The following is a 1,153,433-nucleotide window of genomic DNA, read 5'->3' on the forward strand; positions in this document are numbered from 1 at the left end:
TGCAGCCACGTAAACAAATCTTCCTTTCTCTCCCTATCTTCCTCCCAGAACCCCTCCCCTTAAAGACAGCATCCCAGCCAGAGCTGTCCAGCGTGATAGCACAGCCAGCCCTCCCTTACCAGCCTTGTTCTCAGCACTAGAATTCCTTGACTAGAAGCGGACAGAACCGCCGGGTCTGCACGTGGCGGGGTAGTTCTCTCCCGCTGCTATTTCTGCCCAGCGAGTAGATTCTGTACAGAGAGGCGGAGGAAGAGTAGGAGAAGGGGACAGGGGAGAGGAGGAGAGATGAGAGCAGATGATGAGAGGGGGCGCAGGACAGATGAAGAGTACGAAAGGTGGCGAGGGCAGGGTCGGATTGGTAACGTGGGCACTCAGGAAATGCCCAAGGGGCCGGTATCCGATTTCCAGCTGTGGGCTGCTTTTTTGAGCAGTATGGGGAGCCGATTTGAGTGGTTTCGGCGTTGTTCGATGCCACCAGCGGCCCAGTGGGTGCCTGTGTGGCCTTTCTGGAGGCAGATGGGCGTCCATTACCTCCCTTTTATCAATGGGCAGAGGTGTCACTCCCTTTCTCTCGTTGGGCCGGACGATTAATGTATGCATATTGAGTGGGGGCAGGGGGCCTGAGCAGAAGTGACCTCACTTGTTTTCAGGTGTGTTTCACCAATATAAACTAATCGGTGCATTTTTTTTACCCTCCCCTCCTTTTTTAAATAAAATGTTGCCACTGCAGTGTTTTGCGGAAAGGCAATATGCAAATGTGGGCAACTTTTCTTTAGCGTGCCAGTGCCGATTTTTAATCCCAATTCAACCCTGGGAGAAGGTGTAGGAAGGGGAAGAGAAAAGCTAGACGAGTGGGCACGAGGAAAAACAAGCATTTGCAATGCAATAGGACTCGCTTTTATGTGAGACCTATTGCATTGGAAACGGGAGTGCAGGCGGGCGAGAAGGCACGAACAGTAGTGGGGCCCAGAAGTCACGGACTGTGGGAGGGTGCAGGGGGGGAGACAGGGAAGAAAATAGTGTTCGGAGTAAAGGGGCCAGTAGCCATGGAAGGATCCGAATGAGGACATGGCCGTCATAAGGAGGGACTAACAAGCCTAAAACCAATAGGAAGGCAGCATTTAGGACCGACGCCAATGAAAAAGCTAGGCGGAGAGTGGGCGGAGCTTCCACAAAGATTCAACGCTATACTGAATACTGCATGCCTTGCAAAGCAAGCAGCGCATGCACTGCAACGCTAGGCTCCACCTAAAAACAACAGGCTCGCGCAACATGTACAGAGAACTCCGGAAGATCTGAGGCAATTATGTGGCAGATGCTGCCAAAAAACTACTCTTCCTCAACCAAAAATATTATGTAAAGGGAGACACAGCAAACAGGCTGTTGGCATACAAACTAAGGCAACAACAAACCTGAAATCATATTCATACTGTTGAAGATGATTAGGGGGCTTCTGTTACAATTACTTCTGAGATCCTAAACTACAGCTCTAGTGGTCATGGTCCCCCAGTCTATGGTCAAATAGGACTCAATCAACCCCCTAAGGTCCACTCTACAGACCTGCTCCGTAAGAAGATCGGGTGACATTCACCAGAACCTACAAACGTTCGGTCTATCCCTCCAAGCCAATGACAAAAGAGTGGGGCATGGTCTGACAAGAACCTAGTTATGTGTTTCACCGCGGACATTTGAGAGTGATCCAAACCGCACACCAGAATGCAATCTAATCTGCTATATGTATGGGGAATGAAAGGTGTATTCAGATCCCCCTGGATGCCAGGACCGCCTGACATCCAGAAATCCATGGTTTTGTATACTCTGTTGAAGCGAGGCCACCATCAATGGCTTTGTTCCCCACCTAGGAGGAAATCTATTGAGGTCCCCATCCAAGACTCAATTAAAATCACAGGCCCAGAGTATGGGGGCCTCCAGACTACCCTCCAATAGATCCTGATATCCAAGGAAGAATTGCCGGTCGTCAACATTAGGAGCGTAGAAATTAGGCAAAGTGAACTCCCTACCATCCAATGTCCCCTGCACAAGAATATAGTGCCCCTCTACATTTGCCTCATTGTAAGTATGTTTGAAGGGCACCCCAGGAGCTACCCATATGATCACCCCCCTGGCAATGGATGAGAATGAGGTGGAAAACACCTGACCCCCCCCCCACTTCTTCTTCAATTTCTGGATCTCCCCAGCGATGAGGTGGGTCTCTTAGAGACAAGCTTTGTATACCCTATGACGTTTAAGGAACAAATGGACCCTATAGCACTTAGTGCAGCTCTGAAGCACCCTCATGTTCCAAGTAATAATGTAGGTGTGCTCTGCATGGACATGACAAACGGCAGTGCTGAACATAATCCTCACCCGTCACATCATGTCACCCAATGACATACCTTCCACCAAACATTCCCATGCTCCATTGATATAGCACTGAAACATAATATAACAGAGAGCCCAAAACTATGGGATTGAATAACAAAAAAAGAAAAATCTAATTCAAACCCCTCACCCCAGACATGCACCATTTTAACAACACATCACACCACAAATTCATGGCCTCTTCTGCTGCCAGGACACGCAGCCTACACCCAACCCCCTTCCCCCCGAATAGTGCCTACCACCAAAGTGGCGAGACCCCTCAACCAAACCCCAGGTGTAAAACCAGTTACAAATGACTTAGAAGCGCGAAAAGGTAAAAACAGTAGGAAACAAGCGATGGCTCAAGCAACCCCCAAAATGATGCCAATGTCCACCCCAATAATGAACAGTGAACAACAACGTTTCACCCAGATAGCCCACACATAGAATCCACATAGGAGTTAAATGATAGCAGCCTATCAAGAGCCACTCCCTCCAAAGGGAGGCAGTTCCAACTTATGTTTCCCACCCCAACGTGGGCGGCCAACCTGTAATGAAGAGATGGCAGGTAGGTATTGGCACAAACATCCCAGCAACATCCCAAAAATCAATTATCCTAAATAAGTCACATCACCCCCTTACATGTCTCTTTCCGGAGGGCAATTAGTGAAGCAACAGAGAAAAGGTTCACACATAGAATGCCACATCACTTTCCAATCTCAGTAGGCAGCAATGACTCTTCGAGCAATGGTGAAGTCTCAACCGGATCTGGATGCTGCTCCCGCTGGACCAGTGCCATAGTACCATTTGTCTGGATTTCCACCCTTGTTGAAACACCTCTCTCTGGGGATGGCCCCCCCCCTCCACGGGAGCCAAGCTATCCCCAGCTCTTCAGCAGGGGCCCACCGGTGGGCCATCCCTCGGCGCAAGGCTCCAAGAGCCTGAGCATTCCTTATCCCAGACCTCCAACCAGCACCACACATCGTCCGCCCTGTCAAAGAAATGTACTTTACCTCCAGCCAACACCTTAAGCCTCTTCGGATACAACAGCGTGTAGTGCAACTCCATGGAGCGCAGCTTGGCTTTCACTTCCAGGAAGTTCCTGCGAGCCCCCTGTACCTTATTTGTATAATCTGGAAGGACAGATATTCTGTTGTTTTCGAAGCTGGCAGTGTCTGTGTCCCTGACAACCTTAGGATACAATCCCCATCCTTTTAATTTAATATCTGTGCAATGATGGCCCTTGGCAGAGCTCTAGGACGGGGAGGGGGCAGCAAAGTGTGGTTCACCCGCTCAATAATAAACATGAGAGACAGACAACAGGGCTTCAAAGTGTTGAGGATCCACATTTCTACAAAATGTTCTGTCGCTGAACCCTCAGCGCTCTCCGGGAATCCTGATAGGTGAACATTCTTGTGCTGTGAACTTCCCTCTGTGTCCTCTACCGCCTCCTCCAGGATCCAAGCTCGGGATGTGACCTCAGCAACCTGTTTCCTCAGTGTAGCAACCTCCGTCTGTAAACCCTAAATTGAGCCCTCCGCCACCTGGACTTTCTCTGATATCTTACCTAGGTCTGTACTAAGCAAATTCTCCTCCAGGGCGACTGTCTCAATTTTGTTTTGCAATGCCTGTCTCGAGCCCTGAATTGCTGCAAGTAGTTCTACTCTTGAGGGATCCTCAGCGGCTTGATACGAGGCCTGGTCCACCCGACCGGAGGCATGACGCATAGTTCTCTGGACCCCCAACCCCTGGGTTGTACACTGTTCAATGGTATTGCCCTGCAGGGCACCAGACTGCTTATTCCTACCCATGGGGGCAGACGATGAATGATAGCCCACAAATGTCAAGAACAGGCACAGAGTACTCCCAGGAAAGGTTGACTCTAATTAACATACAGACCAATCAGTCACTCCTCTCCAACCAGGGCTGTCCAGTTGACCCCAGGAACAGAGAGAGGGCCCACACGTCCACAAATAAATGTTATCGCCAGTATCCCATGGGTATTACATCCAGTTCCCTGCACCAAAGTTCACCCGGGGTCCTGAGGCTGCCCCTAGCCCACAGAGTAGTGAACCAGGTGTAGAGGTCCAGCACTGCCACATGCCCCTCTCCTCATGAATCACCACAAGACGTAGGAGCCAAGGCATACCCTGCACATCAGCCTCTACCTCCATGAAGGCCCAAAGTCAGTCACTCGCATCCCAAAGCCACACAAGCCCACAAGGAACTTTGTTTTACTCCGAAAAGAATCCAGGATGCAAAGTGAATAAAGTCACGCAAATCCCTGACTTTCAGTGGGTCCCCTGTTAGTGTCCAGCAACCACAGCAGCTCATCGCCCTTCCAGCTAGCTGCCAATATTAGCCCATATTCCCTTTCGTGAGCTCATGTCCTTTTCCAAGCGTTGCACTCCAGGGCCCCTCCACCCGGGACCGGGTAGCAGAGACGAATGGCAGATATCAGTCCCCTGCGTGCGGACTCCAAGTGTGCCAGCCTCGTCACAATGCGTATGCGGAATACGGGGGAGGGAGAGGCCCGCCAGCACTTGAGCACAGCGCAGCTACCTCCACGTAGGCCTCACTCCCCATCCCCAACAACAATCAGTACCCCAGTCCTAACGGGACCGCTGAGGTCCCATGATTCTGGAAGGAGCGTTCCTGCTTGCAGCAGGCCCAGGCAAGCCCCACTTGCAATCTATTCTCCGCAGCCTCACCCTAGGTCCCGGGCCCATCTCACACATGCAGCTGCCATGGTCGGGATTTTGGTGGTGTTGGTCGTTTGCCGCACAGCTCCGGTATCCAAGGGGGGATTACACAAGTTTGCCACTAATTACTATTTTTTTTAAAGGAAAGGTCATTAGGAACCTGCAGGATTAGCTGGGGCTGGCAAGACCAAAAGCCCTCTAGGTCCACGTCCTGCCGGCCACCATGATTGGCCACCCCCCACCCCTCCACCTGAGGAAATATGAATTTTGTGATCAGTTATGTCCCCTATCGTAGACCCCAACGGCTCCATGTACATGCTATAAGTACATGTATGTTCCCTCCTACTCCAGTTTTGAAGACGCAAATATATGTGCGTCCACCGTCAACATGCCCTCTTTCAGATCCACCATGAATGGGTCAGATATTCCATTCCTAAGTATGAAAGGCCACCGACTTTATATGGTTCACTTTCCACATTTTACAGATTCAGGGGAGTAGGCCCTGAATTCTGTCATCAAGCCTTTTCCTGCCTTCTGCCTCTGAAAGCTCCAGTCTGAGCCTGCATCTGTATCCATGAACTTTGTCCTACTCCCTGCGCGGCTAACGGTGCCTGATCCAGCCTATCGCCTGCCAAAAACTGTATTTCACCTTCAAGATTATCTCCTCCGCTCCTCATCCGATGCATTCCTGTCTAGTAGTTTAGGTAAACATTCCTCCAGCTACCGTGCAAGGGGCCAGGCCTCGCTGTCCTCATGCAAGTAATTCATAGCCCCGTTACCATGGAATATTCCTACCCCCTCGCATCTCATGTAGACACTTAGACGCCTTGTACACGCACTAACAGTCAGTATAGAATAGATTCTATCCTAGAGACCTTTCCTTTTGGATAACACAGTTCTTTAAACATAGGATATTAGATATGATTTGGGATTAGGTTGACATAACCCCAGACTTCTGTCTCCACATGCAGAGCTAAATGTCAAGTCCCCTTCACCCTCTAGTTGCACGTCAATCACACGTCATGCGGCTGCGCGCGCATCTCTGCCAAATATTTCTGCTGACATTGCAGGATTCTTCTATGGATCCACCCACTTGTGACATCATGTTTAATGACGTATTTTAGTTACACCCATGTATACGCCTCTATTAGCTACGTATGTACCTTTTATCTATACTATCAGCTGTTACGCCTCTTGCATCTGTTGCACTGTAACGTATTTTCTATAAAACTGCTTATCTGTCAATAATATATGCCCTTCCTTCCTGAACTTTCGTGGTGATGGAATAGAATGCCTACAATTCGAATTGTATTCCTTTGTATAGGAATAAAGCCTTTTAAAACCTCTAATACCACGGATTCTGCCTCTTATATTTACTGAGTTATTCTTAATAGACTTTACCGCATAAAAAATAGTACCGGTAACGAAATATTTACCACATAAATTGGCGCCCGAACAGGGACACTTTCTCATCTCACGCGCCGGCGGTGCGTTGCAGGCCCGGTCTCCTGCCACAGCTGAACGGACAACTACGCGTACCCGCAGGATTTCCTGTATCTCCCTCCGGCCGAGCGGGGGTGACTGAGGCTGCGATCAACACCCAGACGAGGCGGTGAGAAGTGCGAAGTATCCCGACCAGAGCCTAGCTGAGAGAGCAAGATCCGAGGTATACAGAGGCCCACCAGGTTCCGAAGTTCCGAGTCCAGTCGAGTCGAGTCCAGTCCGGTCCAGTTTCAGTTCCGTTCCGAGGCCTTCCGTTCCGAGCTACCCGGTGAGTACCATTACCGGGGAGGCATTTAACGTGCACATAGTCTGTGCCGGTCAAGACGGGTTTGGGTACACAAGTCCGGTCTGCACTGTTTCAGCAGTGTATCTGTACTGTTTAGCAGTATATATAGTATGTCCTGCATATAAATAAATATTATCTAGTGTCAGTATTATGTCAGTAACTAGTTTTCTATTAGTTATCATTGTTCGTTAAAACTGTTAAATGTTAAATGTTTTAATACGTTCTATACATTGTGGTGTGAATGACTGTTCATTATTTACGTTTATTTGTATAAAGTGTGTTTTAAGATTAAGTAACCAGATCTAAAAATGCCGCTCTTTTCGAAACTAAGACAGATCAAAACCAGAAAAGGGGTACTCGAAGAAGCTGTTCCCATTCCACCTAGGGATACTCCAGGATACTTTATGTATCATAAGCATGGCTTAGATGCCGTATTATTTCTTGATTTATGGGTGGACTACACCAAAGAATTACCAGAGAGTCAGAGATGGCCCGCAGCGGGGACCTGGGATGCAGATTGCATCATGAGAGTAGAAGAAGAATTATGGAAAAAGAAAGCCAGACAGTCACAGAAAGATGCCATTGAATTATGGCGTAAAGAATCATACAGACGTACAGAAAAAGCACTCAGACAGGAAGAGAAAGGTAGAGAGAATTCAAATAAAACTCGAGAAAATCTATTACTTGAGGAAGGTACCCGAGTAAAATCAGAACAAATAGATAGACAAAGAAACACTCTTATGAATGGTATGTATCCTCTTCTGGCCGAAGGGTTACCTAAGGCTACCCCGGAAATACCAAAAGATTTAACTCCTCCATTACTCCCGATAAAAGCACATCCCAAAACACATCCCAAAACAGCAAAGGACGTTTTCCTTTCCTCTTATTTAGATGACGTAGCTCCCGAGTATGCTAATGCCATACCGCACATACCGCTTGCCGATGGTGTTCAACACCAAGAGCATCCGTCTGTACCCCCGCAATTACAAACTCCTACACAAGTTCCCACAGGTCCGTCCGTTTCTACAGTTTTTCCTGCATCTACAATCTCTATCCTACGCCCAACGAATCCTTTCGTGCCTGGCACCTCAGACGGTGCTACAGGAGGTACGACAGACATGTTTGCCACCCCGCCGCGAAATAAACAGACCCTTAGAGATTTAGCACTCCAACGTACACCCCAATTAGCGACATCCGACATGTTTAAAGAACAGCTTGTGGATTGTAGATACGACCCAGTACCAGGTAGACAGGATAAATTGCTCATATCATCACTACGTATAAGACGAGCTACATTATATTTAATGACAATACCAGGAATGAGTGAACACCTAGACGAAATATATCGCTTTGTCCAAACAGGGCGAGGTCCAGAAAGTATTAACGAAGCTATGGAATATCAGAAAGTGGATGTCCAAAGACAACTACTACGTTTTTTCATAAATTGTGTAATTAGGAATCAAGACAGGCCCGGGGCAGATCACGATACCATGCAAAAACTTGTCAAATGGGGTCAGAACATATCAGAAGAGAAACATGATAGACAGGCGTGTATAATCGCCATGAGTCGAAAGATCCGCAAGGAAGTAGAACGAATACATAAAGAAAGACGAGAAACAGACAGAGTAGAATCAGAAGAGGAGGAGGAGCAAGAACCAGAACAAGTCGAAACAATAGCTTATGTAGGTAGAGGAAGACCCCATAATAATACTAGAGACTTTAACGACCCGATACGTCCACTACGTCCAGAATATAATAGACATTTTCCAAATCCTATGTTAGATACAAAATCCCCCGAACACCTATTCCAAGCCGTTGATAAATTACTCCGAGATCGAAGAGGGTACCATGTGCTCGATTCCATGGACGAACAAGAATTAGCTAGGTCAGCAGTACAATGGGCTGACAGTCCCAGCGAATACAATGATGATGTACTTGCACACACGTTTCTGAATCTTGACCCATACGAACAGCGTTTAGCTAGTATATACATGATTCAACACCTCCTTATATTATATAAAAGCCAACACTCCGATCCAGGACCCTTACCTGACTAATTGACAGAACTGCTCACGAATATATGGAGAGGGTCAAGTACTGATTTGATTAGGGAAATTCTAGAATTCCGAAACCAATATTTAAATTTCGTATGCCCAGAACACGCTCCAGTTCCCATCATGAGAAGAAAAATGTATCAGACCCGTTACGCGAAGTACACCCAATCAGAGGTGACGGTAATAACTTTACACGCGTGTTTGTGTACACGCCTATAACTAAACTAGAATTATTAGAAATGAAGAAAGTAGTACCCAGCCATGACAAGGACCCAGCAGGTTTCCACCGTGAAATAAAGGACATGTTACTCATGGGAGAGTATACCTACCCCGATATTATGAAAATATTAAAAGTCCTATTACCCTCCGGTGTTTATGAGAAACTCAAAGAAAAGGAATGGGAGGTGGGAGACCAAAAGATAGATTGGACAGCATTAGAAAACGAAGAGAAGGCCCGAGCTGCAGGATCAGGGCTTGGGGAAAAGACTACAGCACTAGCAGGACTATTAGTGCAGGTACTACCACGTTTATTAACTACGAAAAAGGAAGACTGGGGTGCAATATCAGCCTGTAAACAAAAACCAGATGAAGACACTAGTGATTTCTATTCCCGATTTGAAAAATGTTTTGGTATAAATAGTGGTATAAAAGCCAGTAGTGAGTCATATCCACATCTGTTTGTGACAAAATTAGTTTAAAATTCTCTGCTACAAGTTAAGAATAGAGTATTGAAATTCGAAAGTACCTGGCAAGGTAACACCCCATCACAGATGTTACAGATGTTACAATATCATCACAATAGAATAAGAGAAGAGCAAGAACACGAACAAAGACGTATGAAAGATACAAAAATGAAAATGCTTGTTGCACAGTCAGTCCCAGCCGATCGTCATCAAAAGGGTAATTCCGCAGGTCCTACGAAAGGGACATGTAACTATTGTAAACAACCAGGTCATTATATACACGATTGTCCAGTCCTGAAACATAATATTGCTACAGGAAGAACCCAGGAGAGACCACGTCCACCTAGACAGGATCAGAATCAACAACAAATTCCTCAGCATGCACAACCTAGGTTAGCTCCGCAACAACTAGCTCCGCAACAGGGAGCTCCACAACAGACCGGAGCACCACCACAAGCGCAGCCTATTGCTGCAACACAAGCAACAACACAACAGATGTATCAGTATGCACAAGCAGATTATCCCGATTATCAGCGATATACATGACATAGTCTAGAGAGGGAAGTTGGCTTACCCCTTATTGAGGTTCCTGTAGACCAAGAGGGACCTTATGTACATAGTGAACTATTAGGGGAAGACAGAAAGTTTTTACTTGATACAGGGGCAAGCAGAAAAACTATAAGACGCAGTGAAGTTCCAGGGGCACCCCTCTCAGGCTCACAAAATATTTCCCTTGGATTCTCAGGAAAACCTATAATAAATGACGTAACACAACCTCTTCCACTTACGATTGGTCCATTGACACGTACTACAGATTTATTGCTTACTAAATCATGTCCAGAAAACTTGTTAGGTATAAAAACATTGAAAGCTCTAGGAGCTATAATATGTTGTTCTCCGGAAGGAGTACGACTATTTTTACGTGATTTTAAAGGTCACTATGTGTCCAGAGACATGGATCACCGACTGCAGAACTTACCTACACATTTATGGGCACAAGGCCCCACTGATGTTGGTTGCATGAATATTACACCATATCGTGTCACACTAAAAACAGGAGTAATACTACCACGAATACGACAATATAAGTTACCACCCGATGCTGTTGTGGCTTTGCTGCAAATAATTGACGAGCTCATTGCACAAGGAGTGGTTGTCGAAACCGACTCCAATGTATGTAATTCCCCGATAATTCCGATTCTTAAAAGAACGGATCCAAAAGCACCACCAGTATATCGATTAGTTATTGATCTGCGCGAATTAAATAAATGTATTGTACCACAATACCCCGTGGTCCCAGATATCTCTTCATTACTAACAGCTATTGACTCAGAAGCAACGTTCTTCACTGTAATTGATCTCAAGAATGCTTTCTTTAGCGTCCCAATAGATCCGGAAAGTCAATACTTGTTCGGATTCAGTTTAAATGGACGAAGTTTTAAATTCACACGCGCACCTCAAGGATTTACAGAAAGCCCCAGCATCTATAGCCAAGCACTGAAACGAGAACTTGACAGTATCCACATGCCAGTTAACACTGCCTTGCTTCAATATGTCGATGATCTGCTGATCACCGCCCGAAGCGAACCTGAATGTGAAACAGCGTCACTGACGGTTTTAAAATTTCTGGCCGACAAGGGGCACAAGGTGTCCCCTTCTAAGCTGCAATTCTGTGTCCAGCGAGTTGTTTACCTTGGGCACTCGCTGTCCAAGGAGGGAAGGCAGCTTACACCCGACCGCATCCAGTTAATCGCTAACATGCCACCACCCAAGACACAAAAGGAGGTGCGGGCTTTTATAGGCCTCACTTCATACTGTAGGCAGTGGATCCCTCAATATGCATTTCTAGCAAAACCACTCATCCAGTTGACAACACAGGAGGCAGCCACATTGACTGTCCTCCCTTGGACTCAAGAACATACACACGCCTTTGAAAGCTTAAAGAAAGCTTTATGCCAAGCACCTGTTTTAGCAACACCATGTTACAGCAAACAGTTTACACTCTTTGTTACAGAACGCGAAGGTACTGCTTTGTCAGTACTCACTCAGGAAAAAGCAGGATCACACAAACCATGTGCTTATTTCTCTAGTACATTAGATCCAGTAGCTCAGGCTCTTCCTGCGTGCCTGAAATCGGTGGCAGCAACAGCTTTAGCAATCAGACAAAGCGATGCCATAGTGTTAGGACATCAATTGACAGTACAAGTACCACATGCAGTAGAGGTTCTCTTGAACCGCACACAAACACAACACTTGACTATAGCGAGACTCACCGGTTACGAACTGACATTATTTCAGCCACACATAGAAATCAGACGTTGCAATACGTTAAACCCTGCCACACTGTTACCAGTGGGCGGAACAGATCCATTGGCACATGATTGTGTCGAAGTCATTACTATCACGACGAAACCCAGACAAGACTTGACAGATATCCCTTTGTCAGATCCAGACTTGACATTGTATGTAGATGGGTCATGTATGAGAACAAGTACAGGAGAGTTAGTGGCTGCTTACGCAGTCACAACAGACACTGAAGTCATTGAAACAAATCGTATTAACACTTTGTCAGCTCAAGCAGCAGAGCTCATCGCTCTGACACAAGCCTGTATTCAAGCCAAAAATAAGAAAGTCAACATATACACAGATTCACGTTATGCATTCGGAGTCGTCCATGACTTCGGCGTACTGTGGCGAGAGAGAGGTTATTTAACTTCTCACGGTGCCCACATCCAGCACGGACCCCTCATTCAAACCCTATTAGACGCGATTCATCTACCCACTGCAATATCGATTATGAAATGCAAAGCCCATACAAAAGTTACCGATATCATTTCTCAGGGTAATGACCTAGCTGACAGAACAGCTAAACAGACTGCTCAGAATCAGACTCTCACAACTGACATGACAAAGACAATAGTTCCGACACTAACACATTGCATGACAGTTAAGGATCCCGCCCTTGATGTAATTGACATACAGACACATGCTACACCAGAAGAAATAAAGAAATGGACTGAATTAGGAGGGATCCAAACGGATCAAGGATGGATGACGAAGGAAAAATCTATATGGTTTCTTCCCGATTCTATGGTTCAAGTCATCATTAACACAATACATAGTCCGGCGCACCTAGGAGAGAAAGCTATGCTAGACAGCATTCAACACATTTGGTTCAACAAACACTTGCGAGCAGCAGCTAAACAAAAAGTTCGTACCTGTATGATATGTTGTCAGTTTAATCCAGGTAAAAGCATCCCCGTAGAGCAGGGTGGATTTCAACCCCCCGATCATGCTTTTGAAGTCCTCCAGATGGATTATATCCAGATGGAACGATGTCGAGGATTCAAATATGTTCTCGTAGTTGTCTGTGCTCTTTCCCGTTGGACAGAAGCATACCCGGTTTCAGATTACACTGCTCCGACTACTGCCAAACAGTTAGTTCGAGAATTCTTCCCACGGTACGGTTTACCACGTGTTGTCTACTCAGATAACGGCCAGCCGTTCTCATCCGAACTAATGAAACACGTTTCCCTTTTGCTAGGCTACCAATGGAAATTCCACTGTGTCCGACATCCTGAGGCAGCAGGTCTCGTGGAACGCCATAATCAAACTCTGAAAATTAGATTGTCCAAAATATGTAGACAAAAAGGTGTCGACTGGATAGTAGCCTTACCAGTTGCGCTCTTTTACATGAGAATGGTAGCACATTCTCGAACAGGGCTATCCCCGTACGAGGTGATCTTCGGTAGACCACCAAATATGTGGGGGACGCCTATACCTCGCAAAATAACTGATGTTGACTGTAATATGCTGACAGATTACCTGGCTTCCTTGATGTCTGCACTACAATCTTGTCATTCACAGGTAGCCGCAGCTTTTCCTGATAATACTGAGGTGAAGCCCCATGACGTAGTTCCTGGTGACCTGGTTTTGGTCAGGAATTTCGACCGGAAGACCCAACTGGATCCTAGGTGGAAGTCGCCTAAGTTGGTTCTACTGACTACAAGGACTGCCGTGAAGATTGAGGGTCGCAAAGGGTGGTTGCACTCGAGTCATATCAAGAAATTTTATGGACTACCATCCAGCGTGAATACTCAACACTGTATTCCCTCACAGACAGACTCAAAGCTCCCCTTGGTTGAGAAATCAAAACCAGAACTTTATAAACTAAAATTGAGGTCTAGCAAGTCAGACAATTTGATTGTTTAAGTCCTCTCCAAGGTGAATCGGTTGAATTTATCTCTGACATGTATCCTCTAGACCGGAATAGAGAAAGAAATCAGCGAATGCAGCTTAAAAAGCATGCGTATTGTAAATCACTTCGTAGTCACTGCACAGTAACATTATTAATTTTGTTTTTTCTAAGTCTTCTGATCATTATTTTCAGCATACTATTGCATATGTATTACCCTATTCTTAAACATGCTTACAATATAACTGCAGAACATTCTTTTAGCGAATTTCCTTCGCATGAGTTGTCATATAGATTTGCGCTGCGCAACAACACATTCATTAGTATGTTACATCATTCCCATCAGACCAGCAATGCCACAAATTGTTGGATATGTGGCCGACTCCCTCCCTATCAGAACTATAAGGGAGTTTTGCCCCTCTTTCCATATCCGTTCACACATAATGGCTCCTGTGGAGCATGGTTTAGTTTGATTAATTCCCTAGATTCAAATTCCGCAGTTTATCAAGACAACTGGGTATGGGGAAACCTGAACTTAGTTTTGCTTAAAGTCTGCTACCCTAACAAGGAGGGACTCCCCAAAAGAACAGGAACTGATCTAGAAAATGAAGTATATGGATTAGGTAATTTTACACTTAACCTCATGATCTTGAACGTTGAATCTGAAGCTACACCAATCTTGCCCGCCATGTCAGTATTCCCAGTAAAAGGGGAATTATGTATAAGAAAGAATGGTTCCATACACATGGGCCATAGTAAATGCAACACTGTAATAAAATTCAGTGATCAAGGCAAGTCTACATTTAGAGCTTCCCATCATTCCTACTTCATATGTGGCCAGACCGCATATATATGTCTACCTCTAGATTGGGATGGTACTTGTTACATAGCATTCCTTCTGCCACCTGTTTTCCTAGCTCCTCCTGATTATCATAGAAATACCCATTTAGTACACAATAGACAACAGAGAGATCTCCCAATTGTCGATTACACTGAAACAGCATGGGAAAAATACACAGATTTCAATAAAGGATTCTTTCCCTATATAGGTACAGTCACTAATAGTAAGCTGATACGTAGATTAACCAGAACCCTTGAAGCAGTAGTGAACGAGACTATTTCCGCCTTAGGCAATTTAACAGAAGAGCAGTCTGCTATGCGGATTGTTGTGCTTCAAAATCGTCTTGTCCTTGACGTCATCCTGGCCGATAGGGGCGGAGCTTGTAGGGTCATCGGATCAAGTTGCTGCATTTTCATACCAGAAAATTCGCCGTCAGTATATAAAGCCATAACCCGCCTTCATAAGATTATAAGCCAGATACACCAGAGTCCAGGCACCTGGACTTGGTCCGGTTGGTTCTGGGGCGTGTTGTCAGCCTGGGGATGGAGAATCCTATCCTTCCTAGGTATTGGCTTTCTCATACTATTCAGTTGCTGCTTATGTCTACAATGTGGGCCATCGATTTGTGGTCTGTGTGCCACATCGTGTATCCCACATCCACGTTTTCATTCAAGATCCCGGAAGAAGAAAGAAGAACAAATGATGCTATATGAACAGATCGATGGATTGATGAAGATCGATATCTCCTGAGGGTCCGTAGGGGACAAGGAGGGAATGAGGAAATATGAATTTTGTGATCAGTTATGTCCCCTATCGTAGACCCCAACGGCTCCATGTACATGCTATAAGTACATGTATGTTCCCTCCTACTCCAGTTTTGAAGACGCAAATATATGTGCGTCCACCGTCAACATGTCCTCTTTCAGATCCGCCATGAATGGGTCAGATATTCCATTCCTAAGTATGAAAGGCCACCGACTTTATATGGTTCACTTTCCACATTTTACAGATTCAGGCGAGTAGGCCCTGAATTCTGTCATCAAGCCTTTTCCTGCCTTCTGCCTCTGAAAGCTCCAGTCTGAGCCTGCATCTGTATCCATGAACTTTGTCCTACTCCCTGCGCGGCTAACGGTGCCTGATCCAGCCTATCGCCTGCCAAAAACTGTATTTCACCTTCAAGATTATCTCCTCCGCTCCTCATCCGATGCATTCCTGTCTAGTAGTTTAGGTAAACATTCCTCCAGCTACCGTGCAAGGGGCCAGGCCTCGCTGTCCTCATGCAAGTAATTCATAGCCCCGTTACCATGGAATATTCCTACCCCCTCGCATCTCATGTAGACACTTAGACGCCTTGTACACGCACTAACAGTCAGTATAGAATAGATTCTATCCTAGAGACCTTTCCTTTTGGATAACACAGTTCTTTAAACATAGGATATTAGATATGATTTGGGATTAGGTTGACATAACCCCAGACTTCTGTCTTCACATGCAGAGCTAAATGTCAAGTCCCCTTCACCCTCTAGTTGCACGTCAATCACACGTCATGCGGCTGCACGCGCATCTCTGCCAAATATTTCTGCTGACATTGCAGGATTCTTCTATGGATCCACCCACTTGTGACATCATGTTTAATGACGTATTTTAGTTACACCCATGTATACGCCTCTATTAGCTACGTATGTACCTTTTATCTATACTATCAGCTGTTACGCCTCTTGCATCTGTTGCACTGTAACGTATTTTCTATAAAACTGCTTATCTGTCAATAATATATGCCCTTCCTTCCTGAACTTTCGTGGTGATGGAATAGAATGCCTACAATTCGAATTGTATTCCTTTGTATAGGAATAAAGCCTTTTAAAACCTCTAATACCACGGATTCTGCCTCTTATATTTACTGAGTTATTCTTAATAGACTTTACCGCATAAAAAATAGTACCGGTAACGAAATATTTACCACAGTTGAGTAAGTTTAGAATAAGAAAGATCACAGGGCCAGATGTCTGGGACTGCTTTTAAATAAAGCAGTCTTTTTCTTTTAAATGCAGCCCGTTATCCTTAAAGGACAATGGGATGCATTTAAAAAAAGAAAACTGAAGCTTTTCGGTTTCATTTTTTTAAGGGCAGGTAGTGGTCCCTGGGACCACTGCCTGATCTTAAAAATATTTTCTCACATACTTCCAAAGGGGAAGAGGTCCCCTGGGGGCTTCTTCCCTTTTGCAAGTGGTTTACCACCTACTTGAAGTAGGTGGTAAACTGCGAGTGTTTTGCGGCTGCAAATGCGGTCACAAAACAATTGTGACTTGCTATTAGGTAAGGGAGTCGCAAATTCTATTTTGCGAGTCAGTGAAATTGTACATTTGTACATGCCATTACCCTTTTTTGCGGTCGCAAACGAGAGGATCTCCCGTTTGTGGCTGCAAAAAAGGGTTGTACATCTGGTCCGAAGTCTCCTAAACAAAGCAATATATCCAGATAGTGTGTTTGAAGATACCAGGGGCTTTACCTATGAATATATATAAAATAAGAGTAGATCTCTAGACTACCGTCTTCATTGCTTCCCAGATTGTAGAAAGAGAAGCAGAACCCTGAACTTTCTTGAAAACGTCCTTCAGTATATGAGTCTTGTATTTTTTAAATTGATCTATCAAATGTCTACGTTCTAATAGAAGGCTTAACAAATAAGAATTCCTCCAAAATGTAAAGTGCAATTGGATTATGGTCTGATATAATACGTGAATAGAGACGAACTGAAACATATGTAACTGGGGGTTGAGCGACCCAAATCATTTCAATCCTGGAACAATCTTTATATGACGAGGAATACCATGTATAGCCAGGGAAAAAGGGATACAATGGCAACAAATATAAACCCATTTGAAAGATCATATCAGATGAAAGTCAGCAATGTGTGTTCGAAGCATACGCCATCTGCTAAACACATACGGATGGATCTAGAGTTAAGTTAATATCTCCTCAAAAGATTATAGGATGCATCTAGGAGGTCAACTCCAAAATGAGGTGCTGAAACATTGATAGGTCATAATAATTAGCAAAGAACTGTAAAGAAACCCCCATCTCTTCCAATTCTAGCAATTAACCATCAACCCTTTTTGTCACAGAAACATCTTGTACGCAACCGAGATTTTATTTCTGCATAAGGATAGCTATTACTCTAACCAGGTTATTATAGGTAGCCGGCCAATCAATTGATAACCAAAACCCCATAGCTGTTTTGCTTCTCTTCAAAGCAAATGAGTTTCTTTAAAACATAATACCTCGGACCCATGTAGTGCAATTCAGTTTTAGCATTCTGATATTTAGATGTGGCCCTTATTCCATTAGTATACTATCATTATTCCAATTGATAAAGCTAAAACCCATTTAAGAATCTTCCTTTAATGTACATGAATGTTATAGACTAAGGGACTGATTCCGAGTCTGGCGGTCCATAAATCGCCAAACCAGGAGTGGAGCAGTGGTGGCTGACCACAGTAAACTAACTCTGGTGGTCAGCATGCCATGGAACCCCCCGCAACTGCCTGGGATCCGCGATCACTCAGCGGTGACGTGGCAGTCTGAGGATCGCAATATGCTGGCGATCCCACTGCGGCACCGCCAAGCATATTACAACTTTCCATACTGATACCCTTTTCATGATGGTGAGCCTGCCATGAAAACGGTGGCAGTGAGGAAACTAAGCAGGCCCTACAGGGTGCCCTGTTCCCTAAAGTCCTGGGGATTTATGAAGGGGGCACATGGTGGGCCCCACTGTGCTCCCAGTGTGCATGCACCCCAGTTCCAGCACAGCTTGGACTGCACAATCCATGCTGTGCAGGAACTTGGTTTGGCGTACCCTTGGCGCTGCAGTTCTAAGGCTCACATATGAGCCCTTGAACTGCACTGCCGAGGGACAACCAAAGCCCTGCCCGCCAGACCATGCATGAGGAAACTCTTAATCAGGCTGGCAGTGGTCGACTTTGGCGGTGTGGGAGCGGGGCACTGGTGGGAGGACTGCTACCACCCTGGCAAAGTCATAATCAGGCCCTAAGTTGGAACTGCCTGTGCTGCTACGGCTGTGCATTGCTTTTTCTTTTTTGGATGCATACACTCCACAACCCTCCCTTTTTTCCGCTTAAGGCCTTTATCAAACCCCTTCCTAAAACTACCACCCTGAAATCATCCCCATAGCTCTGGTTGGGTTGGAAAACCAGACTGTCCAGACCCCGTACCCAACATTCTAAAATGTATAACAGGGATATGTGTCTCAAAGTAATCACACTACCTGCAACCAGTATTCCCTATACCTAACACATAAAAAAGTAATTCAAGTTCAGTCAATGTCAGATAAGTGGCCCTTTGAACATTGTTTTAAAAGGTTATATGGTCAATATTCTGAGGTACACATTATATTTTGTTTTTTATGAACCACTTTAAGCTTACCAGATTCTTGTAAATATGCTTGGCATGATGCAATCTACTGACGGAGTTGCTAATGGTGTTCAGCTGTTGCATGTGAAAAGCAGAACGCATGAGAAAGAATAGTTCACTGTTCTCTTTCAAATACAGTTCCTTTTCAAATACTGATTCCTTATAGTATGTATTAACGTTTGCAAATAAAATTCAGATTCCAAACATTTATATTTTACAGGAGGGGGCAACCCATTTGCAAACAGGAAGTGTTTTTCACTTTGTGAAAACCCTTTTTTAGGAGTAAGCAGTGGTCTGTGTTGTTAAACTCATCCCATCTTCCTTTAAAGATAATGAACTGATTTTTTTTTAAATGACATTTATTTAAAAGCAATCACAGACAAGGTGGTCTGCAGACCTCAGTATGCCACCATCCGTGTGATGGTAATTGATCGTAGTAAGTCACAATTTGCAACCTACCTCACTAATATTAATGACATAGTGAAATTGTGACCTACTACAATTCAGTATTTTGGAAACCGAACAATTAGTACATAGGTAGCTTCTCAAAATATCATGCATTAGGTAAAAGTTAGTGCTCTCAACCATACCGCCAACACACTCTCACAGCTCAGAGTCCGGTGGGAGGGCTGGGTCCTAAGTTAATCACCGTCTCAGCGCGGCTTCAATTGGTACAACTATACTACTTACACGCTGCCTATCTCACGCCACTGCGCGTCCACTGAGCAGGTCTTCGTTCAGAGGCGTCATGTCCGCGCTATTCACATCCTCAAGCGGATTTCTTCCACATGGTATGGCCATGCTCACCCATCACACATTTTTGGGAATCAATGCTGCGGTAACTCAATGAGGTCCTGGGATGGCGAAGTGCCGTTTAACCCCACCAACATGCTCCTAGGCATTAACGAGTGACTGGACGGCTCTCGTGCAGATAAGCTCTTCCTAAACACGGCCCTAGCGGTGGCAAAGAGAGACATTGCACGATGCTGGCTGAATCCGGCGGACCATGCCCTGTCACGATGGCACAGAAGAGTGGGCTGGTGCCTGCGCAGGAGCGCTCTGTGTATGAGGCCAGGGGTTGTCCTAAGAAATACCATAAGGTGTGGGGTAAATGGGTGGGGGCGTTAGATGACTAACATTCTGTTTGGCCATTGTGGAATGTGGTGGGTGCCAGGCTCAACCCCTTCAATCACTAGATATTGTTGTGCAGTGTTATGGAGTATAAAATTCTCAGGTGCTCCGCTTATTGAACCGACTGTGTATACATCGTTAGTGTTGTATGCTTTCTTTGGAAAATCAATAAAATTAGTTATCAAAAAAAAGTTACTGCCCTAACTGCAACTACTTTTACCAAATGCATTGTATGTACATCTGGCCCTTATCTCCTCATTTGATATTTATAATTATATCTTCATTGCAGCTTTAAAACAGATGTTTTATCATCAAGATTAGATGCATTCTGCCCAAGAGAAACCTTTAGAATTTCATCAAGGTTCTCTTGATATATTATCTTATGTCTATTGATTCAAGCCAGTCACTCAAGAATGTAAATGGCTTTAGAGACCTGGCAAGTCGTAGATGATAATTCCCTTTGAAACCACTAATCATACCAGCTCTACATACAGACATTCACACTACAAGCACTCGTAACCCCAATCCTGAATGAGTTATATATTCCAAAATTACTAAATATAAATATCTCAAAAAAATGTAATAGTAAACATGGTTCATGTGTCATATATCATTTCAAAATTTCACAGATATAACTTCCATTACATAAAAAAAAACTGGGCATATATTGTGGATAAAAATACATATCAAATACATTGAATCAATAATTTATAAAAAAAGAAAAAGCACACAAGACAATTACATCTGTCATTTAATTTGAGCTACTTGGTAGGAATCAATTGAGGAAACACATGATAGCAAACAACTCCTTCTCTAATGTGCTCATCTGTTACTCACACGTAGCGCAATGTGTGTGTCAATGTGTTTCGGTGGATAGTGCAATTTGTGACCACTTTCTTCAAGACAACAAAGATATTTCCCCCATACGAATGTCAGTTACATAACAGTCATGCTTAAAAACATATAAAAATACATAAATACATAAAAACCATACCAAAACATCAATTGTGAATCTGATTTCGACGTTTGATATGCAAGAATCATAAAGATTGCCACCATAGAAATGGAAAAATATTTTTTAGTTTCAACAGACTAACATGTGTTAAATATAAATCATTTGTATTCTCTACACTCAGGACTCAGGGCACCAGGTTACACACTACATTCAAGTGTCATTATTGCAGCCAAATTTGCACTCATCGTCACATTTCATCTATCTGAGTTCCTACATACTTAATCAGCAATATCTGATCATTAAAGTAAACAAAGACGGAAGGAACGTAGAGGCGGTTGAGTCACTGTAAACCTGAACCCTGGATATTACTCACCTCGAGGTACTGTTGGAACCTTGAGTCCATAACGAGCCAAGCTTTCATATGGCTGCTGCCTGCCTCCCTCCCTCTTCCCAGGATGTCACATTACGGAAATGCCCAATCCTTGGTGTCAGCTGAACTTCCTGTGTTGATGGGCAAATAACTTAATCCCCCCACCTATAAACAATGAATGTGAAAGTGTAATGTAACTAACGCTCTTGCAAAGTGCTCCATTACCTTCGGGTCAAGTTCCTGCCATATAAATAAAGTTGGAAATGTCCAAAGAGGTCAATATTAAGCCTTAACATAAGGAAAGACAAATAGATACCCAGTTCTTAGATGATTTGTACGAAGGGAAACCAGAAAACCTGGAAAAACCTCGACTTCCCTGCTTAAATTGTGTGATCTTGGGCAAATATTTTATTTCACCAAAACTCTTTTTTCCTCATTATGAAAGCACCTTCAGCTATGTGAGTTCAGAATAGCAGTTTTACAAAAACCTATTGTGCTTCATTTAATAGACTGTAATCTTGCTCTGTAATAATCTGGTTCACCTACAGTGTTTGCATGACAATTGTCTTGCCTCTTAGTGCACTAATGGTTCGTGTTTAAAACCTATCACCGTTTATGAGTAAGTCTCAAAGCAGTGATGTAATGTGATGTATTAATGTCAAAGCTTCACTGGCTAAGGCAATACGCTCCCTTAAATTTTAAAGCAGCTTCATCACATTTTACGTGATAGTTGTTGTGTGATTTACACAGCAAACATACACGGGCTCTAAGATACGAGCCAGACCCTTGGCTCCGCTCTCCCTGTAATTCTGTTGGCTCGTGCACCTCTAACAGAACGGCCATGATTACAGATGATTTTAAATAAAGTTCAGTGCTTTAAATGGGCTGGTACGCACCGGTACTGAGTCTCAAACCACAGACTGCAGAAGTCTATTTTGGGACTGGAGGCTCCGATTATTGCTTATCTTTCTTTAACTGCAAAAACACAGCAGCCAATGAAAAACATTTTAACATTACATAAACTACATTGCCCATGATAATCCGCGTACAACAATCATGGTCCAGCAATCCATATAAGAGTAGTCATCGCCATTTTAAGAGCCTCTTTGCTGCTTGCAGATGATAAGTGGCTCTTCCTTATTTTATTGATAAATGTTAAACCTTAATGTCTATGATGGTGTTCATGAATTGAGCTCCTTCCCCACGCTCTCGCGCCGCGGGTGGTAAACTGCCCAGTTACGTTCGTCAAGCGAACCACATTGCAATCATTTGCCACGTTGTTGGTTACTGCCCTCGCGTCTTTGGGTGGGTTTGTTGATTGTCCCTTCCTCTCTTCTTGGAGTGGTATGCTTCACAGTCTCTCTCATAATCTCTGATCCGCGCATTTCCCCCATAATGGGCCCGATATCACATTAAACCCGTGCGGACATGTGTAGCCCAATTGAGCTGTATTTGGGTGTTTTGGGCTACGCACCATCCTACTGATTAAGCCCTCCTCACCAGGCGCGCAACACCCATTGGACTCAAAGGGCTTCAGCCCCCCCGTCGTGTGTGGCAGCCCGGGATGAGACAGATTCCCGGCGCACACCGAGCACTTCACAGGTCTTTAAAAGACCATTTGCATGTTAATGAGGCCTCGCTGTTGTTTCACCCCTTCTAAGAGCCCCTGCAGCTCCACTCTGCCTATGGCTTAAAAGATTCAGCCCCCCCCAAAATTTTTTCTTAGCCCCCCCCGAAATTTGGCTTTAGTTGCGCCTCTGCTCCTCACCGTAGTGTTCTTTCAACACTGGGATTCCGGCTGTCGAGCAACTTGCAGCATGGGGTATTTTGACGCCGGCTAAGGCTGCAATAATCGGGCTGCCCAACTGAGCGGGTGTCCCCTCAAGATAATTATTTGGCTGTTGACGTCCGAGCTGTACTGGGGCTGGAATAACAGTGAGCACAGCTAAGCTGAGGAGCTAAGTAAAAAGATGTGTTGCTTCATTTTGGTGCAGACGGGGTTAGCTCCCACTTGAGTGATCCCTTTGGGATAGACTTGGCAATTCTGGCTTTAGCAAGACAGGAAGTCAGCAGTAATAGAAGACTGGGCCCCCTTTGAGGAGGAAGAGTACGAGTCCTGTTATAAGGAACAACAGGGCCTCTTTTGGAAGATAATTTAGTTGATGCTCTGGATGCTTCTGTCCAGCAATCAGTCAACAGGGCAATTGAGACTGCTGTCCCATTACAGTGAATCAGGCTCTGGCTGCTGCCCTTACACCTATCACTGCGCAATTGGACAGTTTTGAGAAACGCCATGGCTTTCAAAACCCCGCAACACCGGAAGCTAAGTCCGGCTCTTCTGAGGTATCCTGTAAAGCTAAAGACTCTAAGTGGCCTCAAGCTGACGCGCTGGCTAATCTCTCACAAGGTCCTATGGGTGACCACGGATACTCAGTCCCCTCAGCCTCCACAAGTGTACCACCCAAGAGCACGGATGGGAATTATACTGATACTGACACTCCAAATACTGACTCCACTCATTCAGATCATGATACTCCCCCTAAGAAGAAAAAGGCAAAGAAGTCTGCCTCAGCCAGGCCACATGTTTCTGATCTGAGTCCTTTGAATCCCTTTACCTTTAATCCTCATGATATTGTCATCCACGTTCGTCTGATTGGGAGCCTGCTCCCAAAGTGACCGAATATCTCCATGAGAATTTAAGATGTAGTTTTGACAAGGAATTCCTTAACCGTCTTTGGGCGGAATGTTCCAGGCACGACATCCCTGATAAGGTTACCAAGATCCCAGATATCGACCCGAACATGATAACTTTCTTGAAACAATTTGCGAAAGATCCTAGGAAGGGTATTGACCATGCTTGGCATGGGTGTCAGGACAAGCTACTGGATTTTGCTGGGCCTCTGGCAAAGATTTTGGAGATGGCCTTCATCAAGGTGATAAGTAGTAATAAGAACTTTATTGTTGGTTAATTAAAACCCTTACAATATAAAAACACTTGCAGCATATTTTATTTTTAAAAAGCACTGTATAAAATTGCAGAAAGATACGAAATTAACATTTTAATTAAAACTCTGCAGAGCTTCTTGGCAGTTAGTGATCGACTCGGGTACCAGGTTGGTGTCAGCAGATTGATGGTGGTTGGAAAACAATTAATTGACCCAGGTATGGAGTGCCGCGCTGCCATAATGAGGAGTGGTTGGGAGTGCCAATGACTTCCAGCAGTTTTTGCGCCTTGGGAACAAGTTTTGTTAACCCGATATTCAGCTTCGTGTTGTCCGGGTTTAAGGCTGCTATTACGGCTTGGCTGCATGATCGAATTCCGAGCATAATCCATTCTTCTCGCGTAAGAAGTCATCTGATGGTGAGCGTTGCGGGGCATAGACAAACTATGTGTTCCATTCCTTCAGTATGGTGGCTGCACAACTGGCATTGGGTGTGATTATCTGGTCTGCGCCATTCTTGATGGTTCTTTAAAAAAGGCCATTCACCCATCCTTAGAGTCAGGAACTTTCTTTTCCAATATAGAGCGAATGTGCTTGATAAATAGAAGGGTACAACTCCTGGTTTAAAATTTGTAATCACTGCCCAGGCGTGTTTCCTTTTTGACAATATTGCCCTATCAGAATGAAAGGACCACAACCTGATGCTCTTCTTGATGACTGCTTTCAATGCCGACTGGGAGGGATTTGTTCCCCAAAGTTCCTTTACACCGAGGCGTTGTAAACTATGATGCAGGTGAAGCCGATATTTGTGACTGGCGTGACTTTTCTGGATTTCTTGCCAGAGTCTGGCCTCCAAGGATGGCGCAGTCCATTGCAAAACTTTATAAATGCGCCGGCCTCGACACCGTGATGGTCAAATATACCTAGTTTGAGGCGAGCTTGTGCTGGCGATGCTGACTTTGGCAGATGAAATGCACGTTTAAAATTTTTGATTATTAGTTTGTTTAAAAGAGTATTTGTGGTACCCTTCGTGATCTCGTGGCCATACGTCAATGTGTTAGTTATCTACGCCTTCATCACTTTCAACAATGGAATTAAACTGGGACCAAGCAGTTTTTTAGACAGTTTCGTGGCGGCGAACTCTAGGGCCAAGGCTTTAGTCCTCAGTGCTTCTTTCTGTGTGACAAATGAGCTTCTGGTATCAAGAAATATTCCCAGGTATTTATAGTGTGGTGTTGAGTCAATTTTTATTTTGTTAAAGTGCCACCCTCCACGCGTCTTCTTTAGCTTCCCAAAGGAAATTGTTTTTGTTTTTGATAAGTTCAACTCTAAGAAGTTGCTTGTAGTATAGGGGAGCAGTTCATCAAGTAGCCTCTGTAGGCCCACTTTCGTATGGCTAAGCAGTACTAGATCATCAGTGTATAAGAGGTTGCTGATACGTACTCTGTCTAATTGAGGTGGGTGGCAGTTAACGCTGTCAAGAATTTGCGAGAGATCCGATATAAACAGGTTAAAAAGGAGTGAAGCCAGCACGCAGCCTTGTTTTACTTCGCTACTCGTCTCGATCTTCCTAGAGACATGGGAGCCTTCTCCCAGCTGGATTCTAATCCATGTGTCAGAATGGAGTTGAGCTATTGCGAGTAGCAGAGGCTGGGGTACACCCCAGGACTTTAATTTTTGCCACAGTAAGCCCCGGGGTACTCGGTCAAAAGCCGCTTTAAAATCTACGAAACAGCAGTGCAGTTGGGTTTGTTGGACTGATGCTTTCTCTATCAAAACAGACAGGGTTGGTAGGTTGGCTTTTGTACCAGAATTGGCCACAAAACTCGTCTGATTGAAGGGGAGGCGCTTTGTTTCATTGGCCTAGGCCAGCAGTTCTTCTAACAAGATACTGGCGTAGTATTTAGACTCGACATCAAAGAGTGCTATCATTCGATAGTTACTGGGGTTGTTTCTCTTCCCGCTTTGTATATGGGATGAATGATAGCACCTCTACAGGACTCCAGAACAACGTTGTTTAGCCTGCAATAAGAAAACAGGGGGTCAGATGGACTGTCCAGAATTCGGCTTCTGATTTAAACAAGGCCTGGGGGTGACGGTTTGGTCCAGGTGCACCATCAGCTCTGGCTTTCTTTATTAAATGTAGAATCTTATGGTTTAGTTCTGCCGGTGTCGCGGATGACTTCGAAAGGGGATCGATGTTGTCTCCACAAGCCACATTTACTAGTTCTTCAAGAGGACTAATGACTGAGAGGCTAGGGCCCGGCCATGTTGGCTTCATAGCCTCCGTGGAGAGTAGCTTTACGTTGGCTATATTAGGGAATTTGGGGCTAACGACTTTGTTGTTGTTGCTCTTAAAATGAGATGAGAAAAAGGAGGACCATTCATCAGCACTGATGTTTGCACTGCCATAGCCGCTTCCACCTCGCTGGCCCCTGTTTACAAGAGACCAGAATTGCTTTGAGTTTGGTTTCTTACTTTCGTAGAGGAGCGTTAGCCAGAATTGATCTGAGGCCACTTGATTTTCACTGCGTACTGCGAGCTTGAAGGCAGCTTGAGCTTGCTTGTAATTGTTTGACTTGATTTTATTACCTGGGCTCTTCCTGGATTCCCAATGGGCACGGTTTCTACGTAACTTTAGTTTTTTTAAGGCTGGTGAAATGTGTGGTCGAGACATGTACTGCTCAGTGCTCCTCTTAAATGGAACTGCTTCTAATAGTTGGTTGGTAAAACTAGCCCAGCTGCTAGTAGGAGAGGAATCGATATCTGATAGTTGGCTTAACAGTGTTCTGCATTTTTCCATCAAGAGGGGTACAGCGTCAACTGACCATTTAATTCATTTTATATTCTCCGTATAGCAACCTACATGGATGTAGGCAAGCTCCTGATGACGCGGTGTGATGGCAAGAATTGTTATAACTTGAGGCCGATGATCACTCTCACCTTGTGGTGCAATATGATAACTCTCAATCAAAGGGAGAATTTCCGTGCTCCCTGGGGAAAAGTCCAGAATGGAGAAGGTTCGGCCATTGGATTGTGTCCAAGCTGGAGGAGTATCTGTTTGGAAACGACCATTCAAGATGGTATAACCTACGTTGCCTAGCTGAATGACTGCATACTCGCCCAATTTTGATGGTCTGTTTCCTACGGGAACTGACTGTGTGCAAGGTGTGATGGAACTGTTGAGGGGCGATCTCTGGTTCCTCAAAGGAGTTGCAGTAAAGGTTGGTAATAAAATCTTCTGTAATTATACTTGCTATACTACCATGCTCATTGAGCAGGTTGCAAGCGGTGTTGGCCAGACAATCCAGTTTAGATTTTTTCTCAGTGGTGCGTGGGGATATGTAAACATTCAGAAGAAGCAACTGGCTATCGGTCTGTTGACTGCCAAGAAGGATTCCAAAGAGCCAGTCTTCCTCAAATTTTAGCTGCTTAGTGGGCTGGGATAGTTTGGTTGACACATAGAACGCCAGGCCGACACTCAGCCTGCCAAACTTGAACTGTCTTGTTGCAAAAGACGCGAATTCAAGGTAACCTTCAATGGGAATACTGTCTACTGCCCAGGTTTCCTGCAGTAGAATAATGTCATGTTCCTTTAAAAAACCAAGGGTGGCTGCTGATTGGATTTTGTGACCAAGGCCATTGATGCTTCAGGAACATATTGATAGACCAGGGTTGGAGATATTTCAATCTTTCCGGCTTCTCACTAGGGCCCCTGGGAGCCATGACCAGTTGGCCTTTTCGGGGTTTTGCTGGTTTGTTATGTGCTCCTGGGTTGATGTAGGCGAGCAACTTCTTGCTGACTTTAATGCAGAGAAAGGAACCGAATTATCACTTAGAGCCTGGGTCTGATTATTTTCCAGTAGTATATGCTTGGCTCACATTCTGCCGCTTTTGCACATGACACTACAGGGCTCTGTTCTCGTGAAATACTTTGCTGGCGCTGCTTCACATGAGAACTCTCTACCTTTCACATATGCAGCTTGGTACCGCGCTCTCTGTCTGCACAGCGTGTTCAAGGTCGAATAACAATGTATGCTGTTGATTCACTTTGGTCAGTCCCACGCACATAGACATAACATGAAGCACAGCAGCCCAACTGAAACTCGGGTGCCTTTAATATGGCATTACATGCATGAGAAGGCACTTGGATAAAACTTTCCAACATAGAAGAGCTGTTTTGATCCTGGAATGTGATTCATAGCATCTGATCTAGAGGGTATGAGGTCTCGCTGACAAAGTCCAGAGGTCTTCTATAATTATTCTAAACTAGCTCATGAGCACGGGGAGGGTGGTAGAAGGAGCTATAGTCCTGTTTCCACTGTCATTATAATATGATTTCCCCTTTTGTGCTTTATGGAATTGTAACAATGCTGAGTATATTGTTCTTATGCATTATGCTGCTCGTATTGGCTAGAGTACTGCACCTTAGAGCACGTAGTTAAAAAAAACATTTTAAACTATACAGTGTCTCTGATTATTCACGTTGTGGTCAAGTATAAGTGTGAACGAAAGAGTGTTCTTGTTTCCCACTATTACTGAGAGTTTACTAAGTCGCATGTTCTAGGTTGTCTAATCATTAGTAGCTGCGCTGTAGTACGGAGAACGAATGAGACACTATTGCTAGTCGGATTGGGGTTCTGGGCACTGAGGTGGCTTTTTTGGTACACAACAATACACCGAGGTCCTGATTTCCTGCGCATAGTTCTGTGCATGAGCAGAATCCCTGCAACAGCGTCTCTCTTACAGGGCTTGGGGTTCCTCATCAGCGGAACCATGTCGATTCTCTGTTGTTAGAAATGGGGGTCTCTAGTTTGCAATGGTTTGCACTTTTGTGAGGACCCTTCTTCCTAGTCAGGGTAAGGGAGTTACACCTCTAAAATAACCCCTGCTCACCCCCTTGATAGCTTGGCACGAGCAGTCAGGCTTAACTCAGAGGCAGCAGTGGCGGTGCGTCCATTGGGGCGGTGGGGCGATGCCCCACTAACCCAGCCAGCCAGCACAATGATGAGCACAGAATCATACAAGTCAACTCAACTCAGTCAAAAGAGAAAGACTCGAGAGTCCGCGCGCTGTGCGCGCGCGCCCGCAGTCAACACAAGCAGTCGGCATTATGCGTTCACAGATTCAATCGCGGCGCTGAAGGGGGTGGGTGGGGGCGGGGCTGAGCCTGAGTGACAGCGGAGGTAGCTGCTGCAATACTAGTGCCGTGCGGGTAAGTGCGCATGCTCGATTTTGGGATATGACCATCCCGAACATGCTCACTACCCAAGTTATGATCGGATTGGCCAATAGGTAGCCACTCAAGCCAGGAAAGCGAGTGGGGGGGAGTCGGAGACGAGGGTTGCTTCATGCAGTAGCCCCCGGTCTCCTAATGGGCGAGCCGTCATCCGTGCTCTAGCCAATCCAATCCTGGCGCTGCTAATGCAGCGTCTGGATTGGCAGAGACACCGCGCAGCCTGAGGGCAGGCATTTGCCGCATTGGGTGCCGCGCGTGGGTGGGGTGGCCCTGCCGCTGTGCCGCACTGTGATTGGCCGGCATAGATTCGTGACGTGACCTCGCTTGCGCAGGCTCCGTCACGGTCACCGCGTCGTTACTAAGTGCCACGAGGAGTCGACACGACTGACTGTGAACACGAGACCTCGTGCTGTGCAGCCACAGGCCTACTACTTTCTGGTGATTCATTCGAAGTGTGAACTTAAGTCTGCAAAATTGTGTGCGGTAAGGGCCTCTAGTTGCCGCCGCGGTGCCAGGCTGCACTCCTATTTAAATAATAGAATAGTAATGGTTTTCGTTTGGGAGCCTCGTGCAGAAGTGTTCCTGATTACTTAATTTTCTCCTGAGTATCTCAGTAATTATCTTTATGGCTCTTATTCCTGTCCTCTGGCATCGTTTCTGTCGATATTAAGTGAGTCTGGCTCTGGGGCAGCAGCAGCCAGGCCTGCACCACTGTGAAATCCTATTACACCGCCTGGGCCTCTTAAAGCCCTGCTGCCAGCCCACAATTGAAAGCAGCTGGTGACTCGTAGCAGGTAGCACCCTCACCCCATGGAAACCAAACCCCTGTGGGTATAACAAATCTGTTCAGGAACGAACACCCTCCACTCGCTCCTCGACCCCACACTGGAAACAGTCCGACTTTCGAAACAACCTGGAGAGCTGTAAATAATGTTTAATGAGGGCTGAGGCTCACAAGATGTCGGCACCCGATCTTTAAGTCAATAGGGTCTGCAGTATTGAAACGAGTTGTCCTGGCTGCTTCCATCTCACTCAATTAGGTAGATGGCTGTGACAGACTGAGCCCTACGCAGACATCTGAGCACACAGTTATCGTCCACCAGTTTATTACAACCTACCGTCAAGTGGCGAAATAACCAGCAAAACAAGCCCTAACTACTCTTGGGAGGGTCGCAGAACCAAGTAAATCGGCGCCAAAGCTTTTAAAGCTCGAAGGTAGAACACAGTAAGACTGCAAAAAGGACAGATGATAGACGGAATTCTGAATTATTCAAACATTCACCCGCAGACACAGATCTCGGTTAAATCCATAGTTTTTTGCTCGCGCTGCCATTCCAGTTTAGACCGAGCAAATCAGTCTTGTCCCTGTTCCTCATGGGAACACTCCAGCCCAACTGCCAGGCCAGATCCTACCTGGACCAGAAACAAGCATCCTGGGACAGGTTTCAGGGTAACACCCCTCATCAGCCAGGCTAGCTTGATCGTAGGGAGCACGCACCCACGTCTGGGCATACCTTCATCACTTAGGGCAACAAATGCAAAAAGAACACATAGAAAACCTTGCTCTTCTAGCAGAAGTTTAAAAGATCCGTTTGCATTAGCAATTGTGTATTTATTTAAGTTGGTAGTATTTTCAGTACAAATATTGTTCCTATGAACACCAGCAATTCGAGTGAATGTTTTCAACTGTAGTGAAACAGGATCGGTGGGAAATGGGAAGGACAAGATGCCGTAACAAATACAAGATCCATTACACTGGTTACTTCCAAAGGGCTTGGAGACAATGATATTATGTATTAAAATGCTATGTAAATTGCATCATTCATTCATTAACATTTTCAATGAAGGCAGGTCCACAAATAGAATGCGTGGGATGACTGGGCCTAATAAGTAGGATGCAAAAGTTTTAACATTTTGGGGTGGATCTGTCAAGAGGTTGTGGACTCGGTGCTTAATTTATAAAAAAGTAAGTGCTCATGCCCAAAGCTTTGCTCAGAAGCTCGTGGTTGGGTGTAGGCACTTAATACCAAGGCTGCGTAGTGTTGAGTTTTTACACACGGCCTGTCCATCTTAATATATTATACTTTAGACCAAAGTTTTTTGTTCATTTTCTTTTTATTTTGCCAAAGTTTCAATGTTTTTCAAATATGGTCTTTACTTATTGGAAAGCAAAGCCATCCTATGAAAAGTACGTTTTTTTCATGTCGGTGGGCATTTTGAGACAGCTAAGAGCAGCCCCTGCTCCTAGGGTTCCTCAGCATCCTTCCACATACAGCAGACACCTGCAGGTTCAAAACCCTTCCCGCTTGGAGTTAGAAAAGGGCATTAAACGCCCGGGCGCCACCAGAGCTAAAACTGGCCCTGTGCAGATTATATAACATCAGTTGAATCTCTCCCTTAATCCTTCAGGAACTGATTAATTTTCCAGCTAGAAGCATGTTTCTCACTGCCAGCATATGGAGGTTGTACATTGGAACGCACATGAAAAAGCTTTTGTTTGCCCCCACAGGAAGTGAGACATTTAGATGATAGTTCTTCAGCTTTTATCATTTGAAAATACACTCACTAAAACATGTGCAGACGTGGTTGGGAATAGATTGGAAGTGCTGCAGTACTTTGCAAATGGCAAAGTAATTGTTTTGCACCTCTCCCCCTCACATGTGCTGCAAAGAATATGTACCTGATGCAGATCACAAAATGCACATGATGTAATAGGTCAGTGAGTCACTGCTTTTGTCAGAGAGATCCTTTTGTCACTTGCAGTTTTTTGTAAATTAAAATCCTAACATAGAACAGTGAGCTATTAACTGTCATCTAAGAGCTGCATGCAAACTGCAAGGTAAAAATTGGAGCGTTGTGTTTTTTCCCCCAGTCTTTGTTTGATTTCCCTAATGTTTCAATAATAAATTGTTATATTTTTATTTTCAGCACCTCGTAAAGGCTGACAACAACCTGAACCATTACCAAATTTTTGGGCAATTTTTCTGCAAAGAACAAGAGGCCCCAGCCGCCCCAACCTCCTTTGCTGCAGCAAACACCAGTGTTAAAGGAAAGGAAACTGATGCTATATTTAGTACATTGAAGTTAGGGATATGTATCCTGGTGGTCACTCTACGTGGTGGTTGGGTGCACATTCTGAACATTGTACCCTCAGTGGATGGAATTTACTAATAGCCTTAGCCCTGTGCTTTGCGCAATAACAGTTGTTAAAGGCACTATCTATCCATTGCCTTGTTAAAGACCCTCAAGCAGAGTGCCTTCAGCAACCTCTATGGCTCACAGAGGCAGCAGCCAGTAAGGATGTATTTTTAGCAGTCATGTTGTGTAAAGGGGAGCTGTTGGAGATTTATTGCGGTACTGCACGAGATATATGTATTTATACTGAAATTTGATATTATTGCACCGCACCTTATACGTTGTACTTTGATTATTTCTTTAATATATATTGGTAAGGCCAGCATCGGCATCATGAATACAGTACAAGAGCTGATTACAAGGTCTTTCCAGGCACCGCCACTTGAACAGAAACTACATTTAAAGCAATTAGGACCTCATCAGCCTGAGATAAAGCTACAGCAAACTTCTCAGGACAGAGGAAAAATGTCCACACGTACATTCTCAAACGCCTGGTACACAAAAGCTGATTGGCTTACAGGGTGCCCTTTAAGAAATTCTCTGTTCTGCTTCCCCTGCTTGCTGTTTGGTGGTGAGTTTTCTTGGACAAATTAAGGAGTAACAGACTTGAAGCATTTGTCTGAAAAAATAAAGAAGCATGCACACACAAGAAAGCATATGGAAAACCTGACGAGACTGGGAATGTTGGGGGAAGATGCACAGATTGAGCAGCAGATAAGTGATGCATACCGCAAAGCAATACAGAAACACAATGAAGCAGTTGATAGGAACAGACAGATTCTATCCAAAATAATTGATTGCATTCGTTTCTGTGGTGCTTTTGAACTGGCATTTAGAGGCCATGATGAATCAGAAGGTTCCCCAAATCCTGGAATATTCAAAGGCCTTGTGGATTTAATAGCAAGCATAGACAAGGATATGGAAGCACATTTAGCAAGTGCTACAGTCTTTAAAGGCACCTCTAAAACAATACAAAATGAACTCCTTGAGTGTATGCTCGAAAATATGAGAAGCCATATTGTGCAAGAATTGCAAAACACAGACTTTGTGGCTATTCAGGCTGATGACACCACTGATGTGGCCACTAAAACACAGTCCGTATTAGTGTTTCGGTACATTGACAATGACAGAGAAGTTGTGGAGAGGTTCTATGGTTTCACACATTTAAGAGACTCTAGTGCAGAAACCATTACTGCAGCTATACTGCGTCCACTGAGCTTAATTTTTCCAGAGCTGCCTCAAAAAAAAAACTTAGCGCGCAAATCTATGATGGTGCGTCCGTAATGAGTGGAAGCCTTAGTGGAGTTCAGAAGAGAATTCGAGATGTGTACCCTAATGCTCATTATGTGCACTGTTACGCTCACCAACTTAATCTTATTATGCAACAGGCAGTATCAAGGATCACCGAGACACAAATTTTCTTTCAGGATATAGGAGGCATGGCAGCATTCTTCTAACGTTCTCCCAAAAGAACAGAAGCACTTCATGAGAGACGTGCTGATTTCATTTACAAAAAGTAAACAATGTTGAATGCTGCTACTTTGCAACCAGTTTAGTTGTTTGTTAAATAAAAAACATCTGTGAGTGAGGTACTCAGAAATGCATTGTATCTCGAAGTCTGTTATGAAGCTCTGTGGTTATACTGAATAAGCAGCTACCTATGTAATATGACATCTCTTTATTAATGTTATAACTGCACTTTCACAATTGCTTTATTAACCTTCCTGCTTTCTCAAATTTGCTTGAAAATGCACCATTTTTCTTCTCTTTTTTCAACATTTTCGCGGGGGGAGATCCCCCCCAAACTCCCCTTATGGTGGTTCGGGCTCGCTCGCTACGCTCGCTCCCAACGGTGCAGTATACCAATCATTTTACGCCTCACCACTTTCAAATGTCACCAGCCGCCCCTGAGAGGCAGTGTGTAAAGCATTTACACATAACCAACAGTAATACAGTGAAAACACTACAAAAGGACACCACACCAGTTTAGAAAAATAGCCAATATTTTTATATATCCAAATGAAGACTAAAACGACAAAAATGCAACATACAGAACTTGAAAAATATGCACTTTGCAAGAATACTTTAAAACCACAGTTCCTTGAAGTTGGTAGCTCCATCTGGTGCTGTAAACAACAGAACCCAACACTCCCGTCTGACCGAGTCAGTCAGGGCCGTCGAAAGACTCATAAATAGTACCTTTTGTGTTGCAGCTGACATGTTGGTGCACGCCAGTCGTGGCAACCGTCGCAGTTGTGATGTGAAGCGTAGCGGTGCAGTGTGCGGCCCGGTGACGGTCGTCCAGCAGCATCAGTGAGACCAGGGCTGTGGTACAGAGTGAAGGCAGTGCTCGATGCGTTGCTGACAGATCTCGGTACAGGCGACAGAGACGGTTGTGGGAGCTGGCGTTGGTCAATCCGGACTGCGGTGTGCGATGGGGCTAACGTCGTGAGACTTACGAGCGGTGCCCCATGCCATTCTCCCAGTAGATCCAGTGTGATCCAGACTGATCACCAGCTGCCTGGTTTGCTGCGTGATGCCGCAAACCTTACAGAGAAGGGCACTCTTTCTACTCCCTGCAGAATTCTTCCCTGGTGGGACCTCCTTCTTGCTGCCAATGGGTCAGCTCAGATAAGTCCCCCAGTTCAGCTACCTGCTCCCCTGTAGGTACTGGGGCATCCCCCTGAAGGTCAGACTCCTCCCAGACCGTGGGAACTTCAGGGATGAGTTTCTGGTGCAACCTGCCCTTTCTCTTGGCAGGAACCTGGGCCACTGTTTCAGGATCCAGGTCCTTCTGACCACCCTTTCCGACCTCCATTGACTAAGTGGTCACGCATGCCCACTCTGGCAACCCAAGCATCTCCAAGTGAGACCTGAGCTCAACATCCTTCCACAAGGACTGATCCAGGTCGTTTCCTAGCAGACAATGTACAGGCATTGTAGGGCTCACAACCACCCTCAAGGGACCTGAGACCCCCCATTCAAAGGCAACCTGCGCCACCATACACTGGTGCTCTGAGTTGTCCACAGAAACTACTTGGTGGAATGCTCCGGGGACTACTTGCTCCTCATTGACCAAGTGACACCGAGCTGAGGTCACAGTGGCTCCAGTATCTCTGAGAGCCTCTACCCTTTTCCCATTGATGGTCACCCAGGCTCTGTGTTTTTTTAGAGTTAGCAGGCACCTGGTTTCCTGGGACCATATCACTGTCCCCTAGTTAGACGAGGGTCATTACTGCGGGATCCCCACCCTCCTGTGGGCACCCAGCAAACTTCCTGGGGTCAGTCATCTTACTACAACCAAGTGCTGGCGCAGTTCTGCAAAACATAGACTAGACAAGTGCTTCCATGCAATTAAATTGTAGCGCCCCTGAAAATCTGTCACATTACTGCCCTTCACCCAGCCATCCAGTGACCTGCAAAACAAATCTACACATTTCAACCAAGTGTTTGCATCAGTTTTCTTACTGGACCTAAACGTATCTCTGTACTTTTCAGGAGTGAGACCATACCTGGTGAGAAGGGCCTCCTTCATATCAGCATAGGTGAAGTTACACCCCTTACCCAAAGCCACTAAAGTGTCCCTCCCCTCTTCTGGGAAAAGAGGCCACAATCCTGCCCCCCAATTCTTCTCAGGGACCCCATTCATGTGGATAAATGCCTGATAACCCTGAAACCACCTTTGTATGTCACCCCCCTTCTTGAATTCCTTGCCTACATTCTTGGGTATGTGCACAATTCTATCTGCCTGCACTGATGAATTGCTACCACCATCTGTGTTGGACCTACTCCTTAGCTCCAGCTCCTTAAGACCACATTCAGGATCTAAGATCATCCATGGCTATTCTTTTGTCTTCCCTTTCATTCTCCATCCGGAATGTTTCCAATTCAAACTTGCTTCCAGCCTGTCCTTCAGCTCCTCTGGGGACAAGCCACTGCTACCTGGCCTGGAGGGTTCCCCCCTCCTAAAAGCACATCCACCCTAGAAAGAGGCTCCTCCGCCTCCCTACTGAGATCTCCAGATTGCTCACTAGCATGTCTGGCTGCTACCTAGGCCCTCAGAGTGGTGTGTAGCTCCTACTTCCTGGTGAGGCCTCTGACTTGGACCTTTAGGTTTTTGCAAATAGCCTTCAACTCTTTCACATTATAGGATTCCAACCTGTCCTCCTCAAAGGCCACTTCCAAGAATGCAACAGATGATGCTCTTGATTCAGGCATGATGAAGTAGCAAGTTCAAGATCTCAACAAAACTAGCAAGATCAAAAATAGGCCAAAAAGAAAAAGAACCAGTATGTGGAACATAATGCTCAGTGATATGGTAGTAGTGTACACCAATCACTGTAGGTCAAGTGCAAACACAGGTCATATCCACACAGCTGACAACCAATGTTAGAAATGAGGGTCTCTAGTTGGCATTGGTTTGCACCTTTGTCCAAGTAGGGACCCTTCTTCCTAGTCAGGCTAAGGGAGTTACACCCCTAAAATAAACCCTTCTCACCCCCTTGGTAGCTTGGCATGAGCAGTCAGGCATATCTCGGAGGCAGTGTGTAAAGCATTTGCACATAACCAACAGTAAAACAGTGAAACCACTACAAAATAACACCACACCAGCTTAGAAAAATACCCAATATTTTTATATATCCAAAACAAGACTAAAACGACAAAAATCCAACATACAGTACCTGAAAAATATGCACTTTGCAAGAATACTTTAAAACCACAGTTTCTTGAAGACTGTAGCTTTGTCCTGTGCTACAGTGGTGCTGAAAACAACAGAAACCAACAGTTCCGTCTGACCGTGTAGGTCAGGGGCGTCGACAGACTCATAAACTGTACCTTTTGTGTTGCGGCCAACACATTTGTGTGAGCCAGTTGTGGCAACCATCACGGTTGCGATGTGAAGCGTATCGGTGCAGTGTGCGGTGTCCTCAAGGCGCGGTGCAGGCAGTGGCTCGGTGACAGTCATCCAGCGGCATCGATGAGACCAGGACTGCGGTGCGCAGTGAAGGCGGTGCTCCATGTGGTGCTGACAGATGACGGTGCAGGCGACAGAGCCAGCTGTGGATAGCTGGCATTGGTCAGTCCGGACTGCGGTGTGGGATGGGGCATACGTCGTGAGACTTACGAGCGGTGCCCTCAAGCCACGATGCAGTCACGGAAGTTGCATTCAGCGTGCAGCGACGGTGTTGGTGAGACCAGGGTGGGGGTGCGGAGTGCAGTGCCCACAGATCACTGTGCAAGCAGCGGTGGTTAGGATCATCATCGTCAGTGAGACCAGGGTTGCGGTGTGGGAAGTGGATGGTGCCCTTTGTGGTGCCTTCAAGACACGGAGCCAGCGATGGACTCGGTGATGGACTCAGTGAAGGAGTCGGCGGCTTTCCCCCCTCTGTAACAACTGAAACCACGTTTCCAGAAGCGGTTCCCAGAGGTCGGTGAAGTCTTTGCAGTCCCTGAGACTTCAGAATAGGAGGCAAGCTCTACTCCAAGCCCTTGGAGGTACTCAGCACAAGGAAAAGAAAGTTCAGTCCAGTCCTTTCACTGCCCAAGGCAGAAGCAGCAACTGCAGGCCAACCCAGCAAATCAACAACACAGCAAAGGGGCAGTACTCCTCCTGGCAGTTCTTCAAGCTCTTCTTCTTGGCAGGTTCCTTGAGTCCAGCTAGTTCTAAAGTTCTGGTGTCTGGGTGTGGTAAATTTAATTACCTGGACTTAATTTATGCGGTAAAATTCAATAAGAATAACTCAGTAAAAATAAGAGGCAGAATCCGTGGTATTTGAGGTTTTAAAATGGGTTTATTCCTTACAAAGGAATTGGTTCGAACCAGGCAATCGGGTTCCGTCACCACTAAGGTTCGGGAAGGGATAGAGCAATACTTTATTGACAGGTTATCATATATATAGTAAATGCATTACAGTGAAGACATATGCAGAAGGCGTGACCGCTGAGAAGAGAGATAAGAATACACATTCGTAATGTAAAAAGGCGTTACAATAGGCGTGCATGAAGGCATGTACTAGAAACGTCATTATGATGATGACACAAGTGGGTGGATCCATAAGAGAATCCTGCAAAATCAGCAGAAATACTTGGCAGAGATGCGCGTACAGTAGCATGACGTGTGATTGACGTGTAACTGGAGGGTGAAGGGGACTTGACATTTAGCCCTACATGAGGAGACAGAAGTCTGGGATGTCAGAACAACCTAATCCCAAATCGTATCTAATATCTTGTGTTTAAGGAACTGTATTATCTGGAAGGAAAGGTCTCTCAGGCAGAGGCTATCCTATACTAACTACTAGTGCGTGTATAAGCGTCTACGTGTCTACATGAGATGCGAGGGGGCATGGGCCTACCATGGCAACAGAAGCCATGAATTACTTGCACGGAGACAGTAAGGCCGGGCCCTTTGCTCTGTAGCTGGAAGGATGTTTACCTAAACTACTAGACAGGAATGCATTTCTCGAGGAGCGGAGCAGATAACTTGAAGGGTGAATACAGTCTTGGCAGGCAACAGGCCGGGCCAGGCACCGTTAGCCGCGCAGGAAGTAAGACAAAGGTCATGGATACAGATACAGGTCCAGGCTGGAGCATTCAGAGGCAGAAGCAGGAAAAGCTCGATGGCAGAATTCAGGGCCTACCTTGCCAGAGCTGGAAAACGTGAAAAGTATACCATATAAAGACGGTGGCAAGGCATACTTAGGAACGGAATATTCGACCCATTCATGGCGGATCTGAAAGAGGACATGTTGACGTTGGACACATATGTATTTGCGTCTTCATAGCTTGAAGTGGAGGGAACATACATGTACTTGTAGCATGTACATGGAGCCGTTGGGGTCTAAGATAGGGGACACAATCGATCATAAAAATTCATATTTCCTCATTCCCTCCTTGTCCCCTACGGACCCTTCATGAGATATCGATCCTCAGGAATCCATCAATCTGTTCATGTAACATCATTTGCTCTTCTTTCTTCTTCCGGGATTTTGAACGAGAACTTGAACGTGGAATACATGATGTGGCACACAGGCCGCAAATCGCTGGTCCGCATTGTAGACACAGGCAGCAACTGAATACTATGAGAAGGCCAATACCTAGGAAGGATAGGACTTTCCATCCCCAGGCTGACAACACGCTCCAGAACCAACCGGACCATGTCCAGGTGCCTGGATTCTGATGTATCTGGCTTGCAATCTTATGAAGACGAGTTATGGCTTTATATACGGATGGCGCGTTTTATGGAATGAAAACACAACAACTTGATCCGATGACTCTACAGGCTCCGCCCCTATCGGCCAGGATGATGTCAAGGACAAGACGATTTTGGAGAACAACAATCCGCATCGCAGACTGCTCCTCTGTTAAGTTGCCTAGGGCAGAGGTAGTTTCATTCACTACTGCTTCAAGGGTTCTGGTTAATCTGCGTATCAGTTTACTATTAGAGACAACACCTATGTAGGGAAAGAGACCTTTATTGAAGTCTGTGTATTGTTCCCATGCTGTTTCAGTGTAGTCGACAATCGGGAGATCTCTCTGGGGTCTATTGTGTACTAGATGGGTATTTCTATGGTAGTCAGGAGGGGCTAGGAAAACAGGTGGCAGAAGGAATGCAATGTAACAGGTACCATCCCAATCTAGAGGTAAACGTATATATGCGGTATGACCACAAACGAAGTAGGAATGACGGGAAGCTCTAAATGTAGACTTGCCTTTGTCACTGGATTCGATCACAGTAGTACATCTACTATGACCCAGGTGTACTGAACCATTCTTTCTTATACATAATTCACCTTTGACTGGTAATACTGACATAGCAGGCAAGACTAGTGCAGTTTCAGATTCAACATTCAGAATCATGAGGTTAAATGTAAAATTACCTAATCCATATACTTCATTTTCTAGATCAGTTCCTGTCCTTTTGGGAAGTCCCTCCTTGTTAGGGTAGCAGGCTTTAAGCAAAACTAAGTTCAGGTTTCCCCATACCCAGTTGCTCTGGTAAACTACAGTATTTGAATCTAAAGAATTAATCAAACTAAACCATGCACCACAGGAACCATTGTGTGTGAATGAATACGGAAAGAGAGGCAGAACTCCCTTGTATTTCTGATAGGGAGGGAGTCGGCCACATATCCAACAATTAGTAGCATTGCTGGCCTGATGGGAGTGATGTAACATACTAATGAATGTGTTGTTGCGCAGCGCAAGTCTATAGGGCAACTCATGTGGAGGTAATTCACTAAAAGAATGTTCGGCAGTATCATTGTAAGCAGAATGAGCACGCTTGAAAATAGGATAGTATATGTGTAACAATATACTTGCAGCAATAATCAGAAGATTTAGAAAAAACATAATCAATAATGTTACTATACAGTGACTATGAAGTAATTTACAATATGCACGTTTCTTGAGCTGTTTCTGTCTATCTCTCTCTCGATTTCGGTCTAGAGGATACATGTCAGAGACTAATTTAACCGATTCACCTAGGAGAGGACTTAAACAATCAAATTGTCTGACTTGCTAGACCTTAGTTTCAGTTTATAGTTTTGGGCAGCAGTGTTCTCGACCAGGGGGAGTTTTGAATCAGTCTGTGGAGGGGGGCAGGGCTGAGAGTTCAAAGCAGAAGGTAGTCCATGAAATTTCTTGATATGGCTCGAGTGTAGCCAACCCTTGCGACCCTCGACCTTCACTGCTGTCCTCGTGGTCAGAAGTACTAATTTCGGCGTTTGCCAGCGAGGCTCCAGCGGGCTCCTCCTGTCGAAATTTCTTATAAAAACAAAATCTCCGGGAACCACTTCATGGGGCTTCACCTCGGTGTTGTCGGGAAAGGCTGCAGCTACCTGTGAACGGCAAGATTGTAGTGCAGACATCAAGGAAGCAAGGTAATCTGTCAGCATATTACAATCAACATCAGTGATTTTACGAGGTATAGACGTCCCCCACATATTTGGTGGCCTACCGAAGACCACCTCGTACGGGGATAGCCCTGTTCAAGAATGTGCTACCATTCTCATGTAAAAGAGTGCAACTGGTAAGGCTACTATCCAGTCGACGCCTTTCTCTCTACAGATTTTAGAAAGTCGAATTTTCAGAGTCTGGTTATGACGTTCCACGAGACCTGCTGCCTCGGGATGCCGGACACAGTGGAATTTCCATTGATAGCCTAACAGGAGTGAAATGTGTTTCATTAGCTCGGATGAGAACGGTTGGCCGTTATCTGAATACACGATACGGGGTAAACCATACCGTGGGAAGAATTCACGAACCAGCTGCTTGGCAGTGGTCGTGGCAGTGTAATCTGAGACTGGATATGCTTCTGTCCAACGGGAAAGAGCGCATACAACTACGAGGACATATTTGAATCCTCGACATCGTTCAATCTGGATATAATCCATCTGGAGGACTTCAAAAGGGTGATCAGGAGGTTGAAATCCACCTTGCTCTACAGGTACGCCTTTACCTGGGTTGAACTGACAACAAATCATGCAAGTACGGACTTTCTGTTTGGCTGCAGCTCGTAAGTGTTTATTAAACCAAATGTTTTGAATACTGTCTAACATAGCTTTTTCTCCTAGATGTGCTGGACTATGTATTGTGTTAATGATAACTTGAACCATTGAGTCGGGGAGAAACCATGTAGATTTTCCCTTCGTCATCCATCCCTGATCTGTTTGGATCCCTCCTAGTTCAGTCCATTTCTTGATTTCCTCTGGCGTAGCATGTGTCTGTATGTCAATTACATCAAGGGCGGGATCCCTAACTGTCATGCAGTGTATCGAGATCGGAACTATTGTCTTTGTCAAGTCAGTTGCATGAGTCCGATTCTGTGCTGTTTGCTTAGCTGTTCGGTCTGCTAGATCGTTACCCTGGGAAATGATATCGGTGACTTTTGTATGAGCCTTGCACTTCATGATAGATATCGAAGTAGGCAGATGTATTGCATCTAACAGAGCTTGAATGAGGGGACCGTGTTGAATGTTGGCACCGTGAGAAGTCAAATAACCTCTCTCTCGCCAAAGGACTCCGAAGTCGTGTACAACTCCGAATGCATAACGTGAATCTGTATATATGTTGACTCTTTTATTTTTGGCTTGAATACAGGCTTGTGTCAGAGCGATGAGCTCTGCTGCTTGAGCTGACAATGTGTCAATACAATTTGTTTCAATAACTTCAGTGTCTGTCGTGACTGCGTAAGCGGCCACTAATTCTCCTGTACTTGTTCTCATGCATGAACCGTCCACATAAAGTGTCAGGTCTGGATCTGGTAATGGAACATCTGTCAAGTCTTGTCTGGGTTTCGTCGTAATAGTAATGACTTCAATGCAATCATGTGCCAGTGGGTCTGTTCCACTTAATGGCAAAAGTGTGGCAGGATTTAATGTACTACAGCGTCTGATTTCTATGTGTGGCTGAAACAATGTTAATTCGTAACCTGTCAGTCGTGCTATAGTCAAGTGCTGAGTCTGAGTTCTGTTTAAAAGAACTTCCACGGAGTGTGGAACTTGCACTGTCAATTGATGTCCTAATACTATGGAATCGCTTTGTCTGATCGCTAAAGCTGTCGCTGCGACTGATTTCAGGCACGTAGGCAGAGCCTGAGCTACTGGATCTAATGTGCTAGAAAAGTAAGCACACGGCTTGTGTGAACCTGCTTGTTCCTGAGTGAGTACTGACAAGGCAGTACCTTCGCGTTCTGTAACGAAAAGTGTAAAAGGCTTACTGTAACATGGTGTCGCTAAAACAGGTGCTTGACATAAGGCTTTCTTTAAGTCTTCAAAAGCTTGTGTATGTGCCTGAGTCCAAGGGAGGACAGTCGAAGTCGCTGCCTCCTGGGTTGTCAACTGAATGAGTGGCTTTACTAGAAATGCATATTGGGGAATCCATTGTCTACAGTACGAAGTGAGACCTATGAAGGCCCGCACCTCCTTTTGTGTCTTGGGTGGTGGCATGTTTACAATTAACTGGATGCGATCAGGTGTGAGCTGTCTTCCCCCCTTGGACAGCAAGTGCCCAAGGTACACAACTTGCTGAACACAGAATTGCAGCTTCGAAGGGGACACCTTGTGCCCCTTGTCGGCCAGAAAATGTAAAACCGTCAGTGATGCTTTTTCACATTCGGGTTCACTTTGGGCGGTGATCAGCAGATCATCGACATACTGAAGCAGTGCAGTGTTAACAGGCATGTGGATACTGTCAAGTTGTCTTTTCAGTGCTTGGCTATAGATGCTGGGGCTTTCTGTAAATCCTTGAGGTGCGCGTGCAAATCTGAAGCTTCGTCCATTTAAACTAAATCCAAACAAATATTGGCTTTCCGGATCGATTGGGACGCTAAAGAAGGCGTTCTTGAGGTCAATTACAGTAAAGAACGTTGCTTCTGAATCAATAGCTGTCAATAATGAAGAGATATCTGGAACCACGGGATATTGTGGTACAATGCATTTATTCAATTCGCGCAGATCAATAATTAATCGATAAACTGGGGGTGCTTTTGGATCAGTTCGTTTAAGAACCGGAATTATAGGAGAATTACACACATTGGAGTCGGTTTCCACAACCACTCCTTGTGCAATGAGCTCGTCAATGATTTGCAGCAAAGCCACTACAGCATCTGGGGGTAACTTGTATTGTCGAATTCGTGGTAATACCACTCCTGCTTTGAGTGTGACTCGATATGGTGTAATGTGCATACAACCTACATCAGTGGGGCCTTGTGCCCATAAATGTGCAGGGACATTCTGTAACCGGTGATCCATGTCTCTAAATACATAGTGACCTTTAAAGTCACGCAAAAATAGTCGTACCCCCTCCGGGGAACAACATATTACAGCTCCTAGAGCTTTCAGTGTCTTTATACCTAACAAGTTTTCTGGGCATGATTTTGTAAGCAATAGATCTGTAGTCCGTGTCAATGGACCAACTGCAAGAGGCAGAGGTTGCGATACTTCATTAACAATAGGCTTTCCTGAAAATCCAAGGGAAACATTTTGTGAGCCTGAGAGGGGTGCCCCTGGAACCTCGTCGTGACTTATAGTTGTTCTGCTTGCCCCTGTATCAATTAAAAACTTTCTGTCTTTCCCTAATACTTGACTATGTACATAAGAACCCTCTTGATCTACGGGAACCTCAATAAGGGGTAAGCCAACTTTCCTCCCTAGGCTATTTCATGTGTATCGCTGATAATCTGGATAGTCATTTTGTGCATACTGGTACATCTGTTGTGTCGTGTTCTGTGTTGCGGCAATAGGCTGTGACTGTGGTACCGCTACGGTCTGTTGTGCAGCTTGCATAGGCTGTACATTCTGAGGTACTTGTTGTTGGATCTGATCCTGTCTAGGCGGACGTGGTCTCTCCTTGGTTTTACCCGTAGAGATATTATGTTTCAGAACCGCGCAATCGTTTATATAATGACCTGGCTGTTTACAATAGTTGCATGTCCCTTTAACAGGAACCGCTGAATTACTGGACTGTGTCGCTCCCTTTTTATGACTGTCAGCTGGAACTGACTGGGCAACGAGCATTTTCATTTTCGTGTCTTTCATACGTCTTTGTTCGTGTTCTTGTTCTTCTCTAATTCTATTCTGGTGGTACTGTAACATTTGTAACATTTGTGACGGGGTATTAGCTTGCCAAGAGCTCTCTACTTTCAATACTCTGTTCTTAACCTGAGGCAAGGAATTTTCAACTAGTTTTGTTACAAAAAGATGTGGATATGAATCGCTACTTGCTTTCAGGCCGCTATTAATACCAAAACATTTTTCAAATCGTGAATAAAAATCACTAGTGTCTTCATCGGGTTTCTGTTTGCAAGCTGAGATTGCTCCCCAGTCCTCCTTTTTCGTAGTTAATAAACGTGGCAATACTTGTACTAATAATCCTGGTAATGCTTTAGTTTTGTCTCCAAGCCCTACGCCTGCAGTTCGGGCATTTTCTTCGTTTTCTAATGCTGTCCAATCAATCTTTTGTTCTCCCACCTCCCACTCTTTTTCTTTGAGTTTCTCGTAAATACCGGCAGGCAATAATACTTTCAATATTTTCATAATGTCAGGATAGGTATAATCACCCATGAGTAACATGTCTTTTATTTCACGGTGGAAACCTGCTGGATCTCTGTCATGGCTGGGCACTAATTTTTTCATTTCCAATAGTTCTATTTTAGTTATAGGCGTGTACACGAACACGCGTCTAAAAGTATTATCATCATTTCTAACTGGGTGTACTTCGCGTAAGGGATTCTGTCTGTCTATGTAATACGTCTTTCTTTCCATGGAGGGAGCTGGATCATGCTCTGGACACAGAAAGGCACTATATCTGTGCCGATATTCTAGAATTACTTTAATTAGATCGGTACCTAGACCTCTCCATTTATTCATGAGTAGTTCTATCAGTATATCAGGTAGGGGACCAGGATCGGAGTGTTGGCCTTTATATAATATAAGGAGATGTTGTATCATGTATATACCAGCTAAACGCTGTTCGTCTGGTGAAAGATTCAAAAACGTATGTACTAGGGCGTCATCACTATATTTATCAGAGCTGTCAGCCCATTGTACTGCTGACCTGGCTAATTCTTGTTCATCCATAGAATCGAGTACATGGTACCCCATTCGTTCTTGAAGTATTTTATCAGTAGCCTGAAACAAATGTTCAGGGGTCCTTGGGTTTAACATAGCTGCTTGAAAAATTCTCTTACTTTCTGGACGTATCGGACGTATTGAATTATTGAAGGATCTTCCCTTTCCTACATAAGCTATAATTTCTCTAGCTGGTAATTGTAATTGTCCTGTTGTCATTTCTAGTTGTTCCTCATCCCCTGAGGACTCGGTTTTATCTGCATCTGTTTCTCTTTCAGGCTGTTCTTTTTCACATATTTGTTCTACTTTTTTCCTGATCCTTCGGTACATACTTTCTATACTATTCTGTTTATCATGTTTTCCGTCTGCTATATTCTGGCCCCATTTGTTAAGGGCTCTCATTTCTTCCGCGTCTACACCTGGCCTATCTCTATGTCTTATCAGGCAGTTTATAAAGAAGCGTAACAACAGTTTTTGCGTGTCCACTTTATGGTAGGCCATGGCTTCGCCAATACTTTCAGGACCTTGCCCTGTTTGGACAAAGTGATATATTTTGTCTAGATGTTCAATCATTCCTGGTAATATCATTAAATAGTTCGCAACTCGTCGTAGACGTACTGATGATAGCATCATTCTGTCGTCTTTACCTGGTACTGGATCATATCTACAATCTGTAAGAGGCTCTTTAAGTATGTCATAATTCGCTGTTTGAGGTGTACGTTGGTGTGCTAGATCCCTATAAGTCAATCGACGCACTGATGGCGGCGTATGAAAACTTCCTGTCGCACCTCCTGAGGTGCTAGGTCCAAAAGGATTCGTTGGGTGTAAGGTAGGAAGAATAGATGCAGGGAGAAGTGAAGGAACGGGCGGAAGGTTTGGAACAGATGCAGGAGTATGTTGCTGCAGAAGCGGGAGTGGATTATCTCGGGGTCGAGCACCATTAGCAGGTGGTGTGCGTGGCGGCGGAGCATTAACATATTCAGGGGCTACATCGTCTAAATAGGAAGAAAGGAAAATGTCCTTTGCGGTCTTGGGGTGTAATTTAGTCGGAAGCAATGGAGGTGGCAGATCTTTTGGTACTTCCAGGGTGGCCTTAGGCAAGCCCTCGGCCAGAAGAGGATACATACCATTCATAAGAGTGTTTCGTTGTCTGTCTACTTGTTCTGCTTTTACTCGGATACCTTCCTCAATTAATACGTTTTCTCTGGCTTTTTCTGAATCCTCCCTACTTTTCTCTTCTTTTCTGAGTGCTTTCTCTGTGCGTCTATGCGATTCTTTACGCCATAATTCAATGGCATCTTTCTGTGACTGTCTGGCTTTCTTTTTCCATAATGCTTCTTCTACTCTCATGAAGCAATCTGCATCCCATGTCCCAGCAACGGGCCATCTCTGATTCTCTGCTAAATCCTTGGTATAGTCTACCCATAAATCGAGATATAATACGGCATCTAGGCCATGTTTATGGTACATAAAGTACCCTGGAGTGTCCCTAGGTGGAATGGGAATGGCTTCTTCGAGTATCCCTTTTCTAGTTTTTATCTGTCTTAATTTCGAGAATAACGGCATCTTAAACCTTGCTACTTGATTCTTACTCGGACTTGAACACACTTAATACAATAAACACAGTAATGAAGATCGAACAATCACTCATACCACGACATTTAAAACATATCAAAACATTTTAGAACGAACAATAATAATTAGAATAAAACTAGTTAACTGCATAATACTAGATGTACTGCTAAACAGCACAGATACACTGCTGAAACAGTGCAGACCAGGTCTGTGTACCCAAACCCGTCTTGACCGGCACAAACCAATGTGCACGTCTAGATGCGTCCCCAGCAACGGTACTCACTGGGAAGCACGGAACGGAACAGAAGGCCTCGGGAAGTCTGGACTGGACTAGACCAGACTGGACTGGACTCGACTCGTGACTTAGATACTTCGGAACTTCGGAATCTGGTGGGCCTCTGTATACCTCGGATCTTGCTCTCTCAGCTAGGCTCTGGTCGGGATCCTCCGCACTCCTCACCGCCTCGTCTGGGTGTTGATCGCAGCCTCAGTCACCCCCGTTGGCCTGAGGGAGATACAGGAAATCCTGCGGGTACGCGTAGTTGTCCGTCCGGCTGTGGCAGGAGACCGGGTCTGCAACGCACCTCCGGCGCGTGGGGCGTGAGAGGTGTCCCTGTTCGGGCGCCAATTATGTGGTAAATTTAATTACCTGGACTTAATTTATGCGGTAAAATTCAATAAGAATAACTCAGTAAAAATAAGAGGCAGAATCCGTGGTATTTGAGGTTTTAAAATGGGTTTATTCCTTACAAAGGAATTGGTTCGAACCAGGCAATCGGGTTCCGTCACCACTAAGGTTCGGGAAGGGATAGAGCAATACTTTATTGACAGGTTATCATATATATAGTAAATGCATTACAGTGAAGACATATGCAGAAGGCGTGACCGCTGAGAAGAGAGATAAGAATACACATTCGTAATGTAAAAAGGCGTTACAATAGGCGTGCATGAAGGCATGTACTAGAAACGTCATTATGATGATGACACAAGTGGGTGGATCCATAAGAGAATCCTGCAAAATCAGCAGAAATACTTGGCAGAGATGCGCGTACAGTAGCATGACGTGTGATTGACGTGTAACTGGAGGGTGAAGGGGACTTGACATTTAGCCCTACATGAGGAGACAGAAGTCTGGGATGTCAGAACAACCTAATCCCAAATCGTATCTAATATCTTGTGTTTAAGGAACTGTATTATCTGGAAGGAAAGGTCTCTCAGGCAGAGGCTATCCTATACTAACTACTAGTGCGTGTATAAGCGTCTACGTGTCTACATGAGATGCGAGGGGGCATGGGCCTACCATGGCAACAGAAGCCATGAATTACTTGCACGGAGACAGTAAGGCCGGGCCCTTTGCTCTGTAGCTGGAAGGATGTTTACCTAAACTACTAGACAGGAATGCATTTCTCGAGGAGCGGAGCAGATAACTTGAAGGCTGAATACAGTCTTGGCAGGCAACAGGCCGGGCCAGGCACCGTTAGCCGCGCAGGAAGTAAGACAAAGGTCATGGATACAGATACAGGTCCAGGCTGGAGCATTCAGAGGCAGAAGCAGGAAAAGCTCGATGGCAGAATTCAGGGCCTACCTTGCCAGAGCTGGAAAACGTGAAAAGTATACCATATAAAGACGGTGGCAAGGCATACTTAGGAACGGAATATTCGACCCATTCATGGCGGATCTGAAAGAGGACATGTTGACGTTGGACACATATGTATTTGCGTCTTCATAGCTTGAAGTGGAGGGAACATACATGTACTTGTAGCATGTACATGGAGCAGTTGGGGTCTAAGATAGGGGACACAATCGATCATAAAAATTCATATTTCCTCATGGACCCCAATATAGCAAAGAGTGTCTGTACTCAGCAAAACACAGTTCTGTCCTCTCTGGTCCAACTTCCCGGCAGGAGGTGGGGACAGCATTGTCCAAGGCAGACCAGGCCCATTCAAGTGCAAGGAAATCTGCGCCCACTACTCTAAATGCAGCCCAGGTCTATTCAGCTTAGCCCTGACTCTTCTAAGAAAGGCAGGACACACCTCGACCCCCCCCAGTGGCTGTTTGAAGAAAATGCACATCCGCAGCCCCTGTCACTCCATGCCAGACAGTCAATCCACAAACCCAGCAAAGGCACACAGAATGGCTAAGCAAGAAACAACCTACTTTCTTAAAGTGGTATTTTAAAACACAGAACATAAAAATCATCTTTACTAAAAGGTGCATTTTTACATTCTGAGACCAGGCATACTAAACTCCATTTTCCTATCTTGTCCCAATGGGAAGTTATGCCTATAAGATGTTATAAGTAAACTCCCATTTTATCATATGAGACAGATAGCCTTTCCATAGTGAAAAACAAAATACACTGTAATTCACTATCAGGACATGTCACACATACCAGTACATGTCCTACCTTCAACTTAAACAGCGCCCTGCCCACAGTGGTACCTTGAGCCTACCTTATGGGTGACTTATATGTAGGGTCGACATGGAAGTTACAACTGCACGCAGACACTGCAGTGGCAAGTCTGAGATACCTTTTCAGGGCTACTCATGTGGGTGGCAAAATTAGTGCTACAGGCCCAATAGTAGCCTTTGATTTACAGGCCCTGGCACACTCAGTGCACTTTACTAGGGGCTTACCAGTAAATCAAATATGCCAATCATGGAAACACCAATCCATAATAAGCATTTACAAGAGGAGCATCTGCACTTTAACACTGAACAGCAGTCAGAAAGTGAGCAAAGACACTAAACCAGCAAAAACAGAGTCAAAACTGGGAGGTCAGAAAGCAAAACGACAGGGGAAACATGCCAAAAGTTGCCAGGTCTAACATCTGTTTATCTCAGAAGTTAGACTTTCTGGGGTTTGTGATCGACTCCCAGTCGGCACAGCTGAAGATTCCTAAAACAAAATTGCGAGACCTGAAGAAGGAACTGAAATTGGTTCTTTCTCAACACGTGGTCTCTTTACGAGTGACTGCCCATTTGGTAGGTCTGTTGGCATCCTCAATCTAAGCCATTTTCCAGGGTCCCATTTCTTTGCAGGCTTTCCAACTGTGAGAAGTTGGCCTGGTATATGATGTTCACTAGTTAAAGTGACCACCTTGTACCATGCCAAGCAACCCTTATGGTGTGGTTGTAAGTCAACCTTTTCGGACTAGCTGCCCTAGTGGTAGCGTAGGCTAAGCAGTCTTTGAGGCTAAACTCGTGAAGCGTGTTAAGCAAGCTGTTTTACCAAATGCAACCCCCTTTTATACCAATGAAAGGACACCACACAGATATATATTCAAAATATATATGTATTTATTTCTCAAAGTAATCCCTAGTCTCTTTATGAGCACAGGAGCACAAATCGTCAAACAAGATTACAGTATAATACACAGAAGTTGCACTTTATATGGATAGGCCCTGGTGGCCACTCAAACCATATACTAAAATAGTGGTATAAGTACCACGAGCAGAAAAGGGAAAAGGCCTAGGGCCTCTATAATCGCTGGGCCTACAAGGAGCTAACTTCAGTTAGTGACCAGGAGGTCCACGGGTTGCGTGTGCAGAGCAAATAGTCACACGCGTGCTCCCATAGGTTTCAATGGGTGCGTAAAAAGTACAAAGTTACTGCAAAGAGGATCTTCCGGATGACCTAGGAACTTAAGATTGGAAACACAGACACTAGAGATGATTCTCTACACTTGGGCACCGGAGTGCCAGCTTTACCTCACCCACAGGAAGCGGGTGCATAGGCGTCGAAGTGCGTCGGGTTTCTTCTATCTGTTCCGTGGAGCCTGTGGACAAAGATGCTGCAGGCGGTCGGTCTGGAAGAGATGCGGTGGATCCAAGAGTGGATCGGAGATGTTGAAGACCTGTAAGCAGAGGGGACAGTGTTCACAGTCACTAGCCAGTGACCAGCGTGGCACCAGGTGGGTACCAGGCGATGTCGGGTGCAAACAGGGAGAAAGGTGTAGCTTGTCTCTGCAGCCACGTGGTCCCTGAAGGTCGACGACGTCCAGGAGTCGGTTCACGAGCTGTCCCACGCAGGCTCTCGCTGACGGCGGTGTCGGCGACTTGATCGAAGCAAACAAGCCTTGGAAAAAGCAATTGTTGTAGGCGATGAAATAAGCTGATGGTTCTGACCAGCAAGGTTAGAGGGACTACTCCTTTGGAGGGGAGCAAGGGCCAGTCTGGAGCAACCAGACCAGCGGTGTATTTTGTGAAGTTCGTCACCAAGATGGCCACTAGCCAGCGGGCCAGCAACCGGTTAGGCGCGTCGAGTGGCAAAATGCAGAAGGGCCCCACGCAGATCGTGGAGATGCTGGAGGGCTCACCTTTGGTGCAGATGCTGCTCGGATGTTGGGCTTCTCAGATCCCAAAGCACAACTTGGAGGGAGCCTCGGTTGTTGCACTTGTCAGCTTGTCGTAGTCGTTCCAAGATGGCTGGCTCCACGTGTCTCGGTGCCTCCACGGGTCTCCTCTTTTCAGGGACTGTGGATCGGGCGGTGAGAGGTCTGGAGGTCCAGGTCTTGTCAGTCTCTGGGCTCGGGCTCCGGCGGGAGGCGGCGGCAAAGCAGACGTTGATTCTCTGGATGGTGCTTGCGTTAGCAAGGTGGTCACTCCCTGACCACAGGGGAGATTGGCTTCAGTCCTCTGTGCGGCAGAGCGTCGAAGTTCCCGTCTTCTTCTTAGTTTCAAGTTGATTCCAGGATGTCTGAAGTCTTAGGACACAGCTCCTATCTTTAAGCGGATTCTAGGGGCCGGACTACCTGCTAGGTCCCTCCCTAAGGGTGGGACCAGGAAGGGGGGTGGTTACACCCCCAATCCTTTGTCCAGCTCGCCCCAGGCCCAGGACTGGTGTGCCCCAGGACCGGTTTGAACTGACATATGCACCGAGGCTCCTTGTGAGCCTCAGGCATGTCTGGTTCTATTCAAGCCCTACCTGACCAATACACAAAATCCTGTCTGGGGTGGTGCACGCACCTCCCCTGGCAGGAAACCCTTTGTCCACACCTCCCAAGCTGGAAGGACTCCCAGCAGCAGGAGGGCAGACTTGTGTCTGTGGTGGCAGCATCCATTTTGTGGAGCTGAGGCTATGTCTGATTTTACTCGGGTTTCAGGTACTGTACATGTCGTGTCCCTCTAGAAGGGTGGAATGCTAACCCCATCGCCAGAATTGGCGAGGGGTTAGTATTCCAATTCGTATGACACCTTACTCGACATGTTTTGATAAAGCCAAACCAAAGTTAGCATTTAACCGCGAGGTTCATAATGCACTTAAGAGTATATGGTATGACGATATCTGGAAACAGTAGTAGGAAGTTGTTCCGACCACTGCAGACAGGCTCAGCTCATGCCAGAGCACCATCTCACATGGAACCAAGCACTCTGCCTTCAGGATTGGTAAGGCCTGCCATAGGAGTGACTCATAGGTTACCAGGTGTCCCATTTAAGGTTAGGTATAGGTATACTACACCTAAGTAAGAGGTGGTTACACCAACTTACCCCAGCTGAGTGATCAGCCAGTTGTGTCAAATTTGTTAGGCCAGGCCAGGGGTGGCATAATACATGCTTCAGCCCCTGGTAGGCCTTAGATGCACCAATGCCCTGGGTACCTAGTGTACACTGGTACAGGGGCTCACAGGGTGATCCAATTCCAATAGGTTATGCACCTAGGGTGCACAGTGTCAATTTAGTAGAGAGAACAGCAGGCTGGGGGTCTGATTGGCAGGCCCACAGCCTCAATATGTCAAAAACCAGTGAAGCAAAAAGCAAAAATTTGGGGTGACCATAGGATAGCAGACCCTACTCTCCTACACAACCCCCCCCAAACGCTGGGACATTAAACTAGCCTTGACCAGTCTCGTCTTCATGTCCTAAGTGGAAGTACCTGGAGAGACCATCTGCATTCCCATGGTCAGTACCTGGCCGGTGCTCCACTGTAAAGTCCATCCCCTGTAGGGAAATGGACCACCTAAGCAGTTTGGGATTCTCACCCTTCATCTGATTTAGCCACAAGAGGGGCTTATGGTCGGTCTGAATCTTGAAGTGAGTGCCAAACAAGTATGGCCTCAGCTTCTTCAGGGCCCACACCACAGCAAAGGCCTCCCTCTCAATAGCTGACCAATTCTTCTCTCTGGGGGTCAACCTTCTGCTAATAAAAGCAATGGGTTGGTCTTGACCATCTACATTAAGTTGTGACAGCACAGCTCCCACACCCAACTCAGAAGCATCTGTTTGGACAATAAACTCTTTGGAGTAGTCAGGACTTTTCAGGATAGGTGCAGAGCACATGGCCTCCTTCAGGTCATCAAATGCCTTTTGACAGCTTACTGTCCACTGAACCTTTTTGGGCATCTTCATTAAGAGGAGTCACAATGGACCCATAGTTCTTAACAAACTTCCTGTAGTACCCAGTCAAGCCCAAGAAAGCTCGAACTTGAGTCTAGGTGGTTGGAGGGGACCAATCCTTGATGGATTGTATCTTACTCTCCAGTGGTTGAACTTGGCCTCCACCTACAAGGTGGCCCAAATATACAACCTTACTCTGCCCTATCTGGCACTTAGTAGCCTTGATAGTGAGGCCTGCCCTTTGCAGAGCCTCAAGAGCCTTCTTCAGGTGGATCAGGTGATCCTACCAGGTGGAACTAAAGACAGCAATGTCATCAAGATATGCTGCGCAAAAGTCATCCAACCCAGTAAGGACTTGGTTCACCAGCCTTTGGAAGGTGGCAGGTGCATTCTTCAGACCAAAGGGCATCACCACAAACTGATAATGCCCACCTGGGGTTGAGAATGCTGTTTTGGCCTTAGACTCCTCAGCTAATCTGATTTGCCAATAGCCAGCTGTTAAGTCAAATGTGCTCAAAAACTTTGCAGAAGCTAGTTTGTCTATGAGCTCATCTGCCCTTGGAATAGGGTGTGCATCTGTCCTGGTGACAGCATTGAGTCCTCTGTAATCCACACAGAACCTCATCTCTCTCTTGCCATCTTTGGTGTGAGGTTTGGGGACCAGAACCACTGGGCTAGCCCAGGGGCTCTATGAGGGTTCAATGACACCTAATTCCAGCATTTTATGTACCTCGGCCTTTATACAATCCCTGACGTGGTCAGGTTGTCTGTAGAGCTTGTTCTTTACAGGCAGACTGTCACCAGTGTCCACCACATGGGTACACCAGTCAGTTTGGCTAGGTATTAGGGAAAACAGATGTTGAAATGATTGTAGGACTTGCCTACATTCAGTCTGCTGATGGGCAGTGAGGTTGCCTCCAAGGGTCACTCCTTCAACTGAGCCATCTTCAGGGTTCTGAGACAACAGGTCTGGGAGAGGGTCACTCTCTTCCTCCTGTCCCTCATCTGTAGCCATGAGCAAGCCCATGTCTGCCCTGTCAACATATGCTTTTAACCTGTTAACATGGAGTACCCTGTGGGGACTCCTGGGAGTTCCTAGGTCCACCAAGTAGGTGACCTCTCCCTTCTTTTCCAGGATTGTATGGGGTCCAGACCATTTGTCTTGGAGTGCTGCTGGGGCCACTGGCTCCAACACCCATACCTTCTGTCCTGGCTGAAACTCAACCAAGACAGCCTTTTGGTCATGCCAAGCTTTCTGTAAGGCCTGGCTTGCCTCAAGGTTTTTGGATGCCTTCTCCATATACTCAGCCATCCTGGAGCGGAGACCAAGTACATAGTCCACTATGTCTTGCTGAGGCTTTTTGAGAGGTAACTCCCATCCTTCCTTCACCAAACACAGTGGGCCTCTCACAGGGTGCCCAAACAACAATTCAAAGGGGCTGTAGCCAACCCCCTTTTGTGGGACCTCTCTGTAAGCAAACAGAAGGCAGGGTAGAAGGATGTCCCATCTTCGCCTGAGCTTTTCAGGTAATCCTTTGATCATACCCTTTAGGGTCTTGTTGAATCTCTCAACAAGCCCATTGCATTGTGGGTGATAAGGGGTGGTGAACTTGTAGTTGACACCACATTCCTTCCACATAGCTGTCAAGTATCCTGACATAAAGTTGGTACCTCTGTCAGATACTACCTCCTTAGGAAACCCCACTCTGGAGAATACTCCCAGCAGGGCCCTGGCCACAACAGGAGCTGTAGTGGTCCTAAGGGGAATTGCCTCTGGATACCTGGTGGCATGATCCACTACCACCAGTATAAATCTGTGCCCAGATGCAGTGGGAGGATCCACGGGACCCACTATATCTATTCCCACTCTTTCAAAGGGGACCCCCACCACAGGTAGTGGTATTAGGGGGGCCTTTGTTGTGCCACCTGATTTGCCACTGGCTTGGCAGGTCACACAGGAGCGACAAAACTCCTTTGTATCTTCATTCATGTGAGGCCAGTGAAAGTGAGGGACAAGTCTGTCCCAGGTCTTGTTCTGGCCTAGGTGTCCTGCTAAAGGAATATCATAAGGTATGCCAAGGTAAGAAGGAAGCCCCTAAATTGTCGAGGTATAACCAACCTCCTGGTGGCACCAGGCTTGGGGTCTCTAGCCTCTGAATAAAGGAGCCCTTCATCCCAATACACTTTATGGGTACCTTGAGCATTCCCAGCAGCCTCAGCAGCAGCCAGCTGTCTGAGGGGTTCAAGAGAGGGACAGGATAACTGAGCCTGCCTCAAGTCAGCCCTTGAAGGTCCCCCTGTCCCCAGAAACTCAACCTGATCAGGTTCAAGCTCTTCAGGGACAGTTCCTTCAGGGTCCTCTAGATCAGCTTCCTGGGAAGGTTGATCATCACTCTGAGGCAGGGGGGAAGGCGCAGCCTTGACCCTCCTGTTCTTCTTCTTGGTAGGTGCTTGGTCCATTGTTCCAGGATCCAAGACCTGAGGTTCAGTGAGGCACTTTTTGGCCTGTGACCTGGTCACAGCAAGGACATGTGATGATATACCTAACATCTCTGCATGTGTCCTGTACTCCACTTCAGACCATAGAGAACTCTCTAGGTCATTGCCCAACAAACATTCTACTGGGAGGTCTGCACTAACCACAACCCTTTTGAGGCCAGTTACCCCTCCCCATGAGAAGTTAACAACTGCCACACTATGTGAAGTAGTGGCATTGCTGGCATTGGTCACCAGGTAGTTCTCACCTGGTATGTACTGTCCAGGATCCACAAAGCCTGGTGTCACCATAGTGACACTGGCACATGTGTCCCTGTAGGCTTGAGCCACTTTGTCATTTATTAAAGGAGTCTGTCTGTACTTGCCCAGATTACTGGGGCTCACAGTCAGGGACAAATCAATGTCCCCATCACAGATCAAGACTGCCTGTGTCAGGGTTCTGTCTAAGTCAGAATCTCCTTCAGTTCCCATAGTGATTCCCACTACACCCTTTGTCTGGGGACCAACACTGCTAACAGTAGTACTGGGAGCAGGTGCCTTAGGGGCAACAGTGTTGGGGGCTCCACCCTTTTTGCAATCACTAGTCCAGTGAGTTGTATTTTTACAATGATTGCACCAGGGTTTCTTTTGACCTTCTTTCTTCTTTTTGGACTGTTGGGACCCACCCTCCTTAGCAGTAGTTTGGGGCCCTGTTGAAGACTTCTGGTCTTTAGGTTTCTGATCTCCACCCTTTTGGTCTGTTTTCTTCTGATCACCCCCTTGGCCCTGGTTCTGGTTCTTTTGCTTAACCCTGGTTCTGACCCATTTGTCTGCCTTCTTTCCCAATTCTTGGGGAGAGGTCAGCTCAGAGTCAACCAAGTGTTGATGCAGTTGCTGGTTTTGACAGTTATTTAAAATCTGTTCTCTCATCATCAAATTGTACAATCCTGTATAAGCAGATACCTTACTTCCCAGCAACCAACCCTCCAAAGCCTTAGTGGCACATTCAACATATTCAGACCAGTCCTGAGTCTGTGTCTTCTGGGTGTCTCTGAACATTAACCTGTACTGTTCAGTGGTTAAGCCTAACCCATCAACTAGGACACTCTTCAGGACTCTGTAATTTCTGACATCCTCTTTTCTAGTAGTGAGGAGTCTGTCTCTGCCTCTTCCTTCAAAGGAGAGCCAGAGGATTGCTGCCCACTGGTCTTCAGGAACCTGCTGCACTTTGCAGGCTCTCTCAAGAGCAGTCATCCATTTGTGGATGTCATCCCCACTTTTGTAGGGGGGCACAACCTTAGACAGGTTCCTATTGTCAAAGACCCTATCTTTGTCCCTAGGGACAATGCTGCCACCAGTGGGTATAGACCCACTCTCTTTAGGATGCCTAGCCTTGTTCAGTTTTTCTTCCATCAGGGCTACTTCTAGCTCCTGCTTCCTGATCCTCAACTGGGCTTCCTGCATTCTGGCCTCATGTTCCCTCCTCTGAGGGGTGGTCAGTCTCCTTCTGGAGTGACCTTGAGAGCCTCTAGAGCCATGGGAAGCATTGGATTCACCTGAGCGATTCCTTTGCCTTCCAAGCCCTGTGTTAAGTCCACTGGGGAGATCCAATGGGGTGAACCCACTGTCAGTCCCCAATAGCCTTAGGTTAGCTGGGCCACGTTTAATACTTGGCACTGGGCTAGTTCTCCCTTCATCCTCACTACTTTCAGTATCCTTCTCACTCTCATCCTCTGTGGTGGGCATCCCATCTAAGGGGTGACTATTGGGAAGGGGTACCTCAGTAGCATCTTCAGAAGGGGGGCCTCCTGTTCCTGTCCCTAAGGGGGCTAACTGGGAAGCTTTCTCGAGCTCTTTCTGATTTTCATCATTCTGTAAGAGTTCTCTGAGCTCAGCAGAGGTAGGGTTCTTGGGCTGTTTAAGGCCTCTAAGAGTTGCCAAATGCCTGAGCTCATTCTGATTTAGGGTAGCAAAGATGGATGGTGCCCTCTGGGGGTCACTCTCAACAGAGATGGGTACCTTGGACCCCTCTGCCCCAGCCATTGCTCTTAAGTGTGGGTGGATGTGTTGCAATCTACCTACACTTGGGTTTACCTACTAAACCTATCTAGTAGTTGTAGTCAGGGTGTGCTACTCCCTTTGCTCTACAATAACTAAGTTCAGTAGAACTTATGTATATCTAATCTTGTTTTATATGTACCTACAGGTACCTATGTGATCTTTCAATTGGTAACCAAGAGATTACAATGGTAAAACACAGCAAGCTCAAATCCAACCGCTGCTCACCAATGTGAGAAGTTGGCCTGGTATATGATGTTCACTAGTTAAAGTGACCACCTTGTACCATGCCAAGCAACCCTTATGGTGTGGTTGTAAGTCAACCTTTTCGGACTAGCTGCCCTAGTGGTAGCGTAGGCTAAGCAGTCTTTGAGGCTAAACTCGTGAAGCGTGTTAAGCAAGCTGTTTTACCAAATGCAACCCCCTTTTATACCAATGAAAGGACACCACACAGATATATATTCAAAATATATATGTATTTATTTCTCAAAGTAACCCCTAGTCTCTTTATGAGCACAGGAGCACAAATCGTCAAACAAAATTACAGTAGAATACACAGAAGTTGCACTTTATATGGATAGGCCCTGGTGGCCACTCAAACCATATACTAAAATAGTGGTATAAGTACCACGAGCAGAAAAGGGAAAAGGCCTAGGGCCTCTAGAATCGCTGGGCCTACAAGGAGCTAACTTCAGTTAGTGACCAGGAGGTCCACGGGTTGCGTGTGCAGAGCAAATAGTCACACGCGTGCTCCCATAGGTTTCAATGGGTGCGTAAAAAGTACAAAGTTACTGCAAAGAGGATCTTCCGGATGACCTAGGAACTTAAGATTGGAAACACAGACACTAGAGATGATTCTCTACACTTCGGCACTGGAGTGCCAGCTTTACCTCACCCACAGGAAGCGGGTGCATAGGCGTCGAAGTGCGTCGGGTTTCTTCTATCTGTTCCGTGGAGCCTGTGGACAAAGATGCTGCAGGCGGTCGGTCTGGAAGAGATGCGGTGGATCCAAGAGTGGATCGGAGATGTTGAAGACCTGTAAGCAGAGGGGACAGTGTTCACAGTCACTAGCCAGTGACCAGCGTGGCACCAGGTGGGTACCAGGCGATGTCGGGTGCAAACAGGGAGAAAGGTGTAGCTTGTCTCTGCAGCCACGTGGTCCCTGAAGGTCGACGACGTCCAGGAGTCGGTTCACGAGCTGTCCCACGCAGGCTCTCGCTGTCGGCGGTGTCGGCGACTTGATCGAAGCAAACAAGCCTTGGCAAAAGCAATTGTTGTAGGAGATGAAATAAGCTGATGGTTCTGACCAGCAAGATCAGAGGGACTACTCCTTTGGAGGGGAGCAAGGGCCAGTCTGGAGCAACCAGACCAGTGGTGTATTTTGTGAAGTTCGTCGCCAAGATGGCCACTAGCCAGCGGGCCAGCAACCGGTTAGGCGCATCGAGTGGCAAAATGCAGAAGGGCCCCACGCAGATCGTGGAGATGCTGGAGGGCTCACCTTTGGTGCAGATGCTGCTCGGATGTTGGGCTTCTCAGATCCCAAAGCACAACTTGGAGGGAGCCTCGTTTGTTGCACTTGTCAGCTTGTCGTAGTCGTTCCAAGATGGCTGGCTCCACGTGTCTCGGTGCCTCCACGGGTCTCCTCTTTTCAGGGACTGTGGATCGGGCGGTGAGAGGTCTGGAGGTCCAGGTCTTGTCAGTCTCTGGGCTCGGGCTCCGGCGGGAGGCGGCGGCAAAGCAGACGTTGATTCGCTGGATGGTGCTTGCGTTAGCAAGGTGGTCACTCCCTGACCACAGGGGAGATTGGCTTCAGTCCTCTGTGCGGCAGAGCGTCGAAGTTCCCGTCTTCTTCTTAGTTTCAAGTTGATTCCAGGATGTCTGAAGTCTTAGGACACAGCTCCTACCTTTAAGTGGATTCTAGGGGCCGGACTACCTGCTAGGTCCCTCCCTAAGGGTGGGACCAGGAAGGGGGGTGGTTACACCCCCAATCCTTTGTCCAGCCAGCCCCAGGCCCGGGACTGGTGTGCCCCAGGGCCGGTTTGAACTGGCATATGCACCGAGGCTCCTTGTGAGCCTCAGGCATGTCTGGTTCTATTCAAGCCCTACCTGACTGTTAGAGTCGGGGATCTCTGGTTGGCGCAAGGTTGCCCTTGTGTCAAGCAGGAACCCTCTCCTCCACGTCAGGGCGTAGGATAACCCCTCGCGAATGACCCTTGCTCACCCTCTAGGTGCGTGGCGTGAGCAGCCAAGGCGATTCCTCAGGCGTTGGTGGTTAAGCACTTACAATCGTACACACAGTAAATACATCAATCCCCCCAGAAACGGACACCAGACTTGGATATATATAAAAATACGATTCTTTATGTAAAAATAAGGTATAGATATCTCAGCAGACTTATCACAAGACCAATAACGTTTTCGCTATGCCACCAGGTTGTAAAGCGGGCAAATGTTCGTTGTTCGCAGTTTCAAATAGATACTTTGCAGTCTCTTGCAAATGTCACTTGTGGTTCCAGTACTTACAGAGATCGACTCCTGCGAACGGGGAAATAAGGCGTTGCGGGCCCCGAGCCCGATACTGGAACTTCTTTCGTGATGTGGAGAGTCGGCCCAGGTCGGTGCGACTCTCAGCTTGGGAAGTGTTCTTGGGTCCTCAATCAGCAGGTGTGGGCACGTAGGCAGGCGCGGCCAGCGACCCTTTAGCACGGCGGTGCAGGAGGGTCTCCACAGCGGGGGCGGCGCGGCCAGAGATGTCCGGGGATAGCGAAGCGGGGTCGCAGGGCACGGTTAGTGCAGCTGGATGACCCGGCGTAGATCACAGTCGTCGGACGGCTTCCGGCGGGAGGGGTGATAGCGCGGTCAGCGCGCTCCAGTAGCAGGCGGTGACAGGGATGCAGGCGGCCTGGCCCGAGGACAGAGAGCGGCTCGGGACGGAGCGGGGCTCTCACGGGTTTGAGGCAGGCAAGCTTCTGAGTGTCACGGCCCTAGGAGGGGCGATGAGGGGCGCAGTCTCTTTCCAGCGGGATGCACACACGGCTCGAATTGGAGGACGAGCAAAAGCACAGAGAACCCACTGGTCCTGGGGTTCAGTTCAGGGGGCAAGCTCAGATCAAGCCCTTGGAGAATGTTCAAGCACAAAGTAGCAAAGTCTTTTCAGTAAGTCTCTTCCTCTCCTTTCTCAGCAAGGCAAGCAGCAGGCCAGCTCCTCCAGCGTCTTCTTCTCCTTCTAGTCGGGCAGAGGTTCTTTGTGGTAAACAGGATTCTGATTTCTTAGGAGCCAGGCTCCTACTTTTATACCATGATTCTTTTGTTCTTTAGCGCCAGGGGGCCTAGGCCTGGCTCAGTCCAGTTCTGGAGCACTTTGTTATGGCGACTCTGCTCTTTCCTTTCAGCAGCAGGGCAGAGACATCAGCCGCTCCACAGGGGGCGGCGCCGGCTTTGTGGTGGCAGAGCACAGGTCTATTCAAGAGTCAAGGTGTACTCCTCCCACCCATCCAGGTGTCACCTCTCTACCCACCACCTGGCAGCCAACCTGTCTCTGGGGATCCCCCCACCCTGCTCCTTACTGTTGCCAGGCAGAACACACACACACAGCAGAGGCGGACTGAGATGGTCAGGTCAGTAAATACTAACTTTCTAAAAGTAGTATTTACAAACCCAGGATATTAAAATAAACTTGACTACAAGAAGTATTTTATCATCCTGAGTTCAGGCATACTAAACTTGACACTCTACCATGCTCTCTGAGTCCACTGGGGTCACAGCGTTGGCGTGATCCCAGCAGCCCATTCTGGCCTATGGAGAGCAGGTAGCCTTCAATAGTGAAGAACGAAAATGGCTGTAATTCACTACTAAGACATGCCACACACATCAGGGCATGTCCTACCTTATGCCTACAATGCACCCTGCCCTTGGGCCTACCAGAGGGGTGGCTAATATGTAGGTAAGGGAAGGTTTAGGGACTGGCAAGTGGGGGCACTTGCGCAGTCAGCGCGACGGTCCCGGACCGCGCACAGGGTCTGCGGTGGCAGACCCTAGACACACTTTACAAGGCCGCTTCCGTGGGTGGCGCAACCAGCGCTGCAAGCCCACCAGCAGCATTGGCATTCACAAGCCCTGGCACCCCTGGTGCACTTTACTGGGGACTGACAGTGAATCCAATAAACCAATCATGGACATCAATTACAGGTACATTTTACTTCGGGGGCACTTGCACTGCGGCACGGATTAGCCGTGGCGCAGTGCCCTGAGCGGACAACACTAGCAAAACAATCGAGGCACACCATCAAAAAGTGGAAGGGAAACTCACGCCAAGGTGCCAGGTCTAACACGTGTCCCCCCCAGCTGAAATGTGGGGAGAACTACCCTTGCCCAGGGGGTTCCTCGTCACTAAGGCGGAAATACCTGGACAGACCGTCAGCGTTGGCGTGATCTGTACCAGGACGGTGTTCCACCGTAAAGTCCATACCCTGTAGGGAGATGGACCACCTCAACAGCTTCGGGTTCTCACCCCTCATTTGCATCAACCATCTGAGGGGCCTGTGGTCCGTCTGAACCCGGAAGTGAGACCCAAACAAGTAGGGTCTTAGCTTCTTCAGCGCCCAGACCACAGGAAATGCTTCTCGCTCAATTGCACTCCACCTACTTTCCCGTGGGAGTAACCTCCTACTGATGAAGGCTACGGGTTGGTCCCAGCCCTCCTCAGTCATCTGTGAGAGAACAGCCCCTACACCATGCTCTGAAGCGTCTGTCTGTACTAGGAACTCCTTGGAGAAGTCAGGGGCCAAGAGCACAGGCGCCGTGCACATGGCAGTCTTCAGGGTGTCGAAAGCTTTCTGACAGGTGTCAGTCCAAATCACGTTCCTGGGCTGCTTCTTGGAAGTCAGCTCTGTCAAGGGGGCAACGATCGTTCCATAGCCCTTGACAAACCTCCTGTAGTACCCAGTGAGCCCCAGGAAGGCCCTCACTGCGGTCTGCGTCTTGGGGGGTTCCCACGCCAGGATGGTCTCAATTTTGGGTTGCAAGGGTGCCACCTTGCCACTCCCCACTTGGTGTCCCAAGTACACCACGGAACCCTGCCCGATCTGGCACTTGCTTGCCTTGATCGTGAGGCCTGCTCGGCGCAGAGCCATCAACACTTCCCAGAGGTGGCGCAGGTGTTCGGGCCAGGTGGCACTGAACACTGCGATGTCATCCAGGTAGGCGGCACTGAACGCATCCAGCCCAACCAGTACCTGGTTGACCAACCTCTGAAAGGTGGCAGGGGCATTCTTCATCCCAAATGGCATGACTCGGAACTGGAAGTGCCCATCTGGTGTAGAGAATGCGGACCTCTCTTTGGCCCCATCGGTCAAGGCGATCTGCCAGTACCCAGACGTTAAATCAAACGTGCTGAGGAACCGGGCAGCCCCCAGCCGATCAATGAGCTCATCAGCTCTGGGGATGGGGTGCGCGTCAGTCTTCGTTACTGAATTGAGTCCTCTGTAGTCCACACAGAACCGGAGTTCGGGTGTGGCTCCCGGCGCAGCAGCTTTGGGGACCAAGACCACGGGGCTGGACCAAGGACTGCTGGAGGACTCAACCACCCCTAGCGCAAGCATTTTGGAGACCTCCTCCTTGATGCAAGCTCTGACCCTTTCAGTTACCCTGTAAGCCTTGTGCTTCACAGGTAAGCTGTCTCCGGTGTCCACATCATGGACGCACCAATCTGTGACACCAGGAACCAGGGAGAATCTGTCGGAAAACTGCCCCAGCAAGTGGCGGCAATCTTCCTGTTGTTCGGGCGTCAGGGTGGGTGAGAGGTTAACTCCATCCACTGACCCATCTTTCTCAGAGGCCACTAAGAGGTCAGGAAGAGGCTCGGTCTCCTCTTCCATTCCATCATCAGTGGCCAGCAGCATGCCCACTTCGGTCCTCTCTAAGTGGGGCTTAAGGCGGTTAACATGTAGGACCCTCAAAGGGTTCCTGGGAGACTGCATGTCCACCAAGTAGGTGATAGGACTTTTGCGCTCCACAACCTCAAATGGACCTGTCCACTTATCCTGAAGTGCACAAGGCTCCACTGGGGCCAAGACCCACACCTTTTGTCCAGGTTGAAGCTCTACCAGAGTGGCATTCCGGTCGTACCACCGCTTCATCTCCTCCTGGCTGGCTTCCAGATTTGCCTCAGCAAGTTGCCTGAAACGCCGAGTCTGGTTTCGGAAGGCCAGCATGTAACTATATACATTCTGGGGAGGTTTCCTGGGAGATTGCTCCCAGCCTTCCTTTACCAAACTCAGAGGTCCTCTTACCGGGTGACCATACAGAAGCTCAAAGGGGCTGAATCCTAGAGACTTCTGTGGCACCTCTCGGTAAGCGAAGAGCAGGCATGGCAAGAGGACGTCCCACTTACGCCTCATTGGACCGTCCAGGCCCATGATCATGCCTTTGAGGGTTCGGTTGAATCTCTCAACCAACCCATTTCCTTGGGGGTGGTAAGGAGTGGTGAACTTGTAAGTTACCCCACACTCCTTCCACAGGGATTTCATATATGTGGATATGAAATTGGTCCCCCTGTCGCTCACCACCTCTAGAGGGAATCCCACTCGGGAGAAAATTCCCATCAGTGCCCGTCCCACCACGGGGGCCGTCACTGTCCTCAGAGGGATGGCTTCAGGGTACCGGGTGGCATGGTCCACCAAGACCAGGATGAACCTGTTGCCCAGGGCTGTCTTGGGGTCCAGAGGCCCCACAATATCAATACCCACTCGTTGGAATGGCGTACCGACCACAGGGAAAGGTTGCAGAGGAGCCTTGTGCTTCCCTCCGCTCTTACCACTTGCCTGGCAAGTCGGACAGGTTCTGCAGTAGGAATCTGAATTCTTGTGCATTTGGGGCCAGTAAAAGTGGGTGACAAGCCTGTCATAGGTCTTGTCCATCCCCAAATGTCCTGCTAACGGCACATCATGAGCCAGCCCCAGTAGGAAGGTTCTGAACTTCTGGGGTACCACCAGCACACGGGCTGACCCAGGCTCAGCAGCCTTAGGCTCGGAATACAGGAGGTCACTCTCCCAGTACACGTAGTGTGTTTTGGCCTGAACACCATTGGCCTGGTCTGCAGCCTGCTGCCGCATACCTACGAGAGAAGGGCATTCTTTCTGCTCCCTGCAGAATTCCTCCCTGGAGGGACCTCCTTCTTGCTGCCAATGGGTCAGCTCAGGCAGATCTCCCAGTTCGGCAATCTGTTCCCCGGTAGGCTCCAGAGCATCCCCCTCAGGGTCTACTTCCTCCTGGGCCGTGGAAACTTCGGGGGCCGGTTTCCCGCGCCTCCTGCGCCTTCTCCCTAAGGCCGGTTCCTGGACCTCTCCCTCAGGCTCCAGGACCCTCTCAACACCCCTACTGGCTGCCATGGACCGGGTGGTCATGCACGCCCAGTCGGGTAGACCCACCATCCTCAGATGCGTGGTCTTCTCCACCTTTTCCCAAGGGGAGCTCTCCAGGTCGTTCCCTAGCAGACAGTCTACAGGCATGTCAGTTCTCACAGCGACTTGTAGAGTACCAGAGACCTCCCCCCACTCAAAGGGAACTTGAGCCATTGGACAACGACTCTCTATGTTGTCAGCATTGACAACCCTACAGTAGGCATTGGGTACAATCTGCTCTTGAGACACCAGGTGTTGCCTCACCGAGGTCACGCTGGCTCCTGTATCTCTAAGAGCCTCAACCTTCTTTCCATTGGTGGTCACTACTTGCCCATATTTCTTAGTGTTAGAGGGCAGGTAGGTTACAGGGACCATCTCACTGTCTCCTAGCGAGACTAGGGTCATCTGCCCGGGACCCCCACCCTCCTGGACTGCTACCTCCTCCCCAAAGTTAACACTAGCTACTTGCCGGGGTGGAGCACCAGTGGGTGCGGTCTTACCAAACAGGCGACACTTAGGATCAGAGGCAATGTGACCCGGGTCACCACACCTATAACAATTGAAGGGCCCCTTTGGAACAGGTCTACCTGTCGGGGCCCCGTTCTGCTGCGGGGGTGGGGGAGGCTGAGAACCCTTCTGCTGGTTCCCTTGGGAATTACTTTGGGGGCCTTTTTGGAACCCCTTCTGTTTACCCCTGTCCCCCCCACTCTTCTGCTGGGGACCCTGCCCACCTTTGGCGGAGTCTCCCACTTGACCCTTGTGGACCCTGGTGCTGAGCCAGCGGTCCGCCTCCTCAGCAAGCTTCCTCGGGTTGGACAGCTTGCTATCTATCAGGTGCTGGCGTAGCTCAGGAAAACATTGACTGGACAAGTGCTCCCATGCAATTAAATCAAGCAGCCCTTGATAATCATTCACTTTGCTACCCTTCACCCAACCATCCAGCGCTCTGCAGAAAAAGGTCACATATTCCACATACGTACTCTCAGGGATCTTCTTGGTCTCCCTGAACCTCTGTCTATATAGCTCAGGAGTTAACCCATACCTGGTCATTAAAGCTTCCTTCATATGGGGGTATGAGGTCTGGACTTCTAAGGGCAAATCTAACAGTGTGTCCCGCCCTTCCGCAAGGAACCTTCCCCACAACCCCGCTCCCCAGTCTTTCTCAGGGACCCGGTGTGAGGACATGGCCACCTCGTAGGCTCTAAACCACTGCCCTATGTCATCCTTTCTAAAATACTCCTTTACTACATCTTTGGGGATGTACACCTTGGACTCTACCTGCGCTGGTGGAGTGCTGCCACCAGAAGGAGCGGTGTCCAAACTTTTCGCCTTCAGCTCCAACTCCTTCAATCTTATATCATGATCCATTTGGCGTTGTTGTGCCTCCAGGGCCAACTTCTGCTTTTCCATTTCCATTTGTCCGGCCAACTTTGCCATCTCCATTGCATGCGCCCTGTCGGCTGCCCTGTCTGCCAGCTCCTCTGGCGACCGGACTCTGCTGGGCTCCTCAAGGTTGTCGGGTGGAACGATGTCCCCCGCATTCCGTGGGTCTCGTGACTCCCTCCAGGCTCTTAGCGCCTTGGCGTACTGGGTTCTCCTCTTGAATCCAGCATGGGGAACTCGGAATTTTACACTGTAGCCTTTCAATTGCTCTATCGTGTAGCCTTCCAGTCTCTCCCAATCCACCTCATCTATTCCAGAAATCACGGAGAGCGCTCTTCCAGCAGAGAGTGAGCCAGGCATGGTTGCAGTAATGGCAGATGTCTCAACAAAGTTCAACAACTAAAAACCTGTGGCTGCGTTATTTGGTCTGCTCTCACTATCTGGTGATTAATAATTCACTGTATGCAAATTACAAGTGCAAATCCGAAATCCCACCCGCTGCCAACAATGTTAGAGTCGGGGATCTCTGGTTGGCGCAAGGTTGCCCTTGTGTCAAGCAGGAACCCTCTCCTCCACGTCAGGGCGCAGGATAACCCCTCGCGAATGACCCTTGCTCACCCTCTAGGTGCGTGGCGTGAGCAGCCAAGGCGATTCCTCAGGCGTTGGTGGTTAAGCATTTACAATCGTACACACAGTAAATACATCAATCCCCCCAGAAACGGACACCAGACTTGGATATATATAAAAATACGATTCTTTATGTAAAAATAAGGTATATATATCTCAGCAGACTTATCACAAGACCAATAACGTTTTCGCTATGCCACCAGGTTGTAAAGCGGGCAAATGTTCGTTGTTCGCAGTTTCAAATAGATACTTTGCAGTCTCTTGCAAATATCACTTGTGGTTCCAGTACTTACAGAGATCGACTCCTGCGAACGGGGAAATAAGGCGTTGCGGGCCCCGAGCCCGATACTGGAACTTCTTTCGTGATGTGGAGAGTCGGCCCAGGTCGGTGCGACTCTCAGCTTGGGAAGTGTTCTTGGGTCCTCAATCAGCAGGTGTGGGCACGTAGGCAGGCGCGGCCAGCGACCCTTTAGCACGGCGGTGCAGGAGGGTCTCCACAGCGGGGGCGGCGCGGCCAGAGATGTCCGGGGATAGCGAAGCGGGGTCGCAGGGCACGGTTAGTGCAGCTGGATGACCCGGCGTAGATCACAGTCGTCGGACGGCTTCCGGCGGGAGGGGTGATAGCGCGGTCAGCGCGCTCCAGTAGCAGGCGGTGACAGGGATGCAGGCGGCCTGGCCCGGGGACAGAGAGCGGCTCGGGACGGAGCGGGGCTCTCACGGGTTTGAGGCAGGCAAGCTTCTGAGTGTCACGGCCCTAGGAGGGGCGATGAGGGGCGCAGTCTCTTTCCAGCGGGATGCACACACGGCTCGAATTGGAGGACGAGCAAAAGCACAGAGAACCCACTGGTCCTGGGGTTCAGTTCAGGGGGCAAGCTCAGATCAAGCCCTTGGAGAATGTTCAAGCACAAAGTAGCAAAGTCTTTTCAGTAAGTCTCTTCCTCTCCTTTCTCAGCAAGGCAAGCAGCAGGCCAGCTCCTCCAGCGTCTTCTTCTCCTTCTAGTCGGGCAGAGGTTCTTTGTGGTAAACAGGATTCTGATTTCTTAGGAGCCAGGCTCCTACTTTTATACCATGATTCTTTTGTTCTTTAGCGCCAGGGGGCCTAGGCCTGGCTCAGTCCAGTTCTGGAGCACTTTGTTATGGCGACTCTGCTCTTTCCTTTCAGCAGCAGGGCAGAGACATCAGCCGCTCCACAGGGGGCGGCGCCGGCTTTGTGGTGGCAGAGCACAGGTCTATTCAAGAGTCAAGGTGTACTCCTCCCACCCATCCAGGTGTCACCTCTCTACCCACCACCTGGCAGCCAACCTGTCTCTGGGGATCCCCCCACCCTGCTCCTTACTGTTGCCAGGCAGAACACACACACACAGCAGAGGCGGACTGAGATGTTCAGGTCAGTAAATACTAACTTTCTAAAAGTAGTATTTACAAACCCAGGATATTAAAATAAACTTGACTACAAGAAGTATTTTATCATCCTGAGTTCAGGCATACTAAACTTGACACTCTACCATGCTCTCTGAGTCCACTGGGGTCACAGCGTTGGCGTGATCCCAGCAGCCCATTCTGGCCTATGGAGAGCAGGTAGCCTTCAATAGTGAAGAACGAAAATGGCTGTAATTCACTACTAAGACATGCCACACACATCAGGGCATGTCCTACCTTATGCCTACAATGCACCCTGCCCTTGGGCCTACCAGAGGGGTGGCTAATATGTAGGTAAGGGAAGGTTTAGGGACTGGCAAGTGGGGGCACTTGCGCAGTCAGCGCGACGGTCCCGGACCGCGCCTAGGGTCTGCGGCGGCAGACCCTAGACACACTTTACAAGGCCGCTTCCGTGGGTGGCGCAACCAGCGCTGCAAGCCCACCAGCAGCATTGGCATTCACAAGCCCTGGCACCCCTGGTGCACTTTACTGGGGACTGACAGTGAATCCAATAAACCAATCATGGACATCAATTACAGGTACATTTTACTTCGGGAGCACTTGCACTGCGGCACGGATTAGCCGTGGCGCAGTGCCCTGAGCGGACAACACCAGCAAAACAATCGAGGCACACCATCAAAAAGTGGAAGGGAAACTCACGCCAAGGTGCCAGGTCTAACACTGACCAATACACAAAATCCTGTCTGGGGTGGTGCACGCACCTCCCCTGGCAGGAAACCCTTTGTCCACACCTCCCAAGCTGGAAGGACTCCCAGCAGCAGGAGGGCAGACTTGTGTCTGTGGTGGCAGCATCCATTTTGTGGAGCTGAAGCTATGTCTGATTTTACCCGGGTTTCAGGTACTGTACATGTCGTGTCCCTCTAGAAGGGTGGAATGCTAACCCCGTCGCCAGAATTGGCGAGGGGTTAGTATTCCAATTCGTATGACACCTTACTCGACATGTTTTGATAAAGCCAAACCAAAGTTAGCATTTAACCGCGAGGTTCATAATGCACTTAAGAGTATATGGTATGACGATATCTGGAAACAGTAGTAGGAAGTTGTTCCGACCACTGCAGACAGGCTCAGCTCATGCCAGAGCACCATCTCACATGGAACCAAGCACTCTGCCTTCAGGATTGTTAAGGCCTGCCATAGGAGTGACTCATAGGTTACCAGGTGTCCCATTTAAGGTTAGGTATAGGTATACTACACCTAAGTAAGAGGTGGTTACACCAACTTACCCCAGCTGAGTGATCAGCCAGTTGTGTCAAATTTGTTAGGCCAGGCCAGGGGTGGCATAATACATGCTTCAGCCCCTGGTAGGCCTTAGATGCACCAATGCCCTGGGTACCTAGTGTACATTGGTACAGGGGCTCACAGGGTGATCCAATTCCAATAGGTTATGCACCTAGGGTGCACAGTGTCAATTTAGTAGAGAGAACAGCAGGCTGGGGGTCTGATTGGCAGGCCCACAGCCTCAATATGTCAAAAACCAGTGAAGCAAAAAGCAAAAATTTGGGGTGACCATAGGATAGCAGACCCTACTCTCCTACACCAACAGTTTAAAATTCAACATCTTCAGTAAGGCTTGTCTTATAAAGATCAGATTCCCCTGAAAGAGGAAGTTCATCTCCCAACCGGAGGTAATAATAGAGTCAGATGCCAGCTGGTGGGGCTGGGTGAGCACGTTGCAGAGATATCTCCTCCGGAGGACGGGGGTCTCTCCAAGAATTGTCCCTTCATATCAACTGTCTAGAGCTGTTGGCAGGGTCTTTTGCGATACAGACCCTCTCCCCCAAAAAGATTTCTTGTTGCATTCTTCCCAGGATGGACAACATATCTTCAGTGAGGTACATCAACAAGTTGGGGGGTACGAGATCATCCCTCTTGGTAGAGATAGCCAAGGACTTTTGGAACTATTGCCTGATCATTAGATATCAGTGATAGCAGAGTACATTCCGGGTCAGTCCAACGCTATGGCGTACTGGAACTCCATGTCTGTTCCAATGGATACAGGCCCTCTAGGGTCCTTGCACAATAGATCTTTTCGCCTCCAGATTGAATCACCAGCTAGAGACTTTCTTCAGCTCATGTCCAAATCCCTTAGCTCAGACAATGCTCCAGGGCCCTCATGGAGAACTGCACCCACTGATGATGTCAGGGCAGTTGTCCCTGTTGGTGTGGAGGCTTTCAGGCAACAGTGGGGATTTCCAGGCCTTTCGGGCATTGCTTCAAACTTCATACAACAGACCTGGGCTCCTTCCACTAGGAAACAATACTCCTCAGCATGGCGATGCTGGGTACATTGGTGCTTAGGATGGCACGTGGATCCCCTGGGGGCAGTTATTCCATGTTGTAAATTTTCTGTCTGATAAGGCTTCAACAGGTTTGTCTTACAGGTCTGTGAACAATTTTCAAACTGCTAATTCTGCGGGTCATACCCAGATTGATGGTAAGCCGGTAGGTATCCACCTGTTTGTTTGTAAACTTCTAAAGGGTATCCAGGTGGCTAATGCTCCCAAGGCTAAGTATTCCTTTTTATGGGATGTGTCATTGGTTCTGGCTCTTCTTGAACGGTAACCAGACAATTCTCATCTGTCTAGGAAACAGTTGTCAGGTAAGCTGGCTATGCTCTTCTGTGTATCCGCCTGTAGATACACTTCGGATGTGAAAGTTCTGGACTTAACAGGTAAAGTATTTACTCTGGAAGGAGTTTCCTTTACCATTTCTGGCAGAACAAAAACTTGTTCTTGCTGTATAGAATATAATACATTTCCTGCTAATGTTAAATCGTGTGTGGCTCACTGTTTGAAAGCTTATGAATTATGTACTCCTACTTTCCGACCTGAAGGTTCTACACAATTGTTGATTGCTCTACAAAAACCTTTATTTAAGGCTGTTTCATCTGCCACAATTTCTAGATGGTTGAAATCAATCATGACGGAAGCTGGCATTGATACGCAGATCTTTGGCTCTCCATCTGTTGGAGGAGCAAAGGCCTCTAAATACTTCATGTTGGGTTCTACCATTCAAGATTTTATGAAATTGGCAGCTTGGTCATCTGAATCTACTTTTAAACAGTTTTACTATAAACCTGTGGGCGATATTACTTCTGTGGGTTTTGATAACTAGCAATAATCAGAGCCTCCAGTCCTGAAATAGAATAAAATAATTGCTAGCATTTGCCCCAAGAATTTTCAATTCTATTAAGGACATGAAGGCGAGGATTATCCTGCCCAATAATGTCCTTATATGATTGTTATGACTTGTTGACCCACCCATATGTATAGTCTGTACTATATGGATTTTATGGGTCTTCTTTTTATTTCCAGGTTTGGATCAGAAAACAGAATGATCCTGTCCAGTACTCATGTCATGGGTAACACTTTGTGTTCCAGTTCCTGGATGAGCTGTTGCTCTCATGTTGAATGGCTGTTGGAGTTGGCCCTGCAGGCGATGTTGGTTGTTATCACAGTTTGATTTGATAGACTGTTCAGAGCAAGAAAGAGACTCTTAAGATGGCAATAGCTACGCTTAGATGGACAGCTGGACCATGATTGGTGATTGCAAACAGATTATCTTGGGAAATGTAGTTTATGCAATATTAAAACGTTTATCATTGGCTGCCGTGTTTTTCCAGTAAAAGAAATAGAAGCAGTAATTCTCCCCTCCGTGTCGTTAATAGAATTGAAAATACTTTGTTCGAATGCTAGCAAATTTTTTATTGTATCTGTTATCACTCATGCCTAAAAAATGTTAACTCCCAGTAAATGTTTCCTAATAGCCCAGCCTCCTGGCCCCACCCCTATAACTGCCTCCTCGCCATGCTCCCTCCGTCATAGCTGGATTTGGTGACAGGGTTGCCAGATTGAGGTAGTTCTCGCAAAATTGAGTGATATTTTGACCCATTGTGCGAGAAAAAAGAATTTTGGGGGTAACCAAAATTTAGGCTTGAATCCGACCAGTGAGCAGCTAATTCAGAGAATTGCGCAGCACAGTCGTTTTGCAGGCCAGGGTTGTCTTGCCACCCCTCATCTCCTTATTTTAGGTGTGTTCCCTGTCCACGGTAACACCTGCTGGGCCATAAATCATTTGATGCACGTGGGAAGATCCTTCCTATGAGGTCCTGCAGTGACCTCTGACATGCCCCTAATAACGTGCTGACCTGCCTTCAAGTTCCTTTGACCCAATCGTGGTCAAATCCATTTGTTAGTGGTGGGCATGTCAAAATTTTACCAGCCCAACCGCATACCCTTTTTCCCTTTAATTTTCGGGGTTCACCCCGACTTCTTCCTTTTTTACCTGCACTGCTGCAACCACGGACCACCACCGGACGCCCTTGCTGCCATGTGCACTCTCGGCCCTCGGACTTGCCGCCTGCCCAGCAGTCAGCTGTTTGTCCCTGGCCCAGCCCTTTTCCATTCAACAACATGTTTTGCCTAAGGGCTCCAGCTCTCGAGTAAGCTCTGCGCCAGCCCTCCAGCCAGTTCAAAGGTGAGTAAGGGAGGATGTTTGTACTCTCATTTCATCTTCTGCACTAGTGGTTGAAGTGGGCGGGATTGGCAGGGCACGGCGTGCCCCTACCTTTCTAATTTAATAGAATCCGTTCCCCTACTTTTTTATTTTAAAAATGATCCCCAGGACGGCAGAAATAGCCTAGGCCTATAGATAAGGCTTGGCCGTTCGGGGACGGGAAGGGTGGGCAGCGAAGGAAGTGGGCTCTGTCTTTTCATTCTTGCCCAGAGAAGACAAGGACAGTTCTCCAATTACAAAACAAGCAGCTAGGGATGATTAAAGTCGCACAGGCCATATAGACACTTGAGTTATGTAGAAAATGATGTTTCACATGAAACGCTATTGCCCACCTCTGAGGTCTGCTGCTTCTGGACCATGAGATTCAGTTACACAAAACATATAGAAAAGAGAGGCAACAGAAACAGGTAGTTAAATGGCCAAAGAAATGTACTTGAGTCTTCAGATGATAAATAATATTCTTCTTTATTGGCTTCAACCCAGTACATGTGCAGCCAACGCCTTTCTCCCTAAACAGGGCTTCATCAGGGCACTGGTAACACCACCAGACGGTTCTTGGGGTGTGGAGAGTCACTTCAGAATGGATGTCCCACTCACAATAATGTGGTCTTTTGGTCAATCATTAAAGGACCAACGCGTTTCTCCCCAAACAGGGCTCATCAGGGCTGCAAATATAACATGTTCACATCAGTGTACTATACAGATAATGAGAGGCAGTTGCCAATGTGAATATACGTTCTTCAAGGATGGACAAGGTGACAAAACACCATTGGTTCTGATGCAGGTTGGATTTAACAAAACACAAGTCGTACCTGCATCAGAACCAGTATGCTCAGTAACGAATCTGGTATCTAAACACCAAGAGAAAAGACTCAAGAAAAAAGACAAGAAGAAAGATCTCGAGGAGAGCTATGAGTGTTTATGAATTTACGGATAAGAAAAGACACAGAAACACGAAAGAGTATACCCGTAAGGTGAAAAAACTTAAATGCAAGGTGTATGGCTGTACTAGATCGTTAACAGAAACAACATCTACATTTATAGCCCGATGTGCATATACCCAAGTGCGTGTACTAAACGTCAGAAGTTGCCTTTCTGACCGCCTTACTCCTGGTAACACCACCAGACATTTCTTGGGGTGTTGGGGGTCATTTCTGAATGGATGTCACACTCGAAATAATTTCTACTGGGAGAGAAATTGACAGTTCAGGAAATTATTCCAAAAATATCAAGATTACCAGAGGACAAGAGATCGTCCCTCCCAAAGGAAAAGTTATGCAAATGCTCTCTATTGTAAATTCATGTATTGATTAGTGACTCCATGATTGGGTTTTTTGATGTATTTGTCAGACCCTAGTACAGTGCACCATGGGTGCCCAGGGCTTGTAAATCAAATGCTGCTAGTGGGCTTGCAGCACTGGTTGTGCCACCCACCAAAGCAGTCTGTAAAGTGTGTCTAAGGCCTGCCATTGCAGAGCCTGTGTGCAGTCTGGTACTACCATGTTGACTGGGCAAGTGCACTCACTTGCCAGTCCCTAAACCTTCCCTTTTCTTCATATCAGACACCCCTAAGGTAGGCCCAAGGACAGGGTGCATTGTAAGTATAAGGTAGGACATGCCCTGGTGTGTGTGGCATGCCCTAATAGTGAATTACAGCCATTTTCGTTTTTCACTATTGCAAGGCTACCTGTACCCCATAGACCAGAATGGGCAGTTTGATTATAACACCTTATAATCCTAATTGACCCAGGGAACTTGGTAGAAATTCGAGTTTAGTATGCCTGAACTCAGAATGATAAAATACATCTTTTAGTGAAGTTGGTTTTAACATTCTGTGTTTGAAAATACCACTTTTAGAAAGTAGGTATTTTCTTGCCTAACTAGCCAAGCCTGCCTCTGCTAGGTTGTGTAGTCCTTGTCTGGAGTTTGAGTGACAGGGGCTGGGGGATTCCAGAAGACAGGGTGAGTCAGCACAAGGCGGAATAGAGAGATCTGCATGTAGAGTGGTGGGAGGAGTTGCACCTGGGACCTGAATAGGGCTATGCCTGCCTTCCACAATGGTGGCTCCACCTCCTGTGGTGCGTCTGATGTCCCTGGCCCACACTGTCAAAGGAAAGAAGGAGTCCTGTAAACAAAGTGCTCAACACTGACCAGAGCTGGTTTGGACTAGTAAAAAGCCTTTCTGCCTTCAGAGAACAAAGAGAATATGAGTATAACTACTGGGGCCCAGACCCAAAGACTTTAGATCACTTCTGGGAAACAAGAAGAGCCTTTGCTGAGGAGAGGAACCAGAGAGAGAGACTGCAGGAGGAGACTATCCCTATGCTGTGTGCTGTTTGAGGATTAGCCTGCAGTGGTTACCTGAATGCTAAAGAAATGAGAAAGGACTTTGTGCTACTTTCATAAACTTGTAAGAAGATCTCCAAGCGCTTGAACTAGAGCGTGCCTCCTGCCTGAAGTCTCAGGGATACAACACTTCACCAACCAACTCCCCTGAGTTCCCCTGCTGGGAATCTGAAGTGCCTGCTGTTGAGGTGGGCCTTCTGAGAGACTGCGTGTTGCTGGGAGCTGGAAGCGCGACTCAAGACGAAGAAGCGTGTCACCGCTGCAGCAATTGTCGTCGCATCACTGAGGAAGCGTGCCGCTGCTGCCGCCATCGCATCGCCAAAGCGCCTCGCATCACCAGAGAAGAGTGTTGCCGTCGCAGCAGATGCTGTTGCATCACCGCAGAAGCGTGTCGCTGCAGCAGCAGCTGTCGTCACATCACTGAGGAAGCGTGCCGCCGCTGTCGCCATCGCATCGCCAAAGCACCCCGCATCATTGGAGAAGAGTGTCACCGTCGCAGCAGACGCCGTCGCATCACCAGTGAAGCGTGTCGCAGGGCCTGTTGTGGCTCAAGAAGATTCACTGAGTCGCTGCACGGCCATCCGGCGTGCACGCATCACCCCTTCGTTGTCGCAACATCAAGAAAACACCATTTTTGTTCATTGCACCGGGTCTTCATCACATCGCGGCGTTGCTAGTCGCATCGCCACAGAAGCGCAGTGAGAAACCGATGCATCACCTCCCCACGCGGTGAAGAACTGACACATCACCTCCTCTCTGGTAAGTAACTGACGCATCACCGTCCCCTACGCAGCAGTAGGGAACCGACGCATCACCTTCCCCGAAGCAAGGAACCGACGCATCACCGTTCTTGCGTGTAAGGAACCGACGCATCACCTCCCCTGCAACTCTTTTGTTTGTATCGCGTTACGCATCCAAAGTTACATTGAACACTAAGTGTCGCATTTACCATCTAAAGAGAACTAAGCTATTTCTACCATTTTTAAGGTACAGTATTGTGGATTTTTGTCGTTTGTGGTCTTGTTTTAAGCCTATATAAAGATACTTATTTTTTAAAATACAACCTGTGTGGTGTCCATCTGTAGTGTTGTCACTGTATTACTGTATGTGTTGAGAGTCACTTCAGAATGGATGTCCCACTCAAAATAATGTGGTCTTTTGGTCAATCATTAAAGGACCAACGCATTTCTCCCCAAACAGGGCTCATCAGGGCTGCAAATATAACATGTTCACATCAGTGTACTATAAAGATACTGAGAGGCAGTTGCCAATGTGAATATACGTTCTTCAAGGATGGACAAGGTGACAAAACACCATTGGTTCTGATGCAGGTTGGATTTAACAAAACACAAGTCGTACCTGCATCAGAACCAGTATGCTCAGTAACGAATCTGGTATCTAAACACCAAAAGAAAAGACTCAAGAAAAAAGACAAGAAGAAAGATCTCGAGGAGAGCTATAAGTGTTTATGAATTTAAGGATAAGAAAAGACACAGAAACACGAAAGAGTATACCCGTAAGGTGAAAAAACTTAAACGCAAGGTGTATGGCTGTACTAGATCGTTAACAGAAGCAACAGCTACATTTATAGCCCGATGTGCATATACCCAAGTGCGTGTACTAAACGTCAGAAGTTGCCTTTCTGACCGCCTTACTCCTGGTAACACCACCAGACGTTTCTTGGGGTGTTGGAGGTCATTTCTGAATGGATGTCACACTCCAAATAATTTCTACTGGGAGAGAAATTGACAGTTCAGGAAATTATTCCAAAAATATCAAGATTACCAGAGGACAAGAGATCGTCCCCCCAAAGGAAAAGGTATGCATATGCTCTCTATTGTAAATTCATGTATTGATTAGTGACTCCATGATTGGGTTTTTTGATGTATTTGTCAGACCCTAGTACAGTGCACCATGGGTGCCCAGGGCTTGTAAATCAAATGCTGCTAGTGGGCTTGCAGCACTGGTTGTGCCACCCACCAAAGCAGTCTGTAAAGTGTGTCTCAGGCCTGCCATTGCAGAGCCTGTGTGCAGTCTGGTACTACCATGTTGACTGGGCAAGTGCACTCACTTGCCAGTCCCTAAACCTTCCCTTTTCTTCATATCAGACACCCCTAAGGTAGGCCCAAGGACAGGGTGCATTGTAAGTATAAGGTAGGACATGCCCTGGTGTGTGTGGCATGTCCTAATAGTGAATTACAGCCATTTTAGTTTTTCACTATTGCAAGGCTACCTGTACCCCATAGACCAGAATGGGCAGTTTGATTATAACACCTTATAATCCTAATTGACCCAGGGAACTTGGTAGAAATTCGAGTTTAGTATGCCTGAACTCAGAATGATAAAATACATCTTTTAGTGAAGTTGGTTTTAACATTCTGTGTTTGAAAATACCACTTTTAGAAAGTAGGTATTTTCTTGCCTAACTAGCCAAGCCTGCCTCTGCTAGGTTGTGTAGTCCTTGTCTGGAGTTTGAGTGACAGGGGCTGGGGGATTCCAGAAGACAGGGTGAGTCAGCACAAGGCGGAATAGAGAGATCTGCATGTAGAGTGGTGGGAGGAGTTGCACCTGGGACCTGAATAGGGCTATGCCTGCCTTCCACAATGGTGGCTCCACCTCCTGTGGTGCGTCTGATGTCCCTGGCCCACACTGTCAAAGAAAAGAAGGAGTCCTGTAAACAAAGTGCTCAACACTGACCAGAGCTGGTTTGGACTAGTAAAAAGCCTTTCTGCCTTCAGAGAACAAAGAGAATATGAGTATAACTACTGGGGCCCAGACCCAAAGACTTTAGATCACTTCTGGGAAACAAGAAGAGCCTTTGCTGAGGAGAGGAACCAGAGAGAGAGACTGCAGGAGGAGACTATCCCTATGCTGTGTGCTGTTTGAGGATTAGCCTGCAGTGGTTACCTGAATGCTAAAGAAATGAGAAAGGACTTTGTGCTACTTTCATAAACTTGTAAGAAGATCTCCAAGCGCTTGAACTAGAGCGTGCCTCCTGCCTGAAGTCTCAGGGATACAACACTTCACCAACCAACTCCCCTGAGTTCCCCTGCTGGGAATCTGAAGTGCCTGCTGTTGAGGTGGGCCTTCTGAGAGACTGCGTGTTGCTGGGAGCTGGAAGCGCGACTCAAGACGAAGAAGCGTGTCACCGCTGCAGCAATTGTCGTCGCATCACTGAGGAAGCGTGCCGCTGCTGCCACCATCGCATCGCCAAAGCGCCTCGCATCACCAGAGAAGAGTGTTGCCGTCGCAGCAGATGCTGTTGCATCACCGCAGAAGCGTGTCGCTGCAGCAGCAGCTGTCGTCACATCACTGAGGAAGCGTGCCGCCGCTGTCGCCATCGCATCGCCAAAGCACCCCGCATCATTGGAGAAGAGTGTCACCGTCGCAGCAGACGCCGTCGCATCACCAGTGAAGCGTTTCGCAGGGCCTGTTGTGGCTCAAGAAGATTCACTGAGTCGCTGCACGGCCATCCGGCGTGCACGCATCACCCCTTCGTTGTCGCAACATCAAGAAAACACCATTTTTGTTCATTGCACCGGGTCTTCATCACATCGCGGCGTTGCTAGTCGCATCGCCACAGAAGCGCAGTGAGAAACCGATGCATCACCTCCCCACGCGGTGAAGAACTGACACATCACCTCCTCTCTGGTAAGTACCTGGCGCATCACCGTCCCCTACGCAGCAGTAGGGAACCGACGCATCACCTTCCCCGAAGCAAGGAACCGACGCATCACCGTTCTTGCGTGTAAGGAACCGACGCATCACCTCCCCTGCAACTCTTTTGTTTGTATCGCGTTACGCATCCAAAGGTACATTGAACACTAAGTGTCGCATTTACCATCTAAAGAGAACTAAGCTATTTCTACCATTTTTAAGGTACAGTATTGTGGATTTTTGTCGTTTGTGGTCTTGTTTTAAGCCTATATAAAGATACTTATTTTTTAAAATACAACCTGTGTGGTGTCCATCTGTAGTGTTGTCACTGTATTCCTGTATGTGTTGAGAGTCACTTCAGAATGGATGTCCCACTCAAAATAATGTGGTCTTTTGGTCAATCATTAAAGGACCAACGCGTTTCTCCCCAAACAGGGCTCATCAGGGCTGCAAATATAACATGTTCACATCAGTGTACTATACAGATAATGAGAGGCAGTTGCCAATGTGAATATACGTTCTTCAAGGATGGACAAGGTGACAAAACACCATTGGTTCTGATGCAGGTTGGATTTAACAAAACACAAGTCGTACCTGCATCAGAACCAGTATGCTCAGTAACGAATCTGGTATCTAAACACCAAAAGAAAAGACTCAAGAAAAAAGACAAGAAGAAAGATCTCGAGGAGAGCTATAAGTGTTTATGAATTTAAGGATAAGAAAAGACACAGAAACACGAAAGAGTATACCCGTAAGGTGAAAAAACTTAAACGCAAGGTGTATGGCTGTACTGGATCGTTAACAGAAGCAACAGCTACATTTATAGCCCGATGTGCATATACCCAAGTGCGTGTACTAAACGTCAGAAGTTGCCTTTCTGACCGCCTTACTCCTGGTAACACCACCAGACGTTTCTTGGGGTGTTGGAGGTCATTTCTGAATGGATGTCACACTCCAAATAATTTCTACTGGGAGAGAAATTGACAGTTCAGGAAATTATTCCAAAAATATCAAGATTACCAGAGGACAAGAGATCGTCCCCCCAAAGGAAAAGGTATGCATATGCTCTCTATTGTAAATTCATGTATTGATTAGTGACTCCATGATTGGGTTTTTTGATGTATTTGTCAGACCCTAGTACAGTGCACCATGGGTGCCCAGGGCTTGTAAATCAAATGCTGCTAGTGGGTTTGCAGCACTGGTTGTGCCACCCACCAAAGCAGTCTGTAAAGTGTGTCTCAGGCCTGCCATTGCAGAGCCTGTGTGCAGTCTGGTACTGCCATGTTGACTGGGCAAGTGCACCCACTTGCCAGTCCCTAAACCTTCCCTTTTCTTCATATCAGACACCCCTAAGGTAGGCCCAAGGACAGGGTGCATTGTAAGTATAAGGTAGGACATGCCCTGGTGTGTGTGGCATGTCCTAATAGTGAATTACAGCCATTTTCGTTTTTCACTATTGCAAGGCTACCTGTACCCCATAGACTAGAATGGGCAGTTTGATTATAACACCTTATAATCCTAATTGACCCAGGGAACATGGTAGAAATTCGAGTTTAGTATGCCTGAACTCAGAATGATAAAATACATCTTTTAGTGAAGTTGGTTTTAACATTCTGTGTTTGAAAATACCACTTTTAGAAAGTAGGTATTTTCTTGCCTAACTATCCAAGCCTGCCTCTGCTAGGTTGTGTAGTCCCTGTCTGGAGTTTGAGTGACAGGGGCTGGGGGATTCCAGAAGACAGGGTGAGTCAGCACAAGGCGGAATAGAGAGATCTGCATGTAGAATGGTGGGAGGAGTTGCACCTGCGACCTGAATAGGGCTGTGCCTGCCTTCCACAATGGTGGCTCCACCTCCTGTGGTGCGTCTAATGTCCCTGGCCCACACTGTCAAAGGAAAGAAGGAGTCCTGTAAACAAAGTGCTCAACACTGACCAGAACTGGTTTGGACTAGTCAAAAGCCTTTCTGCCTTCAGAGAACAAAGAGAATATGAGTAAAACTACTGGGGCCCAGACCCAAAGACTTTAGATCACTTCTGGGAAACAAGAAGAGCCTTTGCTGAGGAGAGGAACCAGAGTGAGAGACTGCAGGAGGAGACTATCCCTATGCTGTGTGCTGTTTGAGGATTAGCCTGCAGTGGTTACCTGAATGCTAAAGAAATGAGAAAGGACTTTGTGCTACTTTCATAAACTTGTAAGAAGATCTCCAAGGGCTTGAACTAGAGCGTGCCTCCTGCCTGAAGTCTCAGGGATACAACACTTCACCAACCAACTCCCCTGAGTTCCCCTGCTGGGAATCTGAAGTGCCTGCTGTTGAGGTGGGCCTTCTGAGGGACTGCGTGTTGCTGGCAGCTGGAAGCGCGACTCAAGACGAAGAAGCGTGTCGCCGCTGCAGCAATTGTCGTCGCATCGCTGAGGAAGCGTGCCGCTGCTGCCGCCATCGCATCGCCAAAGCGCCTCGCATCACCAGAGAAGAGTGTTGCCGTCGCAGCAGATGCCGTTGCATCACCGGAGAAGCGTGTCGTTGCAGCAGCAGCTGTCGTCACATCACTGAGGAAGCGTGCCGCCGCTGTCGCCATCGCATCGCCAAAGCACCCCGCATCATTGGAGAAGAGTGTCGCCGTCGCAGCAGACACCGTCGCATCACCAGTGAAGCGTGTCGCAGGGCCTGTTGTGGCTCAAGAAGATTCACCGAGTCGCTGCACGGCCATCCGGCGTGCACGCATCACCCCTTCGTTGTCGCAACATCAAGAAGACGCCATTTTTGTTCATTGCACCGGGTCATCATCACATCGTGGCGTTGCTAGTCGCATTGCCACAGAAGCGCAGTGAGAAACCGATGCATCACCTCCCCACGCAGTGAAGAACTGACACATCACCTCCTCTCCGGTAAGGAACTGACGCATCACCGTCCCCTACGCAGCAGTAGGGAACCGACGCATCACCTTCCCCGAAGCAAGGAACCAACGCATCACCGTTCTTGCGTGTAAGGAACCGACGCATCACCTCCCCTGCAACTCTTTTGTTTGTATCGCGTTACGCATCCAAAGGTACATTGAACACTAAGTGTCGCATTTACCATCTAAAGAGAACTAAGCTATTTCTACCATTTTTAAGGTACAGTATTGTGGATTTTTGTCGTTTGTGGTCTTGTTTTAAGCCTATATAAAGATACTTATTTTTTATAATACAACCTGTGTGGTGTCCATCTGTAGTGTTGTCACTGTATTACTGTATGTGTTCACAAATGCTTTACACACTGCCTCTGAGATAAGCCTGTCTGCTCGTGCCAAGCTATACAGGGGGTGAGCAGGGGTTATTTTAGGAGTGTACCCCCTTACCCTGACTAGACGCAAGGGCCCCTATTTGGTCAAAGGTACCTACCTCTGCCAAATAGAGACCCCAAATCTAACAAGTATGTTGTTACTTTTTTTTTAAGACAACTTACTACTCTTATCTATTGCCTAATTTGAATTGAATCGCATCCAGGTGTTTATAGCGGGGTACAATTGGGTTGTAGTTGAAGGTAGTGCGCGTTTCTCTCAGTGGGGCAGTATGGTGTTCAATTGAGGAGAGGATGTGGCACTATGGCCAGAGCTGCCGAATTTGGAACTGGGGAACCAGCTTCAGCCTTCAGGACCAGTCCACCATACCACTCTCCTGAGGGAGCATATTCCCATGCTAGACCTTAGAAGCCCTGGTGTCTTAGTACCAGCAGGTGGACCCTCGCGGTGGCAAGTGTGGGTTAACCTTGAAGGCCTGTCCACCACAATTCATACTGAAGTTCACCTCCTGTCTTGCGGGCAGGCCTACGAAACAGCATACCCTAGAGTGGCAATGACTCTGTCACTGAGGTCACAGGACCCTTGAGGCCAGTCCGCCTCATCCATTGATACCTCGATTGGCCTTGTTTCAGCAGTAGTAGTGCCACTCACCAGGGATCGACAATGCAGGATTTGAATGCACACCAAACTAAGTTTGCAAACTTCACAGTATCTCTGCTTCATGCACAAGCACTTTTAACATGTGCTGCCTTCTTTGGGGTCACTGGAATTACGCAACAATGGAGGATAAAATATGTTGCAGTGTTGACTAAATTATGCAGCAAATAAAAGGCTGCAGAGTAATGCGGTACATTTTCTAATACTTAATTATTTTTACACAACTAACAGTCTCTGCAAAGATTTTGCCTCATTAGTACCAGTGTACCATACAAATGCTACAGTGAGATAGGTGACCAGTCAACCTTTGCAAAGGGCCCGCTACTTCACAGTAACACAAGTCACATTTTTCAGTAACTTTTGATCCGTTTGAGTTACAAACAAGTTTTTGTTAAACTCGTCAGCTTATGCTGCAGATGATGTATTATTTGGGAAATACAGCAGAGCCATAATTATGCGGAAAACACTTACAAGCTAGTATATTTTGCCATTCATGTTTGAACTGCTCTTATGGAAAAAGGAAGATGTGCTGATGACAGAAACTGATTGGCTCGGAGACAAATAGCTTGTGATTCCACTTTTAGGAGTTTTTGGGACATTCTGTGATTGGAAATATATACCACCTTGGAAATGTTTTTTAATGTCAATAACTCATATTAAACCTTAAATAAACATGTGTATCTATTGTTTGAATTAAATACCATAATAAGCTGTAACTGTCAGTGAAATGGCAAACAAATATTACAAATAGGGATGGTTTGCTCTTTCTGGCTACACCTCTGACTCCGCCCACTGACCCAATCCTCGGGTTATTCCTGCCCTCTGATTCTTCGCCCACAGTTCCCCTACATTTCTTTCCCCACAATCTCACTTCAGCAGGTGTTGCACGTTAAGGGGACGGGGGACGCTGCATGTTAAGGGGACAGGGGACGCTGTCTGTAAGTGGTGCAAGTACTTTCTATTTAAAGCAATACTGTGTCCTTGTACAATGTGCAAGGACCACTCCAATAACTTCGGTTCAAGTTCCCTGTAGATAAAAAAAAAGTCTCTGAAACCAAAACGCTCCATTTGCCCCTACTAGTTATTGCCCTTTTAATTAAGAGCTCAGTTTGACTAGAGTTTTCGGAAGTGATTCACTCATCACAATCCAGCACTATGTGGCATCTGTACTATTTGTAAATCTGAACACAGAACCACATTTTATATCTCCAAATCGGGATCGTTTGCACAAGCGTGAATTGTTTTTGTACCCGTTTCCCTTTGGCACCTGACCGGTATTCTGGAGCCTCTCTTAGCTTTCAGATATTTGAGGTGGGGATGCCAATGAAAACGGAGGCTTGAAGCCTGGCTTAGCTCGGGGTCCTGTTGGAACCTCGAGTCCATAAGGGGCTTCTGGCTGCCACTCTGCCTCTTCCCTTGGTGTGGAATAAGAGGTGGCCTAAAGAATGCGTTCTTTAAATCTCGCAACATGACTCCAATATTGTATGATGTTGAAAATGACCACCCCGACAGTTTTCTCCATTGCTCTCTTCCTCCAACCATGCCAACCCAGGACCACAATTATACACAAAAAATCTCAGCCCGGTGCAGTAACCAGCTAAGCAGATTATATAATATCATATAATATAAAGTGCCATAATGTCATTAACATTGTCTGGGTATTATTTGCACCTCATTAGTACCAGTTCAACACCTCAAGCTAGCAGTAAGCAACAGAAATCTGAACAGTCAACGCAAAACGTCTGCCACTGGGTGGCAACACCTGGCTCTGCTTATTAGTAACTTTTGCTCCATTTCAGGTGGTGACAATTCATTTTGGTCAAATCTGCAGATTATGCAGCAGATGGATTGTGACGAATGTGTCAAATCTACAACTATGTGCAAACGCCTCTGCCGCACAGTTGTCAGACTCACAGAGTTGTCAGACTCTCACAGACTCGCAGAAGCGAAATGAGACATGAAGAAGATTCCTGACTTCCCCGTAGACCAAAAGAGACCCCCAACACAAAGGTCAAGATTGACCCGCTGGGAAGAGAGGATGATGGAATAAAGTATTGTCACTGGGTCTTGCTCTGGTCTGTGGATTTCCCTCACACCTTTTTCCTCACACCTTTTCTCCACTGTTGAATCTATAAAAAGTAATACGTTTTGTAACTCTAATAACCTTTTTTCTATGAACGCATGATGGAACAGGTAAAACAAAATTTTGTATACCTCCTCTATTTTGCATGAAATTAATTACGTAATCATTCTAAGTATTAACTCGTACTAATTAGTTTGAAGTGAGACGACTAACCAACTCTTACACCTTGATAAACACGAGATACACGTGGGACTAAAATGCAAACTGCATGGCAAAACAATTAAAATAATTAACTGTGGTACGCAAACTAACTTTAGAACGTGGTGAAATAGAGAATTGCATGATTCATGTTGCTTTTGTAATGGTTTGTGCTTCCAGTACTGCAGAATGGTGAGTATTATTGCTTTAAATGTTGCTACAAACTAGGAAAATACTAATATATATTGGGATTAGCGTGAGATTAAACATTAGAATCTTCATTTCTGTATTCTAATTACTGTTATGTCTGTTTCTGCTTCAGTTGGCATTCTGGCCTGCTAGGCCGCAGTACTGAAGATGGAGCTCCGATGAGGCCGCCATCATGTGAGCGCGATAACTATTGCGCAGAATCGGATGGCTCTGGAGATCTCCAAATGACCTCAACCCCGTACCGGCGTGTTCCTTGTCAAGGATAGGAGCATGAAGGGTTGCCTAGTGATGAACGGTGTGAACTACCAAGGGGACAATGGCTTGTTATTTCTTTGGAACTTTCGCCTGTGAACCAAAGGATACAGGACACATTTTGCATTTTGCTATGCCAAGTCTCATGGAAAACCAGTTGGTCATGAGAAGTTTTTGAGAACTTACAAATTGAAATGGACTAGCCAATCAGAACAGTTTCTACCCCTAAAAGTGTTGCATATTGATCTGAAGTAAGCGGGAAAAGGCTATAAAGACTCCTATCCGCCCAAGGGAGGTGGGTTCACTGGGATGATCGTCAATGGCGTTGGATCTACGTTAAGCTGATGAAGATTTCCATGGTTTGCCTTGGGTTTCTTTAATCGGGAAAGTTATTTCATCTAAATGGTTTGATTATTGCTGTGGGTCGGACAGCTCATTCCGGAGATTGTGGCAGTGACTTTGAATATCACATCTATGTGATCGGAGGGTCACCAACTTTGAGATTTTGGTAAATATAATGCAATGCGAAATCTATGCTTATGCTCTAAAGATTTGATGTCTTCTTGAAATAAACTGAATCATGTTTTATTCTGTAGCGCCTAAATGCTAATGCAGAGAAAATCAATATTAGATAAATAAAATTTGGATTAATAAGAAATGAGTTTGTGGTTCCTAAATTAGGTACTGATGATTAATCAAATGTTTCCTAGGCTTTAATTGTGTTTTAGCTGGTTCTAAATCCCCATCAACCAGTCCGACAAATAGGTCCGTCGACCAAGTGGTGGAGTGCCTTGATGTCAAAGTCAGTATTCTTTAGGTGCACATGTATATAATGTATATACTGTAAAGAAATTTACTCCTGACAGGTAATAAGGTACCCTCCATGTCCAGCGCTTTTTCTCCTGTGTACAAATTCGAGTGAGACAAATGTGTGTTGGTGTTATGGGCCCCACCAATGAATGAATGTATGGATGAGTTAGTGTGATGATGAGTCTGTGACATATGGAGAATATGTAAATTTGCCCTTTCCATTGGAGCAGTTTTCTTGGTAGCAGAGTTATGGTTTTATTGTATTGGTTTGGTGATTATTGATTATGTTTAACACTTTATGTTGAGTTGGTGTAGCGTTTTATGTTGTGAAAAGTTTTGAAGACTTCCGGGAAGTAGGAAGTTGGTTGCCCTGTATGTAGACGGGGGAAATGTGTGGCAAGTGAAGTCTCACAGCGCATTGTCTGGTTTCAAGGTGGTAACATCGGCGTGTGTTATCGGTAGGGGCATTTACTGTATGAATGTGTGTGAGTGAAATAGAAATAGGTTTTCTTGTGAAACTCTGGCCTTAATTCTCAGGAGCATTGTAGTCTCCACATGTGTTTTATCCCCAGAGAAACGGGTTCGCCTTTTGCTTGTTAGAAGGGCAAGGTAGAGGGAAGTGCTACTTTATCGGCGAAACAGAATAATTCTGTGGTAGGGTAGAGGTAAGCACTGCCTATTGGAAATACAGAATTCTTGTGTAAATGGACAAAGCTATCTCTTTGGTTTAGCGAAACAGGCAATGGAGATGTTTTATGTTGTTACTAATAGATTTAATTAAAGAAAACATGAGAAAAGTTTGCTGATGAAATTTTGTAAAGGAGGGGTCAGTAGAAGCAGGAGTAGCGAGAAAGGCTGACGTCAGAAAAAAACACGTTGGGATTGGCCAGCTGTAGAGAGATGAAGCTTTCACTGATTGGTGCATTAGTGTGAGTCGCGCAGGGATTGGAGAGCTTCAGGAGTGACGTAATTGCCCAGGATTGGTGCGTTAGTGTGATTCGCGCTGGGATTGGACAGAATACGGGAACGCCGTGAAGGGAGTAATTTACAAAGCCTAGAGATTGAGAACTTTGAAAATTCAAAATGATGTACTACGATCCACCTGAGAAAGAGAAAAAATCATGGTTTGGGAAAATTAAAAACCTATTTAAGAAGGATAAGCCGATTGTGACTAGGGAAGGTCAGATTCTTCCTCCACCAAAATCACCTGCATCTTTTATGGTAGCGAAATATGGGTATCTGGTTGGAGAATTGGGCAAAGTATACTAAAGAAGATGGGGTACTAGCGTTTCCAGAAAGTGGTTCTTTTAGTTTGGCTGTATTACAAAATTTGAGAGAAAGAATGATGAGGTTAGAACCGAAACCCAGACCTACCCAGTTTGAAGCTTTGATGGAGTGGGAAGAAGAGATGTATGAAAGGAAAAGGTATCGGAGTGGAAGAAGGTACAATTACATGTTTAGTAGACATTGTGGTCAAGAAAGTCATGATGACAGAATGAGAAGATGGCGGAATGCAAATATGACTGATGGTATGTTTCCTCTGAGGAATACTGAAGAGACAAGTGGTAGAAAATCTACCGAAAAGAGAAATAACACAGGGTCAGAAGGTTATAGATATGGAGTGAGTGAATCCGAGGATGAAGTGCTGGAGGACATGTTCTATAAAAATCCACCCCCATATCAACCGAATTCTACATTACTGACGCCGAGTGTGCCCGTAAAAGAAACTATGATGAACAAACATTTTGAGAAAACACCACCTAATTTGGGAAAGATGAATCCATTTAAAGATTCTGAAATGCCACAACCCGTTAGTCCTGACAATGAAAATTCAGCCCACTTAGCTAGAACTACACTTTAATTAACTGAGAAAATTAGAGAGTTAACTAAGAATATGGAAGCGGTGACTGTACCTGTTACTATAGGGCCGGTGATGCCAGTCTTTGATAAATAGAAAGATAGTGAGCATTGTTTTACAGTTCCTTACAATTGTGGTAGGATAAAAGAGACAGAAAGAAGTGGTTCTGGAGGGAATGAATGGAAAGATGTGGCAGGAACATCAGGTTTAAGTACTCCCAAAAATGTGACTGTAAATCAAAGTCCAGCAAGTGAGACAATTATGACAACAGAATCAGCAACAGAAAGCCCAGAGAGAATAACAGATAAAATAAGAAGCAACACAACCCCTGTAGGACCCACATCTGAAGAATTAAGTGATTGGTTAAGAAGTTTACAGAGAAAAGATACAGAACCACAACCTTTAGATGTCACAAAATTAAAGGTAACATTAGAAGAATTAATTGTAGGAACCATTCCAACTGAAAAATTAAAAGCATATCAGGATGAGGAGCTAATGTTCCACTGCAAAAGTATAACTTGGAGAGCGAGAACATTGCATGAAAAATTGGAAGAGACAGCGAATGAAATGGGAATTGATTTTGAGAAAATAAGATCATTACAGAAACCATATAGGGTTGATTTTTCCGAAAAGGATATTGAAAATGTGAATACGACAGGGAGTTTAACTCAGATTAAAGAACTGATTGCCTTGCTAAGGAAATGGGGTGATGTGGACCGGTGGAAGAGTAGATGGTTTCGAAAAAGAGAGGAAACTACAGATTAGGCTTTCTCTGCATTCCCGGTGAGAGAAAAGGAGTCAGTGGTAACAGAATGTCCCATGAGGGAAATCCCAGGAGGGGGTTATGTACATGTTCCCTGGACTAGGCAGGATATTTGGTCATTTACAAATGATTTTCCGAGGTTAAGAGAAAAAACAGTTGAATGGTACCGACAGGTAGAAAGATTTGTCAAATTGTCAAAGGTGTTGTGGATAGATCTAAATGGTCTTTTTGATATAATTGTACCTGCAGATTTATGGGCAGAATGTAAGATTACAATAGATTGGCCAATGCAAGAGCATCCTAGGGATCCTAAAACAGGAGCCCCTGATCCAGAAGTAATGAAAAAATATGATCGGGTAATTGCTTTCTTGAAAAATAAAGTACCTCCAAAGGAAACTGACTGGGTAAAAATTGATAGAACTCACCAAGAGGCTAAATAATCTGTTCATGCATACTATGAAAGGTTGTTGTTAGCTTTTAAGCAATACAGTGGAGATGAGAAATTAAGCAAAAAGGATCTGAGTCATTTTGTGTACAGATTTGTATATGGCTAAAAGCCTGAGGTTAGTGAAATGATCAAACAACATACAGTAGATTGGCAGAATAAAAAGATAGATGAGGTGTTACGACATGCAAAATATTTTAGTGATGAAATTGAAGCTAAACAACGTAAACTGAAAGAAAAGGCAATGTGAGCACTGGTTAAGGTAGCGGAGCGACAAGAAGCCCAGCTGATCGAGCGAGCTAATGGCATGGGCCAAGCTGAACAAAAGCCTAATATTGGAAAAGAAAAAGGACAGGTCAGCCTAGAGGAAGCTAAGAAGAAGTGGCCATGTCAAAATTGCGGAAAATTAGGGCATTGGAAATCCGACTGTAAATTGCCACCGAGAGCTAATGGTGATAATTCATCATTGAATCCACAGATGCAGAATGAGGTGAGTTGCCAACCGCCGCGACAGCAGCAGGTTGTTACCCAACAGTGTCAGGTGCCAAAGCCACCTTTTCCACAGCACGTAAATCCTCAGAGATACAGTAATGAGACAGGATTTTACACCGAGGAACAGGTAACAAAGCTACAGAGTGCTAGTGCTGTTTCGCAGTATTGGCGGCAACACGATGAGAGTGAGTCAGAAGAGAGTTATTGACGGTGCCTAGGAGAGGAAGAGGAGTGCGTACTTGGCGCAACTCTAAAGGTAAACCAGACAGGACCCTTTGTGGATGGAAAGGTGACTGAAGAAAACATTACCTTCCTAGTGGATACTGGTGCTACTCGTTCAACTGTTAGATCATCTGACATTAAAAATCTTCCTCTCTCTGGTGAAACAATCAAAGTAGTTGGAGTCTCAAACAGACAGATAAAAACTTATCTTACGGACCCTGTAAAGGTTAAAATAGGGAAATTCACCAACATGCATCGATTTGTCGCGTGTGACACTAGCCCCGTAAATCTGTTGGGGAGAGATTTGTTGTGCAAAATGAATTGCACTATTTTCTGTACCCCTGATGGCATAGCTTTTGAAACCCCTGATGAAGACTTACTGTATAGAATGACAATGGCGAACTTAGAACCTGAAATCACTGACGCATTCGTTGTATTTGATCTGGAGGGATTGCCTCAAGAGTTGAAGAAAACCGTAAACCCGAAGTATGGGATTTCACCGGAGAAGATATTGGATTGATGAAAAGAGTAGATCCTGTGAAAATAATTGTAAAGGAAGGAGTAAATTAACCGAATATTCCTCAGTATAAACTGACACCAGAAATAATTGCAGGAGTAACGCCTGTGATTGACAGAATGATTGAACAGGGAATTCTGAGAGAGATAATGAGTAGTCCATGTAATTCTCCGATCATGGGTTTGAAAAAACCGAATGGGACTTTTAGGATGGTACAGGATTTGAGAAAAGTGAATAAAATCGTTGTTCCATGCTGTCCCATTGTACTGAACCCTTCGGTAATCCTATAACAGATTCCCCATGATGCAGAATGGTATACAGTCATTGACTTGTGTAATGCTTTCTTTTCTATCCCACTGCACACTGACAGCCAAAAATATTTTGGGGTTCCGGTTCAGGGAGCGTATTTTGGCGTGGTGCCGTATCCCTCAGGGGTATACCGAAAGTCCATCAATATTTAATCAGATTCTAAAGAAGTCCCTGTAAGATTTAAAAATGCCCGAAAGTTCAGTGCTCGTGCAATACATCGATGACCTATTGGTGGCATCGAAGACACGAGAGGCATGTGTGATGGACACAGTTGCACTGTTAAATCATTTGGCTGATGGAGGACTCAAAGTATCCCCATCGAAATTACAGTTTTGTCAGAAGGAAGTAAAATACTTAGGTCATAAGATCGAAAGGGTCTGAGAAAGGTGACCATGGACAGGATTAGAATAATAAAAGGAATGAGAGCACCAATGACACAAAGAGAAGTCAGAATGTTTCTTGGGATGGTAGGATATTGTCGCCAGTGGATCAGCAACTTTTCGCTGATTGCAAAACCATTGGTACGCTTAACAAAAAGTAATGTGAAAGATCCCCTTGAGCTGAATAGAGAAGAGATGAAGGATTTTAGACAAATGAAAGACAGCTTGTGTGAGAAGCACCAGCTCGTGGAATGCCTGATTACGAAAAGGAATTAGAGCTCTATTGCAGTGAGAGAGATGGATGTGCGCTTTCTGTGTTGGTACAAAAGCATGGAAGACTGATACGACCGAATGCTTATTTTTCGGCTGTACTAGATCCCGTAGCCGTAGCTTTGCCTGGTTGTTTGAAAGCAGAGGCAGCCACATGTAAGAGTTTGGAACAGAGTGAAGGAATTGTGATGGGATATCCTGTGAGAGTGTTTGTACCCCATGATGTTGCGATCCTTTTGACAAGGAGCAGGACGCAGTTTATGACGCATAGTCATCTAACGGAATGTGAAAAGCTCATTTTGGGTGCCACAAATGTGAGCCTTGTAAGGTGCCTTAATGTGAACCCATCGACATTACTACCTAATGCGGTGAATGCGGAAGTGAAGGATGATGTTAATCATGACTGTTTGGAAGTGCTTGATTTTTGCACCAAACCACGTCCGGACATAAAAGATGTGCCCCTGAAAGAGAGTGACTATGTGATGTTTGTGGACGGATCATGTCTGCGAACTGGAGAAGGGATTTTGAGTGCTGCGTATGCTGTGTGTACTGTAGCGGCTGTGTTGGAAGCATCCTATTTGAAAGGAGTAAGATCCGCTCAAGTTGCTGAGTTGTTTGCACTGATTAGAGAATGCAAGCTGGGAAAGAATCTGCGAGTCACTGTGGTTACTGACAGTCAATATGGGTTTGGAGTGGTGCATGATTTTGGGCAGTTTGGTCCCAAAGAGGTTTCTTGACGTCGAGTGGAACTCCAATCAGAAATGCAGAAATGGTTGGAAAATTACGTGAGGCGATACAGCTGCCTAAACAAATTGCAGTTATAAAATGCGCAGCGCATACGAAGGGAACTGACTACGTGTCAGCTGGCAATGAGTTTGCCAATGACATAGCGCAATCTTGTGCGCGAAATCAAAATTCTTTAAATCGGGAGAGAGAAATGGAGTCATGTCCCTTGCTTTTTACTAACACTGTGAATACATGGGATGAGGTGAGGCAGTTACAGGAACAGGCAGGAGAAGAGGAAAAGAATCAGTGGATAAAATCAGGATGTGCACCACGAGAGGTAGACAGAGTTTGGGTTTATCATGATGGAAGACCAGTAATGCCTGATAGCATGATCTCTACTATGGCACGGATGTACCATGGGCAGGCTCACATAGGTAGGGATGCCATGATTAGACTTTTCAAACAGACCTGGTATAATGCAAAGTTTCAGCTTATAGCTGAGAGCCTTTGTCAGAGATGCCTTATATGCCAGCAATATAATCCAGGAAGAAAAACAGTGATCGGGAGGAAGGTCCTTTCACTAGAATGCAGCTTGATTTCATTGAGATGCCCCCATGTAACCGGCTAAGATATGTACTGGTGATTGTCTGCCTGTTTTCACGATGGGTGGAGGCCTACCCGACCAGAAGGAATGATGGAGTTACTGTAGCGAAACTTCTATTGAGAGAGTTCATTCCTAGGTGTGGTTTCCCAGTAACGATTGAATCAGATAGAGGTACGCATTTCCAAAATGAGATTATAAAATTGATTTGTGAAGCACTGAATGTACAACAGAAAGTGCATTGTGCCCATCGACCAGAGGCTTCTGGAGTGGTGGAACAAATTAATGGCACCATAAAGAACAGATTGGAAAAAATGTGTTTGGCCACAGGTTTAAAATGGCCAGATGTCTTGCCTCTTGTGCTTATGACTATTAGGTCAATTCCTGATAGGAGCACTGGTCTAGGTCCCCATGAAATTATCATGGGTAGAGCAATGAGACATGTTTTCATTCCTGTCATCAAACTACTGCCTACATCTGATGACTTCGTCTTCGATTATTGCCAGGGATTGGCTGACATGGTTCATTCTGTGTTTTATCAGGTTGGACCAGATGCAACCACTCTCGAAAACAAGCCCGCTCATGACTTGACAAGGTACACAGAAGGAGAAATTGTCTGGTTCCACGCTGGGGGAAACCACGTCAAGTGATTCTGACCACAACGACTGCTGTGAAGTGTGCCAAAGTAAAGAACTGGATTCATGCCAGTCACACTCTTTGAGTCCCTGGTCCTGCAAATCAATCTGAAGACGAGCATCTGGAAGAGTCAGATACCAGTTCTGAGTCTGAATCAGAAGAAACAAGAACAAGACAAACCCCAAGAGCAGGAGAAGCGGATTTGAGCCAAGTTGCGGGGCAAGAGAATATACCACTAAGGAGACGACTGGAAATTTCTGATACCAGCTCTGAATCAGAGACAAAACAAGTAGGAATACAAGAAAGGAGAAATGAGAATACTGGAGAGACTGAAAAATAAATATTTGGTAGAGAAGCCCCAAGTACAAGCACAAGATAAATTCCGCCTGATTTCATAGAAATAGAAGGTGAGGAATTAGATACAGAGAGTGAGGGTAAGATCATTGCGGAAGACCCCTGAGGAGGTGAAGGGACAACACACACCCAGGTAGAAAAAGGGACAGCAGGAAGATTGCGTGGAAGCAACACGAGGAGGGTTAGCTGTAGATAGTGAACCTGAGGTCCTGAGAATAAAATCCAAAGAAAGTAAAAGCCAGACCGATACTGAATCTGAAGAGAGTGAAGAAGAAAGCAAAGTGGGAAGAACTTTAAGGATAAGAGCTTGGAAAACGGAGCGAGAAGGGAAAGGAACGAAGTTAAAGAGGCCGTCAAAAGAAGAAATTTGGCCCAATAAACTCAAAAGATTGAGATACCGATTAACGAGAATAAAATCTTCTAATGCTGAACAAGTGAATGAAGTGTCTAGTCAAGAAAAATCAGAAGACACTGATCAGAAACACTTGCAAGGAGCAAAAAGGGTAAAGAAACCGAACCAGAAGTACAAGTCACCGGAATGGACATATGTGGCACTTCCTGATATACAAGAGGAAGCAGATAGCCAAGAAAGTCTAGGAGGGACTGTACAGGAAGTGGTTGAAGAAGAAGATTCAGAAATCCTGAGAGTTATCTTACCTGACATCAGAGAAGAAACGGATGATCAGGAAGTTCTGAACCAAGATTGTAAAAACAGAGACAAAGATGATCCATGCACGGATTGAAATAACAAAGAAAGACTCAAGGAATTAAAGCTCCGGACAAGACACGTGACCAGTAAGAACCGAATAGGCAATCAAAGCCTTAGGTTTAGACAAAGGTAAATTGTTGATGAAAAGAGGCTAAGTCAAAAGACACTGATCATTTCCGAAATGGCAAACACAGAACGTAGAAAACCCACATGTGGGTTTCTCTGAAGATGGTGTAAAATGTGTTTCTGTTGTGCAGGATTACTAATGCGTCTCTGGATTATACTGGCAATAACACTTTCATTTAGTGTAACATTTCGAGATATAGAAAACCACACCGAGAACGAGAATAATAAGGGAAAGATTGATGACAGTCATGTTACTAAACTGGTAGATAGAACAGAATTTCACAAGGATAAGTCCATAAATGATTTTTCTAATAATGTTTTTTCAAAGTTACTGTACGAGTATGTAAAGACTATGGGGGTTAGGGACTGTTACATTTGCATGCAGTTACCTGCATCTGTGTCAGAAGGTGTCACTTATCATCATCTTCCTTTGACATATGGGATAACTTGTAGTGTGTTAGCTAGTTTATTTTATAAAACGGGGATATTAGAATACTATTATACTGATGTAGATAATGTTTTCTCACAGATACCTGTAGTTCCCAAACTAAACAAGGTGAGCATGGTAGAGGAGAGAAGAGTTAAGATGCAAAGGAAAGTGTCTGGGGAAAAGATGGAAACAACATTTTGGGATGCTGGAAAGGAAAACAATTCAAAGGGAGAAACAAATCCTGCAATGGCTTTAGATTGCCTCAGAGAGGGAAATTGTGCATCAGTAGAGATAATACTGTTTATGATAATTACTTTGTAGGTGCAAGTGAATGCCTTGACTTATATATTATCATGGGAGGATGGGGATTTAAAGGAGGAAATGATCCGGTATTCCCTGGAATATATTACATCTGTGGGAACAGGGCTTATTATAGGTTACCGGAACACTGGTATGGCACATGCTACCTAGGCCTGGTCTTCCCAAAAATATTTCATGTGGGAAGGGGAGAGGATGGTTTGCACGAAATGGGTAGACAACTAACACGTAGAAGGAGGGAGAGTTGGTCAGAGATTATAGGGGATAATTTTGGAGCACTGATACCAGCAGCTGGAATATCTCTGAATGCACATAAGATTAGAAAATTGTCCACAGTTGTAGATCGTTTATCAACTAGCGCAGCTGGAGGGTTCTTAATTAATGGTGAATACCAAAATGGTTGCCATGAGAGCTATGATTATGCAAAATCGACTTGCCCTTGATATTATATTGGGCAAAGAGGGAGGAGTCTGCGGAATTCTGAAGGTACAACATTGCTGTACTTACATTCCTGACGAAAGTCAAAATCTAAAGAAATACATTAAGAATATAACTGATTTGCATGAAGAAATTGTTACACTGGAGGTTGAAAGTGTTTGGGAGAAACTTGGTAAACGTTTTTCTACTATTAAGAATTTATTAACAAAATTAGGTAGTTCTTTTGTGGGTAAAATACTGATACCTTTAACCTGTGTGATAATATTAGTATTAATATTAAGACTAGTTTGTATGTGCATACAAAGAAGAAAATTACAAAATAAAATAAAAAGAGAAGTTAAGAAAAGAAAAGAGAAGGAAATAAGAGAAAGAGAAATAGAAGATATAGAATTAGAAGAATTGAAGAAAATGAGAAAGGATAATATGGGAAACACTATGATGTAATCTAACAAATCCAAGAGAACTGAGTGCCCATTTCTGTAGAACATTTTTTAATTTTTTGTGATTAGTGGTGATGTTAAAATCACCAAAGGGGGGATTGATGGAGCAGGTAAAACTAAATTATGTATACCTCCTCTATTTTGCATGAAATTAATTACATAATCATTGTAAGTATTAACTCATACTAATTAGTTTGAAGTGAGACGACTAACTAACTCTTACACCTTGATAAACACGAGATACACGTGGGACTATGGCAAAACAATTAAAATAATTAACTGTGGTACGAAAACTAACTCTAGAACGTGGTGAAATAGAGAATTGCATGATTCATGTTGCTTTTGTAATGGTTTGTGCTTCCAGTACTGCAAAATGGTGAGTATTATTGCTTTAAATGTTGCTACAAGCTAGGAAAATACTAATATATATTGGGATTAGCGTGGGATTAAACATTAGAATCTTCATTTCTGTATTCTAATTACTGTTATGTCTGTTTTTGCTTAAGTTGTCATTCGGGCCTGCTAGGCCGCAGTACTTAAGATAGAGCTCCGATGAGGCCGCCGTCATGTCAACGCGATAACTACTGCGCAGAATCGGATGGCTCTGGAGATTTCCAAATGACCTCAACCCCGTACTTGTCAAGAATAGGAGCATGGAGGGTTGCCAAGTGATGAACGGTGTGAACTACCAAGGGGACAAAGGCTTGTTATTTCTTTGGAACTTTCGCCTGTGATCCGAAGGATACAGGGCACATTTTACATTTTGCTATGCCAAGTCTCATGGAAAACCAGTTGGTCATGAGAATTTTTTGAGAACTTACAAATTAAATTGGACTAGCCAATCAGAACAGTTTCTACCCCTAAAATTGTTGCATATTGATCTGAAGTAAGCGTGAAAAGGGTATAAAGACTTCTATCCGCCAAAGGGGGGTGGGTTCACTGGGATGATCGTCAATGGCGTTGGATCTACGTTAAGTTATTTCATCTAAATGGTTTGATTATTGCTGTGGGTTGGACAGCTCATCCCGGAGATTGTGGCAGTGACTTTGAATATCACATCTATGTGATCGGAGGGTCACCAACTTTGAGATTTTGGTAAATAAAATGCAATGCAAAATCTATGCTTATGCTCTAAAGATTTGATGTCTTCTTGAAATAAAATGAATCATGTTTTATTCTGTAGCGCCTAAATGCTAATGCAGAGAAAATCAATATTAGATAAACAAAATTTGGATTAATACGAAATGAGTTTGTGGTTCTTTAATTAGGTACTGATGATTAATCAATTGTTTCCTAGGCTTTAATTGTGTTTTAGCTGGTTTTAAATTACCATCAACCAGTCCAACTAATTGGTCCATCGACCAAGTGGAGGTGCCTTGATGTCAAAGTCAGGATTCTATAGGTGCACATGTATATAATGTATATAATGTAAAGAATTGTACTCCTGACAGGTAATAAGGTACCCCCCATATCCAGCGCTTTTTCTCCTGTGTACAGATTCGAGTGAGACAAATGTGTGTTGGTGTTATGGGCCCCACCAATCAATGAATGTATGGATGAGTTAGTGTGATGATGAGTCTGTGACATAGGGAGAATATGTAAACTTGCCCTTTTCCGCTGGAGCACGCACAATTATATGTTTTTGGAATAATGGCTCACCTCATTTACTTAACTCCAGTAACTTGCAAATATTCGCAATGACACCAATATAGATATATGCAAGTCCTTGGTATCGAAAAGATTCCCATCATAGAGCATATATAACAAAAGCAACCTAATTCATCATAATCTCAACATTGCGTGTAACGTAAATAGAGTACTTTTCTATAGGCAGCATGTTTTAGCTTGCACATAAATGTTTTAGCTTGAAAATAAATGTTTTAGCTTGGAAATGAATGTCAAAATTATGTAGCCACTCATCAATATATTACTGGATTGTCTATTTGTTTCCAGGCACCGAGTTTCACAGAGAAAAATACATTCTCAGATTAGTATTCTTAGTGATTAGTTTTACGAGCAAAAGTGTATTACCCCACATAAACAATAGCAGTCTTAAACGTTATTCTTCCTTCTTTTGTTCTGCAGGTTGCCGCTGCTATGCTTCTTGTGGAACACGAAGACGCTCTCTGAAGCGAACGCGCCCTGACGCCAATAATGAAAAGACAGGAGCAACCGAAGAATCCAACAAGCCGAAGACGTGACGAAACAGGAAATAAGGCACAAATTCCAAACAGGAAGGTCAAGGATGAGCGGTTACCTATGTGTAGCACATCATTTTAAAAGGTACGCTCTGCATATTTTAAAGGAGCTGCACGCTCCCAATTCTGCGTTTGGGCAATCCCGACAGTACACTCTCTCTATGGTCTCCCTCACAGGTTTGTGTTTTTTAGGTCTCGCCTGGCGTTAGCAGCGTGCATGCGTTGCTCTCACCACGATCAATCACTACGATTCCAGAAGCTCGCTTTCTGCTCCGCCCCTGTTTTGCATTGGTGCGCGTCATTTTGCATCACCAATTATGCAAAACCAGGTGTTACGATTGTCTAGGAGGCTTTTTAGTACCTCCTGGTTACCACCCTGTCCACTTTTGGCCCCGCCCACCGGGACTGGATCTTTTACTTGTGGCGAGAGACAGTGATCTTAATCAGCCGCTAAGCACTTTTTTCTTTTCTTTGTGAGCCACTCTCACTGCAGGCACGGCGTGCTTTTTTTTATTAAAGGGCATTGCGCTTTAATGCGCTTTATATTTTAAATGCAGTACTAGGCTGTACAGAGCCCTCATTGCTGTGTGTGTGCTACATGAACGGATATAATAGGCTCTTGCTCTACAAGGTCTGCTGGCTGTTTGTTTAGCAAATTCATACAGCGCAAACTGAACTCAAGAGTAGTAGAGACCTTTACAAGACACCCAGTTACATTACACCAGAACACATTCACACAGGAAATCATTGCCTTTTAGAAGGCACGGGAGATTAACTAATTTGCCCAGAATCTCACATTGGTAAGCCAACGCCGTGACTCGAACAACACCAGCTTCTGCACGCGATCATCATGCGTGATTAATCAATTAATCGCACGCGATCATCATGCGTGATTAATCAATTAATCTCCCCATGGTCCCCTTGTTTACTAAAAAGGGGTTCTAAGGAACATTAACTTTAGCTCTAAGAAGGGACCTCCCCGTTAAATCTGTTTCGTGTTCTATCTACTCGTCGTTTTTTGTTTCTAATATTCGGCCTCTTTCTGCTGTCCCATGTGCCCCCTTCTAGATCCTCCTCTCCTTCTGCATTCTGCCAGCACCCTCCTACCCAATAGTCGTCCACCACCACTGCCACGTCCACCACCACCATGTCCACCACATCCACCACCACCACATCCACCACCACCCCCACGTCCACCACCACCCCCACGTCCACCACCAACACCACCAACACCACCAACACCACGTCCACCACCAACACCACCACCACGTCCACCACCACATCCACCACCACCATGTCTACCACCACGTCCACCACCACCACGTCCACCACCACCACGTCCACCACCACATCCACCCCCATGTCCACACCACATCCACCACCACGTCCACCACATCCACCACCACCACGTCCACTACCACCATGTCCACCACCACCACGTCCACCACCACCACGTCCACTGCCACGTCCAACACCACCACCACATCCACCACCACCACCCATAACAGGTAAAGTGTCACTGGAGGGCAGGGGTAATAGGAGTGTCAACCCCAGCTGTACATGGGACATTTAAGGATGCATTGGGTGCGAGAAGACAGAAATAGGGGCTAGAAATTCATTAAGTTAAAGCCATTTGTTTTGCTATACAATACCATTAGCAAAGCAAATGGCTTTAACTTAATCAAAGGCGAGACCTTTTTCATTTTCAATGCTTGTTTATTGTATTTGTTTTATTGTATTTTTACAAAGAACAGACATGCAGAGAGTGGACAAAAGAGGGGCGGATAGTACAGTCATGACACATCTTGCCAGAGTATATGGCACTCTCATGTCGTAAACAGAACCACAACAACATAGGAGCATTTTAGATTAATTATACAATAGGAATCACAGTGCATCTTTTAAATCGCAGTAGACTAGACACTATCAATGGATCGGTGAATTTCGTTCCAATGTACCTAACATTCGTATATCAAGTCTCTAAATGTCAGTTGAGACAGTCCCGCCGGGCCACTGTATCTCGATATGCTTTACACAGTTTCCCCAGGTGTCTCATCTATAGGATGGAGCTGCAGATAATCCTTGAGTGTTTGCCAGATGTCGCAAGGGCACGAGGCCATAGGCAGTAGGGTTGCATATACGTCACTCGCTGTATTACAATAAATAAGGTCACGAAGCCAGTCTTTTATTGTTGGTGATTGTGTTCTGCCCCAATGCAAAGGGACATGGCATTTTGCCAGAAGTAGGGCAATCGCAGAGAATATCCTAATGCTCCTCTTAATGGGTGTGACATACCCCAGTAATGTTGTCAGTGGTGTAGACCGCAAAGTGTGCTCAACCATAAGGGAGAAGTGGTGAAATACCCACTCCCAATATGTCTTAATGAGTGTGCAGTTCCAAGCGAGATGCGCAAAATCCGCCTCTAGCGCCGTACATCTGGAACATGCATTTGTTACAGTCGGGCTTATCTTGGATAGTAATTTCAGGGTAACGTATGCTCTATGGAGGTACTTAAAATGTAACAACCTATGCGTGTGGTTGTTCGAGATGTATTGTGTCTGTGCACAGCAGTATAGCCATATATCGGCAGTTAATGTTTCGCCTAGATCCCGCTCCCAGGCCGCCCTTGCCTTAAGGCCCAATTGAAGGGTGTATGGATTGTGATAAGTGATATAGACGGGAGACGAGATGTGTGCTATCTGAGGAGCTGATTACTAGTGTGAGAGGAGGAAACACTTCCGGTTCTGCAGCTGCGTCTGGTAAAGCAGTTAATAAAGCGCCTCGCACTCTGTGAAGGAGAAACCTGTCCATGTATGTGGCAGCCCCATGAGATGCTAGGTCGGTGACAGTGCATGGACGAGAATCTTTGAATAGATCCCCTATTGTAGGAAGTCTGAATTTATCTAGCGTCTTTTTAGTGAGAGTTTCGGTGGCAGGGGGTATCCACGGATTGTCAGCCATTGGTGTATGGGAGTAATATAGAAAGTCCAGCTGCAAATATTGTCGTAGTTTGGTTTACGCCTAGCAGGTTGTAGACAGTGTCTGTATTTCAGTGGGGCAACGTGGGAGACCCTGCGGCAGTATCGTCCAAAGTGAACTCGGATGCACCTGGGATCTCTTGTGTCTAAGGTATTGTATTCGAGGATCAGGGTGGTACCAATAGTATGTGAAGTGAACCTGCGCTACCAGGTAGTATAAGTAAAAATCAGGAACCCCGAAGCCCCCCGTTCATATTGCATTGTCAGTGTGGTCCAGCTTATACGTGGTTCTTTGCCCGCCCATATCAGGCGCATCAGCATGGATCGTAAGGTATCGAAATATGCCGCAGTCAAAGCAATTGGAATGTTTAGAAATAAATATAACAGCCGTGGTAAGACTACCATTTTAATTATGGCAATCCTGCCGGCTATAGATAGAGGGAGCTTCGTCGATCTATCCATCTGTGTTGTAAGCTGATCAATCGCCAGCCCATAGTTCAGGCGGATGACTTCTGCAGCGTTACAATGCAGATAGATGCCGTGATACTTGAGGGGGTCAGTACACCATCGCAAGGGGAATGCTATATCTACTTGGGTAGTTGCAGGGGTCAGTGGAATAATCTCCGACTTGGTCCAATTGATGACCAATTCTGAGTACACTCCAAAGTGAACTACTTCTCTTAAGAGCGGGGAAAGGTTCTCAGCCGGCTTTCGAACAAACAGCATTACATCCTCTGCATAAAAGGAAGCGGCAAGTGAAGATGACGCTCTTGTATGTGGTGGGCAAGAGGATCCATAGTGACAATAAACAATAGGGAGGACAATGGGCACCCCTGTCTGGTGCCTCGTGACAAAGGAAACTGAGTCGTCACTATCCCATTCACCTTTAACCGAGCTACCGGATTAGAGTACAGAAGGCAGACCAAGTTTAAATAACCAATAGGTATACCTAGTTTTTGCATAACTGCATATAAAAAGGGCCATTCTAATGAATCAAATGCCTTCTTGGCATCTAGCAGCACCACTGCCACCGGTAGCGTCGGTTCCATTTGATTCATCACATAGAATACCGCACGGAGATTGAGCATCGTAGACCTGCCAGGGACAAAACCCGCTTGGAATGGGCATAATGTAGTGTCCACTAACAATGAAAGGTGGGTGGCTAAGATCTTAGCGAGAATTTTGTAGGCGTGGTTAAGTAATGACAGCGGTCTATACGACTAACATTGAGTAGGTGGCTTACCCATTTTAAGCAATAGTGTGACTATGGCTTCTCGCATGGTCAGGGAGAGGGATCCACTTTCTAGGGCTTTAGCATAAACTTCTACTAGCCGTGGGGCGAGTATATCTTGGTAGGCTTTCTAAAAATCTCCAGTGAGACCATCGAGCCAGGGGCCCGACTGCTGACCAGATCTTTTATTGCGTGCTTAACCTCGTCGGCATCTATCAGGGATGCCAGGAATATGAGTTGCCCATCCTCAAGCCAAACCATGGCTATTTCCTGTAAATAATCCATCAGAGCTTGCCCCCCGGGGGGATCCCGAGTTTCATACAGAGTAAGGACATTTTCTATTTATAGTCTGTTATTGAAACCTTCACCACTGCATCAGAATATATACACGTGAATCATTCAATAAACAGTTTTCAACAGCTTACATTGAAAATAGAAAAAAAAAAACTCCCCCCACAGCCCCAGGGTCACCTTAGGAAGCACTTCTCCGCATCGTACATCATGGACTGATCAGCATCTCACCCTAGAATAACTGCTATGCCCTCGCTTCAAGACTACCGTCTGGCAGAGCTCCTTTTTCTGGACTCCGTTCCTCTGTCTGCGTTTCCTCCCCAGCTTGGGAGAGGGGTTGTCTACCCATGGGGATCTCTGGTCTTGCTGAGCAGCTTATCCACACCTTTGTTCTCTAACAGCAGTTCTGACACTGAATACCTAGTACCAAATTGGGCTGCAGAGTGTATCACACATCAAAAGGGTCTTTATATAGCAAAACACCAGCTCCAAATGCAAATTCCTCCACAGCACATGACTTCCCACAATGGCTCCAAATGACTCATTGCTGCTGCTGCATTGTCCTCTTGTCTTAACCTACCACTGCCTGACACCGAAGGATGCTGCTATGCTTGTCATTGCCAGGCCCAGAAGAAGTCTTTTGTGCACCTCATCCTTCAAGAACAATTTTGCACACCTTAGCCTGCCACTGCCAGACCCTGAAGGATGCTGCTATGCTTGACAGTGCCAGGTCCAGAAAAAGACTTTTGTGCACCTTAACCTGGAAGAACAATTTTACACACCGTAACCTACCACTGACAGAGTCTGAAGGATGCTGGTACATTTTACACTGCCACAACAATTGTGCACATCTGAACCTGTCACTACCAGCCCTTAAAGGATGCTAGGTTTAAAAAGCCAGGCCATGAAGAACACTTGTGCACTTCAACCTGCCACTGCAAGACTTTGAAGGATACTTCTACTCTTGGCTGTGCCACTACCAGACTGAAAGATGCTGCTATTCCTGGCAGTGCCAGGCCCAGAAGAAGACGTTTGCGCACCTCAACCGGCCAGAACAATTTTGCACACCTCAAGCTCCCACTGCCAGGCTTTGAAGGATGATGCTACATTTTGCACTGCCAGAACAATTGTGCACACCTTAACCTGTCACTGCCAGACTCCGAAAGATGCAGCTACTCTTGTCATTTCCACTGCCAGACTCTGGGATGCTGCCTTACTTCACAATGCCATTGCCAGACTGTAAAGGATGCTGCTACTTTTGGCACTGCCAGAACAATTTTGCAGATCTTAACCTGCCACTGCCAGATCCTGAAAAATGCTGCTATTCTGGGCAGTGCCACTGTCAGACTCTAAAGGATGCCCCTACTCTTAGCAGTACCAGGCTCAGAAGTCTTGTGTGCACCTTAACCTGCCAGAACAATTCTGCACACCTTCTCCTGCAACTGTCAGACCTTGAAGGATGCTGTTGTTCTTGGAAGTGTCACTGCCAGGCTCTGGGATGCTGCTAGTCTTCACAGTGCCACTGCCAGACTCTGAAAGATGCTGCTATTCTTGGTAGTGCTAGAACAATTTTGCACACCTCAATCTGCAACTGCCAGACTCTGGAGAATGCTGCCACTCTGGACAGTGCTAGGCCCAGAAGAACTCTTTGGCACAATTGAACTTTCCCCTGCCTGAACAAGGATCCACCATACTGTTGCCTGGCAAATAATAGGGGATGTATATTCTTCAGTGAACCTGCAGAATGCACTTTCACTTTATTGGGGATTAGCATACAGGAACATCAAGCAGCAAATTGTGCACCCCATGCAATGGACTGCTCTCTTTTGATGAGTACTAAAAAGTATGAAACATACCTAACTTTTGTTTATAAAGATATGTTCAGCATTTACCCTTTCATTGCTCTTGGAGCAGTGAATTAAGTGGGAGCAAACATGAAGTGTTGGCCTATATTCCCGTTACTCTGGCGGCCTGATGTGAGTATGCAAAATAAACTTGATGCTGAAGATCACATTTCCCCTTAAGAACGTTTCCGCAGTTGCAGTCCCCTTGGACCCTAAACATTTTTGGGCAGCTTGCTCCACATCATGAGATATCAAGTGAGTGACAATTTTCCGGATAGACCAACTTTAGTTTTAGTGTACAATATATAGGTAGTCTGATTATGTGGACGTTAAACATATAACCCTTGAAATAGAAGTATATTTTAAGGTCGAGACTAGCGGCAGCACGCATATGCTGCTTGCTCTGCGAGACTGCTGTAGTATAGTATGGGAGCGAAGCTGCGCCCACTCTCCTCCCATATTTTTCATTGGCTTGTGTCAATGCCTTTCGTAAATGCTGCCTTCCGACTCGTTAATATGCTTGTTAGTCCCTACTTAGTATAGCCTTGTCTTCATTTGTACCCTCCCACGACGACTGGCCAATTTACTTTGGTTGTTACACGGGACCTGTTATTTAGCCTGTAAGCACTATTTACTTTATTGAGTTTTTCTTACTGCAGGCCTGACATGCGCTGCTTCAGCTGAAACCACTTGTGTTTTTTTTAAACAGCACAGCCGCCCCGTACCACAGGCACCAGCTTTCACTTTAACCCGGCATTACATTGTGTCTGTTTCAACCCCACCCAAGTAAAATGGCTTTAGAAATGATTAGCTAATTAAGTCATGTGAATTCCAGGTAGCACATAATCGTGTGCTAATGGGCTGAGGCTGACAACAGCACATCTGTGTTACATCTCATCTGTACTAAAGCCACTTGATGGGTTATTTTTCAAAAGCCTGTTTTATTAACAACAACACCACCACCAATACCACCACCACCAATACCACCACCATCAATACCACCACCTCCACCACCAATACCACCACCACCAACACCACCAATACCACTACAACCACCACCAATACCACAACCAATACCCCAGCCACCACCAATACCAACACCACCACCAGTACCTACACCACCACCTTCAATTCCACATCCACCAATACAACCACCACCAATACCACCAACACAACCACCAATACCACTACCACCAATACCACTACCACCACCACCAAAACCACTGTCAATACCACCACCACCAATACCACCACCACCAACACCACCAATACCCATACCGCCACCACCAATACCACCACCAAAACCAGTGCCACCCCCACCAATACCACCACCACCAATACCACCACCAATACCAACACCACCACCAGTACCTACACCACCACCTTCAATTCCACCACCACCAATACAACCACCACCAATACCACCAACACAACCACCAATACCACTACCACCAATACCACTACCACCACCACCACCACCAATACCACTGTCAATACCACCACTAGCAATACCACCACCACCACTACCACCAGCAATACCACCACCAATACCACCACCACCAATACCACCACCACTAACACCACCAATACCACCACCACCAGGACCACACCACCAATACCACCACCACTACCAATACCACCACCAATACTAATGCCACCACAATTACCACCACCACCATCAATACCACCACCTCCACCACCACCAATACCACCACCACTGATCCAATACCACCACCAATCCAATACCACCACCAATACCAATACCACCACCAATACCACCACCAATACCACCCTCACCAATACCAATACCACCACCAATACCACCTCCACCACCAAAATCACCACCTCTAATACAACCATCACCACCAATACCACCAACAATACCACCACCACCACCAATACCACCACCACCACCAATACCAATACCACCGCCACCACCAATACCACCACCTCCAATACCACCATCACCACCAATACCACCACCACCAATACCACCATTAATAACACCACCACCAATACCACCACCCCTACCGATTCCACCACTACCAATAACACCACCACCAGCAATACCACCACCACCAATAGCAATACCACCACTACCACCACAAATACCAATACCACCACCACCACCAGTACCAATACCAATATCACCACCAATACCACCACCAATACCACCACCACCACCAATACCACCACTAATACCAACACCAATACCCCACCACCAATACCACCACAACCCCTACCAATACCAGTACCACCAATAGCAACATCAATACCACCACCAATACCACCACCACCAGTACCACTACCACCAATACCACCACCAATGCCAATACCCCCACCACCAATACCAATACCACCACCACCAATACCCATACCGCCACCACCAATACCACCACCAATACCAATACTACCACCAATACCAATACCACCACCACCAATACTGCCACCACCAATACCGCCACCACTAATACCACCACCACCAATGCCACCACCCCTCATACCACCACCACCAATACCAGCACCACCAATACCAACACCACCAATACCAATAGCTCCACCACCACCAGTACCAATATCTCCACCTCAGAGCCTCTCACTCACTAGTAATAAAAGCAGGAGCACTTTACGAGGCCGGAGCTGCAGCCGAGACCATCCCTCCCTCCCTCCATTGATCCAGCGGGTTACCAGCTAGAGATACTCACAAACCGCATACTCACCTGGCCCATTAAACACACATACATATAAGCTAGTAAGTACCGCTGGGGTCAATTTGTTGTACTAATACCTGTAAGATGAATTTACCTTATCATTTCTTATCAAACCTTTCTGACCGAATGTACTTTCCTCTGGTCAATGGACCTTTTAGTTAACTATTGTAGGCAAAAATTGACATAGGATAAAATCTCTTTAAATAACCACAGACTCAGGAGAGTTTTAAATGTTTATCTAGTTAAATTCATGTGAGCCAAGAACCCAAATACAATTCGTACACCGTTTTCTCCAAGGAAGGAAATAAAATTTAAGTCAGGAAAATCGTTAAACAATGTTATTACGATGACAGTACCTGAATAGGGAGAAAATAGAGAGAGCAATACAATGACATACTACACAGAATTATAGTTACCTAGGATGGTGTGGAAACCAACCCCTTGGCCAAGGAGCTGTATAGGGTCCCCATGGACAGATCAGGTAACAAAGGTTCAGGACAGGATTCAGGGACAGGATAGATGAGCTTCTCTAGATACGATGCCTGCGTCGCACCCCTCTCTGACACTATCTTCCTCCTCTATTCTTCTGCGATCTTCTTCTATTATGTGCCTCCTCGATTCTTCTGCGATCTTCTTATTATTATTGGCTCAAATTCTAAGTCTGGAAATCGATTCTTCTTCAGCATTTATTCAGTTCTCGGACAGCATCCCGGTCTCTCAGCATCCCGGCAGTATGAGCGATAACTAACTAACTAAACTACCTCAATTATACCCTTCTAATGGCATGTTTCACTGTTAAATGTTTCAAATTTATGAAACTCATGATTCTGATTGGACAGGAAACGGGGGATGATCATCACACCATGCTAGGTTTTAACAATTTTCTTTAGTCTATTGTTCAGCTTTCCCGCCCCTTAAATTTATTTCCCCAAGCTTTATTTCCCACATGCATTTCACATTTTTATCAATAAAAGTCTACATTTAATAATTTTCTCATTCATCACTCAGGATGTCAACTGCTTTCCCAGGACATGTTGCGATCGTGGCCTTGGCTGAGGTTCTAGAACATCATCATGGTTCCTGGCGGGTTACCAGTGCCCGTGCGTTGAGTATCACATAGGATATGGACTTAAGTATTGATCTGAAGCCCAAATACGAACTAAATAGAAAGAGTCAAAGACACATGATAGAAATCAAAATAAAATGATTTCACTGTATACCACCTATCTCTACTCTAATCCCATTTACTTATAAAAAATCTTTCGCATTAGCATTTTAATAAAATTGCATGGTTTAGTTTCAGCAAAAGCATGCGCTTTAACATGTGAGTTCCAAGCGGCCATCTTAGAAGTGATTGCGTAGCTGCAAAGATTTTCCTCCAAGCAAAGACTCGTCATTACTACGTCGATGTTGTTGATGCATGCGCAGTACAGAATTCTGCATTAGCAGCCATTTTAAGTACAACACATATGCAAGTTTCCCCTAAACTTAAATGTATGAACTGTAATGCATGTTAGTATTTACAAAACATGATTATTACGGTATTACAAGTTATTTGAGAGGATTGCATTTGAGCAAAAGTCTCTTTTATATGAGTCCTTGCTACATCAATCCCCTCTCCGATGGCATTTTATGCCATCAATAATTTCCCACCACCAAATCAGATGCCAACTTTAACACATCTCAATTCCTTCTTCAACCTTTTCATTTCTTTCTTTCTCGTTATTGTACTGTAAACTCCTCATCTTTTTATATAGATCTCCTTTCATTTCTTCTAATTGTATCTTATCGTACTTTCTTTTCTTCCCCTTTTCGGTCACTTCATATCTCTTTCTTTTCTTACAACATTTGAACCATATCATTATTGATAAGACTAATAGTATTATTCCAAATATTGACAATATTATTTGGCCTATAATGCTCTTACCTATGTTAGAAAACCAGCTCCCTATGGAAGTGATACTATTTGTTATTTTTTTCCATACAATGTCAACTTCCAGTGGTTTTAAATCTTCCTCCAGTTTTGTAATATTTTGAATATATCCTCCAATTTCAACACTTTTGTCTGGAATGTAAGTGCAACAATGTTGCGCTTTTAGCATATTACCAACTCCGCCCTCTTTTGCCAATAATATATAAAGAGCAAGTCAATTTTGCAAAACCATAGATCTAATTGCAACCATTTCTGGGTTGATCATCAAAAATCTTCCAGCAGTGTCAGTTAATAACCGATCAATTACTGTAGACAGCTGACACATTTTTAGTGAATTCAGAATTACTCCCACTGAAGGTATCAATGCACTAAATATATCACCTACTATTTCTGAAAAACCAGCTCTCTTAGTACATGTCAGTTCCTTTGCATCTTCCTTGCTTCTAGTGATTCTTGTCACATGGTACACCTTTGGGAATACTATTCCAAAATAGCAGCTCCCGTAGCAATGAGCAGGCAGCCTAAAATAGGCTTTATTGCCACACACGTAATAAACTCCAGGAAATACTGGATCTGTTCCACCTTTTAGTCCCCATCCCCCCATAACTAAGAAATTATGTTCGCATTCACTGGAACCAATAAATGCATTGTTATATTCAGTCTTTAATCTATGGAGGCAGATCTTCCTTTTCTTTTCAAAGTCCAAGGACATAGCAGCATGAGTCTTGCCCGTTGTATTCATTTCTTCTTTTTCAGCCCATTGAGGTATTTGAGGTTTCGGTTCAGAAGCCCTTCTTTGGAAGTCCTGTCTCCTTTGCGCATCTAAATTCAAAAATATATTTTCTTCTTCGTGTAATTTACATGTTAAATTGTGCTTGTGTGCTTCAGCTATATCTATTGTTTTCATAGTTCGAAAATATTCTCCCATAAACTGTGCATCCTTAGTACTAAGAACTGGGTTCATGCTCTTTCCCATAGGAACCTCAGAAAAAATCACATCTACGTTAGAATAATAATTCTGTAGTTTTCCTGTTCTATAAAATAAACTTGACAAAATACTACATGAAATACCATATGTTAATGGTAAATGGTGGTAAGTTACACCTTCTGCTACTGGTGCAGGTAATTTCATGCACACATAACAATCACTAACTTCCATAGTGTCCACGTATTGCACTAATAACTTTGTAAATACATTTAAAGCAGTGTCATTATTTGTCACAGTGTGGTGTATATCTAATTCATCTGGTGCTCCTAAATCTACTCTGCCTCCTTTAATGTTAGCTACCCTTTCATGTGTGTTTTTGTTATTCCTTTCTTTTGTAACCATCAAATAAGGGATGGCTACTGTTGGTACAGTACCAAAATAATAAGTACAAAAAATATACTACATATCCATATTCTACAACATCTTTCTACACAATTTCGTTTTGGGTTTCCAGCAGCCTTATCATCAGCCATTTGGGGCTAAAAAGGTTTCTCTTCTTTATTTTCAAATTATTTATGAGATATACATTCTTGGGGAATTTTCAGGTTGGTCTCACTTCTTCAACAATCTGTTCTGCATTTATTTCATCATCACTTTCTTCATTTAAATCCAGATTCTCGAGTTCTTCAAGAATTACATATGTCCATTCAGGACCCTTTGAACTTATTGTTCAATACTTTTAATCTTTGACTTCTTCGTTTGGGCTTATCAGTAGATGTCCCAGACTGGCTAGAAATTTCATTTACCTGTTCAGGTTCTTCATTTATTGTTTTGAAATTATACTTTAACCTTTTAACACCACCTGGCCAGTTATCACCCCTTCTGACCCTTTTGGCTTGCACTGCACTGTCACTGTCTTCAAGTGTTCTTTTATTTTCATTAAGTTGTGGCACAATCTGGTTATTTATGTTTTCAGAATCCCTCTGTGTCTGTCCTTGTCCAGGGCTTATTTCTGTAATATCATTTTCCGCCTGGACGCGTTCTTCTTCCCTGACCTGACCCTGTTCAGGTTTTATTTTGATTTTCTCTTCTTCTTCTACCTGAACTTGTTCTTCTTTTCCTAACTGGTCCTGCTCAGGTCTTACTGCACTTTGGTTTTCTGCAGCCTGAACATGTTCTTCTAGACCTATCTGTCAGACTCATGAATGGTTTCATCCACCTCTGTCTAAGTAGATTGTTCTCTCCTTGTCTGATCCTGCTCAGGTTCTCCAACAGTTGTATTTTCACTTTCCTGAGCTTGTTCTTCTATACCTATCTGGTTCTCTCTAGTCTCCTGTCTATCTAACCTGGTTTGGCTTCTTGTTCTCATATTTACTTCAGGTATGTCAACTACTGGTATACATGTCATCCTGACTTATGCTCGGTTGTTCTTGATACTCTTAATCCTTCAGCTGCACAACTTTCTGCAGCCTCAACTGCTTGAGTCAGTTGGGGTACTTCCTCATCAGGTGCTGGTACTCTCTTAGTATGTCTTGCATGAATCCAATTAGGCAAGCCTGCACATTTCACTGCTGTTGTTGTAACCAATATAACCTGATGTGGTTTTTCCCACCTGGGTGCTAAGCACGACTCTCGAGTGTGATTCTTCACCAACACCCAGTCACCTGGATTCAGATCATGTGCTTGATCCGGCTGCCTGGCAACTGCATCCTCTCCAACCTGATGAGAGATAGAACGCACCAGGACAGCCAGTTCTTTGCAATAATCCAATACCAAATCATCAGATATATTCAACAGTTTGTATCCTGGTATACATGCTTGCCTCATTGCTCTTCCCATGAGTATTTCATGGGGACTTTTTCCTGTATTCTTGTCAGGAATGCTTCTGAGTCCCATCAGAACAAGAGGAAAGCATCAGGCCACTCCAGTGGGGTGGATGCACACACCTTTGCCAGTCTTGTTTTTATGGTGCCATTCGTTTGTTCTACCACTCCAGAAGCCTCTGGGTGATATACACAGTGCAGATTTTTTCAATTTTAAATGCTTCTCAGATAAGTCGAATTATTTCATTTTTAAAATGAGACCCTCTATCTGATTCCAAAGTTACTGGAAAACCGAACCATGGAATCAGTTCTCTCAACAATAGTTTGGCAACTGTTATACTGTAATTTCTTCTAGTAGGGTATGCCTCCACCCACCGTGAGAATAAACAAACTATGACATTTACTTCAAACCGCTGCAAGGTGGTAATTGTATGAAATCTAATTGTAGCCTTATAAATGGACCTTCTGCTTTTCCAATTCTTCCCATACTGACCACTGTTTTTCTGCCTGGATTCATTTTTTGAAGAATTAGGCATCTCTGGCATAGACTCTCTGCTACGTTCCTGAACTTTGGATTAAACCAATCCTCCCTAAAGAGTCTGATCATAGCATCCCTCCCTATATGGGTGTTTCCGTGATATATTCTAGCCAATTGTGACAGCATATAGTCTGGCATTACTGGTCTACCATCTAGATAAACCCACACATCATCTTCTGACTTCTTTTGGCACCCTAATTTTTCCCATTTTTCTCTTTCTTTCACTTCTACCTCATCTTGTAGTTGTCTTACTTCTTCCCATGTTTCCAATCCTGAGAGTAGCCTAAGTTGACAGCTAATTCCACTTGTTTCAATTTTATGTTTACTGCCAACTTATTTCTGGCACAGTATTGGGCAACCTGGTCAGCATACCTATTACCGGCTGACACATAGTCATTTCCTGACTGATGTGCGGCACACTTGTCCACTGCCACTTCTTTTGGCAATTGTATTGCTTCAAGCAGTCCCTTTACAAATTTTCCATTTATAATTGGGGATCCTGAAGAAGTCAAGAAATCCCTCTGCATCCAAAGCTGGCCAAAATCATGAACAACCCCATAACCATACTAGCTATCAGTAAAAATGGTTATTTTCCAATTTTTCCTAATTTTGCAAGCTTTAATCAAAGCTATCAATTCGGCTACTTGTGCAGATTTGACTCCTGGTAAATAGGATGCTTCGACTATTCCAACCAATGTACACACAGCGTAAGCAGCACTTAGTCCTCCCTCCTCATGGCACATACACGAGCCATCTACAAATAGCTCATGTTCAGCATTCTTCAAAGGTACTTCCTGTATGTCTGGACGGGGTTTGGTGCAAAGTTCAGTCACATCCAAACAGTAGTGCTCGACTTCATCTCTCTCCTCTTCTCCATATACATCTGGTAATAAGGTGGCAGGATCAAGTACGGTACACCTGACTATTGCCACGTTTTCAGCACCCAATATGATTCTTTCATACTTAGCCATCCGACTAGGAGTAAGATATTGAGTTTGAGTTCTTGTTAAAAGAATCTCAACTGAATGTGGAACATGCACTTTTACAGGATGTTCCATCACAATTGATTTGCTTTGTTCCAGACTCATACAGGTTGCAGCTACTGCTTTTAAACAACCAGGTACAGCTGAGGCTACAGGGTCCAAAGTAGCAGAGAAGTATGCCACTGGACGTCGCATCAAACCATGTCTCTGTGCCAAAACTGAGAGTGCACAACTATTTCTTTCACAACAAAACGGTGCAAATTCTTTTGAGTAATCTGACATACCTAAGGCAGGGGCTTCACACAAACACTTCCGTAACTTCACAAATGCTACCATACTTTCATCATCCCATTCTATAGGATCCTTTACTCGTTTCTTGGTCATTTGTATTAGGGGTTTGGCTAGCAGAAAACCCCACAATCCTCTGCCTACAGTATCCCACGACATCAAGGAACATTCTTATTTCTCTCTGGGTTTGCGGCAATTTCATTTGTCTATTATTTCTATTCTTTCAGGGACCACTTTTCTTACTCCGCGTTCTATTTGGTGTCCTAGATATTTGACTCCGAGTTTGCAAAACTGCAATTTTTCTGGGGTCACTTTATGTCCACCATCAGCCAAATGATTCAACAAGGCAATTGAATCAGTAACACAGTCATCTCTTGTCTTAGAAGTGACTAACAAGTCGTCAATGTACTGTACCAGTACTGATCTCCTGGGTAGTACTAAGGATTCTAAGCACTTTTTCAATATTTGATTAAAAATCGAAGGACTTTCAGTATACCCTTGAGGAACGCGATTCCAGAATAAAATACGGTCCTCAAACTTAAATGAAAAGAGATACTGGCTGTCTGGGTGTAATGGAATGGAGAAAAAGGCATGGCATAGATCAATTACAGTAAACCATCCTGGCTTACATGGTATCTGGTACAGAATTACTGCTGGGTTAGGCACTACATGGCAACAAGGTACAACAATCTTGTTAATCTTTCTTAAATCTTGAACTATTCTATATTTCCAGCTGGGTTTCTTAATGCCAATTATAGGTGAATTACAGGGACTGCTCATTATTTATTTTAGAATGCCTTGTTCAATCATTCGATCAATTTCTGCTGCAACACCAGCTTTAACTTCGGGGCTCATTTTGTATTGTCGAGTGTTTGGATAGACTGCACCTTCCTTCACAGTTACCTTTACTGGTTCTACATTTACCATTAACCCTACTTCCTTTCCTGTAAAATTCCACACATCAGGATTTATTGTTGTTTTGACTTCATCTATTAAATCGTCTTTTGTCATCAAGGAATACATCTCGTCTACCTCTGTGCCTTGCTTAGCTAACATGAATTTGTAGACTCCGTCTTCCTCTGGAGTTTGAATTGCAACACCGTCCGGCGTGCAAAATATTGTGCAGTTTATTTTGCACAGTAGATCTCTTCCTAATACAGGACTGGAGTCACACACCACAAATTTGTGCATTTCCAAGAAATTGCCAATGCGTACCTCCATTGGTTCTGTAATAGGGGTTCTAATCTGTTTATTTGAAACGCCCACTACTTGGATCGCTTCTCCCGAGAGGGGTAGGTTTGGGATGTCTGCTGTTCTCACAGTAGAATGGGTAGCACCAGTGTCCAACAAAAAGGTAATATATTTTCCTTCTACTTTACCATTAATATATGGACCTGACTGATCTACCGGTGAGGATGCGCCAAGTACGCACTCCTTTTCCTCCCCCCTCAGGCACCGTCATTGGTCGCTGTCATCAAAATAATTATCATGTAAAAGAAATTGTGATGTTACAGAATTTTTCCTACCACTTCTTCCTTGAAATCCGGTGTCAGCACTGTACTTGGCCTGGATCACAAAATTTGGCATAGGGGCAGGTGGCAACTGACTCTGTAGATTTACAACCTGCTGCGGATTACTCATTATCACCTCATTCTGCGTCTGTGGATTTAAATTTTGATTTGGGCCATTATTATTCTGAATATTTTTATACTTGTTTTTCCAATGCCCCAATTTTCCACACCCATGACATAGAAAACTTTTTCTTTGCCTCCTCTCTACTCATTCGTCCTTTTTGTTTTCCCCCATTATTTTCACTTTGGCCTTGCCCCTGCCCTTGATTTACTGTCTGTTTACTTGGAGTTCCTGCTGTTCTGCTAATTTTACTTGGGCCCACATCACCTTTTCTTCTAACTTCTTTCGTCTATTGTCAATTTCATCTCCACAGTACTTTGCGTATTTAAGAATGTCATCTATTGGTCTTGCTTGCCAACACAACATGCGTTGACAAATCATGTCTCCAATTGCTGGTTTTAATCCTGTCACAAATCGATTCACAAAATGTCCCATTTCTTTATCTCCAATAATCTCAAATCCACTATACTGTTTAAATACCTGCAGTAGGCGTAGTGGAGAAGTGTGGCTCAATGATTAGAGCGGCAGAACCTGATGCAGAGGTCTAGCCCGGGACCAGGGTTCAATTCCCCGCCTCGGCGGGTCTTGGGCTCAAAAATTCCACGGACCTGATAATTCTTGCCTCGGTGCCATTCCAATCATGGAGTCCCACTCTGCAACTCTGGGCAATAGCTTGCTTAATCTCCACAACGGCCCCCACAACGCTAAGGATGCCTGGCCTCCACCTTGGGGGTGCCCAGGAGTGGACGCCTCACAGGGAAAGCCAGGATGGGTTCCACAGCGGTATTCGTACAAGCGCCTTGAGACCCTTGCGGGTGAGTAGTGCGCTATACAAGTATCAATTTACATTTACATTACATGATAAGTATGTACAGACTCATTTATATCCTGGTTCGTTTTATCTATCTTTACCCAATCTGTTTCTTTTGGAGGAATTTTCCCTTTCAAGAAAGTGATCACCTGGTGATATTTCTTCATTACCTCTTCTGAAGGGGTTCCTGTTTTCTCATCTATCGGGTATTCATCACTAGGCCAATCAACAGTAATTTTACATTCTGTCCATAAATCAGCAGGTACCACTATATCAAAAAAGCCATCCAAATCTTTTAACAATACTTTAGAAACCTTTGTTAAAGATTGAAGGAATCACTGTTAGCATTAGGTGAAAACTAGTTTGTTCCTGGCAGCCATTTTAGTTAGCCATGTGCTTTCTCCCTCTTCCAGAGCCTTGCACATGCTCAGAAAGATCTGTAGCTGCCAGAATGCACCTGTCTTATACTGTAACTGCCAGGCTGTTCTAACTGATGTCAGCAACTCATTACTCCTCCTACGTGTTGACTGTGCATTTTCTGTATGACCATCTATGTGTGTAACTCTTCTCATGTGTACTTGTACCGCCTCCTTTTGAGCCCTTGTGTGGGTATAAAAGGCCCCTGTTCTCTGTACTGCTTAGAATGCCTCCTACAGTGGCCTGAGGGTACTGTGTGACACAATCTCCCTCATGTGAGGTTAAAAAATATGTTTTCTTGATATTACAGCTTCTGTGCCAATCTCTTCTTTGTTGGTTTAAAGGACCAGGTGTATCAGTGAACCCCTTAGAAGGTTTTTATTTCTTCACCTTGCTGATACCATTCAACTGGCTTTTCTCTTAACTTTGGGAAATCATTTGTAAATGACAAAATATCCTGTTTGGTCCAGGGAACATGTACATATCCTCCTCCCGGTACCTCTCTCATTGAACATAATCTTTCTACCTTTCCTGTTTCCCTCAACAAAAATTCAGAAGTTGTTCGATTGGCATGTGCTTCTTCCTTTTTTCTAATCCATCTAGCTTTCCATTTGTCTAGATCACCCCATTTTTGTAAAATGGTCATTAATTCTTTAACCTGTAATTTTCTTCCGGACACATTCATATTTTCCAAGTCCTTATCACTGAATTCTGCTCTGTGTGGTTTCTGTAATACCTTGGATTTCCCTATTTCAACTCCCATTTCAGAGGCTAGGTCTGTCAATTTCTCATGGAATATTTCTAGTGATACTTACTACAAATGAACAATAACTCCTCTTCACTGTAAGTGTTTAGCCTATCTAATCCCACATTTCCAGCTATCATTTCTTCCAATTCCACTTTCAATTTGTAAATATCTAAAATCTTTGGTTGTTTTGGCTTGTCTATTCCCTGTGCCCATCTTTCTATTTCTTATGGTGATACCATTGTGGCATTCTTGACTCCTGTTGAAGTCTCTATTTGTACTTCCTTTGAACAACTAGGTGTAACTCTTCTCTGGGTTTCATTTATCTGTCCTCTTATCCATAAATCCATTAATGATATCACCGAATCACACTCACTGCCTTGATCATCAATTATTATATTCTCTTTTCTGGGTTCAGTTGTAGGTGTGGGCATAACTGGTGGTTTGTGATAGATTGCTTTATAATGGAACCACCGGACCTATAGTCACTGGTATAGTCAGTGCTTCAGGGTAGGTACTCAATTGGGTTATTTTCTGTATTAATTCTTCTCTATTCTTATTTATTGCCACTCTTTCCTTTTCCTGAAGTACCCTTCTATTCATTGGGTCATGTATAACTTGTGGAACCAATGGTGTTCCCAAAACCGGGGCACTAGGAGTAGTTCTATTGAGTCCTTCTTGGTAAGGCAGAGGGTTTTTCATTAAGATGTCCTCCATAAAATCATCTTCTGATTCTCCACTGTTTTATTTTCTCTGTGCACTTGCCTCCTGACTGTTCATCAGCCATTAGTACAGGATATAACCCTTCAGTCACCATTGCTTGTCTCCATTGTTTCATCTGATTATCTTGAGATTCACGCGGTAGTCTAGGATAAAACTCCTTAAAGCTTCTGCTACTTCTGGATCTATCGCACTCAAATACTTCAGTCTCCCATCCTTCTTAAGCCTCATATTGTGTTAATCTTGATCGGGGCTCTAATTCATTCATTCCTAATCTCAGATTATGTAGAATTCTCCCATTAAACGTACCATTTTCCGGGAGAGCTAGCACCCCATCACATTTTGTATATTCTATCCAATTTTCCACCCATACACAAGTATGATAGCCTCTTTCCGTCATCATGTATGATGCGGGCTTTTTCGGGGGAGGGATAAGAATTCCTTCTCTAGTCTTAATGGGCTTATCCTTTTTAAAATATTTTTTTATTTTCTGCATAAATGTCATATTTCTTTTTTCTCCGTACATTTTGGGTATCGATCCTTTTATATATTGTTCTCTGGCAAATCCTAAATACCTTCTGTCTGGGTGATTCCCTATTAATGTTGGATCGTATCTCCACATGCAAAGCCCACTGTCAATTATTATTGTAGCTTCTATTTTACTAACCAATCAAATGTTCGCTTTTACTCTAATAATTGACCAATACCAGCGCAGCTTCTATTCTTTCGACCAATCAAATTCTATTTCACGCTATGCGTTTAGCCAATACTAGTGTGGCTTTTCTGTGACGTTAGCATCACTCCTTACTACTGACCCCTCCTTTACAATTTCGCATCAGTCACACGCCCGCTGTTCCAACCAATCCCAGCGCGGCCCTCTGTGACGTCAGTGCAGCACCCGAAACTGAACCCTCTTTTAGAAGGTAACACAAATAACTTATTTTATTTCAATTTACATACAATAATTCATTAAATGACAACATAGAAACATTCGCTACTCAGTTTGTCTTGCTAAAATCAGAACATCGATTACATTTACTGCAAGTAAAACCTTTCCACTTACTCTTCAAACACTACCAGTAAAACTCTCCCGCTTACTCTTCACTCAAGCACCGACGTACGTGCTACTCCTTCGGTATTACCCTTTCTAGGTGATATAAGACCAAAGTTTCCCAGCGAACTCTTTGCTATCAATCACACTCACGTTTATACAAATTAATCCCTAAATCAGCACTGCCAGCCTTGCATAGCCTTCCAGCGCTATCTTTAACAAAGGAGTAACCTCACTGCAGTGTGGTTTCCCTTCACCACCCGCTATTCAATATTCCCGGGAATTTCCAGACAACATAGAACAAGATAAGAACGGGTTTGTTAATACATAATCAATAATTCAAAATTCAATATTTTCACCTAACTAGTTAATGAAATAACCATAGCTCTGCTACCAGTAAAACTGATCAAGCGGGTTACCAGCTAGAGATACACACAAACCACATACTCACCTGGGCCCATTAAACATGCATACACATGAGCTACTAAGTAACGCTGGGGTCAATTTGTTGTACTAATACCTGTAAAATGAATTTACCTTATCATTTCTTACCAAACCTTTCCGACCGAATATACTTTCCTCTGGTCAATGGACCTTTTAGTTAACTATTGTAGGCAAAAATTGACATAGGATAAAATCTCTTTAAATAACCATAGACTCAGGAGAGTTTAAAATGTTTATCTAGTTAAATTCATGTGAGCCAAGAACCCAAATACAACTTGTGCACCGTTTTCTCCAAGCAAGGAAATAAAATTTAAGTCAGACTAATCGTTAAACAATGTTATTACGATGACAGTACCTGAATAGGGAGAAAATAGAGAGAGCAATACAATGACATACTACACAGAATTATAGTTACCTAGGATGGTGTGGATACTAACCCCTTGGCCAAGGAGCTGGAAAGGGTCCCCTGGGACAGATCAGGTGACAAAGGTTCAGGACAGGATTCAGGGACAGGATAGATGACCTCTTCTAGATACGACGCCTGTGTCGCACCCATCTCTCACACTGTCTTCCTCCTCGATTCTTCCGCGATCTTCTTCTATTATGTGCCTACTCGATTCTTCAGCGATCTTCTTCTAATTATTGGCTCAAATTCTAAGTCTGGAAATCGATTCTTCTTCAGCATTTATTCAGTTCTCGGACAGCATCCCGGTTTCTCAGAATCTCGGCAGTATGAGCGATAACTAACTAACTAAACTACCTCAATTATACCCTTCTAATGGCATGTACCACCCCTAAATGTTTCAAATTTATGAAACTCCCAATTCTGATTGGACAGGAAAGGGGGGATGATCATCACGCCATGCTAAGTTTTAACAATTTTCTTTAGTCGATTGTTCAGCGTTCCCGCCACTTAAATTTATTCTCCCAAGTTTTATTTCCCACCCGAATTTCACATTTTTATCAATAAAAGAATACATTTAACAATTTTCTCATTCATCACTCAGGATGTCAACTGCTTTGCTAGGACATGTTGCGATCGTGGCCTTGGCTGAGGTTCAAGAACATCATCATGGTTCCTGGCAGGTTACGAGTGCACGTGCGTTGAGTATCACATGGGATATGGACTTTAGTATTGCTCTGAGGCCCAAATACAAACTAAATAGAAAGAGTCAAAGAAACATGTTAGAAATCAAAATAAAATGATTTCACTGTATACCACCTATCTCTACTCTAATCCCATTTACTTATAAAATTGCATGGTTTAGTTTCAGCAAAAGCATGTGCTTTAACATGTGAGTTCCAAGCGGCCATCTTAGAAGCGATTGCGCAACTGCAAAGATTTGCCTCCAAGCAAAGACTCGTCATTACTACGTAGATGTAGTTGACACATGCGCAGTACAGAATTCTGCGTTAGCAGCCATTTTAAGTCACACTCGGGTTACTTGTTAGAACGACACATATGGAAGCTTCCCCTAAACTTAAATGAATGAACTGTAATGCATGTTACTATTTACAAAACATGATTATTACGGTATTACAAGTTATTTGAGAGGATTGCATCCGAGCAAGTCTGTTTTATACGAGTCCTTGCTCCATCACCATGCCTGCCATAAAGCAAAAATCGCCTTGCACCAGGAGGTGAAGCCAGGGCCCTACTACAACTGGAGTGATTTTTAATAGGTCAAAGATAGCAATGACATTACGCAATGCCACACTGCACACTCAAATCAAGGAGAGGGCAGGAAATAGCCCCCCCTCCCGCTGTTCCTCCTGAGCCGCAACAGTGTAATCACAGCGCTTTGTTAGTGTTTATAGCTCAGATCTTATGTAAATCTCACTTCACACTTTGTGTCTGTGTAATTTACAACACTTACACATCTTGACTGCACTATTTATCACTACTTTGAAGATGTCGTAGGCCAGTCTCTTCCTCTGATATTTACAATCTAACAAGCGGCCGAGAAGGCCCTTTATTGCAATGCCATAGGGCTCGCATTTGCGAGAGTTTAAGCTATTAGTATTGTAAATGACAATGCCTTTTATTTATACGCTGGGGTCAATTTGTTGTACTAATACCTGTAAAATGAATTTACCTTATCATTTCTTACCAAACCTTTCCGACCGAATATACTTTCCTCTGGTCAATGGACCTTTTAGTTAACTATTGTAGGCAAAAATTGACATAGGATAAAATCTCTTTAAATAACCATAGACTCAGGAGAGTTTAAAATGTTTATCTAGTTAAATTCATGTGAGCCAAGAACCCAAATACAACTTGTGCACCGTTTTCTCCAAGCAAGGAAATAAAATTTAAGTCAGACTAATCGTTAAACAATGTTATTACGATGACAGTACCTGAATAGGGAGAAAATAGAGAGAGCAATACAATGACATACTACACAGAATTATAGTTACCTAGGATGGTGTGGATACTAACCCCTTGGCCAAGGAGCTGGAAAGGGTCCCCTGGGACAGATCAGGTGACAAAGGTTCAGGACAGGATTCAGGGACAGGATAGATGACCTCTTCTAGATACGACGCCTGTGTCGCACCCCTCTCTCACACTATCTTCCTCCTCGATTCTTCCGCGATCTTCTTCTATTATGTGCCTACTCGATTCTTCAGCGATCTTCTTCTAATTATTGGCTCAAATTCTAAGTCTGGAAATCGATTCTTCTTCAGCATTTATTCAGTTCTCGGACAGCATCCCGGTTTCTCAGAATCTCGGCAGTATGAGCGATAACTAACTAACTAAACTACCTCAATTATACCCTTCTAATGGCATGTACCACCCCTAAATGTTTCAAATTTATGAAACTCCCAATTCTGATTGGACAGGAAAGGGGGGATGATCATCACGCCATGCTAAGTTTTAACAATTTTCTTTAGTCGATTGTTCAGCGTTCCCGCCACTTAAATTTATTCTCCCAAGTTTTATTTCCCACCCGAATTTCACATTTTTATCAATAAAAGAAAACATTTAACAATTTTCTCATTCATCACTCAGGATGTCAACTGCTTTGCTAGGACATGTTGCGATCGTGGCCTTGGCTGAGGTTCAAGAACATCATCATGGTTCCTGGCAGGTTACGAGTGCACGTGCGTTGAGTATCACATGGGATATGGACTTTAGTATTGCTCTGAGGCCCAAATACAAACTAAATAGAAAGAGTCAAAGAAACATGTTAGAAATCAAAATAAAATGATTTCACTGTATACCACCTATCTCTACTCTAATCCCATTTACTTATAAAATTGCATGGTTTAGTTTCAGCAAAAGCATGTGCTTTAACATGTGAGTTCCAAGCGGCCATCTTAGAAGCGATTGCGCAACTGCAAAGATTTGCCTCCAAGCAAAGACTCGTCATTACTACGTAGATGTAGTTGACACATGCGCAGTACAGAATTCTGCGTTAGCAGCCATTTTAAGTCACACTCGGGTTACTTGTTAGAACGACACATATGGAAGCTTCCCCTAAACTTAAATGAATGAACTGTAATGCATGTTACTATTTACAAAACATGATTATTACGGTATTACAAGTTATTTGAGAGGATTGCATCCGAGCAAGTCTGTTTTATACGAGTCCTTGCTCCATCACCATGCCTGCCATAAAGCAAAAATCGCCTTGCACCAGGAGGTGAAGCCAGGGCCCTACTACAACTGGAGTGATTTTTAATAGGTCAAAGATAGCAATGACATTACGCAATGCCACACTGCACACTCAAATCAAGGAGAGGGCAGGAAATAGCCCCCCCTCCCGCTGTTCCTCCTGAGCCGCAACAGTGTAATCACAGCGCTTTGTTAGTGTTTATAGCTCAGATCTTATGTAAATCTCACTTCACACTTTGTGTCTGTGTAATTTACAACACTTACACATCTTGACTGCACTATTTATCACTACTTTGAAGATGTCGTAGGCCAGTCTCTTCCTCTGATATTTACAATCTAACAAGCGGCCGAGAAGGCCCTTTATTGCAATGCCATAGGGCTCGCATTTGCGAGAGTTTAAGCTATTAGTATTGTAAATGACAATGCCTTTTATTTATGTTTTAAAACCCAAAACATAAATAAAAATAAAAGGCATTGTCATTTACAATGCCAATAGCTCACACTCGCGTAAGTACGAGACCTATTGCATTCCAAATGCTTGTTTAACGTTGCGGTCAGGCTACAAAGAAGATAATGGAGCGGTGAGACTGGGCTAGTATTTGGTTGCTTTTGGGCTTAAAAGTTGTGAAAAAATCTGGTAACACTGTTCGGTGAATACCTGCACTTTCTTCCCCCATTTAAAGCACCGATTCTATTTATGAAAGGACTTATATTCTTATTGGAACGGTGGCTTATAGCTCTTCTTCGACAGACAAGAAAATGCTCTAACATTTATGGCTATTATTAAACCACTTTCTCTGAAATTCACACATTCGCGGCAGCATTAAAAGACAGCAGTCGAGTTAGACGTTCTCGGGTTTTTCACGGCTTCTGCGTGGACATTACGAGTACCACTTTCTTGCATAGGCGTTAGTTACCGTGGCAACGAGGAAGCGCACTATTCGGCAAAGCGCATGGAGTCGGAGGTGACGTAGTAACCCGGAACTTGATTGTTCAGAGCACCAGGCGGGAAGTAAGTCAGTTAGCAGCACCGTACGGTGGAAGAGAGGGGCGTGTTAGGCGAATCCTGCCCCCTCCTTGATTACCGCCCCACATGATCATCAACAGTCGTAGTCGCTCACGCAGACAGCATAGTTAGCTCACTACTAGGAGAATGGAGGCCTCTAACCCGAGTGGGTGTGAACTCATGAATCTAAAGGTGGAAGCAGAGGAGGGCAAGGAATTGAAGGTGGAAACGAAGGAGCACATGGATTTAAAAGTGGAAGCAGAGGAGCCTCACCCTAAAGAGGACGACATCGAGTTCGTGAGTGTGAGTATTCCTATCCCTTTGCCCCCCCCAGGCTCGGCGACTACCTGTGAGCAGGGCTTAAATGGGCAGTGTTCCACCAGGTCTCATACCCGGTAGCAGTTAAACTGATATTAAAACGTGTCCCTATCGGGCCCAATATTCATGGCCATAACTTCAATGGCAAAAAACAGTGATCGATCTCTGAATAATACATTTGAAAAACATTAATCCAAGCTATTTAACTTTTGTTTACATTTCATGCTTTATTATTCTTGCATTTCCTAAGAGTGTTAGCTGTTTTTTTTTCGTGTAAAAAATGATTACGCTTGTATAATGCGTTCTACGAACTGAGTCACCTTCAGGGTTTTTATTTAACAGGCACGATTGAGAGCTCTGGAGTTTTTCACAGTGCCCGACAGTATGTCAAAAATGTGTTCAGAATACATGATCATCCAATTCTTGATCCCAGCAGCTTGCACAGAGCAATGGTCATGTGTTCCAGTTGTTATTCTGTGCAGGAGGAACACAGTTGTCAAAATATTAATCTTGCGAAAGTAATAGAAAATGCAGTGCTCACAGGTGAATGGGAAATTTAGTTTGCATGTTTAAGCCAAACGCTTAATTGCATTGGCCACACCCTATTTTGTTCATCCCACTTAAAGTCCTCCCTGTGACAACCACTACCTAGACGGCCAAATCACACACCTCGATAGTTGTCCCTGCTGTGCAGTCTAGTGAGCCCCAGAGATACAGGGGTACGCAATGCCTTCTACTCTTGTACAGTCAAGGACAGATTGTGGTTGTATGTCTTGGTGCTGAACTGGATGCATGCATGTGGAGACACACAGGTAGAAATTTGAGTACTCCACATGTTATGTTGATGTTATGCAGATTTGTAGAGTGCACTATCGCCCGGGAGGATATCCTGGTGCTGCTGAACAGGTGTGATTATAGCCAAACCTAGGGCCTAGTGTGGGACTACTTGAAAAGCCAGGTCTTCAGCTTCTTGCAGAATTTAAGGTAAGGAGATGTATACATAACAAGTCCCTCTCCATTAGGCTCTAGATCAAGTTATCTAACATCTGCTGGTTGAGCACTAGCATCTCATCGTCATTCTTTGGTCTCATTGTGCTATACAATGCAGACTCTTTCAGTTCACTTTGAGCCTGCCGTAAGTATGTATGATCGCCTCGCCAATGAATCCCTTATTGCTTCCTCTGTGAACAGCTCTTCCCTTCCTCTTGTTCTGGGGAGTTTGTGTTTAAAAAAAAAAAAAAGGGAAGTGCCGGTTTGTTTCACTCTGGTGCTTGACTCCTTTCTGTGGCGGTGGCTGTGTCAATTCCACACCTATGCCTTGTTGATTCGCTCACCTCCAAAAGCATCGGTGTTTGGCGAAAAAGTACGGTTTGTCACCCTTAATTACTTGATGGTGTACAAGAAGAAACCTCATATATTTCATACCTGCCTCTCTTAAGTGCCTCTTCATATACATAAAGGAGCCCCAGGGCTGTTCCAGTACTTCCATATAGTCAGGTAAGCGCTTAATTTTGCAGTTTTCACCCATGAAATGTCCCACCCTCCTAGCACGTTGCAGCAGAATATTTGTCATAGTAGTTGAGTATGCGTACCTACATCTTTTGTGGGAAGATCCTGGAACTCTGTTTGCTATTTCCGTCACCTATAGCCCAGAGAGACCTGGTGCCACTGTCTTGTTTCAGCTATTCTTTCATATGCTTGACGATATATATTTTTTTTAATGTTCTTTGGTAGGCCAGTAACCCTTATGTTCTTATGTTATGATGGAACAGCCTCCCATGTCTTCTTCCCTGTATCCCAGATATTTTTCCCTTCTCTGTCTGTACAATTACTTGTTTCTGCAGGCAGGGTTTTAAAGTAAATAGATTTTCCTGATTCTTCTTGACCCTATCTGCCATTATGTTGGTTTTCACTAAGCAGTGACATGTCTACCACTGCAGAGTTAATTTTATTCTTGGGTACTTTTGGTTTAGTTTGGGTGTTATCTCCCCTAATATCCTATAGAGTTTGTCCTTGAATGGCTTGCCTCCTAGAGCGTCCATAGCTGGTGCATTAGTTGGTACTGGGGTGTTATTACTCATCTGTACTAAATGTTGTGATTCTTTTCCAGCTCCATGCACTGGTGCTTTAATTGGGCTTGCCCATGGCGCTTAACCATACTCTGATTCTCCAGTCTATATTTCCTTCGCTGTCTGGTATTTCACAACTACTCAATCCAGCCAGGCAGTGTACTTCCACCCTGATAATCGCCTCATTTTTTCAGGGCTTTCTTTACTAGTCCACTGGACCAACTGCTGCTACTTATGACGTGTGGATTGCCAGCCATTACTCAATGTGGAGCTGCATTTCTTGGTACATGGTCCATTCTAAGCAAGCCGACATGGCCTCGTCACATTCACTCACTGTTGTTCATTGCAGCCCCAAAGTCTGCCTCTGCAGTTACCACTGACCCTTAAGAAGGTAAAAAACCAAGGTGCTATAGTTGATGAGAAACTAACCTTTAAAGATCAAGTTGCTCACTACATTCCCTTTGACTTACCGAAGACAGTTGTCACTGTCCTAGTCCTATCTAGACTACATTACTGCAGTGGCCTTTATCAAAACTTGCTAAAGAGATCCTTGAACAAACATTGCAAAATACTGCAGCGCGGATGCTTCTGAACATACTTAGATTGCAATCCGCATCCCAGGCCATAAGTAGGTTACATTGGCTCCCCGTTAAGCAGAATTAACTTAAAGACCCATTGCATTGCATTCAAAGTGCTCCATTGACTAGGCCCTGACTATTTGAAAGAAAGCTTCAAATGGTATTTTCCTAGTAAAACGTTACGGTCTAGTTCATTCAGAAATTTGATTGTTCCATCCTTCAAATGTTCTTGGGGAGGCAGGAGCTTTGTTATCTGCACTGCCTTAAATGAAAGTCTCCCTTTAAATCTGAAATCTGCCACTGCTTTATTAGCCATCAGGAAATCCTTCAAAACCTGGCTATTTAGCAATTAATAAGGGCTCTCTGACGGTAGTTACTTTCAGCGGCAAGACGCCTTGCATTTGTGCGCTCTAAAAGTTCTTTCATCATTAAATAATGTTCCTTTTGGATATTTCACTGACTTACTCAGACCAGAGTGTGATTGTGTTCTCTGCTGTGAACGAACTGTGATTCATTTTATTCCCTTCTCCCCTTGGTGTCATTTGTCACCAGACATCTCTCGCCAATGGCTGTATCTTTTGGTGTTTGATAAAGTGGGGGCAGGAGAGGCCAGAACACGGGAAGCAAAGAAAGGGAGCTCTAGGCTACAATCCACTTAAAAATGTCTACTGGGCTGCTCATTCAGCCTCTTGCTGATCCACTTAATCTCTTGGGGCATTTCCGTACACAAGTACCATCAGCTGATGCTAGTTCATCAATGCCATCTCCCAAATCCCAAGTTACGGACGGAGCCGCACGTGCTGGGTCCACAGAGTTTGCACCCGTCTCGAAGAAATCCCAGGCCAGTTTTTTTCAGTGTCTGCTCTAGTTTCGGGTGGGAGTACGAACGGGTCCGAGGCTCTGTCACCTGTGTCCCACAATCTTTATTTACAAACTGTCTCAAGCGTTGAAAATTAGTCTTTTCCAGCCCATTAGCCACAAACTGAGAGCACTCTAGCGGATGCCCTGCACTCCAGCGGATATCCTGCCACCTCCGCATTCAGGTTTAGCAGTATGTTGTGTCATATCGCTTAGGGGTGACTGGTGGAAAGAGGTCTAGGAAAATGCGTCTTTCTCCATTGGGCTTAAGCCAACCACCCCACAAGTCCTGGCCAATTTATTGATGAAATCCCTGTGCATCAGCATTTTCTGACTTGTAGCTTCCTTGTCGATATTGAGCTGGCACTTGTACTTTACCTGAGCATAGTCTGGGCACAAAGAGGTGGCATAGCAGTGTAACTGGTGCCAGAGATGTAGACTGTAGCCATACATGATGGTGTAAGCATTCGCTTGTCATGGGGGGGAGAGCACTGGGCCGTTACGTTTTCTTGCCATACGTCTCAAACGTAGCATGATTGTCCATGTGGTATGGTGTGATTTATCCTTCAAAGAATCTGCCATCAACACCACAGCCTGAGCAGTACACATCCCAGATTCAAAGACTGAACTGTCGTTGTGAGCCATTATTTGTAGCCTGTTTTCTTTAAGATCGCGCACTCGTAGAAAGGCTTCCACCAAATTTAAGCATCTGCCACGATGTGCCACTGCTGACTCTGGGCACGGGAGCTGCTGTGATAACCACATAAAAACTCTCATTCTTTGCCATGTTGGGGTGTTAATAGACAGCATTTCCCAAAGCTTTTGTCATTACAATGTGGTGTTTCCTGATTGAATTCATTTCTTTTGGTCACTAATATGTGTATGTAGGAGCTGTACTGTACAATATAGGAGCTGTAGTTGGGCAAACTGGACCTGCACTAGCATTTAGGTGAAGTCTGGGTGGAGAGGAGGCAGGGATTCTCAATGTTCTATAATTTTGAGCTCCGAGCATCTGATCTAGGTTTTGTGGAATGCAGGAGTAGTCAAAAGTCTCAGTGTCAAATTAGACAGTTGTCGTTCTTTTCAACCGCAAACTAATTCCGTGGTAGGCTCTTGCTTTGATCTGCTCTGCATTCTGAAGACTTTTCTGCCAGAAAATCTTACGTCCGGGCACTTATCACATCGGGATTAGACTATATGAACGCTTTGTATCTGGGACTGCCTGACTACCTGCTTAAATGAACTCCAGGTGGTCCGGAATACGGACACCCCACATTCGCCTCAACTTACCGCTGAGAACGCATGTGTCCCCTCCAGTTTTAAAATGTTTTTAGTTCATAAAGTTCTTCATCACATAGGAGCAGGTTACTTGGGCTCCAGAATCAGTTTCTACCTCCTCCGCCAGGAACTTGGGCTCTGCAAACAGCCTTTGGGCAAGGGTTCCCAAGATTCGCCAAGCTAGAGCCGGGGGCCGTGCTTTTTAGCTCAAGCATACAGCCCTTGCGCTGTGGCGATCTGTTGTATGTACTTATGAGGTCTGACTCCTCCCACGCTTTTGAATTAGCTTTTGTGTGTGTCTTGTAAACATGGAGCCTGCAAATGGCTAATGGTGGGTGTATGTCCCACCTTTTCTCAAGGAGCGAGCAGCAGCGCGCACAGTGGCAGCAGTGAGGCAGGACGCACGCTTTGCAGGTAACTTGAAGGTCACACTTTGTTACTTGGAATATGAGCTAGCGCAAGGCTATTGGCATGTATTTACATGGCAAGCTTCTGAAGAGACCAGCCCTGTTGCAACACGACCAATGACAGTCAAAGGCATTTTATAATGTTCCTTTGAGATCGGTTTTGACATCATTGCCACTTTCACACCCTGGTGTATGGCGTTAAAACTGATTAAGTGGGCTGTTCCCAGAGCTCTCAGCTATGGCCCAGCGAGGCGCAGTGAGGTAGTCCGGAGTAAGCAGTGCTGCAGCAGTGACTAGAACTGTCACTGGACCGAAGAGTCCTGGCCGAGAGGACTCCCTCAGGAGGTGGGCAGCAAGCGGTTACTGCGTGGTGGTTCTTTGCGGCCTGGCCCTGTCTGTCTGCAAATGAAGCTGAGAGGTCCGAGGGGTATAGTGCAGCCACAGAGTGTGTGTGTCTAATTATTACATTAATTCCTGCAGTCAGTGCGCCATCGCAGCTACCTGCCGTCAGGTTGCCAGTTGGAATGTAGTAATGGCCTGACAGTGATTCGCCGTGTCCAAGAGCAAGCCTGCTAGATTCAGCCATGAAGGGGAGCATCAAGGAAATGTGGGTAGAAAACAACGCCATTGTTAGGTCTCGCCTGACCCAGCGCATGCGCTGGTTTGGCGAGACTTATTGAGAGGGCTCCAACAAGCATTGGCATAGCCAATAGGTCTCGCCTTTGGGACCTTATAAGTGTTTAGCCATGCAACAGTTGCATAACTAAATACTTATAAGGCCCCAAAAGCGCGACCTATTGGCTATGCCAAGCGGCCGCGTAAGTGATCGCGATCAAACATCAAAGCAGCTGTACGGCCGCGAAAGTGAAAGTAATCGCGGCCAAGCGCGGCGCGCGCGCCCGCCCACATGCACTGTAGCTCTAGGCTGGCCTGGTAGCACTTTTTGGAGGCCTCTCAATAAGTCTCACCAGACCAGCGCACGCGCTGGGTCAGGCGAGACCTAAAAAGTGCTACCAGGCCAGCCTAGAGCTACAGTGCATGTGCGCGGGCGCACTTTACCGCGATTATTTTCACTTTCACTGCCGCTTTGATGTTTGATCGCGATCACTTTCGCGGCCGCAGGGCCGCTTTGTATAGCCAATAAGTCTCGCTTTTGGGACCTTATAAGTATTTAGTTATGCAACTGTCGCGTAGCTAAACACTTATAAGGTCCCAAAGGCGAGACCTATTGGCTATGCAAATGCTTGTTTTTAGGTCTCGCCTGACTCAGCGCATGCGCTGGTCTGGCGAGACATATTGAGAGGGCTCCAAAAAGTGCTACCAGGCCAGCCTAAAGCTACAGTGCATGTGCGCAGGCGCGCGCGCGCCGCGATAACTTACCCTTTCGCGGCCGCACAGCTGCTTTGATGTTTGATCGCGATCACTTTCACCTTCGCGGCCGCTTGTTTAGGACTTGTACCCTGTGTAAGGTTACAGCAGATTGTTGTTTGGGTGACGAAATGCAATGACAAAGCAGCGAGCGCTCCTCTTGCTGTGATAGCAGAGGTTTGATGCAGGTCTGGATTGAGGTGAAAAGCCAGCCTTGCTGCTAGCGATACTTTTTTTTCAGTGACAGACACGGGCAAGAAGAATAATGTTTTTTGACCTAGCTGTGTACATAAACGGACGATTTTGTGCCAATCCCACGATTACATTTCTGATAAAGTATATTGATAAAAAAGTCTGATGTGAAGTCTATCTCACAAAACAGGTAATGTACAAATAGGCTGTTTGCTGGAGTAAGTGGAATGTCGCACATAGGCTGTGATGCAGTGGTTTCCGTGGCAACATTTGAGTTTATTGCGATCCATCAGCAGCATTTTCCTCACATTAACACAGCCGCATCGAGAGCGCGGATCCTTCAAGAATACCACCTGATCGCGATAGCTCGTACAATGGTTTGATAGTGGGAGGCGCTTGCTGCTTAGCAAAAGGACCGCATGGAACATTTTAACATCTCCTTTAAGAAAATCCTGTTCGTTAAACCATGAATCACAAACCCCTCATGGACAGTTCATTCTGCCACCACAGTGGGAGGGCAGCACATGTGGGCTGCAGTGGGAAGAACAACATTAAATAGCACTCTATTCTCCTATCTTCCTCTGCAGTTGTGCAAGTTAAGCCATACTGTTTGTAATAGTAACGGCATCTGGTTTTGGGCAGTATTTCACACAACAGAATCAACACATCCCACATATCGAATGAAACTACTGTTGACTGCAGTGTCTAACCGAAGGACACTTAGGGCCTTATGTAGGTAAATTACATTTACCGATTCTTAAATACCGAATTTTACCGATTCGGTATTTATGAATCGGTAAATGTAATGTAGGTAAAAAAATACCGATTCGGTAAGTGTCGGTATTTTAGAATCGGTATTTACCGATTCGGTAATGGTAACCTGTATCTCATTGATTCCTATGGGCCAGGAGGCCCATAGGAATCAATGGGAAGCCAGTTACCATTACCGGATCGGTAAATACCGAATCGGTAATGGGGGGAGCTCAATCAAGGGTGGCAGGGTGTCACATTGACACCCTGTTGCACCCCTGATTCCTGCATGTGTGCACATGTGGCACACATACATGCCCTGAGGGCATGTGTGTCTGCCACATTGCACACATCTAAGGGCCAAATAATGCATTAACAGAGACATTCGTCATTTACCACCAACTTTCAGTTGGGGGTAAATAACGAATCCCCACACCCACCCCACACTCCCCCTACATCTCATTTCTGTATTCGGTATTTACCGAATCGGTAAAATTACCGATTCGGTAATTTTACCGATTCGGTAAATTACCGAATACAGAAATGATCCCCCTACATCTCAAAAGCCTAAATACCGGTCGGTAACGGTATATTTACCAAAAATCGGCCGTTACCGACCGGTATTGGGCTACCTACATATGGCCCTTAGTGTGTAACCGAAGGACACTTTTTTTTATTCCCAGCCACTGGGAAAACCCTTTGAACCACATTCCAGTTCCCAGTTTTTGCCACCTTGTTACAAACAGCATTGCCTAGAACATTACATGGAGTGGGCTTTGGGTCAGCCCCTTGGTGATGACTAGAAGGCTTTTTGGACTACCCCTCAGTTCTTTGCTCTTGACTGGATGGCTCGCCTGCCTCTTTACTCTAATTTTTGATACAAGACTCCAATGAAGTTCATAGTTTGCTTTTAATTGTTGATCTCTGGTGTGTACTTCCGAGTGCGCGTTTGTGGTCTTTCACTGGCTCCGCTACCTAGTTTCTCTTGTCACCCTCCCACACCAATCTCTGCTACAGCTCGGTGTTACCTCGGCTTCTGCGTCCCCAGTTCTCTCTTTCTCCACCATCACTCTCCCACCACCATTGGCTTTGCCAATGAGGATTCTTTTAAAATTACGCTAGCACAGCACATGAAAAGCAATGTATTTTTGAAAATCTATAAAATTGCGCTAGTATTTGCAAAGCCATCGATAGCCGAAACCAGTCATGCTTATATTGTTTCTATATGCTTTCAAATTAACCACAATGCTGTGTCATGCAAGGTGCAGACACCTTGAAAGAATAGAACTAAAACTTCAAAATGCCTGTCGCCGATACTGGCTTTGCAAATGCAGACAATATTAAAAGCTACTGCCAACCGAAAAGCATTAACAAAGCAAGAGCAGGTTTTGCCAATGCTTGTTTGCTCCCTGTGCCACTACAAAAACCAGCCACATGCAAATCGCTTTTGGCCCCGCCCCTTAACTGCTAGGCAGCTCCCCTCTGTAAGAGAGAACACGCAACCCCAAAAGCGTTGACCATGTAGGGCTTCAGCTGTTAGGTGCAGCTCAATTTCACGACTTCTCAACAGGCTAAAGAAAGTGGGAAGAGAAACCTTTTAGGAAATTCACTGCAGCTGATCTTCCCAAACCATTTAAAAACCGAACAAAGACTGATCACAATACATGCTGCATGGCACGGGAACCTCCTTTTTAAAATGGTCAATGCTTGAATAACCGCATCAGCGTCAACATCCATCGTGAAGCAGTCTCTTAATTGTAGGATCTTAATTCCTAATCACGCTGCGAGCTGGCAGACATAGCTCAGCAGATTGAAGAGAGCATTAATTACATTTCATCATGACGCAGAGTTCTTTGGAACCATGAGGGTGTGGGATGCTTAAATAAATAAGTCTTCACCACGGTCGAAATGCATCTTCCATTAGTTAAAACTTGTAAAATTTGGAACAATGGTGATAAACCTGGAAAATTGAGTCATCCGGATACGGTACACTGCCGGTTACCTTCACTACCTGTGGTAGGCGAGCATTAATTAAAGCTAAATAGATTGAAAGCACAAGTCTCATGTAATACATACCAAAATAAATTTTCAAAAACAAAGTAAAAAGAAGCATACAATCATAAACCTCTTACGAAAATGAAGGAATTACAAGTGGAAGATACGATTCTTAAAACATTATGAACTACACACTGCAATTACAAACCACCTACATTCAATAGACAATTTATGGGAACAGACCAGCAGTTCTAATGTTTAGTTAACATGTAGCGAAAAGAGCAATGTCAAGTGCTCCATGTTTTCTTTAAGTTATGGTTAATAAGCATTTGCAATGCAATAGGTCTCGCATTTTTGAGAGTTTGAGCTATTGGCATTTAAAATGACAATGCCTTTTATGTATGTGTTTTAAAAACTTGCAAGCGGTCGTAAACACGCACTTTTCTACATAGTCATTGCACCAATGGCTGGCAGTAACTGCGCCTCGTTTACTGCCAGACTTGCTTGTCGTAAGCAAAGACTACAAGTACAAAGTGCATATTTACGCACCGCTTTCAGGTTTTCAAAGCACATAAATAAAAGGTATTGTCATTTACAATGCCAATAGCTCAAACTCTCACAAATGCGAGACCTATTGCATTGCAAATGCTTGTTCTTAATTTGCTAAAGTGCGGGAAAGTCTACATTCAATTTATGAATCTTATCTTGCTTTATTTTAGTTATTTTCTGCTTTGTTCCCGGATTGAATCATTTTTGTCCAGTGGCCCTTTGCCCTGTACTATAAGCTTAAATTGTACATTATGACTATTTTGCACCATTAGTTTCCCCTTTTCACAATTATTTTTAAAAACTCTGCAAGTTTTTGTCTTCTCACGTGTTTATGTGGCCTTTAACAGGTCAGTTATTTGGACTACAGCAGGACTGGATTCTGTAGGTTAGCCTGTCCACTCCCGACCTCCCTTCCCTTCACGGATTGAAGTGTCTGCTACACCCACAGACTGACAGCAGGACATGCAGCCACCTAAATGGATTGAGAATGGGTTAAAAAGTAGGGAATCTGCATCTTGTTTGTTACACTCCGTTCTGACAGGCATCCACCGGGTGCTTCGAAGTGCCCCCTTCACCCCTCCATACATCGTTTCAAAAACATACTAAGACAACGACATGTACATACCACGCCATGTTGTAGGAGGCATGCAAGCACGAGGAAGGGCTTTGCTGCATAAGGTGTTAGCCTCAAAGAGTTCTGTAAACTGGGAGACAGTTCTGTATAATAACACTCTTGTAATGCCTCTACAACCTGACGTATAGCCCTGCTGTACTGGTGCCAGTTAGCAGGATCTTTGCAATCGGTTGTCTCAGGCGCGAATCTAGAAGGTTTTTGCAGCCCGAGACAGCTCTCCTCTGTTGGTGTGAAAAGAGTAGTGAAACCTGGTGCATCGGTTTCTTGCAGTCCTGCAAAGTACCACACATCAGGCAATTTGGGTGGCAAACTGTAATTCTTGCAGTTATGCCAAAAAAAAAAGTTAGATTAACCGATGCCTAGCACTTGGCAGGGCTGATAAGCTGAAACTTAGAAAAAGATAGCGAATACACTGGGATTTCAGAGCTCCCAGGTACAATAACATGTCCAGTGAACCACACACAGTGTACACTCGGGATGAAACTGGCAGCCTTCCCGATTGCATCTCATTCTGCTAAGAGTTGTCTCGAACTGGGGAAGAGCACAAGGCAGCGAAGAGCTGCTGGCAACTTGACATCACACCTGACAACAGGGGCAGTCTGAGAAAGACCCGAGAACCTGTGGTGAAAAACATACCACCAGTGGATTATCTTGTACAATTAGCACTCTTTCCCACCCCCTCCCACCAAATGAATGGGATGTCTTAATGAAGAGCCTCTAATCTACATCATGTTCAAGACTGGACAGTATGGTATGCACTGTCACTGTCCCTGTGACTTTAGTTCTAAAAGAATGAGAATAGCGAACAGGCTGCTGGCTGCGGCCTGGGCTGTGACCAGGTGTGTGTTTCTGTCCCCTTCTTTATGTTTGCAGTTTATTTCTCAGAACCCCCGGGGGTAATTTAAAACAGGTTTCTGACAGCCTTAAGCTGTCGGCTCTGCTGTATGGGAGATTACTGTGTTGGCCTCAGCCCGTGAGGATAATGCAAAATGGTGCTCGACAGAATGTGTGCGTGCGAGTCAGCTGAGACTGTGTGACACTTAGGCAGCTGAGATGCCTCCGTGTGTAACTTGTTTATGTTGGGCCCTCACAAATCCTTCCTGTTGGACTGGGTCTCACGTGGACAGAGAGACCATTTCTGGTGCTTTTTAACAGTTTTAAGATCTTCTTGGAGTTTCTAGTTGCTCAAATGAGTGTAATTTCTGATATTTATGTTTCCATCGTCTTCATTGCTTGATTTTGCTTGTGAGAGTGTCGTTCATAGTCGTCGAAATGTCACTCATAATCGCACTGTAATTATGAAAATGTCACACATAGCAATCTGAAAGTTTGGCAGCTATGGAGGAAGAGAGGAAAAGGCGATGCTTTCTTAAGGCACACTGGTGTGGGACCACTTTGGTTAGCTGAGCACAGGGCACTGAGCGGCTGCCCACACTGCCCTTACCAAACGCTGGCTGATTCATGGCCTGAAAAGTTGAGGATCCTCTGTGATAAAGGGGCTGTTGGGCCTGCGTTACGGTCCTATGCCCTTCACATCTAAAAAGTGCTAATTAGAGGCAGCATAGTATGTTAATGTCTTTTTGGAATTTTGATTTGTAACTTTTTACATAAGCTAACCGCATTCACAAAATTTGGTCAACAGATGGCATAGTGTAATTGTTTTGCTGGGATTGGCACACTGTGTCAATTGTATTTGTTGTTTTTGTGTGATTTATTAGGTCTCGCCTAGGCAGCACTTGCGCTGTCTCTTCGAGAGATGCTGTATTCAGGATATGTGGATAAAGTTCTACTTACTTCCCACCCATCTTTTTAAACGGCTCCTGTCCCTGTCCTTTGTAAATGTTGGCTTTTAACTGGTCATTAGGCTTTGTAGTCCATCCTTAGTACTGCCTTGTCTCTTCATGTAACCTCCCATGAGGACACCCCCTGTAACATGTGTTGTTACGCCCTAGGTTTTAATTACAGCCTCAAGGCACTACTTTCACACTGCATGCACTCAGTCCGAAGAGGTCGATGCCGAAGACTTGGCATACATTTTCGGGGCTGGGCCTGAGTGCGGGGCATCCGAAACAGTCTTTCGTATCCGACCATGGCCAGAAGGCAGTGGTGGTCCGGTGACCTCCAAGAACAGGAAGGCTGAATGTTTTAACCTTACTCCAAGCTTATGAATCAGCTTTGGGCTAAAAAATCAACTTTGACAAATCTGAGACACTTAATCGACATTAGAAACATACGGGGGGATTAGACTCTTCAGGCTCTTCCCTTCAGTGGTGGCCGCTATTTACCGGAAGGCTGTTAAAGGGAAAAAGCACAACAACAACAAATATACATGTTTAATATACAAGGTGTACATGTTTATTAACCAGAAACAACAGTTCAGTGGCTCACAATTATCCCAGGAGAGGGTTGACTGAATTTTCTGGTGCAATCAAAATGACCCCATAGTGGAAAAGTAGTCTCACGTACCAGTGAAAAAAGTATAAATAAGCTTGTCAAAGCCAATCTGTTACGTATTTTGAAAGTGAAGCAAACCTACTGCGTTTTTTGACAGTGTAGTGCTTTCCTTATTAGCATTTATTTACATGGCAAGCTTCTGAAGAGATGTACGGGCTATGTTTTTAGAAAGGCTGCTTACACGTCAGAGGTTTAGAATGTCCGTGTGATACAAGCCCACTTTTATTTTAACCTAGTCGCGTTTTTTACGAGAATAAAAGCCGATTCGTGCATAGCCCAGTTACGGTCTTCCTTTACAGTTCTTGCCCTTTGTTTAATGCAATATCGTTTTGAACTGAAGGAGAACAAAAGGAGAAAACAATAGCCTTTTTACTCATGAATCATTTTGAAGCCATATAAAAGTCTCCCAAAGACACTGCTTGCACACCCATCCTATTACCACAGCTAGGAGTAGCCCCAGAGGCCAAACAGGCAGGCCCACCCTCCCAAAGATTGCTGACTTGGTTCTTAAGGAAGACATGCAGCCCCTTCAAACACAGACCAATGTACCGGCAGCAGCAAGGGGGAAGTGTTGATAGAGACAGGACTGGGAGTGTCTGAAGGACAGCCATTCTGGTGAATCATCACTTAGAGGCAGTGACTACACAAACAGTTGGGCACATCTTCCCAGCTGTGCTTATACGTAGCGTAAGGTTGCCTGAGATTGTAGGACAGCAGAAGTGGGGGTCACGTTAATGAAAATTAGGGTAACGATCACATTATGGCAGGTTGTTGATGCTTGTGACATTTTGTAAAAGCAGAGCATCTCTGCACAGTGCTGCCTATAACAGCTGACTGCAGTGCACTGGTTGTATATGTGACACATCAGAGTGCAGTGCACGATGACACCTATAACACCCCTAACTGCAGTACTCCTGTGGTACATGTAAGAAATCACAGTGCAGTGCATTGGGGCTAAGTATGGCACGAAGTTACAAAACATTGTTTTTAAAGTGCTGAGCAAACTCATTGAACTTCCTTTCCAGCGGCGCTACGTGTGTCGCTAAGTAATACGCAACCTGTACAAACTTCTACTAAAAAAAGATACACAACACATTTCTTTGTTTTAATAAGGCAGGGAAGGTGTATCCTTACCAAGTGCTTATTTTGTAATTTTATAAATATTAATAACAGCATACCACATCATTAAACTCTACTACATACCACTCCACAACACAAAATACCATTCCACATAATTGTGCTCCAAAACACAGAATCCTACTCCATAAAATTCCAATATACTCAATACAACATAATTACTATCCACATAATTCCACAGCACACGATGTCACATAATTCCAATACACATATCCACTCTACACCACGCAATTACACTACATACAATTACACTACTAACTAACCCAACCCACATAATTCCACAAAAACACCACATACATACACATCATAACATACAAGTAAAACACATTGCCATTTACAATGCCAATAGCTTGACCTCACCTAATGCGAGACCTAGTGCATTTCCAATGCTTGTTCCTATCTGGGGCTGTCAACATGGCATAATCTCCCACTAGAGCTCCACTCTTTGGAATTATTTACCATGTTAAAAAAAAAAAAGACTGAAGACATGACTGTACAAGAGTAGAGGTCTTGTCAAGTGTTGTGGTTCTACCTATTAGCTGAGCGCTGGGACACTCCTGGGAGTAGATGAGCGCTTTACAAATTTCATTTCATTTCAGCATGGTGACAAAGACTGCAGCCTTCTTTGATGGGAGTTAGGAATGGTTTGGTAATTCTGGATCCAGCTGTTTCAAATGGTCGGAAGCAGTGATACTCAAAGTACGGTCCGTGGGCCGCTTGCGGCCCTCTTGGCCTTTACATGCGCCCCCCTAGTGAACAGCAACACCAGCTGCTGGACACCGATATTCAGAAACAAATGTTAAATAAACGGACAAGCATTTATTAACTCGCAAATAAATCCTTATCCTTTTGTTTAACATGTTTTTAGACCTCTTTACACAATCCCTGGCCCACCCCGTCCCCCTACCGCCACCCTGCTGGCATCAGTGCGTCCCTCGGTCACACCACAGACCATACTTTGTGGCACCTTGGCAAATGTTTGTGACTGCCATGGTCTGAAGTGTCGGATGAGTTTGACTGTCCTGGAGTCCACATTCTCTGACCAGTCAGAACAGATCTTACTGGTTTTGAAATCCTGAGAAGCTAGACAACCAGAATATGATCGACTCTTGAGAGCAGGAACTCAGTGCCAGGAAAACTTGTGCCAACTATTGCCTCTCCAGGTAGTGCATTTGCAGAGCTGGTGACTAGAGCACGGGCGTGTACTCCTTGGTGTGGCTGAAAAGGAGTAAATAGAGTGTCCAGAAAGGCTGGTTCTTCTCCATGGTTTCACTTATTCTTATGCCTCTTGTTTTACTTGGCAAACTAATCATGCTGCCAAACCCTGGGTAAGATCTGCCTTCTGTACTTCTTCCGACCCTGAAACTCTCCTCTTGACTGACCCATAGTGAGCATGGCGCTTTGATCAAGGATCAACCTCTTGGTGCAATGAGCCTACTGCACCTCATCCTGGTGGCTTGGGATCTTAGTCCTCAGATGAGGAGCTGTGGTGAACTTGATGGTGCAACAGTGTTAGCTCCCTTGCAACCTTATTATGGGCTGTAACAACAAAGTATGGTTGGAACAAGTTACCTAGTACAGGCAAAAAAGGGTCTGGCATCCAGGCACGTTCACTTTCCCTGGTATTACTTGCACCACTTGCATATAGACAGTCTGTGTAGTTTGATTGTAGCTGGGGTAGAGTCCTTGTGGGAGGGGCATGGGGGTGGTGACTTGCTGTCTCGCCAGCGGTTTTGGTAATCCCTATCATGGTCACCAGCTGGAACTGTGCTTCCAGACTTTTCTTCCCGGCTGCAAAAGCCAGCATCTTTTTAGGAATCTGGGCAACCTTGACTTGTGTGCAAGCCAGGCGGTGCCAGAGATTCTAGTACCAGTGGTTGCCCTCAGACATGCACAAATAACTTTCTCAAGCACAAGCTGCATAAGCGGTGTAAAAACAGTCTAATGCCTAGAGGTGCATGGCTTGCAGCTCTGAGACATAAAGGAAAAGAACAGAAAAAATATTGAACCAGGTAAGACCCACATAGCTTGGGTTAGACAGTGTGTTGAGTATTCACTGTGCGTGAGAGAAGCAGATTTCTATTCAAATAGTCCGGCCGGAAAGAGGAACTGCAGCATTTTACAATGCTACACAACTATGGAATCGCTCCTGAGCATATTTCTCATACCAGAAGTTACAGGTATCGAAGTGTAATGCAAAGCTTTTCAACAAGGTCACAGCAAGTCATACTTTTTCTTTTGGATAAAAACAAAATCCTCTTGGAGAAACAAATTCCGGTATACATCGTTCGTTCGTGCTCAGGTTCCAATAGAACACCAAAGGAAAAAATAACTATCTTTAGAGAACAAAAACGAGAACAAATAAGGATAAAGAAAACAACATAAACAAACAATTTCCGTGGTGTTTCGTGTGAATGAGCTGGGGAGGGAGGGGGCTGAATAGAGGGGGGAGGGGCCCATTAGTTCTGAAAAAGGTGTAAGACCTGCATTTTGGGACCAAAGGCAAACAGCGGCAACCCCTCCGACAGGTAGGTCACCAGTGGGCTCCAGATGTAATCAAAGCCCCTGTGTGAATCATCCACTATGTCTGTCATCCTCTCATGCAACAGTGCACGCTGTAACAGGGCATGCCATTGGGTGAGGGAAAGGGCCTCCGTCTTCTTCCAGGCAGAGGCTATTGCCATATTTGCTGCTCCCAGACATAACCACATAATGGAGCGGTCTCCTTGGGTCTGATACTGCAAAGTAGGGTCCCATACCCCCATGAGAGCATGTTCCAATGTATGTGGGATGGGATACCCCAGGATCTGTTTGATTTGGTAGAGAATCTCTTTCCAGAAGGGTTGGATAGAGGGGCAGTCCCAGCAAATGTGACGGAAGTCCCCCAGCAACCCACAACCCCGCCAACATTTGTCTGTAGTGTTTGGGAATATTGAGTGTAGTTTCTGGGGATGCAAATACCATTCATACATGATTTTATAGTGGGCTTCTCAAAAACATGGAACAATTATGTTTGACGATAATTTTGTATAAGGAGCCCCACTGTTTCTCCTCTAAGGGGGCGGGCAACAGTGCATCCCAGAATTTCCTATGTCGTGGGACCGGATGAGGGCCTGCCGTTGAAAGTAAAGCATACAGGAAGGATATGCAGTCCTTGGCAGTGGCACCTGAGTGCATACATTTCTCCACGGTGAGCAGGTCTCTGGTTGCGGCCAGCCTCACCTGGGGTTGCTGCACCCAGTATGTTAGTTGGAGGTAGTGGTATTCTTCTGTGGGTGGTAGCTTAAAACAAAGTGCACATTCCGCGAAGGAGAGCAGTTCACCCCAATGGACCAAGTCCGAGAGAATGAGGCATCCACCCTCTCTCCATCTGTCAAAGGGCCCTTCTAACAATGCCGGGGGTAAGGCTGGATTAAAATGAATGGGGGAGTAAAGGGAATGAGTGGTCGTCAGAGGGAGCGTCTTGGTAATAGTGTCCCACACATGGAGGGTGCGGGTGCTAAGATATACATTAAGCGGTCTTTCGTGTTTTGGTTTCCAAGGGAGATCCCATATATTTCTACCTGCTATCTGTCTGTCCATATGGAGCCAGTGTCTGTTGGACGCCCTGAGGGACCACGCCGCATTGACCCTCAGCTGGGCTGCTTGAAAGTACAGGCGAAAATCTGGAAGATCCAACTCACCCTCCAAACGTGGTCGAGACAGGAGTCGCTGGGATAGATGCGCCCTCTGTCCCTGCCAGATGAATTAGGTTATCATTTTTTTTCAACTCCAGGAACAACTTTTTATCTACTGTAACCGGGAGACCATGGAAAAGGTAAAGGAGTCTAGGTAAGACATTCATCTTGTTTGCATTTATCCTGCCTATCCAGGAGATAAATGCCGGACCCCATCTCTGGAAATCAGCCTGGAGCTGCTGCAACAGGGGGGGAAAGTTGGCGTTATAGAAGTCAGTTATTTGGGGGCAATTTTAACACCTAGCTAGGTGATTTATTTATGTACGCAGCAGAAGGGGGACGTCTCTTCGACCCTTGCCATCGCCGCTTGAGGCAGAGTTCTAATAAGTAGAATAGATTTGGATAAATTGGCTTTGAAACCTGCTGCCTTCCCAAAGAGGCCAAGGTCACGTTGGATAGCCGGCAGCGATGTCAATGGGTCTGTAATGGGTAGTAGAATATCATCTGCGAAGAACGAAATTTTGTGTTCGTCTGGGCCAAATTTGACCCCTAGAATAGCAGGCTTAGTTTTTATCCACTTGGCAAATGGCTCTATGCAGAGGGTGAAAAGCATAGGGGAGAGGGTGCAACCCTGCCTCGTCCCCCGTGAGAGCGGGAAGAAGTCTGACGCCTCGCCATTCAGACGAACTCTGGGCCTGGGGGAGTGATAGCCTAAATCATGCCAATAAAAGACTCGCTAAACCCAAACAGCGCAGGGTTGGACACAGGAAGGCCCAGTTAATCCGGTTGAAGGCTTTCTCTGCATCCAATGACAGGAGGGCTGCTGGAACACGCTTTTTCTGCACTTTATCTATTAGATGTATGATCCTGCGCAGGTTATCATGGGTTTGTCGACCCTTGATAAAGCCTGATTGGTCAGGATGAATTAGCGTGGGTAGGACAGTCTCTAGCCGGTTGGCCAAAATGTTTGAGTATAATTTAATGTCTAAGTTTAAAAGGGCTATTGGTCTATAGGACGCACATAGTTGCGGGTCCTTCCCCGTCTTAGGAATTATTGTAATTAGCGCTTCCCCCATCGTCTGGGACACCTGTTGCTTAGCAGCTATTTCATTGAAGAGGTTTGTCAGATGAGGGGCCAGCTCCGCTGCAAACGTTCGGTAGAAGTGTGCATTTAGCCCATTTGGGCCAGGGGCTTTCTGGAGTTTGAGGGTGTCTATTGCTTTCTGTATCTCTTCTAATGCAATAGATGCGCTAAGCTCACTATTGATGGGCGGGAACCTGTGGTAGGTCCACTAAGTCCAGGTAGCGGGACTGAACTCACTTGAATAGGGGTTCTGCTATATAGAGTGATCTATAGAAGTCTCTGAATGCGTTCGCCTTCCCTCCCTCGCCAGAATGTATGATGCCCGCGTCATCGACAATGTGTTTAACATACTCTTTCTCCGGTTTCGCTCTGAGCTGTTGTGCCAACCGAGTGCCTATTTTGTCGCCTCCGTCATAGCTCCAGGCTTGAAGGCGTAGGATTGTCTTTTCTGGCCTGTTGGTGTATATGGCTTGTAGTTTCCCCCCTCGCTGCTGTCACCCTTCTCAGGGTCTGGGCCGACGAACCCTCCTTGGTGTGTTTTTTCTGCCTCCCGGAACTCCCTTTCTAATAGAAACTGCTCTCCTGTCTGCTGTTGTTTAAAAAACGTAGCCATGGCATGAATTTCCCCGTCACGACCGCCTTAAAGGCATCCCAGTTATTTACGTGGGTTGTCTGCTGGGTCATTAGTGATAAAAAAAATCTATTATTTCCTTTAGTAGATCATCATGGAGCAATCTGTCTCTAGTTAAAAAATTGGGGAAGTACCATCTATCAAGTTTAGATTGCAGGGCCTGCCAAACGATCAACACTTCCAGTGGGGCGTGATCCAAGAGGCAAATCGGATGCAAACAAGCCCCCGCCAGCGACTGGCGGAGCGTCAGACTGGTGAATATATTGTCAATCCTGGAGTATGATCTATGGGAGTGGGAGAAGAATGAATAGTCTTGTGTTGAAGGATTGAGAGCCCTCCAAGCATCCTCCAGTCCCAAGCGTTGCAAGGACACCCTGAGGGGTTTACTAAAGACTCTCCCTGTGGATCTATGTGGGTGGGTGGTGTCTAAGGATGGGTCCCAAATAAGATTAAAATCTCCCAATAGGATTCTGTTCCCCAAGGCGAAGCCCTCATGAGCTAATAAAAACTTGAGGAGAAAGTCCGATTGTCTCGTGTTGGGTGCACATACTGTGGCGATAGTGCATGGACTATCTTGACCATAAGAAACCTCCCCGCTTTGTCAGAGTGAGTGGCGTGAGTGGCGTAATGAAGGAATTGGACAGAAGAGTGAAGGAGAAGGGCAACCCCATTCTGTTTAGTGGTGGACGAGGAGCGGAATATCAAGGGATAGGATTTGTGTTTTGGGCGTGTGTCTCCCCCCTTCTTTAAGTGGGTTTCCTGTAGCGCCACTATCAGAGCCTAGTGGTCTCCCAGGTATTTCGGAGAGTTAAGTCCCCTCACATTCCATGATACATAGCTAACAGATCAGAATCTGGAGCGCATGGTGCCCTTCCTCCGGGCACCCTCATCAGCTGGAAGACCCCCCAGCCCCCCAACCCGGCCCCATCGTCCCCACACCACCAAAAGACCTCCGCAAGGACTGTTTTGTAGATCACCACGGAAAAAACATTAATACCCAACAAAAACAATAACTTTAAACTGGGGAGTCCCCCTAGTTAGCTCCAGGGCGAGTCCACAGCCCGAGCCGCGTTGCATGAATAATGAAACAAAGGACATCTGGTAGGCACTTATCTGCAAGTTGGCTGAGATGGCAGTATTCGTAGTCAGTGAGAGAGAGGTATACTGCATGACGACAGAAGAACCGTAGTCCAAGGTCCTCAGACGGGGGGGCATGACCCTCCTAACTTCCCTCAGACTAGACAAAGTCCTTGCCCCCCGACCAACATCTGGGGTTGAGAAGCTTCACTCCAGGACCAGGAGAGGCCGATCTTTCGAAACTGTAACCCCTGCCTTTCATGAATGTCTGCCAGGGGCCAGGTGAGCGTTCCGTCTGTCCCTCCGGGCCCCCGTCTCCCGAGGTCTCATCCGGTCGTGGTGGTTTGCTCTGTAGACCTGGTAGTCCCGCTGCTTCTTCGGATTCCGTGAAGTGCTACGATTTGTTGTTGAGCATGAAGGCTATTCTGAAAGGGTATGTCGACCTGTAACAAACTTGTCGGCCCTTTAGAGTCTCTGTTATCGGGTGGAATTGCTGTTTGCGCACCAGCGTGGACTGAGCTACCTCCTGGAAGAGGGAGCATGTTGCACCTTGAAAAGTGAATTTGTCGTTGCTTCTGGCCTTCCTGAGGATAAGTTCTTTGGTTTTGAAGGAGCTAAACTTGACCAGAATATCCCGCGGACGTTTATAACCTCCTTGTAATCGCGGGCCCACCCTGTGTACGTGTTCCAGCTGGACCTCTGGGCTGCCCTCGCCAAGAACCGTCGAGAAGAGACCCACCATAAATGATTCCAGGTCGGGCCCTTCGCAGCCCCAGACCCTAATGTTGTCTCTGCAAGACCGGTTTTCAAGGTCCTCGCATCTGAGCGTGGCGAAGTTGAGATTTCACATTGACCGATTCCTCTTCCAGGGGCTTCAAATGACCCTCCAGCTCCTGGCATTTCGTCTCAAGGTCGAGGGTGCGTGTGCCCACCGAATCCACGTCCGCCTGAAACGCCACCATCTATGTTCCCACCATGGCTCGGAATGCGTCAAAGGAGGCACCGAGGTCGGCCTTGATATCTTCTCATATCTCCTTCTTGAAGTCTCTCTGCAGCGTCGGCAGCGCGTCTCGGTTGAGAGCCATTGCGTCTTCTGGTTGCGCACCTCCCTCCTTGTCCACCCTAGTGACAGAGGGGGGGAAATAGCTGGAGACTCTGGATTGCGCCTTCTTAGGTGGCATAGGGCTGAGGTGCTCGGTCACTGCAGGGCAGCCTTCCCTCCGAAAGGGTCGCCCCTTAAACAGGCAGGCTCTCCCAAGTACTGCGAGGCTCTAGTGGCAGTCAACTGTTCCTCTGGTTACAAGCAGCGTCAGCATCAAGGACCCAAAAGCTCCCAATTTGTTTCCAGCATTCAGCTATAGGCAGTCTACTTTGTTCCTCTACGTGCCTCCTCTTGGGCCATTCATGTGTAGCAGCATGCAGCCTTTCCACGTGGCTTCTTCGACTGCAGGAGGCCCAGCGGAGCCATGCTAAGTTCAGGCAGGGCATTCTCGATCACTCACTCTCCGCGCTGCTCACCGGGAGGGATACTAAGGCTCCCCCCATCCCCCCCCCCCCCTAGCCACCCCCCGTATTTCAGTGCCTACTCCGTTTGCTCCCACCTGTGAAATAGGCTCCAGGGTTGGCTCCTCACTTGCTGTGGCATGCTGGGAATCCGGTCCCCTCCACACCACGGGACCGGGCTCGGGCTCCACCTCCTTCTTCTGGGTGACCTCGCTGCCTTAGAGTGCCTTATATGTGGGGGGGGGCTCATGTTGTCCCTCATGAGCCCCTGCAGCCTCAGCGGGTCAACTTTGGCTGTTTTCTCGACCTCTGCCACGGTCCGCTGCCATCTTGGTTTCCCGGCCGTGGCACAGGCTTTCTCCGTCTCGGCGGCAAAAAAGGCAGAATGCCACTTCACCACTGCCCGTCTCGAAGTTACCCGGGCTCAGCGCACTTTAGGTCATCTGTGCGCCTATTCTCGTCTGCGTCTTGTGCTTTGAAGCGGTCGGGTTCTCGGGGCATGGAGCGGAGCCGGGAGGATTCGCGTTTGCCCGGCCATGAAGGTTGGCCATGCCCCCTAGTGAATGTATTTTGATGCACAGGTCTTGTGGTGAACCTAACTAAAGGGCGTTGGAAGAAACCCCCATGAAGTAATCTGTGGAACAAGTTACTTAAATTGCAGGTGTGAACAAGATAATTGTTTCCTAAACACAGAATGCAGCAGTTATCCCCGTCAGTCACTGTAAATAGCCGCAAGCACAGAGTGCATTGCTTAAATCTGACCCATTGATGCACAAGTTATGAGATGAAGGAGAAAAATGGAGAGAAAAAAAACTACAGGGAGAGACCTGTGAGTATCTGGATGAGTTTGTCCGTAAGGATTTTATTAAGCATGAGAGAAGCATGTTGTGCATATGCTCAGGGAGGGCTTGCCATGTATGAAACATGCAAGCGTGCGTGATAAAGCCACTAATCGCTATAGAAGCAGTTCATGGTCCAACCACTAGGTGACAAGGAATTCTGGAAGTTGGCAATGGGAAAGCTCAAGGGTAAGTGAAAAATCAGACCCCCAACATCACCCCACAGGATATTGCAGCATGGATTAGCACATTTTGCGGCACAAATATATGCATTTTGTGACCTTTCTGCTGCATTTTATTTTGCTATTCTTATTTTTGTGAGGTATGTTACAAAATGAAAGTTTACACCAAGGCATTGTGTACATAGTATTTATGCTGCCAGGTCTATTCACTGTATGTATCATGGAGTATTTATGTTCACATTACATTCGCCTTGAGCACTGTGCCGTCATCAATTATTAATTTGTATATACTTGGTGGAGAATACACTTGTAATTGTTACCCATGAGAAGGCCTGTGTGTGTTTTGTTCATTTATAATTGAGACAGTTTATTTTTGTTCAAGGTCTATTAATATGACATACACCTGTTAATGAATAATACCCATGGAACTTGTATGCTTATTTCTTTAGGTTTTAATCTTGGCCATGTACTAGACATTCTTCTGAGCAGCCCAAATCTAGCCCGATATTGTGCTGCTGATTATAATTTAAAAACCATAATGCCCGGATGGATTCTTCTGAGAGGGACCAAGGTCTGGCCGACAAAATAATTTTGTAAATGTTGTTGCTCCTTTCAGCATTTGCAAAACTGCTCACACAGTCCTTGTACACAGCTGCCAGCTGTGAAAGGACTAAAATGTGGTCAGCCATTTCAGGCCAAAAGAGGTCAGTGTCAATCACCCCTGAAACCGATGCCTGTGCTGCTTCTGTGCCTACATGTTCAAAGTAGAAGCAGAAGCTCCTGATCATGAACTCTGCTCAAACCAGCGATGGCTGAATAGGCACTCTTGTCTGTGGGTAGGAAACAGGTGTTGTGCAGGACTGAAAAAGCATACTCCTTTCAAGAATCCAATGCCTGGATGGACCTCCCCCACGTACTTGCTCACATTTTCAAGGGAATTTTCAAATACTTCATTAAAGTGGCAATTATATGGTGTGTCTGTGCCAAAGTCAATTTAGATACTGCAATAGTCTCTAGGAATGGTCATGGTGACTCCAGAGTGAGGACCGAATTGTTTGAGGTTCATGTGGAGGTTCTCTAGATAATCATAAACCTTCATAGTCACTGGTGTCCGCTCTGGTATAAGTACATCAGACTAACAATGTTTTGAAATTTTTCTGCCACAATGTCCTATTGAACCTTAATACTGTTTTTATTGTCACTGTTTAGAATCTTCTGTAGATTTATGAGTGAATCTGGGGGAGACTTGCTGAGTTGCATCTCAGACTCCACAAACACAGCATAGGCTTCAAAGTGCTTGCAGTGGTACTGGACAGCAACAAACCAAGGATTCCAGTGGGTACTGCAAGGACCAGGTGCCATCCATGGTTTCATCCCATGGTTCTCAGCAGGGTGTTGCATGCCCTTCGCTTTCGCCTACTAGGCATGTAGAGGATTTGTGAAAAGTACAGCATGAAAGTATTTAACTCCAAAAAGGCTTCAGGAACGACTCCCCAACTACGTTCATGATGTGTGGCAAACAGGTGATATGTATGGAGTTTGTATAAATATTTCTCAACACAGTGTTGTATGCCTTGGACATGTATGCTGCATTGTCTGTATTAAAAGAAATAACTTTCTGAAAGGTTATGTAATCTGTGAGCAGCCTCACAGCTGCTTACGCTACAGTCCTATGGTTGAACTGCAGGAGTAACACTGTGTCTGCTTGGTGGGTGGCCACCCTTTGAAGAAACGTCTGCAAATTAAACATTCAATACACATCGTGCTTTGACATTGGGTGTTTTATCAAACATAACACTGTTCTTCTTATCTTGCAATTGTTTTTTCCTTGGCCCCTACTTATCTCTCTGTGAGATAACATTCTTGAAACTGATGACTTCCAGGTATCGCTCCACCATTCTGTACTCGCTCGTGGCGAAACTTGAGCAACGCGGGGTCAGTTTTGCTTAGTAGAGTGTTCAGTGCGGTACAGACATTGACCCACTCACTTATCTCCTGGTTTGAGGCACTGGCAGCTGTACACGTTGTGAAAAGCAATTTCACAGTCATCTGATGGGGGTGTTCCGGTGAAGTGAGGGTCTGAATCATCTGCGCAGAGCTTCAAGTGTTTATGGGATCGCACATGGATATCCTCTGTGTTTTTGGACATGGTCTACTGCCACATTGCACACTCAGCAACACAGCACTCCACCGTCAGCATGCAGTGTGCTCTCTGGCATGATCTGCTGCTATTTCGATAGCCAGATGTGGTTGATTTTTCACAGCCTTCATATGCTGCTTAAACTTCTACATCCTGCTTTTGGTGCAGCGGCTCGTTGTGCCCTAGGAAGCTGAAAGACCTTACTGAGATGTCACTTGGCAGCCTACTAGGCATGTGTAGGTCGTCTTTTGGGTTTGTTGCGCAGTCACTTGACTCGTGTGCAAATATATTTGGTCATGTAATTCGAAGGGATGAAAGCAATGAAATTGTTGAACAGAAAGTTAAGAAAATTTAGGGAATCTGTAATAAAAAAAAAATGCGCTAAACTCTGTTCTGAAGCACTTGCACATAAAGGGAGAAAAAAGGAAAACTTTGAAACAAAACTACAATGGAGAACGGCAGTCCTCAAATGGAATGGAACAAACAGTGTTAAAACAGCATGGTCATTGCAAAGCAAGAAAAACTTGAAATCTTTTAAAGCAAAGTTGCGTACATGGAGTTTAAATACAAACCGGAAGGCAGAAGTCTTTTGCAGTGAGATGGCACACTTGTTTGGTCCCTCTAGGAATGTTTGAGTGGTCTTTGGGGGGGGGAGTGGTGCAGTCACTGGACTGGCCTGAAAATATATTTGGTGTGTTCCAAAGGGGTAAAACAGCAACACAGTTGTCGAATAAAAATATAAAAAGTTGGGGAAACCGCGATTTCCAAATGCACCAAACTCTGGGCCTGATTTAGATCTCAGCGGATGGGTTACTCCATCACAACGGTGACAGATATCCCATCCGCAAAACAAATATAAATCCTATTCTATCATATGGGATTTATATTTTGGTAAATGGGATATCTGTCACTGTTGTGATGGAGTATCCCGTCCACTGAGATCTAAATCAGGCTAAAGCATTTGCAATTAAAGAAAATAAAGGAAAACTCCTTGAAACAAACCGGCATTGGAAAACTCCGATGGAGTTGGGCAAACACAGTGTTAAAACAGCATGGTCAGTAGTTAAGAAAGGAAAACTTGAAACCTTTTGAAGCAAAGTTACTTTCATTGAGTTTAAATACATTCAGGAAGGCAGAAGTCCTTTGCAGTGAGATGGCACAATTGTTTGGTCCCTCTAAGGCAAGTTTAAGTCGTGTGGAGGATGGTGGGTGAAGGAGGTGGATTGGGGGCAACATTAAAAAAAAAAAAAGTGGCAAAAACGTATTTCCAAAAGCAACAAAGTCTGCTCTAAAGTACCTACAACTAAAAAGTAGAATGACACAGGCAACTGAAAGGGAACCACAACGGAAACGTAGCATTTTTTCAAATGAGGTTGCATTGAGAAAAGGACAAAAAAGGTCAGGATGAGCCACCTGCTCAGAAAGGGAAACCTGAAACCTTTCTAAACAAATTTGTACAAGCTGAGTTTAAACATAAGATCAGGCAACAGTGTTGAAGGAAAAGATGCCTTGCTGTACTGTAATCCAACAATATTGGGGAAAAGGCAGAGTAATGGTGTGTACGGAAAATCCAAAAGATGCTCGAAGCCACCCTCAACAAATAACAAAAATAAACACTGAAACCAAGGTGCTGTGCAACGCCCGTGGCTCCAAAGAATGAAACGCTTGGACAAGTTCAGAACAGACCCACCAATGCAGATTTAAAACAGAACAATCCACACAAAAAACACACAAAAAACATGTGAATTTCAGTTATTGGACAAACAGTTTAAACATGAATGCAATGGACGCATCAGAACTCCGTTGTAAGAAGAATGAAACATGAATGTGTGGGCTCAAAAACGCACCCCCCACTCCCCTCCTTCCCCCCCAAAAAATACAAATAAATGAATTGTATAATGACAGCTTTTTTGCTGATGTTGTAAATCATATGTACTCAAAAACCACAGTGTATTAATTTGTAGAAAGAAAAAAAAAGAAAAACCATACCAGAATACACAGAACTCCACCACAAAATCATGAGTTGACGTTGGGTTACTCCTGTGAAAAGAGGCCCATCTCTACACTTGCAAGGATTGTCTAGGATAGACATGATACAAACTGTGGGGGGGACCTGCGTTGCTCCCACCCATTGAAAGTAGGACGTCACAAATATGGCTCTGGCCATCAAGGTTCTGTGCTTTAGCCACATGTATTACCTCCCTAGAAGTGTACAGACCCCACGTTTTGCAACTGCAAGCATATATTTTAATTAACAGACAGCCCACCGGCTCTAGTACCAGCAGATTCTTTCCTCCGGGACTACAAAAGAACAAAACCGAGTTAGAGCAGACTGTCCCTTTTCCATGTCGCCCTTCCCCACAACACTGCCACCTACCCCATCATGCTACCCTCAAAAACCACTGCACCTCCCATACTGCCACATACACTGAAACATTACACTGTCTGCTCCTGCCAAAACACTGCCCTCTTCCCTGCCAACCCTACCCCAGCAAACCGACCGCTACCATACCAACTGCCAGTCTCTACCCCCACCTCTGAATCCTGAAACACACTAGCACTTGGGAGACGGCCCCTAAATTCAAATATTGCCCCTCCCACGGGCCCGCCACATGCCCTGTGGACGGCGGGCCCTAAACTTGAAAAAATAAATGACCCTCAAAGCATGCCGCAGGCCCTAAACTTGATGAAAAATAAATGCCCCAGGCCCACCGCTTGTCCCGTGGACTGCGGTCTCAAAACTTGATAAAATAAAATGTGTCCCAATTCCCCCCCCCCCCCCTCCCCCGCCTTCCACGGGTCCGAAACTTGATAAAACATATATGCCCTTGTGGGTAGTGGGCTCATTTTTAAAACTGTTTCTGTCCCTACCCTATTCCGCCTTTGGTGGATTCCATTCTGGACGCAATTTGGTCCTCCCTTAGTTTTGCGTTTTTGGCTGCCTCTGCTCGCTCTGCATAGCAACATATAACACATGTATTTTTGTGGCAGTATTTTTTGTGGCAGTATTTTTGAGAACGTGCTGTACATGTTTGTTATTCAGGGAATCTTCTTGGGTTTGTGTCTACACATTTTGAACAAGGTTGCTAGGACTACCTAACAACATAGAGTACTGTTTTCTTTGCTCGTTCAGCAACAGCTCCTAACACCTGGATGTAACACCTTCACACAGCTGCTTCTTCTAACACAATTGTTTATCATATAAACTGTGTCCTTTCCTTTTGGGGGCAGAGAGGAGAATTCTGGCAGAGATTACTGTTCTGAAATAACAGCAGAACCTTCCATGCAGTCCTGCGTAAACTAAGGTTACACTCCTGATGCATACCACCTAACTGCTACACCCAGTATGAGCTCCTAGGCCAATCCCAGAGATCGTTAATGTATCCCTGTGCTCACATAGAGTAGACTTGCTAATAGTATGGTATTTTAGTTTTACTTTACTAGAAATATTGAAAACTGTGTCTAAAGGAGCTCTTCCTTCCTTTTAAAAATAAATAAAATACTTTATTATTGGTGACAGTATAGTTGGTGGGAAATATCACATTGTAAATTGGTACTCCTATCACTTGTAAAATTCTTGCATGATTCACGAGAGGTAGACCGGTTAATTCAATAAGAATACAGTATTGCATGGGGCATTTGGTATCCTGCTCTGTGGGGATTTAGGATAAGGTCCCCACACTGTCCCTAAATCTTACTTAGCTTGTTAACTTGAATGTCTTCTGCCCTATAGAGAAGTTCTTTAAACATAGAGCACCTGTTCATTTCTCTCAACCACTGTTGGAGGGAGGACAGAGGCCTAGTACCATTATTTAGCTCTGTCAGTGTTGTTGATTAGAACCTGAAGCCCTAATAAAATGCACACTACTCAAACCTTTGATATAGCCCTCTTCGTCCCTAATACCTAGCATTGACAGTTTAGGCATGAGGTTTACTCACCAAACGTATATCACAGAAATGTTTCTAGCAATCAACAAACAGTAGCTTTAGATATCTCGTAAGCCCATACAGCATTGAAAAAGTCTTCAGTCTGTGTCCAGCATCTAAGGCAATTTGGAGATGCAGCCCTGCTCTTCCTGAAATGGCTTTTAGGCGTGTAGTACGCATGGTGGAGGTACTTGTGCATCAAACACAACCTTGTCAAAATTGCCAACTCCTTAGCCTTATTTTGCTACAATCCTTGTCTAATGAAGCCAGGACCGTCTCCCAGTTAATTTGAAGGTTCTGCGCCGTTTACTGTCAACATATGGTATGCTTGTTATACTCCTTTGGTCTTTAACCAATCAACTGCTAATTTGGCCTTGAGGCGGCTGAACTTTGGAAGAGGGGGCATTTCAAAATTCTAGATATCATGCCCATATTGTAGCTTTAGATACTTATGGATGTGGGATTTGTGTAATCTGAATTCCCCACTTATGACTAAGATGTACTACATAGGTGTGTTTTTCGTCCTAATATTATCGAATTGAGATATACAAATGTAGTCCCACTGAGCAAGAGAGGTTGTCACTCGAGTTGAGGCCCATTCCTCACCAGAGTGGAGTCTCCTAAGTTAGCTTGCGGTCCATCTCTGTCCACTTTAAACTTTATTCAAGTATTTCAATGCTACTGCAATTATAGGAGGAATCTAGGATGGCAATTAAGTTGTACATTAACCCCTTCGGTGCTCATGACGGAACGGTTCCGTCATGAGCCACGGTTGAGCTGTGCTCATGACGGAACCGTTCCGTCATGACCACGCCCGCGCAAGATTCCGTCAGCACAGCGGCGGAATTTGCGCAGCATGGAAGGGGTTAAGCATTATCATTTAGTGCCAATATAACTTTTACTTTCCAAGTGAATAGCAAGGCCATCACACTACCCAAAAAGCTTATCAGTGATCACAATAAATTAGGTTCTCCCTGTACTACAATTAAATGTCTGCCATGGCATCTTCATTAATCGAGCAGTCATTTGAGGGAAGGTTTTTGTTTATATATAAAACTTTGAATACTGGCACAGTGGTGTCTTCCGAGTTGTGCTACTAATTTCTGCTTTGTTTGAATATCTCTTCCTCTTTATTTATTGGACAAATCACCCATCCTGATTTCTTGTAATTGGAACATCTTCAATACATTTAAAAGGATTATAAATTTTAAAATCTGAGAGAAGCAAAGCTGCCACTAACACCTACATTTATAACTGACATGTTCTTTGTCTCCGATTTTTCACCTTTTGTTCATACTTGTATAGCTAGGAATCTTACATTGCTCTTGTTTGTTATGAAATTTGTCTGGCAAAATGTTGCTTTAATTTGAATCGCCGTCTACAATAATATGCATTTGCTCATTTTTATTGGTCTTTGGACATAACCATATTTATCTAGTTTACGCATTTGATATTTGTGCTCCTCCACAACCTTCTGCCAGGAGAGTCTTGTACAATGTTTCTAGGGCTTGGTGCATACATTTTTCTATGATGATAACATGCTTGTTAGTGAGTGAGTACTGAGTTTTGGTTGTTGGTGTTTCGTTTAGGAGGCTGTTTCGCGACCTGTCCTGGATTTCATTGACCTGGTCGATAGTGATGATGAAGAGCCCAGCTGTTCTCAGGTTGTGGTAAGTGCAAATGTAGATTTACTAAGCCAACAACACTACTAAGGTCAAATGACTGTAAAATCCTTCTTTTAAAAAAAAATGTATTTAATTTTTTTTTAATTTGCACTTCAACTATAGAGCATTACATCACTCCTTAAGTGTGGAATTGCCTCCCAGTCCACATCAGAGCCTCAAGAGAGACCTCTGCTCAGCGCCATGATACCCCCGCAGCATTACTAATGCACAAAACTTAGCAGAACTAGCATATAAAAAATGAAAAATCCCTGTAATATTCCACTTATTGTGTAGTGAACTAACTATAATTTGCTCCACCATCATGTCCCGCTTATGACCTTGCATATTACATCATTTATGACTTGTTAAACTATATAATTGATGACATCTCAAATGACATTAATAACACCACTGATGACATCATTCAGTCGTTGTGACAGCATCCTATCAGGGTTGTGTACTTGAGAGAGCGCTGGAGGCACAGAGGAGCTATAATCTCAAAATAGTCTACAGCGCCTTGATTGAGAATGAGCTGCTAGGCATCTTCCGTAGCTTCTATCTGATAAACGGAGAGAGAAGGTAATGTGTGTGCAGCCACCCCGCCTCAGTAAGCTGTTTACTTCACATGGAGTATGTATGGCTTCATTCTAGTGGTATGAGGAACACCTCTGCACACTGCCCACCTCACGCAGTGATTAGCGTCTTCTGATGCATTCACACAAAACCCGGTCAGCCTACTGCCACCCTTCACTTTTCACTGTGATACAGACTCGCAGCACCAGTGGTTTCAGGTCCACTCACTAAAGCGCACTGCCCACCACACTGCGAGGCTGCTTTGTGCTCCCTCTCCCTCAGCACCACAGTTTGTGAGACAACTTAGTGCTCGGCAATATCCCAGTCCCCAAATGCTCGCGCAACACGTGAGAGTGCACACTTTTCAACTCACGCTGCCACCCACTATCAGTGGTTAAAATGGTGTTCTAGAAGAGGTGTGGTGCCGCTGCCGTAGCGACTGACTCCGGAATCTGGGGTTCGATCCCCGGCGCCGGTGGCAGATTAGTCCAGCACCATGTGACTCTGGGCAATAGCTTGCTTAATATTCCCGACGGCCCCCAGCGCCTAGAGACCCTACGGGTGATTGTTCGCGCTTCACAAATGTGGATTATATTATATTATATAGATACACACTGTCCCAGGGTACCTCTGTGCTATTGAGAAGGGCCGGTGCACTCCAATGAAAAGTATTGAACGCCAACTAAAAAGTTTAGGCACTCTCCGTTTTGAGTACTGAAAGAAGAGCAGGCTGAGAGTGACTGAGTATCTGCCTATTTAAAGCACTGTCTGCCATACTTGTACCACCAACATCCGTGGGACACCTAGGCATTCTGCCCTGCCCCTTCTGATCTGAACTCCACTGTAGCTCGTGCATTGATGACCGCGCACCTAACCTGCCCTCGCATACCGCAGTGGCCATATGGTGTTTGTGAAGTAAGTGCTCAGCATCATACCCATCCTAATCTTTACCTGTCCCATATGCCATGTTGACATTTTGTTTTCTCGCTAGGGCGAACTCATCGAAGCATGTACCGTGATCATAATTACTGCTTTCCCAAACTTTCTTAAGATCGTTTTTTTCTTTTAGTAACCCTGCCCCCCACGAGTCCAGGACTGGAGTTAGATTAGTTATTACGGCTACTGGTCCATGCTGTGGAAAGTTGTATTTCCCCCACAAACGTCCTCGCAGTACATCTCCACGAACAGCTCACATTTCTCTGAACTCGCCCCGCACAGTCGAACAGCAGTTTATCTGGCATGTATGCAGCTCATCTTAACTCAGACTTGTCTGCCACACACAGAGCCTGTAACAAGGCAAGGTCGCCCCCACGCACTGCTGCTTCTGCCGTCCAACCCTCGCTGATTTTGCTGCCTTTTGCTCCTCGGACGACCCAGCCACGCTGAGCCGCCCTCCTCCAGTCTCCAGTTCCCGCCGCTGCCTCCCTGTGGCCCCGCCCCCCTCCTGCCCATTCGCCGCCCCGCTCCCGTCACCCAGCTGCTCCTCCCTCCCGGCTCCCTACTTATGACGCCCACGCGCAGCGGACTCGCACAGCGGGCGCGCCGATTGTGCGCCAAAGGCGCGCCAAAGGCAAGCCCGTCCGCATCTGGACCGCGCCCAGCGCCAGACCCCCTGGCCCCCGCAGATGCCAGCCCACCCGCAGGACCTACGACGCCGCCTCCCTTTACGAACTCAACACCGGCCGAGTCCCCAGCTGCCACCGAGCCACCCCCTGGACGCACCCACAGACCCTTCACCTGCCAATCCTGCAAGTTCTCCTGCATCCGGACCTGCACCGCACCCGCCAAGCCGACCCCCAGCAGCAACCACCTCAAGTGCATCCTGCTCAACACCCGCTCCAACCACAGACACGCCGTGGAGCTCTGGAACCTCCTCGACATCTCCAGATGTCGCCTTCCTCACGGAAACATGGATGAACGCCTCCTCAGCGCCCAACATCGCCATCGCCATCCCGGACGGATACAAGATCACCCGGAGGGACCGCGTCAACCAGACGGGAGGAGGCATCGCCATCGTCCACAAGAACACCATCCGCATCACGACCAACTCCGACGATACCCTCACAGCCGCCGAACACCTGCACTTCCAGATCCACACCGACCCCAAGACCACCCTCAGAGGCACCCTCATCTACAGACCCCCGGGACCACGCACCCAATTCAGCGAAGACATCGCAGACTTCATCAGCCCGCACGCCCTCCCCTCCGCTGACTACATTCTCCTCGGGGACCTCAACTTCCACCTGGAGAACAACAATGACAGAAACACCACCACCCTGCTGGACAACCTCGCCAACCTCGGACTCAAGCAACTGGTGACCACCCCCACCCACTACGCCGGCCACACACTTGACCCCGTCTTCTCCTCCAGCAAGGACATCTCCTTCAGCCACGCCACTGGACTCCATTGGACGGACCACAGCTGCGTCCACTTCAGCTTCAGAAAGACCACGCTCCACCACCACCAGCAACAGGTTCCCCGCAGAAGCTGGAACAAGATCACAGCCGACCAGCTCGCCGCATCCCTGAGCCAGAACCCTCCCGCCAGCTCAGCGAACCCCAACCAAGCCGCCAACAACCTCACGAGGTGGATCAGCAACTGCGCAGACGACCTCGCTCCACTGAGGACCCCTCCCAGCAGGCCCGGCAGCATGAAAGCATCCTGGTTCACCGACTAACTCAAGAGCTCCAAGAAGAACTGCCGAGCCCTCGAGAAGGCCTGGCGCAGAGACCAGACACCAGACAACATGACCACCCTCAAGCTCGCCACTCGAAAACGCCACCAAGAAGACCGCCTTCAAGGAACGGCTAGACAACGCCCACAACAGCAAGGAACTCTTCAACATCGTCAAAGAGCTCTCCAACCCCAGCGCCGGAAACGACATCGCCCCATCGCAAGACCTCTGCAACTCGCTCGCCTCGTTCTTCCACAGCAAGATCGCAGACATACACAACCGCTTCAGCACACAGCCGACGCACCCTACGACCGCACCAACGCCCCCCACCACCACCCTCCGCGCCTGGACCCCGATCAACACCGAAGACACCATCCGCACGATGAACTCCATCCACTCCGGTTCACCAACCGACCCCTGCCCTCACCACGTCTTCAACAAGGCCGACTCCATCATCGCACCCCATCTACGGGACATCATCAACGCCTCCTTCGACACCGCAACCTTCCCAGAGAGCTGGAAGCACGCCGAACTCTGCGCCTTACTGAAGAAACCATCAGCAGACCCCACCGACCTCAAAAACTACCGCCCCATCTCGCTCCTCCCGTTTCCTGCCAAAGTCATCGAGAAGACCGTCAATAGACAGCTGGCCGCCTTCCTCGAGACAAATGGATCCCTCGACCACTCGCAGTCCGGCTTCCGTGCCAACCACAGTACCGAGACCGCCCTCATCGCAGCCACTGATGACATCCGCACCCTGCTCGACAACGGGGAAACAACGGCCCTCATCCTCCTGGACCTCTCCGCGGCATTCGACACGGTCTGCCACCGCACCCTAGTACAGCGCCTCAACAACATCGGAATCCAGGAGAAGGCACTGGAATGGATCATCTCCTTCCTCGCCGGAAGGACACAGAGTCCGCCTCCCCCCCCGTTCAGATCAGAAGCCACCGAAGTCATCTGCGGCGTACCACAGGGATCATCACTCAGCCCCACGCTGTTCAACATCTACATGAGCCCCCTCGCGGCATCGCACGCCAACACAACCTCAACATCATCTCCTACGCCGACGACACCCAGCTGATCCTCTCCCTCACCAACGACCCCGCTACCGCCAGAACCAACCTACACGAAGGGATGAAAGACGTAGCCGAGTGGATGATGAACAGCCGCCTGAAACTGAACTCTGATAAGACGGAAGTCCTCATCCTGGGATCGTCGCCCTCCGCCTGGGACGACTCCTGGTGGCCCCCTGCACTGGGCAGCGCACCCAAACCAACAGACCACGCACGCAACCTGGGCTTCATCCTGGACTCCTCCCTCTCCATGACCAGACAAGTCAACGCCATCTCCTCGTCATGCTTCAACATCCTACGCATGCTACGCAAGATCTTCCGGTGGATCCCCACCGAAACCAGGAAGACGGTCACCCAGGCCCTCGTCACCAGCCGACTGGACTACGGCAACTCCCTCTACGCCGGAACCACTGCAAAACTCCATAAAAGGCTCCAGCGCATTCAGAACGCCTCAGCACGACTCATCCTGGACATCCCCCGACACAGCCACATCTCCGCACACCTGAGAAACCTGCACTGGCTCCCCGTCAACAAGAGAATCGCGTTCCGACTCCTCACCCACGCACACAAAGCTCTCCACAACCAAGGCCCAAGATACCTCAACGACCGCCTGAACTTCTACACTCCCACCCGCCAGCTTCGATCGCCCATCCATGCCCTCGCCGCCGTCCCCCGCATCCGAAGAGCCACAACAGGAGGAAGACCCTTCTCCTACCTGGCCGCCATGACGTGGAACTCCCTCCCCACCCACCTCCGCCTGACCCAAGACCACCTCGCCTTCAGGAAGCAACTCAAGACCTGGCTGTTCGAGCAGTAGCGGACCCCCCTCCTCAAGCGCCTTGAGACCCTCCGGGTGAGTAGCGCGCTATACAAATGCCTTGATTGATTGATTGATTGACACACACACACACACTCACTCACTCACTCACTCACTCTCCCCCCCCCCCCCCCACCACAATAGTGTTTGTGGCAGAGCCCCACACCCTGCTCTCCTGTCTCTGAACTGCACCCTGCCTTCGATGTTTTAGGGACATGCAGCTCGCCACACTATTCACCTGTCTTTGCCCCCCACTACACACTCGCATAATAAGTGTTTTCGAGATAGCGGCTAGTGCCCAACACACACTGTGGTGAGCCACCGCTTCACACCACTGACCTCCTCTTTGGCCCCCGCACCACAGTATTGTAGCGCGTTCGGCACTTTGCTAGCCTCACTTTTTAACTATCCCCTATCACAAACTGGCGGCATCAGTGTTGTGGAACTCTCGGTGAAATACCGCTCCCTCTGAACTCTGGTCCTTCCCCTGCACTGGGCCACTGCCCTCTCCGGCACCCAAAGGTTGAGGGTAAATTGGCGCTGAGTTCCTAAAGGAACTACGAGCTGCAGCTGGCACCAAGTAAAGGTACATATACCAGATCAAAGAAAGCCTTCACGACTAAAATGTAAAAAAATGTTTGTCATGAGTCAGTGGATCCAATAAAATGGAGTCTTCCCTTCATTTTATTTTGTGTTCAGGTTGTGCCACTAATAACAAGTGTTAGAAACCCCTCCTGTTCTCAGCGGGACTGCTATACTTTTAATGTGACATTAACAGTCATCAGCAGGCTGCCGGACTTCTTTTCTCACTGTTGCAATAGCCTTTATCGAACATTCATTACGGTGCTGCTGTCTTTGTCGTCGAACAGTTATAAGGACAGAAGGAACACTTTTCCGCGGAGCTGTTCAACTTTGAAAGGGACAGTAGCTAGATTTCTCGACAGGGTTAGCTTATTTTAATTTGGACAGTGTAGGAGCTTCTTAGGAAGACTGTTGTATTTTAAGTTGGACAGTACCGGCGCTTCTTACCAGGGCTGCTATCTCTAGTGGTGCATTTGCAATGCAATAAGTCTCGCATTTACGCGAGTTTGAGCTGTTGTCATTATAAATGACAATGCCTTTTATTTATGTTTTAAAAAACGAAAAAAACAACAAAAAAGGGCATTGTCATTTACAATGTCGATAGTTCAAACTAACGTAAATGCGAGACCTATTGCATTGCAAATGCTGGTTACTGATGCTCATCCACCTAACAGATGTCCCCATAGATTTTAATGGTGTCACCTCCTTTTTAAACATTGAACAACCTCCCCAAAAAAGTTTGTACTGTATTCACCTTCATAGGATTGCAATTTTAAGTCAAAAGGTTGACAAACAGGCATTTGCTACTAGTAAGACACCTTCTGCAAGGCCCTATGGACAACCCTCTGTAGCTTTGTAAAGTGCACACTTTCCTAACATAAGGACCATGGCATACAACCTTTTTCATGCCTACAACCCCAGAATGAATTAAACTACCTCTAAATGTGTCACCTGTACATTCAACATAATTTAACAGTATACAATGCCTCAAAATTAGGGGGTTGAGTTAAATTTTTCATTCCGTCGGTGCAATTGGAGGAATTTAGTTATTCTGAGATTTTCTTGTTACACAGAATTACTAATAAATTATGGCGCTCCGCTGGCGGAATTAATCTGCCCTGTTTGGTTTTTAAACCGGGCTGGAAGAAGGTGCAGCCCCTCTACATTTAAAAAAAACGAAACACTGCAGATTAAACTTTATTCTGCAGTGATTTTTAAACATAAAGGAACAGCTCCCTCTTCTGGCCCAGTCTAAAACCCACAGACTACACTGAAGCGCATAACCCTGAGAGCCCTTACATACTCTGCAGTAATCACTACAGAGTATGTAAGGGGGCCGTGTAGTATGCACAGCAGGACCCAGAGTTTCCTGCCCTGCCTCCAACATCACATCAAGTTGATGCCTTTGGGGATGCTGTGCTGCAGATTTGTAGCTCTTTACTGGCTCCCTCTGGCGCACCTTCTGGCCCCAAGGAACCTCAGGGGCCTCCAGTAGGGCTCCCGCCGGAGGGTTCATCCCCAGCACCATCAGTGCCTCTTGGACCCGTTTTGAGTTCAGCACCGACTCCGGTGTTTGCTTCGGCTCCAGTGCCATCCAGTGCTCTGGTCTCCCTCACATCAACGCCAAATGTGGATATAGAGCATATTGTGCTGTTTGACTTTGAAATGAATCTACCTCGACCAAAGCTGCGCCCACTTTTGGCAAGCCATCTGCATTCTGATACCTTGCCCTTACCTGATGGTAGGGCCCAGATTTTACATAGTCTATTTGCTACAAATCTTGAAAATGATAACTACGGTGACTGGGACAAATGTGTTCCTAAATATGATGACCACTTGTCTAAGGAGCCTTGGCGTCCACCAGCAGGGTTAATCCCAATGCCTTTGTACCACTCCTGATCCCAAATGAATAGAGATGTTTGGCAAGATGCATTTTTCCTAAATGGGCCTGCTTAGAGATCTGTAAATGCCAGCTTTCTCTTTGGCCTTTACTCCCATTCCGTTGGGACATGGTAGCTCAGGTTTTAACGGCTGTTCCGAATGATCTACGGATACCCCTTACTCTAGGCTATTCAGGATGGTCGTGATGAAGCCAAATTCGTGATCTGTTCAGGTCTGGACATGGCTGATTTTCTGGGATGCATCATGGGTACAAGTTTGACCCTCCAACACCTTGCCTGGATGAGGTTTACAGGCTACTCTAGGGATAGCCTGGCATCTTTAATGGGCATTTCTTTTGACAGATTTCGCTTTATTGGGGATAAAGCAGACTCCACATTAAAGCATTTTGAAGAGAGCAGAGCTACAGCACATTCCTTAAGCCTTCCTGCTCCCACAAGGCAATTTCCCCTACAAATTCGTCCTCTCTGTGGCTACGGATAAGGCTTTCCTGCCCAAATGCACCTGACCCACCCCCCAGCACAAAAGGCCTTTTGTGGCTGAGTTTTTAAGTTTCTCAAAGATGAGGACATTTCCAGCTTTGAAAGTAGGAAATGAGTGTTACTCACTCTGCTTCCTTGTGCTGAAGGACAGAGTCCCTTGTCCTATTTTAGATCTTTACCTTCTCAACACCTTTCTGCGGACAGACAAATTCAGGATTCTCAAGATAGCCCGTGTCCTTTCTGCCCTAGACCCTGGAGACTGGATGGTGGTGTTGGGCCTGCAGGACGTTTTCCACATCCCCATCCTTCAGGGTCACAGGTGCTACCTGTGTTTCATGCTGGACCACGAGCATTTTCACCTTGACCACTGGCTGTTGAAGGCAGTCGCCCCAGGAAGTCGTAACCTGGCTCCAGACGATTACAAACCTTCCAACATCAGTGGGGTTAATTATCAGCAAGCCATAGTCACACTTGACACACAGACACTACCTTTCATCTAAGCAATTCTCTAAACGGGACAGTTTTGGGCCTTTCTTTTCCTATGTAATGGTGAGTCCCGGACATTTGGGCTATGATTCCAATGATTCAGCCTCTGTCCTGGATCTCTGAGGTGGCTGGGATAGTTGGCCTCCTGTTTCCTACTGACAACTCCTGCCTAATGGCACATGTGGGCTCTGCAGTAGGGCCTAAAATCCCAATGGGCACAACATAAAAAAAAAATTCAGACTATATCAAGAAATCTCAAGAGACTGCAAAAGATCTGCAGTGGTGGGTACTGGACCGTCATTGGGTCAGTGGCAGACTTCTCTCCTTACTACAGCCAGAGCTGACGATTATCATGGATGCATCACTGCTGGGTTGGGGAGGCCATCTTGGAGAGTTAGAGATCAGAGGCCTCTGGTCAATTGAGGAGATTCAAATCCACATCAATTTTTGGATTGAAATCGTTTATTAATTTGTGACACACTACAAAACACAACGCATACATCTGCAGGCTGGCGGTGATGGAACTTCTAGCAGGCATTGAGTGTCATTTAGTAACCATGAGAAGAGAGAAAGAGTAAAAAAAGAAGTTGGACCTAGGAAGAGAGAAAAAAAGTGGGGGGTGAGGAGGGAGAGGCAGACGCAGACTAGAGTTAACATTCAAGGCGGCCCTTCTTAACTCCTATTCCTTATGGGTCCACGATTGGTGTCGGTCTCGTAAAGCGCATGATTCTTAAATATTGAGGGTAGGACAATTCTCAAAATTCTTCTTACAGATACTGTATGCATGGGGGATACATTTTATCAAAGCGAGGCAGTTGCTGTGTGGCCATTGCTGGCAATTTTTCCATACCCAATATGTCCCAGACCTTATGTAACCAGTCTAGGTGTGTTGGCACAGCGTCCGTTCCCCACCTAACAAGTAAGATTTGTTTTGCAGCTCCCCGCAATAGGGTGATCGCTCTGCCACTGTGTGATCGCAGCGGGTATGTGAGGGGATTGGGAAGGCCTAAAAGTATGTAGCTCTAGAATTTGGGTATATCAGTGTGAAATATGGTGTTGGCTGCTTCCAAGCCTTTGGACCAGAAGGGTTCCAACTTGGGACATTGCCAAAGTATGTGTGTGAGTGTACCCTGTTGCCCACAGTGGTGCCAACATCCATTTCAATTTTTGAGGAGGATTTTCTTGATGTTGGAGGCCTTCCTATCCACCATCGAAGGTAGACTGGGGCAGGTGCTCAAGAACAACATCACAGCCACTGTACGACAACAAGCAGGACGGGGTGGGGTCCTGTGTAGAGAGGCTTTGTGCATCTGTAAGTGGCTAGAGCGCCATGGGATTCCTCTGGTGGCAAGGCTCCTGGTGGGATCTTTAAACGCATGGGTGGACTAACTTAGATGTATGTGCCTAGCAGATCACAAATGTCAGTTTCACCTAGAGGTACATGGGCCGTCTTCCAGCAATGTCAGAACTTTTGGTTGCTGGAGTTTTCAAATCAGATCTTGCTTTGGGGTGGAACTCAGGACTACTGTATGCCTTCCCACCACTGCCTCTCCTGCTCACGTTCAGAAGATCAGGAACGACTGCTCCCAAGTATTCCACTGGCACCAGATTGGGTCTAGAATTTGGTATTGGAAACTCCTAGACTTGTGCATGGGCATCTGCCCCTCAACCAGGCTGGAGGATCTTTTTTTTGTTTTTTTGAATATTTCTTAATTGATATTGTGAACAGCAACATATTTGACAACAAAGAGTCGACTCCTGTGTTTAAGCAATGCTGCTGAAAAGAGAACTGTACATTTGTTGAAGGGGTTTCAGTGCGTTCATTGTACATAGGTCGCATACAATTCAGCAATATGTATGTGCTCAGGTCATAGCGATAACGAGAACAATTGCTTAGTCTAAAGCACATCACTAAACATAAGAACAGTTCAAAATGTGGATAAATAATCATGTGACAGCTGGTAGCAGTGTGTTGAATTGGACAAGGAGGAGGGGAGGAAATCGATTTCTCAGAGTCCGTACTCTTGGAGGATCTTCTGTCGCAGCAAACACTATCTGATTTTCCACACACACACATTATGCACTGTGTTCATATAGGACACGTACACACAAACACTCTTCGTGAATGGCTATTCGGTTATCTTTCATTCAGATGGTACTGTTAAATATGTTAAAAAATTACTATTTGTAAAAACTTTAAACAATGATAATGCCATGCTGAATTCATTGTATATTAGATTGTTAATGTTCAAACTGATTCACTGTAAGAAAGAGTTGCCGCCATTTACATTTAGGGAGATTGAAGATTTCTCTACATACTCGTATACTAGAACATCATGTTGCTTGAAGGTTTCGGTGTTAAGTAAAGACGGTTGACAGTCTTTTGAAAGCAGATATACAGGATGGCATGGCGTTGCACTAAGGGGAGCTGTGGTTGGTAAACTTTGACAGTAATGTGCGGCGAATCGAGGGATAGACACGGTGATGTATGCAAGTCATGCTGTTTGAGTTGGTTTAAAAGAAGTATCCAACACATTGTAAGATGGCCGCCAGTTTGACACTGAGGTTTACGTGACGTGATAGTCCTTCAATTATGTCTATTACTGGCAGATGCCGAGAATATGACTAAAGTTTGAGGCAGACAATGCCATTGAGTACTCGTCACAGTGGAGTTGTTCGACTGAAGTTTGGATTTACCATCTGAGGGTGACCCCTGTAGTGTCTGGCCTCAGGCCCGCATGACGAAAATGACTGACACAGACACCAGGTGGTAGGGTACTGTAACTGGCCACGAGCACATGCACCCGAGCCCTCTTATTGGCAGGGTCACGTCACTCGTGACACCTGTGATGGTTGGGTGGGGGTGCAAGTGTGTCCAGCCCTCAAGGGAGTGGCTGGGAATACCAAAGCCTGCCTAACACTAAAAGAACATGTGCTGTAGGACACTACATTCCTCCCAAACTTAATTGAAGAAACAAAACAAAACATTAGTTCAACCTGTGGAGATAAATAACAGACAACTGAACACCACAGGGTCCAGCAGTCTTGCGAGTCAGGTGGCGGGAAGACAGCAGACATGGGCTGGTGACTGCCTGCAGGAAGATGATCTCGGCAGGCACTCCTAGTTAAACCTGAGTGGTTCAGAACACGACCGCTGGCCTGGAGACATCCGCTGCATCCCGTCAGCATACTGGTTAGAACATGTCTTAATGTCCTGCGTGGCTCCACTCTGCTGATGTCGAGGATGGTCTGTGGTGGGTTCTAACAGTTCATCACATGGAATGTGTCATGAGCATGGATGGAGTCCCTGGTGAGAGTTCGCGGAGGTGTTGCCTGATCGACTGTCTCTGATAAACCGCTTGGCTGTAACCTGTAACCCGTCGGTGGGCCAATTTCAAGTCCAACTCTCCCGCCTGGGGAGGCCCATTGTCAGGGTCGCTACGGGACTGCTGGAGGGCTGCTTGTGTGCCGACTGGGGGCAGCTGCATGACCACCGAGGATCCAGTACAAACTCGCTCGCACAACCCTCAGGGGTGAATGAGTCTTGGTCAAGACGTGCTCTCGCTGCCGCGGTTCAAGTGTAGGCCAGGTACGCAGGAAGCCTCTGGTTTTTGTCGGCTGGTGTGGAAACTGTGTAGGACTACAGTCCGTCGGTACTCTGGAAATGGTGTTGTTTGACGCATGGATGAGGGCTGGCGTGATGGCAGTTGCCAGCCGTATGGTGAGTCAGAATAACAGGTGGTGGTGACTTGCGGGGAGAGTTAGATCTCTGGAGGGACTTAGCAGCCATGTGCCTTCGCTTTGCTGAGGCTGATCTTCGGTGGCGGCTCGCCACGTGGAGTGTGCGACTCTCCTCTTGCCGGTCTTGGGGCCACTGGCAACTCCATCTTGAGGCGGTGTGAGGAAGGAGCCTCTGTGCTGATCTTCACTCGTGGCATCTGCGGTCAGGAGCAGGGATGCCGTTTGACTTGGACTGCCGATGCTCGATGATGGACGGTCGCACTGGGAAGCGTTGGGGAGAGACGCGGTTTGCGTTTGCTGCGGCTTGTGTTTGGTTCTCCCGTGAGGCTGTGTCCAGGGACGTCGTTCCGCCTTGGTGGCTGTCTGGTGTGTCTGGGTGCGCTCTTGGCTTGCAGTGCGAGTCCTCGGTATTCTCCTCTTGTTGGTCTTTTCAGCGCTTCTGTGTCCATCCGGTTCTTCGGGGTGACAGGACTGTCACTCTTCTTCACTCAAGGGCGTTGTGCTTGAACCTTGAGGCGGCGCCGTTGTGGCGCCTGCTTCTCCCTTCGTTCCGGCATGCTTGGCAGGATTGGTCACTTCGTGTGATGTGCTCCTTGCTTGCTGTGCGAAATGTCGTCTGGCCACGTGTCGCCTGTTGTTGGAGCACATGTTGCTGTGGCGGCCGGCCACATGGACTGTGTAACTCCTCTCTTGCCTGTCTTGGGTCACCGACGACTCCGTCTTGAGGCAGTGCGGGGGAGGACACTGTGATCTCTGCCCACTGCGGGGCTTCGCTGGTGCAGTAGAGATGTAGTTGCTCTCTGTGCTGCATTCAGCAGTGCTTCTCTGTGGAGATGTCTCTATCTCCCGGGCGCCTGCCCGTGCTGTCAGGTTCACTGGCGCAGCCTTCTGCGCACCTCGGACTGAGTGCACTCCATGTTTTTCTTGGGTGCTTTCTTCTGGCAATTGGTGTGCCTGTGTTGTAGCTTGCGGTTGTGTCTGTACACCAGTAGGAACGAGTAGTGCGATTTCTTCTCTGGCGGTGGCGTTGGGCAGTCTTTCTTGTGCTGTTGGTGGGGATAGCTACCTTGAGACGTTGCTGTCTGGCTGGTCTTCCACCCTTGCTGGTGGTGGCTGTCTTTGGCGTTACTGCTTGTGTTTGTTCTGCACTAGTCTGTGCTGGAGACGCTTCAGGCTTCTAGGAGCCTTTGGTGACGTGCAACAGTCTTTCTCCTTTGAAAGTCTTGGCAGCCCATTGGGGCATGTGGTGCACTCATCATCCGTCCTGGCTGTGTCAGTTCTGCAACTAGTGCGTGTCGCAGCAGTGTTGTGTCCACAGTAGTGTTACTGCAGCAGTGGGTTTCTTGGACTTCTTGGGGTCTTTGTTTGGGCATGGAAGCATTTGCACTGCTACTAACTACTTCTCCTATGCCGCTAAGGCTCCGCTGGCTGTGCAGGGGATTCCGCTGATCCTCGGTCGGTTTCCTCTTGCTGTGGCTACTGTTCAGGTGCTTGGTCGGCTTGCTGCCACTGCGAAGCCCTGCTGGGGTGATAATGCAGGTGTGGGGCCGTGCGCAGTGTTGGTGGTCCCCAGTCCTCACAGGATGCTCTCTACTGTCTGGTTCTTCCCTTCAGTAATTGTTACTGCCACTTGGACGCAACTTCTCTTCTTCGCCGAGGTTGCAGGGACTTTCTGCTTTGGCCACAGTGTGGGAGATGGGAACACTGTGGTTCGCTTTGTGCTAGGGTGAAGTGTGCTGCACCCTATACTAGTGTGGGGGTCTTAGGCATTCCTCATAACTCAGCCTTGTTTCTAGGCCTGGGGTCCACTGGTTTCAGCGGCTCGGCGGATGCATGGGCCTGGATCTTCCTCCCATGATAAGGTTACCATTCTGCTGATTATGCACTGCAGGCTGTTTCTTCCTCATGTGCTTGGTTGGTGAGGCTGCAGTATCACTTGTGACCACTAGGTGGCAGTGCAGCGCTTCAGTGACCGGAGCCCGGCAGTCTTTTCTGGAAACTGCAGGCGTCTACTCTGACTGGAGACTCAAGACGATGCAGGCGCCCCTCCTCACGTTTTAGATTAGCTTTTTGTTATAGTTATTGTTAACTTTTCCTTTTCAGGGCGACAGATGCTTCATTTCCGGAAGCCTTTCACATGCTGCCGGCCATGCTGTCCCATGGGCATCGTGGAGACAGGTGTCAGGACATTGCATGCAGTGTGAGCTGTAAGAGGGAAGGTAAGGCAGTTTCCCCTTTTGCCCCGGAACTGGGAGCTCTTGCGGGGGAGCACTGACCGGATCAGTGCTACTGGTGTGGCAGGCATCCGGGGTATGGGTGCAGGGAAGACAGACTCTTGCCGTTGCTCTGACTGGACTGGTACGGCTGGGCGCAAATCCCTCACTTCCTCCCAGGTGCAAGGCATCCAGTCACTGCCAGGGGCACCGCAGCTGCTTCATGCATGCAGCAGGGAGGCCGTGAATCCGAGCTCTCCTGCCCCACCAGGCCGCGGCGCCGTGTTAACTTCTACTCCCGCACTAGGGGAGTGCCGAGGTGAGTGCTGGTTGGTGTGCTGGTATCCGTGCAGGGATCAGGCATATCATGCCGTGTCTGGACGGCGTTTCTCGTCTCTCGGTGCTGGAGCAGCAGGTGGAACAGCCCATGGACTCCTCAGGGCGGGGTTACTGCAAGGGTCAGAAGCATGGCTGCCTCCTGCGCGGCGCTTGCTGTGGCACTTCCTCACGCGTCCGTTTTCTGTTCCTCCTCACTGACCTCTCGCAGTCGGGCTGGCTGGTACCGGGCTGTAGCAGCGGCAGTATGTGAGCGTCTGTGGTGCCGGTTTGAGCACTGGGGAGGGTTGCCGCTTGTCAGGCTCATTTGCTCCCCACGAGGGAAGATGAAGCGCCGAGCAGCAGGCATGCACGGTTAGCTACCTGCCTCGTCACCAATGTGGTGTCGGGCCTCAGGCCCACATTACGATAATGACTGACACAGCCCTCAAGGAAGTGGATGGGAATACCAAAGCCTGCCAAACACTAGAACGTGTCCTGCAGGACACTACAACCCCTCAGGTACGAGTCCATCAGGCTTTTAAATTAGGAGTCAGGTTGTTGCCACAAGAGTCGCAAGAAGACCTTGAGCAGCTCACCAAAGATGAAGGCCTGCGGTGCAGAGGATTCAGTAAGGATGCTGGTCTTGGCAGGAAGAGATACTGGAGCTTCTTGTAGCCCGAAGATCTCTGGAGTGCAGAGCCGACAGGCATGGACAACGGCAAGTCGACATGGTGCACAGGGGTTCTGTCCCAGCTGTTCCGATGAGGGACACTGGTCTCAAAATTGCAGAGAGGACAGGTCAGGACTCGAGGGAGTTGCAGAACCACCACCGTTGTTGCTGAGCCTTTTGAGGTCCGTGGGATATGAGGAGCAGCAGACCAGTCAGCTTCACTGTGGTGCCTTTAGATTCAGTGACTCCTTCACTCCAAGGAAGATTACTTTGGGTTTCTTTGATGCCCACAGGTCTGTTGAAGATACTGGATGAAGCACAGACGACGAAGACTTGCAGAACAGCGAGACCAGGAGCAGCAGTCTTCCATGATGCAGTCTCAGTTCCAGGAGAAGTCCAAGTGTCCAGACAGTCCAAGAGTGACGTGGTTTCAGGCTTGAGTCTTGTCCCACGACGTATCTCCGGATCCATCCACAGGTAAACCCTTAAATACCTTAGTAAAGGGGTTAGGACGACTTAGGGGTCCCTCCCAGAGGAGGGGCTGGACAGAGGGGAGGCTTCTCCCATTTATTTCGTCCAATTTCGCACCAGAGCGGGAGCAAAGGTTGTCCATGAACTGGTTCAAACCGGAGTATGCAAGGAGGTCACCAAATATGCCCTTCAAAGTAGTCTGCCAGCCTAATACACGAAATCCTGTCTGGGAGGAGGTCACGCCTCCCTGTGACAGGAAACTTATTGTCCTACCTTTCCCTGCTCAAGCTCACTGCAGCAGCAGGAGGGCAGAATCCTGTCTTGGGATGGCAGCAGCAGCAGTAGCAGCTTGCTGGCAGACCCTGGAAGGCAGTAACCAGGAGTACTGGGGGTTTCCCGGAGGAGCCCCCCAGGACATGGAATCATACCTCCAACACTGGTAATGGTGTTGGGGTATGATTCCAACTTGCTTGATCCCAAACATGCCCAGGTTCGGCTCAGCCACTATATGGTTAGCCATTGCATAATTACGGATGGTCACTATATGTATTAAAATGGCTGACCGCACTGACAAAGCTTGGAGAATCAACTCTGGGGTTTGTAGAGGTGTCCTGCCCATGCAGGGGGGCATCCACACACTTATAACCCAGCACCCTGCCTTCAGGATTGAAAGGCCTGCCTTAGGGGTGACTTAAAGTTTTTAAGTGTAGTGACCACAGATTTTAAAAAATAAAAAAAAACTTCTATCTGTTATAAGTGGTGCTAGCTCCAGCGTACACGGGCTGCAATGGCAGGCCTGTAGTCATAGTTTGAGTGGTCTCTAATGGGTGGCACAGTACATCCGTACATGCTGCAGCCCATGGAATACCCCTGGTGTACCTATGCCCTGGGTACCTCAATACCATATACTAGGGACTTATAGGGGTGCACCAGTAGCCAATTGTGGAGGTACAGAAGTACTTACCATAGTCGGATTTAGGGAGGAAGTACAGTGACTGGGATCCTGATTAGCAGGGTCCCAGTCAGACTAGTCAAAAACACACTGACACCAGGCAAAAAGTGGGGAGTAACCATGCTAGAAGGATCCTACCTTCCTCCATTCTACAACTCTCTCCTACACTCTACTATGCTGTTCGGCAAATCTCTGACACTACTCTACGGCACTACTCTACGGCTCTTCTACACTCTACACTCTATTCTGCTCTAAGACACTACTCTACGATAGTCTGCTCGGCTCTATGGCACTCTAGTACACTTTACTCCATGCCACTTTACTCTATGCCTCTCCACTCTGCAGACACTGTACAACACTACTCCATTACAGGTTCTGACACTGTGCTACTCCACTGTGTTATTAAACTGTATGCCATTTTACACTAAACTTCACTCCACTCTGACACTTTACTCCACTCTACGGCACTTCTCTACTCTGCGCTACTCCACTACATGTCACTTTAGTTCACTCTCTGCTTCTCCTCTCCACTCTACAGCACTCTACACCTCTCCACACCACTGTACTCCATTAGTTTCTGACACTCTACGCTACTTCACTCTGATACTCCACTTTGTGCTACTTTACTGTATGCCATGCTACTACACTCAATGATGCCACTCTCCTATATGCCACTAACTTTTAGCCATGCTAAACAGTAGCCACGTAAATAATCCTCTTCCTTAGTTCACGTACATGCCATAGGCGCTGGAAGTAGGGGAGAGGGGGGTGTAGAAGCATCCCCCAAATAACCATGCTGGAGTTCAGAAGTTAATGAGAAATAAACATGCCTTTACATTTTGGCTTTATCTTGTCACATTTGCTGTGTATTGAAAGACGTGGGTCAAATGTTAGGCTATGTCTACCTGAGGGAACTTGGTGTTTACATTTCTTTATCTGACTGCAAAGTGAGATGATTTATGTGCCAATCTTCCTGGGTGCTGGATGTAAAGGCTGTAGGATGTTATTTTTTTCCTAACTTACAACAAAATGTAAACGCCTGTAAGTGTACTGTTGAGTATTACAGACTATAACAGAGTTAGGAAAGCACAAATGAAGCAATTTTTGGGTAATTCTGAAGTATGGTGGAAACAAACCTTTTAATACTTTGAAAACAAATCAATACAGTGATGCCGATTTTCCACACATTGTGCCTGTGTGCACTGTATAGTTTTATCAGTATAATTGTATGTCTGTGCAAATGTAATGGTCATTTAATTGAAAATGTGTCGTCTGTAATGGCAATGTGCTACCACACCTTGCATACTGCACTCTGCACCGCTTCACTCTACGATAATACTCCACTATACGCCATTCCATTATATGACACTCCACTCTGGGCCACTGTATGCCTCTATAATTTGACACTGTACTTCACTCCACAGCACTTCACTCTATGCCACTACACACTACGCCTTTATACTCCACCCTGCGCCGCTCCACCTTTTGCCACTCCTCTTCACTCTACTCTACTCTACACCACTCCACATTACATTGTTATACTCCAACCTGCGCCACTTGACTCTCACGCCACTTGGCACCACTTTAGTCAACTCTACGCCACTGTACTCTGCTCTACGCTACTCTGCAAAAACAGCAAGCTGATGGATGGAATTTTTGAATTATTCTCAGCCACTGACTCACTCAGGCCCCATCCCAATCCATCCTTTTTTGCTGCAATGCCACCACAGTTTGGACGAAGCCATATGCAAATCAGTTTTGACGCTGCTCCTCATAGGAACAGTTCAGCCCAACCTGCCAGGCCAGGTCCTCCCTAAACCGGAACACAAGCAACCATAAACTGGTTTTGCCCTTGTAATGGTCTTTTCAGCAGGGGATAACTTTGTTCCAGTGGCACAGTGAGGCCAGGACCCACGTCTGGGCATACCCGACGCGCTTAGGGCATCGAATGTGAAAATAACAAGGTGATGAATGGAATGCTTGAATTAATCTTAGCCACTAGCAATTGCTTGCGGCCCCATCCCAATCCATTGCTCTTGGGTTTTTTGTGTTCTGGCTCAGGGAGGATCTGCCCTGCCAGTTTAGGCTCGATGGTTTCCATTAGGAACAGGTCAAGACTGATGTGCATATGGTTGGGTCCAAACTGAGGTGGCATGGAAGGTGAAAAACTATGAATTGGGATGCGGCTGCTCAGCTATGCGATGCCACTCTGCTCTACTGTACTCTATGCCGCTACTCCACTCTGCCGCTACTCCACTCTGCCGCTACTCCACTCTGCCGCTACTCCACTCTGCCGCTACTCCGTGCCTCCACTCCACACTACACCGCCACTCCACACTACACCGCCACTCCACACTACACCGCGCCACGCCACACTACACTGCCACGCCACACTACACTGCCACGCCACACCGCCACGCCACACCGCCACGCCACACCGCCACGCCACACTACACCGCCACGCCACACTACACCGCCCCGCCACACTACACCGCCCCTCCACACTACACCGCCCCTCCACACTACACCGCCCCTCCACACTACACCGCCCCTCCACACTACACCGCCCCTCCACACTACACCGACCCTCCACACTACACCGACCCCTCCACACCGCCATGCCACAACCTCCTATGACAGTCTACTCTACGCCGAGACCCCACTCGACTGCGACAACAACGATGATGCCAATCGGCTCAACGACGACACCACTCCGTTGCTCATCAGCGACGACACTACTTTGCTTTACCGCAATGCCAGTACTCCACACCACTATTCCGCTCTCCTCTCCTCTCTGCCGCTAACTTTTAGACCTGCTGAACAGCAGCCACTCTGGTGTGCAACATGTCTAAAGGACATTGGTAAAGCCAATAGCTGTTGCATATGTGAGCCCTATCGACACTGCAAATGCTTGTTTGTTTATGTAATTGGTTAGGGAGGCGCCATCTCTCAACACATCAAGCTCAAGGCACCACTTATCGGGATCATGACCAGTGGGTAGATTCCTTAGACTCCGTTATTTCAACCTAACTGGGAAACTCGCTATTTCATACCAAACAGTACTGGCATGTCTCTCAGGTGCCAGAAGCATCTTTCCTCACCCTTTTGCTGTCTTATGGCCTGGCTTGCCTTAGGCTTACTGCCACCTGCAACAAATAGAGAGCTGCTGATCGACTTCCTGATCCTTCACCTTTGATGACTAACATTGGGGCTGCTGCCCAACCCTCTACAGAGGATATTCTCTCACAGGCTGGCCTTTCGCCTGCTTTACCAGTCAAGTTGGTGGCCCTGATTTTTTTGTTGTTCTTGCACAGCTCAGTCAGGCTCTTCCGGTTTCCAAGTTGAGCAAAGCCGATCTTGAGTCATGCCTCTCAGATCTGTCAACTTAGCCATTGATGTTAATATAGCTGCTACCAGCAGTGCAGACACCATGCTATATCTGCGCTGATGTTTGCAGGCAAGAAATGGTGGTCTTCCGTTGTCCGCAGGATTTTGCTGTGAAAAATCTGCATAAAAAATTACTAGACTATTCTGTGTTTGGGCATTAATGTAGGTAACATTTATAAGGCGGTAGATGTGTTGTGCAAGATGATTAAAAAGTACATGAGCTAAGCTCTCAAGATCTATTGACCCACTCCCCTTCTTGACCCTAGAGATCACACTGGAGTCATGAAGCAGACATCCCGTCCTATCCCTATAACCTTTTTTTCTTTCCTCTTTCACCTTCCTTCTTCTCTCCTCCTTTTTTTTTTTTCCCTCCTCTTCTCCTTTTTGTTGGCTTTTGTGTAATATAGGCAATACAAATGTTATTCAGTTTCTCGACACTGCATCATGTAACACTTGGTCTCAATGATAGTACGTCTCTTTTTATGTTCTTTAGTATATATATCCTGCTTAGCCACATTACGGACGCGTACCTCTGCTGTATCCATTCCCATCTATCTCACTTTTCTGATTCTTTGCTGTACCAAAAGCCTTATGTACTCCATTGTATTTTCATCCGCATCCTGTACAGCCTAGATCTGCCTTGTATCGCATGTATGTCTGATTTTAAATCTTCTTTCTGTTACAAAACCAATAAAAACAACTTTAACAAAAGAATGAAAACGTACCTAGCATTTGTAATGGAAAGTTTCAATTCTGTTAGGGCACAGAGGCGAGGATTATGCTCAGCTTTCCGTCCATTATGTATCTCCAGCAGACTTCAACATTTAGAGACTAAACCAGCTTTCCCATAGACCCACAGGAAAGGGACTACAAAACTTAAACCAATCAGAGTCTCTATCTGTCCTCATAATGCATCGCTCCTCCTGACACCTCCTCTTTCGTTCTTGTGACACGTGGCAGTCCCAGCGACTTCTTTTTTCCTCCCTACTATTGTCGGATCCAGAATACAAACAACTTACTGATATCCAGAGTGCCATACACAGCACAAAACTACCAAGTCAGTCAGTGACCCAATCCTTCATCACGGCAATGGAAAAACAAGCATTACAAGACGAGAAATTTATAACGTGTACTTGTATCTTACCGAGCAACATTGTGCACAAATCTATAGAAACATATTGTGCCTAATGGCTGAGATGTATCCCCAGAAACTGTGGGTGGAAATAATCTTCGTCTCCGTGTCCTTAACAGAATTGAAACTTTTCATTACGAATGTTATGACATTTTTCATTCTATGTCCGTATCTGAGGTGAGGATTAGGCTCTTTCAGAGCTTGTCAACCATCAATGAGGCCATATTCAAAACTGGTTTAAAATAAACCCGTATGAACATTGAGCCCGAAGACCGATCGGCTGCGTTGTTACGACTGGTGAATTCTCTTGAGCAGTACCCACAAAATGCTCACCTTCCAGCAGCTATGATTCTGTGAGATTAGTTTCACCAGAGGCTCAGAGTGGCCAGATGAGGGGAAGGGTTTAAGCAAAGGTACTGCGGTGAGGGAGATCTGGAACTGAAGATGGCACCACCTTAGATATGTTTCAACCTGGAATTTATATGCTAATATACTATATCACATACTATGCAGTACTTGATGTAGTCTCTTACCTGAAAGAAAAAGTATTAACGGCTCCAGTTTTCACAGGTCTTTGATATGCGTCTCTACACTCTTATTAACAGAGTGGAATCCTAGGTTCTATGAGTCAGACATTTTCTTTGGCTTAATCGAGACACTCTTATGGACAGTGTGGGTTCTTTGTGTCTGTGAATCACAATACGCTCTTGGCTTTAATCTCACACTCTTATGTGCAGAGTGTACTCTTTGGTATTATGATGCAAAACGTCATCCGACATGTGGTAAAATGTTTTCAAATTAAACATCTTTCTGTTACACGCTTTGACTGTGTGTCTCAAAAGTGACAACACTGTTATAACAGGGCATTTAATTGTTATTTCTGTCTGATTCCCGTAAGCACAGTTTCTTCACTTAGCTGTGATGATTCATCAGTTCTATGATAGCAATATCACTCCAATAGGCAAGTTATTATGAAAGGAGATCTTTACCTGGGGCCAGAGGAACCAACTCTCGACCTGGAGTCTGCCACGATGCCGGAGTCTGCAAAGGTGCCAGGAAACTAAATGCTGTTGCCATGACTTACCGTCTAGACGGGCCGCAGCATCCGGAAACAAGACTCCACAGACCGCTAAAAGAAAAAGCCGCTCTTGACTACAGTTTTTCAAGTATGAGCGTTTGGCGTCGGGTGTGGCTGGCATTTAAACACAGGCTACACCCAATATGGCGCCTGCAATGTTCGATTCTTGCAGGACCTCGCAAACAACAAAAGGGTCTGAAAGAAACGTACTGTTACTTTTCTGCAGCCTTACAGGACAGCAGTTTATAAAAAAAAGATATCCAGGGCGCAAGGTGGCCTTAATATAAGACCGTGCAACAGTACACAGCATTTTGGGATAAGCATAGAACAACAAGCTGGACTTGTACATGTTTGAACCAGCTCCATTGTGGCTATAATCATGTCATGCATCTATGTGTATTCCGATGGTCATGGTCATGATAGTCCTGGCATGCGTTCAGAACATCTTCCAGTTGGGCCCCCCATATTAAAGCCTTGGAAGCCATGGCTCCTCTCACAGAGTGAGCACCAAATTGTGCGATATCCATACCGGCCTCATGCATAACCCACTGTATCCACCTTGCAATGGTTGGGGAAGACAGTGCCTTGAACAGATGATTCTTAGGGGATATCAACAGTTGCCTCTCCCTGGGAGGTCTCGACTCTTCCGTCATACTTTCATATGTCTTTAAACATCGCACCACGTGCAATTTTGGAATGCCATCAAACGTCTAGTAGGAGATTACATGAGAATTGGATTTTGTCCTTTTGGAAATGTGAAAAGTCAGCCCATCCGGTGTGAAAACTCTGCCTGTCACGTCAAGGGCTCGGACATCAGAATCCCTGCAGCAGAAAATCATACATAGTAGCATAGCCCATTTTTCACAAATCTGTTTCCTAGACAAAAAATCATTACATGGCCATGAGGAGAAAAGATGTAGCATCTGGCTAACGTTTCATAAGGCCAAATAGCTAGGCTCTGGAGGCAATGAGAAACAAATGCCTGCATCAGATTACAGACCAATGGGTGCTCCCCTACCGGATGACCCTGGATTGGTGCTTGACCTGCTGAAATAGCAGACCTGGAGGTATTGACGGTTTTATTAGTCAAACCTTCTGAAGCCGAAGACACTAGGAAGTTCAGCATTTGGACAACATCTGGCCCCAAGGGATCGTGACTCTTTTGTACACACCAACGTACCCGTCTCGTACATGCGGATTTATACCTTCTGTTGATGCTATCTGCCGAGGCTGCCGTCCACATATTCTCAGACTCTCATAAAAGGTCAGGAACTCTCCATCTTCTCTGTAATCCTCCAAGCCTTGCGTGGAAGCCGCCCTTTAGGTATCAATGTGTTGGGTTTCCCTAGAGGATCCTGAGCGTGGGGTATATGTATTGGAGAATCCCAAGAAATTCCAGAAGAATTGGAAACCAAACTTGCGACCTTCAATATGGCGTTACTAGGTCTACCCGGGCTCCATGCAATCTTACCTGTGTGAACAGTCTCATGATAAGCGCGAGGGGGTGAAAAGCATATCCCCTCTCCCCGACCAATCCTGCAAGAAAGCATCCGTATCCACCGCGAGGGGATCCGGCCACCAACTGAAATACCGGTCCACCTGATGCAAAGAGATCCACCATGAATGGACCCCACCGGCTGTCGAGGAGCTTGAACATCTGCGGATCCAGTTGCCACAGAATCTAACAACTCCCTCGAGCAGCGATCCGCCACTTCGTGGGAGCTCCCCGGAAGATATTCCGCCGTGACAGAGAGATTGAGACAAAAGGTCCAAAATGCCTTGCCAGATGCACCACGAGTTTCAACCAAGGACCCCCCTGATGGTTGATAAACCGCACTGCTGAGATCTTCCATCTTCAGAAGGACAGAACAGTTCACCATTTCATTGGTCGTCCAACATTGAACGGCAAAAGAACCTGCCATTAGTTCCAGGCAGTTGATGTGGAGCTGTTGCTCTTCCGCTTACCATTTTCCACTGGTGGAGTCCCCGCAGCCCCCCCCCCCCCTCCAAATCTGGATTTGCGTACGTCTGATACTATAACTATCGGATGAGATCCAAAACTGACCCTGCTGTCCCAAGCCTCTATGTGCGCCAGCCACCAATGCATCTCTTCCTGGACTTCCACCGTCAGAGGCACCTGTTCGTAATGTTGATGGCCTCTGTAAAGGTGAAAGGTTCTGAGCCATTGGACGGCCCTGTAATGCAAGAGGTCCGGAAAGATTGCCAGAATGGACAAGGAAAGAAGCACTACCACACAAGCCACTTGATGCAGGGACGTCTATGGGCGGGCCAGGATGCCCCTCAAGTCACTCAGAATTTTTGCCACCTTTCGGGTGGGAATACTGAAAGTCTTGGCAGAGGAATTGATGACAAAACCTAGGAACGTCGTGTTAGGATGGAGTCATTGGGGACTTTGCTCGTTTATAACGTGACTCAAATCTTCCTATAAAGAAATAGTAGCCTACAGCTGATCCTGCAGCCTGACTGAGGATTGATTCATGAGGCGAAGGTCAGTTAGGTATATAATTAGACGGAACCTCGGGCACTGAGAAACTCCATTGCCGATTTCAGAATCCTGGTGGAACACGAGGGAGCTGACGGACCGAAATGATGTGTTTGGAGTTCGAATACCTGCCCTCGCAACCGAAATAGCAGGAATCTTGGGGTGGGGTGGGAAAATGGGGATTGTCAAGTACGGATCTGGCTGAAGGGGGTCGTGGAGCAAATTGATTCCTTACATTTTTTTATAGCAATCATTTTTATTGATTTTCAGAACAACAGTATCATTGCACATGTGTAGTCATACAATAACAAGTAACTGCCGGGTGTCCCCTGGCCATAGGTATCTGCAGAATGCCCCATAGGTGGTTCAGATGCTCCATGTGCGGCCCAGGGGAACCCCTCCTCAGACTCCTCCGGGATTCCTTACATTTTTGAAGTGGTGGTAAACCACCCACCTGTTGAACTCCTTTAAGTTGATGACGGGGCGTTGACCCTTTCACACGCTTCTTAGAGGAAGATCTTGCTCAGGAACCCTCCTGGGTGAAGAGTGGCTGTGACGATAGCCCCTTTGCGTTAAGCAAGCCTGCCACTTCCTGATATACTAAGGCAAATTGTGCTATGGAGAAGACTAGTGGGCGTGGATGGTAACGCTGCACTGTGGACCCGTAGAACTCTATATGGAACCCATGTACCATCTGTAACACTCAAAGATCTGACGTTAACTTTTCCCAGTTGTGTAGGACGAATTCCAACCTGCCCCCTACCTGTTCAAGGGGAGGATGGGCATACTCTCACCTGCTTGAGTCTCATGGAATTGACCTCTGGAGAAACCTCTGCCACCACCCTTCTGGCCTCTCCGGAGGGGAAGAATTCCCCGGGTCAGGACTGGTCCTGCTACTGGTTCTGGCTGTAGCCTTGTCCTTGTGGGCCGGGGGCTTGAGTAGTGAAGCGGCCGGTCGAGAGCCCCTTGCCATGATTGACCCCGACAAAAAATTTAGGGTGGAAAATTGTCTTTATTGAGGCCTGAGCCTATCCAAAGATGTAAATTGGCTATGAATTTGCCCATCTCCAAACAGACCTCCGTGGGCTACCGACCCCGCTTTTGTAGAAGCCAGATCGCCGAGCTTAAGATTAACTTTTTTCAACAATGACCTCTGCCTCTCTGTGGATAAAGCGCAGATCGCATTTCCTAGAAAAATGAGAGCACTTTGTGCCCAGCCTGAAACTGATTGCAGTGAGAGCGGGCACCAGAAGCCTTCGCGGCCTCTGCAGACTCCAGGATTTTTGTTAGAGGACCTGGTATATCCAAGCTTGATCTGGCAGGACCTCCAGGACCGATCGATAACTTTATTGGGGCCTCTAATATATTTTGCCAAGAAGGTGGCCATGTGGGGATCTATGTCTGGGGTGAGAGCCACCCTATATGCTATGCATTCGGCCCATAGGCGGGCGCGCGCCTCTTTCTCAAGTGTTTGGCGTACACTCTCCGCCACATATTTGGCGACCTTATCAGATGAAGACCATTCCGCTGACTTGGGGTGCATTAGGGGTCTAGCATGTCCAAATGGTCATCCTGGTCATTATTGGAGGGAGTGGGAGTGCAATTCGGGCGCCCGGGACAGAAAGGGCCTGGGTCCTCTTTGGAATTCCCATGGGAATCGTTGTCCACCCCTTTCGGGAAGGGGGTCTAGAGGGGTCGCCATCCGGCAGTGGGTCTAGCAGCCCCCTTGAATCATCACTAAGCCCAGATGGGATTGGCCTGGCCAAGAATGCACCCTTCAGGGGCTCGAAAGCGCTCAAGTCCATCCTTGAGTCCGCTTTACACTTTTGAGAGTGTTGAACCCTGGGCTTGGGTGGGTCTAGTGTAATGCTTAGTGGGACTGGGCAGGAATATGCGATTTGCAGTAAGCGCCGTTCTAAGGGCGCTATAGCAGAAGCCACTGCGTGCTGGATGGAAACATCCACTGCGTCACAAAATTAATCATCCAAAGGCAGGATGGCGAGGGATTCCTCCTCCACATAGTCCTTCTCCATTATACTGCAATCAGAGCACCGATGGCAGACACTGTGTAGTGGTAAATTGAGTACAACGCGTAATTTCTGTGAATATTTTGTATACACAGCAAGTTTTGTACAATTTCAGTGCGCTAAAAAATGCGTTTTTGATGAGTTCTGGGCCCACAACTCCCTATAGTTCAAAGGGTACAATCACACCTGGGCTGAGCCCTCTAGCGGCAGCACTGAGTGTGTTGTTGTGTATGTACCACTGAGTGTGTTGTCGTGTATGTAAGTGACCGCAAATGGAGAAATGCAGATCCGCACGATGACTTGTGATTCTTTTGAACACAGAAGATGCCATTATTCCGATGCAAGTGGATTTGTAAAGACGCCGCATTGGAGGTTCCCTATTAGTTTTGCTATCTATAGAGATTTACTTGCCACATTTGGAAATACCGTGTTAATAATGCCTACAAGATTCTTCCCTTCTAATCTGGAAGTTTGAGCTTCATTACACGTTGATGTCCGTGTACATCGAAAATGAGCTACACGTGGAAAGACAGACAGACAAGCCCCGAATTACAGGTGTCTGTTTCCTTTTGCTCCAGTCCTGATGAGGCCCAAACATATGGGCTGAAACGCGTCGACAATTTGGAGAAGCCCCACAAATTACGAATGAATTAAAAGAAATTGGTACACATTCTTCTTTAAGAAGAGGGTTATAGTATCCCCTTGAGTGTGTTTTCCCAGGGCTATCTATCTTGTTGTACGGATTGCTACCTGTAGTTGTTGTTTTTGTATGTATTAGCATCCGCAATATAAATTTGGGGAGTAAGTGGGGGGTAGAGGGGGGGGGGGTGTGCGTGTGTGTGTGTTTGTACTTTTTTGTATATATAATTTATGTATCGTCTCATTTAAATATAAAAATACCATTTGACTACATTTTTGCTGTTGGTTGCTTAGTTATAACAAATAAATGGACATAAATTACAGTATGTGAGGGATTTTTTTATTTCTTTTCTCTATAAAAAAAATCTTCATTTATTCATACCTCTGCATTATTGTTCATATTTTCATTGCTTGCTGGACAAAGGCTGCAGACCCCCACGTGGCGTACAAGGCTTCCAGGCACCCTGTGGTAGAATCCCGAAGGCACAAGGAGCATCGGGACCCTGATAACGTCACAAAGATGAATATGCCCTCTAATGGCCCGCCTCGCATTTTGCACTCGTGTGACCATGGAGTTAATGAACTCAAATTCTAACGAGCCGCGACGGGCGTGCTCATGTGCAGTCCTGCGGCATAAAGCAAGCAATAGTAGAAAGAACAATCAAACAATCACAAACAAAATTGCCAGACAATTCTTGGTGAAATAAAGATTGAGAGCACTTATCTGCCTGCTGGAGCAGGCAAGAAAGAGGTTGTGTGAGGAAGAGCGATGCCATATGAGGACAGATAGAGACTGATTGTTCAAGTTTTGTAGTCCCTTTCCTGTGGGTTTATGTGAAAAGTGTCCTTTTTCGCTAAATGTTGAAGTCTTCTTTAGATGAATATAGGACTGACAGTTGAGCATAATCCTTGCCTCTACTCCTGACGTAGAATTCTGTTTAGATCTTCCATGTTGAAGAAATTGTTTTTTAATTGTCCATTTAGTACTTTACTTTTCATGCTGCTTCCTTTTGGAATGTGTGCTTCACACTGCTAATGAGTTTCATCTTTTTAAAACAGTTCCTCAGTATTACCAACTTTTCTTTTTTGATTGCAGAGAAAAGTGAAATCTAAAGACTACATTGACAGGCAGAAGGAATGGGTTGCTTCCACTTTAGACCGTCTTTCACGCCATGTTGAGGTGGAAAAGAAGGAGCAGGAAGCACGGAATAGAAAGTTTTTGGTAAGGTAGCTAATGCATGGCTGATTTAAGTGTACAGTTAAAAAAAATGTTTGTTAGTGAAACTTCTGAAAATCTGAATTTATTTGAGTAAATGATCTTGCACTTTAAATAAGATTGTTTTTTCTACCCCAAATAAGACTCTTTCCTACCACTTATGCTTGTATGAAGGGCACCCTGTATGACCTGGGCATTTTGAAAACGTATACATACATAAACTTCTGAAAGGGTATGGTAGGGGATTTCCATAAATGCACTATGCAGTTGGTTAAACCACTGCAGCCCCAGTGCCCTTCAAAATGAGATACAGACTAGCTAACAGGATCACCACTGGTAGGGTGCCCTATGGTAGATAAACTGGCCGAAATGTTTTCCCTAACCCTCCCTGCCAAACATTGCAATGAAAAAAGGCTTTGTCTTTCAGTACTCTACATCCCTTCTATTGCCTTGCCTCATGATTCTTTATAAACATGGAGCCCCATATGGTTTGCCTTCTACTACAGCCATAAGTCTGAGTGTATATATGCACCCCCAATTTCAAATAGATCTCCCCTCGAACTTACCAGGATTTGAATTTTGGAACATGATAGTAACTTAAAAAACGAATCCCTTTTATCGTGAGTCTGCCCTCCATATTTTTTCTGACATGCAAGGCTGAATTGTAACAAGAATCTTACAAAGACCATAATCTTCAATTTTCAAACTGTGTAGAGTACCACCTATAACCTTTTGATTTGTTGTCGGACCGGTGATGGAGGCCACTGTACATTGCTGGAACTTTGAACACCATGCTTTGAACACCATGTACTTTCCTTTATGCTTTAACCGCTCTCTTTGCTGCGATCTTTAGCCAGGTCTCAAATGCTGTGCTCTTGGTGGTCAGATTATCACACTTTAATTCTATGAGTGACTTTGATTTCTCTTTTTACTTTTTAAGCCAGTTATTTCTCTGCCGTTGGCAGGATCTCTTTTATATAAACTTTTGTGATTGAAATAACTTTTTCAGGGTTAAATATGTATAACTTTGTTTGTCTAATTATAAGTGTCCCTTAATATTAGGAGTGCTCCTTCTAGATTCCTTTCCATTCATGATTTAGTGCTTGTATCATCAGATGCCAGATGGAAAGCTCTGTAGTCCTAGAGTGCTTCCTGTTTTGATTGTGGAAGAAAACAATCGAGACCATAGCTGGAATAACTCTTTGCAGAAATGCGTGATTACCGATAACCAAATCTTCCCTTTGTTCTTTCAGAGAATCCAATCAAATCTTTCTCCTTCTCTAGTGATTGAGGACAATGGAAAGCAGCCACACAATCACAGCCTTTTTATGACTGCATTCTTTTAGATAAGCGAGTTCAGTGGCACTCCACCTCTCCTTCAGTTCACATTCTTGGTCTATGCAGGACCGGTGTTCCTTGGCAAGCATAGAGAGTTTCTTGCCATCTTATACAAAGTTTCAGGTTAGTTGGCTTCCAGTGTGATAGACTTCAAGCCACTGATTCCTTAGCTTAGAATGTTCTCCAGGCGCCATACTGCAACTGTTCGCACCCCACAGTAGCCCAAACGCCCGTACTAGCACCTCCTATATAATAAACTGGCCTGGCGAGATTCCACACCGTCCACCAATTCTGTAAATGGGAGTAAGAGTTTATCCTGATACCAGTCCCCCACCTGCTCTATCCCAGCCTGCCAGCTGCCCCCCCACCCTTAAGGATCGACGTTCACCAGCAGTAATGTCAGGGAGAATCTCGGGACATCTGGCAATTGTGACATGCAGCATTTCCAAAACTGCAGGGCTGTAGTCTGCAGCGTCCAGGTGTATGGGACCTTAGTGGACTGATTCAGGAGTTTTGCCAACAAAAGGCATGGGCGGTGTCCTGTGTCCATCAAGTAAGTCCCCTCCTGGTTCACTTCCTCCAACCATTGGGCCATCCACTGCAGCTGTACAGCCAGCTGGTAGAGTTCAAAGTCTGGCACCCCTATTCCCCCCTCCCTCATAGAGCACTGAAGGCTTCGCAATGACACTCTTCGTCTCCCATCTCCACAGACAAGATCTCGCACCAGGGCATCCAGCGGGCGAAACCAACCCGCTGGCATTAACACTGGCAGATTGGCAAAGAAATACAAGAGGCGGGGCAGCATGACCATTTTGGTCAGGGAGACTCTGGCCATCGGAGGGAGTCTTAGGGAACTCCATAAGGCAACACTAGAGCGGAGTGAGCGGAGAGCCCTATCTAAGTTGCCCTCCTTTAGGTCATCCAGGAAATGGAAAATCTAAATACCTAAATATTTAAAGGTATCGGGGCTCCAATTTTAGGCAACGGGGAGCTCCCGGGTTCTAGGGAGCGCTCCGGCCACCAGGAACAGGTTAGTTTTGCGCCGATTGACTCGGAGACCCGATAGTGCCCCGAAGTCGTCCAATAGTCTGAAGGCAGTTTCTGAAGCCATCACCAATGTCTTTAACAATCCCCCTGCTTTTAAAACGCCACCTCCTCCCGCTCTCTGTTAATTTACCCACTCCTCATCTCCAAACAGAAAAACTGACATGTCCTCTTAACTATAGCATCACTTTAACCTTTGTTTTTGTTAGAGAATTTAAATTTTTTTTAAACATCAAGTAAGATGTCCATCACTGTGCCTGGTGTGGAGTTGGCCACAAGACTAGGCCCTGCACCTTACCGCACGCGGGCAGCTTGCCACCTCCTCCTCAGCCTGCTGCTCACAGCATTTGGCCATGCCCTGTGTGTGGTTGGTCCAGCGTTCTCTTTAAGACATTTTGTTTACTATCAGTGGGCTTACAGCCGCCTATTACTTATTAGTCTACTTCATTGTCCTTCTTACATACCTGCTTGTATGTGGTCAGCACGTAGCAGCTTGATGTGCTGAACCCTCTCATGGAGCACTACTCAAGTACTTGTTTCCTTCCACTAATTTTCTTGTGGAGGCCACTTTTTAGCTTTATCGTACTTCGTACAGATCCTGTTTTTTTTATTTTACATTCGTTAGTATTTGCAAGTGCATCACGGCAACATCTTTCTGTATTTTTTTTTTTTAGCTTTTTATTTACATTGAAACAATCTTTAACCAGACTTTGCAAGATTTTGCAATTTTCTAAATAATTGCAAACTCCGCACTTTTTTTTTTTTTTACAAAAGTGGCAACGAAATCCAGGTTAGCCGGCTAATTTTATTGGATGTTTAACTAACATGGGGAAGAAAAGCTCTGTTCTGGGACTGTGAGAGAAATGGACCACGCTCTGAGCCTCTCAATGAAGTGAGCCAGTTTTATTGATACTGATTCATGCTTTTCTTCTCAGTATTGCACATTTTGCACTCTTTTTACCCACTTTTCTCTCTCACGGGGTACGACGGTAGTTAGGGCCTTCATCTTATTTTTAACTCCTGCTATTCTAGTCGGAAATAAAGAATTCCAAGTACCATAATAATCAGCACTACCATTTTAGTTTTTTTTTCTTAGTTTCGCAAGGACTGGAGTATACTGCACAGCAAAATGGCTTTTATTCTTCAAAAGGGCTCTTTCTTGAAGTGCAAAAACCACCATGAACCTGGTGAATCACATTAGCCAGTATTCCTGGCCATACACAGAACCAAAGACGGGATATATTCTCAAAGCAAACAAGCATTGGCATAGCCAATAGGTCTCGCCTTTGGGACCTTATAAGTGTTTAGTTATCCAGCACAATATCCTTGGTGCAACAACATCAACTGTTGCATGGCTAAACACTTCTAAGGTCCCAAAGGCGAGATCTATTGGCTATGCCAATGCTTGTTTTAAAGTGCAAGATGGGCTACTGATTCACAAAACTTTCATCTTGCAATCTGCACTATTTCGTTTGGAATTGCGACAGGGCCCATACTTTAAAAAAATGTGTATTTAAAAATGCGGATTTACTCCTTTCTTCACATTTTACGGAGCGAGAGAACAGGGTGTGACAGCGCGCCTTTGATCTTATAAAATATTCAAATCAACCTAGAGCTTGACATAATTCGAGAACTGGTGTCGGGACTGGTGCGGCGTTATGCAATATTGTAGTTCCATTAAACAAAAAAGAGCACCTGATAATGCCTGCAGGAACAGGCTCTTGGAGCTAATTGCCCACAACCATCGTTATAAAAAACACACTCTTTAATGGTGGTAAGAGGAAACTATAGAACAAATGCAGCCTTTAATAGCAATATTGCAGAAAGGAAAAGCAAACTTTTTGTTGCCAGAAACTTATGACGTTCCTCTATACAGCCACCAGTGAAATCGTGGCCTCTGATTTCACTGGTGACCTTGGTAGACAAAGCATGCAGAGCTACCCTAGCGGCATGCCTCAATGTTTTCCCATGTTCTCACTGCAGACATTACGATAACCCCCATGAGACCTCGAGCCGCCAGCTCACAGGAGATGACTGTGCGAGGAAGCCAAAGCCTGGCGGAACCCTCCCAAGGGCTGTGACCGCTGCGAGATCGACAGGTCGAGGGGCGCGGGTGCAGGCAGCTTCAACTCCTGCTACAGAAAACGAACGGCTGTTTGTGATTAATTAATGATGCATGTCCATCATTTATGGGTGGAAGCCGACGTCGGTAAGAGGGTGGGATCGGATGAAAGCTTTTTGGGTCCTGTAGCCAATCAACAGTTCGGAATTCTGTGGCGTGCTAGGATTGGTTACAGAAAGAAATAGAAAAATAATCTATTTCTTTACTTTTGTTTATAGCAAAAGTAAAGAAATAGATTTTTTTTTTTTCTATTTCTTTAATTTTGCTATAATCGCGGCGCCCGCGCTTTACTTTTAATGTGCAACGGCCTGCACCTCACTTCGCTGATGTCAGGATAAACAAACAAGCACGCGAAAATAAAAAAGACGCGGGTGGTGTGCGATGTGCGCGCACCATGACGAGAGAGGGAAGCCCTATGGCGCCTCTGCTCGTCATTGTGCGCGTAACCGCAAGCTCAAGGTCAGCCAGCTTTTGGTAGGACTTTTAAAAGCCCGTTTACAAAATGTCTCGCCGAGCAGCGCATACGCTGGCTCAGGCGAGACCTAAAAATGACTTCCAAACAGAATACAAAACCCAGCATATTCTTTCATGTTTGCAGTTTATGGTAGTTAACTGCTACAATATTTGCATAGAGAAGATTTCACTTATCGGTAAACATTCACTCCAAGTGCTTACAATTTCTTTTTATTAGTTTTAAACTGTCTTTGATATAGCACGGTAACTATGTTCTGAGTTTTACTTTTTGTTCAATATTGCCCATTTATTTTTCTATGCCTCTTTTAGCAGGTATAATTTAATTTTTATTTTGACTTCTACTTGCTTTTGTCCTGAATAACTATTTTCTGTGAATCAAAAATCAAGCATATTCTTTCATGATTGTACTGGTTACTGTAGGTGCATGCCACATATTTTTTTTTTTTTATCAGTAAACTTTCAGTCCATGTTACTGAGGCTGTTTTTCTCTTATACGCCAGTGCCTGCTTATCATTATGCTTACCTTAGTTTATAGTCTTTACTTCCTAGTGATGATTTATGTTTTCGAACCACATTTAAGGTCATGTCGTCACGTTTTAAACATGTATTCTAAGTAACAAGAGCAACCCTTATGTCCCTGTGAACCGGGTAAGTACAAAGTACAAAAACAATAATCACAAGGAACTCATTTATAAACAATGATCTATCATTTGCAACTTCAGTCGTCGCTTTGAATCAATCACAGTCATAAATTTCAAAAATGACCTTGTGAGAAATGCAATATCAATCAAATGATAATGTTCATAATAAGCCCACACAAAACCTTTTTCCTTCCGGAATATACTTAACCTCAGCCAAGGTAGTTTTTTTTTAATATACAATGTTTTTATCGCAGACTTCTTATCCAAATACATATACAAAAAGATTCCTTTATTCTTGACATTTATAGTGATTTGTGACCCCAAGTGAAAGAACCATAACCTCTTATTATGTGACAAAGTGAAAAAGACTTAAAAGGTTATTGGAAAATTATATAAGGACAGATTTAATACAATTTACAATGATTCAGTCAAAGCTGTCTCTTTTATGTGTTGTCGACGGCGTTTCGACCCGCTCTAGATACGGGGTCTCTTCAGGACTGTATTTCTGGGGACTAAAAAGGATAAGGAAGTATAACTATACAATAATGAACTTTAATAATGTGGTATTAATGAAGGAATTGGGCTTAAGGGGCAAGGATTGTGGCTTACCAGTATAACGCATACATATGTCCATGTAGGATCCAGTATGTGGTTGATATGCTGGATGAAGGAATCTATCCAGACCTGAAATCAGGGAGTATAATATTTCAGTTCTTATACTAGATTCAATTATTAAAGGTGATCACTCAGGTGAATTAGAGGGTCACACTTACTTTGATTTTTCTTTATCAGAATATATCTGTTTGAGATATGGATCTTCTTATTATGAAAGGAATCTTCCACAATATAGATTCCCTGAGAGTTAAATCACTCAAGCGCCGGAATTCTGTAATATATTAATGGCTTAAATTACTGGCGAATAGCCATATTCACTGTGATTCGTTGTTGTTCGAGGCAAACTTATACCATATTTCATCAAAGCCAGACTTACTTAATCTCACTCGCCTGTCCTCTTGTTAATAGGAAGAGGATCTTCTTACATTAGTTGTCCTTCAGTGGTTAATCACTCTAAGGCGCTGACCCACTGAAATTAATTAAACGTGAGGTTAGCACGGGATCTGCAATATCTAATATTGTCAATTACCAAATCTCCATAGGCATATATGGCGCCAAACTTATTTAATTACAGTCGCCCAATCCACAATCGAATTGCTTCTGTGTTGATTCCGGCTGATAAAATCCCGCTATGTTACCCGGAAATGGACAATCCCTATATATGCGATACTATGTATTCCTCGCAAGTAAAGAGACGGCGAGATTGACGGCCATCTTTTAATGGTAATACGGATCATTTTATCGTATTGGTAGACTGTTTAACTATTTCCTACTTGCGCTGATCTTCTTCTTAATGTCAGTATACTATCGAACTGTGTATTACTCGCAAATAAAAAGACGGCGAGAATGGCGGCCATCTTATAGTAGTAATATAGATCCTTTTACCGCATATAAGCTATCAGATAGTGTGTTATACGATGGGTCATATTGATTAACTGTTTACTATTTATACTGGCGCTGATCTTCTTCTTAATCTCAGCATAATTTTCAGACCCTATTTGGTACATATTGAAAATGATTGGCTAGGTGTATAGCAATAACGATAGCGGACGCCATCTTAAAATGATTGATGGATTCCTTCATTGAACAACACCAGTTTATACATCTTCGTCTGCAACTTAAGATAATATATATTTCGCATAACACACCAATGATGGTCATCTATACAGTGACATATTGAATTACACCATACAACAATAGTGTCATATATCGGCAAGTATAAAGGACAGAAATTTCTCAATCAAAGGACCAGTATGTTGTATTAACTAATCGATCTAGATTAATATTCTATATTTAGTCTACTATAAAACATGCAGTGTGCCAAAGTACTACAGTGAAAATTAAAATGATTTTTTTATTCACTATTCTTACATCGTTATCCTCCAATCCACAGTCATTTAGGAATGTATCTACAATCGTTGTTATTACTGACATTCCTTAGGATTACAAAGCACTCTTGAGAGGCGACACTGTATACAGTATTTTCTCATAGCATTATCATTGTGTATACCGTTCTTCCTAATCTATGACAGAGCCCTGTCTGATAAGTGAGATATAGCCCACAGAGGAATTATCAGTGTAGGCTTATAAATCTCCGCCACTCTTCAAGACTGTTCAAACCATCACGAATGGATCCACACTTGTCGATCCATTTACATTCCAGCGCTTGTAAAATGAGCGAGATATCACCACCTCTAGGTGGCATTTTAGCTTTCTCTACCACCTGCCATCGCACATCATTGGCAGAATGGCCTTTCTCCATATAATGATCCACCAGTGGTGCATTTGTCACTTGACAGCGAATACGGCTCCTATGTTGGCCGATCCGTGCTTTTACCGGTTGAGTAGTCTGCCCTATGTAAATCAATTCACACGGGCACCAGATAAAATAGATAACGTTCGTTGTGGCACAATTGGTCAAATCATACAGTTTCACATTAACATTTTCATGCGTGAAAAATTTGGTTTCCATAGTAAAACTACAGGCTACACAATTACCACATTTATAATGACCTGTGGGAGCTGGTAATGACCATAAATCTTGTATGGTCCTTTTGTTCTGGTATATACTGGTATCTGAATGGACCAGATGATCTCTAATGTTTTTACTTTTTTTTAAAGAAAACATAGGCATTTGCCGACAGGAATCAAGAGTATTTAATGTGGACCAATGTCTTTTAATGGTCTTCTGTATTTGTGTGCTCAACGGACAAAAAGTGGTAACACACACAGTTTTTTTCATACTTTCTATAGTTGTTTTATCTAGCAACACCTCCCGGGGGCTGAACCAGGCTCTTTTCATTGAGGTTTTCACTAATCTTTTCGGATAGCCTCTCTCACGTAACCTGGAGCTCAATATATTGGCTTCCATGAAAAAATCTTCCTTTTCTGTGCAATTTCGCCTTAACCTCAAAAATTGGCCATATGGTAGGCCATCTTTGAGGGACCTTGGATGAAAGGTGGTATACTGCAATAAGGTGTTCCTGTCTGTGGGTTTACGATACAACGTTACATTCAAACGATTTTCCCGACATCTTATTTTCAGGTCCAAAAATGGTACCGTTTCTTTGTTTTTATAGTATGCAAAAGTCAATGCTGTTTGACATGTATGTAAGTACGTGACAAATGAATCTAAATCTTCCTCAATTCCAACCCAGATAAAGAAAATATCATCAATATAACGCTTCCAACACCTTATATTTGTGTGGAAGGGATTGTTGACATTATTGATGTATTTATCTTCTAGGTCCCCGACATAGAGATTTGCTTGATTTGGGGCAAAAATTGCACCCATAGATGTTCCTGAACATTGCTGGTAATAGTCTAAACTAAACTTAAAGTAGTTTTTTGTCAATGCAATTTTCAGCAGGTCAATGATAAATTCAGTAGAAACCTCAACCGGTGCCGGTCGATTATCTAGAATATGTTTTATGACCTCAATACTCTGCTGTTGGGGAATATTCGTGTATAACAAATTGATATCCATAGTGACCAAAGTCTCTTTCATGGGGTTATATTCCATACCCTCAACCAAGTTGATCATATAGGTACTATCCCTGACATAAGTGGATAGAATAGGGACATATTCCTTGATGAAACTATTGATATAGTAACCCAATGGTTCCATAACTGACCCACATCCTGAAAGGATTGGTCTTCCTGGAGGATTTTCAATGTCCTTATGTACTTTCGGTAAAGTGTATAGGACAGGAGTCCTTGGACAACTTTTATTTAGGAAGTCAAATTCCAATTTTGTTAGAAAACCTTCATCTAGTCCTTTTGTAGTGACTAGCTGTATCGACTTCTGAACATCCTTGAGGGGATCACGAGGCAGTTTTTTATAATGGTCTATGTTACTGATTTGTCTCATTATTTCTGCCTCATATTTAGTTCTTTCTTGGATTATGATCCCACCACCTTTATCAGCTGGTTTCAAAATAATCTTTTCATTGTTCTTTAATGAAATCAGGGCATCCCGTTCAAGTTTGGTAATATTAAAGGGAGTGAATTTTTTATGTTCTTTTAATTTCAAGATGTCTTCTAATACTCCTTTTTCAAATGGCAAGATTTCAGGTGGCATCATGCTGTTGGTGGGTATAAAGGTAGATTTGGGGCGCATCTGCGATCTAGAAGAAGGTAGAGTTTCTTCACGATCACTAAAGAAGACTCTAAGTCGTAAGGTCCTAAAAAATTTGTGTAGTTCTGTTTGCAACTTAAAGATATCTGTTGTTTCTGTCAAGACAAACGATAGACCCTTACTTAAAAGTGATAGTTCATGATTATTCATTATGTGAGTAGACAAATTGAAAACTGTTATAGTACCCTCCTCATTCTGATATACTGGATCTGTAGGAACAATTGTATCCATATTAGTTGATTTTCCAATATTATCGATCAATGAATGTTGGACTACCTCCTCAGTGCCACTGTCCATCATACCGTCAGAATTCATATTCTGTTCCTGTCCTCTTTCTTTTTCACAGGTCACTAACTCTCTGGGCCCCATGTGTAATATTGGCGGCGCGTTTGTCTTTATCCGGCAAATTGGTGCCAAACACTTCTCTGATTCCGGTTGGCACCCTTGCCCCTCTGTACCTGTCCTAAAAAAGGCTGCTGTTGTTTCCTTGGTTGTTCACTTGTACCTTCACCTGCGTCATCCGAGGATTCAAACATGGGCATCAAACTTTACCCCAAGAGGTGCATGTCAAAAATTAATTTTGAAATGCGGAAACATGCTTTTTTTTATTTTGGTAATCAATTTGATTGATTTTTGTGAAAAACGAGCACAAAGAAATATAAGAACAGAAACATAAGAGCAGCAGAAAGTGGAAGCAGTAGTGCACTTCAGAGGCATAACGATAATATGACAGCAAGTACGTCCTGGATATTCATGAGCATAGAGGTAAACCGGGTAACGCCCACCATGGCCCGATCACCCCGGAAGACCTCAATCCTCTATCACCCCCACCCATTTGCCCCACATTTTGTGGTACTGCTTTGGGCATCCCCTGGCTGCTGCGTACAAGGGTTTTTCCTGCGCCGCACAACAGTCCAACCCCCCTGCGCCATCTGGCTAGGGTGAGCGCCGTCTGGCTCAGCCAGCTCGCCGCAATGTCTCTCTTGGCCACCATCATGGCTGTGTTTAGAAAGAGTTTTTCGGTCCGAGATCCATCCAGCTCCTCGGTGACCTCCAAGAGTACATTTAGTGGGTTAAGGGGGAACCTCCCAGCACAGGACCTCGATGAGTTCTCCGACCACTGATTTGCAAAAGCGTGTGACTACAGAGCAACGCCATCCCATGTTGTAAAAATTAGCTTGTGGTTCACTACAATGGGGGCATGATGCGTCGGACCTGAGCCCTGTGTGGTGGAGGTGCAGAGGTGTAAGGTAGGCGGCGTGGAGATATTATATTTGGACTAAGCGGAGCCTTGCTGAAGCTGTGATTGTTTTAGGTGACATTAGCGCGTACCTCCAGTCGTCATCCTCCAAGGCCCTGAGCCATCCCTCCCAGCAATCTGAGGCGGTGCAGTGCACTGGGAGTGTGATTTGTGAGGGAGTGGTAAATGCAGGAAATCCCCCCCCCCCCCCCCCTCCCCCCCTTTCCCCAGGTTGCCAGCCATGATTTAGGCTTCGGGTGGACTGTATTCAGGTAGGGAGGTGCCTTCTGAGATGTGGGAGTGGAGGGCGTGGCACAACTACAAGTAGCGATAAAACTGTGAAGGATGCAGGGAATGTCGGGTCTGCAGGTCTTGGAAAGTTCGCAGACGGTCCCCTCCCCATAAGTCTCCCACCTGCGAGATCCCAATGAGATCCTGTTCGAAGAGACAACGCATGGAGGCACCAGGGACCCGACTGCGCTGGCTCTGCCAAAAAGAGCAGAACGTCATCTGCCTAAAGTGCAATTTTGTCCTCCCCACCCATGCACCCCCCCTCCCCCCCCCCCCCCCCCAACCAGGCCATTTCTACCCCATAATCTGTGCGTCCGATCGTATAAGGCCCCTCAGGCCCGCCCCCTTCCTTCACCATTGTACAAATATTCCTCTAAAATCAGCCGAACTACGAATTCCAATTTACTCACCTGTTATCAGGAGAGAACCCAGGGCTGCATCTGTTAGCCCAGCACTGACCCTGAAAAGTAATTCTAAGCGTACTTACCAGTAACTTGTATTTCCTTCCATAGGAATCCATTGTGTGGTTTTCACCAGAAAAGTTTCTAAGTGTCCATTTTTGAAACTTACAAATATTCCTCTAAAATCAGCCGAACTACGAATTCCGATTTATTCGCGTGTTATCAGGAGAGAACCCAGGGCTGCATCTTTTAGCCCCGCACTGACCCTGAAAAGTAATTGTAAGCGTACTTACTAGTAACTTGTATTTCCTTCCATAGGAATCCATTGTGTGGTTTTCGCCAGAAAAGTTTCTTAGGGCCATATGTAGGAAGCCCAATACCGGTCGGTAACGGCCGATTTTCGGTAAATATCCCGTTACCGACCGGTATTCAGGCTTTTGGTATGTAGGGGGCACATTTCAGGATTCGGTAATTTACCGAATCGGTAAATACCGAATCCTGAAATGATATGTAGGGGGAGTGTGTGGTTGTTGTGGGGATTCGTTATTTACCACCAACTAAAAGTTGGTGGTAAATGACGAATAGCTGGAAAAAAGCATTTCTTTACACTTAGAAGTGTGCAATGTGGCAGACATACATGCCCTTAGGGCATGTATGTGTGCCACATGTGCACACATGCAGGAATCAGGGGTGCAACAGGGTGTCACTGTGACACCCTGCCACCCTTGATTGTGCTCCCCCCATTACCGAATCGGTATTTACCGATTCGGTAATGGTAACTGGCTTCCCATTGATTCCTATGGGCCTCCTGGCCCATAGGAATCAATGGGAAGCCAGTTACCATTACCGAATCGGTAAATACCGATTCTAAATTACCGACCCATTGCGAATCTGTAAATATTACCAATGGATTACCTACATATCATTTACCACTTCATAAATACCGAATCGGTAAAATTCGGTATTTATGAAGTGGTAAATGTTAGGCTACCCACATATGGCCTTAAGTGTCTATTTTCACAAACTAAAAATATTCCTAAAATATTGTCTGTATGACTTAAACACATTCTTTCAACTGTTTACAGGAGATTGACCAGTGCTGGATCCAGGATCCACCACTGAGTAAGAAAAAGTAACGATAACACTACTTGCCTGCTAAGTGAATTTTCTGCCATAGGATAACATTGGTGAATCTATGTGAAAAATGTTCCAATTGTCAACTTTTAAAATACAATAATATTCCTTAAAAATCACTACTGTAACCAAAAGGCTTTTACTCAACTGTTTACAGGAGATGTCCAAGGACTGAATCTAGGATGCAGTCCTCTGGTTAGAAAAGTAATCCATAAAGTAACTAATTTGCATAATTGCATTTGACTAGAAATTCATATTGAGCTCAATGTTGCATTGTGTTTGAAATTGTGTTGCCCATTGCAACAACTGTAACTACTGTACTTAAAAGTCTATTGCCTATTTGCAAAGTATTTAAACTAAAGTAATTCATTCTGAGAAATTATATTTTGTATTGTAATGTATAATCTACAAATAAACAGTTTACAAAATGTAGTAAATCAGTATCAAAATAATCAGTATAACAATTAATACATTAAAAATGGTCATTTACAAAACCTTTGAAATTCACTGAAAAAAACATAGGTTTCAGGCCTGATATAGTTAGGAATTAGCATTTAAAAAACCTTTGAAATTCACTGAAAAAAACCATAGGTTTTAGGGGTGTTATAGCTAGCTGGACATTTCACTCGAACAAAACCATTGAAATTCTTCCGATATAGTTAGTTGTACTAACTACATCTCGCGCGCCCGCAATCTACTGCTGATGATGTCACATATTGCATCATTCATGACATGGTCAGTGACATCAATGATGACATCTCAAATGACATCAGTGATGACATCATCCAGAGAATGTGGTTTGGTTCGTTATTTAAATCTGTAATATATATCTAGCAATTTGCACTGAAGAATGAGTGGATATATAAATATAAATATCTGGATGGAGGATTTAGTAGCAGTGTGATTGACTGTTTACTTGACTAATTTATAGTGTCTCACTAAATATATTGGATAGTGACTAAACTGTGTGAATATCTGTATCACTTTGTCAGTTGTTGTGTAAACTGCTGCACTAGTTGGTTACTAGCTACGTGAAAGTCTATTCAGACAAGTGGCGTGCCATTTCTATCGCTAGAGATGTGGGAACACAGAATACTCGAACCTTTGTTATTACCAACTGGATTCTCTACATTTGTGGCTTCCAAATGTAGGCCAGGGTGCAAGAAAGACATTTTGCGAAATGCCCTCTAATTCACATTATGGCCTGGCTCACCACAAATTCAGAGGTGAACAAATTGACACTCTTCATAAACTCTAACTTTTGTGCATTTCAGAAATACATAGATATCCCTCATACCCATTTCTCCTTCTTTAGAATTTGCTTCATGAATTGCTGCATAGTCGATACAGAATGAAAAAATAATTGGAAGGTGTAGCTCAGTTGTTTTGTTGACTCTGGATATTGCGCGTTTTTGGAGAACCTACAAACCTTATCTGTCACTGTGACCAGAAGGGGGTGTGTGATATAATGAAAAATGTCCTAGCTATCGTAACAGAAAGTTTCAGTTCTATTAAGGACTGTGAGGCGAGGATTATGCTGTACTTTCTTCACTTTTATTTTTCAGCAGCCATTTTGTAAACCTTCAGAAACCACATTTCCCAGAACACCAGGGAAATTGGGAAAATAAAGAACAGACAACAAGTCCATAACTGTACTCAGCCAATCAGGAGCCAGCATATTGCCCTTCCTCAGTGTCCAGGTCGCCATCTTCCATCGCGCGACTCACGCCACTTGTCTCTGCTTATGGGTCCTGTTTGCCCGAACCTGCTCCTGGAATTAAAGAAATTGGATCAGTACCGCAGAAACTACAATTATAGACTGCACCATCCAGTCTTTCAACATTTAACTCTGAGAAGAGCATGCTCAGAAGTGCAACTAATAACTGTTTAGAAGAAACCGTGGATCATGCCTCTAATTACCGTTTCCCAACATACAAATGTCATCATTTCAGGAACACCTTACTTACTCTCTACGGACGGGACACCCAGAGCATCTCTGCGGGTGCGATAATCCTCGCCTCCGAGTCCTTAATAGAATTTAATAGAATTGAAACTTTGCGTTACAATAGCTATGACATTTTCAATTCTATGTCAAGACCGGATGCTTCGGATTATGCTAGTTTAAAGCTTACTTACAACTAAAAAAAAGCCATGTCAATAATAGGCTTGATGTAGAATCTCTTGAAGGTTGAGTCCAACGACCAGTCTGCTGCATTCATTATGTCCACCAAACGTGACCCTACTGAGAAGGCCTTGAATGCCAATGCTCCTCTAGCCTATTGAGTGCCAAAACTTCACAGGTCGATGTCTGCCTCCTGTATGACCCACCACACCCAATGAGCAATCGTGGTTGACTAAACCGCCTTATGAGGTTTCCTGAGAGCAATCAACAGTTGCTTTTTTCCCGGAGGTCTTTGCTCTGAAGTTATTTTCTCATAAGCTTTCAAGCATTGCACAACACGCAACGTTGGAAAATCCGGGAAAGCAGGGTACTCTATTACCCATGTATGACTCTTGGTTCTTCGACAGATCGTGAAAGAAACCCCTATTGGGGGAAAAAATCCTGCCGGTAATATCCAGGGCCCTAACATCTGAAACTTGTCTACATGAGATGAAACAGAGAAGCATTGCCAGCTTAGCCGACAATTCCTTATGTGACAAAAAAATTATTTGGTTACTATGATAAAAACAGGTTAAGGACCTTATTAACGTCCTACAGTGCATAATATCACGGATCTGGAGGAAGAGATAATCTGATCCCTCTCAAGAGACGACATCCAAATGGATGTTCCCCACCTGGACTTTTTCCACCAGAACACGCCCTGCTGAAATAGCTGACCGCAAAGTATTGATAGAGCGATAGGCCAGTTCCTGCTGGGCCAAGTCCGCTAGAAAGTTTATGATCTGCACTACATCTGCGCCCACGGGATCACTACACCGTCGCACACACCAACGGTACCATCGTCTCCAGGCTGATCGGTATCGCTTGACCGTGCCATCTGACCATGCCATCTGACAAGAGGACGCCAGCGAACGATGAAAGGCCTGGGATCGACAATCTACCCCTGTAATCCTCCACGCCATCAGGTACAGTGACCCTTCCAGAACCATCTGATGAGGTGTTTGATTTGAGTCGAGAAGCAACTCTTGAAAGTGGGGGAGACAGATTGGAGAATTCCAAGAAAGTTCCAGTAGAACCAGAAACCTGACTTGCGATCTCCTAATCGTAGTGATGAGAACCATTTCCGTGCGCAGCCACCTGATCTGAGCTGAAGCCCTCGTGATCATTATAAATGCCGGGAAAGCCTATGCTCGTTCCTGTGCCCAATCTTGCAGGAAAGCATCTGTGGCTTCTGCCAGAGGATCCGGCCTCCAACTGAAGAACCAGGCGATCTAATGATCCAGTCTGGAGGCAAAGAAATCCACAGAAAAAGGTCCCCAAAGGTCTTGCAGCATTGCAACAACATCTGGATGCAACTTCCAAAGACTGGAGTTTTGAATGGTGAGAGTGCCAGTCTGCCACCTGATTCTCCCATCCCGGGAGGTACCCTGCTGTCACCGAAATCTGGTGGTCGAGGCAGAACTACCAGAAATTTGTTGCCAGGTCCGAAAGAACCTTCGATCGAGTACCGCCTAGGTGATTTATGTACCTGACCGCCGAGATGTTGTCCATCTTGAAAAGGACGCTCGATTGAATACTGTACTGCGAAGGAGCCCGCTAGCAGCTCTAAACAGTTGATATGCAGTGCCTGTTTCTTCGGCGACCAAGAACCTCCTTTGGAGAAATCCCCACACCGGAGGCTCAACCTGCCCTGCTGGTGTCTGACTCTATAACCAGGTTTGGAGTGGAGCCAAATATCTTGCGGCCGTTCCATGCTTCCATGTGCGTAAGCCACTAGTGAATCTCCCCCCTGTGCCTCTTCGGACAGGGCTACTGGTCAGAGTACGGAAGACCTTTCCGCAAATGCATCGCCTTCAGTCCCTGCAAGACCAATAATGTAGCGGTCCCGGCCTGGATGGAGTCCGACAACCGCCCCACTAGCCAGGCAATCTGCCTGAGAGGTACTCTGTTTGCCGAGCATCCTGCGAAGCTCGTGTCGGATCTTGGACAATTTCCTTGAAGGCAGGCTGAGAGAAACCTCGATAGTCTACAATGAATCCCAAAAATGTAGCCTTTGGAGCTGGAACCAGTTGGGATTTCTTGACATTGATGACCAAACCGAGCCCCTTCAACAGGTCGATTGCATGTTGCAACTGCAGCCACAGCTGCTGTGGGTCATGTGCCAACAGAAGCATGTCATCGAGGTAAACCATAAGGTGTATTCCCTGCGCTCTGAGGTGTTCCACACCTGGTCTGAGTACCTTTGTGAAACACCACGGAGCGGAGGAAAGCCTGTAAGGTAGAGTGATGTAGTGGTAGGCTTTCTGTTGCCAAAGAAACTGTGGGAATCTCCAGTGTGCAAGGAAAATTGGTATGGCCAAGTAGGCATCTTTTAGGTCCAAACCATCCAATAGTTTGTTCGCAACACGTCCTGCAAGAGGTGAATCCCCTCCATTTTGAAGTGGCGGTAAATCAACAACTAGTTGAACTCAGTCAGGTTCAGCACCAGGCGCTGTCCCCCATCCGCCTTGTCTACCAAAAACATATTGCTTAAAAAACCTTGCGGACGTAGTGTCGTGGGGCAAATAGCCCTTTTCTCGAGGATGGAGGCCAGCTCTGTGTCGATAAGCTCTACTTCTTGCTCCGAGCACTGCATAGGCCTGGGTCTTGACCACTGGCGCAGGGAGCCACAGAACTCTATGCAAAATACTTGCACAGTTTGCAGCACCCAAGCATTGCTCGTGACCGTCTCCCATACATGCACATAATTGGCCAAGTGGCCGCCCACTTGCAAGAGGGAAGAAGTAGATACACTCACCCGAGTTTGATGCATTGTCGCCTCTTCGAAATCCACGCCCTAGTGGACCTGGAATTACCCGTGCCTGAAGCCTTGCCCTCTGAAGTTTTGGGAGGACTGTCCATTCAACCGGCCCCTACCTCGACCGGCCCCACGGAAAACCCGGGAGGAGTAGACCCGCTTAATTGATGACTGGGCATTGTCTAGGTACTTGAAGATATTCAGAAACTTACCCAGCTCTTTTATAAAAGGCTCGCCAAACAGACCACCCTGGGCCACTGCTCCCACTTCGGATCCACCTTGATTAAGAAAGAGCGCCTTTGCTCAGTAGAGAGCGTGCAGTTGGCGTTACCAGAAAAACCACCTCCCGCTGCGCCCAACCGGACAGGGCCTCTGGGGAAATAAGGGCTCCCGAGGCTTTGGTGGCCATATCCAGGATCATTGTTAGCGGGCCTAGAGCGTCCAAGAGTTTATCCTGGCTTGCTCGCCAGGATCTATTGATCCCTTTCTTGGGATCTTTGATAAACTTAGCTAGGAACGTGGCTGTCCTTGGGTCCAGTTCCAGGGACTGGGCCACTTTACTATCGAGGGAAGGATGAGGGCACTCCGTCCAGAGTCTGCTACGGGCCTCCTTTCCCATGGGGGTGCGAATCCTACTGGCCACATTGTTGGCCACCTTAATGCCATGTGTCCACTCGGATGACCGCGGGTGTAGAATTAGTTCCGGGTCCAGCATGTCCGACGTGTCCTCTGAGCCCCGGAGGCCAGTAGGCACAGGTGGGTTTGTGGGGCGCCAAGGCCAGGAGGGGCTGGCCTCCTCATCAGTGTCCTCCCTGGGCATCATCCCCCCACCCCTTGAGTCGGAGTCGCAGGTCGAGTGGTACTGGGGACGGGGTAGGGATGTGAGGTTCTGGGCCAAGAAAGCATCCCGGTTCATCACATCGGTTTTGGGACGCTTAGGAGGGGTAGGTTGTGAATCCCCCTGCTCTGGCTGTGCATTTTTAGGGTTTGAACCCTGAGAAGTGCCCCACTTAGTGCACTCCTGTGCAATCTTCTGAGCTAGATGATCCTCCATGGCTATCATACCCTCTTCTACTGCCCCATAGATGGGACGCATCCACAGCGTCATAAAAATCGTCATCTCAAGGGAGCTGACTACGGGGTCTTCGTCCCACTGCATGTCTGCCTGCTCTTCCATGTTTGTGCCCCACCAAGGCTATCTAGATCCCTGACAGGGCTTTGCCACAGACTATCTCTCCTGCGCAAGAAGCAGGCCGGGCAGGACCTCTCCACATCCTCTAAGAGCTGCCTACTGGATGCTGGGGACCAGCAAAAGATTTCAGATAGGGCACAGCCCTACAATCAAGGGGTCCGAGCCCCAGGGAACACCACCCTGCCTCCTTTCAAAATGTTTCAATTTTTTGTAGGCGCAGTATTCCCCAGGGAGCGTGTCCCCTGCAGGTGCCCTGGGGCAACCTGCCAACTACCGACCCAGTGGGCGTCTAGAAGTCACACACACAACACCTACCCTAGGGGCCCCCGGGGTGTCCACCACAACTCAAGCGTCTTCGCCTGTACACACCCTCGCAGAGTGCTTCACTCTCCAGGGGCTGGCAGAGGCTCTGGCAGGCGACGTGCAAATTTTGGATCCTGTCAAGGAAACCACATTTCGTGCGTCGCGGCCATAGAGATTTAGCGTACCCGCAGCGCCACCTAGCGGTCGTAGATCACCACCGCACTCTGCCACCAAGCAGGAATAACATTATATCCTTAACCTCATCGCTGCTCATGACGGAACCACTCCGTCATGAGCCACGGGCGCCGTGTGCTCATGACGGAGTGGTTCCGTCATGCTGCGGCCGTTGGCGTAGTTGGAGTCGTGACGGAACCACTCCGTCATGAGCACAGCTCGCCCGTGACTCATGGCGGCGTGGTTCCGTCATGAGCATGGCGGCGCCGCGCTGCCCCCAAACCCCCCCAGCGCCGCGGCGGAATTCGTGCCGCGGCGAAGGGGTTAAAGTTGCGTAGGGAACGCTAAGTGGTCCCGCAAACACAAAACACCTAAACTGTAAAAGGCATGCAATCCCATTCCAGTGCGAGAAACACAGGAAAGCACTTCTCTGTGGCTGCTAGCAGCGACGAAAGAGGGAGACCTGGATACTGAGGAAGGGCTATGTGCTGCATGATCCTGGCTCCTGATTGACTGAGGACGGTTATGGACTTTTCTGTTCTTTGTTTTTCCCAATGTTCCTGGTGTTCTGGGAAATGTGGTATCTGAATGTTTACAAAATGGCTGATGAAAAATAAAAGTGAAGAAAGTACAGCATAATCCGAAGCCTCAGGTACTGACATAGAATTGTTTATTGCTTTTGTAAATCGGCCGTTATGGCAAAAGTTAGATGAAAATGTTGTCATAAATGGCAGTTTTTTCCTACAAATTTTCATTATCTTTATTTCAGTGGACCCCTGCAGAGGAAAATTTTGTGTTTTTAGCCAAAGTATAGGACACTAGGGGGGATTTTCACAATTGACACCCTTCCTGAATTTAAAATTGTCTACTTTTTAGAAATAGATAGCTTTCTGAGACCACACATGAATTTTAGAACTGTTTCCACCGCTAACTGCAAGTCAGCTAAAACCACAAAAATTAGGAAAATTTAACTGCCTCTTAGTAAATACAATAACTATTGTAAAAAAATATTTTTGATACAACTCTGCTTGTTCTTGAAAGATGGTATAGCAGGCCTTTTGCACCGCACTTTTTTTTACCATTTTTCACACACAACCCAAATTAAGCCACATTTTGGCAATGTTCTCCGTCCTCCCCAGGAAACTTCCAAGGTAGTACTTTTAGAATCCAGAGGATGTTGGTGGGGCGGGTGGGAGGGGTGGGAGGGGTGTGGAAAACAGTTATGCTGGTTTAACATTTAACATCCCAAAAAGGGTTTAGCACCCAACAGGGAACAACCTAGTAGTCAAGAGTTTGTGTTTGTTTTTAAAGAAATTGACAGGCACAGAGTTGAATGGAAGAGTTAAGTTTGCAAATTCTTGAAATCTTATGCAGATCTGTTTCACAAATTTTCTTCAGACCATGCTCTAATTGCTTGTTGAAATCCCATTAACGAAAATATATTATCAAATGTATTCTCGAAGTAGAGTACTTCGCTCTGTTGTATTTTTTTTAATTAAAAGATGAGTATCTGTTTGCCGTAATCCTTGAATAATTTGAGTATTTTTCTGGTTCAGGTTGTATTGCTTTAAATTAAGTGTATTATTTAATTTGAATACACTGATCCACTGGTGGTACTGCAGATCTATACAATGAAAGCAGTAGGAAAGTTTACAAATTTGAGCTCCTTCAAATGAAAGGTAAAAAATAAAAAATGTAATACGATATAAGTTTGAGTTTGACTAAGCTTGAACCGTTTATTTTTTTCGAATTCTGCATTAATAAATACTTTTTTTAGTTCAGAAATGTATTTGCTTATAAAATTTCTTGTATATAAGAAAGCTTTTTCAGCTTTTACTCTCTCTTCAATAGAAGCCTGTGGCTTTTGGATACGGAAGATTGCAGGCATGGATTGTTGGTGATTCATGGATCCACTGGTTGCTGAAGTATGCTATTCGTAATGGACTTAACCATGACCTTGGAATCCCTAACCTGAACATTGCTTGGCATGGGTTTTATAAAATGAGGTGGCATCAGGTCTTACCGACAATCAAAAGATTAACTACTTATGTGCCTCCCAGAGTGATAATTGTTCACTGTGGCGCAGAAGACCTTTGTAACTTAACTGGTGTCGGACTCGAAATTCAGATGAAAGAAACATTTTTCAGTCTAATGCAACTTTATCCTAAGTCACTGTTTGTGTTCTCAAACATTGGACAAAGACAACAGTGGAATGGATCTGTAGAGTGTTGTCCAAAAGTAGACAAAGCCCGTCGTAATGTGAATAAAGCAGTTTCAGCATTCCTCCGAGATTATGGAATGCACTCGATCTACAACAATAATATTCGTTTTGATGTGCCAGATTTGTTTCTCAATGATGGTGTGCATTTATCAGATTATGGGAATCAAATATTTTTGGACAATATGAGAACAGCGCTATTCGAATATCTGTGAGTGTACATTGTTTGTCCTTTAATAAACTTTAGGTCCTCTCCCTTCCAGGAGTGAGCAGTAGGTGAAAAAGTTGTAATAGTTTCCCCAAGTCCCCACTTCTGTCCAACTGTTGGGATTCCAGCCAGACTTCGAAGAGGACAGAAAATAAGTTTGTGCAGCATAAAATGGATTTCATTTTAAAGCACAGGCACAAAAGGGCCTCTGACATTCAAATGCCCACTATCATCTTCTAACTTAGTACAATTTTTATGTCTGAGGATCATTCAGAACTTTTTTTCTCCTCTATGATCTTATTGGCTTTTAAGACTAAGAATGTATTATTCTTGTCTGTTGACTTGCATTTATTCCTTTGCTCCTGCTTAAGCCACCAAGCACCAGCTTTAATAAATAAAAGTCCTCCATACATCATTTTTTGTAGATGTCATTTGAAACCAATCTCTGCTGCCTCTGTAGCATTATTGCCCCATGTAATTAAGCTTATTTTGTCATTCTTTATTCACTAGTACTATTAAAAGTTGGTTTGGTAGGTGCCCTCCTATAGGCCTCACAAGCAATTGGGAGATCAGTAGTGACAGACCTATTTAACTATGCTTACCAAGGCTGTTGCTGATTTTCCATGATCAGTTTTCCAGTTAATTCTCCATATTTAGGTAGGCGTCAACCAGGGCAAAGACTGGTGTCTATAATCAGGTGCTCCTGGTGCCTAATCCTGAAGTTTGCCTTAAAATGCCCTTACAGCCTAACCACTAGGCTTAGCCAATGTATTCCCCAGAGATGCTCCATGTACTAATTCTGCTTTTGATACTGATTGCCAGTGACACAGAAGTGTTCTGCACCTGTCCCTCTTACAGAATCCATGTTGCGAACCTGCATCTTTATTAAAGTCACATGCATTTGAGACGCCATTCCTAATCTTAAATACCTGCCTTCAGTTTGTCATAGCAGATCTAATCTTGCTTTGTATGTAGTCTATCTCCTGAGGGCAGATGCTATAAGAGTTCTGTTTTTCCATCCTGGAATTGCTTCTGTAGTGTTCCCTTCACTTTGAAGGGGTAAGTCAGTGAATCCATATGCTAGATCTGTGGTACGTTCTTCCTTGCTTTGGGAGGGAATAGCCATTCCTCAAGTCATTAATACAAAAGAAACACATTCTTGGCTTACCAACTGACACTCCTTTGAAGGGAAGTGGCAAGTATTTTTGCCTGCTTTGAAGGGAAAGGTCTCTTGTGCTTTTATGTGGTCTTTAACAGTCCTTAACTGAGTCTCCTTGGAGGCACTAAACTTTTACCCTGTGAGTTTACCTGAAGGATCTCTAGGGTTTCCTTCTCCAGTTTCCGAGAGTTTTCCTAACCAGTTAGCCTTGCAGTGGATGAAAATAGTTACTTGCCTGTAACTACAGTTCACTAGTATTGATATCTTTCAAAGAATTGCATGCTTGAATCATTCCTAGTCGAAGTGAGAGTCCCAAGGTACCATAGTAAGCAGTGCGACTTGTACCATAGACCATAATTGCAATAGGAGACACTCTTATAGCTTATCTAAGTCCTCTAAAAAAAAAACCCCCCAAAAAAAAAAAAACTTGACACATAGCCAATTGGGCGACAGCACCCTCTACAACATTCCAGGCAGAGCTGAATCCCTTAGATTTTCAAGCACAAGTGAGACTAAAATATCCCAAACTATGAGGGGAACCTCTACGGGGAAGAGGGTGAGTCGCATGTGAATCTATGAAAGATACCAGTACTGGATAACTGTGGTTATAGGTAAATAACTATTTTCTTATCCCGTGTTGTGGTATCTTTAATAGATTCACATGCTCGAATCAGACTAGCAAGCAGTCAATGACTGTATAGATATACATCATTATTCACACAAATTTACCATTGGGGATGGTTGGTATCAATGTAACATGTTATACATCAATTTTTGAAATATGAATAGAACAGTAAATTATTAAATATTTTAAATAGAGCCAAATCACTTTTGAAGGCTGACCTCAGAGGAATAAATGGCATAAAACTGCTTGCCCCACAGCAGCATCACTTTTATAGACCGATTCCAAGCATTAGTGTTGAGTAAATTTATGAGCATTCTTCCGTGTTGCCGCTTTGCAAATTCTATCCAGTTGAATGTCTGGCAAACGGGGCTGCTACAGAAGTAGAAACTGCCCTTGTAGAGTGTGCTCTTGGTTTGGCTGCAAGGGGTTTCCCAGCCTTACAATGACCAAATTAAATTGTAGCAGCTATCCATCTGGCAATTGTAGCTTTGATGACAGCGGACCCTTTGTTTTGGAGACCATAAGTGATGTCAATCAGATTTTCTGAATTCCATAGTTCTTTGCAAATAGGATTTAAAACACCTCTTGATGTCCGAGGAATGAAGAGAATGTTCAGCGGGCGTTTTCTAATGGGGAATAAAGGTGCACAAAATGATAGGTTCATTTAGTTGAAGCTGTGATGGCTCCTTGGGTATAAATATAGGGCTTGTACGTAGTATATCATATACATAAGTGAAATAGAGGGAAAGGCTCCTGGGTTCTAAAGGCCTGATATTCACTAACCCTTCTGGTTGATGTGAGGGCCAGTAAAATAGCTACTTTACAAGACCAGAACTTGAGATCTGCTCTGTGGATCGGCTCAAATGCGATTTGATGAGTTTGGAGCGAACCGCATGGAGGTGCCATTATGGTGGAGAAGCTTTAACAGGAGGGAAGGTTCTAAATAACCCTTGCATGAATTGTTTGAGTATTCTAGATGAACAAAGAGAAATCTAATTAGAGGAATGCCTGAATCTAAATATTGCTGCGAAATAACCCTTAATTGAAGAATGAACCAAACCTGCCTGTGCTAGAGATAGTAAGTAGGGAAGAACCTGTTCTGGTGATGATTCCAAAGGATGAATATTGGAAGCTTCGTACCACTAGTAGAACTTCTTCCACTTCAGCTTGTGTGTCTTGACTCGTGGAGTCTGCTCTGGCTTTGGCCAGAATGTCTCTACAGTCTTGAGAAATATCTAGATTGCAGAATTCATGGTATTCATGAGCCATGCATGCAATAGAAGAGATGCCAGCTTGGGATGGAGAATTTGCCCTTTGTTCTTCGTGAGAAAGTTGTATTTCTTGGGAAGCAGAATGGGTTGGGCTTCGGAGTTTGGATAAGCTCGGTGAATCAGTGTTGTCGGGGGCACCAAGGAGCTATGAGGATGAGGCAAAATCCTTCCTTCCTTCAATTTGGTGATAATCCTCGGAAGGGACAGGGAAGGGGGGAAAACCGTAGACAAAAATCCCTGACCAGTTTGAATCCGCATTTCTGCATGACCCGGAGAGTGGGTATCGACTGGCGTAAAGTCAGCAGTTTGCCTTCTTGTTGGTTGCAAATGGTTGAGTGCTGGTGTGCTCCTACGTGCACAAGTCCCTTCTAGCACTTGTTGATCTAGTTTCCATTTGTGGCAACTGTCCATGGTTCTGCTGAGCGTGTCTGTTAGCGCATTGTTGATCCCTGGAACAGGGTGATTTTCTGTGTGTCCAACTATCTCCAGAGGGCTTGAGCGATCTTGTGCCGCCTTTTTTGTTGATCTAGAACATGCTGTCTCTCCGAACCAACACAAAATCTCCTGCAATACGTGGGAGGAATGCTTGGAGAATGAAAAAAATTGGTTTTATCTCCCGGTTGATGTGGAGTAATATCCAGGATTGGGCCCACCTCCCTTGAATCCTGAGGTCCTGTAAATGGCCTCTCCAGCCCTCTAGAGAGGCATCGGTGGTGATGATGTAATTTGGTGTTGAAGTGAGGAATGTGAGACCTTGTGATAAACGAGGCAGTTGAGACCACCAAGTCAGTGTTTCTTGCATTCCAGAGGTGACCTATATGAAGTCTTTGAATGAGCCCGTCAACTGGACCCATTGTAGCTGAAGTTCCTCCTGCAGAGGTCTCGTCTTTAGTCGGACAAGTGGGTCTAGGTTTGTGGCACAGAACATCATACCAATGATTGATTTGAGCATCCACACTGAAACTGACTTTCTTTGTCAGATTTCTAATGACAGGTTTGACAGTCGCAGTTGTCTATCCAGAGACAGATAAGCATTGTTGATGGTATTGAGGCTGTCTCCTAAGAAAATTCTTTCTTGGCTCGGGGCAAGTAAGGACTTCCAATAGTTGACAGTGAGACCCAACTTCTGAAATAATACCAGACATGCCTCCATAGACTTGGAAGCTTGTTGCTGTGTGTCGAAACCTTTCAGCAGCCAGTTTTCGAGGTAGGGAAATACTTGATGATCTTGCTTGCGAAGAGTAGCTGCCACTGGGGCAAGACATTTTGTAAAGATTCTCAAGGCAGATTTGAGCCCAAAAGGAAAGACTTTGAACTGAAAATGGGCACAGGCTACGGTTAAACGGAGATACTTGCGATGCTTCTGATGTATAGATATATGAAAATAAACATCCTGCAAATTCTGGGAAGTCATGAAATCTCCGCTGTTCAGGAGAGGGAGAATGTCGGAAAAGGGAAATCATATGGAAAGACAATTTGCGCAGGAATTGTTTGATGCTCTTAGGTCTAAGATGGTTCTCCACTCCCCAGACTTCTGTTGAATAAGGAAGAAACAGGAGTAGAAACCTTTGTTCTTCTGTGGAGCAGGGACTCGCGCTATTGCTCCTTTTTCTAACATAATCTGAGCCTCTCTCCATAATAAGTGAAGGCGAGGTGAATGCGCGCCTTTTGGAGGCTTGTCTGGAGGTCTCTGCACACATTCCAGGGTGTGTCCGTATGCTACCAAATCCAACACGCATCTGTCGGATGTTGTCTCTTGCCATTGTGTGAGGTAGTTGGTGATGTTTCCACCCACCTGATTGGAAGGGGGAGCAGCTAGTGCCTGATCGTGGTCACTGCCTGCGACCGGTGTCATCGACCCTGAGGAGCTTGTTTACACCTTGTGGTTAGCTTGTTGTAGGTCGTAGAAGGTGGCTGGCTGTAGGGTTGTTGATAGCCTGTCCTATACTGGAACTGTGGCTGTCATTGGTATCCTCCGATATAGGTAGAGAAACATTTTCCTTTGGCACCACGAAAGGGAAACTTGCAATATTGCAAAGTGCCAAGGGATCTGGCAGTGTCCGTATCCATCTTTCTCACCAGCAGCGCTTCGTCGACATGTTTCCCAAATAGGGACTCCCCATCGTAGGACATATCAAGTATTTTCATTTGAACCTCTGGTGTAAATGTTTTAGCCTTGAGCCAGTCCTGGCGTCTTTGCACAGCCGCTCCTGCTAGCTGCCTAAACCGAGTTGAGACGATGTCTAGAGTGCAATCAATAATCTCTGAAGAAGAGCGCTCTGTTTCATCTTGTGTGCCTCTACTTTCTTTACTTCAATAATGAGGTCAAGAAGGCTATTGACATCTGACCACATCAACCAGTCAGAGCACGCTGATATAGCTAGGGAATTTGCTGCGCGGACTGTAATTGCTAACATAAGTGAGAACCTCTTCCCTATATTATCGAGGCGTCTTCTTTCCTTATCCGGAGGCTTTGAAATAGGAATCGACTGATTTTTTTTGCACGCCTTTGCGCAGCCTCCGAAATAACGGAATCTTTATTGAGATGGTTAACAAGGCAGGCTGGAGAATCATCTGTGGGCTTCTATTTTTTTTTTTCCATGCAAGGTGGTAATCAATTATTGGAATCGCTCTAACGGATTTTATATCCTGCTCCTTAAAATCATGTAAGAAGTGATTGAATTGCTTTATAGACTGTGGAGATGGAATCTTGCTGCTGCTCTCTCCATTAAGTTATGAAAGCCCCCAATGTCCTTTGGGGGAGAATCTGCCCGATGAGGCAAGGGAAGAGATGGCGTAGGAATCAAATAGTCTTCTCATTCATCAGGTGGTGGTTGGTGTTCCTGAATTTCGCCTTCCTCACTTCATCCTCAGAGGAAGTTTGGTACTCTCAGGATTGATCTTCCATCGACAGTGCTTTAACCTCTGTGGCGACGGCAGGAGTTGTTGGCATCGATTTGGACAACGATATTTTAGACGACGATATGAATGTACCTGTTGTCGGCACTGTCAACAATTTTTGCGGTTTTGATGTTGACTGCTCCTATGAAGGAGACCTCCATCTTTCCCTTTTCTTGTCACGAGTAGAGGGATGAGAAGAGGCCGTCCCTTTGGAGACCAGATGAAATTTCTCTTTTCTGAGGGAATCTTTCTGTAAGGCCTTCCTACTACCTTCAGGAGCTCCATGGTCAGAGGATCTTGACCTTTTAAGGGTGGCATGAGAAGAGTCGCTGCTGGGTTTTGACTTCTTCAGCCATATAAGAAGACGTGCTTGTCTGTCTTGTAGCGTCTTTGTAGGAAAAAGTGCGACAAATCCTCCACCTAGTGTTGAGGGTTAAGGCAATACAGGGTGTCTTTATGTGGATTATCCACATGAAGTCTCTTTTTCCCACAGGATGAGCAGGATCTGAAGAGACCTGTGTTTGAAGAGTCAGACATGGTAAAGATATACCAAATACAGAATAATCTGAAACAAAACTGAGCAGAGCTCAGGGAGACTACCTTCACAGGGTGTGCGGTAGAAATTCTGAGGGATTCAGCCTCTGTCTGGAGTGTTCTAGAGAGTGCTGTAACCAGAATGGCGATATGTCAAGTTTAGTTTGTTTAAAAATAGGCTACGAGTGTCTTCTATTGCCATTATGGCTGGCCTATGGTACAAGTCTTACTGCTTACTATGGGTCTGTGGTACTCGCACTTCAACTGGGATTGATTTAAGCATGTGAATTTAACTGGATAATCTATGATGCCCCATCACTATTCGAATCAAGCATTTGGTTATTGCATCCTTACAGTGTCCCTGCTGCTTTTAATTGTCATGAGGTCTTCGTGGTACCTATGGCCAAATGTTGATTCCCTGCTCAGCATATTTCTTTCCATGCTCCACAGCCTTCACTCCTTTTACTATTACCAGCCCTATTTTACCGGAATGTGAGTAGGATCACAAAATGATGACATGGATGAGCATGTTAACCACCTACGTGAAATCTCCCATATGAAAACTCTTGATGGCGATCATGGCACATTCGGCACTCACCCGCCTTCCATGTGAGGATTGTTGTTCTCAACCCCATGCTGGATGGAAACCTAAAATTAGGACTCCGCTGGAAACAGGGCCTTCCAGGCCTTTTGTTTTAGGTTTATTCTCATCCATAAACAATTGTGCTGACCTGTCACCAAACTCGTAAGACAAGCTTGAGCAAGCGCATTGGTTTGCATGCATCTGCTTTGGATGGTACTCGGATCAGACATGGCTTTTGGCATCTCTTCTGTGGGTTGTCTTAGCTAGGGGCTGTTTATTCCAAATGCAGAATGATACCCTCAATGAGAGAGCTACGGTTTGCCAACCACTTAACCCATAACCGCCTCCACAGTAGGTTGAAACCAGATTCAAAATAAATTCCTTGTGTTTGTCACATACCTGCAAAGTTGTGTGTGGTTCTAGGCGCTTTTAGCGAGTGAAAAGGGTTTACGTTTGAGATGCTCTCTTCATTGAGTTAGGGAGCACATGCAGGAAATCTGCCCTGGTCTTGCATAAGTTTGTGTTTAATTGAGCTTCAAGGTGCGCAAAATAGGAGAGGCTATAGTGTTCCATGAGTTTCCTGGTCTTAACATGAGCCACTTAATGCAGCTGTTCCAATGAATAGTAGAAAGGGTATAAAAAGTCTTCCATATGGTTTGCCACCACTTTGAATCTGAAGCACTTATGAGTTTCTGATTTGGAGAGCAAGGAGCATATGACCCTACCGGCACTCAATTAGTGTTAACATAGTCATTTTGTTACCTGCAAGAGTCCATCAAGCTTCCTATTCTAGTACTGCACCTGTATTCCTGTATTCTCCTTTGTGACAACTATAGGGGAAGGGCTTCTGGTTCGTAGTTTCAGGAAGTGCTGTTACTATATGTGGGCTTCTTTGGGGTTGGCTTTTCAACAAGTATCTTCACCAAGGTCGTGACATGAATAGAAGACATTTGAGATTTAGAGTAGTCAGTTCAATTCCTTCTTTGATTATTGCCAGTTGAGATATTTTCCTTGAATGACTGCAACCAAGTAACTTCTTACAAAGTCAATCTATAACTCAGGACGGGGAGATGGATAGGATTCACTCAGATGAGTAGTAGGATAGCCCCCCCCCCCCCCCCCCTCATGCCCAGGAGCACCTACGCCAGGAAAATAGGAGATCACGGTATACCCATGCCCTCCCCCAAATAGACCATAGAAGGAAGAAGAAAAGAGAGAAAAAGAAATAGGGTAGCGAAAGATAAACCAAGCAGACAAAATGCCAACAGGGCCAAAGTGTTCCATCCCAGTCCAGGAGCGGCCCAACGGTGCAAACCAGGGCGGGTCTGAGGAAGTCACTCCCCACAGGGACTAAGGGAATGGCGGGGCGCGCCATCAGGCACAGGAGAGCGGTCGCGGCTCATCCCCCAGAGGGCGACCGGCCACAGTGTCCCCCCCCCCCCCCCCCCCCCCCCCCCCAAGGAGTGAGTCCCAGTTCCCCCAGACCCAGTGCAAGATCTTGGCCACGTAGCGTCGTCAGAGAAAGGATGCTTGAGGTCTCCATGCTGCCAGGACAGTCTGAGCGTGTTCGGGCTCTCACGAAGAAGGCAAATGACCATAGTACCAAAACACCTTCCTCCAGCCACGGGTGGGCCCAACCATGTCAAGGGACCACCACCCCGGTGCCGGAGCCAGAGGGGGAGGGGGGGCGACAGGGAGCCCCACCCCTCTGAAGATTGCGAAGCCTCTATGGATTTTAAATGGTGGATGATGTCCTGTTTAGCTTGGTGCGAGAGTTCACTTGCTTTGGAGGCTCTAGTACGGGGAGGAGGAACCCTCGACCACTCGGGCGGTGGGGAGTCCTGGCCTCGGTGTCGGCTGAGGTAGGGGGGGATGGTTTAGGATCGGTATAAAGATTGAGCAATTGACAAGCCTCCTTGAATGATTTTAGCAATCTACGCTTGCCCTCCCACTGAAAGATCAGGGCAAAAGGATTGCCCCACTGGGACTTAACGTCCAATTCTTTAAGTTTATCCATTACTGGCCTGTAGTCCCTGCGGTGGCGCAGAGTGATCGGGGAGAGGTCTTGAAAGATTTGGATTTTGTGGCCCTCATATGTCAGTTCCTCAGTGTTCCGAGATGCTTGGAGGATCGCCTCCTTTTCCGTGATGAAGTGCACCTGGGTCAGGATGTCGGGAGCCAGATTGGCCTTTCCATGTGGATGTGCAACTCGGTGCGCTCTGTCCAACGTAGGGGGCGAGGCATCTTCATCACCCCGAATCGCTTGAAGGAGATGTGCAACATAGGTCATGATGTCCTGACCCTCCACTCCCCGTGGTACCCCCCTGATGCGGAGATTGTTCTGGCGGCTCCTATTTTCCAAATCCTCCTGCTTAATTTGGAGTTCCACATGTTGCTCCACTCATGCCTCCACTCGACGCCATAGTTCCTCTTGATCCTCCGTCCTCGTATCGAGGGTCCTTTCGAGATCGTCCACACTTGTGCAGATTTCAGTTGCGTCTTGTTTGATGTCTCTTGGCAGGTTTTGACCTCTGCTTTAAGAGAATTAATTTCCGACTTTATTTCCTGAACAAAATTAAACATGAAGGGTTGGGTGACAGGGCTGGTATCAGCGGGTTCCGAAGAGGTTGCCCTTGTAGAGCCCTTGCGAGTAGGTGCCAAGGCAGTCTTGGTCCACAGGGCTGCCACTGATGTGTCTTTGGAGGCTGGTTGTACCGTGGTTTTCCCTGTCTTGGTACGGGGCATGACTTATACAAAGGGCACTCCCAGCCCGTGGAGTATTCTGCTAGTGTCCGGCACCGGGGTCCCCTCCTGGAGCGGCACTATATACAACCTTAAGCCAGGATCGGCCGCACACAGGTGGAGCGGCCGCTACAGAGGAGGCAGCGCAGATGATCTGGGGGGTGGGGGGGAGGTCGCCCATGGCACACGGAGAATAGATGAGAGGGGCAGGTCCAACCCCCAGGCGCAGGCCGATCAACCCGCCGGTTCCCTTGCTTCCGCGCTGAGACTGTGCGCACCCCCACGCCTGACAAGCCCCGGTTTCCCTCCTGGCACGCTACTCAGGAGGAGCTTCTATATGCTCGTACTCCAGCTCTGCTGTTTTCCTGGGGGTAGTCCAAAGAAACCGTTGTTGTAGAGCGCTGCCAACAAGCACACAACGCACCCTGCGCAGCTCTCCCACGGGCGGCAGGGATGCAAGGGCTGGCGATCAGGGGCCGACAATTCTCCGGTCCAGGCCCCGATGTCTGAGCTGACAGGCAGCTCAAGAGCAAGTCCTGCCACGTGGCAGTCGCCGGCCCAGGTGGGTGTGCTATATCCTGCCTGGCCCAGTCGCTGCAAGGCTCCAGGCCAGATACTATCAAGGCATCCCCCCCTCAAACCCTCCGAGTGCAGGAGGGAGCTGAAGAGGCAAAGTGACGGGCCCAGCAAGGGCGCCCGCAAAGAGTACCCAGCTGCAGGAGTGCGCCTCCACCTGGATGGGCACGGTGTCCTCCGCGTTCTACCCCCCGGAGCTGCACCGCCACCAACAGTCTGTACTCCCACTCTGCGGTTCACCGGGGGGGGGAGCCGTGGTGTAGTGGCTAGGGCGCCGAGGGTCGATTTTTCCCAGGCCCTCACGCTGGAAAACAATAAAATAGAAGGCCTGAGCCCTCCCATCCACCGGGCTCAGGCAGGGATGCAGTAAGCCACCAGGGCCCCAGGCGCAGTGGCACCCTGCTACTGAAGGCGCTTTATTCCCCTCGCCTCCCCCCCCCACGAAGCCACCTCAGTCGGGGGGGGGGGAGCAGAAGGAGCGGCAAGGAGGCTCACGTGCTGGCGCCCCCGATAGGCCCGATGGTTCAGGAATGCGTCCGTGTCCCAATGTGCCAAAACGGTGCTCACACCGCTGCCCCGGGGGTCGCGCCGCTGCTTCCGGTCTCTCCACCAGCTCTGCTCTGGTCTGTTGGGCCCACACTGCCTCCTCCGTCCTGCCAACCTCCTCACCCCCAATATTGATTTGTGTCCGATGGCAACCTCCGCGCAGGATCAGCGCCCGGCTCCGGGCCACACATGGGCCTCCGCTATTCCTGCTCGGCGCGGAGATGGGCTCCCTGGGAGGCGGACGCGGGGACGTCTGGGCACAGGCAACACCCCTGCAGACCCCCCGCACCCCAGCATCCAGCCCCGTTGCAGAGCCTAGGATTTCCCTGGAGCGAAGGCTCTCCCCGCGTGCGCAGCCAAGATGGCGGGCGGGAGCGTCTCGCTAGTCCCCCTGCTCCAATAGAGGTCTGTCCAGGCTGTAGAGACCCTGTGCGGCAGCTGAAGTGCATGGGGGAGTGAAACCCCGGGGTGGGCACCGAGCGTACCCCCCCATGTTGCTTAGAGTTCAAAGATGCCAGCGGCCGGCGGGACCTCTCCGGAGCAAAGGTTCCCCTGGCACTCCCAGCCAAGATGGCGGGCGTGAGCGGCTCGCCAGGCCTCCGGTCCCAGTGAAGGGCGATCGGGCTGTTGAGCCGCCGGCACGGCACCGACCGCACCCCCCCCCCCCACGGCGGAAAAAGTGCAAAGATGTCAACGGCTGGCCTCTGGAGGACGGAGCTGACGCAGCACACTTCCTACTCCATCGAAGTCTCGGCCACGCCTGGAACCTGTTTTGTGATTTGCTTTTGTGAAGGCTGACATACAAGTGTATCATTTCAATATACCGTATCTGTTGGCTGTTTAAGCTGTTGCCATGAAAGTTTTTTCTCATCATAGATAACCAAGTGAACTGTAGTTTATTTATTCTACTGATAAACTGTCAAAATTAAAAAAAAGTGCATAGTTTTTTTTTGCCAAATACATTTCAGGTCAATCTGAAATATATCTTCCAAATGGCATTCACGTCACGCGTAGAAGAGGCTCCATGACCTGTATGTCAAGAGGGATGTCTATTTTTAGCTTGATCAGAAAGAACTTGAATACCTTATTTGATCTTTTAGTGGCCCTAACCTGAAACTAGGCCTTCAAAGCCCACATTGTTCACAGTGGTGCTTCCTATTCTGGAACATTACACAGCTTGTTGCCTCTACCTGATGATCGTACACATACATTTATGGGTAAGGAAGTGGTGGCGTCTTTACAGCAGCGCATTTTTGTTGCACTAACTTCGTGCTTTTTATGTACTCTTGATCGGAATCTGTTTAGTCAGGCTGTGCATCCAAATTGAAATTTCACAACTTTCGCCGATGGCTCACTCCTGTCATTTGGGTTTTTCAATGCAAGGAAATATTTCCCTTGATCAGTAACAAGGAAATTATCAATAGTTACTTACCACACATACTAATTTATTCTTTATCCTACTGGCCTCTTTTCTCCAGATAATCCACTACCACTCCCCCACCCCTCTTTACTGACGACTGTTTCTATTTTTTCGGTGGAGAAATAAGGAACTGAAGTCAAAGGTAACAGCGCCCTTATGTTCTTAGGACCAAGGCCGGTGGCATGGGTGAGTTTATTACATAAACTTGTAGTTTAAATACAATTCCAGGTTCTTGCCGTAAAACAATCAAAATAAAAAAAAGAATAAAACAAATACCCAGTATCCTCTCATATCAGTAGTAGCTTAATTTGGAAAAAAAGGATTGTAGTGCGTAGAGGTCTTCACAGGGAGTAACTTGTGCAGACAGTCTTTCTTCATCAAAGAAATCCATGAACTTGAAATGGTTTTTCTTTGCTAAATAGGAACCCCAAACACACAAAATAACTACTGAACCTTGTTTAGTGGACCTGCAGTAAACATTGACAATTGCCTACAGCAAATTGAATTTATATACTGATTACCAAAAGTGATCACAAATTGCGCACTGAATTTTTGTGGCCAGAATATGATTCGGCGAAAGAACATAAGTACTGGTAAATCAACTCACAAAATCACCATTTGCAGGGAGACGCAGAATGACCTACATATAGAATATACATTTTTAAGCTGCCCATATTCCTTAGAGGAACTGTTGGTGCTTTAAAAAATGTTTTCCATTTGGTAAAACGCAAGGGAGAGCAGCACCACTGGCTTCTCCCCCTGAGGTTGCCATCCCAATTCCTAAAGCAAGTTCCTTACCGCCTATGTTTTGGTTTGGCAACTGATTATTATTAAGGGAGGCTTATAAAGCGCTTGGTTACGCTAGGAAGCGTGTCCCCGCGCTACAACTGAAAAACTCAGAGCAGTAGTGAGGAGTGAGCCCGATTATCTTGAAAATAGGTGTGTTTTTAAGTTCTTCCGGAAGCTGGATTCCGATGGGTCTAGGCGGAGATTAAGAGGCAGGGCGTTCCAGCGCTTCGCTGCCAAATGGCGAAAAGAGCGTCCACCCATGCGGGCCCTTCTGACCCTAAGGACCACAAGTAGACCTCCGTGTGAAGAGCGCAGAGCGCGTGATGGTACATACTTGGTAACTAGGTTCTGAAGTGGTGTAGGCGCTTTCCTAGCAAGAATACGGTGACCGGTACAGAGGGCTTTAAATTCCACTCTGCTTCTCACTGGCAACCAGTGGAGAGTCTGAAGGGCAGCTTTAGAATCCGATCTTTTTGGGGTTTTTAGGATGAGGCGGGCTGCCGCATTCTGCAATACCTGGAGGCGGTTTATTGTCTTGCAGGTGGCTCCCAAGTACAATAGGTTGCCATAGTCTAGGCGCGATGTCACGAGGGCATGTACCAGCGTTCTCCGGACGGACATAGGAAGGAGAGCAAGGACCTTCCGTAGGATTTTTAAAGCGCTGAAACAGACACCCGCCACTCGGTCTATTTGGGGTCCAAAAGACAGGTCAGCATCGAGCCATACACCAAGGTTTTTGACTTCCTGACGGGGCATAGGTGCCTCACCTAGGCATGGAGGCCACCATGCCGACGACCAAACAGATGGACTCCCCCCCCACCACGAGCACCTCGGTCTTGTTGCCGTTTAATTTAAGGCAGTTGGTGGACATCCAGGTTGCAAGATCTTGCATGCAAGCCCTGAAACTGTCCATAGCAAGTCCGGGTGCACGTGAGCGGGAGATAATCAACTGCGTGTCATCGGCGTATGACACGATGTTCAATCCATGACTCACGGCAATCGAAGCCACTGGAGAGACATAAAGATTAAACAAAGTTGGGCTCAGGGACGATCCCTGGGGAACGCCCTGTCCCAATCCTATGTCTCTAGACTAGTGATCACCCTGGCGGACGCTTGGAAGCTTCTCCCAGTCAGGAAGGATTGGATCCATTGGAGTGCAGCTTCAGATATTCCTCCGTTATTCATACACTGTAGCAAGTTGGCGTGAGCTACAGTGTCGAATGCTGCACTCAGGTCCAATAGGATGAGGGCCATGGTGTGACCCTCATCCGCCCCCTGACGTAGGGTCTCCACCGCTGTTAGGAGTGCAGACTCTGTAGAATGACGGGGGCGGAAGCCGAATTGAGTATCGTGTAATAAGGCAGCTTTTTCCACGAAGTCCATCAATTGCAGATTGACCGTTTTTTCGGCTACTTTGGCCAGGTATGGTAGGAGTGAGATTGGACGCAGGTTCTCTAGTTTCTCAAAACTGATGGTTGGTTTCTTCCTTAGAGGTAGAACCACCGCCTTTTTCCAGTCTTTAGGTACTGTCATGGTACTAAAAGACACGTCTAATAGATGTCTGATGTAAGGTTCTAATACCACCAGACTATCTGCCAGACGTTTAGGTGTGGTAGGGTCCCGTGGAGAACCCGGCCTCACGGATCTACAAATTTTTAGGAGATCTTCTGGGGGCGGGGTAACAAAGTGGGTCAGTCTGTGTCTATCTCTCCATTCCCTAGGGCTTTCGACAAATTCTGTCCCAGTTATAGGCTGCGTTGGGAACGCCGAGTAGATTTTGGCTATTTTCTCTGGGACAGTGGCAGATTTTCCGCTCGAAAGAGTTTTGTAGAGCGAAAACAGCTCTTTCACTGAATTACCAGCTTCACTGATTCTAGACGTATAGTATGCTGTTTTGGACTTTCTAATTGGGCCATGGTAAAGTCGCCTCTCGGTCAAGTAGGTGACTCTAGATTCTTTGGAGAAAGTCCTGCGCCATTCTCTTTCGGGTCTCTTCAGTGCGGTTTTCAAGGCTCTTAATTCATCGTTGAACCATGGGGCAGTTTTTTGAACACGGCCCCCAGATTTGGTTTTTAGAAGAGGAGCTGTACAATCCAGTGCCTCATTGATGCGTTTGCAAAGATTAGTATTGGCCGTGTCAGCGTCATCCCCTCCAGGACTCCCCCCTTTAGTCAGTGCCTCGCAGAATTTAGGCTGGGAGAAAGTAGCCCATTTCCGCCTGAGGTGATATAATACTGTTGGCTGCGGGGGTCTACTTCCAGGAATACGAATAGTGAAAGGGACTAAATAGTGATCCGACCAGGGGATGGGTATAGGGGTCGTGGCTTCTACTTCCCCCCAGTTGACAAATATGGGATCCAGCAGGTGACCCAACTGATGAGTTGGACCGCTAACAATTTGATTCAGTTGGAGGGCTCCTAATGCCTGACTGAAATTCTTACTAACGCTGTCTAAGGCGTTATTAAGATGTAAATTAAGGTCTCCAAGTACCAAAAATTTGTCTTTGCATAAAGCGGTCTCCATAATGCCTTCAACCAGACTTTCCTCAAACTTGGCTATAGGGCCTGGGGGTCTGTAGATTAGCATGCCCTTTAGCGTGTAGCTGTTATTCACTTTAATAGTGAAGCTCCCTGCCTCACTATCCAGGATAGGAGAGCTGTCAAGTTGGCATCGCAAGCTTTCCCGGATTACAATTGCAATGCCCCCTCCTCTGCCTATGGGTCTGTCCTGTCTGTGTATTGTATATCCTACTGGAAGTGCCTCAAGGGCATCAGATGTAGAATCTATGGTTTACGAGTTGGATTGTGGTAAAAAAACATTAATTCATTGCATACTCAATCACAGTTTGGACGGAATGCCCCTTTTAAATGATCTGGTATTGATAGCAAAACCCATTTTACAACTCAAAAAAACTTTTGTCACTCGTAAAATTGGTTACATTACTAAAATTAGGAACTGTGAAGCATGCTTTCCAAACAAGACTACCAAACTTGATGACTGCTGTCCACCGACTATATGGGTGTGCTAAGCGTGGACGAAAATGACAATAGTTGTTTCAGACATGTTTTTTCTAATACTCATTATCTCTAGAGAACCCTGTAAAATTGTTGTGTTTTTGCACTCTCTCTGTTACGTTTTATCTTTATTGTTTTTTCTTTAAATGGATGTATTTCAACCATTTTGAACTCTTTCCTCATCCCCAGATAATGCGTTATGTTGGGTCGGCATTTTGGAGATAATTGAAATAAAATAAGTAAATGGATAATAAATAGTGTTGGTTTGGTTTGTGAACACTACACATCTAATACCTGGTGGGTGCTTTGCTTCTGCTTACAACCACCTGAGGACAGTGGAACCAACTGAGAAAAGACAGATTTTGAAAGACTTTACTGTTATTAAATAGTGTGACTGAGCTAAACATAGAGGGCCCAATGAATGTGGTATGTAAAGATCTTATTGTAATTGAAGTCAGATGATCAAAATGTGTTTAAATTATGCAGCACACATTTCATATTGCAGATGTTCAGGGACCTTTAATTGTTCGGTTTGGATCAATGTAACTTTACATTTTACCTCCAAAGTTGTACAGTCAGTGGTGATACTAAAACTTGCTGCACACTGACTTGGGATATGTTTACAACTGCTTGAAAGTACTGTAGTGAATACATAAGACAACCAGCATAATGTACGTTTATAAACGCCATGCAAGAACTAAGCATACCACCAACATTAGCAGCATGGGCTTCCAGAGAAAGAAATGTAGAATCCAACGAAGTGGTTTTAGCGACATGAATATACTACTGCTGAAATCCCAAACGCTGGCCAACTGTAAAATAATTTCAGATTTACCCTATGTAGCCAGAAGGTAGCGGCACACATTTCGACACAACTAGGAGGTAATATTCTTCTCAGATTTCTTTAATTGTTTTTTCAGCCACAATATTAGGTTGAGACTATGCTCTTGAAGATCATAGAAGAAGTCGTGGGTACCCAGAATGATGCCAGATATTCATGCATATTCTTTTGCACCTCTGTAGTTTGTGACTCCTGGGGTAATGATATAAGGGCCAAGTTAGGTTAGCAAAAATCGACAATTGTAAAGTGGTTTACCATCTTTTTACAGCCTTGAACTTTTCCTGTTGCAAGCTTGCAACTTAAACAAGAACATCTAAATGATTGCTCCTTTTTGTGGTCTCTCTTTATTAGCTACGCATTGAAATTGTCAAAGCACACTTGAGTTCCTCAACAATAGGTTTTATATGCATGCTGATGGTCAAGGACTTCATCACACAAGAGATATCATAAGACCCAACCAGCTGTATTCCAGTGGTGCAAGGACTAATTTCACAATAATGGCCCATTTATTCCCACATCACTCCCTTTCATCTATCCAAACACTTCGGAACCCTGCAACATCTGTCCAAAATAAAAACATTTAAATGAAAAATGTCTCCCATGCTCGCTCCTCTTGTCTTTGGAGACCCTCTCTGCACTTACAAAGCCGTGCCTGGGCCCTAATCAGTAACTTCAGATTTTTACGGTGCCAGTTAGTGGACTCCAGATCAGTTTTCCTTTTTCCACACCTGGCGTTATGACTCCCAGCGCCTCGGGTAGCCCGGAGCTGAATAGCCCTCGCAGGGGGTTGCCTAGCAGAATGCTGGGGCCACTAGGATGGATTCTATTGTGCTTGTCTGTGCGTGTGGCCTAGAGGTTACTGGCAGGAGCTATAGCAAGCAGAGGTAGAATACCTTCTCCTTTCATGAAATTCAACTCCGCTGTGTGCTAGTTGTGTTTTGAGTCAGGAGCCAAATTTTGAGGCAGGAGCCAAAAGAAATGCCACCATCTCAAACTGCCTGTTAGTCCCTTGCATGATTTAAAGAGGGAGTGTGAACCATCCTTTGCAATTTTAGGTTTGAGCTTATTTTCTTTAACAGTTTACCTGGAAATCTGGCATCTTTCTTTTCTCCACATGAATTTGGGTGATATTGAATGTAGTTGATCAATGAAACCAGTCTTTTTTTAAGACTAAAAGGGTCTCAGTTAAATAAGAGGGAAGTCGAGATCTTCATTTTAATGGCATGATTCTTCTAATCCAGGAGCGATAAATGGGGCTGAACATAAGAATGTTGTTGCTTATTTTGTAAAGAAAGCTTGGGATGTTTAGGGTCATGATTGTTCTTTGTCCAGTTATTGGTTTTGAACAGGACAGTGACTTGAACCTGCTTGACTTAATAAATTGACCTGGACAAGCAGCCAAGGCCTAGCTCAAGAAATATATTTGCAATCGAGATGTGACAGTTCAAGTTGTGATGTGTGATGAAGTCTGTGGTGTTGGGAGGATTACAGAATATGCTTGGACAAGCATGAGTTGAAAGGTTTATTTTGTTGCGGGTGTGTATGAGGTTATTTGTTTTTGTAGGCTTTGAGTGTAAGTGTGGGATGAGTGCAAGGATTGTGAGGCAGATGCTATCAATGGGTAATGTTTTGTGACAACCCTGCACCTAAATACTGTGATATATATGAAAGTTAGGTTGCAAAAGTAGAAAATATGCAGTATGAAAGTATGCAATACTCTGAGAAAAATTATACAACAGCATTGCAGTTAAGCTAGAACTTCTAGGGCTATGCAAATTATAAGGCTTGTAGGTATTTAATGTCTGCAAATGCACCGATCTCAAGCGGCATAGTGCTGGTTCTGAAGCAATGCATCGATTTTACTTCCGCAACCAGGTCGATGCGCCGGTTCTGTTACATGCAGACAGGAGATGTCGAAGTCTGTGTTGCAAGTGTCTGGGCCACTTCCAGTGAACCAGGCAAAGGAGTAGAAACTTTGATATCCCTGAGACTCAAGCAGCAGGAGGCAAGCCAACAAGCCCTTGCAGCAGACTTGGAGGGAAGGAGGAGGCCAGCTCTCCTTCAGCAGTCTGAGCAGCAGAAAAGTAGGCCACCGAGATCAGCAGTCCAGGTGAGTCCTTTATGCAGCACAACAGTTCTTCTGGCAGAACTTCAGTACCTTCGTTCAGTAGTGTCTGATTTAAGAGGGTCAGAGACCCAGTACGTCTACCCAAATGTGTCTTTGAAGTGGGGGTGACTTCAAAGAGTGGTCTTTAAAGTGCACAAATATGCATCCAACCCAGTCCTGCCTGCCAGGCTATCTGTGGGGTGCAATCAGCCCTTTGTTTGGGGCCAACCCACTACCTATTGAAGTATCAGCTCCATCTTCCCTTCCTGCATAGGAAGGGCCATCAGAATGCAGTTGAGGTTTCAGTCACACCCACCCTTCTTGTGTTTGTGTATGTGGCTGTCTAGAGGGAATGCACAAAGTGTAGCTGTCATCCACCCCAGATGTGTATTAAAGACAAGGTTCAAGACACAGAGCAGTAAGAGATGAGAAATGTCCAATTTTGTAAAAGTGGCATTTCTAAAATAGTAATGTTTAAATCCGACTTTACCAGTAAGGAGGATTTATCATTACCAGTTCAAAGATATGAAACATGAGGCTGCTGCTCCTTTCTAATCGGAAATTACAGCTTAAAAGTGTATTAAGAAATTCCCAATGCTAGCCTATGAGGAGTAGGCCGCACAATAGTGAAAAACAGATTTGGCTGTTAGTCACTTCCAAGACATGCAAGACATAAGAGTACACATCCAACCTTTTACTTACATCACACCCTACCTTTAGGGGCGACTTATGTGTAATAAAAGGGGAGTTTAAGGCTTGGCAAGTGGTTTTAAATGCAAGTTGCAGTAAACTGCACAAACAGGCCTTGCAGTGGCAGGCCTGAGACAGGTTTAAAGGGCTACGTGTGTGAGTGGCACAATCCGTGTGGCATGCCCACTAGTTGCATTTAATTTGCAGGACCTGGGTATATAGTATACCACTTTACAAGGGACTTAGAAGTAAATTAATAATGCCAAATAGGTGTACACCAATGTTACCATGTTTAGGGGAGAAGCACATGTTAGCACTGGCCAGCATTGCTAAAGTGCTCAGAGTCCTAAGGCCAACATAAAGAAGGTCAGAAAATAGGAGGAGGAATGCAGAAAGTTTGGGGTGTCCCTTCACAGGGGGCAGTTTTCCCACACGCTATACTTTAATTCAGAGTTTATTGGAGCTTTTGTTATATTTATTAAAAAACACAGAGATTCATGATGAGTTCTGAGTTTGAGGTTGTGGTGAATTTAGGATATGTAAGCCCAAGGGTAAAGAGAGCTCACAACAGATTCCTAGAGTGTATCGAACTCGTTAGCTAGCTAGCTAGAAGGCTGCTGAGCTTGTATATGCCTCAGGATCAGTGAAGAACAAAATCAACAAGGTCTATGCATTTATGTGTGTTCTTGGCAGGCAGATTCACCACCATCAAGCTTGCACTTAACGTAGTCTATTAGCTGGCTGCCTGGTGACAGATTTTTGAGAACGTATCAAGTTCTCAAGGCTGCTACTTGAACAGTATACCTCCACACTTGTGGTGAGGAGCAGAGTGGACCTCAAGGCTCTGGTCTGCTTATAGATTGAATAGCAATTCTTCTGTTGGGTACTCTAACTGCAGATTCATCCCCTTAGAATACTCCTGAAGTGCCATACTGGATCTAGAAGCTTTTCTTTCTCTAGCAGTGCTCTTGTGCGCTGCTAGGTGGCACAGTGCAACTTCATATTGGCTCTGTACTGCCCTGGAAGTCTCAGTGAAGCCTCATATAAGCACCACCGTGCACACTGAAGTCCGTTCCTTTCTTTCCGTGCCTCCTGAGTTACACTCCCAATTTTGTCAGCCATTCAAAAACTTCTAAAAATGAGTTGCAGTGTGCTAAGGAATGAGGTCCCCTCCCAAAACTACAGGTTTCAAAGCATGCTGCGACTCCAGAAAAGAGATGCTGGTCATGGACCCGCACAAAGTGGGTCTTTAGTGTCTGGGCTCAGAACACGACTCCAAGTCGTGCGAGGAATGTGCCCTCATGCATCTGAAGGCATTTGGAACTGAGGCAAAGCTGTACAATGTTGACACAAGACGTTGTTGTGGCCTTCGCATAGGTTCCACTCCAAGTAGCGGGTGCGGTTTGGCCCGCTCCGAGGCTGTTCCTGTGGGTGGCCAACTCTGCACTCCAAGTTCTCCAGTAAGTCAAAATCGAAGTCCAAGCGCATACATTAAAAAGCAAAGCAAGACTGTATCCCATCCCATCAGTCCGAACCTAAAGAGAAGGCGATAGGTCCACATGATGCGAGTCATTTGCCTTCAAGGTCAATGGCCCAATTCCTCAGCTAATCTCTGTACACCCTAAAGTTCCCTGTGTAATCGGAGATGCAACAGCAGTTTGAAACCTTCAAGGAGGCCAGGCTGCAGATTTTTAAAAAGAAAAACATTTTTATTAGCGTTTTGCATTAATTGGTACACATTACATAGATTTAAAAGTGTAGGTACGTACATGGTACATTGATTAATCATATGGTGATTGTTTAAGTTGTTAAGCTTTTCGTCACATTCTCCCCCCATATACATTGCCAACATGACTATGTAGAGTAATGAAAGTGTCACAGTGCCCCGACCAATAACCATTATTCACTGATGTGTGACACTGACTCAACCAGAGGCGGATCACACGTTACCCCTGAAAGTATTCCATTTTCCCCACACCTGTGTCCATTTCTTGGGGCACCCTCTGTCTACATGGACCACTTTTTCTGCTATCATTGCGCCGTCCATATCGCAACACCACTGACGATAGGTGGGAATTATCCTTGCTCCCCAGTGTTGCTGAATGTTTTGTTTAGCTATCATCATACCTAGCGTCTCCCAGTCTTGAGCCGTATGGTTAAGATCCGTCGGTTACCAGATATTGAGAAGACACCTCTTGGGTTCCGGCACAACGCTAGCTCCACTAACCTGTGAGATTGTGCCCCACATTGCCCCAAACAGAGTGGTGTGTCAGTTCGACCCATTCGGTGCATAGTTATTCTTGTGTAGTAGATTCGGAGGATGGTTTTTAGTTGCACTAATTTGGAGGGTATTGCAACTTCTCGCGGGGATGCGAGTGGCTCCTGCCAGTCTGTCTCGTCCAGTTCCCCTATTTCGGTCTGCCACCTTTCCCTGAGAATTTTTGTGGGGTCCGGTTGGTTATTTATAATTTTGCGCTAGGTTTGGGAAATGGCTTTTTTAGTCATGTGGTCCATCAACAGTCTATCCTCTAACGGTGAGACCTCTGGGAGCTCAGTTCCCGGTGGGATAGTCCCCATGAGTGCGTACCTAATCTGCATGTAACGAAACGTTTCTGTTGATGCCATCCCATACGTTTCTTGGAGCTGAGAGAATGTAATTACCTTGCCCTTACTCCACAGATCTCCTAGCTTTGAGATGCTATTAGGTTCCATTGCTTAAAGCCTTTGCTACTGCGTAATCTGCCTAATCGTCGGATTTCCCAGAGTGGTGTAGCTTGTGTTAAAAAACCCCTCCCAGCCAAGTGCGCGGAGTGCAGTGAACCATGCTAGTACAGTGTTTGCTTTTGGTCCCATGAGGGTATTCCCCCGAGATTTATTATAGAGTGCTCCCATTTTTTTTTTTTTTTTTTTTTTTAAACCTTTATTATTTGCAGTTGCTTCATCGTACAATGTACAGTCACCGTCCACGCGGCGAATCAGTTAAACAAAGCGTACGGTTCCTGATGGTGGGACACAGCCATTCAGCCGGCAACCCGGAGGTCCGGCGGCGTTGTGCAGGTTAACATGTGTACAGGAATGAGATGCGTGCATTGCTAAAACAACAGATACATGGGGTTTTTTCCTTTTTCCCGGTGTAGTTTTGTGGTGTTCCTGATGCATGTTGTCAGCAACAGAGGACGGCGCTGTGGTCCAGCCCACTCCGCGGTTATGTCGGAGGCTATCTAGGCCCTGATCTGGAGTCTTACAGGACATCGCTAGTACCCCAAAATGTAAAGGCCTCCGGGCAGCCTAGCGTCGGCGTCTTGTTCATAGTGTAGGCTGAAGCGCAACAAGGATGCTGTGGTATAGCTCACTGCAACATATATGACAACGTGTAGGCCCGGCGAGTCTAGTGTGCAGCTTCGTAGCCCATGGTTATGAGTGTACTATGTGGTGCGCATCCGTCCCACCAGCGCCGCGCCTCCCAAGCCGCCAAGTGCCGGCTTACACCCGGCATGGCACATAGTGCGCCCAGAGCAAGAGTTTGCCGCACTTCCGGGGCGTATCCGCCCCAGCTAGGGAGTGCGTGCCTACAACATTTTGTCATCTGTAAGCGGGGGCGCGCTAGGGAGGGCAGCTCCCCGGGGGTGCCGTGCAATGCATCCATCGTTTGTTATCTGTGGTGAAATGAGGATTCGATCTGAGAACTTAACCTATATATAAACTATTCCCCATGTATGTGTGGCAATAGGGGGGCGTCAAGGTTAGAGTCGTAAATTCAGTTAGGGTCAAGGGGAAGGGGAGAGGAGTGGAGGGAGGAGGAGATCATTCTGCGATAGAGCAGGGGGGCCATCATCCGCCAAGCGGAGCACAGTGGGACCGCGTAGTGTGCACGGGGAGCCGCAGGCCAGGGGGGGGGGGGGAAAGTGGGCCGTCGAGAGGGCAATAGTCCCAGTGCTGCCACCATCCCACTAGTAGGGGAGTGATAAGCTCCAGAGATTCATGTTATCCCTCGGTCATTATAGAGTGCTCCCATAACGCCTTCTACACCAAGGAGATAACTATCCATACGGAGCGCCGGTTCCTCTTGTGGGGCGTGGAGCCATCGGTTTATCACGTGAGCTGTGAAGCCCAATAGTATGCTTTTATATTTGGTAGGGCAATTACGCCAACATACCAGCCCTTCACCAATTTTTGCATAGATATGCGGGCGGGTCTTCCATCTCAGAGGAGATTGCTGACTTGAGATTCAATCGCTTTGAAATAGGTGGGGGAACCGGGAATGGGATATTTTGCAGGGCGTACAGGAATCTAGGGAGTGCCATCATTTCGAAAAGGGCAGCTCTTCCCAGCAGTGTCAATGGTAGGGATTTCCAATGTTTAACATCTAGGTGGAGCCTTTTTAAGGGCTCCAGGAGGTTTTTCTCTGTAAATTGCGTGGGCTGGGGCGTGATAAGAAGTTCCAGGTATTTAAACCCTCCGTCTGCGACTTGTATCTCACAGTTCCTTGGTAGTCACGGAGGGGGGCCACTAAGCACATATAGAAGTGATTTTGCCCAGTTAATAGTATAGCCTGAGAATCTGCTATACACAGCGCAAATATCCAGGAGGCTGTTAATGGAATGTGCTGGGCATGCCATGTAAAGTAGCACATCATCCGCATATAATGAAATGCGATCCTCCCAGCCCACCGTCCATTTTACCGCACAGTTTGATCGGGCCCCGTTTTATTCATGCTGCCAACGGCTCAAGCACCAGTGCGAACAGGAGCAATGATCAGGGACAGACCTGTCTTGTCCCCCGTCCCAAAGGGAAGTGTACCGAAATGCGCCCATTCACTACCACATGTGCTAAGGGTTTTGTGCACAACAACTGGACCTATGTGCTAAATTTGGGGCTGAAACCCAGGTGCCTAAGGACTGCAAAAAGAAAAGGCCATTCGACTAAATCATATGTGCGTCTAAGGAGAGAATGACCGCGTCTTCCTTAATGAATGGTATGCGTGCCATGAGTCTGTGTAGCCGCCTCAGGTTAAGTGCCGTGTTGCGACCCGGCATGAAACTTGACTGGTCCGGGTGTACCAACGTTGTGAGAGATGGGTTGTAGCCTGGCGGCCAGTGGTTTAGCCAGTATTTTGGCTTCTGCATTTAGCAGTGAAATTGGCTGGTAGGATGTGCATTCTTGCGGTGGTTTACCAGGTTTATGAATTGCTCCTGTTGTCGCTAGGCTTTGATCCCTGGGAAGTACTCCTCTTTCTAGGCTGTCTTCATACATTTTAAGCAAGCGTGGCGCGAGTGGACTTGCTGCTTTTTTATAGAGTTCGATAGGTACAAATGCACACCACACCATTTAGAAGTATCTTTATTGAAACCAAAGGACCAAAACAACAAAACTCCAACATACATGTATCAAAATATCACTTTTAAAAAGTAAAAACTGTTTAGTCAATTTTTTTGTACAAGTTACCTGGGATGCGTCAAAATCGCAAGCAAAAAAAGGCGCAGGGGAGGTGAGGAGCCAGAAATCACAGCAATGCATCAGTTCCTTACAAGGAAGGTGATGCGTTGGTTCCTTACTCCTACGTAGGCAAGGTGAGGCGTCTGGTCCTTCCTGAGAGAGGAGGTGATGCGTTAGTTTCTTACTGCGAAGATATGTGATGTGTCAATTGATTTACAGGCCCTGGGCACACACAGTGAACTTTACTAGGGACGTACTAGTAAATCAAGTATGTCAACCAGTGGGAAAGTGTCTAGAATCCTAAAGACAGCAAAAACAGGGTCATTAAAATAGGAGGCAAAAGGCTAAAAGTTTGGGGATAAATCGCAAAAAAAGGCCTGGTCCATCATGCACAATCTACACCTGCATCTCTGAATAATGAGCAATGGCAACTGATTGCGTTTCAATCAATTACGTGTTTGTTAAGCGCTACTACTCACCCGTGGTAGGGTCTCAAGGCGCTGGGGGAGAGGGGGTTCGCAGGTTCCAGTCCATCATGGAGGGGGTCTGTCGAAGAGCCAGGTTTTGAGGTTTCTTGTGAAGATGGGGAGAGATGTTGTCTGTTTGAGGTGGAGAGGGAGGGCGTTCCAGGCTCTGGCCGCGAGGAAGGAGAAGGAGCGGCCGCCTGATCTGGTCTTTCTGGTGCGAGGGACCACTGCTTAAGAGAGCTGGGCTGATCGTAGGGTCCTTTGAGGTGCGTGGAATTTGAGTCGGCTGTTCAGGTATGTTGGTCCGGTGTCGTGGAGGGCCTTGTGAGCGTGGGTGAGCATCTTGAAGGTGACGATGGGGAGCCAGTGGAGTGTGTGCAGGTGCTGGGAGATGTGGCAGTGTCTTGGCAGGTTGAGGACCAGTCTTGCGGTGGCTTTCTGGATGTTCTGTACTTGTGTGTAAAGTTTATTTTTTATTCCGGCGTAGAGTGCGTTGCCGTAGTCGAGTCTGCTGGTGACCAGAGCGTGAGTGACGGTCTTTCTGTGTTCGAGGGGGGATTCATTTGAAGGTCTTGCTTAGGACGCGGTGGGTGTGGAAGCAGGAGGACGAGACTGCGTAGATCTTGCGGTCCGTTTTGAGTTGGCAGTCCAGAATGGTTCCCAGGTTGCATGCGTGGTCCGTGGGGGTGGGTGGGCTTCCGAGGGCAGGGGGCCACCAGGTGTCGTTCCAGGCATTGGGTGTGGGCCCATGATGAGTACTTCTGTTTTGTTGGTGTTTAGTTGAAGGCAGCTGTTTTTCATCCATTTGGCGACGGATTCCATGCTTTCTCGAAAATTGTGTCTGGCGATGTTGGGTTCGTTGGATAGGGAGAGGATGAGTTGGGTGTCATCTGCGTATGACACAATGTTGAGTCCGTAGGTTCTGGCGATGGGGGCGAGCGGAGCCACGTAGATGTTGAAGAGAGTAGAGCGTAGGGCTGAGGGATGACCCCTGGGGGACTCCGCAGGTGGTTGGTGGAGGGTCCGAGATTAAAGGGACCCTCTGCGTTCTGCCGGAGAGGAAGGAGCGGATCCAGTCGAGGGCCTTGTCTTGAATCCCTGCGTCGTGGAGTCTGCGTATTAGGGTGCGGTGAGAGACTGTGTCGAACGCCGCGGAGAGGTCGAGGAGGATGAGGGCTGCTGTTTCTCCTTTGTGCAGTAGGGTGCGGGTGTAGTCTGTTGCGGCGAGGAGGGCAGTTTCCGTGCTGTGGTATTTTCTGAAGGCGGATTGGGAGGAGTCGAGGATGTTGTGCTCTTCGATGAATGTGGCGAGTTGGCTGTTCGATGGCTTTCTCGAAGACTTACGCTGGGAACAGGAGCAGGGAGATGGGTCTGTAGGTTTTTAGGTCAGTGGGGTCTGCCAAGGGTTTTTTGAGGAGGGGGTTGATCTCTGCGTGTTTCCAGTCGACGGGGAACAATGCGGTTGCCAGGGAGCGGTTGATGGTGTGGCGGAGCATGGGTGCGATGGTGGCGGCTCTCTTGAAAATGTAGTGGGGGAAGGGGTCTGTAGGGGCCCCGGAGTGGATTGAGTTCATCGTCTTCAGTGTCTTCGATGGTGAGGGCTGTCCAGTTGTCGATCGTTGGCTTCATGGTGTCGGGGGTGGTTGGTGAGGGTTCAGTGTGTTGGTTGTCTTCGTCGAAGTTGTCGTAGATGCTCTTGATTTTGTGGTGGCAAAAGGTGCTGAGTTTGTCGCAGAGGTCTTGTGAGGGGGGATGTCGGACTTGCTGGTAGGTGGGGCGAGCGAATTTGATGTTGAAGAGTTCTTTGCTGTTGTGTGCGTGGGTGGAGATTCTGTCTTCGATTGTTTTTTTCCTTGTTTTTCTGATGAGTTTGTGGTGGACTTTGGTGGCGGCTCTGAAGTTGTTGTGGGCTTCTGGGGTTCCTCCAGTCCTTTTCGAGGCGGCGCCAAGTTTGTCTGGACTCTCGAAGTTTGGTGGTAAACCATCTAGCTTTCTTGGCGTGGGTGTTGTTGTTTTCCTTAAGGGGGCTAAGGTGTTGGGGCTGTCGGTGATCCATCTGTGCAGGTTTCGGTCTGCGGCGTTGGGGTCGTCGTTTTCCGTGACGGTATGGGTGGAGTTTCTGAGTGATGAGGTTAGCTGGTCGTCTGTGATTCTGGTCTAATTTTTTTGTGGGAGCAGGTGCTGGTGTCTGTGGAAGGTGAGTGTTCTGAAGGTGAAGTGGACTCATCGATGGTCGGTCCATATGAGTTCGGTGATGTGGCTGAAGGTGATGGAGTTTCCTGTTGTGATGAGGGGGTCGAGGTTGTGTCCTGCTGAGTGTGTGGGTTCAGTCCCGATCTGGTGGAGTCCAATGTTGTGGAGGTTGTCCAGGAGGGATGTGGTGCTGGGGTCCAGTTGGTTGTCGAGGTGGAAGTTGAGGTCTCCCAGCAGAGTGTAGTTGGTGAATGCAATGGCATGTGGGGAGATGATGTTCGTGATGGATTCGGCAATGGGTCAGGGGGTCAGTAGATGAGGGTTCCTCGGAGGGTGGTGGTGGGGCTGGCCAGTATCTTGAAGTGAAGGTGTTCCATCAGGTCTTGTGGCTCGTCGGGGAGTGTGCTCAGGCGGAGGGTGGATTTGTTGACAATAGCGATTCCTCCTCCTGGGCGGTTGGGGCGGTCCTTCCGGTAGATCTTGTATCCTTGGGGGATGGCGATGGCGATCCCGAGGAGGTGTTGGTCCAGGTTTCGGTGAAGAATGCTATGTCCGGGGTGGTGCTGTCGAGGAGGTCCAAGATTTTGGTGGCGTGTTTGTGGAGGGATCGGACTTTGAGGAGGATGCATTGCATGGTCTTCGGTTCAGGTGTGTTCTTGTGGGTGGGTTGCGCGGAGTTAGTGGTCTTGGCAGTGCTGCAGGTGTGCCGGCAGCGGTGACAGCTGAAGGGTCCGTGGGTGTCGGCTGGTGACGCTAGCTTGCAGTTTGATCTGCCACCTGAGATGTTGGATCACTTCCAATCAGCACCCAGTCTGTTTAACAACACAGTTTGAAATGGTCAGCATTCAAGCTGGGTCTGTCTTTCCCTCCGCATAGATTAGTGTGCAAAAAGGTAATTTACATACAATGCACTGCAGGGACCTCACCCTATATGCAGGGACTCAAGTACACCTTCAAATAGCTGCTCTGATGGGAAGTTATGTGGATTAACTCCAGGTAAGCCACAAAGAAAAATGCTAACTCTATTCATACACGGTATTAAACGCTTGCAGTCATCAGCTGTACGAAGCATTTACCATATGCATGAACATAAAGTTTGCAAACATACCATTTATTTAAAAGTAAGGCAGGGGTTCCGGTTTGCCTAAACCTTTTGCCTTAATTAACATGGACAAGCCAGTAGGAAAAACCTCTATGTGTGCCACTATATGCCCCCAAAAATAATAGCAAACTGCCAAAATCTGGGGTTTGTGCTCCAGGAACCAAGAATTGACTGTGTTCTTCAGATACAGGCTAGGGAGACCATTTTTAGGCACTACTTTCATGGCTGCAGTGGTTTGCTGTTTGAGCAGTCCATCAATAAAGACACCACAAACTGTTGCCAAAAAAGAAAGAGAGGAAGGCTTCTAATGACAGTAGAAAATAGCGGCGGTCTCAAATGCATAGTTTGTTGGGCAGTTTTGTTATCATGCGCAGTTGATAAACACGACTACTGTGTATGGAAAAACTATTGTAGCACGCCAGAACAGGTGCATCTCTTTTATGCAGTACAGATGGATTGATTTAGAATTTTTGGCTTCTATAAGACTTTTCTTGAAACAGGAAGTTACCTCAGAATTGGTAAATTCTTTAAGCAGGGCTCGAATTGAATTTGTCCAGGAATACGAAGTTAAAAATATAAATTCAACAAAAAATGTTGAGTTTTTGACCATTCTCCACCCCTTCTCCAATCCATTTCATGTATCCAGGTTTCACTCCTTTGAAATTTAGCAAGAGCTAGGCCCAAATAAGCCTTTTCACAGTGGGTAGTATAGTTTACTATTTCTGTTCATTCTCACTTGTTTAGCGGTGTAGTCACTAGGGTAAATCCTTTGGGAGGTGTTTACATAACTGGCTAATAGCTATTTGGTAAATACCAGTCCTAAGCCTGTCCTTTGTATCGCCAGTAACAGGAATGGTCTTCAGCCCTGTTTAAAGGCATCTTCAACTTTCAATTTTTGGGATTGTTTTCTGCTTCACATTTTTTCAGGGAGGTGCACCACTCACCTGATGTATTATTTATGCTGCTTTATATTGAATCCAAGTGGTTTTGATGTACCAGGTTAGGAAGCATTGTACACATTTGTCCTGGAAGCAGGTCAGGAAGTATTGCACACATTTATCCCATTAGCATGTCAATGTTGCCATCTATATTAATGATGACTAGACGCCTGAAAGAGATGTAGTGTTTTAGATCTTACTTGAAGAAAACTGAAAAGTTGGTTTTGCTGTATGATGTGCAAAACCAACTCCTGTCCCCTATCTGTTTTTCCTTTCTCTAAGGAGTTGTACGTGATAGCCAGGTGTGAGTAAGATGGAAAAGGAAAGTGTTGTAGTTTGAAGAAAACCATGAAGCCAAGAAGACGAGGTAAGTAAAGCATTTATTTCCTGTCATCCACTCTCCTGAACTGGAGAGCTCTCCTCAACATTCTACTGTCACCTCTCAGGGGACATACCAACATGGTGGAAACAGAGGGGTGTGCGGAGCATACCATTTAATATAAAACTGAGATTACAACACATCTCCCTATATATGTATTTAAGAGAAAATATAACATCATGACATATGCATTGTTGGCATGGCTAATACACCAACTTACAGTTGAGATGACACAGCGATTCTGTCCTTACTCCACGTCTGACCATTCTCTAGGCGAACCACATTCCTGCAATCTTTATCCACCTTTTGGTGTGTCTGATACTTGCTCAACCCAGGTTGTACATGTGTGGGCTTCTTCACAACCACAGTGGTACCCCTCGTGTACTCTTGTGTTTTGACTCCCTGACTATGATCATACCAACCCTTGTACCTACTTTGATGTTGGGATCTCAGCTGCTTACTGACCCCAAGGTCTGGGTTCACCTTTTTTCCACCCCTCAGCCAGTGCGGGACCAGTTTGGGACACGGTTCCCTTCCCCTTAAGTTAACAAAAGGAGACACTCCCGTGACCAGATTGGGGGTAGTGTGGTATGCCCAAATGCACTCTCTCAGGGAATCTTCCACGTTGAACCCACTAGCAATGGCCAACTGAATGTGCTCTTTTATGAATCTGTTAGTTCTCTCCACCAACCCATTGGCTCTCGGACAATAGAGTGCAGTTCTCTCGTGTTTTATGTTTAACTCTTCGAGAAATGTGGTCATGGCCTCTGAGGTAAACTGCACACCATTGTCAGTAACCAATGTTGCCGGAATGCCTTCATACACGAATACATTCTTCAAGAATGTGATGAGGTTACTCGTGGTAGTCTGCGGTGTGAACTTAACATTTACCCAATGTGACGTGTAGTCCACCAACACAAACATAAACCTCTTCTGGGTGCCTAGAACTTCCATGGGACCAATTATGTTGACTGCGAATTTGGTCCAAGGAACTTCTGGCACCTCTACAGGGGATAAAGGCGTCCTACGTGTAACTTTGCTCTTATCACTACTTGCACAGCTGTTGCATTCCTTTACTTTAATTTCAATCATGGAGTTCATCTTTGGAAACCAGAAATCATTCCTGACTTTGCATTTGGTCAGGCTCCTCCCCAAATGACCCTCATGGGCCAGGTCAATTATTTTGTTTCTCATGCTGCAAGGAGGAACAACTCTTTTCCCCCTATGTATCATATCCGACATAACTGATAATTCATATCTCACTTCCCAAAAATCCTTTACTTCTTCTGGAACTTGAGAACGGTGTTCAGGCCAACCATTGAGAATTAACTCTCTGAGGATGCTCATTTCCTTGTCCCCCGCCATGCTTTTCTCCCACTCTTCCTTCGACAAAGAAGAGAGATGCATGGAAAAAATAGGAGCGTCCAACTGTTCCTCTTTTGCATACTCCAGAAGGGGTGACCTTGACAAATAGTCTGCAATTACGGGCTTCGGACCTGGCAAATACTCTACCTTGAAGCAATAGTTTTGTAACCCCAGGACCCATTTAGCAATGCGTGGGGAATTGTTGTGTATATTTTTTGGTGAAAACATGAAGGTCAAAGGCTTGTGGTCAGTGTGTATAACAAATTGTATCCCCCACAGGAAAAATTTAAAATGGTTCACTGCCCAGAAACACGCCAATGCCTCCCTCTCAATCACGGAATAGTTCTTCTCCGCCGAGTTGAGCGACCGTGATGCAAATGCAATAATAGTGACCTTCCCTTGTTCATGTTGAGATAGCATTGCTCCCAACCCTTTGTTGGAAGTATCTGTGGTCAGGACCGTTTTCTTGCATGGGTCGAATGCGCCCAACGCAGGTGATTCAAGAATGCTCTTCTTTATTGCCTTAACCGCCCTGCTGTGTTTTTCTTCCCACAGAAATTCCTTCTCTTTTTTTAGGATGTCACGCAACTCATCACACATGTCTGCAAAGTTCCTTACATATTTAGACATGTATTCTGCTAGACCCAGGAATGATTTAAGTTCTTCCCTGTTGGTAGGATCATGGGATTCCATAACTGCTTGAACCAAACTATACTTTGGTTTGAAACCATCTTTGGATATAGTATGACCCAAATAGTCAACTGAGTCCACTTTAATTTTACACTTTTCCAGTTTCACGGTTAAACCTGCCCTGGTCAACCTTTGACACACCGTGTTAAAAATGGCATCATGTTCTTCTTCCGTAGCCCCATACATTAAAATGTCATCTTGGAAACACAACGTGTTTTTGACACCATCCAACACTTGTTGCATCACTTTCTGGAAGATAGATGCCGCCGAGGCTAAACCAAACGGCATCCTTACAAACATGTAAGCACCAAACGGCGAAGAAAACGCCGTTAGCGGTCTTGAATCAGGGTGTAACTCGGCTTGGTGGTAGGCCATGGACAAATCGATGACTGAGAAAAAACACCCTTTACCCATTGTGCTCAACATTTCATTTATGTTGGGCAGAGGAAACCTCTCCACCCAGATGTTGTCGTTTAGGCTGCGTAAGTCAACACACACGCGGATACCCTTATCGTTGGCCTTAGACGCTAACACCAGGGGGGCCAACCATTCAGATGCATCAATGGGTTGTATAACCCCCATGTCGCATAGTTTGTCCAGTTCGTTTTTCAGAACTTCTCTCAAGCGCAACGGCACAGGGCGCGCCCTATGAACTACTGGTTTTGCGCCTTTCTTAACTCTGATTTTGTGCTGGAACTCTTTCAATTTTCCTAGTTTTTCTGTAAATAGGTCAGGAAAGGCCTTTTGTAGACGACAGCATTCCTTGTTGTCAAGGGTGTCTACCAAAATGACTTGTTCTTTGTTATTTGGATCAAGGATGATACCTAGTACTTTTTGGTGCTGCCATCCCAAAAGGTTCGCCCCTTTTTCAACCACATACACTTTGCCCATCATAGATCTGCCTTTAAATTCTATGTGGCTATTCAACATCCCCACTAGGGGAATGGGGTCTCTGGTGTACCCCTCAGGAGAAATGTCAGGAGGATGTAGCATGTTTTTGCTGCAACCTAGGATTTCCTCGAAGTCCTTTTCATTTATGAGAGTATACGGGGAACACGAATCAGCAAACACTTCAATGGCTTTGTTGTCTATATGTATTACACATTTGGGATAGTTGGGCTTGGACGTTTCATCACTGTCCTTGACTTGGAAAACGAATCTTGCCTGTGTTTCTCCACTGGGATTGCTGACCCTGGAAGTGTTACTCGTCCCCTCCCTGCATACTCTGGCCAAATGCCCTCTTCTACTGCATTTTTTACACATAACACTGCGTGCTGGGCAAAATGGGCTATTAGCTAAGTGGTTGCTGCTTCCACACCTGTAACATTTCAAATTTTGACCTTCCTTGTGGACGGATAGATTTTTCGCACCTTCCCTATTATGCACCTTTAGCACTTCTCCATCAACCTCTTCACATTGAATGGGGGCGACCACTTCTTCCTTTGCTTTCATTTCTCTAACACACTTGGCCGTGTGCTCAATAGATTGGGCAATGGCAACGGCCTCCTTTAAGGACGGATTTTTTGCAAGTAATTTTTCCTGGACCTTCCCACTGTTTGTACATCTTACTAGTTGGTCTCTTATTAAAGAATCATTAAGCTCCCCAAAGTCGCACAATTGCGTCAAACCTCTAAGAGCCGCTATATAATTATTGATGGATTCGCTCTTTCCTTGCACTCTGCTAAAGAATTTGTGGCGTTCAAGCACCACGTTGACTTTGTCTCCAAAAAGAATTTCTAATTTCATCAGTGTCAGGTCGTACACATCAGCATCATCCTCTTCCTCCAGTTCAGGCTCGGGTAAAGTTTCGTAAACTTTACGACCATGCACCCCCAAATTATGCAATAGTATGTGTTGTTTACGCAACGGAGAAAACCTTTCTCCACCCACCGCAATCAAATAGGATTCGAACAGCTTAGTCCAGTCCTTCCAATGTATTTCTGGATCACCACAGTCATTTAAAAATGAGGGCGGTTGGCTCATCCCAGGCGTACCCATATTGTGTGAGATGGAGGGTACTTGGCTGACGTAACTTGCCTGGCTGGTGTGGGAATACACCCTGCGGACAACCACCCGCTAGCTGAACCCACTCTAACAGAGCCTTGTATAGGGGATACTCAAAGTAACTCTCAAATCCCCTTGTAACGCTAAAATAAGGTGAGATCTAGAGAGGATTTGCTTAAAATAAGACTTCACCTTCCTTTCTGACTGATTGCCAGACTCTGGGGAAACCCTGCTGAGGAGACCTTTAATGGCGTAGCTTACAGTGTGTGTGCGCATCACAGAACAGAAACGCACTGTAGTACAAGAAGCAAGGGTTCTATCTCCTTTTTTTGGGTGCGCATCACAGTAACTCCATAAGGCACGTGGAATGTGTGCCTATCACAGTGGAAGCAAACAAAGTAAACGGAAAGGTCTTACTTTCGAAGACGAATTATCGCCCTGGCTGGCAGATCGCTGCACAGGAACCGATGATCGGTGACCTCCCGATTCACAGAGGCAGGACCCGGCTGATGTTGACTGGAGCACCGGTGATCTGCCAAGAGGCGTCGACTCCCAGCTTCGCCGTGGTATCGGCTCGAATGGCTGAAGCGCCGGGACTGACAGGGGGCGTGTCGACTTCCAGCTTCGCCGTGGTACCGGCTCGAACAGCTGAAGCGCCGGGAACTGACAGGAGGCGTGTCACCCTCACGGCCGCTGAACAGGATGAGGCGAGGGCGTGAACTTTCCAGCAGCGAAGACGGAACCTGCCAGCTGACTGAGGGAAACCCCAAGGTTCGTACACTCCTCTCGTGTCAACGCGCCTGGGAATAGCAGGAGCGTGTTGAGCTCAGCGCCGCTGACTGGATGAAACGAAGGCGAGAGCCTTACTCAGCTGAGGAGACGGAAGTTCCACGGAGGGTTTATACCACAGGATAAGCGGAGAGCACAATGAAAAGGCTGTCAAGGAACCAGTTGCTGCGATTCCTCGCGTAAGATCGTCGTGGAGTCAAAATGCCCCAACAGTTTTCCTGTCGTCCTTTTCAGCAAATCCGGAGAGAATGTAACGAAAGGGGAGATGACAGGCTGCCCCCTGCGCAGAGACGTCGCCAGTGTTGTAGTTTGAAGAAAACCATGAAGCCAAGAAGACGAGGTAAGTAAAGCATTTATTTCCTGTCATCCACTCTCCTGAACTGGAGAGCTCTCCTCAACATTCTACTGTCACCTCTCAGGGGACATACCAACATGGTGGAAACAGAGGGGTGTGCGGAGCATACCATTTAATACAGAACTGAGATTACAACAGAAAGCTCCTGTTAAATCTAACAAATTGATGCCTTGTTGAATTTTAAATACTTTATTGCCTGCAACTCTTCCAGTTCAATGATCAGGGCTTGAGGTTTGATTTTTGCAATTGGGAGATGTTCAAGAGACCAGAATGCAGAATTTCCCTTTATTTACAGCCTTTCATGAACTCCGATGTACACAGTGCCTCATAACATTGAGAATGCTTACAAACAGATGTTGTCTGACACTAGGACCCAGCCCTCTGATGATGCTTTTTCCTCTACATAGTCTTTTTCTCATTTGCCATGCTTTTGAGCAATGGCTCTCCCTGCTCCTAGTAGCTTCGTTTTTTAAACATAGAAAAAATTCAACTTTATTCTTGTCCATAGTTAAAAGTTTGACCTTCACTGAGGTGAGCTTTACCAAAGGACGGAGTGTCCCCTATTCTCTGTATTTCATTTCAAAGACCCTCATTTAAGCTTCCATTTTGTAATTTCTTAGACATTTTGTGAGCCCAGATTCGATAGGATGGCCAGCGACCTCCCCCCACAAATCATCCTTCAGTGTATCGGGATGTTGATTATCACCTGAACCCATCGGCTGTGCAATTTAATGTAAAAATGTTCTGACTATCGTCCTTTTTTCAGCCCCAAAGATTGGGATGCCTAGGAAGCTGTACTCCACTTCCATTTTCAGTTCTTAATGTCTTTGGGGCTGAGGTGTATAGACTTAGACCAATGCTTGGTCTGAAATAGTAATAGCCCTCTGATGCAATAGTCCTGTGCCTCCTTGTTCCTCATGTTACTGAACCCAGCATGTGTTCTTACACAAGACTAGTGCCCGAGCACCCTGGTAGGGGGTCTACATGTTGTTGTACAAGTTGATGAGTTGCAGAGTATTAGACTACAAAAGATGGGTTTCACCCAAGGAGACCACCACCCTTCCGTTCAGTCCATAACGTTATAGTCTATGGTTAATGACAGATCATTGATAGTCTGATTTACACGCCTTTTTTCCTTCAACACCAAATTAGGGCGTTTTCCTATTTGCCCTCCATGTTAGATTTGTGTAGTCTGTGGTGACTGAGGCCCATCCTTTTACCCCAGATTGTGTGTAGCGTAGTGTGGTGTACATAAGGTATTTGGTACCTCAGGCTGGGTGTTGGCCGAGTGTATGTACAGCTCCAGGAAGATCGGTTGATGTGCTTATTGGTATAGGACTTTGGTTAGCTGTCACCCTTGTTCTCCCTACATGTTCATGCTCAACTCATTCCATTATCTCTCACCCTTAACATGTCATTGTACTGTAGCCATATTGCATCTATCTGGATTGGATCAACAAAACCTTCAGTGGAACATATAAGGACTCATCCCGCTGGATCTTACCAGATGGAGCATATTAACCTATTAGTAACGCGATTCCTGTAGGAAAAAATGTAAGATAAAACGTTGTAATTTGAAAAGAAATTGGTGTGTATACACGTATAGGATATGTGATGATATATGTGTGTGTGTGTATATATATATATATATATATATATATATATATATATATATATATATATATATATATATATATATATATATATATATATATATATATATTCTTTTTTTAAATAGGGGCGAAATTTTAGAGGCAGTACAGAGATTGTTCCCTGTAAGAAAAAATCAAAACCAATGAGCGCAAGACAACAAATAGAAGCTATCCACAAAGTTAAAGCCTAAAAAGGAGGTTCTAAAAATTTCAATAGGCTCAGCTAGGTCCTGCTGTTCAAGGACAGTTGGCAATACTTGTTAAAGGATTATTTTCTTTACCTCATTTCAGCATCCTCATGCAAACTCTGCAGCTATACATGCCTGTATAGTTTCTCCCGGTTCTCTAAATTACTTCACTTCTGTAGCATTTGAATATCTTTAAAATATGTTTTTTTAAATTCTGACTTTTGTTTCCTGACTGAGGTTTGAGAACAGCTTCCAAAAAGAGAATCTAAAAGGTGTGTGGGAGGAGAGAGAGTAAAGATTCTCTGATGGGGACCGTAGGATACTGTCTCCCTTGCGAATCACTCTTCCAATAGGTATCCCACCATACTATACTCCAGTTAAAAAGTGATGACCTGGTCCTGTTGTTCCTCTTGGAATATTAATTATTTTTATTATGGACCCTCACACACCGTATTGATGTCACGCACCCTGGTACTTATAAACCATGGTGGGTTTCTACCTTCTTCCAGGGAGCACTTTGGATAATGATCTAAACCCGACGGGGACAGTATATATTATAAATACCTCGTGGTTACCCCGGTATCCCTTTGTGTTGGATACTACAGCTATGGTTAAAAGGAGGAAAGAAAAAGTAAGGTTTATGAAGAGTGTTGACGACTAAAGTAAAACGAACACTTGCAGTCTGGTTTCTGTGATGGCATGCTAGCAAATGATGTGAAAGCCCCTAAGCAAAGGAGTTGTAGTAGTTCGAATGGGAGAGAATAACTGCCTGGACTACAGACCGATTAACTGTAGGAGGAAAGAATGGGGTTATTTAATTAAAAATATTAATGCAGAAGCAGGAAGAAGAATAATTACTTATTTGGGTTGAAAGGGATAAAAATACGAATGCTGGTTCTTTTTTGCCTGTACTGGAGTTGTCGGGTCCCAGGTCAGGACTCCATGTGTCAGCTGTTTAAATCCAGATGCAAAATTAGAAAGATGGACTGTCTGAGTACGGTTGCTTATGTAAAAGGCAATCCAGTTCAGGGCCTTGCACCTAATGGCGACTTTGTACACATGCATGAGTGAAAGATTGTGAGTGACCATATTCGTGGTTGCAGACTTATCCAAGAGGATCAAGGCGGATGTGCCACACTGATCCATTGGGGTTCTAAGATCATTCAAACAGATTCAGTGCTGTCAAGGGTTTGAAAACCAGTTGCACAAGATCTAAAATGGAATTGTATTTAAGGAAGAATAAGAGCTGAGCATGTTTCATTCACTAAGATTTTTAATGGAATAGGAAACCATCAGTTGGGCCATAAGTTGTTCATAGCTGGGAGATCTGCCACAGATGCTTTTTTCCTAATAATGGTACAATTGAGCCCCGTTTTCAACAATGAACAAGCACAGTCATTGATGATAGTCTTGAGATAGTGTTAAGTGTATGGCAATCTATCAACCAGTGAATGCAGAACATGAGCAGGACACAGATCATGGGGAGTACCCATGGGGAATACTTTATTTAATATATACATGCACTAAATATTTATACTTGGGTACACAAACAAATGATGGGTGGAATACTTGCATTGAGCTCAGCCACTAGTAATTACTCTGGACCACATTCCAGTTAATTGTTCTTTTGTCCACCATGCCACCTCAGAGAACACCCAGCCATATGCAAGTCAGTCTTGATCATGCTCTAGTAGGAACAGTCCAGACTATACTGCCAGGCCAGGTTCCCTCCGAACAGGAACACCAGCAACCCAAGACAGGTTACCCAATGGTTATCCCTCAATCAACTAATTCTGAATTTTGAGACTCCCTACATTAGGCTACATTGAAGTAGTGTCAAACCTTTATTTCATTTTTCATTAGTTTTATGGCTAATGTGTTATTATAGCCCGCCGTAGTGGGCTATACCAGCTATTAAAGGCCCGCTGCATCGTTCGGCTCGGGCCTTTAACAAAGCAGCGGGACTTTAATATAGCCTTATAGCCCGCCGTAGCGGGCTATATCGGCTGTTAAAGGTCCGCTGCAGCGTTAAAGGCCCGAGCCGAAGGCGAGGGACTTTAACAAAGCAGAGGGACTTTAAAAGTCTGTATAGCCCTGCTACGAAGGGCTATAAGGCTATTAGAACATTCTGCCACTAGAGGGCAGAATGTTCTAACGAATAAAACGAAGCCTTCAGGGAGCGCGAGGGGATTCAAATCCCCTCGGGCTCCCTGAAGCCTTTGTTCACAGCCAGAGCGGTGAACAAAGAAGCATTGGAATGTTGGAGCTCTGGGCTTATACCAGCCATTATAAGCCCAGAGCATTCCATTGTTTTCAATGGAACTTCCAACATTCCAATGTTCTAATAGCTGGTATAGCCCTGCTACGAAGGGCTATAAGGCTATTAGAACATTCTGCCACTAGAGGGCAGATTGTTCTAACAAATTAAACAAAGACTTCAGGGAGCGCGAGGGGATTGAAATCCCCTCAGGTTCCCTGAAGCCTTTGTTCACAGCTCTGGCTGTGAACAAAGAAGCATTGGAATGTTGGAGCTCCGGGCTTATACCAGCCATTATAAGCCCGGAGCACTCCATTGTTTTCAATGGAGCTTCCAACGTTCCAATGTTCTAATAGCAATTAAGTGTGGGCTCATCTTTATTTCACTCAAGAGTAGTAAATTATTAAACTTGTGCGAAGACAAAACAAAAGGGAACCCATTGGGACGGCCCTCAGAGCATTGTTAACCTTAGTATCAAAAAGCATAGCTTGGGAGATAAAACAATTCCACTCTAAATGCAATTGGTTACAGATATCCAAAATAGATCCTCACCAAAATTCGGCCCAGATGAAATATCTTATTGTGGTGAATGTGTACATGCATTGTGAGGGTGAGGTGGGCAGGGATTAAATAATGAGCAAGAATTGTATTACGTTCTAGAAGAATTGTATGCACACTAACTACAAAGGGTTGATGCTGATAAGTGGTGATTTTAATGAAAAATCTGCCAAGATATTACACTGTATTATGAATTGCGGGACATATAACATATCACAGAAGTGTTTTTTCTGCCTACTAGCTTCCTCAAGATAGGCATGAAATGGTGAGAGGTGATAAATATGCTAGAATTAACTTGTTTGAATGGGCGTTTTCTAGTGATTCACCTGCAGGCCAAGCCTTTGGGAAAGGATCACAAAAATGTCAGATTGATTAAATTTTTGCGCCTATTTCGTATTTCTATACAGTCTCAGTATTTCGAGTACTTCTGAGAGATGGAAGTGATTACTGGCCTTCGCAAGCTTGTTTACAGCTGAAGAACATGAAAGATTGGGATAAGGTAGAAATAGCAGACTTTTATTTCCAAAAAGGTTTTGAACTACCGTTTAGGGAAGCAAGCTGGACTGCTTGTAAGTTTTCAGAAACAGCAGAAAGTTGAAGACCAAAACGTAAAGAATTCAGAGGTAGTGAATTGGTATAAGCATATAATTATAGAAGTGATAAAGTGTATGAAAATAGAACGTAGAAAGATCAGTTAGGCACCTGTAAAGAAACTCTGAGGGCAACTTCTTAAAAGAGGGTGGTATGACGTAGAATGCCAAGAACAAGAGAGTAAGTTAAGGACTCTTAAGAGGCTGCAGAGAAGAGGACAACAGAACATGTGGAAAGGGAAATACGTAGTCTATGGCAGATGTATTAAAAACATTTAAGGAGAAAAAGCAGAAATATTATAACTCTCGCTTGGAGGAAATGCAAATAGCACTGTCTTGTAAAAACATTTTGGCAATTATTGCACTTTGGGATGGGAAACAGTCTGCATATTGTTGAGTATTTAGTATCTAAATTAGCATGGGTATAGCATTTTCTAACACATCTATACAACTGGGTATATAGGGTCCTCACGATGTATCTATAAAGTGGATAAAGAGCTGAAAGCTGAAAGGGTGCCCCCGTCAAACCCATACATAAAAATGGTTGTCCCAAGAATTATAGATTGATTAGTTTGATGGATGTTGGAGTGAAAGTGTATGGAAAATGTTTCCTGAAAGACCAGAAGGAATAGTTTGATGAGAATACCTAGTCCCAAATGTGCAGAGTGGGTTCAAGGAATGACATTTCCCAGTGGAGCACGTTAGGGTGACATTTGACCTAGTAAACGGAGAGAGTCTGTGGAATAACTTTGAAAAGCTGAGAAACTCTAGAGGGTTGCCATGGATTTTGAAGGAACTCCACTCAGGGAATTGGGCAAGAGTGAAACTGAAAGAAGATGGTAGTCTTTCAGAGAAGATTGAAATAAGGAATGGATTACGACAAGGCTGTGTGCTGACCCCAACACTATTTGAACTTCATTTAAGAGATTTACCTGTGGTCTTATCAGGGATAAAGTCGTTTTCACCAAAAATGGGAGGCAGGCATGAAACCTGTTTAAATTATGTGGATAACGAAGTAATTATGGATAGGATCCAGATAGCTGTCCGGAGGAAATTAGATGCATTTGCTGGTATTGTACAGAAAAGAAGTTAGTGGTACATATAGATAAACTAAAACATCGGGATTTGGGTACTAGAAGAATGATTTTAAGTTGTACCTAGGTACGCCAAAGATTAATTAAGTGTATATGCATAGATAGCTTGGTATGCTCTTTTCTTCTAACCTCAGTTTGGAAAAACCACTATGAAATGGTGAAAGCAAATGCCTTTCAGACGATAAAGTGGCTGTGTAGATTCAGGAGAGGGGGGGGGGGGGGGGGGTCAGATATTTGACCAGTACCAATTACATTTAAAGCATTGGTTCAAACTACTTTTTTATACGGATCTGAAATTCTATTTTTAAGTGGCTTGCGGAATTGGGAAAATACTGAAGGCCAGTGTTTGAAACTTATGCTGAGTTTACAAAGATTGTCTATGGTCCAACTGATAAGGTCGGAGACGTGGCTGCCATCGTGGTTTAACGTTTCCGAGAGAGCTAATCTGAAATTTGGTAATAGTCTTTTAGATTCAGGTGAGGACAATGTGGTATCTTATTGTAGAGACGAGATTGGGAAAAGCGAATTAAAATGTGTTGCGAGTCTAAAAAGAGATTTCTTAAAGATTGAAGAACTTTGTTTCTGTGACTCTCGCATCATTTCTGTACCGGTAAACCTCCCAAAAAAGGGACCTTAGGTACTTGGTAACCAAGAAGTCAGGTGCCCACTTGTGGGACGCTTGGTGTAATCACTCTCTATTTCCTTATTTATGCTTCTTCGCTAGTTACGAAATGAGACCGTAAGTCGTTAGATGTAGCATTGGTCCTAACCCTTTACATTCTTGTACAGAAATGTCTACCTTTTTAAATTAGAATTGTGGGGTTTGTAATTGTGACTTGCAGACTTCATATCTTACTGGACTGTTTTTATTTTTGGATGGAAAGACTGAGAATTTTAAAGCCTATTTTAATGAAATACTGGGTGGTTAATCGCTGTGAAACCATGAAATTGTAATTTAACATGCAGTTCTTGTTCTAGCGTGTGCAACCAGAAGCGGTTTTTATTGTCAGTTAAGACTAAAATCTTAGATTGCTGTTAATGAAGGTAATGACATGTTTGAATCACTTAGGTTTTATGTGTGACAAAGAAGGGAATGCTTAGTTAGGATTTTAATGAATTGGATTATAAATGGTTGTTCTGGTTTTATTCTCAACTGTAAATATTTTGGTGTGTTTAATGGAACACGGTCTAAATAAACTTAAATGAACTAATAAACTTTTGTGGTCACAGCTTTGTAACTTTGAACATATTTATAGGGGTTCTTCCACTTCTGATATGACTTTAAATTCAAATTCATTATACATCTTGAAAATTCTCTTAAATGGTCACTCTGGCCACCATTTGTTTTACCTTGTAAATTTTCTGAATACTTTAGAAAGTAAATATTATATTTCATCTTGCGTTTCACAACACCCAAGCTCCGGATTAATCTCCATTGTTTTGACTTCTGGCCAGTAAAATATAAATATAGATTACAGTTCTGGTGGATGAATTTTGCTCTGGCTGCCATTTGATGTTTACTGAATTTCTGTGTAATCATATGTATCCTGACGATTTTGCATTTTAAAAGTCAAACACCTACTTCTGAATGGTGATAAACTAATTATTACCTGTGGTCAACAAAGTTTTAATAACCGAACTAAAATTCTGATTAATTTGTTTGTTTATAGCTCATTCACTTTTTTTCAAGAGATCATTCACTGTTTTTCAACTAAGGCCTCTATCTTAAATTACTAGTTGTTCATCAAGTGCCATGTTCAGAATGTTGTTCTTATTAGTTACAGCAAAAGGAGGTGTATGTTATAGTTTTACCAATTCATGTAGTATGCTTTTGGTCCACCTTATGGTAGTGAATCCCCAATAACGTCTGACTTCATAATTTATGAATAGTTCTTAACAAGGATTTTCCTGAGTTCTGCAAAAATAAATCATCATCTTTGTTTAGCATGGCATCTGAAAATTCTATCAATATTCATAACACACCAGTTCCCTCTGGGGCAAAACCTAAAAGACTACTGCCTCTTCATCTCATTCTGTTTTAAGTAAATCTTTAGATGCAGTCAGAGCTCTTCGACCTTTTATGGCAAACAAATTAAAAACGTACCCCTATAGGTGCTATGCATATGACCTTCCTATCAAAAAAGCAATTTATTGGGTGCTGCACTCAATGCTAGGAATCCATTGAGTGCCTGCATTAGTGAAAGATCTAATAAATCCTTCACCTGAGGCTGCAAGGGAGCGACCTCCCTAGCAGGATGCAGCTTTATTCTGTAGTAGGGGATCTCTGTGTATAGTCATAATCTATGAAAAGTCCCGCCCATGTGCGGGGAGCCCGGAGCAATCAAAATATCTCTTAAGCTGTCCTGCATTTGCAAACCTGCAAAGACACTTAAGAGACAGACAAAATAATACAGCCTAATAACAATATGGCTGCACTGGCCAGCACTTCATCTGAAGTGAACACAAAAGCCAAAATAAAGTTTAAATGTAATTTTTATTCACATCTGACATGTTCCTTTATTGTATCACACTCCCTTCACCAAAATCCCTTTAAACAATAGAGAGGAAGGGGTGGACAGACAAGCCCTATAGGCTGTCATTATGTGTCTGCTAAAAGGATACCGTGCCTTTAAGGAACTCTCCAGAGACCCCCGGTATCCCAGGATGCACAGCCAAAGCAAGTTACTTTCAGTTCTTTTTTCCGGCTCCTGCTAGCAGGACCCGGGAGCATTGAGCTCTACCCTTTTGGGTGGATGTTTTGGACTAAAATTGGTTTTTTGAAGATAAAAGTTTGTTCATTCGACGTCTAGAGCCTTTCTCTGCTGCATCCTATAGTTTGGTGCAGTTTGACCCACTCTATTTTAATTAACATGGCTTTATTTGATAAATGCCCTGAGTGTGGGAGGAAAATGGCCAAGACGAACCCACATAATGTCTGTATTCTCTGCTTATCATCTTCACATGTCCCTGCTACATGTGACATCTGCAAGACCTTCTCCAAGAGGACCCTGAGGGACAGAGAGAAGATTCGCCTTCGGGGACAGTAGAAGCAGAGAACAGGTGGGACCTCTGGGCATGGAGGATCTCCTTCCCCATCCTCTGCCCATGCTTCAGCCACTGGAGGGACCTCCGGGCAGAAAAAGGAGCAGAAACGACGCCTACCGGCCGGAAGATCCCGTTTGACGTCGAGGACGACGACGACGTAGGCGGCGAGAGGTACAGCACCGGTGTGTTCGCCGTCGATCCAGGGCTCTGGATCTCGGCGTCCTCGACGTTCGACGTCGAGAGAGGGGCCGGCGAGACCTAGGACTAGGTCGCCGTCGAAGACTTCACAGTCGACGTCGACACGCCATCGGCGTCGTACTGCGCCCCGCGGACAGCGCCGCTCGCCGTCGAGGCGAGCCCGCTCGTCTCCTTCGCCATCGACTCATGGATCGACGTCGACGACATCGACGCAGAGACACCGGCGAAGGCCGTCGAGACGAAGGAGATCGCCGTCGAGGCGAAGGAGATCGCCGTCGAGGCGAAGGAGATCGCCGTTGAGGCGAAGGAGATCGCCGTTGAGGCGAAGGAGATCGCCGTCGAGGTGGCATCGCTCACCGTCGACGTCGAGAGGCTCGCCGTCGAGACGAAGGCGCTCGACGTCGAGGAAAGACAAGAGACGCCGTTCGGCGTCGAGGGGACGCCGTTTGCGTTCAACGGCGAGGAGAAGCCGTACGAGGTCGACGCACAGTTCGACATCGAGGACGAGATCACCTGGTAACACTTCTTCAGTGATTACGATCTCCAGTCGTGGATCTAGGAGAGGAGGACGCTCTCCCTCGTTCACTTCAGCCTCTTCACGGGGTAGACCCGCAAAGAAGAGAAAGGGGGACGGAAGTCCGGACAGAGCTAGTCCGGGTTCTCCTGCAAGGGGTGATGGACGGAGTGAGCCTCCAAGGGCCCCCTGCCACTGCCCCCTCAGCTGCGGCCTCAGAAGACTCCTACGCCTCCTCCTTCTCCTCCTCCTCCTCCTCCTCCTCCTCCACCGGACCCCTGGCTCCCTGTGGCGCCTCCTAAGCAACCTACGCCACCTCCGCTACCACCGCCTCCGGTGCCACAGCTCCCGCCTTCTCCGCGGCTACCAGTGGCTCCCAAGACCCCACGCAGACTGAGATCACGCTCTAGATCTCGCCGGCGGTCACGGAGCAGACACAGATCGTCCACTCACACTAGGCATGGACGACGGAGGTATAGATCTCGATCCAGAGGCACGAGGTATACGGACTCGTCTGGCACTGGACGGCTTTCCCCCACGTTATCGGAAACACCACCTACTAGAATCTCGCCAGTGGATGATATTGCCACTTTCCAAGATGTACTGATGAGAGGGGCGGCAAAATTGGGAATCTCAGTGACAGTACCAGTTCCCCCTACCTCTGTGATATTTGAGACATTACACAAGGCGCATCTATCACGCCCCCTCCTCCCTCTGGTTCCTGGTCTGGAGGAACCAGCCATGGAGGTCTTCTTGACACCAGCCGTGGTGAAGTCTGCTCCCTCAAGGTTGCAGAAGAAGTACAGGGCCCCTGATTCGGACCCGGCGTTCCTCAGGGTGGACCCTCCCCCGGACTCTGTCATTGTGGTTGCGGCTAGGAAACAACATTCCACGTCGCCCTCTTAAACAGCTCCTCCGGATAAGGAGAGTCGCAAGATGGACTCCTTGGGGAGGAGGATGTGCTCTACGCCGGCCACGGCTATGACGGCTGCTAGCGCCTCCGCTCTGCTGGGTCGCTATGACCGATCGTTATGGGACTCCCTGCAACAGTTTGCTGACTCCCTGCCTAGGGATAAACTGGAAGACTTCCAGGAGGTGTTGAATGAGGGCATGATGGTCTCCAACCAGATCATCAGTGCAGCGGGGGATGTGTCATTGCTGGCGGCCCATGGGTACTGTCATGGAGTACATATGAGGAGACATTCCTGGCTGAGACTTACCTCTCTAAAGCCTGAAGCGCAGCAAAAGATTGCTAACTTACCTTTCTCTGGCACGACGTTGTTCGGGTCTCATGCGGATGACGAAATGGCCCGCATGAAGGCCGAAGCAGAAACCCTGAAGGCCGTGGGGTTGGAAAAACCCAAGGAACAGAAGAGATCATTCCGTTCCTATGGCAGGCGTTATTCTAAACAACGCGGCCAAGGGCGTCAGTCTGGTCAACAACAGCAACACCAGCAACAACAACAGTTCCCGAGGCAGTCCTTCCAAAAGCGCCAGAGGGGCAGGGGACAGCATCAATCCTCGTCGGGGAACAAAGGCCCGGCCGGGTCGAAGCCCTGAAAGGTCACTTCCCCCTCATCCGTTACCCGCTTTGGTGGGGGGGGGAAGTATTCAATACTACCTGGCAGAGTGGAGAACAATAACTCAGGACAAGTGGGTGCTGAATATTGTTTGCAATGGGTACAGTCTTCGTTTCACCAGCCCGCCTCCACAGATCCCACCAGTGCGCTCTCCCTACATGGTGCGAGAGCTCCAGTGGGAGGCGGACATTCTGTTAAAGAAGAAGGCGATAGAGACTGTTCCTTTGAGGCAAAAAGGAAAAGGTCTTTACTCAAGGTTCTTTCTCGTCAGAAAAAAGGACAAGAACGAGTTCAGGCCTATTCTAGATCTGCGTCAAGCAAACAAGTGGATCCGCAGGGAAAAGTTCCGTATGTTGTCCCTGCATCAGATTTACCCTCAGTTGCATCGAGGAGACTGGCTGTGCGCCATAGATCTGCAGGACGCTTACTTTCATGTGCCGATCGCACAAAAGCATCGCAAGTTCCTGAGGTTTCTGGTAGGCAACAACCATTACCAGTATACGGTACTCCCGTTTGGTCTGAAGTCTGCACCAAGGACGTTCTCCAAGTGCATGGCAGTGGTGGCGGCACACTTGCGGAAGAACAAAGTGTTTGTGTATCCATACCTGGACGATTGGCTGATCAAAGCTTCCACGTACTAGGAAGCCCAGTGTCATTTCAACAGGACAGCTGCCTTGCTTCATCACCTGGGACTGCACATCAACATGACGAAGTCAGTGCCGATCCCTGTGCAGTGTCTCCAGTACTTGGGGGCCTCAGTCAATACTTTGAACGCAAGCGTGTGTCCTTCGGAGGAGAGACGCTTATCTATCCGTTGGAAGGCCCTGCACCTCCTCTCAGCCCACTCTCCTGTAGTGAGGACGGTGGCCTCTTTACTGGGGTCGATGGCTTCATGCATCTTTCTCACCCCCAATGCACGTCTGCATATGAGGCCTCTGCAGGAATGTCTGGAGGATCAATGGGACCAGAGGCGGGGGCGTTGGGAGGACAAGATTCATCTGTCCCAACACGCTCTATAGTCTCTGAAATGGTGGTGCTCCTCAGAGAATGTCTGCAAGGGGACTCCCTTTCACAAGGATATTCCGGTCCAGACCATAGTGACCGATGCGTCTCTCCAGGGCTGGGGAGCGCATTCGGGTCCTCTTCAGATTCAGGGGATATGGTCACAGACGGAGATGACTTACCACATCAACTTTTTGGAACTCAGAGCAGTACACTTGGCCCTGAAGGCGTTCCATCCCTCCTTCAAGATGAACTCCCTGCTAGTTCAGACGGACAATACTACTACCATGTATTACCTCAACAAGCAGGGGGGCTCCCGTTCACGCACGCTGTCTCGGGAGGCACAGACGATCTGGAATTGGCTGGTGGCCAGGAACCTAACGATCACGGCAACCCATCTGCCGGGAGTGCAGAATGCCCAAGCCGATGCGCTCAGTAGGCTCGTTCAAGAAAATCACGAGTGGGTGCTAAACGACGATGTGCTAAGAGACTTCTTCGCAGAGTGGGGCACTCCGGATATTGATCTGTTCGCTACGGCAGAAAACAGCAAATGCCGCGACTTCGCGTCCAGGTACTACCAACCAGGGACGCTGGGGAATGCACTATGGATCAGCTGGTCGAACAGCTTTCTCTACGCCTTTCCACCCATTCCCCTGATTCCGGCGGTGCTGATCAAGCTGTCGCAATCCAGAGCCAGGATGATCCTGATTGCTCCGGAGTGGCCGTGGCAATGGTGGTTCACCGACCTTCTTCACCGGTCTGTTCTACCACACCGGCGCCTGCCGTGTCGGCCGGACCTTCTCACGAAGTTCGGAGGACAGATGGTTCACCCCAATCTCTCGTCCTTGAGTTTGGCAGCATGGCTCCTGAGCTAGTACAGTATGGACACTTGAACCTACCTCAGGACTGTATGGAGATCTTGAAAGAGGCGAAGAGACCGTCTACGATGACTTCTTACGCCTATAAGTGGAAGAGATTCTGCTTATGGTGCACGGCAAAGGACATTGACCCTACACCCTGTAAAGAAGATGTTATTCTGCCTTATCTGCTGCAGTTAGCTCAATCTGGGCTTAACTTTCAGTCTATTAAAGTTCATCTCGCAGCTTTGACTGCGTATAGAAAGGGCCCTTCCCAAACCTCATTTTTTCAAATCCCTGTGATTAAAGATTTTTTGGAGGGTTTGCGTATGGTGTTTCCCCCTGTTAGACGACCTTCTCCACCATGGGAATTGAACGTGGTGTTGTCCAGATTAATGAGGGAGCCTTTTGAGCCTATTCATAAGGCTTCTTTGCAGCATTTGTCCTGGAAGGCTGCCTTCCTTGTGGCCATTACATCGGCCAGGAGAGTAAGTGAGATTCAGGCTCTGTGTTGTCAAGAGCCGTATACTGTATTCCATGCTTCTAAAGTGGTAATGCGTACTCATCATAAGTTTTTACCTAAAGTGATATCTGATTTCCATGTAAATCAAATGATAACTTTGCCTACATTTTTTCAGCATCCCTCCTCTCCGGCGGAGAGGTCTCTGCATTCACTAGATGTGCGTAGAGTGTTGAAATTCTGTCTAGATAAGACAAAAGACATCCGCAGGTCGGATCAACTGTTTGTAAATTATGGTTCGGTAAGAACTGGTCTAACTACCTCGAAACAGTCCATCTCCAGATGGATTGTGTCCTGTATTCAGCTCTGTTATCAGAAAGCTAATAGGACGTTAGGGGGTAAGCCTACAGCGCATTCGACTAGGGGCAAAGCAGCGACTACAGCTTTGCTTAGGAATGTTCCAATCGCTGACATTTGTAAGGCTGCCACCTGGAAGTCGGTCCATACGTTTACAAAGCATTACTGCCTGGACTCTGATACTAGGGCAGATGCGCAGGTTGGACAGGCTTCGCTGAGGAATTTGTTTGCACAGTGACTTGTTGGTGTTCGGTTTTTACTCCACCGCTGTTTATAGGTTGGGATGGGCTTGCCATTCTATTCATAGATTATGATTATACACAGAGATCCCCTACTACAGAAGGAGTAGTTTCTTACCTGTAACTCCAGTTCTGTAGTAGGGGTATCTCTGTTATAGTCATAAGCGACCCTCCCTCCTCCCCGGTGGAGTAAACTGACAGTATCAGGCCTGTTGTTATACACCTTCAAAAAGAACTGAAAGTAACTTGCTTTGGCTGTGCATCCTGGGATACCGGGGGTCTCTGGAGAGTTCCTTAAAGGCACGGTATCCTTTTAGCAGACACATGATGACAGCCTATAGGGCTTGTCTGTCCACCCCTTCCTCTCTATTGTTTAAAGGGATTTTGGTGAAGGGAGTGTGATACAATAAAGGAACATGTCAGATGTGAATAAAAATGACATTTAAACTTTATTGTGGCTTTTGTGTTCACTTCAGATGAAGTGCTGGCCAGTGCAGCCATATTGTTATTAGGCTGTATTATTTTGTCTGTCTCTTAAGTGTCTTTGCAGGTTTGCAAATGCAGGACAGCTTAAGAGATATTTTGATTGCTCCGGGGTCCCCGCACATGGGCGGGACTATTCATAGATTATGACTATAACAGAGATACCCCTACTACAGAACTGGAGTTACAGGTAAGAAACTACTCCTTCCATTTTATATGGCTATCCGTGTGCCATGCACACTGATTTAATCAGAAACTACACTGGAGCAGGCAGATCTTAAAAACGCCAGATGTTTTCAGTTTGATTAGTGTTTGAGATGAACCCCATATCTGCCTGCCATCCCATTCAGGCATTGGCTACACCATTACAACCCTGTACCCCAAACAGCCTTTCTGCTCCCCTGTAGTACAGTGTGGGAGGTTTACCCCAATCTGCCCACCTCAGGGGTGCAGAAAGCCAACTAGAACCCAAGTGAAGGAAAAACACTCTGGTGTACCTTGCCAGCTCGTCCTGGCATTAGGCTGCCCCTCAGCTGTGGGCCCCGAAGGGTGGATAACCCCCTCATTCTGCAGTCAGTGGAGGCAGAAAGACTATCTGGTTCCTGGGGGAGACTGGCAATCCATGCATTTCATTTTCTCACTTTTTCCCCAGTGTACTGTTATGTTATGAGGATTTGTATAGGGCGCTTATCACCCAATCGGTATCCAGGTGCTGGAGCAGATGAGTAGGCCGGTTGGCCTCTTAGTTGACTAGCCAGGTTTTCAACTTCTTGTGGAACTCAAGTATAGATAGGGAAGGTCCTGATGTGGTGTGGAAGATCATTCAAGGATTCTGCAGTGATGTAGGGGAAGGAGTGCCCTCCTGATTTGCCCCTGTGGATGTGGGGTGTTTGCTCAAGGTGGAGTGGGGCCAAGCACAGTTGCCTGGTGGGCTGGTGAAAGTTGAGGCAGTGCTTGAGCTAGGCAGGTCTGTTGATGAGTGGAGGACTTTGTATGCATGGGCTGGTGGGCTTTCTGTCTACCACCAACCTTGAGGTGGGCAAATTGGGGGTTAATGCTCCATCTGTCCATTAAGGATGGCAGAAAGCCCACTAGTGTAACAAGAGAGAGGGCCCCACACAACAAGGGGACGGAGCTCCGTTAAGCAACAATAGAATGAAAAAAGGAAAAGTATAAATATAAAAAGAAGTGCAACGCACCTGATTTACCGAATCTGTTGTAATATCTCGATATGATAGAGGGTGATTTTTTTTCAACACATCATGTATCGGGCATAATGTTTTGTGCAGATGGGTTTTAACTGAGTAGACAATTGTAGCTGTCTTGTGTGTCTCCCCTTTTTCTTTTTATATTTATACTTTTCCTTTTACACTGTTTGGTTATTTTGTGCTGAATTGAAGAAGTGTTATCGCATAACAATGTTTTTAACCTACATAATGCTAATTTGATCGCTATTTTATTGTGTACATTGTGATTGAAATTATCTATAATGTTATATGGTGTTTTAACAAACACATTATTAAATATTTGGTGTTTCTCCATATTGTTGTGGTACTAATTTGAAGCTTCCTTTAATATGATTGATCTAGAAAAGGGTGGTGAGCGTGAGGAATGAGTGTGTTTGTGGAACACAACATTTTCCCAAGGGGAGATATGATTATATTGTAGAAAGCCCACTAGATCACCAGTCCTTTCTGGCACTGGGCACCACCCCTTGGGTTCAGACAGTTGTTCTGCCCTTTTGGGCAGCAGAATGAAGTATTTACCATTAGTCCGTCGCACCATCAATCTGAAGCACACCATACCACCTATGGAAAAAGGAACATTCTTGCTATTTTCACGTTGCATTTTGGGCCTTTTCTGACCTGGCTGATAAGCCCATTTACAAGTGTGGTATTATTTTTTTCAGGAGATATTTGAAAATGCTTGGTGGCATTAGATTTGTTTATCCCCCCCCCCGCCCCCGCCCAGATTCTTTCCCTCACTTAAATGTTTGACAAATTTGGGATTTTAGCCAAAGTTGATATTTGCGGAGCATTCTGGGTAAGAAGAGGCCACACAAGCTACACCACCCTGCACTCCCTAGGCATCCAAATTTCAAAATGTTCCAATGTTAGTATGTTACTTTAGGTGTCTTCTAGCGTGCGGCCTAAGTACCACAGCTTCTGTATTCCCAGTTATTGATCAAATTCAAAGAAAATATCTTGATGTTCCAATGGTGTGTTTAAGCCTTTTATATCTGTTGCCATAGACCCATCACTCATTTGAGGTACCATGTTATTGAGAGTGTAAAAGAATAATCATTTGTTATTATTTGGCAAATATAAACATTATAAATTACCCAAGATTCAATATAGTATGAATAACCCAATTCTCTAAAGTCTGATTTTTCAGCGCATTTGAATAATGCATAGCTTACCTTCATACTTATTTTACATTGAATAGAATTTACCTTTACAGTGATACTTGGTTGAAACACTGTCAAAATCAACATAAGATGCAGCGATGTTGATTGCTCTGTGTATCACAGGGTTCTGTCAAACACTGTATGTGATCAGAATAGTCTGATAAATATGCTGATTTATTCCTTTCGCAGATAGGCATTCAGTGAAACAAACGCACAGATGAAAAACATTTTTTTTTTTGGTTTGAAAAAGTTTTATTGAAATATTGAGTTACATCAACAGTAATGCAGTACAGTAAAAGAATTTCGGTGGCATGCATTGACAACAATCTTGAGTCATTCAAGCGCGGCACAGTATGACTTAATATAGTATACGAGTTATCTACCCCTTTGTGTCTCTCGGTTGCCGTGCAGTGTGGCGGGGCCTGTCCAGTTGGTGTTTCGAAGCTAGTCACTGTCGTCTGAGTCTTGATCTGATGGGGGGGTGGGGGGGGTCACAGATATCTCCCCGGTAGTGGTTCCACTTTCCCCATTTTTTGGGGCAGTCTGTGTATGTATATAGATTTTTCTGTCACGATTGCGTGGTCCATGTCTCGACACCATTGCTGATGTCGGGGAGAGTTCCGACCCCCAGCACTGTGCTATGTTGCGGTTTGCTAAGGTCGCCCCCAGCTTCACCCAGTCTTGATCAGTGTGATTCAGATCCGTGGTCTCCCATATGTTGAGCAATCAACGTTGCGGGGTCAACGGGATCACCACTTTAGTGACTTGGGACATTGTGTGTAGGACCGCATTCCAATACGGAGTGATCAGCGGACAGTCCCACAGCGTGTGCCAAAAAGTGCCCTCAGCGCCAAGGCATTGGAATCAGAACGGATTGTCCGTTTTACCTATCTTGTGTAACAATGTTCTTGTGTAATAAATACGGTGCAGGATTTTCAATTGAAGCAACCTAAGGGTGGAAGGGATTGCTACTTCCCTCGGGGACATCAGGGCTATTTGCCAGTCGTCGTCATCTAACTCTCCCAGCTCTGCCTCCCACTTCGTCTTCAGGGCCTCTGTGGGGTCTTGTTGATTGTTGACTATTTTATGATAAGTTAGGGAGATAGCTTTTGTTTGGAGGTGATCCGTGAGTAATCTGTCCTCTAAAGGGGAGAATTCGGTTAACTGTGTGTCTGTCGAGATTACTGCTAGTAAAGCATGTCTAATCTGGGCGTATCTATAAGTTTCTGTATGGGCTAATTTGTATGTGTCTTGGAGTTGGGTAAAGGGTAGAATTCCTCCTTTTTTCCAGAGGTCCCCCAGTTTAGTTATCCCTATGAGGTCCCATTGTCGGAATCCGTTAGTGTTTCATAGTCTCCCAAGTTTTCTGGTGTCCCACAGTGGGGTTGCCTGTGTAAGAGTCCCTTCCCATCCCATCGCCCTCTGTGTCTTATGCCAGATTCGCAATGTATGAGCCGTAGGGCCTGTGTAGTGCGATTTCTTAGGGCTATTGTATAACGCCCCCATTATCCCCTCAGTGTCTAGGAGGTGGCGGTCCATGCGAAAGGCAGGGTCATCTTGCGGCACGTGAAGCCATTGGTTTATTACAGTCAATTGTGACGCCCAGTAGAAGGTCTGAATGTGTGGGAGGGCGATTCCTCCATCGTACCATCCCCTAACCAGTTTTTTCATGGCGATAGGAGCTGTCCCGCCATCCTAAAGGAGTTTGGTCACTTCGGCATTTATCAGTGCAAAATAGGAAGGGGGGACACGAAAGGGGGTATTCTGTAGGGCATATAAAAATCTAGGCAACGCCATCATTTTGAAGAGGGCAGCTCTACCTAGTAGGGTGAGGGGTAAGGAACGCCAGTGTTTTACGTCTCGGCGGAAGCGGGTCAGGGGCTTAATGAGATTCTCTTCAGTAAAGTGAGCAGCTTGGGGGGTAATGTATATTCCGAGGTACATGAACCCCGTTCCGCTATCTGAATTTCACAGTTGCGTGGCAGTTTTGGGGGTCGGGGCGTGGCGGAGATACAGCAATGATTTCGACCAATTAATTGTGTAGCTGGATGCTTTACCATGAGCCGCACAAATATCCAGGAGGCAATTCAGTGATCGGGCTGGGGACGTCAAGTACAATAAGATATCGTACGCATACAGCGATATGCGGTCCTCCCATCCATTGTCCATTTAAGCCCTTTAATGACTAGGTCTTGACGGATCCATGCTGCTAGTGGGTCCAGGACCATCGCAAAGAGTAGGGGGAGAGTGGGCAGCCCTGTCGTGTCCCCTTACCGAGGGGGAAGTCCCGCGAAACATGACCGTTGACCGCGACGTGCGCCATGGGTTTGTTGTATAGGAGGTGCACCCAGCCACAGAATTTGGGCCCAAATCCCATGCGTCGGAGCACTGCAAAGAGGAATGGCCACTTCACCATGTCAAAGGTCTTGCGGGCATCCAGAGAGAGTATGACTGCATCTTCTGCAATAGTTGTACTGCGTGCAATCACTCCCTGGAGCCTGCGGAGATTCAGGGCTGTGTTGCGGTGGGGCATGAAGCCCGATTGATCCGGGTGAATAAGTGTAGCGAGGTATGGTTGAAGGCGCGTTGCCAGGGCCTTGGCCAATATTTTTCTTCGGCATTTATGAGGGAAGTGGGTCTATAGGATGTAGCTTCTTGCGGCGGCTTGCCCGCCTTGTGAATCGCGACTATGGTCGCTAGTCTTTGGTCCCTGGGGAGCTCACCCACCTCGAGACTGGCCTTATACATATCAAGAAGGTGAGGGGTGAGCCGGGTCGCCATTTGTTTATATAGTTCTACCGGTATGCCATTCGGGCCTAGTGCTTTCCCAGGTTGAAGCGCCCCCATAGCCGAAGCAAGTTCGTCTGCGGTGAGTTCGGCGTCCAGCGCCGAGACCGCATCCTGTGATGAGGGCATACGAATATCTGTTAGGAAGGACAGGTTATCTCCTTTTCCCAGCCGGAGTGGAGCTATCCACCTGCTGGCACGGTCTTTCTTGTCGAGCAAGGCAAGAAGCTTGCCGCCTCGTCCCCCGTTTCGTATGTTATATGTTTCGTAGCTGTGAGTTTTGCTTTCGCCTCCTCCCATGCGAATGTTTTGTATTCCTGCTGTGCCAGCCTTAGTGCATGTGTTGTGTCATCAGTTGTGTCACGGGCATGGTGTGCCTCGGCTACCGCCACTCCGCCTTCCAGTTCTTCCATCTGTTGTTGTCGCGATTTTTTTATGCCCGGTTATCAGTGAGATTGCCTGCCTGTGGAGCACTGTTTTGTAGGCTTTCCAGAGTGTTACCGGGGAGGGCACAGAATGAGCGCTTTCAGCAAAATAGTGTTCTGTAGCCGCTCAAAGTCCCTTGCGTATCATGAGGTTTCAGAGGTATCCTGAGTACATTGAGAACACGCTCCGTCGTATGACATTAGGGGAGGAAATTGACATGTACAGAGGCGAGGGATCTGATATTTCCCGGGGTAGGTGTTGGATCTCCGCTACTCGGTCCAATCCAGTCGCTAACATGAATATGTAGTCGATTCTGGAGAGGCTGTTGTGGACTCCCGAGTGATACGTGTATTGTCTATCTTCTGGGTGAGTAGTTCTCCAAACATCAATCAAGCCCACGGCATCTGTAAAATCTGTCAACCTAAGGTTAGCGCTGCCGGGGTCTCTGGGGGGTTGCTTATCAAGAGAGACATCCATCATGGCATTGAAATCCCCGCCCACGATGGTGTATGCCGTTGGCAAGGATAGCAAAAATGAGCCTAGTGCTGGGAGGGCCGTTTGGTGAAACGCTGGTGGGAGGTAAACTGATACAAGGTTATATGAGCGCCCTTCCCAATGACATGTTAGTGATGCAAAGCGCCCCTGGTCATCCATTTTGGAATCCGTGACTATTAACGGGAAGCGTTTATTAAGCAGAATCCCTACCCCCCGGGAGCCTGAGGTGAATTCTGAGTGGACCGCCATCTTGTACCCCCATCTATCCAAGGCTTTGGTGGCTGAGCCCGTTAGGTGCGTCTCTTGTATTAGAGCTATCGCTGGGGATTTACGCTTTATATATTGAAGGATGAGTCCCCTCTTAATTTTGTCCCCTAGCCCGTTTACTTTCCAGGACAGCACTTTGAAGGGAGGGGCGGAGCCCTTGGGGTGTCTGAGTGGGTTGTCTGGGGTATCCGTCAGTGGGTCAGTGATCGCCATGTACGCATATTAATGTACAGAGGTACAAAATTGTATGGAATGCCAGCCAGTGTATGTTGATGAGGATACCATTTGTTGAACAAAACTGAAACAAAAAATAAACTAAGAACTGTCCCTGTTTAACCTACCCTGCCTCCCTGCCCGGCAGAACCCCAACTACCCACCTCCCCAACTGAGCAGAGTGCTTCAAATCCATAACAAGTACTTGCGTGGGGAGTAGGAGTCCATCCGAGAGCGTCGGAGGCCCCCGCTATATAACAGTTCAGCAATGGCTCGAGTTCGTCTTCCAAGGCACAGTTCTCCCACACATAGGCCCTGCAGTTGTCGCTGGTACTCCCCGATGTGGGCCGTGGATAGGCCGGGTGGGCAGTGCGCCCCCTTAAGAGGGCGGGCAGTGAGCGTGGTCAGTGCGACAGAGTCATAAAGTGCATTGTGGGGTGTCTCAGTCCCCCTTATCGCTGGATTCTGCAGGTCGGGATCCATGAGACTCCTGGCGTCTATTCTGTTGCTGGGTCCTGGATTTCACGGGTGTCGTCGCTGGGCGCCATCCGTCCAGCCAGTCACGGGCTTCTTCTGGTGTTTCAAAAAGCCATGCTTTCCCTTCTGCTTCCACTCTCAGTTTTGCCGGGAAGAGCATAGAATATTTCAGTTCCCTGGCTCTTAATCGTTTTTTGACGTCCATGAAGCCACGTCGCTGTTTAGTGACAGCGGCTGTGTAGTCAGGGTACATCATGATGACTTGATTCTCCAGACGTATCGGCGGAGCGATTCTTGCTGGTTGTAAAATGACTTTGCCGTCGCGAAAGTTGAAGATGCGTGCTAGAATCGGTCAGGGGGGGGCACCCGGCTTGGGCCTTCTGCCAGGCACACGATGCGCCCTTTCCACTGAAAAGAAACTGGATAGACCTCGTGGTTGCAGCTGATTTTTGATGAGGTCCTCAACAAAAAGGTCAAGGGCCGGTCCACCAACATTTTCTGGTACGCCAACTATGCGTATGTTGTTGCGTCTTGAGAGACCCTCCTGGTCATCTACCTTGGCGAGGATGGTCTTGTTGTCTGCCTCAAGCTGGCGCACCTGTCGTTGCAACGTTGCTGTGTCAGTGGACAGGACCTTCGTTGTGGATTTAACTTAGTCTCTCTGAGAGCTTAGAGAAGTCAGCTCGGATCAAAGATATGTCCGTGGAGATGGTGCCGATGGAGGATTGGACTTGTTGTAGGGCGGCCATGATATCCACAAGGGTGACTGAGTCTGAGGCATGCTGCGTGGGCGCCTCCATCTGTGCGGAAGCGACCTGCTGCTTTTCGCCCTGGTCTTTGGAATATGCAAATTTCTCCAGCTTACCAGCCGGTAACCCTCACGGGCCCTGGCCCGCCATTGTGGTCCTTTCTTCGGCTGCTCCATTAGCCCCCGGGGGGGGGAGGGGAGGGGGGGAGGACAGTGTTCTCCGCTGCCTGCCGCGTTGTATTGCGCAATGGGCAGCCTTTCGTTTTTTTGCCCTCTGGCCCCAGTGGGGTATCCGTGGAGGCAATGTAAAAGTTTTCTGTACTGTGAGATAGTGTGGCGCCCTTAGTTTGCAGGGGGGTTCCTGCCTTCGGCGCAGGGCGCCAGTCCGCTGTCGCTTAAGCCCGGGTGCGCTGTGTAAAGGAGTTGGCCCTACAGTGGTTGCTTTGTCCGGTGATTCGTGGGCAATATAGGGCACTAGTTTATTTTGTGGGGTCGCTGCGCTTCAGCCATCAGCTTCGAGTAGCAGTCGCGGGATCTCTCCGCATCCCCTCCTTTGTGATGTCGTTGGCAACACGGAGCTGGTCCAGTAAGGGCGGGAGGGGGGGGTGAATGTACATTTGTCGAGATCGCCAGGGTCTCAGTGATGGGTGTCTATTGGACAGGCTTGTCGCATTATGGTGCAGTCCCACCTTAGGGCCCTCGTTCCAGCCCCCTTCACAGGTCAGCCCTAGTCAGCGCGGCCCCCCGGGCACCACACAGCTCACCTCTGTGCTGGAGCCTCGGTTGAAAGCGGGTATGGTCTTTGGTCTGAGGAGGCTGAGGGCTCCCAGGCCGCAGCCGCTGCTGCCGGTGGCGCGCCGGATCGTGAGGCGCTTCTGCACGCGTCAGGCAGGCCAGCGCACGCGGCGAAGGCATGTCTGAGGCCGCAGGTCCCCTCGCGTATATATCCTGGGTCGCTCGTCACAGCGGGCCGCGGAGCACTGCAAAACGTGCCGCTGACCATCAGCACCACTCGCTCCTCGTTTGCGCCGTCTGCCTACAGGATTTGTGTCCGGATTTTTATCGGGGCTCCCCACACTCACGGAGCTCACTTAGGTTGCGGCCATCTTGCTTGGCTGCAAGCCACGCCCCGATGAAAACATTTTTGACCTATTTCAATTTTTTCCTACTTTCTTTCACTCTATAAATTACTTGCATTGTTTATTTGGGAAACCCATGAGCAATCAACACAAATGACCCCTTGCTGAATACAGAATGTTGTTTGGTTTTCAGAAATGTATAGCTGTCTAGATTCACCCAAAAGTGTAACACTTCTTTCTCCACAAACTGCTAGTTAGTAGAGGCCGCCAAAATCGAAAATATGAACCACAACTTAGAAAATTACAAAATATGTGCTGAAAATGTAGTTTCTGAAAGTTTGGAAGAGGGTGATCTTAGCATATACAAAATGCTTGCTGTACTATTTTTAGAGAACAGCACAAACTTTCTTGCACAGCACTTTTTTCATATTTTAAACAAAAAAAAGTTGCCTCATTTTCGCAGTTTTATTGATTGCCTCCTGGGTTGACCAGAGAACCGAGGTATCTTTATAAGCCCCATCTTGTGGGGGGCGGCAAATATGGCCTGAATATCTTTGTAGAAAAAAAGTTATGAAGGCTTAACTGGCCCAAATGTCAAAAGAGGGGCTGAGCGCCATGGGAAACTCCTAGCAGTCCGAGTGATGACAGATGGAAATCAGAATTGCTGAAGTAGAGTAATGAGTAAATAACAGTCAGCATATGACCATAAAGATAAGCTAAAATGGAGAGTAATATTTTATTCCTTCAAAAATACTTTGAAGACCTGAAAAACAAAATAGGCTTAAAAAGCTTAGACTATGTAGTCTTTTTGAGGGTACTAAAGAAGATTTTTTTTTTCTTTTAAATCCATTTCTAACTTGGTGGGATTATCTCCTTCAATTGAACAAAATTTTGAAACAGCGTATCAATTAAAAAATTACCTTACTGTTGCCACAAACTGTTTCTTAAAAACTCCATTCCTAACTTGGTGGATTTTTCTTCTTCATTTGAATTAAATTTTGAATAGCACATAGAGTAGGATGAAAGCCTACTCACCTTAAGCTCCTCACACATGCCTACAAAGCCCTCCACAACGCCAGACCAGCATACCTGAACCACCACTTCTCATTCCCTGTACCCACGAGACACCTCCACTCTGCCCAGCTGGCCCATTGCCACAGTCCCTCGGATACGCAGGTCCAGAGGAAGATCCTTTTCCTACCTCGCCATCAAAACATGGAACACCCTGCCTATCCACCTCTGGCTATCCCTGTCGCTGACCCAGTTCAGGAAAGATCGCAAGGCCTGGCTCTTAGACTGAACCTCAGTGCCCAGTTGGACCCGCAGCCCCCTCCCCCCAGTGCCTTGAGACCCTCACTGGTAAGTCGTCGTGCTTAACAACTATTGATTGTTATGAGCAAAATAAGCCTAGATAAATACAAATGCTATTTTTGGAATACTCTGAATGTTCAGGCCACAACATATTAATTTCTCAGGGCATATCTAAAACACCTTTCTAGCAATGAGGCACTCTCCTGAACTACTAAATATATTTTTTTGGGCTTCTTCAACTTTATATCTCCAAGACTACAAATAATGGCCTCTCCTTGTCCTTTGAAGATCCAGCAACACTGAAGACTACTTGAAGCATTTGTGTGTGGAAAAGATAGAAGCATTGCAAGCACTGAACACTTGATTAGATTTCATGGTGCATAGTTGAAATACCTTTAACATAACTCTACACTAGTGTGTGTGTTACTCTCTCTTTGAATATGTTTCCTGTTACTGGTATCTTTCTAATGATAAATTACTGGCATTTCTCTTTAATGATAAAATATTTTCTTGTATTTCTCAAGTTCTTCCTAATTTGATTGTGGTGGAATTGGGTAATCCTATAAAAAGGCTACATATTCATGCTTATGTCAGTAAATACATTGATGACTCTGAGATACAAATCCCAAGCAATGAGTTTAAATCTTTAAAGCTAAAAAAGTTTATTTTAATGTTTATTTTCCTCCTGGTATTTCTAGGAAAGAGGCATTACTAATCTTCATTATAAAGTATCAAATATTGTGGTTATATCTCAGGAGCATTATAATGAAGACTACTAGATCATTTTAAAGATTAGTTAAACATTGGCCCTTCATTTATTTAATATTTATTGTCCTGTACTACATACACATTATTTTTGGTAAATTATCAAATTAAAACTAGCTGACTACAGTAATGACTATTGCAAAGTAGTAACAGCTGGAGACAGCCATCTGGTTTTTGATCCTTTTCTTTATTGGAACTCTAAATGTATTTTTTTCCCGATAAAATTTATAAAGCTTTCAAATCAGCAATTGAATCTTGGTGATTGACACATGGAGGTTTAACACTGAGTCTAAAATGTTCTCTTTCTGCTCCCATCTCCACACATCTCAGATGATAATTGCCTATATTTTTTCCAGCAAACAGCTTATTTTCAATTTGGCAAAAACTGAAATGGATGACCTTATGTGATTGTGCTTCTAGGATCACTTCATTGCGTGTATTTGCAAACAAAACAATAGATAGAGATTTAACAGTGCTCTAGTACCACTTGATAATTTTTATACAGAATTACATTTTTTACTGGAAAGTTCTTTTTTATTGAATATTACTGGTACTTCTTTAATTTAAAAAAACTGGAATACACCTAAGGCTGTTTGTAAAGTGTTTATTTTTTATGTAGAATAAAGATGTCTGCTAATGCTAAATATACGGATTTAATACACCACATTAAATTGCTAGAACATGCTTATTATAAACTTCTGTTGATATTTTATATGATTTAGCTCAAGCCAAAATAGAGGGTATTAAGATTGCAACGTGTAATGCATACAATATATTATTGAACGACACTGCAAATAATCAATCAATCAATGCTTTATTCGACAATACAAGTCATAAAAGCATATATTAAATACAGAAGTACTCGTACAAATGCAACTTTATATACAGCATAATAAAACAGTATAAAATAGAAAAAAAGCATGCATTTCAAAATATAATCGATAAATAGAGATTTGTTAAGGGGTCGATTTGGCACCCTGATCCTCTATTTATATACAGAGACCAGAAGAAATACGACTCAATAAAAACAAGTTATTTTACAGTTCAAGGGACATATGTGGATTTGGAAGGGTGATCACCATTCATGTGTTCACAATAAGTAAACCTGGACAGATGATTTGATGACTTCTTGAGCAGTACAAAAGATGTCAGTGTAATCGAGCAGCCCTTATTATTGCCTTTGAGCAAAAGATCCACATTTTTTCCCAGAAACTTGGCACCAGCACATACAAATGCCTGATTCGGGTCTGATCTAAGTATCCCGAGGGCAGTTTGACTACAGGGAGTCCCCATCAGCCTGCATAATGATTTAATCCATGATCTGCAAATGCCGTCATATCCAGTGCAGGCAAAGAATACGTGGCCAACAGATTCTGAGGCAGTGTGCACACTGGACAAATGTAATTCTTTTTTTTATCAGCGGCCCATCTTGCAGTAAAGGTTTTTAGGGGCATTTTACCTATCCTAAATTGGAAATATTATTTCCTATCCAGGGGTACTGTTATTAAATCCCAATGTGGTTCCAGATAAAATGTGGATTTAAAATCATGGACGCCTCCAATCAGCGGGTGACCAATGCTTGATCTAACTGCATTTTTGTCTACCCACTGCCAGTAATGGGCTTTCAACAGCCCTGGTGTTAAAGGCGGACTTAAAAGTAGATTGAACCAATAGTACCCAAGACCAATGGCTGCAAGCAACATGCAGACCTGTCTCAGCCATGGTATTTTATAAAACTTGTCTGCAGTCATTACATCACTTAATGCGTCACCATAATGTGCCAGCTCAGGCTGGAACGACAATCTCCTCCAGAATAACAAGAGCCGCAATTTGGCTCTATCTGCCAATGATCATTGACTCATGTCCAACATCAAGTTTAAGAGGAGTGCTTTGCGGTACATTGTCCAATTTACTTAGAAAGCAATTTGCTGATCTAGTCAGCGAGGATAGGTCAGACAGGCCCCATAGGTCTGAGCCATTAAAACAGGCACCAATAGCTTTGGCATAATACATTTGCAAAACGTCAGGCAATGGGTTCTGTTAAGGAACTATTGTACTCTCTGATTATGGCTCCCATTATTTGCGTGTGCTTAAGAGTTAGCCAATCTAGCTGAGGTTTCCATGAAAGATTCGGGGAGAATCACTTCCAAATAGCTAAAAATATTTACACTATCAAGTAGCTCACCTCATAGCTCAAGTTTCTTTTTAAAAGATCTATGCTTATTACTGCAAATAATAATGGCCAGACCAAAGGGGCGAACTGCTAGCCAGCTATCTGAAAATTAAAGATGAATGAAAATTGATCAAAAGTATTAATTTTTATAGAACTGTTATTAGGTTTTTAAGGGAAATACAACATAGGAGCAACTTAGACAAATCATGATAAAGATTATCTGAGGACATGATGGTAAAGAAACATGAAAATAATGCACTTAATTTAGGTATTGCTCATATACGGCTTACCCTTCTGCACAAGACACAGCGTATAAACATGTCTGCTGTTCACATAAGATATGTTTTGGTATGTATACTAGCAAATAAAGTAATTTGAGTTATTACATTTTCATTATAGATGAGTACTGAAGTGGATTTTTCTTAGTAATTGTAAAAGCCTTTGTATTTGGTAAACAGTAACAGACAAATGCAGATTTCATTCTGTGGTCACAGATCTGTCATTGAGGCAGCTTATCGTTTAGAAGACATAAGTGTATATGTATCCACGTTAATATAAGGGCCTTTATTAATTTTAGTGCCACATTAAAAGACATTATACAGACATCTTTGGCAGAGTTACACAAGGTTTCAGCAATGCATCACAACCTTCAGGATCACATAGGACTACAGGCTTCAGCGGCATTACAATTAATGTGATGGGTACAATTGATTGCTAGGGTCAAAGCAGCAAGAAAGCACGTTACTGGTTCACTACGTACTATCCTCGGCTGCCCGGAGCGGGGCCCATCAACGTGTCATCCTCCCCCCCTCAACAATGATTGTCTCTCCTTCCTTAGTTCCACTGTAGGAGATATGCAGATCTCACCCCTATACTTGTTTCAGCGCCCCCACTTATAATCCCATTTTCGTGGGCACCCTCTCCCTTTATACACAGTTTTTTCCGCAATCATGACATAGTCCATGTCTTTTGCCCAGTCACGTAAGTGCGGTGCAATGTCCACCCTCCACTTCTGGGCGATATTTCGTTTTGCTATGCTCCAGCCCTTTGTAGCCCACGACTGCTCCGCCTGGGAGAGGTCAGTTGCTTCCCAGATATTAACGAGACATAGTTTGGGAGATGGTTGTATGGGTTTGTCGCAAGTCCTGAACAGCTGTCGGGTGGCGTCTTTCCAGTATTGTTGTATATGGGGGCAGCCCCAAAGGATATGTATGAATGTGCCAGTCTGATTACAGTGCCGAAGGCATAGTGAGTCAAGCCTCTTACCCAACCTAAATAACAATATGGTGTCGAAATATACCCTGTGGAGAAACTTAACCAGGACCAGGCGAAGTCGCATCGGAATCGCCACCTCTCTGGGAGAGGCCAGTGCCTCTCTCCAGTCTTCGTCTGGTAGCTTCCCCAAGTCCACCTCCCAGCTCGACAGTAGTTTCAGCATTGGGTTAGTTCGGTTGTTGACCAATTTCTTATACGTTGGGAAATAGCCTTACGGTCAATTGGGTCCAGCAGTAGCCTGTCCTCTAGTGGTGAGCAATCCGGGAGATGGGTATCCTTTGGGAGGGCAGAATCAATGGCATGGCTAATCTGGAGAAGTCGAAAAGCCTCAGACGGTGCTAATTGGTACTTAATTTGGAGGTCTGCGAACGTTGCCTTCTTTCCTTTCACCCTCGTCTCCTACCATAGAGTTCCCGATCATGTCCCATTTATCAAACCCCGAGCAGGTGCTGAGGCGGCCTAAGATGTCCGGTTCCCACAAGGGAGTAACCTTCGTTAGGTGTCCCTGCCATCCCAGCCTTTGCCGGACTCCATGCCACACTTCCACCGTACGTGCCGTGGGGCCAGTCAAACATAACTTCCGATGGGTTGTATACAATGCCCTACCCATTAGCCAGTGGTCAGTGCGAAAGCTGGAGTCGTTATGTGATCCTAAAACACATCTGTTAATGGCCGTCAATTGCGAAGCCTGATAGTAGAGGCGCATGTCAAGCTACCCTATACCCCGTCGTACCACCCCATAGTGAGCTTATTCGTGGCAATGCGGGGCGGTCTGTTCTCCCACAGCAATTCCCGTACTGCCGCTTCAATCTGAAGAAAATAAGAATTAGGGACCGGATTGGGAGCATTTTGTAGGGCATAGAGAAAACGTGGCAGGGCGAGCATTTTGAATAGGGACGCACGTCCCAGGAGAGTAAGGGGCAGTGCCCTCTAGTGCGTGACATCTGATCTAAACCGCTGAAGAGGCCCCAAAAGATTTTGTTCAAAGAATAGCGCGGCATCAGATGTAATAAAAATGCCCAAATATCGGAAACCCTGGTTCGCTACTGGAATGTCGTACCCTCGAGGACTTTGTTGGAGGGGTCCCCCCAGAGTGCGTACATCTGGGATTTGGACCAGTTTATTTGGTACCCTGAGTGCGCCCCAAAGATGTGAAAAATGTGTAACACCCGGCATAACTAGTGCACTGGAGAGGCAAGATAGAGTAAAATATCATCCGCATAGAGTGTTACGCGGTCTTCATGGTCACTCGTTCATTTAAGGCCTCTGATGTCCGGGTCTCCCCTAATCCAAACCGCCAGCGGCTCCAGCACCATGGCAAAAAGGAGCAGTGACAGCGGGCATCCTTGCCTAGTGCCACGACAGAGGGGGAAAGAGATGGAACGATGGTTGTTCACCGAGACGTGCGCCGAGGGTTGTGTATATAATAATCTGACCCACCCGATCAGCCTGGGTCCAAACCCCATACGGGTCAGTACAGCAAACAGATACTGCCAGGCAATAGTGTCAAATGCCATTTTGGCATCAAGTGTGAGCAAAATCCCTTCTTCCTCGAGTGTGACTATACGCCCCAGTGCACCATGAACCTGACGCAGATTCCGTACCGTATTCCCACCTGGCATGATTCCCGACTGGTCTGGATGAATCCGATCACTAAGATAAGGGAGCAACCGATTAGCCAACAGCTTGGCCAGAATTTTGGCTTCCACCGAGATCAGAGAAATGGGCCGATATGATGTGCAATCGTCCGCCAGTTTATCGGGCTTGTGAATGACTACAATGGCGGCCTCGCGAATATCAGCTGGGAGAAGCCCAGATTCATAGCTTTCATTATATAAATTAAGCAGATGGGGTGCTAACTTCAGTGCCATGGGTTTGAGAAGTTCGATAGGGAGTCCGTTAGGACCCATCGCTTTACCGGCACGAATATCTTGAATTGCCTTCTGGATCTCAGTTACAGAAATGTTCTCGTCCAATGCCTCTCTACCCTGTTGGGAGATATATGCTACCTCTATAGTGGCGAGGAGATCTGCTGCCATCGAAGCTTGCGGAATTCAGTATACCTTCTCATAATGTGTCGCAAAGTCGCCAGCTATGCCTAGCGGGTCGGTGATCGGATCATTGTTAGGCCCCTTTACTGCTCGTACCCATCTCGCTGACTGTTCCTTCCGTTCAAGCCATGCCAACAGTTTACCAGTACGCTCACCCAGCTCATAAATCCGGTGACGAGTAGCTAGGGAACGCCTAGTAGCGTCCTCTAGAAGCAGTTGCCTATAGTCCTGCCTTTTGATATTGAGACGGTGCTGAGTGTTAGGATCAGGGCCCTGTGAGATGGCCCCCTCCAGGTGCAGAATATCCGTTTCCAGTTCGACCACCCTCCGGTTACGCTCGGCTCTGTGGCCCACCATCAGAGACAATGCCCTCCCCTTGATCACCGCATCGTAAGCTCCAAATAGTGTCACCGCCGACTTTACTGATCCCACATTTTCTTCGAAATAGTAATCTGTGTTGCAGGTTTTCTCTAATGTGTGGGATCTTTAGTGCCCAAGGCTGTATTATGATTGGGTCAGGCTGCCTAGCGCGTTGAGCACCGAGGACCGTCAGGACAGTGGAGTGATCCGAAATTCCTCACGCCAAGCAAGCAGAGTCAGTAAAATCATGTATGTCTTGAGCATGAGTGAACAAATAGTCAATCCGTGATTGACTGCCATGTACCCCTGATTGAAACGTAAAGTGTGTTGTGGGGATGCGACCATCGCCATATATCTACCATCTCTAAAGCATTATTAAAATCACGGAGTTGTGAGCTGTGTTTCGGGTCACGTCTGGGCGGGGACCGGTCAAGTAGGCCGTCCATCGTCAAATAAAAGTCACCTCCCATTATCAATGAGCCTACGGGCAGGGCCAGCAATAACGTCCCCACATCCATTAATGTTAGGCGTTGCAAACCAGGCGGGGCATATACGGAAATAACATTAATGACTCTACTCTCCCTGTAGGAGAGTAGGATCTGCACTTATGTTGCCCCCACTTTTTTTCCGATGTATACACTGGTTTCTGGCTATAGTCTGGCTGGGTCTCTGCTAATCAGGGCCCCAGTCTCTCTGTTCTCTCTAAACGACTTTGTGTACATATTAGATGCACTAGTGATTGGATACTGTGGTACCTTATGAGCCCCTAGTATATGGCACCTTAGGTACCTAGGGCATAGGCACTTCACAGGCCTACCAGGGGGTGAAGCATGTATTATACCGCCCCTGGGAAGCAGACTAAATCTGACACCACATGCCTGCTACTGCAGCCTGGGTGAGGTAGTGTTAGCACTCCTCACAGAGGTATAGGTTCCTATATCTCACCATACACACACACATAAACCTATCAGCCACCCCTATGGCAGGCCCTATCAATCCTGAGGGCAGGGTGCTTGGTTTACAATGTGAGAGGGTGCCTCTGCATGAGCAGGGCCCCTCTGCAGCTGGCAGAGTCTAATCTCTGTGGCTGTTTGTGGATGCGGTTAAACCATATACTCTTAAGTGCATTATAATGCTAACTTTGGAATGACTGCATCAAAACATGTCGTGTTTGGTGTCAAACAACTTGGAATCATACTCCCACATCAGTCCATGATGTGGGAATATGATCCCACCCTTCTAGAGGGGACGACATGTGTTTACTGTGGTAACACGGTAGAAATCTGACAGAGCCCTGGCATCACAAAATGGATGCCACCAGCAAAGACACTGGGCTGCCCTCCTGCTGCTGACTGAAACTCGCAGCGGAGGAGGCCCAACAATAGGCATCCTGTCGCAGGGAGGTGTGACCACCTTCCAGACAGGATTTAGTGTATTGGGGCTGGATGGGTGCACTTCTAGAGTGCTTTGAAGTCCTGCACTGGGGGAGCAGTAGGCTCCTCTGTGCATATGCCCGCTCAAACCGGTCCAGGGGCTATCTGTCCCTGCTCTGGCGCGAAACTGGACAAAGGGAAGTTGGTGTAACCACCCCCTACCCTGACCCTCCCAGAGGAGTGGTCATAAAGCTAGTCCCTCCCCTATCTTCAGTATAAGATGGGAAACCTTGCCATTGCAAAGTAGATAACCCTGGACGACGCTTTACAAGAAGAATCCTGGCCCTTCGACGTTCCACTACCTTTGGAAGACAGAAGAATATCCCTTGGAGTCAAGGAGTGACTCCCCTTCTTGGCAGGCACCAAAACTCTAATCAACTGTCGCAAACTTTCCCGCTCCCGCCAGGGTCCGAAGTCCCTGCAGCCCTGGAAGTGGATATCCTGACTTCTCGACGGCCATTGTGAGTCCCCAGCAGAGCAGAGCTGAGGCGAGTGGACCCCACGAGTGACGAGGAACAGCAATACCCGGGTACCGTGCACTATTGTCGAGTGCAACCCCTTCACAACGTTATACGAACTTGTGCATTGGACCATTTGTGGCCCAAGCCTCCAGCAGGTTTTACAGTGAAAATCAGCGGCCTACCCCGTCCCGAGTGACCATGTGCTCCTGTGAAGCATTTCCTCAAGAGGCGTCTTTGCGATCCCTTGCCTGTTGGCTTGTGGGTCCTCCGAAGACTTTCTTATCGACTCAAGGGCTCCCCTGGTTGCATTCCTCAGAGACTTAGCCTGAAGGCTGCTCTCCACAGCTTCCACTAGGATAGCTTTCTTTAAAAGGTTGTCTAAAACCTATCTACCATAAGAGTCGAATTGGACCGGTGCAAGGTGGCCACTATAACTAGTGACCAGCATATGCCAAGCCAACTTCTCCCACTCCCATATTCCTGTACATGCTGCGTATCTACCCTGTGGATCTGTCCAGGTGTTCTGTATCACAAATGGGCAGCCTTTACGTAGGAGAACCCCCACCCCTCGGGACCTTGTAGTGAAACCCGAATGTGCTACCATGCGGTACCCCTTTCTATTCAGGGCCATGCATGAATTTCCTATCAGGTGAGTTTCTTGGATCAGCACTTGATGATGGATATACTGCAACACAATGCCTCTTTTAATTTTGTCCCCCAACCCGTTGACGTTCCAGGTGACCAGTTTAAGTCCTTGACCCCTCCCCATTAGCTTTGAGCAGTAGTGCAATGATTACCACGAACAAACTGGCACATCCTGCGCCCTCAAAGGCACCCTCCTGAGCGACCCATAAGCAGTTACTTTGCATTACAATGCCTTGTGACAGTCCGTCCGAAACTTGGAATTTGATGCCACCTAAGATGTACACATGCCAATTCTTCCTGCTGCAAACAACCAGGAATCCCAGACCCCCCAACAAATCAAGCCCTCACCTACCAACCCCTTTAAAGTCTTCCCCTCCCTCCCTGCCTCCCTGCACAACAGGACTAGAACCGCCAGCCACCCCCAGCATGCAGAGTGCCTGTCACCCACCCATTCAACAACTTCAGGGAATGTGAGCTACCCCACTTCCAAACTACATGTGCACAAACGATACACGTTGTCCCCCCCCAGAACATCATGGTCTCGGGGGGGCAGCCTCGGGGACGCACCTGGTTTCGGTCGGCCTCCCGGCACACGGTGAGCCCTTTCGATCGAGAAGCATTTGGAGAGCCCTCATGGTTGCAGATGTTTAAGAACCAGTTCCTCAACAAAAAGGTCTGCCGCCTGTCCCTCTGCGCGTTTGGCACGCCCAGGATGCGGACGTTGTTGCGCCCCATTCTTCCTTCATAATCATCCAACTGTAGAGCCATTGCCTTGTGGGAAGAGCGCAACTCAGTTACCTGCCGCTTAAGAAGGGTGGTGTCAGTGACAAGTTCCTTGGTAGTGCACTTTACTGTCCCCATGCGCTCCGCCATTTTCTTCATATCCTCCCGGATCAGTGCCACGTCTGTTGCCGCCGTGTCGATCTTCTCCTCGAGGGAGGTCCTTATCGCCGTGATTGCCTCGAGGAGATCTTTATTCGTAGGCTCCATGGCGATGCTTGGGGCCAACGTCTCCCCTCGGTCTTCACTCTGTTGTTTTTGCCAAGCAAAATTCTCCAGTTTGGTCTGCATCGCCGTCCGGTTGCTGCGTACAGTTGCCATGATATCCGTCTAAGTGGCACTACTCGATGTCGGGGTGCGACCGCTACTCCCTGCCGCCTGCAGTGGAGTCCTCCACTCGGCCTGTCGGTTTTTTGCGAGGGGCACCCAGCTGAAAGGACTACTTGGTTGGACTCAAGACGCATAACTCCTAACAATGGAATTCTCACAAGCCGGGCCTGCCCTGATAGTGAACCGGAGCCGGGTCAAGCGCCACTCTGTCTGGCAATCGAGGTTCCCCAGTCGCCACTCCTCACGTTGCGCCTCCTGTGGAGTAGGACAGTGTGTGGGGGGGGGAAGCAGGGATCCAGGCAACCCGGCAGGGCAACTTCCGCTCCACAAGACACCTTAAAATCTGAGATGATTACGCGCAGCTAACTTCCCAGCAGCGCTCTGCTACCTTCAATGCCAGCTTCAGGCATTATCCAGACCTCGAGGGTCCTGTCGTCAAAAACACTAGGCCCAAGTAGTCCGCTCGGGACGAGTTGCTCAGTAGTGTCCACTCTGGGCATACCGGGCCGCAGCAGGGGCGGCCCGCAGGTCACGATGCGCTCCAACCTTTTTCCAGGCCACCGACCGTCACCACAAGGCCCAGGAAAGCACGGCAGTCTGTTAAGCCGCCCGTGGAGACCACTTCAAACCAAGTCCAGCCCGATCATGTGCGCACCAGCAATTATGAGGCCTGCACGCGTACTCACAGCGGGGTCTGCAGGATCAGCTACTTTAACCCCAGTCTCATTGTGGCCTCGAGGTAATCAAATTTCACCCTAGTCCGCAGTGCAGCAGAATGCTGTTTCATTGCCGGGCACTCACCACCGATAGTTTCGGTCGCCACCGGGTCGGGCCGCAACCGCGGTCTAGTGTAGCTTGCTCCCGCCGCTCGGCTTCACCTCCGCTGGCCGGGGCTGCAGTGTTGATCCGGTGCGTGGAGCTCACAGTAGAATAGGACACCAATCCGCCCCAAACTCGGTACAGAGCTAGCCAGCCACCACCGCACACCAAGGAGCTCCACGGGAAGAGAATCGGGCCAGCAGACCACAAGTTATACGGATATCTTGGGAGTGGCGCTCTGGAGCAGAGCTACCGAGTGGCCATTCCCTTCAGTGGTTAGCCACGCCCCCGATTGTGATTTTTTTTTTCATAAGTTTCGATAGTAAGTAGTTTATCTGCACTGGAAAGAAAGCATAGCCATTCCCACCATGTATGCATTTTAGCTTTGTATGTGGATTTCTATTCTGAAACAATAATTTAAATTCATGCTGTGAGAAAAATTCCAGGAGCATATCATTTCCCGTGTCAAGAGTAGGCCAACTTGATATAGTTCCGGTGCCCAGGTGTACAGCAATAGGGCCGAGTGAAACATCTACATTTAATATGCTTGGTGAGTTCAACCCATACCTCAAGAGGGAATGTTAATTAAAGCATCATATGTAACCTGTTGGATTTGCATCACTTTGGGGGATGCCTTTTACTTATGATTTCTGTCAGGAGCCTAACTTGCTCCATGAATCGTAATAAAACATGTTTGAGCTATGGATGGAGCAATCCTGGAGGTGAATGTAGGAACACAAATTTGAAGCTATTTATCCTGCATATTAACTAGTATCAGAATGCATAGAGTTGTTTTCAATGTATCTGTGGGTTTACATTCAGATTAGTGTATTTTGAAGACCGAGGTTTATGTTCCAACAGCTCCTCAATGCATTTTTTCCTAACAAATTAAATAAATCCTATGGTTATAGACTGTCTTGTTTAGCAATTGCTACTGTTAAGTTTTAGGATGTTGTGAAAAATCAAAGTTAAACAAGGATTGCCATCTTTAAAGGGCAAGAGAGCATAAGCGTTTCCCAGCTCTTGTATCAGTAATACACATTTTCTAACCCAGTTTTCAAAGAGATCGTGGAACCTTGGATTTTACCATTTTCGTTTTCCCAAATTGACATCATATTGGATTTATGCATTCTGATATTTGGTTTACTGTCTAATTTTTTTAGCGCAGGGGCCATGTGAGATAATATTTGGAAAGTATGTGATATGTTGAAATTTGTTAGTGTCAACAGAATATGATAGGGAGCCAGAGATTCTTTTTCTATGCAGAGCATGCTTGTTGGAATGAATCTCTGTTAGGAATAATATTCTTCTGTTGTGAATGAAAATTAATAATTGAAAGCAGAAATTGAAAGTTTTGCAATATTAACAACTCCTGTATGTTTTTATTTAAATTTAGTCTTCGGATCCATATTTTTGTTTTCTTAGTTTTCCTAAGGAAGCTTGTAATGAGGTGGTCAAGAGTTTTAAAGGAATAATTCTGTAGTCTGGAAGCATGTTAATTAAATAGTGGACAATAAGTTATTAATTGTTTCCAATCTTCTGTGCCAAGATACGTATTCTGTTGACCATTCTTCCAGGATGGTAGTCAGTGTATTAAAGTAGCATTTTTCATTACTGGTTCATTAACATAATTTGTAGAAAGTGCCATTTTTGGTGCAATCAGGCTAATTTTTTTCTGGACTGTTACTGCTTGTTTTCGGCACCGGCATTGGGGCACTTCCAAACAGGTCCCAGTGCATGTGCTTTGACCTCTAAAGTTTGACAAAATTGTCAAACTCCTAATTGGCAACCTTAACTTTTCTATAATGCCATATGTGGTGTGGAAATACACTCATGGCATGAAAAATTAAATGTCACCCTTGGACTGCAGCACTTATTGTGCAATCCACTAGTTTGACAAAGGAAAACATAGTTTCAGACCAGCCGTTGTAGCCTAACTGTTGCAGTGTAAAACCTGCAGTGCAAATAACTTTTTGATGGGTAAAAATCCTCCCTCTTAAATATCAGTAGGTCACTTCTTATGTAGGCCTTGTTGCCCACATGGGTAGACTGTACTGTTTTTAAAAGTGGTACATGTAAAACATATCAGCATGTCCCTACAGTGACAAGGCCCTAACAGCTATTTTCACTGTCACTATTAGGTATCCTCTGTAGGAAATCAGAGTCCAGATTGAAATACTACTATTGTATCTCAGAAATTAGATCAGCTAGAAATATAATGAAATTCTGTTTTAATAGTTATTTAAAAAAATCCAATGTTGAAGTTGGATTTTTAATAAATCTTAATTAAAAGCAATGTTTTTAAAAGTATCTTTTCTCTGCCTAAGGTTCTTGGAGGCTAATTTGCATTAGCTCTACAACGAGCTCCCATCCTGTATTTGACCCAAGTAAATCGTGAAATTCCTCCCAGGATCTACACTGTAGGTCACGGTTACTGACAAGTTTAACTGAATGGGCAGGGATTACTCCTTTGAGCTTTGAAGAAGGTTGGGGGGACTTCCATCCTGTTCACACCACAATGTCAAATACTGCCTGCCAGGTCTGTTTGAGCCATGTGCACTTTATAGGGAGCACACAGGATGGCAGGACATTTATCATGTATCCCATGCATTATGCTAAGGGATGCAGATTTGGTCTTACCAGTTCTCTGACTCCTGGTTTTTGTGGGTACAAGTCCTGCTTCAAACTGGATTTTAGTGTTAGTTATGGGTTGTCCACTACCCTACATACCCCCATGCTTAAGAGCCCAAGTTTAGTGTGGCAGAAAACTTCGGCCATCTTTGCATTGGATGCAACATGGCATTTTAGAGCTGTTTTCGGTATAGCAAACAGGAACTACTGAAAAAACGAGTAGGGTTGCCCTCAGGAAATCTTATCCCATTTGTTAGGGAGTGCGCAAGAGTCACTTTCTCCCACTAGTTGGTGCCAGACATAAATGTGGCAACCCGAGGCATCTTCTCAGAACACTTTCTGTACTTAAAGAAGAGGATTAGACCTACTGTCTGTCATCTGGGAGGATCCCTGAAACACTTGACTTGCTTCCCTTTCTACACAGTACAAAGAACTGGACTCCAAAGGTCAGTTGGCAGACATTCTGTGTGGCTACTGGGACATAACAAGCTGCAAGAGGCCTTTTCCTGGAAATTCCCATCCTTGGACTGGACTTTGCTTGTTACCTCTGTTTGACATCCAGAGAGTCTCGAAGAGCCAACCCCAGATGTCCTGGGGGACCCTATAAGTGTACTTAGTGGTTGTTTGGGCACTATAGGAAGTTTAGAAACTTTTGAAAAGTATCAAACCTGCAGTTCCACAGCATTAGATTGAATTTCAGGTTTGTCCCACTTTGCCATTTTTTCAGAGGTGCAGAGATGTCAAAGTCCCTTTCTCCCATGGGACTTCGAAAATTTTCAACTAAAAACCTCAAGAGCTCCAGCTTTTCAGTGGGACGTCACATATCTAACCTTTGATTCCATGGCAGTGGCTACAGTTTCAGCTTTGTCCTGCATGGAGAAGAGTGTTATTCCCGAAAAACTGATGTTCCGTTTTCCGATTGGAATTTGTTTTTGTAACTTCTTTACTGCCTGGCTCCACTGGGACGCTTGCGCTTTCTGGTGCTATTTTCATTCAAATCTTTTAAAACTTATATCTTAAGTTCCCCTTAATTAATTCTTCAGTTTTTGACATAATTTTGCTTATAATTTGTTTCTCTATTATTATAAATTGGAGTGGGATTTTTGTGTTGTGTTTTTGGCTTTCTAAATGTTTTAGAACATCTGAATGCTTTACTCATTTTCATTAAGTTAAGCCTGTCTGCTCTGTCATTGCTACCTGGGGTTGAGCTCTGGTTTAAATTATTGAAACCTTTGACTGAACCCAACAGGATAGTGACATTATTACTTGTGATTGACACCAATGCACCCCACTAATAAAGCACTTTCTCAAATCATTGAACTAGATTTCTAGGAATTTTGTAGAGACTCTGATTGCCAGGTGACATTCAGGAACGAAGTGGAGCATCTAATATTAAGATATTATTTAGAGGTTGTATCTCCATTTTATCAATATTAAATGTATAACCTGGTAGTGCTGCATTGAATTTTGTATCCACAAGTTTCGTGGCGAGGGCTGTTTCTGAGGTACAAATCAGTAGGTCATTGGCATGAGCTGCTGTCTGAGCTTTAAGCAAAGTGAACCCTCTGCTATTTTTGTGTCATTTCTCAATGATGCAACAAGTGGTTCATTGCTAGTAAAAATAACCCGGTTGACAATGGGTTACCTTGTCTAGTACCTGTCCTAGTTTGAAGGAGTTTGTTAAAGTTCCATTTAGCCCCACCTTTGCAGAAAGGATCATCACTATGGTTGGTTTTGCAGCAGTACCTTGAATTTCCTTTAAATGAGCAGAATTTCAAAATCTATCTACCAAAGATTCAGTGATCTCCTCGACATAGTTTTTATAACGAAGCCAGAAAGCCATCAGGCCTGTGGATTTTCCCATTTTTCATTATTGGTTGGCTTTAACATTTTTCTGTTTCTCAAAATGTCTATCAGGGTATACTCACCTGCAGGTAGTTCAGGAACGGCAAATATTCTTTACGTGCCTTCAAATTAACGTTTGATTTAATTTTAAATTTGATTATAAATTTATAAAGCTCATTAGTTACCCAAAGGCGTCAAGACGCTGTAGATCACCATCCAAGAAGAAAGTCCACAAGTTTTCCGAAACCGGAAGATAGCTACAAACAAAATAACCAAGTCTTAAGAGCCTTCCTGAAGGGCAGGAGCTGGGAGATGGCCTTTATCTTTTTTGGAAGAATGTTCCAAAGTTTACTGTCAGAGTGGAAAATGCTCTGTCGCCCCATCTTTCTTATTGTTCTCGGTACATTAAGCTGTAGTTTAGACGCAGAGCGACGAGATCTGCCTGGGGAGTACCAGCCAAACATGGTTTTTAATCTTAGGGAGGATAGAGAGCCTTATGTACCATACAAAGAGATTTGAAGCGGATACGCTTGTTAATTGTGAGCCAGTGAAGGGTTTCTAATCCCTTGGCAGCAGACTGCCCTCTAGGAATGTCCAGAACCAGTCTCGCCGGTGGGTTCTCTACCACCTGGAGTTTATGCTTTGCACTCTTGTTCGAGTCCAGGTACAGTGAGTTGCAAAATTAGAGTCAGGACATTACCAGGGCAAGGGCAAGCTACTTGGGTGCAAGCTGCTGAATGAATGGGAAGATTTTTTTCAGCATCCTTATAATCCAGGTGCAGGTTATAATTGTACGATTAGATTGAAGTTGAGTTTAATGTCCATCAGTACTCCTAGGTTCTTAGCATATTTTCCCGGAGTAGGACAATTTCCTAAAGAATGCGGCCAACAGCTGCTATTCCATCTTGATGTGCCTGGGCCAAAAATCATCACTTCTGTCTTATCCCCATTCAGTTTTAAAAAGTTACATAACATCCATTCTGCCACTTTAGTTATGGAACAGGAAACATTTTCAGCTACTGAGCATGAGTTCTTAGGGATTGACACCATGATCTGGGTGTCGTCTGCATACGACACTACATCCATTCTGAAGGAGTGGATAATAGCTGCTAGGGGTGCCACATAAAGATTGAAAAGCATGGGGCTTAGAGATGAGCCCTGCGGTACTCCACAGGGCAGGGAAAAGGCATTTGAGTAAAAGTGCTGTAACTTGCCCTTTTGTGATCGTTCCCCCAGGAAGGAGGACAGGAGGGCTAAGGCTTGTTACGAGATGCCAAGACCCTGGAGTCTGTCTAGCAGCAGAGCAGGTGAGATGGTGTCCAACGCAAACAGATCCAAACATTCTAGTTAGGCGTCACAAAATGTGTCAGCACTTTATTTGGATTAAACCTACAAGCAGTTTGAAGGATATATTTGCCAGTTGACCAACTAATTAGAAAAACAAAATGACTCAGCATGCAGCTTCTAGCGACTTAGTAGGCTTTGGCTTGGTAGGTGCATCGAATTCAGCCAGCATCCTTGAATAATAACATATTGTTTTGGTTATTCCACACTCTTCACTAGTGATCCAAATGTTGTTGCAGTGCAATCCATTAGCACAGAATCTGGTTCTGCTTTGCATGCAGTTGTTCCCATCAAGCTACGTTCTAACCAGGTTAGCTAATTGGGTCTTCATCAGTGGAATCATACACAGCTATTAGATTGACTATTGTCCTATATCACCAGCTATCATGGTAAGATGATCTGCCTCCTTGAAAGCTTTATTGGAACCCAAGTGTATGACCTATGTATGGCATGACCGTTCAGGGCGAAGTACTTACTTTATATTTTCTTTGGTCACCCGAAGGTTCCAGCTGAAACAACTGGGCTGAACCTATTTCTACTGCTTTCTGCTTGCCGTTAACGGCCTTCTATATGTCATGTGAACTAGTTACCACCAAGTGCCATTTCTTTCCGTGCCATTAATCTCTGGATACTTCTGCGTAAGTTAATGGATCTGGCTGGATCACCTACTAGCCTCTCATAGCATGCACATGATATGGTACGACAGTAATGACGGAGATTATTCCAGTCAAGAGGACATGAGACAATAGTGCTGCAAGATAAAAGATCGTGAACTGTTCCCCAATGGATTGTGCCCTAGTAATAAACCCCTCAGAATGCTCTGCCACAACAGCAGTGTAAGAACCAACGTAATCTAATCTGAAAATGTGGGAGAGAAACACAGGTTGTTTGTGAACGAGGGTGATACCCACATTTCCTACTTACAGTCGAAAATATAATTACGGTAATTGTCACGTGAAAAAGAGACGTAACATTTTAGCATTCTGTCATTTTACCTCCCATCTTTTGTCTTAATTTTTTATTATTTCAATTCACAAAATGACTCAGCATGCAGCTTCTAGCGACTTAGTAGGCTTTGGCTTGGTAGGTGCATCGAATTCAGCCAGCATCCTTGAATAATAACATATTGTTTTGGTTATTCCACACTCTTCACTAGTGATCCAAATGTTGTTGCAGTGCAATCCATTAGCACAGAATCTGGTTCTGCTTTGCATGCAGTTGTTCCCATCAAGCTACGTTCTAACCAGGTTAGCTAATTGGGTCTTCATCAGTGGAATCATGCACAGCTATTAGATTGACTATTGTCCTATATCACCAGCTATCATGGTAAGATGATCTGCCTCCTTGAAAGCTTTATTGGAACCCAAGTGTATGACCTATGTATGGCATGACAGTTCAGGGCGAAGTACTTACTTTATATTTTCTTTGGTCACCCGAAGGTTCCAGCTGAAACAACTGGGCTGAACCTATTTCTACTGCTTTCTGCTTGCCGTTAACGGCCTTCTATATGTCATGTGAACTAGTTACCACCAAGTGCCATTTCTTTCCGTGCCATTAATCTCTGGATACTTCTGCGTAAGTTAATGGATCTGGCTGGATCACCTACTAGCCTCTCATAGCATGCACATGATATGGTACGACAGTAATGACGGAGATTATTCCAGTCAAGAGGACATGAGACAATAGTGCTGCAAGATAAAAGATCGTGAACTGTTCCCCAATGGATTGTGCCCTAGTAATAAACCCCTCAGAATGCTCTGCCACAACAGCAGTGTAAGAACCAACGTAATCTAATCTGAAAATGTGGGAGAGAAACACAGGTTGTTTGTGAACGAGGGTGATACCCACATTTCCTACTTACAGTCGAAAATATAATTACGGTAATTGTCACGTGAAAAAGAGACGTAACATTTTAGCATTCTGTCATTTTACCTCCCATCTTTTGTCTTAATTTTTTATTATTTCAATTCACAGGAAAGAAAGGACTCGCTGCATGCCCATGGATTACAGGAGCTAGAGTTTACAAAGGGACACGAGGGCACTGAAGAGGCACGAAGATGTGTGGACCATTGGGTAAAAATGCCAGGTATTTAAACTAGGACATGCTAGTACATATGCAGCTTTACCCTGATTTAATGTTCAACATATTCCACTTGTTATAGCTGCTAAGCAGGAAGAATATTTTCTGTTTCAGTAGCATTCAATAATCCCTATATATTTCTAAATGTAATTGCAAATTTAGGGACTGTGCAAGGACAGTGGAACATTAAAGAATGGCCTATTGAACCTCCAGTTATATGCCTCTGAAACAGCAAATTTAGTACCATTGCCGGTTGGACGACTGAGGAGGGAAAGGAAGATGGCTTGGGGGAGGGGGGGAGCGTGTGTGTGTGTGTGTGCATGCGTATGTGTATGTGTGTGTATATATATATTCACTGAAAAAAACATAGGTTTCAGGGACGTTATAGTTAGTTGGACATTTGACTCCTATAAAACCAGAGAAATTCGCCTGTTCTGGTTAGTTGAGCTAACTATAACTTGCGCGCCTGCAATGCACTGTGATGACGTCACATATTACATCACTCATGAGCTGGTCGATGACATCACTGATGACATCTCAAATGACATCACTGATGACATCATCCAGTGAATGTGTGTTTCTGTAAAGTTTAAATATTTTTCATATATATCTATGCCAAGGTCTATTCAAGAATAAGTCGATGTAAAAGTGCCTGAATACATTATTTAGTAGATGCATGACTGACTCTATAAGTCACTGATTGAATGTATGTTTCTGAATGCATGGATTAGTGACTAGACTGTGTGGATGTCTCTCTTAGTCTCTCACTTGGTGTGTAAGCAGGTGCATGGCTTGGTGAGTAGCTACATCAGTGTGTATGTGTTTTTCACTGATTGTATGAGTATCTGTATGGGGGACTGACCGTCTATGTGGGTGTGTGGGTGGTGTCCGACTCATACATGTCTGGCCGATTCACTGGTTCTATAGATTCAAAAGTGCATCTCAGAAGGGCTGTATAGATAGCTGACTGTGTGAACAGGTGTGTTGATTAGTGAATTGATGTCTCAGTTGTATATATGTGAGTAACTATATATGTTTTACACACTATGTGATGTTGGGGTGTATAATTGACTATGTGAAAGACAGTGATTGCAAGAGTGTCTACATACAAGAATGTGTACATGTATTAGTGATTGTATAAGAGAGTAAGTATGTGATTGTATCTATATAAATAAAGAAAGTGATGTGTGTATTACTAAGGCAGGTGTTGTGTATATATCTGCATAGGTGAGTACATGGGTGTATGATTGATTTTTGGCATGACTGAATAGGTGTGTGAGTAACTCTATGGATCAGTAGCACTGTGTAAATGTATATATACGTGTATGAGTGGATATTATACTGATGTAATGAGTGACACCATGTATGAGTGACTGTATCAGTGTATATCTGGCTCACAATATATAGATAGGAATCAGTGAATGGATATCTAGTATCTGGTATTGGTATGTCTATGCTTTTCAAAACGGCACTCTGTATTTTAGAGTGCTTCTAGTGTGAAGAGGTGTGTCAGACTATCACGTGGATGATGTCATGAGTGATGTCACTCACCATGTCATGAGTGATGTAATATGTGACGTCATCAACAATGCATTGCAGGCGCGCGAGTTATAGTTAGCTAACTATAACAGGCAAATTTCTCGGGAGTCAAATGTCCAACTAACTAGAACGTCGATGAAACCTATGATTTTTTAGTGAATTTCAAAAGTTTTTTAAAAGCGAATTCCTAACTATAACGTCTGTAAAACCTATGTTTTTTTTAGTGAATTTCGAAGGTTTTTTTAAATGTTAATTTCATATTTTAATATTTATAAAACCTATATTTTTTCAAATTGTTTTTTAATATTTTGCAACTCTATCATCCTTTTTTTTAAACTTTTCAAATTATGTAATCTTTTATATCTTCCCCACAAAATATGTATATATTTTTTTGGGAGAAAACTACAGTCCCGATCAACATGTGAATCCTATCCACCACATTTAAATGATGCGCATTTCATATCCGACGGGTTTGTGGCACCGCGTCCGGCGTAACAACATGTACATATGAGGTCGCACTGGCTGCTACTTTGGTATGCGACGGGTACGCACTACCAACCGCGCGTTACGCCATGTACGTATAGGGTCATGCGTGTTGCGTATGCAACGAGTGCACGCTGCCATGCCCTCTGTTAGGTCATAGACGTATGATGTCGCGCCGCATACGCCATTCCCTCATTTTTTTTTGTCTCAAAACTATATCTAAAAAACTTTAAAGTGTATATGAGAGCAAGCGATAATGAAAAATATTTTAAACAGTTATATATTTCTGACTCTAATAAACTTATATTATAATAAATATATTTTCTCAAAATCTCATCGGGTGCGATCTCATTGTGCATTGGCTGCGCGATTTCCATGTAACCATAAAAAAGCATTTCATAAGTTCATAACATTTCCCATTGTAACAGTTTGAAAACACCACCCATTTTAGTCAATATCTGTACTACATTTCATGAGACACACCTCTTCTGCTTAGAGAGCTTTGTTCAAAACTTTTTGCAGTATACACATATCTTACACTACACACAACATGCTACCATCATTTTCATCAATATTCATGCTCTGTAAAGTAGACTTACACCTATGATACCCATACACCTAAAAGTTACATTACCGAAAGTTTCTCCAATACCACAGGTAACATGGTTGCATACGCTGTCCACAACACAACGTAATATAGTACGGCCCAGAGACCGTATCATGCGTAGATAATGAGCACTCGGACACAGATATATAGTGGAAGTGGATATAGGCACGTACGTTTGAATCCTTTTTATTACCATGGTGACATATCCAGTGACGTCTGTGCAGTATGTGTGTGCAGTAAGTCTAAACCAGCCTTCAAACAATTGTTGCTGCTAGCATCAACTACAACATTAATCATTGGATCACACACACACAGTCCATATTTAAAGAATCAATAATTTATGCTGTAGTAAGGTAGGTACAGTAGATGTGAAATAATACAGAAATAATTCCATCGTAAAAGAACAACAACTTGGGGTATACTGACACACAATCAATAGATCTGAAATAATACACAAAAAGATTGTATCATAAACGCTCCATCAGTTCTAGTGCACTCACATAACCACATCAAAAGCATTCAGCATGTGCACAGCCACCGATAATGCGTGCTGTAAACAGGCCGTTCTAGGAGCAATATCTGTTGCCATCAACACTGCATCATCTGCAATACCGACTCAATCTGAATTATGAACACTTCTATCTGCAGTGTAGGCCATAGAGAGCGGTCACAAAGGGCCCACAGATACGTAAAGTGACTTCACCTACCCAGTTTGTCGTCCGCGAAGCAACAAAAAAGAGTGTGAAAAGCCTACAATGGTGCAGACAGTACACACTGGAGCAATGTCTTTTCCTACAGGACTACCTCATCTACAATAGCGACTCAATCTCAATTGTGAACACTGCTGTCTGCAGTGTAGGCTAGAGTGAGCGGTCACAAGGGCCCACAGCCACATGGAATTCACTTGAGCTCTACAGTTTGCAATACACAAACTAAAAAAAAAACTTGTGCAGAGCCTGCAATGATGCATATGAGTGGTGCAGACAGAGCGCACTGGCGCAATATCTTTTCCTACAGGACTGCATCATCTATAATACCGACTCAATGTCAAATGTGGACACTGAAGTCTGCAGTATAGGCCAGAGAGAGCGTTTAGCAAGGGCCCACAGCCACGTGGCATTGACTTGAGCTCTACAGTTTGCAATACACGAAGCAAAAAGAACGTGTGTAGAGCCCGCAATGATGCGTATGATTAGTACAGACAGAGCACACTACAGCAATCTACGATAGCAACTCGATCTGAATTGTGAACACTACAGTCTGCATTGTTAATTAAAAGCAGTACTCACACACACAACTATCAATACTTTTTCTCACTCCCTCTTTACAAAATAAAACCACATAAATTACAGAACTCTACAATAAATAAATCAAAAAAAATCCGAATTGGGATATCATCTCTCCACAGTCTACCGTATTCACTGTTCCTTTGGACTTCCAAGATAAATTTGGTCATTTCACTAAACCTATAACTGATATAAAAAAACTTCTTGAAGCAAGTATACTAAAACAATATTGTGTATGTTTCAATAGACGTTCTAATTACTTAACTACTGGATTCTGTAATTAAACAATCACCACACAATCTAAATTGTGAACCCTGCGAACTGCAGTCTACACCAAATCCAGTGGTTATTCACAACTCACAGCCACATACCGTTTGATTCGGAAGCACGGAGTTGGTTGCACCTGATCAGAGGGAGTAAACAAAACTCATCACAGACTTTAACTTATGACATCCTCAATCGTAGAATCAAGACCCCATTTCACTGTTTGCACCTGCTGTACCACAGTATACTCCACCGACTACTGTCAACCAAGCCCAATAATCATGTGCAGCAGTTAGCTATGGAATCACAGACTGTGATGCACCTCAACACACGAACTTCTGAAAATAGCAAGCAGCAGGTAATATCGGACATCATCCATTGTGGGAATCAAGACACCATTCCACAGTTGGGACCTAAAGTTGATTGAACCTGATCGAAGAGAGTACCTTCATCTCCACTCTCAAATGCAGTTCTAATATCGTCCATTGTAGAGTCAACACACCGTTCTACTTTTGGAACCTAGAGTTGGTTGCAGCTGGTAGAAGGGAATTAAGACCTTGTTTCACTGTTCGAACACGCTGTACCGCTGTGTACTTCAGCAACTGCAATAAACCATGCCTAATAATCATGTGCAGCAGTTAACTACAGAAGCACAGAGTCTAATCCACCTCAACGGAACGAGTTCTGTAAAAATTAAGCAGAATGTAATATCGGACATCTTCCATTGTGGAATCAAGACAACGTTCTACTGTTGCAACCTAGAGTTGGTTCCACCTGGTCAAAGGGAGTACCTTCATCTCCACTCTCAGATGCAGTTCTAACATCATTCATTATGGCATCAAGACACCGTTCCACTGTTGGGACCCAGAGTTGGTTGCAGCTGGTCAAAGGGAGTACCTTCATATCCACTCTGAGATGCAGTTCTAACATAGTCCATTGTGGGCTCAAGACACCGTTCCACTGTTAGGACCCAGAGTTGGTTCCACCTGGTCAAAGGGAGTACCTTCATTCCCACTTGCAGTTGCAGTTCTAACATAGTCAATTGTGGGATCAAGACACCGTTCGGACCTAGGGTTGGTTGCACCTGATCGGAGGGGGTACCTTCATCTCCACTCTCAGATGCAGTTCTAACATCGTCCATTGTGATATCAAGACACCGTTCCACTGTTCGGACCTGCTGTATCGCGGTGTACTCCGACTCCAGTCAGCCAACCCCAATAATCACGTGCAGCAGTTGGCTACGGAAGCACAGAGTCTGATGCACCTTAACGGAGGGAGTTCCCTGAAAACTCAGTAGCAGGTAATATCGGACATCGTCCATTCTTGGATCAAGACACCGTTCCACTGTTGGGACCCAGAGTTGATTGCACCTGGTCGGAGGGGGTACACAGAAATCATCACAGACTTTAACTTCTGACATCCTCAATCATAGAATCAAGACCCCGTTTCATTGTTCGGACCTGCTGTACCGCGCTTTAGTCCAGCAACTACAGTTAACAAAGCCCAATAATCCTGTACAGCAGTTAGCTATGGAAGCACAGAGTGTGCTGCACATCAACGGAGGGAGTTCTCTGAAAACTCAGCAGCAGGTAATATCGGACATCATCCATTATGGGATCAAGACACCGTTCCACTGTTGGGACCCAGAGTTGATTGCAGCTGGTCGAAGGGAGTACCTTCATCTCCACTCTCAGATACAGTTCTAACATCGTCCACTATGGTATCAAAACTCTGTTCCACTGTCGGTTCCTGTCGGACTACTTCGTGACTATTATACAGAGCACTACAAGCTCCTGGGCCTCAGGCTGGGCTCTGTGTGCCTGTGTCGCGGTAGCCAGTGTTAATCTCAGGAGCCTTCCGAGCTGGCAGACTTCGGACCAGGACCTTCCACTGGCACATGGTCGGCCCTCTTTCACATACAGCGGTGTCGAAAGGTGAGCTGTGGGGCATATATGCGTCACAGCGGCCATGACGGTTTCGGAGTACCAGTAGGCTGAGAGCATCATTCACGCACCCACCTTTGCTCACAGTGTCAGCCTCGTGGCAGTGTAAGCTGCGCAGACCTGGCAGACGTTCGCCAATCCGGAAGAGAACCACACCCAAAGAAACGTGCCTTTTATTCATACCCCTACGCTAGCCTTGCGTACGGCGAGACAGCACACTTCCCTAAACATTTGGGGGTGGGGGGGGTCACTTATGCGCTATCATTCCGTAATCTTCCCTACTGACTGTACTATCATTGTTGCGTCCACTGTCCACTTCACTCAATAGACCATCAGTGTATGATAACATGTACATGTGTGTGCTCTGCATACTCAAGTCTGTCCGGCACATCCTTGACGAGGAGAATCCCCAAGGAGATGGGTGACTCTCCATGCCTTCGGCTGGGGGGGACGCCTGTTGGACCCGGCCTCGTGGCGTGGTCCTTACCCCCGTGGATTGTGCCCGTTCCCCGCCCCGGCCTTCACGGGCCACCCTTCTGAACTGCACCGAGGCCCTTCATCCTGAGCTGCACGAGGTCGCATACCCCTCGTGGCTCCGCCATCTTGTTGGCACCCACGTGACTCTGTGCACCAGCCAGCGGGACCCCGCTCAACCCGGCCTCGACCCCAGCGAAGCCCCGACATCGAGGCACCACGAACTGGCCAGGGGGTGCCGCAGGAACCATTCATCGCCCCCGGCGGAGGACAGTATCGATGGGACCCCCAACTGTCCTCCCCTCTCGAGGTGTGATCGCCCTGCAACTCCCCTGGGCCTGGCGCCTCTCCTGCTGGGCGTCTGGCCACCTCCACCCGGCCTCTCCGCCCCCACCGGGCGCCTGGGTCCGGACATCAAAGGGCTCCAGACCTATATCTGGGGCAACCCCGCCACAGATCGGCAGTTGTATCCCGGAGTCGAGAGCCCTGCTGATTGAATCGCGGCTGACCCTACGGAGAAGAACTCTTGTCGGAACCATCACGAGCCCTGCTGACTGCGTCGCGGCTCCTTCTTGTGAACACTTTGAAGCCACCTGGAACCTCGGAGCCCTGCTGACGCTGTCGCGGCCCAACCTCGCTGAAACCTCCCTCGGAGCCCTGCTGACAACGTCGCGGCTCGAGCTGAGCAGAAACCATCTGGAGAGCCCTGCTGATTGGATCGCGGCTCTCCCCGAACTGTACGCCAGAGCCCTGCTGACGCCGTCGCGGCTCGACCCCTCCGAGATCCGGAGGTCCTCCAGCTGAGGATACAAACTGGGCCCCAGGTACCCTCGTACCGCACTCCTGCCAAAGACTGTCCCGCTACCCCTACCCTTCCAAAGAGACACTGAGACTTTTGGTGGATCCCTCGATCCCTTCGTGTAAATATTGACCTCGTAACCTTTTTATTGCTGATAAAGAATTGCTTGTCTTGAGACAACCGCCTTGAGTCCTGTGTGGTGGTGTTACTGTGCTAGTACGTGATAGGAGAAGGATCTCTCCGGAGACTTCTCGGCAGCGCTCGGCTACTTCGTACAGTGTGAGGGCCCCCCTTGGTGGTCTCGCCGACTCCTCGGGGTCCGCCTTCCAACATTTGGTGGCCAGCGACGGGATCCGAGCCGAACGCAGTACGTACCAGCCAGTACCCACTAGCTACCCATCCAAACGGACAGTAATCATGAGCAGCCAGGAAAACAACGCGACAATGGAGTTCCAGCCCGAACGGCTGGAAAAATATACGCACAAAGAGTTAAAACAGTTCTGCAAAGACAAAGGCATTGCAACCACCGGCCTAAGTACCAAAGAGGACATGCAGAAAGCTCTGAGGACATGGCTGGAGGCCGGGGCAGGCCCCTCCCAGGAGGAAGGTCCCTTGCCCCTGACTGAGACCACATCAACCGCACTGACTCCGGCAACCGGAGGAAGAAAGAGCCTAGAAACCGGCCTCTCCGAAGAAGAAATACGAGAACGGGAGAAGGTCCGGAACCACGAACTAGAGCTCGCACGACTGCGGCTGGACGGCGAACTCCAGCTGGCGGAAAAGAAACTGGCCCTACAGCAGCTACGACTTCAAGAGGAGATAGAGGAGAAGAGGCGACACCGGGAGTTGGAGGAAAAGAAACTGACCCTTGAGCACGAGCGCAGCCTCAAGGAGCTCGAAATCAAGGCCAAGAACGGAGGGACCAACGCCCCCAGTACTAGAGACACTCTACCGCCTGCCGAGACCAAGGTACATATCCCGAAAGAGGTCGTCAAGGAGTACTACAAGAATGACGACATCCAACAATGGTTCAAGGCCTACGAGGTGGCCATGACCTCTCATCGGGTGCACCGAAAAGACTGGGGCGCGGGCCTGTGGGGGCGGTTCCTGAGTGAGGGTCGAGACACACTGCTCCAGCTGCCGGAGGAGGTGATGACCTCCTACGATCACATGAAGGAGGCTCTGCTCACCCGCTACGGGCTAACCGCAGAGATGTACCGCCAGCGGTTCAGAGACTGCAAGAAAATCCCGGGCACCACCTGGGTGGAATATGTGGACTTTTTCAGTCGGGCCCTGGAAGGGTGGATCAGAGGTAGCAAGGTAACCACCTACGGGCAGCTGGTCGACCTCATCGTGTGGGAACATCTCTCCAACAATTGCTTCGTGGAACTGAGACAGCACCTCCTCGACAGCAAAATGACCGACCCGCGAAAACTCGCCGTCGAGGCCGATCGATGGGTCAACTCCCGGGTCCCCCGGAACTCAATGGGGGAGTACCAGAGGAACCCCACCGCACCCCCCCGCCAACGCGGTGGAGGGACGAACAGGAACCGAGACCCTCCCGCCGGGGCCCCCAGGAGCCCCCCTCGAGGGCCACCGCAGCAACAACTCTCCCCGAGCCTAGCCCGAAGGGGGGCGCCCCCGGCCAGACCCGGACCACGGCCACCAGTAACGTGCTACGGCTGCCAACAAACCGGACACTATGCCAGCGATCCGGTCTGCCCCCTGAACCGAAGAAACGGGGCCGGCGGGCCCCCACCCCGACAGCTGGCGGCCGCCGCCCTGGGAGAAGGAGAAGAGGAAGAGGAGACCCTCGACCGAGGGACCACTGAATGGGAGCCGGCAGCCATGTCCCTGGTCTGCCTGGGTAGCCGAGAAATGGTACCCTGCACCCCCATCCCAAGCTACACCCAGAAGTACCGGCAGCAGGTCACGGTCAATGGACAACGGGCCGAAGCCCTTCGTGACACCGGCGCTAGTGTCACTGCTGTCCGCTGCCACCTGGTGACCCCCGAACAGATCCTACCGAATGTGCTGTGTCCCGTCAGGACGGCCGACAACAGCGAAAGCCTGTGCCAGATGGCCCTGGTCCCCTTCGAGTGGGGAGGGGTGACGGGCCTGCTGAAGGTGACGGTACGCGACGACGCCCCCGTCGACAGCCTCCTGGGGAACGACTTGGAGAGTTCCCCCTGGGCTCAAGTATAGCGACGAGAGCACCTCCGAATGCTGGGACTATCTGACTGGGCCTGTGCCATCACCCGGTCCATGACCGCCCGGGCCCCCCGCTCATCCTCGGCCTCCGGGACCGCCCAGCCCGAGGGGCTCGCACCACCTCCCGCCCGCAGCGAGGGGGAGGCGGACACCGACCCTGGACCTAGTGAATCCTCCCCCGAAGAGATGGCTTCCCCGTGCGCCCTACCGGAGCTGACACAATGGCGACATGAAGGGGGCCCCACCCGGGAACAGTTCCAACAAGAGCAGCAGTCCTGCCCCACTCTCGAAGGGGTCCGCCAACAAGCGTCTGCCCAAACCAACGAGGACCAGACCGGCACCCACTGGGTCTACTGGGCAGAGGGCCTGCTATACAGTGAGCAGAAAGTGGCAGAACTCGGGGCCAGCCGAGTGTTGGTGGTCCCCCTCCGCTTCCGGGAGTTCCTGCTCAACCTGGCACATGATGTGCCCCTCGCCGGACACTTGGGGCAAGACAAAACGTACAGCCGTCTGGTGACCCACTTCTACTGGCCCCGGATGCGGAGAGACGTGGACAACCACTGCCGGTCCTGCCAGACCTGCCAAGCCAGCGGGAAGACGGGGGGTCGGGTCAAGGCCCCCCTCCAACCCTTTCCAGCCGTCAGCACCCCGTTCGAACGGGTCGGAATCGATATCGTGGGGCCCCTGGACCCCCAGACCGCCCTGGGCCACCGCTTCATCCTGGTCCTCGTGGACCACGCCACCAGGTACCCGGAGGCGGTCCCGCTAAGAACTATAACGGCCCCCGTGGTAGGCCGGGCCTTAATGGGGATCTTCTCCCGAGTGGGATTTCCCCGCGAAGTGGTGAGCGACAGAGGCACGAACTTTATTTCCAGATACATGCGGTCCCTGTGGCAGCAGTGCGGGGTCACATACAAGTTCACGACCCCCTATCACCCTCAGGGGAACGGACTGGTTGAGCGGTTCAACAGAACATTAAAGGGAATGATCCAGGGCCTAGAAAAGCCCCTCAGGCGGAGATGGGATGTCCTGCTGCCGTGCCTCCTGTTTGCCTATCGGGAGGTCCCGCAGAAGTCCCTGGGGTTCAGCCCGTTTGAACTATTGTACGGACACCCGGTCCGCGGACCGCTCCGCCTGGTCAAAGAGATCTGGGAGACGAAGCCCCAAGGCGCCCCTCCTGACGTCTACCGATACCTCCTGACCCTCCGAAACCAGACCCGCAAGTTCCGAGCCATGGCCGAGGCCAACCTCGAGGCCAGCCAAGAGGACATGAAGTGGTGGTACGATCGAAACTCCTCTACCATAGAATTCGAGCCAGGTCAGAAGGTATGGGTCATGGCCCCGGTTGAACCGGGCGCCCTCCAGGACAAGTGGACCGGGCCCTTCAAGGTAGTGGAGAAGAAAAGTCCCGTCACCTACCTGGTCGACCTGGAGTCCCCCCGGAACCCCCTCCGGGTCCTACATGCTAACAGGCTAAAACCCCACTTTGCCCGGACCGAGCTGAGCCTGCTACTGGCGACCGACGAGGGGGGCGAGGACGACTCCGAGCCCCTGCCCGACCTCTTGCAGTCCAACGTCCATGATGGAACCATCGAGGGTGTCCAACTCGCCTCTTCCCTGACTCCGGAACAGCGCAACGACTGCCAGCAACTGCTGCAGGACTACGCAGCCCTCTTCTCCCTCACCCCGGGGGTGACCCACTGGTGCGTCCACGACGTCGACACCGGGGAGAGCCCCCCCGTGCGACACAGAGCCTACCGGGTACCCGACCGAGTGCGGGCATGCATCCAGGCCGAAGTAACGAAGATGCTGGCCCTGGGGGTCATCGAACCCTCCGACAGCCCGTGGGCCAGTCCTGTCGTCCTGGTGCCAAAGGACGCAGCTCCCGGCCACCCCCCGGAGTTGCGATTCTGCGTGGACTACCGAGCCCTGAATGCTGTGACCAAGACGAACGCCCACCCCATACCCAGGGCCGACGAACTCATCGACCGTTTAGGGGCCGCTCGCTACTTGAGCACGCTGGACCTCACCGCCGGGTACTGGCAGATCCAGCTCACACCCGGCGCCCAAGAAAGATCCGCCTTTTCGACCCCGGATGGGCATTACCACTTTCGGGTGATGCCCTTCGGAATGAAGAACGCCCCGGCCACTTTTCAAAGACTGGTGAACAAGGTTTTGGCCGGGCTTGAGGCCTTCAGCGCGGCCTACCTCGATGACATTGCCGTGTACAGCAACCACTGGGCAGAGCACCTCCTTCACCTTAAAGCCGTCCTGGCCGCCCTCCAGCGGGCCGGGCTCACAATCAAGGCCAGCAAATGCCAGATCGGCCACGGATCCGTGACCTACCTGGGCCATCAAGTGGGGAGCGGGCAGGTGGCCCCTCTCCAACCGAAAATAGATGCCATCCAGGCCTGGGAACCCCCCACTACCCAGACCGCTGTCCGGGCCTTTCTGGGTCTCACTGGATACTACCGGCGGTTTATCCGGGACTATGGGAGCATTGTTGGCCCCCTCACAGAGCTAACGTCCAAAAAGCAGCCCAAGAAGGTGCACTGGACACCCCGCTGCCAAGCAGCCTTCGACACCCTAAAGACCGCAATGTGTACTGCCCCGGTGCTACAGGCCCCTGACTACAATACGGAGTTCGTGGTGCAAACGGACGCCTCCGAGTATGGGATCGGGGCCGTCCTGTCCCAGGCCGATGAAAAGGGGCTCGACCGACCAGTGGCCTTCATCAGCCGACGGCTACTGCCCCGGGAGCAACGATGGAGCACCATCGAGCGTGAGGCCTTCGCTGTGGTGTGGGCCCTTAAGAAACTCCGGCCCTACCTCTTCGGTACCCACTTCCGGGTCCAGACCGACCACCGGCCCCTGCGGTGGTTAATGCAAATGCGGGGCGAGAACCCCAAGCTGCTGCGGTGGTCCATCTCGCTACAAGGGATGGACTTTGACGTTGAACACCGGCCCGGCAATGACCACGCCAACGCCGACGGCCTGTCCCGCTTCTTCCGCCTTGACGAGGAGAATCCCCAAGGAGATGGGTGACTCTCCATGCCTTCGGCTGGGGGGGACGCCTGTTGGACCCGGCCTCGTGGCGTGGTCCTTACCCCCGTGGATTGTGCCCGTTCCCCGCCCCGGCCTTCACGGGCCACCCTTCTGAACTGCACCGAGGCCCTTCATCCTGAGCTGCACAAGGTCGCATACCCCTCGTGGTCCGCCATCTTGTTGGCACCCACGTGACTCTGTGCACCAGCCAGCGCGACCCCGCTCAACCCGGCCTCGACCCCAGCGAAGCCCCGACATCGAGGCACCACGAACTGGCCAGGGGGTGCCGCAGGAACCATTCATCGCCCCCGGCGGAGGACAGTATCGATGGGACCCCCAACTGTCCTCCCCTCTCGAGGTGTGATCGCCCTGCAACTCCCCTGGGCCTGGCGCCTCTCCTGCTGGGCGTCTGGCCACCTCCACCCGGCCTCTCCGCCCCCACCGGGCGCCTGGGTCCGGACATCAAAGGGCTCCAGACCTATATCTGGGGCAACCCCGCCACAGATCGGCAGTTGTATCCCGGAGTCGAGAGCCCTGCTGATTGAATCGCGGCTGACCCTACGGAGAAGAACTCTTGTCGGAACCATCACGAGCCCTGCTGACTGCGTCGCGGCTCCTTCTTGTGAACACTTTGAAGCCACCTGGAACCTCGGAGCCCTGCTGACGCTGTCGCGGCCCAACCTCGCTGAAACCTCCCTCGGAGCCCTGCTGACGACGTCGCGGCTCGAGCTGAGCAGAAACCATCTGGAGAGCCCTGCTGATTGGATCGCGGCTCTCCCCGAACTGTACGCCAGAGCCCTGCTGACGCCGTCGCGGCTCGACCCCTCCGAGATCCGGAGGTCCTCCAGCTGAGGATACGAACTGGGCCCCAGGTACCCTCGTACCGCACTCCTGCCAAAGACTGTCCCGCTACCCCTACCCTTCCAAAGAGACACTGAGACTTTTGGTGGATCCCTCGATCCCTTCGTGTAAATATTAACCTCGTAACCTTTTTATTGCTGATAAAGAATTGCTTGTCTTGAGACAACCGCCTTGAGTCCTGTGTGGTGGTGTTACTGTGCTAGTACGTGATAGGAGAAGGATCTCTCAGGAGACTTCTCGGCAGCGATCGGCTACTTCGTACAGTGTGAGGGCCCCCCTTGGTGGTCTCGCCGACTCCTCGGGGTCCGCCTTCCAACACTTGCCACCTTCGCACATGCTTTGCTCTCATCTCTCCCCGCATTCTGCATAGTGAGGCAGAGGTGCCGTGCCATGCCATGTTCGGTTTGTGTAAATGGCTAGCCACGGTTCCCACAGAACGTAGTGTCATTGAGTCTGCTACCTGCACGTGTTTGTTATGTTGAATGTCATTATATAAGGTAGCGCGTTTATTCACGAGCGGTGGCTTATTCCATTTATATATCGCTGTCTTAAAGAGCATACAAACGTTTTTCTCACAGGTGAATAGTGCGACCACAATGGCAGTCATTCATTACTATCCAAGAATGTTCAACTGCACGACGCTTCTAAGCTTACAGCCATCAATCTTGCGCCCTTTCTTAAAAGGATGCCAACTCCCACAATCACACCAACATTCACACAGCTTTCTAACGACAGTTATCTGCTTCTTAATAACATACACTCCTACGGAATATGAGCTGGCATACCGCATGTCCTTACTGTTTCAAACACAGTAACTTCCTGTGGCAAGATCTATTCCCACCCACACAAACTAACTCCCAAACTTCAACTTGGCCTTCAATTCCTAGTTTGAAAACACATTTCAAGAAACAAACCAAACTAAAAGCACCTTTGTTTAGAACAGAAGTCTTCCTCACTCTGCAAAAGAAATTTATCGACTGCAGATACCACGAACTTCAAATAAAATACACTCCCTTTTAAATACGAATCGCCAATTACACTTTGGGAATTGTTACACAATTTTCAACACATGTCACACTCAAGGTCTGGCACACTTTTTTAACACTGTCTCCTACAGCCTTCTAACACGCTTTCAAACTGTTCTTCTTTTAATACCAGACTACATTTAGATATTCTTTCGATCATCTCTGGAATAACAGGAACAGTGCCCATAATTCTCACCCTCTTTGCGGCCATCCTACTACTAATTCTACTTCTAGAAATGGCTACGCTCTCTATGGTAACAACTATGTCCAACAGAACACGCCTCTACGCCAATCTACATCAATACTGTAATAAAACGGAAAAACTTTTCAGCTGCCTGCCGCTATCTATTATCGGAGCTAGCTACAACATAACATATATCTACACTTCTGCAATATGCATACAACCATCGTTTGATTGCAAAACTTGCCCATTCGACTGACGAATGGATGTATGCCTTGCCAACATCTCAACAATCGCTCCAGATATGCAGGTAATGGAGTATCTTGAAAACCATGAACGTGATTGTTCTGGCAGCGGAGCAATGGTGAATGCAATGCAAAAAGGAATCGCAGCGCAATGGGATTTCTGTGCAGCCGCGAAAGATCTCCTGCAACGTGCGACCTTTCACAACATCGCAGATTGCCTGCCCATTCAAATTACCGCTCCAACATTCGAGGAACATTACTGTCCCTTCGAAGATATGAATTGGATCGCTACGCTTTTCTCACACGATGGCAATAATAGCCTCTTGGAACATTACTCATCTCAAGCAGCTGAAGAACTTCTGGACTGGAATCTCCAAGACTTGTAAGAAACTACCATTATTCTTAAATGGATTTTTTTCCATCTTTTTTTACTTTTTCCTTTACATTTTTTATAATACACTTCACTCCCACTACTTTGATATAATAACTTTCTAAGTATACTCAGACATTTGAACTCTATCCTCATTATTCCCCCTTACGTCTCCAGTCTAACCAGGAATCGGTCATGTATGGCCTATGCAAATACGCTATTTACTTCCAAAATTAACCTAAACCCGACACCCATTTAGAAACCACGTCTGTTCTTTGTGCACACACCTCTCTGCCTGCCTGTTATTCACAAAGCCCTTTCACACAATTTTACTCAGTCAGCCTCTGCTCAGAACCTCACGATAAAAATGTAAAAAGACGACTTTGTTTAGGAACTGATCGGCACAGTGTGTTAATCGTAAATTACCTTTATTTTCATTATACAATGTATTTATTCATGTCTAATAGCTATTCTGTAGGTCACATAGAACTGTAACATATAATGTGCAATTCACTGATGCAGGAGCTTCGATTTGACTACAGCAGAACCAATTGGAGTTGGTCTAAGCTCGATGCCATAGCTCTCTACACAAGAATGCTTTTTTGAAACAGCTGAAGACAATGTACGGTTTGACTACAAAGGTACCGAATGTGCTTCTCAGAAGCGAAATGTTTGTATTCATCCTCAAAGTTCCCATGTGGGTAGAACTAGTACCAATTCTGACACGCACCACATTGAATCTACTATACAACAGATTGCTAACTATTCTACTGTTAATTTTCTGTTAGAAAAAAACACTGCCAAGGTACATGAAAAGTTTGATGACTACATTCTGCAATTTTTTTTTCTTTCTTTCTCTTCTTAAAGGATACATGTGGTAATCGTATCCTACCTTTTATTTTCTTTATAGAATGTAGAGTCATTCTAGTGTAATAGCTATTGTTTATTTCACATGCAACTGTAACATGTAATATACAATTCACCGATGCCGGAGCTTACGTTTGAATACAGCAGAAGTTCAACTTTGCATCAGCTGGATACCCTAGCTCTTGCACCAGTGGGTCCACTTATGGCACTGAACTAAAGACACTTTCTATATAATTTTCAAACTCCATCCCTTTATTACACACATCCACTTTCTTAGACACAACTCATTTTACCATTTTCCTTCTCTGGCATTGCAACATTCTGCATTATATTCTTCACGTTTATTCCTTTATTCCTGCTTCCTAAAACACTACATTCGACTCTTCAGATCAACAGGGATGAGTAGTTCGTTTCACACTCCCTGTATAGAATAAACGCACACTAACACTACTTGCACAGGCATGCTACATCGGCCAGTATCCTACAGCGCCCACAGCACATCACTTCACAGCAATAAACTCACGACTTACACTCACAGTTTCATCCCGAGTCTTCATACTGATGCCACTAAGTACTTTGCTTCCCACTCCCGCTATATTCTAAACGCATACTAACACCACCTGCACAGATATGCTACAGCGCCCACTATGCTACAGCGCCCAGAGCACATCACTTTACAGCACTCAGCTCACAGTTTAGACGCACGGTTTCATCCCAGAGTGTACCGGCACCTCACCTCAGCACCATCTCACAGTGGGCAAAACAGCACTTTCACACCAGTAGGAATAAATAATTCACTTCACACTCCCTCTATAGCACACCCTACCCACCCTACAAACCTCACAGTTCTCCTACCCTCCTCTTTCCCACTTTTTTCTCCCTTTTTCCCCCTTACTCGCTTCAACGGAATCACACAATGGCGGCCAACACTTCCTAGTTGCAACCGCTCGCAGCCAATCACCAGCAAGCTCGTGCTCGTAACGCTTCAGCCAATCAGATGGCAGAATTTCCAAATATCGATATCTGTAAATTTCGATATTTCTCAAAAACTACTGAACGGATTTACACCAAATAAACAAAAGCGTGCTTTCTAGACCAAGACCCTTCTCCCTCTGGAGCAATGCGGATCTGCTTGCTGTATTAATTATTTACGGTTTGAGCGGAGCAGGAGATGCCAGTAAGAGTGCACAGGACATTGTACATGACATTGACATTTCCATCGCCAATGATCTTTGAGGGTGAGGATTGGCGGCACCTATTGGGGTTCATAATTATCACTACCGGTCCCAGAATGCAGTGGTATCATCCATTTGGGCGTTGATTGAAATAAAAGAAGGATCTTGCCGGTGTGGTTTTGTTTGCCGTCATTCTTTCACATCCGGCCATGATGAAGGGCGCTCTCCGCCCGAAACGCTTCGGCAACACTTAAGAGGATGTGTCGTTGGAATTTACCTGTGATAATGGAGCGATCCTGGGTTGTGCCCTCCATTTAGGGGTAACTTGTGTGAAGCATTAAAGTGGCCAGCCCTTGGCCACGGAGTGGCACCGCTGCGTGTGCTTCAGCGTGTCCGTGTACTGCTAAGATTGGGCGGCCACAAGGAGCAGGTGATTTCACTGTGCAATTGGTGCAGAGGAGTCCCGCTGCTGGAGCCATGCGGATCTGCTTGCTGTATTAATGATTTACGGTTTGAGCGGAGCAGGAGATGCCAGTAAGAGTGCACAGGACATTGTACATGACATTGACATATCCATCGCCAATGATCTTTGAGGGTGAGGATTAGCGGCACCTATTGGGGTTCATAATTATCACTACCGGTCCCAGAATGCAGTGGTATCATCCATTTGGGCGTTGATTGAAATAAAAGAAGGATCTTGCCGGTGTGGTTTTGTTTGCCGTCATTCCTCCACATCCTGCCATGATGAAGGGCGCTCTCCGCCCGAAACGCGTCGGCAACACTTAAGAGGATGTGTCGTTGGAATTTACCTGTGATAATGGAGCGATCCTGGGTTGTGCCCTCCATTTAGGGGTAACTTGTGTGAAATATATATATATATATATATATATATATATATATATATATATATATATATATATATATATATATATATATATTCACTGAAAAAACCATAGGTTTCAGGCATGTTATAGTTAGGAATTTGCATTTAAAAAACCTTAGAAATTCACTGAAGAAACCATAGGTTTCAGGGGCGTTCTAGTTAGCTGGACTTTTCACTCGTACAAAACCATTGAAATCTCCCGTTATAGTTAGTTCAGCTAACTATAACTCGCGCGCCCGCAGTGCACTGCTGATGACGTCACATATTACATCACTCATGACATGGTCAGTGACATCACTGATGACATCTCAAATGACATCACTGATGACATCATCCAGTGAATGTGTGTTTTTCTGAAAATTACATATGTTTTATATATGTATATCTCAAGGTCGATGGAAGAATAAATGGGTATATAAGTGTCTAAATGGATGATTTGTTTTTGAAAAATTGATTGTATAACTGACTGATTAAGTGTATCTTAGTGAATACATGGCTTGGTGAGTAATGTTTAAATATGTAAATATCTGTATCAGTCTCTCACTTTGTGTATAAGTGGCTGCATGGATTAGTGAGTAGCTACATGAGTGTCTATATAGGTTATTAGTTCGTTTTTTGAGTATCAGTATGAATGCCTGAGTGTCTGGTTCGGTGGGGGGTATTACGTAGTGCATAGGTGCATGAATGAGTGACTCACTGTTTGTATGTGTTGAAGACAGCATGTGTGCAGGACTGTATGGGTGGATGAGTGTGTGCAGGGTGTGTTAGTGAGTGAATGACTGTCTCAATAGTGTCTTTATGAGTAACTGCATATGTTTTAAACTAGTATATGTGACTATTGGTGTATATACGTGAGTATATGTGAGAGTGAGAGATTGGAAGAGTTCCTGTATGAATAAGTATGTGTTTCTATAAGTGATTGTTTAAAAGACTAAGTATGTGTAAGTTTCTGTAGAAGTAAGTGTGGTGGTGTGTGTATAACTATATGCAAGTAAATGGATGTTTGATTCTTTTAGCATGAGTGACTATGTGTGTGAGTAACTCTATGGATGAGTGGCGTTGTGTAACAGGATGTATAGGTGTACAAGTACATATGATGAGTGAGTACATGTATGAGTGACTGTATAGGACTGTTGGTGAATGAGTGGATGTGTATGTGGATCTTAGAATTACTGAATAGGTTGTTGTAACTGGTATTGGTATGTCCATTGTTTTGAAAATGTTAGTTTCTATTTTTGAATGTGTGTATCAAAGGTTATATTAGGGGGAGAGGAGGTCTGCCACTCTGTCACAGGGATGATGTCATCAGTGATGTCATCAGTGATGTCATTTGAGATGTCATCAGTGATGTCATGAGTGATGTCACTGACCATGTCATGAGTGATGTAATATGTGACGTCATCAGCAGTGCATTGCAGGTGCGCAAGTTATAGTTAGCTGAACTAACTATAACGGGGGAATTTCAATGGTTTTGTACGAGTGAAAAGTCCAGTTAACTATAACGCCCCTGAAACCTATGGTTTCTTCAGTGAATTTCTAAGGCTTTTTAAATTCTAATTCCTAACTATAACATGCCTGAAACCTATGTTTTTTTCAGTGAATTTCAAAGGTTTTTTAAATGCTAATTTCTAACTATGCCTACAGAGATAGGACATGTGAAGAAAGAAGAAAAAAGGCACAGAAAGAAAAAAAAGAAATGCAGAAAGAAGCAACAGAAGCAACAGAAGTCCTCAAAGACGAAGAAAAGTGCAGGAAGAAGGATAACTTGCAGAAAGAACAAACAGAAGAGCAGAAAGAAGCCTTGTTGCAAAATCATCCTGTACCCTCAACTTTTTCAGACGGATACTGGTGGTAACTGAGTCTGACTAATCAGTCCTAGAGCCAGTGCTATGTTAAAAGACACTCAGAATACAGTGAAAACACCTACATACACTAGGGAACACTATGCGTTGGGGTCCCCCTTTGATTAGCATGACCTCCTCTGTAAGCCCCTAGTATATAATAGGGCGGGGGATTAAAACTACCTCTTAAAACACGCCACAGGGCGTGTTTGCACACGTTAACTCAGGCCCCGTCCCCTCCCTTCACCACTGTGTAAACATGCCCTGTGGCCGTTTTAAGTTGGGAGATTAAGTTCATTTGAATCCTGAGGGTCCCTAGGGTCCAACTAGCTCACTAGGTACCTCCAGTAAGCGCCACAGTGCTGCGTTGCAGAGAGGTGTAAAAAGTAGCACGGCCTGGACCACCTCTCTGCAACGCAGAGCAGTGGCGCTTACTCGAAGCACCTAGTGGGCTACTTGGCCCCCAGAGTCCCTCAGGATTGAAAGGGAATTATTTCCCCAACTTAAAACGCGCCACAGGGCGTATTTGCACACGTCACCTCAGGCCTAGGTCCCCTCCTTCACCACTGTGTAAACGTGCCCTGTGGCCGTTCTAAGTTGAGAGATTAAGTCCCCTTGAATCCTAAGGGTCCCTAGGGTCAAACTAGCCCACTAGGTACCTCCAGTAAGCGCCACAGAGCTGCGTTGCATAGAGGTGTAAAAAGGGGCTTAGCCTCAGAATACCTGTCTGCAAAGCAGCTCCCTGGCGCATACTGGAGATACCTGTTGGGCTAGTTGGCCCTCAGGGACCCCCAGTATTGAAGGGGAATTAATTCCCCAACTTACAACTGGCCAGGGGGCGCGTTTGCAGAGTGCTGCAAGGAGGGGGTGTGACCTCCGGCGCGATGCCGGTCTTTTATTTATTTAATTTTTTTAAGAAGTAGTGCTGTGTGGCCCCCCTTCTTTTTCTAATTGATTGGCCCGGCCTGCACCCTAATTTTTTTTGTTGAAAAAAATTAATTATGAAGGGGGCCGCGTGACCCCCCCCTCCCAAGGCCTTAATCGGCCCCGGGGACCCCAACCCCCGGGTCCTATCCTTTTTTTTTTTTTTTAATTCTTTAGGAGGGGGGCTGCGTTGCCCCCCTCCTCAGGCCACTCATGGCCCCGGGGACCCCATCCCCCGGGGCCGGCCTTTGTTTTTTAATATTTACAAAATATATATATATTTATAGAAACACCTAGGACATGCTGGACAAACCGTATGTACCTATCACCATGACGATTTGCGTGATATTCATTAAAAGGCGAGTATGTATACAATGAATCCACGTGGAATGTATTTACACCGCTAGTGAAGCTCTGACGTGTCTGACGGCCTACCGTGCCTAATCCCGGCGCCCCCGCCGATGGGTACTCTCCAAGTAGACACCCTTGTTGTTTATTTATACAAACATGGGTAGCTATTGACAGGCACATTTAATACACACGCACACCAAGCCATTCAAAGGGGATTCGACAAAAATTTGACAAACTATGCAAGAAACCCCCCTCACGGTTAATAAAACACACATCCACATCCGGATGTGTAATACTTTTTGTTTTACTCTCTGGAAAGGAGACAAACCTCACTTGAGAGTCACAGCGCGCTCCTGGCTGAGCCCAATGCGGTGTTACACCCACCAGTGCACGCCGAGTGCCACACACCTCTGTGTTGTATTCCACCAGCTAGTGCATATGCTATGACGCTCTCTAGCCCATGTGCACTGTAACACCACCCCGTGAATGTCATGCCACAGTTGCCTTCGCACGGGTTTTATTGCCCCATCTAACGTGCCTTGCTCGATGCCTATGTTATAACGCACAGCGCTATGCCATACATATTACAATCTGGGATCCATATCTTTGTCACAGTGCATATGCAACGTTACACTCCCCAGCACATATTTTATATTACAACTTTAGAGACTAGTTAGGTTACACAACACTGCCCTGTGCATATTACACTCCAAGGCGCATAGCACGCGCTAGTGCCTGTGCTATCTCGCGCTCTCCAATGAATCTGTCATTGCGCACAATGTATTGCATAATATATTTCACGCCCCGGTTCATCTTGTATCACACTTTTTGGTGCATAGTTTATACCATATACTATATCTAGTTTTCATTTTCAATCGTACTCTCAGGACTATGTTCTATATAACACTGCGTCTACCTACCCTTTTCACGGGCATTACATTTTGCAATGGGGGGTGGAGGGTCAGGGGGTATTTCTGCCAAGTGAGCCCGGAGTCACAGTCACAAACGTCCTCTTCTTCCTGAATAAAAGTGAGATTATGCTGCATACTTGTTCATATTTTAAGTAGTTCGCACAGACACACATTTTAAAAACAATAAAGTTCCTAATACCCACCTTCTCTGAACAGTTAGCTTGCTGCCCCATCCACCTCCTCCCTATCCTCTGTTGTCTGAATCCATGGACTAGCCTCCTCCCTCCTTCCATGCATGGTCTGATGTGCTGCCCTCCATTTAGCATGATGTACCAGTCCACTCCTCCTGCCCTCCATTGCCTAATTCTATGCCCCATCATTGACCTCCTGCTTAGCCTCTGTGCTTAGCTTGCTGCCACTATTCTCCTTCCCCCTGCCCTCCGATGTCTTTGTGCATGCCCCTGCTCCATCCTTTTTGCCCACCATGTTCCATGGACCTGCCACTCCTATCTACTCTGAGTGTTCTGTTGAGCTGCCACTCCCCTCCCACCTGCCTAGCATTGTCAGATGACTGTAACCTGTCCCTGCCACCTCCACCTTGCCTGTCCACATGCCATGCCCCTATCCCCTTCCTTCTGTCCTCCATTGTCCATTTTACTGCCACACCCTTCTGCCCTCCCTGGTCTGTTGTGCTGCAACTGCTCCTCCTGCCTGCCCCGCACGGTCTGTTGTGAGGTCCCTTCCCCTGAACTCTCTTGTCTGTGCCCAGGTCCTGACCCTCTATTCTATCCTCCATAGTCCTTTGTGCATGCCCCTGTACGCTCCTTCTTGCCCATCATAGCCATTGTGCTGCCACTAAACCTCCCGCTTGCCATGCATGGTCTTCTGTGCTGCCACAGCTCCTCCCACCTTCCCTGTGTGGTCAGCTAGCTGCCCCTGACCCCCTCCCACCTTCCCTCCATGGTCTGTGTGTATGCCATCATAGTCTTACTGTTGCTCTCTATGGTGTATCTTGCTTTTAGTGCCCATCCTGCCTGACCTCCATGGTCATCTTGCTGCTCGTGCCCTGTCCCCTTGCCCCCAGCCCTCTGTTTCCATGTGCAGAGCCCTATTCCCTCCCTCCTGGCTTGTCTGTTCCATTGTAATGCCCCTGATCTGTCCCTCCTGCCCTTTATGGTCTGTTATGCTGCAGCTTTCTCTCCTGTCTGTCCATTATGGTCAGCTAGCTACCATTGCCTCTTTCCCCTCTGTTCTCTGTTGTCCATGTGCATGGTCCTGTCCCTATTGCTTTCTATGGATTGTTGTGTTGCACTCCCGTCCCGCATGCCCTGTGTGGTGTATTGTGCTGCTGCAAACCCTGATGCCTGCCCTGCAGGGTCAGTTTGGTGCACCTCTCCATGTCCCTCCTGTCCTCTGTTATCCGAGTCCATGTCCCTACCCCAATTCCTCCTGCCTTCCATGATCCAATGTACCATACTTGCGAACATTTTGAACTTGGTAAGAGGGAGATTTTGAAAAAAAACTGGGGTATTGATTTTCTCTTTTGAGTTACATTGAAAAAGAGGAGATTGTAAACAGGAGACAGATCAAATAAAGCCCATTTGAGCTTAAAAACATTGGACGTTTCCTGGCTGAATCAGGTCTGTTGACATGTATGGTTGTACTAGCACTTCCTCTTCCTTCTGCCCACAATGGTCTATTATATTGCCACAGCCTCTCTTGCCAGTCCTGTATTGTTGGTTTGTTGCCCTTGCCCCCCTTTCCACTGCCCTCCATAGTCTGTTGTGCTGCCACGGCCCTTCCTGCCTGCCCAGTGTGGTCAAATTGTTGCCTCTGCACCCTCCTACCTGCCTTCAATTTTCAGAGTCCGTGCCCCTGGCCTCTGCCTCTCAACAGTATTCTAATGAACAACTAGATTGCTAACATTCAATATTTATTACAAAAGTGTGGAACGCCTGACGTCATCTTGATGTAATCAAAATTGTAATACCTAGAGCATTTCCTTTAGAAATTACATATATGAGAGGGTCTTATTTGCATCAAAATTATGGTTAGTGCTCTAAAAAACTAAAATGAGGACGTATTTTCTGAGTTTTCAAATAGCGACAAAGCACTTTTAAATTATTTGTTATCTTTGTTTTTTTATCCAGTAGACCACTTGATTAAATGTTCCACTTATGGGAGAGGATGTGGTGTTACTTCCAGAGCTGCAGACTTTGCAACTGGGGAACCAGGTTGGAATTTCTGCTTCAGCTCGACATTCTGTGATTCTGGTCGAATCACTTGATCTCCCCATGTCTACAACCAAAATGAATGTGTTCTTGTGTAATGTAACCAATGCTCATGTAAAGCACTCCAATACCTGACAAGTCTGCACTATATAAAACTGCAAAAACACAAAAAATAAGTGCTTTGCACACTTCTGTCATTGGGCTATACTTGGGCTACATCAGGGTGATATTTGGGCTACATTTGGGCTCTTTTGTCTCTGGTGGCCATTTTGGGAGACTTATTTGTTATGAAGTTTCCTAATTTCCTCATTTACTACAGTCTCCTCAGTAGGAAATACTTTCAGTTTTTTACTTTGATTCCATCAAGAAGGTATTCAGATATGTCACACATTTGCCATAAATTCAGAATTTTAACACTCTAGTTGCTCATTAGATCACTGTAGTAAAGCTACTGCTCACCAGGGAAGTCTGCTGCTGGTATTGAAAGTGCATGTTTCAGTCTGCATGTCAGAATTTTTTAATGAAATAGAAGAGGATTTGAGAAGTCACTCAAAATGGGCCCTAATTTTTCTTTCTGCAGCACTAATCATACTTTCTATGGCAAAGTGAACCCCCTCATTTTGTTCCTTTTTAAATTAAATGTTTTAAGAGTTACCACTTTATTCCAATCAAGATGGCTTCAGGTGTGCAACACGTTTGTCATAAGTAGGACTGTTAGCGCTCTAGTTGTTCTTTAGAACACTCTGGGAAGCTGCAGTAGAACACAAAGGAATCAACTGACACTCTCTGCCCTTGTTGGATGTACATGTTTTACTGAGAATGTCAGATTTCATTCTCACATGACTGAGAAAGATAATGTGAATTTACAAGAAATATGCTCTCTGTTTAGCTTATAGATCACCTTCCAAACCTCTGTGGGAAAAGCATGAGAAAATAGTTCCTCTCAAACATGATTCATGATATCACAGCAGAAGGCTTTTTCACATGGTAAAATCACCTTAGAACACCCCACAATTCCTAAAATGAGTATGGTACCATCAACAAATGGTTTATAATGTAACTAAAGTCTTAAAACCTTCTATTAACTGCAATGCTTTTTAATGAGGTGCTATCATGTATATTGGTCCCAAGATGGCTGCCAACACTTCTTGGATGAAGTACTGACAGCCAATCAGATCTCACGATGAGATGTGTGGTTAGGCTCCGCCCAGATATATCTATCTTTTTAACTCTAATTTTCTCAGGAACTATTGAACAGATTTACACCATTTAAGCAAAAGGCATGAGTCTGAACTGAGGACTACCTCTTTGCCAAATTTGGTGTAATTCCGTTCAGCAGTTCGGGCTGTAGCTGCGTCTACAGGTCCTATGGGAAAATGCATGGGGAAAACGTGTTTTGGGACCCCCCTTTTTTCTCGGCCCCCGCTTGACGAATCACCGTGAAATGTTCAGGATAGGAGCGGACCAGAGCTGGCCAAAAGTTTGGTACATTTCGCGAAGATTCGTCAATCGGCGCCAACGTTATTCCAAATAGAATGTTGCTGATTTCTATAACTACCTACTGGCGACTGCCAGTAGGTAATATTACCTACTGGCGGTCGCCAGTAGGTAGTTATAGTTAGGACCCCTTTTCCATAGGAAAACCTCAACATTCTATTTTGAATAACTTTGGCGCCGGTCGATGAATCCTCGCGAATTTCTCAAAATAGGTGGGGCGCTACGCTCCGCTCCTACCCTGAAAGTCTCGGGGGGGGATCCGTCAAGCGGGGGCTGAGATAAAAGGGGGGTCCCAAAACGCGTTTTCCCCATGCATTTTTCCATAGGACCTTTAGAACGAGCTACAGCCCGAACGGCTGAACAGAATTACTCGAAATTTGGCAGAGAGGTAGTCCCTAGGTCAAGGAAGTGCCTTTTGTAGGTTTGGTGTAAATCTGTTCAGTAGATTCTGAGAAAATAGCCTTTAAATCAATATATATATCTGAGCCCGCTTACGGTACGCTTACCGTAAGCGTACGGTGGCGTGCGCGAGCGCGATTCTGATTGGCTCTTAGATCTTAGTAAACATTCGAATCGGCCGAAACCAGGAAGCGGCGGCCGCCATTTTGTGTATTTCACTCAGAAAAAAAAGAGTGAAAACAAGAAAAGGGGGCAATGAGGAGAGTTACAGACCCCCTTACATTTGTGAGGGGGTCAAAGAAGGACTGTAAAGTACAAAGAAAACATTTATTGATTTTAAAAAAAATCACGGGGTACGCGTACGGTAAGCTTATGGTAAGCGTACGGTAGAAAAAACAAAAAAAAAAAAATGAAAATCAGATTTAAGTGTTTAGATATTAGGGGGCTCTAAAAAGAGCCGTTGTGTTTATGAAATGATTTTTTAGTGGTACCTACAAGTAAGTACCGATGCAGAGTCTAAGGTTCAAGAGGAAGACTCTGTTCCCTTCATCATTGAAGTGCACACCATCTCCTCTATAAATGTCTTGCATGTCATAACGCAAGTTGTTGTGGTAAATGGCACCCATACCATAGTCACGGAGGAAAGCAGAAACAGATTTGTTGACGTGCTTTCTTGCTTTGTCATCGCACCGCGTGCCCACCGTGCGTGCACGGCACTAACTGCGTAAAGTGGGCGCGCGGTGCGAGAAGCGCACCGCGTGCTCACTGTGCGCGCATGGTCCGCGAAGCGCACCGTGCGCGCACGGAACGAACTGCGTTAAGTGGGCGCGCACGCCACGAATGGCGTAAAGTAACTTAGCATTTAAAAAACCGTACAAATTCACTGAAAAAACCATAGGTTTCACACACGTTATAGTTAGGAATTAGCATTTAAAAAACCTTGCAAATTCACTGAAAAAACCATAGGTTTCACACATGTTATAGTTAGCGGAAATTTTACTGATAAAAAACCAGTGAAATTCCCCCGTTATAGTTGGTGCAGGCAACTATAACTTACGCGACCGCAATCTTCTGCTGATGACATATGTGTCTTTATGAAAAAAAAATATTTGTAATATATGTATAGCTAAAAATGTATGGAAGAAGACATGGGCAAATAAGTGTCTAAATACAGTATTAGCATCGGCAGAGGATTGCGGTCGCGTAAGTTATAGTTGCCTGCACTAACTATAACGGGGGAATTTCACTGGTTTTTTATCAGTAAAATTTCCGCTAACTATAACATGTGTGTGGGGGGCGTGGCTAGCCGAGCAGCGAGATGGCCGCTCTTTGAGTGAGCTCCGCCGGCTACTCCGATTAATCCTTTAATAATCCTGTTCCTGGCGACTGCGGAGCCCCGCACCTCCCGGGTTCTGCTGCCTACAACCTGGTGATCCTTCGACCCGGATCGGGGGCGCGGGGACGGTTCCCCCCCGCAGCGGAGGCGGACGACTTCTTTGCCGGCTGGCGGGCTGGTCCTGACCTGCGCCGGAAGTGCCTCCCGAAGGGAGCCGCGAGTCACGGGAGACCGAGGCTGCAGAGGCCCCAGCGGACTGAGCGGAACTTGCTGTGGGAGCCTCGCAGCTAAACCCCCATTGCGGCCGACGGTGGGCTCCCCTGGCGGACGGCTGCGGGGAGATAGAGGTGACCGGGGCGTCTTGGCGGAACAGCCGCGCCGTGATGCGGAGATCCTGCAGCCACTGAGGGCGGCGCTGACCGGTGTTGAGCCCGGGGGAGATCGTGAAAGCTGGCCTGCGCCGGCTGCATCACGGCGACGGCCGAGGAGGAGGTGAGAGGGTGCCATGGAGGGACGAGGGGCATAGTCGATCCTGCCGCTTCGCAGCGACACCGGGACCTCCCACTGCTCTTCGGCTAGGCGAGTCACACACCTGAGCACCCAGAGAAGAACCTCGCAGCCCTGAATCCCCTGAGCCCCGGCGCGGCGCTCTCCTAGTGGAGTGGGCAGACAGCTTGTTGCACTCTGAATCCGAAGAAGGCTCTAGCTGACCGCTGAAGCTTGCAGAGCTTCCTGGGCGCCTACAGAGTTCTCCAACGTGGCTTGCCCTACTTGCTGCGTGTTAAGGGTCACGCTTGGCGCGCACTGGTGCCGCCTGGACAGTCACGCACATACGGGGCACTTGCTAGCGGTGGCACAGAGGGGTGCTGCCCCATTGCTTGGCCGGTGGATATCTCTTGCCTGCTGCGATGGGGAAAACGGACGCCAAACAACCGAAGCTGACATTTGACGGTAAAAAGACTCCGAAGAGCGCGACAATGGAACCGGATGCGAGCACATCGACGTCGCGGGGGGCGGCCCCAGATATAGACTTTGGGGCCCTCATCATGGAGGTGAGGACGAGCCTGAAGAGCATAGATGCAAAGCTTGATACCATGACGGCGCAACTCGAATCCGTGAAGACTAAGGTGGACACCCACGAGAAGAGACTGGACTGTCTCGAAAATAGGCAAACTGAGTGTTGCGAATTCCAACAACAGGCTAAGCGACACATCACGACGCTGGAGCGCGAACTCGACAATTTGCGCGCCAAGTCGGACGGTTTGGAGGCGCGCTCCCGAAGATCCAATATCCGCATTACGGGCGTTCCAGAGACTACAAACACGGGAAAGATGGAATCGTTTGTGTCGTCCCTCCTGCATGAACTGTTCGACCCGGACTTGTCCCCGGTGTTCACGGTGGAGAGGGCACACAGATCACTGGGGAAGAAACCCCCGGTGGGGGCCCCACCGCGTCCGATCCTGGCTAAACTACTTAACTACCAAGATAGGGACATCATTCTTCGATTGGCGAGAGAGAAGGGCAAGATCACGCATCAGGGTAATCACATATCCTTCTACCCAGATTTCACCCCGCTGGTGCAGGCGGCCCGGAAGGAATTTTTACCAGCGAAGAAAGTTCTATTACAAGCCGGCGTGCCCTACTCTCTCCTATACCCGGCAAAGCTGAAGGTCCTCCACGAAAACACCTCACACTTCTTCACTGACGCCAAATCAGCCCTCAAATTTGCCAAACACATCTGTGCTGGGGTCAGGAGAAAATCGCCAAGACTCGAGGAAGCTTCAGGACACCTGAGTGACAACGACTGAGGTCCCTGACATGCTCACCCTGCAGGGCTGCAAATTTACTCTTTGAGAAACTGTTGAAAGCCGGACTGAACTCTCACACAGGCTCGCTCCTCCCGAACTGACTACTTGAGGGTGGTTGCTGGGACGCCATTGTACACCGGCTTGGGCTGCCGTCTCCGAGTTCCCACTGAGACACAGGTTGGCTGCGGACCTTGGGGTTTGAGGGGTAGGGGTGCTGCCAGAACCCAGGACCACTAAAGTTTGATAGTAGCCACCCCGCATGTATGGGGGTGTTAGCCGAGCGCACCACGCCTCATGGGGTGCCTCCCTTTGTTGCTGATGTTGGGGAATTTTGACGCACTGCGTACATGTTATTGGGATATGTCACGACCTAATTGGGGGGTTGCTGAGGGAAGGGGGTGGAGGGGGGGTTTTGTTATGTTGCAAGTTTTGGTTCGTATTAGGTGCATTGTACTACTACACATACCTAGATCTCAGGGCGCTGGGTCTACAGATAGGAGGTCTGGGTGCCAGGACGACTTCCGGGGGCGGGGTTGGGTGTCAGGGGTTTGGGACTGTCAACTGCTTTAATGGGAGACATCAAAATCTGGACTTGGAACATTAGAGGCCTTGGGGACTTCCAAAAAGCCCGCTTGCTGCATGGCATGTTGTCAAGGCACAATGTCGATATTTGCTTCCTACAGGAAACACATCTGAATGTCACCCCCTCAGCTAGATTGAAGAATTCAAGATGGGCGCACGTTTACTCTTCCATTTACTCGAATTATGCGAGGGGCGTAGCTATACTCATTCGCAGGGGGCTGGATTGGCGGGAGTACTCTCAAGTGAGGGATGCGGAGGGTAGATATGTCCTGCTCCATGGGGCTCTGCAGGGGCGACCCATTGTCCTAGCTGCAATCTATGGCCCGAATGTGGACGATCCTGACTTCTTTAGAAATGTTTGGGCGAAAATTGTGTTGCTGGATTGTCAGGCGGTGGTGTTGGGGGGAGATTTCAATGTTGTGTTAGATGATGACGCGGATCGCAAAGATGTGAGCAGACCGCAGCACACTAGGGCGCGCCAAGCGATTTCTGATATTATGAGGGAGGGTCTGCTTTCAGATGTGTGGCGAGTTAGAAATCCGGGTGTAAAAGTAGGGACCTGCTACACCTCTCACAAGGCTGCTTGGTCGCGACTAGATTTCTGGTTGGTGTCTCCTGAGGTTGCGACATGGGTGTCGAGTGTGGATATTATGGCTAGATCACTATCAGACCATGCTCCATGTATGTTGGTCTTGCGTCCCCCCGACGCTGCACACAGGGCGTTCCAATGGCGCCTTCCCCCACACGCGCTTACGGACCCTGTGTTTGTAGAGGAGATAAGAGAGGATATCACTAATTATTTTACTGAGAATGAGGGGTCAGCCACTTCTGATGCCATTGTGTGGGATGCATTTAAAGCTGTCATAAGGGGTCAATGCATTGCACGAAAAGCAGGGGTCCTTCGCACCATAAGGGCCACGTTAGCTAAACTTGAAGGGGAACTGAAGGACCTCGATGTTGCTTTTAGCTCCGACCCAGCGTTGGCGCTTGCTGGCGCTCTGAAAACTAAACTGCTGGCATTTAATGAGGAGGCGGAACGGGAGGTGCGGTTTCTGGGGCGGCAGGCAGAGGCGCGCAGGTACGGGGAAGGAGATAGGCCAAGCAGGACTCTTGCCAGACTGATTGCTCCTCGCACACAGTCGAACTACATACACACTATCTATGATAACACTGGCCGTCTAGTGGTAGGCCAGGAGGCGGTGTTGGGCGCCTTCGCAGACTTCTATGCTGCTCTGTACACCTCGAGACAGCCCACGACACCGGCGTCACTACGGGACTTCCTTGACTCCATAGCCCTCGTGTGGTTCAACAACAATCACAGACAATACATGGACCTCACCGTTACAGTGCAAGATATCGCCCAAGTGATTAAAAGCATGCCGGCCAATAAAGCTCCTGGCCCAGATGGCCTGACCACCTCCTTTTATAAAACCTACGTGGCTGAACTAGCGCCGAGACTACACTCTGTGTTTGTCGAGGCTCTCGAGTCGCAATCCCTCCCAGACTCCATGCGTGAGGCTCTCATTGTCACGCTCCTCAAGCCCGACAAGGATGACCAACAGCTGGACTCTTACAGACCCCTGTCCCTTATAAACGTAGATGCTAAAATCTACGCAAAAGTAATTGCTGATAGATTGCAACCGTTGTTGCCGATTATAGCGCTCCCAGATCAATCGGGATTCATCCCTGGCCGTGCAACATCACATAACCTCAGGACTATCTTTTCGGTCCTTCACTATTTGCACCCGTCAGTACAGGCAGCGGTGGTGTTTTTGGACGCCACCAAAGCCTTTGACTCCTTGGAATGGCCCTACCTCTTCGAAGTGTTGAGGCGGATGGGATTCAGTCAAAACTTCCTGACCCTTATTAAGCTCCTCTACACGTCACCCAGGGCCCGAGTGAGCGTTAATGGTCTTGTCTCCAAACCGTTCGATGTCTCGAGGGGTACTAGGCAGGGCTGCCCGCTATCCCCGCTCCTCTTTGCGATTGCTATGGAGCCACTAGCAGCTCGAGTTCGGCAGCACCACACTGCCAGGGGCATCGGATTCAGTGCTAGAAGCCTACTGATCTCGCTATACGCGGACGATGTCACCTTGTACGTTCAGAACCCCAGAGACAACCTGAGCCCACTACTGCGTGAGTTTGTGAGATTTGAGGGTCTGGCAGGGATATCCATTAACTGGTCGAAGTCAGTGGCCTTCCCCCTGATGGAGAGCACTGGTAGACCTGCCCCTGACTACCCCCTCAGATGGGAGACGGAAGCTGTCAAGTATTTGGGCATCTGGATCAGCCGAGATGTACAGGAGTTGTGGTCGCTGAATTTCGGTAGGGCGGTGGACTGGCTGGAAGGAAAGGTCGAAGTCTGGAATAAACTGCCGCTGTCCCTGGTTGCTAGAATTGCACTGGCCAAAATGGTGGTCCTCCCCAAATTCTTGTACTTGTTCGTCAATGTACCACTACCTATGACAACGCACTTCCACACCCAGGTCCGCTCACTACTGCTGAAACTGGTGTGGGCCGGCAGCCAGGCAAGAGTATCCTGGGACCTACTCACGCTTCCGCTCCGACAGGGAGGATTGGGGGCCCCGGACTTGAAGCTCTATTCACTCTGTGCACAAGCTCAATTCCTGCATTTCTGGGCCTACCCAACCCCCTACCAGCCACATGTGGCGGTGGAACTGGCAGTAGTCGCCCCCTCGCCATTACGAGTGGCATTATATGGAGAGGTTACGTGCCCGTCGCGTGAGGTGGACACGGTAGAAATGGTCCGCTGGTCCTGGCGTGAACTTCGGAAACGAGCTGGTCTCTCCCTGCTTTATGCGCCGGCGGTTCCTCTTAGGGGCAACCCGATGCTGCCTTGTTTGACGGCGAGAGGTGACGTCCTCACTATCCGTGGGAGTAGGCTTCTCACCTTCGCGGACCTATATCCAGATGGCTCATTTTTCGAGATGCCTGCGGATGGGGATGACCAACCTTGCACGTTTGCTGACAAATTACTATATCATTCCCTTAGGGAATCTTGCAAGAAGATAGGACAGGGCTTCCCGGAAGAGCCTTGCGCACTAGCCGCCCTGCAAGACTTGCTCTCACGACCATCCCCTAAAAAGCTGGTGTCCAGATTATATAACTGCATGCAGGAACAAGCCCCGGTGACAGTAGCCACGGCCGAGTCCGCTTGGGCTGAGGACCTGGGGGATCAGCTGCCGGATGACGCATGGGAGTATTGCTGCGCTCAACTCACAGCTCTATCACCGAGTTACCGATTGCGGCTTATCCACTTCAAATTCCTACACAGATACTACCGCACTCCGACACTACTACGCCGCATGGGTATCCGTGAGGATGCCGCTTGCTGGAAATGTGGGGGTGACGATGCCACCTTTCTTCATGTGGCTTGGAGCTGCCCCAAGCTGGAGGCATACTGGTCAGGGGTCTTCAATGCCATAAATCAAATCGTACAGAGAAGTGACTCACCGTCTCCACTGCTGGGATTGCTGGGGTATGTTAAGCGCACTGAGCCCTGTGACAGGAAACTACATGCATTACTCCTGTTATACGCCAAACGGCAGATAGCTATACACTGGGGCAGACCGGCCCTCCCCACGCTCGAGAGCTGGATCAGGGATGTGACTTACGGCCAAACTCAACTGACGCACTATTGGGAGACCATGCCCACCGCTTCCAGACCCACTGACATATGGGGCCCGTTTGTACAGTGGACTACAGAACGCGCGGCCCCTGACTCAGCCGACACCTCACGCGCTACTAGTATTTCAGACGACATGGGCTAAGGGTGCGCGCTGCGTAAGTTAACGATAGAGGTCCCGCTGCCCCGCACTTCCGCTGTCGGGAACTGCCCAGACGCAAGTTTTGCGTTTACTGACTCCACTAACCCGGATAGAGTCCACTGCCCCCCCCCCCCTTCCGCCCTACTGGTCCTATTGTGGATAATTTGCTGCCCCTCCCCCCCTCCCCCCCGCCCCGCCCGTCCTTCGCTAAGTCGCACACAGCTAAGATACCTTCCCGCACCCGCTCTGAACATGGCTGGCCCTCTATCGGGAAAACCTGTGGCGAGCCCGCGCGACCCCTTTGTGCACTGGAATGTGGTATACATGCTGTTTCCAAGTACTTGCACCTATGTTTGATGTTTTTGGTTTAGTTTGTTGGGGGGTCCTGTTGGGGGAAACATGGTGCTGACCGACACATCCTTTTTATAGTCTGCTGCAGCGGGTGGTTGACTGCTGCTTATTCGGGGGCGGATTCATTGATTTTCGCTATCTTTCAACTGTCAGCAGCACTGGGTCAAAAGTAAGACCGTTTACTCGCTAAAGATGTACAATACACACTGAAGATTTTATTGTATCTTAAGTTCATCTCTGACTGTTCCATTGGCCGGATGAGGGCCTTAGAGATATTTATATATAATCTTTGTATAATTTACCCTATAGCGGCCTGCCTCCGGGTTGTTGGCGTGACGCAGTGTATAACATCTGTTTCATTTGTTCATAATAAATGTCTTACGACAAAAAAAAAAAAAAAAAAAAAAAAAAACTATAACATGTGTGAAACCTATGGTTTTTTCAGTGAATATATATATATATATATATATATATATATATATATATATATATATTGCCATTTATTGCAGCAAGGTTATTTGTTTTGCTATAGCGAGTGAGCCTGATTGTGTCCGTTGCCCAGTAGGATAAGAGCAGCCCATTGTCTATGGCTGTAGTGTAGTTTGACTGTTATTTGGTATGGGTGACCGAAGAGTCAATGGATATTTGATTTGGAGAGGCAGAGAAGATGACTTTGCAGCTAGCGTGTGAATGGTGCTATGTTTGAGCATGCATTTCTTATGTAAGGGCGTGAGAGATGTTTTCTTAAGAACAGCAGGTGAGTGTACTGGTGCGGATTTTATGCTACTTGCATACATTGCTTTAAATGGAAAAAAATTAGTGCAGGTGCTCAATGAATTGTGCTGTGTAGTTTGGTGTGTAGCACCCGACCATACACTTATGAAGAAATACCCTTTGCATGCGTGCAGCCGCCGCAACACTGATTCCCTTTAATCAGCAACAAGCTTTGCTTAATAGATTCCCACTCATGAGGATGTATGATCCACTAAACAAACTATAGACTTGCATGTGAGACGTCTGACTATAAGCAGTCCTGAGACATTTTTAGTAAGTGGGGCCACACACCCTTATATAGTCCTGAAGAGGCCAAAAACTGTCTGGCCGAAATGAAGTGACTATTCTCAAGAGGAGTCCGCGTCAAGGATTGAAAAGGAAGATTCATGCTAAAATTACCAACTTAATATCATTATATGTTCAGTATGTAAGGGAGAGGTGTGGCGCAGTGGTCAGAGCGGCTGCCCCTGCGCCCTGCGGGATTCGCCGTTTGATCCCCGGTTCTGGTGGCAGCTTCGCTCAGCATCATGCGACTCTGGGCAATAGCTCACTTAATCTCCCCAATGGCCCCCAGTGCCTTATGACCCTTAGGGGTGATTAGTCGCGCTTTACAAATACCGGATTTATTTATTTAGTATGGGACTATTAGGCAACAGGTGCAAGGAACAGAAAGTGGACTACCCCATGACGGACCCAAATAGGAATACTTTTATCGGTGGTCTATGCACTGTTATATATATATATATGAGGACGAGTGGTCTTGGATTTAAGGTTGTGTAATTTGAGTTTACAGGAGCACTTACAAATAAAAAATTGATATATAGTATTAAGGAAGTGTGTGGATGGATTTATAAGTCGATGTATGTGTTGATAAATGATGACGGGAATCAGATAATTCAGGTAATATTGTAGACAATTTTTCATTTTTCCCTCTAGAGTTACGTTAGTTTTGTTTTTGTGTGTAGTTTGGGACAGATGCAAAAGAACAATTGATGGACAGAATACAGAACAATGTCATACATTCACCCCAGTACAGAGATATGGGCCTAAATCCATTGTTTTTTGCTCACCATGCCATTCCAGTTTGGACCTAGCCATTTGCAAATCAGTCTTGACCCTGTGCCTGAACTGCCAAGCCAGGCTCTCCTTGGACTGGAAACGAGCATCCTAGGACCGGTTTCGGGCTTTCAGCCCTCTTCAGCCCGGATAGCTTGACTCCAGTGGCATGTAGAGCACGGGACCGTAAGGACAGGAAAGGGGCAGGGCTAGGGTCCATGCTCTTAATAGTCGGGGATTGCTTGGTCTGCAACTGTTTATGATGGTGCAGAGACATTTATGGCAACTTCTATTTGTATGTGCTACCCAGAGTTGCGGCTGTTTTGCAGATGGTCTGGCATGGAAGACCCTGCACAATGTTTTGTAAGTGTTCAGAGAGGGATTGTATGCCAATTATTTTATTTTATAATCTTTTATACATTTTATAATCTGTTGTTAGTGCAGACATTTTGAAAAATCCTTGACAGCACTTTTACAGCACTCTACAGGTTCTTGAGTGTCATATTGTCTTTAAGAACCCGAGGTACCCAGAGCCTACACCGAGCTGCACCTTACAAAGGTTTTTAATTGTGTATTGACTATACAGCAATTTGTTTGGTAAATTATAAAGAATGGAAAAAGGGTATGAAGGTAAACTCTGTATTTCTGAAATGTACACCAGAGGCTGAGTTTAAGAGCAGTGGTTGTTTGTACATCTCTGAATGTATGGGTACCCTTACAGGCATGTGTTTCAGAGGGCATTTTGTAAAGTGTCTTCTGTCTTGCACTCCTGCTTACATTTGAAAGGCACAAACATAGAGGTATTCAATTGGTAATAACAAATGTTTTACTATTCTGTATTCCCACATGTCTCCTGATGAAAATGGTGCCCCACTTGTGTGACTGGGCCTTGCGCCTTTGGCACAAAATACCTACAAAACATGGCCCAAGTGACATCCTATTTCACCCAGCAGAAAGTATGGTTTTTTTTCTTCAAGGTTTCTAGCTGTAGATTTTGGCCCCAGCTGAGCCGGCACCCAGGGAAACCTACCAAACCAGCAATTTTTTTAAACTAGACACCCGGGGGAGTCCAGGGTGGGGTGACTTGCGTAACTCTTACCAGTTTTTTTTTCTTCCAAGGATCCCTTTCAAAGGTCAAACTTTGCCTAAAAAACACATTTCCTTGCATTTCTGCAAGAAAGTCCAGGAATCTACAGGCAGCCACAAGTTTCCTACCACCCAAGTCCCCCCAGGTCTCCTGATGAAAATGCTGCCCCACGACAAGTGCCCACTACACGAACTGGCAGCAAACGCAACTTAAGCACATTACATTTTTCCACTGAAACTATGGGCCTGATTACGAGTGCTACTACATTTGTGTGAGCCAAGTGCCTGCGAAACGAATGGGCGCCAAACACAACGTAGGCATAACGATGTGCCTTTTCCAATGTGAGTAGCTGTTGGGTTTGTGCCCCAGCTCAGCTGGCACATAGGGAAACCTACCAAACCAGCATATGTTTGAAAGCTAGTCATGGGGGAGTCCAGGGTGAGGTGACTTGTGTGGCTCTCACCAGGTTTTTTTTACCCAGAATCCACTGCAAAGCTCAAACGTTGCCTTAAACACTTTTTCCTTGCCATTTCTGTGAGGAAAAGTCCTGTAATCTACAGGCAGCCATAACTTTCCTACCACCCAAGTTCCCCCAGGTCTCTTGATGAAAATGCTGCCCCACGACAAGTGCCCACTACACGAACAGGCAGCAAGCGCAACCTAAGCACATTGCATTTTTTCCACTGAAAAACAATGGGCCTGATTATGAGTGTGGTGGCCATAAAAGACTGCCGCACTCGTGCTAGCGGTGGTCTGTCTGCCGTATTAAGACTTTAAAAGTAGTTGCTGCGGAGGACCACCGGCTGTGTCAGGGAACAGTTGTTCCCTTGTAGTGGCGGAGCTGCGCCACAATGTAACATGCTTAGTGGCGCAGTCCCACTGAGTATATTATGAGTTCCTGCAGCGCCAGCCATTTCATGGCGGGGGCCCCTCCAGGAAAAGTTTGGTGGTGCAGGAACAAAGGGGGCCCTACAGGGCCTCCATGGTTCCCCTGCCATGGGGATACATTCAGGGGGGGCACATGTGCTCCCCTGTCTGTAATCCCCCAAAGTCCCAGCATGGCATGGATGTCACCGCTGGAACTCTTTTAGCCGTTACCATTGAGGTGCCTGGTTTCCAGGCACTGCCATGGGAAAGGCAAAGGACCGTCCACCTCAGACAAGTTCAGTAGGTTCTTGCCTGGCTTTAGCAGTGCTGTATTGGCGGACAGCCGGCGCATCACCACCAAATTCGTAATCTGCCCCAAAGTATTTTGCAATGTGGGTAGGTGTGGATTTTGGGCCCCAGCTCAGCCGGCACCTAGGGAAACCTACCAAACCAGCAAATCTTTGAAAACTAGACACCCGGGTGAGTCTAGGGTGGGGTTACTTGCGTGGCTCTCACCAGCTTTTTCTTACCCAGAATCCCCAGCAAAGCTTATACTTTGCCTAAAAAAACACATTTTCCCTTCTTTTCTGTGAGAAGATGTCCTGGCATCTGCAGGCAGCCACATATTTCCTACCACCCTGCGTTCCTCCAGGTCTCCTGATAAAAATGCTACCTCACTTGTGTGGGTGGGCCAAGTTCCCGCGACAGTGAAGGGCTAAAAACAAGTTGTGGAGACATCAAAAGTATCTTTCACACAATGACCTGTTTTTGCAAGGGGTGCACCTGCATTTTTGGTCCTGTGCTCGGCGGCCATCTAGGTAAACCTGCAAGGGAGGTGTGGTTTGCACGGATCCCCCAACATGTTCTTACCCAGAATCCCCTGCAAACATCAAATTGTCACTAAAATGCAAATTTTCCTCACATTTCTGTAGGAAAAGTGTGGGATCACCGCACCCGTACACATTAACTCATCTCAGTTGGTGTCCGTGACATGGAAGGGCCCCAATCGTATTGTGGAGACATCAAAATTATCTCTCACAGTACGACCAGTTTTTTTTATGCTTTGGAAACAAAACATTCTAATTTTGTAAATTGTTTAATATTCCATCGCTTTTCTGTTGGTTAACAGGTTACTCTATTTCTTTTTAGCACCATTGAAACTTTGATGTTTGCCACCGTCACTTGTTGGTTTATATGTGTAGGTGTCCATAGACAATTACTATCAATATGGCGTGGTGTTAGTGTACATTCACATCAGCCCTATGTATTTTCTATTGACCTGTATTATCTCTAATTAACAGGCAATAAGTTTCCTATCCTCTTGTGATTCTTGATCTTTACTAGGTGGACTTAAGTGTGGGGGTCTATCAGTTTGTCCCCAGTGGGTTTACTGGGAATGGTGTGAAAAGAGCAATGGAATAATAATTTGAGTTTTGTCGCGATATGCTATTGATTTTTGCATGCTTTTGAGGTATATTATACAATCAACTTCATTGGCAAACATGCCTATGCACCAGTGGGAGAACCAGTGGGTCAGGGGCCTGCCAGAAGGGCTAAGCCTCCTAAGAGTGACCATGGTGACACTACTTCTGTCCTTGGGGATCTTTGCGCACTTTCAGGTGGACAGGGGTTGGGAGAGGTGCGCCAGGCAGACTGTCACACAACACGTGAGTCATGTGTTACCCTTGGGGGGGGGGGGGGGGGGTATACTGTGTGTGTCCCCAGAAGTCCTGGCGTGCCAGGCAAGTGCTCAGCCGCAGGGTTCAGCCCCAAGGTTGGGAGGTGTTAGATTTGGGGGTCTCTAGTTGGCACAGGTAGGTACTTGTGACAAATAGGGACCCTTGCCTCTAGTCAGGGTAAGGGGGTACACTCCTAAAATAACCCCTGCTCACCCCCTTGGTAGCTTGGCACGAGCAGACCGGCTTATCTCAGAGGCAGTGTGTAAAGCATTTGTGACCACATACAGTAATCCAGTGACAACACTACAAATGGACACCACACAGGTTTTATATAAAAAATAAGTATACTTTATATAGATTTACCACAAGACCATAAACGACAAAGATAGACAATACTATTACTTTAAGATGGTAGTTTTTAGCTTAGTTCAGTTCTTAAGATGCGACACTTTGCGACAATGTACCTTACGATGCATTGCGCTTCCACGACAAGCAATGTCACAGCGATGGAAATGCGACAAAGTTCTGGTGCAAAGAAATAAAGACGTGAAGATCTTCCAGATGTGGCACGCTTCTACGGGGATGCGAGAAGTTCTCGGTTCGATGCGTGGACTGCAGCGGCGACACCCTTGTTCAGAAGTGCTACGGCAACAGCCTCAGCTGCGACACTCTTCTCCCAGTTTGCGTGAAGCTTCTGCACAATACGACAACTACAGTGGCGACATCCTTGTTCAGAAATGCGACGGCAGCAGCTCCGACGGCAGTGTGCTTCTCTTGGGATGCGAGGCGCTTTCCTCGATGCGGTGCAATGCGACAGTTCCAGCGCCGACACCCTTGTTCAGAAGTGCGACGGCAGGCACAGCGACGGCGACACGCTTCTTCCTCATTGCGAGACGCTTCTCTCGATGCGGTGCAGTGCGACAACCAAGCGGCGACACCCTTGTTCAGAAGTGCGACGCCAAGCAGCAGCGACGGCGACCCGCTTCGGCTTCGTTGAGTCGCGCTTCCTGTTTCTTGCGACACGCAGTCCTTCAGAAGGCCCAAAACAGCAGCAGACCCTTCCAAAGAACTCTGGAGAGCTAGGGGTTGAAGTCTGTTGTCCCTGAGACTTCAGCAGGAGGCAAGCTCTGTTCCAAGCCCTTGGAGATCCGTACAAGTTGAAATAAGCACACAAAGTCTCTTCTCCTTCCTTTGGCAGTCAGGCAAACCACTGCAGGCCAATCCCCCAAGCAGCACTTCATCTTAGGGATAGTCTCTCCTCAGTTTCTTCAGGTTCCGCTCCTCAGTAAAGGTTTCTTCTTGTCCCAAAAGTTATCTAAATTCTTGGGATCAGAGTCCCACTACTTATACCCCAAAATCCTTTGTTCTCTGAGGGGAGAGGGGCATTTGCCCAGTCTAAACCAGTTCCTGAGCACTCTGTTTACCAGACTTCTCCTTTCCTTTCACAATGTAGGGCAGTAACATCAGACGCCCCACAGGTGGTGGAGCCAGCATTGTGGAAGGCAAGTACAGCCCTGGAGCAGATAGTTAACAGGATTCCTTCTCTTCATTCCCTGTGCAGGGCAGAGACATCAGCCGCTCCCCAGGAGGTGGAGCCAGCATTGTGGAAGGCAGGCACAGCCCTATTCAAGGTTCAGGTGTAACCCCTTCCTCCCATCTAGATGCAGATCTCTCTATTCACCACTGGGCGGACTCATCCTGTCTCTTGGAATCCCCCAGCCCTGTCACTCACAGAACCCAGACAAAGAAATACACAACCTAGCAGAGGCAGGCTTGAAATGTTAGGCAAGAAAATACCTACTTTCTAAAAGTGCTATTTTCAAACACAGAATGTTAAAACCACCTTCACTAAAAGATGTATTTTATCATTCTGAGTTCAGGCATACTAAACTCTAATTTCTACCATATTCTCGGAGTCAGTTGAGATTATAAACATGTAATAATCTAACAGCCCATTCTGGCCTATGGAGAACAGGTAGCCTTGCAATAGTGAAAAACGAAAATGGCTGTAATTCACTATTAGGACATGCCTCACACATCAGGGCATGTCCTACCTTATACTTACAATGCACCCTGCCCTTGGGCCTACCATAGGGGTGTCTGATATGAAGAAAAGGGAAGGTTTAGGGACTGGCAAGTGGGTGCACTTGCCCAGTCAGCATGACAGTACCAGACTGCATGCAGGCTCTGCAATGGCAGACCTGAGACACATTTTACAAGGCTGCTTCTGTGTGTGGCACAACCAGTGCTGCAAGCCCACCAGCAGCATTTGGATTTACAAGCCCTGGGCACTCCTGGTGCACTGTACTAGGGTCTGACAGGTAAACCAAACCAACCAATCATGGAATCACTAATGCATACTATAATTTACAATAGGGAGAGCATATGAACTTTAGCACTGATCAGCAGTGGTAAAGTGCCCAGAATCATAAAACAGCCAACAGGTAAGACAAAATACAGGAGGAAGGCAAAAAGTTCAGGGATGACCCTGCAAAAAGGGCCAAGTTCAGGTTCTGCCTGACCTGGAGGGAAGGATGACTGTAAGCAGTGTCCTGACCGGTTTGTCTTCCAGGGGTACCACTCCAGGTGGGAGGGTGCAGAATTTTGGAAGGGGGTGCAGAGGGAGGGATCCCTCGCCTCTGACCACGGTACAACCTGAGGGTTTAGACCCTAGGTTGGGAGACCAGTTGGTGGAGAAAGGTCCTGAACTGGTGGGAGACTTGTGTTCTGAGGGTGCCTCTCCAAGGAGGAGAGTGTGGAACTCTAGAAGGAGAGGTAGGGGGAGGAGAGCCTCACCCGTGACTTCTGGTCAGCCTGAGGGTGTGGACCCTAGGTTGGAGGATCAGTGGCAGTTTAGAACTGCACTGATGAGAGGAATTGTGGAGAAGGGTTACTATGTGCCAGGGGTTACTGCCCCCACTCTGTGAGATGGCAAGGACCGGAGATATATGTATGGCCTAGGGCCTTGTCCTGGCCGAGGACAACTAGGGAGTACCAGTGGGGTAGCTTAGTTGGTCCTGGGAGCTTTGACAGAGGGAACCACAGGAGTTCAGAATGGCGTAGAACTAGAGTGTGCCCCTGCAGTTGCAGGACCCCCATCTGTGTTCTAACGCCCAAAGCAGGGAAGCCCATCCAGGTGGTGATTGGTCTATCCTGCGTTTTCGCTGGAAGGCGGTTGTGTTGGACTTGTCCCTTTTTGCGAGGTCATCCCTGAACTTTTTGCCATCCTCCTAGTTTTTTTTCTGACATGGTGTTGGTGGTTCTCGGACTCTGGACACTTTAGCACTGCTGTCCAATGTAAAGTGTGTGTGCTCACTGTGGTAAACATGGTAAGATTGGTCTACACCTGTTTGACATATTTCATTTACCTGTCAGTCCCTTGTAAAGTAGTATCTCAGATACCTAGGGCTGGTAAATTAAATGCTTCTGGTGGGCTTGCAGTGCTGATTGCGCCACCCACCAAAGTAGCCTTTCAAACCTGTCTCAGGCCTCTGCCATTGCAGGGCTTGAGCGCGCAGTGCTACTGTCATTGTGACGTGACACCTAAAGTGTGTGCCACGTCTGTGACCCCCCTTTTCACTGCATGTCAGTCACCCCTAAGGTAGGCCCTAGCTAGCCCTATGGGCAAGGTGCATTGTAGGTAAAAGGTATGACATGTACCTTAAGTGTGTGACATGTCCTGGTAGTGACAAACAGCCATTTTGGTTTCTCACTGCTGCGAGGCTGCCCTCCCTTAGGAATGCATTGGGGATTCCCTGATGAGTGTTTCAGCGGTAATTTCCGATATGAGAGGAGCAGTGTGGTCAAGTTTGGTATGGTTGGAATAGTAATAATAAATGTTGCGCAATGGGGTGCGCAGATTTACTATCACTATTTTAGAAAGGCCTCTTTTAGAAGTTGGCATTTCTGTGTGCTATGTGTCTGCCTGCCTGATGTGTATTGCATGTCTGGCTCTGGAGTGACAGGGGCTGGTGAGTTGTGTGTGTTTCCAGGGAGGGCAGGCAGGGTGAGTCAGCACTAAGCTGAATAGGGGATCTGCATTTGGAGTAGTGGGAGGAGTAGTCTCCTGACCCTGAATAGATCTTTGTCTGCCTAGGTGAATGTTGGCTCCGCCCCCCTGTGGAGTGTCAAGCCCCCACCCGACAAAGGGGAAGAGGAGCCTTGTAAACAGAGTCCTCCAATACCCCCCCAGAACCAGTTGAGACTGGTTACCCCAAGCCCTGTGCCAGGGCAGACAAAGAAGAGATGTAGTAGAAGTACTGTGGCTGTGACCCCATGTAGTGTGCTTTTCTTGTGCTTTGGAACTTGCTTCTGGGCCCCAGGAGCAACCGCTGTGAGGGACTGCCTTCCTGCTAGAGGGCCCTCTAAGCTGGCCTGCCTAGGGCCCAGCCTTTGCCCTGTAACTGTGGGGGCCTTAGCGCCTCCTGAGCGCTCTATCTACTTTTCAAGAAGTGCGAGGACTCTGCAGCGCTGATCTGCGACTTATTTAGGGCGATTCCCCTACATTGATTCCTGGAAAGGCGGGAGCCTACCCCACATTGTGAGTGGAGAACGGGAGCCCACCCCGCTGTTGTGTTTAATTTATGGCGGGAGCCCACCCCGCATTGATGCCTTCTGTGCGGGAGCCCACCCTGCGTCTTATTATTGCCGAAATTGGCCGCTGCAGCACAAGCGGCGACCCGGAAGGCAGGCGAGCTGCCTGGTGGTAGGCGGGCCAAGGAAGAGGCAGCGCAGAAAGGAGGGCAGGAGCCTACCCCGCCTCCGTGAGCAGAGGAAGCCAGGCGGAGGTGCAGCCTGGATGTGGGCGGGGCTCCCATGTTTATGAGGAGAGCCCCGCGTGCCTACCTGAACCGGCCGGAGATCGAGTCCAGCAGCCATTGGAGGACCGAAGCCTCAAGGGTTCTCTTTGACCAACGTTGCATCTTTTTTCCAAAGAGCAGGCCGCCTCCCGCTGAGGAGCCTTGCTGCCGGAATTCAAGTGGAGCCTTGCGGGCTCCAGCCTTCACTGTCCCGCCCCCGCCTGGAGGAAGTGGTTTTCTGGCCTCAAGGGGCTAGGGGCGAGTCTCGCGTTGGTGCCTAAGTGGCACCAACTCTTTGTGAGAAGTTGGCCTGGTAAATGCTGCCCACTAATTATAGTGGGCACCTTGCACCAGTCCAAACAACCCCTTATTGATGATAGGTTAAAGACGGCCTTTATTGAAATCTATCCTAGTGGTAGCTATGGAGAGCAGCCTTCAGGCTAAGTCTTGAAGGAATGTAAAGCAGCTTGTTTTACCAGTCTATAATCTCTTGAATGACCAAATGAAAGGGAACCACACCAGGTGTGTATATATATAAAATATATGTATTTATGTCTAAACACACCCTACTAGTCTCTTTATGAGGCTAGAGGTCCAAACACATGTTACACTTCAAATATTACAGTAAAATAGCACAAATACACGTCAGGCCCTCGGGCGAGCCAAACCATATACTAAAATAGTGGTATAAGAACCACAACTTAACTAGACACAAGGCCTAGAGCCTGTAGAATCGCTGGGACCCCAAGGAACCACCCAAGGTAGTGACACAGGGGACCCACGGGGGCAGTGTGCAGTGTGAGAACACAGCCACGAGCTCCCGTTAGCTTCTATGGGGAAAGTCGCGGTTAGATTTTTAAAGATTAGGGACACTTAGAAATGAGCTAGGACCAAACCCTTTGGGACTTAGGAAGTTCTAGGGTCAACACCCACGGGAGCACCGGAGTACTCGAGTTACCTCACCCAGGGAAGCCGGGTGCATAGGTGTCAAATAGTGTCGGGTTGCGTCGTCGTTTTCAATGTGAGCTGGCAAAGAAGTACTGCTCCCGGGAAGATGCGAAGTATCCGAAGAGATCCAAGCCTGGATCGAAGTCGAGAAGAACCTAAAAGCAGAGGGGACAGAGTTTGTATCACTAGCCAGTGACCAGGGGCACGATAGACGAATACCCACCGATGTCGGGTAATTTCAGGTGAAGGAGGTGAAGCTTGACTCTTCAGCCACGAGGAGCAGGAGGTGTCGAGGGCTACTAGGAGCTGGATTCGAGCTGTCCCACGAAGGATGTCGGGTGCTGTAGCGTCGGTGCCCAGATTGGACACAACAAGCCTTGGCAACAGCAACCCACGCAGAAAGGAGAAAGATGCTTCGGTGCAAACCAGCAAGGTCTGAGGGACTCACCACGCTGTGGGGAGTCAGGGCACGTCTGGAACAACCAGGGAAGCCCAAGGAAAATCAGAGTTGCCTTCACAGGGTCCCACCGGTCGACGGACCAGGGATCGCGAAGGAGCCTCGAGCTGAAATGCAAGAAGCGGGCTCAAGGAACACTCGTGGAGTGTAGGCCCACAATCTTCGGTGCAAAAGGTGCTCGGGGCTTGGGCTACAAGTAACCCAAAAGCACGACTTCAAGAGACGTCGAGAAGTCAATGCACTTGCAAATGTGCACTGTGACCAGGAGTTCCGGTTCCACGTTACTCACGAGGGCTGCGGGTCTCAGCTTTGCTGGGGACTCTGGTTGGCCTCTGAGAAGTCTGGAAATCCTCTTCCTGGGCTGCAGGTACTTCGGAGTCCGGCGGGAGCTTCGGAGATGCAGACCGGCAAATGCTTTGTTGGTGCCTGCCAAGCAGGGAAGTCACTCCTTGACCCCAAGGGAGATTTCTTCAGTCCTCTAATCCTGAGTAAAGCGTCAAAGTTCCAGGATTCAGTTGAAGAGTTTCGTACAGGGATATCTAAAGTCCTGTTGCCAGGGGTTCCTTACTTCCACCTAAGGAAGGGGTTGGACTAACTGTGGGGACCCACCTATGGGAGGGTTTGGAAAGAGGGGTGGCTACACCCATTTCCTTTGTCCAGTTTCGCGCCAGAGCAGGGGCTGGAAGCCCCTGAACCGGTTTGAGCTGGACTATGCACAGGGACACCAAATGTGCCCCCAGTGCAGGACTTCAAAGCACTCTGAGAGTGTTCCCACCCAGCCCAATACAAATCAGACAGTCTGGGAGGTGGTTACACCTCCCTATGACAGGAAACCTATTGTCCAGATCTCCCCTGCGTGAGTTTCGGTCAGCAGCAGGAGGCCAGACCTGTGTCTGTGGCTGCAGCATCCATTTTGTGATGCCAGGGCTCTTATAAGTTGGTACCGGGTATACCGGTGCTGTCATGTCCCTCCCTCTAGAAGGGTGGGATCATATTCTCACACCAGTTATTGATGTGGGGGTATGATTCCAAAGTGTTTGACACCAAACACAACATGTTTCCGTGCAGCCAGTCCGAAGTTAGCATTAACCGTTTTAGTTATAATGCACTTAAGAGTATATGGTCAGGCTGCACTACTGACAACCCTGGAGAATCCAATCTGTGGTGTACCAAAAGTACATGGAATCAATTTAGAGAGGAAGCAACTAGTCTGGGGTCCTGAATAGCAGGGCCCCAGCAGCAAAAAGTGGGGGTAACCATAAGAGGCAGATCCTACTCTCCTACACAACCCCCCCCCCCCCAACGCAGGGACATTAAACTAACCTTGACCAGTTGAGTCTTCATATTCTAAGTGGAAATATCTGGAGAGTCCACCTGCATTGGCATGGTTACTCCCAGGTCTATGTTCCACTGTACAGGCCATCCCCTATAGGGAAATGGACCACCTGAGAAGTGTGGGGTTTTCACTCTTCATCTGTTTTAGCCATAAGTGGGGCTTATGGTCTGTCTGAACAATGAAGTGAGTACCAAACAAGTATGGCCTCAACTTCTTCAGAGCCCAAACCACAGCAAAGGCCTCCCTCTCAATGGCTGACCAATGTTTCTCTCTGGGGGTCAGCCTTCTGCTTATGAAAGCTACTGGCTGATCCTGACCTTCATCATTCAACTGTGACAGTAATTACAGACCTATATCTCTGCTACCTTTGCTGGGCAAGCAACTCAAAACCATAATAAATAGGCAATTAAGTTCCTACCTAGAATCTAATAAGATCTTAGATCTCTCATAGTCTGGTTTTCGACCAGGTTTTAGCACGGAGACAGCCATTTTGGCAGTCACTGACTCCGTGAGGCAGGTTATGGATGCGGGAGGATCAGTGGTGCTGATCCTCCTAGATCTCTCCGCGGCATTCGATACCATCTCCCATCGACTGCTAGTGGAGAGACTACACGCATGTGGTATCCGAGGACTAGCCCTAAAATGGCTTATAAACTTTTTGTCAGACAGATGGCAAACCATAATGTTGGGACCATATTTGTCCCAGAAATTTTGGCTAGACAAGGGTGTGCCTCAGGACTCCTGTTTAAGCCCCACACTCTTTAATATTTATATGGCCCCTCTGGCCAAAATTGTCGAACCATTTGGGTTCGAAATAATCTCTTACGCTGACCATACTCAGCTGATGTTCCCAATCGGTTCGAATACCTAAGATGAGAAAACACGATTCTCAGCTGGTATGCTTGCCATCTCTAATTGGATGACGAAAAATTGCCTCCAGCTATACGCTGGAAAAACCGAGCTTATGCTCTTGGGTAAAGCTTCCACCATCTGGACGGCTGATTGGTGGCCTGAGCAGTTGGGAGTGGCCCCCAACCCAACTCATTCAGTAGAAAACCTTGAATTAAAATTGGACCAGACCTTTACGATGAAGGACCACATCACAACCACCATTAGTTCCTGTTACTACAGTTTACGCCTTCTACGCAAGATACTCCCCTACTTGCCATTGAAACATCGAAGATCCGTGGTCCAGGCGATGGTGATGAGTCGTCTTGACTACGGAAATGCACTTTTAGCGGAAGTGGGCGAGACACTGCTAGCCAAGCTGCAAGTGATCCAAAACACTGCGGCAAGCATGATATTAAACCGCCCTCCTGGCTCCCCTTCACTCCCTTTATTGAGAGAGCTTCACTGGTTGCCAGTGAAAAAACAATCCTTTTTCAAGATCTGTTGCCTTACCTTTAATGCGTTGAATGGTAAGGGTCATCTCTACTTACAAAAGAAACTCACAAAACAGATTTCGGGTTCTAATCTCAGATCCAACTCACTAGCTCTACTAAAGGTCCCCCGTATACGTCTCAGCCGTACCGGGGGCAGAGCCTTTTCGTACATTGCCCCTAGGTACTGGAATCAGCTCCCAATGGCCCTACGCAAATGCACTTCCTACCTGGTTTTTAGGAAACAGTTAACCTTTTTGTTCTAACTCCTACCCATTAATCGATACCGACTTCTTTGTCTCTCTTTTCGCTAGGTAAGCGCCGAGATGCCCCCGGGTGAGTCGTGCGCTATAGAAGTGCAGCTAACATAACATAACATAACAGTACAGCCCCTACCCCCAACTCAGACGCATCTGTTTGCACAATGAACTTTTTGGAGTAATCAGTACTTTGCAGAATGGGAGCAGTGCACATGGCCTGCTTCAGGTCATCAACTGCCTTTTGACAGCTAACTGTCCACTGAACCTTTTTGGGCATTTTCTTAGAGGTTAAGTCATTCAGGGTGTCACTATTGATCCATACCCCTTGACAAATCTTCAGTAATACCCAGTCAGGCCTAAGAAGGCTCTCACCTGAGTATGGGTAGTGGGAGCAACCCAGTCCATAATGGTCTGGATTTTGCTCTGCAATGGTTGAGCCTGGCCTCCACCTACAAGGCGGCCCAGGTACACAACCTGACTCTGCCCTATCTGGCACTTAGTAGCCTTAATAGTTAGCCCTGCTTTTAGCAGGGCCTCCAAAACATTCCTCAGGTGGACCAGGTGATCCTCTCAGGTGGAGCTAAAGACAGCAATGATATCTAGATATGCTGCACTATAGTCTTCCAGGCCTGTAAGGACTTGATTCACCAACCTTTCGAAAGTGGCAGGTGCATTCTTCAAACCAAAGGGCATTACCACAAATTGATAGTGCCCTCTAGGGGTAGAAAATGCTGTCTTTGGCTTTGCATCATCAGCTAGTCTGATCTGCCAGTAGCCAGCTGTCAAGTCAAATGTGCTTAGAAACTTTGCTGAGGCCAAAGTATCTATTAGCTCATCTTCCCTTGGGATGGGATGGGCATCAGTCCTAGTGACTGCATTGAGACCTATGTAGTCCACACAAAACCTCATCTCTCTCTTGCCATCTTTGGTGTGAGGTTTAGGCACAAGGACTACTGGACTAGCCCAAGGGCTATCTGAGGGTTCAAAGACTCCCAAAGCCAACTTCTTTTGGACTTCTGTCCTTATACAGTCCCTGACATGGTCAGGTTGCCTGTAGATCTTATTCTTCACAGGCAGACTGTCCCCAGTGTCCACTTCATGAGTGCACCAGGTGGTCTAACTTGGAGTCAGAGAAAACATATGTCTAAACTGGCTGAGAAATGTTCTGCAGTCAGTTTGTTGGTGGACAGTGAGGCTGCCTGCCAAGGCTACACCATCTACTGATCCATCATCAGGGTTCTAAGAGAGCAGGTCAGGGAGTGGGTCACTCTTTTCCTCCGGTCCCTCATCTGTAGTCATGAGCAAGCCCATGTCTGCCCTGTCAACATATGGTGTTAGTCTGTTGACATGAAGTACCCTGTGGGGACTCCTAGGGGTTCCAAGGTCTACCAAGTAGGTGACCTTCCCTTTCAACAATTGTATGGGGGCCACTCCATTTGTCCTGGAGGGCTGCTGGGGCCACAGGCTCCAACAACCACACTTTCTGCCCTGGCTGGTAAACAGTCAGTACAGCCTTTTGGTCATGCCAGGCCTTTTGCAATTCCTGGCTAGCCTCAAGGTTTTTAGTTGCCTTTTTCATGTACTCAGCCATCCTGGAGTGGAGACCAAGTATATAGTCCACTATATCCTGTTTAGGGGGCTTGAGAGGTAACTCCCATCCCTCCTTCACCAGACACAAAGGACCCCTAACAGGATGGCCAAACAAAAGCTCAAAAGGGCTGTAACCAACCGCCTTTTGTGGCACCTCCCTGTAGGCAAACAAAAGGTAGGGCAAAAGGATGTCCCATCTGCGCCTAAGCTTTTCTGGGAGACCTTTGATCATGCCCTTTAAGGTTTTGTTGAACCTTTCAACTAAACCATTGCATTGTGGGTGATGGGGTGTGGTGAATTTATAATTCACTCCACACTCCTTCCACATTGCAGTCAAGTAACTTGACATGAAGTTTGCATCCATGTCATATACTACCTCCTTAGGAAAACCCACTCTTGAGAATACACCCAAGAGGGCTCTTGCCACAACAGGTGCTGTAGTGGTCCTAAGTGGAATGACCTCTGGGTATCTAGTGGCATGGTCCACCACCACCAGGATAAATCTGTGACCAGATGCTGTTTGAGGATCCACTGGACCTTTAATGTCAATCCCAACCCTCTCAAAGGGAACCCCCACCACAGGTAGTGGTATCAGGGGGGGCTTTGTGGTTCCACCTGCCTTGCCACTGGCTTGGCAGGTCACACAGGAGCGACAAAACTCCTTAGTGTCTTCAGACATATGGGCCCAATGAAAGTGAGGAACAATTCTGTCCCAAGTCTTGTTTTGGCCCAAGTGTCCTGCTATGGGAATATCATGGGCTAGTGTCAATAGGAAGCCCCTAAACTTCAGAGGCATTACCAACCTCCTGGAAGCACCAGGCTTGGGGTCTCTACACACTGAATAAAGGAGTCCATCATCCCAATAGATGTTATGGGTGCCACTAGCATTCCCTGCAGCCTCATCAGCAGCTTGCTTTCTGAGGGGTTCAAGAGAGGGGCAGGTTTTCTACTCTTGGCACAGATCTTCCCTGGAAGGGCCCCCTGTCCCCAAGAACTCAACCTGGTCAGGTTCAAGCTCCTCTGGGACAGTTCCTTGTTCAGGTTCAAGATCATCTCCCTCAGGAGGCTGATCTGTTTTCTGAGACAGGGGGGAAGGCACTGCCTTAACCCTACTGCTCCTCCTCTTGGGAGGCACTTGGTCCATTCTTCCAGAATCCAGGGCTTGTCCAGTGTTAGACATTTTGGCCTGTGACCTAGTCACAGCAAAGACATGAGCAGGGATGCCTATCATTTCTGCATGTGTCCTGAGCTCCACTTCAGCCCAAGCTGAAGTTTCCAGATCATTGCCAAGTAAGCCTTCGACTGGTAGGTCTGCACTCACCACAACCTTCTTTAGGTCAGTTACCCCTCCCCAGGAGAAGCTAACAACTGCCAGAGAATGGTCTGTTCTGACATTGGTCACTTGGTACATTTCACCAAGTATAATCTGCCCAGGATCCACAAGATCTTTTGTCACCATTGTGACACTTGCTTCTGTGTCCCTGAATGCTAAAGCCTCTTTTCCATTAATCAAAGGCTGCTGTCTGTATTTGCCCAAGTTACTGGGACTCACAAAGGAGGATATATCCATGCCTCCATCACAGACCAGGACAGCCTGAGTTGGAACTCTAACTAGGCCAGAGTCCATCTCAGAACCCAGGGTTAAGCCTACTACACCCTTATTCTGAACATTACCACCACCAATTGTAGCTGTACTAGGGGGAACAGTTGCCTTAGGGGCAATGGTGGCTGGAGTTGAGTCTTTGGACTTGGTGCAATCACTTGTCCAGTGAATCTTCTGTTTACAGATTTTGCACCATGGTTTCTTTTGGCCTTTTCCCTTGTTAGACTGTGAATCCCCACCGAAAGAAGATTTGTGGGGACCTTGTGAAGACTTCTGGTCTTTACCCTTCTCCCCACCCTTGTCAGAGTTTTAGGATCTTGCTTCTTTGGGTCACCACCTTGGTTCTGTACCTTCTGCCTCACCCTGGTTCTGACCCATTTGTTTGCCTTCTTTCCCAATTATTGGGGAGAGGTCAGATCTGAGTCCACCAGGTACTGGTGCAACAGCTGATTTTGACAATTATTAAGGATCTGCTCCCTCATAATCAAATTGTACAATCCTTGAAAGTCATGCACTTTGCTGCCAAGTAACCAACCTTCCAGAGCCTTAGTAGCACCATCTACAAAGTCCACTCAGTCTTGATTTTGTGCCTTTTGGGTATCCCTGAACTTTAACCTTTATTGTTCAGTGGTTAGGCCAAACCCTTCAATCAATGCACTTTTCAGACTGGTATAATCATCAGCATCCTCCTCTCTAACAGTGAGGAGCTTATCTCTACCTTTGTCTGCAAAGGAGAGCCATAAGATTGCTGCCCCCTGCTCATGGAGGACCCTTTGTACTTTTAAGGCCCTTTCCAGTGCAGTAAACCATTCGTGGATGTCATCCCCACTCTGGTAGGGAGGGACAATCTTATTTAGGTTTCTGTGGTCATGAGACCTTCCCCTATCACTAGGGAAGTTGCAGCCACCATTGGACTCTAGTCCCATATTTTTTCTAGCTCTGTAGAGCTCTAGGGATTCCCTGTCTATTGCCAGCTGCTGCTTTCTGATTTTAAGCTGAGCTTCCTCACACTTCAGCAGTCTCTTTCTCCTCTCCTGGGAGGTTTCCCTCCTATGAGCAGAGCTAGAGGTCCCTAGACTCCACTGAGGGAGATCTAGACCTTCTAGGCCCACCACCAACTCTTCCAGAAGGGACAAAGAGGGGACCATTGTGACCCTCTCCCTCATCTTCCAGGGGAGCTGGGTTTCCCAGGTCAAGATCATTGTCATCTTTCTGGTCAGCATCAGAGGTCAGGTCATGGGGAATTCCACCCCTAGGCCCTTCCTCATCTGCTGCCCCACCCACTCTGCCTACCCCTTCAGACCCCATAGGTCTTCTGAGATCATCCAGCCCGAGTACCTCTAGGAGGTGTTGGGTGGTTGGACTTTTGCCTGTCTTCAGTCTCCTAGTACTGCATAATGCTCTCAATTCCAAGAATGGGAGGGTATCATACTTGGAGGGAAGAAGCCCATTGGCTTCTGGCAGGGACCCACTGGTTCCTGGCCTTGAAGACATTACTAGTGAGGTGTGGTGTATTGCACTACCTACTCTAGTGTGGCCTACTAAACTCTCTTGAGTTGTAGAAAGGGTGTGCTAAGCCCTTGACACACAACTCTAAGTTCAGTAGAACTTACTGTATTCTAAAGCTTGTATTATATGTACCTCAGGTACCTTTAGTGGGTTTCAATTAGTCAATTCAATTGAGATTATCTGATAAAACTATAGCAATTTGGAATCCCACACGCTGCACACCAATGTGAGAAGTTTGCCTGGTATATGCTGTCCACTAATTATAGTGGGCACCTTGCATCAGTCCAAACAACCCCTTATTGATGATAGGTTAAAGATGACCTTTATTGAAAGCTATCCTAGTGGTAGCTATGGAGAGCAGCCTTCAGGCTAAGTCTTGAAGGAATGTAATGCAGCTTGTTTTACCTGTCTATATTCTCTTGAATGACCAAATGAAAGGGAACCACACCAGGTATATATATAAAATATATGTATTTATTTCTAAACACACCCTACTATTCTCTCTATGAGGCTAGAGGTCCAAACACATAAGTTACACTTCAAATATTACAGTAAAATAGCACAAATACACGTCAGGCCCTAGGGGCGAGCCAAACCATATACTAAAATAGTGGTATAAGAACCACAACTTAACTATACACAAGGCCTAGAGCCTGTAGAATCGCTGGGACCCCAAGGAACCACCCAAGGTAGTGAAACATGGGACCCACAGGGGCCGTGTGCAGTGTGAGAACACAGCCGCGAGCTCCGTTAGCTTCTATGGGAAAAGTCGCGGTTAGATTTTTAAAGATTAGGGACACTTAGAGATTAGCTAGGACCAAACCCTTTTGGACTTAGGAAGTTCTAGGCTCAACACCCACGGGAGCACTGGAGTGCTCGAGTTACCTCACCCAGGGGAGCCGGGTGCATAGGTGTCAAAAGGTGTCGGGTCGCGTCGTCGTTTTCAATGGGAGCTGGCAAAGAAGTACTGCTGCCGGGAAGATGCGAAGTGTCTGAAGAGATCCAAGCCTGGATCGAAGTCGAGAAGAACCTGAAAGCAGAGGGGACAAAGTCTGGGGCACTAGCCAGTGACCAGGGGCACGATAGACGAATGCCCACCGATGTCGGGTGATTTCAGGTGAAGAAGGTGAAGCTTGACTCTTCAGCCACGAGGACCAGGAGGCATCGAGGACAACCAGGAGCTGGATTTGAGCTGCCCCACAAAGGATGTCGAGTGCTGCAGCATTGGTGCCCGGATTGGACACAACAAGCCTTGGCAACAGCAACCCACGCTGAAAAGAGGAAGATGCTTCGGTGCAGACCAGCAAGGTTTGAGGGACTCACCATGTGGGGAGTCAGGGCACCTCTGGAGCAACCAGGGAAGCACAAGGAAAATCAGAGTTGCCTTCACAGGGACCCACCAGTCGATGGACCAGGGATCGTGAAGGGGCCTCGAGCTGAAATGCAAGAAGCGGGCTCACGGAACACTCGTGGAGTGTAGGCCCACAATCTTCAATGCAAAAGGTGCTCGGGCTTGGGCTACAAGTAACCCAAAGCACGACTTCAAGAGACGCCGAGAAGTCAATGCACTTGCAAATGTGCACGATGACCAGGGGTTCCGGTTCCACATTACCCACGAGGGCTGTGGGTCTCAGCTTTGTTGTGGACACAGGTCGGCCTCTGGGAAGTATGAAAATCCTCTTCCTGGGCTGCAGATACTTCGGAGTCTGGCGGGAGCTTCGGAGATGCAGACCGGCAAATGCTTTGTTGGTGCCTGCCAAACAGGGGAGTCACTCCTTGACCCCAAGGGAGATTTCTTCAGTCCTCTAATCTTGAGTAGAGTGTCGAAGTTCCAGGGTTCAGTTTCAGAGTTTCGTCCAGGGATATCTAAAGTCCTGTTGCCAGGGGTTCCTTACTTATAACTAAGAAAGGGGTTGGACTAACTCTGGGGACCCACCTATGGGAGGGTTTGGAAAGAGGAGTGGCTACACCCATTTCCTTTGTCCAGTTTCGCGCCAGAGCAGGGGCTGTAAGCTTCTAAACCGGTTTGAGCTGGACTATGCACAGGGACACCAAATGTGCCCCCAGTGCAGGACTTCAAAGCACTCTGAGAGTGCTCCCACCCAGCCCCAATACACATCAGCCTGTCTGGGAGGTGGTTACACCTCCCTGTGACAAGAAACCTACCGTCCAGGCATCCCCTGCTGGAGTTTCGGTCAGCAGCAGGAGGTCAGACCCGTGTCTGCAGAATCCATTTTGTGATGCCAGCGCTCTTTTAAGTTGGTACCGGGTATACTGGTGCTGTCATGTCTCTCCCTCTAGAAGGGTGGGATCATATTCTCACACCAGTTATTGATGTGGGGGTATGGTTCCAAGGTGTTTGACACCAAACACAACATGTTTCCGTGCAGCCAGTCCAAAGTTAGCATTAACCGTTTTAGTTATAATGCACTTAAGAGTATATGGTCAGGCTGCACTACTGACAACCCCATAGGATAGATTCCGAAGGCTGCAGAGGGGCTTAGCTCATGCCTGGGCACCCTCTCACATATAACCAAGCACTCTGCCTTCAGGATTGATAAGACCTGCCATTGGGGTGACTGATAGGTTTCTATGTGCAGTGATAGGTGAGATATGGGGAACCTATATCTCTGTAAGGGGTGCATGCACCACCTTACCCAGGGTGTTATGTTATGTTAATTTATTTCTTCTATAGCGCTCGGCTACTCCAAGGAGCATCCCGGCGCTTTGATGAAGAATATCGGCAGACAAAACGAGACATAACAACTAAAAAAGCAGACAGAAGAGAAGGATCAAGTTTAGTTAATAAAAAAATGTATTTAGTAAAAAGCCACATTTTAAGCTCTTTTCTAAAAGCAATGAGACTGGGAGCCTGTCTAAGAGAAAGTGGTAGTTCATTCCACTCCTTCGGGGCAAGGTAGCGGAACGATCGACCTCCCATCCTTGCACGCCTGATAACCGGGACTGTCATTTTGGATAGAAAAGATGATCTCAAAGACCTGCTAGGTACATATCGGGAGAGACGTTTCCTTAAGTACTTAGGGCCAGATCCTTGTAAAGCTTTGAAGGCAAAAGTCAGGCACTTAAAAAGAATTATTTTAGCGATCGGTAGCCAGTGTAAAGAATTCAGTAAAGCCGTGGCACCTGCTCTTCTCGGGAGCCCGTAAATAGCACGGGCAGCCGAGTTCTGTACCACTTGCAAACGGGTCAAAAGATATTTTGGTAGACCCAAGAGAAGGGCGTTTGCGTAGTCCAGTCGAGATCCGATCAAGGCCTGAACAATAATCTTCCTATGCTGGAAAGATACTAGAGGAAGAAACTTCCTCAGCATCCGTAAAATGCCAAAGCATTTACCTGAGAGGCACAAAACATGTGGCCCAAAGGACAATTCACTGTCCACAATAACTCCCAAATTTTTAGCCTTAAGAGACACATTGTCAGGTGGAAACAGATCTTGTGGCCACCAAGCTTTCCAATCTGGTTCACAGGTGCAACCAAAAAAGAGCAGCTCCGACTTATCGGAATTGCACTTTAGTCCATTACACCTGAACCACTCAAAAACCGCACCAAGGCAATCCCTGATCTGTACGCCGTCGAATAACCCGCCCCTATCACAAGTGAACAGGAGCTGGGTGTCATCGGCGTAAGATACGATCTGGGCGCCAAAAGACTCCGCGACTACCGCCAGGGGGGCCATAAAGATGTTAAATAGCATAGGGCTAAGGATGGAACCCTGCGGTACCCCTACCTCTAGTGGAGCCATATCAGCGGAGAAAGGAGGCGCCCAGATCGTTTGCCGGCGGCCGGCCAGAAAAGATTTAAGCCAATTCCACACCGTTCCCCGAATGCCGCTCTCCCAGAGTCTTACAAGGAGGCGATCATGAGGGACAGTAGCAGACCTGTGGTGTCATTTTGGAGGGCTTCTTAGGGGTGGCATAATACATGCTTCAGCCCCTGGTAGGCCTCTGGGGTACCTATGCCCTGGGTACATAGTATACCATATACTAGCGACTTATAAGGGCACTCCAGAATCCAATCTGTGGTGTACCTAAAGTACATGGAATCAATTTAGAGAGGAATCAGCTAGGCTGGGGTCCTGAATAGCAGGGCCCCAGCCAGACTAAAGTCGAAAAACAGTGTTACAGCAGCAAAAAGTGGGGGTAACCATAAGAGGCAGATCCTACTCTCCTACACTCTTCTCCCCGCATTTTTTTTAGTCACACAGCTGCGCCGCAAGGCTGCGGGCAACTGCACATTGGAGTGGCATTTGTGGGCAATTGTGCGTTCAGAGTCCCGGAGTGGGGCTCCCCAGGCACAGTGGTGCCAGGCCTAATTTCCAGCTGCACCGCGAGAGAGAGCGGGCAGCTGCAACACGGGGGCATTTTTGTGTTCATGAGGAAGGAGTGAGATACGCTCCTCTGCCCCAGCGTATTGCGCACTTTGCTTTGGCTGCATTGGCAGCAAAGGGGCCGGTGGAAGGCCCCAGTTACAAGCCCTGACATTTGGGAGAGAGGGCATTTGAGCCCCAAAGGAAGGCCAGCTGGCCCGGGTTCAGCTTTATGGTGGTTATAGGGCGCAAGGCCCTAATGTGATTTATGCCCATGGTATCTATGCATAATGTGTTTATGCTTCTGATGTTTTTGCATAAGGTGTTTAATGCTAGTGTGAGGCCTAAGGCAATAAGGCAAATGTTATGTGTATGATGTTTTTATGCCTAAGGTGATGCTAAGTACAGTATTTCGCCAGTAGTTACTGGTTGTGTTTTACATGTGCTACTAGTGCTTTCTAAAGGTTCTGACAGTGGCCCTATTGGCCCTGTCATGTGTATATAATCCCCTGTAAATATTGCCTAGTGCCAGTTGGCACAGTGTATATGTTTGATTATAATTCTAATGTGTTCTGGATAATACAAAGCCTATTTTTATATAACCTTGTGTGGAGTTTCTTTTGTAGTGTGCCTAGTGTGTTGCTGCTGTGTGTGTGTGTGTTGCGCAAACGCTCTACACGTTGCCTCTGGGGTAAGCCTGACTGCTCGTGCCAAGCTACCAAGAGGGTGAGTAGGGGCTTATCTTGAGAGTGTAACTCCCTTGCCCTGACTAGAGTGGTGGTTTCTGCCTGGCTTAGGCGCATTCCCTAGCCAACCAGAAATCCCATTTCTAATAGAGGGCCATTTTCTTAATAGTTTTGAGGAGGAGGTGGTGTGCCATGACTGCAGCTTTGAAGGCTTTGTGGGCTTCTAAGGTTTTGTTGTTCCTCCATCTCTTCTCCAGCCACCTGAAGGTTCATCTGGACTCCTGAAGGACGGGAGTGAACCAGCTGGCTTTTTTGGAGTGTTACCTGTTGGGGGCTTACTTTAGGGGTGCCAGAGTATCGGAGCAGTTGGAGATGCATCGGTGGAGGTTACGTGCTGATGTTTTGGTGTCTGTGGATGTCGGCGGTAGGGTTGTGCTAAGGGAGACAGTGAGATGTTCTTCTGTGACCTTGTTCAAGCTTCTGCATGGGAGGCGGTGGTGTACGGTGGCTTTGGTGAAAGCGAAATGGATGCAGTGGTGGTCGGTCCAGAGAGGTTCAGAGGTGTGGCTGAAGACTGGGTCGAGCGCGTGTCCTGCTGCGTTGGTAGGGGAGGTGATTAGCTTCTTGAGTCCTACACAGGTGATGTTCTCCAGGAGGTATGTGGTGTTCAGGTCATTGGGGTTGTCCAGGTGAAAATTGATGTCGCAGAGTAGAATTTATTTGGTGGATGCAAGAGCCTAGGGTGAAATGCGGTTAATGATGGTGTCGCTGAAGGGCGGCCAGACCCCAGGTGGTCTTTAGATAAGGGTGCAGCGGAGGATGTTGTGGGGGTTGGACTGCCCCTGGAAGTTGAGATGTTCCATGCTGGTCGTTGGGTCTTATAAGTGGGTGGTCAGACAGGAGGTGTTTTTGTGGATGATGGCGATGCCTTCTCCTGGTTTGATTGTGCGGTCTTTCCGGATGATCTTGTATCAATCGGGGATGCTGGTGGCGATATCCGGGGCTGAGCTGGTGTTCATCCAGGTTTCTATGAGGAAGGTGATGTCAGGAAAGTGTGAGTCAAGAAGTCCCCAGATTTCTGCTGCGTGTTTGTGGAGGGAGGGAGGGAGTGAGTGTTGAGGAAGATGCAGCTGAGATGGTTGGGTACACTGTGGGTCGATCCGGCGGCGGGAGGAGCTGGAGTGCGGAGGTGGGTGAGGGTGCAGTGGCGGCAAGAGATGGGCCATGGGTGTCGCAAGGTGGCGGGCAGTGTTGCGTCCAGGGTTGAGAGGGTGCTGGCGTTGTAACAGTGGCAGGTCCAAGGACCAGGGTCCGTGGTTCGCGGTGCTGGGTGCGGTCCAGGTACAGACGGGCTCAGATGCGCTTGCCTTTGGCGAGCCTTCGGCGGGTGGAGGACGGCTTCGAACCACTGACCCGAGATATAGATGGTCAGCAGCAGGGAGCTTGGGGTAGCAGCTACGAGGCAGAGCTGTGCAAGGAAGCAAGCAGTCTACTGAGAAGATAAGTAAATTGCACCTTCACCGCGCAGCGGCTGCCATTAAGTAGTGTGCAGGGGGCTAGACAGCTGGGAGGCGGGAAACGCAGGGAGCGGGAAAGTGGCACTGGAGGGAGCATTATCGCAGGGCAGAAGTGTCAAGAAGGTGCAAAAATGAAAAGAAAAGGAAAAATGCACAAAAGGGTGAAAGGAAAGAAAAAGAATCTGAGAAAGCAGAAAAGAGGGACAGAGAGCAGCCCAGCAGCAAAGCAGAGGCGCTCTACCACTAGATCACCAGGGTTGAGGCACAGGCGGGTCAGCAGCAGGGAGCTCGGGGCAGCAGCTACCAGGTGGAGCTGTGCAAGGAAGGGAGCAGTCCACTAAGGAGATGAATTGTGCCAGTTTGATCACCAGGGGACGTTCACCAATTTGCATGAGAGAAGGCCTCATGCAGGTGAATGCTCCTCTTGGCATTACACGAGTGCCATTCAACAGATGTGGGTGTACTGGCAAAGAAGCTTTCGGAGGTGTGAGGATTCCTGTAGGAAAGTAGGATCTACTTTCATGATTACCCCCACTTTTTGCTGGTGTCAGTATGTTTTTTTTTTACTAGTCTAACTGGGATCCTGCTAATCAGGACCCCAGTCACTGTGCTTCCTCCCTAAATTTGACATGGTAAGTACTTTGGTACCTCCACAATTGGCTACTGGTGTACCTTGTAAGTCCCTAGTACATTGTACTACGGTAGCCAGGGCATAGGTACACCATGGGTCTCACATGGGCTGCAGCATGTATTATGCCACCCATGAGACACCACTCGAACTGTGACTACAGGCCTGCCATTGCAGACTATGTAAGCTTGTGGTAGCACCACTTACAACAGTTAAAAGTTTCCTTATATGTGAGGCCACTTCATTTAATACCTATAAGTCACCCCTAAGCCTGGCCTTTCGATCCTGAAGGCAGGGTGCTAGGTTATAAGTTTTAGGGTGCACCTGCATGAGCAGAACATCCCTACCATCCCCGGAGTAGATTATCCAGGCTTTGTAAGTGCGGTCAGCCATTTTGATAGATATATATATTGACCATGCGTCCTTACGCGATGGCTAACTATATAGCGGCTGTATCAAACATGTTGGAATCATATCCCCTACACCGTTACCGGTGTTGAAGGTATGATTCAATGCCCTGGGGGGCTCCTCCGGGAAGCCCACAGTACTCCGGGTAACAGCCTTTCAGAGTTTGCTAGCAAGCTACCGCTGCTGCCGGCCACAGATACGATTCTGCACTCATGCTGCTTGGACTTCGCCTGGAACTGAGACTGCATCAAGGAAGACTCCTGCTGCTCCTGGTCTCTGTCCCCTCTGCTTGCAGGTTCTTCTCTTCAAGAATCCACCAGACTCTTGCACAGTCTTCGCCAGGGGTTATCTTTACTGAAGTCCTCCATTGTGGTCTACAGCAGTTTTTGACATCACTTCAAACCTGTGCACTTTGCTTCCCTGGTGTAGGTATCCTGGTTCCTGGGGTGTCCACGGGTGGGGTGACTCCAACCTTCTGTATTCCACAGGGTTTCCTCTGAGTCCACTGGGAAGGGTCCTTTTTCTTCAAAGCTGCAAATGCTACTTTCCAGTTAACATCTATTGAGTACGCTGCTGTGTTTCTACTCTTCACACATCCTCCGTGGGGTTCCTAGATACTTACCTTGGGTGGTTCCCTGTGTCTCCAGCTCTTCTGAGTCTCCTGGTCCAAATCCTGACTTCGCTCACAGTTCGCATTCTGCTTTCTTAGCATATGGTTTGGTTTCCCCCGGTAGACCACTGTGTATTGTGCTTACTTACCTCTTTCAATTACAGAATTATTTTGTATTTGTGTTGATATCTCTGGGTAGGAGATATACCAATGTGTTAGTGTCTGTGTATAATAAATATACCTATTTTTATAACTACACTGTATGGTTATTTTTCGTTTAACCCACACTACAAGAGTAGATCTGGTAAAACAAGCTGATTAACACTCCTTCTGTCTGCACTAAGCCTGAAGGCTGCTCTCCTCAGCTACCACTTAGAGAGCTTTCTATGCTTGTTTAAGACCATTAAAATCACCATAAGGGTTGTCTGATTAGTGCAAGGTGCTTCACTTAAATAAGTGTGCACCATATACTAAGCCAGCCTCCTACATTTCCTGTCTAATCTTAAAACTGAGGCCGGTCCGCCTCCAAAGAAAGGCGGAGCTTTGGTTTTAAACAGTTTCTCTGTCTTTTGCTAATAGGCTGTGTTCTGCACAGGTGTCAGCTGTCTGGGTTTAAAACGGCACAGAGAAAAGCGCTTTTTAGTGTAATTGGGTGCCCTTTTCTAGGCTGCACCAGCAGCCCCTGGTTAAGGGAGAATTGTGGAACAAACACAGATAATGTGCCTGAGGTATAATTTGTGGGTGGAAGAGTTAAAAATAAACCTTTTATTGGCTGACATTTTTGTTTTCATACCTGTGACATTAGCATGAACTTAGATAGGTATATCCCTTGTTTACACAAGAGCTTTATTTAAGGCTTTCCTAGCAAAAATGATGCTTTTTCTGGAACAGGAATTTTTGACAAATGTTTCTTTTATGTTAATGTTGACGAGATTATGGACCGTCACTCCTCTTATCTGAATCATGCATCCCCAATGAAAGGTCTTTTTTTGGTTTAACATAGTGTAGGCCATCAAAATGACTTCCCGCAAACGAAAGGATTTTGGGAGAGGAATAAGTTCTTGCTTTTCTTGACTGTTGATTTAGGGAAATGGGGGTGAAAACACTTTCTCCAGCTTGCAGTGTCCTTGAGTTTGGTCTTCGCGGCTTCAATTGCCAGCCTCTGTTAAAGGATATTGGCTTTGTGGGCTGGATGGTTGTGCAATTCTCTGAATGTCTTTTTCAATTACGAAAATCTGATAAAATAGTGCCTTATCTTGTAAATACCAATAGGCTGAAAGCAACAGGAATAAAGTGAGGTGCTACACACAGGTTTTCTTCATTGAAGATGCTAAATCTTCCTTCACACAGCCCTAGTGGTTCAAACTTCTCAAGTTTGTTTTTCAGCCACGAATACTGCTTGGGTTTGATGAACAGGAAGTTTAGGTTAGGTCCATATAGTTGTAGCCAGGGGAAGGGTAGGGCTTAAGAATCACACATTTCTTAGAGTAATTATCTTAGTAGACGGTCGTTCAGGATGGGAGTCAACCTCAATTATAAAGCCTGTCATTACGAAGAGTTAGACTCAATGTAAAGAAGATCGCTGATAAGTAGGCAGCAGATTTTCATGCTAATTTTGAACCTGAACTACTTGTGTATGCTAAAGATTACTATTTTAGAAATTGCCCAGTGCAGCGGTGCACATTGTTTTTTTATATTTAGAAACTTTGAAAGATGTCCTAAAGAGATATTTAAGAACAGTAGTTTTATGCTTTTTAACTGTGGTTTTGTTTTTTTAATTAGCAGGCACCAGTGCAAATGCTTCAGCTAAATATATATTTGCCTTTTTTTTTAATAAATATATTTTGCGATTGCTGGAGTTCCACAGTTATAATCGGATTTGTGATGCTGTAGTTATGGCCTGTGTTATTTGGACTGTTAGTATGAAAACGTCAATGATCTTGGTATTGTTAAATTTTGTACCCTAAACGGTGTCTGATTGATCTGTTCTGTTTTTAAATGTAGGTCTTAGACCAGGATCCGTCACTACAGGTCGCAAACGGTTACCTATCACTCAGCAAAGTCCACAGAATTACAAGCCAATCATATGTCCCATCACATACTGCAACAGAAAGTTTGACAACGGGCATCTTTTGTTGGGTCACTTGAAAAGGTGAGTGTGGTTGATAATAGGATTCTTTGAGGGCGGCAAGCCTTGCATGCTTACAATATATTTTCTCCACAGATTGATTGACATAATTTGTATACCACGTGCCGTCACAATGGTCTCTTGGTGTAAATTTTACCTGCTGCCTAACCAAACAGCCAAGTCCTCAGTTTGTCTGACGTTCAGGAGGGAGGAGGATTTTTTAAAGACTAGAGGTACGTTTGGCCTTGCTATGAAGATACTTTCCAGAGCAATAGAGAGAGCTTTTAGGGCAACGATACCCAGATGCTTGATGGTGAAGGCAATTTTACACCAGACACATGGTCATGAACATAATTTGATCAGCGATTGATGGGTAGTGTACCGGTTTTGTGAATACCAAACATTGCCCGCACTGCATCATGAACTAAAGCAAGATGAAGCTGAATATAAAATATAGTTAGTCTAGTCCTGGTGGAGTAATACAAAACTCACAGGAATAGTGTCCAACAGGATAGAGCTGCTACCTTATGACAACCACGTTTCTGTAAGAAATGACATACCTATACTTTGTTGTGTTACAAAGCCTGTAATTTGTACTTGATTTTTAACAACAGAATGGATGTTTAATAAGCGGTATTGAGATGGTGAGTCAACTGTTGTGTCAGCATCTGGATGTTAATAGGTAGACAGGGAGCAGGATCAGCATGTAGAATACAAAGGAAAATCTAGCTTTTTTGAGTCTGGGTTTTGACACTGTAGCTGTGATACAGATCTATTGTCTTTAATATAATTGTAGCGGGCTTTGGGATCATCCCCTACATCCATTGGCCAAATTGGACTATGAAAATGTCCTTTATGTAAACATCCCAAAAACATATCTGCAAAAGCTACAGCAGCTTTAAAATTCATCAGCTATCCTGCTGCTGGATATCCCAAAATATCAGTCGGTGGCCCCCCTTCTTGATCAAATTGCTCTGGCTTTCAGTCGACAAAAGGATCAAATTTAAATCTGTGTTTAGCCTTTAAGGCACTGCACGGCATCAGCCCAGAATATTTAACTGATCCCCCAGAGCCAAGAGTGTGCACTGGGGCAGAAGAAGTTGTATTTCAGAAACAGCCAAACTCTGGAACACGCTCCCTTTAAACATAAAAAACAGCCCCAATGTATGTTCTTTTAGAAAATCTCTGAAAACCTGGCTTTTTATCAACTAAGTAACAACTACTCCTATCATCGGTAGCAATCTGGCATCTGTCTGGAAAGCAGCGCCAAGACGCCCATGATCATTCGAGCGCTTTACAAACCTCAAATCATTACTGACTAGCCCAACCTTTGGCTTAAAACTTTGCCAATCACATCTAAGCCTCCCCCAGATGAGTGTTAGGTAAATCCATCCACCAGTGTGTGAGAGACTTTTTTTTACATCTGAAAAGTATGCTGTGATCACAAGTGTAACTCTGTATCTCATGAAAGCATTATATACAGAAAAGCAACTTGAAGCCACTGCATACAGTGCCGCCTACCTCTTTCCCTGATCTCTCCTCTGCTGCCGATGCTCAGGCGTCTTTCCCTGACACACCCTCCTGTTTTTCCTCCCTTTAAGCCATTCTGTGGATCCTTTCTCTTTCCCCATCGCTCGCCGCTGCCCCTTGCTTCCTCAAAGGAATAGGGGGCGCAGGGGTGCGAGAGAGAAAGTGTGTGTGTGTATGTATATCTATAACGAGGGAGAGGATCCTGTGAGGTGAAGTGTATACGAACAAATAGGCCCTAGTGACTGAGCCTCCAACCATCAGGGCCATTTTTGCACTCTCGCATTTTCTTGGTAGGATTCGGGCTAATCTCAGAGCAGAATAAGTGCGAAAGACTCCATGGCCCAATTTGATTTGCTGTTTCCTGCTGTGCAGGATGGCTTTAACCTTCATGGAAGTGCCGATTTGGTTTCATGTCCAGTTCCACCCACTGACCAGCCCCACGCATTCGAGATATGTGGTACACACCAAGACTCATATGAGCTCTGGCACTTTCCACTTCTCAGTTTTTAAAGAAATCATACAAACAAATTCACAGCCATTATAAAACCTTAAGAGTTCTGGTAGAGGAGAATTTCACATATCTGTAGGTAGAAGATGATTTTCTTTGCACTGCTATCAGAAACACCAACATTTCTTTGCAATGACATTGCTAAGTCCGTAAAGGGGGCAAACAGCAGTTTGGGACCTTTTGGTTGGCATTTTTAAATAGATAAGTAAATGTATATCTCTAAAACTGTTTTACTGATAATACAATTGTGAATCCGCCTCCTTTCCTCGTTAGCACATCATATTCCTGTGTGCACTTTACCATACACTTAACTAACTCGTTGAAGATGTACAAAAACATACTCTAGAAGTGCCAGTGTAAATGGTATCTGTTTTAGGTCTAGCCATCATAAAGCTTTTAAGTTCATACATCATCACGCAGCCACCAGCAATTGAGCCTTTTTTATTTTATTTTAGTGGAGGGGCGGGGTTTACCCGTGCTGCACAGCTTCCTCAAAAAAGCTTTGCCATTTGCAGATACTGTACAGCATTGGCAAAGCCAATCGGTCAAAAGAGCAAGACCAGGTGACTTTGCCAATGGTTGTTTCACAGTGATACAACTTTAAGGAAAAGGGGCTGAGACTCGTATCATACCAACCTAACCCGTTATTTTGGATGGGCAGGTGGCAATTCTGAAATAAATACATTGTAATCAACGGTAAAGCTCTCCAAATCTATCTCTTGGCGATTTTAATGTTGGGACTGGTCATGTTAAGGTAGGAGAATGATGGTTTACCATGAAAAACACATGTCCTTGCGAAGCATGTGGCACAGTGTGACAGAGAAGCTCATTGTGAAGCTAACACCTGAAGTTGTGTCTCATACTCTATCCTTTCTGTGCCTCAAATGGGCCACTGCAGCCTGCCATATGCATGAGGACTAGTGGCAGCGTGTCATCCTGGTTTAGCTATTGGTGTATTAAAGGTGGGTGTGTCACTCATTATGTGACAACCCCATGACTGGGACCAGTGGTGCATGGCAGTGAGGCACACAACTAGCTTATAACGTATGTATTTGTAAAGCGCACGTTCACCCGAAGGCATATCTTGGCGCTGAATAACAGATGTTCATTGTTACCCAACTCAATGGTACTCATTTTATCGACCTCAGATGGATGAAAGGCTAAGTGGACCCGTCGGGATTTGAACCTGTGACCATGAGGTCGAACACAGGCCCCTGCAGTGGACGCATTAGTCCACTGAGCCAGCAGACCCGACCCGCTTATGCTGTCCGGCGCTTATGTGGAGCTCATCTGGCTTTCATCCGAGGGCCCTCTCAGCAGCTCTATGAGGCAGTCTCCAACTTGCATCCACCGCCTCAGCCGATGGGCATTCTGTGCCGTGCCTGTCATACATAAAACTTCCACTAGCTCTACCTTGCGACTCAGACAGTGCTATGTTCTGGAACCCTTAGTCAATTTCTGAGTGAGAGTGCTTGCAACAGTGCCTTGAAACACACATTGGCACAGGCAGTAGGTCTCGGCAATGGCTGAGATTTTGGCGTTTTTAATGTGAATGTTTTTTAGCTGTATGTTTGTGAGGTTGCGGGTGTGTTGTGTGCTTGTTTTCAAATGTGTGTTATTACTCACTTCAAATGTTTGACCCGATAAAATGTCAAGCGTGAGATAAAAACAATCAATGTTACATGTCTAACGGGAGTCTACACATTTCTACAAGTATATTTAGGTGTACTTATGTGTGCTGGTACATGTGGGGATATTTTTTATTTTCCGAGCTAGGGTCTGTATGTCTTTCCGTGTGGATTTCTTTTGTCATTTTGTGTTTAGATGTGAGCGTTCCCGTATGGCTTCCCTGTGTGTCTCTGTGCACACGCCTGTTTACCAACACTTTGCTTTCTTCTGTCATGTGATCCTTTTTCGTATCAAACATATACACGCATCATTTGAGGGTGGAAATAGCAAGATGAGGCGGTGCAGGGAGCTGTGTAGTGCGCAGAATGTTGATTGCAGTATATATACCGTTTCTATTAAGAATTCTACAGACTGAGAAACTGGAATAGAAGAAAGAATTCCAGTCTAGCAGCCACCAGAGGGAGCTTCTGCGCCATATGTTGTCTATACATAACCTATTATGCGGCTTTCAATGCCTGACCTAAAAATACTGATCAAGCTAAGACGTGGGGCCAATGGACAATCAATTCAACCCAAATCACTTACAATCTTAGCCCCTGATTTTAGACTGGAGCTGCAATCAAATCTATTTCAAATATAATTAACTTTCAGTACTTTACTGTTCAGTCAATGATGAGCGGTTTTAGAATCGTTTAAAAAGGTTTCTCTTTAAGAGGTTAGGTTTTTTTAAAATCATTTTTATTCAGATTAATCAAATTAGAGAAATATCAAGAACATTTTGATTAGAGACTTCATGAAAATAGACCAGAAAGATAATAAATCCATAAAGATATAATCTCTGTCTCAGTCTAAAAGGACCTAAACTAATGAGAACCCATAAAGGGTCCCTTTGGAAAAGAGTAAGATATGTTGGAGTATCTAATAAATCCAAAGAAACAAACTCCCCATGAAGAGCAGTCCTGGAAATTCAGCCGAGTTCACCAGCAATTGCTGTAACCACCATGAATAAAGAAAATAATCACAGCATAAGGAGAAAGTCTCCCTGTTGAAAAAACAGAGCAGGGCATCGGAAATCGTCGTTAGCAGTAGCTCACAGCAATTCGGGCAAGGGAAAGCAATGCATGAAGCATCGGGGATAGGAAACCATAAAAGCGATACGGGCATTAATAATAATTCTCTCTAACTAGGAACATGTATATATGAAAACATAATCATGTTGCAATAATCCTGCAAGCTAGGTCATCCTCATCCAATAGGAAATGATCTTTCGATGGTCTGTTGTCTTTCCTCCTGATTCCTACGGTAAGCATTCACGGCGGTGAACAGTTATCTAAACATTTCCAAATGTTATATACTAGATACATGAGGGAAGGCTCTCATGAGAACCCTGCGCAGGCCTACTCTGGTAACTGCTGTCAGTGTCCCATTGTGTGGATACAGTACTAGTCTAAGCAATGAAACATTTCTATTGATCAAGTCCTGTAGCAGTAAGCTTAACGTTACTAATATTTTATTCATATGGAAAAATACTGTGAAACACATTAATTCAGAAGAAATGAAATCATATGGGGTGAGGAAGTAAAGAAAATCATTTCTTTTAGAGCAGCACATTTTGAAACAATGTATGATTTTGCAGTCCGATACTAGCATTGGGTCAGCATTTTCTAAAAGGGATTTTAGTTAAAGGCAAACAAAGTTCGAATAGAAATTTAAGGCCTAGTTGTGAACGCACATAAAGAATGGGAGCTTATTGTATTTTTTAACTGGACATTTTATTTTACAAGTTTTAGAAATACCTTTTCCTACGTTAAAAGCTACGTTTTGCTTTGCACATTCAAAGAAGTGCATTTCCTTTGTTTAGTTTTTCTATGCAATCTTTATACTGTAAGGTTAAAACACATTCTCTAATGTCCAAGAACATTTTAGCATTGTTAATCCAGGCCTATAAAGTTCATAATTTTTAAAAACTTTTACAATACCTCGCTTCTGATGATTCTTAAATCATCACAAAATAGCATTTCACATGTGAATTTGTCTTCAGAAAGCACTTTCGTCATCAGTAGAGTCCTGTTGTTTCCTTTTCAATCCCCTAGATTTTAGAGACTTCATGTAATAGTCATTCATGATGCCATGCATTCCCCCATCCCTTTCATATAATTTCTTCTAGATATGTTTGTCGTCTGTGTAAGAAATATTTGCGGCTTAGTAATAGAGCATCAGTATAATCTTTCCTGCTGTTAAAAAACAATTCCCAATTGTAGTCAGCTCTTTCCCAAAATTGTCATACAGACTTGGTGATTCCAATTCAGGTTCTAAACCCGAAATGTTCTTTGTATAACTCTTTATTTATTTGCTTTTGTCAGATAAGTACGAGCAGCAGTGAGTTAATTTAAGCATCCAGCAGACTATGCTTTGTTTTACAAGTGGTATGTCTAGAGCAAGACGGTCCTACAAAACCAATGACCATATATAGCAACTAACTATTTGTTAATTACAAGCTAAGCTCTAGATGTGCTGGTTGCTCCAAATAGGTCTCCAACTAATCCAGTTCCCGCTTCTGTCCTACGCTTCGGTCTATGTGCTGGTGTTCATGTTAGTGCAACTAAACTTGTAACATGATACATTTTCAGAATTAATATACCCAAGTAGCAGGTTCCCTCCCAATTGGTTGGCAATAGGAAGTACGCGTTCTGTCCACAAATATAGTAAACTCCTGGAATTGCAGTTTGGTCTCCCTGTAATATGTGCAAAGCTCCCCCTGGCAATTCAAATGTGTGTTCACAACTACTAATCTGTACATGTCTTTGGTGATCGTCTTCTACAGATGCAAATCTTTCCCTTATGCCAACTGTCTAGCCTAAATTTAGGGTAAACCATCTTCTTTCTAAGTTCTTTTTCTTCTTTCTTCCATGCATTCTTTAAGTCCTCACCCTTTCTGTCTGTAGTTGTTGTCATGTTAATATATCTTTCCTCTAATGCCATTGTGTATGTCTTCTCTACCGGTCGCATCAGAGAGGTTAGATTTTTTTATAAGCCTTTACACCAGGGTTACTCATAGTACGGCCCGCAGGCCGCCAGCGGCCCAGCAAGCCTTCCTCGGCGGCCCGCGGACCTTGCAGACATCCTATACGTGTTTTAAAAAATAAATTAAATAGTGTTAGCAAACACTGTCGGGTGCAGCAGCCCGGACTCTGAGACTCTGCTCTGTGGGGCCGGGGGATTCCAGTGATTGTCAAAGTGGAGATGCAGGGGCCAAAGAGGTGAAATACAACAAAGCTTTAACATGTAAATGGTCTTTTAAAGACCCGTGAAGTACTCAGGTGGGGCTGTGTGTGAGCGCTGGGAAGCTGTCTCAGTGCGGCTTGGGTGTGTGCGCGCTTGGAAGCTGTCTCAGTGCGGCTTGGGTGTGTGCGCGCTTGGAAGCTGTCTCAGCCCGTGACGGAGGGAGGCAGAGGAAGGGAGACGGAGGGTGACAGAGGAAGGGAGGGAGAGGGATAGAGACAACGGGAGAGGGAGGGAGACAGAGGGAGGGAGAGGAAGGGAGACAGAGAGAGGCAGAGAGGGAGGGAGGGGGAGGGAGACAGAGGGAAGGAGACGGAGGGTGACAGAGGAAGGGAGGGAGAGAGACAGGGAGAGGGAGGGAGACAGAGGGAGAGAGACAGGGAGAGAAAGAGGGAGGGAGACAGAGAGAGACGGAGGGAGGGAGACAGAGAGAGATAGAGGGAGGGAGACAGAGGGAGGGAGACGGAGGGTGGGAGACGGAGGGAGGGAGATGGAGGGAGACGGACGGAGGGAGGGAGAGGGAGATGGAGACAGAGGGAGATAGACAGAGGGAGAGGGAGGGAGAGAGACAGGGAGGGAGGGTGGGAGATAGAGAGAGGGAGACAGAGGGAGGGAGGGAGGGAGGGAGACGGAGGGAGGGAGACGGAGGGAGGGAGACGGACGGACGGAGGGAGACGGACGGATGGAGGGAGGGAGATGGAGGGAGGGAGATGGAGGGTGGGAGACGGAGGGAGACAGAGGGAGGGAGACAGAGGGAGGGAGACAGAGGGAGGGAGACGGAGAGGGAGGGAGACGGAGAGGGAGGGAGAGGGAGAGAGGGGGAGGGAGACAGAGACAGAGAGAGAGGGAGACAGAGGGGGAGACGGAGAGAGACGGATAGAAGGAGAGAGGGAAGGAGACGGAGGAGGGAGGGAGACGGAGGAGGGAGGGTGGGAGATAGAGAGAGGGAGAGAGAGAGATATGTGTATGCCGGGTCCGGTGGCTCATGGTCAGTTTTTTTTTTGCTCAACCCCGCCCCTCCCCCAATGACCCCGCCCCCAAGGTGCGGCCCTCGGCCACAAACCACACTGTAAATTTGGCCCCCAAGAGAAACTTTGTGAGTACCCCTGCTTTACACGGTCTATAGGGGCGTGTGGTAAGAAATAGTACCAAGCCGTGTTCATCTCCTTAGCATAACATAGAGGTATGCGATAGTATGTAACTTCCTCAAACAGAAGTGGATAAATGTACTCAAACATAGCAGTCTTTTACATCCATAGCTTTAGTGTATTCTTGAACTAGTCTAGAATAAACATTAGTAAAATATTCGTCCTTTTTAGGACTCGCGCCCTGCGTTGCACTGCACAGCAGTGCTCGCGCTGGTGAGAGTCCTTTTGTTCGGGGTTTGAAAACGGACCCTGGAATCGCACATGCTCGTGCGTGTGCTTTTCCTTTTAGGTTCCGCTATTGGGCTTTGTGTGCGTGTTTTTTTAAAACCGAGCACTCAATTGGCCAAAGGCGGTTGCATTGCTCCGCCCATGGCCTATTATTGTCTGTTACGTGCACCAAAGCCCCTATGTTTTCAATTATCGTACCCAGACACGGGCGCGATAATTGAAAACACATATGGCTCGCAGTGGCGCGCGCGCACCACTCGCGGGTGTGGCTTTTTTATTTTACATTAGCGATCGCTTTCGCGATTGCTTTTTTTGTTTGGAGACTTTCGGAGGCAGCCATGATAGTCACGGTAGAGAGTGTCGTTCTTCCTCTTTGTTTTTGGAGCTCAAATACATGTTAATTTTCCCTTATACAAATGAGACGTTATGGGCGCCCATGATCAAATTATGGATTTACAAGATTTAATGGCCTCACAATGACTTTTAGGCAGTCCATTTATACATGGACGCGTAGTTTCGTAGCTGTAATTTTATCCCTTGCGGATTCCTTTCAGTCTGTCTTGGGTATGGACCCAACAAAGTACAGCTGGCTTTTTAGACCTGTGCTGGTAGGGAGCATTACAACTTCAAAGCTGCGCGCAAAAACGAATGCCACCTAAAACAAGCACTTGCAGTGTAATAGGTCTCGCGTTTGCTAGAGTTTGATCCATTGGCATTGAAAATCATAATGCCTTTTATTTATGTTTACAAAACCTCCAAGAGGTGCGTAAATGTCGCTTGCAGGTTTTATAAATGCATAACTAAAAGGCAGTATCGTTTATAATGCCAAGAGATCAAACTCTCTCAAATGCAAGACCTATTGCACTGTAAGTGCTTGTTATAACTTGCAAAGGAATAACTAAAAGGATTTCCTCTAATGTCAAAAGGGTGTGTATTAGTAATATTCTTGGCTTTGGGTTCTGACTCGGGTTTCAGATAAAATCCTATTTGTACTATAGGGATAATTATTAGTGTTATTACAAAAATCGAACCCATAATATATTTACGCTTATTTGTAATGCAACAAATTCTCTGAGTGGGACAAGTTTTAGATCAGCAGTTTTAGCGGATGTCTTCTTGAATGCATTTAGGCTTTTTTTTCCCCAAGTTCCGATTTCTGAATAGACAATCCTTAAACCTACTTTGTGTCCTCTAAATGTTATCCCTAATTCTTCTGTAAATCTTTACTATGGTCTAGGTTTATCTAATGTAAAACAAATAATTAATAGAACAAACCTATTTGGCATAGTTAGAAGTCTTACTTTCAGTGCTTTCCAACTTCTTTTATTTCAAATTTTCCGAATTCGTTTTTTTTCTTATGCTCTCAGGCTGGCGCAAATAGTTCAGAATTCACATGCACAGGTCTTCTAGTGTAATGTTCAAAGCAGTGTTCACGTAAAAGGACCATTCAGGATGTGAGTATCTGCTGCAAGGTAATCATGCTCTTTTAGATCTCATTATTTGTTGATTTGGATCTATACCACTTTCCTCGTCTTTTTCGTCGTCTTAAAGTATAATCTCTGGGATTCGAGCTATTGATAAACTTCTCCTTGGGCTTTTATGTTCAACACTTTATGGCCATACTGCTTGTCGATTTGTTTTCTTTGCTCCGGTACTTGTTTCATGGATCGTTTTCGTCTTCTTGCACCACTCCACAGGCACTTCTGATCTGTGATTTGATCTCTGCTTCTTTTTCGTTAGAGATCTCAATGCCACATTGTGTCACTTCAGGCACTTGACTCTCTACTTGCTGATCTTCACTTCACAGCATTTTGGAATTGCGGCATAGTGTTCTGAAATTGAGGCATAGTATTTTTAAATGGATTAGTATTCATTTTTGTCATTAATTTAGATTTAACCTAGGATTTCTGGGACGGGTGCAGGAGCCATCATTGGAGGCTGTCCAGGCATTGATATTTGCATGTATTGCATAGGCATCTTTGGAACCTGAGCACCTTGTGGCGTTTGCATAATTTCCCCAGCATTTTCAGGAATATATCGACATCCTCGCTTCCAATGTAAAATTCTATGACAGACTTGAAAAGCAGTAACCTTTTTCATGGCAGCCACATCTGATCCAAATCCTATACCCACAGGGACACGTCTACCTCTACTGTGTGACGTATTTATCCTCCCCCACCCTGCCTCCTCTTGATTTCCCTGAAATCCAGAGGGTGATGTAGCAACTCCTTGCATGTTTCTCTGATTTCCCACAAAATAAGTGTTCTGAAATTCTTTCTGAGGTAACGTGGTCTGAACTAACAAGAATTTCTCTTTAATCCTTTTTTGTTTCATTACCAATTCATCGCTACAATATTTAGCATAACGCAGAATTTAGTTGAGAGATTTATTTTGCCAACAGATCACATTTTGGGTTATGTGTGCACAGATCTTGGGCTTAGACCCTAAACCAAACTGGAATACCAAAATCCCCATATTCTTTTCCTTAGGATACTCACGACCACTGTGCTGCTGAAACACCTGCAATAATCTCCCATAATCTTCCCTTCAAATGATCAAGAATTCTGGCATTATTTGTCCCATACCTAGGAAATCAAAGTTCTCTCATTCGCAGTAATTCTGCTCCATTGGCGAAGCTAAGTAAATGTATTTAACCCATTTTCGGTAGTCCTAATGTATGCAGGCATACCCTCAGAAGGCACCTCTGTGTACTGGAATAGTAACATCCCCTTTCAAAATGTTTTTTTAAATCCCTAAAACACTTCATGATAACAATTTAGTTTCTACAATTCAAATCAAGACAAATGTTCTGATTCTGTTCCTTACACGCCAATTTCCAGAAAGGCAATCAAATTGCAGCTATTATCTCTTATAGGACATACTACCAAATCCAAATGCAGTATTCACTTTAGAGATCAAATCCCAGAGCAGCACTGCAATATCACCAACCAAAGCTAGTACAAAAGCACACCAACTGACCAATCCTCGCGAAAAACTGACGTAGAGTCTCACTCCTCACAAAAGTTCACCCTCATTCTCTTCGCATTCACACAACAGCAACAGATAACTTCATAAATAACTTATTATTTGCTCTACTATAAGAAACAAAATATTTATTACAACGTCTCAAGAATTTTTCCACAATCGCAAGTAAGTTTTCGACCAGCGGATAATCCCCCATATCAATGCAGTTTCTGCCGTTCGCACAATTAGGTGCCACTAACATTAATCAATATTAGTCAATCAAAACAAACTTCAAATCTCTATATTACCGATGTAGGTGATGGTACCTCACTCACACACTACACATAGAATCCTGCAAACAAGTTTTTATTATCCTAGGATCTTTTAGCCACGACAAGCCTGTTACTTCAATCTCTTCTCTTCAACCTCTTATCGATACTTCCACCACTCACTCACGTATCTCAAAGAAAACCGAATACAACACAATCACAACCACAAAATTTGCCCTATTAATACTCACACCTTCCTAACTGCAACCGCCTTCGAATACCGCGTTGTCGGATTTTCGAGTTTTGTACATTGGAATCAAGAATCAGAACTATTAAGTAACTTTTGGGATTTATTTTATAGCTCCCATCAAGATGTAAACCGTCTCTGTGCCCCCAGATTTTATAGTGCCTAACATTTGGGGCCAATGGACAATCCATTCCATGCAAATCACATACAGCAGCGGCCTCAAATATCTGCTACTCTGTTTCTAGTTCAATGAATCTTTGCCGCACATTTTAGAATGGAGCAGCAATCAAATGCGTTTCAAATATAATCATCAACTTTAAGCACTTTAATGTTCAGTCAATGATGAGAGGTTTTACAATTGTTTTGAAAGCTTTATTCTCTTTAAGATAGTAGTTATTGTGTTTATCGTTTTTATACAGATTAGTCCAATTACTGAAATATCAAGAAATTTGATTAGAGACAGCACGAAAATAGACAGCGTGTTCCATAAGGATATAATCCCTTTCTTAGTCTAAAAGGGCTTAACCTAATGAGAAGAACGCCTGCGTCTCTGGACATGGCTGCTACTTCAGGGCATTTCCCTGATGGTTCAACACCTGGCGGGCTCTCTGAACACCAGAGCAGACTAACTCAGCCGAAGATGCCTAGGGGATCACAAGTGGCATCTCCAACCGGCCCTAGTAATCCTTATGGCTCAAGACTGGGCTCGGAGAGTCTGGTTTCCTGAGCTGTTGCGCATGTCCATCAGTCCTCCGATCAGGTTGCCTCTTCGGTCGGATCTCCTGTCACAGCAGCAGGGGATGGTTCTCCACCGAACCTGTCAACGCTCCGCCTTGTATGGAGATTGAGCGGCGACAGCTTATGACCTTCTGCCCAAAGTCTGTAATGTTGTTTTGCCAGCTCTGCGTCCCTCCACTAAGACGATATACGCTGGCCGATGGAGCAAGTTTGTGGCATGGTGTACAGACAAACAGGTTGACCCTTATTCTGCACCCCTTTTCCAGATCATTTTGTTCATGGCGCTGCATTGGGCACATTGAAGGGTTATTTGTCTGCTGTCTTAGCCTTTCTGTGACTGCCAGATCAGCCCTTCCCTTTCAAGTTCCCTATTGTAAATAGGTTCCTTAAAGGTCTTCAACACATTTCCTCCAGCTACCTTAGTTATACCTCAATGGGACCTTAATTTTTTTCCTACCTTTCTGATGTGTGCTGCCTGTGAGCTTCTTCATAACTGCCCTCTTAGGCTCCTGACCTTTCTGGTGGCAGTTACATCTGCCCAGAGGGTCGGTGAACTTTAGGCACTGTCATCTCTTCCTCCGTACGTCTCTTTTTACCCAGACAACCTGGTCCTTAGGTCTCCAGCATTGTCTTGCTGAAGGTAGTCACCCAGTTTCATATGGTCCAGTCCATCACCATGCCTACCTTTTATTCTCCGCCTCATACCGCTAAGGAAGAGACTCCACCGTTCGGACCTAAAAAGAGCATTGCCGTTCTACTTTGACCGCACACTACAAATATTTGTACGTATGTAGTAGCCAAGAAAGGAAAGGCCATGCAGAAACAAACCATCTCCTGATGAATTGTGCTCTGCATTAAGATCTGATAATCATTGGCCATGAAGCAACCTCTGAAGGGCTTGCATGCTCATTCACCAGAGCAAAGTCTGTGACTACTGCGTTAGCGTGCGGAGTTCCGGTCCTGAACATCTGTCTGTCTGCAAAGTGGGCTTCGCCTCACACGTTCACCGAACACCACTGCCTGAACAGTCTGGTACATCAGGATGGGCACTTTGCCCATTCTTTCCTGAAGGATTTACTAGTCTAAATCAGATTTGCAGACCCTGCTCTAGGGAGTTATTGCTCGGGTATCTATTCTGAGGTAAGGAATCTGCAGCTAGAAGTCTCTATCAGATGAACAAGTTAATTACTTTCAGTAGCAGACTATCTGGTTGAGACTATCTAGCCTCAGATTCCTTACTGATCCACCTATCCTTCCCGCTCTGTGAACAGATGTTTAGGTACAAGGCTGTTTCCTTTTCAGTGCCCTAGTTTCACACACCAGTGGTCCGTATTCTTTTTTAGCTCCGTGACAACAAGAAACTTGCATCAATGAGCTGTGGTGATGCCTATATATATGTTATCCTTCGAATCCGTAGACCTCAGTTCCTATTTAATATGTAGATTGTTTAACATGATTGTATATTGACACTATTTTCATGTAAAGAGATTTTCTAAATAGACAAAAATTACAAAATTAACTCCTGCATATAAGCTCTCCCTTGCCATAGAGGCAAAAGTCCTCAAAATGCTCAGGAAACCTGCAGGGGATATTTTTGGAGCTGGTAGCCATAAAGAGCTTGGATGATGAGTGATTAGCTCTCAAGACAGTTGTCTCTGAATCCAGTAACCAGGTATGGGATTTTAAAAATTCTACTGGTCAAAAGGCCAAATGCAGAAAACATCTACTTGTCCTGTAGGAAAAAAAACATGTCCCGCCTAATCTCTAAATTATATTTACCAGCACAGAAACATTAACATTATATGTATATCTAATTTCCATGAAATTGACAAAGATTGTTTTGCGGCATTGCTAAAATAAAATATTTTTTACCAGGAAAAGTGCCATTAGCGTTATTTACCCCAAACTACTGTGAAACAATGAAAGTTCAAGAATAATTAACTTCAGATTTAGCAGTTAGGCTGCAGCGTTTTGCTTTATTGGATAGCCAATCTGCTTGGGCAGGCACTTCTGTAAAAACCATTATACTGACAATGAGTCAGCCATGATAACGTGACTTTTAAAGCCTTTTGCACTACTATGGTGTGAAAAATAGCCAAAGAAACTTTGCAAGCTGAGCATCAAGCACATCACTAGTTTACAAAGGTGAACGTTCAAGATAATTCCTTTGAAATAACTCAGTTTCGTTAATGAATGTAAGTGATTGTAAAGGTAGATAGAATAAGGAACTTTTTTAGGTGTAGATTAAAAATAATGTTCTAAACAAAAAACATCTGCCCTTTTCTTTAAATGCTGCCTCACCGCCACCTGCTTTTTAGTTCTCGCCTGAGCCAGCGCATGCGCTGCCCTGACTAGATATTTAGTAGCTGAACTTAAAAGTGCAACCTTGCCGGCCACCAGCTTGCTGTTACGCTCACAAGCGCGCACGTCTTGCACAGCTGCCATCTGGCTTTCAGCCCGCTCATGAATTCCCTCCCCTACCCCCTCCCTTCTCCCACTCCCTTTTCATATTGGCTACTGAGACCCTCACATTATACGTGCGCTTGGCAAAGTGTTTAGTTTTTGCACTTCCTACTTCCGCCAGTGGGCGGGGTCTAGAACGCAAGCAGAGATCTGCAGGCTATTGGCGGAGGAGAGCAGGTTTTTCTGCTAGGCGGGTTCTGTCGTCACTGGACTCTGCCCCATAACAGCTTCAATGACTGTTTTCGCCGACAGCCACCCGGCCTGTAGATTTGTAAAGACGCCTCACCGCCTGCGCTACCCGCCTTTGCTCCTCCCTCCTCTACGCTGCGGTTCCCCGTCCCCACCCCCTCCTGGTGCTGTTGTGACGGGGAGCCCTTCATGCGCACTGTCTCTGGCCGACCTCTGCGGCTCCCTTCTTGGGAGCTCCTACTCCTCCAGCTTTATTTCTGTGCCGCGCTGCCTCTCGGAGCAGATACGAGTTTGGTGAGTGTGACGTGCAGCAGTCGCCTGTCAGGGGTGCTGCCCACACAAACATGGGGGGATAGTGGTGTGACTATAGCTGTCTGTTGCCCATGTTATAATGTGACTGTTTATACCGTTCGCATATTGCGGTTGCACTACAAGTCCCAGTATGCCTCCTTTTAGGCGGTTAAACAGGATTGAGTGAGACAAACTCCCCTGCAAGGCAGGCAGATGGCTCCAGACCCGAGCTTTTCTTTTCTGGTATTTCAAGCATGTTACTTCAGTTGGCGTAGTTTAAGTGAGCCAAGAATGCAACTTCAGATTTCTAGAATGCCCTAGGTTGTTAAATAATGACTTCGGTTGTTTGTTAACCGTGTGTCCTTATGACATATTGGTGGACGTAGAGACACTTCACTTACTGTGGTAAGGAGGAAAAGTACCACAGGTTCGGATGTTCCATATGGACCCAGTCGAATTTGTTGGTGAACTTATTTTTGCAACTGAAGAACACATCATGGTAGGGCATTTTATTAGCATTTCTCTAATAACAATGTTCCTCGAACTTTACTCTTCTTTGCTTTCTTTCTGTTGTATGGCTCTTCTTGTTTCAACCTGTTTATCTTGTGTTTGTGCTTCCCATGAAGCATACCCTTTTTACCATCTCGTTGATTGACTGGCTTCTATGCGTCCTCTACTCGCTTTTAAGGAGCTACTTTTTCTTTTTATTAAAGTGTCCCATAGTAGTACATGTCTTTAACAGTTGTCTTCCTTATGTGCTTTTCTCTCCTCACTTTGCTCTCTCTTGTCCAAGTGTTTCTCTCCTCCTACCCACACTCGTGTTATTCTCTCGCTCGTGTGATTCCATCCTTTTGTTTTCCCCATGCCCAACTTTGTTTCCTCTACCTCCACACCTTCCAACTGGGTTACTTCACCCACCCCCTGCTCCCTACTCATTATTATTTTTTAGGCACTTTTGAGCTACATTTTTAAAGAGCACCACACGTGTTCCGGTCCTGCCACGTAGAGCTTGCCATCAGTAGTGTGCCCCAGTTTGAGAAGTGAATCTTGGGTATTAGTGAAAGTTTCAAATGCTAGCAATAGAGGCAGCCAACCCTCAGAGTTTCTGTCCTGTCCCAGGGGTATTCTGCTACGAGGGACTATGGTTATGTTGCATCTCAACTCCAGTTGAATCACTGCATCCCAAACAGGTGTTGCTACATACTAACTACAAACTTTGAATACTCAACGGTAAGTGGGGTCACAACCGCTACTGTTACTATTTTGGTGAACAGATGTTTCTGAGTTTAATTCTGACTCTTGAAAGCCATGATAAAAAGATATCATGCATGCTTCCTGTACCTTTAAAATGGGGGAACATAGCCTTGACACATTATCGGTTGTGCAAGTCTCAACCTGAGGAGGGAGATACACATCAGCTCTGTGTTTAGCAGGGTGGAGACGTAATATATATGCATTGAACGTTATGAAAGTGATAGTAACTTGTTCTCACTAAGTCCCAAAGGCATCATTTCTTGAATAAAATATCAAAGCAGCACCTACAAGGGAAAGTGAGGTTAACATTAAATAGCCTGCTATCAAAATGAATTGATTCTGCAAGACTGTCCTAAAACCCGCCATTATTGGGTCATCAGTGCTTTCTTAAGGCCAATGCATGCGCAGATTACCATATGGTTGAAGATCTCCACCAGCAGAATGTGTCCGAAGAAAGCAGTTCACACACATAACATGCACCTGCCCCGATTTACAGATGGAACGACTGGCTAAAACCAATTATTTTAACAAAAGGGATCCAAACATGTTAAAGAGCTGAGATCAAGTCAAAAGAAGAGACCATGAATAAAAAACATTACACCCCAGTCCTAGAATCTGGAAAGTGCAAGAAAGAAGTGTGTGTATGATGCAAATGTCACTGGTCATGTAAACAACATGAAACAAGCATTGGCATAGCCAATAGGTCTCGCCTTTGGGACCTTATAAGTGTTTAGCCATGCAACAGTTGCATAACTAAATACTTATAAGGTCCCAAAAGTGAGACCTATTGGCTATGCAAAGCAGCCCTGCGGCCGCGAAAGTGAAAGTGATCGCGATCGTGATCACGATGAAACATCAAAGCGGCCGTGCGGCCGCTAAAGTGAAAATAATCGTGGTAAAGCGCGGCGCGCGCGCCCCGCACATGCACTGTAGCTCCAGGCTGGCCTGGTAGCACTTTTTGGAGCCCTCTCAATAAGTCTCGCCAGACCAGCGCATGCGCTGGGTCAGGCAAGACCTAAAAAGATGGAGTACGTTACTGCAACTGCCAGTAGATGCCATTTCTACATGTTCACCTTTGTCTACTGATAAACTGAAGGTTGGTATGGTCAACATTATTGAACAGCATACGAATAAGACTTAGGCATGTCAATGGGTGAGGGCTGATAAATACTTGCTTCTTTCAGAGGCTTCTTTAAGGGGTAAACCGGACTTGAAACGCCAGAATATAGCATTACTTTGGGATTCATGTATTTAGATAGACATCTTTTGGCTTGTTCACAGATATGATGGTACAGGACTTTAAAAAAAGTCTGATTATAAGCTTCTGCATAGGAAAATAGGGAGACGAATAATTTTCAGATCATTTACAATACAGACTGAATTGATTTCCTAGCAATGCTGCTTCGCCTGTACCGGATTTGTGCAAAATGATAGTCACACCTAACCTGCTTTTCCGCAAGGGTAGTTATAGTTTATATTAGGGGTGGGCGGAATTTGCGAAACTATCGCGAAAATGTTAAAAATCTCCGCAAGCACGCGGAAATATCGCGAAGATGCAGAAGTTTCTTTCCCGCCCGTTCGCGGTTTTTTCTGCGTGGTCGCAGCTCGCCAACTTACCCATGCGGTTGCTCACGGGCGCGGCCATCTTGTTTTCACTTGTCTGGCGGTGCATGATCGCGAGAAGAAAGACGTGATCGCGCGACGAATGACGTTACTGCGGGCACGAACTGTCGCGAGACAGCGCAAATGGCTACCAACTACTCAAGAAACCAACAGCGGACCCCACCGACCTCAAGAATTACCGCCCCATCTCGCTTCTCCCGTTTCCAGCCAAAGTCATCGAGAAGACCGTCAACAAGCAGATGGCCGCCTTCCTCGAGACAAACGGATCCCTCGACCCCTCTCAGTCCGGCTTCCGAGCCAATCACAGCACCGAGACCGCCCTCATCGCCGCCACCGATGACATCCGAGCCCTGATGGACAATGGAGAAACAGCGGCCCTCATCCTCCTAGACCTCTCCGCGGCTTTCGACACGGTCTGCCACCGCACCCTAGTACGGCGCCTCAGCAACGTCGGAATCCAGGACAAGGCGCTAGAATGGATCATCTCCTTCCTCGGCGGTAGAACACAGAGAGTCCGCCTACCACCATACAAGTCAGAGGCCTCCGAAGTCATCTGCGGCGTCCCCCAAGGATCTTCTCTGAGCCCCACCCTCTTCAACGTCTACATGAGCCCCCTCGCGGCCATCGTACGCAAACACAACCTCAGCATAATCTCCTACGCCGACGACACCCAGCTGATCCTCTCCCTGACCAACGACCCCGCCGCCGCCAAAGCCAACCTACAAGAAGGGATGAAAGAGGTAGCCGAGTGGATGACGACCAGCCGCCTGAAGCTGAACTCAGACAAGACGGAGGTCCTCATCCTGGGCTCCTCACCCTCCGCCTGGGACGACTCCTGGTGGCCTCCCGCCCTGGGCACCGCACCCAAACCGACAGACCATGCACGCAACCTGGGCTTCATCCTGGACTCCTCCCTCTCCATGACCAGGCAAGTCAACGCCGTCTCCTCGTCATGCTTCAACATCCTACGCATGCTACGGAAGATCTTCTGGTGGATCCCCACAGAGACCAGGAAGACCGTCACCCAGGCCCTCGTCACCAGCCGACTGGACTACGGCAACGCCCTCTACGCCGGCACCACCGCCAAGCTCCAGAAGAGACTCCAGCGGATCCAAAACGCCTCAGCCAGACTCATCCTCGACATCCCACGAACCAGCCACATCTCCGGACATCTGAGAGACCTCCACTGGCTCCCCGTCAGCAAGAGAGTCACCTTCCGCCTCCTCACCCACGCACACAAAGCCCTACACGACCAAGGCCCGAGCTACCTCAACAGCCGAGTCAACTTCTACGCTCCCAAACGCCACCTCCGATCTGCCAGCCACGCCCTCGCCGCCGTCCCCCGCATCCGAAGAGCGACTACAGGAGGAAGGTCCTTCTCCTACCTGGCCGCCAAGACCTGGAACTCCCTCCCGACCGACCTGCGCCTGACCCAAGACCACCTCTCCTTCAGGAAGAAGCTGAAGACCTGGCTGTTCGAGCAGTAGCGGCACCCCCCCCCCCCAGCGCCTTGAGACCCTACGGGTATGTAGCGCGCTCTAGAAATGTCTTGATTGATTGATTGATTGAATCCAACATCTTGTGGAGAACGCGAACGGATCGGGAAAACTTGTCGGTGAACGCGGGGATTCAGGTAAGGCGATCGCGCGCACGCTAGAATGTATTATTTTACAGCGCGAGCAAGCAAAAAATTTCTGGCAAAATGCGGATTGCGGAAATTTTTACATTTTCGCGCTCTCCGCGGAACGCGAAAATGTCAAATTATCGCAATATCCGCGAGTGGAATGGAATTTTAGCCCAGGCCTAGTTCATATGAGATGAGTAAATTAAGGCTGAAATGGAGCCAGGAATCGGATGCACCACTTCAGGATAGAGAGAAAGTGGTGGGCACCTTGCATTGTAAAAATTAGACCTTGTGAGATGGATGGTAGAGTGAAGAATGTTTCATAAATCCTACTGGAATTTAATCCACATTGCCAAGCTATTACTAAATAACACCAATATAAGATGGGCATGCAGCATGTTCCTGGGTCACTGCAACAAAAACAAGCATTGGCATAGCCAATAGGTCTCGCTTTTGGGACCTTATAAGTATTTAGTTATGCAGCAGAATATCCTTGATGCAACAACACCAACTGTTGCATTGCTAAGCACTTATAAGGTCCCAAATGCGAGACCTATTGGCTATGCCAATGGTTGTTTTGGAGGGGGGATTGGGGATTTTATCTTGTTGGATTGTTAACATGTCAGGACTTCCTGACTAGTCTCAGATTAGATTCACCATTCTGCCATGGCCAGCTCGTTTCCTCTCTGATTAGGTTTGTAATTTCTCTTGTGACTTGTTCCCTCCTCAATGTATTTCTCAGAATCTCTCATTAGACAATTTATGGAGAAGGCTCGATTTGACTGTCCAGTCACTTGCTGAAGTTGAATCCATGTGAAATTAAAGAAATTAAGGTTGGGACTCATGGACTTCTGGGGTTCGAATTATGGCCCTGGGGTTCGAATTATGGCCAAAGAAGTTGAGCATCTGTCATAAGCTTGTAAATTCAGTCAAGAACCTGGGCTTTAAAACTGACGTCGATCATAAATTGACAACTTAGATCTGTGTCATCTCCTTAACCCATTTCACCTAGAGCTGTTAGCAATAATTTGTTGGGCCTTAGTTTTGAGGGGAGGCATTTTACAGTTATCAGCTTGCGGATGGTATACAGTAATGGGATACAATGGACTTGATAAGGGTCTCTGTTGGTCCTTTGAGTGCTATAGAACTCAGCAGCTCAAGTTGTGGTGGGTACTCACATGTGTGTTCCGGGAACTCCTATTCTATACAAATTCCAGGGGCTTGGATTCACAGTATGCATTTGTTTTATCGTGTTGTGGATTGCGCATAAGATTCTTGAAAGCGAGATTTAGAACTTTTACCACCAGGCTTACCTTGACCTCCGCTATAACCAGGATTCTCAAACTAATATGCATGCAGAGTATAAATTCAATAAACATTTAACATTTCTAAAGATTGCAGCTTCCCACCCATGTGTGTCTTCAGAGTGCTTGTTCTTTTTTCCTTTAATCGCAAAACTGCACTAGAAATCCTAAGTAAACCTAAAGTTCTTCAAGATTTAAAAGAGCATTAAGAAGGAAAAATTATTAGTCAAAACAAAGCATCCTATCCTTGGTTTCGCCAAAATGCAACTCCAAGAGTAAACCCTGGTTATTTACACTATCTAGCAGAATGAACCTTATTTTCTGGGTGTAGGGATCCCACTGAGGCAATGGGGTAGGAATAATCCTGCACTTTTGGTTCCAAATAGAATATGTTGAATACTTTTAGATCTTGGCAAACAATGGTTGCATTTATAGATTGCAATCCATTTTGGCTACTAGGAGGCAGAAATGCACCAGGGTAAGCATCTTGTCTGTATTTCAGTTGCCATTTACTCATAACTTTCTTTTTTTAAAGATGGGAACACATTACCCTGAGAACTTTGCAGGAACTCAGTCTGCAGGTTCTATAGGTCCTTTACAAATACCTGATACTTATAGACACCCCAACTATGAATGACTCTCATACGCTCATCACAGACACATGCTTACCCTGAACAAGAGGCCCGAGACATATGCACTCAGTAGACACACTGACTGAAGCACACTGCAGGTACATATTGCAGATACACACATAGAATGCACACACAATCACACTACCCTGCAGATATGAACTTTAACACACACAGCAAATACTCATTCTCCGGCGACACGCAAACAAACTCATACAAGCATACATTCTGCAGAGACAGTTAAACACACCTCAGGCACACACACACACTCAAACACACAGCTCCTGCAGACACTTTCATGCAAACAGTTATGCACTCTGCAAGCGCACACTGCTGAGACGCAGCTTGCAGACACACTGACTCTGCAAAAAGGTACGCACTCTACAGGCATACTTTACAAATACCCACAAAGGTTATATGGACACATCACTCTAAAAACATACACATATTCTAGTATGAACACTTTCTACTGCAAACGAATACTTTTAGCAAGTCTCCCCTCCGCAGTAGTACAGGCTACTGCCTTGATTAGGATCACAGGAGGGAGCTGCTTTGACTCAGTCTGACAGTGGGTACACTGGCTTGCCAAGATGTTTATTTATATAGAACTTCATACCCCCCCCCCCCCCCCCCACACACACACACAAATCATTGTATAACACGCTAAATATGCAAATGCAATATAATTAGATCTGGGGGAAAAGGAGTCATGTTTCACAGTCTCTCGGTGCTGTCCTAAACTTCAGTAATAGTTAGAGCATTAACTTAAATTAGCTAAAGCCGGACTCCAGCAGCAGCGCTGAATTCTTTGGCATGGTCTACTCCTTTATTTTAGTTTCAGTGCAGATTTCCACAGGATTGAGCCTACATCCTAGTTTTGTAAATAAAGGTAAACGTGTTTTAAACAAATGCAATGTGAGGCGCTCAAGTGAGGGTGATGAGGTACCCATGGCAGGGTATAAAGCTTAGGCCATAATGTAATGCCAAGTTGTCCACCAGACAAAATAGACATGACTTCTTACCTCACAAAGAAACTAATATTTTCTGGCCATTGTCCCTGCAGGATTCGTCCAGTTTATTATGTGGTGGTGGTGGTAGTAATAATCCTTAAAGGGCAAGATGATTGAAATTAGTGAAAACGTTCTAGATTTAAGCAACAAAAACAGGCCTTTGACACTGTGGACCATGAAATGCTTGTACATCATCTAAATAATCTAAGGAATTAGTTCAACATATGATGAGAAGTATAGAATTTAATCCTGTTAAAAATTGGGTTTCTGGTTGGCCCTGTATGCATCCTGTCCAAGGAGGAACCACAAACCTAGTGAGTGTAAGTCCCAACACACCCTAAATTATACTGTGCTCACCCTCTGGTAGCTTGGCACGAAACAGTCCGGCTTCACTTGAGAGACCATGTGTAAAGTATTTGTGCACTACTTCAAACAGTAACACAGCGAAAACACTACAGAAAGACTCCGCACCAAGTTAGAAAAATAGATTATGATTTTATAAATGAAACAAGACCAAAACGACAAAAATCCAAGTAGACGTTGAGAGATGAATTTTTAAAGAATAAATGTAAAATAGCTCTTAGACGCAATAAGCGCTTAAATGGGATATATGATTAGACTGGGCAAAGCCAAAAGTTCTGGCTGACCGTGATGGAGCGCGGGACGGATACAGGGACCCACTTGTGCCCGCTGAACCAAAGTACCTTGATCCAGAATGCGTCATTGTCGACGAAGATGCGAGATGGGGCAGAAGCGATGCATAGGTGTCGAGCCACACAGTGGACGAGATGAATATATTTTCTCCACACAACTGGGGCGATGTTTCAAATCCAAAGCGCTAGTTCCGGATATGGTGCACAACTGCTGCTCCTGCAGTAGGCGATGCATTGATTCCAAAGGCTATGTGCTAGGTCCGATTCATGCACCTACAAGGATTCGCTGGTTTCGACTCATGCAAAGGCGAAGATGTGCCAGTTCCAATAAGGATGTGTGGGTTCTGGTTACAACCGCACTTCATACCCACTTACAAGGATCCAGGAGTGGATTGGCACCACATGGCAGGGCAAGACTTGTAGCTAGCAAAGTCCAGGTACTCTAGCAGGATGAGTTGAAGTCTTTGATGTCCCTGAGACTTGAAACAGGAGGCAAGCCCTTGGAGTCACTCTGGTTTCAAATGATGCAGGTCCAGTCCTTCTCACTGAGGCAGGAGGACAGGCAGCAGGGCAGCTCAACAAGACAAGAGCACATCAAGGCAAAAGTCCAAGAAATCAGCAGAGTGGCAGTCCTTGCAACAAAACAGCAGTTATTTCTGGTAGAGTGGTTACAGGTCCAGAAGTGTACTGAGTTGGTGGTGTCAGAGGTCGAGTTCTTATACCAAGTTGTGGCTTTGAAGTGGGGGGAACTTAAAAGAGGAGCCTTTGAAGTGCCCAGAGTCCCAGCCCTGGCTCCAGACTCACTACAGGGGGGGGGGGTTGGGGTATGCAGCCCTTTGTGTGTGGTCAGGACACAGCCGATTTAGGTGTAAGTGAGGCCGTGCTCAGCCCAGCCACCCCATCAAGCCAGTTAGTGGCCATTAAGGCCCATCAGGTTACACCTAAGCTCCCATTGTGTGTGGCTGTCTAGAGGATATGCACAAAGCCCAGCTGTCATCCACCGCTGACGTGTATTCAGAGACGGGCAGCAGGCACTAAATGGCTAAAGTACGAAAATGCCAACTTTCCAAGTGTGGCATTTTCAGAAATTACAATTTAGAATGAAAAAGTTCCTACCTATCGTAACGGAAAGTTTCAATTCTATTAAGGATGCAGAGGTGAGGATTATGCTAATCTTTCTTCACTTCTAATGATAGCAGCCATTTTAAGAAAACACCTTAACAAAACTACAATTCCCGGGATGCCTTGGGAATTTCAACAAAAAATAAAACAATAGAGTTCCATATGGCAACAGTCTCTTCCTTTAGCCAATAAGGAGCCTGCAGACCCAATATAGTCCTTCAATGTTGTCCACCCATCCTCTTTCGTCGCACGTAGTCCGCCAAGTCCATTCCTTCAAACATCCTGTTTATTCGTATCCATTCCTTAAACAAAGAAAGCAAATTAGATCCCTGCCAAGGCTAAGGGTTAAAACCTGGAAAGCAGAAGCAAAGGATCATACCAATCGCATGGCAAAAAACACATTTTTAAGAGTGCTACGAAGCAAACAATGACCACTCAAAAACAGGTTACTTACTGAAGTAAGGAGGGTTCCAACCATGTGAGCCGTGGTAACTCCAGAGGGTGGGATAATCCTCGCCTCCGCGTCCTTATTAGAATTGAAACTTTCGGTTACGATAGCTAGGAAATTATTTATTCTATTTCAGGACCGGAGGCAAGGATTATGCTTGTTCAAAGCTTACTTACCACCAGTTGGGCCATATGCAGCACTGGCTTGAAATAAAACCTCTTAAAGGTTGAGTCAGAGGACCAGTCTGCTGCATTCAAAACATCTTCCACCTGGGCCCCTAGCGTGAAAGCTTTGGAAGCCATCGCCACACGAGTGGAGTGGGCTCCGAACAAACGCAGATCAATACCTTCCTCCTGCATCACCCACCTTACCCAGCGGGCAGTCGTAGGGAAGGACACCACCCTTTGAAGTTTCCGCAGGACAGTCAGGAGCTGACGCTCCCAGGAGGGCGAAACTCTTCTGACACCTCCTCACACGCCTTCAGCCATGCAACGGCACACAGTTTTTGACATTCCAGTAAAGCTGGGTACAACATTACCCTTGTGCCACACTTGGTTCGTCTCAGGACTGTAAAAGCTACTCCCTAAGGGGTTAAAATCCGATTGGTGATATCCAAGGCATGGACATCTGAAACCCATCTACAGGACACAAGACAAAGAAGCATAGCTAGTTTTGCTGAAATTTCCTTTCTGGAGAGAAACCTATTAGGTTGCCATGAAAGAAACAGATTCAGACCTGATTCACCTCCCAGAGAGCAGAATTCCTGGGTTCCGGAGGAAGGGAGAGGCTAATTCCCCACAAAAGCCGACATACCAGAGGGTGGTTCTCCACTGGAGAGCCCGCCACCACAGCATGACCCGCGGAAATAGCAGAGCGGAAGGTATTTATCGATCTATACCCCAAACCTTATCCCACCAGGGAGGCCAGGAAATTCCGAACATGTATCGCATCTGCTGCCATGGGATCGAGGTTCCGTCGCAGACACCAACAGGACCAGTGCCGCCAAGTGGATTTGTAGCGCTGGGCCGTGCTGTCCGATCAGGCCTTGGACATGAAGTTTTCAGCCGCGTCCGAAAGGCCTGGGACCGCCCATCGTCCCCGGTAATCCACCATGCCATGAGAGCAAGAGACCGTTGCAGAACAAGGGGATGCTGTTGCTGAGCTGGACTGAGAAGCAGCCCTGGAAGCAGGGGGGAGAGGAATTGGAAAATCCCAAGAAAGTTCCAGAAGAACTGGAAACCAGACTTGAGATCTCCAAATTGGCGTGACTAGTACCATCTTCGATTTCTCTCAGCGTAATCATGGCGAATGGGGGGAAAGGCATAACCTCTCTCTTCTCTCCAGTCCTGGAGAAACGCATCCGTGGCTGCCGCCAGAGGATCCGGCCTCCAACTGAAAAATCTGGGAAGATGATGATCCAGTCGGGAGGCAAAAAGGTCCACTGAGAAGGGGCCCCATTTGGCTTGGAGATCCGAGAATACACCTTTGTGGAGTTTCCACCAGCTCCCATCCCGGAAATTGCAAGACTGAAAGTCCGCTATCTGGTTGTGACCCGGAAGGTACTCCGCTGTGAACAAAATCTGGTGCTCCAGGCAATACTGCCAAAGATTGGAGGCCCCCCAGATGGTTGATTTAGCAGACCGCAGATACATTGTCCATCTTGAGAAGAACGCAAGACTGGACAGAGTACTTGGTCCAACACCGAATTGCAAAAGGTCCCGCCAAAAGCTCCAGACAGTTGATGTGCAAACATTGCTGTTGTGGAGTCTACAGTCCTCCTGTAGCGAAATCGCCACACCTGGCACCCTAACCTGATCTGCTGGCGTCGGACTCTGACCATGTCCGGGGTGGAGCCAAAAATCGTTCGGCCATTCCACGCCGCCATGTTGGCCAGCCACCAATTGATCTCTTCTTTGGCGTCTCTGCAGAGTGTCACCTGCTGGGAGTACGAGAGATCCTTGCACAAGTGTGCCGCCTTCAAGCGCTGGAGGGCACGGTAATGAAGGGGCACCGGGAAGATGTCCTGGATGGAGGACGAGAAGAGGTCTACCAGGCGGGTCACTTGTCTCAATGAGATTCGCTGATTGGACAAAGCCCGTCTCATCTTGTGACCAATCTTTGTCACCTTCCGCAGTGGGAGGCTGAGAGTAGCAGCTACGGAGTCAATTGAGAAACCCAGAAAAATCACCCACTGAGAGGGAACCAGAAGGGACTTGAATTTGTTGATTCTGAAGCTCAGTTGTTGGAGGAGGTCGACCGCACGCTGAAGCTGCACGGTCAGGCAGTTGGGACATTGCGCCATGATGAGGATGTTGTCTAGGTAGACCGTAGGTGCTCCACGACCGGCTTGAGGACCTTCGTGAAACACCAGGAGGCGGATGAGAGGCCAAAGGGAAGGTGGTGAACTCGTAAATCTCACATCTCCAACGGAACTGCAGAAATCTCCTGCGAGGAGGATAAATTGGCACCGATAGGTAAGCGTCCTTGAGATCCAGACGCCCCATCCAGTCCCAGGGGCGGAGGATATCTCGCAACAGGTGGATCCCCTCATATTTGTAGTGACGGTAGACGATCCACTTGTTGAACTCGTGCAAATTGATGACTGGTCGGCGACCCTCATCTGTCTTGTCTACCAAAAAAAGTTTGCTGATAAACCCCCTGGGATGCTGGATGGTAGGGGATATAGCGCCCTTTGATAGAAGGTAGTGCACCTCGTCGTCCACCAGAGCCGCGGCATAGGGAGGAGCACCTGGACTGGGGTGCCAAAGAACTGTATCCGGAACCTCCGGATCGTCTGAAGAACCCAGGCGTCCCCTGTGATGGAAGTCCAAACCTGGAAAAAATTAGCCAGCCGGCCCCCTATTTTTACATGGGAAGGAGGACACTCTCCGGTGTTATTGGAAACACCTGCGCCTCTGGCTCCTCTGCCCTTGCCCCGTCTTCCTCTCGTAGGGTAGAAATTACCGAACCTAGTCTGGTCCTGGAACTGGCCTTGGTGGGAGCCTTGTCCTCTGGAAGAATATTGGTTGGGTCGGCCGGTTGAGCGGCCCCTGCCTTGACCACCCCCCCCCCCCCCCCGGAAAACCAGAGAGTGAAAAACCTTTTTGATGGAGGACTGCGCCATATCCAGGGCGGTGACGGTGTTTCCGAAACTACCCAACTCCTTGATAAACGTCTCTCCAAAAAGACAGCCTTGTGCAATAGGGTCTGCCTCCAAATCTGCCACACTCCCCAGCTTCGGGTCGACCTTAATAAGCAATGAGCGACGGCTCTCCATAGATAACGCACGATTCGCCTTTCCCAGAAAAACAATTGCACGCTGTGCCCAGGTGGAGAGGGTGTCAGGGGAGATGAGGGAACCCGATACCTTGGCCCTTTCCGCCATGTCTAGAATCTTTGTTAGAGGGCCCAGGGTATCCAGGAGCTTGTCCTGGCAAGCTCGCCAGGATCGGTCAATGCCCTTCTTCGGATCTTTGATACATTTTTGCAAGAAAATGGCCATTCGGAGATCAATCTCCGGTGTCATCGCCACCTTGCCGTCTAGGGAGGGCTGGGGACACTCCGCCCGCAAACAGTTCAGAGAATCCTTCTCCAGAATCTTCCTAAAGCAGCCCGCCACGCACTGCGCGACTTTCTCAGACGGGGCCCATTCGGAAGACCTCGGGTGAAGGATCTCGTCTGGATCCAACATGTCCGAGCACAAACCCTGGGTGTCAACTGGGGGGATAGGGTTGGTCAGGGTTAAGAGGAGGGGCCCCAGCGGCGGGACGGGCCTGCATCGTCATTCGTGTCCCTATGCGCGTCATCAGCAGGGGTTGGGGAAACTGCGGTGGGCACAGTAGTGGCCAAGAACGCCTGCTTCAGCCTAGCGGAGGCATCTATATCCACCCCCGCTTCGCGAGGACGCTTAGGTGGAGGGGGCGTCGAATCCTGGGGTGGGGTTGGGCCCACGGGTAAAGGGGGGAGGGGAGGTATGCCCTGCGAGACGGTCACAGGCCCAGGCTATTTGGCGCGTAAGGCGCTCTTCCAGGGGGGCCATGGCCGCAGACACTGCCCTATGACTTGATGCATTTACCGCATCATAAAATTCATTATCCCAGGGAAGCCCTGCCAAGGGGTCCTCCTCCCCCTGGAAGTCATGAAAGGGTTCCATGACCAGGAGATGTAATGGACAAATTACTTCCAATACCGACCCAGTCAGGGCGTCAACAACGAAGCTGCGTAATGGCATTACAGGCCCTCCAGAACGAAGGGCGTCACTCTCTAGACAACTAAAAGGCTCCCAACCGCGGCGTTCTGCTTGGGAAACTGAGGCAAGCGTGTAATCCCGAGAGCCTGTTGCGGCCGGAGGCGCCAGACAGACTCCTTCAAGCGGTGGGAGGAACGCACTGAGGAGCTGCACCTCAGAGATGCCCCGAAGAATGCACCCGCGGCCAACACGTATAATTAAATCCGGCCGCGTCAGCGCCGAAAAAAAAACAAATTAAGCAAAGAGTAAACTTCTGGCAATTAAATTCAACAATTAACAGAGAAATGGGTCCGCGGAAACGACTAGAAATTCATTAGAAATAAATCAGAAAGCTGTACAGCAATAAAGAGTATACCACAGTATGAGTGAAACATCAAAACAGCACAAACACTTTTAAAGAAGGTTGAGCACTTGTCTCTGGCTGCGCAGCAGCGAAGGAAGAGGATGGGTGGACAGAGTTGAAGGACTATATCTGGGTCTGCAGGCTCCTGATTGGCTAAAGGAAGAGACTGTCGCCATATGGAAATCTATTGTTTCCTTGTTTGTTGAAATTTCCAAGGCATCATGGGAATTGTCGTTTTGTTAAGTTGTTTTCTTAAAATGGCTGCGATCATTAAAAGTGAAGAAAGCTGAGCATAAACCTCGCCTCCGGTCCTGATATAGAATCCAGCTTCACCATAAGTAGGGATATAAAATTGTGAATCCTCAGACACTAAACTTAAAATCTATCTTTTCACAATTGGGAATTAGACTTAAAAGATATAATAACATAATCCCAATGTTATCCAATAAAAGAGCTAGGCCTTGCAGCAGTGAAAAACGAATGTGGACGATTTTCACTACCAGGACATGTAAAACTTAAAAATACATTCCATACCTTTTTAATACATTGCACCCTGCCCTTTGGGTTGTCCAGGCCCTATCTTAGGGCTGACTTATATGTATAAAAAGGGAAGGTTTATGCCTGGTGTAGGAAGGTAGGATCCTCCTAGCATGGTTACCCCCACTTTTTGCCTGGTGTTCGTGTGTTTTTGACTAGACTGACTGGGATCCTGCTAATCAGGACGCCAGTCACTGTGCTTCCGCCCTACATTGACCATGGTAAGTACTTCTGTACCTCCACAGTTGGTTACTGGTGTACCCTTGTAAGTCTCTAGTATATGGTACTAAGGTACCCAGGGCATAGGTACACAAGGGGTCACCCATGGGCTGCAACATATATTGTGCCACCTATGAGAGACTACTCAAACTGTGACTACAGGCCTGCAATTGCACCCTGTGTGAGTTGGTGCTAGCACCTTTCACGACAGATTTAAGTTTCCTTATATCTGAGGTTACTACACTTAAAACCTAAATGTCACTTCTCTGTCAGGCCTTTCAGTCCTGAAGGCAGGGTGCTTGGCTATAAGTGTGAGGGTGTCTACACGGTGCTCCTTCTTCTCTTTCCATGCCTGTTATAGCTGCCAAGGCTTGTTGGTGCACCTGCCGGACACTGACTCCCTGGTTCGCAACTTCTCATGTGGAACAGCACATGCATGGCTCCTGGTCTTCCTCAACATTGCCTGCTACTCACGGCTGCAGCGACAAGGTCACCGTCCTCACTCCCGAATCTTCCGACTTTTGTAGGCATTGCTCTTCCGTGCCTCCTGGTCACCTCCGAGTAGCATAGACTTTGTCACCTCTGCTTGCAGGTTCTCCTCTTCAAGAATCCACCCTCTGATTCCACCAGACTCTTGAATAGTCCTCACCAGCGCATTCTTTCCTGAAGTCCTCCTTTGTAGTCTACGGCGGTTTCCGACGTCACTTCTCAACTATGCACCCGGCTCCCCTGGTGTAGGTATTCTGGTTCCTGAGGTATCCACAGGTGAGGTGACTTTCAACCTTCTGTCTTCCACGAGGTTTCCTCATGATCCACTGGGAAGGGTCCTTCTTCTTAAAACTGCAACCACGACTTCCCTGTTGACTTCTATTGGACATACAGCTGTGTTTCCACTCTGCATACAGCCTCCGTGGAGTTCACTTACCTTGGGTTGATTCCTTGTTTCTCCAGCTCCTCTGAGTCTCCTGGTCCAAGTCCCAACTTCAGTCGCAGTTCGCATTCCACTTTCTTAATGTATGGTTTGGTCTCCCCCTGGAGACCACTGTATTTTGTGCTTACTTACCCAAGGCAATTGAAGTATTCTTGTGTATTTGTGTTTATTTCTCTGGGTAGGAGATATACCAATCTGTTAGTGAGTGTTGTGTAATAAATAGAATAATTTTATATATACACTGTGTTTTTTTCTGTTTAACCTACACTACATGATTAAATCTGGTCTAACAAGCTGTTTAACACTCCTTAGAGATAAGCCTGAAGGGCTGCTCTCCACAGCTACCACTTAGCTTTCTGTGGTTGTGTAAGACCACTAAAATAACCATAAGGGTTGTCTGAATTAGTGCAAGGTGCTTCACTTAAATAAGTGTGCATCGTATACTAAGCCAGACTCCTACACCTGACAAGTGGTTTACCTTGCCACGTCTAAATGGCTTTGTAATCTGTGCATACAGGCTAAGCAGTGGCAGGCCTAAGACATGGTTAAAGGGTTACTTAAGTGGATGCCACAAGCAGTGCTGTGGGTCCACTAGTAGTATTAATTTACAGGCCCTGGGCACATGTAGTGTACTTTACTAGGAACCTATAAGTCAATTAAATATGGCAGTTGGGTATGAGCCAATGTTACCATGTTTAGAGGAGAGAGCACTTGCCTTTAGCACTGGTTAGCAGTGGTAAAGTGCTCAAAATTCGATAGCAAAAACGAAGTCAGAAAAAAGTGGAGAAGAAAGGCAGAAAGTATGAGGGTAACCCTCTGGGACATCTTGCAACAGATCTTTTCTAAAAGAGCCAGGAGAGTAGAGAAATGTGTGCAGTATGCCTCAAAATCAAACACATTAGACAGTGGTGTTTGTCGGGATCAGCCCTTTCTCCTGTCTTTTTTAATAACTGTGTGTTGCCTTTCACACACTTGATTAAAGAGAAGAGACTCCAATATGTGAAGATGCACGATCTGAACTTGCTTGAATAGCAACTACTTCAAAATAACCGTAATAATGAATTTTTTTGGGCAGTCAAAACCTGAATTTGAATGTATTGCACTAAGTCTGGAAAGGGGCTACATGAAAAACCAAATACTTTGCTATTTATGTGTTGGCCACCACAATTGTAAACCACCAATTCCTGAGTGACGTTGCAGTTAATGCAAGCTTTTTTTGACTTGCTTTTACTTTTAGTAGTTAAATCTGTGAATTTGCCACCTGTTTAAAATGTGCCCCTCGTTAATAGTTGAAGATATATTACTAATTCAGGCAGTGGATATGTCTAGACTAAACTATTGCATGGTTATCTATCTGAACCGTCCCATAAAGTATCTGCAGATATTATAACTGACACCGAACAGATTAATCATTTGGGGTTGAACAATAAGATAACTTATCCTGTAGTATAGCATGTCACACCTTGTATAGCTCAGCATGGAAGGCACACGTTTGTCTGTTGTCTTGAAAGTGATAAATAGGAAAGCATAGAAATGCCTCTTATGCCTCTTTCACTTCCACCAACCATTCAGATTCCTTCACAGTGACCTTACACTGCCCATCCCTGAATGGATCTTCGGGTTTGGGCCAAGACACTAAAAGTAGCATGGACTAAACTATGACATAATCGCTCCAACCTCTTCAACCCTCATCATCTGCTTAAACTATAGTTCTGGACATATTTACTTTTGTTACCTAGGTGCTGTCGCCATTGGCATGTAGGACCTACTTTACGGTTCTTCAGCAGAGAGATTTCCTAATTTTATGTTTCGTGGATAATTAATTTTTGTTCTGTCAATTGTATATTTATTTGTTGTAGTAGTTGTTTTATGATTGAATGTCCCCTCTAAGATTCTTGTATTTCCTTTACGAATGCAATTTCTTTTTGTATGCCTCATTGTTTGATAGGGCAGGAAGTTGGGCTTCCTGGTATTTATTTTGCGTATTATAAATGATCATCGTAACATATCCTCATTACATCCAGACCATCTCAAGGAGGAGTAGAAATTAATGTTTAACCTTGGCAACGAATCTGCTGACAAAAACTGATGATGTTGTGTGACCATATCATTAATGTTGCCAGGACTGTGACCTGTCAGTCCATGCACCTGCAGTACCCTGCCCAACTCTTGCTGGCCCACACAATTTTTCAAAACCAGCTACATTCTTTATAAAGCCATCAAAACCAATATCTCTCCTTCTCTTGCATACAAGCTTACCATGTCTGGTGGCTCTGGGGACACCTGCAGCCAGGAAATCATCAGTGTACAAAGAAGAAAATGAGACAGCAGTCACTTTGCATGTATTCATCCAGGATCTGGAACAACATCCCCATATCCACTGGGACAGCTGCAGTGCTGGTCCACTTTAGGAAAGAGTTTAAGACTCATCGGTTTAAAGAATATTACTTATTAGAACAGTAACATTATACTTTTGCTTCCATGAATACTGCTACCTCTCTTATCAGGAGTTAACTGTACTCTGACCCTGTACTGTGCTCTGCTGTCCTTTTATCTACATTTGTGCCATATAAATACCTCAAAAATACTGACATCAGTCATGAAAGCCTTTGGTCTCGGCCAGAAGAAGAGGAAAAAGTAATTGACTTGTGTTTGATGGGAAGAACTTGTTCAATTAGTCAACTAATGAGGTCCTGCAGCAGTATAAGATGGGCACACATAAATGAAAAGTTCCATCTAAGCTGTACTATAGAGATGACTTCTCCTCTTCCATTCAGCTGTTGCCTTCCACTGCTAAGGGATCTTTTTCAAGTTCCACTCAGCAACCGAAGAAGAGGGGAAGAGCAATCTTATTCCTTCTCCCTCACCATGCAAATAACTCCCAGTACCAGTAAATGAGGACCACTGACCTCTTCCCCACAACCACAGGCCGCCCTCTCCACTCCAGCCAGTAAAATATGGAAGAATTTCTCTCCATTACTATAACTGGACAGAGATGACCACAAAAGCATGGGTCTTCCTGAGGGTTCAGAATGGCCGTGATATGGCTTCCCCAGCACATCCACACAACCTTTGTTTAACTAAGCTTGCAATAACTTCTGCAGGAGGCCTGAGTAGCTCTGCTTTTAATGAGTAATATATTCCCCAGGAAAGGGTCTTCCTAGTACTGTAATTCCAGGGTGTTCTGATTGCCTACATCTCCGTCATCTGGCAGTAGGGCTGTTGGAGTGGAAGATCAAATATGGTATGTTTCTGCTGGTTTGCCACCTCAAAGGAGTCAATGGTTTCAGACCAAAGGACTTGATAAATGGTATTTTTTCACTCAATAAGTGGGAAAGTAAATAAGACAGCCATATACACTTCCACTCTACAATTTATTCTAGATACAACCATTACACCTGATGGGTAATGCCTGGGTGCCTAGGGAAAGCTTTGTTTGATTTGATGAGGATATTGCTTTCTTTCCTCAGATTACCCTGATACTAGGGGTCCTGTAGAAGATCAAGAAAAGCTTAGGATTCTTTGTCATACTGGTGGTTTGGTCCTTCAAAGTTCAGGATCAAGTTGTTGTCATAGATCCAAGAACAAACGCTGAGAGCTGATGTGTCCAGCTGGAAATGGGGACATATTGGCCTGTCATGGTCTCAAGATGAGCTTTTGTCAATCTTTCTGTATTCCTGTTCATCATATTTAGTGATCAATTAGTGCGTGTCCTGCAGTAGTTTGGTAGTTACGTGGTGACTGTTGCATGCATGTACATTAGTTGATGGAACTCCTTGGACTGCTCCTGGTCTGACTGCATAACTGGTAAGTAGGACAGCACCCATTAGGCGTGATAGGCAGTCCCTTAAGTGCTGGAGATCACTGTATATATAGGCACGCAGTGCATGAACAGAATTAAGCTGGGAGGAAGCCCAGGCTAATTTGGGTGGGCCAGAGGCACACACTTCATCGGCAGAGCCCTGGGACACTCACTCCCTGGCTGAATGAAAAGGACTCCTGCCACCCGAGACCAGTGTCTCACACTGCGCTATTAGCCACTCATGCAACCCGCAGGGTGTCAAGAAAAATGATAAAATACAGACCCCAGAGGGGCGTAAATCAGTGGGGGGTGGGAGGGAGGGGGAGGAAGAATACAGACCCAAAAACAGGTGTCTTTCGGGTGGCTGGTGGCCAGGCTAGGCTCTCTACCAGACAGCACTCCTCAACACTCAGTCAGTGCCTGACTCGCGCTGCCCATAGAGAGGGCACCGCCGTATTAGCTGGGCATACTGTTGTGTAAGATACGCAAATGCGTCCAGCGACTATAGGACTCTCCAAAGAAAACAGATAAGGTGAAACTGCTCCACAACGCAGGTAAAAAATCAAGGCAATACCCCACAACAGGAGCAAAGAAAGAGGAAACAGAGTGAAAGGACAAAGTGGAGGTTGGGGTGTGGACAGAGAAGGAGGACTTCTGTTCTGAACTTTCCTACTGTTCATGGGAATAGTAGTTTGTTATTGTGTTTAAAAATGGCTGCTGTAAAAAATAAAGCGAAGGAAGAAGGCATAATCTGAGCCTCCGGTCCTGACATAGAATGAAGCATGTTTGTGACAGTGTTGAAGTCGAATTTGCCAGTGATCAGTCCTTCATTGGCTTGTTAGGGTCACCACTGTGGCCTTACCCTTACTGTTTCTTCAATTCTTACAAGTTATTAGAAGCAGGTGCTTACTGGTATCAAAGCTGCCAATTCGTCAAAATGTTTGTTTATTACTGTACAGCATGGTTTGAGAAAGCACCCGATAGGAAAGCACTAGCATCACCCAACATCCCAATTGGCAATATATCTAATAGCTCCTTCTTTGTCTAAAGTGATTTTTCTTTCTGGTTTTTACTTTATAGTACATGCTATTTAAGAAAATCCGATTAAGTTCAGTACTACATGTTTTTTTTTCAGTGTTAATATTTTGTTTTTTTGTGTTACAGGTTTGACCACTCTCCATGTGATCCTACAGTTACTCTTCATGGAACTCCCTCAAGCAGCTATGCCTGTGTGGTTTGCTGCAGACGGTTCACGACTCAACAGGAGTATACAGATCACCTGTCAATTAAGGCAAGACTACAGCAAAATTGTTTCCCAACTGCATGAAATGTATTGTGTGTACAGGAGTACAAGATTCTTTTTTTTTTTTATGATCATTAAACTATTGTCTTGGCGGTCTCATGCATTCATAAATCATGTCAACTGACACCATAATGTGGTGCTAAAATTAACGAAGGGCAACCGAGTCACCATAAAAATAACTATTCCTTTGCTTTTCTTATGATGATTTACTGCGAGCGACCATGGAACAGTTCGTGGTGGGTAGCATAGCTACTGCCCGCATAGAAGCAGCCACTACAGCAGAGGTTTAAAGCACTAAAAACTTGTTGGAGGAGAGGGCCGTTTATGTAACATATGCAGTATACTAACTGAGATGGCCACAAAGATGTTATCAGTTTGCACCTGCCTGAAACCCAACTTTATAATTCTGTGGCCACACTTGTGACTGATTATAGTGACTTAAAACAAGAGCACAGTGTGCAAGTACGTGTTCTCTTACCCACCTCCCTCTTGGTGAGGCCGGGGAAGAAACTGTTACTAAGCATGTGAGAGGTTTGTATTGACAGACCCTCATCTCTATCTCAATTCAATCCCTTTTGCACCCACAATAACAGTTTCTGGGACAACTTGCATTGCTTTCTTTTGGAATGTATTGACACCTCGGAGCTGGTGGATAAAATAGGGGCCAGGTAAAAACTACTTTCTCTACATGATGTCATTTGTACCAGCCTAAGTGGTAGGAGAAGCACTTCAGAGAAAATAGCTGTGTCCAACCTTCTGAGCATTATCATCCCGTTCCCAGATATAATCAAACTTTAGTTCCCTTTTGGTACTGCTAAAAAGAGCCCAAACTAGAAAAAGTGATGCCTTTAGACACAGCAGGCATCTTGCTCCCAGTGACTGGTAGACACAGTGTCATATTTATAACTGAAAAATACAGCCATTATTTTAGGTGGGAGAATTTAAAGTGCTGATTTTTTTCTCCATATTATGAACATTTTTGTCGAACATTTTTCTGAACGTAAAATTTTGCCCATTTAAAAAAGAAAATATTTGGGGCGTGGACAAGATGACATTGTAGTAAGACATACTCCTCGATCCTTCACCAGCCAGGCCCTCCACTTCTGCCAATAACTGCTCCTGGCACCCGAAACGTAGGGCCCTGCGGCTGGAGCTACAAGTCGCACAGCCTTGATACATTGCCTTCCACCCGCACCATTAACGGCTGGCAAATGGACAGACTCTGCTCCCCCTCCCCAGGGCTGGTTGGGGGCCACACTGTGAACCTGGGCCCCCCACCTGGCCCCAGTTTATCGCCTGGACAAACCGGAGACCTACAAGATGGCACCTAGCCCTACATTCATCTTGACGCCTGGCGCCCCCCTGACTGAGATTGCTGCACCAACCCCCCCGAGCTACAGGCAGAAGACGGTGGGTGACCCCGGCTGGGGGTGCTGGGGAAGGGGACGCCACTCTGCCCTAGAGAGAACCTAGTCCACCCGGTGGGGCCCGCGTGGATACTAGGGCGTTCCCTGGCACCAGGAGAACAGCCAGTAGAGGGAGCAAGTGGCCCGTGAGGCAATACACTTGGGATTCCATGGTTCCACTGCCATGACTGGTATCAACGCTGAGGTCCTTTCTGCCCCCCTGTGCCCATGCCAGAAGTATAAGTACCCAAATGAGCTACGTCTTAGCAAGGAGCTGCTCCCTATCCCTGTCCCTCCCAAACTCACACGGGGCGGGCCAAGTGGACATCTCCCACCGAGAGGCCTGCTGGCCTTTGTAACTAAAAGATCGGTGTGACGCGGCGGCCAGAGACCCCATCACATGCTCGACCTCACAGGACATGGCCGTAGCTAAAGGCAAGCGTGACCAATCAGTACGGGATATGCTCACTTTCTCCAGACATGCTTTCTCCAAGGACCCGGCCCGGTCTATGTAAGCAGACTTAGAAGAGGCCCCTGACTCAGAACAGGCCCTGGTGACACAGGCCTTTCTGGCCTCCCTGTTTGACTCTCTTACAGGCCCTCAAGATAGACCTCTGTCAGGACCTGCGGGAGGTGAGACAGGACCTGACCTCAATGTGTTAGCGAGTCTCCTCCCTTGAAAACAAATCGGCCAGAAGCAAAGAAGTGGAAATGCTGCGTCAGGAGATAATCTGCCTTCATGAGCATCACAGCGACCTCTTGGCCCAGGCGGAGGACCTTAAACAGGTACCGCCATAATAATGTTTGTCTGAGGGGGATCCCCATGGGCTCCGAGGGTTCTCATATCAAAGCATACATACAGGCCCGATCCTGTGCTAGGCTGGGCTGAGGACACTGAACTAAGTCTCCAACACCAAGTCAACTGACACCCTGCGTGCTTGACTTTCCAGCCATGGAAAGCATACTGAGAAGAGCCAGAACCCAGCAACCGGTCCACTTCAGCAGACATCATTTTGCTTCTCAACCTCCAGCGCCACAGAGACTTCAAGCCTGTTACTGAGTTTCTTCGAGCCAAAGAGGTAACCTATGGATGGGGACACCCCTTTAGACCGGTCTTCTGTTGGGAGGGTTAACTTTTTTAACCAACGACACTCAGGGAGGCTTACCACATTCTTGACCTGCCAGAAGATTCTCCTCCCTGTTCCGTGCCTGGCTTCCCTGTGTGACCACCGCAATACCAAAATCTGGCAAGCACAAGAAGTACCCATGCCCCAGTCCAAAATAGTGCACTCAGGAGCTCCAAGCAGCTCTGGACAGTTGGTATCAGGTACTGGCAAGTCTAACTTGTGGCTTTGGTCCTATCTGCAATCTGTGCCTACCCCAAATGAAACGTACTGAGGTTTTGACGTCCTGGCCTGTGGTGGTGGAGGGATCAACAGACTCCTACTCTCCATGGTGAGTGTACCTAGCCCGTCCGACCGTTTCATGCCCAACTTGTGATCCTCCATTGTTAATGAATTTGTTAATTTTATTGTTTTAATAGAAATATTGTTGGGGACTTGTTTTTACTTGTGTTTACTCCTCTACACCACATGACCTATTAATACCTCTATGCTAGCTCGGGGCTCAAGTCTCTTCCTTTCGACTCGGCTTTGTATTCCCCCAAGCCACAGCAATAACATCCGCACCTCCACCCCCCTCAGTGGACAGACTTCAGCCCTCCAACCTATCCCAATTCCCTGGAGATTAAAATGACAAGCCTCAACGTGTGACACCTTAACAACCCGACTTAATGTGCTTATGTCTTGTCACGCCTGGAATGCTCTGGCAGTGACATGTACCTTCTACAGTAAACCCACCTACTCCCCAAGGATGAACACAGGATGGAATCTTATTGGGTCCCCCATCGGTTCTCGGGCCATGCGAACAAAGAGGGTGGAGAGGTGATCTTCCTCTCTAAGGGGTTCAGAGAAGTCATGATTAAAGTGGCGATCAAAAGGCAAATCCTTGCCTATCGGCTACAGCTGGGCAGCCTTCACTTTACGCTTGCTTCCATCTACACTCCCAATGAACACCAAGAGACATTTATCACAGCGGCCATCTCCTCGGTGTTGCAACCCGCGGATGCTGCCATATTGGTGGGAGGGGACTTGAACTGAGTTATGAGCACCAACATGGACAGTTCCAGTCAACATTTTGGCCAATCCGGTTCCTTTTCAGCACAGGGTTTTCAGGGGCTAAGTGAGTGTGGCTTGAGGGATGTCTGGCTACTTTCCCACCCTAACACACAAGATTATACATACTACTTCGCAGCCCACATCCGTACCCTCGCATGTATCTAGAGTCCCCTGCGACACAAGCCCTTATCCAAAAGGTTTACATTGCCCCCATGTCCCTTCCTGACCATGTCCCCCTTACCCTGGTGTCCCGGGTGGACCTGTGTCAACGTCTGCCCTCTCACTAGAGGCTCAGACATAGTCTCCTCCAGCCGAAATCCACTACAAAGGTGTTGCGTAAAGTGATTGCTGACTTTCTCCAGAACAATGACACCGGGGAGACATCACTGCCCTCTCTATGGGAGTTTCTGACGCTGGTGGTCAGAGGGGAGCTAATTGCTATTTCAGCAGCCGATAACCATTGCCGGAAGTAGAAAAGACAGAATCAGGAACAGAAAGTGCAAGAGCTAGAAGCCATACACAAGCTCACAGGGGCCCAAGACTGTGGATGGAGTTGGAAAAGCCAAGCTAGCTCTTCAAGTGACTAGAGCTTGACGGGGCGGAATATGCAATGGCAAGTCTCAAACATAAATTTGATTTAGGGAGCAACCGCTGCGGTTGGATGCTAGCCAAGGCGTCTGTTGTCAGGGAACGCCAACTCTCCAGAAACAGTGCCAGTCTGCTCCCCAAAGTACGGCAAGAGATCAGACCAGACCTTGCTGAGGGAGCTCCGCCACCCCGGGCTCCGTTGCGCTGTCCTCTGCGCCGGAGCGGCCTCTGGTGGGGTAGAAACTTCTGAAGCGAGAGGAGTTCTGCCACTGTCCTCTGCGGGCGGCTGTCTGCGAAGATTGGCCAGCTGAGCGCCCCCTACCATGGCCGGCCCCGCTGAAAACCAGAGCATTAAAAATACACTTAACCGTGGACTGGGCCTTGTCCAGCGAGTACAAGGTGGAGACAAACTTGCTGAGCTCTTTCACAAAAGGGTCTCCAAAGAGGCTTCCTTGGGCCACCTGACCTGCTTCAGAAGTGGCTAACTCGCCCAGCTTTGGGTCCAGTTTGATAAGAAGCGATCTACGCCCATCGGTGGAGATGGCGCAGTTCGCGTTACCGAGGAAAAATAATGGCTCCCTGAGCCCAACTGGACAAGACCTCTGGGGGAATGAGGGCTCCCGACGTCTTGGAGTCCTCAGCCATGTCAAATATTTTTACCAAAGGGCCTGTGACGTCCAGAAGTTTGTCCTGGCATGCCCGCCAGGACCTGTCAGTGCCCTTTTTGGGATCCTTGATATACTTGGTAAGGAACGTCGCCATCCTGGCGTCTATTTCGGGAGTGTGGGCTACCTTACATTCGAGGGAAGGTCGAGGGCACTCCGCCCTGAGGCGGGAGCGGACCTCCTGGTCCACAGGCTTCCGCAGCCGACTGGCCACATATTTGGCAACTTTTTCACAAGGTGCCTATTCTGACCATCTGGGATGGAGGAGATCCTCCGGGTCCAAGAGATCTGATTGAGGATCCGCGACTGCCTCAGAAGCCTGTTGGGGAACCTGCGCCGGTGAAGGGGATGGTCGCCAAGACCAGCTATGGTCGGATTCTCCGTCCAAACCGCCCTGGGAGTCATCTGAGGGCTGTGGCGAATCCACGGCCACCTGCCCTTCTGGGGGAGGGACCTCCTGAGGGGCTGGGGCCAAAGGCGTGGGCGACGACTTGGTATCCAAGAAAGCCTGCTTTAACCTGGCAAACGCATCCAAATCCACCCCTTCAGGATGTGGGCGCTTGCGCGGATTCTCAGAGGGGGGAGAGGTGGCCTTCTCTGGGCGTCGAGGGCCCTGGAAGCTCCTCCCTCGCATGGAGGGGTTGAAGGCACTTATGCGCCAGATCCAACATCTTCTTCTCCAGAGGGGCCATTGCCTCTGAGACCACCCCGACTATGGAGGCGTCCACAGCAACACAAAAATCAACTGTGATGGGGAAATACTGAGCCTCCTCATACTCCTTGTAATAGTCGTCAAATTCCACCATGACCAACGCGGTCCTGAAGAAATGGAGGACAAGAGGTGAGTATCACGTATGTAAGGTGGCCACCCACTGGGTCACAGGGCTGATAGTAATGGGTGGGAGCACCCAGGTTAAGGGACTCTGAAAAGGGAGAGTTAAATGTTAATAAGGGTGGGAAGGGGGTGGGGCCACCCACTGAGGTACAGCAGTAATAGGCTGAAAGGAGACACTGCTCCACAGAAACGTGTAAACACCCTTATTGTTACACGGGCTTTTAAAAACAGAAGAATGCCTGGGAAGGATTTTACAACAAGCTACTGAACCTGCAGGTCTTACCCTACTCGGGTTGTTCAAAAACACCAGGCAGCCGTGGAGATTAACGGAAGTGGACGGAGGCACTTGGCAAAGCCTAAAACTGACGCGACCTCCGTCCCGCGCCCGTCAAGCAAAGAGCGTCTGAAGACAGACAAAGAGCCACGCGCCCTCTGGTGGCCTGTGGAAGGCCGCACCCTCAAAGCCAGCAAATGAAACTGACGAATGCGGCTGCGTAGCAGAAAGCTTCACAGGCTAACAAAAATAGCACACAGTACCGATAAATGACTTAGAATGAAGAAAGGTGCCAAAAAATCAAGACCACATTCAATCCCCAAACCCCTGAGGAAGTGAGGCACTTAACTGACACCCAGGCTGCAGCAGCAAAGAAAGAGGAAGCGCTGCAGGACTCGCACTCGTCAAATATGTAGCCAGGAGACGCCTGATTGGCTAGAGACTCGTATGTTTTGGAATGCGTTGCTTTTCTGAAGACTCATGGGATATGAAGTCTTCGGTGTTTCTGTTCAATTTTAAAATGGCTGCTGTTGTAATAAACAAGGAAAGAAAAGCCTAATCCTCGCCTCTGTGTCCTGACATAGAATGGATGTATTTTCAAAATATATTTGAAGCTGATTTTCGAGTGATAAATCATGTGGCGTTGGAGATACCTTTTACAAATATTATCTTGGTGCTAAACTATGGCTGTTATATATTACCCATGTAGAGACAGTCTAGATTGACAAATCTTTTTTTTTTATTTTTTATATATATTACTACTGGCAACCATGCTAGATGCACTGAGGTAGGCATTGGTTGTATCTTGCATATGCTGGCCACTAATGTAATTTTGTCTGATTTGGTTACTGTTACAAGACTAATAGTATTAATAGCTCTCGATGAGTTTCATTGAACTTAAGTAGCTCTCATTACAGAAAAGGTTGGGGACCCCTGGCTTACCTTTCTGCTTGAAATGGAAGCTATTTTATGTGCCGCAAACCCCATACTCCACACCTCCTCCGTTGCCCAAGTTTCCTGGGACATGCATACATCAAAAAGATCTACAAAAGCCCCCCAGTCAGGGCAACTCAATTTTCTTTTGAGGCCCGTGACATTCCAGGATAATATCCTCAATTCGGTAGCTAAATTTTGTCTTGCTGGAGTGCCAGCATAGATGTCATTATTGGGTAGTGGTTCTTCCCTGGTGTAATCATTAGGGCGCTTCCCCATCTCTCTGATAGGAGCTCCCTCCAGAGTCACCCTATTAAAATCAGTACTTGGGGTTTCTGATGTTCCTAGTAGTTTGGGTTGGGCATAGGGATCAAGGAAACTGGGAAGTGCGCTTGTGGAATTATCACTAGGGTTCCACCTCGTAGCCCTTGACCCATCCTTTGTAGGTACCTTCTCCCGGTCACTTGGAGTCTTTTCTACTTGCACCTTTCCATATTCCCTCCCTGCCCTGGATGTAATGCCCATATTGGGGTGCGTGCTTCACAGTATATTCCTCTCCAGTTGGTCCCTTTGGTGGGTGGGCGCCTAATCAGACTTGTTTTTTATTGTAAGTCAATCTACCTCATCCAAGACCCCAAATCTATTTGCTACTCGTAGGTTAAATAAAAGTGGTCTCTGTTGTTGGTGCCACTGACCCAATAGGGATTGGTTGAAGTACCGCTCATCCTGCACTAAACCTTTCTCTACCCTGATTTAGGCCTTTTTTTCTTTTTTTTACGGAGTTTTATATAGCGCGAACTTGACCCGGTATCGGGTATCTGAGCGCTTAACATAGCACCAGTTGTGTTACATGAGGACACACATTCATTTTTTTTTTTTTTTTAATTTTTTTAAGGCACGGGGAGATTAAGTGGTTTGACCATAACCACAGGCTGTTCAGCGTCATTGCCGAGACTCAAACCCGGTTCCCCAGATTCGAGGTCGACTGCCCTAGCCATTAGGCCAAGTCATCTCCCCAAGCCATTGGGCTTGATGGATAAAAGTAGGTGAGTGGGAGGGGTCTAATCATCATTTCTGTATCTTGAACATAACAAGTCATACGTAAAAGGTGCTGCACAATCATGGGATTAAAAAAAAAATTACTATACAATCCCCAGGCTTATCTTTAGGTTTTGTGGCCACCCAACTAACCCTACGAGTCATGATGATTTCACCTGCTTTCTCATAGGGAAATTGGCGATGTCTAGCTAGCCAGAACAAACATTTGTTTCTTTAGATCTTGCTGGGTTTCCCTTTGCCCCGCTCTAGTTTCATGTACGCTTGCCAATACAATAACGTACAGGGATGATGCTGGAGGGAGATTTATCATCTGCAGATCATCCCCTGGGACCATACCCCTAAAAATATTCCCATAGCCAACCCCATCCCCTTTAGTCTGGGTCCCATTGTTGTCCTTGCTGTCCTTCATGATGACCTTGGCTAGTGGTGCAGATTACCCCCGTATTACTTCACAGTTCGTTCTGGCTTGAACCAGGACCCCTGGATGTACGTTGGGCCTTTCAGTGGTGATTACACCGAACATATCAGCCTGACAAAAAGAGTCAATTCCTCTAGTTCTGGCCAAGACTGCCCTTTCATCGCCTTTTTTCATCCCTCTTATCACAGATATTGACCATCTTTTCCAGGCGGGCTACCAGAGGAGCAAACTCATTCCTCATGATGGTTCTGATCTGAACCTTGAAATCCTCCATCAGATTAGTCACTTAAGGCGCATATGACAAACCCAATTGTGCGCTACATCCATTGTCCAGGACATGATCGATCAGTGGCTCAGACCTTATTGGCGTCCCATAGTTAGACTTTTTACGTTTTACCCCTACCCTTGTCGTATGCTTGGGCTTGGTGATCTTAGGTGGGCCTATACTCTCGATCCCCTTCTGCGTGTGTGGTCTGGTTATAGCTCTCATTTCGGTGCCAACAGCTTGTAGGGGCAACGTGGGAGTGCTTTCCAGGACGGTACTGACTATGGGTGTGGACGCGGCTCAAGGACATGTCTTTCTGTGAGTTCCATCTCGGTAGCCACCACACCTATAGCTTGCTGTAGCATCCGATTGATTGAAGTTTGTGGTAAGGATGGGGACAGTATCTGGGGCTGCGCTTGCTGTTTATCAGGATTAGGTTGCTTCCCCATTCTTGCTCTTCAACTGCAGAGGGATTAATAGGGCCGTTCTCCTATGGTGACCACCAAAAAAGACAGACCGCAAGGAATAGAATGCAAAGTAACAATTCAATAAGAGATTAAAATAAAACGGCCACTTACTGTTCCGCGTTGTCGACTTTTCACATGGATACTGCCAGGTAAAGATCTTGTTATGGACTTGGGTGAGTTAGTTGACGACTGTGAAGTAAAATGAGTCTGTAGTGTTAGCCTTGTTATAACAAGTATATAACTAGCATATTGAAACATAAAAGGACCTGCAAATAGCAAGACCGGCGTAGGGCCAGCCCAGCCTCTTCCGGAATCCCACTGGCTAAGACGGGTCCGTCTTAGCCCGAGTGCATGCGGTCGCCCCCTCGCCGGTAATATACACCCCTCCTGACGAGGAATGGCAGCTGTGGCGTCCCTGGCCCATAGTGGTGCTGGGGTGTGTGGTCCTGCCCCTCCTCCTTCTGCTAAACCTACGTCCTGTGCAGTGGGAGCTCTGGCCGGTAATATAGGTGCCTCCTGGCTCGGGATGGCAGCTGTGGCGTCACTGGCCCCTGGTGGTGCTGGGGCGTGTGGTCCAGCCCCCCCTCCTGCTCCTAAATGGGCGTCCCGCGCAGTGGGAGCCCCTGGCCGGTAATATAGGCGCCTCCTGGCGTGTAATGGAATGCTGCGGCGTCACTGGCCCCCGTTTGGACCTGGGCGTGTGGTCCTGCCCCCCTCCTGCTGCTAAACAGGCGTCCTTTATAATCATTAGGTTTGAAATCAGTGAAGCTGGTCGTACCGGTGTCTGGTAAGAATGTGCAAGTTGTTTATCCTTCAGAAGCTCACAATGCTTTTCTCTGATCAGAAGTAGTTCTCACTACAGAAAAGGTTGGCAACCCCTGCTCTAAAGAAAGGGGAAGACTCAACATCCGCAGATAACCAGTTTCAGCAAGTGGTTTCAGTAGAACAAGCAAATTTGAAACGTTCACAAAAGGAAGTATATACCATTATGTACAGCAGTCTCACAGTGCCCTTAAGAAATAACAATATTTATGTTGTGAAAAACTCACAAGTAACATGTATTCCCTATTCATACATGTTCTGTATGTGACTGTGTGAAAGGTATCCCAATAGTGTTCAACTGGGCGCCCTTTTACAGAGTAGAGCTAATAGACAGTCTTACCTTGAGGCTACAGTTTAATAGCCCTGTGCCTCTGGACATGAATTACATTGCCGCCACCATCACCACCGCCACCAGCAGTCTTGTCATAGACTTGGGATGGGGGCTGGGCAAGTACCAGTGCTCACACAGGTTGGAGGTCCACTTTTGGCGACTCTCTGTCACCAGAACTGGGCTCTGTTGACAAATGATACAGTAAAACTGTGGCACCCCTCCACTGTACTTTCATATTCTCAAATACACTGGAGGAAAGTATAGGGCAGGTCAGACAAAAGGGACAGGGCAGGAAGGCACAGCTTTTACAACCATGCAGAGGATGTTTGTTTCAGATCACTAGAGTGAGGGCATCCTCTGTGCACTTACCTTTTTACTAATTCCAACTTTTAAAGCTTTAATTATTCTGTCAAGCTCCTTCTTTATTAAGCTGCTATATTTGCAATTGGAAGCTTTCGGCAGACTTCTGATCAACAGTGCTGAGGATAACTGCTTCAGTATTCTGGACTCAATGCGTCGGTCAGTAGTCTGCTCCCTAATTCAAATATGGCTGAAAGAGTAAAAGCTGACCGGTTCAAACACTAACAAATGCAGTTGGCACAATGTGCAAGAAGAATAATTGCACAAACCTGCATTTATCACTTTTACCCTGATCATAATGAGTACAGCTGTACCACATGTTAAAGTATCACCGTCAAACCTTTGAATACCAGAGCCAGGAAACATATTTTCTTTTTAAATGTATGTATAGGTTTCTTCAGGTGAAGAGGTACTCCAGCAGTTAAGGGCTGTCCCATCTGAATTTTTCCCCATGGATTGCCAACCTTTTAACTAATAATAAGAACATTTTCAGGTGAAGTGAAACAACAAAATATGTCTTCCTAACGCACTGCTTACAACTATATCTGTCATAAGCTACTTACCTAGATCCCAGATGATTCCAATAGGGCGGCAACGCTATTTCCCATATCCTCTCGAGACTTGCCCTCGGTTTACAGGAGGAAACACTGCTCCATTGGCAAATCCCAGGGGGAACGGAGTTGGGATGGAGAGAGCGAGTATAGTCAAAGAGGCTGGGGTTTGGCTACTCAACAGCAGCACTACAGCAGGCCTTCACACCAGTCTGATGAATGGTATTGGCAGATATGGTACATATAAACAAACAAATAATAAGGCTTTAGTCTAGTAATCAGTCTATCTCTTAAGGTATCACCTCACGAAAGCTTTTCAAATCTCAACCAACCTTTAGTTCTGTTTCATTTAGATTGTCTGTAGAGGCCCCTTCATCAAAGCTCGCAAAACTGTAGTGAGTATGATTTCAGCATCCAACCCACAAGTAAATTTGGATGGGGTTCGCTTCACCCAAGTCTTGTCTGGCAGAGCCCTGCCAACAGTATGTACCAGTTGAACAAAAACACTGTTTACCTTTGTTTGCAGCAAGATGTTGCGACTGAGCTCAACGCATAGTAAACTGAAGTCTGTTAAGGCGTCACTCCTTTTCTTCTTCTTTTTTTCATCCAAGTGTGAGACTAATGCGGGACGTTCTTTGTGGTGAGGTTGAAGCGGGAGGGTCAAGGGAGCTAGCAAGCCGGGAAACCGGTAAGTGGCAGATAAAGAGGCGAAGGGGAGGAGTGTGGAAGGTCTTTAAATAAGACTGCTTTCGAACGCTCATAAAGGACACATTCTAATTGGTTTTAACAAGGCTCAAGTGCAGATAATTAACTTGATGAAGCTGCCTTCTAGAAGGCTTTTTCGAATGTTCGCAAAGGTTGCGTTCTAATTGCTGATAGCAATGAACAGGTGTAGATGATAAATTTGATGAGGATGTCTTCTAGAAGGTGTTTTAGAATGTTCACAAAGGTCGTGTTCCAAATGTTTATAGCAAGGAACAGGTGCAGAGGATTAGTTTGAGGCTGTCTTATAGAAGGTGTTTTAGAATGTTCACAAAGTTTGAGTTCTAATTGCTTATAGCAAGGAACAGTTGAAGGAGAATAATTTGATGAGGGCTGTCTTCCGGAAGGTTCACACTGAGGTCATCTATGCCAGTTGCTTCATGCTTATTCTGGTGCATTTTCTGGACGTTTCTGTGGTGCCTGAAACCTGACCTTGCATATGCATGGTAAAACATCTGTAAAAGCTATTAAGCTTTTTCAAACAAACCGGGCAACACCAGATGCAGCTAGCTATTACCAACAGCAAGAAACATGGTCTGTCGTCGGGAGCAGCCCTGCCTCAAACGCTAATTTGCAGCAGAAGGAAACCCAAAATGATAACGCAAGTTAGTATCATTGTATGTTTTCTTTACTTCACTGCTGCGAAGCAGTGGGGTGATGCTGCTCTACCTTAGCAAAGGAGTCACCACTGTTCTGATGTTGAATGGGAAGACGGAGCATACCTCAGTGTAGAAAGAACATTGGACTGTAACTGCTTGGTCCCTATAGGCGATGATGAAATCTAACCCACTAAAGAAATTAACTCATCGCGTTTAACCGGGGGGAGAGCCCTGACGAAGCTAAAGAACTGTACATTTTTATGATCTGAGAATATTGTGACTGTATATTTAGTCCCCTGTAGGTAATGCCTCCATTCATTTTTAACACAACTTTGATGAGCAGAAGTTCTCTTTCAGCCAACGTATAGTTGTGTTCTGCTGGTAGAGTTTTTGGGAATAAAAGTCTATGGGATGCAATTGAACAGTTCTTGGGTTCTTTTGAGATAAAATTCCTCTTATGGCTACCTGAGAAACTTCGGCTTCGACGAAATAGGGCTTGTCTGTATTGGGATGCTGAAGAATGGGTGCAGTAGGGAATTTAGTTTTTAACCGTTGCAATGACTGTTTGACTTCTGGGGACCATGCAAATGATTATCATTTTTTTTAGCAGCATGGGCGTCACTATCTCTGAAAAGTACACAATGAAACGACGATAAAAATTGGCGAAGCCAAGTATCTGTTGAATTTCCTTGACATTTGTTGGAGTTGGCAATTTGGTAATGGCTTCTACCCTTTTGGGGCGCATAGTGATGCCTGTCGGAGATCAGAGATACCTCAAACTATTGACTGTACATGGAAGGAACATTTGTCTCATTTAGCAATGTACATTTTCCCTAAGGCGCTGCAAGATGGATCGTACATGCTGTACATGTTCTTGTTCTGAGTTTGAGTAAATTAGAATGTCTATGTAGACGATTGCACAAACATCCAAAAACTCCCTCAAGACCTTAATAATTAAATATTGAAATGCTGCCGGAGCATTATATAGGTCAAAGGGCATATCGGTATACTCAAACAGCCCGAACTTATTCCTGAAGGCAGTTTTCCATTCATCGCCTTCTCGTACACGGATATGAAATGGTAAGCTCCCCGTAAATCTTGTTTCGTGTAAATGGTGGAATTTCTGACCTGATCAAGAAGTACCGGAATTAACGGGAGAGGATTGCGGTTCATAATAGTCAACTTATTGACCGCCCTATAATCCACACTAGCCCTCAACTCTCCATTTTTCTTGGATACAAAGAAGAGTGGGGAAGACCCAGGTGACATGGAGTGGCATATATAACCTATCTCTAGTAGTTCATCTACATATTTGAGTAGATATTGAGTTTCAGGTTCAGTCAACATGTAAACTCTACTGCAGGGCAGCGTTTCTCCTGGGAGGAGATCTATGCGGCAATGAAAGGCTCTGTGTGGGGGCAGTTGGGTGGCTATCACTGGGTCAAAAACATCTATCTTGAAAATCCTGGTCTTCTTTGGGTAGTTTAAGGTGTTCTGTTCTTTGGACCAAGGCACAATGCAGAGGTATTTCTACCTTTGGAGCCTCTTGGCAGCAGGTAGTAGTGCAGAATGGTGAGTCCAAGGTTACAGTGCAGTGTACCCAATCGATTTTTGGATTATGGTGTTCTAGCCAAAGTACTCCCAAAATTACCCTAAAGGTAGGAGTGTTTATTAGATCAAAGACAAGTCATTCAGTATGCCCATTATCACACACTAAGGTTCTGACTGAAAACAAACTAGTCCAGAAGACTGCATGGTGAAACATTTGTAAAATCTATTCGCCTTTTCAAACAAACCGGTGAACACCAGTTGCAGCTAGCTATTACCGTTAGCATGTAATATGGTACAATCATTTGTTCATTCATAAGTGTTGGGAGGAATGATGAGAGTCATGGTATATTGTGATAGACAAGAGAGGTGAGCTGTGGCAGGAATCCTGACAGTGCTTTTTCAGTGCTTCCAATGTAAAAACATTTCGGACTACACTTTTCTAATTTTTTGCAGCTCCTTATATTATTCATACTGCCTAGGCAGCAAGTAGATTTTTTATTGTTTTTGTTATGTACTACAGTGTAGTATTGTAACAGTTTAATTCAGAAGAAAATGAAGTTGACCTTCTCAGGAGGGTATCTGTTTGCAGTGGAAAGGCTAGTCTTTTCAACCTCTTTAATAACTATGGATGTAAAGTGTTCAGAGTCCCTTATTGCATCAGGGAATTATTCCAATGTTTATAACTTGAAGAAAAGATTCATGTGATGCAAACCCAGGGCTACAATTAAGTAACCATTTCTTACTGTTCGGTGCCACACTCACACCTGATTGGCGCGCCATTCAAAACCATTCATAGGTGCAACGTCAAATATTCATTAAACATAAAACTTGACATTTGGTCCAACCTCTATGCAGGCTAGCATTCAAATTGAAATCTTACTTTGGAGGCTTACTTCGCAAGATTCTTTAAAGTCTGGGTGGATCTCAACTTATCTTATATTTATACCTAATTGAGACTTTCCTGTTAACCAGATATTTTTGACTGACGTTTTTACCACAGGCCTTTCAATCTTGCTGTGAAAGCTTTGCCTAGTTAGAGCAGAAGAAGGCACTTTATTACTCTTTAGAAGGAGCCATGGACTTATGTTTCTCAAGAAGAATGTCAAAGTAATAGTGATAGCTTTGCACATAAGCTCTCTACTGCAAGAGATCTGCTGAAGGTGGTCTGATGAGCTTCACTCACTTTACTTAAACTTTACTCTGTGAAGGCTGATATCAGAGGAGTTAGAAGTGAGACAGTCGATGCTGAGCAATTTATTTGCCCCACCTTACTAAGAATATATGTGCGCCAAGTGCAGAAGTTGCAAACCTATAACTCAAGTGATAAAGCAACCTATGCAGGAGGTTTAAGCCTCATCAACTCTTTGGCTAAACTGGAAAGAGGCCAAGTGTTGGAAGTAATCAACTACATTGGATGAATTTTTATGCAAATAGTTTTTTATGATACACTGAATTCTTATTGAGATTAAAACTATTTTAAAATTGTGTGTCTGTATAAGTACCAGAACTGGTGAATAGTGTTCACAGGTAAATAAATGCATATCTTTGTTCCACAGAGCTGTAGTTGTTGACGAGTGTCACTAATAATGTTTCTGAGGGAGTTGCAGATGTGACGTGTCCCTTCTTTTTCAGATACTTGCTTAATCTCCACAATAATATTTACAGAGTAAACAGGAGTTTTTTGGGTGTTGTTGACCCCTTTCTCTTATGATTTTGTTTGAGGACTTATTAAACTGTAAGAAGCTTGAGTTGATCTTGGGAAAACTGAATGATAACAACTGATTACTCAGTCCATGCTTATTAACTTATCATTTCAAACCTGTCAAACAAGAAATCTTACTACAAGCACTTAAAGGTTTCACAAGAGATCTGTTAAGGAATACTTGTTACTACATGATTCCACTCAGTCCTGACAAAATATGCTACAGTGGTTCTTCTGAATACTTCTCTTTACATTGTGATTTAGAATTAGGAATTGGCATTTTTTGATGTATTATTTGATGGAATTTGTACCAATTTATAGGTGAAACCTACCAGACAGCAGTTGTGAAAGTTCTGTTGTGATTTAGCTTTGTCATTCTCATTTGCTTGCTTCTTATTCTATGGCTTGCCTTCCTCTTATGTTTTTCTCTTTCCTGGAGCATTGCCTTCTTATGATCCTTTTGACTGACTGACTTGTATCTCTCACTGCTCATGTTTTAGGAACTACGTTTTTCTTTTTCATTTAGCACACCATGAGAGTTTGTTTGCTAGTTCTCGCCATCCCATGCTGCTTTACCCCTCAAATACCATCCTTCCTCCAACGCTGCCCCTCCCCCTCCTTTCCGTTTGTCTGTAAAAGCTGGGGTATTGCTTAAAAGCAAACTTTTAAGAGTGTTTTTGTTGGTTCTCCTGTATTTCACATATTGCGTTAAAGCACAAGCTTTGGCGCCCAAATGTTTTCCTGGCATTGGGTGAAGGGCTATATCTGCTGCACTCACTAGATGACGTCGGAGGCAGAAAGTGTATTTAACATAACACTATTCCGGGAAGCCTATAAATCTGTTTCCTGGTCTAGGGCAGTGAAGCAAATGATTGAATTCCGTGGAAAGTAAATTAGGATTTGGCAAACATTTCCCTTTACATTCTGCCACTTCCTTATTCTTTTTAGATTCCGTTCACAGTTTCTTCAGTTAAAGTTATTGTAAAAATAAACAAACCGTGCGGTTTATAAAAATTGGAAACACTGAATTTAATTTGCAGTTTTCAACTAGCATAAGATATGGTTGTTTTTCCTCCTGTATTTTAAAATGAATTTTCTTTTACTGTTTCTTAAAACAATGCTTTATATGCATACATTGGCAATGCCAACAGCTCAACATTCACATTATAAAAATGAGATCAATTGGCTTTGTAGATGCTTGCTTTTCTTCTATCGGGTCTGTAATTCTCTAGAACTTACTACGTATTGTAGTTTGCATTTCTTGGCCCATAAAAAAACGTATGTTCCAATTATCTATTATTTTTAAAAGCGTTATAGCTCTTGTCATGTAGTCAATGGGCATTCTGGTTGGAATTGGTTTTACAGGTAAGTATAATTTCTTTTTTCAAATAAATGATTACTGTTTGAGGATTTGCAAACGTCTTCCCCCAAACTGATAGTAACATCCTTAGTAACATTTTCTGATGAAGATTATGGTCACCAGTTTCTCTTTTGCCTTTCAGAAATCTGGTGAGCGGACAGATGGACATTCCAATAACCCTCCTCCCCTGGTCATCCAGTGCTTTGCCTGCCCAAGTTGTTTCCTCCTCTTTAATATCCGGGACGAGTGTCTGAAGCATATGTCTGCTGATAATCACTTTGTACACCGATTTAAATTAAAGGGTACGTTCCAAATTCTGTAATGTCCGCTGCCCTTTCTGTGGTGGCAGGTAGTGAACAAAAATCGCTCCTGAGATCTGGTAAAAAAGTGGGTCCGTTTATGTTTTATGAACATGTGACATATGAATGCTGGCATCGGTGCAATGTTTGTTACAACACATTCTGAGAACAACTTTGACTCGCAGGCATGACGCCACCTCTTTCCACATATGAGACAGCCCACCGTTCATATCTTCCAACCATACATGCCGCTCTTGCATCGAGCAAGGCAGCAATGCTGATCTGTACAAATATCTTTGATAGTGATAATACCATTCTTAATAATTTCAGAGTTGCAGTTTCTGGGGTTTAATTGGACTTAATCATTTCCAGTTACATTTATTTTTTATTTATGCTGTACTCCAGCAAGAGGAAGCTACCAGGTATGTTTTGTTGATTGTGAATGAATTGGTCCATAGTGTATATGCTTGAGATTTGTGTCTTTTTGAGGAATTCATTCTTTTCCCACTTGCATTAACTAAGCCCTTGCTCTAAACAAAAGAGCATTTAGAGTCCACTGCAAGTAGAATGAGCAATAAAAGACCCCACCTTCTCTGCTGCAAGTTTAGCAGGATTTTATTTACCAATATTTAGAGAAGTGACGAATTCTACTTTGAACCAAAAGAGATCATTGTTCTTTTAACATTAATTATAAATTGGATTTTTAATTGGACATTCATAACTGCTGAAGCCATTGTTTTTGAGTTAGCAGCTTTTTGTTTTTGTGTATAAGCAATTCTTTCCTAGTCCATATTCGGGTGAGGCGATGGCCCATCTTAAACATTTCTTAATTTCATTTACAAATGTAGATACTTGTATGAACCTCATGTTTAATTTCTAGATGGTGCAGTTGTGAAAACACCCTTTTCCCTGCTAAATTTCCTCTACCATGTCCTTGCATTTTATCCAAGTCCGATTCCTCCAGGATTATCATGCAGGCTTCATGATGGATATATTTTGCAACCTTTATTTTTATTTTCAAGAAAAAACACTGCCTAAAAGAATTACAGCCAGGCTGTTAAAGAAGCAAGTATGTGGGATCCCCACAGAGCAAGCCGATAAAAATGGAGATCATGCCCAGGGAAATAAATAGAACACCTCGGGATGTCTGTGCGAATTAAGGCACAAAAGGCACAACAGTTCACTGCAGACAGTAAGCCGGACAGAGTCAGGCCTCCTTGACCGGTCCATTGGGAGAAGAGCTGTAGTAGGGGCGTGAAAAACCAGCTGTATCAATCATACAAGAATATCAACACCAAGATCAACGTGAGTTGGGTCAATGACATATATTATAATTCCAAATGTCTTCAATATGTGATAAGCACCGAAGAGTGACACTGCCTGAGTCCATTTGTTTTCTACTCTCTCAGAGTAGGCTAAAGGGGGGGTTCCTTGACTTACATGGTTCACTTAATGTAGAGAGTAACAATGAAGGGCATGTGTGTAAAGGAACTAACATGGAGTCAGATGTGGTAGAGCACTCAAGTTATACATTTTTAAAAGGTGATGTTGTGTAGAGGTATTTTCACTAGGGGGTAAAAATGTAAGGTCGCCGGTCCCAAAAGATCTTCAGCAGAACCATGGTGTGTGTTTGCACACCAGCTCTAATGAGCCTTGGATCTTTCGTAGAAAAAGATCATGCTCTTTGATTTCACAAAATAAAAAACAAGAATTTGCAATGCAATAGGTCTCGCATTTACGCGAGTTTAAGCTATTTCCATTGTAAATGACAAAGCCTTTTATTTTTGTTTTAAAAATGAAAACAAAAATAAAAGGCATTGTTATTTGCAATGTCAATAGCTCAAAGTAGCGTACATTTTCAAAACCAACACATAGATAAAAGGGTTTGTCATTTACTATGCCAATAGTTCAAACTTTTGCAAATGCGATACCTATTGCATTGCAAATGCTTGTTTAATATAACTGTCCCTTAAAAGCAGCAACTTCATAACTCTGCTGTAAACTCACTTGCACTACCACTCAAAAAGAATAAACATGTGTCATCATGAAGCTTCAAATGATTCCATCAATTAAAGCCAATACCGGCTTGCAAGCACCCTTTACATTTGCAGATTAACCAGTTGCGCACATGTACATTTCTTGCAGACAAGCAGGCACCCTGGCAAGTAGGCTTGTTTAGCTCTCTGCCCCTCCCTCAGTTTCACAGCACAGGAGACTCCTTGCCTGACTCTCTGCTGAAGCATGTAAACTACCTGAATTACTGTGGGACAGTTGTCCTTTCACAAAAAGTAGGGGAACTGTTTTTCATAATTTAAAAAAGTATGGACACGTTGTGTCTCTCCGATCCCGTACACTTCGACCTCTTAATCCACGACTTCAACACATCATTCCTAACAATGAACACACTAAACATCCCCCCCTACAAACATCATCTCAACTCTTAAGGTGCAGTTTTGCAAATTAATGCACACGCAAAAATAAAACTTGAAAACTCCACCCTGACTTCCCTCTTGTTCAACAAAAAGATAAATATTGCTGGTAATTACTTGGACTGACCTGCCTGGTCGTCCAAGGGTATCATGTTCCTCAAACATTCCGGCACCACCAAAAATCTATTTGCCAATTTATAGTGATCTCATAATCTTAATAATTAAGTCTCCTACACATTTTTCAAACTTAAAACATGCTTAAGTAAATAATCAACACAAGATTTTTTTTTAAAAACTACATCGTTCAAGTTGCAAGTGTATTAAATTCATGTAGGAACCTAGTTTTAAAGACCTTCGAAACTCTTACAGAAATACAGAATCTTCCAAACTTTTCCAGAATACAGACTCAACATGGGAAACTGATACTGTCAATTTTGATAATCAAATTGATTGGTCAATTATCTGATACTAGAGCATGAGGACACCTCCCTAGACTTCCAGGGATGTATCTGAAATCTTGATTCCAGTGGCATGGAGAGCACGGGACTCACGTCTGAGCATACCCGTCCTACTCGGGGTAACAAATGCAAAAAGAACTATTGATGGACAGAATGCAGAACAATGTCATACATTCACCTCCGTACAGAGTTCTAGGCCTAAATCCATCTTTTTTTTGCTCACAATGCCATTCCAGTTTGAACCCAGCCATATGCAAATCAGTCTTGACCCTGTGCTCAATGGGAAGAGTCCAACCCGAACTGCCAGGCCAGGTCCTCCCTGGACTGGAAACAGGCATCCTAGGACCGGTTTCGGGGTTTTTTCTTAGAAAGACACACACAAAGGCCAATAGCGTGTGAGCCCAAAAAAAAGCACACGCACAAGCGTGTGGTCAGAGTTGAAACTCTTTACTGGAAGCCTTGCAGCGCATAAGCGCTGGCTCAGGCGAGACCTAATAAACAGTAAAAGTAAGCAGAAGGGGTGGAAATTAGAGGTGTCCAGAAGAAACGTTATAGATGGGCAGTGAGTAGTTTGTGCAACCTTCTAATGCAGAACAATAGTTCATATTAACTGTTGTATGTTACTGATTCGCGGTCAACGTCATCAGTAGTACTTCATAAACAGCCAATACGTTCTATGGTATGTTTACCACTACTTTGACCTCTCTATATTGACTTTTTTCTTTTTTTTTATATAGTAAAGAAAATATTTTATTCATTTACATTATTTAAATAACCTATGTATATCCTTAAAATGATTTAGATGCAATCAAAAATTTTAAGGGAAGCCTTAGGGGACCCTGGTCGGAAACCTTAATTAATTTAAATAAAAAATGTATGTTCGAGGCATATGAGATGCAGATTACACACTGTGCATAGATCGCCATCTGGTGTTGGGCCCGTTGTTAGACCCGGCCCTCGTGACATAGCCATACCTGACCCCTGCACCTCACACAGCCCCCGAGCCAGCCGATCCTTCCCACCAGAACACACACACCCGACCCAGACTTTCCCGTCCGTGGCCTTCCTCCTTTCGGCCACCCCGGGCCCGCGTGCCCACTTCATGCACCAAGATGGCCGCCCGGCCCCAGCGCGACCCTGGCCTAGAGGCGCCACTCCGGCTGGAGGACATCGCGCTCCCCTTGGGATGAGAGAGGGAGGAGCAGTTTCTATCACACCTCTGCGCTTCCCTGGGAAGGTGGGTTTCGATCGGCCCACCGGCCTCCCCGAGGGCTGGCTCCACGCCTGCTGGGTGTCTGGGACTCCTCCCAACCCGGCCCTGAAAGGATCAAAAGACAATGGCAGAAAACCCCGACAAGCGACCCCCAGGTGACAAGACCCCTGCCTGCACAGACTCCGGACATCAAAGAGGAGTCGCCCTATAACAAGGGGTGCTCTGGGACTGTCCGGGAGATTCGCCTTTGGAAACACCTGAGCCCTGCTGAGTGACTCGCGGCTCCCTGAAGATCGAAGACCTCCTAACTGGTGCTTGAGCCCTGCTGAGTGACTCGCGACTCCCTGAAGATCGTAAGACCTCCGAACTCGTGCTTGAGCCCTGCTGAGTGACTCGCGGCTCCCTGAAGATCGTAAGACCTCCGAACTTGTACCTGAGCCCTGCTGAGTGACTCGCGGCTCCCACAGACTCTCTTGGTCCCGCCGGACCCCACGACGACCAGCGTATCCCCCAGCTCGAGGATTGTGAGCTGTGCGCCGGGTACGCTCCTGCATTTGATCCATATCCCCCAAAGACTGTCCCGCTACCTCTTACCCCCCTCAAGGACTCTGTGGGCCCGCGCTCCACTTGTATATATTTGCCGTGCTGATCATAAAGATCCTACAACTCCGATTTGATAAAGATTTATTCTTAAGAACTCCCGGTGTGGTGCCTCTTTGTGGTGTGTTGCCGAGTGTACGATCCTAGATACGAGATTCCTCCCCTGAGGAGTCTCCCGCCAGTGCCCGGCTACGATACCTCGAGGGTTGGTCTCAGAATAGTCAGGGCCCCCTCCGGGCTCCTCTGAGGTCGCCTTCTAACACCCGTATGTTGCAGTTGTTTTTCTCTTGGAAAGTCTTTGGAAGTCACGAGGTATGTGACTCCTCCTTTGGATCATATTGCGCATGGGCTTCGGCTCCATCCTCAGATTGTTTTTTTTCCGCCATCGGGCTCGGATGTGTTCTTCGCGATCCAGTTCGGAACCGTTCCAGTTTTCCTGTTCGGCGCGCAATCCTCCCCCCTTCGACGGTATTGTCTCGATCGCGTTCTCCACACTTGACGTGACTCTCAACAATCTAAGTCTTCGATTCCGGTCGTCGACGAAGGCCTTCGGGCCTACCTGGGCTCCAGTCCTGGCTGATGGAAAGGACGCTATTTAAGAAGTGTCCTCGATGTGGGTCGAAGTTTCCCCACACCGATCTGCATGAGGTGTGCAACCTCTGCCTCACTCCAGAACACGAGGCAAGGGACTGTCCAGCTTGTGCCTCCTTCAGATCGAAGAAGACGATCCGGTACCAACGAGCAAGGAGAACAATGGCTCACTCGTCGACTTTGATCCACAACGACATCTTTGAAGAAGGCGTCGATGTTCCGGAACAACAGCACACCGAAGAAGGCCTCGTCAGCGCCTCCGAAGCTGACGACTCCGATGTCGAGGACATGACTCGGGCACAGAGGGGCGTGAGTACAAACGTCGACCCGACCCTAAATCCCCCTCCACGCCATTGAAAAAGGCTTCGGTCATGCCTTCGGGTCTAGGTATGAACCAAAAGACTGCTTCCCATACCTCGTTTCCAGGCCTGGTTAAGAAGCCCATCAAGCCTTCAGGCAGCTCGGGCTTGAGCCAGCCTACCCTCGGTGCCGAAAAATATCATCGGCACCGAAAAAGAAAAAGGCCCTTTCCTCGTCTGCGCCAAGCTTGACACCGAAGCTCTCGGCTCCGAAGACTGGCACCGGCTCCTCGGCACCGATAACATCCTCGGAGCCGAGCAAGAAGCCGAAAGGCCTCGACTCCCAAACCTCGAAACCGAAAGCCTCCTCTGAACCGAGGAAGTCAAAAGACACTTCTAAACCCCACAGTTCGAAACCAAGAATCAGTGCCGAATCGGCGCCTAAAAACCCCACGGCTCCGACACCATTGGCACCGAAGGATCTGCCCCTTACAGACGAACTGTTTCGACCCGATACTTACCAAAAAACCCTTGTAAAGGATCCAAACACTGGGCATTTGTCGCTTGGCACCAAAAAAAGATCACTGGACAAGCCTACACCAGCTCCACCACCCAAAAGGAGAGAATTTGCCACCTCCCCTTTGAGGATTCCTTCACCTCCTCCTCCTCCTCCCCCTCCCCCTCCTCCCCCTCCCCCTCCTCCCCCTCCCCCTCCTTCTCCTCCCCCTCCTTCTCCTCCCCACCCCATCATTCTCCCACACCATCTCCAGATGAGGATGATGATGATATTATCTACGACACATGGCACGGGGTGGACAACCCTCCAACAGGGGACCCTATTCCTACAGGCTCCCCAGACCCATGGGACGACTACAACATCTCAGACGTCCCTAACGTCCTGCAGGACGATCTTTACCCTTCTAGACCCTCCTCCCCAGAGGACACCATGAGCTTTAACCAGCTACTCCATAGGGCTGCCCACTACCACGGGGTTGATCTCCACACACACCCTGTAGAGGAGGACTTCCTCTTAGGTACATTTGACACTGCACAGAGGTCCACCTCAATTCTGCCAATGCTTAAGGGGGTTATTAAGCACGCACCAGAGGTTTTTAAAGACCCAGTTAGGGCCAGGGTTATTAACCCACGCATTGAGAAAAAATATAAAGCCGCCCCAACAGATCCACCCTATATTAAAGGCCCCGCACCACTAGACTCCGTGGTAGTCTCCAATGCGAGAAAACGTGCCAATTCCCAGGCAGATAAGGAGTCTAAACTCCTAGACGCCTCTGGCAAACGGACGGCGTCCCAGGCGGCCAATATCTGGTGTATCGCTAACACCCAAGCGCTCCTAGCCAGATATGACAGGGCACATTATGGTGAGCTAGAGTCAATAATGCAACACCTCCCTGGCAAATATAAACATAGGGCCAACAAATTGATTCTAGAGGATAAAACCATCACAAACACTTCCATCCGTTGTGCCCCCGATGCAGCTGACACCGCCTCCAGGGCAATAAATACCAGCACCCCTCTGCGTAGGCATGCCTGGCTACGCAACACAGGTTTCAAACCTGAGGTTCAAAGTTCCATCCTCAACCACCCCTTTGATGAGAAACATCTGTTTGGCCCTAATGTTGATATAGCCCTCGAAAAAATGAAGGACACAGACACGGCAAAATCCATGGGAGCCTTGCAGTCGCAAGCTCCCCGACGCTCCTTTCGCCGTTCCTCCTTTAGAAGCAACACCAGAGGCTACTCCTCCGACAGCGCCTCCACTTCCTACAAAACCCCTACCCAATCCACCTACACTAGGGTTTATCAAAGATGCAGTTACAGAGGTAACAACAACAAAGGCAGAGGCAAAACTAACATCTCCCACTCTGCCTCCACCCCCACCCAGTGACTTCCCTCCACTTCCCCCAGACTATTCCACTCCAGTCGGGGGCAGACTCCACAATTTCCTTCCTGTCTGGGCTACCATCACCTCAGACAGATGGGTACAACAAATAATACAATCGGGCTACTGTCTAGAGCGAACATCTACCCCCCCAACCATTCCACCCAGACCGCGCCCAATGTCACAGGAACATTTGTCACTTCTAAAGCAGGAGGTAATCTCCCTCCTACAAAAAAATGCAATAGAACCAGTTCCTGCCCACCAACAAAACAAGGGAGTTTACTCCCTATATTTTCTCATACCAAAGGAGGACGGCTCTCTCAGCCCATTCTGGACCTCAGACCCCTAAACCAATACATACACTCTGACCACTTTCACATGGTCACACTCCAGCAGGTGCTTTCTCTGCTCTCCCAAAACGACTTCCTAACCACCATAGACCTCAAGGACGCCTATTTCCACATTCCCGTGCACACCGCTCACAGAAGGTTTCTCCGATTCGTAGTGGATGGTCACCACTACCAATTCAAAGTATTCCCCTTTGGAGTCACCACAGCGCCGCAAGTGTTTACCAAGTGCCTAGCAGTAGTAGCAGCTTACCTGAGAAGATAACACATCCACGTCTTCCCATATCTAGACGAATGGCTCATAAAAGCCAGCTCATACAACGAGTGTGTGCAACACACTCACGCCACTATCCAACTACTTCACGACCTGGGCTTCACAGTAAACTACGCCAAGTCCCATCTGCATCCCTCCCACGTACAACAATACTTCGGTGCCACCATAAACACCTCAAAAGCGCTAGTCTATCCCAGCACTGCAAGGATAGCAAGCATACAAGCTCTTCGCGCCAAATTTCAACCACAACACTCTCTTCCAGCCCGAGTGTTTATGCAACTTATAGGGATGATGGCCTCTTGCATATTCATAGTACCTCATGCAAGACTCCAGATGCGTCCTCTCCAAGAGTGCCTAGCACGCCAATGGAACCATGCTCAAGGTCAGCTAACAGGTCTGGTGTTGGTAGACGGGTGTGCCCATCGCTCTCTGCAGTGCTGGACCACCAAAAACCTTTCCAAAGGGCGACCGTTCCTAGAGCCGGTTCCTCAAATAGTTCTAACTACGGACACATCGCTCTCCAGCTGGGTAACTCATCTACTACATCACACCATGCAGGGCAAGTGGACACCTCAACAGAAGTTACTCCACATCAACCATCTGGAGTTACTCACCATATTTCTAGCTCTAAAAGCCTTTCAAACACACGTCTCAGGCAAGGCTGTCTTAGTCCGCACAGACAACATGACAGCAATGTACTACATCCAAAAACAGGGCGGCACACACTCTCTGCAGCTCTCTCAGCTAGCACAGACCATATGGAGGTGGGCCATACCTCAGAACATTTTTCTCCTAGCAGAACATGTCCCAGGAGTCCAAAAAACCATTGCAGATCTGTTGAGCCGTCAAAATCAGCAATCCACGAGTGGAAACTTCATCCACAAGTTCTTCAACCATTCTTTCAAACGTGGGGGCAACCACAGATGGACCTCTTCGCCACCCATAAAAACACCTAATGCCCAAGCTTCGCCGCCAGATACCCACACCCATTGTCCAACGGCAATGCGATATGGATGAACTGGTCATGCAGATTTGCGTACGCTTTTCCGCCTCTCCCACTCATTCCATTAGTGGTGCGCAAACTACAAAAACATTCCCTAACTCTCATCCTAGTTGCTCCAACTTGGGCCAGACAACCGTGGTACACCACATTGCTGGAACTCTCCGTAGTTCCGCATCAAAAATTACACCTCTCTCCACGCCTCTTAACCCAGAACCATGGAGAGATCAGACACCCGGACCCGCTCAGCTCAACCTTGCGATCTGGCTCCTGAAATCCTAGAATTTGGTTACCTTAATCTTCCCCCTGACTGTATGAACGTCATTAAAGAAGCTAGACGACCTACCACTAGAGCTTGCTACACAGCCAAGTGGAAACGTTTTGTGATTTATTGTCACAACAATAATATCAATCCTTTAGATGTGTCCATCCAACACATCATAGGCTACTTACTACACCTACAAAGATGCAACCTAGCCTACACGTCTATTAGACTACACCTTGCTGCCATAGCAGCATATCTGCAAAATAGACAGCATCTATCACTCTTCAGAGTACCGGCCATAAAAGCCTTCATGGAAGACCTTTAGAGAATAATTCCCCCTAGAGTTCCACCCTCACCGGTGTGGAACCTAAACATCGTTCTCACAAGACTAATAGGGCCTCCATTTGAACCTCTACATAAATGTGAGCTTCAATTTTTAACATGGAAAACAGCTTTCCTTGTAGCCATTACTTCCCTCAGAAGGGTCAGTGAGATACAAGCACTCACCATTCAAGAACCCTTTTTGCAAATGCATCATAATACGGTTGTTCTCCGCACTAATCCAAAATTCCTTCCTAAAGTCATTTCTCCCTTTCACCTCAATCAATCTGTGGAACTGCCCGTATTCTTCTCGCAGCCACAAACCATTGCAGAAAGAGCTCTACACACCCTAGACGTTAAAAGAGCTTCACTCTTCTACATCGAGAGAACACAACCTTTTCGCAAGACCAAACACCAATTCGTGTCGTTCTCACCACCACACAAAGGCAACCCCATCTCCAAATCTGGGGTAGCTAGGTGGATTGTTAAATGCGTACAGATTTGCTACCACAAAGCAAAACGAACACTATCTGTTCCCTCTAATGCCCACTCTACACGTAAGATAGGGGCTTCCATGGCATTTTTAGGGAACATCCCCTTAGATGGTATCTGCAAAGCAGCTACATGGTCTACACCGCACACGTTCACTTAACACTATTGTGTAGATGTGCAAACTAAGCAACAGGCTAGTGTGGGCCATGCTGTCCTCAAAACACTGTTTCAAACAACTGCAACAGATACTGTTGGTCGCCACTAGGAGGGGGTACTGCTACACAATCTATGCACAGTGTGTAATCTGCAGCTCATATGCCTCGAACGGAATATGCTACTAACCAGTATGCATCTGTTCTTGGCATGTAGAGCTGCAGATCTACACACGCCCACCCGCCTCCCCGGATACCGTTATCAGTTTCAGTTTTATCTTATTTAGATACAACACACATGGGCATCTTTCCTGTTTCTTACAAAGCTCCATAATTTTCCCGCTGGCGAAAAACAATCTGAGGATGGAGCCGAAGCCTATGCGCAATATGATCCAAAGGAAGAGTCACATACCTTGTGACTTCCAAAGACTTTCCAAGAGAAAAACAACTGCAACATCTGGGCCCAACACCAGATGGCGATCTATGCACAGTGTGTAAATCTGCAGCTCTACATGCCAAGAACAGATGCATACTGGTAAGTAGCATATTCCTTTAATATCATCCTCAGCCTAGCCCTAATGCTAGCTCTAATCTTTAGTACATTTTATTAAATAACCCTAACCCTTCATTAAATTAACCTTAAATGCACCTTAACTTAACCATGGTATTAACCATTACCCATTCCCTAATTGAATTTTTTTAATTCATTTAATAAACAATCTTAACATGACTCTAGTGCCAACTCTAACCGTTAATTTATATAAAATACTTTTTATTAATTTATATTGAATTAATCACTTTAACTCTTTACTCTTGAATATATCTTAGTTTCTCGCAAATACATCAAATGCTTTTGTTCTTCGCCCGTAACAAAGTAGTCTGTCCTCTGCAGTTCTAATCTATGTATTGGCCACATCGATGTGACCCAAGTGCTGCTGTCCCTTATCAATGCATTGAACCTTAAGATTCTTGGTAAAGGTTTGACGCCAGTTGCAGGATTTCTCCATCACACAGCTAGAGTCAAAATGGCAACCTGTTAGCTCACTCTGATTTAGTCATTTGACACAGATGGTAGAGTGTGTGATGGATGGCATAGGCTCAGTAAAGGAAGTTCAGACTTTATGTATACAGAACTGCTTAATCACAAGGACGCTTGAAAGATATACCTAAGACAGGTATTCAGTAAACCAGTTAGAGTAATAGCTAGTTGTTCTGGCAGCAAAGTTGATATCACTGTAATGTCCGATACAGTTTTCTGCTCCTGGCTTTTAAGCTGCAAGGCTAAAGACCCAGTCACATACTTCCACATTCTCATTTTTAAATCTTGGTCATTCCCTGAGCATGCAACTTTACATATTACATTCATATACTGTGATGGGTCTCATCACAAATGAAAAAGTAGCTGGAACATATGGAATGCCACTACAATTCCTAAAACATGAAGTCTGTATTTAAGCTACCTAAAGGCAATGGTATGAGGACTGGTGTAGATTGGCAATGTACATTACTTTAGCAGGTCACCTGGAATCCTCTGGACTTTCTTGAACATAACAAATGTCCCCAATAAAGCGACATTTGAGTCAAATCAAATCACTGCACTTCTTTTATACTGGCTGGCTGGGGGCAGGCCTGGAACAATTGTCTTTTATTTTGTATTATTTTATTTTTTTAAGTCCTCATACTAGCTCCAGTCACAAATAGCCAGCACCTTAGGTAGCGTACTGTTGCTGCCATATGTCACTCAAATTGGGCATTCTTCGAGCAGATAAATTCTTGGGGTATTGCGTATTCCTTTGCCTCCCGTACCCACTGCTATAAGAAGATATAATCATTCGACAGATCGTACAAAAAAAACAAGAGTTTGACTTATAAAAAGAAAACTTACAGTGAATCTTATCAGCCAATCCCCCTCGTATCTTGTCATCCCACCTGTCCATCCTCTCAAAAAAGGCCACTGAATTCTTCCAAACATGCCATGGGGGAGGGGAGTATTTTGGGTCCACGGTTTAAATATCTCCCTTTTTGCAGTCAATATTAAATAGAGCATCAGGTTTCTCTGTTTTATATTCAAGCTCGAGCTCCACACGTCTTGCTGCCTACTCCCAAACATAATCAGGATAGTGCTTACCTCCACCTCAAAGCCCAGCACCTCCGATATGGTCTTGCCCACAGCTGACCAAAATCCTTCCAACATCGGGCAATCTGCAAACATGTGCACGTCGTCCACATCTTTGCTCCCACACCGTTTACATTTAGAATTACCATCTCCCCTTATTTTCGCCTATCTTTTCGGTGTCCAGTCTACTCGTTTACAGGGTGTAAAAATGGTTCTTCTTTAGTGCAGCAGATTTAACTACAGAGTATAATGTAGAAAGAGATACTTGACAACTCTTTCATTTTGTCGTCCGGCAAGTAATCGTCCCAAACGCTGAAGGGTACTTTCAGCTTCTCGTTGGCCACTGTGAGGAGATGTTGATACCATAGTGGCACCTCCTTTTCCCTAGGTTGTGGGTCCTGGAGGTCTATCTCCATTTGCTTAAATTCAGCTTTTACCCAGACCGGAGTCCTCAACCACGAGTTTACGTGGATTATTTTAAATCTGGAAATTTCCCCTCCAGTCCTATGGTTCCAATACTCCCATGTCAAGCATTGCCCGTCGTCTAGCAACTGCCCCCATCTACTTACACCAGTCTCCTTTAGTGGGAGCGTAAGAGAGTTTAGCATAAATTCTGGAGTGCTGGGTGAGTCCCATATGGGGGACAACACGCTGTGGTATTCAATACCCAACAGTGATCTAACCTCAAACACGTTCTAGCCGCAGCCTGTAGGCATTTTAACCTGACCTTCTTAAAATATTTGGGGGCCCCAAATTTATAAAGAAAACCCTCATTGGAAACTCCCTCCAACATGCCTCCCACTGTGGATTAATCAGGGTTTACTATTAACATTCTGCAATTTTTTAGTTGAAAAGCCTAGCAATATAGTTGGAAGTCGGGAAGACCCAAACCCCCTGCTCCCAATTTCCTCCTCAGTTTCTTCCATGAGAGGCACACACCATTGTTGGCCCAAATAAAAGCTGTAATTTTTTCACCTGCAGTGCTAAAATGCTTTTTTTGTTGAAATGCAAGGGTATATTGTCAAACAAAGTAACTTTTGGCAGGAAAAACATTCTCACCAGATTAACCCGCCCAAAAGTAGTCAATGGCAGATTCTGCTATCTCTTCACCAGTTTCCCCACTTCTGTGCTAGTTTTCTCCAAGTTCAAAGCAGCAAAATTTCCTAAATCCCTAGTTATCTTTATCCCTAGGTATTTCATTTCTGTTGCGCTTTTTATTTCCCCCGCATCTCGATTCCAAATCATTATTTCAGTTTTTTTCCACATTAATTTTATACCCCGACAAAGCCCCAAACGCTCTTGTCTCCGCTACTGGTTGGGGAAGAGCGGAATGAACATCTGAAGTAAAACGCATTAGATTGTCCACATAAAGCGCAATTTTCCTGCTGAATGTTCCTACCTTAAAATCCTTTATTTCCTCGTTCAACCTAATGCTTTGGACGAATGGCTCGATATACAGGTAAAAACAAGCATTTGCAATGCAACAGGTCTCGCTTTTACGCACATTTTAGTTATTTGGCACTGTGAATGACAATGCGTTTTATTTATGTTTTGGTTTCTGAAACATTAAAAAAACGCATTGTCATTTACACTGCCAATAGCTTAAATTTGCGTAAATGCGAGACCTATTGCATTGCAAATGCATGTTACTTAATAACAGCCACGAGCGCTCCTTTGTAATATATGTTGAAATTATTAGCGTCACGTGGAAGGATGAAAGGCTGAGACAGCGCCAGGTTACACACAGTAAAATGCAATAACATTAATGAGGCGTGTGTACGCACATGGTGAAAATCGTCCAATCTGATTCACAGTAAAAGAAAGAAACCCTTGAAATCCTTTTATTAGTGGCGTTCAAGGGAATCAAGGCACAACGCAGGATGCAAGACCCTGAAATATTCACAAAAGGGGGTGTATATTTACTGTTTTGCTTTTAATATCAATTAGTCTAATCTCAATTTTCAAAATGTGACTGGAACAAACTAGAGTCTTCTAAAGAGCACTTTAATAAATTTCTAGAAATAGATAAAGCAACAACTGGATGTAGAAGGCACCACTTGCAACTGGTTAATAGGCGTTTCTGCCACAGATATGAACCAAATATTACAAATGTAGCCAACTGCCTCAAGCTCAATTTGTATGACCGTGCTTTCGTTTTCATACATCTACCGATTCTACCGGGATATACTGCACCTTCACAACGCTATGCCAGTATGAAAACAATGACCATATTAAAGAATGTGTGCACTGGGAGCAAAAATGCGACAAATTCATTTGACCTTTTCGGTTGCTCTATTCTACAAAATGGTGCAAACAGATTTTTTCCTAGTTTAAATTAGAGAACGAAGTTTGCACTGTTACTAAAAGGGAGGAGGCAGATAGTAAACGCATACGCTCCATGTGGATTGTTTATAATTAATTTCCAATGGGCGATACAAAATTTAGCAAAGAAATCCAAGTAACCCTTTTAAAAGAAATGTAGCGAATTATTTCACACTTTTTCTCCTTCTAATAATGTAGCACATTGATTTACCTCAAACGTGGTTTCACATTTAAAAAGCAGAGAAAATGTACCTCCCACACACCAAAACCCAGTCCGCTTTGGGGGATTTTGTGTGGGGTGGGTGGTACACACTTGTTTGCAGAGGAGGGCTACTCTCTCCTATCCACGCGTGGCACAAAAAAATATTGGGCATAAAGCAATAGGGCAGTGACAGAACGTGTCTGTGAGCGGACGTCACAGCACTGAATGCACAATCACTCCTCCCACAGCGGCAGTCTGGTCCTTTCGTGAAGCAGGAGTGGTGGCATGTTAAAATTAGTTTGTTCCATTTCTGCCCTGAGTTTCCCTCCAATCCCTGTCACATAGGCAGCAAAGTAGTACAAAACAAGCATTGAAAGCGTGCGTCATCGCGATCGCTCTGAAAGCGAAAGTGATCGCGATGACGCACGAGTTTTCAAAGTGCTGCTGAAGGCTAGCGCACGGTCGCGTGAACACAAGCGCTAGGCCAGCCAGCAGCACTTTGAAAGCTCACACACAAAATGTCTCTCCGAGCCAGCGCATCCGCTGGTCTCAGCGAGACCTGAAAAATGGGTGATAGAGGGCAACCTTGCCTCGTCGTCCTAATCATGACTGGTGCTGATAAACTCTTGTTCACCAAAACACATGCCATAGGCTTTCTATATATCTTCTCTGTTATATCGATCAGGAGCCAACCCATACCGAAATTGTCTAGGACTGCCATAAGGGAGCTCCAGTTGACCCGGTCAAAGGCCTTGGCCGTATCCACCGTTATTACTGCTAGGGGAACCCCCTTCGATGTAGCTATGTCTATGTTGCCAATCAGGGCAGGGTTCAACTTTCTTAACTGCCTACCGGGGATAAAACCTTTTTGATCTTCATGAATTAAACTCCCAGCAACCTTGTTAATACGAGCAGCCAGGGTACCAGTTAAGATCTTATCACATTTCACACTTCACCTGTCTGCTTGACCATTTCAGCGCCGGGACACCTCTGTGTGAGGTAGCCTTCGCGCTCTACAAAATGCATTATTATTATTATTTTATCTTTATTTTATCTTATAGTCACTGTTAAGTAAGGAGATAGGACGAAACGATTGGCATTGGGAGTGATTTTTGCCGGCCTTTGGCATTAATGTTATCACCGCCTCATTCCATGATTCTGGAATTGGATTACCCTCTAAGATTGAGTTAAAAAGATTAATCCAGATTGGAATAATCTCCTCTGCAATATTGGAATAAAGCTAACTGGGAATCGTATCCGGGTCGGCCGCTTTACCCTGTTTTATTCTCTTTACTGCTGCCAATATCTCTTCCCCCCCCCCCCCCCCCCCCTTTTTATTTCCTCACCAAGGAACTCTTGTTGCTCCTGAGACAATTTAGGGAGAGACTTTTCTATGAGCCACGCTTCAATACTGGCTCTATTCACTACACTTTCTTCCATATACAGTTCTTGAAAAAAATCTTAAAGTGCCTCTCTTATCTTGCTGCTATCGCCCATGGTCAGTCCAGCATTGCTTTCTGTTCTCTCATAGTGGATTTGCGGCGGTCGGGAGTCCAGCTAGAAGCGCAAAAATAACAGCCAAGTGACAGAAATGGACTCAGTAAAGCTGCATATACTGTCATTATAACTAAAGTGACGTTATATAAAAGAAATACGAAAGAAACAAAGGAAAAAATAAGAGAACAGACTAGTTGGAGAGCCAACAAGAAATGGACATCTAATGACCAATAGGATAAGTCTTAAGGATATATGGGTCTTCCCATTGAGCTAAGGAAATCACCCAGATATATATCAGTTGATTCCCCAATTAACCTCCGCTGCATTAGCTATAAGAAAGCATGCGGTCCTGAAGAAGGTGGATTAAGTGATAGGTATCCACTGAAACGTGTGTCGGCCTGTTTCTCTCCCAGCTGGCGGCATTATCATGGATACTAAAGATGATTTCTCACCATGAGTTTTTTCTGTTGCAAGCTGGAGAATAATGAATGTGAAGTGATGTGTGTATGAGAATGTTTGGTATGATATGATTGGATGCGAGGTTTTGTATTTGTGATAATGGTTTGGGGACAAATCTAATATTGTTATTTTGTACGCATATTCTTGGACAAGTTATACCAAATTTGCACACTTAATAGTTTTGTATTTATTTTACACCATGTATTGAGTTGTATTGTATATATGTATATAGAGAAGAATTATGGTGACTTTTATTACCATGTAAAAAACTGCATTTATAATTTTTTTTTTAAATGACAGAAATAACTGAAAGAGAAATTGATTAACAAAATGTGAATTGATGTACTTTCTATGTAAATTGTATTTGATTTTTCTAAGCATAGAGATAGCCCAACAGAGCTTTAAAGAGCCAATAGATAGTTGGTCGAGTGGGAGGTACATGTTCATTTATGTTTCTGTTTTCCCCTTTTCTCCCAGACCACAAAATTAAACATTAAGGGGTACATTATTCTCTGAATGCCTGTCCGGCATTGCTCACTTAGATCTTCTTTATATAATTCTGGCTCCTTTCCAGCCTTGCTTTCCATGCGAGAAGTTTTCCACAACATTCACCCTGCACTATATCTCTGGCCTTACTAACCTCCCATAATTGCTGTACCTTTTCTTCTATCTTAGCTTTAAATTCTGTTTGTAGGTCTTCTAAGGTTGCAGCTGCCCTTTGCTTCTCTTCTATACCCAGGGACGTGCTTTTCAGCCTCATCTCGGCCCTCCCTATCCCTTCCTCTAGTCTGGTAAGTTCCAATTTCTCTTTCCTTGCCCACTTAGTCGTTATACTTTTTAGTGTTCCCCTTAACCAGGCCTTTTAGGCATCCCATACCACATGCAAGGGCATTGATGTCAAATTCCAGGTAAAAAACTCCTTTGAGTCATGCGCTTGTTTTGCAACTCTCCCCTCAGACAGTAAAACCCTTCTATTCACTGTCCATCTCCCGGGCCCCTGTGAGACCCTCAAATCGATTTTTAGAGACAACGCTGCATGATCTGAGAGGTGTATAGGGAGATGTTGCATGTCTACCATTCTCTCCACCTCCTTCCTATCCATGAAGAGATAGTCTAACCTTAAGAAGTAGCTATTGTTTTTTCTGTGAAAAGTGTAGTCCCTACTATTCCCATTTATTTTGCGGAAAACGTCGCACATATTACAGTTTCCCAGCAAATTATTCAGGTATGCTCTCATTTTAGGGGAATTGATATGTGTTCTTGCCGAGGATCTGTCTAGATTGTTGTCTAGAAGAATGTTAAAATCCCCTCCTAAAATGACAGGGGCCTTGAAATCTGTTAAGGCGGAGAACAGATCTACTAGGTGCGAGACATCGTCGATGTTAGGGCCATAGAAACTCACCAATGTGTATAAATCCAGATGAATACTAACTTCAGTTATAATCTAACGCCTCCCCCTCCCCCCCCCCATCATCGGCCTTATATCGAACCAATTCCACACCAGCCCTTACTTTAAATATCAGGGCTACTCCTTTGGTACAGTATGGTTGTTCTGTGACAACTATTTCATCTACCCATTTGTGTTTTAGGAACAGATCTCTGCATTCCTGTCTCCTCAGGTGGGTTTCCTGCAACATAAATATGTGTGTGCTATGCTGCTTTAAGTACTGCCTTCTCTTTTTGACCCTCAGCCCATTCACATTCCAGCATAATACATCTAACGCCCGTAGCCCCTCAGCCCCGTGCCCATTTTGTTATGTTTTTTCTACTTTTTTCACCCTTTTACTTTCCTTTTGTCCAAAACAAGATTTCATCAGTGATGCTTCTTCTGTACCATTTGGAGGACTTAGTTTTTTAGTTTTTCTTACCCGCTGCTCCCCACCCATTTACCCCCCTCCCCCTGGAACCCTCCCTACCCTTCCACTAGGCCTTTTCGTAGCCTATTTGAGCTGCCCCCTCAGGGAAGAAACTAATACCATGCTTCCATGCTCTAATTAGAGGTCGCTGGACCCAATCCTTTCTTCATCACTCCCATAAAATTGTCCACTTTCTCCGTATCTTGCAAGGTTTGCATTTTATTCTGCCACATCACCCTTAAAGTGGCCGGAAATCTGAGCTGCACTGTTGCACCGAGATCTTTCAAACCTCCCATTCTGTTGCCCAACTCCCACTGTCTGTCGGCAGTTTCCTTGGAGACATCAGACCTAATCTTGAAAGTGACACCTAAAGCTTGGAGCGATTTCGCTTTCAGAGCCAGGCTTAGAACCCTCTCTTTAATAGTGTAACACAGGAAGTTAACCAAAATCTTGCGAGGGCTCATTCTTCCTGGGCGAAGTTTGAATGGATCCCTGTGCACCCGCTGCACTTCTACTTCCAGGTTAACAAAGCTCTCTTCCCGTGGGAAAACACTTTTCAGAAGTTTGATCACAAAAGATTTAATGTCTGTTCCTTCTGCACCTTCCTCAACCCCCAAGATTTTTATGTTGTTTCGCCTGGCATTATTCTCTAACCTCTCCAGCTTATCTGACAGTACTCTCTCCTTTTGCTTTAGGCGTATTACTTCTTGGCTCTTCTCTTGGACTACAGATTGTAGTTCTTTGAGTCCGGATTCCATAACCTGTGTCCGTTGGGCTAAATTTTCTAATTTTGAATCCAAGCTGGTACATGTAGCCTAAATCTCCTTTTGATTGGCCTCAGAAATTGAAAAACGCTCTAACTTCTTGGACCCGTTTGCCCAGCAACCCCTGCACAGAGTCTACTTCCCCTGACCCATCTTTTCCAGGCTATGCTTCCGCTGCAGGGGAACAGGGAGTGTCTCCTGCTGCCACCAGGTCACACTCCCTTAAACCCTACGCTGCCAGGCCTTTTCTCCCTCCTGTGCCACGCCCTTTTTTGGCTATTTGGGGTAGTGCGCGCTGAGGCCCCTGTAACTTTTTGACCACATAAGGTATCCACGCCAAATTTGCGTCCTTTTCTTCCAACATCATGGGTATTCTGAGGGTACTCAGGGTTTGTGGATTCCCCTGGAGGGGTCACAGAAATGAGCCAAAATACAGCAAAATTTAGTTTTTTGGGGGGAAAATGGGAAAAACGGGGCTGCAAATGAAAGCATCTGGGTTTTTCCCTGCAAGTGTTATCAAAAAAGGGTTTGTGGGGCTGAAATCACCATTTTCCGAGCTTTTAGGGGATACCAGACTTTTGTCAGAAACCCAAAATTTTTTACACAGTTTTGGCATTTTTCTGGGACATAGCCTATTTTTGCTATTTTTTGTGCTTTCGACCTCCTTCCAGTTAATGGTAGAAATGGGTACAAAAGCAATAATGGATCCTGGAAAGCTATACATTTTGGAGAAGTAGACAAAATTCTGAATTCAGCAAGGGGTCATTTGTGTAGATCCATCAAGGTTTCTTTATAGAAACTAACAGTTAAATATAGGATAAATTGAAAATTTGTTGAAACAAAGCGCCTTTTGTGTCAACGTTTTCTCCTGTAACTTCTTCTAATTTTGACAGCTCTTTGAAAGCAATATACCGTTACATCCGCTGGACATTTCTGGTTGTGGAGATATATAGGACTTGTAGGTTCACCAAGAACCCGACGAACCCAGAGCCAAAATCTGAGCAGCAACTTGCAATGGTTTTTTATTATGTACCGGGTATATAGTAATTATTCTGTAAAAATGTGTACATGGAAAAATCGGTATTAAAGACACCTATGCATTTCTGAAATGGGAACAAAATATAGAGTTTAGAAACAGTAGATATTTGCACATTTCCGAAATTGGGAATACTCATACTAGCATGAGAATTATCTGTCATTTTTTTAGAATGACTTCTTTTTTACACTATCTTTCATTTGGAAGGCAGAAATGCATCGAAAGTCAATAGGTAATAACAGTTCCTTTACAATCTGAATTACCCTAAGTCTCCCGATAAAAATGGTACCTCACTTGTAGGGGTAGGCATAGAGCCCACGACAGGAAATGGCTCAAAACCCAACGTGAACACACCACATTTTCACAATGCAAAATTACCCTTTTTTAGCAAAGTGCCTAGCTGTAGTTTTTGAACCATAGCTCTGCCGGCACCTAGGGAAACCTAGCAAACCTATACATTTTTGAAAACTAGACACCCAGGGGAATCCAGGATGGGGTGACTTGACTGCCAAAAACACAATGTATATAAGGGTCCTAGGGGAATTAGTTTAAGGACTATAACACCTCCAATCCCCAAGAGACACAGAAAAAAAACTAACAGAAGGTGTTAAGTCCGTTCATGGAGAACAGAAAGCCACTGAATGCTGTAAACAAAGTTAAAAACCTCTTCAAATAGTTAGTACATCACCTGGCTGGAGTTAAGAGTCCATCAGCCCACCCTTATTGGCGGAGCTTCGTCATCTGAGCCTCTAAGGGGTCATGGTCTGGGCCCACAATGTCGAGCCAGCAGGCCCTGCCGAGTGCCCGACCTAATGATCCCAAGATAGAAAAACTCCTGCCACGGTGTGTATTCAAACTTATGAAGACTCTAATAATGTGCAGTGCTCAAGTGTAGATGTGCATTAAAAATGACTACGTGGGCAAAAAATATGTTTATTAAGGATTGACCAGGTGTCATATTTAAAAGGACCAATAGTCTTGGAAAGATTGACTATTTCCTGACTTAGTCTCGTGAGGTCGACATGTTTCAGCCGGTGTGGTCAACTGACCCGGCTTTCTTCAGGACCTAAAAAGATGGAAATCAAGGCTACTGCAGGATTAACTTATTTGGTGTATACTACGTGAAAAACAAAAATTCCTTAAAACAGTGAAAATACAATCATCAGGTTAGGTTGTGGCAATAGCCACCCTACCAGACAAGCAATCTTTTGCTCGGATGTAAGAACTGTGTCTTCTTTCCTAAAGGGAATTAGGAGAATCAAACCATCAGAAAGGCACCTCACATACGAATACAGCATCAGTGACTATTATTCTACAGTGCCCTATACGCACTGTACTTACTATGAAAGAACCCAAAACGTAGTTTACAAATGAGTATTATTTTCAAAAAACTAAATTCAACTCACCCAGCTTTCTGTGGGAGGAAAACCTCACCTCACCCGGCTGACTGCTCGGAGAAGGAGGCACCGCTCTGTTTAAATGTAAGGACAAAAGAACAAGTTGCACACTGATACTTGTCCATCTACATTCCTTACAATATGTTTACGCATAAAAACCAACAAGTCAATGACCTTAAGAAACCCGCCCCGCAAGCATGACAATCCAGGTATAGGGGGAGGTTATTCCTTTGAGAATTCAGTCTATTAGGAGAAACCCTAATTTTGACATTAAAGAGGATGCACCCTTCATCAAAAACTAATACAGTCAAGTGAGGGGGAGAATACTGCCACCCCATATATGCTTAAAGAGGATCACCCCTGTTCAGAAACCTATACATTCAGGCAAGGGGGATAGACCAGGCAAGGGGGAGAGCAATGTCACCCTATAAACGATTCAGAGGAAGAGGCGTTACTGTTACACTGTCTCCTCCTAACCAGCTACGTTAAGCAAGGATGAACCAGTCTTCATCATATAAAACATAGGCCCCCCCCCCCCCCCTCTCACCTGTCCGTCGGCACTTCAGGCCAGACTACGAGCCGTCTGGGAGGTGACGGCAGGAAGGAGGGGGCTCCTTAAATATCCACCCTAATTAGCACAATCACTCGTTTGAAAAACAGGTGCTGGTGTTTAGCTATCCGCGCGCCCACGCGTCTGAATGAGCATGCTCGGGCACCAGGACACTAGTCTCCACGCATGCGCGTGGCAGGGACTGATCGAGACGACTCCGGTGATTACAGTGTCTATAGCAAGCGCATGCGCGTACCGAATCACAAGGAGCGCTGATCCTAAAAAAACATTTACAGTGTTTGAGATCAGAGCACACAGTATCCAAACATACTCTACCACAAGAGTGTAATTAAAAATAAGAGTACTAGTGTTTCCTTTATGTTTTTGTGCAAATGGAGCATGCATAAGTGCACAACTCCTAGCATCAGAGCATGCGCGTAAGGACACTTGTCTCCACGCGTGCGCGTGACAAGGACTGTCCGAGATGATTCCAGTGATTGTAATATCTATAACAAGCGCATGCGCGTAAAAGAAAGCAAGCAAGGAGCGCAAAATTTGAAGTACCATTTACAGTGCGTGAGACAAGTTAATAAAGTAACCACACTGCTCTGCTGCAAAAATGCGATTAAAAACACGAATACTGGTGTTTCCTTTATGTTGAGTGCAGATGGAACATACGTAGGTTCACAAATCCTAACACCGGAGCTGTGCCTAGTGAGGACCGGCCACAAAGTGTATAGTGGCTGAGACGTCCTTAATAACATATACGCTGGGGTATCAACAGATTAAAGTTGCGCAAGCTTAAACACACTTACTATGATGTAGTATATTTCAAACAAAGAGACTCAAGACTGGAGTCCTCAAAAAAGGCCATCCCACAGGTGACACCCATACCGCGGATTTTAGCGGAGTGCGGGGAAAGTCCTTGCACCGGTCATGCCTATTAGAATAAGGTTCGCCTAAATAGTTAGGTTTGAGTCTCCAAATGGGGCAAATCAAGATAACGGTCCACTACAGTGTCTGATTTAGTGAGTTTACTACCTACTTAAGGTCCACTCTCATGTCGATGGTACTCATATCGCCATGCCTGTACTTAAAAGGTGTCTGATAGCAACCGATCATAAGCTGTGTGTCAGATCTGAGGTTGTAACAACAGGAGGTGGACCGAGGGCCTTTACCACCAAGACATGTACTCCATACACAGATTGGGAACAAGCCAAACACAGTCAACAGTGGCGGCCAACACTCACAGTCACTCCTCTGGCTCCCATATATCTTGCACATAAATGTTATGTAATTTCTAAAGACAGATGGTATAAAAGGGATAAGGCATCCCTAGTCAGACTCGTATCTCGATTGAGTGAGATCTAAACACTCCTATACACAAAAGTGTGGGTGTTCGATACAATTAATACCCCATCAATTACTAAGGATGAAATATGTTGTAGACTTCTTAATCGAGTGTAGGTGCATCAGATGTTCCTACAAATCAGGGCACTCATAAAGGCAATTTCATGGGTGTTCATTCTCATCATCAATCCTAACTATAGTTAAGGATATTGTTCGTGATGGAATCCCTGATAGGGTATTAATGCGGCAGTGGATCACAAGAATCAAATGATTGAACAGACTTTCAGATAGAGGTCCATGGAATGCTGTCATTCAGGCCATGCATGTCTGTTTTTAGTTTGAAAATCCACCTCTGCTCTTTAGAAAACAGAAACCTTGAAGTGTCTGTTATGTGCTGGGGAATGAGAGGTCGTTCGAGCACAATCCACCTCAGATCATCGGCTTTATGTTGTTTGGCCAAAAAATGGTCTGTTAGGCAAGTAGACTGTTTCATACATCGAATCGTGCTCTTGTGCTCACTAATGCGGAGCTTCACTTTACGTGTGGTGTGTCCAATGTAGTGTAGAGAGCAGGGGCATGTGATCATGTATATCACACACTCAGAATTACAATTCGTGTGACTGTTTAAAATCCAGGGACGGCTAGTCCCTATATCCACTGATGTGGTCTTAGTCGTCTGAGGACAGACGCTACAAGAACCACAGGGATAGTGACCTCGTACGGGGGGTAATGACCACACGGTGTTGGTGGTGCGTGCGGGCTGTGGTAATGGTCGTGCGTGTACCAGGCTGTTTCGTAAGCTAGGACCCTTCTTAAATGGAAACAAAGGAGGCGAGATGTTCTCAGATGCCACATTGAGGATATGCCAGTGCTTGCGTACAGTTTTTTGTAATCTGTTGGAAAGGGTACAAAAGGTGGTTACAAAGGTAAGCCTGTCATTGGGAATCCTCGGAGTGCTGTTGTCCAACAGCGCATCTCGATTGTTGTTGGATGCTCTCTTCCAAGCCTGACGCACCAGTCGCTTGGGATACTGACGCGACCGAAGTTGGAGTGCCAATTCTCTAGCATGTTTGTCAAAGAGATCCTTAGTGGAGCAGTTCCTCCGAACACGTAGGAACTGTCCCACGGGAAGATTCTCTCTGAGGGTCCTCGGGTGATAGCTGTCAAATGGAAGGAGAGAGTTTCTTGACATTGGTTTTTTAAAAAGTTCGCATTGTAGTGTGTCCCCAAGGAGAAAAATAGAGATGTCAAGGAAGGATAGCCGATGTTGATTGTACTCGATGGTGAACTTCAAAAAGGCATTTTGCTGGTTGAGCCAAGTGTGAAAAGCCAGGATCTCTTGCCTTGTGCCCCGCCATACCACTAGTATATCGTCTATGTACCTCTTCCACAGCACCAGATGTTTACGAAAAGGGTTGCTGTGGTTCAGTACATGATTTTGTTCAAACAGATGAACATAGAGGTTGGCGAGGCTAGGCGCAAAAACACTCCCCATAGAGGTGCCAGAGATCTGTAGAAAGATCTGATCTTCGAATCTAAAAAAGTTCTCTGTCATAGTTATTCTGGCACACTCCATGATGAAGTTGACGGGGGTCATGCTGTTCAAATCGCGTGCTTCCAAAAGTCTCCTGATGGAATCCAGAGTTTCTTGTTGTGGAATGCACGTGTAGAGTGACTCCACGTCAAAACTAGCCGAGATATCGGTGCTGGTGTTAAACTCGATATCAGGCAAGATCCGTAAGAGATCAGAAGTGTCTTTAAGATAAGTCGGCATCTCGGTCACCATTGGTCGTAAAAAGACATCCACGAATTTGGATAAGGGCTCAAGTAGTGAGCCGATCCCAGAAATGATGGGTCGTCCTGGGGGTGGTCGTTGGCTTTTATGGATCTTGGGGAGGCAGTAGAAATAGGGCATCACCGGATTAATAGTTACCAAAAATTGAGCCTCATGCGGCGTTATCCACCCTTCTGCCTCCCCTTCCTCAACCAAATGTTTTATCTCCAGGGCAAGCCTGGGTGTGGGATCTGTTACTAAAATCCGATAGGATTTAGTATCCATAAGTTGCCGGAGGCACTCTATCCGATAGGTGACGGTGTCTTGCAAGACAGTAGCACCCCCCTTGTCCGCTGGCTTGATGGTAACGGACGTGTCTTTTGTTAAATTCTGTAGGGCCAGTCTATCCTTTCTGGAGAAGTTACAGAAATTCGTGAACCGTGTATCGCATAACGCCATTACATCAAAGGTCACTGCCTTCTCAAAGGTGGAAACCTGGGGTGGAACCTGGTGTGCCAAAGGTGTAAAATTACTTTTAGGGCGTAGCCTGGTGTTCACGTTGTTTGTGTCATCACTGAGAGATGTGTTATCATCCGACTCTCTATTCTTGAAAAAGAAATGGAGTCGGATTTTCCTGAAAAAATTCTCCAACTCACATCTCAGGGTAAACGGATCACCTGAGTATGTCGGCACAAAACCCAACCCTCTGTTGAGGACACTTAGTTCAATGTCTGTAAGGGTCCTAGAGCTCAGGTTGACTACAAGGCCGTTCAGTCGTTGGTCGAGCTGGGGGTTTGCTGCAGATTGCCCCTCCTGCTCCGAGTGTTCGGGAATGTCAGATCTGGTAGCCAATGGACAGTGGGAGTGCCTCTCCGCTTGCCCCTCGTTCGCCCTTGGCCCTGATCTAAAAAAGACTGGTTCGGATAAAATTGTTGTTGTGGTGGGAATGGTTGCATCTGTGGTGGGAAAGGAGATGGTTGATAGCCCCAGGGAGCCGGTGGCCACCATTGGCCTTGATTTGCATAGAATCCCTGTGTTCCACGCCTCTTATTATATCTACGGAATTGTCCTCTCCCTCGCCCTCGAGGAAACCCATTGGTAGAAGAGTCAGAATCATCAGATCCTGGCTCAGACCCGGATGATGAATAATTGGATCCATAACGCCTACCTTTGTTGTTGAAAAGTGGAGCCACATAGGTATCACTCGTATAGGGGTAGATTTTCTCCCACGAAAAGCGGGCTAGGTCTTTCTTAAACTTATCTATCTTGTTGATCAGAATGTTGTCTCTGTATTCTTTGTTGGTCTTGTTCGTCTCATCCAAATGTTTTTTGTATAGAGCAGATGTGATGGTGGTTTTAATCTGTCCCTCTAGTGTTTGAATTTCAATGAGGATAGCATCTGCCTGGCGTTTTGCCGTGCTGATGATTAAAATTAACCAGTCTCGGGTGCAACGCCAGGTAATGAGGGACCAGTCCCGCATGAATTGTTTGTCAGTGAGGAATAGTCTCGGTGTATTAGTAACAATCAGACCAGTGGGGGCACACTTGCCTCTCAGATATTCAGTCATGATTAGCCCATGGACTGATGTACGTGATTGTGTTTTCTTGAGATTAAGTAAAGTTGCCCAGTCGTCCTTAGGATGTCCCGTCATTTCCGGTAGGGAATCCAGGATACTGGGATTGTCAGACAGTATGGTGCTGAGGGTTTCATCATCAAAGGCTAAACCTGCAAAGTCAGCCATTTTGAAGCAAGTATTCAAAAAAGTCAAAGACTTAAGGGAGCGGAAAAAGACTCCTAGAAAATCTAGAGTCTAAAGGAGAGACCCGCAGCCGTGGCTGCTCAAACAACCAAAAACACAATGTATATAAGGGTCCTAGGGGAATTAGTTTAAGGACTATAACACCTCCAATCCCCAAGAGACACAGAAAAAAACTAACAGAAGGTGTTAAGTCCATTCATGGAGAACAGAAATCCACTGAATGCTGTAAACAAAGTGAAAAACCTTTTTTGAGGACTCCAGTCTTGAGTCTCTTTGTTTGAAATATACTACATCATAGTAAGTGTGTTTAAGGTTGCGCAACTTTAATCTGTTGATACCCCAGCGTATATGTTATTAAGGACGTCTCAGCCACTATACACTTTGTGGCCGGTCCTCACTAGGCACAGCTCCGGTGTTAGGATTTGTGAACCTACGTATGTTCCATCTGCACTCAACATAAAGGAAACACCAGTATTCGTGTTTTTAATCGCATTTTTGCAGCAGAGCAGGGTGGTTACTTTATTAACTTGTCTCACACACTGTAAATGGTACTTCAAATTTTGCGCTCCTTGCTGGTTTTCTTTTACGCGCATGCGCTTGTTATAGATATTACAATCACTGGAATCATCTCGGACAGTCCTTGTCACGCGCACGCGTGGAGACAAGTGTTCTTACCCGCATGCTCTGATGCTAGGAGTTGTGCACTTATGCATGCTCCATTTGCACAAAAACATAAAGGAAACACTAGTACTCTTATTTTTAATTACACTCTTGTGGTAGAGTATGTTTGGATACTGTGTGCTCTGATCTCAAACACTGTAAATGTTTTTTTAGGATCAGCGCTCCTTGTGATTCGGTACGCGCATGCGCTTGCTATAGACACTGTAATCACCGGAGTCGTCTCGATCAGTCCCTGCCACGTGCATGCGTGGAGACTAGTGTCCTGGTGCCCGAGCATGCTCATTCAGACGCGTGAGCGCGCGGATAGCTAAACACCAGCACCTGTTTTTCAAACGAGTGATTGTGCTAATTAGGGTGGATATTTAAGGAGCCCCCTCCTTCCTGCCGTCACCTCCCAGACGGCTCATAGTCTGGCCTGAAGTAACGACGGACAGGTAAGGTGAGGGGGTTCTATATGATGAAGACTGGTTCATCCTTGCTTAACGTAGCTGGTTAGGAGGAGACAGTGTAACAATAACGCCTCTTCCTCTGAATCATTTATAGGGTGACATTGCTCTCCCCCTTGCCTGGTCTATCCCCCTTGCCTGAATGTATAGGTTTCTGAAGAGGGGTGATCCTCTTTAAGCATATATGGGGTGGCAGTATTCTCCCCCTCACTTGACTGTATTAGTTTTTGATGAAGGGTGCATCCTCTTTAATGTCAAAATTAGGGTTTCTCCTAATAGACTGAATTCTCAAAGGAATTACCTCCCCCTATACCTGGATTGTCATGCTTGCGGGGCGGGTTTCTTAAGGTCATTGACTTGTTGGTTTTTATGCGTAAACATATTGTAAGGAATGTAGATGGACAAGTATCAGTGTGCAACTTGTTCTTTTGTCCTTACATTTAAACAGAGCGGTGCCTCCTTCTCCGAGCAGTCAGCCGGGTGAGGTGAGGTTTTCCTCCCACAGAAAGCTGGGTGAGTTGAATTTAGTTTTTTGAAAATAATACTCATTTGTAAACCACGTTTTGGGTTCTTTCATAGTAAGTACAGTGCGTATAGGGCACTGTAGAATAATAGTCACTGATGCTGTATTCGTATGTGAGGTGCCTTTCTGATGGTTTGTTTCTCCTAATTCCCTTTAGGAAAGAAGACACAGTTCTTACATCCGAGCAAAAGATTGCTTGTCCGGTAGGGTGGCTATTGCCACAACCTAACCTGATGATTGTATTTTCACTGTTTTAAGGAATTTTTGTTTTTCACGTAGTATACACCAAATAAGTTAATCCTGCAGTAGCCTTGATTTCCATCTTTTTAGGTCCTGAAGAAAGCCGGGTCAGTTGACCACACCGGCTGAAACATGTCGACCTCACGAGACTAAGTCAGGAAATAGTCAATCTTTCCAAGACTATTGGTCCTTTTAAATATGACACCTGGTCAATCCTTAATAAACATATTTTTTGCCCACGTAGTCATTTTTAATGCACATCTACACTTGAGCACTGCACATTATTAGAGTCTTCATAAGTTTGAATACACACCGTGGCAGGAGTTTTTCTATCTTGGGATCATTAGGTCGGGCACTCGGCAGGGCCTGCTGGCTCGACATTGTGGGCCCAGACCATGACCCCTTAGAGGCTCAGATGACGAAGCTCCGCCAATAAGGGTGGGCTGATGGACTCTTAACTCCAGCCAGGTGATGTACTAACTATTTGAAGAGGTTTTTAACTTTGTTTACAGCATTCAGTGGCTTTCTGTTCTCCATGAACGGACTTAACACCTTCTGTTAGTTTTTTTTCTGTGACTTGACTGCCTCCCACCAGGTTCTGCTACCCAGAATCCCTTGCAAACCTAAGAAATTGCCCAAAAAAACACATTTTCCCCACATTTCTGTGGTGGAAAGTTCTGGAATCTGCGTGGATCCACAAATTTCCACCCACCCCGTGTTCCCCAAAGTCTTCCGATAAAAATGGTATCTCTCTTGTGTGGGTTGGCCTAGTGCCCGCGACAGGAAACGGCGCAAAACGCATCGTGGACACACCTCAATTTCGCAGCGAAAAATGACCCTTTTTTGGCAAAGTGCCAAGCTGTAGTTTTTGAACCATAGCTCTGCCGGAACCTAGGGAAATCTAGCAAACCTATACATTTTTTAAAACTAGACACCCAGGGGAATCCAGGATGGGGTGACTTGACAGCCTCCCACCAGGTTCTGTTACCCAGAATCCCTTGTAAACCTAAACAATTGCCAAAAAAACCACATTTTCCCCACATTTCTGTTGTAGAAAGTTCTGGAATCTGCGTGGATCCACAAATTTCCACCCACCCCGTGTTCCCCAAAGTCTTCCGATAAAAATGGTACCTCACTTGTGTGGGTCGGCCTAGTGCCCGCGACAGGAAACGGCGCAAAACGTAACGTGGACACACCTCAATTTCACAGCGAAAAATGACTTTTTTTTGGCAAAGTGCCTAGCTGTAGTTTTTGAACCATAGCTCTGCTGGCACCTAGCAAAACCTAGCAAACCTATACATTTTTGAAAACTAGACACCCGGGGGAATCCAGGATGGGGTGACTTGACTGCCTTCCACCAGGTTCTGTTACCCAGAATCCCTTGCAAACCTAAAAAATTGCCAAAAAACCACATTTTCCCCACATTTCTGTGGTGGAAAGTTCTGGAATCTGCGTGGATCCACAAATTTCCACCCACCCCGTGTCCCCCAAAGTCTTCCGATAAAAATGGTACCTCACTTGTGTGGGTCGGCCTAGTGCCCGCGACAGGAAACGGCGCAAAACGCATCGTGGACACACCTCAATTTCGCAGTGAAAAATGAACCTTTTTTGGCAAAGTGCCTAGCTGTAGTTTTTGAACCCTAGCTCTGCCGGCACCTAGGGAAACCTACCATACCCACACATTTTTTATTGGGAGACCCGGGGGAACATTGGGTGGTAGGAAATTTGTGTCAGCCCGCTGATGCCACAACTTTCCCACACAAAAATGTGTGAAAAAGGTGATTTTTTTTTCAGCTAAATTTGAGGTTTGCAGGGCATTCTGGGTAAGGAAACGTTGGGGGATCGACGCAAGCCATACCTCCCTGGAATCCCCCGGGTGTCTAGTTTTCAGAAATGTGTGGGTTTGGTAGGTTCCCCTAGGTGGCCTCCGAGCACCGGGCCAAAAACCCAGGTGACCCCCCTAGCAAAACACGGTCGTTTTGAGGTAGGCAATTTTCATGTCGCCTCAATACGTTGTGGGCCCTTGCCTGTCACGGGTACTTGGGCCTCCCACACGAGTGAGGCACCGTTTTTATCGGGAGACCCGGGGGAGCGCTGGGTGGTAGGAAATTTGTGTCAGCCCGGTGATGCCACAACTTGCGTGAAAAAGGTGATTTTTTTCAGCTAAATTTGAGGTTTGCAGGGCATTCTGGGTAAGGAAACGTTGGGGGATCCACGCAAGCCATACCTCCCTGGAATCCCCTCGGTGTCTAGTTTTCAGAAATGTGTGGGTTTGGTAGGTTTCCCTAGGTGGCCGCCAAGCCCGGGGCCAAAAACTCATAGGACCCCCTTTGCAAAACCAGGTTGTTTTGTGATAGGTAATTTTGATGTCTCCTCAATAGGTTTTGGGGCCTTGCCTGACGCGGGCACTAGGCATACCCACGCAAGTGAGGTACCATTTTTCTCTGAAGACTTTGGGGAACGCAGGGTGGGATGGAATTTTGTGGACCCACGCAGATTTCAGAACTTTCCACCACAGAAATGTGAGGAAAATGTGTTATTTTGGACACATTTTTAGGTTTGCATTGGATTCTGGGTAACAGAACCTGGTGAGAGCCAGTGAAGTCACCCCATCCAGGATTCCCATTGGTGTCTAGTTTTAAAGAATGTACAGGTTTGCGAGGTTTGCCTACGTGCCAACTGCGCTAGGGCCCAAAATCCACAGGTATGCACATTGCTAAAAACAATTCGGAGCCCAGTGGGCATTCTGCCGCCCTGGGGGGGGAATCGGAGAAGGGGGGTTTCATCCTGATATGCCCCTAAAGGGGTAGAAAGACTGTGGCTATTTTTTGTGGGGGTGGGGGCATTGGTATGACCATTTTGGGCAGCCCCCACGCATAAAAAAAGCCTGCGTACTCGCTGGCGCCTAGTGGGCTTTCTGCCCCCCCCCCCCCAGGGGCCAGATCAGGGGCCACTGCCACCATCTGCCCTCCCGGGGGGGCAGAAAGACTGGAATTTCTCTGGGGGTGGGGTGGGGTATTGTCATGCCCATTTTGGGGAGCCCCTACCCCTACACTAATAAAACAAAAAAATCCATGGTTTCTAGTGGGCATTCTGCGGCCCCAGGGGGGGCCAGATTGGGGGCTACAGCTCCCATCTGCCTCCTGGGGGGCAGAAAGACTGTAATTTTTGAGGGGGTAGGGTAGGGGCATTGGCGTGCCCGATTCGGGCAGCCCACACCCTAAAAACAATTGCGCTAAAAAAAATCCCTGGTCTTTTTGCCCCCCCGGGGGGGGGCAGATTGGGGGCCAATGCCCCATCTGCCCACGAGGGGGGGCAGAAAGGCTGTAATGGTGGCGGGTGGGTGGGGGCATTGGCGTGCCCGTTTCGGGCAGCCCCCACCCTAAAAAAACTGAAAAGAAATCCCTGGTGTTTACTGGGCTTTCTGCCCCCCCGAAGGGGCAGATTAGGGGCCAATGCCCCATCTGCCCCCCGGGGGGGCAGAAAGACTGTGATTATTGGGGGGTGGGGTGGGGGCATGGGCCGCCCGTTTTGGGCAGCCCCCACCCCTATTGGTATTTTTTTATAAAATTCCCTGGTGTCTAGTGGGCTTTTTGCCCCCCCCGGGGGGGCCAGATTGGGGGCTACTGCCCCCATCTGCCCCCCAGGGGGGGGGGGCAAAAAGACTAAATAATGCCCAAAATATTTGGGGGGAGCAAAGGCCCTTGCCCAAGGGGCTGCTCCCCCCTCCCTGGTGTCTAGTGGGTGTATCCCTGCTTGGGGATCGCCCTTCTGTGGCGATCCCCAAGCAGGGATCCACTGGGGAGGGGTACCATTGGAAAGGGGAGATTCTCCCCTTTCCAACGATACCTCTCCCGTCTTTCTATGTGCTCAGGGGGCTGAGATAGCCCCCTGAGCCGATCGTCATTACAGTGAAAGGGGGGGGGGCTCGGGAGCTGGGGAGGCTATTTTGCATGAAAGGGAATCCCTCTGGTGCCCGCACCAGAGGGATTCCCCAGGGTATGCCTCATGACGAGCTCGACTCGTCATGGGCACAGCGCGACTGTGCTCCATGACGAGTCCAGCTCGTCATGGGCATACAAGGTGTTAACATGCTTGACTCCCCTGTCTCCAGACAGGCATACGTGTTTGCCGTGGGGACCTCCGGGTGTACTATTGTAATATTTCGCCTCCCTGCACCCTCACCCGCTTCCATGACTCTTGTACTTTCAATATCCCTTGTATAACTCTTATAGACCTCACTACTCCTCCCCTTCTTGCACAGGTCTGCCCTGACCTTAAAATAGGATTTTACTGAGGGGGTGATCTTAGGGGGCTTGGACCCTGTCTGGTCCTCTTTCTCCTTATGTTTCAGGGCTGTATCTGCTCTGGCAGAGTACTTTATTAATTGCTTGTTTGCCCTGGATTTTATGCGCCTTACTGTTACCTTTGTAGATGTGTGCGCGCCCTTTTTGTCTAAACTGGCTTTTTCACAGTTGTCCACCCACTCAGAATTCCGTGACCTTAAAGCGTACCTATTCACAGCTTCCCTCAGGTACCGTGCCTGAGCACCACAAACCCCCTTATCTCCCTTTGCAACTACTTTTTCCTGCCAAAAACTGGTGGCTGGCGGGGGCTTAACTTCAACCCTCGATGCGATGTCCATTATGGCATTTTCCCCCCTACAGTCTCCTTCATTTCCTTTATTCCTTGCCCTATCCCTGCCAGAATCCGGGCCCCAGTTACATTGGATGCCCTGGTCTCCACCACCTCTGCGACCAGTGCTTACTCTGCCTATCGTGACCACCATGCCGCGGCAGCCTCCTGGGAGCGATTAAGCAGGGAACAAATGGGAGTTGAAAGATGTTTGGCCAAGGAGGAGGAGATTTTAGCTGGTATAACATCAAGAGGTGATCCTGACTACACAGTGCGTAATAAGGCTTCAACTTCCTCACGAGTCAGGGGGGAGGGAAATACTCTAGCAATTGACCCTTCGAGCAGGGAGAAGAGTTGTAGGCCATGTTGACCGATTGTGAGCTGTCTGCCGTAATAATTTTGTTATAGATAAGATTAATTTTCTGTTTAAAGTGTACTGCTATAGTATCACAGAGGGATTGAGATGGGACTTCCTCCAGGTCACAAGCCTTGGGATGAGTAAAAGATTTCAGGATCTGTAATAGAGCTTTGGGGGCATTCCCGGCCTGGTTTCGCTGTTGGACAATAAAGGATTTCCATGCCATTTTATGATATTGAGAGAGAGATATCCTATATTTCTCTTTATCATCTCTGTGATGGGTACGTGGCCATCGCGCCTCCAGGTTTTTGCAGTGGCCTTTTTATTTTTGAAGCTCATGTGTGAACCAGGCTGCCTGAGCTTGTCTAGGCTTACTGGGTAGACTTTTTAAAGGGGCAAGCTGATCAATGGCAGATCTAACCAAATCATTAAAACGGGCTAGACCCTCCCCGATGTTCTCTGGTTCAATGTCCCATAACGATGGAAAGACATCTGAGAAAGCGTCGGGGGTGACTTTATGCCATTGTCCATAGCGGCGTTTGGGACCTAAGTCAGATGCCATCTGTCTTCTAGGTCCCCGGATTTGGAAATCAATGAGTGCATGGTCTGACCAACTAAGTGGCCGTGGGGCTTCACATGTAATGAGGGACAATTTAGAGAAAATAATGTCCAGTGTATGCCCAGCTTCATGCGTTGTACCATCATTGATTTTAGTTAAGTCTATTGCAGCGAGGTCAGCTAAAAGAGACGCCGTCTCTGGATTGCCGAGGCACTCACTATGTACATAAAAATCTCCCAGTAGTAAACAGTTCTTGGTAGAGATGACATAAGGTGCAATCAGTTCTACAAGCTGAAGCGAAAAATTGGCCAGGGGACCCGGGGGCCAATAAAATAAAGCACCCTTCCAGCTATAATGTGGGAGTCAACCTCCAGTACTTTTCAAGGGCAATCCAAGTCTTGAAGTCAAGAGGGAAAGCAACCCTTTTAAAAGATGTACATTGTCTTGGAAAATGTGAAACGTAATAAAAAAGATTTTTTTTCAAAAGTCTGTGCAACGGACGCAGAGTGGAACAGTCCACCATATCACAAGTAATGCACTGTGAGCAGCTGTTCGCAAAAGACGTGCCAGTTGTTTGAAGACGCCAGTCCACCCCTCACTGTGCAGGCAGCAGCCAAGCCTGCATTTGAAAGGGGGCCAGAGGTTTCCCTGCAGGCGCTCACTGAGTGACAGCTCCTTTGTCTTCACCTGCCTGTGTAATATGGCACGGGCTCAGCAGCAAAGTGTTTCCTCATTCGTGTTGGCCTGCACATGACTTCAGACTGTACCAGCATGATCTGTATTACAGATGGGGCCAAACAAGCACCTGCAGCCACTTCTATAATACCAAAGTGCCTTTGGGGAGTGGGAATGGGGTGCACATGCCTGTTACATACCAAGGAAACTTAGTATACTAGGACTCCTGATGTCAGCATAGGAGAATGCAAACTTAGGACCAGTATAGAGTGACTGACCTGGGTTCGATGAGAACCTGTATAGCTATTTTAATTATAGAGTATGTTTAATGTACAGAGAGTGTTGGCAGCACGGGTGCTATTTTTATTGTCTTGAAGTACCACTGTTAAGGTGTGCTAGAGGAGGCACAAATATTGTATCTTGTTTGAAAGGAAGGTTCACGCTCATAGATGTGCCTGGGCTGAGTCCGGAGCTATTACCATGTATACAGCAAAGTAATTCTTATATACCTGCTCCAGAGTAGTTGCTAAATAAGCACATATGCTGTGTAAGATTACAAAAATTGAATGGATTTCCTCTTTAGGCTGAGTCAGGCTGCAGATTGATTATGCAAGCAGCGTGTACAGCCTTAGCCTCCCTTGTGGTAGAGAGCGGGCGAACAATGCTCTCCCTTTATCCGGACTATGACAAGGCCACCACCTCTAGCATGAAGTAGATCATCAGGGACACCTGCTTGGATGGACTAAAGCTAGCCATGTGTTGATCATTGTTCGGCAGATTCACTGGAGCCATCCAGGTTTTGGCCCTCCATCTTACCATGTGCGAGGCACAGAACGTGGACAGAGTTTGCAGGAACACTGATCTGATGATCTCTGAACAAGCATTCAGCAGGATGTGCTCTGCAATCACCACGTTTGAAGTTACCAACTCTTAGGAAGTACATTTGGTTGGACCATTCCCTTCCTTCTAATATTGACCAGCTGTCACACCAGAAAGACAAATGTTTACCAGTTAGGGATTCAAAGCAAGCCTGCAACCCCCCACTACTATTCATACGTTCCCGTGCCATCTCAGTGCTTGACTGTCTACCACCCCTTAGCACGTTTAGGACTCTTGAGCACAATTATTGCCATTGAGGTGCCCTCTCATCCATGTTGAGAAACACAAAGATTGTAAGAATATCATATATGAATCACAATGTCCAGCACGTGAAGTACTAGTGATTTATGTGTTTCACAAATTTTACAGCCTTCTGGATAGCTATGGCCATGTACATAATTTCAGTAGCTTTTGCCCTTCTGTAAAAAAAAAAGTAATACACTTCATAGTAAATATCTGAATATGGTGCTCAGTCTCTCAGTGAGAATTGTTCCTGGACTGGAGACAGTCTGACAGGGTACCCAAACCCTGATAACTAGTCGGAGTCAACGGTATATGGTGTGTAATTACCTGCACAACTTGGCACACCGCACAATGTAAGGGAACCTTCTCCTGTATAGTTTGGCACCACACTAACACATGCTGTCCTAGGTTTTGTGGGAATCACAAATTTGGGAGATCAGGGCAATTTTAACATGACTTGTATGTCACTCAATTGTTCTAGTCCTTTTTAGGTGCGTTCAGACAAGAACATTAGAGATAATGCTATGCAACAGTTGGTCCTCTGTAAAGTAACATATTGAGGTTTTCTGAGCTTAGAGGTATGAAACTCTTAGGGGTATCACCTGTCTGTAAAATACCATACTCCGAACTGAGGAGATGGATAGTGATGTGTTAGAAAAACCCCACTCCCACACCGGAAGGGTGGTGGTGATGGGATTCTTCCAGACATACACTGTGGTAGCTTGGCTCGAGTGGTCAGGGGTCAGGCACCGTGTTAAGCATACGTCATACCCACACAATAACCATGCGTGCATCCGTTCCAAAAACGACACTACACCTTAAAAATTATACTGAAAATATATCTCTTTATCTTCTTTTCTCTTAGTTGCTGATTAAATAATAATACAATCACAGTACACAAGGATTCTTCTTAAAAAGTGCAGGTCAAATAAATAGGAACACTTTACAGGTGCGATAAATAGGTTCAGGTCAAATAAATACTGTGAGGCAATAAATACTGTGCAGGAATAAGTTAGCTCAGGGCAATAAATACATCACAGGAATAACTTAGATAAATACAATAAATACAGTACCCTCAATAAATAATATCAGCCAACAATGACATTTGTAAAATCAGATCACATTTAAAATACTATGGGCTGATTTGGCCCAGTCACAGCTTATGGTTAGGTGGATGGCCTGAGGGGTATACTCCCTGGCTTGGACAAGGCTGAGGCCTAAACTGAGGTAGATCAAGGGGGAATCTAGAGATCTGGCTCTCCCACACTACACAACCCCTCTGTATTAGTCTCAGCTCACCCCTGGCACAATCAAGCTGGTTCCAGCACCTCTCTAGCCCCTAGGATAGTCTCTCAGGGCTCCACAGGGCCTTAGGCGCCCTCTATTCCACTTACTGCCCTTTTTATGAAGCTCCGACGCCGCTGGAGTCGTATCGACGCCGTGAGGCGGTTCCGGTTCGATGTCGGCGGCCTCGGCTCAATGACAGTTCTTGTCGACGCCGGTATGCGGTTCCGGTTCGATGTCGGCGGCCTCGGTTCGATGTCGGCTCCGGTTCAATGACGTCGGGCAGTCTTGGCTCGATGTCGACTTCGGGCGGCTCCGGTTCGATGACGTCGGGCGGCCTTGGCTCGATGTCGACTTCCGGCGGCTCCGGAGTGCGATCTCCACTCCCGACCTCCGGTGCTCCTTCCTTCAGGTTCCGGCGACTCCGGAGTGCGACCTCCACTCCCGACCTCCGGCACGATTCTCTTCAGGTTCCGGCGACTCCGGAGTGCGTTCTCCACTCCCGACCTCCGGCATGCTTCACCTCGGTCTCCGGCGACTCCGGAGGGCGGACTTCACTCCCCCGTCGATGCCGCTCACTCGACCTCGGGTGACTTCCTCCTCGACCTCTGGTACTCTCCACGACCTCCGTCGGCGCCCTCTCTCGACCTCTGGCGGCTCCGGGTACAACGTCTGCTTTCCAGTCAGCGCCGCTTCTCCACCTCGGGCTCCAGGTCTCCAGGCTTCTCGACGTCGGACTTCAGGTAGTTACCAGCAACCAGGTCAGGGATTTGCTGTTCTTTACTTTTAAGGCCTGTTCCTGCTGTCCAGGTCCTTAAGATGGTTTTTCTTGCTTTCTCCCACACAGGGCTCCAGGCTGGGCTCAGTCAGTAGGGACTAGTATCAAGGGTGGGTTTATGGACCCCACTCCAGGCACAAGTTTCCACCCCTGCTGCCTCACTCCTTCCTCCTTCAGGTTTTTGCTGCTCCCTCTTCACCAGTCAGGTGCCAACTGCCAGCTCCAACTGTCAACTCTGGCTTAGCTTCCCAACATTCCAAACCGCCTCCAACTGTCACAGGGTTCCAGAATGTTGCAGAAGGTTCTAGTAGGTTCCAGTGGGTTCTGATGATGTCACAGGTGGCCACCATTTTGTGCTCCAGGCCCTCAGACAGAAGTTCCAGGGGTAGATAAAATGGCTCCCTGAATCTGCATCAATACTAAAAAGTCTGGTGGTTCCCAAAAAGGAAAAAATACTAACAGGGTTTGAGGCAAAAGTGGGACAAAATAAATAATGATGAGGAGGGACCACCCAAAGGGCTGACAGGTCTAACATGATGTAATTCCAACTGGTCTCTAAATTGAATTGGAAATATTTGAGTGTAGTATTTTTGTAAGTGGTCTGGAATTCTTAGCAATAGCATAATGATTTAATAAACGTTTATGATTGTTTGGAAGACCTGCTTGATATTTAATGGGCTAGAAAAATGTTGGTAGTCTTATAAGTTCATAATGCTGACCATAGAATACATCAAAAACCAAAGGAAATGATGGACGGAGTGTTGAACATTGCAAGCACTCACCCCCAGTCAACTGATCTGGGTTTAATCCATCACCGTTCTTTAGCCCACTCTGCCACCCCAGTTCAGACATGGCCATATGCCATCATTTCTTTTGGTTTTGCTTTGTTCGCCACAAGTTGGCAGGGTATGCTCAGACGTGAGTCCCTTGCTCACTTTGCCACTGGATTCAAGCCAGCCTGGCTGAAGACGGCTGAAATGCCAGAAACCGGTCCTAGGAAGCTTGTTTCCGGTCCAGGGAAGACATGGCAGTTCGGGCTGGACTGTTCCCATGAGGCACAGGGTCAGACTGATTTGCATATGGCCATGTCTGAACTGGGGTGGCAGAGTGGGCTAAAGAACGGTGATGGATTAAACCCAGATCAGTTGACTGGGGGTGAGTGCTTGCAATGTTCAACACTCCGTCCATCATTTCTTTTGGTTTTGACCATAGAATACAGCGCACTGTCCGCTACTATAAAAATGGTAAATAAATTCTTATTATTTTACTTATTTTTTGCAATTAAATAGCTTTCTTACCAAAAGGTAGCTAATCCCATTTAAGTTGCTGCTGTAACCTGGTAATTGTTGATTTTTTTTGTAGAAGTCAAATTTGTAGATCACGTGTTAGCTGAAAATGAGACCTTAATATCAGAAGTTCTTTTTCAGATGAAAAGGGATTAGCAGTTCCTGTACCTTTTCCGTCCTATGCAAAGAAGATTTTATTATCCTTATGCAAAGATGTATCTTTCCAAGTAAGATGTACCGCTTGTCGGAAGGTGCTGCGCTCTGACATGGAAGTAACTGCCCATTTCAGGTAAGAATTGTCCCTTACTTTGTAAAAAGAAAAATAATTGTAACTATCTGATCTAATTTCCTTCTTACAAATTTCAGAAAAAATGTGAGCCCCATGACTATCTATATGCAGCCATATCCAGGCGTAGTCTTTGGTGCTGTTGTGTAGGCAGACCCCTAGAAGGATCTGTGTAGCCACCTCCAGAGTATATGGCTGTCTTATTCCCATAAATAGTGCCACACAGAACTAGGAACAGCGCTTTGGTCTTTAGCAACGTCTGCAAGTAGCTACTTTCAGATTGCATCGCTGGCGTCTGGAGCATAAGTATAACCAGACTCCCATATACTCTTTCTTCGACAGCTGTCAGGTTGCAGGCTCTGCGTTTGGCTCATAAATGTAGCATTTGGCTGAGTATAACTATTTGCCATTAATCTTATCTGTGAAGATGTCATTGCATATGGTCCACATGTGTGATTCACTAAAGCCTCTGCTCACAGCTGCCCCAGTGTGAAAGCTCAACCTTTGGGGGCATGATGTGTGTCTGTCTGAGTGTCTCAAGGGCTCCTTAAACGTTTGTGTGCAGCCACCTGCAGGATTCACTCTTGATGACCCAACAGGCCTCTGTGTGCACACTCACACGGTGGTACAAGTTGTAATTTGTTTAAGAGGTAAAGAGAACAAAATCTCATATCGACAATGTTAGACAAGAAACAGACACATCGCCTCCTCTCCGGTAAGGAACAGACGCTTAGCCTCCCAGGTGCGTCAGTAAGGAACACACATCGCCTCACCCGAAGCAAGAAACTGACGCATCACCTTCCCTGCGACCCTTTTGTTTGTTTTGCATGACGCATCTGAGGTACTTTGTGGGAAAAGTGTTGCATTTACAACTTGCATTGAACTGAACTATTTCTACCATTTAAGAGCCTTATTTTTGATACTGTATTGTGGATTTTTGTCGTTTTATCTTGTGTTGGTTTAGATAACATTGCTTATTTTTCTAAACTGGTGTGGTGTCCATTTTTTGTGTTTTCACTGTTACTGTACGTGCTCACAAGTCCTCTGAGATAAGCCGGTCTGCTCGTGCCAAGCTACCAATGGGGTGAGCAGCGGTCATTTTAGGATTATATCCCCCTTTCCCTGACTAGAAGCAAGGGTCCCAATTTGGACAAAGGTGCAAACCATTGCCAACTAGAGACCCCTGTTTCTAACATTGGTGGCAGCAGTGGGATTTGGACTTGCATTTGTTATTTACATACAGTGATTGGTGTACACTACTAGTGAGTGCAGACCATTACGCGACCACGTACATTTTGGTTGAACTTTTTCTGTGGAACTTCTATTTTTGGAGAACTGCCAATCTTTTTCACCATGAGCAAAGTAGGATCCATTGCATCTGTGGATATTGAGTTTGAAGAAGAGAGGGTGGATACTTACACTGTGCCACACCTCAAAGCTGTTTGCAAGAAATTGAAAATCTCTATAAGAGGCCTCACCAGGAAGGAGGAATACCAAAAGGCGCTGCGGGCCTGGTTGGAATCTAGGAATGCCAGTGAGCATCCTGAAGAGCCTAGGGAGTAGGCAGAGAATTTAGATGGGTAGCTGGAGGGGCCATTGGGCCTGGCTGGGGGGAAAGTGCCTTCCAGGGTGCGAAGCAGTGCTTCTTCAAAAGGCCCGTCCCCAGAAGAGTTGGAGGACAGGGTGAAAAGCAGAGTGCTTGAGATGGAGCTAATCAAGCTCAAAGTGGGGTGTCAGAATGACATAGAAAGTAAGAAATTGGAGTTAGAAAATAAGAGGTTAGCCATGGAAGAGAAGAAGATGCTTTTAGAGCATGCGAGAGTGGTGAGGGGGCTGGAGCTGAAAGCAAAGAGCTTATAGATCACTCTCTCTAGTGGCAGACCACCGTCAGAGCCTGTAGAAGGAAAAGTATACATTCCTAAAGATGTGATGTAGGACTTTATGAAGCATGAGGACATTGGGCAGTGGTTTAAGGCTTATGAGGTAGCCATGACGTCCCATAGAATCCCTGAGAGAGACTGGGGAGCAGGGTTGTGGGGCCGCTTTGTCAGTGAAGGGAGGGACACCTTGTTAGACCTGCCCAAAGAGGATCAGATGTCCTATGCCCCCATGAAGGAAGCCTTAATAGCCAGGTATGGATTGATCCCAGACCTTTATAGGCAGAAATTTAGGAATTGCATGAAGCTGTAGTCTAGTACCTGGGTGGAGTATGTGTTTTTGTTTTGCAAAGCATTGGATGGTTGGGTGAAGGGTAGCAAAGTAAATAATATTAAGGAGCTCTATGATTTGTTTGCATGGGAGCACTTGTCCAGTAATTGTTTTCCAGAGCTACGCCAACACTTGATTTGACAGTAAGCTGACTGAGCCCAGGAAGCTTGCTGTGGAGGCGGACTGCTGGGTCAGTACCAGGGTCCACAAGGGTCATGTGGCAGACTTCGCCAAAGGTGGGCAGGGTCCCCAGCAGAAGGGTGGGGGGAACAAGGGTAAACAGAAGGAGTTCCAGAAAGGGCCCCAAAGTAATTCCCAAGGGAACCAAGGCAAGGGTTCCCAGCCTCCCACTCGGAAGAAACCCGGGGCCCCCTACAGATAAGCCTGTTCAGAGGGGTCCCAATACATGTTTTGGTTGTGGTCAGGTGGGCCACTTCTACTGGGATCCTAAGTGTCCCAAAAAGGTGAATGCTGCGCCCACTGGTGCACCACCCCGGCAGATGGCTAGTGTAGCCCTGGGGGGGAATTGGGTGCACAAGGTGAGTGGGGTCCCGCAGAGATGTCCCTAGTCTCTTTAGGAGACAGTGAGATGGTCCCTAGGACTCAACTGCCTGATAACACTAAGAAGTACAGGCGCTTGCCTGACCATCAATGGCCATAGGGTGGATGCTCTGAGAGACACCGGAGCCAGTGTGACAGCTGTCAGTTGTCAGCTGGTGTCTGAAGAGCAGGTGATCCCCAACGCATTCTACCGGTAGTTGCCGCTGACAATTCCGAGTGCCACTGCAAGGTGGCACAGGTTCCCTTTGAATGGGGTTGGAGGGGGTCTCAGGTACCTTTCAAGTAGCTGTGAGACCAGCCATGCCTGTTGACTGTCTGCTAGGCAATGATTTGGAGAGCTCCCTTTGGGCGAAGGTGAAGCAGAGGTCTCATTTGGAGATGTTGGGTTTGCCTGAGTGGGTGTGTGTCACCACTCGTCAATAGCAGCCGGTAAGGGTATTCAAGACGACCTGGAGCCTGAAAGAGTGGCCCAGGTGCCTTCCTTAAAGAGAAGAGACAGGGTCGTGGGAAACCGGCCCCTGTAGTTCCTACCGTTCAGGAGGAGGCAAACCTTGAGGGGAATGCCCTGGAGCCTACAGGGGAACAAGTGGCTGAATTGGGGACCTGCCTGAGCTGTCCCATGGCAGCAGGAAGGAGGCCACTCCAGGGAGTAGTTATGCGAGGAGCAGAATCAGTGCCCTTCTCTGTTGGGTTTGCGGCAACAGGCTGCAAACCAGGCAGCAGGTGATCCGTCCGGATCACATTGGATTTACTGGGAGAATGGTCTCCTGTATAGTGAGCCTAAGGTTGCTGAGACTGGGTCAGCCTGTGTGCTGGTGGTACCCCAGCGCTTCAGACCCTTCCTACTGGGTCTGGCTCATGATGTGCCTTTAGCAGGACATTTGGGGCAAGACAAAACCTTTGAGAGGCTTGTCACCCACTTGTAATGGGCCCAAATGTGCAAGAGTTCAGATACTCATTGCAGGACTGGTTAGACTTGCCAGGCAAATGGTAAGAGTGGGAGGAAGCACAAGGCTCCTCTCCAACCTTTATTTGTGGTCAGCACCCCCTTTGAGAGGGTGGGTATTTACATTGTGGGGCCTCTGGATCCCAAGACAGCCATGAGCAACAGGTTCATCCTGGTCTTGGTAGACCATGCCACCCAGAAGCCATCCCTCTCCAGACTGTGACGGCCCCCGTGGTGGATCATGCGTTGATGGGGATTTTCTCCCGTGTGGGGTTCCCCAGAGAGGTGGTGTCAGACCGTGGTACCAACTTCATATCTTAAGTATATGATGTCCCTGTGGCAGGAGTGCGGTGTAACCCATAAGTTCACCACTCCTTATGATCCCCCAGGTAATGGGCTGGTTGAGAGATTCAACCGGACCCTGAAGGCATGATTATGGGTCTTGAGGAACCCATGAGGCGTAAGTGGGATGCCCTCTTGCCATGCCTTCTGTTTGCTTACAGAGAGGTGACACAGAAGTCCTTAGGGTTCAGTCCCTTTGAACTGTTGTACGACCGTACTGTTAGAGGACCTCTGAGTCTGGTGAAAGAAGGCTGGGAGAAAGCTCCCAGTAAACCTCCCCAGGATGTATGTAGCTACATGCCGGCGTTCCGAAACCAGACTAGGTGTTTCAGACAACTCGCTCAGGCGAATCTTGAAACCAGCCAGGAGGAGATGAAATGTTGGTATGATCAGAATGCCACTCTAATCGAGTTTCAGCCTGGACAGAAAGTTTGGGTCATGGCCCCAGTGAAGACTTGCATGCTCCAGGATAAGTGGACCGGACCATTTGAGGTGGTGGAGCAAAAGAGTAACGTCACCTACTTGATGAACTTGCAGTCTCCAAGGAACCCTTTGCGGGTCCTGCATGTGAACCGCCTGAAGCCCCACTTGGAGAGGTCCGTAGTGGGCATGCTCCTAGCAACAGATGCTGGGGTGGAAGAGGAGACTGAGCCTCTTCCTGACCTCCTGTCTGCCAAGGAGCAAGATGGGTCAGTGGACGGTGTGAACCCCTCTCCCACCAGCAGCAGAGTGACTGTCGCCAACTGTTGGGGCAGTTTCCTGACCTGTTCTCCCTGACCCCCAGTGTCACTCAGTGGTACGTCCATGATATGGACACTGGTGACAGTCCTCCAGTAAAACATAAGATTTACAGAGTGACTGACAGGGTCAGAGCTTGCATCAAGGAGGAGTTCTCCAAGATGTTAGCGCTAGGGGTGATTGAGCCCTCAGACAGTCCTTCGGCCAGCCCAGTGGTCTTGGTCCTGAAGGCTGCCGCACCCGGTGCCACACCAGAACTCCGGTTCTGTGTGGACTACCGAGGGCTCAATTCAGTCACCAGGACTGACGCGCACCCCATCCCCAGAGCTGATGAGCTCATCGATCGGTTGGGGGCTGCCCGGTACCTCAGTACGTTTGACTTAATGTCTGGGTACTGGCAGATCGCCTTAACTGATGGGGCAAGAGAGAAGTCTGCATTCTCCACACCAGATGGGCACTACCAATTCCGGGTGATGCCCTTTGGGATGAAGAATGCCCCTGCCATCTTTGAGATTGGTCAACCAGGAGTTGGCTGGACTGGATTATTTCAGTACCGCCTACCTGGATGATATTGCAGTGTTCAGTGCCACTTGGGAGGAACATCTTCACCACCTCTGGGAAGTGTTGAAGGCGCTGCGGAGGGCAGGCCTCATGATCAAGGCGAGCAAGTGCCAGATCGGGCAGGGTTCTGTGGTGTACTTAGGGCACCCGATTGGGAGCGGCCAGGTGGTGCCCCTACACCCCCAGATTGATACCATTCTGGGTTGGGAACCCCCCCCCCCCCCCCCAACACCCAGATGGAGGTTAGAGCCTTTTTAGGACTCACAGGGTATTACAGGAGGTTAGTCAAGGGATATGGCAGCATTGTTGCACCCTTGACAGAGCTGACTTCCAGGAAGCATCCCAAGAAAGTGAACTGGACTGATGCCTGCCAGAAAGCTTTTGATGCCGTGGAATCTGCCATGTGCATGGCTCCCATGCTTCAGGCGCCCAACTTCTCAAGAGAATTCATTGTGCAGACAGATGCTTCAGAGTATGGTGTGGGGTCTGTGCTTTCACAGATGAATGAGGAGGGCCTAGACCAACCTGTAGCCTTCATTAGTAGGAGGTTACTTCCACAGGAACAGAGGTGGATTGCGATTGAGCATGAGGCATTTGCTGTGGTCAAGGCACTGAAGAAATTGAGACCATACTTGTTTGGGACTCACTTCCGGGTTCAGACAGACTACAAGCCCCTCAGATGGTTGATCCAGATGAGGGGTGAGAATCCAAATCTGTTGAGGTGGTCCGTTTCCCTACAAGGGATGGACTTCATGGTGGAACACCGCCCTGGTACAGAAAGCGCCAATGCTGATGGTCTGTGTACATATTTCCGCCTTAGTGAAGAGAACTCCCAAGAGGGTGGGTAGTTCTTCCCACATTTCAGCTGGAGGGGACACGTGTTAGACTTGGCACCATTGGCGTGGGTCTCCCTTCCATTTATTTTTTTGCTGTTGCCTCCTATGTTTTTGATTGTCTAGATGCTTTGGGCACTTTGCCACTGCTGTTCAGTGCCAAAGTGCAAGTGCTCCCTTTTGTAAATTGTTATATGGGTTAGTGATTCCATGATTGGTTATTTGATTTACCTGTCAGACCCTAGTACAGTGCACCATGTGTGCCCAGGGCCTGTAAATCAAATGCTGCTGGTGGGCTTGTAGCACTGATTGTGCCACCCACAGAAGTAGCTTGTAAAATGTGGCTCAGGCCTGCCATTGCAGAGCCTGTGTGCAGTCTGCGACTGCCATGTAGACTTGGCAAGTGCACACACTTGCCAGTCCCTAAATCTTCCCTTTTCTGCATGTTAGTCACCCCTAAGGTAGACCCAAGGTACCCCTGTGGGCAGGGTGCATTGTATGTGAAAGGTAGGACATGCCCCGATGTGTGGGGCATGTCCTGATAGTGAAATACTTCCAATTTCGTTTTTCACTATTGCAAGGCTGTCTGTTCCCATAGGCCACAATGGGCAGTTTGCTTATACCATCTTATAAACATATCTGACCCAGGGAACAAGGTAGGAAAATAAAGTTTAATATGCCTGAACTCAGAATGTTAAAGTACATCTTTTAGTGAGGGTGATTTTTACATTCCTTGTTTGAAAATACCCCTTTTAGAAAGTAGGTATTTTCTTGCCTAACCATCCAGTGTGCCTCTGCTAGGTTTGTGTATTGCATATCTGGCTTATGAGTGACAGGGGCTGGAGTAGGCCAGCGGCTCCGGCAGTCTGATGAGTCAGGGCTGGGCTGGATGGACCTGGGTTGAATTTAGAGTAGGGGGGGAGGAGATTCCCTTTCACCTGCCTGGGCCAGGTCTGCTTCCAACAATGCTGTCTCCACCTCCTGCCAGGAAGCTGCACCAGAGAGGACAGAACTGGTTTTGGCTGGGTACAGACACTCTACCTTCAGAGAACAAAGGATTTGTGTGTATAAAAAGGGGGACCCAGAACTTTGGATCACTTCTGGTAAATCAAGAGTAACCTTTGTCAAGGAGAAGAACCAGGGATGCTGAGGAAGATTACTGGCCATGTGCTGTTTGCTGTTTGGGGTTGGCCTGCAGTGGTTACTTGTTGCCAAGGGAAGGAGAAAAAGGACTTTTCTGTTTGCTTTGTCATCTTGAGGAACATCTCCAATGGCTTGAACCTGAGCTTGCCTCCTGTCTGAAGTCATAGGGACACAAAGACTTCACCACCAGCTACCCTAAATTTCCTTGCTGGGAATTCCAACCTGCAAAGAGGTGCCTGCTGCAGTTTAGGACCTCTAGAGATTGTTTGTTGCCTGGAGCTGGAAGATAGACGCAGCGAGAATAAGTGTGTCGCATTCGCACCGATTCCTGACACATCGCCGAGCCACGAGGAAGAAGCGGGCTGCATCCGCACTGAGTTCCGACGCCTTGCTGAGCAACCAGGAAGAAGCACGCCGCATCCACACCGAGTCCCAACGCATTGCTGAGAAGACCGGCGCAGCACCTGCCATGCGGCTGCAAAAGTTAACGCATCGTACCGCATCGTATCGAGCCACCATTTTGTCGCATCCCACTGCATCGTCGCCACGCATCGAGGCACCATCTTGTCGCATCATAACCAGAGCGCAGTAAGAAACCGACGCATCGCTTCATTTCCAGTAAGGAACAGACGCATCGCCTCCCCTGCGCTGCAGTAAGGAACAGATGCATTGCCTACCCCGAAGCAAGGAACTGTCACATCACCTTCCCTGTGACCTTTTTGTTTGTTTTGCGTGACACATCTAAGGTACTTTGCTGGAAAAGTGTTGCATTTACAACTTGCATTGAACTGAACTATTTCTACCATTTAAGAGCCTTATTTTTGATACTGTATTGTGGATTTTTGTCGTTTTGTCTTGTGTTGGTTTAGATAAAGATGACTTATTTTTCTAAACTGGTGTGGTGTCCATTTGTAGTGCTTTCACTGTGTTACTTTGTGTTCACAAGTGCTTTACACGCTGCCTCTGAGATAAGCCTTTCTGCTCGTGCCAAGCTACCAAGGGGGTGAGCAGGGGTTATTTTAGGAGTGTATCTGCCTTTCCCTGACTAGAAGCAAGGGTTCCTATCTAAACAAAGGTGCAAACAATTGCCAACTAGAGACCCCTGTTTCTAACAGACAGCAATTGGTATGAATGCCACTATGTTAAGACATGAGTCTACATTAAACCAATTATGTGTTTATTAGCAAAAGATAATCTCAAACTTGAGAGGCAGAAATGACTTTCTTGACATGTTACATCCAGTTTATTATTCATCACACACCAGAAATATTTGCTAAATGTCCTTGTAAGTCTTAATCTTCCCTGCAAGTATAACATTTATTTTCACAGACTAGAATTGAACATACTCTGTCTCATCATGCTATGGTTTGTCATACTACATCACTTGGTGCCTCTTTTTTCCCTCCAAAAACTGCAATGGGTCTCTTCACTACAAGTAAAACCAAGTAGATGATTTGAAATAATGTCCTGGTAACCTGTGGTCCCTTCAACATCCCTCGTGGTAGTAGGTAATTTAGACCTGGTATAGACCCACTTCTTTACTTATGAATGTTCGTAAAGTAATTGTGGATTATAGGTATATTGCCCAGTGCAAAAGTGCTATCACAATAGGACACTAAATACACTTAAAGTGTCTGAAAATATAACATAATGATAATATTGCAGATACACTTAGACTATTTGGTAGAATTATGTTATTTTTGAGAGTCTACATAAAGCTTATTAAAAATAAAAACAGTGCAATATTTTGAATTCACACTATTTTTATAGATGTTGAGAAAAACCACTACAGGGCTACAATCCTATAGAATAAAATGAATTGTTAGCACAAAGCAATGAAAAGTTAAAGTAAATATATTGAGTGTACACTTGTAGATAGACATCTTGAACAGATATAGTAAGTCAGCCAATTATTGGTCAAATGTTACCATGATTAAAACATATTCCCAAAGTTCTTAGTTACACTAATATTGTGTAATTCTAATGATAATTAGATGACACAATCAAGTGAAGTAAGGGCCATTGTTAAATAATAATGTTTTCAAAGTAAATTTTGGGATTCAGTTTACAAAATAGCAACCACAGACCTGTTACCCAAAGTATGGCTTGATAAGGGGCAGGACAGCCACGTCTACCATATTTGGGATAGGTTAAGATGATACAAATAATTTATGAGCCCAAAGGGAAAAAAAGACATATAATAAGCAATCTGGTCATAGGTACTAAACACTGGCAACATTAGATAAACTAAATTAAAAAAAAACTCCTCTGCTTGCAATTGGGATGAAAGACGTTCCCAAAAGGGTTTAAAATAAGCAGACAAATACATTTCGAAGTGCTGGAGCAGCATATTCGAGTTTTTTTTTTTTAGAAAGAACGCCTCTAGTAAATTGCAAAGTAAACTATATGTGTTTCTGCTAAACTTGATAAGCTCCAATGGAGGCTGAATATATCATTCTTAAAGTGCCTGGTTTAGTGTGTTGCTGTGAAGAATTGAAAACAGCACAAACACAGCCTTTATGTTTGATCATCAAAAGAGAGAAACTGGTTTCAAGTTTGAGTTCACCATGTTAGGTAGAAAATAAACTATACTGTTATAGTTGACAAAGTTTAAGGAAGACAGGCCTGCAATATAAACATTGAGGTGAGATTACAGGGTAAAGGATTAAACCAAATTTTTAATGACAAACAGTAAAGTTCCAGATTGTCATTTGTTTTAAACTTACTTTATTGATTTTCTTAATGCATATTACTACATAAATCCACTGTTATTAGGTGCATAAAATTAGTCCGGAAGGGTGAAGTGTGTAATTGTTCTACATCGCAAGTGTATTTGCACAAGCGATAGAGTCTGTGAGCAAATGTCAAATTGCGCAATCCAGTACATACTGAATGCTTCGTGTTGTATACCTGCATTTCCAAAAATAACATGCCCCCCTTTCCCTCCCTGACTTACCCCTGTCTATGTCTATATGATTACAAAGCTTCTTAGTAATAGCACGTTTTGCGATGAGTAAGGCCAAGCTAGCAAATCGGAATTGTACCTTCGGTTTCTTGGGGCGCCGCAGTTGTCCCAATATACAACATTCTGCTGTGTCCCAGTCAGCAATCCCCATTACAGTTCCCATTACAATTGTGACAGTGACCCAGAAGGTAGATAGGCGTGGGCAGGCCCACATTATTTGTAAGAGGTCGACATTGTGTGCAAGACATTGTGGACAGTGTTCCTGTGCTTCTGAGTACATTTTGTTTAGCCGGTGTGTTGTGAGATAGGCCCTGTGTAACACCATGTACTGTATACATTTGAATTTAGTGTTACGGGACAACTTCTTCGGGTATGCAAGGAGGGAGTCCCATTCCTTATCTGATAGTTTCCTCCCAATATCTCCACACCACTTTTCTCCAAGTGTCGTTAGGGGGGTTGCTGCATGTAAGCAGGTGCCTCTATACAGCCATCGAATCAGGTGGCAACCATTACCCATAAGGTACATTCTATGAACTAGCTTATGTATGGGTGGTTCCTTGTTATCTGGTGCCCAGTGCTTCCTGATGTATTTAGTTGTACTGCCATGCAAAATGAAAAGGGAATGTGGAACACCCTGTTCTCTAGCAAAATTCTCTAGCACAATTCTCGTGATCAAGTAGCATACCCTCTCTGAACAGCATCCCAACCGTCTTCACTCCTTCCCTTTACCATTTGTAGATACTCGGCTTGGCTACTACTCCTGTAGGCGTGGGAATCCCTAACAGTGGAATGTTCCGGTGTATGGGAGCTGCTGGTTGGCATATTGTAATGTTCTTCTACCAGTAGGTGAGGGGCCCCTTTAATAATAGGGGGGCCTTGGCGGAATCCGGCTTTGGGGCAGCAATAGGCTATGGAGAGCGCCACGGGCCAAAATGTGGGGTGTGAGCCCCATTTCATATCAATCAAGTGTTTGTTAAAGAGCGACTACTCACCCGTAAGGGTCTCAATGCGCTGTGGGTGGGGGGGGGGGGGGGGGGGGGGGTGCAGGTTCCTGTCCATCAAGGAGGGGGTCCGTCGAAGAGCCAGGTCTTGAGATCTCTTACGAAGATGGGTACAGGATACAGGTTGCGTCCAGCAAGCCAGTATGCAAACCATTGCAGGTGGCTCGCAAAGCAGTATGAACGAAAATCTGGCACACCCATGCTCTTTGTCTGTTCCCAACTGCAGCTTTGAAAGTCCCACCCTCCTGCAGCCCTTACCCCATATCAGTTCCAGTAACAGTGTGCTTAAGGATTTAAAAATAATGGTCGGGACCACTATTGAAAGGTTACTAGAGTAGTAGAGCAATCTCGGGAGCATGACCATTTTGGCAATGGCTATTCTATCCGCCACTGCGAGTGGTAGCGATGTCAAAAAGGCTACTCGGGTTCGAAGTGCATTGACTGCCCTCAGAAGGTTACCATCTAGTAAGTCTTGTGGGCCCCTATAAATTTGTATGCCTAAATATTTGAAGGTGGTTGCTGCCACCGGGTGAGTTAAGGGACCAAATTGGATAGGCTCTAGGTGCCCCGCAGGGTGGAAGTGGAAGGCGTAGGACTTGGTCTCATTATTGGTAAGGACCGAGATGTGTTCAAACTGTTGACATAAGCGCGGAATGGGCTAAGATTGTCTTGGAGGTTGCGAATGTAAAGGGTAATGTAATCGGCATATAGTGAGTGGGTATGCGTAGTATTACCAATGCAAATGCCTTTTTTTCCGTTGCCTCTTTCCAGAGCTTTTTTGCTAGGGGTTCTAGCGCTTGCACAAATTGGAGTGGGGAAAGCGGGCAGCCTTGACTCATGCCTTGGCTAACTGGGTAGGGCTGAGATACATTGGCGCCTGTGCGGGCTCTCGTTGTGGGTGCCGTATACAGCAATTTGAGCGAGCGCATTAAACGCAGGAGGGACGCCGAATTTTCTGTGTGTTCTCATTATGTAGTTCCAACTATGGGGATCAAAGGCTTGTCTCAAATCTAAGGAGATGCATCCTTCTCCTATTAAATCCTTAGGTGTGGCATCCAGGACATGATAAAGACGCCTGATATTGAGGGAGGTAGTACGGCCTGGTACAAAGCCACATTGATTTATGTGTATGACTTGTGGCAAGAAAGGAAGTAGACGGTGGCCAGTATCTTAATTGAGATTTTATATTCCGTGTTTAAAAGTGATAGTGGCTGGTATCCTGCAATATCAGTCCAGTCCCTCCCTGGCTTGGGAAGAGAGGTAACTAGCGCTTGCATGGTAGTGGGGGGAAGGCGCCATGATTATAGAGCTGATTGGTATAGACACTCTAGATGGGAGACTAGTTTGTCCGAGAATGTGTTATGAAATTCTGCAGGTAGACCATCTAGCCCTGGGGTTTTATTGCGTGGTAATTCCCTAGTAGCTTCCTTGATCTCGGATCTTGAGATTGGGCCTGCTAAATCTTGTTGGTCTGCCTGGGACAGATGGGGACAATTGAGATCTTCCAGAAATGCTCCGATTGGTGCGTCACCCAACCCTTCGGAGGCCTCATACAGTGCCTTGTAATACTCCCAGAAGGCTAGGTTTATGTCTGATTGTGTGTTCACTGTTCTGCCCCTGGTTGTGGTAACTTCGTGTATTGGAGTGGGGGGGGGGGGCGGTGCATCACGTAATATGTGTGCCATGAGAGTGCCCAATTTGTCTGCCGCATCTGTGTGTAGGATTGGTAATCTATTATACGCAGCCACTCTAGCAATTCTGTGTATGTTATGCATGCTTCTTGCAGACCTGCCGCCTTAGTAAGGTCGAAGACTGCTTCCTGCTCTAATTTATTCAGCTTATCTTCTACCTCCCCTAAGTCTTTGTGAACCATTTGTCGAGCCCCTACGGTTGCGTTGATAGCAGCTCCTCTCACGACAGTCTTGAATGCTTCTCACTCCGTTAGACGCAAGGACATCAAAATACTAAGTAATGGTTGTGGCCATAGTGCTACAGAACACTGGGTCCTCAAGCATCTGCGGGCGTAGCTTCCATGTGGGGATTGGTGTAGGGATCTTCCCCCAAGACAGAGTGACCTCCAAGGTGTTGTGATCTGAAAGAGTCTTCCCCAGGTACATGGTATTATTTGACTTGGGCGATGAGGGTGAGAGAGCAGAACACGTGATCAATTCTCATATGGAGCATGTGGGTGGCGGGAATAAAATGAATATTCGCAACAATCAGTGTTTTTAATGCACCAAGCAACCGCCAGCGACCACCCCTCTGCCCGTCCCCGGAGCGAAGCTGCCCGTTTACTGGCAGGCGCTCCCAGCAGTGGGGAATGTGAGCAGTCTAAACTTATGTCTAATACTGCAATGTAATCTCCCCTTAGTATCCAGGGGTAGCTTACCCATTCCGTTAGTACTGCATTCAGATTTCCTAAGAATTTATCTTGATCACAATTCAGGACATATATGTTGCCTATTACTATGTGAGTGCCATCTAGCATACTGTGACTCAGGGCATATCTACCATTTACGTCTATACATTGTTCTAGAGCAACAAAAGGGGTTCCATTCCTAATCCATATAGCGGATCCCCTCACAAAAGTGGAGTATGATGTGTGAAACACTTGTCCTTTCCACTTTCTACGTAATTTAGTACCCTCAGAATTGGTGGTGTCTCTCCTGCAGTAAAATAATGTGCATCTTTCTTCTGTTCAATTTGGCATGTATTTTGTGTCGCTTTTGTCTGGATCCCATGCCCCGAACATTCCATGTAATTATAGTGTACTTTTCTGGCGTCGCCATTAGTGGGTGTGTATTGTTCTATGTCCCATCACCTCCGGTGAGCCTGGACTTCAGAGTGCTATGATGAGGAGTGAGTCAGGTAAACAACTTCCCCTTATGTAATCCAATACTAGGTCTACTCATAAAACAATGGTGGACCAAATTTAGAACAAGTGCTGTAAACAGTTCAACTTTAAACATTGTGCAGTCGCTACGGGGGGTATGGGTGCTGCACCTCGTAGCTCCCCCAAGACCTGGGACAGTGGGGTTGCAATATGATCGACCGGGCCTCAGCCATTTACAAAGTTTGTATTGCATTGCTGTGCGAGGAGCTCGTGAAAGACTGCAGCCCGCATACAACAAGGCATCACCAAGCTGACACAAATTTCCTACTACCCAGCATTCCCCCAGGTCTCCCGATAAAAATGGTGCCTCACTCATTTGAGAGGCCAAAGAACCCACAACAGGCAAGGGCCCAACACTTATTGAGGCAATATTAAAATTGCCTATTACAAAATGTTTTGGGCCCTTGCCTGTCGCGGGTACTTGGGCCTCCCACACGAGTGAGGCACCATTTTTATCGGGAGACCTGGGGGAATGCTGGGTGGTAGGAAATTTGTGTCAGCCCGGTGATGCCACAACTTTCCCACTCAAAAATGTGTGAAAAAAGTGATTTTTTTTTCAGCTAAAGGTGAGGTTTGCAGGGGATACTGGGTAAGGAAACGTTGGGGGATCCACGCAAGCTTACCTCCCTGGAATCCCCGGGTGTCTAGTTTTCAGAAATTTGTGAATTTGGTAGGCTTCCCTAGCTGGCCGCCGAGCACAAGGCCAAAAACCCAGGTGACCCCCCTTGCAAAACCAGGTTGTTTGGTGATATGCAATTTTGATGTCGCCTCAATACGTTTTGGGCCCTTGCCTGTCGCAGGTACTTGGGCCTCCCTCATGAGTGAGGCACCATTTTTATCGGGAGACCCGGGGGAATGCTGGGTGGTAGGAAATTTGTGTCAGCCCGGTAATGCCACAACTTTCCCACACAAAAATGTATGAAACAAGTGATTTTTTTCAGCCAAAGTTTGAGGTTTGCAGGGGATTCTGGGTAAGGAAACGTTGGGGAATCCCCGCAAGCCATACCTCCCTGGAATTCCCTGGGTGTCTAGTTTTCAGAAATGTGTGGGTTTGGTAGGTTTACCTAGCTGGCCGCCGAGCACGGGGACAAAAACCCAGACGACCCCCCTTGCAAAACCAGGGTGCTTTGTGATCTCTCCTCAGAAGGTTTTGGGCCCTTCCCTGTCACGGGTCCTTGACCCATCCACGCGAGTGAAGTACCATTTCTATTGGGATACTTGGAGAAAGGCGAAGGGGCAGGAAATGTGTTGTTTCTTTCTGCAGCTTGAACATTTTGGCACAATTTTGCAAGGAAAATGTGACAGACATTTTGAGGTTTGCAGAACATTGTGGGTAAGATAACGTGTTGCGATCCACAAGAGAGACATCACCATGTACTCCCATGGGTGTTTAGTTTACGACAAAATCTACAGTTGGCAGGTTATTCTTAGATGAAATGTACACGTTGGCAGAGAGAAAAAAGACAAAGATTACTGCACAGCTATCTATTCCTCAAGCACACACACATACTGTTTGGATTTGGCACGAGGGTGAGTGATGGTTCAGTATATATAATTTTATTAACAAGATATTTCACAAAAATCAAATGCACTGTCAATAATTGAAAGGACAAAAAACTGAACCAGTGACTCGCAGATCGTGAGCTGTAAAGCCACGTCAAGGCACCAACAACTTCACAGGCCTTTCACACACCTTTCATACATGATACACACAAGACCATTCACACCACCAGGCAGAAAACCAACACATTACAACATTCACAAAAAGGGACAAGGTATACCCTGCTTGACAAAAACAGAAAAGACAAATTTGTCTGCACAACCACCTATTCCTCAATCACACATACATACTGGTTGGATTTGGCACGAGGGTGAGTGATGGTTCAGTATATACAGTTGTATTAACCAGAGATTTCACAAAAATGAAATGCACTGTTATTAATTGAAAGGACGAGAAACTGAACCATTGAATCACAGCTCGTGAGCTGTAAAGCCACGACAAGGCCCCAACCTCTTTACAGGCCATTCATACACCTTTCATACATGTGACACATACAAAACCATTCACGCCGCCAGCCGCGGGCCCATCACTTTACAACACTCACACCAGCAGACAGCGCCATTGAAGGGCCCATTACTTTCACATGCCCACATTCCTGATACAGCAACCACACCAGCTCACGGATTGCGTGGAGTGGCGTTTGGCTAGCAGTGTGTGTGTAGTGGCCAGCACCTAGTCACTACTCACACACCGCCAGCCAAGCGCCAGTCCACGCACACTGCCAGCCGAGCGCCAGTCCACGCACACTGCCAGCCGAGCGCCAGTCCACACACACCGCCTGCCGAGCGCCATTCCACACACACCGCCAACCAAGCACCAGTCCACGCACACAGCCTGCCAAGCGCCAGTCCACGCACACAGCCAGCCAAGCGCCAGTCCACGCAAACAGCCAGCCAAGCGCCAGTCCACGCAAACAGCCAGCCAAGCGCCAGTCCACGCACACCGCTAGCCAAGCTCCATCCACGCACACCACCAGCCAAGTGCCAGTCCATGCACACAGCCAGCCAAGCGCCAGTCCACACACACCGCTAGCCAAGCTCCATCCACACACACCGCCAGCCAAGCGCCAGTCCACGCACACCGCCAGCCAAGCGCCAGTCCACGCACACTGCCAGCCAAGCGCCAGTCCACGCACACTGCCAGCCAAGCGCCAGTCCACGCACACCGCCAGCCAAGCGCCAGTCCACGCACACCGCCAGCCAAGCGCCAGTCCACGCACACCGCCAGCCAAGCGCCAGTCCACGCACACCGCCAGCCAAGCGCCAGTCCAGGCACACCGCTAGACAAGCGCCACTCCACGCACACCGCCATCACATTTAGGATTTTTTTATATAAATAAGAAAACACAAACAAATTGCAAATAGATTCAAATCTACTAACACAAAATCTGAAACTAAATACACTACACGAATGCCAACCTTGAAACTGAACGAAAAATATTGAACAATAGAAGCCAGGCAGTTCGCTTTACCACTCATGGATGCTCCCAAAAAATTATTTTGCTTCTGGTACATTCTAAAACAAGCAAGCACACACAGCCCAGGTTTAGAAGGACACTCAAGGCAGTACATACGAGTCTCCTTCCGCGTACCTCTTCGCCAACAGACTCTACATCTCCTACTGGGAAAGTCTTTTGAGAGTGTGGTAGGAATGTGATCAGGAAAGTGGCGATCTTTCAATCTAGCAACATCCTCCACAACTCCAACTCTAGGAACACTTGCCTGTTCCAATAAAACAAGGCTGCCTATTACAGACTCCTGAAACTTAGCAAAAGTCATATTTGACTCAGGACAAAAGTCCTGGAATACAACAAAAGCATTAAAGGTTGCCAAGTGGAAAAGATGGATAGCCAACTTCTTATACCAAATGTAAGCCTTACGAAGAGCAGTATAAGGTTCCAACCTCTGATCTACTCTGTCAACACCACCCATGTGCCTATTATAGTCTAAAATGCACACAGGTTTGCACACTTCAGCAACCTGACCCCAAACAGTCACATGTGAAGTGCTTTCATCATGGATGGTAGTCAGCATGTAGACATCTCTCCTGTCTGAAAACTTCACAGCTAGAAGCTCCTCGCAACGCACTGCACTGTCCCCGCACAAGCTTTTGACAAACAAGTTCTTTTGGGAAACCTTTACGGTTAGAGCGTATTGTGCCACAGTGTCCACTTTGGCCAATTCCCTGAACAACCGCACACCAGTGTAGAAGTTATCTACATATAATGGTGGCCTTTGTTAAAATGTCCTCTACCAAGTTCCCACACAATTTTCTCAGTCAGTCCAAAAGTGGACGGACAACCAGGGGGGTTAATCCTCGATTCCTTACCGGTGTACACCCTGAAATTAGGGACATTTCCAGTCCAACTGTCACACAGCATATACAGCTTAAATCCATATCGTGCCCTCTTACTAGGAATGTATTGCCTGAAAACCAAGCGGCCCTCGAACAACACCAAAGACTCATCCACTGCTATTTCTTTCCCTGGAGCATAGATCTCAGAAAATCGATCAATATAGTGATCAATGACAGGCCGAATCTTAAAAAGACGGTCACAATCAGGGTGATCTAGTGCCAACGCTAAACCATTATCGACAAAATGCATCATCCGAAGCCGAAGCAAATACCTATCACGACTCATGACTGCTGGAAATATAGCAGTTGCCATCAAGGGACTAGTAGACCAATATGAAGACATTGATGGCTGCCTTAGCAAGCCCATCAAAAAAGTTAAACCCAAGAATTTCCTCATCTCTTCCAGATTTGTGGGAGTCCACCGGGTAGCTCTAGAGTGGGACTTAAGGCTGACACTGTTGTCCCTCAAAAACTGTTCGGCATACAAATTAGTTTGCTCAACAATCTCTGCCAAAAATTCATCGTCCATAAATAACTGAAAAAAATGTATAGGCAAAATGTTTTTAGTATTCACTCTACACCCTGGAACACCAGTAAAGTCTGGCAATGTCGGCTGCACCATACCTGGGGCAACACAGACGTCAGCACTTTCAATGGGAAGCCTTGCAGCCCCAGGCTGCAGCCCAGATGCCTCTTGCCGCACTATACCAACGGGAAGTCTTGCAGCCCCACGCTGCAGCCCCGATGCCTCTTGCAGCACTATACCAACGGGAAGCCTTGCAGCCCCACGTTGCAGCCCAGATGCCTCTTGCCGCACTACACCAACGGGAAGCCTTGCAGCCTCAGGCTGCAGACCAGATGCCTCTTGCCGCACTACACCAACGGGAAGCCTTGCAGCCCCAGGCTGCAGACCAGATGCCTCTTGCCGCACTATCGGCACATCAATGTCCTCTAACACAGGCACTTCATCCGCACTAAGAGTAGCTTCATCCGCACTGAGAGTAGCTTCATCATCCGATGTTGCCATGTGGAGAGAAAACTCACTGCCTGAATCTTCCCCTCCCACTTCTGCCTCAGAATCAGAGTCAGTCTCTGGACCATGGTCAGAGGAAGACTCAAAAAGCATACCAACAACCTGCTGAGCAGTAATCCTACGGCTAGCCATTATCCTTACTAAGAAAGGAGACTGCACAAACAAGTCGACAACAACTAACACTGTGCAAGATCAGTAAGTAAAAAAATGTGTGCCTTTATCACAAAGATCTATATACTCAAAAACTATACGATTCACTTACAAGAGACAGCTACACTCACCAGCACCTACTCTGCAGAGACGCAGCAAAAACCAACGATATCCCACTAGAAAGAAAAAAACAAAACCAATTACTCACAAGACCACAAAATACACATCGAGCATATAAAAAAATCTGCCCCCTGGAAGCGACCCCTGGCCAAGGGGTTGCTTCCATTTAATTTAAAAGAAGTCCCTGGTGTCTAGTGGTCTTTTCTCCCCCTCCCCCCGGTCCCAGAAACAGCCCAAAAAACGGGCCCCCGAGTGAGGGGGCAGAAAAGTCTTTAAAATAATTTGCCCCCATAGGAAGCGACCCTTTTCACAAGGACATCCCTGGTGTCTAGTGGGGCATTCCTTCTGCACGATCGCGACGCTGTGCGCGATCGTGAAGCAGGAATGCCCTGCATTGAGACATCAGGGGAGAGGAAATACTCTTTCCTCCGATGCCTCAATGCGCCCCCACCCCACCCCATCGGAGGACCCAAACACTCACCCTCTCCTCCGGACGCCTGGAAGCAAATGGCTTCCAGGCGTCCCAGCGCTTCCTGATGACGTCGGGGCGGGCACACAGGATCGCCAAAGGGGGAGTCGGGCGTGGCAGCGGAAGCTCTTTCGCTGCCATCCCCCTTGGTGCCAACATGTTGGGCTACCCATGGGGAGAGCGTCAGCGCTTGCTCCATGGGTGGGTGCCGTGACGGAGTGGCTCCGTCATGAGCACAGCCCAACCGATGCTCATGACGGAACCGCTCCGTCATGAGTATCCACGGGGTTAAATGGAGAATGAGTCTATTGTTATGTGAGAGTGCTTCTTGGGTTACTAATGCAGTTCAGCTCAGAAAGGATCAAAAAGCCCATAAAGCTACATTTTTAAAAGGGACACAAGATTTGCATATTTGGTTGGCATTTACTTCCTACTCCAAAGTGGATTAGAAGGGCAAATATGGATTTTGTAGGAGATATTGAGAGGTAAACATATTATAATTATTAACCATTACGGTCCCAGTGTAGTTGACCTTATGTTTTATTACAATTTATAGGGCCAGTGATAGGGACTGAACCAGAGGTACTGCTTTGGGGCTGAAACTTTAACTGCACTTCGCAGAAGTAGCTTGACAGATACCTCAGTTCAGCCGGGCACAGGTCTGCTGCTTCCTGACCTGAAGGCTATCTCTCATCCATCGGTAGTGAAAGGTACCTATTTCTCAACCATACATAATTTTTGGCTGTCAACGCAGAATGTCAGTTCCGGGGTGCGTGAGGTGAGACATCTAACCAGGATGCTTTCTGATCATGCCCCGGAATTGTTGAGGTTGGAGAGTCCTGGGTTGCTTTCATCTGTTGGGCAGTGGCACCTAGGGGTTGGAACGCTTATTTTTTATAATCAACTTTAGTAAATTATTACTAAAGTTTCCTAGCGAGGCACATAGCAGTACAAGACAACTGAAAGGATCGTATGTGTAAAGCAGTACAAGAGTCCCAGACAACAAAAGTATAAGACATTACAGTTTCATAATGACAATCCATAGCAACTACACCATTTCCCCCATATGCTTACGAGAGCAGCCACGGGCCTCAAAGACCCGCTTCTGGATAGTTGGTGGTGCGTGTTGTTTCCAAGTGCGAGCAACATCTCTCTTAGCCATCGAACAGGCCAGCCCCACAAAAAACATGCTCAGCCCGGCCCCCCATTCCCCATTCCCAACAAAACATTACGGGGAGTTAGATCCCGGACACGGCCCAAGACAAAGGAAAGTTCACTGCCCACCCCCTTCAGAAGGGTCTCAGTACTGGGCAGTCCCTTTGCAATGTGGAAAAAATGCGCTGCTGGGAGCCCACAAGCGGTAGGGCATCAGGGAGCAGGTGATATATGCGCTGCAGTGTGAGGTAGGTCACGTGCAGATAGCTGAATTGCACCATACGCTGCCGCAATGAGAGCGCCAGTTCTCGGTGCGCCATAAAAGCCTCTCTCCACTCGTCTTCCTCCAGTTCTCCCACCCATGCCTTTCATCTCTGCCTAGCCTGCACGAGGCAATGGATGACCAGAGAGCTGTAAATTGTTGAAATAGCCCCTTTGCCCAGACGCCTGAAAAACCTTTGCTTCCAATGGCTGTACTCTGGTTACAGTCCAACAGGGCGATTGTGATCCCGCAAAGCATAGCGGAGTTGGAGGTAACGTAAGAATTGCAAGTTAGACGTAGCGTATCGAGTGTTGAGGTCCTGAAATGTCCAGAGACTACCTCCCTTGCAGACATCCCCTAGGTAGGTGATCTCGATTTAGTCCCAAGAAACAAATCCCTCCAGGTTAGTGAGGTGGCTAAGCCAGGTACCCTGCCACAGGGGAGTCATCTCTGTCAGGCGACAGTCCCAAGCAGCGAGGAGGGCCACCCTCCAGCAGGACAGTGACACCCAAGTACAAGACAGGAGTGCCACGGGCCAGTGCGTCACATACAGGAGGTCAAGCAGCCCCTCCATGCTCATTGACAAGATTTTGAAACAGTATGCTGGGTCGGCCCACTCACCTGTGAACCATTCATTAATTGGTTCCATGTGAGCGGCAAGGTAATATAGGTAAATGTCTGAGAGACCCAGGCCACCATCGAAGGGGGATTTACGCAGTGTCGGAAAGCTTGGTGACACTGGCCTTCAGGTAGTGGAACCATTTATGAGGTATGAAGTGGGGGTAGTTGCCTAGATGGCAGGCACACCATCTTAAAAAGAGCAATGCGCCCCAATGGGGTTTAGTAGAGGCCTGGCCCAGCAGCTCAGATCACGCTTAGGCGCTGGGCCAGGCCTAGAAGTTAAGGGCCAAGGCCAGGTCGGAAGGTGGTGATACATGATTTCCTAGATATTTAAAGATGTTACGTTGGGTGGGGATGTTGGGGCACCAACTCTGCCCTAGTGCATCACCCCTCATCCCCACCGGACACAATTTGCCTAGAACACGGAGACCGGATACCTCACCATTCAGCCGAAGCAAAGTCAAACATTGGGCCCCGGATCGATGGGGGCCTTTCAGAAATAAAAGGATGTCCGCATATAACGCTATTTGATCCTCGAAGCCTTCCCCCCCCCCCCTCCTCCAACGCCAGCCCTAAATCTGGGCATCACAGCATATCAATGGGAAATGGGGGAGAAAGAACCCCATTTACTCGGACCCGGACAGACAGGGTGTTGTAGAGAAGGTGCACCACGTGACGGAACCCCTCCCCCAGCCCGTTGGAAAACTCTATCTAAAAAATATCACCCCACGGTATCAAAGGCCTTCGTGAAATCAATTAACATTAGGGTCAGGGTGCAATCAAAATTGTCCGCCCTACTAGACTGGGTTGCTTGGACCCTCCTGATACATTGACGTGTGCTGCGGCCCGGCATAAATCCACACTGGTCTTGGTGGGCAAGTGTGGCAATGCACGGGCCAAGCGAGTTGTGAGGTCTTTATCATCGATCTTGATGTCAGCATTTATAAGAGAAATGGGACAATAGAATGAGCATTGATTCCCAGGGAGGCCCTCCTTGGGCAAGACCACGATCGTGATGCAATCTGAGTCTGGTGGAAAGGACCTTTGCCGCAGAGCAGCTTCGTAAAAGTTCAGGAGTTATGGGATATCTGTCTGGGCCCACTGTCTTCCCAGCCTGCAGGAATTCACCTCTTCCAATGTGAGGTCCAGGTCTAATTCTTGGGGCAGTGTACTCAGTATAGACGGCAGTGGAATACTGTCCAGAATAGGGTTCTGGGCCTCTGCGGGCAGTGTGGGGTGCCGTGAATACAACCCTCTGTACAAATTGACTAAAGTTTGGGCTATAGCCAGGATCCCCTCTCGAAGGCAGCCCGACTAATCTCGAATCCCCCAAACTACTCTATCGGAGATTCTGCGGGTCGCCGGCCAATACAATAGCTTACCCTATTTGACACCGGATGCGTGCACCCTCTGCGTGGAGGCCATCCAACACTGTTTGGCCTCCTCAAGAGAGACTTGTTGCAAATCCTCGCGGACGACAGCCAAGAGGCGATGGGAGAGCAGCCTCTAAGTACATTATTTGCCCTTCAAGATTGGTTCCCTGCGCCAAACCCTGCATTTCTGACCACCACACGTAGCCCTTAAGATGACCCCTCAAGGAGTGCTTACTGGCCGCCCAGAGTCGCGGCTGACGACACTGAACCCTCGTTAAGCTGAAAGAAGGCCTGCATCTCCTCGATGAAGGAGGCGCAGTCGGCATCTTGTAGGTGCCACACACTGAATCGCCGGGCGGAAGGGAGTGGGTCTGGGACTGGCACAACATCTGATATTCCACGCGGGAAAGACGACCGAGGTCTGCATCTGGTAGCCACACCAGATCTATGCAGGATTCCTCGGCATACGCAGCTGAAAGGCGAGTGTATGTACACTGTGTGGCGTGCCACGAATGTCAAACGTCGCAGAAGCCAACTGAGTCTGCCAAGAAGTTCAAGTGGCTAGAACGGGCACGTCTTCTGGGATATGGGTGGGTGGAGACGTCTAGTCCAGAGTCTGGGACTGCATTGAAGTCCCCTCCAACAACCGTAAAGCCCAGAGGGAGACTCAGCAAGAAGGATCGCAGTTTTCACAAGGATGGTTGCAGCAGAGGGGGGCGGGGATATACATAACAGGACAGTGTAGAACCTAGCTTCCAAACAGCCCTCAATGCCCATGTAGCAACCCTGGGAGTCAGTGTGCTGTGCAGTAAGTGCAAGGGAAACGGATTAATGCAGCAGTATGGCGATCCCTCTGGAGCCATGTACGTAGCCTGAAAGATAGACCCTGTGGTACCCAAAGCGGCCAAAGAAAGGGCAACAAGTGCCCATCAATTGGGTCTCCTTCAAAGGACGACAGTTTGTCTGTGTCTCTTGATAAACCGCAGCACAGCTAAGCGCTTGCTCCGGTCCAATAGGCTGTTCACCTTCCAAGAGAGGATCATCAGTTTAGTGGAGGCCATAATGCACGCGAAAAGTGGGAGATAGCTTCAGCTTGGAGGCAGGGGGCGGAATATCTATCTGGGAACCTACAGTGTTGTGCCACACACATGCCAAGTAAACAATGCTAGTGCTTTCCATGAGCAACCTAAAAGAAAAAATAACATTAGAACAGTAAAAATAACATTGAGCATACTCACCCCCTAAAAGCCCCTACCCCACACTTTGCCTCAATAAGCATTTGTTGCCCAAAAGGTTACCCGCAACTACTAAACAAGGCGGGAACGTCAGTGTCCTTTAGGCGCCCATGCAGAACAGTCTAGAGCTTGACAACACCCATCACCCTAAGCAAGTGGGATTCCGAATAGGTCTGCAACAAGGACAACACCGGGCGGGCCAAAAGGAGCCGCCCGCACTATAGCCCCTACGAGGAGGAGGTGGGCCAGCTGGCACACATGGCCTGCTCCCCCCAAACAGAAGAATAAATAGGAAAAATGTCCAGCACTTGAGTCATGGCGTTGTGGAGGGTTGAGAGGAGGAGCCCAGGTACGGTTCAACAGAGTGGAAAATCAAAGGAGTGTTTGAAAGGTTTTTAAGCCACCATCAGGGACGCTAGAGGTGAGGCATCTTTTACCGGGGCTGAGCCAGGCCCCATCAACATCGGACCGAGCTCAACCCAGAACCTCTGAGAATGGGAGCGGCCTACCCTTCTCTGACGGCATGGCAGCGATTGGGCCCTGTCTGCCGGGTCTGCAGAGAGGTACAGATCAGGGGGACTGTCTCCGCAGCATCCGCTTCTCAGTCTCCTATTCCCAAGCCTGGTCCGGCGTGTCTAAAAAGAGGGTGCGAGGTTGGAAGAAAACTTTGAGGCGGGCGTGTAGCGCTCAGTTTCTGCTTTACTTCAGCGAAAGAGCACCACTGCTGCTGCTGCACCACCCTCTTGTAATCGGGAATAATGAGAACTTTGGAGTTCTCGAACCTCAAGTCCTGGCGGGCGCGGGCCGCCTGCAAAATCACATCTCGGTCTTTGAAGTTAAGTAACCATAGGATCACAGGCTTTTGAGGGGCTCCAGGTGGAAGCCTCTGTGCCAGGGAGCGAAGTGCTCTTTCAATGACGAAGAAGGCAGACAGTTTGTTTTCCGGCACCCATGCCCTGACTCAGCCCTCCAGTATCCAAGCAGGACCCCGCTTCTCCAAGGACTCAGGTAGGCCCACAAGTCAGAGATTATAAAGCCGCAATCTGTTTTCGGCGCCCTCCGCTCTCTCCGTCAGCGATGCCACTGAGGTGGACAGCCTGGACATCTGTCCTTTAAGGGAGGTAATCTCATCTTCAGTGTTAGATACCCGCTTCTCGACCTCCGTTGTTCGGTCCTCCACGTTGTGGAGGTCCTGGCACAGCAGGGAGAGGTCCACGCATTGACTGTCCACCTTGGACTCACTGCATACCTGGAGTCTGCTGTGCCAAGTCGGGTGCCCAGTCCACCAGGCCCCCAGCAGCCCCGGCGGGGTCAGTTAGCGGTGCTATGTATTGGTCCATCCTGGTCTGGACCGGGGTCCGTGGGGCAATTTTAACCCATCCCATCCTCCAGGGTCAGGGCTCGTTCCATCCGCCGATGGGTCTGCCAAAAGCACTCCAACACCAAGGTCCCAGGATGGCCAGGGGGAGGGGGGTAGAGTCTCAGGTATTCCCAGCAGCAGGTCCCTGGTGTGCAGGCAAGCAGACCGTGGGGGTCAGGTGCAGAGCACAGGCAAGCAGAGACGGTCACAATGTCTACCACCACCCACCGGGGCTCCACACCATCCCACTACACGCTGGGAACAGGTCCCCACACCACTGCGAGTCTCCAAGCCCCAGGCTCACCTCCAACAGCCTCCGGACTGCTGCAGGATCGGGGGTCCCTTTCAGCCTCTCTGTGGCCCCAGCCACCAAGGGCCGGGCAGTGGATGGCACTGCTGAGGGCCCCAGTTTCTGCTGCCAGGTCCTCGGTCTGCGTTTACGGAACGATGAGTGAGCACTTAATGCGAGGCAGGAAGATCACCTCCACCCGGCTGGGTAACGAACAATGGGCCAATTCCGCAGCCAGGCCCGGGCGGTCGAGTCTGTTACAGGCCGCCGCTGGCCCCCAGCCAAATCCCAGGCTCAACTTGGTCTTTCAATAGGGTTCAGTCATACTGTATCAGGACAATATATTCATGATGATATATTGAAGTGCAGCTCAACCCCAGAATTGCTCATTTGGGTGGAGAAGATCCTCTTCACCACTGAGAAATACAGTAGCTGAGGATTTCAATACATGCATTCAAGCCATGGTTTGTAAATAAACTATAGTAGTTGGCTATTGGAGAGAGTTGCCCCTTCTAACATGTTTCAAAAATAAATACTGCACTTTAGTCACTAAATTGCATGGTTTGCACGATTTTACACTTTATTAACTTGTATATAGACTACAACTCCTATGTAGTGGGAGGTAAAAGCGGGAATGGAATGAATCACAAATGTGAATAAAAACAGAAAAGGAAGTCTGCAACCTGTGATCGAGGTCCACGTAAATCAAAACACTTTGGGATTGATTTGCAGACTGATTTTGAATAAAATGGAATCATCTTCACTCGTGAGTGTGACTGTTACGTTACATGAAGTAAGATTTTTTGAATGATTCATAATGGTGTGGTCCCCTTGTAAGTTCCGCACCCCCTGCCAAAAAGAGCACTGTCACCGCCTGACAAGCTGTAGACAGTATTATATAACTATAACTATCTACTGGCGGTCGCCAGTAGGTAGTTCTAGTTAGGACCAAATTTCCATAGGAAGAGCATTTTTTGTTTCGCTTATAACTTTGGCGTCATTTGATGAATCTTCATGAAATTTTCCAAACTAATTCTTTGTTCAGATCAGCTCCTATGTTGAAAGTTTGGGGGTGATTCATTAAAGGGGGGCTGAGAAAAAAGGGGGGTCCCAAAACGTGTTTTCTCCATGTAATTTCCATAGGAAACTTTAGACAAGGCTACAGGTCGAACGGGTGAATGGAATTACCCCAAATTTGGTAGGGAGAAGAGTCTTGGTCTAGAAAGCACGCTTTTGTTTATTTGGTGTGAATCCGTTCAGTAGTTTTGGAGAAATATCGAAATTTACAGATATCGATATTTGGGAATTCTGCTATCTGATAGGCTGAGGCGTTACGAGCACAAGCTTGCTGGTTATTGGCTGCGAACGGGTGCAACTAGGAAGTGTTGGCAGCCATTTTGTGATTCTGTTGAAGTGAGTAAGGGGAAAAAAGTAGGAAAGAGGAGGGTAGGAGCGTTGTGAGCTCTGTGGGGTGGTTAGGTTGTGCTATACAGGGAGTGTGAAGCGAAGTATTCACCCTTACCGGTGTGAAAGTGCTGTTTTGCCCAGAGTGAGATGGTGCTGAGGTGAGGTGCCGGTACACTCTGGGATGAAACCGTGAGCTGATTGCTGTAAACTGATGTGCTCTGGGCGCTGTAGCATACTGGCCGCTGTAGCATAGCTGTGCAAGTGGTGTTAGTATGCGTTTAGGCTATAGCGGGAGTGGGAAGCAAACTACTCACCCCTACCGGTCTGAAGACTCGAATGGAGTGTTTTAGCAAGCAGGAATAAAGAAATAATCGTGAAGAATATAATGCAGAATGTTGCAATGCCACAGAAGACAAATACTGAAATCAGGTGTGTTTAAGAAAGTGGCTGTGTGTAATAAAGTGATGGAGTCTGCAAGTTATATAAAAAGTGCCTTTATTTAAGTGCCATAAATGGACCCACTGGTGCAAGAGCTAAGGCATCCAGCTGAGGCAAACTCCAACGGCTTCTGCTGTATTCAAACCTAAGCTCCGGCATCAGTCAATTCCACATTACAAGTTACAGTTCCATGTGACATAAACAATACCTATTAGACATGAATGACTGTAAATTGTATAATGAAAATAAAGGTAGGATGCGATTACCACACTGTGCCAACCAGTTCCTAAACAATGCCGTGTTTTTTTATCTTGATCGCCAGCTCATGAGCAGAGGCTGAGGATGAGCTAATTTGTGTGAAAGGGTTTCGTGGATAACAGGCAGGCAGAGAGACGTGTGCGCAAAGAATAAACATGGTTTGAAAATGGATGTTGGGTTTAGGTTAATTTAGCAGGTAAATAGCGCATTTGCATAGGCCATAGATGTAAGGGGCAATAATGAAAACAGAGTTCAAATGCGTAAGCATACTTAGAAAGTTATTATATGAAAATAGTTCAATTGAGGTGTATTAAAAAATTTTATAGGAAAAAGTCAAAAAAGTTGGAAAAAATAAATCCAAGAATAAAGTGAATTTCTTACAAGTCTTGGAGATTGCAGTCCGGAAGTTCTTCAGAGGCTTGAGATGCGTGATGTTCCAAGAGGCGATTGTTGCCATTGTGTGAGAAAAGCGAAGCGATCCAATTCATATCCTCGAAGGGACAGTAATGTTCCTCGAATGTTGGAGCGGCAATTACAATTGGCAGGCAATCTGCGATGTTGTCAAAGGTCGCACGTTGCAGGAGATCTTTCGCGGCTGCGCAGAAATCCCATTCCGCCAGGATACCTTTTTGCGTTGCATCCACCATTGCTCCACTGCCCGAACACTCCATCACCTGCTGGATATCGGGAGCGATTGTTGGGATGTTGACAAGGCATAGATCCATTCACCAGTCGAATGGGCAAGTTTTGCAATAAAAAGATGGTTGGACGCACATTGGATATGTGTAAATAAATGTCATGTTGTAGCTGGCTCCGATAATAGATAGAGGCAGGCAGCCGAAAAGTAGTTCCATTTTTTCACGGTATTGGTGTAGCTTCGCGTAAAGGCGTATTCTGTCGGACATGCTTTTTACCACAGGGAGCGCAGCCATTTTTCACAAGCAAAAATAGTAGGAGGATGGCCGCAAACAGAGCGAGAATTATGGGCACTGATCCTGTTATTCCAGAGATGATCAAATAAATGAAGTCTGGTATTATACCGAAACCAGTTTGAAAGCCTGTGACACGGCCGGATGAGACAGTATTAAAGTGGGCCAGAGCTTAAATGTCAGATGTGTTGAAAATTGTGTAACAATTCACAAAGTGTAATGGGAGGTTCGTATTTAAAAGGGACTGTGTTTTACTTAAGTTTGTGCTATCTGCAGTCGATAAATTACTTTTGCAGAAGTGAGGGACACTTCTGTTTGAAACAAAAGCGGTTTCAGTTTGCTCAGTTTAATAAAATCTGTTTTCAAAGTAGATATTGAAGGCCAAGTTGAACTGTGGGAGTTACTTTGTGTGGGTGGGAATAGACATTGCCACAGGAAGTTACTCGGTTTGAAACAGTAAGGATCAGGTGCAACCAGCTCCGTGCTTTCGAATCCAATGGCACGTGGCTGAGAGGCGTTAATGACCACTGCCTCTGGCCTACACTGCGGTCAGCAGGGCTCACAATTCAGATCAAGTGGTGATTGTTTAATTACAGAATCCAGTAGGTAACTACAACGTCTATTGAAATATACACAATATCCTTTCAGTATACTTGCTTGAAGATCTTTTTTTAGACGAGTTATAGGTTTAGTACAATGACCAAATTCTTCTTGGTAGTAGAAAAGAACACTGAATTACAGTCTACACTGTGGACAGCAAAGATCGCAATTCGAATTGTTTTGATTTATTTATTGCAGAGTTTTTTGGAATTCATGTTGTATTTTGTGAAGAGGAAGTGAGAAAAAGTATTCATGGATGACTGTGCTGACTACTGCCTTCAATTTACACTGCAGACAGCAGTGTTCACAATTCAGATTGAATCGCTATTGTAGATGACGCAGTCCTTTAGGCAAAAGACATTGCTACTGTGCGCTCTGTCTGCACCACGCATACGCATCATCGCAGGGTCCCCACACGGTTTTTGTTGCTTCGTGTATGACAAACTAGGCAGCTCAAGTCAACGCCACGTGGCTGTGGGCCCTTGCTGACCGCTCTCTGGCCTACACTGCAGACTGCAGTGTTTACAATTCAGATCGAGTCGCTATTGCAGATGATGCAGTCCTGTAGGCAACAGACATTGCTCCTAGTACGGCCCGCCCGCAGCAAGCATCATCGCTGGCTGTGCACATGCTGAATGCTTTTGATGTGGCTATCTGAGTGCACTAGACCTGATAGACCCTTTATGATACAATCTTTTTGTGTATTATTTCAGATCTACTGCCTGTATCTCAGTATACCACAAGTTACGGTTCTCTTACGATGGAATCTTTTGTGTGTTATTTCACATCTTGTGTCCCTACCTTACTGCAGCACAAACTATTGACCCTTTTATTATTGAATCTCTGTGTGTGATCCAATGATTACTGTTGTAGTTGATGCTAGCCGCAACCATTGCCTGAGGGCTGGTTTACACTCACCCCACACGCATCCAGCAGAGACGTCACTTAATATGTGACCCTGGAAATAAAAAGGAGTCGAGCGCACGTGCCCATACCCACTTCCACTATCTATCTGTGTCCGTGTGTTCATTATCTATGCATGATACTGCCCCTGGGCCGTCCCACATTACCTTGTGCTGTGGACAGCGTATGCAACCATGTTACCTCTGGCAGTGGGGAAAACTTCGGGTATGTAACTTTTAGGTGCATAGCTATCACAGGTGGAAGGCTACTTTACAGAGCATGAATATTGATGAAGATGATGGTTGCATGTTGTGTGTAGTGTCTGCTATGTGTACATAGCAAAACGTTTTCAAAAAAGCTCTCCAAGCAGAAGAGGAGTCTCTCATCAAACACTGTAGATACAATGACTAAAATGGGTGGGGTCCTCCAACTGTTACAATGGGAAATGTTATGAAACAATCAAATGCTTTTCTTTAAGGTCACATGGCAATCGCGCACCGAGCACGCAAGGAGGCCGCACCAACGCGATTTTGAATAATTATATTTACCATAATATAAGTTTATTGCAGTTAGAAATATATAAATGTTTAAAATATTTTTGATATCGCTTGTTCTCATATACACTTTAAACTTATTTAGATATAGTTTTGTGACAAAAAAAAATGAGGGAATGGCGTACCCGGCGCGACGCCATACGTCTATGACGTAACAGTGCCTGGCAGCGTGCACTCGTCGTATACACAACGCGCAGCGGGCGCGACCCCATACGCACATGACGTAACGTGCAGCTTGGTACTGCGTACCCATCGCATACCAAAGTAGCAGCTGGCGTGACCACATACGTATATGATGTTACGCGGGACGCGGTGCCACGAACCAGTCGGGTACGAAATGCGCATCATTTACGAGTTTAGCAATATGGCGGATAGGATTCGCGTGCTGATGGAGCTTGGTACACTACCGGTACGAGACTCCAGTTTTCTAAAATAAAAAAGATATACATACTTTTTTTTTGAAGATATGAAACATTACATAATTTTTTTAATTAAATAAAAAAAGGATGAGTTCCAAAATATTACAAAAAAAATATAGGTTTTATAAATATTAAAATATGAAATTAACATTTAAAAAACCTTCGAAATTCACTGAAAAAACCATAGGTTTTACAGACGTTATAATTACGAATTAGCTTTTAAAAATCTTTTGAAATTCACTAAAAAACCATAGGTTTCAGGGATGCTATAGTTAGTTGGACATTTGACTCATATAAAATCTAGAGAAATTTGCACGTTATAGTTAGTTGAGCTAACTATAACTCGGGCGCCCGCAATGCACTGGTGATGATGTCACATGTGATGGATTAAAACCATGATCTCTTGACTTGGTAAGAGTATTCTGCATCATTCAGAAACTCTGTCCATCACCACCCCCTTTTCCAAAATCGATTTTATCCACACTTAGTGTGGGAGGGTATACTCAGACGTGAGTCCCTTGCTCATTGCACCATCAGGGTTCAAGCAAGCCGGGCCGACGAAGGCTGTGATGCCAGAAACCGGTCCCCGGAAGCTTGTTTCCTTCCCAGTATAAGAATTGGCTTGGTAGTTTGGTTTGCCCTGTTCCCATCATGCACTGGGACAGGTACAGACTAATTTGCATGTAGCCAGGTTCTGAGCTGGGATGGTGCAGTGAGCTAAAAAACGGTGATGGATTAAAACCATGATCTCTTGACTTGGTAAGAGTATTCTGCATCATTCAGAAACTCTGTCCATCACCACCCCCTTTTCCAAAATCGATGATGTCACATGTTACATCACCCATGACATGGCCAATGACATCACTGATGGCCTAATATAAACTTTGATACACGCATCTAAAATACAGACTATTTTTGAAACCATACACACAACAATGCCAGATACTACATACCACCCACTATTTCCTAGGTCTACACTCACATCCAGTCACTTATCCATGCAGTTACTCATCAATACATTAATATAATATGCACTCATACACCTATACATACAGTCACACTCCGCCACTCATCCATAGGTACTCACACACCTAGTCATTCATGCAAAGAATCAATCACATACCCATTTACTCCTGTATACAGTTATACACACCAACTGCGTTATTTATACACCACATCACTTATTTATGCAGATACTAACACATACTTACTGTCTTATACAATCACTGATACAAGCAGACACTCATTTATACACCCACTCTTCAAACGACTTACTCTGACCTATAGTAATTTATATACTCCAACGCTCACATATACTGCCTTTAAACATATGTAGTTAGTCACACATATATCACCGAGACATTCATTCACTCACCAACACACCCATACACACACTAACTCACCCATACAGCCCTTCCCAGATGCACTTTTGAATCCATACAACCAGTGAACACACCCACTCGGACATCTGTCACACCCCCCCCTCCCCCCACCCACCCACACAGACACTCAGGCACTCATACAGATACTCAGACAACAAATCAATAACCCACATATTCACTCCTGTAGCTACTCTCTAACCATTGCAGCCGCTTATACACCAACTGAGAGACTAATACAGACTCACACAGTTTAGTCACTAACCCATGCATTCAGTAAGACACGTTCAATAACTCACTTATACAGTCAGTCACGCACCTACTAAATAATCCATTCAGGCACTTGTAAATCCACTCATTCTTCAATACACCTTGGCATAGATATATATGAAAAATATTTCAGCTTTACAGAAACACACATTCGCTGGATGATGTCATCAGTGATGTCATTTGAGATGTCATCAGTGATGTCACTGACCATGTCATGAGTAATGTAATATGTGATGTCATCACCAGTGCATTGCGGGCACGCGAGTTATAGTTAGCTCAACTAACTATAACGAGCGAATTTCTCTGGTTTTATATGAATCAAATGTTCAACTAACTATAACGTCCCTGAAACCTTTGGTTTTTTAGTGAAAATATATATATACTGAAAAATACATAGGTTTCAGGGACATTAGTTAGTTGGACATTTCACCCATACAAAACAAGAGAAATTCGACCAGCATAGTTAGTTGACCTAACTATAACTCACACCCCTGCAATGCATTGTTGATGACGTCATATTACATCACTCATGACATGGTCAGTAACATCACGCATAACCTGGTCAGTGACATCACTGATGACATCATACAGTGACTGTGAGTGTTTCTAAAAAGTTTAAGAATGTGATATATAGATACGTAAAGGTGTATTGAAGAATGAGTGGGTTTGAGTGTCTGAATTGATAATTTACTGGGTGCGTGACTGACTGTAATTGAGTGATTAACGTGTTTTAGTGAATGCTTGGCTGAATGACTAATCTGTGTGAATGTCTATCAGTATGTCAGTTGGTGTGTAAGTGGTTACTTGGGTTGGTGTGTAGCTACATGAGTGACTATATGGGTTAATGATTGGTTGTCTGAGTACCTGTATGGGTGCCTGAGTGTCTGTGTTGGTGAGTGGGGGTGTGTGACTGCATGGATGTGTGAGTGGGGGATTAACTGGGCGTGTGGGCTCATGAGTGCATCTGCGAGGGGCTGTATGGATGAGTGAGTGTGTGTATGGCTGTGTTGGTGAGTGAATGGATGTCTCTGCGGTATATGTGTGAGTAACTACATATGTAAAAGGCAGTATATGTGAGTGTTGGAATATATAAGTGACTATATGTGAGAGTGAGTGATTGTGAGAGTGGCTGTATGGATGAGTGTGTGCTTGTGTCAGTGATTGTATAAGAGAGTAAGAATGTTAGTATCTGTATGAATAAGTGAGGTGGTGTGTCTATAACTGTGTAGGTGAGTAAATGGCAGTGTGATTGAGTCTTTGGGTGACTGAACAGGTGTGCAAGAAATTCTATGGGTGAGTGGTGGTGTGTGTCTGTCTGTATGGGTGTATGAGTGCATATATCAGAGGCTGTATTCATGAGTGACTGCGTGTATGAGTGTTTATGGGTGAATGAGTTGATGTGTGTGTAGGCCTATGAATTAGTGAGTGGGTATGTACTAACTGGTATTGGTGTATCTATGGTTTCGAGAATAGTAGTCTGTATTTTAGAGTGGGTGTATGAAAGGTTATATTAGGGTGTGAGGAGGTGCATCAGTTAATAAGTGGATGATGTCATCAGTGATGTCTTTTGAGATGTCATCAGTGATGTCACTGACCATGTCATGAGTGATGTAGTATGTGACATCATCAGCTGTGCATTGCGGGGGTGCGAGTTATAGTTAGCTCAACGAAGTATAACGGTCGAATTTCTCTGGTTTTGTACAAGTGAAATGTCCAACTTAACTATAACGTTTCTGAAACCTATGGTTTTTTCAGTGAATTTCCAAGGTTTTTTACATGCTAATTACTAAGTATAACCTCCCTGAAACCTGTGGTTTTTCAATGAGTTTCAAAGGTTTTTTAAATGCTAATTTCTAACTATAATATCCCTGAAACCTATGGCTTTTTCAGTGAATTTCAAAGGTTTTTTTAAATGCTAATCCCGAACTATAACATCCCTGAAACCTATGGTTCTTTCAGTGAATTTCAAAGGTTTTTTAAATGCTAAGTACTAACTATAATGTCCCTGAAACCTATGGCTTTATCAGTAAATTTCGAAGGTTTTTTAAATGCTAATTACTAACTATAATGTAGTAGTAGCATTTGCAGAGTGGTGCAGAAAGTGTGCTGGGCCTCTGACCAGAGCTCAGAAATTCTGCTGCGTTGGACTTACAGGAGGTACTAGGAGGGCTTCTTGGCCCCCAAAGTTCCTCAGGATTAAAGTGGACTTCATTCCATAACTCTTAGTGTGCCAAGAGGTGCGTTTGCAGAGTGGTGGGAAAAGGGGGCGTGGCCTCCAAAGACCTCTTAGCAATCCGACTGTGTGGGGGGCAACTACCCCTCCTATTACCTCCAGTAAGTCCCACACAGCAGGATTGCTAAGTTCTCCTAGCCGGCCACGCCCCATTTACCCAAGAATCTGCAAACATACTCCCTGGTGCACTCTTGGATGGGGATTGAAGTCCCCTTTGTTGCTGGGGGTCCTTAGGGGCCAACTAGCCTACCTGACACCTCCAGTAAGCCCCTGATAGTGGGATTGCGGATAGGTGTACACAAACCACGCCCCCTTTCTGCACCACTCTGGAAACGCACCTCCTGGCGTACTCTTGGTTGGGGGATGAAGTTCCTTTGCCTCCTGACGGTCCTTAGCTCTAGTAAATCCCACTCAGCTGGATTGCTGAGTGGTCTGAGGCCACGGTCCCTTTTTACACCACTCTGCAAACGTGCCTCCTGGTGCTCAAGGGATGAAGTCCACTTTAGTCCTGAGGTGCTCAGGACACAAGAGGACCTCATCGCCCCACCAGCAGTGCGCCAAGATGCGCATTTGCAGAGTCGTGTAAAAAGGGGCGTGGCCTCGGACCACCTCTCAGCAATCGCACTGTTTGGGGCTTACTGGAGGTACCTGGTGAGCTAGTTGGCCCCTAAGGACACTTAGTATTCAAGGGGGCTTAATCCCCTAATCCAGAACGTGCCAAGAGGTGCGTTTGTACAGTGGTGCTGGGAGGGGGTGGGGCCTCCGGCTAGATGTCGGCTTCAGTTTTTTTTTTATTGTTAGAAGAGGGGGCTGTGTTGCCCCTCTCTTGTAATATGTTGTGGGCCCTAGGGGCCCCATCCCCCAGGACCTGACCCATTAAAAAAAAACCGGGAAGGGTGGCTGATTTTGGCCCCGGAGACCCCATCCCCTAGTTTATATATTTTTTTAAAATAATTTATATGTGAGGGGGGGGCGCGTGGCCCCCCCTTCCCTGGGTCACTTCTGTCCCCGGGGTACCCCAACCCCCAGGGCCTGGCCAGCCTTTATTTTTAATTTTAGAGGGCCCCCCCCCCCCCCCTCCTGAGGCAAATTATGGCCCCGGGAATCCATCCCCTGTGGCATGCCCTCACGTTGGGGACCGCAGTTGGAGCCCCAATGCCCCCACGGTCCCAGCCGGCTCCCCGCCTCCTGCGGGAGCCAGCATTGCTTTTAGAAAAGGGGAGCTGCTAACATGCAGCTCCCCTTGTCCAAAAGCAATCTGCTTTGCTTCATGGAAGTGAGAGCAGGTTTCCTGCTCTCGCTTCCATGAAGCAAAGCAGAAGTTTGCAATGACAGGGCGGGAGCACACCAGGACATTGCTGGAGCGGACCCTGGGGGGGGTGTGGCAGTCCCCAGGGCCATAGACGGCTCCAGGAGATGGGCGTCACTGCCCCCTCCCTTCGTGTAGAAAGCCCTAGGGAGGAACTTAATGAATGTGTGCCACGTGGAGGTGGTGGTCCCCGGGGCCATGTGGAGGGGTGCTCGAGCCCCCCTACACATTTTTTTAAAATCAGAGCCCTGGTGAGGTGGCGGCCCTTGGGGCTGCATGGGGAGGCTTGAGCTCCCTCCACCAAGCATTTTATTTTGGAAAAAAGCCCCGGGAGGTGGTAGGCTCGGGGGCTGTGGGGGGGCTGAGCGCCCCCGTATGTAATCAGCATGGCCCCGGGGAGGTGGCGGTCCCCAGGGCTGCGGGGGTCCCCTCACTATATTTTTTGATTACCCCAGGACCTGGCCCACCAGGAGGCTGATTAAAACAAAGATCAGGAGACCGCGCTTTATTCATTTTTTTGGCAGGATTCGCGTACCCAGCTTTTTAAGGCTGTGGGGGGCCCTTGTGGGACCTCCTGACCAGGCCTAGGGGGTCTGGGTGTTTCTACCCTGCCCCCTTTTGTTCACATTTTGCTTGTGACTCGGTTTTTCCAGACACAAGATGGCTGCCAACACTTCTTGGTTTGCAGAGTTGGCAGCCAATCAGAATGAAGCTTGTAATCGAGAGGGTTCAAGGATACAGCGCGGTCACCAGATATCAATATTTTTTCATTTTTAAATTTCTCAGGAACTACTAAACAGATTTACACCATTTAAAGCAACTAGTGCATTGTGGACCAAGAGCTACCTCTCTGCCAAATTTGGTGTAATTTAGTTCAGCAGTTCGGGCTGTAACCGCGACAAAAGTTCCTATGGAAATTAACATGGAGAAAACGTTTTTTGGGACCCCCATGTTTTCTTGGTCCCTGCTTGACGAATCACCCTGAATCTTTCAAGACAGGAGTTGACCTTAGCGTGCCATTAGTATTGAAAATTTCGCGAAGGTTCGTCAATTCTTCAATTGAGATGTCATCAGTGATGTCACTGACCATGTCATGAATAATGTAATATGTGACGTCATCAGCAGTGCATTGCGGGGGTGCGAGTTCTAGTTAGCTCAACTAACTATAACAGGGGAATTTCTATGGTTTTCTATGAGTGAAATGTCCAACTAACTTTAACGTCCCTGAAACCTATGGTTTTTTCAGTGAATTTCTATGGTTTTTTAAATGCTAATTCCTAACTATAACGTCTGTAAAACCTATGGTTTTTTTCAGGGAATTTCGAAGGTTTTATAAATGTTAATTTCATATTTTAATATTTATAAAACCTATATTTTTTCTAGTTTTTAAAATAATATTTTGGAACTCTATAAACCTTTTTTTAACTTAAAAAATTATGTAATGTTTTATATCTTCAAAAAAATAATCTATATAATTTTTTTTTTCTTCTGAGAAATGTAGAGTCCCGTACCGGTAGTCTACCAAGCTCCATCAGCATGAAACAAGGCGCATTTCGTATCCGACGAGTTCGTGGCACCACGTCCCTTGTACGAACATATACGTATGAGGTCACACCAGCTGCTACTTTGGTATGCGACGGGTACGCAATACCAAGCCGCGCATTACGTCGTGTACATATGGGGTCGTGCCCGCTGCGCATTGCGTATGCGACGACTGCACGCTGCCAGGCCCTGTGTTACGTCATAGACGTATGGTGCTGCGACGGGTACGCCATTCCCTCATTTTTTTTTTATATGTCTCAAAACTATCTACATAACTTTAAAGTGTATATGAGAGCAAGCGATAATCTACAATATTTTAAACATTTGTATATTTTTAACTGTAATAAATTTATATTATAGTAAATATATTTTCTCAAAATCGCGTAGGGCGGTCTCCTTGCGCGCTGAGTTTGCGATTGCCATCTGACCTTAAAAAAAAGCATTTGATTAGTTAATAACATTTCCCATTCTACCAGTTGGAAAACGCCAACCATTTTAGTCATTCTCTCCACAGCATTTGATGAGACACACCTCTTCTGCTTAGAGAGCTTTTTTGAAAACGTTTTGCTATATACACATATCTTACACTACACACAACATGCAACCATCATCTTCATCAATATTCATGGTCTGTAAAGTAGCCTTTCACCTGTGATAGGCACACACCTAAAACTCACATAACCGAAGTTTTCCCCACTGCCAGAGGTAACATGCTTGCATAAGCTATCCACAGCACAATGTAATGTGGTACGGCACAGGGGCACTATCATGCATAGATAATGAACACACGGACACAGATAGATAGTGGAAGTGGGTACGGGCACGTGCGCTCAACTTCTTTTTTTTTTTTTTTTTTTTTTTTACCAGGGTCACATATCCAGTGATGTCTGTGCTGGATGCATGTGGGGTGAGCGTAAAACAGCCCTCAGAGAATGGTTGCTGCTAGCATCAATTACAACAGTAATCATTGGATCACACACAGAGTTTCAATAATAAAAGAGTCAATAGTTTGTGCTGCAGTAAGGTAGGGACAGTAGATGTAAAATAATACATAAAAAATTCTATCGTAAAAGAACCACAACTTGTGCTATATTCAGACACGAGCAATAAATCTGAAATAATACACAAAAAGATTGTATCATAAAGGGTCCAACAGTTCTAGTGCACTCAGATAGCCACATCAAAAGCATTCAGCATGTGCACAGCCAGCGATGAAGCGTGCTGTGAGCGGGCCGTACTAGCAGCAAAGTCTGTTGCCATCAACACTGCATCATCTGCAATAGCGACTCGATCTCAATTGTGAACTCTGCTGTCTGCAGTGTAGGCCAGAGAGAGCGGTCAGCAAGGACCCACAGCTACGTAAGGTGGCCTTTAGCTACACAGTTTGTCATACACGAAGCAAGAAAAAGCGTGTGCAGAGCCTGCCATGACGCGTATGCATGGTGTGAACAGAGCGCACTGTAGCAATGTCTTTTACTACAGGACTGCGTCATCTACAATACCGACTCGATCTGAATTGTGAACACTACTGTCTGCAGTGCAAATTGAAGGCATTAGTCACACAGACATCCATTAATACTTTTTCTCACTTCCTCTTCCCAAAATACAACAACATAAATTACAAAAAACTCTGCAATAAATAATTCAAAACAATTCGCATTGCGATTTCTACTGTCCACAATCTAGACTATTCTGTGTTCCTTTGAACTTGCAAGATGAATTTCACCATTGTACTAAACATATAACTCACCTAAAAAAAAATCTTCAAGCAAATATACTAAAAGAATATTCTGTATATTTCAAGACGTTGTAGTTAGTTGCCTACTGAATTCTGTAATTACACAATCACCACTCGATCTGAATTGTGAGGCCTGCTGACCGCAGTGTAGGCCAGAGGCAGTAGTCATTAACACCTCACAGCCAAGTGACCTTGGATTCGGATGCACGAAGTTGGTTGCACCTGGTCGGAGGGGGTACACAGAAATCATCACAGACTTTAACTTCTGACATCCTCAATCATATAATCAAGACCCCGTTTCACTGTTCTGACCTTCTGTACCGCGGTGTAGTCCTCCAACTACAGTCAACCAAGCCCAATAATCATGTGCAGCAGTTAACTACGGAAGCACAGACACTGATGCACCTCTACGGAAAAGGTTCTGTGAAAACCAAGCCGCAGGTAATATCGGACACCGTCAATTGTGGGATCAAGACACCATTCCACTGTTGGGACCTAGAGTTGGTAGCAACTGGTCAAAGAGAGTACCTTTATCTCAATTCTCAGTTGCAGTTCTAACATAGTCTATTGTGGGATCAAGACACCGTTCCACTGTTGGGACCTAGAGTTGGTAGCATCTGCTTGAAGGGAGTACCTTTATCTCCACTCTCAGATGCAGTTCTAACATCGTCCATTGTGGGATCAAGACCCCGTTTCACTGTTCGGACCTGCTATAGCGCGGGGTACTCCAGCCACTGCAGTCAGCCAAGCCCAATAATCATGTGCAGCAATTGCCTACGGAAGCACAGACTCTGATGCACGTGAACAGAAGGAGTTCTGTGAAAACCCACCAGCAAGTAATATCGGACATCGTCCATTCTGGAATCAATACACTGTTCCACTATTGTGACCTAGAGTTGGTTGCACCTGCTCCAAGGGAGTACCTTCATCTCCACTCTCAGATGCAGTTCTAACATCGTCCATTTTGGGATCAAGACACCGTTCCACTGTTGGTACCTGTTCGACTACTGTGTTAGTAGTATACAGAGCACTCCACACTGCTGGACCTCAAACTGAACGCTGTGTGCCTGTGTTGCGGTAGCCAGCATTGATCTGAGGAACCTTCCGACCTCTCAGACCTCGCCTCAGGAGCTTCTGCCGGCACGTGGTGGGCCCTCTTTCACATAATGCGGTAGCGAAAGGTGAACTGTGGAGCATATGTGCGTTGCAGCGGCCACGACAGTTTCTGAGTACCATCAGGCTGAGAGCATCATTCACGCAGACACCTTCACTCACGAGGTCAACCTCGTGGCGGTGTAAGCTGCGCAGACCTGGCAGACACGTTCGCCATTCCGGAAGAGAACCACACCCAGAGAAACGTGCCTTTTATTCATACCCCTACGCCGAGCCAGCCCACTACGCTAAAGATTTGGGGGGGAGGGGTGCACGTACGCGCTATGTTTTCAAAAACTTCCCTACTGACTGTACTATTATGGTTCCGTCCATTATCTACTTGACTCAATAGACCATCAGTGTATGTTCACATGTACATGTGTGTGCTCTGCATACTCAAGTCTGTCCGCAACATCCCCTCAACACTTTCCATTGTATACTTTTATAATCGAGAATCACTTGCCACCTTCGCACATACTTTCCTCCCATCTCTCCCCGCATTCTGCATTGTGTAACAGAGGTGCTATGCCATTTTTGCTTTGTGTACATGGCTAGCCACGGTTCCCACAGTTCGTAGTGTTGTTGTGTCTGATAGGTGTACATGTTATTTGTCATGTTGTATGTGATTATATAAGGTAGCGCGTTTATTCATGAGCAGTGGTTTCTTCCATTTACATATCGCTGTCTTAAAGAGCATACAGAAGTTTTTCTCACAGGTGCAAACTGTGACCACAATGGCAGTCATTCATTACTTTGCAAGAATTTCCAACTGCATGACACTTCTAAGCTTACAGCCCCCAATCTTGCCTGCTTTCTTGAAAGCACGCCAACTCCCACAATCACACCAACATTCACACAGCTTTCTAACGGCAGTTATCTGCTTCTCAATAACATGCACTCCTATGGAATGTGAGGTGGCATACCGTATGTCCTTACTGTTTCAAACTTCCTATAGCAATGACTATTCCCACCCACACAAACTAACTCCCAAATTTCATCTTGAGCTTAAATCCCTACTTTGCAAACAAATTTCATTAAACTAACCAAACTAAAGCGCTTTTCATCAGAACAGAAGTGTCCCTCACTTCTGCAAAAGAAATGTATCACCTGCAAATAGCACAAACTTCCAGTAAATAACAGGAACAGTGCCCAGAATTCTCGCTGTATTTGCGGCCATCCTACTACTATTTTTGCTTGTAAAAAATGACTGCGCTCCCTGTGGTAACGAGCATCTCCGACAGAATACGCCTTTACGTGAAGCTACATCAATACCGTGAAAAAATGGAACTACTTTTCGGCTACCTGCCTCTATCTATTATCGGAGCCAGCTACAACATGACATTTATTTACACATATCCAATGTGCGTCCAACCATCTTTCTATTGCAAAACTTGCTCATTCGACTGGCATATGGATGTATGCCTTGCCAACATCCCAACAATCTCTCCCGATATCCAGCAGGTAATGGAGTATCTTGAAAACCATGAACTCGATTGTTCAGGCAGTAGAGCAATGGCGGATGCAACGCAAAAAGGTATCGTGGCGGAATGGGATTTCTGCGCAGCCGCGAAAGATCTCCTGCAACGTACGTCCTGTGTGTCTCTGAGAGTTGGTATCCCGAGCTGTTGATCATGTCCATCCGTCCTTCGATCAGGCTGCCCCTTCGGGGGGGATCTCCTGATGCAGCAGCAGGAAAGGGGATTCTTCACTCGAACCTGTCAACGCTTCGCCTTCATCCATGGAGATTGATTCGGGGAAAGTTGACACTTTCGACCTTCCACCCGAAGTCTGTAATGTTATTTTGTTAGCTCTGCATCCATCCACAAAGTATGTATACACTGGCCGTTGGAGCAAGTTTGTGACATGGTGTACAGCCAAACAGGTTGACCATTTATCTGCACCCCTTTTCCAGGGTCATTTGTTTATCCTAATCCTGGGTCAGCAGGGCTCTGCATTGGGCATGTTGAAGGGTTGCCAATCTGCCTTTCTGCGACTGCAAGATCAGCCATCCCTTTTCAAGTCCCCTATTGTAAATAGATTCCTTAAAGGTCTGCAACACATTTCTTCCACCTCCCATTCTTATGTCGCAATGGGACCTTAACTTGGTTCTTAACTTTCTCATGCGCACACCCTTTGAGCTGCTTCATACCTTCCCTTTTAGGATCCTTTCCATCAAGGCAGCCTTTCTGGTGGGAAAGTCTGTGAACTAAAGGCACTGCCCTCTCAGCCTCTGAACATCTTTTTCTCAGACTACTGGTCCTTCGGACTCGAGCATCCTTCTTGGCAAATGTATTCAGTCTGTTCCACGTAGGCCAGTGCATCATTTTGCCTACCTTTTGCACTGCGCCTCACCCCTCTAAAGAAGAGGAGACACTCCACCGACAGGACCCAAATGGAGCATTGTTGTTCTACCTTAACTGCACAAAACTGTTCTGGATGGACAATCTTTTTTGTGAGGCATGTTGGAGCCAAGAAAGGGAAGGCTGTGCATAAACGAACCATCTACTGGATTGCACTGTGCATTAATATCTGCTATGCCAAGAAGCAACCCCCTGAGAGTTTGCATGCTCATTCCACCAGACCAAAGGTTGCGACCACCACGTTAGCATGCGTTGTACCAGTCCTGGGCATCTGCCAGGCAGCAATGTGGGCCTCGCTGAATGTGTTTCCCAAGCACTACTTCCTGGATTGTTGAGTCCGTTGGGACAGATACATTGCCCGTTCAGTCCTGCAGGACTCTCTGCTCTAAATCTAGTTTGCAGACCTTCCTCTGGGGAGGTATTGCTTGGTATCTCTTCTATGATAAGGAATCTGTGGATAGATTTTTCTATCAGATGAACAAGTTACTTACCTTCGGTAACTTCTAATCTGGTAAAGACACTATTTAGCCGCAGATTCCTTACCTACTCACCCACACTCTACGAAGGGATTTCTAGGTCCTCGGCTATTCTCTTTTTAGGGCCCTAGTTCCACACTCCTGTGTTCAGTGTTCTTCGTGGCTCTGCGCTCCTGGTGTTGGAAGTCGCAAAAAGAAACTGACGTCAGCGCACAGGGGTGGCGCCTGTATAGGCACCGCACACGTCACTAATGACGCAGACGACACTAACGATGCCACGTGGAGCTGAACAAGGCATCTACTGGCATGCAGGGGTACTGCTCACAAAAATTTCTGATCTAGTCTGACTCCTGGGAATAATTCGAATGTAAGGAATCTGCGGCTAGATAGTTGCTTAAGGTAAGTATTTTTTTCAAAAGTTCCCATACTTCTTTTTGCCTCGCCCCCAAATTCCCTGACCCCATTTCATTGCACTCATAATGGCTCCCCTTCATTATTTTATGCACTTCAACCTCGGCATATATCAATCTAATAAGTGCCTTCCAGTGACCATCCAAAACCGTGTTTGCATTTTCCTCGAGTATACCCTGAAGGTGTGAAACTTTTTTAATATTGAAAGTCTCTTCTGCGTGGAACTAACCGTTTTTATCATCCTGGGGCTTCATTCCAATTGTCCTAAATACTTTACCAAATTGTTTTGTGCCCTTAAAGGCATATTTGCTTTTCCCTTTTACAAACTTAATTTGTCATTGCCGAAACAATAAAAACCTATTACGCTCTTATTGTGTTTGAATTGTGTTAGCCTACTAACCGGGTGCTTTTCTATTGGAACGCTGGGATTTAGGAGGGAATATGGTCCTAGAACAGTGGTCACCAGAACCTGGCATTGTGATTTGAACACACAGCACCTGGATAGGCTAAGAAAATATGTTTAGCCTGCATTTTTGGTAAAATATGTAATCACATGTATTAAAAGTACAGTGATCACAGGGAGAAAATACAGCAACTCAAAAACTCTTCGCTGTTCGCAGGCAGAATTAACTCATACTTGCATCTACATAGATAGTGGTAGCCCTGTGACAAAGAATTTTTAGCAGTAAACAGAGTAAAACAAAAGTTATCATCCACCCTCAACCTCTCTCGTATCATCCTTATCACATGCTCGCTTTTGCTTTTTAGCACACTAACTTGCCAAATTACACTCTGCTCCCCCTTCAAAGTTGGGCACCTCCTCTCGCAAGATTTGAGGCCTTATCTACTTATTTTCACCGTACACTGTTCAGCAAAAATTACATTAAAACCAGTACTCTTGAGATTATGATCTTGGCAAAGCATGAAATAAGGCCAAAATAAAAGCGTCTTAAGTTAACGAAAGGAAAAATAATATCTGCTGAGCAGCATGCTCCAAAGACTAGGATTATCAACTATGAAAGAAAATTCAGAGAGGCAATAAAGACTTCGCTGTTACCATAAACATTACAGAGATACCTCTCAGACTACAGGTCACTCTGGTTTGTATATGCATTGCTTAAAACTGTCCCTCACGCTCCATTTGCATACCACTCCACTCGTAAGTCACTGCTTCCTGCTGCCACAACAAGTCAAAAGCACATCTCCAGGCTCATGTATGACTCCAAATGCACCGCTCATAATTGAAAACCTTTACGAACACCCCCTTCAAACAATACACCATAAGCATTGGTAATACCAATACATCTGGCTTTAAAGGAATGTTGTATTGTAATGTGAAGCATTACATTTAAATGGCATGGAAATACACATGTATTTGTGTGGAAGCAAATAACTGTAGTATAATATTAATGTAGGTTAAAAGGCCGGGTGACAGTTGCACTGTCAATCCAGATCTACATATCCATGTTGGTTAATAACTGCCCTCCTTTCATCTGTGCTCTTGCAGAGAAAAAACATATAAATTATCTATTTTTCCATATACTTTAATAGCAATCCAATGCAATGCATGTGCCCCTGAACGTTCAAGCTTAGGCAGCTGGATGAATAAATATAATCACTTCTGCATGGAAGGCAAGCACTTTTTGTAGAAGCACACAACTTCTGCCCAATCAAAACATACTCCTGACTCCCAACATATCTGCAGAGACAAAACCCCTTCCTAGTGAGGATCGCATAATTGTATGGCAACAGCTACTCTGACAAGCCAGACCATGAAAACTGACTAGCTTGTGGTCTACAACTTTTTTTGTAATAAGGGCTACTTATGCTCAATCAAAATTATATCACGAGCTACTGTAAGTGATGTGATAGTCCATTCAAGACTGCCAGCAGTGATGAGTGCACTAGGCAGGGTTGCTAGCAGTAAAGCAAAAAAACAAGGAATTTGGAATGCATTTACATGAGTAGTACATAACATCCATAGCTGCTATTCCCCGGCACCAAGGCAATAATATGAGTAATACATGTCTCCAACTCAAATAATACATTAAGATTTATTTTGGATATTGAACCATTTTTCTCCAAACATCAGCTTATGAGTTCTGAAAATACACACATTTTTATCTCAAATACATGCTTTTTAAGTTTGGCATACATATAATGTAAACAAGCAAAGGCTTTCATGTTAGTAGGCTGAAGTGCGCTACTCACGGGTAGCTGTATAGCTACTGGTAGCTCACAAGCTACTCATTGGAGACGCCCGTACTAGATTAACCGGAGAGTACATTGTGACCTTGCCAAGGAACAGGAAAATGCATTAGAAATACACAAGACAGTAGAAAGTAGAGTTGTTCTTGAGCAGCAGTGTTTTCTAGCTGTAAACTGATTTTGCCTTGCTCCGTTCCTTTATTTTTTTACTCATTTATGACATGGTAATCTTTTGTTTGGGAACTTTGCTGCTGAGCAATAAGTAGAGAAAGATCGGGCATCGTTGGAGGCCTCCATTTTTGTCATAAATTCATAGCCCCTCTAGATATTCTATTTCTGTACACACCTTCATCTTATGTACACTATTTACCTGCTTATGCTGCGTAGATCTCTAAAAGTATTTTGGATATTGTAATGTGAAATATTCTCATTCGGTTTTCCTCATTTAGAACCCGATGCCGTGAAGCAGGCGCCGCTGCAGTGTCGCAGAAGACCATAGCCCAAGTTGCGGAGATATTTGTTGTTAAAGCGCACTGCTTATCTTGCAAAATGTTGTTCAGCAGTGATGAGCAAGTCTGCCAGCATAAAAAAAGCACTAACCACAATCCAAAGCTGATTACCAAATTGCAAGAATCTGTCTTGGTCTTCTGCTATGTCAACGAAGGAGTCCTAGATCCTTCTGATGTGCGCTTATCGGTGGGTCGGTCCAATCAGAACTCTTCTATGCTTAAAAGAGCGTTTGATCACCTCGGATCGAAAAACGAATCCTTGAAAGTAAATAATATGAAAAGAAAATCTCAAGCAACCGGGGGACTACCAACATTAGAAAATATGATAGTCACTAAAACTGTATGGTTCTGTGAGTGCAACCAGAAGTTTGAAACTGACCAAGTGGCAGAGAAACACATTTTATCTGCAAATAGCATCTGCTATAAATGCATGGTTTGTGGGAAAAAGTCCGAAGAGTCCGCTGTCATTCAGCTGCACATGAGCCGTTTCCATGGTGGAGCACATTTGAAAAATTATTATTTTTGGTGCAATACCTGCAACACCGAGCTGTCAACGAAGGAGAACGCTCTGGCACACATCGCTGAATGTCATGGAGGCCACACTTATTATTATGATCAAGAGGCTGAAGAAGAGCCACCCTCATCCTCGTCAGATATGTTGCCACAGCCCTCATCAGAGCCGAAGTTGTCAGCATCTCCTCCCTCACCTGTCAGAGGAAAGTGGGAATGCAGCATTTGTGAAGAGCTCTTCGATAGTGAAGAAAGCGTTCAGCAACACTGTAAATCATTGGGTACTCATCAGTTCCACAAGGTTTGCTGCGACCTTTGCAAACTGAGCTATCACAAGGTGGAACGATTCTACCGGCACTGTCAAGAGCAACACAACGGGGAGATCAAGATGAAATATGTGTGTGGCCTATGTGAGGATCTTTTTTTTGATGCAGAGGAAGAATTTCTCGTGCACTACACAGATGTCCACAGCAGAGAGTATGTGTTTTTGCCTGATCAGGCAGAAGTGTCCATAAAAGACCAAGAACCCGTTCCATCAACACCAGAAGACACTGCACGTTTAACATGCGGCTGTCTGACAGTTTACACAAATAAAAATCACCGAAAAGATGACCTAGTTAAGTGTAAAGAAAATCTTTTGGTCAAAGGTTCTATGTGGTACAGCTGCAGCATGTGTAAAGCAACAGGCCAAAAGGAAGCCGACATAATGGAACATTTTTGTTTTAAGCATAAAAAGAGGTCCGGCCAGGTATCATTCGAAGTAAAGTGTGGAACGTGCACAAAATCCTTCGATGACATGGACAGTGCCCAACAGCACTACCACGCCTGCCACAGTTTTCTGCAGAAGCCAAATCTGAGTCATCCCTTTGGATCCACTGTACCAAAAGATGGGGTGTTCAAGTTTACTGCCAGCAGCACATGTACAGCTAAGCAGCTTGGTAGCAAAGTCTCAAGTCATCCAAGACATGTAGAACATAGTATTCGCCCCTGTAGTTCGATGTCCACCACAGAATCATCATCATCATCATCTTCTGACACCAGTCGGGAATCTGAATCAACAAGCACGGGCACAGGTAACTTTCATCATGTGTTTATCCATGTATGCCATTAAAATGAATGTCTATGGTTAGAAAACGTTTGAGGAATTGAGGACTTTTTCATTGTACTCACATCATACATTATTTTCTTATGGATATTCGAAGCTGCACCACAATTCCTGAACACCTGTTTGTGAAATTAAAATGCTTATGCACAACAAAATTCCATTTAGATGAGCAAAAAAAGTCATTTGTAAAAGTAAACTTCACTTTCTGATTCATAGTGTCACAATTGTGGAATTTTACTCTAACAAATGACATTCCAAATCTGAAAGATGCATTAGCATATTGGGTTTTCTGAATATTTAATAGTATGATGATGCAAACTGCAGTGAATACGGAACGTCAGGGCTTTTCACAATTATGATGTGGAGAGTTTCACACCCTGGAAACCTTTCAGAATTGCTCTTGTGAGAGGCCGGAGTAAGTACTTTCCATTCTGATAAAGACTTTTAGCTGCAGATTCCTCACCTTTTGACTATTCACCCCGCATCAAACTAGATCTGGATTTTTTTTTTTGCTGTACCTCTGCTTGTTGGTAGGTGGCAACATACCGTTACTGCATTGACACGATTCTGCTCCAAAAATAAGAAATAATGTGCTTGGTTTATATAGGCGCCCCTCATGCGCGCCACCCGACATTGTTATTTATGGATCCGGAACACCCTATAGTATCCATAGACGTTTACCTTCTATAGTTTGTCAAAAAATCACACACAGTGTGCAAGGGAATGTTGCTCCCCAAAACGACAGGATGTAAGCCCTGTAAAGACTGTTGTATACAAATGTATGTGACAGATCCCATCAGGTATGCATGTGCTGCTTGGGGTCGAGTTATGAGACTATAGCCTACAGGGACTGCGGTTCAATGAATACAAAGACCATCTGATACCGTGAGGCAAAACTCTATTTTGCAGAGCATAAAAAGACCCTGCAGCAAGAATGGTGGAAGTCACGGTCCAAATCGAAGGTTCAGTCCCGGTCCTGTTCCCGCACCAGAGGCCAACTCCCTCTGGTGGGCCATCAGGCCCCAAGGAGCCGAAAGGCCTTTCATCTAGAGTACTGCTGGTGGGTTCGTCCTTGACGCCACCCTAAAGTTTATGAAGACCATTCACTCTAGGGGCCCCCACAGAGCCCTGCATTCCCCCCCCCCCCACCCCATCTACCACAGAGCCACAGACCTCATCGCCTCCAGGCTTCAACAAATCATCAACCGCTCCTTCGAGACCTCCGCCTTCCACGACGACTGGAAACACGCTGAAATCAACCTTCTCCTGATAAAACCCTTGGCGGACCCCACCGACCTCAAAAACTTCAGACCGATCTCCTTACTCCCGTTCCCGGCAAAAGTATTTGAAAAAGCAGTCAACAGCCACCTTCATAGAAGAAAACAACACCCTCAACTCCTCCAATCAGGCTTCAGGAAGAACCATAGCATCGAAACTGCCCTACTCGCTGCGGCAGACAAAATCCGCTCCCTCCTCGACAGAGGAGAGTCTGTGACCATCATCTTTCTTGACCTCCCCGCTGCCTTCGATAGTCTCTCATCGCACCCTAGCCCACTGACTCCATAATGACGGAATCCGGAACAAGGCCCTCGTCTGGATCCTTTCTTTCCTCTCTGGCAGAACGCAAGGGGTCAGACTCCCTCCTTTCCTCTCGGAACCCACTCAGACCACCTGCGGAGTTCCCCAAAGTTCCTCCATCAGCCCGACCCTGTTCAACGTCTGCATGGCCCCGCTCGCATCAATTGTCAAACCGCACAGACTCAACATCTTATCGTACGCAGACGACACCCAACTTATCCTCTCCCTGTCCAACGAACCCAAACTCTCCAAACATAACTTTCAAGACGGTATGGAAGCAGTCGCCAGCTGGATGAAGAACAGCTGCCTCAACTCAACACGAACAAAACGGAGGTGCTCATCATGGGCCCACACCCCGACGCCTGGAACTACACCTGGTGGCCCCCTGCCCTTGGGAACTCCCCCTCCCCCACAGACCAGGCACGCAACCTCGGAATCATCCTGGACTCCGAACTCAAAATGGACCGCCAGATGAACGCTGTCTCCTCTTCCTGCTACCACACCCTCTTGGCTACTCCAAAAGACCTTCAACTGGATTCCCCTCGAACACAGGAAAACAGTCACCCACCCCCTAATCAGCAGCAGACTAGACTTCGGCAACGCACTCTATGCCGGGATCAACAAGAACCTCACCCGCAAACTACAGAACGTCTGGAACGCCGCCGCCAGACTAGTCCTCAACCTACTGCACCACTGCCACATCAGCCAACACCTATGGACTGTACACTGGCTCCCCGTCGAGTAGAGAATCACCTTAAAGCTTCTCACCCTCGCCCACAAAGCCCTCCACAACACCGGACCTGCTTACATGAACCACCACCTCACGTTCAAAGCACCACAAAGATCCCTCCGCTCAGCCCAGCTCTCCCTTGCGACTGTACCATGCACAAAGAAGACCAGATCAGGAGGACACTCCTCCTTCCCCATTGCTACCAAGGCATGGAACTCCGTCCCTCCCCACCTAGACAGACTCCATCACACCAAGTTCTTGAAGGACCTCAAGACCTGGCTCTTCAACTGAGCTCTGTAATCTCCGTCTTGAGACTGGGTGGCGCAAGTCTTCCTTGGTGTCCCCAAAGTTTTCCTACATGTCCTTGCCCACGCCATCCAGTTGGTCAGGATGTAGCCAAGTTTACAATTTGTGTGGATTGGACACCACCGAGTCCATCAGGCTGGCCACTGGCAACAGTGTCGCCATTCGCCGCCATTCTTGGTTGTGCTCCTGTGGTTTTTCAGGTGACGTCCATTCATCTCTCATGGACATGCCGTACGATGAGAGTGGCCTGTTCGGGGATAAGGCAGACTCAAATAGTGCAGGACCACTGCTCTCTCTAGGCGTATCTGCCGCACTTTGCCGTCTGCACTAGACATACCGATCCTTTTGTGGCTTCGGCAAAGGTGCTCCATACCACCAGCCACAGCAGGGTGCCCAGCAGTTTTGTGGCCATGGTGTCCATGACCTCCACGGCCAAGGTCAACAGGCCCCTACAGCCCCACCAGCCAAACCCCTCTAGCGTGCCGTTCGCGGGGCACAGACGGACAGTTGGATGTAGAATACAAATTATCTTTCAGGCGTGGCAGGCCATAACATCAGACAGGTGGGTCGTGCAAATGTTTGGAAGGCCTGTGGCCTCCCTTTCATTTCAGCACTACTGCACCTTCCTCAACAGCTGATAGAGGACAATCATTCTGTTTTGCAGCAGGAAGTGCAATCTGTTTTGGCCAAGGGGTATATTGAGAGATGGCTGCACCAGAAGTAGGTTCTAGATTCTATTCTAGCTTCTTTCTGGTGCCCACAAAGGATGGAAACCTTTTGTCCTATTTTAGATCTGCGCCTTCTCAACATCTTCTTCTGGAAGGAAAAATTTGAGATGCTCACGCTGGCCCAGGTCTTATCTCACCATTGCCCCACCAGCGTTCATGAAAGTGATTGCAGTTGGGCATGCCTACGGAGGTCAGGGGTACCAGTCTTCCACTACCTCAGCGATTGGCTTTTAAAGGCGGACTCACCCCAGAGAGTAGTCGACCACCTCCAGACTACAGAGAACCTCCTGTCATCTTTGGGATTCACTATCAACGTTCCGAACTCACACCTGACCCCTTCTCACTCCGGACACGTTTCAATGTTGTGCCTTTCCCCTAGGAAAAAATGTCCAGGACATTTATGCTATGATACTGGTCTTTTAGCCTCATTTTTGGATATCAGCGAGGTTGACTGTGAGGTTGACTCTGAGGCTACTGGGATTGATGACCTCCTGCATCCAGCTGGTTGAGCACACCAGGTGGCATATCCGGGCTCTACAATGGGACCTGAAGTCTCAGTGGGCCTAACATCAAGGGGACCTCTCCGACCACGTCCAAATTTTGGAGGACTGCAAAAACAATGCAGTGGTGGTTATGGGACCACGATTGGGTTAACAGTAGGTACCTCTTCAGACCACACCCAGAGCTGACAGTAGTCACTTCTGGGAGTGGGAGGCCACCTGGGAGAGGTGGAGATCAGACGCCTCTTGTCTCTGGTGGAGTCCGGGCTACATATCAACCTTCTGGAGCTGAGGAAAGCCTTCCTTTTTCCATCCAAGGAAGGCTGCTGAAGGTACTCACGGACAACACCACCACCATGTGGTACTGCAGCAAAATGAGTGGGGTGGGGGTCACAAACCCTGTGCCAAGGGGACTTGTGCCTCTAGAAGTGGTTGGACCACCCAGGGAACTTCCTAGTGGGGAACCACTTGGCAGAATCATTGAATGCCAAGGCAGACAAGCTCAGCCATCGACACCTAGTGGATCACAAGTGGCACTTAATATCGGAGGTGGCGCATGGTCTCTTCTGCGAATTGGGAGAACCATGACTCAATCTGTTTGCCACCGCCGAGAACGCACAATATCAGTACTTTTGCGCTTTGGAGTTTCCAAGGTGTCTCTTGCTCGTAGGCGTGTTCCACCTCAGTTGGAACTCAAGACTCCTGTATGCCTTTCTGCCTACACCACTCCTGCCCCAAGTTCTCATGAAGAGTAGCATCGACCAGGTCCAAGTCATTCTAGAGGCTCCGTATTGGGCATGGTGAGTATTGTGTCCAGAACTCCATGGCCTGAGCATCTGTCCTCCGATCAGGCTGCTCCTAAGGGAGGATCTGCTGTTGCAGCAGTAGTGCTTTGTTCTGCACCCGAGCCTTCGCATTCTTCACCTCCATTCTTGGAGATTGAGCAGCAAGAGATGAACACCTTTGACCTTTGTCCAGATGTGGTTGATATCATAATGATAGCCTCGCATTCCTCAACAAAAACTGTATACGCTTGTGGTTGGTACAAGTTTGTGGTTTGGCCTGGCACAAATCAGATTGACCCCAACCAGGCCAAATTATGTGAAATGTTGTTGTTTGTTTTATCTTGCATCCGGCAAGGTCTTGCTCTTGGCACGGTTAACCCTTTCGATGCGCATGACGGAGCGGTTCCGTCATGCGCATCGGTCGCGCTGTGCGGATGACGGAACCGCTCCGTCACGGCCCCGCCCGCGCAACGAACCTTCAGCACGGTGCGGTAATCCACGCCGCGCTGGAGGGGTTCAAGAGTACCTTTCTGCTCTTTCGGGTTTTTTGCTGTTGCCAGTTCAGCCCTCTTTGTTTATGTCACCAATTGTTATGCAATTTTTTTTTAACTGTATCAATTTGTGTTCGCCTTCCACATCCGCATGCCTTGGTGAGACCTCAACTTGGTCCTCACTTCCCTGATGTGCACTTCATTTGAGCCACTTCACAGCTGTTCATTACGACTCCTCACCCTTAAGACTGTGTTCCTCATCAGCATAACATAACGGTGGCTTATGAGAAAGCTTCAAACTTACCCGCGTATACCACTTTCTTCCCAGACAAACTGGTTTTGCGGACTCAGGCATCTTTCTTGCCTACGGTTGTGATGCTCTTCAGTGTCCGCCAAAACATCACCTTACCTGTTTTCTGCTCTCCGCCTCACCCCTCTAAGGAGGAGGAGAGACTCTATCACTTGGACTACAAGAGAGCACTGAACTTTGACACAGATTACCGAGGAGCACTGGGTGGATGATCAACTCTTTCTGGGACTCACTGGACCGCGAAAAAGGCAAGGATGTACAGAAAAGAACTGTCTTTCGCTGGATCCTGCTCTCTGTTAGGATCAGCTTCGTATTGGCTAAAAAGCAACCTTCGGAAGGACTGTATGCTCATTCTACCAGGACAATGCTACTACCACTGCATTAGCACATGGAGTCCCTGTCCTAGACATTTTCCAGGCTTTGGTTCACTGAGAACAGCATTATGCCTGCTCGGTCCTGCAGGACTTTCTGGTTTTAGTCTATTTACAGGCCCACCTCTAAATAGGTACTGCTTTGGTATGTATTCAGAAGTTGAGGAATCTGTGGCTAGAAGTCTCTATCAGAAGAATAAAGTACTTACCTTTTGGTCTGGTAGAAACTCCTTCAGTCAGCTAATTTCTCACCGACCCTTCCATCCTCCCAGTTTTGTTGGCGGCCTCCATTCATCATTAATGAGATCTCAAGTCTAGGAATATGCACACTTGTCACACCAATTTGGTTTTGGGGCTCTGCTTTGGGGTGGATAGTCTGGAAAGCAGCTGATGTCCAATCGCGGTAGTGGGTCCTGTACACGTCATTTCTGGAGTGGAACTGAGTCAATGCAGAGCCGTGCACCGCCAATTACTGGCACACAGAGGTACTGCTGAAAAGATTGCGGATCTAGTCTGAAGCCTAGAGATTATTAAAAAGGTGAGGAATCTGCAGCTAGATAGTCTCTACCAGAAAGAGCGTTACCAAAGGTAAATAACTTGAGTGGGAACACCATTATACAAAGCAGCTGAAGTAATAGTTTTTTCTCTATAGAGAAAAAGGTTTCCTGTCAAAGTCAATCGCGTACATACGTTTCAACTTAAATAACTTCTTTGGAAGACGAGAGCTATTACTCATAGCAGGTTCCTCCTTTGTTTTTAATGTATATTTTGTTTCCATATGTTCATTATATTTGTCCTATTTGTTCTATCTTTGTAGTTACCACCAGCTGTTTGGCACTAAACGTGTTCAGCTTTTTTATAATTAAGGATTTCTTACTCTTTTTTTTTTCTTTTAATACCACATTTAAATTCATTAGTCTTATTAGTTTTTGAGAGTGAACCGTTTATACAGGTATACTAAGTACATTTTGCTTGTTCTTTGGGGACCCCTCATTGATTTGTTTAGATTAGGATGGTTTTACAGTTTTTTTATGTGAATACCTATTTTTTGTAGAGCGGCCTATTGTAGAGTGGATCTCCCTTTGCAACCAGGGCAGTCGTGCTGTCAACACTACTATACAGACTGTTGTGCCTCACCCAGCTGTTCAGGATAATAGTGATATCAATTTTAGGATTAATGTACATCAAGCATGTCAGTAAGAGGAGGACATTCTGGCATATTTGGTTTAGTTTTTTGAGAGTTTTGCTTTCAGGTCCTTATCTGGTTGCTGTCAAAGTCTTTCAGTTACCTTTATTTAATTGTCTCAGTAAAGATACCAGTCACATACATGCCAACGTTTAGGAATACAGAGGAGTCGGATTTAAAAAAAAAAACGTTGGTTGACATTATTTTTCATTTCCATTCTTTCCAAACCTAGATTGTAGATTAGCCTCTCTCGTTTGGTAGATCAGATGCCTGAGGGGCCTTGTTATAACAGTGCAGATCCGTTTATATGATGCTAAATACGGTATTCCAATTTTGTATATTACATGTTTAGGAACACATACAAATCCATAAAATAATGAAGAATTATGGTTTCACCAGATTGTACGTTGCATCTGACAGGACTACAATTCATATCACGTGATTGCTAAATAAGAAACTTAGGGGAAAGAATACTTTTCATAGCAATATATAAGCGGTGACGTCACGGTCTGCACCCCCAGCGGTCTGTTGCACTTAGGGTCACGACGTGTGAATCCATAGTGCCCCCGAAACTAGTACCGAGTGATGGAAGGAAAGCATGTGCCCTTTTCTGTGAGGACAGAGGTATTTCGGAGCTCTGTGCCACCGAAGGCAGCTTACTTAGTGGTGAGGCGTAAGTAAGAGAACAGCGAGTTGCAGAGACTGCAATTAATTTTAAATTTCAAACTGCAATGAATTCAATAGAATGTTGGTTTTAGAAATGACATATTTATTGCACAGTGAGTTTTACTTCTGCTATATATATATATATATATATATATATATATATATATATATATATATATATACATACATACATACTACTGGCGGTCGCCAGTAGAGAGTTATAGTTACAACCTAGTTTCCATAGGAAATCTAAAAATTCTATTTTGAATAACTTTGGCGCCGGTTGACGAATCCACGCGAAATTTTCAAAACAAATGGGGCGCTCCGTTCAGCTCCTACCCTGAAAGTCTCGGGGTGATTCGTCAAGCGGGGGCCGAGAAAAAGGGAGGGTCCCAATACGCGTTTTCCCCATGCATTTTTCCATAGGACCTTTAGTCGCAGCTACAGCCCGAACGGATGAACAGAATTACGTGAAATTTGGCAGAGAGGTAGCCATAAGGTCAAGAAAGTGCCTTTTGCAGGTCTGGTGTAAATCTGTTCAGTATTTCCTGAGAAAATAGCATTTAAAAGCATATCAATATCTATACGCGCGCACCGTGCGCGCACCCTGCCGTGCGCGAGCGCAATTCTGATTGGTTGTTAGATGTCGGTAAACATTCGAATCGGTCGAAACTAGGAAGTGTCGGCCGCCATTTTGTCTCTCGCAGTCTGAGGGGGTAAAAAAAAAAGGTGGAGAACGTGAAAAGGGGGCAGAGTGGACAGTTCCTGACCCCCTAGCCTTGGTCAGGGGGTCACAGAAGGACCCCCAACGGAGAAAAAACGTTGTTTTTTTTTAAATTCGCGAGGTGCGCGCAACGCGCGCGCACGGCACGCACTGCGAAAAACCTGAAAAAAAAAAATTATAAATACATAACTTAGCATTTAAAAAACCGTACAAATTCACTGAAAAAACCATAGGTTTCACACACGTTATAGTTACGAATTAGCATTTAAAAAACCTTGCAAATTCACTTAAACAACCATAGGTTTCACACATGTTATAGTTAGCTGGACATTTCACTCGTAAAAAACCAATGAAATTCCACCGTTATAGTTAGTGCAGGCAACTATAACTCACGCGACCGCAATCCTCTGCTGATGACGTCAGATATTACATCACTGATGACATATGTGTCTTTATGAAAAAAAAATATTTGTAATATATGTATAGCTAAAGATTAATGGAAGAAGACATGGGTAAATAAGTGTCTAAATACAGTGATGTAATATCTGACGTCATCAGCAGAGGATTGCGATTTTCGAGGCATTTAACCTGAATATAAACAACGGAAAAATGTGTACTTTTCATCCCTGAGTAAATGAAAGTTGTCGAATTTTAACACTAACTGCTGCTTTAATCCGACTTGAAAGCATAAGTCCGTCTTCAATGTCTTAAGTTACGTATTTTAAAAGCTGGCGATCCCACCGTTGAAATGCCTGCATATGATTAAAACTCGTTGGAGTTGAAACGCGTCATGCCTACCTTGCCTCGAATAAATGAATGAAACAAGCACAGTTGGTGTGGCCTGTCTCACGTTGCGGAGTGATACGTGTGTCCTGCGGAATACTAGAGATGTCTGACACACCTTTAACAGGCCCCGACCCGAGAGGATGAGGCTCTCCTTGTGTCAGAAGTTTGGAATGGATCGAATTCAGAATGGAGAGCCCGCCGGCTGGAAGTACTGAGCGTCAACGAAGGATGGATGGAAGGGCCCCGTAAAAGGCCCGCCCCGACTTGGGAGATGAACATTATATCAGCCAGGGTTTGCGACAGGATTTTCCCTGCGCACTTTGTGCTAGAAAGTATCATTTTTGAAGGCAATTGACAAATCCGAAAGGAGGAGGGAAAAAAATCGGTGGTTGCGGAATTGACTGGCTGTGAATAATGTGCCCTTCTGATATGGCCAGAACATGGAACTATTCCTTTAAAGGCGCTATGCATACAGGGTTGCACATATAAAGCAAGTCTAAGTTCTGCCAAAATCTGCATTGAATAACCGAGTTGGTGAAAAGCAGCAGAAAAAGTGCATTGTGGACATTGTAGGAGGAGTGACTACATTAAGTAATTTAAAACAAATTTTGCAGAGATGAATAACAGTGATTACGAAAATACTTGATTTTCGAGGCATTTAACCTGAATATAAACAACGGAAAAATGTGTACTTTTCATCCCTGAGTAAATGAAAGTTGTCGAATTTTAACACTAACTGCTGCTTTAATCCGACTTGAAAGCATAAGTCCGTCTTCAATGTCTTAAGTTACGTATTTTAAAAGCTGGCGATCCCACCGTTGAAATGCCTGCATATGATTAAAACTCGTTGGAGTTGAAACGCGTCATGCCTACCTTGCCTCGAATAAATGAATGAAACAAGCACAGTTGGTGTGGCCTGTCTCACGTTGCGGAGTGATACGTGTGTCCTGCGGAATACTAGAGGTGTCTGACACACCTTTAACAGGCCCCGACCCGAGAGGATGAGGCTCTCCTTGTGTCAGAAGTTTGGAATGGATATATATATATATATATATTACCTACTGGCGGTCGCCAGTAGGTAGTTATAGTTAGGACCACGTTTCCATAGGAAAACCTCAACATTCTATTTTGAATAACTTTGGCGCCGGTCGACGAATCCTCGCGAATTTCTCAAAATAGGTGGGGCGCTACGCTCCGCTCCTACCCTGAAAGTCTCGGGGGGATTCGTCAAGCGGGGGCTGAGATAAAAGGGGGGTCCCAAAACGCGTTTTTCCCATGCATTTTTCCATAGGACCTTTAGAACGAGCTACAGCCCGAACGGCTGAACAGAATTACTAGAAATTTGGCAGAGAGGTAGTCCCTAGGTCAAGGAAGTGCCTTTTGTAGGTTTGGTGTAAATCTGTTCAGTAGATTCTGAGAAAATAGCCTTTAAATCAATATATATATCTGAGCCCGCTTACGGTACGCTTACGGTACGCTTACGGTACGCTTACCGTACGCTTACCGTAAGCTTACGGTGGCGTGCGCGAGCGCGATTCTGATTGGCTCTTAGATCTTAGTAAACATTCGAATCAGCCGAAACCAGGAAGCGGCGTCCGCCATTTTGTCTCTCGCACTGAGTGTTGTTTATCAAACATGATGGCCAAAAACATGTTACGGGGCTGTTTTGACAACTCCCTCCCACATAGTCATGTTGAGGGAGTCCCCAAACATCCCCCAAGAGCAAAAACGGTGTTATTTTTTTTTCGGCAATTTCGCGGGGTACGCTTACCGTACGCTTACCGTATGCTTACCGTAAGCTTACCGTACGCTTACGGTAAAAAAATAAAAATAAAAAAAACACTATCCACACTTACCCCACCCCCTGTGCTTTTGGTGGCCGCAGGCCACCAAATGTGCAGGGCTTATTAATAGAGAAAAAAAACGTAATTTTGGCAACATGAAATTATAAAATCGAAATAAAAAAAACACTATCCACATTGACCTCACCCCCTGTGCTTTTGGTGGCCGAAGGCCACCAAATGTACAGGGCTTATTAAAGTTGATAAAAACCGTGCACGGAACGAACTGCGTTAAGTGGGCGCGCACGCCACAAATGGCGTAAAGTAACTTAGCATTTAAAAAACCGTACAAATTCACTGAAAAAACCATAGGTTTCACACACGTTATAGTTAGGAAATAGCATTTAAAAAACCTTGCTAATTCACTGAAAAAACCATAGGTTTCACACATGTTATAGTTAGCTGGACATTTTACTGATAAAAAACCAATGAAATTCCCCCGTTATAGTTACTGTAGGCAACTATAACTCACGCGACCGTAATCCTCTGCTGATGACATATGTGTCTTTATGAAAAAAAAATATTTGTAATATATGTATAGCTAAAATTTAATGGAAGAAGATATGGGCAAATAAGTGTCTAAATACAGTATTAGCATCAGCAGAGGATTGCGGTCGCGTGAGTTATAGTTGCCTACAGTAACTATAACGGGGGAATTTCATTGGTTTTTTATCAGTAAAATGTCCAGCTAACTATAACATGTGTGAAACCTATGGTTTTTTCAGTGAATTAGCAAGGTTTTTTAAATGCTATTTCCTAACTATAACGTGTGTGAAACCTATGGTTTTTTCAGTGAATATATATATATATATATATATATATATATATATATATATATATATATATATATATATATATATATATATATATATATATATATATATATCCTTTTGCTCTGCATGCCCTAGCTCTAAATCCACCTACCACCCTGAAAGGCCTTACCCATCCTTCCATTTTTCACCTTACTCACGATTGTCTCCAACTACCTGGATCTCCCCTATTGCCAAACAGGTTACTTCCACAACCTAGTTGTGGGGCCATGTTTATTCTTTGAAATCTGTTTAAACCGTGTTCATGTTTTACAAAATGCCTGCATGATCATGTTCTCTTCCTCACACAGCTGAATACCTTCCTCAATTCAATATTTAGATACTTCTGGCTGTACCATGCTTCAGGTATTTGTCTCCTGAAAGGTGAACTCGCTCCCTCTGTCCCTGTCTTTCGATACACTGGTCCTTGCTCTGTGCTGCAGCTGAGTTTATATTTTTGTTTTGACTTTGACCTCTATATATTGGTCAGTTAATGCTACAGTTGTCCATTCTGGTAAACTGAATTCTGAATCCAGAGCGGCTAGCAATTTAAGGCATCTAAAGAATTAGCGACTCTGCTGTAACTTGATGTAGTTTTATTTTTGTCAGAACATAGTAATAAGTCTGTTGACTTCAGTGTGCCAATGGAATTATAGTTAGGCTGGCAATTCTTGGCTGAAATTCGAACCAGCCTTGTAAAGCATATGCCATTCAAAATATGCACAGTACTGGATTAATGACACATCTCATGTACAAAAAAAAATAACACAATTGATGTAGGGGAAACAGCCTTTACAATTAGGTTTTTACCTTGTTATGCCTTTACCATACATTTTTTGTAACGCATATTTTTACTGCGAATATGCATTTACAACGCACACCATCCCTGCTCATTTACATCATTCATTTTCTTTCCACACCAGTCAGCTCCGGTCCAGAAGAGTTAACCCCAGTCTTTTTTGACAGCCCTTTTTTCGGCTTTTTTTCGTTATTTTTTATAGACTTCTCCTGGTGTGTAAGTAGGTCCAGTCGCGAGGAAGGTCATGAGATCATTAATGTAGCCACTCCAGGCCCTCGTTGTCGCAGTCAAAGTCGTCGGGAAAATTAGGTAAGTCCCACTGGCACAAGATAACCAAGAAATCGCTGAGATCTTCATCTAATGAGACATGGGTACATCTGCATTCGAGGCCTAGGTCTGTAGTGGAGCCTGGGCCGTTCCATGCCTTCCAGAGTTTCAGGGAGCTGGAGCAACCCCCGTCCAGTTACGAGAATTCTGTAAGCCATGTACCTCATATTGGGCGGCCTGTACCCGCTGGAGCACCTTCAGGCCCTGCGGGCTTGGGACAGTACCCTACTGGTCTTCAGCCAGTGGGTTAGCCCCCCGTTGCCAGTCGGGCCCTTTGGTTCCATTGATAGATCTGGCGCGCCGCTGGTTGAGCCAACTCGACCTTCCTCGGCGCCCGCTTCAGTGCCGACGCCCCATGGTGGCACCATCCCCATTGTCATCCACAACTAAGAGCCAGACAGGCATTGTCTGATGCTGGCTGTGGCGCTGATCGGGGGCAGACTTCCCATATCAGAGCCGGTGCCATATTCATAGGCCTAGATTGGTTGATGATTGGGAGGGGTCTGTGGACCAGCACTTAGAAGATCCCGAGGACAACTGGTATGAGGATCTGGTGGAGATTCGCAGACTGGACACCTTCCCAGACACTGACCTGGGCTCTCCCCCTCCCATAGCTATGGTTGAGGATGCCTTGTTTGCAATGGTGGTGCGAAGGGTGGTTCAGGTCTTAGACCTCACGCTACCCTCAATGGCAGTCAAGACTAACGTGCTTCAACCAGGAATTGCCCCACCGAACCATTACTTCCATTCAGTGAAGCCCTTACTGACATCCTACACCGAGCCTGGTCCAAGCCCTGCACAGGGACTCCTGTACATAGGACAATTGCCCGCCATATTGTCCCGCCCCAGTGATCCCAGTTTCCTCACCCAGCACCGCACCCCAGAGAACTTGGTGGTCCAGGACCCCACCTTCAAAGTTAACCCCAGTGCATTCATTACCACTCCACCGAATAGGTAGTCCAAAAGGCCGGATACCTTTGGGAAGAGGATTTTTCATTCCGCCAGCCTGACAGTCCGTGAGCACCCATACCATCTAGGACTTTGTTGCGCAAGTGCTGCGCATGATCTTAGAGGAGGCCCAAGCCATACTCTCTCAAGCAGTTGCTGATGGAAGGGATGCAGCCATGTTCACAATACAATGTGAGCTGGACACGTCTGACTCGCTGACAGAGCAATTTCTCCCTGACTGAGAACCACTGGCTTCTCGGAGTATTTCCAACCTTCATTCATTGACATGGCTGTCGGTTGTTTGGAGAGAAGGTGAACGAAGTGTCAGATCCCTTTAAAGCTTCAAGGACAGCAGGGCTATGGCAAGGTCCTTGGGCCTTTTCTTAGCTCCTCTTGAACCTTTCCGTCCCTTTCATGGTCACGTAAAGGTCTTCCAACCATGTCTTTACAAGACCAGCCACCCCGGCCAGCAAACAATCTTTTCATGGGCAAGGATGCGGTTCCCAGAGACCACATGGGACAGGCAGGCAGAGGTCGAGTCAGTCAACCCCACCCCCTTCCCAGCAGCCACAGCCTCCAAACCACTTTAGTATGCCCTCTAACAATCATGGGCATCCAGTGGGGGCCAGGATATCCAGCACCTGCGCTACTAAACATCAGATTGTTAGGTTTTGCAGCTCTTCCAAATGAGCTGCTCCCTTCCCTTTATGACCACCCTACCACCCATTTCATCTAATTATGACAAGCTGACTGAGGACCACCTCACTTTGCGCCGTCAGGAGGTGTTAGCTGCCCTGGTCAAGGTGGCTATAGAGAAGGTGCGGGCGTCAAAAGTAGGTTATGGATGCTGTTCCTGCTACTTTCTGGTGCCCAAGAAGGACGGAGGCCTTCGTCCTATTCTAGACTTGGGCCTTCTCATTCTCTTCCTGGAGAAAGAGAAGTTCAAAGTACTCCTGCAAGTCTGGCTTGTCCTCCTGAGTGGCGATTCCAGGATATTCAGGTTATGATAATTATATTTCGGGCATTCCTGAGGTAGTTTTATGACTTAACTTTGATTGTTTGTGTGTAGTTTACTGCATGCATCCCAACGTATTTCTTTGTGTTGTCTTCCCCCTCCCATTGCTCCATCCCAGGCGTGGTCTGCTCATGGATAGCATTGACTGATCTAGTTTATACTATGGCCTAGAGTAAAGACACGTTTTGCAACACAGCTTTGATCACGAAATAATTTACACACTTTTACTATAAGACCAGTTCATGCAGATTTCCTTTCTGATGAGTGTAGCATTGTTTTACATGAACTACTTACCGGAGATTAAGAAGACTCGTTTGTAATGAAATTGCTTTCCTTTGCTGCAATGCCAGATAATATCATTCGTAGTTGATGATTAATATCTGTTTAAGATCAGTTTAATGCATATCATCTTATTTCTTTAGGAGCCTCTGTATTTTCTACAACTTTAGCATTCCTTTGTGTCAGTCTGTCAATTGTAGCTGAAATTCCAGAGAATAATTTGGTGTTTATCAGATGCCAAATAACATGCCTCCCTTAACTCATATTTTTCCTTTTCCGTTTAATCCTACTGCATACCCTAGTCAACCCTGCACATAGTTTGATCCACTATTGCTGCATAATTTCCCTGGTCTAAATAATTTTATGTTAAATGTCAACCTTTAGAAGTGTCACAGTTCTGCTAAATCATTCCGAGGAATAGGACGTTTAGAACCGAAAACCATTTATGAACTTATTTTGAGAGTGCACCTGTGTACAAAACTATATTTTAATATTTCTTTAAAATGTTACAATGCATGTTTGAATTATGCACTTTTTTCTCAATTTGCCTTTGCCAATTATAGAGTATTCGACAGATTCATCAGATGTTATCGAACTTCCGGATTTGGATTATCTCCGGACAATGACTCATATCGTTTTTGTTGATTTGGACAACTGGGCAACATTTTTCAATCGGCTTCCAGGACAGCTCAACCAGGGAACATTTGTGTGGGGGTTTCAAGGTAATGACCGCCACAGTGGTAACCTAATCTTATCAGTTTTATACAAGTTTGTTCCAAAAATATTTTTTAAACAACTGCATATCTGCACTTTTTCTTAGTATGGTACGGCACTGCTTTACCAACTCTAGGTTTATTTTGATGGCTCTGCAGTGCACTCAAACTGGGCTTTGTCCTCCAAAAAATAAATCTGAGTTGGAATTGAATTTTGCACTGCATTCAATGTGGATACTTTTCCTCTGCTGTTGTAAAATTAAATTGAGTTTGTCATCTTGTTTGGTTTCAAAATGCCAGCTTTCTTTGATAAATGGTCCATCTATCTGGTGGTTATGGAATGATAAACCTATATTTTGCCTTTGTGACAGTTATACTGAAGTAGAAAAGTATAATTTGCTAGGAGATGCTTTATGAGTTATTAATAGGAACAGACACGAGTAAACCTGATCTTCCTGCTGGCCACATGGCTGTAGGAAGCAATCATTTGTAGCATTTTATAGCAATATTTTCATTACTTACCTGGCTCAACAATAGAAGAGATTCTCCAAACTCCGGACGACCGTTTGCTCACCTGTCCCCAAAGATGAAGTGCAGACGAAACATAGCCACCATTTTCCTGACCAATGAGACGCCATCTTGTGATCTCAAGTAGATGTACTACAACGTCAAATGGAAGAGAGCTAGTTGGTGGTGACAAGGGGCGGTAGATCCAGGGTTATTACCACCTACCTAATGTACCAAAGTAGTTAGCCATCTCTTGTGGAGAACCTGGGAGTTGCTTGTACTGTGATTACGGTTATATTTTAACAGATTTTATAGTACATTGAAGAGTATACTGTTTTAGGATACAATTTTGTTTAAAGAACTTTAAAATATGCATGCAGTATGAGAAACTGCGTTATATTTAATATGTTCGTATTACCTATCATGTGCAATCATCTAATCACTGTAAAAATACTAAGAAAATCTACCAAGTATGTGCATAAAGAGGTTTGAAAACCTATACATGAGTAGTGAGTAATAAATAATCATCAGACATAGAACTGCATATCTGTGAATTGAAAGGAGGCCACTGCATTTTTAATTGAAAGATTAGCTGAAATGAATATTAGGATTATATGTAGCTCTGAGAAATGGGTTCCTACCCACGTAACCACCCCCTAGAGGTTTGCTTTTTGGACTCCCTAGTTTTTGGACTTCTACCATAAGTGGCTTTCACTGAGTGAAAGACGTGAAGCTTCATTAACCTCTTGAGTGCCCATGACGAGATGGTCTCGTCATGGGCCGCTGTTGCGCTGTGCCCATGACGAGACTATCTCGTCATGAACCCCGCCCGCTAATGAAAGGGCCGGCACAGGGCGGGGAAAGGGCGGGGCACTCAAGGGGTTAAATAGATTTGAAATCCTAACTGCCATTTTCTGTCTTTTAAAATTAGGGTGGCTTCAAGATAAGGTCCACTGCTGTGTAACTGGGTTAAGAGACTCTTCTATGGGTGAATGTGAACACACGTGTACCCGTTTCTGTGTAAATATGTGCAGGGTGAGTTGAGTGAGACTACCGTCTAACACAGCCCGGTATCTGCGCACAGGTAGCCTGTCGCAGAAGGGACCCTTTATGGATTGGTACTGACCTCTGCTTCCCTTTTAAAGTGAGTGGGCATTCATAAGGTGACTATGTACATCTGTTATATTTTGCTGGGAAGTGTGCGTTTCACTGTACTACACACTGTGGGCAAAATATGCCCTAAATTACAGTTTTGCCATAGTTGAACCTAGGCTGATGCACCAATTTTATGGTAAACCAAGATCCCAAATGCACATGACATAGTTTTCCATCTGGCACTTCCAGATTTACAATTTCGCTGACTCAGCCTCTATTTAGTTTCTGGATTTTAAATCACCCTGCTGGGCCAAGTGAATTACTCTGCTGGTTAAAGGGGAGGGTGGGGCCTAACAGCTAGGGCGGTCGACCTCAAATCTAGGGAACTGGGTTCGACTCTCGGCAACAACGCTCAACATCCTGTGTTTCTGGGCAAATCACTTAATCTCCCAGTGTCGAACAAAAAGGAATGTGTCCTTCTGTAACACAACTGTTGCTTGTGTAAAGCGCTCTGATACCCAATACCTTTGGGTCCAGTTTGCGCTATATAAAACTCTGGGGGGAAAAAAGAAGAGGAGGGTCAAAGGCTTTCTCATGCAATAGGGCCATTTGGCATTGTTCAGTCTTGTACCAGGAAGAGGAAAATGTGGGGTAAGGATTGACGTGCTAATTACTTTTCACACTGCACCTTTCTTGGGAAAGCTCAATTCCACAGAAACAAAGAAGCATAGCCAGACCTCTGAAGCCAGTCAAAGGGGCTCCTCTTTGAAGTTTTGAAGGAAAGAAACCAGGCAGTTGTGATACCAAAGGGTGTGGTTGAGGCTCTCAGAAAAGGTCTTTTAACACAGCACTTAAAGTAGCAATGTTGGAAAGTCCCAAAATGCTGTGCATGGAGGTTGGGGCAGGAGTGGAGTAATGTCATCCTAGGATTGAGCTGAGGAGCCCACTTGCTGACACTTTTCACTCCCATTTCAGTATCTATGCACAAGGTAGAGACTTCTGGGAACAGTATGAATCTGGGGGAAAATACACCACAGAACTTCTTAGCTGGAATGGAGAAGACATTTGACCGCTACTATAAAGATGGAATAAAAGATTTTGGACTTCAGTTGGTACCTGTGAACTAGTATTTGTTTCTCCACGGCCAGTAGTACAGGCGTCCTACTCCCTCTGGGGGACACTATGAGGTATGGACTTGCTGAGGAGGACCACAGAGGACTCCCTGGATCTTCTTTGGACTATTCATGTAGGAGTGTGATCCCAAAAAGAAGGGGGTTACTGACTCCTGCTGACACACAGACGCTGTACAGGTGACTGTGGCACCTAGGGGATGCAGTGAGAGTGGGGTGCTCTGCTGGATGACAGGAAACCGGAGCTCTGATAGAGGACGGGGCCTGTGCGATTTTCTAAAGGGCAGCAGGGCATACTCTCAGCTCTCCCTCTATGAAGGGAGAGCAGAGCAGAGTAGAATATCAAACTCCTAAAGGATTGGAAATTACTAAAGGCTAGGTTGCACGAAATAAACCCTCCTAATGGGTGGAGCACTCTACCAGAAAAAAAACGCAGATCACCCCACCAAACATTGGCCAACAAGGTCAGCGGAATCTGAGAGAAGGGTGGTTCCCCTGAGAGGGCCACCTATATGCTTAACCCTCCCTCTGTTGTTCCAAGGGCGCCGAGAGAGAGAGAACTGCTCAGAGGGGAAGGGTCGCACATTCTTCCCCCCACCCCAGTTGATGAAATTGTCCTTAGGGCCCCCTTAATCCCGAAAGACTGGTGCAGCGAAAAGAAAATGGTAATGAAATAAAATTGTCCCCTGGGAGTTCCCATCCCCCTAGGGACAGCAGAGGAGCTTGGGAGAGCCGTCACAATCCGAACCCTACAGGCTCTAGAGGAGAGCCAGTGTCCCAGTAGCAGAGCACCATACTGCCTCCCTCCCCACTGCCTGTGTTTGGGGAAGTGGACTGATGTTATGCAGCATTTTCCTGCACACACTAGCCACAGGTGGGAGAGAAGGGGAGTGCTGGCAGGGACCATAGAAGCTGTGGGATACCCTTGAAAAAAACAAAAGAAAAGTGTCCGTTTTACCCACAGTGGTGGAGTAGCTAGGGCAGAAGAGTGCCCAATAAGCCTATGCAAGGGCTGGAAAAAAATTGCATATTTCCCTGGTGGTGCTCAAAGTTGGCAGTGGCACCATCAGGAGAAATTCTGTTGTGTTTGGGGTGGTTGTAAGGAGTGTAGCACCCCACCCCCCCCTTTTTTCTGACTCCTGCCCTCCATCCACCACCACGAGCCCCCTCTAAAAATTAACAGATGTGCCCTAAGTCTCCCTGGTGAAGTTTTCCCAAGTTTAAGCATACTTGGTGTTAGGGCTTTAAAACTTATGCCTCTGGGGTGCATGGATCATTTTTTTTTTTTTTGCGGACTAAGGCTACTTTATACATTCAATAATGTAGTGCTTTATTGACACTGGCCAAGTTAGAAGTGAAATATTGCATATAGTAATTTGTTATTGTAAGAAGGTACCATCTTGAGAGTTTTTGATGTCTTTTGTATTGGGTTCTCCTAAATTATTTCTAATTTTATCATCGTGGTGACACCCCAGCACAGTGAGTATATCTGATTTTTGATAACTGCGTCCATTACATGGGGTGCAGCATAGGTGGGATTGTTAGTATGGTAGTTTTAGGGTTCAGGGCTTCCTGGCATGTACACAGTTGCAGCGTCCCCCCTAGGTATTTCCACCTGCCAACTTGTATATTTTGTGTCCACAATGTTGAGAATGCCATAACAGATCTACAATCTGGCCTTAGGGACTTAAACAACAAAGTCAAATCTCTCACCGCTAAAGTCCAGGAACTCGAAGGAAGGGCAGAAGACTCCGAGGGGCAGTCCTGCCGCAACAGCCTTCGCATTGTGGGCCTTCCAGAGGGAGCGAAGGGGTCAGACTCATATTGTTCTTTGAGGACATGCTGTTGCAGACAGTGACACCCATTAAACTGTTTCCACACTTTCTGATCGAACAAGCCCACGAGTCCCATCCAGCCCATGTGCCCACCGCCCACCAACTGGTGGTGGAGAAGGTGATGAATTAATGAGACAAGGAAACAATCCTCCAGGCGACCCGATCTGCTGGCCCACTCCTACATGAGATGCACATATATACCTTTTTCCAGACTACCCAGTGGTAGTACAGTCTTGTAGAGCCTCTTTCCTGGGAGTGAAGCGGAAGCTCCAGAGAGTTGGCCTTTGGTACTCTCTGCTATTACCAGCAAAACTAAAAGTTGTGGCCAACAACACCAGCTACTTTTTTACCGAACCCACAGATGCTTGTGACTCGGTGGAACAGTGCCAATATGATTTTTTTGCAAAAGGAACGGGGCCCCTGAATATAGGATGAACATACCCTGACAGGGAAACTACTAATTTGGGAAAAGACCTGGGCAAGGTAGATTTCTATATCACAGACACAGACTTTCTAGACTAAGAATTTATATACATATTCATGTACAAACACATCATAACCAGTTAATAATTATGCTCAATTTATTCATTTTTTTCCCATTTGTACTCTTTTTTTAACATTTTTCAAAAAGTATATAAATATCTTGAAATATTTGTTGATAAACCACATACAATATGAACAATCTTAATATCCTAGTTGCTCTATACATCAAGTAGCTACGTTGTCATATTTTCATTTCTGTATTGACACACGAATATTGCAACATTTAATTCAATTGAAAACAATCAATGTTAAAAATCATTAATCAAAAACAATGTGCAGAGACTGGCGGCTTGTTCACTAACAATGCGTTTCGGCTAGGCCTTCTTCAGGACTCCGTCACAGTGGTTACTGAATAGAAAATAGACAACATTATAGTCTAGAATTTGTGTCTGCTTGATAAGATATGATAACGTGCTACACTAACAGGTACCCTATGGTTAAAGAGTTAAAATCTATAGTGTCTCACATTGAGCCAGTATAAAAAGTTAAAAAGTTGTGCCAAGAAGAATAAAAGGGACAGCTAATAGGATTATCAAGGGACAGACCCAAAGATTACAGTGCAAGTAAATCAGGAACAGGAGACTTCTTTCTTTCTCGTATTAAACTCTTGAAGTGCAGCTAACTTTGTTACGACCTTATCTTTTCATTAACACTTAACCATGCCTTATTCCGATGTCGTTCAAAGTTTAAAGTAGAGCCATATTGTACTTCAGCATACCTTGTAGGTGTATATGATCCACAAACAAACCCGAGTAGCTTCATGGCATGTGGTATTCCTGTCTCAAATGAGGGATGACTGTATACATGGAAGGAGAACAACATTTTACAACCAGATAATTTTTATCCTGTTTTAATAACTAGTTATTGCCCTAATCAGCACCCATTTCTATTTTTTGTAAGTACCTTTCTAACTGGTGCTTTCTCCCTGCGGATAGGCGTTTTTCTGTATATTCTTGTATAAGTCGACCACGGCACTATTCTAGCGGTGAGTATTAGATTCCTAGTTCAAATATTATGAACAACAAAAAAAAATTAATACAGAAGAAGAAAAATATAAAAGTGAATGTATACAAACTTATGTAAGTTGGCCACCTATGGATACAAATGTCGTGTATTAGGACAAAGCATTTACCTCCCAGCGGATAGTCCGAATATTCCTCCCGGGTGACTAAATAAATGTCGATATATTTGTTAAATGAGCACCAGGGCAGACAACTACCTGGAGGTATAGAAGATGTAAATGTATTAACCAAACATGCGGCTATGTCTGCTTATGAATAGAAGATGAAGGAATAGTTTCTGTTATACTGACCAATTGATGTACGGTGTTGTATTACACCATATCCATAAACAGCATGCAATTGAATTTAAATAGTTCAAGGAGTATCCTCTATCTGATTTGGGCTCCTCTACTTTAAACTTTGAACATATCGGAATAAGGCGTGGTTAAGTGTTAATAAAAAGATAATGTCGTAACAAAGTTAGCTGCACTTCGAGAGTTTAATATGAGAAAGAAACAAGTCTCCTATTCCTTATTTACTTGCACTGGAATCTTTGGGACTGTCCCTTGATAATCCTATTAGCTGTCACTTTTATTCTTCTTGGCACAACTTTCTAACTTTTGATACTGGCTCAATGTGAGACACTATAGATTTTAACTCTTTAACCATAGGGTACCTGTTAGTGTAGCACGTTAGCATATCTTATCTAGCACACTCAAATGCTAGACTATAATGTTGTCTATTTTCTATTCAGTAACCACTGTGACGGAGTCCTGAAGAAGGGCTAGCTGAACCGCGTTGTTTGTCAACAAGCCGCCAGTCTCTGCACATTATTGTTTTTGAATAATGATTTTTAACATTGATTGTTTTCAATTGAATTAAATGTTGCAATATTCGTTTGTCAATACAGAAATGAAAATATGACAACATAGCAACTTGATGTATAGAGCAATTAGGATATTAAGGTTGTTCATATTGTATGTGGTTTATCAACAAATATTTCAAGATATTTATATACTTTTGGAAATAAAAAAAAAAAGAGTACAAAGGGGGAAAAGAATGAATAAATTGAGTATAATTATTATCTTTTTATGATGTGTTTGTACATGAATATGTATATATTCTTAGTCTAGAACATCTCTGTCTGCGATATGTGAAATCTACCTTGCCCAGGTCTTTTCCCAAAACAGTGCCAATATGACACAGGCACTCCAACCTCACCGGTAGAGATGGCGCAGGTGGATGGCCTCAGAAGTGGAGTCAGGGATCGGAACTGTACGAATAAGCGGAACTCCCATACCGGCACAGACGAAGGACCTATCCACAGCAAAATACTTGTGGGTTGAGAGGTTCTCCTTGACCTCCGGTCTGGCGGATGACAACCTTTCAGAGACAGACTCCCATGCCTCAGCGGGCATCACTGACTCCGTGGTTTTCCCTAATGTCGCAACTCAGACAGCTGACAGTCTGATTTGATCACATAGACGCTATCCGACGAGTGTCCCTTCTAGCGGTTGACTGACCTCCGTAACTAGGACCTGCAGTTGGTGGAACTGCAGATCCACTCAAAAGGACTGCCCACACCTAGAGGATGCAACTGTGCCACCATCGTAAAACTACTATGCTGCGGCCGAAGCGGCTCACCAGAGATCCTGAGTGTGACTTAACTATTTATCTCTTAATGGTTACAGTTAAGAAATGGGTTTGACATGTCTCCCCTTACCTTTTCTTTCTCTCTTTATTTTGGTTTGCTCTAATAACCCTCAGTGGGGAGGATTCACTTGTACATGGCCTCACCTCACTGCCCCTCCCCCTACCCTTTGCCGCGACGTTGGTGTATGCGAGAGCAACTTGGAGTTCTCCAATCATGGGTCTTTTGGTTAACTGTTTGGGTGGTCCCATGTTTGGGGACTGCCCTATGTTGGGAGTTGAGGGGTTTCCTTCTAGTATGTATTACTCAGATCACATGGTGAGAGAGCACCAGCTATACGTTGGTGCACCCCTCCTCCCAAACGCAGTACGTAGGCTAGGTTAGCGCTGTCCTACATGCTCAGCCATTGTTCTATGCCGACCTCTCTCACCCCCTCCCCATTCTCCCATCAGTACGCTTGAATATGGGTAAAGTTGGTATATTGACATGGAAAGTGTGTGGCATGAGGACAACACGGAAACAACATGCAGTCAAGCAGTACATACGATGAAGAGGAGCATAGATAGCACTGTTCCAGGAAATTCAAATTGCCAAAGGTGAAGAGTGTCACTTACAGAAGCGCTGGTGAAGGCAATGTTTTAGCACTACTTATTTGAGATTTATGAGAGGGGCATTCATATGGATTCCTCTGGGGGTCCCATTTCATCCCACGGCTGAGGAGATGAACTCAGAGGGGCTACTAATAGCAAGCCACTGTTGCTTCGGAGTATCTACAACCCTAACACAGTGCAGTCTGCATTTTTAACATGTTTATCTGTAATTCTTATCCATTGGTCTCATGTACACTGGATGCTGGGAGAAGATTTTAATTGTGTCCTAGATCCACAGATGGACAGTTCACATCCTCCGCTACCAACCTCACCGGTAGTGGCAACTACCACTTGCCTTACGCAATGGCTTAATCATTGGTCCCTACCTTATAGATGGCGAGTCCTACATCCCGGGGTTAGGGACTACTACTATTTAGCCCTTCATGAACTGCATGTGCGGTTGGACTGCATCGTATGTCACTACACTCTCCAAACGTAGGTTCAGGTGCTGAGTGCCTCAGGAAAACACTGTCTAACCATAACACACTACCAATACATCTTGGGGGATGCAAAGACCCCCAATTCCCACATGGCACCTCCAGCTGACTATGTTTGAAGACCAAGTCCTAAGAAAAGAGACGAGAGAGGTCATAACACATTATTTTGAGGACAACTGGGGTTCGGCCACTTCCAGACAAATTGAATGGGATGCGCTGAAAGTGGTAATCGGGGGCCAATGCATTCGGGCAGTGGTGGAGGGCTAGAGCGGACCCGCATAGAGACCTTGTGCAGACTGAAACGTCACTGGGGCCGCTTGAAGTAGCGACCCGCTCAGAACCTACAGAGCAGTACACCCTGACTGAGGCTTTTAAACATCATGCTCGCCCGATAGAAGTGTTGGGCTGCCTGTAATTTAAGGCCTATCAGGCCAAAAGGCTTGCTGAAGGAGACAAGTCGGGCCGATTGTTGGCGTGGCTCCTGCATACTGCGACACCCACTGTCCCCATCACTATGATCAAGAAATCCTCAACTCATGCACTCAGTACCCAAGCAAAAATACACTCAGCTTTCATTACGCACTATAAAACGCTGTAAGACCCGACTCCCACACTGCAAACACCCCCCACCACCGATCGTAAGGTACATATTGGTTAGTTAAGACACAATATAGGGTTGCCCACCCAGGATCCCTTGGATAGGCAGGCCCTAAATCCTCCTCTCACGCTTCAGGAAATTGGAGATGCAGCCATGCAGACGGCCCCAGGCCTTGGCGGATTACTTGTTGAATTTTACAAAGCCTATTAGTTAGTTCAGCCACCAAGCTGTTGGAGCTGTATTAAGGTGCGCTCATTGAGGGCCGCCTTCCGCAGTCATTTTACAAATGTTTACTGGTGTCCTTAACCAAGCCTGACAAGAATACAATGGACGTCACTTCTTATTGCCGGTTGTCCATGTTGGGAACAGATTATAAAATACTCAGTAAGACTGTAGTGATCTGCCCATTGGAACACATGCTGCGCCTGGTACATCCTGATCAAAATGCTTTTATTCCTGGAAGATCTACCACCCTTAATGTCCGATGCTTGTATAAAGTAATCGAGCTGACCCTAGCCGGTGGCCTTATATAGCCTGCCTAGTCCTAGATTTAGAAAAGGCATTCGACACAGTGGACTACGACTACCTCTTCTCTGTCCTAAGCGTGATGGGTATCTCTTGCTGACTCTAGAGACTCATCCAGCTCTTACATAGAACCCACAGCCTGTGTAAAAATTGGCCAGCCTATTATTTCACCCCCTTTTAAAGTGAGTAGGAGGACCCTACTCTGATGTCCCGTCTTGATGATTTTATTTGGTCTCACAATGGAGTTATTAGCCCAGAGGCTTCAACAACGTGGCGAGGAGTGGAGAATCCCTCTGAATGAATATATACATATAGTCTCACTATATGCGGATGATTTATTAATTTATAACCGTGGCATTCAGGATGAGATCACTGGGATTGAAGAGACCCTCAAGGAGTTTTGAAAGGCCTCGGGCTAGAGGTTAGTTGGACCAAGTCATGTGCCTTCCCGTTCCAGGCGGACTGCCCCCCACAACAACTAATAGTAGACACCCACTCATTGAAATGGGAGCCTCGCACGGTTCGTTATCTGGGGATCTGCATGTACCATAGTAGGTAAGATCTCATAGACTGGAATCTTACTAGAGCCACATCCTTCACCCTCAGTTGATATTTTGGAGCACCTCACCCCTCACAGTTCAAGGGGAAATATTGTTATCTAAATGGTGATGCTCTCCTGCAATTATTTCCTTCCGGTGCATATTCCATGGTCTACATTTCGGACCCTGCCTATCACGCTGGGAACCTTCATATTGAACAGGTTTGGGAGACGATGCCAAGTAAATCACAACTGCCCGAGGATAGAGGGGGCGCCTAATTTTGAGCATTATTATCTGGTAACACAGCTGCAGTGGCCTGTGAGAGTGCTGGCAGATGTCTGACAGAAGAAATGCTGCAGTCAGTGATTGGTCTTATGTTGCTCCCACAGGCAAAACTACCCTGAGAGTCCAATAATTTACTGTGCATAGCATTCAGAAAATACCTTTGAGGGTTACAACTCATACAGGTGATCACTCCGTACTCCCCAGCAATCCGATTAAGCAATATTAAATCATTCTGTGCATTAATTGGAAGGGAGGGTGTGGCGACTTTAGCTGAGGCTGGGGTGGGAACGCTGGGTGACTTGTTCTTCGATAGTGCACTTATCCCCTTTGACCAGTTACAATTGCAATGTGAGCTGCTGCTGGGACGCTTCCTTGCGTACGGCAGGTTGATGGCCAAACTTGGACTGTTATGGAACATTACAGACACGAAACTGGAGCAACACTCGTTTATACATATCCTCCACATTGTGGGCAGTGGACATAGGCGCATTACTTGGTTTGCAATGGCACTAGCACACACCACACTAGACCCTTTACAGGCGACTTGCTGATGCTGGAAAATAGATATCGGCTAAGATTTAACACCCAGAGAATGGGAACACGCCCTGCACTACCAGAGGAAAGTATCCCGGAATGCTTAATTCCAGTACATACAGCTTAATATTCTTCACATGGCATACCTCACCCCTGAGAGTTTGCATAAAATGTTTGGGTCTTATCCACTTTGCCCCTGGTACCGAGCACCGAATGCCAGCATGGCGCACATGTTTTGGAGCTGCCCGACTGCCACAGCTCTCTGGCTGGAGGTTTCTGAGGCATTGCTAGAAGTGACGGGCCAGGAATGGTTTCTCACCAATGAAACTGGTGTTACTGGGTACATTTAAACTGATAAAAGCACATACGCCAACTTACCAATTCCTAGACTTGGCTTTACTCCTAGCCCGGCAGTCCATAGCAGTGAATTGGAAGGCACACACTCTCCCGAAACTACAACTCTGGTGCACAGTGACTTTTAAGTGTGGTGGCCGAAGCAGTGGTACTGAGGTGGGAACAGTCTGGGGGTTGCTTAGGGTTCCCATAGCAGCCTCATGGGAGAGTCTACTGCACGAGCTACAGACATTCAAGGATGTGGCTTAGATAGGGAACATCTTACATCTAAAAAGGGTAAAACCAAGTGCCAGCCCATTCGTCACCCCTATTTATCCCCCTCACTGGTCTTCTTCGGATCTACCTCCAATGGGCTCTGGCTCTTTTTCCTCGGAGATACCAATGTATCTAACAATATTTGGTAGGGGAGGCAGGCGAAACAGCACAATGTCCATCATTCTGTGTGTAGGGATAATGTGGAGGCATAAACATTACAGAGACTGTTAACTCGCTGCCCTCAACACATGAGATGTGACTCTCACTGTTGTGATCTGAAGTTTGTTACTGGTCTTCATATATGGTGAACCGTCTACTCCTTACCAAATACTGTTTCTGACATTCTGTCGTAAGTATATGAATGCTTTTAATTGATACAGTATTTTAAAGTATGTACCATAATGAAAACGAAAAATATTGGTTTAAAAAAATGGTGTATATTTTGTGTATATTTGTAAATTATTAGTTTTCAGTAGTGTGTTTGTAATAAAGTACTTTTCCTTTTCATAAATAAGTGTGGGAAGCTGGCCTGGTATATGGTGCCCACTAATGTAAGTGGTTGGGTCTAAACCGGGGTGGTATGGTGAGCAAAAGAATCATAGATTTCAGCCAGATCTCTTGACTGGGGGTGAATTTATGAATTATTCAGCATTCCGCCCATCATTTGTTTGCGTAGCACTTTTCATCTTAAGTGGGATGTGTATGCCCAGACGTGGGTCCCTTGCTCACTGTGCCACTGGATTCAAGCTAGCCCGGCTGATGAAGGGTAATACCCAGAAATTGGTCCCAGGATGCTTGCTCCCGGTTTAGGGAGGACCTGGCTTGACAGTTCAGTCTGGACTGTTCCCATGAGGCACAGGGTCAATACTGATTTGCATATGGCTGGGTCTAAACTGGGGTGGCTTGGTGAGCAAAAGAACGATGGATTTAACCCAGATCTCGTGATTGGGGGTAAATGTATGATTTATTCAGCATTCCGTCCATCATTTGTTTGCGTAGCACTACTAATTTAAGTGGGCACCTTGCACCTGTCCAGGCAACCCTTATGGTGATTTAAGAGGTCTTAGACAAGCTTAGATAGCTCTCTAAGTAGTCGCTGTGGAGAGCAGCCTTCAGGCTTAGTCCAGAAGGAGTGTAAAGCAGTTTTTTTTAGCAGAATGCAATCTTATAGTATAGATTAAGTGAAAAAGAACCACACCAAGTATTTATAAAAATATGCATTTATTATATAATACTCTCCATTACGCTCCAGTATCTCCAGCTTGGAGATAAACACAATGCACACAATACTTTGGCAAAGAAACACAGTAAATAGCACAAAATACACTGTGGCCCCAGGAGGGGACAAAACCATATAATAAGAAAGTGGTATAAGAACCATGACTCGGTCAAGACAGTGTTGAGAGGACGTAGAAGTTCTCTTACTCAAAGGAACCACCCAAGGTGAGTAGATAGGGACACCACAGAGTGTGTGCAGTGTGGAAACAAGCCTCGTGCTCCGTACAACTCTATGTGCAAGTCACAGTTGGATTTTTAAAGATTAAGGACCCTCCCAGTGGACCCTGAAGAAACCCCGTGGAAGACATAAGGTTGGAGAGCCACTCCACATGGGTATACCCTAGTACCCACGTTACCTACACCAGGGAAGCATGGTGTATACGTGTGAAGTGGTGTCGGAAACACCCGTCGAACCCAATGGAGGACTTCAGGAAAGTGCTGCTGCTGGAAGAGGAAAAAGTGTTTGTGGGAATCCAAACGTGGATTCTTGAAGAGGAGTACCTGAAAGCAGATGAGACCAGGCCTATGCCACTCAGGAGTGAACAGGGATGACGATGACCTTGACTCTGCAGCTGTGACGACCAGGCGACGATGAGGAAGACCAGGAGCAGTGCACGAGCTGTCCCGCGAATTATGTTGAGTGCTGAGGAGTCGGTGTCCAACGGTAGCACCAACAAGCCTTGACACAGGCAAGCCACGCAAGAATCCAAGAAGGACACACCATAGGCAGGGGAGTCAGGGCAGGCCCTGAGCAATCAGGGGAGCCCAAAAGAAACAAGTGTGACCCTCAAGTGGACCCACAGGCCGGAGGCACTGGAGTCGCGAGAGGACCTCAAGCAGCTCACCAAAAGATGCAGGCCACGGTGCACACGATGCGGTGTGGCTGACGATTCTGGTCACAGGAGATGCTCGAGTTTGGGGTTACTTGGAGCCCAAAGATCTTTTTGCAAAGAAACCAACAAGCCTTTGCAACTGCAAGTTGGACGCGGTACACAGGGGTCCGGTTATATCCCCCACAAGGGATACTGGCCTCAAACTTGGTAAGAGGGTAGAGAAGGCCCGGGAGCTGTGGAAAACTACCGCCTGTGTTGCAGAGCCCACAGAGTCTGGAGGAGCTCAGGATCTGCAGACTGGTCGACTTTGCGGTGCCTGCAAATGCAGGGGAGTGACTCCTTCACTCCAAGAGCGATTACTTCAGGTGTCTTTAATGCTTCCCTAGAAGGGTCCTGTTTGATGCAAAGGACAGACGATGCAGCAGACTGGAACGGAGACGAAGTCAGGCCCAAACAAAGGCCAGCAAAGTCCAGAGTGCCCAGACGGTAGAAGTGCAGTGGTGTGTGATCTGAATCTTATCCCATGACTAATATAGGGACCTACACCCAGGTAAGCCCTTAAGTTCCCTAGGAAAGGGTTTGGGAAGATTCAGGGGACCTTCCCATGTAAAGGTCTGGACAGGGGTGAGGTTCCTCCCATGTCCTTTGTCCAGTTTCGCGCCACAGCGGGAGCCAACGGCTCCCAGAACTGGTTGCACCTCATGCAGACTTTCTGGCCCTGGCAAACGCACCCACCCGGTCCCAATACGTTAAATCCTGTCTAGGAGATGGTCACACCTCTCTGAGGCTGGATGCCTATTGTTCCACCTTCTTCTGCTCGAGCTTGGCTCAGCAGCAGGAGGGCAGAAATGTGTCTCTGGTCGGCAGCAACCATTTTGTGCTGTCCGGGTCTAGAAGACTGGTACCGGGCACACTGAGAGCCTAACAGAGGGCTCTTCCAGTGCTTGGAATCATACCTCCCACACTGTTTACGGTGAGGGGGTATGATTCCAACATGTTTGATACCATACATGATAGGATTCGTTGCAGCCATTTTCGAGATGGTCATTGCGTTGTTACGCGGTTCCCTTCTATATAGTATATGGCTGCTTCACTGACAATCCGAGAGAATGGACTCCGTGGGCTGCAGGGGTGTCCTGCTCATGCAGGGGCACCATCTCACTTGGAACCAAGCACCCTGCCTTCAGGATTGCAAAGGCCTGCTATAGGGGTGACTTATAGGTTTTAAGTGCAGTGACCCTTCGAAATAGTAAACCTATATCTTCAGTAAGTGGTGCATGTACCAACATACACAGGCTGCAATGGCAGGCCTGTAGTTCCATTTTGCATTGTCTTCCATGAGTGGCATAATGCATACTTCAGCCCATGGGAGACCTCTGGGGTACCTATGCCTTCGGTACCTTGGTACCATATACTAGGGACTGATAATGGTACCCCAGTATCCAATCTGGCGTGTACCCAAGTACTCAACACCAAAGCAGATAGTCTGGGTTCCTGAGTAGCAGGATCCCAGTCAAACTAGTCATAATACAGCTTAGCACCAGGCAAAATGTGGGGGTGACTATAAAAGTAGAACCTAATTTCTTTAAAAAATCACAAGCTGGACAGTGATTTACTGAACGTTGTTTGTTGCATGACTGGAGTACTAGCCCATGCCACCTCCCCTGAGTAGGCTTTGGACTGCTCTGCATCGCTATCGTGAGAGAGTCAAGTGCTACAAAGGGGTACTTAGGTCCCAGTAGGGAGAGATTGCAGACCTATTAATTGTAAAGGATGCACATCCTTTTCAATAAAAAAATCCTATTTCTTTCAATACCATTCTATCATGATGTAAATTGGATCTTTGAAGTATCGTTCCTGTGTGTCATAATTTGCCAGAACACTATTGCTAATAACAAATTAAATATTCTACCTTCACTTGTTAAATTTTCCAATTTAAGACAAGACTACCTGAAAGATATTTTGAGACAATAGAGAGACCTTATTCTTCATAATTTGTTTGTTCAGTTTCCTAATTTGAAACAGAAATGTATAAAGTACCAGGCATTTCTAAAGCATGCGTAGGAAGTCTCCATTTTCCTGTGAGCAGGCCAACATGTTATGTTAATCGATTTGTAGAACACTCTGCTTCCTATATAGGGGTACTGGCTGTAGGAAACTGCCATAGAAGAAACTGCCTAGTAAACCTGATTATAATATATAAAGTCACGTTTTTAGAGCCTTTCTGAAGGCTAACAAATTGTGTGTGGTTAACACTGGAAGGAATTGAATTTAATAAGTGAGGCACCTTTATTAAGAAGCCTGTGCCCCCAGTCACTGTACCTAGGAATGTTAATAAGGTTCACTTCCGAAGAGCACAACAAACAGACAGGGGCATAGTGTGAGAATGTTTGTTGCAAGTAAAGAGATGCAGTCTTATAAAATACTTTTTGCACAACACAGAGAGATTTAAACATGGCCATCTTAGTCACTTGCAACTAGTGTTGGGCATCGCAAGCTGCGGAACCTGATGAGTAACAAGACCATTGTAATAACAATCTGGCTGCAGCGTTTTGAATTTCTTGCATTCAATTTAAACAATGTGTAGTGGCCCTCAAGAATAGAGATTTGCAGTAGTCTAGTGGTCACCTGGATAACTACCTGACACCTGGGGTCAAACAGGAGAGGCAAGGTTTTTGACAAGACATGCAGCAAGGCAAACAGGTAGCTGAAAGCTTATTCGCGTGGTTGATTAAAGAGGGTAAGACTTGGGCCAGGTTCCTGTTCATGCCTCACAGTACTTCTGTCTTGTCTGCATTAAATTTCAATGAAGTAATCATCCCAGCCGAAACATCTCTCATGCATTGATGGAACACCTCAAAAGGGTGAGACACTGAGTAGTCAATTGAAATAATCAATTGAATATTGTCTACATAGTTAATAAAGTTCATTTTATGTGATCTGATGAGCTTAGCCAAGGGAGAAATGTACAGATTAAAAAGAATGGAATTTAAGGCAGAACCTTTGGTATGCCCCGTTCCATTACTTTAAACTGAGGTGAAAGATTTACCACACAATATCTGCCCTCCAAATAAGATCCTACACCATTACAAGGCAGCTCCTTCTATGCCTATCTGGTGTGAGATGGCATGTCGAATGCAGCAGAAAGGTCAAATACCACATGAGCGATATTGACTTTTGTCAGCCAGCTATCTCAAATCATACAGTACAAAAACTTGTGCAGTCACTGTTTAATGGGCAGGGTGAAATTCAGACTGGACTGGATCGAAAAAATAGTGATGTTCAATAAAACCAGAAATCTACTTGTGGACATTTTCCCCCAAGATTTTAAGAGGAAATGGCAGTAATGATACTGAGCAGCAGAACTGGTGGACTCAGGCCAGGCATTTCCAGTAGTGGAACTACTAATACTCTTCTCGGCTCAGCAGACACCACTGCCTTAGTTAGCAATCTGTTCTAGATGTCCACCAGTGGGGTTGCTAGTGAGGAACATATGTCTTTACAAATCCTGGTAGGGATTGAATCTAGCGGTGACCTAGAAGCGATAGAGTTGGCTAGTTCCAGCAATACTTCTTAGCTTAGCAGCTCCACTTTGGACAGATGCCGACAACCATTGCCATCCTCAACTACTGCTACTCTGCTGATGAGTTGATTGCATGTGTAAAGCTGTTTAAAATTGTTTGTTGACAAGATTATTAGGTTTCTCTTTTTTTTTTTTAAAGGTCACAAGCTTTCTATTTTTCAAATAAAATAATGTTTGCTTGGGATGTTGAATGTATTTATAGCCAAATAGTTTTCCACGTTTGATTTCACTAATCAGTGCCCAAGTTCCTTTCTTATGTTTTTTATTTTTCAAAACGAATTTTATTTGGTCATTTTGCAAGACATTGGGCATCAGCCCCACAATGGCACATCGAAGCAGTCGGACAATCTGTGCAGCAATAACCATTTCCATGTAAATATATAATCCCTGCCACATATGCAGGGAAATTAATAATCTTAAACTTAACAAAATGCAGACAGTGGTCGACTTTCGTGATACAGCACGTACTTCAGCAGATGCAAAATATATATCCCAGTGGAACAATGGATCAGTCAAGCGATAAGAACTTGGGGGACCCATGGCAGGAAGCAGGAGATGCTACTCACAAGTCCTCCTCGGGCAGAGGGGGCAAGTCGATACCACGATATGTCGCCCACCGCGACCATATCTTACGATGCTTCCTTGGGCAGCCTCTGGCCTCAAACACTGCAATCTCGGCTCCCATACACCTATCTAATTCGGTTTTCCATTTGCCTATAGTCGGGGGAGATGATGCCTTCCATCCTGTGCTTTGTCTCGTTTGGCAACAGTGAGGGCAAGGAACAATAGGTGTTGTTTGTATCGGTTCCCCCCAATGTCGTCTGTCGAATGCAACAAAAACAGTTGTGGGTCCAGCGGGAGCACCTACCCCAGCTCCTCATTAAGACATGACCGAACTCTGCTCCAAAAGGGCTGTAGGGCCGTACAAGACCAGATCGTATGGAAGAAGGACCCGTCCTCTCTATCACACTGGAGACACACTGGGGATTGGATGACCCCCATTTGCCACAGTCGTACTCACGTGTAATACACCCTATGTAAATATTTGAATTGTATGAGCCTGTATCGTGTGGAGACCGCCACGCCCCGCGGACTGGCAATCGCCTCTACTCAATCATCCTCTGTCAGTTAGGGGATATCTGCCTGCCAGGCCAGTTGGGTCTTGTCCAGAGTGGTGGGAGTGTGTGTCGTCAGGGTCTGGTATATCTGCCTAATTTTGTGTAGTCCAAGGTCTCCCATCAACAAGCGACCCTCCAAGGGCTGGAACTCGGGGAGAACCTCCAAATTTCAGATCTGGGGCGACAGTGCGTGTCGAAGCTGTAAAAACTTATAAAATTGAGATTTATGGAGGTCGAAGTCAGCCTGTAGTTGTTGGAATGATTTTAAGATAGTGCCCCTCAAAACATCTCCTAGGGTTGAAATCCCAACCAAGTCCCATCCCCGGAACCCGCTCAGTGTGTTAACCATTCCAAGGTGTGTACCATGCCACAGGGGAGTCTGTCGGGGGGAGTCGCCCCTTCCAGCCCATTTGTCTGGTCTTTGCCCTCCATAGCTGTATGACTTGCCTGCCTGCCGGTGGTAGATGGTCTAGCCTCCCGTAACTATATAATAAGTGGAGTAGGGGGGTTTGTTCCATCGCGGCGTGTTCAATGGCATAAGCCGGATCAGTGGGAGAGTTATACCATAATTCATTGATTACAAGGATGTGAGACGCAACATAATACGAATAAATGTCAGCAGCCGCGATGTTATGTTATGTTATGTTACTGAGATTTATAACGCGCTCAGCTACTCATAAGAGTGTCCCGGCGCGAGCTAAGAGAACAGTAGACAAAACACAGGTTAGAAGAGATGGGTCTTAAGATGTTTCCTGAACAGGCGATCATCCTGAATAGCACGCAAAGATAAAGGCAATGCATTCCACAGCCTAGAGGCATTGACTGTAAGCGATCTGCCCCCCATGCGTTGAAGGCGGAACGTGGGGATGGAGGCCAGCAGCTGAGACGAAGATCTCAGAATCCTAGATGGTTGGTAGAAGGAGAAACGTTTTTTGAGATAGGAAGGGCCTCCATCATGGAGAGCCTGATGCGCAAGAACCAACGCTTTAAATTCAAGGCGTTTCCTGACAGGGAGCCAGTGCAGTGTGCGAAGTGAGGAAGAAATGGAGGCTCTGCTGGGAGGGTTCACCACCAGCCGGGCTGCGGCATTCTGAATCACCTGCAGTTTCCTTAGCAGGTAGTCGGGCAGACCGACATACAGACCATTGGCATAGTCGAGGCGGGAGAGAATAAGCGCCCGAACCACAGTCTCCTTAGCTGATCTGGGTAACAGAGGTAAAAATCTTTTTAAGGATCTGAGAATACCGAAGCAGCAGCCAGTGAGTTTTTTTATTTGAGTCATAAAAGACAGCTGCTCGTCGAACCAGATCCCCAAATTTTTGACAGGAAGACCCGAGCAGGAGGGTGGGGGGAGAGCTGAGGGCCAAAGAGAGTCCCTAAAGTGAGGTGGAAAAGAGCCAAAGAGTAAAATTTCCGTCTTTTCCTCATTACACTTTAGTTGGGCGGCAGAGAGCCAATGAAAGACGGCAGCAAGACAGCTCTGTACTCTGTGGGTAGAAAAATCAGATCTATCCCACGTGAACAGGAGCTGAGTGTCGTCCGCGTATGCCACCACCCTGGCCCCACCATCCTCTGCCAGTTGAACCAGAGGCGTGATGTAGATATTAAAAAGCAGGGGGATTAACGAAGAGCCTTGGGGAACTCCTGTGGAAACAGGCTGGGGGACAGAAGCAAATGGCGGGAGCCAAACCTGTTGTGACCGGAGGGTAAGAAAAGATTCAAGCCACTTCCAGGCCAAACCAGAAATACCAATAGCAGCTAGCCGAGATAGAAGCAAAGCGTGGGGGACGGTGTCAAATGCCGCCGACAGATCTAAAAGGATAAGGGCAGCGTTCCCCCCAGCATCCAAACAATCGCGGATCGCCTCGGACATCTCGACTAAGGCAGACTCAGTACTATGAGAGGCTCTGAAGCCCGATTGAGCCGGATGGAGAAGACTTTCATTCTCAACAAAAGCAGACAGTTGTTTGTTTGCTACCTTTTCACATATTTTGGCCAGACAAGGCAGAAGAGAGATTGGTCTATAGTTGGCGGGATTGCCGGCATCAAGAGTAGGTTTTTTTAGGAGCGGAATGACTTTCGCTTGTTTCCAATCCTGAGGAACCAAGGCCTCAGTAAAGGACAAATTGACAAGAGTATTCACCTCCGAATTGACTGTCTCGGCCATAGAGGCCAAGAGCCTGGCCGGACAAGGGTCAGACGGAGACCCAGACTTTAAGGACTGAAGTATTTTGAGGGAATCAAACGGAGTCACCGGCGAAAACAACGAGAATGAAGCCAACGGAGCGGCGCAAACCACCGAAGGTCTCTCATTAGAGGTGAAAGTCGCCGGGATAGTCCGAATTTTGGAGATAAAAAAATCCGAGAGCTTGTCGCACCAAGATGCAGAGACAGGAAGTTTCGTTGCCATAGCTTTAGGGGCCTTAAAGCTCTGAACAATGGAAAAGATTTCTTTGGAATTGTTACTGGCGGACTCAATTCGAAAGGAATAGTAAAGGCTTTTTGCTTCCCGAATAGCCTGGTAGTAGATTTTCTGGGCATCTCTCAACAGTCCCTTAGCTATTGGGCAAAAGGCCGAACGCCATATCCGTTCCAGCCTTTTACAATGTTGTTTGAGCCGCTTCAAATCGGGAGTAAACCAAGGATGTGAAGGAGACTCCCTGTGACGACGGCGACAAGACAGGGGAGACAAACTGTCGACTGCTCGTCCAATCCAGCTCAGGAAGCATGCCAGGGCACCTTTCAGATCCGCCGGAAGGGTAACCCTAGAGTTATCTAGGCAGCGCCGAAAAGCAATGGGATCGATTTTAGCTGCGGGCGGGCAGGAAATGCCAAGTAAGTCAGAGGTTGCCGGACCTAAGGACCAGGTAAAACAAGAGAAAAAATGGTCAGACCACGAAACAGGCTGGGGGTCGTCCAAAGAGATAGGGAAGTTGGAGCAAATAGGGTCCAGGATGTGGCCGCCCCCATGGGTAGGAGAATTGACCCATTGGGTAAGCTGCGCCAAATCAACCGCCTCCAGAAAAGCATTGGAGTCGCTAAGATCCTGTTGATCATGGTGAATATTACAGTCACCAAGAAAGAGGTATTGAGAGAAGCGCAATGCGTGAGAGACAAGCAGCTCTCCGAGACCATTGAGAAAAGGGCCGGCATAGCCGGGTGGTCTATAAATAAGAGTGCCAGCTAGTGTGGAGTGCGGTGAAAAGGTGATGGTAAAATCGAGAAGTTCACACTGATCAAGTGAGGTATTATTACTAAATGTCGCCTGCCAGACATCTCTAAAGATAAAAGCGACCCCACCACCCCTGCCAGGCTGACGGTCCACACGGCAGATAGAGTAGCCCGTTGGAACAGCCATTTGAACTATGGGGTTCGAAGAGTCGTTCAACCAGGTCTCAGTGACAAACAGTATATCAAGCTGAAAGTCCAAGATCAGGTCAAAGATATCCTGGTGATGTTTGACTAAAGAGCGACTATTAATCAGACCAGCTTTGATCCTGGGGTGAATATTGGGGCTCCCCGTCCTTCTGACAGGAGAATGAAGGCCTCTATAGTCCTGGCTCAGCTGAAAATGGCAATTAGAACATAAAAGAGGGCGAATGCTACTTACATCCCATGTCAAAGAAGGCTTGCAGACAGCAGGTCTCAGTGCAAGAAGCTCGAGACGGCCGTATATGCGCGGGGTAACCACAGGTCGAGGGGAACGGACAGCATGGCTGGCGCTGGGCGCTCCAGGGACGCGGACGGGCGCAGACGGGCTTGCCTTGTGCGCGCCTTTGGCGCGCCCGCGGCGCGCCCGCTGCGCGTCCGACTGGCGTGCATTAAATGGACGCCCCGTGTGCGCGAGGCTAGAACGCCTGAGCCCCAAGATGGCGGCTCTCTGTGGCACAACGAGGGACCAGGAAGTAAAAAAACACACGAAGCAGCAAACAACTAAACTAAAAAGGCAGCGTGGGGAAGAGCATGTGCTAAAAGAGATTCATAATTTTTAAAATGCGGGTATGAGGGCAATGTGCAAATAGGCAGTACAAATAGGCAAGAAAACAATTTCCTTTTTTAAACTCGATTATAGGCAGCGGACACATAAGAGACACCAGCCCAACTGGAAGCGAAATGTCAGCTGAGCTCAAAGCGCCGCGCGATCATCTGGTGCGCGTTAAATGGACGCCCCGTGTGCGCGAGGCTAGAACGCCTGAGCCCCAAGATGGCGGCTCTCTGTGGCACAACGAGGGACCAGGAAGTAAAAAAACACACGAAGCAGCAAACAACTAAACTAAAAGGGCAGCGTGGGGAAGAGCATGTGCTAAAAGAGATTCATAATTTTTAAAATGCGGGTATGAGGGCAATGTGCAAATAGGCAGTACAAATAGACAAGAAAACAATTTCCTTTTTTAAACTCGATTATAGGCAGCGGACACATAAGAGACACCAGCCCAACTGGAAGCGAAATATCAGCTGAGCTCAAAGCGCCGCGCGATCATCTGGTGCGCGTTAAATGGACGCCCCGTGTGCGCGAGGCTAGAACGCCTGAGCCCCAAGATGGCGGCTCTCTGTGGCACAACGAGGGACCAGGAAGTAAAAAAACACACGAAGCAGCAAACAACTAAACTAAAAAGGCAGCGTGGGGAAGAGCATGTGCTAAAAGAGATTCATAATTTTTAAAATGCGGGTATGAGGGCAATGTGCAAATAGGCAGTACAAATAGGCAAGAAAACAATTTCCTTTTTTAAACTCGATTATAGGCAGCGGACACATAAGAGACACCAGCCCAACTGGAAGCGAAATGTCAGCTGAGCTCAAAGCCCCCCACAATCCGTGGATTGTGCGCAGGTACGGAGCGCCATGCGAATAGCCCCAGAGGAACTTATTTTGTATTGCGTTAATTTGAGCAAACCACGCACGGGGGATAGGATATGGGAAATTTTGGAGACGATAAAAGATCTGAGGCAGGGAAACCATTTTGAAGATGGCGGAGCGCCCATAGAGGGACAAAGGGACAGCAGACCAGATCATTGTTTCGTTTTTGAGGAGAGCTAACAGTGGGGTGATATTGTACGTCCATGAAGTCTTGGGGAACGGGGAAACGAAGATCCCCAGGTATCTGAAGCCATCTGTGGCCCGGGACAGCTGTGCGGCCCACGATTCACGGCCTTGATGCCCGCACACTGGGAAGAGGATGGACTTACCTGGGTTTGCGTGGAGGCCCGTGGTACAACCAAATACTCTAAGAATTTCCAATATACGTGGTCCTGAGTACCACGGGTCTGTCATAAAAAAGTGAACATCGTCAGCATATAATGCTATACGATCCGATCTGGAGCAGGACCAATCTAATCACCTGAGCACCGGATCACTTCAGACCCAGGCCGCCAGAGGCTCAACTGCCAGGGCGAACAACAATGGAGACAGTGGGCAACCCTGGCGGGTACCCCTCTGGATCGGAAAGGGGCAGGAGCGGTGTCCCGCAATACGCACTGATGCCGTCAGCTCCGTGTAGAGCAGGCGTATATATGCCAAAAAACGAGGTCCAAACTTGATCGCCTCGATCAGCTGAAAAAGGTAGACCCAACTAAGTGAGTCAAATGCTTTGTCGATATCGGCTAATAAAAGGGCAGCTGGACGGCCTTAAGCGGGGGCCGCAGCGATAGCATTATGGACTCTCCTGATGTTATGCCTAGTAGCCCTCTGTGGCATGAAGCCCGACTGATCTGGATGGATTAAGTCGGTAATACACCCCCTGATACGGTCGGCCAAGACTTTCCCTAATAATTTCGGTTCAAAATGTATAAGGGAAATGGGGCGATAGGAGGATGGGTCTTCCGGGGGACGGCCGGGTTTAAGAAAGTGCACTATCTCTGCGTGGCGCCAATCGTTTGGCAGCTGTGCCTGGTCAGATGTGTCCGCAATGGTTGCCAATAAATGAGGCCCCAAGAGAGGCATGTGGGATCGGAGAAATTCTATGGGGAACCCGTTGGGGCCCGGGGTGCAACCCAGCCGAATCACGTTGAGGGTGCCCGTCAACTCTTCTAGGGTTATTGGAGTCTCCAGGCGCTCCCAGATGGAGTCAGAGTCTGCGGGGTGGAATGTCTACTAGGAATTCCGCTATAACTTCGCCCGAGATCTGCTCCCGCCGGGCGTAAAGCGACGTACAGTGTTTCGCAAATTCTTCCGCGACCCTCGCTGGCGACGTGTGCAAGGACTCGTCGGGAGTCACGAATAGTGGGTGTGACGGCCGGGGCGCCGTCTGCTTGACACAATCTGTGAAGCATTTTACTGGACTTATCTCCCCACTGGTATATCCGGTGTAGCGATGCCTCCCAAATCTCCTTAGCTTCACCCAGTGGGTATTGACGCAGTTCCTGCTGTGCAAGGACTAGATTGCGGCGAATGATGGGGCAGGGGTTGGCACTGAGCTGGGAAGATGGGGACGCCTGGCGCATTTCAAGGGCATCGAGCTGTTTGCGGCACGCACGTTTCTCTTGTGTGCAATAGCTAATTTCCGTGCCCCGGACGGTCGGCTTGAGGGCTTCCCAGGGAACTGTGTTCAAGAGGGGCAGATGGACCGGTATCGGCTAAATAGGCGGTGATCACTGTGTTAAGCATCTCTTGATAGGCTGGACTGCGCAGATGCCAAGGGGACATTCTCCAGCGGAATGGGGGCCTCGGGAGCATGAGTGGAATTGCATGGCGACTGGGGAATGATCAGATAGTCCACGGGGTCGGTGTTGTATTTTATAGAATCTATGAAGAAAAACCCGGGAAACAAGGAAATAATGTAGTCGGGACTGTGACCGATGGACCGTCGAAAGATAGGTATATTCACGCTCAGTAGGGTGAAATTCCTGCCGTATATCAGCCCAGTCCATTGTCGATTTCAAAGTAAACAATTTGGTCGGACCCTGTGTTTGCGTGGAGTCAGGGATGCGCTGGCGGTCCAAGGGCCCCATGTTATCATTTCAGTTGCCCCCCCATCAGGGTCAAACCAGCTGGAAGGGAGTCCCAGACCCCCAACAAGTTTTCGATAAATGTGGTGCCTAATGGTGGGGGGGCATAAATGCTACCAAGGGTGATCTGTTAACCACAGATCGTACGTGTGACGAACAGGAAGCGGCCCCCAGGATCCGCCTTGTGTGCGACATATTGAAACTGAACCCTGCGATGGATAAGTACCGCCACCCCCCTAGAGCCCCTTGTGAACCCTGCGTGGTAGATGTCATAAAAACCGAAGCGAGCGAGGCATGGGGCCTTTGTTCCCAGTAAATGAGTTTCTTGTAGAAACAGGATATCTGCCCCATACCTCTTAGCCTGTCTCAGTACGGCCTCCCGTTTTTCCTTAAGTAGTCACCGAACGTTCCAAGATACCATTGTTACGTCCCCTAGGGGGTTTTCGTCACCTGATGTCATTGGTGTCATAGTAAAAGCTGAAGAGAGCTAGGAGATCTGCCTGAAAGACAATTTGAAAAATATCCCACCGCCTGCATGAACGAGAGCATGTAACCTTAATAAAACAACATATCCAAAGGGATATCCCCCCACCCAACACTACCAAAAACAAAGAGCATCTGTTGCGGTGCAAAGAGCAGCGGACCCCCAACGGGGGCCCCCAGATATCACACCAAAGGATCCCTCCCCACCCTATAACTCCAACAAAACAGGGAGTGCAAGAAGCCTCAGGCCAAGCAGCTCATGGTCCAGGGACCACGCCCGCCCGGAGACCGACATGTTAATACACATTCACCCACTACGCAGTGTTTTACAGTGCATCGTTTGGCGTGTGGAGCAGTCCGAAACCATCAAGGCGGTCGCTCTGGGCTCGGTGACACCTAGTCCAAACCTGGCCCCCGCCGATTCTGGGACTTGTTACGGCGTGGCCGCTGAGTGCGGGAGTTACGGGAGGAGTCCGAGTCCGCAGCAGACTGAGAGCTCACCCTGAGCTGTGGACGCTCAACCGACCATGCGTAGACCGCCTCTGGGTGTCAAAGAAGTAGGACTTGGAGTTGTATATTACTCGCATCCGGGACGGATATAGCAACATGTATTGAACGTTCAACTCTCTAAGTCTGCGCTTTGCAGCCATGAAGGATTGGCGTTGTTGCTGGACCAGGCGCCACCACGATCGAGCGAGAGTCATGCTTGAAACTGTCTTTGTGTGACCTGGCGAATCTCAGAATAGCGTCCCAGTCTGCGAAGTTCATGATCTTTGCAGTGACTGGCCTTAGGGCTGCGGCTGGGGGGGGGGGGGAGACTGCGTCAGGGCCCTGTGCGTCCTCTCAACGACGAAGGCAGAGGATAGGAGATCATTAGGCAGGATGTCTTTGAGCCACTGTGTGATAAATTTTGTCATGGATGGTCCCTCACATCCTTCGGCAAGGCCTACAAAGCGCAGGTTGTTCCTCCGAGCGCAGCCCTCCACATCCTCCACCCTAGAGGAAAGTTCTTGCGTGACAACGGTTACCTTGTTTACTTTCTTTTGAAGGGAGGTCACAGAGTCTTCCACCGTAGAGACTAGTTTCAGCCTCGGTGATCCATTCCACCGCCCTACAAAGATCCTGGCGGAGGAATGAGACTTTGGATCCCACTGCGCCAATCTTGACGTCTAGCGTGTCTCAGGCACTGTTGATTGCCGCCAGGAGGGCCGCATTATCTGGGGCCGAACTGCCCCCGTCTCCGCCAGCCGCCCCCCCCCCCCCCCCCCCCCCCCCCCCCCCCCAGTTGCCGTAGTGTATTGGTCCATTGTGCCCTGTTTGGGGCCAGCCCCGCTCGGTCCACCCTTGCCCATTAGAAGGATCGGCCCTGGCTGTGGAGTTAGCAAAGGGGGCGATGAATTCACCCACACAGGACCAGTGGTCGTCCCCTCGAGCAGAACTATGGTGGCAGGGGCCAGGAGAGTACAGTCTGAGAGGAGGCACCTGGCACGTACAGAGGGTCTGGCCGGGAACAGTGTCTGTCGGCGGGAGGGCGGTCACGTCGTCTAAGGCACCAGAGCGAGCCCTTTAGGTCCTGGGAGAGCTATCATGGGATGGGCACCGGAAAAGGTTGCGGTTCTCAACAATTCTAGGATCCAACACTGTTCCTGCGGGCCCGGCTTCGCTCCCCCAGGGCAGTGCGTCCGTGTCTACAGGCAACACAGGAGTCTGTGTCTTATAGCAACCTCGGGGGCCCCCCGTGCTCAAATCCAGGTCTCAGTGGGGTGAAGGTCCAGTCCAAAGGCACCAATAGCACCGCCAGCCAGTCCCAGGCCGGGGGGAAAAGGGCTAATGATGGGAGCACTAACAGCCTGGGTCACGACCCGACCCCCTGCCCCTAGCCAGCGTCCGGCACAATCTCGTCAGGGCCTGCACTCATCAGCGGTGGTCAGGAATGCTGGGTCCCCCGGCCCTATGTGCAGCTAGGTCCTCGTGCCGCCCACCGCAGGAAAGCCGGGCGTCGCCTCCGAGCAGTAACAGCGCACCCTAGCACGTCTCCAGGTAGATGGCAGCCTCCGGGCAGAGGGGGGGAGGGCCCAGCGGCGATCCACTCTAAGCAGCACGGCACACCCCAGCTGCGTATCTCCCGGGGGCACAGCGCACCGCTCCCCCAAAGTCTGTGTCTCAGGAGCCGACGAGCCAGCAAGGATCCAAATGGTGTCTAAGGGTAGGCGCCAGCACAATGGCGGCCGCGAGGTTGAGGGGGATGGGCAGCGGCGATCTCCGCAACACCAGTGCTGCACTCCACACCAGCGCAGCCCGCCGGAGGCACTGGGCCCCCTCCCTCCAAGGTCCAAGCACCTTGTAGTGCGCGCACCGCAGCTCTGTCCAACAGTCCGCAGGCCAACCACCACAAAGGGGACGGCCATCGGCGGTCCGACCTGCGGATCCGTGACACACTCGGCTTCCACCCCGTCGATCTTCAAATCGCAGTGGTCTCCACACTCCAGAGCAGGTAGGGTATGTAGCGGAGCTATTTGAGTCTTCTCCAAGTAGAATTTGGCAGGATATTTGGTAGATTATGGCGTGGGTGGACGGAGCTCAGCTAAGCTGCGTCCGCCATGATGGCTGGTCAAGCCACACCCCCTTCTCATGTTTTTTAAGCTTTATTTTCTCTTGGCATTAGTCAACAAATAATTAGTTAAGTTCATAAATGCTTTTGGAGTTTGAGAACATTTTTTAATTAAGCCACGTTTATTATGTTACAGAGAGCTTAGGATATTCAGGTCTAATGAACCAGCATGAGGTGTGCTCAGGTATTTGACATTAAATGCTCCAAAATGTCCTGCAGTTTACTGATGAGAAATATTTATTTTTATTGTTTTCCAAATATCAGTGAAACATATTTGGGTAAGATACAACCAGCATGTGCTTTTGCAGCTTTGAGCAGCTTCTTCAGAGCCTATTAAAAAAATGTTTCAGAGACAAGTTTGATTACTCACTGAGTATAGAAATGCTAACCAAGAAACATCAAGACTTCTGATAATATATTTTGACCTTAAGTGCATTAAGCTCAGCTGTTGCCTCAAGGAAGAGACCTTATTACCATTAATCACTCCTTTAAGTAAAAAGTTTCTGAATTCATTAAAGATACACATCGCAATTAGTAAAGCACCAGGTTCATATATTATAGATACTAAAGGTTTCTTAATTTACTGTGCAGTTTGAAAGATATGAAAAATGTATTGGACAATAACCTCAGACGTCTTCTAAATATTATTTTATGTATATTATTATTAACCATACAAAAGGTGATGAGAGGAATGCTTGCAATAAGTCTAACCACTGGCAATCTCTTTGGGTAGCATTCCAACCTACCTTTCTTTCGCTCACCATGCCTCCTCAGTTTCGATCCAGCCATGTGGAAATCAGTCTTGACCCTGCTCCAATAGGAGCAGTTCAGTCTGGACATGCCAGCCCAGGTCTTTCCTGAACTGGAATTCAAGCTACCTGAGACCAGTTTCATATTGAGTGGGGCTCTTCAGTTGGGTGTAGCTTAGTTCCAGTGGGCACAATGAGTACAGGACACACGCCTGAACATATTGTGTTACATAAGAGACCCAAAAGGTGATGATAGGAATGCTTCCAATAAGTATCATCGCTGGCAATCTCTTGGGGTAGCATTCCAACTCGTCGTCCTTTTGTCATACCACCTCAGTTTGGATCCAGCCACATGCAAATCAGACTTGGCCGTGCTCCAAAACGAACAGTTGATCCTTAACTGCCAGGCCACGTAATCCCTGAAACACCCTTAGAACGGTTTCCCCCTGAGTGGAGCTCTTCAGTTGGGTGTAACTTGGGTCCAGTGGCAGCATTTGCATGGGACCCACATCTGGGCATATCCTTAGCCACTTAGCAGTTTTTGCAGTAGGTGCCATACGTGTGGCAGGTATGCCCAGCTGTGGATCCCTTGCTCACTATCCCATAGGATATGGTCTTCAAGAGTTAAAAAATGTTTTTTAAAAATTGCCAGAACATGCTTTGTACAGTTTCTCATCTTGAGTGCCAGTGCAAAACACGCCTGCATGTCGGAAATGGACACTTGTGGGCAATGTTATCATGAGCAGAAAAACATAGCTGAAGCAAGCTACAATTACACTAAAACAAGCAAACATGTTTTACATTTTCACAATCTTCTTTATCTTCGCACCAATGGTAATTCATTTAAAATACTATCTACTTACTTGTCTTTTGAGCAAGCCACCTTCATATACTCTGCCGGTCTCTGTTGACCAGGTGGTAATGCTGTGTAAAAACAGGGATGTACAACTGTGTTCCTAAACAGATGCTCTTTTGCCCAGAGCCGCAATCTGAAATCCAAAGAGCACATCGTCCTCAATGCCCATTTTTAAAATCAGACAAGAAGCTATTCAAGAAACCGGTACTGTGAAGAAATTAGACCATTGAAACCAGTGAAACAGATGAAACAGTTTGAAGAATTAGAACCATGTTATTAATTGATATTGTACAGTCCAGTCCAACATATGAGGATGGTTTTTTTTCCATATATGATGCGTAATACTGGAAAATGTCTTGATACAAGGGTACTTGAAAACAACAGATTACTTGAGTGCCTGAAATATTTGATAATACCAAAAGACGAATGGAAGCTGGAATGCACTCTAGTTTTGCGTTGGTCTGCCAGGACAAGCAATCAACATAGTCATAGAATTATGATCATAACCTTGCAATGCCCCCAAATCAATTGCTCAACTTCCTTGTTCTTCTTCCCACACCAGTGTCCACCATGATTTTAAATGTCATTGGAAGGGGTGAATTTAAAACCAGAAGAAAGACCTACATATCCTGCTCCTTAAGAAAGACTTGTCAAACTGTCTAACCTCAAATAACAAGAAAACATTTTTTTTTTTATTGAAACAAGTAGACAAACCCACAGTACCGAAACTTTGTCAGATATCAGAGGTATGATTCCTCTCCGGTCATCCACCACCAGTAAATCACAAGCAATGGAGGGCAAACTAGTTGCCATGAAGCATAAATAAGAGCAAATGGAAGAAACATATACAGGATAGAATGTGCCCCAGAGTATAAGATTTGAAATATTAAGTAGATTAACTTCAATGTGCAGAAGAAGATGAAGGAGGTGGGGGGGGGGGGGGGGGGGGGGGGGAACAAATAAAAAGCTTACGGTTTGATGGAATATAGCATGGACATTTTTTAAATATTACTATGTTCCTTACAAGTTTCTTCTCGGAATTACTAGATTTTTTTCCCAATGGAACAATAAATATCCAAAGAGAACACCACCTTGGACTACTACCACCATCAATAAGCATCCCCAAATCTTGGCTTACTATCCTATAGTTCGTGGAGTACACATTAGCATCAATAGACTTAAAAGCTGTAAAAGAAGATTACCTGTGAAGTAAAAAAATGGTAGAGTTTTTCAAAACCTTGCAAAAACAATTGCTGTAAGAAAACAAATCTGTGATACGAGACCGACTCTGAGACGTCACTATATCAGATCTGGAACTCTGTGCCCAGGAAAATTTAAGTTTAATTTTAAACAAAATGTTTTAATTAACCTGAAGACCACCACATATTTTTGGAATGTTTATCCGCACAGTAAGTGGGAACCAATATTCCAAAACACTGAACCATTAAAATCACAACTAAAAACGCCCAAAAAGAAATTAAAATAGGTGTACTTCTTTTGTGTTTGTGGCCTGAATCGCATTCATAGAAATCCAAGATTTGTAACTATGCTCCTTTTTCTAGAACACTTGATTAAATGCTTTGACACGGTATTCAGCACTGTCCTCTGACCCCCTCTCATAATCTGAGTTGTTTTACCATATTCCTGTTAGTGCTATCTGTATCTATTGTTTTTTGTTTTAGAGCTCTGTTGTCTACCTCCACTATCAACCTATTCTAGTACATGCCACCACATAACTAAGGCCACTTCAAATTAAGAGTCTACTCTTCTCCCGCACAGTCTACCACATTTCTCCATTGGTGGGGACAACAAAATATAAATTCTTTATTAAGAAGCTGCGGCCTCCAAAGAATGGAATCACGAAGCAAATAGCACCTGGCACGGATACTGAAGTGAAGCCTAATTAATATTACAAGGAACGAGCCACACAAAGCTGACCCCAGTGTCTCATGGAACATTGTCGGGATCACCAGTCTAGGCAAAAGACAAAAAATTCTCATGTGTCAGCACATGCTGCAGACAAATGTTACATTCATACAACAATCCTACCTGAATTCCCTTGTCTTGATCAATCAATCAGGGAATTGTGAAGCGCGCTACTCACCGAAAAGGGATTCAATGTGCTGTGGGAGGGGGGGTGCAGCTCCGGGTCAGTCGAAGAGCCAAGTCTTGAGGCTTTAACTGAAGGTGTACAGAGTGGGGGCCCGTCTGATGTTGATAGGGAGCTCGTTCCAGGTCTTTGACGCGATGTAGGAGAAGGCTCTTCCACCCGTTCTTGCTCTGCGGATGCGCATGGTTTTGGTGAGGTCGGTGGATCAATGGTACGTGGAAGGAGATTCTTTCATTGAGATATTGGGGTCCGGTGTTGTGGAGGCATTTGTAGGCGTGGGTGAGTATCTTGAAGGTTACGCTCTTCTCGACGGGGAGCCAGTGGAGGTGTGGCAGACGTTTGGTGATGTGTTCATCTTAAGGGATGCCAAGGACGAGTCTGGCTGCTGTGTTCTGTATGGTCTGGAGCTTGCGGAGCAGGGATTTGTTGATTCCCGCATAGAGGGCGTTTCCATATTCCAGTCTGCTGTTTATAAGCGCGTTGGGGGCGGTCTTTTTGGATTCGTGCGGGAGGGATCCATTTGAAGGTCTTGCGGAGGATGTTGAAACAGGTGGAGGCGACAGCGTTGATTTGTGAGTTCATATTGAGGGACGAGTCGAGTATGATGCCTAGTTTCCTGGCGTGGTCTGTGGGGATGGGGGGCTCCCAAGGGCGTTGAGCCACCAGGTGTTGTCCCATGCAGAGGGGGAGGGTACGAGGACTTATGTTTTCTCTGAGTTGGGCTCCAGGCAGCTGTATCCAGCTGCTCATCCAGTATGCAACGTCCTTCATTCCTTCCTGGAAGCTGAGTCTGGTGGTGTGGGAGTCCTTAGTCAGGGAGAGGATGAGCTAGGTGTCGTCGGCGTACAATACCATGCGGAGTCCATGCTGTCTGACGATGGCAGCTAGGGGGGCCATGTAAATGTTGAGCGTGGGGCTGAGCGACGATCCCTTGGGCACTCCGCAGTTGATCTCTCTGGGTTCGGAGACGAAGGGCGTGAGTCTGATTCTTTGGGTTCTGCCTGCATACAGGGAGCCAGTCGACTCCAGCTTCCTGTATGCCAGCGTCGTGGAGTCTGGCGGTGGGAGACGGTGTTGAAGGCTGCAGAGAGGTCAAGCAGGATCAGGGCCGCGGTGTGGCCTTGGTCGAGGAGGGTGCGGATGTCGTCTGTGGCGGCGAGTGGGGTGGTCTCGGTGCTGTGGTTGCTGTGGAATCCAGATTGGGAGGGGTCGAGGATGGAGTTCTCTTCGAAGAAGTTCATTAGTTGGCCGCTGACTATCTTCTCGTGACTTTGGTCATGAAGGGGAGGAGAGAGATGGGTCGGTAGTTCTTGAGGTCCGTTGGATCTGCTGAGGGCTTCTTGAGGAGGGGCTTGACTTCTGCACATTTTCAATCGCCTGGGAATGTGCCTGCTTCGGAGGTGGTGTTGATGGTGAGTCGTAGCTCAGGTGCTATGGCAGCAGCGGCTCTGTGGAAGATGTTCAGAGGTTAGGGATCCATGGGGGCTCCTGAGTGAATGCTTTTTATGGTTGATGCTGTGCCTTCGGTGGTGACTGGGGTCCAGGATGAGATGGTAAGCTGGCTGTCGTTGCTGGGGGGAGGTAGGGGGGAGGTGTATGTATTCTGTTCGTTGAAGTTGTCATAGAGGTATCTTGTCTTCAGGTGGAAGAAGGAGGCTAGTTTGTTGTAGAGGTCCTGGGAGGGTGTGGCTTCGCTGGGGGACTTGGTGAATTCCTGAATGCTGCTGAAGAGTTCCTTGGAGTTGCTGGCGTTGGTATGGATGTTGTTTCGGATGAAGGTCCTTTTGGTGGATGTGATGAATTGGTGGGATTCTGTTATGGCGTTCTTGTAGGTGATACGGTCTTCTGAGGTATTGCTGTTTCTGCAGTTCTTATTGAGACGTCTGCAGGTACGTCTGGATTCTTGGAGGTCGGCGGTGAACCAGGTGGCCTTACTGGGGAAATGTCTGTCGGGGTTTCTGATGGGGTGAGCTTGTCTGCCCAGTTGGTGATTCATCTGTGAAGTTCTTTGGCTGCGGAGTTGGTGTCGGTCAAAGTGGGTGGGGGATCGTGGATGAGGGTGGAGTTGCAGTGCTTCTCAGTGACCTTGCTCCAGTTCCTTCGCAGAGGGCGTGGTGTAGGTTTGGGGGCAGTGGCTTTGTCGAAAGAGAAGTGTACGCAGTGGTGGTCTGTCTAGGGGCGTTGCATGGTGTGGCTGAAGTGGATGTTACCTCCTGCGAAGAAGGGGTCGATGGTGTGTCCTGCCTTGTGGGTGGGGGTGGCGATGAGCTGTTTCAGTCCGAGGTTGGTAAGGTTGTCCAGGAGGGTGGCGGAGTTGGGGTCGCTGAGGTTGTCGAGGTGGAAGTTGAGGTCTCGGAAGAGTATGTAGTCCATGGAGGCGATGGCATGGGGCGCGAATAGGTCGGCGATAGTAGTGGTGAATGAGGTTCGAGGTCTGGGGGTTCGGCAGGCAAGTGTGCCATGTAGGGTCATTCTGGGGCTGGCGTGAATCTGGAAATGGAGGTGTTCAGTGGTGGATGGGGAGTCGCTAGTTCTGGAGGTGGAGCGTCGGAGGGAGCTCTTGTGTGCGATGGCGAGTCCTCCTCCTGGGCGGTTGGGGCAGTCCTTCCTTTGGATCTTGTATCCTTTGGGAATGGTGGTGACGATGTCAGGGGCGGAGGTGAGGTTGGTCCAGGTTTCCATGAAGAAGACGACTTCTGGTGAGAGGGTGTCAAGGAGGTCCCAGATCTCTACAGCATGTCTGTGCAGGGTGCGCACGTTGAGGAGGATGCACCTCAGGGCTTCGGGGGTGCTGCCGTCCGGCGTGAGTGCGGCGGCCGTGGGGGTGCAGAGTATGGTGAAGGATTGCTGGTAGTGTTGGCAGTAGAACTGGCCGTGGTTGGTGTTCGGCGTAGACAGCTGGCAGTTGTTGTTTCTTCTGGGGTTGAGTGCGTGAAGGTCAGCTGAGGCGTAGTGGTGGGTGGTCGGAGAGCCTGGGTCCTTGGTGCTGGTCGCGGAGGGGCGCAGACCGTATTGCCTTTGGCGGGCCTGCTGCGCACGTCCGCTGGGAGGCGGGAACAGGAACCAGCAGGGGCCGCAGGGGCAGCGGCGGGAAAGGAAATAGGCACGGAGGATACAAACCGGCACGAATAAACAGAAAGACAGAAAATAACAAATACAAAGGCACAATAACAAAAAGATGGATGAAAGACCGAAAACAGGCACAAACACAAAGACAGACAACAGCGGACCAGCAAAAGAGTATGGCTCTGCACTGGACCACCAGGGATTAAGCACAGGCAGGATAGAGGAGGACCTCGGATACCTACCTTCTCAGAGAAGTGTAGGGGGCAGCGGCACAACAGCGGAGCTGCTGGGGCAGAGAGCAGAGCACCCACTTCTTCTAAAAAGAAATGGGATAATAATAATCAATCTAGAAATAATAATAAAGGAAACACTTCACGATCAAGGGGCAGGTCTCCCCGACGGGAGTCCTCTGAAAAGAGGTACAACCTTAGGAATCTTGATAACATTAGGAAACCTGACCGGTATCGGGATACTGATACACGTTCCTTTCAGGGTCAGTCAGAACAAAAAATTGAAGATCGACCAAAGGGAAAGAGGGCAACACATTGCACTTCAGATTTCATTATCAAACAGGAAGAGCAACATAAAGCAAAACCTCAATTCAAAAAGAAGAAAGTAGCTGGCTTAAAAATTAAGGTTATTGAGGACTCAACTTCTGAACGGGGGATGGGCTCTGACGATGCTAGACTGCGCGGCATAAGTAACAATAGCTCGCCAGAACCTGATGGAATTTCGGGTGACAGCAGTATTGAATGAACACATCACGGTGGAAACACCTGTGAGTGAGTGTCCCACGCCGTCTCCACAAATTTATCTCCAAATAGAGGGGTACATCTCAAGAAAAATTAAAGGTCTCTTTTGGAAGTTTTTGACATTTGGATACGACATCCTATTAGCAGAAAAAGATTGGGCGCCTGAATTTATAATGGATTGCCCAAAAGGTGACAGCGTCATTATGCCTGATTTTTCCGACCTTGTTCCCGTTTCCTTAAAACACTATACCGCAACCATGTAGGGTGGGACACTGAGTCCAAACACCATAAGATCCCATTTAAAACTACTCAAACTCCACAGAGACAGTACCCAATTAAAAACAAGCATTTACAATGCAATAGGTCTCGCATTTGCAAGAGTTTGAGTTATTGGCATTGTAAATGACAATGCGTTTTATTTATTTATTTGTTTTGTAAACCTGCAAGCGGTGCGTAAACATGCACTTTGTTCTTATAGGGCTTTCTTACGAGCAACAAGGCTGGCAGTAAAAGAGGCACAGTTACTGTCAGCCTTGCTTCTTGTAAGCAACGACTATAAGTATAAAGTGCGTGTTCACGCACCGCTTGCAGGTTTTCAAAACAAATAAATAAGAGGCATTGTCATTTACAATGCCAATAACTCAAACTCTTGCAAATGTGAGAATTTATACACGTGCGCTACATTGTTGCCTACATCCTGTTACACGCCTGAAATGTAAACTGTGAGCAACCTGGCGCATCTGCAGAGATCTCGAGTGTCTAGCGTCAGGCACCATCATGGCTCCTCTCCATGTATTCCCTTATGTGTAACTGGATCTGTTTAGAACTATCCAGACACAACGTTGAGGCAGGATGGCAGGGGCAGCCCACATCTGTCACAGAGAACCTCGAGATTTTTGAAGCAGGGCACAAATCAAAAAGGAGGACACAAATCAAAAAGGGGAACACGAGAACAGTGCTTTCAGTGTTCGATTTCCCTTGCGTTCTGAAAAGAGCATCCTTAATGTACATTGCATAAACGGGATAACTACTCACGCCAGACAGGAGGCAACTGGAAATCTCTGGGCACCTCTGATGTCACCTACATAGCGGGATGCAGTCACCCTCGTACACCCACTGATCTACCTGTCTGGAGGAGGAGCCTAAACCACAACAGGGTAGTCGAGGGGCCCCCATCTGCTCCAAGCTCCGCGCAGAGGATATGAGCACTCGCCTGGCCCCTGTCACGACTGCAGCAAGCCCCTGTCAAAGGGACCGCGCACTCATCTATTCCTAACCTGCCTGCTGCAAGCAACAAGCGTGGGTAAGAGCACTTTATGCGTCCAGCCTGGAGCCATCTCTCCACTCACTCGCTCACTAACACACATCACACGTGGTGAAAGTGCAGGCACACCAAATACCAGCAGCCCAGGTATCGCATGCAATTAGCTCCGTCTCACTCCATTACCCCGGGCGGGCAGCCAGAGTCACGGCAGAAGCTGCGGGTCTCTCCTTGCCAAAAGCCACCACAAACACCAGACCATAATAATGGAATGTTTTTAATGCTGTGAAAGAGCTGCCAACACCATATTTGTTGGGGGTGGGGGATGGGCTGGCATACATGACTGATTACAAGCATGGAGCACGAGGTGTCTGGGTTCTCTCACTGTTTTTCTTCGCATACGAGGACTTTAACTTATCCTGTTTTAAATTCAGCACTACAAATACCAGGTTGCAGTGGAAAACGAGACTGGCTGGACTCTACCTTCACACCTGATAAGGAAGATTTTCATACACTTTCTCTACGAGTACAACTATGCACTTTGCACAAATGTTATAACAGACAAACATGAGGCACATTTAGACCTCTATAGTTCCAGCTATGTGAAGCAGGGGCTAACAGAGTCTGCGATATCCCATCCACCTGGTGGGAAAGAGACCCCCGCCTCACAGCGGCATGCTATGTGCGTGGGCAGCATTCACCGGGACAACACAGAGGGGGAGGGGCGGGGGGAGGAATGGATAACATCCCGTTAACCAAACTCCATTTGTATCGTACAGTGGAACCTACAGTATCGGAATAAGTCTGACACTGGTTCCATTTTATTCTCTGCACTGGAAATTGAAGGCTCTCGCGGAGAGATCACAGCATTCGCCCTTATTCCGTGCACAAAGATCAGAACACGCTGCTCGTCTCCTGACCACCACCAGGAGCAAGCACAGCTCTTCAATGGCAGCAGGGGGTGAAAGGCCACTCTCAGTCCGACTTATAAGACGGGCACAGGCTGTATGGAACTCAATATACAAAGCACGCAGTGTGAATGCCTTTGCTCGGACTGTGCAACTACAGATCCCAGACTGCAAGAGGTAATGAGCAGCTTGTTCGCACAGCCGGGGTTTCTATTCTACCATTAGAGGGAAGCTGCTTTGCTCCCCTAGTGACAATTCTGTCCGCACCACCCAAGTCGGAACACGATATGCCGATATTCTTTATTTTTGTTGACACAAATAACCACACCTCTTACGTGCAGAATAAGAGTTGCCTCTTATCAGGGTTATCGCTCGTATATTCTTTCCGTGGGACATGTTATCAGCCCACAGAGGCCACTCACTTGTGAGACTGTCTAGCTCAGTCGCTGGCCTATGGTCCGGACCTGCGCTGCACAATGAAACCTAGTGAACACACCCAGTTGAACAGGGCTCGCCACTCCCCCCCTCAAGCACTCAGGGTGCGCGTCCGTGGGTATGGCTGTCAACACCGCTCGCACGCTACACAGTAAGAGCCTGAGGTAGGACACGCACTCATATCCCACGGTCAGCAGCCAGCGCACACAGAGTACAGTATCGAGAGCTAGGACAGGCAAGGTGCCGGGGTGATGTTGCCAACCTTGTTCCAAAAGTAATAAAACAAGCGCTGACCTAGAAAACGCCGTAAAGAAAGTGAAAGCCACCAAAGCGCCGTGCCTGCACAGCAAACGCGTGCACATCTCTTGTCCGGGTGCGTGAAGGCACGGCAAAGAGGAGTTTACGTGGCAGCAGTGAAACCGAAAGCTAAATCAGGCGCGCGATGGGAGAGTAAAAATCTAAAATTGCACCAACTACAAAATAATGACAAAAGAGGACAAGCATTGGCCGCACGCGCGCCTCGCGCTTAAAGTTAAACACAAAAAAAAGACATGCCCGGCGGAGCGCGGCGCGCGCGCGCTTGGGGGCGGGGAGCGGACCCTTTGAAGTGCTCCCAAAAGGCGGATTGCATGGCGGCACGATGCGCGTGATTGTGCGCGTGCTAGCCATGCAATCCGCTTTTTGGGAGCACTTTTCAAACCCGCTTTCTATAGTCTCGCTTTGCGATCGCAAGGTCGAGACCTAATGAGGCTAAGAAACATGTCAAAGAAATCCTAGACCAACTTGAATACCAAGGTGTGATTGAAAATTGCACCTCGCCAAAGAACAACCCTTTGCTTCTTGTCATAAAACACAACAACACATATTGTTTGGTTTTAGATTACAGACACTTGAACACATGCACAAAAACATGTGCAGTTCAGAACGCACATAGTGCCGTAATAATGAATATCATTGTGCGGAAGAAATACAAAGCAACACTAGATATCTCAAATGGATTCTTCTGCCAAAATATAGCTCCTGAAAGCAGATATTTGAGAGGATTTTCTGGCCTCAGCACTCCGCGTCAATTTTGTCGCCTGCCCCAAGGCTTATAAGAACAGCCCAGAGTTATTTTCGGCAAGTGTTGGAGCTATTTCAAACTTGTGATGAAGAGGCAGTGCCCTATGTAGACGATATTTATCTGACGGAAGATGAATTACTTGAATACTTGTGCAGGGAGAAAAACATAATTGTTGGTTTCACCACTTTAGGATACAAATTTAACTTTAAAAAATCAAAAATTGTCCATCTAAGCGTCCGATTTTTGGGATATGAGCTATCAAGTGAAGGCAAAAGCCTGGACGAAAATTTTCTAGAAAAATGTCGCTAATGCAGCCTCCAAAGACTATGAAGGGTTTACAATCCATTTTAGGATTTCTACATTTCAGTAGAACACTCATTCAAGACTACGCGGAAAGAGTCAAACCTTTCGATGACCTAATCAGACCAGATTTCAGATCAAACAAGTGGACTCAAAAACATACAGACACTCTAAGTTCAGTTCAAGCTGCCATGATTGCTTCAAAACACTTACGGACACGAGTAAACGTCCGCAACCTGGTAATACGGGTCATCCCCACGACTTTAGAAGCGGTAACAATAGCCAGCGTTCCAAATGTGAAGGCACTGCATCCACGGTGGATACAATGGGCTAATTCTCTCACTGCAACAGATGTAGAATACAGATATGATCCTACACTGAAAACACAAGCATTTTTGCAGTATGAACAAGACTACCCGAATGAAATCTTGTCTCTTGATCAATATGAATACATCATTTACACTGATGGTTCTGCCCAACCAGCTATTGGAAGTAAACAACAATATAGCGCTGCGTGTGCTATAGTGAAAGGCCGGATGCGGGATGGTAAGTTCCATCCCAGCAATTCGACTACACAATCTCTAGGAGATTGTACAGCATAGCTGGCAGAACTGAAAGCCCTGATACTAGTATTACAGTAAATGGATCGGGAATTCCTCACACTGATTGTGTGCGTTTCGTTTTACTGTGTACAATGAATATCTTTACTACTGGGGCCAGAATGGGTTCAGAGACTCCAAGGGTTGCACGATAAAACGTAAATTGTTATGGGAACAAGTAGCAAAGCTGAAAGCATGCCTGCCACGGCCTCAAGTTATTCACACCTTGGGTCATCGGCATGTTGGCATACACGTTTTAAAAAAAAATATTTTTATTGAGTATCACATTCAATTTACAGTTACATATTTCAAGTAGCAATCGTGTTGGAACCATTACCAGACAGTCATTTGGAAGACCTCGTGTTCACATGTTGTAGCTCAACAGTCGGAGAATACCAGCAGTTCACAGAAAATACCACATTTCTTATAGTAGAGATGAACAAACTGCTACCCCAGGCAGCTAGTGACAATTCCGATAAATGTAATCTAGCACGCAATACCCATTTCACCCCCACCCTCAATAACCCTCCCCAACCCTACCCCAACAAAACACTTTTAAAATTGGCTGTCTCATTTATAAATCACTTAATGGTTTCAGTCCGAAATTTGTCAATAACATGATTACAAAATATGCCCCTACCCGTCATCTTCGCTCTGCTCGGAAAAATTTTCTTTCGACTCCCACGTTCAGACTCAAACGCAGCGGCGGAGCCAGGGTTTCTACCCTGCCCCCCCCCCCCCCCTCCCTGTTTTGGAACTCTCTCCCTTCTGAAATCCGTCTCTCCTCCACTCTTCTCATCTTGAGACGCCTTCTAAAGACTTGGCTCTTCCGACAGGCTTTCTAACTCTTCTTTTTGGTCCAGACTTCGGCTATACCAGCGCCATGAAACCTCCCCGGTGTACGTGCGCTTTTTAAATTCTCACTGACATGACATGACTTAACCTAAGTGCCGCTGTATGGCAGAAACACCCTGCTGATGTACCTGCTTCCGGTGAGTGCCAGGCCTAAGAACCCCAAGGGGTACCGGGGGGAAGAGGGAGGGGGGGAACAAGGAGGGGAGTAAGAGGAAGAAAGGACCATAGGGGGTAGGAGAGAGGGAGAGAATATGAAACCCAGCCGGGGAGAGGGGAGTACAAGGAAGGCACCCAGGCAGGGTACCGACTAACATGAGTCCAGCAGCTCCTACTCGTCCGCCCCACTCTCCCGCAGACCATATTGCGATACCACGGGATCTAATTCCTCCATCGCCTTGAATTGTTCTACTAGATGTGCCCAGTCCAGTGAAATCTGTTGTTTCCTCTGACCCCTATACTCCTCTTGGTATAAGGCCTCCCTTTCCGCCACCGCCCATCTGCCCACCTCCTTACGCCAGGCGTCTACTCGCGGCGCTAGGGTAGACTTCCAGCATTTTATCATACGTTTTGCCAATATCGGAGCCAACCCTGCAAATCTGCGTATCAACTTTGCTTTTTTAGGGAGGGGGAATAGCCCTAAAAGACAGGCCTCGATGTTGTCCCATGGAGCGCGCCCCGTCAACACCGCCAGACCTCGAATAATCTCTGACCAAAACCCCTGCAGCCGTGGACAGTACCATATCATATGTAGGAAATCAGCGTCGGGTGTTTGGCATCGCGGACACGCCGCGGATGCCGTGGGGTACATCTTTCGTATTGTTGCTGGGGCCAGATACGCCGTATGGAAGATAAACAACTGAATCCTTTTTAAGCGGCAATTCCGAGAGACTATTTGGGGATGCTCTATTATTTATGCCAATTCCCTATCTTCCAAATTCCGCCCCAAGATCAAGTCCCATTTCTACCTGAGATGCAACAATGGAACATACAAATGCTCTCTCAAGCCACGATAAAGCCAGCGCACCAGGTATCGGCCATGTCCCATAATGTGTAAGGACCTCGGCAATTGGAAAGTTGGGGTCTCTACCCGATCCGTGTACCAGTAAGTTCGGATGAAATGCACTACGGTCGCATGCGTGACGAATAAGGTGCCAGGCACCGAATTGGCACGTGCAAATTCGTCGTGCTGCATCAGCTGGCCCTCGAGAAAGAAATCCACGACTGTCTCCACCCCCTCCCGAGTCCACCCCTGCAGTTGATTCAGTGTTAATACCCCTCTCCTTGTCGGCAGTCCACACAGGGGGACATTCGGGGTGTACGGAGATGGTAACCTAGCCATCTTTTTTGCCTGTGCCCAGTACTGTAATGCGACTTGCAACAAGTAAGGAGGATCCCGCACCTTCTGTGTACCTGGACATAATTGCGATTTGAAGAAGCCCTCGTCGTAACAATTCCGGGGTGTACCCAATTTCGAATAAGTTGTTACCCGCCAACCAGTATGCCAGCCACTGTAATTGTCCCGCTACACAATATGACTTCAAATCCGGCGCCTCCTACAGTGGTAGGCAGTTGTAGTTTAGCCAGCACCAATCGACGCCTGCCTGCCCCCCACACCAATGATAATAATAACGTATCAAGCAATTTAAAAATCCAGGCTGGCAGAACCACTGGTAAGTTCACAAAGTAATAAAGGAGGCGGGGTATCATGACCATTTTCGACACTGCCAAGCGGCCCGCCACCGTCAATGGCAAGGAAGTCCAAAAGGCGATCTGGGAGCGCAATGAGTTAACGGCGCGAACTACATTACCATCTATGGTATCAGCGTCTGATCTATAAATATGAATCCCCAGGTATTTAAAGGTAATAGGCTCAACTCTAAAATGCAAGTCACCAAATTATAGTGTAGGGGCCGCTGCAGTATTATAAAAGGCGAAGGCTACCGATTTTGTAGCATTAAGACCCAGGCCCGATATGTCCCCAAATCTAGAAAAGGTAGCTGCTATTAAGTGTTTATCGACCACGAAGTCACGAAAATATAACAGCATATCATCTGTGTACAAAGATACGGAATGTACCTCCCCACGGAGTGGAATGCCATATGGGACCATAATCTGTCGCAGATGCTGTGCCAATGGCTCGAGGGCCAACACAAATAACATGGGGGGATAAGGGACAGCCCTGACGAGTGCCCCGGGATATTAAATACGAGGAAGAGATGGTCTTACCCGTCTTAGCACGCGCCGTGGAACCAGTATACAACAATTTAATCTATGTACAATAGGACTGGGGCAAGCCAAATTTACATAACCCCGCCAACATATACGACCAGGTAAGGGTATCAAAAGCTTGGCGCACGTCTAATGACAAGCAGCCAGCAAGCGGGAAAGAGGCCGACACCGCATGCATTAAAGCATGTAGCTGGTGAATATTCAAAGAGGTACTGCCGTGGGGTATGAATCCACATTGGTCCGTGTGGATTAAGCGGGGTAGATGGGGAAGGAGCCGCGATGCCAAGACCTTACTGAGTATCTTATATTCTGTATTCAGAATAGAAAGAGATCTGTAAGACAGAAGATCAGTCGACACCCTGTCTGAGTTCAATAAGGACATAACGATCGCCTTCTTGGTAGTAGGAGGCAGAACCCCATTCTCCAGAGAAGTAGTATAGAGTCGTAACAACCTCGGGACCAATTTGTCCGCAAAAGTGGAGTAAAACTCCACTGGAAGGCCATCTGAACCTGGTGTCTTATTGCGGGCCAGTGCTTTTATCGCCATCCGGATTTCCGCTGCTGTAATCGGAGCAGCCATCTCCTCGGCCACCGTATCAGAGACCGTAGGAAGCTGAACCTCAGACAGAAAGGCAAGCGTGGGCGCCAAGACATCTACACAAGGGGCCGCATATAAACGAGCATAATATTCCTGAAATGCCGCATTAATCTCCCCCTGGGATGTAACTAAATCATTGTTAACCGTGTTCAGTGCCAGAACCGGAGTAGGGCTCCACGTCGGCTGGATCAATCATGCTAATAGGGTGCCCGCCCTATCCACCTTAGAGTGCGTACGCTGTGTATAAGCAGCAAAGTCCAACAGGCGTAGGCGCTCTAACAACTCTGCATATTTAATCCTAGCAGACTGTAACGGCTCCGCACCGTCCACGCCTCCCTGGGCCGCCACCTCCAGAGCCCGCAGCTTCCCCTCCAGGTCAGTAAGGTCTCTGATCGTTTCCCTCCGTGACCCCACCAGAGTCCCCATGGCAACCCCACGTACCGTCACCTTGAAGTCCTCCCATTCAATAGCCCTGGACGAGGCTGAACCTTCATTTTCCACAAAAAATGTGTCCACAGCTGTAGACAATGAGTTGTAGAGGCTGCATCCTCCACACTGGAATAGGAGTCGGGGAAGGGCCCCAGGACAACCACACTTCAATAGGATTGTGATCAGATATTGTCTTGCCCAGAAACTAACAATACGTTATAGCAGTGGAGAGCTATGGGGGTAAGAATAAAAAGAATATTCCCTCATATTCGCATGCAGTGCCCTCCAGATGTCTAATAAACCCCAGCCCTGCGCCCAGCGGGTTAAGGTTGCCGCCTGCACTCTCGCTGCAGTGTTGAGTAAAGGAGGGTGGGAACGATCCAAGCCAATGTCAAATACTGCATTTAAGTCACCACCCAGAATCCACAGGACATGGGACCAGCCAGCAAGCGCCCGGGACACCCGCGCAAAGAATACTTCTTGGTCTGTGTTTGGTGCATAGAGGGACCCCAGTACAACCTGTCTCCCATCTAATGCACCCAATAGAAGGACAAATCGGCCCTGTTCATCAACTCTGCATTCAGTAAGAGAGAAGGGAATACCCGCCCTAATCCAGATGGCAGCCCCCCGGGAAAAGGCTAAGTATGCCGTCGCATAGAATTGACCACGCCATCTCCGTTGCAGCTTTGTGGTTTCAGTGGGAAGCAAATGCATCTCTTGAAAGCAAATGATTTGGGCTTTACAGCGATGCAATTGCGCAGCTATTCTATGACGCTTAGCTACAGAACCCATGCCGCGCACATTCCACGAAACCAGGGTATAAGAATTAACAGCAGGCATCATCAGACAAAGTAAAGGTACCCCCCTCCCCCCCCCCCCGATCCCAGCCCAACCCACCCACGCCCCCCGGATCCTCAGACTATGCGGCATAGATAGCAACAAATTCTACAAAATCCTAATACTGGGTCCAACGCCCAAACATCGTTCGACCAAACCATGCAAACAAACATAAGCATACTCCACATACAACCAATGCTACCGCCTTTGGGGGAAGGTCGCTAACACCATTAACAGTCGCTTAAAAGCAGTAAGGCACACATGTGAGAGCTCAGTACTGAGCCCGGGCCAGGGACCTATTCATCTGTTCCCTCCTGTCATAACGGTGTTCTTGGTCTACGAGGCGTTGCCCGACAGGCAAGGTGCATGTAACGCGCTATGACTCTTTTGTCCGGACAGGGAAACAACAATAGGTTAAACATATCTCACGAGTTCGAAGACCTGCAATTAAGAGTCTGCTGAGGCTAGAGGATCATTGCTAAGCCGCAAGGCCGCAGAAGGAAACAATGCAATGCTGCCATCAGAGTCGGTGTCCGTATGCAAACCTTCAGATTGGCTAGTGCTGATGTCAGGACAAGAGGCGCGCAAAGCGGAGGCAGCGGGGATGGCCCCCCGCCTGCCCTCAATAACCTGTCGGCGATCCAAAGTGTCAGAGATCGAACTTTGTGTGAGAAGACCCTTCTCACGCCTGCGAGGGGGGCCTCGTGATTTAGGCAATGAGGAGTCCATGCGCCTCATGGGGTGCACTTCGGGAAACGTCTTGTCTAGCCACTCCCATCGAAAAACAGGGATCGCTGTTCATAAAGGATTTTCAGTTTTGCAGGAAACAATAAAGAAAATGACAGGCCCGTGCCTTCGCTTCCATGAAGGAAAATCTTTTAAGTTGGACTGCCAAAGTGTAATCCGGAAATATTGAAACCTTGGCATTATCAATCTGCAGAGGGCCATGATCCCGTGCTGCCTGCAGTAGATGATCCCAATCCCTATAATTTAAAATCCTGGCCAAAATAGGACGTGAGTTAGCTCCTGGTATTGGGCGACGTGTAGGGACCCGATGCGTCCTTTCAACCGTGAAATGTGCAGATAGTCCGCTGGGGGCCACAGCCGACTTTAACCAGTTCTCAATATATTCTGTAGGCGTAGATCCCTCCGGTATTCCCACTATTCGGAGGTTGTTCCGACGTGCTCGACTTCCGCATCATCAGCCCGTGCCTGAAGGGAGTCAATCTGTTGGCGCATATTTTGGATCTGCTCGTCATGGGCCTCTACCTGGGGTACCATGGTATCTACCTTCTGGTCAGTCGTGCGGGCCCTCTCCGCCAATTTCTTATGATCGTCCTTTAACAGGTTGAGATCCACCGAGATGATGCCTAGTTGTGCCTCCAAAACAGAACGGGAATCACGAATCTCCCGCAGTATCATGTCCAGCTTGTCTCCGGGTGCGTCGGTCTCCGCTGCCCCCTCCGCCTGATGGGACATGGCAGAAGAGTGACCTGATGCCGGTGAGAGAGACCCTGTTCCCCCGGACTGCTGCGGCACCCTAGGCCTTCCCTTCCCCATTGTCTGCAGTGTGCCAGGGCCCAGTGCCAAGTGTCCAGCAACAGTGGTAGAGCAGCGACCACCGCACGGCCTGCGATGTGCTGCACCAACGTATATGCGGCCCCTTCGGGTCAACTGTCCAAGGCAATGGTAAGGAAGCCCCCGGGTCGAGCGCAGGAGCAACTCAAGTGCCCCGACTATGGTAGCCGCACTCCAGCAGGACAGTGAGCTCCCTTTAGCACCCCAGTCCCGAAACAGCATCAAGGGCTCAGGCAACTCCCATAACATCTAGGCTAAGCAGTTCAAACCGGCCCTTGCACTGCCAGATATCCGCTACGTATGCCCCAGTCACCGGTGCATGCCAGTCTCAATGCACCCCCAAGCGCATCTCCTCTCCAGTCTCCACCGGACCAGGCAGGGCACCACCGCTGCAATGAGGACCAGCAGGGCTCCGACAGGCAGATGAACGCCGCCTGTCGAGTTCTTCCAGCCGAAGAGGCACCACCCCACGCAGGGGGGGAGGAATCCCACAAGCAACTGCCACGATTGACTCCGTGCTTACCCACAGCGCCGTCCACGATCCTCTTTCAGTAATGATAGGGGGGGTTCACCCATGTAGAATTCCCCCTCACGCCCCCGGTCCGCAACGGCCAGGAAGCACCTCCGAGATCCAGCAAGGGACCACCGCCGTTCCGCTGTGCAGTCCAGTCGCCCGGGGCCCCTCCAGAGGAACTCCTCCCTGCATCAGCCACTGCAGCGCTAAGTCATACCTGCATCACCCCTCGCAGCAGGTCGCAGTCGGAGCCCTCCTCTCACCAAAACCCCCGGGCAGAGCGCCACTCAGGAGGAGTCTGCGTCTATGGCCGAGTCCAGGCCCAGAGCCGGGGTCACGCGCGGGCGCCTCCTGGATAAATCGGCTCTCGCAGTCCCGCCAGGCCACAGGAAAGTCCGCTGCTCACAGCTCCCAGCAGGCCCCAGGAAGGCCAGAAAACATCACCGGCAAAAGGGACCTCCTCCGGGGGTCGAAACTGCCGGAAAACTCCGACGAGGCTGCCCCAGCCGACTGAGCACGCCAGCCGCTCTCTGTCTACCGCTTGACAAGGTAGGGAGAGTTGGATATACTGTCGGATAGTGTGCCCCGGCCCAGAGCTCGTCGCTAAAGTGACCGCCATCTTGGGCTGAAGACCACACTCCCCATGTTGGCATACTCATTGAAGGGAATTCACTGGCTGATGAAGCTGCCAAGGCAACAGTGCGAACTGCTGCCGTTGCCGCAATCACTCGTTCACACACAAGAATAGACGGAGATATACTAGTAGCTATCAATGCCACAAAGAACGGCTCTGCCGTCCTGCCAAAAGGCTTTCCACTCATGTAATCCTACGAATTAGATGTGCATAACTCACCGTATGCTCAAATTCCAAGAGTGGGGGATAGAGTAATACCAAACAAAGATCACAGATTAGGTTTAATACTAGCTGCACAAGAGGGTCTGGGCACAGCACACACAGGAGTCACTGCAACAATTTTATTATTGAAGCAGCGTTTCTGGTGGTCGGGCTGACAAAACAAACAAAGGACTATGTCCTGCAGTGCGATATTTGCCTGAAGATGAAGGGTTCCACCATTCGCAAGCCATCACAAACACCACTACTGATTTCAGACAGACCACTCGCATGTGTCTATTTGGACCACTGCTGCCCCTTAATTTCAGACGGGGCTTACAAGTACATCTTGGTGGCAGTGGATTCATGCTCTAGATTCCTGTGGTTTTGGCCCCAGCGTTCAAACTGTTATAAAGGATTTGTGAATCTTCATCGGGGCATACGCAATTGACATGTTACATTCTGACCATGGCCCTGCGTGTAGCTCTTGGGCTTACAAGGAAGCCATGGAAGGTATGGGCGTGGCATTTCGGTACTCCTCCCCTACCATCCCGAGGGAAATTCGGTGGTGGTGAGGAAAACCGGAACCTAAAGCAATTCTTAACAGGAAGGGTTAGGCTCAGGTTATACATGGGTCAATCACCTATAGAGGGTCCAGAGTGTACTCAACATGCAGGAAAATCCATGGGAGGTGGTACCCCTTATGAAATCCTGTTTGGGACAAAAATGTGGGTACCTGACCTCGATTGTGTAAGCACAGTGGCGGATGCAAAACCATTTGAACTGAATGACCGTTTGGCTGTTTTACAGGAACTCAATGAATTCCGAGTGTTACAAAGCAACGTGCAAGTCAAACGCGCCGCCACTGGGGAAGTGAAACCAGTTCCAGCAAGACCTGCCTGGGTCATGAAGATTGGGGACCTGGTGAGGAAAAAGATTGTGGATAGAAGAGAGTTTGGACCATCTTACAGAACAGCTATACCTGTCCTAGTTGTAGTGGGAACAAGAACAGTACTTCTTCCACCTCTTGCTGGAAAAAAAGAAAAAAGATTCATCGCCATTGATCTGATCAAACTGCATCATGTGGCCGATTCTCAACAGTAGGCCGCATGGGTTCCTGGGTAGCTGAAGACCTCCTCTTGCTACTATACAAGAAGTTCAGCTGGAAAGACTAATAACCTTTCAAGACTCCACTACACAATGTGAAGGAGTAACGCATAATAGAGCACAAATCATTCCTATTGAAATCGAGAAACAACAATGTAAGTTGCAATTCGGCCCAACAATGATATCTACATTAATGTGCCACCAAACGGCACATCTGCCAGTTCTACAAAACCTTCTGAGCTACCAAATATAGATCGAACTGCGTCTGGCTACTTCATCAACTTCGATGATTTTTCTTCACATTCAAGTGAACCTGATCATACGCCACCCACTTCAAAGAAAGCAAAATTTCGCCAATTCTATCTTTTGCTCAAAAAGACTTACTTAGTGCCACCTTGGTTGCATATTTAGTTTGCAATAGGGATAGTATACCTGTTCATTTGGGTTGGCACAGTGACTGTCACTGTGAACAAAGAGACTTGTCCCTGGTGAACATTACAGCAATTCCAATACCTCATGGTATAGTTTGGGATAACATTTCTTATGATGTATATGGCCCCACTGAACATTTAAAAATTGCACATTTGTTTAAAATTTCTTTAGATGATTTCATTACTCCCAGTACAGTATCTGATGATTGAGACTTTAAATACTATGCTCACAGATTTAGAACAGTCTGCTGCATTTTCTTACATGAAATTGTATGAGGATACAACTGACTACGATACCATGTTTTAATGCCAGCATTATTTTCATCATTTTTTTAATAGAGTAATTGTACCACACACTGCTAACATTTACCATTAATGGTAACATTGCCAAACGCCACCAAAAGGTAGTTCTGCCACATTTGCACAGAAATTCGCATACTTTTCAGGGTACAATACATCAGACCCAGAATAGTTTACTACAAACTTACACAAACTAATGCAACTGCGAAGAAGATTATGCTGTCTAATTCTAAACTGATATATTCAGCACCTTTTATCTCCCAACTGTCTATACAGGGCTTCGACTACTGGAGAGACACCATAGACACCAAATCTATCTGGGGGACAAGAGATTGGAAGGTTCAGGGAACTGAGGCTTTATTCAGAGCTTGCCTCATGCCATAACAGATGATTTTCCTGAACAGAACAGTGTAACAGACTACCTGTTATGGGTTTGCAAAAATCAAAGACCTGAAAACACTGAGCATCCCCTCACCCGCACCTATAAAGGTTTTCACGAATAACACACTAACTAATGAGGGGACACATGGTACAAGTACATACAATCATCATCTCCTGATTGGAAGGGCTGTTTGGTTTGGCCTGTAAACATGAATATGTGTATTGCAAGATTCAAGTGTTCCCCCGAAGGGTTTAGTATCAATAGGCCCAACCCACACTATGTACACAAACGACCCAGGGGTAGTGACTTCCTATAGTGTCGGGAAGTTGTGCCTAGATTGGCTAAAGACCTCGACACTTTCACAGGTGAAACAACACTTGTCCCTTCTGTCAAACAACATGGTTCTTAAGGATTTCTTGTTAGGTCCCAAGAAACCGCGTAGGAAACGTTCTTATGTACCATCTATAATGAGGTTTGGAAAGTCTCCCAACAGGAAGCTGCAGAGAGACTTTGTGAACTAGATAGAATTAACCTGGAAAAGGCTTTAGCTGTGGTAGACAACGGCATGACCACACTCTCGTCTCGTATTTATTCACTGGGCAACATTGTGTCCTCAGCTATCAACATAATGGAACAAGATTTGTCTATTCTAGAACATGGTCAATCTCAGCTACGTGCTATTATTCTTCTAAGCTGGATGCTTCAATCATTGCGTTCTGGCCATGGTCATACATTAAAGAGACATCTGTTTTCGGCTTACAACCTGACTGACAGACAATTGACCATGGCACACCGAGATGCGAAGTACACCATGCTGCTCATTGAAAATCTAGAGAAGTTATCTTTTACTGTTGCAGGGTTACCGTCTACGGAATAGTTAATCCATGGCTATATCACACTGCCCATCACGGCATTCCAATTCCAGTACTGCCTGAAATATTACCCAGTAGGCAGGTATAAAGCATTAGGCGAAGGGTATATACGAGAAACCTGGGAGTTACCATTTAAATATAAGTGCAGGAACAAGGAGAAGGAAGTTTTCTTGAGTCGTTCGAACTGCAAAAAGGCCTTGAGTGGGTCTTAAGTGTGTAAAGAAATATTGCTTCACGGAGCATGTAATGCGTCCATAGCAAACTCGTCTTGATACCTGAAAGGTTCCCCAGCTGCTGTAATTCATCTGGTTTTTGAGTTACTTTCTAATGGGAGTTAATGGGAGTATAATTAGGGATGCACCACTGTGGCTTTTACTGAATGTATCCAACATAGGGTTTGATTCTCTGAGCAGACTGAATGCCATGCTGGTTCAGCATAATGTGACCTTAACTTCAACTCGAGAGACTTTTGATCTCCAAGTGGCAAGGTCTTCGGCAGAGATACAGGCTCTGGTCCGTACGAACTACCCACTCCATTTCGGGGAGAAATGGTCCATCGTATCGTTAACATGTCTGATATGCGAAGGATAGTACACTTATTTAAGAGCATTGGATCAGGGCTGTTAACCACCTTTCAAACCATTTTCGGAGTAATTCCATAATTTATACACTCCGTACTTGGAAGCGTTTTTGGAGGGCTTACTTTGGTCCGGCTTTCAATAGTGGGCATCCTGATTTTAATTCTATTGCTTCGCAATGGATGTCAACATCACTCAGGACATATAGAGAACACTGCTGGAGTGACTTTGTCGTGAGCGATTGGTGTTCTTCGTGGGTATACCTCAGCTACGATAGCTGAGTGAGCATTGGTTCCCGTCTTTCAGACCGGCCTGGCTTGACTGCTTCCTGCCAGTATTCCGCTGCCTCTTTTGCGGATTCGGACGCGTGTTGGACCTCTGTCTGACACTTCCATCGGTTGCGCCACCGGACCTAGACATGCTCATTTGCTGGCCCATGTGCACAGTTGTCCACAGAGCATTCCCGTGTTGATGATGGCGTTCCTAGAGCCTGCACGGGACGCTTCAACTCCTGTTGGAATGGAGTTGGCTCCATCATGGATGTGCAGGCATGAGTCTCAGGCACACAGGCATCTAATTTTTCCCCGACGGCTGCCATGGGAACTAGTGATGACCACCTCTGCTCCCTTGATATCATACTGGAGGTACTAGAAGGACTGCCTCCTACGGATGAAATGTTTAGTGATGTTGAGTCTTCAGCAGAGGATACCTAAACAATCTAGCTGCTCCTGTGCTGGGAACCGTTTGGCAACTTTTTAAACATGTACCAAATTGAAGGTCGAACTGACTTTGTTTTTCTTCTCTGCTCTATCCGAACATAGTGGCTCTCAAGATGCTCAGAAAAACAATGAAAATATATATTGAAACATATAAAGGACCTTTTTATGAACGCTTTTTAGGGAAGAATGCTTTCACTATAGACCTTGCTTTTAAGAACATTTTTAAAGAATTTGTTAGGAGCTTTTTCGTGTATTTTTATGTACACAATTATTATGCCTTTTTCGGCTTCGCTATCTTTTCCAAAGCTGAGCTTGTTGATCTTTTGATGGGGAGTGGGTGTCATGTTCTTTAGGGTAGTCCCATCATGTACATACCGCTTACATAAGTTGTGTCCCATCCCAACAACATGGTCCAAAACACAGGTAACCTTTTACCTAGTAGCTTACTTCTGTCTCTTCGACAACCAGGCTCTTGGTATCCTATCTTAATCCCTGTACCTGACGTACATAAACGTGTCCCCAGGCACGGTAGATTTATTCTGTATAAGGGTCACCACTTTTTTTATCCATGGCCAACAGCGAGCTGTGAATGAGTGTTTTTGTTTAGTAAAGGATTAGCAAAGGATTAGTGAAGATTTTAAAAACATATCGATTCTGGAAAAACCCTAGAGTGACCACTTTAGTATAAAAGACCCTCACTCCCACTTAGACACAGAGGAGAATTCCTTTCAGGCTGGACCGAGACTCTGCAGGCTGATCCTTCGACAGGCAGAGACCTGACATTCCTTGCGGGGTGCCATCCTCGACGCAGAGACAGGGTCCTTCATTCAGAACCATCAGGTGAGGGGTTAGTGCTTCCTCGGGGGATTCTTGGCTTTATTAAGATCTATCCTGACATTTACACAGGCTTCACCCACATGTCTAGGCTAGGTACATTTAGGTAGGAAACGCATTGTAGGAGTACGTCAAACGCTATTGTTTTATATAATGTTTTTATTCATCTTATCAGCACTATGGTAGAAATGTATCTACTTTTTACGATATTGGTACTAGCTATTACATTTGTCTGCTTCTATCTTTTGTCGCAGCTAACATGTTTCATACTAGATTGATGCTTAACCAATAAATAATTATTGAAATCGTTCCAATCGTCATACTATGTGTATTCTGAGAAAAGCAAACACAAGTGACTGAGTGAAAGATACCGTACTGTTTCCACGATACCTGAGGAATCGGGGTTGACATGTTCAGTGGATGCAAGAAACTACATGCCCCACTAGAATACAGGGGTGGTAGTGGCACCGTAGAGCTAGCTGGTCTATCTGAAAGAAACACGTTAGTTAGATTCCTCACCTTAGAATATCCCCAGGCGTCAGACTGGATCCGGAAGATTTTTCGTCAGCAATACCCCTTGCGCGTCGCTAGGCGTCGTCTGCGGCTCCGCGTCCGTCGTCTGCGTCGTGCGCCGGAATGACGTCGTCGGAGTACTTAGACGCCGCCCTCGCGTGCTGACGTCAGTTCTTCTTTTTTCCGCGCCAGTAAGCGCAGATCCGGGAGAGCTACCCCTTAGTCTATTTTTGACTAGTTTTTTGATCCTTTTTGATCCTGTCAATCGACTCCGGTGCCGGTAGGATGCCTGGTTTTAAAGCCTGTGCTGACTGTAACCGCCTGATGTCGGTTACGGACCATCACCGCCGGTGCCTGTACTGCTTGGGCCTCGACCACGACGCGGAGTCGTGTTCCGACTGCAAGGCCCTGACCTCGAAGGCTAGACGGGAGCGGTCCCGTAAGCTTCTCGAGATCCGCCACTCGGCTCCGCGCGTCGCTCGATCCCGGTCCAGGAGGAGGTCCAAGGATCGGTCGCGGAGCCGCAGCCGACGTCACCATCGGTCGTCGGGATCCAAGTCTTCGGGTAAGTCGAAGCATTCCAAGAAGTCCAAGAGGCGACATCGCTCTTCGGACTCCCCTCGCCGGTCGCGCGACTCGGCCGAGGGTCAGGGTGGTTCCACCCCCGCGGCTCCGGCGGAGCCGCAGGCGCCGCGCACGTCCCCATACCCTCCGGTCCCTGGGACTAACGCGACGCCGGCGGAAGTCAGTGCCTTCCTCTCGGCCATGAGGAACCTGGCTCCGCCGTCGGCGCCCGCTGGTGCGCCTTCGGGCCCCGCGGACCCGACTGGGCTGCCTTGCCTGCCGGTGGCTCCGGCCCCGGCGCCGTTGACGGCTCCGGCCTCGACGCCGCAAGCGCCCGAGGGACCCGTTCTCGAGTCCCCGTCGACGCCGGTCGACCTCGTCACTCCTCCTCCGCCGGCGTCGACACCGGTACCACCCCCGACGTCGACTCCGCTCGACGTCGTGCCCCAGTTCAGTCCCGCTCCGGGCCCGGCGCCGGTCCGGCGTCGATGGACGCCGAGATCGACGCCGCTAGAGACACATTTTGTCTACCGCCCGGCTCCGTTACTTTCTCCTCTACACCAGGAGTCGGATGATGGGGACTACTGGGAGGGATCCGAGGATCCTATGGCTGCTCAGGCCCAACTGTCCCAGGACTGGGCAGATGAACTGAGGGAGGCCAGTGGTCTGGATACCTCGCCAGACACTGGATTCATCTCTCCTCCGACTGTGGCATCGGAGGAGGGTGCTGCTTTCTCCGTGGTGCTGCGCAAGGCGGCCGCAGCCCTTGGGCTCGAGCTACCTGCCGTGGCTGTGAGGACGAACGTCCTCACTGAGGTGCTTCAGACTGCAGCAAGCTCCACTGAGCCTCTGCTGCCGTTCAATGAGGCCCTCACTGACGTTCTACAGGGCACCTGGTCCAAGCCCTCCACAGTTCCTCCTGTGGACAGGAACGTCGCCAGGCGCCACCGCCCTGCTCCGGGCGACCCCAGTTTTCTGTCCCAACACCCTACCCCTGAGAGCCTGGTTATCCAGGCCTCCACCTCCCAATCCTCTTTCCCGACCGCCCCGCCGGACCGGGATTCCAAGAGACTAGAGCAGTTTGGCAAGAAGCTGTTCTCTTCCCTTAGTTTGGGCCTGCGGTCTTTGAACACCGCTTGTCTCTTGGACCGTTATTCCCACTCTCTGTGGGATGCGGTGGAGGACGCGCTGCCCCTGTGTCCGGAGGAGGTCCGGACACGACTTACCCAGGCTCTGGCCGATGGGAGGGATGCAGCGCGACATGCTATAAGATGTGGGCATGACACCAAGGACTCGCTGGGTAGGGCCATTTCTACCTCAGTGGCGCTTCGACGTCACGCCTGGCTGCGGTCCACGTCATTTTCGGGTGATGTCCAGAGCTCTCTCATGGACATGCCCTTTGATGGCACTCGCCTTTTTGGCGAGAAAGCGGACAGTGCGCTGAATCGCTTTAAGGACTCCTGGGCTACGGCCAAGTCCTTGGGCCTCTCGGCCCCGCGGTCGCAAACTTCCGCCTTTCGCCCCTTTCGTTGCCAAGGAAGGGGTGCCTCCTCACGTACGCCTAGCCACCAGCCGCAGAACCAACCTGCGCGCGGTCGCGGACGTGGTTTCCGCCGAGGCGGTTCTGGAGGACGACGAGGTCAGTCCACATCCACCCCGGCAGCATCCGCCTCAAAACCTTCCTAGTCCGAGCTTTCAGGCCCATTCCACGCCAGTGGGCGGCAGAGTTCGCCATCACCTGCTCCACTGGCGGTCCATCACATCGGACAGGTGGGTGCTGCAAATCGTCCGAAGGGGCTACTGCCTCCCCTTCGAGACGACCCCTCCAGCCATGCCACCGCAACACCACCGTATCTCGGGGGATCATTTGAATCTTCTCCACGAGGAAGTTTCGGCCCTCTTGGCCAAGGGGGCCGTAGAGCGCGTTCCGAGTCCAGAAGTAGGTCGTGGTTGTTATTCCCACTACTTTCTGGTTCCCAAGAAGGGCAAAGGGGGCCTACGCCCTATCTTGGACCTCCGGAACGTCAATGCCTTCCTCCGGAAGGAGAGGTTCAAGATGTTGACTTTGGCTCAGGTTCTAGCTGCCCTAGACCCCGGAGACTGGATGGTAGCGTTGGACTTGCAGGACGCATATTTCCACATCCCCGTCCTGCCGGCCCACCGGCGTTACCTGCGGTTCACGGTGGACCAAGAGCACTTTCAGTTTACCGTGCTCCCCTTCGGCCTCACCAGTGCCCCTCGGGTGTTCACGAAAGTGATGGCGGTGGTCGCAGCTCATCTGCGCAGATCAGGGGTTCCAGTCTTCCCCTATCTCGACGACTGGTTGTTGAAGGCGGGCTCGCCCCAGGCAGTCGTCTCCCACCTGCAGACTACGGCGGATCTCCTGCATTTGCTGGGGTTTTCCATCAACGTGCCGAAGTCACACCTGAGTCCCTCTCAGAAGCTCCTCTTCATCGGAGCGGTTCTCGATTCGGCGCAGTTCCGGGTCTATCCACCGGAACAGCGGGTCCGGGATATACAGGCCTTGATTCCCATCTTTCGGCCTCTATCCCGGGTTTCGGTCAGGCTAGTGTTGCGGCTTCTGGGGCTGATGGCCTCCTGCATCCTACTAGTGCATCACGCCAGGCGGCGCATGCGGGCTCTGCAGTGGGACCTGAAGTTTCAGTAGGCCCAGCATCACGGCAACCTGTCCGACCATGTCTTGATCTCGGAGGGCACTGCACGTCAGTTGCAGTGGTGGCTCACGGACCGCGATTGGGTCATGGGCAGAAGCCTCTCCCTTCCCCAACCGGAGCATGTCGTAGTGACGGATGCGTCCCTCCTGGGATGGGGTGGCCATATGGGAGAGGCGGAGATCAGAGGCCTCTGGTCTCCGGCGGAGTCTCGTCTCCACATCAACCTGTTGGAGTTGAGAGCGATCCGACTTGCACTGAAAGCCTTCCTTCCCTCTGTCCGGGGAAGTGTTGTGCAGGTGTTCACGGACAACACCACCGCCATGTGGTATTGCAACAAACAGGGCGGGGTGGGGTCGTGGACCCTTTGTCAGGAGGCCCTGCGCCTCTGGACGTGGCTGGAACACCAGGGCGTCACCCTGGTGGTTCAACATCTGGCGGGCTCTCTGAACGCCAGAGCAGACGAACTCAGCCGCCGGTGCATGATGGATCACGAATGGCGTCTGAACTCCGAAGTGGCGCAAGGTCTCTTTCAGCAGTGGGGAGAGCCTTGGTTAGATCTATTCGCCACCGAAGAGAACGCGCAATGTCAGCAGTTCTGCGCGTTGGAATTTCCAAGGCGGCACTCGCTCGGCGACGCTTTTCGTCACGAGTGGAGTTGCGGTCTGTTGTACGCCTTTCCACCTATACCACTTCTGCCCAGAGTGCTGAAGAAGATCAGGCACGACCGGGCCCAAGTCATCTTGGTGGCTCCGGATTGGGCACGAAGGTACTGGTATCCCGAGCTACTCAGTATGTTGACCGATCCTCCGATACGTCTGCCCCTTCGGGAGGATCTTCTGTCGCAGCAGCAGGGGACGGTCCTCCACCCGAACCTGTCCAGCCTCCACCTCCATGCGTGGAGATTGAGCGGCGACAGTTGATGCCATTTGACTTGCCTCCTGAAGTCTGTGATATCATTCTGGCAGCCAGGCGTCCCTCCACAAAGTCGGTATACGCCTGCCGGTGGAACAAATTTGTGGCATGGTGCACAGCAAAGGCTGTGTATCCCCTTTCCGCCCCTCTTTCTGAGGTTCTCCTCTTTCTTCTTTCTTTGGCCCGGCAGGGCTCTGCCCTGGGCACCCTGAAAGGTTATCTTGCTGCCATCTCTGCCTTCTTGCGGCTTCCTGATCAGCCTTCTTTTTTCAAGTCCCCTGTGGTTACACGCTTTCTAAAAGGCATTACTCACACGTTCCCTCCTGTCCCTTTTGTAATGCCTCAGTGGGACTTGAATCTTGTTCTCACATTTCTAATGTGCGCTCCCTTTGAGCCTCTTCATAATTGTCCTCTTCGTCTGCTGACGCTTAAGACTGCTTTTCTGGTAGCCATCACCTCGGCTAGACGGGTGAGTGAGCTCCAGGCTTTATCTTCAAAGCCTCCTTTTCTGTCTGTTCATCCGGACAAGGTTGTCCTTCGGCCTCGTCCCTCCTTTCTTCCGAAAGTGGTGACTCCATTTCATCTTGGGCAGTCTGTCACCTTGCCCACCTTCTTTCCGCCTCCGCATCCTTCCAAAGAGGAAGAGAGGCTCCACCGTCTGGACCCAAAACGTGCGCTCTCCTTTTATTTGGACCGCACAAAGAAGTTCCGGGTGGACGACCAACTTTTTGTTTGATACGTGGGTGCTAAGAAGGGGAAAGCGGTGCACAAACGGACCATCTCTCGGTGGGTCGTTTTGTGCATCAAAATTTGCTACTCCTTGGCAAAAAAGGACCCTCCTGTTGGGCTGCGCGCCCACTCCACTCGGGCCACAGCGGCTACTACTGCTTTGGGACGGGGTGTCCCTTTGCAGGACATCTGTCAGGCGGCGACGTGGGCTTCGCTACACACGTTTGCCAGGCATTATTGCCTTGACAGCCAAGTCCGGAGGGATGGCTTCTTTGGCCATTCTGTCCTCCAGGACTTTCTGGTGTGATCTTGGTTCGCAGACCCACCACCGGGGATGGTATTGCTTGGGTATCTATTCTAAGGTGAGGAATCTAACTAACCTGTTTCTTTCAGATGAACAAGTTACTTACCTTCGGTAACGATGCATCTGTAAGAAACATTAGTTAGTTAGATTCCTCACCGACCCACCCATCCTCCCCGTTCTGCGAACCGACATCTAGGGTTAAGGATATCCTTTTCAGGCCCCTAGATTTTCTTTTTGGCACCAGTGTCGGTCTTTGTATGGCTCTGCGTTCCTGGCGCGGAAAGCTATGTACAAGAACTGACGTCAACGCGCGAGGGCGGCGTCTAAGTACTCCGACGACGTCATTCCGGCGCACGACGTCATTCCGGCGCACAACGCCGACGACGGACGCGGAGCCGCAGACGACGCCTAGCGACGCGCAAGGGGTATTGCTGACGAAAAATCTTCCGGATCCAGTCTGACGCCTGGGGATATTCTAAGGTGAGGAATCTAACTAATGTTTCTTACAGATACATCGTTACCGAAGGTAAGTAACTTGTTCAACGGTTGATTCATCCTGTGGGGGTGTCCAGAGTCTGTCTGCACACAAAGCCCTTAGTTTAGGTCATCCAAAACGCGCAGGTACTGGGAGGTCCTAGAAACTACACAAAACCACCTCAGTCAGCAAATCAAACTTAGTAAATGCTGCTGCTCAGTCACAGCAAATGGAGGTGTAGGTTGGGTTGATTCAAGTAGTGGACCCTGCCCTATTGCTGAGATAGGAGGTGCTCCAGAAGTGGCAGGCTATCGGATAACAGATGCTCATGCTTTCCAGGTACCACATACTTGTGGTTCAGTCATTCTTTATCTTCTATAGAACTCAGGGCAGGAGAGGAAGTTTGTAGGATGGCATACCGGAGTCCTAGTTACATTCCAGCTGGAATGCATCTTCTAAGAAATGTTCATACGACAAGTCTGTGTAAAATTGTTGACTCTGCACATTCTCTGTGGTGGCAAAATGATCTAGCCAGTGATCCCCCCCCAACTAATGGAAAACGGCTGCATCACCTTAGGATGTTGTGACCACTTTTTATCGTCAGGTGACTTCTGCTCAGTTCATCCTCTCTAGTTTTCTCGTACCCCTCTAAGTGAGTGGCGGCCATAAGGATGCACTGAAACTCTAGCCACATCCAGAGGCGCAAAGGTTTCTGGCACAGGACTGAAGATCCAATTTCACCCTGTTTTAGAATAATACATAGTAGTAGTGCTATCTGTACGAACCTGCACCAGCCTCCCCTTGATGGATGGCAGGAAGGCCTTCAGATCCAGACCAATGACAGCCGTTCCAGTAGATTGATGTGGAACTTGCCTCCACTGAAGACCAGAATTCTCTGATATCCACCAACAGCAGGTGATATCCCCCTACCCCCACCTCCCCCAACCCATCAGTGGTCTGTCTGTCCCTAATATTAGCCTTGAGTGGGGAAGCCAGAGCGGCCTGCTGCTGAACACGCTGAGGTCGGTCAGTCATCACTGCATGCTTTGAGCTGTTTCCTCAGAGATCTGAATGGTGTTGGAAAGGTGGCCTTGATGCTGAGCCAAATGGGTCTTCGGGTTGCACTGTAGGGCTTAATGTGCCACTTGGCATGGATGCAGAGGTTAAGAGGCCAAGAAACCTCAGAGCCACCCTCACCTTGATCCAAGAGCACGCTTGAAACATCAGAGTCTGAATGTCCTGGACTCGTCGTTACTGAGGATAAGTCCTAAACTCCACAGTATCTAGGAATGCTCCAATGAATGGAAGCGCCTGAGAGAGAATCAGGTTGTAGTTCAGCTTGTTTATGGTGAAACTCAATTATGTCAAAAGGTCTACCTTTGTTATAAGGTGGTCAGTGACTGACTGCCGCATGCCCACCTTCAGCAGCCATAGATTGAGGTGCAGGAATACAGCAACTCCTGACCTGCGCCATCCCATTTGTGAACATTCATGAAGCACTAGTAAGGCCAAAGAGGAGTACGGGAAACTAAAAATGCTCCTGGTACACCCTGAAACACATGTAACATCTGTGGGATTGCAGAACAGGTGCATGAAGATATGCATTCTTCAAGCCCAAAGCACCATCTAGTCACCTTTGTCCAGAACAGATAGGATCTGGACCAGTGTGATTATTTTGTATCTGTTCTTCTCTGCGGAGATGTTGAGGGCATGAAGGTCCAGTATAGACCAAAGGACCCCATACGTTTTCAGGACAAGGAAATAGTAAAAGTAACAACCCCTGCCTTTCTACGAGTTTGGTAACCTCTCTGTGGCACCTTTGTAGAGCAAGAGGCCTACCTACTGTATTAGCATAGGGAGATGCTCTTCTGAGTTTGGTGTGAGAGGGATGTTGGTATGGGAGGAAAGAAAAGGCCGGCATAACCACTTAGACTGATTTGTAAGACCTATCTGTCAGACGTGATATATCGCCTACCCAAAAAGAAGTGTCTTATCCTACCTTCCACTTGGTGGGCATGCTGTCCCAAGGACAAACTACAGTGGTTTGTTAGCCATTTTTGCAGGGGAGGCGAAGTTAGATGACGGAAGTCCCTGATTGCCTTCCTGTTGTCTACCTGGCCCATGTCTATGGCCCCGAAAGAACTGGGCTGTCTTTTGCATCACTGGTTGGGACGGCTGCCTGCCTGCCTCTTTCTATTTGCCAGACCTCTGGAAAAGCCTCTAAATTTCCCAAACTGCTGCGAAATTGTTAGGCAGGTGCCACTAGCCCCAAGAAACACACTGTAACACTGCTGTCCTTAAAGCAACAAAACTTAGTCCACCTTCTCACCGAAGAGGTGTTACTCTTCAATGGGCATAGCCATCAGTGAAGCCGGCACATTACCGGAGAACCCAGTAAACCTCATCCAGGCATGCTGATGAAGTTCTACACTGGTACCATTAGCACAAACTAGGCAATTCTGTGGTATTGAAACCTGTCTAGATAACCTATTTGGTTTTGTATTAGTCATCATTTATCGTCCGTAAGATTTTATTGAACTGGCAAGATCACGCTGACCTTGTCCTAAAGGGTATGGGTGTGTCAGCCCAATAGACATACTGCAAAAACAGACCACAATGCCAAACTGGCCGAAGAAATTATGGGTTTGCCCAAGTGATCAAACCTTTGTTTCTCTGCCTTTAAGGACAGTGGAAAATTATTAAGGATTCACTTTACTGGTTCAAGCTTCCACAAAAAGGCTCTGTGGACTCCTTGAGGAGAATGTCCTAGTCTCCAGGTGCTAGTTTGTGCTATTTGGCCACCTTCCTGCTCACACGTCAACAAGGACATGGTTTCGACCACACAATCGTCTAAGTATCTGTGAGGGCATTGTTAAACGAAAATAAGGGCTCAGACGTTACTGACCAAGCTGCAGACATTTTGTTAAAACACGTGTTAGTCTCAACATAACCTGTACTGAAATTCAACAGGTACCCTTTAACCCTCACCCTGCTTTTTCAGGGGCCAAGCGAGGCTGGCTGGCAGCTGATTCCACCTCAGGCGCCTAGCGGTAGTGACCGCCATCTTGGATCGGGCTGGTTCGCCCGACCCCACCCACGCCACTCCCCCCACGCTGCTCCTCTATTTAGGAGTGCTTCACAGTCTCCCCAGCGATTGCGAGCAGCCCGGTGGCAGTGGGCTTGCTCGTGGGAGCTGAGGGCTGCGACTGAGCTTCTAGTGCTTTTAGCGCGTTGTCACGCCGATTGAAAGCGGCGACACGCACTCGTTTTTAAATTGCTTGATTCTGTAGAATAACCTGTACTGAAATTCAACAGGTACCCTTTAACCCTCACCCTGCTTTTTCAGGGGCCCAGCGAGGCTGGCTGGCAGCTGATTCCACCTCAGGCGCCTAGCGGTAGTGGCCGCCATCTTGGATCGGGCTGGTTCGCCCGACCCCACCCACGCCACTCCCCCCACGCTGCTCCTCTATTTAGGAGTGCTTCACAGTCTCCCCAGCGATTGCGAGCAGCCCGGTGGCAGTGGGCTTGCTCGTGGGAGCTGAGGGCTGCGACTGAGCTTCTAGTGCTTTTAGCGCGTTGTCACGCCGATTGAAAGCGGCGACACGCACTCGTTTTTAAATTGCTTGATTCTGTAGAATAACCTGTACTGAAATTCAACAGGTACCCTTTAACCCTCACCCTGCTTTTTCAGGGGCCCAGCGAGGCTGGCTGGCAGCTGATTCCACCTCAGGCGCCTAGCGGTAGTGGCCGCCATCTTGGATCGGGCTGGTTCGCCCGACCCCACCCACGCCACTCCCCCCACGCTGCTCCTCTATTTAAACGTCCCCCATGTGTCAGCGCAGCGGACGAGCGCAGCGGGCGCGTCGTAGGCTCGCCGGAGTCAAGCCAGAGTCCTGCCCGTCTGCGCCCGTCCGCGGCAGGCCGGGGCAGGGGGCTCTCCCTTATGCCCTCCCGCTGTCATACACTTCCTCTGAGCTTCTTTCTCACTGGATCCCTGGCACCATTAGTCCTACTGTGTCTAACACATTACAACATTTAAATCTCCTTACGAGCCCCCCCGCTGCACCCCCCGCCGTTATCCAAAGTTGTCTTCCTCGGCCTCGGGCCGCAGCGCCTACTCATCCCATCTTGCCTGTTCCCCACACGCCGTCCTATAATACCACTGCCACGCTCCCTAATACCAGATCTGTCGTTAGCCATCAGCATGAGCTACACGATTTTCTCGACAGCCACAACCCGGACCTCTTGTTCTTAACAGAGACCTGGCTTAAGGCAGACTCCCTCCCCAACGTTCTAGCCGCACTCCCTCCCTCTTACTCCATCATTCGTGCGGATCGCCCGGAGGGCAGGAGAGGCGGTGGAGTAGCCCTGATAACACATACTGACTCCCACTTTCAAATACTCCCCTCTCCTCTTATCCCTGAGGTAGACTGCCTAATAATTCGTGCTAGCTCTTACTCTACCCCCCTTACTGCTGTTCTCATCTATCGACCCCCTCACACAACTTCCAATTTTGTTTCCTGCCTTCAAGACATCCTCGCCACACTGGTTATTAACAACTCCTCAGTGTTGGTGTTGGGCGACTTCAATTTTTGGCCCAACGATCCCGCTGAAACCCCCCTTTCCAAAGAATTCACCAGCCTCATGACCAGTCTTAACTTTTGTCCCCTCGTTCACAGCCCCACCCATGCTCATGGCCACTCGCTCGACCAGGTTTGGACCCTAAATATCCCCACCACTTCTCCTGTCATCTCCCCCTGTTCTTGGTCGGACCATTTTTCAATCTCCTTCTCCCTCGCGCTAGCCCCAGTGCCTAAACCTCTTCTCCCAAAGAACACCTGGGCTAGAAAATGGGGTAAGGCAGACATGCCATCTTTTTGCTCATCCCTGGCCAATTCCTGCCCTGACCTCTCGGGCCTCGCCGCCCCGGACCAGCTGACTACCATCGATGGCTGGCTGACCCGGGCAGGCGACGATTTTGCTCCCCTGAGACGGATCACGGTGAAGCGTGCCCATGCTGCCAATCGCTGGTTTACCCCCGATCTCAAGGAGAGGAAATTAGCCGCACGCAGAGCAGAGCGCGCATGGAGAAGAGAATATAGTCCCGCCAAAAAAACCATCTACCTCTCTGTGCTCAAAGTATACAAACAAAGCATACTTGATGCCAAGACCCTGTTTTACTCAAACAGGATACTAGCAGCTGAATCTCAATCTAAAGAGATTTTTGCCACAGTACATGAGCTTGCCTCATCTAATAGAGCCACGGCCTCGATCCCCCCTTCTCAACCGCTTTGCGACTCCCTCAACGACTTCTTCGTTGATAAGGTCGCAACGATCAAGGCTAATATCTCCCCCCCTTCCCCCACCTTCACTAATCCCTCCCCCCCTGCCATCACTTCCAAATTCACTTCCTTCCCCCCTCTGACCACAGTTACACTTCCTTCCCTGCTCCAAAAGGTAAAGTCAGGTTCCCCCCTAGACTTTGCCCCTGCTCGTATCTTGCGAGAAGTCTTCCTACACTGCCCTACCCCTCCCCTTACACTTTTAAATGACTCACTCAAATCTGGAGTGGTCCCCACTGCCCATAAATTTGCGGCAGTCATTCCCATTCTAAAAAAACCCGGTGCCGACCCTTCATCCCCTTCCAATTACCGTCCCATTTCCCTATTACCCTACCTGGCCAAGGTTTTGGAGACCCATGTAACCAGCACCCTGAGCACCTATGTGGAAGCCAACCACTGCCTCTCCCCTCGGCAGGCGGGCTTTCGCCCCCTCCACTCGACGGAGAAGGTAGTGATCTCAGTGATGGACAGCCTACGCGAGGGCATTGATACCAACGTCCCCCAGGCCCTCATTCTTTTAGACCTATCCGCCGCATTTGACACGGTGGACCACTCCATCCTCCTCACCCGTGTCAAGGCGGCGGGTATAGAGGGCCTGGCCCTCACCTGGCTTAAGTCCTTCCTGAGTGACAGGGCTCAGGCAGTCCATCTTGCTGGTTTCACCGCTGCCTCTCGTAAGGTTGCATGTGGAGTTCCCCAAGGCTCTTCCCTCTCCCCTCTTTTGTTTAATTTATACATTTACCCCCTCATTTTTATGTTACAGCAGCTCGAGGTCACGGTGTTCAATTACGCCGATGACCTCCAGCTAATTTTTGACCTCTCCCACTCCTCTTCCTCTGCTTCAAATGTCCAATCCGTCATGCTGTTCATCCAGGATTGGATGAACTGCAACCACCTCAAACTCAACCCGGACAAGACGGAATTAGTCCTGACCAGAGGTGGTTGCAGTCCCTGGTCCCCCTCTCACTGGCCCTCCTCACTTGGTGTTCCCCCGCTCCCAGTTCCTAAGGTCAAGACCCTTGGCATCCTCTTGGAGCCCTCACTTTCTGTTCACTCTCAGGTTAATTCAGTTGTTTCCTCCTGTTTCTTTTCCCTTCGAATCATCAGGAAGATTTCTCGTTTTTTTTCTTTACCCGCCCTAAAAATTATAGTGATGGCCATGGTGCTTTCGCGCCTCGATTATGGGAACATCATTTACAATGGCGCTCCAGCCTACGCCATTCGCCGTTTGCAGCTAGTGCAGAATCAGGCTGCCCGCCTGATTCACGGCCTGCCTAAATACCATAGAGCTACTCCCCTATTGCAGGCCTTGTACTGGCTGCCGGTGAAAGAGCGTGCTCTGTTCAAGCTTGGCTGCACCACTTTCCAGGCTAAAACAGGCACTGCCCCGGAATTTATCTGTTCTGCCATCACCCCCTACATACCTGGACGAGAGCTTAGGTCTACTCATCAGGCTTTGTTAACCATCCCTCGCTTCAGCAAGAAAAAGACTGGCGGTACGAAATTCGCAGTGCTTGCTCCTGCATTTTGGAACTCCCTCCCCCCGGAACTCCGGATGTCATCTTCCTACATTGAGTTCCGGAAGGGTCTTAAAACTTTTCTTTTTCCCCGAGCCTACAATGCTTAAATTCCCCTCTGCTCCTGCCTGCTTCTCACAATCTAACAGCGCCAAGAAACCGCATGGTAAAAGTGCGCTATAGAAATGTTTTTAAATTCAATTCAAACATAGGTCATCTGTAACTCTGGCACTTCAGCTTCCCTTCGAATCACCACTGTGAATGAGAGACTCCTCTGATGGTGGCCCATGTGGCGAGTCAAGCCCTGTCTGACGAGAGATGTTAAGCCCACTGGCGTTTTGTAAATCAAGACGTAATGCATCATCAGTGTAATGAGGGGTGAGAAACCCATCCCCCTCACCACCATCAACATCTTGGGATGCACCATGCTCTGGCATAGGGTCCGAGTCAAAACCAAAAAGATAATGAAGCCTCTGCTAATAAATGTAGCACATAGAGGAACAGGTTCAGTGTCAATATGTTTGACAATTTGCTGCCCTTTTGTAATTTTATAGTGCAACATTGGTTGAGTTTAGGCCAAAGCCATTTCAGAGATTGACATGGGCATCTACATCAGATCATTCTCCACATCAATGGTGCCAAGGTGGTGGGAACCAGGTGGATTGTGGGGCCAGAGTGGAAATATGTTCCAGGGTTGGTACAGGCCTGGTAACGGGACCCAAGGTGGTGGGGAGGGGCCACACACTGTAACCTGGCTTGAGTCCTGTGCTGTTCTTTGGGGCCTGAAAGTGCAACAGAGGTAGCCGGTAGCACACTGAATCTTTGCAACATGGCCTCTTTGAGGGCCTCGATTTGTTGTGTAGTTGATGACTGCCTGGGAAACTCAACGCTTGTCGGTATAAGCTAAGGAATGTGCTTAGTGGCAAGCAACCTCAACAGATGCTGTTTACATCTTGATGCCCTTGCACATTCTCTTCGAGTCGTACTGGCAAGATGAGGTCAAATCTTGCTTCACGTTTTTAATGCCTGTGATTGGACTTGACAAACTTGAGGACTGTGAGCAGGCCCGGCTCCAGGAATTTTTATTTGGGTGGGCCACTGAGGGCTCGATTTGTCACATATATGTCTAGGCAGGCCTGCTTCAGGGCCCTCCTTTATCTCTTCTTAGTCTTACAAGGTCCAGTAAAACGCACTCTATTCCAAATCTCTTTCTAAATATTATCACTCTCAAAAAGTGTTTTTCCATGTAATGTTCCTTTGATGGGAAGAGGAGGTTTCTGAGGTGGGAGTATCAGGCAAGTGACACTTCTCGGGCTCCCTCTGTGCGAGTCTTCAGGGAGAATCCCTCTTCATTATTACCTCCACCTGACCCCAGACTCTGCAACGCAGTCCCTTACAGGCTTGATTATTCACTACTCCTCTCAAGTGCACCTTATCTCACAGCTGACCTTGGGCCCCAGCCCCATATCGGGCGCCATCGGGCTCCACTTTCATTTTTCCCGGTAAAAACATTAGTAAATTCACCTTCAAACTTAAAACATTGAATATAGCGGTAAATATAATTAGCACGCACTTTAAAGTATGTTCCACAGTAGCCCTTATGACCCGACTGTTAATTAAATAAAGAAAAACAGAAAGGCCATGACAGGGCCGGCTTCAGCGCTGATGCGAAAGTCTTTTTTGGCGCCACACCAATAACCTTTACTACCACCTTCCAACAGTGCCCCTCATCCCTCCATGGCCCCCCCTATTGACCTCATCCTCAGATTCCCTCACTGCCACCCTCCACTAGTGCCCCTCATCTCTCTGTAGCCCATCCCCCTCATGGCCTCCTCCTCAGACTCCCTCACTGCCACCCTCCAGCAATGCCCCTCATCTCTCCCTACCTCCCCCCTCCACCCCATGACCACTTCCTTGGATTCCCTCACTGCCACCCTCCAACAGTGCCCCTCATCGCTCCATAGCCCCTCCTCCTATTGACCTCCTCCTCGAATTCCCTCACTGCCACCCGCCAAGAGTGCCCCTCATCTTTATGTAGCCACTCTCTCATATGCATTTCATTTGTTGTACAGCGCAACTCATATCAGTGTAGTGTGTGTCAGTACTTACACCAGCACACATTATACAGAGGCAATGAATCATACAAGTATGTATATCAGTCTACAGGGAATGTCACATAAGCCAATGAGGATTACAAGGTGTAGGAATCATGTGTCATCCATACTGGTGGGCAGTATATTTTAAGAGGGTTTGGTCTGGGGAAACACAACCTTAGGATTTAAAGAGTATTCCGTGGGGGTCAGCTTTACTGATAAAAATGTATATCTGCCCAAACATACTCATTTTAGCAACATTAGAATAATGAAAGATTGGGGAAGTTCTAACTATATCACAAAAAAAGAAAGCGAAGTTCTAACTATAGCATTCATGTTTGTATGCAGCTCTTTGATGACAGTTCATTGGTCACTGTCCTATGTTAGGATTGTAACTTTTGAACTGCAAGTAGCACAATGATTTCTGTGAACAAGGCAGTAACCCACTGAGCTATCCACATAAAATACAGTTCATCTGCATGTTAAAAACTACTAACTGACAAACGATTGCTCTCCAGCAGGATCATTTATCCACCAGCGTTATCTGGGCATTTTGTATTGTCTTATTGTTGTCCTGCATCGGCCATGATAATGATAAGAACTGTTTCAATGAATCACACACAAAGTATGTGTCCTGCTGGTCCTGTGCAGATTTTAAAAAGAAAACCAAATAGGAACACATTCTCTTACCTACTCCCTATGCTGGCTAAACTCCTGGAAGAATGCGTTAACTCACAGCTGAACAACCACATTGTTCAATTCAACCTACTTAACCAGTTTCAATCAGGCTTCCGAGCAGATCATAGCACTGAATCTGCTATGACACATTTTCTAGACGACGCGCTAAAAATCCTAGACCAAAACGAAGCCTGTTTACTAATTCTACTCGATCTATCCTCAGCTTTTGACACCGTCAAACACGACAACCTGCTCATTCTCCTGAAAAACAGAATGGGAATTTCTGGTTCTGTTCTTAACTGGTTCACCTCTTTCCTGCAAAATAGATCCCAAAGCTTCAAGGTCAACCAAACTCTGTCCAACCCCATGCCAGTCACGTTAGGAGTTCCTCAAGGCTCTTCTCTCTCTCCCACCCTTTTCAACCTCTTTACGGAACCACTCACCGATCTTCTCAGCCACGCCAAAATTCACTTTCACATGTACGCTGACGATACCCAAATATACATCAAGATTCATTCTCTGGAAGACATCAAATCACTCAACTCCACGCTACTAAAAACCCAAATCTGGCTGGCCGAAAACCACTTGAAACTAAACTCCCCCAAAACTGAATTCCTCTTAATCGCTCCCCCCAACAAATCTCCAATTATACTGGAATGGATGAAACACCTAACAGCTCTTAATGGTCATCCGCTAGTCGTGGACTCAGCGAAATCTCTGGGGGTCACGCTTGACAGTAACCTAAAGATGCAGAAACATATCAGCGCCGCCACAAAAGGAGCTAACTTCCATCTGAAGACTCTTCGAAAACTAAAACCCTTTCTACCGGCCCAAGATTTCAAACTAGCGGTCCAAGCACTAGTAATCCCTCGTGTGGAATATGGGGCGGTTATCCTTTGCGGCCTTCCGAGGGCATCGACAGCCCCACTAAGAACCACGATCAACTCTGCTGCGAGACTCATCACTGGCTCAAAGAGAAACTCTCACATTTCTCCAGACTTGAGAACACTCAACTGACTTCTGTTTGAAGCTAGAATTCATCTGAAAATCGCTTGTATGTCTCACAAGGCCCTCCACCACAATGCCCCCCACTACCTAGCTCAGAAATTGGTGCTATCTTCGGGCAACAGAGCCTCCAGGAGTGCCAAGACTCTCCTTCTGAAACCACAAAGATTTGCCAAAAAAAAAACCTATAACCGATCCTTTTCTGGTACGGCTCCTAGGATCTGGAATGCCTTACCCAGTGAAACAAGAATGAACCCTTTTTCTGCCGCATTCAAAAAAGAAGTGAAAGCGATCCTCATGGCTAAATTCACATGAACTCTGTAACGTTTTTTTGTATTATGTGTTTGACGTATGATGTTTTCATATCTTCAGTTGTCCCTCTGTTTAGCTTAATCTTTATGACTTTCAGAACTGCACCTATGACCTGTAAAGCGCTCTGTTACTCGCAAGAGTCTTGTTCGCGCTATATAAAACTTTCAAAATAAAAATAAATTAGTCAAACTTTGTGTCACAGCCTGATGTGATAAGCAGATGCAGGGGTCAGGAAAGGTGATAGGAATAAACAAACTTCTTTTCTCCTGCGCTGCATAATAAAAGAAATATCCACGCAGCAGGACATTGTGGCCTTTGCCAGGTGGAGATGAAGGGGTGAAAAAACAAAGCCTCGTTAACATGTAAATGGTCTTTTAAAGACCTGTGAAGAACTCTGGTGCGGCTGCGATAATCTCTAAAACTGTCTGTGTGTGTGCTCGCCCGGGAAGCTGTCTCGGCCCGGGGTGACACACACGACGTGTGCTTTGCGCGCCTGCCTTCAAGCCCTCACTGCAAGGGCCAAGGCTCCTGTTTGGGTGGGCCAGGCTCATGTTTGGGTGGGCCAGGCCCACCCGCTAGAACCGGGCCTGACTGTGAGCAAGAAGTGGAACGGGCACAGGAACAGCTTCACTTCTCGGGTTTAAATGACCTTTGGGTGCTTGAGTATACACCTATCATATGACTTGAAGTTTAATCCTGAGAGACAATTTGTGCAGGTCTATGACCAACATCCAGCACAGCTTGTATCCTATCGCTTTTGGTGGGGATATCGTCTTAGTTTGTGAGTCGTCGCAAGGTACGATAATCGAAAGCAGAGTACGTAAAAAAAAAAGTACTGACATCAGCACGCAGGGATCAGACCGCAGTTTCTATTTGGCTCATTCCCTTCCTGGGTGAGATGTTGCTGAGGGCTACTATAAAAATTTCTGTACTAAGTCTGGCTTCTAAGAATTACTCCAAGGCGAGAAATATGTGGTTTTAAGTATCCATCAGAAGTTAAGTTAGAACTTTGCCCAGCTACTAAGAGCAGCCTGACCGTGCTATTCCCTACTGAGATCTGACCTTTAAAGTCCTTTGACTAATGTAGTGCTCTGCTTGCACTCATTTCTGTACACTGGACTCTAGCTAACACGCATGGCACAAGAAGATGTTGTGAAGTACTTGTTTGTTTGCAAAATACAATGATTTAAATCAGTTTGTGTTTATTCAATCAATCAATCAATCACTGCATTTGTAAAGCACGCTACATACCAGAGAGGGTCTCAAGGCGCTGGGGAGGGGGGACCGCTACTGATCGAAGAGCCAGGTCTTGAGGAGTCTTCTGAAGGCCAGCAGGTCCTGGGTCTGTCGTAGGATGGTGGGGAGAGTGTTCCAGGTCTTGGAGGCGAGGTAGGAGAAGGATCTGCCGCCGGCGGTGGTTTTCCGGATGCGGGGGACTGTGGCGAGGACGAGGTTGGCTGAGCGGAGGCTTCGGGTGGGGGTGTGGAAGCTGAGTCGGTTGTTGAGGTAAGTGGGTCCGGTGTTGTGTAGTGCTTTGTGTGCGTGGATGAGGAGTTTGAAGGTGATCCTTTTGTTGACGGGGATGCAGTGCAGGCCTCTCAGGTGGGGTGTGATGTGGCTGCGGCAGGGGACGTCGAGGATGAGTCGGGCCGAGGCGTTGGAGTCGTCTCAGGAGCTTGTTTGTTGTTCCTGAGTAGAGGGCGTTCCCGTAGTCGAGTCTGTTGGTGATGAGGGCCTGGGTGACGTTTTTTCTCGTGTCGAGGGGATCCATTTGAAGATCCTGTGGAGCATACGGTGGGTGTTGAAGCAGGACGCGAAGACGGCGTTGACTTGCCTGGTCATGGAGAGAGTGGAGTCGAGGATGACGCCCAGGTTGCGTGCGTGGTCCGTGGGTTCCGTGGCTGTGCCTAGCGATGTGGGCCACCAAGAGTCGTCCCAGGCTGATGGGATGGGTCCGAGAATGAGGACCTCCGTCTTGTCTCAGTTCAGCTTCAGTCTGCTGTCCTTCATCCAGTCGGCTACGGCCTTCATTCCTCTGTGGAGGTTGGCTTTGGCGGTGTTGGGGTCTTCGGTGAGGGATATGATCAGCTGGGTGTCGTCGGCGTAGGAGATGATGTTGAGGTTATGTTGTCGTGCGACGTGGGCGAGAGGTGCCATGTAGATATTGAACAGCGTCGGGCTAAGGGAGGATCCCTGTGGGATGCCACAGATGTTCTCGGTGGTTTTGGAGCGGAAGGGTGGGAGGCGGACGCTCTGGGTTCTGCCGGAGAGGAAGGATGTGGTCCAGGCCAGGGCCTTCTCTTGGATCCCGGCGTCATGGAGGCGTACTGATAGGGTGCGGTGGCAGACCGTGTCAAAGGCTGCTGATATGTCCAGGAGGATGAGGGCGGCTGTTTCTCCTTTGTCCATCAGGGTCCTGATGTCGTCAGTGGCGGCGATGAGGGCGGTCTCAGTGCTGTGGTTGCTGCGAAAACCGGATTGGGAAGGGTCCAGGATGTTGTCTTCGAGGTAGCGGGTCAGCTGCTTGTTGACAATCTTCTCAGTCAGTTTATTGAGACTGTTGTGAATTTTCACAACATCAGTTGTAAACATATGCTGAAACATTTATGTTACTGTAACCATACAGTTTTCTGAGGGTTTTCATTTGATGGCTGTGTCGTGAAAATGTTACATTTACTTTGTCTCTGTTTATGCAGATCATCAGCTTACAACAGTTATGGCCCTATTGTATACTTTCACTGTGAATAATAGTGAAATATATATTCAAACCATATTTTTCTGTTAATAGGGGTATATCTTGACCTATTTTTTTACATTAGGGCTTCTGTGACAAGGGTAGTACAGTCCTAAGAAAATTGCTTTCAGAACAGGATCTTTCTTGGTTTCCTACAGCTATTTCGAGAATTTTTAAGCTTTGTTCTCTGTGCTAATAAACAGTAATATTCAGATAGAGGGAATTAGTTTTGCTGCACACTCATAGTTATGTTTAACATATGCAAATTATTCTAGGATATTAACGGCCTCTTTTTCATACAATAACAAGCAGTGGGAGAGGTTAGTTTTCAAGACTGTATACAAATAGCATCCATATCCTAGTCATTAAATAAAGAAATTAATATATTGAACCAAATTATAACAAAATAATCAACATGTATGAATAACATCATGGTACGAACAAGAAGAGACAGACAGAAAAAGATCAAAAAAACAGCAGAATAAATCCATATTTGTCAGATATCACGTCAAAGTAACTGATATTATTTGACAATGTTATGTATTCACTGCAAAGGTGTCAAAAGGGTGGGAAACGCCACTCTCGAGATTAATGCTGATGAAATTTCAATTAGTATAGTGTAGATGTGCATTAAAGGTAAAGCTGTAGACAAGCAATTTATTGTTAGAACGACCAGCTAGAACAAAGTTTGCTAGTCACTGTGTTTGATAAGAATTTGCTGGCCATGGAGAGTTTTCCAAGTAAGATAGTAAGTGGGGAGGTGAGGACAGAGGGCCATCATAATTAATAGGAGGAAGTGATTCCAGTGCATATTAAGGCCCTAAAGATGTGGGGAGATAGGAATGGCTTGAGATATGAAACAGGTGCTCTGCTTGAGGCAGGTTTAGTAATACGGAGTCTCAAAGGAATTAAGGCTGGGTTGAGTGAATAGAGGTGGGACATCATGCAAAGTATTTCAACTGAAGGAGGTTCCTACCAATTCACCAATTAATAAAGCTGAGTCTCAAACTGTCTCAGGGAGTCGGTCTAGAGAGGGATAAAGAATTACGACAAATGAATAAATAAATTAGTTTGTTAGTGGTGGCTTCAGGAAAGAAAATAGGTCACTATGGCTGCAGAGTCAAATATATTCGGCACAGCGTTTACCTCAGAATATTGTGAGAAAGGCTACAATCATTCACTGCAGACGTATTTGAAAAAAGAACATTTCTTGCTATCGTTTTGCGGTTGTCTAGTTTAAAACTCAGAGAGACCAGAAATGGCTACAGGTGATGTTGCTGTACACTGTCTGATATTGACTGTTTTTTAGAAGGGAAAAGATTCATTTCCGTTACGTCATTCATAGAAGTAAAAATCTGTAAGATTCGCTATTTACACACTTCAATATTTGTACCGTAGATTGTCTCAGAGGGTGGTAACAAGTTAAAAACACATAATGGTCTAGGGTTTTAGTTAGTATCCTCAGACATATCATTTCGCACTTAGTAAATATTTGGCATATTGTATCACTTTATTTAGATGTATGTATAACCTATTCGGGGGACAAGGTTTGAGTTTCTTACTCATTCTAAGGTAATGAATGAGAGTCGTTAAGTTTCTTTAAGCTATTAATGAATATCTGAATTCTTATTCAGTCCAGTTTTAATAGGCCTAACCTGAGTATTAGTTAACTTTACCTTATTATAATGAGTCCTGTTACCACCTCAAGAGCGCGGTTTAATATATTGCAGTCCAAATAATTTTTTTTAGTTAGGATGGCACTGGTTGAAATAGCCAGTTAATGGTTGGCCAATTTTGAGTTTATTGATATTCCGATAATGTAACGGTCTGTTGATACTGCCTACAAAAAATGTATTGCATATACGTTCAATTATGTAAGTGATGTAGCCGCTGTTATAGTTAATCCAATACATAATGCTTATGGTAATTGCAGGTGAAAATGAAAAAAACTTTCATTTTGTTGCGGCCAAATTTGAAAACTCTACTATTGTTTTGAACCCTGAAGATAATTTCTCTAAAACCCTCTTTGTTCTTGGCGCTCCATCAGTTCTTTTGCTTTTGGGTTAGTAGAGCTCATCGTCGATATATTGCATCTAATGTGTTGGAGTTCTCCTTTAGGGAAATTCCTGATTGTGCTTTGCGGATGGCAACATCTTCCCTTATAATGGAATTTGCAGCTGCAAGTTTACTGTTTAAAATGGTATGTATTTTACCATCCTTGATATAGGTAGGTAGTAACATCCAAAAAGTTAATTTCTGTTGTACATACATTTGCTGTTATTTGGATGTTCCATTTATTGATATTAATTTCCTGTAATTATTGTTTAAGTGATGTTTTTGTACTTCACAAGATTCAGAAAATGAAAAAATATTAAAATAGAATTAATAATTTTTTTTTTTACTAATATAAATGGAATAACATGAATATTACTTTGAAACCAAGATACATACATTGGTTTCGACTAACCTATACCCTATTCACTGTTTGAAATTCAGTCTGTTTTAGACTGCAGTCAGACTAAACCTCCTCATTAGTGCCTCTTTCATGTCGTCATAATCCAGTTGGTCACTCTCACTCTGTAGTGGTTTCACTCCCTGAAGCGGAGAGTTGACTCAATAGAGGCAAAGCTTTGGCCTTGGAGCCACCTGCTGGCCCTAACATAAGAATGTGACAGTATCCTCATGCGCTAATATATCACGACGTTTGTACCATGCCCTTACCAGCTTTCGTCGTGGCTGGATATTTTAGTTAGGCGTTTTGGGAGCCACTAGATTTCTTGGAAACTAATTTAGCTGCCTCAAACGCCAACTCATTAACTTTCAGATCATTGTTTACCTTTCTCTTTTCTAGCTCTAGTCTCTTGCTCTCTAGTGCTCAAACGTTTTCTTTCACCACTCTTTCCTTGTATGTATGTATATGGTATTTCTGTAGCACAAACCCAGCCAGAAAACAGCGGAGTGTTGTACATGGTCAAAGACAAATGCAAAAAGAACAATTGATGAAAAGAATGCAGAACAATGTCATACATTCACCCCAGTACAGAGATTTGGGCCAAAATTCATTGTTTTCTTTGCTCCCCGTGCCATTCCAGTTTGAACCCAGCCATATGCAAATCAGTCTTGACCCTGCGCCCAATAGGAACAGTCCAGCCCGAACTGCCAGGCTAGGTTCTCCCCGGACTGGAAAGCAGCATCCTAGGACCAGTTTCGGGGTTTCACCCCTCATCAGCCAGGATAGCTTGACTCCAGTGACATTGATAGCACGGGACCCACGTCTGGGCATACCTGTCCCACTCGAAGGTGACAAATGCATGGTCAAAGACAAGCATAAGTTTAACGAGTAAGAGGATAAAGAAGCTGGGTTTTGGATGGTTAATGCATTGTAATGTAATGTTCTATTAAGAGATGAGTCATCAGCTCTTTCCTAAATTGGGGTAGCCCTTATGGGTACATGGATGTTGTTTCAGATCCTGAGTGCAAAGGAGGAAAAAGGCCTGTTGTCTTGTTTTTTCTTTTTTACATTTCTTAGTCTGCAATCTGATCGTATCCTGGCTGCGGGTGTGCCAGGGTTTACCAGAGATGGCAAGCTTGTCTGCAGGGTTGATCGTTGGGAAGCTTTGTAAATTAGGCAGCTGGCTGTGCAGGCCAGCAAGGGAAGCCTTGGAGTTGCATCAGGATGGGGGTGATGTGATCATATTTCTTCAGGCCCTAGATGAGATGTACTGCAACTTGCAGTATACCCTCAATGGGTGCCAGTGTGAGGTCTGCGAAGCGGTGGAATAGGGCTGTGGTTCCCAAACTGGGGTACGGACCCCTAGGGGTCCGTGACACATTCCCAGGGGGTCCGCAGGCAGCCGTTTTATAAGCACTGCAAAGTTCCTTATATAATCAGCAGTTTTTGGGCAGCAATAAAAGTGTCAAGATAACTCCGGTGATTAATGTACCTGCTGAAAAGAGATGGGGGTTTTGTTCAGTGGCAGCTTTGACTCCTCGAAGGAAGCGCAGATGGTTAATATGCCTGCTGCGAAGAATGTCTACAATGCATTAAAAAAAAATGCAGTATATTGTTTTGTGCATAGCTCAGAGGGTTCCTGCTTTTGCCATAGAGATTCTTTTGTTATTGTGCAGTTCACAAGTTCCAATCGTAATCTAGCACAGGAGCTATGAATTGCAATCAAAGAGCTGCATGCAAACTGCATGATACAAGTTAGTAAGTTATGCTTTTTCCCGGTCTTTCAATATCCCAATGCTGCTAAAAAGGCTTGTTTGGGTAGAAAGAAATCCTTATTATTAAAGTCAACGCTAACCCCTGTGTTATGTTCTGAATCCTGAGTTTGTGCTTCTCCAGACCAAGCACTGTATGGATAACATGTGAATCCTATACCTTGTAGTCCCCTTTGCCTTATGTAACATTTTCTATTCACTGATTTGCACATGTATGATTCATTGTCTCTGTATGTGTGAGATGTAAAATGCTCTGACACCCTACAGTGGTATGAGAGGTGCTATAAAATAAATTAAATACATGGGACAGTGAGGCTATGGAGAGATGAGAGGCACTGTTAGAGGGTGGGAGTGAGGGAATCATTGAAGATTGCCAAAAGATTGTTGTATCCTAGTGCATAGTCAGGTCATTATTTACTATGCTTTAAAAGGTAATACAATTCAATATATAATTACATATGTGTGGTAAAATACAACATTTTCCCCCAAATTGCCTTTGGGGAGAGACCCTCAAAGCCCCCTTTGTAGTGGTCAGGCTCACTCACCACTGCACTTGGTGTGCACTGTACAGGGACTGGTGTGACATTTGCCAGGGCTGCTTTGGGTTTCCAGTCCAGCCATTGGCAGGAGCAGGAGCCTCGTGCAACAAAATAAAACCAAACAATGATAAGTTAGTCACAAGATGCAGCACCGCCCTTCCCATTAAGATTTTTTGATTTTTGCAAATATTTTTAATATAAAAATACTAAAATCATTAGTAATTCAAGTCTAGTCTTTGTTTGATGTGCACACGTATGTTTATTTTTTCGAATTACAGTTTTAATGTTTGACATTTAAATCATACAAATTTCTTGGGGGTCCCCGGCTTCCAGTAGTGACTCAATGGGGTCCTCAGGAGTGAAAGCTTGGGAACCACTGGAATAGGGGATTACTTTCATCCAGATGGAAGGGTATAAGGGCTTCAACAACCGTTCCGAAATCGCTTTCTGGAAGTAATTGTTTGACCTTCTTTACCAGGCTGTCTTTGTTTTGTTCTGTTCCTTGAATGGGAAGTTGGTGTCCACGATGTATCCAAGAAGGCATTTTTCGAAGGTTGGGGTTTCGAAGCCATCAAGGTTAATGGCATTGAGCGAGGTTTGTACTGTATCCTGTATATTGTTTTTGGCAATAAGCAGGACTTCTGTCTTGGTTAGGCTGAACTTCTGGCAGGTGCCAGACATCCAGGCCTGGATGATGTGCATCCATTTTTGGAAGTGTTGTATGTATGAAGCAGTGGTGACTTTCAAGTGGAGTTGACTTAATCAGAGGGGCTATTTAAAATTCACACATACCATTGAGCGAAAAGCTCTTCACTTTCTGGCTATCATCAACATCTATGCGAAAGGGTACCTTATGACTACCACCTACCACAAGGCAACGGACAGAAATAGCCTGTTAAGATTCGAGAGTTTACACCCTTGTCCATTACTGGAGATCTTGCTGTATGGGTAATTATTTAGACTTCGCAGGGACTGTACAAAGACCAGAGATTTAAAACTACAAGCTGATGACCTGTGTAGAAAACATAGGGAACAGAAATATCTAGAACATGGCATCCAGAAGTCACAGAAACATGCTAAAAGCAACAACGGGAAGCCCTCCTAAAGCATGTCAACAACAACAAATGAGACTAAACAACTTGTATGTGTGACCATATATAGCCAGGCCACAAATGAGGTCAAAAAGATTATTAACAGAAACTGGACTATTCCTCAACAATTGGCTAAACCTCAGTTTGCGATCAAATGCAACAGAAATTTACATGATTCTTTAATACACACACGCTAAAAGAATTCCAGTCACTTTATGGAACACGAATACAACTCTGTAGCACCTCCCACTTTTCATGGGATATCACCCATACGGTGGGTGTAATGTTTGCCATAGAAGAGCACAGAATTGAAATTGAGACTAACACGCAAGTGGCTACAGAAGGCACACACTAAGCGCAACACCATGAATGTAGTGTGTCTGATTACATGCCTGTGTAACAAGACATATGTGAACATGACCACGAGAAAAATTGAAGCTGAGAATCGGTGAGCATAGGAGTAATCTCCAATGTAGAAAAGCAACCACCCAGACGGCCACACATTACATTATTAAAACCCCCTCAGCCAATAATTTTCATTGGAATATTATCGAACGCATACAGCGTGCACCAAACCGATACTCACTTCTAGAAAAAGAAAAATTGTGGATTTACAGGCTGGACACGCATATTCACAGTCTAAACAACATTCCATGCACCTAGTTGAACAAACACATATGGGTTTCAGTGTCAGGAGTCACTATATGATCCTCCTCAGGCTCAAATTATCACATTGTGATAGGTAATGATTCACAGTGTATGCACACACCGTGCTAAGGGGACATATCGGACACGTTCTTGATTTCATTTTATTTTTTTCCTGGGGACACGTTAGCATCCCCCCTATTAGCCTATATCTATCTATTTTAGATTACAGCAATGTATACTTAATCTTCTAAATTACTAGTATGATGCTTCAAAAAATTGAATTCAAGATATTTCGCCTGGAAGTTTTAGATGCCCCTCTGAGAATTTCAAGATGGCAGCCACGTTCCCGCGTTTCACGGTTGAATAGTTACAGCAGCGGTCCAGCCCGACACAATCCTATACAGGTTTGTTGAGAAGTTCAAGATGGCTGCCGCATCCCTGCTCCTTAGGGCGGTCTCCTGTGCATTTCGTGGATATCTGCTAATGATTTAGTCTTCGGGTCAAGATTGGAAGGATCAGGCAAAATTTTGTATCTATCAGTAGCAATTAATGCTGCACCTGGACATAGGGATAGAAACATGAGTATATTTAGCAGTGAAACCTGTTGTAAAATGGCCTCAACTATCCACGACTGCTGGAACTCATTTCTCTTGAACAATTCCTGGTGTGTCTCATCATCAGAGCACACATTGCACTACTTAGGACTAGCTCAAGCTCTCCCACCATCACATTTGGTAGAAGTGGTCTACGAAGCTAGGTTGGGAAGTCCCCACTGAGCATTGGTGCAGTAAGTAATCCCCCGGATCCCTGGGTCATTAGTTGGTATATTTATTCTTTTTTTCTAGTAAAGTAGGGCTATCTCGAACATGTTTTTACAGTTTGTGACCTTTGATCACAGCTAGTCCTCGCATTTGCTCCCATGAGACTTGGATAATTCCGGTGCTACGTATGTCCCCCACCGGAAACAATAGGAGTCTGATGGCTTACATTCAATCAATCAATCAGTTATTTGTAGAGCGCACTACCTACCCGTGAGGGTCTCAAGGCGCTGGGGAGAGGGGGATGCCGCTACTGCTCGAAGAGCCAGGTCTTGAGGAGCCTTCTGAAGGTGAGCAGGTCTTGGGTCTGCCGAAGGTGGGTAGGGAGTATGTTGCAGGTCTTGGCGGCGAGGAAAGAGAAGGATCTGCCTCCAAAGGTCATTCGTTGGATGCGGGGCACCGCGGTGAGGGCGAAGCTGGCGGAGTGGAGCTGGCGGGTGGGGGTGTAGAAGCTGAGTCTGTTGTTAAGGTAGGCTGGTGAGGAGCTTGAAGGTGATCCTCTTGTCGATGGGGAGCCAGTGAAGGTCTCTCAGGTGCGGGGTGATGTGGTTGCGGCGAGGGACGTTGAGGATCAGTCGGGCGGAGGCATTTTGGATGCGTTGCAGTCGTCGCAGGTGTTTGGCCGGGATTCCTGCATAGAGTGCGTTGCCGTAGTCCAGCCTGCTCCTGACGAGGGCCTGTGTCACCGTTCTTCTTTTTTCGGTAGGGATCCACTTGTAGATCCTGTGGAGGGTGTTGTAGCAGGTGGAGGAGACGTTGTTGACCTGCTTTGACATGGAGAGGGAGGAGTCGAGGATGATTCCCAGGTTGCGTGCGTGGTCTGTGGGTGTCGGTGCTGTTCCCAGCACGGTCGGCCACCAGGAGTCGTCCCAGGCTGAGGGGGTCCGTCCGAGGATGAGGACCTCCGTCTTGTCCAAGTTCAGTTTTAGTCGGCTGCTCCTCATCCATTCGGCGACGGCCTTCATATCCTCGTGGAGGTTGGTTTTGGCGGTGCGCGGGTCCTTGGTGAGGGAGAGGATGAGCTGGGTGTCGTCGGCGTAGGAGATGATGTTGAGTTCGTGCTGGCGGGCCACTTGTGCGAGGGGGGCATGTAGACGTTGAACAGCGTCGGGCTGAGGGATGAGCCCTGGGGTACGCCGCAGATGATGTCGGTGGCTTCGGATCAGAAGGGTGGGAGGCGGACGCTCTGGGTTCTGCCGGAGAGGAAGGATGTGGTCCAGTCGAGGGCCTTCTCTTGGATTCCGGCTTCTTGGAGGCGTGTTTTTAGTGTGCTGTGACAGACCGTGTCAAAGGCGGCTGACAGGTCCAGGGCCGATGTTCCGCCGTTGTCTAGTTGGCGCCTGATGTCGTCTGTGGCGGCGATGATGGCTGTCTCGGTGCTGTGGTTTCTTCTGAATCCGGACTGGGATGGGTCTAGGATGTCGTTGTCCTCGAGGTGGCGGGTCAGTTGCATGTTGGCGATTTTTTCGATGATCTTCGCCGGGAACGGGAGCAGGGAGATGGGCCGGAAGTTCTTGAGGTCCTTGGGGTCTGCCTTGGGCTTCTTGAGAAGGGCTTTGATCTCGGCGTGCTTCCGGGAAAGTAGCTGTCTCGAAGGAGATGTTGATGACGTTCCGAAGTTGGGGTGCGATGGCTGCGTCTGCTTTGTTGAATACGTGGTGTGGGCAGGTGTCTGACGGTGCTCCTGAGTGGATGGAGTTCATGACCTTGCGTGTCTCTTCGTCGTTGACGTTGGACCAGGTGGTCAGGCCGTTGGTGCGGTGGGGTTCGTTGGGCGGGTGGTGTTCGTCGAGCGGGTGGGAGCTGGCGTTGTCGGGGTGGTCGGGGTGTTGAAGCTGTCGTGGATGTCTGTGATCTTGCGGTGGAAGAAGGTGGCCAGCGAGTCGCACAGTTATTGTGAGGGCGGGATGTCGTTGGCGTTGGCGCTAGGGTTGGAGAGTTCCTTCACGATGCTGAAGAGTTCTTTGCTGTCGTGTGCGTTGTTGTCCAGGCGGGTTTTGAAGGAAGATCTCTTGGCTAATCTGATGAGGTGGTGGTATCTGCGGGTGGCGTCCTTGTGGGCTGCGTGGCTGTCTGGTGTTCGTTCCAGGAGCCATTTCTTCTCTAGTTTCCGGCATGCTCGTTTGGAGGTCTGGAGCTCTTCGGTGAACCAGGTGGCTTTCTTGCTTGTGCGGCTGTTGGAGGGTTTCTTGAGCGGGGCGAGGGTGTTGATGCAGTCGTTGATCCATTGACTGAAGTTGCGGGCGGCGGCGTCTGGGTCGATAGGTGGGTTCTGGGCGAGGGTGATGGTCAGCTGGTCTTCGGTGACTCTGCTCCAGCAGCAGCGGGGCAGCTGTTGGGTGCGGTGGTGCGTGGTGGGTTTCTTGGAGGTGAAATGGACGCAGCGGAGGTCGGTCCAGTGAGGTTCGGTGGTGTGGCTGAAGGCAACGTGGGTGCTTGTGGAGAAGATGGGGTCAAGCGTGTGGCCGGCAGCGTGGGTGGGTGCTTTGACGAGTGTGGAGGCCGAGGTTGGCGAGATTGTCGATCAGGGTGGCGGAGTTGGCGTTGTTGTTGTTCTCGAGGTGGAAGTTCAGGTCCTCGAGGAGGATGTAGTCCGTGGAGGCGAGTGCATGGGTGCTGGCGAGGTCGGCGATGGAGTCGCTGAACTGTGTCCGGAGTCCGGGGGGTCTGTAGACGAATGTTCCTCTGAGGGTGGTGTTGGGGTCGGTGTGGATCCGGAAGTGCAGGCGATGGAGTCGCTGAACTGTGTCCGGAGTCCGGGGGGTCTGTAGACGAATGTTCCTCTGAGGGTGGTGTTGGGGTCGGTGTGGATCCGGAAGTGCAGGTGTTCGGCGGTGCTGAGGGTGTCATCTGAGTGGGTGGAGACCTTGAGGGTGGACTTGTGGACGATGGCTATTCTTCCTCCGATTCTGTTGGAGCGGTCCCTGCGGGTGATCTTGTAACCGTCCAGGACAGCTATGGCGATGTTGGGCATCGAGGAGTTGTTCCACCAGGTCTCAGTCAGGAAGGCAATGTCTGGGGCGGAGGTGTCGAGCAGATCGCAGAGCTCGACGGCATGTTTGCGTGCGGAGCGGGTGTTCAGGAGTATGCAGCGGAGGAGGTTGGGTCCTGCCTTTGGAGGTTTGGTGGATCTGTCGCAGGTGAAGCTGCAGGTGCGGCAGGAGAAGGGTCCGTGGGTGCGTTTCGGGGCGACCTGGAAGCAGCTGTGGTCTCGGCCGGAGTTGAGTGCTGGCGTCGTGGTGGTTGCGGGGTCCAGGGGGTCTGGCGCTGGGCGCGGTCCTAGCGCGGACGGGCGCAGACGGGCTTGCCTCTGGCGCACGGCCGTCATTTGAGGCGGGGAGGGAGGGAGGAGCAGCTGGGAGCGGGGCAGCGAATGGATGGAGAGGGGGGCGCGGCCGCAGGGGAGCAGCGGCGGGGAGGAAAAATGCACGAACGATAGAAACAGTGAATTACAGACTAGCGGGGTACAGGGAAAAATGCAGAAAAGGAAAACCAGTGAATTACAGAGCTGAAGGGGCACAGAGAAGAAATGAAATACAGACTAATGGGGCACAGAGAGAAAAGAAAAAACACAGAGCAGAAAAAGACCGTGAATTACAGGCTGAAGGGGCGTAGAGTCAATCACAGGCAGACTCGAACTCACGGAATTCATGTATTAACTCTCCTTTTTGAGTGTGTATATGTGTGATGCACTGTGTGAATACACTTGGATAATGCAATGCCTGCATGCCAGTTTGAACACTAGCTGTTACAGGTACTTTAAGTCACACCAGGTCACTTATCCTAGCTTATGTATGAGGGAGCATACCAATGTGATAAAAAGGAAACTATTGAGTATATCAGCATCATAAACATTGCAAGAAACCAAACATATTAATACGCAGTACTCTGACTCAAGGCAGTGGACCGTAGAGGTGATGCCTCAGCTAGTAGCGGTTCCGCTGAGCAAGGGTAGGAGGGGGGCCTCGAGGTGGTAAGGGTCTCTGAACTGAGGTGGAAATAGCAGAGGGGGGGGGGGACAGAGGGGGGAGTAGGAAGAGAGGTGGAGTGGGCACCCCCCTTGGCAGATATGGATTGAAGGAGTACTGTAGATCTTGAACATCAATGACAGGTAATAGGGGGTCAGTAGGGTAGGGTGTGGTGTGATGAGGGAGATGGTTCTGGGTGTTGTTGTGGTCTGAAACTGGATACTGCAGAGGGGGCGGAGCGGGGTTACCTCCCTAAGGAGGGTATTGGTGCGCTATGTGTCTGGTTGCGTGGTGGTGACAGTCCGCATAGGATGCCTACGTGGCCTGTGGTGGGATACAGGAAGGGGTGTGGGTGGCAAGGGTTTGGGGGGAGGAAGGGGTAGAGGAGGATGTCATGGTATGGTGGAGGAATGGGGGATCCCTTCACTTTTGGTTTATGTAATCCTCAAGACCTCTTGAGGCAACCAGCATGTACAAACAGGCTACCAGCAGCTTTATAGAGAGTACATGGACAAAGCATACTTATCGCCTTACAGAACAAAGGCGATGACTACTTACTTTGGCCTGATCGTGATGTGCTGCAGCAGATGATGGATGACTTCCTGAACAGTTGTCTGGGGGTGACCTTGTGCCATGGAGCTGGCATAATACCATAACTGTTCAGGTAGGTCCTCTTAATCTGCTGGTATCTGAACTTGGGTGGCAGGTGAGTACTAATTCTGAAAGAAACATTCCACCGTCTTTGCCAATAGAATACTCGCTCATCAAGGGATTGTCCCAGCAACACTTGTCTGAGGATCAGCCTAGTACATAGTCCTTGCAGAGAAGAGGTCGCACCCAGCCAGGTTCTATTCTCGGCTTCTAGTCCTGACCTGTAACATTGTCTCCACCTTTGAAATTTGAGGATCCCATCAGCTCCTGGAATGGCATGGGGCCTGCATGAACGGTGGATGATGGGGTTATGGTACATGATTCTCTCTTGCACTTGTGTGTTTGTCCAGTCCCATCAGACATCTTGTCACATGCTTTGGGATGTTGATTATTGAGAGAGAGACTAGAAACACTTTGGCGGAGGCACTGTGAGTACGGCAAAGGGCAACCTCCCCCACCCACAGGAACAACTGAATTATGGAAGAAGGCAATTGAATGCAAACCTGCAGGTTCGCATGCTTAGCATGGACCCTGGGCACCCATTACGCTAAGCCAGCCACCATTTTGAAGGGCACACATGGAGTCCAAAGGACTCCACCATGCCCACATCCAATCCATATGAAGGCCAGTGACCAGTGTTGTGTGGATTAAACAGAAATTTCCAAGTGGAGAGCAGACAGTCATTCTTCATATAGGGATACAAGTGAAAACCCTGACCGCTGTTAACCCACAGCCTGGTTTCAGAGAACCAAAACTACTCTCACAAAAGAGAATACACATTGGATTCCCATTGAATGACTTTAAAATGTATTGACAAAGGAAACCCCTTCAGTGGGACTGCGTGACTGTCAAAGAAGAACAGGGCTGTCTGTATATGAGTGTCAAGGCTTTACAAAGCCATGCAAATGATCTTCTTGCCAACAGATCCGAATGGGGAATAGTCAGAATAATGCAATCACTCTCTGATTTTGTCTGGCTTTTTATACATAATGACTTTCATCCTTGGTCTGTTACCACTGCACACATCTTTCATATAGCATTGGCTTCAGCATAACTGGGGAGTAAGAGGTGGTAGTTGTTAGAAATGTTGTAGTCACCTGTTACTTGTTGAGTAATGACTATATCTAACTCACAAGTTCATTCTTGTTTCCAGCACATGACCCTCCATTCTTGGCTTAGCTCTTCTGGATATAACATGCTTGCAACACATAGATGTACAACCATGTGGTGTTTGGTTTAAAATGTAGTATGTGAGAATATAAGATTTATGTTTACATTTTATGCAGGAATTTTGTCTTTTTTTGTTTTTTATCTAGCAATAGGCTAATACACTTATTTGCCAGACTTTCCTTATATCCATGCAGGTGGTAAAACCAATTGGAGACCCCCAGAAAAGTGCCCAGTCTTCAATCATCTCGAAAACATTGGAAGTTTCTTCTTACATCCACGCTGCAGTAATCGCAAAGACGCTGCGGATTTTGCAATCTGTATGCATGTAAGTAACGTTGCATTGGAAGTTAAATGTGGTATTGACTTTAAACATTTCGGCATGATACCGATGATCAAGTTCATGCCTGGTTATACATAAATGTTTCTATATGCTTGATTTAAAAAACTTAAAAGCATATGTTACCTTGCATTAATTATAGGCAGTTAAATATGTTTATAACGAGTATCCAGTTTTCCAGACTAGCAGAAGTGCTAATCGGAGTTACAGTTAAATGATGATTAGGAACCGAAAATCAAAAAGATCTAGTTGTTAGATATGTGAAGCCCGGCACCTTCACCTCCATACCAGCACCACTGGTATGTCAATAATCCAAATCCATCAAAGGAGGAACAAAGTCAATTATAATCCTTGTTTTATTCTTTATCTCACAGTAATTCACAGCTGTCTTTATTCCTATTTCTTCAAATACATTAGTTTAAATCCAACTGTATAGCTGGTCAATGAGTGTTTGGAGGGACAATTACTCTTCTGCAGGGTTTATATAATTGATTACATCAGTTTTCATGTAATTTCTAAATATTGCGATTTTATGACTCAAATTCCGATTCCTAAGTTGCCCCATATAGGTATCGGAGACAAGCTCACACTGCCACGGCCTCTTAATGGGTTTCTTACTAGGACAATGCTGCTGAACTAATTATAATCTAGATATACCAAAGCAGTTATGTTTGCTGGTGGCAACAATGTTTAAAAGTGACATATTTACATTCCGATGGATAGGCATATGATGCGAGATGATGTAGGTGAAAATTGGTGATTTAATGAGAAGCTTTGATAGAGTATAAAAGGACTGAAGTATCTGCAAGAATGTGTATGTATTTATTGTACATTTCTGTAGGCGGCTCGACAGCCCGACGGGTGTAAGGGAATACGGGACACACACAGTATAGGGTTTTCAAGGTCTTTCTTTTATTATGGGGACGTCGTTTGTAGGTATTTTGTTTTAACAGTCCCATAGACTGAACAAATCTTCCAAAATCAAAAAGAAAATGGACTTGGTCAAACAAAATAAACACAATGGCTAAAGAATAGCTGGGGATCGTCTTCTCCCTTCTCTGGGTTGTCCTCAAGGCTCTTGCTCAGAAGTTCCGTGGGTCTTGCTTCCTCCCGGGTGCTCCAAATTAAAGGAAAAGGGAGAACAAATACCGTGATTAGCTCACAGCCTCCTGCTCTGGGTTTCCGTGCTACCACCACCAAGCGTTGTGTAGGGGAAAGGGAATGGGAAAATACCGGGGAAAGGTATCGTGACGGGGAATTGCGTGAAGAACCACAGGTGTTCTAGCTCCCCGTGCCACCCCACCACCCCCACCAGAACAACCCCTTCAATGCTACTTGCCTTGGGCCACGACCCGTGATCAGGGCCGTGGCGTTGGGACCCGGGGCTTCCTCTCTCTTCTCTTGGCCGCCGGGCTTGTCCACGGTGTAAGCTGTTCCAGGGGTCTCCAGACTTCCGTCGTCACCTCTGCTGGGCTGCTCTCCCAACTCGTCACGCTCTCCTCTCTTCGGTTTCTCTTCTTCTTCTCCTCTGTTGTTCCTGACGCTCACGCTGCCAACATCTTCAGGGTTTGAGTCTCCGCCCTTATCCTCGTCCGCCTGTGATGACGTTCTGACGTCACATCTCCCCAGCACCACTAGACCGCTGCGTTCTTCAGGTGGTTTTCCAGCGTCCAAGCGCGTATTGCTCCACTTCCGGTCCGGTGAGCCTTCGACATCCTGACAGTTTCTTATGAGTTTGCTGATAATGTTACTTCAGAATGTGTAACATTGACGCAAGGCACTTGGTAGAGCCGGAGGGGGGAGGAACTATTGAGTTTACTAGGTTCATTATAATCAGATGACAAAAGAAAGAGACTGGCTCTTGGGTGTTTGTGGCAATGTCTGTCATCTCCCTGTGATGCGCACAGGATGAATATTCATTGTCATGCTCAATCACATTTGTGGATACGTGAATCATGAGGCAATGTCATATGTTGATCATAGTTGCCCAGTAGGCACCTATCTGTTGACCCACACTGAAAATATGCAGGACCTTTATGGGCTTGTGTTTTTTGCACGATGCAGGAGTACTTGAAAAAGTGCCATGAGCCTTGACTGGAAACAAGTGTAGGCTTTTCAGAGAATACCTGGTATGGATGTGGATTTCTGCTTAAAAAGCATTGTTTTATTTTGTATTTTATTTTTATTTTGGGAGTTTCATATAGTGTGAACTTGACCCGAAGGTATCTGGTATGGGAGCGCTTTAGACGAGCACCAGTTGAGTTACTCAAGGGCTCATTCATTTTTTGTTAGGCACAGGGAGATTACGTGATTTTCCCAGAATCACAGGATGTTGTGACTTCCCGAGACTCGAACCTGGTTCCCTAGATTTGAGGTTGACGGCCCTAGCCATTAGGCCACATCCTCTCCTCCTTTATTTTGTTTGAGTTGGAATCTACTCAGTTGATTGGGTTGCTGCAGCAAAATGATGTGTGTGAGGGTAGAATAAGAATTCCCCCTTTGGTGGTTCTGGGGTAGCTGGAGACGGAATCAAGTGTGTTTTGGTAGCCTTCATTAGTCCTCTCCTTTGTTCTGATTCATATGAATCTCAATGAAATTTCAATGCATGTCTGGAATTCCACTTTGCGGCCCTCACCAGTGGCTGCATAAAAACAGTGAAAGGTAGAGGAAAGTTAGAATCCTGTTGCAAACAACGGTTTAGATCATACATAGCTCAGAGAAAGGTATTCATAGGCTGTTGCTGGATCTTTTGTTGAGAGGGGATCTGAGACAGGAAAAGACGTTACAACTCCATCCACTCACGTAAGTGGCTGTATTACTGGCTACAAACAGCTTTCTTAGGAATATTAAAGCTAGTTAGCTTTTGTTCACTTGATCTAAAGTGCCCCGTGACCTATAGAAAGTCATTCATCCTTGCACCTTGCTGCAAAAATGCCTTTTGCTGACTGGAGGTTCTCTGACCAAACTACTTCAAAAGAAAAATACCTTGAATACTGGTGTCAGTAATCCCTCCAATACTTCAGTGCCTCATAAGGAGTAGAAGCAGTGCAGCAAGACTCTAATCCCTGATCTTCATGGCTCCACTGTTATGCTACCTTTCTAGGGAGAACCCACAGGCCTTGGAGGGAGAATGAACTCTCTCGAGGTAAGTTGTCAAAGATTAACCTCCTCATAGGGATGTGCCCTCGTCATTTCACATGCTGCATGGTAAAGTCAGCTGCTGAATTGTGTAGCCTTTTTTAAATCTTGAGAATCAGGATGCAGTCTCCCTTAGTAGGGTTATTTTTTTCAGACCCTACTACTGTATTCATTCTGTGCCAGTAATGAGGATAAGAAACGGGGTGGGAGAGTGACAAAAGGATATAGCTTTCCAGTGGCAGTGTTGATTCACAGGAATATGAAGGCCTAGTTGATGAGCCATTCTTATTAGAAGAGAACATAAAAATATTCCTGATTGCCTGGGAGTACATGTTTCTGTAATCCCTCTCATGCTGTACATAATTGATTTTTTCTATTCTACTTTTTCCGGTCATAATCAGCTAATTTTGGTGGGTACTTCTGGGTCCAACACCCTTCACCTGTGAAAGGAATGTCCAAGGGGGTTAGCGTTTACTCCAATGTTATTTTATTTCTACATGGAGCCTGTGTGGGATACGTTGGTTGGCTTAAAGATCTATGTATAACAGTACCATATACTGTCATCTGGACATTTTGCTACAAGGAGTGGATTTCTTTTTTGGGCTTGAAGCTCAACCCCGTGAAAAACAATTACTTTTGTTCACCAACTCTTGCTTTTCTTTCCAACTCTAGGATTATCTCACTTCCTTTCTCCGCTTATCCAGTTTCAATAACCCAACACTTGTTTGTTTTATTTATTTATAAAGTTTAAATAGCTCGAACTAGACCCAGTGAGGGTATCGGAGCATTTTTCAACTGTTACAACAAAAAGAGAGGTGTGAACTAGGAACATAGATATGAGTAGCTTACAGGAGAATGTAAATGTTGACAGTAAACGTTGTAGCTCTGGAGGAATTCAGGAGTGCTTTAGTCATTCTCGCTTTGCGTTCATTCATCACAGATCCTGGTAGGTGAGCTGAGTGTAGATGGTACCCAACTCGCTCTAGAACTGGGATCAGTGGAGAGTTTTGTTCATTAGAAGTAGTTTGACTTCTTTTTTGAATGAGGAGATTGAAGGGTTCATTCTAATTGACAGGGGCAGGACGTTCCAGATCCTAGGTGCTAGGCCTGAGAAGGTGCACTTGTAGGTTTTAGTTTTCTGAAATGTATGTGGTTTCAATAGCATGTTGTTGGTGCTTCTCAAAGTTCTGCTACCTCCTGATAATTCCAGTTTATTGGCTAGTTACTTTGGTGTGTTGACATGCAGGGCTTTGTGTGTCATACAGGCAATTTGTAGCCGTGATCTGTTTTGAAGCCGTATTGAGTGAGACTGTTTGTGGTTTGCCAAGATCCAGCCTGGCTCCACTAAGGGTTGTAGTCCCATAGTTTATTCTGGGTTTCACTAGAGCTTGTACAGCTGTTTTTAGATAGTCGTCGTTGAGAAAGGGTTTTAGTGTTGTAAGAATGTTCATATGAAAGTTTGCCCTTCTGGTGGCTGTGCTGATGTGTTCCTGCATGGTGAGATTCTTGTTGAGTGTTATTCCCAGAGATTTTGTGGAATTTATGATGTGTGGGGTGCAGTTGAAGGCTGTGTTTCATCCAGTTTTCTATGTCGCCATGTCTATGTGATGGGGAAATTAAGAGAAAGTCGGTTTTAAGTGCATTGAGTTTGAGGTAGTTTTTTGTCAGCCAGTTGTGGGTTATTTGCAGTGTTTTGCTGAGTAGACCGATCTCATCCGGCGATGATATTTTTAGGTATAGTTGGGTATCATCCACATACATGTGGTAATGAACATTGGAGAGTTGCTGATTTTCGGTTAAGGGTTCCATGAATGGTTTGAAGAGGGTAGGTGATAAGGAGGAACTCACAGGGGGACTGTCGTGGACAGTGATTGGTTAATCTTGATTCTTTGAGTTTGGTTGTCTAGGTAAGAGACGAAACACTTAAGGACAGCTCCTGATAAACCCATTCTGTGTTCAAGTAAGTCCAGGAGACTGTTAAGTTGGACTGTATCGAAGGCTGATGATAGGTCCAGGAGGATAAGGAGGCAGGATTCGTTTTGATTTAGGATACTGAGCGTCATCCACAATGTGTCATGGCAGTTTCCGTGCTATGATTCTGCCTGAAGCTTGATTGGAACTGGTCATTGAGGTGGAAATTAGCTATATGGTTGCATAGTTGAAAATGGACGCATTTCTCAAGTAGATTTGCCAAGGAAGGAATGGTGTATATTGTATAGTAGTTATCTGGGATTGTGTGGTCTGCTGTATGTGTTTTTTAGAATAGGGGTTACCTGTCCTGCTTTTTAGGCCGTTTGGAAGGGTTCCTTGCAGTAGTGATGCATCTTTGTCCAGAGGGGTATAAGAGAAGTTTTGATCTTGCTGAAGATGTTGGCTGGAAGAGGATTGCAGAAGTGATTTGATGGTTTAAGTGTTGTTTCTAACTTGAGTACGTCGTTTTCGTCGAAGCTTTTGAAAGTGTTCCAAGATGCTTTGTTTTTTAGGGTTAGACCGTGTTGGTTAGGGGTTTGTACAGCCGGCTGCTTGCAGGGGCTAGGTGGGATAACAATGTGTGTTGTTCCTTTACTGGTTGGAGCTCTTTTTAGATTTTTCAAGGAGGTAGAAGGCAAATGTGTTGCAGTTAGGTTGCGAGTTGGGACCTGATGAGGAGCCGTTGGTTGCTCCTCCTTGATCTTAGTTGCTTAAGGTGCTCTAGGGACGCTGAAGATCTCCAGGCCCGCTCTGCTAGTCTTAGGGGGCCTCTTTGATCGTTTAGGCTCCTATTGTACCATGGTTTGGAGTCTTTAGAGGACAGCCTTTTCAGTTGATAGGGCACAACAGTGTCAAGGATGCTAATCATCGAGTTGTTCTAGTGGATTGTGAGGTCGTGGACATCTATACTGTCCTCCGGTGGTGGTAGTAAATTGTTTCTGAGGGATGTCAAGTTGTTGTGGTTAATGACGCAAGTGTTCCTTTTCCATTATTTGGGTTTCTTAAGTTGGAGTTTGTGTCTTCGTTGGTTTGGTGATAAGGAAGGAGATGCAGTGGTGGTCTGTACAGTCACATGGGACGATCGATTCAAGTATGATGGAGTTAGACCTATCAATGACAAGATCCAGTGTTGAGCCCAGGATGTGTGTTGGGCTATCGCAGTATTGGACAAGTTTGAGGTCAGTTAGGAAGGTGTTTGGGCTATTAACTGTGGGGTTGTTATTGTCGTCCCAATTAAGTTTGAAATCACAGAGGAAGATTTGGGGGCAGTGTTGCACCACGTTGGGGGAAAGTATTTCCATGATTTGTTTGATGAATGCAAGATTTTTGCCTGGGAGTGGTAGATCAAGTCTAATTTACATAGGGGACTGTTGTTGCTCGCAATGCTGATGCCTAGGTATTCGCACGTGGTAAGGTCCATGGTTTGTGATTGATTCGCTGTAAGATTAATGCGGTGTATGCTGGCTATGCCCCCGCCACCCCCAGGATCTTTTGGTCTGTCTGCTCTTATAATGTCATAGCCTGGAGGGATTAAGATGTCAAGGATTGGTGGAGAGCCGTTCTTTAGCCATGTTTCAGTTAGATGGACTAGGTCTCTGGTAAAATCCCTTGGCTTCACTCTTTACCATCAGCTGTTGTTCAATTCACAAAAGCAATTGAAAAGTATGAAATCTTATTTTTATATCATTGTCCATCGTTGTGAAGAATGAAACTTCTCTGAGTTCCTTGTGATTCCAGAGCCAGCTTTTGTTCTTTTTTGCCTGAATAGTGGTAATGTTCTCATGCATCTTCTCCTCCATTGAAGCTTTCATAGATTCACATGCTTGAAACATCCCGCGTTGTAAGGTGGTGGCTTCCAGTGTCCTACAATAACAGTTTAGTAACAAACATATCAGTCCGACATAGAAATGGGCTATCAATAGCAAACATCCACCTGATTGGAAAACACCCAAACTTCAGCCAGTGAGGTGCAAGTGCTCTGAGCTCCACTCCTGCTACCCACTCCCCAAGAGGCTACCATACTTGAGTTTCTACCTCATTTCATAGGTATTGGGAGTCTACAGTGAGCTGACAACTTCTCACAAACTGGATTTTGTTCTTCATTTAAATGTTTCCTAGTGTGCCTATTTGTCAGATTTTCTTACTAGATTATTTGCCGTTCTTGTTGACCAGGAAGTCTTCTCTTCATCTGTCATGGAACAGTCGCTCAGGAAATCCTTTTTCAAGCCCTGTGAAACCATTAGAAAGAAGCAGTCTCCATACTGAACACTCACATTTGAAATGCGTTTACTGCCTGTACTCGGATCACAAGCCAGAAGAAAGCAGTTTCTGCTTTAAATTATTGGCAGAAACTCTTCGGGACAAGGAAAACAGTGTCCTGTGCAGCCTGACAAAATATGCTACCTCCTTAATGTGTCAAACCAATGAGCGCCCTTCACACAAACAAAAAAGTTAAAAATAGATTTGGAAAAAGGCAAAATGGCACTCAATTCAGTTTTATTTGATTATATAGTTGCTGGAGCCACCTCTGAATGAGCTGAAAAAGGCAGAGAAAAAATTCACTTAACACGTATCAACTCCATCTTAGGTGAGTTACCGCTCTTAAAAAGAAGTCCAGCTAAAATCCTGGTCAGAGCTGAAGAGCACTTTGTTGATGTCCTCCTCCCAAAGTTTCTCATACTGAGCCTTTGTCCTTAACAAGCTGCAGTCCTCAAAAAGAGCCATGAATCAGACTGGGTCATAATCAGCATTGATGTCCGAGTTCTCCATGTGATCAGCATGTCTTCAGAAGCTCCTCATATCACACTAATGTCTACTACAAAAGAAAGGTAATGCGAGGAATGCACTTTAAATAGTCTGTACCACTGACATTCGGTATGGGTAGCATTCTAACCCATCCTTCTTCACCCACTGTGCCTCTATAGCCAAATAATAAGCAAAAACAATGTTTACAAGGAACTCATTAAATAAATTATTGCTGTTTCTGCAAGAATTAGTATATCTTGCGTGAATGAAGCAGAGACCGAGAAACATCTAGGATGGAACCTTAATTCAATTAGGTCTATTAATATTCTAACGATATTTTTAGAGAAGCCCACAAAACAATTATTGCAACTGTACTTACTTCAGCCGAAGTATAATTTATTTTGCATTGTGACATTCAATAGTACAAAAACAGGCATAAACGAAATATTCAGTTGTGTATTTACAATATATACATTTTCACATTTCACAGTGTTTTTGTGACCCCCAGCGGTGTGACCATAACCAAAAGAAGTGTGATATATGTAGTGATAATAAAGAGGAGGAGACGCAGAAATGGTTACTGGTATTATAAGAAGAGGAGCTCTTGGGAGTTTTAGTACAATCAATTTTGTAAGAAATTTTTAGTTTTCTTAGGCTCTCTCTTTCTAGTAGTTGATGACGTTTCGACCCTCTCGAGATACGGGATCTCTTCAGGACAGAGGTTCTAGGGGCGATTAGCACATACCAATGTCCAAAATGTAGAATTCTTCCGAAGTGAATCAGGGTGCTTCAGATGGTGTCCAGGTAGGGTAGATCCCTGTCAATTAATGCCAAGTCGGTTACCGTAGGTCCAAGTCGTAGCTGTGTGTAATCAGTCCTTCACCAATTATTCGGATAGAGAAGTGGTGAGGGAGTAATTTAATTACATCAATGTCAGCCGTTCTAAGAATACTGCCAGCGCGGCGCTCTCAGTCGGGTTCTATAGAAAAAGGCCCATCTTATGCAAATCCGTACTGACCCTGCTCCTCCTGGGAATAGTTCATACTGAACTGCTAGGTGATGCCCCTCCATAAGAGAACACCAGAAACTCGGAGCAAATTAGTCTTGATAGTCCTCATCACTGATGTATATCTTAGATTATGTGGGACAACAAGCAACGCTCCCGCATCTAGCTTCACCCTTGGCCACTTAATGGTTAAATCAAACACATAAAAGGTGATGCGAGTGTCTACATGCCTGCAGATAGTCTAAAAATCTGGCAATCGCTCTGGGTTTCTTACCCACTGTTCTACTCTAGCCAGAGGTCCACATTACGCAAATCGATACTGGCATTGCTTCTCATGTGTCCTGTGCTCACTGTATTTTCCATATACATCGCTCAAAACTTTGGTGTTGTAAGCTGGGCACCACTGTTGGCCCTTCCAATTGTCATAACATTTCAATCTGAAAGAGATTATTAGCTATGGATTCCTTACCTTAGAATTACCCCCAGGCGTCCGAATGGAACTGGAGAATTTTTCTTCAGCAGTACCCCCGCGCTTGAGTAGGTGGTGTCAGACGACTGTGCTCGTCATTGGCATAGTGATCACAGGAATGACGTTGCGGTATCTACTTAGACGCCCTCCGCGCTGACTTCAGTTCTTTCTTTTTCTGCGCCAGCCAACTAGAGCCAGTACCTCTAGTTACTTTTTTACCATCTTTTTTGGACTTTTTGTCGAGTCGTTTGACTCCTAGTGCACTGATATGTTTCATCGGCGAACCTGCTTCAAGCTTGTGGCTCCTGCTACAAGCTGATGTCGGTGATGGACCCCATCTTGTGTGCCTCTGGTGTCTGGAGCGGGACCACGACCCAAAGTTGTGCTCCGACTTCCGGGCCATGGCCACCAACTCTTTGCGGGAGCAGTCCTGAAAGCTTCTGGAGGCCCGGCAGTCGGCTCCGTGCCACTCGCGTTCCCGGTCGAGAGGGAGGTCGCAGAGCCATCACAACCACTCCTCGTCGAAGACTTCGGGTAAGTCGAAGCACAAAAAGAAGGCAAAGAAGCACCATCGCTCTTCGCGTTCTCCCCGTCCGTCGACGGGATGCAGTAGATAGTCGTCCGGCTCCGCCCACGGAGCCTGTTGGGTCAACTTCGACTTCCCCCCCTTCCCAGGAGCCGGAGCAACCACTGCCCAACTTTGTAGTTTTTACGAAGCCCTGTACTCCATCTTTGGGCAGCCGGACTCCATCGGCGCGACTTCGGGTCCCGTGGATTCAGCTGTGGGCTCTAGGCCTTCGATGTCTGCGACATCAGTCCCGGCGCCACAGGACGCCTAGGGATCCAGGCCTGGATCCGGATCGGTCCCGGTCGTCCTTACAACACCTTCTCCGGTGCCAAGTCTATTGGCGACACCTCCGCTCCCTACGACGCTGGTTGTGTCCCCAACCAACGTTGACCCCAGCCTCCTCCTCGCGTGGACACGGAGCCGGACGGACATTGACCTATGTCGAGACCGGCACCGGCTGGTACTTTGTACCCCTGTTTTCCTCTGGTGTTCCCCATCGCCCTGAGTGGCTATCAGAGGAGGACTGTGAGGAATCTGTGGACCCTCTGGCAGACCAGTTAGAAGAACCGGACTGGAGAGAGGAGTTGGGTGAGGCCAGTGGTCTGCACACTTCTCCAGATCTTGGCATGCTTTCTCCCCCTAACATGGCTACGGAGGAGGGAGCCTCATACGTAGTGGTGTTGCGTAGGGCAGCTGAAGCCTTGGGCCTTGACCTTCCTATGGTGGCGGTCAGGACCAAGCTCCTGACAGAGGTGCTTCAACCGGCAGCGGCCTCTGCGGAGCCCCTGCTGCTGTTCAAAGAGGCCCTCACTGACATCCTTCTGGGCACTTGGTCCAAGCCCGGCACAGGGGCACCTATGGATAGGATGATTGCCCAACGCCACCGCCCGGCTCCGGGCACACCTATTTTCCTCTGCCAACACCCTACCCCCGAGAGCTTGGTGGTCCAAGCCTCAACATCCAAAGGCGCATTCCCTACTGCTCCACCTGATACGGAATACAAGAAGTTGGACCATTTTGGCAAGAACAGGTTTACTTCCGCCAGCTTAGGACTGTGGTCGGTGAACACTGCATGTCTCTTGGACCGTTACTCCCATTCTGTGTAGGTCACGGTTGCGCATGTGCTGCCACAGTCCCTGGAGGAGGCCCGGGCCGTACTCTCCCGTGCAGTTGCGGAAGGGAGAGACGCAGCCAAGTTCACCATACGATGTGGACTGGACACCTTTGACTCGCTAGGCAGGACAATTTCAACGTCGGTAGCCCTGCTACACTACCCCTGGCTGAGGTCCACTGGCTTCTCAGGTGATATCCAATCAACGCTTTTGGACATGCCCTTTGATGGCCGTTGCTTGTTTGGCGGCAAAGCGGACAACGCGCTCTAGCGCTTTAAGGGTTCCAGGGCTATGGCCAGTTCCTTGGGCCTCGCTACCACCTCTCGCCCCGCGCAGTCTGCTTTTTGCCCATTTCGTAGCTACGGAAGGGGTGCCCTGCCACGTTCCACCCAAAGCCACAGGCCTGCACAAGCTGTCCAGCCTCTGTGAGGCTGGGGACGTGGGACCCAGCGTCGTGGGTCTGGGCGCCAGCGGGTGGGCCAGTCCACCAGCGCCCCCTCTGCAGCAGCCTCCAAGCCCTCCTAGTCCGACTTTTCAGGGCCACCAGTTGCCAGTGGGCGGCAACATCCGCCATCCCCTCCCCCACTGGCAAACAATCACGTCGGACAGGTGGGTTTTGCAGATAGTCCCAAGGAGCTACTCCCTCCCCTTCGAGACTACCTCTCCATCCATGCCACCGCAATCCATTGCATGTCGGAGGATCACTTGGCCCTTCTCCGTCAGTAAGTTACGGCCCTCTTGGCCAAGGAAGCCATCGAGGGAGTCCCTGTGCCAGAAATAGGTCGTGGTTGTTATTCCTACTACTTCCTGGTACCCAAGAAGGACAAAGGTCTGCGTCCTATCTTGGAACTCAGGGACGTGAATCGCTTCCTCTGAAAGGAGAAGTTCAAAATATTGACACTGGCTCAGGTCATGTCTGACCTCGACCCTGGAGACTGGATAGTAGCGTTGGACTTGCAGGACTCCTATTTTCACATCCACGTCCTGCCTGCCCACCGGCGTTACCTACAGTTCACGGTAGGCCAGGAGCATTTTCAGTTCACCGTGCTCCCCTTTGGCCTTACCAGCACCCCTCGGTGTTCACAAAAGCTCATCTGCGCAAATCAGGGGTTCCAATCTTCCCCTATCTCTACAACTGGCTGTTGAAGGCGAGTTCGCCCCAGGCTGTCATCTCCCACCTCCAGACTAAGGTGACCTCCTGCATTCGCTGGGGTTCACTATAAACAAACCAAAGTCACACCTGATTCCCTCTCAGAAGCTCCTTTTCATCGGAGCGGTTCTGGACACAGTGCAGTTTCGGACCTATCCTCCCGAGCAGCGAGTCTTTCAGCCTCTATCCCGGGTTTCGGTTAGAATGACTCTGAGGCTGCTGGGCCTCATGGCCTCCTGCATCCTGCTGGTGGACTATGCCAGGTGGCATATGTGGGCTCTGCAGTGGGACCTGGACACAGCATCAGGGAAATCTTTCCGATTGCGTCCAGATCTCCGAGGGCACTGCACATCAATTGCAGTGGTGGCTAACGAACCAGGATTGGGTCAACGGCAGATCACTCTCCCGTCCCCAACCAGAGTTCACAGTGCTGACGGATGCATCACTTCTGGGGTGGGGCGGCCACGTAGGGGAGGCAGAGATCAGAGGCCTCTGGTCTCCAGCGGAGTCTGGGCTCAACTTCAACTTTCTGGAGCTTCGGGCAATCCGTCTTGCACTGAAGGCATTCCTTCCTTCTGTCAAAGGAAGAGTAGTGCTGGTGTTCACAGACAACCCCACCGCCATGTTGTACTGCAACAAACAGGGCAGGGTGGGGTCATGGACCCTATGTCAGGAGGCAGTTCGTCTCTGGAAGTGGCTGGAACATCAGGGCATATCCTTGGTGGTTCAGCACCTGGCAGGTTCTCTGAACGCAAGGGCGGACGAACTCAGCCGCCAGTGCATGATGACTCACGAATAGCGTCTTCACTCGGAGGGGATGCAAGGTCTCTTTCATCAGTGGGGAGAGCCTTGGTTAGATCTATTCACCACCGAAGAGAATGCGCAATGTCAGCAGTTCTGCACGTTGGAATTTCCAAGGCGGCACTCGCTAGGCGACGCGTTTCGTCGCGAGTGGAGTTGCGGTCTACTGTGCGCCTTTCTGCCTAAGCCACTTCTGCCCAGACTGCTGAAGAAGATTGAAGAAGATCAAGCACGACCGGGCCCAAGTCATTTTTGTGGCTCCGGACTGGGCACGAAGAGTCTGTTATCCCGAGCTCTTGTGCATGGCCATCAATCCTCCGATCAGACTGCCCCTTCGGGAGGATCTTCTGTCGCAGCAGCTGGGGACAGTCCTCAACCCGAAGCTGTCCAGCCTCCACCTCCTTGCGTGGAGATTGAGCGGCGACAGTCGACAGCTTTCGACCTTCCTCTCGAAGTAGGTAATGTTATCGTGGCAGCCAGGCATCCCTCCACCAAAACGGTATACGCCTGTAGATGAATTAAATTTGTGGCATGGTGCACAGCAAAGGCTGTGGACCCCTTTCTGCCCCTCTTTCAGATGTTCCCCTCTTTTTTATTTCTTTGACCCACAGGGCTCTGCTCTGGGCACTCTTAAAGGCTATCTTTCAGCTATTTCGGCCTTTCTTCGCCTCCGAGATCAACCTTCTCTTTTCAAGTCCCCTATTGTAAATCGTTTCCTTAAGGGCATTACTCACATGTTTCCTCCTATTCCTTTTCGTAATGCCCCAGCGGGACTTGAATCTTGTTATGACCTACCTTATGTGCGCACCTTTCGTGCCACTACATAACTGTCCTCTCAGACTTTTGACACTCAAACTGCCTTTTTGGTTGCCAACACCTCTGTTCGCAGGGTGAGTGAGCTTCAGGTTATTTCTTCGAAACCCCCTTTCCTGGCTGTTCATCCGGACAAGGTTGTCCTTCACACTAGGCCTTCCTTTCTTCCCAAAGTAGTTACCACTTTCCAGATAGGACAGACCATCACTTTGCTCACCTTCTTCCTGCCCTGCGTCCTTCTAAAGAGGAGGAGAGGCTCCACCGCCTGGATCCAAAACGTGCGCTTTCATTCTATCTGGATCCCACACAACAATTCCGGGTGGATAATCAGCTCTTTGTTTGCTTTGTGGGTGCCAAAAAAGGTCGGGCTGTGCAAAAGCGGACCATCTCTCGATGGGTCGTTCTTTGCATTAACATTTTTTATTCCTTGGTGACAAAGGAACCTCCAGTAGGGTTGCGCGCCCACTCCACCAGGGCGATTGCAGCCACTACTGCTTTAGGACGTGGAGTCTCCCTTCATGACATCTGCCGGCAGCCACATGGGCTTCATTGCACACGTTCACCAAACATTACTGCCTGGACAACCAAGTCTGGAGGACGGCTTCTTTGGCTGTTCAGTTCTTCTAGATTTTCTGGTGTGAACTTAGTTCGCAGACCCACCTCCGGGGTTGAGTTTGCTGGGGGTATCTATTCTAAGGTAAGGAATCCATAACTAATAGTCTCTTTCAGATGAACAAGTTACTTACCTTTGGTAACTATATATCTGTAAGAGACATATATTAGTTATGGATTCCTTACCGCCCCACCCATCCCCCCCATTCTGCGAACTGACTTCTAGGGTAAGGGACTTTCTTTCAATGCCCTAGTTTTGTGCACCAGTGGTCACTGTCTTGCATGGCTCTGTGCTTCTGGTGTGGAATGTCGTGTATAGAACTGACATCAGCGCGCAGGGGTGGCATGTAAGTAGATACCGCAACATCATTCCTGCGATCACGACCCCAAAGTCGAACGTCTAGTCGACTGACGCCACCTACCGCCGCACAGGGGTACTGCTGAAGAAAAATTCACTGAAACGAGTCTGATGCATGGGGGTAATTCTAAGGTAAGGAATCCATAACTAATATATGTCTCTTACAGATATATCTATACCGAAGGTAAGTAACTTGTTCTTCATGTCCATAAGAAAAGAATCAGGGTTTGTTCTTGTCTAGTTAATTAATTGCAGTTTTGTTCAATGAAACAAGCTTATTTATTTGTAGTCTCGTTTGTAGTCAGAATATTGAGATAAAAATGACTTCTGATTCATCTTGAGTTCATCAAAACACTTCCCCGGGGGACTATTCAATCTACAGAAAAAGGACGCATATATCAGCCACAAAGTGTGAAGATTCTCAACAATCTCAGTGTTAAAAATGATGTTTATGTAGAGTCTTGTTCTTACAGCTAATCATACACCTCCAGCTACGTTCTGGTATTATGCCCCAGTTTCTTTTACATACAGTAAACATTGATTACAACTACCTTTTCATTTGTAGTGACACCTGACTACAGTCAGTATGGATAGCAATCTCCATGTGTCTTGAATGTTTAATGACACCTGTAAACACATGATATCAGAAATTCACCTGTAAATCAGTGACTTCTCTTTCAATATAGCTTCTGTTTGTTTGCTCAGTGCTACTGTCTAGCAGTATCAGTACTAAACAGGAATAAGCCTGCATATTTGAGTAGGTATGTATTAATCGAATTGTTCTCTCACATTTGAGGGAGTGGAAGCTTACCCAAGATGTAGTGTCATTGAACATGGTATCAGAGAACGTGGTCATCAGTCTGGAGTGTACCGAGGTTACTCGGTGTCAACCGTCTGCAGTTACATATAGGTACCCCTACCCACTCCCCCTTCCACCTCCCTGTCATCACTGTACCTCTAGACTCCAGCCATACGTTGCTGAGGATGTCTAACAAGCCCACATTTGGTGTGGGGTTCAGAGGGGATTGGGTCTAGCAGTTAGAGCTGGACTCTTCTCTTCCTATTGGAGTAGGACCAAGACTGATTTGCATGTGGCTGGTACCTGGCTGAGGTGGCATGGTGGGGAAAGATTTATGGGTGTGGCCCAGGGACCATAAATTGTATGTTGCCGCATACAGCTCGTTTTGATATACAAGTGATAAAAGTGAAGAATCAAAACGATGATCATGTCCGCCCATAACCAGGATCTGACAGTGTGTCCAGAAGAGCACAGTTGTAGACACCCCTACCTTCACAAAGATGACAGCCAATGTTGGCAATAAATACCGGCATCTACATCAAGACAGTTCACCCAGCCCATATTATGAAGGTTGATCCTACCAAGAGCAGCCGATAAGGCAGGTAACCAAATACATGATGGCTGATGACTGTGCTCGATTCAGCTGCTCCCTCCACAACCAACACAATTGCCACCACTTCTGCTTTAAGGCCTGACAAAAGGGAGGACAAAGAGGCATAAGTCCCAGAAAATAGCCCACTGATTCAGGGCAACAAATGGGATGTTTATGTTGCTGCCACAACAGTTGATTCAAATCATCCTCTGGCAAATTCTCCACCTGATTATGTCACAAGGTTCCACGCCCTCGTAGAAAGAGCTTCAACAAGGTTTGTCCTGCCACAGGCCGTATAACTTTCTGCTTCCTATATGGCAATCTAAACCCCGTGGTAGACCATTTGTAGTTAGATGGTAACAAAAAAAAGTTATGCTCAATCTACTCATCGAAATAGCCCTGGGACAAGCCTGCATCTCTATACACTGCTTGCTCAGACAGAAGTCACAGAATTGACTTTTTGGCAAGGGAGATTCGCTCTTGGCTGCCCTCTAGAACGGCAGCTAATTCTCTGGCGATGGTGGAGTGCTGTGATCATCAAATTGGTTAACATTTTGAGAATAAGTGAGTAGAGGCCAATTTTCATTCTACTCAAGGAAGGCAGAGAGAAAGCATTTGCAGAAGTCATCTAGTAACATCGCCAATGTTTCTTTTAGACAGCTGGGGGAGGCTACATCATTAGACCTAGAAGTACAGCAAAGGTGTTTAAATATGCTGTTCGATGGAGAGTCCTAATTCGACTGTCACATGGATGACAATTTTCGGAACATCAAAACAGGTGCCTAGATGATTGCTTTCGAAGCATCCTTCGATGCTGAAGTCCACAGTCCTTCCAGGGAGCCCCAAGTCGCAGCCAGTCTTTATTTTCAAGTCTCATATCACTGTCAGGAGTTGCAACACCAGCAACTACTACATACAGCAAATCTACCTCCCTCCTCAGCAGGACAAGAGCCATATATGTCACCGTTGTATTCCTCACAAACCAAGAAGAGAAGTGGCATCAATTGAGGTCAAAGACTCAAGGCGGCAGTGACTTTCGTAAGCACGGGCTACACTTCCTTTCTGTGCATCTTGTATCTCTAGAGAATCTCTACCTGTGCTCTAAAATTGTTGTGCATCACTTCAAACAAGTGAGTCCTGCACCTGATCCTTCCGTTTTATACTCTGGAGTGTGACGCACAGCAGAAAGCTTCAAATGTGCACTCGAGGAGGAAGCCCACAGACTCCTTTGTCAATATCTTTTCCTTGTTTCAAGTGGTGCACTGCAGGAGCCACATTTTAGTCCCAACTACACACCCAACCTATGTACTTTCATTTCAGCATTACAGAGAATGTCTCCATGAATGACTGGGGAGCACGCTTTCAAACGGTCTGTGGGTGTAGTCAAATGTACTGCTGCATGTAAATGCTCTGGAACTTCAATCAATTTGCAGAGGGCTGTCATCTTTCAAGGATTCAAAATTCTTCGGTGCTGGGACACTTGGACAACACAATATGTATTTTATATGAGCTTGTTTTCAAGACCTGTTACAGGCAGCACGGCTGTTAAGGAAGTGGGCAATAAGATACAGCTTCTCTCTAAAAGGAGCATATTTGCCGAGGATTATTAACAAGTGAGCGAACTTGCTCAGGAAGCTGTGGCAGAGAGTCCTGAGTGGGAGCTAAGCACAGGTGTACAAGGTATTTTGCAGATGAGGAAGGCCCACTCTAGACCTCTTTGTAACTAAGACCAATGAAAATTAGTAGTAATCTGCAAGAAGGAACTAGCAGTCCAGAACAAGAGGGTATGCCGTTTATAGAACATAGTACAACACCTGTGCCTTTCCACTGCTTCCCCATATCCCAAGAATAATTGCCAATATCAATCTGGGACCATGGTGCCTCATGCAGATAGCTACATCATAGCTGAGAGATTACTTGGGACCTTCTTAGCCTCGCAGAAGCCCCGCACATTCCTCTGTGTTGGCATCCAACACTACTGTCCTCGTGCAAAGGTCAGGTCCTCCATCAAGGCACAGTACCCTTGAATTTGGCTGTGTGGCTCCTGAGGAAGCGGAGTTTACTCAACATGCTATTACAGTGTTTGTCCATGCTAGTTCCCCGTCGACTACAAAGACCCATAAAGCCAAATGGAAAAGATTCTGCAGTTAGTGTGGGATGCAGGGAATGCATTTAATTATATCTGAAATCCATGAAATATTGAGATGCTTCCTGCTGCTTTGTGGAAGAGGTGTTGCACAGTGGCCAGGGTGCCTGACTCCAGACCACAGGGTTCACGGTTCGATCCCCGACACCAGCGGCAGGTTAGCCCAGCACCATGTGACTCTGGGCAATAGCTCGCTTAATCTTCCCGACGGCCCCCAGTGCCGGGACACCTCTCCAGAGGTAGCTGAGCGCTTTACAAATGCTGGTATTTCATTTCATTTCTTTCAAAGTCAGGACTCTGACACCGCTCAATAAGAGTGCACCTTGTTGCAAGTTCAAGGTTTCCAGCAGTGCAGTGTCTCAGCTAACAAATAGGATAATTAAGGAATTCACTCAAATGCCTTTTCAGAAGTCCTTTCTCTGGTACTGCAGCCTCAAGTCAGATAGAAATTTAATGCAGCCATTCCACAACGTTTCTGTCTATCCAGAGAGGCGTATTTAGCATACTCATAAAGGGAACTTTAATTGCACCTCATAGAAAGTGTCTTAGCTTCTAGCAGCAAAGTGAGATTAGAGTGTTAAACATTAAGTAAATGTTTGTAATTGTAATTGTAATTGTAACTGGGTTTTATATCGCGCCAACTCACCAACAGGTCTCAAAGCGCTACTGACCAAGTACAGAACAAAGATGGAAAGAGGAAGTATGGGTCTCAGGTCTAACAATCGCCTATAGAAGCGGGAATGCGTCTTTGAAGAGTAAGGTCTTCAAAGACTTCCGAAAGCGGAGAAGGTTGGGCTCTCTCCGAAGCACCTCCGGTAGCTTATTCCAACTGATGGGGGCCTGCACTGAGAAGGATCTGCCTCCTTTAGTTGTTAGCTTGAAGCGTGGTTGAGACAGTAAGAAAGATCCAGACGATCGCAAGATACGTTTAGGTTCGTAGAGTTCAAGCCTTTCTTTTATATAAGCTGGCGCCTGTCCGTGGATTGCTTTGTGGCAGATACACATGCTTTTGAACTCCACTCTCTGCACCACGGGTAGCCAATGTAATCGGTGGAGCAGGGGGGAAGCATGGGTCCTCCTCGGCACTCCAAAGATCAGGCGTGCTGCATCGTTTAGAATGACCTGAAGACGGTTGATGGAATTCTTTGGAAGGCCGAGATACAGCGCGTTTCCATAGTCTATTCGAGACACTATTGTGGCTGAGACAATGGTTTGCAGCATATTCCTCGAGAGCAGGGGGGCGAGTTTACGTAATTGCCTGATCAGGTTAGTACAGCAGCTAACTACAGCGGAGACTTGATTGACCATTGAGAGTTCCTGATCGATTTTCATCCCAAGACTCTTGACATTGGGGCATGGTTTTGGAGTAGGGCCTAGTTCTTGTGGCCAGAACAAATCGCTCCAGGGGGAGACAGAAGTCGAGATGACAAGGACTTCCGTTTTATCCGGATTGATCTTCAACAAGTTAGATGACATCCAGTTCACTGTAAAACGTAGGATGTCTTGAGCCACTGATTGTGCCGATGGTGTATTATCGATACTCAGCAATAGCTGAGTGTCGTCGGCATAGTTAAATACTTTACACTTCATGTTTGCCAGTGACTCTATCAGTGGTTGCAAGTAGAGGTTGAATAAAAGTGGCGAGAGTGCTGACCCCTGCGGGACCCCACAGACTAACATGCCCACCTCTGAGACCTGGTCTGCCAACTGGATCTTCTGTGTCCTTCTTGTTAAGAAGGCTGTGAGCCATTTAAGAGCCTGCCCTCCTATCCCGAACCCAGCCAGTCTGTCCAAGAGCAGTGCATGGCTGATTCCTTAAGGCAAAGAGCCTGATTTAAATGTTGACAGGACAGCAAAAGTGTGGGCTTTTTTGGCTTCCCACCCACCAACCTGGCGGTCCGCCCGCCCTATGTAGAAGTTGGCTGGCAGTGGGAGACAAGGCTGCCATGGCCCTGCAGACTCCGCCAGAACGTCTCTCCCTTTTCTTACAGCGGAATGGGCTGTAGCAGGCAGCAGAGGGACTCCAGCCAGGATGCCCTCCCTCCAGATTTGGATGTGGGCTGTTTCTAAAGGAATTCCAGTGGGAATCCCTCCTACTTCGAGTCAGAGAAAAGGTAAGAAAAAGGGTGAGAACTCACCTTTTCTGGGGGGTACAAGATGTGCTTTTGTCCTCTTTGCCATTGTCCAGGTCCCCCCCATCCTGCTGCGCCTTGACCTCGACGGACTGGCACCCAATTTGGAGGAGAATCAAAGGTAGGTGTTTGTGGTGTGTGCAGGTATACATTGCATGATGTGTGTATGTTGGTTGTTTGCACAGCTATACGAACATTTGAATTTTACTTAATAAATCCTTCATACACATATGTACACATGCACTACATATATATGTTTTACGTGAAGAAAGGAAATAAGGTGACTTACCTGTCTCCCCACCACCACCACGGTCGCTCCCTGTCTGGAGTCCATCAACAGGATACCGCCAGCCCAACGGGAACATCTAAATCTGCTCGGCAGGACCCCGCCACCAAGGCAGCAATGAAGCCAGCACAGAAAAACACTGGCTTGGTGGTCTTGTGTGTATCACGTACACATCTAAATAAGGTGGACGGGAGCCAGTCTGCTTGATGTATTACTCAGGCCCAAGTCCGTGACGGGCCAGTGGGAAGACCGCCAAGATCTGAATCAGGCCCAGAGTCTTTCTTCAAAGTAATCCTAAATTCCCACCGACAGTTCCTACTGACTTTCACTTGAACAAGCCACTCTTCTTGGCATCTTTTTTTTCCAAATTCCTCAACTGTGAAGGAAAGATTCTGTATGTCCCTGGACAACAGGAAGTGCTTGAACTTGTACTTTGACAATACAAAGCATTTCAGATGTGCAGATAGGTTGTCTGACTTTGGTGAGTCAAACAAAGGATGTCATTGGCGAAACAAGCATATGCCAGATAGCTACTACCGACACTTTCTCTCCCAACAAGGCCAATCGCCCCTTGAGGAGAAAAGTGTCAGCACATTACAGGCTCACCAAGTCTAAATTTTAGGTGCTTGTGTTCCAAAATTCGAGGTATGTTGGGCTGCCATGGGTGTGGAGTTCAGAGCCCTTCATCTCACTAGACGTTTTGATGCTTTCCAAACAGGTGAAGGTGCTACTAACTTGACACTGTTTAAGATCTGTTTCTATGGCAGCTTGATATTCGTTTCAACTGTCATTGTAGGACAATAGGGACACCCACCTCAATGATGGGTCTGATTCAAACATGTGAATCCATAAAAAATGCCAACTCTGGAAAGCTGTAGTTGTAGGTAAGTAATGTCTTTCTTTTCAGCAGGCTTACAGCTTGTAGCTCTTCAAGCCACCTTCTCAAACCCTTTCATTTAGACATACAGGACTTTTATGGTACTGAAACTGTACTGCCTCATGTTATCAACTTTATTTTCTCTGCTCACCACAATCACATATCTTCTGTAGTCAGTCATCTTGATCTATCTGTGGGATTTGACACTGTAGATCACTGCACATTACTCCCCTCTCTCCTTTCCACTAGGATCAAGGGTTCTGCTTATCCCTAGTGCTCCTTCAGTCTATCAGACTGCTCCTCCTAAGTAGCACATTACTCTAAGAGATCACCATCAGCACCTCTACCAGTTGGGGTCCCTCAAGGTTTAGCCCAAGTTCACTACTGTTTTACTTCTCTCCCTCCAGAAGGATATAATTCCATCTCCTCCTACCTTTGGCTTCTCATATCACCTTTATACAGATGACACAGAAATATCTACTCCTTTCTCAGCCTCTCACCCAATGACAACTCTTAATGCCTCACTGCTATCAGACTTCTAATGGGCGTCGGGTCTCATATTGAGCGCCTCCAAAATGAGGTCCTTTAGTTTCCTCTTCCTGTGAACCCCCACACATACACAGTTCTGTACAAATTCCCCTGGAGACATTGATTTTATCCTCCTCGACCAGAAGCCTGTGGATTCTCTTAACACTTTTTAGATGTATGTAGTAATTTATTACTGCCAACGTCCCAGGAGCATGCTATCTGACATTAAATGAAAAATGCACACACGTCTCCCATTCCACTCCTCCAAGTTACTAATTAAGTCACTAGTACTTAGTAAAATAGATCACAGCAAAGCAGGGCTTGACTGGCCATTTATTCCATTGGGCATTTACTAGGGTCTGGAACTATTGGAGGATGTTTTTTATTGTAATTGGCAACTGCTGCTTATGTCATTCTCTTTAGTTCCCTGTGCCACAGGGAATAAGGTGAAAGCAGGGAGAGAATGAGTGGAAAGACCAGGAAATTGGGTTGTTGGTTTGGACATGTTTGCCAGGGCTGGTTTTAGTTTCCAGTCCTATTGCAGCTCCCTTCTCCCCACTGGGCAAGGTCTTCCGCTTGCCACCAAAATCTTGTTCAGTCTGCCAAGACACACTAGACTGATCACTCCCTTTCACCTCAAAGTTGGGTGTCTCAGATAAAATTGGCACCCTTTTTAGGTCTCGCTAGCGTAAGGCTGCGCGCATGCGCAGTCTCGCTGGCGAGATTAAATGTTAATAGGTATTTTCTGTAAGGGGCTTTAAGCCCCGCCCCTCTTTTCCATTGGCCGGCGTCACCGTTTATGCTAAACGGTGGCCAGCCATTGAAAAAGAGGTGTCGGTGGCGTATTTGCTTGGCTTTTCGAGCCATCCCATTTGGACGGACTCGCTTGCTTTGCGTTGGTCGCAAAAGGCTTCTTATATTTATGGGGCCAAACACATGGCCCCATAAAGACAAGAAACCTTTTGGCAGGCGAGGCGTCCAAGTGGCTCGGCAGAAAAAGCTGAGCAAATACGTCATGGCGTGCGCTTGTTTTGAATGAGTAACCTTTTGTGGACAAAAGGAAATGCCGACGCGTTTCCAATCCCGTTGGCGGGTCACGGGATTTTCGTCAGGGCTGGGGCACCGTGTAACCTCTATCTGCAGGCAAACACATTTTAAGTTTCCTGTTGATGATGTGTTCGTGAGTTCAGGACGGCCTTTTGGCACGGGGGGGGCTGAAGATTTATGCAGTTATATGCATTTTCAACCTCTTTTGCACTCTGAAATATAGTTTCCAAGTGTGTGTGTGCCTTTCATCTACTTGCTGTTTGTGGAGGCCTTAAAGCTCGTAATGTTTATACTTCACTTTATTTTAAAATGTGAGCACTCCGAGTGTTATTCCTGTCGAGTTAACAGACTTGCTCTTCGAGAATTGTATTCTTTTCGTGTCTGATTTTCTCAGGGTTCCTCCTGCCGTATACATCGGTAAGCACCACACAGGCTCACACGGCACGGTGTGTGTGATGGCAGCACCACACAGGCTCACGCAACGCTGTGTGTGTGCTGGCGGCATCACACAGGCTCACATGGCACGGTATGTGTGCTGACTGTACCACAGAGGCTCACGCAGCGCTGTGTGTGGTGTACTAGGGGCATGTCCAGGTTCACGTGGTGCTGTGTGGTGTGCCGGCGGCACCACACAGTCTCACGCTGCGCAGTGCGAGTGCTGGCTCCACAATATAGGTTCACACAGCGGTGTGGTGTGCTGGAGGCGCTACTGGGCTTACCCTGCGCTTTCTAGTGTACATGTGGCACGGGTGCAAGGTCGTTTCCCCTGTGCCGAGAGATTTTGAGCGGACTCCTGCACCAACCACAGGAAGGTATTTGGTGTAAAGATCGCGGCCCTGGGGATGCAGGCTCTGTTCTCCCGGGAGCTGAACGTTACGTGATGTATTTGTAGGTGTGTTATTTTGTTGTTCAGTTGTCGCTTTTGCAAGTACTTTCCGTTTCAGAATATGGTAATGGCGGATGGCCTATGTAGAGCCCGGATGTACATAAAAACGCCGGCTATTCACCGATAACCACAAACTGTATTGAACTGCTTTTGCCTAAGTATTGTGGGCTTCGACTCACACTAAATGAAGTCTAATCTGCTGAATAAAGGGCAACGTGGTATAAATACAGAATACATCTCGAGACCAGGTGCCCCTTTGATTCCCAGCAGAGACGGGGCCGGCTCGCATTCGTCGTGTTTGGTAGCTGTACAATGGGGTTTATATTCTAGTCTGTTCTGTGCCGCTCAAAGACCATTCTGTACCGAGCAGCGGGAAGGTGACCCACTAATGGGACAAGCTCGGATGTGCTGAAATATATTGATCGCTTGTACAGCCGTATACCATCCAGTTCACGACTGTGCCAAGGGGGACACGGAGTCCGAGAGAGAGAAAAAAAAGCGTTTGTACTTTATGAGCTGCAGAGAAGAACTCTAAAACGCCTGTTTATGTCTCTCCAGACATGCGTAAATTGATATGATAAAGCACAGGTCTGGCCGTGCTGATGCCAGCGCTGTCAGGCTACAGCGCACCACCTGGGAACTAGGGTGGACAGGCCGCAGGGGGCCCGGGTGACATCACGTGAGGTCCTCGCAAGTACCTCAAGGGCCCACCAGAGCCCTGCCTGGCGCACAATACTGGCTGTGCCGTCTCTATTCCAGTGCAGAGACTGGCAGACTCTCCCAATCCCGATGCGGGTCAGGACGGAGGGGCCGCAGCACCCCTAGCCACAGTACCCAGACAGGACAGGACGGTCATGCCTGCTACGTTCTTGCTCTAGCATTAACCAACCCGAACTTTCGATGACTGGCGGCTCTGCCATTATGAGCTGTTTCGTCAATACCCAATTTAAGGAACACAAACTTGACCATTTGGCATTCCAGGCTGTGACTTACTTCAACATGTCGCTTTCATCATCAAGTGATTACGTCATATCATGTATTTTGTTCTAATGCGGAGTTTTCAAATTACTGGTAACCTCACATACTATGTCTCCAGTTTACATATCTCTATGAATTCTGTGAAGTTTTGAGCACTCGTGTGTTTATGAAGCAGAGAGGGGAGCCCCTGGCAGGGCGGCATTGGCACTGCTGGGCGCAGCACTTAAGGTCGCTCTCTAGCGAGTCACCACAGGGCTCTGTCCAAACACACTTTTTTTTTACCTTAGTAAGCGCAGCGCCGTCTTCACGGACACCGCGCTATGCAATGTAATGTGTTGCTTTTGGTATTGTAAATAACAATGCCTTTTACATTTTTTTTAAGACATTGCCATTTACAATGTCAATAGCTCAAAATAATGTAATTGTGAGACTTGTTGCATTGTAACTGCTTTTTATTATTAATAGTTGTTTAAAAGTGGTCCACTATTCCTCTCCAAGTTACTTTGCCAACATACTGATCCACTACTCCTGCTACAGGAATTGACAATCAGTTCACCAGAACATGCCGGTTACACCAAGAGCCCTTTGTGAAGCATCTAGATTTTTTTCTCTTTACCTTCTATGCCCGTATCACTATAACTCACTGTTCCTGCTGAGCAGAGCATGCCCCACGCTGAATGTGCTTAAGACTATCCTAAAGTACCAGCTCATGCTTCTGGGACAAAATAACAATTCATGAAGCGCACTGTGCCTAAGTAGGTTCCCATGGTACTATACTTAGTAGTTCTTTTCTCTTTGTATGTGCTTAGCTGCCTATTCTTGACAAAGCAACTTATTTGTTCAAAACGTCAATCACCTTTCTGGCTTATGTATTCCATCATATCTACTTAGCTAGGTGCGCAGTCAACCACATATAAGACATTTCCGAGCAACATGCTGCCTACTTGTTCCTAAATATACTCATAAAGATAAATTCAGATCACTTCTGAACAGGTGTATATGGGACAATTTGGTCATGACATAATTCAGTCAGTGAGAAAAGTGGAAAGTGCCAGGCCAGAATGTTGTGGTCCCTACATCTCTGAGGAAAGATGGTCAGAGGTGGCGGTTTTACTTGGAGATAGTTACTCACAATGGCTATTCAGGCTACCTCTCAGTATATTAAACAGCTGAATGCACCTGTTTGTTCAGTTCCTATTTTGGGTAAAAAAAGACTTATATACTTTATTTTCCAGTATTAGATATTTCATAGATTCACATGCATGAATCATTCCTCGTCGTCATAGTAGGAGTCCCAAGGTACCATGTAAAACAGTAATCAAAGACCTTCATAGGAGTTTATGTTAAACATTCACTTTAATAGATTATCCTCATCATTTAATAAGACCCAAAGTCCAGCCAATCAGGCAACAGCACCCTTTAGAACCCTCACCACAGAGGCTTCAGTCCCTCAGATTTTCTAATGCGTGTTGTGTGATGGGAGTCTCCCTGAGCTCTGCTCAGTTTTCTACAATTTGCATCAACGTAGACCCCTTCATTGCAAATCCCATCAACGACGGCACTGTCGGCAAAGACACTATGAACACTACTGATGCCGGTATCAATCATTTCTACAAAAGGAGAATCCCCTACAAAAACAATTTTACCTATCCATACATCACCTAGTAAGGTTTCATCTTTCCCACCTGTACATGTATTGGATGCCGATGATCAGAGAATGAGAGCCCCTTCGGGGTGCCTTATTAGTCCCTCTGAGCTTCATGTGAAGTGCCAGGAGGAAAATGACGAATATTATGGGAACCAATATTATACTTAGGTGAACAACAAGCACAATATGCTGACGAACACTCTGGTTATGGTCAGCAGGATCAACAGGAACAGAGGGTGCAAATGCCACTAACTTTGGTCAGTAATCTCCAGCATATGCTCCAAAACTATTACAGGAAATTTTCAGATCCTGAATCAAATAATCCTCCAGAGCAGTCACCATGGACAATGTGATCTCTACAGCCCCTTACACCAGTTACTCGTGCACCACATGCATTACCAGCGCCAGTAACCACTTTCCCTACACTGACAAGTACATTGGCTGACCCGCCAACGGACGACGCACCCTCCTCGGATGAGGATAGGGAAGAGGGAGAGATCAGAGATACTGCTTCAGTACCCAACAAGTGGAATGACTATTTGTTCCCAACACCATCGCCTGTCTGCGCCACCTTCAGCGGATTCCCCACCAGACTATATCGGTGGTTTCCACAACCTTATGTGGAGGGCAGCAAAAAGATTAAGTTACCTCTAACCGCTAAACAGTCTGACTGCTTGCTCTACGATTTTAAGAAACTCATGAAAAAATCGATCAAAGCCATACCTATTGTGGAATTTATTTGGGAGGAAGGTATCAAAACAATGAAGAATCTAGCTCTAGTTTCGGCAGTGCGGCCTGGACTAGATAAGAAATACAAAGCACCAGATGATTCACTGGCATGTTTAATTGATCATCCCAAGCATTATTTGGTAATAACACAAGCTGCCCAGCATTGCACACAAAAAAATCCATCAACCGCTATCACAACACCACCAGATAGAGATGGGCGTAGACTGGATCACATCGGAAAATGCTTTTCCGCCATGGCGGCCACTATTGTCGGAGTGGCTAACTCCGGGGCGATATTGGGACGCTACGACAGGCAGATATGGTCTGACATCACTGCATGCATTTACCTCTTGTCAGAGGATACAAAGGCTGAAGCCAGGAAGTTTCTGCCCAATAGACATTTCATCAACCTGATTCAGACAGCTGGCTGGTGCAGCTGTCCACAGAAGGCAGGGATGGCTGAAGGCAACATCGTTCAGGCTAGAGATCCAGATCCTGGATATGCCGTATGACTGTAAGGCTTTATTCGGTAAAAATATCGACGATGCACTACAAGCTGTAAAAGACTGACATGGATACGGCCAAGTCCTTGTGATGCTACATATGTGGAGACAGCCCTTTTGAGAAGCCTGGGGCAGAGAATCATACTCCTATAGTGCAGGCTTTCAATCTTACAGGCAGCAATATCAGCCCTTTCAAACCCAGTATTGCTCCCAATATTTCCAGCAGCAATACAGAGACCTAGTGGTAAACAACCTCCCCGAGGGAGAGACACTGTCAGAAAGCAGTGACCTTTCAATGGTGTCGGTTACCTACCTACCCACCCCTCCCCAACCCCCGCAGTTCACAAAGAAAACTTGACAGTCATATCTCCAGTTATCTCCAGCAATGGTCCCTGATAACAAGGGACAGATGGGTGTTAGGTGTCATAACTCGTGCACACACACTGGAGTTCATCACAAGACCACCTAATGTTCCCCCAAAAGGGAAACCAGCTCCACATCTAAAACAACTTCTGCTACAGATATCAACCATGCTAAATAAAAAGGGAGCAATCGAAGAAGTACAGAAGACTCAGAGGGGGATCGGTTTCTACTACTGTTTCTTCCTGATAAGGAAAAAGTCAGGCGACTGGCACCCCATCCTAGATCTTCGGAAACCCAATAAATATTTAAGAAAACAATCACATTGTTACCCTGCAAGATATCTTGCATCTTCATGGGGATCACATGATGACTAGATCTCCAGGATGCATACTTCCTTGTTCCAGTTAACCCAAAGCTTCTAAAATACTTAGGATTCAAGGTTCTACCTTTCGGACTAAAATCGGCTCCCTGTATCTTTACCAAAGGTCTAGCTCCGGTGGCAGTGCATTTGAGACAAAAAGAAGTGAAGGTATTCCCATACCCAGACGACTGGTTGATAAAGGCTGCCACGTTTGGACAAGCAACAACGGATACATCAGCCTGCCTCACACTCTTGAAAGAACTGGGCCTCATGGTCAACAAACAATAATCCTCTCACACTGTTAACAACTCTGTCTTTTTTGGGAGCGGTTCTAGATACAAACCAGGACAAGGCATTCGCCTCACAGCAAAGACAGTTGAAAATTCAATAGCTGGCATGGCAGCTAAGCAGAAGAAAGTCTGTTTCAGTTCGACTGTAGGAATCACTTCTTGGAATGATATCCTCTTATATTTTGCTAACTCCTTCGCATGCGACCATTACAAGAGGAGTTAGACAAACAATGGCTGGAAAGCCAAGGGTCATTCGACAACATCATTCAGATTTCCCCAGCAATGTTAACATCCATGCAATGGTAGGCTCAGAGTGGAAACATAGCCAAAGGGCTTACATTCCTGGCACAGATCTCAGACTGTAATAACGATGGACGTGTCCTTGGAGGGATGGGGCGCTCATCTCCTGAGTTTGACAATCCACAACCTCCAAAAGAAAATGCACATAAACTTGTCGGAGCTCAAAGCCATTGCACTTGTGTTTATCTCTATCCTTCCCAGGACAGAAAAATCATCCGTGCTAATCCGCACGGACAATACCAGCAGCATGCATTATATAAACAAACAGGGAGGGCCGAGGTCATCAGCCCTTTAACAGCATGAAATTTGGAAATGGTCCCTGCACAACCAAATAACACTAAAGGCAGGAAATGTGTCCCCAGCAACCAATGTCTTAGCGGGAATGTTAAGCAGACAGACTACCAGCTTTTGCAAGTAGCAGCGGAATCAGCAAATTCTGGAAGACATTTTTGATCATTGGGGCAAAACAAAACTGGATCTGTTTGCAACTAGGGTCAACCCTAAAATGCCAATTCTACGCAAGCTGGCATCTACGGGAGGGGGTCGAGGAGTAATTCATATTCAGTCATATAGTCAAGGATCTTTTCATATGCTTTTCACCCAGTCCCTTTAATCCTGAGGTTCCTCTGTAGACTCAAGAGAGAACCTTACCAAGTGATTCTGAATGTTCCTATATGGCCTTGACTATTCTGGTTCACAGAACTCCTGGTCCTCTCGGAACAGGTCTACATTCAGTTGTATCCCATTCCAACATTGCTCATGATGAACCATTGGCAGGTACTTCATGCAAATCCGTCATTGCTACACATGTAGGGCTGGCTCCTGAATTTGATGGCTTTGCAATGTTGAATATTCCGACAGATTGCAGGGAAATTCTTGCAAAGGCAGGGCTGATACCACCAAAAAACATACAAGCTTAAGTGGAAGCGTTTATGTTTGCGGTGTCAGGAAAACAATGTTTATCTTATTTCATCTTCTGCAGAACAACTTCTTCTGTATCTGCTATGGATGGCAAAGTTTGGTCTAGCTCACTCGTCCATTAAAATACATCTGGCAGCAATATCACGATTTCGAAGATTGAATACGTTTCCTTCACTATGGTCTAACAGAATGATCAAACAGTTTTTCAAGGGACTTATCAGTGTTTCCTCCTGTAAGGAAACCTCCTCCTGCTTGGCATCTAAATTCAGTAATGGGACATTTATTGAAGGCTACGTTTGAGCCCATTCACAAGACAGACTAAAAATATTTGACATGGAAAACAGCACTGCTTCTAGTGCTAATGTCCGCTAGAAGGGTTAGTGACATTGAAGCCTTCACAATTAAAAAAAAGCATTTCTGCAATTCAAAACGTGGTATTGAGAACCAATTCTAAGTTTATACCAAAGGTCCCTTAGGATTTCCACTTAAATTAACACACAATACTGAAAATATTTGTTGCCAATCCTCAAGCTGTTGCAGAAAAATCACATTGGACTTAAAAAGGTGTGTCAAATCCTACTTGCACATGACTAGATAATTCTGTAAAGCGGATCAATTGTGGCATATGGTAATTTGCGGAAAGGTTCCCAGGTGCAAGGCATAGCAAGATGGATTGCAGTAGCTATTCAGTTTTGTCACAGACAAGCTGGAAAACCCTTGACATACAAGTTCAAGGCTTATTCTACCAGAGCTGTTTCTACAACCACAGCTCTCTTTGCTGGTGTGCCTATTCAGCAAGTGTGCGAACAGAAACATGGTCCAACAGGTGCACCGCCACACAGCATTACTGCCTGGGTTCCTCTGATGAGCAATGTAACTGTGGGACAAGCAGTGTTGCGCCATCTGTATTTGTATGTGTTGCATTTTTTAAGCCCATTACACCTGAAGGCATCAAAGCGCTATAAATAAAAGAGCACAGTGTGAACAATGACATCCCAAAGCAGAAAAACCATCTAAAGACAACCTCTAACAAAAGATTAATCCACAAAAAGCCACGTTTTAATTTGCTTATGAACACTCAGATGCAAGCTAAGACTCCTGATATGTTCAGGAAGGGAGAGTCACAGCCTGGCAGCCGCCACTGTGAAAGCACGTTCCCCCCACCTGTCTTTCTTACATCGAGGAACCTCCACCTTATAACATCCAGCTTACCTCAGAGAACTCCTGGGAATATGCCAATTCAAATCTGTCCTAAGATAACTCGACCCCTAAGAATGGAGCTTTCTGCCCCAGGCAAAGAACTTTAAAGTAGACCTGCTTCGTTACTAACAGCCAGTGAAGCCATCTCAATCCATTCCCTGAACAAGGAACATTTGGGTACTCCCAGGACGAAGCATGCGGCCGCTTTCTGAATGATTTGGAGCTTGTTCAAAGATAATTTATCACAAGGCATTACAGTAGTCTAAGCTGGAGGTGATGAGTGCAATGACCACTGACACCCTGAGCTCTTTCGAAAGAAGAGGCTGCTGGAACAGGTAAGGTACCACATGTTTCTGGCCACCAGCAGTAAGTCCAGATTGAGCTATCAACTCCGAATACCACCATCTCGGTTTTCTCCCCATTCATTTTAAGCCAGTTCTCCCTCATCCACCTGTTAAATCTCCCGCATACAAGCCCTAAACCTTTCTACCACCTCTTCCCTGTCATCGGAGATTGAAAGGATGATCTGGGTATTGTCTGCATAGGACAATACCTGGAAACCGAAAGAGTGCACCACTTTCTTCAGAGTTAAATAGGGTAGGGCTAAGGGACACCATTCGGGAACCGAACAGGGGAGCTAAAAGGGTGCTTCTCTGAAGTCTCCGCAACAAACTGATTGTTCTATCATACAGGAAAGACTCCCAACCACTTTAGGGCCACGTCCTTCAGCCAGGCCTGTCGTAGCCTTTATACCAGCAGTGATGGAGATATGGTGGCAAAGGCTACTGACTGATCTACTTAAAGCGGGATAGCCGCACCTTCCTGATCTACTTGCCTGCGAATTGAATCCGCTGTAGCAAGAAGCACTCATTTGGTGCTGTGATTCCTCCTGAACTCATTCTGTGAATGGACCAGAAGTTCTTAATCAAAGAGATATTTGGATAATTCCTGATTTATATGTTTCTCCAAGATCTTTGCAGGAGCAGGCTACAAAGAGATTGGTCGAACGTTTTTCAAATCGCTGGAGTCCCCATCGAGATTCTTCAGAGGGATGACAACTGCCACCTTCCAGCCTTCTGGGTACACTCCATAGCCTCAGCCATCAGGTCCCAAACTAATTGCAGGACCCTAGGCAGACAGGGGTCATCCGGAGAGCCCACGGTGGTACCACCTAACAGGGTCTTGATCTTAGACGCAGGCAGCAGAGAGAACCTGGCTTAACAACTGGGGTTGAGCCGTCCTAAAGCACGCCTTCTTGTCCGTAAAGTGACTATATCTCACTTATGCTAGAAAAACTGAGGGACTTAAGCCTCTGTGGTGAGGGTTCTAAAAGATGCTTTTTTACTGATTGTCTGGACTTTGGGTCTTATTAAATGATGAGGATAAGCTATTTTAGTGAATTTACTTAACATTAATTCCTATGTTGGTCTTTGACTACTGCTTTATATGGTAACGTGGTACAAAAGGGGGTGGTAACGTGGCATTCCCATTTCGACAGGGAATGATTCAAGCATGTAAATCTATGAAACATACAAATACTGGCGAAATACAGTTACAGGTAAGTAACTTATTTTCTTTTTCACTGTGCTCTTGTGCTGGAATGTGAGTTGTAAATGGAAAAGTGTTGACTTCAAAGTTTAATGTTAAACCAAGCCCAGTTGACTGAAAATCTTCACTATAAATCATAGGGATAACACTTGTTTCAAAGCTTCATTTACTCATAGCCTGATCAAAGGATATTCGATTAGGAAAGCTGACAGAGCATTTTATTAGCAAACTAAGTTATTCATTTGTTATGGTCTACCGATCATTACTGTGTAATCCAGTAACAAGTTATGACTTTCTTCCACTCCCCTTCATTCATCCATTTCTCCGGGTAGTGGACGAATCACCACTTATAATCTTTCAGAATGGAAGATTACCAAATACCACCGGAGGCTGAATACTGTGCAAAATGGCTATGCTTTGAGGATAACAATTCTTCCACCTGCCAGACCAAGCAAAGCATCTTGCAATAATCATCATCAACAGCTGCAGAAAGAGGTGCATTAAATATTGCAGAAACAAGTGGTGGAACCTCTTCATTAGTTTCATAAAGAAAATAGATGTACTTTTTTTTTTGATAAGCAAATTTTTATTTTTGCAAAAGAACACACATAAATGCACATACAACCGTCCAAATAAACTGGCATCAAAATGACATCTCCTGGGTTCATAGACACTCAATAGCAAGACCTCCCACCCCCTCCCCGACCCCCTCACTCCCTCCACCCGCCTCAACACCCCTAGATTATACCCCCTAGCCACTTCCCCCATATTCTGCTAAACTTTTTGGGACAACCCCGCGCCGAATACATCATGCGCTCCTGCGTCGCGCACCAGTCCACCCCCCTTCTCCATGTAGCGCATTTGGGCGGATCAGTCCGCTTCCAGGCAGCCGCGATGTCCCTTTTAGCCACCACCAGAGCAGTAGTTAGGAAGAATTTCTCATTATGGGTACCATCCAGACCGTCCGTTATCCCCAGCAGGGCCAATTTGGGATCATGGGGAACCTCCCAACCCAGTATCTCAGTTAGTTCAGTTTCAATCTCGCCCCAGTAGGCTCCCAGACGCGGGCAGGTCCACACCATGTGGAAGAAGTCCGCCGGGTCTGCCCTACAGCGTGCACATGAGGCATCTGGAGAAAGACCCGCACAGTAGAGGCGTTCCGGGGTCAGATAGGCAATATGCAGGTAATAAAGCTGGATGAGCCGCAACCTGGCTGATGAGGTAATCGTCCTGGGTGCCATAAGGGCGTCCCTCCAATCAGCTTCGTCCAATGGTCCCACCCAGGCCTCCCAGCGCAGCTTCATGTCGTCCCAGTCCGTCGGGGTGTTGTTGACCAGGATCCGGTAAATACGGGAGATTCCCCCCTTCCCCAGAAACCCCAACATCACCTGAGCTTCGGGTGGGCTATGATCAGGGATCCTTGAATCCAGAGGTACATGAGACTGAATCGCGTGACGCAGCTGGAGATATTTATAAAACTGAGAGGGGCACAACGAGAACCGATCCCGGAGCTCCTGGAAGGAGCACATGTGACTCCCCCGCCACACATCGCCTAAACAAGAAATCCCAAGGAGATCCCACGCTCGAAACCCTTCCAAACCCGCGACCTCCCGCAGCCAAGTGCCATGCCAGAGCGGTGTAACATGAGTAAGTTTCCCCGACCACCGGGTATGTCGTAGAGCGGCACGCCATGCCAAGAAAGGGGCCCGTACAACGTCCGGGAGCGACCGAGGAACCGTCGCCCCGTAGAGCATATTTTGAATGGAGGGGAACCCCATCAGCTGTACCTCCAGCCTGTAGGCCGGGTCGTCCCACCCGCCCGAAAACCAATCATGGACCACCAGGAGCCGAGTTGCAAGGTAATACAAATAAAGTTTGGTCATGCTCAGACCTCCGTCATATGATGGAATCCGGCACCGGCTCAAGGCCAGACGGGCTCTACCGCCTCCCCAGAGAAACTTGGTCGGCATCCTATCCAAGTCCCGGAACCAAGAACGAGAAAAAGAGCAGGGCGTGTTCTGCAGCATGTACAGGAAACTGGGAAGATCATCATCTTGTAGAGGGCAATCCTCCCCAGTGGGTTCATTGGGAGCGATTGCCACCTCGCCAGGTCTGATCTGGCTTTATTGACCACGGGGTCCACATTGAGGGCCCAGCAGAGCTCTGGTAGAAGGGTGACCCAGATACTTAAAAGAAAGTCTCCGGAGGGGAATATCGGACTGCCAGTCGAAGCAATCTCTAGACGGATGCAGCGGAACCAAGACCGATTTCCTGGGGTTGAGAAGGAGACCCGATGCCTGACCGAACCGGCGAAGAATCTGACGAACACGAGGACCGGAGATAGCTGGGTCTGAGAGGTAAAGGAGGACATCGTCCGCATACAGAGCTATTTTCAGGAGCCATGCCTGGCCAGTCCCACCCACGAAGAGCAGGATCCGACCGGACCAGAACGGCCAGGGGTTCCATTGCCAAGACGAAGAGGAGGGGCGAGAGCGGGCAGCCCTGACGCGTCCCCCGCCCGATGGGAAACGGGCGGGATAGAGCCCCATTCACCAACACTCTGGCCCGTGGAGCCGCGTACAAGACCCGGACCATGGCGCGAAATTGAGGACCGAACCCTATCCTCTCCAGTACCTCTCCAAGGTAGACCCACCCCACCGAGTCAAAGGCCTTCTCAAAGTCGACCAGCAACAGGGCCAGGTAAGGAGAGAGGCGCACCAGGTGAGCCATGGCGAGATGCAGGCGCCGCAGGCAGTGCAGAGTCCCTCGGTTCGGCATGAATCCACATTGGTCCGGATGGACCAGTGAAGTAAGGTGCGGGCGCAACCGTTGCGCCAGGATGGTAGCGTATATCTTAATTTCAGTATTAATGAGAGATATCGGCCGATAGTCCGAGCAGGACTGTGATGGGGGCTGCGTCTTGGGGAGAACGACTATCGTAGCCGTGTCCGTCTCCGATGGGAACGAGCCTTTCTCTATCACCTCTGCATAGAGGCCCAAAAGCTGCGGAGCGAGGGCTTCACGGTAGTGGGCATAATATTCTTGTGGGAAGCCGTCCGGACCCGGAGTTTTCCCAGGAGCCAGATGGCTGATGGCTTCGTCAATTTCTTGCAACGTAACGGGCGAGTCCAGGGTCTCACCGTCCTCCCGCCCCAAGCACTTCAGGCCCGCTCCACTCGTTCCCATCAGCTCCGTAAGGGGGATCCCCGGTGCCTGAGCCCGGTACAGCGTGGAATAATAATCGGCAAAGGACTGAGCCACCGCCACGGAGACTGTGTGAGTTTCGCCGGTAGGGCCCACAATGGCAGGGATAATCCTGTTTGCCCGGGGGTACGTGGCCAGCCGGTGGAGAAGTGCACCGTTCTTATCCCCCCCAGCCGTATACCCGAGCCACTGAGGAGCGCCATAGAGTTTTCGCCGCCTCCATGGAGTGCAGACGAATCTCCTCCCGCAGAAAGGCCAGCCGCCGCGCCCGCCCGGCATCACTCAATGCCTCCTGGTCATGCTCAAGCTCCAAGGCCTGCGCTTCACACTCCGTAAGCTGCTGGAGATGTCTCCGGCGCTGTTGCTGTACAAGTCCCTTGGCCGCTCCCCTAATAGTCGCCTTACCAGCCTCCCAGAGGACGGCCGCGGAAGAAACAGAGCCCACATTGTGGTGATAGTAGCTAGAGATCTCGTCTTCTACCGACTTCCGAAAGTCCTTATCCTGAAGGAACCAAGCGTTCAGGCGCCACACCGGGCGGACGGAAAAGGGAGGCGGGCTGAGGGCCAGAAGCAGCGGAGAGTGGTCCGAGAGGCCCCTAGGAAGAATGCGGGCATCCTGAACCCCCGCGCATTCGGTAGACGGGACAAAGATTAAATCAATCCGAGCGTGCGAGTGGTGCGCCGCAGAGGTGTGAGTGCATTGGCGGGCCTGCGGGTGCCAGACCCTCCACACATCACATAGGCCCTGGGCCTCGGCCCAGCCCGACAGCTGTTTCGCGCGGGCGGCTCTGGCAAGGGAGATCGGGCCCCCCCCAAACGAGCGCACCCGCCAGGAGTGTTAGAAGTAAGGCTGCAGTATATGAGAGGACGGCTTGCAACAGGGACGGCGCCGCATACAAAGATATAAGGGTGAGTGGCCGCCCCTCGACGGTACCACATACGGCAACATCCATACCTTGGGAGTCGGAATGCACCTGGGCTAGAACAAAGGGAAAAGTCCGCCTCAACAGGATAGCCACTCCCCGGGAACCCCTAGCAAAGCCTGAGTGCCACACCCTATTGTACCCGTAGCGGGCAAGAAAGGGACAGTTATTGCCAAGAAGATGGGTCTCCTGCAGGAGAAGGACATCAATCCCCATACGCTGCGCGTACTCTAGGACCGCCATGCGTTCGAAACGGTCCTAAAGGCCGTTGACATTCCATGACAAAATACGCATGGCGGCCTTAGGAATGGTAGTGTCGGCCATAGCCCCAAGCAGGGGCACCCAGTGCACGCGGAATTGGGGCGTCTTGAGAGCGCGCGCCTAGCAGCGAAACCAGGGGGGACGCAGGCGCAGGGCCTCCCCAAGGGGAGAGACACCGGGAGAGCAGGTCAGCGGGCAGGTCAGGAGCGCAATGATGCTGTTGGACAACAACCATGAGGAGGATATCTCCAGCCAACATAATCCTTCCTAGAAGAAGGAAACAACCCCAACCCCCCACCCCCACCCTATACTTCGAAAACGGAAGCATCTGTTGCCCTAACTCTAAAGAACAACTACCAAGCTAGAACGCTCGGGCTTGAGCGCATAGTGTACCCCTCAACAGACCGGATCATGACTAAATCCCCTGCCCTGGCCGAGAGCTATCCCTAAAGTGGGGCACGGAAGTCCAAACGCTGGCACTGGCCGCCTGGTAGATCACTCCCAAGCCCCCCAGCAAACCACCCCAGCAAGAGAGAGTCAGATAACTGGACTGCGGGAGAGGTCCGAGGTGTCCATTTGCGCAGCAGGTGGAACCGCAGAGCCCACCCGTAGGGGGTACCCGGCGTCCAGCAGCCACGGGACTGGCAGGGGCGACCGAAGAGGCGGGTGAAGCTCCAGAGTCCCGACGCGGCCGTCCCATGGAGCGCGTGGCCACCACCTCTCCCTCCGCGCGCCCCCGGGGCACTGTGCGCCGCCGTCGACGAGTTCTTGACGGTCTGGACACTGCCTGTCCCCTGCGGCTCATCGATGGTGAGCCCTGTCCGGATCGATGCAGTGGATGTTCCTCCGTCAGCCAAGTCCAAGCTGCTTGAGGCGGATCAAAAAATATGGCTTTGTGCTGAAAGATGACCCGGAGACGGGCCGAGAACTGAAGTTGGTATTGGAGGCCCAGAGCCCGCATCTTCTGCTTCACCTCCGTGTAGGACCGCCGCAGCTCCTGAACCTCCCGAGTGTAATTCGGGAAGATCATGATATTATGATTCTGGTATGTAAGAGTTTCAGCACGCCGGGCCTCGCGGAGAATAGCGTCCCTGTCTCTGAAATTAAGGATCTTTAGGGTGAAGGGGCGGGGGGTGCCCCCGGAGGCCTAGGAGCGGTGGGCCCTCTCCACCACAAACCAGGCCGACAGGCTGCCCGCAGGCATCCAGGATTTAAACCAACGCTCCAAAAAGTCATCTGCCCGACTCGGAAATCCCACCAGGCGGAGGTTGCCGCGCCACGCTTGGTTTTCTGCATCCTCGGCCCGGCGATGCAGCTCCTTAGAGTGGGTGGTGAGCTCCCGTACTTGATCCTGCAGCTGGCGGATATCATCCTCAGCAGTCGATATTCTCGATTCGGCCTCAGAGATGCGGGTGGTGGCATTGCGCAAGTCTTGTCGGAGGAGGGCAACATCCACCTTGACCTCCCCGACCATACCCTCCAGGGAGGAGCGGGACGCGTTGATGGCCTGCAAGATGGCGGCCAGATCTGTAGCAGGGGCCGATGCCGCCTCCCTGGTCGGGCCAGTCCCCCTCTCAGAGGTCGTAAATTGTTCAATCCTGGTTTGGGTGGCCGCAGGTGTCGGCCTGGAGGCCCTGTCCCTGCCCATGGTGACCTCACTTCTGCCTGTGGGGGACGGCCGTACCCGCCGATGGGCCCCGCAGTAGATCTCAGTGAGCCCACCAGGACCGGGGAACTGGACGGCAGGAGGGAGAACGTGCAGTCGGGGCCTCCACTCGCCTGGGCAGCCCGCAAATCACCTCCCGGGGCGCTGCCCGAGATGGCAGCCGATCCGCCCCCAGGGACCGCCGCCGATCCGCGGCCCGTCGAAGCCCAGGGTGGTACACCGCCACCCGCCACTGCCCTCAGCCAGTGCCGCCGTTTTCAGTGGGGTATTATAAGAGACAGTGGTCCCTGAAAGCAAAGAAGTATAACAAGCAATAATCAATATAGCCACAATAGGTACTATATTATAGCCTATGTCCAGCCGGACAAGGCAGCTTTAATAAGCAAACTGTTTTTCAATGATCAAACAAGATGTAAGCAAAGCATTGGTGGGACACAAGCCTGTATCCTATGGCTTACATATCAAGAGGACATGAATTTTTGAAAAAACACACAGGCAATTGAAGCGATGTTTCTATGACAAGAATAGCAGGTAGTGAAACATCCTAGTCAACTTCACGACATTTTATACACATAAGTAGTCATAGTGTAAGGTGAACAACATAGTCGACGACGTTTCGATCCTTACTAGGGGGGTGTTAGGATCATCATCAGGACTGATTAGTATAATTGCCTATAAAAATGCCTGAATATACAACAATTAACACAAAAACCAACGTGGTACAATAAAGAGGGAAAAAAATGGAGGGAAAGAAATTGGAAAAAACATAATAATTAAGTTTAAATAAAGTTACAACATAACATAAGACAGTTTGTGTCAGAACACGAGCTAATCATGATCAGAATGACTTAGTGAACTATCAGACACGGATCGAAGGGGAAAGAATATATAGTGGAACATGCTCCGTGGCAGGCCGTGTAAATGATGGAAGGTCGTGGTTGCCGCGAGTATTAAGGAATCTCGACTGTGGAGAAGTGCGTGGTCGTTATCATGCTAAAACTGAGGGCGTGTCTGAGATTAAGAACTGTGGATGCCGCAGGTGAGAAGGGCGAGTTAACTACAACGGAAACTATGTCAGGTGAGCTAGGCGTGATAGGCGGGGAACAATTTACCTCATGCTGTCCTTAAATACAGCAAGGATGATGTGTCAGCTTAGTTGATAAAACTAAGCGACTATTAGAACACGGAATCGGTCTGTAATAAAAATAAAAAATAAAAAATATATGAAGGTCATAAACAGGCTCGAGGAGTGGAGCGGAAGTGCAGTGCATGAAGCGGAAAAGCGGCTTACCTAGGTCCGCGATGGTAATTCTTAACACGGTAGTGAAAAATCTGTCGATAAAATAAGGCAAATTACTGGACGTAATCACATCGTAAATAGGGGGGTGGGGAGCCGCCGGTTGGAAACAAAAGACATACCACGATGTGAAGATGTAGTCACGTTCCGGGGGAATCGGCAAGGCAACGTCTCGGTCAATGCCGGCAGAGTTGTGGTGGAAGAGTGCTTGCGCCGGTTTGATGTGATCGTGGCTAGATCAGGTGATCAGTCACATGTTCTATTAGTAGCTAATAGTAACGCAGTGCTCGCGAGTGATGTAAAACAAGGCGGATTTAGGGCGCCATATTGGGTGAGTGAAAGACGGCGCGTGGTGAGAATAAAAACAAGGGTAGAAGGGCAGAGAATGACATTTGAAGAGCTGGTACATGGATGTATAAGCTATTACATTTATAAAACATGGAGAGCACAATTTGAATGGGAACAAAAAAATAAATTAATGTTTCTTAAAGTCTGGTGGTAGTTTTGTGGTGGATGTATCATAGGTTGTGGACAGTTCCAATTGCACAATCATAGTAAGGAGGTCCAATCCTCTAAGCGGTTCAATCCACTGTGAATGCTTCCCGTTTTCAAAATCCATTTTAATTCTTCCTTATTCAAAAGCTGTGAAATGTCTGCACCTCTTGGAGGGATTTTGACAACAGTGACGACTGTCCAATGAATGTCATCCTCAGTATGGCCAGCTGATTCGAAATGTTCCACCAGCGGTGCGTTTGGTGTTTTACACCTCAGTCTGCTTCTGTGTTGGCAGATTCTGATCCGGATTTTCTGTGTCGTTTGTCCTATATAAATCATGTCACAGGGGCACAGAATTGCATAAATGACATTGCTGGTGTTACAATTACTGAAATGATTATGGGGTTTACGTATGCTGCCAAACACAAACTCTTTACAGTCAGTGGTGAATACACATACAGAGCAATTGCCACACTTGTTGTGCCCAGTAACTGCGGGTAAAGACCAATGCTCGAGGAGCGTGCCAGTGTTTCTGGTCTCAGGGAGTGCCGCTCTTATCAGATGGTCTTTGATATTTTTGTTTCTTTTGAAGGCAAAGAGAGCTCTTTCAAGATTTAGTATTCCAGCATTTAACACATTCCAGTGTTTAAGAATACTTTTACGTACTTTATTGGAAGATGGAGAAAATGTGGTGACACACACTAGGCGGTTTTCACTTCTCTTGGTTTTGGGTTCCAAGAGAGCATCCCTGGGACAGTACCATGCTCTTTTCAGGGCACTGCGAATTAGTTTTTTGGGTTAACCTCTTGATGTTAGTATGTCGCTGAGTGTTTTGGCTTCCCTAAAATAATCCTCCTTTAGGGTACAGTTGCGTCTGATGCGCAAGTATTGTGAGTAGGGAAGAGAGTCTTTAAGGGCCCTTGGGTGGCTGCTACTGTATTTTAGGAGAGTGTTGCGCTCGGTGGCTTTCCTGAAGAGGCTGGTGATCAGGTGTCCATCATCATGTATTATGTTTAGATCAAGGAATGGTATGGATGTTTTGTTGTATGTGAGTGTGAACTTGAGACCACCACAATTATTGTTAAGCCAGTGGAGGAAGTTGATAAGCATGGTTTGGGTATCATGCCAAATGAAAAAAATGTCGTCAATATAACTTCTGCCTGTGGGGGACGGCCGTACCCGCCGATGGGCCCCGCAGTAGATCTCAGTGAGCCCACCAGGACCGGGGAACTGGACGGCAGGAGGGAGAACGTGCAGTCGGGGCCTCCACTCGCCTGGGCAGCCCGCAAATCACCTCCCGGGGCGCTGCCCGAGATGGCAGCCGATCCGCCCCCAGGGACCGCCGCCGATCCGCGGCCCGTCGAAGCCCAGGGTGGTACACCGCCACCCGCCACTGCCCTCAGCCAGTGCCGCCGTTTTCAGTGGGGCCTCTGTGCCCACTCACCCCACACAAGTTTTCAAGCGTTGCTGGGCGGCCCCCCGGAGCGCGGGCGGAGGGGGGAAATGAAACCAGCCATCCTGACCGCCGCCCCGTGGCCCGATAAGCGGAGAGAACCTCACGCCACGCAGCCTCCCTCCATGGGCCAGGACCAGCACCCCCAGAAGGGCAGCTCCAGCGGCCCCGCCGCCTGCCTCCGTTGCGCCGCACTCACCGGCAACCTCCTGGTGTCAGGCCGCCCCCGGTGTCAGGCCGCCCCCCGGGACCAGCTCCACGTCCTCACAAACTCCTCGGATACCCCAGGCAGGGGTAGCTCTTGCCTCGTGGGGGGGGGGGGGGGAGCCCCCCGCGATCACCGCAGCCGAGCGCCTCTTCTTCGCCTCCGGAGGCCCGGGGCCCAGACACCTCGTGGGCGCCGCGGGCTCGAGTGGCTGCCTTCCCCGGTCCCTGCTCCAGGCTCGCCGCGTCCGCGCCCCGGGCCCGCTACCATGTCGTCCAGCGGTGCCCAGGGAGGGCCGGATCTCTTCAAACTGGGACCCAAGGAAGCAGGTTTGCTCCGTGCCCCAATGCGCCCGCTAAAGCTCGGCCAGGGCAGCTCGGGACGGAGCAGGCAGAGAGAAACGTGGCCGGGCGCCCAGAGCTGCACCTCTAAGCGGCCATGATGGTCAGGCGCCCCCTAGCGCTCCGACTTACTTTTATAGAAGATAGGTACAGAGCAGAAATTCAGATTCATATTATATTAGAAAAATATAAAACAAATTTATCACGAGAAAGCATTCAATTTTGACACTTCCTCTAATCTTCCTTCTGTTTCATCAACGGGAATGAAGGTACACCACCAACCATCATGACACTGCTTTGATTTCACAGTCTTAAAAACATAGAACAAATTTGTATAGTTCACAATGGGGAATTCTCATCATTACAAAGTCCTCCCCTTTGGCATCAAATCAGTCCCACACATGTTTTTTAAGTATACTGCAGTGAAGGCAGTTCAGCGTCGGAAACAAATGATTTTCATGTATTTCTAACTAAATAATTGGATGATGAAGGCTTTCTCTGAATAAATAGCTCAAAGTTACTCCTCTGGACCTCTGTTTAAACATTTAGATTTCCAAAACTTCCTGATACAGGCAGTTTATTTTCTGGGTTCTACTCCATATAGAAAAGAAAAAAGAATTAATAATATTTAAAAAAAAAAAATTCTATTTATTAGTTATTAGGTCTCGCCTGAGCCAGTGCATGTGCTGCTCTGCGAGACATTTAGTAGGTGTGTTTTCAAAGTGCTACCCCCACGCTTTAGCTGGCCTAGCACTTGCGTTCAGGCGAGCGTGCACACGCGCAACCGCCAGCTTTCAGCGCCCGATTAGGCGCAATCTGTATTTCCTCTCGCTTGCTCTCTGAACGCTCCTCCGCCCCTCCCCCGCCGCGTCTCGCGTTAATTCGCGCTGCTTTCACTTTTGCCGCACACCAAACAGAGCCTTGATGACTGCAGTGACTCGCTCAGGCTTTTGACCGCCTTCAACTTTTCAGGTACTTTCTTTCTCAGCATATACTTGTTTCTACTGCTGCCCTTCCCTGCTCTTGTGTCTTTGGTGGTTCTACTCATCACTTGTTGCAATTTTATGCAGCGTGAACTCGACCTGTGAGTTTCGTGGTGTTTTACATGAGCAACACTTACATTACACGAGCACATGTATTTTTCTGTAGGTGGGGAGATTAAGTGATTTGCCCAGAATTTCAGAATGTGGAGACCAAGCCGAGACTGGAACCTGATTCCCTAGCTCAAAATTCGGCAGGTCCTGGCATTTACGTCACATACTCTAACTCTTTGTTCGATGTCCTTAAAGTAAGGGAACACCATTCACCCTTTTGGATAATAGTGTCACTGATTTTAAGGGTGACATGAACATACCCTGGGACTGTTGTACCCAACTCTTTTTGTTGTCTGATGCCAGTGCTTTGACGCAATCAGGACGTAAAATACCACTATGCCAATGCTCTACTCAGTGTAATATTCTTTCTAGATTTCTGTCACATTGTCAGGTGCAGTAGACACAGTTCGCTAGTCTTTTTTAAAACTATAATTTAGGATAAATGCGCTTGCCTGTTGAGAGATTGAATTATTGAGTTCTGCACATCATCCTAATGAAATACTAATCTAGTGCAGATTACACTACCTCTCGTCGCGTGCTCTAATTGACATACCTGCAGCTGATCGCTGCACTCACTGCTCAGTTATATAGCTATTTTCCTGACAGTGTAGTTCCTCAAACAAGTCACAGCAACCAGGCGCCATGAGCTTCTTTCCATTTATATAATTATGGGTAATCAAGCGTCAGGGGTGATAGGAAGATGGCGGCGAAATGCAGACAAATGCTGTTGACCTTTCAAGAGGAAAAAAAAAAGGTTATTACGAAATACTTATTTTTGAAGTATGGATTGGTATGTGTTTGTCTTTCTACATTTCCGTGTCACGTCCAAATGGTACTTTTTACTGATTTAGACTTTTTATTTTATTATATTTTGGGCACATATACTATGCGTGTATAGCTGTTGTATAGCTGTAGCTGCGGCACTGTAGTGGCTCTATATTTTTGTGGCATGGCAATACTGAACTTTGTAATAACGTTTATTGTTTACTTTATAATATTTCTTGGGCATTCACTAAGCCAAGTAGCTGTAGCTCAGGCTCTGCAGGGGCCCTGTATGTGTGAGTACCAGTCTTTAAACAACGCGCCTAACGCATCTGATGTTTAAGCAAGGCTTCCTGGCGCTGTGTGTTAATTGGCTTGAAGCTGTCAGAGTTGCGGGAAGCAAATGTCATCCATACATCCTGACTCTTTCTGAGAGAAGCAAGTCCAGGTTCACGTGTGTCACAGTGCACTTCTGTCTCACAGCGCACTTCTCTCTCCTGCTCCTCTTTCATCTTCAACTTGAAAGGAAAGGGTGATTTGGAAAAAATCAACTGATTGTAATTTTACGTTCCCCTGCAGGAAAGTTCACTGTTGCAGTCCTTCCCTCGAAGTTCATCTTTCAACAATAGAACAGAACTCCAAACTATTTCCGCCTATGGCACCAGTTAACAATCTCTTTCCCTTGAACAGTTGCTCCTAGTGCATTCATTTATATAGCCTGTTCTTAAGTATTTAGTATTTAGTTTTACATTAGGGTAAAACCAAAGCAAAAACTAAAGCTTGCTCTGGCGATTAGCGACTCAGATGTTAGTCCTGCTTTTTGGCTGGAGGATGTCACTTTAAAACAAGCATTGACATAGCCAAAAGGTCTCGCCTTTGGGACCTTATATGTGTTTGGTTATCCAGCACAATATCCTTGGTGCAACAACATCAATTGTTGCATGGCTAAACACTTATAAGGTCCCAAAGGTGAGACCTATTGGCTATGCCAATGCTTATTTTTCAGAGCAAGCCTGTTGCCAAGTTAACACACATAACAACAAAGCTCTACTACACAGTTGCAATACAACCACTGAAACAGGAAAAACAGTAAATGTTATTTGCTCAGTGTTCACCTCCAGTTTCAGATAGCCACGATGAACTGAATATGCCCCCCCTCTTTATCCCTCCCCAATCCCTGTCCCGTCCCATTCCCGGCAAGTGCTTAACCATGTATACATCCGAGCTTCAGAATGTATGTTCCGCCCATCTCTCATATCCTATCTCCACCCCGAAGGTCCCTCAGGGTTGATCCAATCCCCCTCCCATTGTCCTCGAACTGCAGCCTCTATGTATAGTCAGAATGTTCAGTGCCCTGTGATTGCAACCCCCGCTCAATACCCCCATCCGCCCCAGTTTGCATGGCCTCCAACAGTGTTGTCTAAATTTCCAAATCATCTTGCAGTTTGTCATCCCGTCTATTGATTATCATGTGTGCCTCATCTGTTAGTGCCCACTCAGTGACATCTTTATACTACAGCGTGGTCGAGGGGGCTCTTGTACTTTGCCACCCTCAGAAAAAGTATTCTTTGAATGAAAATTGTTGAATTCTTCAGTGCCCTTTTCACTCCATGTTAGGTCTCTTCTCTACTGGGCTGTCTGCTCTCTCTTCACTGTACCTAACATGAAGGAAGACATGAGGCCTCTTCCACCATAGCTGGAAGATCAGCAAAATCAGTTGAAGAAAGAGCAAGCTTCAGTTGATTTATTTGGAGGTTTTATTTGGTGGAACGCATTGTCTTATTACTTCAGAGTGCTATGCAGATGTGATTTAAAGTTGAGGTTGTTTAGGACAACAGGAGTTCATCACATATGGGGCATAACCCTGATATTACTTACTAGCTACTACTATATTTGTGGTCATTGCTTGGGCATTACCCTACTGCTACAAAGCATTAAAATGAACACCATAAAGTTCACTTTCCCAATGTTTTTTAAACCTGCAGTGATTAGTTTCTGTTTTTAGGGAAGGATTCAAAGAATTCCAGTGATTGGGGCCATGTCTGTGTTTTTTTTGTCAAAAGATTTGTTATTTTATAAGGTGCAGGTTGGATAATCAAAGGTTCCTGGCAGCCATGTTTTGAAGTCATCTAGGTCTTTGTTGCAGTAGCCATGAGCATAGCACAGAGCATCTTGAATGTTACTCTCTACTGCACTGAGAGTTTTTTTGGTCTTCTTTATTGTGGTAACTTTTTCTGCAGACTGAGACACAATTTGCTTTTTTTGTTATACCCTTTGCAGTATGTCAGTAAGCTTTGTAGGTAGTGCCGTGCTGATTATATTACAATATTCGAGCAATCCCATTACTAAGGATCTGGATCTAGTAATCTCTACAAGGTGATTTAGTTTGTAGTTATCAGAGTATTTTCCTAAGTAAGTAAAGTTGTAGGTTCATGCCTTTGACTACTGCATTGGTTTCTGGTGAGAATTAGCAGCCGTGTGTCGAAAATTATTCCCTGATTTCTAGTTATTTGGCACCAGTAGAATATGTAGTCAAGGCAATCAGTGATGTTTGCCTATTTTCCTGGTTGGTCATTTATTAATGTATGGAATCGCATATCAGCCTACATTGCAATTGGATTTTCCGACTCTGTAGTATAGGGGCCAGCGGGAGCATGTATAGGTTGAACAAAGAGGTTGAGAGAGAGGAGCCCCTGTGAAATACCACGTCACCTTTTAGGTTGATAATTCAACTTGATCACTGCCACTTAGTGGCAGGGTTAATGGAGCAAGGGATGGATCCACTTTACACCTGTGCCTGATACCCCTATACATTAATTTAGTCTATTTAGTAGGATTTTGTGGTCTGCTGTGAGGTCTTGAAATATTGGACTGCTAACTTCGTCCAGTATGATGAGATCTTGCCTGTTAGTGAGTGTTGTGTCTGCTCTTCGCACTGGCCTCAAGTGTAATTGTAGGTCATGATGGAGGTATTTTGCTCAATGTAGTCTTGCAGTTGGTGTGTTACCACTTGCTCTATGATTTTGCTTGGAAGCGGAAGATTAGAGCTTGCTTTTTTCAGGAGGGGCAGTAATGGCATGTTTCAACTGGCTGGGGATGATTCCCTTGGGAAGGGGAGTATTTAATATGTTTGAGGTGGTCACTAGACTCTTGAGAGATTGCTACATAGGGTCTGAAGCAAGTGGCGCTATTTCAAAGTTATATGATTTGATCTTCCATTCTAGAGCTAGAACCTGGTCTTCTTCCAAAAAGTTGAATGAGGAACGGCACTACGTATTGGAAGTGGTATGGTGATAGAACATTATTATGTGAGATTATCAGCTTTTGTTTCAAAGCACGTCCTGAAGTTGTTGAAATGTTGTTTGCATGTATTATGCAATTTTTTTTTCTTTCTCTTTAAAGCATCTGGGTCAGCCAATTGTGTGCTTTTTGCAGCACGTTTTGACCCCCTCAGTGAGTGATAGGAGCCAATAGTGTTACAATTCATGACATTCTCTTTTTGCGAACTCTGCACTAAACCATTTGTTATTGGCTTTCAGACCTGATTTTTAGTTTAGTGGAGTGCAGTTTATCCCGGGGATGGATTATATCTCATTATAGAGTTGTAAGTGTAAACTCTGAATCTATGGTATTTTGCAGTTACCTTCTTGTGAAACTGTTCCTCACTTGTGTGTTTCTGGCCCACTGGAGCAGGTTTTAGAGTTTTCTTATTGTGAGGTGTCAGTCAGAAGAACAGATTCAGGAGCTGAGGGAGTGATATGACCCTGACTGCGGATGTGCTTTGATGTATAACTGCTGTGTTATTTGAGGAATTGAGGTTCGAAGTGTGGTCGTCTGAATGAGTTCGTCTACTGACTCCTTTGCCAAAATCTAGAGTGTCTAGGTGTTTCGCTGCAGTCCATGGCTAGTTTCTAGTCAGGTTGGTCAACCCATAAGTTAAAATCCTTGGTGAGTAATGTTTTTATCCTAGGGTTTGAAAGTGTACAGCAAGATCAAGAATTTGATCGAGAGATGTAAAAGATAGTCCAGCCACTTCTGTGGTGGTGTTCTCAAATCAGTTTGCTTGTGGACATTATATTCCATCAAAGCCTGGAATTGTAGAAGTGGTGAAGAATTCCCCTGATCGGATGGTAGGCATTTATGGGTCATAGTTGATGCATGCCTATACCCAGCAAAGGAGAAAATGCACCATGTCAATTTGGAATAGAGAAGGGCAGTTAACGTGGCCCTTAAATTGTGTATTCCGCTGTGAGACAGGTCAATTCTAAGACTTGCAAGCAAAAATCATCCTTGCATTATTTGAGAGAGCAAGATAGCACAGGATTGAAGACTCGATCATTTGAAGCCAAAAATATTTGGAACAGACTACTTGTCAGAAACCTGACAGCAATACATCTGCCAAGTATGCAAAATCTTGCAGCAGATTAATTATGTAGTATGCCTCCGGAAAATCAATAATGGATCATCATTAGCTATAACACTTTTTTTGAGTCACGTTTTAGTATTGGGATTTTCTACGTGCACTTGTACATGAGTGACAGGAAATGCTCAGATTACACATCTAGTTTTCCCTTAACCAACATCCATAGTTAATGCAATGTTTATCACCTGGTCACAGTTCTGTATGCTTTTCATCTGACTTCAGGGGTCATCAACAAGACCTGGAAGTTCATAGCTGCCTGATCTCATTCGCCACAGAGTGGCCTCATCAGTGGTTGTCTCTCTTCACATGCCAGGAAGCCCTCACAGGAGTTTGTAATACGGGGCAGATCTGCTGTCCAGACTCTGTGGCAGAATTCTTCACCCCACTTAACTATCACTGATCTTAGCTGCCTTGCAATATGGTAATTTAAAGTTACTTTATAACCTTACTAAAGGAGGTATGATGTTATTCCACATAGCCATCTCATCATGCCTTCACATGGAAAAGTTTATGCATTTTGTGCTTACAAATATCCTATGACGCAAATCCCTGCAGAAAATCTCCAATCCTCCGGTATCTTTTGCCTCTTTCCCAATATGGTCTGCAACACTGCTTTATTATTGAATATGTAGCTATTATTACAGCTTATGGCAAATGTCCTTCACAGGTTTCCTCTCCTTTTTCTTTTTGCCTTTGTGTTTCTTTACATTAAAAGTATTTATACCAATCCAATGAACCTCTGCTTCATTCAAGCTTACAATAGTTCTTCAAAATTAATGTGTCGTCTTGCTGACCATTATGTTTGTCTAGTCAGGATACTTTGTTCGGTTTCAAACCATCAAAGGAACCAAAAAACGACCATATAATACATACAACACATTTTGCTTCATTCAATAACTTGATATATAAATATTATATAATGAATTAGACAATAAAATGTAATAATAAAACTTGTCCCCAACAGCCACCCACAATATGATTTCATTACAGATATTGCTCTCAAACTATCAAGATAATCTATAACTTTATCTGCAAAAATGTTAAATTCTCCCCAGTTCCTAATGGCTAAAATGTGTTATGTATTAAAAAGTGCAATGTTCATAAAAGTGTTTTTAAAGAGAAATAGACAATAGTAAAAGCTATAAAACATATACACATGACGCATTAATACTTAAAAAATTGTTTTCTCAAGCCAACACATGCACTAAGGATACTTTAATTTACAGTACCTTGGAAAACTTCTCCCGCTTAATCCAGATGTTAAACAAGAAAAGGCTCACATAAAAAACAACCGGATCATATGTATCAGTCATAAATATTCTTTAAGCCTCTCTAAAATGAAGTACCTCCAAGGACAAACAAATTGGTCACAGCAAGTGTCAGATCTGCTGCAAAAAGGAGCGATTGTACCAACACGTCTCCATCCCAGAGGGTTCCTCAGCAAGTAATTTTCTGGTGGACTAAACAGACGGGGGTCAGAGACCGGTGATAAACCCAAAAGATTTTCAACCAATGGTTGGTCTATCGCCACTTCAAGATGGAGGGCATCTGTCTTCTGAGGGACCTCCTCCAACCGGGCGATTGGATGGCGCGCTTGGACTTGAAAGACACCTATTTGGCGGTCCCCTATTTTTCCCCCGCACCGCTGGTTTTATAGTTCAGGTGGAAGGATCGGGTGTACGAGCCTGTGGTGTTTCTCCAAAGAGTTCAAACCGGTGGTGGAGACACTCATGGTGAGAGACTCCTGCCTCATCATCTACCTGGACGATATTTTGCTCTTGGCGCAATGTCCGCACCGACTCTCACAAAGGTTGCAGGAGACGGTAGATCTTCTCCAGAACCTGGGATTCGTGGTCCACGCCAAGAAGTCGCTTCTGGTACCCTCCAGGCAGGTAACCTTCTTGGGTTTTGATTGTGATAGACTCGGTGGCCCGCACCTCAAGTCTCCAGGCGAGGAAAATGACCAAGATTCGCAGGGAGCTCAGGCGGATGTTGGCACGTTCCTCCACCTCCTTGAGGCAAATAGCTTGGTTGGTAGACCTGCTAGCCTGGTCGATTCAGGCGCTCTTCCTGGGGCCACTACATTACAGAGCCTTGCAACGCCTATAAGCCTCTCGTCTTCGCAGAGGGCCTCAGTGTTCCGAACAGGTGCCCATTTCGGAGGAAGTACACGGAAATGAGTTGGTGAATAGACCATATGGAGGCCTGGAATGGCAGAGCCATCTTTGGATGCGATCCAGACTCACTGATAGAGTCCGACGCCAGCAAGACGGGTTGGGGTGCTTGATGCAGCGACTCCTTTACAGAAGGAAAGTGGTCTGCCGAGGAAAGCCGCCTCCAAATCAATTGCCTAGAACTGATGGCGGGCTCCTTCGCCATTCAGAGTTGGACTTACTTATTTAGGCAGACTTATAAAGCACATAGCTGCCCCAGCAACGGGGCATACCAGCGCTAATGGAAAGGTGGCCATAGGGAAGGAATAACTGGAGGTTAGAAAAGAGCCATGTTTTAATCAGTTTCCTAAATGCCCAGTGATTTAGTGTGTCCCGGGCAGCAAGGGGGACAGAGTTCCATAGGGTGGGAGTCAACGCCCTAAAGATGCACCCCCCTGCTCTTTGCCTCTACACTCGGAGGGAGTACAGGCCAGATGCATATTGGCGGAGCGCAGGGCTTGAGTTGGAACATATGGTGAACAGAGCCCTTGCAGAATTTGGGGGCCTTGTCCATTTAAGATTTTGTGTGTGGTGCAGAGAGTCTTAAACTATACTCTCTGTTCAATCGGCAGCCAGTGGCGACGGCGAAGAAGATTAGAGGCATGGTAATGCTTGGGAAGGACAAAGAAGGTACGTGCTGACGCGTTCTGTGCCCGTTGGAGTGTTTTAGTTACGGACTTGTTCACGCCGAGTAAGAGCCAGTTGCAATAGTCTAATCAAGACTGCACTGCAGATTGGACAATCATTTGGCAGATGGGTGCGTTGAAGAGTCCCAAAATGGGTTTCAGGCCGCGTAAGAGACTAAAGCAGGTGCCTGACACTTTTTTTGCGTGACTCAAAAGAGAGGGCGTTGTCCAACAGAACTCCTAAGCTCTAAACCATAGTTTTCAGTTGGGTACCCAAGGCCGAAGGCCACCATTGGTTGTCTCATTTACCAGTATCACTGCCCACCAGAAGCACCTGGGACTTGGTGGAGTTAAGTTGTAGGTAATTATCTGCCATCCAGTCCGAGATAGCCGGAAGATCCTCTTGGAATTTCACTTGGTCCTGTTTAAGGTTATTGGTGAAGGTAAATACTAATTGGGTAACATCAGCATATGATACCATATTGATGTTCCGTGCTTTAGCCAAGAGGGCCAGTGGGCGGACATATACGTTAAACAATGTGGGGCTCAAGACTGAGCCCTGGGGGACACCACAACCGAGAGGGTAGATACTGGACCAGAAAGGAGGGGCAGAGACCTTAAAGGAGCGATCAGTCAGGAAAGACGCAAACCAGGCCAAGACCATGCCCTGGACCCCGATCTCCTCTAACCGCTGAAGCAGGATCTTATGGGAGACCGTGTCAAAGGCCGCCCTGAGGTCCAGTAAAATCATTGCCACGGTGTTACCCTCATCTAGCGTGGCCCGTAACTGTTCTGTAACTGCAAGTAATGCAGATTCAGTACTGTGCCTGGGCCATAAACCGTTTTGTGACCTGTCCAAAATCTCATTTATTTCCAAGTATTTAGTCAGAGCGATGTTTACATATGACTCCATAATCTTAGCCAAGTAGGAAGCTGAAAGATTGGACGAATGTTCTCTGGCAGGGACTTGTCAAGTGTGGGTTTTTTCAGCAAAGGAATGACTTTAACGTGTTTCCACGATTTAGGGATCACTGCAGTTTGAAGTGACCTGTTTATCAATTCCCAACCCTCAGTCAGGAGGCAGTCGTGAAATTTCCTAATAAGATCAGGTTTTAAAGGATCTTCAGGGGAGCCTGATTTTACCTTGGCTGACAGGACGTTCATGTCTTTGGGCGACATAGGCGGCAGGTCTTGTAAGGAATAGCATAGGACTGTCACAGTAGGGTTCTCAAGAGATTCTGAGGCCCCCTTCCTCATGCCAAGTGCACTATAAATGCGTTCCACCTTATTGATGAAATACTTAGCCAGTGACTTGCATTGTGTGCTAGAGGATATGATGTTATTAATCTTAGCCGGGGTTTCCCATAGCTTTCATAAGAGGAAAAAAGGGTTTTAGTGGGGTCGGAGCTCAACTTGATAAAGTTAGCATAAAACGTGGCCTTGGTCTTTTGAACTAGTCTATGATATACTTTGATTGCTTTCCTATAAATAATTTTTGCAGTGGGGTCATAGGCATTTCTCCAGGTCCGTTCTAAGACTTAGCTTTTTTTCTTTTCCGTCATCAGGGTCTCATTATACCAAGCGTGGGTTTGAGCGCGCATGGCATAAGTCATCTTCCTTGGAATACAGTGATCAAGTGTGTTATTCACCAAGCCCCTAAATCAGTTGCCTCTAGGTCAGTGGGCCATTCAGGACGGTGCAAATTTAGGGTGGATATAAAGGTGGACGAGTCTAATTTGTGGCAAGGGCGCTTCATAGAGGACTGAAGGGGGGAGCGCAGAAGGGTGCCTGCAATGCAGAGGCGCAAGGAAATGAGGGAATGATCCGTCCAGGGCAAAGGGAGGGGTGGGTTGGCCTCCAAAGTCCGGAGATTCGAAAATACCGGCTCGAGTAGATGACCAGCAGCGCATTCCAAGGGAAGGTTAAGGCCTCCTATAATGCTCAGATTGGCTGCTTCTAGCACTGTAGAAGCAATATTAACTAAGGCTTCTTGAAAGGCTTTTGAAGGGCATGGGGGACGGTAGATAAGAAGCCCAGTAAGGTTAAAATTATGGGACAGAGTAATATTAAACAAAGCGCTTTCACAGCCTGGAATAGTCTGTGGTGTGAGGGTGCCGAAGAGTGCTGATTTAAATATACCAGCTAAGCCTACCCAACCCACTCCCCCCCCCCCCCCCCCCCCCACCCCCCCACCCCCTCTCCCGCTTGTCCTATTCTGGCCGCACATCATGTATCCTGCAGGTAGAGCCATGGCCGGATTGGTCATGGAATCAGTGATAAGCCATGTCTCTGTGAGGAATAATATAGCCGGTGAGGGAATCTGTAGGAGATCAAAAATCTCTGCATGGTGTTTCGCAAAGGATCTGCAGTTAAGGCTGTGGATGCTAAAGTATACCTGCCCTAGGGCCGGAGCGGGCAACTCTGCTCCCGTCTCTACCCTGAACCCGCATTTATTGCACTGCCCTAGGGGAGCGTCATAGTGCAATCTGTATTGCCTGCAAGGAGCTTTAGATGTAAGGACGAAGGACAAGGTCTCTTGCAATGTCCTTCTGAAGATGGACAATGTCTCTGCAGTCCACTACATCAATCATCTAGGGGGAACGAAGCCCAAGCCCTGGCAAACCCGGCCAAGGAGCTTTGGACGTTCTGTCTCTCCCACAGCATTTCAGGGACTGCAGAGTATCTCCCCGGAGCGTCCAACGTGATAGTGGACTGGAGCTCCAGGAGCTGGTCGGACATGAGCCTGTGGCAACTTCACCCAACGTTCTTTCATAGACTTCAGAATTTGTGGGGCACGTTTTCCATAGACCTCTTTGCGTCCTGTCTGGACCACCAACTACCACGATTCTTCAGTTGGAAACCAAACCCTCTAGCAGTGGCAACCAATGCTTTTCTCCAAGATTGGTCCAGGGAGACGGGGTACCCCTTTCCACCATTCGTGATGATAATGAGAGTCACAGCGCAAGTCCGTAGGCAACAGGTGAAAGTGGGGCTGATCACGCATTATTGGAGGTCTCAAGTTTGGTTTCCATTTCTTCTGGACCTTTCCTGGGATTCTCCAATCCTACTACCCCGGGATTCATTTATTCTGAGGAATCCTCAGGGCAGTCCCCACCCTCTAGTCCAGCAAGGTAATGCCCTTGGTGGCTTGGCGGATTTCAGACATCGCTGGAGACTCTCAGGCCTATCGAACAACGCTCAGAGGCTACTGGGAGCATCTTGGGCTGACAGCACAAGCAAGCGCTCGGCATAGGCCAGATGGGTCAGTTGGTGTATTTGGAATGACCAAGATCCCATGGGGTGCAAAGTGGTAGCCATTATGAATTTCTTGGCGTCTCTAGCGGCTCAGGGTCTAGCGTACCGCACTGTCAATTCTTATAGGTTGGCAATTTCAGCGGGCCATGTACCAGTCCAAGGTGCCCTGGTAGGGGAGCATCAGCTCATTTGTAAGTTGATACGAGGAACCCACCTCATCCATCCTCCAGAACCCAGGTACTCATCCTTGTGGGACGTCAATAAGGTTTAACACCTTTTCCAATCTTGGCAACCCAACAAGTATCTGTTTCATAAAGACTTTCGGCTAAACTTGCTATGCTTTTGTGTCTAGTGTCATGTCGGAGAGTATCTGATGTTAGAGCCCTGGACATTTTGGGAAGGGTGTTCACTCCTCAGGGAGTTACCTTCCACATTGTTCGTAGAACCAAGACGGATTCCAGGATAGTGTCCTATCCAGCCTTTGATAATTCCCCCAAGCTGTGTGTGGTTCGCGATCTCAAGGAATATGAGAGTATGACGGAGGAAAACCATCCACCAGTGGAACGTCAGTTGTTGATCTCTCTTAGGAAGCCTTTTAAAGTGGTCTCCCCACCAACTATAGCCCATTGGATCAGATGGCTGATGCAAGAGGCGAGTATAAATGTCTCGCACTTTGGTGCCCATTCATTGAGAGGAGCTATGACTTCAAAAGCTTTCTCTCTGGGGGCCAGGTTAGAAGATTTCATAAACGCTGCAGACTGGACTTACGATTCTATGTCCAAGAGATTCTACTTTAAGTCAGTCGTGGGCATAGCGTTGTTGGTGGTGGATAAGCTTTGAACGAGCATAAACCTCACCTCCGGTCCTGACATAGAATGAAAAATTTCCTAGTAATCATGACGGAAAGTTTCAATTCTATTAAGGGAGCGGAGGTGAGGATTATTCCCACCTGAGGCTACTAGAAGTTGAAATCTGCTTGAGAAAGGAATAAAGAAAGTTGAGCATAATCCTCGTCTCCGCATCCTTAATAGAATTGAAACTTTCCGTCATGGTTACTGAAAAATTGTTATTCTCCCTCACTGCGACCCTCGAGGTGTCAGTGTAACCCCAAACTTCAGCGCCCTATAGGCAGCACTTTGGGCCTTCGCTTGATAGACTTCCAAGGCCGGGGAAATAGAAGCCAAATATCTATTTTTCTGAAAACATAGGATGGCCTTTGATCTATTTGATATTGTGAGGGCTCCTTTATTTATGTGTTGGGCCCACCTAAATTTGTCTGACAGTCAACCCCAAATAATCGAAGTTGAAGACCCTTTCCAGAAGGTCCTTCCCCACCATAACCAGACAGCTTTTGCCTGCATTCTTGCCAAAGACCATGAATTTGGTTTTTGCAGCATTTAATTCTAAACCTCTGACCACAGATCTCCAAGAATTTATTTAGCAGGTTCTGTAATCCCATCGGGACTTTGAAATTAATAATGAGTCATCTACAAACAATAGTATAGGTGTTTTAGCCCCATTAAGGGTCAGGGAGTCATTTACACACTTTGTCAGTTCCCCTACCAAATAATTTGTATATAGGGTGAACAAGGTGGGAGCCAAAACACACCCCTGACGTATCCCTCTTGCGACTGGGATGCACCCTGTCAACTCGCCTCTATCGCCCCACCTTATCTGCTCGTACTTTTTTTTTATGCATCCTAGTTAGTAACTGAATTAACCCACCTGGAACTCCCATGCCTGCCAGCACTCTCCATAGGCTTTTTCCTGGGGTATCAGATCAAATGTTGCACGCAGATCGACAAATGCCACATAAAGTTTCTGGTTGCCCAACAGGGCATATTTTCAATAAAGGAGGCCAAATTTAAAAACCTGATTTATAGTACTAACTTTAGCACGAAACCTTGTCTGAAAGGGAGTTTAAATCCTCTGATCTTCCATCCACTCCTGTAATCTATTTAAAACCTGCCTGGCAAAATTTTTAGGAGATTATCTACTAGGCTAATAGGCCTATAATTTGATGTACAGTTAGCGTCTCCTTTTTTAAATATCGGGATTATTTCTGCCCCTCTCCAGGTTTACGGGGTCTCCCCACCCCTTGCTATTGCATTAGAGAGGATGTTCACATAACTAGCCCACAGCCCAGTTTCTGATTTATATAAGTCACCCAGAATACGATCGGGACCAGGGGCCTTTAATGCCTTGATACTATTATTAGCCAAGAGAGTATCCTCTAGGCTGAAGATTATTTTATCTGTCTTCTCAGTTCCTCTAAGCACTCCTTACCAACATTGGGGAGCAGTTTTGTGGGCGGATCCTCAGTATATAGTTTTGCAAAATGTTCCTCCTTTCTCTCTGGCGGGATATTATCCCTTCTGGGGATAAAGCTTCCAATTGTCCCATGGGCAATATTGTGTCAAAATGTCCTGCCATCATCCATTTTAAGGGCCTGAAGCATGTCTTGCCAGTTAGAGTCCTCCCACTTCCTTTTTGCTAAATCAGTTGCGTGTTTATATTCCTGATGGGCTGTGCAAATCTCAAGTTAGTTACGGCCCCTAATAGCGCTTCTCAGTGCTTTCTTTGCCTGCTCACAATCAGGTGAATACCATTTCGGGTCTTGGGGTGGGCCTGTTTGATCGTAGATTTTTTTTTTTTTTATAAAAGATGCTCTTCAGTTTGTTAAAAAACCTATCATTTATATCTAGGATTGGTAGGAAGGGGAGTTCTCATAAATAGATTTAAAAAAATGTATAAACCACTGATAAATCCTGGCGTAAAGGTTATCATTTGCCAGAACCTTAGACCAATAAACTCTCCTGTAGTTGTTGACCACAACCGGTTCAGGGACCATAGTATTATGTATAGATACCGATCTTGCAAGGTCCTTTTCCCTAAGTGTGACTGTCAGGTGGTTGTGGTCACTATCTGTGAGCGACAAAATCCCCAAATCAAGCAGAAGTGGCCAGAGGCTGAACGCCAGAAAAACATAATCACACTATTAGTGCGTCTCCTCCTAAGTGTGGGTGCTCTCTTTTGGTTGGAGCGGGTTCTCCAGTTAAATGCTCTCGAGCTCTGGCCAACCACCACAGATGACATTTGTTGGGCTACCTTGGACAGACATTGAACAGATTTACCCTCAAGGCTAGGGATGCCCCATTGCTCATCCTCCTTTTCTGTTATATTAAGAGCTTGAGTGGGTGCAAATGAAGAGTTAAAATCACCAGCTACAATCACTTCAGCCTTCTGTTGGAACTGGGCAATCAAATAATCTAAAAGAGATAAACTCTGTGAATCTCTATTCGAAGGCTTAGACCTAGCATACACATTTAACAACACAATTTTCAGACCAGTAGGGAATTTACGCATTACTCCTGTTAAATCAGGTGATTCTACCTTCAACAGTTCATGAGTGCACCCAATGTCTTTCTTTAACAGTTATAGTAAACCACCCGCTCGCCCAGACTTCCTTGGTGGTAGAGCTTCCACTATATATGAAACAAATCCCTCAAGTAAAATTTTTCCAGCACCCAGGTTTCCTGGAATAAACAAACATCTGAATTCCTAATGAAAGCGTGCCAGTCTTGCTCTGTTAATTTTGATTTAATCCCAGACAGATTCCAAGAAATTAGTGCGAGGCCTTCCATATTACTGTCGTTTAGGAGTGACACAGTGCCTTCCATTCCTTCAAGCCCTGACGTGGTAGTATTTATTTGGATGGGGGTAAGAACACTCCCCGTAATAATAGTATTAATAAGGGAGACAGTGACTACACTACAAGTCTTTGTGAGCCCTAAAGTGAGAGATGGATCAGGCGTGTCGGGCTCTATGCTAGCCCTTCCAGCATGAGGTGGACTATCACCGTTCAGAATCGACCAATGCAATCTAAATTTGTTTCAGCAAAGGTGTGTGGAGCGGCAGTGTTTGAAACAAAAATAATACATTTTGACATAATTGTCATTTTAACTGTGATTAGTCTTCCAAGCCATGACAGTCCTCCCATGTGCCCTTTCATGTCTGGTATTTTGAAATTCTTTATGCAGTGCAGGTTAGTTTGCACATCCTACCTAGACAATCGTAGACGTTGTCTGTATCCCCAGAACATTATAGACAATATAGCTCACTCATTGACCTTTCCGTGTTGTCAGGTTATTTCAGAGGGAACCATATATTTAATAATCACGATTTTTATAGGTTTACCTTGAAGCCCTGTACGTAACTAAATGGTTATTTTCCAAAGCAACATCGTAACTGACTGACTTGGGTTACTCAAGGTGAGCAGGATGTCGTCTACATATGTAGTCATTTTAAGATGTCTTTGTCTATCTGAACCCCTTTGATGCTGTTGTTTCCACGTATCATCCCTGAAAATGGTTCTTTAGTGAGGGCAAGCCGCAACGAAGAGTGAGGGCATCTCTGTTATGAATCTAGGTCCTAGTCTGAAAATCTTGTGTCTCCGCCAGAAAAATCCAGTTCATCGGACAAAACTTTTTCTCCATCCAGTGAAAGTATTATGGCCTTTGTTGTGTATTCTGTGTAAATTCTTAAATATGTGTTTAATCTTTTTGCATTGTCTCTGCAGTGTCCCTAGTTTTCAGAACCTGATTGACTTGAGTCAATCAGTCTGGAAAGCTTAGATCTCAACCTAGCCCCCATAATATTCGTGAATTTCTGCGCGTCAAGAGTTAGGAGTGAGATTGGTCTTTAAGACTTACTTACCATTGGGCTTTTCTCTTGTTCGGGAATAACCGATTCTACTACTTTCTTGGGTGTCGAGACAGAACCTGCTTTTGAGAATGAGTTTAATGGTCTTGCTAAAATTGTCACCTCAGACGTACAAAGGTCTTATTGAATAAGTAGGTGTATCTGTTGAAGCCAGGTGTTTTCCTAACGGGCAATACTGAAGATTACGTCCTTGACCATTACTTTAGCATAGTTAGTTGATGCTGTTGTAATGCCTGCTCAGCCTTTATACTGGTATGTGGTATTTAACCATAGTAGGGAGGTTTCTTCACTGTAGTGATGTATATAAAAATTACTAAAAGCCTTAGCAATTTACTTATCCTCCCACATAAAGCATATTCTACTTGGCCGGGATCAAAAGCACTAATATATGGTAACAGTTTGCGCCAAAGTGCACCTTCCCTCCTGTGCATTCCCTTCTCCTCCTTTTGCTCGGATTCAGAGCATATACAAACTCCCTCCCACCCCTAAGCCCGCTTACGTTATTGAGTCTGGCAAAGGCTGAGGTTGGGTAGCCAGCACAGTCTTCAGAGGGTTGCACTGTCAGCCTCTCAAGTATCGTTATTCATTATAAATTGCTTTATACTTTTGTAAACTTCCTCTCTTACAGAGCAGTCAGTCACTAAGTACACGTTCATTAAGACACCATCTTCAATTTCTGACCCTGCTTCTGGAAGCTTCAGATGTCGATGTGTCCAATCTCTGCTTGTTACTCTAGTCTTTATGATAGAGCTTGTGACAAAGTTCTCTGGCATAGTGCATTATCTGTGCACGGATGAGAAAAGGTATAGTCACTCTCTTTTGAATATTGATGTCGTCATTTGTCCACTAATCCCATGGAAGCAAGTCATTGCAAAATGGTTTCACTCACTATCCCATGTGCCTCACTGTGGCTCTCTATTTGGTCCCACACATGAACATTTTCAGATCGCCACAATTATAATGTTGCCCTCAGCATTGGATAGTTTGTCTACAATGACAAATTAAAGGAATTTTCCCTGGCCCATATAGGGACATAGATATTAGATAAGGTGACCTGCCACTTTTCATTGGTTACAACATTTGCAAGCTTATATTTACAGAAAATAGAAATGTTAAATGCCGGCCCCTTTCATTTTGGTTGGATCAGGTGCAGGCACCAATTAAATCTAAGTCACAAAACGTCTTTTTCAGCAAATGAGTTTCCTGGATAAAGCAGGTATCACACTTAAATTATTGCAACATATTCCTAACCACTAAATGTTTAACAGGAATATTGAGGCCTTTTAAATTAAAGCTTATGTATTTCAACATAATGTCTGTATATGAGAGTAAATAATGGCGTAGTTGGAAGGTCTGGGAATCCAACAGCCTTGATGTTACAATTAAACCTGGGCAAAGCGCTACGCTCGCGTAGTTGCAAACACGCGTAGCGGTAATTTTTTGCTTGCTCACGGTCCTCAACGTCAAGTTGGCGACCACGAGCAAGCAAAATGACATCCCGGCGAGACTTTTTCCTCGTTCGCGATCAGCAACATCAAGTTGTTGATCGCGAGCGTGGAAAATAAACCTCCCAGCGAGATTCTCAACGCAGGGAGGTCAAGTTTCTCTTTGTGAGTGATCGCGTTGAGAAAGCTGCCCCTCGAGTAAAAATCTACTTGAGCGGCAGAAAACTACAGCTCGCACCGTGCAAGATGCCGTTTTCAATGATTGCACAGTGCCGGATGCTTGTTCGCACTGTGCAATCATTGAAAACGGCATCTTACACAGTGCGAACAGGGTACTACGCAGTTCGCAAAGTGCACTTTGCGTAGCTACGCGTAGCGCTACTTCGCGAACTACGCCCAGGGTTAGTAACAATTGATTGCATTGTTTTACCTATGCATAGCCCTTTGCCCCAGATAATATAATGGTTATTAGAACCTTGACAATATAAATATCACTTTAAGTCCATAAAATCATCGTGAATAAACTTAGGATCAAATCGAAACATTTTGGCAGTCCTCCCAGGAACACTGGGCTTACTGTCCCGAGGTCCTATTCAGCATCCGCCCAATCTCTCCAATCCCCTACACTGTACACCATGACTCCTGTGTTTTAGAATGAAAGTAGTACCTGATTAAGGGGACCCTAAGAGTGAACCCTTTTGTTATGTGATTCGGACTCATCTTCGCTTTAAGGGTTGTCTTTCTGATGGCTAACTGCTGTCAAGTGTCAAAGGATGTTTTCTCTGTCTGCAGCCATATCTTCTAAACATGATTTGTTCTATTTTTTGTGGCCTTGTGCTTTTTTCCACAGTGGACGTCATGTGGATGTACCATATTCTCTGTGTATATCTGCTGTGCTGGCACCTTTGCCATCCTTTTTGTCCAGAAGTTCTTTGCCTCTTGAAGCAATCTGACATTTACCTTTTACCCTTGTCCGGTGAAGATCAAGTAAAACAAGTGAACCCATTGATATGCTACATTCTGGGTGTTCCGGAAGTCTCTGACAGGCTTCAAGTCTTTGTCTCTCTTCATCGCTGTTGCCATTAAACCATGATTCAGCTGTACTTTATGGCTGAGCTTTAGCCAGTATGTTTTCTTCTTTATTTTTTATTTATTGCATTTTCCACAATACAGAAAAAGAAGAAATACAAGAGAACCAGTCAGAAAAACATAAACACGCGGGGTATTTTGCTTGCCACCACAGGGCACCAATAGGAAAACAACATCATTTACAATGCGGATTAGAGCATTATTATTGTATGTACTGTTGATTTATAGTCCAGAGGGGGTGGGTATGACAAAACGCATGGCGTAAGAGGAAAAATGTGTCTTCAAGCAAAGAGTATTATATCATGCGGGATGGACCCTACATTGCATAAGAGGAACAGAACAAGGAGCAATCGCATTAGCATCTTCAATCTGCGTGTATACAGGGCACTACTGTGCAACATGCACGTTTATACTCACTCCGTCTCCTCAGGGTGCAAATGTAAGTAAGAGCAAAGCGGCTGCTAAATGTTGTTGGGCCTGGAGGTGATGGTTGCAAAGAAGCATAAATGTCGCTAGTAGTATCGCAGTGTATTAAATCTCTCATCCAGGCCTTAACTGTTGGACTACTGCAGTGTTTAGAGACTTCAGCAAGGAGCAAGGCAGTAGCAGAAAAGCGACGAACTCCAGCTTCTAGCGGTTTCACGTAACCATTAATGTGCAGGGGGTCAGTTCAGTGCCAATCATCAAAGCAAGGTAGTGAAAAACTTCACCCCAGTATGCTAATATTGGTGCGCAATTCACGCCAGATTGGAAAAGTCTGCAGACTCCACCGCGCATCTAGAGCAGCTGTGGGATTTAGTGGGGTCCATCTTCGCTAGTAATTCAGGTGTAATGTACGCTCTATGTATGTACTTGAAGTGCAAAAGCTTATGGCGATGATTGCAAGAGATAAATGGATTTGTTTGCAGCAGTAGGTCCAGGTCTTGTCTGGCAAGGGGTGTCCCAGACCATTTTCCCAAGCCGCGCATTCCCCCCTTGCCCACCTGTTACTGAAGTGTAAGAGCTAGTTGGGAGTCCAGGTGGGCGCTAGTAGAAGTAATAAGTTAAAGCAGGGGCAAATTCCGCTGGATCTGCATCATATGCTCGAAGTGCGGCCGCCACCGAGGCACGCTTTTTATGCAGCAGAAACCTGTTCATATGAGACGTTATGGAAAAGGTATCCAAGACTGTGCAACTCGCATCGGGTTAAGGTTCTTTTGGTCAAGGTTTCCATAGTCGGTAAAAGCCATGGGTTGTCCAGGATCAGTATGTGCGGAGAGTAAAGGAGATCAGCAGGCAAATATCGACATAGTCTTGTCCAGGCCCAGTATGTGGTCTGGAGGATCTGTATTTCAGTGGGCGATTTAGGTAGACTGTTGGGTATGACAGTTGAAAGAGTGAGGCCGAGCCTGGGTCCACTCTGGGTTTAGATATTGCAATCTGGCATCCAGATGGTACCAGTAGTACGCAAAATGTGCCTGTGCGACCAGGTAGTACAAATAAAAATCCAGGTCACCAAACCCTACTCGCTGATGATGCATTGTCAATGTCTGCAAACTGATGCGCGGCTGTCCACCAGCCCATATCAGTCTAGTAAGCATACCCCACAGCATGTCAAAAAATTTAGAGGTGCGTGAAATGGGAATGTTAAGAAAAAAATATAGAAAGCGAGGGAATACCACCATTTTAATGATGGCAATTCTTCCATCAATAGAAAGAGGGGGGGTGATCCATCTATCAATTTGCATGGATAAGTGGTCAATAGCAGTTCCATAACTAAGCCGAATCAGCTCCGCTGCACTGCGGTGCAAAAAACCACCATGATATTTGGGGAGTCGGTACACCAGCGTAGGAGGAAGTCCACAGTAAAACTGGCAGTGGCATCCCTTTGCGGGAATATTTCAGATTTGGCCCAATTCATGACCCGCCCAGAACAGACCCTGAACCTCACAACTTCCTGGGGAAGCGATGGAGATTAGTTTCAGGGTCCCAAACGAATAGCATGACGCCATCTGCATATAGTGAAGCCAATAAGGGGCCTCTTCGAAAACGATGCCCGCGGTGCAGGTGACGCTCCTGCAGATGACGGACAAGGGGGTCCATCGCGATGATAAACAGTAGTGCCACAAAGGACAGCCTTGTCTGGTTCCCTGCGAAAGCTCGAATCTCTCCGTGAGGGCATAGGAGCCGCGTGCCCCTTCCCCAGCGCCTTGAGACCCTCCCGGGTGACTAGCTGCGCTTCACATACCCTGATTGATTGATCCATAAATCCGCCGTTTATACGGAGTCGAGCAACAGTATTTGTGTACAAGAGGTGGATAAGATCAGGGAAATTCTTGGATTCCCATTTTTCGCAATGTGGTGTAGAGGAAGGACCACTCAAAGGAGTTGAACGCTATTTCAGCGCCAAGCAATATCGCTGCTGTTGGAAGCTCAGGAGTAATCGGATTAATAATTGCAAATACCGTGCGGCGATTAACCGATGTGGAGTGATTTAGGACAAATCCAGTTTGAAAAGGCGATATTATTTAATCTACCAAAAGAGAAATCAGAGTCGTGAAGATCTTTGCTAAGATCTTATACTCTTGATTTAGTAGAGAGAAGGGCCTATAAGAAGCACAGCGAGATGGAGGTTTGCCAGGTTTAAGGACCAGAGATATAACAGCCTCTCGCCTCATAGGGGGAAGCGATCCGTTCTCAAGGGATTCTGCATAGACCTCCAGTAAGTGGGGGGCGAGCAATGGCTTGAATGCCTTCTAGAATGTGCCAGGTAGCCCTTCGATACCGGGAGCGCTGGCTCCGCTGAGGTCAACGATGGCTTGGGAGATCTCATTGACCGTGATAGGCGATGCCAAGAATTGTTGTTGGCCATCTTATATAGGCGGACGTAATATGAGAGGAAGGTGGTGGTGATGTTGGCACTGTTAGTGCCGGATGTGCCACCTGCTATCTGAACCTGTGTAGTAAAGGAAGACTGATACGGAGGACGCAGCCGTCTGATTAGTGTACGCCCTGGTCTTTCACCCTCTCCGTATACCCCGGCCCGCGTGTATTTGCCTAGGTAGTTGGCCTCATGAGCAGCGAGATCCTGGAACTCCGTGACCAGTCCGGCCCTTTGATGCAGTGAAGGCAGGGGAATTTCCTGCAAAACCCATGCGTCAAGGTCTCTTAATGCCCTCTACACACTCGGATGGAGCGGAGGATCTCAAACTGTTTAGCTATACAAGTTCCCTGGATACAGACTTTAAACGCTTCCCAAAGTGTGGCATAACTAGATACCGTCCCGGAGTTCCGCTGAAATAATTCCACTGTGGCGTCCCTGACCTCGCTTGGAAATACGCTATCTTGTAGCTCTTCAGCCAGGAAACACCAAGGAGCAGCACAGGTTCACAAGGCGTTGGGAATGGAGAGGGTCAAAAACACCAGCGAATGTTCTGAAAGTGTGCAAGGGAGATGATTAAGAGTGAGGTGCGAGATTGGGCGAGAGGTACCAATGATCTATATATGACCATATCCCATGTGGGGATGAGTAAATGGAAAATCCTTTACTTAAAGGATCACAGGTGTGCCACATGTCTGCCAAAAGAAAGGACTGCAGCAATGTAGTCGGCGCCTGCACAGAGTGGGGTTTGGTTATCAGCCCAGTACCTGTTGTGTCCAGAGTCGGATTCAATGTCAGGTTAAAATCCCTACCCATTAAAATAGTGTCAATGCCCAGTTGGAAATATGTGTAGATATATTAGGGAAAGAAATCTGGCGATTCGACATAGTGAAGTATAAATGTTTACTAGGAGTATATCCTCCATCCCCAGGGTTCCGGCCACTAATAGATAGCGGTGATCGGGGTTTGCAACTACTTTGTGTTTGGAAAGGTATTGCTCTATGAATGAGGATGCACTCCCCTCTTGAGTAGGAACTATAGTTTGCGAAGAAACGATTGTCTCCCCAATTAGATGCAAACTGAATAACAGAGTTCATGGCGTAGTGTGTCTCTTGTAGGAACGCCACTTGGACATCATGGAGGCTAAGGTAAGATAGTATATGTCGTCCGTTTCAAGGGTTGGACAGTCCCTGCACATTCCATGATATACATTTCAGCCCTACTACCTCAGGACTGTTAGCTGGTGGTGTCATGTAGCCTGTGGATGCGTGTATGAGCTCAGAACAGTGCATGGGAGGGCCACGAGATGGCCTTTAGTATAATCAGTGCCCTGTACAAAACAGTCATCTAACATATAACCACCATTACCCCCAACCGTTCACCCACATCGGATAACTACCCAACCAGTATCCAGTAAATCCCAACACTCGAAGGAGACCACCGACAACACCCATGGATTAATGCAAACATATATATTGCCTAAGGCAGGAAAATTGACAGAATAAGAACAATGGTAAGGTGCATGACCAAGTCTGATATAGCCAAATAACAACCACCTGTCCGCTTATCTGTAGAAAAGGGGTAACCAGTCAGTGGTTTAGCGCAGCATAGAAAAGCATGATACCCCAATACATAAATGTTCGCTTTATGGTTTAGGAATTATGGGTCAGTGGAAGGTGAACGCGATGAGCCAGTCGCTCCACCACCAGTGGGGGAAGTAGAACCAGTTCGGTGCTGTTTCCAGATATTGACCACTTCAGCAGGTTAGTCAAAAACATGAGTTTTACCATTCAGATGGATTCGCAATCACGCCAGGTAAAGCATCACATATCGGACTCTTCTGTAAGGACCACTTTATATCCACAAATTTTAGGCGGGCCTCCTGTACCAAGGGGGTAGAGTAGGGATAGAGGGCAAGCATTATGCCTTGATATTGGATGGATTCTCTGACCCAGGCCAGGTGAAAAGCGACATTGCGGTCGTGGTAGTTAAGGAGCCGAGCTATAATTAAGCGCGGGGGAGCTCCAGGTGCGGCTCTAGGGCATAACGAGCGATAGGCCCATTCCACAGCAAACGTAGGTGAGAATGTGTCGATCCCAAACAGCTCCTTCAGCAGGCGTTCCACGTGCTCACTCATAGGGCCCGTGTTAGTGGACTCTGCCACTCCAGCTATGCTGATGTTATTCCAGCACGAATGCTCCTTCAAATCCTCGCCTTTGGCAGTGACTGTTTTGAGGAGTCGCTCTGTGCACTTCAACCACTTGGCAAGCGTAGGTTGTTTATACTCCATCTCTGCTATTCGGTGCTCAGCAGCCTCGATGCAAGTCCCATGTTGGTCTGTGCGGCCCCGCATATCCTCCAGTTGAGTAGCTAGGGTATCAAAGCGTGCATCTATGGCCTTGAATCCAGCTCGCAGTTCTGCCATAATGGCCGTGGCCCCATCTGGCGGGGAGTGCTCTGATTCAGTATGCCCTTAGGGGTCCCCACGCTGAGGGCCCCCATCCTACTCGCACCTAGGGGTCCTGGCAGCATCAAATGAGAGCTGGCGCCGTTTCGGGTCACCATGCCCCATAGTATATAGGAGGGGACACTACTTCTCAGCAAAAAGGCCCAAATAATCACCGCCCAGAGAGGAGGGCATTTTATCCTTGCGTGTAGCAACAGTTGAGGAGGCACCCTCTGGGGTCAGAGCAGGCAAGGAGTGCAGGAGCATGAAAGAGCGCCAAAGAGGGGTTCAGTACAGCGCGTGCCTGTGTGGCGCTTTGCGAGACTATCACATCACCAACCCCACATGTTTCACTATAATTGCCTGTAATCCTTGGGATCGTATGGTCACCCTGGTAACAAATGGGGGCGATTGTGCCATCCAGCAATCCTCCCCTTTTGATCTGCTGTGCATGGCATGTGGGCTACTGTAATGGAGTGATCTTGGTCACGTCCCATGGGTCACAGTACCCAACCATTGCAGGCCACAACCAGGCATGAGGCCCAGCCAGTCAGCTGGGAGTGAGAAGCAGCAGCACTCAAATGATCGGGGACACTCACCGCCACAGCCCAGAGTTGGCTGCAGGCAGGCATTCTTGCGTTGTGGGACTGCGAAACGGCTCCCATCTGCAATGAGGCACCGCTGTCTTGCATGCCAGCAGCCCCGCCCTCAGGCTCACCTGTAGCCCCTGTCGCCGCGTCAGGCTGCTGGTCTCGCAGGCCGCCGCATCATTAGGCAAGTGTTCAGACCTCCAGTAGCCCCTCTCCCCCAGAGTCTAGAGTGAGTCGGGAATCACCCCCTAACCCTGAGACTACCCCAGGGCCTGGGCGTGTGAAGAAAAAACTGTGGCCGCGTAGCAGTGGCTCTGGAACTTCAGAGACGAGCGGCCATCTTGGTGCTGGTCGAGGCCCCGCCCCAGCCAGTATGTTTTTTTCTTGCAAAAAAGTGTGCACTTGTGGGAATGTCCAGGGGGATAGTCGGGCATTTCGGCAAGGACCTCCAAAGCCTGTTGTTCTGTGAGTGTGGACTAGATGTAAGGGCTGTTTCTCAGGTTCTATTCTAATGTCATGCAGCAATTCTTGGACAACGATCTGATTGTCTCTGCATACTACCCCTCTTGGAAGATGCCTTACATACATAATTCTTTAAGGTCTGTTTTGCAACTCTTCATTCTTCAATTTGTCTCTCTATGTTCTTCCCTTCCTGCTCATGGATAACACCTCACATTTTAATTTGCTCAACAGAGGTTTTTTATAAGGTTGTCCACTCCTGGTCCTCAGTTAAGAAAGGTTCTTTAAAGCATGTTTTGATGTGTGATTGTGCATCATCAGAAATGTGAGATGCACTCTCTTTTTTGATATATTCTTCTCAGTCTAATCCATTATCTTCCGTTAGTGCGTGCCCACTGGAATAATGCCTTGCCCTATGACACCTCGATATCCAAATCTTTATGTAGGGCATCTTTTCAACCCATGTCCAGTCGCACTGCCAACTTATAGCCTTCAACATCTAACATTGCTGAGACTGGATGGGTTTGAAAAGATGTGGCAGGTATGCAAATATTTTGGGAAACATTGTGGCAGAGAATAGAATGAGGTGATAGCGAGTGGGTTTAAAATGTGGGTACGTGTTGAGAGAGAAAAGTAGTGGAATTGGGTGAACAGATTAGAGTAAAATGAGAGGTTGCAGCAATGTTAGATGTTGAAGGATGTATGCGGGAGTTCGCAGTGTGAGAATAGGGAGGGTCAAGGGGAGTAAGCGTGCGGTTCGCTTAGAGATTAAATGTTCTGTCAGCTGAATGATGTTACCGATAGAAGGGTTTTTAAGAGCGGGGTACGAGTATAGGTATTAAGAGAGGAGCAATAAATATACTTAGACAGGCTGAAAAAACACACTTTTTTTATGATAGATGCAGCAGGTAGCACAATAATACTTATGAAATTAAAATGGTACATGCATAATTACAACAATGAATGCTGATTGAATGTGAAATGTTTTATTGTCTATTTCAGTTACCCCCGAAGAAGGGCTTTGGTATGCCCGAAATGCATTGGGTTTTTTAATAAACACTGCTGCGAACGAACCTTGCACCTGTACGTGTTTTTGTAAGAGGTCCGGATGGGCACAACATTAACATGAGAAACTTTGAAAATGGCATAACATTCGTACGTGTGGATTGAACTGGAATTGATCTAAAAAGATGTTAAAAAAGTTGGTTTAAAATGGACCAAAAAAGGAAAAAGTGAAAAAACAGAGTAAATTGTTAACTATGAGCAGGTGCAGAATGGGCGCAAGCATGTTGGCAGTGCGACTGGACATGGGGTGAAAAGACGCCCCACATAAAGATGTGTGATTGCAACACATCCACTTAAGTTTTGATGTTTTGCATTGTAGATTTGTAGATTTATATAGATTTGTAGATTTATATAGCGTTTATTACCCATGATGAGGTGTTGAAGTGCTTTTGTGAGCAGATAGCACGCTTCTCTCTGGAATCAGTTATTTTGTAGCATGACTTGTAAATGTTACGATTAGTCGTATAACTCATTACGTAACATTGTTAGACTTAGTGTATCGATTAGTTGCATGCAGTTTCTAATCCAGAGGCAAGTTAGTTGTTAATTCTTATTGATACAGATACTTTAGTTACCAATATCAATTTGCATTCCTAATTGTGTCTACATGATTAAAGTGAATGGAGAGTGTGATTAATCTATTGTTTGATTGTCCTAGCACACTGTGATATCGGTTGGCAGTTGTAGCATCAAATCTACCCTGATTGACATTTGTGAAGAGATTCTCAAAGCACTAGATAAGAATCGCACCACTGCTCTAATACTATTGGACTGTCTGCTGCGTATGACATCTTATACCACAATATTCTTATGATGTGAATAAATGGCACAATACTGGCCTGGATTCATTCATTTCTTTAGACTCGTACTCAACAGATCAATCTGGGGAAATTCACATTGAAACCCATCCCACTCTTTGTAGGAACCCCAGTGATTGTTTCTTTTCATTGCTTATGTCTGTCTCTTATCAGGTGATATCAAGAAATTAGGGATTCCATTCCAGACTCAGAACCTGGTCAGTTTCCATACAAACAACCTCAATTTAACAGACATCACCTCATGTCCATTCAAGAGTGGATGCTATTAAGTAGGTTATGCTTTAATGGATCAACAACTAAAATTCTCATCTGAGGTAACTTCGACTTGAGTTGCCTTCCGTTCAAATGGCTCCACTCACTAGGAGAACCTCCCTCTTCAAAATGCGAAGCAAGAAACTTAAGTATAGTCTTTGATCACGAAATGTCTTTCTCTTCCCACTTGAATGCACTGATAATGAGAGCACATATCTACCTCAATGTACTCAGAAAAGTGACAGCATTATTAAGCTGACAGCACAAAGTTGACTTCATTTGTGCACTAGTATTTTCTTGGCTTCATAATTATAATAGTATGGATATTGTCCTTCACAAAAAGGAAGGATGAACTAGTCCAGAAACGAGAGCTGCAAGACCAGCAGCAGGTCTTAAAAGATAAGAGCACATTACCCAACCACTCACACCCCTCATTAACTTCCCATTAAACAATGAATAACCTTCAAGGTGCTCACTGCTACCCACGGAGCATCCTGGTCCCAGGGCCCAGAATACTTGTCAGAACTGTTCTCAAAGTACAATCCTTCATGTCCCCTTAGATCTTCACTGGACAACAGAATTACCACAGCACCCTTCAGCAAAAAAGAAGCTTGAAACGAAAATGTTGAGCATTTGTGGATCTTCATCGTGGATCAATATGCCTTCTGAACTAGGGCTTCAGCTGGATCATTACAAATTCAGAAAGGAATTGGAAGCAATCCTTTATGACCAAGCATTCCCTGAGAATGTATGCTGAGAAGTTTGTAGACACACATTCAGTGGTCTGGGTGTCTTTTGCTGGTTTTCCTTTCTCTTGCACCATCTTGGTTTCTGGCCTCCTCCTACGACTTTTCTCCTTTCATCCCTTTTCTTTGTTTAGGAATGTTCTGCTTGGGTGGCCTTTTTGTTGCTCTCTGCAGTTCACCTTGCTTTCCATTTCCTATCAAGTATTCTTATAGTAAGGAAGACATGTATAGTTAGGAAGGTCAAGCAGTGTAGAACAGAAGAATACAAGTCATACACATTTTGGTATTTGCACACATGCTGTCATGCCAAGGAGTACTAGTACAAGAAGAGATTTTTATTTATCATTTTTTATTTGTAATTATAAAGTTGTGTCAGGTTATGCAAGTACCAAATGTCTGAATTCCATTGGGGGTTCGGGTCTATATAGATGTGTTAAATAGAATCAGGATTTCATTCTGGTTTCCAGGTGTAACCTGGTATTCCATTTTTGTCAGTGATGTGTTGTTCTGGGATGCTGTTCTTTATCAGTTATGATGGTGATTCCTTAAGTTTCACTGTGTTACACTTAGTCCCTAACTCCTGTTTATCCTGAGACCATTCATTTGCTTTATATGCAAAGGTTTAAGTGAAAAATAACCATGTTTTCAGCATCCTTCTAAACATCAGGTGATTTATGGTCATCGTATCTTGCTAGGGTTAAATTAATTCGTTTGGCAGCTTGGATTTAGAAGGATGCATCACGGACAGATTTCTTCTTGTATGGCAGAACAGTTAGTTGTAGGACCAATCTGAAGCATAGCACCCTGTTATGGGAGTATTTCTTGTGCGTCATCTGTACAAATATTGATTGTTTTTCTCTTATTGTCTTGTGCATTATGCTCTGTAGTTTGAAGGTCCTCTGACAACAGGTAGCCAGTGCAGAGCCCCACGAAGGTGAGATGTGGCTGTGAATCTTAAAGTGCAGAAGTTGTCTTGCAGCTGGATTTAGAATTTTCTAAGTAGATCATTTTTAATCTCAATGTAAAAAGATAAGTGAGGTTGTGGGCTGGAGCTATTATGGGAATCCAAGATGAGGGATGATGCGTTGTGAATGTTCACATGATGTGGAATGTAGGTTTGACACAAAGGAGGTTAACAGCATTCCTAGTTCTTCAGACCTCTTTGTTAGTATGTTGTAGTTTTTGTATTCCCTACATTTTAGGATTTCTATTTTTGAGGCGTTGAGGTGACTCCGTATTATCTATTTTAAGTTGCTTTCAAGCAGTCATCTATTTTTTAGGGGGGAGTTCTGTCATTTGATTTACCCACTTTACAAATTATCTAGAATTGTGAGTGTGATTGAAACAACTGATCGGGTTCAAGAATGGTTTGATGTAAATGTTGAGCAAAAGTGGTAGGATAATAACTCATATTTCGATGCTGTATGGTTTGAAGTAGTATGGGGGATAGGGATGAAGCTTGACCTGTCTTTAAGGTAGGAGCCACACAAGTAAAGGATATTACTTTTGATGCTCATTTAGCCTGCTCAGTAAAATGTCATGATTGACATTGCCAAATGCCGTCGAAGGGACAGAGCCTGCCACTCCCTCTTTATCTAGTGTGGTTTTCAGGTCGTCCCAAATGAAAATCGGGCAGATTCCGTGCATCTTCCCAACTTGAAGCTTGTTTGATTGTCAAATAGTAAGGAGTTTTCCTCAGCTATTTAGATCTAGCAGAAAGTGGTCACTTTTATCGGTTTTCCAAGGAATCATCCATTGGAACTGGGTCTGTAGTTGATGGGGTATGTTAGCTCCAAGTTTTCTCAAGTTGCAGTTGTGTATCTTTTGAGTTATGACTGAAATGTTCTTGTGGTTAATCACTTGATATGATATTCACTGTTGGGATTGCTACTGAATTTGATAGAAGTGTACTGAAAATTGTCTGTGGTAAGGAAATGAGGGTGCACCAGCTGGGCCTCAGTAAGAGAAAATTCCTTGTAGGAGACAGAGTGAGTGTGGTTTCAACTATGAGCTCCTTTTCCAAGGTTTTGAAACAGCATGTTTTCCCTTTTATGTACCAGGTAGTCATATAGGCACTTGCTATTTGCCATCACAGCGACTACTGCATGGGAAGTAGGAAATCAAGGCAGAGGACGCCACCTGCTCCTTTCGACATAGTTTCAGTTGTCGCAGATATTCAGTATTGGTAATTCAATCAAAACCTGACTTCCGTTTTCCCCACTGCCACTGTTTCCAATAGGGAATGGCTTCCAGCAGAGTTCATATGTGGACGTCCCAGAAACTAGTTCTTGTGCTTAATGGAGTCATTTGTTTTGGAGCTATCTGTTGCTATGAAGCACTAGTCACATGGGATCCCATGAAGTTCACCTATTTGAATCTCAGCAAGCAAAAAGGCCACCACCACTGTATGGTCAGTCCCTAGCAGTACCACCATCTTCATTTTTGACCAGAAGCTTTTGCCTCTCTTATGGCAAGGGACTCACCAGGCTTCTATTCTCCCAGGCTAGATGTGTTTTTCCATCCCTTAGTGGCATTTAGTCGCTCCTAACTTTTATTTGTTCTACACTGCTTGCAAGCCAGCCAGGGAGCGCCAATGATGTGGTCCTGATCTCCATTCGGCCTGTTGCAGTAAAACCACAATGTGGGAACCAAGTCGCAAAAAAATATCATTGTATCCTATCTCCTCACTGCACCATAGAGTGGGCACGTTGCGCAATGGTGTTTCCTTTCTCCTTTAGGATCGTCGTGAGTTGCAGTTTTGGGTTTCCTCTCCAGCCCAACTATATCCAGCGCTTCCAGTTTCCTTGCACAGATTGAGCCTCCATCATGCGTTAGCCCTTAAAGCGAGACCCTGGCTTTGTGGCCTTCTCCTCCACTCGACGGATGCCGCTCTCACTGCTGTAAGAGCAGTTCCCTTTTCCTCCCAGCTGCTTCCCCATCGTCATATGGCGCACAGCAGTTATAATAAATACTGTCACTTTTCGCTAGTAATTGCTGCTTCACAGTCTGAAGACCTTCCTACATGGTTACAGGTAAGCCAACTTATGTTTTGTCTTTTGAGAGACACGTGAAAATATTGTGCTGCAGACAGGATTCCACAAAGGTCTATTTTGAATTAAATTGAATAATCTTCTAAAGTGTCTTTTTGTGCATACACTCTGTTACACTGCAGTATGTACAAGCCACTGGCACAGACCTCTCACTGGTATTAACACGCTTTCGCTTGGTTCTTACTGTAGGCTGGCCGAATGGACGAACAGCTGCCCAAGCAAATCCCTTTCACGATCCTCTCCGGGGACAAGGGATTTCTGGAGCTGGAGAGTCAGTTCAATAAGACCCTGCGGCCTGCACGCGTGTTGAACCCTCACCACATCGACGGGGAGCTGATGTGCGCCCTACTCAACAGCATAGCCGATACAGTGAAAGGTAGAGAGCGGTGGCAGGGCAACCACTGAATGCAGCCTATTCCAGACTCGAGTAAATAGAATCGGGCCTTTCTCATTTCTGATTAAAGTCTGATAGTTACAAAATATAAACTGTTGATTTAACTAATTCAAATTTGTCGTAATTTTTTTTTCAACTCAATTTAGTGAAAAACAGGCATACAATGTCTCTCAAAAAGTGTTGTTTTTATTAGAATTCTGTGTTGTCTCATTTCAGCCCTTTTCGTTTCTGTTTGCTGCGCCCAGTTTTAATTGAAAGACATCGAGTTACTTTTTGTTGTGTTTGTTTGTTTGTTTGTTTTAAATGGCATTACTCAAACTCACGTGCATGTTTTCACTATGGCAGTGGAACCAAGCTACACCTGACTGAAGAGCCCCAATCATGGCGTACCCGGTCTTAGGTTGTTTGTTTTCTGGTCCAGGGAGGACCTGGCTTCGCAGTAAGGGCTGGACTGTTCCTGTTGGAGCAGGGTCAAGACTGATTTGCATATAGATGGGTCCAAACTGAGATGGCATATTGGCCAAAAGAACGAAAGGTTGAAATGCTACCCTGAGCGATTGGCAGTTATTGCATAGCTACCAAGTTTACAGGTTGCTTATGTGTGACATTTCCATGTCTCCAGTGTGCATACGTGTTAGGGTGACCAGAATTTTAAAGCACAAAAAAACGGGACATTTCCCAAAAATAGAAGGACTACAATGTTCCTTCAACCCATCCCACAGAATGACAGTGCTCCTTAGCAGAGACTTTCAGAAGAGGTTGTTAGAACATACATACAATGCCATTTTAAGAGCCAGTAGCATGCCTGTTAATTAAATTGCTTTCTTATAACAGGAGCTAACTATCCCTGCTTTGCAAAACATGAAAAGATACCTCCCACCGTTTTCGGCCGACCCTCTCTAAAAACCGGGACTTGAGCTTAATGTCCCGAAATCTGCCCGGACAGCTGGCGAAAAACCGGGACTGTTCGGGCAAATCTGGGACGCCTGTCACCCTAATGTGTGACATTTCAGTGTTGTCAGTGACGCATTGAGTGTCATTTTACCAACAGTAGATCTAAGTAGTTATGGACATGCAGTGAGATAGATTTCGAAAAATATTCCCTTCTCTCTGGTATAATGGATTAGAAACAGTTTTAAAACAGCTGCTTTACTTCTGAAGGTCCTATGCACAGAGCTCTCAAGTACCCCGTGTCTATGTGTGAGTAGCTCTTCCAGTTCAGGTTTTTTTCCTTTTGTATCCTGAAAATGTGCATGTGTTAATCCCATTGTAAAAACAGAACTACATATCCGAGAATACAAAGGATAAACCTGACTGTATGAGGTACTCACCCGGGAAGCTCAGGAGCTCTGGACGATAATTCACTAGCTACCATCCCTTGCCTCAACAGAAAAATAATAGCACCTAAATAAACCATATACCAGTCTTTTGGAGGCAGTAATTTAGCTGGTTTACGCTTCATTAAATTAAACTGACTATAAAGAAAATTGATATCCAATAAAGGGTATGTATGGAATCTGACACAACCACCAAAGACAGCAGAGGATCTCTGTGAAAAGACATCTGATCCATCCACCCAGGGGAGCCCTGCCCCAAACCAGGGAAGATAACCCCAGGTGTCCAAATAAAGCCAGTGAGTGACAAAATGAATAATAGAACTACTTCGGCGATTGAGGTGTTTCATCATTACCAAATGGGCCCAGGTAATGTTTGACTTCTACAGACAGGTCTGCAATCTTTATCTTATAATGAGGAAAGTCAGGAGCAGACTTGTATGCCTCAAGTAACCCTGCCACCGTAACCTTATGATACTTCTGAGGGCACCCCCAGTAAGTTTGTAAAAATATTCCTTGGCTTTAGCACAGTAATCCATTCACAGCTCCATTTCTCCTTGGAGAGGACTCAGTCCAAGCGCCAGTGCTGTGCAGTGTTCCTCTTGGCAATCAATATTCCCATAGCCATCTCCCTGTGCCATATAGAAGATTAAAGACACAGAACCGTTGTACACATTCTAGTTCTAAGCAAACACTAGCATTATCATGGTCTGCAAAAAGCCATTGATGGGAACAGGTTGAATAGCCCAGTAATATAGTTTGATGTCTGCTAGTCCCAGCCCCCTTCATATGGGGACAGCACACATAATTTAAAGTCAGTACAAGATTGTGTGTCAGCCCTTAAGAAGTTAGTGATTGCTGCTTGTAGGGTCGGAAAGAACAGTGGTTTATCATATGTGTAATTTTACAGGACATAGAGGAGGGAAGGTAGGGAGATCATCTTGAACAAGGCATCTCTTACGGCTATATTAATGGGAAGAGAGTTCCGGGCCTCCATGTAATATTTAATTTGTTGGAATTATAGGACAATATTTAAATCCCAGGTCCCCATTCCAGTTTTAGTGATGTGTATCCAAGTATTTAAAGTGGTCACCCACCCTCTGTAAATTAATCAGTCCCAGGCGATCACCATGGTTGCCTGACACTGGCATTTACATTGAACTTTTCCAGTTTGCTGCCAAGCCAGCTACCTCGCCACATATGTGCAGTATATGCATCTGTCTGGGCATAGAGACTGCCAGGTTCTAACCATCTATTAAGATCTCTTCGTTATATAATGAAATTCTGTCTTTCCACTGTGTGCTCCAACTAAATCGGCTGAATAGTGCATCCCTACGGATCCACTCTGCAAGTGGTTCAATCATCAGTGTAAAAAGCAGGGGCAAGAGTCCTGCTTCGTGCCCTATCTAACTTCAGAGGGGGTAGAAAGGATGCTATTCACCTAAACATGCACCTACAGGTCTGTAAATAGGATCTGACATATCGCCCTGAAAAGGGGACCAGCATTAGTACCTATCAAAATCTGAGATATGAAACGCCAGTGCACTAAATCAAAGGCATTTTCAAAGTCTACCAGGACCAAGGCCCTGTGTTCCTAAGTGTACTCTAAACAAGCAAGTTCATTATTTAGCCTTCGAAGGCAGTGGCCTGTATGGGTTCTGCCATGAATCCACATGGTTATCTACTTGGTATTAGCCCCATCTATCCAATCCTATTACTGTCTTGGCTAACTGCGCAGGGTTGTTTTTCTCTTTACTACAAGAGTGAACAATGCGGTGGCTCAAAATTCAAGATAAAAAAACACAAAGCAATCTCCCCAACTGCCTCCAGCCTGCACTTTCACACTGTGGTAGTTAAACATTCCACTTCCCCATTGCACTTTGTCAAAACATTTCAACTACCACAACCCTTCAGGAGGCCACATATATTTTCATCCTGTACACACAGACAAGGGACTCAAATAGGTAAAGGATACATCTAAATCTACCATAGTACCAGCTGTAGCCTTGTTGGTCCCAAGTAAAAATTTTGTATCTGGTTCTGCCTGGTTCCTAAGGCTGTCCATCAACCTTCACTATTCATTCAGACTGAAATCAGATCCCCATTCAGGTAAGGATAAGGAAAAATTCTGTTCATATTTACTATGATGCTCCTAGTTTTTGTTTGCCTTCCTTCTCAACACCTGTTATGCCATTATCCACATTAGTGTTATGCCATGGAAATGTGCTTAGATGGTTGTTGATTTACAGGAAGGAAGCAAGACCTATTTGTTCAGTGGAACGCTTACACTGTTGAGTTTTATTTTCGGTGTTTTGAAGTCAGAAGAGAGAAAACATAACATTAAGCCAATTTGCAGTGAGGTGTACATTTATAATATCAATGATTAGTCACCTGTTTAGGGGTTTGTTGGGCTAAAATAGATGTTCAGTAGCTTAAAGGAATAGAAAGGTTTTCCTGGTATTTAAATGGGTGTTACCTCAGTCTGAAGTATATGTACCAACTTGTGTGTGGATATATGCGCACACACACACACCCACTTCCCTCCAGCTTTCTAGGTCATCTCTCAATTTAGGGACACCTGTCTGATACTATCTTGCCTGTTCTGTGACGTGCTTGAGATTTTAGTTTTAAGTATGGCAGGCATATCCACTACAGTACTGTGTTACCAAAAATAGACTTTTCCAGCACATGGACCATGAAGTTACTTTCTGCTGTATCAAATACCTCCTCTGTGTTTAAGGGTAACTGCACATTACTTTTCCTCAGATATGTCTAGAAAGGATTTCACAAATACACAAATTACATGTAGCATTGTGTCATGGGACGAACCCCAACTGGTCAGAGTGTGTTGGGTCTGCACTTACAGTAAATAATCTTCACTCTAAACTTACACTATGGATCTCAGTGTCAAGAGGTATCATTAAGAAAGAATGGTAAGACCTAACGTCTGCAGATCCTTACATGGCTTAGAAACCTCTACAATTAAAGCTGTCTTATGGAATGAAGGAGCCAGTTTTACCTGTAAATGTTTGTTTGTCAGTATTCCGTAGTATGTCTGATAGAACTACCTTGGGTGCTCATGTATGGCTTCTGTTTTCCTCACTCTTGTATCCCTTATTCAGTTTTCTCTCCTTGTCCTTTATTTTCCTTTCTTTATTTTTAATTTTCCCCGCTTTCTTTGGCGCTGTTTTTGCTCCCACAGCTGCTACCACTGTGGCCCCTCCCATTCCCGCGTGTTTCCCGCGCCCGCTTCCCAGTTGTCCCGCCCTACTCCGACTTAGTAGTGGTCGCTGCGCACTGGAATGAGCCAAACCTCTTACCTTCTGCTCAGGATTCTGCTCCCTGAGCCAAACCTCTTACCTTCTGCTCAGGATTCTGCTCCCACAGCTCCACCGTAAGTGCCCAGCTTAGCACCGCCGCAGACCTCGGTTTGATGCCCTGTGCCTCTCTCATGGACTGCCTCGCTTCTAGCTGGCCTCTGCTTCTTGCGTGCCTGACCGCCTCCTCTCGGTCCCTGGTTTCCGTTTTCCTCACTCTTGTATCCCTTATTCAGTTTTCCCTTCTTCTCCTTTATTTTTCTTCCTTTCTTTTTAATTTTTCCCGCTTTTTTCATGCCGTTTTGTGCTCCTGCCGCTGCTGCCCCCGTGGCCCCTCCGACTCCTGCATGTTTCCCGCTCCCAGCTATCTCACCCTCCTCTAACCCCTATTTAATGGCAGCCGCTGTGCGGCCGCGCCAAAGGCAAGCCCATCTGTGCCCAACCTCGACCAGCACAAGGAACCCTGGTCCTCGAACCTACCAGCGCTACAGCTCCTTGGCTCTCTACACACTCAACGTCGGCAAGAACAACAACTGCAAACTTTCCTTGCCTCTTGACACCCATGTGCCAATACCATCGCCCCCCTCGAGAAAGCCTCCAACCCTCACGCCAAGAAAGCCAGCTGGTTCTCCACCGAACTCCGGGAATCTAGGTGCACCTGCAGATGCCTCGAAAAGCTATGGAGGAACTCCAAAACCCCAGTGGACCTCGACAACTTCAAAGCAGCCACCACCACCCACCACAAACTCATCAGATACTCAAGGAAGAAAGCACAACAGGACAGAATCTCCACGCACGCACATTACAGCAAGGAACTATTCGGCATCATCAAAGAGTTCGCCCAACCCAACAGCGCGGCTAGCGACATCCCACCCTCCCAGGATCTCTGCTACAGACTCGGCACCTTCTTCCACCACAAAATCAAGTCCATCTATGACAACTTTGTTGACAACAACCTCCACGAGGAACCCTCTCCCACCATTCCCCGCAGCCGACACTGGACAGCTGAACCACCCTCAGTATCGAAGACACCCTAAAGACTATGAAGACCACTCTCCATGGCCCCCTGCCCCCACCACATCTACCACAGATCCGCAAACATAATCGCCCCAGAACATCAGTGAATCATTAACCACTCCTTTGAGATCACCTCCTTCCCCGACGACTGGAAACACACAGAGATCAACCCTCTCCTGAAAAAACCCTTGGCGGACCCCACTGACCTCAAGAACTTCCGACCGATCTCCTTACTCCCGTACCCGGCGAAAGTCATGGAAAAAGCCATTGGCAGTCAACTCGCCTCCTTCTTAGAAGAAAACAACATCCTCGACTCCTCCCAATCAGGCTTCATGAAGAACCACAGCACCGATACCGCCCTTCTCGCTGCGACAGACGGCATCCGCTCCATTCTCGTGAGAGGAGAGACCATGGCCCTCATCCTCCTAGACCTCTCCTCAGCCGTCGACACAGTCTCTCATCGTACCCTATCCTGGAGACTCCACGACGTGCGAATTCGGAACAAGGCCCTCGACTGCATCCGCTCATTCTTCTCCGGCAGAACGCAATGGGTCAGACTCTCTACTTTCTTCTTGGAACCCACACCGACCACCCGCGGAGTCCCCCCAAGGATCCTCCATCAGTCCGACCATGTTCAACGTCGCATCCATCATCAGATCACAAGGACTCAACATTGTATCATATGCAGACGACACCCAACTCATCCTCTCCTTATCCAACAAACCCAACATCTCCAAACACAACTTTCAAGATGGAATGGAAGCAGTCACCAGGTGGATGAAATACAGCTGCCTACAATTCCACACGGACAAAACTGATTTGCTCATCATGGGCCCACACCCTGACACACAACCTCGGAATCATCCTGGACTCCGAACTCAAAATGGACTGCCAGATCAACGCCGTCACCTCTTCCTGCTAACACACCCTCTGCCAACTCCGAAAAACCTTCAACTGGAGTCCCCTCGAACACAGGAAAACTGTCACCCACACCCTCATCAGCAGAAGACTGGACTACGGCAACGCAGTCTACGCCGGAATCATTAGGAACCTCACCTGCACACTTCAGAACCCCAATGTCCGACTAGTCCTCAACCTACTGCGCCACTGCCACATCAGCCAATACCAACAGACACTACACTGGCTCCCCGTCGAAGAGAATCACCTTCAAGCTTCCCACCCACACCCACAAGGCCTTTCACAACACCAAACCTGCCTACATGAACCACCGCCTCGCATACCACGCACCCCAAAGATCCCTCCGCTTGTCCCAGCTATCTCTTGCGACTGTACCACACATCAAGAAGCCCAGATCAGGAGAACGCTCCTTCTCCCTCCTCACTGCCAAGGCATGGAACTCCCTCCCTCTCCACCTACAGACACCATCACTCCCCAAGTTCTTGAAGGACCTCAAGACCTGGCTGTTCAACGCAGCTCTGTGGACTTCCAGGAGCTGCGTGCCAACTGACAACACCCCCCCACCCCCCCGTGCGCCTTGACACCCTCCGGGTGAGTAGCTGCACTTTATAAACCCCTGATTGATTGATTGACTGAGGTATGCCAGAAGTCTACCCTTTTTTCATTTGTTCCATGGTGAACCACCGTAATTCTTTCTTTTTTTAATGGACTATCCATTGTCTCCCTTTGCTCTGCATTTAATTGTGGGAGCTTCATTCCCATCAGAGAGCTGGGGTTATGTATGGGCCAGGAGTATAGGTTTTCAAGTGCAATCACTTAAAATATTAATAAAAGACCATATTTATTAATCTGTGTGTGCGTGCGTGCATGCATGCATGCTTGTGTGTGTGTTGTTTTTCCCCATTGTGTTTAACAACATGAAGGATAGGGATATCTGGGTCTCTCTATAAGCCAAATCAGTATACTTCCAGACCGAGTTCTTCTCTATGGTAACCTCTGTCTACACTTTGTGTGTGAACAAGTGTTCAGAGATGCATATAGATCATTGCATTTGTGTTTTATTTATCTCCGTCTCACCGCAAGTTCTGGTTTATGAACTATCTCATGTTCCAGTGCTGTTCGAATCCCTTCCTTTTTCTCAATTAACTTGTAATTGCTGACTTACCTCTCTCTTAATAACTTGGATCTGCTGAATTAACCCAATATAGAGTTTCGTGTATTTCAATACAGCACCCAGAATCATGTAGGGCAGTGGTTCTTAACCTTTTGACGTCTGTGTATCCCTCTTTAATCATTACTGGACTCCGGGTGCCACCACGGAGTCATTATTGGTATCCGAGGACCCCTATTGAGTCATTGCTGGAAGTCAGGGTCATGGTTTAAGCAATTTCGATTATTTGAACCTCAAAACAGCACAGAAAAATACATAAACATTCATCAAACAAATGTAGAAATTCTTAAATATTTTATTTAATTCACAAACAAATTTAAAAGAAAATTTCATTTCAATGGGAGGGTTGAGGCTTTTCTAAATTCATATTATTTAATTTTCAGAACAGTCGCGGACCCTCTGAGTAGGGGGCGCAAACTCCCTGGGGTACCTGGACCATAGGTTTAGAACCACTGCTGTAGGGATTCTGCCCTGTAATCTCCAAATTGAAATCTTAGGTCTGATAGTGTGCTAACTATACAATGGGAAGTGAGTCCAACAGAATTATCTAAAGAGAATATGAATCAGAGTATCTGGCATATAAAAACAACAAAACTGTTAGAGTAACAACTTATTTGAAAACGCTTTTCCAATCCTGCCTGCAGGTGTAGACGATTGCAAAATGTGTTGTAGATAAGCTGTGGCAAGATTTAGAACTGTCACCCTTAGGGTGGTCTTCCCCCATACTTTTTGCCTTCACCCCCTCCTATTTTTGCTGATCTCGTTTTTGTTGCCCTTTGGACTCTGTGCACTTTAACACTGCAAGCCAGTGCTAAAGTGCTTGTGCTCCCTCTCCCTCCCCTAAACATGGTCGAATCAGCTTGTGCCCAGTTGGCACATTTAATTTATTTGTAAGTCCCTGGTAAAGTGATACCCTATGTACTTGGGGCCTTCAAAACAAATGCTACTAGTAGGCCTGAAGCACTGATTGTGCCACCCACTTAAGTAGCTTTGTAAAAACATGTCTCAGGCCTGCCATTGCAGCCTATGTGTGTAGTTTTAAACTACAAATTCAACGTGGCAAAATAAACCTATTTGTCGGGCCTAACCTTCTTTTTTAATGTGTATGTCACCCCTAGGGTAGGCCTTAAATAGCCGATGGGGCAAGGGCAGTGCATTGAAAAAGTTGTACATGTACTTTTTGAAGTTATATATGTTTTGGAAGTGATTCTATTTTACATTGGTTATTCACTGCTGCAAGGCCTACTTCTCCAATAGGTTAGCACTGGGTTCCCTTATTACATTTAATAAGTGGTAACGTCCAATTGGGAGCAAATAGATAGGTCGAGTTTGGTGTCTAAAGAACTGTACTTCACATCTCTCTTTAATGGTAGTGTCTTATTTTAAGTCACTATTCTAAAACTCCCACTTTTAGAAACTTGCCACTTTCTTGTCCTAACCATTTGGTGCCAACCAACAGCCTGTCCCTGACTCATATGTCTAGGTGTAGCTGGCAGTCGGTCTTAGTATATTACTCCCAGACAGTGAGACAAAGAGAAGATAGGTGTTTGGCGGGATGAGCCACTCTGATTTAACTAGGGGGTGGAGCTTTCACCTACCACACTTGCACATCACAAAGGCCCTGCCAGAACACACTCAGAGGGTTTATCACTAGTCGCTTGTGTCCCCTGAGGGGCTGGGCAGGGAGGAAGGGGATGCCCAACACCTCAGGGGTGTGGAAACCTCCAAAACCTCTCCCACTTCAAAGTCGGCACCAGTTATAAATAATGGACCGTCGGACTCAACTCTTTAGAGCACCTCTGTACCTGTCAAAGACTCCGAAAAAAGACTGCTTTTCAGCCAGGAGGACCGTTGCAGTGTTGCCCTCTTGCCCTCTTGCCTGAATGAGAAGGACTGGACCTGTATCTTGAACCCAGGACTTCCAGAGTGACTTCAAGGGCAAGTTAGCTGACCTCCTGATCAGAGTCTCCTGGATAGAACAGACTCCAACAACCCTGACCGAGCACCTGGACTCCACCAGTTGTGACTCCTGCCCTCCCAAGTAATGCCACCCGAGTCCTGGACTCTTGAAAGTGGGCCTGATGGTGCTTTGCCAGCCTAATTGTTACAGCAGAACTGATGCAGCATGACGCATTGCCTCCCTAAATTCTGCATCGGAACCGCAGCATGATCCATCACCTCACCAAGATCCACATTGGAACCACTGTGCAACGCATCCCAATGCAGGGCTTAACATCGCAGCCTCTTTGAACAGCTGCTGCGCAAATGCATCCTGGATGAAGGTGTTTGCATCGTATGTCCCTAGCTGACAGCATCATTGACGATGATGAAAGACTCCGGATTTCAAGCCCCACAACTTCTGAAGCAGCCGGCGCGCAACTCATCTTTCATGCAGGGCTTCGTATCAAAAGCCCCTCGTCGACTGCATCTTTGACGGTGACTCAGGATCTTTCATCGTAGCCTTGCAGCTTCCTGGAACATTTGCTGCGAGACACACCCTCACACCAGGACCTTGGATCGCCTCGGCTGTGTGATGCATCCTTGACGCACAATCGCTCAACTCTCCGCAACCAGGATTTATGGCACACTTGTTCAGCTGACCTGACTTGGTCAATGTAGCTGGCTCGTGCTCCATCACGGTCGACATGAACTTGTTACTTTGTCCTGATCCGGTGTGCCAGCTAACCACAGTTGGCACTTTGTTTTTTGGAGCTATTTCCACCGAAATCTTTCGAATTGCATGTCTCCGGTTCTATTGATTGAATTTTTTTCGTTGTGGCCTTAAATTATTTATTCTGTTCTTCTACATTGATGTGAAATTTTTTTTGTGTTGTTTCACTTTATTACTGTCTGAATTGCTGCATAAATACTTTACACATTGCCTCTAAGGTAAGCCTGACTGATCTGTACCAAGCTACCAGAGGATTGAGCACACGTTAATTTAGGGTTGGCTTTTGACTTCAACCTGACAAGCAGGTTGCTGCTTGAGTAAGGTATCTGAAAGAGATGCGTTCGTGATAGATTCCTTACCTTAGAATATCCCCAGGCGTCCGACTGGATCCGGAATTTTTTATGTCTGCAGTACCCCTGCACGTCGGTAGGTGGTGTCATGCGGCTCCGCGTCTGTCGCTGGTGTCGTAAGCGCCGATATGACGTCACGGAGGCTACTTAGGCGCCACCAATGCCCGCTGACGTCAGTTCTTTCTTTTTCCGCGCCAGCAAGTACAGATCCGGTTAGAGCAAGTACCCTAGTCACTTTTTGACTGACTTTTTGAGACTTTTTCTATCTACTTCTTTTGAGTCTTGACTCCTGGTGCCACGTAGGGATGCCTGGGTTTAAATCCTGCGGGGCCTGTTGCTGTACGATGTCGGTGGCCGACCCCCATGGTGTCTGTCTCTACTGTCTGGGGTGCGACCATGACTCTCTGTCATGTTTCGACTGTCTCCGAAGGCTTTGCGGGAGCGGTCCCGAAAGCTGCTGGAGGCCAGGCAGTCGTCTCTGCGCCGTTCGAGGTCCAGGGGTCGCTCGAGGGACCGGCCGCGGAGTCATAAGCATCGCTCCTCGGGGTCAAAGTCTTCACCCTCGGAATCGGGTAAGAGACGTCACAAGTAAAAGTCGAAGAAGCGTGTTCGCTCTCCGACATCCCCCCGTCGGTCTCTGGATGCTAACGAGGGGGCCAGGGGTCCTTTCCTGTGGCTCCGTTGGAGCCTAGGAGTCCCGCAGCCTACCCGCCCTATCCAGGTCCGTCTGCGACTCTGGCCCACGTGCAAGAGTTTCTTGCCACCATGGACCGCCTTTTCAGGCCTAGGGCTCCCGCCGGCATGCCTCGCGGTCCCTATTAAGGACCCTTGCTTGCCACCGGCTCCGCCGTAGGCGCCGCCGGTGGTTTCGGCGCCACAAGGTCCTCCTCTGGCAGCTCAGCCCCCAGCGCCCCCATTCCTGGCGCCACCATTGGTTCCGTTTGTCCCACCTCCACCCTTGCCTGCATTCCCGATCAATTTTGCTCTGGCTTGAGACCCTAATTGGGATATTGAGCCGGATCGGCGCCGAACGGTGCCGTGCCCGGCACCGTACCAGGCGCCATTGGAGCCTTTGTTTTCCCCTGTGCCTCCCCCGCCGCTGCCGCCAGTGCCTTGGGCCGCGGAGGAGGGGGGTGACTGGGACGGGTCAGAGGACCCTCTTGCACGGCAGTGCGAGTCTGAACATGAGTGGGCGGAGGACTCGGAGGATGCAGGTGGCCTTGACCTCTCCTCTGAGCCTGGATTCATGTCTCCTCCTGCTGTCATGGAGAAGGGCGCCACATATACTGTGGTGCTCCGTAGAACAGCTGAGGCCCTTGACCTGCCTACTGTCACTCCAAAGACGAACCACCTTACTGAAGTGTTTCAGCCGGCGGCAAGTTCTGTGGAACCTCTGTTTCCGTTTAATGAGGCATTGATGGATGTTTTGATGGGCACCTGGTCTAGGCCAGTCACAGGGGTTCCAGTGGATAAGAACGTGGCCAGGCATCATCGCCCGGCACCGGGTGACTCGGCCATTTTGACAAATCATCAGACTCCGGAGAGCCTAGTCATTCAGGCCTTCACTTACCAAAGTGCGTTCCCTAACACCCCGCCGGATAAGGAATCGAAAAAGCTGGAGCAGTTTGGCAAGAAGTTATTTTCCTCTGCCAGTTTGGGGCTGCGGTCAGTCAACACCGCATGCCTCTTGGGCCGCTACTCTCTCACGCTGTGTAGGACACAGTGGCGCAGACACTGCCCCAGTGCCCGGAGGAGGTTCGGGCTATACTTTCCCAAGCTGTTGCGGAGGGAAAGGATGCCGGGAAGTTCACCATTCGGTGTGGGCTGGACACCACGGATTCTTTAGGGAGAGCGATCTCCACAACAGTGGCCCAGCGTCGCCATGCCTGGCTGAGGTCCACTAGGTTGTCGGGGGACGTCCAGAGTTCCCTCATGGACATGCCTTTTGATGGTACTCGCCTGTTTGGCGATAAGGCAGACCGTACACTGGAGCGTTTCAAGGACACTCGGGCTATGGCCAAGTCCTTGGGTCTCTCCACCACACGCCCAGCCACGTCTAACTTTCGTTCCTTTCGTGGCCAAGATAGGGGCGCCCCTGCACACTTGTTCAGCCAGAAGCCTGTGCAAAACTAAATTCAGCGTGGGCGTGGAGGCCACCGTGGCGGCACAGGGGGCCAGCGTGCCAGTCAGTCCACCTCCACTCCCGCAGCATACGCCTCAAAGCCTTCCTAGTCTGAGCTTTGGGGTGCACCCCACGCCAGTGGGCGGCAGGATCCGACATCACCTCCCCCACTGGCGTTCTGTTACTTCAGACAGATGGGTGCTGCAAATCGTCCGGAGGGGTTACTCCCTCCCTTTCGAGTCTACCCCCCAACCATGCAATCTCAGTTCCGCCGCATGTCGGGGGATCACTTTGCGCTTCTTCAACAGGAAGTCACGGCCCTCCTGGCCAAGGGGGCCATCGAGCGCGTTCCTGGGCCAGAAGTAGGACGTGGTTGTTATTTCCACTACTTTCTGGTCCCCAAGAAGGACAAAGGGGGCCTGCACCCTATCTTGGACCTCAGGAATGTCAATCGCATCCTCCGGAAGGAGAAGTTCAAGATGCGGACTCTGGCTCAGGTATTGGCTACCCTCAACCCTGCAGACTGGATGGTAGCGTTGGACTTGCAGGACGCATATTTACACATTCCCGTCCTGTCGTAGGCCAGGAGCATTTTCAGTTTGCCGTGCTCCCCTTAAGCCTTACCAGCGCCCCTCGGGTGTTCACGAAAGTGATGGCGGTGGTCGCAGCTCATCTGCGCAGGTCAGGGGTGTCAGTCTTCCCCTACCTCGACGACTGGTTGTTGAAGGCGGGCTCGCCCCAGACAGTCATCACCCACCTTCAGACTACGGCCGACCTCCTGCATTTGCTGGGAGTTCTCCATCAACGTGCCGAAGTCGCACCTGAGTCCCTCTCAGAAACTCCCCTTCATCGGAGCGGTTCTGGATTCGACGCGGTTTCGGGTTTATCCTCCCAAGCAGCGAGTCCGGGCTATTCAGGCTATGATTCCGATCTTTCAACCTCTATCCCGGATGTCAGTCAGGATGACCCTCCGGCTCATGGGCCTTGATGGCCTCCTGCATCCTGCTAGTGCAACATGCCAGATGGCATATGCGGGCTCTGCAGTGGGACCTGAAGTTCCAATAGGCATAGCATCAGGGCAACCTGTCCGATCATTTCCAGAATTCGGAGGGCACTGCACGACAATTGCAGTGGTGGCTAATGAATCGCGATTGGGTCAATGGCAGATCCCTCTCCCTTCCCCAACAGGAGCACACAGTGGTGACTGATGCGTCCCTCCTGGAATGGGGCGGCCACTTGGGAGAGGCGGAGATCAGAGGCCTCTGGTCTCCGGCAGAGTCCCAGCTCCATATCAACCTTTTGGAGCTTTAGGGCGATTCGTCTTACACTGAAGGCATTCTTTCCCTCTGTCCGGGGAAGTGTGGTGCAGGTGTTCCCGGACAACACCACCGCCATGTGGTATTGCAACAAACAGGGCGGAGTGGGGTCGTGGACCCTAAGGAGACTGCGCCTCTGGACATGGCTGGAACATCAAGGCATTACCTTGGTGGTTCAACACCTGGCAGGTTCTCTGAACGCCAGGGTGGACGAACTCAGCCGTCAGTGCTTGATAAATCAGGAATGGCATCTGCACTCGGACGTGGCGCAAGGTCTCTTTCTGCAGTGGGGAGAGCCTTGGTTAGATCTATTCGCCACCGAAGAGAACGCGCAGTTACATCAGTTCTGCGCGTTGGAATTTCCAAGGCGGCACTCGCTCGGCAATGCTTTTCGCCATGAGTGGAGTTGCGGTCTGTTTTCCGCCTATACCACTGCTGCCCAGAGTGCTGAAGTAGATTCGGTGCAACCGGGCCCAAGTCATCCTTGTGGCTCCGGATTGGGCACAAAGATACTGGTATCCCGAGCTACTCAGCATGGCGATTGACCTCCCAATCCATCTGCCTCTTCGGGAGGATCTTCTGTCGCAGCAGTAGGGGACGGTCCTCCACCCGAACCTGTCCAGCCTCCACCTCCATGTGTGGAGATTGAGCGGCAACAGTTGACAGCTTTCGATCTTCCTCCCGAAGTCTGTGATGTCATTCAGGCATCCAGGCACCCCTCCACTAAGACGGTATACTCCTGCCGATGGAACAAGTTTGTGGCATGGTGCACAGCAAAGTCTGTGGATCCCCTTTCTGCCCCCCTTTCTGAGGTCCTTCTGTTCCTACTATCCTTGGCCCAGCAGGGCTCTGCTCTGGGCACTATCAAAGGTTATCTTTCGGCCATCTCCGCCTTTCTAAGGCTTCCAGATCAGCCTTCTCTCTTTAAGTCCCCGGTTGTTAAACGCTTCCTGAAAAGCATTACACACACGTTTCCTCCTGTGCCTTTCATAATGTCTCAATGGGACTTGAATCTTGTCTTGACCTATCTGATGTGCGCTCCTTTTGAGCCCCTTCATAACTGTCCTTTACGTCTTCTCACTCTAAAGACGTCTTTCCTGGTAGCTATCACCTCTGCCAGAAGAGTGAGTGAGCTCCAGGCTCTTTCTTCTAAACCTCCTTTCCTTTCTGTTCATCCGAACAAGGTGGTTTTAAGGACCCGTCCTTCTTTCTTGCCAAAGGTTGTCACGCCCTTTCACATCGGGCAGACCATCACTTTGCCCACCTTCTTTCCACCTCCGCATCCTTAAAAAGAGGAAGAGAGGCTCAACCGTCTGGACCCAAAACGTGCGCTCTCGTTCTATTTGAAGCGCACGCAACAGTTCCGGGTGGATGACCAGCTCTTTGTTGGCTACGTGGGCGCCAAAAAAGGTCAGGCCGTGCACAAACTAACCATCTCTCGGTGGGTCGTTTTGTGCATCAAAGCGTGTTACTGCCTTGGGACGCGGCGTTCGCTTGCAGGATATTTGTCAGGCAGCTATGTGGGCCACGCTGCACACGTTTACCAAGCATTGCTGCCTTGACAGTCAATTCCGGAGAGATGGCTTCTTTGGCAGTTCTGTTCTTCGTGACTTTCTGGTGTAATCTATTCGCAGACTCACCACTGGGGTTGGTATTGCTGGGGTATCTATTCTAAGGTAAGGAATCTATCACTAACGTGTCTCTTTCAGATGCACAAGTTAGTACTTGTGTAACGATATATCTGTAAGAGACATTAGTTAGTGATAGATTCCTTACCGCCCCACCCATCCTCCCCGTTCTGCGAACTGATTTCTAGGTTTAAGGTCATCCCTTTCAGGGCCCTAGCCTCATGGCACCAGTGGCCAGTTTCTTGTATGGCTCTGCGTTCCTGGCGCGGAAAGTCGTGTACAGAACTGACGTCAGCGCGCATGGGTGGCGCCTGAGTAGTCTCCGTGATGTCATCTCGGCGCTTACGACGACAGCGGAGCTGCGTGACACCACCTACCGATGCGCAGGGGTACTGCTGATTAAATACTTTCCGGATCCAGTCTGACGCCTGGGGATATTCTAAGGTAGGGAATCAATCACTTAACTAATGTCTCTTACAGATCTATCGTTACACAAGTAGTGCTTCAGTCCACTCCCAGCCCAAATTTTTACAAAGGCCTAATGGTGCATGGCACACTATGAAGGTAGGTGTTCCTGCTTTCGCATCAGGCTTTTGTGTTACACCTATGATGCACTGTCTGCCATTGTTTCTGAGGTAGAGGCCTGCTGCTTTTATGACATGTTGGGTTATTGGGTCCTGCTCTATTACATCTCCAGAAAGCCCTTCATTAGGCCTTTACATAGCACTTACCTGCCCGAATCCTTTCTTTACTGACTTGACCTTGAGCAATCTTCCAGTAGACTCTATTCATCAGGCCGCTTACGCACTTGGTGCTCTAGCGGATGATGCTCTTGGAGTTCTGATGGATTAGTCTGTGGAGTCTGACTGACCCTGAGATTTCTGGGATCACATGCATGGATTTAATTTCTGTCTTGCTAAGGAAACTGACTGTGTGTGTCGTCCATTGTCTCTGTTGCTGGTAGCCATAGGGAATGTGTCCCATAGCAGTATTATTTAGAGAAGGACGAGGCTGGAGTCATAAGGTCCAAACTGGTACACTGGTTCCCTGGCCTTGAGCAGGCACAAAGCCTCTCCCTCAGGTTAGTACTTCAGTTACCTGCAACATGAGACATTCAGCACAAGCAAGAAGACTTTTTACAGTTCTTCCCAAAATAAAGATCCTGAACTTCTGACATTTGGGACAGGCTAAACTATGAGAAAAAAGTGAAAATCCACTCTTTTGGCGTTCTCTATTGGTTATTGGCTCTGAAGTCCACTGCTGGTATGAGGTATCATCCAGTGTCCATATAAAAAAATTCATATCAAATAATTTGCAGGGGGCTTTGCTGTGTGAAAAACAAAGTTTTTGAAGGTGGTATTTTTCAGTTATCTTTTTTTATGTGAGGGACTTCTGCTATCTGATGATAGAAGTGTCTGTCAAAAGTGGATCTCGACACTGTCTGCACTGGCTTTTGTAGGTATTGATGTTACTCACTTAAGAGTCTCTGTGACCTGGCATCTTTACGCTGTCGATCCACTGAGTAAAGTAGCATTGCAAAATAATGATAGAATATAAATGTGCAATCTATTTACTGTTTCACAGAGAGTGATGATGACACTGAAGAGGACTGCGATTTTAAACTGACCATGGAGTTAAGTTTGAAAGATCTTCAAATGACAACTGATGGAAAACAACTTGATGAAGGTGATATTATTATTTTTTTTTTTATTGAAGAGTAAATGGAACAGGGAAGATGATTCCAAAATTGTGATGAAGGTGCTACTTAGTCAACTAAAAAGCTATTTCACTGCGGCGTGGAGGTTGTGTGTGTTTCTTTTTTTGATAACCCCATTTTAGTGCGATTTAACCAAACACGATTACTTACACGAATACGGTGTTCTCAGACAGAATAATCTAAGCGATTGTGGACACCTTTAGTTGAAATGTTAAATTGGGCAGGCAGAAAAAATGTTGGTTGTGAATTTGAAGTCCTCTAGCCACTCTGTGCAATATGTGTAGTAATCCATCATTTTGAACCGTTTCACACTTATAGTATATTGGGTCAAAGAAGAAGTATTAAGCAAATATTCCTACTTCCTGGTCTTTTTTGCATCCTGCCTGTGTCACGCTGCCATACAGGGGTGGCTCCTCCTCAATGGGGAAGGAGAGTCACCCCACTGGCTCAAAGCCAGTAGCTGAAAAATAAAACTTTATATTTATCATAATTTTATTTTTCAGCTGCTGGCTCAGCCAGCATGGGTAGGGAGGGGCAAGGCAATGGGAGGGGGGGGACTGGTTGGTGCACTTCTAAGTGCGCATGTGTGTTTGGCTGGCCAAACACACATGCATACTTAGGTTTTTCAAACCCAGCTGTATTGTACAGCTGGGTTGGAGAAACCGCACAGACTCCCTGTGCCTGAACGAGCGTTAAACCAGCCTCCTCAGGCCAATCCCCGTGCTGCTCTCATAGCATGCGAGTATTGCACAGGGAGTCTGTGACGCTGTCCTAGTATCTGCTGGGGTCAGGAAGCACAGGAAGACCGAAGAGCAAGGCGGCCATCAGGTTAAGGTAAGTCTCCTTTTTGAAAATGATTAAACCTCCACCCGCCACCAGTTTTTGTTTGTGGCGGCCGCCACTGCTGCCATATAATCTCTGGGCCAGAAGCTGCTTTTTTGAGCTAATAAAACCAAAGCTACTCTGGCGAATGCTAATGCAACCATACACTTAAGTTTGTCTGCCCACTGGCCAGTTCCTTTTTTTCCACTATATGATGTTGACTGGGGCTTAATTTTTTGGGAGTTTTCCATACCGTGGGTCCTTTCCACCATCTTTTCCTGTTTGCTTTTTTAGTTACTTTATCGCAGTTTAAAACGGGTGATACGTAGTTGATTGTCAGCTTTTTAGCAGCAACATGAGACTTTCTCAGGACATATTTATCTCATCCCGCATATCTGTAACTCTCATATCAACTAGCCTGTGTACATGCAAGTGTCCGTTAAATCAGTCTAGTAAAAATAAAATGAATCATTCCTAATGAATAATTAAACGTTTTTTTTTTCTTCTTAACTTCTGGCACACCTCAGCCCATTCCGGCAACCTCTCCTTGTTCGTAGGAAGGTCTGTCTCCAGTGCCACCAAGCATTCCTCATACCGCCGGAGATCGCGTTCAAACACTTTTTTAACCCCCACCTCAGTGGACAAACATATCCCTCGCACCACCACCTTCATCGCGTCCCATTCGATCGCCCTAGTGCTGGCTGAGCCCCAGTTGACCTCCAGATAAGCCTCGAGCCCGCTTGAGATAGCGTCTTTATAGATCAGGTCGCCAAAAGCCTCGGTGTTAAGCCTCCATAGTGGTACCTTAGACCTCGGTCTGCCTAACGAGTATGTGAGTAAGAACTTACACATTTCATCAGACCCCTTACATCCCATAACCAATCAATAATAAATCACTATAAATGGGGGTGGGGTAGCAGGGTTGGGTAATAGAACAGAAGGTAAGGAAACAGGTGAATACATTATCCCAGTACAGTGGGATAAGTCAAACATTAATTATCTGTTTATTTAAATCACACCCATTCTTAAAGCTTTACAGAAGGCTAAATATCCATACCTACTGCATGAAATTAAAAAAGATGTAGTAAAGTGGCATCCTCTTTTTATCTCATTGCTGGAGAGCGATCCAACATTAAAGATGAATGTTTACCACACTTCTACTTGTTTCCGGCTTCGCCAATAACACAAAAGATTATCCGTCCGACATTCTTATGACCTTTCATATGGGAAGGTAAGAGAACAAGAGTATCTAAGGGGGTGGTGAGACCACATCAAAATGTGGAGGGCCTGGGTTTTCCAGACACAGTGAAAAAAATTCTGGAGGCACAATTATGGGTAGTATATGAGTGGCCACTACGGCAAACAGAGAAGTTATGGATTCATGTGGAGGCTGCAGTAATTGACCGATCACTTTGGGTTTTGATATGACTGTGTTAAAAAGCGGAGTGGATAAGTGTCCACCTGCTGGATGTCACACAAAATAAATAAATCTGTTGTCAATCCTTAGTAATGTGACACAAAGCAGTAAGGCTTAACTCAAAGACAATGTGTGAAGCATTTAAGCAGTGCATACACAGTAGAAAAAGTAACACAAAACGCAATAAAATTACTCAACCAATTTTAAAATAAAGAGAATAATTTTATGAATACAATAAGACCAAATTCACATACCTCCAAGAAGGAGAATTGGAGATATGAATGTTTAAATAAAGTGAAAATAGCACCAAAAAGCACAACGCTCCAATGATAGTTTATGGAAGCAGTAGACTTGGACCTAGGTGTAATTTGAGGCCAACCACGTTGGAGCCCTGGTCAGATACAACAAGTGGATTGGTGCAAGTGAAAATCTGTAAGTCATAAAAGTTTGAAAAGGTTTTGAAGTCCAAATGCAGTAAGGGACTTTGTAATTTTTTGAGGAGAGCAGGCTGCCACTGAAGGCCAGATACTTGTAGCAGGTTGGTCCCGCTGGAGCTTTGGAGATTCTGTGCTGAAAATATTATGTCCCAATGCAGAATAGGACTTAGTTGTTTTTTGGAGCTGCTTGAAGGCTTGACCGGTACAAATCTGAAATTTAATCAGACACCGTGAACTCACTGGTTAGATTTTATTTCACGCTCTGGAGGAAAGGTTATCAAAGTCTCCAAACATTCCTCCGGTGCCCAAGCAACCACAAAGAGTACACTTTTAAGATCCCGGGGACCTCAACTACTTAAGGGGAGGGTGCTTAGAGACTCTCTGGTTGTCAGGCAGAGGCCCATAGTAAAATCCAGTCCAGGTCCCTCTGATCAGCTTGGTGCTGCCAGGAAAAGACCTCTTGTAGCTTGTTGTGTCCCTGTAGCCACATAGGAGGTCAGACAGCTGACCCTTTGAGTCTACTTATTTGTCCTGGGCTAAAGAGTTAAGTCCAGTCCTTTGAGGCTCCTCTTGGATCACAGACAGCAGGTCCAGTCCTCTTTTATGGTTCCTTAGGTCCAGAATGTGTTCTGAGGAAGGCTTGGTGAGGGTTCAGCTTTGTAGGGTTCATCAGTCTGTGAGTGTAGCAAATTACTGGGCACTCCCTAACCTATGGTGGAACAATTACCCACTTTTTCAGCAGTTCACATTTAACCTGTTGCAAAAATTTCCACGTTACCCCTCACCTTCAGTATCCACAATGGGAAATCAACCAAGGGTGCAATGACAGTCCTAGAAACCAAAATCTAGGGCTATATGTTTTGCAATATTAATACCAGAGCATTCAACATCAAGTAATCCAAGCATTTCAAATAGAGTCCAGAACAAATGTGGTGAGCATACAGTAATTCAAAGTTCCCTTAATAGTGTTGTCCTTTCCACATCCTTCCAAATCTTAGTGTTTACATACAATAGACAAAGGCAGCCGACAAGTGTTTCGTCAACTTGAATTTTTCAAGGTTGTAAAATAAACAAATAAAATGGATTACAAAATTTACTACACCTTAGCGTTGCAAAACAGCATCTGCATGAACCAGGTTTCTGGAATGGTAGCCTTTGTGCAGAGGAAACCTAAGTGAAGTTCATAGTCTATAATGCACAAAAACATATTTGGGGGGAATACTAAACACAGGTTATCACCACAAGAACTTTATGCCAACCATCAAGCATGAGGGTAAGGAGTGATGAATTTGGCCTGCTTAAAAATAAAGAACATGGGTGGGCATGGCCTGAGAACTTGGCCGTGAAGACGTGAGCTCTCTCCTAATCGGGTTTCCTGGGACGCCGTAATCCTGTTATAATCCGCTAAAAAGAAGTGATCCTGGAAGACATAATCTAAAAACACCCCGACAGCGAGAGTAGGGACCCAGCAGATCCCAGCGCGGAGAACAGTCGGAACGCAAAGGATTCAGGGCCTGCAGCCTCCTCCGGATTTGGCACATGCCCCATTGCCCACGGCCCAGAGGGCACAAAACAGAAGCAGCTATGACAAAAAGCAAACAGAAATCCGGACACCGACCTGACAGAAGCCCTTGAGGGAAGACAGCGTTGATAGCTGCAGATGGTGCGGTGAGTCGAAGACCCGTCTTGTGGAGGCCGGGATCGGCGTCTGCAGAAGGCTGCGGTCCCCAGCAGGCGGGAGAGGCAGTGACCTGGGTACTCTCTCCCCAGAGAAAATCCAGCGGCTGGGAAGCAGGCGGCCCCGAGGTGGGGCTGTGGTAGCCAGCAGGAACATGAAACGGCTGCTTCCCTGCTCCATCCGGACTGAGCCCTCAAACCCGGACCTGCAAGGTAGAGGAGTGGTGCTCCGAGAGCGGCAGGGGAAAACCCCGTTCCAGATCGTGATCGCAGGGAGGCAAAGAGGGCTACATAGCGAGGCCGAGTGATTATGCTGCCTGCCAACTGAGATTACAGGAGCAGCAGGGTGAGTGCCCTTACGTCCGGCTAGGTCATCAAAGCCGATAGGAGCCCGTGGGGAGGAGAACGCCCCCCGAGGGCGAATAAAGCCAATCAGAGGAGGCCTCTTGGGAGACCGAAGAAACGAAGCAGAGGATATAGCTGGAATGCTGCCCCGCCCCACTGCAGGGAAATAGCAAAACTAGGAGGGCACAGTGTGAGGCATGACGAAAATAAGAAGAGGGAAAAAATAAAGAAAAGCGCAGAACAAAAACGTAATAAACAAAAAGGAAAAACAGCGGAAAGACGAGGGGGAGGATAAACGATGACCCTTGGCGGACAGTGAGCCTGGGTAAGGTGGACCATAGCATGCAGTAAACACAGCAGCAAATCAGTCAAGGCAAACTGCTGCATATATTAGAGACACACCAGGGGAGGGGCACAAAAAAACGGCCTGGTTAAACAGGGATACCATCAAAGAGAGGCACCACCGAGTTTTATAAAATCAGAGGGGTTGCCCAGTCCACTGGAAGGGGGCCCAATATGGGCATGGACAAAGCAGTTCGGTCCCAGGTGATCAATACTATCACCCAGTGTACCACCCCTAGGCAGCCTTTGCAGAGACTGACGAGACAGACGGGCCCGGCGGAGGAGGGGGAATTAGAGGGAGCCCCGACTTCGGAACCCTCCGGGCAAAACTCCTGGCGGCCATACAGGGATCCAATTCAGCACTGGAATGTCAGATAGAAACTGTCTCTGTCATTGATATGAACTTTCTGAGGGCTGACTTACGGAAAGTCTCAGACAAGGTCGGGCTGCGGAATCGAATATTGAGGCACTTCAAGGAGAGGTCACCACACTAAAACAACAGGGAGCCACAATGTCCACCACCATGGTGGAGCTGAACAGGAAGGCGAAGGACGTAGAAGGGCGCTCTCGCCGCAGCAATATCAGAGTGCTGGGTTTTCTAGAAAGGGCAGAGGGATGGTCCACTAAGCAGTTTCTCGAAGAATGGATTCGAAAGGCCCTGCAACTGAAAGGCCTCTAGGATATGTTTGTCATCGAAAGGACACACAGAGCCCTGGTCCCACCGCCATTTGCCATGAAATTTACGGAAGCTGACGTAAAGGGAAGGTACATACTTATCCAGGGCACACTGGATGGGCGGGCGTTGGTAATACTGAATTCCTATGGCCTGAACATAGATGACTTGAACGTTTACACTACACTGAGAGACGTACTGTCCCCTACAGTGGGAATAGACACCTTTTGGGGAGGGGAGTTTAACAGCGTGACGGATGGGAGACTGGACCGACACATGCCCCGTCAGAACACCAAGCCAAGAATGACCAGCGACCTTGTCAGAAGTGATGTCGCAAATGGGGCTAGGAGATATCTGGCGTCATACACACCCCGGGAGACAGGAGTATACGTGCTACTCAGCCACACATGGAACCAGAGTAGGCTAGATAGGATACAGGCACCTCGTCAGACAGCGCTAGAAGTGCAGAAGGTCTTTCATATGCTAAGATACTTGTCTGATCATGCACCGGGGCTATGCAAATTTAAGTGGGGGAAGGGGGAACAGGATCCTCTACTCATGGAGGTTCCCCTCGGAAGTGTTGCAGGACCCGGCGGGGAAAGAAGATATAGCTAAAGCACTAGGGGACTACCTCGAATTCAACTGGAAAACGTCAGGAAGTCGCCCGGCAGAGTGGGAAGCGCTTAAGACCGTTCTTAGGGGTCAATGCGTGACTCTTACATGCGTAGAGGGGCGCATTCTGCAGGAGACACTGATAGAAAAGGAAAGAGACTTAGCAGCCCTGCAGGGTGAGATGGAGGACGAAGAGGGACAGAAAACTAAAACTGAACTATTGAGGCAGGTTACGGAAGTGCATGACCGATTGGAAAAATACACACTAACATCATACCAACAGCTATTACATCAGCAAGAGGATAAATCTGGAAGGCTCCTAGCCTGGATTCTAAAGAGAGAGACACCCGGCACTAAAGTGCTTCATCTTGTGAATCAAAGTGGAGGCGACGCGCGCACTCAGCGTGATATAGTGCAAGTGTTTAGGGGCCATCTCGAGAGGGCATACGCATCCCAAGGGGATCCCATCCCTGATCAATTAGAGGAGTATTTTAGAGACCTCTTGAGCCCTCAACTGTGGGATCAAAACCTTGGACAAACCCCTGCTAGTAGAAGAAGTACAGATTGATATCAATTCGCTCCCATCTGGGAAAGCACTAGGGTAGTGACGGATTCACTGGGGAATTTTACCGGACATTCTTGGCGGTGGTGGCACCCTACAGTACAAAAACAGAGGAGTGGGGCCAGAGATAATGACAAACCGGCAGAGAGAGTCATATATATATATATATATATGTATGTATGTATGTATATATATATATGTATGTATGTATATGTATGTATATATATGTATGTATATATATATGTATGTATGTATATGTATATATATATATATATATATATATATATATATATATTCACTGAAAAAACCATAGGTTTCACACATGTTATAGTTAGCTGGACATTTCACTCATAAAAAACCAATGAAATTCCCCCGTTATAGTTACTGCAGGCAACTATAACTCACGCGACCGTAATCCTCTGCTGATGCTAATACTGTATTTAGACACTTATTTACCCATGTCTTCTTCCATTAATCTTTAGCTATACATATATTACAAATATTTATTTTTCAGAAAGACTCATATGTCATCAGTGATGTAATATCTGACGTCATCAGCAGAGGATTGCGGTCGCGTGAGTTATAGTTGCCTGCAGTAACTATAACGGGGGAATTTCATTGGTTTTTTATGAGTGAAATGTCCAGCTAACTATAACATGTGTGAAACCTATGGATTTTTTCAGTGAATTTGTACGGTTTTTTAAATGCTAATTTATTTATGTATTATTTTTTTTATATATTTATTTTACAATAAACTACGTATTAAAAATTATTATTTTTTTTTTTTTGGTTTTCACCCTGCGAATGTTTTTTTTTTTTTTGTAAAAAAAAATTTTTGTGTGTGTGTTTTTCAGGGTGCGCGCACCCCCGCGATTTAAAAAAAAAAAAATTGTTTTTGCCTTCGGGGTCCTTCAGGGACCCCCTGACAAAGGCTAGGGGGTCAGGAACTCTCTACCCTGCCCCCTTTTCACGTTCGCCACCTTCCTTTTTCACTCTCGCACTGAAAACAAACAAAATGGCGGCCGACACTTCCTGATTTCGACCGATTCGAACGTTGACTAACATGTAACCACCAATCAGAATTACGCTCGCGCACGTTAGGGTGCTCGCACGGTGCTCGCACGGTGCGCGCACCCTGCGCGCATATAGATATATATATGCTTTTAAATGCTATTTTCTCCGGAAATACTGAACAGATTTACACCAGACCTGCAAAAGGCACTTCCTTGACCTTATGGCTACCTCTCTGCCAAATTTCAAGTAATTCTGTTCAGCCGTTCGGGCTGTAGCTGTGTCTAAAGGTCCTATGGAAAGATGCATGGGAAAAACGCGTTTTGGGACCCCCCTTTTATCTCAGCCCCCGCTTGACGAATCCCCCCGAGACTTTAAGGGTAGGAGCGGAGCGTAGCGCCCCACCTATTTTGAAAAATTCGCGAGGATTCGTCGACCGGCGCCAAAGTTATTCAAAATATAATGTTGCGGATTTCCTATGGAAACGTGGTCCTAACTATAACTACCTACTGGCGACCGCCAGTAGGTAATATGTATATATATATGTATATTACCTACTGGCGGTCGCCAGTAGGTAGTTATAGTTAGGACCCTGTTTCCATAGGAAAACCACAACATTCTATTTTGAATAACTTTGGCGCCGGTCGACGAATCCTCGCGAAATTTTCAAAACTAATGGGGCGCTACGCTCCGCTCCTACCCTGAAAGTCTCGGGGGGATTCGTCAAGCGGGGGCTGAGATAAAAGGGGGGTCCCAAAACGCGTTTTTCCCATGCATTTTTCCATAGGACCTTTAGACACAGCTACAGCCCGAACGGCTGAACAGAGTTCCTTGAAATTTGGCAGAGAGGTAGTCTACAGGTCAAGGAAGTGCCTTTTGTAGGTTTGGTGTAAATCTGTTCAGTAGATTCTGAGAAAATAGCCTTTAAATCAATATATATATCTGAGCCAGCTTACGGTGCGCTTACGGTGCGCTTACCGTACGCGTACGGTGACGTGCGCGAGCGCGATTCTGATTGGCTGTTAGATCTTAGTAAACATTCGAATCGGTCGAAACCAGGAAGTAGCGGCCGCCATTTTCTCTCTCGCACTCTGAGAGGGGGTTAAAAAACAAAGGCCAAAAACATGTAAAGGGGCTGTTTAGACAGCTCCTAAGCACCTAGCCATGTTGAGGGAGTCCTCAAAGATCCCCCAAGGTAAAAAACGGAATTTTAAATTTTTCGATAATTTCGCCGATTACGCTTACCGTACGCGTACGGTAAAAATTAATAAAAAAAAAAAAAATATCCATACTCTCCCCACCCCATGTGCAAATGGTGCCCGAAGAGCACCATTTGTGCATGGCATATCACACCTGTGAAAAAATAAAATATTACCTTTCACAACGAAGCGCATCATATGTCCTCCATGTGCGCACGGTGCGCGAAGCGCATCGTGCGTACATGGCCCATCTAGCGTAACGTGGGTGCGCGTAGCGCACCCCGTGCCCACCGTGCGTGCACGGCACTAACTGCGTAAAGTGGGCGCGCGGTGCGCGAATCGCACTGCGTGCTCACTGTGCGCGCACGGTGCGCAAAGCGCACCGTGCGCGCACGGAACGAACTGCGTTAAGTGGGCGCGCACGCCACGAATGGCGTAAAGTAACTTAGCATTTAAAAAAACGTACAAATTCACTGAAAAAACCATAGGTTTCACACACGTTATAGTTAGGAATTAGCATTTAAAAAACCTTGCAAATTCAGTGAAAAAACCATAGGTTTCACACATGTTATAGTTAGCTGGAAATTTTACTGATAAAAAACCAATGAAATTCCCCCGTTATAGTTAGTGCAGGCAACTATAACTCACGCGACCGCAATCTTCTGCTGATGCTAATACTGTATTTAGACACTTATTTGCCCATGTCTTCTTCCATTAAATTTTAGCTATACATATATTACAAATATTTTTTTTTCATAAAGACACATATGTCATCAGCAGAGGATTGCGGTCGCGTCAGTTATAGTTGCCTGCACTAACTATAACGGGGGAATTTCATTGGTTTTTTTATCAGTAAAATTTCCAGCTAACTATAACATGTGTGAAACCTATGGTTTTTTTCACTGAATATATATAAATATATATATATATATATATATATATATATAATCTACTGGCGGTCACCAGTAGATAGTTATAGTTAGGACCGTGTTTCCATAGGAAATCTCAAAATTCTATTTTGAATAACTTTGGCGCCGGTTGACAAATCTTCGCGAAATTTTCAAAACTAATGGGGCGCTCTGCTCAGCTCCTAACCTGAAAGTCTCGGGGTGATTCGTCAAGCGGGGGCCGAGAAAAAAGGGGGGTCCCAAAACGCGTTTTCCCCATGCATTTTTCCATAGGACCTTTAGTCGAAGGTACAGCCCGAACGGCTGAACAGAATTACTTGAAATTTGGCAGAGAGGTAGTCCTCAGGTCAGGGAAGTGCCTTTTGCAGGTCTGGTGTCAATCTGTTCAGTATTTCCTGAGAAAATAGCATTTAAAAGCATATAAATATCTATACGCGCGCACGGTGCTGTGCGCGAGCGAAATTCTGATTGGTTGTTAGATGTCAGTCAACATTCGAATCGGTCGAAATCAGGAAGTGTCGGCCGCCATTTTGTCTCTCGCACTGAAAAGGAAAGGCGGAAAAAAGGTGGAAAACGTTATAGTTAGTTAAGATAACTATAACTCGCGCGACCGCCACTCTATCACAAGGATGATGTCATCAGTGATGTCATGAGTGATGCCACTGACCATGTCTTGAGTGATGTAATATGTGACGTCATCAGCAGTGGATTGCGGTCGCGCAAGTTATAGTTATCTGAACTAACTATAACGGGGGAATTTCATTGGTTTTTTACGAGAGAAATATCCACCTAACTATAACCTGTGTGAAACCTATGTTTTTTTAAGTGAATATATATATATATGTATATATATATATTTCCAAATGCTCCCCACGAGACCCTGGGAAGCAGCAAGCGGCACACTCAAGCAGGTTCAATACTCCTTTAATATAATCCAGCGACACACGACCACTGGTTGCCTCCCAACGCGTTTCGACGATAGTCTTGTTCACGGGCATGGCAAATGCTGAAGACTGCTGCGAATCCCACAGGTGATTTAACTTGATGATATGCAAATGCATGACAAAGTGCCCCAATGCATCCTGGTCACAGCAGTCCCCAAAGTACAATCATAACCCTCCATTGGGTATATTTCAATGTGATGTGTGCGTTGGATTCTACGCAATTCCGGAGGCCAGCTTGTCCCATCAACAGGCCCAAAATCTGTTGGCCCGGACAGGCCCTGAACGCGGTAATCCGCGATGATGCGAGCAGCCTGTTTTTGAGTACAGCAGGCAGCCCGACATCCTTTTTAGGTGGTGCACACTTTTACCGGCACTCGGCTGTGCCGTACAATTATTTTCCAAATGCTCCCCACGAGACCCTGGGAAGCAGCAAGCGGCACACTCAAGCAGGTTCAATACTCCTTTAATATAATCCAGCGACACACGACCACTGGTTGCCTCCCAACGCGTTTCGACGATAGTCTTGTTCACGGGCATGGCAAATGCTGAAGACTGCTGCGAATCCCATAGGTGATTTAACTTGATGATATGCAAATGCATGACAAAGTGCCCCAATGCATCCTGGTCACAGCAGTCCCCAAAGTACAATCATAACCCTCCATTGGGTATATTTCAATGTGATGTGTGCGTTGGATTCTACGCAATTCCGGAGGCCAGCTTGTCCCATCAACAGGCCCAAAATCTGTTGGCCCGGACAGGCCCTGAACGCGGTAATCCGCGATGATGCGAGCAGCCTGTTTTTGAGTACAGCAGGCAGCCCGACATCCTTTTTAGGTGGTGCACACTTTTACCGGCACTTGGCTGTGCCGTACAATTATTTTCCAAATGCTCCCCACGAGACCCTGGGAAGCAGCAAGCGGCATACTCAAGCAGGTTCCAGCGACACACGACCACTGGTTGCCTCCCAACGCCAGGATGCATTAGGGCACTTTGTCATGCATTTGCATATCATCAAGTTAAATCACCTGTGGGATTCGCAGCAGTCTTCAGCATTTGCCATGCCCGTGAACAAGACTATCGTCGAAACGCGTTGGGAGGCAACCAGTGGTCGTGTGTCGCTGGATTATATTAAAGGAGTATTGAACCTGCTTGAGTGTGCCGCTTGCTGCTTCCCAGGGTCTCGTGGGGAGCATTTGGAAAATAATTGTACGGCACAGCCCAGTGCCGGTAAAAGTGTGCACCACCTAAAAAGGATGTCGGGTTGCCTGCTGTACTCAAAAACAGGCTGCTCGCATCATCGCGGATTACCGCGTTCAGGGCCTGTCCGGGCCAACAGATTTTGGGCCTGTTGATGGGACAAGCTGGCCTCCGGAATTGCGTAGAATCCAACGCACACATCACATTGAAATATACCCAATGGAGGGTTATGATTGTACTTTGGGGACTGCTGTGACCAGGATGCATTGGGGCACTTTGTCATGCATTTGCATATCATCAAGTTAAATCACCTGTGGGATTCGCAGCAGTCTTCAGCATTTGCCATGCCCGTGAACAAGACTATCGTCGAAACGCGTTGGGAGGCAACCAGTGGTCGTGTGTCGCTGGATTATATTAAAGGAGTATTGAACCTGCTTGAGTGTGCCGCTTGCTGCTTCCCAGGGTCTCGTGGGGAGCATTTGGAATATATATATATATATATATATATATATATATTCGGAGCAGGAAGTGATCAAAGTGATAAGTTAAAATTGTCTTTATCAATCCAAAAAGTTTTAATAATGGAGTGGTAAGACAAAGTTAAAAAGTGAAATGGGTGATAGACCAGATAAATTGACCAATCACAGCACTACGTGAAAGAAATGTGGTCTACATGTTTCAGCCTCACAAGTGCCAATAGCGAAGCTTTCTTCAGGACTTAACGCCAAGGCGGTATGCACTTGCTAAGGTGCACCCTAACCTGTAGCAGAGAAAAGTGACTGCATAACTTATTGTTACTGGAACACCTCCAGAATTGCTGAAAGCGTCATACTCTGAAAAATAAAGCACAAATAGAAATACATTTGCCAATAAACAGAGTACATCTAGTCAATAATTAAGCTAAATTATAGTGCCAGTGACACTCTTCATGCCGCAATTGTATGCTTGTCTCTGTATAGTCATAAGTATTAACTAAATATCCTGTGGTTTAATGCCCTTAGTTAAATGTGCAAGTAGTTGTTTCAAGCGCATATATCTTCTTTTCTTTTGTTTAGAAAAATCTGCAAACTATGCCGGAATAATAGCGTTTTATCGCGTAAAGAGTAACAAATTGAACATGACTATCAAATAAAAAACGAAATTGTGTGGTTTATGGCATCTGGTGAGAAATTCGAAAAAGAAAAGGAAGCTGCAGATGAATAGCAGGTTAGCTTACATATAGCGTGGAAATAACTCACGACATGGATCCCGGCGGGGAGCGAGGACTTATAGTCACACACTAGAACAGGAAGTGAAAAGCCATTAGGAAATAAGGCACCAAGTTAAAATGTTTCAGAAAGGTCAAACCTCCATCTGTGAAAGTACTCACTACTCCAAAGTCCAGTGCTTGTGCGGCACCTAAGCGAACCCGGCAGCAGGATCCTGATGATTCCTCTATCCTGCTCCGAGCAGTTTAAGAAGCATTCTCCGCGTTGAGGAAACCGGAACCCGCGACGTCAGAGCAATGACATCATGGTGTTCTCATCTGCGCCCTCAACATGCCCTGAGAATGCTAGAATGTTAACTCCCACAACACGGTAGCTTGCTATTTTCAACAGCAAACTTTGTGTCTAATTTTGCCGAGCACACTGATGTCAGTGCTGCTTATGAGTGATTGACTGCCCTAAATAGGTTAGTATTACGATGGAGCTGTGCAACAGTGATTGTACGGTGAAGGGAAGAATAGTCCTAAACGACATGTGTGTATGTGCAGGCACCTACATCCTAAAGGATATAAAAAATTTGTGGAACCTTCCACCTTCGCATGGTACAGAGAGAGTTGTCTGTCTCTCAAAGCAAGAAAAAGTAGGGGATGGAGTGTGCAACGAAATTATAGCTATAACTGGAGTTTGGCAATCATCCAAATGTTCCTACCAATGATATCGCTGGGATAACAAAGTTCGCCATCACACCCATAATACAGGGGCCATTCACAGGTCGCACACGGGGAAATGACTATACATACAGCATTAAAAAAAAAGTAAAATTCACACGTTATCTCTAGGTAATCAGTATATTGTTAATAAGTCACTTTCACCAAATAAAAGGGTGTTGATCATCGTTGAGTTGGAAGAAACACCAAAGATCATCATTTTAGTACAGAACCCCAGGGGATATTATCATTAAGGCCGTGCTTGTGTGTAGCAAGGCTTTAGACCCACCTCTGCTCCTTCTCAAACAGCACTCTTTGAGTATTACTGCTTGATTTGATTTGTTCGATGACTGTCCAATGTAGGTCATTCGTAGTATGGCTCATCTGGAGAAAATGCTCGGTCATCTTGCTGATGCTCTTCTTGCACCAGATGGTGCTCCTGTGTACACAAATGCGCTGTTTGATATTCCGGGTCGTCATTCCCAAATAGCTAAGCCACATGGGCATGTGATCAAGTAGATCCCATTACTGGAGTTGCAATTTGTATGCGACCTCTGCTTCCATATCTTATTTGGTTCCAACTCCAGAGTTTTTGTTATGGAGGTAAGATGGCAAACACTACAATCAGTGCAGGGAAAATGGCCTACAACGGCAGGTAGGCCCCAAGCATTTAGTACTGATGGGAGCGTTGTTCTCAGTCGATCTTCTTGGATGGGTATGCACCAGGGAATCCCTCAGGTTTCCAGCCCTCCGAAAAGAGAAGAGAGGTTTGCTCCATTCTCGATTATTGGTTGACAGTATTTTCCAGTGCTTATTGATGGATCTAGTTAAAGCATTGGAAGCTACACTGTAAGTGGTGACACAAGTCAAAGGGACTTCGCTCGTATGGTTCCTATAGTCCTCCAGCAGAACGCCCCTGTGTCGGTTTCTAGCTCGTTTGTAGCTTTTTTTCAGGATCTTCTCTGGATAGCCACGATTGCGTAATTTAGTAGTCAAACCTACTGACTGTGAATGTAAGTCGTCAACCCTACTACAATTTCTCCGAATCTGGAGATACTGTCCATAAGGAAGGTTTTCATGCAGCGGCCTCGGATGGTAACTGGTAAATTCCAGAAGTTTGTTCTTTGCGGTCAGCTTGTAATAAGTCTTGGTAGTGAGACCTCCGTCCATTTTCAGAATGGTTACATCCAAGAAGACCATTTCTCTTCTGTCAATCGTAAACATGAATTTCAAGTTTGGGTCACAGGTGTTAATCCATTCCAAGAAAGCCTTCAAAGTCTGCTCTGGTCCTTGCCAGATGACAAGGATATCATCAATGTACCTTTTCCAAAAGGTAATACCAGATGAAAAAGGATTATCTGCGACAAGATGTATCTTTGTTTGAAGTCAAAAACATAGAGTCCGGCTACACTTGGGGCATATGTACTGCCCATAGAAGTCCCTGTCGTCTGGAGGAACAGGTCACCCTCGTATTCAAAGAAGTTTTGTTTCAGCGCCAAAGTGGCGCATTCAATGATGAACTGCTTAGGGGTATTATAATCCCAGACAGCCTCTTCCAGTGCTTTTCCAAGTACTCTGATAGTATCATCGGGATACTGGTGTAAAGACTCTCGATGTCTAACGAAACCAAGATGGTGTAGTCTTCACCACCAGATCTTGTAAGAGAGTCAAAAGGCTCTTAGTGTCCTTGAGGTAGGTGAACGTTTTTTGTACCAGAGGTTTTAGAAAAAAGTCGCAAAACCGCGACAAGGGCTCCAGAAGTGAGCTGATTCCTGAAACGATCGGACATTCAGGCGGGGGCATTTTGTTGTGTGTTTTAGGTAAGGTGTAAAAATATGAAACAATGCCTTCCCCAGTAGTTAGGAAGTCGGCTTCCAGTTTGGAAATTTGTCCACTTGCTTCGGCACAGTTAACCAAGCTCGCAATCATAGTTCTGATTGACGGTGAAGGATCACTAGTCAGGGGGACATAGTTCTTTCGATCATTCAGGAGGCGTCTGCATTCTCTGTCGTAGTCCCCTTTGTCTAGAATGACTAGACCCCCTCCTTTATCTGAAGACTTTAAGACAATAGTGGTGTTAGTCTGAAGGGTCTTAAGAGCTTGAAATTCGGACGCACACAGATTTTCAAAGGTGTCTACGAACCTCTCAATGTCATTAAATACCGCTTGTTCAAAAGTTAATATCTCAACGGGGACAGAGTGTTGCGGGGGGCTAAAGGTTGACTTAAACCAGTATCTCCTGTAGAACCGGGATCATTCAAAAAAGCGGTCTTCTCAAAATAGGCCTTCAGGCGCAATTTTCGAAAAAAAAGTCTGATAGTTCGCAATGTAAGCGAAATTTATCCAAGCGCGCCGTGGGAAAAAAACCCATGCCCTTTTCAAGCACCTTGATTTCAGGAGGGGGTGGAGGCAGTCTTTTTGCAGCTGATAGGGATTTTATACAATGCGCCCGCTGCTAGAATTAAAATCGGTAATCTTGTGACGGACCCTATTCGCATCACCAGAGGCACGCGTCAGGGCTGCCCATTATCTCCCATATTATACGCTTTAGTTGCTGAACCCTTGGCATGCGCACTTTGTGAATATCACAGATTTAAAGGTATAAGATTCCCTCATTACGAGTTAATCGTCTCTATTTACGCTGATGACACCTTATTATATGTCCGGGACCCAGAAAGACATCTCTCTTCTGTGCTGCGCGAGGTGGTGCGCTTAGGGTCAATTGGTCTAAATCTGTGATATTTCCCCTTACACCTATCACAGTTCCGTTCGAGCCCGACTATCCATTACAGTGGACCTGGGATTAAAATTCATACGGACTCAGACATGGTGTTCAAAGAAAATTATGGAGTTGCTATTGATAAGCTGGAGGACGACGTTGAGGGGTGGATTAGTCTGCCGCTATCTCTGCTGGGCAGAGTCTCCATTATGAAGATGGTTGTACTCCCCCATTTTTTTATTTCTTTCACAATATACCTCTGGTCCTCCCTGGCTCTTTCTTCCGCCGTCTTAATTCCCTGCTAATTAAACTAGCTTGGGCGGGTAAACAGGCACGGGTCAGAAGGGAAATACTTACATTTCCATACCATATGGGAGGGCTGGGTGCGCCGGACCTGGAGCTTTATTATAGAACTGCCCAGTGTGCTAAGGTCTACTATTGGATGCACGGATTGCCGGACACCCCACATCTATTCATAGAGAGAATGGTGTCCTCCCTTCGGCCCTTGCCAGGCTTAATTTTCTCACCACCAGATCGTAGAACGGGGATACTGGATTTGGTGAATGCTACAACACACGCTTGGCACCATCTCCTGAAATTGCAGGCGGGAGCCATATCATATTCTCCTCATGCACTCTTGGAAGGGTGCTTCTGGCTGTCCCCCTGCAGGGAAAAAGGGGTTATAAGGGCACTTAATGCTATAGGGGTTCGGTCTGTCTGGGATTTATTTGCGGGGGGTATTGCGAAGGGATGGGATGAGCTAGTTCCGGAAGATGCGGCTGCTACCTTTTCACAGAACAGGGCAGGCATTGCTGCACATCCTGGGTGCTGATTTGGCGGAAGCGCCTGATTTACTAGCATTATCCTATATTATTAAGGCTGCGTCTCCACATCGGATGGTTTCGCGGTTATATAAACTATCCATGGATTACAGGGAGAATCATTACACTAAAGCCCGATTAGAGTGGCAGAGAGATCTGGGCAGGGAGGTTGATGATGCAATGTGGGCCTACTGCTGTGTGAGCATGATGCGCATATCGTTAAATGGTAGACAGACTCATACACTTTAAGTACCTTAATAGAGTTTACTACTCCCCGGAAAGAGACTGTAGATATGGACTGAGAGATGGGGCTGAATGTGAGAGGTGCAGTCAACAGAGGGCTGACATCATACTCTTAGCGTGGCTATGTCCGGGGATCGCTAAATTTTGGAACTTAATATTCGAAGAAATTAGTCGAATTGCGGAGGTCCCCCTCACTCCAGACCCAGCTCTGGCGCTATTGGATTTCTCCAAATCGTTACCTAAAGGGGCTCGTAGATTAGTAGATATGGGCTTTTTGTTTGCTTTGGGGCCTGACCCCTACGATATCGCAATGGTCGGGTGATATGCAATACTGCAGTACACAAACTGAAAACTTCAGTGACCTGCTACCACTTCGGAGTCGACCTAAAAACTTTTGAGCTTTGTATAAAACTTATGCTGAGACAAAGGGGAGGGTTGACACAATTGAGGACGCATCAAGTTAAGCAACATATGTGCTCGACCAAATTGTATAGGACGGGGGGTTGTTTCTGCACCTACTTTGATGATTTCATCGCTTGACGGAGAATTTTCTCCAGGCAGTTACAATGGGGGGATAAGTTCTTACGTTCTAAATGCCATGTGACCAGCTATGTTTGATAACCCCTGGTGATGTAACTTAGGCTATGTATTTGATACGTACAATTGTCACTTCCATAATACAGGATGCAGTCTCTTGTTTTGTATTACATGCAAAATTCAATAAAGTTTTTTTTTTTTTTTTTAAAGTGAGACTCCGTTTTAATAAGTTGGCAATCAGAGTCTCTGGTTGCTTATCCCCGCTACCTGGTCCCTGGTTTTGCTGCGGGTGTTGTTCCCCACAGGGTCCTCCTGTTCCCAGTGAACCTGGTTCGGGCCTCTTCTTCTTTCTCTTCCCCTCCTGCCACTCTCTATTCCAGAGATTCCAGCCCATCATAGGATAGTGTGGCTGCTGAAATTGGTTAGAATGATTGGTATGCTCCCCCCAGGGCGTAGAGAATAGAGGCCAGGGTTGGGGCTGTTACTGTTGCCTGTTCCTGCCTCTACCCCTTTGTCTGGATTTAAAACTACCCCCACTTGAACCACTCGTAGTTGATGAGTCATCATCAGAAAAATCTGAGTTTGTGGTATTCTTTGAGGGGGAACGTACTCAGAATCGACATGGGGTAGACTTTATTAAACGCAAAGGTCTTAAGGTCTTTTTCAAATTTATTAACTTTGGTTCGAGTCAAATTGTACTCGCTAATCTCTTTATTAAATTAATCTAATTTCTCTTTATAACCAGTTAATGTGGTTTTAAAGTGGTTTTCCGTCAGCTGTATTTTAATCAGCATAGCATCTGATAGTCACAAGGCAATTTTTATAATCAGGACCAACCAGTCGCCGGGGCAGTGACACGTGATCTGAGCCCATTCTTTACGAAAGACCGCATCTTACAAAAAGGATGCGAAGGGTGTTGGTGACTGTTGGACTTGGCCCTTTTTGCAGGGTCATCCCTAAACTTTTTGCCTTTCTCCTAGTTTTTTTTCTCAAATGGTGTTGGTGGTTTTAGGCCTCTGGGCACTTTAGCACTGCTGTCCTGTGTAAAGTGCATGCGCTCTCTGTTAAATATGGTAAGATTGGTCTACACCCGTTTGGCCTATTTAATTTACCTGTCAGTCCCTTGTGAAGTGGTATCCCATATACCCAGGGCTGGTGAATTAAATGCTACTGGTGGGCTTGCAGCACTAATTACGCCACCCACCAAAGTAGCCTTTCAAACCTATCTCAGACCTCTGCCACTGCAGGGCCTGTGCGCCCAGTGTGAGTGCCGCTGTGACGTTGCACCTAAAGTGTGTGCCATGTCCGTGACCCCCCCCCCCCCCCCACCTTTTACTACCTGTCAGTCACCCCTAAGGTAGGCCCTAGATAGCCCTATGGGCAGGGTGCATTGCAGGTAAAAGATAGGGCATGTACCTTAAATGTGTAACATGTCCTGGTAGTGACAAACAGCCATTTTTGGTTTCTCACTACTGTGGGGCTGCCCTCCCATAGGAATGCATTGGGGATTCCCTGATAAGTGTTTCAGTGGTAATTCCTGATATGAGAGGCGCAGCGTGGTCAAGTTGGGTATGTTTAGAATAGTGATAATAAATGCTACGCAAGGGTGTGCGCAGATTTATTATAACTATTTTAGAAATGCCACTTTTAGAAGTTAGCATTTCTGTGTGCTTTGTGTCTGCCTGCCTGATGTGAATTGCATGTCTGGTTTTTGAGTTACATGGGCTGATGAGGTGTGCGTGGCTCCAGGAGAGGCAGAGTGAGTCAGCGCTAGGCTGAATGGGACATCTGCATTTGGAGTGATTGATTGATTTTATTGTTGACCGTTCGATTATTTAACCTTTAGTCCAGGAGCTTAATTTTAATGTGGCGATGTACCAGTCATAGTATTTGAGATGGCGGCCAAGGTCTTTTTTGCTCATGTATGTTGCAGTGACACCTTGTTGGCGCATTAATCTAGCTCTGACTTTCATGGGCTTAAGGAAATCGATTATTCTCTAGCGTCTAGTGCTTGACCACTCTGGTAAGTACATTTTGCCGCTCTTGCCAGGTGGTGTGTATCTATTTTTGAAAAGCACCAATCAGATGCCTCTTTGCAAGTTCTAATGCCAAGGGCTCTGAAAATGGGACAAAGCAGCCTCTATCAGTCGCAGGTAAATTTGGGGCAACAGCATAGTAAGTGAAGCCAGGATTCCCGTTGGTAATTGCATAGGCGGCATGAAACGGCTCCATCTGTACATGCCCATGCTGGATTGAAGTCCCCAATTCTTAGTGATGTTAGCCTCTTAAGAATGATTTTTTTGCGTGCCTGGGCCCCTACTGCTTCTCTTGGGTATGGTTGGGCTTTCCCCAAGATGTAAGATTCGTCCAATGCCTTCGTACAGGTGTTGTGTCGGAGTGCAGTTAGACCCTTTTCGTACGAGATTGAGCGGACCTGCCGTCTCATGATGTTTGCCCAAGCCTTAAGCGGATGTCTGTTAGGGACAGACTGTTGGAATCTATGTTTATGCATTTGGAGTGGTGGGAGGAGAAGTCCCTGGTCCCTGAATGGGATGGTGTCTGCCCTAGTGAATGCTGGCTCCACCCCCCTGTGGTGTGTCTGATGACGATCCCCCACCTAACAATAGGGAAAAGGAGCCTGGTAAACAGAGTGCTCCAGAACCAGTTGGAACTGGTTTCCCCAAGCCCTGTGCTTTGCAGACAAAGGGGAAAAGCGGTATAAAGGTAGGGGCTGTGACCCCATGAAAAGGTGTGCGCTTGTGCTTACTTGGAGGGGACCCTCTGCCAGGAGAAACCGCCGCGGGACCCAGCTGCTTTCTACTTGGGGTCCCTGCTTGCTGGGCTGCACTGTGCTGTGGTCTCCCCAGCACCAAGGACTCTTTAGCCTGCCTGCTTGCCAGCGCCCCGTGAGCGCTTTTATTTTAATTATCCCTAAAGAAGGAGGAGAGCGTGGGCTGCGCATCGCTGTACTGGCCGTTGTTTTAGAGGGAATCCCGGCGTGAGGGATTCCCTGTGATGCTTCTTTAGAAGCGGGTGACCACCCTGCATTGAGAGGAAGTTTGGCGGGTGCTCACCCCGCTAATTAATGCTGGAAAACCAAGCGGGAGCCCACCCCGCATCGGTGCCTTCAGAGCGGGTGCCCACCCCGCAAACTGCGCCGCCGAGAAGGAGCTGCCGCCGAAGGAGCAGCGACCCGGAAGCCAGGCGCCTGCTGCCTGACTCGGGCGGGGCTAATAGAAGGAGGAGACCAAGGCCGCCAATCACAGCGCGGCTGGCGAAGAGGCTGCGTGTGACCGGAAGCCAGGTCAGTCTGCGCCTGCCTACGCAGGGCTCCCGTGAGGGAAGGGAGAGCTCCGCGCGTTTCCTGGTTCCCAGAGGTGGCGAGGGGACCAGAGTGAGGCAGGAACCGGCTGCCAGGAGACAGTCTCCACCAGAGAGGGAGACGCGACCAAGGGACCGCGCCGGGAGGAGAGACGTCCAGTCCGGCCTCACCACAAGAACATCGCTTGGGTAACAGTGTTCAGAGGAAGCGCCCCAGGCAAGTGAAGGGAGTAACGGGGGCATTACCTGGGATGTATTTTATCCCCCTTTAGCGTGGTTTTGGTGAGCTGTACCCCTGCACTTTACTCGTGGTACTGGACACCGGAGTCGAAGATCCCTTAGGTGCCTGTGGTTACTGGCAGTTTCCCAAGAGTCGCACACTGTAAGCAATTACCCTGCGTTGCGGATGACGTTGAGGCTCAAGAGGGCTACTGGTCATGTTTTGTATAACATGCTTTATTGAAAAGTGCGGCAGCTGCAACGTTGGGCAAGTTTTGTTTATTAGAGTCCCAGTGGGGCTCGCAGGGCACAGTGAGTGCCAGTGCCTACAGCTTTTCAGCACAGCTGCACCGCAATTAGCGGCAGCTGCTACGTTTAGGCTATCGCAATTGTGCACTTTTGGGATTCTGCTGCATTGTCAGCCTCCCAGACTTTGCTGGACATAGGGCATTGGAGCCCTAGAAAAGGCCAGTTGGCCTGGGGGTCATGTTAGGGTGTGATTGGGGTATACTGGGTTTATGCTGGTGATGCTTATCCCCTAATGTGATTTATACACCCTGATTTATGCCTAATGTGATTGCGTAATGTGTTTATGATTAGGAGGTTGGGGCCTAATGTGTTTTATGCCTAACTTAATAATGCTGAGGTCATTATTGTATCAGTAGTTACTGATTGTGTTTTGCATTTACTTATCACTGATGGTTCTGACCATGGCCCGATTGGCCTGGTCCTGTATATAGTCCCCTGTGAATATTGCCTAGTGCCAGTTGGCACAGTGTAAATGTGTGACTATGTTTCTAATGTGTTTATGATCATACAAAGGCTTTTTTTTTTTTTAAATAACCTTGTGTGGAACTTCTTTTGTAGTGTGCCTAGTGTGTTGCTGTGTGTGTGTGTGTGTGTGTGTTGCGCGAACGCTTTACCCATTGCATTTGGGATAAGCCTGACTGCTCGTGCCAAGCTTCCAAGGGGGTGAGCAGGGGTTATCTTCAGCGTGTAACTCTCTTGCCCTGACTAGAGTGGTGGTTTCTGCCTGGCTTTGGCGCAAGCCTTAGCCAACCAGAAATCCCATTTCTAACAGTCACTATCAGGCCCTTGGATGCTGTATTGTTGCGCAGGTACTCAGTTAAAATAGTACCATGCAGGATAGTCCTTATCCTATTACGTTTTTGATCTGTGAGCCTTTCCCATTCAGATGTCTGTGAAATGGTTTGTCCAATGGTGGGGTCTGTAAAAAGGGAGGGGCCTGCCAAGATGGCACTCCTCATTAGAGAAGGAAAGCCCAAGGTTCTCCATCAAGATGCCACAAAACAACAAAGTAGTCAGAGGTTCAATATGCATCCTGCCTTCAGGAGGTCTATGCAGAGGCCCTGGTGGGAGAGAGCCTTCCTCACACATTCAGAGAGGGCACTATAGTAATGACTCCGAAGTCAGGAGGGGATCCCTTGGATCCAGCCTCCTACCGCCCAATCACAATGATAAATCTAGACATGAAAACCGTTGGCTGTCGGAGTTAGAAAGGAAATGGGTTGCTATGGGATACGAATTGGTAGAAAAGGGCATTTGATATCACTATATGCTAACAACACATTGTTTTACCTGCCGGCGCCGGCGGTGTCGTTGACACTTTTATTGGAACACTTTAATACTTTCGGTGATATCTCCAGGTTGCGCATTAACATGACAAAGTCCTTAATCTTTCCGCTTGGTGCCCTGGGTCGTGGAGATCCGCTAGTGCTTCCCCCGATGCCGTTACGTTGGGAAACGGACCAGTTCAGATACCTGGGCATCATGGTCACACACACGGCTCAGAAACAGAAGTAATGTAATATAGACCGAGTGACGGAGGGTTTGGCCCGCTCGGTCAACTTCTGGAACGCCCTCCCTTTGTCCATTATGGGCCGGGTGGTGATAGCCAAAATGGTGTTGTTGCCTCGATGCGTGTATGCCCTTCAGCATTCCCTGGATACAGTCCCACGGTCAGTATTTAAAAGACTCCATTCCTTGCTAATAAAAATGTTATGGGTGGACGGTAAGTAGAGAGGTACTACAGCTGCCGCAAGGAGGAGAGAGGGTTGGCGCTTCCCAAATTGGAACTCTATTACTTAGCATCCCAGCTCAAACGTGCAGCACACTGGCTGACTGGGGAGAACAACTGGGAGAAAAAACTCCTGACGGATGACGGGAGAGGAAAAACATTGCCCCAACTATTACATGGAGGGCAGAGGGGACCGGGAGAGGGCTTCCTCTTGATTAGCCATACAGCGACACTTTGGGAAAGGGCTAGGGATTTCACATTTTGGGACCCGCCGGCATTTATGCACTTGCCGTCAGAGGTGGATGTAACAGGCTGGAAAGAAGGGGGATGCCTGACGTTGGCAGATCTTTTCCCCAACACACTGATTTCCTTTGAAGCAGCGCAAGACAGTTTTGAGGTGGGACAGGGGCAATTCCTTCTCTACGCCAGCATCACTAATATAGTACGGGACATCTGGCCTGCGGGCCCAGTTGTCACAGAGTCCTCAGCCTTGTTTAGAACGCTACTGGAGTTTGGGGGGGTAGACACTTGATATCCCACTTATACAACGCGATGATTACGGACACACCCATACCAAGGGCGAGTTGGCATGGGAGGAGGAGCTGGGGGCGCCCTTTACGGACTCAGAGTGGGAGGCCTGTAAATTAGTAAAAAAAAAAAAAGGGGGGGGGGGCTCATGCAACGCGCTATTTAAATTAGCCCACTTCAATTTTTTACACCCCACATATATCACCCCGGTGCTACTACACCGCATAGACCCCAAGAAACCAAACACATGTCCACAATACCACACGGCTCCAGCAACATTTCTACACCTAGCCTGGGATTGTCCCGCAGTGCACACTTATGGCGACGGGTGGTTGAGACTCTACAGTGTGTTGGGGGTGTGACACTAAGGCCAGAACCCACAGCTTGTTTATTGGGCATGTTTAAACAAGGCAAGGGAGGAAAAATGCAATGGCAATTTACACAACTGGTGCTTTTGCTTGCAAAATGGCTAGTAGCCATGACATGGATGGGCACTGGGGAGCTAATTTGTTACGATGGAGTAAGGATGTCAAAGAATGGGCTGTAGCGGAGGAACTCTGGCTACGCGAGTATTGGGTAGATGAGCATGCAGAAGAGGAATTAGCTTTATGGACAGAGGCCAAAGAGGTCTTTGGAGCAACAATAGCAACAGGGCAGGACACAGGGAATTCAGGCTCTGTGACGGACCGAGGGGATTTGCCTACTAAACCAGTATCCAAATCTCAACCCCCCTGAGATTCTGTGGTTGTACCTCAAGTGTGTTGAGTAAAGAAGCACCCTCAACATCACAGATCTTAAGCAGGTTTGTAAGGTGGAGTGGTTTGTCTAGAATTCCTCCCAGAGGATGAGAGATTTGGAAAGTATTGCAGTAATCTTTTACATCAATCACACGTCCAAATGTTCTCTTCTCTGTACCGCGCCACTAATGTTACAGTGCTTGCCAAAAGATGAACTTGAATACTCACCCACACCATTATCCTCACTCATCTGAATGCTCTCCTCATCCTTCAATCAAGTAAATTCTTTCCGCACACTGCTTCCCTTCTCAGGGTATTCTACCCATTCTTACAAACCGCCAGACTACCCACACACCACACTCTTACATCACCCAATTTAGCTGCATTGGTGGAGACTTCTAAAACCTCTAGCGGATCAGAAAAAAGATACATCTCTTGCAAACTGTGCCAGACTTTTTAACCCTAACAAAATTGCCCTTCAACACACACTCTTTCACACCTCTCTTCTCGTTGTATGCCTTTTTGTACTTAAATTGTGCTTTCAGAAATTTGCCCTTCACAACATCACTCAATCGTCTTGATTCTCATCATCCAACTCCGATTATCTTTAGTTAAAGCTGTCCTCCAAACCATAATAGAAAATGAGCTAGTACCCGTCAAAGTCGAAGTGATGCGATATTCCCAAACAGTCTTCTCTACCTCCCTTTTCCAATTATTCTACCTACCCAATTGTTATGTTCGTTTTATAACTCTGTTAAACCTCTCAATTTTACCGTTGCCCTCAGGATGATATACTGATGGGTGCTTGTGTGAAATACTATTCCTTTCTAACAATCATTTGAATTTAATAGCTGTAAACTGTGCTCCATTATCATAAATAATGTTCCTAGGAAGACACTTTTTTACGACTACTTTAGTATTGGCGGACTCCACAAATTTCACTCCAGGCCATTTTGAAAAATAATCCATTAGTGTCATCACGAAACACCTTTTTTTTTTTTTTTAAACTTTATTTGTAATTTTAAGCAGTTATAGAACAGAGTAGCGTCACAGCGCTAGCAGGTTCAAAGGGTCAACGATTATGAGAGGTATACAATCTAGAATGCAAATATACAAATAGTATCACTTGTGCAATTGCGGAGTCCGATCAACGGCTCGGGAGGGAAACAAAAAAAAGAAAAAAAAACATCAAGACAGAGACCCCATACATGCAGTTCAGACAGACCCCGTCTACATACAAATCCCAACCCATTCCTTAACCTCTACAGCACCCATGCGGTCTCCACTGGGCAGGAGGGCGCAGCTATGCAATGAGAGAGTGTAGCAGCGTCGATCACTCCTCACCCGCATTTCTAGCCGTATTCGGCGCATTAGCATCCCCTGCGGGATCATGTGTCAGGAGGTACCCCACTAACGGTCCCCATATATCCCTGGGCCGTGAGGCTCGCGGCAATAGTTCGGCATATGTGGTGCTTTGTTCTTGGCAAAATATCATATCGGCTAGCCAGTCCTTAAATTTCGGGGCTCGCCCCCTACCCCATCTGCAGGCCACCTTCCGTTTCGCCATCAACATTGCGATGGCAACATATTTTTTATGTTGCGGAGGAATGTGTGCCGTGTGCCCCAGAAGCGCAAGCATCGGGTCCCCCTCCAGCTGAACACCAATCATGTCTCCCAGTGCCGTGAACACTTGCTCCCAATAGTCACGCACCGTGGCACAACCCCAAGCGAGATGCAAAAACCCCGCTCCCAGCTGCCCGCATCTCCCGCAGCGATCATTGTCAGCTAGCTTGAAGCGCAGCTTCTTAACCGGCGTGTAGTACATCTGATGTAAGAACTTAAAGTGTATGACCCGGAACCTACTACTAGCTGATATCTGTGCCGTCTGGCGACAGCAATATCGCCATTGCTCCTCAGTGAGCTCGCTCCCCAACTCCCCCTCCCATCGGCTCCGGCATGAACTGTCGCCCCCCAAATCACACTCCCGTACTGAGGCATATAATCTGGACACCAAGTGTCCACCATCCGTTGAGCGCAAAATACGATGTAACGGTTCGAAACATTCTGGCTCTTGGGGGAAGGAAGGAAGTAACGATCTCATACCCTGCCGCAACCGCACGTATAGAAATAACATCGAGTGGCATGCGTGCCTCTTCCTGCAAGAATTGGTCAGCGGTGCGAAAGGTTCCCTCGCGGAAGAGATCTCCCAAGGTCACGACCTTCACTCAGTTACAAAGATCTTGAAATTCCTTCTCCTGTAGCAGCGTCAAGCTCGGGTGATATGTGAGTGGCAACCTGGGGGAATATAGGAACGAGGCACCCAAGAGTGCCGCTATGCGACGCCATGCCTCCACCGTACGAGTGATCGTGGTAGGTGCCACAACCAGCATGTCCTTTGGACCATATATGAGGCCATTGAGGGGTATTGGGTCAGCGAGCCAGGCCTCCACCGCTATTTGCGGCATGTATCGTGGCGGATGTACCCAGTAATAGGCGTAGTGTGCCTGAGCACATAAGTAGTACATTTCGAGGTCCGGAACATCAAACCCTCCTTGGTCATACGGCCTAGTGAGCATAGACCATTTCAAGCGCGACTGCTTGCCCCCCCACACCAATCGTATGAGCTCCGAGCGCAGCATGGCGAAGAACACCCGCCCCGGGTAGTAGGGAATATTTAGAAATAGGTACAAAAACTGCGGAAGTATCTTCATTTTAATGAGTGACACACGACCCGCCATGGACAGGGGCAGTGCAATCCACCGCGTCACATTATTTTTGAGTCGTTCCACAGCAGTGCCATAGTTTGCCCTAATAATCTCTTCCCTATTGCGAGCCACCTGAATCCCAAGATATCTGAAGTCCTCCTGGCACCACTCTAATGGGAAGTCAAGTGGGAAGGGAGTCACTGCCGACGTAAGCGGGAACACCATAGACTTTCCCCAGTTAATACCCACTCCGGAGAGCCTTCCAAACCGTATAAATTCCCGCAACACAGGGTTGATATTGTGCTGCGGGTCTCTTATATATAGTGTTATGTCATCCGCGTATAACGATATCAATATCTGCCTCAGGCAGCAGCGGAATGCCTTGTCGTTATGTACCTGTCGCAGTCTGGCAGCCAGCGGCTCCACAGCGAGCGCAAACAGCAGGGGCGACAGTGGGCACCCCTGTCGGGTGCCTCTCGAAACAGTTATCGGGGAAGACACATGCCCATTTATCAGTATCCGGGCTGTCGGTTGATTATACAACAGTTGAAGCCAGGATATATACAGCTGAGGGAAGGTCATCACGAACACCTTACTTCAATTAGACTTTGTCACCGGTCCCATAATATCAACACCTACTGTCTCCCATACCATGCTGGGACACTCCAACGGATGAAGAGGTGGTTTCAAAGTGACTTGTGACTTATCGGCACCCTCACATTTGGTACACAATCTTACCAAGATATCCATGTCCTTATATTATCCTGACCAGTAAAATTCCTTTGCTCTTTTACTTTTGAGAAAACCCCTAATGTCCTTCATGACATAACTGCAGAATTATTTTCATTAACTAGTCTGGATGAACAACTTTGGAACCTCTGAGTCCATTGCATACTTCCAGTGATAGTTCATTACAAATTTTCCAAAAAGGCTTGATTCGAGAATCCAAGTCACATTTGGGAGTCGTACCATGCTCTCCATGTTCACACAAAAACCATAAAAATTCATCCTCTTCTCTGGTCTTGTTCCATTCTTCTTTGGTAATCCTTTTCCAAACACCATTCAACCTTGCTACACTACAGACCTCTATAATTTCCTGAGAAAATGATTGTAGAGGGAAAGGTAATCTACTCAAGCAATCAGCCAGTCTGTTATTAACACTTAGGTCATATTTAACACTATAATCATAGTCCACCAACCTTACAGAAACTTTGGCAGTTCTGGGAGTGGCATTAAGTAAACCTTTTGTAAGGGAACGTTGATTAAAGGTTTATGATAACACCTCACAACATGTGGTCCCCTTACAAATTGTCTGAAATGTTTCAAACCCCAAACAGAAGTGATGGATTCCTTCTCTGTAACTGAATGGCGTGTCCTTGGTGGGAGCAGTGCCTTTGAACAAACGCTATTGTTACTTCTTTGCCTCCATGATCCTTGTGAATTAACACAGCCCCTAGTCCCTTACAGCTGGCTTCCGTGGTTATAATAGTTTGTAATGTAGAATCAAACCCATGAATGGGGTTAGCTGAACACAGTTCTCATTTTAGCAGCAGTTAACAAACATCCAACCATGCAAATGTAATCCTATTCTTCAATAATTGTCTCATAGTATGTGTTTTCCGCAAACTTCTTTAAAAATTTGGAATATTATTGAAGTAATTGTAGTAGAGACCTTAGCTCATCTTTGCTGGCGGGGCATAAAGCATCATTAATAACAGGTAATACGTTTTGTTTTGGCCTAATACCTTCATGACTTACTTCATGGCCAAGGTAGTTCAATTATTTCTGTACAGCAAATTTCCATTTTGCATATTCAGCAGTTAATCCTCACTCTCCCAAAGTGTATAGCACATCACTGAGGCAATCATCATGACTTTTCTTGTTTTCCTCAATGACCAAGAGGTCATCTCGGGGAAACATAACCCCTTCATGAGAGCAAAACTGCGTTTGCATTCGTTTTTGAAGCAATGCTGCTGCTAATCCAAAAGGCATATGTCCATATTGAACACAACCATCATGAATGCTGTAAATGTTTTACTCTGGATGTAAACAAATCTGGTGATGAGCAGACCAGATGTCAATAGAAGTAAACCATTGTATACCCTTTGCGAATGGCAGCATTTCATTTATCTTGAGTAAGGGAAACCTTTCCACAATGATATTCTGATTCAGAGCCAACAAATTAACACACAAATGTATCTTTCCATTAAAATTTCTAGCCAGCACTAAGAGCGTCATCCATTCAGAAGCTTCAACTGGTCCTATAATGCCATCCTTTAAACGTTTCTCAATTTCCAGGTTCACTTCATTGCTCACCATCACAGGTAAGTTCCTTCCCTTATGCACCTTATGTGTAATGTTCTTCTTAAGAGCGGATGTATGGGTGAACTGCTTTAGGGCACCAATTTCGCCTGAGATCAAACTGAGATATTCACTCAAAATGAGCTAACAATCTATATCACACTCTCCCAAAACCATTACATTTTCTGGACTATTTGGGTTCAAAATGATGTCCAGTGCTCGTTGGCCAATCCACTCAAGTACAGATGGACCTTCTTCTGCCATGTATAATTTACTAATAGCTTTTCTGTGTTTAAAATCTAAGGAAACCTTACGATAACCCACCATAGGTATTGGGTCACCTTTAAAAGTTCCGGTCTAACATCAAAAGGTAGTGGTAGCAGTTGTTCTTCCAAAACTTTGGCAAATAGCGATCCAGAATAAGCTACAATCAGCATCTCTACACACCCATGATCTAATATCCACACAGATTTATTACGTGATTTGGTACTAAGTACACATACTACACCCTTAAGGTGCTTATCGTTTCCTATGCTGTTCCCATCTGATTCTGTACCATCTTCTCGCAATCAGAAAATGTTTCACCATTTTTTACCACTTTTATTCTATCTTGGTTGCTTTTTACAAACCCTAGAAAAGTGACCTTTATTGCCACAAAAAGATAACTTCTGGTTCACAGCATGACATGTCTTAGAATATTCTAAACATTCCTTACTCCTGCATCTGTAACATTTCCTATCATCACTTCCCTTACTCAATTCTTTGTTTTTGCAAATACTGATAGTGCTGTGAGGTTAATTTCCTTTCTTTGTCACCTTTGTTTTATACTTACTCTTTTTGTTCTCATCATTAATAACTGCTGTAGCGTATTTGTTAGTAACTTCAGCCTTCTGTATAATAGCTACTACTTGCTTCAGTTCCGAGTCCCCATGTACCCACAACTTTGCCTGAATAGCCTCATTATTTACATACATCATAATTTGATCTTGGATACGCTCATTATGTAAAAGTACCAAATGTAAGAGATCGCTTTTTCAAGACAGATACATAGTCCTCAATGGTTTCATCCTGCTCTGGTTTCCTGGGAAAAAAATTGTAGCGGTGCAATGCAAATGGAAAGTGCAAAAAATAATCCTCTAAATCCATTAATGCCTGTGAAAATTCACCCCCTACGTCCTTTTTTTCTTGTCCATATGATTGTAAGTCCTCATCTCTTCAGGTCCAATAGAATGTAGCAAAATGTTCTTCCTCTAGGGTGAAAGGTCATCCTTGCCAATTGTTTCAATATAGTTTAACTTCTCCCACTCAGGCATTTTAAGGGCCGATCACCTATAATCGCCATAAAAGGAAGTGGAGGAGTTAAAGAGAAGATCTATACAGCACACATTTACCAACATACCGTTTGCGGTAATCTTAAATGTTAGTGTATATTGGAAAATAAACAGGTAGCTGACCAGACGCTAGAGTGGTAATCTCGTGAAGTTAGCCAACAATATAGGGATGGCACTTCCATTTCAGAAAGGCGCACGATTTCCGACCTTAATGCGCAATGTAGAGACGCTGAACCAAAAGGGACGCTCCTAGGCATGAACGTGCATTGTACATCTCTTGACCTCAATGGCGTCACTCGCTTGCTGACGACTTCCACACACAGGCTTCCCTACACACTGTGTCAACGTGGGCAAGGCTGGCTTTTAGCATGGTTGAGCTGGGCACAAACCCAGGGCGTCAGTCTTCTGAGGCGCACGGAGCTGTGTGCATTCAGATTATGTAAACAGCAGGGCACCTCAGAGCTGGACACCGACCCAGGGCGTCAGTCTTCTAAAAAGCGGACGGAGCTGTGTGCATTCAGGTTATGCAGACAGCGGGGCGCCTCAGAGCTAGGCACAGACCCAGGGCATCGTCTTCTGAGGCGCACGGAGCTGTGTGCATTCAGGTTATGCAAAAAAGCAGGGCGCCTCAGAGCTGGAATCAGACTCAGGGCGTCAATCTTCTAAGGCGCAGACGGAGCCGAGTGCACTCAGGTTATGCAAACAGCAGGGCGCCTCAGAGCTGGGCACAGAACGTCAGTCTTCTGAGAGGCGGACGGAGCCCAGGGCGTCCGTCTTCTGAGGCGCAGACGGAGCTGAGTGCATTCAGGTTATGCAAACAGCAGGGCGCCTCAGAGCTGGGCACGGACCCAGGGCGTCGTCTTCTGAGGCGCACGGAGCTGAGTGCATTCAGGTTATGCAAACAGCAGGGCGCCGCAGAACTGCACACAGACTCAGGGCCTCAGTCTTCTGAGGCGCGGACGGAGCTGTGTGCATTCAGGTTATGCAAACAGCAGGGCGCCACATCTTGCTCCAGCCTTGTCCATGTCCCTGGATGCTCATTTCTTTGTCAGATTTGCCAGTTTAAAGTGGTCTTTCGTTATCATACCGTAAATGATGTTTTTTACACCCCTTCCTTGCCCGCCCTTCTCCCTCTCACCCCTGCTTGCACACACCAACACCCTCTTCAGCGTGTAGCAGCTAAGCTATGGGCAATTTAGGTGAGCTGGGAGAGGTCCGAAGAGGTTTGTGTTCAGGGACCATTCACTGGTCAGCCAGGGACTGACCTGTGAACACCAAAATGGGTCCCTGCTGCCTCATTTTATTCACTAGCTGTGGCAGTGACGCCACATTTCTCTCTACATAGGGCGCTATTTTAGCAAGGAACACCTCTGAGATTCGTCGAGACCGTTTGTGTGGAAAATGTGATTAAAACTCACCAACTAATTAAATACCATAGTAGAATGAAGTTTCCAAACTCCCTCAAATCGAGGGAAAGAGCATCGGCAGCACAGCACTGAAGAGAGACTTCTGCAACGCAAACCGTCTAGGAGCCGTGTGCCGGCTAAAACTGCAGACTCTACAACGGGGCTGCTCCAGCTGGCAGCCAACGTTGTAAGGATGGCTCGTGCGAGCAGAAGTTACAGAAGGTGCGTTTATGAACAGCAACTGACAAAATCCAAACGAAACCTTCTGAACGGGAATAAAAGGTCACCATTACTTCGAACAATGGTACTGGGCGCGAGCTTAGTCGCGCTCCTTGTCTAAAGTCAGTATTCACAGCACAGCCACCATTGTATGGAAGATAGCACAATACGGTTTATCAATCCATTGGCTGTAAGTAGGGCTGTATGCTTAACGCTGCCGTATACTATATTTTGAGTTAATTTTTAAAAGGTGTTTTCATATACAAAGATGATTGAGCGTGATAATGTTCCGAAAATACACTTTAGTGCTTTTTTTATTTAAATTTATTGTTAAGTAACTGTCTTTATCTCATCACCATTTTGATTGAAAATAAGGTACACTTATGTATATGGTATCTTACATTTACTGCGAATCATTTTGACAAAAAGATGAATTTATGCGAAATAAATGCGCGCGTTGTAAATGATCATGCTATGTAAAAGATCATGCTATGTAAAAAGTTAGTTTTAAAAGTAAGTAATTGTTAATGGTTCGTGACAAATGCGGACCTTTTGGTGATAGGGAGGAGGGTTGGGGGTGGTCTCACAGCTTTGATTGGAAGACCCTCTGCCCGCGTACATTGAAGGCTAAATCACAATACTTTGCCAGCCCAATTGTAACACAGACCATTTTTCCTGCCTCTGCGTTACTTTGAGGACGTACACTTTGGGAGTTTCCATTGCGTGCTTAACAGAAAGGCTGCAGTGCTTGGAGGTGATCCCACATCTTGATTTTGTGCCACTTGCCTGAAGACGCATTCAGTGGGTGCCTTCTCTAAATGGAAGCATCCTGTTCCAACAAATGTAACACACCGCGTTCAATTCCCAGGTGTCCATGTCTGAGGGGTTCAAAAACAATAGGAATTACGGTGAAAGGAGATAGATTATTACATGGTGGCTGCTTGACTTTCCTGTAAATGTTTTAGTCCAGTTTATTGCGATGATTAAGCGGAATTCTTCAATAAGTCAGTCATTTTTTTAAATAAACCTTTTGATCGTATTTTACAATTACCGTGTAAAATTATACATCAGTCGACTGTTTTCATCATTCCTTAACATTCATTGCAACATGATCATGGTGAAGAACCTCGTGTCTATTGAGGTGTCGCTGCTCTTCGCGTACAGGATATGCCTAGATGTATGCCTGCTTGGGGGTATCAGGGAGCCAGATGGAGTTGCCTGTTCCCGGGTGCAATTGTACCCTTGCTGTCTATGTGTACGGTTAAAAGGAACAAACCATTTGTGCAGCCAAACTGGGGAGATAGAACTCGGGGGAGACGGGGGCAAGGTGTAAGGGCGTAGCTCTTCGCAGATCCAATATCTGGGTGGTTTCTCATCAGCGGGAGTGGGCGATCTATTCAAGGGCGGCAGAGGGGTGGCCTTATTCGGGGAGGCTTTGTGGGGGCGGAGGTAAGCTTAGAGCTGGTTCGGCCTGGGTGGCCTGCGGGGTCTCTGCAGGGGTGGCCTGTGTTTGTGTAAAGCCAAAGATATGGGATTTCGTCACGCGCTTCTTCCTTTCCACCTCAGACGCGCCCCATTTCTTGACTGCCCCCCATCATGCAGCTATTTGGGGGAACGTCCGGTTAGTGCCAGTGCATTGTAATGCTTCGCTTTGTGAGGAGTATAGCCAGTATTGCGGATTGGGTCTCTACTTTTCTCTGCTTGTGCCGTATAAATACTCCTAGGGCACATGCCTCCCACGTGGTAAGTACTGCCAGGCCCGTGACCGTCTGTAGTGTGGTGTGTACTGTCGCCCAAAAGGCTTGCAATGTGGGGCATGTCCAGAACATATGAATGAATCGGGCATCAGATGTGTGGCAACGGGGGCAGTCAAACTGTGTCGCAGGGGAGAAGCGCTTAAGCCTCGCTGGCGTGAGAAATGCGCTATGTCAAGTATGTTAAATTGGATATTTTTTAATCTTTGATTGCGGGACACTTTTTTGTGGTGTTCTAGTACTGTGAGCCGTTCTTTGTCGTGGAGAGTCCAACCAAATTCCTACTCCCTTTGGAGTCGCAGCCGCGTTGGAGGCACCCTTGTAAGTTCCATGATTGATTTGGAGATCCACGTGATGTGGTGCTTTCCTGTTCCCATGTTCAGGACTGTATGCAGTACTAGGTGCGTCTTGGACTCTCCGTTCGTGCGATCCCATGTCTTCCTGCAGCCGGCCACCAGTTGTCTGTGTAATTGGAACTGTCCAGCGGGGAGCCCACTCTCTTCTGCCAACCCCGCAAATGTGGTCTGTTGACCGTCCGTGAACAGGGCTTCTACCTGTTGTGTAGTGCTCTCTCCCTTTGGGGAGACGCGGCAGCAATGGAGAGTGCACAGGCGTTGTCCTAGAGAGACAATGGATTCGTAGTACGCAGGATCTGGCTACTTTTACCAATATGGGGTGTGCAGAGTTGGGCCTGGTCCCAGGAAGGAGCATCCAGGTTATCTCCGGAATTGACAAAGCTCCTGCCTGCGCTTCTGTTTCCTCTAGGTGTCGGCCAGCTGTCCAGCGCGATAGCCATTGCAGCTGCGTTGTGAGGAAGTAGGCCTCGAAGGATGGGGCACCCAGCCCTCCCCCTATGCTGTGGCAGCTGCAGTGTTGTCAAGGCCACTCTACGGCGGCCCTTCCCCCATTTCAGCGAGATCAGTAACGAATCTAGTCCTTGAAAAAAGGATTTCAGGGGGATTATCAGTACATTGGTGAAATAGTAGAGTAGCCGGGGCACCATTATCATTTTTGATAGGACTATTCTTCCAATTGGGGCCAGGGATAACGTTCGCCAGAAGTTCATTTGGGTTTTTAACCCTCGAAGGGCCCTATAATTGTTACCTTCCAGGAGGTCTCGCAGTGAATGATAGAGCCTAATTCCCAAGTATCTTGGGGCATCCCCCTTCCAGGACACTGTGGCGTCTCCAACACTGATTTCCCAGTGAGGTGTATCGGGTGCAAGGGTTAGATGGTGGATTTGGTCCAGTTCATCCTCAACCCTGCGGCTTTCTCGAACTCCGTGAGTGTGGTCCAAAGAGGGGTGAGGTCCGCTGTGATGTCCCTTACATAGATGAGGAGGTCATCCGCGTACAGAGACACGCTGTGTGTATGGCCCTCCAGCGGTATACCCCAGAGTTCACCCTCCTCACTCAGTCGTATCGCCAGTGGCTCCATTGTGAGGGCGAATATTACCGGGGACAGGGGACATCGTTGGCGTGTTCCGCGTGTGATCGGAATGGGGGACGAGATGTGCTTGCCTATTCTAACCCGAGTGGTCAGCCCGGTGTAGAGCAGCTGAATGTATGCCAAGAGTTGGGGTCCTAGTCCCTCCCGCCACAGAGCCCTAAATAAATACTGTCATGCGAGAGTATCAAAGGCTTTCTCGAGGTCCAGCACAAGGCATGCTGCATGTGGGAATCTGTCTCGCACATTGTCCTGGACCTGGAACAACCTGCGTATGTTTTGGGAGGTGTTCCTCCCAGGCACAAATCCGCATTGGTCGAGGTGCACTGGACGGGGGAGTGTCTCTGTGATTCTGTCTGCTAGGATTTTCCCAAGTATTTTGCAATCCACGGTTAGGAGGGTGATGGGGCGGTACGAGGTCCTTAGCAGGGGGTCATGGTCTGGTTTAGGAAACGTCACTAGTGTGGATTCCCGCATAGACTTGGGGAGCATCCTCCCCTCCAGTGCTGCTTTAAAGACTATGTCTAGCTGTGGGACGAGTTGTCGGGAGAACGTAGTGTAGAGTTCTATGGGGAAGCCGTCGTGGCCGGGGGCCTTGTTTTTGGCTAGGTGGCGAATGGCATGTTTGATCTCAGTGACAGTGAGTGGTTCGTTCAGGGACTCCCTATCTTCCTCCGTCAGTTGTGTTATAGCGTCAGTGTCAAGCATTGTCCGAATGTATTCCCCCCTGTCCGGAGCTGGCTCCCTATATAATGTTTTCTAGTATTCGTGGAAGGCCGACAAAATGTCTGCTTGTGCGTACAGTCTCGCCGGTGGTGTTTCTAATGCTGGTAATCGATTGTATCTGTGTGTCTTGTCTTATAAGCCAGGCCAGTAAGCTGCCGGCTCGTTTTCCCTCATTGTGGGCTCTGGTGGCGTATGCGCGAAATTTATATCTCCTCAAGTCTGTGCACGCTTCCGCATATTTAGTGTTGGCTTCTGCCACTTGTGTGGGGCGTAATTCGTTGTTTGTCAGCTGTTTTAAACAGACGCTCTACCTGTTGCCCTGCTGCCTGCACTGCCCGCTCTAGTCTTTCCGCACCCCTGTGATTTGCCGGGTACAGGCTCCCAAGGACCACTTTGAATGTGTTCATTCAAGTGTTCTAAATTGTGTGCTGCCCGCATTCTCCAAAAAGTAGTGTTGGATGTTCTCTGATTGCTCGTGTTGAACATCGGGTCCGTTAGGCAGTCTCGGGGGAGTTGCCACGTGGGGACCGGGGGCATGGGTGGGCACCACCTAGGAGTCATGACGTGGGAGTCGTGGTCTGAAATGACCCTGCCTAAGTAGTCAGAGTGCCGGAGGTGGTGGAGGATTGCCCGTGTGCACATGAAGCGGTCCAATCGGACTCGTAGATTATGGGGAATAAAGTGAGAGTTTAGTTGTCGGATGTGTGTGACGCCAAGCGACGGTCAACGATCAGTTAGTGGCCCAGGCTTGAAATCAGGTTGTTTGTGTATGGGCTTGGGAGTCTTTGGCGGAGGTTGAGATCTATCCAGAGCGAGATCCAGGGAACAATTGTAATCTCCTAATATCTACAGGGAAGGTGTGAATTGCGCCAAGTTACTCGTCAGGGCCTCCCAGAATTTTGTCTGGTCTGTGTTGGGGGCGTATATGCTGCCTATTAATATTGGCTGACCATCCAACAACCCCTCTACGAGTGCATATCTCCCCTAGGGATCTACTTTCCATCCGGTTTCCAAAAAGGGGACTCCCGGCCGGATCCAGACCAAGGCTCCCCTTGCATATGCAGAATATGTTGTGGCGTAAAAAGTGCCTCGCCATTTTCTCTGGAGCTTGTCCAGTTCCCCCTTTGTTAGGTGTGTCTCTTGCAGTAATATGACCTGTGCCTGCTGGCGCTTAATATATGCGTAGATAGCATAACGTTTTCTAGCCCTATGGGTACCCCTGGCATTTAGAGTGAGAAATGTGATCTCTGTCTTCGGGGTCATGGTGGCTGATGGGTCGTGCTGTTGTGGGGGTGGGGGTCGGGGGTCTCAGAGCCCACCCCTCTGTTGAGAATAGTTGCTGCCTGATGAGAGGTGTGGACCTATGACCGAGTGCCACTGCCCTTCGTGGTGGGAAATGAGGGAGGTTATGGTACAAGGGGAAGAGGAACGAGAACTCTGTGGGGTCGGAAACTCAATACAGGGGATCTACACAATGTGCAGCACGTCCAAACTGGTACTACCGGGTACCTATTAACTAAAAGAAGGGGGGGTTTGTCCTCCTGGTTTGAGCGCGCCTCCAAAGTCCCTAAGCGGGGGCCCCCAGTGCACAGTGTGCGGGTGGGACGTCTTGCGCTGATGCGTGTCAGTAGGTGGCGTCGTGCGACTCCGCGTCCGTCAGAGGCGTCGTACGCGCCGGAATGACATCACGGAGACTACTTTGGAGCCACCCATGCGTGCTGACGTCAGTTCTTTCATTTTCTGCGCCAAAAGCGCAGATCCGGATTGAGCACGTACCTCGGTCATTTTTTGACCATTTTTTTTTTAGACTTTTTGTCTTCTTCTCTTGTCTCCTAGTGCACGTAGGGATGCCCGGCTTTAAGTCTTGTGGGTCGTGCCACCATAATAGGTCGGTGGCGGACGCCCATGATGTCTGCCTCTACTGTCTGGAGAACGACCACGACTCCCGGGGATTGTCGGGACTTCCGTGCCATGGCCCCGAAGGCATTACGGTAGCGGCGCTGGAAGTTGCTGGAGGTCCAGCACTCCTCTCACCGCCGCTTCGGGTCTAGGGGCCATTCGCAGTACTGCTCGCGGGACCGGGGCCGTCGCCCCTCGGACTCTAAGTCTTCACCTTCAGATTCCAGTAAGCGACGCCATAAGAAGAAGTCGAAGAAGCGTGTTTACTCTCCGACGACCCCCCGTCGCTCCCCAGAGGCGGACCAGGGGGCAAGGGGCTGCGCCCCTGCGGCTCCTCCGGAGCCTGGGAGTCCTGCGGTCTACCCGCTATACCCGGGTCAGTCGGCGACTCCCGAACAGCGGCAAGAGTTTCTTGCTGCCTTGGACTGCCTGTTTAGGCCTCGGGCTCCCGCCTGCGGGCCCCGCGGTCCCGTGTCCAGATCCTGTTGATCCGCCGGCACTGCCTCCGGCGCCAGTCCCGGAGCCACTGGATCCAGCACCTGTGGCTCTGGCGCCACAAGGTGCAACGCCGCTGGCACCGCCCCTGGCTCCGCCACAGGTACCGCACTGGGTGCCGTTTATCCCGCCCCTGCCCCAGTTCTCGGACCATTTCGTTCCGACCTGGGATCCTCATTGGGATCTGGTTCCAGGTCGGCCCCTGCTGGCCCCTCTCCGGCTCCGGGCCTACAGCCGCGGCCGGCTCCTTCTACCACGGAGCCGGATGAGGACTGGGACGGCTCCGAGGACCCCTTTGCGCGGCAGTGTGACTCTGAGCAGGATTGGGTGGAGGTCATTCAGGCCTCGACATCGCAGAGTGCCTTTCCCTCTGCTCCACCGGATAAGGACTCTAAGAGGCTGGACCAATATGGCAAGAGGTTGTTCTCCTCAGCCAGTTTGGGGTTGAGGTCGGTTAATACCGCCTGCTTATTGGGCTGTTACTCCCACGCAGTGTGGGATTCGGTGGCGGAGGTTCTGCCTCAGTGCTCTTAGGAGGTCCGGGCTGTCCTTTCCCAAGCAATTGCGGAGGGCAAGGATGCGGCAAAGTTTACCATCAGGTGTGGTTTGGACACCGCGGATTCGTTGGGTAGGGCGATTTCCATGACGGTGGCATTGCGGCGCCATGCCTGGTTGCGTTCCACTGGGTTCTCACCCGATGTCTAGAGCTCGCTCATGGACATGCCCTTGGATGGCACCCGCCTCTTTGGTGATAAGGCTGACAATGCCCTGGAGCGCTTTAAATACTCTCGTGCCACGGCCAAGTCTTTGGGTCTTTCCTCGAAAAACCCTGCCACGACGGGGTTTCGTTCTTTCCTGGCCAAGGCAGGGGTACCCAGGCGCGCTCTTCCAGCAAGCCTGTGCAGAACCAGCCTCAGTGAGGCCGCGGACGTGGGATCCGCAGGGGCAGGTCTGGTAACCTCTGTGGGTGTCATTCCACTTCCACCCCCACTTCTTCCGCCTCGAAACCTTCCTAATCCGAGCTTCAGGGGGCACTTTCTGTCCTCCCCTCCAGACATGCCACCTCGGTACCACCGCATGTCGGGGGATCATTTGGCTCTTCTCCGTCAGGAAGTCTCGGTCCTCCTGGCCAAGGGGGCCATCGAGCACGTTCCTGGGCCAGAAGTATGATGTGGTTGTTATTCTCACTACTTTCTGGTCCCCAAGAAGGACAAGGGGGGCTTGCGCCCCATCTTGGACCTCCGGGACGTCAATCGCTTCCTCCGGGAGGAGAAGTTCAAGATGCTCACTCTGGCTCAGGTCCTGACTGCCCTGGACCCTGGAGACTGGATGGTAGCGTTGGACTTGCAGGACGCTTATTTTCACATCCCTGTCCTGCCGGCCCACCGGTGTTACCTGCGGTTCATGGCGGACCAGGAGCATTTTCAGTTTGCCGTGCTCCCCTTCGGCCTTACCAGCGCCCCTCGGTGTTCACGAAAGTGATGGCGGTGGTCGCAGCTCATCTGCGCAGGTCCGGGGTGTCAGTCTTCCCCTACCTCGACGACTGGCTGTTGAAGGTCGGCTCGCCCCAGGCTGTCGTCTCCCACCTCCAGACTACGGCCGAACTCCTGCATTTGCTAGGGTTCTCCATCAATGTGCCGAAGTCGCACCTGTGTCCCTCTCAGAAGCTCCCTTTCATCGGGGCGGTTCTGGATTCGACGTTGTTTCGGGTAAATCCTCCGGAGCAGCGAGTCCGGGATATTCGGGCTATGATTCCGATCTTTCAGCCTCTATCCCGGGTTTCGGTCAGGATGACCCTCCGGCTGCTGGGCCTGATGGCCTCCTGCCTCCTGCATCCTGCTGGTGACGCATGCCAGATGGTATATGTGGGCTCTGCAGTGGGACCTGAAGTTCGAGTGGGCACAGCTTCAAGGCGACCTGTCTGGTCACGTCCAGATCTCGGAGGGCGCTGAACGACAGTTGCAGTGGTGGCTCACGGACTACGATTGGGTCCGTGGCAGATCCCTCTCCCTTCCTCAACCGGAGCACACAGTGGTGACTGATACGTCCCTCCTGGGATGGGGTGGTCACAAGGGAGAGGCGGAGATCAGCGGCCTCTGGTTTCCGGCAGAGTCCCGGCTCCATATCAACCTCCTGGATCTGCGGGCGATCCGGCTTGCCCTGAAGGCATTCCTTCCCTCTGTCTGGGGAAGTGTAGTGCAGGTGTTCACGGACAACACCACCGCCATGTGGTATTGCAACAAACAGGGCGTGGTGGGGTCCTGGACCCTATGTCAGGAGGCTCTGCGCCTCTGGACATGGCTGGAACATCACAGCATTACCTTGGTGGTTCAACCCCTGGCAGGTTCTCTGAATGCCAGGGCGGACGAACTCAGCCGCCGGTGCATGATGGATCACAAATGGCATCTGCACTCAGACGTGGCGCAAGGTCTCTTTCTGCAGTGGGGAGAGCCTTGGTTAGATCTATTCGCCACCGAAGAGAACGCGAAATGTCATCAGTTCTGCGCGTTGGAACTTCCAAGGCGTCACTCACTCGGAGACGCTTTTAGTCATGAGTGGAGTTGCGGTCTGTTGTACGCCTTTCCGCCTATACCACGTCTGCCCAGAGTGCTGAAGAAGATCAGGCGCGACTGGGCCCAAGTCATTCTTGTGGCTCCGGACTGGGTTCGAAGAGTATGGTATCCCGAGCTACTCAGCATGAGCATCGATCCCCCGATCCGTCTGCCTCTTCGGGAGGATCTTCTGTCGCAGCAGCAAGGGACGGTTCTCCACCCGAACCTGTTCATTCTCCACCTCCATTCATGGAGATTGAGCGGCGGCAGTTGACACCTTTCGATATTCCTTCCGAAGTCTGTGATGTCATTCTGGCAGCCAGGCGTCCCTCCACTAAAACAGTATATGCCTGCCGATGGAACAGATTTGTGGCATGGTGCAAAGCGAAAGCTGTAGACCCCCTTTCGGCTCCTCTCGGCGGTTCTTCTGTCTTTGGCCCAGCAGGGCTCTGCTTTGGGCACTGTCAAAGGTTATCTTTCTGCCGTTTCCGCCTTCCTGAGGCTTCCTGATCAGCCTTCTCTTTTTAAGTCCCCGGTTGTTTCCTCAAAGGCATTACACACAAGTTTCCTCCCATGCCTGTCATAATGCCTCAGTGGGACTTGAATCTTGTCTTGACTTTTCTGATGTGTGCTCCCTTTGAGCCTCTTCATAACTGTCCTTTGCGTCTTCTTACTCTCAAGACTGCTTTCCTGGTTGCTATCACCTCTGCCAGAAGAGTGAGTGAGCGCCAGGCTCTTTCTTCCAAACCTCCTTTCCTTTCTGTTCATCCGAACAAGGTGGTTTTAAGGACCCGTCCTTCTTTCTTGCCAAAGGTTGTCATGCTCTTTCACATCGGGCAGACCATCACTTTGCCCACCTTCTTTCCGCCTCCGCATCCTTCTAGGGAAGAGGAGCGGCTCCACCGTCTGACCCAAAACGTGCGCTTGCTTCCTATCTGCAGTGTACACAACAGTTCTGGGTGGATGATCAACTTTTTGTTGGTTACGTGGGCGCCAAGAAAGGTCGGGCTGTGCACAAACAAACCATTTCCCGGTGGGTTGTTTTGTGCATCAAAGCATGTTACGCTTTGGCCGAGAAGGAGCCTCCTGTGGGGCTGCGTGCCCATTCGACCAGGGCAACTGCTGCCACTACTGTCTTGGGACACGGTGTTCCCTTGCAGGACATTTGTCAGGCAGCTACGTGGGCCTCGCTGCACACGTTTACCAAGCACTACTGCATTGACAGTCCAGTCCGGAGAGACAGCTTCTTTGGCCGTTCTGTGCTCCGTGACATTTTGGTGTAATCTTGTTCGCAGACCCACCACTGGGGTTGGTATTGCTGGGGTATCTATTCTAAGGTAAGGAATCTATCACTAACGTGTCTCTTTCAGATGCACAAGTTACTACTTGTGTAACGATATATCTGTAAGAGACATTAGTTAGTGGTAGATTCCTTACCGCCCCACCCATCCTCCCCGTTCTTTGAACTGATTACTAGGGTTAAGGTCATCCCTTTAGGGCCAAAGTTTTATGCACCTATGGTCAGTATCTTGCATGGCTCTGCGTTTTGGCGCGGAAAGTCGCGTACAGAACTGACGTCAGCGCGCCTGGATGGCGCCTAAGTAGTGTCCGTGACGTCATTCCGGCGCGTACGACGCCACTGACGGAGTCGAGCCGCACGACGCCACCTACTGACGCGCAGGGGTACTGCTAAGCAGAAAACTTTCCGGACCCAGTCTGACGCCTGGGGATTATTCTAAGGTAAGGAATCTATCACTAACTAATGTCTCTTACAGATATATCGTTACACAAGTAGTAACTTGTGCGTTAAGTTCACATACAGTAGTTCAGTGAGCCTCTACTCTTTGCCATGGTCTCACTTACTGTGTTCCCTTAGCCCCAGCCCTCCGCAGTACATGGTGCCACCCTCGTCACTGTATTTTACACATGGTTGAGTTTACCATGTGCGCTGCCGTCTCATTAGACCCACTGCATTGTCATCTACTGACATTTTCATCACCTCCTAGGACGAGCAGCGTCGGTTACTTCAACACCCATGTGTACCTAAAAAGCTGAGAGTAAATGTAGGATAGTAGGATCTGCTTTCATGGTTACCCCCACCTTTTGCTGGTGTTATGGTGTTTCTAACTAGTCTGACTGGGATCCTGCTAACCAGGACCCCAGTCACTGTGCTGTCTCCCTAAATTTGACAATGGTAAGTACTTTGGTACCTCCAAAAGTGGCTACTGTTGTACCCTTGTAAGTCCCTAGTATAAGGTACTAAGGTACCCAGGGCATAGGTATACCAGGAGGCTCCCATGGGCTGAACATGTATTATGCCACCCATGAGAGACGACTCTAACTGTGACTACAGGCCGGCCATTGCAGCGGGGTACTTGCACCCCCTCACCACAGATATGTTTCCTTATATCTGAGGTCGATACACTTAAAACCTGTAAGTCACCACTATGGCAGGCTCTTCAGTCCTGACGGCAGGGTGCTTGGTTACAAGTGTGAGGGTGCCCATGCATGAGCGGTGCACCCCTACAAACCCCAGAGTCGATTCTCCATGCTTTGTAAGTGCGGTCAGCCATTTAATACATATAATGGACATCAAGTAAATCATGAGATGTCTAGCTCTATATTGGCTGTTTGGTTTCAAATATGTTGGATTCCTACCTCAACACCGATACCAGTATTGGATGTAGGATTCCATGTAAGGGGGGGGGTCCCTAGAGGGACCCCCTGTATTACCGGTACCAGCCTTTCAGAGTCTAACAGCAAGCAAGTGCTGCTGCCGTCCAGAGACACATTTCAGCCCTCGTGTTGGTGAGCTGAGCTCAAGCAGGTGAAGGCAGAACAATATGTTTCCTGCCACAAGGAGGGGTGACTACCTCCCAGACACGACTTAGTGTATTGGGCTGGGGTGGGGGCACTTGCCAGCACCATCAGACTGCTCTGAAGGGCACATTTGGTGCTCTCTTTGCATAGTCCAGTTTGAGCCAGTTCAGGGAGCCAATGGCTCCCGCTCTGGCATGAAACTGAACAAAGGCCACGGCAGCCTCTGTCCAACCTCCCCTCTGGGAGGGATCCTTGAATCGTTCCAACCCTTTCCCTAGGGCTTACCTGTGGGTGGCTCTTCAGATTCGTCGTTGGACAAGATTCAAATCCGAAACCAGTTCAACTTTAACCATCTAGGCACCTTGGACTTTGCTGGACTTCACCTGTAACTAAGACTGCACCAAAGAAGACACCCGCTGCTCCTGGTCTCGCTGTTCTGCAAATCTTCTTCATCATCTGTGCCTGTGCTTCATCTAGGTTCCTATTCAGGCCTGTGGGCATCACAGACACCCAAAGGAATTTCCCTTTGAATGAAGTAGTCACGCCCCTGCATCTGAAGGCACTGCATCAAAACTGACCAGTCTGCTGCTCCTGACATTCCACAGACTCCAAAACGCCCAGTAACAAATTTAGTGGTGCTACAAGTCCCTTGAGGCCTGACCTATCCTTCCTGCAAGTTTGAGGCCAGTGTCCCTCGTCTGAACCGACTAAACAGAAGCTCTGTGCACTGCGTCGACTTGCCGTTGCCAGGGCGTGTTGAGTCTACCCTCCAGAGATCTTCGGGCTACAAGAAGCTCCAGCATCTCTTCCTGGAAAAGATCTTCGTTCTCACTGCATCCTCTGCACCGTGGGCCTGCATCTTTGGTGAGCCGGTCAAGGTCCTCTTGCGACTCTTGTGCCTCTTGTGCCTTCAGCCTGTGGTTCCACTTGAGGGTCTTTTTTGGCTTCAGTGGGCTCCCCTGCTTGCTAGGGGCCTGCTCTGACTTTGGTGAGTCCATTGGACCTTGCAGGTCCCAACGCTGCACCTTTTTCATTTACCACGTTTTTTGCTGCTGCCAAGGCTTGTTGGTGCTCCTGCCGGACACAGCTCCCTGGTTCTTGACTTCTGACGTGGGACAGCTCGTGAACGGCTCCTGGTTGTCCACAGCGTCGTCTGGTCCTCAAAGCTGCAGCGACATGGTCACTGTCTACACTCCTGCATCCTCTCTCATTGGTGGTCATTTGTCTTCCGTGTCTCCTGGTCCCTTCTGAGTGGCCTAGACTCTGTCCCCTCTGCTTGCAGGTACTTCTCTTCAAGAATACGTCCTTGGATTCCTCCGGACTCATTCACCTTCTTCTCCAGCGGCATCTTCACTGAAGTCCTTCATTGTGGTCTACGGCGGTTTCCGACGTTACTTCGCACTAATGCACCTGGCTTCTCTAGTGTAGGAATCCTGGTTCCAGGGGTTTCCGGGGGTGAGGTGACTGTTTCTAATCTGTACACAGCCTCCGTGGGGTTCCTTAGGCCCCCAGCTCTTCTGAGACATCTGGTCCAAGTCCCGACTTCGGTCACAGTTTGCATTCTACCTTTATTAGTATATGGTTTGGTCTCCCCCTGGAGACCACTGTGTATTTGTGCTTACTTACTGGTTTACTTTTGAAATATTGTGTGTATTGTGTTGATGTCTCCGGGTAGGAGATAGACTAATGTGTTAGTGACTGTGTATAATAAATATACTTATTTTTATAACTACACTGTGTTGTTCTTTTTCATTTAACCTGCACTATAGGATTGGTTCTGGTAAAACAAACTGCTTAACACTTCTTCTAGACTAAGCCTGAAAGCTGCTCTCCACAGCTACCACTTAGAGAGCTTTCTCTGGTTGTCTAAGACCACTAAACTCACCATAAGGGTTCCTTGTATTAGTGCAAGGTGCTTCACTTAATTAAGTGTACACCATATACTAAGCCAGCCTCCTACAGTAAAGAAACCTGCTGTCATGGGAGACTGGACAAGGTGAAATTGCCGGGATGATCGCCTTTGAGTCATAGAAATTCACAAAATGTACTAATGCTGTGCAGTTCCCTGCTGAAAGGTCGAGGGTCCCTCTGTGACAGTTTGGAATCAACGGTTCTCCCCTTGCCCCCTTTTTAGAGGTCTTTCTCTAAGACACGACCTGTGCCATAGGTTCCAGGGTTCAAGCATATTGACTGACCGATATTAACAGCTTGTTGGGTCACTGCTTTACGATTCCTGTCCTCATCTTCAGGAAGGGTCAAAGTTGCAGGAAAATCTTAAATGCCATGAAGGAGGTGCCATTTGTGTAAGCTGTGACGTAGCTTACTGCTTATTAAGCCATATGTTGCTACTTTCCCAGAGTTGCTATGATGCTGTTGTTTATCTTCATAGGTGAGCATCCCAATGCCACATCTTACATTAGTTAGTAGGTTAATTATCTTACCCATGCAGGGCAAGCCCAGTTCTGGCGACAGTATCGTAACCACAGGCATAAGAGGCACTTGGGGCTTGTGAACACTCAAACTGAAAACATTGGGATTTAACTGAGATTGACCCCCAGAAAGAGTGAGGGCAGGGTCACTTATCCTATACACTTCTACATCTATATGAGCGCACTGTTAAATGTACTCCCAGAGAGGCAGATAATGTAGTGTCGTGAGGATGTAAAATCCTGAGGCGGAGGAGCAGAGCATGATTAGCGCAGTGCAAGTAGGGAAGTATCAAACTACCGAGCTATCTACATAGAAATAATACAATAGAACACGACCTCACCAGAGAAGTGGAGGCAAAAGTTAGATGATACATTGCAGACCAGAAACCGCTCAATGGGGGCATATTTCCATACCTCCATTTGACGTAAAACAAGCTGATTGATTTTCCTGCCAAAATAGGGGGCACACATGCTATAGCGAGGTCTGTATGACAGGAGCAAATAAGAACTAAGAATGAGGAAGTGAAATCGGAGAAACCAGAGATTTGCATGACCAAAGCAAAGATGAATGCTTTGATCCCGGAGACAAATCGGACATAGTGAAGGCCAAGGTTTATGACTTTCTAAAATCTTCTAAGGAAGGCTGAGGTTTATAACTTCCCAAAATGTCCCCAGAAAGATGGATCATCCTCAAACATTTTCAAACGCGGCAGGTCCCGCTATGCCAGCAGCTGCAGTTTTTTTTTTTAAATTTGTTTTTATTGATTTTCACAGTAATTGTCCAGTCATTGTAGAGCAATACGTAAACACATTGGTACTTGGCTTAGTTACATATGTTGACATTCAAATGAAAAGAGTACACATTCACGTCGCAATAGGTCTAGGAGATGCCCTATATGACATTTCATAAAGTCGTAAATCGTTGAATGAGTCTCTCACAGCAGGCCATTCAGATAACATACAGCAGTTTTGCCTACATCAAAAGTCCAGCATACCATGTCATGGTTAATCAAATCTAACATGACCTATCACATCTGTTCCATTCAAAAACAAAACTTACTCAACCCCCCTCCCCTCCTCCCCCCCCCCCCCCCCCCCTCCCCAAGCTCGGCACAAAGTGCCCATAGTAGCATCTTCACATGTCTAGATCGGAAACAGGAGTGTATCTTGGTTCCACAGTCTGTCCTGTGTGTACTGTGCATTCCTGCAATAATAGGTAACAGAACCCACTGACTCTGTAAGGAGTTTGTGATCTATTGTCATTGGTCCATGACCACAATGGATGGTGTCGCAATTCCTTAATTGGATAATATATCTATTGCTGCATATTCCTCCATGATTGCATTCCAGCTCAACGATATCAGTGTTTTCCATAAGTCTCTATAGAGTTATCGAAGATATAGGCATACGACTTGGCAGCATTAATAGCCAGGCCAGAAAGTTCTTGGAATGACGCAAAGATCGAGGGCATTGGATGTGTGTCCGCATCCATGTGTTTAACATAAAGAATGAGATCATCTGCGTACGCAATTGTGTGAGTTGCACAACCTCGCATTATCCCCTTACAACTTGCAAAGGAACGAAGCCTGTGCAGAAGCTATTCCAGTGCTATTATAAACAACAACGGCAACAAGGGGCATCCCTTCCGGGTACCCCGAGCCACCGTATACTGCCTCGAGATATGTAGACCCGTGCACGCAGTGGGGTTCGTGTATAGCAAACGCACCCATGCAATATATTCGTCAGGTATACCAAATCGTGCGAGGGTATAGAACATATAGTCCCAACGAAAGGAGTCAAATGCCTGCCGTAAATCGAGTGATATGCAACCTTCCTTAGTTCCCGTGCCGAGTGTGCCCAGTATAATTTGGTGTAGGCGTCTGATGTTAAGCGATGTATTCCTACCAGGTACAAACCCACATTGATCAGTGTGTATTAGTTTGGGAATAAGCCGACAAAGGCGGTTGGCCAACAATTTACTCAGGATTTTATAGTTCGTGTTAAGAAGTGATAAAGGTCTATAACTCGAAATGACCAATCCATCCCTCCCAGGCTTCAGTAACGACTCGTGATATATGCACTGTAAACGAGGAATCAGCAAATCGGCATATACCGCGTAGAATTCAAATGGTAAGTTATCATTCCCGGGGGTTTTATTACGTGGTAAAGCTTTAATCGCCTGTCGAATTTCCACCCCTGTTATCGGTTGTGTTAAGTCGTCGCGCTGCTGTTGCGTTAGCTGTGGTAAGCATAATCCATCAAAGAAGGGTTTGAAATCAGTGTCAGTATGTCCAGCTAGGGGACCACAGAGGTGCTCATAAAAGTCCCTAAACGTAGTGTTGATGTCTATTTGCGTGTTAACTACAACATCCTCATTGTTCCGGATTTCCAATATAGGAGTGGGCGAGGGAGCGTTCCGAAACAACCGTGCTAGCAGCGGCCCCAACCTCCATGCCTGTGTTTGTTGTTTCTGTGTGCATAGTCGGTGATCGACAACACGTAGCTCCTCAAGTAGTTCTGCGTATTGTATGTTAGCCTCCCGTAGCTGTGTCAATAGTTCATTTGTCCCCGCAACTTCCCCTTCCAAAACAGCCAATTTAACCTCGAGGTCAGTAAGCCGTTCTATCAGGGCAAGCCTAACTCCTGTTTTAGTGCTAATTGCCACTCCCCTGATAACCGTTTTAAAGGCATCCCATTCCATCTGGCGAGTGCTAGCAGACCCCGCGTTCTCCGAGAAATAATGGGCAATCGCCTCCGAGAGGGCATTGCGGAAGACCGGATGTTCCAGCATCGTGGGCTGTAGTTTCCAGGTCGGTATCGGAGTTGTAATCTTGACCCATTGTAGCGTTAATTCCACCGGGTTATGATCTGATAGTGTTTTGCCCATATGGAGCACAGAAGTAACAGAGCCCATCAGGGTGCCGGAACACAGGAACCTATCTATCCGAGTGTGCAGTCTGTGTGGTGGTGAATAAAAGGAATATTCTCTGTGCCCTGAATGTTTTGCCGGCCATGCGTCATGAATTTCCCACCCTTCTGTCCATCCTTTGAGCACCTCAGCCTGACTTTTGCTTTCTGTAGCGTGTAATGGGGGGTGAGACCTGTCTAGGTCAACGTCTAATACAGCATTAAAGTCTCCCCCTAACACCCAGGGATATTCGGACCATCCCGTCAGGGCTGCACCTAGTGTAGCTAAATACTTAACCTGGTCACTGTTTGGTGCATATATACTGCCCATAACCATATGAGCCCCGTCCAACAAGCCATGAAGTAACACATACCTGCCACTGGGGTAATTTTCTGCTCTAGAAGCCTGAAAGGGACATTATTTCGCACCCACACCACCGCCCCCCTGGCAAAAGCTGAGTATGTCTTGGCGAACAGTTGCCCCCTCCATTTCTTCTGTAACTTGACCGCCTCATTAGCATTAAGGTGAGTTTCTTGCAGGTAAGCTATAGCCACCTTCCTTCTATTGAGTTGCGCCAGAACACGGTGCCTTTTATGAATTGAGCCCATGCCCCTTACATTCCAGGTACAGTAGGTGTATTTATTATGTAATGCCATTGTGATGCAGATAGCGTATTTGCCATGTGACTTGTGGAGACCAAATCCCCTCAGACATGAGCTGTATAAGAGCCGAGCATGCGTCAACATAAAAACGCCCCAATACTAGGTTTCCCCATAAAACATCAGAGGACCAAACTTGAAACAAAAGTCCAACATGAACTCTAAACAATAAATGCCACATCGCAATCGCCTGGGGGGGATGAAGGCCAGAACTGTGGCAGTACGTACAAACATCACAGTGCTCATTTGAAACTGCGTTGGTTATGTTAGCACACTTCCCTATACAGCTTAGTTACACTAGACCTACTAAATCGGTCACCACCAGTAGTATAAATTGTATAGCATCTGTATACATCACAACTCCCGATCATCTCGGAACGCATCATTAGAAGTCTCTGGCAATTTGAGCTGTGATCGAGGGGAACAGCGTTATGCTAGACTCAGACTCTGAGCGCACCGTGGCTGCGTCCGATGAATGCACCGAAGTCGCCACAGTTTGTGCATCATGAGCAGCAAACGCCGCCACCGTCAGGAGCGCATCTTTCTGGCTGTTTGTAATCTGTTCTGTGGTCGGGCCAGCGTCTATAGTGTCTCCATTATTACCATGTTCCGGCCCCAGTAGGCCAGCTGTCCATAGCGGGGAGGCACGATGTAGTTGTCCTGACGGAAGCGAGGTCTGTGAAGTCCCCAGTGTAAAAGTTATTTCGAGCCAGTCTGCCGCCTCCTCTGGGCTTTCAAAAAAGATTGACTTTTGACCGTAGACAACCTTCAGTCGAGCTGGAAAAAGCAGTGCATATTTCAAGTTGCGTGCACGCCGGTTCTTTTTGACTTCTTGAAAAGTAGCTCTAGATTTCTGGACTGCTGGTGTAAAGTCTGGGTAGAGAGAAATTGTCCTGTTCTCAAAACGTATGGGTGCATTCTCTCTAGCAGCCCGCAGAATTGTGTCGCGATCCTTGTAGTGTAGTATGCGTGCTATTAGCGGGCAGGGCGAAGAGGTCTGGGAGGCACTCGGTGCGCCCACTCCACACTGTACAGAGATGTTAAGCCCTCCTTCGCCACATGGTCTCTCAGCCAGTCCTCTACAAACTGTGTGGGGCTGGATCCCTCGCTGCGCTCCAGAATTCCAAGTATGCGGACATTATTGCGGCAGGACCTCCATTCCGCATCATCCGCTCTGTCCTGCAAGCCCTTCAGTTGACGTTGGAATTGTTCGAGCTGGGTGGAATGCATGGTCTGCTGGGGTATGAGATCGTCCAACACCAATTTATTCGATTTGACCTTGTCAGCAAGCTTTTTGTGGTCCGCCTGCAGTAAACTGAGGTTGGTGGACATTGTTCCCATTTGTGTCTCCAGCGCAGTTCGTGAGTCGCGTATCTCCTTCAGGTTTAAGTCCAGCTTAGAATCATGGGGATCCATCCCGGTGTGAGGTATCACATCATTGTCCGAAGCATTGGAGGGGGTCACTGCCAAATGCATATCGTCGCCAGGGATCGCGTCCACTTGCTTGTTTTTAGTGCGTCCCATAGTGCCACGGCGTCCGCCCGTCTGTGTCTGCTCCAGTATGTTGACTTGAGGGGGCCACCAGGGCACTTCACTTAGCAAGTATATGCGCACAGGGAGGTTCAGGTCAAAGGTGTAAGCAGACTATGCTTGCAGCCGCGTGGCACGACCTCACATACCCAGTCATGCACCGGTCTCGCACTCCCTGTGTGAACCGTTAGGAATGCCTGTCTTCTCACAGCCAACGAACAATAGATCAATCTCAACAGTCGTGGTATCAATGCATCCCCAGCTTAGTCTAGGACACTCCACTACAGCCAGTGCAGCCAGTAGATAGGAAACTTCACCCCAGTCAGCACGTGAGGCAGATGTAGCATGCGTAGTTTACCCCAGGGCGTCTCTGTGCAAGTTATGTCCACTGTAGTCAGCGGGGATTATGGCGGCGTCCAGCTGAGGAGCAGAGGTCTCTACATGGGTGCACACAAAATGCCTCCCCTCGCAGGCTTTATCGGAATCGCCAGGATATTTGACAGTTAGGAGGGGGAGGCACCCGTAGCCCCCACGCTCTGCAATGCTAGTGTGCTTACCGATCGTCAGGTATTCACCGCGGCGCCTCCCGCACTCACCAGTGGTTGCGCTGGTCCAGTGCACAGCCGACTGCATCCGCCATTTTAATTTCGTTTCGCAGCCATTGCTGACGCCCACCAGATCGGGCGTTCAATCGTCCGCCTCAGTCGCCTCTGGAATTATCGTCTGCAAGAAACTGTGCCCGCATCTCCTACAACGATGCCGCCCATACCTGCTACGGCAGGAGCTGCGATGTTCAGCGGAAGCCCCACGCAGCAGACGCGGCTCCGCCCTCTGTCATTCCACGGCCTCGGTATCACTCAGGAGCAGCACGGATATAGTGAAGGTCCGCCAAGTTTACGGAGCTTAAAACACAGCCATCGGTTCCAGGAGTGGTGCGCTGCCGAAGGGTGGGTGACCCAGCCGTGCAGGTCCCGGCAAGTTCAGGATATTTCGCTATTTGTCAGGGTATGGAACGGAGCTCTTTCAGCTCACGTCCTCCATGCCCGGCAGTTGGCCACGCCCCACCAGCAGCTACAGTTATGGTTACTCCAAGACTGAGGGCGATCCATCAGCTAAAAACATAACCCGGTTGGGCAAATTCAGCTTCATATATCATATGTGAGGAAGGAGCTTAATATTAAAGAGTGGTAAGACAACCATGAGAGTGGACTTTGGTGAACTACCCACTCCATCCCCTTCTACAGATGATGGCTGGCACCCAACAGGACCTTCTTCTTCCTGATTATCACTAACCCACAAAGGGTCTGGAAAAAAGTAAAAGCAAACCAAAACTTACAAAAGTAGCAACCCCCTTTATATCACCATCACACTGCAGAGGCATAGTGAGGCACTGAAAAGTGTCGTAGTGGCACGCATGTCAATACAAGGCTGAGAGCAGCTGACTCTTGCCATGTGCTGTGTGCCCAAGAACCCACAAGGAAGCAAATTTGAGGGCAACTTGTGGAAGAGCACCAAAAGAAAATCACAAGCCTGTCAGCTTCCTTACCTAAAATGAGCAAGTAAATCAGGAGACATCGAATCAGTCCATTGTCAATTGATATATGGATCACACAGCAGGTGAGCAAAGATCAGCTGGGCAAATCACCCATCCCAGGTCCGGCGGCAGGGGTAGGTCTTTGAGCACGAGCGTCAACCGACGCAGGACCCACGTTGGAGTCCTTTTACCCGCCGGTCACTGCTGCAAGATTGCCTTGTCAGTACAATAGGTTACTTCTGAGCACCTCTTAGGTATGTAGAATCCACACACCTTCGCTGTAGATAGTTTATATTTTTTTGATCCTGATGAATTGCCGTGACCATTTGCTGGCTATTTAGGCAAGAAACATGTTGATCTTCTTGAGTGTAGGGCATACATAACTAGCAACATAACCACTAGTGGCTATACCCACCTCATTTTTCACTTATTTTAATTAGGCTGTTTACCACTTTAATAAATATTTTTCCGTGGACAAACAGTACCTATTTTAATTCTTTCACTACATCTACACACTCTAGGGCCCCTTACCCCCACAGCACCCTTCGGCAGGAACAGAAGATCCCCGCTAAAGAGCCCCATTACTGGGAGCCCGTCAGGAATTGCAGCGCCGACCTGACGAGGGGCAGGCTCAAATGATGAAGCATGACACCTAGCTTGCTGGGTGTGTGAGAGCCCTAGTTCCAACAAAGGGTTTCCCCCCCCCTCGTGACACATAACAGTCCTACTGATAATATAACCTTTCCCACCTTTATATATTTTTCTCTGATCAGAGGAACTTTGTACTCTTTTTGTACTACTAGTCGTTAGGGTATGTACACTGGACCTCTTTAAACTTACCCACCAGTCCCTCATTTTGTTGACAAATCACTGAGCAACCTGGGGTTACAAAACCAGCAAAAAAATTGGGCATGCATCATGAGGTAATCAGCCAAATCAAGGAAGGAGGAACAACAGAGACCAAAAACCAATGTACCCACACTCCTCTAAAAAAGATACCACAATAGAAACAGTGCAGTGTGCAGTTATCCCCCGCTAAGACTTAGACTAATTCAGTTTTTTTAAGAGCTGTGATGTAAAATTGCCATCCTTGCCAATAAAGATACAGCACAGAAACAACGACTTTCTGATCCGCCACACTAGAGCAATGTAATCAAATGGACGGTTTCATAACATAATGCTCCAGCTAAAATAGTTATGATACCCAAAGAGACAAGCTGGTTGGGAGCCGTTGTATGCAGCGTAGAGGGGCAGACCACAAGCCTCTGGTATAGCCGTGGCATGGAGCCGCAGTAAGCCGCCCGAGTTTGTTTCGCGCCAGGAGACCCTGGTTTTAAAGTCCTCCAAAGCTCCCGCAGTGTGGGAGCTGTTGTATGCAATATAGAGGGGCGGACCACGAGCCCCAGGTATCGCCGCTAGAGGAAGCCGCCCGAATTTGCTTCGTGCCAGGAGGAGCTAGTTTTAAAGTTATCCAAGGCTCTCCGCAGCACCGGACACACCCAGGCCAAGAGCGACCCATCTGCGCCTGTCCGTGACTGACCTGGGCTGGGCCGGGCCATGTCTCTTTGCCTGTCGTAAAGAACAAGGTACTGTTTCTTTTAATTTTTGTAGATATTTTGACATCTGGTAGTCTCTTAGTTGGTAGTCCTTTTGCAGAAGAGTAAGTTCTCTGCCCCCACTGGTCTGTTCTCTGAGCCCCGTACAACCTGCCGCTGGGGGTAGGTCATTCAGACTTTTAAGATCTGTCTAGCATTACTGTAGGCCACCAACAATGGGCAAAAGGAAACTACCTGCTGGGCTTACAGGGGGGATACCGTTACCACTATAGACTCTTTTTAATTAGGGCAGCCAACGTTATCTCTAAGGAGATAGCCATGACTGAAAGGAGGCTATCCCTGGGAGCAGATAAGATCAGCCAACATTTGCTGTCGTCGGATAACCATGATACTCATGAGGCAGCAAGGGCAGTGTCTGGCTCCGGATCCTCGCGTGCACCAGTATTATGTACCATGGCCACCAACTGCACTAATGGCAACAAGGGGCAACTAACAGTAGAACAGGACACCGCCCCAGATGGGCCCCTTACAAAAAGGAAGAAGATTTGGGGGTAAAAAAAGAGAAACTCGGTCTCAATTACAGAGCAAGGCTTCCCTACCGGTTAATACAGATTTGGAGCAATTTCTAGATATTTTACTCCCCAGGCTGGAATGCTTGTTCAACATGTTGATATGCCCCATTCTTTTGCAGCTGGAAGGTATTGAGGCGAAGTTAGAGTCCTTCTCTGACTGCACCTGGATCTCAAACCCTTGGCACGAACCCCATGGCTCCAGGGGTCAGTCGTGTGGATGTACACACATGTGGGCCAGAACAGTACAAGGATCCCTACAGATGTATCCTGTAGCTCAAACGAGGCGTTTCATCATCGCAATAAGTCTTCAACCTAGATGGAGACTCAAGGGTCTGGGAATACCTAGGCCTCAATTAAATCGGACACCGTCATCCAGGTGCATGATGTGATAGGGGCATTGTTATAAGGGACTAAAGTTATTTTATCGTCTACGAACTTACCCCTAATGCACGGCGTAGGTCTCCTGACTTCACTAGAATTGTCCTCTGAATGAGCGCCCTTAGTGGCAATTTTATTTGGAGTTCCTCCAACTACACAAGGATAAAAAAAATACTACACTGGACCTTATACATAAGGTCACTCACTGGTGTGACAGAAATTTAGATAAATGGGCACTGCCTGTCCCCCCACATTATAATGGCCAGAAGGGTGGGCTGGGTGGGTCACAGGGCGAGGAAAATTGTGGCAGGGGACTGTGTAGTAATTAATGTAAGACATCCTGCTCACGCCAAATCATTAGTTGAGAGCACTTTTATGCTAGCCTCCAAGACAGGGGTCTCCAACCTTTTGTGTAGTGAGAGCTACTTCTGGTCAGTGAAAATCATCGCGAGCTACTAAGCCCCAAGCAACTCGCGCATTTTTCCGAGAGACCCCCCCCATGCCCAGTTTCATTGACTTTAAGCCTAAATTCTTCAGAGCCCAGACTGTGGTTTGAACAAAATACTTAATAACCACTCTCTCTCAGATGCATTTAATTCATTTTATAGCGCTGCTCCTACCAGTGTAAGGTGTGAGAACACTTTACATCACACAGATTATACAGAGACAATCAGTGACATGTTACATAAGACAGAGGACAAGAAGGTATAGGAGTCACACAGGTAACCCATACTGGTAGGCAGAATAGTTTGAGTGCTTGGCCAGGAGAGACAGAAACCTGGTTGGGGGATTCTCTTCAATAATAAGAATTGATTTCTACCCAAATGAACCTATCATACAACATTACAGTAATGAAAAACTGGGGTAAATCATAACGGTCCAGCCAGCCTATAACTTGCAGTTTTCATGCAGCTCTTTGATAAGTTACTTGCTCACTGTTCTACATCAAGATTTTAACTCATAAAGAGCTAGCAACAATATGGTCTCTCTGACAAAAGTAGTAACCCACTGACCTATTTATATTACGTTATATATGCACTTTGTGATCTGCACGTTCTTTGCAGCAGGCATATTAGCCCTCTGTGCTACCGAACGATGAGTAAAGACTTCCTTTCTAAGACCTCAATTAAGGTTGTCCCCCTGCAGTATTTCTATCCATCTTCCTTTTCTAGCCCTGACTGCCCCAGCCAGCCTGTTTCAAGCCAGCTAGAGTGGCCCAAGGGGGATACTGGTAGGTTTGTATTTCCTCTAACCAATAGATTTGATCCTCTGTTAGATCAAGATGGACTAGATGGTAATGACTGACTGCCTTCTGCGGGGGCTGAGTTGCAGGGTCCAATTTCTGTGGTCCAGATACGTAACGCTCTTATCCCCCTCCCTAAACCAACCTCGTTCTCCCAGAATCTTCCTGTATAAAGATCTTGTCCTGGAATATAGCTGGACTTAAATTTGAAGGCGATGATATATTATGCCAGAGGTTGCTTGTGTGCTGTCATATAATTGCACTACAGGAAACATGGAATATGACTGAGACTTTCTATTTAGATGGTTTAACTTATGTTTTTTTAAATGTGCAGTTCCTTCTATCGTGGGTAGACCTTAGGGAGGTCTTCTTATATTGGTCTCACTTAAACTCACCTGCGCCGTTAGAACTGTAGAGTGTCAATCAGCTCATTTGTTAGCAGTAGAGCTGCTGTTTACTAATCGACCCCCTCTGTTAGTTGTACATTTCTAAAATTCGTATTGTAGAAACTTTGTCACCGAACATTTAGTAGCATTGGAGAGGTTTCTTGAACAATATGGTAAGAGGCAACATTCCTAATACGAGGTCATGATTGTAGGCCATTTTAACACACATCATTGTCATTTGGGCTGTACCTCTAGTGCACCATTTTGAACATACGGAATCAGGCCATCTATTAGAAGAGCACCTTCCGGCTAATAATTTATTTTGTTTATAACAGTAGGGTACGGATACACAAGTCCCCACCTTTATAGGTAGGTGTTTCTCTAGTATTATTGACTTTATAATGATCTCTGCACCCCTTGTTACAGCAATTCATAAGATGGTCCAGCCACAGCGATCATAACCGTCTAACGCTTGAGTTGGTTCACTGTTCTGAAGTCCATGGAGGGGAGGACAGAGGCATTCCAAATTCTGTTATTACTACAAATGATCATCTTTGCAGGCACAAATGGGCAAAGATATTACCAGAGACTTTTTTAGGTAGCCTATATGTAGAGTGTGTAGATGAAATCCTGCTTTGTTTGGATATGGGATCAGAGAATAAAGTGGTTTTAGATGCGTTTGACAAACTAGCAAAGTATATATTCAATGGCTTAACTATTAAAAGCAGGTCCAAGGGTTCTAAGGAGTTATGGTGGTTCGATGGTATATGCTCTAGGGCACACAAGAATTTAATTATTGCCCTTAAGCAATGCCCTAGGGATGAGTTAACGGTTAGGTCCTCTAGGAGGGCCCGCAAACTCGCAATCGAACAGAGGAAGAAGACCATTAGGGCCATGCTTGGGCGACCCTCGATCAGGAAAGTGTGTTGACAGATAGTACAAAGTTGTGGGAAGTGGTTCATAGCCCCTTTATTTCAGATACAGCAAATGCTAGAACAGATTGTACTATAGCAGCTGATAGATGGGTTCTCCATTTTGTAGGGATGTACAGTGGCGATGATGTAGGAGGTCCGAGCCACAGTGGGATATTGCCTGCCACAGATAGTCCCATTGCATTTTAAAGTTGAAGAGGTACGCAAAACTATCTTGGCCACAGCTGGGGGATGGGGGAGGGCCCGGATGGGGTTCTGGCAGATTTGTACAGAGCAGACCCCCTGACCTTGGCCAGGATACTGACCCGAGTTTTTAATGCGGTCTGTTCTTGCGACCTCCCCTCTTCCTGGTCAATGTTATGTTTGACTTGTAGAGCGCTTAATACCTGCAGGTCTCTAAGCACTTCAAGAAGAACAGCGGAAGTTCCAAGGGGAGTGTTATGCCCAGGCTTCTGTGAATAGAAGGGTCTTATGCTTTTTCCTGAATGGAAGAAGGGTGCTCTCAGTGCGACGCTGACCAGGCAGCCTGTTCAAAGTGGCGGCATGAAGAACCGAGAAGGCTCGGCCGCCTTTAGTGGTGTAATTGAATCGTGGGCATTTTAGAAGGCCCTCTGTGGAGGACCTTAGTGAGCGGCAGGGGGCGTATTTCTCCAGGCTTTCCTTGATGTAATTGGGTGCCTGACCAAATAGGGCCCTATGTGCAGCGCATAGGCCTTTGAATTTGGCCCTCCGCTTGATGGGCAGCCAGTGTAGTTGTTGCAGTAGGGGAGATGCCAGAGTGCGCCTGGGTAGCTTGAAGATTAGCCTGGCTGCATCATTCATCACCACCTGGGGTTAGCTCAACAGTGAGTCCGGAAGTCCGATGTAGAGCAAGTTCCCATATTTAAGACGGGCCAAGATCAGGGCTGCCACCACTGTCCTCATGGTTGTGGAAAGAGTAAAAATGGGATCAATATCGAGATGTTGGAAAACACAACCGACCTGTGATATTGAAAAGTTTTACTTTGGGCAAATGAATTGAGACACATGACTTCAATAAACTACATCTCCCAGAAGTCATTGCAAATGCAATTAGATCATCCCCTCCTGTGATTGGTCAGAAACGCATCATGTGACACTGATGCACCATCACATGATGTGTCAATCAGCTCGGCGAGCTGCTAGCAATAATGGAGACAAATCCCCACTTGAAACCTCGAGCCTGAAGCTTTATTAGGTGAGCAAAACATAGTTTGCACTTGAATCCAAGTGCTTTCAGCCAAAAACGATTTTTACAAACCCTTACATTTTTTTGCCCCTGCAGCCACGAACTATTTTTAAAGAGAGTGAAGGACCGTCATTTGTTACAACACTTCCTCTGTGGGGCCACGCCTTTGGGCCCCTCTCCCTGAGTGAGTAAATAATTTGTGCTCAGTTGTCACGTTTTAAACTCATTTAAACAGACACCGCGAAACTGCATGTATTATTTCTCTTGCAGAAGTAAAGATCTGCAATTGCTGTCTACTGTTTATAAATCGTCTTGGCCACGCAATATTGAAAACCAGGTAACCCTTTTTTCCCACCTTGTCCCCAGACATAGCTATCAGACAAAAGAATTACACCCCATGAGCTAAATTATTCATAATGTATTTTATTGCAGATTGGCAACCACTGCTTGTTACATATTGCTGATGGTTACATTTAATCGGCATAATGCAGGTATGTGACCACCAACTTGTGCAGATAGAGAAAGAATTAGGGCTTTGGAAAGCGCCTTTTTAAATAAAAACTTAAACTCTGTTTTTTCCCCAACCCCCCCCCCCCCCCCCCCCCCCCTTTTTGTCACAATCAGTCTGTTCGTGAGAAAGACTAATCCAGCCCTGATGAGAGTGCGGCAATTGATTTAACCGGCACTCGAAATGCGTCGGCAGACAAAGGAACTCAACTCCTTGGTTAAATATTGCAAATATACCCCGTTGTGTCCCTGATATTTCAGAGGATTTGATTTATTCCAAATATAAGGGTGTTAGTTGTCTAATTCATCAATTTGTATGACAACTTTGTATTTCGGATTGTGTATATAATGATTGTTCTTTGTGACATTTCATTTGGTTGCTTCAATGTTTGATTATTATGAGTTTATTTGTAATTGTATGTCAAAACACATTTTTCACGTTGTTCATTTTCATTGTGTACGTACTAATGTGGTATTTCGTGTAGTTCATTATGTGTTCTTTTTGTGATCAAAGATATTAATTAAAAAATAAATAAAAGGCAGAAATTACTGCTTAGGTAAACGTATTAATTTTCGTTTATCTTACTTCATATGAATAAGTGTTGAAGTAACTAGAGGTATAGGTAATTAGGTTCAGAAGGAGTTAGGCAGTACGAGCACACTAGTGGCCGCATTCCTGTGTAGTGATCAGTAGGAGTGAACAAGTCCTTTTAACCTGTGTCACTCGAGTGAGGCCTACATGCTCACTCACTTTTTAAAGTTCGGTTGCTGGGTGCTTAACTCACCTTTGGCCTATATCAGGTTGCCGTGGAAGGGGACATCACCCACGGAATCCAAGACCACATGCACTGGAGCCTGGGGCACCAGTGCCTGCCTGCTTGCCAAGACCAGTGTACCCTCTGAGGAAGAGGAGAGCTTTGGAGGGAGCAAAGTCCAGTGGGGAGCCCTGTTGAGTGGACTCTGTGCGAGGTTTGAAGAAAAGGCTGCTGCACCAATAAGGTTGTTACCCATGTGCAGGACTGAGTCGGCGACCCCCGTTTGCCAGGAGTGTGCTGCTATGAAGATAGCAATATTAAAGACGACCATGGGATTAGGGCACAAGCCTTGTGTGTTAGTGGTGTGGCAACCCTGTATGCCTGGAGGAGCCATCATGGTAAGGACTGCCATGCGGTAAGAGCCAGAGCCTTGTATGGTATCTGTGCAGCTACCTCATATGTCAGGAGGGGCCGCCAAGGTATAAGACTGCCATGCGGTAAGGGCCAAAGCCTTGTGTGGTAGTGGCGTGGCAACCTCTTATGCCAAAAGGGGCTGCAATGGATAACTTTGCCGTGTTGACCGGGCCTGAGTCTGTGGACAGCAAGCGGTGGAGACCCATAGGACACCCGGAGCGATAAGGACTGTGACCTATTCCACCCCATTGGATGAGTGAGACCGCTGTGGAAGCACCATGACCCAAGTGGGACCAAAAATAGGATAGTCATAGCCATCCACCCCATCGGAAGTGTGTGAACACTAAAGCTGCAGGAAACGTACCATTGCTGCAGGAGTGCAACCACAAGGGAGATATTTTAAGCCCACTGAGTGCAGCCACTGTATCCTCATGTGAGCAACTCACCTGACTTGGGCAGGAGCCTCTGCAAGCTAGTGTGGACAGTACTCCGATTGCTGCCAAATCAATTGTGAGTGCACTGGAACACTGTTGACTTTAAATCAGTTGTAATGGACGCTTGATACTTGGACTGCTAGTGGGGTATAACCTGGATGTTATCATTAGTGATTGGGGAATAACCATAATCACTAAATCGAGGAGTTAGTGAGACAGGGACACTTGAGCCCCGGCCTCAAAGGAGGACTGTGTAATTGTAGGAAACAACAGCACAAGTAGCACCACTCAACAAATGTCCAAGTATAATGTAAATCAATCCATATCCATAAGGTTTCTTTTCAGAGCAATCTTCTTTATTTCAATTGTTATGTACACATAAAAACAGCCAAAGCAGCCGACGCGTTTCGTCCAACTCGGGACTTCTTCAGGGCAAGAGAATCGCTGTGTAGGTATTAGGAATGGTTGCTAATCTTCCTTCTTCTTTATCGCTACAGTCACGGTCTCTAAGAGATATATCTATGTTGTTAAAAAGGATATGTGCCTTATTTCCAAACTCAGAAGTATAGTAAATAGTGTGAGGTCACTGCACCAGGTCCTGACCTTCCGTCCTTAATCCTATTTCAATTTCGTCGAAGAGTGTGAAGGGTAATCTCCCTCCCTTGAGTAATATCAATAGTTCAGATGCTTTGTGATCCTGGAGTCGTACCTGAATGAGATGGCAGGCGAGAGTCGCCTGCCATCTCATTCAGGTACGACTCCAGGATCACAAAGCATCTGAACTATTGATATTACTCGAGGGAGGGAGATTACCCTTCACACTCTTGGACGAAATTGAAATAGGATTAAGGACGGAAGGTCAGGACCTGGTGCAGTGACCTCACACTATTTACTATACTTCTGAGTTTGGAAATAAGGCACATATCCTTCTTTACAACATAGATATATCTCTTAGAGACCGTGACTGTAGCGATAAAGAAGAAGGAAGATTAGCAACCATTCCTAATACCTACACAGCGATTCTCTTGCCCTGAAGAAGTCCCGAGTTGGACGAAACGCGTCGGCTGCTTTGGCTGTTTTTATGTGTACATAACAATTGAAATAAAGAAGATTGCTCTGAAAAGAAACCTTATGGATATGGATTGATTTACATTATACTTGGACATTTGTTGAGTGGTGCTACTTGTGCTGTTGTTTTCTACTTCCATTCCATTTTTTGGAATAACATTGTATTGGCGGGTGTTATTCAAGTTTGCACACTCTTGGTGAATGAAGATATTATCACCATTAGATATGATGGGTTAATTTGGAATCCGGTGCTGTTCTAGAGGGATACCGCTAATGTCCTTTTGCCATTTATGGACTGTGTAATTGTGTTTGTATGTTGAGTGCTTCCTTTGCATGGTTAGCAGTAGAAATAAAATACTTCTCTTTTTTCATAAAAGTGAGAATTTGGCTGGACAAGTATTTATTGCTCCGAGCATTTTGAGTTGTAAGCCCTTGTTCACTAATCTGTATCCACACACTCAGAGCCTTGGACTGCTCTGACCATGCAACCCTGAGAGTCAAGTGCAGAAGATGTACTTGGCCCAGTTATTCAGGATCCCTAGTAAAAGACCATAGCCCCCACGGTTGGGCCCAGTAGCACCTGCATGCCCTGTGGCCCTTTGAAAGGGATTCTGACCAGTAGAAAGACTACTCCTTATACAACGTCCTTGTCATGAATTCAGACGCAGATGAGGCTGGGGACCCGCGTGATGTACTTGAGGGTTTCCAATACCATGCAGAGGCCAAAGGACTAGACATCTCATCCTAGATAGAGTTCTCGTTCCCCTCAGGCTTCTTCCCCCAGGATTTGCCTCCTATCATGCCATCATCAGGAAGAAGGTAGAAAACTTAGATTGACATCATTCTGCAGTACAGACTACTGCTAACATAATGACGGAGGTGCTACAACCAGCCAATCCTTTGCTACCATGTAATGAAGCCGCTCTGGATCATGTCCTTGCCCTAGGACCAAACCCTTGTCCACTCCAGCTGTCAAAAGGATCACAGTGAAGAGATACAGGCCAGCACCAGGTAATCCCAAGTTTCTTTCGGAGTACTCTTCCCTGACAGTTTAATTTTCCAGGTATCTTCCTCTTCTAAAATTTCCATTGCACCTGAAAACAGAGAATCAGAAAGACTGGAAACCTGGTCTAAAAATGTTTTGGCTTCTGGGAGACTGTCACTGAAGTTTCTTGGTGCCACTTGTCTCCTAGGTGGATATCCATGTACTATCGGACATGGCTAGCTTCATCTCCCCCAAGTACATAATGACTTTCTGATTCATTTCATGAATCTCGTACTTATGCTTTCTTTCCTAAGGCTAAGGTGGTGAGTCACTCCCTTCCTTCCACCCCAATCTCATCCCCCACAGAAGGTAGAGAGGCTCCATAAGCTGGCCCTGAAGAGGGTGGTCAGTTTTCATATCGACTGCAAAAAAGAAATTCTGATGGACGACCAGCTCTTCTATGGTTATGTAGGCTAAAGGAAGGGAAAAGTAATGCAAAAAAAACAACTTTATCCTGATGGATTATATTTGTATTAAGATCTGCTATGCAGTGTTCCAGAAGGAGTCCATGAGGGGCATTAGGGTCAACGCTTCACCACCTGCTGTGTCCATGGGGAGTCCCTGTAGGCGATATTTGCAAAGCAGACTTTTTGACCTGCTTCACCAAGCATTATTGTCTGAATTTGAAGGTGAGGAGGGATGGCATTTCGCCCTATCTGTGCCACAGGATTTCCTAGTGTAACCCGTCCATCAAGTCCTCCATCCCGGGGATGGTGTTGCTTGTGATTCAACTCAGAAAGTGAGGAATATGTAGGTAGGGGTATCCATCAGAAGAAAAAGTTATTTACCTTTGATAATGATCTTTCTGGTGGATACTCTAACTGTAGATTTCTCACAAACCAAACTTAACTCCCCATCTGTTATGGGTCAATTAATAAGATCCAATGTCTCATGCTGTTGCACTATATTTCACAATCTGATGTAATTCCCATCCTGCTTCTGCAGCACAAAAAAAATTGATGGGAAACGGATGTTGTCTCTACAGTGGGGACCCTTAATGGTTCCTGCAACATCACATAGATGTCACTTCTAGCACTGATACAAAGCAGCGTCCCATGCTGTCATGAGGGAGCTATCAAATAAGTTTTTCCACTGCAGTCTAGAGCCCGAAAGGACATTCCATAGGTGAGGAATCTGCAGGTAGATAGAGTATCCACTTAGTAGTACTAAAGTACTACAAAATGCTATTCACAAACCCACAAGTGTAATTCTCCACCTTCACTTTTCCTAACTTTTATATGGGGAGATCCTCGCACATTTGTATTAGTAGCAAATGTGCTAGGGACCGAGGGAGTGACTGGAAAAAGGGGCATACCTACTATTAAATGGAAGGGGTCTAGGGGAGGAGTAAGGAGGGGTTTTAGGAGGCTTAGGCAGAAGTTTAGGGAGGGACGTGCACCTACCCACAAAAGAGTAAGCCCATTGCTATTCACAGACATCACTTCTAAAGTTACTACAGCCAAAAAAGGACGCATAGCAGTAGTACTGTAGTAAATTACTCCATCTCAGAGCTGGAGTATGTCCAGCACCACACAAGTGGTATTTAGCTGGTTCTGGACTTGGAAAGAGTAGAGGATTGGTAATCTTGTGAGTTCCATGTGCTGAAAAAGGATAGAACTCTGCAGACTATATTGGACTTTCTACCGCTGAATGTCTTCATGGGAAAGGACAAACTCAGACTGCTAACATAAGCCACTCGGGACTTGGAGAACCAGATGGTGCCCTTGAATCTGCAGAATCCCTATTTTCATACACCCATCCCTCAATTCGACTGATATTAACTGTAGTTCAAGGTCAGCCCGTAGCATTTTCATTTTGCAGTGATCCCCTTCGGCCTCACTAGCACACCTAGGGTTTTCACGAAAGTGTTGGCAGTGGTCACAGCACACCTTCAAAGGTTGTTTTGTATATATTTATAAAAGGATGCAGTTAATTCCATTTTTCTTTTTATAAAATTATTTGATGGTTTTAATTCATGTATTTAGTAATGTACCATAGTTTAATTTACCATGGTACCAATAAACTAAATCTTGACTTGACCAACTGCATTTTGTAGTGTTCCCCCTTGTCTTCACTTTCACTCCTAGGGTTTTCATGAAAGTGTTGGCGATGGTCATGGCTCACCTACGTAGTTTGTGGGCACAATTTTTCCTTGTCCTCAGCGACTGACTGTTGAAGGCTGGCTCGCTATAGTCAGTTGTAGACCACCTACAGATGATGGTGAACCTCTTGATATCGTTGGTGTACACAATCAATGCATCTGACTCCGTTTCAGAGGCTACCATACAGTGGAGCTATCCTAGACGCAGTTCAGACCTTCTCTTTGCCGTGACAAGTCCAGGACATTCAGGCTATGAGCATGATGTTTCCGCCTCAGACCTGAATTTCGGTGAGGACAGCGCTTAGGATTCTTGGACTCTTAGCCTCCTGCAACTTCCTGGTTGACTACGCCAGGTGGCACATGCGAGTGCTTCGATGGGATCTGAAGTTTCATTGCACCGATGAAATCTTATTGAATGCCATCCAGATTTTAGAAGAGATGGCTCACAATTTGTAGTGGTGGCTTCTTGAACCCAACTGGTTCAGCAGCAGGCCGTTCTTCCTTGCCCACTCAGAGATGACAGTGGTGACTGGGGCATCACTTCTGGGTTGAAAAGGTTATCTAGGGGATGTGGAGATCAGAGAAGTATGGTGTCCAACGGGCGCCCAGTGCCATATCAGTCTGTTGGATTTTTGGACCATTCCTCTGCCACTTAAGGCTTTCCTGCCGCTAGGGGCTGGTGTAAGTTTTCATGGACAACACCACTGCCATCTGGTATTGCCACAAGTAGTTTGGAGTGGGGTCTTGTGGTAGGAGGATCTGTGCCTCTGGAGTTGGTTGGAGCATCAGGTCATTTCCCTGATAGCGAACCACCTGGTTGGATCCTTGAATACCAAAGCAGACGATCTAATCATGATGATGCGCTGGGTGCGGTTATATTTTGGAGTAAAGGTGGTTACTAACACCCGACCTACCTACAGAGGATGTTTTAACCTGTGTAACCACCTTTACTCCTAATTGCAATCGCACCCAGCGCATCATCATGAAACACTGGAACATTCTGCACTCAGAATCTTTGGAAAATTCACGACTTCGCTTTGCTTTTGAGTGCATCCACAATTTGAAAGACCTTCTGGTACACACCAGATCCCAAATCAAGCCGATACCAATGCAAACTTCTCCTTAAACTCTACCACCTGTCACGGATCATTACCCTTGTGGGTCTTGTGGGGTTTGCCACTTGACCAAATGTTCCAAAGAGATACTGCTGGGGCATGGGCAGATCTGGACACAAAGAATACACACTAATTGCAACACCAAAAATAGTGTAAAATCTCATAACCTGCCCTAACCTGCCCGTCACCTCCACTATGTGGGAATGACCACTAGACCTGTATAATTAGTATGAATGAACATCGCAGCAATATCTGCTACAGACGCTGCTCCACCAAAATGTGCGATTTCAATCACACACCAGATAATCTGAGGTGGACAATGTTGGAGACCAACCACCTATGGAGTAGCACAGCACTCTTTAGGAGAGATCAACAATGGGTGTTTCGCCTCTCTACCAACACTAAGGGTCTAAATGATGATATACCCTTGTGCGAGGTGTGAATAGTTTGGCGTTGTAACACCCTGCTACGTATGTCACACCCTTCATAGAGGAGATATGGGCCATTAGCCTACTGCCTCATATTTGATTAATCTTCAAGTTCCTAGATGTCATACCTTTCTCAAATGTGGCACTCATAAAACCTCTTTATGATACACTAAGAGGCGTATGACCACATTATACATTCCCTCATATGCACTGCGATATCATGGTACATTGTATGTCCCCACATTTGATAAATTCTCATGAGCTTCAGCCCATCACTAGCTGTGACAGACACGGTCCCAATGGGAACTAATTTTTTATTACTATTGGATCAAGACGATGGCTGATATTTACAGACCTCTGATCCAATATGACAGCCACACTAACCATTCTGGACCTGTAAGAACACTTACTATCTCCGTGCTAGCACACACGAGGTTCCAGTCACGTTAGCCAATTGACCTCAGTCAGGACTGCCCACCTACTCATGCGTGGTTACTTGAAATACTTTACTTTGTTTGCACACTCTGGCCCATAACAGCATTTAGGAATCTCTAAACAAAATTGTATTGTATATCTTAAATGCCTTTGTATATCAGGCCACGGTCCAGAAAATCCTTCTGCACCACACAGCAGAGTATCACACTGTCATTCCAAGATGGCGGCCACGATAACACTTCTGGACCGCATATCTCCCGTATATTTTTGTGCACGTGCAAATCAAGCCCCCTTTAGTATTGGCTCCAACAGCAGCTCCGTCCATCAACCATTGGGCGATCACGGCCGGAGCAATCACTGATAACACCTGATTATGATTACAGCAATGAGTGTACTTTAAATACCACTTTCTTGCCTCCTTACATTCCCTTTCCAGGCAAGCAGAGGAGAGGTAGGTCTCTGGCGCTTCACACGCAGGACCACGTGAGTACAATTACCAACCTAAACTTTCAGCAGGTAACATATCTCTGGAGGCCTTTTCACTTTAATGCTGACACTTCTTTGCTATGTTTGAACAGTTCTTTAGCAGCAGTGCGCTAACTGCTGCTCTTTACCTATGGGGACTTACAGATTGATCTAAAGGGTAATATCCCTACACTCATCTATGGAAATTTCACTTCCCCTTTTCTGTTTGTGTAATTTTTTGTACGTCTAAAATGTTGTTTGTCGTTTTTACACGTGTGTCCACCTGCCTGGCCTGCTGTATGTATGAACACTTTCCCTTTATGTGGAAGTTTTAGCGCTGGTAAAAGCATGAGTATGTCTACCATGAGGAGACACAAGCAATTAGTGTGCTTCTTGAGAAGCACCTTTTCGTATGTTATAAAAACTGGTTTTATAATGCCTTTCTATATTTTATCTATGTTGGACAATCTGAGAACAAGGTAGTTTTCTATAGGGGAGTACCTGGCACTATACGTCACATCCTAGGCTTCAGGTAGAGATCTTTTTAGGTCCTGAAGAAATGCCAGGAATCCGGTTGGACCCACAGGCCCGAAACATGTCGACCTGACCATGCACACTTGTTAAGGGTATCTTGGTCCACTGAGCCCTTTTGATTTCATTGGTTTTAACTCTGTCAAGGGAACCAATCACATTAAATACATTTTGGTATCCCTTAGACAATTGCAATTTATTTTTCACACTATTTTTGAACCCACTCTACCCTACACATTGGACGTCCTCACACATACATGCATCATTACATCTAAATCTAAAAAGATCTCCAAAAAGAGTCCTCTTGGGTGGCCCATAGGACATTGCAGCACCAACCCTACGAGGAGCATGCCCTATAATAAAGCATGACATTCATTTGGATGTGTGAGGGTATTAAGAAATAATCATTAGGATCCCCTAGGATTCGCCAACCTTGTCTTTTCTCTTTTCTTCCCCACCTTCTTGTTTTAGTACACCATAGTATGGTGGAGGGGTAACCTTCTCTCCCAACAATTCATCAAGAAAACAGAATGGCATCACCAGTTTCTACAGAATTGACTACCTTAATTTCAGGCCACCACTAGTGCTTCTCAGTCAACTTAAAACATACTTATCCAAAGAAGATGCTCTGATGGGACCCCTAATGTCCCGTGCTATCTACCCACGGCTCAGACGCTACCTCACACATAATCAGGAGGTTGATTTCGGCACTTTATATTCTTGACGCTATTAAGACACAATCAGCAGTCCCTAACTTCTCTCTCAATAATAATGTCTATACCAGGCCACCAATATCCCTCTCTGAGCCACTCCTTGATCTTGGATATACCTTAACGACTCTCATGGGCATTGTGAAATAAGTGTTGTTTTAATCCACTGAAAGCAATTAATCTGTCACCTCTTAAAACCAAACCGTCCTATAGAGAGAGATCATCCTTAATACTCCAATAACACTTGATGTCCACATCACTCTCATTCCTAGATTTCCATCCTCCCCTCAACATGACAACCACCTTTTGCAAAACAGTGTTATCCCCTAACTCTCTTTACCATTCTTCCTCCTAAATCATGCCGCCCGTGACGGCGCATAGATTTATGTCTTCCTAATCAATGTCATCATCAAAATCATCTGTAATCAAATCTTCATCATCAATTTGGACATCACACAATTTAGAAAATCGTATGTCAACATAGAATAGAATTCCTGGAGAGCGACGTCCCATTGGCATATCCTGCTAGAAACTAAATCAATCCCTTTCATGGCAAAGGCTTCTTTCAGGAGTTTGTGATCTGTCTTGATCGCAAATCGACCACCCCATTAAAATTTCTTTAACTTTCTCTCTGCCCAGTATACTGCCAAATCGTCCTTGCCCCTTTCAAACCATGCAAAATAAATAAAATGGCTTTCCCTATGCCATTTGCTCGTCACAAAAGTTCCACACCCAAATCCTTCAATCTGGTATCGAAATACTGTCATTACCTGGTTCCCTACTCAAACAAAGTGTTTTGCTCAATACATCTTTACATTGATAAATCCCTCTTCATAAATATGATCACGCAAAAACTCAGTCCTTTTTTCCCCAGCAAAACTATCATGCTTTTACTTTTTTCAGCAAAATTAGGAGCACCTTTACCATAGTATTCTACATACCTAGAAATGTCAAATGTCCATCCTTGTTGGCTTAAGTAGACCTACTCTTAATGGCCTTAACCAGTGCTCTCTTGGGTTGTTGTCCTTCTGATGTGATATTGTGGCCCAGGTACTCAATCTCAGACACATCAAATGAGCCTTTTTGCAACTTAGGAGTCAGACCACTAAAACACGTCCTTCTCAGCACTTAATGCAACCTTGAAACATGTTCCACCAAATTCCTACCTAATACCAACATATAATCTTGGTAGATTTTAACACCATATATGCTCAGTAACACATACCTCATCAATCTGAAAAAACTGAAGTTGCTGAAATAAATCCAAAAGGAATCTTCACTTATTTGAAAGTGCCCACCAAAGGATTGACAAATTATGTCAATTCCCTGGATTGTGGGTGTAGTTTTATCTGGTGTTAAACAGATGTTAAATCTGAAGAAGAAAAATGCTTAGCACCACCGTGTAAGCATGGCATCTCTGTAATGTTAAGCAAAGAGCAATGATCAAAAATAACACACTTTGTAATCCCTCTCAGGTCTGCATAATCTTACTTTGCCATTAGCCTTCAATGCCACCACTATTGGTGGAATCTGTTATGGTGCTTTAATTTCTTGAATAATGACATTCATTTTCCATTTCTCAATCTCTTGGGCCAAAGCAAACCAGGTTTAAGTCTAATCAGGTGAATGTAGATTCTAAGACAACCCAATTCTTTCTTAAAAACTTCTGGAATTTCATCTTCATAACTGGAAGCCTTAAAGGCAACCTGAACATCTTCAGCTTTCTTTTTAAATCTAACTGAAGGTGTCTTGTTAGGTTTAAGATACACAATAAGGTACCTTTGATGAAACCAACTAATTTTGGAATCATCCTTGTTGGACACATATTTTCCCTGTTACAAATCTTCCTCCGAACTCTAAAGTTCCCCAAAAATAACACAGTAATTTGATGGACTCACCTTCATAACCCTTTGGTCTTACGTGAGGCTTGTATTCACCTTGCTCTAATCTGGCTTGGAAGAAACCCTTGCACCTGAGACAAACAACATTTCGACTGGAACGCCTTCACTCTGTCCCTCCTCAAATGGCCCTTCATCACTACTACAGTTGATTTGGAAAATTATTTCTTCAGAATCATCCTCAGTAAAATGATCTCTCTTTAACATTCTTTTAAATCCGATCCGGTCTACAATTGGTAAGATGACTTTTCCTCCCACATGCTTTGCAATGGGCTTTCCAAACCGGACATTCCTCAGAAATTCGCCATGTGACCTACACTTTCACACCAATAACATTTCCATTGGGCTTTCTTTGAGATTTTTAACTCCTCCCTTTTTGGCTGTTCTTGGGTGATGGGCTATCTTTTTACAAAGTATATTTTTTCATTATTCCCCTGCCATACTGAAGAGACCTTTCAAATCGCATCAACACATCTATTTGTATAAGGTTTTTCTGCAGAGATAACTTTCTTCAATGCAGAATCATCTTTTTGCCATAGATATTCTCTAGTCTTTTCTAGCAAAATGATCACACAAACCTGCTAAAAATGCTGCTCCAAAGTTAAATGTGGATGCTAATTTTCTTAAAGCAGTTATATAATCTTCTACTGATTCCCGTGATCTTTGCACTCACTTCCCAAAGTGATAGCACTCTAATATTGTGCTTACTTTGGGGAGATAATGTAGATTTTTTTTATGTTGATTCTTTTTATTGAACAGATACTTGACAACACACTTCAGTGTACAGAATCATTTGCCAAATATCAGTAAGGGCATCAGGTAAAATTGCTCTTAATCCTTAGTCCGCTCAATACAGTATAGTTTGTGTGTTCAATCCTCACCACATTCCGTTACAATTTGAGACTCCATACAACCCTCCCTTGCATAGCATCGTCCACCGTGTAAACATTTCAGGTCCCTCTATACTCCACCCACCAACCCCATATCTTGCCGCTATTTCCTCGGGCATCCACATCCTTGGTATACAACTTTTTTTAGCTGTACAGCACCAATCGAGGTCCACTTTCTGCTCTGTAACCCCCCGCTCTTGCAATATTTCTTTTGGCCACTATGTTCGCCACCATTAGCCATATTAGTGTGTATTTCGGCCACGGGTCATCCACTGTCACACATAGTATATTCCATCAGGCTTACAGTTTGACCTCCTGACCCACCACCTCGAACATGACTCGCATATTCCTATTCCAGAATTGCTGAATTCGGAGGCATGCCCACAATGTATGAAAGAAAGTGCCCACTTCACCGCAGCCTCTTGTGCAACGTGTAGCAGCACAACAACCCATTCTGTGTAACAGCACCCTAGAGGTATATGATCTGTGTAAAATATGAAGTTGTATAAGGCTGAACCGTGCTCTCATGGCCACCTCCCGGGAACTCTGGATTGCCTCTGTTAAAATTGTCGTCTTCTAGTATGCCTAACTCTGCCTCTCCTGCCTCTTGGAGAGCTCTAAGGGGGTCTGGGGTGTTATTCATTTTTTTATTTATTAGTGAGATGGCCTTATCAGGCATTGGATCTAATAATACCCTGTCTTCAAGCAGTGTATAATCTGGTAGTTTTTCACCATCGAAATGTGGGTTTGCAATGCATGTTTCAATTACAAATATTGGAACCCTTACGAATCAGGTATTCTGCCTGTAAGTCCGCAAATTCAACAATGGTTTATCCTCTCCAAACATCCCCTAGGTGGTCAATCTCCAGCAGCCCTCGTGACCTGAAACCCTTCCGTCTGCCAACCTCCCTCAGGAGATCACTGTCCCACAAGGGAGTCCTTTCGGTTAGTTTCCCGTCCCAGCCCAGGTATTTAGTTGCCTCCCGCCATATGCGCACCACTGTTTGTGTGTGCAGAGGGTGTCGTTTTACTACAATATTACTCAGGGTCTTCCCAGCCGCACATTCACCCCACCCACACACCCCACCCCCCACTCCCCCCGTCCCATTGCATGGTGATCGACTCTCTAAGCAGGTTCCTCCCAACCTGCAAATACCCAAGCATTAACCATGACTAACTGCGCAGTCCAGTAATATTTCCTTATATCCGGAATTGTCAACCCACGCTCAAACACTCCCCTCTGTAAATTGTGTAGGGCTATCCTGGAGCTTCCCCCGTCCCACAGAAGCGGTCTTATTTCGTGGTCAATCTTCTGAAAGATGTCTAATGGTATCTTACAAGGGGTGTTCTAAAGGACTTATACCAGACATGGCAATGCCATCATTTTAAACAAGGCTGCCCTTCCTAATAGCAATAGTGGCAGTTTCCTCCAATGTAACACATCCCTGCTCAACTCTTGTAGTTGTGGGTATAAATTGTTGGCCAGGAACTTCTTATTTGACTTGGAGATCATGATGCCCAGGTATTTAAACTTGTCTTTAATCAGTAAAGCTTTTCCACTGGACGGCAAGGCCGGTGCATCCCCGGCCAGCACGAATACAAGGCACTGTTCCTTTTTTAATTCAAATTTTGATCCAGAAAAATCCTCAGAAGATAAGGAAGATATTCAAATACTTCCTGTTCTTCAAGCAATGCATTAAGAGAGACATTTTGCACTCAGCACTGACAAATGTGCCACAAACCCTTGCATAGTGATTAGAAACTTTTTTCTACTGACCCCAATGCAGTACGGATTCATCTGGCATAGAGAGGAAAAACTAATGTTTCGCAAATAAGAATGACCAAACACTAAAGTATCATGAATGAAAATGAACGCCAGTATTCCATTGAATATCCAAGATCATTTTTCAGATCGTGATCACCGGCATCCAATATGACATCTGACTTAAGGCCCCAGCCTTGGATGAAAGGGTTAATGTTCTAGTTTAGGACTAGTTACCCAGTAGACCGGAGGCTTTTTTTAAATTTTCTTTGGATTCAATATTTTATAAAATTAAAAATATTTTTGCTTTAAGATCGATCGTACTGTCACCGAAATATCCGTGTTATTTACAAAGTTAAAGATTTCCCCCCAAAAGAGGTCGAAGGTGCGAAGGCACGTGGCCAGTGTGCATGAAGAGAAGCACTTGGACCCATGGGGCAAGACGCCAGGCAGGGCTCAAGAGACAGGGCACTTGATAAGCATCTTTTGAAATGAGTTTGGTTGGGGCGGGCAGCATAAAGGTATAAACTATTAATAAATCCGTAATCCCAAAAGGACTGGCCAGAGGGCAAGGAGTGTTGTCTTTCCATTTCCGATTTTTCCTTCTTTTATCCCGAGGTTTTATTTTTCGGAAATGTGACGAAAAAGTCATTAGTGAAGGGGTTTCTGTTAGATACGAAGAAGATCGCATCCTTTTTATGTTTATTGAGACAGGGAATAATGTTTTCCGTTTTGCACGAAGAGTACCAAAATGAGGTTCATCTACTGAAATGAAATTGAAATGATGCTGAGGTCAGTTTTAATAATTTCCAAACAGCGTCTTTATTTTAAGACCCTAACAACCTCAGCCATCACCTGCTGTCTCCGTCCTGCTCTTCTCCCAGCATGCCCATTGTCATGACTACCACCACTAGAATACCACACAGTGCCACTGTTTATGCATTTCTCTCTCCCTTTTCTCAGAGGTCACTAACAATGACACTTTGACCTTTTCAGTCGTGAGCTGCAGCATGGAAATGTAGTGTTTTTCAGAATAAAAATACAATAATAACCTTGGCATATAGAGTGATTTTTCTCATTCAAAACTCTTTCGTCTTTGAATGTTCAATTCGAAAATTAAGCGGATGAAGCAAATTGCAATTTTAATTCGGCGCGTTTGCTTAATGCTGGTCAAATGACTTAGGATGAACGTTTGAACGAGTTGAATGATAGTCCCATACCCCGGACTCTGTATTGTAAGACATTGTGTTCCCGTAGACTACCTGTTAAAATCACCTTTTTTTGAGGTAAATATTGTCACTGAGTGAGGAAAATCATGTATACAGCTGGACCAGATGATTATTTGAAAATACATTGCAAATATCATAAACCGTTTCTGATATGTTTTTCTCGTTAATTTGCACCATTGCCTGGAATAGCTGCGTGTCAACTTTAGCACAAATCCTCTTGAGGGTCAGTATCAGTCACGTGATGTTTGTAATCTCACCACATGATGTACATTTTTGAAAGCCATAAGTAAAGTAATAGTTTCGGCGTGTCAACGTTTTACTGTAGATCCATATTTCCAGTTGTCATAAAGCATGGTTATCATGTGTAGTGAATTCATATTGAGAACATATGACTCCTGCATTGAGCTCGCTTTGATCATTTATTGACAATACCTGAATCATGTGTACTGAATGAACATTAGTAATGTATTGAATATCTATATTGACATATTTAATATGTGATGCATTTAACTGGATAATACAACTTTGTAAAATTTTCTATCTAGAGGCAGAAATGAAGGAAGCAATCAGAAGAAGTCTTGTGGAAATTCAGCCACCCATGGATGTTCCTTGAATGAAGACTAAAGTGTCAATCATGTATCTTTATGTGGAACATATTCAAAACCACATGCGTTGTAAACATATGAATAATCTTTTCGGTTCGGAAAGCTAAACGTAATCTGAAATATTAGCACTATTGTAGAGTTTACATGTCGTATGTTGAATGTACAATTAATTCAAATAAATATATTTTAAGGCAAAAAAAAGTACGTCTAAATTTTTCTGCATTTACATATGGGACCATCGTGTGTGATTGGAAACACCAATTCCTGCCTGCCGTTTATATACATACGAGTAAACATGCATACACACAGGGGAACCATGCTAACAAGCGAATAATGGGATCATTACACCTTAGTAATTCAATAGGTGGAGAGGAAACTAAACGGTCTGGTCCTAACTTCTACAAATGCCTAGTAACCAGTCAAGAAGGACCAAGCCAGAGTTAAAATAATGCTGCACCCTCTCGCAACATGCGAGACATCTACACAAACAAATTCTATTTGACATCCCACTCCAAACATGCCTACGTTTAATTTATTAACACATATAATGCAACCAGAACACAATCCCACCGAACATTTGATGATTAGTTATAAAAAGTTACATTTACTTGAGAGAGGATTTTAATCCTGATCTAAGATCCCCAATGATATTGTTGAAAATCCATTGTAAAATAATCGATATGTTTGTTTTTCTACTTTAATCTTAATAACATTTGGCTCAGAAAAAAGTAACAACTAAGGGCGCCTAGATTCCCACCAACCTACTGGTGGAGGAAAATTTCGACCTGCTTGGTTTCAATCCACAATGGTAAGCAATGTCTGTCCGTTGAAGTGGTGTTCACCCTTAGGTGTTAGCATAGTCAGCTCCGTAGTTCCCAGAAGAGTGCATTGTATACATGTTTAGAGGGAAATCCTCTCAGCTCTTAAGGAGGTCGGGGATCACCCTCCCACACATATTTCTGCAGTCCCTTTCTGCTCCCAAGTCCTGCACCACGCAAATCTGCATGGGCCGATCTGTCTTATCAGATTTTCTGCAGTTTTTTGTCTGTTTGGGAGCCTCTCAAGTCTGGGCTCGGTGGCTAACAGGCAATACACAACCTCCCATTGCTTAAAATGGTCTGTGTCTATTCCTCTTTTATCCACTGTTGCGCTTCTTAGGAAGATAGCTGGTAGCCCCTACCTCCCCTTTAGACTGCAGGCTGTTTTAGGCAGTGCACAGGAAATCAGCACTCCTGCAAATAACAGACAGGTTGTGTGCCTGCAGCTGAGGAATTAATACAATCAACTTGTATATCATAAAGTAAACACATAGTGAGAAACCAGTTTGTGGCTTCTCAGTGCACAATGAAAATACCAAGTGTCTTTTTGAGGACTGAAGGAGGTGTCTTAGATAGATGCTTAAAATAGCATACCACCTAAGAGATTACACAGAATTCCAATAAGGTTAAACCTGACCCAGTCTCAAGCTGTCAATTACGGAACACTGCCGTACTCCGAAGTTTGCCTTCTTGAGTCAGGAATCAACCATATTTAATTTGTGATAGCAAAATGTTTTGGCCATTAGAGGTTAGGTTTCAATGGCATACAATGCAATGGTTGAAATTTTAGGAACCCATGGTCTGATTCACAAAAGTAAGTTACATTTTTGAGTAAGTTTACACTTTGTAGGTAGCTTATTTCTTTTAATATTCACAAACTCGGAGTGTAAACATATAACAGAAGTGTAAGTTACATGTCTCCACCCCCAGAGTAATGCAATTGGGTTACTCTTGTGAGGGTGGGTGACGTCCCTCTGTAAACCTCTCTCTGACACCCCCTTAAGCCCCCTACTCCTGCCTAATCCCACCGCCTTGAACAGTAAGTCAGCCCCTTTTCCCACCCACCCCCCTGTGTCCCTCTGCTATTACTTTTAAAATCTATACTTGCGTGTGCATAGACCTCCGCGATTACTAGTATGGGCAAAATGTACATTTTATAATATGTTTGTAATACACCAAAACATTCTACTAAGTGCTGTTTGTGAATCAGGTCCTTAGACTCTTAATAAAGTCATATCTCTCGTCAATGAACCTTTGAAAAATTGCAGTCGACCCAGACAGACAGAGCTAGTCTTTGCTGATTCAGTGTTCAGATAATAGGTTACAGAATGACTGGCTAAAAATATTTGCCCTGTTAAAGGAAAAAAACCTGACCCACTTTTGGAACCATATAAACAAACCTGCAATAAGAGCAGGGGGAACGCGGCCTTGAAGTCTGTTCCCAGTATGTGATTCAACAATACTGCTGTGATACCCTGGATCCTGATGAGGGCGAAATTTGAGATCATGCCGATACTACGCAGATAGAAACCCATGAGCTGACTACTCCGGCTGAGGTCTGCAAGTATTTGAAAGCCATGAAAAACGATGGCGCTCCCGGGCTCAACGGCATTCCATCTGCCGTTTTCAAATGTGCGTTGGAAGATTGGGCTAAGCTATTAGTCCCCATATACAACTATGCGTTCACTACCTATCAGCTACCAGACTCATGGAAAGGCTCGATCTTATGCCCAATTTTTAAGAAAGGAGATCCCTCTCTTCCAGCTAACTACCGATTCATTGCCCTATTAGATCTTGAGGCTAAGGTATATGCCCGGTGTCTTCTCAGGTCGTTAGAAAAATTGGTAGCGTAAAACAACATTCTACTAACCTTTCAAACTGGGTTTCGATCCTCTGCCTCCACAATAGACAACATCACCACCCTAGCCATCCTGAGTCAACAAGCAGCGCAAAAAATGTATCTCCCCTCTATTGCTGCTTTATAGACTACATCGCTGCCTTTGACAAAGTGTCTCGCAACAACTTATGGTGGAAATTGGACAAGTGGGGGATCCCTCAGAGTGTAGTAGGAGCCCTTATCTCCTTGCATAAGAACACATGGGTACGAGTCAGAACTGGCCCAACAACAGTCTCTGCAAAAATTCCATCCTCAGACGGCCTAAAGCAAGGATGCGTTCTCGCTCCCCTGTTGTTCAACCTTTACACCGCCGATCTGGGAAGATTCCTGGAGAAAAGCAGTCTCCTTCCGCCAAAACTGGGCCTCGCAAAAACGAACCTGCACATTCTGCTATATGCCGATGATATTGTTATAATGGACCAGGCAAAATCTGGCCTCCAAAGAGCCTTGAGCACGCTCCATAAATATAACGCTGCTAACGCTCGAAAAATCAACCAGGATAAGACCAAGGTCTTGATTTTCGGCTGTTGCAAGAAAAATAAAAGTTTAACGTGGAACATTGGGCCCGCAAAGATCAAAACAACATCAAAATACAATTACCTGGGGGTCTGGTTTAGCGAGTCTTCCAGATCATCAGTCCACTTGGCCGCCTTGAAAAAAAGAGCTGGAGCAATAACATACACCCTGACCCGACTCAACCAGTCCCCGAGTAGTCTTTCGGCCGAACCCATTCTGAAGGTGATTAAAGCCACTCTTCTCCCCGCCTTAAACTATGGGCATCAGGCCTTTCCTGGCACATGCTCGGCCAGTCTAGACCACGCCCAAGTTTCCATTTATAAAAAAATCTTCCATCTCCCGAATTTCATCCACAGGGCAAGACTACGACTGGAGTTGGGGTTTCAAAGAAATCTATTTTCTGTAAGGCTGATACCCTTAAATACTTTATAAGGACATTAAAAGCCGCAGACAACACCCTAAAAGCCTGGTTAAAAGAAACTCTTGCCAGCTCTGGGAATCCGTAGAACTGTCAAATTATAAAGGCCATAAGAACCCTAGACATCGACAATTCATTACTAACCGCAGATACTATTCCATACACAGTCTGGAAAAGGGTTATCAATAAGCAGGTCAGACAAATTTCCTACCAGATGGACATCCAGGTTCTAAAAACAACAACTATCCTGCTTCCCTTGAATAACTCATACCTCCATGGGGTTCCTCAATCTTACCTCCTGGAAAGTCTGAATACAGTGGCCCGGAAGAATATAATTTTCATGCGTCTCTTAGGTTTGCGCTCCACTGCCTTCAACCGATGGGCTCCAACAAGTGAGGAGGGGGCCTGCAGACTGTGCAACTACAGGTCTGAATCATGGTTGCATCTTCTGTGTTGTTGTCCCGCCCTTGAAGCTCCCAGAAGACTTCTTTTAAAACCCTTATATTTAAAAAGGGGTATCAGAACATGTTGGGAGGCATCGGCCCTTTGCTTTACTTCCCTAGACATTCAAGTGCTTGCAAGGTCTGGAAAATATGTGAGACAATTGGACAATCTCCTTTTACCCTCTCTTGCCCCTGCCCTTCTAGTTCCTCCCCCCAAAAAAACTTATCCCAGACTTTTTTAGCCCCCTGTCCTAGTATCCCTGTACTAAATTATTTTATCCTTGGCTCTGGAAGCCGGTCACGTGATTATAATAGTAACTACAAGACTGCTTTGTTAGTTATATGTATATGAACTTAAACTTGATGGTTTTCTTTGTTTTTGCTTTTAACCTGGTAACTGCGCTATGACAACATTCTATTGCAATGGTTTTAATTAACTGTGCTAATTTAATAAAACCCTACCCACTGATAGGTTACTGGATAATAACACACTATTGACAGAGGCTATTTACAATTTCATATCGCCCATGTATAATTTCATGTTTACTACATCATCCATTGGAGGAGAGTTGCAGTTGCAAATCTGTAAGTGCCCATAATTATTATTTTTTTGTTGCATTTACTATTATGGCTCTTGATTAGTTGGCCAGATAATTAAACTGTCATTGTAACCCTAGCAAAGTAAGGTTGACTAGTACTAAATCACCCGTGTACATTATTGTGACTTACTCTTACAACTAATTTAGGTGAAAAGGGATTCAACATTTTTAAAATTTTTGGGAATTCCACTGCATACAATGAAATAACGGGGGCAAGGGCACGAACCTGTTTTACACCAGTAACAACAGACATTTTGCCTGATACTTAAATATTAGTTCCAGTCATAGCATGTACCCAGTTGTCGAAGTGAAGATTTATTTCCTGTAACAGATTGGCTCTGATATTCATATTCTGGAGTTTTTGCCATAACGTTTAAAGCGCACAGGTGGCCCAGATGGCATCTGAGTCAGACGTGAACTTATGAGCTCTAGCAAACTCACCTTGTTACAAGGATCCTGCTTTGCTAACCACTTTGTTATTGCATCAGTGGGCTGTTGGAACTCTCCTCCTGAAGCGCCGATCGTCTGTGGCGCTTGTTGTTTTATGCTCTGACTGGCTGCATGGCAGCGCCATCGGATGCAGCCTGCACAGGGAGGCGACACTGGACCTTGCTGGAGTAGAGTTGGGGTCCTGCCTTCAGGGCACGCTGTGATCCCTGAGAAGATTGCCCTGGCCCAATTTTGAACTGTGTGATCTCCCCTGCAAGTCGTTTCGACGTGGGGGCTTAGGTGGCTGCACTTTACTGCAGTGAGCCAGGCGGTCTACCTGCATTTCGGACTTAGCGGCTGAAAGTTGACTCATCCGTCACAAGGGGTGTTGGAGGTAAGTTGTGGCCTGCCAACCCATGAGGCAAGAAAGGAGGAGCCTGGGGTCGATATGGTCCGTCTCCGGAGGGTAGGTTGCATTAACATAAAGAGTATTGTTTTAATACCTGAGAGGAGAGGAGAGGGAAACCGCATTAGATCCAGTTACGGTGGAGATTTACTCTAGATATCAACGATATGATTGGCATAACCTGCTCTTGTGAGACATAATGCCTGGAGGGCTAATGTGACTTGCCCGCCCTCAGGGTGAGAGGAAGCTGATGCCCCTCTGAGCCAGATGGAGAAAACTCTGCAGGTCCACGCAGGCAAAGTTAGCAAAATTCTGCAGGCTATCGCAGAAAATAAAGCCACAATTGAACCTAAACTTGACACACTGGCAATTGAGAGAGTTCTTATGAGAGCAGAAACTTAATGACCGGGTCAAGAGCAATGAGTCGAGTGTGGCAGCGGTGAGACTTTTTGTACAAGATATGCAAAGTCAACTGAAGGAACCACAAGACGAAGTGAGAGTTCTTAAAATGAATGCAGACTACTCAGAAGGCTGCTCACATTGTAATAATGGGATTGTGGGTCTTCCGGAGAGGGCAGAGGGTCCAAGTATCAAATTATTCCTCGGAGAATGGTTGCCCTACACAGTGTTAGAAGGCAAAAAGCCTCACTGGAGCGGATGCATAGAGTTCCAGCCTGCATGCCGTTTACCGGACCTCTCCCATACCAGTAGTGGTGAGGCTATTTAACTATCATGACAGAGATCGTATCCTTCAGGTATCAGGAAACAAAGGGCCTTGGAAAACCATTAGGTCAATATTTTCCCAGACTACACAGCTGAGGTACAGAGAAAAAGGGAATCCTTTCTCGAAGTCAAAAAACAACTGTGTCAAATGTATTCAGGTTTCCTGCTAAGCTTCAAGTGATACACTGTGATAAGACTCATTTCTTTCAGACTTCTGCAAAGGCCCGAACGTAGCTAGAGTCATGAGTAATGTGACAGCAAAGGACAGGTCACTGGTAGATGATGGGTATTTGCTGCAAAGGCCTAGAAGACTGAGGAGCAAACCCACTAAGAGACAGACCGCCATCGCCCTAGTGGTGGTGGAAGTGTCACAACAGGTCTAATAACAACTCTGTCGGTCACGAGGTGATAGGGCACCCAGAAAATGATGCACCTGAGGACATTGATTGGGGAAGTCCAGATAACACCTCAATGACTGCTGATCTTGTTATGTACTTACAAGGAGCACTATCCTTGTTGCCAATCAATTTTGGGCCAGGGGTTATCCTGGTTGGGGAAGTGGGACTGCACTTCATTGGAGAGAGCTGTGCATGACAGTGGGGACACAGATATTTAGGGGGCGGAGCCACGGGAGAATGGAAGCTTGATGTATGTGACCACTGGTCCCCCCCCCCCCTTTTCTGGAAATGGACATTTTGTTTGCATCTGTTTAGTGCATCGTTGTGGTGGCAGTGCTAATGATATTTTTTCTGCCAGCAAGGGCAAGTTGGGAATTCGTTTTAGGATCCAAGAACATGAAACTCAAGTAGCGTATTGCAAAACTGAATCTGTGTAGAGTGCAAGTTAGCAAAATGCGTTCTATAAGTCCCTCATATGGTTATATGATAAGTGTGGGTGAATGATGCAATACCCCGTGAAAGAGAGAACTTCTTAACATTGAATATATGGGGCATGAAGCAATGTAGCATTCATACATATTTGAGCCATAGGCACATACAATTTTCATATTTAAAAGAGACACATATCACTGTTTAAGAATTGACTACGTTGCCCAAAAGGCGGGGAATGCTAATCTGAAGCGCATAATCTGCGTACATCAGAGGGGAGTATTTAAATGGATTGCCCCCAGGGTCCCCTTCCCACTGTAACACACCAGAATAGATATGTGGTTTCTGAGGGATTGCTTGATCGACAGCTGCTATCGATGGTAGCTGTTTATGCTCCTAATTAGGCTCACACACTTTTTTATTTATTTTATACTCTTACTCCGGCCCAGATCTACAATACCTAGGTGTACTGTATTTGAGGCATATAATAGAAAACTGTTCGAAACTCCTCCTGATGTAGAGGAAGGAGTGTTATATAATTATTTGAAGGAGATACAAATTCCTACGATGAATGCAGTACAACTCTTAGAACTAGAGGAAAGTAGTAACAGTTGAGAAGTTACGACTAGCGATTGCTTAAGTAGACAGAGGTAAGACACAGGGTTCAGATGGGCTGCCCATTGAATTAACGGAGTATATGGGGGTCACTATGGACTCCTGACTAGTTCAGGTATACGAAAAGGCAAATAATGGGATGCTACCTTCCTGTATTAGGGAGTCCCTGATAGTCTCCTTCCCCCTCCTTCCTGCCCCCAGGCAGGGCAGAGATCCTCTGAATGTGAGCTTGTACCGCCCCTTCTCCCTGGTAAACTTTGATTATAAGGTTCTTGGTAAGCTGCTGGCTAACCACCTAAGGCCCATAGCGCAAATGGAAATCCACACAGACCAGAATGGTTTCCTGGGGAGAAATGCCTTTTAACTTATGACGTCTACTCAAAGTGATGGATTGGAGCTGAAGACATGAAGCCGTGCATTGGGAGGCTTCATTAGACACAGAAGAGGCCTTTGATACTCTCTGTTATATTTGTTGGAAGTCTTTTTTATAGAATTGACCTGGGTATCTGCAGTGGGAATGCATACTGTACTCAAGCCAGTTAACTGGAGTCCACACAGGCAGTGATATCAAAGACGAAAGATATTGGAGAAGCACAAGACAAAAGTGCCAATTTTCATCCAATATTTTCTCACTAGCAATGGAACCCTTGGCTTGCTTGCTGAGGGCCAAAAGTCTGGAATGGGTATTAGCTGTAAATGATGCCTCTCATATAATATCTCTGTGCTCTGATGATGTGCTCATTTATCTTCGGGAAGGCCAGAGTTTGCTGACAGCACTGATGGGTTTACTGGATGAATGTGGAGTGATGTCCGGCTTAAAATAAATTGCGGTAAGAAAGACATTGGACAAGTAGCTCAGGTTTCTCCTTGATTAATCTGGACATTTGAGAATAGAAATACTTAGGTATGAATATTTACCACAGTTAGGCTGATCTTGTGGGTAAGCGAAGTACGGCGATGTCTGCAATTTGTCAATCTGTGTCCTGTTGGAACACGCTTCTATTGTCGCCCTTGGGAAGAGTTGTGCTGACAAAAAACAGTGGTCCTTCCTAGGCTGCTTTGTTATTTTGCAGCACTGCCACTGATACTTAAAAGACATACTTTAGGCAACTACAAAGCATACTTATCTTTTTGGTGTGCAGTAGTGGGAGGGGCAGGGTCACCATCTGTAAAGTGTGTGCTCTGCTATCCGAGGGAGGGCTGGGAGCTCCTAATTACAAACTTATCTATGCAGTGGCACAGCAGCAATGTCCGAGGCTTTGGCTAGCTGAATGTGTCAGTCCAGAAAGATGTACAGTTGGAACTGACAAGGGGGCAACATGCTAGAGTGATTGTTTAGAGGGAATGTTAATAATCTAACAGTGAGCATCCTTATAACGTTAGCACGACAGTGCAGAAAAACATATGTGAGTATATGGTCCAAGACATCCTCATTTGCACCTGGTTTGCAGTTTTGGGTGCTCTCGGGGTTTGAGTCACAGGGCTTCTTACAACACACGATCTTAGGCAAAGGTAAGGTTACTACCATGGGACGATATTACAGAGCACAGGGAGTTGAGGTCCTTTGAACATTTTGTGTCACGTATATGGCCTTGGGAAGGGTACATTTTTGTTATATAGTGAATGCGTGTGGCTTCCGTCCCAGACCTGGGAAAATTCCCAAACAATGGCAGACACTTCTCCAGTGCTACAGGTGCTCTTGACTCATGGGTATGATAAGCTCATGAGTATGATATGCTACCTTGCTGCACCAGCATCGCAAAGGCTGGGGGACGTCAGGGGCTGGTGGGAAGAACATAAAAAGCAGACATTGTCTGATAATAATTGGTCGAAATGTTTACTATCTGTGAAGGCGTTCTCAAGAAATAACAGATTCATGTACACCCAATTTAGTTACATTCATTGCACATACTTGGTTCCAAAAGTTATTGGGCGCAAGTTCAAAGGTGTGACAACAGTTTGCCCACGTAGCTTAGAAGGTGATCATATGGTGTGGCAATGACCTGTAGCATCTCAATTTTGGGTTGACATGCTGGAATGTGTTGTGGAGTTGACATGTAGGTTGACACCAAAGGATGTGCTGGGATGCCTGTTAGGTTTGATGGAATGCATGAAGAGAACAAAGCATTAATGCAAGTTCGTAGGCTTGGCAATGGTATTAACGAAGAGGCGCATGTCATTGCTCTGCAATGGAAGGCTACAGTCGGTCTGGCTGAAAGATTTTACAAAATTGGCATATGCTTAAATTGCTATATTAAGTAGTGTGCAGAGGTTGAAGGGTGGAGTTGGTAGGTATGAACTGTCAGATGGCCTTCTGGGTAACTTGAAGCCAAATCATGAATGTGATGCATCGCTTCATGTGATTGTTGTGCCCCGTCATGACTGACTGGATGTAGACTTGTGGTTATTAAACAAGAATTGTTTCGCCAGTTGAAGGAGGGGACTGGAGGGATCATGGGAGGCATGCTTAAAATGTATTGTGATATGGCTCTTTGAACTTCTAGCTAAAGGTTGGCACGTTAAACCTACTGCAAGTAAAGTCTCTACTAAGACAGCAATTGGATACAGACTTCATTTTGTTTAGAATTTTTTGTCTGAATTAAATGTAAAATTCCAAGTGTTTCCCTATAGGCGTGTTGATGATACAGTAGCTTTATCAGATGATTTTTAAGACGCCAACTCGTGTGACGTTACACAATGCAGAAATGTTATAGTACATTCTCCTAATTGTCCATGCTGGGATGTTCCCATGAGGGGCAGGGTCAAGACTGTTTTGCATAGGACTGGGGTGGCCTGATGAGCAAAAGAATGACGGGTTGGGATGCTACCCCGAGCAATTGCCAGTGGTTAGACACATTGCAAGCATTCCTTCCATCATCTTTTGTGTGTTTCGTAATAAATTGTCCTATACAAAATAATGAAAAATTAATAAAGAGGGAAGAAAAACTTTGGTCTATCAATTGGGATAACATGCACAAATACAAACAACTAATGCAATATATAGTTTAAGTTGCCCACTCCACGCATTATGTTAAGTTTCAATGGGGAAGCCCAAAAGAAACTACCCGACCTGGGTCAATATTGCAGTACAGTATATAAGTGGTCGTAGTAGCAATTACTTATAAGAAAACAACAAATATAATTACAAAAACGCAATCCACATTTTGTGATTTATAGCTGCCTTGATTTAATTTATTACTGTCTTCAATCAGGTATTTAAGAATGCGATTCAAATTCAAAGCGTTACTTATTTTGGCAAAGCAGTTGTTTCAATATGTTGTGATACAAAAATACAGTGCTCTTAGTGAGTGGGAAAGAAAGAGAATGGGTAGGGAGTGACGAATGAGTGATAGGAGGACAGGGAAAGGGTGTTGTGACATATATACATCATTTGTACATAGTATGCGACCTTCCCGGCCTATCATAGGTCAATAGTTCCTGGATAAACACATAGCTCTATTGTACATGCGTATTTCACAATTTTTGTCTTTAGAGTCTGTGTAGAGGTAGAGCAGTCTACGTTTCGACCCCTGCAACAGGGGGTGAGTTAGTCCTCACGGTGGGGTCTTCATCAGGACAAGGTCATATCGAGCACTTGTGAATAATCGAAAAAGCTGTGTGTGAGAGAGGGGCAGCTAGTGGCGGTGTTAGCGCTGAAGTAATGGATGGGGTAACTAATACCTACATCAGGTAAAACAGCAATGTGACTGTGCTGAATGTTCAAAAAGGCGACTTGTTCCTATTCAGGGACATAGCTGGAGTCAGAAGGGAAAAAACAAAATGGTCAGGGTTCCCAGAGCGTGCAAATCAATGGAAAGAGGGGGGACGTGCAGACATGCACTTAGTTCAGAAGCAAGCATGCTGGGGTTGAATCTCACGCAGCACAGGAATAAATCCTCTATGGATCTAAAATACGGAGGGAGAAAAAAGGCTAGAGTCGAAACGGGCAGGTATCTAAAATGCATGGAACTATTATTACATAGAGAAAGAGCCCCACGCCTAGACGACATCATACAGTGGAAGCGTCAGAGCGGGGCTGCTATGCTAGATCAAATAACCGAGTAGACTGTGGGTAAAGATCACCCACGGGATGCCAAAATCGTGGTCACTAATAGACATTGCGTGTACCCGAATGTGTCTGGGCCAAGCGTCGAAAGAGGATCCCAGAAAGGTTCTCTTCCATGTGTACGCTGCCAAGAGCGCGTTGAAATCAAATTGCAACGTTCTATTAAATAGGTGGATGACGTGCAGACGTGTGATACTAATCAGGTAGGCCACAACCAAACATTCCCATTAAGCGCGTGAGCCTACGGTATGGTCTGGTCCGTGTAAAAGAGAGCCCTTTACTGAGGATACTTGTTTCGTTGGCAGATAGGGAATGATTTTGGCATCCCGTGGGTGATCTTTATCCACAGTCTACTCGGTTAATTGATCTAGCATAGCAGCCCCATCCCACTATGACGCTTCCACTGTATGATGTCTAGGCGTGGGGCTCTTTCTCTATGTGTTAATAGTTCCATGCATTTTAGATACCTGCCCGTTTTGACTCTAGCCTTTTTTCTCCCTCCGTGTTTTAGATCCATAGAGGATTTATTCCTGTGCTGCGTAAGATTCAACCCCAGCATGCTTTCTTCTTAAGTAAGTGCATGTCTGCACGTCCCCCCTCTTTCCATTGATTTACACGCTCTGGGAACCCTGACCATTTTGTTTTTTCCCTTCTGACTCCAGCTGTGTCCCTGAATATGAGCAAGTCGCCTTTTTGAACATTCAGCACAGTCACATTGCTGTTTTACCTGATGTAGGTATTAGTTACCCCATCCATTACTTTAGCGCTAACCCCGCCACTAGCTGCCCCTCTCTCACACACAGCTTTTTCGATTATTCGCAGGTGCTCGATATGACCTTGTCCTGATGAAGACCCCACCGTGAGGACTAACTCACCCTCTGTTACACGGGTCGAAACATAGACTGCTCTACCTCTACACAGACTCTAAAGACAAAAATTGTGAAATACGTATGTGTTTATCCAGGAACTATTGACCTATGTTAGGCCGGGAAGGTCGCAAACTATGTACAAATGATGTATATATGTCACAACACCCTTTCCCTGTCCTCCTATCACTCATTCGCCACTCCCTACCCATTCTCTTTCTTTCCCACTCACTAAGAGCACTGTAATTTTTGTATCACAACATATTGAAACAACTGCTTTGCCAAAATAAGTAATGCTTTGAATTTGAATCGCATTCTTATATACCTGATTGAAGACAGTAATAAATTAAATCAAGGCAGCTATAAATCACAAAATGTGGATTGCGCTTTTGTAATTATATTTGTTGTTTTCTTATAAGTAATTGCTACTACGACCACTTATATACTGTACTGCACTCCACGCATTAGACACTCAAAAGTCTCTGGCACATTATTTTATCAATTGTTGAGCATGAAGCTCGAAATCCCAGCTTCTCAATTGATGAAATACGGTTTTCACGAACCCATGTCTCTAGATAGTTTAGTATAACGTTGGCAAATATTTTCCCTTCCACTCCGACCAAGGCAATGGTAAAATAATTAAGGGCTTTGTCCTTCCCCCATCTTATGTAGGGGAATAATTTGACTTCCCTTCCATGAATTTTGAACACATTTAAAAATAATCCAAAGACTAAATAAAACCATTTACAACATGTCCAAAAGTGCAGAGCTGAGTTGAGCAGCACAACGGGACTCTGTATGGACCTTGGGCACAAGACCTGTTCCGGTCTTTTATAATATTGACTACCGACTCTTCCAAACTTATTGTATTCGGTACCAGCAGATTCTTATTGGCAGCTAATTTTATTAGGATCAAAAAGGGACTTAAATTTTAGATATATTTTTTATTGTGATTTACGGGAAATTCCAAAATATGTATTCATACTGTATTTAATGTATATGTTTGACTCCTTATACTTTAAGGAAAGTCATGTTCACACGTTTTTTTTTGTTTTTTTTTTAAACCGTTTATTACAAGTCTTAAGAGTATACAAGTATGGGCCTACAACCTTCCGGCCGGCCGCTAGCAATGATAGGAACATACGACATACATTTATGGAACACGCGGTGTTACGGAGGAGCATTTCTAGGAGGTAACATCGTCAAAAGCCACATCATCCAGACCCCATTATACGGTTTCATTTTAAATTAAGAACAACAAGAAAACCACACCCACAAGGCAACCCACAATCGGAAATAGCAGCACGTGCTCCCCTAGAGGGGGGGATCCCAACTATCCACAGAAGTCTAAAGAGGGGGAAGAGAACAGAGCGAGGACTGGGGGAACCCAATGCCCGGCGGCGGGGGAATGAGTCGGCTAAGGGGATGGGGCTGGCGAGGTATCAGGCAGCAACGGTGGTGCACAGATACCCCCGCGGTAGGCGTTCCAGGGGCCCCATACTTTCACCCATGTCGCAGGCTTACCCCTCGCCACATACACCACCTTTTCTCGAAACATGCACCAGTCCATGTGTTCTTTCCAGGCCGAGACCGTCGGGGGCCTCTGGGATCCCCACAGTTGAGCAATATCACGCTTGGCTATCATATATCCCAGAGTCACCCACCACGTCTGCGGCGCCGAGTAATCAGTTGGTTCCCACACATTCAACAGGCATCTCCTCGCTTCAGGCAACAGCGCCACATGCGTAACCAGTCGCAGCACCTCATGTACACCACGCCAGAACCCCTCCACCTCCGGGCACTCCCATAAAATATGCAGAAAGGTCCCCAAAGCACCACACCCACGCTTACACAACCCATCTCCAGCATAGCCCATACGCAGAAGCTTTGGCCCCGTCATGTAGACCCGGTGGAGTATCTTGAGCTGGACAAAGCGAAGGCGAGCCGGTATGGCCACCTCCTTCGGGGAGGCCACCGCGGAGATCCAGTCCTCGTCGTCCAACTCCAGCCCGTCGGCAACCCAAGCCGCACGAAGGGCAGTCAACAGGCCCGAGCGGTCGTTTATCAGTTTTTTGTATATCAGTGAGATCGTGCTGTCCGGGACGTGCCCATCCAGCATTCTATCCTCCAGGGGGGAATATTCCGGGATGGAGGCAACGTCCGAGAAGACGGAGCCCAGCGCATGACGGACCTACAAATACCGAAAGTATTCACTGCCCTGCAACTGAAATTCCGTCTGCAACGTTTTAAATCCTCCCCTCGTCCAGAGATCCCCCACTTTACTGATACCTATTATGTCCCACTTCTCAAAGCCCTTAGAGGTCCACAGGGAACCTAACCGCTCAGACGCGTATAGTGGTGACGCCCGGGTCAAACGGTCCTTCCACCCCATAGCTGCATTGGCCGCGTGCCACACTTGCACCATGACACGCGTGGGGCCCGTCAGACGAGCGTCGGGCGCGCTAGAATAGAGCGCTCGATTGTAGTCGCCACCTGGCAGGAGCATCTTGTCCATTTCGAATGCCGGGTTGAAGGCGGGCCCGTATAGGCCATGGTTAATTGCAGCGAGCTGGGAGGCCCAATAGTACCGTTTAATATCCGGGAGGGCAATCCCCCCGTCATACCATGGGAGCGTCAGCTTCGCCAGGGCAATACGCGGCCTCCCGTCCCAGAACAGGCGGCGTTGCAGACTCTCCACCTCACGGAAGTAGCGCGCCGGGACTAAGTCCATAGTGTGCTGCAAAGCGTACAGGAAACGCGGCAGAGACATCATCTTGAACAATGCCGCCCGGCCGAGCGGCGAAAGCGGCAGGCACCGCCAGCGTGCGACATCTACCCGCAGGCGCTGGAGGGGGGGAAGCAGGTTCCGTTCATACCGGGCCTCCGGGTCCAGAGTAATGAAGACACCCAGGTACCGAAATCCCTGCGGGGCGATCTGGATCGGACAGCCCCGCGGGAGAATAGGAGCCTCCCCAGAGAGAACATACACGCACGATTTAGCCCAGTTGATGACGAGACCGGAGTTACGACCAAATGAATGTAAAACATCAACCAGCACTATAAGTGATTTACGTGGGGAGGCTAGGTACAGAAGGATGTCATCAGCGTATAGGGATACGCGGTCCTCATACTCGGGGGTCCAACGGAGACCACGGATGGAAGGCTCCCACCGCAGCCACTCCGCCAGGGGCTCCAAGGCAAGCGCAAAGAGAAGCGGCGACAAGGGACAGCCCTGTCGCGTGCCCCGGCCCAGCTCAAACGGGGCCGATACTCTTCCGTTCACCACCACCTGCGCCAACGGGCCCGAATACAACAATTTGACCCAACTGATGAATCCTGGGCCAAATCCAAACTTCGCAAGCATCGCCCAGATGTATGGCCACTCAAGCGTGTCAAACGCCATGGTGGCGTCCAAGGACGCCAAAATGGCCGGTTCCCGTATAAATGGGACGCGTGCGAGCACCCCATGCAAACGCCGCAGGTTAAGGGCTGTGTTACGATGGGGAATAAAGCCAGACTGGTCCTGATGAACCAGATCACCCACCACACCGACCAACCGATTGGCCAGTACCTTGGCGAGAATTTTGGGCTCCGCATTCAGTAGTGAGATAGGCCGATAAGAAGTAACCCGGTCCCGAGGTCTCCCTTCCTTGTGGATCACCACGATTGTAGCCAGACGCTGGTCAAGCGGGAGGGAGCCCACCGAGTGGGCCGCCAGGAACATTGCGCGGAGGTGAGGCGCCAATGTATCCGGTCGCAGCTTATACAACTCGATAGGGATACCATTCGGGCCCATGGCCTTGCCAGAAGCGACCGAGCGTATGGCGAGGGCGATTTCGTCGGAGGTGGGAGCAGCGTCCAGCGACACCCTGTCCTCCCCGGAAAGGGAAGGCAGCGCGATATCCCTGAGCAGGGCACGGGAATCCTCTTCAGAGCAAGAAGAGACCGGGGAATACACCTCGCCGAAATAATTCGCGAAACAGGAGACAATTTCTTCTGGCTCAGTTACACACACACCATTCGTTTTCTCAATCAGCGGGACCACACGATTCGCTCTCTCCTTTTTATCCAACCACGCTATCAGTTTACCAGCCTTATCACCCACATCATACAGTCGCCCCTGTTGCTCTCTACTAAGGCCCCTGGCCGCCTCCGTGACGAGGGCCCTATAAGCCGCTTGTTTGAGTTGGAGGACATGTAGTGCAGCATCCGTCACCCCATCTTCTAGATTACCCTCCAACTCAGCTATTTCAGCCTTCACCCGGGTCACCTCCTCCCGCTCGCGCCTCCGGGCGTGGGAAATAAGGGATAGGGCCTCCCCTCTGAGTACTGTTTTGAAGGCCTCCCACAGGGAGATAGCCGAAGGCACTGGCCCCACATTCTCATCAAAATAGCGCTGGAGGGATTTGATCAAGTCAGCGCGAATGGTGGGGTCGCGCAGGTACCAGGAATTGATTGGGACCACCCTGCTCTCACCCCTCGGAAAGACATCAAAATGTAACAGAAGCGGGGAGTGGTCCGAGATACCCCGTGCCAAATGGCGCACCTCCCCCACCCTCCCGACATAGGCCGCCGGGACAAGGACATAATCAAGCCGTGAGAGACTACCATGGGCCCCCGAGTGGAAAGTGTACTGCAGCTGCGTGGGATGTTTTAAGCGCCAGCAGTCCACCAATCCCAGTGTATCCAAGAGGCCGGATAGCCACGCCTGTGCCCGGGGGAGGTCCCTAGGGGGGTGACGATCCACAGTCCCAGAAACCACCGCGTTGAAATCCCCCCCCCCACCACCAGAAGCCCCCCCGGAAGGCCAAGGAGGAGGCGCCCCAGGTCTGCAAAGGTGGTCGACTGCAACCCCGGTGGGACATACACTGACACAAAGACAACCACTTTGCCCTCCATTCTCCCCACCAAGACAGTGTAACGTCCCCTATCATCGTGGAGCACCTCATCAATTTCTAACGGGAGCGAATTCTTTACCATGATACCCACACCCCTTGAGCCTGACGTGAAGCCCGAGTGGGCCACGAGGCGGTAGCCACGCCGATTCATGGCACAGAAGGAATTGCCAATAAGGTGTGTCTCCTGCAGAAAGACTACATCGGGCGAGAGTCACTTCAGAAACTGCAGGACCACACCTCGTTTGATCCTGTCCCCCAGTCCATTAACGTTCCAAGACAACAAAGTTAATTCCCTACCCCCCATCATACACAGAAACCATCATTCGTCCCCCCGAGAGCACAGTAGAACCAACACAAAAAAAGGGTTGCCTTGTGACAATAACGAACAACACCCCATCCCTGCCCACCCACCCCAACAGAACTCCCCCCTCCCTGCACCCCTGCATGAGCCCAGACAGCCCCCCCAACGTGCAGTGTGCCTGTCGCCCCATAGATAGTTAAACTAACTAGACCCCCAGAGGAGGAGGGAGAACCCCCAAGAGACCCCACACAACCTCCATAGGAGGGGAACTTAAGCGAACAGACGTATGGTCAAAAGTGGCATCATTTTTGTCCCGAGCGAGGCCTAATATTAGTCCCTCAGTCTTGATCCGGCGAGCCCTCTCCCCCGGCCGCTCCCCCCCCGCCACCCCGATCCCGATCCCCAGACAGAGTATCCAGCCAGTCCCCGGCCGCTTCGGGACGATCAAAAAAGTGCGTGCGACCATCCACCTCCACTCGCAGCTTAGCTCGGAAAAGCATGGCGTATTTGAGGTTTAGGTCCCGAAGACGGCGTTTGACACCGAGGAAGCTCAGTCTCTGCTTCTGGACTGCAGGGGTGAAATCAGGATAAAAATTAATGTCCATATTGTCAAGTCTAATCGGTCCCTGTAGTCTGGAGGATTGCAGGATAGCGTCTCTGTCCCGAAAATTAAAAATCCGGGCAATGAGAGGTCTCGGAGTGGCTCCGACCTTAGGCCTTCCCCCGGGAACCCTGTGGGCCCTCTCCACAGCAAAGAATTTACTCAGCCCCCGTGGCTGGAGATGAGTAACAATCAGGTCTTCCACGAAAAGGTCCGCCGCCGCCTCCTCACGTCCCTCAAGCACCCCGATGATACGGATGTTGTTCCTCCGGGCCCGACTCTCGGAGTCCTCCAGGCGGCGATCCATCAGCGCACTCGCCCGAGCAAGCCGGCGCACCTCCGTTTGTAGGGCCGCCACATCTGTCGTAAAGCCCGATGCGGTGTGGGCCAAAGATTCGACTCGGTCGTTGGTCTTGGAGAGATCGGCCCTTACCAGGCCAACATCCACGAGGACCGAGTCGATCTTCTGCGCCAGTGTATCAAAACGCTGGCCCACCGAGGCCTTCATCTCGGCGATGGCGCCCATGACATCCCGCAGAGTCAGATCCGTGGGCAGATCGGGGGCATCAGTAGGGCCCTCAGGGGATCCCTTCTGGAGGGTATATCGGTCCATGCTGTTGGACTGATGGGCTGCGCCACGCCGGGTCGATTTTATCTTTGCTCGGTCACCATCTTGTTTCATGGCCATGGTCCCAGTCTCCCGGTCGCACCAGCCACGTCGTGAAGGGCAGGCAAGCCGGTCCACGGGCTCCGGGGGGGTGCCACCCCAGATCTGCGGGGCGGATCACAGCCGGCGGGCAGGCAGGGTCCCCAGCCGAGGCCACACCAACACACAAAGCCCCGCGACCCAACCTCGCAGAGACAGCAAGGGGGGTGCGAAAGCGAAAGTGAAAGTGCGGGGTACGCGAGTCACCAAGCCCTGCCCGCCGCTGTTGTTCACTTTGTCACTGGATCGCCCCACAGCGCAAATCCGGGGTTCGGCTAGGAGAAGGCCGCAAACTTCAATCGGTGCTAAAGCCGGTGTCCGAGGTCCGATTTGGAAGCGGAAAACGGGTGCCACCTCAGCTCAGGCTCACCAACACAGTCCCCTCATCTGGGACAGGATATGTGCAGGATAGTCATAGGAGGTCGCGGAGGTCCTCGGGAGCCTCGCACCTACGCGGCCATCTTGGTTGCGCGCTAGGCTCCTCCCCCCCATGTTCACACGTTTTTAGACAAACATTATAGTATTTTTAGATGAAGCACTTTGCACTTTATGAAAAATCAATCCTGGTTATAAATGATTATCTTGACTCCAAGTAAGCAATAAGCATAGGCACGATATGCTACGAGCATCAGGGTGACTACTATGTTGCACTTTTGGTTATTACTAGGTTTTAAATGTTGTAATGTGTATTTTAATGAAGGATCAGTTCCATATTTGTATATAGATCTTATATATTTCTTGTTGGTATGTATGATGCGTTTATGATTCTGTGAATCGAATAAAGATCTATTGATTGATTGAATATTGACAATCATTATTTATATTTATAAATATGTGCGTTTGGCGCCGCTCGACAAATCTGCACAAATCTTCCCAAAAAAGTGCTCTTTTTCGCCTAGATTGTGCATGGCAAGTTTTGGGGTGATCCATCAAGCAGGGGCCTAGAAAAAGGGGGGTCCCAAAACGCGTTTTCCCTGTTCATTTTCCCATAGGAACTTTAGACACAACCTAAACCGCTGAACAGGTTTATACCAAATTTGGGAGGAAGCTAGATCTTGGTCCTGAAAGAATGCTTTTGTTTTGGTGTAAATTTGTTCACTAGTTTTTGATCAATTAATGCTAAAAAGCTTTGTATATCTAGGGACGCGGAGCCTTTCTGGATTCCGACAGGATTCAAGCTGAGATCTGATTGGCTGCCACCACTTCAACCAGGAAGTGGTGGCAGCCATCTTAGGACTCTGGACTCAGTCCCGAGTCCTAATAAAAGTTAAATAAAACATAAGGGGGCAGGGTAGGGATAACTTGGCCCCCTAGGCCTGGTGGTGGGGTGCCATAAACCTTTCTTTTTTTGCTACAAATTTGCAGAGGATTTGCAGATCTATGCCAAAATATCAAAATAAAAATAAACTCCAGGGTTTGTCAAGGCCCAGGGGTAAGAGGGGTTTATTTTTGGGGGGAGGGAGGAGTTTGTGGCCCACTTCCCCAGGCTGATTTTGGATCCTGGGAACCAGTCTCCCGGGGCCCAGCATGATTTTCAGGGGGAGGGGCACGCGGCCCCACTCCCAGGGCTAGTTCCTGGCCCCAGGGCCCCTGGGCACGACGTGTTTTTCATGTGGTGGGGCACGCGTCCCTCCCTCCTCTGGCCATTTTCAGCCGCAGGGACCCCATCCCCCAGCATTTTGTTTAGGAGAAGTGGGGCACGTGGTCCTTCTTCCCATGCCAAATTTAGCCTCTGGCCTGGCGTATTTAGAAGGGAGAGGGGGGCATGTGCACCCCCCAGGGCCTTTAAAGGCCCTGGGAAGCCTACCCCCTGGGCCTGCTCAGAAGCTATGTCCCAGGAAGCAAACCTCTAGGATGTAGCAGTTTCTCTGCCCACACCTGCAGGTAAACCTGTGTTTGCTCTCTAATGGTGGCAGCATTTTCAAAACTCCAGCCAAACAAAAGTCTTGTCCCAGCCAGCGGGAGCTTTCAAAATGCTCCTGCTGGCTGGAAGCAGACTTTTGATCTTTTTTTCCCTGCCTGCACTGATGTGGGTGCCTTAGGTGGGCACCAGGGCACCCACCTTGAAAAAATTGCAGGCCGCGGGGAATGGGGTCACCGTGGCAGAGAGTGGCTCACTTTTAAATAAATAAATCCCAGGCAGAAAGGTACCCTGGGGCCATACTAGGTTTGGGGGGGCACCGGGCAGGCTCCATGACCACAGACCAGGCTTTGTGGCCATCCCCAACTACGCACGACCAAAAGCCCTGCATACTGTTAGGTTGGCTGTCTTTACGGGGGTTGGTCACTAGTTGGTGTGGCCAACCTCCCCAGCGTTCACAGCCTAAGGGCGTGCACAGCATGGGGTTAACTGCATGCAGGGGGTTTGCAGGCCGTGCATGGCAAAGGGGTGGGTTTACGTATGGTAATTAAATATTACTTTACATTTTTAAAAAAACTAGAAATTCACTGAAAATATCAAAGATTAAAGTAACGTTATAGTTAGGTGAAATGTTCAGTAACAATGTAACGTTTTTAACTCTAACCACACAATCTATCTTGAGTAACTATAACTCATGCTCTAATGTAACTATAACTCGCACCCTCCCCATGCACTGCTAATTACCCCACATGTTACATCTCTCATGACATCTTCTATGATGTAATTGATAATATCACTGCAACATTAGCGGTGAAATTATTCATGAGAAAACTGCATGGTGGATGTGCGAGTTATAATAGTTACTCAAGATAACTGTAACAATAACTGGTGAATTTCTATGGTTTTTAAACTTTGGGTTTTTCAGTGCTTTCCTAAGGTACATATGCTTTCTGAATGGGCCGAATGCAATTTAGATTCATCACGCAAACTGGTCCAAATATTGGTCAAGTACGCTGAAAGCGACCGGGCTGAACTACAACTTAAAATTGATGACCTCAACTAAGAAATCAATAAAATGGAAGACACTGGTGCAATTAGAATATACAGTGAGGACATGTTGACAAGGCTACAGAGGGAGGAGTAAGTAATAAAAAAACGTAAAGCATTCAAGTTCCAACGGGACAAGTTGAACTATGAGAACAGTCAGATGTTCACGTTTTCTGAAAGAATACGATTCAGTCAAAGCCTCAAGAAAGGAAGGACTTCACCTGAATACCCAAGTAAGCACGAGTACCAATGCACAAATGTCCACTTTGGCTTCGGACCTCAGCTCCGCCTTAGAAAGTGAGTTGGAAAATGAACAGGCCCTGGCCCAGGAAGTGGACTGTCTTCGATAAGTCAGACAACTAACCTTGCGCCCCCGTGTTCGAAATGCAAATACCAACAGAGACTCAACCACAAGCGCCGGGAGGGAAGCCAACAAAGCCGCAAGGGGAAAATCAACCAACAAGAAGTCCATGAACAAGAAATGGAAGTGCAAGTGAGCACCAATGTAGTCAGCAATGACCCGCTAACGATCATTAACCTCACTAATGTAATATTGAGTGAGGCTGAGAGCCAGCTATTGACCATAGGACTTTATTACAGCCCGGAGAGCAACTTTACCTATGCACAAACGCGTATTGACGTTTACAGATTCATACGCAAACTTAAACTGCGGAAATATTATCTCCTAAAGGTAACACAGAACGAAAATCAACCAGCAGATATGCCAGTCGTGGCACACAGTCCAACCATACTAACAGCTGGAGAAGTTGAGTTACTGCAAAATCTCCAGCAGTTTCAAAATGATGATAACAGTGAAAATCTGCCAGTCTTTGGGGGGACTATACATACTAAATTTAAACCTAAGTCCACATTTCAACCCATAATTTTGCATGATAATCTTGACATTTTCAATGAACAGGTGACATTTGAACTTACGAAACTCCACTTTCAAACAACACGAGCTCGAACAAAATACACCCAGCAAAATAATCTGTACTTCCAATTGATGAAGAAATTACAAATAAATGAACATATCCTCATTCGTCAATCCGACTAAGGAGGTATTGTGGTGTTATGGTCTTGCAACTTGTACACGGAGGAAGGTCTTAAATAACTGATGACAGGGACTGTTACAGAAGGAGTAACATTCAAGCAGTAAAAAGCTCTTGGAATGATTTTTACGCAAAACTCCTTGCCTGGAAAAGTGCTGCCCTGTTGAGCAATGATGAGTTTAAGTTTTTTTTAAATTATCACCCTGTAATCCCTGTGATCTACTACATTCCGAAGATCCACAATGACTTATCAAGACTGCCTGGCAGGCCTATTATATCAGCCCGTATTAGCCTCTTGGAAAACACGTCACGCTACATAGATATCTTTCTCCAAGAGCACGTGCGACTACTACCATTTTTTATATGGGACACTAGTGACTTTTTAAGGAACATCAGTGATGTTAAATGGGATTCAGAGTGCGTACTGATTTCTCTTGATGTTATGTCACTCTACACTAGTATCCATCATCAAGATGGAATAAAAGCGATAGAACATAATTTGGGCACCAGACCTATGTACCTGTTTTTACATAACAAAATGTTGATTTACATTATAATGACGTGTTTGGAAAATAACTGTTCTTATTCCAAAATCGGATATTTCACCAAACTAGAGGCGTAGCTATGGGGGCTTGTTTCTCACCTAGTTATGCTTGCCTCCATATGGGGTTATGGGAGAAATAAGTCCTAAAGGGTGAATATGGTGAAATTCTGCAAAATCATGTTGTAATTTGGTACAGATACATTGATGATCTGTTTTTAATCTGGAGAGGCTCAACATTTTATTGACCGGATCAACAAGAACAATCTTAATCTGCAGTTCACGGCTCACATTAGTAAACACTCTATATGCTTCCTTGATCTAAAAAGCTATGTGGCAAATGATAAGTTGGAAACTAGGCTACATAGAAAGCCCACTGCTGGCAATACAGTGCTTCATGCTACCAGTCGTCATCATCCTAAACAGCTTATTGACAGCATTCCCTTTGGGGAAATGGTGAGAATTAGGCGAATTGTTAGTTTTGACAGTGACTGTGAGATGGCACCGAAAGAAAACAAAGACAGGTTCCTGGCTAGGGTCTAATCGCAAACTACGATTGACAATGCAATGAAAAAAACAAGTACAATTTGCAGATCTGATGCATTGATCAGTAGAGCTAGCTCCAATACTCAAACCACCCAGCAGTCTGATGAACCTACCAGATTAATCCTTACGTTCAATAAAAAACAACAGGTATTGCGTAGGATAATGAATAAAAACTGGCCTCTGGTACGTAATGATCCTAATATTGGGGACAAATTGCTGAAGAATCCTAATATTACATTTAGGAAAGCTCGATCAATGAGTGACGCCCTGGTGAGCAGCAGCCCAGAGATAAGAACGACTAAAACCTGGCTAAATTCTAGAAAAGGGTTTGTTAAATGTACGTCTTGTAGAGCCTGTAGATTTGGGGCTAGCAAGACTTCGTATAGAACCCCATTTAAGGTGGAATCAGTGCCCATCACTAAGATGCTCACCTGCAAAATAGAGTATGCAGTGTATGTGCTGGAGTGTTCTTGTGGCCTGCAATATGTATGAAGTACAAAATTGCTGGTCCACAAAAGAATACTCCAGCACATCGGGGCCATCACCAACAGTGATGCAGCTTACCCGGTTGCAAGGCACTTTAAGGACTTCCACAACAATGATTTGGAACATAAGCAAAATTCAATGGTCCAGCACCCAAAGAGCAACAGATATTAGACATTTGTTTATGACATAAATAATTGTCGACAGTTCGTATTTCAAAAAACATGGACTTTCAGAAGAGACGATTCTTTTCCTTTTTGATCCTTTATTCAGAAATTTTCTTTCAACATGTTAAAACAGACCATAGCCAACGCGTTTCATCCTCGCGGACTTCTTCAGGGCTATAAACAATACATATATGTACATAAAATTAATATACACTATTTACATGAAGTTTTTCTTTTTATATTACACTATATACAATTCAAACAATCATAACATCTTATTAAGTAAAATTAGATATAAAAATGAATGTATAAACCATAGTGGTTCGAGGTTCCCAATTCTTTATGATTAAGACAATGAATTAACAATTCCTTTAACATGAAAGAATAAAGCAAAAGTACTCAAAAACTCGTTACTTCCTTTTGCCCATTTCCAGAACATCTCCTATGGGATCATAATCACTCTGCTGAGTTCCAAATTGCAAGAGAGGAACAATTATATATACTATTCCTTGAACATTTCATTTGTTTACAAATCCGTGTACGTTTCACATGAATATATACTGTCATATTGGAGCATCTCAAGAACCTTGACTAAAATAGAAAAAATAGAAAAAAGGGGTATCAATTCCATCAGCCTTACCATTGAATAGTAGCTTTGTTTTTCTGTGGTCTGTGTTCTTTCCTTACGATTGTGGGTAGTCTAATTGTTGTGTACGTTTTTGCAATATCTATCAAAGAAAATATTTCATTTTTTTTAAAAAAAAGGTTTTTTTGGATTTTTTAAGGTGCGCAATATGTATACAGACTTCGTAGTGTTATTCGCAAACGATAATAAAGTTAGGACACATGGATTTATTTAGACTTAGAAACTTAAATTGACTTTCTAAGTTGCCAATATCAAAAGGATTTGCATATCCCTACCTGACAGAGTGATCTGGCGATTGGAGAATTCAGTTCCTTATATTTTCCCTGTTCGTTGGGTTAGTCAAAATCCGCCATTCCTCAGTCAGTGAGTATCTATCCGAAAGTAAATAACAAAAAGTATGTTGCTACCCCCATCCATGGTAATCAAGCGCCAAGATTGTACATATATTTTTTTATTTCTCCCTAGTTTTCCTCTTCTTCTTTTTATATCTTTTCTATTTCATGCACACAAGCTACTATGTTATTGTGTTATTATCTCCATTTGGATATAATGTTAATCTAAAACTGAGTATATTTTAATTTTTGTCCCAGGTCTTTGTATGGATATGATTTAAACGTGCTCAAAAAGGCTGTAGGGATTCAATACTAACACAACCCTCACTTCTAAGGTGGATATTTCTCCTCAATTTTATATCACACAAATGTTTTAACTAAAAATAAAAGCAAGTTCCCTGGTATTCTAGTAATTTACCATTAGTCCTAGTTAATTCCAATATGTATATCACACCAATGTTTTAGCTACAAATAAAAGCAAGTTCCCCTGGTATTCTATTAGTTCCCCATTAGTTTAAGTCAGTTCCAATATTTATGTCAATAGGCTTACCTTTCCGTTTTTTATCTGCCGGCTAATCGCGTGGCGTCATTGTTGCAAAAAGCAGTGTTATCGTCCGGTTTAAATACCCCGCTTTAATTGAAATGCACAGCACCTGTGTTAGATCGGCGACTCGTCTATTAACAAATTCTAATCTCGCTCGCCATTTTGGAATGGGTACTTTAACATGTCTTATCCTCGTCTTTTTTCGTAAAAAGATCTGTTTAATCATTTAATTGATTTATATGGTGAACTCTTGCGCAGTATTATGTGTAAATATATTATATCCATTTCCTATTCTTTAATCCGAAACACGTACCTGCACCTGTATCAAGTCGGCGCTTCGTCCATTGACGATTTCGAATTTTGGTCGCCATCTTAAAATGGGTATTTTACCATATATTATTCTCGTTTCTTTTACTTGAAAGAACCTATTCTCTAGGTACGCTCAAGCATAATATTATGCGTGTATGTAATATCCGCTTTCTGTTCTTTAAGCCTAGTCATATAATCATCAACCTATCGCAAAACCTCACCCAATGTTTTTATGTCGCCATCTTGGATTGGTATACTAAAGCATGCTGCCATATAGCTAATTGGAAGCTTTTAGTGTATCCACACGCGTTCAAAACACGCTCCCTTAGGGTATATATTTTTATAATCTTAGTGACATGGCTCTATATTTTATCAACATTAGTCGGTTATATTAGATCTTACAGTACATTATATCAATCTTTATCAAAACGTCTGCCGATATTTACATACCGCCATCTTTAAATGATTTCCATAAGCGTAATAGCAAATTCAAATGTTTTGATATATCAACACTCGTTTTGAAAACGTCTCCTTTTATATATCTTTTGACATATATTCTATTGATTGTCAATCATTCCTAAATCGTGCCCAATCGTGTAACGTATTGTATTTAGTTTTTTAAGAAGGCCAAACACCCTTTTGAAACAGAATTGTTTCAATGGCGTGTATGTACATATGCCCTATATTATTTTTTATGCATATCCACAGCACTTTTTTAAGTCATACCTTCTTAATTGCATGATTTTTCATACTCGCTTGTGTCTGAATACTATATTTTGTTATTCAAAACATATTGTCAACAGTTGTTATGTTTGTATAATATTATTATATTTGTATTGAAAGCATACCACCATTTCGAATAGGGAATGCTTCAATGTATATAAAAACTCCTCATTTCATTAGTGCTCGTATCTTAGTATTATACAGCAATCTTTTATGTCACATATTAAGCTATCCTAATTTTTCTAATACCAGGTACATTTTGTTAATTTACAATTTTTTAATCCTTTGAGGATACACACCACTTTTTACATTACGAGGGTTTGGTGTATTGAGGATTTCTATTTTATGCTCACAATTGCGACAATCCTATATTGTGCTCCCAATGACATGCTCCCTATATAACTATTATTGAGTGCTCCCTGTCTTGTTTTATGTAGTTATATAATATATACTAGAATCTCTTTAAAGGATTATTCATCAATTATTGCTCTTTTCAGATTCTGCCATCTTTGAATAATATTCTATTTATCGGCACCACTTATCACAAGGGGAGTGAAGACATTTGTTCATATTCCGATTCTTTCCCATACGTGGCATTATACCCCAGGTAGTTCTTAATAGTCCTTTTAAAGAAAAAACTTTAGGTTCAAGGGGGCCAGATTTTTTTAAAAAATTACATACCCCTTATATGTATGTCAATCATCATCCATACAAGATTTATTCAGAGATGGAACTATTCATCTGTAATCATTTTAGGGCATTCAGATTCACAAAAAATGATAAAGTTCATCATTTGTGTTTAGACCCATAGCTACTGTTCTTAGGCGGCAAATCCAACCAGCTTCTGCTTTTCTTAGAATCGATTCTCTGTTTCCACCCCTCTCCGGTATTTTTATGTGTTCCAATGCATGAAACCATATATCTGTTTTCAGTGGGTGATGTTCGTGGATGTGTATCGCTACTGGATAGCGTTCATCCTTGTTTTTTATGGCCCTTATGTGCTCCTGGATCCTGGTTTTTAGATTTCTAATGCTGCTGCCTATATAAATGTTATTACAGGCACATCCAAGGACATAAATTGTGTAAGTTGAATTGCAATTAATAAAAGTATTAATTGTGTAGCCTTTTTGTGTGTTATACCGGAAATCTGTTTTTTTGTTGCATCCAAATTTACATACACTACACGAACCACATGTAAAAAACCCTGATGGTTTATATGGAAGCCATGTGGTTGGTTTTGTGTCGGTTTTTTTAATGTAACTTGGACAGAGAATCTTTTTCAATGTTTCACCTTTTTTATAAACCACTCTCGGTTTTTTAGATACACTACCAGGTGGCATTTGTTCATTGGCAATTAAATGCCAATTTTTTCGTAGAATATTATATACATGATCACTGTAAGCATTGTATTTGGTTATAAACAGGAACTGGCCAAATGGTGGGATGGGGCAACACTGCGAAAATATATTGAGAACAAGAAAATCCCACGGGGCCTGAAAATTTTAATTTTTCCGAATTATGAGGACTTGGAACAGGACCTCTTAGATGATTGGGAGGAAGGCCTCTATGATGCATCGTATCGCATGATGAGGATTCTTATAACTAATTCTGAAAGAAAGGTTAGCAAAATAAAAGAAGAGATTATGAAATTAGAAAAGGAAATTGCTGATATAAATTTAAAGGAAGCTATTGCTAAGAATTATGACATCCTTAAAAAGGAACTGGTGGCATACCAGATTTATTTGAAAGACAAAAAACAGAAGAAAATACTACGAGATGAGGCAGACTATGCGAGTGGCCGCATCTTTACTTTTTCTAAAAAATATGATGATGTTTCATCCAAAGTTACTAAAGCCACTGAGAAGGCGGAAAGTGTGTCTTCCAATACTAGTACTTCCCTGTCCTCTATTGAAAGCGATCTGGGGGAGGGAGTAAGTAATCTGGAAACCTCCACCTCATCCCATTTTTTAAGGGAGGTACAACGTTACAGACTGGGGAACAAAAAGAAAAACCCAAACCAAGAATCAGGAGGGGAGGGAAGAAATACAAAAATAGGCGTACAAACCAGAATGCAAAGCAAAACACAAGTGAGGAAGTGAATATCATATTGGATGAATGTAATAAGGATGATGAAACTACTGTCAATGATCTAACCGCTAATGAGTTGAATATTGTAAACTTGTCAGGAAGAATTCTGACCGATTGTGAAAAGGACATCCTACGTAAAGGATTGAGTTTCTGTGTTACGAATTCATGTGATTTTGTTGATGTTCACATTGATCTCTTCAAATTTGTAAGAAAACTGAGATTAAAAAAGTTCTTTGAAAATCGACCTTGTATGCGAAATGTATTGTCTGATCACCCAAATGTTTCCTCATTAACTATTGCAGATCTAAATGCTACACATCTTTTGGCTACCCTTGATAATGATGATGATAATATTGATATTACGGACACTGCAAGTATGTTAGAAATCTTTGAGGACACCTCAATAGATAGTGGTTTAAAAGATAGATCAAGGTTTCAACCACCAAGAACACAGGACACCCACATTGATGAGTTCTACAATAGGGTCACACAACAGTTACATCAGTTGGAGGATAAACACACCGTAAATGCCCATTGTAAACACAAATACAATATAACTAAAAGAGAAAGGGAATTGTTAACATCATTAAGGGAAGATCCATAGATAGTTATAAGAGAAGCTGATAAGGGAGGAAACATTGTGGTGATGAATAGATGTGACTACTTGGGTGAAATTGACAGACAATTGGGAAATAGCGACTGTTACACGCAACTTAAGGAAGATCCAACGAAACTAATTGAACAAAATATCAATGCTAGTCTACGCGATTGGCACAAATCATGTCTTCTGTCTGATAAAGAATATAAATACCTACTAGCACAAGATTCTAGAAAACCATGCATCTACATTCTCCCGAAAATTCATAAGGGAGGGGGGGGATTTCCCCCAGGACGACCAATTATCTCGGGCAATGGGGGACCGACCGAGCACCTCTCTGAATATGTTGATGGGTTTTTACAACCCTTTGTTAAGAATCTGCCATCGTATCTTAAAGATAGTAGGGATGTCCTTTGTAAGCTGGAGGATTTTATCTGGGACAGTAATGATCTTCTATTTGTATCCTTAGACGTTGAAAGTCTGTATACATGCATAAAAACTGATGTTGGACTTGAAGCTCTAAGACACTTCCTATACAAACGTAATGCTTGTCACCTGGAGCATACTCTTATGCTCCTTGAAATGACTCGCATGATTCTCAGTATGAATGCATTTTTGCATGGTGATAAATGGTTTCTACAACAACAGGGCACGGCCATGGGATCCAGGTTTGCTCCGTCTTATGCGAACCTTTTTATGGGTCTGTATGAGACGGAGCACGCCTGGGGACAAGGCTCAAAAAATTGGAGCAATAATATCATTTTCTATGGGAGATACATAGACGATGTGCTCCTAATTTGGAATGGAAGGGTGGAAGACCTATTGGATTACCACAGATACCTAAACCAAAATAGATTTAATGTGAAGATGACTATCAATTACTCTAGAGATTCAATTGACTTTCTCGACTTAAACCTATATGTGGCAAACAATCAAATACAAAGTAAAATGTTTGTTAAACCAACTGCATGCAATAGTATTCTGCATGCTGAAAGCTCACACCCCAGGTCTACAATCAATGCCATACCCTTCGGGGAAATGATTAGAGCACGGCGTGCTTGTAGCGAAGAAAGCAATTTTAAAAAAAGCATTAATAACATCAAACATAAATTCAGAAACAGGGGATATACAGAAAAATGTCTGAAACAAGCAGAATCAAGGGCATTAAAAATAGATCGCAAAACTACTTTAACATCAAGCCAACAAAAAGAAAATAGAGGGGCAAAAACGGAAGAAATTCTGTTTATAACCAAATACAATGCTTACAGTGATCATGTATATATTATTCTACGAAAAAATTGGCATTTAATTGCCAATGAACAAATGCCACCTGGTAGTGTATCTAAAAAACCGAGAGTGGTTTATAAAAAAGGTGAAACATTGAAAAAGATTCTCTGTCCAAGTTACATTAAAAAAACCGACACAAAACCAACCACATGGCTTCCATATAAACCATCAGGGTTTTTTACATGTGGTTCGTGTAGTGTATGTAAATTTGGATGCAACAAAAAAACAGATTTCCGGTATAACACACAAAAAGGCTACACAATTAATACTTTTATTAATTGCAATTCAACTTACACAATTTATGTCCTTGGATGTGCCTGTAATAAAATTTATGTAGGCAGCAGCATTAGAAATCTAAAAACCAGGATCCAGGAGCACATAAGGGCCATAAAAAACAAGGATGAACGCTATCCAGTAGCGATACACATCCACGAACATCACCCACTGAAAACAGATATATGGTTTCATGCATTGGAACACATAAAAATACCGGAGAGGGGTGGAAACAGAGAATCGATTCTAAGAAAAGCAGAAGCTGGTTGGATTTGCCGCCTAAGAACAGTAGCTATGGGTCTAAACACAAATGATGAACTTTATCATTTTTTGTGAATCTGAATGCCCTAAAATGATTACAGATGAATAGTTCCATCTCTGAATAAATCTTGTATGGATGATGATTGACATACATATAAGGGGTATGTAATTTTTTTAAAAAATCTGGCCCCCTTGAACCTAAAGTTTTTTCTTTAAAAGGACTATTAAGAACTACCTGGGGTATAATGCCACGTATGGGAAAGAATCGGAATATGAACAAATGTCTTCACTCCCCTTGTGATAAGTGGTGCCGATAAATAGAATATTATTCAAAGATGGCAGAATCTGAAAAGAGCAATAATTGATGAATAATCCTTTAAAGAGATTCTAGTATATATTATATAACTACATAAAACAAGACAGGGAGCACTCAATAATAGTTATATAGGGAGCATGTCATTGGGAGCACAATATAGGATTGTCGCAATTGTGAGCATAAAATAGAAATCCTCAATACACCAAACCCTCGTAATGTAAAAAGTGGTGTGTATCCTCAAAGGATTAAAAAATTGTAAATTAACAAAATTTACCTGGTATTAGAAAAATTAGGATAGCTTAATATGTGACATAAAAGATTGCTGTATAATACTAAGATACGAGCACTAATGAAATGAGGAGTTTTTATATACATTGAAGCATTCCCTATTCGAAATGGTGGTATGCTTTCAATACAAATATAATAATATTATACAAACATAACAACTGTTGACAATATGTTTTGAATAACAAAATATAGTATTCAGACACAAGCGAGTATGAAAAATCATGCAATTAAGAAGGTATGACTTAAAAAAGTGCTGTGGATATGCATAAAAAATAATATAGGGCATATGTACATACACGCCATTGAAACAATTCTGTTTCAAAAGGGTGTTTGGCCTTCTTAAAAAACTAAATACAATACGTTACACGATTGGGCACGATTTAGGAATGATTGACAATCAATAGAATATATGTCAAAAGATATATAAAAGGAGACGTTTTCAAAACGAGTGTTGATATATCAAAACATTTGAATTTGCTATTACGCTTATGGAAATCATTTAAAGATGGCGGTATGTAAATATCGGCAGACGTTTTGATAAAGATTGATATAATGTACTGTAAGATCTAATATAACCGACTAATGTTGATAAAATATAGAGCCATGTCACTAAGATTATAAAAATATATACCCTAAGGGAGCGTGTTTTGAACGCGTGTGGATACACTAAAAGCTTCCAATTAGCTATATGGCAGCATGCTTTAGTATACCAATCCAAGATGGCGACATAAAAACATTGGGTGAGGTTTTGCGATAGGTTGATGATTATATGACTAGGCTTAAAGAACAGAAAGCGGATATTACATACACGCATAATATTATGCTTGAGCGTACCTAGAGAATAGGTTCTTTCAAGTAAAAGAAACGAGAATAATATATGGTAAAATACCCATTTTAAGATGGCGACCAAAATTCGAAATCGTCAATGGACGAAGCGCCGACTTGATACAGGTGCAGGTACGTGTTTCGGATTAAAGAATAGGAAATGGATATAATATATTTACACATAATACTGCACAAGAGTTCACCATATAAATCAATTAAATGATTAAACAGATCTTTTTACGAAAAAAGACGAGGATAAGACATGTTAAAGTACCCATTCCAAAATGGCGAGCGAGATTAGAATTTGTTAATAGACGAGTCGCCGATCTAACACAGGTGCTGTGCATTTCAATTAAAGCGGGGTATTTAAACCGGACGATCACACTGCTTTTTGCAACAATGACGCCACGCGATTAGCCGGCAGATAAAAAACGGAAAGGTAAGCCTATTGACATAAATATTGGAACTGACTTAAACTAATGGGGAACTAATAGAATACCAGGGGAACTTGCTTTTATTTGTAGCTAAAACATTGGTGTGATATACATATTGGAATTAACTAGGACTAATGGTAAATTACTAGAATACCAGGGAACTTGCTTTTATTTTTAGTTAAAACATTTGTGTGATATAAAATTGAGGAGAAATATCCACCTTAGAAGTGAGGGTTGTGTTAGTATTGAATCCCTACAGCCTTTTTGAGCACGTTTAAATCATATCCATACAAAGACCTGGGACAAAAATTAAAATATACTCAGTTTTAGATTAACATTATATCCAAATGGAGATAATAACACAATAACATAGTAGCTTGTGTGCATGAAATAGAAAAGATATAAAAAGAAGAAGAGGAAAACTAGGGAGAAATAAAAAAATATATGTACAATCTTGGCGCTTGATTACCATGGATGGGGGTAGCAACATACTTTTTGTTATTTACTTTCGGATAGATACTCACTGACTGAGGAATGGCGGATTTTGACTAACCCAACGAACAGGGAAAATATAAGGAACTGAATTCTCCAATCGCCAGATCACTCTGTCAGGTAGGGATATGCAAATCCTTTTGATATTGGCAACTTAGAAAGTCAATTTAAGTTTCTAAGTCTAAATAAATCCATGTGTCCTAACTTTATTATCGTTTGCGAATAACACTACGAAGTCTGTATACATATTGCGCACCTTAAAAAATCCAAAAAAACCTTTTTTTTAAAAAAAATGAAATATTTTCTTTGATAGATATTGCAAAAACGTACACAACAATTAGACTACCCACAATCGTAAGGAAAGAACACAGACCACAGAAAAACAAAGCTACTATTCAATGGTAAGGCTGATGGAATTGATACCCCTTTTTTCTATTTTTTCTATTTTAGTCAAGGTTCTTGAGATGCTCCAATATGACAGTATATATTCATGTGAAACGTACACGGATTTGTAAACAAATGAAATGTTCAAGGAATAGTATATATAATTGTTCCTATCTTGCAATTTGGAACTCAGCAGAGTGATTATGATCCCATAGGAGATGTTCTGGAAATGGGCAAAAGGAAGTAACGAGTTTTTGAGTACTTTTGCTTTATTCTTTCATGTTAAAGGAATTGTTAATTCATTGTCTTAATCATAAAGAATTGGGAACCTCGAACCACTATGGTTTATACATTCATTTTTATATCTAATTTTACTTAATAAGATGTTATGATTGTTTGAATTGTATATAGTGTAATATAAAAAGAAAAACTTCATGTAAATAGTGTATATTAATTTTATGTACATATATGTATTGTTTATAGCCCTGAAGAAGTCCGCGAGGATGAAACGCGTTGGCTATGGTCTGTTTTAACATGTTGAAAGAAAATTTCTGAATAAAGGATCAAAAAGGAAAAGAATCGTCTCTGCTGAAAGTCCATGTTTTTTTAAATACGAACTGTCGACAATTATTTATGTCATAAACAAATGTCTAATATCTGTTGCTCTTTGGGTGCTGGACCATTGAATTTTGCTTTGGTTGTTTGAAGCGTGGAGCTTCAGGAGATTTAGAGGTTTTGGATCTCCGGTCATTAGCACCATACTTTTAAATAATCTGACTAGGGATAGGTGCGGTTGTGCTTTGCCTCAAATCCTCTCTTTTTTCTAACAAATGATTTGGAACATCTGAAATATTTTGTTGTGGATTCAGTCCCACCGCTTAGGCAAGGGGGTAACCGGGAAGCTTTGCTGCACAAACTCGAAACTAGGTTTGTATTGGAGCTTGATACAAAGACACCTCAGGGCCTCAACTCTAATGAGGACTTTTTTACCTGCCTCGGATTGTTCCCCTGTATATATACATTGTAACTTTTTACTGCTCTGCCTCAGTAACTTTTTAGTTTTCACGTACTGTTGAACACACATGCACTTTATGAACCAAGAAGGCTCAACATGGTGGCACTTGTTAGCACTCGCACTTTGTTCCATAGACCTAAGGGGATGTTCAAGGCCCATGTGGGTGGAATTGTTTACCTTTTGCACAAAATGTAAAAGCAATGACCAAAAAACATTTGAAATTTGTGTTTGTGTCCATTATTGGCATAGAGCTGAAATGACTGAAATAAGACATGGTTTTAAGTGTGCACTTTGCCCGAATTTTACCTGTCGATTTTCTGTGGTTTTCAATATTGCTCTTTTAATACATCTATTTTTCATATGTATTGCCTTTTAACTATTATTTATGAATTATTGCTTTTACTTGCCTGAACCGCCATGATGAATATGTATTCCTTATGTATGTACATCGAGGTAGTTGTAATGACTCGTTTATGTCTATGATGACGTTTTTTAGTCACATGTTCTTGCACTTTAAAAATGTGAAGGCCCTCCTCATGTGCGTCATGTGATCTAAGCCCTTTTGTAGGCCGAAACGCGTCATGGCGGTGGTGCAGGGGCTTCAATAAACGACTTTGCACCGATTTATGGGGCCGCACCGCATTAGTCTGTTCCTTGGAATTGGACATTGAATGGCGAAGGTTGCAGTAATATATATATATATATATATCACCATAAACTCCCTCCTCACGAAAAGAGCAGAGGCCAAACAGGGTAAATCCAGGGAAACACTTTATTTACGGCAAATGCATTTCGGCCTGACGGCCTTCCTCAGTGCCCAAGCAGTGTTCAGGTGGTTTCACAGTCCCAATAGAAATATGCCCCGCTCCGTTGTTATTGGACAGCGTCGGCTCCACCCCCAACCAGGTGTATCTGCTCACGAATGGTAGCTCACGGGATAGAAGTGAACTACTGTTCCCAGAATGCTGTTGGCTTTCAGGTAGGTGATGCAGGGGGGTTTTGTAATGCCAAAATGGTCGTGCTGCGTGCTGAACAAACAGAGGTGCTTCCGAAACCAATGTCCTGCTGCGATATATATACATCAAGAAGAGTTTTGCCTCAAAGGAAGTGCCGCCAGGTAGGTTGTTTTGCAAATATTTTAATGAAGACTGCAAACAAATTGAAGCAAAGAACCAGCCTTCGGGCTCTTGGCCAAACGCGTTTCGGGTGTTCCCCTTCATTAATGGCCATGTTGAGCAGATTAAACGAGGCTGAGGTGTGCGCGCTACTTGTAATTCTGAACCCAGCCCCAGTGAGCGTGACCACAGCAATAGCCTTCTGGTTCGTGTAGTCGCGTGAGTATTCTCCAGTGAGTTCGCCTCACATTTAACACCAATATTTAAAAGTTTCAAACACTCCTAGTTTGGTGGAATACGGTCACGGCTGAATATAGTCACTCTCCAATGAAAGGAGGGGGGGGGGTTCTGTCAAGCAGAGTCAGACAACTCTGTAAAATACTTTTCTTCCTTTAGACTTGCTGTAAGAAGAGGCAGGCACAGATTCCAGTGCAGTGTTTAGTATATATATTCTAACTAAAACTGTTTCTCCACTGTAACGGGTTTTGGACAATAAAAGTGCGCAGAATTTTGTACAAGAAAATATTGCCAATGAGTGGAGTTTACAATTTCCTATCATTATTAGTGTTACTGTGGTTAATTTCCTGGACTTTACTGTTTATATCAATGAAAATATGATTGAAACAAAACTCTTTCAGAATCCTACATCAGGCCCACGAAGCATCCAACAAGTTTTCAACCCAAAAATCACAGGCTAGTATTCTCTATGGAGATCTTTTAAGATTAAGAAGAAATTGTAGCAGTGAAGAAGACCTAAAGATATGCCAGCAAGAAATGGTGGAGAGATTTAGAGAAAGGGGCTGCCTTTATTATTTATTAGAAATTACCAGAGTCCACCAGAATGACAGGTAATCCTTCCTATGTGCCAACAAATCAACTAAAAAAAAAGATACCAACTCAACACTTAAAGCTAATAACGTATACTACACAAACATTGGCATTTGATTGAGGTTGAGCCAGTAATTGTTTCAAAAATACCCAGGGCCTCGGGTATCACCTTCAAGAGAGCACGCTCTATGAGTGACGACTTGGTAAGAAGCACCCCCGAAATGACCATACAAAAAACTTGGATCCACCAATGTAGAGGCTTCCGTTTATGCAGCAAATGAAAGGCATGACACATTGTTGTAAATTCAACTGAGTATATTACTCCATTCCGTGAAAAACCAACAAAAACATTAGATGGCTTTCACTGTAAAATTAGATTTGCAGTTTACATGCTATCCTGCTCATGTAATCTTAGATATGTCGGGAGCAGTATATTACCAGTACATAGGAGAATCCTACAGTGCATCAGGGCCGTAAAATCAAGGACAGGTCTTACCCAGGAGCTAGGCAATTTAATGGACATCACAATAATAAGCTAAAACAATTACAATATTTTGTGATTGACGCAGGTAAACAGAATTACAAGGGAGGCAAGTGTGAAGGAACATTAAGGCAATTAGAGTCAAAATATATATTCTTGAATTAGATAGCAAGATCTGCATATATTTTTATAAATTCTGTTCAATTGATTTCCTTATGCGATGATATTGTGCGGAATAGTATTTTATTTTTTAACAATTATAATGAACACTATAGACAATTGATGAATTATTGTGTTTTTCTTCCACACTGCATTTTAAATTTCCATGGAGATATTGGTAGGAGCTTTATCATTTATCCGAGGAGTGGGTAATAGAGTACTTAAATAGCCCACTTGGGTGGAATAGAGGTTATAACTACACATATGCAGTAAATTATAAAGTGTTGTTATTTCAATGAAGTACAAACCTAGTATAGCCCCCACGGACCCCTGTCCCCAACACATCTTCCACAGAGCCGCAGACATCATCGCCCCTGAACTACAAAGAATCATCAACCGATCCTTCGAGACTGCCTCCTACCCGGACAACTGGAAACATGCAGAGATCAACCGTCTCCTAAAGAAACTTCAGACTGATCTCCCTACTTCCCTACCAAGCGAAAGTCATTGAAAAGCTGTCAACAGCCAACCCGACTCCTTCATCGACGAGAACAATATAATTGACTCCTCCCAATCAGGCTTCAGGAAGAACCACAGCACAGAGACTGCCCTCTTTGCCACAACAGACAACATCCGCTCCCTCCTCAACAGAGGAGATACTGTGGCCGTCATCCTCCTGGACCTCTCCACGGCCTTCGACACAGTCTCACACCGCACCCTAGCCAGCAGACTCAACAATGCAGGAATCGGCTTAGCGGCGAAGCAATATGGCCACTTGCTAGGGCCTCTCCAGAGCCCTCCTCACCTATCACACACATCCGTCACACACATCCGACCTACCGGTGTAGGTACAAAGACCGGAAAGGAAGCGGGGCCTGTTGCCGCGACTCCGAACTTGGGCGGCCGTCGGGAGCCAAAGATACACGGCCCGCCAGCTGGGGCCTTGCGGAGTGTTGAGAGCCGGGGCCTTGCGTGGTGGTGTTGGCCGCTGCGGGCATCGGGGGTGCCGGCGCGGCCCCCTGCTTCATCCCCGAGGCGGAGGATTGTGCGCGCGGGGCTTGCTGACACCTTGCAGCGATCCGGTGGGGTGACGATGCGGCCCCACATTCTGACGGCGGTAATTGGAGCGGGACCCGACGAGGTGAGGAGTCCCGGGGGTGCACCCGGGAGCCTCGTGAGGCTGCCAGCGGGGGTGGAGCCCTGACAATAGATTCCGTGGCTGACTGGAATGGACTGCGGTGGGGGCCACCTGGCTGACGCTACAGGCGCCTAGTGAGGCAGAGCAACTGGGGCACAAGGAATAAAGCAGACTGTTTGCCCTGATAAAAGTGGATTGCACCTGTGTTGGTGGACCGGGCGCCCATCATCCCTCATCATTCATCATTGGACGGTGTCGACCGAGGGGGACTCCTGTGCCACCCCCCCCCCCCTTTTTTTTTCTCTCTCTCTATTGCCTTATTTCGGCTCCAGGCGACACAGTGGGCACGTGCCAGGAGACTTGATATCGACTGCTGGGCCCCTGGGTGCTGGTGTGCATTCAGCTGGTCCTTACTGCGGCGGGACGGCTGGAGAGAGACGAGGGGGGCTCCACAAAACCCGCTGGGGGTGAGTGAGCCGTTGCGGGACCCCGTCACGTGGCGATTCATTTGCGTGCTACGCACTGGGCGACCTCTCTCAAGAGACTCTTTCCATACTCGCCCTACTCTGGTGCCTTACGGCGGAGGGGCTGACTCGGTGTCTTCATTTGCCGGGCCCAAGGCCTCACCATGTCCAATGCAAAGGGCGCGAAAACGTTCCAACAGAGCAGGCTGGACCGCTACACCTGTCCGAAGGCGGACCTACCTGAGCGGAAGGGGGTAGGCGACAAACAACAAAGTGGCGCGGAACATGACCCTTCTGAACCCACCATGAAAGACCTAATGGCGGCAATTACAGGGGTGCGCACAACCATTGATGCCCTGTCCTCTGAAGTGACGTTAATTAGGGCGGACCTCACCAAATATAGGGAAAAGGTAAAGCAACTCGAGACCACCACTGCAGGTCTAGTAGAAGACACCTCGCAAGTGCAAACTGATGTTAAAGAACTACAAGCGTTCCGCAAATTCACGGAGGATAAGCTTGATGATTATGAGGGGCGATTAAGGCGCAACAACATACGCGTGCTGGGGGTGCCAGAGAAATTGGAGGGCCCTGCTGTAGACCTGTTCACTGATCGTAACGAAACTACAACCAAAGGGTCTCTCCAAGCTGTTTGTGGTCGAAAGGGCACACAGAGTACCCGGGGGTCGCCCGAGGTCGGGAGCTCCGCCCTGCCCGATACTGGCCCGGCTATTGAACTACCGAGATAGAGACACAATTCTCCAAGCCGCCAGAGTCGCCCCCCCCCCCCCACTCCACCTGGATAATTTGGTTGTCACTTTCTTTCCCGACTTTACTCGCACAGTACAGATGTGTCGGCGTTCATTTCTGGATGTCAAGCGAAGACTGCGGGACAGAAGTCTGAAATACGCCATGCTCTTCCCCGCGCATCTTCGCGTCGAGGCAGATGGGAAAACCTACTTCTTCGACCTTCCAGAGGCCGCATCTGACTGGTTGGACAGCCGGAGAGACCCGACGGAAAGAGGCCCCAACGAACATTGAAACGGACAGTGTGTCTGCCCCGGATGTCCTCGAAAGATTTCGAAGCCACCGTCTCCCATTGTGGGCTGGGACCTGACCATGGCTCCTTGACACTCACAGGTGCCGAACTGTACACTCTATTATGGCATAAAATAATGTTCTTTATTTTGGCTTTCCTCATACAATGCACCGATAACTTACTATGGTGGGGGGGGAGGACCGGCGGGGCACTACAGCCTCCCCCACGTTCTTCTTTTAGACTTTTTGCTGGGCGACAGGCACTCTGCATTTTTTTTTTTGATAAGCACATTTTTATTTTTGCAAGTAAACAAACAAAAATACAAGGACAACCGTCCAAACAAACTGGGGCACTCTGCATTTTTAAGATGGGCAGTGTCGAGCCCAGAGTGCAGGGAAGCAGGGCGGGGGGTTGTGGGGTGGGATTGTTTTTTCTTGTTACTTATTTTTTGCATTTACTCAACGGTATAGTCCCTATCTGTGAAACACAGTGTCGCACTGTACTTACATGCCAATGGGTACATGGCGGAACAAAGAAGTTAAAATCTTAAGTTGGAATGTTAACGGGTTAGGAGACAAAATTAAGAGAAGTGTGCTACTTCAGGAAATGCATCTAATCGGAAATAAGTGCAAAGCGATGTACAGGTGGGGATACTCCATGGTGGCACACTCGGGCTTTACATCTAACTCAAGAGGGGTGGGCATTATGCAAAAAAAATCATTCCCTTTATCTGTTACGTCCACACACATTGATGACCGTGGGAGATATGTCGGGGTCACGGGCACGTGGGAGGGCCGCAGCATAACTTTCCTGTCTGTGTATGCGCCCCCTGGACTACAACCTGTCACCTTCACTGACCTCAGTGCTCTGCTGCTAACGCTGCCTGATGGGCACCTTGTTCTCGGCGGCGACTTCAACTCTGTCTAATCGGGCGCGCTAGATAGGCACCCCCCCTTGTGCACTAACCCCAGCTGCACATTCTTTTCCTAGTTTTCTGGAGGCAGTGGGCTTAGTGGACGGATGGAGAACTTATAACCCGGACAAAATACAGCACACCTTTCACTCTGGTGCGCATCAGTCTCTCCCGTCTGGATTACATAATTGTCCCCGCTTCCCAGGTCACAAACATCCATGAGATCCGGCATCTTGCCATAGGCATATCTGATCACTCTCCCCTATGGGTCCACATTGTATTAGATCACGCACAAATAGGACGCATTGCCCCTATAAATCCCTGGCACCTCAAAAAACCCAAAATACGTAAAGAATTGATCAAGTCCATTGACGACTACTTTGTGGAAAATGAACATACAGTTGAATCCCCGCAAACGCTTTGGGAAGCCTTTAAAACGGTGATCCGGGGCCAGGCCTTGTCCCTCATAGCGGGAGCAAAAAAAGAAAGGCTGAAGGACATCTCGGACGTTGAACAGGAGATCTATCGACTTGAGCAAGACGCTAACTCTGATGCCACGCCTGAAATGCTCCATGCACTCCAGCTGCGCCAAGACGAATATAGGGCTCTGGTCACTGACCGTGCCAAACTAATGAGGCAAGAAAGACTGGGCAAGATCTACGACTGGGGAGACAAAGCAGGGAAACTGATTGCCTGGCTTGACAAAAAGGAGCACAGTAGCCGGCTTGTCCCAGAGCTTAGAGGAACTGACGGCAACCCCATAATAGATCCCCAGGATGAAGCTAACCAATTTGCAGCCCATTTTCGCACAGTATACAGCTCGTTGGCCCCACATACAAACGCAGATTCCGTAGATCTTCTAAAGGATATCTCTCTCCCTACTCTCCCAGATACTCACCGACTGTTTCTGGATAGTGCTCTCTCCAATGAAGAAATTGCATTAGCGATACGAGTGCTACACCCGGGTAAAGCCCTCGGCCCAAACGGTATTCCAATTGAGCTGTACAAGCTCCATCCTGACAAATTAGGCCTCTATCTGAAATCCATGTATACCAACAGTTTTGAAAAGGGACTACTGCCCCTAGACCTAAGAATAGCGACCATTGTCACAATATATAAAGACTGAAAACCCAAAACGGACTGTGCCTTTTATCGGCCCATTTCATTGCTGAACGCTGAGCCTAAAATCCTAGCCGAAGTACTCGCCAACAGATTAGTTAAGGTGATAGGAGAATTGTTGCATCCTGACCAATCAGGATTCTTGCCACGGTGGAACACTGCCTTAAACCTGCGTAGAGTGCAGGGGGTGCTGGGTAGGGCACCGACCATTCGTGAAGACGCAGTCATAGTGACCCGGGATGCTACTATGGCATTCAACACCCTTGAATGGCCATATCTCTTCGCAGTACTTACAAAATTGGGATTTGGCCCGATATTCATCAGATGGGGGAAATTGCTCTACAGCGCGCCTATGGCGCAAGTGGTTGTGAATAACAAAAAATCCGAAACATTCACACTTAGTCGAGGCACCCGCCAGGGCTGTCCCCTCTCTCCCTTACTGTTTGCTCTGGCCCTCGAGCCTCTCGCAGCATGGATCCGCAAAGATGCAGTAGTCCGAGGGATGCGATGGTCGGTAGACTGGGAAGATCGTATTTCCCTGTATGCGGATGACATCCTCCTTTATCTCACCTCCCCCAAGAGATCCTTGATTGTGGTATTCAACATCCTAGATGTTTTCGGGAGGTATTCCGGATTTCGAGTTAATTGGCAAAAATCGCTCATATATGTTCTCTGTGGAAACTCTCCCCAACTGCCCCGAGGCTGCCCCATATCAATAGTTACAGAAGGCTTTAAATATCTAGGCATATTCATCTCTCTTGACCCAGCGATCAGTTATGCCAGCAACCTGGTCCCACCCCTGCAGAGGCTTAAAAGTGATATAAACTGGAAATCACTCCCACTCTCTCTATTAGGTAAGGCAGCCCTATTTAAAATGATGTCCCTGCCCCGTTTCCTCTATGCCTTACAATATTCGACTGACCCTGTCCCAAACTCCTACTTCAAGGAAATCGAAGGACTCCAGAGGGACCTTCTTTGGAGCGGGAGACCGTGCATTGCTCTGCCAAAACTCACGCTCAGTTGGTATGACGGTGGAATCGGACTACCAGACGTTAGAAAATACTACTGAGCTGCACACCACACAGCAATAAACCACGGCACCTACGGTCACCCTGATGCTCCGGGGTTCCGTATGGACCGCTGGATCCTTCCTAACTGGGCCTACACCCAAGCACTATATTCCAAACCTGACGGGTACCCACTTACTGGACCTACCAAACACACAGTTAAGATCTGGGATGCTGCAACCCAATCACTGGGCTGGAACAATAGATTAACACTTGCCACGCCACTGTGGGATTCCCAAAAACTAGGGTACTTGGGTAATTCCAAAGGCTTTGACAAATGGGACCTGATTGGTATCTCCCATATCAGGGACCTATGGGGCGAAGGGGGCGTAAAGCCTTTTAGCGCCCTCCAAAGTCAACACTCGCTTGCAGACTCGGAGTTTTTCAGATACCTTCAGGTCCATCACGCACTACAATCCGTTCTGCCTTGTGATTCCTCCCCACCAGATAGATCCCTATTAGAGGACAGACTGCTAGATGGGCATCTGCCCGAAAGGGCTATATCCTTAACTTACCGAAAACTTATCAATAACATGGGCGATCCCCTAACCTCACTGCGAGAGAAATGGACTGGAGACGGCATCGAACTAGATGACGAAAGTTGTCAGACCGCGATCTCATCCCCTAAAACGGTTGCAATATCAGCACGGCTCCGGCTTGTGCAGCTGAAAATCCTGCATAGAATCTATGTAACAAGTCCCCAACTGGTACATATGGGATGTCAGACGGATGGGTCCTGTAGACGGGGGTGCTCTCAACCGGGCACTTTCATGCACATTCTATGGCACTGCAGACCAATCCAGGAATTCTGGCGTAAGATACATGTAGTCATGAGCGAAACATTGGAGGTCGATATCCAGCCAGAAGCGCCCAGATGCCTCCTTAATATCTGGGAACCGACAGACCTCACCACTCATACCACACACTGGGTCACACTCGGGTGTATGATAGCCAAAAGGAACATTGCTCAGCTCTGGGAGGCCTCACATACACCCACAATTGCGGACTGGAAAAAAGACCTTGATTGATATATGCTAAGAGAGAAGTTTGTGTATACAGCCCGGGGCTGTCCCCGTAAGTGGTCCAAGATATGGGCCCCTTGGAATTTATACCGTGGAACTATTTGTACCCCCCCCTCGCTTACAGGACAATGATGTCTCCCCCTCCCTGTGATTTCCACTGCATAAGATTACCGTATTAGTATGTATATTTGTTTTTGCGGTACCCTCCATATCGACTTTTTGTGATACTATGCCTTGTTGTCGAGTCTGTTTAATAAAAAGATTTATAAAAAAAAAAAACAATGCAGGAATCCGGAACAAAGCCCTCGACTGGATCCACTCTTTCCTCTCCGGCAGAACGCAGAGGGTCAGACTTCCCCCTCCCCCCCTCTTCATTTCAGAGCCCACACCAACAACCTGTGGAGTCTCCCAAGGATCCTCCATCGGCTCCAACCTGTTCAACGTCTACATGGCCCCTCTCGCTTCCATCGTCGGAGCACACAGACTCCATATCTTATCATATGTGGGCAACACACAACTCATCCTCTCACCATCCAACGAACCCAACATCTCGAAACACAACTTTCAAGGAGGAATGGAAGCAGTCGCCAGGTGGATGAAGTACAGCTGTCTACAAGTAAACACAGACAAAACCGAAGTACTCATTATAGGCCCACATCCCGATGCCTGGAATGACACCTGGTGGCCCCCCGCCTTCTGGAACCCACCCCCACCCATGCACGTAACCTCGGGATCATCCTGGACTCTGAACTCAAAATGGGCCGCCAGATCAGCGCCGTCACCTCTTCCTGCTTTCTCCACCTCCGTCTCCTATGCAAAACTTTCAACTGGATCCCCCTCGAGCACAGGAAAACCGTCACTCACGCCCTCATCAGCAGCAGACTGGACTACGGCAACGCACTCTACGCTGGGATCAACAAGAACCTCAACAACAAATTCCAGAACATCCAAAACGCCACCGACAGACTAATCCTTAACCTACTGCGTCACTGCCACATCACTCAACACCTGTGGCCACTACACTTGCTCCCTGTCAAGAAGAGAATCACCTTCAAGCTTCTCACCCACTCCCACAAGGCTCTCCACAACACCGGCCCCGCCTACATGAACCACCGCCTCTCGATCCACGCACCCCAAAGATCCTTCCACTCAACCCAGCTCTCCCTCGCCACAATACCACCCATCAAGAAGACCAGAACAGGAGATCGCTCCCCCTACCTCGCGGCCAAGGCTTGGAACTCCCTCCCTCCCCACCAGACACCTACTTCCTCCAAATTCCTGAAGGATCTCAAGACCTGGCTCTTTGACAAATCACTATGAACGTCCGGCACTGCTCGCACCCGATGGGCGATGATAGTCTTCTGAAGATCCTCCATGAGGGCGTTTAAGCCACGTGCTCCCCTTCCCCCAGCACCTTGAGACCCTTCCGGGTGAGTAGTAGCGCTTCACCAATCCTATTGATTGATAGTAGTAGGGTTAGGATGAACAGTCTGTATTGCATATAAATTCACATGAATAGATAGTGGAATAAAGTGTGGATATTTACCATTGATTTTCCTCGAGTATGCATAATATGTGATTAATTGTTGATGAATTGTTAAGTTTCAATTAACTTTTGATTATTTTTGATAAATTATTATGTTTTATGTGCAATACGCAGTAGGAATCGTTTAAATTTAGTATTTCTTCTAAAAAAGAGAATCAATTGAAAATGTTGATCGTTATAATGTAATTGTCTGTAAGTCAGATTAACGCTGTATAAAAAGCTTTCAAAATGGTTCCCCGGGTGAGTGATCAAAGCGGACTGTAATGGCCAAAACACATTATGTTGGAGGAATTTTTTGTGTGGAATAAATAGACGATCAGTCCGCCTGGGGTTTTCTTACCACAAGTGAACAGGTAGAAACAAAATAATAATATATATATATATATATATATATATATGTATTTTCTCCCACTCAGTTAAGTAAGAGAATGGCCCTCCGGAGCTTGTTGCTTGAATTATTTTTTCTTGTTAAAGTGCAGAGCTGCAAAACAAGCGTCGATACATTAACGAGGCTGAACACTACATTGTATTGATGGATAACAATGTAGTAGAGTGATATGGAGTTTCCCAACCAAAAATGAAAACGGTTAAAGTATTAGTAGGCCAATATGACACCCGTGGTTACATCAGTGAGGCACTCCATTTTTAATGTTCACTTTTAATATTTAAATGAATGTAGAATGGCGGCCAGCGTAGCAATAAAGGCTGAAAAGCTGAAACACATTAATGCTTGTTTTGCACCTCTGTACTTTAACAATTAAGAATAAATGAACCAAGCAGCCAGCCCTGGTGTGCCATTCCCTTACTTCATTGAGTGAGATGAATGACGGATAGAAATCTCAGAGGCTGTAGAGCTATTTAAGAGGACTGCACCTGAAGGTGAGATTCGTGGTAGAAGGGTCGGAGGACACTTGTGGGCATGGGGAATTCTCTCCGGTGGAAGGAATTGGAATTATAAGCGAAAGCCATACTCCAAAGCCTGAGCTCGCCAAGTGGTAAAAGGGCATGTCCCTCCGAAAATATGTGGAAGTAGGACATATACCCAGAGGATTAAGAATAATGATAACACTTAGCTATGAGAAACTACATCCTGAGCTATTGAAAGTATCGGCAGAGTTGACGTGCAGAGTTCACTGAATATGCTTAAAGTGTTCATAAAATATGTGGAAATAGATTGAGAAGTGATCCTGGGTCAGATGAACTGTTGAATAAGGCGGGGGAAAAATGTAATCAGTAAAAAAAAATGTTAATCTTTATTTTAGTTTACCATAGACAACACCACCAACAGAGGTAGAAATTAACAGTGGGGAGAACACAGCTGGGGCAGATCTTCGTCATTGCACAACATCACAAATTAGTACATGATAAATTATCAACATTGGCAGACATTAGACAGCATTAACATTATAATAGGAATATCAAAAAGCATTAACAGGCATCCTCCTCGGCTGCATCTCCATCTAAGTCGAGCTGATCGCCCGGGTGCCCACCAGGGCTCACAAACACATGGCATAGCTCCCTCCAAGACCTGAGGTCTCCAGCCTCTCATCCCTTCTGCCTCTCATCCCTTCTGCTAGCCTTAATGTGCATCTTCTTAGCCAAAGTCCACTCATGCACTTCCCTCAACCATGCATCCAGGGAGAAGGAGTGCGTCCCCATCCAGGTTATTACCGCCCTGCACTTGGCCAGGACCAGAAGGAGTTGTAGTAATTTGTACTCCAGTTTGCGTTTCCTGGGTTTTGTAACATGACCAAGTAAACAATGTAGCGGGAACGTCAGCACCTGAAACCCCATACCCTTTTCTATCATCACCACAACCGGGACCAGAAGCAGTGTATCTCGGGACAGCCCCAGGACAGATGTAAAAAATCTGCCCCCATGGCACCACAGCGTGGGCACGTATCCGAACATGTGGGGTCGATGCGGCTCAGGCCTAATGGAGTCATATATGTGCGATGTAGGTAGTTAGTGTATCAGCTTGAAGTGCGCATTGCAGGACACTGTACGTGTAAGGGTGTTTATGGCTTTCCACTTTGACACAGACAGGGGATCCGAGAGGTCTTCAGCACTACGTCTGATCACATAACACTATAAAGAAGGGAGATAAGCCGACCGCCTGAGCCGCAAGTAAGCATTATGTCCAACATTTGCGTTGTGGGCGGGATGTTATGGTGTGTGATCCATGTTGCCTTAGCTAGGTCTAAGAGTCCAGCATATTGAAGAAATTGTACCCTACCAAACCTAAAGCAGTCACAAGCCTGTTCGTATGAGATAAATGTTTAGTTTGGGTACAGGTCCGCCAACGCCTGGCAACCCCCCTTGCCTCCATGCCTGCAACGACATCCCCTCCATCATTTTTCGCACTGGGGAGAGTATCCATACTGGGAGTTCCCTGTGGAAAGGCACGTACTTTAATACATGTTCTACAAACAATTGCCACACTTCCTCAAAAACCTGTAACAGAGGCTAGGCCAGCTTCTCTGAGGAGGTCTGGTAATATTCCAGGGGAAACCCATCCCCCAAAAGCCCCCCCCCCCAGGTACTTTAACCCTAGGGAGTTCCCTCAGTGCCTCTAGAATTACCTCTAGCGTCAATCGTGCATCTGTAGTGCTAGAGGCACTCTTGTGGTCTGACACCCTGTGATGACCTTTGACTACCAATATTTTAATTGACTTTGGTGTGTTATTGTATCCTAGCCTGAATGTATGATGTCCTGCAAATGCCTTGCTTCTCTAAAAGGTTTATTTCTTTTAATCTTGCGGTCTTTCAGTGGGAGCTGTCATGGAGTAGAACAGCCTTGCCAAGAACAGAACGTGTGGGATGTGCATTCGAAAGCATGAGAGAGAGAGAGGTGTGGAATGTACCTTTTGGTATCGAAGTGCAGTGTTATGAGCAGTGGTGCACCAATGTGCACTGTGTTGTACATTGGGATATGAAGTATGTGATGCTATAAGCAGTGGCACACAAATGTGCACTGTGTTGTTCATTGAGAGATGAAGTATGTGAGGCTATAAGCAGTGGTGCACAAATGTGCAATGTGTTGTACATTGGAAGTATTATGAAGTTCTTACTATTACCTTTGACATGGCCTCAAGTCATCCTGAATTCTGACTCTGCCTGGCTTGAGCTTTATCAGCGCGCACAGCCACGCCTGCAAGTTGTTTGGGTTAATCAAGTTCAAAGATTGTTTTGTGAGAGATCGTTTAATGTATCCTGGAAGGCTTTCGCGACCTTTGTCAAGATAAGGGCTGGAACATGCGAGACAGTAGAGGGAACGTGGGAACTCCTTCCTGCCATGGAATGCTTGCTTGGAAGCTGGCCAGTCCTGGTAGGATTCCTTTGGCACAAGGGGAAGGTTTTTTTTCAAACCTTCTAGTGTGAGTTTTCAGACTATAAAGCTGAGGGTTTGTTGACAGTTGAGTTGGGTGCTCACTTACAGAGTAGAATTCCTGCTGTAAGACAAACAGAACTTGAGTCCCTGTCGAGAGTCCAAGCCAGCTGAAAACTGGGCCCCCAGCGAGAATTGGCAAGGATGTTGAGTGAATGATCGCGTGAGGTGATTTGTTTTTGACTAGTGCCATTGTGATGCGTGATTCCAGTGGCTGTGGTCATTTGAGGTGTTTGAGTTTTGATTATTGCCATTGTGATGTGTGGCCAGTGGCTTTGATAATTTGAGGTGTCTTTGTGATGTGTGAGTGGGTTGAGGTGCACATCCAATGTAATCATTTGATGTATCTAGTGTGTATATATCTTTCTGATCTCTTGTAGGACGTCCCATATTATATTTGCCTGAGTCTTATCTCATATTATTTGCTGCTTGTTTATTCATCAGTATTCTTCATGCATTTAACTGTTACATTTACCAAGTGTGTTCTTATTGCTTGCATATTAACATATCTAGCTCTCTATATATTTGAATGTTGTGCATTTGGCATCTGGGAAAGCCTTTCTGTTAGAGAGCATTGTGTAAAATAAAACCCCAAGCCTTATTCTAAAAAGAGAGTCTTTGCATTTTGTAAAATCAAACCTTTTTCTAAAGGTGTTGTTTGTTGTGTTATGTCTCCTGCTTCGCTATGGGTTTTGAGCCACCGTGTGGGAGATTCTCTATTATCTGAAAGGCGAAGCAAGACCACATCCAACTCCTTCATCCCTTCCGGAGGTGGATCCCTGGCAGTCTCTGCAGGAAAGGGACATAGTTGTCCGCACAAATGGTACGATCCACAAGTATAAACCTTCTGAAGGTGCTGTTTAAAGATTTCCATTATGCCCGCCCTACTGTAAACCATTCCCCCAGGGGAATCTTGCAGATAGGTCAGCACTGGTGGAGACTGCTCCTGTCTTAGTATCCATGCCAATAGGTGGCCGGATTCATCTCCTTCGGCGTGCAGCCCATGGCAATACCGGATGAGCATGTATTTGTCCAACCTGTCCCATGTGTCGCTAATCCGTTCACGGATCTCGTGCTCGTGACCGTCATCTTTAGAATGTGCTGAGTTCTTTGGGCCTCTACTAGTTCCTCTTCCCATTTTCTTAATTCCCATTGCAGCAGACACGTAACCCCACGGGTTAACCGCATTGCCTGCCCCTGTAACACTGCCTTCAGCGCCTCCCGTTCCATGGCTCTGTTAGAGGTTACCCTCCAGTTATGCGACATATAGTCCGTTATAGCCCGGGAGAGAGTCTCCCTCCCGATCTTGCAGTATGTCAGGCGACAACCTCCATCGCCTGGGTCCCAGTGTTGGAGGATGCCACTGATCCACGCAAATAAGCGGGGCATGGTTCGACAGGAATCTAGCCAAATGGGTCACCTCCAGTCCTGGAAAGACCGGCATGCCAGATACCAGCGCCCTATCTAATTTACTGTGCATGTTGTGCGTGAGCAAATAACACACAAAGACCTACTGGGTTGGGTCCCATTCCCGCCAGGCATCATGCATGCCCAGTTCCCCCAGATCTGTTGACTGGGTGTGAATGTTTGATTGGTTCTGATGCTCCATCCATCACCACCCCCTTTTGTACAGCTTTGTTCGCCATAAGTTGGCAGGGTATGCTCAGACGTGAGTCCCTTGCTCACTTTGCCACTGGATTCAAGCAAGCCTGGCTGAAGACGGCTGAAATGCCAGAAACCGGTCCTAGAAAGCTTGTTTCCGGTTCAGAGAAGGCATGGCTTGGTAGTTCGGGCTGGACTGTTCCCAGGAGGCACAGGGTCAGACTGATTTGCATATGGCCATGTCTGAACTGGGGTGGCAGAGTGGGCTAAAGAACGGTGATGGATTAAACCCAGATCTGTTGACTGGGTGTGAGTGTTTGATTGGTTCTGATGCTCCATCCATCACCACCCGACTTTTGTACCGCTTTGTTCGCCATAAGTTGGCAGGGTATGCTCAGACGCGAGTCCCTTGCTCACTTTGCCACTGGATTCAAGCAACCCTGGCTGAAGACGGCTGAAATGCCAGAAACCGGTCCTAGAAAGCTTGTTTCCGGTCCAGGGAAGGCATGGCTTGGTAGTTCGGGCTGGACTGTTCCCATGAGGCACAGGGTCATACTGATTTGCATATGGCCATGTCTGAACTGGGGTGGCAGAGTGGGCTAAAGAACGGTGATGGATTAAACCCAGATCTGTTGACTGGGTGTGAGTGTTTGATTGGTTCTGATGCTCCATCCACCACCACCCCCTTTTGTACCGCTCAGTTCCCCCATGGCAGCACGTAGTTTCTTGGTCATTTGTGGTTTTGTGCCACTTCTGGGAGGATGCCTGTCGAAGTCAGAATCTAGAACGCAGTTGAAGTCCCCCAGCCACAGAAGTGGCACATCCAGGTCCGTGGCTACCAGGTCTAGTACTGTCTGATAAAAGGCAGGCTCGTCTGTGTTAGGTTCATAAGTGTTCAATATTGCGAGTTCATGCCCATCAAAGACGCCTCTTAGTAGTACGTAGCTGCCGCCCACATCAGCCTCCACATACTGTGGGATGAACGGGATACCCAGGGCCAGCCACACCAAAGTCCCTCTAGCAGATGTTGAGTAGGAGGAATGAAATAACTGACCCACCACTTTTTGGCCACTCTGACTGCTCCATTGTCATCTAGGTGTCTCTCCTGCAGGCAGGTGATTGAGAGCCGGTGGCGTTTTAAGAAGAGGGCACCCTGTGCCTCTTCATGAAAGTACCCAGTGTAGGAAAGTAGGGTCTGCTTCTTATGGTTACCCCCATTTTTTGCTTGATATATCACTGTTTTTGACTAGTCAGGCTGTGGTCCTGATTTGCAGGATTCCAGCCAATCTGCTTTCTCCCTTAATTTGACATTAATGTACTTTGGCACACTCCAGATTGGATACTGGGGTACCCTTATAAGTCCCTAATATATGGTACACCATGTACCCAGGGCATAGTTACCCCAGAGTCCTCCCATGGGCTGAAGCATGTATTATGCCACCCATGAGAGGCCAAGCAAAATGGAACTCTAGGTCTGCTACTGCAGCCTGTGTAAGATGGTGCTTGCACCACTTACTTTAGATAGGTTTAGGGATTTATAGAGCGCATGGCTACCCGCAGGCATCCCAGCTCTATAACAGGTAAGGCAGATATCTGGAGTGAAGGTTAGGGGAACAGCCAAGTCTTAAGTTTCTTTTTAAAAGGCTGTTTGTTTCCGATCAGTCGCAACTCTGGGTCTGTGCTGTTCCAGAGTTTTGGTCCCATGTGAGAGAATGATCTGCCACCCCACCTTGACCTCTTAATTCTGGTGGTGCACATCAGAAAATTCGACCCTGATCTGAGACAGCGGCGGGGTGAATAAGGGGAGATCAAAGTTCCTAGCATAGCTGGGCCTCTACCATGCATGGCTCTGTGTGCCAGGCAGAGGGACTAAAATGTAATCCTGGACTGAACGGGGAGCCAGTGCAGCTCTCTCAAGGGCGCTCTAGCTGACTGATTCCTGTGTATCTTGAGAAGCAGTCTTGCTGCCGCGTTCTGTACAACCTGTAGCCTATTGGTGACGTATTTAGGTGACCCAAGGCATAGCGAGTTGCCATAATAGAGTCTCGAGACCACCAAGGCTTATACCACCGTCCTTCTTGAGCTCTCTGGGATTAGGCTCCGAATTTTCCTGATCATGGGGGGGGGGGGGGCCCCAGTTTGCTGGCTAGGGGATCTCTAAGCGAGGGCTGAAATTGCTGTCCAGGATCATAAGCTCAGTTTTGTCCCCGTTCAGCTTAAGACTGCAATTAGCCAACCATGTTCCTATTTTTTCCAACACGGAGTTAGTTGCCTATGGTTTGAATTAATAGAGTCGGCTATTGACACCACTAATTGGGTGTCATTGGCATATGACACAATGGAGAGTCCAAACTCCTGAACTATGTGAGCCAATGGACTCATATAGACATTAAAAAGGGTCGGGCTCCGGGATGATCCCTGAGGTATGTCCCAAGGGGCTGAGAAAGTGTCTGACAAAATGCCGGCCTCCATACACTGAAAAGATCTGTCACTCAGAAACGAGGCCACCCATTGGTTGGCTGTACCTCTAATCCTAATGTTTTTGAGCCTATTGACAAGAATTTAGTGGTCTACCGTGTGGAAGACCGCGCTTAGATCTAATAACACAATAGCCGCGGCCCTTCTCTGATCTAGTATGCTTTTTAATTTTTCAGTGACCATAAGTAGAGCTGACTCCGTACTATGCTCCGGCTGAAAGCCCATCTGGGTCTGGTGTAAAATGCCATTATCTTCTAGAAACTGTGAAATAGCACTGTTCACATGTTTCTCCGCGATCTTTCTCAAAATGGGAAGTAATGAGATCAGGTGATAGTTTGCCATGACCACGGGGTCTAGTTGAGGTTTTTTTAAAAGCTGATTTACGATGGCACGCTTCCACTCTTTAGGTACTAATACTTTTTCAAGAGTTGCGTCAAAACACAATTCCCCCCCGTGAGCAAGAATGTGGGGCGGTGCAGGGTTTATAGGGGACCCTGATTTGATGTTCCGAAGAAGGGAACCAGCCTGTTCTTCGCTTAGTTTAGGGTACGAAAACATAGCTGGGGAAGAGAGGGTTGTTGCCTGCTCTGTGCTAGAAGGAAGTACCTGGATGCTCTTAGGGACTGTGGCATCTGGCTCATGTTTGAGTGAAGGGAATTATAAATCTTTTCCACCTTACTCTTGAAAAACGTGGTCAACTCATTACATCTTTCTTTTGAATATTGAGCAATGTGGGTGCCTGATATAGGTTCACTATATCTAATGGCCACTACACTCAAAACGTATAAGTCACCCCTATAGCAGGCCTTATCAATCCTGAAGGCAGGGTGCTGAGTTTTATGTGAGAGGGTGCCTCTGCATGAGCAGAGCCTCTCTGCAGCCTTCGGAGACCATTCTCCGGGGTTGTCTGTGACTCGGCCGGACATATAGGTAGAGGTGCATTATAACCTTGCGGTAAATGTGATCTCTAAAATGATTGAATAGAAATATATTGTGTTGGGTATCAAACACCTTGGAATCATACCTCCACACCAGTAACTGGTGTGGGAGGTATGATTCCACCCTTCAGAAACGTGCTTCGTGGGGTCACTGGTCTACCTGGTGCCAGCCTTCTCGACCCGGACAGCACAAAATGGATGCTGGCAGCCAGAGAGACATTTCTGCCCTCCTGCTGCTGAGCCACACTTGAGCAGAGGAAGGCAGCACAATAGGCATCCTGTCACAGGGAGGTGTGCCCACCTCCCAGACAGGGTTTAGTGTATTGGGGCTGGGTGGGTGCACTCTGAGAGTGCCAGAAAGTCTGCACTGGGGGCACATTTGGTGTCCCTGTGCATAGTCCAGCTCAAACCAGTTCTGGGAGCCATTGGCTCCTGCTCTGGCGCGTAACTGGACAAAGGACATGGGAGTAGCCACCCCTCTATCCTGCCCCTCCCTAGGAGGGTCCCCTGAATCTGTCCAACCCTTTCCCGTGGGTCTAAAATGGGTTACCTGGCTACAGAATTTTAGATTGTACGTGGACAAGATTCTACAAGAAGAAACCACTGTCCTTCGACCGTCTGGACAGCGTGAACTTCGCTGGACCTCGGCTGGGCTCGACCTCGTCCCCCTTTCCGTCCGAAGCAGAGTTGGTGCCATGCTTCCATACAGACTCTGTGCAGGACCTGTGGGTCACTTAAGACAACAGAAGAATCTCCCTTGGAGTGAAGGAGTCACTCCCCTGCTGCGCTGGCACCTAAAGTGCAACTGACCAGTAGCGGCTTCTGAGCTCCTGTGGATTCTGAAAATTTCCGAAACAAAGAAGGTGGGTTCCTGAAGGTCCCTGAGTTCGATCTGCCCTCTCACCGAGTTTGAAGCCAGTATCCCTTGTGGGTGCTGCGTAACCCGAACCCCTGTGCACAGCGTCCATTCGCAAGTGCATATGCTTGTTAGCGATTCCTGAGCTTGTGCATTGGACTTCGTGTAGTCCTAACCCTGAGCAGTATTTGCACCAAAGAACTCCGGCCTCCTTGCACCGTGTGCTCCGTGGGCTGGTGCTTTGAAATCTTGCTCGAGGTCCCCTCGCGACTCCTGCTCCTTCGGCCTTTGGGTCTCCCTGAGGGTCAACTTGATTGTTCTTGGGCTTTCCCGGTTGCTTCCGATGTGACCTGACTCCCCACTGCTTGGTGAGTCCCCTGGACCTTGCTGGTCCACACCATAACCCGTTTGTCCTTCCGTGTGGGTTGCTGTTGCCAAGGCTTGTTGGTGCTCCCGCCGGACACCGACCCCTCAGTACTTGACATCCTTCATGGGACAGCTCACCTCCAGCTCCTGGTCATCCTCGACGCCTCCGGGACCTCGTGGCTGCAGAGTCAAGCATCCTTTGTTCACACCTGAAGCATCTGACATCGGTGGGCATTCATCTACCGAGCCCCTGGTCACTCTGAAGTGACCAATACTCTGTCCCCTCTGCTTTCAGGTTCCTTCCATCCAGAATCCAGGCTTGGATTCCACCGGACCCTTTTCACCTTCACAGCAGCAGTACTTCTTCACTTTTTTCCATAGAGAACCACAAGAGTTTCTGACACCCCTTCAGACCTATGCACTCGGCTTCCCTGGAATAAGTAACTTGGATACTACAGTATCCATGGGTGGGGTGGCTCTTTAAACTCTTAAGTTCCAAAGGGTTTGCTCGAAGTCCTCCTAGAAGGGTCCTTAAATTTTGCAATGGTGACTTTCCCATAGAGTTGTACAGAGCACGCGGTTGTGTTTCCTCACTGCACCCGTCCTCTGTGGGTCTCCTGTGTCATCACCTTGGGTGGTTCCTTGGGTTCCCAGCGATTCTGTGTGCACTAGGCACTGTCTAGTCAAGGCGTGATTGTTATACCACTATTTTAGTATATGGTTCGGTCTCCCCCTGAAGCCTGCTGTGTATTGTGCTACTTACAACTGTTCTATTGATCCAGTATTGTGTGCTTTGTGTTCTATCGTCGTGAAGAGGATAGTAAAGAGTGTTATATTAATAAATACATATTTTTATATAACTACTGTGTGCTTCTCCTTCATTTAGTCATTCAAGAGGTGATATTCTGGTAAAACAAGCTGCTTTGCATTCCTTCAAGATTAAGCCTGAAGGCTGCAAACCATAGCTACCACTAGGATAGCTTTCAATAAGGTTATCTTGGACATCATACATCATAAGGGTCATGTGGATTGGTACAGGGTGCCCACTTTGATTAGTGGACAACATATATCAAGCCACCCTCTCACATTGGTGAGCAGCGGTTGGGATTCAAGCTTGCTATTGTTTTACCAGATAAATCTCATTGAGTGATTAACTGAAAACCAGTCAAAGTATTAGGCACATATAATACTTCAAGATTTGAATAGGTAAGTTCTATTGAACTTGGAGTTGGGTAAGTCAGGGGTCTAGCAAACCCTTTCTCCAACTCAAGAGAGTTTAACCTGCACTAGGTCAGGTAGGTGCCTACACCACATAACACTAGTATGTCTTCTAGAGGAGAAGCCAGTGGATATCTGCCAACTAGGTACAATGGCATCTCATTCCAGGAATTGAAAGCCATGTGTGTGTCTAGGAAGTTGAGGATGGAGAAATGCCAGTACCCAACGTCTCATTGAGGTGTTGCTCTTAGATGACCGTAGTTAGACCCCAGGGTCTGATGAGGTAGAAAGAGTGGGTGAGGCAGGGAATGAGGACAGGTCAGAAGGTCTCACCTTCTTTGACCAAGAATCAAGCCATGACTAGGAGGATCAAGATGATTCTAACTTGGACAAACAACATCTTCAGGAATAAGATGGAGAAGGCCAGAATGGCTCTCTTTACCCCTCAAGGAGTGCAGAGCTTACCCTTGAGACCTAGGTCTCCCTCTGCAGAATCTAGACACTCAGGAACTTCTGTACGGACTTCCACATCAAATAAGAGAGATAACTCTTATGATAGAGAGTGCCAATTACTTGAGCTTGAGAAAGTCAAGCTTAGGCTCAAGCAAGAGCAATTGGCATTAGATAAGGAATCCTTAGAGCTCCAGAGGGCTAGAAGGAAATTGGGACTAGAGTGCCATGGTGGCAGCAACAGTGTCCCTAGGGTTGAGTATACTTATAACCATAGGAACCTGAGCAAGATAGTCCCGCCCTACCATGGTGGGGATGACATCCACAAATGGATACCTGCCTTGTAGAGGGCTAATATGGTACAGAAGGTCCCCCAAGAGCAGTGGGCAGCTATTTTGTGGCTCTCCTTTGGTGGCAAAGGTAGAGATAAGCTCCTCACTGTTAGAGAAGAGTATGCTGATAATGTGCAGTTCTGAAGGGTGCTCTCATTGATGGGTTCATCTTAACCACTGAGCAATACAGGATTAAGGTCAGAGATACCCAGAAAGCACAGACTCTGGACTGGGTAGACTTTGTAGATTGTGCTACTAAGGCTCTGGAAGGCCGGTTACTTGGCCGTAAAGTGAATGATTTCAAGGGATTGTACAATTTAATTATGAGGGAGCTGATCCTTAATAATTGCCAAAATCAGTTGTTGCATCAATACCTGGTTCACTCTGATCTGACTTCTCCTCAAGAATTGGGAAAGAAGGCAGTGTAGTGGAGACAGGGTTTTATGTGCACACATTGCCATGTTAGCATAAGCGCTTTAGAAGTAAAACGCCATCTTGCCACTTTGCTGCTTTTTGCACACAACACTACAGGTAGCTGTTATTACAAGTAAAACTGCTTGCTTGCTTTTTCTTCACATGAGAACGGTCTGTTGTTCACATCCCTAGACGTGCACCGTGACCTTAGTCTGAACACTGTGTTCACAAGCCGTCAAGGTCAAATAACAATGTATGCTGTTGAATTCAGGTTGATCGGCCCACGCTCTAGAGACCTTCTATTAGTTTGTAAAACTAGTTCACTAGCGAAGGGAGGGTGGTTCACAAAGTATTATAGGACTTGTTTTCCACTATCATTTGTAATATGATTTCTCCCTTCATTTTCTATGGTATTGTAACAATGCTGATGGTTTTGTTCTTAATCATTAGCCGGCTTATATTAGTCAAAGTACTGCACCTTAGAGCACGTAGTTAAAAATAAACATTTTAAACTTTACCGTGTCTCTGATTACTCTTGCTGTGGACTGATATGAGAATAATAACGAAAAGGTGTTTCTGATTCCCACCATTCCTGAGAGTACTCTAAGTCACTTGTTCTGGGTTGTCTAATAATTGGTAGCTTCGAGATTACAAGGAGAACGAATGAGACACTGATGCTAGTCAGATAGGGGTTCTGGGTACTGAGGTGAGTTTTTTGGTACACCACAATTCACTGAGGTCCTGGTTTCCTGCGCATAGTTCTGTGCATGAGCAGAATTCCTGCAACATGGCGCACCTAACGTTTTCGTCTTATGATTGAGACGCCTTAGTAGTGCTTATATTTGTCCACAACTCCCTCACTCTTGTTTCTGGTTGACTGGAGTGACCGTTTAAACCTACCTAAGTAGTTAATATCTAGGTTCTCTCAAGCTTGACAATTAAAAAGGTTTCATTTTATATTATACCCTTTTTGTGCTACTGTTTATATAGATTGTTTTTCTTCTCTGTGCCCTTTTGACTGTATTTGCTATTGCAGCGCATAGTCGCGCCCCTGGCCGGGATTGCTATTAGTCTCGTCATGGTTAATTCGGTTATGGGCAAACGCCCCCAGAATAAGGACGATATGCCTTATTGGCTTGCTGAGAAATTTGACCAGCTAGAAGCAGTATTTCCAAATTCTACTCCTGTGGAAAAACACAGGATCCTTACCATTAGTTTGCAGAAAGACTTGGTCCCAGAGGTATCTGATTGTGAGAACTGGGGTAAAGTGTTTGCAACAGTCTACTCGAAGTGTTTCGGCACACCGTCCATGGCTGTACTTCGCTCCGTGATCAAGCGTGTTCAGGATCAACACGGTCCGGTGGCGGCGGTCGAGTTAGGAATGAGGCTTGTCGGCATGTTCGACGGAGTGGCTGGTCTCATCCTTGCTAACGTCAAGGGAGATGCAGTTAACTTTCAAGTGTCGAATAAGCTGCACCTCGTTGCCGACGTCGATAAACCCCGGCAGTTACCGAAAATTATTGCGGAGGCTTATAGGAACATTGGTCGCAATAGTTTAGGGGTCAAGCCTTTTACTCAAACAACGGCGCAACTGCAGACTCAGACAGTTACGTCTACTATAGACAACCGTCCAGCTTTTCCTAAACAAAATTGGAAAACTAAGAAACAGGGAAAGCAGCAACAGAAACAGGGGTCCCGGCCCATGTCATCAGTACAAGTGACTACTGAACGCACATATGAATTGCGCAATCGCACTAGAATTAGTTCTCCTGATAGATTTCAGAAGAACGAGGAGAACAACGTTCTCCTCGTTCTTCACAGGAAACATCGGTCTCACAGTACGGTGGAGGAGAACGTGGCAAAGGTCAGGGTGCCCAACAAGGACGTGAGCAGCCCCGCCTGGCTGACGGTAAAAGCAAGCAGGAAGAGTTTGCACGTCAACGACCCCCATTTCAGAAGAAGAAGGTTGCTGCACCAACAGCGAGGTATGCCACAGATAGTGAGAACGCAGCTTCGGAACCTGACTTGGGCACTAACGCTGCTAGACAGCGCGGAGGAAGTTACAATAGTGCGGCAAACGCTGCGTCCATATCTGAAGGCGACAGCAACTGACACGTTCATTACTGTAGAAACTGCTGACACTAGGGTGGCTCCCCCTGACAGACTATTTGACAAAGTACTTTTAATTAAAGGTGACATACAGCGTACCATAAAAGGGATTTTTGGGGGAAATCTGACTTCTACATATGACATTCTATTAGCAGAGGCGGACTGGCCCCCAGCTTTCGTTTTGACAGCTCCCAGAGGGGAGGAGGTAATCCTCCCATCTTTCGCACACACTGTGCCGAAGGAGCAAGCACAAAACTTTGCAGAAGATTGGGCCCAGGTGCTTGCTTCGTCGTTGTACCATACTCCAGTTGGGTGGGATAAATTGTTGCCAAGCCATGAGATTCCATTACGGTCTACGCCCCAGCCACAACCCCAATATCCCATGTGCCGCAAAGCTAGATCTCATGTCGCAGAAATTCTTGAACAATTGGAATATAAGGTGTAATTGAAACATGTGTGTCACCCATGAATAATCCTCTTTTCACTGTAACCAAACGTGATGGGTCGTACTGCCTAGTTTTGGATTACCGGCATTTGAGCTCTCATTGTCGGACCTGTGCGGTACAGAATACCCACAGTTCTGCCCTCGTTGATAGTCTCGTGAGAAAAAGATTTAAGACCACACTTGACATCTCCAATGGCTTTTATAGCCATAATCTGTCCTCTATTAGTAGTCAATGGACAGCCTTTACTTCCGGCGGCAAACAGAAACAGTTTAAAAGATTAGCCATGGGCTATAAAAATAGTCCAGGTGTCTTTGCCGTTCGTGTAGTCTCTCTGTTTGAGAGCATTGACCCTGATGCATGCTCGTCTGTTGATGATATCTACCTCACAGACGAATTATGGCTGCATCTGTGTCGCGTTGACCGCATCATTGTTATGTTTGCGGACTTCAGTTCCAAATTCAACTTTGCAAAGTCACATATTGCAGAGTATACAGTGTTGTTTTTGGGCTATGAACTCAACAACGAAGGACGAGGTTTAGCACCTCACTTTCTTGAGTAGTGCGCATGTTTGCATGCTCCAACAATACTGAAAAAACTGCAATATTTGCTGTTTTAAAAAAAAAAGTTTGGGCGTACTTACATTTCCGATTATGCCCAGCATATCAAGCCGCTATATGCCTTGGTACAACCTACTTTTTCCAAATCGAGCTGGCTGCCAGAACATACAGCTATCCTGCAATCTTTGCAGGCTGATCTTCTTGCTTCTAAATACTTAGTGACGCGTGATAACCACACTAACCTGGTAATAAGAATTGTGTCTGGCGCCGTGGGTTTCACGTACTTAACGTTCAATGAGGGCAACACAGTCCCCATTGCTTACAAGCCGCACTTGTACACTTCGGCTGAAATGCGCTTTTCCACTGTCGAAAATGTTTTGACTGCAGTGCAGATGGCAATTCTGAAAGAGAGAGCGCTGTCGCAAGGGAAACGCATGTTGGTTGTCACACCGTATCCTACCTTAGAGGCAGTAACAAAAGCCAGTGTACCAAATTCTAAAGCTATGCATCCGCGTTGGATAAAATGGGCCATTTCTTTGACATCGCCGGATGTCACTTACATCTTTGATGCCTCATTGCAGACGCAGGAGTACTTGCAGTATGAATTTGTTCATCTAGCTCCTCTGTCCTTGCAACCGCTTGAGGATTACCATTGTGTCATTTACACTGATAGTTCGGCACAACCGGCAACAGATTCTGAGCATGCTTATTCGGCGGCCTGCGCAATTGTAGCTGGTACTTTCGTGAATGGTGAATTCAAATCTGATGTCGTGCACACGCAGACATTGGGTGATTGTACCGCCCAGTTGGCAGAGCTTCGTGCTCTGGTGCTTGCACTAGAGTTTGCTGATCCTCGTCTGACTACTCTTATAGTGAGTGACTCTTTTTACTGTCTTACAACGACTTTATTCTTTTGGTCTCAAAATGAGTATCGTGATTCCAAAAGTAGCACAATCAAGCATAAAATGCTTTGGGTTCGAGTCGCAGAACTTAAACAACGTCTGCCGCTCGTGAATGTAATTCATACTCTTGGGCACCAACGCGTAGGTGTCTACGCTGTTGGCAACAGTTTAGCTGACGAGGCAGCGAAAACAGCAGTGGCAACATATCTAGTAGCAGCAGTTACAAGATCCAAAAGTAAGATTGATGATGACATCTTGGCAGCAATTGCTGCAACAGAGAAGGGTGATAATTACCCTTGGGGTTTCCCTTCTAAAAAACTCATCATTTAAGTCCTGATAAAGTTCCCTATGTGAGCATTAACGACGTTGGTGACAGATTGATTCCCAACGCGGACTGCAAACTTTCCTTGATAACAGCAGCTCACGAAGGTATGACTTCTGCCCATACCGGCATTTTGGCAACTGTTACTATCTTACAACAACGTTACTGGTGACGCGGATTGTAGAAACAGACTTGTGCTTATGTCCTTAATTGTGATATTTGCCAGCAGATTAAACCTTCGACTGCTGCGCGTCCGCCACAAACACAGTTGTACATATCTAATAAACCACTTGGGTGTGTTTATTTAGATCACTGCGGTCCTCTCTCCTCTGATCCTGCGTATAAGTACATCTTAGTTGCAGTGGATTCATGCACACGTTTTCTATGGGTCTGGCCACAACGGAGTGCTGATGCTCAAACTGTCATCAGGTATTTGTGTGTCTTTGTGGGACTTTTTGCATGTGGTGCCCTTCATTCAGACCAGGGTCCGGCATTCGCCTCTAAGGCGTACAAGGATGCCATGAGATCTTTGGGGGTCCAGGTCTAATTTTCGTCTCCATACCGGCCTGAGGGCAATAGCATTGTGGAACGAATGAACCGTGACTTAAAGCAATCCCTGACAGCTAGGGTTTTAGGTACTGGCAGGAACTGGTTAGCCCATTTGTATAGCGTTCAACATGCACTTAATAATCTCCCTAGAAGGTCTCTGGGTGGGCGGACCCCATGCGAAATGCTTTTTGGCATAAAGATGTTTGTCCCGGACCTTGATGGTCTAGACATGGCGGCGTCGGCCGCACTCTTTCACGTAGATGATCACTCTGCTGTATTACAGAATCTACAAGAGACCAGAGACAGTCTTGCAAAGGAACACTTGCCCTCCACGACTGATGCTGTGCTTCAGATTCCGGTAGTTGGCTGGCTACCTCGAGTTGGTGACCTGGTCCGTGAGAAGATGGAGAACAAGAAGGAGTTCGGCCCCTCTTATCGTGCTCCAGTTCCAGTGCTTGGCATGCAGGGTACAAGAACAGTCATTTTACCTCCACTTCCTGGTCGCAAGGATAACAGGTACATCTCCATTGACAATGTCAAACTACGAGTTGCCGATTCTTCTTAGTATGACTCCAGCAGTCTCTTGTCCAGCAATGCTGAGAAATTATGTTTTGGCTCCGGCGACTACCAACAGGCCTGACATTGCCATCGAGATGCATACAGTTACTAATCCTTTATTGCCTCCACCGGCTGGTGGTCCAGTTGAAGATAATGAGTATACTTATCCCACAGATGTGTCGTTGCCTGGTTTACAATCAAGTGCAGTTGACCAGTCACATTTTTCATTTGACACTAACTCTATGACTTGCAATGCCCCAGCGAAAATTTCTATTTTTGCTGCTTGGTTTAAAAGACATTTTTTTAATTTCCCCTTGGACTTACATTTGGCTGGTGCTCATAACTATTTTTTTGTTTGTCAATTGGATTTGTGGTTGTATTTTTTCGTCTAGTAAATGGACACTATCTCACCGAAAGATCTACAATTAGATTAATTGATGGAACTTTGGCTCCCCACTCCTCATCACACATCGTGAAAAGTGACCAGACTTTTGTGAATATTACTGCCTGGCCTGTGTTGGATGGGATTGTATGGGATGCTGTCAAATTTCAAATTCATGGTCCCACAGAGGTGATAAATGTCCCCAATGTACTTCGTGTTTCTATGGGAGATGTTGTGAAACAAAACATACGCTCTGATGATTGGGATGTCCAGGCCGTAGAGGCTCTTTTTTCTGATTTGAAATAATATGCTGCTTTTGATGCTGAAGATTTTTATTTAGACACAGCAAATTATGGCGAGTTGTTTTGCTACCAACACTATGGCAATCATTTTCTGCATAAAGCAAATACATTTAGAAATATCGTCAATTTTACACAATGGGAACATTGTCAGGGGCCCATTGAAGGCAGCTCCAAAACTCTAGTGAACAAATTTACATATTGTACTGACTTCAGCATATCTAAACCTGAAGCCTTTTATTTTAAATTGGCTGCTGAGTCAGCCTCCAAAGTCAGACTGACCCACACTAAATTATTATATTCGAAGTCCTTTATGGATGAATTGGCTATAGGGAGCTATGAGCTGTGGAAAGATACCATTGATCTTAAATCTGTTTGGGGTTCTAAAGCATGGCAGGTACAAGGCAAAGAAGCACTCCATCGTGCGTGCCTTATACCTAACCACCTGTTATTTTTTAACTACTATTTTTCAAACCACCTGCTATGGATTGGCTACTTCTAAAAAAAAAAATGAATTCCCCTACTATTCCTGATCTGGGCGCTTATCCAAAATGGGATAATCACACAGATCTGTCCCTTGATGCTTTACAGTCATTTATTACTAATACATCCTTCAACATTTCCAACTTAGATCCTGAAGGATGGTTAATATGGCAGAAAAGTTCAGATTCCTGTCAACATCGTTTTCTGGGTCTGTACCCCGGCTATACACAGGTTAGAGTGGACCCCCGATTTGAATCTTCCCATTCTGTTACTACCTATTCTGTAGGGAAGTTATGTCAGACCTGGCTGCAACATTCCACCTTGGCATCTGTTAAGCTTCATTTATCCAAATTAAATGACAAAGTAGATTTGAATGATTTTGTTAAGGGCCCTGTGGGTGTATGCTGTTTACAACGAAGTTTGGAAATTATCTCAAATTAAGGCTGCATCTAAATTAAGAGCTTTTGATCAAGCAAATTTAGAAAAAGTGCTAGCTGTCATCGATAATAGCATTAACACCCTTTCTTCCAGAATTTACACATTAGATAATATTATTTCATCTGTTGTGGATATTGTACAGGATGATATGTCTGTTTTATACCATGGTCAAAATCAATTGCGTTCTATAATGCAGTTTGCATGGACTTTACAAACATTGAAGGCTGGGAGAGTTCCCTGGGACTACATGAACACATCATCTTCATTCCTGCCATTTAATCTGACTGATAAACAGAAGGATGCAACATACTTATTTTTATTTTATTTTTTAAATCTGTTTTTATTAGTTTTCGTAATGATGCCGCAAACCATCGAATCAGGCGCCGGCCTCTCCCCATGACGTATAAATACTGTATAGTGAGGTGCTGGCTGAGCTCTGCGCTCATGTCTCCCCACTTGGCAACTAAGGTCCTAACTAAGGAGTGATAAGTTAGGAATTGTCCCGGTGGTAATCCCCCATCCTCAACCAGCGAGTCATATGGGAGGATCACTCCATCCCGGTACAGGTCACCCAGAGTCTGTATATCTGCCTCCCGCCAATGTGCAAGCGCAAGGGAGGTGAGCGATCCTCTCCCTCTAGGGGAGCCCTCCAACGGTATTGCCGGCGCATATGGGACCACACTTCTGGTGAGGAATAAGCTCCTACGGAAGCATCGGTATGCCACAGCAAGAAGGAGCGGAGTCGGCATTGCAGCCCTAGCAGCTGGGTGGAAAAGCACCAGCAAATGCTCAAGAGAGCGTGGCGGCAGCACGGACGCAGTGTCCTCCCAACCCTTGTCCGCCAACCAGCGGGCTATCCACTGCAATTGGGCCGCTAAGTAATAATGCTCAAAACAGGGTACGGCCAGGCCTCCCTGGTCCGTAGGGAGATAGTTTCTTTAGCGACATCCTATGTCTACTGTTCCCCCCAGATGAAGTCCCTAAGAAGTCGCGACAGTTTAGCAAAAAAGGCCGCTGGGACATATAAGTGTAGGTTAGCAAAATAATATAGCAGCCGTGGAAGAATCACCATTTTGGACAGCGCCACTCTACCCGTGACCGTTAGCGGCAATGCGTTCCAGAAGCGCACCTGGGACTTAATGGCCGTGAAGGCTCTACCCAGATTGCCGTCAAGTAGGTCCGCTGGTTGACGGTAGATCCGGAATCCCAAATATCGGAAAGTGTCTCCTCTCCACTGTACTCTAGTGCCATTCAAAATGTATCCGGGGTCCTGCTGCCCTTCACCGAACGCGTCAAGGCAAGATTTACTGGCGTTCACCCGAAGTCCCGAGATAGCAGCAAAGTCGCGCAAGATGTGGGCTAACTGAGGGGGGATATCGTCTATGTCTCCCCCAATGGTATGCCAGCCCCCATCCTCTCCCGCAGAGTCGCCGCCAGGGGCTCCATCGCCAAAGCGAACAGGAGTGGCGATAGCGGGCATCCCTGCCGAGTGCCCCTACAGATTGGTATGGCGCCGGAGGTGTACGGGCCCAACCGCACCCGCACCGTAGGGTCCTTATGTAGAAGGCCCACCAGTTGCAGGAAGCCCAAGTCAAGGTCATAGCGCAACAACAGCACCGAAAGGTATCGCCACTCCAGGCAATCAAATGCCTTTACCAGGTCCAGTATAAGACAGCCTGCCTTGGGCCACTCCTGTGTGCTATCCGCTGCTATCCTAAAAAATCTCCTCAGGTTCAATGACGTGCTGCGTTTTGGCACAAAACCCTTCTGGTCCTTGTGAACCAGGTGCGAGACCACCGGCGCCAGTCGCTCTGCCAACACCTTAGCAAGGACCTTACAGTCAACTTTAAGAAGCGCCAGTGGGCGATAGGATCCCAGGTCCGTGGGGTCCCGATCTGGCTTGGGGAGAGACACCAGATAAGCTTCGCGCATCGAAGGAGGTAGCTCGCCCGTCTCAACCGCCGCCGCCGCCGCATACACTTTGTGGAGGCGTGGCACTAGGTGCTCCCGGAAGGCTTTGTAGAACTCCGTGGGCAGGCCATCCGGGCCCGGGGTCTTCCCGGAGGCCATGCAGGATATAGCGTCCCCTATCTCCTCCAGAGTGAGGGGGCAATTAAGGGCTTCTTGGTGCTCGTCAGTAGCCGTTGGCAGATGTGCTTGTCCGAGGAACTGCTCTAGGTCATCCCCCGAGCAACTGACTTTTGCACGGTACAATTGTGTATAATGATCCACCATAACCCTGTGAATCTCCCTTTGAGTACACACAAGGTCTCCCTCCGGCGTGCGCACCGCTGCAATAGGGGCACGAGTGGCATCTTGTTTTAAGAGCCAGGCAAGTAGCCGTCCTGCTCTGTCTGCCGAGGCATGCGTGCGAGCCGTGTGCGCCGCATAGTTCATGCACCTCAGGCGCTCCAGGAGTGTGGTGTGATTCGTTTGGAGGTCAGCTAGTTGATTTGCGTGTCTACCGCTGCCCTCCCCCTCTCGTTCGTACTGCAGCAGCTGGGACTCGAGACGGGCGAGCGACCGTGCCAGCTGTCTTCGCATGTTCCACGTGGCTCCCAAGCAGTGACCTCGGAGCACTACCTTAACGCGTCCCATTCCACCATCGCATTGCTCGCCTTGCCCTCATTGAGCTCAAAATAGGAAAGGAGAGCATTCTCCACTGAGGAGCGGAATTCCGGATCCTCCAGCGCGGTAGGCTGGAGCCGCCATGTGGGTATGGGAGGACGATCCGCATCCCAGCTAAGCTGAAGCCACAGGGGATTGTGATCGGAGTGCGTTCGCCCCAAGTATTCTGCTTTCACCACCAGCGGCAGCAACGCCGGGGATCCCACTATTCTGTCCAGTCGCACGTGTAGGTCATGCGTCTTGGAGTAATACGAATAAATGCGGTCTGCGGGGTATAGGGTCCGCCAGATATCGAGTACCCCCCATTGTAAAAACCATTCAGTCAGCGCGCGCTCCGCGGAGGCAGCCGACGTCGTGCGAAGTGGAGGAAAGGACCTGTCTAGGTGCACGTCGAGTACAGAGTTAAAGTCCCCTCCTATCAGCCAGGGTAGCCCGGCGTAAGGGGTCAGCTCCAGAGATAATTGTGTGAGAAAGGGTATTTGGTCGACGTTCGGAGCATAAATCGAGGCCAGCAGTACGGGTTGGCCATTAAGTGTGCCCCGTACAAGAGTGTACCTACCTGCATGATCCACAGACACGGCTGTACTGACGAACGGGAATCCCGCCCTGATCCATACACGAGGGTACCTCTGGCGTGTGCCGAGTACACTGTGCCGTACACCTGCCCTCTCCAGCGCCTTCGCAGCTTCTCTAACTCTGGCTGAGTCATGTGTGTCTCTTGTAGTAGAGCGATTCCAACTGAGTGTCGCTGGAGGTAAGCAAAGATGGAGTATCTCTGCGTGGGAGTATCATGCCTCGTATGTTCCACGTGAGGATGCTAACGCGTGTCATGGCTAAACTTTATAGACACTAGGGGAACCGGGGTCGAGACCTGTGTCAGCCAGCTTGCGCTGCGGTGAATTGTGGGAGCTTTGGTCTGAGGTAACAATGACAACATAGTAACAGTAAAAACTTAACGGCTGGGGCGAACCTCACAAGTGTCTGTGCAAACTCACGCTACCTTGCGCAGGTGAAAACTAGGTCAGGGTGTGACCTGGGGGAGTGTGCGTATAGATGACAGCTCGCTGTCGCTATCCCCATGTGCCCCATGAGCGTGGTGCGCCGCTAATAAGTGTCGCCAACCTTGGCTTATGCAGCTAGTGAGGCACAGGCAAAGAACACGGGAACTGCACACATCATCTACTACCCCATGAGGAGTCCCAGCGGGGGACGGGCATTAGTGAACGCGACAGCTCCCTCACCCACTCCCCGCCGGCCACATCAACAAACTGTGGGATACTTGCACAAGCGATACATCCTAGACAGCCTCTCAGTCCAGGATACCGTCTGCAGTTTGTGGGGTAACCACTGGCCCACAAAAATCTTCGGATTGTGTTGTCGATGGCGACGTTGATCTGCTCACCACCACCTCGTGTCGCTCATCAGCGTCTAATTGGTCCGCCGGACTTGGGCTTGCAAGTGTTGTGATCTCTTGCAATACATTTTGGCGTTCCAATCTCATTTTCTCTGGCGTTGGGGCTGCTGTCCACGACGGCATCTCGCGCATGGTCCTGCGCCGCCTGCGTCGCCCATCCCTCTTGCTTGGCCGGGCTCCATCCCCCGAGTCGGCCGGCCTCGGTCCCGTCCACAGCCCAGACTCCTCTAGCCAGTTCCAGACCTCTGCTGGTGAGTCAAAGTAGCGGGTTTTTCCTTTCTCCACCACTCGCAGTCTGGCAGCGAACAAAAGAGAGTACGGCAATGCCAATTCCCTAAGTTGGCGTTTCACTGCCATGTAGTTGTTTCTGCGGCGTTGCACCAATGTAGTGTAGTCCGGGAAAAACATAACTTGGCTGCCGCCCACTGAGAGACCATTCATATCTCAAACTTCTCTGAGTACCGCATCTCTGTCCCTGTAATTAAGGAGTTTAAATAGGAATGGGCGCGGTCGGGCTCCTGGCTGCGGCCTTTGGGCGGGCACACGATGGGCTCTTTCCACCGCGATTAATGTGCGAAGCCAGGTCTCCACGTATTGTTCCGGTTCTCACCCCTCTTCTCCCTCCGGCAGGCCCACAGCGCGAATATTATTGTGACGGGAGCGCCCTTCTGCATCTTCCGCCCTGTCTTCTAAAGCGTGAATGCGATCCAACATGTCTTGTAGGGCAGCAGCATGACTGCGGGTGACCGGTTGCAGCTCCTTGAGTGTTTGCCCCTGGGTGGCAACCGTGTCCGCCAGCTTGCGATGGTCCGCATGAAGGAGTGTGAGGCGTCCCCCACTTGCATCCGCTGTGGCGGGCGCCGCCGGTCACCTCAGCTCCGGGCGTGGTCCACGCGGCTCCCCTGCTTTACTGCTGTCCTCGGCGCCCAAGGCCACGCTTCGTCCTTGCTCCACAGCCCGGATACCGCACTCTCGCAGCTCCCTAGTCTCACCAGCACCTCCGCCCAACTGCACCACCGTTCCGATAGCCTTCAGCGTGAAGGCGGCACCTCAGGATCCCCGTGATCAGGATAAGTCGGGGATATACAGCGGAGCTCTACGGGTTTGCGTCCGCCATTGTGGCCAGCTAGCCACGCCCCCCAAGGATGCAACATACTTATTATTGCATATTGAAAAGTTGGAACCTTTACCTTTCTCTGTGGCTGAATCGAACTCAGCTGTGTGGCTTATCCATGGTTTAATCACCTTACCATTTCCATTGTTTAAGTTCAGTTCATGTATGAAACATTATGCCCTAGGCAGATACGAACCTTTGGGTACTGCTTTCCTGCATGAAGTTTGGCCACTACCATTTATATACAGGTGCCTGAGAGAGGGTAAAGAGGTTTATTTGAAAGGAGAGGAATGCACTTCCACACCTGATCACTCAGTAGTCTGTAGAAACATCCAATTGCATGGCCCATGCAACGTTCAGGAACCGAATTTGGCTTGCATTCTGAAGGGAAATCCTCTGCCAGCAAATATACCCACTTTTACATTATTGGCTAACGGTAGTTATTTGCTATTAAATAATGAGACATGCTGCTGGATGCTAGTGGGGATTCCGTACATTGTAACTGTTTCACAACGCTTAGTCTGTTGTGAAAATGTCCTTTTTCCCACCCCGCATGGGAGACTAGATGTATCCATCTGGCCTTCCATACCAACCTTGAAGGCAGAGTTCAACAAGACGAGCACAATAAGGGCTCTATTGTCTCAAAAAGAAGTCGCCCTGACTTCCTCTCATGAAGCATTTGTCCTTCTTGTAGCAAACACCCGCACCAAGGTGCATTCGCTTTTAAATACTGATCTCCCCCATCATTTCGGTACTCTGATTCATGCTATATTCAATGCCTTGTCAACAACTGGCTTGATGCATTTTTTCAAGGTTGTGGGCTCTGGCCTCATGACCTACTTCCAAACAATATTTGGTGTGATACCAGCATTTTTTCATTCTATTTTTTCCAGCGTCTTCGGTGGCCTACCATTGATTCTCGCCCTCACTGCTGGTGTGCTCCGGTTGGTTTGCTTGCTCCGCAATGGCTGCACGATCTGTATCACAAGACAGCCTGCCCCGGCTGCTTCAACTGCGCAACCAGATGCTTGAATTCTATGGAACATTACCACTGGCCACTTTAAGTGTAGCCTATGGATTGTCCTTCCGGTTCTCATACTTTACTTGCGTGCAACCTGTTTTCCATTGTCCAGATTGTCCATTCGAATGGGCTCTGGATTTGTGCCTGTCAAACACGGCGTCTCCTGCCCCGGATTATGATCAACTAATGAGTCCCTTAGTGGCTCATGAGTTAGACTATTCTGGTATCAGGATTATGGACTGTGGAGCGGCGCATGGAGTCCTAGGGAATTGGGATATATATGCAGCAGCATATGACTTTTAGGCGAGAAGTTATCTTGAAGACCACGCAAGTTGTCCTCTGATTGTGCTAGAGGCTCCAGTTATCGAAGAACATGTATGCTCATTTACTTTACTTGACTGGATGGCAGACTCATTTACTGACCATTATAATGACTTCCTCTTGGAGGCAGTTGCAACATATTGTGCCTACACGTTGATGGATTAAATTGGCAGTTGTCCATCTTCCGTTCATCCTAATCCGGATATTTTTTTAAATTTTCTTTTTTACTCCACATTGGGCTGTATACGGCCCCCGAGAGATGTTTTAATTTTTTTTTTCCCTTTTTGCCAACAAATTTTTCGAACTTTCACTACCAATTATATGGCTTGGCAATACATGAACTTAGTTCTGTTTCCCTCGAACTTGAACTCTGCATTCCTCCGTTGCTTCCCTATTTTGTTTGTGGTCCGATCAAGGGAGGGTGTAGTGGAGACGGGCTTTTATGTGCACACATTGCTATGTTAGCATAAGCGCTTTAGAAGTAAAATGCCATTTTGCCACTTTGCTGCTTTTTGCATACGACACTACAGATAGCTGTTATTACAAGTAAAACTGCTTGCTTGCTTTTTCTTCACATGAGAACGGTCTGTTGTTCACATCCCTAGACGTGCACTGCGACCTTAGTCTGAACACTGTGTGCAGAATCCGCCAAGGTCAAATAACAATGTATGCTGTTGAATTCAGGTTGATCGGCCCACGCTCTAGACACAACATGCACACAGCTGCAAATATCTGAAACTCGGGTACCTTTAATATTGCATTTGCATGCATGATTCAGACACTTGGAATAACCTTTCCAGACACAGAGAGCGGAGCTGATCCTGTGATGTGATTCACCTAAGCTGATCTTTGAGGTATGGGTCCCCATGCAAGCCTAGAGACCTACAATTAGTTTGTAAAACTAGTTCACTAGCGAAAGGTGGGTGGTTCACAAAGTATTATAGGACTTGTTTTCCACTATCATTTGTAGTATGATTTCTCCCTTCATTTTCTATGGTATTGTAACAATGCTGATGGTTTTATTCTTAATCATTTGCCTGCTTATATTAGCCAAAGTACTGCACCTTAGAGCACATAGTTAAAAATAAACATTTTAAACTTTACTGTGTCTCTGATTACTCTTGTTGTGGACTGATATGAGAATAATAACGAAAAGGTGTTTCTGATTCCCACCATTCCTGAGAGTACTCTAAGCCGCTTGTTCTGGGTTGTCTAATCATTGGTAGCTTCGAGATTATAAGGAGAACGAATGAGACACTGCTGCTAGTCGGATAGGGGTTCTGGGTACTGAGGTGAGTTTTTTGGTACACCACAATTCACTGAGGTCCTGGTTTCCTGCGCATAGTTCTGTGCATGAGCAGAATCTCTGCAACAGCAGATAGAGGGGTCAAAACCAGGGCAAAGCAGAAAACTCAGAAGCAAGGTGGTGACAATAAGAAGTCTGATTCTAAACCAGCACATAAGGGTGGGGAGAAGGGTAAAGACCAGAAGTCTTCTTCAGGGCCCCCTAAACCTGCATCTTAGGGTGGTTCACAATCCAACAAGGGAAAAGGCAAAAATAAGCCTTGGTGTTACCTGTGTAAGGACAAGACACATTGGCCTAGGGATGCCAATTGTGCCAGAGCCAAGGATCCTCCTAACAACACCACTGCCCCTAAGGCAACTGTTCCTCCTAGTACAGCTACAAATGGTGTTGCTGGTAACAAGGGGCTGACCCTGGGAACTGAGATGGGTTCTGGCCTAGTCAGAACTCAAGCTCAGGCTGTTCTAGTCTGTGATGGGGGCATGGATATCGCCTCCTTATTTGTCAGTCCCAGTAATCTGGGCAAATACAGGCAACAGCCTTTAATCAATAGACAGGAGGCCATGGCATACAGGGACACAGGAGCCAGTGGCACAATGGTGACTAAGGATCTTGTGAGACCTGAACAGATCCTACTTGATGAAATGTGCCAAGTGACCAATGCAAGCAATGTCAGGACAGGCCACTCCTTGGCAGTTGTGGATTTCAGCTGGGGGGGGCGGTAACTGGTCCTAAAAAGGTTGTGGTTAGCTCAGATCTCCCTGTGGAATGCTTATTGGGCAATGATTTGGAATCTTCAGCTTGTGCCGAAGTGGAACTCAGGACACATGCAGCAATGTTGGGCATCTCTGTAGATGTGTTTACTGTGACCAGGTCACAGGCAAAAATGTCTTCCACTGAACAGGCCCTGGATCCTGGAAAAATTGACCAGGTGCCTTTCAAGAGAAGGAGCAGTAGGGGTAAGGCAGTGTCTTCCCCCCAGACTCAGAGTGAGGATCAGTCTCCTGAGGAACATGATCCCAGTCCTTGTGAAGGAACTGTCTCAGAGAAACTTGAGCCTGATCAGGTTGAGTTCTTGGGGACAAGGGGCCCTTCCAGGGCCGATCTAGCCAAAAGCAGCACAGTTGCCCCTCTCTTGAACCTCTCAGACAGCAAGCTGCTGTTCAGGCTGCTGGGAGTGCCAGTGGGTCCCACAGGATCTATTGGTATGATGGACTCCTTTACTCAGAGGGTTGAGACCCCAAGCCTGGTGCCACCAGGAGGTTTGTCATGCCTCTGAAGTTTAGGGGTTTCCTATTATCACTGGCACATGATATCCCTCTAGCAGGACACTTAGGCCAAAGTAAGACCTGGGACAGACCTCACTTTCACTGGCCTCATATGTATGAGGACACAAAGGGGTTTTGTCGCTCCTGTACTACCTGTCAAGCCAGGGGTAAGGCAGGTGGTACTACAAAAGCCCCCCTGATACCACTACCTGTGGAGGTGGTTCTCTTTGAGAGGGTTGGGAATTACATTGTTGGTCCCATGAATCCTTCAACTGCATCTGGGCACAGATTTATACTAGTGGTGGTGGACCATGCCGCTAGGTATCCAGAAGCAATAATCCTTAGGACCACCACAGCTCCTGTTGTGGCTAGGGCCCTCCTGGGAATTTTTTCCAGAGTGGGTTTCCCTAAGGAGGTCTTAACTGACAGAGATGCAAACTTTGTCAAGTTACATAACTGCTATGTGGAAGGAGTGTGGAGTGAATTACAAATTCACCACACCCTATCACCCAAAATGCAATGGGTTGGTTGAAAGATTCAACAAAACCCTGAAGAGCATGATCATGGGCCTCCCAGAAAAGCTTAGGCGAAGATGAGATGGCCTGTTGCCCTGCCTGCTATTTTCCTACTGAGAGGTTCCGCAGAAGGGGGTTGGTTAAAGCCCTTTTGAACTTCTGTTTGGACAACCAGTTAGGGGTATATTGTGTCTAGTGAAGGGGGGATGGGAGTTACCTCTCAAACCACCTAAACAGGACATATTGGACTTGGTCTCCGCTCCAGAATGGGTGAGCACATGAAGAAGGCATCCAAAAACCTTGAGGCTAGCCAAGAATTACAGAAAGCTTGGCATGACCAAAAGTCTGTTTTGACTGTGTACCAGCCAGGACAGAAGGTATGGGCCTGACTGGGTACTACAGGAGGTTTGTCAAAGGACATGGATCCATAATGACCCCTTTGAATGATATGACCTCCAAAGAAATGCCTAAGAAAGTTCAGTGGACAGTTAGCTGTCAAAAGGCATTTGATGACCTTAAGCAGGCCATGTGCACTGCTCCCATTCTGCAAAGTCCTGACTATTCCAAACAATTCATTGTTCAAACTGATGCATCTGAGTTGGTGGTAGGGGCTGTGTTATCACAACTGAATTAAGAGGGTCAGGATCACCCAGTAGCTTTTATAAGCAGAAGGCTGACCCACAAAGAGAAACGTTGGTCAGCTAATGAGAGGGAAGCCTTTGCTGTGGTTTGGACTCTGAAGAAGCTGAGGCCATACTTGTTTGGCAGTCACTTTATTGTTCAGACAGGCCATAAGCCCCTCTTATGGCTTATACAGATGAAGGGTGAAAACCCCAAACTTTTGAGGTGGTCCATTTCCCTACAGGGTATAGACTATACAGTGGAACATAGACCTGGGAGTAACCATGCCAATGCAGATGGAGTCTCCGGATATTTCCACTTAGAACATGAAGACTCAACTGGTCAAGGTTAGTTTAATGTCCTTTTGTTTGGGGGGGGGGGGATCCTTGTGTAGGAAAGTAGGATCTGCTTCTTATGGTTACCTCCACTTTTTGCTTAATGTCTCACTGTTTTTGACTAGTCTGGCTGGGGTCCTGCTAATCAGGACCCCAGCCTATCTACTTTCTCCCTTAAATTAACATAAATGTACTTTGGTACACTCCAGATTGGATACTGGGGTACCCTTATGAGTCCCTAGTATATATTGTACACCATGCACCCAGGGCATAGGTACCCCAGAGGCCTCTCATGGGCTGAATCATGTATTATGCCACCCATGATAGGCCATGCAAAATGTAACTCTGGGTCCGCTACTGCAGCCTGTGCAAGATGGTGCTTGCACCACTTACTTTAGATATAGGTTCACGATATCTAATGGTCACTACACTTAAAACGTATGTCACCCATATAGCAAGCCTTATCAATCCTGAAGGCAGGGTGCTGGGTTTTATATGCAAGGGTGCCTCTGCATGAGCAGAGCCTCTCTGCAGCCTTCGGAGACCATTCTCCCGGGTTGTCTCTGACTCAGCCGGACATATAGGTAGAGCTACATTATAACCTCGCGGTAAATGCTATCTCTAAAATGGCTGCATAGAAACATATTGTGTTTGGTATCAAACACCCTGGAATCATACCTCCCACACCAGATACTAGTGTGGGAGGTATAATTCCACCCTTCAGAAGCAAGCTTCATGGGGTCACCGGTCCACCCGTTGCCAGCCTTCTCGACCCAGACAGCACAAAATGGATGCTGCCAGCCAGAGACACATTTCTGCCCTCCTGCTGCTGAGCAGAGGAAGGCAGCACAATAGGCATCCTGTCACAGACCTTCTCCCAGACAGGGTTTAGTGTATTGGGGCTGGGTGGGTGCACTCTGAGAGTGCCAGAAAGTCTGCACTGGGGGCACATTTGGTGTCCCTGTACATAGTCCAGCTCAAACCAGTTCTGGGAGCCATTGGCTCCTGCTCTGGCGTGAAACTGGACAAAGGACATGGGTGTAGCCACCCCTATATCCTGTCCCTCCCCTAGGAGGGTCCCCTGAATCTGTCCAACCCTTTCCCGTGGGTTACCTGGCTACAGGATTTTAGATTTTACGTGGACAAGATTCTACAAGAAGAAACCACTATCCTTCGACCGTTTGGACATCGTGAACTTCGCTGGACCTCGACTGGGCTCGACCTCATCTTCCTTTCTGTCCGAAGCAGAGTTGGTGCCGTGCTTCCATACAGAATCCGTGCAGGACCTGTGGGGCACTTAAGACAACAGAAGAATATCTCTTGGAGTGAAGGAGTCACTCCCCTGCTTTGAAGCCACCTAAAGCGCAACTGACCGGTAGCTGCTCCTGAGCTCCTGCAGACTCCGAAGATTTCAGCAACACAGGAGGTGGGTTCCTGAAGGTCCCTCTGCCCTCTCACCGAGTTTGAGGCCAGTATCCCTCGTGGGGGCTGCGTAACCCGAACCCCTGTGCACCGCGTCCATTTACAAGTGCATATGCTTGTTGGCGATTCCTGAGCTTGTGCATTGGACTCAGTGTAGTCCTGACCCTGAGCAGTATTTGCACCAAAGAACTCTGGCCTCCTCGCACCGCGTGCTCCGTGGGCTTGTGCTTTGCAATCTTGCTCGAGGTCCCCTTACAACTCCTGGTCCTTCGGCCTGTGGGTCCCTCTGAGGGTCAACTTGATTGTTCTTGGGCTTTCCAGGTTGCTCCTGACGTTATGTTATGTTATTTAGAATTTCTAACGAGCACAGATACTGCAAGAGTGTCCTGGCACAAACCTTAAGAGAGTAATGAGGCGCAAAGAGCCAAGATTAGGGGAATAGATGCGTTTTCAGCTTCTTCTTGAAAAGAATCGAGTCCTAAATGCCCCGAAGCGCGAAGGGCAGATCGTTCCAGGCCAAAGCGGCCTTCACAACTAGAGAGCTGCCGCCTGACCTTTGCAGGGGGAAACACGGGATTTGGGCCAGGAGTTAAGTGGAAGAACGCAGTTTTCTTGCAGGGGTGTAAAAGGAAAACCGTTTCTGAAGATAGCCAGGCCCAGTGGTATAAAGAGCACGGTGAGCGATAACAAGGATCTTAAATCTGACCCTCTCTGCCATGGGCAACCAGTGTAAGGTGCGAAGGTGTTGTCTCACGTTACATCTGGCGGAAACGTTCACGAGCAGCCTCGCCACCGCATTCTGCACCACTCGCAATTTTTCTAATAGGTAGCTTGGCATGCCAGCATATAGAGCGTTGGCGTGGTCTAGCCGAGAAAGAATAAGGGCTCGACTCACTGACGCCTTAGCCGCCTGGGGAAGAAGGGGAAGAAGCTTCCTGAGGGACTTTAAGAGACCAAAGCAAGTCCCTGCCAGCTTCTTGACCTGGGTTGAGAATCTGAGATTCTCCTCGAACCAGATCCCTTAACTGGGTTCCCTGAGGAAGAAGGCAATGCAGAGTCGGAGGGCCAAAGTGATTCCCTAAACTGGACGGGAAAGTTGCTGAATAAGAGAATTTCCGATTTCTCCTCTTTGCACTCGACTACCAGTCATCTATGGTTTTCCCAAAACACACAATGACGCTAATAACACTCCCCTACACCCAATCGTGTCCATGATTGGAGCTGCAATGGAACCTTTGTCCAAATATATCGATATATCTTTGAAGTCGATAGTTAGCAAGCTTACATCATATATCAAAGATACAGGGCACTTTATTACCAAGATAGAAGACCTTCCGTTTAATCCCCAGTGAGATCTGCTTGTGGTTATGGATATTGAGGCATTTTACACAAATGTCCCCAAAAGGAAGCTCTTAGAGTGATTGAGGACATGCTTAGGAAAGAAGAAACATTGACTAACTCTAAATTTATCCTACAAAGTCTGGAATCAGGGCTTTCATACAACTTTTTTGAGTTTGATGGAGTTTGTTACAAACAGACGATGGGGGTTAGCATGGAGGCTGCCTGTGCTCCCAGTGTTGCGAACCTCTATTTGGGACATTTTGAGAACAAACATATTTACAATCAGTTTGCCCCTTTCTTTAAAAGCATCTCTCACTGGTCTCGATATATATATGATATCTTCTTCGTATGGCACGGCAATGAAGAAGATCTCAAAGAATTCAGTCTGTGGATTAACCTCTGTGACCCTAACTTAAACGTTGTGATTAAATCCAGGATAGACAAAATTGAATTTTTGGACCTTTGAATTGAGCGCCATCATTCACTACTAAACCTACTACTAGGAATACTATCCTTCACTTTAGCAGCTTTCATCCACGGTGTCAAAAACAGGGGATACCCTTAAGCCAATTTCTCAGTTTACGTACAAATTGTACTAGTATTAAACAATTTATGTCTCAAGCTGAAACCTTCAAAACCAAACTCTTGGACAGAGGCTACCCTAAGAACGTAGTGGGAGATGCTACGAAAGGGCTAGATACTATAACCGAGACAGTATGTTTGAACCTAGACAGAGGCAGACTGAGGACAAACTCATCTGCATTACCAGAAACTCCTATTTTGACCATAAGGTGAGACAAACTGTCAATTCCCAATGCATCTTCTGAACATCATGAACATCAATAAGGATAAAGCCAAACTTTCGCATTCAGGTGCAACAAAAACCTACGCAATCTACTAGCCAGTGCTAAAATCAAAAAGACAAAAACCTTCATACATAAATCTATACATGGGACACAACCAAAATGTGTGGAAAACGAGCGCACGTCCTGAGGGTCCGTGTGCCCGGGACAGGAGTCCTTCGTGCCTGAAGCAGGCTCCCCTATCTCCCCGGCCTGGCTGGGTTGAGAAGCAGGGACCGACCCAGGGCCTGGGTTTTCGGTCAGGGCCTGGGGTATGGGAACCTGCGGCCTGACAAGTGTCCATCTGCCCGGGACAAGCGTCTCCGGTGCAGAGCGCCGGAGCCCTGCGTGGGCAGGTGGGAGCCCTACCGCTATGGCTCGGCTCGGGGCGGGCAGACGGGGAGGTGGAGGAAAGAGATGCACACCACTACAGAATGTGCTACTTCATCAAAAAAGGAGAATACCGCACACAGAAATTAACACTATACAATGCACAACTTCCGTGTGGCAAACTTTGGGGAGGAGAGCCCCACTGCTCCCTATTGAGTATCACCCGGCTTTGTCAGTCACGCACTAGCGGGTAGCTCTTAATATACCAAAACAGGCGGGCATAGAAGATATGAGTGATATGTTCTCAGAAAAGAGGTTCATCACAGCTGAAGATCTACAATACATACAAAACAAAACACCATTATTCACATTTACACATCAGAGGCTCAGAGTGGCTATGAGGGAACTGTACCCCATATTTACAGAGGAACCACCCAAACTAAATACACTGCAAGTGCTTCTAGCAGCCCCACACAATGTAAATTAGTTACCAAACTGTACAAGATGGCGCTAGAAGACAAAAAGAGTACCTCTAACCAAGCCCTAGAGCGATGGAATGCACAGCTGCACCCTCAGCTTACAGAGGAATGGATGAATTGTAATCAGACAGAGAGTCTAACGTCCAATTGTAACCTGCGTATAATACATTTTAAATACATACAGCAAATGCACTACACACCTGCTAGATTACAAAGCTATGGAATCAAAGAAAGTGATGTATGTCGAAGATGTGGGAATGGGGGTGCGGACTTTATGCATTTAGCATGGGAGTGTTCACGGATAAGAAATTTCTGGATGAAAGTAGTCAGTAGTGTAAACAATATGAATACAGTGTAGCCTACATACGTCTGCTGGGCATCCTCCCGAACCTGAAAGGAAGTTTACATAAATGCATGGCAATAGCGCTGTTAATGGGCAAGAAGCAAGTGGCAATGCATTAGGGAACAGGTCAGCCCCTAAGCTGGAGCAATGGATTAGGGATTTGGTATATTGTAAAGAAAATATGGTCCTATATGCAGAAGAACTCCCAATATTGTCAAAACCTAAGGACATATGGAGTCCACCGATCGAATACTTGAAAGAAAGAGCTGCAACTGTAACAGATACTGGTATTTTAGATGTCTAAATGATGTGATTTTGTGCTGAATAATAAATATTGATGTAACTGAGGATAACCTAACATGCAATGTAAGATGCAGCATTGATGTAGCTATGATGAATATTTGTCGTTGATAAAATGATGAAAAAGTTCAAAATAAAATGTATTAAAAAAAGGTTTCCAGAAGTGAGTGCACTGCTTCTGGGGCTGCCAGAGGGGATCTGGGTCCGTGTTAGACTCTGTTCTGGATAGACAGACTGTTGCGCGATCAGCACCTGATCCCGACACATTGCAGTCCTTCTTAGAGGCACTTGGTATGGTGGATTTGTGGCACCTGAGGCATCCGCACCTGAAACAGTATTCAATCTTTTCAGCAGCTCACAGTAGCTTTCCTCGATTGGACTACCTCTGCACCCATGTAGGAAGCCCTAGTAAGTTTAGGGCGGCCCAATATTATCCGAGGGGTATCTCCGATCACTCAACAGTTGGGGTAACACTAGAGGTCCCACTGAAGACAACTCATTGGCCCCAAAGATTGACACATGGCATTTAAAAGATGTGAAGATTTGAGAGAGACTCCAGGAGGTGGCAGAACACTACTTTTTGTAGAATAACGGGTAGGTGGAGTCGCCGTGTGTGCTGTGGGAAGCATTCAAGACGGTTCTCTGGGGCCAGACTCAGGCATTTATCGGTGGGGTAAGAAAGGAATGCACACAGGCTAGTTTGAAGCTGGAGGGGGAAATAGCTCAACTGGGGGCTAGGGTGGTAAATGAGGGAGGCACAGCACTAAAGCATCAGCTGAGTATGAGGCAATATGATTTAAGAGCCCTGGCAGAACAGGAGGCCCGGAAACATGCCCTGGCATCGCAATTCCGGTTGTATAATATTGGGGATAAGGTGGGTAGGCTCTTAGCTTGGCTCGAGAAGTGAGACAGGGAGCGCTCCTGGGTGGTTGAAGTTAGGGATAAGTCTGCACGGACCACTGGCTCATACATCACTGAGGGCTTAGCAGAGTACTATGAGGAACTATATAGATCGACTAGCTCCCAGTCCTCTACGGACTGCACACAACTCTTGCAGGATTTACCCCTTCCTAGACTAACTACCGAACAAAAGGAAAATCTGGATGCCAAACGGAAGCAGAACTAGTGACGGTGATAAGAGACCTCCAGTCTGGGAAGGCACCTGGGCCCAATGGCTTCCCGGTGAAACTGTATAAGGGTATGGTTACCAAGGTGGCGCCACATATACCGGCCATGTTTAATGATCGGTGTTTCACACTCTTCACGTGGCTGCGCAACCTCCTTTCAGGTATCTTATGGCCCTCTGCAATCCTTACTAGTACTGCGGTCACTCACAACATCCTTAGTGATAATTTCTTTTTTTTTTTATCACAGATGTCCCTACATCCATAGGTCCTGAAGAGACATTGCATGAAAGGTCGAAACGTCGTCAACAGTTATTTAAAGCGAACCATTGGATCAGCTCTGATTATTGTACACAGTAGCTGTGATCATTGTTAAGTCATGGATGGTCGTCTTTACAAATTGTGGAAACCAAGTTATATATGTCACAAATTCACTAATCTTTGTTTTATGGTTCAATTCACACTGGGGACACTAAGTACTACTGTATTTTTCTCTTTTTGTACATATTCGTATATCCTTTGAAATATAAAATAATCATTGTAAATACCAATGGAGGTGATCATGATCTGCTTTCCGTCTGACATCAATCTAACCCGTAATCATTGCGATTGTGCGTAATATTATCAATATAGACCAATAATGCTGCTGCAAGAGAGACACTGTTGCTGAGACTCCTGCAGAAGCCATGCCATCATGGGCGGTAATGATCAAAGGAAGTCTGGGGTCCTCGTTGGGAATCAGACGATCCCTAACGGACGGTATCGTAGTAAATGGTAAATGGGACTATCAAGTGATACATGATAAGAATACTTAGCAGGTAAACCCTGTGGGAACTTCGCCCCATTCTTCGTCTCAGCTATCGCCGCAAGAATATCATTATCAATTTTAGTCATGGACCTAGTAACTGCTGCTACTGAACATGTGGCTACTGCAGATTTGGCTGCCTCATCAGCCAAAGAATTATCAACAGCATGTGCTCCCACAAGCTGATGGCCAAGAGTATGGATAACATGTGTGAGTGGCAAGCATTCATTAAGAGCTGCCACTTGTACCCAGAGCGTTTTATGCTTTATTGCGCTACCTTTAAAATCTCGATAATCATTCTGAGACCAAAAGAACAAATTGTCATTAAAGGATTAAATACAGTCAAAGGAATAGCACACTATAAGAGTAGGTACTTCTGGATCAGCGAATTACAGAGCCAACACTAAAGCATGTAGCTCCACCAATTGAGGCGTACAGTCTCCAAGAGCCTGTGTGTACATCAAGGAAGACTTAAATTCCCCATCAACCATACAGCCTGCTACAATAGCGCAGGCCGCCGACTAAGCATGTTTCGATCCTACGGCCGGTTGTGCCGAACCGTCAGTATAAATGATGCATTTGTACCGATCAAGTGAATCAAAGACGACGGTGTCTGTAACAACGGGTCGAAGATAAAAGTGACATCAGCCGATGTTAAGGAACTCGCCCATTGAATCCAACGAGGATGTAAAGCTTTAGCATTCAGAACACTTGCCTTCGTGACCGCTTCTAGAGCAGGCACTAGCGAGACCATAAGAACGCGTTTACCTTGAGCAAGAGAGCGTTCTTTGAGAATCGCCATCTGAACTGCCGTAAGAATCTTTTCAATGGTGGAAAAACGCATCTCTGCTGTTGTGTACAAGTGGGATTTGTAAGCAATGGGGAATGTCAAGTAAGTGAAACCCCCTGTGCCTGGCACTATCCTCATGACCAAATTTGTAGAATTGTCACGAGTTAACAAGAAGTTGGTCACAGCAGATCAGACTCTAAAGACCGAAGAATTGCGGTATGCTCCGGAAGCCAGCTGGAAGACGAAAAAGAGTGTTGTATCATCGTGTACATTGGTTTGATACACTGGGCATAATCAGGAATATATGCCCTCCCGAAATTAAAAAAACCCAGCAAAGATTGTAACTTCTTTGGAGTGGATGGAGGTTGCAACTGAGCACATTTCTCCAAAAACTGGGGGGCCAACCCACTACCTTCATTGTTGAGCTCTTAACCCAAGAAGAGTACCGCCAAATAGGTGATGTGTGACTTAACAAAATTAAATTCGTACCCTAAGTCAGCAAAAGATAAAATGAAGCTATCCACAGGAACAAGATGCCGTATTAATTTGTCATCTGTCAAATAAATGTCCTCGACGTAGGAGAAAGCATCAGGGTCTATGTCATCTAAAAGAGACACACCACGTGCCCCAGGGCTATTCTTATAGCTCATAGGCAAACGTGTAAACCGTTTCTGATTGCCGACTGCGGTGAATGCGGTTAAGCCACGGCTATCAGGAGCTAAATTGTGAATATAAAATCCATTGGATATGTACAGATTGGTTTTACATTTTTTATGAACTATGTTATTTATCAACGCAGAGCTGTGGGTGTTCTGTACTGCAAATGTACAAGCATGACTGTTTACATTTCTGTAATCCAAAACTATGTGATATGAACCTTCCGGTTTCACTATTGGAAAAAGAGGATTATTCATTGACGAAACACAGGATTCAGTCACACCCTGATATTCCAGTTGGGTCAACATTTCAGTTACGGATGCTTTTGCATCACGCTTGATCGGATATTGCACTTGTGGCTGAGGCATAGAACGTAATGGAATTTCATGTGCCGGTGAATCTCTATCCCAGCCCACCTGATTACCATACACAGCTGGCGCTAGGGCTAATGCCCATTTCAGCGCATAAGCTTGTTTCACCTCCTCCGAGTCGTAACAGGAAAGACTCGGGAGTATTACATTCCCCCCCCCCCCCCGGGAAGAAGCCAAAACGAAAGGAGGAGGCCAATCTGCTTACGCCAATATTATCATAAGACGAGGTAAGGTTGTCCCAAAAGACTAATTAATTGTCCGTTTAATATCACCTTCAATTTGGAGGACTGCCTCATAAAGCCTATCAGGGGGTGCAACTTGAGTATCTGCTGTTTCCACTGTAATGAAAGTATCAGTTGCTCTTGCCTCCAGACATAGATGGAGTGCCTCCCGCACCATGGTAACTTCCACCGCGCTGTCGAGGAGTGTCACCGCCCATCTCCAATCGAGGAGCAGGGTTCTCACCGTCTGAGGCATACTTTACGGTCAGTGCAGCAACTTGTTTCTTCTGAAAAGTTGCATGATAAGGAGGTAGTCCCTCTGGTTTGGCTTTTATGTCAAACTGGCGTGACGGATTATATCGTTGTTGAGTGGTCTCGCCTTGTCTGCGATCCAGTCGCTCCCCTCCACCGAATTGTGGTTCCGATGATTCCTGAAAGGAACAAGGAGAGCGAGGATCAGGAACCTGAATCCTCTCAGGTGTTTTAATTTTATAGCGGTCACGCAAATCATATCTATGCTCAGAAGTATCAGGCGTCGGGGAACCTGCACGCAAACCCTTCTGTTGTTGATGCCGCTGATTTCTATTCCAAGCCTTTTCAGGAAAGACTGGACGCCCCTCCTTTTCAGGCGGTGGCTTATTCTGTGTTTGAGTAAAAGTTCTAATTCTCAGATTATTGTATCCCAAGGATTTGTATACGTTAACCATAATCTTTGGTAATTCACGTTGTTTATCCATGTAAGCTACTGCCTCTAGGCACTGACTCACCTGCAAGCTAACTACTTCCCCCATGATGTTAGCCAGAATCATGTCGGAGACAAGGGGGAACACGTCTGCTAATCTCATCCCCAACTCTAGGGCGGCTTCCGCCCCATGGTCATCTTGAACCTTCTTAAGAACCGTCGGAAGCACGGTCATGGAGGAGGTGCCCCAACACAGCGAATAAACCACCGCAAACACCTTCCCCAGTGGTGCAATCAGCCAGATTGGGAATAAGGCCTTTAGGTAAACTCATCGTAAGTATCCTGTGTTTATCTATAGGCGACGTGTGTGGAAACACAGCTTCGAGCTGTTCAAACTTTTCAGACAACCAAAAAGGGAATTCATCCCTACTCTGCGGACGCTTTCCCATCACTGAATTAATCATGATAGGTCTAATGACCACTCCACCACCATGCCCAGGTGGCTGAGCGGCACCTGCTGGAGCCACTGACACATTACAAGACAGATACTGAATGACACTTCTGTGAATATATGCGCAGCTGTGTGTGAAAACCAAGATAATTTGGATGTGGTGTAAATCCAGCCAAAAGGGGCCATGTGACCCTGTCAACAGATAAGGGGCCGAGACGGACCACTGAAACAGGGTGAGGAAGGGCGCCATTAAACCACATGGTTTGCTCCCAAGCTGACACTTGTGGAACCGCACCACGTTCATATTCATGAAAAAATTATCGTTTCCATCAACAGCTGGAAACTTAACCCAGGAGTAAAAAACCTCGAAACGGAAAGCAGCATCCGCCTCTATGACAAAATAAAATCTGCTTCCATAATCAGAACTCCATGCTGGGTCAAATGCGCAGTAACCGCGATGCAGTTAGGTGCAGCAATGTTAATTGTCATTATAGACACTGTAAGTTAAGCTAAGAAAAAGGTAGCACAATACAGGGTTAGTAACAAAGAAAACTAAACCTTTTAAAATTCAAGCTTGAAAAACCTATCAATTCTCAACTATAGGTGGTAAACCCCCTCACACCATGGACGTCTCCGAAACCAGTGAGAGAGTATTGTGGACAAGTACAAGCGCTACTCAGGGGTCTTGCAAATAACTACCAGACCAAACATTGGTGGCGCCATGTTGCAGGGATTCTGCACATACACAGAACTATGCACAGGAATATGGGACCTTAGCGTATAGGGACTGTGCTTTCCTAGTGTCTTAGTTCCCACTCGTCATGGACCGATTAGCTATAGTGTCTCACTCATCCTCCTATCCACTGACGGAGAAGCAAATAATTAGACACCCCAGAACACAACACTCCTGTATCTCTCAGGAATCGCGGTAACAAGACTTACCTTTTCGCTCACACTTGTACCTGTCTACAATAGGATCTGACTGAGACACGAATATAGTTTAAAATGTTTATTTCAATTAACGTGCTCTAACATGCAGTATACGTGCTACAACAAGCACGAAAGAATGCATTAGACAAACATGGTTAGCATTGCAGCTAGGCCATACATCATAAAGGAAGATATCATCTTATAAAGACTATGGAGAAAGGACTATAGTGCCTATCCTCCCTTCTCTTGGTAAGAATGAGTATTATTATATAATAGAAGATCTCTGGACTTTGTCAGCAGACCCCATAGCTTAGAACATAGATGATATTTCTACATCATAGGTGCGTGTTGCTCTTCTTCCTGGAAAGGTTCCTCTCCAAGTGTGTGTTACCTAAACATGTATCCCCGTAATATCAAAGTACGAGCTTCCAGCAGCAGCTGCGTTAGTGTGTTTTGTCTAGGTTCTAGGGCCTGACCAGAACAGAATAACAAGGGGCATTGTTTATCGACCTTGCTCACAATGTTCAGACTAATCTCCAGAAACACGCAGAGAACGAACAAAGCAGACAGTTCTCATGTAAAAGGCATAAACAGAGTCTTGCAAAAATAAAGCTTTGTAGTAACATGTGCAAAAGCTGCATCATGGCTGCTGTGCTCATGCTAATTTAGTGATGTCGACAATGTCCCTATCTGGCACATGACAGTGCCATCATAGTTAGTTGTTTAAATGAGATAAGAACATTATGCACACAGACTCCCTCTAGCCAAGGTCATCCGCACATGCAACCTCAACATCCTTTTGTAAGCTAACATCACAGAACTCATGTTCTTGCTCTTGGACAAGACCCCCAACACAAGAAACAAGTTCACCACCTGCATGACTGAACTCACTAACAGGATGAAAGCCAACTGTTTCAAGCTCAACACCAACAAGACATGAGTAGAGATCTTCCACAAGAACACCTCACAATTGAACTCCCAACAGTGGCCTGCTGAACGTGGATCCACACCAGTGCCAGGAACCTTGGAATAATCATTGGCAGCAAACTACATGACAGCACAAATCAATGCCGTCACTGCATGCTGCTTCCACACCCTGAAGATGCCGAGGAAGGTCTTCAAATGCCACTAGACAAACTGTCACTCACACCCTAGTCACCATCAAGTTGGACTACGGGAACACCCTCTATGCTGGGATCACCAAGCATCTCCCTAGAAGACTACAAACCATCCAGAACCCACAGTCAGACTCATCCTCAACCATCCACACAGAACACTCATTACACCACACCTCAGAAAGCTCCACTGGCTTCCAACGCATAAACACACTCATTACAAGCTACTCATGGACACATTCAAGGCACTACACAATTTAGGTCCTATCTACCTGAACAGTTGCATCTCCTTCGACAAACTACCCGGATACTTCCACTCTGCAGGACCCCTACCCAATCCCAAAAATGCACAGAACCAGACCAGGAGGATGGATGTTCTCTTACACCACTCCTAAAGGGTGGAATGGCCTCCAAGTCCACATCAGGGCTTCGTTCTTGCTTGCTGAAGGCTGTAAGATGTAGAAGACCTGGCTTTTTAATTAACCAACCTACCATAGGCAGGGCTTGCAACACACACTTGTTCAGTGCCATGATACCAGGCGCCTAGGTCCCACTTACCTGTGACTGGTCCTCTGACCAGTCAATGTAATGATGAACCCTGCTCCCGCCTCGCTCCCTCTACTTTATTTCTTCTGCTGTCCACTTTTGACTAGCTCCTTTTCTATTTTCTTTTCCACCTGCTCCTTTACCAAGCTCTTTCATCCTTCTGTGCCCTTTGCTCTTTCACTTCACGTTTTTGTCAGTCTTTCACCCATTTTTCTGATTGCTTTCTCTTTCATCCCTTATGCCTTTGTGTGCTTTTCACTCATTTTTGTCACTCATTTCACACGTTTTTCCTGTTTGCTTTCACACCTTGTGCCTCTTTTGACCTTTTCACTCGTTTACTCATTTTTTGTGCCTTTTTCACTCGTTTTAGGCTTTCTCTCCCCTCTGTCATGCTCCTCGCCGCCCAACACCTCCCTCCCGTGCTTTTTACTGCCTCCTGCGCACCCTGATCTTTACCTGCTCTTCCTGCTGAGTCTCCTTCCCCAGCATCTGCAGCCCCGCTCTCCAGTGTTTCTCCCCCTCCCAGGACCTACTGAATTGCATCCGTGCTGCTGGCGCTCCAAAGCTAAACCCGTCTGTGCCCGTCACCGCCTGGACCTCACCCAGCGCCACAAACCCTGGTCTGATTGCCCCACAGTGACACCCCGCTGTGCACCTTCGAACCCTCGACCCAGGTTACATTTTCTGCTCCTGCCGCACCACACGCCATGATAGGAGCCTTCACCTGCACCCACTGCAGGTTCAAGCAGCCTACTCACACATCCCACACAAGCACCAGCAACACCATCAATACCCCACCTAACCCCACACGCTTCAGACAACCCACACTCCAACACTCACTCACTTGCATGCTTCTCCACACACAATCTCTCAGCAAAAATGCGACCAAAATCTGGGACCTGCTGAATAACGATGCACCAAACCTCTTCCTGGCAGAAACTTGGACTCCACATTGGCACCCAACATCACTTCGGCTATTTCAGCAGGCTACAAGATTGCACAACAGGACTACCTTCACAAGCCAGTAGGAGGACTCACAGTCATCTACAAAGACTCCATCAAGTACTCAACGTCCACACGAGCCCCACTGCACTCATAGAACATCTGGACTAAAATTGCAAATCTCTGAAAATTTCACCCTGAACGAAACCCTGGTCTACCAACCACCCTGCACGAGCCAGCGTCATCAGCCTCATCACAGATTTCAACAAAAAATAAAAGGTTTGCCCATATAACCCTGGAGAACCTGGGCTACAGAGCGGAAAGCTGTGGGGAAAAATTGACACACAATTATTTAAATCTCAATGATGTAATTAATTATCACTGAGTATTCAATGTTTTAATAACATAAATTACTCATATAAATATATTATGCAATGCCTGTGCTTCTGTAATCATCCAATAACAAAATCATGTTCACTGACCTGAAGGTTAAAAGAAATTAGATATACCAATGAAAAAAGTTTTATATGTTACATACATATTAGTGCCTAATCTAAAGGTATTGAACTCCTCCCTCCTAAATTAATGCATTTCGCCCAGAATAATTAAAGGCCTCCTCTGGACTAAGGAAGTCAAGAAAACTTGAACTTGTAATTAAAAATATATTTTTTATTAAAAAAACTTTTATTAAAAAATGCAATACTCAATGATAATTAATTGCTTCATTGAGATTAAATAATTATGTGTCAATTTTCCCCACAGCTTTCTGCTCTATGTTTTTCATCACAGATTTCATCGTCCCTCTCACCATCCACTCCAAAGCCTGCATACTCCTCGGTGACCTCAACTTCAAACTTAGAAGACAGGATCGACCACAGCTTCACAGCACGTCTCAAAAGCCTGAACAATATTGGACTAACCAGCTTGTCAACAAACCAACACACATCACATGATACATACAGGACCCATCTTCATGACCAGTGATAGCATAAAGTACAACTCCACATCATTGCTCCCATGGACCAACTGCTCCATCAACCACTTCCAAATCACCACAGCTTAAGTCAACATACCCACCAGCCTACCCAGCCACAACTGGGGCAAAATCTCTGAAGCAGACTGGTTCAACACCCTGCAGATACTTCACCAGAAGGAATTGAAGTTTTAGCTATCTGAATGCAAGAACTTGTTTCAGATAAATAACCATAAATAGGAAATGAAGGTGTACCTTTTTTTTGTCCAGAGTTCCCAAGAAACTGGGAAGTGGGAGAAGCATTCTGTTTTGATTTGATCTTGAAGTTTCTTTTCATGTCTGCTCTGACCCCTCTATTTGATAGTGACGGTGACATGCATCAGGTCGTTCTAATAGCACTACAATGAGCAAGATGCATATGGCACCAAGATTTGTTTGACCACAGCTTGCAGTCAGGTGTAGCCACACTGAGCCTTACATCCCACCCAAGCCTGCACATGCTAACCCAGCTTTTGTGGAGATTGAAAGGTATCCTAGTCTCTGCTTCTCAAAATCCTTGACACTGTTCTTCTATCTGCCAGGAAATCTACTAAAGCTGCTTTTTTCGGGTGGACTTTTCTGTTAGATGATATTTGAACAATAAAATTGACCCTCTAGCAGCTAACATTGCTTTTTATGATGCAATTTACAATCTCGTTTCTCCACCACGGCTTGAACGCTTTTTCGGTAAAGAGCAATGTAGCTGCTACTTCAACCTCATAGTGCTCTGCAGAAGAAGGATCTTTGTTCAATACCCATAATTGGAACCTTTTTGAAGTTGCTTCAGAATTTCTCCCACCGCCCCCCCCCCCCCCCCCCCCGATTCCCTTTGTGATCCTAGTCCTTAGACATAACTTTGTTTTGTATTCTTGATGGGATCACTTTTAACACCTTTGCCTTCCTGTTCTGTGAGTTTATCATGCTTAGGACAGCATTCCTGGTGGTTATTATCTACAACTGAAAAGCAAGAGAGCTGCAAGCGAAATACTTCCTTTTTTGCCACAAACAGTGATAGAAGAGGCTCACTACACTAAGAAGTTTCGAATTCATGATAAATTCATTTATTTTCCAGGAGCCAAAATGTCTAGGACTTTGCACAAACAAACAATGCAAGGGATCGCTTTTTTTAATCAAGTAGTTTTATAAACAAACTTCCAGGTAATGCCCTGAGGAAATTATACCACAGCCTAAAGTTGCCTCTGCAACACTACTGCTTTGATTCCGACATCAAAAGTGAGTGTCAGACTGGTGTTGCCCTCATTAAAAACTTCATGGCGCAGTCATTAACATATGATGACATCAGCCATGCCTCCTTGTAGAGTAATGTTGAATAACGTGTAATCTGGGAGCAAGGAGTGTTCATCAGACGACTAAGTTACTTTGGTCTTGTCCTTTGAGAATTGTGTCTATGGTGCATATGTTGGTAGCACTGCAATGTGGAGACTGCATGGTTTTCCTGGATATACAAGACATACTGTATTTGCAAAGTCTGATTCATTTGACTCGCTTACTGCATGTGATTTCTGGGGGAAGGCAAGCTTTCTTGCATGCACCTTGATCTCCGTGCTCTCAATCGCTCTGCACAAATGACCATCTCTTCACTCTGAGCCAACTACTTTGCTGCTTACTTTTTAGTATCATTAAAAATCTCCATCATAAGGGGAAACCTGACCAGATTGCTTGAGCTCCATCCCCGTCGTTTAACACACCATCTGCACCCCTATCAAATGTCTGTAACACAAGTTTCAGCACAAATGACATCATCCCTATCATCAAGGGATGAGATCATTTGTCAGGTTAGTTGCCCTTTTGTCCAACACTTTTGGTGCCTTATGTCACTGTTAAGTCACTCACTCTCTAAGGCACTTCTCCTTATGTTTATTTTTCTAATCAGCAGTGGTCCCCCATCTAAAAAAAAATTAAATAAAGAAACATTGCACCGCTGACCCTTCCTCCTGTGTCAACTATCACCTAGTTTCTCAGCTTCCCTTATTCTCAAATATACTAAAACTTATTGCTTTCAACCATCTCTTCCATTGTCACTCCCCAATAATCTATTTAATCCATCTCAGTCTGGTTTTTGTAGCCGTAACTCCACAGAAACAGCACTCGCATGTATCCAATTTCCAGACTACTGTACATCCCAATCGTCTCTATAGCATTATCATACGCTGGAATCTTTTTGTGGCCTTTGACACAGCTGAATTTATGGCTAGACGGGAGGCTAGCATTATGCATAATACTTTTATTCACCACTTCTGCGCAGCACTTGAAAGAACTTTAGAATAGAACTTTAACAGCAAACACATGAAAAGAACACTAATGTCCCATAAGAGCCTGACGTCTGCCATCTTCTTTCTCTTTTGTATGCTGCTTCTGGAGCAGATAAGTACTCTTTAATGATTTAGGTTTAGATGTTAATAGGATTGTGTGTATGGTTACATTATTGTTGGATGATGGTCCAATATATGGGCTAAATCCGTATAGGTATGGGAGACTTTGGATATTTCGTTTAAAATGTTTTATTGACATTTTTATGGAAGTCATTTTTCTGTTTTAAAAGATAATGTAGAGTTAAATGTAGCATAGCACATTCAAATTAAGGAGGTGTAAGTTTGGAATTTAGTCTGAATAAATATTTGTTTAAATTTTAAGAGTCGCCGCTTACCGTTACGGGCGCGTGACGTCTAAATGATTCAGGCAGGCATGAAGGCTCGAGGATGTCTTCAGATAGGCCGGCCATGTTAGGAATTGGAACTCAGTGAAGGGGCTTGCGCTGTCAGAGACGCGGGCAGCCATTTAAGGACTTCCGTGGTGCGCATGTCTGACTTCCATGGTGCGCATATCTGCTTCCCTACTTGTACGTGGCAGACACAAAAGAAAGTATTAAAATCATGAGCGCTCAGCTTTATTTCTAAAGTCTATGGGTTTTCTTTAAGCCAGTGTAAACATTGCTAGGCAACGTTTTTAACAAGCGAAATAGCGTCAGGGGCAGGATTAGTTCAGTTGAGGTGAAGGTTTCATTTCAGTTTCAAGAGTATATTTATTTGTTTAAATGTATTAAAATGTCAGAAGTAGAGATGAGTGTAGGAGAGTTAGGGAATATGTTATCTGAGGAGATAAAGAACCTTATTAATGAGGCTGTTAACGCAGCTATGTTTGGAATGAAGAGACCTCATGCTAAATAAGAGGAGTATTTTTCTGTTTCAGAAAATGATGAAAGAGAAGGTAGAGGATGAGGAGGAAAATGTAAATCTAAGATAAAGCATCTGGATTACAGTGCTGAAGGAAATGGAGTCCCAAGCGGCTCAAAGCGAATGAATGTTCATAGCAACATTAAAGATGGGCAGGAATTCCCTGCTGATTATTCAGACATGGATGAATATATTTTAGATTTAGACTATAAGGACGATTTGGAGGATGATATGGGGAGTGAGAATTCAAATAAGAGAGGAGAGAAAATGGTCTTTGACCCTTTTGGAAAAAGATTATTTGACCTTAAGGATATACGTCACCCCATGGGTTCTGACTGTTGGCCTATGAGTAATGTTTCAGATTATATAAGGCACTGGTTAAGAAGACCTTTGGAGAAGGGTGAACTAAATATTATGAGGGCAGAATGTTCACCCCCTGTGATCAGAGCAAAGGATATTTTAACTCCTAATCTGGACCCTGACATAATTACTTATATGTTCAAATTAGGAAGGGATCCAAGAAAGGGTCTAGAGAAGGCTCTGAAGCAATGTGAGGACCAACTGTTGGACGCCTTAGGTCCTCTTGCAAGGATGTTCGATTTAATTGAAGAGGCGTATCTTAAAGGTACGGACTTGGATATTAATTTGTTGAGGGGCTGGTGCCAGAGAGCAATTTGCTTCTTAGGGAATGCAAATGCTGGGCTTTTTGCAGAAAGAAAGAAAGAAAGCTGTATTGTTTAAAATAAACACTAAGCTTGGAGAATTTACACGAAAGGAGACAAGTGAAAATCCAAATGGCTTGCTCTTTGGTGAGGGCTTGGGCAAGGCTTTGGGGAAGTATGTTCATACGTTGACAGCCTTAGATGAAGCTCAGGTAAATATGAGGAAAGTTTTTAGTGGATCAAATAGATTTTATGGCGGGGCTGGGAGGAGAGGGCAACCTCTTGGCTGAAGTTTTTATAGGTCCCGGTATAGTAATTACAGAGGATTCGCAAGTGGATCCCAAAGCCAATACGGATTGTTCCCTCAGAGAGGGAGGGGAGTCAGATCGAGAGGAACTAGAGGAAGAGGTCAACTCTCTGCTCAAGCACCAGGTAGGTATGAATATGAGGATTTGTACTGGTTTTACCCAAGGTAAGGTGGGACGAGGTTAGAAAAAATGTGTGGAAAGATGGAAGGAGGTAACAAAAGACCCTTGGGTGTTGTAGACAGTAACAGGGTACACAATAGAGTTCACTTCAGAACCAGTGCAAATATAGTAACCAAGAGAATTGAGGTTCAACAGACAACAAGAAAAAATAGTGATGGAAGAAATAGAGAATATGCTGGTAAAAAGGGCAATTGTGGAAGTAGGGGAGGACCAAGTTGAGTTTGTAAGTACCTTATTTCTTGTAGAAAAGAAAGAGAAGGGATGGAGACCTGTGATCAATTTAAGGGACTTAAACTATTATGTGATTTACAGGTATTTCAAGGTGGAAGGTATTCATCTTTTGAGAGATGTGTTACACGATCTAGATTGGCTAGTGAAGTTGGATCCAAAAGATGCTTATTTCATGATCCAGATTAACAGCAAGGGTCAGATATATCTCCAATTCAGGTGGAAAGGTCCTATTTACCAATTTGTTTGCCTTCCTTTCAGATTATCTTGAGCCCCATGGTGTTTTACAAAGGTGATGAGATCAATTGTTGGATTTTTGAGAGCAAGGGGAATTCGGATAATTGTTTATTTAGACGATCTGCTTATTATTAATGAGGATGTGACTGTGCTGAGGTCACAATTAGAGACTTTCAAGGAGCTATTGCAGTCCTTGGGGTTTCTGATAAATGTAGAAAAATCAGTTTTGGATCCAGCTCAAGCATTAGAATTTTTAGGCTTTGTAGTGGACACTGTCAAAGGTTATTTGTTGTTACCAGAAAAGAAGATAAAAAAGATTTGGCAAGAAGTGAAGTATTTATTAAGGTAACAGATGGTGAGTTTGAGAGAGTTATCAAGAGTTATAGGCCTTTTATCATCCTCGATTCAGGCGGTGTTTCCTGGACCTTTGCATTACAGAGCATTACACAGGTTAAAAACTTCAGGTCTGGCAGTTGGTTTATGGTACAGAGATTATGGGCAAATGACAGAAGAAGTGAAGAGAGAGCTAATTTGCTGGTTGGAAAATTTAATAGCATGGAATGGATGAGCAATTTTTGGTTTGAAGCCGGATTTCGTGTTGGAAACAGATGCAAGCTATCTTGGTTGGAGAGCTTCTTGTTTGGAAAAGAGAACAGTTGGAGTTTGGATAAGGATAGAACAGACGGAGCATATAAATTATTTAGAAATGAAGGCAGGGCATTTTGCTTTGCAAAGTTTCAGGTCTCTATTCCAAGGGAATTCAGTTCTTTTGAAGATGGACAACATCACAACAGTCACATATATAAACTAGTTAGGTGGGAGCAGGTCAAGGAGATTGACAGAAATTGCTCAGGACATTTGGGAATTTTGCATGGAATACAAAATTTCAGCAGAACATGGTAGCAGATTGGTACTCAAGAAATGTGATAGATTACAGCGATTGGATGCAGGACAAGGAGGTTTTTCTAGAGATTCAAAGTCAGTTGGGTCCCTTGGATGTAGATCTGTTTTATTACATACTGACATTTCAGTTGAAGGATTACTTTAGTTGGAGACCCGATCCAGGAGCTTTAGCGGTGGATGCCTTCACTCATAGTTAGAGGGAAAGGAGAGGGTATGATTTCCCCCCGTTTGCTATGATTCAAAGGTTGTTGTTGGACGTACGAAGACAGGTCACTCAGATTGTGTTGGTGATTCCTTTTTGGATATCACAGGCATGGTTCCCATTGGTTCAGGAGATGGTGATGGAGGAACCTTTTTTGATTCGAGCAAACAGTGGAATGTTGATTGAACGGGAAGGAGTAGCTCATCCTTTGATACAGGAAGGTTCGCTCAACCTTCTAGTTTGGAAGATATCAGGAGATCCGATGGATTCTCAGATCTTTTGAGAACAGCTTCAGCTATACTCAAAGAATCATGGGCACCAGGGACTAGAAAGAGATACAAGGGTGCATGGTCAGTATGGTTATTTTGGTGCATGGAGAGGGATTTGGATCCCGTGGAGGCTGATGAGATGCTGGTTTCTAAGTTTTTAACAGAATTGTTTGAGAAAGGGTTGTCTTATAAGACTATTAATTGTTACAGGTCAGCGATTTCGGCAGGGCACGCCTTAATCCACGGTGCAGCGATAGGAAAGAGTCTGGTGGTGTGTAGAATTATGAAGGGTATTAGGTTAAAAAGGCCTCATAAGCCTAAGTATGGTTCAGTTTGGGATGTGAATTTGATTTTAAGTTATTTGAAGGATGGCCTGCTAATAGATATCTGGGGTTGAGAGAGTTAACTTGAAAGTTGGCGAGTTTACTATGTTTGGTTTCTATCAAGAGAGTTTCAGATGTTAAGGCTTTGGATGTTAGTTCTAGGTTTTTCCAACCTCAAGGAGTAATGTTTTAGATTTGGAAGGAACTAAGACAATGACAAGTTATGTATTTTACCCCATGTTGGATGCGTTCCCGAAACTTTGTATTGTTAGGTGTTTGAAGTAGAGAGTAGAGTTTCGGAGTTTAGAGCGAATTACTGATTTCGTCTGTTAAGCCATTTAAGGCGGTTTCATCAGCTACTATTTGCCAGATGGGTTAAATTAGTTATGAAAGAGGCTGGTGTGAACTTGAATTGTTTTTTAGCAATTCAGTAAGGGGTGCGATAGCTAGTAAGGTTTATTTGACTGGAGGAAGTTTAAATGACATTAAAAGCTGTAGACTGGACAAATGCAGAGGTTTTTAGAAAGTTTTATTTCAAACCCATTGAGCATATTGCAAAAAAGTATTAGTTGGGTTTGAACATGCATAATGCTAGCCTCCTGTCTTGCCATAAAATGTCAATTCTCATAGATTGATTGCATAGAGAAACATGATTTTATTAAAGACAAGGAGGCTAGCATTATCCCTCCCTTCCTCCCTGTGTTTTGGGTTTGGAGGGGAGGCTGTTGGGTTTCATGTTATTTTGAGGTGTATATATTCGTGAATACGTTTAACAAGTAAAAAAAGTAGGGAATTATTTGGATAAATAAATTAATTGTTTTTTATTGTTTGCAGAAAACTGAGATCCGTCTTTGGATCTGTGCGAATACAAGAAGTAGTTTTAAGAAGATGTTATGTTTATTTTAAAGCTAATTTGGAGGAGAAGAAAGAAAAGACAAAGAAGATGACGGATGTCAGGATCTTATGGGACATTAGTGTTCTTCTCAATTGTTTGGTGTTAAAGTTCTATTTTAAAGTTCTTTGAAGTGTTGCTCAGAAGTGGTGAATAAAAGTATTATGCATAATACTAGCCTCCTTGTCTTTAATAAAATCATGATTCTCTATGCAATAAATCTATGAGAATCGACATAGTTCTACATTGATATCCTTATTACACTCGCTAGCCATCAGTGATGTTGCTATTGACGGATTTAAGCTCTACTTCTCCCATTCAGACATATGGAATAATGCATTTCAAACTGTCTCACCGCCATCCATCACCAGATTGCACTACAGTCTTTGAGACTGACCTCCTTGAAAACAGAACTGCTCTACTTTTCTGCCTCCGCAGCACCCCACCCTCCCACCAGTGCAATTTATTTCCCTGCGCCATACTGGCATTCTTGACTTCTGCCAGAAATATACATGTTATTAAGCATATCCATGAAGATGGAATCATGCATCCCTAAAACAGCTGCAAATACATGCCTGTGATTACTCAATATTATCAAGATCCATTCACTTCTACCTTTTAACACTAACAAAACACTTAGCAACTCACTGGTGTTAAGCAAAATTGATGATGTAACAGCCTGCTAGTTGCCTTGCCAGATAACTCCGCTTGCACCACTTGTCAAATTCATAACTTTAAAACTTTGATTCTCTTCAGTATGCCAAGGCACCCCCCACCTCTGCATATCTAAATACCAAGAAGAGAGAGCCCCCTCTACAAAAATACTATACTTGTATAAAAATCTGTTGTGTCGACTGATCCAATAACGAAGGAGCGCTGATAGAAAGTGGAGGTGCTAGCAGTACAAACGTCCAACAAGGTGAGGCCTTCTAATAAATAACACTCTGAGGCAGATTGTGTGACTTTTCGGTCCTAGCGCAGTTGGAGTCTCCCGGCCGTACATTTATTAACACCATACCATGTGACATTGGGACTGCACCAAATACACTTGCGCTGTGGGTAACAAAGTGTAAACACCCCTGCCAGCACATTTCAGGGTCCATCTCAACACCTACCAGTTATGCCACTGGTACGACATTACATTCCTCCTTTAGTTTAAAACAAATGCAACAAAATGGGTACATACCAACACAAGTTCAGTCCTTGAGCATTGGCGTGACCCTATAAACTTAACTGCTACAGTTGAGGGTTACATATATGTAGAAAACTTAGGGTACCTTGATCTCCAGGTTAGGGCGTCACACCACATGGTTTCACAAATGGGATTGGGGCACAGGGTTTCTCCGCGACTCATACCTGGTGCAAGTGTCCCGGCTTCCCAACAGGTCGGGTGTGAGAGTTCAGTTTCACCAGCGGAGGCTGCAGGTTGTACACTTGTTTCCCCACTTTCATGTACTGGTTCAGGGGAGTCAGCAGACGGGCCATTTGCTACTGAGTCGTCTTCTGGATCACCCAGTTCAGCATTGATCTCTTTAGTTTCTCGGTTGGATGGAGCCAGGGAAATTGCTTGAACTGGGAGATGTTCCATCACACCTATTCTTCTCCACGGTGTGCGGTCACTTTGGTACCATGATTCTTAACAGTGGTCCAGGGGTGGCGTTCAAATGGCAGCCTCAACTTGCTTCCAGGTAACTGGTTTTTCACCAGCACCAGATCTCCTTTTGCATTACAGCGACAGATGGCACAAGCATGTGAGGTGATGATGAAGATGATGATGATGAAGAAGTATGTATAAAGCGCACAATACCCTAAAGTGTCTAGGCGCTATCCATGAATGCAGACGGATTCGCCTCAGATGGATTAAGCGTTGTGCCCAAATAGCCACGTTTTTAGACCCTTTCTAAATTTTAGCAGCTCTGTCTCTTTTTTGAATGATGTTGGTAAGGAGTTCCACAGTTGATTGTTGTATTGGTGAAATTCTTACCACCCCACCTGGCCCTTTTTATTCTCGGGATGACAAGATTCCCAAGCTCAGCTGATCTGAGGGATCTTGCTGGTATGTAGGGTTTAAAATGGTTAGCCAGTTGCATTAGCCTTAGATTGTTCAATGATTTGAATGCAATGCATAGGGATTTGAACTAGATACGTTTTGCTACAGGCAGCCAGTGGAGATGAATTAGGGCTTTGGTCACAGAGTTAATTTTAGAGATTCCTAAAAGTACTCTTGCTGCAGCATTTTGAACAGTCTGTAACTTCTGGATACTGTGTTTAGAAGCGCTGGTAAACAGAGCATTGCGGTAGTCCAACCTTGATGATATCAGTACAGATACCACGGTTTTTCTTAACTCCAAAGGGATCATGGGGATTATTTTCCTGAGAATTGTACGAGTGAAGAAACAGGCCGAAGTGGTGGAATTTATCTGTGCTTCAAAAGAGAGCTTGGTATCTACGATGATTCCAAGATTTTTTGCTTTAGGTACTGGCGTAGGTAAGGAGCCAAGTTGGACAGGCCATCAGCTGTCAGTCCAAATGGAGGGATTATTGCCAAATATGAGGACCTCGGTTTTGAGAAATTAAGTTTCAAACAGTTGTCTGTCATCCAGCTTCCTATGTGGCTCATACAGTCATGAAATCTGGTGGCTGGGGAGCTGAGTGAACTGCTCACTGAGACAAATATTTGAGTATCATCTGCGTACGAGACCAGGGCAAATCCGTAACTTTTATCAATTTGGCCAGAGGAGTGACATAAAGATTAAAAAGTGTTGGGCTCAGGGAAGATCCCTGAGGGATGCCACAAGGCAGTGTGAATGGGGGAGACTGATAGGTACCCAGGTGCGTCATTTGGTTAGAACTCTCTGATCATCACTGGGTCTGGGAGTCGACTCCGAGTGATGGGGGATGGAGTCTCACACTAATTACCCCATGATGAGGTGTCTGGGAGCCTGCACCATAGTAGAGTGGAGTGTTTGGCGATACTCACAAAAGAAGGAGTAGATGGCTCATTCATAAGGTTACTGATTGGCATGGGAAATCCATATGACTTTGTTTAAAGTCCTCATGAATGGTTCCTCTTCCCCATTAGCGAGCAGTCAACAAGAGGTTACTGTCTTGTAAGTGATTTTCAAAGATGGTAAACACTCTGCTACCTCTTGTACATGAAATGGTGGGCCATTGTCAGTCCTCATCTCCCTGAGGAGGCCATGGGTGGCCGCTGTCTTTTCCAGCTTGGGCAGTACATCATGCGCTCCTTGAGAGTTGATTATTTATATTTCATGTACTTAGTAGTTATCAATGATCACAATAGCATATCACCCATCTGGAAGGCTTTCAAAGTCCAAACTGGTGCAGACCCATGGCTGTTGGGGTCTTCTTTCCATTATCACAGGAGCTAGAGGGTGTGGTCCTCCAGTAGCTTGGCACCATGGGCAGGATCTTACCATGGTCTCTACTTGCTCATCCATGAGCGGGAACCATATTACTGTGCAATGTCGATTCTTGGTTTTGACCATTCCCTCGTGTCCAGCATGAGCAAGTTGTATCACCTGATTGGTGAGGCTGGTAGGGATGATGAGAAGATGTCCTCATAGGAGACAGCCATCCAGGTCTGCGACCAGCTTATGACATTCATGGTATAAACTTTCAAGAATGCGTTGAACTTCCAGGTGCGCTGAGCCCAGTTAGTTTTGAAACAATGTCACTGGCTACTTCAGACAGCCTCCAGCGTTCTCTGAAGACACTCATCCTTGGCAGTAGCTTGACATATGGCCTCTAAAGGGATGAGCAGCAGGCGAGAGCGGTCAGTGATGTACCTTACATACTCTTCAGTGTCATTCACCTCTTTATCTTCTTCAGGGGTGGCGGCCAGAGGATGTCTCGACAGGTAATCCCCAGGATTGGACGTGCCAGGGCGGTATTCTACCTGACAGTTGTAGTCCTGCAGTTGAAGCATCAATTTTTCAATTATAGGTGTGGTTTAGAAGCTGTCCCTCTGAAGAGGGGAATGAGGGGCTTATAGTCTGTGGTGACCACAAATGGTTGGCCATAGAGGCACAGGTGGAAATGACGGAATCCCAAGTGTATGGCTATTGCCTCCTTTTCACTTTGCGAGTACCATTGTTCAGTCTCTGTTAGGGACCAGCTCGCAAACGTCACCAAGGTAAATTCTCCACCATCAGGCCACTGATTCAGCACCGCCCTTAGGCCTTTTAGACTGACATCCACTGCAATCATGGTCTTTTTTCAATTGTTGAAATACAGAAGAGTGTTGTCTGCCAACAAGGCGTCTTTGTTAGCTTGGAAGGCACGTTCCTGTTCCTCACCCCAGCGCTAAGTGACTGCAGATTTGGTAAGTTCATGGAGAGGTTGTGTTAAAGTTGTCAAGTCTTTGATAAATCAGCCACAGTAATTGACCATGCCCAAAAAGCTACCAACCAGACACAGTGGAGGGTGGGGCAGCCTCTATGATGTATTGTGTGTTTTTGGGGTCAGGTGTAACGCCTTCTGTTGAAAACATGTATCTGAAAAAGTTGAGTTGTTGCTTGTGGTTCTCACATTTGCATTTGTGACTGGTGAGTCCCAAGTCTCGTATCCGCTGGAGAACACTCCTCAACCTGGTGTTGTGTTTTGATACAGACTTGGCGTACACCAAAATGTCATCACTGACATTTGACTATTCCAGACAGGCCGACCAGGAGCTCTTGTACGGTGTGTTGAAACACCTCAACTGCGCTCAAAATACCGAAATTCGGTCGTCGGTAACACCGCAGGCACATATGAATGGAGAAGGTTGTTACATACCTCGACTCCTCAGCCAACGTGAGTTGGTACTAGCTTAATCGGAGGTCTACTTAGGAAAACCAATTTGCTCCACTCATTTACCCTATCAGATCATCAATAATAGGGGTGAGGTGACGTTCCCTTCTTAACGCCACATTGGGGAACCTCATGTCTATGCATTATACATACTTCACCAGGCTGCTTTGACTTCCGGGTCACTACAATGGGGGAGACCCACGGGGTGGGCCTGGACACTTTCTCTATTATCAATGCTGCTTCCAGCTTCTCTAGTTCTTTTCTACCTGAGGCCTCAGGTGAAAGGCGATTTGCCTATGCCACAGGGCTACCGGCTGTACCGATCGATCGATGTGCCGCTTTATTTCCTTCTATTTCAGGCATCCAATGCTTTCAAACGCTTCTGAGAACTCTGTCAAGATGTATGATACCCCCTCCTGTTGAACTCCAAATGCAAAAGTGGCTGTTCCCCAATACAACCTCCGCAATAGCTGCTGACATGCTTTTCCAAAGCACAAAACTCGCAAGTTAGAGCAAAGTTGTGAGTTTCAAGGTGTCCGAAAATAATGATGTTTCAGCCATAATACAGCCAATCACATGTAAAAAGTTCAAAATGTGATTGGCATGATTCAGGAGTTGTCAAGTTAAAATGTCAAATAAATACAAAAGTTTTAACCATTTAAATTCTGCTCTAGAATTTTTTTTAATGCTTATACTTAAAAAACTACTGAACTGATTTACAACACTTCGAAATAAGCATATTTTTAGAGTAATCATCTACTTTTATGCCAGGTTTGGTGTAAATCCATTCAGCCATTCAGGCTCAAACGTTATAGCCATATCAAACATGCAAAATGAAACATAAATACACAGCGATGATCCCCACTGTGTAATATATGTATATATTTTTACTGAGAAATCCAAAGGTTAAAGGGTTGTTATAGTTAAGTATAGCAACATGATCTTCACTTACATAAAAAAACAGAAGTGCACTGAAAACAGCAAAGGTTAACATGACATTATAGTTAGATGTTGAAATGAGGTAAGAACTAGTGTTTAAACTGAAATTCACCATTCATGACATGTTAAATGACACCATTGATGACATTATAGATGAGGTCTTACATGACATCTCAAATGACATAATTTATTATACTACTATTCACATCACTCCAAAAACATTTACATCATTTAAAAAAAGAAAGTTGTTATTAAGAGGGCCTGCAGTCATATACAGCATTGAGTTACAGTGTATACACGTGTGGGTGCATAGAATGGAAATAATATAAGCCTTGGAGGCAAGTGTCATTGTGCATGTTGAAAGTTATTTGGCGCACCATTTACAAACCAGTAATGGTTTGGTAGCAAGTAGTGCTCCATGTTAAACAAGGTAAAGTCTGAGCTCATCTGATATGGTGCAGAGGGATGTTTCAAAGTAGGTTGTGGGTTAAAGACAAAGAGTGATGCAGCAAAACCTGTGAGGAAAGCCAAAGCTTCTGTTAACAGATTATCCACCAGTCGATGTCCTGGTTTTTACCCAGGTTAAATAGTTGAACTACAGTGCTATCAACCAATTCTATGTAACAACGACATTTATAATGTATGGATGTTTATTTCCAGAACTTCACTGATGATTTGGAGGCATTGTTGAATATTCTTGTATGTAGGAGTGACCCACGTAAAGGTGGTTTAACTCATACTATGGTTGTAAGCCATTGTGCTCATCTCAAGAATGTGTGTGATATATTTTATCAAGTTATGGAGGGTTGTCCATTTGGCCTGACTGAAGGCGTCTTATTAGTTTCAAATGCATACCTCTCTACCTTTTGACTTCAAATTGAAGGTCATGTGAAGTGTTTAATATTGGGATCTTGGCATGGGGAACATATTACAAACCATTATTTTGAAGAGGGTTAACAGTTTAAAAATATGGTGATCCATTAAAGTCTAAGGAGGCATTATGTTTTTTTTAGGTGGGTGAATACTAGCAAAAAGACAGTAATATCCAGTAAATGTGAGTGACTTGACAGATATGCTATGTGTCCAGTGTGTGGTTAAAGGTTATCTCCATTATTACTTGATTGGTGATAGAAAATTGGTCACAGATATAGTGTGTTGAATTACATCAAGTCCAAAAACCATACATGACACTGTTGTAGTGACTGGGTGATGTCATCAATGATTTAATTTAACATGACATGAGTCATGTAATATGTAAGTGCATGATCAGTGCACAAGTTACAGTTAATTCACTAAACTATAACTAACGAATGTAAGTGTTTTTTTGTTTTTAAATGTTAGTTCTTATCTCACTTCAACACCTAACTATAGTCACTTTAACGTTTGTTTTTTTCACTGTATTTTAATTATTGTTTTCATCATATCCTAATTTGAGCATACACCCCAGGCCCTCAGGCAACCTACAACCAAGCCAAAAGCAGTGCGCAGTGGGTTGTAGTTTCATGACAGGCCCTGCACCCAAACCCCTATGCGTGCCCAAAGGTTGCCCAGCAGGGAGTTAGGGGTTAGCCACAGCACCTGGTCTCTGACCAGACTCTACACCAAATCTAGCCCTGCCCCAAACCCTCCACGGGCAGTCAGCTGATGAGGGTTGACCCAAGGAAAGCACTTGTAGCGGTGTGCAGAGGGAGTTGGCCTCCTGCAGGTGCCCCCTTCACTGTACCAGACAGACTCTACACAGGTGTCCAACCACCCACTGCGCACATCCTTGGCTGGAGGTATGTTTAGTCGCAGAGCCTGGCCTCAGACCAGGCTGTGCACTTAACTTAGCACAGGAGGCCAACCCTTTGCTGTGCACCAGTATCCAACCCACTCTGCACACATCCTTGAGCCATGCGCAGCAGTGTGTTACTCCTGCACTCAGCCCACTGCTGGCAACCAAACACCACTGACATGATCTTTGGTGAGTGGCCTCAGGGTCTAACCTATGATCCGAACTTCCTCATTGTTTATTTTTTTTTTATAAATAATTTTGCGCACTGAGGTATCACAGTACCACAGGGTGGCCTCAGTGGGTACGGAGGTACCAGTGGCCTGAAGTATTTTTTTTACTTTGACATAAGTGATGGTCCCCATTCCATCCCCCACATGGCCCTGTGGTTCAGAGTATGCTCACCCTGCCCAATTATGTGCCCTATGACTTTTTTTCTGGACTCGGGAACCGAGTACCCAAATCCTTTAATTGCTGCCACAACATATTTTCCATGTTGTAGCCAGCCAATTAGGATCCGCCAATCCACTTCAAATGGACCGATCGGAGCATATATAGGCCCAGATATCTCTACGTTTTTACCAGTGTTACCTCCTAACCCCCAACCTAAGCCCCTCTTTAAATGTTGATTTCTCAAAAAGGCTGAACGGATTTACATCAAATAACAAACAGCATGCTTTCGGAGTATATTTCTAATCTTTTGCAAATTTGGTGTAGAACGATTTTTCTGTATTGGAGAACAAACTTTTATATGAAAATTAACAAGGGAAATCGGAAATCACAGTTTTGGGACCCCCCTTTTTCTTGGCTGCCACTTTACTGACCAGTGTGAAACTTTCTATGAAGGTGCCAAAGTAGATGAACGTTTTTGGGAAAGTTTTGTTGTGAATTTGTCAAACTGCACCAAAGTTATTATAGAAAAAAAAATCCCTCTCCTCTGGAAACTCAGACCTAATTATAACTACACAGTTGTGACCACTACTGTGAAGTTTTATATGGTGCAAGACATTCTTGTAGCCCCTATAAAAGAAGTGTAACAGTAATAATAACAATGAACAGTATAAACACTTTCACTAGTCGGTGATTAAATAAAGTTATAAAATTGATGTATGATAAGTGACATACAGAAACAGTTCAAACAAACACCTAGCTAGCTTTAGTGCATCTTATATTCTGAATGTATATATAATTATCTATCTGTCTGTTGTATTTTTCTTCTGTAATACACTATCACACCTATCACATGTGTGCTATTTTCCCTCTCAAGCTTGAGTGCTGGAAGACTGATTACTTCGGTGAAAAGGTGTGGACATGATCCTGCGGATGGACAGCTGCTAAAACGCTGCCTCTTCTTTTTTTTTAAACAAAACCCTTACAAACTTCTTGCTGCTAGTTCTGCTGCTAACCTCGTTGTTCTCTTTGCACTTTAATTTTTTTAAACTAAACGCTTTTTTATCAGTTTTATGTGTTGAAACGTGATATTGTCTTACCTGCCGCATTAATTCTGTTCGCACCCTCCGTTCTGCCACGGTTATTCCGGTTGTGCGGAGAGCGTTTGCCTCCAGCTCGCAATTATTTCAGGGCTCACGCTGGGCGGCGCCATCTTGGTGGTGGTTGGCGCTCGTCTGGGGAAAGCCCTCATTTCCGGGTGGGAAAGTATAATTTGGTAATGCAAGGGCGAGCGCGCAGCGGATGCGCGCAGCGGGCGCGCCGCCAGCGCGCCTGGGGCGCGCTAAAGCAAGCCCGTCTGCGCCCAGGACCCTGCTTACCGCCAGGTTTATTCCTCCTTCAATCTTAGATCCTTGTGGGGAAACTGGGCTTTGGACCCTTATATCCAACAACGGATAGACATTTTGAAGATTCCCAGCATTGTTCGCACGGACTGTACACTGCCCTCTATTCCTTCTGTTTTGCATACACCTTGTACGTCTAATGCTCCTCTCATGCCCTTTTCTGATACCTCACATTCAGGACAAGAGCAGTTGTTTATTTGCTATCTCAACACCCGATCGATGGTGAAACACCAACTCGAGATATTTTATTTCTTGGAGTCTAATAAACCGGATATCCTTCTTTTATCCAAAACCTGGCTGACGGAAGACTCCAGTCCTGATATTTTAGCCGCCCTTCCAGACAACTATTACATCCTCCAATCTAATAGACTGGGGAATAGAAATGGAGGGGGTGTGGCAGCCATTATTTCGCACAAACACAAATTTATCTCCTTTCATACCCAGTGTATCCCTTCAGTTGATTATCTTCTGTTTAAATTTGAATCTGATTATTCCTCTTTTGTTTGTGCTCTATTCTATCGGCCTCCTGATTCCATGCCCACCTTTGTGCAAACACTGAGTGAAGTCATTGCCACCTTAACCATTAATCATGCAAATATATTGATTGTTGGAGATTTTAACTATTGGCCCAATAGTTCAAAGGAAGGTCCTCATTCTCGTGAGTTCACAGACTTGTTGACAGGACTGAACCTTTATCAACACATTAAAGTCCCTACCCACGTCAAGGGGAATACATTAGATCCGGTTTGGACATCTAATCTGGAACTGGGCAAACTAAGTATTTTTCCTTGTTCTTGGTCAGATCATTCGTTTATCACCTTCTCCATTCTTAGTTTTCCTGCTATTAAATCTTCACCTGCAGTTTCATTTTCTGCCAGAAACTGGAGTCAGGCTAACATCAAAGATTATAGCTCCATGTTAATTGCTTCCCAACCTAGTAGCACAGTGTCCTCTCTTCACTCCCAGGCAGAAAACATCAACATCTGGTTAGAATCGGCCAGAGATAGTATTGCTCCGCTCCGCACCATTAAAAATAAAAGAGCTCATGACGCACAGCGTTGCTTCTCGGACAAGTTGAAATCCATGAAACTGGCTCTGCGTCAAACTGAGCGTAAGTGGAGACAGGATTACTGTCCCCACAAGCAGCTCTTATTCACTGCCGCACTTAAGGATTATAAAAACGCTATCATTAATGTTAAATCTGAATATTTCTCATCTAAAATTCTGGCATCCACCAACAGGTCTAAAGACATCTTTGCAATAGTGGATGAACATGTCACACCTGACCGTGTTGCTGTTAAACCCACCCCTTCCCAATCTTTGTGTGACTCACTTAACGATTATTTTATCGAGAAAATTGTTAACATCAAACTAAGCATTCATCATCCTCCTGCTTCTGTGGCCTCTTCTGTTCCTAATATCAACCCCTATTGCCTAGACTGTTTTTCTCCTATTACGCAAGAAACCTTTTTTTCTTTACTTAAAAGAGTGAAGTCAGGATCCCCCTCAGACAGTTGTCCTTCTTCCATTCTTCGAGAAGTTTATCTTTCCTGTCCGGCGCCCCCCATGACCCTCCTTAACAATTCCCTTTCTCGGGGCATTGTCCCCAATCTTTTCAAATGTGCTGAGGTGGTTCCTATTTTTAAAAAAACAGGTTCTGACCCCTCCATCCTCAGCAATTTCCGCCCCATCTCATTGTTGCCTTTCTTGGGCAAAATCTTGGAGACCCATGTTGCTGACTGTCTCGGCACCTTTATTGAACAGTCATCGTACTTAGACCCCCATCAAGCGGGGTTTAGACCTAAACATTCTACGGAAACTGTTATTCTGGCAGTTCTTGATACACTTCGTAGAGGGGCCGACTCGAGTTCCACGCAAGCCCTGGTACTTTTAGATCTCTCGGCTGCTTTCGACACGGTCGACCATGCTCTTTTGATCGATCGGGTCGAGAGCGCCAGGATTCGGGGTCCCCCATTGGACTGGATCTCCTCATTTCTCTGTGACCGCTTTCAAGCGGTTCGTCTGGCCAGTTTCCTGGCTCAGAAAGAGAGACTGACATGCGGTGTCCCCCAAGGCTCGGCCCTCTCCCCCCTCCTCTTTAATTTGTACATTCTTCCATTAATCTCGCCCCTCCAAAAAAGAGAGGTGACCGTTTTCAACTATGCTGATGACCTCCAATTAGTTTTTCATATTGATTCCTCTCCCTCCTCTATTGAAAACTTTCAATCTGTCATGCTATTTATTAGCAATTGGATGGGTGCCAGCCAGCTTAAGCTAAACCCAGATAAAACTGAGCTGATCCTCACGGGGGGCCCAGGGAATCCCTGGAATTCCAACTTCTGGCCTGACTCCCTGGGTCGTCCTCCATCTCCAGCGCAATCAGTCAAGAGTCTGGGAATTGTAATCAGTTGCGATCTCTCGATGAAAGCACAGATTAAATCTGTGGTATCTGCCTGTTTTTCCCATCTTCGAAGAATTCGCAAAATTACCAGATTTCGGACTTTTGAGGCTCGGATCCAGGCCGTTCTTGCCTTGGTGATGTCGCGTATTGACTTCGCTAATTCTCTCTACGCCGGCATTCCCGCCTATCAATTACATCAACTTCAACTGGTACAGAACCAAGCCGCTCGTCTTGTACAAGGCCAGCCTAAATCTCACCATGTGAAACCCCTTTTGAAGGATCTTCATTGGCTTCCCGTATTTCAATGTTGCCTTTACAAACTAGGATGCACCATCTTTAAAGCCCTCTGGGATCTTGGCCCGTCTTTTATTAGGTCTAGACTGTCACGCTATACCCCTTCTCGTGTACTACGCTCTTCAAACATGAATCTTTTGACGTCTTGTTCCTTTAAGCGTAAGAAACACGGTGGTCTTTGTTTTTCATACCTGGCGCCTCAGTTTTGGAACACTCTTCCTCCTGATCTTCGCTCATCCTCTTCTTATGCTCTGTTCAGGTCCGCTCTTAAAACCTGGTTGTTCATTCAAGCGCATAATTAAAATACCTCTTTTTCCTCTTTATTCTTGTTATGCAACTGTCTGACTCTGCTTAGCGCCAAGAAACCGTATGGTGAATGTGCGCTGAATAAATCTCTTTTAACATAACATAACATCAAAACATCAGGTTCTAACCTGCATATGACAAATGGCAGTTTACATATGTACAGTGGATTAGATTACTGTGCATATTACTTGTATCCTTGACAAAGCATCTGCTCTATAGTATTTGCATGTACCTCATTAGGATAGACAACCCTTGTGATACTGCATGTGCATACATTCCGCAGAACCCATCCTTCTGTTGGGCAGGACTCTGGGAGTGTCAGTCAGGGACCATTTTCTGTGTATGTGCTGTCTTGGAGACGCTGTGTCCAAATATGTGTCTTATAAATTATTTATGTATTATCCAATGATGCTTCTACAGAAACATTAAAACATTATCTGAAAGAAACAGACATTCAGTTCATAGATTAAAAATAAACTACATAATTTGATATTTAAAATTATTATTCATAGACCATTTTTGTAAAATTAAATTATAGTTGAGGAAAAGACCTAAAGAATTTAAACAACCGATAACAACTGTCTGTGGATTTAGCAAAAAATAAGGTGATTCCTCATGAGTGTGTGTGCTAGTTATCTTGAAAACGTAAGTCTGATAAATGTTGCATGATACTTCAATAGTCCAGGGCAAAAGAACAGTACATGATGTTAATCTTGTATATCAGCACCACAAAACTGACACTTAGAATGAATGTTAAACCCATTTGTTTTACGCAAGACAGTTTCACCTATTGAACACTGTCCGAATTTAAATTTCTTGAACATTTTTCAAATGGAGCTAAACTAGTATAAGGTTAAGAATGATGACTTTAAGCATTTGGTTTAATGAAATACTGTTCAATACTGTTCTCGAACCCAGATAGTTAATAGATATATAATTAATCAATGAACATAGGATGCCTCTTTGCCAAGAATAGTTATCAACTTCCTAATCATTAAATCTACAATTAATTAGGTCCCTATTTAACTTGATTGCTCAGCCTGATAAGCCACTCGTAGGAATATTGCTGTTCTTATTTATCAAAGTTGAGGGCTCTAGGCCATACGTCAAATGTAAATTCGCCAAACGACCTTCCCTATATGCATGATTAGTTATTTGCATGTTAAAATCACCTAGTACGATTAAAGCTGCATTGGGAAACCTATCACATGAAGTCATTAAAACATCCACTTACCTAGACAACATAGTTACAAAACTGCAAGATGGAGAAAAATATACATTACTAATAAGTATTTTATTAAAGAAATAAGTGCTTAAAAATGAACAATAAATATTCACTGCAAATTGAAAAAGTGCAATCAATTGTACTGCTTTCCAATTCAAGATTGCTTTTAATAAAGTGCAAATGCCCCACTTAGTCCTTCCTTTCGCAGAAGAAGTTGCTGGACTGAAAAACACGTTGTAATTGTTTGCAAGAAATCCTTCTCGGTCAGCAACATTCCAACTGCAAAATTTCCAATCAGGTTTAGGAGCAATGACCTGTGCTGAATATAATTGAAAGCACGGACCAATTTGTTTCTTTGATTTTCAGACTATCCCCATCCATAATTTATCCATGTATTTCTTTAGCAAGCTTATGATTGTTTTGTTTAGTAACCTGTAGATCTGTGGCAGATGATTTTAGGTTCATTGGTAAGTAGTGCTGATGCATAGGATGTATTATATCATGTGAAACCATATAGCCAAAAGGGAAATGAAAGATCTATACCCATCTTATAAAAGGAGTAATTATGTTTCCAAACTGAAGCTGTCAAGGATTCCGAGTAAAAATGCACCCTGGACTCTAAATATTTCTCACCCTTTTTTCAAATGCTCCTTTCGATAACTTGATGTCCTTGGTAGTGATAAGGTGAAGAGCATAAATATAAAAATGGTTCCAGATAGCCTAACGATTCATAAAATCTTGATTGCCCAAAATGGGAAACAATTCAGTGAATATTAGAGAATAACAGAGATCTAAAAGCGGTAATGAGTAAATTGTTTTGAAACAATTATTGAAACAATCTCTTTGTAAATTTGTGTATTCAACTACTAGATAGAATGAATTGACATTCGGGTGTAAAATATGTTTTGCCAGTTTCTCTAATTTTGTTAAGGTAGTTGTATGCACTGGAGTAACATTCAAAATGTCTGTTTCTAAAAAAGGATTATGTGTGTATGTTTCCAAAATAGTTGATTTATCTTTGCCCACCAAAGGCGCAGAAGCACAGTTAGGACTGTGAAGAACACACGCAAAAACGGACTCACTCGATGATTGGGATATATTACCAAACAATCTTTCTTGGTGCTTTCTCATTTATTCTTTATATTTCCAAGAGTTTATTTTTTGTTATAGGTTTCAATTACTTTGTAGTAGAGTCCATTGACACTGGGTCCAAATGATTTTTCTTCTCTTTTCATTATTAATGTAGATCTTTTGCCTCCTATTAAATTCTTGTTCTTGATCCGGTTCACTAAATTGGGTGAAATTTCCAATGTTGTCAGAGTCTTAGCAGCATCAACCTCACCTTAGCCTCTGAATTTTTATTTTAGGGACAGATTATGATGGATTAATTTCTGATCCTTCCTCATTCAGAGGCTGGTGAGAACAACAAATATCAAATATCTCAATTATAACCAGCTCATTCAGTACATTCAATATCAACCCCTTTTAAATAATTCACTATTATTCAACTTATACATCAGTAAATCTATTAATGGTTTGTCAGTTGATGTATCTACATAACTGCTCTGAGCAGTTGAATTGATAGTCAAAGGTTTTAACATTGAAGTGAGTTTGGACAATGATTGTTCTCGAACCGTTAGTTGTTTATTTATCAATTTTACCATCAAAGTCAACACTGAATAAAGTGAGTCCATCATACTCTATATACATGGATTCAAGAATTGTGGGTGTGGCACATTATTGCCGTTTTGTGAAGAGAATTCTATCAGTTCAAGGAATTATGCATATTTCATTAGGAGCAGATCTAAGGTAAGCGAGTCTTCCAATAAGATTTGTGTAATGTCCTTGTCACCTTCAGTAACGGCTAAGGATACTGAAGCATTGAAGTAGGGCATTGTCCCCTTATTGGTGTTGGTATTAATAGGGGACTTTATAGATTTGTCTTTTATACCATCCTTTAAATCATCTTCTAATAGAATTTGTCTTTCCAGGGATGAAGATTTTAAATTATGTATAATAACATTAATAGCTTTTCTACCAAGACTGAGGTAAGTGAGTGGACTCTTTTTTCCTAGGATTAGCACATTCAAAGGAGAATAAGAAATCCGAAATGTCCCAGTTTTTTTATGTAGATATGGCAATTTGCTTGGCTGCTTGACAAGCAATGAAAATAGCAACTGTTGTACTTTTACATGAAATGGCCTGATTCTGAGCTCTTATCTATGAAGTTTCATTTCCCCTTGCTCCTTCCTACCTGTGTTTTGCACAACTAAGATGAATTACATCTCAAGCCACACAACTAATTGATTTGATCTTAAGTCCATACTCACTTCCATCCTCCTTGGCTGGTTCTGTGATAAATCAACAATAATACAGTGTGAAAAAGTGCCTTCTTAAATAAGCAACAGTCCACAAACTAAAACTTAAAGGATAGAATCCAATAGACTTAGTTAAATCAAGAGCCTCTAATATGTCCTCCAGTACGGCCTCACATATGAATGCACTTCAGTAACAGCAACAGGAGCAACATCCAACCTATGAAGACTCTTATCTACTTATCTGCTTCTCTTATCTCGCTTTTTCCTTTCAATTTTTTAATTTCACATTAAACGTGGTATGGAAACGAGCGAGGACTCTGTAAGAAATTCTTTATGTTAAACACCAGATCCCCTCCAAATCTCCGAACAAGTCTCTACGACTCAGTGTACAGTTCAACTCAAGAGCTGGGGCAAGGAAAAAGCATACAACAGAGTTGCCAATACCGTCCTAACCTGGCTGTCTCAAGCTGCACCATCCCCTGCCTCCACAATGAGACTATATGGCCCCACCCTGCTTGATCTCCCCACACACGGATCCACACCTTTCAGTGCCCCACGTGACCTCTGCATGGCACATGCCACCACTAGACCTCCCCTGCTCCCCCTAGAGTAGAGGATGGCAGAGAACAGCACCGACCCGAATACCTGCAAAGAGGTTAGCTTGGAGCAGCAGGCTGGAAGGGAGTGGACCACCACAGGCATGCACACGTCTTGTGAGGGCACAAGCATGAACAGCCACATCCGGGACAGAGCTAATAAGCTACAACCACTTGCCACTTAGGATTGTATCTTTAACTGTGTATCTGTGTACCTATTGCCTGCATGGCTGTATTTGTGCATGGTTCAGTTTTAGTCTTGCCTATGTATCTGTCTGATTACCTATCTGTGTCTCTTTATGCTTGAGTGTCAGTTTAAGTATCTTGCTGTTTATCAGTCTATATGAAAATATATGTAAACTAACAATGTGTGTTTAATTGCGGAACCGATCAAACAATAGCAATGTGTGCATTACCATGCATTATGAAAACTTGACAAAAACTTGATGCACTGCTGAAATAAATTAAATATGTGGTTTTCTTTAGAAATTTGACCTTTTTTAACATTGTGGAATCTAGGGTAATGTGGTGAATGCACTTGGAGACTTCTGTGATTTGTCTAGTCACAGTGTTGTGACTCATAATATCGTATCATAGAGGTTTAATGTTGCTGCTCCAAAGCATGTGTGACATGCAGATAACAGATTAGTATTTTATGTAGATAGCTTGGTGAGTTATTGCTTAAGTTAAAGAGTTCTGCTATAGCACATTGAGATATGAAATGGCATTGAAGAGCTGCATGTAAATTGAAAGGCATAGGTTAAAACCCTTATTGTTTGCCCCCTCCCTCAATCTTTCAGTATTCTACGCTTGCTAAATAGTGTTCCTTTCAGTAGCAATAGTTAGTAATAGAATTTTATTACTCTGACACCTAAATCATGTTTTGTTTCTGGGGTGGATTTGACTGAGCACAAGACAGAGACGTCCATGATCGAGGTTGATGGGCAGCGACCTTGATTATCTCCAGGGGATGCATGGCTAAAAGTTGTGGGCATCCCTCAATGGTGTGTTGTGGGTATGAAAGCTGACAGCAACCACCGTGCTATGCTTGAAGTACCAGTATGGTGAAGACTGGTCCCCGAGCCCGGATGAAGTTGCCGCAAGTAGATTGGCAACGAAACATGTCGGCCTTTCCTAATTGAAATGGTCAAATACATGCCGTTCTTTTAATCTGAGGGTACTCACAGCATCCAGTAAAGTATGCACATTTGCAAGTGAGTCTCACCTCATTTTAGCTTGTAGAAGCAAATTACTTTTTCTCTTTTCACAATGGGGTCCAGTTGGCATAGAATGACACGAGACCTTATAGTGCATTCTTATACACATCACTTCCTTCTTTTCTTCACCTCTTAAATTAGGACACTTGTTCTTTTACTTTATGGTTATGTAAGTTACCAATGATGATAGCGTGGGCAAACTGGTGAGTACCAACCAGCAGCTCCCTTGGGGATGCTTACGTGAGGTACTTTCTGACCTTTCACACATTTCTTCTTGGCTTTATTTACAAGATGAAATGCCACCTGGTGTATTGACAAACATTGGAAATTGAACACTTGGATCTGGAGGTGACTGACAAAAATATTTTTTAAAAGCCAGCCCGTGGGCAGAGATATTGTTAAAACTGCTCCTGGTATCTCTTAAAACATTTTTAGTGTTCATGAATAATCAAGTTTTGTGTATTTGCAATTTGATGAGTCGGGGGACACCCTGATTATTATTTCCCTCTTGTCCTCCTTTTGTGTATGATTTAAACATTACCTGCCTGGCTCTGAAACGTCAAATGAATTACATTAGCTGCACAAAAAGTATCAGGGATGCGCTCGAATGTATGCTGCTATAGCTCACTTTAGTAATGGCGTGGTTGAATAGCAGGCTATTTGTGGTGCCTTGGTTTGTGAGATGTGTTTTGTTGAGTCACACAGAATGGTGCAAGAATGTGGACGCAGTGACAGGAGTTGTGAGCTCACAAGAGGGAAAAGATGAAGATGAGTGTCTGCCAGGCTCACGAGAATTCCGCCATGACACTTAGAAAGGAGGAATGTTTGTGCTTTGGAGGAATAAAGGGAGATTGACCTTACTTCCAAGACGTCGGACGAATTAGTCTGGCCAGGTCAAGGACTGGGAGTTTGTAATCCTAAGCATATCTGTTGTCTACTAAGGAAAGAGCTTGAGCCTTGAAGAATGTTGGAGTTTTTAGTTTTGGAGTTGGAATGCTCTTATGTCTTCATGAGATAATAATGTAAGTTTAGCATGTGTGGTTGGTTTTGTAATTGAGAAGTCAAGTTGCATCTGACTTTGCATCGAACAAGACATGAACAGGGTTGAGGAATAAACTTCATTACATACTCAATTTACGTAGGAATATTCTTACTTACACCGCAACTGAGAGCTGGGTCTGAGAAGCTCCTGCATCTTGCAGAAGCACTTTGGATTGATTTATTAGAGATTATTGGAGGTACCACAAACACTGGGCACTCTAATACCATTTGGCTGGAGACACCTAGGATGCTGAGATCTGCTGGACTTTGGAGGGAAACCTGCTCTAAAGTGTCTAAAATCAAAGAACAACCTCTAATGTGGGATCTCTTGATCAGCTCATGAGTCTGCAGACTGACATCATTGTATTTGTTGGTTGCAAGGAAATAACCATATTTGAATCTTTTTGACACTCAGCTGGTGTCTTGGGAACCTGTTCTAAAGAATATGAACTACCAGAACATACAGTGAGAAAAACATTGTGGGCATGTTCAAACTAATAGGCACTGTGTCAAAATAGACTTTATGAGGTGTAGGCTCTATAGAAGCAGCTGATGTAAATCATTGGTGCCCTCCTGTCCTCCAGTGCCATTTTGGATAACAAATTATCCAAGACTGTGTTGCACTTGAGAGACTCTATTTTACCCTCATTTCAATCTCCATTGGGATGATCTGAATGACCCAGGGGTCAATAGCCTCAAAGCTTGCCTCACAGACCTTAACCTCACCCAAATCTGCACCAGTCCTACACATGATAAAGGCGCAATCCTCGATCTGGTAATCTCCAAAGATGACGCTACTGTGCTAGAATTGATCCTCCCATGCGACTGGTCTGACCACCACCTCATTACATTCAACATCAATGAATCAACTAAATACACAACCCACGAGAACAAAAATTTGGAAGCGAGATATGAAAAATATCAGTTCTAACGTACTCTCAAGCTCCTTCCCCAACAGCTTGCTCCCCCCTGAAGGATCATCATATGTTCATAGTCTGACCAATCACTACTTCCACTCCATGAATACATTTCTAGACAAAGTAGCTCCCCTTCAACTGAAAAGAATCCCCAATAAAGACTCAAAACCGTGGTATGATGGCAGGTTAAATGAAGACAGAAGATCCCTCAGATTAATCAAACGGCGGTGGAGATCTATCCCATCTGCTGACCACCTCAAGGCTTTAAGAACCACGAGAAATGCCGATTTTAGAAAGGTCAGACGAACTAAAGCAGACTTCTTCAGCACTCAATTTAACCTAGCTAAGAACCGACCCAAAAAACTATTCGAATTAATCAAAGCGCAAACTAAGGATGCACCCCCCCTCCACCCGGATAGTCCAGACATAAGACCCAATGGAGAGGATTTTGCTGCATTCTTTACTAGGAAGACTGAAAGCATGAAGACGGACCTGCTCAACGACTTACTAACCATCACAGACACTCAAACAGTCCCTCCAATTACATCACCACTAGCCCCAACCTTCAGCTCTTCAAAATTCGACCTCAAACACAATGCATCATGGTCATCCTTCAACTTGTACAGTGAAGATTCCATACAAAAAAATTCTAATGGCCTTGAATCCCTCCAACCACTTCACAGACCCTCTCCCCGCAAACTACCTAAAAGACTTAATACCATTCGTACTACCTCTATGGACCAAGATCATAAATACTTCCCTCAGTCAAGGAACCATCCCAGATATCCTTAAAGCAGGACAGGTATCCCCTATCTTAAAGAAACCATCGGCGGACCCATCGTCCTTAAACAACTATCGCCCCATATCCAACATCCCCACTCTGGCCAAACTCCTAGAAAAATGTGTTCATATACAGTTGGGCAACCATATAGTACATTTCAGCCTACTCAACCAATACTAATCTGGCTTCCGGGCAGGTCACAGTACAGAATCAGCCATGACATTCATAATAGACGACGCATTAAAAATCCTTGACCAAAACGAAACCTGTTTACTAATCTTGCTTGACCTATCTTCGGCCTTTGACACAGTCAAACACGACAACTTGCTAGACCTCCTGAAACACAGAATGGGTTTATCTGGCTCCGTACTTACCTGGTTCACCTCCTTCCTCCAAAACAGATCACAAAGATTCAAGGTAAAACAAATCCTTATCCAATCCCATGCCAGTAACTCTAGGAGTACCGCAAGGATCATGCCTCTCACCCACTCTTTTCAACCTCTATATGGAACCACTCGCCGAACTCCTCAGCTCATCTAAGGTCCACTATCACATGTATGCAGATGATATGCAACTCTACATAAAGATCCACTCACTTGAGGACATCAAATCTCTCAATTCAACGCTGGAAATAACTCAATCCTGGCTGGCCGAAAACCATCTGAAACTAAATACCCTCGAAACCGAATTCCTCCTAATCGCTCCCCCAAACCATTCTTCCATCATTCACAACTGGCTGAATCACCTAACAGCACTCAAAGGTCAACCACTCATTGTCGATTCAGCAAAATCACTGGGAATAACACTGGACAGAAACTTAAACATGCAGAAACATATCAGTGCTTTTACAAAAGGAGCACATTTTCAAATAAACACCTTAAGAAAACTGAAACCCTTTTTGCCAGCAAATGACTTCAAACGGGCTGTGCAAGCCTTAGTGATCCCAAGAGTAGAATATGGATTTGTCACCCTTTGTGGTCTTCCCAGATCAACGACGGCCCCGCTAAGAGCCACTATCAACACAGCGGCTAGACTAATCACAGGCTCCAAAAGAAATTCTCATATCTCCCCGGACATTAGAGCTCTCAATTGGCTACCATTTGAGGCAAGAATACAACTAAAAATTGCTTGTATGACACACAAGGCCCTACACCACAATACCCCAAGTTATCTAACACAAAATCTGTCACTCTCATGTGGAAACAGATCCACCAGGAGCTCCAAGAATCTTCTTTTGAAACCGCAAAGATTCGCCAAGATAAAAACATACAACCGATCCTTCTCAGGAATGGCCCCTAGGATTTGGAATGCCCTACCCCCAGAAATGAGACAGAACCCCTCTACTGCCTTTTTCAAAAAAGAAGTGAAATAGATTCTCATGTCAAAATTTACGTGAAATATTTTTATTTCCGGGTTTTTTGTGACTACTTTGTATTTGATCTCTCGCAACAAGATGTGAAATATAATCTCAGGGATATTATGTTTCTAAAAGTGTGTATGTAACCTGCAATATATATGTGGTAGCTACTTCTATGTATTACATTCAATCATATACTTTCTACTATAATTGTATCTGCTCCTGACATCTTGCTTGTAAAGCGCTCTGATACCCGCAAGGTTCTTGTTCGCGCTATATAAAACTCTTAAAACAAAAATAAAATAAATGTGATCTTCTATAGAAAGAATTTGATTTCTATATCCCATTTGAATGTTTTATCAATTTTTCTTCAGTTTGGTGTACTTTTTCTTATTAAATGTTTTACTTAGCTTAGATTTGACATTGACCTGCGTAAAGAGTGACTCAAGCAGAAACCTGTATCTCCAAAGTGGAAGATATATCCCATAACATGCGGAAAGAGGCCACGGGACTGACTGCCTCACTGAAGTAAGTGGCTTGAAAGGTGGACGATGTGGAAAACAGGGCCCACAGGAATAACTTACGCTTCGTTGGTTTTCCAGAGGGAGCCGAAGGAAATGAACCTGGATTCTTCCTGATGAAATGGCTCAGGGACTCCCTCCCAAACACACAGTTTTAAACTTGCTTCATAATTGAGAGAGCGCACAGGATGTCAAACTTCCAGCCACCTCCAGGAGTCCCTTTGAGACTCTTGATTGCACACTTCTTTAACATCCTGGACTGCGACCTCATACTTCGGGAAATAAGGAAAAAGGGTGAAATCAAACACGCCAACACCAGAATAATGGTGTTTCCAGACTATTCCCATGAAGTACAAAAACAACGGCAGACCTTGAATTCAGTCAAGGCTAAACTAAGAACTCTTAAGATTCAATACATGCTGCTATTCCCGGAAAAACTCAAAGTCAAATTCCAGGGCACATCACATTTTTTTCAAATGCCAGAAGAGGCATGGGCCTGGCTTGAGGAGCGGCCCCCCATAAGACCCGACTGGAAACGATGGAAGCTTCCCATGCGGGCCTGCTGGCGAGCTCAGGCTCTGGAAAACATAAGGGGAAAAGACTACGCAGATCGACTGGGTCATGCAGGGCGTGCACTGGAACACCATTCCGTGCTAAACGACTCACACACAAGAAGACATAGATATTGGACTCAGACGAAGAAACCGCACAGCGCAAGGATAGCTGACAACACAGCAAGTCCCTAGATCACACCACCTCTGATCCATATGACAAACAATACTCGACGGACGCAGATAGCTACCACCCAATCCTGCAAAATATTCATCAGCTGGAAGAACTAGGCCCGGAATCCGCTACCATTGAGATCTATCAGCAGCAGTTATGTAAAAGTGGCGAAGATTGCTGAGATGTTGGGGCTGGAAAGCCACTGAGAGACAGTAAGACATTTGTTCAGTACTAATAGACACTGCACTTTAAGTCCACGGGGCGATAGATTTAGAACAAACTAATAATCTCTAGTTATTGAACAGGGCTGTGGGAAGGAGGAGTGACAGCCTTCTCAAGCTTCACCCTTCACCTGTGCTACAGTTGTCAAGTTGACTAGTTGGGGAGAGGCATGGGTAGAGGGAGAGTGTGGGGAAGGGGGGGTTAACCCGAGACTACAAAAATGCCAAGGATCAAGTTAGGGGTTTGTTTTGTTCTGTTACAAAAATAGCCATAGATATACCAAGATCAGGGACAAAGATGAGAGTGACCAGAATCGTGGCAAGACACATCAAAATGCTAGTGAAAATTCAAACACATGCAAAGGACGAGGGGAACTACTCAGTGTTGACATGAATGTCAACGGATTAGGCAACAAAATTAAAAGGGGGGCTGGTCAGCAAATACATTAAAAGGCTCAAACCGGACATCGTTCTCCTACTAGAGACACACTTAATGGGCTCACACTGTTCCTTTCTGGGAGGGGTACATATACCACACTCGTGCATATGGGCTTCTCCTCGGGGTCTAGGGGAGTTGCCATACTGATTAGGAAATCAACACTCTTTCACACCTCTAAAGCATGGGCGGACCCAAATGGCACATTTGTAGTGGTGCAGGGGATGTGGGGCCATAGAGAACTTACATTGATCAGTGTTTATGCTCCCCCCACACACCTTCATTTCCTATACGGGGGTAAGGGAACCCACCGACTGCTACCAGACACTCAGAGGACGATAGAGGCCTGGAGAGGGGCAGAAAGGCAATTGAAGTGGGATAGATGACCGCTCACTGGGAGGGATCGAGAATGGCAGAAATTGGTAAGCTCCAGGGGCTTAAACAGTGGGACTTAATTGGGGTCTCTAAACTGAGTGATATCCTGGAAGAAGCCCCCCGGCCCCTTTTGATATGCTAAAACATACATACCAACTATGTGACACCCAAAGATAGTCATATCTTAGGCTGCACCATGCATGGAGGGCAGTGGGGATAGATGCTACAGACATCCCAGAATTCGCACCCCTAGAAGGCAGGTTACTGCAGGAAGAACGCTCCAGCAAAGCCATTTCATGGACGTACAAAACGCTAATTAATAACATTCCAGATAAGCTGGGACCTCTTAGGGCCAAATGGGAAATCACCACCGGACCGTTGGAGGACATTGACTGGGAGGCGGCCTTAATGCACCCGAGGCAAGTGACCATTAAACAGCGGCTACGCCTCATACAATTTAAGATTCTTCACAGAGTGTATTTTGATAGAGCACGCTTTCATACTATAGGCAGAGCAGAGACACCTAGCTGCCTGCGATGTAGAACAGAGCAGTGTACATACATACACACGCTTTGGGATTGTAGCCAAATCAAAACATACTGGAACCAGGTAATGGGGGAACTGAACAGAGTGTTGGGAGCACAACTTGAGCTGGAGCCCAAATATGCCCTGCTGGGCATTCCTACCGAGATAGACCTACCACATAGCAATCTCTTACTATGCAACCTAGGGCTAATAGTGGCCCAAAGAAACATAGCCCGCTTCTGGGGAATCTCGGATCTGCCCACACTTACAGAATGGAAGGCCTACATGGATCCCTATATGGTGGCTGAGAAGGTGACATACCAAGCGAGAGGATGCCCCCAAAAACTCTGTAAAATCTGGACCCCCTGGTTAAAATATTACGGGCTAGAGGAGGAAGAGGTGCATAACGCAACAAGACAGGACCCGGGGAAAGTGAGAAATTAGAAGACCACCCCCTACCTCCCTCCTTTTTATTTTTTTTTACTCCTATTCTGTATCGTTCGTCCTTGCCCCAGATTGTCACCGTGATCGACATTGGATGTAGCCCTGAGAAGACCAAATTGATTGTAACCTTACTTGTGTCATTGCCGCTCTACTGTGCTGTATTTGCAATATTGCAATGTCATGCATTTGTCCATGCATCTCTGATCTTCGATTTTCAATGTACTTGCTATAATTGTGTTAATAAAAACAGTTTTCAACAAAAGAATGTTACACTGGGTTATTCAGGCCTTCTTGCTTTTGAGGTGCAGCCTCAATTTCATATTTCACTCTCCAAAGCAAGAGCAAGTCTAGCATTGCTGTTGGCTAATGCAGTCTGCCTATTGGGCTGCTATATGCTTGCACATGAACAGCAAGCTCTTTACTACTGATTGCCTGGGGAGTGCAATTGGCACCAGTGCTGTACTTCACTGATAAGGCAGATTCTAAATTGGGATGCTTTATGGTAAGTACAGACACGACATGCTCCCTGGGTCTGTTGACCCTGGTCAAGTAGTTTCCAAAGCAATTACAAAATATCAAGGGCTATTCCAGAGGGCAGGGGTATAGGCAAAGAAAGTCTCCCCAACCAGTCCAGCAGTCACCCCAGTCCTTTCCAGGACATGGGTCAGGCAATGCCGGCCAGCAGGGACATGAGTCCTCCCATTCCCCCTCCCCTGCTGCCACAGCCACTAAATCATTATAGTATCCAGCATTAACACCCAGGGTTGTAATTCATCACATCTGACAGATGGGTCTTAAAAAATTATTCAGGATGGTTGTACCCTACCTTTTATTTTTTCCTGCCAAACATTCCCCCACATCAGAGAGAATTTGAGAAGAGCATCTGCCCATTCTTCTGCAGGAAGTGTCAGTGTTACTTTCCAAGGGTGCTATTGAAAGGATACCAAACCCGTAAAGAAGAGATCGTTTTTTTTTCTCACTATTTACTTGTGCCAAAAAAGGACAGAATCTCCGGCCTATTTTGGACCTTCAACCGCTAAATGCCTTGCAGCAGAAGGAGAAAATCAAAATGCTCATGCTGGCCCAGATCCTGTCTGCTCTGGATCCTGGTGCATGGATAGCATCCATTGATGTGCAAGATGCTTAATGTGCTCTCTTTTGGCTTCATCAGTACTCCTAAAGTGTTCACGAAACTGATGGTGGTGGTTGCAGCCCATCTTCGGAGGTCATTAATTCCAATCCTCCTCTACCTCAACTGCTGGCTGTTGAAGGCAGGCTTGGTACAGTCAGTCGTAAAGCATCTCCAGACAATAATGAAACTCCTGCCATTGTTGGGGTTCGCTATCAACAAGCCAAAGTCGCAGCCAACTTCTTTACATAGGCTTCCATTCTTGGAGCTGTCTTGGATATAATGCAGTACTGGTCATTCTCTCTGCCACAAGTCCAGGACATCTGAGCTATAATCCTGAAGTTTCATCCTCAGTCCTGGATCACAGTGAGACCAGCTCTGAGTTTTTTGGCCTCTTAGCTTCCTGTAATCTCCTTGTCAGCTACGCCAGGTGGCATAGGCAGGTTCTGCAAAGGAATCTAAAGTTCCAATGTGTCCAGCATCAAGGAAATCTGCCTTTTGTCATCCAGATTTCGAAGGAGACTGCTCACGATCTACAGTAGTGGCTGATCAAATTCAAATGGTCCAATGGCAGGCCTTCTTCCTTCCCCACCGAGTGCGGAGGTAGTGATAGACGCTTCCTTGCTGGTCTGGGGAGACCATCAGAAGGAGCTAGAGATCAGAGCACTTTAGACTCCAACAGAAACTCAGCTGCACATCAATCTGTTGGCTGTGCGGGTCATTTTTCTTGCTCTGAGAGCTTTCCTGCCATCCAAAAAGGAGAGACTGGCACAGGTTCTCACAGACACCGCTGCCATGTGGTATTGCAACAAACATGGCAAAGTGGTATTCTGGGACCTGTGCCAGGAGGCCCTGCACCTTTAGAGTGGGAGTGCAAGGGTATTTCCCTGATCATGAACCACCTGGCGAGGGCAGATGAGTTGAGTAGGCAGTTTCTGGTAGATCATGAGTGGTGCCTACATCTGAGCTAGTACAGTGCATCTTCCAACAGTGGAGAGAACCTTGTCTACAGCTTTTTGCCACTGGCGAAAAAAAAAGTAACATCAAATGTTTTGCATGCTGTAGTTTCCGCAAGAACACTTTTTAGGAGATGCATTCCAGCTGGAAAGGAACACTGGACGTCTGTACGCCTTCCAGCTTCTGCCCCTCGTGCCCCGTGTTCTGAGAAAGATCAAGAATGACCTGGCCCATGTCATCCTAGTACCTCCGGATTGGGCCAGAAGAGTGTACTACCTCAAAATCTTGGGCATGACCATCTGCCCTCTGATCATGCTACCACTTTGGGGGGATTTTCGGTGGCAGAAACAGGACGGGGTCCTACACCCAAATCTGGGAATCTACACCTACATGCATGGAGACTGAGTGGCAGCAAACGACCGCTGTCTGAGAGGGTGGATGTCATCCTTCCGGCCATGTGCCCTACCACCAAATCCATTTATGACCGGTACTGGGGCAAATTTGAGGCCTTGTGTGGCTCTCATATGATTGATGCCTTAGAAGGAAAGCTGTTGGACATTCTTTTGATCAATTTATCTTAAACCCAGCAAGGCCTTTCAGTGGACACTATTAAAAGTTATTTGCCTGCCCTTTTTGTTTTTACTGGACCAACCATCCTTGTTTAACTCATCTGTTGTGATGAGAATTTTGTTTTAGTTTTTAGATATATGTAAACATAGATTCATATAACCATTGCCGCCCCCCCTCGGTCACTGATTCTCATCCTTCTTGGAAGAAAAAACCCATCTATAAGCAATGAAAGTAATAACTAAGTTGAAACCAATAATTCAAACGATGCATGCAATGTCAATGAAAGTTGCCCCATATTTGCAACAACTTGTCATTATTTTTATCTTTCAAGCGGTATATTGTGGACTCTGTTTCCAAAAATGAGCACATCATCTGCCACCACAGTAAATTACTGGGTATTTTAGCATCCTTCCATAACTTGGCAATAACATCCATGCCACAGTTGCTGCCACAAAGCTTAACCCAACATACGCTGGGGGCAAGGCATCATCCCAAGAACCTAGCAGAATAAACAAAGGTGTCAATAGAAGTTCCATATGAAATACTTTGGAAATTTTAAGTCCAATATCTTGTCAACACTGCCCCAGACTATTGCAAGTCACAAACATGTGTAAGTCATTAGCATTGTCTATAGTGCATCGCATGCATCTAGGATCTATCTTATTATTCCAGCTATTTAATCAACTAGGAGTGTAAAAAAGGTTGATGTGCTGTCTTAAAATGCTGGAGTAGTAAATTCACCAACAGTAGACATCGCACTAGCACAATACTATTGATAACGGTATCCCTAGTAACTGTTACCCTTAGTGCCTTCTCCCAAGCTTCTGACAAATCATCATTACAATTGGGCACATACTGTTTAAATAATTTATATAAGACCTTAATATTACTTAAGAAGGGGTTACCTAAGACTTCCAATAACTCTATCTTGTCTGTGTACATTGTAGATTAGATAAGATAACTACAAACTTGAAGGCATTTAAAAAGAAACCTCTAGGAAGTTGATATGCAATAGACTGAGTAAAGTATGTTATTTTTACATAGCATATTTTTATGGGTCCTTCCCAACTGTACCCATAAAATAACATTGGTGTCGTGATATGTTTCTGGCAGGATATTTCTCACCCCCATCAGAAGATACCAATGTATCTTGGGTATGTTCAAACATTGACACCACTGTCTCCAGAGCCTTTTTGCATTTAAACAACTTTAAACCTAAACATTTTGCAGTAATTTGGATCGAACACCCGAAATAGCCACCCAGCCACATCTGCTCCTAGGCAGAGCTCATCTGTACTAACTGGTGCAATCACCTGAATCATTTAACAACCTAGCCTTTCTTTTACCCATCACCATCCAATAGCAGAATTTGAAGACAGACAGTGCCCAGCCACCCTCATTATGCAGAATTTTTAGATATTTACGCGCATGTCAAACCTTTTTATATGCCTGTAAGAAGGAAGAAATGTCAATTTCAGCTGAACAAAGGCCTAAAAAACATATATGGGGACAGATCTAAGCAAATATAGAACCTTAGGGGGAATGGTCATCTGGATTAAATTGCACTTGCCAGCCGGGGTAATCAGAAGTCTATCCCACTGGTACATTAAGATGACAGATCTTGCCAGAAGTGGTTTGTAATTTAGCTTTAGAATCTGATTAAGGTGGCAGAAATACAAATACCCAGATATTTAACCACCAACTTAGATTTGCAAATGGTCTGATTGATTTCATAATTAGTTAAAACCTGACTTTTGGAAGTATTCAGCTCATATCCAAAGAATATGTCATATTGAAAAGAATTATGTTGATTAAACAGGATAGCATTAATGATATCCTGGAAATAAATAGCAATATCATAGGTGCCTACCCATAACTCCAGCAAGTTCAATCGTACTACCTGTATCTGTTGCTCCATTTTGATCTTGACCAACTAAAGCTCTAAATAGAGAGTAAATAACAAAGGTGACAGAGGACACTCTAGCGGGTAGCTCTATTTACTAGAAACTCAGATGATAGGCAGGCCATCATTATAATAGAAGCGGTAGGGTTTTGATACAGTTTCCAAACCATGTTGATATATTTATGGCCGAAATGCATTTGCTGCATAACCTGCCATAAACATGGCCAGGCCACTATTGAATGCATTTTCTGAATCCAAAAGGATCATACTGGCCCATTCCGACAGCGCGTTAGCTGCATCAAATAAAGTAATAGCATTATTAATATGCAAAGTGGTATCCCAATTTGGAATACAGCCATGTTGCTCTCTTGATACCAGCCCTTTAATTACTTTGACTAACTGTCTAAACAAGATCTTGGAATAGATTTTAGGCGTCTGCATTATTCAGCGAGATGGGCCGATATGATCCCCTTTTTATCGCTGGTTTGTCATTCTTTAAAAAGCCTGTGATCATAGTATGTGTCCAAGACAGATGAACTGAGTGCCCTTCATAAATACCTTTGCTCACATCCATCAGCAGTGGAAGGACTGGTTCCATGAACATTTTATGGAACCCTGCCCAGCAGCCTTTCCATTTGCCAGTACTTGGATAGCAAACCTGACTTCTTCTAATGTAATCAAAGAGTTTAGCAAGGCAGCCTCATCCCCTGAAACTCTCTTGAACTGTATACCCCCAAATAATCTGTGCAAGAGCTCTCACATTTACTGTCCTCCTCTGAGTAAAGTTTCTTCTAATACTGAGGAAAGGCGCCTAAAATTGTGTCCTGTTCTACCACCACCTCCCCATGACCATTCTTAATCTTATTAATATTCATCCCTGATATTGGCGCTCTCTCACCTTACAAGATAATATCCATCCAAGAGATTCATCATACTCATATGTCGAGGTAGGATATTGCAACTATTGCTGTGCGTTTTTTAGTTGTGATGCCCTAGCTAGTTGTGACTTAACTTGCAGGGGTGGAGGATGGTGAAAGAGAAAAAAACTGAGAGTTAAAATTTACCCACTTTGGGCTACAACAATAAGCCCACTCTTAGTCATATTTTCATGCCAGTTTTTTCTTTTGATTATAGTTTGTGATGTCCTCACCTAAGATCTTAAGTTGTAATGTCAATGTTTGAACACACACAGTGAGCGCCAGCAGATTAGTTCTGAACGTGATATTTTTGCCTGTAATGTTATATGTTTACATATATATAGACAGAGCTTGGTTCAACATTTAGGCTTGACTTTGGCTGCATGTACTGACCAACCCACAAGCAGGGTGAGGGTAGTTATTGCCGTCTCTCAATAATATTCACAAGGTGTATGCTTTGGAATAAAAGTAGCCGATAAAAATAGTTGCTAGTCTATTTTATCATTAGAGCTTGTTATCTGTAAATTCAAGTCTGCTCTGCATATGGTACTAACAATGATTGTCCCTCATTATTTAATTTCTTTACTTTGTAACTGGCTAATTGGCCATACCCATACAAGCTTTGTGGCAATATTAACTGTTATTGGGAAGATTTCATGATGTCACCAATCCCTCTAAATATAGTAGACTTCCTAAGGTAAGAGCTGCAGTTAAAAATCTGATCAGGGTCTTGGGACTATGAGACGTCTGGCTGACTATGGGTAGAGTTGGTTGAGCTGATTGACATGTGCAATATTCTCGTATTGATTATGCCTTTGCCTGAGATGAGCTTATGAATCAATGTATTGGTCAACGGTGTTGAGACAGAAAAGTCCTCGGCATGGTAAAGACGTGTACTCCTGCCCTTGTTGCCCAACTGTATCGTTGTCTGGATCCCTAATGCTGATTTTTTTTGTCACAGGCGAGCCCAGATCATGTGTGTGTGCGCCATGACATAGGCCTGTCTTACAGATTAAGGTCTTGTAGGACCGGGAGGGACGTGCAAACTGCTACCCTAATAGTGGTGGAAGGCTACCGCCTTCAACAAGAGTTAAGTAGCACAAGCGTGGAGGTGGCAGAATACTGTGTAATGATCAGTAGTAGTGAACAGGACCTTTTTACCCTGTGTCACTGGAATGAGGCCTATAGGCTCACTCACCTTTTAAACATCCCCCTTCTGTGCGTTTAACTCACCCTTGGCCTACATCAGGTAGATTTGGAGTGCTGCGTAGCACAGGAGTAGTGACACTGCGTTGGTGTATGTGTGCCTGGGAAGGGTATAGTACAGGGAAAGAGCAATAATGTGCAGAGCATATGTGCACAGTGCATGTACATTGTGTATGTATGCCTGTGAGGTATACATTACATGAGAGTTGTAGTGCTGTGCAGTGTATGTGCAATGAAAGCATGTCCTGGATGTAGGTGTGCTTGCATGAAGTACGATACATGAAGGGTAAAGTGTTGTGCAGCACACACATTGAATGTGTGTGCTGGCAGAGTGTGTGTTTGTAAATGGCACACTCTAATTACAGATAGAGAAGCTTCAGTGCTGAACAGTGCGCACAGATTGAGTGTGTGTGCTGAATGCATATGTACATGTAAAAGTACAATGTATGGCGGTTCCAGTGCTAAACAGTAAGTGTGCCATGACTGTTCATTGAGTAAATGTGTCTGCAATGGTACATTACATGGAGGTCCCTGGGTTCCACTTTGGAAAGCCCAGGCCTGCCTGGTGAAGATATGAGGAAGTAAGGAATCTCGCCAGACAATTTGTGTATTGCTGCCTTCCTGTGAGCTGGGTGGGACACACGCTGTAGGGAAAAGGAAGAGACTCCCTTTACACTTCAAAAGAATGCTCTTTGATTCAGTGATAGATCACAAGGGAGAGGCCTGGACGCATCCCACGAAATGAGATGGGGCTGATAAGGAATCATAGAGAGTAGGGCTGAGATTAAACTTTTGATGCATATATCACTGTGGCCGACATCCAAGTTTGAACTCTGGTCACTCCCATGATTTGTGTTGTGGGACAAACAGCTTTGGAGTCCTGCTGTGACAGACGGTCTTTCATGAGGAAAGACAAGAAAGAGAAGTGTCTACTTCAAAAGAAGCAGAACCCCAACATCAGACTTCAAAGACTTAGACTCCAAATTACATTTTGGTGTATGAAAATGGACTATAAGAAGGGAAGGTTGAGACCTCAAACGTTATCATCTGCCAAGCAGCCAGACAGTCTGTGTGAGAAGGGGAAGATCTGGAAGATTTCTGCTTTTGATCAGGACTGGGTGCCCAGGCCTGTTAGTCTCCCTGCTGGGTAAGGGGATATCACCCAGAGAAACCAAGATCACCTGTCTTGGAGCACAGGCGCCTGCCTGCTTGCTGAGGCTAGTGTGCTCTGTGAGGAAGAGGAGAGCGTTGTAGGGAGCAAGATCCAGTGGAGAGCCCTATTGTGAAGACTTGGCTGTGCACCAATCGGGCTGTAGCCCATATGCAGGATTGTTTACGGTGACCCCCATCTGCCTGGCTAGGGCCACTGTAGACTGAGCCAAGAATCGAGCGCTGTATGGACTGTGCCAAGCCCACACTGCCTTATTGTGGTGACTCCGTATGCCAAAGGGGGGCCACTGTTGCAGTAATTGTGCAACCAGCATGCCAGCACTCATAAATGACTTAGCGGGGACCATGTATCTCAGGAGGGGTCGCCTTGGTGTGAGCAATTGCACTAGAGGAGCCTATGTTGCATCCAGAAGGTACTGTGGCAACCTCGTGTGCCAGGATGGGGTTGCTAGGATGAAATCACCAAAGACTTTGGACCATTGCCCGGGACTGGAGTGAGGCTGCAATCTGCGGATCTATCAGCACCATGAGATCTACCCTGATTGACCTCCGAGGATCATGAGGAGGACAACGCACCCTCTCTGTCAGGACTCTAGTCAGGAGCTAAAAAAATGAATCCGCGCACTCTCCACCCAACTGGGGAGAAATTGACTTACTGTGTCTTCATGATCTGGAAGCTGCTCTGATTGCTGGGGAGAACCGGCTGCACCACAATGGAGAGTGAGCCGGCGTCCTTCGGATGCTACAGCATGTACCGCGAGCAGCCAGATTTCTCTGAGCAGGATCTGAACTCACAATTGCCCACTCTCAGAAAACTCGTTTTTTTTGCAAAAACAATTTTTATTGCATAATTCAAGTACAATAGCCATCTGCAGTGACCAGTATATCATTGGTCTTCTCCTAGTAATATACTCCATTGCATAGTACAGTGCAGACCACTTCCAACTACCAACGCACTGCCCCCCAACACTCCCCAAATACAAATACTCCCTCCCCCCACCCGCATGTCAGTGTGCCATAGTCGCAGGTACCGTGATAAGTCTGTCTCGTGATTGGCCGTGGGAGCGGCCGCGAGCCACTCTCCACCCCCATGATCAGGCGCCAAGCAGCAAGGAGAAGAGAAGCCCTCCCGCCCCCACGTGTGACCCGTCAGCTGCCTCTCCACCGCTACTCTGCTGCATGCTGCTCCTGTGCCTCAATACGCTCCTCTGCTTCTGCGCCCCACCCCTGGAGGTCTACCACTAGCGCTTCCCATGCATGTGCCATGGCTAATGCCTTTTCATCATTTCCCCGCAGCGCTAGCTGCAGCCTAAGTGTACTCTCGCTACCCGCTCACGCTCAGCAAACTCGTTGTAATGCAAGGGCAAAACTTGAGCTGGGCCTGTGGGTCCTGGGGGATTCGCTGCTGAATGTACTTCAGCACCATAGATGCTTTGATTAATAACTGGGGTGGGCGTAACTCACGTAATTCAGTGTAGCGTAATCATGTGAAATAAAGAAAAAATCTGCACTATTACGCATACTTACACGAGAAGAGTAATTCTGCATTTATTGGTATCGCTTACTACATTTATGCCCCACATGTCCAAAATGGTTGCAACAATGATTTTGGCTGTAAGAAAGTGTTAAATGCAACAGAAAATGAGTAGCAAGCACGAGCAGTCACAAGTGCTTACGCTCGCCAAGTGTGCTCTTGGGGTAGGTTTTTTTCTCAACTTACCACTTGGCATTCAGCACTATTTTTCTTATCACAAAATGCCCCCTCATGTCCAAAATTGGTGCATGGGAAGGGTATAGTACAGGGAAAGAGCAATAATGTGCAGAGCATGTGTGCATAGTGCATGTACTTTGTGTATGTATGCCTGTGAGGTATACATTACATGAGAGTTGTAGTGCTGTGCAGTGTATGTGCAATGAAAGCATGTCCTGGATGTAGGTGTGCTTGCATGAAGTACGATACATGAAGGGTAAAGTGTTGTGCAGCACACACATTGAATGTGTGTGCTGGCAGAGTGTGTGTTTGTAAATGGCACACTCTGATTACAGATAGAGAAGCTTCAGTGCTGAACAGTGCGCACAGATTGAGTGCGTGTGCTGAATGCATATGTACATGTAAAAGTACAATGTATGGCGGTTCCAGTGCTAAACAGTAAGTGTGCCATGACTGTTCATTAAGTAAATGTGTCTGCAATGGTACATTACATGGAGGTCCCTGGGTTCCACTTTGGAAAGCCCAGGCCTGCCTGGTGAAGATATGAGGAAGTAAGGAATCTCGCCAGACAATTTGTGTATTGCTGCCTTCCTGTGAGCTGGGTGGGACACACGCTGTAGGGAAAAGGAAGAGGCTGTTAAGGAATCATAGAGAGTAGGGCTGAGATTAAACTTTTGATGCATATATCACTGTGGCCGATATCCAAGTTTGAACTCTGGTCACTCCCATGATTTGTGTTGTGGGACAAGCAGCTTTGGAGTCCTGCTGTGACAGACGGTCTTTCATGAGGAAAGACAAGAAAGAGAAGTGTCTACTTCAAAAGAAGCAGAACCCCAACATCAGACTTCAAAGACTTAGACTCCAAATTACATTTTGGTGAATGAAAAGGATTTTTTCTCAACTTACCACTTGGCATTCAGCACTATTTTTCTTATCACAAAATGCCCCCTCATGTCCAATATTGGTGCATGAGGCATTTTCTGCTTAGAAATAGCGCTAAATGTGCTTTTGGGGTACATTTTCTCCACTATTTACTTCAGGTGTCTGACGCTATGTTTTTAGTGCAAAATGCACCTTTGCCTCTAAAATGGAACGAGGATGCATTTTGCGTTAAGAAATAGCGCTAAATGCAGAAGAACACACATTGTGATCAGGAGCTATTGCTAAATGTGCTCTCGCAGTAGGATTGTTTCCCCCCAAATTACTCTTAATTTGAACATTGGAATGTTGGGAGCTCCATGCCGGTAAAGGCCCGCAGAGCAACATTCTAATGTCTTACAAAGGCCTCTCGGAGCTCGAGGGGATTTAAATCCCCTCAAGCTTCGAGAGGCCTTTGTTTTATTTGTTAGAACATTCTGCCCTCTAGTGGCAGAATGTTCTAATAGCCTTATAGCCCTTCGTCGCAGGGCTATACCGGCTATTAAAGTCCTGTTACCTTGTTAAAGTACCTCGCCTTCAGCTCGGGCCTTTAATGCGGTAGCGGGCCTTTATAGCTGGTATAGCCTGCTACGGCGGGCTATAAGGCTATATTACGCAAGAAGGAGTACTTGCGTTATCGATTATTCCGCATCAAAGAGTAAAGCAGATTCACCAAAATTACTCCAATTACTCCAGTGTAATTAGAATTACGCCTATGCCCACTAATAACTAAAGAGCCAAAGGGGAACTCTTGAGTACGGGCTACTACTACGCATTCCCTGGATGAGTCCACCAGTAAATGGGGAATAACCCTGAACAAGTTAGGGGGTGGGACAGGGATTTGCCTGACAAGTACTAGAACCCAGAACTCAAAGGGAATGTGCTATTGCATGAGTATCGTTATTCCTCTGAATGCATAGAGTTAGAAATAAAATAATTCTTTTTCTTAGAAAAGTCAGTATTGGAATGGACATTGATTTAATGTTCGTACTGTGTGCACTTTGAGTTATGAGTCATGTTCACATACTTGTATCTTCACTTCCCTCCTGAGGGAGCCTTTGACTGCTCATCCACAGCTATCACTGAGACCCAAGTGCAGAAGGGGCACTTGGTCCAATTGCTGAGGATTGATAGGTCGGACCTGGGATCTCAGGAGTAAAAGGCCTCGACCAGCATGACTGAAAGGGGTTCTGACAAACCGTTAATCAGTATTTTTTCTGATTATATCTTCTTGCATCTGTCTATAACATTGAAACCAGCTAGCAAAGTAAGCTGCTGGAAGTTTCCCAGACACATACTCTTGAAGAAGAATTCGAAGTCTTTATGATGGATAAGGTTGAAGGATTTATATATTAAATTCAGCATAAAACTAGTCCGGGGATAGTTTGCAAAGCTTTAAAAGCCACAACACAGGGGGCGATAACAAGCTATACGATTAGCCAGCAGAAGATTAACAATGCATGAGCTAGAGTGGCCCAAGAGGGGGCTGCATTGGTTAGCATGATGTTGTAACAATTCAGCATCGGCTAACTGAGGCCTATTCTATTTACTTACAATTGATAAGATTTATTAAAGGTTTAACACACATGTTCCCTACCAAGTTTTCTGTGATATCACAGTGGATTTTAACGTGGTCTTGACATTTGTCATGCATACACCCTTTGAGGCAATGCACAGCTGCTCGCTGTGTCTCCTTACTTTGAAGACACTTCCTCATCGGAAATACATTAGATCTTCACATGAGTAAACTTCAGGCACTTTCGGTGTGGAGCTGTGTACATGTACATACATTTATGCACCTATATACAACGTTTATATTCAAGCGTGGTCTAATCTTATTATTGTGTGTGGCACATTTAATCAAAATAATAATAACATGTAACAATTATGATTGTCAAAAGTTTACATATAACTGCATTAGGCTATTTCATATAATGATGTCATCCTTTTCAACATATTTTCACATTCAAGATTGATTGTTTGACTTCCATGGATTTATAAGACTGTGACACACACTCATTTTGATTCTCAAGTTAACTTACCCTGACATGAGGCCTTATGTTTGTTGTAATACTGCCAGTGTGCTGCTCTCCTTTCTTTGCAGGTGCTTTCAGGTGATTCTTGTTAGCTGATGAAAGGCTCATAGCTGAATCTTAGATGGCCGATAGTGAGGCCTGGAAGAGAAAAGTTGTGAAAAACCGATGATGAGAGAAGGCCTTCTGTTCACGGTGTACTAGAATGAAACAACATGCAAGGTTAGCAGCTGCGTGCCTAATTATTTGGAGAGGGGAACTTAGGGTATATGTCGACTCCCCTCAAACGTGGTTACCTGATTGTCTCTCAGTGGTGGGAGCGAGATATGGATGGCCTAGAAACAGCTGACTGTATTTTTAAGTGGTGTTTCATAATTAGTTAGGCAGACTTCATTCTGACTTTGAGAGGGAATAGATCTCTGGGCTGACAGCAGTGTGACGCTTCATGCTGACCAATCGTCCTTTTCTTCGGAACTTCTACTTAAGTCTGACCTTTTGCTGATAACCTCTGTGCTACCCTTAAGACATTTTCTTCAGAGAACTTTGGTCCCAATTTATGCTGAGATTAGAAATGGAGCGTTTCTATATGGAACACATTATTGCGACTATTTGTTTCCTTTGCATTGTGGCTGTTACTATCTTGTATCTCATTTTATTATGACGCAATTCACTGGCACATTTTGGTCTCCAGAGAATAATGTTATACCTTTTGAATTTATTCCTGCTTTGCATATAAACTGGTTGAATTAGTGTTCTAAAATAAACTTTTATATATTGATTTCATAGTAGAGTCACATTGGCTCTACAAAATTGGAAATGTATTTCTAATGTTAACTCCCATACCTCACTTCAAGTAGACTAACGTAGTCCATACGACCAATGGGGAAATATCTTTGATTATTTTACAAAGAGATTGAGGTTCACATATTCACCCTTGCTGTTGTGCTGATGTGCTGGCCGGGATTTCTGTTGCTCCTGGGGAAAGGAGACCACACTCCCCAGCATTCCCCATATGGAGCGGGCCACGCTGCTGCATCCAGGCACCGGAGCGCCTTCAATTCACCAGAGGCATCCTGCAGCGCGGAATGTGTAAGGGTCGAGCACGGGCATGGCCCAGGCCAAGAGCGGGCCTGTCTGCGCCTGTCAGTGGAAAGAAGAGGCAGTGCAAGGCCCTTGGTTTATGATCCTGTTTACAGTGGAAAAGAGGGAGACAGTTTCGCTGTAATTTACCTCCCACGACACGGTACTTTTTGTTGCCTTACCCCTGTTTGACTGTCGCAAATGATTGCCTTAATTGGATACCTGCTTTGTGACATTCTCTGAAAACAGTGTCTTGGTTTATATCTGCTCAGGGGATAAATGGTACTTACAGGTACCACAAGTATGGGAAAGAAAAGGACCTTCTATTAAATTCCTGCCCATATCTGCCACCCCTCGAGTTTCCACCATAGAAGGTTTTCTTCACTGGGCGGTGGGGGTTGTATTCAAGGAAATAGAGCTGGTTGAAAGGAAGCTTTCTCTGGATAGGGATAGCCCCTCTCACTCCCCCATGGGTCACCGACCTGTAATGGATTGGAGGGTTTGTCTCACTGCATATGTCAACAAGGTGGACAGGCGGAAGATCTAGGGAGAGATGTTCACGGCAAAGGTCATTCTATAGTCTCTACAAGTCCGGTTATTAGACCAAGGCGCAAGCAGAAATGGAAAACTTGTGCCTCTGCCCGGCCTTCTGATGAGGCTAAGCTGGTTAGTCGACCCATTACTAATCTAACTGGTGAGGAGGGGGGCTCTCTTTCCAGGAATGTTTCTCGAGACACTGCTAAATAACAAATTAGATCCAATTTTGGCGAGGCTTTCCCATATTGAAGACAGGGTCTCAGAGATATTATCCTTGTCAAATAAGGGGATTAAAGGGCGTGGGAACTACCAGGAGCAGAGTAACTCATACTAGCACAGGAGGCCAACTGATTCCATCTGCCCTGGTTGGAACCTTGTTTCAAATCATGTCACTGCTGATGCGGGCCGTATCCTGGTTGTACCAAGTCCACGGCATGTGATAGAAACTAAAGGAGCAGTTGCTCCCCCCTGCCCCTTGGGTGAAGGGGGTATCCTGTGTCCCGTGTTTCCCCCTAACTCTGGGTAGTGGGGGGGTTAGCCATCATTATGGCCCGCAGAGTAAGCTGGAAAGGTAAGTATAGGAAACCATGGGCGGGTGACTGCGTCGTGGTTAATTTTAATAACCCCTGGCAAATGGGTGAGCTCCTTGCAGCTGCCCCCAACCAACATCAGGCACCTCAGGCATAGTTGTCCTCCCTCTGGCTTTTTTTCTCCAGACCGGGTAGATCAGCTTGCTCATCGAATTTTCAGAGCCTTTTTAGGGTGTCTTGCCAAGCTAATGAGTGCCCAGTATTCAGGCCACCACCCCTTGTGTCTACCTCTAACTGATGTTTCCGCTTGAGTGTTTTAGAGTCCTGTGATTGACTGGATCCATGTGACTCTCCTCAGTCTTGTGTGACCTCCCATCTCTGCCCCTGTGGTAGAGCTTTCTCAACCTTTTAAAGGCTATACTTTTTTGTTATGGAATATTGCGGGTCTCTCCTCTAAGTTTACTGATCCTAGTTGGGTGCAAGTTATTAAATCTTTACATAAAATTTGTCTTCAAGAAACATGGGAAATTAAAATTGTTTTTTTTCTTGAGGGTTACACAACTTATTTTGAACCAGCGGGCAGGGTGAAGGGGGGCTTAATTATGTTCATTACAGTATAACTGAGTCGTTATATTTGTGACCTTCACTGGCAGGAGCATACTATACAGGGGGTATAGTTATCACTGCCAGGTTGTTCACCATTGTTGTTAATTAACTTTTACAACAGCAAGGTGGGCAGTTTTAAGACCTGTGGTGTTTCCCACCTGAATCGTGTTTTGAGCTCGATGACAGCTAAGGGTGATGGGCAAGATCTAATTGTGCTTGCTGGTGATTTTAATTGTCATTTATGCGACCCCCTTCAACATTGTGATGCCTTAAACCATAGCTGTCTGCTGAAGAAAGGGTTACACTTTGTATACTCACACAAAGGCCTGGAGCACAATGAGTTCCTAGACTATCATAATTTGGTTTTCACGATGGAGAAACTTGTGAACTCTCTGAACCCTGTAATTTGTCTGACTTTTAAATGGAGGGGTTGTAGGTCATTTATCAGCTTTATATTTGTCTTAGCCCCTTTATACTTGATGATCTCCCATTTTCATATCATTTTTAGTCCTTTTAGTGATCATAATCCTTTATATTTAACTCTGGATGTTGCCAAGGTCCCTCAATCACAGCAAAGGGGGACGCTAACAAGGCTCTCTAATGTTGACCAGGGGAGAAGGCTGAAATGGTCCCAGATGGACCTTCAGCGCTTTCAAGCTTCCCTTTCTGCAATCTGTTCTCGAGAGATCGAAATTTGTCCAGACAGCGATGCTGGGGGTGGGGTGGTATTGGAAGCTTTTAAAGGTATTACCTCAGGGGTTCTTAAGCTAATGATGGTAACAGTATCTAGTAGCCCGGTAACGCAAAACCCTAAATTGTTTGACAGGGGCTGTCTGAGATCCCTGCGTCAGCTGAAGGCTGCTCTGAAGCAGTCACCAATGGATGGGCAATTGGTTAAAGATTGCAGGTGGGCCTATGAGCAGACTCAAATCGTGTGCAAACATAATTTGCGGGAGTTAGTCTGGGTGGAGCTCTGTCACGGGGGATAATTCTCTCCTCTGGAATGTTGTCAATAGGCTTTGCTTTGCTTTACAGAATGCTCTGGCCCACTCTTATGCCATCACATTTTGGAACAACAGTGGGTCGATCATTTTGAAGGCGTTTATAACCAGGAGGACTGCGGGTGGCAAAATTACTGCTGGAGTAGTCACAGCCTGTAGTCCAGTGGCTTTTACTTTAGATGAAGTTAAACAAGGTATTCTGGCCCTGTCAAGCAATAAGACTCTCGGACCAGATAGTATCCTGCCAGATTTGTTCAAAGCCATTGTAGAGGTCTGGGCTCCACTTTTGACCCAGGTCCTGAATGACGCTGCCAGGGAGGGGATGTTGCCCTCCTGGTCTACAGCGTGATTATTCCTATTTTCAAGAAGGGGGGACAAAGACAATCCACAATTTTATCGCCCAATATATATATTGGATGCAACAGTCAGGGAACTGGGAGAGTGATTTTAAATAGGCTGGGCAATTGAACAGAGGAAAAAAACATCCTGAGTGATGTTCAATATGGTTTTAGAGTGGGGAGGTCTGCTTCAGACCAATATCTGAACCTCCATTTAATTATCAATAAATATACGGCTGCCCGGTCGGAATCCTTACACTTAGCGTTTATGGACCTGACATCCGCATTTGACAGGGTGAACCGAGCGAAACTCTGGGCTTTGCTCAGTGAGATGGGAGTTGATCCTAGTATTGTGGTCCTTTTAGCCAATCTTCACTCAAACACCTCTGCGCGTCTCCTGCAGTCGCTTATTACCTACTAGCTATGGTGATCGTCATGGGTGCATACTTGCCCCATTGTTGTTTACATTTTATGTGAATGGGCTCGAGTCTGTGCTATTATCAGTTTTGGCGGACTGCCCTAAGGCTGGTGATAGAGCTTTCCTGTTTTATTATACGCTGACATTATGGCTCGGTCCACACATGGGTTGGATCTACTCTTGGCCAGGTATGTGTCTTTTATAGGGAACCTTGATTTGTTGGTCAACTTCTCGAAGCTGTATATGATGGTAGTGGGTTCTAAATCAATAAGTAGCAAGACCATTAAGGTTGCTAATTCTACGTTGGGTAAAGTCATGGCGTGCCCTTTCCTGGGTGTTTTATTTGAAGTTAAAAACTGTTGGAAGCCATTGGTTGAGGCAAAGGATCTGAGTTTGTTGAAACTATGGGGGCGGTTTCTAGTTTTGCACATAGGTTAGGCACCAGGGTGCCAAAGGACCTTTTAAAAATCCATAAGGCCAAATGTATCTCACAACTTCGATATGGCAGTGGGGTACGGGGGAATGCCAAACTGGAAAGAATTCAATCAGCGGAGAATACATTTCTATGCCAGATGGTACAGGTTCCACATTCCATTCCGTTGGATCCATTGGTTCCATTGATTGGGTTCAAATAATACTGTGGATGGCTTATGTTAATGCTGCTTTTACTTTAATAGGTAGGCCCAATATTTATTAGGATCAAACTTTCCTCTCCACGCATGAGCTGGGGTGTGTTAAAAGGCAGTGTTTGGAATGCTCCCGTTTGGAAAGAGAGTGTTTAGAGCTCCAGAAACCATCAGTTCGGGGCCATATGTTGTTAAAAACTGTGGAGGGGCTGGAGCCATATCTTGCCAAGGTCCACTCGCAGCATGATAGTTTTTTATTGGCCAGGTTTAGTTTTAACCAATTGCATTACCTTTTGGCATCTCCATGTGGGTGGGCAAGGCCTGAGGCAAGGTCACCCTGCAGCTGCGACAAGTCTCCACAGGATACACTACATTTTATAAAGTTTTGCTCGTATTTTAGTTGGCCAAGGAAGCAGTTTTTAATCCCTCTGCTGAAATTTATGAATTTTAACCAAGTCAGGCCAGCTTTGATTAATCTCCAGATGCTTCCCAATGACCATTTTATTTTTACTGTTTTATCTTTTTTGTGAGCCGCCTCGATGTCCAGGAGATTGAGACCCAATTAACTGATGTAGTGTTTACTGTGATATTGATTATTACTATAGCATGTTATTTTTTAGCTACAAATTTGATATAGAGGATTTTGTTTGTATTCTTTTATGATGATTTTATTATCTGAATTAGGATTCAAGAAATGAAATGGGAACCAGGTGGGCTTGCCTTATTTCTAGAAAAACTCTACTTATAGGATGTCCAGTTTGGTTATCGTATTTAAATGACCTTTTACCCAATGTGTTAATAATTTTAAGATGTGTTTTTCATATTTCTGTTTTATGCATCTTTGCACATTTATAATGATGTGATGATATCCAAGTTAATTCTGTGTTGTGCTTTTATGGCTGCTTTTTGTTGCTGAAATAAAGTATTTGATTGATTGATATCCACACTCCATCAGGTGCAAATAAAATAACCACCTTTTTCCTGGATGGTTGGTGCTAAGGACTCAGGCAGTATTCTTGCCAAAAGTTGTGAATCCCTTTCATGTATGGCAAGTCATCACCATACCTGTGTTCTTTACTCCTCCTAACCCCTTGAAAAAGGAGGAGAGGCTCCATCACCTGGACGCAAAAAGGCTTTAAGCTTTTACATTGATCATACCAAGGAATACTTTGTGGTTCATCAGATTTTTGTTGTTGAAATTCGATACAAAATATGCTTCCTTCCTATTTAAACATAAAAGTTTCTTTTAATATCTGAAAAAACGAGTGGGACAAAGACCCTACGAGAGAGAGAGAGAGAGAGAATGAATATGAATATATATATATATATATATATATTACACCTACTGGTCACCAGTAGATAGTTAGAACCTAATTTCCATAGGAAAAGCATTTTTTGATTTGCTAATAACTTTGGCGTCGTTTGACGAATCTTCGCGAAATTCTCCAAAAAAAAGTGTATCCAGGTCAGCTCCTATCCTGAAAGTTTGGGGGTGATTCGTGAAGCGTGGGATGAGAAAAACGGGGGGTCCCAAAACGTGTTTTCCCCATGTTAATTTCCATAGGAAATTTTGGGACGAGCTACAGCCCGAACTGCTGAATGGAATTACCCCACATTTGGCAAAAAGGTAGATCTTGGTTCAGAAAGTTACCTTTTTTTTAAATGGTGTAAATCCGTTCAGTAGTTTTTGAGAACTTCAAAATATAAGAGTAAAAAAATCAATTTCCCATAGGAAACTTTGTGCAAGGCTACAGCCGAAACTACTGAACGGAATTACCCCAAATTTGGCAAAACAGTACTGCTTGGCTCACAAAGCTACCTTTTTAGGTCTCGCTGAGACAGCGACAACTGTCTGTTTGAGACATTTTGTAAGTGGGTTTTCAAAAGTGCTACCCACATGGTTTTGCTGGCCTAGAGCATGAGTGCACGATGGCGTGCACGTGCACAGCTGCTCCTCTGCTCCTTGCATTCCCCCCTCCCTTCTCACCCAGCCCTTTGATGCTCAGCTCGCATTTCCCTCCCTTCTTGCTCTGTTTTTTAGTCCGTTTCATTCTGGCGCCTCTACTCCTCCCATTCCCCCCTCCCTTTTTGCCCAGCCCTTTGAAGCTCTGCTCCCCCCCCTCCATTCTCGCCCAGCCCTTATTGTCACCTCTGCTCGCATTTCCCCCCTCCCTTCTCCCCCTCCCTTTTCGTTAGTTTCGTTTGCCTGTACGTCTCACTAGACACTTATTCCAAATTGCTGTGACTCATGCTGCCCTGCTTGTTATCTATCTGGCTCGCTAATGGGGTCACTTTAATGTTATTGCCTGGGCCGGTTTTTTGACCCAACCCGACCCTGCTTTCTAGCGCTTGGAAACAGAGAGCTGCTCTTAGCCACCTGCCTTAGCCCTCAGTAATACAAGTTTACTGCCAGCTTGTCTTCCTCAGGTATTGATGGGCTGTGCAAACAAAGCAAAACATAACTCACTCTGTGGCCGTAATTACGAGTGAGGAGAAGCGAAATTGATGCATGTGCGGTTATTTCGCTCTGTCCGACAAGTGTAAACCGCATGTAAAGTGTTAAATTGATAAAATCGCATGCTATGTGTTTGCATTAGGCATGGCAGAAATTTAATTAATGCTGCCTTTATTTGCAGAATTTCTGTAATTTCGCAAAACACAATCAAATTTCCCGAAATTATGTTAATATATCATGTTGTGTAATTGTGCCACATTTTGTAGAAAACTTTGAGAGCGTGGCCACAATGAAAATAACCAAAGCACCAACGGTGGTTGTATCAATTGTGTTTTTCGCAGTATTTTTTGTGCAAAATGCACCCTGGCATCAAAATTTGATGCCAGGACTCGTTTTGTGAGACAATATAGCGTTAAATCACGGATTGGCATTTTGCGTCATTTGACATAATTTTCCTAAAAGTTCTCAGATTTACGCGAAGGAAACTTAAATGGATTTTGCAAGTTCCTAATCTGCAAGCAAACACATCTGGGATTATTGAGGGGTCAAATGTAATTTAGAATGAGAGCAGCTGCTATTATACGTTCTGTGGTAAGTGTTTCCACTGAGGAATTAGTGGCAATTTGTCCTCGCGTCCAGATCAGGTGCAAATCTTTTTCCATAAATATAAAAAAATGGTGAAAGGCATATTTACAACAAGCATTGGCATAGCCAATAAGTCTCGCCTTTGGGACCTTATAAGTGTTTAGCCATGCAACAGTTGCATAACTAAACACTTATAAGGTCCCAAAAGCGAGACCTATTGGCTATGCCAATGCTTGTTAAAAATGGTGTAAATCCGTTCAGTAGTTGCTGAGAAATTAAAAAAATAAAAATATCGATGTCTAGAGGAGCGGTGGATCCGCACACCCTCCCGACCAAGAGCTTCATTCTAATTGGCTGTCAACACTCCAAACCAGGAAGTGTTGGCAGCCATCTTGTGACTCAGTAGAACCGAGTCACAAGAAAACAGAAAAACAAATGCAAAAAACAAGAAAAGGGGGCAGGGTAGAAACACCCTGACCCCTTAGGCCTGCTTAGGTGGTCCCACAAGGACCCCCAGGGCCCAAAAAAGCATGATTTCTTTTTTTGTTTTTTAAAGGCAAAAGTCGTGGAGGATCCACGGATGCTGCTGTGAAAATAAAACAGGCATTGGCATAGCCAATAGGTCTCGCCTTTGAGACCTTATAAGTATTTAGTTATGCAGTACAATATCCTTACGGCAACAACATTAACTGTTGCATGGCTAAACACTTATAAGGTCCCAAAGGCGAGACCTATTGGCTATGCCAATGCTTGTTTGTTGTTGACTCTAGGCAGGTGAAGCATCGTACCTGGGAGATGACGTTGAATAACTTAGACGATTGGGTGAGAGTACTGGTGACACTGATGGCAACGTGGTCTCTTTTACAATAACCATGAGATATTCTACAGAGGTTTTTTTAACTGTTTGAGTTTGGGTGAAGTTGGTGATGGCTCCATGCTGATGCAATTTCTCTGCTTTTCTGTTTGAGGGCTGTGACTGAGTGGCTAAAACAGCCCTTACTAATTTACTAGCTGCTTGGGGTTTTACATACAGGAACAATGTTAGGTTAGGCTAACCATATCCAAGGAGGCACTTTCCTACACACGTATTCTAACTTACGAATCTTATTCATGAAGAAACATTTAAATAAAAATGTAACTACATTATTTAGTTCACTATTGTATTCTATGAAAAACATGTCTATGGGAAGGTCGAAAACTATCTTTTTCTATTAAATCATGTTGGTTAAGCACATTTTATCATTGAGCTCTTCACCTCATCACTTTGCTAAAAATATTGACCTCAGGTCAGTAAACATGAAAAAAAGAAAAATGCATTCAGAAGCATTTTTAACTTACTACGGCTTGCTATGGAAGCCTAGTGCTCCCATTTGACCTTTTTAAAAAAAATGCGGCTTCTCGTTTTAGGCCTACACCTTAATTGCATTCATTTGCGCTTATTAAAACGCTCTAACACTGGTATGAGCTGGTGAGTGTGGGTATGAGATGATTGAATGTTTACAGTGAGTGCTGGACTGGGTAAAGTGAATGAACGGGCCCGGATCGTGAGTGGCAATGTAAGTGGTTTGCATGCTGGAATGAGTGGGATAAGTGAAAAGGTGAGTGATTGCGCTGTGCTGATGAGTGCCTTAATAGGATTGTTGCTTTGTTGTGCAGATGTGAGTGTGGGGGTGCTGAAGAGAGTTCAGTTAGTGCTGGATAGGTGCAGAGACTAAAGTTAGATATGGAAAGGAGTTCGATGGGGGCATATCTTCAAGGGGGTATTATGAGGTGTCAAGCCCCCCTTCATTATCATGTTGGTGTTCGAGTCTGGGAAGTGGATTGTTTTAGTCAGTGCGTGGTGGGGGAGAGGGGGGAGAAGAGGCAGAGAATCCCTGTTGATCACACCTAACTAAAAAAGATGGTGCAGCAAGCATGCAGGGCAGCCGGTGGGAGATGCTACGATGAAACGAGTATTGAGAGCAGTCTGGTGTTTAGTAGGGTCAGTAGTAAAGAAGACAATCTTCTAAAAGTAATTCAAATGTATACTAAGGGCTCTTATGTATATAAGAGCTTTAGAAAGGTGCCAATAAATAGATTAGTGAGTCTACAGATTACAGGCCCAGATCTCAGTTATGCAGCTAAGGAGAATGGCATTTATATAGCACTGGTTACCCCTGATAGGGTGTTGAAGCGCTTTTGTCGGTGAGTAGTGTGATCTCAACTCTATGCAGCAGCAAAGAGATTATTTACAGGGAACATTTATTTGTCTGCCGGAGCATTCCAAAGTTGAGGTGCTGAACTCAGAATAGAACGTGTGTAAGGGCTGTGGAACATAAGCTAGACTGAGAGATGGGTGCGGGGAATAACAACATTTTATTTGGGTTTTACTAGTACACTGACCGTACGGTTAGTTATTACATTACACATATATATATATTTTTAATTTGAGATTCAGGAATCCACGGCTTGCTCATAATCACACTTGAAACCTAGTCTGGGCCTGCAGGTACTAAGAATAAAGTGATAAGTAAACTTAAAACTTAGCAATACTAATACATGGCTTAAACAATACTCGCGAAGAGGCTATTTACATTTTAAATGCTTCTCTGCTCTACAACAGCAAATAAAAGTGTCTTCCAACAATGTAAGGATACTCTTTTTATGAAGCAAATAAACGACAAAGTGGTATGTGCAGTTTCCAAATATAGGCCAGAGTCACAGCTTGAAAGCATGGGATAGTGACGCACAAGCCCTGTAAAAAAGGGAGAGTATAAAGGGAGTGGTGCGTGCGCAGCCGTCACACGGCGAAAGTGATCGCGATCAAGCGCAGCGAGCGATGCGCTTAATGAGCATGAGGAATGCCATATGGCGCCTCTGCTCAAGCCCGCGCACATGCACTGCAAGCTGTAGCCAGCGGTAGCATTTTTTTAAGCCCTTACAAAAAGTCTCGCCAGACCAGTGCATGCGCTGGGTCAGGCGAGACCTAAAAAACGAAGTGTGGGCTCCCGCGCTTCGTTATTATTTAGCCCCCGGGTGGGTCTAGTCCCAGGGGCATGCCAAATTGTAATTGCAGGGGCCCAGGGGCTTTCCTTAAATATTTGCAGAGGGACACACGCCCCCCCCCCCGCAGCCCCGGGAACCGCCACCCCCGGGGCTTGTTTTTTTAAATGTGTGGGGGGGCCTCCAAGGTCCCCCCAAGCCCTGGGGTCTGCCACCCCCCCAGGGCTTTTATCATTTATTTGCGGGGGCACACGGCCCACCCGCTGCCCCGGGGACCGCCACCCCCTGGGACTTTATTAAAAAATAATTAAACCTATGGGGGGGCTCAAGCCCCCCACAAGCCCCGGGGACCGTCACCTCCCCAGAGCACTAAGATGCAAATGTGGGGGTCCGTTACAGACCCCCGAGTCCTGGGGACCACCACCCCCCAGGGCTTTGGAAACATTGGGAGGGGTCCGCGTGGCCCCCCTCCTGGAGCCCTTTATGGCCCTGGGGACCGCCACCCCCTCAGGGCCAGCTCCTGCAGTGTCCCGGGGTGCCCACCCCCGGGACACTGCTGTTTGCTATGGCAGGGCGGGAGCCGTGCGGCTCCCGTCCTGTCTGAGCAAACTATGGTTTGGATTTTGGTTTCCTGCTCTCGCTTACAAAATTCAAACCACATTGCTTTTCCACACGGTGAGCTGCATGTTAGCAGCTCCCCATGTGGAAAAGCAATGCCGGCTCCTGCAAGATGCGGGGAGCCGGCAGGGACCGTGGGGGTATTGAGGCTCCCCACACGGTCCCCAACGAAGAGGCCAGGCCCCGGGGGATGGTGTCCCCGGGGCCAGAAGTGGCCCAGGAGGGGGGCCACGTGGCCCCCCTCCAAAAATAAAATAAAAAAGGAGGCCAGGCCACGGGAGATGGGGTCCCCAGGGCCAGAAGTGGCCCGAGAGGGGGGCCACACGGCTCCCCTTCCCAAATAAAAACATTTACAAATAAAGGCCGGCCCGGGGGGATGGGGTCCCCGGGGCCAATAGAGGCCTCAGGAGGGGGGGCCACACAGCCCCCCTTCCTATAAAAAAATATATGTGGCCATGCCCCGGGGGATGGGGTTCCCGGGGCTGGAATTGTCCACGGGAGGGGGTCCACGCGGCCCCCCTCCCATTTACCTTTAGAAAAGAAAAAAAAAAAGGGGGCCAGGCCCTGGGGGATGAGGTCCACTTCTTAAAATGTTTTTTTTAAACGTCAGCATCGCGGCTAGGCCCCGCCCCCTCCCTGCAGCACTCAGCACACTGAGGGTCCCTGGGGGCCAACTAGCCCACCAGGAACCTCCAGTATGTGCCAGGGAGCTGCGTTGCAGAGACATGTTCAGAGGCCACGTCCCTTTTTACACCTCTCTGCAACGCAGCTCTGTGGCGCTTACTTGATTCGTGAGGATTGCTACCTGCAAGAGTAATCATGGAGAAGTCGGGAGTATTCATGGAAATTTTTTATACTAGTAGATTTCCACTACTACTGGGAAATGTTGTGAATCCATTAAAGGTTGGGAAATGTACACAAATCCTTCAGTATGTCTATATTTTGTTGAAAACAACATGAGAGGGAGGGAAATAGATCAGGAAACACTCTTAGTCCCCCAAGGTAAATCTAGTCATAACAACAAAAGAGTGTACCTTGCAAACAATGTATGTAGAGTACGACAGCAGAAACCAAATTGGTTCTTTATAAAGCCCTCACTCACCAACCTGGTTGGTGACATGCTTCATCATTGGGCCCCACCAGGAGAGGCCGAGTGCCACCCTATGTGTGCTACAACGCCAGAATTACTGCGGAGCTGGTTATTCGTGTGTAGTGAATAGTGAAGAAGTGAATGTTAAAAGTATCACGATTGTGTCCAAAAACTGTTTTATTAGAGGCCAATCGGACACAGTAAAAACAAAGTGTGGGACAAAAAGCTGAATAAATTGTTCAGCAGAGTCCGCTTAAGAGGTGGTCAACATGTTTCTGCCTATGTGTTGTAATTTTAACGGGCATTCTTCAGGACCATAAGGTGTGAACCCTGGCGGTATGGGCGCGCTAAGGCCCACCCTAACCTGAGGTTCTAAGTGTGAAATAGATAAAAAGTGTAAAAATATACATGTGTCATCTGGTATCCCTCATGCGTGGGAGGAAATGAGTTTATTCTGGTTGAACATAACATACACAGACATACATACAGAGAAAGAGACAAACATAATCGTTAGCCGTAATTCATTCCGTAAATTACAGTTGAACATACAGATACTGATGCTCTACGTAGTGCACATATAAGCAGTAACACTTAACAGTACATGCTGCTTATGAGAAACCGTGTGCACTAAAGATGGTAAACCAAAATCAATTCGGTGATAGAATCTCACAACAAAGTCAATAAATATATATGCCCATCGTGAGTTCTATCGATAAGCATGAACTTATGTCAGAAACGCTATGCGTAAAGCTTTTATACATAGCGCAATTGGGCATTGGATGTTTATAAAGAAAAAGAAGAGAAATCTCACTTAAGATGCAGTCACTAACAACATCATGGGTCTCTGGAGGGGGTTGGTAGCAACAGTGGCACACCCTAAAGAGTTAAAGAGAAAGAGAACGAAAAAATGGAAAGAGATCGGTTATTAAGGAAAGACCAAAATACTGCGTTATCAAAAGGGGTTTGGGGTGGTGCACCACCAATTTGTTTGTGAGTATATTACACCAAGTGGTCAGTAGTTGGTATACAAAAAGTCTTTATTTTAAGTTAATTGTCCAAACAAAGCCTCAGCCAACGCGTTTCGTTCAGAATGAACTTCGTCAGGGCTGGAAAAATATAGAGAAACATAACATAAGTGGACGTACCATACATGACATTTAAAAAGTACATTAAAAGACACCATTTAAAAGTTAACACATACTAAGAGAATATGCACAGGACAGATCATGGATGTACCATAAGTTGAGGGTATGTAAACATTGCCACACAAAGCAATATTATATAGAACGACACATAACATTACGAATGAAAGCATTTCATTAATAACAGGGGAAGCACGAGTGTGCCGCTGTGATTCCAAAGTGAGTATATTTTTGAAAAACCCTTATTGCTAGAAAGTATGATTTAATCAAAAGTGTCCCCAACTAGAGCGTAAATCCTATATCAGTGGTTTATATCTTGCTGCCCCATCTAACCATATGTGGTATAGAATATTTTATCAGAGGTTGGAGGGCGAAGGATGGGGGGGGGGGACATGGGTGTATCTGTGTCATTTCAAACTTGGATTGGCCCAAGTTAACCATAAACTATTGTGTATAGAGATAGCAAAAAGCAAGTTAAGTAGGGAAACAAAAGCAGGAAGTAAACTAATAAGAAACCGTCTCCCGCGGGGAGACACGTACCATAAGTAGAAGTGCGAGTGCAATCCAATAATATAACCGAGGTTTATGTAGACCAGTAGCCGTCTCTCGACGAACTGTGAATCACGTTGTGTTTTTGTTGGGTAAACAATCCTGTTTGAACTTCCAGTGCCACCTACATCACATCAGGCACTTCATTAATTGCAATACCAAATACGTAATATACATACTTGAGTGCCCATGCGGCAAGGTCTATGTGGGGAGCACAGCACGATGTTTGAAAACCCGTATTCAAGAGCATCGACGAGCCCTTATTAACAATGACACACGATATCCCATGACGGAACATTACAATAGGGTACACTCGAGTGACAGGTCTTTTCTTTTCTTTGGTATAGACCACATTCCTGTGAATAAACGAGGAGGTAATAGAGACCTCACATTGAGACAGACAGAATCTAAATGGATATGCAGATTACGGTCGGTCGCCATGGGGCTCAACTCAGACCATGAATTCCACTATTTCCTCACATGAGCTTACCCTCGTAGATGAGAGATACTCTTGAACCGCATGCGCTTAATAAAAAATTTTTTGGAACTATGAGAAGTGCTTAGAATTCGTACATGTGTGCACCGTACCATCTTGCTATCACCTGGCAATAGTATTAATCCCAAACATATCTGTAGCTCAATAGGACTATATATACTTTTCCAACATATTCTTTGGGTATATTCTACCTATCTTTGCGCTCCTTAAATCGTCTAACGTGTTCTCTTTTTTACATTCCCCGTAAGACTCAGTTCATGATTGGCCATGTGACACCACCCCCTCATATCTCCAGATATTTATGGTCTACCGTCGTAATTCTAGCTTGCTCGTTTGACAGAGGCTCTCAGTTTTAAGTGATCGTATGTACTTTAATCACCTCTTTGGCATGCTTCTGAATTAGGAAAATGTCTTTGGAGGTTGTCGGTTTAAAGTGATCTAATGCACTCTGATCACTTGATTGCTCTACTCAGAACCAAGATATTCTCTACGGAGGGAGTCCATTGGCTGCCGTCCAACAATGCATCCATAACCCATGGACGCATTTCGACATTTATACATGCTAATATATGCATGACACCCTGACACACCCTTCCTCTCTTGTGAGGACTCCCACTCGGTTCACAACTGCTCACCAACCGCTGTGACTGAATAGGCACAATTCTGTGTCTTAATTGGCATATTCTGCACCGCCGACATTGCGTTATTTGCATATGCATAATTTTGCACGATGCTTTGACACCCCTGCGCTACTCGTGTAAGGACCCCCATGCGATTCACAACTGTTTATCAACCGGTTTTGACTGAATATGCACTACTTGCCTCTTCACTGGGCATATTTTGCATCTCCGACATCGTGTTTATTCTGACAGTATTGGCGGTTCCCTTGATACACTCATTTCCAACTCGCAACGCCCCGCACCGTCTTGACCACACGTGCGCTTTTTCCTTTACAAACTGGCGCTTTCTAAGCCCTTGACGTTGCGTATTTGCCTTTCAAATCCGGCGCGCTTTGAACCTCTGATGTAGCGTCTGATTTGCACACATTGGCTAAACCCCTGACACACCCACTGACAACTCGTGACATGCCTTGACGTTTTTGACGTATCCTTCTAAGCCTTCACGCCAGCCCGGCCTCTGTCAACCCTTATGGTACACAACCGGGTTTCCTAGGAAACCGCCAAAGCAGGGTCAGCATTGGCCGCCTGTCAAACGCCCATTCTCGACTTGTGACGCGCTCTGACGTACGTCGAATTTTGCACACGCACGTTTGCTGTTAAAACCCGGCGTCTGCCCCAGGTCACATTACGGGACACTCGTAGGGGAGAGCACGGACTACCGTCACGTTACAGGTATGCGGTGAAACTCTTGGTAACTTTATGTTTTTGTTGGCTTGCGGCATGGGGCTGCCGTAACAAAGTCTTGGCAATTATTTGATCCTGCCGTTTTGTGGCAGGGGGCTGCTTTTACCAAATTTCTGGCTTCGACTCGATCTTAGGGCGCATTTACATGCATTCTTATGTTTTGCGAAAACCTTTTTTCTTTTCTCGCGAGCCGCTTGGATTACGCAGGTTGCCTGACTGGTCTTTGTGTTACACAGCAGAGACCCTCACGAAAGAAAATTCCAAGTAGTGAGCAAACACTTGTTGTTAACTGTGCAATGGGACCTCACATTGACTCTTTCTTTCCTCGTGCGGAGGCACGGTTCTGCTCACGCCTGTGTCCACAGGGCGGATGCATTGTCCGCACGGACGGGGGTCCTTTTACATCATATGCGGGCTGAATTTATATTTGTGCTGTTTCACCCTCAACTAATCATTGTCAGTCCCAATGGCAATTCTTTTTGCGTGTTTCTTGTTTTCGGTTATTGGTTGTAGATTTGAAACTTTGAAATTATAGCTTCCATGTAGTGTTTACCAGTATGATGTTCATAGACGGCTTCTTTACTTTTTTAGTCAGAAACACCAGAATGGGAATTCACGCTTTTTGGACTGACAGTATGTTCGGACCAAGTTTTAATTTTAAAAAAATAATAATTATTTATATTCAGCTTCCGTTTCTATTCTGTTTTAACAGATACGTGCACAGTGCCCTTATCAAGGTGGCACTGGAAGTTCAAACAGGATTGTTTACCCAACAAAAACACAACGTGATTCACAGTTCGTCGAGAGACGGCTACTGGTCTACATAAACCTCGGTTATATTATTGGATTGCACTCGCACTTCTACTTATGGTACGTGTCTCCCCGCGGGAGACGGTTTCTTATTAGTTTACTTCCTGCTTTTGTTTCCCTACTTAACTTGCTTTTTGCTATCTCTATACACAATAGTTTATGGTTAACTTGGGCCAATCCAAGTTTGAAATGACACAGATACACCCATGTCCCCCCCCCCATCCTTCGCCCTCCAACCTCTGATAAAATATTCTATGCCACATATGGTTAGATGGGGCAGCAAGATATAAACCACTGATATAGGATTTACGCTCTAGTTGGGGACACTTTTGATTAAATCATACTTTCTAGCAATAAGGGTTTTTCAAAAATATACTCACTTTGGAATCACAGCGGCACACTCGTGCTTCCCCTGTTATTAATGAAATGCTTTCATTCGTAATGTTATGTGTCGTTCTATATAATATTGCTTTGTGTGGCAATGTTTACATACCCTCAACTTATGGTACATCCATGATCTGTCCTGTGCATATTCTCTTAGTATGTGTTAACTTTTAAATGGTGTCTTTTAATGTACTTTTTAAATGTCATGTATGGTACGTCCACTTATGTTATAAGAAGGATGACCATTTCGCTGGACAGGGGAGCCTCCCGTTTGCAATGTGGAATACTGGTCTTGGCCCTGTAACCAATTGATTTACAAAGGCATTCAAACCCCACATTAAGTACAAGTTGTTACTGATTCATTGACTTGGGCTACAACCCTCTTTTTCCGTTTTTTTGTCTCACACTCTGTTTTTATCCCATTTAGTTAGTTTCTATTTCCACTCCATTGTGAGTTCCCTTGCTAACTTGTCTCTGTTAGTGCCATTCACGGATACATTTAGCAGAACGATCCTGTTCCTGCTCCTTTGTTGACCGTAATGGCCTAATAAAGTTTTCTTATTCAGATGCTTACACTAGCTAATCTTTCAGCACGTACATCTAGCGCGAAGTTTCCATGATGACAATACTGAATACAATAGTTTTCAGTTCCTCCCACGCACGAGGGATACCAGATGACATGTGCATATTTTTACACTTTTTATCTTTTTCACACTTAGAACCTCAGGTTAGGGTGGGCCTTAGCGCGCCCATACCGCCGGGATTCACACCTTATGGTCCTGAAGAATGTGCGTTAAAATTACAACACATAGGCAGAAACATGTTGACCACCTCTTAAGCGGACTCTGCTGAACAATTTATTCAACTTTTTGTTCCACACTTTGTTTTTACTGTGTCCGATTGGCCTCTAATAAAACAGTTTTTGGACACAATCGTGATACTTTTAACATGCACTTCTTCACTATTCACTACACACGAATAACCAGCTCCGCAGTAATTCTGGCGTTGTAGCACACCAGGGTGGCACTCGGCCTCTCCTGGTGGGGCCCAATGATAAAGCCTGTCACCAACCAATTTGGTTTCTCCTGTCGTGCTCTACATACATTGTTTGCAAAGCACACTCTTTTGTTGTTATGACTAGATTTACCCTGTTTATATTTTGTACATTACCATATTTTTTAAATGCCTAGTTCTTTCGACCCCAAAATGAGGGCTCCTGGGGGTGGCATTCGCAGAATGTCTACCCCCATGCAGCTTCGTGCGGGTGGAAGATTCCAGCAGGACAGGTGTGCGGCCATTGGTGGTTTTCAACAATGGGTGGGGTTTAAACAATGGTTTATGTCTAGGAATTTTAGTCAGATAGCAGAGGTAGGAGATAAACTAATTTTTGCTGTCCCTCCCGTCCTCCCTATTATTTGTATTATTTAATCACTATGAGGTTTTTTCTAGGTAGATCGACTGTATTTGTGGCTTGGACATTTGGCAGAAATGGAGGATCTTGAGACAGGCAGGAAGGGTTGGGTAGAGTGCAGAGTAGGTTCGGGCAGAGAGAACACATGGGAGTGATGACTGAGGCAGGATGAAGGCAGTGGATGAAAGAAAGGGGATGGTGAGGATGGTTTGTTAGAAGAATGTTTTAGGATTTTTTTGGTTCTGAAGAAGGCTTAGGGTGTTAGGGTATTGACACTGTATTAGTGAGGCTTTGTTTATATTTTGTAAATGTGAATCTACATACCAGTCCAAATACAGCACAGGCCTGGTTATTTTAGATCTCACCCAATTTCAAGATTCCACAAAATTGTAGGCATAACCGTTTATTATTGTTTCAGTTGTCTGCAGTCGCCTTGCAAACTCCATGGGTCGTGTGGACAGTCACAGAGTGTGGGGTGGCCTGTGACGGCAGAAGCCTGCAGCGCCCCGCTGCGCGCATATCAGCGAGTGCCCGTGTCTGCCACCCGCCCCAGCTGAGTGTAATCTCGGCTCTCCAGCCCGTGCGGGCCGCAGCAGGAGAGCGGTGGAAGGGGAGGGCGAGGCCTCTGCCCTTCTTAGGAAATGTTTCATCTGTCAGCTTTCGTCTGTTCCAGGAGCAGCCGGGGGAGCTCAGGAGGAGGGAGAAACCACCAGAAAGCGCAGGAAAGCCGTCTCGCTGCCGTGTTGTTTCGTGGGTATAATCTCACTTCTCTTCAGCTGCCGGGAGGCTAAACTCACCCATCGCATCGTATTATTCGCAGAATGGCCCAGGCAAAGATCCACGCCAAGGCCACGGAGGGGCACAACGGCGGCAAGTTCGCCAGGTCGACGTCCATGGCCGTGCGCTCTAGTCACCTGCTGGAGGCCTTAGACGAGCTCGAGATCAGGTAAGGGCTATCTCTGTCCACTTGCAGTGGTTGCGTCTGCGGGCTGGGCCGCGCGTGGGGCTGAATGGGACCGGGCTCTGCAGCCCAGCGGGTGAGGCTTGCTTCCACACGCGCTCTCACCTTGCAAATTAATGTGAAAATAGCATTTACTGATTGCTGTTCACTTGGGTTGTATCTTCTTTCGCCACATTCTTTGCACTATTTGAGAGAACTCGGAGCCCACCCATTTTATTAAGTATTAAGTAGCACCGAGAATAAAATAGCGCATATCAAAAGATAACTATTGTATCCGTTAAGCTGGCAGGTGGTAGCATCGACACCGAAAATACATTTTTTTCCAAGAAACTGGGGACTGACAGACAAGCTGTTAATTGACCGAATGCGTATTCGAAATGTGTGTGGTGTGATTAACTGGGATTATTATAACCATGTATGTAGTGCCGGCTCAACAGCTGCCATAGACAGCTGTGCCGCACCACTGTCTCGGGACTCCGAAGTGTAGTTCAGATTTCCACCCAGCCCTTTTGGTCCATGCACTGTCGGGGCGCACGGCGTCAGCCCCCGGTGCCGTGAGCGTGGTGGGTGGTGTCCAGGGAAGGGGCTCGGTTTGTACTCACTGTTTTCTGGAGAATTCCAGTGTGATTGAAAAGCACAACTGAGGAGGCCGGCCAGCTGAGCTGAGCGCACGAGCTGACCAAATATAAATAGATTTAGTGAAGCAGGTGTTGAAAGTCGAGGCTTGGTGAAGAAAATTAGGAACCTACTGTTTCCGAAACGCAGTCGAATATTGGCGAGGGCAGTACAGTACCTCGTTTTGATGTTGCTGGAGTGGTGTTACGTTAGCGTGATTCTAATTTGATGGGGTCATTAGTGGGGGCTGGGTGGTTCCAGACAAATAGTTGGTGAGATAAAGCGTCTGCCCGAGGTTAGGTATTGTTCGGCTGCAGGGGTAAGGTGGTAATAAAGATAGATCTGTGAAATATGGCGTGAGCCATGTGCAGAAATACAACAAGCAACATTAAGGTAGACAGGCATGCCAATGAGAAGAGGCGGTACCAAACGGCATGCAGAGGGTCAAAGGCGTGGGGAGGGTCGATCCAAAGAGAGGAGAGGAATTAATCAGACTTAAGTAAAGGTAATTTATTCATGTAGGGCTTAAAGTGTATAGTGGGCAGAGACTCTCTGAGATCATTCTGAGGAAGAAAGCTGGAGACATTAACAGTATTTTATGTATAGTGCTCCTTGCTCGTGCTGACAGCTTACATTTTAGAGTGCACATGTACAGATCATGTAAAGATTAAAAGCCCCAGCCTACTGCATGGCAAGTCTATGGAGGCCCTTTGCAGCACAGACTGGTGTATTCCAACCTTGGTAGAGGGTCTGTATGCTGCACAAGCCAAAGTGGTGCAGAAAAAGGAAAGTTTCATTAATGATCTACCCTCACCAGTCTGTATTACAGGGTGTTTCTCGTTCACTAAAATGATTTATTTGGCACTTGCCGAGAGCTGCTCAGCTATGCACATTAAGATTTATAACTTCTTTTGTTGCCTCACCCATTCTAGGTTGTTACTTTGGCACAATCAATCAATCAGGGGCCTATAAAGCGTGCTACTCACCCGTGAGAGTCTCAAGGTGCTGGGGGAAGGGCGCGGGTGCAGCTCCGGATCAGTCGAAGAGCCAGGTCTTGAGTCTCTTTTTGAAGGTGCGCAGGGTGGGGGAGCGTCTGATGTTGACTGGGAGTTCGTTCCAGACTTTGGCTGCTACCTAGAAGGCTCTTCCCCCGGCACTGGTTCTGCAGATGCGTGGGGTCATAGCTAGGGCGAGGTCGGCGGAGCGGAGGTTTCTTTTGGGTGCGTGGAAAGAGTTTCTTTTGTTGAGGTATTTGGGTCCAATGTTGTGGAGGGATTTGTAGGCGTGGGTGAGTAGCCTGTAGGTTACTCTCTTCTCGACGGGGAGCCAGTGGAGGTCTCGCAGGTGTTAGGTCATGTGTTCATGTCGTCGGGTGCCGAGTCTGGCTGTGGTGTTTTGGATGGTCTGGAGTTTCTGTAGCAGGGATTTGTTGATTCCCACTTAGAGGGCGTTTCCGTAGTCCAATCTGCTGGTAAGGAGTGTGTGGGTGACAGTTTCTCTGGCTTCGGGTGAGATTCACTTGAAGGTTTTGCGGAGGAGGCAGAGGGAGTTGAAACAGGTGGAGGTGAAGGCGTTGACCTGGAGAGTCATGGTGAGGGAGGAGTGTAGAATGATGCCGAGGTTCTGGGTGTGGTTTGTCAGGGTGGGTGGGTTTCCGAGGGCAGGGTGCCACCAGGAGCTGCCCCATGCGGTGGTGGAGGGTCCAAGGACGAGGACCTCTGTCTTCTCTGTATCAACATCCTAAGTGTATGTGATACATGTTTGTGGCCGGTGTGGTGCCCGTGACGTAACAATAGCCCCTGCAGCCCCGCAGCCCCCACTGTGTGGGTGGGGCCCGAGCTCCAGGGGGCCTCCACTCGCACTGTGTGTGGGTGGCAGACCCCTAGCATGAGCGCTCCTGACTGGCTCCAGAGCATTGGGGCCCCCCTCCATGTACTTTACAGAGGGTCCCCTCAAGTTTCGTTATGGTACTATGTGGTACATGAATTGCATGGTTAAGTGAAGCAGAGTAATGGAGGCCTTGAGTAATGGAGCGCCTTGAGACCCTCACCGGTGAGCAGTCGCACTTTAAAAATACTGATTGATTTATTGGGTTGCATTTTGGAAGCCCCTCTCCCTGCCCATGTGCATAAGATGGGGTAAGGTTATTTTCCCAGACAGTGGAAGTGTATTGCAGACATTCCTGAAGCTAGAGGGAGGAGAGCTAGACCCTGAAATGGGGACAGAGGAGATGGGCCTCCTATAGATATTCAATTATGCCAGTTCATTGAGTGAGGCTGCTGATAAGTCTTCCTGTAGCATCGAGACTTGGTATATGGCAGGGGTGAACAGTGGGATCTATTGTCCCGAGCTAGAAGGGTATTTTATGTGAGGTCAGGAATTTGTCTATTTTCCTGATCGCTGGTGTGGCAGTATAAATCCAGGTGTTAAAAGTTCACACCTCCAAGGTGTTTTTTTCTTAGTCAAGAATACAGACTGCAGGTTTGGAGTGATTGGTTTGTCTGACCGATGCAGGAGTGGGCCTGACAGTGTCTGGCTCCTTAGGTGCATCATTTTAGAAGTAACTTCTTGAACGCAGAGTGATATGCAGTCCTTTCAACCTTGTACTGATCAGAAATCAAGCTAAAATAAAAGAACAAGCATAAGCCTTTTTCATATCTCTAAGAGGACCCAGAAGCACAAGATTATAATAGTTTTGTCCTGGCAGTCTAATATCATAAGACGCCCAGTGTTGTATCTTCGATTAACAATAATGTGTGATGGAACTTGTGCGATTACGAGCTGCATATTTACCTTGGTCCCTGGAGGTACACAATATAAGTCTCAGGATTAGAGATACAGAAGCGCAAGAGAGAAAAAAAATACCCGGATATTTGTTCGCAGACCACACATATTTTCACATGCATCAATGTGCCTAGTAAATTGTCTAACTTTACATTTCTGAACAACTGGAGGATTATGGCTGTCAAGGACAGAACAGGGATGCACATCACAGTGACATATGTTCCAACCTGTTCTGCCTACCAGGCAAAACTGTGCAAAGGAATTTAGTTAAGCCGAGCAACAGTCAGTCATGGCAGTACCATGGATAGTAAGCTCATGTGTGCAGAAGGGTCTTGGAGTCCTGTTATTTCCACCAAGTACGCCGTACACCTAAATGGTTGGTACGACACACGAGGGATTAGGTTTAATCCAACTATAACAAGAAGATATTAAATCAGTATACTACGTGGAACACAAATGCATCGTAATTATTGTACGTCCACATCAAACCTCAATAAAATGTATTTGAAGCCAGTAAAACTAACTTGTTTATTGGTGTGTGTGTAGGAAGCTGGCTCTCTATATAGTGCACTACAAAGAAGTACACTGTGCATTGAGTCCAGTGGGTCCCGAATTGATTTATAGATGCACAAGTAGATAATACTAACACTCTCTTTTACGGTAGTGTTTGTGAGCAATTTGGCTTATTAGAGGGTAGTGCTAAGCATTTGTTGTACTCACAGAGGCAAAACATGAGACACACACTCAAGAATAAATCCGAGATCAATTTGCAAAAATAACAAGTATCGTTATATATATTTTAGGAACCAAAATCAGTACGATTAGTCAAGAGCATTTCGAAGATGCAGTAGAAAACAGGTGAGGTAGAAAATTCTTAAACACCATCAAGTATTTACTGTGTTGGTCAATGTAGATTACACGCCGGTACCCTGCATCACAGTCAAACAATTTAGTATAGCAGGCAATGGGGGAATCGGGTGATGGGCAGGACCGTCAATCAAAGACCATCGCGTAGGGAGTAAAAGCACTCAGGCTTTTGCAAGTCTTGTGCTAGCCAGTGGCGTAACACAAGTCCCCGCAGCCCCTGTGGCGCAGGGGGGCCCGAGCTGCAGGGGTCCCACTCAGCACAGTACTTTGGACTTAGAGCTCCAGATGAAATCTGGAGCGGGAGCCCCTCCATTTACTTTACAGGGGGGCCCCCTCAAGGTTCGTTATGCATGTGGTGCTAGCGGGCACTTGGGGTTGGATTTTGTTTCTACTCTTTCAGTGCAGAGGTCCTTCGTGTCCCAGGACCTGAGTGGAACAGGCAGATCTCAAGTACCTTCCCCAGGGATGCTGGATGCAGGGACACGTGGAAATATGGGTCACCCGGGGCGGGTGGGCAAAAAGATGCGCCTCGGTCGGTCCGTCAACAAACGACAGTCGTGCCAAGACAGTTTCTGCCACACAATCAACGCCACCAAGCAGGAGAGTCAAAATCACAGGAGCAGGGGTCGTTTCCGATGTCAGTCGCAGGTGCTGTGGAGCGCCCTCTTGTTGGAGTGGAGACTGAAGGGGTTGGAGGCCAGACTGGCTACCAATAAACCTTGGCTGTGGCATATGAAGTTGAAAGGGACCACACAGGCTGGAGGTTGTTGGGAGTGAGGTAGGGGCTCGGAACGTCGGTGAGAGCCAGCTACCATTCTTGGAGTGCTCTTGCCACTTTCCTGTGGGTCACAACTTCGTCAGATCCAGCGGCAAGCACTTTGTTACTTCGGACTTGGCTGCAACGTGCAGGGGACTGGTTCCACCAATCCAAGGGAGTTCCTGGTTCTTTGTAAAAGGCAGGCAGGCCTCCTGGGTTTCTGGAGTACAGCTGCAGGGCGAGTCAATTTTGGTGCAGGAGTCAGAGACGACTGGCAGGGTTGGCACCAGTTTAGTCACACATCTTTTTCTCCTTGCAGGTCTTCGGTGTCCTTCTTCTTCCTAGGTCGGCACGATCTGAGGTTCAGGGCCCATGGGTGCCACCTAAATATTAAATTTAGGAGCATTAAAGGGAGTACCAGGTGGTAGCCAATGAGCTAATTACCTTTAGGTTGACTACACCCTTCTAATACAACTTCAGTTGGGCATAATCCTGACCCTGGTTGGCTAATTCCCTCTAACACAAGATGGAGGAATTTGAAAAGTGGGTTCCACATCACCCCTACCCACCTTAGGGGTGGTGCTGGCTGAATGAGGGCACACCTCCTCATCTAACTAATTTTTCCGGCTGCCCTCCCGCCAAAAGTGGAGCAGGATAGGTGGGTTGGCATCTTCCACTAACCGGAGACGCCTGGGTTGCATTACAAAGGCGGCATTGCGTTTAAAGCTTCCCTCCCTGGAATGCCATTCTGGCCTGGAGGAGGCTTGAAGCACCTCCGCCCAGAGCTGGCACTGTTCCCGGTCCGAGAGCGAAGGCTCTCCCCCCGCATGAGGTCAGAAGCATGTCTGGTGATGGCAGGCTGACTGAGACTAGTCAGAAACCCCACCAGTAGTTGGTAGGTTTTCGGGGGACACCTCTAGGATGCCCTCTGTGTGCATTTAATAATAAATCCAACCCTGTCATCAGTGTGGGTTTCTTAAGACGAGATGTTTGGTACAAAACATCTGTGGGTACAGCGAAGCCATCATGGTGCTGGAGAACTCATGATTGGTGTCCAGCCCATGTACTCGCTATGGCTTCCCTGCGCACTAACAGTATCCAAGAATGGATTTGGATATTGCAGGGTCTTCTCAGCTCAGGCAGATATGACCACATATATGATATAGTGCACCCTGCCTTAGTGTTGGAAGCCCTGCAGTAGGTGTGATTTACCTATATCTCATGCTGTGTCTATGGACATGGCACACAGGAGTGTGTACTATGTCGACTCTTCACTTCTGTCTGCACAAAGAAACGCAGCCTGTAATGGCAGCTTGCATGGTCTTGATGAGGGGTCCCTAGTGTGGCACAATTTGTGCTGCAGCCCTAGTGGACCCTCTTCAGTCCCAATGCCCTAGGTACCAGGAGTACCACTTACTAGGGTCTTACAGGGCTGCTGAAGTTGTGCCAATTGTGGTACAGTTGTAGGGAAAGAACTCTGGTACTGGAAACCTGGTTAGCATGGACCCGGTACATTTCATAAAGTTGCATCAAAAAGTGTGGGGGCAGAGGGTACTGCAACAAAAGCCCAGGTTCCCACTGTGTTTTTAAATGTAATATCACTTCTGAAGTTGAGGACTCAGGAAAATAAGAATATGAAAAGCCCAAAGTCGTATCAAAGCTTTCTGCACAAAGAAAGGAGAAATGCAGTTTATTAAAAATGTGCTCTAAACTCACTGCACAAACCAGCTGCTACCTCAACGTATGTTTACTGTAAGTGACTACGTTTTCATATGTTATACAAATGCTGAGACACTGTACAAGATCAAGTTGATCCCCACAAGCATAATTGCATGTATGCGGGTGTCAGAACTGCCTACGCCTGTGTGTAGATATGCAGAGTTTCAGTCATATATGTGTTTTTGCACGTACGCACGAAGGAGTTCACAACCACCTAGTAACGTGCACATAAACCATACAGTTTTGCTCACACATGAAGGGAAACACGAGGGTGTGTGTGCACGTATCTTAGAAGCCGTACATGGATTTAGGCTGGCATATGTACGTGAATAAATATTTTAATAGTGCTGACTGCGATAGACCCACGGTATAAACAGGGGGATACAGATGAGAGCTTTCTTTACACGGTACAAGGGCAAAGACAGAGCCAGACACTAAGAACAAAGTGTGCCAGCTCTCAGTTGAAGTCACAGAGATGACGGGTCCAGTACCAGCCACATAATAAAACACATGCACACAGGTCTCGTGGTGTGGGTGGAAGGCCACGTGTGGTCCCCGGCCCTTTTATTTATATTCTCTGGGCGCAGCCGGCCAGAGGGAGATGTGCAATTACATCCAGGGCTTAGGTCACCCCAGATAGTGGCCGAGTGGCTCACTACAACAAGGTACAACAAGGCAGAGTGACTTGTTCAGGAGCTTTAATTGGAGGGCTCCTTGGTGCCAGATCTGCATGGGGAGGTAGGAAGTGATGACTCAGCTGTATGTGGACGATGGCATTAGGATCATTTAAAACCTTAGCCCTCCCTAGGTGAGGGCTACCTCCTGCCCCAATTTCAAAGGCGCGGTCCCTACTTTCAGGGCAGGATACTGGCACCTGTCTTGCACTCGCTGACATTTTTACTCCTTTCAACACAATGCGACTGAAAGAAGTGTAGGGCTCTGACTGGTTCTCACCTCTTCCAAGCCCCCTTAAAGTTTCTGCGACCCACTTACTTGACTGGGCAGCCATAGAGGCCTTTTCTTAGTATCCCGGTGCAGCTTGAGGGTATTGGCCAGTATTTATGTGTAGGTGCAAGTGTTTACCACTTGTACCTAAGAGCTACCAGTACTACTGTACGCAAACTTGTTTATGAAGTTACTCTTGTTCAGCACTTTGATTAAAAAACATTAGCAAAGTATCCATAAGACAGTGGTTGCCCTAGGAATTGGTAGGAGTTAGCATGACACAGGAAATAACACTCTATGGTGGATCGTGCTGTAATTTTACAGATATGTCCTTATTGGCACTTGATGCCTGATAGACCAGTGCAATGATGGGACACATATGGTGAGGGTGGGGACCTTATCACACCTAGAGGATGGGCATGCCTCTACCCATGGAGGTATGGTATTACATATCTTTTGGTAGGAAGTGTAAAGTATACAGCGAACATCCTAGCCCAGGGGGTCTATGTAGAGTCTGAGAGAGTGAAATGGGGAGGGCTTGTCACGTGACACCGTAGTCCCTGGAAGCGTCTCTTTGTAGGCAGCCTCCTGTTAACCTGAGCTGTGTTGACTGCCCCTCAGGGGCTCCTGAAGGTTAAGTGTTAACATTTTCAGTCTTGAATAATAAGGGTCCCAGGGATAACCTTGCTTCAATTGGAACAGTGATTCTTAACCTGTGGTCCGTGGACCCAAGGGGTTCTGCGACACCTACTTAGGAGTCCATGACTGTTTAGAAAATTAAATGATATTTTTATGTATGCATAAAAAAGTGAAAAACGTTAAATGAGAAAGAATTTGAAATTAAAGACTAACAATTAGGTTGGTATACCCATCATGAATAGTGGCACTAACCCAGGTACAGCAAGTGCAATCTAATTTGAACAATTGGTGGCCTCAATTAAAGCACTGGCATGCAACGACAGAGCGTATGCATTAGGATCACAAAACACAAAGATATATGCTAGTGTCTAGCATATTGCTTCATATTTTAAAATAAAACTAAAGTTTGGAAAACTCAAACTTTCTCGTTAAAATAAAAATTGCATTTTTGGCATTTTTTATGTAAAGAAAAATCACAATTTATTAATTAGTTCAATGTATTTTTATTTTTTTATTTTGGTGTATTATTTTGAGGTATAAATCATGTAAATTGCTTAGGGGGATCCCTGGCTTCCAAGTGTGGTTCAGTGGGGGTCCACAGAAGTCAAAATGGTAAGAAACACTGAATTAAATAGTTTACCTGCTTTACAGCCTACATATGGTGACTGGTGATGGGTTGATACAGAGTCACATGACTCACAAAGTCTTGTAGCGATGTCAGATACAACAGGGACTGGGGGCTTCAAACTGCTATCCACAAGGACAGAGATCAACCATAGATGGTTCAGGAATGGTTGCTTTGATTGTTGTGTATGATAATTATACTGTTGAGTTCTTTGGGGTGTGACACGAAGAAGTGGGTTTGATCCTGAAGGGGGCCATCTTAGTAACAAATCATCTTGCAGAGGGTAATGGATTTTCCACCTACAGCTTGCCCATTTGTGCTGGTACTTGCTGGTGTTCCTCCATTGAAGACGAGCTCTGTAGAATCTTGGGAGCAATTAAAGAACAAAACTGTTCATTGGTTAAATTGGCATATGTACCTTGATACTATGAAAGCAGAGTACATTATTATGGTGCGTAGGGTAGCAAGGTTGGGACAGGAGCATAAGGACATATCAGTTGACTGTGTTGTGGTATATTTTAGGTCCCCAATGCTTATACGCTATATCTTGAAACAGAGATTTCCCAGATTGTATTGCTACCCCTCGGCTATTTTTACAAGCCTGCAGTACCACCACTTTTTCAACCCGCCTCCCCCTGGGAAATGTATCCATTACCTTGCATAAACAGATTTGAAGTATTCAACAGTCTGGAAGATGTAGAATGACTGTCAGTGGCTGTGGCCCCTGAGCAGCTTCTGCCCAGCTCGCCCAGGGTCGCTAACCTTACTATTGTTCCTCCTCCTTCTCAAAGTAGTCCAATAAGAATTGTGAGCTGGAATGTGGCCGGGCTCCCCTTCAAGCTGTGCCTGCCTGATTGGCTATTATTTGTCAAGAGTTATGATATTGTCATGTTGCAGGAGACGTGGGAGGTAGTGCCCCAGCTACTAAATAGTGTTGCAGTCGAGCAGCTGGTGGGCTGGCAGCGTGGCTGAACATAGCTCTAGGTGGCCATGTGGACATGATGGAAACGGCTAGTCCTAGTTTTCAGGTGATGCAGTGGCGAGCCCATCTTAACCTTCACTTGGTTAACTTTTATAACAATGATTTCCTTAAAATACCCCATCCAAACTGTTTAGAACTGTCCAACCACCTTACTTAGTTATCTGATAAGGTCGTTACCGCAGGTCATGCATTGTATTTGTGTCTTGCCGTCGATTTTAATGTTCATCTCCCCTCCGTGCTGAAACACTCCAGCCCCCATACTGGGTGGGCTGGACTCAAGAAGCCTGGAGTTGAAGACTATATTAACATCTTTTGACCTAGTGGATACAATGGAAATTGCAGGGAAGGTCACCACCAACCCACCAACTTATAAAGGCGGAGGAGTCCCATCCACGATAGATTATATATTCATCACAAGGAGCTTGTAGGAGGTGCTTATGTATGGGTCTGTTCCAGCTATCTTTAGTGATCATAACCCTCTGGAAGTGGCCATCTAACTGGTTCCCAGGAAAATGCATAATAGAGATTAGGGCTAGTAACCTTCAACCTTTGACAGATAATTTAAGGTTTATATGGAGAATGTGTGATCCCGTCAGAACCCTAGAAGTAGTGTTAAAAGAGAATATAAGATTGGTGGAAGTCTGGTGGAAGAGAACACTGTGCAACATATTGTGAACGCATTCAGTGATCTCTGCTCTAGTATCAAAAGAGCCCTTCTCAAACTCGTGTGGCTCCCTAATAAATTACGTGGTTGGTTCAACCATGATTGCACCGTGGCTAATTGGGATTTGAGAATAGCACTGGGGAACAAGCCTAGAGATCAAGCCTTATTTACTATTTTGAGGAAGCACTACAAGGTTGCCATGGCCAAACTATGGCAGGAAGTTATAAGAGATCAATGGGACTCATTAGCGCTGGCAGTCTGCACAAAAGAGGGCAGGCATTTTTGGTCCATCCTCTCGGATATGAGACGTAAAAAACTGTCAGTTTCCCCGGTTTCCTGCCATATTATTAGTGAAGTATGGGAAGCCCACTTCAGAAAAGTATATGCTGCCCCTGCTATGAAGGATATTTTTAATATTGATAGAAGGAAACTTGCAGATTTTAAGATAACTGTGGCTGAGGTAGAAGAGGCCATCTCACAAAGTGTAGGGGGAAAAGCACCCGGGCCAGATGGTGTTCTGATTGACTTGTGTAAACATAACACTGACCTTTGGGCCCCTCTTTTGACTAACATGTTTAGTAACCTTGCTCATTCAGAATTGCCTGTTTCATGGTGTACTTCAACTAATTGTCCCCATGTTCAAGAAGGGCAAAAGAGATGATCTCAGCTGACACAGGCCAATCGCGCTGATTGATACCACCGTCAAGATTCTAGGGCGAGTTATATATAATGGAGTCCAAGAGTGGGCCCAAGTGGAGTCCATCTTGCATCCTTCCGAAAAGGAATTCAGGAACAAGATTGGGACAATTGAGCGATGTGTAAATCTGAATCTGGTAATAGGCAAATACACCGTTGCTAAGCGAATGGCCCTATACCTGGCTTTCATGGACCTAACTGCTGCTTTTGACTGTGTCAACCGATCCAAATTATGGCAAATGCTGCTATTGCGATGCTTGGATGCTTCCCTAGTTCACATTCTTGCATACATGCACACAGACATGAGATCCAGGGTCAGAATTAGCGACAATGGATATGTCACCAATGATATAGAGATTGACAGGGGCGTCAGACAAGGGTGTGTGCTGTCACCTTTAATATTTATTCTATATATTAATGATTTGCACCCTTTTTTGGCAAGTGTTACCAGTGATGTGCCTGTCGTTAAGGGGAGTCGCTTACCTACACTCATATATGTGAACGACGCCGTGCTTATGGTGCATACGCCCAAAGTACTGCGCCTTCTGGCATTTGCCTTTGTTGAACTTATGGCCAATTGTGACTTGCACACTAATTTCTCGAAGGCCCATATCATGGCGTGTTGCCCATGTTGTGTCCAGCTCCCCCGCTTTGACAATGGGTGCAAAGCGTCTGACCAGTGTTAATGGCTTTCCATATTTGAGAGTTATGTTTTCTGCATCTGGAGCATGGACACCGGGTATTGCACATTGCTGAATGCGATTTTCTAAGGCAATCAGCTCTCTTTTCTGTCTTCCCCAACCTCGGGGGGGAGGGACAATTGGTATCTGGGCTGCAGATTTATAAATCCCAATGTGTTCATACTGCCACTTATGGAGCTGAACTGTGTGTGATTGCAAACTGCGAAGCTATACAATATGAAGAAAACAGGTTTGCAGGTGGCTTCTCAGAGTACCAATTTCTACCCCCCACCTTCTCTGCCACCAAAAACTTGACCTACATCAGGGGTGTGGAATTTAATAAAATTGCTACTTGTCCATGGGCAGGTTGCTTCATAAATCTACTTGTCCTGTAACAAAATCCACTTGTTCCTTTGGTGCAATGTGGTGCGGCGATAAATTATGGCAGCAATATCATTATATAAGAGCTTTGATATAGCCTCTCTGATTATGCCAGGGCTCATACCATAGTAGTGTTTGAATGCTTGCAATCCCCTTATGTTGCCACGTTTCCGCAGATCTACATACTGGGGCTGAGTAAGCAATAGTTCCAGGGTTAGAAATCCCTTTTGAGTCTGTGCAAACCTATTAACTTGCATGTTGGAAGGGTTTTCAACAACTTTTCTCTAATCTTTTCCCATACTGAGAAATGTTGTAAATTTACTCCTGACAATGGCAGATGTAAACCTTCTTCCAGAGTTGGGAAAAAAAAGTGCAAATACTCAGATTTTCGCATGAGCAGATCTACACATGCATATTTACTCGTGCTAATATGCAGTTCACGAATATTTTCTAGGAGTACTATTTCTTTTTACTTCTTTAAATTCTTGGGAATTCACAAAAACTGTATAGCTTCACTTAATGCAAGGACATATACCATGGGTGCTCTTTTGAGACTTTCTGTAATAAATGGGCCCCTAATTTGGTCTGGCGTTGACCATGACCTTTTGCGTTCATTAAAATTCTGTCACTCTCTCTCTCTGTATCGACTGGCTTCATTGAGAGTGACAGCATTCTGCTGTATAAAAAGGAGCATATCGGCACACAAAGTAGTTTTGTTCAGTGCCAGTAACTAATGTGGCAGTGTCTGCTTTTTGAGACCCAAAATATTATTTTGCTTTTGCCAGTGTTTGTTTTAATGGTGAGGGCCAGGCAGCTCCCACACCATAAGGTTTTCCAAAACAATTCACACATTGACAAAACTAAAAAGCTGACCACCAATTTCATACCTACTGGCTTTGCCAATGCTTGCTTATTTTTGTTTCCCATAATCTCCTTGAAAGTGGTTACACTGATTTTTCCATTATAACATTTCTGGGAAATACTAGCATGCATCAACACATGTTACTAAATGATGCTGCAAAGAAATGGTACCTGAAATTATACAGTAGTTTGGCTAAAAAAAATTCCTGCTTTTATGTTTTTTATGAACATTTTATTTTGAAAGCAAAGAATCATCAATCTTGCTTTCAAGCTTCTGCAACTTTTTAAATCAAATCAGAGAGCATTCGGGGAGCATTACACATAGCCTCATATTGCTAAACTTTGAAAACGTGTGTACACATTTTTATACTGGAAAACACTGTCAGTAGTGCAGTCAGAGCTTACAACATTTACTTAGAGCGCTCACCCTAATAATAAAAGCTTTCAAATAGTGAACCATAACTACAAGTTTGAACGGCATTAACATGGACAAAAATATTACCTTAGCTGCAGACAATGCCCTTCCCTGATCCATAATGTGGTACTGCAAACTGACAGCCAAAGGGTTTGTGCTGCAGGGGGTTGGGCCTACTTGCCCCAAGGACAAACTACACATGAAAACGTGTTGCCCTTGACCCCAAACTATATGTCCTGGGCGTCAGGCTATAGGAATTCCACATCTACTGGATCTCATATTAACTTTAGATGCGAAGAAAGAATTTGACCAGATTAGTTGAGCATTTCTTAAAGCCGTCCTTGACAAGATACAATAGGTCCAATAATGCAAAATAAAATCATGGCGGCTTACACCTCTCCCACAATGCTTATCAGGGTGAATGGCTAGTGAACGAATGCCATTCCCTTGCAAGAAGCACTAGACAAGGATGTCCCCTTTCTCCCCTTCTATTTGCCCGGGTGGTAGAACCCTTGGTTATATAGATCAGACAGTCATAATAGTTCTCTGCGATCTTCTTTGAGGGTATAACTCAAAGTTAATCTAGTTTGATGATTTAATCTTCACACTAAATAACCCTTCTCAATTGCTTACAGAAATAGTCAGCATTCTCTATGATTTTGAATCTGCTCAGATTTCAAGGTAAATAAGGGGAAATCTCACATACTTAATTTGACCTTCCCCACTAAGGACTTTGCACATTTCTCCAACATCTGCCAGCAAGAGAGGTGTGTTTATATCTACAAGAGGAGGGGATTGAAGCAAGTATACGTTTTTATTCTTTCCTGGGTGTGCTTGGGTGTCACCAGCGCAGGTGTTTTTACAATCAGCTTATGTAGTGCGAGGCCGATGTGAGCTGGGGCGAAAAGGAGTATGGTGAAATGATGAGCAGGGGTGTTTATCATGAAATCAGGAAGGGCATGGCAGCCTGCACGAGATGCTGACTGAAGTTTAAAAGAAAGCAGGGCTTGATTTGTGAAGGGATGGGTGTTAGAACTCGGGGTTTTAGTCGGAGGCCAGCTGATAGCTCTGTAGAGGGCCAGGGTTGTGTAGTCTTGGTTCCGCCTCATGCCTCTTTGGTACAGCGTCAGGTGCTCCCAGCCTATTTGGCTCGGTGTTGGGGTTTTCGTTTCGTCCCTGCTTTTTCTCTTTAGTTCTGTTTTCCTTTTTGTCCTGTTTTTCCTTCTTCCTTTCTTTCCCTTCCTCTGTATTTCCCCTTTTGGCAGCCCTTCCAAGTACCACGCATCAGGTGTTAGACGAACACATTTTAGTGTGATGGTCCACATCACCGCACTAAAATGCAAAGTCACGCATTATTCCGCCTCTTCAGCTGTCAAGCCGGAACGCTGCTATAATGCACCATGACTGAGCTGCAGTGGCAGCGAGCGGTGTGCGCTGCTCCCGGAAGGCTTCAAGGGCTGGCTCATGATCTGCTTGCAGCTCTTTCTTCTACAATGTATTGTAACTAACATAGGACACACCCACGGTCGGGCCTGACATCACGTGGCATTAGTGATGTCACAGGAGGTATTGCCCAACGGCTTGGCTCCTAACTGAGACACTTAATTCTGAGAGACACTTTAATAGGCAGGGGTGCCGTTTCAATATCCATTTTTAATTACTAATCGGTCTGAGACCCGGGGGTACCCAGACCACTTAAAGCCTGCCTCGCATTGTCTTTACCCTCTGTGTCCCAAGCGCCTCATGCTGTGCAATAGTCTGCAAGTTTCTTTGTAGCCAAAGAGCTCGACCGATCGGTTCATGCATCCTGAGTCCCATGACCAGGGGCGCAACACAGGCCCCCGCAGCCTCCGCGGTGCTGGGGGGGCCCGAGCTGCAGGGGGCCCCCTCCGCACCATACTCAGTCCTGAGAGCTCCATTGTAAATACGGAGTGGGGGCCCCTCTATGTACCTTGAAGGGGGGGCCCCCTCAACTTTCGTTACGCCAGTGCCCATGACCTCTCTGTCTGTGTACCTTAACTCCTCACCTTGACTGCGTGGACCAAGTGCTTCTCACACTGCCCGATTTCTCATCTCTGTCGAGAATGGCCACCAAGAAGAATGTTCGGAGATTAGGGAAAGAATAACGCAATCCCTCTGCCTAGAAGATAAAGGAAGGAATCGGGAGCCTGGCTCTGTGCTGAGGTTCACACTTTATGTTGATGAGTTTTCAAGGAATGCACACAATAAAAACCCCACTTTCCTGCTCTTCAACCAAGGAAGCCCATTTACTGGGTGTCTGAGCCTGTGTAAAGTATAACAGAGACTACACTGACTCATTTTGAAATTGAAATAAGTCATGATATCCTACTGTTGCACTGACTTGCTATACTACGAAAATTACCTTTTGCTGGGGCAGTCACGTTGCCCAAATGGGTTTAATTACTGACATTTATGTTTCCCTTGTCTACATTGCTTGATTTTGCTCGTGAGAAAGTGTCATTCCTAGTAGTTGAAATGTCCCTCATAATTACACTTAAATTATGAAAATATCATACATTGCAACCTGAAACTTTGGCAGCTATGCTTTTGTGTTTCTGTTTGGGGGGAGGGGTGGGTGCAGCATTGTGTTTGGTCTGAGCGCCGTGGATCGGCGCTCAGACTGGAACAGGGAGCCTGTGTAATGCAGCCTGGTAGGAACATGCAAATTGCACTTGAACTGTTTGTTCAGCCCAAGAATGCCGGCCAAACAGTTCACGCGCACTTTGGGAGTGCAAACCACTTCTCCGGCCAGCCCCGCCCCCTCCCACCTGCCACACTGCACACAGGCCTATGACTAAATGCAATAGGAAAAATAAAATGACAATAATGGTACGTTATTGTCATTTTTTTTCTCCTTTTTGTGCAGTGGGGCAACGCTCATCCGCCTTAGCAGAGGATGCGCCACTGGCACCATCACCATAAGCAATATTTAGCAGTAGCAGAAAACAAGGTCCTCACTTTGTACCTAATTGCAAACGTCTCCGTAAAAATGTGTTTCAGATGCACGCTGAGTGGTAAGCTAGAATACCACAATAAAACAAATAATATGTACCCTTGTAAAGGAGGAAGTGTGGGAAGAACTGTATAACACAGTTAGTAAGGCATCTAAAATAAATACAGCACGTTTAACATTTCATTCTAGTTGGAAAGGCGTACAGTGGGGTCTCTATCCTTTTCTGTTATAAGAGCTAGCTGTGTTCAATGAAAATCACCGACCTACTTTGGTGATGTAATAGTGATCACCCCATCCAAGATTGTCAGCAGTGATAACGTCAGTGCATCCAACAGGGTTATCAGCAGTAAAGTAAAACAAAATTATCAATTTGGAATGCCTCTACATGGGTAATACATAACAGCCATAGCTGTAATCCGAGTAACACCTCAAGGTAATAATAATAGGAATGTGTCTCTCCAACACCACAGGATTTATCACTCAAATAATATCTTTAAATGCATTTTGAAAACTCAACAATCGTTTTCCAAACTTTAGCTTATGAGTTCTGAAAATGCACACATTTTTGTCTCAAATAGGCACTCTTAAATTTTGTAATACATATATTAACTCAACCTAGCAAATGCTATATTAGTAGGCTGAGCTGACCAGAGGAGAGCTACTTACAGGTAGCTGGAGAGCTACTGGTAGCTTACGAGCTACTCGTTGGAGACACCTGTCCATACACTCTAGATCGTCTTCTATTAATGCCAATGTTTCTAGTTGAGCTCCTGGTCTGGTGCGTGGGTGCAGGGGCAGGCTCTCCGGTGTGTGGCCCCTAGATTGGCCTGAAAGTAGGAGTGGGACCCCGGGCTTTATCTGTTTATAGGAGAGGACATTGAGCTGTGCTTTTTGTGGTACATGGAGCTTGCGCAGTGCAGACAATCTCAGAGCTGCCCCCCCACCTCCCCGGGGCATAATGCAGCCAATCTGTGGCATAACAGCCAGACAATGAAATCACTCTTATCGGCTGCATCTGATAAATCCATTCTTCTCTTATGAGCTATTCCCTGGCACATCCAGTAGGGTTCAGGGCATGGTACTTGGACCCCCTCAACTCCACAGGATGCACCTGACTTTTTGCAAACATCGGCCTTTGCACTTCTGCCTCCAAAACTGAATTTTCCTAACTCCCCGGCACTGGTCTCCACACTGAGAGCAATTACACCATTGGTGCATTTCCAGATTGGCAGTTTCAAGTGTAAGAGGCACTTCAACTAAAAGGGCCCAGCTTGTGATGGCCTCCGTTGGCCGGGTCAATACGTATATCTATTTTAAGTGCAGGCATACAGTGCTGAGTGTCAGGGCAGATTAGTATATGTTTGGAGAAGGCACACGGTAGGAAGTGCCTTTGTCAGTAGTAAACCAACTAAATGTGTGCACTGTCTTGGTATTTCTACAGCGACTAACCCCTTTTCAGTGCTCCTTACTGATTTATAACTGGGTAGTGTATTGTACCAGGCAGAGGGCATCCCCGAGTACATACACCTATGATCAAAAGCACACTCTAATGTACACGCCAACTGTGCCCAATTACACTGTGCTCTGTGTCCCATCACACTCTAGCTGTGCCCTGTACATGCCAACTGTGCCCCATCACACTGCGCTCTATGCCCCATCACACCCTAGCTGTGCCCTACACATGCCAACTGTGTCCCATCACACGGCGCTCAGTACCCCATCACACTCTAGCTGTGCCCCATTACACGCTGTAGGAAAGTGGGTTTACTGTAGGAAAGTGGGTTTCTGTTGCAGTAACAACCCAGTTGTTGTCAGATTTCTGATGCACTTTGACTGAGTGTGTGCTGGGATCCTGTTAACCAGTCCCCAGCACCTGTGTTCTTTCCCTAAACTGGACCATTGGTTTCACAATTGGCACACATCTGGCTCACATATAAGTTCCTTGTAACAGGTACCACTGGTACCAAGGGCCTTGTGATCAGGGAAGGCCTCTTAGGGCTGCAGCACGTATTGTTCCACCATCAGAGACCCCTCTCTTAACACATACACACTGCCATTGCAGACAGTGGGCCTCATTTAGGAGAAGTGACGCATCGCTGCGTGAAAGCAGCGATGCGTCACTTCTCAGTCCGCCCTCCTTGCGACACCAATGATGCGTCATATTTATAATATGATGCATCATGTCGCAAGGAAGGACAGATACGTCAGTATAACTGACGTATCTGTCGGCGCAAAAAGTGGCGCATTGCTGGAATTGTGTCGGAAGCCTGACGCAACTCCAGCAATGTTCGTGTCATGAGGCAGGCGTAAGGTTTTGACGCATTGGCGTCGTAGTGGCGCAGCGAAATCTCATAGATTTCACTGCGCCTCTCCTACGACCCTTTCTTGCGGGGGTACGCCCACCCTGCATACATTATACCTGGTGCAGGTATACTGTAGCGCAGGGGTTTATGAAGTGACGCATCTTCCTAGATGCGTCACTTCGTAAATATGGCGCAACATGGCGCATGTTTTACGCCACTGGAGCGTCACAAAAAGTGAATAAATGAGCCGCTGTGTGTTTTAGTGCAGACAAAACTTAAGTCGACACATCCCTAGTATTTAAGGGCTCCCCTGAACCTTGTTCCTCAGATTCGATGACCTAAGAAGAAGCACCAAAGAGCCGTGCTGCAGTGGAGAAAAAGATGCCGACTGACTTGGCCCCAGCCCCACCAGCCTATCCCCTCCTCCAACTATCCTGCTTCAACAAACTGGCGTGGCCCGCAGCCAGCAACTTCATGAACCCCGGAGGACCTGTGCTGCCTTTGACAAAGACTCTTGTCTACCGTGGACACTGGGTTTGTCCAGCTAAGAAACCAACACAAGGACTCCGGATCCAGGCGGATCCGCGAAACTTGCACCTCTCTGCACCCGATACCCACGGCCTGAGCCCAGGTGGCCCACCGACTGAGTGAAGTCTCCCTGGCGATCCTGACCTGGGATCCAGCATTGGATGACTTCTCCTGACATCCCCCTGGACGCCTGCAGACTCAACCTGAAGGGTCCCCCAATCACGACCGGAGCTGGTGAGAAAACCTGATGCCAAAAGACACCCCTGCATCTACAACCCCCAGCATTGGTCAGCCCAACTGACGGTGTCCCGGCATCCCATACTATCCAACGTATGTCTCCAGTCATGGGAGTCCTTCAGCTGACCTTCGGCAACAAGCCTGCAGCCCTTTTGCCCTACAGAGGTTCTCCATTGCTTTCAACAGGGCTCCCAATGCCTCCTTTGCACTCTGCCCTCATGCTGCTGGTGGTGCAGTCTTCATGCTCTTTGGTGGCCCTTCCAGAGCTGGTCTTAACCAACAGGGCCTGCGTCCCTGCACTGCAGGTACTTTCCTGTAACCGGTGCCTCTTCGAAGTGCCTCCAGCCTTCATAGGATAACATTAGGCCCAGTGACCTCTGCAACCGGCCACCCCAGTGCCGCTGGTGGTGCAGTACCTACCTTGGTCAGGCCCTGGTCCAGTGTTGACCCAAACCCTTGGAGACTGAACTTGAGAATCGCTTACTTACCTTTAAGTTACTCACCTGTTTTTTCCCCAAAGGGTTCCATTGGTCTCACTGTATTGTACTAAGTGTGATTCTGCATACAAAGTATCTATTTCTGTATTGAAAAGCATTTCATGCACATGCAAAGTATTCATTTGTTACTATACAAAACATATGTCCAGTAATTGAAAGTATTGCATAAAAGTATACTCACCTGTAACTAAAGTTCACCTTGGTTCCTAAAAATAAAAGTAACAAAAGTAATATTTTTCTACAACCATTGGCCTGGAGTCAGTCATTGAGTGTGTGTTCCTATGTACACCAAATGCAACCCCTAATACCCTCTGATAAGCCTTACTGCTCAGCCCACCTACCACTAAATTGAGAGTAAGGTATTATCTGGACTCTATGCACTCTATACCTCTTTTTGGTATAGTACACACGCAAACTGTCCACTACCACTCTGTGCTCTGTGACCTATCACAATCTAGTTGTGCCCTATTACACCCAACTGTGCCCCATCACTCTCCCCATCACAATATGCTCTGTGCCCATCACCCTCTAGCTGTGCCCTATTACACGCCAACTGTGCCCATCACAGTCTAGCTGTGCCACAACCCTAGATGTACCCCATCACAATTTAGCTGTGTCCTACTACTAGCCAACTGTGCCCATTCACACTGTGCTCTCTGCCCAATCACACTCTAGCTGTGACCTGTACATGCCAACTGTGCCCCAAAACTCTGTGCCTATCATACACTAGCTGTGTCCTATAACATGCCACCTGTGCCACATCTTACTGCGCTCTATGCCACATTACACGCCATCTGTGCTCTATTACACCCCAACTGTAACCCAAGACACTTAAGCTGTGCTCCATCACACTCTAGATGTGCCCCATCACACTCTAGCTGTCTCATCACACTCTATTTTTGACCTATGCACGCCAACCCTGCCCCATCACAATCTAGATGTGCACAACACTCTCTAGCTGGACCCCATTACACTCTGCTGTGCTCCATTACAAGCCAATTGTGCCCCATCACACTGTTCTCTCTGCCCAATTTCACTGTGCTCAGTGCCCATCACCGAAGTGACTTGTTTGCCCATGCATTATTAATATGTGTTAAGGCACAAAATGGTGAAGTGGCACTGTCACAGAAGGTGACCTACAGTGCTGCGCAATTTGCTTTTTCTTGCTGCATGATTTGTCCAAACCTGTCACATAGTTTGATCTTCCATTGCCATATTATTAAAGTGTCCATATCTGGCTCTTAAATTGCCCGCAGTTATAAAAGGGCCTCCTTGGTGTTTGCAAGATAGCATTCTGTCACTCCCTAACCTCCTCCACACTGTCCCAGGCTGTGCCCCTTCCTCTACCTGCTACCTCTTCTTCTCATGGCAAGTGTAACCAGCAAGAGTGGCTTGGCCTGTTCCCGTGCCTAGAACTGTATGCTTAGAGGGGGTAGTGTGTCATACTGGGAAGGAGAAAGTGAGGAGACCAGAGAAGCTGAGGTCCTCCCTCTACACTGGAAGAGGACAGGGAGCTAGAGTGGTGGGAGGAATCCAAGGTCTTCTACTCTCTCATACCTTACCTCTGAACTCTTGTACACACAAGGAGCAACAGTTGAGAAAACTCATTCAGCATTTTAAGATCAAATCCTGGCAAGGCAGAGTCTACCTTTTAATCTTCTACCTTTTATCTTTCCGATGTCAGTAAATTCACTGACCATAAATTGGACAATAACAAGTTTTCCTTGCAGTGCTTAGAAATGGCAGAATTTGCGGCTGGCGGTGACAGTGGCACTACGGAGACTTTCAGACATGTTCTCCAGGGCGGTTCTCAGTTCGGGTGAGTGATGGGGACACCCTATGTCTTGTGAATGTTTAGCGTATTCAAAGAAGTAGTTCAAAGGGCCCTTATTGGGTAGAGCTTTAAGGAGTATAGTAATAACAGTACAGCGTTGTGTGGGAAACACACAGGAAAAAATTGAGAGCTCAAAATAGAGATGGTTAAATGAGTCTGTAAACAGAACATTTTGAAGTTCCTTAATTATAGTAGGCCACATAGGGTTCAGTGCTCAGAGTAGGAGCCGGGTATCGCCAGACATACAGTTAGACAGAGGAGTATTGCAAGACTCTTATTGGCGAGGAAATCACCAAGTGCCGTAATGATGGCAACCGGATAAAGGGGACATAGAAGGATGGAGCTAATTCAGATGGTCAGACAGTTGGAAATGGAGATGTGCCATGTAAAGAGTGGACTGATGAATGTAGGGAATGGGTGCACTCGAGAAAATCACAACTCTGGCTTCTGGGGTGGTCATGGGTGTGGCCGGTGTCTAGTGCCTTGCCTTATTGCAGTTTTTCAATAGTCACCCCTCGGCATGTGCATCACATTTGTATTTACAGTTCTTATAAGAGATGGACACGATGAGTTCTGCCTCTTCAAAATTGATATATATTTCCCTTGAGACACTGTGAGTGGTTAGAATCGCCTAATAGGTGTCTGACCTCGCAGGAGGTATCCCTTCCTAGCCCCCTCATACACCACCCGAAAGTAAGGCAAGGAGTTTGTGAACACATGTTGTATTCTAGAACAAGTACCTCTTGCAGCATGAAACTTTATCACATATAGTGATTTTGCCAGTGCTTTTCTTGCTTAAAACTCTTGCTGGATCAGTATCTGCGTTCTCCTCTTTTTTTGGTAAAAATAATAAAAAGAGAGAGAGGTGTCTGGAAAAAAGTAAATGGGGTTGCCTTCCAGCTTTATTTTGCTCCTGTAAGAGACCGTCTCCAGCTCACAATATTTGGTGTCCTCATCTTTCAAAACCTTATTCTACTCTTTGCCAGCAGAGTTTGCCATTTAAGCCTAAAATACCTCTTCACACAACCAGTCATATTTTTGTCAAACTTCTCCACCATCCAGGGTTTCATACACACATACTAATAAAACCATCTTCTGCCGAGACTCCCAAGATGTTCAGGTTCTTGTCCCTGACTGCATTTTTACTAGAGTTCCAGTCAATGGTCAAAGACACTTGAGTGTTTATGTAGTCCGCATTTCATGCACTGTCCCTAGGCCACCCTGAAGATCATTGGTATAATTTAGACTTTTTTTGTCTGGGATTGCTGGAATTGCTTTCCCAGTTGTGATACCCTTCCCTCTAATGCTATTACAATCCCATCTATTGTTTCAGACTTGGAGTACAAGTCAGGTGTGTTCTTATATATTCTATGGAGAAACTTCATCATGCCAGTGGCATTGGGCCAAATGTTTTGAATGTAGACAGACACCTGTTGCCATAGTCTTCATATTGTGTGCCATGCAACCTCCTGGGAGAAAAGAAAAGTGACTTTGTCCCCTTCTTATGGTATCTCTTAGAGGGATTAAGCATTGTGCTAACTGTATTAAAATTCAAGAACCTGTTCTGAAATGAACACCACTTGCACTGCTTGAGAAAATGACGGCCACCACTCTGTACTGATATTGTGCTTCCCACCCATGCCAGTAGCAAGTGCTGTCTATGGTGTTCCTCTGCTGTGCTATTGAGTCTCACAGCTCATCTGCCTGACCCTCAGGACTTGCTGTGCACCAAGCACAGTCTGCCTCGCTTGCACCTCTTCCATACCCACCTGGAGCAAGTCATCTCACCGGTCACCACCGACTATACCCTCAAGTTCATGAAGAGCATCCACTTGGGAGCCTCCTTGGATCCCTGCCCCCACCACATATTCAACAGAGCCAGTACCTCCATCACACCCGAACTCTGCAGCACAACCAACTGCTCCGTTGAATACGCTACCTTCCCTGAAGACTGGAAACAAGCCAAGATCAACCACCTACTGAAGAAACCATCTGCCGCCGGATGAACCTCAAGAACTACAGACCCATCTCGCTGCTCCCCTTCCCAGCCAAAGTCATTGAGAAGGTCATCAACGCCCAACTTTTTGAGTTCATCGAATCAGACAACATCCTGGACCTCTCCCAATCTAGATTCAGAAGGAGCCACAGCACTAAGCCCTCTCTCCTTTGCGCCACAGACGACATCTGCATCCTCCTCAAAAGAGACAAAACCGCGGCCCTCATCCTCCTGGACCTCTTGGCTGCCTTCGACACCGTCTCCAATGACACCTTATGTGCTAAACTTCATGACATCGGCCTCTGCGACAAAGCCGTCAACTGGATCTGCTCCTTCCTCACCGGCTGAACATAGAAAGTCAGACTTTCACCTTTTTTCCCAGAACCCACAGAAATCAGCTGCGGAGTGCCACAGGGCTCCTCCCTGAGTACCACCCTTTTCAACATCTACATGGCCCTGCTTGCAACCATTGTCTAAAATCACTGACTCAACATTGTCTCCTGTGACAACAACACCCAACGGATCCTCTCCTTCTCTGACAAATCCACAACTGCCAAGAACAACTTCCACAGCTGAATGAAGGACAGCTGCCTCAAGCTCAACTCACACAAGATCAAAGTCCTCATCCTGGGCCCCAACCTCTCCGCCTGGGATGGCTCCTAATGGCCCACAGCGCTCGGAACCCTGCCACACCCACAGACCATGCACAAAAGTTCAGCATCATGCTGGACTCCTGGCTCTCCGTGAACTGCCAGTTCAATGGCGCCTCGTGCTCCTGCTTCCAAACGCTCCACCTGCTCCGAAAGATCTTGAAGCGGATTCCCACTGATACAAGGCAACAGTCACCCATGCACTCGTCAGCAGCAGCCTTGACTACGGCAACGCACTCTACGTCGGTACCATGAAAAACTCCAAAAGAAGCTGCAAACCATCCAAAAGGCTTCTGTCATACGCATCCTGAACATCCCTCGCCGCAACCACATCACTGACCACCTGAGAGACCTCCACAGGATACCGGTCAATAAAAGGATCACCTACAAGCTCCTCACGGATGCCTACAAAGCCCTCCACAACGTCAGCCTTAACCACATACCTTAACCACCACCTCTCCTTCCACACCCCGACCAGACATCTCCACTCCGCCCATTAAGCCCTGGCTACCATCTCACTGATCTACAGGATCACCCCTGGAGGAAGATCCTTAGCCTACTTCGCTGCAAGGACCTGAACTCCCTTCCTCTGCATCTCAGGCAATCACCATCTCTGCCTCAATTCAGGAAGGACCTCAAGACTTGGCTCTTCAACTGAACAGCAGACCCCCCCTCCCACACAGCGCCTTGAGATCCTTACAGGTGAGTAGTCATTCTCTACAAAACCCTGATTGATTGAATGCTTGACCGATGGGATCTTATCAACATTTCCCACTTCGGGATACCTGGGATGGCTTGCAGCTGAAGACCTTCCAGGCTTTCCAGGAGGCATTTCACCTTCATAAGACCCAGTTCTACATATATCTGCAGCTTTATCATACAGTGGCAGGGTATCACCCACAGTTGCAGGACCTGTCAGAGTTTAGCCCTCTTGAGACCCGCATCCTGTCAGCACCATTAGGCCGGGGTGGCATATCGCGGGTGTACCGATCTCTGGTCATTCATTCTTTGGAATCCTTTGGAGCCCCTTGTGCTAAATGGGAGGGTTGGGTTGGTACACTGGATGATAACGATTGAAAAGATGCCAGGATGGCTTCACTGGAGTTGGTTATCCCCTGTCGTCTATACCTTATTCAATCGAAATACCTATACGCTTCCTACTTTACCCCACAGCGCCTATGGAGAAGGGGTACACTTACACCTCCGCATGTCCTACGTGCACACATTCTGATAGTGATTTTTTTTTTAAATGTTGTGGTCCTGTCCAATTATTGCAAAGTATTGGTCTTCCATCTTTGCTACTCTAGCTGACATTCTAGAGGGGCCTTTCGATTGTTCCCACCTTATCTAACTGCTGTGCGTTCTGGTGGATGTGAGGGGACTTCGGGGGGGAGCACACACTGGTCGGCATTGGTACTGTGGTGGCTAAGCATGATATTTCTCACCATTGGTGAGGCTCCTCACTATTATGGAATTATGCTCTATGATGGACTGTTGTTCTGAAGTGGAAGAGCCCATCTACAAATCCCGTGGTTGTCCCTGCAAACATGAAAAAATTTGGGGGAGGTGATGGGCATACTACAACATGATCGGCAAATGACATGTTGACGCTCCATGCTTTTACTGTCTGTTGTCACTGTCATAGACATACTATGCTTTGTACTATGTACTGTTTACTACCCTTGTTGCTAAAAAATATAAAGCATTTAAATCTAGTCCTCTTTTAAAGGGCCTCGCATACCATTGGATAACTGGGCCTCAATGTATCCAGCCACCTTGAGGGATGCCCCAAAGAAAAATGGCCTGACTACTGCAAAAATGTATTTGAAAACATCCACATATGGCGCCCTCTCAATATAGCCTGACTAGTGTGGATCAATGTACTTAAAATTAATTTATTACCCAAAACAATGTATCCCAGTGTATCCCTTCAGCGGATATTAAACTCCTTAAAAAAAAAAGCTCTGAGCATCCATTGGGGAGGGGGGGTTGCGAAAAAGCATGTATTTCGAACAATCTTCTCATGCTGCTGAGAGACAAGGGCAGACTGGCCTGCTCTAACCTTCTAGAATATGACTGGGCAGAGCACTTATGCTACATATCAGGAAAGTGAAATGCCCTAGTTCTACATGGATCACACAGTAGCATGCTGACCACTGTAGGATTTAGCATAGCCAGCACCCCAGGACCATCCAAAAACTGCATGTATTGCTACACCCACTAAAATAAAGCTTGAAATCTGGAACCAATTGGCACTTAGAGGAGAATGTACAGCATTTCCCTCTGTCAAAACATCGATAGCTAGAAACTCCAACTTTACACCTGTGGCACCTCCCGCTGCATTCACAGAGTGGGAGCAGGGCGAATACAGAGTTTTTAGTAACCTGTTACAGGGAGGGTGTAAGAAATTGGGTTATTAGTTGAGAGGGATGAGAGCCCCACTCAAGAAATAAAAACAATCCCTGTTGGGGAGAGTCACCAACTTAGTGTGTAAAGTATCTATGCAGCACTCAAACAGTGAAAAAGTGAAAACATCATTCAAGAATAATCCCAAACCAATTTAGAAAAATAGTTACTTTTAATAAGTAGATAAAATGAAATCAAAATGACAGAAAAAACTAAAAGTAGTACCGATTTATTAATTAAAAAAATAATTTTAGGTTAAAATAGCGCCAAAAAGTACAAAAGGCCTCTCACGGTTTTCTGTTTGTGCTGGACTGGGGTGACGTTGCATGTTCAGGCCAACTGCGATGGAGTGCAGGTGGAATACAGGGACCAGGTTCATCCCGCTGAAGAGTTTACCTTCTCGAGTCAAAGTCCATGCGAGGAACTGTAGGTGAAGGTCTGCGTTGGTGGGGGCCGCAAGGAGGTCATTTAGGGCATGAGGAGCCAGTTGCAGACAGTAGCTGTTGTGGCGCAGAGTGCTAGTCATCGCTGGAGGTTTCACAGTGGCAACATACAGAGACTACCACTCGACCCGCATTTATCTCTAAATTAGGCAGACAGTAGTTTGCCATGGTAGCGGAGGTAATGTCCTCCTCCACTCTAATGGATGAAGCATTATCAGCAGCAGACTAAACTGCCCCAGAGTAATGAATATTGCCTTGTGTAATCAGGGCATTACCTGCTCGTCCAGTCAATATATGGTGCGGATGTCCTAAGCACAGAACTTCAACAACAGGCAGGTTGAGAAGGAAACACAAAAAGGGACACCTGGTCGAAATATTGCAGTACCTCATAACACTTAAATACAAAAGAAAAACATCAATTGCCGAGTGAGACAGGCACAAGAGAACCAAAATCAGTAGTCCTCTACCCATCCGCAATGCGTAATGAGGCGGCCAGGTGTCCGCATTGCAAAATGTTCTTGAGGGAAGTATCTCTAGGAATGCAAGTTAATCCCATGTACTAGGGCTAACTTCAGCTATTTCTGTTTCACTCAAACACAATTGGAATTTTGCACTTATAAATACCTGACTTTGCACCATTACCTTCTAGAATCAGTCTCATAGAAATTGAATCTAACTCTTGTTTGTTGTTTTATCACAAATTGGTAACTTGAACTAGTTTTAGTTATAAATGTATGCTACATGAGACATTTTTAATACATGCTTGAATTACATCACTTTCTCAGGGTTGAAGCTTTGCGAGAAGCAGCGTCAGCGATGGAGCAGGAAAAAGAAATGCTGGTAGAGATGATCAACAGCGTGCAAAACTGCCAAGACATGCGTAAAATTAGTGATGGTAAGTGGTTCCTATTGATATTAGTGAAAAACATGTGATTAATTGTTACTTACTTTGGTGCCTGTCCATATTAAGATCTTTGGAAATCCCTCCAAACATTAAATATGAGTTTTATTGAAATATAGTGACATGTGTATTTTTAAAAGTGGTTTTTTGTTTGATGTCATACTTGGACAGAAGTACACTAAATATTCTAGTATTTCTTTTAAATCTTTATTTAAAGATGAGAACAAACGAGTAATTCACATTAATTATTGCATATTATTTGACATCAGTGGCATAGAAATGAGTGGCCATACAAAACATGTCCACAATTTTCGAGGGTCTGCGAGCTGGAAAAAGGCAGTATTAACACTTGCATGTAGGAGCTACTCTGAAGCAGACCCATTCTAGGAAGAAGGTGCCTCTCATCAAACACTCCTGCTTTCCCAGCACATCCAGACCAGCCACACCTGCAACGCACAGAGCCTTCTGTGTGTACTTCAGTGTTTAACTAGGACAATCGGATTCCACCTCCCTCTCGGCTTTCATTGTTTCCAGATCTGCGGTGAGCAGGTTAATAATTTCCACCCACCATCTGATGTCATCTAGCGCTTGTGTGAAATCTATTGTTAATACATATCTTTAAAAGGGCTTACATCCCACCCCCTTGCTTTTCATTGGTTCCTGTGCTTATCACCTACTTTTCCTCCATTTCTATTGGCTATAGCATGCTGTTTCCTGTTCTTTCTCGTGCTTGCTCTTATCAGTTTTCCGAGGCCCAATTACTGTTTAAATCCGTTTTTGAAGCTGAACTCTGCACCAGGCCTGCCTGCATATCCGACAGTTCTCAACGCGGCCTCCCTCTCATACAAACTGCATGTGCCTAGTCAGTTTTATGCCGGCTTTTTAGGTCTTGCATAGACAGCGCATGCGCTGTCGCAAGACCTTTAGTAAATACAATATGTAGGGTAATTTCTCCTGTCGCTTGCCATTGGTTGATTCTGGCATTGGTCTTCTTATCTGGCTTTTGATCGAATACCTCACTTCTGTTTTGCCTCCGTTTTGCAGGAAGCAGCACCGACCAACTACAGTGTAGTTCCCCTGCTGGCTGTTATCTATTCGTTTAGGAACTACTTGTTTCACTTTGCCACCACGACACCTAGCATAGCGTTGGTTATTTAGCCTTCAAAAGCTATTTATAATGTCCCGTCGTGCTGGGCGCCAGCAAAGTCCCCCAGGCTGCATCCTGTTTGTCCCACGATCTACGTGAACATTTCTCCTCATATCAGTATTTCTGTTTTGGTTATGTAGCCTCCAAACTCTATAATGTCCCCATTGCGTTGTCGTGCTTCATGCGTGCAGTCACCCAAGCCGCATACTGTTCCTCGCACGCTCTATGGTGAACGTGGAGGTTTTTCTTCATATCAGTCCTATTGAAAACGGCTCTCGCATCTGGTCTGAGAGAAGGTCTTTTTTTATGTATTTATTTTTTCCTGTTTTTCCATCTTGTGCGCCTCTGCCCCCCACTCCCCTTTGGGACCAGACACCCCCTCCCTGCGTCAAGTGAGAGCCACCATCAAATCGCTCCTGATGGGCACGCGCAGGTTGGGACTGAGGCGGGTGAGTCGGGGTAGCTTTACTGCCACGGCAGCTTCTCCCAAAACTGAATTTGTGTCCCATTTAAGCCCCGGTAATTATTTCGTGACACCCGGTCCTCATTCATAGTCATTTGGACAACTGTATTTTCTGTCCATGCGGATTATTCCGTAGATTGAAATTGGCCTGCGCTGTCGGACAGAGACACTTGCAGAGAGGTAATTAAGTCTGAGATAAAACGAAATAAGACAGTTTTATTATCTGACAGAGGAGAGGCAGTGGCGGTGCTTGTTACGTGTGTTTAATGTACTATTGTGAGACAGCTTGAGGTTTGGGTGGCTCTCCAATGTAACGTGAGGGTCCATTTGTTTAGCAGCAGGGTCAGGTTTGCCAATCGTGCTCGCACTTTGTGATTTTTCTCTAACTTGTACATTCCTATGTACAAGGGTACGGGGACAGAAGTTAAAAAAGTGGAACTGTCCTGGGAAATCTTGCACGTCTGGTCACTCTGCCCCGCCCCCATATTCCACCTTATCCTGCTTCCATTTTCTCAGTATTCTCTACAAGAGCATCCTTGGTCATTCTCAACCTACCTTTCTTTACTAATGCATGTCCCTCTGCCTACTCTGAATCTTTGTTCAAAATCTAAGTTTGACTTTCTTGTACCTCACCTTCTCTGTGCACATCCTCCGACCTCCTCTTTCTCTCTTCTTGCTGCTAGGATTTGAAGCTCTCTTTACTTTTCGTTCCAGCTGCCCTTTTATTGTCTTCTGTTTGTTCTGCTCTGAACAAGAACATTGAATGGATTTATGAACAGGTACATTTTAAATCAATCCGAGTGAAGTAATATTTTGTATCCTAGAGCAATCCCTATATGTTTAAAGACACCTTTTTTTAGGTGTATGTATCATTTTGACACCGCCACTAGGTGGCACTCTAAGATGGTAGCTTATCCTTCATGGCTCTGAAACTTTCTTCACAATTTTAGGTCTGGCATTAGCCAAGAACATTTGGTTTTGATGAAAATATATTTATTTTATTCTTCCTTATATGGGCTTTCAGTCAACTTTATTCCTGCATTGTGTTAGGGTGTCATTTACATTTCAGTTCTGCCCACCATAGCATACAACATGGGGCACTGGGCCAGCCCACTTTAGCTATTGGGTTAGCTCTCTATGACTCACAGTATTCTGCTCTTGCACAATGTGCATTTTCACACAAAAAGTAGCCCCATTGCAGTGTTTTACAAAAAACATTCAAACCCGTTAGCAAAGCCAAAAGTTCGCAGTCACCCGACAGATCTATTTGCCATGCCAATGCTTGTTGACCTTTGCATCAGGATACCATTATGTTTTGTCACGATTCAAACTAGTCAATGTCAGAAAAGGTGTACATTCAGCTAGATTGGTCCAGCTGATCTCATCGATTCACCCTACTTATCTTTATCTTAACACAGACATCCACAGCTCTGGGAAGCACCTACTTTATAAACACCAGCCATGCCAGAGCTGAGATATTCCCATTACCCACCCTACAAATCAAAGCAAGCTATGCTGGTCAGACCGGGCAACGTGTGTGCGCATGGATGATGACATTTGAAAGATAATTCCTTGGGCGTGATGTAAACTTGTAACCCAAGTTGCGCAATGAACTGCTGTGACGGTCATCAGGTCTGTCCTAAAACCAGCTTTAGCTGTTTAGCCGGCCCCATGTTTTGCAGAAAATTCTCACTAAAAATAATGTATGCATACATACATACCGAGGCTTTTGATTAGCCCTCTTCATTCATTGGCCTGTTCAAGTGTCCTGCACCTTTTGCTTCCACCCATGGGTCAATGGATCAGCTCACTTGACTCTCTTGCACGATTAGCGATAACATTTTACTAGATCACATTTGTACAGCTGCCTAAAATAGAGTGCACTTCAGTGCCAGAGCTGGTGTGCCTGGGCTACTGGTCCACTCTTTTATTTCACTACCATCGTATTCAGACCCATAGTGAGCTTGGTGAGTAATAAAGAACTGCATGCAAACTGGACAGCAGAAATTTTGTTTGCAACCATACTCTTTCTTACCCAACCTTTTTATTATTGAAAGGTTGCAAATAAGCGTTCCTTACCGTAATAATAAACACTTATAAGTACGTGATACAGAAGTGGTTATTAGTAGTAATCACTCACCTGGACAGATACATCTGACATTCTCACAGTGCATGCATATCACTTTTATATTAAGCTTGGTAATGTAAAAAACAATAAAAACCTGGTTGAAAATCATAGTTTTTTGAGCACTTGTGAAGTGATAAGTTGAGTGTCATTTCTCCACAATGTCATTGGCATCAAGGAGTTAAGTTCTAGCTAGCTCCCAGCCAGGATGAGACTTGAATAAAGGTGGTGCTGATGGCCCTTTAATTGGGGAATTTATGTTGGGCCCCGGTGGAAGTGAAAATAAAAGCCCACCCTCAGACCCTGCAAGCTCTGAACACGAAGCATGCTAAGTGCAGGTGCCAGTGAATGTGCTATCTGTCTACAAATTGCAGAAAGACACATTCAGCACATTTAGGTAGTCAGATCCTAGATCCAGCACAAAGAATATCGGGGCATATCAGCAACACCCGGCGATAATTATCGCTCAGCGCACTTAGCGCTTGGATAATTATCGCCGGCTAGCGTGGATTTTTATCGCTGAGATAGCGTGCTATTAGCAACGCTTATCTCAATAGCGATAAAAATCTACACGCTAACAGGCTAACGTGAGATTATCGCTGGAAACCCAGCGATAATCACATGTTACCTTGTTGATAGGGACAGGCAAACTTAGCCATGATATCCTCCTTCCATAAGATATCATGGCTAAGTCTGAAAATTAGCAGACGTAAAAAAGCAGCGTTAACCGCGGTTAGCGCTGCTTTTTTGTCTCTAACAGGGTTAGCGACATTCTTGATAATAGGAGAAATGTCGCTTAGCGACATTTCTCCTATTATTTTACTCTGGAACGCCCCCTTTGCATCTCATTAGAGATGCAAGGGGAAGCGTAGAGTAAAAGGGTGCTAACATGCAAATTTGAGTGTTAGCACCCTGTTGTTGATAGGGCGCTAGTTTTATCTCTGCTTTTTTGGCTTTTAAAGCCAAAAAAGCAGAGATAAAGCCCTTGTTGATATGCCCCGTAGTCCCTTATCCTGCGCTGTGTGTTCGAAATACAGGAACCCATAGAGAACAAGCATTGGCAAAGCCAATAGGTCTCGCCTATGGGCGACCTATTGGCTTTGGCAATTGGTGTGGTGATTAACAAAGGATTGGGTGGGGGTGGTGAACGGGAGAGCGGGTGGGGGTGGTGAACGGGAGAGCAGGTGGGGGTGGTTAACAGGACTGATAAAAAAAGAATTATGACGCAACCAGCTCTGGCTGCTTCATAGCGCTTTTTATGTCGAGCCCAGCAGCAAGAATACAACAAACGTGCAGTTTACACTTCAGCAGGAAGTATTTCACCGCCTACTTGTATATTTTGTTACTGGCATCATTCTTTTCAATTATATCACCACAACTGTAGCAGCAGTAGACTGCCTGTGCCGCCCCCTGAAGAGCCTGGCTCTGGGGGCCGAACCTGCTACCATTGCGAGTGATGCCCATACAGTGAGTCCGACTCTCGCTGACCAGGAAAAAGAGCATAGGTGTCTGCAATGAGTCCACCTCTATTGCAGCTTAGAGTCCACTGAAGCTGAGGCAAAATGTGATTTGCCCAGCAGTTAGTTAGTAAGTGGGCAGTTGGCAGTGGTTGATGAGGGTAATAACCAAAATGCTACATGATGAAACATTCAAATGAATGTGTCCTTGTGTCATATAACTGGTGCTCGTGGAAAGCGCTCAAGTACCTTCAGGTGGAGGTCGCGCTATACAAAAACAACCCCCCAAAAAATATTTCAGAGGTACTCATGAAGTTGGTGGAGATTAGGATTCCCCTCGTTAAAGTTCGGAGGCGCAGCAAAGGCCATCAAAACAAGTTAGTATGAAGTAAGGCGCGCCCTCTCTCATCCTGCAGCTTTGCGGATGGGGATGTCTTCCTACACTTGTTTAATATAAAATATACATGCAGCTTGTGGATCCCAGGTGAACTTGACTGCTGATAACGCTTCCCTGTAACTAATACTGTCATGCTCACCACTGGAGGTGGATTCAGCATGCTGTTGAAATACCACACCGTATTACCCTATGTTTACTTTCTCTTTCTTAGCCCCACTTTACTTTAACCGATCTGTGCCAGGTCTTTTGGATCCTCTTCTAAAGCACTCCTCCTTCCCCCTCTTTGTGAGCAGATACCTTTCCGGCTGCTGTCTTTTCTCTTGAGGTGATTGCACACCAGATATTGCTACAACGCATGCAATCCCATGCTTTTTAGGAATGGTTCTTTTTCCAGGGTGCACATTAAATATTATATCCTTTTTACAATGTTCTAAGCATCCACAGGCTGATCAGGGCCGGCCTCATGAGATTTTCTGACTTTAAATCTCTCTCGTCACTTGAATTTTATTTTCACCCCTGACCTGATCAAAAACTATTCCAGTCTTAGGCTAACATGTGATTCCAAGGATGAAACTAGTGGCCCTTATCACCATACTCTTTTGTCTGGCACTATTTACTATCCTTGGTAACTTTAAGAGGTGCTTGGTGCAAAAAGCTTTTACCATTGTATTATGAAAGCAGGATCATGGAGGTGGTAATATGTGTCAATAATTTTTGTGCTTATTTGTTGATGCGGATCATTGTGCTCTTTTGTTTTGTTTTTGGTGCTGTTGTGGGTTTGTGTTGCATTACTGCGATGGGCTGTTGTGATTATGTTTTTGCATTTTGGTTTCACTGTGCTCTTTGGTGATGACATCTTATCTGGTAATTGTGGTGTTTTGCTTTGTGTGTGTTATTGTGTCACGCTGTTATTTACTTTAATTATGTTGCTACACTTCGGTGTCTTATGAAGTATTTTCAATATATTGACTTTCTCAGTAAACAAGTCAGAACACTTTTACGGAGTTTCTTTAACTTATATTGCACAACTGCTCACCAAGCTACAACTTAGAAGAAGAAGTTATTATTAATCACATAGGCGAAACCTAATGCATTTACCAATGCTTGTTAGAATTCCTAACCTCTCCCAGGTACCTCTCCTCTGCCAACACTCACTCAGTCATGTCTTTCAAACAAGCTTGGTGCAAGAGCACCCTTGCCGAGATCCAATGAATCGCTGTGCGTGTTTTCCCCAATAGCAGCCTCAAGACTGAAAACTTTAATGGCGTCTTTGGCTTCGGCAGGATTCCTAAGAGACGCTGTTTTACTGCAGGAAAAAGGTTCACACGTGTCACCCCCGTAAGGGTCGCAACAATCTCATCCCAGTAGTCCCACACCACTGCACTCCCAAAACATGTGCAAAAATATGGCGCTATCTTCAGGCATTTTCGGCAGGCTAGGCATCTTTGTGGAAATATTTTATGTAGCTTCATCGTGGTCAGGTAAGTTCGACTAAGTATATTAAAGTGTGATATTCTGAACCTCGGATTGATGGTGATCATTTGAACTAATGAACAGGCGGCCGTCCACTCCTTATCTAAAAATGGCTCCTCCAGATCCTCCTCCCACTTTGATTGAACAGTCTTTCAGGGCATTATAGAGTCTAAATATCAGGTGGTGACCAGTGACCACACCTCCCATCACTCCCTCACCCATCCTCCCACCCCCAGCATCGTCTCTACGGCAACCGATGCCTGAGATGTATTTGGGAACTGAGTTTCAAGCATATTTAGTTGGATGTTTAGATATTGATTTCACAAAATCAAGTGTTTTTAACTTCCTGCTTGCCCAGATGAATTGATGGAGAAAGGCTAAATTATTAGCCTGAAAGTGGCAGAGAAGTCCATAGTGTCTGAGCCCGGGTGGCAGGAAGTAGAATACTTCGGGCTCAAGAGAGTTGCCATTTGTTGAGCAGCTTGGCACTAATGTCTTAATCTGACTTAAGTTTAGTTTCTGCAGGGGCTGTTGCTCTTGGACACTTCTGAGCAGCAGTGATCCTTGGATGAATGTCTTGAAGATGCAGAATGGAAAGTCTTATAAAGTAGGCCCCACCAGCGCCCAGAAGGAGATTCTTTTTGGAGACAATGTTGTAAAATGTTTGATTCCTTGCCACAGGTAGTGCCTTACAACCTATTAACAGAAATTCCGCTTGGGAAGGACACTGGTACACCAGGTAGACAACAACTTTATTTTTTAAAGCCTTACTGTAGCATCATTCTAAAAAATATTTTGAACAATACATCACATAATGTAATTACATTATGTAATATGCATATGCAAATGTATGTTTAAGCATGTCAGAAAGTGACACATAGTGATCCCAAATTGTCAGGTTATCTACGATTTTTTGTTTAATGATACAATCTAATTGAAGGCAAACGTGTCTTTCAGCATTTCCTAAACACATTTTACTCTATCCCAAACATTTCCCAACCTTAGTCTGAAGGACACTAATCCACTTAGCTTGAGTCTTAGCGAACCATTAAGTTGGCACTCCCACAGAAAAAAGGGTGGTAATTCAATATGCGTTGGGGAAGTAAAACAAACAGTATCGCTAACACTCATGGGATCTGTACTCCAGCTTGCTTTGACTGTGATGTTGTACACCTGATCTTCCTACAGTCATATCCGTGAAAGTGTGAGTTATCTGAGACATAGTGTACTGGTATAATTATTTAGGCTTTAAGCCATCAGTCGATGTTCTTGACGCATACAAATCCTTCGGATATTTTCTCTACGGATTATCCCTAGCGTCTTAACTTGCATGACATTTAAAACCAGAAATAATTTTTCCCATTCAAACAGGATCTTGTAGCTGGCAATCTGTGTCCACCGTTTCTCAGTTAATATATTACTGCACGTTTTAAAACACATTTTGTACGGCAATATGCATTACCAATTTGCCTCTCAGTGGCATTGCAAGAGTTCCCAAGGCACCAATGCATGCAACCAAAATGGGCTTTCTGTCCTCCAGTAGGGTAAGAACAATTGGGGTCCACTAGCCCCGCCACACACGCAGCCCCTTTGCAATTCCATCTGCTGCACTAATGGCAGCTACGCCCATTTGTTCTCTCTTCATTTGATTTATCTTGAAGACGGATAGTTGTTTTACTACAACAACATTTAATGCATACTTTTTTTAAACTCATGCGCTGAGTTTGTTCCATAAATATTGGGCACTATCTCTCTCAGTGACATCATGCACCGAGCCGAAATAGTGCTAGATTGGGTTACAGGGACTGGTATTTCGATTGAAACATGTTTATTTATTTTACAAATAATGCTTATAAATAATGCTTCTGTTACAAGGAAAGTTTGCTTGCTAGCAGCGGTATCGTAGCCTGGACATCATGACCTATTGGTAGATCTGGTGGCTACTAATATATGCAGCTTTAGACTCAAAGCCATACTAGTTCACCCTCGGGAATGCCTGAAATTCTCTTTCGCCCTCACCCTTTCCATGGCATCTTGCGAAGTAGAAGGGAATGCTGGCAAAGCATCGGCTGTCAGTGATGTAGCATCAGTGACCTCCAGATCTAAATTTACAGTGAGCCAAATATAGCATTCCCAGTTCAACCTCGACTTTAGCATCATGAAATGCTGAATGGCGTGCTGATCTTATGTGTACCACACCCCACCTTAGGAGGTTGTTAGCATTGATAATGCAAGTGAGTGATGATTTAGTAATTGTGCGGGTGTTTTCTGCTTGTGGCTGTTCTATAAAATGTATTGCTGGAAGCGGCTGTCTGAGCCAAATCAATACAAATATTTCCCCCTGGACTTATTATTAAATTCCGATCTTTCGTTATGTGGATACTTAACTATCAACCCAAGAACAACCAATGCAGCTTTGATAACAAAATCTACCAATTATGCACCACCCACAACATTCAGAATCTCACACATTTTTAATAAAATGCATATAGAAGACTAGTAACATTTACTCATATGGTTCGTTCATCATTAATTAAGCTAAATACATTAAATAAAAATATATAATCCCAAAAACATAAAACAACTGTATACAGTCAAGATACTAAAAATGTTATTGTGTCAACACAGCGTTTCAGTGGCTTGTTGACCTTTACTCCACCTTCTTCAGGACCAGTAACTAGTTAAAATTGAGAAAAAACATAAAATGTATCTTCATAAGAGTCATCATTAACAAATACCTAAACATATATGGTTAAGCATGCACTGTTGTTCTTATTTTTACTGTTTTGTAAATACCACATAATAAAACAGTAAACATAATTATCAACATAGTATACAAATCAATACTCTGTCAATTTCTATAATCTTTAGAGCCTACCCATTTTACATCTAATTCTTATATGTATAATTTCCAAGGATATGCTTATATTGCGCATGTAAAACATCAGCAAAAATAAATGAAGTTATTCCATGCCACATCTTTTTTTTTTTAAAGTTCTTTTTATTGAAAAGAAAGGCATGTTACAGAATTGAGGCAATAATAGGCAAATTATCATCATTAGGTACACGGTGAATGGTTCCCTGGAATACACTTGTTACAGCACAGTTGCACAATATTCATCGTACAGTCTCAAATCCCACCAATAATGTCTTCTCTAATCCTTGGCGGTTCTCACATCTCCCCCCTGTAGACATGCCGCTGCCCCCAGATTTGCGTCCATTTATTCAGGCTTCATATATGGATTTTTCCGTCACCATACATCAATCCATATCGTTGGCCCAGTCTGCTGTTTTCGGGGGAGCCTGAGCTCTCCACAACCGTGCAATATTCCTTTTAGCAACCATAAGCCCCAGCTTGACTCATATTCGCTCTTTGGAGTTCAGGTCTGTAGGATCCCAGATGTTCAGCAATGCCAACTTAATCTTACAGTGGATCTGTTGCCCCAGTGCCTCTTCCATTTGTCACACCACCCAGTCCCAGACCTTCAGATCACTGCGCATTCCCAAAGAGTGTGGATAAAGGTGCCCTCCTGCCCACATTGTTGCACATAGTTATCGTCCAGAGTGTAGCCCATGCGAACCATCAAAGGCCCTGACAGGTAGAATCCGTGAAGAAGTTTTAACTGGATCAGGCGGAGTCGAGAGGAAATGGCCACCTCACGAGGGGAGGCCACCGCCGCTCGCCACTCCTCATCATCTAGACCTGCGACATCATGATCCCATCTGACTCTCACGCGGGTCAGGGGATCCGCCATATTATTGACGAGTTTTTTTATAGATGAGGGAGATGGCTTTTTCGGGTAGGTCGCCGTCCAGATCCGGTCTTCAAGTGGGGAGGATTCAGGGAGAGAGCCACCCTTGGGGAGAACTGCGAGCAGGGCATGCCTAATTTGGACGGGGCTAGTTCGTACTCATGCTGCAATCGGAGAAAGGGGACAACCTTGCCCAGCTTCCATAGATCCCCCACCTTAGAAATACCTATAAGGTCCCATCTGTCAAATCCCTTCGAACGGATCAGCCTACCCAGTTGTTCACAGTGCCAAAGTGGTGTGACCTGTGTACGTTTACCCTCCCAGCCCAGACTTCAGTTGGCCACCTTCCATACATGCACTGCATGCCCGGTCGGGACAGTTAAGGCTGGCCTCAAAGGTCATGCATATAATGCTCCCTCGAAATCGCCCCCTGGGAGGAGCCACCTATCGATCCGAAAGGCCGGGTTGTCCTGCGATCTATATATGCATTGGTTAATTGCTGCGAGTTGTGAGGCCCAATAGTACTTCTTAATATCCGGGAGCCCAATACCCCCATCAAACCATCCCAGCGTAATTTTGTGTGTTACCTTCCCACAGCAGATCACGAACGATGCAGTCGAGTTCCTTAAAGTACAACATGGCAACTGGTAGTGGGGCATTCTGCAGAACATACAGAAGTCTAGGAAGGGACGTCATCTTGAATAGGGCCGCGCGCCCCAAAAGAGTCAATGGGAGCGACTTCCAGTGTTGAACGTCCGATTTGAGACGTACCAGAGGTGGCTGGAGATTGTTGTTGTGAAAACTAGACAGCTCTTTAGTGACCCAGATCCCCAGGTACTTGAAACCGTCAGCTGCTACGGCTAATTGGCAACTCCGAGGGAGCACGGGCCGTTCGCCATAGAGGACGTAGAGCACTAATTTAGACCAGTTTATCGTATATCCTGCAAACCTACCAAACACTTTGAATATATCCAAGACCACATTTAAGGATGCCGCCGGTGAGGCCATGTAAAGCAAGATATCATCCGCATAGAGTGAGATGCGGTCCTCCCAGCCCGATGTCCACTTAAGGCCTCTAATGGCGGGGTCTTGTCGGACCCACGTTGCCAAGAGCTCAAGGGCCAAAGCAAAGAGAAGCGGCGACAGGGGGCAGCCCTGTCTGGTGCCCCTGCCGAGAACAAAAACGGGGGATTTCCTATAGTTGACGATTACTTGGGCAAGTAGTTGGTGATACAGAAGCCGCACTCAATTAATAAATTCGGGCCCAAACCCAATTTACGGAGTACGGTGAACATCTAGGGCTATTCGATGGTGTTGAATGCCGATGCCGCATCCAGAGATACCACAACAGCGTCTTCCTTGATTGCGTCAACCCTGCCCATCACTCCGTGGAGCCTGCGCAAGTTGAGGGAGGTGTTTCTTGCAGGCATAAACCCTGACTGGTCCGGATGGACCAGGCGAGTCAGGACTCTGAGCAAGCGAGTGGCAAGAACCTTTGGCAGAATTTTCGCTTCGCAGTTAAGCAATGAAATGGGCCTATAGGATGAACATTTGTTGGCTGGTTTGCCCGCCTTATGAATGACAACACTATTGGCCAGTCTTTGATCCTCAGGAAGGATACCCCCTTTTTTACTTTCTCGGTACATTTCGGTGATAAAGGGTGCAGTCTTGCTCTCCGTGAGCTTGAACAATTTTTTGGGGATACCGTTGTGGCCCGACACTTTCCCTCCACACAGGTCATGTATAGCCTTATCGACCTCAGCTCCCCTAATGTCGAGATCGGAGCACTCCTCCTCAGTAAGGGATGGCATCGAAATATCATGTAGGAAAGAGGAAGCCTCCTCATCCGTATGCGCCGTATGAGACGCATAAAGCAACTGGTAATACTGGCCAAAAGCGTCCGCTATATCTTGCGGTGCTGTAAGGCGGGATTATGAGTCTGTTTCAATCTCAAATATCATGCACTGGGCCCTGTCCCTGCGATCTAGCCAGGCCAGTAACTTGCCTGCTTTATCGCCTACGTCGTAGATTCTGCTGAGCGTGGCCCTGTAGTGTGTCTTAGCGGCCTCCATAGCTAGATCAGAGAATTCCTTAATTTTTATGCGCAACTTCTGACGCACCTCCACTGAGTCCTGCGTCCGGACTGACTTTTCTAAATCTAAGATTTCCTCTTCCAAACACGCTGTATCAGCCCCCCTTTCCCTACGCTGTCCAGCAATCTGGGCCAAAACCATCACCCGTATAACAGTCTTGTAGACCTCCCAGAGTACATTCGTCGAGTCGACCGATCCGTCATTTCCCTGAAAGTAAAGATCCGACTCACTCAGGACCTTGTCCCTGATGGGGGGAATCGTAAGGTGCCAGGACTTGATCGGCACCACACGGCCAGCCATGGGCTCGCCCACCTCTAGACAACACTGTATGGGCGAATGATCAGAGATCCCCCTGGCCAGATGTTGCATGTCCCTGATCGTGTGGAGTTGGTCCGCTAGCGTCAGCACATAATCTATGCGGGACATACTATGATGAGGCCCAGAAAGATAAGTGTATTGGAGCTTAGTCGGATGCAAGTTCCTCCAGCTATCCACCAGGCCCATCGCGCCCAGAAAGCTAGGAATCCACCTACGGGAAGACGGCAGGGCACGCTGGGGCCACCGATCGAGGGAGTCAGAGACTATAGAGTTAAAATCGCCCCCGATCAGCAATCTACTGTCTGGCAAGCTGAGAAGGAGTTCTCTGAGATCAATGAAGGCTTGAGTGTGCAGACAGGGTGGCACATAGACCAAGACATGGTTCAGATTGCGGCCCTCCCAGATCCCAGAAAGGGCAACAAACCTATACAGGGTGTCAGTGCGGACCAAATCAATAGTCGGGGGAACAATTTCCGGACTAGTATACCCACACCCCGAGACCCAGAGCCAAAAGCTGAATGGGCTGCTAGTTGGAAACCCCATCGCGACAAGGCCCTGCAGGCATTCCCAAGTAGGTGGGTCTCCTGTAGAAGAACAACATCAGGAGAGTGTCTCTTTAAAAACTGGAGACCCACCCCCTCTTGATCTTGTCACCCTACCCGTTAACATTCCAAGACAGTAAATTAAGCTCATGTCTAGTCATCGTGCCCATTATTCCGTCTCAGGGGTAAATGTACTTCCTGAGAGGACCACTCAGGAGGGCCCCCGGGGGGAGACATTCCCGAACACCATGGTTGTAGCACCCAGGAAAACACCAAGAACATGGAACCAGCACTCGTCGTTGCCTGAGGCCAGTCAGATATGTCATGCCTGAACAACAAAAGAACAACAATACAAATGAAAACAATCTCCCCCACACCCCCACAATCCCGAAAAACTGCCACTGGATCCTCCCTACCTGCCTCCCTGCTTGGAGGTGTCAAAACCTCCCACCCACCCAAACTAGTAGAGTGCCTATCGCCCACCCCCTCAAAAACCTGTGGGTGCGTATGACCATCCGAGCACCCGCCACTAAACCTAAGTAACTGGTAATCACACTTTGCAAACAAAAATAGATCAGGAGCACCAATCAAACCCCATAAAATGCTTCGTAGCCCTACCAGAGGGATCTAGGAATCATGGAGAGTCATAGTAAGTCCAATTTGAAAAAGTCCCCCAAGAAACCAGGTCACAGCTCAGCTGCAAGGTCCGCAACTCCGAAGGGGGTCGATACCCCAACCCATCCCTTATGTAGTGATCAAGTCTACCACCCATGAGAAAATAAACATACAGACCAATCATTCGGACCCTCCCGTCACTGCTTCCTGCTCCTCCGGTGGAGTGCCTCTGCCGGTCCTCCTTCAGTCGTGCTCTCCAGGCGTGGTTATTTTTCTGGCCTGCTGTGCACCATCCGTCCAACCAGTCCCAGGCCTCCTCGGGGGTGGTGAAAAAACAGGTCTTTCCCTCTGACTCCACCCGCAGCTTGGCTGGGAAGAGCATGGCGTATTTCAACTCCTTCTCGCGAAGCACCTTTTTGACGTCCAGGAAGCTGCATAATTGTCGCTGCACCTTAAGGGAGAAGTCCGGGAATAAGGTGATACGGCTGTTTTGATTTTCCACCGGCGGCGTCGACCGGGCACTTTGCAGGATAACATCTCTGTCCTGGAAATTAAAGATCTTAGCAAGCAAGGGCCGCGGGGGAGCCGCAGGCCTTGCCGGCCTCCCGCCACTCGTTACGCCCTTTCGATGGAGAAGAAATTGGAGAGCCCTTTCGGTTTGAGATGGGTGGTGATTAAATCCTCCACAAATACGTCCGCCGATGGCCCCTCCGCCCGCTCCAGCACTCCCAAGATGCAGAAGTTGTTGCGCCTAGAGCGCCCCTCGTAGTCGTCCAATTGCGCTTCCAGTTTCGCAGTGTGGGTCTGCATCTCGTCCATCCTGCGCTGCAGTTCGGAAGTATCTTCAACCAGCAAATTTGTTTTGATCTCGACGTCCTTCAATCGCGAGTTAATCGAGCGCATGTCTGCTCGGATATGGGATACCTCCTTGGACACAGTCAATGCGCGATTCCAACGACGTGCGCATGGCCGTAATGGCTTCAAGAATGTCCTGCAATGTTGGTTCTTTCGTCTTCCGACCAGACTGCATCCCATGCGAATTTAGTCAGTATAGCCTGGAACGTTGCTTTGGAGCTGCGACCCCCTGCCATAGCTCGGTCTGTTCCGTCAGTGCGAACTTCAGGGAAGAAAGGGCAGGATCGTTCTACCCAGGTAATGGTCTTGCGGAGTCTTCACTCGAGCCGTGATGGCGAAGGTCCGTCGCGGCACTGCAGGCCAAAAAAATGCGGTTGTGTGGGCACCAATGTCAAATCAGGCAGCATCTCACAGGGAGCCGAGCAAAAAACCCTTCGCTAGTCCACAAATCAATCTAAGCTCAACTCCAGGGCAGCCGGGTGTTCCACTGGACCATAGAAGCAACAGGGCCCAGCTCTTCCCGACAGTGCCCCTTCGCAGGCCGCCCGTGCACAAAATGGCTGCGATGTGCCCAGTCCTCCACTCGGATTCCCTCTCAGCCCCTCTAAACCCCTGCCACTCCCCACATATGGCTGCGGCCGTCTTGGAGCTTGCAAACAGTCACTAGACCGATCAGGAGCCGACGGGGGGAGCGTTGCGTGGAGCCCCGAATGTAGGGACCCCAGAGAAGGGGGCCGTGTCACCCCAGTCTTGCGTTCCCATCAGAAACAGCCAATCCGCTCACCTTGGTCCAAATGAGACTGCCGCCCTGCTTCAGGACACAGCGGACGGCGGCAGTTCCTCCCAGCGGTTGCGCAGGGCAGAATCTAGCCGGTACTGACAAGCACTGGTATCTAGCGCAATCAGGGTTCCTCAGCGGGCGGAGGCAGGCAGGCAGTACGGTACGTCTCCGGGGCCTCGCCGCCACTCAGCACCCTCGTATCCAGCCCCCAGCTGTGTGTGCCGCCTAGGTCATTCCTTCAGGGCCCCTAACTGGATGGTGGCCCAATGATGCGGCGCTGGGGCACAGGAACAACTCAAGTCCGGCAAAACAGAACCGCGGGCAGCGGCTCAGCGTAGGCCACGCAATGAGGTAGACAGCCTCTCCCCTTGCCAGCACGCCGATGTTTCGATCTCTGGAGCTGCTGGTCGGATTTCGCCGGGATCCGGCTCCGTCGATCCGCGATGTGCTCCTGCATAGTCCAGTAGCTAATTATGCCAGTTGCCAGATCGTTTTATAGTGGATAAGTGCGTGGACAGGCGCGCTCGGACGGAGCCGCCTTAAGAAGCGGCCATTTCTCTCTGCGGTTGGCCACTCCCCCCTCCATGCCATATCTGGTTTCCTGCATATTTAATTAATGCACTCAGAGTATACTATCACCATGATTGTACGATGGATAGATCAGAGAAAACAAGGTATCCTCTTTCCTGTACTGGTACCTCATGTGACATGTTCATTTATTCTTACAATCATTTCATTATTTATCCCAATTTCATGTAATAGTTAATATAATATTATCCTGCTTAAAAATAAACTACACACATCCCATACGTTTCTACATCTGTGACATTACACATAGAGAAACATCCTTGATTTCATACCTTTTTTTTTAATTTTAACTTCTTTTAACGTTATTCTTACTCTCTAGTGTTCTCCCACATTACACATTGGGGCATATTCTCAAGGAGCTATCGCTGAGTTAACGGCACTTTATCACAGCCAATGTCGCGAGAAAGTTATCACCCCATTCACAAGCCGGTGCTAACAGCCCATAGCACCATTTTACCCACGATAGCAGCCGCTAAAAACATCGCCACAGACGACCTCGGCAACTATCGCTAATGAGATGCAGAGTAGGTGTTCCTGTGCAAAAAGCCGCAACAACAGCACTCCGCAACATTCTCAGCGACCAGCCAGATCGGCGAAAAGACCACGGAACATGCGATAAGGCGCGTTAGCAGCAGGAAACTAACACCTGCTCTGACCTGGTGCAAAGTCGGACTACAGTCTGCACCACAAAAGGGAGGCCAGCCCAGAGCCACACCTGAAGAACAACAGATGCCATGGAGCCACTGAACATGCGGACTGGACACCCAAGAGGGCCACAACACCCACTGCCACTCCACAGAACCCCCCACCCCCCGGACCCCCACTGCCCCCCAGACCAATACTGAGGCAGCGCAGACAAAGACAGCGACCCTCAGAAAATACACCAACCTCACAGACCCAACACCAGAGATTGTCATTGCCCACTACATGCTCAAAGGGACAACCCTCTTCCGCATCCTGACCATCGTTGTCCACAGGCTGACGGTACCAACACAGCAGACAACCAACATCCCACCTCAGACCAAGCTGCTGGCTGTGATGCACCTGTTGGCCTCTGGTATCCCCAACCAACAACCGCCTGAGACGGAGGAGTCACACAGCCAGGCCAATCCAAGTCCCCCACAGCGTTCATGGATGACACCATCAGCTTGGTACCCCACCATCTATACTCCCCACATACTGCGCAGGAACAGCCAGAGAGCAAGCAAGGCGTCTACGCCACAGCTGGCTTCCCGCACGTGTCAGGGGGCAATTGACTGCACACATGTCCTACTAGTGGCCTTTGGCAACACTGCACACAATAAGCGCAACAGAAAGCGCACGTATCCAACCAATGTCCAGGCAATATTGGACCACTGAGGAATCTCAGCCAACTCTCCAGGCAGTGTGCATGAGTCCCACACGTTCCGACAGTCCATCATCAACCTGCGCTACCAGGATGGCACCCACGGAAATGCACTGCTCATTTGCCAATACCAAATAAACATACCACACACCAAAACCCCACAATCATGCAACTCACAACACAGGAAATGCACACATACAACATGCACACCCACCAGACACGACAAAATAACTTACTATGGGAACCTGGCCAGCCATTTACATTAGCCATCAACGGCATGGCACCTCAGCCACACAATAGCAGGATGTGGGAAGAGGTGGGGCCCAGACATGTGCGATAGAGGCAAGTTTCCGATGAATATGAATGTACACAATGCCAAGTGTGGCATGGATGTGATGGCCAGACTGCAGTATGCAGACCACACACATATCCATGTTGACATACCCCGCTGGTGTATGGAGTGTGGTGGACAGTGGACGCAACCATGTCACCCCAGCCAGTGGGGAAGATCGTGGAAATGTGGCTTGTTACGTCCCCCCATAAGCGTGAGCGGAGTGGGCTGGCCCGGCGTATGCCAGGCCAGCATAGGGGTGTGACTAAAAGCCACGTAACTCTGGGCGTGGTCCTCTTCCGGAATGCCCAACGTCTCTGCCAGGGCAGCGCCTCTCACCCCGCCACGAGGTCGACGCTGTGAGCAGTGTTGCCAGCGATCCTGTGCGCATGCTGCACCCCGGGACGCTGGTCCCGAACCAGTCCTGCCCGCCCCTGCGCACCCAGCACTCAATGCTCACCTGCCGACACCAGCGTGTGTCGAAGAGGGTCCACCACGTGCCGGTGCAATCTCCAAAGCCCGAGGGCTGCGACCTTGGCAGCCACCTCAGACCATCACGGCCTCTGCAACACAGGCCTGCAGTACTCCTCTCTCGTTGACGTACTCCACCGGCATGCACAGCGGACAAGTAGGTCACGCATTTGGAACTGAGTCTTGATTACACCATGGTAGAGCACATTAATTATGGCTGAGTGTATGTCACTATACACTCTTCGATGTGGTGCCACTAGGACTTAGTCGTACATCACAACCGCAACATTCTGTGTGCCCACGCGGACTACTGCTCTCGGCCTACGCTGCGCTCGAGTAGGTCACAGAATTGGAACTGAATATCAATTATTCAAAGGCAGAGTACATATCATTGCATGCAAGGAGAGGCGTAAAAGGATGACGCGTCGCATTTGGGCGGAAAAAAGGATCATCGTTACAGAGGTGATCGAACAGTACCAACAACTGCCCTGGTGTCACTAACTCTGCATCGCGAGCCAACGACACGTGGCTGTGGGCCACTGCTGACCGCTGCATCCGGCCTGCACTGCGGTCCAGTAGGTCACAGAGTCTTGATTTAGCAATGGCGGGGTTCATATCAGTGTACCGGCATCATCGCAGACTGCATCCCCTCTCAGCCCCGGTGCAACTAAGTCTGTTCCCTGACATTCATGGACACTCTCTGGTCATACATTGGTGGCGTCTGGGTCTATGGACTAGGGGGTAGTTTTCATCCTCATGTAGCTGATACCGAATTGGTTTTGGCAACGAGGCTGTCCCTTTCCACTCCCCCATTTGCTGCTTCCGGATAGCATCAGACCTCTGCATCATGCCCTGAAGGACACCTTCCACTGTCCCCCACAACCCTCCGCCACATTCACCTTCGACATCGACGAGGATCCGCTCAGTCTGCATGGCCCTACCTCAGTGGACCACAAGTCACTGTCCCGTGGCGGGGTGCCTGTGCCGGCCGCTGTGCATCTGGGTCCACTAACTCTGTGCCGGTCAAGTCAGCGACCCTTTCCTCTGTTATATTGGATGACCTCTGAGACGGTGGTCTTGGGGTCTTCGCTGCCTCCGGCCTCAACTGCGGTCCACCAGGGCTCACACATCCAATCGAGTCCTGACCGGCCCGGACGTGGCATCACCGCAGGAGGCACACACTACCATCGCCAGGACCACCTCCAACCGCCATCTGCCAGAGTAGAAACAGTGGCACTGGCAGACTGACGGAGTTGCTTACACCTGTCATGGATGCCATCATCTGCCTGATACCCTGCTCAGCACTCCAGGTGCCACTGACTCAGTGCACCGCAACCCATGGACCGTTACTGATTGAGTTTTGGGCTTTTGAGAGGTTGCGCAGCAATGTCACCTCAAGCAGTGTGGGAGACCTGGGACATTGATGAGGAAGATGATGCAGATCTAACACACCCCACTGCATCTGCATCAGGAATATCTCGAAGGGACACAATCCTAGACATGTTCTTCACATGAGCGTGCTCAGCTCTAGTGCCCCAACCTCAGTGCACTGCAACTCAGGGACACTTCTGTTTGCATGTTGGGTGACCTCTGTGCTTGCTCTGGCTCCCTCCATGTTGCTCAGCAGTTGACTCTGTTATGCAGGTGTTTTCGGTTTCCGTTGCACTGGTGTCCACTGTTCAAGTTGTTGCCAGCACCGAGCACTCCGTGTGGGCTGGCTTACACTCACCCCACACACATCCAGCACAGGCGTCGCTGTACATGTGGCCCTGCCAATGAAGGGGCTGGGCGCACGTGCCCGTAGCCAGTTCAACATCATATCTGCGTGTGTCCCTGAGGTCTTGTTGTATTCAAGAGGGCCCTGGGCCCTACAACATTACATTGTGATGTGTACAGCGGGCGCACACATGTCACCGCAGGCAGCGGGTTGGAGCTTGGACATGTAGCTTTGTCATCACCCACTCAATTCGTAAGGGGAGTGTCCTGGGCCATCGTACGCAGAGCCAACATGGGTGTGTGACTGCTATGTGCGTGCCCCTGGGCATGGCATGGCATGGTTCTGTACTGTGAATGTGCATCTGCATGTGTCTCTATGGCAGTGTGGGTCTCCTTTGTGGGGTGTAGGTGATCCCTGAAGGATAATAGACACCCACGTATGTGATTTTGTTTGCCTTCCATGGGTTCGGACCCCACCCGCACCTGTTCAGCCACCTCCGTTTGACGTTCTGACAACTGGCATTGGGGTGCCATGTGTGAGTCGGTGAAGTGTTGTGAGCCAGCCATGCTTACGGGTGCTTCCTGCTCTGTTGCAGGGTCTGTGTTCTCCTCTGAGTAGCTTGGCTGCCCGGGTCCTGGTGGTGGGTTGCGTGGGATGTCCATGGGCTGTTGTAGGGCGTCGGTGTCGAAGGTGTGGTGGTCCTCTCCGGCATCACAGATGTGTGGTCTTCTGTGCTCTGCTGGAGGTGTTGTGTGTCCCTCTGCAATGTGAAGGGGAGATGCATGTTGACATTGTGTTGACATGTATGTTGGCGCATTGTTCCTGTTTATATGCAGACTGTATGACAATGTACATTGTGACTGTTTGGGAGGTGTAGGATTTGGATGCGGGACCATGTACATTTGGACTACATGATGGATGTGAGGTTGTACGCCTACATTTCCATTTCACAGTTTCCAGCTCTGTCAGATGTAGTAGGCCTGTTTCTTCACGTGTGCGGAGCCAGTTGTGTCCTCTGTTCTGCAGTGTCGGGTTTGCGCATTGTACCACACTGTCGTCAATGTGGGTGTGCTGTTCTTGCTATGTGTGTGTGCTGCAGTGTTGCACGGGGATCAGGGACATGATCCAGGGTCATTGTGGGTGTACAGTGTGCTACACCTCGTGCATGTGTGCCATTTTGCCCATCTCCCCCTGTACCCCCAGTCCCTGGTCGTTACTCACCCTGTTGATGTTGCGTCCGGTCCTCTCGAGCTGTGTCCGTACTCCCTACTCCTTGCACCGTCTCCACACTGATGACTGTGGCCTCGGTTTCCTCCAGCTCCTCCTGTGGTGCAGACTCCCACCTCCTGTCGTCGTTGCAGCCTTCCTGTTGGCAGCGTGTTTGTGCTTGGTTTAGGTTATCACATCATGCCAGCGCCTCTTGGCCTCCTCAATTGGCCTCCTTGACACTCCAACTGCATTCCCGGTGGTCTACTTGTGGGTTAGTTGATGGTAGTGTTCTGTCACCTCCGTGATGCTGATCTGGTTTTTGCTGCGGACTGCACCCCGTCTTCCTCTCCCTCTTCTCCTTGGCCGTCCCCATTGTTCCTTGCTGGTGGTCTGTGGGGGTTGTGGGGTTCGCATTGAACTCTGCGCTCGGTCAGGGTGCATCCATGTTGCTATGCGCTTTGTATTGTATTTGGTGTGTTGTTTCTGTAGTTTTTATAGTGCATTTTCCTGCCAGACGCGTGGGATTTGCAGGCCTGTCGCTGGTTTTCGCTGGTTTTTGTACCGCGATTGGCCTCATCGCAAGATTTTTTGCATTCGCGTTTCGCATTTTTGCGGCTGGACGTTTATTTTAACGCAGACATTTGACGTGTTATCTGGAGACTATCGCATGGTACCGCTGTGCTGAGAATGCTTTGTTAACACGGTGTAATTTTACCGCGATAGACTCTGATGTTGGAAGTTGGGTTAAGTTACTTTTGCGATAGTTATCACAAGTTCTTGAGAATATGCCCTATTGTGTATACGGAAGGTGCTGTGCTTTTAAGGTCCTTCCCCACTAGTTAAATGAACAGTTTCTTTCCATATGAGATGAAAATTGTAAGTACACTTTCTTTTGTAATAACATAAATATATATTAATTTTCATATGCCACCTGAGATCTTACCTAATGTTTAAGACTTTATTTGTAACTACCAGGGTTGGATTGGGATTAAAAATCAGCCCAGGCACGCTAAAAAAAAGTGGCCCACATTTGCATATTGCCTTTCTGCAAAACACTTCTTTGGCGAAATTTTATAAAAAAAAGGTGTGGGTGGGGGGCATTAAAAAAATGCACGATTAGTTTCCACTGGTGAAACACACCTGAAAACAAGTGAGGCCACTTTTGCTCAGGCCCCCTGCCCCTGCTCGATATGCATATATTAATGTGACGGCTAGCGAGAGAAAGGGAGTGACACCTCTCTGCCCGTAGATAAAAGGGGAAGAATGGACGCCCATCTACCTCCAGAAAGGGCACTCAGGCACCCACTGGGCTGCATCGAACAACGCAGAAACTGCCCAAATCGGCCCCCTTGCTGCTCAAAAAAGCAGCCCACAGCTGGAGCTCGGACACCGGCCCCTCGGGCATTGCCAAGTGCCCGCGTTACCAATCCGACACTGTTAACTACGCAGCTCCGTCTTCGCACTGGTGAACCAAGTGTAGCAGGTTTATTCTTCCCTTCCTGCCCTGAGTGGGGCCGTCACTATGATAATGTGGTTCTCAGCAGCCAGTGTAATGAATGCTCCATAAAATGGAGTTTTCAATTACCTGCATATCAAACGTAAAAGTTCATTTTCCAACTCAACTTTTGCGTGAAAACAGCTTCTGCTTTGACTTTCTAACTCAGAGATCTCCTAAATCTTCCCCCTTTATTCCCTGCACGTGACTTAAGGCCTCACATGTCTCATCAACTCTATAAAACACAGCTTGGTATATCTGCTGATTTTTTGAACCGACGAAAACCTTGCAGGCTGCCAATACGTTGGCCAACGTTTCTAGAAACACATACAAACATATCTCATTTATTATTAAACTAAAAGCCAACTGCTTAAGTCACTTTTATATCTAATTAGAGTTCACCTCTTTAAAATTAGGGTCCGTCTGAACGCAAACGGTCATTCCTTTTTTTTTAAAACAGGAACCTATTGCTTCTCTTGATTTATACAGCAAAATGGTTTCCCATTGGTTCCTTATGGAACCAATCCATACCCTTATATCTTTAGGCAGCCAGTTCCCAGGAGCGGGCAGTGCATGTAAGAGCAGAGGGGATCCCCCTCCCCCCCTCCCCCCACCAACCTCACCCCGCTTCACTGCTCTTACCTTCACGGGCCGCTCCTGTCTGTTCCTGTCCTTATACCACCATGTTAAAGATAGGCAGCTCCTTATATCCTACTTATTAGTGCACTGAATATGAGCACTGTTCTACCTTTATTAAACTGGTTGTAGTAGTCAATATTCGACAAACGACTTAAAATGATGATAAATAAAGATTTTTATTTTTTTATCAACAAGTGAAGTCAATTACCGAAATTATAAAACAACGCTCACATATGTGGTACAGCAGGTTACCAGGAAGAAAAAAGGATATAATAATAAACAAGAGACCTCTATGAAGGGGGAGATGTGAAAAGACATGGCATACCTCATAGGCAGAAAAGCCACATTAGGGATCATACAGCAGTACAGGGGAGTGACGAATGTAGCATGTGGCATAAAAAGACAAATGTTTAATCTGTTGTTTTATCATCTGTATAATTTTCCATAGACAACAAATAGTTCTGCAGTGGTTTCCAGATATCTTTGGGCCTGGATGGAACTGGCTGCAGGGAGGTGTACATTTCAGAATGGATATCAAAATTGGACACTTTTTTCAGCTAAGCTGCCACTGGAAAATAGAGATACCTAGGTCACATTCCCCGGCAGCTCTGGCTCTCTCCACTCTGGCAGGCTTTAATTGTAGGGAAGTGTGATATTATTTAGAAACAAGAGGACTGTTATCAGGGGAAACGATCATTAACATGAGTGGTGAGAAATCTTTAGGTTCAGTCGGGTAGGTGGATAGCACAGCCTGTAATGTACTGTGTAAACGATTGAATGTAAATCTGTCAATTGCTCTTCCTTAGCCATAGTGGCAGTCGGGTCCCACGCGTCAAGGAGAACGACTGCATGAGTGTACCATTAAGGCGTAACTGGGCCGAAGGATCTTGGTATAACGGGTGGATCAGATTCCGGAAGCCGTTGGGAATTCCCACTTTTTTTTAGAGTGTTGTGGAGAAAATACCATTCAAGTGAATCAAATGCCTTCTCAGATCCTAATAGTGCAACTGCCAATGGGGTAGTGGGGGAAATTTGATTGATCACTGCAAATAAAGTGCAAAGGTTCACTGAAGTGGAACGGTGTTGCACAAAACCAGATAGTATCAGGGAAATTATGCTGTCCATTAATAAAGAAAGACGGGTAACTAAAACCTTGGCTAGTAATTTAGTATCATAATTTATAAGGGACAATGGCCGGTATGACGAGCAGTGGAAGGGAGGTTTGTTTGGCTAAGTAATTCTGTGATTAGAGCTTCCCGCAGCCTGGGGGAAGGGAGCCATGTTCAAGAGACTCCGCATATATATCTATAAATGTGGGACCAGAAGTGTTTTATAAACTTTATAGAAATTGCCTGTGAACCCTTCTAAGCCGGGAGCCGTAGTGCCACTCAATCATCTATTGCCTGTGAGATTTCCTCACATGTTATGGAAGAGGCGAGGAACTGCTGTTTGCCAATTTCGAGCCAAATCATAGCGATTTTGGATAAACAATTGCCCAGTGCATGTTGACCGATGCCCGGATGAGATGTGTAAAATGTCTTGTATTAATCTGTAAAGTCTGCCAAAATGGTAGCGTCGTCAGTGACTTCTGTGCCATCAGGCCGTCGCAAGTGGGGTACATATGTGGCATACAAAGACAGACAAAGCAAACCATTAAGCATTCGACTGCGGCGTTTGCCCTCACCATACCGGTGCGCTCTAGCATACTTTTCCAGGTAAGCGACCTCACGTTTGGCAAGGTCATGGAACTCTTGTAGCAATTTGGATCTTTTGTAGAGCTGATGCACATGTGTTGTGTTCCGGTCAGTGAAGTCTAATGTCCAGAGCTTGTCCTCTACCTTAGCAAGAACTGAACGAATACTGCGGGGCACTCCTGCATGTTTTTATATACAGATTCCTCTCACATAAGCCTTGAAGGCATCCCATAGGGTGGAGGAACTCCCTACAGAGCCAATGTTGGTGGTGAAAAATTCGATAATAGCTCCTGGACTTCAGAGCGAAAGACTATGGCATACAGTGCATTTGAAGGAAAACGCCAGGGGTGAACATGAAGGGGTATGTGTAATGTGATTACCGCAGGAGGATGGTCTGAGAGTGTGCGGGGAAAGTGTGCTATGGTATGGAGCCACAAGAGAGCGTCTTGGGAAATGTACCTGTGGTCAATGCAAATCCATACGTTATGTGGGTCAAAGTAAAAAGTGTAATCACACTGATGTGGAAATTTATGACACTATGCATCTGACAACTGGAATGTGTCAAGTAGGTCCGTAAGGGTCTGTAGAGATATGCCTGTACAGGAAACACACCTACTGAAACGGGACCCCCAACAAACATTCCACCCTTCCTACGTTCCTGCTTCTCACCAGTTTCTCTAAGCTTTCAGTTAGTTCCCTCCAAATTGTAGTGGTTACTGACTTCCTGTGCTAGAAACCTTTCTGCAAACACCCAATATAGTCAGGCAACATGCTACCTGGACCAGTTCACTTTCTGGCCAACAACCACCTCAAATTTGTGCAGCAAATGCTGTTCCACCTGTTCTCGAATCTCGTATAATAATAACATATCATCTCCATATAATGAGATTGATTGGACTCCATCTTGTAAAGGAATTCCCCTTATTCCACCATCAACCTACAGTTCATTTGTGAAGGCTTCCATGACCAATGCGAACAATAGCAGAGACATGGGGCACCTAAATAACTGCTCACAATCAGTTGCAGCTGCTACTGGACAGGGGTGGTGGCGCGGGGGATTGGGCAGAGGAATTAAATAAAAAGGAAAAAAAAAAAGGACTTGCCTGAAATGGCCAACCGACACTTCTCCTCTGTTCTCGTCCTCTTCCTTCTTCCTGTCCGGGTCGACAGCAGGAAGCACCGGGTTACACAGGCTCCTTTGAGCCAATCACAACTATGTGATGCCGCATTGTGATTGGTCTCAGCACCGAGGTTCGGCGCGCGGACAGGAATAGGGAGCATGTGCATGTTCCTCACCAAGCTGTGTAATGCAGCCTGGTGGGGAACATGCAAAGTGTGGATGGACTGTTTGGTTGACCCGAGAGGGCCGGCCAAACAGTTCATGCGCACTTAGGGAGTCCACACCATTCTTCCCCCTGCTCTGGCCAGCCCTGCTCCGCCACAAACTGAAGTAGGAAAAATAACATGATAATAACGATGTTACTATAATTTTATTTTTTATTTTGAGCAGTGGGGCGACACTCCTCCGCCTTAGCGGAGGAGCCGCCACTGAGCAGAAGTAAATCTGGTAATCGTCACGAATTGGTGCTAGTTACGTAATATGATTTCAGTACTTTGCAAGGTGAACCCTACCATCAGTATGAAGGCCAACATTTGATATACATACTGACTGCAGTGCCCAGGATGAAAAAGCGACCATCCCTATGAAGGCCAAAAGTTTATATACATATTGACTGCAGTGCCCAGGATGAAAAGGCGACCACATTTGGACTGGCAGGCCATTGTGGCCATTTTATTTGAAATTTGCAAAGTAGCAGAATTAAACAAGGACTGACTATCTGAATAACAGAAGGATGGTTACAACGCACTTCTATCTAACAGAGTAATGTCTCTGAATCAACCCCTCCATTATCAATGTCAGCATTAATCGAGAACAGCGTAAAATCTGCAAGAGTTTCTTTAATCAATTTTAAAAATATTAAAACCACTCTTGGCACCTAATGCCTTTGGCATGGTCGCTAAATCTGTACAAATTTTCAGTATTGTCTACAAAACCACAAATTTTGATAAAATTAATAAGTGCTTATGACGTTTTGACAGCATCCACCAGCTGTACATACATACCAAAGAGAGAAGCGGAAAACAGAGAAACTCCCCCAACCTGCACCCTAACACGGCCCATAATTAAGCCACCCTTAGTGACCTGCTGGTGAATCACGCTAATGAGTCTGTATGTTTAATGAATGCATAATTATGAACAATATTTGCAGCTTAATGGCAGACACGCAAAGTCCCATTTAGAGACTGATTGGATATTTAATCTTTTATAGTTTAGCTGTTTGTTTGTTTTGGCAAACTCTCTGACTGTATACTACTACCCTTTCTCTGTGACAACCTATGGATTATTCTTATTGATACCTTGCCAAACTATTCCCACAGCTCAAGGCCACTTTGCATTTCAAGCCCTGTTGTTATCAAAATGACATGTTTTACTATGGATGCTTCTACAGCCACGATCAGCTTGGTGAATATGACTCTACAATTTATTCGTTTTTAAATCAGGCCCAGTAATATTTTGCACATTGTGAAACACATATTGAAGTTTAGTTACTATACTATTATTTTGATAATTGTGTTTCTAGTTTCTAAGACCACGAGGAATTCATCCCACCTCTCCATTCTGATAAGATAATGGACTAAATCGCCAAGTGATATTGTGGTCTATGTTTGACATACTTCACTAAACGATAATGTCCAAGTGTTTAACGGTATGTGGAACCCTTTATAAGGGGAGGTCACCACCATGTTAGTCACTCACTGAAATCTCCCATTTTCTGCAGTAATTCCATACCACAGAAAGTTCCCCAAATTGATCCAGGCTGTTTAGTGCAATCTGGAGGTTGAGTTGCAGATCACTTACACTCAAGAACAAATTGTCATCATAAAGTGAGATGTAGATTCCAGAATTTGATACGTTTACCCATTATCTCTGTCCTGTATGTTAAAGCTAAAGGTTTGGTGTTGAGTCGAGGGGACAAGGGGCATCGCCACATAGTGAGTGGTCATTGTGAATCTAACAGCGTATAGTTGGTACCGTCTACACAGGCTGTGGCCCTCAGATCTGTAGATAGCTGAGTTATTGGACTTATCAGTAATTTGTCAAAATTCAGATGATAACAGTCGCTATAGGGTCATACACGAGGTCCAGTTAGTCAGCTATATGGCTCAACCACTAGCCTTCAACCTGAAAAGGTTACATCCCTCTGAGCGGTATAAACTGGGCCTGAACTGCGTGTGCAAATGCAATTATGATAGGGGAGATGTTGGAGACCATCACCTGTAATATGTGAGGTTTTTAATGGGAACGGGAAAGATCATTATCCATGGTCTCTGAAATTTAGAGGGGGATTTTTAAATATAAAGACTCAACGTGTAATAAACTTTCAGTAACTTTAAGGACTATGTTGAGGCAAATGTTTTTAAAATTCAACTCTCGAATGTCTGAACCTCGATTTCCTGCCCCCACCATGATGAGCAATTCATCAGCACATGCTTGTATATAGGTAATTTCCGACATAAAAACTGAGTTCAAGGCTAATGTGCTCTTTCGCCAGTACTTTTGTTGATATGTTATCTTAAGTCTTCAATCCCCGGAGCCACCCATTTCTAGTAGGCTGTAACAGGCTTGTATCCCTGTGGCCATAGTATTTATTTGGTATTTTATTCCCTGTGAGATGTTTCTTCAAGCCTAGTGTTCTCTGATCTAATTGCCCCCAAGTTTCTTCTCATAATTATGACTATTGATGAGGAGACAAAATGCTGATAGACATAATGTGGCTAACAATCTGATGATTATCAGCTATTATTCCGGAGAAGCATGTAGTAATGATTTATAACAAATGGTAATAGGGTATTTCACAGGTGCATCTTTCTCTCAAGGGCGGCATGGCATTTAAAAATATGTAAAAATGTTACTATGTTCGAAAGTGTTTTAGCTATTTACTCTTTATTCATCTTTATGCAGGGGAAAGAGAGGAGCTCAATCTTACTGCAAACCGATTAATGGGTCGAGCACTCACTGTTCAAGTGTGTGTGGAGACTATCCGCAGCCCCCAGCAGCAGGAGTCCCTCCAGAGCGCCACAACGATAATTGATGAGATCGCCAAAAAGATTGTAGATGATCTTGAGAGTGGAAGAAAAGGTCTACTTTCTCTTTATGGAGCCTGTTCCTCTGAAGTGCAAACTGTGCCCATTGACCAGAAATTTCAATCTATCATAATTGGATGCGCACTTGAGGATCAGAAGAAGATCAAACGAAGACTGGAGACTCTTATTAGGAATGTTGACAACTCAGCCAAATCTATTACCCTGCTGGACCATCAGAACCAGAAGATGTCTGCTCAAGTGCCTTCCAACAAACAAATGTGAATTAAATAAAAATACTTCAGTGAATTGATGCACATTTCTCTCATTCTGTATTGGATACACACACACACGTATGTTTGTATGTACACCTGCATATCAATGTTTATTGTATACAGAATGTTTACGTGTTTAATACTATTGCCCATTGTATGACACAGTTATGCCTGGATTGGACAACATAAGCAATTGCTTCCTTTTTGGCTTTGTTCAGCTTGTATTGTTTGTGTTTCTTCCCCATTTTCCATCTTCTTCAAAGAGCATACTCTTAAGTTTGTGTGTACCTTGAATGCTGTAAATAGAATCTGAATAAAATCATTACCTTCTCTTAAGATATCTAAATCATGTTAAGGACCTACTCCATTATTTGGGATATTTCAAGCCAATTTTCGCATAAGCACTTTTTCACACTGTAAAATACCCAGCAATGGTGTTTAGTGTTGGGGTCTCTTTAAGTGGAAGGTGCTACAGAGTTCCAGAAAAAAGAAAAGTTGCTGGTCTGTACTTCAGGCTTCTTGTTTTGTATACAAAATCTATTTCTGTGGGTATGTCACAGCTACAAATGCCATGGCATAGGGAGACTCCCAGAATTATACAACTTTGTAGCATGAAGAAATGGGGAAGTATTACGAAAGTCATTCATGTAATGCCAAGACTGCAGCTCCTTACAATTAAGAGTTTTTTGTCAAACCATTCTCTCCCCTGCCAGCACAAATATAGCCCAAATTTGGGATCACTCATCTAAAGAAGGAAAATTGATTTTAATTTTCAAGTCTAAAATATTTTTCGAATAAATGTGCACCAAATTAGGAAGGAACATTTACCCAAATACCCTTTTAACATATTATGTAACACATAGTTATTTCGGAGATGAATTACGTCTCCCAAAGACCCAAACCTCTTTGACAATTCCTGCAGGGAAGTCCCCAGACAATTTGACTACGAGACTCAAATTCTATCCCCTTCACCAGTACCCTATTGCTTGATTGAAATATATTAGAGTGGTCTACTTTGCTGCTTTGTTGTCCTATATTGTTCTATATGACTATTTGTGAATTCCACTTGATGTTCGTCATGCACTTTCTGTAAACTTATTCTCAAAACATGTAAAGCCCTCTGATACCCTTGGGTCTTGCTAGCGAGACTGGTGTCACTATCACGTAGGGGAAATCAAATAGGTAAGATTTCCTCACAAGTAGTTGTATCACTGGTTTCCTTTACTGTACATCATGTTGTTGTATAGGTGCCCCTTAATATGTTACACTAGCTTAGTCTTGCATCTGTAATTGCTGAACATCTTTGGTGGACTGCCTATCATTTGTGACATTATTCAGAACTTTTACTTGGAATCTTTTAATCTACAATGTATGTGTACTCCAGTAAGAGTTTTAACTCACATTACATTTAAAGTCCAATTTATGTTAATTGATTTGCATGTGAATACAAAGAGATATAGAGGAGTTGCATAACCGTTATAGTTCCGCATATATAAATAGATTGTTAAGAATGGTGTTTATGCAAAGTGAAGCAGAGCACCTTTTACTCCGTTGATGAGACATTTTATCATAATGGTGTCTGAACTCCTGACAGTTGTTATTACACTTGCAGTGTTTTATTTGTTGTTTTTTTTTTGGCCTCATTCACCATTAGATGTACCCAGAGCCATTTAGGTTTCTCTGCTGTCCCCCATTTGCATGGCAACGACATGAGAGCTCTGTATCTAGATGGATGCACTTTACACAGAACCTATCTTTCTTGAATTCGGTCTGTTCTGTTCCTCTCTCTGGGTGGCCCACAGAACAGACCAGAGGGGTAAACTATCCCTATGTAAAGGCATAATCATTGGACTACATTGCCCCAAGTATTACAGGTGTCGAGCCAATCCATACAAGGCAACCGAAAATCTTTTTTCTTACCTTTCTTTTCCCATGCAGCCCTATCTAGCTTCATTGTGTATTTAATAGAAGTTACTCAATCTAAAATTGTCGGAGATGTGTTTTTGATCCAGCATTCACAGATTCCTCTCTGTTCAAGTAAGATTAAATAAAAACATAACTTGTTTTGCTCTAGAGATAATAATTCATAATTTGGAAAACCCCCAAAGAATACCAGGATTATGCTCACCTGAATATCAAAACCAAACATGACTTCCATACCTCTAGTTACAGAAGCTCGAAAGTGATGTAATATTGGGCAACTTAAAAACATGTGCTCATCATCCGCTTTTTCCTAATGACATTTTGGACAGCACGGGATAGAACCTTTCACAAATTTGGAAAGTTTTAAGGGAGACCAGTGTACCCTGTGGAGACAAAAGATGTGGTTTCTCCTTAGGTTTGCAGCTTGAACTGTGGAGTATAAAAAATGATAGGATACTTGCCATATTTCTTCTGTGCTGAATCCCGGCAAGCAGTACCCCACAGCTCCGATGGAAGATTGAAGCTGCCATCTGCCAGGTCTACCAAAAGCCAATATATATTCGCCACCTCTTTCTTTTTCCCGATTTTCTTCCTCAGGGTCGTCTCCAGTTCGTTAGAGAGACCAAAGGTTGTGCCAACCGCCTGACTCCAGCTTTTTATTTGTAAGTATTTAAATTTGGATATTTCATTGTCAGTAATGCTTTTCAAGTTTTCCCACGACAGCAGGAAGCCCTCTGGTACAAGTTGTGCCTAATATAATATTCCGGCTGTTTTTAACAGAGTTACCAATGAGTCCTCGGTCCACTCGGGCGAGCCTGGGGCATCCCAAATGGGCGCCATAGCGCTATAATAGCTGATTTTTAATAGCTTTCTGATCTTAAACCATGTAGAGGACTTTAAGCGTACTTCTATAAGGCTTGGTCTCCTCCCTTTAAATCTAACAACATTTCTTTAAACATTCTCCCGATATCCGAGCTGTCCGGTTCACTCATGAGCATTTTCCCTGCCCTCATTAGAAATGTCCATGCATAAAACACTAAGTCCGGCAAGCACAATTCTCCCTTATTTTTTCTTTCTACGTTGTTTTTTTCAGGATACTCTTGTGCCTTTAGAAGCCCATATGTAGCTATTTATTTTGCAGTGGTTTGTGATTGTTTGAAACAAGGCAAGTGCAAAAATCAGTGACACTTTTCCTTTATACTATGTCACATACAGTAGAGTACTATATTTCTAATCTCCCTTGGTACCAGCAGAAAATGTACATTTTTTTCAGGTGAAGAAATAATCAACTGAGACGAATGATATGGAATGGGTAGTGATTGAACATCTAGAAGTGGGGAGCAGCAACATCCAACAACAACTGCTAGAAAAGGAGCAACAATGGATCTATTATCTGTCCACTCATATGAGAGGGTTGAATGACAATATACCGTGGAACAGTCTAAGCAGATAAAAACAGCTGACAACAGTATACATAATACTGGCGATACCTCCATGATGCCCTCTATGCCCTCTATGAATGTAAGGTATCCTGTATCTACCCACAGACTTATCCCATTAACATGCACTCTGCAATAAGCACCGCCATACACATCCCAACGAATATGTATCATGACGTCCTGTAGTGGGATATGCTATGAATTAAGAGTGGGATATGCTCTAAATTAGAGAATTCGCATGGAAAAGATTTTGCAAAGTGAATTTTCATTTAATTTACGATCAGTAGGGTTGGGATCATCGTTCCCTCCAATTGACATGAGCACAAACATGTTGCAAACAGCATAATTTAAAACCTTTATAATGCTACTTAGGCAAAGGTGCTCCCTTCAATCTCCACATATCACTTGGCGCATGTTGCGCAATGTGAGGAAGCAGTCCAGCTCATAAAATACAAGATCAGGCAACAATACGCGTTTTTGCTATTAGGCAAAGTGGCTCCCATCCATCTGGACAGTCCACTCTGCGCATGTTGCGCACTGTGAGGAAACAGTCCAGCTCACAAAATACAAGATCAGACATCTAAACGCATTTTATTGCGTCACTATACTTCAGGCGAACTAGACCACCTCAAGCCTGTCTCACAGTGAAGGTCAGCGGCCTAGTGTTTTCAATGATGTGGGAACGCACCAACTCACGACATCATTATTCAGGAAGTGCACCCGCCCAGCAATTTTTTAAATACACGCTGGTAACCACCCTCGAAGCACATCCAGTTCCAGACGATACTGGAATAGGTGGAGACACGGGCGAGCACCGAGACAAAGTAAGATCTTTCCATGTAGAATCCAATTGTGGCACATACTTTTACATTTCTGAATCTGCCATCTATGGACATGGACTCTTGGCAGATTCCTCATCTATGTTTTTAATCTTCATCCAGAGAACTTACTTCCCTCCCTGGAAACGAACGGCCATGAAAAAAACGTGATTTACGTAAATAATATCCAGTTTTTTCAGTTTCATGAATGAAAGCCTTTATAACATAGCACGTGCAGTGCGCTTGCTAGTTCCAAACTCAAGTGGCATTATAACCGCTATTATCAGTCCCTATCACTTACATTTTTAGCGATAGTCGACACTTCATGCACCGCTTATTCGTAAAAAGATATACTGGCATGCTCACCAAAATTGGTCACAAGCATGCTCGTCAACAGCGGACAATAGCGCTCATTTCACAGGGTGCAGCGCGCACCTATGATTAGTCAAAATCTCAAGCATGTCCACCAAAGTTGCAATCATGCATGGAAAACGCTGTATATTTTGCATATGTACGAGTGGCCACGCACATACAAGTGACACCGAATGTTTCTAGCACCACTTGGACGATAAAAGAATGGAAGTGATAACAACAAACTAAAGTCATTGTTTTTATATGTTGTATCGTCTTGCCCATTTTCTCTTCACAGGTATTTTAACATTGATGGACCCAGACACACGGTTAGTCCATCTAGCATGATATGCACAACTTAGCGAGTGTGCAAAAATGCATCAACACGTGGTTATGATTTTTACCACTCACTTTTCACCACAGTTAGTATAGAGAGGTCCTGAAGAAAGCTCCATTATTTTTGCCGAGAGTTGAAACATGTTGACCAAGGGATAATCCAGACACAAATAGTAGTTCTGACACATTATCCATCTCATTCACGTTTTTAATATACCCAGGGCCACTGGGAATAAAGTATTGGTTAGTGAGTTTCCCAGAGGTATTTTTAATCTCACTTCACTTCCAGCACCATCACATACAAACAAGAAAAAAACTGCTTCACTGTAATCAGGTGTTGTAGCACAGCTGGGTAGCATTCGTCTACCCAGCTGGGAACCCAATGATGAAGCATGACACCAACTAGGTTGGTGTGTGAGGGTTCTTTTTAAAAGCGCTTGTGGTGCCAGACACTACCGGGTTGACCTAGCCAATCTCTAGTGGATCGTCTCAGTTGATTATTTCATTACTACATTGGGACAATGACAGCCTACACACTGTGCTAACTCTCCCCCTTGTTTACAGAAGCATTTTTTCCAGGTGCCATGGTATTTAATAGTACTGTCAGTCCAGGCCAGGACAAAGGGCAGACATCTTCGTTAAAGGAATATATGTTTTCCTGTGTGGCTTTGCATTTTCTGAATGAGAACATTCTAACAGATGTAGAAACTTTCACTCATTATGCCTTCAGGCCTTTCTGGATCTTGAGTACATGCACCACAGGTACCAAGAGGCCAGTTTTAGGGATATATTCATGGGTCCTCACTAAAGAGTCCTAGGGCCAGATGTACCAACATTAGGAATACCGATTTCCTAATTGCGATTATATTCTGTATTCCTAACCTTATTAGTTCCAAGTTATTTCCGATTCCTAGTGGGTCACAAATCGACCTACCTCATGAATATTAATGAGGTAGATCGCAGTTTCCGACTCATTAGGAATTGCAGGCTTCAACAGGATGGTGGTCGGATGGATTCAGCAGACAATCATGTCTGTGATTGCTTTTAAATGAAGCATGTTTTATCTTTTGAAATGCAGCCCATTTTCCTTAAAGGAAAACTAGATACGTTTCAAAAAAGAAAATGAAGTGTTTGTTTCATTTTATTTTTTTAAGAGTAGGCAGTGGGCGTTGGATTACTGCCTGGTCTCCAAAAATACTTTTTTTTACATTCTCAAAGGGGAAGGTGTCCTACATGGACTCCTTCCCATTTGCAAGTGGGTTACCACCACTTTTAAAAAGGTGTAAAGTATTACTGTTTTGCAAAGTCGGTCGCAAAACAGTAACATACCATACTGGTTCAGTATTTGGAAGGGACACCCAAAACATGCCCCTACCAAATACCGAATCACAAATGCAAATTGCGATTCAGTAACAACTCACCAAGGGCCATATGTATCAAAAAAGTGTTTTGCGATTCTCAAATTGCGATTTTTAGCGAATCGCAATTAGAGAATCGCAAAATGCAATGTATGTAGGATTTGCTAAAAGTTTTGCGAATCCTACATATTCCTTATTTGCGAATCGCAGATTGAGATTCGCAATTAAGGAATACCTTCCCATTCATTCCTATGGGCTAGGAGGCCCATAGGAATGAATGAGAAGATATTCTCAATTTGCGATTACCAATTAGAGAATCGCAAATTGAGAATTCAATTTCAAGGTTGCAAGGGTGCCAAAAGGACACCCTGTTGCACCCCTGAAATATGAATGTGTGCACATTTTGTGCACATACATGCCCTAAGGGCATGTATGTGCGACATACGGCACTTTAAAAAAATCAAAAAAGTGCTGTTTTAAAGAAAATCGCAAATTACCACCAACTTGAAGTTGGTGATAATTTGCAATTCCTTAAGGCCAAATAGCACATTTCTGGTGCTTCCAGAATTGCATTTAAGGAATCGCAATTTGCAGTTCCTGAATTGCATTCACAAAATAGAGAATCGCAAATTTAGCAATTCTCTATTTTGCGATGGGCTTTTGGGATGATACATTCCAAAAGGCTTTTTCCAATTCGCAAATGGGCCGATTCTGAGAATCTGCCCGATTGCAAACGGGAAAAAGGCTTGATAAATATGGCCCATAATCACGTTTTGAATTTTGCACATTTAAAAATGCATTTTTCTGGTCTCAAACTGCCCAAATCTGCAAATCAGGTCATTGCAACCGGAAAACTACTTTGTAAATATGGCCACTAGTCCCTTGAACCCAACATTCCTGAATACAGCACAATGTATTATAAAGTCTTACATTATTAAGAGTTTTATTGTACTGTCGTTCTAGGGTGCCACCATCAGGAAGGGAGCAAGAAGGCTTATATTTGAAGAGGCTGACACCAGTCATTCACTTTCTTGTGTGTCACTACAGACATTAAGTAATTTAAGATCACATTAAAAGTACCCACCCTCAGAAAGACGACATTGAATGGTAAATATGACTGAAGCCATACTCCGTTCTTTAAGAAATCCTGATTGTTCTCTCTGATCTAAAGAGAACACGATTGAAGCATAGAAAGTAATTTTGATATTTTAGACAATGTATTTTCACCCTGATCTGAACTAAAATGCTATATACAGGCTTTAGGAATTATCTGGTTAATAGCTCCAGGAAGATAGCACTTAAATATACACAGAATGAAGTACAAGTGCTTAAGATATTTATAATGCAATGAAAGCCTTACAGTCAACACTAAGTGCCACATCAGAATTTAAATGTGTCGTCAAATCACTAGGTTGAATTCGTTTTAGGATCTCAATTCTTCTCAGTGTGCCCCATTCCTCAGTACCAGAGTTAACGTCTAGCGGTAAATCCACCTTACTGAGACATACCCCAAATGCTTTCCAAATTGTTATAACTCTTCTCCCTGCCTTTCTGAGCACTGTCACAGCTCCGACTCAACTGTTAAAGCAGATAACTTGTCCATATGTGCCGAGGATCAACTAACGCTGGACCATTCCTCAAGCATGCCTGCAACTGGTTGTGTCTGTTCGCATGACGGACACATGGCAGACTGCTTAAAAGCATTGTGTTATTGGACTTTTGTACTCATTCAACACTGCTGTTATTGCACTTGGAGAATGCACAGCATTCCTGAATATCACAAGATTCATATCATATATAATTGATAAATCTAACAATTGAAACATTTTGCAGGAAATCTAATCAGCCACTGATTGAATCATATGTGCGGCACAGTTTTAAATAACCATCAAGTTTGCTCATAGAAACAGTAGAAACCAGGATGCAGCAGCTTACATAACATGCATTCTGTAGATCTCAGGATGGAAATGAAACATCTGAATATCCGGCTACCAGATGAAGCCCAGAGAGGCAGGACGACTACACCAGGGAGAGGAACAAGCTCCAAATAGAACTGATAAGGTCAGTTGTCACAGTGATGTTTAGTGTCAGAGGTTTCAGATACTGAGGGGGAGATTTACAAAAAAAGGCACGCAACTCAGGGCAGCCCCTGCGAGGCTGCGATGCGTTGCGCAACAGGGAGGGAGAAGGAGAGCGCCATATCTTCAAAGATATGGCTCTCTCCTACCCTTTGCCTTGTGCCGGTGCTGATTTCAGCAGCCGGGCGCCATACACACACCTTGCATAAATGCATGAGTCTAGCATAGGTTTTGTACAGGAAGGATACACTTCTTGTTCAAAATACTATGCCTAGACACGATGAAATGTTTTCCCACTTTGCATGTATGCTTCACAGTGCAGCACACATGCAAAGTCGGAAAAGCACGGGGAAATTAAAGCATTTCTCCTGTTTGCACCTCCTTTGAAGGCGCAAAACCATGTCTACAGATCTTTGTAAATATAGTTTTGCATCAAAAGGCATAGGTGGTTGCATGGGAATGCCCATGTTCCACCAATGTAACGCCCCCTTGGTGATAAGTAATGCAAACACTGCTTTGCGCTACTTTGAGGGTGCTTTCCAGCGCAAAACAAGTTTCGCGCTGAAAAGTAAATGGCAAAAAAAAAAATTGCGTTGGTTAGCTTCACTTTTGTGACGCTAATCCATCGTAAAAGGTTTGTAAATCTCCCCCTGAATGTCACAGCAATCCTCATCAACTTCATTGGAATGCTAAGAGTGGTACAGCCTAGCAGATTCCTCGTATTATTGTACATTTAGCCTGTTTAATTTTGTTAGGGAAGCAGGGCACATTTATGTGCTAATAGCATTCTTGACTTTAGACCCACTCTGTAACACTAGTTATTTTGCCTGCCCCTTCTTATGCTCCCATGTCTGTGGCTCTAGTCCATGTGCAGAGTGAGTGAGGGTCAATGATTACCATTATCTACTGATTCCAAGGTGAAATAAACAACAGATGTACACTCCACTTGTCTCAGAATGCCATTCAAGCTACTAAATTCAGAAATACATTAAAAGCTTAATAGCACAAGCTTTCAAAAAGTAAACGTGCTTGCATTTCCACAGGAATGCATTAAAAATTATGGCAAAATAAAATAGCGGATTAAATTGGGTTCATGAAGGACTAATTCGAAATCCTTCTACCAGGTAAAATAAGGATACAATTAAAGTAATCTGTCTTCTGATGTTAGTTGCAGCAGCTCTGAATGTTTTGTGCTTTTGACATCACAACTAGTTTCGGTTGATAGATTCCGAGTGACTCCAGTGCCTTTGTATACTTCATTTGGGTTCCTGGTTCCTTCGTCTTGCCTGGAGTATAGACTACTGAAGGAAGACATGGGTAGAAATTGTGAGGTAAGCAATGGTTGAAGAAACACAGCTTTTTTGTGAATTGTTCTGCACTACTACAGACTTTCTTAGGAATGTACATTGTTTTAGCTTGAGTAATACGTTCTACTCTGCATGTCCACTTTTAGTTATAGAGCAGTAAATTGGACAAAACAGACCTTTATATTCAAAGGGAGCATAATAAACAGGTATCGGATCAATTAAACAAAATAAACCTTTGCCAATAAGCTCTCAGTCTACAGGGTGTTATGATTAGGAGCCTTATAGATACTCAAATGAATTTATTAATGTATTTTTATAAACATATGTTGTAAGGTTCCTGCTGATTCAGTAACACTGCGTTTGGACAACATAAGTGTCAAAACAATGGGGGACTGAGCCCACTCATCCCATCGGAATATGTTGACCTCGTCCCTGGCCAGCTCCCAGTACACCATCGGGACTTCTGAACTTTACAAAGTACTGGATGGTGTCTGCAACCTCAGAACATAACATCCCTGATTCCCCCAAGGAATCGGGGAATCTACCCTTTCGTTATTAACTCTGGCATGCCCAATGGAACACACAATGAAAACACAAATTGGCATTTGATACATTTATTGAAGCAATTGAGTTTTTGTGTTAAATATGTGTACTGCAATAATGAGTAGAATAAAGCAGAGCATATTAACCAGCATAATGAGAATGGTGAAAAAGGAAAACTATCCAACCATTGTGCATTTGCAATGATTATATGAATACATATAACTGTACTCCTACCTAGCGATACCTATCCTAGAAAGCAGAAGGTGTGCGGGTCTGCCAGAATACCTTGGAGTGGTCTAACTCTCCATTTACCTGTATGCATTGGTCATCTGGCAGCAAGTCTGGTTGTAGAGCAGGCCGCTGTCTCTCTCAGAATAGTGATGAAATTCAGCTGGGCTAGAATTCAGGCACGGGACGACTGTGACAATCCTTCAAAATGCTCCTCTGTCTAAACAAAGGCTTGGTGCAGTTTATATAATAAAACTGGACCCATTTTTCCTGTGCCTGAGTTCTGGTCCGGTTGTGATGCTGATTCTACCCCCCAGAGCTGTCGCTGTACAAACAATAAGAATGCAAATCTATGCAGTGTACCTAGTCTTTGGACAGAATGTTCTACGGTATGATAATGTGCCTACAAGGAAATGTAATTGTAAGCAAACCTTTTCTGAGTACACTATCTCGTACGGGTGAGCAAGAAAATGTATGTTAAAAGTTACCGTTTAAAAAGATGTCAACTTTAAACAGGAACATGTAAAATGGAAGAGTGTGTGCATAGGGCCTACTAACCTCACCACACATATATGCAGCCCTATCACATGACATAACTCATGTTGTCCACTGTGACGTTCTCCTGGTAGGTGTCTTGTGAAGGGCAGATGCTGTGAGTTATGTTGTGTGCGTTGGTAAGTATTTTTATTACTAATTGCAGGTTATTTTGGATGTTTATTTTATATTTGCTTAAGTCTCGTGCACTTTTGGATACCACAGTTAATATCCATTTGCATTTATGGTACTTTTGGTATTGGTGTTACGTTGACTTGCATTTGTAATAGTGAATATCCTCCTTCCATCTAATATGCGTCACAACTTTCAAACGGGTATTTTGCGGAAGGAGTAATAATTGCTTGCTTTTCAATCTTGGTGTAACTATTACATTTTGTTTACTTATTTTGTGAACTGCCATTTTTCTAATTTTTACTGATTCAGGAATTTTTGTACTTCATCTCTTTGGTACATACTTTGTGGGTGAATAAAATGTGAAAACTTTAGACTTATGACTGGTGAGTGCTCTAACTAAGTTTTTGGGAAACTGAGTAGTAGGGAGTTTAGTATACCTTTGTCACATGACTAAGTACCTTTCGTCCAGAGTTCTGCACTTTGGCTTCTGATAGTATCTTTGCCCTAACCACATGGGCTTCTGAATACATGTTTACTTATTGATGCTGTTTGTCTCAGCGCATTACTTTATTGGTTTTCCGTACTCTTTTGAAGTTTTGATACCTGGATTTTTGATAGCTTCCTGTATATTCTTGGTTTTTTTTTAATTTAATATATTCTTAACACTGTTTTTTTCGATTCACACTTACATGCATACTTTTGCTTTTCACCACAGATTTGGGAGTTTAACTTTCTGATGTGTCACATTAGGTGGATCAATGAGTATGACTTATGGATACATGGGATTTGGTTCAAGAATTTAATTGGCTTAGGTGCATTTTGTCTTTCATTGGTTTCAGTTCCTCTCCTTCAACACTTATTCAGTTGGTGCAACCTAGGTAGATGTTTATAATAGAAGTATTATGTTGTTGTCTTATTCTCTTATTATATTTTTTTATTCAAGTCCTGATGAAGTCAAGGGGAAATGTATCCAGCAACGAAACACATGTTGGTGGCTAGAACTGTAATGAATTTGTGGATTGAGTACTTGATCTTATGAATTCTGTGAATAGAACACAAGAAGATTTAAGGAGACTTTGAACTTTTGACTCATCTAGAGTGCGTTGGGTTTATTTGTTATAACAAACAAGTAGCTGAGCAATTAAAATAAGCCATTGCCAATCTACTCTTAGTCTTCAGTATTTTGTGATTAGGTGCCTTATAGAAACTTAAATTAATTCATTGATATATATTCTTAAACATAGATGCAGCCCTATCACACAACATATCTCACAGTGTCCACATGACATTCTCCTGTAAGGTGTTTTGTGAATGGCAGACGCTGTGAATTGTGTTGTGTGCATTCATAATCATAGCTAGCGTAGTTCAGTTGGTTTTACCCATTTGAACCATGACTCCATTTTCAACTGGTTTTTTTTTCCGATGAAATGCATCGGTTTTGCTATGATGTATGTAGTATTGGGTGCTAGGCCCTGCGCGCTACCTGGCGTGGTTGCCTAATCCCTGCTGACCCCAGCCCATTACTAAAAGGGGAATGGGGCCATGTTGCATTCAATTTTGCATCAAATAGCATTTATTTGAGACTATTTGTATAGACCGCCCATCTCAATGGCATGGTTTCCCTTGGACTTTAGTGAGCAAGTTGCTAATCTAGCTTTGGATCACGCCAGGGTCATGTTAGTAGGTGATTTCAATTACTGGTACAAAGATCCATCAGAGGGCTCTCAATCGGCGGAACTGACCGACCTTCTGTCTAACCTCAATTTTAAGCAACTGGTACTCTCCCCCACTCACGATAAAGGACACATACTGGATCAAGTGTGGTCTAATACCACTTGCGTGACCTCTCCGCTAACTTTGCCTTGCCTATGGTCAGATCATCTTATCCTTAAATTTAAAATTTGTGTCACTCACACCAGGACCACTGTGCCAATTGCTGGCAGATTAGCCAGGAATTGGAACGCTATGGATAAGACTGCTTTTTTACAGTCACTAGCTAATGATGTCCCCTTCCTGGACAGTGACATAAATCTGTCAGTTTCCTCTCTAACTGACTGGCTACAAGCGGCCAGCAATCTCCATGCCCGTACAAAAGAATTAAACTTGCACGGCGCACGGATGCCAATAGATGGTTTTCCGCCGACTTGAAAAGTAGGAAACTGACTTTACGTCAGCTTGAGCGCTTGTGGCGCCGTGATTATGACACTGAGGGAAAAATTAAATATACTAGGGCGAGGAAGGAATATATGAATGCCATCTCTGCAGCTAAGGTGGAGTATTTCTCTTCTCGCATTCTTGACTCATCAAACAAATCTAAAGACATCTTCTCTGTCTTTAATGAACTGACCAACCTGGAGAATGTTCGTCCTAAAGTAATCCCCACTCAGTGTCTGTGTGACTCACTGAATTCTTACTTTAGTGACAAAATCACAGACATAAAAACTAGCATTCCCCAATCTAAGACCTCAATCACAACCGGCATGGCAATAAAGACTGGCTCTGCCACTCTTATTAATTTTCAACCCATAACTCATGACCAGCTCTTGGAACTAATGATGAGAGTCAAATCTGGCTCCCCATTGGATATCTGTCCCCCTCGTATCCTGAAAGAATGCTTTTCCACCTATCCAACCCCTGTCCTTGCCCTTCTAAATGATTCCCTCTTGTCGGGCATAGTCCCGTCCGCTTTCAAAGAAGCCACGGTCATACCACTATTAAAAAAAACCGGGGTGGATCCTGGTTGTAAGGCAAACTACAGGCCCATCTCCCTATTGCCTTACCTGGCAAAAATCCTGGAAGCATACGTGGGGAAAACTCTTTCTAATTTTTTGGAGGAGTCCTCCTGCTTTGACCCTCATCAGGCTGGATTCCGGCCTGCACACTCTACGGAGGCAGTGGTCACTGCAGTTTTGGACACACTCCGAGACTGTGCAGATAGACATTCTCCCCAGGCCCTGGTGCTTTTGGACTTGTCGGCCGCCTTCGACACGGTCGACCATAATATCCTGGTCGAGCGTGTCAGACAGGCCGGCATACAGGGCGTGGCGGCCTGCTGGGTGAGGTCCTTCTTGGAGGATCGCTCCCAAGCGGTGCGTCTGGGGGACTTGATTGGTGTTAAACAGTCCATCTCATGTGGAGTGCCACAGGGTTCTTCCCTGTTACCCCATCTTTTTAACATATACATACTCCCCCTTATACAAACCTTGAGGGACAAACAGGTGAGAGTTTTTAATTATGCAGACGACCTGCAGCTACTCTTTACCATTGATAGCTCTGAAAAATCTGTGAGTCATTTCCAGTCAACCATGAGGTTTATTAAATCCTGGATGGATCAAAATCAGTTGAAACTAAATCCAGGTAAAACCGAATTGGTACTGACTGGGGACAGTGCTAAGTACTGGGGCCCTCACTATTGGCCTTTAGATCTGGGTCAAGCTCCGCAACCCTCACCATCGGCCAAAACGCTTGGAGTCATTGTGGACAGTGACCTTTCACTAAAAGCACAAGTGGGACAAGTGGTCTCCAAGTGCTTTTATCAGCTAAAAAAAATCAGGAAGGTCAGGCGATTATTAACGCCAGAAGCTATTACCCAGGTTGTGATCGCCACTGTTCTGTCCCATCTGGATTACGCGAATGCCATCTACTTGGGTCTCCCAAACTATTTACTCAAGCGTCTCCAGATGGTGCAGAACTATGCTGCTAGGCTGATCCTGAAGCAGCCTAGGTGGCAGGCGGCTACTCCTCTTCTCATTAAGCTGCACTGGCTTCCGGTCAGACAACGTTGTTCCTTCAAAGCAGGCTGTATGATCTTTAAGTCACTACATGGTAAAAGCCCTAAATTTATTAATCAACTAATCTCCAGATATGTCCCCTCCCGTAATCTTCGCTCACTCCACTTAGGCCTTCTCCAGACCCCTCCCTTTAAACTTAAACGCTCTGGTGGACGTAGATTTGCCACACTGGCCCCCTGCCTATGGAACACCTTTCCCCTGGAAATCCGGTCCTGCCAAAATCTCTTACCCTTCCGGAAAACACTGAAGACATGGCTCTTTAGACAAGCTTTTTAATCCATCTCTTCCACCTCTGATTGTGTTACTGTCAAGTTTAGCGCCAAGAAACTAATCAGTGTTAGCGCGCTTAACAAATGATTTAATAACATAACATAACATATTCTGTTGCTTGGCGAGAGCTTCACTTTTGTCGAAAGGTAATCCATTTTAGAGATCAGAATGATATTTAAGTTTTAGCTCATATTTTGTGCCGTCACAGTATGTCAAACGACGTTTCATCTAATATACTTGGATTAGAAAATAGTTTTCGTGTTCAAGACTTTATTTCACAACACACAGCAATGTCTGACACAAAACGCAAATGGAGGTGGAGTTGCTGGGTAGCTTGGGTTTGGCGGGACACTGCCAATTCTGGGCTTCATTTGATGCATTCTGGGAATTGAAGTTGGGTTCATTTTAATCAGACAAATTTACCTAAGGTTCATATTCCTTTGGTTTCCCAGTGGGCCTGCCCATCCCTTGGCAACATACACAGGTGCAAAATGCATGTGGCATGCCTCATCGGCATGTTGCATTTCTTGGTGTTCTATTCTTGCATTTCAGTTTTTGAGATTGGTGTAACCGCTCTTTGTGTGTAAAACTGTTCAATAAGCATGGCCTTGTGTGTGACTCCGTCCTTTGGCCTTCTTCCGAATTGCTCCACACGATTTATCTCCCCTTACCCTTTGTGGCACTCTCTACCACTTTCCAATGATGACATAAATAAAGAACAGTGATCATGTGAGCTGCTCAGATACTACCTATCCTCTACTCTACTTAATCTTTCCTCATAGGTTATCCAGGTAAAGGGAAGAGAGATTGAGCGTGTTTTCCTGTTGCATCTTCCCTGTCCTTGTGCCAAAACTTGTGCTTTACAGGCTTCTTTCCCTTCCTCCTTACCTCTTCACCTCACCTCTCATCTTAAATCTAAATACTACTTCCATACAAAGGACTACATTCTTACAGTTCATCTCTTAACTGCCACATAAACATGATTTTCCGTATCCTTTTTTACATTAAGTGAATGTGTGTAAATTTGTCTAAAAGCTACAGAGGTACTGGAAAACACCAAAGGTGCCCTCCACTCAAAAGATCAATAGAACAAGCAAGCCCTTGGTTCTATTCACATCGATGAGGACCAGTTGTCACCTAACTGTGCACCGTACCATATGACCACCGGGTGAATGCCTACCAGTAGGCTGTAGGAGATGATTCTAGGGCAAAAGTTGTGATTGCCTTCAGTTCCAGCGGACCATGTGGCTGTTAACACTGCTCCTCATGTGCTGATGAATTTGCCTGTGGGTCTTGTTTGACAATGAAACATGTCAGCCGTTCACAATAAAGTGGTCTAGCTAGCGCGCAACCAAGATGGCCGCGTAGGTGCGAGGCTCACGAGGACCTCCGCAACCTCCTACGATTATCCTGAAATTATCCTGCCCTGGATGAGGGGACTATGTTGGTGAACCCGAGCTGAGGTGGCACCCGTTTCCCGCTTCCGAATCGGACCTCGGACACCGGAGTGAGCACCGATTGAGGTGTGCGGCCTTCCCCTCGCCGGACCCCGGATTTGCGCTGTGGGGTGATCCAGTGACAAAGTGAACAACAGCGGCAGGCAGGGCCTGGCGACTCGCGTACCCCGTACTTTCGCTTTCGCTTTCGCACCACCTTGTCGTCTCTGCGAGGTTGGGCCGCGGAGCCTTTGGTGTTGGTGTGGTGTGGCCTTGCTGGGAGACCCTGCCTGCCTGGAGGCTGTGATCCACCCCGCTGCTCTGAGGGGGTCCCCCCGGAGCTCGTGGCCCTGCTTTCCTGCCCTACACGACGTGGCTGGTGCGCCTGGGAGACTGGCGGCCATGGCCACGAAACAAGACCAAATCGACCCGGCGTGGCGCCGTCCATCAGGCCAACAGTATGGACCGCTATACCCTCCAGAAGGGATCTCCCGATGGACCGCGCAAGTCCCCTGAGAGCCCTCCTGATGCCCCAGACCTGCCCGCAGATCTGACTTTGCGAGATGTTATGGGCGCCATTGCCGAGATGAAGGCCTCGGTGGGCCAGCGGTTTGATACACTGGCGCAGAAGATTGACTCGGTCCTCGTGGATGTTGGCCTGGTGAGGGCCGATCTTTCCAAAACCAACGACCGAGTAGAGTCTTTGGCCCACACCGCATCGGGCCTAACGACAGATGTGGCGGCCTTGCAAACAGAGGTGCGCCGGCTTAGTCAGGCGGCTGCGCTTATGGATCGACGCCTGGAGGACTCCGAGAGTCGGGCACGGAGGAACAACATCCGCATTATCGGGGTGCCCGAGGGACGCGAGGGGGCGGCGGCGGATCTCTTTGTGGAGGACCTGATTGCTACCCATCTCCAGCCACGGGGGCTGAGCAAATTCTTCGCTGTGGAGAGGGCCCACAGGGTTCCCGGGGGAAGGCCGAAGGTCGGAGCCCCTCCGAGACCTCTCATCGCCCGGATTTTCAATTTTCGGGATAGAGACGCTATCCTGCAAACCTCCAGACTGCATGGACCGGTCAAGCTTGACAATATGGAGGTTAATTTTTATCCTGATTTCACCCCAGCGGTCCAGAAGCAGAGACTGAGCTTCCTAGGCGTCAAACGCCGTCTTCGGGACCTAAACCTCAAATACGCCATGCTTTTCCCGGCCAAGCTGCGTGTGGAGGTGGATGGTCGCACGCACTTCTTTGATCGTCCCGAAGCGGCCGGGGACTGGCTGGATACTCTGCCCGGGGATCGTGATCGGGGGGGCAGTGGGGGGGGGCGGGGGGGGGAGATGGCACGCTGGATCAGGACTGAGGGTCTAATATTGGGCCTCACTCTGGATGAAAACGATGCCACTTTTGAATCTGCGTCAGTTTTTGTAAGTTCCCCTCCTATGGAGGTTGTGTTGGGTCTATTGGGGGTTCTCCCTCCTCCTCTAGGGGGTTTAGTTAGTCTAACTATATATGGGGCGACAGGCACACTGCACGTTGGGGGGGCTGTTTGGGCTCATGCAGGGGTGCAGGGAGGGGGGAGTTCTGTTGGGGTGGGTGGGTGGGGATGGGGTGTTTTTCGTTTTTATCACAAGGCAAACGTATTATTGTGTTAGTTCTAAAGTGCTCTCCGGGGGACGAATGATGGCTTCTGTATATGATGGGGGGTAGGGAACTAACTTTGTTGTCTTGGAATGTGAATGGACTGGGGGACAGGATCAAACGGGGTGTGGTCCTGCAGTTTTTGAAGCGAATCTCGCCCGATGTAGTCTTTCTGCAGGAGACACACCTCATTGGCAACTCCTTCTGCGCCATGAATCGGCGTGGCTATCGCCTAGTGGCTCACTCGGGCTTCACGTCCGGATCACGGGGTGTGGGCATCATGGTGAAGAACTCGCTCCCGTTTGAGATTGATGAGGTGCTCCACGATGACAGGGGACGTTATACGGTCTTGGTGGGAAGACTGGAGGGCAAAGTGGTTGTCTTTGTGTCAGTATACATCCCACCGGGGCTGCAGTCGACCACCTTTGCGGACCTTGGGCGCCTTGTCCTTGGCCTTCCGGGGGGGCTTTTAGTTGTGGGGGGGGGATTTTAATGCGGTGGTATCTGGGTCTTTGGATCGTCACCCCCCTAGGGACCTCCCCCGGGCACAGGCGTGGCTACCCGGCCTCTTGGATACATTTGGATTAGTGGACTGCTGGCGTTTAAAACACCCCACGCAGCTGCAGTACACTTTCCACTCGGGAGCCCATGGTAGTCTCTCACGACTAGACTATGTCTTTGTCCCGGCGGCCTATGTTGGGAGGGTGGGAGAAGTGCGCCATTTGCCACGGGGTATCTCGGACCACTCCCCGCTCCTACTGCACTTTGATGTCTTTCCGAGGGGTGAGGGTAGGGTGGTCCCGATCAATCCTTGGTACCTGCGCGACCCCACCATTCGCGCTGAATTGATTAAATCCCTTCAGCGATATTTTGATGAGAATGTGGGGTCTGTGCCTTCGGCCGTATCGCTATGGGAGGCCTTCAAGACAGTACTCCGAGGGGAGGCCCTATCCCTTATTTCCCACGCCCGGAGGCGCGAGCGGGAGGAGGTGACCCGGATGGAGGCTGAAATAGCCGAGTTGGAGGGGAATTTAGAAGGTGGGGTGACGGATGCTGCATTACATGTCCTCCAACTCAAGCAAGCGGCCTACAGGGCCCTCGTCACGGAGGCGGCCAGGGGCCTCAGTAGAGAGCAACAGGGGCGACTGTATGATGTGGGTGATAAGGCTGGTAAACTTATAGCGTGGTTGGACAAAAAAGAGAGAGCGAATCGTGTGGTCCCGCTGATTGAGAAAACGGATGGTGTGTGTGTAACTGAGCCAGAAGAAATTGTCTCCTGCTTCGCGGATTATTTCCATGGGGTGTATTCCCCGGTGTCTCCCTGCTCGGAAGAGGATTCCCGTGCCCTGCTCAGTGATATCACGCTGCCGTCCCTTTCCGGGGAGGACAGGGTGTCTTTGGATGCCGCTCCCACCTCCGACGAGATCGCCCTCGCAATACGCTCGGTCGCTTCCGGCAAGGCCATGGGTCCGAATGGTCTCCCTATCGAGTTGTACAAGTTGCGACCGGATACGCTGGCACCCCACCTCCGGGCTATGTTCCTGGCGGCACACTCGGTGGGCTCCCTCCCGCCGGACCAGCGTCTGGCTACAATCGTGGTCATCCACAAGGAAGGGAGACCTCGGGACCGGGTTACATCCTATCGGCCCATTTCGCTACTGAATGCGGAGCCCAAGATTCTCGCCAAGGTACTGGCCAATCGGCTGGTCGGCGTGGTGGGCGATTTGGTTCATCAGGACCAATGTGGCTTTATTCCCCATCGCAACACAGCCCTTAATCTGCGGCGTTTGCACGGTGTGCTCGCACGTGCCCCGTTCATACGGGAGCCGGCCATTTTGGCGTCCTTAGACGCCACCATGGCGTTCGACACGCTTGAGTGGCCATATATCTGGGCGATGCTTGCGAAGTTTGGATTTGGCCCGGGGTTCATCAGTTGGGTCAAATTGCTGTATTCGGGTCCATTGGCGCAGGTGGTGGTGAACGGAAGAGTGTCGGCTCCGTTCGAGCTGGGCCGGGGCACACGGCAGGGCTGCCCCTTATCGCCGCTCCTCTTTGCACTTGCCTTGGAGCCCCTGGCGGAGTGGCTGCGGTGGGAGCCTTCCATCCGTGGTCTCCGCTGGACCCCTGAGTATGAAGACCGCGTATCCCTATACGCTGATGACATCCTCTTGTACCTAGCTTCCCCACGTAAATCACTCATAGTACTGGTTGATGTTTTGCACTCATTCGGTCGTAACTCTGGTCTGGTCATCAACTGGGCTAAATCGTGTGTGTATGTTCTCTCTGGGGAGGCTCCTATCCTCCCGCGGGGCTGTCCGATCCAGGTCGCCCCGCAGGGATTTAGGTACCTGGGTGTCTTCATTACTCTGGACCCGGAGGCTCGGTATGATCGGAACTTGCTTCCCCCCCTCCAGCGTCTGAAAGAGGATGTCGCGCGCTGGCGGCGTTTGCCGCTTTCGCCGCTCGGCCGGGCGGCATTGTTTAAAATGATGTCGCTGCCGCGTTTCCTATACGCGTTGCAGAACACTATGGACCTCGTCCCAGCGCGCTACTTCCGCGAAGTGGAGAGTTTGCAGCGCCGCCTGTTCTGGGACGGGAGGCCACGTATTGCCCTAGCTAAGCTGACGCTCCCCTGGTATGACGGGGGATTGCCCTCCCAGATATTAAACGGTATTATTGGGCCTCCCAGCTAGCTGCGATTAATCAGGGCCTATATGGGCCCGCCTTAAACCCAGCGTTTGAAATGGATAGGATGCTACTTCCAGGTGGTGACCATAATCGAGCGCTCTACTCTAGCGCGCCCGACGCTCGCCTAACGGGCCCCACGCGTGTCATGGTGCGAGTGTGGCACGCGGCCAATGCTGCAATGGGGTGGAAGGACCGTTTGACCCGGGCGTCACCACTATACGCATCTGAGCGGTTGGGCTCCTTGTGGACCTCGAAGGGCTTTGAGAAGTGGGATTTAATAGGCATTAGCAAAGTGGGGGATCTCTGGACGAGGGGAGGATTTAAAACGTTCGAGATGCTGCAGACGGAATTTCAGTTGCAGGGCAGCGAGTACTTTCGGTATTTGCAGGTCCGGCATGCGCTGGGCTCCGTCTTCCCGGACGTTGCCTCCATCCCGGAGTGTTCCCCCCTGGAGGATAGAGTGCTGGATGGACACGTCCCTGACAGCACGATCTCACTGATCTACAAAAAACTGATTAACGACCGCTCAGACTTGTTGACTGCCCTTCGTGAGGCTTGGGTAGCCGATGGGCTGGAGCTGGACGACGAGGACTGGATCTCCGCGGTGGCCTCCCCGAAAGAGGTGGCCATACCGGCTCGCCTTCGTTTCGTCCAGCTCAAGATACTCCACAGGGTCTACATGACGGGGCCAAAGCTCCTGCGTATGGGCTATGCTGAGGACGGTTTGTGTAAGCGTGGGTGTGGTGCGCTGGGGACTTTTCTGCATATCTTGTGGGAGTGCCCGGAGGTGGAGGGGTTCTGGCGTGGTGTGCATGAGGTGCTGCGAGTGGTCACGCATGTGGCGCTGTTGCCCGAAGCGAGGAGATGCCTGTTGAATGTGTGGGAGCCTACCGATTACTCGGTGCCGCAGACGTGGTGGGTGACTCTGGGGTATATGGTTGCCAAGCGTGATATTGCCCAGCTGTGGGGATCCCAGAGGCCCCCGACTGTCTCGGCCTGGAAGGAACATATGGATTGGTGCATGTTTCGGGAAAAGGTGGTGTATGTGGCGAGAGGTAAGCCTGCGACATGGGTGAAGGTATGGGGCCCCTGGAACGCCTACCGCGGGGGAATCTGTGCTCTACTGTTATTGCCCGATCCGTCGCCGGCCCCGTCCCCTTAGCCAGCCCATCCCCCAGGTACCTGGGCATTAGGTGTACCCAGCCCTAGTTCTGATCTCTCCCCCCCCTCTTGAGATTCCTATGGATGGCTAGGATCCCCCCTCTAGGGGAGCACGTGTTGCTATTTCCGATTGAGGATTGCCTTGTGGGTTTGTTTGTATTTGTTGTTCTTTAAGTTTAAAATGGAACCGTATAGTGAGGTCTGGATAATGTGGCTCGCAATGATGTTACCTCCTGTGCATGCTCGGCCGCAGCACCATGTGTTTTTTAAATGTATATCGTATGCTCCTTTTATTGCTAGCGGCCGGCCGGAAGGTTGTAGGCCCATATTTGTATATTTTTTGAGTCTTGTAATAAACGGTTTCAAAAAAAAAAAAATAATAATAAAGTGGTCTAAACATGTTGTGTTGTTTTGTTTTTTACCATGAGCCTAGGAATAGAGTAAAGTGTATGTGACATGCCTTATTTGACTCATTTTTACTAGGTATTACATGTTCTTCCTTTTTTAGGACCTACTCTTTTGAGAAGTAGGTATGAACAATGAGCACCATTAGTGATATGCGTGGTGCTTAGTCCTACTGTTACTTTAGGAAAGTGCTGATGATGATACAGCGAGTCAGTTGGTGAGCAATAGCCAACTGGTTCATGGTGGTCTCTTATGTAAGGCACTGCCTATAATTTTTTTTCAATTACTTTTGAATGATCTTGATGGTCCTTAGACACTTTACCTAGAAAAAACTACACTGTGACATATGGTCTGTTTCTGAATCTTTATTGGAGCATGACTGAGCCATATATATCATTAGCTAGAGGGCTTTGTATTCCTTATGTTCTTTTAATAAAAATATTGATGTGAATAGCACCAACGGCTTGCTTGTTATATAGACCTAGGTATGTGTCATTATGCTACGCCTCCCTTGGTAAGGCGTAACAAGGAGAAAAATCTAGTTTTTTCCTCTTTCTAGTGTGCTGCATTCTGCAAAGAGTACAATTCCTCTCATTATTGTTTTTGTGTGAGAAGGTCTCCCTTCCTGCACAAAAACATTCCTTCCTGCAATGCAGGCACCCTTGCACCACAGCGCATGGGTGACTGTGTTGACACTAGGCAGCACATTGTGCACCAGGGCAAGTAAAGGACAGGAAGGCGCTGTATAAGGTTAAATACGGTGCATTCCTGCCCTTCCCCTTTCACTCAGCAGCAAGGTGGCTTGCTGCCTGAAAGCTTGATAAATCTGCCCAGAGTGTGATTTAGTGAGACTAAGAGTGAGTAGAGGAATGACTGGGTGAGTGCGACTATAACCTGAAAAAGAGAGAAACCAAGGGGCATATTTACAAGGAATAATTAGAGGGGATACTAGTAGATATCTGGCACTGTCATTAAAAAAAAATCCATTTTAAGACAAAAAAGATTTAGAACAACCTCATTATGAATTCTGGTTTTACAGTAGATTATGTTGGGATTTTATGAAACTGTCCTGAGATAATATGGAACACAACAGGTAGGATTGTGGTATCAATAAAGTTGTGAAGGTGAAAATTTACTCAGGACTGTTTTTTTGATTGTTTTTGTTTAGAAGGACAAGAAATAGTTGCTAGATTTTCTTTACTTGTTGAAAATTAGTTACCATCAAAATAAATGTTTTATGCAAAAGGCTACGTCGCCCTTCCCTATTAATAATGTGTGTGTAAGTTAGGAAAGGTAAACTTGCAGCTTCTATGAATATTATTGATGAATAAGTAGAGACGCACATGTTTTTAGAGACCCATATCCAATATATCTAACTGAGGTAACAAATGAATTAGATCTGTAAAATCATGTAGAACATAATTGGATCAGCAATAACATACAAATATAAATCATTAAGAAAGTGAATAGCTGATTGCTCCAAAAATGAAACTGGGGGTTAGAATGTTCCATATGCTTCATTTATCCATTACACTGTTTGGATATGGAAGTAAATGTACAACATGAAATAGTTAACCTTTTTATGAGACATGTTTTTAAGAAATTGCTTCACTTGTATACTTTCGAGTTCATAATATTTCATCAAGGCAAGATTTCGTAGAGTCAAGATGGTTATACATTTCTCAGGCAAATACGGAGATTGTTCCATAATAAGCCTACCGAAGTTTAGGAAGCCCATATTCCTCTCGGGTATTTTTTTTATAGGAAAAAACAGGGGTTGTTACTGTGGTCCAGATTGGAGCTTAAGATGAAAGGGAGAAGCAGATTTACTAACTTTGCACACAGTGCAGCAACCAAAGTTGCGTTGCGTCAAAATGTGTCTACTGAGATATGGCAACTTTTTCATCTCTTTCAACACTAAACTTTAGGCGACCTTGTACCAGTGCACACATCCTTGCATTATAGTGCAAGAGGGTGTGCCTTCTGCCAAGCACAGGTTTTGACCTGGAAGGGGTTCTAGGAATGTGAATTGTTCAACCTCATTTTCCAAAAGAGCGAGCTGCAAATGTGCAAAGCTTGTCTGTGGTTTTGGGGCTGGCCATGGGGCAGTGCGAGGGATGATCCTGTACGCCCTCTGGCCAATGAGTGAATATGGTGATGAATGGATGTAGGTTTTTCTTTGCAGAGTGAATTTCTAGTGGGTGGGTCTCAAGACCTGCAATCAGTACCTATGTGTAGTTCATGTGATTTGTGATTGTCTGTTTGTTTTTATATCAGCCAGGCTGGGATCCCTCTGAACCTCTTCTTAACCATAGTCATCTGTGGCAGCATAGTCAGTTTCTTGGGGACTTACCAGATCTCATACTCCACGGACCTGATTTCTCTCTCTCCTTTGTGCATTTGAGTGGTTGTGTTGGTGAGGAAGGGCTTGTGTAATTTGTTAATAGCATTTATGTTACTGTTCTTTGGCTGAGCCCAGAGCTGATAAATTTGGAGTGTGACCTCATTTCTTTCTTATGGGGTATTATTTGGGTTTTCTAGCTCGAGGTACTGAAATAATTCCTATGTTCTGAACAAAATTCTACTTACTTGATTGTGGGCCCTTTTATCATGTGTTTCTATGTGCCTGTGTGTTCTCCTTTATCATTTATAAAGGCACAGGCATGGATTTACTAAGGGATTGTGTAGCCCTTGCATCAGACAAGGAAGTGCAAGGGCAATGCAGACCCTTCAGTGAGATTCACTATGCCACACAGGGTATCCCTTCCTGTACAAAAACATTCTTGCCTGCAATGCAGGCACCCTTGCACCATGATGCAAGGGTGCCTGTGTTGGCGCTTGGTAGCCACTAGTATTCCAGCATACAGAGATAGCAGGAATGCGCCATATCTTAGGAGATATGGAAAGATCCTGCCCTAACCATTTGACGCAGCACTGCAAGTTGTTGTGGTGCGTTGCACTGCGTCAGATGTTAGTAATTCTGCCCCACACACTCATTCTTCCATCTCTAGCATAGTGCATATGGACAAACCTGGTTTTAATTGAAGGTTCGCTATTTTGCATCCCTCAGTATTCTTCCTGACTCCCGCCCCAACCTCATCTCTACTTTTATTCGTCAGAGGTGGGCAAACTAGTGAGGTCTTTATATAGTTTTTACTTTGATCTTTGCTTTGTAGGAGTCTGTACAGAGGTGCGATGGGTTGGTAAGAAGTTAGAAGCCTGTGGGAGTCATGGGGGTGCCTATTGGGGTCAGGTTGGCACGGTGAAGGGCGAGTATTCAATACTTTATGAGAAAAGCAAGGTAGCATAGCAGGCAGAGAGAGCACAACATTGCAGTTGTAGAACAAACACTATCTGGTTAGCAGAATAAACACTTCCTGGTTAGCAGAGATAAAACAATCAACATAAAGCATGTCTGTATAAGGAGTTGTGTTGGTGCAACATGGCGACATATTTACTTTGTATACCAAACTTTGCTTGAAGCTGGGATTTCCTGGGGTAAAAAACACAAGGAGAGAGAAAAGGCAATGCAGATTGCTATAGTATGTATGTATGTATGCATATTTTATCGGGTGGCGGTCAACACTGAGTAGTTATAGTTATGTAAGCGTTTCCATAAAGAAAATAGTTTTTTCTGTTGCTAATAACGTTGGCACTATTTGACGAATCTTAATGAAACTTTCCAAAAACTTTAATGAAGTGGTAATAGGTAGAGAACAACAATAAAACCTACTACTTGCCTATATTTAAGGTTCCAACCCAGAACACAGGCAATGTGTAGTAAAATTATATGGCTGCCTTTTATTATCGTAAAGAGAGCCATTTGCCAATTACCTGCTACCTTGTCAATGCCATATACCACAGTATACCAGGAAGTTACAGTGGTATACTGTGCTCCAATACATAACTATGGGCCAGATGTATTATTCTACTGTATTATTCTACTGTGTTACTCCTGTGTCACACAGGCTTTCATATGGGCAATGCAATACTTAGCTTGCAGTGTGATCTCAGAAATTATGTCACTTCAGATGTCATACGTGTTGTTATGAATGCTCAAATTTCACATGCTATGCGTTGTGTAATATACAAGTGTATAACCAGTGCATGGAGAAAGGGCGTGTTATAGTTAATGTAGTGTGGCGAATGAGGTGACAAGACTCTGTATGACTGTGTGCAACTTGTAGTAAATTGAAGGCGGTGCGTAAATTATCAATTTAAGTTATACCTATCACTTTAGAATTCTTATGTTTGTATAATTTAAGTTGAGTTTGTATAAAAAGAGTTAATGAACTCTTCCTGACTATAACATTATCCTTAACCTTTGCTTTTTTAATTGAAATTAAATGTTTTTTATTTTTTAATAAAAATGTGCTTCAGATCATAGTGTCAATTGTCATTCAGTCGAGTGTTGTTAAGTGGAGTTTTGTAGAGTATAGTGGAGGAGAGTGTTGCACTGAGTAATGTCATGGAGTGTAGTGTTGTATAGTGAAAAGGAGTAGAGTGGTGTAGGGTATAATAGAGTTATGTTTTATAAAGTGGAGTAGTGTGTTGTTTAGTGCAGTGGAGCTTTGTACAGTGCAGGTGAGTGTCATACAGTAGAGTGGTGTTGACTGCAGTGTTGTGGAGTGGAGTATCATGGAGAGGAGTGTTGTCCAGTAGAGTGGCGGAGAGTCTCATACAGTGGTGTGTGGTAGAGTGGTCTGTCATATGGACTGTGATACAGTGTTGTACAGTGGAGGTGAGTGTCGTAGAGGAGAGTGCTGTGCTATATATAAGAATGGTGTATCATAGAGAGAAGAGGAGTAGTGTGATGTAGAGTGTAGTACTTTGGAGTACAGTGGATGATTATAGAGTGGAGTAGAGTGTCATATAGTGGCAGAGTGTAGTAGAGTAGTGTAGAGCGAAGTTGTATAGAGTACAGTAGGGTGTCTTATAGTGGAGTGACGTAGAGTGGAGTGTCCAACAGTGGCACAGACTGGGGTAAACTATCGTACAGTGAAGTAGAGTGGAGTTTAGTGGAGTCACGTAGGATAGAGTGGAATATACTGCAATACAGTGGAGTGTTAAATTAAATAGTAAAGCGGCCTGGTGTATCATATAGTATTCATGCAATAAAGTGCTGTGTGGTTTAGTGGAGTAGAGTGGATTGGCATGTCGTAGAGTGTTGGAAAGGGTCATGTGGTTGAATGTTGTGATATAGAGTGCTGTAGACTTGAGTGTAAGAGTGGCGTAATGTGGAGTGGTATACAGTGGAATAGTGGAGAACAGTGTAGTAAAGTGGGATGGAGTGGCATAGAAATAGTTGCATAGTGTCTTAGAGGGGAGTAGAGTGTCATAGAGTGACATACAGTGAGTGGAGTGTCGTACAGTGGCATAGCGGGGACTTCTATAGAGTAGATTAGACAGATATAGAGTGGAGCAGTGTAAAGTGCTGTTAGAAATTGGGTTGCTGGTTGGCAGAGGTATGCACCCTGTCCAAGCAAGAGCAACAGTCCTAGTCAGGGTAAGTCAGATACACACCCTAAATTAACCTGTTCTCACCCTCTGGTAGCTTAGCACAGAGCAAGCAGGCTTAACTTAAGGGGCAATGTGTAAAGTATGTGTGCAACACGTCAAACAGTAAAACAGTCAAAACACCAGACAAAAAGATACCACACCTATTTAGGAAAATAGAGCTTAATTTATTGAACAAAGCAAGACCAAAACAACAAATATTCAATAAGTACAACCTGAGTTATTAATTTGTAAAGAATATCTTGAAATGCGGTGCTTAAAAGCATAAAGTGCCAACTGGGGTTATCTAGTCGCACTAGACTGGGTCAAATCCAAAAGCTCAGGCCAACCGTGATGGCGTGCAAGTCGGATACAGAGACCAGCCTTGGCCCGCTGAAAAATGGTACCTTGGCTTGGGTTTGTGTCGAGTGCGCCGTTGCCATTGATCCTTAGAATGTAGCTGATATATGAGTTCCGAGATGTGCAAGTCGGAAATGCATCTTTGTCGAACCACTTTGATGTAGGCAATCAGTCATCATCGAGCCATGCAGTTGGAGTTGTGATGTTGTGAATCCTGGCAGAAGCAGCGATAAGTTAGCATTGAGGGAGATGCGTCAGTTCAGAGCCATGCAATGACGGCGATGCATGAGTTTTAGAAGTTGCAACACTTATTCCTATTTCCAAGGACTCGATTGGCACTCATTGGCAGGGCAAGACTCTCAGATGGCAGAGCCCTGTTGCAGTGGAAGAGTGGATTGACATCTTTGATGTCCCCGAGACTTCCAACAGGAGGCAAGCAGACAAGCCCTTTGATCAACTCTGGGTTCAAGTGGTGTAGGTCCAGTCCTTCTTACCCAGGTAAGGAGCGCAGCAGGCAGGTCAGCACAGCAGAAAAGCAGTACTTCCAGAGCAGCAGTCCAACAGTTTTGCAGTCTTTCAGCAGCACAGCTATTCTTCTTCCTGGTAGAGTATCAACACTTCCAGAAGTGTACTGAGTTGTTAGGGTCAGAGGTCCAGTTCTTATACCGTTTTACGAGAATTTACAGTTGTGATCTAGATACATAGACGGCATCTTCTTTATATAGAGGGGTGCGGCGGAATAACTGCAAGAATTTTGTCTGTGGATGCCATGCATGTGAAGGAGCCATTGTATCTGAACGCATCACAATTGGGGAGAAAAACATTTTCATGATAAAGATGAAAAACTGCAGAACATCTAACATTATACATCTTATTCTGTGCCCCTGCGGATTAGAATATTTTGGGGAGACAAGTTGCGAATTGAGAGTCAGAATTGGAGAGCATAAATCCACCATCTGCAATCAAAGAGCTGCAGCCCCATTGGACCAACACTGGATGTTTCCATCTCAATATGGCGTCCATGGTCCTTTAGTCATCCCATGTAGTCCTACCCCTATGTCATCTCTCCTTCTCTGTGCCAGCAGGGCGTGCCACACCCGTCCCTGTATTTATATTCGGTCTCTTTTTGAAGTTTTCTGCTTCCCCGGGGCAAATTCTTGGACTTAGTGGACTAATTTGTCACTCTTTTTCGGGCCTCATCCATGGACCGACAGCCAAACTGTTTGTACCCTCTCTTTTCGATCGTGCTTTGCAAGCCCTCATGCCGTATTTACATATTTCCTCACATCCTTCTTTCTTTTGGGTCACCGGTAAAGGTGATTTCATGGGTGGCTAGTTTGTCCCTCCTCCCAGGCTTTTGTTAACCATTCAGGTGGTTTCCTCAGCTTTGACTCTGGGATCTCTTTGATCCATGTTTTCATTCAAGCCTGTATCCTCATATTGGAGCTTCACTGAGCGTTTCATCAGTGTTCTCAGTGGTCTCCCCATCCCACCCCCCTTTGAGAGCCTATTTCTGTATTTTACTTTGGGCATTTTTGTTATGGCTCCTCATAGCGGTTTTCCTTTCTGATTTCCACACATGGACCAGTGCATTTCTGTACGGTCTAATCCATCCTGGCAGATACTAAGGAAAAGAAACCCAGTGTATGGCATCAAACTGCTTGGAAGAGGTGCCAATGACCGCTACTGTCTGAGACTGCTGCTGATCCACATCTCAACCCAGTCACCTCAGTGAGTGTCCAGGAAGGCTACCAGTAAAAGGGTCACCAGAAAAAAAGAAATTACACTCAGTGTGCAAACACCTGGTTTATGGACCCATTTAAAACCTAATTGAGTCAGGCAGCAGCACACGATCCTCCAACTACACTATGACTTTCACTCCTCTCTCATTCACATTGCTCTCACTCATAGGCCTCTCACATTCATTCCTTTTGCATATAGTTCATTAAACCCTACCCTCTTGAGTGGTCTGTCCTCACAAACCAAGTTCCCTAGTTATGAACTTAGCATCATAAGCATCACCCATTGATGCAACAGCTTCATCCAGTTTCCACAAAATTAGTATTTTGCCAATGTGGAGGGAGAGTTTAATGCTTTTGGTCGCTTACCACATGTGGTTGGAGCAATTGATGGCACACCACAGAACAAGTCTACCGCAATCGAAAGAACTTCCATTTAATCATTGTGCAAGTTGTCTGCTTACCAGATTTTTTTTTGGGGGGGGGGAAGAGAAAAAGAGAGAGAAAGAGTGTGTGTGAGAGTGTGAGTGTGTGTGTGAGAGAGAGAGAGAGAGAGTCTGTCTGTCTGTCTGTCTATCTGTCTGTCTGTCTGTCTGTCTCCTTTTTCTTCTTCCTGGCTCCTCCAATGATTCCTTTGTGCTACGGAACAGCAGCTTACCCCTGTAAATGTCAAAATGTTGACCTGACAGAGCTTGGCTTGTTGGTAAGTGCAATCTGTCAATGTATTGTTTGGTGAATTTCAAGTTTAATGATCCAATATATTGTTCAATTTTTTGGCAAATGGTTTTTTTTTTCATTTCCTTATAAGAGACTCATCTTATCCTAACTGACCATGGTTGTTGGCACCGCCAAGCAATCCAACAATGCCAAAGGATGTCCTCTTCAATTAGGCCCATGGAAGAACACAGAGAGCAGTGGAGTGAGCTTTTGGGCTCCTAAAGGCCAGATTATGATGTCTGGATAAGACTGATGGAGCCCTCCTCTACTCACCTGATAAGGTGTGCCAAATCACCATGGCTTGCTGCATGTTACACAATAAAGCCCTGCAACGGAATATGCCATACATTGTAGAGGGTGGAGACCATGAAGAGCCACAGGGTGAGGATGTTGAAATGCAAAATGAAGATTATAATGGTGAAGAGGAAAGAATTGGCATTATGTTATTGACAACTTCTTCACAAGAGTGTGAGTACATATTTACAGTTATTTACATTTAATGTTAAACCAACTTTTAATCTAATGAGGAGGACAGTCTGTGCTGGAATTGTTTTTTAGAAAGAGCAAGTATAAGAAAATACATGGCAAAGTTGTTTGTAGATCATAGTTTTGAAACATTGTGTTCTCTGTTGATTTACATTGTTTATCTTGGTTTGTTCTTAGAAAATGTGTCCGCAGAATTATTCAATTGTTATGTGAAAATTTTGTAATGTAATGAGCTAATTAATTTTATTTTTAATCTGTTTTAGGTTCCTTCACCATGTCATCTTCATTTGGACGTTTCAAAGTTGTGACATTTGCTGTTATTAGCTGCTGTTGCGAAGTATAAATGGAACATGGGTTAATCCTGTGAAAGACACACACAGAGCCTGGGTGTACATATCTTGTACAAAGACAAATTGTGCAGTGATTGAATTGAAGTATTTAAGATTGAGTTAAACTTGTTTTCTATGGAATGTTGGCACCAAGCCAATATGTGCTGCTTAAGTTGCTCTAACCACATGTGGTAGTTGACAAAAAGCATACTAATCTCCCTTCACATTTGCAAAATCCTCATTTTATGTTAAGTGTCTGAGGCTGTTGATGTGTGTTATCACTTTAAAAAGAATTTCTTGTAGCACAACACTTAAAGCTGTTTGTGACATACTTTGTTTGTTGACATAAGTTGTTTGTGAGATACTGTAACCCTGTATTGGCCACTAAATGGAGTACTGCCATGATTTAGACTATTCAAGTTATTGATGTGGAACTCCTATTGTGGGCCAAGAGTTCTGGATCTATCTGATTATATAAATCAATAATAGGTAGCCTATTTAATCCACTGTATTTATATTCTATTCTTCCACGGTGGCAAGGTCTAACTGTAAATGAGGAAAAGGCATGGAGTATTTGGTTTCTCCATGGGTTGTAATGTTGTAGAAAAAACGACAAAAATGTATTTCTTCCAATTTAATACATACCTAGTTATTGATTTGTAATTGTTGCTCATTTTTGAAAAATGTGGGACTCATTACCTACATGGAAAATATTTCTAACTAAACAAGCACTTTAATGTTTACATTTTGAAATGTGTATTGTAAGTTTAAAAAATGGACCAATTGAGAAATGGAATACAACATTCTTTGACTTTATCAGTTTTGTTTTATTCAACATAACCTAAAAAAAAATACAGAATGGAAAAAAAATTAAAACAGTCAGTCATGGTGAATGAAACTATTACTGCAGAGCCAAAATTGTTTGAAGTCCAAAATACAACTATGTAAGCACCTGATGTCATCATATACAACTTGTTAGTTGCTTTATCCCAATGGTATCACCTGGGTCCATCTGTGGCTTTCCCGATAAAGGTGCATGGGTCGCTGAAACACGTGTAGACTTGATCCTACCAAGAATCAACTATGATCTAAGCCACTAATATTTTGACACATAAAGAAAACATACAAACTGTTTTGTATATAATTGAAACAACCCTTTTTGACATTGGGTATACATTTATGACTAGACCATTAATTAATAATTGATATATTGCCTTAGATTATTCATAGAATAGTAGTGTGTCATTATATTTATCATATTTATCTTTTGTATTTAATTCTATATTTGACAGCTAAAGGTTTTTCTTTTTTTTATTAATGTTATGCTGCTTGGCTTTCATATTTATGCATAGATAACATTAGTTGTGGAGTAAAATATATTTATCCTGCCCTTGGAGTACTTATTATTAGAAAGGGGTCCTGATTTTGTACACCAAAATACGATTTGCGTTAGAAAGGTAAATGTATACAGAAAATAGTTCAAAGAGTAAATATTAGGCAGACACTGGAGGAAATTACGTTGGGCGTGTCTAGCTGGTGGTTGTAGATGTGTTGCTATCCTCTTTTGGTGGTCTGCTTGAACGTCCCCTCCTGAGGAGGGGTGGTGGATCCACAGTTGAGGGGCTGAGGTGGGTGCATCTGTATGGCGGGGCCTCCCTTTCTGTGGGGCCAGATGAATTTGGACTGCAGAAAGGGCAAGATGTTGCTAAACAAGCCCGGCATTTATGGGTGAAAATATCATGCAGCACCCCAGTCAGGGAGCCGAAACTGGAGTTCAGATTCTCCAGCTTTACATTGTGTTTCCTCTGCAACTGCTTCATCGCCCGGAGCTCTGTCAGGACCTGGTCCATCATGTCTTGGGACTGATGAGGGGATCCTTAGGCTTGATCCATGGTGGCCTGGGCGACAGTGAACCACTTGGCTGGCTCACAGATTCCCTCCCATGACTCCTACACTGTGCTCTTGACCCAGTGTTCCCCATCCCACTGGTTCCTGGCTGAACTGGTGGTGATGTATCATTAGCAGGCAGAAGTGGGGAGCAAAAGACTAGTGTGATGTTGGTTTGGACACAGGACCCGGAGGTATCCATAGGCTGAGGTGTGGTGACAGCTTTGGTGGGAGGTGTAGGTGTGGGACAAGTGAGACTCACTGTAGCTGCCTGCCCAGATGGACCAGGCTGCTTCTTGTAAACCAGACTTGCATGTGTAGTTCTCACTGAAGGCTTGATCTTGGTCTGGAGTGGAGGTATCCTTAGTGTTAGATGGTTGTCCACATACTCTGGCTGTTGGGCCCATTATGAATTAATGAAAAATAAAAAAACATAAACAAATCTGGATTATACATCTAATTATGTTGAAGCAACCTAAAAGAAAAAGTAAGAGATTATAATTATTGTACCTTTCAGTGGTACTATAATAAGTCACCTAAACAGTATAAATGAAACACAAAACCACTTACAAAAAGCAGGTCAAAGGAAGTCCTGAAATGCAATAAAATGAATAGAAAGTATACATAAAATATACCAAACATTTCACACAACACAGTAAAGAAGTAAAATGTGAATTAAAGCATTCCAAGGCCTAGTGGCTAATATTCTGACATTTACACAACTCAGATGGCTATATAGCATTAGCCATTATTTGAACATTGCAGAGTATATTTTCACAAAATTACATACCTTAACATTTTTTAGTAAATTAACTATGATTTGTGAAACAAATAACATCAATTTAATCAAATGACAGGGATAGTATAACATACACAATTAAACACAAACATTTCAAAACATAGCATGATATAGAGATTGCTCAATACATAACAGTTTGACGTATGTGAAAATGTGATAGGAAAGAAAGAATGAGGAAGTTAACATCGCAATATTATTTTCACAAAACAAAAATAAGCATCATGGTAATTGTAGTCATTTCAATTAAACATTCACAACACTTGCAGATTTGTAAATTAAACATACCTAGTGAAATTATGCTTTTAAAAAGAACAGACATTTACATTATAAAAACATATATGCGATATGTTATTTTGTGTAAAAACACTTATAAGCAACATTATAACACGTGAAATGTTATGGAGATTGAAACCTGTAATCGTATGTACAACAAAATACATTTAAAAAAAAGACAACAAAAGAATATAAAGATATATTACCTACTGGCGGTCGCCAGTAGGTAGTTATAGTTAGGACCTATTTTCCAAAGGAAATCCGCAACATTCTATTCCCAATAAGTCTGGCGCCGGTTGACAAATCTTCGCGAAATTTTCCAAACTTTTGGCCAGCTCCGGTCCGCTCCTATCCTGAAAGTCTCGGTGTGATTCGTCAAGCGGGGGCAGAGAAAAAAGGGGGGTCCCAAAATGCGTTTTCCCCATGCATTTTCCCATAGGACCTTTAGCCGCAGCTACAGCCCGAACTGCTGAACGGAATTACACCAAATTTGGCAAAGAAGTAGTCCTTAGTTCAGACTCGTGCCTTTTGCTTAAATGGTGTTAATCTGTTGAGTAGTTTCTGAGTAAATTACAGTTAAAAGTACATATATATCTATGGCCTCGGAGGATCCGCGCACCCTATGCGCACCCTGAGGCACCCTCTGCGCACCGTGCGCGCACCCTCCCGATCACGCGCTGAATGCTAATTGACTGTCAAGTGGTTGTAAACATTCGAAACCAGGAACTGTTGGCAGCCATTTTGTGCCTCGGTAGAAGTGAGGCTGAAGAAGTAAGGGAAATAAACGTGTAAAACATATAAAGGGGGCAGGGTAGAAATACTCTGACCCTCTAGACTTGCTTAGGGGGTCCCAGAAGGACTCCCAGGACCCCCCCAGCCCCGGGGACAGCTACCCCCGGGGCTAGAAAATAAATGGGTGGGGGGCTGAATGGCCCCCCCAAGCCCCAGGGACCACCACCCACCAGGGCTTTATTTTTTGAGGGAGGGGGGCTGTGTGGACCCCTCCTCGAGCCCTCGAGGGCCTTGGGGACCGCCACCCCCCAGGGCCGGCTCCTGCAGTGTCCTGGGGTGCCCACCCCCAGGACACTGTTGTTTGCTATGAGAGGGTGGGAGTCTCCCGCCCTCCCATAGCAAACTTCGTTTGGATTTTGAAAGAGAGAGGAGGGAAACCTACTCTCTCTTTCAAAATACAAACCATATTGCTTTTCTACACGGGGAGCTGCATGTCAGCAGCTCCCCATGTGGAAAAGCAATGCCGGATCCCAAAGGACACGGGGAGCCGGCTGGGACTGTGGGGGCGTTGGGGCTCCCCCCAATGTTTTTTATAAGCCCTGGTGGAGGGGGTCCCCGGGGATAATAAAAATTAGTGATAGGGGCTACTTTTTTTCTACGGTAAAATTAGGAGTCGCGCAACCAGCGCGCCCCCCTGGTGTGCACGCGTTGGGGTCCCGACTCCCATCGCGTTGGGGGCACGATTTCTCTCACGTACGGTGCGCGGTTCCTATCGTGTTGGGTGCACGAATCCAAGCAAAAAAAACACATTTTGGGGAGATAAACATCAAGCTTATGTGTTTCGTTCTTGAGTGGGTCTAAAATGAGCCGTTGTGTTCATTGAGAGTTTTTGGTACTTATAAGTAAGTACCTATACAGAGTCTAAAGTTGTTGAGGAAGACTCTGTTTCCTTCATCAGTAAAGTGTACACCATCTCTCCTATACATCTCTTGCATATGAAAACGCAGATTGTTATTGTAAATGGACCCCATTCTATAGTCTCGGAGAAAAGCAGAAACAGATGTATTCATATGTTTCCTAGCTTTCTCAATCTGTGGACAAAAATGATTGGACCAGTTCCATTTCTGCCTTTGGCATATGTTAGAATAGACAAAGGCAGTTTGGGGATAAAGTGAAATCAATTCTGCAAAGGTGTCCTTGATAAGCACTTCCAGACCTACCCGAGTCAAAGTGCCTAGGTCCTTGCCACCACAGTGTACAATTATGAGGTCAGGGTGTTAGAGATGCTTAAAGGATTTTACCAATGGCATCGATTGGTGCCACTTTAACCCTCTATGTCCAATCCGTTTAATGTCTACATTTGGCAAACCTAGGTCTTTGTGAATGCCTTTGTTTTCTGCATACATTTGGCTCCAGAAAATATAGCTGTGTCCCACAATCCACACTCTAAGCATCTTGAAGGGAGGTCTGGATGCACTCAGATGGTCTCTGTAAATGAAATGGCAGTTTGAAAAGTAAGATTTTTCTAAAATGGTGGATAACATGCAGTTTTGAAAAAGAAAAGAAATGATTGGTTGTTTGACAACCTTCTACACTGAAAACTAGGGTGCATGTTTCTGTTCTTTAAACGCATGATTCTTATTGGTTAACGAAAACTGATTGAAAGGAACATTATATATGATAAGCTGATATGTTGAAAAGTCAAGCACACTTGCTGTTTTGATTAGCAACATTGTGTGCTGAACTTGTGACCTGTGTGCTCAGTTAAGTGTTCTATGAACTGTTTCTATGGTAACAGGCAGAAGGCCGATTGGGGGTAGGGTTCAAATTTATGTCATTTGGAAATGGTTGAATTGTTTAACCAATAGAAATGTGTGTTAGCTTTTGAATTAATGTGGGAAGGAATGTGATTTGGTGTTTACATGTATATGTGTGCAAAATGAGAGGGAAACATTGCCATTCTTTGGTTTTGCTGACAGGTGCACAGTGCAGAGATTCTGTATAAGAAAATCTGGAGTGTGACTGACATACTTCTTCATCTACAAAACAACTTGAAAGGTGAGTTATTTAATTGTGAGGGGATGTATGTGGTCTATTTTGATTTTAATCAGACTAACGTATTTCTCCTGCTAAAGTGCAGGGAGTACTTTTTTTGTCTACAATCTTATTGTCAGTGTGTGTGCATGTAGAAACCATTCTGTGATAAGCATTTGTGTTTTTCATGTGTTTGCAGACAGATAACTGTGCTGTTTTCATGTTTTGGTAGAATTAGAAACCAGTCATTGTTTATGTTTTTGCAAAATGAGTCACGTTTCTACACTAAAATGTAGTACTCCTTCTAGATTAAGAAATGTGTTTTGGTACAATGCAAGGGATAGTGTTGTTTGTCTAGAATCACACAGTGAGTCTGTGTGCATTTAGGAATCATTTTGAGAGAAACATTTTGGTACTAATGTGTAGTAGAACATTTTCTGCAATGTGTGCAGTCACCTTACATCTTGTAGACTAGTAAATGTATTTTGTAGAAGGGATAGTTGGTTGTCTACAATCACACAGTGAGTCTGTGTGCATTTGGGCAACTATTGTGAGAAAAGCATTTGGTAACATCATGTATTTGCTGGCAGATAACTGCTTTAAAACCAGTTTTGTTTTCATGTTTGAGTAGCATTAGAGGGCAGTCATTGCTTATGCAATTGCAAAATAAGTCAGGCTTTCACAGTAGTGTGCAGTATTGAACAGACCCCCCCAGGATTACGCGATTTTGCGATTTGCAAAAAAATCGCGAAATCGGCACTTTTGTAAAAATGCAGCGATTTTTACAAAAGTGCCCGCGAAATCCTGGCATCCTGGCGGCATCCCACCCCCATCCAGCAGACAGCAGACCAACCGCCTCTCTTCCTCTTCTATTGTTCTATTGGGCCAGTGGCTCTTGCCACGGGTCCAATAGACCAATAGAAGGGGGTTAGGGGGGGGTCCTCACAGCAGGCAGTGCTGACGACTCGATGACGACGCGACTCACCTGGTCTGGAGCAGCGCTGCTGGTCTGGATCGTCATTGTATCGTTGTCTGGCTGGTGGTGGATCGTGGGATCGTCGTCGTCGTCGTCTCGGGAGGCCCAGAGGCCCAGGTAAGCTGCTGTGAGCTGGGAGGCGTCTCTCGCCCTTAACATTTGCTTCCACAGGCAATAGTGGGAATCCATATCGCCTGAGTTCTTTTCAGCAGCGGTAGAAAAGTGAAGGATCGACCCGTGCTGGCCGCCGCAGCAGAAGGGCTATAGATTGTAGATACGTTGCACTCTGATTCCGGGCCGGCTTTAGGGTGCTGGCTTCCTGGGGGCGCCGTCAATGAAAGTTTATTAAGCTTTTGAAGCACCTGCCGCAGCGTTTCTTTCCGCGGGCAATGACCAGGCCTCACATAAATGTCAAGATAACTCCTGTGATTAATTATCTTCCTGGATAGAGATCAGCATTTTGTGTAGTTCAGGGTTTGACTTGGGTGAAGTTAGTGCAGAGGGTTAATGTGCCTGCTGCAAAGAACGTGTACCAAATAGATTACAGAATGCGTAGGATGTACACAGATCAGCAGGTTACTGCTTTCAAAAGAGACATCCTTTTGTTACATGCAATTTATAACTTAAAGTCCTAATATAGAACAGCGAGCTATTACCTTTCATCCCAGAACTGCATACACACCGCAAAGTATACATTATTAGAACATTGATTAATGTTGCAAAAAGAGTTAATTTGGCTATTATTAAAGAAAACTCCCAACTCTGCTGTTTCTTTTTCGACTCTGCGTTTGTGCTTCTCCGCACCAAGCACTCTTAAACTATACTGCCTAGGAGTATGGATGACATGTGACTCCTACACTTTTAGTCCTTTGGCTTATGTAACATTTCCAATACACTGATTTACACATGTATGATTGATTGTCTCTGTGTGATGTAAAGTGCTCGGACACCCTACACTGGTATGAGTGGCGCTATATAACTAATTCAATGCATCTGAGAGAGTGTGGTTATGGTGACTTGGTCACTGTTAAAGGGTGCTAGTGAAATAATCTTACACATTTTATGATTTTATAATATATAATTCCACTTATATCTCTCTCTTTTTTTTCATTTTTATCCCTTATGCCCACACAGGGAGGGCAAGTAGGATAATGTTAGCCTCGGTGTCTTAAATAGAATTCAGATTCTCATGGCACTTTATTTGGAAAATCGCCATTTCATTACAAGACGGAGATTATCATGCATGCTGGTAGCCCCGCATTCTTTTAGAGCATAATTTAACAATGGAATTGGGCCCTTCAGCAGATGGTTCGTTGTCTCTTTCTACAGGTTTACGCATCCACAGATTGTAGGCTATCGCAAAATAACTATTCACTAACTTCCTAAAACGCTGCACGAAAATGTAACCTTGACTTAAATTTTCAACATTCTCCTATTTAATTTATTTTGAATGGCTCTCTCCTTCCCTTCTACATGCCTCCTGTGTATATAGAATACTCTGTTGAATGCCTGCCTGTCTGCTTTATTCTCTTTTTTCTTTAAAACCATATTCCTGCTACCTAACAATATCTATTAATTTGTATACACCATTTGTTAAGAAACTGGAAGAGATGCATGGAATGGTTTCTTTGAGAGCATAAAACGAATCCCAATATAAGCAATGAATGGACTAACCGCTACATTTTGGATCTGGAGTAGCTTGGTACTTGCCGCAAAGCACTTAAATGCCTGGTATGGGGCAGTAAGCGCTGTATACATGCAATTTCAATTTCAAGGAGAAAAAATAATCAGGAAAGAGAGAAGCTGCCCTAAACGGGCTGCGCCTTTTCAAAACTTAAATTCAGAGTAAACCCTCTTTGGCCATGTTTACAACTAGCAATGTACTTCCGGGTTGATGAGAAATACTGAATCCCACCACATCCCCCACTTTTTATTAGTAGAATCTCTCCAGCATTTCTCTCACATGTTCATGTAACAGATCTGGACTGCTGCTGAAATAATTTTACAGTTCTAAAATAGGTTTGGGAAAGCGCTGTGAGCTTGTTTTTAAAGTCTTTAAAAACTTGCTTAGGTTTTATACATTTCAATGTACGCAATGGTTTTAATTAATACAGTATAATAAGACTAATGGCCCTCTTGCACCCTACGCTGACTTATGACTTCCATGATGAAGTTTCACTTGGCTTGTGTTTTTATGACCTGGGAGTGTTTTTGCCCTCTCTGACGCAGGTGCAGGAGACAGCGAGGAGCGAGTGAGGTAGTGTGAGAACAAATACGGACAGAAGCAGCCGCAGGTGAGATGAGATGCGACCTCTTTTTAGAACATTTCAAATGATGACTAGTTTTTCTCTTTCCTATATTCATAATAAATCATGTTTATATATTTATGTGCTTATGCAGTTATGTATATAGATGTCAGTAAAAAGTCGCCAGTGGTCACGGTCGGTGGCGGCTGGTGACATTTGAAAGTGGTGTGGCGTAAAACAATTGTTGTATTTTATTGCGGCCAGCGAGAATAGCGAGCGCGCCTGACCCACCTAAGGAGGGCTGGGGGGGGAGAAGTGGGCATTTTTGTCGTTGGGGGCCCGCCGCGCACAAGGTGTGCGGCAGGTCCAGGTGCCATTCTTTTGAGGCCAGCTGGTTATGCAGGCCCAGGGGCACAAGGGGGTGCTGTGGTTTTCAGAGCAGCGTAGTGGGGGGTGTGCCATGGGAAGGGCTAGCAAATCCAGCTGTAACTCCCTTTTCTTCTTTTGTAGAGTCCCGGAGGCAAGGAGCTGCTGGTTCAAGAGTCATTGGGCAGTCTGGCAACTAACATCTGCTTCCTGCTGCACAGAACTGGTAAGACTACGTTTTGGTTTCTGTATACTTCCGGGGAGATGCTCCTGCAACTAAACTTGTACAAATTTGTTTCGTGCGGTTAGGTTTCACTTTCTTTGCAGGTGGCTCCTTCCCCTTCTTCCCATTTTTGCCCAACAGTGATGCTTATGTTTTTTTTGTTTACCTCGCACCCCCACTGCCCTCCACAGACTAAAAGTTGCCGAGCGGGACCACACAAGTGTGCCATTTCCCTTCGAAGGACCTCTGCCTACCTGTATGTTAACGCGCCATGTATGCAACTTTGCTTCAGAGTCCCATGCATTTCTAACCACGTTTACCCTATGCTTGCTTAACTTTCCACCCAACAACTGCAATGTCCTTTTCCCCTTTGGAACACATCTAGTAACAACAAATATATTTGTAGGTGAGTAACGCGAGTGTGCCACAAGCCAGAGATCTTTTGCATTCCAAGCGGCCAGCAAGCCACCACAACAAAAGCCCGATGGAGAAGTTTATGCAGCCTTTGAAGACTGTGAAGCACCGATCACATCTACCCACCCATATAACTGCAGCAGATCGGGCCAAAGAGTACAGCGCTGTGATGCATGCGGATGGTGGTGTGCTGTTTTGCAGTGTGTGCAATGTGGCGGTGGATCACATCCGGAAACACACTGTTGATATGCATGTGAAGTCCCAAAAACACTTGAAGCGCTGTTCAGATGATCCAGACCCTCACTCTTCACCTAAATGTGCCCGTCAGATGACTGTCAACGCACTTTTCACAAAGAGTACAGCTGCCGGTGCCTCAAACCAGGAAATTATAGGTGAGTGGGTCAATGTCTGCACAGCGCTGAACATTCCGCTGAGCAAAACCGACCACCCTGTGCTGCGCAAGTTTCTCCATGAGCGAGTGCGAAATGGTGGAGCAATACCTGGAAGTCATCAGCTTCAAGAGCGGTATCTCCCAGAGAGATATATAGTAGCCAAGAACGAGCTGAAAGAACACTTGCAAGATCAGAAGATCAGTGTTATATTTGATGAAACACCTGATGTTGAAGGGCGGTGTGTATTGAATGTGTTATTTGCAGTGGTCTCTGCGCAGGGTGGCCGTAAGATCCACACCCACCTAGCAGACACAGTGTTCCTCTCACAGTGCAACCATGGGACTGTAGCGCAAGCAGTTGTGAAGGTGCTCACAGAGTACAACATAGCCTTTCAGGACGTTATTTCCTTTAACACTGACAATGCGGCATACATGCTCAAGGCATACAACACTGTTTTGAGAAATCTGTACACAAACTCCATACATATCACCTGCTTGGCACACATAATGAACCTTATTGGAGAGTCATTTAGGAAGCCTTTTGTGGAGCTAAATGCTTTCCTCCTGTACTTCTCGCGCATCTTTTACATGGCCGGGAGCAGAAAGAGAAGGTACCTGCACCATCTTGCTGAGAACCATGGGATGAAACCACGGATGGCGCCTGATCCTTGCAGTACCCGGTGGAATTCTTGGTTTGCTGCTGTCCAGTACCATTGCAAGCATTTTGAGGCCTATGCTGGGTTTGTTGAGTCTGAGATGCAACTCAGCAATTCCCCCCCAGATTCCCTTGAAAATCTGCAAAGGATTTTGAACAGCGACGAAAGAAACTGCATAAAAGTGCAATTGGACATTGTGGCCGAAAAATGCCAAAACATTTTGCATCTGATGGACTTATTCCAGAGTCAGACACCAGTGACAATGAAGGTGTATGATTATTTGGAGGACCTTCACATAGACCTAACAAACAATTCAGTCCTCACTTTGGAGTCACTACAACCATTTCTGCAGACGACTGCAGGGGCTAAATTAACTCTGACACAGAAAAGAAAGATAACAGCCCAGCTCAATGAAGCTTTTGAAAATTCTCTGGAAAAGGCGGGCAAATACATGGGGGAGGCCCAACCGGGCATTGGGTTATTGAAGCAAGTGCGCCTTTTCAATCCTGCACGACTCTGCATCCTGCCTAAGGACAAGAGTGCATATTCTGCCATCCCTGGTTTCAGCGAAGTCCCCGATCAGGAGCTTTGCCTCTACTTTGATCATGTAGGCCCAGAAGCAGTACAGGCATCTGTTTCTGGGGTGATTGACACTGACCTTTTTTGGTGTGGGATGGCTGACCGCATTCCAGTCCTTTCACAGCTTGCAGCTGTGTACAAGGACTGTGTGACCAGTTCTGCAGATGCTGAAAGGAGCAACAGCATCTACAAAATGATTTTGTCAGCCAGACGACGGTCCCTCTCAGAGCAATCCATCCGGGCATTATTGTTCCTGCATTATAATCAGCAGCACAATATTGGGCTACATTTGGACTGCTCAGAAGAACTGCAAGATTAACACGACAAGCATACAGGTACCCTGGGCATTTATTCAGTAACAGGTTTATGTCCTATTTGTAGTCTTGAAGACAAACAAAGTCTCTACATTGTAAATAAACCAAATATACATAGCTTCATGGTGTTAAATAACTCAAAAAACAAAGAGATCTGTGTTTGTTGTAGGATAAACTGCCAAATAAAACGCCGCTAAATTGCCGCTAAATTCCCATATTAGTGCCGCTAAATTTCCATATTTGTGCCACTAAATTTGCTAATCCATGCCGCTATATCCTGGGGGGTCTGCAATTGAAATATGTAGAATGTGTGCAGTCACCTTACCCCTTCTAGACTAGTGATTGTGTCCTGGTAAAGTACAAGGAAGAGTGTTGCTTGTCTAGAATCACACTGTGAGTCTGTATGCATTTGGGAACCGCTGTGAGAGAAGTATTTCGGTACTTCATATCTTTGCATACACGTAACTGCTTAAAAACCTTTCCTGTTCTCAAGTTTTGGTACAATTAGAAGCCAGTCATTGCTTATGTATTCGAGAGTGAGTTCGGCTTCTACACTAAAGTGCAGTACTGAAATATGTAGAATGTGTGCAGTTACTTTACCTCTTCCAGAGTAGTGAATGTGTTTTGGTAAAGTACAGGAGATAGTGTTGCTTGTCTAGAATCACACTGTGAGTCTGTCTGCATTTGGGTAACCATTGTGAGGGAAGCATTTGGTAACATTGTGTATTTGCTGACAGATAACTGTTTTAAAATCTGTCATGTTGTCAAGTTTTAGTAGCATTAGAAGCCAGTCATTGCTTATGCATTTATAAAATTAGTCAGGCTTTGACACTAAAGTGCAGTACTGAAATATGTAGATTGTGTGCAGTCCCCTTACCCCTTCAAGAGTAGTGAATGTGTTTTGGTAAAGTCTAAGGGATAGTGTTGCTTGTCTAGAATCACACTGTGAGTCTGTGTGCATTTGGGCAACCATTGTGAGAGAAGCATTTAGTTACATCATGTATTTGCTGACAGATAACGGCTTAAAAACCTGTCATGTTGTCAAGTTTTAGTAGCATTAGAAGGCAGTCATTGGTTATGCAATCACAAAATGAGTCAGGCTTTCACAGTAGTGTGCAGTATTGAAATATGTAGAATGTGTGCAGTCACCTTACCCCTTCCAGACTAGTGAATGTGTTTTGGTAAAGTCCAAGGGATAGTGTTGCTTGTCTAGAATCACACAGAGTCTGTATGCATTTAGGGACCATTCTGAGAGAAGGTTTTGGGTACTTCATGTCTTTGCATACACATAACTGGTTAAAAAAACTCTAATCATTCAGTCAGTACCCAAGTATTCATGCAGTGAGCCAGGACTTAGCACATGGATTGATTCAAACGCCTATCCACTATGCATGCAGTTTTCTAACCACCTACACACTTGTCTTTCACACCTTCAATTCCCCAGTCAGTATCTATACACTCCAGCAAACACCCTGTTACTCCACTTGCACTCCTTCACTGACCCATTCAGCACCATGTACTAATCCATTCACTGCGTCAAAAATCAAACACTTAAAAGATGCACCCAGGAACTCTCCTTGCAGTACTCTAATGATTTAGTCAGTACCCAGGTACTCATGCAGTGAGTCAGGCCTTAGCACATGGACTGCTTCAAACGCCTATCTACTATGCATGCAGGCCTCTAACTACCTACACACTTGTCTTTCACACCTTCAACTCCCCAGTCAGTATCCATACACTTCCAGCAAAAACCCTGTCACTCCCCTTACACTCCTCCAGTGACTCATTCAGCACCATGTACTAATCCATTCACTGCACCAAAACCCAAATCTTATAAATTCACCCAGGCACTCTCCTTGCAGTACTCTAATCATTCAGTCAGTACCCAAGTACTCATGCAGTGAGCCAGGCCTTAGCACATGGATTGATTCAAACGCCTATCCACTATGCATGCAGGCCTCTAACCACCTACACAATTGTCTTTCACACCTTCAATTGCCCATTCAGTATCTACATACTTGAATAAACACCCTGTCACTCACCTTGCACACCTCCAGTGACTCATCCAGTACCATGTACTAATCTATTCACTGCGCCAAAACCAAAAAACTTAAAAGTTTCACCCAGGCACTCTCCTAGCAGTAGTCTAATGATTCAGTCAGTACCCAGGTACTCATGCAGTGAACCATACCCCAGACAGTGTTCATACAGTTCTTGCAAACACCCTGACACTCCCCTTACACTCCTCCAGTGACCCATTCAACATCATGAACTAATCCATTGAGTGCACCAAAACCCAAACACTTATAAATTCACCCAGGCACTCTTCTTGCAATACTGTAAACATTCAGTTAATATCCAAGTACTAATGGAGTGAGACAGGCCTTAGCACATGGATTGATTGAAACGCCTATCCACTATGCATGGAGGCCTCTAACCACCTACACAATTGTGTTTCAGACCTTCAATTTCCCAGTCAGCATGTATAAACTCCAATAAACACTCTTTCACTCCACTTGCACACCTCTAGTGACTCATCTGGTACTATGTACTAATCTATTCACTGCGCCAAATCCCAAAAACTTAAAAAGATTAACCCAGGCACTCTCCTTGCAGTACTCTAATGATTCAGTCAGTACCCAGGTAATCATACAGTGACCCAGGCCTTAGCCCATGGACTGTTTCAAACGTCTATCCACTATGCATGCAGGCCTCTAACCACCTACACACTTGTCTTTCACATCTTCAATACCCCAGACAGTATTCATACAGTTCTTGCAAACACCCTGTCACTCCCCTTACACTCCTCCAGTGACCCATTCAACATCATGAACTAATCCATTAAGTGCACCAAAACCCAACCACTTATAAATTCAGCGAGACACTCTCCTTGTAGTACTCTAATGATTCAGTCTGTACTCAGGAACTTATGTAGGTAACCTGGCCTTAGCACATGGAGTACTTCAAACATCTATTCACTACGCATGTAGGTCTCTAACCAGCTCCAAAATTGTCTTTCACACCTTCAAATGACCAGTCAGTATCTATAAACTCCAATTAACACCCTGTCACTCCCCTTGCACACCTCTAGTGACTCATCTGGCACCATTTACTAATCTATTCACTGCGCCAAAACTCAAAAACTTAAAGAGATTTACCCAGGCACTCTCCTTGCAGTACTCTAAGGATTCAGTTAGTACCCAAGTACTAATGGAGTGAGGCAGGCCTTAGCCCATGGACTGTTTCAAACGTCTATCCACTATGCATGCAGGCTTCTAACCACCTACACACTTGTCTTTCACATCTTCAATACCCCAGTCAGCATTCATACAGTTCTTTCAAACACCCTGTCACTTCCCTTACACTCCTTCAGTGACTCATTCAGCACCATGTAGTAATCCATTGACTGCGCCAAAACCCAAACACTTATAATTCACCCAGGCACTCTCCTTGCAATACTCTAAACATTCAGTTACTATCCAAGTACTAATGAAGTGAGGCAGGCCTTAGCACATGGATTGATTCAAACGCCTATCCACTATGCATGCAGGCCTCTAACCACCTACACACTTGTCTTTCACACCATCAATATCCCAGTCAGTAGCCATACAGTTCTTGCAAACACCCTGTCACTCCCTTTGCACTTCTGCAGTGACTTATTCAGTACCATGTAGTAATCCATTAACTGTGCAAAAAAACAAACACTTATAAATTCATCCAGGCAGTCTTCTTGCAATACTCTAAACATTCAGTCAGTACTCAAGTACTAATGGAGTGAGCCAGGCCTTAGCACATGGATTGATTCAAACGCCTATGCACTATGCATGCAGGCCTCTAACTAACCATTTACTCACTTGTCTTTCACACCTTCAATACCCCAGTTGGTATTCATACAGTTCCTGCAAACACCTTGTCACTCTCTTTACACTTCTCCAGTGACCTATTCAGCTCTATGTAATAATCCATTTACTGCGCCAAAACCCAACCAGTAATAAATTTACATAGGCACTCTCCTTGAAGTACTCTAATGATTGAGTCAGTACTGAGGTACTTATGTAGTGAACCCAGCTTTAGTACATGCACTGCTTCAAACGTCTATGCACTATGTATGCAGGCCTCTAACCACCTAAACACTTGTCTTTTAGACCTTCAATACCCCAGTCAGTATTCATACAGTTCCCGCAAACACCCTGTCAGTCCCCTTACACTCCTCCAGTAACCCATTCAACATCATCTACTAATCCATTGACTACACCAAAACCCAACCACTTATAAATTCAGCGAGACACTCTCCTTGTAGTACTCTAATGATTCAGTCAGAACCCAGGTACGTATGTAGTGAACCCGGCCTTAGCACATGGAGTTCTTCAAATGTCTATGCACTATGCATGGAGGCCTCTAACCACCTACACAATTGTCTTTCACACCTTCAATTGACTAGTCAGTATCTATAAACTAAAAAAAAACCCTAACACTCCCCTTGCACACCTCCAGTGACTCATCCGGCACCATGTACTAACCTATTCACTGCGCAAAAACCCGAACCTTTAAAAGATTCATTCAGGCACTCTCCTTGCATTACTCTAATGTTTCAGTCAGTACCCAGGTACTCATGCAGTGAAGCATGCCTTTTCACAAGGACTGCTTGAAACAACTATCCATTATGCATGTAGTGGTCTAACCAGTTTCACACTTGTGCTTCAGGCCTACATTTCCACAGTCACTATGCATACACTCCAGCAAACATACTGTGACTGCTGTTGCAAACCCATAGTGAGTCTTTCAGTACCATGTAGTAATCTATTCAGTAAAGTAAATGTCAAACAACTGTGAATTCACTCAGTGTCTCTCCTTATAATACTGTAATCATTCAGTCAGTAAGCATATGGTCTTTCAGTGAGGCAGGCTTTAGGGCATGAACTGCTTCAAAGTAGTATGCACTATGCATGTAGTGGTCTAACCCCCTTCACACTTGTGCTTCAGTCCTATAATTTCTCAGTCAGTATTTATATAAAATGTGTTTGTATAGTAATCGAAAAGTATAATATATAAAGATATTAATATACTTTTTTTGTGATTCATTTTTACAGATACTGTTTATTACCATTAAAATAGAGAAATCATGCCAGACAAAGTAAGAAAAAGAAAAGAACAGAAAAAGGGCAGTTACCTGAAGAAAAATCAACCACAAGTATTGAATGAACAACATAATGTGGCTGAAAAGAAAAAATCTTCTGGTAAGATCACAAAGCAATTTATTAAAAATGTTTGTAGGACCAGACAGAATGTACAGAATGCTGAAACCTCTGAGAATGCTTCAACTAGAAAAAATATTCAAAATAATAGGAAAAGCAAAAAAGCAAATGGACAGTCAAAGGAGACGAATTATGGTAAAAGAAGACAAAATCAGTATAAAGAAATACGCAAAAAATTATTTTACAAGAGAGTAGTACATAATTTGCTGAAAGATGTGAAGAAATATAAAAAGAGAGCTCTATTTTATAAAAAAGAAGAAGCATATTGAAACCATTGTTGAAAAGGCTTTTGAAGTAAAAAGGAAACTATTCATTTTAGTATTAAACAGAATTCAATCACTAGATACACCAATCCAGTTAATGAAGGCCAAAAGTAAGAGGAAAAGAGTAATTAACAGAACACATTTTTGTGATTTTTTTTGGGTGAATGGAAACACAGTTCCAAGTTCTGAGCCTTTCTATAATGAAGAGAGTTAATTTCAGAGCAATAATTTATTGCATGCAGTTGACACCAGTGGTCGAGGTTAGAAATGGTTGTCCAATTGAAAGAGAAAATGGTTCAAAGAAATGCTGAAGAAGTGATAGCTGATGAAGTTCTAGGGGGACGCACTAAAGACCCCGTGTACACTTGGGATTGCAGTAATATTTGTAGTGTACGACAAGAATCTATTGATACATTATGCAGTTTCTTACTAGCATATAGTAAAAAAGTGATAAACAAAAGATTAAGGTGTTGCAAGGACTAGACCCTTGCAGAGTGAGAAAAAATACTGGTTTGCAAGGTCATTCTCTGGTTTGTCTTTCTAGGAAAGTTTGTCAAAGTGTTTTTCACCATTTCAGGATGTTGGCAGTACATCATACTCAAATGCGGAAGTTAATGGGAACTTAGTGCGGAAGATTGTATTATGCAAAAAGTCCAGCACTAAAGTTAAATGAGTTGAACAGTGCTCTTTTGCGTGGGTTAGTATCAGATGTGAAGAAGGTTTGTGATGATATTGAGAGAGAGAGTGCAGAAACTGACACATTAATAGAAAAAAATGTTGAAGACAATGTAGAACCCATGATTACAAAAGATTTTGAAGATCAAATTACAAAGTTTAAGGTGATTTCAGGTGAAAGACCAAATGTTTCTTGTATTTGTTGTCGGCGAACTCACTATAAAAATCAGACTAGGAGTGTCAATCTGTATTTAAAAAGTGAAACAGAAGATAATGATAAGTGGAAGGAATTTGCAACTTATTTGTTGGTAGAGGATTGTTTTGATTTGGGATCTGAGCAGCGTATTTGTAAATATTGTTATAACAAATTAGATAGAATAAAATACCTGCTAGAGCTGTTCATAATAATCTAGAGTTGGTTTCTATTCCTCCAGAGCTGATAGATTTAAACACCTATGAGTCTATTCTCATTCAATGTGTGCACCCGTTTCAGGCTATTGTTCGTATGGAGCCTAAAACAGGTAAATTGCCTCCATCAGATTTACAAAGAGGATTGAAAGGAAGAGTTGTGTATTTACCGTTAGATTTAAAGAAAAACATTGAAACTATTGGTGTAGACCGTGCAGAAAATGAACCACTAGTTATTCTAGTTAATGGTGTTCCTACTAAGAATAAGAAAATCTGGCAAGAGTTAGTGGATGTTAGAAAAGTGCAAAAGGCAACATTGTATCTGATAAAAATGATGAGTACTATGGAAATGTGTTTGTAGGAGAAGAAGAAATAGATTTAACAGAAGATACTGAAACATTAAGTGGACAAATTGAAAAAGTGGACATGTCCAGATGTGAAGAAATCTATGAACATTACAGTGTATATCCACTTCATTCCAAAGAAGTGATGGGGAATACGATTGAGTTGTTCCAAATGTAAAAAGCAAAAGGAAGTCCCATGAGTGTATGGGAAGAGGGCTTGGAAGCTCGTTGTTTCCCGCAGTTGTTTCCAACAGGAAAAGGTGGACGATATGATGAACGTCCTGTGCAGATTACTGCATCTGAATATCGGACAACAAGATTATATGCAGCAGATCCAAGATTTCCACAATGTATCCCTTATATGTTTCATCTTCTGTTTGAAAGTGACTTGTCTGGACTTTCATATGCAGTAAATCACATTTTCAAAACTGGAATGCATCTGCAAAATGTAACTGCAAAGGATTTTATGGATAAAGTGCATCAGAGAGATGATCATTTAGAATCTCAGTTGATTAATCTGATGGCATGTCAGCGTGGGACTAATGAATATTGGTACCGTCGTCATGGAGAACTGAAATGTATGCTACGGAACTTAGGAACTCCTACATGGTTCGTAAGCAGTGCTGAGTATGCTTGGGATGATTTACTTGAATTTCTTCGAGAGGCAAATTCAAATATAAAAAATATTGAATACAAGACACCTGGAGAATTGTGCTCTTTGGATCCTGTTAATGTATGCAGATATTTCAATAATAGATTTGAAGCTATGATGTCTTTCATCTGCAATAAAAAGAATCCTCCTCTTGGAGAAGTTGTGGATTTCTTTTGGAGAAAGGAGTATCAAGCAAGAGGTGCTCCTCATATACATATGTTGTTATGGATCAAGGACGCCCCCAAATTTGGAACAGATTCAGATGATACTGTTTTGTCTTTCATTGAAGAATATGCCACATGTACTGTACCCAATAGCAGAGAAGATAAAAACTTAAAACAACAAGTCTTACGATTCCAAAGCCATAGATGTGGAAAATACTGTAGACGAAAGTACAAGTCTATGGATAAGTTCTATACCAAATGTCGTTTTGCATTTCCACGTCCTGTATTATCCAAAGGACGAGTGAACAGTTTTATGTCAGCTATGCGACATACCATCACAAGAAAGTCTCCGAAAAATACCTACAACTTAAGAAGACGCGAAGAGTCAAAATACATAAATGACTACAATCCAGTTATTTTATCCATGTGGAACGCTACCATTGATATTCAGTATGTTGCGGACAATTCCATCCATTGCTGTTGCTCGATATGTAACGTCCTACATTACTAAATCAGAAAAGACGGAATTGAAAGAAATGTGGGAAGAGATTTCTCACGAGAAGACTCTAAGTAAGAAATTATACAGTTTCAGTTTGAAGATGTTATTGCATCGAGAAATTGGAGCATATGAATGCTCAGATCGGTTATCATCTGCAAGTCTATACTCCAAAAGTAGAAGAATCATTTGGGTGAGTCTAGGTCTTGCAGCAATGCGAAATCAAGTACAGAAATCTGTTCAAGAAATTGAATATTTAGCAGAAAAAGAACCAGAAAGTACAGATATTTTGAAAAATAATATGTTGTACATATATTACCCAAACAGAAGTCATCATCTTGAGAACATGTGTCTCTATGAAGTGCTGCAAAACTACACTTTTAAACGGAATACTACAGAGAACATCAATGATGGAAAATATGCAGTGATTGGTTTCGAAGGATGTTTGGTGAAACAAAGGAAAGGAAATTTAATTAATCACAGGAAACTGAGTTGCGACACTGCTGATAAAAGGGAATTTTACTATTTAGCCCTTTTGCAAATGTTCAAACCGTGGCGTTCAGAACTGGAATTACTTGGAGATTTTCAGAGCTATGAAGATTCATTTAATGCTTGTAAAGATAGCATACAATGCAGTGCTTTTGCAAATTATTTGAAAATGTTGAATGATGAAATTGATCAGGAATCTACAATTGCAGCTGAGATTGCTAGAGACAGTTCTCAAGACAGTCAAAGTTCTGCTGCACTGAGTCAAGATCCACGAGGACAACCAATTGTTGAAAATGAAACAGCAATTGCCATGAATGAGGTGGAAACAGCAATGCATCAAGCTCAAGAAGATGTAATGCAGTTAGGAAACTTGGAAGAACAACTAAATGTTGAACAGAAACAAATATATCAGCAAGTGAAAGAACAGATTGACCATGGATTACTTCATGAAAAGAAAGAGTGCTCATGTACATCATTTCAACCCATCCGAATGTGAGTGGTCAAGCTGGAACAGGAAAAAGTTTCTTAATTAAAGTAATTACAAGTTATCTGCAGAAAACAAAGCATTTGTCTTGTGTTGTCACTGCTCCAACTGGGTTGGCAGCACATAACATTAAAGGAATTACTTTACATCGTTTACTGATGCTACCAGTAGAGCATGAGAACAAATTGGAATACCACAAACTATCTGGAGAAGCTTGTTGTGAAGTTTCAAGAGTCCTGAAGAAAATGAAACTTCTCATTGATGAGGTAAGCATGGTCTCAAACTTGATGCTTGCCTTTGTGCATTTAAGAATGCAGCAAATTCTTAAAACAGAGTATGACGTGTTATTTGGAGGAAAACACATCATAGTTTTTGGAGATCTACTGCAACTGACTCCTGTAAAAGGACAACCAGTATTTAAAACACTTGTGCATGAAGATACCAGCAAGTCACTGGGTAGTGTTGGAAACATGAACATTTGGACATATTTTGAATACAAAGAACTGACAAAAAATATGCGACAGGCAAATGATGCTGAATATGGAAGTATTCTTCAAGATATAAGAATTGGACTTCTGAGAGAACATGGCAAACAAGCTTTGCAGAGTCGATTACTTTCCAATTTGTTTCCAAATGAAAATGTAGTTTCTGAGAAAATATACATGAAAATTGCAGAAAATAAATCAGTGATCTGCTTAATGCGAACACTGCGCGAGTGTTCTATATTCAACGAAGAACTATTGAAACCGGAAAATGAAGAAATTATAAAAATGGAAGCCATCGATAGAATAGAGCATGAAGGAATCACTATTATTTTGACGGGAAAATTGAAAACAAAACTGGATTCTTTAGAAAAAAAGAGATCTAAAACGGCTGGTTTAGAAAAGACTCTATATGCATGTATAAACTGTCGGGTAATTTAAAGGCGTAATTTGGATGTAGAAAAAGGTTTAGTTAATGGAGCAATGGGTAAAGTGGTGGATTTTGTTAATTATCATAAAAAAGATGGAATTGAATTTTTAAAAGTTAAATTTGATCAAATTAAAGAAGTTAAAGAAATTGGTCATTGTTCAGTTCATATTTTGCTTGTCAAAGATTTATATGTCCATAGGAAACAATTTCCATTTTCTCTGGCATATGCAGCGACTATTCATAAATCTCAAGGATTAAGTGTAGACAGTGCATTGGTGAACATTGGATCTACCGTGTTTAAAGAGGGTATGGCATATGTTGCTTTGTCGCGAGTAAGAACATTATCTGGTTTGTTTTTGATTGATTTTGATGACACAAAGATTACTGCAGATGCAAACTGTGTAAAAGAGTATAATAGGTTAAGAAGGGCGTATGCTCCCAATTTAGGTAAATATCCTGTATTTGAAAAGCGTGTGGTTGGTCGAAAAAGAAGGTATGAGAATATCTGTACTGAAGGTGTAGAGAAGGGAAAAGAACAAGATAATGTTGTGATTGCAAGCAAAAAGAAAAAGGACACTGTTGAAGAGATTGTTGGTTATCAGTTAGAAAATAGTTCAGGTGTCAACCGCTATGCTAATGTAGTGGTCAATGTTGTTTTTTATCTTGAAGGTTTGCAACAACAAATTATGCAGAATCAGGAAAAAAGATTTTGTTCCTTGTTGCATTCTGTTTAGGAAAAATTGAGAACAGATACAAGTAAAATACAAACTGTTTCAGATGTTTGTAATCTTTTGGATGTATGTTCTGGTTCTACACTATTTACGCAAAATATCCAACAAGATGATCGGGAATCTTTAATGTATATGCTTACCGTATTTGAAAATGAAGGTGTAGAAATAGAAATTATTTTTGGCCTTTGTTACAAATGGGAACATCATTGTGAAAATTGTATGTATACATCTAGCACTAATGTAGACACTGACAGATTTCTATATTTAACATTACCGGACTGTAAATCAGTGTCTTTCAATAAATTAGTTAAAGCTGCAAATCAAAACATGGAGTGTAGCCAATGTAAATCAGAAATCTTATCCACATTATTTGTAAAAAAAATATGGACAATATATAATTTTAATGATGCAACGTTGTACAGCTGATGGAAGAAAATTGGAAACTTTAATAAAGCAATTTGTAGCAACACAACTATCAATATCAGGAAGGACTTTTGTAGCAATTGCAATAATTTTAATGACACAACATCTGGACATTACACTGCCTATCTAAAATGTGACAAAGGCTGGACACTTTGTAATGATGCCCAGTTGGTTTTCAAACAACGTTTGCCTAGTGAATTACCAAATTCCTACCTAATATTTTTAAAGCCAAAGTTTTAGGAAGATAATTCAGTCTCTGAGGAATTTATTATTATAATTCATTAGGATTACCATTGGACAATTTACATAAAAAACAGTGCAAAAATACAATTTGGCCTCAAGGAAAGGTATATGTTTGAATTATGGACTTTTTCTTACTCATTGACTTGGTGAATATTTTAAAGCGACAATATTTACAGTTTTTATAAATTGAAGTTATAACATTTTGTTAGCGGTATGCATTTTATATATGTGTGATTTGTATTTTCTGGTATTTTACTGAGAATAGATTGTTGGTTTTTTTAAACATTCTTTTTGATTATTTTTTTTTCCCGCTGTTATGTGATGAGTACGATTGAAATCACTATTTCTAGTGAAATTCAATATATTCTGAGAACAGCAAAAAAGGCGAATAAATTACTTTGTTTAAATTATGCTGTGTTGTTAAAAATGTATTGTTGCATGTTATAACTATTTTTTCTTTTATTTCACAGATCCTAATTCTAAAATAAGCAATTTACCCCAATTTACATTACAAAAAACATCTGGAAAAAATGTGTACCATTTTTTATTTCTATTACTGTGAAGGTAAGTTTAATTAAGTATTAATATGCACAATGGGCAGATCGAAGAGGTGTGGCGCCGCGGCCAGGGCGACTGACTCCGGAATCTGGGGATCACGGTTCGATCCCCAGCTCTGGCGGCAGATTAGCCCAGCACCATGTGACTCTGGGCAATAGCTTGCTTAATCTTCCCGACGGCCCCCAGCGCCTAGAGACCCTTACGGGTGATTGTTTGTGCTTTACAAATGTGGATTATTATTATTAATATTATTATCTGCAAGAAGCTACAAAGTTTTAATACGTTTTTCAAAACAACCTGTTTATACTATGTAGTTTTGGAATCTCCCTGTCATAGGATATCATGTGACCTGCAAAAAAACAGATTTGAGTGGCTCATAATATTTCCCATTGCACCTATTGAAGGATCGCAATGATTTCAATCATTCTTCTTTGAGCATCTTTGCAGACAAAACTCTGTGCTTACCTCCTATCATTCGCAAGCAATTTTCCAAACAGAAATATGTCACTTTTTGTAACATAGTTATGGTGCAAGACACTTCTTCATATTTACAAAGAGAGGAAAAGACACTCTGTGTACCTTTTCTTCTCCATGTAAATACAACCTCATCATACACACCACTTTGTGTTGAAAGGGCATTCTATAAGTGTTGCTGTGCGTGATTGCACAGAATACTCATAGAACAAGACACATCTCCAGATTTATCAAAAAATCATAAATCTGGACATGTGTGTGAATGCTGCACCATCCTCCAATTGGTGTAGCAAGGCACAACAAGGAGAATTGTTTTCATTTCTCCTCATTTTTTATCTTTCAATATATGCTACAATGTCCAGCATACATTGAAGGAGAGAAATGCCTTTACTGATTGTTCTTGTGCAAGAAGGTGTGTCTTCCTGTACAAAAACAAACTCCACATGACAAAGATATCCTTGCACCATGGTGCAAGGGTGCCTGTGTCACCACATGGCTGCAGTTTAAGCAGCCGTGCAGAGAGAAGCATAGACTTGCAACATATTTATGTACATATGTTGCATCCCTGTGCTTCGGAAGTACCACAGCACACTGCAGTTAAAGAGCTTACTGTGTGATGCTGCAGCACTTCCTCATAGTTCTGCACTTATTCATTCACCATACACTACTAATGCATTTGTTCAGTCAATTATGCACTACACATACATTCATCTAAGCTATCACACACTATCATACAAATATAGCTCTTTTTTAAACAGAGAAGTTAGTTCTGACAAGAACTTTTTTTTTGTTTTATATTTTTTTTGTGCTTTTTTCAACGATTTTGTGATTTTTTTTTTAAACAAAAAAGGGAACAGGATGAACAAAATAGTGAACTTTAGGGGGAAAAAACATAGTTTAACACTGGTGGTTTTTCTGCGCTCTGCAGCTAAGATCAATGGACTGCTCTCCATTGCAGAGCAGTTTGTTGCATTTAATGCAACTAATTTTAAGTTGTCCAGATTCAGGACGTATGTCCGGGTGACTGACAGATGGCAATGCCGCAGATGTACTTGCCACTGCTGGCGGAGGGTTGTGACGCATTCTTCTGCACTCTTCCCTTGCTAGGTTGACGGGGTGGAGAGTCCTGAGGTGCTTCATCATACTTGCAGTCCCGCAAGAATACTTTTTGGTTGGATCACCTCTTGACAGGACCCTCTGTCAAATTTTGCAAGTGACTTTAGTTGCATTAGTTTTAGTTTGTCCTTCAGGAAAGGAAAAAAAAATTCAAACCACTGAAGTGTATCGTTCAGGGCGTGGAGGTTCAGGAAGAAACCCATCATCTGAAGAATGTTCTGAATCAGATGGTGGCTGCTGTCCAGAAGCCATTTTCTTCAGATTGAAATGAATAGCAGCTGTGGAAATCTCCCAAAAAAAGTTCTTCTGAGGTGTGAGATGTTCCTCCAAAAAAGCTCAAAGAAGAATGATGGAAATGGGTGGGGTCCTTCAATAGTTACAATGGGAAAGGTAATGAACCAATCAAATCTCTTTTTTTCAGGTCACATGGGGTCCGCGAACCCTGCGCATAGACAGCACGCACCCAGCGCGACTTCGCGAAATCGCATTAAAACCTAATATAGGTTTATAAAAAGTAAAAGTATATTATATTTATGATTAAGTCAGATAATGTCTTGCCTTAATATTTATATTGAATACATATATATATCTTTTTCGACATTGAAAAATGTTGCGGGAGTCGCGCACCTACCGCGTCGATCACGTATATGACGTTTCGCGGAAGCGCAAGAGCATCGCGTAATGTATTACGTATGTGTCGCGTATGCGCCTGGAGTCACGTACCAGTCGCACAGGAAAATACGCACCTAATGCACACCCTACGCGGATCCTACACAGCAATCGTAAAATGGCGACTAGGTTCCGCGCAGGGATCGAGAAAGGTACGCATTGGGTGCGCGGCTCCAAAAAATAAATTTTTTTAAATTAACAATATAGTTTAAAAAAAAATAAAAAAATAAAATAGAAAATAGAGTTCAAACATTTTTACAAATATTTCTTTTAAAAATTCATTAAAAACGTAATATTTTTTTTAAAAAAAAAAATATGTAAAAAAAGAACTTTAAAAAATCAAGAAAAACAGTATAAAAAACATAGATAAAGCAATTGATACACTGAAAAATAAAGATTTAGAAATCCTTTGAAATTCAGTAAAAAACCATGGGTTAGAGATAAGTTATAGATAGGAATTAGCATTTAAAAAACCTTTGAAATTCACTGAAAAAACCATAGGTTTCAGGCACGTTATAGTTAGGAATTAGCATTTAAACAAACCATAGAAATTCACTGAAAAAAACATAGGTTTCAGGGGCGTTATAGTTAGCTGGACATTTCCCTCGTACAAAACCATTGAAATTCCCCCGTTATAGTTAGTTCAGCTAACTATAACTCGCGCCCCCGCAATGCCCTGCTGATGACATCACATATTATATCACTCATGACATGGTCAGTGACATCACTGATGACTGCGTGACTGACTGTATAAGTGAGTGATTAAATGTGTCTTACTGAATGCATGGGTTAGTGACTAAACTGTGTGACTGTCTATCAGTCTGTCAGTTGGTGTGCAAGCAGCTGCATGGGTTGGTGTGTAGCTACATGAGTGTCTATATGGGTTATTGATTGGTTGTCTGAGTATCTGTGTGGGTGGGTGACTGTGCATAGATGTGTGAGTAAGTGATTCACTGGTTGCATGGGTTCAAGAGTGCATTGTGAAGGGCTGTATGGGTGGGTGAGAGTGTGTACGGGTGTGTTGGTGAGTGAATGGATGTCTCAGTGGTACATGTGTGAGTAACTACATATGTGAAAGGCAGTATATGTGAGTGTTGGAGTATATAAATCAGTATATGTGAGAGTGAGTGATTGTGAGAGTGACTGTATGGATGAGTGTGTGCTTGTATCAGTGATTGTATAAGAGAGTAAGTATGTGTTAGTGTATGAATAAGTGAGGTGGCGTGTGTATAACTGTATAGGTGAGTAAATGGGAGTGTCATTGATTCTTTGCATGACTGACTAGGTGTGTGAGTAACTATGGATGAGTGGTGGTGTGTGAGTGTCTGTTTAGGTGTATGAGTGCATATGATAGTGCTGTATCAATGAGTGACTGCATGTATGAGTGACTGTATGGGTGAATGAGTGGATGTGTGTGTAGACTTAGGAATCAGTGAGTAGGTATGTAGTAACTGGTATTGGTGTGTCTATGGTTTCGAAAATGGTAGTCTGTATTTTAAAGTGGGTGTATCAAAGGTTATAATAGGGTGTGAGGAGGTGCTTCAGATTATCACATGGATGATGTCATCAGTGATATCATCAGTGATGTCACTGACCATGTCATGAATGATGTAATATGTGACGTCATCAGCAGTGCATTGCGGGGGCGCGAGTTATAGTTAGCTCAACTAACTATAACGGCCGAATTTCTCTGGTTTTGTACGAGTGAAATGTCCAATTAACTATAACGTCCCTGAAACCTGTGTTTTTTTGTGTGAATTTCTAAGGTTTTTTCAAATGCTAATTTCTAACTATAACGTCCCTGAAGACTATGGTTTTGTCAGTGAATTTCAAAGATTTTTCAAATGCTAATTTCTAACTATAACGTCCCTGAACCTATGGTTTTTTCAGTGAATATATATATATGTATACATTTGTTCTCAGCGTTGTCTTTCTGTATGGGTGGGGCGCGTGTAGTTGTGTACACCTTTATTCATTATGTGTTCCTTGTCTTTGTATAGGTGCAGCTTGCCACCATTTCCTAGCATCTTATAGTCCACCCAATATCGCACCACCCCCACCAACTCGCTTTTCTGGAAACTCAAAATTGTGGTTTGTTCTGTTCTCTGACTCCTGACTCTCCAGCCACAACTGAATCTAATGGCCTGATGACTGTACATCCCAGAGAGGATCATTCTCCTCCGTTTGAAGTGTGTGGCTCGTTACCACCATCTTCCAAATACCGCCAGCGGTAATCACTGCCCACCTCATGGCAATGTGTGGCCTATAGACCAGCGACGGTATTCTCTGCATAGCCCTCAGCGGTGGTCTGCAGACCCGGTCCATGGATCGGACCATGAAGAGAGCGCTGTAATAGGGCTCTGGCAGAACAAAGAACACCTCTAAGCGCTACAAATAGCAGGTGCCATTATTTCTCATCTTATGGCACTGAACCTAAGTACCTCAAAAGGATGGACAGCGAAGGTGTCCTTGCCGCGACGAGAACCCTTATGCGCAGATCACACCGGGTGTCAGTGGTTAGCAGTGAATTCAAGAGGTGCCTTGCCAGTGTGACCCGTTCGTAAAGTTCACAACAGGACTTCAGTGAGCAGTGTCATTACAGACACAGTTGTTATCTGCTGGGCCACTTCAGGAAAGGCGTATATGGGACTCCAAGCAAGATGTCTGAGAAGTGATTCATTTAATTGACAATTGGGCAATTCAAATATGGCACCTTTTAGCCCCAATTTTATAGATGAATAGTTAGATAGTGTAGGGTTGAACACCTCAGTAAGGACAGCTGTAGATACAAGGATGCCCACGGCTCATGGAAGCCTCTGTGCCCAGGAGCAGTGTGAGATCAGTACTCGGTGACCCCTTACATTGTGCACATGCACCAAACACAACCCAATACATGCTGTGCACTGAGTGCATATTCCACGCCTTTATTGTTTGTCTGGCGTGTTGGGAGATGGCACCTTGTAGAGAGGGTGTATTTCGTGATTAATAAACGTATACGTTTATTTAGATTATAAACACAGGGCATCAATAAGCCAGCATGTGAATACATCACGATTAATAATCGGGCGGGAGCAAGGACTTCCCCCACGAACATATCCAGCTGATAATGATAATGAACAGATATTCTAAAGTACGTAAAGATTACTATTTGGTATGCAGTGTATATTGTTCTTTTCAAAGCGTTCAAACGCGGTGTTATGGCGCAAGCTCAACAAGTAGGTAATGGTATCTATGGCAGCTCCATCTGTCCCGGTACCTCACCGCATATCATCATGGCGACGAGGCCCACACAATTCCTCGGGGACTTCCGCGCCTTAGTGAGGATAAATTGTAAAAGCTCTTAGAAATGTTATCGAAATTCAGTCAGACGAATCTCAACTTCCCGAAACACAGAATCCGCAAATGCGAAGTTGAGATACCCCGTTCATATTGCGCTATTTATCACCACTTGTTGTGGAGTTCGCTTGTGAGATGTTTGTAAATGTCTGTTTATCCATTCACCTAGGAGCCTCCACATGGTAGCCTATGACACACATAGCTGACAGCTGTAGCGTCTGTGAGTACAATCCATAAGAAAAACCGTGGAGGAGGTAGGAGACAAGAGGGGAAATGAGAAAGGGGAAATAGAAGGAAGGGGTGGAGGAAGGACTGATGGACAGGTAGGAGCAGGATGGAAGAATGGGAAAAAATAAAGAAAATGGGATGGAGGGAGAAGAAATTGTGGGATCGAATGGGGAGGATGGAAAAGGAAGACACTGAGAGATGGGGTAGTAAGAGAAAAGAAGTAATGAAAGAAGGGGGAGCGAGGAAGGGAACAAGGAATGATGCACGAATGAGTGGATGAACAGAAGGATGAGTGTGTGGACCGGGGATAGAAGGAGAGGGAAAGAAGGGAGTGAGGAAGGAAGGAAGGTTGGTTTGCTGGACAGAGTAGGGGAGAAGGAAGGAAGGAAGTGAACAGTTGCCCGTGTAATGGTTAACAGATGCAGCTGTCCAAGTGAGAAATAAAACGGTACTGGAAACATATAATGCACAGACCACTATTGTATGTCAGGGCGCTTTGAAGTGTTGAAAGTTGTAACAGTGGGGGCCTATCTGAGGCCGCTGGAGCAGAGCCGTCTCAGCCCCGCTACAAGATTTTGACAAATCTCTCCCATCCCGCGCTCCCAGAGAGCAGCCTTGAAGCACCTGGAGCATCACATAAACTTTACAGGGAAGCAAAAAAAAAACATAGAGTACCAGCAGCCCGTCCTGACGCGGAGGGCAGAGCAGATGCTAATGCGAGAGCACCCCGCCCCAGAGAAACTACTATCGCACGACCTGACCCCTTAAAAGTTTGGGCGTTCGGAGTGCACTTTACAAGCAAACAATTTGCTTAAAATCGCTTTATAAGCAAAATCCATTTGCAAGCAAGTTATAAAAAAAAAATGTTTTAACCGTATTTTAAACGTAAAAACTCATCAAATAGAGACTTAGAAAATGACTTCTATAATATATGCCTATGGCATGCCAAGCGACTAATGGAATATGACTCTGATTAGAACATGTTAATAAGAAATGTGTATACAATACCCGCTTATACGACATGCCCATAGAAGCAGTGGCATGTTATAAGCGCTTTAAAAGTATTGGCATGTTATAAAAATGTCACAAGCTTAACATAAGACACTATAAATACATATGGTGGTGAAACAATACTATGTTATCAAAGTAAAGAATATTAAATAAGAATAAAGAGAAAACTTTCTCACATAGGTAAACTTTGTAAATACCTAATATAATATTGGTTGGGGGGATGGATATTTTAAAATTAGGGAAAAAATCTGTTATGTAGGTAGAGAGAGGTACTCTCTAAACATACACGCACATCAATATTATACGTTTATTCGTAGGGTAAAACATCAGATTATGCATTGAGCTATGGCCGCGGGCCAGGTCTATTAAATGTAAAGTACTAATGTAAATACACGCTTGCATTGGTTGCTGTGAGCTAGAAATGAGGGGTGCGGAAAAGCAGGTTTTTCTCTCACCATTGAAGAGCATGGTCCGTCAGCTGTTTGTCTGTGCGCAGCCAATAGAAGGATGCGCCCTTTAATGCTCCCGGGGCTGACAGACTAGTGCCTCCAGGGCACGAACGTCCCTCTGATTGGCTTTTTTAAAAAACTTCTCAGGAAGTATTGAACGAATTTACACCATTGAAAAAAAAAAAGGTCTTTTTCTGAACTAAGAGCTACTTTTGGACAAATTTGGTGAAATTCCGTTAAGCAGTTCAGGCTGAAGCCTGTTCCAATTTCTCCTATGGAAATTAACATGGGGAAAAATGCGTTTTGGGACCCCCATTTTTTCTCGGCCCCCGCTTAATGAATCACCCCAAAACTTTCAAGACAGGAGCTGACTGGAGCGGGCCATTAGTTTTGAAAATTTCGCGAAGATTCGATAAACGGAGTCAAAGATATTGGCAAATAAAAAAAACACTTTTCCTACGAAAACTAGGTCCTAACTATAACTACCTACTGGCAACCGCCAGTAGGTAAAAAATATATATATATATATATATATATATATATATATATATATATATAGGAAGAAAAGGTTTGCCCTTGCTCGAGGAAGCACTCACGACGAGTTTGCACTTCTTTATTGGAGGTTGTGGCACAAGGTACAGGAAACATTCAGAGCTCTTCACTTCACCTTCACCTTACACGTTTCGGGCTGGCGCCCTTGCTCACAGGTGTTCTCGGGGTGATTGAAAACAGTGCGCGGTCATCCTTACAAGTCCTCATATATCCGCCCCAATGGGCGTGTCGCTAGTGCTAGGAATTGTGGTCCTTGTAGGTCGCTGCACCGCATCCCATGTGGGATCCTCCTCCACCTCTCATTAAAAACATCTTGAAGCCCATGTGGGTTGATGAATGGCTCACCGCACAGTCTGCCACTCGTAATAATCCATCAATAATGGCCCCATCGTCCATAAATGATGACTGTCTCACGACGCCACCTCTGGTCCGCTGTGCTGCGGTGGTGCTCCCCCACGGCTGGACCGGCCGTAAATATTGGAAGAAAAGGTTTGCCCTTGCTCGAGGAAGCACTCACGACGAGTTTGCACTTCTTTATTGGAGGTTGTGGCACAAGGTACAGGAAACATTCAGAGCTCTTCACTTCACCTTCCGCGTTTCGGGCTGGCGCCCTTGCTCACAGGTGTTCTCGGGGTGATTGAAAACAGTGCGCGGTCATCCTTACAAGTCCTCATATATCCGCCCCAATGGGCGTGTCGCTAGTGCTAGGAATTGTGGTCCTTGTAGGTTGCTGCACCGCATCCCATGTGGGATCCTCCTCCACCTCCCATTAAAAACATCTTGAAGCCCATGTGGGTTGATGAATGGCTCACCGCACAGTCTGCCACTCGTAATAATCCACCAATAATGGCCCCATCGTCCATAAATGATGACTGTCTCACGAAGCCACCTCTGGTCCGCTGTGCTGCGGCGGTGCTCCCCCACGGCTAGACCGGCCGTAAATATTGGAAGAAAAGGTTTGCCCTTGCTCGAGGAAGCACTCACGACGAGTTTGCACTTCTTTATTGGAGGTTGTGGCACAAGGTACAGGAAACATTCAGAGCTCTTCACTTCACCTTCAGCATTTCGGGCTGGCGCCCTTGCTCACAGGTGTTCTCGGGGTGATTGAAAACAGTGTGCGGTCATCCTTACAAGTCCTCATATATCCGCCCCAATGGGCGTGTCGCTAGTGCTAGGAATTGTGGTCCTTGTAGGTCGCTGCACCGCATCCCATGTGGGATCCTCCTCCACCTCTCATTAAAAACATCTTGAAGCCCATGTGGGTTGATGAATGGCTCACCGCACAGTCTGCCACTCGTAATAATCCACCAATAATGGCCCCATCGTCCATAAATGATGACTGTCTCACGACGCCACCTCTGGTCCGCTGTGCTGCGGCGGTGCTCCCCCACGGCTGGACCGGCCATAAATATTGGAAGAAAAGGTTTGCCCTTGCTCGAGGAAGCACTCACGACGAGTTTGCACTTCTTTATTGGAGGTTGTGGCACAAGGTACAGGAAACATTCAGAGCTCTTCACTCCACCTTCACCTTACGCGTTTCGGGCTGGCGCCCTTGCTCACAGGTGTTCTCGGGGTGATTGAAAACAGTGCGCGGTCATCCTTACAAGTCCTCATATATCCGCCCCAATGGGCGTGTCGCTAGTGCTAGGAATTGTGGTCCTTGTAGGTCGCTGCACCGCATCCCATGTGGGATCCTCCTCCACCTCTCATTAAAAACATCTTGAAGCCCATGTGGGTTGATGAATGGCTCACCGCACAGTCTGCCACTCGTAATAATCCATCAATAATGGCCCCATCGTCCATAAATGATGACTGTCTCACGACGCCACCTCTGGTCCGCTGTGCTGCGGTGGTGCTCCCCCACGGCTGGACCGGCCGTAAATATTGGAAGAAAAGGTTTGCCCTTGCTCGAGGAAGCACTCACGACGAGTTTGCACTTCTTTATTGGAGGTTGTGGCACAAGGTACAGGAAACATTCAGAGCTCTTCACTTCACCTTCCGCGTTTCGGGCTGGCGCCCTTGCTCACAGGTGTTCTCGGGGTGATTGAAAACAGTGCGCGGTCATCCTTACAAGTCCTCATATATCCGCCCCAATGGGCGTGTCGCTAGTGCTAGGAATTGTGGTCCTTGTAGGTTGCTGCACCGCATCCCATGTGGGATCCTCCTCCACCTCCCATTAAAAACATCTTGAAGCCCATGTGGGTTGATGAATGGCTCACCGCACAGTCTGCCACTCGTAATAATCCACCAATAATGGCCCCATCGTCCATAAATGATGACTGTCTCACGAAGCCACCTCTGGTCCGCTGTGCTGCGGCGGTGCTCCCCCACGGCTAGACCGGCCGTAAATATTGGAAGAAAAGGTTTGCCCTTGCTCGAGGAAGCACTCACGACGAGTTTGCACTTCTTTATTGGAGGTTGTGGCACAAGGTACAGGAAACATTCAGAGCTCTTCACTTCACCTTCAGCATTTCGGGCTGGCGCCCTTGCTCACAGGTGTTCTCGGGGTGATTGAAAACAGTGTGCGGTCATCCTTACAAGTCCTCATATATCCGCCCCAATGGGCGTGTCGCTAGTGCTAGGAATTGTGGTCCTTGTAGGTCGCTGCACCGCATCCCATGTGGGATCCTCCTCCACCTCTCATTAAAAACATCTTGAAGCCCATGTGGGTTGATGAATGGCTCACCGCACAGTCTGCCACTCGTAATAATCCACCAATAATGGCCCCATCGTCCATAAATGATGACTGTCTCACGACGCCACCTCTGGTCCGCTGTGCTGCGGCGGTGCTCCCCCACGGCTGGACCGGCCATAAATATTGGAAGAAAAGGTTTGCCCTTGCTCGAGGAAGCACTCACGACGAGTTTGCACTTCTTTATTGGAGGTTGTGGCACAAGGTACAGGAAACATTCAGAGCTCTTCACTCCACCTTCACCTTACGCGTTTCGGGCTGGCGCCCTTGCTCACAGGTGTTCTCGGGGTGATTGAAAACAGTGCGCGGTCATCCTTACAAGTCCTCATATATCCGCCCCAATGGGCGTGTCGCTAGTGCTAGGAATTGTGGTCCTTGTAGGTCGCTGCACCGCATCCCATGTGGGATCCTCCTCCACCTCTCATTAAAAACATCTTGAAGCCCATGTGGGTTGATGAATGGCTCACCGCACAGTCTGCCACTCGTAATAATCCACCAATAATGGCCCCATCGTCCATAAATGATGACTGTCTCACGAAGCCACCTCTGGTCCGCTGTGCTGCGGCGGTGCTCCCCCACGGCTAGACCGGCCGTAAATATTGGAAGAAAAGGTCTGCCCTTGCTCGAGGAAGCACTCACGACGAGTTTGCACTTCTTTATTGGAGGTTGTGGCACAAGGTACAGGAAACATTCAGAGCTCTTCACTTCACCTTCACCTTACGCGTTTCGGGCTGGCGCCCTTGCTCACAGGTGTTCTCGGGGTGATTGAAAACAGTGCGCGGTCATCCTTACAAGTCCTCATATATCCGCCCCAATGGGCGTGTCGCTAGTGCTAGGAATTGTGGTCCTTGTAGGTCGCTGCACCGCATCCCATGTGGGATCCTCCTCCACCTCTCATTAAAAACATCTTGAAGCCCATGTGGGTTGATGAATGGCTCACCGCACAGTCTGCCACTCGTAATAATCCACCAATAATGGCCCCATCGTCCATAAATGATGACTGTCTCACGACGCCACCTCTGGTCCGCTGTGCTGCGGCGGTGCTCCCCCACGGCTGGACCGGCCGTAAATATTAGAAGAAAAGGTTTGCCCTTGCTCGAGGAAGCACTCACGACGAGTTTGCACTTCTTTATTGGAGGTTGTGGCACAAGGTACAGGAAACATTCAGAGCTCTTCACTTCACCTTCACCTTACGCGTTTCGGGCTGGCGCCCTTGCTCACAGGTGTTCTCGGGGTGATTGAAAACAGTGCGCGGTCATCCTTACAAGTCCTCATATATCCGCCCCAATGGGTGTGTCGCTAGTGCTAGGAATTGTGGTCCTTGTAGGTCGCTGCACCGCATCCCATGTGGGATCCTCCTCCACCTCTCATTAAAAACATCTTGAAGCCCATGTGGGTTGATGAATGGCTCACCGCACAGTCTGCCACTCGTAATAATCCATCAATAATGGCCCCATCGTCCATAAATGATGACTGTCTCACGACGCCACCTCTGGTCCTCTGTGCTGCGGCGGTGCTCCCCCACGCCTGGACCGGCCGTAAATATTGGAAGAAAAGGTTTGCCCTTGCTCGAGGAAGCACTCACGACGAGTTTGCACTTCTTTATTGGAGGTTGTGGCACAAGGTACAGGAAACATTCAGAGCTCTTCACTTCACCTTCACCTTACGCGTTTCGGGCTGGCGCCCTTGCTCACAGGTGTTCTCGGGGTGATTGAAAACAGTGCGCGGTCATCCTTACAAGTCCTCATATATCCGCCCCATTGGGCGTGTCGCTAGTGCTTGGAATTGTGGTCCTTGTAGGTCGCTGCACCGCATCCCATGTGGGATCCTCCTCCACCTCTCATTAAAAACATCTTGAAGCCCATGTGGGTTGATGAATGGCTCACCGCACAGTCTGCCACTCGTAATAATCCACCAATAATGGCCCCATCGTCCATAAATGATGACTGTCTCACGACGCCACCTCTGGTCTGCTGTGCTGCGGCGGTGCTCCCCCACGGCTGGACCGGCCGTAAATATTGGAAGAAAAGCTTTGCCCTTGCTCGAGGAAGCACTCACGACGAGTTTGCACTTCTTTATTGGAGATTGGGGCACAAGGTACAGGAAACATTCAGAGCTCTTCACTTCACCTTCAGCGTTTCGGGCTGGCGCCCTTGCTCACAGGTGTTCTCGGGGTGATTGAAAACAGTGTGCGGTCATCCTTACAAGTCCTCATATATCCGCCCCAATGGGCGTGTCGCTAGTGCTAGGAATTGTGGTCCTTGTAGGTCGCTGCACCGCATCCCATGTGGGATCCTCCTCCACCTCTCATTAAAAACATCTTGAAGCCCATGTGGGTTGATGAATGGCACACCGCACAGTCTGCCACTCGTAATAATCCACCAATAATGGCCCCATCGTCCATAAATGATGACTGTCTCACGACGCCACCTCTGGTCCGCTGTGCTGCGGCAGTGCTCCCCCACGGCTGGACCGGCCATAAATATTGGAAGAAAAGGTTTGCCCTTGCTCGAGGAAGCACTCACGACGAGTTTGCACTTCTTTATTGGAGGTTGTGGCACAAGTTACAGGAAACATTCAGAGCTCTTCACTTCACCTTCACCTTACGCGTTTCGGGCTGGCGCCCTTGCTCACAGGTGTTCTCGGGGTGATTGAAAACAGTGCGCGGTCATCCTTACGAGTCCTCATATATCCGCCCCAATGGGCGTGTCGCTAGTGCTAGGAATTGTGGTCCTTGTAGGTCGCTGCACCACATCCCATGTGGGATCCTCCTCCACCTCTCATTAAAAACATCTTGAAGCCCATGTGGGTTGATGAATGGCTCACCGCACAGTGTGCCACTCGTAATAATCCACCAATAATGGCCCCATCGTCCATAAATGATGACTGTCTCACGACGCCACCTCTGGTCCGCTGTGCTGCGGCGGTGCTCCCCCACGGCTGGACCGGCCGTAAATATTGGAAGAAAAGGTTTGCCCTTGCTCGAGGAAGCACTCACGACGAGTTTGCACTTCTTTATTGGAGGTTGTGGCACAAGGTACAGGAAACATTCAGAGCTCTTCACTTCACCTTCACCTTACGTGTTTCGGGCTGGCGCCCTTGCTCACAGGTGTTCTCGGGGTGATTGAAAACAGTGCGCGGTCATCCTTACAAGTCCTCATATATCCGCCCCAATGGGCGTGTCGCTAGTGCTAGGAATTGTGGTCCTTGTAGGTCGCTGCACCGCATCCCATGTGGGATCCTCCTACACCTCTCATTATAACATCTTGAAGCCCATGTGGGTTGATGAATGGCTCACTGCACAGTCTGCCACTCGTAATAATCCACCAATAATGGCCCCATCGTCCATAAATGATGACTGTCTCACGACGCCACCTCTGGTCCGCTGTGCTGCGGCGGTGCTCCCTCACGGCTGGACCGGCCGTAAATATTGGAAGAAAAGGTTTGCCCTTGCTCGAGGAAGCACTCACGACGAGTTTGCACTTCTTTATTGGAGGTTGTAGCACAAGGTACAGGAAACATTCAGAGCTCTTCACTTCACCTTCACTCATTCTTCAATGCAAATTGCTGTATATATATAATACATATTTAAATAACGAACCAAACCACATTCACTGGATGATTTCATCAGTGATGTCATTTGAGATGTCATCAGTGATGTCACTGACCATATCATGAATGATGTAATATGTGACATCATCAGCAGTGGATTGCGGGTGCACGAGATGTAGTTAGTACAACTAACTATATCGGAGGAATTTCAATGGTTTTGTTCGAGTGAAATGTCCAGCTAACTTTAACACCCCTAAAACCTATTGTTTTTTCAGTGAATTTCTAAGGTTTTTTAAATGCGAATTCCTAACTATATCAGTCCTGAAACCTATGTTTTTTTCTGTGAATTTCAAAGGTTTTTTAAATGCTAATTCCTAACTCTATCAGGCCTGAAACCTATGGTTTTTCAGTGAATTTCAAAGGTTTTGTAAATGACAATTTTTAATGTATTAATTGTTATACTGATTTTTTTTAATACTGATTTACTACATTTTTTTTACTATTTATTTTTAGATATATTTTTTTAATTACATTATAATTACATTATACATTACAATACAAAATATTCTTTCTCAGAATGAATTACTTTAGTTTAAATACTTGGCATATAGGCAACAGACTTTTAAGTACAGTAGTTACAGTTGTTGCAATGGGCAACACAATTTCAAACACAAAGCAACATTGAGCTCAATGTGAATTTCTAGTTAAATGCAATTAGTTACTTTATGGATTACTTTTCTAACCACAGGACTGGATCCTATATTCAGTCCTTGGACATCTTCTATAAACAGTTGAATAAAAGAGTTTTGGTTACAGTAGTTATTTTTAAGGAATATTATTGTATTTTAAAAGTTGACACTTAGAAAATGTTTCACATAGAATCACCAATGTTATCCTATGGCAGAAAATTCACATAGTAGGTAAGTAGTGTTATCGTTACTTTTTCTTACTCAGTGGTGGATCCTGGATCCAGCACTGGCCAACCTCCTGTAAACAGTTGAAAGAATGTGTTTAAGTTATACAGACGATTTTTTAGGAATATTTTTAGTTTATGAAAATAGACACCGAAACTTTTCTGCTGAAAACCACACAATGGATTCCTATGGAAGGAAATACAAGTTACTGGTAAGTACGCTTAGAATTACTTTTCAGAGTCAGTGCTGGGCTAAGAGATGCAGCACTGGGTTCTCTCCTGATAACAGGTGAGTAAATCGGAATTTGTAGTTCGGTTGATTTTAGAGGAATATTTGTACAATGGTAAAGGAAGGGGGCGGGGCCTGAGGTCACCTGTGCAAACACGCTTGTGTGGGGCGTTTTAAGTTGGGGAATTAATTCCTCTTCAATCCTGAGGTCCCCTGGGGGACAACTAGCCCACCAGGTACCTCCAGTATGCGCCAGGGAGCTGCATTGCAGAGAGGTGTTCAGAGGCCACGCCCCTTTTTACAACACTCTGCAACGCAGCTCCGTGGCGCTTACTGGAGGTACCTGCTGGGCTAGTTGGTCCCCAGGATTGAAGAGGAATTAATTCCCCAACTTAAAACACGCCACAGGGTGCGTTTGCACACATATCACCTCAGGCCCTGCCCCCTACCTTCACCACTGTGCAAACGCGCCCCGTGGGGTGTTTTAAGTTGGGGGATTAAGTCCCCTTGAATCCTGAGGTCCCCTGGCGGCCAACTAGCCCACCAGGTACCTCCAGTATGCGCCAGGGAGCTGCATTGCAGAGAGGTGTTCAGAGGCCACGCCCCTTTTTACAACACTCTGCAACGCAGCTCCGTGGCGCTTAGTGGAGGTACCTGGTGGGCTAGTTGGCCCCTAGGGGACCTCTGGATTGAAGAGGAATGAATTCCCCAACTTAAAACGCACCACAGGGCGTGTTTGCACAGTATCACCTCAAGCCCCGCCCCCTACCTTCACCACTGTGCAAACGCGCCCCGTGGCGCATTTTAAGTTGGGAGATTAAGTCCCCTTGAATCCTGAGGTCCCCTGGCAGCCAACTAGCCCACCAGGTACCTCCAGTAAGCGCCACGGAGCTGCCTTGCAGAGAGGTGTAAAAAGGGGCGTGGCCTCATTACACCTCTCTGCATCGCAGCCCCCTGGTGCATACTGGAGGTTCCTGGTGGGCTAGTTGGCCCCCAGGGACCCCCAGTATTCAAGGGGAATTAGATCCCCCTCTGCAAACGCGCCAGGCAGAATGGTGCAAGGAGGGGGCATGGCTTCCGGCCCGATCTCTTCTTTTTTTTTTGAAGGGGGGCTGTGTAGCCCCCCTTCTTTTTCTAATTTTTGGGCCCTGGGTACCCCATACCCCAGGGCCTGCCCCAATTTCTTTTTTTTTTAATCATAAAAAAGAAATTCGGGAAGGTGGCCGCGTGGCCCCCCTTCCCGAGGCCATAATTTGTCCCGGGGACCCCATCCCCCCGGGCATGGTCTTTTTTTTCATTTTTGTTTTTTGGAGGGGGGCTGCCTTGCCCCCTCCTGTGGCCCATTTTTTTTTTTTTAATCTTTTATTTTTAGGAGGGGTGCCGTGTGGCCCCCCTCCCGGGCCACTACTGGCCCCGGGGACCCCATCCCCTGGGGCCTGGCCACCTCGTTGGGGACCGTGGGGTGGTCCCAATCCCCCCACTGCCCCGCCGGCTCCCCGCCTCCTGCTGGAGCCGGCATTGCTTTTCCACATGGGGAGCAGCTAACATGCTGCTCCCCATGTGGACAAGCAATCTGCTTTGCTTCATTGAAGCGAGAGCAGGGAAACCTGCTCTCGCTTCAATGAAGCAAAGCAGTTTGCAATGGCAGGGTGGGAGCCGCGAGGCTCCTGCCCTGCCATTGCAAACAGCAGTGCCCCGGGGGTGGGCACCCCGGGACACTGCAGCAGCCGGCCCTGGGGGGTGGCGGTCCCCAGGGCCATCATTGGCCCCAGGGGGGGCCGCGCGGCCCCCCTCCCAGTTAATTTAAAGCCCCGGGGGTGGTGGTCCCCGGGGCTTGGGGGTCCGTAACGGACCCCCTATTTTAAATATTTAGTGCCCCGGGGAGGTGGCGGTCCCCGGGGCATGTGGGGGGGCTCGAGCCCCCCCCCCCCCCCCACAGGGTTTTTTTTTTTTTTTTTTTTTTAAAACAAGCCCCGGGGGGGGGGGTGGCGGTCCCCGGGGCTGCGGGGGGGGGGATTGGGACCCCCCACACTTTTTTTTTCAAATTATGCCCCCGGGATTTGGACCCCGGGGGCAAATTAGAATATTCAGCACGGGAGCCCGCGCTGAATTATTATTTTTTTTCGGTCTAAATTCGCTCTGGGTGCGTGAATCTCGCGAATTCTTTTTTTTTGTAATTCTTTTTTTGGCCCTGGGGGTCCTTGTGGGACCCCCTGAGCAGGCCTAGGGGTCAGGGTGTTTCTACCCTGCCCCCTTGTCGCGTTTTTTACCTTTTGTTTTTCAGGTTTCTTGTGCCTCGGTTCTACCGAGGCACAAGATGGCTACCAACACTTCCTGATCTGGAGTGTTGACAGCTAATTAGAATACAGCTCGTGCACGGCAGGGTGCACGGCAGGGTGCGCGCTGGGTGCGGGGAGGGTGCGCGGATCCTCCGAGGCCATTAACTTTTTTACCCTAATTTTCTCAGGAACTACTGAACGGATTTACACCATTTAAGCAAAAGGCACGAGTCTGAACTGAGGACTACCTCTTTGCCAAATTTGGTGTAATTCCGTTCAGCAGTTCGGGCTGTAGCTGCGTCAACAGGTCCTATGGGAAAATTCATGGGGAAAATGCGCTTTGGGACCCCCCTTTTTTCTCGGCCCCCGCTTGATGAATCACCGTGAAATTTTCAGGATAGGAGCGGACCGGAGCTGGCCAAAAGTTTGGAAAATTTCGCGAAGATTCGTCAATCGGCGCCAACGTTATTCCAAATAGAATGTTGCGGATTTCCTATGGAAAATAGGTCCTAACTATATCTACCTACTGGCGACCGCCAGTAGGTAATAAATATATATATATGGACATATCTGGTGGAAAATAAATAATTAATTTGCACTATTTTCGGGTCTTCACTCGCCTTTCGTTGGAGAGATTCATCCTAATCTGCGAGAGCATGCTGATATATATATATATATATCTTTTCTTTTTTTTCTTGTTAACAAAAGGTGCAAAACGCATTAGCAACAGCTAACTGAAAATCAAAACAAGATTTAGGTTTAGAGACACATTCAAAAGTGTAACTTATCAGTCTCCACTCCACCAGCAATTCCTATCAAGCCTTTAGAATGTAGGATCTCCAAGAGCTTTTCCTCCCAGGGAAAAAGTTGTAACAGGGGCTGGGAGAACCACCACCAGTCCTCTGGGCCTCTGAGTGACGCTTGGAGGACAGGGAATGCACTTTCCCCTGCGAGTTGTTCCAACTTTTCCTAATTTCCTCCTGTGTGCGTAGGTCGTTTGCTATAGCATTCACTCTATTGACTATTCTGTCCCACATTTGCCTTTTCTGAAACATGGTTGTATTTTGTACTTGGGCTCCAAACAATGGTGGCTCTACTCTGATAATTTCATCCACCACGACCGACAGTGCTCCCTCTGTAAAACGGGGGTTTCTCCTCCCTGCCATTATCAAGCAAACAAAAATTAAATAAATGTTATGACCCACAAGAAAATGATTGAAAGAAGAAATAAAGGACAAGAAACAAGAAAGAAAAAAAGAAACTGACTTAACTGGCAAACATTCTGCTTGAAAATGTTGTGGTGCAGTGGAATGCCAAAGGATAATGGTCTGAAATGGAGTAAGTCTTAAAGTGTGATGTGCAGGTGAACACAATTAGCCAAGACACATCAGGTGTGTTATGCTAGCATCCATCCAAAAGCCACAGGAATAGTCCAATGAATCACTCCATTGGCAATCTGCCACTAAGATATTGCCTATGCAAAAGAAACAATTGATGGACGGAATGCTGGACAATGTAAACATTCACCCCCAGTCATAAGGATCTGGGTTACATCCATCATTCTTTTGCTCACCACACCACCCCAGTTTGGACCCAGCCATATGCAAATCAGTTTTGACCCTGTTCCTTGTGGTAACAGTCCAGCCCGAACTGCCAAGCCAGGTCCTCCCTGGACCGGAAACAAGCATCCTCCGACGGTTTCAGGGCATCACCTTTCATCAGCCAGGCTAGCTTGAATCCAGTGGTGTAGTGAGCACGGGACCCACGTCTGGGCATATGTTTTCCCACATAGGGAAACATATGCAAAAGAAACAATTGATGGACGGAATGCTGGACAATGTAAACATTCACCCCCAGTCACAAGGATCTGGGTTAAATCCATCATTCTTTTGATGTCCACACCACCCCAGTTTGGACCCAGCCATATGCAAATCAGTCTTGACCCTATTCCTTGTGGGAACAGTCCAGCCCGAACTGCTAAGCCAGGTCCTCCCTGGACCGGAAACATGCATCCAGGGACCAGTTTCAGGGCATCACCCTTCATCCGCCAGGCTAGCTTGAATCCAGTGTTTTAGTGAGCACAGGACCCACATCTGGGCATACCCTTCCCACTTAGGGCGACATATGCAAAAGCAATTGATGGACGGAATGATGGACAATGCAAACATTCACCCCAAGTCACAAGGATCTGGGTTAAATCCATCATTCTTTTGTTCCCCACCCTAGTTTGGACCCAGCCATATGCAAATCAGTCTTGACCCTGTTCCTTGTGGAAACAGTCCAGCCCGAACTGCCAAGCCAGGTCCTGCCTGGACCGGAAACAAGCATCCTAGGACCAGTTTCAGGGTATCACCCTTCACCAGCCAGGCTTTTGCTAAAACACTGCCAGCACAACTGTGAAATCTAAATAGGCTTGGCACAATCCTGCCACCCTTACGGCGACAGAGTAATGTTAGCCAGCAGAGAAATCTGCCGTGTCAACAGCTGTCAAGGCTAGCATTTATGGTTCTAATGGCATGGGAGCAGAACGACGCTAGTTTCCAATGCCCCTCTCGGAACCTCCCTGCTTAGTTTCTCAATAAACCATTGCAGGTAAGTACCAAGGGGGGAAAGGGGAATGGGACAGAGAAGAGACAGCTCCCAACACTCTGCCTGTTCTGCCAATCTTCTATTCTTGTTCGTAGTGTTCTTGTAGTGCTAAAACACATATGTAATGTAACTTTACTTTTCCATTTATCTAATAATAACTTACTTTCCTTAACATTTAGGGTTGCTTGCCTTACCAGGATATGATTGGGAGCCTACTTCTCTTCTCACTTCTCTTTTTGCTTTCTTAATTTATGAAGAGAAGTACAGCTTTTTAGCTTCGTAGTATAAATTACAGTTATGTGGTTTTTATCTATTTTCCCTTAAGCTCTTTGTGTGCTTGGAAAGCGTCTTGATTTATGGAGCACTAATTATTACCCACGAATATCTCTGACTCTGGTAGGAAGTTATTTGTTTAAGGGATGTCATTTTTATATTAGTTTTAATTAGCTCTTCATGTCCTTGAAATGAGCCTTGATTTATGGTGTGCTAATCGTCACACTCGAATAACTCTGGCTGAAAAGTATTTGGTTTAAAGAATATTCCTTTTTATTTAGTTGAGAGGAAACACGGTGTGTTAAAAGAGAAGCCGCGTTATGGATATTGAAACAGCTGAAATTGGATGCTTCTCACTGGTAAACGCGGCGTGTTGAAAGGTCACGCCCACGTTCAGGAGAAACAAAGTGGTTCTGACAGAAATTGTGTAATGAAAGCCTCTGAGAATACACCGAAGGTTTAGAGGGGAACTGAGGAAGCAGTTTTAAATACTTTTATTTTACCTCTATTCTCCCAGTGATATTTAGAATCTATGCTATTAGCTTTCCACAAAAGTATTTCTTTTTTACATGACAAGAACTAAACAGTTCACTGACCTTGACTCTGGGAATTTTACCAACTGTCAAATCTAAACCCGGTGTGCACGCAAACTACCCTGACTGACTTCCACGATGCCAATGTAAATTCGTTGCTCTTCCTTGAAGTACTTCGGTGAAGTGCACAGTGGAATCTTGGAGCGCGCTTCACCAGTGTGTGATTAACCTAAATGACTAGACTGCTACACAGCGATATGCTACAGCAGTGTTGGAATGTTAGCGGCCATGTTGGAATTTCTACGATGCCAACTTGCTCTCCAACTCCTGGGATCGAATGCTTTTTGATGGTTTTGTGAGGGAGAAATGGTGGCCAGAGTTAAATAAGGAGGAAACCTACCGTGAGTCCTGACAAGAGCGGTGAACCGTTTACGCGATGGAAAGCACGGTCAATGCGGACGGCAATTCAGCCAGCACACACCTAACTCCGGCAGGTGGAATTCCGTCAGCTTGGCAGAGTACTTGTAAACTCTGCTACCGATAGACAAAGGGAGTCCAGCCAAAATCTAAATCAGGCCCTAAGTCTAAGAAGCTTGCCAGCTACAATGCACTCAATCTCAGAGCAGCCTCCTGGTTAAGCCTCAGTCACTGGAACAAATACCTCAGCCTACACCCTACATATGGAGTCCTCTCTCATCTCAAATGACAAAAGCGGCCCCATGAGAAAGGTGGGCTCAACGCTACCAATAACTACCAACAATCTGCAGAATCTCCAGCCAAGCCTTGACCACTCCATACAAAGTTCCCTTATACCTCAATGTCTGCATCATCCCAACCAAGTCACTCCGATCTTTCCACCCCTAGACGCCTCAATAGAAAGTGCATCAGAACCACATTCATCCAGTCCCTACATTGTTTACATCTTTTCCAACATACACCCATCTACCTTTCTTTTCCAAGGCCATCATAATTTTCTCCTCCAAAATCGACCCTGTCTATCCATCTCCAAGGACCTCCTAAATCAATCTAGCGAGGATCATATACTCTATACCATCAATCCAGTTACATTCCACCGCCAAATCTGCAGGCGCGAACTTATAATGTTGGGCTTAATCTTACCATGACATGAAATGGTGAAAGAAGAGCAAGCAGACAGAGACCTGGGCACTTCAAGATGTCGATAATTTGAAAAAGCAGGAGAACCATCACTAAGATTGGGAAACTGGGCATCCTAAGCAGGTTCACAGGGCTCTAGGAGTGAAAAGGTGTAAAAACTCTCAAGAAGAGTGAAGTGAGAACTATAAATTGAGATGGCTGGAAGGAACCAGTGCATAGGGTTACATGCAATATAGGCATAACACCAAAGAAGTGGAAGAAGCCCCCTAGAGCGGTTTGCAGTTTAAAATGGGAAGTGGGTAGAGAAAAAAATGGGAGGGACTGCACAGCTGCCTTCTTCAGGCCAGCCCTCTAATGGTCTGTTGGGCGAACTGTCTCAGGCTCAGCCAGAGATGCTTTTCTCATTAGGTTGTTAGGCCCAATTCCCTAGGCTAGTCTTATGGCTCCAGTCGCAATCCCTTTTCTCCTTTCTGCAGGATCCAGCCCTTTCCCCAGGTAACCATTCTCTTCAGATCTTGCCAGTGGCGTTGCCCCTCTGCCTGGCGCAGAACCAGAAAGCGAAAAATAAAATGATGCCCAAGCATTTTTTTATTCTTCGTTTGTTGGTTCTGAGCCAGCTTGTGCATGGAGGGGCAGGGCATGGGAGGGGAGGGTGGAGAAGGAGTGCTTGTGCACTCCCTAAGTGCTCATGTGTGTTTGGCCAGCTGTCTCAGGCTTACTAAAACACACATGCGCACTTAGGTTTCTCCAGCCCGGTTGCATTCAGCAGCCGGGCTGGAGAAACTCCACAGACTCAGTAACCCTCTCAGGCCAATCCCTGTGCTGGTCTGCAGTGCAGGGATTGGCTGGGAGTCTGTACCAGGGGCTGCTGGGACCTAGGAAGAGGCCAGCAGGAGCGATGCAATGCAGTAGGCAGACGGCTGCGTCAGTAAGTTTTTTAAATTATTGTTATTAACCCGTGGTTCCCCCCTGCACTAGCTCTCCCCCGTGCTAGCTCACCTGCCTCACCACACTTTGTTTGTCTTGCCAATGCTCTAGTCTGTTGTGGCAAATCTCTCTCTCCTATTCATACTCAATGGGCCTTCTGGAAGTTGTGCTGGAAACCTGGCCACAGCTGCTCTCCATGTGTCAGCAAAGGGAAGTAGAAGCTCACAAAAGCTTGGAAAGTGGGAGGCATACTAGGCATTCAAAATGGTGTCCTATATCACCCAGCCACTGTCACCCATTGATCCACCAATCAGAGAAGCAACCCCGCATACATCATCAGTCTGCCTAATGTACCCTATCCTCCCACCAGGGAATCGTGCCAGATTAAGGACTGAAATGTAAAAAATTGACCACTGGCCAGAGGTATCACCTACCTATCTGGGCTACTACCACCACCACACAAACTCAGTCCAGGATTCACAACAGATATGACTTACTTGTTGACAACCATCAATAAAAAGTGAGATCTTAAGACTCTAAGGAGGGCTGTAGAAATGATGTGCTGCAAGTAATCACGTTATGTGCATGCTCAATTGGAGTGATTGTCCATGGTTGCTTGGTGGAGATTTGAATGCTGTCTTTGATGTTGAGCTAGATCGTTCTCACCCCCCATTGGCTGGTACTGCTGCGCGGAACCGTGCCGCAGCCTTGGGTCAGTGGGCACGGGGTTGGAACTTGCTGGATCTTTGGAGATCGCAACATCCAACTGCTAGGGAGTACTCCTTTTATTCTTACCCCATCACTTGCATACACGCCTGGATTACTTCTTGGGTTCGCCAGCTTTGTCCTCTGCTGTCTCCCAATGCACTTATTTGGGCAAAACCCTACCCAACCACAATCCTATCGAATTGTGCCTTCAGTGGGGCCGGTTCCCGGCGCCGATACCGACTTGGAGGATGCAACCCCTTCAATTAGAAGACCAGGTCATCCGTGATACATTACAAACGGCGATCACCGCATACTTTGCTGTTAACGAAGGCACTGCCTCGACACGTTCCCTAGAATGGGAAGCCTTCAAGGTCTCTATACGGGGGGTGTCCCTGAGCTCCTTGGTGGGGGCCCGTAGGGAAGTGATCCGGGACCTAACGGACCTGGAGGCAGCGCTGCAGGAACATGAAGTGGCGGCCCAACTGGACGAGCAGGCCGAGGAATCCTTGCAGACGGCCAGAATTAAGTATGCGGAAACTCTAGAGCGTCTTCGCTTAGTAGATTATAGGGCGTACACCCAGCGCACGCACTCGGAGGCTGACAGAGCAGGCACGTTATTAGCGCGGCTTATTGCCCCCCGACTTGTCCTACTCCCATCCTGGTTATTAATACCGCACAACACGGACAGGTTCAGACTCAATTGGGGATAAACTTGGCGTTTCGGACCCATTACGAGACACTCTATGGGGCACGCCCAGCACCGGGCGTGGAGGATGTGACTGAGTTTCTGGCGCAGGCGAATTTACCAGTGCTGTCTACAGCAGATATTCATGACTTAAAGGCGCCGATTACCCCCGCCGAGATCAGAGTAGCTATTAAGTCCTTAGCCTGTGGGAAGACCCCTGGCTCCGACGGGCTACCCATTGAATTTTACTCCACTTTCTCACCTCTCTTAATCCCCAAACTACTTCAACTCTATATGACATCACTCGCAGAGGGAAGGTTGCCCCTACCACTCGGGAGGCGATCGTCACATCCCTCTTAAAGCCGGATAGGGATCCTCTAGATATGTCATCCTATCGGCCTCTGTCGATCCTTAATACAGAATATAAAATTCTTAGTAAACTCCTTGCTAACCGCCTTCTCCCACTTCTTTCGCGGTTGATCCATACAGACCAATGCGGCTTTGTCCCACGGCGGAGTACATCGCTGAATCTTCGGTGCTTTCACGCCCTCTTGCATGCCTCCGGGCTCCGACCACCGAGGGCAGGGTGTCTATCCTTGGACATATCGCAGGCCTTCGACACTCTAAGTTGGTCTTATATGCTGGAAGTGTTGGCTAAAATGGGCGTTCCCCCAGAACTATGTGCCTGGATTCAGCTGCTCTACACCGCCCCCACGGCCAGGGCGAACACAGGTTCAATTATCTCCTCGGCCTACCCTATCTTTCGGGGTACGCGCCAGGGTTGCCCATTATCGCCTATATTGTTTGTTTTGGCGCTTGAGCCTCTGGCCCAGAACCTTAGGTGGGCCATGGTCCCCCATGGCATTCAGATGGAGGGTGTCCTGCACTCAGTCTCGCTTTACGCAGACGACATGCTGCTGTACTTTCGTGATCTCCAGGCCGACATGAGGGAAGTGGCGGATATTTTTCTTCACTTTGGGGAGGTTTCCGGGTTGCACCTTAATGCTTCCAAATCTATAGCCTATTCCTTCAGTGGCACGCTCACGGCTCCGGAGCTACGTTTTGGGCCTTTGTCCGATAGGGTGGCACCAGTCACTTTTAAGTACTTGGAGATTAATATCTATTAGTCCGTGCCGGATGTCATAGCAGGCAACCTGGTACGCACAATCTCTTCCATACTTTCCCAAATTACATTTTGGAATACATTGCCTCTTACCATCGCGGGACGGTTGGCGATATCTAAGATGGTGATGCTGCCTCGCCTGCTTTACCATTTCGTCAACATCCCGGTGGTATATCCCGCTTGGATCTTTCGAGAGTTGGATACCCTGCTGATCTCGCTGATCTGGGGTCCAGGGAGGCATAGGGTGGCATTAGCTAAGCTACGGATCCCGAGCGGCGCCGGCGGTATGGGAGCGCCCGACTTCTTGGCATATTGTATTGCTGGTCAGCTGCAGTGGATGGCCTACGGGCTGGCCGGGAAAAACCTGTTTGAATAGGCTATACCCCGACCCAACTAGCGCGCAGTACCTTGCAGTTGTTGTTGTGCCCCGGTGCCCCTAAGCCATCGGACCCCCCGGCTCTACTGAAGATAGCGCTTCATTATTGGGCAAGGGCACGTAAGTATGCTAAAATGCAACATCCATATTCTCCCAATATACCGCTGTGTGGCCTCCCCACGAGGCAGGGAATTCTGAATGCTGGTCGATTACGGAATTGGGCGCAACAGGGGGTGGAGACAATAGGAGCCTTTTTTTCAGGAAGGCAGTTTGATGCCCCACGTGGACTTTGTGCGGGTGAACGCAGTACCCGATCTCCTGGTATATTCGGGCACAGTGGCAGGCAACACCTGTAGAACCCTCAACATTCCACCCCTTGCGCTCCCTCCACATAATGGGCCATGGACGTTTCCTGGTTCGTTGGCTTTACCGTGGCCTCCGAGAACACACACAGATTTCCTTGGCTCCTCTCAGGTTGCGGTGGGAAGCAGATTTGTCCCAGTCATTTAGTGATAGAGAGTGGACCTATATAATGGAATACCCTAAGAAAGTGTCCCGCAATTGTAGGTTGAAGACTATCCAATTGTTTGTCCTCCACAGGGCTTACCTTACGCCCATACACTAAGTAAGATGTACAACACGGCGGTATCGACTTGTCTTCGTTGCCCGGCACCAGATGCCGACCTGATGCATATGCTGTGGCTTTGTCTGGCGCTGCGGGGATACTGGGGTAGGATAACGCAAGTTTTATTTACAATCACCGAGCGCCCCTCCTGGGACACAGCAGAGGCTTGTTTATTGGGGCTTTTACCGCTCCCCCTTAAAGCGAAACTGTTGCGTCGTTTTGCCAATCTGACTTTAATGCTAGCAAAGCGCCTGATAACACAGCGTTGGAAGTCTCGTGCCCCACCGTGTGTAGAGGCCTGGGGAGAGGAGGTATTACGCTGGTCGGTGGCGGAGCGAGAGGCCCTGCACCGTGAGGAGAGTCGGGGGCTGTGCAAGCGTCCTATCTCCCTTGAATGGGCACACTTGACTGAGCTGTTTAAACGTGAAATGGGGGAGGAGGCTGCAGGGACCCATCCCCAGAGTTCCCCTGTACGTGCCGTGGTACCTGGCAGCGGATAAGGTCGGTGTTTGATGGAACCTGTCCCCTGGCAATGAGAGATGAAGTATGCCAAAGGATGGAAGCCACTTCCCGGTGGGTGGTGGTTTACTCCTCCCCTCCTTATTCCACTTATTCTCATTCATCTAGTTCTCCCCTCTTGCTGCACTGCTCTGCCTCCTCCCTTCCCCTGCTGCACGCTTAGGGTGTGGTCTCCTTCCCTTTTTCCCCCCCCGGGGAATGCCCTGCGGCCCACAGACCGAATTTATGTGGCATGAGTTGGTTATGGTGGGTGGGTTCTGGGTGGGATGGGGAGTTGGGGGGATATTGGGTGGGCATCGCTCCCCGTGGGTAAAGTGTCTTGAAGGATGGTTACTTAGTACATAGCAATGTGCGTGATTGGTGGCCTTTCAGGCCGACCCGTTACATGTTAAGAATGTATGGACAACTGTGCTACTCTACTTACAGCTTGGCGCAAGATGCTTGTGATGTATCCACTGCCATATATGTACTTAATGTGATTAATGCAATGTGTAATTCATTGCTCCTTCTAATGGGAAAATTTAATAAAGTTTGTTATAAAAAAAAATGTGCACGCTCAATAGCAATACTCAAACTGCAATAACCGAACTGACTCCTCAACGGCAAAATGCACATGGTACTTTGACCAGACTGACTCAGAAATCAAAGTCATCTGAGCCATAGCTAATACTTCAAAGGAGTAGCATGAAAACTAAAAAGCGCAATCTTACTACCAAATGCCATCACAGCCACCGTTTCTCCAAAGGTGAAGTATGTTGGTTTTAAAAAAACTAAACTTTTTATTGTTTTCCAACAAACAACATGGTATCAGCACATGACATATAGAGATAGCATTGAATAGCTCCCCACCCCATCCAACAGTTCCAATTGACATCCACATTGAAAATACACCAATAGTTTTTACGCATCACATGAGAAATGTCAGGCCCTAATAAGCTTTAAACATGGCACAATACAGCGAGATATAAAGCATGATACAGAAAAACACTGGGGCCGGAGGGCCACTTCAGTACTCATTATGCGGAGGAGAAGCCTCCACCTCCGCCATCATTCGGGCCATCTGTTCGGTCCATTCCCTACGCAGCTCCACCGTTGGGGAGATCCGAGAGCCCCCCTTGGAATACTTCCACTTTCCCCATTTATGGTCCCATTTCTTGGGGCAACCATGGCCCTTAAAGACTGATTTTTCGGCAATCATTCCCGTATCCATATCTCGTGCCCAGGCACCCTGGAGCGGGACCGGCTCAACCCCCCATTTTTGTGCGATGTTTCATTTCGCGATGGCGAATCCCATCGAGGCCCAAGTCTGCTCAGCTTGAGAAAGATCAGTCGCCCCCAAATATTAAGCAGGCATAGGTGAGGAGATGGCGTCAGGGGTTTGCCGCAGACTCTCGCCAGTTGACGGGCAATCCTCACCCAGTAGTCCTGAATGCGTGGGCAGTCCCATATTATGTGGAAGAAGGTGCCTACTTGATTGCAATGTCGGAGACAGAGCAGGTCGGGACGTCTACCCATCCTAAACAGGAGTTTGGCGTCGAAGTAGACCCTATGAAGAATCTTAAGCTGCAGGAGTCGCATACGCATTGGGATGGCCACTTCACAAGGGGAGGCCACAGCGTCCCGCCAGTCCTCATCTTCTATATCAGCCAAGTCTTTCTCCCAGCTAACCCTCAACTTTTGAATCGGATCTGCACGATTGTTAACCAACTTCTTGTATGTAAGTGAAATGGCCTTATGATCCATGGGATCCAGTAATAACCGATCCTCCAAAGGGGAGAAGTCTGGACGGGGGGCTTCACTCGGCAAAGCAGCCGATGCGGCATGGCTGATCTGTAGGTATCTGAAGGTCTCAGTCTGGGCCAGCTGTTACTTTGTCTGAAGCTCCGTCAATGTAGCTAGTTTCCCCTTCCCCCAGATGCTCCCCACCGTCGATATCCCAATAGTGTCCCACTTGTCGAACCCCGGACACCTACTGAGTTGTCCCAATAGGTCGGGTTCCCATAACGGTGTTGCCTTAGTTAGACGCTTATTCCAGCCCAGTCGTTTGGTGACCGCATTAATTTGTACACAGATTGGTCGCACACTGCTCGTCACACCAGCAAGTTGCCCCAAAGGACTGTGGTAAATGAAGTGGCGACGGCGGGTACGCCTATGCCACGATGTGTAAAGAGAACAGTATGTGTTGCATTTAGCCATCCCTGGACACGTGTTTCGAGGTAGTTGCCTCTCGTCAGCAGGGAGTAGGACAGTGTAAAGGGGTGCCGCGTGGACTGCCAAAATGTAATTAAAAACAGGTCAAGTACCTCTCATGGCGCGCAGGTGCAGATCCAAGGCTCGTCAGCCCGTTAGCTCAAGGGAGCCGTAATAATTTGTACACAGATTGGTCGCACACTGCTCGTCACACCAGCAAGTTGCCCCAAAGGACTGTGGTAAATGAAGTGGCGACGGCGGGTACGCCTATGCCACGATGTGTAAAGAGAACAGTATGTGTTGCATTTAGCCATCCCTGGACACGTGTTTCGAGGTAGTTGCCTCTCGTCAGCAGGGAGTAGGACAGTGTAAAGGGGTGCCGCGTGGACTGCCAAAATGTAATTAAAAACAGGTCAAGTACCTCTCATGGCGCGCAGGTGCAGATCCAAGGCTCGTCAGCCCGTTAGCTCAAGGGAGCCGTAATAATTTGTACACAGATGGTGACCGCATGCCAAGTTTCGACCGTGCGAGCAGTGGGGCCGGTTAGGTGAAGTCTGCGAGGGTAGGAGTACAGCACTCTGTTGTAGCCGCCCCTCCCCATGAGCCACTGATCCGTTCTGAAGTTTGGGTCACCATGGGGGCCGAATACCCACCTATTAATAGCTATCAATTGGGATGCTTGATAATACAGACGCAAGTCTGGAAGCCCTATACCCCCATTATACCAGCCCATGGTGAGTTTGTTCATAGCGATTTGGGGCGTGCGGTCTTCCCATACTAATCCCTGAAGCGCTCAAGCGATCTGATAGAAGTATGACTCAGGGACAGGGTTGGGGGTATTCTGTAATACACACAGAAAACACAGAAGCGCAAGCATTTTGAACAGGGACACGCGCCCTAGGAGAGTGAGAGGGAGAGAGTGCCAATGCGAGACGTCTGATTTGAAGCGGTGGATGGGCCTGAGGAGATTACGTTCAAAGAAGAGGTCAGCCTCTGGGGTGACAAAAATGCCCAAGAAACGGAAGCCGTGTGGAGCCACCGGTATTTCATAGCCCCTTGGACTGGCTGGGGCAGTGCCCCATAGCGCATACATCTGGGATTTGGACCAGTTTATGCGATATCCTGAGTGGGCCCCAAAGATGTAGAAGATGTGAAGTACCCTCCGCAGTGAGCGTGCTGGAGACGCTAAATACAAAAGGATATCATCCGTGTAAAGCGAAATGCGGTCTTCGTGGCACGGCGTCCATTTAAGCCCCCGTATCTCCAGATCTCCCCGGACCCAGACAGCCAGGGGTTTCAGAACTAGGGCGAAAAGTAGAGGAGACAGAGGACAACCCTGTCTCGTGCCACAGTGAAGTGTAACAGTGGCCAACCGATGGTTATCGACAACGACATGCGCTGTGGATTGTGTATAGAGTAACCTGATCCAACATATCAATTTATGTCCAAACCCCATTCGAGTCAATATGGCGAAGAGAAAGTCCCATTCTATGGTATCAAATGCCATAGCCGCGTCGAGTGAGAGCAGGTTCGCGTCTTCCTCAAGAGTGTGGATCCTGCCCAGGGTCCCATGTACCCGCCGCAGATTTCGGGCCGTATTTCTCCCCGGCATAAATCCTGACTGGTCCGGGTGTACCAGATCCGTGATGTTGGGGAAGAAGTCGATTGGCCAGGAGTTTGGCCAGAATCTTGCCCGCGACCGTCAAGAGAGAAATGGGTCTGTACGATTTACAGTCCTCAACTGGCTTATCAGGTTTGTGGATGACCACAATAGACGCCATACGTATCTCCGCTGGAAGTTCACCTGACTCGAAGCACTCGGTATATAGGTTCAAAAGGTGGAGGGCCAGTCGTCATGGGCTTAAAAAGCTCGATAGGAAGCCTGTTAGGGCCCATCGCCCTGCCGGATCGGACATCATGTATAGCTTTTTGGATTTCCGTCCCCGTGGCATCTGCCTCCAGGGCCTCCCTGCCCTCCGGAGAAATAGTCGTCACCTTAATAGTGGCCTGGAAATCAGTCAACCATGGGGCCGGAGACTCTGGGGAGCTAGTATAGACCCCTTCATAATGAAGACGGGCCAGTCAGCCCTTAGAGGCTGGAGTGAACAAAAAAAGAGCCCCACAAAGGCCCCTGAAGAGGACAGCTTTTCCTGCGGGGAGCGACGGTGTTGACGCCAGTCATTGGGTTCTTCAGTTAGCAAAGTCAGTTTTTGCGGTTTCTTGCCAACAGTGCGCCAACCGTCGATCCAGTCCCAGGCTTCTTCAGGCCTGGTGAAGAACCAGAGTTTACCATCGGATTCAATTCTTAGTTTTGCCGGGAACAGCATGGCATATTTGATCCCCAGATCTCTGAGAGCGCTTTCACGTCTAGGAAACTGCGGTGTTGTTTCTGGACTCTAAGGGTAAAGTCAGGGAAGAATGATAATCTACTATTCTCAACAGTCAAGGGGGGTGCCGCTCTTGCTGTCTGTAGGATCACATCGCGGTCTCTGTAGATGAACACTCGGGCCAGGAGCGGATGGTGGGGCCCCAGGCTTTGACCTACCCCCCGGCACACGATGGGCCCTCTCGATCGAAAAGCATTTGGATAGGCCTCTCAGTTGAAGGTGTTTTAGGATGAGTTCCTCAACATAGAGATCAGCAGAAGGCCCCTCCGCCCGCTCAGGAACACCAAGAATGTAAACATTAATGCGCCTCATCCACCCCTCGTACTCGTCAAGTTGGACCGCCATCGCCTCGTGAGAGATGCACAACTCAGTCACCTGTTTCTTGAGGGCGGCAGTGTCTGACACCAGGTCTGCCGTGGTAGACTCAACGGTGTGCACACAGTCAGCCATTTTGCGCATATCCTCCCTGATGAGGGCCACTTCCGTAGCCACAGTGTCAATTAAATGTTCTAGAGATGTCCGCACTTTGGTTATTGCCGCTAGAATATCCTTGTTGGTGGGCTCAGAGACGTCTCGCTGGTCCACAGCAGTGCCCGACTTCTCCTCCTGGGACCTCTACCAAGCAAACTTCTTCAGCTTGGCTTGCGTCGTATTCCGCTCGCTGCAGCCTGTCGCCATGTTCGTCACGTGAAGGGGAGCAAGAAAGGCTTGGAGGTAATCACTACTCACCGCCGCCTGCCGTGAGAGATCCCAAGTGGCCTTTCTGCTTTTGCTCAAACCTCACTAGCCCCAAGGCAAGTCTGTAGACCCGGTACCCCTTAGTCAGCGGGTACCCAGCACAACCCCCTTGTGGCGCTGATTGCAGGAGGACCCCCCCCCCCCTCCAGCAACTACGATTGCTGGGGCAAGGGAATAGGCCCAAGACCAAGATCGTGCCGGGCAACAGCTCCCCCGATCACCTCTTCAGCAGCATGCCCTTTGTCGTAGCGTGCCCCGGGGCCCAGGCACCCACTCTCACATCGTGGTCACGTCATGGTCCCACATCAAGAACGGTGCCACCTAGGGATCACGGGTGGTAAAAGGGTGAGTCAGGGAGCCCCTAGAGCCCCAACAGTTTATGGGCGGGTCCCCGCGCGGTGATGCCTGCCACTCACCGGATCGTACCCCCAGAAGTCCAGAAGGGGTCTCAGTCAGCACTGGACTGGTTCCCGGGGAATCTCCGCACAAAATGGAGGCCTCGCGGATCTCAGGAGACTCGGTGGCAGCAAGGGAGCAGTAGCGGCGCCGGTCAAGGCGGTTTCACCCCCTTCTCTCCGACAACAACAGTCTGAAGTGCCGCTCCGGTGCTGGGTTCAACTGCGACCCCCTCCAAGCAAGGCGCAGGCCCCGCAGTCCGGATCGCCCGCACTCCGCCGTCCAGGCCGCAACCCTGGGCTAGCGTGATATTGCGCCCCAGCAGAGGCGCACTTCCGGTCGGCCTGACCGCTGACGATGGTGTTGGCGTGCGGAGCGGTCCCTCTCTGATTTTACGGGAGTGGTGCGCCGGAGCTCGGCTACCGTGCGGTCATTCCCGTTGGCAGTTGGCCAAGTATGTTGGTTTTAACAAAGCAGCTCCAACTTTTGACCACAGGGAAAACTCAATCAAAAGTGCAAGAATTTGGGGGGCGCTAGGGGGCGCGCGGCAAGATGATGGCGCCTTAGTGCAGCTCTGCCAGCCGAACCTTATATCCGCCCATTATCCTGTGTTATAACGTGGCATTCAGCCTTATAGACTGCTGGACGGCATTGCGACTGCATCCAGGCGGATACAGACTATTCCTGTTGCCGGAAAGCTGAAATAGTGCAGAGATATTTGCCTGGTATGACGCGGCAGCTGAGATGACATTGCGGCTGCTGTGCGTGGCTGAAAATCGCTTACTCCTCTGGCTACAGCTGCCGGATCTGTGGCCGCGGCCGGTACCGTCTGGAGCTTGCTGATGCTGTGGGGTGCGCAGAATCTACTGCAAGTGTGCGGGCTGTGGGTGACTACTGCCCCGAGGGGCCCCGACTGCCCCGTCTGTTGCCTACCTGGGCCAGGCTGCCTCTATCTAGCGAGAGAGGCACTGGGGCCTGCTATACCAGTGAGCGGCCTGCTGCCTGCAGAGCTGCGGTGCGCTGTGCGAGGATTCGTGGACACTCATCCCCCAGATGCCGGAGCACGGCCTGCCAATGAGGTGAGGAGCGGATGGGGGATTGAGGCCTGTGGCGGGCAGTTGCTCCCCCCGTGAATGCGGCGGCCTTGCTGTATGTGCCATCCTCGATTGTGCGAGTTACCCCATAGGATTGGAGCACAGCGGGCACCAAGAATCATTGAACCCCCCACTCTGTGGGAGGCGGTGCACTTCGGGCCTGCAACAGCAGCCTACCTTGAGCGCACAGTAAGTTGTTCCCCCTGGCCTATAGTGGTTATCTGCCTGGCGGCTGCGAGCACTGACTGGTGCCTGGGACCTGCCTCTGCTTGTGGATGCTGTGGCTGCGCCTGGGTGTTCTGTTTTTGGCATCTTGACTCACTGGGGCACTGGGATAGGCAGCGCTCTTGCGCCTGGGACTGTTGCCAGGGAGGTGTTGGGCCCCGGTGACGGGATCACGCTGCTGCTGTTTGTGACTGTGGCTGCCTGTTGCTGTCCCGGCATATTGATGCTGGATCATCTTTGTGTGCTGGAAGGTTTAAGGAGTCACCTTCTACACCACCGGATCAAATCCGCTCCTCTGTGGGGTGAGCACATAACTCCTGAGTGGCTCTAGGGGGGCATAGCTGTTACATCAAGGGTAGCGGCCAAAATGGGCAAGACAGATAACGTTTGAAGCAAATAAACCTGGGAGGCCGCAGCAGAGGCGGAACTCAGACTCCGACATCGATGCCCCTACAAAGGCCACCCCTACGCTGGAGACAATGCTGCTGGCGATGCAGCATAGTTTGCAGTCGATTGATGGCAAGATGGACATGCTCAATTTGCATATGGATCATATGTCTTCAAAGCTGGACAAACCGGGCGCTAGACAAGTTGAAGAAGTGAGTTTCCTCAGCTGAGGATGACCTTCAAAGTGTGTCTAATAAAGCTCTGAACATGGAAAAAGTCTTGGCTGTCATCCAGGTGAAGAATGAAGATTTGGAGGCCAGGTCGATGCTTAATACTCTAAGAATAACAGGCCTGCCAGAGTCGACCAACACTGGTAAGCTGGCGATCTATTTGAGAAGATGCTTAAAGAAAGTTTTGGGGCTGAGAACCTGTCCACTATGCTGGTTGCAGAGCGAGCGCATCACTCGCTGGTGCCTCACCCGGTCCCTGAGGATCCGCCGCGCCCGATCATCGCATGCGTGCTGAATTATAGGGATCGGGACTCGATCCTCCGGCTGGCGCGAGAGAATGGCTCTATCCACTACCAGGGAAACAAGTTGACCTTGTATCCAGACGTCACTGTAGCTGTCCAGGCTGAGGAGGGAAATTGCCCCTGTGAAGAAGCTACTGATGGCGGAAAGCCTCCCATATGCTATGCTCTACCCGGGCCGCCTGAGAATTGAGTCGGAGGGGGCTACCAAGATCTACAATAAACCCAAGGCCGCCATGGACTATGCTAAAGCCTTGGAAAAAACACGTTGTGACACTGCTGCCGAGCCTGACGAAAAGGAGCAGTGAGTAACTCTCTGTGGCTGCATTTCCATGATGGGTTGGTTTGGGTATGCTGTTGCCATTTTAATGCGCTGGAGGCAATGGATTGAGGGGGCCCCTCTCTGGTAGAGGTCAACAACAGGACAAGTATCCTGCTTTGGTGCGCTGGTTTCTGGGACGCACACTTTAGCTGATGCGCGAGTACCGCAGGGGCACTGGTTGTGTGATGCCCCATGGGCTATGGACTCTTGTTGGACTGCTACGTTGACTCAATGGACATGTTCGGCCACCTCCTTGTTCAGTGAGAGGCTGACTGCATTCCTTCGTATCCCAATGTGTGTACCCCACTTCTTTCTCAGGAAGTTGTTTTCTGGGGATATTTGTTCTTTCTTCCATGGGTTGTCATTAGCATGTTGGGGGTGCTGAAGTGGGTGGTGGGGTTGGGGGCGGAGTTGATTTGTTGCAGGTGCAGAAAAATAGGTACATGGTATATTTCCAAACATACTTGGTTTCTCCAGGAGGTCTTCAATGTGTGATTTTGCAAGTTACGATTCTAGGTCCGGGTGGCACTGTTAAATAGGTAACATGGAATGTACGTGGTCTTAACAACCCCAAAAAGATCCATAATGTGTTAGCCTTTCTAGACAGGAACAATATCAAAGTGGTGTTTCTGCAGGAGACGCATCTTACCAAGCATTTGGAACAAAATGTGGGGGTTCGCTGGGCTGTGGTGAGAGTGGCAGCTTCTTATTCTTCGTATTCTAGGGAAGTTGGTTAAAAGGGGTACCCCGTTCACTTTACTTCAGACTGAGACGGATGAGCAAGGGCAGGTGCTCCTGGTGCAGGTGGCACGACTGTTCTATTTATCAACACTTATGGGCCCAATGTCGATGACCCAGCCTTCTACAATGATGTTTGGAGGCACATGCAGTCCTTCCCTCCCTCTGTAGTGATATGGGGCGGGGACCTCAATGTGTTCCTGGATCCCCAGCTAGATTGGGCTGCTGATACAATGCGGCAGGGGAAACAGGCCACACATGTGCTAGCAGAGCTGATAGAGGCTGAGGCCCTTGTGGATATCTGGCGTAGCCGAAACCTTGCAGGGAGAGAGGGCACTTTTTTTTTTTTGCACGGATCGTGGTCCGGGTTGGATTACTGTTTGGTTTGCAGGGAGGTAGGCCCATAGACAGTTACAGTTAAGCACCTGGCTAAGATGCTGCCCGACCATGCCCCTGTACTCCTTGAGCTGGCTGTGCCTGCCCTGGCCAGGCCGCCGTTTCAGTGGCGGCTGCAGCCATCGTCCTTATTGAACCCCGTGTTCCGGGCCATAATTGGTGCTGCAATTACGAAGTTTTTCCTTGAAAATTATGGCTCGGTTAACAGTGCAGGCATACTTTGGGAGGCCTTTAAGGTTACCATTAGGGGATAATGTATTAGAGCACAGTCAATTGTAGTAAACGCCCTTTGAAATAGACTACAGGGCTTGGTTGATGAGATAAGTACGTTGGAGCGTCGGTATGAACAAAGCACCTCAACACCACAAATTAGAGAATTGGTTTTGGAATATAATCAGGTTGCGGAACAGGAGACACTGCATATGTCCAGGAGGTGGCTGGCTCGCTCCTACGGGGAGGGAGGCAGGCCCAACCGCTCTCTGGCGCATAAATTAGCTCTTCGAAAGGGGCAGGAGCATATTGTTGAAATATTAGATATGGACTCCATTTCACAATAAACCACTCTCGAGATTAGCAAGGTATTCCTTGACTTCTTCTTAGACCTATATGGGAATAGGCTATCGGCTACTGAGAGTGAGATTTCTGGCTACTTGGATGATATTGCCTTGGGGTGGCTGTCTCTAGGTCAGCAGGAATATTTAACACAGCCTTTCACGGTTGAGGATGTAAGAGAATCTATATCTGTCCAGCAAGGCGTCTGGTTTAGATGGGTTGCCTAGCAAGTTTTACAAAACATTTGCCGAGGCTCTGGCCCCCAGGCTGCTGGAGGTCTTCGCACAAGCCTACGAAACTGGTGCTTTGCCCCCCACCCTGAGGGAGGCGCTTATCGTAGCCCTGTTGAAGCCGGACAAAGAAGCTAATAGGTGCGAGTCGTAAAGGCCATTGTCCCTAATAAATATCGACACCAAGATAGTCGCAAAAATGATCGCTAATAGGCCCCTAGTCCCCAAGCTTATCCTCCCGGACCATTTGGGTTTTGTGCCCAAGCGCTCAACCGTGCACAACTTACGTACCATTTTTGCTGTGCTGCATCAGTTGATCCAGAGATACTGGCCGTAGCGGTGCTCCTGTATGCGGCAAAAGCTTTTGATTCGCTTCAGTGGGGGTACATGTTCATGGTTTTACAGAGAATGGGGATCCCACTGTTTCTCCTGTAGTGGGTGCGTCTTCTGTACGCAAACCCGGTCGTCAGGATTCGTGTTTATGGGTTGGTATCATGCCCAATCACCATATGTAGGGGCACCGGGCAGGGCTGCCCCCTCTCCCAGATGCTTTTCTCATTGGCGCTCGAACCGCTGGCGTGTAAGATTCGACAAGGGCATGCTAATGCCGCTCTGGGATTTTGGCAGCACCTGCTTGTCATTTCACTATATTTGGATGACATGATGTTATACGTTTGGGAGCCAGCCACACATCTGGCATCCATATTGCGTGAGTACTTCCTATTTCAGAGACACTCTGGGCTGGAAATAAATTGGGCTATGTCCACGGTCTTTCCGCTAACCGAATGCACACAAGAAATTGCCTTGGAGTACCCACTCGCCTGGTCAACAGAGCCAGTCAAATACTTGGGGGTCTCGGTGCATAGAGACACGGACACAGTGCTTAGTATGAACTTTGGGCACGCAATAACTAAAATTACTGATCAAGTTACCAGATGGATGCGCCTCCCACTGTCCCTGGCAGATAGAATAGCGGTGGTGAAGATAACTATTCTTCCTAAACTCCTCTACCTGTTTGTAAACATTCCGATTTTTCTGACTATGGCTCTATTTAAAACATTGCAGACGGCCGGGCTCACTAGGCTTGGGGACATGTATATCGATGGGAAGTTTCTATTCCTGGACGATTTTCTGGCTGGGCAAGCATACAAATCAATGCATGGGTTTATATATACTAGACTGCGCATGGCTGTGAGAGCGCTTTATCCCAAGTTCCCTCAAGAGACTCAGACGCTGAAAGCGTTACAAGTGGTATTAACAGCGGGGGAGAGCAAGGGGCTGATTACTAGACTATACTGCGCTTCTCAGTGATAGAACGATTTGCCTACCTCCCCATCTTTCGATAAGTGGAATAAATTGCTGGGTGTCCCCATGGCTTGGGAGGACTGGGAGGCATATTGTGCACTGACAGGGCGCTTGACTGCTAACTGCAATCTCCGAATAATTCATTTTAAATACCTACATCAGCTGTACACTCCTGCACAATTAATGAAGTTTGGATTAAGGGAGGAGGCTCGTTGTGCTAGATGCGGGCCGGATGATGCTAATTTCTTGGATCTGGCCTGGAGATGTGTGGCTATACACTACTTCTGGCAGCGCGTTGTACAGGTAATAAACGGCATAACCCTGGAAATGGTCGAGTGCACGCCGGAGCTCTGTCTACTGGGGTTGATGAAGAAAGTAAAGCCATGTAATGGACGCATAGTTGCCATTTCTACTCTGTTGCAATGCATGGGGGGGTAGAACTGTTCCAACATTGATAAAATGGTTAAGGGACCTTGTATATTGCAAGGAACAAATGGTCGTGTATGCGGAGGAATTGCCGGAGTCCTCCAGACCTAGAGACTTCTGGTCACCATTGACTGCTTATCTGTTGGAACACCCGGATATGTTAGAATTGTTATTGAGCTGCCAGCATGTCTATCTGGCCATTGCTTGCAAGTCTTGGAACTGTACATCAACTGCAATTGTGTAGGATACACGTTACACTGCTCTGCACATTTGGATGACTGGTTATGGTTAAAATAAGGGTGGGAGGGTACATAAATGCATCCTATGTTGTTATTCTATGTGGTCACAGCGTGGAAATCTCAGCACGCTGCAGAATGTAATTTGGCAATGCAATAAATAAAATAAGAAAAATAAAAAGAAGTGCAAGAATTAGATCAGACCTGAGCAATTTCGTGCCCCTGAAAAAGGAAGGGCATGAGATATATTTAAAATGATTCCTACCCTAATAGAAAATGTAAGAAGCATTGCCTTCCTAAATTTCCCCAAAAACCACACGTCATAAGCCACTGGAGACCCATATATGGCGGGTCTAGTCCTGGCAAAGCAGGCAGGGTTTATTCAAGGCCATTCAACATATTCTTTGCACTATTTTAGCCTTGATGCACCAACTGTACCTTACAAGATGCAAGGCTACTGCAGCCTTCTTATATGCAGAAAAGGCATTTGACTATCTGGAGTGGAACATTGTGTTCACTGTACTCTGAAGGATAAGCTTGGGTGAACAGTTCATAGGATAGATATCATTATTTCACTCAGCACCTCGAGCCCATATTAGAGCGAACGCCTACTTGTTGCACAGCTTTGCAATAGTCAGCATTCGTCAGGGCTGCCCCATATTACTCTTCTTACTTGCTATCTCCCTAGAACCTCTAGTGTCAATCCCATGAGCATCAATCACATAGTGGGCTACCCTCTGGAAGAGGGAAAAAGTTGCTATCTATAGATGGAGATGGCATTCTGCTAAATGTCGAAGACCCAGCTCAGAAATTAGCTACCATTATTCAGGAAAGAATTGGCTTTGGAGGGATGTCGGAACTCCAAATTAAATGGAATAAATCAAGGGACTTCTAATTAACACCGTGACAACTCAGATTGAAATGAAATTCATTTTACAGTGGCGAGAAGCATCAGTGTGATTTTGGGCATTAACATTTTTGGGACACTTAAGTTCTCATGTGGGGAAATGATGGCCCAGCACTTCATAAAATCCAAAGTATGCTGGAGCATTGGGCTGTCTCCCATTTATCTATGTGGTGGGGGCGGGGGTGATGTGTTGCAGATCTAAAGATAACCAAACTATCAACTTTGCATTTATATTCTGATACCTCTGTCCAAAGCTCTGTTCAGAACATTAATGATAATGAAGCTTATTTGGCAGGTAAACAGCCAATACGGGGGTGTGGGTGATGACTCCGCCAACCTTAATAGGCAGCTATTCCATACCAGACTTTGAATTCTACTTTTATGTTGACCAGGTACACCTTGCATATTACGGAGAGGATGCCTATATCACCTTGACCTCTTAATACTGTTCTTGTAAACCAGAAGACGACTACATCTCCAAGACTAGACCCTCCAGGCATGTGGATTCAGTGGGCCAGGCAAGGCATAGGCTTGTGGTTGCAGTCAGGGCTAAACTATTATATGAATCTCACTTCCCATTAGTGAATAACCTTCCCCTAAGATTTAAACCGATGATGCTCCAATTTAACAGACTAGGGGGGGCTGACATGAAGGTTGTATAACCAGGGTGAGTTATCTTGCATTATCCCAATGTAATACACTTGGGAACACAAAGCCATTAGACATTGTGTATTTTAGATCTGTCGTACATTACCAGCGTGTTAGCCGATTCACCCAGTACATCCCCAGAGCTGCATGACTTACTTGCAGCTAATCACTAGCGCTAACCTTCGACACTGTCATGCATAAGGTGACCTTGAGCAGAGAAGGGATATATTGCTGGCCAGGCAGTGCTGGGATGTTGATCTGGACTTCCCTCTGTCAAAGGAGCAATATCAATGCAAAATAAAGACACCTCACTAAATAATAGGAACAGGCTTCGTCATAATACCTTTCTGCACGAGAACCTATACTCCTAGGAAGCCTACATCTTTTGGGCCAGAAGTGGAAACTAGTTGCAAACAATGCTGCTTCCTGGAAGTGAACTTCATTTGTTTTGCCCCTTATGTGCCAAGCAACAAAGGCATACTGGCGGCAAATCTTTTCTGCTCTTGCAGAAATGATGGTAGCTTTACTACAATATGTCAGGGACATTCCAGCCTTACTCTTCCATAAGTGGCATTTGGCTGATATTGGCAAAAAGGAAGGGTGGCCATTTGCTGCGGTCAAGTTCCGGTTACCAGGCCTTATGCTCCAAAGACATCTGACATCCTCATCAACATTATTAGCTGGAAAAAGCAGAGCGATGATGAGGAAAGATGGTTATCTGGCATTGATGTGCATGCTTGAAATGCATGGAGTGCCAGTATGGTATGATATTATTACTTCACAGGTTTTACTTTGTGGAACGTTACATCCCAGCAGTGCTTAGTTTGTAAAACATTTTAAAAATTACGTGCCAGGGCCCTTTTTGGGAGGCCATTGCAGACTGTACCCAGCCAGCGCTGCCAATGACAGAACCAACACAAGTACTAACCATCGCACTGCTACAAATGTGACAATTCAAACTATCCCAGGCCAACCAAAGATAGAATAATGAGAGCGACAGATGCTATTCATTTAAATGCATATTGACTTCTAGAAAACTGATGTTGTGCTTATCTCAAAATTTGACAGACAGCATCACTATGTGTGAGTACCGGAAACCATCGACTGAAATTAAGCACTGCACCCTAGGCAAGTCTTTACATCACAGGCCTTTACTTTGTGGGTAATTTTTAAATGGATTAAAGTCCTGTTTTATCATTATATATCTATATATGTTTATGGATGCGTATCACCTACTGGCAGTCGCCAATAGGTAGTTATAGTTAGGATCTCGTTTCTATTCAAAAAGCGTTTTTTCTTTTGCCAATATCTTTGGCGTCGTTTGACGAATCTTTGCGATATTTTCAAAAGTAATGGCCCGCTCAGGTCAGGTCCTGTCTTGAAAGTTTCGGGGTGGTTGTCAAGCAGGTGCTGAGATAAAAAGGGGGTGGTCCCAAAATGCGTTTTCCCCATGTTAATTTCCTTGGGAAAAATTGGAACAGGTTACAGCCCGAACTGCTGAACGGATTTACACCAAATTTGGCAAAAAGGTAGCCCTTGGTTCAGAAAGAGAGATTTTTTTAAATGGTTTAAATCCATTCAGTAGTTCCTGAGAAATTTAAAAAAGAAAAATATCAATATCTGAGCACCGAGGAGGGTTTGCGAACCCTCCCGGCCACGAACTTCACTCTGATTGACTGCCAACACTCCAAAGCAGGAACTGTCGGCAGCCATCTTGTGACTCGGTAGAACTGAGTCACGAGAAAACAGTGAAAAAGAGGGTAAAAAGAAGAAGGAGGCAGGGTGGAAACACCCTGACCCCCTAGGCCTGATCAGGGGGTCCCACAAGGTGGGACCTCAGGACACAAGTGGACTTCATCCTCCGAGCAGCAGTGCGCCAGAAGCCGCGTTTGCAGAGTGGTGTACAAAGGGGCGTGGCCTTGGACCATCTCTCTGCAACGCAGCTCTGTGGCGCTTACTGGAGGTACCTGGTGGGCTAGTTGGCCCCCAGGGCCCCTTAGGATTCAAGGGGACTTAATGAGACATTATAGTTAGAAATTAGCATTTAAAAAACCTTAGAAATTCACTGACAAAACCATAGGTTTTAGGGTCATTATAGTTAGAAATTAGCATTTTTAAAAACTTAGAAATTCACTGAAAAAAAAGCACAGGTTTCAGGGACGTTATAGTTAGTTGGACATTTCACTCATACAAAACCAGAGTAATTCGGCGTTATAATTAGTTCAGCTAACTATAAATCACGCCTCCGCAATGCACTGCTGATGACGTCACATATTACATCATTCATGACATGGTCAGTGACATCACTGATGACATCTCAAATGACATCACTGATTACATCATCCACGTGATAATCTGATGCACCTCCTCATACTCTAATATAACCTTTGATACACCCACTCTAAAATATAGACTACCATTTTCAAAACCATAGACACACCAATACCAGTTAGTACATACCCACTCACTAATTCCTAGGTTGGAGCAGTAGAGGGTAGGAGAGGCAGTTTCAAGTTTGAGGAGACTGCAGGGCCCTTATCTGACTTTGTGAAAAGAGGTAGCCTTAGATGTGGGTTACTTAACGTTCGATCACTCCCCAAGCATCATTTGAAAATCCAACTGTTAATAGAAACGTATGCTTTAGATGTATTGTTCATGACTGAAACATGGACATACCTTGGCTCAGATCTGGAACTGGGACTGGCATGCCCTTCTGGATACAAAGCTTTCCACAAGCCTTGACTAAGTGGTAGAGGTGGCGGTGTGGGAGTTATTTTCAAAGATATTTGGGATTTTGCTCCCCTTAACATTGATGAGCTGGAGGGTATTGAGCTTTTGGGATTCCTATTAAAGGATCCCAAAGGACAAGTATTAACTGGTATAGTCAGCTACAGACCTCCTGGAATAGCCAGTCCTAAACTACAGCAGGGGTTTATCGAGGTCCTGAGCAATCTGGCATTGACTCATTCCAGACTGCTTGTCGTAGGGGATTTCAATTTATGGCCCAACGGGATTATGGATTTAGGATACCATAATCTCATTCAATCCTGTGGAAATTTAAATTTACAACAATGGGTTAAGGGACCCACTTTGTATCTAGTGTTCTCCGAAGAACAGACAATAGGAACAGTTGATGTCCTACCGGTATGTTGGTCAGACCATCACATGATTGTTTTTCAGTTGTATAATCCCAGGATGAATAAACTAATTCCCAAGATAGGCAGAAGTTTTCAAAGTAGGGACTGGAAGGGCCTCCTGAAAAAAGCAATGGTATCTTCAATATTTCTGCCGAACGAGGACTCTGATGTAAATAAGCAGGTGGGAGAGAACTATGCAACATACTGCGAACATATAACCACCAGACTGGATCAAGTTGCCCCAATTAAAAGTCATAAGAAACTAGGTAGACCATCAGCTCCATGGTTCAATGAAAAACGGAGAAACCTGAAGCTGGGCTGTAAGCAAGCGGAAAGAAAATGGCGTAGGAACTATGCAGATGAGAATAAAAAATCCTGGAAGATGGCAATAGCGGAGTATACAAAAGAAATTCTCATAGCTAAAACAGAATTCTTTGCAGACTCCATTCTGAAGGCACAAAATAGTACTCGAAGTGTCTTCAGGATAGTAGATAACCTGATCAATCCAGATTGCTCAAAGAATGAGATTGTGCATAGCCAGGAATTATGTGATAGCCTGGCTACCTTCTTTGAAGATAAGATCAGTAATATCATTGATGGCTTGAAATCGAAATATAAGCCCAAGAAACCAACGCCTGCAAAACAGGTAGGGACGGACAATTCTTACTCCCTAGATCATTTCAATCCACTCTCTGTGGAAGAATTCTATAAAATGGCCATGGGGGGTATCATCAGGCTCCCCTCTGGATCCGCTACCACATAAAATCTGGAAGGAGCTGGCTCCTTAACTCTTCCCGGCACTACGGCAAATTTGCTATCAATCACTGGCTACTGGTTCTGTGCCAATGTGCTGGAAACAGGCGATGGTAACGCCCCTCCTGAAAAAAGCTTCACTTGACCCGGCATGTCCGAAAAGCTACAGGCTGATTTCTCTCCTATCCTACCCAGTTAAAATACTAGAACAAGTAATTACCAAAGTACTTTCCCAGTTCTTAGAAACAAACAACATCCTGGACAATGTGCAATTCGGCTTCCGCCCAGGCCATGGTACAGAGACTGCCATGGTGACCGTCATGGATGACCTACGTATGCGTGCAGACAGGGGACAGTCAGCTATACTGATTCTTCTTGACCTGTCTGCCACATTCAATACGGTAAACCATGAGATTCTTCTGTCCAGGCTTCAAGAGGTGGGGGTTGTGGGCACTGCCTTAACGTGGTTCCAATCATATTTATCTAATAGACAACAGGCAGTAGCCCGCCCCCCTTTTCGCTCCAAGTTTTCCAGTACCTTGCAGGGTGTCCCACATGGATCGGTGATCAGTCCTATATTATTTAATATTTATATGAGCCCTTTACTTGCTGTTATAAGGGCTCATAATATTAATTTAGTAAATTACGCGGATGACACCCAGCTTATCTGGTCCCTAGAGGGTGAGCAATCCGTACCCCTAGAAGATTTCCATGCTTGTCTGCAGGGCACAGCACTCTGGCTTAGGGAGAACTCTCTTCAATTTAATTCTGACAAGACAGAAATCCTACATTGTGCAGCAGGTAGAATTCCCCTATACTTCCGTCTGACTTCTGGCCTACCTCCACTACCACTCCATTGGCTCCCAGCAATTCAGTACGTAATCTGGGAGTCATGTTTGATAATAAACTTACACTTGAAAGTCATGTTAACAAAACAATTGGGTGTTGCTTTACCTTGAGCAGAGCACTTCGAAAAATGTTCCCAATGTTCTCAACACAGGCCAGAACACTGATAGTCAGAAGCCCAATCCTCAGTAGACTAGACTACTGTAACGGTCTGTTGTTGGAATCACCAAATATCTGATTGAGAGATTACAGCGAATACAGACCATGACGGCCAAGCTGGCATTGATGAGATCACGCCGCTCTTCCGCCTCTCAGGCACTCTCGGAGTTGCATTGGCTTCCAATCTCGCAGAGGATACTGTTTAAAGCATTGTGCATTGTGTTCAAAGCCTTGCATGGCTATGGTCCCAAATCACTGCAGGACAAGTTTGCATGGTAGGTCCACTCCCAAATGCTCCACTCCTGCTCGGCCAACCTGGTGAAGGTGCCTAGAGTCAGGAAAATTAAATCAGGAGGCAGGGCCTTTAGTACGACAGCCTCCCGTCTTTGGAACATACTTCCTCCTGATATTAGGCAAATAGATGATCTCCTGCAATTTAGAAAAAAGGTAAAAACCTGGCTCTACCCTCAGGCTGGCCTGTCTACATCCTGCTAATTTTCTTTAATAAAGCTCTTTTTCCACTGGTATCCACACTTAGCCAGCCATTCGTATTTCAGCACCAGGGTACCCGTAGGGTGTTAGCTGCACTATATAAATGTCGATAATAATAATAGGTCTACACACACACATCCACTCATTCACCTATACAGTCACTTATACATGCATTCAACCATCAATACGGCACTATCATATGCACTCACACATCTATACAGACACTCACACACCGCCACTCATCCATAGAGCTACTCACACACCTAGTCAGTCATGCATAGAATGAATCACACTCCCATTTACTCACCTATATAGTTGTACACACACCACCTCACTTATTCAAACATATACTAACACATACTTACACTCTTATACAATAACTAATACAAGCACACTCATCCATACAGCCACTCTCACAATCACTCACTCTCACATACAGTCACTTATATACTCCAACACTCACATATACTGCCTTTCACATATGCAGTTACTCACACATGTACCACTGAGATATCCATTCACTCACCAACACACCCATACGCACACTCACCCACCCATACAGCCCTTCACAGATGTACTCTTGAACCCATACACCCAGTAAATCCCCCACTCACACATCTATGCACAGAGTCATACCCCGCACCCACCCACACAGACACTCAGGCACCCATACAGATACTCAGACAACCACTCAATAACCCATATAGACCCTCATTTAGCTACTCACCAACCCATGCAACCACTCACACAACTAACAAACTAAACTGTGTGAATGTCTGTATCAGTCACTAACCCATGTATTCAGAAAGACACATTTAATCACTCACTTATACAGTCAGTCACGCACCTCCTGAATCATCCATTCAGACACCTATACACCCACTCATTCTTTAATACACCTTGGTATATATAACATATTTAAACTTTATAGAAACACACAGTCACTGGATGATGTCATCAGTGATGTCACTGACCATGTCATGAATGATATAATATGTGACGTCATCAGCTGTGCATTGCGGGGGCGCAAGTTATAGTTAGCTGAACTAACTATAACGGCCAAATTTCTCTGGTTTTGTACGAGTGAAATGTCCAACTAACTATAACGTCCCTGAAACCTGTGGCTTTTTTCGGTGAATTTCTATGGTTTTTTAAATGCTAATTTCTAACTATAACATCCCTGAAACCTGTGGTTTTTTCAGTGAATATATATATATATATATATGTATATATGTGTATATATATATCCAAACACTCCATCTCCGTTTAAGGAAGCCGTAGACCCTTTCAAGGTGGCCCCAGCATGCGGGAATTGGACACGCCCTAACTTCACTTTCACACTCCTCCAACAAGGAAGCTGCTGTACGCCAGATTCTGGAAACAATAGGAACATGGGAAGACGCTGTTTTTTTTAAAAAGGATTATGGAAACGCGACAATTAATAAATTGCTTGTAATGTTGAAAATAATGGTGAGACACTGGATTAAATGTTTGTGCAATTAGTCATATGCACACTGTACTGTTAATTATTGCGCTATCGGTGGAATTATATTATGGATGAACTGAAGAAAGACTTTGCACTGGTGGAATTTAGTCTTTCTACTGTGGTCACCTTTAAAAGCATGCGATTTCGATTGGCAAGCTGCTCTATAATTAAGGCTAAGGATGTAGCCGAAACGCACCACAGATGTATTAAGGTGCCTGCCCAGTCTGTGATTCCTAATAAAGCACCTATTGTTTCCAGAATCTGGCATACAGCAGCTTCCTTGTTGATCACTGAAAAACCGTAGGTTTTAGAGAAAATTATAGTTAGTTGGGCATTTCACTCGTACAAAACCATAGAAATTCCCCCATTATAGTTAGTTCAGCTAACTATAACTCTCGCCCCCGCAATGCACTGCTGATGAGGTCACATATTACATCACTCATGACATGGTCAGTGACATCACTGATGACATCACTGATGACATCTCAAATGACATCACTGATGACATCATCCAGGGACTATGTGTTTCTGTAAAGTTTAAATATGTTTAATATATATAGGGAAAGGCGTATTGTAGAATGAGTGGGTGTATAAGTGTCTGAATAGATGATTTAGCAGCTGCGTGACTGACTCTATAAGTGACTGATTAAACTTATCTTACTGAATGCATGGGTTAGTGAGTAAACTGTGTGAATGTCTGTATCCGTCTGTCTGTTGGTATATAAGCAGCTGCATGGGTTTGCGAATAGCTAAATGAGTGTCTATATGGGTTATTGATTGGTTGTCTGAGTATCTGTATGGGTGCCTGAGTGTTTGTGTGGGTGGGGTGTGTGTGACTCTGTATATAGATATGTGAATGGGTGATTCACTGGGTGCATGGTTTCAAGTGTGCATCTGTGATGGACTGTATGGGTGTGTTAGTGAGTGTGTATGGGTGTGTTAGTGAGTGAATGTATATTTCAGTTGTATATGTGTGAGTAACTACATATGTGAGAGGCAGTATATATGTGTGTTGGAGGATATAAATGGCTATAAGTTGAGTGTGTGATTGTGAGAGTGGCTGTATGGATGAGTCTATGCTTGTATCACTGATTGTATAAGAGCGCAAGTATGTGCTAGTATTTGTATGAGTAAGTGAGCTGGTGTTTGTATAACTGTATAGGTGAGTAAATGGAAGTGTGATTAATTATTTGCATGACTGACTAGGTGTGTTAGTACCTCTATGGATGAGTGGCGGTGTGTGAGTTTCTATATTAGTGTATGAGTGCATATAATAGTCCTGTACTGAGTGACCATAAGTATGAGTGACTGTATGGGTGAGTGAGTGGGTGTGTGTGTAAACCTAAGAATCAGTGAGTGGGTATGTAGTTATTGGTGTTGGAGTGTCTATGGTTTTGAGAATGGCAGTCTGTAATTTAGAGTGGGTATATCAAAGGTTATATTAGGGTGTGAGAAGATGTATCAAATTATCACATGGATGATGTCATCAGTGATGTCACGGACCATGTCATGAGTGATGTAATATGTGACGTCATCAGCAGTGCATTGCGGGGGCGCGAGTTATAGTTAGCTGAACTAACTATAACGGGGGAATTTCTACGGTTTTGTATGAGTGAAATGTTCAACTAACTATAACTTTTCCTAAAACCTATGGTTTATTCAGTGAAAATATATATATATATATATATACTCGCCTTGGTCTTTAGTACTTTACGTACAGAATCCACTCAAGCCCAAATTTTCTTGAAGTGTGTAGATTTTATTGAAACATGCAGCAAGTAAACGCCCGACGCGTTTCGGACCCGTGACCAATGTGCTCCAGCACCAAAATGCGTCGGGCGTTTACTTGCTGCATGTTTCAATAAAATCTACACGCTTCAAGAAAATTTGGGCTTGAGTGGATTCTGTACGTAAAGTACTAAGGACCAAGGCGAGTGTTTATTGAGGGTCGCGACCTTATCTCAAAGCCCGCCGCCAGAAAGAGGCAAGGAGAACCGCGACTGTGGTGGTGAATATGTATATATATATATATATATATATATATATATATATATATATTACCTACTGGCGGTCGCCAGTAGGTAGTTATAGTTAGGACCCTGTTTCCATAGGAAATCCGCAACATTCTATTTGGAATAACTTTGGCGCCGGTCGACGAATCCTCGCGAAATTTTCAAAATAGGTGGGGCGCTACGCTCCGCTCCTACCCTGAAAGTCTCGGGGGGATTCGTCAAGCAGGGGCTGAGAAAAAAGGGGGGTCCCAAAACGCGTTTTCCCCATGCATTTTTCCATAGGACCTTTAGACACAGCTACAGCCCGAACGGCTGAACAGAATTACTTGAAATTTGGCAGAGAGGTAGCCATAAGGTCAAGGAAGTGCCTTTTGCAGGTCTGGTGTAAATCTGTTCAGTATTTCCTGAGAAAATAGCATTTAAAAGCATATATATATGTGGGCGGAGCCTAACCACACATCTCATCCTGAGATCTGATTGGCTGTCAGCACTTCATCCAAGAAGTGTTGGCAGCCATCTTGGGACCAATATACATGATAGCACCTCATTAAAAAGCATTGCAGTTAATAGAAGGTTTTAAGACTTTAGTTACATTATAAATCATTTGTTGATGGTACCATACTCATTTTAGGAATTGTGGTATGTTCTAAGGTGATTTCACCATGTGAAAAAGCCTTCTGCTGGGATATCATGATTGAGAGAAAAATATTTTCTCATGCTTTTACCACAGAGGTTTGGAAGGTGATCTATAGGCTAAACTGAGAGCTTATTTTCTGTAAATTCACATTATCTTTCTCAGTCATGTGAGAATGAAGTCTGACATTCTCAGTAAAACATGTACATCCAACAAGGGCAGAGACTGTCAGTTGATTCCTTTGTGTTCTACTGCAGCTTCCCAGAGTGTTCCAAAGAACTACTAGAGCGCTAACAGTCCTACTTATGATAAACGTATGGCACACCTGAAGCCATCTTGCTTGGATTAAAGTGGTAACTCTTAAAACATTTAATTTAAAAAGGAACAAAATGAGGGGGTTCATTTTTCCATAAAAAGTATGATTAGTGCTGCAGAAAGAAAAATTAGGGCACATTTTGAGTGACTTCTCAAATCCTCTTCTATTTCATTAAAAAATTCTGACATGCAGACTGAAACATGCACTTTCAATACCAGCAGCAGTTTTCCCTGGTGAGCAGTAGCTTTACTACAGTGATCTAATGAGCAAAAAGAGTGCTAACATTCTCAATTTATGGCAAATGTGTGACACATCTGAATGCCTTCTTGATGGAATCAAAGTAAAAAACTGAAAGTATTTCCTACTGAGGAGACTGCAGTAAATAAGGAAATTAGGAAACTTCATAACAAATAAGTCTCCCAAGATGGCCACCAGAGACAAAAGAGCCCAAATGTAGCCCAAATATCACCCAGATGTAGCCCAAGTATAGCCCAATGACAGAATGTCCCAGAATGTTCTTAAAAACAACTAGAGCGCTTACTGTCTTCATTATGACAAAAGTATGGCACACCTGAAGCCATCTTGATTGGAATAAACTGGTAACACTTAAAACATTTAATTTAAAAAGGAACACAATGAGGAGGTTCATTTTGCCATAGAAATTATGATTAATGCTGAAGAAAGAAAATGAGGGCACATTTTGAGTGACTTCTCAAATCCTCTTCTATTTCATTAAAACATTCTGACATGCAGACTGAAACATGCACTTTTAATACCAGGAGCAGACTTCCATGGTGCAGTAGTTTTACTACAGTGATCTAATGAGCAACTAGAGTGCTAACATTCAGAATTTATGGCAAATGTGTGACATATCTGGATACCTTCATGATGGAATCAAAGTAAAAAACTGAAAGCATTTCCTACTGAGGAGACTGCAGTACATGAGGAAATTAGGAAACTTCATAACAAATAAATCTCCCAAGATGGCCACCGGAGACAAAAGAGCCCAAATGTAGCCCAAAATCACCCAGATGTAGCCCAAATATAGCCCAATGACAGAAGTGTGCAAAACACTTATTATTTTGTGTTTTTGCAGTGTTATATAGTGCAGACTTGTCAGGTATTGGAATGCTTTACATGAGCATTGGTTACATCACACAAGAACAAATTCATTTTGGTTGTAGACATGGGGAGACTAAGTGATTTGACCAGAATCACAGAATGTCGAGCTGAAGCAGAAACTTCAACCTGGTTCCCCAGTTGCAAAGTCTGCAGTTCTGGAAGTAACACCACATTCTCTCCCCTAAGTGCAACATTTAATCAAGTGGTCAACTGGATAAAAAAACATAAAGATAACAAATAATTTAAAAGTGCTTTGTCGCTATTTGAAAACTCAGAAAATATGTCCTTATTTTAGTCTTTTAGAGCACTAACCATAATTTTGATGCCAATAAGACCCTCTCATATATGTAATTTCTAAAGGAAATGCTCTAGGTATTACAGTTTTGATTACATCAAGATGATGTCAGGCGTTCCACACTTTTGTAATAAATATAGAATGTTAGCAATCTAGTTGTTCATTAGGATACTGTTGAGAGGCAGAGGCCAGGGGCACGGACTCTGAAAATTGAAGGCAGGTAGGAGGGTGCAAAGGCAACAATTTAACCACACTGAGCAGGCAGGAAGGGCCGTGGAAGCACAACAGACTATGGAGGGCAGTGGAAAGGGGGGCAGGGGCAACAAACCAACAATACAGGACTTGCAAGAGAGGCTGTTGGAGGGAAGATCTATTACGGGTCAAGGAAGCTAGGGGCGGTCCCCAGATCCCCGGGAGCCACCACAGAACTGAGCAGGAGAGTGAGTCAGGGACAAAAGGGGCACCTTAATTTGAGCCGGGGTGCCTAGGAACGCTTGCTCCAAAAATGAAGAAAACAGACATATGAGACATGGAATTGGAGGCAGAATACAATGGCAGTTTAATGAGAAGATGCAACTTCAAAGAAACCGCAGAATAGAGACATAAAGTACAAAATACAGAATCCAGATAATCATACAGCTGTCATAATATTCTCTGTATCTCAATTAATGTACTGACAGAGAGAGAAAACACATCTATAAATGCATCATGAGAAACAAGTTACACCAAGGAAAATGTTACCTAGGAACACTCACGTTTACTCTTAGAGCAAGCATTCCTGCAATTACAATACAAAATCTTTTAAATGCAAAAGTAAAGAGAACAATGGTTAAACATAACATGACATTTCATATAGGTAAAATAGAATAAGATACTTCAAGCAAAGCAGAGCAAGACATTTTAAGCAAAGGAAGACAAGAGCTCCCAGCTCTTGGGGAAAACCTGCACTGCCTGTTAACCTACATACAGACGGCGAGGTAGTCCGTCGATATCTGTGGGTGCTCCCTTTTTATATCATTTTGTGGGCTCCTTTGCACGCTACATCTACCTACGTATGCTACCCAAAAGCTTCGTCTGCAGATTTTACCAGACATTTCGTCATTTACCCACTTAATGCTGACAATGGACTGGGTGAAAAGGTCAGTCTCTCAGGCCAATCGCTTATCGTAAGTTCCATAGAGCAAGCAGAAAATAATGGGTATTGTACGGGAATTCAATATATTCATGTATAAAATCTCCTCAGTTCTCCTAACTTGACGCTCTGCGGTTGCCACTTCCTTAAAAGCGGGAAACCTGCCCAGGAAGCAAGTACCAGTCCAGGATGCAGCCTACTGTATGTCGACAGCTTCAGGGGGATGTTGAACTTTGATACCGAGCACGGAGCACTCGGGTAGGGTGGGGGCTACTAGTTTGGATCAGAAGGCCTCGCAGACCTGCCTTCAGACTGCTATACACTAAAATTGCAGAGCTATGGTCAATTTAACAAAGAGGCCTGCATATTGAACAGAAGGGCCTACACAGGGGTTTTATGCTGGCTGAGTGGTAAGGATGTCTCAGGATAATTATATAGCAACACAGGACCCGCTGGTCAATTTAATACGGCCTACAAATGCAGCTGGCAGGACAAGGACAAGGGTCTCATACTTCAGGTGTGGACAGAACGGGCCAGGGGCCCCCTGTGATACAAAATCTACCCTCCTTCAAGGCTGTGGCAATGTAATAGACCATTGTGGGCAGAAGGAAGAGGCAATGGTAGTACAACCATACATGCCAACAGACCCGATTCAGCCAGGAAACGTCCAATGTTTTTAAGCTCAAATGGGCTTTATTTGATCTGTCTCCTGTCTACAATATCCTCTTTTTCAATGTAACTCAAAGGGGAAAATCAATACCCCAGTTTCTTTTCAAAATCTCCCTCTTACCAAGTTCAAAATGTTCGCAAGTATGGTACATTGGATCATGGAAGGAAATGGGATAGGGACATGGACTTGGATAACAGAGGACAGGAGGGACATGGAGAGGTGCACCAAACTGACCCTGCAGGGCAGGCATCAGGGTTTGCAGCAGCACAATACACCACACAGGGCATGCAGGACGGGAGTGCAGCACAACAATCCATAGAAAGCAAGAGGGAGGGGACAGGACCATGCACATGGACAACAGAGAACAGAGGGGCAAGAGGCAATGGTAGCTAGCTGACCATAATGGACAGACAGGAGAGAAAGCTGCAGCATAACAGACCATAAAGGGCAGGAGGGACGGATCAGGGGCATTACAATGGAACAGACAAGCCAGGAGGGAGGGAGTAGGGCTGGGGGCAAGGGGGCAGGGCAGGAGCAGCAAGATAGCCATGGAGGTCAGGCAGGATGGGCACTAGAAGCAAGACACACCATGAAGAGCAACAGTGAGACTGTGATGGCATACACACAGACCATGGAGGGAAGGTGGGAGGGGGTCAGGGGCAGCTAACTGACCACACAGGGAAGGTGGGAGGGGCCATGGCAGCACAGAAGACCATGCATGGCAAGTGGGAGGGTTAGTGGCAGCACAATGGCTATGATGGGCAAGAAGGAGGGTGGAGGGGCATGCACAAAGGACGATGGAGGATAGAAGGGAGGGTCAGGACCTGTGCACAGACAAGAAAGTTCAGGGGAAGGGACCTCACAACAGACCACACGGGGCAGGCAGGAGGAGCAGTTGCAGCACAACAGACCAGGGAGGGCAGAAGGGTGTGGCAGTACAATGGACCATGTAGGACAGGAGGAAGAGGATAGTGGCATGGCATGTGGACAGGCAGGGTGGAGGTGGCAGGGACAGGTTACAGTCATCTGACAATGCTAGGCAGGTGGGAGGGGAGTGGCAGCTCAACAGAACACTCAGAGTAGATAGGAGTGGCAGGTCCATGGGACATGGTGGGCAAAAAGGATGGAGCAGGGGCATGCACAAAGACATCGGAGGGCAGGGGGAAGGAGAATAGGGGCAGCAAGCTAAGCACAGAGTTTAAGCAGGAGGTCAATGATGGGGCATAGAATTGGGCAATGGAGGGCAGGAGGAGTGGACTGGTACATCATACTAAATTGAGGGCAGTGGCAGCACATCAGACCATGCATGGCAGGAGGGAGGAGGCTAGTCCATGGATTCACACAACAGAGGATAGGGAGGAAGGGGATGGGGCAGCAAGCTAACTGTTCAGAGAAGGCGGGTATTAGGAACTTTATTGTTTTTAAAACATTGTGTCTGTGCGAACTACTTAAAATATGAACAAGTATGCAGCATAATCTCACTTTTATTCAGGAAGAAGAGGACGTTTGTGACTGTGACTCCGGGCTCACTTGGCAGAAACACCCCCTGACCCTCCACCCCCTATCGCAAAATGTAATGCCTGTGAAAAGGGTAGGTGAACACAGTGTTATATAGAACATAGTCCTGAGAGCACGATTGAAAATGAAAACTAGATATAGTGTATGGTATAAACTATGCACCAAAAAGTGTGATATAAGATGAACCGGGCGTGAAATATAATATGCAATACGTTGTGCGCAATGACAGATTCATTGGAGAGCGCGAGATAGCACAGGCACTAGCGTGTGCTATGCGATATGCGCCTTGGAGTGTAATATGCACAGGGCAGTGTTGTGTAACCTAACTAGTCTCTAAAGTTGTAATATAAAATATGTGCTGGGGAGTGTAACGTTGCATATGCACTGTGACAAAGATATGGATCCCAGATTGTAATATGTATGGCATAGCACTGTGCGTTATAACATAGGCACCGAGAAAGGCACGTTAGATGGGGCAATATAACCCGTGCAAAGACAAGTGTGGCATGACATATTCACGGGGTGGTGTTACAGTGCACATGGGCTAGAGAGTGTCATAGCATATGCACTAGCTAGTGGAATACAACACAGAGGTGTGTGGCACTCGGCAGGCAATGGTGGGTGTAACACAGCATTGGGCTCTGTCAGGAGCACGCTGTGACTCTCAAGTGATGTTCGTCCCCTTTCCAGAGAGTAAAATAAAAAGTATTACACATCCGGCAGTGGATGTGTGTTTTATTAACCGTGAGGGGGGTTTCTTGCATAGTTTTGGTCGAATTTTTGTCGAATCCCCTTTGAATGGCTTGGTGTGCATGTGTATTAAATGTGCCCGTCAATAGCTACCCATGTTTGTATAAATAAACGACAAGGGTGTCTACCAGGATTAGGCACGGTAGGGCATCAGACATGTCAGAGCTTCACTAGTGGTGTAAATACATTCCACGTGGATTCATTGCATGCATAGTCGCCTTTTAATGAATATCACGCAAATCGTCATGGTGATAGGTACGTACGGTTTGTCCAGCATGTCCTAGGTGTGTCTATAAATATATATTTTTTAAAAATAATAAAAAACAGTGGCCGGCCCTGGGGATTGGGGTCAAGAAAATATAATTAGGAGACTGGCCCTGGGGGATGGGGTCATCAGGGCCAATAAATTAGAATAAGAAGGGGAACCAAACAGCCCCCCTTCTTAAAAAACTAAAATAAATAAAAGACTGGCATCGTGCCGGAGGCCATGCCCCCTCCGTGCAGCACTCTGCAAACGCGCCCCCAACAGGCATCTCCAGTATGCGCCAGGGAGCTGCGCTGCAGCCAGGTGTTCTGAGGCCAAGCCCCTTTTTACACCTCTCTGCAACGCAGCTCTGTGGCGCTTACTGGAGGTACCTAGTGGTCTAGTTTGACCCTAGGGACCCTTGGGATTCAAGGGGACTTAATCTCTCAACTTAGAACAGCCACAGGGCGCGTTTACACAGTGGTGAAGGGAGGGGACGGGGCCTGAGGTGACGTGTGCAAACACGCACTATGGCACGTTTTAAATTGGGGATATAATTTCCCTTCAATACTGAGGGCCCCTGGGGGCTAACTAGCCCACCAAGTGCTTCCAGTAAGCACCACTGAGCTGCATTGCAGAGAGGTGGTCCAGGCCGTGCCACTTTTTACACCTCTCTGCAACGCAGCTCTGTGGCACTTACTGGAGGTACCTAGTGGGCTAGTTGGACCCTAGGGACCCTCAGGATTCAAATGAACTTAATCTCCCAACTAAAAATGGACACAGGGCGTGTTTACACAGTGGTGAATGGAGGGGACGGGGCCTGAGTTAACGTGTGCAAAAACGCCCTGTGGCCTGTTTTAAGAGGTAGTTTTAATCCCCATGCCCTATTATATACTAGGGGCTTACAGAGGAGGTCATGCTAATCACAGGGGGACCCCAACGCATAATGTTCCCTAGTGTATGTAGGTGTTTTCACTGTATTCTAAGTGTCTTTTAACATAGCACTGGCTCTAGGACTGGTTAGTCAGACTCAGTTACCACCAGTATCCGTCTGAAAAAGTTGAGGGTACAGGATGATTTTGCAACAAGGCTTCTCTCTGCTCTTCTTTTTGTTCTTTCTGCACGTTATCCTTCTTCCTGCACTTATCTTCATATTTGAGGACTTCTGTTGCTTCTTTCTGCACTTCTTTTGTTTCTTTCTGTGCATTTTTTCTTCTTTCTTCACATGTCCTATCTCTGTAGGGATAGTTAGAAATTAGCATTTAAAAAACCTTTGAAATTCACAGAAAAAACCATAGGTTTCAGGCACGTTATAGTTAGGAATTAGCATTTAAAAAACCTCAGAAATTCACTGAAAAAAACATAGGTTTCAGGGGTGTTATAGTTAGCTGGACTTTTCACTTGTACAAAACCATTGAAATTCCCCCGTTATAGTTAGTTCAGCTAACTATAACTCGCGCGCCCGCAATGCACTGCTGATGACGTCACATATTACATCACTCATGACATGGTCAGTGACATCACTCATGACATCACTGATGACATCTCAAATGACATCACTGATGACATCACTGATGACATCATCCTTGTGATAGAGTGGCAGACCTCCTCTCACCCTAATATAACCTTTGATACACACATTCAAAAATAGAGACTAAGGGCCCGATTCACAGAACTAACTTAAGACAAAATCCTAAACTTACTACTTTTGGTATTCACAGAAGTTAGGATTTTGTCTTAAGTTTGTCTTAAGACAAACTTAAGACAGACTTAAGACAGACTTAAGACAGTCTTAAGACAGACTTAAGACAGTCTTAAGACAGACTTAAGACAGACTTAAGACAGTCTTAAGTTAGGATTTTGTCTTAAGTCTGTCTTAAGTCTGTCTTAAGTCTGTCTTAAGTTTGTCTTAAGTCTGTCTTAAGACTGTCTTAAGTCTGTCTTAAGACTGTCTGAAGTCTGTCTTAAGTTTGTCTTAAGACAAACTTAAGACAAAATCCTAACTTCTGTGAATACCAAAAGTAGTAAGTTTAGGATTTTGTCTTAAGTTAGTTCTGTGAATCGGCCCCGATAATTTTCAAAACAATGGACATACCAATACCAGTTACAACAACCTCTTCAGTAATTCTAAGATCCACATACACATCCACTCATTCACCAACAGTCCTATACAGTCACTCATACATGTACTCACTCATCATATGTACTCATACACCTATACATCCTGTTACACAATGCCACTCATCCATAGAGTTACTCACACACATAGTCACTCATGCTAATAAAGAATCAAACATACATTTACTTGCATATACAGTTATACACACACCACCATACTTACTTCTACGGAAACTTACACATACTTAGTCTTTTAAACAATCACTTAAAGAAACACATACTTATTCATACAGGAACTCTTTCAATCTCTCACTCTCACATATACTCACATATATACACCAATAGTCACATATACTAGTTTAAAACATATGTAGTTACTCATAAAGACACTATTGAGACAGTCATTCACTCACTAACACACCCATACACACACTCATCCACCCATACAGTCCTGCACACATGCTGTGTTCAACCCATACAAACAGTGAGTCACTCATTCATGCACCTATGCACTACGTAATACCCCCCACCGAACCATGCAGACACTCAGACTGATACTCAAAAAACCAACTAATAACCTATATAGACACCCATGTAGCTACTCACCAACCCATGCAGCCACTTATACACAAAGTGAGAGACTGATACAGATATTTACATATTTAAACATTACTCACTAAGCCATGTATTCACTATGATACACTTAATCAGTCAGTTACACAATCAATTTTTCAAAAACAAATCATCCATTTACACACTTATATACCCATTTATTCTTCCATCGACCTTGAGATATACATATATAAAACATATTTAATTTTCAGAAAAACACACATTCACTGGATGATGTCATCAGTGATGTCATCAGTGATGTCATTTGAGATGTCATCAGTGATGTCATGAGTGATGTCACTGACCATGTCATGAGTGATGTAATATGTGACGTCATCAGCAGTGCATTGCGGGCGCGCGAGTTATAGTTAGCTGAACTAACTATAACGGGGGAATTTCAATGGTTTTGTACAAGTGAAAAGTCCAGCTAACTATAACACCCCTGAAACCTATGGTTTTTTCAGTGAATATATATATATATATATATATATATATATATATATATATATATATATATATATATTCACTGAAAAAACCATAGGTTTCACACACGTTATAGTTAGGAATTAGCATTTAAAAAACCTTGCAAATTCACTGAAAAAACCATAGGTTTCACACATGTATAAATCCCTGATTGTTTGATTTGAGGCATCAAGGAAAGTGAAAGGGCAGTCTTCGTGTTCCTCAGCGTATTTCCAATTCTATCTTCTCTGGCGCTCATACTCCGTTTGAACACGTGTCCTAAAAGCATTTTATGAAACTGGGGACTTTTTCTCTGACAGCACTAGTGGATCTCAAAAATGATGAAGCTGGAGAGAATGGTAAAGATCTACAGGTAATACAAGGAGATGCACCAGTAGGAGAATCCCAAAAACGTATGGTACTTGGCCTTTTGAGGTTCAGCCTTACATAACACTGTTTCAATACGTCTTGGTGTAAGACCAATAAGCCTTAGAAGAAGCTCGGAAGTCTGAGAACATGCTTGCATGTAGAAGTTTTTTGTTGCATTTCAAAACTAGCTTGTGTGTGAGATAATAGCTTTGCAGCTTGTAGTAACGTGCATTTTATTTATTTATATATGTTGTACATAGTTGCTGTACCACTTTAAGATCCATGTATAGGTCTAGTTGTTGACCATCAAAGTAGCTCCATGGTGATGGAATGCTTAGGTTTGATCTTGGTCAGTTGCATCTGGCTGATGGGTCTTGATGGATGAGATCTTTCTTACTCTGATTAAACTTGGATCTTCCCACAACCTCCTGCTTGGATACTCTTATTTGGATGAATCTTACACTGGCGACCAGATTGGGATTAACTCATCATCCTTCCTGAGTTGTGAACCTACCAATTATTTTTTTTGTGAGATTCTACAAGAAGAAGATCCCAACATCTGAATTTCTCTCTACTTGGACTTCAAAATTTTTTGTAAGTGTTCTTCCTTATTGTAAAGTTAAGCTTTGCCACATTTCTCGCCCCTTTGAACTTAAAACAACTTTTAGAGGGCTGGGAGATATTCGATGTGGGCTTATTTAATCCTGGATACTTTGTTGGGAACGCATTCTACTTAATTTGTTAACAAAGTAAGGGTTTATATTATTTAATACTAAAGGAAGTTGCTTTCAAAAGGATAAGTCAATCGGAGCTTAGAAAGTTTCATCGGTTTCTTGAACTCTTCAACTCTGATTCTACTCAAGCATTTTTTCACATCAGCCACTACGTTAATGAGTAATATTTTTATTTATTTATATTACGTGCGAAGATCTTTCTTCAGGTATTTTGGGCTGGGCACTACCACTTTGTTTGGTTTCAACTGAATTTACGGAACGTGCTAATCTTCAACAACGCACCGTACATTGCCTGCTGACATTTAAATCAAACCATAACATCTTTGGGACTCTCACCCTGTGAACGTTTTCTTTTCTCCGTGCAACGAGTGGAACTTCGAAGCGCTCTGTCAGAAACGTTCTCTTCTGCAAAGCTATTGTTCGCGTCTTGGACATCAGAGGCTCCGGTAGCTCCTGTGACGTCTCTACAACGTGCTGTGCGTGATTTGCAGAGTGGAACGTTGAAGTGTTCTTCTGTCAATAATGCTCCTCTGCGAAACGATGGTGAGCTTTTTGGACATCAGAGCCTACAGTAGTTCTTGGAACGTCGAAGCGATGTGCTGTGCGTGATTCAGGCAATTCTTTGTCCTGGTGGGTAACTCACATTTCTTTTCAGCAGGGCATTTTTTATGTTCCATGTACTCCGCTTCGCTTTTGGTGATATTTGCCTCGTTGTTTCTGGATTTAATACAGTGAAGAAACTAAGGTATTTTTCTTTGGAAAATAAAAAAAAAGAGGATAGTGAGAAGTCAGCGCCATCTTGTGGATTTAAGTGTACTTCATTGCATTTCACTTTGCATAGTGAAATGCTTTGACTTATTCGTTCAAAACTGCTTTTTGGCAATTATTTGGTTTCTGCGTGCACAGTCTAAATCAAACCTATATATATATATATTTTTTTTCTTTTCTATTTAGTACAGGTGAAAGCTCTTTGTATTTAATAATCTATGTAATTGGATTGTGCTTTTGTTCTATTGATGGTTTTGGGTTGTCACTCTTTATTGTTGGTAAAGAGAAAAGTATTTTTGTTTTTATTTAATGCAAATGAAAGCTTATTTTATTTTAGCAAGTTTGTTTTACGTTCTACCTCTCTTAAATTACAATTCCATTTAGTATTTGACTGAAATGCAGAACGTGGCCACTCCACCTTTCTTTCTATCCAATCCTGGTGATCCACCGATTAGGTGGCAGAAATGGAAGAAAGTATTCGAGAGGTATGCGAAGGTGTGTGGGACTAATGTAAGTGCTGAAAGAAGAACTGCGCTTCTTCTCCACTGTCTGGGTTCAGAAGGGCAAGAAGTGTTTGACCATTTACCTGATGTAGACAATGCTAGTTTAAATGAGTATGAAGTCTGCATATTAAAATTAGATCGGCACTATTTACCCAAGGTGAGCACTATACTTGAGCGCTATCATTTTGGTAGACGCTCTCAAAATGAAGGTGAGTCAGTGGAGAATTATGTAACTGCTCTAAGGAAGCTTGGGTCTTCTTGTAAGTTTGGAGGTCTCTTGGAGGAAAGAATAAGAGATCAATTTATGATAGGGTGCAATGTACAAAAAGTAAGAGATGATATATGGCAGAAGGACGACCCTACTCTTGATGAAGTTCTAGTAATTGCAAAACAGATTGAACATTCTCTTAAATGTGTGGAGGTGATAACTAAGAATGAAAATAAGAGTGATAATGTTCAAGTTGTCAAGGTCCAGGGAAAGGAAAATGTTGAAAATAAAGATAAGCATGATAAGAAACTCAAAACCTCCAGGTCCGATAAGAAGGCTATTTTTACTTCTAAGGACCAAGAGTTCAATTTCAAATGTTACAGGTGTGGGAATGCCAATCATTTAGCCAATGATAGGAAATGTCCTGCCCTTAAGGTGAAATGCAATAAATGTAAAAAAATTGGACATTATTCCACCTCTTGCAGGGTCAAAAAAATTGGTTCTAAAGTTAACATGATATGCAAAGATGTAGAAAGTCTAAGTGCTTCTGATTCTGATCTGGATTGCGGCCAGATCATCTCTCACGTTTCTGATGATAAAAAGAAAGGCCCTATTGATGAGGTGATGGTAGAAAATCGTAAAACTAATGTTCTGTTTGACTCAGGTGCTAAAATAACCATTGTTTCAAAAAAAATTATGAGCAACACCTACTCAACAGAGTTAATCTTTTGAAGGCAGACATTAATCCTTACTCCTATGGCGGGGAGCCTATAAAACTATTAGGGTACTTTAATGGCTTGATTGAGTATAAGGGAAGATACACCTCCGGAAAGGTCTATGTCTCGTATAAAGGTGAGAGCTTATTAAGCTGGTTACACCAGAAAGATCTAGGTGTGATTTTGGACCCTAACAATGATCCGCCTATTTTATTGAAAGAAAATGTTGACATAAATAGCGTCAAGTTACAGTCCTGTGGTAAGGAATATACAGAGGGATTAAAGAACTCCTTCCCTGGGGTTTTTAAAAATGAGCTAGGATGTCTTAATGATTACGTGCACAAGATAAAGCTTAAATCGGGAGCGGTTCCCTTTGCCAGCAAAGTACGAGGGGTCCCTTTAGCGGTTAGAGAAGAGATGAGGGACCAGTTGGAAAAACTTAAGCTAGAAGGTATAATAGAGGAAGTGGAAGGGACGGAGTGGTTGGCTCCGGTGATTGCCGCTCGCAAATCTGACGGAAGTCTTCGTTTATGCATTGAGCTTAGAGAACTTAACAAACAGGTGGTGATTGATAAATATTCCCTTCCTAAAATCTCTGACATGCTTATGCTTCTTAAGGGTGCTCGTGTTTTTTCAACTGTTGATCTCAAGTCAGCCTATCACCAGATCAAATTAGATGAAGAGTCCAAGGATTATACCTCGTTTATTACACCTTTTGGCACCTTTAGATTTAAACGCTAACCATTTGGTCTGGTTTCGGCAGCCTCGGTGTTTCAGAGAGCACTTGAACGAGTATTGAGGGGTCAGAAGGGTGTAAAAATCTACCAAGATAATGTTTTGATTTTTGGGAGAGATGTATGTGAGCATGATTTAAGAGTGAAGGAAGTTTTGGAGAAGTTTAGTTCTCATAATCTCACGGTGAGGATTGATAAGTGCAAATTTAGGCAATCCTCCATTGATTACCTGAGTCACACAATTTCTGGCAGAGGTATTGAACCTAAAAGTGAATTGGTTAAATCTATAGAAAATGTGGCTTCCCCAAAAAATAACGAAGAGCTCAAGAAATTTCTAGGAATGCCTGAATATTACAGCAAGTTTGTTAAAGGCTTTGCTGAGAAGTGTGTTAACATGCGCACTCTGCTCTGCAAAGGTGTAGAGTTTAGTTGGATCAAGGAGTGTGAGATTGAATTTGTCAAAATAAAGGAGTATCTTAGGGAGACTCCTAGGTTGAGTAGTTTTGACCCAACAGCAAAGTCGGTGTTAGTCACCGATGCTAGTAATAAGGGTTTGGGTGCGGTGTTGCAGCAAGAAGGTAAAGGGAAAACAAATGTCATTTTATTTCTGTCACGAAGTCTAAGAGGAGCTGAAACCAGGTATTCGGTGATAGAAAGGGAGGCTTTGGCTGTCCATTGGGCTATGAAAAAATGGAAGAATCTATTGTGGAGTACCAGATATGTGGTCAGGACGGACCACAAAACCTTTAGTTGAAGTTTTCAATAAGAAAGGAACAGATGCCATCTCGAGCAGGATCGCCAGATGGGTTGTTGATTTACAAGGGTATGATTTTCAAGTAGAGTATTTACCTGGCGTACGTAATCATACAGCAGATGCTTTATCCAGACTGGTAACACTTGATGAGAAGTGTTCCAAGCAAGAGGAAGAGGAGGTACTTGATTGGGTATGTGTTATTGATGGTGATGGAATAAAACAGGAGAGATGGAGAGAAGAGTGTAGAACTGATGAGGAACTTGTAGAATTATCCTCCTTTCTTTTCAATGGATGGGTTAAGAAAAGAGAAGGGGTATCGGCGAAATACTGGAATGTGAAGGACGAATTATCGGTTTCTGATGGGTTGCTTTTTCGTGGTACAAGATTAATTCCCCCTAAGTGCTTTCGGGAGGAATTAATCACCTTAGCTCATCAAGGACATCAGGGAATTTCTAAAACCAAAGAAAGCATCAGACTCAATTATTGGTGGGCTGGGATGGATTTAGACATTGAGAGATTAGTGCGGAAGTGTATCCCGTGTACATTAAGTGAAAAGTGTTTTAAACCAAGAGTACAACCAATGGTTATTAGGAACAGACCCTGTGCACCCTGGGAGGAATTCGCTCTCGACATTTTGGGTCCGGTTAAAAGTAGAGAGGGTGATTTTTACGTGTTTGTATTGATAGATCTGTACTCAAGGTGGCCTGAAATTAAAATCACAAGGTTGATCGATACTAAACATGTCATTTCTTTCCTCACGGAGGTGTTCTCTAGAGAGGGTTATCCTGGTTACTTACTCACAGATAATGGGGTACAGTTTGTTTCTAAGGAAATGGGAGAGTTTTTAGAGAAATGCTCTATTAAGCACAAACGTTGCTCTCTATATCACCCGGAAAGTAATGGTACGGTGGAGCGATTGGTCAGAGTTCTCAAGGAGCCTATTTCCCAACAATCTAACATAGATTGGAAAGAAGGAATTATTAAAACGGTGGAGATGTATAGAATTACTCCTCATTCCACTACTGGTTGTACGTAATTTCTTCTTCTTAAAAGCAGACATCCAAATACCCTCATCACACCTTTTTGGGTCAATCAAAGAGTCATCAAGAATCATGAAGATTCGCCTTTTGGGTCATGGAGGGAAAGAGAAGCTAAAAAAATTATGGATCGCAAATTGAGTTTTGATAATAAGAAAGCTGTTAAGAAAACTATTGTTAAGGTAGGTGATTTAGTGATGATCAGAGCACCACCAGGTCGGAAGTCTTCTGAATTATTCAAAATGTTACATAAAGTAAAAAAAGTTTTTTCTAATGCTATCAAAACTGAGGATTCTAGGATCTGGAATCTCAACAGAGTGGTTGTTATCAATAACTCTTTGGTAAAGGGGAATTTAGATAAAACAAAGGTTAACTCAGATCATATAGGTCAGGAAAGTTATCTGAGAGAGAAGAGTAAAAGGTTCATAAAGTCTCCTGAAAAATTCAAAGACTGTCAGAATGTAATTTACAGTGTTTTCTCTGGCTTTATATCTCTATCCATTTTTAAGGTTTTTTTTGTTTTTGTTTGTAAGGGAGGAGGATGTGTAGTAACGTGCATTTTATTTATTTATTTATGTTGTACATAGTTGCTGTACCACTTTCAGATACATGTATAGGTCTAGTTGTTGACCATCAAAGTAGCTCCATGGTGATGGAATGCTTAGGTTTGATCTTGGTCAGTTGCATCTGGCTGATGGGTCTTGATGGATGGGATATTTCTTACTCTGATTAAACTTGGATCTTCTCACAACCTCCTGCTTGGATACTCTTATTTGGATGAATCTTACACAGCTCAAGGCTAGCCCTGGTACAGGATGATAATTGATGTATTGAAAATAAGCCCCCCTTCACAAAGAGGTCTTACCCCATTACCTCTGCTGTGCAAATCATAAAACTTGGATAACAGCACCTACTTTTCTAGGCAGTGGAAAACACAAGATGAAACAACAGAGCACACAATGCAATAATATGTGGGCATTGACCCCTCCTGCAGTGAAAACTGTACTTTTATGGTTCAGTTTCCCAAAGATATGTGTCCATCAAGGATCACGTTCTTTAAAACTACTGACCTGTGTCATAAAGCCCACAAGACAAAAGCCTATGAAGCACTGAGCAAATGCTTGATACTCATTTAATCCACAGGAGGACTTACATTCTAAAAGCCAGTCAGCAAATGTTGTCAGGATCATTTCATTACAGAAACACACCATCATTAAGGAACTATTCAGGGCACCAGTATTTAGCTTTAAAATCAACAGAATCTCAGACTAATTTTAAAAGTCAATGAAGTCATAAAATTAAGATTTATTTTCCGATCATGTATATTAGTATTCAAAAAATAACTTCTTTACCTTATCTTTAGCAGAACACATAATAATATTAAACTCTATGGTCTTTTGGTTAGATCTGTTATGCTGTTGGGGCATGCTAACACAGGATGGCTGTAATGTGTTTCCATGTCATGCTTGGGGTAGTGAACACTAGTTTAATATATAAAGGCATTATCTGTATTCTTCAGGGCATCGCAACGCTTCAAGGATTCGTTCTTCGTCATGTCCAATGCCCCCTTTCACTCCAAGTCCTTGTATCTTCTATCCAGGTTACATTCCACTTTTTTAATTTGTGCATGCTTTTTTAATTGTTTTGAATTTATTTTCTTCCATGTTTTTTTGTCACTGTTTTAATTTTAACATTGTTTTAACAGAAATAACCACAGTTATTAGAGCAACACACAGTTCGAAGAGTGTTTCAACTCCGGGCATCACAATCTCCATATATTTACACTGCACTTCTCCCCGTGTGTAACACAAATACCCTGGAATTATGTTTCCCCCACCCTCCACCTATACTCTTCCGTTCCCTTCTACTCCACTGGGGGGCCATTATCCTAGCCATCATCAGCCCCCCCCCCCAAACTGCCAAATCATCTACGACTGCCTCATATCACCTCAAAGCTTGATATGTTGTGCATGAGCTTCATATGTTTTGTTGAGATGTTTTTAATGCTCTTTGATTTTTCCTCTCTTAGGTACCATCTTTACCAGCATCCTTTCCTTCCAAGCTTCTTTTGGGTACCACTGCCTAGCATCTCCTTTCTGTCCTTTAGTCACTCTGGATGACAGCCGAGCGGGTGCTGGGGAAGGTTGCCACTATCATTTGTGCTCCAGAAGCAAGGGTAAGTTAAGAGAGGTGAGACCTGCCATTAACAAGATCCCAGCAACTGTATGTATTTGAACAGGCACACCAATCTAATTTAGATAATTTAAGTCATTCCAAAGTCCCCTGTCCACCTTACATATGAAGCAGGTAGCTGAGACACCGATCTCTTGTCCCCGTTACAGGGCAGATGCAATGGAAGTGAGTCTGTACCACTAATAATTCTATAAATGCAGCAGGGCCCAGTGTTTGAATGGCATGCTATGGGTTTGATATTCTCTACAGAAAACTCAGCTAATTGCTTCATATACTTCACATTTCTCCACACTTTAATGTAAAATACCATGGATGTGGGACATATGCAGAGAGGAGCCTAAGAACAAAAATTAAAAACTTAGCATTACAAGGTCACTGATTGTTTTCTCCCTCCCTAGATTAAAATGTGCCACAACGGGGAGTACACTGTTATTCACCCACAGTCTCCAATATACCCACTGTGGGGAAAGGAAACAAATGGCAGCTTGTTTTTCCTATCCCCAACAGTATCTGCATACAAGTTAAAATAATTATTGTGAGCCTCCCCATACTGAATTATCAAACATGGAGGGTGTGATTTATACAGTGACAGAGACTGTAGTCATTTAGACATCAATGTAGGCTGTATGTTTAATTATACAATGTCACAGACAGCTAACAGCAAACCATGGTCAAATTACACATATAATCACCATATTGGTGTAATTCTCAAAAGAATAACTGGTTCACATCCTGAAAAGCATACTGGGAACGAGGTAGAGGCACTGTGCACATAGACTTACATTGTGGTAGGTGGCCAATCTAACTATACCTGCTTAATTAAAATCTAGTTGGTAAATGTCCTCCTCTCACACAGTCTACTCCTTAAATCTGAATCTCAAAATAACATTTGGCATCTGCTACATATTTAACAATGATCTAATTTCCTTTGTCATTTTATTAATTGGCCTAATGAAACAAACTACTACTAATTTCCTATGATTCAAAACAAACACTTAAGCTATATCTGCTAGTAGTTGGCATACTAAACACTCGATGATGCTCTTTCCGCTGCTAGTTCTTCTTAACGCTACTAGACACAATTCATACCCCAACTCAAATAAGAGCTCAGGAATGTAGCATAGGGTTTAGCATTTATTTGACAATGGAAAAGAAAACATACTTTGCGCAAATAACAGACAGTTTATTCAGTACCTGACTCTGTGGCTTCTAAAGTGTGCAGTGTGTGCAGTGTGGTGTGACACTCTGTCAACTGATTTGAAAGGATATATAGCAACAAGGAACACTGAAATAAGGCATGAAAGTTAAAATTACCAACACAGTTATTTAAACAATTCAACAAGAATTTTCATAACAGCTTAACTTTAATAGTCCTCCATATGCCAGCAAGTGTCTAAGATTTGCAACAGAACTACCCATCCCAACAATGCTTAATGCCTTCCTCTGAATGATCAAAGACCAAAATAATTTCGGCAAAATTTGGGTCTGTGATATACAGATCCACATTTTGTGACTTACTCAAGGGAGCGACACAAGTACATTCTATTAATTTGCTTGAGACAAATATGTTTACATCTTTAAAGTTCCAACCACAATGAAAAGCTGTTCAACTATGAATTACTGACCAGTACCAAACAAAATATTTGTATGTCTGGACGCTTGGGTTCGAGGGACTATCGCAAGAGTCCCTTGAACAAAATTTTAAAAACATATTTTGGGATTTGTCTGCAGACTTCTTTAGTCAGACTCATGAAAACAAATGCTGCTTATTTTATCCTACAACATAATATGTTAGGTCTTATGCAGTACCGTAGCATGCATTTCTGTGCCCAGAGGTAGCATCAGAGATATTTTTACAATTGGTAATCTTTGTCTTCTTTGTGTCCTGTTTTCAGATAACATATTACTTCACACCAAATGCTTAAGATAATGGTTATGATGTCAGATTGAAAAAATACTTAACAAGAAGAAAGGCGAATTATTCAAAATAAAAAAGAAACATTGCAACGTATGCACTACATTAACTCAAGTAGACCCATCCAGATAACTAAAAGACTATTGGTAGATAGGCACTTTCAGGAGCAATTCTTGGCAATAAAAAGGTCTTTAAGCAAATATTTGACTGCCTGATTACTTTGGGACTATAGTGCAAAGCTACCCACGGCACAAAAAGGAGAGCTATTTCTCAAAATGGTGGTTTGATAGAATCCCCGCATGATTTGGATACAGCTGTGCTTATCGTAGTAGTTTAGATCTGGGTTAAAACCTATTTAATAAAAATAATAGATCCTATACCTTAATCATGGTACATGAATTGTGCTCTTAGATTCAAACTGTACAATGTCACAATAGACTAAAGCATCTGTTGCACACACACCATACACCACTTTTTTCCTACACCAATTTAAGCATTAAGTAACAATCTACAGCCAATACCATATTATATTTTATACTGATCAGACATATTTTGAAAGTCTGTACATCTACTCGAAAAAGAGTTAAGTAAAGTGGCTTCCTTTCAGATATAGTATCAGTGTTCTTGAATTCTTTAGGTCTTTAAACTCAATTTAAATTCTGCATATGTTGGCTGTTTGATGTGTGGGCTGAATGTGAATTATTATTTAGCACTTTATTTCCAAAACTCAAATTGGATGAAAACTATTGACTGTTTTACAAGGGCCATTAAAAAAAAACCATAAGGCACACATCAACATGAATTATCATGTGTTTAAATATGTGACTAATACTGCTCACATACTGGACTGATCTTAAAGAATCATGCATCATTTGGCTAATAAACACAAGCACTGCAGTCCCCACCTGCATTTCACCCTTAGAGGGTGGTGAGTGTAACAGGATTTCTGTTCAGAAGGGTTATGTGCCCAACGTTCATGAATAAATAACTTGAGCCTGTAAGTTGCAACCCATGTGAGGGTGCGGTTCAGATATATTGCATTATCCAACAATAGCTATGGAAGTATTGTTGACATTAACAAATATGTATCACCACCATGGTACAACACATAAGGTCTAAAAATAAAATGTGAAAATGCATCCAATGAAGGCAGAGCTCCGTGGGATGTGACACTTACATAGAGGAATGTCTGAAGTTGGTTAAAATATTTATATCCTAAGAAGATCTCTAGAGGTATGACAACAGTCAAATCAAGGCTAGGAAGTGCAACCACTTCCTAGATCATGCACAGCCTCCAGAATAAGAAACCCATAAACAGAACATCTATGTACCACACTGTCTCAGTAGTGAAGTATTTTGTAGAAGTCTCATGCATAGTGCAATGTACAGGCATATCTCACAACACATCTAGTCACTGTGGCCCACCTGCACCGGTTTACACAATTATCCCAAGGCAGGAATTAAGTAACTCCTCCAGTCCAGTTTTTAATTTACATTCTGATATTTGCAATATGTTTTTTTCGCCCATTATAAATACAGGACATTAATGCAAAGGAAAATAAAGCAATAGGACTAGATAAGCTGCTCACACCGGACATGGGACAACTTTAGAGCTCTACTTGCCCACAACAGAGGTTTCACCCATCATAAGAAGTTGGGAAAATACATTATTGTTCCTTTTGCAATGCTTTCCCTTCTAACCACTTGTGAGAATGAAAGTTCTTCCCCTTAAAAACTCTTTAACTTCTGTCCTTGCCAGAGAGAATGTAAAGAATTATTCAACTCATGTAGTAAACAAACTCAAAGACAATAGCAGTGCAGAATATCAAAGTTCAAAACAGAGCATTAAGTGACATTTTCATAACAAAAATAACAATAGATAAACACAACACTATCTGCCACACATATCTTGGTGCAAAAGGCCATACCCTTGGTAGGTTGTGCGCCATATAAATAAGTAACATTATATCCAAGTGTGTAACAGTATGAGGCACTGCTTCATACATGAAACATTACAAGTGAACCAAAAACAATCCTGATCAAACTATTTTTTCAAAGCTTTGATTTGTATGGAAAATTGCTTGGATACTTTCAAAAGAGGACTGTAGACGCAGCAAAATTCTATTGTAGGCTTTTCAAAAGGTAAGATAACATATGGCATGTACATGAAGGAAAGGGGACACTTACACCCATACAGTAGTGGCTGAATAGAATAACTTGCAGCTGGTTGCTGAGTCCAGCCGGACAATGCAGCGAAGGGCGAGATCAGGCATGCACAATCCATTAACGGAAGTCTATAATGCACATCTTGACTGGACTTGCACATCAACAAGTAAAAAACCTCATCAATGTAATTTCCATATAGTCAGGTGGATGGGCTATGAATTTTTAAAGCAGCATCAATATCTACATTATCAAAACTCATTAACACTATTAAAATATATGAATAACAGCTTGCATTTGTGTGATCTAATGAGATGGCAGTGTCTTTTTTATGGTAGAAAATTTTACAATAGAAGTCTAAAAATGGTTGAAATGTTTCAACCTTTGAAATGAGACCGTCCTTATTAATATGAGCCTAAACTTTGTTTTGCATACCTTAGATCACAAAATAAGAAAACGTTGATTAATTGCAATCCTAGTTCTCATCATGGTACAGCATTAAGGATATACACAATTCATTTTCTTGGCAAATGCAGGATCCCAGAACAATTTTCTTTACTAACAGTGGGTAAACTTTCTTGATGATTATTTTACAACACCTTAAGCAACCTTAACTACATTTTTTAAGTTTTCATTTTTAAAAGTAAGCCAATTAAAAAAACAATATTCACACTGACAACAAAACAAAATTAGCCTTATAGACTACTTTTTTTCATTTTAAGAAAAAAGAAGTCAAATGCAAGGAAAAGGAGAGAGATATGCTGTAGCCTGAAGATATTGAAAGCTAACGCTGTTCCTTTAAGGGTGTCAGAACCTTTACTGCTCCACAATCACTGTTGAGTCTCAAGTCAGATAAAACCTTGGTTCATTTTGAGTGGTAGTTCAATATTAAAAATCTCACCATACCACTGTTATCACGTGAAAGGAAGAAAAGCTGTTTATCTTCAGTGATGACTCCCACAATGGAAAACTAGCATTACAACGCAGTGCTAAAAAAGAGTGAATGACAATAATGGCTACAAGGCAAAGAATTTTGGCCAAAGCAGGTTACAAGTAGGTCTGATCCACATGGGTGTCTATCCAGGAGCCTGCCTCAAGAGAAAAGTGTTTGTTTAGGGTACGACTGTCCCTCTAGATGTCATAGGGTTATGTCTCAATATAGTCCTTCATGAAATAGCGCTCTATGTTTCCTTGGAAATAAAATTTATCTTGCAATGTACAGTTTCATGCTGACAAGCCAGTACGTCAAGGACCATAGCTAATTTAAAACAAAAAACTGGCATGATCTCTCCTCTATACAATATGGCTACCGGAAAAAGGTAGGCGGGCAAAAGCATTGATTTAAATGGAAAATTACATGCTAATTTTAAGAGACAAAAATGATCTATTCGCAAAATTGCTTGATTTTAATATGACACTGGAGGGTTCCTTCCAACATGATGCTTGGCTTTCACTTACTCTTGACAGAGGAGAGAGCTACTAAAACACAGTTTTCTGTGGGATGTACAGAAGATTTACACATGGCTTTGATGCATGAAACTATTAGTTTTAACAGGAGGAGGAGAAGGGCAACTTGCTGGGGAAAAAACATAGTTCAAGCCCTCCATAAAATCCTTAATTACTTGCATAGTAAGGACAATGATTATTTCTGTAAGCTATGATGGCTGCTTGATGTACCCTAATGGGTGAGAAGAACTGAAAGCCCACTTTGGCCAGATGGACAAGGTATGGCATCACAGGTCTTCTTGTCAGGTTGTAGAAACTATATTTCTCTCCACACCCCAGATGCAGAACAATTTCTACTTGATAGCGTATGATAACTTCATTAACAGCTGCCCAGCCTTCAAATGGCTCTGCAGGACAAACTCCGAAGCCAAACCACTATGTGGAGCAATGGTATGTTGTGGTGGAGAATTTGACTCTGGAGGATGAAGAGGTGATCCAGTTTGTAAAGCAGCCACATGACAAGTTTTCAGAGAACTAATAAGATTTGTTTATCATCAATGCTGAGGCAGTTCTGGAGCAATCATGATCACCCCGGATTTTTGTCTCGCTTTGGTGATGATTTTTTGGATTGATGAAATGGGAGAAAAAGCTAGTAATATGCCTATGACCAAAATATCCCTGCCAATTCTTGATATCCATGTATAAAATCTAGACACTTTATGTTGCTTTCGCTTGCAAGTTAGTCTTTTTCTGGGAAGCCCCTTTCTTGAAAACCGTTAAGTTAGAACATTGTTTATTAACCATTCATATTTTTTCTGGATACATCGTCTTAGTGCAGCATCTTCACATTCTGTACTCTAGCCAGGTTAACTGCTGTTATGTTGTTTCTTGTTAAAAGTCAAAGCCATATGCTTTGGGCTTCAATCAACAGCAACCTCGTCCCAGTTTGCTTGCTTCAGTACTATATTGGTGTTGCATTGTTGGTCTCTATTAGGGTGTGTGTGGGAGGAATGGGGGGGTGATATAAGTTAAAGTAGGAGCCCTTTCCCAGCCAGACAGATCGCCTAGAGCTTCAGAGTATTGATGTGGCAGATCATCTTCCTGTGAGAACAAGTCAAGTCTCTTGAATCTGGAGAGAACATGTGTTCTTCTCAACCCAGACATAAGGCATCTATGGCTCCTGGTTGTAATGAAAGGTTCTGGTAAAACAGTAACCCTTTTCGGCATGTGTTTCATGTTACACCACCATGGTAGGGGTTGTACTCCCAGTTTACATAGTATGGAGACCACTGGTACTCCAAGCACTGTTGAAGAGGGGTCATATTGAGCTGAGCATTCAGAACAATGAATATGCATGATGTAATTAAGTCCAAAAGAGAAAAGACCAGCCCAACTGTTGGTTCGCTTTCCAACTGAAGATGAGACTGACATGTCCTTTCGCTGCAAGCTACACTCTCCTCCCCCCCAAAAACATGTTTCCTTCTAGAGAGCATCACATATTGCAGCCTTTGTTAAGAAACTTGTGTGGACTTGTTGAAGTGTACATAAAGGCTGAATGAGTGAAGAAGGGATGGCGTTGTGAGGCAGCCATGTTGGATTATGCATGCAAAATAGGTTTTATCAGTCAATGATCTAAATATGGGCAGACAAAAAAGAAATTGGGATGTGATTCTGTCACAGCCATGCATTTGAAAAAGTGCCATGGATCAGTAATGAAGCAGTAGAGATTAGCTTTTTATTGTATCGGATGTTTGTCTGCGATGAAATGTTGGAACGTTTGATACTTCTTTGCAATGAAAAGCATGTTGAAGATGGATCATAAGTATTTTTCACTTTGGTGGAGCTGGAGATAAATCTTGTGCTAGGTGAGCACTTTAAAAAAAAACATTTTTTTGAAAAACATAAGTTTCGTACAGTGTATAGTGAAAAGAAAATTGACAATTGGTAGGCACCAATCGACATGACATGACAGAGCAGGCGCTTCTCAGAAATTCAAGAGTGTCGCTTTTACGGCCTAATAATCTTCAAAAGGTAAGCACTCTTTCTTCATCTCTTCATTTGCCATTTCGAAATCTAATTCGGGTTCTAATTCTTGTTTGCCTCTTCGTGCTCAACAGAAAGCAATGGTAATATACATGTTTGCCTTTCTAATGCAGAGGAACTGGTACAGCCTGTGAACTGATGCTGGTAGGGAATACAAATGTTAATGTGTTTCTATACTGCACAATGTAAAGCATACATTTAACTTTTCTTACTTTGTTGCAACTCTATCAGATGATTCCTCTCATTAGAGTAGTGTCATGTGAGGCGAAGAGAGGCCTCATTACTTGTGGCCAGGAGGTTTCATAGCAGCTACAAAATAATGTTGGCATCCTCCTCCACTTCAGCTGTTTTCCATGCTGGTAGTGTTGTTTTGGTGGTTGAAGCTTATGCTCCTGCCTGGAGTGACATTGAACCACCTATTGTGATACTGACATTCCAAAGCTTTGTCGCGTGGACTTGAAAACTTTCCTTTTCCAGTAAAACGAAGTGATGTCAAAGAATGGGAGATTTAACATTTTATACGGACTGTTGGGACTCAGTTCAGTTAATCGGAGCCATAACAGTCTGATGAAAAGACCATGGAAATACCCCTGCGTCACAAGGTCCGATATATCCAGTTCAGCATGTAAAATCAAATTAGATAACAAATGCCATTCATTAAGAATTTCTTGAAAAACCTGTTTTTCTCTGGCAACTCCTAAGTAAATCTTTGCATAGATTCCTACAGGAGGTGATGTAAGAACCCAGGAAGAACAGAAGCACATGCAGTTTAGCTAATGTATTGCATATGTTCCTAATCCTACAAAGTCACATGCTGTCTTTTCTGGTGGAGTTGATACAGGTGAAGTTTTAGCAACGCAGAAAGAATCACAGATTCAGTGATTGAATTAATTCTGTCAAATGATGTTGTTGGCAAAGGAAGGGAGTACAAATCACATTGACACTTCATAGAATTCCTGTGCAGGGAATGGATTCTTCTCGGTGGGCTATCTGCCAGTTAGTACCTGAACATCTGCATGAATGTAATGTTCAATGAAAGATGCCTGTGTTCTTAAATGCCACCAGGAGTTTAGCCTGGTCTGAAAGGGGACATGTGGACCTATACCTGTATGTTGGATGCTCTTTATGTCCAGAACCCAGTTTTCCACGGAGGTAGAACTAATAAATCATCCAAATAGGATAGGATACAATTTATAAAGCTCACTTATACCCAAGAGTGTCAAGGTGCTGGGTAGATGCAGGAGAAGAAAGAGGTACGTTGCCGTCAACTAAGATGAAAATAGCCATGTCCCTAGTAACTATGTACAGTGTAGAGTCTGTAGAAGATGAGGAATACTATGGAGGGTTAGAAATCGGAGGTGGTTTTGATGTCAAAAGGTCTTACAACTGTGTGTGCATCTTGAAAGTGTAGATGACTTTAACATTTAAGTTCCTTTATTTTTAAGGGTGTCTTCAATGTTTCATTGTGGAAGTATGGTACTGATAAGTCTATACAACATAAGGGAGGAATTGTGCTTCTCATAGCGCTCTTCTGATATCCTCCTTTGTTGATCATTAAAGGATGCAGTGTGTTCAGGAGTGAAATACCTTGCCATCAGCACTTCTGAGGGCTGAATTAGTATGCATACTGGTCTTTCAAACGTTCCAGATCCTCCATTCTAGAGGACAAGCGTTTCAGTGGAGTAAGCATAGTGCCTGTGCTGATGAAAGAAAAAACATATATCATGACAGAGAAAGCAAAAGGTTGGCTGTCACTTAAAGACTTGTTGGTAAAAGCAAAATACTGCCAATTGTAAGCAGTATTCTTGTTCCGAAATGATATGAAGAGTAGAGTGCCAGCTCAGAAGAGCACAGAAAATGAACAGAGGATTTTAAACAACCTCAAATCTGTGCACCACACTGCGAGACAATTGAGGTTCTGCCTCCCATAAAGTAGTAGTGTTTGTAGTCAATCTTTAAGAACAGTGCCTATCTAGATCCATTTCCTTGCATTTACTACTTTTTTACTCTTGCAAAGAGAGTGAAATAAATTCAGTTAATGATGCCCAAGAATGGTTTAATTAAACAAAGCGGAGATAACTACACTGTCTACGGCTATGAATTAAGATCCTGTAACGTAGAACCATCATGCTGGTTGCTGTTAAATCACTTGCTGTTTAGAAACACAAGATTTGACTTCTGACCAGGCACCTTGTGCAAAAGCTGCTCACGTTCATCTTTCATAACTTCTTTTGCTTCAATTGAACACTCCTGTCAAACAATTTAGTAGAGCGGTGACAAGAAACAATTATTAATAAGACTCATGTACCATGTAGTCGCAAGCATGTGTGTGCCACCATGCAGGAAGTAGGAGCATTGTTTGAACTGTTGAGACAACAGGTCTTTATACCCCCATTCAGCACTGGTTCACTTCCCCAGTGTGTTGCAGGAAAGATCAGAAACCCACTCAAAAAGGAGGGAAAACTCACCTCTTCTTACAGTTGTCTTTTCTAAAGCAGTACCTAGGACCTAAAAGGCAATAGTATTTGAGAAATATGTGCCTCAACTGAAAAACATAGATGGAACAAACCAATTTGTGGACGAGTTTGCAGGTGTGGGACATGAAGCGAAGGGTGCAGACTGTAAGGTGGAAAGAGTAAGAGGCAGAGCCTGTGCATTCTAAAACTCCTAAATATTGTTACAGCTTTGCCAACAAAACCAAGCTGCAGGATACTGTAACCTTGCAATATACACAGCGAGCAATATCCAAGCAGGACAAGCATTAGCACACCGTTCCAGGTCCTCCCTGTGAATTCTAATACACTGGACTGGTCAGAAGCGTTTACAAGTAACAATGCTTTCCAACTTCAACAAATGTGATCTAGGATGTCAACCTCATTTTTGCCTGATCACACTCCGGCCTTCTCCCGGTCACCTTTTCGGTCACCGAAACTGTAAGATACAATATGGAGTTCTTTAGAGCTCTTCTTTCTCTCTTGCTCTTTAACTTTTATTTATTATTCCAGTTCATTAAAAACCATGCATGTTCGGTCTCGACTTGCACTGAAGGGATCCAGCCCATTCTGCAATTAATTCAAGTTCAATCTTGAGGTGCACTTTCCAAGTATTCAAAATTGGAAGAGTAAGATCTTTCTGAAACTCAGTGCCACCAAAAAGGAACTGCTAATAGTGGATGAGAACAGCCGCTGGCACAACTCTGACAGCCCCAGTTGGGATCCATACCTAAAGTCTCTGTGAGCTACTGGATGAGCACTTAACATTTAAATCACGGATCAATTTAATTTCCTCATTCTAATTGCATATTCTTCACAACATTAGAAAGGCTCTCTCCTTTCTGACAAAAAGTCACACCAAGGTAATTAATGTTTGTGTTTTATCAAACATGATTACTGTAACATCCTATATTTGGGTCTCCTGATAGCTATCTGCCTTCCCCAAATTGCAGCGGCCTTCTGAATTGTGCAGTTTAGACAATGTCAGGGTTGACCACGTTCAACCATATATAAGGTCTGAAGAGAGCTGCACTGGCTTCCTTTCATGTAAAGGTGTTGTTTAAAGGGCCTGTGCATGATGCACACCACTTACAATGGGGTCGAAAGGTCTGACCTTGCAGAAAAATATTCCAGGCATCATATAACTAGAAACCTTATGTCTAACTTTCTCATTCATGTCAGAGGGTTCAGATGGTCCAATCATCTGAATGGATCCCAATATACATTTGCTGCTTTCAAAACCCTCCTTCCTTCAGATGGGCTCTGAAAACACAGCTCTTCTCAGTCAGCCTATATTCATTATTTTCCTCTCTGGACAGTGGTTCTTAGCACCAAAATACTCTCTGGAGTGCACAAGCGCCTTACAAATAATAATACGAATATATGAGCGTACTTAAATATGCAACATGATTGATGAAAACAATTTTTTTTAAAAGATCATGGAAAGGTGCACAAATACTAAACACTCCTAATGCTAGGACTAGGAAGATGTGCTTGATATGGGAGAACAAAAAGGGAAGGCACAACAAAATCTAAAGCCCCGGTGGTGACCAGCAGGAGGACATTTAGACTCTGTGGAATGGTTCTGAAGGCTGAATGGGAAAGGCCAACACCGCTGGCAGCTTTACATTTTTTTAAACTATTGAATGAATAGTTGAAAGGCAATGAAAGTTTTATAAAAATGCCTGTAGTGCATTTAGAAATGGAGCTGGTGAGCATTTTTGGCACCATGCACGTTTCAAATGTTAGTTTCAGGCCCAAGTGTACCGCGAGTATGTGCACTACTAATGTACACAGTTTTCTGTCTGGACCCTATTGTAAAAAGGGTTTTTAAAAAAAAAAAAAACACACATATAGATAAGATTTTTGTTTAGTTTCGCATTGAATTTTTGTTTAGTCTCACTCTCGGCCTTATCTTTGATTAGAACTCTTTTTTTGAAGGAGACTTGTACCTTAGTCAGTAATAGTTTGGTCGCAATCATTTTAAGCTTGTATTCCTCTCAGACCTTTCAGCTGAGAAAGCCTGCCTAAAGCATCTTAAAATATTTCTTCAGAATATGGTTCATCCAATAAAAAAGTGCACTGACGCAATCAGCGATCGTTCTATGATTTGCAACTGCAAGTACGTCTTTGCAAGCTTTCCGCACTGTTATGATCCAGTCTTCCATGTTGTCCAATGAGCATACTTTGTTACTGAAAGCTCTGATCATATTGACGGATCTGATCATTTTGACGCTTGCTGGGTTTCTTATTTACAGGAATGATTGCACAATAATTTCAAATGTACGGTAATTCTTAGTTTCTGAACATGGTTGCTTCTAGAGTGTACTGCAACTTCCAAAAGGAATTTTGCTTTTCTTGGTCCTCTGCCTATTGGGTCTAAGGTTGATAACGTCGCCTCCATTAAGTGAGCTCGAATTTTGTCCAGAATGACTTCCTCCTGCAGTATTAAACACACCTAAAAAAACATGAGAAACACATGAATGAACACCAAATGCACAAGTCCTCTAAAATAGAAAGTAATTATTTAAACTGTACACATTGAACATTTTATCTATATTATCAGCATTTATTCGATCATTGAGCTGTTCTTTACCTACATACAAGGGGAACATATCCTCAGCTGCGGCTCATGCAGGTAAGAGCGGTGGGGTGGTGGGGCCGGGTTGGGGGGGATTCGACAGACATCCACGAGGGAAAATTAAATAAATACGTTTTCCCTCGTCGTCTGTCGAAATCCCGGCCCGCCTGCCCCACCGCTCTCACCTGCACGGGCCGCGGCTGCAAATCCTTGTTTTTCCTCTTATTACATTAAAACCTTGGACAGCAGACTTTAAAAATGCAAATATTTATAAATTTTTCAACAGAAGGTATACTTGCTACACCTTTCCATTTACAGTGTTGACTGGGAATCATTTATTACTCCTAGTGTGAGAGTTGTATTGCTTACGCTGTCCCCACTAAGTAGCAAATCTTGAACATTACTGAGAATTTTAGGTCTGCAAGTTGCTCCTACAGGTAACATACCTCAGAGAAGAAAGTTCAAAAGGGAAAAATAGGGTGGGCTAGCATGGACAGCAGCAATTTAGTTCCTTTTGGGTCTTGGTGGAGTACATGGCCATTATTCTTTAGGATTCGCTGCCTCAATGTTTTAGAGTAGACTTCCTCAGCTAAATGAGGTTTTGCAATTATCAAATGAGAATCAGATTGTCTGATGGGGAGCACAATTGCCTGGGCACCTACAGCCTGGTCTAACCAAGAAACTATTCTATGTTCCTTATCCCTGCCCTTTTGTACTGGTTTGCCAATGTCAATGGTAACTCTTTGCTATAGGTCATACACTGCATGTTCCAGTAGATAAGCATCTAGAACCTCTGCATCTTACTGCCTCTCTGGAAAACCGCTTCATGGTCAGCATTTAACTAATTATTTTTTCTTTCAAATGAAACATACTCCTCATTCTGCAGAAGCATGCTTTCTCTTTAGTGAAGCGAAGAGGAGGGGCGTTTTTAGCAATAATAATAACAAAATGACAAGACGACATCCAGCAACTTCCCAAAGCATTGACAAACAGGCTGTAAAGTAAAGTTGTTCAAATGGTGGAAATAACAGTTTGCTGATCGGCTCAAAAATCAACTTGCCCTTGGCTCCACCAAGGTGGTGCCAACTTGCCCTTGGCTACACCAAGGTGTTGCCAAGGTACCATGGCAGGGGTACCAACAAGCATGAAACTCTGTAACGTGCTCTATTTATGGATTATGGCTATCAGCTGGCGGTCCAATGAGACCCTTAACAACAAATAGGCTTTGGGTCTCAAGAAAATAACTAAGTAACTAACTAAAGCGTTCCAGTGATGACAAACATTCTGCTCTTGCATTACCACATCTGGACACATCATGGAAAAACAAAGTTGGTGTAAGTGTCCAGGCGCAGCCATCCAAAAGGAATACTGTACTGTAGATCACTAAAAGGCACATAATAAGTAGCATTTCAAGATATAGATTGGACAGCTGTCTGGTGCTTGAGCATTAGGCAAAAGAGCAAAGAATATTTAAACACTTGAATGGTATTCAAAAGCAGTTAAAGCAAAATCAATGAAAAGCAGTGTCCGAGATCCCAAGTGCAAATACTGAACCAATAACAATGATGTGATACTCCTTGTTGAAAACAGCTGAGATCTTAAGAATGATCCGAACTTATCAGTGTTGGTAATGACTAGTATGAAGTAAAGAGATAGAGAATGAAAAGAATGTGGATCCTGCAGAGAGACCAGGACAGAAGCAAAGTGACCAAGGGAGATGTCTTTACATGGAAAACAAGGGGTAATTGATAAAAGCCAATATGTACCAGAATGTTTGAAAGAAAAGGAAGCAGAGAGATAGGCTGTTAAGGCATTAAGATCTAAAGTTAGCTTCGTAAGTAAAGGGAGAACAATAGCAGATTTGAAGGAGGAAGGAAAGAACTCTGAAGTCAGGGACACCAAAAATGGAATAAGCAAAGAACAGACAGATCTGAACAAGGGAGTAGGCAATAGATCATTAGGAGAAGCAGTGGGGTGAGCATAGATTAAAAGAAGTTCAAAGTCCAGCTCAAAGACAGGAAAAGAACTCAGATAGGCAGAGAGAGACAGAGGAAGCAGAATGCTAAATGGGAGATAGCGATGATGCAGTAGAAGAAGCGGAGAAAGTGGCACGAATATTAGAAATTATTTATACGAAATAAGAAACCAAGTGTTCTGTATTGTATGAAGAATGAGAAGAAGAATCTGTGGGAGGAGGAGAGAGTACGCGAATAAGTGTGCTAAACAGAAGACCCGAGTCCTGAGATTGTCCAGAGAAGAGTGTATGGGAAAAAAAAAATATTTTGCCGTTTTCAATTGTAAAGAATAGTTGGTGGTGCATAGAATAATGAGAGAAAAGATAAGGTACCCTGTGTTAGCATAATGAGCATTCAGTGACAAAGTTTTCTAGAGACACACAATTTTGGGGGAAACCAACGTGATGCAGGTATGAAAGTAGGTTTGGAGACTTTTAGAGTGTGGCGGGGTTCATTTAGAACATTAAGACAAGCTGTAATAACAGTAGAAAGAGAACCAGTAGCGCGATTAAGAGGTAATGAGGAAAATATATTGGCACAAGACAGAATAGTACGGATCAAGGATTGCTATCTGATCAGGAAGAAGACTATGCAAGTTACAAGGAACACATGTTAAGGGTGGAGCCATAGGCCAAAACCTAGGAACAGAGCAACTAAAAGTAGTAGACAGTGAGATATGATCATATGGTGGAAGAGAAAATAGAGACATGAAAACAAGTTGATTGGAAATGAGGAAAACAAGAGTAAAGACACCCACAAGAAGTGTGCCTGGGCAAAGAGTGCAGTAACCGCAAATCAAATGAGTTGATAAGAATCTGAAAAAGAAGAGCAATAACTTCGCTGGAGATATGCAGGTTAGAGTCATCCAGCAGAAAGAAAGGGGATATCGAATAAGTAAGATGAAATAGCCTAAAAATGGAAGAATATGGGCAAATGTGCAAAAAATAAGGAATGTTATTGGCATAGATGCAAAATGGAATTCAAATTAAGTAATACATTAAAAGCATACAGGAATGGAGACAGGAGTCTACAGTATATGCTAGAGAATACCAAATCCATTGCCTGTTTTAATGTGCCACAGGGTGTAGGTGAATCAGAGTTAGCCTACACAATAGGAAGTGTCGAGTCTGCTGAGCCCATCCACGTTCACTAAGGTATAAAACTGTAAATAGAGGAAAAGAAAAGTATCCAATACAATGGTGTAAAAAATTAGGTAGGGTATTAACTAGACCGGGATCCAGCATTCCAGAGACCGAGACTAATGGAGGGGAAAGAGTAGTGCACTCCAAAGTTTGACGGGTTTGGCAGGTTTTGTAATGCAAAACTGAATGTTCATGATGGCCAAAACGGAATTAGGAAATAATATCAGAATGGAACACTTGTTATTGCTTTGAGTTACAGAGATGCAAAAGTTGGATGATGACCCAAGCAGAGATCTGACAAGACAAAACAGGATGTTGGACTTGTTGCATTCACCCTTGTGAGTAAGCACTGGAAAATGGAAAATAAAGCACCACGTGGCAGTCTGGCAGCGCCTATGCTTATCCTCTTCATATGCACAGATAGTGCCTGTGTTGCCGCTACCCTGGGAAGCATATGCTGACTGTTACGTATGCCAGAGCAGTTATGGCTCAAAGTGCAATAGAAGGGCATCAGGAGGAAGAGGCTGAGCCTGCGGAACAGAGGCCGCGCCCTCCCCCTACAATGATTCCAGGCAGATGCAAGTGCAGTAGTCGTGAGTTTAGGGCACTAGGAGAAAGGCAGCCAGCACTTATGCCTAGCCTCTGCACCTGAGTTCAGGCCAATGGAATTGCAACAGTTAAAATGCCAGGGTACCAAATGAAAGTCAGGAGGCACCTAGCCACTGCGCATGCGCAGACCACCCTCTGGTTGCCACAACCTGGAGGACATGCATTGATCATTAACAGTGTGCATAGGAGGAAGCACTGTACGTGCAACGGAAGCGCGTCTTTTTAAAGAGACTATGCTGGCAGAAAGGAGATTGCACCTCCACCTAGTACCAGTACAGGTATTGGATACACACAATTTTCAATCCAAGACGTGCAGATACCACTCATGTTCTTTAGTCAGGAGATTTGGAAAAAGCAACACGTTAATATAACCAAAATTAAACAAAACTAGCTGTATTTTAACAGCATCAAAACAGTTTTTGGTGGTGGGCGCCATACAGAAAAGATACCTCCTATTACAGTACCTGGCAACACTTGAACTTGTTCCATTACCCACATCGAAAGTGTAGAAAAAGTAGGCATGGCTTAGGACCTAGATCTCCTTATTAATGTAAGCACAGTGATAAAAAAAAAAAAAAACTAAACTGCAAACCACTATGCTAATACAGATTTATTCACTACTCCAAATAGCCTTGGTGACGGTGACTGGACTATTTTAACAGTCTTATTTTAATAAGTCCCCCAAAGAAAAACTAATAACCAGACTATAAATGGGTCGAGAACCAAATGGCAGCACCAAGTCCCCAAACTAAATAGATCTAATCACCTGGTTCTGGCCTTAAACTCCCTGCAGTCTTGTAACTAGTAATATGGGAGAAGTGATCAAGGACAAGCAAATTACACACAGAATTATGAGTTACACCTAAAAAGGTTGCATATGGATTAAACTGCGGTCAGAAAGTGGACTACAGTAGGTTGAATACATACCAATTTTGTTGCTACTCGTATGCATTATTTCTGAGTCTTCAGTGGATTGCTGTTTCAGACGCTGAAGATATTTGTCGGACAAATATTTAAAAACTAAAGCAAATAGGAAATAGTATTATAACATTTGAAATAGTGATGCCATTAAATTGCAACAGAATAACTCTTCTTCCGCTTTCACAAATACGTAAAAACACTAGTTTGGCAAATTTTGGGATTTCAACATTTTCAAAGGGAACAAACGATTGTAACTGCGAAGGCTTCTATTTCTGAAAGAAATGCTACATATCGGCTAAATACTCTACCTTACAGGGTTAGTATGGTAGAGGAAGCAAAGCCATTTTTTAACTTATTGTTCGTGGGCAGTTGCCAACGCCGAACTGCCAGCTCGTTGTTACTGTACACCATCATTTAGCAAAATTGATCCGCTGATGTTTAACCAGGCCTTGGATGCCTCCAGACCCGCCCTTCCGTCAGATCTTGAGGGTGGTCTTGCCGGGTTTACTAGCTGGGTGTCTAACACCATGGACACGTTATCCCCAGCTCTCTCCCCTAGGTTTTCTAGGGAGTCACCCTCCAAACCCTGGTTCACGTCTGACCTTAAAATGCTTAAACATGCATGCAAGAAACTTGAGCGGGACTGGTGTCAGAGATTTTTGTCCTGCAGCCAAGCATAAGCTTGCGCATAAACAAAAAATGTACTATGCGGCAATAGCCCAGACGAAAAGGCGATTCTATTCAGCCCGCATTGACTCTACCAAAAACAATTCTAAAGAAAGGTTTTCCATTGTTCAGAGTTTTACTGCCCAATCAACTAAGTCTCCGTCTACAAATGCCTGGTGCGATAATCTCTCCAGTTTCTTCATGGACAAAATTCACACTATTCAGACAGCCTTTACTTCGTGCCATAGTGTTACAGTCGTCCCTCTGCCTTTGATGTCATTATCTGTCGACTGTATTCATTCCCTGCATGCCTTTTCTCCCGTTGATCTGCCTGGTTCTCTCCAAATTCTGAAGGGATTGAAATCAGGCTCGCCACCTGACCCCTGTGCAGCCAGATTGCTGGCAGCGGCAGCTGAGACTATTAATGTGGAAGTTAATAGCTTAATTAACATGTCCCTTCAGGAGGCCCATGTCCGGGAGGTTTGGAAACAGGCCAAGATTCTTCCTCTTTTAAAGAAGCCTCCCTCGATCCCTCAGTCCAGGGAATTATCACCCCATCTCCCTTCTGCCTGGTTTGGCCAAGGTGTGCGAAAAGGTGGTGAATAAACAACTAACTGAGTTTGTTGAAAGCTCGGGCCTTTTCCACCCGGCCCAGTCAGGGTTTAGGGCTCTCACAGCACCGAGTCAGCCCTGGTCGAGGTCTCGGAAGCCATTTAGGAGTGTTTGGACGCCGGCAGAATGGCAGCATTGATTTTGCTTGACCTTTCGGCAGCCTTCGACACGGTTCCACACTCACTGCTCCTCGCCCGACTTGCTGAGATTGGTGTTTCTGGCACTGCTTGGGGCTGGCTCAGGTCCTTCCTGGAAGGACGGGTGCAACAGGTCTGGCTTCTGGCATCCTCTTCCTCCCCCTAGGTAGTGGACACAGGTGTCCCCCAGGGGTCCTCCATTAGCCCCCTCCTTTTTAACATCTATGTTACTCCTCTGGTCTATTTTGCAAAGGACTTGGGGGCTTAGGTTATGGCCTACGCGGATGACACCCAGATTCTTTTTACTTGGGGCAAAATGAGGACTCAGTCTCATCGGCTAAACACTGTTTGTCTTCTGTTTTTAAGTGGCTTGCTGCTGCTCAACTCAAGTGCAATGAAGAGAAGTCGGAGATTCTCCTATATGGAAAATTTCCCCCAAATTCCTGAGAATCGCTCTGGCCCCCTGAGTTTTCCCTGCCGACATCAAAAGGGAAACCCGTCAAGAACCTAGGGGTGTGGTTTGAAGAGAACCGTTCTTTCCTCACTCAAGTCAAGAAGCTGTCCAGCAACTGCTTCGGTCTCCTTAAAATGCTAAGGAAATTTCTATCTCTACTTCCTAGGGCAGCGAAAGAAACAGTCATCCGTGCTCTTATTTTATCTAGGTTGGACTATGCCAATGTGTTGTATGCTGGCATCTCTGGCTTCTTGTTGAAGATGCTTCAGGAGGTCCAAAATGAGGCAGCCAGACTTCTTCTTGCTATCCCTATTAGAAGTAGTGCGAGACAACATCTGCGCTCACTTCACTGGCTTCCCGTGGCAGAACGGGTCAAGTTTAAATCATTCGTTGTTGCCCACAGCGCTCTCCACGGACAGGGCCCTACATACCTCCAGAAACGATTCTCCTTCTATGCCCCGGTGAGACAACCGCGCTCTACGTCTCAACTTTTAGCCCAGTTTCCATGCTTCGAATGTCATAGGTTGGGCAGCTGCTCTCTCGCCCTGAAAGCCTCCTTGGCAATGGAACGCCCTTCCATTTGCTCTTCAAAACATTCAAGACCCCTTGGTTTTTAGTATAAATCTGAAAATGTATATTTTTGTGTAGTGTTAGCTCTTTCACCCCTCTTGGTTCGCGGCGGGACACTCTTTGTAGTATCTGTGCGCGCTACAAAATAACATAACATAACATAAGCCAGTGGATTTTTGGAGTTTCCCTAACAAACTGGAAGAAATTCAGTTTCCTCCGAACTCTAATTCAAGCTCTTATTCTCTACAAGCCCGATGATCATAGATAATGACGACAAACATGCACTTCGCATCGAACACTGATCCTTTGGTACTCTGCATCATGCGGGACATTGGTACGATAAAGGGGACACTGTACATATGGAGCAGTAAATAGTGGCACCTTATCTTCTTGGGCCAGGGTCATAGTTAATGGTGCAGCAGAGAGGTTTACGAGATGTTCATCTACAGCAAACATTTCAGAAAAGCACATAATTTCAAAAGTACTAATAAGTGGTCAAGTGATTGGGCAAGACTGTACAAGCATTAGTCTCTTGATATTTGTCAGCCACATACTTCAAAATCATAAAGCAAATAAAAGTGGCAGCAGGGAGGCCTACAGATGGCTGAAGTATTAACAGTGTGAGACACAAATGCTGCCACGTCACTTCTTTAAAGGAGAGATGAACAGTGGGGGTAGAAAACTAGAAGGGAAATGCTACTTACCCAGTATCCATCTGTTCTTGGCATGTAGAGCTGTAGAATCTCATGCTTGTGCATTTATCCCCATCTAGTGTTTGGGCCAGATGTTTGCACTTTGTTTTTCTTCGAAGAAGTCTTTGTAGTCACGAGGTAGGTGACTGCATCTTTTGAGTATAGTGCGCATGGTCATCGACTTCATCTTCAGATTGTTTTCCCGCAGAGGGTGAGAGAATGGAGTAGTAGTAAAGAATAGAGAGGACCATTTGTATGTATGAATAGTAACAGAAGAACTACAACAGCTACAGGTACCCGGGGAGGTGGGTGGGCGCATGAGATTCTACAGCTCTACATGCCAAGGACAGATGCTTACCTGAAGTAGCATTTTACGTTTGAGGCAAGTGAGCTGTAGATCACAGGCTTGTGCATAGGCTATACAGCAAACTCCCCTAAGCGGTGGCTATCTTGTAGCTGATGGAGTTGTCTGAAACAGCGTTCTAAGTACTGCTTGGCCCACATTAGCTTGTTGTCTGGCTAACACATCTACACAATAATGCTTGGTGAAAGTGTGTTGGTGGACCATGTTGTAGCATTGCAGATGTCAGTAATAGGGATGTTCCCTAAGAAAGCCATAGTAGCCCCTAGCTTACGAGTGGAATGTGCTCTAGAGGGTATCTTTGGAGTCCTTGTGGCTTTTGCATAGCACATTTGAATGCAGTGAAAGTGTGTTGGTGGACCATGTTGTAGCATTGCAGATGTCAGTAATAGGGATGTTCCCTAAGAAAGCCATAGTAGCCCCTAGCTTACGAGTGGAATGTGCTCTAGAGGGTATCTTTGGAGTCCTTGTGGCTTTTGCATAGCACATTTGAATGCAGTTCAACTCGCAATACCCGATTTTGATATAAGAATGCCCTTGTGAGGTGGTGCAAAAGCGACAAAGAGTTGTTTGATCTTACGAAAAGATTTTGTTCCTTCAGTGTAATACAACAGTGCTCTCCTAACATCCAATGTGTGTAGAGCTCATCTGCAACAGAGTCGGGTTGAGGGAAAAAAACAGGTAACTCAACCGACTGATTTATGTGGAATGCAGATACTACCTTAGGTAGGAATTTGGGATTGGTACGAAGAACCACTTTATCTTTGTGTAGCTGGAAATAAGGTTCTTCTATGGTTAGTGCCTGAAGTTCACCCAATGAAGTGATTGCAATGAGGAAATCTGTTTTCCAAGTAAGGAATTGTAGTTCTCATTTGTGCATGGGTTCTAATGGTGGGCCAATTAACCTTGTGAGGACTAGATTAAGATTCCAGACTGGGGCAGGTGGAATTCTTGGTGGTATAACTCTTTAGTCCTTCCCTAAATGCTTTAATTACAGCTCTCTTGTCCACCGCTGCTACTTCCGCCCGCTGGGGCGCGAGGCCCTACTCACCGGGGATGCGCGGGCTTCCCTCACCGACGGAGACGGGGTAGGCTCCCGCCCTTCGTCCGGACTCCTGGCTTCCTCTTTTCCTGCCACAGGAGCGCGGTGTATGCTCCCGTCCGCTTCCTGCTCACGCCCCGCCCACGTCTCAACACCAGCCGCCTGACTTCCTGGCTTGTGTTCCACACCCGGGTCGTGGTGGTGAGTCCTCATCGCAACCAATATGGGGTAGGCTCCCGGTCAGCAGAAAAAACGCGGGGTGGGCACCCGCTATTAACATAAAGGCACCAGAGGCTGCTAAAACGCGGGGTGGGCACCCGCTATAAATTAAGGGCACCAGAGGCTGCTAAAACGCGGGGTGGGCACCCGCTATAAATTAAGGCACATCCTTACGGCGGCAATAACGCGGAGTGGGTACCTGCTCGGTTTTACGGTCCTGTGGGGGGGGGGGGGGGGGGGGATCCCACACGGTGCAGCTTCGTGCTGCAGGCACCCACCGTCCTCCACAGCGCCTTCTTGGACTGCAACAAATAAAGCGTTTCTCCCACAATAAGGCAAATAAAGCGCTCTTCCAGGCGCTAGGTTCAGGGGGCACAAGGCTGGGCTCAGGCAGGCCAGCACACAGGGCCCTCCAGCAGGGAGGCAGTTCCTTGTGGCGGTTCCTCCTGGAGCCCAGCAGCAGCAGCCCCCTCAGCGTCCGGACAAGCACAGCAGAACATTTTACATGGGGTTGCAGCCCCTTTTTATATACACATTTCCTTTGTCTCAGGCTGCAGGGTTAAGGGAAAACCAGATGCAACTGGTTTTGGAGCACTCTGTTGTGCTCAGCCCCTCTCCCCATTCACTGGACAGGCTAGGGACATCAGTCGCACCACAGGGGGCAGAGCCAGCATTGTGTGGGGAAAGCCCAGCCCTATTCAGGTCCCAGATCTGGATGTAAATCTCCCTATCCACCACTGGGGCAGACCCATCCTGACTCCTGGAGCCAGGCACACCAGCCAATCACAAGCCAGACAGTCACTTCACATTTATGCCAGCGTCTAGAAGTGGCACTTCTACACTAGACACAGTAACGCCACACACATCATCGCGCAGCATTCACTCTCACGAGTTTGCACATACCAAACTCGACCCTGCACTCCCCACGCATCAGGAACTACCATGGACACACATATTCCCCATGCATTCCTACGGGAGGGCAGGTCAGTCTCACTAAATGTAACACAGAGCGCACGCACTTTCCACTGGGACACAGTGTAAAAGCGCCTAGAGGCCTAAAACCACTTACACAACATAGGGAAAAAACTAGGATAATTGCAAAAAGTTTAGGGATGAACCTGCCAGAAGGGCCAAGTCCAACATCGGTTCAAATCAAGACACTTTTGCCAGACAGGTGATCTTGAAAGGCTTTGAGAGCTTGACAGTTGCCATTAGCTCTAAATGATTGATGTGGAGCAACCTTTGCTGTTGGGTCTAAAGACCTTGCACTGTGTGTTGTTGGGAGAGGAGCTTCCCAGTCAGTTGGGGACGGGTCCGCTGTTAAAATGGTCTGTGGAACCGGGTCTATCAACGGCCGACCTTTTACAAATTTTGTGAGTTATACCACTGCAGACAGCAATGAATACGGACGCTTACCAATACTAGATCGGTTAATAGACCTTGTGACTCCACTGACTGGCTAAGCTTTCTTGAAGTGGACGCATGTGCAACCTGGCATGGGGAATGATCATGAGGCAAGACGCCATCATTCCCAACAGCTGCATAAAAACTCGAGCTGGAAGTGACTGATTGGCTTGAAACTAGAGAATTAACGCCTGCATGTTTCGAATTCGGTCTGCGTTGGGAAACGCCAGAGCCCTTTGATTATCTAAGGTGGCTCCTAGGTAGTTCTGAGTTTTGGCTGGCTGAAGATGTGATTTTAACACATTGACTGTAAACCCCAGTTGGTGAAGTAACTGAATGGTTACGTAAGTGTGCTTGCAGCATTGTTGACATGTGCCGGCTTTGATGAGCCAATTGTCCAGGTATGGGAAGACATGAATGCTTTGTCTTCTTAGATGAGCAGCTACTACCGCCAGACACTTTGTGAAGACTCTGGGGGCAGTGCTGACTCCGAATGGCAGTACCTTGAATTGGTAATGTTGACCCGCTACCACGATCCTGAGAAAATTGTGGTGAGTTCGGTGGATTGGAATATGAAAGTATGCGTCCTTTAAGTCTAGAGGACAGGGGCCATGTTTTAGGCCCTCAAAGTCCCTTCTGTCTGCCTATTCATGGCAGTGGGACCACCATGAACAGGCAGTCGGCAAGGGATATCCTAATCACAATGGCAGTGCCTATGCAGGCAACGCCTCCATACTGGGGTTAGGAATCGGAATCTTTGATCCTGTCGGAGGTGGCGGTCTCCAGCCTACACATTTCTGCTCCGACCGCCTGCATTGTAATGTGGAGGCTTGTCGGTGATAGTCCGTCTGACATCATAATTAGGGCCTAAACATCAGTTTTGTAACTCAAGGGTCTCTTTTTGTCAAGGTCTACGATAGAATGACACTGAAATGTGACGAAATAGTAAATCATTTTTGGTAAAATTCCTTGCAAGGTACAAATACCACCTCCCCCACATATACCATCCTTTTCACTCTAACCCAAAATTGCTATGCTTGCAGTGTTTTCAATTAGATATACTGTGAGAATATACACAGCACCATGAAAAACTGTTTAGGTTTGCAACACTAGGAGGCCATAGTCCGCTACAAAGCTTTAGGCGCTCCATTTTTTACATATTAAATGTGGGGACATTGTAGCCATTATAGTCATGGTGTAGGGCTTTGCATCAGAAGAGATGTAAAAGCTATGGCATGATACAAACTAGGCGACCTAGACCCTCAACAGGAGACAGATGCGGCTACATTACAGGAAGCAGTCCTGCAGTATTTGTCAAAACGGAAGCAGTGGGTATCCTTAAGGTGGTGTGCATGTTTAGCTAAAGCCTTTTCCAAAACGGTAATCAAATAACAGACAGAATGTTTAAAGGCATGTTTTAGAAAGATGCTGGACAGGGAGGACTGGATGTTGAACAGAGAACCAAAGGTCAAAAACCAGAGTACAGGTAATTAGGTCTGCCATAAGCTTATTTTATTAGCATAATATATACACAATATACTTACTTAATAGGAGCTTTCCGACAATCCTTTTCATCCATTGGTCATTCAAGTCATTCAAGTTTCTTCCACCCCTCAACAGCATACAGCATGGGTCAGTTATCAGCTTACGTCAGCCAATGGCTAACTTTGTCCTACTGTGAGTGACAGCATTTTGCTCTTCCATAAGAAGCATATCCACACACAAAGTCATTTCCATTAGTGGCAGGGTCTACTATGTCAATGTGTGCTTTTTGATACCAAAAATTATTTTTACTTTTAGCTTTTTTTTCTTTTATATTGGCAAGTGTCCAGCAGCTCCCCATCACTAAAGCTTTGCCAATGTTTATTTGTACGACACATTTGATCAGTATGCACAAAAAAACACGCATATCGGTATTGGTAAAAGTAGCTGGATTTTTTATATTTAAGATGTGCTTTGGTACCAAAATGTATACCAAAAGGGAGGACCCATTTCAAAACCACAATGTTGTGCATTTAAGGTGTTTTTCAGTAAGACTGTCTTTTTCTGCGTGGTCACCCCAAATGTTTTGCCTTTTTCTGCACCATATTTTACTGACTTTAGTTCTCTTGTCACTTTACCACTGCTAAACAGTGGTACATTCCCTATGCTTCCCTTCTAAACATGTGCTGTACATATGGGCTCCCTATTTGGCCTATTTAACTTCTCTATAAATCCATTATAAAGGGATCCTAAAATGCATGAATGGCTTAGAAAGCTAATTGCTATATGTGGACTGTAGTGTACAGTACATCACCAAACTATGTGACAATAACATATTTCTGCCAGGTGCATCACCGTGCTCTGGCTAGGCTGCAGTTTTAATGCACTGTAGTAACGCATGGCATGGAAAGCTACCTTTGCTGTGTAGCAAACAAAAATGGAACTGGAGGAAGGATGATGTATAAAATAGGTTTACTAATAGTTTTGCAGTGTTGGCCCATTCCCAATAGGGGGCTGGGGGAATGGCTATGGCAATCCAGGTTCCTGGTCCCACACTTTGGCGACAATGCTCTCACAACAACCATACTCATTAAACGGGGTTGGACCGCTCGCCGTCCTTGTTGCTTTTGTGACCTATAGGTCACCGCCGCTCGCTGTATCCTGTATGTACTGTACAACTTCCAGGCACTCGTACACCCAGCACATGCACTCAACCTGCATGCACTGCACACTTTATGAATTGTACCACTAACAGGTACACATAAACTCAGCACCTACATGCCCTACTGAGTACTGCATCCATGTATGGCTCCTCAACAGGCATACATACACACAGTGCAGATACACCACTTCTGTATTGCGCAGCATATCACACCATTTTGATGTAGCCAAGGGTGATGAGATAAACACACAGTAGATGAACCTTAAAAAGTGAGTGAGCCTGTAGGCCTCACTCTAGTAACACAGGTTAAAAAGGACCTGTTCACTCCTACTAAGCATTACATGGTACGCTGCCAACACTGCACTCGTACTGCAGAAATCCTGGTAAAGACAGTAGCCTTCCACCACTATTAGGTTAATGCTTTGGGCAACCCTCCTGGTCCAACAAGACCACAATCCATGAGACAGGCATATGTCATGGTGCACACGTAGGATCTGTGTTTGCCTGTGACAACAAAGATCTGTTTTAGGGATCCAGACATCGGTATAGTAAGGCACTCAGGGCAGGGGTGCATGTCCATTACCATGCAGAGGGCTTTTCCGTCCCAACAAAAAACAAAAGCTATTTCACTCTGTATGCCTGCCTAGACTTTGCTCTAATAGGCCTAGGTGGGATGAAAATATTTATTTTCTACCTCAGCGTAGGAGAGGGCTTCAAAGTTATTCTTGCTTATGCTTATTTTTAAAATGTGATCTAATGTTGAAATTAGCTTTTTGACAACTTAAAAAAAGCACTATAGGCTGTTCTGACAATCATCACACCTACAGAGCTGTAATACACATCTTTGGCTGGGAGACTATACAACCCACTGCTTAAGGGGACTGGCTTGCCTATAGGACCTGGAAAGGCCAATGGATGTTAACTGTTGGCCACTTAGCAGAGATTAACTACCTGGGAGTGGACAGGAACTGGTGGCAGAATAAAGGGCTGATTTAGTACTACCTCTGTTGATTTGGAAATGCCAAGGGGTGGGGTTCTCATTTATTCCCACTACCATCCTAGACAGGCCCTCCTCAGTCATAGCAGGAGAGAAAACCAGTTCAGCCACCTATCACACTTCCAGAGATGTAATACGCATCTTTGGCTGGGAGAGGTAACAATGCCTTGCCTCTGGCCCAGAAAAGGTCAATGGGTGTTAGCTAACTCCTCTGCTGAGGATCAGTTGTTATCTGGGGTGAACAGAAACAACTGGCAATACAAAGGGCAGGTTTAGCACTACCTATTTTGACTTGGAGATGCCAAGAAGGGCTTCTTCTATTAATTCCCTGGAGACTCCAAAACAGTTAGGCTCCAGCCAGAGTAGGCGGGAAAACCAATTTTGACCCCGTCAAGTAAGATAATAACCAAGAAGATGTAGAAAGGCCTGCATGGTGGCAGCTGTGTTCCGCCACCTTAAAATGGGGGAGCTTAATTTTACAGTGAGAAAGTTCAGCAAAAGGAGGTGGTGGACTGTGAGAACATGGATAGGATTGGGCAGTAGAATTCCCCCAATCAGTGGCTAGGGTACAGGATAAATCTTGAACCTCCATCTCGTCAGAAAATCCCTATACCTGGGAACAGCATCAGAAGACCATGTTGGACTCCTAATTGAAGAACTCCTCGCACACGGACACAATGACCCCTGAATCCTTCTGACACCCAGGGATTGAAACTGCTGTCCAAGGATCAAGTTGTTAGACTCCTGTTTACCTGCATCAGGAACACAAAAAGCAGAAGGTCTCCTGACTTCAAGAGGCTCCAGCTGTCTAAAGAGGACTAGACCATTCAGGACCAAGCTGGGGAGAGACCTGGTGTCCAGGTCTCTGCCATGAGTAACTAGGGACAAAAGGACTGACCAGAAGAATCTTTCCCAGATGCTGGAGATTACGGAGGGGACTTAGACTGTCAGTGAGAGTTTATTCCATCAGGGCGACGGAGTAGCCACTCTGTTGCCCTGACAGAGTAACCGCCTACCAAAGTCTGAAATGACCGCCAACCTGGCAGTCATTTCTGAAGCACTGGCAGAAACCACCTTCACAGCGGTTTGACGCACAGCTCTCAACTTGACTGAGCCGTCCGTCAAACATACTTTTGTTTTTAATTTTCAAAAATAAAATCCCGAAACAAAATTTTCTTTATAAATTTTGTTATAAAAGAGCATCAATCGCCATGGGAGTTCTCTCCCATGGGATGGGGGCCATTTTCACTGTTCCTAACCACTAGGGTTTTCCTAGAGGTGACAAGCAGTGATAACTGACCTGTATATCCACGAGCAGACATGGAGGTCAGCTTCCGACGGCCCTTACTCCATTAGACAATCAGAATGGTCCAACTATGGTAGAGATGGAGAAAATTAACCTAATCCAAATCTAGCGCCCCCTAAGGCAAGTTATTCTAACAACTTGCGTGCAGAACGAATGCGTACTAAAGATGGGTTTGTTCTATAATGACGGTGCTGTGAAGGCACAGCGTGATTCCGGCTTACGGAATATGTCACACATTCACTGCAGGAGCCACGGGGTGGGCGGCTGTTTTGGGGCTTAGGAGGCCATCATCCCACATGGCTTCAGGAGGTGGCCCGGACTCTTCTCTGTAAAGTAAACGCAACGGTGCTTGATTAGCAGCCGCGGGGACCCAGCAGGGTCACCCGTAGCATCCCAAAGGGTGTGTGTGCCACCCTCCCCCTTGTGTTGACATCTACTTTGAGGGCACCTTTTCTTTTCCTTAGAGGCTGGTAGTACGGGCGGAACCTCGACGGAGGCCACCATGGTGTAGATCCAGGAGCCAGTAACCATTACCTTATAACTTCTTCTAGGAACGCAGGTGCTCCGGAGTTCAGGATTGGGTGACACACCTCCTGTTTATTCTTAGGAAGTCTGCATAATGGGGAAGGCATCATACCGATTTGGTTTTCCAACAGGACAAGGGATATTTGGAAATACAGCCGCTGTGATGGATGACCATTGCACAACGAGCAGTGATTATGTGTCATGTGTTTCTCACCCTAACCTAAACTGCAGCATTTTATGCCCTGATGTTCTCATGTATGTTGTTTGTATTCTTGCACTGTCAGAATAACAGTATTATTTCAGGATTGGCATAATATGCACAGTATTTATGATCTATGTCGTTTTGGGTCTATGATGCATGTACAATATAACCTAGATTTGTATACATAGTTAGTTCTGTGTGGTCTCTTTTGTGATGTATGTATTGTGTCACTGGTGTGTGTGTGTGTGTGTGTTGCGCAAACGCTTTACACATCGCCTAAGGGGCAAGCCTTAGTGCTCGGTAAAAGCTACCAAGGGAGTGAGCAGGGGTTAATTTGGGTGTATTACTCTCTTACCCTAACTAGAGTGGTGGGTTCTGCCTGGCTAGCTAACCAGTAACTCCATTTCTAACACAGACATTGAACTTGATCCGGGTACTGAGTGCATTGCAGTACTTGAAGTTAAGTATTTATTTATAAATGCTCCATAATAGTGATGCATGATGCATGTAATCTTACAATAATTAGAGACTGCGGAGATGTGCAGATTCAGCGACAGACCATAAATAATCCAGCATGGTGCAGTTAAACATGAATATCCTCCGTTCGTCAATGGCAGGTGCTCCAGAAGACAGTTTAAGTAAATAATTTTTAGAAAATAAGTTACTTCCTTCAGTAACATCTCTTCATTTGCCTAGGGCGCCTCCCGCACAATACTTACATTAATCCTACTCTCAGATGCAAGACCTCACGTGGAAATGTATTATCTAGCAGTGTGGAGTCACCAGCACTAGACTGAGCTTTCCAGTGTCAGAAATGAAGGTGGGCAGCCACATACCATGGGCAGTGGTCATGTTAGCACCATCTGTTTTCTCAAAGCTTTAGAGAGGCTAAGGGCAGTGATAATGGTGCCAAATATAAACGAAAAACAAGAACAGAATATTGCTCATACTTATATGGGGCAGCTGGCAAGAAATATGCAGGAGCTGTGAAATCTATCAGACAAACTTTACAGAAGGTAAGCAACTTCTATGTGGATACTGGGTCCCAGATTCCTTACATGAAGCACTTCAAAAGAATCAGTAAAGTGGGAGGGTTGAAGGTTAAACATACGATCAGTATGAATTACAACAGAAGTTAATGTAATTTTGAATCACCAAATTGAGATAGTTTTGTCACTTATATTAAAAACAATAATGCTCAGAGATAAATGTACAGATGACCAGGTCGTGGCTCAGAAAATGATCAGGATTCCTCACAAAAGGGTTGAGATGGCTGCAGTTCTTCTACAAGGTGGGTGTGAAACCCTTTAGGTGCTAACATCGTTGTTCTCTCATAGCAAAGATTAAAAGCCATAAACAGCCATCTTAAGCCTGTTTGCTTCCTGATTGCTTTGCCTAATTTGATGTCCTTAAAACCAATGAAGAGGTTGCCATGAAACCTAAATGGCTGAATTCTGTGGAAGTAATGATGCAGGGTACTTCTGAGGTTTAGGTATGCAACCTCTCCTCTTCTTTGGAGGGATGATGAGGAGGGCGGAAGAAAATTATGACACTGAGATCAAACGAGTCAGCTGAAATTCTGTAGTTACATTCAGAAGGAACGTTTTACTAAAAGAATAACCTTGTCCTTAGAAAAAACATTAAAACATTGAGTGGAATGCCTGAAAAGCTTGCAGTTCAACTAACTGATTTGGGAGAGGTTATGGCAACCAGATCAATCTACCAAGTAAGGAATTTTATGCACGATGAGGGCTTAGGCAAGAAAGGTAGACTTATCAAAAATGTGCTGCCAGGTTCTTCGGGTGAAACAAGGAAAAGAGCAGAATACATTTAGTCTTAAGAATCGCACAGAGTAATAGTTGCCCTTCACTGCAATTGCGGAATCCAAACAGTATGCACCCTTAAAGAGCCAGAAGAATGATTACAACTATCAACTACCATCCACTAGGGTTAACCTCCAACATCTTTATAAAATGCCAAAACCTCTGGAGGAAGGTCATAAGTTCTACGCAAGAATGCTTAAGGCTTTGAGATTAGAGCAATTGACCCTTGTTCTGCCACATTAAAATCGTCGAGTAATTGAAGGAGGCATGGTGGAGCACACCTCAAGTGAATTAAGTCAGGAGAGCTTTGGCCTAGGGAGATTAATTATCTGGACCACTATCTGTAGAAGAGTCACTGGTGGAAAGCATAATGTTGGTGGATTTTACCATGTAGTGAAAGTCCTCACCAAGAGGATACCTCAGAAAGTATTCCATTGAACAGAAGAGGCTACAACTTATGTTTTCTATGGTTCAAAAACAGATTTGTGCAACTGTTTAATACAAACAGTTATCAGTTAGGCAATAGATCACTGTTCACAGTCAAATGCAAACAGTCAATGATTGTTTGGCAGTAGCAAGATGGGTGAGGGGAAATTAATTATTATTTCTTTGTGATGTAATAGTTGTGTCTTCAGCTTCTTCCTAAATTGTAGTAGGATTGGAGTGGTCATGATGGACATGTAGCTATTGTTCTAGCTCCTGCTTGCATAAATTGAAAAAAACCTATTAGCTTATTCTTTGTATTTTGAGCCTTTTCTTCAATATCATGGAGTCCTGGCCTCAGGTGTGCCAAGAGCCACAGGAAGTGGTGAGCTTATTAGCAAGACAGTGTGGTTCATGATGACTTTGTTGACGATGAAGCTGGTTTTGAAGAAAGCTTGGACATGTAAGGGGATTTACTAGAGTTACATCAGGGTTTGATGCTAATGTGCTCCTACTTCTTCAGGCCGTTACAAGGTGTGCTGAGGCAAGAGGAATGCATTAAAGGGAGGTGGAGGCAGCACAGGGTCTGGGACGTTTGTGGAGCAGGACGTTGCCACCAACCAGATGTGTTTTGGAGGAGTCGAGCTTCAGGTACGTTATGGAAATGCGGGTCCGGATGAAGAGGAGTTGGTCTAACGGCTAGGGAGGTCAACCTCAAATCTGGGGAACTGGATTCGAGTCTCAGCATTGACGCTGAACATTCTGTGATTCTGGGCAAATCACTTAATCTCCCCATGCCAAACAAAAAAAAATGAATGTTTCCTCATGTAACGCAACTGGTGCTTTGTAAAGAGCTCTGATACCCGAATCGGGTCAAGTTCACGCTATATAAAACTCCATTAAATAAAAAAATAAAAAATAATAAGTGAGGGGAGGCGCTAGATGTCCGGGAAGAGGAAACTTTCAAGTACAATTGTGTATCGATGGCATACTGGTGAGACGCTGTCATCAGTGAGTAAAGTCCCAAGGTACTCTATGTACTGGTTGAAGATGGCAGGAGGCAAGATGGAATCCTGGAGGACTCTGCTGTTATTAGGGATCTTCTGGGACTTGAAGTGCTCATGTGAATGAACATTTTTCAGCTGGAGAGGCAGGAGAACCGGAGAAGAACAGAGTCTGTGAATCCCATTTCAGACCTCAGGGTATGTATGGGAGTGGTTTTATTGATTGGCAGTGTCAAAGGCAGCTGAGAGGTCCAGCAATACCGGAAACAGGGGTCATATTTATCTTTGGTCAGAATGGCATCATCTAAGATGTGTAATGTAGCTGTCTTTGTGCTGCAGCGTGGCCCTGAGAAGTTACCAGTGACTGAAAAGGAAGTTGACAGCAATGCACTGGTCTCTGTAGAACCAGAGCAACAAGCATTGGCATAGCCAATAGGTCTCGCCTTTGGGACATTATAAGTTTAGCCATGCAGCACATTATTCTGGGTGCTACAACATCAACTGTTACTTCACGTGCCACCGGTGACATAATGAGGCTATGTCTAACAAGGCTGTACGCATACGGAATGATAGGTGCTATGGGTGAAGGAAAAATTAACAACAATCTGTCATATTAAATAAAGCTGCCCAGAATGTTAAAACCCTATTATCAACTACCACAAAGGCTATGGCGCTCTTTGCAGCTACTGAGAAACATTTGAACACCAAAGCCATCCACGACCTTCACCCACCACGACTCAGATCTTACAGTCCCATCACTTAGAGTCATGCATGCAACTTTCAGAGGAAAAAAACCTTGGGTGCTAAGCAAGCAAAAATATTTGTGATGCGGGAGAACAGTTGACAATATGCCCAGTGGAAAGGACTGGGACATAGTAATCTATTGTGTGGAGAAATTGCATGACATTGTTCCGCACTCAGGATCCCAGGGCTTTTACTCACGGTGCTGGCGTAGGTGCACTTTACTTTGCAGCCTTGGATTACTGGTTTGCAAGCACAGTGCTGAGCTTTTTAAACCTTCTCCAGCAGTTTCCACATTGCCTCTGTTGTTTGGGTTATACATATGTTATAAGCTCGAGTAGCAAACTACAGATTGCAGGGATGTTGTGGGTTCAGGCCCTGGAGCAGCTATTCATCTTATAGTGTAGGGACTAGGATTTATGACAGATTAATAATGTTACATATTAGATCGATCTCACAAAGTCCATTTAAGACAGCCAAGCCATCAATTAGATTACATATATTTTCTAGTCTTATGCTTTGGACACATATTGCAGATGACACAGATCTCACATTAGCGGGGCTGTAACCTGCAGAGCAGTTCTTCATACTTGAACGTCTCACATGAAAGCATTCTATCTCTCTGGCTTCACAAATATTACATACCCATAGAACTGAACAGCTATTCTCCAGTTTCTATACATTCCACAGGAACGGGGCTCTGACTGCAGAGAAATGCTTCATGTTTGAGCATCGCACACCAGCGCGCTCTTTTGTGTTACACACAAATTGCTCGTGCTGCAGACATGGAATCACCCCAAGACCAACTGACAATAGAAAGTGGGCAGTGCATGCTTCTTACTTTTACAACACTGACAGCAGCACCACAGTGTTGTGACTTAGGTTTACTTCGCTCTCTGAGACTAGTCACAGCATGTAGCAATTTACAAATTGAAACTTAGAAAACCTTTTTTAAAGCAATAATATAAGAACCTAGTCTGCAGCTGTGTTAATATTTGCATAGGACTATTGCTATTTGTAGCTTGACTACACTAAAATGAGTACATGTTCAGTGGAATATTTCGTACAGAAACGTAGTAAACAAAGCATCACTTTATTTAAGTTAAATATTGTAACCATTCCATTTTCTACTGTGAAGTAATTTCCTTACACCTGCCTGTTTGCTGGTCCATACAACCGAAGCTCCAAGACTGGATTAAATTTGTTTTTCACCCGCTTAACACTTAGGGGGCGAGAGGGACTTTTTTTGGAGTTTGGCAGGTGAAGCCTAAGTGCGGGGGAGGGTGCGAAATCAGCTACAATTAAACAACTCCACAGCTTTAGAAGAGGGAGGGCGAAGAGAATAGGAGCAGCCTGTATTCTGGTTTAAAATGTTAAAATGAAAAGCACAGCATTACCTCGTTCATCCTAGCTAACACAGGACCAACAGCAGTTATACGCCTCTTGCCGATTAAGTCCCTGAAATTTAAAGCGCGTTACTCCGTTGGGGGAGGGAATCTTAAACACAGGGGCGGCTGGTGGAATTTGAAACTGGTGAAGCGTATGCAAAACGAATCAACGCACGCGAGCGAGCCCGACGGCAATCAGGAGGGTGTGAAGGGGTTCTCCCCCCGCAAAGATTTTTTTTTTTAAATTGGCATCTTTTTGGTGCCATTTTCAGCACTATTTCTGTAATAAATGGACTGAAAGCTCAGTTCTTCCAGGCATTAATAAAATAAAACTCATACATTATTTCAGAGAATTTCTGGGTCGCCAAGCAAGTCTGACTTCTGAAGAGGGCTAGGGTACTAAGCAAGACGGCTTTGGCTCTACCCTTTCCAATAGAAAACACTAGTTAGCGATGTGAACAAGTTCAATGGACAAATCTGGGGTCTAGGGAGAGTCCCTCTCCTGAGAACGAAATTTAAAAAAGATTGCAAATGGTGCATTTTAAAGCAAATGAATACAGCGATAAAGCAAGGCTTATTAAGCAGTGGGAACGTATAGTCTTGAAATATTAAACACATTAAAAACTGCCCCAGACCACTAATGTAGAGCAGCACGCACCATGATAACAAACCCCCCCATTTCCCACATTCAAACATCCACAAGTTTACAATATTGTACTTCTCCCACCCTTCTCTGAAAATCTGCCTTAACACCCCCAAAAACATTCACAACTAAACTTGTAATTTTTTTTAAAACACTTGTGACCATAGTAACGGACTAAACCAAAAGCACCCAGGGTAGAGGGGTGGGAAGAGAAGGAAGTTGAGAAGATTTAAAGTTTGGGTTTTCTGTATTTCATAGTGCTGCTAATTAGGGGTATGTGTGGTGCATGTAGGGGGTAGCTTGTGGTATTTAATGTCAGATGTTTTCCGTTTTGTAGCTTTGTGCGAAAATACCAATAACTTTTTTGCAGCTACCTACTTGAAAGCTAATGAGCTGTTCCATATAGAAGGTGTGTCTGCACCTTTTAGACCACTGTGACTGGCCAAAAAGAACACCCTCTGCCTCCTTCTAAAGAAGTGTATAAATCGCAGGAGTATGCCTGAAGTCTGTCATTCGCTGCGTTACAAAGACGCGTCTAAAGCAGAAGGCGCTACATAAAAACAATAGTTGGTTAACAGCGAACCAAACAGGCAGGCCACACAAAGCTTCAATGAGAGGGGCTCTATCTTCACAACTTAACTAAGACTGCCTCTGCTTCCCATTGAGCAAAAATAAGACATGTGGCCTCTTCACATGCAAGAGCTACTAATTAATTTCAGCACCAGGTTACACATTTCTTTCATGATAGGTAAACAATGCCTCTGACAAGTGCTGCTCTCCGCCGGAAACAGCACCGAAATTACATCCAAATGCTGAAGAATGTTTTAAGCAAGATTCATGAGCATAAGCACTGAGAATGAAGTACAACTGTCCATATACAAGCGCGTGGGTCGCATCTATCTGCAAGCAACCCTTAAGCGGCTTTCCATCCGTCTGAAGCCAGAGGGCTGTAACACAATATCTGTGGCTATTTCCCATCACTCTCGACCGTGCTTTACTGCGCCTACAAACTTGATTTGTCTCGTAGAAGTTGTGCATAATAAATAAATATATAAAATAAAAAATGTTCCTTACTATCATCACCCAAACAAGGAAACAGCCTCAGCACCGCTGCACTGCCCTCTCTAAAATGTCCTGAAGTGACTCACCCATGCTATACCATAGAAGAGAAATTACTGTCCTCCAAATCAATAAGCATTTTAGAACGTTCCTTCAATGACGTCATCTTGGGTTTTGAGATATATTGTGACAGCATTCAATGAATGGCCTCTTACAGGCAGTCCCAGTCTGGATAGGTAAAGCAGCTCTCCATTGGGTTCTCTAGAAAGAAGAAGACTCAGTCTGGCTGGACAGGGACTCAGATGCAAAAAGAACTATTGATGGACAGAATGGACACAGAGTCAGTCCCACTCTGTGAACTGATCTCGGGAAACGGAAGGCACAGTCTGGAAAGGAAATACAGCTATTTGGCTTGTTTTCTGCTCAAGGCAGGCACAGACCAGAACGGAAATCCGGCTCATTCCCTTGTGTTCTGATTTTCAAGGTGAACGCACGCAGAATGATAACATTGCCAACCCCAGAAGAGAAGGGCAAACTGATCCTAATTGCATTTCACAGAAGGGACTCTGGGGGCTCTCAGATACTGAAAGAGGCTGAGGCGAAGAGATCTGAAGCCATCACATGGTACGGGGCCCTGCATTCTGTCTGAATGAATGTATAGTAGTCAAGCAAATGAACACAGAGAGGTCCAGTATCAAATAACAGGATCAGGGTGCAACAGACCAGCCCCTGACCGCTGTTTTATTACAACTCATATCACACTGCACGTCTAGAAGCAGCGGTGTGTCGCGATTATTGTAGAGTATGTGGAGAACATTTTTAATATTAACTTGTATACTGTTAAATTCCACACGTCGGCCGTTTCTAAATTATTCTGTTTATCCACCTCAGAAGGATTGAAGTTTGAGTCTGCCCTGCCAGGACTCAAGCTCATGACCCCTAGAATTTATTGGTGTTAAGTTGGTAAGTGAAGTCACTTTTCGACATACCTCTAAGCCGAAGTACTCTAACCAATACACAGTGGGCAGCTGTGTATATATTTCATATATACACTTTTTCAATGTATTGTCGTTTCAGGGCTAATTAGAAGCCAAAATTGTGCATCGCGCATAATATACTGCACACAGGAAAAAACAACACACCAGCCTTGCACCATTTTATGACAATACACAATTAGTAAATCCGGCAACACGTATGTGAGCCTCTGATGCACCGAAGAGCACTGTTTAGAAATACTTTGGGCTGGATTCACAGAAAGTCATAAATTATGTTCTGGGATCATTCTGTCCCTGTGTGCCTGCATAATTCATGGATATTGGGTTGTTCGAAGACATTTACAGCAGACACGTGCTTAAATTATAACCCCCTCGCAATACGCGAGGGGGACGCGCAGGGGGGGTTGTGGGATGGTGAGGGCCGGGGGGGGGGGGGGGGGGGGAGGGGCGGGGGGGGATTAAAATAAAGTTTAATTAAAAAAAAGTGAAAGCTTACCTGACCGCCGGGTCCGCGCCGCCTCTGCTGTGTGTTCCTGTGCCGGGGGTCCGCCGCCGCGTTGGCACCTTCGTGAGCGGCTGGTGCACTGTGGCAATCCTCTCAGCCAATCCAAACACTACTCCAGCAGCGCCAGGATTGGCTAGAGCATCTGGGAATGGACTGTCCCCGCCCATAGGAGAGCGGGGGCTGCGGCCACTGGCCAGTAGCAGCCCTCGCTCGCTCTCATAATGCAGGGCACTGCAGGTTATACTAGTGCGCATGTTCGGGCAGGTCATAAAAATGACCAGCCTAAAACTGAACATGCGCACTGGGCTTGCCTTGCTGCCGCTGACACTCAGTCTGTTTGTTCAACCCAACCCTCTAGTGCTGCCCCACCCCCTTCAGCAACACGTCCTCCTGACCGACTCCGGCCGGCCGGTTTTCGAGTCAGGACGCCTGCGGTGAAGTCAATCTTCCTCCGTGTCCATGTGGTTAGTGGGGCAACGCCCCAATGGACGCACCGCCCCTGCTTAAACATGCAGTTAACTATATCAAATCTACGCCTCCAGCGAGGCTTGCCATGGGGTCACCATTATCTGGTACGGTCCAGAGCCTTCGTTAATGTTGCTTGCACATGGAAAGTACAGAGTAAGTAGGTAGATTTACGCAACATTTGCTCTGCTTGAATCCATTTGTAAACAAAATATCCCACAAAACCGTAAGCAGCAGTTAAATGCCTTTTGTCCCCACCCAACACATGTTTCAGAACTTAGAGTCCCCGTAGTTTAAAGCAAGTGAGTGAGGGTGTGGGGGGGGGGGGGGGGGGGCTTCTTAAACATGAAGTCAACTGAATTAAATCCCCACTTCCAGCGAGGAGAGATTACGGGGCTGAAATACAGGCATCTGGTTGTCAGAAAGCAAGTTAATGTTGTGCCTTCTGAAGACCAGCGTCCCGCAAGTGGTGCGGCAGCCAACAGGAGGTGTGCCTTGTCTACGAGTCCTGGGAGGTGCTGGAAAGGCGGCATCTGTTTCTAATTAAAGCGAACACAAGACGCGGGCGCGATAATTGGAAAAAGATGCTGCTCTGCGCGTAACCGCAAGCCCTAGGCCGTGGGCGGTTACATTTGCTGGGAAAGGCTGGACATGCACCCACCGTTACCCAATGGCATGCTGTCTTTTAAGGAAGACTCACGCAAACACCAATAGAAATATTGGTGGAAAAAATGCCACAAGCACGAGCTTGTGAAAAGTCCTGGTCAGCCGCAAGAGGTCGTTTTCCTATTGCAGCGCATGCGCGCTGCTATAGGCTCGACCTAAAAAGGGGCTGATGCAGTGCTTGATTGTGCGGAGTTGTCTGCATGTTGCAAGGAGGAACAGCAGTTGTACAATGTGATACAGGTTCTGTATTCCTTCTGTTTTCTTTTTCCTGTCTGCGGATAGACTGTCTGCTGTCAGCGAGATCGATGGGGTACCATGGTGATGAAGGGTTCAGCTTACACTTGGGTGTTTTAGTTGGAACATGGGTAAGAATCTCATGGTTTGTTCTCTTTTGCATTGACATAGGTTATTGCTTGGAAGCTGAGCAGACTAATGGGGATGGTGAGGTGGTCGTTCCAGTCCGGTGCGACAGGAGGTTTGCATTGTATTTTTGGTGATGTTGAGAAAATGAGGTCGAAAATGGGATCTTTGAAGTGTGTTGCTCGAGTGACATGCTATACCAGGTAAAGCGTGGTCAAGTTAAGGAGGAAGTCTTGTTTTTTTCAAGTTTGAGTTGTCTGGGATTTTGAAGTCACCAAGGAGGGCTGTGGGAGCATATCAGATTGATGAGCTAGCAAGGAGCTCCAATAATTTATAATGAAGTCTTTGTTATAATCCAAAGCTTCATGCAATAGTTTATATTCAGCACTGATCAATTGTCTGCTGAAAAAGTCTGCTGTTGTGCTCTCCACCCCATTTGATTCACTGCTTAAAGAAACTTTGCAGGCATCCCAAAGCTTTGCAGCTTCTTCGCAAAGCAATGTAGATCCCAATACACACTGCTTTCCCAAGCAAAACATGGCTGTAGTTTTGTCAGTTAGGAATTGGATGTGCACCCCTAATAGATGCACGAGAAAGACTTTTGGGGCTTGTCTCACTACCCTTAAACCCTCAGTAACTATAGTGACTATATATGTCTAGTGGGATACAGATACCACTTAATATTAGGTCCCCTAGATCTTCCCCAGCGTTTAAGAGATGCATCCCTTGTACATCATGGCCTGTGTAACTAAGGATGCCGGAGGTGCACCCCATCAGTAGTTATGCAGCACACCGTTGTATGGGAAGAAGTAGTACAGGATGAAGGCATGGCAGCGCCATCAGGTTCACATATTATTGGTCCCACTACTAACTTAATGTTCACTCAACGTGTCTAACCTTGCCTGGGGAACAGGGAAGATGCACAAAACTGTGGCGTAAAGGAGTCTCACAATTGAATTCACAGTTCGGTAAGGATTCAATGGCAATTTCAAAATCATCGCTTGAATGTTGAGAAGCCAGTCTTTAGGAAGAAACATTTGCTGCTGAGGAGTATCCAAAACAGCCAACTGGCATAATGATTCTCGCTTTGTTAACAAGACAGGACTGTGCAAAAGGTATTTTTATTACATAAAGCTTTCCAAACCCTTGTAACGTAGGCAGGTTATTTCAACTGCCATGGTTTCCTTTAAATTCACAGAGCTTAAGTCAGTCAGAGGGGAAGAACAATTGTGAAATTCGTCAACTGTAAATCTCAGGTATGCAATATAGATGTGCAATCATAAGACAAAAGTCTGGGTCTATAAGGTCTAGGGAAACTAACCAATCCTGTGCACATAGGGCAAGGACGAAATGCTTAAAGGTGAACATTATAAACTTCTCTGCTCAGGTCTAGAGTAGACTGCAGACCTCTCACTTTCTAGGGGAGAATCTGGGCACTTACTTTATGGTCCCAAATAAATCTTCATCAAAATTTTTGTGTGTGGAAAGTCAAGGAGAGTTGCGCATGACAGTCAGAGGTTTCTTCTAAGAAATCAGAGACCAGCCTGAACTCACAATCCATAGGGCACTCTGGTTCCATGTAATCCCATGCCAAAGATATGAGAATTTCTAAACCTGCCCTTTACCGTACAGAATCTGATGATTCAAACGGGTAGAAAAGGAGGAGGAAGAGGACTTAGCTTTCTTACAACTGCCTTTAACATTGCCTATATAGTACACAAAAATTCTGAGCTGAGGTGTCATTTGTTGCAGCAACCTGAATTTCCTATACTGGCAAAGAAAGTACAAAGCATGTGAGGGTAAATCTAGGGCTCATTAATGCTTCCATGAAGTAAGGCCTGGCCCTGTAGGAAAAATCTGGGGTTGATCCCAGCTTCACATATTTGGTGAACCAAAGCTTTTTTTAAAGCAAAGCGTGTACTGTGAAGATTATAGCTATAAATAAGGATGATGTTGGATGTTCTATATTTAGTGCAGGGATTTCCAACCGGTCGATTGCGAGCTACCGGTAGCTTGCCAAGACCCCGTAAGTGGCTCGCGCTGGTCGCGTCGCAATTTAGTAGCTCATTGGTTCTTTGAATATTTTTATTGACATTTCTTATTGAACAACCTCATTAGCATAGTCTCAGCATACACAATAACCACATTAGAGACCATTTGGTATTGGTACTATAGGACCAGCGAGTGTATAGAGTGACAACAAGAGAAACCGAGGGGCATACATTAAAGGGTCACATGACTCGAGCAATTGTAACTGGGTATGGCCATGTGGTATGTGCAGTATAACCACAATCGGTTGACCCTGTATCCCTCAGAACCTGGTTATATATTAGAAAAAGCTACAGTGGCTCTGTCTGGGTAAGGAAAAAATATTTTAATTGGAGGATTAATCTTGATTAAGTCTGCAATTTAAAACATGTGGTATGTGCAGTGCAGATGATCCCTGTAGGAAAGTAGGATCTGCTTCTTATGGTTACCCCCACTTTTTGCTTGATGTTACACTGTTTTTGACTAGTCTGACTGGGATCCTGATAATCAGGACCCCAGACTATCTGCTTTCTCCCTAAAATGTTATCTCATGTACTTCGGTACAATCCAGATTGGATAGAAGGGTACCCTTGTCAGTTCCTAGTATATGGTACATATGTACCCAGGGCATAGGTACCCGGGGCATAGGTCCCCCAGAGGCCTCCCTTGGGCTGAAGCATGTATTATGCCACCCGTGAGAGGTCATGCAAAATGGAACTACAGGCCTGCCATTGCAGCCTGTGTAAGATAATAGTGCATGCACCACTTACCTTAGATATAGGTTTACTATATCTATAGGTCACTGCACTTAAAACCTATAAGTCACCCCTATAGCAGGCCTTGACAATCCTGAAGGCAGGGTGCTGGGTTTTACGTGAGAGGGTTCCCCTGCATGAGCAGAGCACCCCTGCAGCCTTCGGAGACCATTCTCCCGGGTTGTCGGTAAAGCAGCTAGACATATAGGTAGCGGTGCATTATATGCTTGTGTAAAATGCTCTCTCGAAAACAGCTGCAACAAACCATGTCGTGTTTGGTATCAAACACATTGGAATCATACCTCCACACTGGTAACTGATGTGGGAGGTATGATTCCACCCTTCAGAAGCAAGCTTTGTGGGGTCCCAGGACCAGCCTTCTCAACCTGGACAGCAGTAAATGGTTGCTGCCGAACAGAGACACATTTCTGCCCTCCTGCTGCAGAGCCAAGCTCAAGCAGAGGAAGGCAGCACAAAAGGCATCCTGTCACAGGGAGGTGTGACCACCTCCCAGACAGGATTTAGTGTATTGGGGATGGATGGGTGCACTTCCAAAGTGCCTGAAAGTCTGCATGAGGGGCACATTTGGTGTCCCTGTGCAAAGTCCAGTTCAAACCAGTCCTGGGAGCCATTGGCTCCTGCTCTGGCGCGAAACTGGATAAAGACATGGAAGAAAACCCTGGGAGGGTCCCCTGAATCTCTTCCAACCCTCTCCTGTGGGTACAAAAGGGCTTACCTGGCTGTAGGACATTAACTTTGACGTGTACAAGATTCTGACCAAGAAACCACTGACCTTCGACCGTCTGGACACTCTGGACTTCGACTGGGCCCAACTTCGTCTCCCTCTCCGTCCAAAGCATCGTCTGTGCCCGTGCACCATACAGGCTCCGTGCAGGACCTATGGAGCATCAAGGACAACTGAACCATCTCCCTTGGGGTGAAGGAATCACTCCCCTGCATTCGCAGGCACTGTAATGCAACTGACCGGTCTGCTGATCTTGAGTGCCTGTGGACTCCATAGGTTCCAGCAACACAGGAGGTGGGTTCCTACGTTACTTGAGGTCGAGCTGCCCTTTCACCAAGTTTGAGGCCAGTATCCTTCTTGGGGACCGCATAACCCGAACTCCTGCGCACCGCATACTTTTGCAAGTGCATATGCTTGTTGGCATTTCCCAACTAAGTGCATTGGGCTATCAATAGCCCCAACCTCTGCGCACATTTCGTACAAAGGAATTCGGCCTTCTCGCACTCTGTGCCCTGCAAGCTGTTACTTTGTGAAACTGCTAGAGGTCCCCTTGCGACTCCTGTGCCTTCGGCCTGTGGGTCCGCTTGAGGGACAACACTGCTTTTCTTGGGCTCCACTGGTTGCAACAGGCCTGTTCTTACTCAGCTTGCTGTGGTGAGTCAACCTTCGTGGGTTGCCGCTGCTAAGGCTTGTTGGTGCTCCTGCCAAACACAGACCCCTCAGCACTCAACATCCTTCGTGGGACAGCTTGTATCCAGCTCCTGGTCGTCCTCAACATCTCCTGGTCCCTGCAGCTGTAGAGTCAAGGTCTCCATCTTCACACCTGAAGCACTCGACATTGGTGGGCATTCTTCTACCAAGCCCCTGGTCACTCCTGAGTGACCCAGACTCCGTCCCCACTGCTTTCAGGTTCCTTCCATCAAGAATCCACCTGTGGGTTCCACCAGACACTTTTCTTCTTTCCAGCAGTGGCATTTCTTTGAAGGCTCCCATTGAGAACAACAGCAGTTTCCGACACTGCACCCGGCTTCCCTGGGATAGGTAACTCAGGTACTTCAGTATCCACTGACAGGGTGGCTCTCCAACCTTCCTTTGTAATTCACTGGGAAGGGTCCTTAAACTGTAAAACTGCAACCGCGACTCTCCCATAAAATTGTATGTAGCACGCGTTTGTGTTCTCACACTGCACCCGTCCTCAGTGGGGTCTCGATTTACTCACCTTGGGTGGTTCCTTGGGGTCCCAGCGATTCTACAGACTCTAGACACTGTTTTGACTCGAGTCGTGGTTCTTATACCACTATTTTAGTATATGGTTTGGTCTCCCCCGGAAGCCCACTGTGTATTAGAGCTACGATTGTTTCTGTGCTACAGTATTGGGTGCTTTGCGTTTATCTGCGTGTAGCAGATACTGTGAGGTATTTAAGGTGTGTTATAATAATAAATACATATTTTTATAACGAACGTGTGGTTCTCCTTTCACTTAACCAATAAAATGAGGTTGCATTCTAGTAAAACAAGCTGATTAACATTCCTTCAAGACTAAGCCTGAAGGCTGCTCTCCACATCTACTATTTGGATAGCTTTCTAAGGTTATCTATGACCTCTTAAATCACCATAAGGGTTGTTTGGACTGGTGTGAGGTGCCCGCTTTCATTAGTGGACATCATATACCAGGCCAACTTCTCGCAATCCCCATGTGTTATGTCACTAATCTAATTTGAACCGTGGAAGTAGGGTTCAACAAAATGAGGACAAAGTAACTCAATAGAGGGGAGGGGTAATCGCCCGTGACCGATTGCTGAAGTTTACTACATCGGAGGCCTATCTGCTTGTATAAGGTGTTGAATATCTATGAGTTAACTGGCTGATCAGTTATAGTGGAACTCTGCCCTACATGTGATACTGCATAGGTGATCCCAAATTGAGACGTAGGAACTGCCTAGTCTCCCATACTCCCTTGAGAGTCCCCAGAGGGTGTACCTAGTCTCTGCAGTTTAGCCACAATAGCCCCCCAACTGCTGGCCAGGGGAAATTTGCAAAGCCCCAGCAGGTCCTCCCTCTGCAGTGCCACGCCCTCCGCCCTGGCCCAGTTAAATAAAGAGCGGCGCCAGGCCATTGCATGGGGGGCCACAGGCATTTTCCACCGCTTAGAAATTAGGCACTTCGCTGGGTCTAGGAATCATGAGGTGACCCTGTTCTTCCTGCCCCTCTAGAGGATGTGCAAAATATATACTTCCCAGTGAAAAAGGATGTCACGTTCCGTGAAATGAGACAAGGTGGTCCCTACGCCAGCCCAGCACTCCCCCAGGGCGGGGCAATGCCATAGCATGTGTAGTGGATCAGCGTTGGGTAAACGACACCTAGGGCAGGCTGAGTCTGTGTGGTGAAAGTACTTATTAATCTGGACTGGGGTGAGGTATGCCCAGTGTAGTATAAAAAACTGATTCTGGCGAAAGAGTTTGATTACGAGGGACACACGTTTGGCCCTCCAACACGGCCGTCAATTCCGTATCCGAGAGGGCTCGCCCTAAATCGTCCTCCCAATGCTGTTTTAAGGGGGCCAGTGAGATCGCCGCATGTTGATGGCGGGACAATGCAAACCAACGGATCAGGTGACCCCATTATATATAATTCTTTAAGAAGTCCCACCATTATATATAAGTATTGAATCATATGGTGTAGGATGTTTTGCGGTCAGGTTGCCCCACCTGGATGACAGTGTGGCTATGAGAGCACGATGTAGTAAGAAGTATCCAGGGTGGAGACCCTCCTCCGAAATGAGCCCTGTGTATGGTATAAGGGTAGCTTCGCCAAAGGGGTCCCCTGTGTTGTGGATACCCGCCGTCTCCCAATTGCGTAGTTCCGCTGCCGTGGTAGGTGAACGTCCCCTTGGTGTCCCTGGATAGCAGGGGTGTATGGTGTGGTGCAGCGTGTGATAAATAGCCTTCTGCTGTAGCATTTGTATGCTATGGAGTAGCAAGGAATCTATATTCCTGGGTTTCGCACATGGGTGGAACATGTGAAGTAGAGTGTGGTGTGGGAGATTGTAGCATGGCTGGGTCTGACAAGTGACAGGAAGCTAGCCATCTGGCTATCCATTGTAACTGAGCGGCCGGGTAATAGTGCTCCAGGTTAGGCACAAAGTCTGCCCTGCCCTGTTGGTAGAAAAAGCTTCTTTATGGAAACCCTATATTTAGACGCCCCCAGTCTTTAATAACCTTTTCAAATTTACAGAAGAAGGACTGAGAGATATAGAGGGGTAGGGTAGTGAAGTAGTAAAGAAGGCGAGGAAGGACCACCATTTTTGTGAGGACCACTCTTCCGGAGACAGACAATGGAAGAGTTTCCCAGAAGGCCATCTGCGACTGAATAGCAGACGAGGCTCTGGTATTAGTGCCCTCAAATAGATTGGTTTTGTTCCGGTATATGCAGACACCTAAGTAACGGAAGGTGTCAACACACCAGGGCACTAGGACACCGCCCAGGGAGTGCCCCGGGTCAAGGGTGTCCGAGGAGAAAGGAAAAAGAATGGACTTTGTTGCATTCACAAGTAGCTCTGATGCCGTGGCAAATAATGAAAGTGCTACATCTAAAGAGGGGAGAATGGAGTGAAGACCTCTCAAATATAGCAGAATGTCGTCTGCATACAAAGATTGTGTGTATGCCATCTCCCAGGGGAATACCCATGTCCACTCACAAGCGTATAAACGCAGCCAGCGGCTCTACTGCTAAGGAGAAGAGGAGGGGGGATAACGTTTGGTTCCGTGGGCCACTTTTATGGAGTCCGAGATATAGGGCCAAGTTTTAATACCAACAGTCGGGTGCTTATACAGCAGCCTGACCATGCTAATGAAGAAGGAGCCTGTGCCGAACTTGGGTAAAACTGCAAAGAGATAGTCCCTCCCATTTGAGATAGTCAAAGGGCTCTCTCGAGGTCTAGCACCGGGCAGCCTGAGTGGGGCCAGTTCAGTGGGGCATATTTTGCCACTCTGAAATTGCGGCAGAGGTTGAAAAAGGTGTTTCGGGTTGGGACAAACCCATTCTGGTCCGAGTGCACCAAGGAGGGAATGTGGGGCGCAAGCCAGTTAGCGAGAATCTTTGCCAGGATTTTAAAGTCTGTGTTTAAAATCGCCAGGGGTCTATAGGGCCCCAGGGCTGTGGGATCCTTTCCTGGTTTCAATAAGGAGACCACGTTGGCCATGCATAGAGAAGGTGGCAGTGCAGAGTTGTCTACTGCAGAGGTAAAGAGTGCACGTAGGCGTGAAACGAGGACTTCCGCGTACGTCTTAAAAAACTCAGCAGGGAGTCCATCCGGCCCGGTGTCTTCCCTGATGCTTGTGTCGAGAGCGCCTCCCGTACTTCATCTACCCATATAGGGGAATCCAACACTAGATGTTGGTGGAGGGATAGCTTAGGCAACTCAACAGAGTCCAGGAAAGCGCCTATTTGCTGGGAGTTCCCATGAGAGCTGGACGTGTAAAGTATAGAGTAGTGCCTAGTCATTGCAGCTTGAATGTCCAATTGTATATCATCCGCCCCATCTCTTATAAAATGTGTGGGAACGGGTGGGTGCTCCTGCCTTATTAGGTATGCAAATAGTTTACCTGCCTTATCTGATGTTGTGTGGGTACGTGCTGAGTGTGCTAAGTAGTTGTGACAACGCAACTTATCTAGGAGTTCTAAGCAACCCACTTGCATAGCATCCAATTGTGCTTTGGCTTCAGGATGGTTGATTGACAAGGATTCACACTGAAGGAGCTTCTGCTCAATAGCGGCCAGAAAGGTGTCTAGTTGTTTGCGAATGCTCCTGGTGAGGCCCAGGCAGCGTCCCGTAGTCGCGACTTTAAAGGCCTCCTATTCTGTCGAGGAGCTGACGGTGGAGCCGGCATTGTGTTCAAAGTATTCGAGCAATGCCGCTTCCAGGGAGTTGCAGAAGGCCTGATCCTCCAGCACTGCTGTTTGCAGATGCCAGGTTGGGATCGGGGGGAGTCCTCTCTTCCCAACTAAGCAGCATGGTTTGTAGGTTATGGTCTGAATGTGTGCGGCCCTGATACACATTGTCTTGAACTAGGGGCAGCAGTGCGGTTGAGGCCAGTATGCGGTCCAGTCGCACATGCAGGCTTTGGACAGGAGAGTAGAAGAAATATATATCTGAGTCTGGATTGTGTGCGCGCCAAACATCAGTTAAAAACCAATGCCCCATCCAGCTGCGTAACGCCTGTGCATTCGAAGAAGCTGTGGTGCAGGTGAGGGCGGGAACGAGCGAATAAGCAAGACGTCCAGTACCAAATTGAAATCCCCACCCAAGAGCCACGGGATATCCCTCCAGCAGGATAATAATGTAGAGAGGTCACGAAGGAAGGCGTTCTGCTCCATGTTGGGGACACAGATTGAGCTCAGCAGAAGGGGTTGTCCGTTAGGTTTACCCTTGAGGAAAACAAAGCGCCTTGCGGGGTCGATCACCACCTCCTCATCCCAAGGGACCCCTGCTTTCACCCAGACCAAAACCTCTCTAGCCAGGGAAGATAAGTCTGTGCTGTACATATGCCCACGGCAGCAGTGCCGCAACCGAGCAGCCTCTAGGCTTGTCAAGTGTGTCTCCTGGAGTAAAGCAATATCGGCAGACCTACGCTGTAAATATGCGCGAATAGAATACCTGAGCGCGAGATTATGTATGCCTCTTACAATCCAAGTGATGATATTAACCTTTGTCATGGGAACAGATTAGATCGGCAGGGCTCAGTCAACAGAGCAGATATGCAGTGTAAGTGTGTACAGTATGGCATCAGGTCACTAGGTGTCAGTAACTTTATGGGGAAAATCAAAAGTACTATAGCTAAGATGCAAAACTACATAAAAGCGAACCCCTAACGGGAGCTGACCCAAACAGGTGTGCCCATCCATGGCAACCAACACTTAGTCAGAAGTTGACTTTGAAAGGGGGCGTGTAAGAGAGGGACGGGACCAAATACCCCATCCCCAGAGTAGGTAACACTTTGGACTAGCAACAAAGAGTATCACTGTGTATGTGTGACGTGGAGTGGCGTGGGGCGCAATGTAGGATGCCAGGGAGTGGGCAGAGAAACTAACTGTAAAATGCTGCGGTGGTGCGCGCCATTGCCGTGATGGGGGGGCTAGTATAAACAGAGCTGTTAGATGATATTGTCTGCAGTTTGAGGTGTGACATCCGGAAGGGTGTGGCGAGCCGGAGTCAGCGGACCAT

The 1,153,433-nt window shown here is 45.9% G+C and overlaps 3 protein-coding genes across 3 annotated transcripts in view; 2 read left to right on the forward strand and 1 right to left on the reverse strand.

Annotated features, from left to right (window-relative positions):
* The first annotated feature begins 125,908 nt into the window (after positions 1-125,908).
* On the forward strand, positions 125,909-767,553 carry ZNF451 (zinc finger protein 451). The gene is made up of 14 exons (XM_085610887.1): positions 125,909-126,230; positions 157,164-157,244; positions 186,056-186,181; positions 287,813-287,924; positions 351,720-351,867; positions 388,242-388,368; positions 405,648-405,807; positions 445,957-446,104; positions 493,311-494,953; positions 510,728-510,886; positions 598,017-598,147; positions 672,986-673,172; positions 690,619-690,720; positions 767,293-767,553. Exons 1-14 carry the CDS (start codon positions 126,075-126,077, stop codon positions 767,358-767,360), a joined length of 3,348 nt encoding a protein of 1,115 aa, XP_085467013.1. The 5' UTR covers positions 125,909-126,074; the 3' UTR covers positions 767,361-767,553.
* A 155,165-nt stretch (positions 767,554-922,718) lies between these two features.
* On the forward strand, positions 922,719-981,782 carry BAG2 (BAG cochaperone 2). Its single transcript, XM_085610888.1, has 3 exons — positions 922,719-923,107; positions 951,406-951,515; positions 981,053-981,782. The coding sequence occupies exons 1-3, from the start codon at positions 922,983-922,985 to the stop codon at positions 981,454-981,456; spliced, it is 639 nt and encodes a 212-aa protein (XP_085467014.1). The 5' UTR covers positions 922,719-922,982; the 3' UTR covers positions 981,457-981,782.
* Positions 981,783-1,114,060: 132,278 nt separating this feature from the next.
* RAB23 (RAB23, member RAS oncogene family) overlaps positions 1,114,061-1,153,433 on the reverse strand; it is a 352,339-nt gene continuing 312,966 nt past the window's right edge. The window contains exons 6-7 of the mRNA XM_085610889.1: positions 1,121,786-1,121,878; positions 1,114,061-1,116,969 (exon numbers count right to left, since the gene is read on the reverse strand). Coding sequence (XP_085467015.1) covers positions 1,116,830-1,116,969; positions 1,121,786-1,121,878 — 233 coding nt within the window. The 3' untranslated portion in view covers positions 1,114,061-1,116,829. The remainder of the gene's footprint in view (positions 1,116,970-1,121,785; positions 1,121,879-1,153,433) is intronic.

The sequence above is a fragment of the Triturus cristatus genome, chromosome 6 (assembly GCF_964204655.1).
Source record: "Triturus cristatus chromosome 6, aTriCri1.1, whole genome shotgun sequence".
Classification (NCBI taxonomy): domain Eukaryota; kingdom Metazoa; phylum Chordata; class Amphibia; order Caudata; family Salamandridae; genus Triturus; species Triturus cristatus.

Excerpts from the sequence above, each read along its gene's own strand:
- ZNF451 (XM_085610887.1), top strand. The coding sequence starts at position 126,075 with ATGGAGGCCTCTAACCCGAGTGGGTGTGAACTCATGAATCTAAAGGTG. Across the intron at positions 405,808-445,956 it reads ACACCGATTTAAATTAAAGG|ATGAAAAGGGATTAGCAGTT; the intron begins GTACGTTCCAAA and ends GTTCTTTTTCAG. Across the intron at positions 494,954-510,727 it reads ATCAACAAGCACGGGCACAG|AGTATTCGACAGATTCATCA; the intron begins GTAACTTTCATC and ends TGCCAATTATAG.
- BAG2 (XM_085610888.1), top strand. The coding sequence starts at position 922,983 with ATGGCCCAGGCAAAGATCCACGCCAAGGCCACGGAGGGGCACAACGGC. Across the intron at positions 923,108-951,405 it reads TTAGACGAGCTCGAGATCAG|GGTTGAAGCTTTGCGAGAAG; the intron begins GTAAGGGCTATC and ends TCACTTTCTCAG. Across the intron at positions 951,516-981,052 it reads CATGCGTAAAATTAGTGATG|GGGAAAGAGAGGAGCTCAAT; the intron begins GTAAGTGGTTCC and ends ATCTTTATGCAG.